Here is a 1,153,433-nt window from a genome sequence, read left to right on the forward strand (position 1 = left end):
GAAGGTTCAGGTAAGGGTAATTTTATCAGTCTAAAAAGAAAAGTCAAGGCTGTAGAGCAGAGCAGCAATTTGGATAAAAACAAGCAGGATGTGTCAGGAAGGGACAAAGAGTTTAAGAAAGATAATAGGGCATTGGTGACTAAGGTCACATCAGGGAAAAATAGCAAAAAGTTAAAATTAAAGGCGCTGTATCTGAATGCGCGAAGCATTCGTAACAAGATAGATGAATTAATGGCACAAATAGAGAAAAATGGGTTCAATCTAGTAGCCATTACTGAGACGTGGTTGCAGGGGTGACCAAGGCTGGGAACTAAATATTCCAGGGTACTTAACTTTTAGAAAAGATAGACGGGGGGGGGGGGGTGCTGGGTGGGGGGAGGTAGCCCTGATCATAAAGGATGAGATAAAGACAGTGGTGAGAAAGGATCTTAGCTCCAAAAATCAGGAAATAGAATCAGTATGGGTGGAGCTAAGAAATAACAAGGGGCAGAAAACAGTGGCAGAAGTAGTTTATGGGCCCCCTAACAGTAGTTACAGTAGTTGCAGTGTTGGGCAGAATATAAATCAGGAAATTAGAGGAGCGTATAACAAGGGTAATGCAATAATCGTGGGATTATAACCCTTACAAATTGGCACAAGTAGTTTGGAGGATGAGTTCATGGTTTGCATCCGAGACAGTTTTCTAGAACAATGTGTCGAGGAACCAACTAAGGAACAGGCTATTTTATATCTAGTATTGTGTAATGAGACAGGATTAATTAGTAATCTTATAATAAAGCATCCTCTGGGGAAGAGTGACCATAATATGATAGAATTTCATATTGAGCTCGAGAGCAATGTAGTTAAGTCCGAAACTAGGGTCTTAAATTGAAACAAGCCCAATTATGTAGGTATGAAGGGCGAGTTGGCGAAGGTAGATTGGGAAATTAGATTGAAAGATATGACAGTAGGTAAGCAATGGTGAACATTTAAAGAAATAATTCATAATTCCCAATGAACATACATACCTTGAGGTATAAAAACGCCACGGGAAAGATGATCCAACCGTGGCTAACTAGGGAAGTTAAGGATAGTATTAGATTAAAAGAAAAGACTTCCAATGTTACAAAAGTAAGCCTGAGGATTGGGAGGGTTTTAGAAATCAGCAAAGGATAACCAAAAAATTGATGAAGAGAAAAAAAACTGAATATGAGAGTAAACTAGCAAGAAATATAAAAACAGATTGTAAGAGCTTCTACAAGTATACAAAAAGGAAGAGATTAGCGAAAGTAAATGTGGGTCCCTTAGAGGCAGAGACAGGAGAAATCATAATGGGGAATGAGGAAATGGCAGAGACGCGAAACAAATATTTTGTATTTGTCTTCACAGTAGAAGACACAAAAAACATGTCGGAAATAGTGGGGAGCCAAGGGTCATTGACAAAGGTCAATGAGAGGGAGGAACTTAAACTAATTAAGATTAGTAAAGAAAAAGTATTAGAAAAATTAATGGGACTAAAAGCCGACAAATCCTCTGGACCTGATAGCCTACATCCTAGGTTTTAAAAGAGGTGGCTGCAGAGATAGTGAATGAATGGTTTTGTTCTTGCAGAATTCCCTAGATTCTAGAACGGTTCCAACGGATTGGAATGGAGCAAATGTAAACCCTCTATTGAAGAAAGGAGGGAGAGAGAAAACAAGGAATTATAGGCCAATTAGCCTGACATCAGTAGAATCATAGAAAGGTTACAGCACGGAAGGAGGTCATTCGGCCCATCGAGTCCGTGCCGGCTCTATGCAAGAGCAATCCAGCTAGTCCCACTCGCCCGCCCTATCCTCGTAGCCCTGCAAATTTTTTACTTTCAAGTACCTATCCAGTTGCCTTTTGAAGGCCATGATTTTCTCTGCCTCCCCCACCCCATCAGGCAGTGCATTCCTATCCTAACCACTTGCTGTGTAAAAAAGTTTATCCTCATGTCACCTTTGGTTCTTTTGCCAATCACCTTAGATCTATGTCCTCTGGTTTTTGACTCTTCCGCCAATGGGAACAGTTTCTCTCTATCGACTCTGTCTAGGCCCTTCATGATTTTGAATACCTCAATCAAATCTCCTCGCAACCGTATCTGTTCCAAGGAGAACAACCCCAGCTTCTCCAGTCTATCCACGTAACTGAAGTCCCTCATCCCTGGATTCATTCTAGTAAATCTCTTCTGCACCCTTTCTGAGGCATTCACATCTTTCCTAAAGTGCGGTGCCCAGAACTGGATACAATACTTTAGTTGTGGCCGAACCAATGTTTTATAAAGGTTCATCATGACTTCCATACTTTTGTACTCTATGCCTCTATTTCTAAAGCCCAGCATCCCGTATGCTTTTTTAACCACTTTTTCAGCCTGCCCTGCTACCTTCAATGATTTGTGCACATATACCCCCCCCCAGATCTCTCTGTTCCTGTACCCTTTTAGAGTTGTGCCCTCCAGTTTATATTGCCTCTTCTCGTTTTTCCTACCGAAATGTATCACTTCGCATTTTTCTGCATTAAATTTAATCTGCCACGTGTCTGCCCATGCCACCAGCCTGTTTATATCCTCTTGAAGTCTATCACTATCCTCCTCACTGTTTACTACCCTTCCAAGTTTTGTGTCATCTGCAAATTTTGAAATTGTGCCCTGTACACCCAAATCCAAGTCATTAATATAAATCAAGAAAAGCAATGGTCCCAGCACAACCCCTGGGTAACACCACTGTACAGCTCCCTCCAGTCCGAAAAACAACCGTTCACCACAATTCCCTGTTTCCTGTCACTTAGCCAATTCTGTATCCATGTTGCTACTGCCCCCTTTATTCCATGGGCCGCAATCTTGATGATAAGTCTACCATGCAGCACTTTATCAGACACCTTTTGAAAGTCCATATACACCTCATCAACTGCATTGCCCTCATCTACCCTCTCTGTTACCTCATCAAAAAACTCTATCAGGTTAGTTGAACACGATTTGCCTTTAATAAATCCGTGCTGGCTTTCCCTAATCAATTCACACTCATCCAAGTAACTGTTAATTCTGTCCCGGATTACCGTTTCTAAAAGTTTCCCCACCACTAAGGTTAAACTGACTGGCCTTTAGTTGCTGGGTTTATCCTTAAATCCTTTTTTGAACAAGGGTGTAACATTTGCAATTCTCCAGTCCTCTGGCACCACCCCCTTATCTATGGATGTTTGGAAGATTATGGCCAGTACCTCTACAATTTCCTCCTTTACTTCCCTCAGCAACCTAGGATGCATCCCATCCGGTCTGGGTGACTTATCTACTTTAAGTACAGCTAGCCTTTCAAATACCTCTTCTTTATCAATTTTTAGCAGCATCTTCTTCCTTGGTAAAGACAGATGCAAAGTACTCATTTAGTACCTCGGCCACCCTCTCTGCCTCCATGAGTAGATCGCCTCAGTAGTTGGGAAAATGGTAGAATCTATTATTAAGGACATGGTAACAGGGCACTTTGAAAATCACAATATGGTTAGGCAGAGTGAACACGGTTTTATGAAACCAAAATCGGATTTGACAAATCTATCAGAGTTTTTTGAGGGTGTAACTAGCAGGGTAGATAAGGGGGAACCGGTAGTATATTTGGATTTCAAAAGGCATTCGATAAGGTGCCACACATGATGTTGTTAAACAAGATTATGGCTCATGGGATTGGGGGTAATATATTAGCATGGATTGAGGATTGGTTAAAGGACAGAAAACAGAGTAGGAAGATTTTTGGGTTGGCAGGTTGTAACTAGTGGGGTGCCGCAGGGATTGGTGCTTGTGCCTCAGATATTTACAATCTCTATTAATGACTTAGATGAAGGGATCGAGTGTAGTGTATCCAAGTTTGCTGACGACACAAAGCCAATCTCTGGAGCTCAGAAGAATGAGAGGTGATCTCATTGAAACATATAAGATTCTAAGAGGGCTTGACAGGGTAGATGCTGAGAGGATGTTTCCTCTGGCTGGAGAGTCTAGAACTAGGGGACATAGTCTCAGGATAAGGGGTCAGACATTTAGGACTGATGTGAGGAGAAATTTCTTCACTTAGAGAGTTGTGACTATTTGGAATTCTCTACCCCAGAGGGCTGTGGATGCTCAGTCGTTGAATATATTCAAGACTGAGATCGCTAGATTTTTGGACTCTAAGGGAATCAAGGGATATAGGGATCAGGCGGGAAAGTGGAGTTAAGGTCGAAGATCAGCCATGATCTTATTGAATGGTGAAGCAGGCTTGAGGGGCCGTATGGCCTACTCCTGCTCCTATTTCTTATGATTTCCATGGTGGATAATGGAAGTTGGCAGATAATTGAAAGTCCCTGACATTTAGTCTACCAGATGTGTTCTTCAGCTTCTGACTGCTCTATTTAGAATATCTAATCCACTCCTTGCATATCCTTCCATTTTAAATATGAGATAGTCATTAAAGAAAATGTCAGTTGTCTGATTGCTGCTGGTCTCCTAGATCCAAAGTCCTGACTCCTGTTGGTATCCTGATCCAAAGCTAAGTGCCAGAAGTTACATGAATAGTAAATCTGGTGATTTCAAGTTCAACATCCCATCACCCCCACACACACTTCCCCACGGTGCCCTACCCTTGGCATGAACTCACTGGACACGGAAATCTCTGCGCTCCTCCAATTCTGTCCTCTTGCATATACCCAATTTTCTTCGCTCCACCATTGGCGGTCATGCCTTCAACTGCCTAGGCTCTAAACTCTGGAATTCCCTCTCTACCTCTCTTTGCTCCTTTAAGACGCTCCTTAAAACCTACCTCTTTGACGAAGCTTTTGGTTTCCAGTCCTAATATCTCCTAATGTGATAACACTCCTGTGAAGTGCCTTGGGACATTTTACTACGTTAAAGATGCCATATAAATACAAATTGTTGTTGTTGTTGACTCTTATGTTGGGTCTAAAGGGTAAATTCACCACTCCTGTGTTGCCAGTGCGAACTTTGCTTGAAAGGAGTGCAAGTTGGAGGTTGACAACCATGTAGTGCTGAGTCTCTAACCTGCATTCTCTTTTGAGTGCGCCTCCCTGCTAGGAGTATGGGTCCAGTGAATTTACCCTTCAGTGTCGCCCTGTGCTTTTATTATCAGATTCCCTTTTAGCTTCTGTGTTGATTGAACACAATATTAATCATGTAAAGTTATTTTCCTGCAGTAGAAATATTTCACAGCTTTGACTATTATACAAACTCATTGGTGCATTCTCATTGACGTTCAACAGTGTAACAGAGTAGGTCACACTTAAATAATTTAACACCTGTTTCTATTAGCCACTTGTCTTCACAAACACAGACACAAAACATCAATTTAAATAGCGTTTTTGTGGAGAAAAAAAACATTTCTCACAATTTTCTGTCAAGAGCGCTGTGCACAGCTGCAATCTTCTTTCTCATACTTGTGATGATGCTATTGCTCTCTTTGGGGGGGATTGTGGAGTCGATGGAGGTCTTTGTGCCACCCAAGGGTCCTGCATCATCTGTGACAAGCAGAAATTTCTTTACAACTTCTTCGTTTTAACACCTCACCCAAAAGACGGCACTCCCTTCGTGCTGAACTAAAGTGTTAGTCTAGGTTACGTGCTCAACTCATGACCCTCTGACGCGGAGGTATGAATGCTACTACTGAGCCAAGCAGATACTGGCTTAACTGATCTGCAGAGACTCCCTTCCACATATTCATGTAGAAAATTGTATTTTTTTTGTAAAACAATTATAAATACAAAATTTGATTATTCTTTCTTACATCCAAATTTTTGACAATTACAATTTCCTGCAAATAGCAGATTGGTCATTATTCTTTTGGCATGCGATTCTGTGAACAATAATAAAACAGAAGAAAAAATATTTCACAGGGACTTTAATAAAATCTTCCAATTTTCAGTTTATGAGAACCCAGGGTAAAATCCTTTGAAACTCATCAGTCTTTAAATCGATTATTGTATAAAGAGCATATTGGATAATCACTGTGTCCAAGACTAAGCACTGAAAATCTGATTCTCTGAATTTTTAACGTGACTTTGCTAAGACAATCTGTTTTCAGTAATTCAGAAAAGATTTTGAATCCTCAGGCCATATTTTGGACCATAATATGGAATAAAGGTATGGAATGGGCTCCCCCAGAGGCTAAGCTGGTTAAGAAACAAATTAGCTGAGCAAAAGGATCACAGTTCGATTCCCAGTCTGTGATGAGTTAGCCACTCTTACCTCTTCTACGGAACTCAGCTCTTGCATCCATATTTGATTAAGGTTGTGACAAGGTCAAGAGCGGAGTGGTTTTGACAGAACCCGAACTTAGCCTCAGTGAGCAAGTTATCGGTGATAATGTGTCACTTGATAGCACTATTGATTCTTTCTTCCATCACTTTGCTGATGATCAGGCAGAAGTTGATAGGGTGCTAAAAATTCAATGCAACCAGCCGCATAAATGCCATAGCTATTACAGCAGGTCAGAGGCTGGTTTATTCTGCAGCGAGTAGCTCACCTCCTGGCTCCCCAAAACCTCTCTACTACCTACAAGGCACAAGTCGGGAGTGTGATGGAATATTCTCAATATGTCTGGATGGGTGTAGTTGAAACAACACTCAAGAAACTCAACACCATCCAGGACAATCCAATCTGTTTGGTCGGCACCTCATCCACTAGTCTAAACATCCAACCTCTCCACCATCAGCGTACGGTGCTGCAGTGTGCACTATCTACAGGATGCACTGAAGAAACTCACCAAGGCTTCTTCAGCAGAATCTCCGATACATAGGGAACATGGGGGCAGGAGCAGGCCATTCAGCTCTTTAAGCCTGTTCCACTATTCAATTAGATCATCGCTGATCTGTATCTTAACTCCATCTACCCGCCTTGGTTCCATAACCCTTAATACTCTTGCCGAACAAAATCTATCAATTTTGTCTATCATACCCGTGACCTCCACCACCTAGAAGGACAAGGGAAGCAGGTGCATGGGAACACCATCACCTTCAAGTTTCCCTCCAAGTCACACACAATCCTGACTTGGGCATATGTTGCCATTCCTTCACTGTTACTGGGTCAAAATCCTGAAATTCCCTACTCAACATCATTGTGGGAGCACCTTTACCATACGGACTGCAGCGATTGTCCACCAATACCTTCTCACGAGCAACTAGGGAAGCAATAAGTGCCTGATGAATAATTTTATTTTAAAATTGTCTGGGTTAGATTTGTCCTGGATTTTGTGGATATAATATACATGGGCTAGAGAGCCAACTAGTTCTAGTGCACAGGTCTTCAGGACTACAGCCAGAATATTAATAAGGTCCATAGTTTTTTCTGTTCCCAGCAAATTCAGCTGCTTCCTAATGTCATGTGGAGTGAACCAACTAATTGGACACTGGCAGCGATGACGTTGGGGACCTCAGAAGGAGGCGAGGTAGGATGGTCCACTTGGCACATTTAGTTAAAGATGTTTGCAAACACTTCAGCCTTGTCTCTTTCATGCTGGGATCCGCCATGGTTGAGGATTGGAATCTTCATAGAGCTCCTTTCTCTGTTAGTTGCCTGATTGTCCACAACCAATCTCAACTGCATGTGACAGGGCTACAGAGCTTTGCCCTGATCCATTGGTTGTGGGACTGCTTAGCTCTATATATAGCCTGCTGCTTTTGATGTTTAACATGCATGTAGTTGTGTGTTGTAGCTTCTTAGGCTTGTACCTTATTTAAAGGTAGGCCTGGTGCTGCTCCTAGCACATCCTTCTACGCTCCCCATTGAACCAGGGTTGTTCTCCTGGCTTGATGGTGATGGAGTGAAGGATGTGCCAGGCCATGAGTTTACAGATTGTGGTGCTATACAATTTTGCTGCTGATGGCCCACAGTGCTTCATGGATGCCCAGCTTTGGGCTTTTAGATTAGTACAGTAGTAGTGTCACACTGCAAGATGGAGGATGTCCTCACTTTGAAGGTGAGACTTTGTCTTCACAAGGACTGTGCGGTGGTTACTCCTACCAATGCTATTGTGCGCAGATGTATCTTTGACAGGTAGGGTGGTGAGGATGCGGTCAAGTAGGTTATTGCCTTGTGTTGGTTCTGTGACTATCTGACACAGGCCCAGTCTAGCAGCTATGTGATTCTGAACTCAGCCAGATCAGTCACTGTGGTACTATCAAGCCAATCTTGGCAGTGGATGTTGAAGACCCCACCCAGAGTAAATTGTGTGCCTTTGCTTTCCTCAGTACTTCCTCTGAGTGATGCTCAACACTAATTCTTCAGGATGATGTTAGTGGTAATCAGCAGGCGATTTCCTTGGCCCTGGTTGACCTGAAGCCATGAGACATCATGGGTTTGAGAGTCAATGTTGAGAACTCCCAGGGCCACACACACTCGACTATGTACTACTATGCCCCCATCAGCAGGGCAGGAGGTGTCTGCGATGTTGGCTGAAAGATATGTCTCTTTGAGCACAACTATGTCTATTGGCTATTGCGATTTAGATACCAGTCCCCAAATGTTGGTAAGGAGGAGTTTGCAGGGTTGGCTGGGCTGGGATTACTTGAGCAGATAGGTCAGTCCAATTTTTCTCTTGTTCTGTTTTGTGGCAGTTGTTTTATCACTGATTGGCTTGCTAGGCCACTCCAGAGGGCATAAAGAATCAAATAGATATTGAGGGACTGGAGTCATGTGTAAGCCAGAATAGGTAGGGTGGCAATGTTCCCTTCCCTGAAGGACATTAGTGAACCAGTTGGGTTTTTATGACAAAATTGCAGCTTTTGTTTCATTTTTCTGATACTAGTACACAAACTACCAGGATGACAGAGTTTCTAATGATTGCTTGGGACACAATGAGGCCTGTAGAAACATAGCAGCCAATTTGCACACAGCAAGGTCTCAAAACAGCAATGAGATAAATGATCTGTTTTCGTGATGTTGATTCAGTCATAAATATTAGCCGGAACACTGGGAGAACTGCACTGCTCTTCTTCAAATAATGCCGTGGGATCTTTTGTGTCTACCTGAGAGAGCAGATGGGATCTCAATTTAACATCTCCTCTGAAAGACAGCACCTCTAACAGTGCACCGCTCGCTCAGAAGTGCACCACAGTGTCAGTCTAGATTACATGCTCAAATCACTGGAGTGAAACTTGTACTTTCTGACTCAAAGGCAAGAGTAGTACCACTGAGCAAAGGCTGATACCTGAAGCATCAGCTACTGACAGGTTAAGAAATGTACTCAGGTAAAAAGACAAAAGCTATTTCTATTGGTTGGTGAGTCAACAAATAGGGTGCATGAATTTAAGATCATCACTAAAAGAACAAAGGAAAAGGTTAGGAGATTTTTTTTCTTTTAGAGCGTTGTTAAAACAAGGAATGCCTTACCAGAAACAGCGGTGAAAGTGGAATCCACGAAGACTTTTAAATATGAAGTGAACAAATATTTGAAAATGAAAAAAAATTAAAGAGCAGGGGAATGGGACTAAGTGGGCAGCTCTTTCAAAAAGTCAGCACAGGTGTAATGGGCAGAATGGCACCCTTCTGTGCTGTAAAAGTCTATGGTTCGATTATTCCATGGACATTTGGAATTAGTCTGTTACAATAAAATGATTATATTATTTCCCAATATTCAAATGTTGTTTATCACTTGATAAACTTGCATTAATTATGCCACAATTGCTCATCTTTAACTGTGTTCCTCATCACAAATCAACTACATGCATTTTGATGGACTCCTGGACAACCACTGCAAGCCCAAAATAGTATTCAAAATTCATCAACCCTGTATTGCTCAACACAGATTTCTTTCCATTATCTGTGTACATTGTGCAACGTGGAAATGAAGTGAGACAAATGACTGTCGTGAGAGTAGAATAAATTGGGAAATAGTGACCACAACATCATTCGGTTCAATGTAGAATTAATAATGAAATATTAGGGTGCTGGATTGGAAAAGATAAAGTTCAGCGAGATAAGAGATCCAGCCCAAATTAACCAGGTGGAAAAGTTAGCGAAAACAGGTCAACAGATCAGCAATGGGAAATCATCAAGTAAGAGATGGAAAGAGTATGAAATAAATATATGCCCATAGGGCAAAAAGAGGGTGCATCAAAGAATAGAGTTCTGTGGATAAATAGTGAGATTAAAATTAACTTGAAACTTAAAAGGGATATACTTAGGGCTAACAATACTAAAGATAATTATGAGGATTATATAAATTTTAATAGGGAGATGAAAAGGGAGATTAGAAGGGCTTTACAGGGAATATGAGAAAAAAAGATAATATCAATGAAAATAGTAAGCATTTTTATATAAGCATAGTAAAGAATATGTTACCATGCCCAAAACTGGAGACAATTGTCCCCACTGCAACATTGGTTTGTCCTGAGGCAACCAGCGGCATCAGGGAAACCAGCCCTACCGAACACCTGCAACAAAAAAAGGTAAGTTACTTACTTGAATGTGGAGTCGGGAGGAGTGGGTGCTCTTGAAATTCTAGGCCTTTGAATTCAGAAGTCACAAATAAAACACAGCAACTGCATACAGTTTACAGTTTCATCTAAGTGCCAAATTGACTAGCTGGATTAAAATCAACAACTGAGATGTTGGGTTTGTTTTTAAATGATAGAGGAGTCTCTGCACAAGACAAAAGAAAAACATTGTAGGCATTCTAACTTTAAAGTGCAACTACTTGGGACAAAAGATGCCAGGCATTGAGTCCTACCTTAATCCTTTCTGCTTTGATCTGATGTTCTGATTGCAGGAGGCAAACAAAACTCTTGGCAATAGTGCAGTTTTATGCACAATATTGTGAATTATCAATGTTGGAAGTGTGCATCTCTGAATTGCAGCTCACTAACCCTAACAATTAGGATGGAAGAAAGTGCACACAGACTAAAATACAAAACAATTGCTCAATAATGTGACATTTTACCAAGTCCAACAAAATAAAAGCACACGGTTGATGGCACTTGTGTTGGCTGAAGTCGATATAACAGACCTGCGTTGGCATGACTTCTTTAATCCTTTTGATACTCATAATTAAAAAAACTATTATGGTGCTGCAACCTGTAAGAGCTCTTGCTGCACCACAGGGTGGTAACATCTGTATTTGCATCCATATTCTCTACACCCATGGAGAAGTCAGTGGAATAACGATCAGGAGCAGGTAATATGGATGACTTTCCCTCTCACTAATCTGGGTCACTGATGTCAATTATAGCAATCCTACTGCTGCCCTGGTCAACTCAGGTGAGGACAAAGATCATTTTTCCTTCCTATATCTTGCCACAGTCAAACTACCCTGGATGAAATGGTGGGAAAGGCATCCGGATGTAGTGCTGAAGACCTGCGCACCAAAACTGGCCAGTCCCCTAGCAGAGATAATCCAGTGAAGCTGTGACACAGGCATCTACCTGACAATGTGAAAATGTTCTAGTTATTGTGCTATCCACAAATGGTAAGACAAATGTAACTTGGCCAATTACTGCCCCATCAGCCCCCTCCCAATCATCAGCAAAATAATGGAAGAAGTAATGAATAGTACCATTAGAGTAGGGTTGCCAACTCTGGTTGAATGTATTCCTAGAGGTTTCATCACATGACCTCCTGCCTCCGACTGCCCCAACCCCACCCTCCCACCATTGGTCACCCAACACATCCATCCTCACAGAACCCCGCCTTCCCACACCAATTGGAAAGCGAAAAGACTCTTCATTACCTAATCAGATGATTCTTGACTGTTAATCAAACAGCCCTTTTCCCCATCAACAATATTTTTATAACTAATAAGGAGAAGTGTTCAAAGAAAATTTTAAAAACACACAATTTATTTTTAATGCCCCCATGATTTTTCTCCAGGGTTGCTCGTAGCAGTGTCCTAAAGATTAATCTTCATTTCCTGGAGATTACAGGCCAATCCTGGAGGGTCGGCAACCTTACATTAGAGACACGTACTCACCAATAATCCACTCACCAACACTCAGTTCAGGTTCTGCCAGAACCACTTGGTTCTGGACCAAATCACAGCCTTGATTCAGACACAAAAGCTAAATACAAGAGGAGAGGTGAGAGTAACTTCCCTTGACATCAAGGGAGCATTTGACCGAATATGACACCAAGACCCCAGCAAAATTGAGGGAAAACCCTCCAGTGGCTGGAGTCATACGTGATACATAGGAGGATTGTTGTGGTTGTGGTTGTGGTTGACCAATCATTTGTAACCTCACAACATTATTGCCAGACTTCTTCAGGACAGAGGTCTTGGCCAACCATCTTCAAATGCTTCATCAAAGACCTTCCCTCTGTTTTAAAGTCAGGAATGGGGCTGATCACTGGCGATTCTAGAATGTTCAACTCCATTCACAACTCCTCTGATGATGAAGCAGTCCATGCCAGTCTGCGGCAAGACTTGAACAACATCCAGGTTTGGGCGAACAAGTGGCAGGCAACATTTATGCCACATTAAGTGTCAGGTAACGACCAGCTCCAACAAGAAAACGCTCAATCACACTCTGCCCCACCACCTCACCCCCAACCTTCAAGAGCACTACCATCGCCGAATTCCCCCACCATCAATATTCTGGGGATCACCATTGAAAGCTTAACTGGACCAGCCATACCAACACCATGACTATAGGAGAAAGGCAGAGGCTGGATACTCTGTGAATAGTGGCTTAACTCCTCAACCTTCAGCGTCTCTCACCAACATCATCATAGGAACATAGGAACAGGAGTAGGCCATTCAGCCCCTCGTGCCTGCTCCGCCATTTGATAAGATCATGGCTGATCTGTGATCTAGCTCCATATACCTGCCTTTGGCCCATATCCCTTAATACCTTTGGTTGCCAAAAAGCTATCGATCTCACATTTAAATTTAGCAATTCAGCTAGCATCAATTGCCGTTTGCGGAAGAGAGTTCCAAACTTCTACAACCCTTTGTGTGTAGAAATGTTTTCTAATCTCGCTCCTGAAAGGTCTGGCTCTAATTTTTAGACTGTGCCCCCCTAGCCCTAGAATCCCCAACCAGTGGAAATAGTTTCTCTCTATCCACCCTATCCGTTCCCCTTAATATCTTATAAGCTTCGATCAGATCACCCCTTAACCTTCTAAACTCCAGAGAATACAACCCCAATTTGTGTAATCTCTCCTCGTAACTTAAGCCTTGAAGTCCGGGTATCATTCTAGTAAACCTATGCTGCACTTAGTTCAAGGCCAATATGTCCTTCCAAAGATGCGGTGCCCAGAACTGCTCACAGTACTCCAGGTGCGGTCTAACCAGGGTTTTGTATAGCTGCAGCATGACTTCTGCCCCTTTGTACTCTAGTCCTCCAGATATAAAGGCCAGCATTCCATTAGCCTTATTGATTATTTTCTGCACCTGTTCATGACACTTCAATGATCTATGTACCTTTACCCCTAAGTCCCTTTGGACATCCACTGTTTTTAACTTTTTACCATTTAGAAAGTACACTGTTCTCTCTTTTTTTGATCCAAAGTGGATGACCTCACATAAGGGGAAAAAAACACTAGTGGGTGTAATATATAGGCCTCCCAATAGTTGCAACTCTGCTGGAAGAAGTATTAATCAGGAAATAGTCAGAGCATCTAATAAGGGAACAGCTATAATTATGGGGGATTTTAACTATCATATTAATTGGACAAATCAAATTGGGCAGGGCAGCCTTGAGGAAGAGTTTATTTAGTGTATTAGGGATGGATTTCTTGAGCAGTATGTAACTGATCCTACAAGGGGGAAAGCAACCTTGGACCTGGTCCTGTGTAATGAGCCAGGATTAATTAATAATGTCCTAGTTAAGGATCCCCTTGGAATGAGTGACCATAACATGGTTACATTCCATATCCAATTAGAGGGTGAGAAGGTTGGTTCTCAAACAAGCGTACTGAGCTTGAATAAAGGAGACTATGATGGTATGAGAGCGGAATTGATTAAAGTGGACTGGGAAAATAGATTAAAGGGTAAGACGGTACATGAGCAGTGGTGTTCATTCAAGGAGTTATTTTACAACTTTCAAAAAATATATATTCCACTGAGGAAAAAAGGGTGTAAAAGAAATGACAGCCATCCGTGGCTAAGTAAAGAAATTAAGGATAGTATCCGACTAAAAACAAGGACACATAAGGTAGCCAAACTTAGTGGGAGGATAGAAGATTGGGAAGTCTTCAAAAGACAGCAAAAAGTAACTAAAGGATTGATTAAGAAAGGGAAGATAGATTATGAAAATAAATTAGCAAAAAATATATAAACAGATAGCAAGAGTTTCTACAGTTATATAAAAAGGAAAAGGGTGGCTAAGGCAAACGAAGGTCCCTTAGAGGATGAGACCGGGAAATTAATGGTGGGAAACATGGAAATGGCAAAAATGCTGAACAAATATTTTGTTTCAGTCTTTACGGTAGAGGACACTAAGAATATCCCAACACTGGACAAACAGGGGGCTCGAGGGGGGAGGAGCTAAATACGATTAAAATCACTAAGGAATTGGTACTCAGTAAAATAATGGGACTCAAGGTGGATAAATCCCCTGGACCTGATGGCTTACATCCGAGGGTCTTGAGGGAAGTGGCAGTAGTGACAGTGGATGCTTTGGTAATAATTTTCCAAAATTCTCTGGACTCGGCAAAGGTCCCGGCAGATTGGAAAACTGCTAATGTAACACTCTTATTTAAAAAGGGTAGTCGGCAGAAGGCTGGAAATTATAGACCAGTTAGCCTAACATCTGTGGTGGGTAAAATTTTGGAATCTATTATCAAGGAGACAGTAGCGGAACATTTGGATAAACATAATTTAATAGGACAAAGTCAGCACGGCTTTACGAAGAGGAAGTCATGTGTGACAAATTTGCTTGAGTTCTTTGAGGACATAACGTGCAGGGTGGATAAAGAGGAACCAGTGGATGTAGTGTATTTGGACTTCCAGACGGCATTCGACAAGGTGCCACATAAAAGATTATTGCTCAAGATAAAGAATCACTGGATTGGGGGTAATATTCTGGCATGGGTGGAGGATTGGTTATCTAACAGGAAGCAGAGAGTTGGGATAAACGGTTCATTCTCGGACTGGCAACCAGTAGCCAGTGGTGTTCCGCAGGGGTCGGTGCTGGGTCCCCAACTCTTTATAATCTATATTAACGATTTGGAGGAGGGGACCAAGTGTAACATATCAAAGTTTGCAGATGATACAAAGATGGGAGGGAAAGTGGAGAGTGAGGAGGACATAAAAAACCTACAGGGGGATATAGACAGGCTGGGTGAGTGGGCGGAGATTTGGCAGATGCAATACAATATTGGAAAATGTGAGGTTATGCACTTTGGCAGGAAAAATCAGAGAGCAAGTTATTATCTTAAAGGTGAGAAACTGGAAAGTACTGCAGTACAAAGGGATCTGGGGGTCCTAGTGCAAGAAGATCAAAAAGTTAGTATGCAGGTGCAGCAGGTGATCAAGAAGGCCAATGGAATGTTGGCTTTTATTGCTCGGGGGATAGAATATAAAAACAGGGAGGTATTGCTGCAGTTATATAGGGTATTGGTGAGACCGCACCTGGAATACTGCATACAGTTTTGATCTCCATACTTAAGAAAAGACATACTTGCTCTCGAGGCAGTACAAAGAAGGTTCACTCGGTTAATCCCGGGGATGAGGGGGCGGACATATGAGGAGAGGTTGAGTAGATTGGGACTCTACTCATTGGAGTTCAGAAGAACGAGAGGCGATCTTATTGAAACATATAAGATTGTGAAGGGGCTTGATCGGGTGGATGCGGTAAGGATGTTCCCAAGGATGGGTGAAACTAGAACGAGGGGGCATAATCTTAGAATAAGGGGCTGCTCTTTCAAAATTGAGATGAGGAGAAACTTCTTCACTCAGAGGGTAGTAGGTCTGTGGAATTTGCTGCCCCAGGAAGCTGTGGAAGCTACATCATTAAATAAATTTAAAACAGAAATCGACAGTTTCCTAGAAGTAAAGGGAATTAGGGGTTACGGGGAGCGGGCAGGAAATTGGACATGAATTTAGATTTGAGGTTAGGATCAGATCAGCCATGATCTTATTGAATGGCGGAGCAGGCTCGAGGGGCCGATTGGCCTACCCCAGCTCCTATTTCTTATGTTCTTATGTTCTTATTTGTCCACATTGAATTCCATTTGCCACAATTTTGCACATTCACCTAATCTATCAATATCCCTTTGTAATTTTATGTTTTCATCTACACTGCTTACAATGCCACCAATCTTTGTGTCATCGGCAAACTTAGATATGAGACTTTCTATACCTTCATCTAAGTCGTTAATAAATATTGTGAATAATTGAGGCCCCAAGACAGATCCCTACGGGACTCCACTAGTCACATCCTGCCAATGTGAGTACCTACCCATTATCCCTACTCTCTGTCGCCTTTCGCTCAGCCAATTTCTTAACCAAGTCCATACTTTTCCCTCGATTCCATGGGCTTCTATCTTAGCTAACAGTCTCTTATGTGGGACCTTATCAAATGCCTTCTGGAAGTCCATATAAATAACATCCATTGACATTCCCCTGTCCACTACTTTAGTCACCTCTTCAAAAAATTCAATCAGGTTTGTCAGGCACGACCTACCTTTCACAAATCCATGCTGGCTCTCTCTGATTAACCTAAAAATTAGAGCCAGGACTTTCAGGAGTGAAGTTAGGAAACACTTTTATACGCAAAGGGAGGTAGAAGTTTGGAACTCTCTCCCGCAAACGACAGTTGATGCTAGCTCAATTGTTAATTTTCAATCTGAGATTGATAGATTTTTGTTAACCAAAGGTATTAAGGGATATGGGGCTATGGTGGGTATATGGAGTTAGGTCACAGGTCAGCCATGATCTCATTGAATGGCGGAACTGGCTCGAGGGGCTAAATGGCCTACGCCTGTTCCTAAGTTCATGACTTTGGTACTGTGAGTAGGGCAGAAGCCAGACTGAAGTGATTCAAACAGGAAGTTTAGGCGGAGATGGGCATGCAGTTGAGTGGCAACAATACATTTAAGGACCTTAAAGAGGAAAGGGAGGTACAAATACTTAACAGGGTCATATCAAATTCCCTTGTTTGCTATTTTAAAAGAAGCATTAATATGTTTCAAATAGCAACAAAAGAATTTCACATTTATGTGTTAAGCATTTATATGTTAATATTGCATAGGTCTAAAATTAAAATGAGAAAACTGCTTTGAAAATATCATTGATGAGAATTATCACAGGCAGAATTAATTCTCACACCCTCATTATCGCTGAAAACTTATGTTCACAAGTGCTTATAGTAATAGCATATACAGAACTGAAGCTGCAATTGTGGTGTTCACAACCTCCTGTTCAACCCTGAGCTGAACTTCTGAATCCATATTTTCTCCATCAAAAAGGCGACAATCACAGTAGATGACTTTGACAAAGGCTGTTCTAAAGCTGTGAGCAGGGCAGAAGCCAGACTGTCCTAACTTCCACTTCGTAACATCGCCAGCCTCTGCTCTGTACATCAGCCCATCTGCCACTGAAACCCTCATCCTTGCTTTTATCACCTCTAGACTTCATCATTCCACTGCTCTCTCATCCATCACCCTCCTTATCCTTCAGCTCATCCAGAACTCTGCTATCCTATCTCACATCAAATCCTATTCACACATCACCCCTGTCTTTACTGACCTATATTGGCTCCTACTCCCGGTAAACCTCATATTAAAATTCTCATCCATGCGTTTAAATACTTCCATGGCTGCACCCTTCCCTACCTCTGTAAACTCCTCCTGTAATCCCTGCTGAACGCTCCATTCCTCTGACTCTGGCCTGGGATAGACACTGTTCTCTGCAGCCAGGAGCATGAGACCCGAAGGCGATGTTGCCTACCCGGTGCCAGGGTTAAGGTAATCTCCTCCGGGCTGGAGAAGAACTTGGAGTGGGAGGGGGAGAATCCAGTTGTCGTGGTCCACACAGGTACCAACGACAAAGGTAGGACTAAGAAAAAGTTTCTGCTAAGAGAGTTTGAGCAGTAGGGACTAAATTAAAAAGCAGAACCACAAAGGTGGTAATCTCTGGATTATTACCTGAGCCAAGAGCAAATTGGCACAGGGTTAATAAGGTCAGAGAGATGAATGCGTGGCTCAAAGATTGGTGTGGGAGAAGTGGGTTTCGATTCATGGGGCACTGGCACCAGTACTGGGGAAAGAGAGAGCTGTTCCGTTGGGACGCATTACACCTGAACCATGCTGGGACCAGAATCTGAGCGAATCGAATAACTAGGGAGGTAGATAGGGCTTTAAACTAAATAAGGGGGGGGGGGGGGGGGAGGGTCCCGGTGGAGAGAAATCTAGAATGCTAAAGAGAAAAGACAAGGAAGCAGTGCAGGAAAGTGACTGGGGTAAGGATAACCAGATTGTATCAGGAAGGGACAGAGCGTACAAACAAAAAACAACAAATAGGGTCCAGGTAAGAAAAAATGGTAATAAGACAAATAGGGCCAGAGTACAAAAAACTGTTATGATGTCTAAAAATGTTAAAAAGACAAATCTAAAGGCACTGGATCTGAATGCACAAAGCATTCGTAATAAGGTAGACAAATTAACAGCACAAATAGATGTAAACGGATATGATATAATTGCAATTACAGAGACATGGCTCCAGGTGACCAAGGCTGGGAGCTGAATATCCAAGTGTATTCGATATTTAGGAAGGACAGACAAAAAGGAAAAGTAGGTGGTGTGGCGTTATTAGTAAAGAATGAAATCAGAGCAATAGTGAGAAAGGATATTGGCTCAGAAAATCAAAATGTAGAATCAGTCTGGGTGGAGTTAAGAAGCACCAAGGGGCAGAAAATACTGGTGGGAGTTGTCTACAGGCCTCCAAACAGTATTGGTAATGTAGGGGATGGGATCAAACAAGAAATTAGAGATGCATGTAACAAGGGTACTCCAGTAATCATGGGTGACTTTAACCTACATATAGACTGGCCAAACCAAATTAGCAATAATAATGTGGAGGATGAATTCCTGAAGTGTGTACGAGATGGTTTTTTAGACCAGTACATTAAGGAGCCAACCAGGGAACAGGCTATCCTAGATTGGGTATTGTGCAATGAGAAGGGGTTAATTAATAATCTTGTTCTGCGGGCTCCTTTTGAGAAGAGTGACCATAACATGATAGAATTCTTCTTTAGATGGAAAGTGAAGCAGTCCAATCCGAAACTAGGGTCCTAAATGTAAACAAAGGAAACTACGAAGGTATGAGGAGTGAGTTGGCTATGATAGATTGGGAAGCTTCATTAAAAAGCATGATGGTGGATAGGCAATGGCTAACATTTAAGGAATTAATGCATGAATTGCAACGGTTATACATTCCTTTCTGGTGCAAAAACACAAAAGGAAAAGTGGCCTATAATTAAGGATAGGATGACTGAACACCACGAGAATTTTCAGTTAATCAGAGAGAGCCAGCATGGATTTGTGAAAGGTAGGTCGTGCCTGACAAACCTGATTGAATTTTTTGAAGAGGTGACTAAAGTAGTGGACAGGGGAATGTCAATGGATGTTATTTATATGGATTTCCAGAAGGCATTTGATAAGGTCCCACATAAGAGACTGTCAGCTAAGATAGAAGCCCATGGAATCAAGGGAAAAGTACGGACTTGGTTAGGAAGTTGGCTGAGCCAAAGGTGACAGAGAGTAGGGATCATGGGTAGGTATTCACATTGGCAGGATGTGACTAGTGGAGTCCAGCAGGGATCTGTCTTGGGGCCACAATTATTCACAATATTAACAACTTAGATGAAGGCATAGAAAGTCTCATATTTAAGTTTCCCAATGACACAAAGATTGGTGGCATTGTAAGCAGTGTAGATGAAAACATAGAATTACAAAGCGATATTGATAGATTAGGTGAATGGGCAAAACTGTGGCAAATGGAATTCAATGTAGACAAATGTGAGGTCATCCACTTTGGATCAAAAAAGGATAGAACAGGGTACTTTCTAAATGGTAAAAAGTTAAAAACTGTGGATGTCCAAAGGGACTTAGGGGTACAGGGACATAGATCATTGAAGTGTCATGAACAGGTGCAGAAAATAATCAATAAGGCTAATAGAATGCTGGCCTTTATATCTAGAGGACGAGAGTACAAGGGGGCAGAAGTGATGCTGCAGCTATACAAAACCCTGGTTAGACCGCACCTGGAGTACTGTGAGCAGTTCTGGGCACCGCACTTTCGGAAGGACATATTGGCCTTGGAGGGAGTGCAGTGTAGGTTTACTAGAATGATACCCGGACTTCAAGGCTTAAGTTACGAGGAGAGATTACACAAATTGGGGTTGTATTCTCTGGAGTTTAGAAGGTTAAGGGGTGATCTGATCGAAGTTTATAAGATATTAAGGGGAACAGATAGGGTGGATAGGGAGAAACTATTTCCGCTGGTTGGGGATTCTAGGAGTAGGGGGCACAGTCTAAAAATTAGAGCCAGACCTTTCAGGAGCGAGATTAGAAAATATTTCTACACACAAAGGGTGGTAGAAGTTTGGAACTCTCTTCCGCAAACGGCAATTGATACTAGCACAATTGCTAAATTTAAATGTGAGATCGATAGCTTTTTGGCAATCAAAGGTGTTAAGGGATATGGGCCAAAGACAGGTATATGGAGTTAGATCACATATCAGCCATGATCTTATCAAATGGCGGAGCAGACACGAGGGGCTGAACGGCCTACTCCTGTTCCTATGTTCCTATATCCAAAGAGGAGTCATATAAAGTTGCCAGAAAAAGTAGCAAGCCTGAGGATTGGGAGCAGTTTAGAATTCAGCAAAAAATGACCAAGAGATTGATTAAGAGGGCAAAAATAGAGTATGAGAGTAAACTTGCAAGTAACATAAAAGTGGACTGTAAAAGCTTGTACAAGTATGTAAAAAGAAAAAGATTAGTGAAGACAAATGTTGGTCCCTTACAGTCAGAAACAGGAGAATTTATAATGGGGAACAAGGAAATGGTGCAGCAATTAACCAAATACTTTGGTTCTGTCTTCACGGAAGAGGACACAAATAACTTTCCAGAAATGCTAGTGAGAAGGCGGAATTAACGGATATTAGTATTAGTAAAAAAAGTGCTGGAGAAATTAATGGGACTGAAAGCCGATAAGTCCCCAGGGCCTGATAATCTGCACCCCAGAGTACTAAAAGAGGTAGCCATGGATATAGTGGATGCATTGGTTGTCATCTTCCAAAATTCTATAGATTATGGAACAGTTCCTGCGGATTGGAGGGTGGCAAATGTAACCCCACTATTTAAAAAAGGAGGGAGAGAGAAAACAGGGAACTACAGACTGGTTAGCCTAACATCAGTAGTAGGGAAAATGCTACAGTCTATTATAAAGGATGTAATAACAGGACACTTAGAAAATAGCAATGGGACTAGACAAAGTCAATATGGATTTATGAAAGGAAAATCATGTTTGACAAACCTACTGGAGATTTTTGAGGATGTAACTGAAAGAACAGATAAGAGAGAACCAGTGGAGGTGCTTATTTGGATTTTCAAAAGGCCTTTGATAAAGTCGCACATGAGAGGTTAGTGTGCAAAATTAAAGCACATGGGATTGGTGGTAATATACTGGCATGGATTGAAAATTGGAAACAGAGAGTAGGAATAAATGGGTCTTTTTTGGGGTGGCAGGCAGTGACTAGTGGGGTACCACAGGGATCAGTGCTTGGGCCCCAGCTGTTCACAATATATATTAATGATTTGGATGAGGGAACCAAATGTAATATTTCGAAGTTTGCTGACGACACAAAACTAGGTGGGATCGTGAGTTGTGAGAAGGATGCAAAGAGGCTTCAAGGCGATTTAGACAAGTTGAGTGAGTGGGCAAATACATGGCAGATGCAGTATAACGTGGATAAATGTGAAGTTATCCATGTCGGAAGGAAACACAGAAAGGCAGAGCATTATTTAAATGGTGGTAGATTGGGAAATGTTGATGTTCAAAGGGACCTGGGTGTCCTTGTACGCCCGTCACTGAAAGCAAACATGCAGGTGCAGCAAACAGTTAGGAAGGCAAATGGCATGTTGGCCTTCATTGCAAGAGGATTTGAGTACAGGAGCAATGATGTCTTACTGCAGTTATACAGGGCCTTGGTAAGACCACACCTGGAGTATTGTGTGCAGTTTTGGTCTCCTTACCTAAGAAAGGATATACTTGCCATAGAGGGAGTGCAGCGAAGGTTTACCAGACTGATTCCTGGGATGGCAGGACTGTCGTATGAGGAGAGGTTGGGTCGACTCGGCCTGTATTCACTAGAGTTTAGAAGAATGAGAGGAGATCTCGTTGAAACATATAAAATTCTGACAGGGTTAGACAGACTGGATGCAGGGAGAGTGTTTCCCCTGGCTGGGGGGGGGGGGTGTCCAGAACAAGGGGTCACTGTCTCAGGATACAGGGTAGGACATTTAGGACTGAGATGGGGAGAAATTTCTTTACTCAGAGGGTGCTGAACCTATGGAATTCTCTACCACAGAAGGCTGTGGAGGCCAAGTCACTGAATATATTTAAGAAGGAGATAGCTAGATTTATAGACACAGAAGTCATCAAGGGGTATGGGGAGAGAGCAGGAATATGGTATTGAGAGAGGATCAGCCATGATCATATTGAATGGCGGAGCAGGCTCGAAGGGCCGAATGGCCTACTCCTGCTCCTAGTTTCAATGTTGTACATTCCGCCCCCTTTCACCCCACCATTAGTGATCATCTTCAGGCATATGGCTCCATGCTCTGGAATTCCTTCCCTAAACCCCTCTGCATCTTCCCCTACTACTCCTCCTTTAAGACTTCCTTAAAACCCACCTCATTGACCAAACTTTTTTTCACGCCTCCTAATCATTCATTCTTTGGCTTGGCATCCATTATTTTCCTTATGCCTCTGTGAAGTCCCTTGGATGTTTCTTCTATATTAAAGAGGTTATATAAATCCACGTAGTTATTGTCTTCGTAGATGATAAAATGTTCTCCCTTTCTATGGCATCAGAGCTAAATAGGCAATTTGCACAACTGTTGATTTGTGAAAGAAGTAATTGAAGTAGGTGTCAGCCGTGGTTCAGTGCGTAGCACTCTTGCCTCTGAATCAGAAAGTTATGGGTTAAGTCCCACTCTAGGGACTTGAGCACAAAATCTAGGCTGACACTCTGGTGCAGTACTGAGGGAGTGCTGCACTGTCAGAGGTGCTGTCTTTTGGATAAGACCTTACACCGAGGCTCCATCTGCCCTCTCAGGTGGAAGTAAAAGATCACATGGCACTATTTCAAGTCAGAGCAGGAGAGTTCTCCCCGGTGTCCTGGCCAATATTTATCCCTCAACCAACATCACTAAATCAGATTATCTGGTCATTATCACATTGCTGTTTGTGGGACTTTGCTGTGTGCAAATTGACTGCCATGTTTCCTACATTACAATGGTGACTACACTTCAAAAAGTACTTAATTGGCTGTAAAGTGCTTTGGGACGTCCTGAGGTCGTGAAAGGTGCTATATAAATGCAAGTTCTTTGTTTAATTGTTAAGTCTGAAATAGCTATGTGTATTTAAAGGACAACAGTAATATAGCAGAAATGATAATGTATATTAGCAGGTTTCCTGTGGTGTTGCTCATATTGAGTCAGAGGTTTTATAAGGACGGGTGTATACCAACTGGTATTATCAAGAACTCTGCCTCATCAGCATTGGGACCACTGGGAAGAGGATATGGGATCTGGCAGTACTGGTATAGTGTTGCAGGGTCTAGCAATATTTTGTTGCGGATCCCTGAACGTGGGAGCACGGCAAGGGAGATGTCGGGTCCTGTAACACTGGAAAGGGAGGTTCTGGGGACACTGGAGTAGGTCCTGGGAGCTGGATCACTGGGAGAAACATAATGAGATCTGGCTGAATGGGAGTGGTAGGCAGTTAGATAAAGCCACAGAAAGACTAATAGTGCTTTGGGCTTTATAACAAGGGGCATAGAGGGCAAGAGTAAAGAGGTGATGATAAATTTGTGCACAGAAAGGGTTAGGACACAGTTAGAATACTGTGTGCAGTTTTGGGTACCCTCTTATAGAAAGCATGTCAAATTATAGAGAGCTATAGACAGCATAGATTCACCAAGATAATACTAGAAATGGTAAACTGTAATTATGAGGAGACACTTGAATATTGGAACTATTTATGCTGGAGCAAAGAAGGCTAAAAGGAGATTTAATAGAGATTTTTAAAATAATGAAGGGTTTTGATATGATCTATTGGGAAAGACTATTTTCTCTGGCTGTGGAGTCAATTTAGATTGCCATTAAGAGTGAGGAAAGAGGTTAGGAGATTTTTTTTTAATACAGAGGGTTATTGCAGCATGGAATGCTGGTCTGTGCCCCCATTTTCCTAGAGCAAACCAAAACAAACTGTCTCCACCACTGCCTCAGGTCATCTGCTGCTGAAACTCTCAACATGCCTTTGTCATCCCCAGACCATTACTTAGACCTTAGAAGTCTATGCCTCCTTCTACGCCACAAACTTCTACGGTCTAAGAAATGGTCATATAAGATGAATTGTAGTAGACTACAGGACACAGAATCTGGGAGCTTGTTGAAAACATCACAAGCTGTGAATAATAGTAGCAAAGAAGTTAGATAGCCAGAACTGAAGTCTTAGGGATAATTATGAGCTTGTAGAGAGCACTCGCTTAACCAAAAGTGGAGTAGTGTGTGCAAATTTTGGTCTGAATTACTGCAAAATACCTGAACTGCCTTTGTAACATCTGCTATTTATTTTGTCAATTAACCATTTCTATAATTATTTCATACACACTGTTTACGTTTAAGTGCTGATAACTGTGATTTTAAGTTTAATAAACAATTGTTAGTTCATAACTTTGTCGTCTGGCTTCTTTGATACTTGGCAAGAAAGGGTTCATTCATTCATTATGCAGAGTATGATGGGAGTTTGATAGTGTAAATGCTAATATGATCTGAACTGCTTAGTGCAAGGCAGCTTGGCAAACCAAATTTAGGCATCATTAATTCCTAGACATATACTGGGTGGTAAACCCAACACGGTTTCTTGATGAGAAGTTATGGTGAAAGGGTTAAGGATTCAACTGGTGCCCTTGATAAATATTCCTGTCAGGATATTGCAGTGTACAAATGGAACAAAGATGAAATGCCTGTCTTGTTGGCTAGTAGCAAAGAATATCATGATATTTTTCCTTATGGATTTTGTTTTGGTTTGCAACAGTGCATCTTTAAATAGCTATCTCCACTGGATTATATTAGTTTACACCTGTTCAGTTGAGTTGAATGTATCTGTATTCGACTGAATGCATTGATTACCAAACAAGCTAAACTGTCTGGACTATGTACGCATTCTTTGATGATTCAATTCGTTTCAAATTGGAAGAGGTTCAAAATCTGACCACAACACTATTCAAAATAATATATTCACTCCAACCACACTCATTAAGGCAACATTTTAAAATATAAATAATAACTTGCATCAGGGTGTCCCAAAGCACTTGAAGTACAAGCTAATGAAGTACTTTTTGAAGTGTAGTCACGTTGTAATATATGTAACGCAGCAGCCAATATGCGCACAGCAAGATCCCACAAACAACAAAGTGATAATAACCAGATGATCTATTTTAGTGATGTTGGTTGAGGAATAAATATTGTCCAGAACACCAGGGAAAACATAAGAAGTAGGAGCAGGAGTAGGCCATCCGGCCCCTCGAGCATGCTCCGCCGTAAAAACAAGATCATGGCGGATCTTCTACCTCAATGCCATTTTCCTGCACTATTCCCATATCCCATGATGCCTTTAATATCTAGAAATCTATCAATCTCTGTTTTGAATGTACTCAATGACTGAGCCTCCACAGCCCTCTGAGGTAGAGAATTCCAAAGATTCACCACCCTCTGAGTGAAGAAATTTCTCCTCATCTCAGTCCTAAATGGCCTATCCCTTATTCTGAGACTGTGACCCCTGGTTCTAGACTCCCCAGCCAGGGAAACATCCTCCCTGCATCTACCCTGTCGAGCCCTGTAAGAATTTTGAACGTTTCAATGAGATCACCTCTCATTCTTCTAAACTCTAGAGAATACAGGCCTAGTCTACTCAATCTCTCCTCATACGACAATCCCACCATTCCAGGAATCAGTCTGGTGAACCTTCGTTGCACTCCCTCTATGGCAAGTATATCCTTTCTTAGGTAAGGAGACCAAAATTGTACACAATACTCCAGGTGCAGTCTCACCAAGGCCCTGTATAATTGCAGTAAAACATCTTTATTCAAATCCTCTTGTAATAAAGGCCAACATACCATTTGCCTTCCTAATTGCTTGCAGCACCTGCATGTTTCTTTCAGTGACTCATGTACAAGGACACCCATGTCCCTTTGAACATCAACATTTCCCAATCTCTCACCATTTAAAAAAATACTCTTCATTTCTGTTTTTCCTACCAAAGTGGATAACTTCATATTTTTCCACATTATATTCCATCTGCCATGTTCTTGCCCATTCCCTTAGCCTGTCTATATCCCCTTGAAGCCTCTTTGCATTCCTCCTTACAATTCACATTCCCACCTAGTTTTATGTCATCAGCAAACTTGGAAATATTACATTTGGACCCCCCCTCATCCAACTCCCCTGCTCTTCTTCGAAATACTACCAAAGGATCTTTTAGTTTAGCATCTCATCCACACATACAAAAAAAAAACACCTCCCTCAGCTTAGCACTGGATTATACTGAGCCACTGCTGAGTTAGAGTAATTATTACGATCTCTTTTGAAGGTACGACTCTTGGCCCCGCCCTAGGCTGGCTACCTATCCTTATTCCATTGCCCTGAACTAACACTCCTACTCCAACCTGTGAGCCGCACGTTGCGTCTTTCTTTTTCCCGCCGTCCGTGATGCGGAGTTGTGCGCCTGCGCTCCGGCGGGATTCGCCTCGTAGCTGTCAGTCAGGAAACATGTAGCAAGACTTTGCAACAAAGAGTTACAGTACTTTACTTGAAACATTTCATTATGGATTGGAAACGTGGTTTAAAGGGAGATGATTGCAATCAGGTACGTTTGAAACGAGTGAAGCCAAAATGTGAAGTTTGAATATATATATAATATATATTAAAAGCAGCTCCTCATCGTTGCTTGAGGAAGTGAATGAAAAAAAATTAACCGCTTATTGCAACTACTTGAGAATGAGCTCCTGTTTGAATTTGTGCTGATTGCTCGAGATACTTATTGATTGCAAGTGAGCATTTTGCATTCAACTTCTTTTAAGCTTTTCTTTTAAGGCTTGGGTCTGTGAATGTTATTGAGACGTAGCGCCGAGCCCTCTGCTAGCCCAGACTCGCTGGGTGTAAGTAGAGGCTGGTCTAGACCGTTCCCGGCCAGTCGCACCCTTCAACTTCAATACTTAGTCTTCAGGAGTTACGCGAGGGAAGCCTCTGGGGAGCTGGATATATGGGAGGGATGAGTCTGAACAAGGAGTCCCGCGGTGTTTGGTGATACCGCCCATCACCACGTCAACAATGTTTCTGATGAAAAATGGTAATATCCTGAAAAGCCGAACGTTGGAAAGTATTTGTTTTCATCCATTGCAGTGTATGGTCCAAACAATACCGACTTCTAAAGTGTAACGAAGAAACGGTAATCTGCCTAGTACTGTTGAACTTAGGAACAGGAACAGGAGTAGGCCATTCAGCCCCTGGAGCCTGCTCCCCTATTCAATTAGATCCTGGCTGATCTGTGCCTTAACCCCATTTTCCTGCCTTTGCTCCCTATCCCTTGATACCCTTACCTAACATATCTATCGATCCCAGTCTTGAAAGGACATAAGAAATAGGAGCAGGAGTAGACCATACAGCTCCTCGAGCCTAAATAGGATCATGGCTGATCTTTGACCTCAGCTCCACTTTCCTGTTCAATCCCCATATCCCTTGATTCCCCTAAAGTCCGAAATTCTATCTCAGCCTTGAACATATTCAATGACTTAGAATCCACAGCCCTCTGGGGTAGAGAATTCCAAAGATTTACAACCCTTTGAGTGACGAAATTCCTCCTCATCTCAGTATTAAATGGCCGACCCCTTATCCTGAGACTATGTCCCCTAGTTCTAGACTCTCCAGCCAGGAGAAATATCCTCTCAGCATCTACCCTGTCAAGCCCTCTTAGAGTCTTGTATGTTTTAATGCGATCACCTCTCATTCTTCTAAACTCCAAAGAGTACAGGCCCGATCTACTCAAGCTTTCCTCATAGGACAACCCTCTCATCCCAGGAATCAATCAAGTGAACCTTTGTTGCACCACCTCTAAGGCAGGTACATCCTTCCTTAGGTAAGGAAACCAAACTGTACTCAGTATTCCAGGTGTGGTCTTACCAAAGCCCTGTACAATTGCAGCAAGACTTCCTTACTCATGTGGTAGAGAATTCCACAGGTTCACCACCCTGAGTGAAGAAATTTCCCCTCATCTTACTCCTAATGTCCTACCCTGTATCCTGAGACTGTGACCCCTTGTTCTGGACCCCCCAACTAGGGGTAACATCCTCCCGGCATCCAGTCTGTCTAGACCTGTCAGAATTTTATATGTTTCAATAAGATCCCCTCTCATTCTTCTAAACTCAAGTGAATACAGGCCGAGTCGACCCAATCTCTCCTCATACGACAGTCCTGCCATCCCAGGAATCTGTCTGGTGAACCTTCGTTGCACTTCCTCCATGGCAAGTATATCCTTTCTTAGGTAAGGAGACCAAAACTGCACACAATACTCCAGGTGTGGTCTCACCAAGGCCCTGTATAACTGCAGTAAGACATCATTGCTCCTGTACTCATATCCTCTTGCAATGAAGGCCAACATGCCATTTGCCTTCCTAACTGCTTGCTGCACCTGCATGTTTGCTTTTAGTGACTGGTGTACAAGGACACCCAGGTCTCTTTGTACATCAACATTTTCCAATCTATCACCATTTAAATAATACTCTGCCTTTCTGTTTTTCCTTCTGAAGTGGATAACTTCACATTTATCCACATTATACTGCATCTGCCATGTATTTGCCCACTCACTCAACTTGTCTAAATCGCCATGATGCCTCTTTGCATCCTCCTCCCAACTCATAATCCCGTTTAGTTCTGTGTCGTCAGCAAACTTGGAAATAATACATTTGGTTCCCTCATCCAAATTATCCACTAGTCACTGCCTGCCACCCCAAAAAAGACCATTTATTCCTACTCTCTGTTTCCTGTCTGTTAATCAATTTTCAATCCATGCCAGTACATTCACCCCAATTCCATGTGCTTTAATTTTGCATGCTAACCTCTTATGTGGGACCTTATCAAAGGCCTTCTGAATATCCAAATAAACCACATCCACTGGTTCTCCCTTATCTATTCTACCAGTTACAGCCTCAAAAAACTCCAATAGGTTTGTTAAACATGATTTCCCTTTCATAAATCCATGTTGACTTTATCTAATCCTGTTGATATTTTCTAATTGTCCATTTATCACATCCTTTATAATAGATTCTAGCATTTTCCCTACTACTGATGTTAGGCCAACCGGTCTGTAGTTTCCTGTTTTCTCTCCCTCCTTTTTTAAATAGTGGGGTTACATTTGCCACCCTCCAATCTGCAGGAACTGTTGCATAATCTATAGAATTTTGGAAGATGACAACCAGTGCATCCACTATTTTCATGGCTACCTCTTTTAGTACTCTGGGTTGCAGATTATCGGGCCCTGAGGACTTATCGGCTTTCAGTCCCATTAATTTCTCCAGCACTATTTTTTTACTAATTCTAATTTCCTTTAATTCCTCCTTCTCTCTTGTCCCTTGGTTCCCTAGCATTTCTGGGAAGTTATTTGTGTCCTCTTCTGTGAAAACAGAACCAAGTATTTGTTTAAATGCTCTGCCATGTCCTTCCCCATTATAAATTCGGTTTCTGACTGTAAGGGACCTACATTTGTCTTCACTAATCTTTTTCTTCTTACATACTTGTAGAAGCTTTTACAGTCCACTTTTATGTTACTTGCCAGTTTATTCTCATACTCTATTTTTCCTCTCTTAATCACTCTCTTGGGCCTTTCCTGCTGAATTCTAAACTGCCCCCAATCCTCAGGCTTGCTACTTTTTCTGGCAACTATATATGACTCCTCTTTGGATCTAATACTATCCTTAATTTCTTTTGTTAGCCACGGTTGGGACACTTTTCCTTTTGTGTTTTTGCACCAGAAAGGAATGTATAACCGTTGCAATTCATGCATTCGTTCCTTAAATGTTAGCCATTGCCTTTTAATGAAGCTTCCCAATCTATCATAGCCAACTCACTCCTCCTACCTTCGTAGTTTCCTTTGTTTAGATTTGGGACCCTAGTTTTGGATTGGACTACTTCACTTTCCATCTTAATGAAGAATTCTATCATGTTATGGTCACTCTTCCAGAAAGGACCCCGCAGAACAAGATTATTAATTAACCCCTTCTCATTGCACAATACCCAATGTAAGATAGCTTGTTCCCTGGTTGGCTCCTCAATGTACTGGTCTAACAATCCATCTCGTACATACTCCAGGAATTCATCCTCCACATTATTATTGCTAATTTGGTTTGGCCAGTCTATATGTAGATTAAAATCACCCATGATTACTGTAGTACCCTTGTTACATGCATCTCTAATTGCCTGTTTGATGCTGTCCCCTACATTACCACTACTGTTTGGAGGCCTATAGACAACTCCCACCAGTGTTTTCAGCCCCTTGGTGCTCCTTAACTCCACCCAGTCTGATGATATATCTTGATTTTCTGAGCCAATATCCTTTCTCACTATTGCTCTGATTTCATCCTTTACTAACAACGCCACCCCACCTCACATTTCCCAATGTTATATGTTAAATCAAACTCCGCCCTCTCAGGTGGATGTAAAAAAAATTCCATGGCATTATTTTCCCAGTGACCTGGTCAACATTTATTTCTTAACCAACACCACTAAAACAGATTATCTTGTCATTTATCTCATTGCTGTTTGTGGGACCTTGCGGTGACTGCACTTCGAAAGTAACTCATTGGTCATGACGCACTTTGGAATCTCCTGAGGATGTGAAAGGTGCTATATAAATGCAAGTTCTTTCTTTAATAATGGTCTGGAGGCATACGTGTAACATAAAATTATTGAAAGATATACATAATAGAATACTTTTAATTTAAAATGCATTGAATTGAAGAACTTGTTTTAGCCGTGGCTCAGTGATAACACTCTCGCCTCTGAGTCAGAAGGTTGTAGGTTCAACTCCCACTCCAGACACACTGCGTCCCATCCAACTCTCCACCCTATCACAGAGACTCATTTTTCTCCAACCCTTCCTGTTCATAAAAGCAAACTTTTCCCTCTGCCTTGCCAATTCAACATGGCCCTCTTCTTCCTCTGCAACCTATTTAAGTTAATACTCTTCTTTCACTCTCCTCTGTTCAAACTGTTACTCTTCCCTCCTTCCCCTGATAATTTTTTGCCCTCTCCCAGTTCATCTGGCATGCTGGCACGCTCCCTCCCCACTCCCGCTATTGATGCTCGCACTTTCCTTCCTTATCCCAAAGCACTGCTCCTAGCTTCTGTCCCTTTCTCTCCTTCGTTTCCATTAATTTTGCCTTCCATTTATTGCTATCCATTTACCTTCCACTTCATTGCCATTGATTCCCCCTCCCTCTTGCAATACATTCTGTACTCTCACCAACCATTTTCCTCCCTTTGGCCCCATCCATTCTGCTCCCTCCCCTTGCCAATCAGTTTTCCCCCCTTTCCTTCATTGCCTTCAATTGAAATAAAAAATCAGGAGAGAGCAAAGGGGGCTGCCGACTCGCTGTTTTACACTATTGCACAAAGTCAGGATCTAACCCAATGCCTGTGATGTGTCTCTCTGTATGTTTATGCTTGGTAGCTCAAATTAAAAATTGCGCCTGAATTCTGACGTGGAAATGTTACTCATTTAATGATTACTATTTTTAGTGTCTGCTAACCGTTGGGAAGTAGAGCAAATTGCTTGAGAATTATGACAGTCCCCTAAAGAGGGAAGAAGAAAAAGACTTGGTTCAAAGAGAATGAGCCTTTGAAGGAGTATCAGTGGGAAAGCATTTTGCTGATAGTGATCATAATTCATTTAGATTTAGCATAGTTATGGAAAAGGACAAAGATAGAACAGGAGTAAATTGGGGAAAGGCCAATTTTACTAAGCTGAGAAGTGATTTCGCAAAAGTGGATAGGAAACAGCTACTTGAAGGTAAATCAGTGTCAGAGCAGTTGGAGGGATTCACGGGGGAGATTCAAGGGGTTCAGAGTAAACATGTTCCCACAAAGGAAAAGGGCGGGACTGCCAAATCTAGAGCTCTCTGGATGACAAGGAGCATACAGGGTAAGATAAGTCAAAAAAGGGAAGCTTATGTCAGACACCAAGAGCTCGATACTGCAGAAAAGCTAGAGGAGTATAGAAAGTGCAGGGGCAAAATTAGAAAGGAAATTAGGAAAGCAAAGAGAGTGCATGAAAAATACTGGCAAGTAAAATTAAGGAAAACCCAAAAATGTTTTATAAATACGTAAAGAGCAAGATGATAACTAAGGAAAGAGTAGGGCCTATTAGAGACCAAAAAGATAACCTATGTGTAGAGGCGGAAGATGTGGGTATTGTTCTTAATGAATACTTTGCATCTGTCTTCACAAAAGAGGGGGAACGATGCAGACATTGTGGTTAAGGAGGAGGAGTGTGAAATATTGGATGGGATAAACATAGTGAGAGAGGAAGTATTAAGGGGATTAGCATCTTTGAAAGTAGATAAATTGCCAGGCCCGAATTAAATGCATCCCAGGCTGCTAAGAGAAGAAAGGGAGGAAATAGCGGAGGCTCTGACCATCATTTTCCAATCTGGCTACGGGCATGGTGCCAGACGATTGGAGGACTGCTAATGTTGTACCATTGTTTAAAAAGGGAGAAAGAGTAATTATAGGCCAGTCAGTCTAACCTCGGTCGTGGGCAAATTATTGGAATCGATTCTGAGGGACAGGATAAATCGTCATTTAGAAAGGCATGGGTTAATCAAGGACAGTCGGCATGGATTTGTTAAGGGAAGTTCGTGTCTGACTAACTTGATTGAATTTTTTGAGCAGGTAACAAGGAGGGTTGATGAGGGTAAAGCGTATGATGTAGTATACATGGATTTTAGCAAGGCTTTTGATAAGGTCCTACATGGCAGACTGATCAAAAAACTAAAAGCCCATGGGATCCAAGGGAAAGTGGCAAGTTAGATCCAAAATTGGGTCAGCGGCAGGAAGCAAAGGGTAAAGGTTGACTGGTGTTTTTGCGACTGGAAGGCTGTTTCCAGTGGGTCCCGCAAGGCTCAGTACTAGGTCCCTTGCTTTTTGTGGTGTAGATTAATGATTTGGACTTAAACGTAGGGGGCATGATTAAGAAGTTTTCCGATGATACAAAAATTGGCCGTGTGGTTGATAGTGAGGAGGAAAGCTGTAGACTGCAGGAAGATATCAATGGACTGGTCAGGTGGGCAGAAAAGTGGCAAAAGGAATTCAATCCAGAGAAGTGTGAGGTAATGCATTTGGGAAGGACAAACAAGGCAAGGGAGTATACAGTAAATAGGAGGATACTGAGAGGTGTAGAGGAACAGAGGGACCTTGGAGTGCATGTCCACAGATCCCTGAAGGTAGCAGGACAGATAGAAAAGGTGGTTAAAAAGGCATATGGGATACTTTCCTTTATTAGCCGAGGCATAGGATATAAGAGGAGGGAGGTTATTCTAGAACTGTATAAAACATTGGTTAGACCACAGCTTGAGTACTGTGTACAGTTCTGGTCACCACATTACAGGAAAGATGTGATTGCACTAGAGAGGGTACAGAGGAGGTTTACGAGGATGTTGCCGGGACTGGAGAATATTAGCTATGAGAAAAGATTGGATAGGCTGGGGTTGGTTTTTTTGGAACAAAGGAGACTATGGGGAGATTTAATTGAGGTATATAAAATTATGACGGGACTAGATAGAGTGGATAGGGAGGACCAATTTCCCTTAGCAGAGAGGTCAGTGACCACAGGGTATAGATTTAAAGTAATTGGCAGAAGGATTAGAGGGGAGCTGTGGAGAAATTTTTTTTATCCAGAGGGTTGTGGGGGTCTAGAACTCACTGCCTGAAAGTGTGGTAGAGGCAGAAACCTTAAACTCATTTAAAAAGTACTTGGATGAGCACTTGAAGTGCCGTAACCTACAGGGCTACGGACCAAGTGCTGGAAAGTGGGATTAAGCTGGATAGTTCTTTTTCGGCCGGCACGGACATGATGAGCCAAATAGGCTCCTTCTATGCCGTAACTTTCTATGATTCTATGAAATGAGAAAGTTCTCAAGTCTTGTGTCACATTAATGACAGCGACAATCGGTGACTGAGGTGCCATTATGTATTCATCCACCATCCCAGTGTTTTCTACCCTCTAGTACTTTACCCAATTCGCTATGTTTTGTGTGAGCCCAAACTATGAGTGAGGTCAGGCTATTTGACTGTGGGGGTATTGCAGCTGCACCCAATCCTGGGCTTACCCAACATCCATTGTGATGGGTCAGAAGCCTGTCCAATTTTGGATCTCAACCTACATATTTTCAACTGACTTTTAACCAGTCCAATACCTTGTTTTTTCTGAATGAATTCCTAGCAGACGCTGTTATCCCTGTAGCTTTCTGTACAAAGTCAGAGCCAAGCAGATCCACATCCCTGGCTGCTGCTCGAAAAGAGAGTCATCTGTTTTACGCAGATTGCTCAACAAATGTTGGGAAACACAAAGTCCCACCAGGTGATAGAAATATCGATCTCAAGGCTAGCTATCAATCCCTTATAGTTATGTGCATGGCCTTTGCAACTGTCCCATCAGGGGACTCTGTGAGCAAGACTGTCATAGTTTGGCTGCGTCCAGAAGGTCTATTAAGTAAGATTGGCAGAAGCAAGAGTTGCTGAATTAATTGTCTGGTATCTGGGGGACTCCTTTTGAAAACCACTTTTGATTGACAGAATGGTTCATTATGGAAGATACCTTTTGATCTTGCCTTCACCACTTGGACTTCAAAGGGTAGAGATGCAGATAATTTATAGACCGGATTCTTCAGTGCTTTTTATTTTAATCTGGCAATGCTGCTATATATGTCAGGAGCTGGTCGGGTTGCTCCGCAGAGCTCAGTGCTAAGGAAAGTGTTTCTTCTCACAGATGCGTGATCCAAGATACAAAAAAATACAGTGGCTTTGGGACTTGTCATTTCAAGACAGTTTTAAAACCAAGTATTTTATTGCTTGAAACTATTGTGATGCTTGCTATTAAGCATTTTTTATTCTGAGTGTTCAGAGATATATTGAAAGAATGCTTTGAAATGAAGATGAGATTTTTTTTTAAAGTGGCGAGTTGCTATGGCAGCAGTTACATAAGCTGGTAGCAGTTACATAAATTGCTTTCAGTGAACTAACCTAATGTCATTTTTTAAAATCTGCTTCTCAGTATATGTATATTCAAGTTATACATTGAAAGCACTTTGAGTACTCCTGATGGCTGTTATGTAAATGGATCATGTGGTGGTGTACTGAGTCCTATAGATCAAAGAGTCCTGTTTGATTCCATTTTCAGTGCTGAATTAGCCAATCTGAACTGATGTGGTAGGGCACTAGAATTGGGCTTCCTGGAATGAGGAGGGAGCAAAAGGACTATCTCGGGTTCCTGCTGCTGCTCCTCACTATCCAATCCTTGGATCAGGTTGGGCTGTGATCCTCACATGATGAAATATAATGCTGACACTCTCTCCTGCACCACCCTAAGTAACTGCCTTGCTCTGGAGTCACTACGGTTCAGGTTAACAGTGGGCCCCAGAGGATGTGATCCACTGACTGCAGTTTACTACCCAAAAGCAAAGCGTCAATACCCCGAGGGAGTTCCTGAAGGACTCCTTTAATGCTGTCTCCTAGCCCATCTCCATATGTAGTCAGTTGCTAGGATGGTGTCTATCTCTTTCCCCAGCAAGTATATCAATTACGAATAAAATGAAGAATTCTTCATTGAAGGTCCACCATAAGCATGTATTGAGATGAGCTAGGATGCAATAATTGATCAAGTAAATGTTCCAATTACTATTTTTGGATTGATCCCCATAACACTTCTATAGGACACTTTATGTTAATGTTGGCAAAAGTACCACTATGAATGTCTCCGAGCAATTTACAGATTAGAGGAGAGGAAAAGGTGGACACTGAGCAGTAGGTAAAATGGAGTGTGGGGGCAGGGGGGGGGGGGGGAGAAACAGAAAAACTGTTTGAGATCTTGCTACACACAAATTGGCTGCTACGTTTCCCTACATTAAATCAGTGCCTATAATTCAAAAGTACTTAATTGGTTATGAAGCACTTTGAGAAGTCCTGAGGTTGTGAAAGGCACTGTATAAATGCAACTTTTTCTCTTTCTTTTAATAATGTTCAGAAAAAACAGTACCTCGGCAACGGAATGTTTGTTATTTAGGCAAAAACAGTATTCAGCTGGCGTATAATATCCCACAAACTGCAATTGGATGAATGACTAGCAAATTACCATGAAAAGAAAAAATTTGCAGGACTACAGAGATAGGCCGGGGGAGTGGAACTAGCTGGATTACTCTTGCATAGAGCCGGTGCGGACTTGATGGGCCGAATGGCCTCCTTCCGTGCTGTAACCTTTCGCTGATTCTATAAAATCTCTTGTGATGTTGGCTAGGACGAGGATGGCAAGCTTTTGTCTTCATGGGCTGCAAAGGTATGTATCATGGTGCCTTGGAGGGTTCATGCATAAAGCATAAATCCATGTTCTCATTATTTGCTTACATCTCAAGTTGCTGATAGTAATGCATCCAGGTGTTCTGAGTTAGGATTTATCCACTAGGTGAGGCAACAGCATTAGCTATAGGCCTTTCCAAACCTCCAGGTTTCAAACAGGACAAACCAACAAGTTAGAAATATAATTGCAACTAGGATTGAGTTACCTGAGCTTCAAGGTTCCGGATTGCAGTGCTCTGGGGCGACATATTGCCTAAGAGTTGCAGGTTGGACACACCTGGCCTAGGACGCAAGGAGTACAGTGCTGTGGGATCTTAATAACATTCACAGGAACAGTCAGACAAAGCCTCTTCTGAAGAACCATATTTCAGACAGTGCAGCACTCTCTTAGTTTTTCACAGTATTAATCTTGTTGATGTGCTTTGTCCTGGAGTGCAACTTGAATCCACAAACCTTCCGACTTGGGTAAGCATGCTAATAATTGAATCAAGCTGACCCATGATGACAACTGCTGCTATTGGAGCTGAACCTTAATATTCTGAATCCAAAACAAAAAATCTGCAGGAGTAGCAAAACAAACCTTTTCGGTATGTAAGCTCTGTATTCCTTATATGCAGTTAACCTTGTATACAGTTCATCTTAATATATCATCACCGCAAAGTAGACAAAACTGAAGCCATATTGAAGTTGTTTGGCATGTCTGGTACAAAGTCATCACAAATAGTATAGAGGTTTTGTGTTGTGAGTAATGTGGTTCAGTAAATGAGAAACTGTGCATTGTTCTGATTAGGGATTTGAGGCTCACTAGTTCGGACTTTGTCAAGTTTGCCAACATTTTAGTGTTTATGACCAGCCAGATTGATTGCAGAATCTTTTTTCTGGTCTGTACTTTTCTATGTAATGATCTGCTGGGCCACTAGATGGGGATGTCCTATTTTGGGAAATGATCAATCACATCTTTTCGCCTTGGTTTTGGAGAATAATTACAGTATCCCAGTCACTATCCACAGAGAAAGCTACATAAATTAAACTTCGACATTACTTGTTTGTACTTTACTTCAGCCCATCGTGCCTGTGCCGGCTCTTTGAAAGAGCTATCTAATTAGTCCCATTCCCCTGCTCTTTCCACATAGCCCTGCAATTTATGAAGAATTACTTTTTATCAACTTGTCCTGCCACCTGCAAAGATTTCTGCATATGATGTATTCAAGAAGGAGATAGATATATTTCTTAATGCTAAAGGGATCAAGGGATATGGGGAAAAAGCTGGAACGGGGTACTGAGTTAGACGATCAGCTATGATCATTTTGAATGGTGGAGCAGGTTCACTAATGTCCTTTAGGGAAGGAAACCTGCCGTCCTTACCCGGTCTGGCCTATATGTGACTCCAGACCCACAGCAATGTGGTTGATTCTTAATTGCCCTCTGAAATGGCCCAGCAAGCCACTCAGTTGTACAATCTCGCTAAAAAAAGTCATAATAAGAATAAAACCGGACGGACCACCCGGCATCAGACCTCTAGGCACCGGACATGACAAAGGCAAACCAAGCCCAGTCGACCCTGCAAAGTCCTCCTCACTAACATCTGGGGACTTGTGCCAAAATTGGGAGAGCTGTCCCACAGACTAGTCAAGCAACAGCCTGACATAGCCATACTCACAGAATCATACCTTTCAGCCAATGTCCCAGACTCTTCCATCATCATCCCTGGGTATGTCCTGTCCCACCGGCAGGACAGACATACCAGAGGTGGCGGTACAGTGATATACAGTCAGGAGGGAGTGGCCCTGGGAGTCCTCAACATTGACTCTGGACCTCATGAAATCTCATGGCATCAGGTCAAACATGGGCAAGGAAACCTCCTGCTGATTACCACCTACCGCCCTCCCTCAGCTGATGAATCAGTCCTCCTCAATATTGAACACCACTTGGAGGAAACACTGAGGGTAGCAAGGGCACAGAATGTACTCTGGGTGGGGGACTTCAATGTCCATCACCAAGAGTAGCTCGGTAGCACCACTACTGACCGAGCTGGCTGAGTCCTAAATGACATAGCTGCCAGACTGGGCCTGCTGCAGGTGGTGAGTGAACCAACACAAGGGAAAAACTTACTTGACCTCGTCTTCACCAATCTACCTGTCGCAAATGCATCCGTCCATGACAGTATTGGTAGGAGTGACCACCGCACAGTCCTCGTGGAGATGAAGTCCCATCTTCGCATTGAGGACACCATCCAATGTGTTGTGTGGCACTACCACCGTGCTAAATGGGATAGATTCAGAACAGATCCAGCAGCTCAAAACTGGGCATCCATGAGGCGCTGTGGGCCATCAGCAGCAGCAGAATTGTATTCCAGCACAATCTGTAACCTCATGGCCCAGCATATTCCTCACTCTACCATTACCAACAAGCCAGGGGATCAACCCTGGTTCAATGAGAAGTGTAGAAGAGCATGCCAGGAGCAGCACCAGGCATACCTAAAAATGAGGTGCCAACCCGATGAAGCTACAACTCAAGACTACATGCATGCTAAACAGCGGAAGCAACATGCTATAAGACAGGGCTAAGAGATTCCACAACCAACGGATCAGATCAAAGCCCTGCAGTCCTGCCACATCCAGTCGTGAATGGTGGTGGACAATTAAACAACTAACGGGAGGAGGAGGCTCTGCAAACATCCCTCAATGATGGCGGAGTCCAGCACGTGAGTGCAAAAGACAAACCATCTTCAGCCAGAAGTGCTGAGTGGATGGTCCATCTCGGCCTCCTCCCGATATCCCCTCCATCACAGAAGCCAGTCTTCAGCCAGTTCGATTCACTCCACGTGATATCAAGAAACGGCTGAGTGCATTGGATACAGCAAAGGCTATGGGCCCCGACAACATCCCGGCTGTAGTGCTGAAGACCTGTGCTCCAGAACTAGCTGCGCCTCTAGCCAAACTGTTCCAGTACAGCTACAACACTGGCATCTACCCGACAATGTGGAAAATTGCCCAGGTATGTCCTGTCCACAAAAAGCAGGACAAATCCAATCAGGCCAATTACCGCCCCATCAGTCCACTCTCAATCATCAGCAAAGTGATGGAAGGTGTCGTCGACAGTGCTATCAAGCGGCACTGACTCACCAATAACCTGCTCACCGATGCTCAGTTTGGGTTCCGCCAGGACCACCCGGCTCCAGACCTCATTACAGCCTTGGTCCAAACATGGACAAAAGAGCTGAATTCCCGTGGTGAGGTGAGAGTGACTGCCCTTGATATCAAGGCAGCATTTGACCGAGTGTGGCACCAAGGAGCCCTAGTAAAATTGAAATCAATGGGAATCAGGGGAGAAACTCTCCAGTGGCTGGAGTCATACCGAGCACAAAGGAAGATGGTAGTGGTTGTTGGAGGCCAATCATCTCAGCCCCAGGACATTGCTGCAGGAGTTCCTCAAGACAGTGTCCTAGGCCCAACCATCTTCAGCTGCTTCATCAATGACCTTCCCTCTATCATAAGGTCAGAAATGGGGATATTCGCAGATGATTGCACAGTGTTCAGTTCCATTCGCAACCCCTCCGATAATGAAGCAGTCTGAGCCCGCATGCAGCAAGACCTGGACAACATCTAGGCTTGGGCTGATAAGTGGCAAGTAACATTTGCACCAGACAAGTGCCAGGCAATGATCATCTCCAACAAGAGAGAGTCTAACCACCTCCCCTTGACATTCAACGGCATTACCATCACCGAATCCCCCACCATCAACATCCTGGGGGTCACCATTGACCAGAAACATAACTGGACCAGCCATATAAATACTGTGGCTACAAGAGCAGGTCAGAGGCTGGGTATTCTGTGGCGAGTGACTCACCTCCTGACTCCCCAAAGCCTTTCCACCATCTACAAGGCACAAATCAGGAGTGTGATGGAATACTCTCCACTTGCCTGGATGAGTGCAGCTCCAACAGCACTCCAGAAGCTCGACACCATCCAGGACAAAGCAGCCCGCTTGATTGGCACCCCATCCACCACCCTAAACATTCACTCCCTTCACCGGCGCACAGTGGCTGCAGTGTGTACCATCCACAGGATGCACTGCAGCAACTCACCAAGGCTTCAACAGCACCTCCCAAACCCGCGACCTCTACCACCTAGAAGGACAAGAGCAGCAGGCACATGGGAACAACACCACCTGCACATTCCCCTCCAAGTCACACACCATCCCGACTTGGAAATATATTGCCGTTCCTTCATCGTCGCTGGGTCAAAATCCTGGAACTGCCTTCCTAACAGCACTGTGGGAGAACCTTCACCACACGGACTGCAGCAGTTCAAGAAGGCGGCTCACCACCACCACCTTCTCAAGGGCAATTAGGAATGGGCAATAAATGCTGGCCTTGCCAGCGACGCCCACATCCCATGAACGAATAATAAAAAAAAAAGCAGGGCTGAACGGCCTACTCTTGCTCCTATTTTCTATGTTTCTAAACCACCAAGTCTCTCTCTGTTCTTGCACCCCCTTTAAAATTGTACCATTTAGTCGTGTTACATGTTTTGGGATTGAGGTGTTTTGATGCATTGGGCAATGGGGAGGGGTGGGGGTGGCTGAACAGGTGTTTCCCCACCTCAATATTCACGTTATTAGCTGGTCAATTCTCTGACCCTTGGCTGGAAAATTTAATCCTGAACTAATTGTGCAGGAGACTGAACACACTTTACCATAAGTGAATTTTTTAGGATTTGATATGTGTGTTGTACTCACTGTTATGAAGAAAATGCTTTGAGTACGCAACAGATCTATTTTTTGTGAAGAAAAAAGATAGACTAATGTTTGAGTGTAAATCCTTTGTCAGAGTTCTCTCAGTACTGTGTGTGTATATAGGTTCAGATTCTGTCCTATTAAAAAATATGACAACATTGATATCACACTTATTTTCTTGGTTTATTTTATACAATGACCTATATATCGGTACAAATATAATACATGCATTTTCTTGGGAATCAAGGGATATGGGGATCGAGCAGAAAAGTGGAGGTCTAAGATCGGCCATGATCTTATTAAATGGCGGAGCAGGCTCGAGGGGCCGTATGGCCTACTCCTGCTCCTATTTTTTATGTTCTTATGTTCTCTTTCCAGCTGCTGAAGGACTTGTGTATTTCCAGCGTTTTTTTTGTTTTTATTTCAAATTGCCAGAATTTGCAGGGTTTATTTTTATCCTTTTACATTGTCTGCCTGCAAAGTAATCAATAGCATCAGTTTGACCTTCCTAAAAAGTTAGACAAAACTTAACTCTCATTGTACTTCCTTAAAAATAAAGTCACCGCATTATAACGAAAAACAACATAATATTTTGCAGTACTTTTTGTTTGAGCTTCACAAACTGCAGCTTCAAACAATTCTAATGAAGCTTTAAAGCTTTATCTTTTGTGTGCGTGTCTGTGTCTGTCTGTGTGTGGTGGGGGGTGGGGGTGGGGGAATCGCCTTATGGCTTGCACTAGCATAGTAATCTTGTGTATTAATATTTCCCTCATATCACAACTATGCAATTGAACTTGATTATTGCCCCATGAAACTTTGCCATCAGATGACTGTCCATATTACCGATATGGATGACAATATGTGGAAGTATCTTCTGTATTTCCACAGTGACGTTGGCTGGTATATTCAAACAGTAAACAAACCACTGCATGGCATGCCTGTGATTTTTTTTAGACTCGCAAATTCGCTTGTTTTGGTGCATAGGTTTCTCGCCTCACAGTCCTATAAATCACTTTAAAAAATCCGGGAAGGTGCAGTTGTCGATCATCCAATCCCTGCAATGTATCCTCAAATAATGACATGTGAGTTTTTTTTTTAAAAATTGAAAACTTAAGCATGAAGCTACCAAGTTTGGCTGCAGAGAAAAAAATTCACATTCAGTTATGATAAGACACATAACAAGATTACAGACCAGCAGTCTAATGCTTGCCCCTCTGGCTCCAAAACAATATTGCAGCAGCTTTAAATGCCACAATGCTAATGTTAATCCACATATGATAGCCTTTTATTAAGTCGCATGGGATATTGAACTGCTATGGTGCTGATGTTGCATTGCTAGTTATATATTCAGCTGGTGTTGCGTTATAATCTTTTCAAAGAGTCATGGAGCTGGAAACTAATTTGGTAAACAATGTTTGAAGCTTCCGTATTATTTAACTCTCATTTAAGAGATAGTCCTGACTGGTAATTCCCTCCCTCAATTTCCATAATTTATGGCTGATCAGTAACTCAAATTTAAGTCTGACTAATGTGAAAATAAATCCTTATTCAAGTCTTATAATGGTACATCCTGAAAACAAAAAATCTGCGTGCCTTTTAGGGTACGATAGTCTAGTGGTTATGGTACTCTTGCCCCTGAATCAGAAGGTTGTGGGTGCAAATCCCACTCCAGAGACTTGAGCACATAATCCAGGCTGACACTTCAGGACTGAGGGAGTGCTGCACTGTTGGAGGTGCTGTCTTTCAGATGAGATGAGGCCCCGTCTGCCCTCTCAGGTGAACATTAATGATCTCATGGCACTATTTTGAAGTTGAGCAGGGGAGTTCTGCCCAGTGTCCTGGCCAATATCTAATCACTAAATATCTACACTAAAAACAGATTATCTCATTGCTATTTGTGGGACCTTGCTGTGTGCAAATTGGCTGCCACGTTTTTCTACATTACAACAGTGACTACAATTATAAAGGTACTTCATTAGATGTCGAGTGCTTAGGGACATCCTGAGGTCGTGAAGGGGGTTATATAAATTCAAGTTCCTTCCTTTATAATGACCTCACCTCTGATCCTAGTAATGAATTATAGTGCATAGCATAAAATTACTTCAACATTGATCCCAGTAATGAATTATATTCTTATTATTGAATCATCTCAGCTCTATGACCCTAGTAATGAATCATAATCTATTATAGAATTGTCTCCGGTCTAAGTCCAGTGATGAATTATATTCCATATTACATTATAGAATTACCTCAGTTGAGTCCAGTATTGAATTATGCTCTCTTATGGAATTACCTCATCCAGTTGGCGCTCACACTCCATTTTCTTATTTAACAACCTTGCCTTTAATATTTTAGAGAAACAAGTCATGGAGTGGCTAGGGAGGTGAGGGTGGGGAGTATTAATGGCGCAGAATGGGCTGTGGAAGCTGGCAAGCCAAGCTGCCGAGTGGCTGATATCCTGCAGTGAGATGATTGGGGGCCTGGAGTGGGATGAAGACGCGGCAACCTTTGGGTTGAGGGGGAGTGGAAATGGTTGTGAAAGACTAATGAGTGGGTTAGGATAAGCAGTGGGCTGGGATTAGTAGCAGCAACTGAAAATGGGCTGCCAAAGCACTGACTCAGAGGTTGAGAACGGGCCACGGAGTTGAATTTTTTTTCCAATGTAAAATTAATAAATATTGAAATACTGATTAAAATTACACAAAATGAGGATTGACGCCGCTGAGTTGGAGGCAGGGCGGGATGTAAGGCAGGACTTACAGCAAACAGAGTCTATTTAAACAGCGCACTACAGCAAACAGTCTAATTACTCAGCAAACAGAGTCTATTTAAACAGAGTCTCTATGAACTACAGCAAACAGAACTCACGACCGAAAGTACAGCACAGGCACCCGATAAAAGCAGGATTATTTCTCAAGCAAAATGCAGTGAGTGGAGGATAGTTACATAGTACAAATTCTGAGCATAAAATCAATCCCAGTTACTTACAGCAGTGCGGTCTTCAGGCGTGATTGACCAGGGAATTACCCATCTCCATTCTGGTCGTAAATAGTGGTGTCACTTTATGCAGCCAAAATTAAAATAAAAAAGTCCTTAAGTGGTGGTTCTTAAGTAATCTTATGGGAATCAGGGTATATGGGGATCGGGCAGGAAAGTGGAGTTGAGGTCGAAGATCAGCCATGATCTGATTGAATGGCGAAGCAGGCTCGAGGGGCCATGTGGCCTACTCCTGCTCCTGTTTCTTATGTTCTTATGTGGTGGGGAAGGGGGAAAGATGCCTTTTTTGTTCTTTATGTACAGTGGTTCCAGGCCTCTTAAGCCCAAGGGGACCAGTGACCTACTCCCCAGCCTCCACGTTGGGTGAGAAGTTAGTCACCTGTTTTTTTCCCCCTTTGGTCAAGTACTGTGGTGAATCTGAATCTGTCAGCAGTAGTATTTCCAGGTACTGAGAACTTTTCAGTATAAAGCATTTCCAGCAGGACCATAGAGATCAGATGGACTGCAAATGATGCCCGCAATGTTACATTTAACTGGTAGAACAATATTTTCAACAATTGGGAGATTTCACACTTTTTTTATAACTGCTCTAATAAATCCAGTACGGAATTCAGGACACACTTCTTTACCTGAAGAGTGGTTAGAATGTGGAACTCGCTACCACAAGGAGTAGTTGAGGTGAATCGCATCGATGCATTGAAGGAGAAGCTAGATAAACACGTGAGGGAGAAAGAAATAGAAGGTTATGCTGATAGGGTTAGATGAAGAGTGGTGCAAGGAGGCTCGTGTGGAGCATAAACACCAGCATGGACCAGTTGGGCCGAATGCCCTGTTTTTGTACTGTACATTCGATGTAACTCTTGTCTTTTAAGGCCTAAAGCCCCAGGTGATTTTAATCTGTACCTGCAGTTGAGCGTTGAGTTTCTGATCTCTGGTACAATATAAAGGAGAGATAATGAGTGAATGCTAGCTATAAATGCTGGCCTTGCCAGCGACACCCACATCCCATGAACGAATAAAAAAAAAATGGCTCCGCCTTTCTACTGATCAGGTTAGCACTAATTGATAAATTGTTCAAGTTAGCCTTCTCGTATCCCTGATTGACCTGGTGGTTCAGCTAATCCTCATAGAAAGAAAAAAAAGAAAGACTTGGATTTATATAGCGCCTTTCACGACCTCAATATGTCCCAAAGCGTTTTACAGCCTCATAAATAGCGTTCTTTCCTGCAGATCGGTGTGGGTGGGATACAGGAGGAGAACGATGATGATAAACAGAGACTATGATGATGTTGGGGAGGAGGAGGAGGAGGAGGAGGATGAAGATGAAGAGACTGTTTTCATCTGGGCTGTTAGTTAAGGTATAGAGTACTAACAGGAAGCCTTTCACATGCTCTTTGCCCAGAACGATATAGTTGTTCAGATGCAATTGTTCAAAAACTTGATTTTTGGGCTGCAATGAGACAAGGTGGTGGGTGAACAACCCTAAATGGAGAGTTGTTGCAGGCATTTCATTCAGGGTGTTGGATGCTGATGTTGATTGACCATTTTGTGTCCAATGCCCACCTGGAAGAGGAGCTTTTTCCATTTTAGCAGTTCTCCTCTTGCTAGATGGGCAGAGATTTTCTAAACATGCCATGGGAGCTTGAACCCACATAAAACTTCATATTCCAAAATAAACGTGAATTCTTGGTTCATCATGCAGCTAACAAGCCAAAGTGGGCGGAACACTCTACAAATATCTGATATCATGTATAAACTTTGGATCACTGATTCTGATCTAAAAATATAATGCTAAATATGGCCAGACTAGCAAGATGTTGTATTATTTGAAACAGGGGACTGTGAATTAAGTGAAGTTCTGTAATCTAGTAAAATCTGCTGTGCTTACCCTTGCTTCTTAGATCAGGAGTTTAGAGTGGTAATCATGTTGTTGCTTTTGCACCTCATCGTAAAGGGGTTCATTGTTCACTCGTCTCAAGCTTCACTACATTAGTTTGTACATAAGTTTTGATTTATAGGCAGCATAGGACTGCCTGGAGAGGTGGAACTTTTGCATTGGCGTTGACAAAAAGTATCTGGAGTATGCCTGAATCATGAAATGATTTTAGTACTACTGATTATTAGTCTCCCTAGAAGTATATCAGCTCAGGATTTAAGCTGTCAATTTTCATCTGTATGCAAAACTAAGCTGATAAAAATGTGTATAAAATTGTGCCTCATTTCAAAAAGGAGTGAAATTTTGAGATCAAATTTGACCAGAATGTTTTTATTTATAGTAATAAATGATGCTGACTGCATACATAAATTCTACACACTTGTGTTTCAGTTCAGAGATCTAGATGGTCAGATGTACTAAATAGATAAATAATTGTGGGGGTAAAAAAAACACAAGTGCTAATAAGTGCCTGTTATATAGATACTAGTACCAAAAGTTCCATTTTTTTTTCAATCTTCGAAACAATTAGGAGTTCTGGTCATCTGTTGAGGAAGAGAAAGATTATGCAAGTTACAACATTATGACATTATCCCTTTAAAAAGCAGTATCCTTGTGCTGCAAGGGTTTCAAGATATCCATTAAATGTCAAAATTCTAATGACTGGCACCTGTTTCTATTGTCGTAACAACTGCAAGGTTTTCAGAAATGTAAAGCCTGCACCAAACTCAGCAAAGTGTTTGTTATGATCATCGAGAAAACTGCTGCGCTGCCAATGTCCAAGATTTACTCAACTCATGAAAGTCCACAGGACTTTGAGGCCCGATTCTTCAAAAAGCACCGTGACATTAGAAATAAATCTAGTCTGGAGTGAAAGCATTCAGGAAAGGTGCACTTAGTCAACTAACTTTCAATTACTGGTGTTAGAGCAGGGAAGGTAGCTGAAGGAGGCATCAAGGCCTTCAGAGGTACATCCAACAAACCTATTCAACCTCAGGGTTCTGGCCGGTGCTAACAGTGAGTAAAGCACAAATACTCAGTTAACCATATGCCGTTGTGCACTGTACGATTAAATCGCTGCCTATTTATAATTCATGTGCTGGTGCACAATAAAGGGTGAGTTTCAGCCAACCATCCTGCAAACAAGAGTAGGTCAACCAAGGAACTTTCTTAGATTTTTTTCATAATTCCTTTTATGTACTGCATGTTCCATCATAGCAAGTGGGTAGGTGTCTGGCTTAATTCTAGTAGTATTAAGAGAAATAGTCTAGTTGTTGATGTTTCATAATTGTGACGCAGCTGGTAGATTATCAGCGATAACTCCCTCTAATCATCTTTACCAAGGTGTTCAGTGAGCAGGTGAAGAGGAGGAAAGAGGTGCTCACCAATGACCAGGAACATTCTTGGAATGTAGGGAACATGTTGTTCTGGATTAATTGAAGATGTCTGTTTTGGTTGAAGAAAGGCAAGTCGCTTAAGGATGGATAAAAAATCTGTGAAGCAAAGGCTGGTCCTGTCATAAGTATAACTGACTACCATCTCAGTTGCTAGGAGATTTTCCTAAGTTCCTCTTACCTGGACAGATTGTGTCAATTGCAGTGGTACTGATCAGGTGCTGAAGTGTCCACTTTACCATGTAGAGCAATTTATATTCACTAAATTCACTTATATTGGACAGTTTTATTTTAAATGCCCTATTAGGTTCCACTCTGGTGTCCATATCACACATCACTCCCCATTTCTATGGCAGCAGCCAAGTGAAGTAACTTCAGTTACTTCTGAATTAGCAGGTTGATTTACCTGGAGCAACCATAGGATGATCTTATGTTTCCCTTCTCAAAGGCCCAGCTGGGACTCGTAACTTTCCATATTGGTAAACTGGGCAGCAACAGCAACAACTTGCATTTATATAGTGCCTTTAATGTGGTGAAACATCCCAATGTGCTTCACAGGGCTGTAATTAAACGAAAATGGACACCAAGCTAAAGGAGGAGACATCAGGCCAAACGCTTGGTCAAAGATGTAGATTTTAAGCAGAGTCTTAAAGGGGGAGAGGTTTGTGGAGGGCCTGGATGACTGAAGGCACAGCCACCAATGGTGGGACGAAGGAAGTGGGGGATATGCAAGAGGCCAGAGTTGGAGCAACATGGAGTTCTCGGTGGGTTGTGGGGCTGGAGGAGGTTACAGAGATAGGGAGGGATGAGACCTCTATCCTCTCATCCTATCCCTAAAGCTTTGCATCATCAGCTTTGCTGTTCTTGCTTCTTCCTGTCTTGTCTTTAGTTGACGAGGCCCCAAGCTTTGGAATTCCCTCCCAAGCCTCTCTGCCTCTACCTCTCTCCTTTAAAACACTCTTTAAAACCTACCTCTTTTACCAAACTTTTGGTCATCTGTTCTAATATCGCCTTATGTGGCTCAGTATCAGACTTTAGTTACGTGGACAGAATGGAGAAGTTGGGGTTGTCCTCTTTGGAACAGAGAAGATTGAGAGGAAATTTGATAGAGGTATTCAAAATCATGAAGGGTCCAGACAGAGTAGATTTAAAAACTGTTCCCATTGGCGGAACCAGAGGACATAGATTTAAGGGGATTGGCAAAAGAACCAAAGGTGACATGAGGAAAAACTTTTTTACACAGCGAGTGGTCAGGATCTGGAATGCACTGCCAGAGGGAGTGATGGAGGCAGATTCAATCATGGCCTTCAAAAGGGAACTGGACAAGTACTTGAAAGGAAAAAAAATTGCAGGGTTACAGGGATAGGGCAGGGGAGTGGGACTAGCTGGATTGATCTTGCATAGAGCCAGCGCAGACTTGATGGGCCGAATGGCCTCCTGTGCTGTATGCTCCTGTGTGTCTGCAAATGGTATGTTGGCCTTCATTGCAAGAGGATTTGAGTACAGTAGCAAAGATGTCTTACTGCAGTTATACAGGGCCTTGGTGAGACTACACCTGGAGTATTGTGTGCAGTTTTGGTCTCCTTACATAACATAAGAAATAGGAGCAGGAGTAGGCCAATCGGCCCCTCGAGCCTGCTTCGCCATTCACTAAGATCATGGCTGATCTGATCCTAACCTCAAATCTAAATTCATGTCCAATTTCCTGCCCGCTCCCCGTAACCCCTAATTCCATTTACTTCTAGGAAACTGTCTATTTCTGTTTTAAATTTATTTAATGATGTAGCTTCCTGGGGCAGCAAATTCCACAGACCTACTACCCTCCGAGTGAAGAAGTTTCTCCTCATCTCAGTTTTGAAAGAGCAGCCCCTTATTCTAAGATTATGCCCCCTAGTTCTAGTTTCACCCATCCTTGGGAACATCCTTACCGCATCTACCCGATCAAGCCCCTTCACAATCTTATATGTTTCAATAAGATCGCCTCTCATTCTTCTGAACTCCAATGAGTAGAGTCCCAATCTACTCAACCTCTCCTCATATGTCCGCCCCCTCATCCCCGGGATTAACCGAGTGAACCTTCTAATTACCTAAGAAAGGATATACTTGCCATAGAGGGAGAGCAGCGAAGGTTCACCAGACTGATTCCTGGGATGGCAGGACTGTCATATGAGGAGACATTGGGTCGACGAGGTCTATATTCACTCGAGTTTAGAAGAATGAGAGGGGCTCTCATTGAAACATATAAAATTCTGACAGGGCTAGACAGACTGGATGCAGGGAGGATGTTTCCCCTGGCTGGGGTGGGGGGGGGGTCCAGAACGAGGGGTCACAGTCTCAGGATACGGGGTAGGATATTTAGGACTGAGATGAGGAGAAATTTCTTCACTCAGAGGGTGGCGAACCTGTGGAATCCACAGAAGGCTCTGGAGGCCAAGTCACTGAATATATTTAAGAAGGAGATAGCTTGATTTCTGGACACAGAAGTCATCAAGGGGTATGGGGAGAGTGCGGGAATATGGTATTGAGATAGAGGATCAACCATGATCATATTGAATGGCGGAGCAGGCTCGAAGGGCCGAATGGCCTACTGCTGCTCCTGCTCCTATTTTCTATGTTTTTATGTGTCAAATTTTGATAGATAACACTCCTGTGAAGCGCCTTGGGACGTTTTACTACGTTAAATGCGCACTACAAATGCAAGTTGTTCGTGTTGTTGGATGCAAGCGACCTCATAATAATCTTTGCATTTTACGTATCAGTTGTTGGATTATAAAAGGAAGGGGGACATGTTCTTTACTGATAGCATGAACTGTTGCTGGGATTGTTAATTTACTTTTGAAATCTGGGTCGATTTGTGTTGCAGCATTTCCGATCAAGATGTGACACTAATAAGCAAGTACTGTAGTGTCGCCCAGCTTGTGCATACACATGCCTGTTTATCAACTGTCGAAGACAGTAACTGCAATTAAAAAACTCCTCACGCCCCGCATCCTCACGGAATTTAAAAAAAAAACACCTTTAGGTTTGTTGAACACTCTTGATTTTAATGCCTCTCTCACACTCATAAAACACGGTACTAATTCCACTCACAGCATGCTCCAGACTGGAGAGGTATTTTGCTTTGTAACTCGGGGGAGAGCATTTCTAAATTGGGGTTGTAAGTTGCAGGTTTTCAAGTGTTCACGTCTATCAAACAGATTTGATAATGTGCAGAACTGCAGGTGCGGCAATGCGGTCCTGTGGCTTCACGTTTTTCCGCGGACCCTAAGGAAATACAGGCGGCTCTCCCCTCCCCACTATCTCACTTGCAAGAAACAAAAGCACCAGTGGACAGGAGAAAAGGCATTAGGTCTGGTTTTTTTATATATATAGATCCGGGACTGAGGCGCCGCCTGGTCAGTGGCTGCAATGCTGATTCCGCCTGTTGTTGTACATCTCAATTCACCAGTCTTATTTTTTAAAAAAACTATGCCTGCTTTCTGTCACCCGTCATTGCATATCACCACATGTTTCTGTTTATCGAAACTGGTTGCAGACAAAGTTTTTTTTTTGTTTGGGGGGGGGGGGGGGAGGGGGTAGACGACGGTGAAATGAAAGACCTTGAAGGAATGTAGCATTGGTTTGAGATAGCCTTCAAAAACTGAGTCGGAGAAATATAAAGTTTGATCAAAACATGCCTGGAGTAGATTGCTTGTAACATTTATCAAAAAATGTTTTTTTTTTCGCTACTAAATATCGAGTAGCGCCGCCCGTTGCTTGCTACATTTATAACACTTTGCAAGAATGGGGATACAGTATTGCGTAACTTAGGGCCGAGATATATGGGCAGCACTGAATGTAAGTAAAGGGGGAGGGATATAGTTCGGATATGATTCAAAATTGCGCTACGACGTTGCATTATTCTGCTACTGTGTTGCAACCTATGTTGACTTGAAATCCCCCCCAATATTTGCACTGGGTGCGATCGATTGTACGTTAACTGTAGTTACAGGGAGGACGAATAACTAACCTGGGAAGTGTGGGGGGTGGGTGGTGAAGGTGGGATGTTTGTGGATCGTATCGACACGGGCAGTGCTTGCTCGGTGAATACTCGGACTTTGTATACAGGACTTGTATGGATCGACACTAGCGTCATCCGTCGTCGAGCGAAGAGTTCACTTCCTGAAACTTTTTTTTAACCCCCCCCCCCCCCCCTTTAAAATCGGACAGACGGTTGTTTACACGAATTTTTAAACATCGTTTCACCATTGCAATCTGTGCTTTGATTTCACAATTTGCAGAGCGGCGAAGAGGGGAGGATTTTTTTTTTAAAAAAAGGATTCGCATTGCCCCTTGCGTCCACTCGAGCATTTAAAAAAAAAGATCTGACTGCTTCTCTCAATGTGCATTTGTTTTCGTTTGGAGTGCCTCAGATTGGGAGCTGCGTTACTCACGTGTGCCGTCTAGAAGGGCGAGGATATAATAACAATAAATATCTCTTTTTTTTTAAAAGCAGACAAGTTCGGTTCTTAATGCGGACTTTACATGGCTCTCGCTTTTGTGTTTTAACATAAATTCCCCGAGATGAATGGTTGTTGCAGCTGGAGGTGATTTTAAAACGACCATCGAGCTTTCAGAGGGAGGGAAGGAAGGTTAGAGACCCCCAAGCTTTTCCCCCTCCTCCCCAAGGAGTGTGTCGTTCATCTGCCAGGAAGGACGCAAGTTCAAGTGTTGGAATCGCCGAATCAATCCAGGAGACCTTATGGGAAGCACGGCCGTGGATTCCAATAAAAAGAAAAGCGGGATGAAGAGAACCAAGAGGCGCATGTTGCGCCTGAATATTCCGGTAGGTTCTGGGCTGGTTAACGAAATGCGTTATTGTTCTCCCTCCCTCCCCAATCCATCGTGTTTATAAACAGAAGCTTATTGCAGGCGGTGGTATTAACCGTGCCGGGGAGCCTAGCTGCAGATGTAAACATGCAGGCGAAGCTGAGAGAGATTATGAGATGGTACGTTGCTGAATATGGGGAAGTTCGTACAGGAAATCAATGCGAAATGTTGCGCCTCCAGCTGCCTTCCACTCGGCAAGTGCGGGGTGGGAGGAACGGTTCTAACGCTAGCTTCACCGTTCAGTGAGGTTAACGCGGCTAATTGAGCACCAACTGCATCCTTACGACAGCTCCTTCAAATTAAAAATGGATTATTCTAATCCGATCCATTGGCAGTGACTCATTTGAATGTGGTGGGCGATTTTGATCATCCCATTTTCACAATTAAAACGTGAAATTAATGCGTGGAACAGAGCTCAAAGAGTGACAATCTGGGGTTCAAGTTAAGATGGGGGTCTCTAAACTTTATTTTTACTGAAGATTTGGGGCGGGGGTGATTCACTTCTTTAAATAGTTTAAATAGACACCGCCTGAGGAAGGGGAAAGCCCCCGAAAGCTTGTGGGATTAAAAATAAAATTGTTGGACTATAACTTGGTGTTGTAAAATTGTTTACAATTGTCAACCCCAGTCCATCACCGGCATCTCCACATCTTAAATAGTTTAATGTAAGTATAAGCACATTAGACTACAGAATGAAGTAACATCAGTACAATATTAGCAAGTCTTGGCTGAGAGTAGAATCGCAGCCCCTGGATGGGGAAATAGGCTTTAGCCAAAATGTAGTTAAGTGTAGCATTAACTCCATTAAAAAAAATGCATATTTAGGAGTGGGGGGGGGGGGTACTTGAGAGTAAAGCCTGTCTGGAGTAGGTGGTAATATAACCTGCTGAGTCACGTTCAAACATCAATACCGCGGGGGGTGGGTGAAGTCTCAAGTCTCCACTCCTGTACCAAGTATTTAAATCTAATACTAATTTAAAAGAGGGAAGAAAGCAGATTTTCACATCCAGAAGCAACAGGGAGTTTAACATTGTGGCTTTTGTCTTGTCACAATTTACTTTGTACCATATCATTACCATACTGTTTGATACAAATGGGAACAGAGAGAGGAACAGATGGAGAGAAATTGTGCCAGTAGTAGTAGTATGGTATAGTAGCTCATACCATACTAATTCACATAGAAAGGTAGATTCATTAGTTCCAGGTGAGAGTATGGGTTAGATAATCTATTTCTAACCTGCATACTCTTATCTGATGGGAGGTGGTGGAATGAGAGAGGCAAAGAGGCCAAAAGTTATTCAGTTTCTGCATAAACTAAAGGGTTGAGAAACTGGTGATCACTAAAGAGTGGAACTGGAAAAGAAAATTAGCCTCTCCTCAGCACCATCTAGGGGTTTCATAAGGTATCTGTCTGTGGTCAGAACAGCTTGGATATCCATGGAGATGCATAGGTCCCATGTGTGAGGTCTGTTAATCTAGTCATGCAACAAATACTAAGTACAGTTTTCAAGAGCAAGGATCCGTGCAACATTTTAGAGAAATCCCAGCTGTAACCCAAGTAAGGGCTCTTTTTTTTTTCACATGGCCACTTTAGCTGAACTTGCTCTGGCAGTAGTCCACCAGAGAACTTCCCTTTCCCAACTGAGGAGTTTCAGTTGAATCTGCCGTGGAGGACAGGTGATTGCCTGTGACCACCTTCCCCACCTTCAGCAGTGAGAATGGACATATCCTGGACTTGATTGGGCGCCTAATATACAAGGAAACCGAGCTCCAGGCAAGTGACTAAAGAGCAACCACCGACACGCCAATTGATCAGAACCTAGGGCAGCAAGATCAATTCTGGAACACGTCTAGACCAATGTACAGGGCGAGCAGTGTGTGTGGCTGGACACCACCACAGTTATCTGCTACTGGAGTGGGACTTGATCTTTCCTTGGCAAGATATGGTCCTGTACAGTACCGAGGGAGTGCTGTACTGTTCAGAGGGGCTGTCTTTCTGGTGAGACGATAAACCAAGGCCTCGTCTGCCCTCTCAGGTGGACGTAAAAGATCCCATGGAACTATTTTGAAGAAGAGCCAGGGAGTTCTTTACTTTCCTGGCCAATATTTATCCCTCAATCAACATTATTAAGAAACAGATTATCTGATCTTTTATCTCATTGCTGTTTGTGGGGCCTTGCAGTGTGCAAATTGGCGGCCGCATTTCCTATATTACAACAGTGACTACACTTCAAAAAGTACTTCAATGGCCATGAAGTACTTTGGGACATCCTGAGGTCATGAAAGGTGCTAAATAAGTGCAAATCTTTCTTTATGTGGCATGTACTTACTCAAGAAAATGGAAAACTAATATGTGTGAGAAGAATACCAAAGAGAAACAAGTGTAAACCAAATGGTCTCAAAGTGGATGCAAGGGAGATTTAAAATATAGATAAAGAAGATAAATATACTGCCGACAGGAATAATGATGGGAGGGAAGAACTTTGGAAGGAATACAAGAAAATGTTAAAATGGATTGAAAATGGATTGTGAATGCAAATGAGCTGCTGACGACAGTAGCAAAGAATGTTAAATGCAAAACACTTTTTCTTCTTCCCTCTTCCCTCCTCCCTCCCCTCGGTGCTGGGGAGGAAATTAGTTTTTTTTTAAGTGGCAACATTTTCCCTTCAACCAGCAGATTACCCCATCATTTATTTCATTTACTTTTTGTCGAATCTTGCTGTCTACAGATTGGCTGCTGCATTTGTATAAGTAACAATGCTTACACTTCAAAAGCAATTTATTGGCTGAAGTGCTTTGGGACATCCTGAAGACGGGAAGGAACTCTCATTAGCGCTTTTCACACGTTAGAAGGACTGAAGAATAACAATACTCCTGGGCCAGATGCCATATATCCAAGGGTGCTGAAGGAGATAGAGGAAATCTGCAGGGCACAGGCTGCAGTAATGACAAATTCATTGGGCCTGGGAGAGTTCCACAAGATTAGAAGCTGGCAAATATAATGCCCGTGTTTAAAAAGAGGCCAAATTGGACCTACTTAACCACAGGCCCGTTAGTCCTGGGGAAAAATAGAAACTATACTAAAGTAAGTTGGAGGAGTTCCTGTATACTAATGGCTTAATAAGCAACAGTCAATATGGATTTCAGAAATCCTGCCTGACAAATCTCTGAATTTTGAGGGTGTTATAAAGTCCCATTGATGGTCAAAGGGCTTCTAGAAGTCCAAAGAAACCAAGATTCATTAAACTAAAATCAATGGGAATCTGTTAGAACATGGGAGTAGATAAGAAATTGGATTAAAAGGAAAATACTCAAGTGAAGTGTCAGATTGAGGTGGAGGGAGTGGAGATGCTGATTAGAGTACCATGGAGGTCCATGCTTGGACTGTTGCTTCTTAACTACAAAAATGGACTGGATGCAGAATTCTAAGCTGGTTAAATAGGCACATGACACTAAATAAAGAGGGTCATATGAATGGAGAATGTAGTTAATGTTTTGCAAAAGGACATACATTTGTTATGCAATTGGACAGATAAACAGTAAATGAAATAATATTGACAAACATTAAGGACTGAATATTCTAAGAATAGGTTATAGAATGAAGAGGAATAGAATTAGCACAGTGATGAGTCTACTTCACTCCCAGGTTTGTTTCCAATGGAAAGAAGAAATTATAAAAGCAAATAGAATATTGGGATACAGAGCCAGAGCAGCGGAGTACAACTGTGCAGAGGTTGTTCTGAGACGTTATAAGGTCACTGGTCAGCTGTCACTTGGCATACTGTGCCATTCTGGTCACCTTTTTTTTAAAAATGGACATGCATGCATTGAAAAGGGTGCAGTGAAGAGCAACAAGAATCATTGCAAATGTAAAGGGTAAGAACGATGAGGAAAGATTAGTGAAGCTTAAGACAAACGGTCTAGAGAGAATAATAAGAGGAGACTTCACTGATATAGGCTGTGGCTGTGTTGCTAACACTCTCACCTCTGAGTCAGAAGGTTGCGGGTTCTCCAGAGATTTGAGCACAATCTAGGCTGACACTTCAATGGAATGCTGCACTGTTGGAGGTGCCGTATTTTGGATGAGACGTTAAACCGAGGCCCCATTTGCCCTCTCAGGTGGATGTAAAAGATCTTGTGGCACTATTCAAAGAACAACAGGGGAGTTCTCCATGGTGACCTGGCCAATATTTATTCCTCAAACAACACCACTGAAACAAATTACCTGGCCATTATCACCTTGCTGTGCACAAATTGGCTGCTGTGTTTCCTACATTACAACAGTGACTACACTTCAAAAGTACTTAATTGACTGTGAAGCGTTTTGGGACATCCTGAGGTCGTGAAAGGAAGTATATAAATGCAAGTCTTTCTTTCTTTATTAAATGGCATAGATAAGATGAACCCAAAATATTACTTTGTTAGTCAGACCGTGTCAGTAGAGGAGGAAGACAAATTTAGTGATTTAGCAAATTTAAAATGAACAAAACTTTTTTACACAAAGGATGATAACATATTTGCCATGACCTACCAGGTAAGGAGGTCGAATTGAACATTAGGGAAACTTGAGATAGTTGTATGCTAGGAAAGATGAGTTGGAATCCCAGAGGGATGATCTAAATATGTAAAGGAGCCTTTTATTAGCTTGACTTTTTTTTTATGGCTCATTAATTAGCAGGAGTAGGCAACCTAGCAACAAATATTCTGTCATCTCCGTTCTCACTCAAAAGGGAAAGATTCACTCAGAGGCACGTACAAGTACAGGGGGGGGGGGGGAAAGAAAATACTCACCTATCCACTAAAAGGTGCAACCACATGCACAGCCCTCTCCAATGATTGGTAATGCCAACTCCTAGGAGGGGCAAAAATATGAATGTGACTAATTTCAAGAAAAATTCTGGAAAAATTAGTCCCTGACTCCATAATGCATTAAAGCAAAGTCCAGGGGTATGGTTACTCGTAACAGGCAAACTTATCAAACACCCCCACCCCCATATGCAATAGTGTTCTCCTTCAGGAACTTGTTGGGTCCTTTATTAAAAGAACTGTAGCATACCTCAGTGTATTTTGTTTTCTAAAGAAAATAAATTTCTGACACACCTAACCTGACTCTTCTTTATATATTCTGTAGGCATTCTGCCTAGTTCCTGTTTCACTTCCCAATTTTAGTATCTTTGCTATGTCCAATCTTATGTGAAAACTTCAGTCCCATCCCTCCTAATTGTATGTTTCTCCAAAGTGAATAACTCTCCAAGTCAATCCTTGTAACTAAATTTAGTCATTGATCCTAGTTGCTCTCCTCTGTACTCTTTTTTTTAAAAAACAAATGGACACAATACTCCAACTGTGAACACACCAAAGCCTCATATAACTAAAGCTTAGTGCTTTATTAACTTTGCAATGTTTTTCCTATTTGCTTCAGCTATAGTTGCGTCACATTGTGAGTAGTGGCTAGTCCGTGACCATCTCCAAGTCCCTTTCCTGTTCTTGAGTACCCATGGATGGTATAAATAGCTGGGCCTATGTGCACAATGCAACCCTTCTCCATATTACAGGACATGTGTCATTTATGAGCCCATTCAATTATCTACATCAGGCCGCTAAATCTAAATCTACTAATCTTATTGCTAACCCTTGAATTATGTTTAGGATATTTTCAGGAGTCGGTGGCATCCAAAGACAGACTAGTTTCCCTTTCCAGACAACCATTAGATTCTGTGTTTTTGATCAAAGATGGAGGCTAAGCTAATCTCCTTATTGAAGAGGAAGATTTCTGCATGAATTTTCTTAATCCCACGGGGAGTAGGGAAAATGAAATGAAGAGAGAAAAGCAATATTTCTGAGCACTTAGTGCCCTTGGGCAATTCTCACAGATCATGCCACTGAGCAGAAGTAGGATTGTGTTATTTCATGGGGAATCTTACATGGAGTGGGGAAGGAGAAGGGGTTAAGTATTGCATCTAAGTCCAGCGACATTTTAGTTGAAGGTCTGTGATTAAAGGCTATGATTGTTGCATCAGAATCTCTGATACCTTGATTAGTTGAGTATTTCTACCATTTTACTGTAAGTAAAGTAATAAGAAAGGGAGGGTCTGCAGGTTTTATAGCAGGTAGTGTTTTCTTTTAGTGAACCTAGGTCCCTAGTATAGTTAACATTTTCTAATTTCAACATAATTTAAAAGGGGTAACTAAGCTAAGGCAAGTCATGGCAGCAGACCTCGCACCCGTGATATGCCCCTCCTGCAAGATGTGGGAAGTCATGGACACTACCAGTGTCCCTGCCGACCATGTGTGCAGGAAGTGTGTCCACCTGCAGCTACTGACCGATCGTATCTCGGAGCTGGAGCTGCGGGTGGATTCACTGTAGAGCATCCGCGATGCGGAGAAACTCGTGGATAGCACGTTTAGCGAGTTGGTCACACCGCAGGTAAAGGGTGTACAGGCAGGAAGTGAATGGGTGACCACCAGGCAGAGTAAGAGGTGCAGGCAGGTAGTGCAGGGGTCCCCTGTGGCCATCCCCCTCTCAAACAGGTATACCGTTTTGGATGCTGATCGGGGAAGATGGCTCACCAGGGGAAGGTGACAGCGGCCAAGTTCATGGCACCGTGGCTGGCTCTGCTGCACAGGAGGGCAGGAAAAAGAGTGGCAGAGCTATAGTGATAGGGGACTCGATTGTAAGGGGAATAGACAGGCGTTTCTGCGGACGCAACCGAGACTCCAGGATGGTATGTTGCCTCCCTGGTGCAAGGGTCAGGGATGTCTCGGAGCGGCTGCAGGACATTCTGGAGGGGGAGGGTGAACAGCCAGTTGTCGTGGTGCATGTAGGTACCAACGATATAGGTAAAAAACGGGATGAGGTCCTACAAGCTGAATTTAGGGAGTTAGGAGTTAAACTAAAAAGTAGGACCTCAAAGGTAGTAATCTCAGGATTGCTACCAGTGCCACGGGCTAGTCAGAGTAGGAATGACAGGATAGCTAGGATGAATACGTGGCTTGAGAGATGGTGCAAGAGGGAGGGATTCAAATTCCTGGGCCATTGGAACCGGTTCTGGGGGAGGTGGGACCAGTACAAATTGGACGGTCTGCATCTGGGCAGGACTGGAACCAATGTCCTAGGGGGAGTGTTTGCTCGTGCTGTTGGGGAGGGTTTAAACTAATGTGGCAGGGGGATGGGAACCGATGCAGGAAGTCAGTGGGAAGTAAAGTGGTGACAGAAACAAAAGGCAGTAAGGGAGAGTGTACAAAACATGACTGGACAGATGGTCTGAGAAAGCAGGGCAAAGACCAAGGGAAGTCTAGAATAAACTGCATTTATTTCAATGCAAGAAGTCTGATGGGCAAGGCAGATGAACTCAGGGCATGGATGGGTACGTGGGACTGGGATGTTATAGCTATTACTGAAACATGGCTAAGGGAGGGGCAGGACTGGCAGCTCAATGTTCCAGGGTACAGATGCTATAGGAAAGATAGAGCAGGAGGTAAGAGAGGAGGGGGAGTTGCGTTCTTGATTAGGGAGAACACCACAGCAGTAGTGAGAGGGGATATATCCGAGGGTTCGCCCACTGAGTCCATATGGGTAGAACTGAAAAATAAGAAGGGAGAGATCACTTTGATAGGATTGTACTACAGACCCCCAAATAGTCAACGGGAAATTGAGGAGCAAATATGTAAGGAGATTACAGACAGCTGCAAGAAAAATAGGGTGGTAATAGTAGGGGACTTTAACTTTCCCAACATTGACTGGGACAGCCATAGCATTAGGGGCTTGGATGGAGATAAATTTGTTGAGTGTATTCAGGAGGAATTTCTCATTCAGTATGTGGATGGCCCGACTAGAGAGGGGGCAAAACTTGACCTCCTCTTGGGAAATAAGGAAGGGCAGGTGACAGAAGTGTTAGTGAGGGATCACTTTGGGACCAGTGATCATAATTCCATTAGTTTTAAGATAGCTATGGAGAAGGATAGGTCTGGCCCAAAAGTTAAAATTCTAAATTGGGGAAAGGCCAATTTTGATGGTATTAGACAGAACTTTCAGAAGTTGATTGTGAGAGTCTGTTGGCAGGCAGAGGGACGTCTGGTAAGTGGGAGGCTTTCAAAAGTGTGTTAACCAGGGTTCAGGGTAAGCACATTCCTTATAAAGTGAAGGGCAAGGCTGGTAGAAGTAGGGAACCTTGGATGACTCGGGAGATTGTGGCCCTAGTCAAAAAGAAGAAGGAGGCATATGACATGCATAGGCAGCTGGGATCAAGTGGATCCCTTGAAGAGTATAGAGATTGCCGGAGTAGAGTTAAGAGAGAAATCAGGAGGGCAAAAAGGGGACATTAGATTGCTTTGGCAGATAAGGCAAAGGAGAATCCAAAGAGCTTCTACAAATACATAAAGGGCAAAAGAGTAACTAGGGAGAGAGTAGGGCCTCTTAAGGATCAACAAGGTCATCTATGTGCGGAACCACAAGAGATGGGTGAGATCCTAAATGAATATTTCACATCGGTATTTACGGTTGAGAACCTGATGACAGGGATAACCTCCGAAAGCTTGTGATTTTAAAATAAAATTGTTGGACTATAACCTGGTGTTGTAAGATTCCTTACGGTTGAGAAAGGCATGGATGTTAGGGAACTTGGGGAAATAAATAGTGATGTCTTGAGGAGTGTACATATTACAGAGAGGGAGGTGCTGGAAGTCTTAACGCGCATCAAGGTAGATAAATCTCCGGGACCTGATGAAATGTATCCCAGGACGTTATGGGAGGTTAGGGAGGAAATTGCGGGTCCCCTAGCAGAGATATTTGAATCATCCACCGCTACAGGTGAGGTGCCTGAAGATTGGAGGGTAGCAAATGTTGTGCCTTTGTTTAAGAAGGGCGGCAGGGAAAAGCCTGGGAACTACAGACCGGTGAGCCTGACATCTGTAGTGGGTAAGTTGTTAGAGGGTATTCTGAGAGACAGGATCCACAGGCATTTGGAGAGGCAGGGACTGATTAGGAACAGTCAGCATGGTTTTGTGAGAGGAAAATCATGTCTCACGAATTTGATTGAGTTTTTTGAAGGGGTAACCAAGAAGATAGATGAGGGCTGTGCAGTAGACGTGGTCTACATGGACTTTAGCAAAGCCTTTGACAAGGTACCGCATGGTAGGTTGTTACATAAGGTTAAATCTCACGGGATCCAAGGTGAGGTTGCCAATTGGATACAAAATTGGATTGACGACAGAAGACAAAGGGTGGTTGTAGAGGGTTGTTTTTCAAACTGGAGGCCTGTGACCAGCGGTGTGCCTCAGGGATCGGTGCTGGGTCCGCTGTTATTTGTTATTTATATTAATGATTTGGATGAGAATTTAGGAGGCATGGTTAGTAAGTTTGCAGATGACACCAAGATTGGTGGCATTGTGGACAGTGAAGAAGGTTATCTAGGATTGCAACGGGATCTTGATCAATTGGGCCAGTGGGCCGATGAATGGCAGATGGAGTTTAATTTAGATAAATGTGAGGTGATGCATTTTGGTAGATCAAATCGGGCCAGGACCTACTCCGTTAATGGTAGGGCCTTGGGGAGAGTTATGGAACAAAGAGATCTAGGAGTACAGGTTCATAGCTCCTTGAAAGTGGAGTCACAGGTGGATAGGGTGGTGAAGAAGGCATCCGGCATGCTTGGTTTCATTGGTCAGAACATTGAATACAGGAGTTGGGATGTCTTGTTGAAGTTGTACAAGACATTAGTAAGGCCACACTTGGAATACTGTGTACAGTTCTGGTCACCCTGTTATAGAAGGGATATTATTAAACTAGAAAGAGTGCAGAAAAGATTTACTAGGATGCTACCGGGACTTGATGGTTTGACTTAGCGGGAGAGGTTGGATAGACTGAGACTTTTTTCCCTGGAGAGTAGGAGGTTTAGGGGTGATCTTATAGAAGTCTATAAAATAATGAGGGGCATAGATAAGGTAGATAGTCAAAATCTTTTCCCAAAGGTAGGGGAGCCCATAACGAGGGGGCATAGATTTAAGGTGAGAGGGGAGAGATACAAAAGGGTCCAGAGGGGCAATTTTTTCACTCAAAGGGTGGTGAGTGTCTGGAACGAGCTGCCAGAGGCAGTAGTGGAGGCGGGTACAATTTTGTCTTTTAAAAAGCATTTGGACAGTTACATGGGTAAGATGGGTATAGAGGGATATGGGCCAAGTGCAGGCAATTGGGACTAGCTTAGTGGTATAAACTGGGCGACATGGACATGTTGGGCCGAAGGGCCTGTTTCCATGTTGTAAACTTCTATGATTCTATGATTCTATTCTAGTTCTCTCAGGGCACCCACTAGTTCACAGCTTCAGTTTTGTTTGGGTCAAGAAATTGCTGCACAAATCATAACTTCTTGCAAAGCCCTTCAGTTGCAAATAGTAATTTTAGGAAGTCTTTATAATTTTAGTTTCCTATGGTGCAAAGACCCAAGGCAAATTAGTATCTAAGCTGCAGTTAACCAACCGGATGGATCAATGTATCCTGCATTTTGTAGGGATGCAGCTCCAGGGACCGTTTAACCACCTTTCCACCTCTTCCATTGCCTGCTAGACATCTGAATCAGGTTCCAATTGATAGCATATCCAAGGTGGTAATCTTGACAGATTTAGTAGACGTTTCGGTTGAATTGCAACATGCAACAATGCCTTTAGCGGATTGATTCTGAAAGCTGAAAATGCTGGAAACACTCAGCAGATCAGGCAGCATCTGTGGAGAGAAAAACAGTGTAAATGAGCGGGGGAGGGGATTTTTAACCCCCAGGATGGAGGGAAGAGGGGCGGAGGGAGTGGTTTAAAAATTCTAAAAAGGGAAACCCAACCCACCTCCAACTTCCGGTTTTAACTGAGGCGGGTTGGGGGGTTGGCGACTAACCTGCCCTCCAGAGGCGGGCCCGTCATTTAAATATTTTAATGAGGCTGCATGCCTCAAATTTTAGGACAGTTTTAAATTTAATGGCTGTGGGCCGGGTTTCCCAGGGCTCGGGAAACCAGGCAACTGAAGATGGCAAGAACGGCCAGATCCAACTGGTAAGTGCCTTCCCAGCATAGCTAATGGGGCAGGAGTGCTTTCCTCCAGCCCCTCGAGCAAACCTGTTTCCCTCTCCACAATCCTCCGATCCGCCGGCCCACAATCTCCTCTCCTCTTTCTCCTCCTCCTCCCCTCCCCCCCCCCCCCCCCCCCTCCCCTCCCCCCCCCCCCCCCCTCCCCTCCCCCCCGTCCTCCATGGACCACGATCTACTCCCCGGCCCATCACTAGATTGATTCCTGGGATGAGAGGGTTGTCCTATAAGGAGAGATTAAGTAGGATGGGCCTATACTCTCTGGAGTTTAGAAGAATGAGAGCTGATCTCATTGAAACATATAAAATTCTTGGAGGGCTTGACAGGGTAGATGGTGAGAGGCTGTTTTCCCCTGGCTGGTGAGTCTAGAACTAGGGGGCATAGTCTCAGGATAAGAGGTCGGCCATTTAAGACTGAGATGAGGAGGAATTTCTTCACTCAGAAGGTTGTGAATCTTTGGACTTCTCTATCCCGGAGGGATGTGGATGCTGAGTCATTGAGTAGACTGAGATCGATAGATTTTTAGACTCCAAGGGAATCAAGGAATATGGGGATCGGGCGGGAAAGTGGAGTTGAGGCCAAAGATCAGCCATGATCTTATTGAATGGCGGAGCAGGCTCGAGGGGCCATATGGCCTACTCCTGCTCCTATTTCTTATGTTCCATGATATTCCCCACCCCCCCCCCCCCCCCCCAACCCATGATCTCTCCCTCCCTCCCTCCTCTCTGCTCCCCAGCTGCAGCCTGTTGCCACAGGCCTTCCTGCCCGACTGCCCGCCAGCCTCTCAATCTCGCTGGCTGCCGGCCGGGAAACGGAGACAAAAAATTTAAATTCGGCAGGACCTCTGGGAAACCTTCATTTCTGGCTGCTACACCTCCTCCCTCCCCACAAATATTGTGGCCAACCTTTCAGGGGGTCATCGACCTGAAACGTTAACTTTGTTTCTCTCTCCGCAGATGCTGTCTGACCTACTGTGTTTCTCCAGCATTTTCTGTTTTTATTTCAGATTTCCAGCATCCACAGTATTTTGCTTTTGATCCTGAAAGCTGCGGTTTGAGTTTCTATAGAGAGGCCTCCATCTCCTAATTTTGTAATACTTTGATATTTCCTCTGGTGTGTAGAGGATACGAATGAAGAGAGACTACCTACCAGTTAAGGCCTTTACTCATTGCATTGCATACCTCACACACTATAATCTCACTCTTCCATCTTCCCAGGTAAAGCAATTTTGGGAAACATGTGTTTGTGTGTTAATGTTAAACAGTTTAACTTCAGTTTGAAGTTTGTTTAACTTCAGATTAAAATCAAACTGGTGCAGCAATGCACCCAGGGAGGGAAATTGCCTGGGGAATTGTTCTGCCAGCTGCTGGGATTTTCCCTGTGAAAAGACAGAAGACCGTGAATATGCTTTGGGTAGATGTATTCAAGTAAGCAGCATATTAAAGAAGGATATGAGTCAGCCAGCCTATTTTCCTTCATCAATATTTTTAGCCACGCTGGGCATTGAGAATGTGGTTGCATTCCTGTGTTGCTATTACATTCCAGCATCCAGTGTTGCTGTGGAAGTGTAGGGGGTTTCAAGTTTTAAATGGCTTGCAAGCCATGTGCAATTGAGCATAGGGCAATTAGTGAACAAGCTAATTTCCTGGGAGGCAGCTGGCCACACTCCACTTGCGTCAGAACCAGACAGAAAGAAGGTCATCGACCTGAAATGTTAACCCTACCTTCCTCTCTCCACAGATGCTGCCCGACCTGCTGAGTGTTTCCAGCATTCTCTGTTTTTATTTCACACAAATATAAAACCTTATTTCCAATTACATAACATTGACTGCCTCCATCACTAGAATGCTTACTTGTGCTTTTGTCATCCTTTCCAGCTTCCCAATCTCCATAAACACCAACGAGATCAATATGTATCCGTCAAATCCTGTTTGCCCCTCATTCCAGTCAGTGATCCACACTGGCTGCCTATCCCCAGCATACTAAATTTAAACCCCTCCTGATATCCCACCCCATCTCTGCAACCTCCTCCAGCCTTGTATTCCACCCGCTCTTCAGTCCTCCCATTATGGCCTTTTTGTCGGTTTCTTTCTGTCCCCTCTCCCCTTGTGGCAGAGCTTTCAGCCGCCTTGGCCCCACTGAAACTCTAAGCTTCTTATGTCTCTCTTTCTCCTTCCCCCCCCCCCCCCCCCCCCCCCCGCCCCCCACTCCACCCCCACTTCCCTTTAATAACTTTCTTAAGTCATCTTTTTGGGCAAGCTTTTGGTCATCTCTCCCTGCATGGCTAGGAATTGATTTCTTATCCATTTGGGATATTTATGTTAAATGGTGCTATATAAATGCAAACTGTTAGTTGCCTCTTTTTTGGGAAGCACCTATGTTCTGGTTGATTCTTCCGTGTGTTAATTTAGATAAGGAACTTGCCATGTAGCAAAATTGGAACCCTGCTCTGGAGCAGTGCCTTGAAGCTAGAATGAGCTTAAAGTGAGGTGGGTGCTGTGCAGCGTTTTGGAGATGAGAAATTGAGATGTGGTACCGCTGAAGTATAGAGTGTTCCGGAATGGTGCTCACGATAGAGTCAGCGTTCATTTGCTTTACCCAATAACTCTTCTGCTTTTGCATCATGCGGGTCATCAAATGCATTTCTGCAGCCTACTACGCTATCTGCCAGTAAGCATGTCTTCCTGTGTGGAGGGGCTGTATCTCCATACTACCCTTGTTCACTCTCTTCCTTCAGCCTGATTTTACCCTTGTTTTCAAATCCCTCCATGGCCTCGCCCCTTTCTACCTCTGTAACCTCCTCCAGCCCTAAATCCCTCCGCGATCTCTGCGCTACTTCAATTCTTGCCTCTTGTGCATCCCTGATTTTGTTCGCTCCACCATTGGCGGCCATGCTTTCAGCTGCTTAGGCCCCAAGCTCTGGAATTCCCTCCCTAAACCTCTCTGCCTCGCTATCTGACTCCTCCTTTAAGACGCACCTTAAAACCTACCTCTTTGACAAGCTTTTGGTGACCTGTGCTGATAGCTGCTTATTTGGCTCGGTGCCAAATTTTGTTTGATAATTGCTCCTGTGAAGCACCTTTGGATGTTTTACTACGTTAAAGGCGCTATATAGATTGTTGTTGTTGACGACTTCTGGCTGGTCTTCCTCTAGCACTTTCCCCATACAGCTGTGGCAGATGCAACATCTGTCCATTTGCCTCTTCCCACATCACTATCTGGGCCCTATGAGAGACAGCAATTCAGATGTACTTTCTCAACTGTATTCCCTGCTTACGGTATTGTCTGTTCGTCGTCGTTCTACCATAAACTGTAATCCTGATTTCCTTGCAGTTTGCCACTTCAGCTTCTTCTTGCTATCCCATTCTTGTCTTTGGCTTCCTAAACTATTCTAAGCAAGGTCCTGGAGCAGCATCTCACCTTTCTCTTCAGCACTCTTCTGGTCTGAATATTTAACAATATAAGACTTTTAGCTATCTTCCCCCATTTTCTTGCCTCATGTCTTCTTTTGATCTTGTTTAAAGCATTGAAAAGGCATTACGAGATGATTGTTGCATGTTATCTACCAGCTTTTCAAAACCTATTAAACCCATTAACTGTTTGACAATCAGCATACCTGAGTCTTGATTTATCCACTGATCGTCTCCCACCAGCCGCTGTTGTGTTGTTCAGTCATATAAAGTGGTTTTCTCATTTTCCAGGATCTATCTTTAAACATAAATCTACATTTTCCTCTTCACAGATAAATTTAAGGGGGCAATTTTAACCTAACCCGCCTGTCGGGAAACTGACAGGATCGGGTGCAATGCTGGTTTTACACTCTACCCGATTTTACTCTCCATTAAAGTCAGTGGGAGAGTAACATTGGTGGGGTTTCCTACCCAGTGAGTTAGGTTAAAATTACCCCCACTGATGGACTTGCTGTTCTTTTCTGGAATTTTATTTTTATTTCAGATCAGAAATGTAAATGGTATGATCAGTAAGTTCGCTGATGATACAAAAATTGGTAGGGTGGTAAATAGCGAGGAGGATAGCCTCAGTCTGCAGGACGATATAGATGGGTTGGTCAGATGGGCGGAACAGTGGCAAATGGAATTTAACCCGGAAAAGTGCGAGGTGATGCACTTTGGAGGGACTAACAAGGCAAGGGAATATACAATGAATGGGAAGACCCTAGGCAAGACAGAGGGTCAGAGGGATCTTGGTGTGCAAGTTCACAGATCCCTGAAGGCGGCGGAACAGGTAGATAAGGTGGTAAAGAAGGCATATGGGATACTTGCCTTTATTAGCCGAGGCATAGAATATAAGAGCAAGGAGGTTATGATGGAGCTGTATAAAACACTGGTTAGGCCACAGCTGGAGTACTGTGTGCAGTTCTGGTCGCCACACTACAGGAAGGATGTGATCGCTTTGGAGAGGGTGCAGAGGAGATTCACCAGGATGTTACCAGGGCTGGAGCGCTTCAGCTATGAAGAGAGACTGGGAAGATTGGGTTTGTTTTCCTTGGAGCAGAGGAGGCTGAGGGGGGACATGATTGAGGTGTACAAAATTATGAGGGGCACAGATAGGATGGATACTAAGGAGCTTTTTCCCTTCGTTGAGGGTTCTATAACAAGGGGGCATAGATTCAAGGTAAAAGGCGGGAGGTTTAGAGTGGATTTGAGAAAGAACTTTTTCACCCAGAGGGTGGTTGTAGTCTGGAACTCACTGCCTGAGAGGGTTGTGGAGGCAGGAACCCTCACAACATTCAAGCAGCATTTGGATGAGCACTTGAAATGCCATAACATACAAGGCTACGGACCAAATGCTGGAATATGGGATTAGATTAGACTGGGCTTGATGGCCGGCGCGGACACGATAGGCCGGAGGGCCTCTATCCGTGCTGTATAACTCTATGACTCTAGGTGCAGCCAGAATTGGGAGTCAAAATAGTGTGATTTTTTTTTGATTTGGAGTAGGGGAAAGGGAAACATTAATCCATGCCCCAAAATATATGGGGCGGGGGGGGGAGGGTGGAGGCAGGCGTTCAGATAAAGACCAGTCCCTCTTTCTCCCCCTAGTGATTGCACCTGTTTCAGATTTGCAGTGTTCCCCGCCCCTTTTTTCAAAGCCTTGTTTAGGAACCTTATGTGCTGTAAGCAATCCGCTATCATTCTCCACAATTGAACAACTGTGTACATACTGTATTAAAATGTAATTTTGATTCTAAACTCTCAGGTACTCTTTCCTCCCTGCCACCCATCATTTCCCATGCTTTCAAACTCAGTTAATGGTGTTGGCAGCTACTGGTCCAAAACACCTATTGTTAGTCAGGTAGGGAACTGTTTGCTTTGTGCTGTTTTGTGGTTTCATTAAAGTCTTCACCAACCACAAATGAAGGGACGTTTGCTACCTGCCCAACTGTCAAGAATACCAGCTCAAATGTTGGTTTGGATGGCAAGTTTACATTCCCGAAAGTTTTTTTTCACTCACATTTCATTATGAAGTATTGGATTTGTGCATTTGCTTGTGAGGAGAAATTTACCCCAGTCTGTCACCAAATTATATGGTGTTCTTCCACCGTGGGAAGAAAGCATTTTTCCTGTGTTTTGTAATTTCTAAATGCCTTTGTTGGTAAGAATTTCTTGTAAAGAAAATACAAGGCTGGTGCAACATCTTGGAATTCTCTGATCAATTCTGGTTAGAAACCAGTCATGATGCTCACCCCAGTCTCTGGCATACAGGGGGTTCAAGTGGCCCTCTTTGGTTCCGAACAGGTCAGTAATTTGATGTTTCCGCTCTGGCTGACAGATGCATAATTTTGAATACCTCCCCCCCGCACCCCTTTAAAAGGAATGACTGTTGAGCTGCTCACCATGAGCGTCCCAAAAGCAGGCTGAGCTGAAAGCTTACTTTCGCCAACAAGTTTGGGACATCCCACAGAAACCAGACTTTGTTTCAGTGCACGCTTGCTACTAAATTTTCATTATTTCCTAGATTTATAATCACCTACTTCAGCTCCTCTGTGACTAAGCTTGTTGGCTTCAGCCTCCCCACAGGCTAGGGTCTTAATGTCTTCTACCCTCACCACCGCTTCCCACTGAACTGCTGTATTTTAAAAATTAATTCTCAGGATGTTGGTGTTACCCTTAAGGCTGGCATTTATTGTCCATCCCTGAGATGGTGGTGGTGGGCTGCCTTCTATTTGATACAACTGAGTGGCTCGCGAGGCCATTTCAGAAGGCAGTTAAGAGTCAATCACGTTGGGTGTGGGACTGGAGTCACATATAGGCCAGACCGGGTAAGGACAGCAGGTTTCCTTCCTTGAAGGACGTTAGTGAACCAGATGGGTTTTTACGCCAACCCGACAGCTCCATGGTCATGTTTACTGATACCGCTGTCTTGTTTGCAGAGTTTAAAAAAAAATGAATTCAAATTCTCAAACTGGTGGGATTTGAACTCATGGGGCTCAATTTCAAAATGGTGGCGGGTTGGCAGCGGGGTGGGTGAGGGTGCGCATCGCAAACCCAAATTTAAAGAAAACTTATCTTTTCCGACGCAATCGCAATGTAATTGATAGTGATTAAAGTTGTTTCCGGGTTTTGCACCTGGCAGCCAGCTTGATTGACAGGCTGGCTGCTGACAGGAGCTGCAATGCCGGTGCGGGGGTGGGGGAGGGAGAGAGAGAGAGAGAGAGAGAGATGTCATCTGCCGCTGGAACAGAGTGTGGAGGGTGCTGAAGATCAGTGGGTGGGGGGTGGGGAGAGATTGGAGAGGGAGACATCGTGGGGGGGGGGGGGGGAAGAGAGGGAGATTGGAGAGGGAGACGTCGGGGGCTGAAAGGGAGACATCGGGGGGAGAGGGGGACATCGGACTTCGAAGCAGGGTGGAAAGGTAGTTTTATTTTGTTTTTTAACTTTGTACAATGGTTTTTTATTTAATTTATTTTTGCCTGATCCAGGCATGAATCGGAAGCCGTGGGAAAGCTGCCCAGATAAGTTTAAAATCGGTTTAACTAACTACTATGTCAGAAATAAAGTACCTCATTGAGGTACATTTGATTTTTTTAAACTATCATCCAGCCGGCTTCAATTGCCGGCGGGACTTACCCATTCGGGAAGTGCACACGGGCGTGTCTGTGGGAAACCCGGAAGTCGGCGGGTTGGGGTCGGCTTCCTCGCCCGCTTGGGATTTTCCCGATTTTCGCAGCCCCCCCGCCCCCAACACACCTGCAATTTCATTTGAAAATCGGGGCCAGGTTCTCTGGATTATTAGCCCATGCTTTGAGATTACTAGTGCAATAACATAACCACCACACTATCCGCGTTCCTAACTGCCTGTTCCACAAATTCACCCTATCTGCTAAAAACGGTATGATTTTTGTATGTGCGTCACTTCCAACAAATAAAATCCAGCTTCATGTATTTTAAATGGAATTTCAAGCAGTCGTGCTTCTGAATGGTGAATATCACATCTGTCATATCTCTAATACTGATAGCTCTGCCTTTCTTTTAATACGCTGAATGCTGTTCTGGATAATTAAAGTTTGTATTGCAATGGATTCTGAATTCAAAAGTAGATTCAAAGTACAGATAGATAATGGTTCAGTGATGTACTAGGCTGCCAAGAATAAAGATAGATAAACTGCTTTGTGTGCTGATTTAAAGGGCCATAGTTTAATCTCAAACTTTGCCTCCCCTATCGTAATTAGCTACACCATAAATATTTAAAATGCAATTCATAATTTGCTGTTTTAATGTGTATGAATTCTAAATGTTGTGTTTACCAACATTCTTGCAGGTCTGTATAAGAGTACGTCACCGCCCCCCCCCCTCTCTCACACCTCTTGTGTCCCCCTCCCCAGTCTCCAATCTTTTATTCCGTTATCTGCGTCATTCAAAATACTAATCTCTTGTAGTTTTATAATTTTTAAAGATTTTTTTGAATGCTATTGCTGTTAATTTTTCAGGCAGCAGCCTTCTGTTACCTTGCCCACGTGATCATTCTTCATCCGCAAAATGGACAGAGATTGACTGTTAGTCTAATCATAGAAACATACAGCACAGAAAGAGGCCATTCGGCCCATCGTGCCTGTGCAGGCTCTTTGAGCCCCGGGACCCAGGAACCCCGGCTTTCCATTCCTCCTGCTCTCCTGGAGAACATGGAGGCAAATTGTACCTTCACAGCTGCACTGGCTAAGATATGCTAACTAAGCCCAGAGCAGGGATCTGACTAGAGCAGTGTTGTCCAGTAGAAATCACTGACTAGCCTTAGGGGTGGCAACAGTTACATCTTATTATCCACGCACATTGCTTTTAGTAGAGAACGCCTTACAGTGTACTTCACGTGTATCTTTACTGAACAAACACCAACCACCACTAGGTGCAATACTCTGCAGTCTCTCTCTTCCCAACATGGCAGCTCCCCTCTCCATACATTGTTGCTGGTGTTTCCATGGTGCTGAAGTCTGGTGTTTTCACCTGAGTAGCACACTGGCAGATAACCAATAAACAGTACCCAAGGAAATAAAGCACATACAATGTTGGAAAAAAAACACACGCACACTCTGCTTTCCGTCTTGCCATTTTACCAATAAACGTACGAAAAGGTTAAAGTACACGTGCAAATGCCTTGGGTATACATTATTGAGAGCGCATGTCCAATGGTTGTGTCTACTACTAATTTTTTTTATTCATTAACCAAAAATGCAATTAGCCACATCTGGATTCCCAATTAGTCACAAGTGGTTAATGGATTGGAATACCCAGCACTAGGAACCCTTCTGGTCTGCGATGCACCATATGGTGCATTTAACCATAGCCATTGTAGGGACTAAATGCTTTTGTAATGTACCCAGTGTAAATTATTACTATTTTAAGGTTGGTGAGTGGCCTAGCCCCAACAGCTTCATGTGGCTTATAGTGGGGGTCAGAAGTGAGTGAACGGGCTGAGGGATGCGCGCGGCATGCTCAAATGGATTTGAGCACTTAGGATTTGCAGAACATACATGTCTGGCAATGGTAGGGGACTGGATAGTGCAGTGGGTTAGTATGGTTGGGGGGGGGGGGGTGGTGGTGATGGGAACGGGTCCCTTAAGATTAAAAATAACTTGCTGTATTAGAATCATTGCAAAAGTTCAGGGATGAAACAATCACGATAAGGAATGTGGACGATTTCCAAGAAATCCTGGGAAGGGGGTGGTGGGCTAGTTAGCTTTCCAATATAACCTTGACTTGTCAAGGACAGTCAAGCTGCCACATTAAATTGCTCTGCTTACTCTTCAGTCTTCTACTCACTGGCATATTCAAAATTTCAATTGGAAAATATTGCCTCAGCCTTTTTAAAAACTTCGGCTAAGCGCTTTCTTCAGTGGTTCTCGTAAGTGTTTGCAAAATGGGCATTATAGCTTGGGGAGGGCAAAAGAATGGTGTTGAAGGGGGATGCTGGCATTTGTGGACAATTAGCAAGAGGAGAACGTTGTGGTGAAGTGGAGGGAAAAAGAATTAGCCAAATTCTATTTCTAACACTCAAGTGGTTGAAGGGACGCTAATCAAGTACACACCTTTTAAAATGTATTTAATCTTGGGGAGGATTTCTGCATGTGGATATGGCCTTTTGGTTCATAAAGGATTATTTGCCAGAATTTTAGGTTGGTCCATAATTTAATGCTTTGATTGAAATTCTGCCAGGTCATCGTGACTCATTGGCTTAAGCTTTCCTGTGCATCTGATTTTTTTTGATGAAACTGCCAGCAGTGAATAACCTGATTGTGGTAATGTGATCATTGGGAATTAAACAAAACAATAATTTATTGAACATTTGCATTTGTTTCATTGCTTCCTTTTGCATAGATCTACCATAAAAAGCAGTGATACACATTGTTGGACAGATTAGTAAATTCTAGAGCAAATAGCTATTCAGTTAACAAGTCTTCTTCACCCGTCACCCCTGTACTCGCTGACCTACATTGGCACCAGCGCATCGATATTAAAATTCTCATCCTCGTGTTCCGATCTCTCCATAGCCTCGCCCCTCCCTATCTCTGTAACCTCCTCCAGACCTACAACCCATGAGACCTCGACGTTCCTCCAATTCTGGCCTCTTGTGCATCCCCCACGTTCTTCGCCCACCATTGGCGGCCATACCTTCAGTCGTCTAGTCCCTAAGCTCTGGAATTCCCTCTTTAGACCTCTGTGCCTCTCTTCTTGTTTAAGACTCCTTAAAACCTACCTCTTTGACCAAGCTTTTGGTCACCTGTCCTAACGTCTCCTTCGTTAGCTTGGTGTCATATTTTGTCTGATTTAATCTCCTATGAAGCGCCTTGGGACATTTTACTACGTTAAAGACACTATATAAGTGCAAGTTGTTGGTGGGTTTATAAAATGATGTGTAAATGAGCAAGTTACAGTGTTGAGGTAGCGCTGTGCCAGAGCTGAGCCTGGAGCGGGGAGGCAATCAGGCGGCGCCTCTTGGAAGCGTTCAGGGCTCAGCCTAGCAGAGAATTAACAGCGGGCAGCAGAACCGCATCCAACCTTCGCTAACTATGTAAATTCCTCAGTTGGAGTTAAACCTGCCCCCTGTGGCGCTGCCTCTTCACTCTCAGCCGACCGCAGCCACACCCTCTGCACTTGAGGTGACACCCAGCGAGAGTTCCGCGGACTCCCCACTGGCCTTGAGCACTGCGCCACACTAGGCAATTGTGGCGGGGGCCCCATAATTTGACTGTGGCTCACTGAAGCACGGGTCCCTGTGCGTTAATCCGCCCCGATTGTTCACAGCTCAGATGGGAACTCGCAAGTTGGTAGCAAACAATCATTAGATTTCCATTGGGAATTGTGTTAAATTCTCAATATGACTGGAATTGTGAATGTTGGCAATACTAGTAAAGGCTATAAGGCACCTAAAACAAAGTCAGATGAATCAGTATTGCAGAAAATTGTGGCAAAAAATTGAGCATTTGAAAGCACCCAAAAAGATAAGGAGTGTGAAAATCTGAAGCAGAGTTTTCAACTGCATGAATGGTGTTGGGGAAAATTAAAAAAAACTGCAAAGTTCCTTATTCTGTGGAGGACATTTCAGATGGTTTGTGCAAGCTTAATGGAGCCAAAGTTTTTCAAAATTAGTTGCACCTACAGGATTTTGCAACAACATCTTCAGTGATGTTGGTTTTTGCCTGTGCAACTTCACTCTGCATTTTTTTGGAAGATATTGCTACCTCATTGTTCTGGTTGGAATCTCCATCCCCTTAGTGCACAGCTATCTCATTGAGGTTGTGGAAGGTGTATTGTAAATGTAAGTCTTTTTTGCACAAGGAAATATTACAGAAATTTTAACAGCATGATATTAATCAATGCAAGCAAAGAGCCCCCTCAGGTTATGTATTGGCTAAGATTGAAGTATAATCTTGGTCGTGAAAGATCATTTTATGTTTCTTGTTAGCATAAGCAGCAAACAGCCGCTCAATCTGCATCAGATTACAGCACCATAGCAGAAAATTGCTTTTAGATTTCCGAATATAATATTAGTAATTGATACTTTGGACTATTTTAGTTACTCAGAAGTCTGCCCTTGACATGTCAATGATAGGTTGTTAATTTAAGCAGTAAAATCCATATTCTCTAGAAATGGTATACTAGAATAGGTACTTAGTGTTAATGGATCTCGTTATGATGACATGGTGGAAAAGTGAAACTTTAAGTACACGATGCCTAACCTATTATACCCAAATCAAATGGTATAACCAATCAAGATGATACAGAAGTTTACTGCTTAAAGTCCCAGTTCAGGTCCATTCTGACTCTCTAATTTCTCTGTACAGGTGTATTAAATATGTAGAATTCCAAGAACCAAATACTTGTTCTCATTCCCTGTAGTGTGTACTCTACAAGGTAGAAGGGAAAAGTTTAAGCAGGTCTGTTTTCTTTTTGCAGACCGTTATATAGTGCCTTATCACATAATAACATATAGTGCTTCCCACAATGGATTGCGTACACTGGTCACAAACAGAAGCAGGCTGAGGCTACTCAGGTTGAGGTTGCTACAGAATCTAGGGCCCAAGGATCAGGGCCTAGAGGTAGGCCAAGGGCCTAAATTCAGGGATTGCATTGGCCTGGGCCTAGGCTGGGTGGAGGGGTGGTGTTTATGTTACTGTCCTAGACTTCACAAAATTATGTCTTTTGTAAATAAAACTTTTTATTTTTAAACTCAACATCTGATTACCGTTGTCTGTTCTTCTACTATTCAGTTTTATCGATTTTCAGTAAAGCCAACATAAATCACAAAAGTTTCACAAATTATCCCTTCCAGGAATCCATTGCAGCTGATGTTTGGTAAAAACGTACTTCAATCATCAACGTTCACTTTCCCTACATAACATACCTAGAGAAGAGAATCTCTGAAGCGCAACTTCCAGTGGTTTATCACATCTGCTTCAACTTGAGCTATCATGGATTGTCTCCTCAAAGATAAGTTACCGTTAACAAAATGGCTAAAGCCCCCTTTGGAAAATCGGTGAACCAGATAGCTTTTTGAATTGGGTTGAGCAGCATAGTGTTTAAACTGTGTTTAATTTAGGAAAGACATCAAAAACTGGTCATCCACTAGCAGTTACAGGGATATTTGGAAAAAGGTTTTTTTAAAATTAAAATGTAAAATTCACCTCATGTACAATGTATCTTCAAAAGTAAAAAAACCACGGAGATAAGCTGTTAAATAGCCACGAAAATGGCTGCTACTATAGCAACAGGTGTAGTTGGTTGCAAATTAAAAGGACCCTCAAACTTGGTAATCCCAATCACAGGCACCCCAAAATTATAAAAAAAAAACCCTTAGAAACCATTACCTCGGTAACTCTAATCACAATCATCCAAATTTCATTCATTCCAGCTCTATCTTTGAAATGAATAGCCAAGTTGAAATATACTACATTTCACACCTCCTGTCATTTCTGCTGCTTTTCCTGTTGAGTGGGAACAAATCAGTTGGCTTATAAAGCCTAGTCAGCTGCATGGATGGAGATGGCCTTATTTTTTTTATGTTCAGCAAAGTGCACCTACAAAGGTAAGCCACTTGCCATTGCTCACAAGGAACGGAATACACGCCAGCAGTATCATTGCTAAGAGCGGGATCCTTTGGCCCAGTTGGCATGAGGTGTTGAAAAGAAACATTTTATTCTCATTTCATGCATTTCATTTTTGATGGCCCCTGAATGTAAACCATGACTGACGAGCTCCTTAGTTCCCAACATTGTCTAATGATGACCTGGTCCACTAAAGAACCTGGTTACTGGCTGGAGAGAAGAACGTGTTTCACTTAACATAGACACTATGGCCTAGAAATTCGGGCCCCCCTGGGTCAGGTTTGTCAGATGCAGAGCAAAGCTTCTCCAATGCTCCTGAAAATGTGACTTAATTGCAACCTCAGAAAAGTACATTTTTTTTTTTGTTCCTGTGTTGTGAGCTAGAATTTATTGCCCATTCCTAGTTGTCCAGCGGACATTAAGAATCACCCATATAGTGAGGGACTGGAGTCACATGTAGGCCAGAGCAGAAGTGGTGGCAGGTTCCCTTCGCTGAAGGGCATTGGCGAATCAATTGGGTTTCTACAACAATCCAGCAGTTTTTGTGGCCATTTTTTTTTCTGATGCTAGCTCACAAATGACCAGATTATTGAATTCAGTTTGATGATTTGCCACCTCTGGGTTGCTAGGCTAGTACCCTGCACCAGTGTGAATGTTTCTGCTCATCACCCCAGATATCCGTTTGTTCAAAGATGCCATTTTAGCGCCCATTTGTGGCTAACAAAGGACAGCTTTGCATTGTGGATTGGGAAGTGGCCAGACTTGTTTCACATAGATGTAGGAGTCTCTCACAGTTACCAGAGAGGAGAGACTTTCATCCGGTTAGTCTTGGCGAGATTCAAACCCAAGCCCTAGAGATGACGATGTAGTGACCCCCTTCCCATTGCACTGCACAGATCCTCTGGCCAACTAGTCCCCAATTAAAACAGAGTTTTGTTTTCCCCCAGGGAACAATTTTGGTAACAGACGGCAAATTGTTTGGGATTGGAGTCCTCTTGCATAATGATTAGGCCTCTTTGAAGATGGGCCAAGAATAAAATTAATGGCAGCAATGCAGATGTTCAGAGTCTGGGCTGTCCCACCCTCCGTTGGGTGTGGGGGAATAGAAATTGAATAAATCCCTTTGGCAATGTGGCACGCTTGTAATGGTGAGAATGTACAATCATTTGTAGTGCTGAATCAACAATAAACCGAGTTCATTATCAGAATTTAATGATCTGTGGTTTTAAAAAAAAATACTTTCTGGAGGAAGTGCTGCATGCCTTAGTACAGGTTTAGTCATGACAAAAATAACTTCAGTTGTAAATGCAGGTGTTTAGCAATGCAAAGAAAATGAGCGAGTCATGAAAAAAATAATTTCAGTTGTGGATAGAGATGTTTAGCCATGCAAAGAAAATGAGCTAGGATTTTTAAAAAAAGTTTTTTGGGGGATTTCTGCCCTTTTGGGGTTTATTTGATGTGGTCTACGTAAAATGTAGTTGCGATAGTTTGCAGAGTTCTCTGGCCTTCAAAACTGAACCTCAGCTTAAACTTGGTCTGCAGTTCTCAGCAAATATAAGATTTCCAATTCACTTTTTAATGGGGTTGTGGGGTGGGGCGGGGGGGGGGGGGGAGAAGAAGAGAAAATAAATCGGGCTGAGAACTCATATTTGCCTTTTCCTTTTGAAGAGTTGTTGACATGCCAACAATGGAAAGGCTGTTTTGGCTGCCTACCTTTATAACACATTCAAGTGGTTAATGGTAACGTCAATGCTGGAACAAAGACTGTTTTTATCTTTTGCACGATAAGGCCGATGTGTTCTTTGCCATCCCAGCATTAAGTTTGCAGTAGGAGCCTTATCAGCATTGCCCAAAGCTAAGTATGATGTGAACTTTGCTCAGCTGGATGCAATGTAAATAGTAAATAACCATTCAGCTTCCCCAGTTTAAAAAAAGGGGTGGTGGGGATCATAGAATCATAGAAATTTACAGCACAGAAGGAGTCCATTTGGCCCACTGCGTCTGTGCCGGCCGAAAAAGAGCTATCCAGCCTAATCCCACTTTCGAGCTCTTGGTCCGTCGCCTTATAGGTTACTGCACTTCAAGTGCATATCCAAGTACTTTTAAAATGCAATGAGGTTTTCTGCCTCTACCACCCTTTCAGGCAGTGAGTTCCAGACTCCCACCACCCTCTGGTTGAAAAAATTTCCCCTCAACTCCCCTTTAATCCTTCTACCAATTACTTTAAATCTATGCCCCCTGGTTATTGACCCCTCTGCCAAGGGAAACAGGTCCTTTCTGTTCACTCTATTTAGGCCCCTCATAATTTTATACACCTCAATTAAATCTCCCCTCAGCCTCCTCTGTCCAAAGAAAACAACCCCAGCCTATCCAATCTTTCCTCATAACTAAAATTCTCCAGTCCTGACAATATCTTCATAAATCTCCTCTGTACCCTCTCCAGCGCAATCACATTTTTGCTGTAATGTGGCAACCAGAACTGTACATACCACTCTAGTTGTGGCCTAACTAGTGTTTTATACAGTTCTAGCATAATCTCCCTGCTTTTATATTCTATGCCTTGTCGAATAAAGGAAAGTATCCCATATGCCTTCTTAACCACCTTATCTTCCTGTCCTGTTCCCTTCAAGGGATCTGTGGACATGCCCTCCAAAGTCCCTTTGTTCCTCTACACTACTCTGTATCCGACCATTTATTGTGTACTCCGTTGCCTTGTTTGCCCTCCCCAAATGCATTATCTCACACTTCTCCAGATTGAATTCCATTTGCCACTTTTCTGCCCATCTGACCAGTCCATTAATATCTTCCTGTAGTCTACAGCTTTCTTCCTCACTATCAACCACACAGCCAATTTTTGTATCATCTGCAAACTTCTTAATCATGCCCCCTACATTTAAGGCCAAATCATTAATGTATAGCACAAAAAGCAAGGGACCTAGGACCTAGTACCGAGCCCTGCGGAACCCCACTGGAAACAGCCTTCCAGTCACAAAAACACCTGTCGACCATTATCCTTTGCTTCCTGCCGCTGAGCCAATTTTGGGTCCAATTTGCCACTTTCCCTTGGATCTCATAGGCTTGTACTTTTCTGACCTGTCTGCCATGTGGGACCTTGTCAAAAGCCTTGCTACAATCCATGTAGACGACATTAAACGTGTTACCCTCATCGACCCTCCTTGTTACCTCCTCAAAAAATTCAATTAAGCTAGTCACACATAACCTTCCTGTAACAAATCCATGTTGACTGTCCTTGATTAATCTGTGCCTTTCTAAATGCTGATTAATACTGCCCTCAGAATTATTTGCAGTAATTTGCCTACCAACGAGGTTGGGCTGACTGGCCTGTAATTACTCAGTCTATTCCTTTCTCCCTTTTTGTACAACGTTAGCAGCCCTACGGTACCACGCCTGTAGCCAGAGGAGATTGGAAAGTGATGGTGATAGCCTCCACTATTTCCTCCCTTGCTTCTCTTAACAGCCTGGGATACATTTCATCCAGGCCTGGCAATTTATCTACGTTCAAAGATGCTAAACCCCTTAATATTTCCCCCTTCACTATGTTTATCCCATCCATATTTCACACTCCTCCTCCTCCTTAACAACAATGTCTGCATCGTCCCCCTCTTTTTTGAAAACAGACGCAAATTATTCATTAGGAACCGTACCCACATCTTCCGCCTCCATACACAAGTTACCTTTTTGGTCCCTAATAGGCCCTGCTCTTTCCTTAGTTATCCTCTTGCTATTTATGTATTTATAAAACATCTTTGGGTTTTCCTTGATTTTACTTGCCAATATTTTTCCATGCCCTCTCTTTGCTTTCCTAATTTCCTTTCTAATTTTACCCCTGCACCTTCTATACTTCTCTAGGCTCTTGGTGTCTGACATAAGCTTCCCTTTTTTGCCTTATCCTACTCTGTATGCTCCTTGACATCCAGGGGGCTCTAGATTTGGGAGTCCCACCCTTTTTTTCTTTGTGGGAACATATTTGCTCTGAACCCTCGCTATCTCCAGCTTGAATACCTCCCACTGCTCTGTCACTGATTTGCCTTCAAATAGCTGTTTCCAGTCGACTTTTGCTAAATCACTTCTCAGCTTAGTAAAATTGGCCTTTGAGGTCCTGCTTATTAATCTCTTTCCTAGTTCCCTAAAATCTGCCTGCAGGACCTCATCCCTCTTTTTACCTATGCCATTGGGATAGGATTGCCAACGCTCAGGAATTAAAGGTTAATCTTCCAGACACTGCTGTGAGCAACCCGGGATAAAAATCATAGCGCCATTTAAAAAAAAAACAATGTGTTTTATATTTCATTTTCTTTGAACACTTATTTATTAGTTATAAAAATATTGGAGATGTGTGGGGGCGGGAAAGGGAGGAAGGCTGTTTGATTGAGCGGGGTGGATGGAGACAGGAGGTCATGTGATGAAACCTCCAGGAAGACATCCAACTAGAGTTGGCAACGCTTGGTGGGAAAGAGGAGGAAAGAGAGAAATTTGTGCAGTGTGTTGGAATATTGTATTTTATTACTGTAGAACCAGCATTCAAATGCATCACAGATTGATGGAAGGAAAGCTTCCAAACGGCTAGTTGTACAGCTCCTCCGAAATTAGTTTTGGCGGTCTCAGTTTAGCAGATGTGAGTCCATGGTCCAAACAAGTCACATGTTTTTCCTTCAGCTCTGCATTTGCTTAAAAGCTGTTCATCTTTAACATCTTCCAGTTCCGATGAAAGGTCATCGACCTGAAACGTTAACCCTGTTTCTCTCTCTCCACAGACGCTGCCTCACCTGCTGAGTGTTTTCCAGCATTTTCTGTTTTTATTTCCGATTTCCAGCATCCGCAGCATTTTGCCGCCGTCCTAAGTCCTCGCGGAGTAACGGACAGTCTCGGTCGGGCAACGAGGATTAGCTTCAGTGTGAAGTGGAAAATTCAATCAAAGAAGAGATTGTGCATTATTGTAAAAAACAGAAAATGCTGGAAATACTCAGCAGGTCAGGTAGCTTCAGGTAGGAGAGAGAAACAGAGTTAATATTTCTGGTCGATGACCTTTCATTAGAATTGAAGAAGTTAGAGATTTAACAGGCCAGGGAAAAAGTGAGAGGGAGGTGGGGGATGGAGAGGAAAGCACAAAAGGGGAAGGTCTGTGATAGGATGGGAGTGATTAAATGACAAAAGGGATGATGGTGGAAGGCAAGGAGGGTGTTAATGGGACAATAAAGAAACAAAAGATGGGTCTAGAGGAGCTGTAAATGGCAACATCAGAACCATTGCCAGCACCTGCTGTCCGAGAAAATGTGAGCAGTGGTTATGATCTGAAGTTGTTGAACTCATTGTTGAGGCCGGAAGGTTGTTACGTGCCTAATCGAAAGATGAGATGCTGTTCCCCAAGCTTGCGTTGTGCAGTAATGTGTTGTTCTGAGGTTGTGGTTAAAGTGCATTATCGGGACTGAAGCTTTAGCCTGCATCTGTTCTGTCTGTTTGTTGTGGAATTGCCTGATGTTGGTAATGAGTGTAAAAGTTGAGAAGTGTCCCAATTTCTCTGGCACATGTCACTGCTCACCTTTAATTACAAAATTAACAAAGAATTGTGTGGGGTGGGATGGGATGGGATGGGTGAATTAAAAAAGCAAACTGAAGAAAAATGTACTGAAAAATATTAAACTTGACAAACCTATGCACCTTTCTCCTATTATCCACTATTTATATAGTACTTTGCTTAAAAGCACATTGGGGTTCATTTTATTTATCATTATAAATAGTTAAGAACTGCTGCTAATCTCGCCAGAATGGTAATGTTTTAATAGCCCTCAAACTTTGTGGTTTGGAGCATTTGCATAATTATCGTCAAATCTCAGTGCAGATTTGGGCAGGTATGGGGAGTACATTGGTGGTGGCAGTAGAAAATTATGTGTAAGTTAAATTTAATGGGATTGAGATAATTGAAGGGAAGTGTCAAAATGGGACAACAGAAGTTTTGAAAGCTTTTAGAAATAACGAAAGAAAGAACTTGCATTTATATAGGGCCTTTCACAACCTCAGACCTCAGGACATCCCAAAGCACTTTAGAGCCAATGAAGTACTTTTGAAGTGTAGCCACTGTTGTAATGTAAAAAAAACATGGCAGCCAATTCGCACACAGCAAGGTCCCACAATATGACAGTGATGTTGGTTGAGGGATAAATATTGGCCAGGACACCAGGAGAACTCCCCCCTGCTCTTCTTTGAAATAGTGCCATGGGATCTTTTACGTCTACCTGAGAGGGCAGACGGGGCCTCGGTTTAACATCTCATTCAAGAGACAGCACCTCCGACCAGTACAGCACTCCCTCAGTACTGCACTGAAGTGTCAGCCTAGACTCTGTGCTCAAATCTCTGGAGTGGGACTTGAACCCACAACCTTCTAACTCAGAGGCAAGAGTGCTACCAATTGAGCCACAGCTGATATAGAATGATAACAGCACAAAAGGAGGCCATTCAATCCATTGAGCCTGTGCCAGCTCTTTGTAAGAGCAATCCAGTTAGTCTCATTCCCCTGCTCTTTCCCTGTAACCCTGCAATTTTTGTCCCTTCAAGTATTTATCCAATTCCTTTTTGAAAGCCACGGTTGAATCTGCTTTCACCACCCTTCCAGGCAGCGCATTTCAGATCGCAACTACTCGCTGAGTAAAAAAAGTTTTACCTCATGTTGCCTTTTGCCAATCAGCTTAAACCTGAGTACTCTGTATCACGACCCTTCCACTAATGGGACCAGTTCCTCTTTATTTACTTTATCTAAACCGTTCATGGTTTTGAACATTTCTATCAAATCTCCCCTTAACCTTCTCTGCTCTAAGGAGAACAACCCCAGCTTCTCCAGTCTATCCTCGTAACTGAAGCCCCTCATCCCTGCAACCATTCTAGTAAATCTTTACTGCACCCTCTCTAAGGCCTTCACATTCTTCCTAAAGTGCAGTGCCCAGAATTGACACAATACTCCAGTTGTGGCCGAACCAGTGTTCTATAAAAGTTCAACATAATTTCCTTGCTTTTGTACTCTATGCCTCTATTTATAACGCCCAGGGTCCCGTATGCTTTATTAACCGCTTTCTCAACCTGTCCTGGCACGTTCAAAGATTTGTGCACATATACCCGCCTGTTCCTGCACCCCCTTTAGAATTGTACCATTTAGTTTATATTGCCTCTCCTCATTCCTCCTGCCACAACGTATCACTTCACACTTCTCTATGTTAAATTTCATCTGCTATATGTCTGCCCATTCCACCAGCCAGTCTATGTCCTCTTGAAGTCCATTACTATCCTCTTCACTATTTACTACACTTTCAAGTTTTGTGCCATCTGCACATTTTGAAATTGTGCCCAGTGCACCCAAGTCCAAGTCATTAATATATATAAGAAAAAACAGTGGTCTCAGTACTGACCCCTGGGGAACACCACTGTATACCTTCCTCGAGTCCAAAAAACAACTGTTCACCACTACTCTCTGTTTTCTGTCACTTAGCAAATTTTGTATCCATGCTGCCACTGCCCTTTTTAATCTATGGGCTTCAATTTTGTTGACAAGCCTATTATGTGGCACTTTATCAAACGCCTTTTGAAAGTCCATATACAACGACAGCAACCTTTTCTGTTATCTCATCAAAAAACTTAATCAAGTTAGTTAATCCAGATTTGCCTTTTACAAATCCATGCTGGCTTTCCTTTATTAATCCACTGTTTTCCAATTGACTGTTAATTTTGTCCCGGATTATCGCTTCTAAAAGCTTTCCCACCACTGAGGTTAAACTGACTGGCCTGTAGTTGCTGGGTTTATTCTTGCACCCTTTTTTTGTACAAGGGTGTAACGTTTGCAATTCTCCAGTCCTCTGCCATCACCCCTATATCTAAGGAGAATTGGAGGATTATGGCCAGCACCTCTGCAATTTCCACCCTTACATCGTAGGATGCATCCCATCCAGACCGGGTGACTTATCTAATTTAAGTAAAGCCAGCCTTTCTAGTACCTCCTTTTTATCAATTTTTAGCCCATCCAGTATCTCAACCACCTCCTCTTTTACTGTGACTTAGGCAGCATCTTCTTCCTCGGTAAAGACAGATGCAAAGTACTCATTTAGTACCTCAGCCATGCCCTCTGCCTCAATGAGTAGATCTCTTTTTCGGTCCCTATTCGGCCCCACTCCTCCTCTTAGTACCTGTTTACTATTTATATGCCTATAGTAGACTTTTGGATTCCCTTTTATGTTGGCCACCAGTCTATTCTCATACTCTCTCCTTGCTCCTTTTATTTCCTTTTTCACTTCTCCTCTGTACTTTCTATACTCAGCCCGGTTCTCACTTATCAACCTGACATCTGTCATATGCCCCCTTTTCCTGCTTCATCTTACTCTCTATCTCTTTTGTCATCCAGGGAGCTCTGGCTTTGATTGCCCTACCTTTCTGCCTCGTGGGAATGTACCTAGATTGTACCCGAACCATCTCCTCTTTAAAGGCTGCCCATTGTTCGATTACAGTTTTACCTGCCAATCTTTGATTCCAATTTACCCAGGCCAGATCTGTTCTCAACCCACTGAAATTGGCCATCCTCCAATTAAGTATTTTTACTCTAGATTGCTCCTTGTCCTTTTCCATAACTATTCTAAACCTTTGATACTACAATCACTGTTCCCTAAATGTTCCCCCACTGACACTTGCCCCACTTCATTCCCCAGAACCAGATCCAGCAATGCTGGCTCTCTCAATCCTTTGTGCACCTTGTTTCTCCTTTCTAATGCTACATCCTGGTGCCCACCCACCCCTGCCAAAATGTAGCAAATGGAGATCAAATGACTGTTGTATAATTGTACTCGCAGTTAACAGGCTCCTGTGAACTCCTCCCTCTGCTATTCTAATACAGATTTTAACCCATTTATTTTAAACGGGTTTATTTTAAATGCGTTAATGATAGACTCAGGACTGTCACACAAACATGTTAAATCTTCGTAGAATAATTGCCAATCATTTTTAGACTGGAAACCGAAACCTGTTCATAGAGTGCTTTCGGGACAGTTTCTTCGAGCAGCACGTTCTAGAGCCAACCAGAGAGCAGGCTATTCTAGATCTGGTAATGTGTAATGAGACAGGATTAATTAGTGACTTCATTGTAAAGGAGCCTCTAGGTAGCAGTGATCACAATATTATTGAATTTCACATTCAGTTTGAGGAAGAGAAGAGTAAGTCTAAGACTAGTGTTTTAAACTTAAATAAGGGCAATTATGAGGGCATGAAGACAGAGCTGGCTAAAGTGAACTGGAAATTAGGTTAAGGGATAGGTCAGTAGAAATGCAGTGGCAGACATTTAATGAAATATTTCATATAACTCAGCAAAGATACATTCCAGTGAGAAAGACTCTAGGGGAAGGTCGTACCATCTGTGGCTAACTAAGGAAGTTAGAGATAGTATCAAATTGAAAGAAAAAGCATATAATTCCTCGAAGATTAGTGGCAGGTCAGAAGATTGGACAGAATATAAAAAACAGCAAAGAATAACTAAAAGAATAATAAGGAGGGAGAAATTAGAGTACAAGAGAAAGCTAGCTAGAAATATAAAAACAGATAGTAAGAGTTTCTACAGGTATTCAAAAAGGAAAAGAATAAGTAAAGTGAGCCTCTAGAGAGTGAGTCTGGTGAATTAATATTGGAGAATAAGGAAAATGGCGGATGAATTGAACAAATATTTTGCGTCCGTCTTCACTGTAGAGGGTACAAATAACATGTCAGAAATAATTGTGAATCAACTAAGAGTTGAAAGAGAGGGAGGAACTTAAAACATTTACAATCACCAGGGAAAGGGTTCTGAAAAAAATATTAGAACTAAAAGCTGACAAGTCTCCAGGTCCTGACTGACTTCATCCTCGGGTCTTAAAAGAAGTGGCTGCAGAGATAGTAGATACATTGGTATTTTCCAAAATTCCCTAGATTCTGGAAGGGTGCCATCAGATTTGGAAATAGCGAATATAACTCTTCTATTCAAGAAAGGAGGGAGACAGAAAGCAGGAAATTACAGGCCAGTAAGCTGTCATAGGGAAAATACTAGAATCTATTATTAAGGAGGTTATAGCAGGGCACTTAGAAAATCTCAATGCAATCAGGCAGAGTCAACACGGCTTTGTGAAAGGGAAATCATGTTTGACTAAGTTATTAGAGTTTTTTGAGGAAGTAACAAGCAACATGGATAAAGGGGATCCTGTGGATGTGGTGTACTTGGATTTCCAGAAGGCTTTTGACAAGGTGCCACATCAAAGGCTACTACACAAAATAAGAGCTCATGGTGTAGGGGGTAACATATTAGCATGGATAAAGGATTGGTTAGCTAACAGGAAACAGAGAATAGGCATAAATGGGCCATTTTCAGGTTGGCAAGATGTAATGAGTGGAGTGCCACAGGGATCAGTGCTTGGGCCTCGACTATTTACAATCTATATCAATGACTTGGATGAAGGGACCGAATGTATGGTTGCTAAATTTGCTGATGACACAAAGGTAGGTACGAAAGTAAGTTGTGAAGAGGACATAAGGAGTCTGCAAAGGGATATAGATAGGTTTAGTGAGTGGGCAAAAATTTGGCAGATGGAGTATAATGTGGGAAAATGTGAACTTGTCCACTTTAACAGGAGGAATAGAAAAGCAGAATATTATTTAAATGGAAAGCGATTGCAGAACCCTGATATATAGAGGGATTTGGGTGTCCGAGTACATGAATCACAAAACATTAGTATGCAGGTACAGCAAGTGATTCGGAAGGCAAATGGAATGTTGTTATTTATTGGAAGGGGAATGGAATATAAAAGTAGAGATGTTTTGCTACAGTTGTACAGGCCATTGGTGAAACCATATCTAGAATACTGTGCGCAGTTTTGGTCTCCTTATTTAAGAAAGGACATAATTGCTTTGGAGGCGGTTCAGAGAAGGTTCACTCGACTGATTCCTGGGATGAGGGGGTTATCTTATGAGGAAAGGTCGGACTAGTTGGGCCTGTATACACTGGAGTTTAGAAAAATGAGAGGTGATCTTATTGAAACATATAAGATCCTGAGGGGACTTGAAGGGATAGATGCTGAGAGGATGTTTCCCCTTGTGGGAGAGACTTGAACTAGAGGCCACAGTTTAAAAATAAGGGATCTCCCATTTAAGATGGAGATGAGGAGAAATTTTTTCTCTGAGGGTCTTGCGTCTGTGGAACTCCCTTCCCCAGACAGCGGTGGAGGCAGGGTCATTGAATATTTTTAAGGCCGAGTTAGATAGATTCCTGATTAACAAGGGAGTCAAAGGTTATAGTAGGTAGACGGGAAAGTAGGGTTGAGCTCACAATCAGATCAGCCATGATCGTATCATTTAATGGCAGAACATGCTCGAGGGCTAAATGGCCTACTCCTGCTCTTAATTCCTATGTTCGTATGTTCTGTCGTTTCACTTCCAGTCAGGAGTAGATCACAGTTTTACACCAATCTCTGATTTGACAGCACATTTCCAGCATTCACTGTTGTCCTTCCTGACTCTAAACACAGTTGTAAAGGAGCCTTCTGTTCCGTGCCTAGGATCTCTGAACCATGCAAGAGAGCTGCTGGAACATATTTCTTACGCGCCTCAAGATTAACCCACAGGGCGACTTTGCTCTCAGTGAAGGGAGACGAGAAAGACCAGTATGCCATTTGCCCCTTTAAGTGTGGCCCTGAGGACTGTGTCCAGGCTGAAGTTCTGTTCCCACAGGACGATCCTCCCCCCAGATTGTCCTTTCTGGGCTCCAGGCAGGTGTTGCTAAACACTCAGGTGGATAAGACCAAAATCTACAACAATGTGTTTAAAACAAAGCTGATTCATTTGACATACATCCAGAACATGACACCGTAATGCTGGTAATGGCCCAAAAACTGTAGAATGAATCTTCTTGCTGACCCCATTATTTTACTTCCATGTACAGCTCAGCACCTGACAACCCTGATGCCCATTTATAGGGGTCTAAATTGGACTGGAAAAAGGCCAGAAAAAGACAATTCCCACATCATTTGAATATTTTAGTGATGCACCCGCCTGGAACAAGTAGGGGTGTCCTCCAACCCAAGCCCTGCCAGGAAATGCGCATCATGTGTGCAAGGAGTGGAGATGCGCTGTTACAGCTCACTGTCTGTCGTTTGCGTGCCACCAGGTCCATGGTGCAATGGCGTCGCGAGGCGAAAATCAACCTCATTGTCTAATCTGTTTTCACAGTTGTTACAATAATATCCAAATGTCCTCCATGCTGCTTTGGGCTCTTGATCCAATCGGTGTAGTGCAATGCTATGTTTCCATGTACATTTGAATTTCCATTCCAGAAAGGCAATTACAGCAGGATCGAGTCCTCTCTATGATCATACATTTTTTTTGTGTCTTTTTTTTGCCACTTTTTTATTTTCCCCCCCCTTCCTCCTCTCCTTGAAGGTGTTGACTTCTGCTTGGGTACAGTTCCAGCGTGCTGGCAGTTCTCCAGTACTTTACCTGTTCTTCATATGTGAGCCAAGGCAGTGAGTTGAACACGTTGGCAGTTTCCAGCAGGTGCTACTGGATAACGACTTGGAATTCCTGCTGGAAGCTGGTCAAAATCCTGGAACTCCCTCCCTAACAGCGCTGTGGGAGAACCTTCATCACATGGACTGCAGCGGTTCAAGAAGGCGGCTCACCACCACCTTCTCAAGGGCAATTAGGGATGGGCAATAAATGCTGGCCTTGCCAGCGACACCCACGAATAAAACAAAAAGCGCACGTACCTGGGCGTTGAACAAGGATCGGCTAAGGCTTGGCCTTGGTGGCCGCTGTCGTTGAATAACCCGCTAACTCTCACTGGCAAGGTTCACAGGAGTAACGCCACATAGGCAAATGAGCGACCAATGCCCATGAAACCGTGCCCCAAAAAGAAAGTCTCTCCCTTGAGGAGAGGAGTGAGAGATAATTGGCCAGGAGTAGGGAAAAAGTACTCTCAGAACAAAACTCCCTCTACTCTGCCCAACAGTGTACCTCATGCCCCACCTCAGAAATCCACAGTGTCATATTTCCATTTCATGTACCAGCCATCCTTTAGTCTTTGAGACAACCATTACTTATGCTTACAATTTTGTAAAGTTTTCTTTTGCCCAACAGGAACCGGGTTGAGTGCCCCAAATCCATTTCACATATTAGCTTGGCAGCTTGCAGAACTTCATTCAGTTGTCTGGGCTGGATTCCAACCCCAAGTTCCAGATGCTTAAGGATGTATGCTACCCAGTGCCACACAATTCCCCTAAGTGCTCTATAGTCCTGTTACTTCTTGTGCTGTTTTCTCTTGTTCTCTTCCTTCTTATTGATTATCTCACTCGAGACCTTGTATTTCTCATTTCACGTACTTTCCTGCCATTGATACCATTTTGTCTTGTGTGTCTGTCCTGTGGCTTCTTGATTGCGTTTCAAACTGTTTAATGGTTTCCTGATGAGCCTTGAATAGCAAGTAATCAGTGTGCAACTGGTCATAACAATCTGTAAGGCAAGAGATCTGACCATTCAAATCATGGGACAGTGCAGAAACTGTTGCTGAAGGATCAGATGTTGTACTTTTGCATATACTGGGCCTTCCTATTTTCATGTTGAAATAGCAATAGATCCCCCCAGACAAAAAGGTTTGAAATCCATAATCCTAATAAAAGAACAGAAATGCTGCCTATTACTTGTACTATCCCTTTCTTGGTGATGGGCAAAATTTCGACCTTTTCATTTAGTAAGATTTTGGATCCCACCTATCTGGCTCTGGACCTGCTGCTCTGGTGCTGAGTAAAGGGAGTTATGCTCTGCTTTCAGCCGGCGCTGTGCCTGAACACTTGATTCAACCGTGCACCACCCCTGTCTCTCTGGTCACCATACACGTTCAAGTCATTTCTTAAACCAGTAAATTCCTTAACATTCACATCATTTTGCTGTGAAACCGCTGTATTTTAACAAGTACCTTACCTGATAAAGAGTTTCAGTGGGGTTCTGACGAAGGGTCTACATCTAAAATATTAACACTTCTTTTTATACGGTGAAAAGCATTTGGACAGTTACATGGGTAAGATGGGTATAGAGGGATATGGGCCAAGTGCAGGCAATTGGGACTAGCTTAGTGGTATAAACTGGGCGACATGGACATGTTGGGCTGAAGGGCCTGTTTCAATGTTGTAAACTTCTATGATTCTATGACAAAACTGTAACGTATTTCCAGCATTTTCATAGAATCATAGAATGATACAACATCTATTTAGTTCCCACCCAAATTTGCCAATATTATCTGCCTCCAATGCATCCCTGGTGAATCTGTCCTACATTTTTAGTGCACTCTGTGTAAAGTGTTTAAACCTTAACAGTCTGCACGTTACAGTCTCGTCAACTGTGGCTCAGTGGGTAGCACTCTGGCCTTTGACGTTAGAAGGTTGTGGATTCAAGTCCCACTCCAGAGACTTGTGCACGTCATCCGAGCTGACACTCCAGTGCAGTACTGAGGGAGTGCTGCATTGTCGGAGGTGCCATCTTTTAGATGTCCTGTCTGATCACTCGGGTGGGTGTAAAAGATCCCACGGCACTATTTCGAAGAAGAGCAGGGGAGCTCTACCCGATGTCCTGGCCAACATTTATCCCTCAACCAATATCACTAAAACAGATTATCTGGTCATTTATTTCATTGCTGTTTGTGGGAGCTTCCTGTGCGTAAATTGACCTGCCGTGTTTCTCACGTTACAACAGTGACTATACTTCAAAACTTGCTTCATTGGCTGCAAAGTGCTTTGGGACATCGTGAGGTCATGAAAAGTGCTATTTAAATACGAGATCTTTCTTTCCTCTTTCTCTGCTTTAGTCTGTCCACACCCACTGTAGAGGCAATTTGGTGGAGTGACGAGCCCCTTTAATTAATAATTTGTGGCAGATTAAATTCTTCACACTGCTCTTGTAAGTACAAGAGTAATATTGACTAATATAATGACAGTGAGATGTATTGCACATAAGACTCTGTATAAGCAAAGCAAAAATTGGAATGTCAGGTGATTTGGAATTTATGGGATGTCATTTATTTCTTCAAATATTTGACCAAGGTCAGTCCAAATTTTATCCTGGCTAAGGAATTTGAAGTGTTGTAGGTAGATGTTGTTTATTTAGTCTTGTTTAGGGCTTGAGTAGACACCAATTAAAAAAGTATCTGGCACCAGTTTGGAAACTGAGAAAGAAACGGATACACTGAGCAGCTTTTTAATTGTGGTGACAATTGAGAACACCATAGAAAATGGCCTTTTAAAATGTTTATTGCCTTAGTAACCGTGTGAATAAAACTGTGCAGCGTGGTGCTATAGCCTCTCACTGTGTTTTTATACGGTTGCTTAGAAAGATTCTTAATTATCTTTTTAACCTGTGTGTATATATAATATAAAATATAGCATATTTCTGCAGATTCTGTAAATGTAAGTACCACAAAATCTTATTTTCGGGCGAGGTGTTTGAATTTTCAGTCCCAGTTTATTTGCTTCTCTTTCACCACTCCCTTAGCTCAAAATGACAGAATAAAGACAAATTTATATATGTCAATAAATTTCTGTCACATGTTAATAGTGTCAAAAAGGTTGTCAGCATTGGCTCAGTGGTAGCACTCTTGCCTCTGAGTCAGAAGGTTGTGGGTTCAAGACCCACTCCAGACACTTGAGCACATAATCTAGGCTAACACTCCAGTGCAGTATTGAGAGAGTGCTGCGTTGTCGGAGGTGCCATCTTTCAGGTGAGATGTTAAACCGAGGCCCCGTCTGCCCTCTCAGGTGGATGTAAAAGATCATATGGCACTATTTCAAAGAAGAGCAGGGGAGTTCTCCTGGTATCCTGGCCAATATTTATCCCTCAGCCAACATCATTAAAACAGATCATCTGGTCATTTATTTCATTGCTGTTTGTGGGAGCTTGCTGTGCACAAATTGGCTGCTGCATTCCCTACATTACAACAGTGACTACACTTCAAAAGTACTTTATTGGCTGTAAAGCACCCTGGGATGTCCTGAGGTCATGAAATACGTTATATAAATGCAATTCTTTTTCTTTCTTTCAGATGCATACTGTACTTCTAATGTGAAGGTGAAGGTAAACTAGGTTGTATAAGGCTGCAGTTGCACTCACTGTAGCTTTACTACAAAGCAGTTTTGTATCAATGCTTTAGTATAAATAAACCCTTGGTTTCAGGCATCTGTTTTTCCTGACTAATTGAAGGAAACTGGAAAAATGGAAATGACATTCAATTTTCCTATCAGGTCTACATGGCTGAATTTGAATAAGTGTTGAGTGGTTCTGATATAACCTCTCTCCCCTTCCCTGGGATACCAATCTAAATGCAATTACTGAAATTGCAACGTTGGAAATGCTCAATTGAATGTAAGAGCAGATCTGGCAGCTAGAATAGAAGAAATTCTATTTTCGAGCAGTAAGCAATGTAACTCCAGTTTAGATATGAAAGCATTTTAAAGATTTGAGTTAGTGCCTTGTGCTACAGTTATTACTTCAGTGTAGGTATGAGTAAAAAAATAAATAAATAGGCATGTACAACTTTTACAGAAAAATACCTGAAAAATGTACAGCCTACAAGAATTAAACATTGTGATAATCTCGCTACCTGGTCAGGTGGATTAGATCCGGCTGGTGGCATAGACGGACACGTGGCAGGTGAAATTTAACGCAGAAAAACGTGAGGTGATACATTTCGGTAGGAAGAATGAGGAGAGACAATATAAACGAAAGGGCACAATTCTGAAAGGGGTACAGGAACAAATTGTTGAAGGTGGCAGGGCAGGTTGAGAAAGCGATTTTAAAAAAAGCTTATGGGATCCTGGGCTTTACAAATAGAGGCATAGAATGCAAAAGCAAGGAAGTCATGATGAACCTTTTATAAAACACTGATTCAGCCTCAGCTGGAGTATTGTATCCAGTTCTGGGCACCACACTTCAGGAAAGATGTGAAGGCCTTAGAGAGGGTGCAGAAGAGATTTACTAGAATTATTCCAGGGATGAGGGACTTTAGTTACGTGGATAGACTGGAGAAGCTGGGGTTGTTCTCCTTGGAACAGAGAAGGTTGCCAAAGGACTGGAGAATTGCCAATGTTACACCCTTGTTCAAAAAAGGGTGTAAGGATAAACCCAGCAACTGCAGGCCAGTCAGTTTAAGCTCAGTGGTGGGGAAACTTGTAGAAACAATAATCCGGGACAGAATTAACAGTCACTTGGACGAGGGTGGATTGATTAGGGAAAGCCAGCACGGATTTGTTAAAGGCAAATTGTGTTTAACTAACCTGATAGAGTTTTGAAGAGGTAACAGAGAGGGTAGATGAAGGCATTGCAGTTGATGTGGTGTATATAGACTTTTAAAAGGCGTTTGATAAAGTGCCGCATGGTGGGCTTATTATCAAGATTTCGGCCCATGGAATAAAGGGGGCAGCAGCAATGTGGATACAGAATTGGCTAAGGGACAGGAAACAGAGTAGTGGTGAACGGTTATTTTTTGGACTGGAGGGAGGTGTACAGTGGTTTTCCCCAGAGGTCAGTGCTGGGACCACAGCTTTTCTTGATATAAATGACTTGGACTTGGGTGTACAGGGCACAATTTCAAATATTGCAGATGACACAAAACTTGGAAGGGCTGTAAACAGTGAGGAGGATAGTGATAGACTTCAAGAGGATATAGACAGGCTGGTGGCATGGGCAGACATGTGGCAGAAAAATGCAAAGTGATACATTTTAGTAGGAAGAACGAGGAGATGCAATATAAAATAAAGGGCACAACTCTAAAAGGGGTTGAGGAACAGAGAGATCTGGGAGTATATGTGCACAAATCGTTGAAGGTGGCAGGGCACGTTGAGAAAGTGGTTAAAAAAGCATACAGGATCCTGGGCTTTATAAATAGAGGCACAGGTTACAAAAGTATGGAAGTCATGATGAACCTTTATATTCCATGGGCCGAAATCTTGATAATAAGCCCACCATACGGCACTTTATCAAAGGCCTTTTAAAAGTCCATATACACCACATCACCTGCAATGCCTTCATCTACCCTCTCTGTTACCTCTTCAAAACTCTATCAGGTTAGTTAAACACAATTTGCCTTTAACAAATCCATGCTGGCTTTCCCTAATCAATCCACACTCGTCCAAGTGACTGTTAATTCGGTTTGGCCACAACTGGAGTATTGTGTCCATTTCTGGGCACCGCATTTCAGGAAAGATGTGAAGGCCTTAGAGAGGGTGCAGAAGAGATTTACTAGAATGATTCCAGGGATGAGGGACTTCAGTTACGTGGATAGACTGGAGAAGCTGGGGTTGTTCTCCTTGGAACAGAGACGGTTGCGAGGAGATTTGATAGAGGTATTCAAAATCATGAAGGGTGCAGACAGAGTAGAAAGAGAGAAACTCTTCCCATTGGCGGAAGGGTCAAGGACCAGAGGATATAGATTTAAGGTGACTGGCAAAAGAGCCAAAGGTGACGTGAGGAAAACGTTTTTGCACAGCGAGTGGTTAAGATCTGGAATGCACTGCCTGAGGGGGTGGTGGAGGCAGATTCAATCCTGGCCTTCAAAAGGGAACTGGATACGTACTTGAAAGGAAAAAAAATTGCAGAGCTACAGGGAAAGGGCGGGGGAGTGGGACTAGCTGGATTGCTCTTGCACAGAGCCGGTGCAGACCCGATGGGCCGAACGGCCTCCTTCCGTGCTGTAACCTTTCTATGATTCTATAAGGAGAGAGAAGCAGGATAGAGAGACAGACAGACAGAGAGAAGTGGAGAGACACATGAAAATGACAGACAGGAAAAGACGAACTGGTCCACTGAGCATATGCAAATGCGTGTCATGATCCCCAACACACCCCATACACCGGCAGTCACATAATCTCCTGGAAGAGGCAAAAATAAACAAATTAAAAACCCTGGGCCAAGTCAGGGGAAAAAAACAATCTGGTAAATTCCTCACCAACGCCTGAAGGTGACCAGAACAAGTTTCAGGAGACAATAATTGACCATAAGGCACATCATTGCAATACCTCACCTACCTTTTGTATGGTGTGAGATCAGCCAGGAACTTGTCCACCTCACTGCATGAGCGGGCAATTTGTTCCAAAGGTCAATAACACTCTGTGAAAGGAAAAACATCCTGACAAGAGGGAAACAGCAGTACAAAGACAACAGAGACGGGTAAGAGAGTGACCATATTCTCCAACTTACTATGGGAGATCGACTAGCAGTACATTAAAAAAAATCTTACAGCTATGTGTAATTTCAGTCAGCTTTTGCAATCATAAATTCCTAGGTCCACATTTATAATGGAAACTGCCTACGTAAAGTTGTCAGGTTGTAATTAATTCCCCCCCCTCCCCCTGTGAAGGCACTTCAGTTACGGCATGACAAGTTTATATTGGCAGTTTCCAATACAAGTACGGCACAGGAATTTATAATGGAAACATAAAAGTAATGACGGAAAGTATGACTTTAAAATGGGCATTAATTGCATCTGGAGGCCTTGGTCCAGTTATCCCCCCGCCCTCTAAAACTTGCTTCACCTGAAGATTGCACTTTGTCTTGACTCCCTGTGTTCAATACCATGGGGGAATCAACTAGTCAATAAAAGAAATTGCATAGAAACTGCAAGTTGTGGAGGATGAAGATTATTATTTTGTGCTTTTCTAGTCACAGTTGGTTTGATCCTGCTCTCTGGCTATATCGTTACCTGAAGTCTGTAGATTGCCAATGCAATACCTAGACAGGATACAACCATCCTGGATCATTCCTAAAGCGACATTACCAATATCCTGGAGATAACCATTTATATCTGGATATCGGAGTAGAAATCAATCCAATTGGCTAGATAGTTCGAATCGAAAAGATAGCTTCACTGCTGTCGTGTGTGAGTAAAACTGAATTTAGTGAGTGCCCCATCCCGAGCATTCAGAATCTCAACAAAATAAATGAAAATGAACAAAAAAAAACTTTTATTCTCGTGCTTTTGGATTTTATAATGAAGATAAAATTACCCGATTGCCACCCAACTGTTTGCAACATACTTTTTTGGAATTTATTATAATGAAGTTACCATTCATTAAAATCCGAACAGTTTTTAAACTTTTTTTCCAAACTTTTTTTCAAGATTCTAAATGCACAAATGATATGAACTTTCAGACTTTAGCCCAGTCGTAATCCATGCTCGAGGAGATATGTAGCCCCTCCAGTATGAACACTCCAAAAATGCCAAGCCTTTTTGGTTCCCGGGAATGCGAGGAATCCCATTGAGCAGCTGTTTGGGGAAGAATTTTGCCATGCCTTTTGAAAGGTTTCTGAAAACTCTCTGAATTTCAGGACTCTGAGGGAGAAAATACTTTTTAAAAAAAAATGTTGTCTGGATAATTATTGCACAAACTTAAGTTTTCAGCTTTGGCAGTGGGAAAAGCGATCGGTGGAGCTAAACCTGGAACACTGATCACCAGCTGCTTTTTTTTTATGAGAGGGTAACTTTTTTGCCTCGGCCTCAAGGGTTGCGTTTTTTTCTAAATGTAGCACGTTGACTATCAGCTTTCCAAGTAGACGGATTGTTGTTTGTCTCGTCCTGAACAAATCTGAAGTTTGCTGCTTATATGGTATGGTAAGTTCTTACTGAAAACAACCTGTCATGGAAGAGAGGGTGGCATACTTGAAAACATTTTATGATTTGCTTTTTAATTAGCATTTGTTAAGTGACCAGTTTCAAAAAAAAACTGAATAGATTGGGCATTCTGACGGTTATCTCGATTTTAAAATTCTCATTCTTGTTTTCAAATCCCTCCATAGCCTCACCGCCCCCACCCCCCCCCCCACTCCCTATTTCTGTAGCCTTCTCCGGCCCTACAGCCCCCCAAGATCTATGCACTCCTCCAATTCTTGCCTCTTGCACATCCCCAATTTTCATCGCTGCACCATTGGCGGCCATGTCTTCAGCTGCCTAGGCCTTAAGCTCTGGAATTCCCTCCGTAAACCTCTCCACCTCTCCCTCTCTCTCCTCCTTTAAGTCGCTCCTTAAAACCTACCTCTTTGACCAAGCTTTTGGTCACCTGTCCTAATATCTCCTTATGTGTCTCAGTGTCAGATCTTGTTTGATAATCGGGTACAGTAGCATAGCGGTTATGTTACTGGACTAGTAATCTAGACGCCCGGATAAATAATTCAAATCCCGTCACTGCAGCTGGGGAATTTAAATTCAATTAATGAAATAAAATCTGGAATTAAAATACTAGTGTCAGTAATGGTGGCCATGAAACTACCGGATTGTCATAAAAGCCCATCTGGTTCACTAATGTCCTTTAGGGAAGGAAACCTGCCGTCCTTACCCGGTCTGGCCTATATGTGACTCCAGACCCACAGCAATGTGGTTGATTCTTAATTGCCCTCTGAAATGGCCCAGCAAGCCACTCAGTTGTACAATCTCGCTAAAAAAAGTCATAATAAGAATAAAACCGGACGGACCACCCAGCATCGAATCACTAGGCACCGGACATGACAAAGGTAAACCAAGCCCAGTCGACCCTGCAAAGTCCTCCTCACTAACATCTGGGGACTTGTGCCAAAATTGGGAGAGCTGTCCCACAGACTAGTCAAGCAACAGCCTGACATAGCCATACTCACAGAATCATACCTTTCAGTCAACGTCCCAGACTCTTCCATCACCATCCCTGGGTATGTCCTGTCCCACCAGCAGGACAGACCGACCAGAGATGGCGGTACAGTGATATACAGTCAGGAGGGAGTGGCCTGGGAGTTCTCAACATTGACTCTGGACCCCATGAAATCTCATGGCATCAGGTCAAACATGGGCAAGGAAACCTCCTGCTGATTAACACCTACCCCTTCCCTCAGCTGATGAATCAGTCCTCCTCCATGTTGAACACCACTTGGAGGAAGCACTGAGGGTAGCAAGGGCACAGAATGTACTCTGGGTGGGGGATTTCAATGTCCATCACCAAGAGTGGCTCGGTAGCACCACTGCTGACCGAGCTGGCCGAGTCCTGAAGGACATAGCTGCCAGACTGGGCCTGCGGCAGGTGGTGAGTGAACCAACACGAGGGATAAACTTACTTGACCTCGTCCTCACCAATCTAACTGTCGCAAATGCATCTGTCCATGACAGTATTGGTAGGAGTGATCATCGCACAGTCCTCGTGGAGATGAAGTCCCGTCTTCGCACTGAGGATACCATCCAACGTGTTGTGTGGCACTACCACCGTGCTAAATGGGATAGGTTCAGAGCAGATCGAGCAGCTCAAAACTGGGCATCCATGAGGCGCTGTGGGCTATCGGCAGCAGCAGATTTGTATTCCAGCACAATCTGTAACCTCATGGCCCGGCATATTCCTCACTCTACCATTACCAACAAGCCGGGGGATCAACCCTGGTTCAATGAGAAGTGTAGAAGAGCATGCCAGGAGCAGCACCAGGCGTACCTAAAAATGAGGTGCCAACCTGGTGAAGCTACAACACAGGACTACATGCATGCTAAACAGCGGAAGCAACATGCTATGGACAGAGCTAAGCGATTCCACAACCAACGGATCAGATCAAAGCTCTGCAGTCCTGCCACATCCAGTCGTGAATGGTGGTGGACAATTAAATGACTAACGGGAGGACATCTGCAAGTCTTCACTGCACAGGACCTCCAACCAACGCTATACACCAGATACATTGACGACATTTTCTTCCTATGGACTCACGGCAAAGAATCACTGAAGAGACGACACGATAACATCAAGTTCCATCCCACCATCAAACTCACCATGGACTACTCCTCAGAATCGGTTTCATTCTTGGACACACGAATCTCCATCAAAGACGGGCACCTCAGCACCTCACTCTACCGCAAGCCCACGGACAACCTCACGATGCTCCACTTTTCCAGCTTCCACCCTAACCACGTCAAAGAGGCCATCCCCTATGGACAGGCCCTGCGAATACACAGGATCTGCTCAGACGAGGAGGAACGGGATATGACGCTCGACTCGTCGATCGACAGTTCCGATGGGCCACAGCGAAAAATCGCATAGACCTCCTCAGAAGACAAACACGGGACACAACCAACAGAGTACCCTTCATCGTCCAGTACTTCCCCGGAGCGGAGAAACTACGCCATGTTCTTCGCAGCCTTCAACATGTCATCGATGACGGCGAACACCTCGCTATGGCCATCCCCACGCCTCCACTACTCGCCTTCAACAGCCACCTAACCTCAAACAGACCATCGTTCGCAGCAAATTACCCAGCTTTCAGGAGAACAGCGTCCACGACACCACACAACCCTGCCACGGCAACCTCTGCAAGACATGCCAGATCATCGACACAGATACCACCATCACACGAGAGGACACCACCCACCAAGTACATGGTTCATACTCCTGTGACTCGGCCAACGTTGTCTACCTCATACGTTGCAGGAAAGGATGCCCCGGAGCATGGTACATTGGCGAGACCATGCAGACGCTGCGACAACGGATGAACGGACACCGCCAGACAGGAGGGTTCCCTCCCAGTCGGGGAACACTTCAGCAGTCAAGGACATTCAGCCTCCGATCTTCGGGTAAGCGTTCTCCAAGGCGGCCTTCGAGACACACGACAACGCAAAATCGTCGAGCAGAAATTGATAGCCAAGTTCCGCACCCATGAGGACGGCCTCAACCGGGATCTTGGGTTCATGTCACGCTACACGTAACCCCACCAGCAAGGGGAAAAAAAAGTTATCTTTTTAATACAACTGGTCATTCTTTCTCTCTCTCTCTGCCTTTCGTGTCTCTCTCTCTCTCTCTCTCTGTCGTTGTGATGTGACCGCTTGTATATTCAGTAGTCTTGGATGTAACGTTCCCCTGTCTGAACACCATCCACTCCTTTGATTGCTGTGATTACCTCTCTGCCGAGGTGTGATAACAGGCAGTTGGAAAGATTATCTGTAATCACCAGGCATTGTTCTCTGGCTATATATGCTGTGCCTTTATGGAACCCTGCACTCACCTGACGAAGGAGGAAAGCTCCAAAAGCTTGTGATTTCAAATAAAGCTGTTGGACTCCTTACATTTATAAATGCAAGTTGTTGTTTCCACTTTGTGTGGGACTGTTAGCAGTTAAGCTGGTGTCAGAAATTGTTGCAGTGTGCACTGAGACTGTCAACAAGAATCTATTCAGGTTTATTGTTTTTATAGATACGTTCCTAATGGTGGATTTGTAATGTGGTTTGTGATATAACTGATCCCATTGACCCTTACTCGGGATAGTTGCTTTTTCTTATGGTCTCATACGCAAACATTTATATTAGTCAAAAAAAATCCAAGTATTCATCTGATGGATGGATCACTGAAATACAAACATAGTACGCTACAGAATATAAGTGGGAATATGGCACTGATGATAAAAATTTTCAGTGTATTATATTGAACGATGAAAAGGTCCATGGCGTGCTTTTCCTCAGTGCTGCTCACAGTATTTGTTCTAACCATTCAAACTTTCCTTGTCCAGCAGACTAAAGGTTAAAAATGAATTCAAGAAGGAGTTTGTTTGTTTGTTTGTGTGTGTGTGTGTCAACAAACTCAGTACCAACTAGTGAAACATGTAACTTGTCTGGGTGCCAGTGAGCGCCTGCTGCTCCTGATTTATTTTCTGTTATGACGATTTGTTGAATTCAGCGAGCATTGATTTTATGCAGCAACCTCTGCATAAAATGGAATGAGTGGTTCAAGCTGATTGAATGTATGTATATGGACGCTGGCAAGTGGTGAACTCTGCATCCTAGCACCTCCTGGTTCACTTGCCAGATTTATTTTTTCCAAGTTAGGTGATCTATTAGAGGTCTTTAAAATTATTTTAATAGGCTAGATGTAGAGAAGGTGTTTCCACTTGCGGGGGAGACCACAACTAGGGGCCGTAAATATAAGATAGTCAGTAATAAATCTAATAGGGAATTCAGGAGAAATTTCTTTACCCAGAGAGTGGTTAGAATCATAGAAAGGTTACTGCATTTGGCCCTTCGAGTCCGCATTTGCTCTATGCAAGAGCAATCCAGCTAGTTCCACTCCCCCGCCCTATCACTGTAGCCATGCAAATTTTTTCCTCTCAAGTACTTATCCAGTTCCCTTTTGAAGGCCATGATTGAATCTGCCTCCACCACCCCCTCGAGCAGCGCATTCCAGATCCTAACCACTCGTTGTGTAAAAAGGTTTTTCCTCATGTCACCTTTGGTTCTTTTGCCAGTCACCTTAAATCTGTGTCCTCTGGTTCTTGACCCTTCCGCCAATGGGAAGAGTTTCTCTCTATCTACTCTGTCTAGACCCTTCATGATTTTGAATACCTCTATCAAATCTCTTCACAACCGTCTCTGTTCAAAGGAGAACAACCCAGCTTCTCCAGTCTATCCACATAACTGAAGTCCTTCATCCTTGGAACCATTCTGGTAAATCTCTTCTGCACCCTCTGTAAGGCCTCCACATCTTTCCTAAAGTGCAGTGCCCAGAACCGGACACAGTACTCCAGTTGTGGCCAAACTAGTGTTTTAGAAAGGTTCATCATGCCTTCCATACTTTAGTAGTCTATGCCTCTATTTATAAATGATGTGGAGATGCCGGTGATGGACTGGGGTTAACAATTGTAAACAAATCTATTTATAAAGCCCACGATCCCATATGCTTTTTTAACCGCTTTCTCAGCCTGCCCTGCCACCTTCAACAATTTGTGTACATATACCCCCAGATCTCTCTGTTCCTGTACCCCTTTTAGAATTGTGTCCTCTACTTTAGATTGCCTCTCTTCGTTATTCCTACCAACGTGTATCGCTTCGCATTTTTCTGCGTTAAATTTCATTTGCCACGTGTCCGCCCATTCCACCAACCTGTCTATATCCTCTTGAAGTCTATCACTATACACCTCACTGTTTACTACCCTTCCAAGTTTTGTGTCATCTGCAAATTTTGAAATTGTGTCCTGTACACCCAAGTACAAGTCATTAATAAATATCAAGAAAAATAGTGGTCCCAGCGCTGACCCCTGGGGAACACCACTGTACACCTCCCTCCAGTCTGAAAAACAACCGTTCACCACTACTCTCTGTTTCCTGTCCCTTAGCCAATTCTGTATCCACGTTGCTGCTGCCCCCTTTATTCCATGGGCCGCAATCTTGGTGGTAAGCCTACCATGCGGCACTTTATCAAATGCCTTTTGAAAGTCCATATACGCCACATCAACTGCACTGCCCTCATCTACCCTCTCTGTTACCTCATCAAAATACTCCATCAGGTCAGTTAAACACGATTTGCCGTTAACAAACCCATGCTGGCTTTCCCTAATCAATCCACCCTTGTCTAAGTGACTGTTAATTCTGTCCCGGATTATTGTTTCGAAGAGTTTCTTCACCACTGATGTAAAACTGACTGGCCTATAATTGCTGGGTTTATCCTTACACCCTTTTTTTGAACAAGGGTGTAACATTTGCAATTTTCCAGTCCACTGGCACCAATCCTATATCTACGGATGTTTGGAAGATTATGGCCAATACCTCCGCAATTTCCACCCTTGCTTCCCTCAGGAACCTAGGATGCATCCCATCCGGACCGGGTGACTTATCTATTTTAAGTACAGCCAGCCTTTCAAGTACCTCATCTTTATCAATTTTTAGCCCACGTTAGAATGTGGAACTTGCTACCACAAGGAGTAGTTGAGGTGACTAGCATAGATGCCTTTTAAAGGGAAGCTAGATAAACACGGGGGAGAAAGGAATAGAAGGATATGCCGATAGGATTAGATGAAGTAGGGTTTAGAGGAGGCTCGTGTGGAGCATAAATACCGGCATGGACTAGTTGGGCCGAATGGCCTATTTCTGTGCTGTAAAATTCTATGTAAGTTGGTCGGTTAATACATTTATTTTATGCAATAAGGTTGAGCCGTCATCCAAATGAGGAAATCTTCTGGGACACTGTCCCTTTTAAAAAAAAATTCACTGAATATATTTAAGAAGGAGCTAAGATAGATTTCTAGACACAAAAGGCGTCAAGAGTTATGGGGAGAGAGCGGGAATATGTTATTGAGATAGAGGATCAGCCATGATCATATTGAATGGCGGAGCAGGCTCGAAGGGCCGAATGGCCTACGCCTGCTCATATTTTCTATGTTTCTATGCACAATTACAACAGCGCAAGTTTCCAGGAAATTCTGGGCTATTTGTTGTCAGGGCCAAAGTGGTCCACGGAGGTCCTTGAGGGAGAGGATCCTGCCACCCCATCCCGCTCGGGACTTCCTGTGATTCCAGTGTCACCTTATTTAGTTGACTCTTAGCAACAATAACTGAAGCACATTAAAAAGTAGCCTTTTTAGAATACGTATATGAGCAAAATGAAGGAGAACTTAAAGCTGAAATTTCTTTTTAAATCTGGCCTGAAGAAGTTGTATTTCAGAACTAAGAATTTTAGAATGTGGACATTTGCCAGGGAGATCATTGGTCATGTCCCACAATCAGCAGAATGTACTGATGCATAATATTTTTTTCTTTCCATATCTGGTTGAAGCTATGAGGAAACTACTAAGATGTTTTGCTGTTCATTTTTAATGTAACTTCTGTTCAAGCAGTTTGATTCTGTTCTTTTCACTCTCTTGTACGCTACAGAACGAGTGTCACGTTACAATTCTTATGAGTGTAGTATCTCAGTTTCCTTAATGTGTTAAACCCTATGTGGCTATGATTCCCAGTTCTTTTGCATGTGAAGAAACAGCAATATATCTTTTTTTAAAAAGAAAATCCAACTAACAGAAAGATATTCTAAATTACCCACCTTTTTAAAGGGGATCTTCTTTGCCTCTTTTTCCCAGCCCAGATGTCTTGGTTCCTGAATCCATCACCGCCAACCTGATTTTTAAAAAAAAGTTTCTCCTACTAAATAAGCAGCTGGATTTCTGAGGAACCGAATGCTTTGTTCACTTTTTTGCTTTCTGATCCTAATGCTGGTCTGAGTAATTTTTAGACCTGTATTTTATACTAGCAATTCTTGGTTAGCATATAGCTGGGATATTATATTCAAAAAGTGTGGTTGGAAATTTGCAAACTGCTACATATGCAAGCCAAATTTTGCAGTTCTGCTTGAAGGGTTTTTCCAGGATACCGGACTCTTTAATGAAGCTGGTAGATGATGTAATGGGAAGACAGTTGGATTCATGTTCTGAAAGGAGAAAAATTGCATGGCTACGGGGGAAGGGCGGGGGATTGGGACTAGCTGGATTGCTCTTGCATAGAGCCGGCGTGGACTCGATGGGCCGAATGGCCGCCTTCCATGCTGTAACCTTTCTGTGATACTAGGCAATGTCCTCAAGGCAACCAGGAATGGGTAGTAAATACTGCCATTTCACTGCTGTCCACATCCCAAGTACAATTTTTTAAACAAATTCTGAGGCCTGAAGGAAGCTGTAAAGAGATATTGACGAAATGGTGGAATGGGCAAAAAAGCTGGCGAATGGAATTCATTATCAGTAAACGTGAGGTGGTACGTTCTAGTTTTTAAAAAAAAAGTAAAAGTAATAATTATACTTTGCAGGAGAGCTGGGTGATGTGGAAGATCAGAGAGATTTGAGGGGGAGGGTTCAGATTTACAAAACATTAAAAGAAGTACCTCAAGCGGATAAGGCCATTAAAAAAGCTAATGTGGTGAAGCATCCCATGGTACAATAGCCCTCAGTTCAAAAGTCATCCTTCATAGCATCATAGTAGGTACAGGACAGGAGGAGGCCATTCGGCCCATCGTGCCTGTGCTGGCTCTTTGAAAGAGCTACCCAATTAGTCCCATTCCCCTGCTCTTTCCCCATAGCCCTGAAAATTTTTTCCCTTCAAGTATTTGTCCAAATCCCTTTTGAAAGTTACTATTGAATAGAATCATAGAAAATTTACAGCACAGGAGGAGGCCATTTGGCCCATCGTGTCTGCGCTGACCGAAAATGAGCCACCCAGCCTAGTCTCACTTTCTAGCACTTTGTCTGTAGCCTTGCAGGTCATGGCACTTCAGGTGTACATCCAGGTACTTTTCAAATGAGTTGAGGGTTTCTGCCTCTGCCACCCTTTCAGACCCCTACCACCCTCTGGGTGAAAATTTTTTTCCTCAGCTCCCCTCTAATCCTTCTACGTATCACTTCAAATCTATGCCCCCTGGTTATTGACCTCTCTGCTAAGGGAAATAGGTCCTTCCTATCCACTCTATCTAGGCCCCTCATAAATTTGTGCACCTCAATTAAATCTCCCCTTAGCCTCCTCCGTTCCAAAGAGAACAATCCCAGCCTATCCAATCTTTCCTCATAGCTAAAATTCTCCATTCCTGGCAACATCATCGTAAATCTCCTCTCTACCCTCTCTAGTGCAATTACTTCCTTCCTTTAATGTGGTGACCAGAACTGTACACAATACTCAGGCTGTAGCCTAACCAAGGTTTTATACAGTTCTAACATAACCTCCCTGCTCTTATATTCTATGCCTCGGCTAATAAAGGAAAGTATTCCATATGGCTTCTTAACCACCTTATCTACCCGTCCTGCTACCTTCAGGGATCTGCGGACATGCACTTCCTCTACACCTCTCGGTATCCTCCCATTTACTGTGTACTCCCTTGCCTTGTTTGCCCTCTCCAAATGCATTACCTCACACTTCTCTAGATTGAATTCCATTTGCCACTTTTCTGCCCACCTGACCAATCCATTGATATCTTCCTGCAGTCTACAGCTTTCCTCCTCACTATCAACCACATGGCCAATTTTTGTATCATCTGCAAACTTCCTAATCATTCCCCCAACATTTAAGTCCAAATCATTAATAAATATAACAAAAAGCAAGGGACCTAATACTGAGCCCTGTGGAACCCCACTGGAAACAGCCTTCCGGTCACAAAAATACCCATCGACCATTACCCTTTGCTTCCTGTCACTGAGCCAATTTTGGATCCAACTTGCTACTCTCCCTTGGATCCCATGGACTTGTACTTTTTTGACCAATCTGCCATGTGGGACCTTGTCAAAAGCCTCGCTATAATCCATGTACACTACATCAAATGCACTACCCTCATCGACCCTCCCAGGGAATCTGCTTCCACCACCCTTTCAGGCAGTGCATTCCAGATCATTACAACTCGCTGCGTAAAAAAATGTTTCCTCATGTCGCCTCTGGCTCTTTTGTCGATCACCTTAAATCTGTGTCCTCTGGTTACCAACCCTTCTGCCGCTGGAAACAGTTTCTCCTTATTTACTCTATCAGAGGTGTTCAAAATTATGAACACCTCTATCAAATCTCCTCTTAACCTTCTCTGTTGTAAGGAGAACAACCCCAGCTTCTCCAATCTCCCCACATAACTCAAGTCGCTCATCCCTAATACCATTCTAGTCAGTTTCTTCTGTGCCCTCTCTAAGGCCTTGCCAGAAGTTAAGGATAGTATTAGATTGAAAGAAGAGGCCTATAATGTTGCCAAGAAATTTAATAAGCCTGGGGATTGGGAGAGTTTTGGAAACCAATAAAGGATGACCAAAAAATTGATAAAAAGGGAGACAATGGACTATGAAAGTAAACTAGCAAGAAATATCAAAATGGATTGTAAGAGTTTCTACAAATATGTAAAAAGGGAGAGAGGAGCAAAAGCAAATGTTGGTCCCTTAGAGGCTGAGACGGGAGAAATTATAATGGGGAAATCAGGAAATGGCAGATGCGTTAAACAAATATTTCGTATCTGTCTTCACAGTAGAAGACACAAAAAAACATACCGGAAATAGTGGGGAACCAAGGGGTAAATGAGAGTGAGGAACTTAAAACAATTGATATCACTAGAGGAAAAAGTACTGGACAAACTAGTGGGACTGAAAGTCAACAAATCCCCTGGACCTGATGGCCTACATCCTCGGGTTCTAAAAGAGGTGGCTGCAGAGATAGTGGATGCATTGGTTGTGATCTTCCAAAATTCTCTAGATTCTGGAACGGTCCCAGTGGACTGGAAGGTAGCAAATGTTACCCCGCCAGTCAAGAAGGGAGAGTGAGAGAAAACAGGAAACTACAGGCCAGTTAGCCTGACATCGGTCATTGGGAAAATGTTGAAAGGGAAATCATGTTTGACAAATGTATTGAGACTTTTTTTTGAGGTTGTAACTAGCAGGGTAGATAAATGGGAACCAGTGGATGTAGTATATTTGGATTTTCAAAAGGCATTTGATAAGGTGCCACATAGAAGGTTGTTACGCAAGGTAAGGGCTCATGGGGTTGGGGGCAAAATAATAGCACGGATAGAGGACAGAAAATAGAAAGTAGGAATAAATGGGTCATTTTAAGGTTGGCAGGCTGTAACTAGTGGGATGCCGCAAGGATCAGTGCTTGGACCTCAGCTATTTACAATCTATATTAATGGCTAAAATGAAGGGACCAAGTGTAATGTATCCAAGTTTGCTGATGATACAAAGCTAGGCGGGAAAGTAAGTTGTGAGGAGGACAGAAAGAGTCTGCAAAGCTGCATAGACAGGTTAAATGAGTGGGCAAGAAGGTGGAAGATGGAGTATAATGTGGGAAAATGTAAGATTATTCACTTTGGTAGGAAGAATAGAAAAGCAGAATATTTTTTAAATGGTGACAAACTATTAAATGTTGGTGTTCAGAGAGACTTGGGTGTCCTCGTACAAAAAACACAAAGTTAGTATGCAGGTAAAGCAGGCAATTAGGAAAGCAAATGGAATGTTGGCCTTTATTGCAAGGGGGTTGGAGTGCAAGAGTAAGGAACAGTTGTACAGAGCTTTAGTGAGACCTCACCTTGAGTACTGCATACAGTTTTGATGATCTCATCTAAGGAAGGATATACTTGCCTTGGAGGCAGTACAACAAAGGTTCACTAGATTAATTCCTGGGATGAGAGGGTTGTCCTAGAGGAGAGGTTGAGTAGAATGTGCCTATTCTCTCTGGAATTTAGAAGAATGAGAGGTGATCTCATTGAAAGATATAAGATTATTGGGGGGCTTGACAGGGTAAATGCTGAGAGGTTGTTTCCCCTGGCTAGAGAGTCTAGAATTAGGGGGCACAGTCGCAGGACAAGGGGTCGGCCATTCAAGACTGAGATGAGGATGAATTTCTTCATGCAGAGGGTTGTGAATCTTTGGAATTCTCTACCCCAGACGGCTGTGGATGCTGAGTCTTTGAATATATTCAAGGCTGCGATCGATAGATTTTTGGATTCTAGGGGAATATGGAGATCGGGTGGGAAAGTGGAGTCAAGGTCGAAGATCAGCCATGATCTTAATGAATGGTGGAGGAGGCTTGAGGGGCTGTATGGCCTACTCCTGTTTCTTATGTTCTTATGTTGACATCCTTCCTAAAGTGTGGTGCCCAGAATTGAACACAATACTGCAGCTGAGGCGTAACCAGTGTTTTATAAAGGTTTAGCGTAACTTCCTTGCTTTTGTACTCTATGCCTCTATTAATAAAGCCCAGGATCCCATATGCTTTTTTAACAGCCTTCTCAACTTGTCCTGCCACCTTCAAAGATTTGTGTATATGCACCTCCAGGTCTCTCTGTTCCTGCACCCCCTTTAAAATTGTGCCATTTTAGTTTATATTGCCTCTCCTCATTCTGCCTACCAAAATGTATCACTTCACACTTCTCTGCTTTAAATTCCATCTGCCATGTGACTTCCCAATATACCAGTCTTGTCTATGTCCTCCTGAAGTCTGTTACTATCCTCCACATTGTTTACTACATTTCTGAGTTTTGTGTCATCTGCAAACTTTGAAATTATATCGTCCAAACACAAATCCAAGTCATTAATATTTATCAAAAAGAGCAGTAGTCATAATACTGAACCCTGGGGAACACCACTGTACACTTCCCTCCAGTCTGAAAAACAACCGTTCACCGCTGCTCTCTGCTTTCTGTCCCCTAGACAATTTTATACCCACGTTGCCACTATCCCTTCAATCTCATGGGCTTTAATTTTGCTAACAAGCCTATTATTTAGTACTTTATCAAATGCCTTTTGAAAGTCCATATACATAACATCAACCGCACTGCCCTCATCAACCCTTTCCGTTACTTCATCAAAGAACTCAATCATAGAATGGTTACAGAAGGAGGCCATTCGGCCCATCGAGTCCGTGCCATAAGGAATATCACGGATTAAGTTAGTCAAACACGATTTTCCTTTAACAAATCTGTGCTGACTTTCGTTTATTAACCCCGTCTTTTCTATGTGCCAATTATTTTGTCTCGGATTATTGCCTCTAAAAGTTTCCTCACTACTGACGTTAGGCTGACTGACCTATAATTGCCGGATTTATCCCTCTCCCCTTTTTGAACAGGGGTGTAACATTTGCAATCCTCCAGTCCTCCGGCACCATCCCCAAGCCTAAGGAGGATTGGAAGATTGTGGCCAGAGCCTCCACAATTTCCACCCCTCTCTTCCCTCAGTAACCTAGGATGCATCCCATCTCGACTGGGTGACTTTTCTACTTTGAGTGCTGCCAATCTTTTAAGTACTTCCTCTTAATCTATTTTTATCCTATCCAATATTGCTATTAATTCCTCCTTTACTGCTACAATGGCAGCATCCTCTTCTTTAGTGAAGACGGATGCGAAGTATTCATTTAGTGCCACAGCCATGCCCTCCACAAGAAGATCTTTTTTGTTCCAAAACGGCCCCACCCTTCCTTTGACTACCCTTTTACTCTTTATATGTTTATAAAGGACTTTTGGGTTCCCTTTTATATTAGCCGCTAATCTATTCTCCCTTCCCTTTTGGTTCTTCCGTTGGGAATCCTCAGTTTCTGTCCCCGTGTTCCTCATTCACCCGCCAGCGGAAACCTTACCCACAGTAAGATTCCCAGGTTTTACTTGGCCCTTTACTGGCTGCTCCTCTCGGCGCTGCTCCCACTCACCACTTTGCTGCTGCTGCTCCCGGATCTGCAAGAAATGCTGTGCCTCACTCCCCACCCCATTCCTCAGTCCTCCTCTCCCCACTCCCGAGCATGACCCCCAATCCCCTTGATCTCCAATCCGCACTCACTCTCTTTCCCCTGCTCGAGCTCCAATCCCCGACCACCATTCTCCAGTCACCCTCTTTTCCCCGACCCCTCATGTCCGCTGTTACTCTCTTCCCCCTAGGCTACTAGGAATGGGGCCCAGGAGATTCATGCCCCATTCTGAGAGACTCCTGGGCAATCAGAGTGGGTTGACAACCCTACAACCCACAAAAAACCACGAGATGAATGACCATCTGTCCAGTTTTAGCCTTGATTCATAGGTGAATGGTGGCTAGGACATTGTTTGAATTCCCTGCTCTTCAAGCAGTGCCTTGGGATCGTTAACATCCATCTGAACACAAATGGGCCCACGGCTTAACATTTCATCTGAAGGACAGCTCCTCCAATAATGCAGGACACCCCCACTACTGCAGTGGAGTGTCAACCTCAATTTTTGTTCGGGGTGGGTGGGTGGCGCAGGTAAGAGTTATTGAAGGATGGATAAGTATTTAAATACTGAGCCTTTGCCCTTGGATACTGTTGCTGGAATGAGCTAAAATTTAATTCCAGAAGGGAGATAACGTTCTGCAAAATTGAAATGTCTGCTTTCTAGAATTTCACAGGACTCCTGCGGCCTTTGTCCAAAGTTGTAACTACCAAGACTTTGTCAAGTTAATGCACCAAACTCCCTGTCCTCCAATAAATGTATCTCCTGTCCAAATATACACCACTAGTATTTGAGCTACTGGCACGTAAGGTCACCTTCTGGCTCAGATCTGACACGTACTTTGATTTTATTGTTCTGGTAGTCGAAAACAGACATTTGTAGCTCGTTCTGAGTGGATGGCGCAAGTGAAGAAAAACTCAGTTTTGGCATAAATTACTATAAATTGAGACTTGATGAGTTAATAAATTAAACTGCTAAATAATTCATCTTTGCCTGAGCAGACCATTTTATTGAAATTAAAGCATTTTGCCCCCATTTTTAAGGTGGGGGGGTGGGGTGAGGATTTTTAAATCTTGGGCCTCCTTTAAATAGACCAGACCCGACTCCCGCCCGAAACCCGGCATCAGTGACATCGGGCTGGCAGGTGGGAGTCGGGCGAACGGGGCAGGAGGTCACAGCTGAGGACCCGCTGGAACGGTTCCCGGGGGCAAGGTAGGTGGGGGAGGGTACCGGGGCGGTCATGGGAAGCCTGAGGCATGGGAGACCCAAGGATCCCATGTGGGGCCAAGAAAACTATTTTTAAAAATAAAATAATTTTATCTTTTCGGCCCTCTCCTGGGCCTGCTGACCCTCTGCGCCAGGTTTCCCTGGCGAGAGTGACACCAGGTGCCGACCTCACTGCCGCCAGTTAAAATCGTGTCGCGGTCTGAATGACGTTCAAAAGTTGGGACCTGATGAACTATGAGCAGCATTTGTAAGTCAGTTATCAAGGGCTTCACACGGCCCAAAATTCGCCTGTTAAAATTGCGCACGTGGCTGTGAGGAGTGCCGATATTTCAACACCCCGCATGTCCTATTCTCGTCGGGTGGAGGGTGTTAAAATCAAGGCTTTCACGTTCATTGCTTCACTGGCCTGAAATCTCTAACTGTAAACTTTTATCAGCCCTTATATTGGGTGAAGCAGTTATCCGTGTCAACAATGTACTTGGTGCCCAGACATTACAGGCAGTTTTACGTGCTAGATGCTGAGCCTCACCTTGAAATGTCTTTGCATTGATGCAGGATCTAATGGGCTTCAGAAATTTATTGAAAAAATGAAAATGCTTTTTGAGCTGCCTTTTATCTCGCGCGTCCAGTTGTTTCACATTTACTTTATTTTGCTCAGATTCTCCTGCCCATTCTTCTTTCTCACAAAATGACAGTAAAATTTGATACAGGCGCCTCTCTAAATGTAATCCCATAAATCGCAGTGGTATAAGTCATGAGTAAGGAGACAGATGCACTAGATGTTATCGTTGGGCTCAGCGGTTTTGTGTAGTTGGTGAGTGTAGCAATTAAAAGCCCTCTTTTATTTCAGCAGTGCTAGGCTGCCATCATTGACCTTGGGTAGAGATTTGGCTGAGAATACAGATGGAAGGAATTGAAGTCTTCACAGAGTGGAACTTTAGCTATGGTGATCACTAAATCAGATAGAATAAATCCACCTCTGGACATCTTTGGTAATATGATACCTGATCCAGGCAGGCAATGTTGGGTTTATATAGGATATTGTCATATTGCCCTTAAGATGAGGAATTTTAGAATATTATCATACATCCCTTACCTCCTAATAAAAGTTTGAGGACTAGGAAACACTGAAACGTCTGGTTAATACTCTTTATTGAATCAAGTCAATGATATAATAAAACACAATCCCTTACATACAGTGCATAAGAGATCAGCGTTGATTATAGCTCACGTGCAAAAGACTCTTCATCAGGGGGTTGCAAGCTTGTCGTCTTGACTGCTAATGCTAGCCTCAGCAAGACTAGATTGCAGTTCCCCAGGAGCTCCAGTGTGTTGTTCCTTTTACAGATTTAATTATGTAGGACAAATGTGGGTCCCATATATCATCACATTCTGTGTGTATGCTGTTGACATGTAAGCTCGTTTAGTGTTAAAAGTTAGCTGCTGCCCCCATTTGTTGTGAATGCCTTTGGTGTCCTAGGTTGTTGATTACACTTCAGACATTGCACACACGAGTGCTCATTAGTTCTCTGTAGCATTTGAAGTTTCATATAGCCAATGCAGAATGAGTACTAATGTGGATATATATTTTAAAAGCTTACTAGGATATTCTATCTGGTACACCTATACTTACTCCAGAGTACTCCAGAGTATTGTTGATGACTGACCAGCCAGTCTTGCACATCAATGCAACCTGGAGGGGTAGACTTGTTACTGGGGCAGGAATGCATTCCACCCAACCACAGATAACCCTGCAAGGCAATACATAATGGACAGCATGGTCTTAGCCGGTCAAGAGGCAGGACGCTTACCAATGCTGTGTCAGTAAGCTGCACGGCATTAGCCGGTTAAACTCTGGCAGTATCCCTACTGACACTTTGAGGCCCTTAAGCCTTGACTTTGCCAAGCTAGACCCAAATTCTCTGGGCATAGGTAAATGTCCCTACAGGATGAGTGTGTACTCCATATCAGGGACCCTACTTATGTGGAATTCTCAGTAGTTGGTTTGGAGACGCTCAAGCATTTGGATGAGCTTCCGCATATGTCTGATACCCAGCTGAGCAAAGTAAAAGATGGAATGGTGCCTAAGGAGTTATTGCTTATGCTGGGAAAGCATTAGAGTAGCTTGCGATGGGGAATTGATTATGTTGTAAACTAATTGTGCTGTGGATTCTCAGAAGGATACAAAATAAACAAGTAAAAATACTATACACGTTGTTGTTACTGAAAGATGCAAATCGGACAGACAGAATATTTGTAATATTATTTACTTCCCCACTTTAAAAGAATGGAAGTTGGAAGTAATGACGGCCATTTTAAGTTGCAAGTAACTTTATTATTCCTGCCCCAAAGCCGTTACTGAATACAATTTTTTTGGCTCCTCCAGCCCTACAACCCTCTGAATTCTCTGCGCTCCTCCAGTTCTGGCCTCTTGCGCATCTCGATTTTCATCGCTCCACCATTGGCGGCCGTGCCTTCAGCTGCCTAGGTCCTAAGCTCTGGAATTTCCTCCCTAAATCTCTTCGCCTCTCTTTCTTGCTTTTAAGGCGCTCCAAAAAACCTATCCCTTTGACCAAGCTGTCTTAATATCTTTTTTTTATTCGTTCATGGGATGTGGGCATCGCTGGCAAGGCTAGCATTTATTGCCCATCCCTAATTGCCCTTATGTAGCTTGGTGTCTAATTTTGTTTGATAACAGTCCTGTGATGCGGCGTGGGACGTTTTACTATATTAAAGGCGACAACATCCAGGATTGGGCTGATAAGTGGCAAGTAACATTCGTGCCAGACAAGTGCCAGGCAATGACCATCTCCAACAAGAGTCTAACCACCTCCCCTTGACATTCAACAGCATTACCATTGCCGAATCCCCCACCATCAACATCCTGGGGGGTCACCATTGACCAGAAACTTAACTGGACCAGCCATATAAATACTGTGGCTACAAGAGCAGGTCAGAGGCTGGGTATTCTGCAGCGAGTGACTCACCTCCTGACTCCCCAAAGCCTTTCCACCATCTACAAGGCACAAGTCAGGAGTGTGATGGAATACTCTCCACTTGCCTGGATGAGTGCAGCTCCAACAACACTCAAGAAGCTCGACACCATCCAGGACAAAGCAGCCCGCTTGATTGGCACCCCATCCACCACCCTAAACATTCACTCCCTTCACCACCGGCGCATAGTGGCTGCAGTGTGTACCATCCATAGGATGCACTGCAGCAACTCGCCAAGGCTTCTTCGACAGCACCTCCCAAACCCGCGACCTCTACCACCTAGAAGGACAAGAGCAGCAGGCACATGGGAACAACACCACCTGCACGTTCCCCTCCAAGTCACACACCATCCTCACTTGGAAATATATCGCTGTTCATTCATCGTCGCTGGGTCAAAATCTTGGAACTCCCTTCCTAACAGCACTGTGGGAGAACCTTCACCACACGGACTGCAGCGGTTCAAGAAGGCAGCTCACCACCACCTTCTCAAGGGCAATTAGGGATGGGCAATAAATGCTGGCCTTGCCAGCGACGCCCACATCCCATGAACGAATAATAAAAAAATTAATGCAAGTTGTTGTTTTGTTGTTGTTGGCACGTAGAAAAAAGTACGTGTTGGATGCATGACTTTTAATTGTACAGATAGATGAAGGAAGAAAATAAAACTTCGAGTTCCATTTATGGTGGTTACTTTAAGGGGCATAATGGAATACTCGTCGGTCTTGCTGGAAAGTTATATGGTCAGCTCAGGGGGAGAATGCGATTATCTTGGACCTGTTGATAATTATGTACTTTTTAGTGAGGGTGGTTTCAATTTACCTTCTGTTTCTGCACATTGAGTTTTTTGTTTTGTTTGATTCACGTACACTCTTTGTCAGCACGGTAGTAAAACTATTATGATTGATTGATTGATTTATTGCATCATAAAAAATGTAATTCATTATTCAGAGCCTGTATTGTGAAAGAGCTTGCTGAAAGTCCATTGCACTTATGTCATAATTGGCATGCCAGTATCTAATCTGCTATCAAGAACCTTGGTAATTTTTATTGAACAATAAATTCAAGATGCTACAAAGCAATCGGAAGGGTCAGTACAATGCCAAAACTGTTGATAGCAGAAGGTTATAACCCTTTTACTTTAATGAACAACACCGGGACTCTAGGTGTATCTAGCTTGCAATCCAAGCTTGCTTATGCTATTATGCAAAAAGTGTCTATTTTCCCCTCTTTTTGGTAAAAAAAAGGTAGGCATGAATATACTTTCATTCATTCTTTTTTCCAAAAAAGCAATCGAACAAAGGAAAGTATTCTCCAGTTGTCATCTTGAATGATCTGAATTTGATGACCAACTTGAAGAGTTTTCATCCTTGACTACAGAATGTTGCTTTTGGGTTGGTTGCTGAATTTTGCAAACACAGAAGTGGGAGGGAATAGCCAGCCAGCCTACAGCAGGGTGTTGTAATGGTAGGATTAGAAAATGAGTTAGAAACGAAGATGACGGGGTTGGGGGTTGGGGGTTGGCGGAGGGGGGGGGGAGGGGAGTACGTTTGTATAAAAAGAAAAGCATGAATAGGTGCCGAGTTGGTGCACCAGCTTCATCTATCATCCCTCCAACCTTTCTCCCAGTGCATCCAACACACCTATGGGTCTACCACATGATGCAGTAACTTCCCTGATGTGGTTCCTCTTCAACTGGGGTATCTCAAACCAGGCATTGGTACAGGTGTAATATAATCAGTAGGGTGAAAGGAAATCCTGAGCAATGGCACACAGCCCCAGTATTGAGGGGCGGGAGTGGGGAAAACATGAAGCCAAATGGAGCAGGAAACATTGGTCAATGGGAATTTGAAGGATGCCAAGGAAACACAAGTCCAACTGATATTAAGGCTCTAAAAGATGTCAAGACCCACTCCAGAGACTTGACCACAAAATCTCAGCTGACACTTCAGTGCACGACCGAGTGAGTGCTTCACTGTCGGAGGTGTCGTCCTTCAGATGAGACTGAGGCCCCGTCAGCCCTCTCAAGTGGACGTAAAAGATCCCATGGCACTATTTTGAAGCAGAGCAGAGGAGTCCTGGCCAACATTTATCCATCAACCAACATCATTAAACAGATTATCTGGTCTTTATCGCATTACTGTTTGTGGAACCTTGCTGTGCGCAAATTGGCTCCTACATTACAACAATGACTACACTTTAAAAGTACTTCATTGGCTGTAAAGCGCTTTGGGATGTCCTGAGGTTATGAAAGGCACTATTTAAATGCATGTCTTGCTTTCAAGTCGTTCTCGTTTTCTTGAAAATCCACAGTTGTTCTGGCAGATTCCCGCTGTAATTTCAGTGGTGGTGTAACGGGAGGGGCTGTAAATCCAGCTGGTACCTGCCTATGACGGGTGTCAACCTTGCATCACCATTTCCGGGATGGCCAAGTGGGGGAAGTAGGTATACCTGGTCCTAGGTACATACCTGGTTGAAAGGGGCGGAAACAGGTCGCAACTGGGGGCACGGGACAAGGTTGGGGCCTGGACCCCTGAAGATGAGGGGGGATAGAAATTTCTTCAGGTGGCTTGAAGGCCTTTGGTAAGGAGGCTTCTCAGGGCACCTACATTGCCCAGGAGAGAGGGGAACCAGCAGCTCTCTTCAGCTACAACTGGCATTTCCGGGTTAATCAGCAGGGGGGCACAACAGATGCATCCCCACACCACCAATTGCCTGCTCTTTAGTCTACAACAATAACAACAACTTGCATTCAAATAGAATCATAGAATGGTTGCAGCACGGAAGGAACCATCGAGCCTGTGCCAGCTCTTTAGTAAGAGTAATCCAGTTAGTCCCATTCCTCCGCTCTTTCCACTTAACCCTGCAAATTTTTTCCTTTCAAATATTTATCCAATTCCTTTTTGAAAGCCACGATTGAATCTGCTTCCATCACCCTTTCAGGCAGCTCATTCCAGATCATAGCTACTCGCTGTGTAGAAAGGTTTCTCCTCACGTCACCTATGGTTCTTTTGTCAGTCACCTTAAATCTGCGTCCTCTGGTTCTTGACCCTTCCGCCAATGGGAACAGTTTCTCTTTATTTACTTTATCTTTACCAGTCATGATTTTGAACACTTCTTTCAAATCTCCTCTCAACCTTCTCTGTTCTAAGGAGAACAACCCCAGCTTCTCCAGTCTATCCACGTAACTGAAGTCCCTCATCCCTGCAACCATTCTAGGAAATCTTTTCTGCACCCTCTCTAAGGCCTTCACATACTCCCTACAGTGCAGTGCCCAGAATTGGACACAATACTCCCGTTGTGGCCGAACCCGTGTTTTATAAAGGTTCAACATAACTTCCTTGCTTTTGTACTCTATGCCTCTATTCATAAAGCCCAGGATCCCGAATGCTTTTTTAACTGCTTTCTCAACCTGTCCTGCCACCTTTAAAGATTTGTGCACATATACCCCCCAGGTCTCTCTGTTCCTGCACCCACTTTATAATTGTACTATATAATTTATATTGCCTCTCCTCGTTCATCCTGCCAAAATGTATCACTTTGCACTTCTCTGCCTTAAATTTCATCTGCTATGTGTCCACCCATTCCACCAGACTATCCATGTCCTCTTGAAGTCTATTACTTTCCTCCTCATTGTTTATTATACTCCCAAGTTTTGTGCCATCTGCAAATTTTGAAATTGTGCCCTGTACACCCAAGTCCAAGTTATTAATATATATCAAAAAAAAGCAGTGGTCCTAGTACCAACCCCTGGGGAACACCACTGTATACCTTCCTCTAGTCCGAAAAACAACCGTTCAGTAACTGTTTTCTGTCACTTGGCCAATTTTGTATCCATGCTGCCACTGCCCCTTTTATTCCATGGGCTTCAATATTGCTGACAAACCTATTATGTGGCACTTTATCAAATGCCTTTTGAAAGTCCATATACACACATCAACCACATTGCCCTCATCAACCCTCTCTGTTACCTCATCAAAAAATTCAATCAAATTAGTTAGACACGATTTGTCTTTAACAAATCTGTGCTGGCTTTCCTTTATTAATCCACACTTGTCCAAGTGACTATTGATTTTGTCCTGGATTATCGTTTCTAAAAGCTTCCCCACCACCGAGGTTAAACTGACTGGCCTGTAGTTGCCGGGTTTATCCTTACACACTTCTTTGAACAAGGGTGTAACATTTGTAATTCTCCGGTCCTCTGGCACCACCCCCCATATCTAAGGAGGTTTGGAAGATTATGGCCAGCACCTCTGCAATTCTGGGCTTTTGTTGAGTGCGGTATTGCTCCAAAAAGCTGCGACTTTAACCTCCAACCTGCTCCCAACCCCATTACCCCCATGGTCACTTTCTAGCAATGTCTGCTGAAGTTCCAGGATATGGATATTGGGTGAAGGCAGCTCAACTATGACCTCTTCCCCACCCCCCCCCCCTCCCTATTTCAGGAGAGGAGGAATAAATGGAGAAAATTAAAGGGAAAAAATTGATATCCAGGATGAAATTTTTAAAAATGACCCTATTCTTCAATATAGGTTCAAGCAGTTCAAACATCTTACATTAAATATAACAAATATACAAATACGTCACAGGTTTTAACATTTGTCGAGCTCAAATGTGTGCTATTTCAATGAATAGCAGGCAACCAAAGCCACTGATTCAGTGAACGGCATCACTGCTCCCCAACCTTTCCTTCTGCTTTCCTGTTATACCTTTTTTCAGTTTGTAATCCTCCGAAAATTTACCTGATTTACCAGAAGAAAGAATCCGGATTTTATTTTAAACATTAAAACAATTGCGTTTTTGTAACAACTTTTGAAACATTTCGAAATTTGCGCACCGTCTGAAACCTTCTAAGGGTGCATTTTACTGCAAATTTAGCAACGGTATGAAGTGGTTTCCACTTTAAAGCGATTCTATCATAACAGTCTTACTCTGCAGGTTGGGACCTGATTGCAGTGTCACTTCAGCTTTGCAACAAAGTGGAAACCACTGCATTAAAGATGCAGTAGAAATGCATCCAAAATAATGCACCTTATGTTATGTTGAGAACAGAAATTTATGTTGAGAACAGAAATTTAACTGAATCTCATTTGTTTGTTTAAATTCCTGAATTGTCAGCTGATGCAATTCTTGTAATTGTACTCTTAATTATCTTAACACAATATTTTCAAAATAGGCAATAGGAAAACGGAGGAGATGTAACAAACCTGCATTTTGAGAATTCTTAATTTTAAAGGACTGGATGGGAGGAACACTTTTTTCATTTAGAATCCATTCTGCCAAGAAAGATGGAGTTTCATTAGTTTCAAGGAATATCCATGTACTGTAGTAGTTTGTATTCTCATCCATGTTAACTTTAAACAAACTGTAAAATTGAAGTTCCTGCCAAGCTGCTCCCAGCTACTGTTATTTGAGCACTGATTACATTAAATGTTACTGGTTATACGATTAAAATGTTGACATAAAACTCCTACTGCGATTGACCACTGATCAATGTTATCAATTATGTTACAGTTAGAAGCTTTTCTAATTAACAAATGGTTGGAAAAATAATAGACCAAAAACATAGAACAAGCTTTAACTCAATACAGCATCATTGACTCCATCAAAGATGGATCAAGGGATATGGGGGAAAAGCAGGAACAGGGTACTGAGTTAGACGATCAGCCATGATCTTTTTGAATGGCGGAGCAGGTCCGAAGGGCCGAATGGCCTACTCTTGCTCCTATTTTCTATGTTTCTATGACTCACAATCCATTTATAGCGCCATTAACGTTGTAAAACGTCCCAAAGCGCTTGACAGGAACGATTTTCAAACAAAATTTGACACCGAGCCACAAGGGATATTAGGACAGATGACCAAAAGCTTGATGAAAGAGGTAAGTTTTAAGGAGCATCTTAAAGGAGGAGAGAGAGTTAAAGAGGCAGAGAGGTGTTTAGAGAGGGAATTCCAGAACTTAGGGCGTAGGCAGCTGAAGGCACGGCCGCCAATGGTGGGGCGATTAAAATCGGGGATGCGCGAGAGGGCAGAATTGGAGGAGCGCAGAGATCTCGGAGGGTTCTTGGGCTGGAGGAGGTTACAGAGATTGGGAGGGGCGAGGCTATGAAGAGATTTGAAAAAGGATGAGAATTTTAAAATCAAGGCGTTGCCAGACCGGGAGCCAATGTAGGTCAGCGAGCATGGGGTGATGGGTGAACGGGACTTGGTGCGAGTTAGGATACGGACAGCAGAGTTTTGGATGAGCTCAAGTTTATGGAGGGTGGAAGATGGGAGGCCAGCCAGGAAAGCATTGGAATAGTCAAGTCTAGAGGTAACGATGAGGGTTTGAGCAGCAGATGAGCTGAGGCAGTGGCGGAGACGGGCTATTGCACTTCCTAGTCCAACTTCCAGTTCAAAGGCTGAGCATATGCTCAGGTTCATTCATCATGCCTTGCTGCTCAGTTGAATCATCTAACTTAATTTTCTCATGACTCATCAGCTCACTTCAAGTTTTTGTTTAAGAACAAGAAAAGTCAATAAGACCAATGAGCACATAGAATCATACAACACAGAAGGCCATTCAGCCCATTATGCCTGTGCCTGCACTTTGAAAGAGCTATCCAATTAGTCCCATTCCCCTGATTTTTCCCGATAGCCCTGCAATTTTTTTTCCTTTTCAAGCATTTATCCAATTTTCCCTTTTGAAAATTACCATTGAATCTGCTTCCACCACCCTTTCAGGCAGTGCATTCTAGATCATCATAACTCGCTGCATTAAAAAACAATTCTCCTCATCTCCCCTCTGGTTCTTAAAAGATTTCAACCCCACCAACTTGCTTTCCCACTGCAACAGGTGTGGCAAACCTTTCAATGATTAAGAAACTGATAAAGAAATTTTGTGTTCAGAGCAAAAGTCTAATGTCCCCCCTCTCCCCAAAACCCCCAGTGCACAGGTATCTTGCTGGCTCATTGCATTCTGCAATCAGGTCCAAACAATGGTGGATAAATATTGCAGGTTGGGCTTGAGTCTTCTGAGCAAAATGAGGAAGGAATCTGTGTTCGGGGAAGTTGACAGTTAAATTAATAGCCAAGTACTGTACATAAGCCACAGAGGTCAGACCAACAAAACACCTGTTAAAACCTCATAACTGTGTTCAAAGGCTGAGGATCTACGCACTCTAATTAAGCATTCAAAAGCTCAAGTCCTGTTATTAACCTGTCCACAGTCTACAAGGTGAAACTCGAGAGGAAATTATAATGCTGAGATTAAGTATCAGCCTTGGCTCAGTTGGTAGCATCCTCTCTTCTGATTCAGAAGGTTGTAGCTCAAGTCCTGTTCCAGAGACTCAAGCACATAATCTAGGCTGACACCTCAGTGCAGTATTGAGGGAGTGCTGCACTGTCGGAGGTGCTGTCTTTCGGCTGAGACATTAAACCGAAGTCCCATCTGCCCTCTCAGGTGGACGTAAAAGATTCCCTGGCACTCTTCCAGGAAGCGCAGAAAAGTTCTCCTCTGTGTCCTGGCCAATATTTATCCCTCAACCAACATCACTAATAAGCCGATTATCTGGACATTATCTCATTGCTGTTTGTGGAACTGTGCTGTGTGCAAACTGGCTGCCGCATTTCCTACATTACGGCAGGGACTACTCTTCAAAAGTACTTCATTGGCTGTTATGTGCTTCGTAACATCCTATAAATGCAAGTCTTTCTTTTATTTCTAAAGAAACAAACTTAATTTTGTGTCATCTTGCACTGGCCTCTGCTAGCTAATGGAAATGGCACACGGTGTGAAAGAGTTCAATGTAGCAGAACGTAACAAGGTGCTTAACTGCTTAGTGAACCAATGAATGAACTGTTCCGCACTGCACAGTTTCTCTGCAGCGACCAATCATGTCGATAAAGTACCACATAGTAGACTCGTGACTAAGGTCAGTGCATGTGGAGTCAGGGGACAAGTACCAGAATGGATAGCCAACTGGCTACAAAACAGAAATCAGGAAGTAGGGGTTAAAGATAGTTAATCAGACTAGCGGAAGGTGGGAAGTGGTGTTCCACAGAGATTGGTACTGGGACCACTGTTGTTCGTCATTTACATAAATGATTTGGACTCGGGAATCGGAAGTAATGTATCAAAATTTGCGGACGACACCAAATTGGGGGTAATAGTTAATACTGAGCAAGACTGTGGCAAAATACAGGAAGACGTTAACAAACTTACAGAATGGACGTGTAAATGGCAAATGAATTTTAATATAGATAAGTGTGAGTTGATACATTTTGGTAGGAGGAATAGAGAGGCCACCTACTCATTGGAAAATGAGTCTAAATGGGGTAGAGGCGCAAAGTGATCTAGAGGTTCAGATTCACAAATCATTAAAAGTAGCGACGCAGTTTAACAAAGCCATAAAAAATGTAAACAAAGCACTGGGGTTCATCTCAAGAGGAATAGAATTCAAAAGCAGAGAAGTTATGTTAAACTTATTTAGAACCTTGGAGTACTGTGAACAATTCTGGACTCCATATTACAAAAAGGATATAGAAGCACTGGAGACAGTGCAAAAAAGATTTACAAGGATAATAGCGGAACTGAGATTGTACAACTATCATATGACCATAAGAGATAGGAGCAGGAGTAGGCCATTCGGCCCCTCGAGCCTGCTCTGCCATTGAATGAGATCATGGCTGATCTGATTTTTACCTCAACTCCACTTTCCCGCCTTTTCCCCATATCCTTTGACTCCCTTGCTGATCAAAAATTTGTCTAACTCAGCCTTGAATGTATTCAATGACTCAGCCTTCACAGCTTTTTGGGGTAAAGAATTCCAAAGATTCACGACCCTCTGGAGAAGAAATTCCTCCTCATTTCCGTCTTAAACGGGCGACCCCTTATGCTGAGACTATGCCCCCTAGTTTTAGATTCCCCCATGAGGGGTAACATCATCTCAGCATCCACCCCATCGAGCCCCCTCAGAATATTGTATGTTTCAATAAGGTCTCCTCTCATTCTTCTAAACTCCAATAAGTATAGACCCAACCTGTTCGATCTTTCCTCATAAGACAACCCTTCCATACCCAGAATCAACCTAGTGAACCTTCTCTGAACTGCCTCCAATGCAAGTACGTCCTTCCTTAAATTAGGGCACCAGAACTGTACGCAGTACTCCAGGTGTGGTCTCACCAGCACCCTGTACAGTTGTAGCATGACTTCCCTGCTTTTATACTCCATCCCCCTAGAAATAAAGGCCAATATTCCGTTTGCTTTCCGGATTACCTGCTGCACCTGTATGTTGACTTTTTGTGTTTCATATATGAGGACACCCAGATCCCTCTGAACCGCAGCATTTTGTAGTATTTCTCCATTCAAATAATATTTTGCTTTTTTATTTTTCCTCCCAAAGTGGATGACGTCACATTTTCCCACATTATATTCCATCTGCCAAATTTTTGCCCATTCTCTTAACCTATCAATATCCCTTTGCAGACACTTTGTGTCCTCATCGCAACTTGCTTTTCCACCTATCTTTGTATCATCAGCAAATTTGGCCACAATACACTCTGTTCCTTCATCCAAGTCATTGATATATATTGTAAATAGTTGAGGCCCCAGCACTGATCCCTGCGGCATACAACTAGTTACAGATTGCCATTTTGAAAATGATCCTTTTATCCTGACTCTTTGTTTTCTGTTAGTTAGCCAATCCTCTATCCATGCCAGTATATTACCCCCAACACCATGAGCTCTTATGCAGTAATCTTTTATGTGGCACCTTATCGAATGCCTTTTGGAAATCCAAATATACTGCATCCATTGGTTCCCCTTTATCCGCCCTGCCCGTTACTTCCTCAAAGAACTCTAAGAAATTTCTCAGACACTCTTTCCCTTTCATAAAACCATGTTGACTCTCCTTGATTGTATTATGAGTCTCCAAATGTCCTGCCACTACTTCCTTAATAATGGATTCTAGCATTTTCCCATGACAGAGGTTAGGCTAACTGGTCTATAGTTACCTGCTTTCTGTCTCACTCCCTTCTTGAATAGGGGTGTTACGTTTGCGGTTTTCCAATCCGCTGGGACCTTTCCAGAATCTAGTGAATTCTGGAAGATTACAACCAATGCATCCACTATCTCTGTAGCCACTTCCTTTAAGATGCAAGCCATCAGTTCCAGGGGACTTGTCGGCTTTTATTCCCATTAGTTTACCTAGTACTTCTTCTCTAGTGATAGTGATTGTTTTTAATTCCTCCCTCCCCTTTGCCCCTTGATTTTCTACTATTATTGGTATATTATTAGTGTCTTCTACTGCGAAGACAGATACAAAATATCTGTTCAATTCCTCTGCCATTTCCTTGTTTTCCATTATTATTTCCCCAGTCTCCTCCTCGAAGGGACCAATGTTTACTTTAGCTACCCTCTTCTTTTTTATATACTTGTAGAAGCTTTTACTGTCTGTTTTTATATTTCTTGCTAGTTTAATCTCAGAATTTATTTTCTCCCTCTTTATTATTCTTATAGTCATCCTTTGCTGGTTTTTAAAGTTTTCCCAATCTTCGGGCTTACCAGTAATCTTTGCCATGTTGTATGCTTTTTCTTTTAACCTGATACCATCCTTTACTTCCTTAGTTAGCTATGGTTGGTTCACCTTTTCATCAGGAAAGACTGAACAGACTGGGGCTCTTTTCTCTATAAAAGAGAAGACTGAGGGGTGACCTGATAGAGGTCTTTAAAATTCTCAAGGGGTTCGATAGGGTAGACGTTTAGGTAGAGAAGGTGTTTCCACTTGTGGGGAAGTCCAAAACTAGGAGCCATAAATCAGGAATTCAGGAGAAACTGCGTTACTCAGAAAGTGGTGAGAATGCGGAACTCGCTAACACATGGAGTGGTTGAGATGAATAGTGTAGATGCATAGAAAGATAGGGAGAGATAAAGTTAGGTAGGGAGGAGGCTCATGTGGAGCATAAACACAGTCATGGATCTGTTGGGCCAAATGACATATTTCTGTGCTGTACATTCTATGTGATTATATGTAATGTCTGTGCAGTGATGGAATGTCACACCGGTGGGATGGGAATGAATCTATCAGATGTTACAAAGACAGCCAGGTATGTTTGCTCCTCCTAGGTGATAATTAGCTACACTTGAATTTGTTCCTTTCTCACTGTTCACTTTTAGAATGGTGTTTAAGAGCTGGAAATTAGCTACTGAAGAACCTAAGGTAGTTTAAAAGGTATTAGTTGGCCAGCCCTGCTCTCTATATCAATCCCTTCTCTTTCCAGAAATGCATCCAAATTGTTTATTGTCTGGTTCAATGGGTTTCCCTGGTTAATGTATTCTATAACTTTAAACACTTGTGTTTTATTTAAAAAGAAAGTTTTACCTGATATCCTTTTGTTGTTCCTATCTTCCTTACTTTTAACATGCGTCTCCTAGTATTTTACACCTTGATACACTGAACCATTTGCCTGGATCAACTTTGCCATTCTTGAAAGCTTCAATTTGGTTACTTCTAAGTGTTTTGAAAACAAGTGTAACTCCCGAACAAAAACAGAAAACACTGGAAACATGCAGCAGGTCAGGCAGTATCTGTCGAGAGAGAACACGAGTCGACATTTTGAGTATTGAACCCTTCCACCGCAGTTTCCAGCTTTTTCTGTTTGTGTTTTTTTTTCTTTTTACCCCCAGAAGAAACCAACAGCCACAAAAGCCATGTGTTTTTTTATTAAATAGTTTATTTACAAATTGACAATTTCTGACAATGTAATTACTATTACATTTCAACTTTCTGCACAGGGTCTTAGCTTTCTGCACAGGGTCTTAGCTTTCTGCACAGGATCTTAGCTTTCTCTACAGGGTCTTAGCTTTCTCTACAGGGTCTTAGCTTTCTGCACAGGATCTTAGCTTTCCGCACAGGGTCTTAGCTTTCTGCACGGGGCCTTAGCTTTCTCTAGAGGGTCTTAGCTTTCGATAAAGGGGTTTTTACTTTGTCTGTTTCTGTTACAGATTTCCAGTGTCTGTAGTATTTTGCTTTTTGTTCTAATTCCCTTATCCTTTCTTCATAACCCTAAGTTAGTGATAGCAGGAATCTTCTTCAGTGATCGCCTTTGTACCTTCGGGAGCACAATCACGTCCTTCCTGTGTTTAGATGACCAGAACTGAATAAATACTTCAAATGTAGTGCGTTGATCTGTTTATTTAATGACTCATTAAAATAATGCATACAGGAATTTGACATGAACACATTAACCAATGCATCAGAAAAGTCCCTGAAGATCAAGAAAAAAATATCAAAACTAGAGCTAATGCTTATAATGCATTATTGCTTAAATAACTAACTGTGAAGTTTAATTATTTCATTGTTGAAAGTCTCCAATTGACGACTACCTCCAAAGACTAACAGCATGTAATTTGATGGCAGGACACATCCCGCTAACTGGGTGGGGTCCGTACTAACATTTATTTTCAGCATTCAATTTACGGCAAGTGGGAAAACTTGCATCTTAAATTGGTACGTTGCAAAAGACTTTGGGGCTCATTTTAGAAGCATGATGGTGCGGCACAGACTACATTAACAAGAGTTTAACCCAGAAGTGACTATTCCTTTTTGTTTTCATGGGCTGCACAAGAGCCTACCATGGAGTCCCAGGGCTGCATAGTAAAGTTAAATCAATAAATCATGGAATCTTACAGCATAGAAGGAGGCTATTCAGCCCATCTTGCCTGTGTCTGCTCTTTGAAAGAGCTATCCAATTAGTCCGCCTCCCCCTGCTCTTTTCCCATAGCCCTGCAAACTTTTCTTTTTCAAGTATATATCCAATTTCCATTTTGAAAGTTACGGGCAGACTATTACAGATCGTAACAACTTTGCTACATAGAAAAAAACATTCTTCACGTCTCCCCTCTGTTCTTTTGCCATTAATTGCATATATCTTAAATTGCTAATGTTAATGGATCTTAGCATTGGAATTATGCACTTATGGGCTAACAGCACTAAGGCTGCACTAAGAACCTTTAGGCCTCAAAATTTAAACAAAACAGACCAACAAATAAGGAAGAAGTGCAAATAGGAGTGAGTTGGCTGAGCTTCGTGATCAGAACTGCCAAGGTTCAGGGTTGCATGCGGCCCATTGCCTGCACATTGGCCACACTTGGCTTAACCTTTATTGGCATTCATGAAAATACGTGTCTGATCTGTGTTCAAAATCATTAACACACCTTAAAATCCGCTTGCATTCAGTCCAGATTCATTTGGCTACTTTGATGCTATAGATGTGAGTTGAAAGAAATTCCCATGTTCCCAAGGCAATTTTTTTTAATATATTGGTTCTTTCCAGCTTGCCGACATTAGCGAATCCGGTTGATTTACTTTGATGTTGACCTGTGCGTCGGGAACTGCCAGCACAATTGGAGCACTAAACAAATATGGAAACAGGTTATGCCTGCTGGAATTGCATTTAGTATGATTCTGCAACAGGGTATATATCGGGCAGTGAGCGACGGGGTATATATCGGGCAGTGAGCGACGGGGTGTATATTGGGCAGTGAGCGACGGGGGGTATATTGGGCAGTGAGCGACGGGGTATATATCGGGCAGTGAGCGACGGGGTGTATATTGGGCAGTGAGCGACGGGGGGTATATTGGGCAGTGAGCGACGGGGTATATATCGGGCAGTGAGCGACGGGGGTATATTGGGCAGTGAGCGACAGGGTGTATATCGGGCAGTGAGCGACGGGGTATATATTGGGCAGTGTGCGACGGGGTGTATATTGGGCAGTGAGCGACAGGGTATATATTGGGCAGTGAGCGACAGGGTATATATTGGGCAGTGTGCGACGGGGTATATATTGGGCAGTGAGCGACGGGGTATATATCGGGCAGTGAGCGACGGGGTGTATATTGGGCAGTGAGCGAATGGGTGTATATCGGGCAGTGTGCGACAGGGTATATATCGGGCAGTGAGCGAATGGGTATATATCGGGCAGTGAGCGACGGGGTATATTTTGGGCAGTGAGCGAATGGGTATATATTGGGCAGTGAGCGACGGGGCATATATTGGGCAGTGAGCGACGGGGTATATATCGGGCAGTGAGCGACGGGGGGTATATCGGGCAGTGAGCGACAGGGTGTATATCGGGCAGTGAGCGACGGGGTATATATTGGGCAGTGTGCGACGGGGTGTATATTGGGCAGTGAGCGACGGGGTATATATTGGGCAGTGAGCGACGGGGTATATATCGGGCAGTGAGCGACGGGGTGTATATCGGGCAGTGAGCGAATGGGTGTATATCGGGCAGTGTGCGACAGGGTATATATCGGGCAGTGTGCGACAGGGTATATATTGGGCAGTGAGCGACGGGGTATATATTGGGCAGTGAGCGACGGGGTATATTTTGGGCAGTGAGCGAATGGGTATATATCGGGCAGTGAGCGACGGGCTATATATCGGGCAGTGTGCGACGGGGTATATTTTGGGCAGTGAGCGAATGGGTATATATTGGGCAGTGTGCGACGGGGTATATATCGGGCAGTGTGCGACGGGGTATATATCGGGCAGTGTGCGAATGGGTATATATTGGGCAGTGTGCGACGGGGTATATATTGGGCAGTGTGCGACGGGGTATATATCGGGCAGTGAGCGACGGGGGGTATATTGAGCAGTGAGCGACGGGGTATATATGGGCAGTGAGCGACGGGGTATATTTTGGGCAGTGTGCGACAGGGTATATATTGAGCAGTGAGCGACGGGGTATATATTGGGCAGTGAGCGACGGGGTGTATATTGGGTAGTGTGCGACGGGGTATATATTGAGCAGTGAGCGATGGGGTATATATTGGGCAGTGAGCGACGGGGGGTATATTGAGCAGTGAGCGACGGGGTATATATTGGGCAGTGTGCGACGGGGTATATATTGGGCAGTGTGCGACGGGGTGTATACTGGGCAGTGTGCGACGGGGTGTATACTGGGCAGTGTGCGACGGGGTATATACTGGGCAGTGAGCGACGGGGTATATTTTGGGCAGTGAGCGACAGGGTATATATTGGGCAGTGAGCGACGGGGTATATTTTGGGCAGTGAGCGACAGGGTATATATTGGGCAGTGAGCGACGGGGTGTATTTTGGGCAGTGTGCGACGGGATATATATCGGGCAGTGAGCGACGGGGGGTATTTTGGGCAGTGAGAGACGGGGTGTATATTGGGCAGTGAGCGACGGGGTGTATATCGGGCAGTGAGCGAATGGGTATATATTGGGCAGTGAGCGACGGGGTATATTTTGGGCAGTGAGCGACGGGGTATATTTTGGGCAGTGAGCGACGGGGTATATTTTGGGCAGTGAGCGACGGGGTATATTTTGGGCAGTGAGCGACGGGGTATATTTTGGGCAGTGAGCGACGGGGTATATATTGGGCAGTGAGCGACAGGGTATATATTGGGCAGTGAGCGACGGGGTGTATATTGGGCAGTGAGCGAATGGGTATATTTTGGGCAGTGTGCGACGAGGTGTATATTGGGCAGTGTGCGAAGGGGTATATATTGGGCAGTGAGCGACGGGGTGTATATTGGGCAGTGAGCGACGGGGTGTATATTGGGCAGTGAGCGACGGGGTATATATTGGGCAGTGAGCGACGGGGTATATATTGGGCAGTGAGCGACGGGGTATATATTGGGCAGTGAGCGACGGGGTATATGTTGGGCAGTGTGCGACGGGGGGTATATTGGGCAGTGAGCGACAGGATATATATTGGGCAGTGAGCGAATGGGTATATATCGGGCAGTGAGCGACGGGGGGTATATCGGGCAGTGAGGGACGGGGGGTATATCGGGCAGTGAGCGACGGGGGGTATATCGGGCAGTGAGCGACGGGGTATATATCGGGCAGTGAGCGACAGGGTAAATATCGGGCAGTGTGCGACGGGGGGTATATCGGGCAGTGAGCGACGGGGGGTATATCGGGCAGTGTGCGACGGGGGGTATATCGGGCAGTGTGCGACGGGGGGTATATCGGGCAGTGTGCGACGGGGGGTATATCGGGCAGTGTGCGACGGGGGGTATATATCGGGCAGTGAGCGACAGGGTGTATATGGGGCAGTGTGCGACGGGGTATATATTGGGCAGTGTGCGACGGGGTATATATTGGGCAGTGAGCGACGGGGTATATTTTGGGCAGTGAGCGACGGGGTGTATTTTGGGCAGTGAGCGACGGGGTGTATATTGGGCAGTGAGCGACGGGGTGTATATTGGGCAGTGAGCGAATGGGTATATTTTGGGCAGTGAGCGACGGGGTGTATTTTGGGCAGTGTGCGACGGGGGGTATATTGGGTAGTGTGCGACGGGGTATATCTTGGGCAGTGTGCGACGGGGGGTATATTGGGCAGTGAGCGACAGGGTATATTTTGGGCAGTGTGCGACAGGGTATATATTGAGCAGTGAGCGACGGGGTGTATATTGGGCAGTGAGCGACGGGGGGTATATTGAGCAGTGAGCGACGGGGTATCTATTGGGCAGTGTGCGACGGGGTATATATTGGGCAGTGTGCGACGGGGTATATATTGGGCAGTGTGCGACGGGGTGTATACTGGGCAGTGTGCGACGGGGTATATTTTGGGCAGTGAGCGACGGGGTATATTTTGGGCAGTGAGCGACGGGGTATATATTGGGCAGTGAGCGACGGGATATATATTGGGCAGTGTGCGACGGGGGGTATATTTTGGGCAGTGAGCGACGGGGTGTATTTTGGGCAGTGAGCGACGGGGTGTATGTCGGGCAGTGAGCGACGGGGTGTATATTGGGCAGTGAGCGACGGGGTGTATGTCGGGCAGTGAGCGACGGGGTGTATGTCGGGCAGTGAGCGACGGGGTGTATATTGGGCAGTGAGCGACGGGGTGTATATTGGGCAGTGAGCGACGGGGTGTATATTGGGCAGTGAGCGACGGGGGGTATATTGAGCAGTGAGCGACGGGGTGTATATTGGGCAGTGAGCGACGGGGGGTATATTGAGCAGTGAGCGACGGGGTATATATTGGGCAGTGTGCGACGGGGTGTATATTGGGCAGTGAGCGACGGGGGGTATATTGAGCAGTGAGCGACGGGGTGTATATTGGGCAGTGAGCGACGGGGTGTATATTGGGCAGTGAGCGACGGGGGGTATATTGAGCAGTGAGCGACGGGGTGTATACTGGGCAGTGAGCGACGGGGTGTATTTTGGGCAGTGAGCGACGGGGTATATATTGGGCAGTGTGCGACGGGATATATATCGGGCAGTGAGTGACGGGGTGTATGTCGGGCAGTGAGCGACGGGGTATATATTGGGCAGTGTGCGACGGGGTATATTTTGGGCAGTGTGCGACGGGGTATATATTGGGCAGTGAGCGACGGGGTATATTTTGGGCAGTGAGCGACGGGGTGTATACTGGGCAGTGTGCGACGGGGTATATATTGGGCAGTGTGCGACAGGGTATATATTGGGCAGTGTGCGACGGGGGGTATGTCGGGCAGTGAGCGACGGGGTATATATTGGGCAGTGAGCGACGGGGGGTATATTGGGCAGTGAGCGAATGGGTATATTTTGGGCAGTGAGCGACAGGGTGTATATTGGGCAGTGAGCGAATGGGTATATTTTGGGCAGTGAGCGACGGGGTGTATATTGGGCAGTGAGCGACGGGGTATATTGGGCAGTGAGCGAATGGGTATATTTTGGGCAGTGAGCGACGGGGTGTATATTGGGCAGTGAGCGACGGGGTATATTGGGCAGTGAGCGAATGGGTATATTTTGGGCAGTGTGCGACGGGGTGTATATTGGGCAGTGAGCGACGGGGGGTATATTGGGCAGTGAGCGAATGGGTATATTTTGGGCAGTGTGCGACGGGGTGTATATTGGGCAGTGAGCGACGGGGTATATATTGGGCAGTGAGCGACGGGGTATATATTGGGTAGTGAGCGACAGGATATATATCGGGCAGTGAGCGAATGGGTATATATCGGGCAGTGTGCGACGGGGGGTATATCGGGCAGTGAGCGACGGGGGGTATATCGGGCAGTGAGCGACGGGGGGTATATCGGGCAGTGAGCGACGGGGGGTATATCGGGCAGTGAGCGACGGGGTGTATATCGGGCAGTGAGCGACGGGGTATATATCGGGCAGTGAGCGACGGGGTATATATCGGGCAGTGAGCGACGGGGTATATATCGGGCAGTGAGCGACGGGGTATATATCGGGCAGTGAGCGACAGGGTAAATATCGGGCAGTGAGCGACGGGGTATATTTTGGGCAGTGATCGACGGGGTATATATCGGGCAGTGAGCGACGGGGCATATATCGGGCAGTGACCGACGGGGTATATTTTGGGCTGTGTGCGACGGGGTATATATCGGGCAGTGAGCGACGGGGTGTATATGGAGCAGTGAGCAACGGGGTATATATTGGGCAGTGAGCGACGGGGGGTATATTGAGCAGTGAGCGACGGGGTATATATTGGGCAGTGTGCGACGGGGTATATATTGGGCAGTGAGCGACGGGGGGTATATTGAGCAGTGAGCGACGGGATATATATTGGGCAGTGTGCGACGGGGTGTATACTGGGCAGTGTGCGACGGGGTATATACTGGGCAGTGAGCGACGGGGTATATATTGGGCAGTGAGCGACGGGGTATATATTGGGCAGTGAGCGACGGGGTATATATTGGGCAGTGAGCGACGGGGTATATATTGAGCAGTGAGCGACGGGGGGTATATTGGGCAGTGAGCGACGGGGTGTATATTGGGCAGTGAGCGACGGGGTGTATATTGAGCAGTGAGCGACGGGGGGTATATTGGGCAGTGAGCGACGGGGTATATATTGGGCAGTGAGCGACGGGGTATATATCGAGCAGTGAGCGACGGGGTATATATCGGGCAGTGAGCGACGGGGTATATATTGGGCAGTGAGCGACGGGGTATATATTGGGCAGTGAGCGACGGGGTATATATTGGGCAGTGAGCGACGGGGTATATATTGGGCAGTGAGCGACGGGGTATATATCGGGCAGTGAGCGACGGGGTATATATGGGGCAGTGAGCGACGGGGTATATATTGAGCAGTGAGCGACGGGGTATATATTGAGCAGTGAGCGACGGGGTATATCCTGGGCAGTGAGCGACGGGGTATATACTGGGCAGTGAGCGAATGGGTGTATATCGGGCAGTGAGCGACGGGGTATATATTGGGCAGTGAGCGACGGGGTATATATTGGGCAGTGAGCGACGGGGTATATTGGGCAGTGAGCGACGGGGTATATATTGGGCAGTGAGCGACGGGGTATATATTGGGCAGTGAGCGAATGGGTGTATATCGGGCAGTGAGCGACGGGGTATATTTTGGGCAGTGAGCGACGGGGTATATATTGGGCAGTGAGCGAATGGGTGTATATCGGGCAGTGAGCGACGGGGTATATATTGGGCAGTGAGCGACGCGTTATATATTGGGCAGTGAGCGACGGGGTATATATTGGGCAGTGAGCGACGGGGTATATATCGGGCAGTGAGCGACGGGGTATATATGGGGCAGTGAGCGACGGGGTATATATTGAGCAGTGAGCGACGGGGTATATATTGAGCAGTGAGCGACGGGGTATATCCTGGGCAGTGAGCGACGGGGTATATACTGGGCAGTGAGCGAATGGGTGTATATCGGGCAGTGAGCGACGGGGTATATATTGGGCAGTGAGCGACGGGGTATATATTGGGCAGTGAGCGACGGGGTATATTGGGCAGTGAGCGACGGGGTATATATTGGGCAGTGAGCGACGGGGTATATATTGGGCAGTGAGCGAATGGGTGTATATCGGGCAGTGAGCGACGGGGTATATTTTGGGCAGTGAGCGACGGGGTATATATTGGGCAGTGAGCGAATGGGTGTATATCGGGCAGTGAGCGACGGGGTATATATTGGGCAGTGAGCGACGCGTTATATATTGGGCAGTGAGCGACGCGGTATATTTTGGGCAGTGTGCGACGGGGTGTATTTTAGGCAGTGTGCGACGGGGTATATATTGGGCAGTGAGCGACAGGGTATATATTGGGCAGTGAGCGACGGGGTGTATATTGGGCAGTGAGCGACAGGATATATATTGGGCAGTGAGCGAATGGGTATATATCGGGCAGTGAGCGACGGGGGGTATGTCGGGCAGTGAGCGACGGGGTATATATCGGGCAGTGAGCGACGGGGGGTATATTGGGCAGTGTGCGACGGGGGGTATATTGGGCAGTGTGCGACGGGGGGTATATTGGGCAGTGTGCGACGGGGGGTATATTGGGCAGTGAGCGACAGGATATATATTGGGCAGTGAGCGAGTGGGTATATATCGGGCAGTGTGCGACGGGGGGTATATCGGGCAGTGAGCGACGGGGGGTATGTCGGGCAGTGAGCGACGGGGTATATATCGGGCAGTGAGCGACGATGGGTATATTGGGCAGTGTGCGACGGGGGGTATATTGGGCAGTGTGCGACTGGGGGTATATTGGGCAGTGAGCGACAGGGTGTATATTGGGCAGTGTGCGACGGGGGGTATATTGGGCAGTGTGCGACGGGGGGTATATTGGGCAGTGAGTGACGGGGTATATATCGGGCAGTGAGCGACGGGGTATATATCGGGCAGTGAGCGACGGGGTATATTTTGGCAGTGAGCGACGGGGTATATTTTGGCAGTGAGCGACAGGGTATATTTTGGGCAGTGAGCGACGGGGTATATTTTGGGCAGTGTGCGACGGGGCATATATCGGGCAGTGAGCGACGGGGTATATATCGGGCAGTGAGCGACGGGGTATATTTTGGCAGTGAGCGACGGGGTATATTTTGGCAGTGAGCGACAGGGTATATTTTGGGCAGTGAGCGACGGGGTATATTTTGGGCAGTGTGCGACGGGGCATATATTGGGCAGTGAGCGACGGGGTGTATATTGGGCAGTGAGCGACAGGGTATATATTGGGCAGTGAGCGACAGGATATATATTGGGCAGTGAGCGAATGGGTATATATCGGGCAGTGTGCGACGGGGGGTATATCGGGCAGTGAGCGACGGGGGGTATGTCGGGCAGTGAGCGACGGGGTATATATCGGGCAGTGAGCGACGGGGGGTATATTGGGCAGTGTGCGACGGGGGGTATATTGGGCAGTGTGCGACGGGGGGTATATTGGGCAGTGAGCGACAGGATATATATTAGGCAGTGAGCGAATGGGTATATATCGGGCAGTGTGCGACGGGGGGTATATCGGGCAGTGAGCGACGGGGGGTATGTCGGGCAGTGAGCGACGGGGTATATATCGGGCAGTGAGCGACGGGGGGTATATTGGGCAGTGTGCGACGGGGGGTATATTGGGCAGTGTGCGACGGGGGGTATATTGGGCAGTGTGCGACGGGGGGTATATTGGGCAGTGAGCGACAGGGTGTATATTGGGCAGTGTGCGACGGGGGGTATATTGGGCAGTGAGTGACGGGGTATATATCGGGCAGTGAGCGACGGGGTATATATCGGGCAGTGAGCGACGGGGTATATATCGGGCAGTGAGCGACGGGGTATATATCGGGCAGTGAGCGACGGGGTATATATCGGGCAGTGAGCGACGGGGTATATATCGGGCAGTGAGCGACGGGGTATATTTTGGCAGTGAGCGACGGGGTATATTTTGGCAGTGAGCGACGGGGTATATTTTGGCAGTGAGCGACGGGGTATATTTTGGCAGTGAGCGACGGGGTATATTTTGGGCAGTGAGCGACGGGGTATATTTTGGGCAGTGTGCGATGGGGCGTATATTGGGCAGTGACGACGGGGTGTATATTGCGCAGTGTGCGACGGGGCATAAATTGGTTAATGTGTGACCGTATATATTGGGGCAGTGTGCAACAGGATACACAATGGCTAGTTTGCAACAAGTTACATACCGGGCTGTCTTCCCTTTATAACATTGTTAGACACTGTTTGCCTATTCATTTCCATTTTCAGTTCTTCTCCACACATCATGCGATGCTTCAATGTCCACGTGTATTTAATCCCTTTCACAAACAGGGTTGGTTCCTGGCTGAGACTATAAATAAATAAAGTAACAGTTCCTCTTCCACTTTAAGAGCAAGTTTTTTTTAAGCTTTTACTTTTGTGCTAAGCCCGAGCTTGTAACTGAAATTGTCACAGACCTGCAAGTACTGGGCTGCATGGTGCAAAGGTATTCAAAATGGAGTTCCTGGACTGTAGGGGTCTGTGAGGGATTCCTTGTCGTCAACAAAATTCTGCATTTATTGAACTTACTGCCACATTATTTCTGCTGTTATTTACAAAGAAAAAGTGTTCTCTGCAGTCATGGCCTTTCAGAAATAAGAACGGAAAATGCTGGAAACGCTCAGCAGGTCAGGCAGCACCTGAGGAGAGAGAAAAACAGAGTTAACGTTTCAGGTCGATGACCTTTCATCAGAACTGTCTTTCAGAAGTTGTGATGTGGAGATGCCGGTGATGGACTGGGGTGGATAAATGTAAGGAATCTTACAACACCAGGTTATAGTCCAACAGTTTTATTTGAAAATCACAAGCTTTCGGAGATTATCTCCTTCGTCAGGTGAGTGAGTGAATGAGAGGTTCTCATTGGGTAAATTGACCCTTGTGTATTCAGTATACTGGGACATGCTGTTTTCCGTGGCTAACCTGTCTGAACACCAACGACACCTTTGATTCCCAGCCTAATATAAGATATGCAATTTGAGAACCTCTCATTCACTCACTCACCTGACGAAGGAGATAATCTCCGAAAGCTTGTGATTTTCAAATAAAACTGTTGGACTATAACCTGGTGTTGTAAGATTCCTTACACTTCAGAAGTTGGGTTGGGGGTTCCAGGGAGTGTGTTGTTGATGTTTACAAGGGTTCCCCTCCCCCACGCGGAAACATTTTGGAGACCGCTGCTGCCCTCTGGGAAACTTTGCACCTTGTATGACCCTGCAGGAACTGCTGGATGAAGTGGGCCCACTCATGCAAAGTGAGAGAGAGAAAGCAATATAGTGGTTCTGCAGAAAATCAACCTGCAACAGAGCAGCATCTAGTCAATGGAACGGGCACAAGAGGGATTATGTTGTGGAACGCCAGCAGCCAGTTTCATTATTTGACTATTCCAGACTTGTGAACATCATCAGAAAAATGTAAAGCATGAGATTTGTGAGCACAAAGAGCAAAAAATGGATTACAAATCCACTTAAACAAATGTATCTTTGTCTCTAATTTCTTTCAGTGAAGGAAACCTGCCGTCCTTACCCGGTCTGGCCCACGTGTGACTCCAGTCCCACACCAATGTGGTTGACTCCAAACTGCCCTCTGGAGTGGCCTGGCAAAACCGCCCAGTTGTATCAAAATTGCTTTCAGCGGTTCAAGATGAAGGCCCACCTTCACCTTCTCTGCTACGGATGGGCAATAAATGCCGGCCTTGCCAGCGCGCCCACATCCCGAGAGTGAATAGGAAAACAAATATGTGTTTATTTTCAAGTGGGAGATTTCGGACTGTTCATTTTTTCGGATCGGACAGCTCAGTGTTTCAGTGGACTATCCGGCAATTTAACCCTGACGTTAGAGGGTGACCGTTTTCCCCGAATTTGTGCTCCTGGCATGGAGCTTCACCAGCTGCGGGGGGGGGTGCATGGTGCCAATTTCACCATGGAAACCAGCAGGCCCTGCAAGATTTTAAAACTAATGGTCGGAAAAATCCTTCCCCCTCCTCACCTGAATTCTTGAGATGCACCCCCGCTGGCCATAACTCCATACTGGGGGCACGAATTTGCCTCCTAATGCCAGATGGTCCAGTCAAATACTGGACTGGTCGATTCAAAACTGCCAGTGCAAAGTCATAAAATTTGCCCTGAGAAGTCTTTTTTTAAAAAATCCATTTTTTCCCAGTTACTTTGTTCGCGATGCGGAGTTAATGCTGGTTTGTAGCAAATCTTCACTTAGAATCAAAGTAAAAACGACAGCTCAAGGTATACAGGTCCCCTTGTCCTACCACATTCCTGCTCCTGCCCACTTTTAAAAAAAAAATATTTGGCGGCTGTGGGGCAGAATAGCTTGCATATTTTAAACCAAACTGATTGAGATTTGACAAGGTTATCCAAACGTAAGGAAACTGGGGGGTGGCGGGGGGAGACTGCAAAATTCTGGATATTTGAAATAAAGACAGGATACAGCAGAAATACATTCCAGTTCAATCGCTATATCCAAAATAGGAAAGGCAGGTTCATGCTTCAGGGCGAGACCAGTCATCAGAACTTAAACAGAAATTTATTGTAATTGTCAGTCTGAATCTATGACTCTCTCCTGTGGTGCAGTGAGTGTGTGTACATATGTATATATATATTATACATGTTATATAGCATTCATGTGTATGTACATGTATGTAAAAATAATTGTGTGTATGTATATATGTGTGTATATACACATACATCGTAGTAGGTACAGTGCAGGAGGCGGCCATTCGGCCCATCGTGCCTGTACCGGCTCTTTGAAAGAGCTATCCAATTAGTCCCATTCCCCAGCTCTTTCCCCGTAGCCCTGCAAATTTTTCCCTTCAAGTATTTGTCCAATTCCCTTTTGAAAGTTACTATTGAATCTGCTTCCACCGCCCTTTCAGGCAGTGCATTCCAGATCATAACAACTCGCTACATAAAAAAAATGTTTCCTTATAATAAAATATGGAGAGCTTTTGAATTTTATTTTGGTTATGTGAGTAAGTTTGTTCTAAAATATATGCAAGGGTGTCTGCTGGCATTGCTCACTTTTTTTTTAGTTTTGGTGAGTTATGAACTTAATTTCCATCCCCACAAGATGTTTAACCTTGAAATGCATTAACATAATAGTTAAATTATCTAGATGGCTAAACAGTTAAATGAATCCTGATCCAAATTTCATATTCTGTGCTTGAAAACTTTCCCTCATGTTTTCCATTCCAGTGTTGGGCTTGGTGCACATGATGACTGAACAGGTGAACAATTTGCCAAACCACGAGTATGAAAGAAGGATTTCAAACAACTCTTTGCCACTTTTGCTTTTCACAGTTGAGTGATGTTTTGAATGGGCAGGTTGCATCAGGTCAGACTAGATGGTGCAGGTTCAAAATGTTACTCCGTCTGCTGCCTATTGTTTAAGAATGTAAGAAACAGGAGCAGGAGTAGGCCATGCGGCCCCTCGAGCCTCCTCCGCCATTCAGTAAGATCATGGCTAATCTTTCCCCTCATCTCCACTTTCCTGCCCGGTCCCCATATCCCTTGATGTGGAAATGCCGGTGATGGACTGGGGTGGACAAATGTAAGGAGTCTTACAACACCAGGTTATAGTCCAACAGTTGGACTATAACCTGGTGTTGTAAGACTCCTTACCCATATCCCTTGATTCCCTTCGAGTCCAAAAATTTATCGATCTCAGCCTTGAATATAGTCAATGACTGAGCGTCCACAGCCCTTTGGGATAGAGAATTCCAAAGATTCACAACCCTCTGAGTGAAGAAATTCCTCCTTACCTCAATCCTAAATGGCCGACCCCTTATTCTGAGACCATGCCCGCTAATTCACGACTCTCCAGCCAGAGGAAACAGCTTGGTTTCCACTCATGTTACTTGACCCAAGGGAGCATGTAAATTCCGGCCCCCCCCCTCCCTCCTTCCCAACCTTTTCCACGTCATCCAGAAAACCTGTTTGGCAACATACTGCATGCTGTCATCTACTGGTAAAGCTGGGAGAATTCCAGTAAAGTAATCATATTATCTGTGTTTGAGCGAAGGTGTTTTTGTTATGAGAGCTCGCAGACTATTGATTTTTTTTTTGTCTTTCTAGCGGTAGATAAAGTACCGTGACACACACAGGGTTTAAAATAATACTTTGGACCTGCTGATCAAAACAAATTGAGAATATTTTGCAACAGCTAGTGAGTACGGGAACCTGACTGCATCAAAGTCTAGCCATCGGCCAGTAAATATTCAGCCATTTTGGAATCGTTTGTGTAGCAAGTTGGTTTTTTTTCAGTTCAGACCATTTTTATTCACGATGAGACGGTCATGCAGTAAAGCCACCTTTTATCTTTTGAGGAACTTGCCAGCTGTGGACTGAAACTGTGCGCACCTTGAGTAAAAGGTAGTGCGTGTGTGGAAAGTTCCAGCAATAGCTATTGCAATTTCATTTTTTTTCCCCTGCATGATCTCGATTATAATCTTTGGAGCATCCTATACTAAAGCGTGATCTAAAATTGAACGGATTACGCAAGGGCGTTTTAATACTCCGGATCGTTTTATGAGAATTGGTTAGGCTGCCACTTTTAGGTCCGTGCAAAAATGCAGGCCGCAATGACCCAAAAGCGGGAGTGTATCTCGGAGGTGCACTGAAGCCCGAGAGGTCGACACAAACGTCAGTTTTGAGTTCCCAAAATGTGCCTGTTTCCTCCACCTGTTTTACTTCCTAACGTTTCTGGTTCTGCCGTCGTGGCTGTGGTGGGATGCGGGTGTGTGTGTTTTTTTTAATCTCCTTTCTTCCTCCCCCTCCCCCCACTCGACATTGTTTTCCAATCCAGGTTGTGCTGCTGTGAGTGGGTCAGGTGCTCCTCAGAGTGAAAGGGGAAAATTAGAATCATAGAATCGATAGCACAGAAGGAGGCCATTCGGCCCAGCGTGCCTGTACTGGCTCTCTGAAAGAGCCATCCAATTAGTTCCACTTCCCCACTCTTTCCCCATTGTCCTGCAAATTTTTCCATTTCAAGTATATATCCAACTCGCTATTGAAAGTTACTATTGAATCTGCTCCCACCACCCTTTTGTGAAAGAAAGAAATTGCATTTCTATAGCGCCTTTCTCGACCTCTGGACATCCCAAAGCGCTTTACAGCCAATGAAGTACTTTCGAAGCGTAGTCACTGTTATAATGTAGGAAACGCAGCAGCCAATTTGTGCACAGCAAAATCTCACAAACAACAATGTGATAATGACCAGATAATTTTTTTTTGGTGACGTTGGTTGAGGGATGAATATTGGCCAGGACACGGGGGAGAACTCTCCTGGTCATCTTCAAAATAGTGCCGTGTGTTCTTTTACGTCCACCCGAGGGGGTCAGACGTGGCCTCGGTTTAACACCTCACCTGAAAGTCGGCACCTCCGACACTGCAGCACTCCCTTAGTACGGCACTGGGAGCGTCAGCCTGGATTATGTGCTCAGGTCTCTGGAGTGGGACTTAAATCCACAACCTTCTGACTCAAGAGTGCTACCCACTGAGCCACGGCTGACTCTTTGGAGAGAGAATTATCCCAGTGCTGCTGCTGTTGCCTTTTACTGGCAGGCTCTAGTGGCATCGGCGAAGGCATGTGAGCTCGCCACCTGGCTCCCGCTCCCGGTTGTGTATCCCAGGGAGACCGAGAGTTGAGGGAGAAAAGCGGAATGTTACACCACATGAAAAAAAGAATTGTGGCTTAGAGAGGACCTCCCCTTTTAATGTTTTCTGATTTTACCTCTTTTTCTCTTTTTAACACACTCCAAGGTATCGTTATTCAAGAGACGCCATATAAACGCAAGTTGATGTGTACCGTTTGCTGTTTGTACTGTAATCTACAATATTAGGAATGCTATAGAAACATGTTCAAGTGTTTCTGGGTCAAGGCAGGTTATCGGCTGCTGTGTGAGTTGCACAGCTTGCCTTATGGGAATTTTTGTAAAAGATTGACGTGTGCTAGGTTTTCCCCAAGGACTCAGACCTTGTTGGAAATACTTAAAAATGTGTTTTGTTTCTAAATTTCAGATAATTTTTGTTCCTACGTTTTAGATAATTCAAGAAGGCACTTGAGTTCATGGTTAATACGGTGCAAAGCGTCTGTGGTTTTTATGGTGATGTATTTTAACACTTACAGTTTGCAGTAAAGTGGTAGATGTTGGTGATATTTATCAGTGTTTCGCACTTGGCGAAAGATATTATATGACTGGGTTGTGCAAAGATTTAGCACAAAACCTCATATTGAGAATATATACCACTAATTATGTGAAAGCAGTGTATTTAAAAAAAAATATTTCTGCCTGGACCATTAACTGATGTATGCTTGTTTCAACTTGCATTTTTTTAATGTTTGGCTTCTTGAAATAAGGTATGTTTATGTGTGTATGTATGTATAATATAATATAACAATATTAAAATAATATAATATATATAATATATAATAGATAATATAAAATATAATAGAGTCAGCTATGGCTCAGTGCTTGTCTCTGAGTCAGAAGGTTGTGGTTTCAAGTCTCACTCAAGACTTGAGTACATAATATAGGCTGATATGCCAGTGTAATACTGAGGGAGTGCTGCACTGTCGGAGGTGCTGTCTTTCAGATGAGACATTGAACTGAGGCCCCATCTGCCCTCTCGGGTGGACATAAAAGATCCCGCGGCACTATTTTGAAGAAGAGCAGGGGCGTTCTCCCAGGTGTCCCGGACGATATTTATGCCTCAACCAACATTAATAAAACAGACGACTTGGTCACGTATTTCATTGCTGTTTGTGCGACCTTGCTGTGCACAAATTGGCTGCTGCGTTTCCTCTGTAACAATAGTGACTGCATTTCAAAAGTATTTCATTGCTGTAAAGCGCTTTGAGACGTCCCGAGGCCGTGAAAGGTGCTATATTAATGCAGGTCTTTCTACACACACGCATGTATACATATGTGTGTTTTTTATTTTATATATATATATATATATATATATATTAAAAACGGTTTCAACTGCATCTGTTTGCCCAGAATAGTTCTGCTGTCCCCAGAAACCTGCCTCTGCTTTAACAATTCAATATCAGCATTAAGCTGGTGAGGTTTGCTTACTTTTCTCAGTGAACACAACACACCTTGTGGGTGCCACTTGCAATTCCGTATAAAGGCACAAGGGAGGCTGCACTTCATTGAGCCTTTTGACTGCGGACATTTAAATTCGATACGAATTGCAGATTTCAGGAGTCCGTGCACAAGTGCATTTTCTTCAAAGGTTTGACTAAATGAGCAAAGGTTACCTAATGAGTAAAGGTTACTTAAGGGGCAAATTTCGCAAAGAAAAATTCTCCTGTTAAAGTAGGTTAACACGTTGGACAGCTGGCTGAATTATTTGTTGTTTTTGGCACCTGTTCCCATGCGTGTTGGTGAAGAGATGTTGAAATGGATTGTGTTCGCTGCTTTGCCTCTTTTTCTGAATTGATGACTCCGTAATTCTGAGTTTAAACACAAAAAGGCAGAAAAATGTTGGAAATGTATAGCACGACCCCCCGCCCCATCCCGCCCCATGACCTCCCCCAGCATCTGAAAGAGAAAAGATAGGTTGACATTTCAAGTGCAATTTTTTTTTGAAACCATTTTTTCTACGACAACCAATTTGTGCACAGCAAGCTTCCACAAACAACAATGAAATAAATGACCAGATCATCTGTTTTATTGATGTTGGTTGAGGGATAAATATTGTCCAGGACACCGGGGAGAACTCCCCTGCTCTTCTTCAAAAAAGTGACGCGGGATGTTTTACATCCACCCGAGAGGGCAGACGTCACATCTGAAAGACAGCACCTCCGACAGTGCAGCACTCCCTCGGAACTGCACTAATTATATTATTATATTAACATTATATTATTGTTACTAATATTGGTATTAATATTATACATACATACATACATTTTGTAGTGAGAGCTCGGCCTGAAGTTGGGACAGGGAGTTGCCACTTAAGTATCGCAGCATTGGCAGAGGAGCACGTTCCTCTCAGCTGCTGTTCTGCTCCTCCAGCTAAACATCGACATCAGAAATTCTCGTTTAAGGATGTTTCATTGTGCTAAACCTAAAACTCAGAGCAGCAGCTAAATTCCGCTGCAGTGCCGTGTTCCTGACATCCTCCTTGTTGCTGTAGGGAGACAGATATTCCTTCACAGGTAGAGAAAGTACTATAGTCACCAGGCCGCTCTCGCACAACTCGTAGCAGTCAGTTCTGACCAGCCTTGCAGTGGGCTGGGAGCAGGCCTCCTGCCCTTTTGTCAGCCTAGGCTCAGCTGGAAGCACACTCTCTTCTGTGTCAGAGGGTTGTGGGTGCACGCCTCACTCCTAAGACTTGACCCTTCAGTCCGGTACTGCTTTTTCAGGGCACTGTCATTCAAATGAGCTTAAACTGAGACCCTGTCTGCTTAGTCAGTTAAAAGAAAGAACTTGCATTTATGTAGCACTTTTCATGACCTCAGGACGTCCCAAAGCACTTCACAGCCAATGAAGTACTTTTGAAGTGTAGTCACTGTTTTAATGTAGGAAACCAATAAACCAGGACACCGGGAGAACTCTCCTACTCTTCTTTGAAATAGTGCCGTGGGATCTTTTACGTCCACCCGAGAGGGCAGGCGGGGCCTCGGTTTAACGTTTCATCTGAAAGGCGACCCCCCCGACAGTGCAGCACTCCCTCTGTATATCACTGAAGTGTCAGCCTAGATTGTGCTCAAGTCTGTGGTGTGGGACTTGAACCCACAACCTTCTAACTCAGAAGCAAGAGTGCGACCCACTCAACCAGGGCTGACACCTGGAAGTTAAAGATTCTATGACACTGTGTCGAAGAAGAGCACCCTGCTCAACATTCATCCCTCAACTAACATCATCAGAAGCAGATTAACTGGCTATTTATCTTATTCGCTGTATGTGGGACGTGGCTGTGAGCAAATTGGTTGCCGCATTTTCCCGGAACAATAGTGACTGCATTTCAAAAACAATTCACTGGTTGTGAAGCGTTTTGAGCCATCTTGAGGTGCGAAAGGTACTATATATATGCTAATTTGTTCTTTTGTTGTACGGTATAACATTACGAATCCAAATGCTGCGAGTGCATATCGATCTGGAACCCAAGCAGGGCTGATAGCTTTGTGAAGAACACCTGCTGTTGGTGAAAAGAACAGTTGTAAATGTCACCGGGTACTGGCACAGTCTTTTATCAACTTGAGTAGTTTATTTTGTAGACGATGTAATATATGCCTCAGCCTTGAATGTTAATTTTTACGAAACAGTTTAGAACAGTGGGGCCACTTCAGGGTCTTTCTGGATGGATGAACCCAAGCTGTGCCCAATAGATTATCTGTAATTATCTTGTGAACTTCGAAATAAACAGACCAGGATCAATATATTCAGCTGCTGACAAGTGACATCGGCCGTATGACTGGCTTGATGACTGATGTGGCAGCAACAAACTACAAATTTAAAAATCCTGCTTAAAGGTTTAAATGCCGCAATTAGCCTGGTGCATTGCAATGATGGACATTCTTGCTGGACTGTGCGCACACAAGATGGAAAGCTGTTTGCGCAGAATTGTAAAGACTGTATATATAAAATACAGTTTAAAAAAATAGTTTCCTTAATATTGGTGAACTAGTAACAACCATGGTTCAGGTAGATGTTTAAAGATTCCTGGCATTATTTGAGGAAGGGCAGGGAGTTCTTTTGGTGTCCTGACCACCATTTCTCCCTCTACCAATACCACCATTCCTCCCTCGATCAATACCACCATTCCTCCCTCTACCAATACCACCATTCCTCCCTCTATCAATACCACCATTCCCCCCTCTACCAATACCACCATTCCCCCCTCTACCAATACCACCATTCCCCCCTCTACCAATACCGCCATTCCTCCCTCTACCAATACCACCATTCCCCCCTCTACCAATACCACCATTCCTCCCTCTACCAATACCACCATTTCTCCCTCTACCAATACCACCATTCCCCCCTCTACCAATACCACCATTCCTCCCTCTACCAATACCACCATTCCCCCCTCTATCAATACCACCATTCCCCCCTCCACCAATACCGCCATTCCTCCCTCTACCAATACCACCATTCCTCCCTCTACCAATACTGCCATTCCTCCCTCTACCAATACCGCCATTCCTCCCTCTACCAATACCACCATTCCTCCCTCTACCAATACCACCATTCCCCCCTCTACCAATACCACCATTCCCCCCTCTATCAATACCACCATTCCCCCCTCTACCAATACCGCCATTCCTCCCTCTACCAATACTGCCATTCCCCCCTCTACCAATACCACCATTCCTCCCTCTACCAATACCACCATTCCCCCCTCTATCAATACCACCATTCCTCCCTCTACCAATACCACCATTCCTCCCTCTACCAATACCACCATTTCTCCCTCTACCAATACCACCATTTCTCCCTCTACCAATACCACCATTCCTCCCTCTACCAATACCACCATTTCTCCCTCTACCAATACCGCCATTCCCCCCTCTACCAATACCGCCATTCCCCCCTCTACCAATACCGCCATTCCTCCCTCTACCAATACCGCCATTCCTCCCTCTACCAATACCGCCATTCCCCCCTCTACCAATACCGCCATTCCCCCCTCTACCAATACCGCCATTCCTCCCTCTACCAATACCGCCATTCCCCCCTCTACCAATACCGCCATTCCCCCCTCTATCAATACCACCATTTCTCCCTCTACCAATACCACCATTCCCCCCTCTACCAATACCGCCATTCCCCCCTCTACCAATACCGCCATTCCTCCCTCTACCAATACCGCCATTCCTCCCTCCACCAATACCGCCATTCCCCCCTCTACCAATACCGCCATTCCCCCCTCTACCAATACCACCATTTCTCCCTCTACCAATACCACCATTCCTCCCTCTATCAATACCACCATTCCTCCCTCTACCAATACCACCATTCCCCCCTCTACCAATACCACCATTCCTCCCTCTACCAATACCACCATTCCCCCCTCTACCAATACCGCCATTCCCCCCTCTACCAATACCACCATTCCTCCCTCTACCAATACCACCATTTCTCCCTCTACCAATACCACCATTCCTCCCTCTACCAATACCGCCATTCCTCCCTCCACCAATACCGCCATTCCCCCCTCTACCAATACCGCCATACCCCCCTCTACCAATACCGCCATTCCCCCCTCTACCAATACCGCCATTCCTCCCTCTACCAATACCGCCATTCCCCCCTCTACCAATACCGCCATTCCCCCCTCCACCAATACCGCCATTCCCCCCTCTACCAATACCGCCATTCCTCCCTCTACCAATACCGCCATTCCTCCCTCTACCAATACCACCATTCCCCCTCTACCAATACCGCCATTCCTCCCTCTACCAATACCGCCATTCCCCTCTCTACCAATACCGCCATTCCCCCCTCTACCAATACCGCCATTCCCCCCTCCACCAATACCGCCATTCCCCCCTCTACCAATACCGCCATTCCTCCCTCTACCAATACCGCCATTCCTCCCTCTACCAATACCACCATTCCCCCTCTACCAATACCGCCATTCCCCCCTCTACCAATACCACCATTCCCCCTCTACCAATACCGCCATTCCCCCCTCTACCAATACCGCCATTCCTCCCTCTACCAATACCGCCATTCCTCCCTCTACCAATACCACCATTCCCCTCTCCACCAATACCGCCATTCCCCCCTCTACCAATACCGCCATTCCCCCCTCCACCAATACCGCCATTCCCCCCTCTACCAATACCGCCATTCCTCCCTCTACCAATACCGCCATTCCCCTCTCTACCAATACCGCCATTCCTCCCTCCACCAATACCGCCATTCCCCCCTCTACCAATACCGCCATTCCCCCCTCTACCAATACCGCCATTCCCCCCTCTACCAATACCGCCATTCCCCCCTCTACCAATACCGCCATTCCTCCCTCTACCAATACCGCCATTCCCCCCTCTACCAATACCGCCATTCCCCCCTCTACCAATACCGCCATTCCCCCCTCTACCAATACCGCCATTCCTCCCTCTACCAATACCGCCATTCCCCCCTCTACCAATACCGCCATTCCCCCCTCTACCAATACCGCCATTCCTCCCTCTACCAATACCGCCATTCCCCCCTCTACCAATACCGCCATTCCTCCATCTACCAATACCGCCATTCCCCCCTCTACCAATACCGCCATTCCCCCCTCCACCAATACCGCCATTCCTCCCTCTACCAATACCGCCATTCCCCCCTCTACCAATACCGCCATTCCCCCCTCTACCAATACCGCCATTCCCCCCTCTACCAATACCGCCATTCCTCCCTCTACCAATACCGCCATTCCCCCCTCTACCAATACCGCCATTCCCCCCTCTACCAATACCGCCATTCCTCCCTCCACCAATACCGCCATTCCCCCCTCTACCAATACCGCCATTCCTCCCTCCACCAATACCGCCATTCCCCCCTCTACCAATACCGCCATTCCTCCCTCTACCAATACCGCCATTCCTCCCTCCACCAATACCGCCATTCCTCCCTCCACCAATACCGCCATTCCACCCTCTACCAATACCGCCATTCCTCCCTCTACCAATACCGCCATTCCCCCCTCCACCAATACCGCCATTCCTCCCTCTACCAATACCGCCATTCCTCCCTCTACCAATACCGCCATTCCCCCCTCCACCAATACCGCCATTCCTCCCTCTACCAATACCGCCATTCCTCCCTCCACCAATACCGCCATTCCTCCCTCTACCAATACCGCCATTCCTCCCTCTACCAATACCGCCATTCCCCCCTCCACCAATACCGCCATTCCTCCCTCTACCAATACCGCCATTCCCCCCTCCACCAATACCGCCATTCCTCCCTCTACCAATACCGCCATTCCTCCCTCTACCAATACCGCCATTCCCCCCTCCACCAATACCGCCATTCCTCCCTCTACCAATACCGCCATTCCTCCCTCCACCAATACCGCCATTCCTCCCTCCACCAATACCGCCATTCCACCCTCTACCAATACCGCCATTCCCCCCTCCACCAATACCGCCATTCCCCCCTCTACCAATACCGCCATTCCCCCCTCTACCAATACCGCCATTCCCCCGTCCACCAATACCGCCATTCCTCCCTCTACCAATACCGCCATTCCTCCCTCTACCAATACCGCCATTCCTCCCTCCACCAATACCGCCATTCCTCCCTCCACCAATACCGCCATTCCCCCCTCTACCAATACCGCCATTCCTCCCTCCACCAATACCGCCATTCCTCCCTCTACCAATACCGCCATTCCTCCCTCCACCAATACCACCATTCCTCCCTCTACCAATACCGCCATTCCCCCCTCTACCAATACCGCCATTCCTCCCTCTACCAATACCGCCATTCCCCCCTCTACCAATACCGCCATTCCCCCCTCCACCAATACCGCCATTCCTCCCTCCACCAATACCGCCATTCCCCCCTCCACCAATACCGCCATTCCTCCCTCCACCAATACCGCCATTCCTCCCTCCACCAATACCACCATTCCTCCCTCCACCAATACCGCCATTCCCCTCTCCACCAATACCGCCATTCCTCCCTCCACCAATACCGCCATTCCCCCCTCTACCAATACCGCCATTCCCCTCTCTACCAATACCGCCATTCCTCCCTCCACCAATACCGCCATTCCTCCCTCCACCAATACCGCCATTCCTCCCTCTACCAATACCGCCATTCCTCCCTCTACCAATACCGCCATTCCCCCCTCTACCAATACCGCCATTCCTCCCTCTACCAATACCGCCATTCCTCCCTCTACCAATACCGCCATTCCTCCCTCCACCAATACCGCCATTCCTCCCTCTACCAATACCGCCATTCCTCCCTCCACCAATACCGCCATTCCACCCTCCACCAATACCGCCATTCTCCCCCTACCAATACCGCCATTCCCCCCTCTACCAATACCGCCATTCCCCCCTCCACCAATACCGCCATTCCTCCCTCCACCAATACCGCCATTCCACCCTCCACCAATACCGCCATTCCTCCCCCTACCAATACCGCCATTCCTCCCTCTACCAATACCGCCATTCCCCCCTCTACCAATACCGCCATTCCTCCCTCTACCAATACCGCCATTCCTCCCTCTACCAATACCGCCATTCCTCCCTCCACCAATACCGCCATTCCACTCTCCACCAATACCGCCATTCCTCCCTCTACCAATACCGCCATTCCTCCCTCCACCAATACCGCCATTCCACCCCCTACCAATACCGCCATTCCTCCCTCTACCAATACCGCCATTCCTCCCTCTACCAATACCGCCATTCCTCCCTCTACCAATACCGCCATTCCTCCCTCTACCAATACCGCCATTCCTCCCTCCACCAATACCGCCATTCCTCCCTCTACCAATACCGCCATTCCTCCCTCCACCAATACCGCCATTCCTCCCTCCACCAATACCGCCATTCCTCCCCCTACCTACAATCACTATTCTTCCCCCTACCGATACCACCAAAAACAGATTAGCTGGTCATTCATCTCATTGCTGCTTGTGCAAAATAGCTGTCAGGTTTGCTGATACAACAACAGTCCCTCCACTTCAAAATATGTAAATGCATTTTTAGGTCTTTCTGAAAGATGTGATCAGGTGCTAATCTATCTTCATTACGGACGAGTAACCAACAGCTAGTGGTTCTATAAACTCCATTTTAATCCCGCTGAGTAGTTCTTAGAGATTTAAAGCACTGTTTTGATATTTTGCATAACATGATTTTTAGACAGATGATTGCACTTCTATAAATGTTTCTGGGCACTGATACGGGGGTGCACAGAAATAGGGTGGGGGTGTAGCAATTTTGCAGAAGGTTCTCTGATTGTGGCAGCAGCTTCAGAGGGAGAATGGTGGAAATCATTTGGCCTTTACTAACTGAGCCAAGCTGACACTTACGGTTGAGATTGTGAATTTAATGGTTATAGGAAGTAAGCCTACATCCCCTTCATTACTGAGTAATTAGAGTACAGCATGCTGGTTCACCACAGTTGCAATTAGGGTTTTATGTAACAATGCATTTTGCCATGGGAAGATTTTATTGAACAGGACATTGCAAGCATAATTTCACAAGTGGCACAATGGGTTAGATATGTAAGATAATCACTAATAAATCCAATAGGGAATTTAGGAGAAACTTCTTTACCCAGAGAGCAGTTGAGGCGAATAGCATGGATGCAATTCAGGGGAAGCTAGATAAACACATGAGGGAGAAAGGAATAGAAGGTTATGCTGATAGGGTTAGATGAAGAGGGGTGGGAGGAGGCTCGTGTGGAGCATAAACACCAGTTGGGCTGAATGGCCTGTTTCTGTGCTCTACATTCAATGTAATACTGGCCTTTCATCTGTGGGAGTGGGATTTGTATCCACGCCAAATTGATAGGATGAAAGCTGAAAGTTATCTATGACTTCTGGGTCCTATGCTAAATGAATTTGTACACTCTCAAATCAGTTTCTAATGGGCATCAAACCACAGCACAAGCTATCTCTGAGTTGGTAGTATCATGTGGGATCTCTGGTATAAAATAGTGGAGAATGCTCTTCTGAGGCTGGGGCTGACGGGCATTGTGGCAGAACGCAGGAAACTTTATTCTGCATCTGACCTCTACCTGACCTGGGAGGGCTTGATGCTGACACAGGGTGCGTGAAATGGAAAGCGTTCCATTCCCCAGCACTGATATTCCTCATCTCGATGACTGAAAAAATTATCCCAAAAAAGTAATTAAAAACAAACAGGGAAGGTTAAGGGGAGTTTTGGTAAAGGCGTTCAAAACTATGAACAGTTTTGACAGAGTAAATCAGGAGAAACTGTTTCCAGTCGCGGAAGGGCCGGTAACCAGAGGACACAGATTTAAGGTGATCGGCAAAAGAGCCAGAGGCGACATGAGGAAACATTCTTTTACGCAGCGAGTTTTAATGATCTGGAATGCACTGCTCGAAAGGGTGGTGGAAGCAGATTCAATAGTAACTTTCAAAAAGGAATTGGAAAAATACTTGAAGGGAAAAAATTTACAGGGCTATGGGGAAAGAGCAGGAGAATGGGACTAATTGGATAGCTCTTTCGAAGAGCTGGCACAGGCACGATGGGCCGAATGGCCTCCTCCTGTGCTATACCTATTATGATAAACAAGACAAACAAATGATTTGAGAGTGTAGTTTGAAGTATTGAGAGATTTCAGTTCTGGTGCAGTGAGCTTGAAACATTGAAAGCGGGACAACGTTTACAATGTGGATGTCTTGTTTAATTGTTAAATCAGGTGAGTACTGTGACTGAAGAAATAGTTCAGTTTCCAAAAGTAGGACTTGAATTTCTGTCTTTATAAATGAAGAGGCATGTTAAAAAGTGGCATTCAACCACTTTCTTTTCACATCTACTTTTATCACTAAAATTAGCAAAGACGGGAATTTCATTCCCTTCAATTCAAACTGCAGGAGACTGTTTCATCAAAGATTACCTTCACCGTAGACGTCTCTGTTGATTTGGGGTTGGCTATATTTTTATTAGTGTGCCTGGGAGCGTCTCCACATTGTGTGGGTTTGTGTTGCCGTGGAGGACATACTGTTCTGTTGTGGGAACAGGGAAAATAATTGTTTGGGTTAGTCCCTTCAGAATTTCTATAGTGGAGCTGGAGGAGAAGTGTGTGTCATTGTTAAATACAATTTGTCCCACACAGACCATGATCACTTTTGTTTCTGCAAAGCCGCGGCCCTGAGAACAGGCAGAATATGTGAGACCTTTGACAGCTCAGTGCAGGTATGTATTGGGAGGAACTAACGGGACGCTGAGGGGCAGCACGTACTGATCGTTGGGTTAGGTTAAAATTAGTTTCCTCCCCCCTCGAGTGTCAAGGTAATGGTGCTGGGGAGGAGTGGAAATGAAGTTACAAAGCGGTTGACATGTCTAGTCTCATTAATTTGCAGTGGTTGTGTTTAATTAAAAGAGTGAACTTGTTCTGCCCGTTTCTCCATTCCAAGAGGTTATTGAATAGTTTGAAAAAGGAGTTTAAAAAGTCCCTAAGTAGTCCAGTCGAAGTAGCTAGGAAGGTTTTAAAGTTAATTTTGCAGTGGTTACAGTTATACAGCAACTAAGTCTATAGACAAGATTCCTCACTAACATCAAGTTGCACTTTTACAGCACCTTTAACGTAGCAGCACAGCCTTAGGAACATCATAAAGAGGAGAACAGACACAGAAGGAATCGGAGGAAGAGTTGGAGGAGGTGACCAATGGCAAGACCAAAGAGAAGAGTTTTGAGGAGGCTTTTGAAGGGGGAAAGAGATGTAGTAAGGCAGAGGAGTCTAGGAAGGTAACTCGAATGAAAGGGCATGCTGGCTGAAGGCTTTGCCACTGATGAGGGAGCAGACGAAAGGGGGATGATGGAGGGTAGACTGGAGGGTATGAGCTGGTGCAGAGGTAGGGTGAACAAGGTCAGGGAGGAACTTGTGAATAATGACAAGGATTTTGAAATCAGTGAGTTGGGGAGCCAGTGGAGGCTGGTGTAGATGTGGGTTATAGGTGAGTACTACTTAGTACAGGGTAGAATGTAGGTGGTAGAGTTTTGAATAGTTGGAGTTTGCGTAGGGAAGAGCGGATGAGGACGGTGAGGAGAACACTGGAGAGATTGAGTCTGAAGGTGATGAGCACACGGTTCGAAGAGTTAACCTGATTCGGTGTTGTACTGCTTGCCAGAACTTGATCTGACTATCTTCACTCCTCCATGTTTGAATCTCTCCAAATCAGGTTTATATCCCTGCCGTAGAACTGAAATGGCCCACACCAGAGTCATAGATGACATTCTCTTTGACTGTGACCATAGTGCATTATCCTTCCTCCGTCCTCCTCATCCTCTCTGCGGCCTTTGACAGGGTTGCCATGCCGTTCTCCTCCATGGTTTAGCCTAGTGGGATTGCCCCGCTTAGTTCTGCTCTAACCTATCCAATCATAGTCAGAGCATCTCCAGCAATGGCTTCTCTTCTTGCTCCTACATCGTTATCTCCTGAGTCCCCTTTATCCCTCCTCTTCTCCATCTACATGCTGTCCTTAGCAACATCATCAAAAAGACATGGGGGTCAGCTTCCATGTATGCCGACGACACCCAGTTCTACTTCTCCATCACCTCTCTTGACCTGTCTACTACCTTTTGTTGTGTTGGAGTGCTTGTCAAATATCCAGTCTTTCAGTTCCTCCATTGGGAAGACTGAAGCCATCGTCTTCGGCCCCCGCTACGAACTACCTACCCTTCTTTCTGTTTGAGAGTCTGGCAGCCAATTGCTTGGAGTGTACAAACATTTAAGGAGAAAATGAAAATTGACAAAACACGTTCCATGTTTTACTTTCTTTTACTGCATCTACGGTCCCTTCTGAAGTGTACAACTGGTCGTCCGTTTTTTATGTAAATCATTCCTTCATTGTTCAGGGTGGGGATGAAGCAATGTGTCAAATACCTTTCCGGAACATTTCACTGATCCTTACTGATCATGTAGGTTTATGTCCAAGAAAAGGCTATATAAACAAAGCTTTGAAACGTAAACAGTGCTTTTAAATCTTTTTGAGTCCTTGAGGATTTAACTCATAGACTGTCTTGGGGCATTCCACTAGAGGCCTAGAGGGCAATTTTTACACTGTAGATTGGGGTCGAGTGCCAAAGGTTTGAAGCCTGACTAGAGACTCTGGAATAACGTTTCTGAAATTATATGGGGTTTTGATGGAGCAGATAGGGAGAAACTGTTTCCACTGGCTGGTAACCAGAAGACACAGATTTAAGATAATTGGCAAAAAATCCAGGGGGGAGATGAGATTTTTTTTTTTACGCAGCGAGTTGTTATGATCTGGAATGCACTACCTGAAAGGGTGGTGGAAGCAGATTCAATAGTAACTTTTAAAAGGGAAGTGGGATATATACATAAAAAAGAAAAATTTACGGGGCTATGGGGAAAAGAGAAGGGAAGTGGGACTAATTGGATAGTTCTTTCCAAGAGCCGGCACAGGCACGATTGGCTGAATGGCCTCCTTCTATGATTCTATGAAAGCAATGTTGTGAAACTAGGCTTTACTTGCTCTGGTGCTCAATGCACAGCTGCTTTCTATCCCACCTTCATATAAGGCACCAATATTCTCTCCTATACGCGCTTGAATTGAGATGGGTTCTGTTCTGTAGTGAGAATAAACCCCTTTCACGTCGCAAAGGAGACTGCAGTACTCTTTACTTCCCAACAGTATTCCTTAATCCCCATCAGTGAGAGCACCAGGAGAGGGACCAACCAAGCTTTTCCAGTTGGGATTTAGGATGATCCTGTTGGAAAAGTTGGCAGAGTTCCGAAGTTCCTCACTCAGGAACTTAATTTAAATATTAATTGGCGGGGGCGGGGAGGGGACTGTGCTTCGTTGTCCAATGTTCTAACATACAGGACATCTTTTTTTAAAACACACTCACCTGGAATTGGTGTCCAGGGTTGCTAGGTAATGTTAAGTATATGGAAGGTCATGGGAAAGACAGTGGGGGTAATTTTGACTTTGTATAAAACGGGTGGTAGGGAGTCAGCAGCCCGCTTTACATCTCCAGATTTTTATTTCTATTGAAGTCAGTGGGGATAATTTTAACCTAACAGACAGGGCGGGAACCCCATGGTATCGGGTGGACCACCAGATTTACTCGCCGCCCAATATTACTCCCATTGACTTCAACGGGGAGTGAAATCAAGCAGGGGCGTAAAAGCAACCTTGCACCTGAACCTGACGAGCGGGCTAGGTTAAAATTGCCCGCCATGCAACTAACAATTGGGAGAGGCGTAAAACAGGTTGCCGATTCGCTATCACCCCTTTTACGCTACCGCACAGAGTCAAAATTACCCCCAGCGTATTGTTAAATGAAGTGTTTTTCAAAATTTATTAACTGGTTTTCTTACTTTTTTTAAATCTGCAATGGGTCCAATGTGCCGTCTCTTTGAAAGAGCAAATCCAACTAGTCCCACTCCCCTGCCCTTTCCCCATGGCCCTGAAAATGTTTCCCCTTCAAGTATTTATCTAATTCCCTTTTGAAAGTTATTATTGATTCTGCTTCCACCACCCTTTCAGGCAGCGCATTCCAGATCATAACAACTCGCTGCGTAAAAAAAAAATTATCTGTTCAATTTATCTGTTCCCTTAAGTGTCTTGAATAATTTCTCCCCTGAATATTCTCTTGTCCAGAGTTAACAAGCCCAGGCTCTACAATCTATTCTCGTCATTCAATACTTGCTTGGTTGCCCGTTTCTAGCTAAAGGTGGGTACAGGGCCCCAGGATTTGCAGCTGCTGCAGAACAAAGCTGTTCCATTAGAAGAGGCAACATGGGATCAGATATTTAAGTACATTTGAGATCAAACTCAACAAGTTTTCTCTGCTTCACAACCTTGAATTTAGATGTGAAACATACGCTGTTCTTTCTAACCTGCATATTCTCTTCTGCTGTTTTCATACCTCTAATGAATGTCCTTGTTATATTAAGATTCTTGCTGCAAATTTACTCTCCTAGCTGTATAAATCTTTGTGCACAGCAAACTTAGTCTGATTTGTCAATTGCTCTTCCAGCAAGGCTCACCCAAGTAATACAATAACAGAATGTAAAAGGTAGAGTCAGGACAGCAAAGAGGAACCAGTGCATGTCATGACACTCGGCAAAATCACCCTACTTACTGCTGTGATTCTGAGCCCCATCTAGAAGCAGATTTAAGTGTGAAATGAGACAAAATGCATGCGCAAGTATACAGCACTCCAGGCTCCTTCCTCCGTGGTGCTATGTGCAAATAGCACCAAACCAGAATGCTACTTAACCGCTAACAGTGCAACCCTGTGATCGCAAAGCCTTATGAAGTGCCAGCAGATTAAAAGGGAATTGAATAAATACTTGAAGGGGAAAGATTTTCAGGGCGACGGGGAAAGGGCAGGGGAATGGGACAAATTGGATTTGTCCTTTCAAAGAGATGGCACAGGCATGATGGGTGGAACGGCCTCCTTCTGCTCTGTATCATTCCATGATCTGGATAATAAATGTTCAAGATTGCCACAAACACCAGAACAAGGACCGTGGGTCCACGGTGCACAGACAGTTCATATTTAACTATGTTGCATAGCGAATGGCGGATGTATGAAATGGACTGCCCAGGGAAGCAGATAGTGTGAAAGGATTTGATGGAGAAGTGGATAGTTTCTTTAAAGGAGTGGATGATTGAGAGGTTTGGGATGGACCAAACAGAGGTAGAGTCTGTTATGGTACTGTTAATGTTCTGAGTCAGTCTGGTGTGATAGGTCTTGGCTGTTTGTCATTAAGGTTCTCCCTTCGGAGGAAAATTTCTCTACCCCCACAAAGCCGTTCACTTTAGTCACTGTCTTTTTACACGACTTTAAAAAAAAATTTGCTTCCGAGAAAATCTGTCCATTTTCACTAATAGATTTTTCTGAGAAAATCTCAACCTGAAGTTGGAATAAAGCTGCAGCACAAAAGCTACAGAAGCAGTTCTATTATAATCCTTTTAAATGCGTACACTTAGAACCATTAGTTGGTTGGTGAAGATAAAAATTGAGATAATGTCACAATTGAAATCCAGACATCTTAACGGATCACACGCAGCAATTTAGTTAAAATGTATTTGTTCTTCATAAGCTTTGGTTTTAATGAAATATTTTCCATCATGTCCTTCCTATTGCTAGGTCAGCTGGGATTGACTGAATGAGCTCGCCCACACGGTCAGTCGCTGAGTCGCAGGTTGCCTGAATACTGGGTGAGGTTGCAAGTAGAGAGCTGCAGGGACTAGGCCTTGTTAGGCCAGCAGAAATATCACTGAGCTTATCCTTTACATAGAGGTTGCTAACCCTCCAGGACTGGCCTGGTGCCTCCAGGTATTAAAAATTAATCTCCAGGGCACTGCTGCGAACAAAGCCAGGGGAAAAATCATGGGGGCATCAAAAGAATTTTGTGTGTTTTCGTTTTCTTTGAACGCTTTCATTTCTTAGTTGTAAAAATATTGACGATGGGTGATCTTATAGAAGTCAATAAAATAATGTTATAAATATTATATGTCCAATATTATAAAATAATGAGGGGCATAGATAAGGTAGATAGTCAAAATCTTTTCCCAAAGGTAGGGGAGTCTATAACGAGGGGGCGTAGATTTAAGGTGAGAGGGGAGAGATACAAAAGGGCCCAGAGGGGCAATTTTTTCACTCAAAGGGTGGTGAGTGTCTGGAACGAGCTGCCAGAGGCAGTAGTAGAGGTGGGTACAATTTTGTCTTTTAAAAAGCATTTGGACAGTTACATGGGTAAGATGGGCCAAGTGCAGGCAATTGGGACTAGCTTAGTGGTATAAACTGGGCGACATGGACATGTTGGGCCGAAGGGCCTGTTTCCATGTTGTAAACTTCTATGATTCTATGATTCTAATTGGCAGTTTGACTGACAGTCAAGAATCATCCAGTCGAGTAACAAAGAGTCTGTTCACTTTACACTTGGTATGGGAAGGTGATGAATTGCAAGGATGGACATGTTGGGCGACCAATGGCGGGAGTGTGGGAGCGGGGCAGTTGGAGGCGAGAGATCAAGTGGTGAAACTGCCAGGAATACGTCCAACCAGAGTTGGCAACCCTACATTTACAACATACGTTGGGTAATGTATATTGACATTTTAGGCGTCTTCTACAGTTGCATTTAAGAGGGAGCTAGATAAGTACATGAGGGAGAAAGAAATAGAAGGATATGTTGATAGGGTGAGATGAAGTAAAGTGGGAGGAGGCTCGTGTGGAGCATAAACACATGGACCTGTTGGGCCAAATGGCCTGTTTCTGTGCTGTAAAATTCTATCTAATTCTGTGTAACTAAAGCTCAGTGAAAGCATATACTGGAGTTCAAGAGTTGTGAAGCTAGATTTTCCGGCCCTGTTTGGTTGGTTTCTTGACGGTCCTGGAGTGGATAGGGCCCAGAAAATTGCTGAGGAATTTTCCTCGCCTCATCTCTTCTCCCCACCCACCCCCACAATTCTGAGCAGGTGGGTGCATGTAAACGACATTCAACTGAGAGAAGTACACCCTTGGACACGGGTCTCAGCATTTCTGTCAGTAGAACGTTGGAAGTAATAACCACTTGTTAAGCCCAGGCATCCAGCATTTAGAAGTCCATGGAAGGGGGGGCGACAAAAAAACGTTGGTACACGCAACGAGATCCTGTCCTATGGCTGCTTAAGTGTTGCTATGCACATGCCCCAAAAGAAAAATGGCGAGAGAATTTTTTTTTTTACAACAACTTGCATTTATATAGCACCTTTTAACGTAATAAAAACATCCCAAGGCGCTTCAGAGGAGCGATTATCAGACAAAATTTGACACCGAGTCACATAAAGAGATATTAGGGACAGATGACCAAAAGCTTAGTCAAAGAGGTAGGTTTTAAGGAGCTACTTAAAAGGAGGGGAGAGAGGTTTAAGGAGGGAATGGTGGAGCGATGAAAATCAGGGATGCGCAGAGATCTCGGACGGTTGTAGCGCTGGAGGAGGCTGCAGAGATTGGGAGGGGCGAGGCCATCGAGGGATTTGAACGCCAGGATGAGAATTTTAAAATTGAGGCATTGCCGGGCCGGGAGCCAATGTAGGCCAGCGAGCACAGGAGTGATGGGTGAGCGGGACTTGGTTTCTATTAGACTGGCAGCTCTGAAGGCTGTCAGTGCCCTCATGCAGCAACAGGCTCAGAGGCCTGCCCTGACTGTGTTTGTTTTCTGCTGCAGTTTTGATGGGAACTTTTAAGGAGAGGCTGGGGAGCCCGGCTCCAATATGTTAATGGCCCCACCATGGCTGGAATTTTGGCAGAGGTCATGGGAGGGGTGGGGGGCATATCCCTGGTGGGTACAAGCCGCATCTCGACAGAGATGCACCCTAGTTGGAAAAACTAGGCTACAATGTCTAAATTTGATTTGGTTACATTTAGGATTGCCACCTGTCTGGTTTTTGGATAACCAGTCCAGTTTTTGAGTGGACTTTGTGGAAAATTGAAAGACGTAAATCTTTTAATTCAACTTTTTCTCACATATTCCTGTGCCTCACTACATGGAGGTGTTATTACTTTTATAAGCAAACCTCAGAACCCAACCCTTGATCCCAGTCTGCCTACCTATTTTGCCTCTGGCCCTGTTTAGGACATAGCAGAAGGTGGTGACTCTAGTTGCATTTGTGTCCTTGAGTTAGTTAAAGGAAAATTTGATGAGTGAAGTGATTAAAATGAACTATGCCATATATTTTGAGTCTTCACACACATCAAAAATGTAGTCCATCTCCCGAGGCATTGCACTTGGGGAGTTAAGACAAAGGGTATTTTTCAGGGTAAACAGGGTGAGAGGGCTTGGGGATAATTGAACTATGGAAAGGGAGGAAAGAGATGGAAAGCGGAGAGAATGAGGAGAGATAGAGGAGAAGGAGGAGGGGGAGGGCGGGAGAAGAGAAGAAGGGTAATGAAGAAAGGAAACGGGGGCAGCGGGGGAGGTGGGAGGGCACTGGGAGAGGAGGGAAGAGAGGGAGATGAGGGATGGGTGAGAGGAGGGGAGGTTGGGGTGTAGGAGAGATAGAAGTCAACTCATCCCTGAGTGAGAACAGGGTTTCTAGTGGGTGATTTGACCTCAGCAGTGAAGAGGAGGGGGTGAGTGGGGAAGTACGAATTGCCTCGGGTTAGAGAAGCTGCCAGTGCTGCCTCAGGGTGAAGGGTCGTCATTGCTCGTGATTTTTTTTAAATTCAGGAGGTTCATTATGTGGTAGTAGAATCTTTTGTTTACTGGTCGGAGGTTGGCGATTCTTCTATAAAGTCCAACTTGGGTTCCTTTGGCATGTGAGCCTTTTTCTTTGGTAGGGCTGTGTTGAGTCTCAGCTGGCTGTGAGTGGCATTGAAGCTGGTATGTTAATTGCCCTCTTTATTAATTTTCATGGCCAAGCATCTTTGCTGAATTTTTATGTTTATGTTTCTTAACAGTTACAACTAATTGGAATTTTTAAAAATGTAACCCTTTCTTCCGATAAGTTTTTTTTCCTTCATGCAAGATTCCAAAGGTCGGCTCCTTATTTTTGCTTCGTTTGGCCCTGTCACTTAATGTTATGTCACGTAACTTTATGCTCACAGTGCGACCTACAGGTGCAATACCATTGGAATGTTGCAAGCCGTGCACCATTTATATACGGCTCACGCTACGTCCACTTCTCAAAATTGTAATCGCCGTCTTATCTACGCTGTAGAACCCTAACTTAAGTAATTTAATGAGGCTCCCGTCTGATTCAGTTTCTGAAATGATTTTCCACAAAGAAAGCCAGGGTTTCTGATTTGCAGTCTGACTTGTAACTGACCCTACATTCATTTCAAGAATGCAGAGCAATTACTCGTAACCTCAAACAGCTATATGCTTACACTTTAGCAGCACAATAGTACATCACGTCTGACAATGTATAATGTTAAAATAGATGGGTGTGATCTGACAGGTGTCATTCAGTGACAACAATGGTTTGGATTAAAAAAGTCCTTCAGTCCATTTAATATCATTTTACCAGAACAACAACCCTACAGTCTTCCTATTACAACAACTAGTCTGATTCCTCAAGGAGTCTAGCGACTTTGTTTCAGTCACAATCTGTTCTGTTTATATTCACATTAAGTGGAAATCCAGTGTTAAATATTGTCCTTGTAACATACAGGCGACTGCAGGTATTGTACTGTCTCCTCCTTTAAGACGCTCCTTAAAACCTACCTCTTTGACCAAGCTTTTGGTCACCTGTCCTAATATCTCCTTATGTGGCTCGGTGTCTAATATCATTTGTTAACGTGCCTGTGAAGTGCCTTGGGACGTTTTACTACGTTAGAGGCGCTATATAAATGCAAGTTGTTGTTGTGTCCTATGTATGTTGAAAAATGTACTAATGCTTTGCCAGCCAAGTTATCTTTCCAGCTTACCCATTTCCAATATAAACTTAAGCATATGGATATTGAAGAAATGTTACCGTTATGGTGATAATTATTATTAGTAATGCTGAATTGTGTGTTATAGATGTGAAACCTTCAAGCCAACAGTGTAGATGTTAAAATGAAAATGATTAAAGAGAGCCAAATTCCTCATTCAAGGTCTTGGGTGTGTTGAGATGCCCTCGCCAGGGTGACTAGCGAGCTTGTTAATATTTTTAGAAACAGACTGATAACGCAGGAGTCCTTTTGTCCAGACAGTGTTCAATTTAAGAATAACATTTTAATCATTAATGGCACAATAATCAGTAAAAGTGCCAATGAAGATAAAACTAAACCGTTAACTACTTGGACAACAGTGTTGGGGAGGCTGTTATTTGTTGGGTCACGCAAGCTTGTGAGAAGATTAGAGAAATCAAAAAAAAGGGGAAAGATCTGTACAGTAGGACCACACATAAATGAACTCCAATGTATTGAAATTTGATACAGCAGAGTTTGGTGCTTCTGTAAAAGACTTCAGACAGACATGTTAGCGAAATGAGCAGACAAGTGGCAGAGGCAATTTAATGCTCTAAAACATCAATGGAAAGACACTGAAGGGTGTGGATGAACTGAGACCATGGGGTTCAAATACACAATTCCCTGAAAGTGTGACTGAAAGCCGTAAAAAAGGCCAATAGAATCTTGAGTTTTATAAATGGGGATATAGAGTACACGAGTGAAGTACGGATGAATTTATGCAAACGTTGGTTAGGCCGGAGTTGGCCTATTGTGTGGAGTTTTGGGTTCCACTAAAGCCATGGATTCAATGTAGACTCACCAGGCTGATGGGAAACTGTAGTTATGAGAATAGACTGGAGATATTGGGACTAATTCAGAGGACACTTAATAGAGGTTTTAAAATTATACAGAGTTTTAATAGAGTGAATAGGAAAAGATTATTTCCTCTAGTTGGGAAGTCGAAGATGCTGGGTCATCAATTTAACATCCTCACTAATAGAATGAGGAGTGCGATTAGGACTATGGAATGCTTTGGCACAGGGAGTGGTTGAGGCAGAGACCATTTCTTCTTCCAAGGGAAAATTGGATAAATATTTAAAGCAAAGAAATATAAAGAGCTGGGGATAGTGAGCACGGCAGTGGGTTTAGTTTTAGTGCTTTACTTCAGAGCCTGCAGCCTGGAGAATTTTTAAAAAGGTGATTGTAAGTTCCAACACACATTGCAAGATACTGAGTCAGTAAATCCCGATGAACTCACAGTACAGTGAGACGGAGGACGTGCAGCAAGTCATGCGAGAGGTTGAACAGTGTGTTGGCGCTCAAGGAATAGAAGGGACCTTGGTCCACCTGTTCCCTTGCCTGCCCTTGTCAAGTCATTAAACTTTTTCCCTGCAATGGCCTGCAGTTCTGGGGGTTAGAGAGGCGGCACTCGGTGCCACTGCCACCTCCCCCGTTCGTGGCTTTCGACAGTTTGCTGAGGTTTCATCCCATGGGAACCCAACCGCTCTGCTCCACTATTTCATCCAAGATTGTCTGAAGGTCGGACTCACTGAAGTTTTGGGCTCTCCTTTTCTATCTCGTTCGACTTGTCAGCTCCCTTCTTTGGGTCTCTCTCTCTCTCTCTCTCTGATCCTCCGGTAGATGACACTCTTTTAAAAATAGTCATGAAATTTCAGACGTTTGAAGCCACAAACTGACAGTCTTCTGTAAGGTTCACTACTTACCTGCTCCTCCCCCGGCCTACTAACTTTTAACGGCTACACCTGAAGTTTCCTCGTGTGCCGCACCCCCCCCCCCCACCTCCAACCCTTGCGCAGTACTCTCATGATGCATGGGATTGCCCTACGCCAACCCCAGTGAGTATACAAGTGAGCTGACCCAGCGAATTATAATTGGATCAGTACTGGGATGGATCGGTGGGCATAATGGTGCATCATCGGGGCAACTGGCCCCGTGATAGTTTGAGGCCACAATTTCTAAAACTGCTACTAACCAACGAAATACTTGGCCTAAAAAGAATTTATTTATTTGATGGTATGTGGACAGTTTAGTTGTTGATTTTTTTTTTCAGTTTAGTTGTTGATTTTTTTTCTCTTATTCCGCGCTTCTTACTGCAGATGCATTTGTTTCTGTACTGCTGGCACAATTTTATTTTAGAGTCATTGTAGGGATGTGGGCATCGCTAGCAAGGTGGCATTTATTGTCCATCCCTACTTACCCTTGAGAAGGTGTTGTGGGCTGCCTTCTTGAACCACAGCAGTCCTTTGTAGCGGTTTGGTACAACTGAGTGGCTTGCTAGGCCACTTCAGAGGGCAATTAAGAGTCAACCACATTGACGTGGGATTGGAATCACGTATGGGCAAGACCGGGTTGATGGTGGGGCGGGACTTACGGCAAACAGTCTAACAAAGTCTAATTACTCAGCAAACAGTAAACAGAGTTTATTTAAACAGCACACTACAGCAAACGGTCTATTTATTCAGCAAACAGAGTCTGTTTGAAAAGAGTATTTACGAACTACAGCAAACCGAACTCACGACTGAAACTACAACAAAGTCTCCTGATAAAAGCAAGATTATTTCTTCAGTAAAATGCAGCGAGTGGAGGATAGTTACATAATACAAATTATGGGTATAAAATCAATCCCAGTCACTTACAGCAGCGCGGTCTCTAGGCTTTATTGATGAGGGAGTTACCCAATCATCTGCATTCTGGCCGGGAATAGTGGTGTCACTATATACAGCCTTTTTTAATTTCCAGATTTTTAAAATTAAATTGAATTCAAATTCTCAAACTGCCATGGTGGGATTTGAACTCACGTTCTCTGCATTACTACTCCTGTAACATAACCATACCCCTAATTTGTACTTTAAAATCTTCTAATTCCCACAGATGGTACAAGCAAGTCTGAACAACCAACTCTGTGCATCCTTATCCTACCCGAGGAAGGCGTCAGTAAAGCACCAAAAGCGTATTGTTACTTAGCTGTTCTAGGGAGATTCAGAACTGCTATCATAAGTACGATAATGGTTATGTTGTGCATTTGCAATACAGTAATGCGCAATTGGTTTAATCTTCATGAAGTATATCTGAATAGCATTTGGTGGCTTGTGAAGAGTTTTAGTTGGAAATTGTTACCATAGGTTTCCTCTCTCTTGGAATTTTCTGTGCATAAAATATAATTCCAAAATTTAAAATTCAATTTATGCTGCATCTTTAGGTTTGTGTAATGATAAAATGGATAATTATTTTCTTTTTAATACACTTAGGACCTCAGTTCATTTGCAATGCCTTTCCTGGATGGCGATGTAGAAGCCCCCGAAAAAGATGCTTCTCACAAGGTATGAATTATTAATTTATTGATTTTATATGGTTATCAATACTCCAACATGTCACAGTGCCTCTGCCTGATCATTAGTGAGGTGCCACTCAACACCAAGGTTTTGATCTCGTAAGTTCTGGACTCTTTCCATGGCTGACCTGTCATGCTGTGAGAGTTGTATTTGTGAACATTCTATGTTAAACTGATGTCAAATCCACATCAATCCCATTTTTGCAGTGTACTCTTCCTTAATCGTGATATTTTGTCACGTGTGCATGAGTAAGTAAGTGAGTTGTCCATAAAACCCCCTACTACAGCAACTTAACATTTTCATAATACACTCCACGTAAAGAAAGTATCTCAGAGCGTTTAACGAGATGGAAAAAGCTGGGCACCAAGTAGGAAGAAAACAACATGATGATGACATGAGGAATTCTGTCTGGTCTCTGAAGATCTGGGTACAACCTATTCCACAATCCATTCAGGCAGTAACTACCCACATTTGGAGGCTCAATGTAACATTCCTGATGTGAACAAATAAAATGCACCTCCACAGCAATTTGTCTCCAGTGTAGAAGTCTACAACATTCAGGAGCCACTGTGCAGTTGAGGTTCTAATGCATTTGTATGCATTCAACAAATTCTATCTTCAATGAATTCCCATACACTGTTGGGGAGCAGGAAGAGGGAGAGAAATCTTTTTGGCAACCTAATGATGGAGGGAACGAGAGAGAAACCCTGAGTGGGTGAAGGGGGAGAGAAAGTGTCGGCGACAATGATAAGTGGCGGTGGGGTAGGTGGTGGTTGTGGATTGTGGAAGAGGAGAACTAAAAGAAAGGAAGAACCTTACTCTGTGGTTGTGGTAGTGGAGAGTTAGCACCTGTTGAAAGGATGAGGCGCTGTTGATGGGGTGGGGGGGGTGGGCGCGGTGTGGGAGTATAGCGGCCCTGTTGAGGCAGGGAAGTGACGAGAATGTGGCACCTTGATGAGCAGGGAGAAAAGAGTGGGAGAGAAGCTCAGTTGTGCAGACGGATCTCTGCTTCTGCTACAAGTGGAAAGGGCAATTGCTGTGGGGGTTTTAGGGGGCGCATGCTATAAAACAGCATATCCTCCAACTTGCCATAAGCAAAGACTCAGGACAGCCACTGGTACACAAAAATTGTAAAGAAAGAAATTGGAATTGTACAGTGCCGTATCATATTCTCACGACATCCCGAAATGTTTCACATGAAATTAGTTACTTTTTGAAGTGCACACAGGGTAATACGTTTGCACATAGTTAATCTGTTTTTGGTGGTGGTTTAGTTCAGGGACAAATATTGGCCGGGACCTCAGGAAGTGCCTGCTGTTTTTGAATAGCGCTATGGGGTCTTTGATGTCCACATGAACCAGCAGATGGGGCCTCGGTTTAACATGTCATTAAACAACAGCATCCTTAACAATGCAGCACTGAAGTGCCAACCTAGATTATATGCTCAAGTCTCTGGAGTGTGGTTTGAAGCCATGGCCTCCTGACTCAGAGGCGAGAGCGCTGCCAACAGAGCCAAGCTGACACTTGATTATAATGCATGACTGGACGGCTTTTTAATAAGGTTACTCTACTGTATGAAACACTTTTACCGCAGTCATTAGCTCCAATCTGTCTTTATTGCTTATGAGTGTTTGGAATTTACCTTTGGATTTGCCCTTGCAATTCAAAGAGGGAACCTGAAAATCATATTTCTTCAGTTTACGCCAGCTCTGTAACTGAAATTCAAACCATTACTAAGACAAAGCTTCTAGTCTTCAGTCCCAATAAAACACAATTCAGTAATATTTTACTGACTAATGGGTAGCACCTTCCTGCTACAATGCAAAATCTGGTGCAACAAATGTCTGCGGGCAAATTACAAACCTAGACTGTAGTTTTAACAGCAAACTGTTTTACTTCATGCGTGCTGCTCATCTACCATAATGATCACCTCAGGTAGCATGATCTGGGTGACCAAATTCTTCTCAACCACTGTGAATGCTGTTCTGTGTTCAGGTGCCAAGAGGTTGGGTTTTAAGTGGAACAAATTGGATTCTGCCAAATTTCCAGTCTGCTCACCCGGTTGACTATTGACAAAATGTACCCAACCGAGACAAGCAAACTCATGTGACAGTCACCCCTGGCATGGAGAGCAACACTGTGTTGCAAATGCAAGTGGTAGTCTCGAGAGTACTCCCTCAGGTGACACTTAATATTAAAATGGCTGAGCGTCTCTATCTCCAATTTTGTTGACTATTTATAATATTCTTGTTTACTCTCCTTTCTTACCAAGCTCTACTGAGGAGAGCACAGGAACATTGTAGCTACCACGTTATGGCCTTTATTCTATGCAGCTCTTTTGTCAATATTTCGATCTTTTATTTGACTTCGGCTTTTGGAGATGATGGAAAGTTGTACATTCGGGTTATGGGCTTGCATAATAATTGATGGGCTACCTGCGGCATCCTTCAAGTCTCATCTCGTTAGTTCTCCTCCTCCTCAGTAGTTCTTTTCCTCCTCCTCCTCAGTAGTTAGAATCATAGAAAGGTTACAGCGCAGAAGGAGGCCATTCGGCCCATCGAGTCCGTGCCGGCTCAATGCAAGAGCAATCCAGCTAGTCCCACTCCCCCGCCCTTTCCCCGTAGCCCTGCAATTTTTTTCCTTTCAAGTACTTACCCGGTTCCCTTTTGAAGGCCATCAAAGGTATTAAGGGATATGGGCCAAAAGTGGGTATATGGAGTTAGATCACAGATCAGCCATGATCTTATCAAATGGCGGAGCAGGCATGAGGGGCTGAATGGCCTACTCCTGTTCCTATGTTCCTATGATTGAATCTGCCTCCACCACCCCCTTGGGCAGTATATTCCAGATCCTAACCACTCGCTGTGTAAAAAAGTTTTTTCTCGTCATCTTTGGTTCTTTTGCCAATCACCTTAAATCTATGCCCTCTGGTTCTTGACCTTTCTGCCAATGGGAGCAGTTTCTCTCTATCTACTCTGCCTAGACCCTTCATGATTTTGAAGTTCTTCTCCTCCTCCTCCTCAGTACTTCCACTCTTCCTCCACCTCAGTAATTCCACTCCTTCTCCCTGCAGTCCCATTTAATACACTATTTCCTCATCAAGCTTCTGCCGTTGAGTATTTCCAACTAGCATGTGCTCAGTTACCCTGGTTGTTTTTATTACCCTCCCTCCTCCCATCACTTTTTTAGGAAAGCATCTTCCCTCTACTCAACCCTTATTCAAAAAACCTACCCAAGATCAAAATTTGGATGTGAAATCGTGAGTTCGAAATATGATTTTAAAGCTGAATGGTGCTGCATGTTAGTATTGTACAACGATCAGGTTCCCCGTGGGCCTGAGCCTTTGATTTGGGTTTGAGTGCTTACATCGGCATCCATGAATGAGAAGAATGCTGATCCTGTTCACCTCAATAGAAATCTCTCGGATTTGATGGGTTGAAGTTCTGGGGTGCGTTTGGTTGAAGGCACAACAGTCTTCGGTTTGGTTTGGCCATCTGGTTTTGGAATCTGGTCGAAGTGACTGTGACATTACAAGGATCGGTGCTGGGAACACTGTTGTTCATCATTTACAGAAACGATTTGGTCTCGGGAATCGGAAGTACAATTTTCAAGGACATAGAGGCGTTGGAGAAGGGGCAAAAAAAATTTACTAGGGTGATACCAGAACTGAGCGGTTATATCTATCAGGAAAGATTGAGCAGGCTGGGGCTCTTTTCTCTGAAAAAAGACTGAGGGGTGACCTGATAGAGGTCTTTAAGATTATGAAAGGGTTTGATAGGGTAAACGTGGAGAAGATGTTTACACTTTTAGGGGAGACCAGAAGTAGGGGCCATAAATATAAGATAGTCACCAATAAATCCAATAGGGAATTCAGGAGAAACTTCTTTACCCAGAGAGTGGTTAGAATGTGGATCTCACTACCATATGGAGTAGATGAGGCGACTAGCATGGATGCATTTAAGGGGAAGCTAGATAAACACATGAGGGAGAAAGGAATAGAAGGATATGCTGATTGGGTTAGATGAAGTAGGGAGGGAGGAGGCTTGTGTGGAGCATTAAAACCGGTATGGACCTGTTGGGCCGAATGTCCTGTTCCTGTGCTGTACATTCTATTTAAGGCTACATGACATGGTGCACAGCCACATTCACACAGATGCAATATCTTTGATATGGATAGATGTTTCTCTGTACATCTTTTTGATTTTGTCTTTCTTTAATACTAAATGTGAATACAGAAGAGTGGCAGCATTGTAACTAGCCCATAAGGTACATCTCACAGCGGTTCAAAATAGTACCATCTAAGAATAATAATGAGCTTCTCCTGAGGCCACACCATTGTATAAATCACAACCTCCTCCTCTTCTAAATGAGACTAGACTGGCAAACAGTTACCTGTTTTGTGCACTTGTGTCAGTGCAACAGGACAGTGACCAGAAGACCAATGCCCTGGATAGAGATACATCCCAGTCCAAGTCCTATCTTAGTGTGCGCCTTGGGCTTTCAAAAAAGGTAAATAAGTAAAGATGTACAGAGAAAATGGGAGACAAGCAGAAGAGAGGAGGGAACATACAGAAGAGAGGAGGGAACATACAGAAGAGAGGAGGGAACATACAGAAGAGAGGAGGGAACATACAGAAGAGAGGAGGGAACATACAGAAGAGAGAGTAGATAGAAAGAAAAAATACCGATAAAGAGAGGAAAAAAGGGTGAGAAAAAGTGATAGAAACAGAAAGATACAGAGATTACAAAGAGTGAAAGAACAGTGAGAGAAGGAGGGAGGCAAAAAAAGTAGTGGGAGAGAAGCAAAGTTACAGGAAGAGAGAGTCAATTTTTTTCTACTTTTATCCTTGAGCAGTGCTATAGGAGCTCAACTTGTAGGGGAAAGAAAATTAAAGCGTGGGGACTTTGAAAGAAGATTTCTTTTGTGCCAAATTGTAAATCCATTTGTAAGGAACAGGTTAATGATTTTGTTCTACACTGTGCACAGAAGAAATCTCTTCCCTCTCCACATTAGAATAAGACAGAATGAAATATTGTATAATTTTGTACCCAAAGTGTATTTGGTCTGCAACATTGCTCGTTAAGTAAAGAGTCACTCAATTTAAAAGTCGGAATACATAAAGTATCAGTTTGGCTCGGTGGTAGCATTCTCACCTCTGAGTCAGAGGCAGTGGAATTAATCACCACTGCAGGATTTGAGCACGTGATCTAGCCTGGCAGTTTGGTGCAGTATTGAAGGAGTGCTACATTCTGGAGGCGCTTCTTTTGGTGAGATATTAAACTGAAGCCCCGTTTGTCTCTTCAGGGAGATGTTAAAAGATCCCATGGCACTTTTCGAAGAAGAGCAGGGGAGTTCTCTCAGCGTCCTGGCTCCCTCAACATTTCTCCCTCAACCAACATCACCAAAGCAGATTAACCGGTCATTTATCTCATTTTTAAATCTGTTGCTACATTTGCCTACAGTGACTACACTTCAAAAGTTTTTTCTTTGTTTCTTCAAGAATCCACAGTAGCACTAAGTAGTACTAGTTTCTTAATAGAAATATATTTGCGGTTAACTTGGTACAAAGGCATTTGATTAACGTTCGAAAACTGAGCAAACATTGCGAGTTTGAATTTTAATTCAGCACAACCATCACAAGGTGTAACACATGATAAGCTTTCAATCAATCGTTGCCTTTAACATATTGGCAGCAATTAAAGAGTACAGTTGAAGCCAAGATATTGAGTGAACCAAAGAGTAAAAAGCTGGTCAAATAATGAATGGCTGCCTGTACGGCACCAAGGAATTAAGGAAGTACTACTTGAGGTCAACTTGTTTGTCTTAATTTCCTGGTGAATTAAAGACAGATGTCTACTTTTCCATAAAGCGATCTTAACTGTTGGGTTAAAAGGTGGCTTCTTCACCTCTGTGACCTATTTGCTGCAGGCGTCCTAAGGCTTGTTCTGTCTCTCACTCTAGGATGAGATGTGTGTGTGTGTGTGTGTGTGTGTGTGAGAGAGAGTGCGTGCGCGTGCGGCGTGTGTAGACTCTTTCTGTTAAGACTACAGTGTGATTTCTTCTTTTTACATACAATTCATTGACCCTAGTCTGAGGCTAGATGTCACATCACATTTTTGTCTCAAAGGCTTACAGTCATTTTATTGGAAATTGTTGCAGCCATGAAATAAATTAGGCTCTGGCGCTTAGTTCTGTAAAACAAAGCCGCTGTGTGTTTTTCCTTTTTAATGTGAGTAGTGCAGTGACATGCACACCCTCCCCCCCCCCTCCCCAGACAGTGCAGACTGACGTGTACCTGGATTAAGATTTTATTTCACTATTTTAATAACTGTGCTTTTAAAAGTTTTGCTGACCAATCCAAAACAGTAGGCAGAGTCAGAACTTTTTGTATCTTTATTTGTGTAACAATAAAAGATTGGTCACCATTACATTTTTAGTGGTAAAACTAGGAGAATCAGACCTGGATGCAACCAATCAAAGACATAGCAGTGGTGCTGGATTAGATTGGCTAAAACCTGTAACATCAGTGGAAGCAGTTTATTGGTCAGTGTGCCACTGTATGTAGAAGTTTAGGTTCTTTTCTGTGACAACGAACATTCATTGGCCATGAGGGCAGGTGGGTGACCTGTGACCCATGCCCTTTCCTACCCCACTGTCAGGTCCAATTTAGCTGAATTTTTTTTCTCCAGTATCTCTACAAAACTCCTCTAGCAGAGTTTGAGAACTCAACAAGCAGGAAATTTGAATGCAAGTGCTGCCTAACTTCTAAAGCTGCAAGTTATGAGGGAATGGTAGCCTAGTGGTTACGGTGCTGGATGACCAACCTAGAAGTCATGAGTTCAAATTCCACCATGGCAAGTAAATTGAATTTAATAAATGGGCTAGTGTAGGAAAAATGAAAGTGGCTGGATTCAGAAAAACTCAAATAGTTCACGAATGTGGTTCAGAGAAGGGAGCCCGCCACCCGTTCTAAACTGGCCTACGCTTGACTATAGTATCACAATATGTGGTTGATCCTTTATAAGGAGGGCAAAGAAATCTATCCACCTTACCTAAATCTTCAGGACTCCAAGCTGCACTTCAGGCAACCCGCCAGGATTGTCCTAAAGTCTCCAGGGATTGAAGATTAATCTTCAGGACATTGCCACGAGCAACTCAGGAGAAAAATCAGAGGGACGTTAAAAAAAATTGTGTGATTTTTTTTTCATTTTCTTTGAAAATTTATTAGATATAAAAATATTGGAGATGGGATAAAAAGGCTGTTTGACACATCATCCAATTGGGTAATTAAGCGCCGATTTGCCTTCCAATTGGCCGTGGGAAGGCGGTGCACTGCGAGGACGGTCGTGTTGGGCGACCAATGGCGGGAAGCGTGGGGGCGGGACGGTGGAAGGCTGCAAATCGTGTGGTGAAACCTCCAGGGATATACGCCCAACCAGAATTTGCAACCCTAACCCCCAAGGTAGGCTTTATTCTTCTCAGCGTACCAGCTGGTAGTTCTTTAATCGGCCAGGCGAGTGACGCAGAAACCCCCGAGCTGCGTGTTCCCACCAGTTGGGCTTGTAAGGGGAGGCCGGTGGCTCCACGCACAGGAAATCCAAAGTTTGGCCGGGATCCAGCTATCAATTTGCTTACAGCTACAAGTTAGTAGCATCAGCAATTCTCACATGCTTTTGAGATGTGCACCAAAATGGCCAAGGATTTTCGGTGTCCTTGACTGGAAACCTTGCACCTGTTCATGCATGTCCAATTCAGTGTGGTAGTCAGCGCTATTAATTTTCTACAGGAGTATGAAATATTTCTTGCACATTCAATATTAATGCCTGGAGATTCAGGCACAACAGCCATCTCAAAATGATGTTCTTTTTTATCTCTTAAAAAGCACTAATTTGCACCAAGGGTATGGAACACAGTCTGTGTCGACTAATGGGAAAGGAGTTTTTTTTTATTCGTTCATGGGACATGGGCGTTGCTGGCGAGGCCGGCATTTATTGCCCATCCCTAATTGCCCTTGAGAAGGTGGTGGTGAGCCGCCTTCTTGAACCGCTGCAGTCCGTGTGGTGGCGGTTCTCCCACAGTGCTGTTAGGAAGGGAGTTCCAGGATTTTGACCCAGCGACAATGAAGGAACGGCGATATATTTCCAAGTCGGGATGGTGTGTGACTTGGAGGGGAACGTGCAGGTGGTGTTGTTCCCATGTGCCTGCTGCCCTTGTCCTTCTAGGTGGTAGAGGTCGCGGGTTTGAGAGGTGCTGTCAAAGAAGCCTTGGCGAGTTGCTGCAATGCATCCTGTGGATGGTACACACTGCAGCCACAGTGCGCCAGTGGTGAAGGGAGTGAATGTTTAGGGTGGTGGATGGGGTGCCAATCAAGCGGGCTGCTTTGTCCTGGATGGTGTCAAGCTTCCTGAGTGTTGTTGGAGCTGCACTCATCCAAGCAAGTGGAGAGTATTCCATCACACTCCTGACTTGTGCCTTGTAGATGGTGGAAAGGCTTTGGGGAGTCAGGAGGTGAGTCACTCGCCGCAGGATACCCAGCCTCTGACCTGTTCTTGTAGCCACAATATTTATATGGCTGGTCCAGTTAAGTTTCTGGTCAATGGTGACCCCCAGGATGTGGATGGTGGGGGATTCGGCGATGGTAATGCCGTTGAATGTCAAGGGGAGGTGGTTAGATTCTCTCTTGTTGGAGATGGTCATTGTCTGGCGCGAATGTTATTTGCCACTTATGAGCCCAAGCCTGGATGTTGTCCAGGACTTGCTGCATGCGGACTCCGACTGCTTCGTTATTTGAGGGGTTGCGAATGGAACTGAACACTGTGCAATCATCAGCGAACATCCCCATTTCTGACCTTCTGATGGAGGGAAGGTCATTGATGAAGCAGCTGAAGATGGTTGGGCCAAGGACACTGCCCTGAGGAATTCCTGCAGCAATGTCCTGGGGCTGAGATGATTGGCCTTCAACAACCGCCACCATCTTCCTTTGTGCTAGGTATGACTCCAGCCACCGGAGAGTTTTCCTCCTGATTCCCATTGACTTCAATTTTACTGGGGCTCCTTGGTGCCACACTCGGTCAAATGCTGCCTTGATGTCAAGGGCAGTCACTCTCACCTCACCTCTGGAATTCAGCTCTTTTGTCCATGTTTGGACCAAGGCTGTAATGAGGTCTGGAGCTGAGTGGTCCTGGCGGAACCCAAACTGAGCATCGGTGAGCAGGTTATTGGTGAGTAAGTGCCGCTTGATAGCACTGTCGACGACACCTTCCATCACTTTGCTGATGATTGAGAGTAGGCTGATGGGGCGGTAATTGGCCTGATTGGATTTGTCCTGCTTTTGTGGACAGGACATACCTGGGCAATTTTCCCCATTGTCGGTTAGATGCCAGTGTTGTAGCTGTACTGGAACAGCTTGGCTAGAGGCGCAGCTAGTTCTGGAGCACAAGTGTTCAGCACTACAGCCGGGATGTTGTCGGGGCCCATTGCCTTTGCTGTATCCAGTGCACTCAGCCGCTTCTTGATATCACGTGGAGTGAATCAAATTGGCTGACGACTGGCTTCTGTGATGATGAGGACATTGGGAGGAGGCCGAGATGGATCATCCTCTCGGCACTTCTGGCTGAAGATGGTTGCAAACGCTTCAGCCTTGGTCCAAACATGGACAAAAGAGTTGAATTCCAGAGGTGAGGTGAGAGTGACTGCCCTTGACATCAAGGCAGCATTTGACCGAGTGTGGCACCAAGGAGCCCTAGTAAAATTGAAGTCAATGGGAATCAGCCTTGTCTTTTGCACTCACGTGCTGGACTCCGCCATCATTGAGGATGGGGATGTTTACAGAGCCTCCTCCTTCCGTTAGTTGTTTAATTGTCCTCCATTCACGACTGGATGTGGCAGGACTGCAGAGCTCTGATCTGATCCGTAAGTTGTGGAATCGCTTAGCTCTGTCTATAGCATGTTGCTTCTGCTGTTTAGCATGCGTGTAGTCCTGAGTTGTAGCTTCACCAGGTTGGCACCTCATTTTTAGGTACGCCTGGTGCTGCTCCTGGCATGCTCTTCTACACTCCTTATTGAACCAGGACTGATCCCCTGGCTTGTTGGTAATGATAGAGTGAGGAATATGCCAGGCCTTGAGATTACAGATTGTGCTGGAATACAATTCTGCTGCTGCCGATGGCCCACAGCGCCTCATGGATTCCCAGTTTTGAGCTGTTAGATCTGTTCTGAACCTATCCCATTTAGCATGGTGGTAGTGCCACACAACACGTTGGATGGCGTCCTCAATGCGAAGACGGGACTTTGTCTCCACGAGGACTGTGCGGTGATCACTCCTACCAATACTGTCATGGACAGATGCATTTGCGACAGGTAGATTGGTGAGGACGAGGTCAAGTAAGTTTTTCCCTCGTGTTGGTTCGCTCTCCACCTGCTGCAGGCCCAGTCTGGCAGCTATGTCCTTCAGGGCTCGGCCAGCTCGGTCCGTTGTGGTGCTACCGAGCCACCCTTGGTGATGGACATTGAAGTCCCCCACCCAGAGTACATTCTGCGCCCTTGCTACCCTCAGTGTTTCCTCCTAGTGGTGTTCAACATGGAGGAGGACTGATTCATCAGCTGAGGGAGGGCGGTAGGTGGTAATCAGCAGGAGGTTTCCTTGCCTATGTTTGACCTGATGCCATGCGATTTCATGAGGTCCAGAATCAATGTTGAGGACTCCCAGGGCCATTCCCTCCTGACTGTATATCACTGTACCGCCACCTCTGGTATGTCTGTCCTGCCGGTGGGACAGGACATAACCAGGGATGGTGTTGGAAGAGTCTGGGACATTGGCTGAAAGGTATGATTCTGTGAGTATGGCTATGTCAGGCTGTTGCTTGACTAGTCTGTGGGACAGCTCTCCCAATTTTGGCACAAGTCCCCAGATGTTAGTGAGGAGGACTTTGCAGGGTCGACTGGGCTTGGTTTGCCCTTGTCGTGTCCGATGCCGGGTGGTCCGTCCGGTTTTATTCTTCTTATGACTTTTTTTAGCGAGATTTTTCAACTGAGTATCTTGCTAGGCCATTTCAGAGGGCAATTAAGAATCAACCACATTGCTGTGGGTCTGGAGTCACATATAGGCCAGACTGGGTAAGGACGGCAGCTTTCCTTCCCTAAAGGACATTAGTATATAGACTTTAGTTCTAATGTGAATTTGGGAGCATTTGCTCTGAGCTTCATGACTGCTTTAAACTTTTGTAAACAATTTTACAACACCAAGTTATAGTCCAGCAATTTTATTTTAAATTCACAAGCTTTCGGAGATTTTCTCCTTCCTCAGGCAAATCTCCGAAAGCTTGTGAATTTAAAATAAAATTGCTGGACTATAACTTGGTGTTGTAAAATTGTTTACAATTGTCAACCCCAGTCCATCACCGGCATCTCCACATCATGCTTTAAACTTCTATGAGATTGAAGTTTGTTCCTAAGCACCAACTGGAGCTCCAGAATATGTGAAGAGCTTTTGCTGTGTAAATATATATTTTAACACTGCAACTTTTATTCTGGAGGTTTAATGCAACTTAACTGCAACTTAACTGTGAATACATTCTGAAAGTGAATTTAACAGTTGTTGTATAGATGGGGTTTTAGCCGTCGGGTAGGTGGACCTTGGAAATCTACTTTGCATTAATTTTTTTTTTAAATGAGCAGCTTAGGTAAAGGATCAAAGCCCATCTTGCCTTTTTCATGTAAAGTTTAAGCAAAACTAAGAATTGCAAAGTTAAAATGAACCGCTGTTTACATTCGGAAAATAATACTTCTGGCTTTGTGTGTGGGGGGGAGTGAGATGATGTCTGGGGACAGCTATTGAGCCAAAACTTGCTGAAAAAATAACGGCGCGTGAACGACGCATGCCGTTACAAATGTGCAAATCGACCGGCGACCTGTGGCGAGGAAGAGATACCTCATGAATTGCGAATTGCCACAAGTTGCTGGACAATTTGTGCTGCTCTGCCGTCAGCTTCACGAAAATGGCATCTTGCCCGTGATGTTCATGAAGTTGCTGCATTTGCACATTAATTGTCCATTAAACTCTCCCCAGAAAGTTAAGTCTAGTAATTAATAGCGCACGTACCCTTTTAACAACGTGATAATTGTTATTGACTGCAAACAACCTCTCGGGCCCAGAAAGTGAACAATTAAAACAGTGGAGTCTCATTCCTTCAGGTAGTGAATTGATGTTGGAGACTTAAAAATGGTCAAAATTTAAAACAAATTTCTTACTTTCACTTTCTGTCTCTTTTTGCTCTCTCTCTTAAGCCAATCTTTCTTTCCCTCTCTCTCTCTTTCTGTACCTGATTTGACATTGAATTCACCTACTCTAATTCACCCTCCTTCTCAGTCCTTCCTCTGTTTATTTCTCAATCCTGAATCTATTGGTTAAGGAGATACACTGTTGGTCCCGACCTTTAACAAGGTCCCAGATGGCCCGTTGCTCTCGCTACGCCGTTGCCACCTCGCACTTCCAGCAACTTAAAGGACAAAAACATTTTGAGCTGAAGGGTTACGTGAAAAAGCCTAACCAACCAGGCACACTCCCAACACATTCTGGCCTGTTACTTTTGGGAGGAAGCAGCCAGCTTGTTCCCTGTCAATTGCTTGAATCTACAAGTTAATAGCATCAGCAGTTCTCTCGTATTTGAGATGTTAATGCAGGCAAGGCTGCAGCCTCGTATCGGTGCCAAGTTATCTGTTTTGAGGACAGACAAGCTGTTTGTTTCTGACACCCGACTCCCATATCAATTGAAACCCTTCAAGTACTGGAAGTCTGCAGGTCACACTGTATCTGCCTGAAAGATCAAATTGATTAACAAACTGATTAATAAAATTGCTTGATCAATGAAGTGTTTACATGCCTCAAGTGAAAGGGCTATTTTGACCTGGACTGTAAAGCTTGTTAAGAACAATATAAGGGTTGTTGGATTTTCTTGTTCTGGTGCAATGCTGCTTTAACCATTCTCTTTCTATGCCTTGGCTGTGGACTGCACTCTGTGGAGTGAAGAAGCATCTACAACACATTCATCAATAATAGATTCTGAAAAGAAGTCTGAGATTTCAGACATTATTTTTTGGAATAGCTTAAAGTCTTGCTTTAAGTCATACATTGTATTCCTGATCATCCACTGTATTCCTTTTGCTTCTGTGTAATTATAAATCTTGTAAATTGATTCGACCACTAGTTTTAGCCTGAATGATATGATTTACCTACTGTTTCTAGTTTTTGGAGTGGACAGCAATGCAGGCTGTATGAAATATTGCAGTGAAAGGGTAATCTTGTGGCAGGCCACTCCCATTCAGCACAGTCAAGGGTATAAGTTTCAGATCATAAGGGATATGAGTCTGTCTGTGGAAGCTACACTCACTATAAATATTAATAAAAGGAGTTGGGAGAAAGCCTGGATTGTAACTTTTTAAAATTGCTTCTCGGGTTATGGGCACTGCTAGCAAAGCCATCATTTATTGCCCATCCCTGGTTGCCTTTGAGAAGGTGGTGGTTGGCCTTCTTCTTGAACTGCTGCAGGCCATGTGATGAAGGCACTCCCACAGTGCTGTTGGGTAGGGAGTTCTAGGATTTCGACCCAGCGACCATAAAGGAATGGTGGAAATATACGTCCAAGTCGGGATGGTGTGTGACTTGGAGGGGAACATGGAGGCGACAGTGTATGCAGTGTTCCTGCCGTCCTTGTCCTTCTTGGTAGTGGAGGTCACGGGTTTGGGAGGTGCTATCTAAGAAGCCTTGGCGAGTTGCTGCATTGCATCCTGTAGACAGTACACGTTGAAGCCGCGGTACGCCAGTGATGGAGGGAATGGATGTTCAAGGTGGCGGTTGGGCTACTGATCAAGCGGACTGCTGTCGAGCTTCTTGAATGTTGTTGCAGCTGCACCTATCCAGGCAAGTGGAAGTATTCCATTGCACTCCTGACTTGTGCCTTGTCGGTAGTTGGAAGGCTTTGGGGAGTACCCCAGCTACCCCCACACAAAGGCCTATATGTGACTCCAGACCCACAGCAATGTGGTTGATTCTTAATTGCCCTCTGAAATGGCCGAGCAAGCCACTCAGTTGTAAAATCTCGCTACGAAAAGTCAGAATAAGAATAAAACCGGACGGACCACCCGGCATCGGACCACTAGGCACCGGACACGACAACGGCAAAAAAACACCAAGCCCAGTCGACCCTGCAAGGTCCTCCTTACTAACATCTGGGGACTTGTGCCAAAATTGGGAGAGCTGTCCCACAGACTAGTCAAGCAACAGCCTGACATAGCCATACTCACAGAATCATACCTTTCAGCCAATGTCCCAGACTCTTCCATCACCATCCCTGGGTATGTCCTGTCCCACCGGCAGGACAGACCCACCAGAGGTGGCGGTACAGTGATATACAGTCAGGAGGGAGTGGCCCTGGGAGTCCTCAACATTGACTCTGGACCCCATGAAATCTCATGGCATCAGGTCAAACATGGGCAAGGAAACCTCCTGCTGATTACCACCTACCGTCCTCCCTCAGCTGATGAATCAGTCCTCCTCCATGTTGAGCACCACTTGGAGGAAGCACTGAGGGTAGCAAGGGCACAAAATGTACTCTGGGTGGGGGACTTCAATGTTCATCACCAAGAGTGGCTCGGTAGCACCACTACTGACCGAGCTGGCCGAGTCCTGAAGGACATAGCTGCTAGACTGGGCCTGCGGCAGGTGGTGAGCGAACCAACACGAGGGAAAAACTTACTTGACCTCGTCCTCACCAATCTACCTGTCGCAGATGCATCTGTCCATGACAGTATTGGTAGGAGTGACCACCGCACAGTCCTTGTGGAGATGAAGTCCCGTCTTCGCACTGAGGACACCATCCAACGTGTTGTGTGGCACTACCACCGTGCTAAATGGGATAGATTCAGAACAGATCTAGCAGCACAAAACTGGGCATCCATGAGGCGCTGTGGGCCATCAGCAGCAGCAGAATTATATTCCAGCACAATCTGTAACCTCATGGCCCGGCATATTCCTCACTCTACCATTACCAACAAGCCAGGGGATCAACCCTGGTTCAATGAGGAGTGTAGAAGAGCATGCCAGGAGCAGCACCAGGCGTACCTAAAAATGAGGTACCAACCTGGTGAAGCTACAACTCAGGACTACATGCATGCTAAACAGCGGAAGCAACATGCAATAGACAGAGCTAAGCGATTCCACAACCAACGGATCAGATCAAAGCTCTGCAGTCCTGCCACATCCAGTCGTGAATGGTGGTGGACAATTAAACAACTAACGGGAGGAGGAGGCTCTGCAAACATCCCCATTCTCAATGATGGCGGAGTCCAGCACGTGAGTGCAAAAGACAAGGCTGAAGCGTTTGCAACCATCTTCAGCCAGAAGTGCCGAGTGGATGATCCATCTCAGCCTCCTCCCGATATCCCCACCATCACGGAAGCCAGTCTTCGGCCAATTCGATTCACTCCACGTGATATCAAGAAACGGCTGAGTGCACTGGATACAGCAAAGGCTATGGGCCCCGACAACATCCCAGCTGTAGTGCTGAAGACTTGTGCTCCAGAACTAGCTGCGCCTCTAGCCAAGCTGTTCCAGTACAGCTACAACACTGGCATCTACCCGACAATCTTAAGGATCAACAAGGTCATCTATGTGCGGAACCACAAGAAATGGGTGAGATCCTGAATGAATATTTCACATCAGTATTTACGGTTGAGAAAGGCATGGATGTTAGGGAACTTGGGGAAATAAATAGTGATGTCTTGAGGAGTGTACATATTACAGAGAGGGAGGTGCTGGAAGTCTTAACGCGCATCAAGGTAGATAAATCTCCGGGACCTGATGAAATGTATCCCAGGACGTTATGGGAGGTTAGGGAGGAAATTGCGGGTCCCCGAGCAGAGATATTTGAATCATCCACCGCTACAGGTGAGGTGCCTGAAGATTGGAGGGTAGCAAATGTTGTGCCTTTGTTTAAGAAGGGCGGCAGGGAAAAGCCTGGGAACTACAGACCGGTGAGCCTGACATCTGTAGTGGGTAAGTTGTTAGAGGGTATTCTGAGGGACAGGATCTACAGGCATTTGGAGAGGCAGGGACTAATTAGGAACAGTCAGCATGGTTTTGTGAGAGGAAAATCATGTCTCACGAATTTGATTGAGTTTTTTGAAGGGGTAACCAAGAAGATAGATGAGGGCTGTGCAGTAGACGTGGTCTACATGGACTTCAGCAAAGCATTTGACAAGGTACCGCATGGTAGGTTGTTACATAAGGTTAAATCTCATGGGATCCAAGGTGAGGTAGCCAATTGGATACAAAATTGGCTTGACGACAGAAGACAGAGGGTGGTTGTAGAGGGTTGTTTTTCAAACTGGATGCCTGTGTTCAGCGGTGTGCCTCAGGGATCGGTGCTGGGTCCGCTGTTATTTGTTATTTATATTAATGATTTGGATGAGAATTTAGGAGGCATGGTTAGTAAGTTTGCAGATGACACCAAGATTGGTGGCATTGTGGACAGTGAAGAAGGTTATCTGGGATTGCAACGGGATCTTGATCAATTGGGCCAGTGGGCCGATGAATGGCAGATGGAGTTTAATTTAGATAAATGTGAGGTGATGCATTTTGGTAGATCGAATCGGGCCAGGACCTACTCCGTTAATGGTAGGGCGTTGGGGAGAGTTATAGAACAAAGAGATCTAGGAGTACAGGTTCATAGCTCCTTGAAAGTGGAGTCACAGGTGGATAGGGTGGTGAAGAAGGCATTCGGCATGCTTGGTTTCATTGGTCAGAACATTGAATGCAGGAGTTGGGATGTCTTGTTGAAATTGTACAGGGCATTGGTGAGGCCACACTTGGAGTACTGTGTACAGTTCTGGTCACCCTATTATAGAAAGGATATTATTAAACTAGAAAGAGTGCAGAAAAGATTTACTAGGATGCTACCGGGACTTGATGGTTTGACTTACAGGGAGAGGTTAGACAGACTGGGACTTTTTTCCCTGGAGAGTAGGAGGTTAAGGGGTGATCTTATAGAAGTCTATAAAATAATGAGGGGCATAGATAAGGTCGATAGTCAAAATCTTTTCCCAAAGGTAGGGGAGTCTATAACGAGGGGGCATAGATTTAAGGTGAGAGGGGAGAGATACAAAAGGGTCCAGAGGGGCAATTTTTTCACTCAAAGGGTGGTGAGTGTCTGGAACAAGCTACCAGAGGCAGTAGTAGAGGCGGGTACAATTTTGTCTTTTAAAAAGCATTTGGACAGTTACATGGGTAAGATGGGTATAGAGGGATATGGGCCAAGTGCAGGCAATTGGGACTAGCTTAGTGGTATAAACTGGGCGACATGGACATGTTGGGCCGAAGGGCCTGTTTCCATGTTGTAACTTCTATGATTCTATGATTCTATAATGTGGAAAATTGCCCAGGTATGTCCTGTCCACAAAAAGCAGGACAAATCCAATCCGGCCAATTACCGCCCCATCAGTCTACTCTCAATCATCAGCAAAGTGATGGAAGGTGTTGTCGACAGTGCTATCAGGCGGCACTTACTCACCAATAACCTGCTCACCGATGCTCAGTTTGGGTTCCGCCAGGACCACTCGGCTCCAGACCTCATTACAGCCTTGGTCCAAACATGGACAAAAGAGCTGAATTCCAGAGGTGAGGTGAGAGTGACTGCCCTTGACATCAAGGCAGCATTTGACCGAGTGTGGCACCAAGGAGCCCTAGTAAAATTGAAGTCCATGGGAATCAGGGGGAAAACTCTCCAGTGGCTGGAGTCATACCTAGCACAAAGGAAGATGGTAGTGGTTGTTGGAGGCCAATCATCTCAGCCCCAGGGCATTGCTGCAGGAGTTCCTCAGGGCAGTGTCCTAGGCCCAACCATCTTCAGCTGCTTCATCAATGACCTTCCCTCCATCATAAGGTCAGAAATGGGGATGTTCGCTGATGACTGCACAGTGTTCAGTTCCATTCGCAACCCCTCAGATAATGAAGCAGTCCGAGCCCACATGCAGCAAGACCTGGACAACATCCAGGCTTGGGCTCATAAGTGGCAAGTAACATTCGCGCCAGATAAGTGCCAGGCAATGACCATCTCCAACAAGAGAGAGTCTAACCACCTCCCTTTGACATTCAATGGCATTACCATCGCCGAATCCCCCACCATCAACATCCTGGGGGTCACCATTGATCAGAAACTTAACTGGACCAGCCATATAAATACTGTGGCTACGAGAGCAGGTCAGAGGCTGGGTATTCTGCGGCGAGTGACTCACCTCCTGACTCCCCAAAGCCTTTCCACCATCTACAAGGCACAAGTCAGGAGTGTGATGGAATACTCTCCACTTGCCTGGATGAGTGCAGCTCCAACAACACTCAAGAAGCTCGACACCATCCAAGATAAAGCAGCCCGCTTGATTGGCACCCCATCCACCACCCTAAACATTCACTCCCTTCACCACCGGCGCACTGTGGCTGCAGTGTGCACCATCCACAGGATGCACTGCAGCAACTCACCAAGGCTTCTTCGACAGCACCTCCCAAACCTGCGACCTCTACCACCTAGAAGGACAAGAGCAGCAGGCGCATGGGAACAACACCACCTGCACGTTCCCCTCCAAGTCACACACCATCCCGACTTGGAAATATATCGCCGTTCCTTCATCGTCGCTGGGTCAAAATCCTGGAACTCCCTTCCTAACAGCACTGTGGGAGAACCGTCACCACACGGACTGCAGCGGTTCAAGAAGGCGGCTCACCACCACCTTCTCGAGGGCAATTAGGGATGGGCAATAAATGCTGGCCTCGTCAGCGATGCCCACATCCCATGAACGAATAAAAAAAAATAAAAAATAAAAATTCTTTGCAGAGTGCAACTAATAGCAATCCAGTTTTACTTTGTATATACTAGGTCTATCTCAAATTTCAGTTGAAAATATTGAAATTTTTATGGTTTGAAGCAAGACAAAACTCAGCTACTAACATTACCACTAAGAGTAGGAGAGGGCAAATCAAGAAGTAAATGTTAAGTCACCCAAATTTAGGTTTTAAAGCCTGTTGGTTTTAGGAGAAGAATAATGAGGGATGTGAGGAGTTCCACAGTTTTGAGATCCCATGAGGATTGAGTTAAGAATAGGAAAGTGGAATGAGTCTGGATCTATAATATCTACTTTGTGCCACCTGCAGTGCCTTACGTCACGTTGTCATAAATGGAGGGTTGTTTGCTTCATATGCTTCTCTTCTACAAAAAGTAAAGATATTCAACAATGTACAGTAGGTAATTGTGTGTTATTGTGCCAGAGCAGATTGTGAAAATCCTTTATCGGCAGCACTGTAACCTGAGAAGTCTCTCGGATTGCAGTGCAGGTTTTAGTGTTGATTGACATCCATGATAGGCTGTACTTATCTGATGGGTATTTTAATTTTTGACGTTGCCTTTTTTTTGAAGTTGGTTATGGAAATCACAATATTCTGAAGTCCGATTTTGTCTTCAAAAGTAAAAGAAAATTAGTACCAAGCTTAACCTCTGTTTGCTTGTAAAATGTCAAAAAGCTTTTTATTAATTTTGTGCCTGGATTTTGCCACTGCTGTAATTTTTATATAAAATGAATTAGCCATTAGTTTATTGGCTATTTATGCTGGTAAAACTTATAGATTCTTATTTACGTCATTCATAATTCGATTAAACAGAATGACAAATAATAAAGTTTGTTCCTTTAGCATTAATTTTGACAATATAATTTCCCCTCGAGATTAATCTTTGTAGGCTGTGGACAGGTTAATAATAGTTGTCTTCAGGTTTTTGTGCTTGAATATTTGAGTGCTTAATTAGAGTGGTTGGACTCACTGCCATTTCAGAAATGTTGTGCAATTTGAATAAGAGTTTTAAAACGCCTAGTCTTGGTGAGGCTGTTAGGTGACTCATTGTTTTCTGGTTTCTGTAGCGTGCTTGGATATTAAGTGAACCTAATTGTGAACTCATCCATTTCATCCTCATTTATTTGGAACTAATAGCAGAATACAGTAAATCAGTGTATTGAAGAAAATCAGACCTTAGTTGCTGTGAACACAAACTTGTTGCTCTTTGTCAGTTCAGTGTAGTTTCTTTTCCTGGCTCTTCAGCTTTGCAAAATTATCTTTGATGACTTCTGTGTTAGGGTCAGGCTTGTGTGGGAATCAGTTGGCTGATTCTAACAAAACACTGCACTTCAAAGATAATTTGCTATGTAAAGTGCTTAGAGATGTTTCAGTATGAAAGATGCTATATTACTGGAATTGATTTTACACAAATAATTTGTGTGATGTAGCTGTCCTCCACTCACTGCATTTTGCTGGAGAAATAATCCTGCTTTTATCTGAAGACTTTGCTGTAGTTTCGGTCATGAGTCCTGTTTGCTGTTGTTCGTAGAGTCATTGTTAAATAGACTCCGATTGCTGAGTAAATAGACTGTTTCCTGCAGAGTGCTGTTTAAATAGACTCTGCTAAGTTAATAGACTTTGTTTACCGTAAGATAGACTGTTTGCTGTAAGTCCAACCCTGCCTCCAACTCATCGACCGACCGACTGACTGACTGACTGACACAGTGGTGTCAGTACTCACTTTATTCTTCTTAAGGTTAAAAACTCTGACATTGACGTGCATTAGAGTGGTGCTACTGTGTTACCTTTCCTGGTCGAGTCACAACTTAGAAATGGACCTGTTTCTAATTTAAATGGAGCAAAATGATTTAAATAAAACGGTGACCTGGTGGTCTTGCCACTTACTGGTATAAGACTTGAAGGGTCTATAAGTTCCTGGATTTGTGTAATTACCTTTCTTGAAAATAGAATTTCAGAGATTCTACAACACAGACACAGGCCATTCGGCCCAATTGGTCTATGCCAATGTTTATACTCCTCACGAGCCTCCTCCCACTCTAATTAGCTCTTCCCATTCTGCCTTCATATTTCTCTAGTCCCCTCCCCCTCATGTATGCATCTCCTTAGATTGTCAATGCTATCTGCTTCAACCACTCTATGTGGCAGCAAGTTTCACATTCTCACCATTCTCTGTCAAGAATTCCTCCTAGATTCTTTAATTATAGGAACATAGGAACAGGATTAGGCCATTCAGCCCCTCGTGCCTGCTCCACCATTTGATAAGATCATGGTTGATCTGTGATCTAACTCCATATACCCGCCTTTGGCCCATATCCCCTAATACCTTCTATCTTCCTTTCAACCTGGTAGGACCTCTGCTGTCTTCATTGCCTCCCTCGCAGGTGACCAGCATTTTCTACTCCCACTTATCATCCTTGACTATATAATTTCCATTCCTGGGGATTTATCGGTTTTGAGTCCTTTAAGCCTTTCTAAGACATCTGTGCAAGTGATATCAAATCCTTAAGCTTGTAGAAGCTCCTATGAGGGGTTGCTTCTCGAGTGACTCCTATAGCATTTAAATAAATTATTATTTTTGGCTTCTACAGCTATGCTTACCTCTAGTTCCCTTTTGCCCTTCTAATTGCCTTTTAAAATTTTTTGGATGATCCTGTATTCTTCCTATAGTGTCTGTAAAATTTTTCTTACATATTTCCTTTTATATTGTCAAATTAATATATTTAGGGTCACATTTCTTCAATCTATATTTATTAGTCCCTGGCATGTACTTATCCTGCATCCTCATTCTTATGTCCTTCAAGGTTTAACCTTGAATGAGTTTTTTTTTTAAGTGCTGTTCTCTCCTCCCAGTCAATTTGTTTAAACTTTTCCCTCATTGCCTTGAAGTTAGCCCCTTTTAAAGTTGTATACCTGAGTATTGGTTTATCCCAGATCATGTCAAATTTCATTCTCTTATGGTCTCTGTCACCAGGATATCATTGCTTCCATTCCCAGATGATATCCGGGTCACATGCAATTACTGGTTTGAGATGCAAGTTACCTCTCATAGCATCTTGAACGCATTGGGTCAGAAAGCAGTCACACATTACATTCATTAATGCAGATTCCAGTCTGCTTGGGCAGAGTCCCCTATTAAAATGGCCTTTCTGTTTGCACAAAAGTCTTTATCTCTTTTGTTTTGACCCGGTTGGCTGTTGCAAATCACTAGAACTACCTTTGCTCCTTTTGGATGACATGCTCCGAACTAGATTCTTGTTCCGAACCTTATCCTGCACCAGTGTATCTACTTCCTTTATTTCCCTTTTGTCCTTGGCATATTCAATTACTTCACCTCCTAGTCTGTCCATTCAGTGAGATCATGGCTGATCTGTATCTTAACTCCATCCACCCGCCTTGGCTCCATATCCCTTAATACCCTTAGCTAGCAAAAATCTATCAATCTCAGATTTAAAATTATTAATTGAGCTAGCATCTACTGCTTTTTGTGGGAGAGAGTTCCAAACTTCTACCACCCTTTGCGTGAAGAAGTGTTTCCTAACTTCTCTCCTGAATGACCTGAGTCTGATTTTAAGGTGATGTCCCCTTGTCCTAGAATCCCCCACCAGTGGAAAAAGTTTCTCTGTATCTACCCTATCAATTCCTTTCAAAATCCTAAAAACCTCAATCAACCCTTAACCTTCTATATTTCAGGGAATACAAGCCTATTTTATGTAATCCCTCCTCATAATCTTTTTTTTATTCATTCATGGAATGTGGGCATCGCTGGCAAGGCCAGCATGTATAACCCACCCCTAATTGCCCTTGAGAAGGTGATGGTGAACCGCCGCCTTGAACCGCTGCAGTCCGTGAAGGTTCTCCCACAGTGCTGTTAGGAAGGGAGTTCCAGGATTTTAACCCAGTGACGATGAAGGAATGGCGATATATTTCCAAGTCGGGATGGTGTGTGACATGAAGGGGAACGTGCAGGTGGTGGTGTTCCCATGTGCCTGCTGCCCTTGTCCTTCCAGGTGGTAGAGGTTGCGGGTTTGGGAGGTGCTTTCGAAGAAGCCTTGGCGAGTTGCTGCAGTGCATCCTGTGGATGGTACACACTGCAGCCACGGTGCGCCGGTGGTGAAGGGAGTGAATGTTTAGGGTGGTGGATGGGGTGCCAATCATGCGGGCTGCTTTGTCCTGGATGGTGTCGAGCTTCTTGAGTGTTGTTGGAGCTGCACTCATCCAGGCAAGTGAAGAATATTCCATCACACTCCTGACTTGTGCCTTGTAGATGGTGGAAAGACTAACCCTTGGAGCCCTGGTAACATTCTGGAGAATCTGTACTGCACCCCTTCCAAGGCCTTTATATCCTCTCTAAAGTGAGGTACCCAGAACTGTACACAGTACTCCAGATGTGATCTAACCAGGGCAGTGAATAGCTGTAGCAAAGCTTCCTCCCCTTTATATTCTAGCCCTCTAGTTATAAAGGCTAACATTCCATTAGACTTTTTGATTTTTTTTCCATACCTGACCACTACATTTTAGTGATCTGTGCATGTGGTCCCATAAATTTCTTTGGACCTGCACTGTTCCTAGCTTTTCACTGTTTATAAAATACTCGGATCTGTCCTTTTTTGGTCCAAAATGGATGACATCACACTTCCCTGCATTGAAATCTATCTACTACAGTTTTGCCCACTCACTTAACCTATCAATGTCTCTTTTCATGCTCCTGTCTACACTACTTACTGTAATCTTTGTATCATCAGCAAACTTGGAAATATGGCTCTCTATTGTGTTATCTAAGTTATTAATAAATATAGTGAATAGTTGAGGCCCGAGCACAGACCCTTGTGGGACACCACTAGTCACTTCCTTCCATTTCGAGTACATACCCATTATCCCGACTCTCCGCCTTCTACCGCCTAACCAGTCTCCTAACCAGGTCAATAATTTGCCTTCAATTCCATGAGCTTTAATTTTAGCTATCAGTCTTTTATGTGGAACCGTATCAAATGCCTTATGGAAGTCCATATAAACTACATTCCCCTGTCTACTACTTTAGTTACTTCCTCAAAAAATTCAGTTAGTTTCGTTAGACATTACCTACCCTTTACAAACTATTTTGGCTCTCTCCAGTCAGCTCAAATTTCTTCAAGTGCTCAGTCACTCCTTCCTTAATTATAGATTCCAATGACTTCCCCACAACAGATGTTAGACTAACAGGTCTATAATTTCCTGGTTTCACTCTCTCACCTTTCTTAAATAATGGAGTTACATCTGCAATTTTCCAATCCAAGGGACAATTCCTGAATCTAGAGAACTTTGTAAAATGATGGCAAGTGGACTGCAGTGGTCATTTCCAGTCCTGTGTTCTACGTAAACCTAACCTTCACGGCATTCTTTTTATTTGATCTTTTTGCTATTAATTAACTTTTATCCTTTCCCTGCTAGTTTAAATTCTTCCACCCTACTCTATTAGTCTACGCTGCAAGTTCATTGGTACTAATCCAATTTGGGTGAAACCTGTCCTGTGTGAATAGTTTCCCCTGCCCAATCTAGACCACTACCTTCTACACCATCTCTCTCAACACTTATTGACATATCTAATCTTGGACTGCAAGCTCTATGTGACACGTGGCAAAAGATGTAATCCTGAGATTACAGTCTCAAAGATAGGCAATTCAAGGTAAGATTAAATTCTTTGAACTTCCCCAGCAACACATCATTCCACTTTTTCCCATGTAATGGGTTTCTTTGGGAACTGTGACTTCTGACAGTCTTCCCTCCCTTTCCAGAAGTTTCTTCCCCCCCCCCCCCCCACCCCACGTGCTCCATTATGTCCCCAACCTTGAAGCCAAGAAGATAAATATATCATTTAGGAACACCAGTTGCGGCTGGAAATTGAGCTGCCAATCCTCCCAATTCAGGAATCCTGCACTGCTAACAACCACCAGTTCTTTTCGATAGTGTATCTGTTTTTCCCTTAGATAATCACATGCTTCTTGGTACCGTGGTGTTGCTCATGAATACCCTCCCCTGTGTCTCCATTCTTGCTTTCATCATGGATGTCAAGGACGGTATGCAAGTACAGACGCACAAGGTTTTCCCCTAGTGCTTATCTTGTTTCCACCTGTGGCTCGGTATCTACGTCCTTCCTTCTGCTTCATTCTGCCTCTCTATCTGTGTGGTCGCCATCTTCTGGAATGAACCTCTCGGATGTCTTTCCTTCACGCATACTTTGCCAAGTGTAGCCAGCTTGTCCTCTACTCATGCAGCACAACCTTCTGACACTTGATGCATGTGTATTGCTCCTCTCTACTAAACCCATCCAGTACCTCCTGTACATATCACAAGTGTAGCTCCTGATCCTACTACTCACAAGTACTAGCTCTAATACTCATGTTCTTGCTTGTCGTACATTCAGGCCCACACTCTCTTGGCACTGAACTCCCTTTTTTTTACCGTCACTCAGCTCAAACTTGCTCTGTCACCTTTTCACCTCTGTCAGTATAAACCTCTCACAATCCCATCAAACTTATTTTACAGTTACTGTCAACTTCACGCTCTTAATGGCCTGTCACTCCAGCTCACTAACAACGCAACATTAAGTATTTTATATCTTAGTGTATTAGTTTAACACACCCTTTCAAATGTCCCTATTTCAATATTATGCTTGATCTAATTTTTAAAAATCTATTCTTATCTTAAATATCTCTTTTGTGGAGAGACTGGAGAAGCTGAAATTGTTCTCCTTAGAACAGAGAAGGTTAAGGGGAGATTTGATGAAGGTGTTCAAAATCATGAAGGGTTTTGATAAAGTAAGGAGAAACTGCTTCCGCTGGCAGAAGGGCCGGTAACCAGAGGATACAGATTTAAGGTAATTGGTAAAAGAGCCAGAGGGGAGATGAGGAGAATTTTTTTTACGCAGCGAGTTGTTATGATCTGGAATGCGCTGCCTGAAAGGGTGGTGGAAGCTGATTCAATAGTAACTTTCAAAAGGGAATTGGGTAAATACTTGAAGGGGAGAAAATTGCTGGGCTATGGGGAGAGAGCAGGGGAGTGGGATTAATTGGACAGCTCTTTCAAGCACGATGGGCCAAATGGCCTCCTTCTGTGCTGTAAGATTCTGTGATTCTATATCGCTCCCTTTTTTCACAAGAAAGCAAGTTTTTTTTTTGCATAGGAACAGGAGTAGGCCATTCAGCCCCTCGAGTTTGTTCCGCCATTCAATTAGATCATGGCTGAACTGCATCACAGTCATTTCTGTTTATGCTGCAACAGAAACCTGTGATTTATAGCGTAGCTCCCTCGCCTGCATCATTCAAATCTGCTTACTTGGCGGGATATAAATCGTTTCCCACGAGTCACCTTTAGTGGTTCATTTATTTTCTGCCACCTGATAACTGATGTCAAACCTTTCAAATTCTGCCGAGTGATCTTTTGCTAAGAGGTTTACATTCCAGAGTAGGTACCTGCAGTTTTGTTTACGTTGCTCCCTGTTCATCGTTACCTGTTCTCACCCAGCAGCTCATGTTAAAAGGGGAGGAGGGTACCATTACTTCAGCAATGCGTATGGAGTTATTATGCGCAAGGTTTTAATAATGGGCCTGTAGCTGCAGAAACAAAGGTGCTGTTCGGTGACAGAGCCTCAAAACTATAATGGCTTTAAAAAAAAGAATTTGTGCAGGATTTTAAAAGTTCGTTGCTGAATGAACTGTATGCTGCTTTCAAACTCCGTTGGGTCAAAAATGGGGCCATATTAGATCCCCAGCTTCGTGTTTTGTTTTGTTCTCCATGTTTATGTATCCAAGATGACAACCCATTGAAAGACAATTAACAAGGATGATTCCAGAACTGAGAGGTTATACCTATCAGGAAAGATTGAACAGGCTGGGGCTGACTTGATAGAGGTCTTTAAGATTATGAAAGGGTTTGATCGGGTAGACATAGAGATGTTTCCATTTGTGGGGGGAGACCAGAACTAGGGGCCATAAATATAAGATAGTCACCAATAAATCCAATAGGGAATTCAGGAGAATCCTCTTTACCCAGAGAGTGGTTAGAATGTGGAACTCACTACCACAAGGAGTAGTTGAGACGACTAGCATAGATGCATTAAAGGAGAAGCTAAATAAACACAAGAGGCAGAAAGGAATAGAAGGATATGTTGATAGGGTTGGATGAAGAGGGGTTGGGAGGAGGCTCGTGTGCAACATAAACACCAGCATAGTGTAGTTGGGCCGAACGATGAAATGTTTTCCATTATCGAAAATTGCATTTTAAACACCTATTAATAGGTGACATTGTTGAAAGAAAGAGCGAGAATGTGTAGACAGAGTTCCCCTCCCTTTTGTCAACAAGCTTATCTGGTGAATTTCTGAGCCCTGCTGATCAGGGAAGTCCAAGGTTTGATCTCAGCTAATTTTTTTAAAATCTCAGCTCAGTAGAGTATTGCAGTTGGCCTTAGCACTCTGGCACGCGAGGGGAAATATTAGTTCCTGATCACTTGCTTATAACCAAAGACTTCTGCTGGAAGAGCACATATGGGTGTTGGGTGATGACATAGTCCGGCTTAGTTGTGATGTTCCCTGTAGTCAAATAGCCTAGCAAAATACACTATCAAAGCTCATTGGCCAAGGTACCAAAGGAGCCTTGTTGCCTGTGGAACCATCCCCCAGCAAGTAGCCAATGCCTTCAGGAGGGGGATGAGGATTGGGAATTTGTTGATAAAAGAAAAAAATGTGTGGTGCTAAGGAATTACATGGACAACTGCCACTTGTTCACAATCCTGTGAAAGGTTGACGGTGATTTTTCTTTTAATTGATTCTTGCAATGTGAATGTCCCTGGCAAAGCCGGTATTTTATGTCCATCACTATTTGCCCAGAGAAGATGGTGATATGCCTTCTTGAACCGCTGGTATTGGTTTGATACAGCTGACTGGCTTGCTGGGCCACATCAAAAGCATATGTGGGCCAGGACGGCAGGTTTCCTTCCCTAAAGGACTTTAATGAACCAGTTTGTTTTTTTTACGACAATCTGATAGCTTCATGATCACTTTTACTGATACCAGTTTTTTATTTCCAGATACTTTTAAAGTCTGAATACAAATTCTCAAACTGCTGTAGCGAGAGTTGAACTCACATTCTCTGTACTACTGGTCCAGTAACATAATCGCTACACTAGCATACCTTCGACACGCTTTTCAACATTGTAAATTGAAAGTCTATAAAATAATGAGGGGCATAGATAAGGTAGATAGTCAAAATCTTTTCCCAAAGGTAGGGGAGTCTATAACGAGGGGACATAGATTTAAGGTGAGAGGGGAGAGATACAAAAGGGTCCAGAGGGGCAATTTTTTCACTCAAAGGGTGGTGAGTGTCTGGAACGAGCTGCCAGAGGCAGTAGTGGAGGCGGGTACAATTTTGTCTTTTAAAAAGCATTTGGACAGTTACATGGGTAAGATGGATATAGAGGGATATGGGCCAAGTGCAGGCAATTGAGACTAGCTTAGTGGTATAAACTGGGCGACATGGACATGTTGGGCCGAAGGGCCTGTTTCCATGTTGTAAACTTCTATGATTCTATAACAGCCTGTGTTCTGTTGCATTTTTGGGACGTGTTTGAAAATAGAGCACTGGAGTTTAACCTTTTTTAATTGTAAATTTTTTTTCTCGAAATTACATATAACTGCATATTTTTTGAAGCCACTGTACCATTTCATTGCACAGTGGTTGAGGAAGAGCATACTGACTCATTGGGTTGGTTGGCATGGCTGGAAGCAATACATGTTTAACACTTGAGACTTTGACAGTGCAAAAATTGAGTTTTACTGCTGACCATTAGTTTACTGTCCAACTTCATATTCCATAACAGGAAGATGGGTCTCTAACAAGACAGGCATTAGACCAAGGTTATAATGAGGCCAGCTGACAGGAAGAAGGAAGTACTTTTAATAACAACATTTCTGTTCCTCAGAGATATCACGCTCTCGTATTTAGTCTTCTGTTGGTAAGAAATGCATAATTGACAGGTTTGCTCTCAGTGTGTCTGATAAGAAAAGCTGGGGCTGCTTAAGCGTCAGCAACTAGCTGAAGCTCTTAGTTTCTTAACTTCTTTTTGTTGAGGAACGCTATTGCAAGCACGGTTTTGCTGGAGGATCACTGTCTGGAAAACTTCAGTGTGTTGCTGCCTCAGAACGAAGAGCCAGAGAGTGACCAGGTCCTGATTTCAATCACGTAAGTATGGGCGGATCAAGGATCTCTCTACAGGAGTGAGGAAAAGTAATTCTAGGACTGAAGGTTACGGTAAAAATATAGACCCTGATAGAGTCCCGTCACTTGCTCTATGGATGGGCGGAAAGCCCTTACTCCTAATAACCTATTAAGAGTATTCTCTTGCTTTCTCTTGTCTGAGTGCAAGAAAAAGAGAGGGAACGGTGTGGAAACCCAGGCCTGTCAACATCCCACAACCAAGTAGGCTTATTGGCATCATGAAAGGGCAAGTCTACTAAGGGACAAATGGGAAGCAAGCGGCAATGGTCACTCCCAGGCCATATCATCAATCATCATCGTCATCATTCAACACCAACCGTCCATTATCCATCATCCGTCATTCATCTTGCATTTATACAACAACAGCAACTTAGTTTTATAGAGCACCTTTAACATAGTAAAATGTCCCAAGGTGCTTCACCGAGCCACATAAGAAGATATTAGGACAGGTGACCAGCTTGGTCAAAGAGGTAGGTTTAAAGGAGGTAGAGACGCAGAGAGGTTTAGGGAGGGAATTCCAGAACTTAGGGCCTAGCAGCTGAAGGCACGGCTACCAATGGCAGAGCAATTAAAATCGGGGATGTGCAAGAGGCAAGAATTAGAGTAGTGCAGAGATCTAGGAGGATTGTAGGGCTGGAGGAGGTTACAGAGATAGGGAGGGGCGAGGCCATGGAGGGATTTGAAAACAAGGGTGAGAATTTTAAAATCGAAGCGTTCCCGGACTGGGAGCCAGAGGTGATGGGTGAATGGGACTTGGTGCGAGTTAGGATGTGGGCAGCAGAGTTTTGGATGAGCTCAAGTTTATGGAGGTTGGAAAATGGGAGGCCGGCCAGGAGAGCATTGGAATAGTCCAGTGTGGGGGTAAAACAGGCACGGATGAGGGTTTCAGCAGCAGATGAGATGAGGCAGGAGCGGAGACGGACGATATTACGGAGGTGGAAGTAGGCGGTCTTGGTGATGGAGCGGATATGTGGTCGGAAGCTTATCACTGGGTCAGTTAGGACGGCAAGGTTGCGAACGGTCTGGTTCATCCTCCGACAGTGGCCAGGGAGTGGGATGGAGTCGGTGGCTCGGGAACAGAGTTTGTGGCGAGGACCGAAGACAATGGATTCAGTCTTCTCGATATTTAGTTGGAGGAAATTTTTGTTCATCCAGTATTGGATGTAGCATAAGCAGTGCGACAAATCAGAGACAGTGGCGGGGGTCAAGGGAGGTGGTGGTGAGGTAGAGCTGGGCGTCGTCAGCGTACACGTAGAACCTGACGTCGTGATTTAGAATGATGCCGCTGAGGGGCAGTATGTGGATGAGAAATAAGAGGGGACCAAGGATAGATCCTTGAGGGACACCAGAGGCAGTGGTGCGGAAGCGGGAAGCCATTGCAGGTGATTCTCTGGCTATGACTGGATAGATAAGAATAGAACCCGGCGAGTGCAGTCCCACCCAACTGGACGGTGGAGGAGGACAGGTGTGGTCAACAGGCCGAGAAGGTTGAGGAGGGATAGTTTACCACGGTCACAGTCACATAGGATGTCATTTGTGACTTTGATAAGGGCTGTTTCAGTACTGTGACAGGGGTAGAAACCTGATTGCAGAGATTCAAACATGGAGTTGCGGGAATGATGGGCACGGATTTGGGAGGTGACAACACCTTTGATCAGCAAGGGAGTCAAAGGATATGGGGAAAGGGCGGGAAAGTGCAGTTGAGGTAAAAATCAGATCAGCCATGATCTCATTAAATGGCGGAGCAGGCTCGAGGGGCCGAATGGCCGACTCCTGCTCCTATCTCTTATGGTCCAACACGTTCAAGGACTTTAGCGAGGAAAGGGAGGTTGGAGATGGGGTGGTAGTTTGCAAGGACAGAGGGGTCAAGGGGTGGGTGTTTTGAGGAGGGGCTGATGACGGTAGATTTAAGGGGGAGGGGGACAGGAGACCCGAGGAGAGCGAACCGTTAACAATATCAGCTAACATGGGGGCCAGGAAGGGAAGTTGGCTGGTCTGCAGATTGGTGGGAATAGGATTGAGGGAGTAGGAGGTGGGCCTCTTAAGAAAAACAATGGACACCAAGCAAAAGAAAGTTATTTGAAGCTGGCAGGACAAGTTGATAAAGCTGCTAAAAAGCATATGGGATTCTTGGCTCTATAAATAGAGGCATAGAGTTCAAAAACAAGGAAGTTGTGCCAAACCTTTATGGATCACTGGTTAGGCCTCAGCTGGAGTATTGTGTTCAATTCTGGGCACCACACTTTAGGAAGGATGTCAAGGCCTTGGAGAGGGTGCAGAAGAGATTTACCAGAATGGTACTAGGGGTAAGGGATTTCAATTACGTGGCAAGAGTGGAGAAGCTGGGATTGTTCTCCTGAGAGCAGAGAAGGTTAAGGGGAGATTTAACATTATGAAGGGTTTTGATAGAGTAAATACAGAGAAATTGTTTCCACTGGCAGAAGGGTTGGTAACCAGAGGACTCAGATTTAAGATAACTAGCAAAAAATCCAGGGGGGAAATGAGGAGAATTTTTTTTTACGCAGTGAGTTGTTACAATCTGGAATGCTCTGCCTGAAAGGGTGGTGGAAGCAGATTCAATAGTAACTTTCAAAAGGGAATTGTATAAATTTGCAGGGCTGTGGGGAAAGAGCAGGGGAGTGGATCTAATTGGCTAGCTCTTTCAAAGAGCCAGCACAGACACAATGGGGCTGAATGGCCTCCTTATGTGCTGTATGATTCTATAATTAGGAGAGGTGACCAAAAACTTGGTCAAGGTGGTGGTTTTGAAGAAGAGCCGTAAACTAGGAGAGGGAGATAGAGAGGCAGAAGGGTTTAGGGATGGAAATGCAGAGCGTGGGACTGAGGCAGATGAAGGCACGTCCGCTAACAATGGGGCAAAGGTGGGTTGCACAAGAGGCCAGAGTCAGAGGACCAGTGAGTTTGGGGAACGTGGGAGGTTGTTGCACTCCAGGAGGCTACAGAGATAGAAAGTGGTGAGTCCTTGGAGGGATTTAAACACAAGGGTGGGAAATTTATATTTGAGGCATTGAGGGACCTGGAGCCAGTGTAACTCAGTGAGGACAGGGGTGATGGATGAATGGGACTTAGTGTGAGATAGGATATGGGCAGCAGGGTTTTACGGAGGATGGGAGGCCAGCCAGGAAAACATTAGAATCGGCAAGAAATGCAAGGGGGGTTATGAGGATTCATTTTTTTTACACAGCGAGTTGTATGATCTGGAATGCAGCAACTGAAAAGATGGTGGAAGCAGATTGAATAGTAACTTTCAAAAGGGAATTGGATAAATACTTGAAAAGGAGAAATTTGCAGGGCTACGGGGGGAGTGGGACTAATTGGATAGCTCTTTCAAAGAGCCGGCACAGGCATGATGGGCCGAATGGCCTCCTTCTGTGCTGCATGATTCTCCGATCCTATAAGTCTGGAGTTGACGAAAGGGCGAGTGAGGGTTCCAGTGGAAGGATGGGCTGGTGTGGGGGCGGAGGCAGGCGATGTTACGGAGATGGAAGTCGGCAGTCTTTATGATGGAGAGAATATGTGGTCGGGAGCTCAGGCACAAATATCCACCGAGTGTCCATTTCATCTTCCACTAACATCGTCATGTGCATCATACAACAGGTGCATTGTATTTACTGCATGCAATCGTAGAAACCACCTGTTCGAAACCAATCAGAAAACGTATTGCGTAACATCATGAAGCTCGGCATTTACTGTAAATCAGTGAACTATAATGATCAGAATTCTTCCTCACGCCCCAGGACAAGGGCTATCATCGTGTGGAGACAAAATTCCTGAGGCTGTACGGGAAAGTCACCCACACTAAAGACGAGGAGCCACTATAGTATTTATAAATTCAGGCTCAGTGCATGAAGGCAGATTGGATCTGTCTGGTTTGCACTGCTGCCTGTCAGCAGAGCAACTCACTTTGTGCAATTACAGTCTTGGCATCAGATGATGATTGCACAAACCTATATTTTCTGTTCTAATGTCACAGGTGTAGCCTCAGATGCAGCCTCACAATTAGTGCTGGTATGAAGTCTATCCCAGAGATGAGGCTAAATCAGAGAGAAAGACTTGCATTTATATAGCGCCTTTCGCAACATCAGGACGTCCCAAAGTGCTTTACAGTCAATGAAGTACTTTTGAAGTGTAGTCACTGTTGTAATGTAGGAACCGTGGCAGGCAAGTTGCGCACAGCAGGATCCCACAGACAGCGGTGTGATAATGACCAGATTATCTGTTTTTAAGACAACCTGTTTATCGTGATGTTGGCTGTGGGATAAACGTTAGCCAGGATCCCGGGGAGAACTCCCCTGCTCTTATTTTATTCAAAAGATCTTTTAAATCCACCCGCGAGGTTTAACGTCTCATCCGAAAGACAGCACCTCCGACAGTGCAGCACTCCGACAGGCAGGATGTGACGAGTGGAGTCCCGCAGGGATCTGTCTTGGGGCCTCAATTATTCACAATATTTATTAACGACTTAGATGAAGGCATAGAAAGTCTCATATCTAAGTTTGCCGATGACACAAAGATTGGTGGCATTGTAAGCAGTGGAAATGAAAACATCAAATTACAAAGGGATATTGATAGATTAGGTGAATGGGCAAAACTGTGGCAAATGGAATTCAATGTAGGCAAATGTGAGGTCATCTACTTTGGATCAAAAAAGGATAGAACAGGGTACTTTCTAAATGGTAAAAAGTTTAAAAACAGTGGATGTCCAAAGGGACCTAGGGGTTCAGGTACATCGATCATTGAAGTGTCATGAACAGGTGCAGAAATTAATCAAGAAGGCAAATGGAATGCTGGCCTTTATATCTGGAGGACTGGAGTACAAGGGGGCAGAAGTTACGCTGCAGCTATACAAAACCCTGGTTAGACTGCACCTGGAGTACTGTGAGCAGTTCTGGGCACCGCACCTTCGGAAGGACATATTGGCCTTGGAGGGAGTGCAGCGTAGGTTTACTAGAATGATACCCGGACTTCAAGGGTTAAGTTACGAGGAGAGATTACACAAATTGGGGTTGTATTCTCTGGAGTTTCGAAGGTTAAGGGGTGATCTGATCGAAGTTTATAAGATATTAAGGGGAACGGATAGGGTGGATAGAGAGAAACTATTTCCGCTGGTTGGGGATTCTAGGAGTAGGGGGCACAGTCTCAAAATTAGAGCCAGACCTTTCAGGAGCGAGATTAGAAAACATTTCTACACACAAAGGGTTGTAGAAGTTTGGAACTCTCTTCCGCAAACGGCAATTGATACTAGCTCAATTGCTAAATTTAAATGTGAGATAGATAGCTTTTTGGCAACCAAAGGTATTAAGGGATATGGGCCAAAGGCAGGTATATGGAGTTAGATCACAGATCAGCCATGATCTTGTCAAATGGCGGAGTAGGTACGAGGGGCTGAATGGCCTACTCCTGTTCCTATGTATTGTAGGAAACGTGGCAGGCAAGTTGCGCACAGCAGGATCCCATAGACAGCAGTGTGATAATGACCAGATTATCTGTTTTTAAGACAACTTGTTTTTCGTGATGTTGGCTGTGGGATAAACGTTAGCCAGGATCCCAGGAAGAACTCCCCTGCCCTTATTCAAAAGATCTTTTACATCCACCCGAGAGGTTTAACGTCTCGTCCGAAAGACAGCACCTCTGACAATGCAGCACTCCCTCAGTACTGTATTGGAGCTTCAGCCTAGATTTTGTGCTCAAGTCTCTGGAGTGGGACTTGAATCCACAACCTTTTAACTCAGAGGTGAGAGCGCTTCCAACTGAGCCACAGCTGACACTACAGCATTCTTTAAATGGATTCAGTGCCCTGGTCTCAACCAACCTTCCTGGTAATCCTGTACTTGTGCCCTTCTGCTTTGACATATCTGAAAGCACTGCTCCAGGTTTACTTTTACTCTTTCCTGTTAAGTTGGGGGAGGGGTGATGTGGTAAGGCAGGGGAGTTCTGGAAGAGAATTCCAACAAGCAGGACCATGTTCAGTGTTTTACATGTCTCGATAAGATCCCCTCCGAGGCATTTCATTTTGAGATTCTAGATCCCCAGCTTATCTCCATCTCTCCATCCTCTGAATCCCACAACCTGAACTGCTGTCTGTTTTCTCTTCCCCCTCCCCCACCATTCCACCGTCATGGTCCTGCTCTCTGGAATTCTCTTCCTGACCTCCTGTGCATTGTTGCATCTTCTCCCACCTTCAAAAGTCTTCTCAAAATCAATCAATCTCTTTAACCATGCCTTTAGTCACCTCACCTAATCCTTTCCCTATTGTGGCTCAGTGTTTGATCCGTCTATTTGGAATGGTAAAGGTGCTATCTAAGTGTAAATTGTTTTTAAAAAAACAAAAGTTATAACTCCATATTTACAGCTGCTTATATTAAAGGAACAGTCCTTCCTTTGGGAAAAGCAAGACGTTCAGTTTTCTTTAAAAAAAGTAGCAATTTCACCTTTCTGAATAATTCAGTGGACATCATGAGTACTGGCGACACACGATCACACGGGTACTGGGCAGTGAGTGAGGAACGGACTTGCAATGGCTTTTCATATCATGGGGGTGATTTTAGGAGGCAAATGCGGGTGCATTGGGGGTGGGGGGGCTCAGAAAATCACAATTAAAGCCGGCGGAATGACAGTTAAAGAGCCAAATGTACCTGAGGTACTTAAGGCACTTTACCTGTGACAGATGAAGGGATTAGAAAGATTTTTAACTTACCTGGGCGGCTTGCCACCGCTTCTGATTCACGCCTGGTGAAACCGGATCAGGAAACAATAAACAAAATAAGTTAAAAAACATGCTATGAGGTGAAAACACTAAATGCACCTACCTTTGAAACCTGCTCCGATGTCCCCCTCTTCACCCTCCCAATCTCACCCTCCTGATCTTCCCCCGATAGCCCCCCCCCCCCCCCCCGATCTCACCCCAATCTCCCCCCTCGATTTCCCTCTGATCTCACCCACCCGATCTTCCCCTCTCCCCCCCGCCCCGGGGTCTTCCATTCCAGTGCCGGATGACGTCTGGCTCTCTCTTTTTCCCGCCCCTCTCGCTTTGCAGCTCCTGATGGCAGCCAACCTGTCAATCAGGCTAGCTGCCGGGCGCAAAACCCAGAGAGGACGTTAACCACCATCAATCAACATGTGATCGCGTCAGAAACGGTAAGTTTGGTTCATGTGGGTTTGCCATGCGCCCAATCGCCCCCCCCCTGCTGCTATCCCGCCTCCCCGCTGATATCGGGGCCCGTGAGTTTGCTGCTGTTCAAGTGGGAGAGTGAATACCCCCTCTCTCTCTTCATCAGAGGAACATGCCGTTGTGTGGGGAAGGGCCAGCGTAAGTGCCAATGTATTTAAACTGCGAGTCAGATTGCTGGGCTCACGAGAATGACCGCAGCTGTCCCGTTTTTTTTTAAAAAAGAGTTGAACGCCTTCATAAAATTAGTGGACAAAGAAATGTTTGTTGCATAAACTTACCCAGTATTCCCTCGATTATAAGAGACTGAGGGGGTGATCTGATTGAGGTGCTTAAAACGGTAAAGGGATTCGATAGGGTAGATACAGAGAAACTATTTCCTCTGGTTGGGGGAACCAGGAACGAGGGGACATAATCTTAAAATTAGAGCTAGGACATTTAGGAGGGAAATCAGGAAGCACTTTTTTTTACACAAAGCTTCAGTAGAAATCTGGGACTCTTTCTCCCCCCTGCCCAAAAAATGGAGTGAATACTCAAGACAGTTGGAGCTTTCAAGACCGAGATCGATAGATTTTTGTTAGGCAAGGGATGTGGAGCTCAGACTGGTAAATGGGGTTGAGGTACAGATCAGCCATGATCTAACTGAATGGCCTACTCCTGCTCCTATAAATGCATCAGTGTGTTGTGACTAATATCGCCCCAGTACAGCATCAAACCAAAAGTATCTTCCAGTACCAGCCCTAAGGTACAGCTTTAAATCTCTTCCTGTCGTTGGGATTCTAGACAGATGAACCTATTTGTTTTATGTCCTAAAGCACATCCAATAGGAGGGATGCTACCAAAGATAGGTGTAATAGGAGATTGTCTGTGGGATGTGTAGCTCCTTTTAAAAAAAAGTAGAACGCCCCATTTGGTCGAGTGAATTGGATTAGAGTTCAGGAAGATCAGTTGCGGGGAACCATTACTGGACTCGCAGTGGGTTCCCCCTCTCCCTCGGCCTCACCTACTGAATCTTCTTATTTCAGCTGCTTTGGATAAAAATGCTCAGAAATAAACCTTCTTTGGTTCTTTGGTTTCTTTTTGTGTCAATCTGATTTTTGCACTGGATGTCAATGCAGAAGTTATATATTTTTCAGATAGTACATATAAGTTTTACCTTCTGGTAACGAACAAAAAGGGGGAGCGATGGCAGGGTGGGTGGGTGTGGGGCGGGGGACAGGGATGGGAGAGAAAGCTCATTCAGCACACAAGTCCAGACTCTGAGCGGTTGCGAGTAATACAAACCGCATTTGCCACAACAGAGGCTGGGCATCAACGCGATGCAGTAAAGTTTTGGTTTTTGCCCGTCGTCTGTCTTTCATAACACTCCAACTTGCCGACACATCACAGAATCTAATAGCGCAGAAGGAGGCCATTCGGCCCATTGTGCCTGCGCTGGCTCTTTGAAAAGAGCTATCTAATTAGTCCCATTCCCCCTGCTCTTTCCCCATTTTTTCCTTTTGAAGTATTTATCCAGTTCCCTTTTCGAAAGTTACTATTGAATCTGCTTCCATCACTCTTTCGGGCAGTGCGTTCCAGATCGTAACAACTCGCTGCGTACAAAAAAAAAAATCTCCTCATCTCTCCCCTGGTTCTTTTGCCAATTATCTTAAATCTGTGTCCTCTGGTTATTGATTCACCTGCCAGTCAATGGAAACAGTTTCTCCTTATTTGCCCTGATCATAACCCTTCATAATTTTGAACATGCATTAAATGACATGGATGCCAAGAACTAAATCCTGGAGTTTGCAAGGTGCTTTCAAAAGAAGTACAATAACCTACCAATGTACAGAGCTGTAACTGTATATTCGTCCGTGTTATCCTACACATCACAGATTTATTTTTGGCAGTGGGCCTTTAGAGATGATTTGCATTTCAAGATAACTGCAAAATAGGATTTTTCTTTTTAAAAAGCCGTCTCGTTGTTTGCACTGTTTCTATTTGCTATTTATTTCAAGCCAGGGTCCAGTTGGAAGAACAACTTTGGAAAAACAACATACTGTTAGACGACTGCAGATAAGCTAGACTGAGTAGGAGCTGTAGAAAAGTATTATTTAGCCTTCTCTCGTTTAAAATAGCAGCGAATGTGTTCACAAAGTGGCCATCAGTCACTTTAACTGTTGCACGTCTCTTATCAAACTTGTGCTTTTATGAGTATGTGCACAAGCATAAATTCTAGTTGGATGTCGTAGACATGCCTCTGAGCTTTTACTGACTGTGACACATCGGAGATCGATCTCGTTTCATTTCAAAAGAGACTCCACATTTAATTATTGCTTCAGTCACAATCTGCAGCTTCCCAGCTTTATGATGACTTCAAAATGGTTTCCGCAAACTGCATTTGGAAGTAGGGGGGTGGCGGGGTGGGGGGGGAGCTTATCTGCTGATTTTTTTTTATTCGTTCATGGGCTGTGGGCGTCGCTGGCAAGGCCAGCATTTATTGCCCATCCCTAACTGCCCTCGAGAAGGTGGTGGTGAGCCGCCTTCTTGAACCGCTGCAGTCCGTGTGGTGACGGTTCTCCCACAGTGCTGTTAGGAAGGGAGTTCCAGGATTTTGACCCAGCGACGATGAAGGAACGGCGATATATTTCCAAGTCGGGATGGTGTGTGACTTGGAGGGGAACGTGCAGGTGGTGTTGTTCCATGTGCCTGCTGCCCTTGTCCTTCCAGGTGGTAGAGGTTGCGGATTTGGGAGGTGCTGTCGAAGAAGCCTTGGCGAGTTGCTGCAGTGCATCCTGTGGATGGTACACACTGCAGCCACAGTGCGCCGGTGGTGTAGGGAGTGAATGTTTAGGGTGGTGGATGGGGTGCCAATCAAGCGGGCTGCTTTGTCCTGGATGGTGTCGAGCTTCTTGAGTGTTGTTGGAGCTACACTCATCCAGGCAAGTGGAGAGTATTCCATCACACTCCTGACTTGTGCCTTGTAGATGGTGGAAAGGCTTTGGGGAGTCAGGAGGTGAGTCACTCGCTGCAGAATACCCAGCCTCTGACCTGCTCCTGTAGCCACAGTATTTATGTGGCTGGTCCAGTTAAGTTTCTGGTCAGTGGTGACCCCCAGGATGTTGATGATGCATTGCCATCGTCGAATCCCCCACCAAGGACAGAGTGTCAAGGGGAGGTGGTTGGAGATGGTCATTGCCTGGCACTTTTCTGGCCCGAATGTTACTTGCCACTTATCAGCCTAGATGTTGTCCAGGTCTTGCTGCATGCGGGCCCGGACTGCTTCATTATCTGAGGGGTTGCGAATGGAACTGAACACTGTGCAATCATCAGCGAACATCCCCGTTTCTGACCTTATGTTGGAGGGAAGGTCATTGACGAAGCAGCTGAAGATGGTTGGGCCTAGGACACTGCCCTGAGGAACTCCTGCAGCAATGTCCTGGGGCTGAGATGATTGGCCTCCAACAATCACCTAGCATCTTCCTTTGTACTAGGTATGACTCCAACCACTGGAGAGTTTTCCCCCTGATTCCCATTGACTTCAATTTTACTAGGGCTCCTTGGTGCCACACTCAGTCAAATCTGCCTTGATGTCAAGGGCAGTCACTCTCACTTCACCTCTGGAATTCAACTCTTCCATCACTTTGCTGATGATTGAGAGTAGACTGATGGGGTGGTAATTGGCCGGATTGGATTGGATTTGTCCTGCTTTTTGTGGACAGGACATACCTGGGCAATTTTCCACATTGTCGGGTAGATGCCAGTGTTGTAGCTGTACTGGAACAGTTTGTCTGGAGGCACGGCTAGTTCTGGAGCACAAGTCTTCAGCAGTACAGCCGGGATGTTGTCGGGGCCCATAGCCTTTGCTGTATCCAATGCACTCAGCCGTTTCTTGATATCACGTGGAGTGAATCGAATTGGCTGAAGACTGGCTTCTGTGATGGTGTGGATATCGGGAGGAGGCCGATATGGATCATCCATTTGGCACTTCTGGCTGAAGATGGTTGCAAACGCTTCATCCTTGGTCCAAACATGGACAAAAGAGTTGAATTCCAGAGGTGAGGTGAGAGTGACTGCCCTTGACATCAAGGCAGCATTTGACCGAGTGTGGCACCAAGGAGCCCTAGTAAAATTGAAGTCAATGGGAATCAGGGGGAAAACTCTCCAGTGGTTGGAGTCATTCGTAGCACAAAGGAAGATGGTAGTGATTGTTGGAGGCCAATCATCTCAGCCCAAGGACATTGCTGCAGGAGTTCCTCAGGGCAGTGTCCTAGGCTCATCATTGGGGATGGGGATGTTTACAGAGCTTCCTCCTCCCGTTAGTTGTTTAATTGTCCACCACCATTCACGACTGGATGTGGCAGGACTGCAGAGCTTTGATCTGATCTGTTGGTTGTGGAATCACTTAGCTCTGTCTGTAGCATGTTGCTTCCGCTGTTTAGCATGCATGTAGCCCTGTGTTGTAGCTTCACCAGGTTGGCACCTCATTTTTAGGTACGCCTGGTGCTGCTCCTGGCATGCTCTTCTACACTCCTCATTGAACCAGGGTTGATCCCCTGGCTTGTTGGTAATGGTAGAGTGAGGAATATGCCAGGCCATGAGGTTACAAATTGTGCTGGAATGCAATTCTGCTGTTGCTGATGGCCCACAGCGCCTCATGGATGCCCAGTTTTGAGCTGCTAGATCTGCTCTGAATCTATCCCATTTTCTGTGTATTGGAGGGAATCCATGTTGCTGCCTTGTGCGCTGTCGATGAGGTGCCATGGTACAGGCGTCTTTTCTTTCTGCCATGGTACATACGTGATTAAAAGCCAATTATACTGACAGAAAATAACCCAAATTAGTTTGATACAATAGTTGTGTCGTTAGATATCCAAGAGATGGGTCAGGCCACTCAATTCAAATACGAGCATGATGTGGGCTTACTTTGTATATATGCTTGATCAGCAACTCTTTTTATGTATGAGACGTATACTTACATTTCCTTTAGCCCAGTCATTTTTTGAAAAGAATTTCTCAGCTTCTCTTCTTAAAATTGGACAGTCCATCAGAGTCATCGGAGAGAGATAAATAGGCCAGAGAGACCTGGTGGACAATGAGTAACAATAACAAAACAACTTGCATTTATGTAGCGCCATTAACATAGGAAAACATCCCAAAGTGCTTCACAGGAGGACTATCGGACAAAAATTGACACTGAGCCACATAAAGAGATATTAGGACAAGTGACTAAAAGCTTGATCAAAGAGGTAGGTTTTAAGGAGTGTCTTAAAGGAGGAGAGCGAGGTAGAGAGGCGGAGAGGTTAAGGGAGCTGAAGGCATGGCTGTCAATGGTGGGGCGAAGGAAGTGGGGGATGCACAAGAGGCCAGAGTTTGAGGAACGCAGAGTTCTAAGAGGTTTTACGGCTGGAGGAGGTTGCAGAGATAGGGAACATAGGGAGGGGCGAGGCCATGGAGGGATTTGAACATGAGGATGAGAATTTTAAAATTGAGGCATTGCTGGAACAGGAGCGAATGTAGGTCAGTGAGCACAGGGGTGATGGGTGAATGGGATTTAGTGCGAGTTAGGTTACGGACAACAGTGGTTTGGATGAGCTCAAGTTTATGGAGGGTGGAACAAGGGAGGTTGGCCAGGAGAGCATTGGAATAGTCGTGGTTAAGATGAGAAATAGGAGCAGAAGTAGGCTATGTGGCCCTTCGAGCCTGGTCTGCCATTCAATGGCTGATCTTTGACCTGAACTCCACTTTCCCGCCTGATCCCCATATCCCTTGATTCCTCTACTGTCCAGAAATCTATTGATCTCAGCTTCAACAACTGAGCATTCACAGCCCTCTGGGGTAGAGAATTCCAAAGATTCAGAACCCTCTAAGTGAAGAAATTCCTCCTCATCTCAGTCCGAAATGGCCGACCCCTTATTCTGAGGCTAAGCCCCCGAGTTCTAGACTCTCCAGCCAGGGGAAACAGCCTCTCAGCATCTACTCTGTTAAACCCTCTCAGAATCTTATGTGTTTCAATGATATGGGGATGGGATACAGAGTGGAGCTACAATAGGGGGTGATGTGCAGCCAAATATAGAGAAAAAAACAAGTCAGCTTGGAAGACAGGGCAAATATGTGAGGGCAAGGCTGGATGGCATCTATTTTAATGCAAGGAGTCTTGCGAATAAGGTGGATGAACTGAAGGTGTTGATAAACACATGGGAGTATGATATTGTTGCTGTCACAGAGTCATGGTTTGAGGGAGGGGCAAGACTGGCAGCTCAATATTCCGGGGTACAGAATCTTCAGGCGAGACAGAGGGGGAGGTATAAGAGGAGGGGGGGTCGCAATATTAATTAAAGAATCAATTACTGCCATAAGGAGGGATGATATATTAGCAGGTTCCTCTAATGAGGCCATATGGGTGGAGCTTAAAAACAAAAAGGGGGCAAGCACTTTGATGGGAGTGTACTATAGACCCCCAAACAGTCAGGGGGAGATAGAGGAACAGATATGTAGGCAAATCTCAGAAAATTGTGCAAATAATAGGGTAATAATAGTGGGGGATTTCAACTTCCCCAATATTAACTGGGATACTCAGAGTGTAAAAGGCTTAGAGGGTACAAAATTCTTAACGTGCATCCAGGAGAGCTTTTTGAGCCAGCATGTAGAAAGTCCTACAAGAGAGGGGGCGGTACTGGATCTAATTCTAGGGAATGTGGCCGGCCAAATGGAAGAAGTGCTAGTAGGTGAGCACTTTGGTGACAGTGACCATAATTCGGTGAGATTTAAGGTGGTCATGGAAAAGGACAGGGAGGGGCCGGAAATAAAGGTTCTAAATTGGGGGAAGGCCGATTTTAATAGGATAAGGCAGGATCTGGCCAAAATGGACTGGGATCAGCTGCTTGTAGGAAAATCCGCATCGGAGCAATGGGAGTCTTTCAGAAGGGAGATTGAGACCATACAATGGCAACATGTTCCTGTAAAGGTCAAGGGTGGTTCCAAGAACTCCAGGGAACCTTGGATGTCAGGGGATATACGAGAATGGATTAGGAAAAAAAGGAGGGCTTTTGGCAGATACAAAAGGCTAAAGACGGAGGAAGCCCTAGAGGAGTACAAAAAGTGCAGGGGGATACTTAAAAAAGAAATTAGGAGATCAAGGAGGGGCCATGAAATAACACTGGCGATCAAAATAAAGGAAAATCCTAAGATGTTTTATAAGTATATTAAGGGTAAGAGGATGACGAGGGAAAAAATAGGGCCCATTAGGGACAAAAATGGCAATCTGTGTGTGCAGCCGGCAGATGTAGGAGGGGTTCTAAATGAATTTTTTGCATCTGTTTTCACTATGGAGAAGGACGATGTAGACATAGAAATACGGCAGGGGGACTGTGATATACTCGAACATATTAACATCGAGCGGGAGGAGGTATTGGCGGTTTTAGCAGGCCTAAAAATGGATAAATCCCCAGGCCCGGACGAAATGTATCCCAGGCTACTGTGTGAGGCAAAGGAGGCGATTGCGGGGGCTCTGACACATATATTCAGAACCTCTCTGGCCACAGGGGATGTGCCAGAGGACTGGAGAACCGCTAATGTAATACCATTATTCAAGAAGGGGAGTAGGGAAAAACCGGGGAACTACAGGCCAGTGAGCCTAACATCAGTGGTAGGAAAATTATTGGAAAAAATTCTGAAGGACAAAATGAGTCTCCACTTGGAGAAGCAAGGATTAATCAGGGATAGTCAACATGGCTTTGTCAAGGGAAGATCATGTCTGACTAATTTGATTGAATTTTTTGAGGGGGTGACTAGGCGTGTGGATGAGGGTAACGCAGTGGATGTGGTATACATGGATTTCAGTAAGGCCTTCGATAAAGTCCCCCACAGGAGACTGGTCAAGAAGGTACGAGCCCATGGAATCCAGGGTGCCTTGGCACTTTGGATACAAAACTGGCTTAGTGGCAGAAGGCAGAGGGTGATGGTCGAAGGTTGTTTTTGTGACTGGAAGCCTGTGGCCAGTGGGGTACCACAGGGATCAGTGCTGGGTCCCTTGCTGTTTGTGGTCTACATTAATGACTTGGATATGAATGTAAAAGGTATGATCAGTAAGTTCGCTGATGATACAAAGATTGGTAGGGTGGTAAATAGCGAGGAGGATAGCCTCAGTCTGCAGGACGATATAGATGGGTTGGTCAGATGGGCGGAACAGTGGCAAATGGAATTTAACCCGGAAAAGTGCGAGGTGATGCACTTTGGAGGGACTAACAAGGCAAGGGAATACACAATGAATGGGAGGACCCTAGGCAAGACAGAGGGTCAGAGGGATCTTGGTGTGCAAGTTCACAGATCCCTGAAGGCGGCGGAACAGGTAGATAAGGTGGTAAAGAAGGCATATGGGATACTTGCCTTTATTAGCCGAGGCATAGAATATAAGAGCAAGGAGGTTATGATGGAGCTGTATAAAACACTGGTTAGGCCACAGCTGGAGTACTGTGTGCAGTTCTGGTCGCCACACTACAGGAAGGATGTGATCGCTTTGGAGAGGGTGCAGAGGAGATTCACCAGGATGTTACCAGGGCTGGAGCGCTTCAGCTATGAAGAGAGACTGGGAAGATTGGGTTTGTTTTCCTTGGAGCAGAGGAGGCTGAGGGGGGACATGATTGAGGTGTACAAAATTATGAGGGGCACAGATAGGATGGATACTAAGGAGCTTTTTCCCTTCGTTGAGGGTTCTATAACAAGGGGACATAGATTCAAGATAAAAGGCGGGAGGTTTAGAGGGGATTTGAGAAAGAACTTTTTCACCCAGAGGGTGGTTGGAGTCTGGAACTCACTGTCTGAAAGGGTTGTGGAGGCAGGAACCCTCACAACATTCAAGAAGCATTTGGATGAGCACTTGAAATGCCATAGCATACAAGGCTACGGACCAAATGCTGGACTATGGGATGAGAGTAGACAGGGCTGATGGCCGGCGCGGACACGATGGGCTGAAGGGCCTCTATCCGTGCTGTATAACTCTATGACTCTATGATATCACCTCATTCTTCTAAACTCCAGAGAGCATAGGCCCATTCTACTCAATCTCTCCTCATAGGAAAACCCTCTCATCCCAAGAATCAATCTAGTGAACCTTCACTGCACCGCCTCTAAGGCAAGTATATCCGTCCTTAAGTAAGGAGACCAAAACTGTACGCAGTACTCCAGGTGAGGTCTCACCAAAACCCTGTGCAATTGCCGCAGGGCTTCCTTACTCTTGTACTCCAATCCCCTTGCATTAAAGGCCAACATACCATTTGCCTTCCTAATTGCTTGATGTTCCTGCATCTTAACTTTCTGTGTTTTGTGTACAAAGACACCCAAATCTCTCTTGAACACCAATATTTAATAGTTTCTCACCATTTTAAAAATATTCTGTTTTTCTATTCTTTCTACCAAAGTGAATAACCTCACATTTCCCCATATTATACTCCATCTTCCACCTTCTTGCCTACTTACTTAACTTGTCATCCCTTTGCAGACTCTTTGTGTCTTCACAGCTTACTTTCCTACCTAGCTTTGTATTGTCAGCAAACTTGAATATATTACACTCGGTTCCTTCATCTTAGCCATGAATATAGATTGTAAATAGCTGAGGCCCAAGCACTGATCCTTGCGATACCCCTCTAAGCCTGCCAACCCTCAAAATAACCCGTTTATTCCTACTCTCTGTTTTCTGTCCGTTAACCAATCCTCTATACATGTTAACATACCCACAATCCCATGAGCCCTTATCTTGCGTAACAACCTTTCATGTAGCACCTTATCGAATGCCTTTTGAAAATCCAAATATACTACATCCACTGGTTCCCCTTTATCTACCCTGCTATTTACATCCTCCAAAAAACTCCAGTAGATTTGTCAAACACGATTTCCCTTTCATAAAACCATGTTGACTCTGCCTAATCATATTATGATTTTCTAAGTGCCCCATTACTACGTCCTTAATAATGGATTCCAGCATTTTCCCAATTACTGATGTCAGGCTAACTGGTCTGTATTTCCCTGTTTTCTCTCTCCCTCCTTTCTTGAAGAGCGGTGTTACATTTGCGACCTTCCAGTCCACTGGGACCGTTCTAGAATCTAGAGAATTTTGAAAGATCACAACCAATGCATCCACTATCTCTGCAGTCACCTCTTTTAGAACACTTGGATATAGGCCATCAGGTCCAGGGCATTTGTCGGCTTTTAGACCTATTAATTTCTCCAGTACTTTTTCTTTACTAAAATCAATTACTTTAAGTTCCTCACTCTTGTTAGACCCTTGGTTTCCCACTATTTCTGGTATGTTTTTGTGTCCTCTACTGTGAAGACAGATGCAAAATATTTGTTTAATGACTCTGCCATTTCCTTATTCCCCATTATAATTTCTCCTGTCTCAGCCTCTAATGGGCCCACATTTTCATTCGCTCCTCTTCCTTTTTACATACTTGTAGAAGCTCTTACAATCTGTTTATATATTTCTTGCTAGTTTTCTCTCATATTCAATTTTCTCTCTCTTCATCAATTTTTTGGTCATCCTTTGCTGGTTTCTAAAACTCTCCCAATCCTCAAGCTTACTACTCTTCTTGGAAATATTATAAGCCTCTTCTTTTAACCTAATACTACCCTTAACTCCTTCAGCCACAGATGGATCACTTTTCCCGTGGAGTTTTTATTCCTCAATGGAATGTATATTTGTTGAGAATTATGAAATATTTGTTTAAATGTTCACCATTGCTTATCTACCTTCATATCTTTTAATCTAATTTCCCAATCAACCTTAGCCAACTTGCCCCTCATACCTATGTAATTGCCTTGAAGATTAAGACTCTAGTTTCAGACTAAAGTATCATATTATGATCACTCTTCCCCAGAGGATCCCTTATTATGAGAATACTAATTAACCCTGTCTCATTACACAAGACAAGATCTAAGATAATCTATTCCCTGGTTGGTTCCACAACATATTGATTTAGGAAACTGCCTCGAATGCATTCCATGAACTCGTCCTCCAGACTACTTTTGCCAATCTGATTTGTCCAGTCTATATGAAGATTTAAGTCCCCCATGATTATTGCATTACCTTTGTTACAAGCCCCTCTTATTTCTTGATTAAAATTTTGTCTAACAGTACATAACTGCTGTTTGGGGGCCTATAAACTACTCCCACCAGTGTTTTCTGCCCCTTGTTATTTCTTATCTCCACCCCTACGAATTCTACTTCCTGATCTTTCGAGTCAGGATCCTTTCTCACTACTGTCCTTATGTCATCCTTTATTATCAGGGCTACCCTCCCTCCTTTTCCATTTTGTCTGTCTTTTCGAAAAGTCACGTACACTGGAATATTTAGTTCCCACCGTATCACCTTACAACCTCATCTCAGCAATAGCTACTATTGCAACGGGATCTTGATAAATTGGGCCAGTGGGCCGATGAATGGCAGATGGAGTTTAATTTAGATAAATGTGAGGTGATGCATTTTGGTAGATCGAATCGAGCCAGAACCTACTCCGTTAATGGTAGGGCGTTGTGGAGAGTTATAGAACAAAGAGATCTAGGAGTACAGGTTAATAGCTCCTTGAAAGTGGAGTCACAGGTGGATAGGGTGGTGAAGAAGGCATTCGGCATGCTTGGTTTCATTGGTCAGAACATTGAATACAAGAGTTGGGATGTCTTGTTGAAGTTGTACAAGACATTAGTAAGGCCACACTTGGAATACTGTGTACAGTTCTGGTCACCCTATTATAGAAAGGATACTATTAAACTAGAAGGAGTGCAGAAAAGATTTACTAGGATGCTACCGGGACTTGATGGTTTGACTTATCGGGAGAGGTTGGATAGACTGAGACTTTTTTCCGTGGAGAGTAGGAGGTTTAGGGGTGATCTTATAGAAGTCTATAAAATAATGAGGGGCATAGATAAGGTAGATAGTCAAAATCTTTTCCCAAAGGTAGGGGAGTCTATAACGAGGGGGCATAGATTTAAGGTGAGAGGGGAGAGATACAAAAGGGTCCAGAGGGGCAATTTTTTCACTCAAAGGGTGGTGAGTGTCTGGAACGAGCTGCCAGAGGCAGTAGTAGAGGCGGGTACAATTTTGTCTTTTAAAAAGCATTTGGACAGTTACATGGGTAAGATGGGTATAGAGGGATATGGGCCAAGTGCAGGAAATTGGGACTAGCTTAGTGGTATAAACTGGGCGACATGGACATGTTGGGCCGAAGGGCCTGTTTCCATGTTGTAAACTTCTATGATTCTCGATCAAACCCATTTATCTCTATTTGTGCCATCAATTCATCTATCTTGTTACGAATGCTTTGTGCATTCAGATATAGTGCCTTTAATTTTAACTTTTTACTATTTTTCCCTGATTTGATCTTGTTAACTGATGCATTATTACCGTTGAACTCTTTGTTCTTTCCTGACACAGACCATTTATCTTTACCCAAATCGTTAACACTGCTCTATGGCCTTGACTTCTCTCTTCAAATTTATAAATTTATCCTTACCTGAACCCTTACCACACCTCCCCCCCACTCCCCATTAGTTTAAAGCCCTATCTCCAACACTACTTATTTGATTCGCCAGGAAACTGGTCCCAGCCTGGTTTAAGTGGAGCCTCTCCCAATGGAACAGCTCCCTCTTTCCCCAGTACTGGTGTCAGTGCCCCATGAATCAAAACCTCTGTCTCCCACACCACTCTTTGAGCCACACATTTAACCACCTAACCTGTTTGTCCCTATGCCAATTTGCGCATGGCTCAGGTAGTAATCCAGAGATCGTTACCTTTCGAAGTTCTGCTTATTAATTTGGACCCTAGCTCCTCTAACTCCCTCAGCAGGACCTCATTCATAGTTCTATCTATGTATTTGGTTCCTACGTGGACCACAACAACTGGATCCTCCCCCTCGTGCTCCAAGTTCTTCTCCCGCCATGAGGAGATGTCCTTAACCCTGGCACCGGGCAGGCAACACAGCTTTCGGGACTCTCGGTCACAGCTGCAGGAACAGTAAGTATCCCCCTAACTATAATATCCCCTACCACTACTACAACCCCTTTTCGCTCCCCCCACTTGAATGGCCTCCTGTGCCATGGTCAAATTGCCCATCCTCCTGTCAGTCTTTGTTCGCATCCACACAGGTAGCAAGCACCTGATATCTGTTGGACAAGGGCAAAGGCGGAGGCTCCTCCATCACTGTATCCTGGGCCCACATACCTGCCTGGCCCGCAGTCACATCCTCCGGTCCCTGACCACTGACAAATCTAAACCACGACCTAACCTAAGGGCTGTGACTGCCTCCCGGGTCAAAGTGTCCAGATAACTCTCCCCTTCCCTGATGCATCGCAATACCTGCAGCTTGGACTCCAGCTCAACAACTCTGAGCTGACCTTCCTCAAGTTGCAGACACTTACTGCAGATGCGGTTGCCTGGGATTACGCTGCTCTCCACAGACTCCCACCTGCCCTGGTCACCCCTATCTAACCTTGTTTTATATATTTAATTCATCAAAAGTTTTTATGCAATTCATTGACTAGGTTTAATTTTAATTTTTTTTAAAAACTAATGAATTTATCTACTTTAAACTAGTTTTCCGTTTTTTTTAACTGTTTAGTTTTAAGACTTTTAAACTAACATCAACAGACTAACCAGTAAAAACACTAACCACCACTACTAAAAACACTTACCAATAAATTGAATACTTACACCGACTTACCTTCAGTGCTCCTCGGTGACCTCACTTTTTGTGTTTTCTTGATTTTTTTAAATTTCACCCCTCGGGTCCGCTCTCCCCACTCCTTTTATTGACCCTCGGGTCCGCTCTCCCCACTCCTTTTATTGACCCTCGGGTCCGCTCTCCCCACTCCTTTTATTGACCCTGGGGTCCGCTCTCCCCACTCCTTTTATTGACCCTCGGGTCCGCTCTCCCCACTCCTTTTATTGACCCTCGGGTCCGCTCTCCCCACTCCTTTTATTGACCCTCGGGTCCGCTCTCCCCACTCCTTTTATTGACCCTGGGGTCCACTCTCCCCACTCCTTTTATTGACCCTCGGGTCCGCTCTCCCCACTCCTTTTATTGACCCTCGGGTCCGCTCTCCCCACTCCTTTTATTGACCCTCGGGTCCGCTCTCCCCACTCCTTTTATTGACCCTGGGGTCCGCTCTCCTCACTCCTTTTATTGACCCTGGGGTCCGCTCTCCTCACTCCTTTTATTGACCCTGGGGTCCACTCTCCCCACTCCTTTTATTGACCCTCGGGTCCACTCTCCCCACTCCTTTTATTGACCCTCGGGTCCACTCTCCCCACTCCTTTTATTGACCTTCAGGTCCGCTCTCCCCACTCCTTTTATTGACCCTGGGGTCCGCTCTCCCCACTCCTTTTATTGACCCTGGGGTCCGCTCTCCCCACTCCTTTTATTGACCCTCGGGTCCACTCTCCCCACTCCTTTTATTGACCTTCAGGTCCGCTCTCCCCACTCCTTTTATTGACCCTGGGGTCCGCTCTCCCCACTCCTTTTATTGACCCTGGGGTCCGCTCTCCCCACTCCTTTTATTGACCCTCGGGTCCGCTCTCCCCACTCCTTTTATTGACCTTCAGGTCCGCTCTCCCCACTCCTTTTATTGACCCTGGGGTCCGCTCTCCCCACTCCTTTTATTGACCCTGGGGTCCGCTCTCCCCACTCCTTTTATTGACCCTCGGGTCCACTCTCCCCACTCCTTTTATTGACCCTCGGGTCCGCTCTCCCCACTCCTTTTATTGACCTTCAGGTCCGCTCTCCCCACTCCTTTTACTGACCCTCGGGTCCGCTCTCCCCACTCCTTTTATTGACCTTCAGGTCCGCTCTCCCCACTCCTTTTATTGACCCTCGGGTCCACTCTCCCCACTCCTTTTATTGACCCTCGGGTCCACTCTCCCCACTCCTTTTATTGACCCTGGGGTCCGCTCTCCCCACTCCTTTTATTGACCCTGGGGTCCACTCTCCCCACTCCTTTTATTGACCCTGGGGTCCGCTCTCCCCACTCCTTTTATTGACCCTCAGGTCCGCTCTCCCCACTCCTTTTATTGACCCTGGGGTCCGCTCTCCCCACTCCTTTTATTGACCCTGGGGTCCGCTCTCCCCACTCCTTTTATTGACCCTGGGGTCCACTCTCCCCACTCCTTTTATTGACCCTGGGGTCCGCTCTCCCCACTCCTTTTATTGACCCTCAGGTCCACTCTCCCCACTCCTTTTATTGACCCTGGGGTCCACTCTCCCCACTCCTTTTATTGACCCTCGGGTCCGCTCTCCCCACTCCTTTTATTGACCCTCGGGTCCGCTCTCCCCACTCCTTTTATTGACCCTCGGGTCCGCTCTCCCCACTCCTTTTATTGACCCTCGGGTCCGCTCTCCCCACTCCTTTTATTGACCCTCGGGTCCGCTCTCCCCACTCCTTTTATTGACCCTCGGGTCCGCTCTCCCCACTCCTTTTACTGACCCTCGGGTCCGCTCTCCCCACTCCTTTTATTGACCCTCGGGTCCGCTCTCCCCACTCCTTTTATTGACCCTGGGGTCCGCTCTCCCCACTCCTTTTATTGACCCTCGGGTCCGCTCTCCCCACTCCTTTTATTGACCCTCGGGTCCGCTCTCCCCACTCCTTTTACTGACCCTCGGGTCCGCTCTCCCCACTCCTTTTATTGACCCTCGGGTCCACTCTCCCCACTCCTTTTATTGACCCTCGGGTCCACTCTCCCCACTCCTTTTATTGGAGGTAACAAAGGCATGGATGAGGGTTTCAGCAGCAGGGGTGGAGACGGGTGATGTTACGGAGGTGGAAGTAGGCAGTCTTTGTGATGGAGAGGATATGGGGTTGGAAGCTCAGCTTGGGGTCAAATAGAACGCTGAGGTTGCGAACATTCTGGTTCAGCCTCAGATTGCGGCCAGGGAGATGGATGGAGTCGGTGGCTAGGGAACGAGGTTTGTGGCGGGGACTGAAGACAATGGATTTGGTCTTCCCAATGTTTAATTGGAAGTAATTCCAGCTCCTCCAGGACTGTATGGTGGGCAAGCAGTCTGATAGCATAGAGGCAGTGGAAGGGTCGAGAGAGGTGGTGGTAAGGTAGAGCTGGGTATCTTCAATCTACATGTGGAACCTATTGTCATGCCTGAAAATAAAAAGCTGGAATCAGTAAAAAAAAAACAAGTGTGGATGAAGCTGTTGGATTGTTCTAAAAACCCACTAATATCCTCTAGGAAAGGAAACCTGACGTCCTTACTCGGTCTGGCCTATATGTGACTCCAGTCCCACACCGATGTGGTTGACTCTTAATTGCCTTCTAAAGTGCATAAGTTGTTTGGATAGGTCAGCTGCTGTAGTCTAATAGAAAGAAAGAACTTGCATTTCATGAGATCAGGACGTCCCAAAGCACTTTACAGCTAAATGAAGTACTTTTGAAGTGTAGCCACTGTTGTAATGTAGGAAACGTGCAAATAATTTGCGCGCAGCAGGGTCCCACAGCAATGAGATATTGACCAAATAATCTGTTTTGGTGATGTTGGTTGAGGGATAAATATTGGCCAGGACACCGGGGTGGGGGGCAGGGGGCATGGGGCGTGGGTGGAACTCCCTTGCTCTACTTCAAATAGTGCCATAGGATCATTTACATCCACCTGAGAGGGCAGACGGGGCCTCGGTCCTGCACTGAAGTGTTCGTCCAGATTATACGTTCCAGCTCTGCAGTGGGACTTAAACCCATAACTTTGTGACTCAGAAGCAAGAGTGCTACTCACTGAGCCATGGCTGACACCTAGAATGAGTCAGACAAAAATAGTGGTCCATTGCCTTTTGTGTGAAATGGTGATGCAGGTGAATCATCACTATATTTTTGACAAAATATTTTTCTTCCAAGATTTACTTCCAGTTGAGTCTTTCCACTTGATGTTTCTGTATATTTTGCTTCAAGCTGAGTCTTTGCAGTTGGTCTGCACCTGCGTTATCTGAAATTTATTTGCAGTGAGATACGAACCTGGCTTAATTTGTTTCCCCCTCCTCTCCTGATGGTGGTGACTTATGCTGGGACACGGATCTGTGAGTGAACGCAGCCCTCCAGCGAGGTAGTGATGAGGCACAGGCATTCCAGCTGATTTGTCTCCTCCCTCCCCCAGTGCCACTGACACCTGGGGCAAATTGTAGCACCACTACTACTGCCATCCTACTTCGGAACGTAGCATAGACTGCGGTTCAGATTTGGGATCTGCCTTTGGCTGTATCACAATACTCTATTTGGCACTATAAACAAAATGGTATAATTTTAAAGGGGGTCAGGAACAGGTGTATGTGCACAAATATTTGAAGGAGGCAGGACAAATGGAGAAGGCTGTTTAAAAGGCATACGGGATCCTTCGCTTTATAAATAGAGGCATAGAGTACGAAAGCAAGGAGGTTATGCTAAACCTTTATAAAACTCTGGTTATGCCTCAGCTGGAGTATTGTGGCCAATTCTGGACGCCACACTTTAGGAATGTTGTCAAGGCACTTAGAGAGGGTGCAGAGGAGATTTACTTGAATGGTGCCAGGGATGAGGGACTTCAGTTATGCGGAGAGACGAGAGAAACTGGGGTTGTTCTCTTAGAGCAGAGAAAATTAAGGGGAGATTTGATAGAGGTGTTCAAAATTATGAAGGGTTTTGATTGAATAAATAAGGAAGAACTGTTTCCAGTAGCAGACGGATCGATACCAGAGGACACGGATTTAAAGTAATCGGCAAAACAGCCAGTGGCGACATGAGGGAAAAATTTTTTAATGCAGCGAATTGTAATGATCTGGAATGCACTGCCTGAAAGGGTGGTGGAAGCAGATTCAATAGTAACTTTCAAAAGGGAATTGGATAAATACTTGAAGGGGAAAGATTTGCAGGGCTATGGTGCAAGAACAGGGGAGTGGGACTAATTGGATAGCTCTTTCAAAGAGCCGGCACAGGCACGATGGGCCGAATGGTCGCCTTCTGTGCTGTATCATTCTATGATTTAACCCATTAAAATTTCTTGCTTGAGAGGACCACAACCTGAGATTTCACCACAGAGAAATCTTTAGACTTTTTTTTTAGTAACTAGGGAAATGTGGACTTCTGCATCAATATTAAAACACCTTATTGCCTAAATAATATAAATGTGGATCCATTGCAGAGTGAAGGTTTGCATCTAAACAAGTGCTTAAGTGACTGTTACATTTTATGTAACCTGATTTCACTCATTCTCTGGTGCCTCAAAAAGCCCTTGACTTTTCATAAGAGTGTCAGTCCACTCAGAAATTGCTAAAATTCCACATTTTATTCTGCCACATCGAATTGTTGCCATCACCTTATCTGTTTGGATGATTTTTACTTTTCGTTGTGCAGTTTCTTCTTGAGATTTATGCAAAACACTGAAGACCTGATCTGTTCTAATCTGTTTATGGGACGTGCAGAGGTTTTTGTTGTTGCAGCTTGTTGCCTTTTGTGAATTCAGCGTCCTTCGAAAAGTTTGTGGATAAAGTAGGAATGTTACAGAATGTTTCCTATTGGGTGGGTTTTAATGCTACCATTTCAGCCTGATTTGTGCTTCCCCCCCCCCCCCCTTACAGGGAGAAGACAGCTCCCATTCCGGCAGCCCTTCCAAAGGTTTCTTTTCCCGGAATTTCTACAATCGACCATCCAGTCCTGTCTCCGCTCCAGTGAGGGTGAAGCAAAGCCCTGGCTCTCCAAAATCGGTCTTCCCTTTTCCCCAAGACTCTTCCCCAAGGTCTCCCCGACGAATGAGCTTCAGTGGTATATTTCGCTCAACCTCAAAGGACTCTTCTGGCAGTTCCACCTCTACCTCGCCCGTCTCAATGAAGTTTTTCTCCAGATCCAGAAAAGGTAAGAGAATGGCCAGCACCGGAGGAGGACGTGTGTCAGAATCTCCCTTTCACCCCGCAGGCCTGATCTGCAGCCTTACTTTGCTCGAGTAGCATGGACGTGGTCCAATAGCAGTTTTTTTGGGGGGTCACTTCCATCACTAACAATATTCCACGTTCCATAGAATCACACAGCACAGACGGAGGCCATTCGGCACGTCGTCCCTGTGCCGGCTCTTTGAACGGGCTGTCCCATTAGTTCCTTCCCCATAGCCCTACAATTGTTTTCCTTTTCCAATACGCATCCAATCCCTTTGGAAAGTTACAATTGAATCTGCTTCCACCGCCCTTTCAGGTGTTAGATCATAACAACCAGCTGTGCAAATAAAATTCTCCTCATATAGAATCATAGAAAGGTTACAGCATGGAAGGAGGCCATTCGGCCCATCGAATCCGCGCCACCTCTATGCAAGAGCAATCCAGCTAGTCCCACTCCCTTGCCCTATCCCCGTAGCCCTGAAAAGTTTTTACTTTCAAGTACTTATCCAGTTCCCTTTTTGAAGGTCTTGATTGAATCTACCTCCACCACAGTGCATTCCAGATTCTAACCACTCGCTGTGTAAAAACGTTTTCCCTCGTGTCGCCTTTGGTTCTTTTCCCAGTCACCGTAAATCTATGCCCTCTGGTTCTTGACCCTTCCGCCAATGGTAACATTTTTCTCTCTATCTACTCTGTCTAGACCCTTCATGATTTTGAATACCTCTATCAAATCTCCTCTCAACCTTCTCTGTTCCAAGGAGAACAACCCCAGCTTCTCCAGTCTAACCACATAACTGAAGCCCCTCATCCCTGGAATCATTATAGTGAATTTCTTCTGCACCCTCTCTAAGGCCTTCACATCCTTCCTAAAGGGTGGTGCCCAAAAATTGAAAAAATACTCCAGTTGTGGCCGAACCAGTGTTCATCATGACTGCCATACTTTTGCATTCTATGCCTCTATTTATAAAGCCCAGGATCTCGTATGCTTTTTTAACCTGCCCTGCCACCTTCAATGATTTGTGCACATATACCCCCGGATCTCTCTGTTCCTGTACCTGTACCCCTTTAAGAGTTGTGCCCTCTAGTTTACATTGCCTCTTCTCGTTCTTCCTACCAAAACGTATCACTTCGCATAAAAATGTGTTAAATTTCATCTGCCACCTGTCCGCCCATGCCACCAGCCTGTCTATATCCTCTTGAAGTCTGTCACTATCATCCTCATTGTTTACTACCCTTCCAAATTTTGTGTCGTCTGCAAATTTTGAAATTGTGCCCTGTACACCCAAGTCCAATTCATTAATATATATCAAGAAAAGCAGTGGTCCCAGTATCCATGTTGCTACTGCCCCCTTTATTCCATGGGCCGCAATCTTGATGATAAGTCTACCGTGCAGCACTTTATCAAACGCTTTTTGAAAGTCAATATACACCTCATCAACTGCATTGCCCTCATCTACCCTTTCTGTTACCTCATCAAAAAACTCTCTCAGGTTAGTTAAACACGATTTGCCTTTAACAAATCCATGCTGGCTTTCCCTAATCAATCCACACTCGTCCAAGTGACTGTTAATTCTGTCCCGGGTTATTGTTTCTAAAAGTTTCCCCACCACTGAGGTTAAACTGACTGGCCTATAGTTGCTGGGTTTATCCTTACACCCTTTTTTGAACAAGGGTGTAACATTTGCAATTCTCCAGTCCTCTGGCACCACCCCCGTATCTATGGATGTTTGGAAGATTATGGCCAGTACATCTGCAATTTCCACCCTTACTTCCCTCAGCAACCTAGGATGCATCCCATCCGGATCGGGTGACTTATCTACTTTAAGTACAGCTAGCCTTTCTAGTACCTCTTCTTTATCAATTTTTAGCCCATCGAGTATCTCAACTATATCTTCCTTTACTGAGACTCTGGCAGCATCTTTTTCCTTGGTAAAGACAGATGCAAAGTACTCATTTAGTACCTCAGCCATCCCTCTACTTACATGAGTAGATCTCATTTATGGTCCCTAATCGGTCCCACCCCTCCTCCTACTACCCGTTTACTGTTTGCATGCCTGTAGAAGACTTTTGGATTCCCTTTTATGTTGGCTGCCAGTCTATTCTCATACTCTCTCTTTGCCCCTCTTATTTCCTTTTTCACTTCCTCCCTGAACTTTCTATAATCTGCCTGGTTCTCACTTGTGTTATCAACCTGATATCTGTCATACACCCTTTTTTCCGTTTCATCTTACTCACTACCTCTTTTGTTATCCAGGAAGCTCTGGCTTTAGTTGCCCTAGCTTTCTGCCTCGTGGAATGTGCCTAGACTGTACCCGAACCATCTCCTCTTTAAAGGCCGCCCACTGTTCAATTACAGTTTTGCCTGCCAATCTTTTCCAGTTTACCCGGGCCAAATCTGTTCGTATCCCATTGAAATTGGCTCTCCTCTAATTGAGTATTTTTACTTTAGAGTGGACAATGTCCTTTTCCATAGCTATTCTAAACCTTATGATACTATGATCGCTGCTCCCTAAATGTTCCCCACTGACACTTGCTCCACTTGGCCCGTCTCATTCCCTAGAACCAAGTCCAGCAATGCCTCCTTCCTCGTTGGGCTGGAAACATACTGATTAAGAAAGCTATCCTGAACACACTTCAAAAATTCCTTTCCCTCTTTGCCCCTTATATTATTATTCTTATCCCAGTCTATATTAGGATAGTTGAAGTCCCCAGTTATCACTCTATAGCTTTTGCACCAGTCTGTAATTTCCCTGCAAATTTGTTCCTCCATATCCTTCCCACTCGTTGGTGGCCTATAGAATACACCCATTAGTGTAATGTTGCCTCTTTTATTTCTTAACTCTAACTAAATAGATTCTGTCCTTGACCCCTCCAGGACATCCTCTCTCTCCAGTACTGCAATATTCTCCTTAATCAATACTGCCAACCCCCCTCTCTCCTTTTCTTTCCTTCCCTATGTTGCCAGGAATTGGCAACAGTTGGCCAGGAATTACCTTGTATCCAGGAATATTTACTCCCCAGTCCTGCCCTTTTTTGAGCCAGGTCTCCGTTATCGCCGTGCCATCTCCCCATCTGGTTCTTTTGCTAATTATCTTAAATCTGTGTCCCCTGGTTACCGACCTTTCTTGCCAGTGGAAACTCTATTTACTCTACCAAAACCCCTCAGAATTTTGAACAGCTATTAAATCTCCCCTTAACCATCTCTGCTCTAAGGAGAACAACCCTGGCTTCTCTAATCTTTCCACATTTGGTTGATGTGATAATTGGAGTTGGTTTGTTCCCTGCAGGAAAGGGAGAATATGGGATTGTATTGTTTCTTTTTAAGCAATCCTGCCAGATCATTGTTTCCATATTCCTGTTGGTGTGAAGTTGGCCCTTTAGAAGTGGATGACACAAATCCTGCTTTTCCCCTGTGTGGCTAAACTAAACAAAGAACAGTAGGGGCAACTGTTGTGTGAATGCAACATCCTTCATCTCTGTTTCAAACTGATACATCGGTGGACATTGTTATGTGCAGGTAGATTGTGAATTGGGAGGGACATCAGAGGCATTTTCAGAGGCACTTACACGCACACACACTATAAACACGCATACTAAAAAACAAACGCACGCACATGCTGTAAACACAAACGCGCTAGAAACACACGCACACAATAAACACATGCACGCACACACTCTAAACGCACGCACACTATACACACACACTGTACATGCGCACATAATACACAAGTCTTTCTCTTCCCTCCCCCCACCACCTGTGGTTGTGCCTATCCCTCAGAGAGGGAACATTTGGATGATAAAGCATGGGGGCCTGGGACCCCCCCCCCTCCCCCCCCCCCTGCCCCACCAACTCTTCATTACTTGATCACCAGTTGACCTTCCAGTGTCTTTAAATAAAGCCGACTTTGGCAATTCAGACTTTGCATGTTGTGATTTGAATGTGGTGTTTTGTCTGAACCCCTGTTGTACAGGGAGTATGAAGGAGCGATAAAATGCATACAAGGCCAAGAAATTAAAGGGGGAAATAATTGTCCGTGTTTTTTTTAAGAAAGAGCAAGTGGAACGCTCTTTTAGCTGGGAAAGAGACAATTAACATCTTTTTCAGCTGAATGGAATCTAGCCATTTTACACAAGAATCTACTGGGTGTAGTCTGTATCTCTTGTTTCCTCTCTGGAAAATTATAGTGCAGTTTGCAGCAGAGCATTGTTGCAAAACCAAGTAGCACATACTTAGTACTGTTTTTTATAGCTTGACGTGGGCTTGAGAATCGATGGACAGACTGAACAAACCACAAGGTGAGAGTGTGCTGGATTATCTGACACACTATTTCTTTTGTGGTTTAACAGAGCCTGGCAGATGCTGACTTCCTGTTTGTCACAGACTTGCATTCTGTTACTAGGATATAATATTAGCATGTTAACCGGTTCATGACTAGCGTCAGGTCTGATTTTGTATGCAAAGTGATAGTTTGTAAAAGACCCATGGTAGAGAATGGAACTAAGGCGGGTCGATGGAGTTAAGATACAGCTCAGCTACGATCTAATTGGAATCATAGAATGATTACACCACGGAAGGAGGCCATTCGGCCCGTCGAGTCTGTGCCGGCTCTCTGCAAGAGCAATCTAGCTAGTCCCACTCCCCCGCTCTTTCCCCGTAGCCCAGCAAATTTTTTCCCTTCCAGTACTTATCCAATTCCCTATCGAAAGCCACGATTGAATCTGCCTCCACCACCCTCTCAGGCAGTGAATTCCAGACCCTAACCACTCACTGTGTTAAAAAAAAAAATTCTCATGTTGCCTTTGGTGCTTTTGCCAATCACCTTAAATCTATGCCCTCTGGTTCTTGACCCTTCCATCAGTAGGAACAGTTTCTCTCTATCTACTCAGTCTAGACCCTTCATGATTTTGAAAACCTCTATCAAACCTCCTCACAACTGTCTCTGGTCTAAGGAGAACGAGCCCAGCTTCTCATTATTAATGCCCATTCCACCAACTCCCCTGCCATTGCTGCGTAACAGCAGACCTGGTGGCAGCAATGACATTATTATAAGCTCTGATCATTCGGTCTTTGCATGCAATCCCCAGACCTGCCCCAAGCTGGGGAGCTTTTTGGACGTTGGAGCCCCAGATCTTTCTAACAGCACTTATTAGCATTCATGTAAACAGCCTACAAACAGGGTGGGACGTTTCGAGGTTCCCCTGTAGTATGTTCCTGGAGTTGCCACCTGCTCCATGGTGGGCTGCGGTGTTGAGATTCCGTCCATCAACCCACCACTGTCGCAGGTAGGGGGAGTCCTCCGCACTCTGTTGAAGTTGCTTGGCACAGCCTCCGATGACCGCAGCAATCTTTGATGCTCGGAAAGCAGCCTTCTTATAAAAATGATTCCTCTGAGCTCCGACTCCATAGGCTCACCACCCGCACCTGCTTGCTTCCTGCTCTTGTGTATCACCCGGTGCCGATTCCTGTACCTTGAAGCCTTCTGGGATGGATGTACCTGGGTCGGTGAAGGATTAGAGCGAGCGACACTGCACACTGTAAGCTGATTGCTGGCTCTTAAGTCCCTGACTCACGACTCTTCTTCCTCTGGCACAACTAAGAAAGTGAAAGGAGCATGTATTAGAATGCTGTGTTCATGAAACCCTTCAAATGTAATTTTCAGTGGAATGAGTGACGACACAATGTTTCATTGTGTGCTTCGGTGCGAGTGAGTGAGTGAATAGGATGAGAAGTGCAGGAGGAGGCTAGTATGGTTTCTGAGTTGGGGCCTACAGCTCCCACTTCCCCATCCCCCCCCCCCACCCCCCGGCCCTGTTCTTTCAGTAGTGTCTTCTCCCAAAGACTGCTCCTTCTTGAATGAGGAAGACGATGTAGGTTTGGGTGGTCTCCCTCCTGTATGGGTTCTGCCCCACCTATTACGAGCCGTCTCCTCCTGCAAACGGTATGAAAGAGTGACAAATCAAAATCGTCAGTAGATCATGCAGAAATGGCCTTTTGTCACTATGCAGCCCACAGCCGATTTGATTACATGCATAACATGGAAGGAGGTGTTTGAAGGAAATTTATTTAAGGAATATTTACAGAGGAAAGTTGCTGCTGCATAATAGGTATTTGTGGTAAGTTTTCAAAGTGCTGTAAGACAGCGTGAGGGGGCGGTATCTCTACGTGCAGTGCATGCATAGTACACAGCATCAGTAGAAGGTTATGGTGAGTTAACCTATCTTGCCTGGTCTGGTATGGTCATTAAACTTCAGCAGCACACCAGCCAGTGTGGTTGAATGGCGTACGTTGCATTTGCTTCCTCCCTCAGCAGCTCCTTTGGATGCTTGGCGTCTGTCAGCCCCACATGGCAACATTCTCTTTCTCTTCCTCTTCCGAGAACGCCGCTAAAAAACTAAAACGGGCTGCCTCTTTAACGACTGCAGACCTTCACGTGTAATGCCCCGTTCGCAAACAAACAAGCGCTCATTCATGCTCGGGAGCTCGTCTGCCCCTGAAAATACAGTCGGAGCTCAGCGTACTAACGGTTCTATTTACGCAACTGCCTGATCAGAAAAAGTCCATGCCTGGAAGTCTTAAAAAGGGTGCTGAAAATGGAAGAGACGTCAGCAAAAAATAGGCAGCAAGTACTGTTTGGACTGTTCTCAAAACCTGAACTCTGTAAATTATCACACATTCTCATTTCTAAAACCAAGCAGCTCTTTAATGGATGGAAAGGGAATCTTAGGAGTTGGTTGTTTTTTTATTCCAGTCAGCCGAAATTGGCTGAGGATCTTGACTCTCTTGCCTTGGGTTGCATGATTGAGTTGGGCGTGTCAAGGGCAGCAGCAAAACATGTTTTCGAGAAACCTCGAGTTAAAGCCCAAGAAACTCTGAAGGCCTTTCCCTTCAGAGAGCTGAGCTTAAACTCGAGACTTTAAAACGTAGGCAGACAAATGGAGCAGTTTGCCTTAATTGGTACTGGAATCTTTAACGTTGCGTCTCTAACACAAACAATCTGCCAATTAAGAATGTTTAATTAAAACAAGTCTCAAGCAGAGTGGCACTCTTGCCAACAATGTTATTTAAAAAAAAATTTCGGTGGTCTGCAGCTGTGTGCTGCTGTTTAGTGAGAGCCTGAAACCATTCCAGTGTTATCGTTGTATGCACTATACTCGCTGCCCTGTCTGTCACTGCAGCTATTCTAGAGGGAGCTGGCACCAGTTGGTTTACGGCTATCAGAGCAACTGGGAAAATGGTTCCTCTCAGAGATATAAGGCCCTGAAGTGCTCATTCCGTCATTTTTAAATTGAAGTTGTACTGCCCTTTTTGAGGAAATGGAAGTCCTTAAGCCCTGATATTTGCAGGGAGGCTGCCGGGGAGGACGAAAACGGCCAAAGAGCGCAGCAAGGCCGGGGACGCAAGGGTCCTGCCGAACCTCACGGCAGGACCTCATTAACTCAGTCTCCCGCCCGGCAGTCAGCCAAATGGTCGACCTGTCGGCAGGCGGGAGGCTATAGCTGGGGACCCTTGGGGATGGCCCCCGGCAGTCGGGGCTGGGGGGAGGAGGTTGGGGGGGGGGGGGTGGGTGATGGTCGGCAATTAGTGGGGGGAGGGGGAGGCCAGGGGAAAGCCAGAGGCTTCTTTGAGGGGCCTGGGGAACACTCCTGCTCCTCCTGGCCCGCGAGGAGTGCTAAAACAGGCACTAACCTTGGGGAGCAGGCTGCTCCCGCCTCCTTTTCACTGCCGGGTGGTGGTTAAATTGGTTAACCCCCGAAAACAGGCGCTGGGATCGCGGTGCGCCATTAACCCGCGCCGGCCGTTGAGATGCAGGCAGCACATAACATTCATGCTGCCTGCTGTTTTACGTGATTGCTGCGTGCAGCTAGCACTACCTGCCCTGCTCACCAGCAGATATCGCAAGTGGCTAGCACCACTAGCAGGCAGCCTGCACCTCTTAAAGGGGAGGTGCACTGTGGCTGCAGGAAGCGGTGGAAGTCAATGGTGAAGTGAATCTGTGCTGCAATATAGTGAAGCACGGTGACGATGGGACCTCTGGAATTTTTAAGGAGCAACAACTTGGCTGCTCAATGTTTGCAAGACTCTTATATTTTCAAAACAGTTTAAAAACTGTTGTTGCATTTTAAAACATTGAATAAAAGTTGCTCACAACTACATCCCACATCCTCCAATCTGCACGCCAGACCCCACCAATCTGCCGATCTGAGTTTGTACCAGGCCTGCGAGAGAGCGTGAATCTAGGTTCTCTGCTGATGCGCTAGAGGCCTTGGTGCAAGAGGTGGACAGAAGGAGGGGCATCCTATATCTGCGGGGTTGGGGGGGGGGGCCGCAAGTGGCCCTCCAGACATATGTTCAAGAGGCAGTGGGAGGCAGTAAGGGAACAAATTCAATGCCAGGCGCATAGCACCATGAACATCGGTAGGGGAGTCTATAACGAGGGGGCATAGATTTAAGGTGAGAGGGGAGAGATACAAAAGGGTCCAGAGGGGCAATTTTTTCACTCAAAGGGTGGTGAGTGTCTGGAACGAGCTGCCAGAGGCAGTAGTAGAGGCGGGTACAATTTTGTCTTTTAAAAAGCATTTGGACAGTTACATGGGTAAGATGGGTATAGAGGGATATGGGCCAAGTGCAGGAAATTGGGACTAGCTTAGTGGTATAAACTGGGCGACATGGACATGTTGGGCCGAAGGGCCTGTTTCCATGTTGTAAACTTCTATGATTCTATAACATGGATGCAGTGTAGGAAGAAGTGCAATGATTTGACACGAGTGGTCAAGGTGTGTGAGTTCAAGTGGCATATCCTACCAACTGCACCACTAGCCGCATCCACTGCTCCACGCACTACACCCCCCATCACCACCTGCCAACAAACTCTTTCAATCGATGCCCAAGTCTCCATCTCACCCTCACACATTCACATTACCACTGTTGCAAGCCCCAAACCCACAACTCACAGGTCTCACACACACTGGAAGCTATTCAACCATGACAGCCACATCACCCAAACATCTTGCAGGACACTCACCGACACATTTCCAGCTTTCTTGCTGGATAACAGGAGGCAGCAAGTGGCAGTGGCTCCATGGAACATGAACCCGGTGTCCTCTCTCAGGATGACAGCATTCCTGTCCCACCCCTGCCACCCTGCCAGTGCCCTTGCTGTTGCCTGTCAGCTGGCCAGCCCATTCCCTGCAGTATATTGAAACTTCATTATAGGAACAGGAGTAGGCCATTTAGCCCCTCGAGCCTGTTCTGCCATTCAATGAGATCATGGCTGATCTGTGACCGAACTCGATACACCCACCGTGGCCCCATATTCCTTAATACTTTTGGTTAATCTGTCAGTCTCAGATTTAAAATTAACAATTGAGCTAGCATCAACTGACATTTGCGGAAGAGGGTTCCAAACTTCTGCCACCCTTTGCGTGGAGAAGTGTTTCCTAACTCCACTCCTGAAAGTCCTGGCTCTAATTTTTACTCTATGTCCCCTCATCCTAGTATTCAAGTATAGGAGACCTCCAGAAACAGGTACAAATGCATCAGCAACCAGAAGCAATAATCCAGCAACGAACCTGTAACTCCTGTGTGATCCCTTTAAATGGCGGTGGTTTGGGGGGGCGGGGGGGGGGGGGGGTTCTGCATGCTGTTTAAGAGCTGTTCAGCTGTGTGAGGTTAAAACCGTGCGTTGGTTGGAGTGTGGAGGTCCAAAATCGCATTTGTCCCTTTAAATCAGCGTGGCGCACTGATCTACCGCATGATCTCCCTACTCTACATGCTGCCGGCGCTCGTTAAGTGCGCATGCGCAAACGCTTTTACCAAGATGGCGTCCAGCGCAGGTCACACTGGAAGTGTCCACGCGCGTCTCGGATGCCATTTTCGGTGCTTAGGAGTCAGCGTAGCACCTACAAAACGGGCGCTACGTGGCCCAATTCCGCTCCTGGGGATGGATATTGAGATTATTACAGTAGGTGGAGAGAAACTATTTCCTCTGGTGGGGGAGTCCGGAAAACGGGGACATGGCTGGGCCGTTCAGGGGTGATGTCAGGGAGCACGTCTTCACACAAAGGGCAGTGGAAACCTGGAACTCTCTTCGCCCAAAAAGCTGTTCCGGCTGGGAGTCAATTGAAAATTTAAAAACCGGGATTGATAGATTTTTGTTAGGCAAGGGTATTAAGGGTTACGGAACCAAGGCGGGTAGGTGGAGTTAAGATATAGATCAGCCATGACCTAATTCAATGGCAGAACAGGCTCGAATGGCTGAATGGCCCACTCCAGTTCCTACAAATTGAGATTGTGGTGGTTCTTCAGTAGAGCTGTAATAACGCTGTTGCTGGGCGTGGAGTTTAGTTCAGTAATTTGAAAGGTAAGCTGGCACTGAGTGGGTGGAAGTTAGCATTAGGAGAGGAGGAAGAGAGAGAGAGAGAGACCAGCCACAAACATGTGTTGGGCAACAAAGGGCGACATATGATGGGAGCCAGAAATGTAAACAATTTTTGACTCCAGTTAACCCATTTAGTACTGTCTCATTTTTAATATTCATAGAAGCATAGAAAGAGGCCAGATCATAACAACTCATTGCGTAAAAAAATTGATTCTCCTCATCTCCGCTCTGCTTCCTTTTCCAATTATCTTAAATCTGTGTCCTCTGGTTACCAACTCCCCTCCTGCCACTGGAGACAGAGTAAATGGAGAGAAACTATCAAAAACCTTCATAATTTTGGACACCTTAATCGAATCTCCCCTTAACCTTCTCTGCTGTAAGGAGTACAACCCCAGTTTGTCCAGTCTCTCCACATAACTCAGGTCCTTCATCCCTGGTACCATTTTAGTAAATCTCTGTTGTACTCTCTCCAAGGCCTTGACACCCTCCTAAAGTGTGGTGTCCAGAATTCAACACAGTGAGGCCGAACTAGTGTTTTATAAAGGTTCAGCATAACTTCCTTGCTTTTGTACTCTATGCCTGTATTTATAAAGTCCAGGATCCTGTATGCTTTTTTAACATCCTTATCAACTTGTCCTGCCAACTTCAAAGATTTGCATACATAAACCCTCAGGTCTCTCTGTTACTGGAGTCCCTTCAAAATTGTGCCATTTTGTTTATATCGCCTCTCCTCATTCTTCCAAAATGCACCACTTCACACTTCTCTGCATAAAATTTCATCTGCCCATTTCACCAGTCTGCCTATGTCCTCCTGAAGTCTGCTACTGTCCTCCTCCTTGTTTACTACACTTCCAAGTTTCATGTCATACCATGGATGAATCCAATGAGGAGAAATCAAAGGAACTATTGGGAAAGGAAATGTAGTGTAAGGTCCCCAGCATGTGTGCTGTTTACTCTGACTCCAGTTCACTTGCCAGCCCCTTTTCTACATAGATCTGAATGCTTCAATGGTTTAATAACAGTGGATTGCCTCTAGTTACCCAGCAGGGTACTCCTAAACTGCACTGCAGCAACTTGAGAGTACAGATGCTGAATTTCCCTTACAGAAGATGTACGAGAAATAGCAATCTACGGTAGACATTGCGAGAAGCACAGGGTAAGTATGGGTCTGTTCATTTTATGCTGAGGCCGGCTATCTTAATCTAGGTTCAAAAATTCAGATTCCTTACCAAATAGTCATCAAACTTGTTTATACAGTGCACTGACCCATAAGCCTGTAACGCAGTGACCTTTGGGCACCAACCCATGAGCCTGTAACGCAATGATCTTTGGGCACTGCCCCATGAACCCATAACGCAGTGACCTTTGGGCACTGCCCCATGAACTTGTAACGCCGTGACCTTTGGGCACTGCCCCATGAACTTGTAATGCAGTGACCTTTGGGCACTGCCCCATGAACTTGTAATGCAGTGACCTTTGGGCACTGCCCCATGAACTTGTAACGCAGTGACCTTTGAAGAGGGGGGAGGGGTGATGATGGCAGATTTGGAAGGGAGGGGAACACTACCTGAGGAGAGGGAATCGTTTATAATATCAGCTAGCGTAGGGGCCAGGAAGGGAAGTTGGGTGATTGAGAAAAGATTTCAATGGAAACAGTGGATCCTTGACTAAGCCTTTACTACCCTGTTGTATTCTGGGTCGCCTGTAGGAGGTAGAAGAGGTAAGAAACTATCACGAATCTTAATGACAACACAGAAATGGACCATTCGGCCCAACAGGTCTACCGACCGGTATTTATGCTCCACACGAGCCTCCTCCCACCTTACTTAATCTCACCCTATCATCATAACTTTCTATTCTTTTCTCCTTCATGTAATTACCTGGCTTCCCCATAAATTTTGAATAATAAAACATTTCAATGTTTTACAGTTTTAAACGAAAATTAGAGTAGCATCTCTTAGCTCCCGATAAAAAGATTTTAAAAAACGCAAATGCTGGAAATACACATCTGGTCCGTCAGCATCTGTGAGGGGAAAAAATACAGGTTAATGTATTGAGTGTAATTGGAAACTAGGAAATAAGCCAAGCTCTTTATACCAGAGAATTTCCAACTGGGGCCCCCGAGAGCTTCTGATTGCTGGTCAGTCTGTAGTTCTGTATTATTGACTCACCCATCACCCCTGTGCTCGCTGACCTACATTGGCTCTTGGTCTGGCAATGCCTTGATTTTAGAATGGTCATCCTTGTGTTCAAATCCCTCCATGGTCTCGCCCTTCCCTATCTCTGTAACCTCCTCCAGCCCTACAACCCTCCGAGATCTCTGCGCTCCTCCAATTCTGGCCTCTCGCGCATCCCCGATTTTCATCGCTCCACCATTGGCGGCCGTGCCTTCAGCTGCCTTGGCCCCAAACGCTGGAATTCCCTCCCTAAACCTCTCCGTCTCTCGACCTCTCTTTACTTTAAGATGCTCCTTAAAACCTACCTGTTTAACCAAGCTATTGGTCACCTGTCCTAATATCTCCTTATGTGGCTCGGTGTCAAATTTTGTTTGATAATCACTCTTGTGAAGCGCCTTGGGACGTTTGACTACGTTAAAGGTGCTATATAAATGCAAGTTGTTGTTATGAGCAAATCATTTCTTTTGCTTTATGTGGCAAAAGAACCTTCTGCAGTGACAGCACTGCTTTCTTTTGGGTAGTTGATGCTATCTTTGCGAAATTAGGAAAGGGAGTTCCATCAGATAGAAAAGTTTGAAAACCACTACTTTATGGGAATAAACAGAATGAAGAGGGGAGTGGGGAGCAGCAACTTAAAAGTCAAGAAACAGCGATCATAAAAAGGTAATTAATGGGCTATTAAACCCATTAACTTCTACTTTATGATAGAGGCTCAGTACCTCACTCTTGACTCATGTTGTTCTCCCCACCCTGTTCAGCCCTGTAGAGGGGCTCACTTCTGGAATAGCAGAAGTTTATAGTGCAGATGGAGGCCATTCAGTCCATCATCTTTGTGCTAGAGCAATGCAAAACTAATTCCACTGCCCTGCTCTCTCCCCATAATCTTATGTCTTCCTCTGCTTCAAATATTTATCCACTTTTTCCCTTAAAAGATGCAATTGTCTCTGCCTCAATCGCTTTCTCTAACAAAGCATTCCATGCTCCAACTACATTGCTGTGTTATGAAATTTCTGACTTCAGTGAAAATGAAGAGCGAGGTATAACGGGCGGTTGATCCGATATCACCCATTTTACACTATCGCTAAAAGTTAAAATTGCCCTCAATCTCTCTCTCTCGCCGCAAAGCTCTATTCTTCGTGGCACCCCCTTTTTGTCTTATAGGAATACGCGTATATTGTACTTCTAGTCATCTCATATTTTAAAATTTCTCACTGGCATGTTTGCTAACTTTTCTGCCAACAGTTAATTTGAGCCAGATCCCTTCTTATCTCACTGGACTTTGTCTTTTTTTCCAGTCCAGCCCCTCCCTCCCCCCCTTATCTTTTGTAAACAATTTTACAACACCAAGTTATAGTCCAGCAATTTTATTTTAAATTCACAAGCTTTCGGAGATTTTCTCCTTCCTCAGGCAAATGTTTCAAGATCTCCTTGAAGCCTACGCATTTATACATATTGAACAATAATACATGGTGTTTACAGACTGCCCCTGCAACTGCCCGTTGCCAAGGCAATCACCGTGTTCAGACAGAGAGGTGTTACCTGCAGAACCTCCGAATACACATTCAACAAAAAAACAAACAGGGAAAAAAAACAGAGAAAAAAAAAACACAGAGAGAGGCAGAAACATCCGGAAGGCAGAGAGAGCCAGCAAATGACCCATTATATTAAAAACAGATAACATTTGTTCGCTGGTGGGGTAACGTGTAGCGTGACATGAACCCAAGATCCCGGTTGAGGCCGTCCTCATGGGTGCGGAACTTGGCTATCAATTTCTGCTCGACAATTTTGCGTTGTCGTGTGTCTCGAAGGCCGCCTTGGAGTACGCTTACCCGAAGGTCGGTGGATGAATGTCCATGACTGCTGAAGTGTTCCCCGACTGGGAGGGAACCCTCCTGTTTGGCGATTGTTGCGCGGTGTCCGTTCATCCCTTGTCGCAGCGTCTGCATGGTCTCGCCAATGTACCATGCTCTGGGGCATCCTTTCCTGCAACGTATGAGGTAGACAACGTTGGCTGAGTCACAGGAGTATGAACCATGCACCTGGTGGGTGGTGTCATCTCGTGTGATGGTGGTATCTGTGTCGATGATCTGGCATGTCTTGCAGAGGTTACCGTGGCAGGGTTGTGTGGCGTCGTGGACGCTGTTCTCTTGAAAGCTAGGTAGTTTGCTGCGAACGATGGTCTGTTTGAGGTTGGGTGGCTGTTTAAAGGCGAGTAGTGGAGGTGTGGGGATGGCCATAGCGAGGTGTTTGTCCTCATTGATGACATGTTGAAGGCTGCGGAGAACATGGCGTAGTTTCTCCGCTCCGGGGAAGTACTGGACGACAAAGGGTACTCTGTTGGTTGCGTCCCGTGTTAGTCTCCTGAGGAGGTCTATGCGATTTTTTGCTGTGGCCCGTCGGAACTGTCGATCGATGAGTCGAGCGTCATATCCCGTTCTTACTAGGGCGTCTTTCAGCGTCTGTAGGTGTCCATCGCGTTCCTCCTCGTCTGAGCAGACCCTGTGTATTCGCAGGGCCTGTCCATAGGGGATGGCCTCTTTGACGTGGTTAGGGTGGAAGCTGGAAAAGTGGAGCATCGTGAGGTTGTCCGTGGGCTTGCGGTAGAGTGAGGTGCTGAGGTGCCCGTCTTTGATGGAGATTCGTGTGTCCAAGAAAGAAACTGATTCTGAGGAGTAGTCCATGGTGAGCTTGATGGTGGGATGGAACTTGTTGATGTTATCGTGTAGTCTCTTTAGTGATTCCTTGCCGTGGGTCCATAGAAAGAAAATGTCGTCGATGTATCTGGTGTATAGTGTTGGTTGGAGGTCTTGTGCAGTGAAGAAGTCCTGCTCGAACTTGTGCATGAAAATGTTGGCGTATTGGGGTGCGAATTTGGTCCCCATGGCTGTTCCGTGTGTTTGGGTAAAGAACTGGTTATCGAAGGTGAAGACATTGTGATCCAGGATGAAGCGGATGAGTTGTAGGATGGCTTCCGGAGATTGGCTGTTGTTGGTGTTGAGTATTGATGCTGTCGCAGCGATGCCGTCATCGTGGGGGATACTGGTGTATAGTGCCGAGACGTCCATCGTGGTGAGAAGTGTTCCTGGTTCAACTGGTCCGTGGGTACTGAGTTTTTGTAGGAAGTCTGTCGTGTCACGACAGAAGCTGGGGGTTCCCTATACGATGGGTTTCAGGATGCCCTCGATGTATCCAGAGAGGTTCTCACACAGGGTTCCGTTGCCTGATACGATGGGACGTCCGGGTGTGTTGGCTTTGTGTATCTTTGGGAGGCAGTAGAAGTCTCCCACGCGGGGATTACGTGGGATGAGAATGCGTAGGATGCTTTGAAGGTCTGGATCGAAGGTCTTGATCAGTTTGTTGAGCTGGTGGGTGTGTTCTTTGGTCGGATCTGCGGGTAACCGTCTGTAGTGTTCCTGGTTGTCCAGTTGTCGGTATGCTTCTTTGCAATAGTCTGTTCTGTTCTGTATGACTATGGCTCCTCCTTTGTCCGCTGGTTTGATGACGATGTTGCGGTTGGTCTTGAGAGCGTTGATGGCGTTGCGTTGTGCTCGGGTGACATTCTGGACTGTCTTCTTTGACTCTTCATTATCTTTTACTATTTTTACATCAAACCTAATTACATTGTGGTCACCATTTCCCAATTGTTCTCCTACAATCACATCAGTTACTTGTCCCAGAATGGAATCAAACAGTGCTTCTGTGCTTGTTGAACTAGAAACATACTGATGTAGAAAGCAGTCTTGGATGCAGTCCTGTCTCCAAGTTCACAGTTCTGATGGGAGAGTCAGCACTCAAAACATTAATGCGCCTTTTTCCCTTTCAGATGGTGATAGTGATAAAGCCACTGTGTATTCCCAGCATTTTCTGTGGTAGTTCCATCTGGTTATGGAGTGTTTTCCCCCAGCCCTCCCCAGGTATACAACTATTATTACAGTCCCCACCACTTAAAACGTCCAAGTTTAAAACAAGCAGCCGCTTATATCGGCCAAAAAGTGATAACAATTAGCCATTTGCATTAACGCCAATCCTAAATTGCCAATTACAGCGTCTAAGTGCTCTGTTTATTTCGGGCAGGAACAGCTGTGTTTAGTTCACTAGTTCTCACCTTGTCAAGGTACACTGAATGCAAGAACAAACGTAAGTAACAACACCTCGTTAATGTTCGGTTACCGTCTGTGTACTTAATCCCCTCTAAGTAGTGTGGGGTTACAGTTTATACTAAACACCGACTGCAATTTAAATAAAGCTAGTTGCATCGCATGCAGTCTTGTTTAGTTTATTTAATGGCAATCTACAACGTTCTTGTTGATTATTGTAATGGCGCTGCCATGTTCGACCGGCCATTATGCATAGCGGGCAAATCGCGGTCTCACGAACGTGCCCGCCATAACGGGGACTTGTACTAAATTCCCGTCAGTCAGCTCAGCAGCAACGACGAGGCGGAAGGTTTCGGTTTTAAGAGGTTCTGGAATTCGGCAAGTGTTCGACCATTACTCCTTGGCCGCTCTCACTAGGGTTTTAGCATTTCAACCGAAGCACAGTCCGAGGAATGCGGTGCTTGGAGCCACTAGCGAGAGCTGGGTGAGACGTCAGGACCAACCGTCAGTAAAACCACCCTTTCTGGGTACGGTCGTTTGTAATGCAAACCTTACCTTTAGGTGCCCAGGTATATGGGGGTGCAAACAAAGGAATTAGCTGTACCCCCGCACACATAGACCACTTAACATCAGCTCAACGTTACAGCACTGATTTAAGGGAAGAGAAAGTTTCCACTGCAGCAAAACATCTTCACTTCCTTCTTAATGTAAAAACAAAAGGCCTTTGGTAGGTTTTGTGCTCTGTGTTTTTTTGCTGGCATTTGAGTTTGTTTTGCAAGAGTTGGCACTGATTGCAGAGGAAGCTCTGAGTGACTGAGTAATTCTGAAAGGATTGTAAATCTGGGCGTCATCTGTTTTATTGTTGTGGGGAAAAGACTTTTTTTTAAATAAGTAATGCAAAGTGTTGTGAAACTGTTGCTATTGTACACAGTGGGATTATTCAGCTCTTTTGTATGCTGGAGGACATATAGCTCAACAGTTCCTGGGCCATCCATTCGAACACTACCCTTAATTAATTACCTGGGAACTATTTGGAGACAGAAATAGCTGCATTTACATCTCTAGCGAGACAGGCGGTTTCCTAGAAGTGGGGGGTGTCCTGTGGCCAGCCTCAAGCCGAATGTAAGAACAGATGACCTGGTCATTTATCACATTGCTGCTTGTGGGATCCGGCTGTGCGCAAATTCCTGGCGCATTTCCTACATTGCAACAGTGACTAAACTTCAGTGGTACTTCATTGGCTGTGAAGCGCTCTGGGACGTCCTGAGGACGAGGAAGGCCCTACGTAAATGCAAGTTCTTTATTTCTTTCATTTAAACACGTTGGGTCTTACTAAAAACAGGGACCTTGGAAGATGCACTACATTGGGATCTTACCGGCTTCATTGAATTCCAGCAGTTTTACATTCGGCGGCACTGGCACGAATTTTACGCACTATAAGAGCGGCTGGAGACTTTCTTCCTCCTCCCTTCCTTCTGGAGAAGCACACTAGCCTCTTGCTGGGCTCCCCTCAATAACTCAGTTTGGGGAACCGTGGGCTTGAACCTGCATCCAATGGATTGCACCTCGGTAGTGGTCGAGCGGCTGCTTAACAGGAATATAGATAGAAGAAAGAGCTTGCATTTATATGGCGCCTTCAGGACATCCCAAAGTGCTTCACAGACAATGAAGTACTATTGAAGTGTAGTCACCGTTGTAATGTAGGAAATGCGGCAGCCAATTTGCACACAGCAAGTTCGCACAAACAGCAATGAGATAATCACCAGATCATCTGTTTTTAGGTGTTGGTCGAGGGATAAATATTGGCCGCGACACCGGGGAGAACTCCCCTGCTCCTCTTTGAAATAGTGCCATGGGACATTTTACATCCACCTGAGAGGGCAGACGACGTCTCAGCCGAAAGACGGCACCTCCGACAGTGCAGCACTCCCTTGGTACTGCACCGGAGTGTCAGCCTAGATTTTGTGCTCAAGTCTCTGGACCCAGAACCTTCTGACTCAGAGGTGAGAGTGCTACCAGTTGAGCCACAATTGAGACAAATGGGCTGGGAACCCCGGAGCCAACGACAGCCCTGGCGTGCGGGGGGTGTGGGGGGGGGGGGGGCGGGGAGGGGTGGGGGGGGAGGGGTGGGTGGGGTGAGGGTTGACATTGAAGGTCATCAGATGGACCTTAGGAACAGGAGTAGGCCATTCGGCCCCTCGAGCCTGTTTCGCCATTCAAGTAGATCATGGCCGAGCGGTACCTCAGCTCCATTTACCTGCCTTTTCTCCATATCCCTTGATACCTAACAAAAATATATCAATCTCAGTTTTGAAAATTCCAATTGACCCAGCAAAGCTCAGAAAGAACTTGCACTTATGAGCCAGAACACTTTACAACCAATAGATTGCTAAACCAGTGCAATCGCTGTTATGTAGGCAAACAAGGCAGCCAATTTGCACACAGCAACATCCTCAAGCAGCCAATGAGAATAACTAGTTAATCTGCATTTGGTGACGTTGCCTGAGGGATAAATGTCGGCCAAAACACCAGGATTACTTCCTGCTCCTTTTCTTTGAGTATTCTCTTGGGATCTTTTACGTCCACCTGTACGGGCAGATGAGGCCTCGGTTTAACGTTTCATCCAAAGGACGGCAGCTCCAACATAGAAACATAGAAAATAGGAGCAGGAGTAGGTCATTCGGCCCTTCGAGCCTGCTCCACCATTCAATATGATCATGGCTGATCCTCTATCTCAATACCATATTCCCGCTCTCTCCCCGCACCCCTTGATGCCTTTTGTGTCTATAAATCTATCTATGTCCTTCTTAAATATATTCAGTGACTTGGCTTCCACAGCCTTCTGTGGTAGAGAATTCCACAGGTTCACCACCCACTGAGTGAAGAAATTTCTCCTCATGTCAGTTCCAAATGTGCTACCCCATATCCTGAGACTGTGACCCCTCGTTCTAGACCCCCCCAGCCAGGGGAAACTCCCTGCATCCAGTCTGTCTAGCCCTGTCAGAATTTTATACGTTTCAATGAGATCCCCTCTCATTCTTCTAAACTCTAGTGGATACAGGCCTAGTTGACCCAATCTCTCCTCATGCGACAGTCCTGCCATCCCAGGAATCAGTCTGGTGAACTTTTGTTGCACTCCCTCTATGGCAAGTATATCCTTTCTTTGGTAAGGAGACCAAAACTGCACACAATACTCCAGCTGTGGTCTCACCAAGGCCCTGTATAACTGCAGTAAGACATCCTTACTGCTGTACTCAAATCCTCTTGCAATGAAGGCCAACATACCATTTGCCTTCCTAACTGCTTGCTGCACCTGCATGTTTGCTTTCAGTGACTGGTGTACAAGGACACCCAGGTCACTTTGTACGTCAACATTCCCCAATCTATCACCATTTAAATAATACTCTGCTTTTCTGTTTTTCCTTCCGAAGTGGATAATTTCACATTTATCCACATTATACTGCACATGCCATGAATTTGCCCACTCACTCAACTTGCCTAAATCGCCTTGAAGCCTCTTTGCATCCTCCTCACAACTCACAATCCCACCTAGTTTTGTGTCATCAGCAAACTTGGAAAAATTACATTTGGTTCCCTCATCCAAATCATTGATATATATTGTGAATAGCTGGGGCCCAAGCACTGATCCCTGTGATACCCCACTAGTCACCGCCTGCATTCCGAAAAAGACTTTCTCTCTGTTTCCTGTCTGTTAACCGATTTTCAATCCATGCCAGTATATTATCTCAATCCCATGTGCTTTAATTTTACACACTAACCTCTTATGTGGGACCTTATCAAAGGCCTTCTGAAAATCCAAATACACCACATCCATTGGTTCTCCCTTATCTATTCTACCAGTTACATCCTCAAAAAACTCCAGTAGGTTTGTCAAGCACGATTTCCCTTTCATAATTCCATGTTGACTTTGTCTAATCCCGTTGATATTTTCTAAGTGTCCAGTTATCACATCCTTTATAATAGATTCTAGCATTTTCCCTACTACTGATGTTAGGCTAACCGGTCTGTAGTTACCTGTTTTCTCTCTCCCTCCTTTTTTAAATAGTGGAGTTACATTTGCCACCCTCCAATCTGCAGGAACTGTTCCATAATCTAGAGAATTTTAGTGGATGACAACCAATGCATCCACTATTTCCATGGCTCCCTCTTTTAGTACTCTGGGATGCAGATTATCAGTCCCTGGGGATTTATTGGCTTTCAATCCTATTAATTTCTCCAGCACTTTTTTTTACTAATACTAATTTCCTTTAATTCCTCCTTCTCACTCGACCATAGAGCGCCTCCTCAGTACTGACTGAAGTGTTAGCCTAGATTATGTGCTCAGATCTATCGTGGGGCTTGAAACAACAACCTTCTGACCCAGAGGCCAGAGTGCTACTACCACTAAGCCAAGCTGAACATTTTCCAGTCAGAAAAAATCGCTTTGTTCTCTCATTCTCTCTCCCCCATCATGGACTCCAACTGTTCCTTAAATTCCTGAGTATTTGATGTTAGCACCTTACCCGGAAGTGTATTCCACATTTGGTACACTCTTTCTGTGAAGAACTTCCTGACATCAGTCCTAAATTTACACTTCACCAGTTTGAATGGCGGTTCCCTCATTCCACTGTCGCTGTTAACCTGAGATAGTATTCTGGATCTACCTTTTCCATTGCACTTGATTATCTTGTGTACCACTTTCTCCAGTCTTTTCCTCGTGACATATAATGTTGGGCCTCATGGCCTCCAGACCTTGAGTGCGTTGATCTAGTGGCATTTAGCGGGCGTTTTCAGGTTTAGTTTGAGTTTGTGCGTAGAATAACAGAGAAGAGGGAATGGTTATGAGGCCGTAATCTAATTGATGAGTTCCGATGCCATAAACACTTGCAAGTATTGCATTCAATGCTTTATGAGCATTCTCTGGACCCAGAGATTAGATTACAGCTTTGAAATCCCCTTCCGTTGTTTTGGTTGTATTATATGTTGAACACTTTGTCCAGACAATTGAATTGGTTGAATCTCAATCGTTGTTTGCTGTGCTGTGATCATGTGTCTGGAAACTGGAGGGAAAATCTTTCCATTTTGAATGCTCTGCAAACATTCTATTAGGGAGGTGCATACCAATGGCCTGGGAACAACTCTCCTCATAACTCACCCCCCCGCCCCCCCCACCTTCCTTCAGGGGAAGCACCTGGTTGCTACGTTCTGCGGATCCCCATAATCATGTGACGAAAGTTGGGATTAGAGTTGCCAACCCTCAGGGATTGCCCTGGAGCCTCTAGGAGTTGAGGATTGCCCTGGAGCCTCCAGGAGTTGAGGATCAATCTCCAGGACCCTGCTGCGAGCCATTTGTGAGAAAAATCATAGGGTCATTAAAAAAAAAATTGTGATTTTTGTTTCATTTTCGTTGAACACTTCCATTTATTAATTATCAAAATATTGGAGATGGAGAAAAAGGCTGTTTGACTGACAGTCAAGCATCATCCTATCGGGTAACGAAGAGTCTGCTCGCTTTACGATTGGCGTGAGAAGGCGGTGCGACATGAGAATGGACATTTTGGACGACCAGCGGTGTGAGCGTAGGGGGGAACGGGGCGGTTGGAGGCAGGAGGTCATGTGCTGAAACCTCCAGGAATACGTCCGACTCGAGTTGGCGACCCTAGTTGGGACCTGAGCAGATTGGTGGACCAAACATTTGAAAAAATTTGAACATCTTTTTCAATAGGTAATTTAACCAGTTTACTTTTCCTTTCTGCAATATGTGGCTTTGAACATTTGCTTCAGGTAGTCGTGCCCACTCTGAATCGAGTTAGGATTTCGATGGAGAGGAAGAATCGAAGTCAAATACCGTAGCAAGGGGGACTGAGTAGTTCAGCTGGCAAATACTTTTGTCTTTTCACTTGCTGGGAACTAAGTTCAAGACCAACCCAGACAGATGGGATCGAAGTCTCCTCTGGCCGCCTGCCACGAGTGCCTTGCGTGAAATGCATTAGGCCATTCTCAGTCCAGATCCCAGCGGGTGGAGGGTCAACAGCATAAAGCTGTCTCTAATATTTTGTTTTTATTCATTCATGGGATGTGGGCATCGCTGGCGAGGCCGGCATTTATTGCCCATCCCTGATTGCCCTTGAGAAGGTGGTGGTGAGCCGCCGCCTTGAACCGCTGCAGTCCGTGTGGTGAAGGTTCTCCCACAGTGCTGTTAGGAAGGGAGTTCCAGGATTTTGACCCAGCGACGATGAAGGAACGGCGATATATTTCCAGGTCGGGATGGTGTGTGACTTGGAGGGGAACGTGCAGGTGGTGTTGTTCCCATGTGCCCGCTGCCCTTGTCCTTCTAGGTGGTAGAGGTCGCGGGTTTAGGAGGTGCTGTCGAAGAAGTCTTGGCGAGTTGCAATATACCCCAACTGACAATCTTATTCATGCTGTCACGATGTTAGGTAATAGGGAAATGATGTTCTTATGAAGTTGGGGCTATCACTAACATTTGCTTGGCTGAGTTGATAGGACACTCGCTTCTGAATCAGAATGTTATGGGCTCAAGACCTATTCTCCCCTCCCCCCGCCCCCACCCCCCCAGGAATAGAATCGTAGTACCTTACAGCACAGAAGGAGGCAATACGGCCCGTCGTGCCTGTGCCGGCTCTTTGAACGAGCTGCCCAATTAGTCCCACTCCCCTGCTCCTTCCCCATTAGCCCTGCAATTTTCTCCCCTTCAAAAGTATTTATCCAATCCCCTTTTGAAAGTTACTATTGAATCTGCTTCCACCACCCTTTCAGGCAGTGCATTCCAGATCATCATAACTCACTGCCTAAAAAGAATTCTGCTCATCTCCCTCCTGGTTCTTTTGCCAATTACCTCAGAACTGTGACCTCTGATTACCGACCCCTTCTGCCGGTACCATTCCAGTAAATCACCTCTGCACCCTCTCTAAGGCCCAAGACATCCATCCTAAAGTGTGGTGCCCAGAATTGGACACAGTACTCCAGCTGAGGCCTGACCAGCGATTTATAGAGATTTGCCACAACTTCCTTGCTTTTGTACTGGTTACTAGTCGGTTGTTAGCCAACTGACGTGAGGATTTGAGCCCTCGGTAGTTGGACAGTAAGCACCAGGAGCTCCTCGCAAGCAGCACACCATGAATTGTATAAACCATAGCTACCATCCTTCAGAGCACAGCATTGACGCACCATACCCCATTGACCGTTGTCTCCACCAGTTGCAGGCGTGAATTACCAGCAGCAGCCGCTTGCCTCTCTGCGACCCAATCCTGGTAGACACCAAGCCCTGGATGTAGAAATGAAGAATGAGATAACAGTTTTTTTTTAAAAGTAAAATTTTGAAATAAAGCAGGTGACGTAGCACTTTAAATACTTCCAGTTCTGATGACCCCCCCCCAAATTAAGAAACAAAAGTTGCACAGCAGTGCCACATGTTCCGAGCATGTTCTCATACTCAGCCTCCAGATAAAGCCTTCAAGCAGCTTCTCGTCAGCCGGGTACGGTAGCATAGTGGTTATGTTACTGGACTAGTAATCCAGAGGCCTGGACTAAAATCCAGAGTCAGCTGGCGAATTTAAATTCAATTAATTAAATTCAATTAATTAAATAAAAATCTGGAATTAAAATACTAGTATTAGTAATGATGGCCATGAAACTACCGGATTGTCGTAAAAGCCCATCTGGTTCACTAATATCCTTTAGGGAAGGAAACCTGCCGTCCTTACCCGGTCTGGCCTATATGTGACTCCAGACCCACAGCAATGTGGTTGATTCTTAATTGCCCTCTGAAATGGCCTAGCAAGCCACTCAGTTGTAAAATCTCACTACGAAAAGTCATAATAAGAATAAAACCGGACGGACCACCCGGCATCGGACCACTAGGCACCGGACACGACAACGGCAAAACACCAAGCCCAGTCGACCCTGCAAGGTCCTCCTTACCAACATCTGGGGACTTGTGCCAAAATTGGGAGAGCTGTCCCACAGACTAGTCAAGCAACAGCCTGACATAGCAATACTCACAGAATCATACCTTTCAGCCAACGTCCCAGATTTTTCCATCACCATCCCTGGGTATGTCCTGTCCCACCGGCAGGACAGACCCACCAGAGGTGGCGGTACAGTGATATACAGTCAGGAGGGAGTGGCCCTGGGAGTCCTCAACATTGACTCTGGACCCCATGAAATCTCATGGCATCAGGTCAAACATGGGCAAGGAAACCTCCTGCTGATTACCACCTATCGCCCTCCCTCAGCTGATGAATCAGTCCTCCTCCATGTTGAGCACCTCTTGGAGGAAGCAGTGAGGGTAGCAAGGGCACAAAATGTACTCTGGGTGGGGGACTTCAATGTCCATCACCAAGAGTGGCTCGGTAGCACCACTACTGACCGAGCTGGCCGAGTCCTGAAGGACATAGCTGCTAGACTGGGCCTGCGGCAGGTGGTGAGCGAACCAACACGAGGGAAAAACTTACTTGACCTCGTCCTCACCAATCTACCTGTCGCAGATGCATCTGTCCATGACAGTATTGGTAGGAGTGACCACCGCACAGTCCTCGTGGAGATGAAGTCCCGTCTTCGCACTGAGGACACCATCCAACGTGTTGTGTGGCACTACCACCGTGCTAAATGGGATAGATTCAGAACAGATCTAGCAGCTCAAAACTGGGCATCCATGAGGCGCTGTGGGCCATCAGCAGCAGCAGAATTGTATTCCAGCACAATCTGTAACCTCATGGCCCGGCATATCACCAGTAGGGTACGGTAGCGTAGTGGTCATGTTACTGGGCTAGTAATCCAGAGGCCTGGACTAAAATCCAGAGTCACGAGTTCAAATCCCGCCACGGCGGCTGGCGAATTTAAATTCAATTAATTAAATAAAAATCTGGAATTAAAATACTAGTATCAGTAATAATAGCCATGAAACTACCGGATTGTCGTAAAAACCCATCTGGTTCACTAATGTCCTTTAGGGAAGGAAACCTGCCGTCCTTACCCGGTCTGGCCTATATGTGACTCCAGACCCACAGCAATGTGGTTGATTCTTAATTGCCCTCTTAGGGATGGGCAATAAATGCCGGCCTTGCCAGCGACGCCCACATCCCGTGAACGAATAAAAAAAAAAAATATTCCTCACTCTACCATTACCAACAAGCCAGGGGATCAACCCTGGTTCAATGAGGAGTGTAGAAGAGCATGCCAGGAGCAGCACCAGGCATACCTAAAAATGAGGTGCCAACCTGGTGAAGCTACAACTCAGGACTACATGCATGCTAAACAGCGGAAGCAACATGCTATAGACAGAGCTAAGCGATTCCACAACCAACGGATCAGATCAAAGCTCTGCAGTCCTGCCACATCCAGTCGTGAATGGTGGTGGACAATTAAACAACTAACGGGAGGAGGAGGCTCTGCAAACATCCCCATCCTCAATGATGGCGGAGTCCAGCACGTGAGTGCAAAAGACAAGGCTGAAGCATTTGCAACCATCTTCAGCCAGAAGTGCGGAGTGGATGATCCATCTTGGCCTCCTCCCGATATCCCCACCATCACGGAAGCCAGTCTTCGGCCAATTCGATTCACTCCACGTGATATCAAGAAACGGCTGAGTGCACTGGATACAGCAAAGGCTATGGGCCCCGACAACATCCCAGCTGTAGTGCTGAAGACTTGTGCTCCAGAACTAGCTGCACCTCTAGCCAAACAGTTCCAGTACAGCTACAACACTGGCATCTACCCAACAATGTGGAAAATTGCCCAGGTATGTCCTGTCCACAAAAAGCAGGACAAATCCAATCCGGCCAATTACCGCCCCATCAGTCTACTCTCAATCATCAGCAAAGTGATGGAAGGTGTCGTCGACAGTGCTATCAAGCGGCACTTACTCACCAATAACCTGCTCACCGATGCTCAGTTTGGGTTCCGCCAGGACCACTCGGCTCCAGACCTCATTACAGCCCTGGTCCAAACATGGACAAAAGAGCTGAATTCCAGAAGTGAGGTGAGAGTGACTGCCCTTGACATCAAGGCAGCATTTGACCGAGTGTGGCACCAAGGAGCCCTAGTAAAATTGAAGTCAATGGGAATCAGGGGGAAAACTCTCCAGTGGCTGGAGTCATACCTAGCACAAAGGAAGATGGTAGTGGTTGTTGGAGGCCAATCATCTCAGCCCCAGGACATTGCTGCAGGAGTTCCTCAGGGCAGTGTCCTAGGCCCAACCATCTTCAGCTGCTTCATCAATGACCTTCCCTCCATCATAAGGTCAGAAATGGGGATGTTCGCTGATGACTGCACAGTGTTCAGTTCCATTCGCAACCCCTCAAATAATGAAGCAGTCCGAGCCCGCATGCAGCAAGACCTGGACAACATCCAGGCTTGGGCTCATAAGTGGCAAGTAACATTCGCGCCAAACAAGTGCCAGGCAATGACCATCTCCAACAAGAGAGAGTCTAACCACCTCCCCTTGACATTCAACGGCATTACCATCGCCGAATCCCCCACCATCAACATCCTGGGGATCACCATTGACCAGAAACTTAACTGGACCAGCCATATAAATACTGTGGCTACGAGAGCAGGTCAGAGGCTGGGTATTCTGCGGCGAGTGACTCACCTCCTGACTCCCCAAAGCCTTTCCACCATCTACAAGGCACAAGTCAGGAGTGTGATGGAATACTCTCCACTTGCCTGGATGAGTGCAGCTCCAACAACACTCAAGAAGCTCGACACCATCCAAGATAAAGCAGCCCGCTTGATTGGCACCCCATCCACCACCCTAAACATTCACTCCCTTCACCACCGGCGCACTGTGGCTGCAGTGTGCACCATCCACAGGATGCACTGCAGCAACTCGCCAAGGCTTCTTCGACAGCACCTCCCAAACCCGCGACCTCTACCACCTAGAAGGACAAGAGCAGCAGGTACATGGGAACACCACCACCTGCATGTTCCCCTCCAAGTCACACACCATCCCGACTTGGAAATATATCGCCGTTCCTTCATTGTCGCTGGGTCAAAATCCTGGAACTCCCTTCCTAACAGCACTGTGGGAGAACCGTCACCACACGGACTGCAGCGGTTCAAGAAGGCGGCTCACCACCACCTTCTCAAGGGCAATTAGGGATGGGCAATAAATGCTGGCCTCGCCAGCGACGCCCACATCCCGTGAACGAATAAAAAACACAAAAATACAACAGACATCTGCCTTCAGTGCGGTGGTCTCAAATGCCTGTGGGTTGTGGGAAGAAAGGAAAGACTGAAGGAGATCAGGAGTTCCGCAGATTTGGGGATACTGGAAATAATAACGTGAGCAGGACACAGTGGAATGAGTCTTGGTTTCGACGCGGTGAAGGGGAGGAAGATTTATTTCCCAGTTTAAGAGCAGTAAGAAGAAAATCTTCTGCCACAGTGGTGCTGATACAGTCGAGAGAAACAAGAAATGTTTGCGACAAAAGCAAAATACTGCGGATGCTGGAAAACCTGAAATAAAGACAGAAAATGCTGGAAAAACACTCGGCAGGTCAGGCAGCATCCGTGGAGAGAGATGCAAGAGCTAACGTTTCAGGTCGATGACCTTTCATCGGAAAGCTTGCGACGGAGGTTGAAGGGTAGAAGTGAGAGAGGCATCGCCCATCAGATGACTTTATCTTGTATCCCGCCTAGAAGTGTAAAGGAGGTGCTGGAAGAGACACTATTCAAATTCGGGGAACCCTTCGGCTTTTATGGAGAGTTTAGTGACTTTCCATACAGGGTAGAAAATCAAGTTAGTCTCGCTGTTTCTCCGGAAGGCTCGGGTATGGTGGAGGCAGAGGATTATATTTTGAGTACGCTGATATCCAGTTGTAGTTTCAGTGCGTATATTGAAGCTCCTGTTTACGGTCTGACGCAGGGGAAGGGTGACGTTGCCAAAAAAAAACCCGACAGAATCTTTTTTTTGTTTTAAAAAGATTGTATTTTCTCCTTCATTTGTTCAAGAACCGTGTCCTTTTAATTCTGTTTTTAAATTGGTGGCTTAACACCGACCTTATGCAAACATTAACATTTAAATAACGCTGCTGAAACCTTCTTGCAGTGACTCAACACTTCCGGTTCTGACATCCCACCCACTCACTCTAAGGAAAAAAAAAATGTTGCAGCGCGGTCCAAATGTTAGCACTGGGCTTCATGGTTAAACCTTTTCTGGGATGGAGAAGAGCCCGCGAGTAGCTCAGTTTTTGGGTGACTGTGTTTTCATGAGTACAGTGAATCCTTGATTGTGTGTCGTCTTAGATTTAAATAATAATACTGGCAGTGAAACCTTCTTTGCATTCGTACCTGGTGTTAAAAAAAAATTTGCAGGGTCATTTGAAAATAAAAGCCTGTTTGGACACACAAAAAACTGTTTGGAATTATTTTGTTTGTGAAATGTTGAAGGAACCTGGCCTTGGGGTGATTAGTAAATGTGCTTCCTCAAATACAGAATATATTGCCCAACTATTTCGAAGAGCAGGGTCAATATTCCTCCGTCAACATCACTTTTAAAAAAAAAACGGATTATCTGGGCATTATCACGTTGCTGTTTGTGGGATCTTGCTCTGCACAAATTGGCCGCCGCGTTTCTTGTATTACAACAGTGACTACATTTCTTTTTTAAAAAGTACTTAATTGGCTATAAAGCACTTTGGCACATCATGAAAGGCGCTACGTAAATGCAAGTTCGTTCGTTCTTTCTTTCTAAATATTGAATCAAAGACAGAACTTGTAGTTATACAGCACCTAATTGCTTCTCTCCAAAAACATCCCAAGGCCCTTCAACTTACAGGGAATTACTTCGAAGTACAGTGGCTGTTGGTTATGCAGACCAACACAGCGGCCAATTTCTGCGCAGCAAGATCCCACGTGTATCGACTTATTGCTGCATGGGTAAATTGATTTGTCTGGTTTATGTCAAACCATCAACAAAAAAAAAAGAGAAAGAAAATCAATTCTGTTGGCAAACTGGAGGTATAATTTGCTTTAATTTTTTTCATCCTTCCTCCCCTGAGTTTAGTATGACATTTAAACTGAATGTTATTAAAATGTAATTAGAATTGTTCAGTAATTTTGATTCATGAATGTCTGGTACATCAGTATGCACTAATTAAAACCCAAAAGTAAAAGGGGTTGAGGTGGTAGGTGGGGGATAAACAAATATGCGAGAAACCTATAGGATTTAGCTGGGAAACAGGAAATATCCTATTAGCAGGACTGACTGTACAATGTCTTTATGCCCCCTTGTGGTCACAATGATTACTACATAGTATCATAGTAGGTACAGCACAGAAGGAGGTCATTCGGCCCATCGTGCCTGTGCCAGCTCTGTGAAAGAGCTATCCAATTAGTCCCACTCCCTTGCTGTTTCCCCGCAGCCCTGTAAATTTTCTCCCTTCTAGTATTTGTCCAATTCTCTTTTGAAAGTTACGATTGAATCTGCTTCCACCACCCTTTCAGGCAGCGCATTCCAGATCACAACAACTCGCTGTGTAAAAAAAAATGTTTCCTCATGTCGCCTCTGTCTCTTTTGCCGATCACCTTCAATCTGTGTCCTCTGGTTACCGACCCTTCTACCACTGGAAACAGTTTCTCCTTATTTACTCTATCAAAACCGTCCATGATTTTGAACACCTCTATCAAATCTCCCCTTAACCTTCTCTGTTCTAAGGAGAACAACCCCAGCTTCTCCAGTCTCTCCACATAACTGAAGCCCCTCATCCCTGTTACCATTCTAGTAAATCTCTTCTGCACCCTCTCTAAGGCCTTCACATCTTTCCTTAAAGTGTGGTGCCCAGAATTGAACACAATTGTACCATTTAATTTATATTTCCTCTCCTCATTCTTCCTCATAATGACACACCATGGATGAACAAAGAAATAAGGGCAAAATTGAAACTAAAGTAAAAGGCATGCACTAAGTACGTAGGCAACAAAGGAGGATGACAGAAGGGAATACAAAAAGGTTAGGAAAGAAGTAAAAAAAAATTAGGAAGGCAAAGAGAAACTACAAAATTAAATTATCAAGGAATATCAAAAAAAATAGTAAAGTATTCTACAGACACATGAATAACAAAAGAAAAATCAGGATGGGATAGGGCCACTAAGGGATACACACAATAAACTCACAGGCAATGACAGCGAAATGGCAGAAACATTAAATAATTATTTTGCTTCAATATTTACCGGGGAAACTAATATGGTGGGCATGACATTAGAAGAAGTGATCAAAAAAGATAAAGACGTAAGATAGAAAGGGGGGAGATAATTGATAAACTTAGAGAGGATAAAACCCCTGGTCCGGATGGATTGCATATCCGCATATTAAAAGAAGTTAGAGAAGAGACAGCAGAGGCACTATTATATATATAATTAAAAATTCATTAGAAAAGGGAATAGTGCCAGAAGACTGGCGGACAGCTAATGTGATTCCTATATTTAGAAAGGGAGATAGTACCAGTCCAGGGAACTACAGACCAATTAGCTTGACGTCAGTGGTAGGAAAGATAATGGATCCATGCTCAAACATGTAATAGAAAAACATCTAAAAAACAAAAATATAATAAAGAATAGTCAGCATGGATTTTAAAAGGGAAGGTCATGCTTGACCAATCTTATTGAACATAAGAACATAAGAAATAGGAGCAGGAGTAGGCCAATCGGCCCCTCAAGCCTGCTCCGCCATTCAATAAGATCATGGCTGATCTGATCCTAACCTCAAATCTAAATTCATGTCCAATTTCCTGCCCGCTCCCCGTAACCCCTAATTCCCTTTACTTCTAGGAAACTGTCTATTTCTGTTTTAAATTTATTTAATGATGTAGCTGAATTATTGAATTCTTTGAAGAAGTAACAGAAAGTGTAGACAAGGGCAATGCAGTAGATGTAATTGAACAATGGGAGGCCTTCATGGAGCAGTTGGTTCGGGTACAGTGTAGACACATCCCTAAGAGGGGGAAAGGAAGGGCATCCAAAGATAGAGCTCCCTGGATGACTAAAGATATAGAGATTAAAATGAAACAGAAAAAGGAGTCTTATGACGAATGTAAGGTTCATAATACAGTAGAGAATCAGCTGAATACAGAAAGTACAGAGGAGATCTAAAAAAGGGAATAAGTGGGGCAAAGAGATTATTAGAATAGATCAGCCACTAACATAAAAGGGAACCAAAAAGTCTTTTATAAACATATATGTAGTAAAAGGGTAGTCAAAGGATGGGTGGGACCGAGTAGGAACAAAAAAGGAGATCTTCTTATGGAGACAGAGGAAGTGGCTGAGGCACTAAATGAATACTTCGCATCCGACTTCACTAGAGAAGAAGATTGTGCCAATGTAATAGTAAAGGAGGAGGAAGTAGCGATATTGGATAGGATAAAAATAGATAAAGAGGAGGTACTTAAAAAATTGGCAGTACTCAAAGTAGAAAAGTCACCCGGTCCAGATGGGATGCATCCTAGGTTACTGAGGGAACTAAGGGTGGAAATTGCAGAGGTTCTGACCACAATTTTCCAATCCTCCTTAGATATGGGGATGGTGTCGGAGGACTGGAGGATTGCAAATGTCATACCCCTTTCCAAAAAGGGGAGAGGGATAAACCTGGCAATTACAGGCCAGTCAGCCTGTCGCAGTGGTGGGGTAACTTTTAGAGACAATAATTGGGGACAAAATTAATTGGCACTTGGAAAAGTATGGGCTAATAAATGAAAATCAGCACGGAATTGTTACAAGAAAATTGTGTTTGACTAACTTGACTGAATTCTTTGATGAAGTAACGGAGAGGGTTGATGAGGGTAATACGGTTGATGTTGTGTACATGGACTTTCAAAAGGCATTTAATAAAGTATCACATAATAAACTTGTTCGCAAAATTAAAGTCCGTGGGATTAAAGGGACAGTGGCCGTGTGGATACAAAATTGGCTAGGGGACAGAAAGCAGAGAGTGGTGGTGAACGATTGTTTTTGAGACGGGAGGGAAGTATACAAGTGGTGTTCCCCAGGGGTCAGTGTTAGGATCACTGCACCTTTTGATATATATCAATGACCTGGACTTGGGAATATAGGGTATAAAGTCATTGCAGACGACACGAAACTCGGAAATGTAGTAAACAATGTGGAGGATGGTAACAGACCTCAGGAGGACGTAGCCAGACTGGTGAAATGGGCAGATACATGGCAAAAGAAATTTAACGCAGAAAAGTGTGAAGTGATGCATTTTGGTAGGAATTACAAGGAATGTACAGCACAGAAACAGGCCATTCGGCCCAACAGGTCCTTGCTGGTGTTTATGCTCTACTTGAGCCTCCTCCTCCGACAAATATGTTTTAGAGCCGACAAGGGAACAGGCCGTGCTGGATTTAGTGATGAGTAACGAACCAGAACAAGTTAGCAATCTGACGGTAAGGGAGCATCTTACAAATAGTATCCATAATATGATTGAATTTTATATTCGGTTTAAGGGAGAGCCACAAACCAAGTTTTTCAATTTAAGTAAGGCAGACTTTGATGGGATGAGAAATAAATTGATCACAGTAAACTGGGCTGAACTGTCAGTCAAACTGAAATGATATATTTTTAATTTGAAAACACAAGAGGAAGATTAGGTGGCGTTTGAAAACAAAGTATTGGATATTGGCGCTCTTTTCCTTTTTTTGAAGCCCGACATTTCCATAATTTTCGTGATTAACACGCAGTTAAGTTAACTGCGATTAATTGTCAGCCTAGTTTTTACCTTAGTGGAAGTCTGCAATTCCTATTAAGTGATAAGATTAAGAGATGCTCATCCTTGCCCTCGTTTTTAATGCTGCTCGAGGTGGAGCAGCTCTGATTTACTAAACGTTGGTCTGAACTGTCCCTGAGGTTTTCAAATCTAGGTCCAGCCGCTAGTTGAGTAGTAATCATATTTCTCAGAGATGCGGCAAGGTGCTGTATAAATGCAACTCTTTCTGCCTTTATCGAAACAGGAGTGGCTTTATGCCTTTCTGTGCAATAAAACATTGCTCATTTTACTCACACTTTCTAAAAAATTTTTTTACTGCACCTAGGAACGTAGGAACATAGGAGCAGGAATAGGCCATTCAGCCCCTCGAGCCTGCTCCGCCATTTTATAAGATCATGGCTGATCTGTGATCTAACTCCATATACCTGCCCATATCCCTTGGTTGCCAAAAAGCTATCTATCTCAGATTTAAATTTAGCAATTGAGCTAGTATCAATTGCCTTTTGCGGAATAGAGTTCCAAACTTCTACCACCCTTTGTGTGTAGAAATGTTTTCTAATCTCACTCCTGAAAGGTCTGGCTCTAATTTTTAGACTGTGCCCCCTACTGCTAGAATCCACAACCAGCGGAAATAGTTTCTCTCTATCCACTTCCCCTTAATATCTTATAAACTTCGATCAGATCACCCCTTACCCTTCTAAACTGTAGAGAATACAACCCCAATTTGTGTAATCTCTCCTCGTAACTTAACCCTTGAAGTCCGGGTATCATTCTAGTAAACCTACGCTGCACTCCCTCCAAGGCCAATATGTCCTTCCGAAAGTGCGGTGCCCAGAACTGCTCACAGTACTCCAGGTGCGGTCTAACCAGGGTTTTGTATTGCACCTCAAACGATAAACCAGAATAAACGATTTGGGGGTTCATCTAACTTTTGAAAAATTGCATTCTATTCCATGCAGAATGTAAATTTAAGATTTGGTTGAGGTCTGATCGGTTTGCGTTATGTTGAATTTCACAGTCCCCTCACTTTTACGATTCAGCTTTCATCTTTAATTTAAAAGTAACTTTATGATCCTGGCAATGGGAGACGCTCACTCTGAGAAACTGCAGGTGACTCTCTCTACAGTAGAGTCTGTTGGTTGTGGATGGCTGGATATTAAACCATACAAGTGGCTTTTTATGAACAGGAAATAGAAGAAGCTGGGGAACAAATGAACTGACTGGTGATGTTGGGGGCGGGAGGGTTGAATTGATGGCAGAGGGAACCGAGGAATTGCTGGACGAGAAAAGACCACGGTCCATCCAGTTCGCCTTCCACCGTCCTGGTAGACACATGCGACAACGATAATGGAGTCGTTGACTAATCACAGCAATCAATCTCTATCAATTAGTCTACAACAGACCCAGACGTGAGGTGAGGAAAACCCCCAGTGGCGGAAAGCTTTGGGAACCACAGGTCCAAAGCCACCTGTTCCTCCCAAGCAAGTTACACTTACCGCATGTCATGTCTCAAATTACTCATATGCTGTAACCCAAAATATTATTTGGGAAGCAAAATCGAAAGGAATCCAGGAAATATCAGTACGTTTCTGAACTGTAAAATGCCAGCCCTGCCTCAGATGTGTGTCTGTGTCTTACCACATGGAATGCACGTGCAGTCCTTAAAGGGTCTCTGGGCAAAATCCTTCAATCACTTGTTTGTTGATATTCAAATAGGGTTGTCAGAACCCTATTAGATTATTTCTCCTGGATGATCTGCATCAATAGTGCATGGAAAGTCCTTGTGTACAGAAGGAGGTTCTGTCCGATACTACAACAACAACTTACTTTTATACAGTGCCTTTAATGTAGCAAAACGTCCCAAAGCCCTTCACAGGAATGTTACCAAACAAAATTTGACACCGAGCCAAATAAGGAGATATTAGGACAGGTGACCAAAGGCTTGGTCGAAAAGGTAGATTTTAAGGAGCGTCGTAAAGGAGGAGAGAGAGAGGTAGAGAGGTGGAGAGGTTTAGGGAGGGAATTCCAGAGCTTAGGGCCTAGGCAGCTGAAGGCACAGCCGCCAGTGGTGGAGCGATTAAAATCAGGGATGCGCAAGAGGCCAGAATTGGAGGAGCGGAGAGATCTCGGAGGGTTGTAGGGCTGGAGGAGGTTACAGAGATAGGGAAGGGTGAGGCCATGGAGGGATTTGAAAACATGGATGAGAATTTTAAAATCAAGGCGTTGATGGACTGGGTGCCAGTGTAGGTCAGCGAGCACAGGGGTGATGGGTGATCGGGACTTGGTGCGAGTTGGGATATGGGCAACAGAGTTTTGGATGAGCTCAAGTTTACAGAGGATGCACAGTGGGAAGCCAGCCAGGAGAGCATTGTAATAGTTGAGTCTAGAGGTAACAAAGGCACGGATGAGGGTTTCAGCAGCAAATCATAGAAAGTTACGGCACAGAAAGAGGCCAGTAGGTTACAGCACTTCAAGTGCACACCCAAGTACTTTTTAAATGAGTTGAGGGTCTCTGCCTCTACCACCCTTTCAGGCAGTGAGTTCTAAACCACCTGGGTGAAAAAATTTCTCCTCAGCTCCCCTCTAATCCTTCTACCAATGACTTTAAATCTATGCCACCTGGTCACTGACCTCTCTGCTGAGGGAACTAGGTCCTCCTTATCCACTCTATCTAGTCCTGTCATCATTTTATATACCTCAATTAAATCTCCCCTCAGCCTCCTTTGTTCCAAAGAAAACAACCCCAGCCTATCCAATCTTTCCTCATAGCTAAAATTCTCCAGCCCTGGCAACATCCTCGTAAATCCCCTCTATACCTTCTCTGGTGCAATCACATCTTTCCTGTAAGGTGGTGACCAGAACTGTACGCAGTACTCAAGCTGTGGCCTAACTAGTGTTTTATACAGTTGTAGCATAACCTCCCTACGCTTATATTCTATGCCTCGGCTAATAAAGGAAAGTATCCCGTATGCCTTTTTAACCACCTTATCTACCTGTCCTCCTACCTTCAGGGATCTGTGGACATGCACTGCAAGGTCCCTTTGTTCCTCTATACCTCTCAGTATCCTCCCATTTATTGTGTATTCCATTGCCTTGTTTGCCCTCCCCAAATGCATTACCTCACTGGATTGAATTCCATTTGCCACTTTTCTGCCAACCTGACCAGTCTGATAAGCTGAGGCAGGGGCATAATCAGAATGATACCAGGGCTTAAAGAGTTAAATGACGAGGACAGGTTGATATCTTCCTGCAGTCTACAGCTTTCCTCCTCACAATCAACCACACGGCCAATATTTGTATCATCTGCAAACTTCTTGATCAAGCCCCCCACATTCAAGTCCAAATCATTAATACATACCACAAAAAGCAAGGGACTTAGTACTGAGCCTTGCATGACCCCACTGGAAACAGCCTTCCAGTCGCAAAAACATCTGTCAACCATTGTCCTTTGCTTTCTGCCACTGAGCCAATTTTGGATCCAATTTGCCACTTTCCCTTGGATCCCATGGGCTTTTACTTTTTTGACCAGTCTGCCATGTGGGACCTCGTCAAAAGCCTTGCTGAAATCCATGTAGACTACATCAAACGCGTTACCCTCGTCAACCCTCCTTGTTACCTCCTCAAAAAATTCAATCAAGTTAGTCAGACACGACCGTCCCTTCTCAGATAAGCTGAGGCAGGGGCATAATCAGAATGATACCAGGGCTTAAAGAGTTAAATGACGAGGACCGGTTGAATACACTTGGTTTGTATCCCCTTGAGTTTGGAAGGTTGAGGGGTGATCTGATCAAGGTTTTTAAAGTGAGGAAAGCTTTTGATAGGGTAGATACAGAGAAACTATTTCCTCTAGTGGGGATTTCCAGAACAAGAGGACATAATCTTAAAATGAAGACAGGTGACGGGCGATGCTGAAGAGGTGGATGTTGGCAATCTCGGCGATGGAGAGGTTCGGAAGCTCAGCTCAGGGTCAGATAGGACGCCGAGGTTGCCAACGGTCTGGTTCAGCCTCAGACAGCGGCCAGGGAGAGGGATTGAGTCGATGGCTAGGGAACGGAGTTTGTGGCTTCAGTCTTTCCAATATTTAATGGGAGGAAATTTCTGCTCATCCAATTCTGGATGACAAATCAGAGGCAGTAGAGGGGTGGAGGGAGGTGGTGGTGAGGCAGAGCTGGGTGACGTTGGCATACATGTGGAACATGACGTCGTGTTTCCGGATGATGTCGCCGAGGGGCAGCGTGTAGGTGAGAAATAGGCTATTCATGGCTTCCAACTATAACTCTAGAAACAGACTTCCAAATTTACAAGCGAAGCGTTGGTACATCAGTGGTGTAATACTTTTGTGAGATCATTATAAACTCACTGCAGTGTTCTCTTCTTACAAACCTGCAGCAAACCAGCTGCACACTAGGGGGAGTTCTTGCTCCGAGTTTGTGCAGTGCATGGCAGTTTCTTTTTATAACCGGGGGACAAGATTTGCTCTGTGTGTGTGCTTCCTAGCTGTTGCTAAATCTTAAATCTGGCTGATAGGGACCGGATTACGATTTCGCTATACCTAGTGCACAGTTACTGTGAGATGTTTTTTGTATTGTAGTGCAGGGCTGGTGACTGGGCAGAACTGGATGCAATTAGGATTACTTTCCTTGCCTTGTTCAAACGCAGCTTCCTGACTTTTGAGTGAGGCTTTCTTGCCGTCCTCTCTGGATCACATTGCACACCTCAAGAAGCAATCAAAAAAAGCTAAAGGTATGTTGGTCCATAATCTCAAGAGGGCTGGAATACAAAAGTGAGGATGTGATGCTTCAGTGGTACAGAGCCTTGGTCAGACCCCATCTGGAGGACTGCGCTGAGTTTTGGGCACCGAACCTCAGGAAAGGTATATTGGCCTCAGTAGTGGTACAGCGCACTTTCACCGGAATGATACCAGGGCTGAAAGAGTTAAATGACGAGGACAGGTTGAATACACTTGGTTTGTATCCCCTTGAGTTTAGAAGGTTGAAGGGTGATCTGAACGAGGCTTTTAAAGTGATGAAAGCTTTTGATAGGGTAGATACAGAGAAACTATTTCCTCCAGTGGGGATTTCCAGAACAAGAGGACATAATCTTAAAATGAAAACTGAGCCATTCAGGAGGGAAATCACACAAAGGGGAGTGAAAATCTGAAACTCTCTCCACCAAAGGCTGTGGATGCTGGGTGTCAATTGAAATTTTCAAAACTGAGATCGATAGACTTTCATTAGGCAGTTAAATGGAGTTGAAGCACAGACCAGCCATGATGTGACTGAATGGTGGAACAGGCTCGAAGGGCTGAATGGCCTACTCATGTTACTACGTAGACTTGCACAGCTGTAAAAATCTACTTCCTACTAGCTGGTCACATTCCACACTCCTGGTTTGGCTTGGCTCACCGTAATCTTGGCTCACCATAATCTTGACTCACCCCCTACCCAATAAAATCAAATGCAAATTTATGGAATGGTGCAATAAAAACAGTCCATTTTCCCCTTTCTTGTGCACTCAATGTTACTTTCAGTCCCTTGCCGGGGGAGGGGGCGTTTGGACGGGGGTGGGGGGGTGGTGCGGGTAGCAAGCGATCTGCACTGTGATCGGCCACCAGAAGGTCTTTTCTTCAGTGAGTCTCTGGAATGCATTGCTGGCTGGTGTGGTGGGTGCTGACGCACCCTCTGCCTTCAAAAGGGAGCTGGACCCGTTCCTGACTGGGGCAGAGATCACATCACATGGAAGGTAAGTGTCTTTATAGAAAGCATTTGGTCCATGTGATCTCCTGGACTGGTTTCAATCGCCTGAGGCGGGGGGAGGGGGGAGGGGGGCGGGGGGTGGCGGGGTCGGAGAGGAATTTCCCAGAGTATCTTTTTCCCTTACTGGCCCTGGGTTTTTTCTCCCGATTCTTTTTTTGCCGCTCCCTGGAGATTACATGGCTGCAGGGTGTGGGAAGCGACTGGTCGTGATGGTGTGTGACAGGCTTGATGGACCAGCTGGTCTTTTTCTGCCCAGCAATTTTGTATGTGGGTTGGGGCTTCGTTCACCGTCTTCTCACGGTGCTAAGACTCAGATCAGCAGTTTGCATCGGGTGAGCTTTGATTGCTAAAAGGCGACAATTTTTCACAGCAGTTTTTCCACCCGCCCCCGCCACCTACGGTGGGTCTAAACAGGTGTTTTGTTAAAGTCCAAAGTTGTGTCGACTTGGTTCAGTTGGCAACACTCACCTTTGACTCACAGCCTGTGGGCTGAAGTCCCTCTCCAAGACTTAAGCGCACAAATCTAGACTCTCCCGCGTAGTGTCGAGGGCGTGCTGCATTATTGGAAGTGTCGTCCTTGGGCTGAGATATTAAATTGAGGCCCCATCAGCCTGCTCTGCTGGTTCAGGTGGACATACAAGATCCCATGGCACCTCTTGAAGAGGAGGAGGTTCTCCCGGTGTCTTTGCCAACTTTATCACCTCAACCAACACCGCCAAAACAGATCAGCTGGCCATTCACCTCATTGATTTTTGTGGGTTGGAAACATAGAAAATAGGAGCAGGAGTAGGCCATTCGGCCCTTCGAGCCTGCTCCGCCGTTCATTATGATCATGGCTGATCCTCTATCTCAATACCATATTCCCGCTCTCTCCCCATACCCCTTGATGCCTTCTGTGTCTAGAAATCTGTCCAGCTCCATCTTAAATATATTCAGTGATTTGGCCTCCACAGCCTTCTGTGGTAGAGAATTCCACAGGTTCACCATCCTCTGAGTGAAGAAATTTCTCCTTTTTGTTTATTCGTTCATCAGATGTGGGCGTCACTGGCGAGGCCGGCATTTATTGCCCATCCCTAATTGCCCTTGAGAAGGTGGTGGTGAGCCGCCTTCTTGAACCGCTGCATCTCAGTCCTAAATGTCCTACCCTGTATCCTGAGACTGTGACCCCTCGTTCTGGACCCCCCCCAGCCAGGGTAAACATCCTCCCTGTATCCAGTCTGTCTAGCCTGTCAGAATTTTATACGTTTCAATGAGATCCCCTCTCATTCTTCTAAACTCGAGTGAATACAGGCCGTGTCGACCCAATCTCTCCTCATACGACAGTCCTGCCATCCCAGGAATCAGTCTGGTGACCCTTCGCTGCACTCCCTCTATGGCAAGTATATCCTTTCTTAGGTAAGGAGACCAAAACTGCACACAATACTCCGGGTGTGGTCTCACCAAGGCCCTGTACAACTGCAGTAAGACATCCTTGCTCCTGCACTCAAATCCTCTTGCAATGAAGGCCAACATACCATTTGCCTTCCTAACTGCTTGCTGCACCTGCATGTTTGCTTTCAGTGACTGGATCTTGATCTATGCCAAATGGTTGTCGCATTTGCCTATGTATCAGTTACTTTATGCAACCAAAAAAAATTGTTTACGAAGCATTTTGAGAACGTTTGATACGCAATGAAGGTGCTGTTTCAGTGCAGGCCCTTCTTTCAGAACATCTTCAGATTTAATTTAATCATGTAAAAAAAAGACTTGCATTTCTATAGTGCCTTTCGCAGCCTCAAGACGTCCCAAAGTGCTTTACAGCCAATGAAGTGTACTCACTGTTGTAATGTAGGAAACGTGACAGCCAATTTGTGCACAGCAAGGCCCCACAAACAGCAATGAGGTAATGGCCTGATGATCTGTTTTTCGGTGCTGGTTGATGGATAAATATTGGCCATGACACCGAGGGGAAGTCCCTTGCTCTTAGAATCATAGAATCATAGAAGTTTACAACATGGAAACAGGCCCTTCGGCCCAACATGTCCATGTCGCCCAGTTTATACCACTAAGCTAGTCCCAATTGCCTGCACTTGGCCCATATCCCTCTATACCCATCTTACCCATGTAACTGTCCAAATGCTTTTTAAAAGACAAAATTGTACCCGCCTCTACTACTGCCTCTGGCAGCTCGTTCCAGACACTCACCACCCTTTGATTGAAAAAATTGCCCCTCTGGACCCTTTTGTATCTCTCCCCTCTCACCTTAAATCTATGCCCCCTCGTTATAGACTCCCCTACCTTTGGGAAAAGATTTTGACTATCGACCTTATCTATGCCCCTCATTATTTTATAGACTTCTATAAGATCACCCCGAAACCTCCTACTCTCCAGGGAAAAAAGTCTCAGTCTATCCAACCTCTCCCTATAAGTCAAACCATCAAGTCCCGGTAGCATCCTAGTAAATCTTTTCTGCACTCTTTCTAGTTTAATAATATCCTTTCTATAATAGGGTGACCAGAACTGTACACAGTATTCCAAGTGTGGCCTTACTAATGTCTTGTACAACTTCAACAAGACATCCCAACTCCTGTATTCAATGTTCTGACCAATGAAACCAAGCATGCTGAATGCCTTCTTCACCACCCTATCCACCCTATCCACCTGTGACTCCACTTTCAAGGAGCTATGAACCTGTACTCCTAGATCTCTTTGTTCTATAACTCTCCCCAACGCCCTACCATTAACGGAGTAGGTCCTGGCCCGATTTGATCTACCAAAATGCATCACCTCACATTTATCTAAATTAAACTCCATCTGCCATTCATCGGCCCACTGGCCCAATTTATCAAGATCCCGTTGCAATCCTAGATAACCTTCTTCACTGTCCACAATGCCACCAATCTTGGTGTCATCTGCAAACTTACTAACCATGCCTCCTAAATTCTCATCCAAATCATTAATATAAATAACAAATAACAGCGGACCCAGCACCGATCCCTGAGGCACACCGCTGGTCACAGGCCTCCAGTTTGAAAAACAACCCTCTACAACCACCCTCTGTCTTCTGTCGTCAATCCAATTTTGTATCCAATTGGCTACCTCACCTTGGATCCCATGAGATTTAACCTTATGTAACAACCTACCATGCGGTACCTTGTCAAAGGCTTTGCTGAAGTCCATGTAGACCACGTCTACTGCACAGCCCTCATCTATCTTCTTGGTTACCCCTTCAAAAAACTCAATCAAATTCGTGAGACATGATTTTCCCCTCACAAAACCATGCTGACTGTTCCTAATTAGTCCCTGCCTCTCTAAATGCCTCTTCTTCGAAATAGTGCCATGGGATCTTGTACGTCCACCTGAGAGGACAGACAGGACCTCATGTTAACGTCTCACCCGAAAGACAGCACCTCCAACAGTGCAGCGCTCCCTCAGTACTGGGAGTGTCAGGCTAGACTTTGTGCTCAAGTCCCTGGAGTGAGACTCTGAACCCACGACCTTCTGACTCAGAGGCAAGAATGCTACCACTGAGCCAAAGCTGACAATGATGTTAATGGATCTTTCATTCAGTAAATAACATTAAAAGTACTACATCGTAATATATAACTAGTGCCTCTGACATTTTATAACCACAGCTTGTGTGATATTAAATTTCCACACCTTTTACCGATTAATTCTCCAGGCTAAAGTTCTATTACATTCAGTGAGTTACGAGACATGAGCTAGATATGGGGAACATTCTTCTCAATTCCCTTGATGCCTGCGGAGCAGATCTAGAAATTGACTTTATAGTCGCTGACGGGTCTGAATTGCACAGGCAAGAGCTGTGGGGACGATTTGTCAAAGCTCGGTGATATCCATCAAATTTTCCATTAGAAGCAAGAGAATACAGTAAAAACAATTGTATAAAACTTCTCACCTTAAAGATTAAACCAAATTGGTTGCCTAAAGGAAAACTCTAGGCTATTGAACGCACAGAGCATTCTTCCAATATTTAGTTCTGAGCACATTTTATAACTGCTGCTGCAGTTAAAGGGAAGTCTTACTCTACCCAATAATCAGATAACCCCTAAGCGCTAAGATGGTCTATCGATTTTCGTGTTTATGTTTTTAATGCTTTTAGAGTTATAAATTAAAACGCTTTTGTAGCTATAATTTAACGTCTGACTGGATTTTTCAGAAGGCCTTTGATAAAGTCCCACATAAGAGGTTAGTGTGCAAAATTAAAGCACATGGGATTGGTGGTAACATACTGGCATGGATTGAAAATTGGGTAACAGATAGGAAACAGAGAGTAGGAATAAATGGGTCTTTTTCTGGGTGGCAGGCAGTGACTAGTAGGGTACCCCAGTGCTTGGGCCCCAGCTGTTCACAATATATATCAATGTTTTGGATGAGGGAATCAAATGTAATATTTCCAAGTTTGCTAACGACACAAAACTAGGTGGGATCGTGAGTTGTGAGGAGGAAGCAAAGAGGCTTCAGGGTGATTTAGACAAGTTGAGTGAGTGGGCAAATACATGGCAGATGCAGTATAATGTGGATAAATGTGAAGTTATCCACTTCAGAAGGAAAAACAGAAAGGCGGAGTATTATTTAAATGGTGATAGATTGGGGAATGTTGATGTACAAGGGGACCTGGGTGTCCTTGTACACCTGTCACTGAAAGCAAACATGCAAGTGCAGCAAGCAGTTAGGAAGGCAAATGGTATGTTGGCCTTCATTGCAAGAGGATTTGAGTACAGGAGCAAGGATGTCTTACTGCAGTTATATAGTTGTAAACAATTTTACAACACCAAGTTATAGTCCAGCAATTTTATTTTAAATTCACAAGCTTTCTGAGGCTTCCTCCTTCGTCAGGTGAATGATGTGAAAATCTGACGAAGGAGGAAGCCTCCGAAAGCTTGTGAATTTAAAATAAAATTGCTGGACTATAACTTGGTGTTGTAAAATTGTTTACAATTGTCAACCCCAGTCCATCACTGGCATCTCCACATCATGACTGCAGTTATATAGGACCTTGGTGAGACCACACCCGGAGTATTGTGTGTAGTTTACCTAAGAAAGGATATACTTGCCATAGAGGGAGTGCAGCGAAGGTTCACCAGACTGATTCCTGGGATGGCAGGACTGTCGTATGAAGAAAGATTGGGTCGACTAGGCCTGTATTCTCTAGAGTTTAGAAGAATGAGAGGGAATCTCATAGAAACATATAAAATTCTGACAGGGCTAGACAGACTGGATGCAGGGAGGGTGTTTCCCCTGGCTGGGGGGTCTAGAACGAGGGGTCACAGTCTCAGGATATAGGGTTCGACATTTAGGACTGAGATGAGGAGAAATTTCTTCACTCAGAGGGTGGTGAACCTGTGGAATTCTCTACCACAGAAGGCTGTGGAGGCCAAGTCACCGAATATATTCAAGAAGGAGCTAGATAGATTTCTAGACATAAAAGGCATCAAGGAGTGTGGGGAGAGAGCGGGAATATGGTATTGAGATAGAGGATCAGCCATGATCATATTGAATGGCGGAGCAGGCTCGAAGGGTCGAATGGCCTACTCCTGCTCCTATTTTCTATGTTTCTATGGATGTCACAGAGGAAACTCAAAACTAAATGTTTGCTTAGGGTGGCTCTGAAAAAAGAGCGCATTTCACAACCTCAGAACGTCCCAAAGCAATTTACAGCCAATGAGGTTCTTTTTGAAGTGTAGTCACTGTTGTAATATAGAAAAGGTGGCAGCCAATTTGCGCACAGCAAGGTCCCACAGATAGCAATGTGATCATGACCAGATCATTTATTTTATGGGGTTGGTTGAGGGATAAATATTCGCCAGGACACCGGGGAGAATTCCCCTGCTCTTCTTCAAAATAATGCCATGGGATCTTTTGCAGCCAGCTGAGAGGGCAGACAGGGCCTCATCCGAAAGACGGCACCTCCAGCAGTGCTGCACTCCCTCAGTACTGCCCTGGAGTGTAAACAATCTTACAACACCAGGTTATAGTCCAACAATTTTATTTTAAAATCACAAGCTTTCGGAGATTATCCCTGACGAAGGGGATAATCTCCGAAAGCTTGTGATTTTAAAATAAAATTGTTGGACTATAACCTGGTGTTGTAAGATTGTTTACATTTGTCAACCCCAGTCCATCACCGGCATCTCCACATCATGCCCTGGAGTGTCCAGGGACTTGAACCCGCAATCTTCTGACTCAGAGCCAAGAGTGCTACCAACTGAGCCACGGCTTGTTTAAATTAGTGTTTAAAATTTGGGTTTCCCTGAGCCTGAGGGGGTTGCTGAAAGGTTCCCCCATGGTCCTCAGATTTTGCCATCTGCCAACAGAGTTCTGAATGTTTCTGTATCTATTCACTTACTAGCAAATTATTTCGACTGCAATATGTGTATGAGCGTGTATTTATTAAAAAATCTACGCCATGGTGCGACCTCCCCGTCCATAAATTATTGCTTTCCGTGTCATGGTTTGGAATCTCCTTTTTATTGTCAACATAGTATCATAGTAGGTACAGAACTGGAAGAAGCAATTCGGCCCATCTTGCCTGTGCCAGGTCTTTGAAAGACCTATCCAATTAGTCCCATTCCCTTGCTCTTTCCCCATAGCCCTGTAAATTTTTTCCCTTCAAGTATTTATCCAATTCCCTTTTGAAAGTTACTATTGAATCTGCTTCCACCACCCTTTCAGGCAGCGCATTCCAGATCATTACAACTCGCTGCATAAAAAAAATGTTTTCTCATGTCGCTTCTGACTCTTTTGCCAGTTTTTAATCGCTCCACCTTTGGCGGCCGTGCCTTCAGCTGCCTAAGCCCTAAGCTCTGGAATTCCCTCCCTACATAGAAACAAGAATAGGCCATTTAACCCCTCGAGCCTGTTCCGCCAATCAATTATATCATGGCTGATCTGTGACCTAACTCCATACAACAGCCTTAGTCCCATATCCCTTAATACCTTCGGTTAACAAAAATCTAACAATCTCAGATTTAAAATTAACAATTGAGCTAGCATCGACTGCTGTTTGCAGAGTTCCAAACTTCTACCACCCTTTCCATGTAGAAGTGTTTCCCACCTTCACTCCTGAAAGTCCTGGCTCTAATTTTTAGGCTATGTCCCCTAGTCCTAGACTCCCCAACCAGCGGAAATAGTTTCTCTCTATCTACCCTATCAGTTCCCCATAATATCTTGAAAACTTCGATCAAATCAACCCTTAATCTTCTAAATTCCAAGGAATACAACCATAGCTTGTTTAATCCCAGCTTGTAATTTAACCCTTGGAGTCCAGGTATCATTCTGGTAAATCTACACTGCACTCCCTCTAAGGCCAGTATATCCTTCCTAAGGTGCAGTGCCCAGAACTGCTCACAGTACTCCAGGTGTGGTCTAACCAGGGTTTTGTATAGCTGCAGCATAACTTCTACTCCCTTGTATTCTAGTCCTTTCGATATCACGGCCAGCATTCCATTAGCCTTTTTGATTATTTTCTGTACCTGTCCATGACATTTTAATGATCTATATACATGGACCACTAAGTCTCCTTAGACCTCCACTGTTTCGAGCTTTTCACCATTTAGAAAGTACTCTGATCTGTCCTTATTGGGTCCAAAATGGATGACCTCACACTTGCCTACTTTGAAATCCATTTGCCACAGTTTTGCCCATTTACTTAATCTATTAATATCTCTTTGTAATTTTATGCTTCCATCTACACTGCTTACAATGCTGCCTATCTTTGTGTTATCAGCAAACTTCTCTGCATCTCCACCCCTCGCTCCTCCTTTAAGATGCTCCTTAAAACTTACCACATTGACCTAGTTTTTGGTCACCAGTCCTAATATTTCCTTATGTGGCTCGGTGTCAAATTTTGTTTGAAAATCGTTCCTGTGAAGCGCCTTGGGACACTTTATTACATTAAAGGTGCTATACAAATGCAACTTGTTGCCAATCACCTTAAATCTGTGTGCTCTAGTTACCGACCCTTCTGCCACTGGAAACAGTTTCTCCTTATTTACTTTATCAAAACCAACCATGATTTTGAACACCTCTATCAAATCTCCCCTTAACCTCCTCTATTCTAAGGACAACACCCCACTTTCTCCAGCCTCTCCACATAACTGAAGTCCCTCATCCCTGGAACCATTCTAGTAAATCTCTTCTGCACCCTCTCTAAGGCGTTAACATCCTTCCTAAAGTACGGTGCCCAGAATTGGACACAATACTCCAGTTGAGGCCTAACCAGTGTTTTATAAAGGTTTAGCATAACCTCCTTGCTTTTGTACTCTACGCCTCTATTAATAAAGCCCAGGACCCCATATGCTTTTTTAATAGCCTTCTCAACTTGTCGTGCCACCTTCAAAGATTTGTGTATGCGCACCCACAGGTCTCTCTGTTCCTGCGCTCCCTTTAAAATTGTACCATTTAGTTTATATTGCTTCTCCTCATTCGTCCTACCAAAATACATCACTTCACATTTCTATGGGTTAAATTTCATCTGCCATGTGTCTGCCCATTTCACCAGTCTGTCTATGGCCTCCTGAAGTCTGTTACTATCCTCCACATTGTTTACTACATTTCCAAGTTTTGTGTCATCTGCATACTTTGAAATTATACCCTCGATACCCAAATTTAACATTGAAGATTCCCTGGATGGGCAATTAGAATGGGAAAACCCTTAAAATATAAATGTTTTCCCCAGCCTGTCACAAGGTTGTTGCAGGCTCCCACCACTTGGTGGCACAGTGGAGCAACTTTTTGAACTCTTGGCGCCATCTTACCTTCTTGGCAGGTAGGCTTCTTCTCTTGTTTTTAAACATGTTTTATATTACTTGCACTTAGTTATTTCTTTGTTAACAGTCTTGGCTCATTTTAGCCTCTTCCCTCCCTCTCTCGGTCTCAATTTTGTCCAAGTCAGGGCTTAAGGCTCCCTTGCCTAGCCTTTGTACATTCTCCACTCCCTCGCCCCCTCTTCATTTCTCTTACGCTGGAGTTCTGCTGCCCTTAACTGCCCAAACCGAATGGTTTATTTTCCCCACACATTTTAGCCCCGGGGCCTTTTCACCTCATCTCTCCCACCAGAGTTCTGCCAGCTCACTTGTTCTTTGACCTTTTCGCAGGGATTTCTGACCTAAGTCTGGCTCCCAAGTGTTTGTTCTGTTTCCTCTCTTTCTTTGCTTGCTGTTACGACCTTCCTGTCCTGGGCCCTGAATCTTGTCCCACCCCTTCTTCCTCCTTTTAGCAGGCCTCCTGGACCCGAGCCGCACTGAGGATTATCTAGGAACATAGGAACAGGAGTAGGCCATTCAGCCCCTCGTGCCTGCTCCGCCATTTGATAAGATCATGGCTGATCTGTGATCTAACTCCATATACCTGCCTTTGGCCCATATCCCTTAGTACCTTTAGCTCTAGCGTTCTTTTTTGGGCTTTGCTGCTGTACAATGTTCTGAGTATTTGGGGATAGTGGCTATACATTAGACCTCGGGTATATTTTGGAGTGTTTGTTATTTGTTGTCAGTTATTGGGTATATTTTGGAGCTTTACTGGTGTATTTAAAATTACTGAGTATATTTTAGATGCTTGTTCTTGCTGTTTATTGTGTAGTGTTGACTGTAGTTTGGGGCATTACTGGTGCTCTGGGGGCTATTAGGTACATTTGGAAGGGGGTTTGCTGGTATATTAACAATTCTTACTGTTCATTAACACTCACTGGTACGATACAATACATTGTGCATTACACAATACACTCTTTTATGACATAAGAGTTATAGTGTCTGACTCCACTGAAATGGCCACTTGGTCAAGGTACCCATGAGATTGGTAGCACTGGGTTATTCCTTTAGACTCTTTGGGATCATGACCACTCAATCCAGTTCTGGAGAAATTGTTAGCTGTCTGATGCCACTCAATAATAATATCCCTGAGATCAAGAGGAAAGGGAGAAATATCAACACAAGAAAGAAGGAAAGACTTTCATTGATATAGCACCTTTCACGACCTCAGGACATCCCAAAGCACTTTACAGCCAACAAAGTATTTTTGAAGTCTTGTCACTGTTGCACAGTAGGAAAGCCAAATTGCACACAGCAAGATCCCACAAACAGCAACGTGACAATGAACAGATAATCTGTTTTAGTGATGTTGGTTGATACATAAATATTGGCCAGGACACCGGGGAAAGAACCCCCCTGCTTTTCTTTGAAATAGTATCATGGGATCTTTTACGTCCACCTGAGAGGGCAGAGGGGGCCTCGATTTAACCTCCCATCCGAAAGACAACACCTCCAACAGTTCAGCGCGCCCTCAGTGCTGCACTGGAGTGTAAGCCTAGATTCTGTGCTCAAGTCCCAGGAGCGGGTCTTGAATCCCACAAGTCTTCTGACTCAGAGGCGAGAGGCTTTAAAGAAGAGATTTTTCTTTTAAAAGTAGTTTGACCTGATAGTTCAATGGCAAAGTGGACTGGACTGGACTGTACTGTACAGTGTGGAACTAAACCATACAGATCAGGGAGATCCCAGGTTCGACCTCTGGTCTGAGCTGGGGCAGTAATGGTACAATTAAGCCTCAAAGTTCCTGAGTTGGGGAGGGGAAAATTCAGCTGGCTTTTACCCCAACTAGAAAGTGTGCATTCGCTGGTTTAGGGTAAGGCCAAGGGCTTGGCTGCACAGCAGGATAGACTGCCGACGCTCATTGCCACTCGGGAAAACTACCATGAACTTGCTGCAGTTTGTGGAGCTGTAATACTGAGTCAGCATTTCAGCAGAGGAGGGGGGGAAATTGGTGCGGGAACAACAAAAAAAATTGTTTTTTTGTAACAGTGACCCATATTAGTGCCGTGCCTATATTTAGTTATTGCGACGAATGCTAATCCTTGGCTCAGTGGACGGGCTGTATGTAATTATCACAGTTGTGGACCCAGTGGTATTGGTTTCTTTCTGTAAACTTCTCTGAACACACAGTTCTGGTGTCTGGGAATTTTAGTTGTGTTGCCTCAAAAAGTTATAAGAGGATTGCGTGTCATGCAGAAGAGACCACCCCAAAGCTGTGGCTTCCTCCAAAGCTTAGACTGCCGTCATTGTCCATGTGCTGGCACGTGTGATTCAGGAAAGAGACCTGCACAGTAAGTTTAACCTACTTGCAAAATTCAGCATTTGACCCAAGAATTTCTGCTGAAAGCTAAGTATAAAGGCGTCATTAGCAAAGAACGGACAGGGACTGGTTTGTGCTGCGGGTTAGATACTGACCCGCGTTTAAATCCAGCCCAGACGGATGGGATGAAAGGATATATCATGACATGAGTTTTAATCCAATTCCCAGTAGGCAGGGGCCTGCAGCACGAAACTGTCTCTATTTGGCACCTATGCCTCAACCAACACCTAAAAAACAGATGATCTGGTCATTTATTTAATTGCTGTTTGTGGGACCTTGCTGTGCGCAAATTGGCTGCCGCGTTTCCTACATTACAACAGTGACCATGCTTCAGAAGTGCTTAATTGGCTGTAAAGTGCTTTGGGGCGTCCTGAGGTCGTAAAACGCACAGTATAAATACAAGTTCTTCTTTCTGTGTGGCACAGGCTGGTGTGGGAAATGGAAAAATGCAAAGCTGCCGCACTACAGGGTGCTCATTTGAGTGAGATTGGGGTTGAGGCAGAGTAGAAATTCACACTCGCGTCATTAAAACCAAACAAATAAAATCCTTAAAAGAAACCAGATTCCTGTATTAGCTCAACATTGGTAACGAATTGTTCTCAATGAATCTCTCTGCATGGGGTAAGTGCCCACACCAGCCTGTGCTACACAGAAAGAAGAGCTTGCATTTATACAGTGCGTTTTACAACCTCAGGACGTCCCAAAGCACTTTACAGCCAATTAAATGCAAGCACAGAAACAGGCCATTCGGCCCAACTGGTTTATGCTCCACACGAGCCTCCTCCCACTATAATTCATCTAACCTTATCAGCATATCCTTCTATTCGTTTCTCCCTAATGTGTTTATTTAGCTTCCTCTTAAATGCATCTATGCAATTCACCTCAATTACTCTTTGTGATAGCGAGTTCCACATTCTAACCACTCTCTGGATAAAGACGTTCCTCCTTAATTCCCTGTTGGATTTATTAGTGACTGTCTTATATTTATGACCCCTAATTTTGGACTCCCCCCAGTAGTGGAAACATCTTCTCTACATCTACCCTATCAAACCCCTTCATCATTTTAAAGATCTCTATATCCAAAGGTGACATGAGGAAAAACTTTTTTACACATCGAGTGCTTGGGATCTGGATTGCACTGCCCAAGGGGCTGGTGGAGGCAGATTCAATCATGGCCTTCAAAAGGGAACTGGATAAGTACTTGAAAGGAAAAAATTTGCAGGGTTACGGGGAAAGGGCGGGGGAGTGGGACTAACTGGATTGCTCTTGCATGGAGCTGGCACGGACTCGATGGATGATATGGGTGTTGCACGTCTCTTTTTTTCTTATGGTGACTTTTTTTCCTTGGTAAAAGCTCTCAATGCATTTGATGGTCCAAGCGAGAGAAACACTTGCAATAAATTGCTGAATGGCCTCCTTCCGTGCTGTAACCTTTCTATGATTCTACTCTGTCATTCTGTTTTCTGGAGAATTATAATCTCCTTCAGACAGTTTTTTTTCTTAAAAGGCATGGCAAGAAACTCCAGCATATCAAGGTAAATGCTGCCAACACTCATTAGTTCACACGATTTGTTTAAAAAGCAAGCAGTCCCTGTGGCAAAGTTAAATGTACCTTCCTATGTGTTTAAGTATCCCGTGTGAATCATTGAACGTTAAAAAAAAAACTTCCACAAAACCGGGAACTTGCATGTGAATTGTGAGTGTTGGCAACACTTACATCTACATTATCTGACGTGACTTACTGCATTCCACAAATGACATTCCCATGGTCGTAAAAGAACTGGTGCCACAGTGTTGCTTATGTGATCTATGTCTATACTTATCCTTACAACCTTAAGTCCCTTTCACTGCCAGCTCGTCAATTCCTTTTAAAGGAGTTAAGCAATATAGCATTGCACGTCAGCCTGGGCTTAGTGGTAGCACTTTCGCCTACTCTGATTGGGCTGCCGAGAGGCAAGCAGCTACTGCTGACGTCCGCTGGTTGAACTATTGCTCAAAAGGACATGTGGTCTGTCCCAGTGCTGTAGTAGTAACGAACTTGTACACTTAATGGTGAATTGCGCCGCACGCCATGCCGTTCATTAGGAGCTCCTAGTACCTGCTGTCTATCTGCCGATGATTCAAAGCCACACTCATCAGTTGTCTACTGGCCAACTAGTGACTAACCTGCTTTTGGGTTGAGGTAGTTCCAAGATAACACTTCTGATATTGGACATTCAGAACCAAGTCAACCCTATATGGTTGATACCCGAACCTGCATGTTTGCAGTATTGGGGGGAACTGTTAATAATTGACTAGTGAGCCTGGCTCGTTAATGGAACCTGGAAGGTGAGACCGATCACTGGGAGCCAGGTTGATTCCCACTCAGGTCCAGATAACTCTGCAAGCAAAATGCTCTAATCTGAATGATGGTCCTAACTGGACAAGCAGCAGAAGGCTTGCGGATGAGCTGTCGGGCTTTAGCTAGCTAAACTCCAGCAGTGTCCCTGACGTTTTGTGCATCCCCACCTCTCTTTGTCCCACCATTAGTGGCAGAACCTTCAGCCACTTTGGCTGTACTCTCTGGAACTCCTTCTCTAAATCCCTCTGCCTCCACTGTCAAAAAACCTTCTCCAAGTCCAGCTTCTTGGCTTAGATTTTTTTTAAAAATGTAATTTTGCCCTTGGGAAGGCAATGTTTATTGCCTACCCTCATTTCCCTAAAGAATTAGTGTGGGATTGCAGTCACGTGTAGGCAAGACCGTGTAGAGGTGACACACACCTCCCTGAAGGGCATTAGCAAACCAGTTGGATTTTTATGATAACCCGGCAGCTCTCATGGTAATTTTTTCCACTGCTAGCCCACAACTTAGCAGGTTTATTGAATTAAATTTCACAACTTGCCATGGTGGGGATTTGAACTCACATTCTGTGGGTTGCTAGTTCAGTACATGACCATAACCACACTATCTCTCCTAACCCTCATATCGTGGCTCAATAACTGCTCCATAAGGAATGGAATATAAAAGTAGAGATGTTTTGCTACAGTTGTACAGGGCATTGATGAGACCACATCTAGAATACTGTGTGCAGTTTTGGTCTCCTTATTTAAGAAAGGACATAATTGCTTAAGAGGTGGTTCAGAGAAGGTCTGCTCGACTGATTCCTGGGATGAGGGGGTTATCTTATGAGGAAAGGTTGGACAAGTTGGGCCTGTATACACTGGAGTTTAGAAGAATGAGAGGTGATCTTATTGAAACATATAAGATCCTGAGGGGACTAGAAGGGGTAGATGCTGAGAGGATGTTTCCCCTTGTGGGAGAGACTAGAACTAGGGACCACAGTTTAAAAATAAGGGGTCTCCCATTTAAGACAGAGATGAGGAGAAATTTTTTCTCTCAAAGGGTCATAAGTCTGTGGAACTCCCTTCCCCAGAGAGCGGTGGAGGCAGGGTCATTGAATATTTTTAAGGCTGAGTTAGATAGATTCTTGATTAACAATGGAGTCAAAGGTTATAGTAGGTAGATGGGAAAGCAGGCTTGAGGTCACAATCAGATCAGCCATGATCTTATCAAATGGCAGAGCAGGCTCGAGGGGCCGAATGGCCTACTGCTCTTAATTCGTATGTTCCTATGTTCGGTCCTTTCACCTGTATATTTTTAATCTCCTCCACCCTTATCTAAAGTGCCTTGGAACATTTTCTGCGTTAAAGGTGCAATATAAACGCAGGACGTTGTTGTGCCCGCTTATGGGGGTTCCTAAGCCTTGGCTCTACCAAACTGAGCCTAAGTTCTCTTGACTTGGGTAAGTGGGATGTGTCCCTGTGGGGAGAGTGTGCACTCTGGATTCAGCAAATAGAAAGCCTATAGGCGAGGGTACTTCTCTAAATATCTTGATTTATAGACACATGAACGTAGAGTTGGGTGTCCATGTGTAACTATCCATCGGGTTTCCTTTATCTACAAGAAGAGACTCCATCAGAAAGAATTGGGCATTTCAAAAGTTGACAGTCAAGGAGATTCTATGATATAGAGTATACACAAGGAATAGGTTCCACGGTGGGAACACAATCTCCTTACTCTCATCTGCCACCCGCTCAGTAACTCTTTTAGAAGTTTTTAAGATTATGAAAGAATTCGATGATAAGCGTTTCTGCTGTATACAGAATTTCAGAACCACGTGCACAGATTCAAGAGAAGAGAAACTAAAGTTAATAAATAAAGAAAGACTTGCATTTATATGGCACCTTTCATGACCTCAGGACATCCCAAAGCTCATTACAACCAATGAAAAGTGTAGTCACTGTTGTAATGTAGGAAACGTGGCAGCCAATTTGTGCACAGCGAGGTCCCACAAACGGCAATGAGATAATGGCCAGATAATCTGTTTTAGTGATGTAGCTTGAGGGATAAATATTGGCCAGGATGCCGAGAAGAACTCCCCTGGTCGTCTTTGAATCTTGCCGTGGGATCTTTTACATCCATCTCTGAGGCCTAACGTCTCATCCGGAAGATGTTTCGGATTCCGACAGTGCAGCATTCCCTCAGTACTGCACTGGGGTGTTGGCTGAGATTATGTGCTCAAGTCTCTGGAGTGGACTTGAACCCACAACCTCTTGCCTGAGAGGCGGTAGTGCTACCACGGATGACACTCATTAAATTCAGATAGATTATTTTTTAGCAAAAGGGTGACCAGCATAGCGAATGAGATGGTTGATCATGTACTCTCATTCTGTATTCTTGCGTGACCTGAGAAATGTATACATTCTTGTACTGATCAAATAAAGAACATTTTGGGGGGCGGGGGGGGGGGGGGAGGGTGGCGGGCAGGAGGGAGTGGAAAATGGACAAAGGAATAAACAAAGAAATGGTGCTTGAGTAGGCAGATTCTGTTGAAGAGCTGGCACAGGTATGACTGACAAATGGCATCTTTCTGCGCTGTAACATCCACGATTTCTTAAGTTCCTGGCTTCTGAAAGGCAAGGCCATGGAGGGATTTGAAAACAAGGATAAGAATTTTAGTACACCTATTGTAATTTTTGGAGTGGTTCTTAGAGCAGTGTTGGATTGTATAGGGCAGTGTACATATTTCTGACATTAACTTAATGGTAGCAAGGAAGTTATAGTCTGGAATTACCTGAAACCCAGTAGGAATGTAGTTAAGCACACGGTGCAATGAGATTGAGCAAATGTCATCTGATCCTAACAGACCTTTCAATCTATGAAGTTCACGACATTGGGTTTCCTCCCAGTAATTTACAGCAGCAACAGCCTTCCTCAGCCATGTGTGGGCTCAAATCACATATTGCACATTACACATGCCAAGAATTCTTGCCCTCTGCCAAGGAGACAACATTGCACAAGTCAAAACAGTTGGAATGATATTGGTTGGGGAGGGGGTGTGTGGCAGTGTCATGAGGTACAGACTAGCTAATCAGCTGATAATGATTGTGCTGCTTGAATCTGCCATTGCTGTGATTCTTGGGCATGCTTAAAGGTCACTTTCTTCAGCTGCTCAGTGCCTGGGGCTTCAGGTTGTTTGCTATAAGGGCCACACCACGCTGTTGCGTGGCCCTTACGGCTAACAACCTGAAGCCCTAGGCACTGAGCAGCTGAAGAAAGTGACCTTTAAGCATGCCCAAGATGGACGGAGGCTGCTACATTGGTCTTTGAGTAACTCGGTGCAGTTCAGTGCAGGAATATCTGTCTAGTGCCAAGTTGTGCTGAGGTCTGGTTCCATGGGCGATGGTTGCCCTCCAGTACCATGCCCAACTGGCCAATCCCAGACACTGACTATTGATAGTCTAGTAGACCGTAAGGGGGCATTGCAGTCACCCTGCGTGCAGAGAGACAGTAAAGCAACGTCACGTCCACCTTTTCAGGTGGATGTAAAAGATCTTCTGGCACTATTTGAAGAAAAACAGGGCGTTCTCCGGATATTCTGGCCAATATCCATCACTCCATCAACACCACCAAAAAAAAGAGATTCACTGTTCATGCATTTCATTGCTGTTTGTGGAATCTTGCTATGTGTGAATTGACTGCGGCGTTCGCCGATATAACAGTGATTACAATTCAAAAGTAATTTATTGAAGCACTTTGGGATGTGAAAGGAGCTATATATTTGAAAGTTTCCCCCCCCCCCCCCACTTATATCCCAATGGAAGCAGTTCTATGCAATACATTACATAGAATTACATAGAAAGCACAGCACAGAAGCAGGCCATTTGGCCCAACAGGTCCATGCCCGTGTTTATGCTCCACACGAGCCTCTTCCCTCCTTCCGTCATCTAACCCTATCAGCATATCTTTCTATTCCTTTCTCCCTTGTGTTTATCTAGCTTCCCCTTAAATGCATCTATTCTATTCGCCTCATCTACCCCTTGTGGTAGCGAGTTCCACATTCTAACCACTCTCTGGGTAAAGACGTTTCTCCTGACTTCTCTATTGGATTTATTAGTGATTCTCTTTTATTTATGGCCACTAGTCTTGGTCTCCCCCGCAAGTGGAAACATCTTCTCTACGTCTACCCGATCAAATCCTTTCATAATCTTAAATACGTCTATCAGGTCACCCCTCAGTCTTCTCTTTCTTTTTAAGAGTAACGCGCCCCAGGCTGCTCAGTCTTTCCAGATAGGTGTAACCTCTCAGTTCTGGTATCATCCTAGTAAATCTTTTTTGCACCCTCTCCAGTGCCTCTATATCCTTTTTATAATATGGAGACCAGAACTGTTCACAGTACTCCAAGTGTGGTTTAACCAAGGTTCTATACAAGTTTAACATAATTTCCCTGCTTATCAATTCTATCCCTCTAGAAATGAACCCCCGTGCTTGGTTTGCTTTTTTAAGGCCTTATTAACCTGCGTCGCTACTTTTAGTGATTTGTGTATCTGTACCCCAAGATCCCTCTGCTCCTCTACCCCGTTTGGCCTCTTATTGTCCAAGCAGTATATGGCTCCCTTATTCTTCCTACCAAAATGTAATACCTCACACTTATATTGAAATTCATTTGCCAATTATATACCCATTCTGCAAGTTCATTAATATCTTCCTGTATTTTGTCACAGTCGTCCTCAGTATTAACTATACCCCCCAATTTGGTGTCATCTGCAAATTTTGAAATTGTACTTCCGATTCCTGAGTCCAAATCGTTTATGTAAATGGTGAACAACAGTGGTCCCAGTACCGATCCTTGTGGAACACCACTTCCCACCTTTTGCCAGTCTGAGTAACTATTTAACCCCCACTCTCTGTTTTCTGTTTTGTAGCCAGCTTGCTATCCATTCTGTTACTTATCCCCGACTCCACATCCTCTGAACTTAGTCGCGAATCTACTATGCAGTATCTTATTGAAGGCCTTTTGAAAATCCAAATATGTTACATCTATTGCATTAGCCTTGTCTACACTTTATGTTACCTCTTCAAAGAATTCAGTAAGGTTGGCCAAGCATGACCTTCCCTTTTGAAATCCATGCTGATTATTCTTTATTATATTTTTGTTTTTTAGATGTTTTTCTATTATACCTTTGAGTAAGGATTTCATTATCTTTCCTACCACTGACGTTAAGCTAATTGGTCTATAGTTTCCTGGACTGGTTCCATCTCCCATTTTAAATATGGGAATCACATTAGTTGTCCGCCAGTCCTCTGACGCTATTCCCTTTTCTAATATATTTTTATATATGTGTAATAGTGCTTCTGCTATCTCTTCCCTAACTTCGTTTAACATGCGCGGATACAATCCATCCAGACTAGGGGTTTTATCCTCTCTAAGTTTGATTAGTTTATCAATTATCTCCTCCCTTTCTATCTTAAATGTCTTTACATCTTTTTTGATCTCTTCCTCTAATGTCATGCCCACCATATTAGTCTCCCTGGTAAATACTGAAGCAGAGAAATTATTTAATATTTCTGTCATCACCTGCGAGTTTATCGTGCGTATCCCTTAGCGGCCTAATCCCTATCCTGATTTTTCTTTTGTTATTTATGTGTCTGTATAATACTTCACTATTTCTTTTTGTATTCCTTGATAATTTAATTTCGTAGTTTCTCTTTGCTTTCCTAATTGTTTTTTTTGACTTCTTTCCTAACCTTTTCGTATTCCCTTTTGTCATCCTCTCCTTTGTTGTCTACGTACTTAATGTATGCCTTTTTCTTTAGTTTCAGTGTTACCCTTATTTCTTTATTCGACCATGGTGTGTCATTACTGACTAGTTTGTTCTTGCTTTTTAGTGGGATATTTATCACCTGGACTCTATTGATCACTGTTTTAAAATGTTTCCCATTGCTGTTCTGTTTCTTTGTTTATCAGTAAATTTTTCCAGTTTAGGGACGAGTGTGTAATTGTTGCCCAGACTGCTACAGGCACACCACAGAGTTCATAGCATTAAGATGATTTAATTTACTGCACAGTATTTGCAGTATTGTTTTTATATTCAGTTAGCATCTTGACACTTTGTAGACTTTTTAATTGTAATGGTGTAACATCTGTAAAAATGCATAGGAAAGTGATGGTTTATTAAAAAATTAAGAGGTAGATTCCCTTAAAATGAGAAGCCTTTCATACAGAGACAATTTGTTTGTGATCCTATTTATTCTAATGGATCCAGTGACAGAATATTTATTATTGTAATACCATTTCTTCCACTAGAGTAGTTATAACAATATGAAATATAGAACAAGATAAACCCATTGGCCCATTGACTCTGCTCCTTCCAACAGACAATTTGCACTGACACGGTCTTCACCCAACTTACTTAACCTCTTGATGGGCATTACTGGCCATAAATCAAACCTTCAAGAAGACAAAGCTGTATGGAATTGCTTCCTGATCCCTGAAAGCAATCGGGCAAAAATTCCAGGAAATCAGTGTAACATTACAATGATGTCTCCATGGCCCCAGTAACTCAGGAACCCAATGGGTATTTGATCACTATACTTGTAAAGAAAGAAATAACTTCCATTTATATCGTGTCTTTCATGTCCTCAGGACCTCCCAAAGCACTTTGCAGCCAGTGCAGTACTTTTGCTGTTAGCCACTGCTGTAATCTTGGGAAACAGAGCAGTCAATTTGTGCACAGCAAGGTCCCAAAAACAGCAGTGAGATAAATGACCAGATAATCTACGTTTTTATTAATGTCGTTTGAGAGTAAATGTTGGTCAGGACACCGGTAGATCTCCCCCACTCTTCTTCGAATAGTGCCAAGATCTTTTATGGCCACCTGAGAGGGCAGCTGGGGCTTCAGTTTAATGTCTCATCCATAAGACGGCATCTTCGACAGTACAGCACTCCCTCAGTACTGCCCTGGAGTGTCAGCCTAGATTATGTGCGCAAGTCTCTGGTGTGGGGCTTGAACCCACGATTGGGGTTTTCTACTTCTGAGCTTGCCTGCCCACAATTTCCCACTCGTTCGTTTTAATGGACATGTAATCTGGGGCTGGTGAACGCAGAATCGGAACACCTCTGCTATAATGTTCAGGCTTGTCCTGAACCTGATATTCATCCAACTCCTTATCAATAGTATTTTAACTACTTGTTCCTTAAATGTCCATTCTGCTTCTACTGCTCTGGCCTACAGGAAGGGTGGGGGTGTGAAAGAAAATTTCTTACAAACTACAGTTTTGCTGGACGTTTGTTAATTTCTGCCCTCTAGTTCCATGATCAAATTAAGGAATGCTTCCTTGTCACATCGATAGTGCCTTTTAGCCTTTTAAAGGCCTGGATCATCTTCCCTCTCATTGGTTGTTTGGCAATAAATGTGTTTTGAGTTTATAATCAACTAGACGCTTGGATTTGCGTTGATATCTGATATGCAACCAGCACTTGGACCTGGAAGTGGAAGAGAGTGGGGAGGTCACCGATTATCTGGTGCAAATTGGGCTTGAGAGACAGGGACAAGTTTTAATTTCTCTACTATTGCTCACTGTGATGCACTAAATAACTTCTACCTGATCTTCAAATTCATCAAATTTGATTCCCAAATATCTGAGTCACAGCAGCAGTCGTGGAAATTTCACTTTGTCCAAAACAGTAGAACCAAAGGACGCGGCCTGCGCTTGAAGGGGAGTAAATTCAAAACTCACCTGCAGAAACAATTACCTAGATTTTAACTCTGAAAAACGGGTGGGTTGGGGGTGAGTGGGGGGGGGGGGGCAGTAAATTTAAAAAAAAATCTATAACCCGCCCCCAACCTGCCCACGTCCGGTTTTAATGGAGGCAGGATGTGGGGCGAGCAACCAACCGGCTCTTAGGAGGCGGGTCAGTCACTGAAAGCTTTCAAGGAGGCTGCAGGCCTCCATTTTAATAGCTTTTTTTGTTTCCAACCCCTGAGTACCTGGATTCCCAGGCCTCCTACTTCAGGCCACGTGAGAGGAAATGAGAAGATCCGAAACTGCAGGTAAATGGCTTTATTGCACAGCTTGTGGGCCTGGAGGAGCAGGAGTGCTTCCCCCTGGCCCAACAAGCTTAACCTGCAGTGACCCCCCCCCCCCCCCCCCCCCACTGACGATCTACGACCCCCCCCCCCATAACCTGGGGCCCCCCCACCACCTCCGACCGATTTCCTATCTCCCCCGCGATCTCTGACCCCGACCCCCGATGACTTCCGCCCCCTGATCCCCCTCCATCTAAGACTTAGCTTTCTGCATCGGCTTCCTTCTTCTCCCGTCCAACTGAGGCCAGCCTGTCAATCAGGCTGGCCTGAGGGGCGGGAAACCGACAAAAAAAAAATAAAAGACGTCCTTACGTCAAAATCGAAAGGACGTCCGGGAAACCCGTACATGTTTCAGTGAGCGGGTGGTCAATCTATGGAACAGGCTCCCTAGGGAAGCAGTCAGTATTGATTCATTCAATTGCAAATTGGATAGATTTCTTTCAGGAAATAACATTTTGGAATACAGTATATGAGTAATTTGAAACATGTCATGTGGTAGGTTTAACATGCTTGGGAGGAACAGGTGACTTTGAACCTATCCAAAGCTTTCCACCACTGGGGCTTTCCTCGTGTCATGTCTGGGTCTGTTGTAGACTAATTGATAAAGATTGATTGCTACGATTAGTCAACAACTCCATTATCGTTATATCATGCGACTACCCAGGATGGCAGAAGGCAAACTAGATGAACCTTGGTCTTTTCTCATCTAGCAGTTCCTATGTTCCTATATAAATGATTGCGTATCCATCTGCTATAGTGAATGACACAATAAAACTTACCCACTTCATTCTGCCAAGTAGTCATCATGACCTCATTTGACAAACCTCTCGGTAATCCACTTTGTGGAGTAATTTTAGTCTTTGGTCATTTGCTGTTGGTAGCATTAGGTTTTAGCTAATTCTTTAATTTTATTTTTGCCAAAAATAAAGTTTGTAAGTATAAGAAACCTTAACAACAGAAACAGTTTGCTCTGCAGAAGACTTTACCAAACGATGCTTGTTATGCTTCAGTGACTTGCATTTGTGTAGCCAAAGGCTGTTGTGGATCGCTACAAGGAAATGAATCCCTTTGATGTGGTCCCCACCACTTATAGAGGGTGCGTTGGTGTTAACTGACTATAGGCGGTGGACGGTATAACAAGTAGCTTGAAGGCAGGAGACAGCCGCGCGGCTGGCTACACCTGTGCTCTGACTGTGACAGCTGGGATAATAGTGAGACTGGATGTGCAATTCCACACCATGAGTCCCTTTTTCTAATCAAGAGCCACAGTTCCAGCCAATCACTTGCTCAGGGGTCCACTCTCTGGCGTACTGGGGGCGCAGATCTACGTCTGTAATTTCCCCGCTACGGACGTCAATCGTGTTACTGGGGAGGGGGGAGGTGGGACTGTAGGACCAAGAGTACCAATAAAGCTCTACTTCGATAGAGCCATTTCACTACATGGAAGCGACCTTTTATTCAACTGAACGGGAGAGGACTGAAGAGCCAGAACAAGAAAGGAAAGTGACGTGACAAAGTATGACCTAAGTAGACGGTGCACTTAATGCATTACAAGCGGCGCCTTTGTAATTGACCCCTGCGGTAGTGGCAAATGGTTAGCACGCTGCCCGTGGACGGTATCACATCGTTGGAGTAGGTTTATACATGGGGCCGATGCCTATTCATATTCTTCCATGTCATTGTAAATTAGTGTCTGCACTCTCAAATTCATTGTAACACCATCCTCCATTGTAAATTTGTAGTGACGTAGAAGTCTGCATCATCACAGATGTATGTTCTACTAGTTGGCAAATGCCTTGAACAATGTGTTAGAATTCTCCCTTACAGCAGACTTTTTGAGACGAATGGCAAGGCTCATCCTGAAGCTCTCTCAGAATCTGCAGCCTCCAACGGACGCCATCGAGTCTGCCCTCCTGCTCATCGGTGGGCACGGAGATGCAGGACCCAGCACAGGTGGTGTGCCTAGAGTCTGCCTTCTCCATGTCATGCTCCTACTACCCTCATGACAGCCCCATGTGACTTTTTCAGCTGACCACCTCAAATGCCTGTTCATTGTATCATAATCGGTGCAGCACAGGAGGAGGCCATTTGGCCCATCGTGCCTGTGCCGGCTCTTTGAAAGAGCTATCCAATTAGTCCCATTCCCCCGCTCTTTCCCCATAGCCCTGTAAATGTTTTCCCTTCAAGTATTTATCCAATTCCCTTTTGAAAGTTACTATTGAATCTGTTTCCATCACCCTTTCAGGCAGTGCATTCCAGATCATAACAACACGCTGCATAAAAAAATGTTTCCTCATGTCGCCTCTGGCTCTTTTTCCGATCACCTTAAATCTGTGTCCTCTGGTTACCGACCCTTCTGCCATTGGAAACAGTTTCTCCTTATCTACTCTTATCAAAACCGTCCATGATTTTGAACACCTCTATCAAATCTCCCCTTAACCTTCTCTGTTCTAAGGAGAACAACCCCAGCTTCTCCAGTCTCCCCACATAACTGAAGTCCTTCATTTCTGGTACCATTCTAGTAAGTCTCTTCTGCGCCTCCTCTAAGGCCTTCACATGGAATTGTCAGGATACAGGACCAGGCTGTCCATAGGCAGCCATTCGAGGAGCCCCCACTCGGAAGCCATGAGACAAGGACTGCCTGAAACGTTAACAAAAGGGTCATGGACCTGAAATGTTCACCCTATACCTTCCTCTCTCCACAGATGCTGCCTGACCTGCTGAGCGTTTCTGGTTTAATTTCTGAGAGAGGTTTTTTTTTCCCTCGTTATCCTGTCGTTATCAGGTTATGCGTCACTTTGGGGGATGGGCACATCTTCTGCCAGCAGCCAGTTCTGCTGGAATTTACTGGGAGTAACTCCGACATACCTAGCTTCCACCTCAAATTACGATTCCCCCGCTACGATACCATTTTTGCACCAAAAGAAAAATCGGAATTTTGGGCTCCGTAGAAAATGAAATAGAACTGATCTCCTTCCTGGCCCAGGAATGCGGAGGTCAGTTTAACAGTCCAAACATATCGTGCGCTATCTCCCTCTCTTACAGTTCCCCCATCTCCCTTCTCTAGCTGACATCAACTAACTCCGCACCAGTCAAAGACTGAACCTGGGATTTTACTGATCAGTAGGGTTGACACTTGAGTCTTCTGTGAGCTTTTCTGCATCATCCGTTGGTGTAACGGAGACACACTGGCAACAAGCAAATCTCCTTGTTTATTTTACTGATCGAGGCAATGGTTTTCAGATCTTTTGAGCCCTGTAGTTATTTCTCTTCAACTTCCTCCCCTCTCCTAAAAGCATTGACTCCTTGCCAGTGTATGGTTCCTTGGATACTGCTTTCCCTCTGGTACCTCACCCAAGTGGCCATCTTCTGTGTGTGAGCCTTGACAGTGAATATCAACAAGGGAAGACATCAGAGCCAAGCCAGATCCAGCCCTCACCTAATGGGCCTACACGTACACTTGCAATGGCAGGTTACTAGACAGCAATCCGGGGTGGAAAGGCTGGCTAATTTTCTCTGCGGCTAATTATTCAGCCCCATCCTGCCAACACAGGGCAGACCAGGATTGAACCTGGGACCTTCCTGGCCAATACATTTCAGCTGTTGATTGGATAAGGTCTGATACTAGCTCAATTGCTATCTATCTTAGATTTAAATTTAGCTTTTTGGCAACCAGAGGTATTAAGGGATATGGGCCAAAGGCAGGTATATGGAGTTAGATCACAGATCAGCTATGATCTTATCAAATGGCGGAGCAGGCACAAGGGGCTGAATGGCCTACTCCTGTTCCTATGGTCCTAAGGTCGCTGAGCCATTGGGGAGAGCCCTGCATACTCGGCTCTCTGTATATTAACTGAGTAGCAACAGTATCTCTGCAAAGTCTGTCATCATCACAATCACTTCGAGTTGTTCTTCCACTAAAGACTTTTTGGTAAAAAATTAAATGCTTTGGTGCAAGGAAGAACTTACATAGAATTACATGGCATGTACAGCACAGAAACAAGCCATTCGGCCCAGCTGGTCTATGCCGGTGTTTATGCTGCACACGAGCCTCCGCCCACCCCTTTTCATTTAACCCTATCAGCTTAACCGTCTATTCCTTTCTCCCTCATGTTTATCTAGCTCCCTTTAACTGCATCTATGCTATTCGCCTCAACTACTCCATGTGGTAGCAGGTCCCAAATTCTTACCACTCTCTGGATAAAGAAGTTTCTTGTATCACAACGTTTTATTACATCTCTCAAAGTGCTTCGCGTAAATGAATTACTTTGCAGTGCAGTCACTGTGGTTATGTAACCAAACAGTTCCACAATAATGATAACTGGTCTCCTTTGCATGATTGTGCCATCAGGGCTTTTGCTGATTCACTACCAATTTCTCAAGGTGTGGGTGTTTGCATTGTTTCGATCACAGAGGCACTTTATTTTACATAAGGCAACCTCTTGTTATTGGCCACCAGCTAAATTCATCCTAAAATGACAGGACAACATAACAAGTCTGCTCTGGAAATCTACGTTGATCCCAGCTATCATAGCGTGAGATGTATAAGTAGGGTTGCCAATCCTCCAGGATTGTCCTGGAGTCTCTAGGAATTGGAGATTAATCTCCAGGACACTGCTGCGAGCAACACCTGGGAGAAAAATCATAGGGGCATTAAACAGACAAAATTGTGCTTTTTGAATTTTTTTTTTGAACATTTTCATTTATTAGTTGTAAAGATATTGGATTTGGGAGGGTGGGTATTCACTCACAGTGGGACTGTTCACCAATCGGGAATGTTCACTAACACTCAAGATTAATCGTGTTGGGCGACCAATGTCGAGAGTGTGGGGGCGAGGTGATTGGAGGCAGGAGGTCATGTGATGAAACCTCCAGGAATACTTCCAATTGCAGTTGGCAGCCCTGGACAACGCTGCAATAAATTTGTACACCCCTAAAGCGCTGGGGCTCAACAGAACCTCAGACACAATCTGAGACTTTGATCCATGCAATGAAAAGGCTCAAGGTCAGTGCAAATTTAATATGAAATATATTTAACAGGAGCAGGATTGGTGTAAAAAAAGGAATTGTTCACGTTTAGGGAAAGGGGTCGATGTGCAATCTTACTTCAAGATTTAAAATTTGGATGACATCGTTGAGCTGTTGTGTGACCTTGGGAGCATTTTGGCTTCAAGTCTAACTACAGCATCTGAACCTCGTGACCTATAAAGGCCCATAGAGAATGTTGCAATTTATAGTGTTCCATTCCCAACTCCTAAAGTGTATGAAAAGTAGATACCCCTCCCCCTACCCAAAGTATGTAAAGACCAGATGCCCTAATCAATTTAGAAATACTAGACACTCCCATTGCTGCGGTAGAAATTCTTCCCCTCCCCTCCCCACCCCCCCCGCCACCCCAACCCCCTCACCCAATCCTTTAGTCTGTAAAGTGTAGAACATGCGGAGAAGATCAGCTAGTCTATCGAGCCTGACCTATTCTGTCACGTGTATCTTCTGCGCGTCATGATTTCCCTCCCCCTCTCCCACAACCACCGCCTCACCGATCATCTGCAAAATCTTCTGGGAGAGGCTAAAAACCTTCGGCTAATTTAGGAAAAAACTCTGGGAATTTCCTCTGCCACGGCTTGTTAAGAGTAGGGTAGAGGAAGGTCTGAAGGGTGGGTCACCTCTTATTACAGCGCAAAGACTAGATACTTCCCCGTCAGTGTGGAAATAGTTGACCCTCTCCCTTGCCCGGCTAGAATATTTCATTTAAACAATCTTGTGTCACAGGCCCAAGGCATATTTCTGAAGCCTGTTCAGGGGGGTAGGGCATCTTTATCTTTTTGTCAGAAGTACTTTAAAATGGCTGGCGGACATTCTGCCAGGCAGCACCTACCTTTGTCATACAATTACATGCTTTATTAATGCATTGCTGCTTACAAAATAAAATCCTGCTGTAATAATGTCGTATTAATATGAACAGGAGAAAATACAGAGAAAGCCTGAAACATGCATCGCTTCTTCTCGTCTTGGACCTTTGTGACCTGTCTAAAAATCGTTTCACTTCTTCATTTCTGCAGCAACATTGTGGTGAAGATCCTAGAACGTTTTTAATCCCGGGGCAGGTTTTTTTTCTCTCTCAGATTTTACCTTGACTGGATGTGTAATTTAGACAAGCAGACGAGCGGCCTGTTTCTTAAATTACAAAAGTGACTACACTTCAAAGGTACTTCATTGGCTGTAAAGTGCTTCGGGGCATCCTGGGGTCGTGAAAGACGGTTTATATGAATGAAAGCCTTTCTTTTTTTCAGTATCTAAGGCCAAACAAAAGCAACAACTGGTAGGTGAATCTGTAACTCCTTGGTGTGGATAATGCCCACTTGCGCCGACAGAACGGAACTCCAGGAATGCCAGGCCCTCTACCGCCAATTTTGGGATGCATTTACACGACTGCTTTAAATGCAGCCTGAATTCTAAGTCAGGGCCCAACCTGACACTGGAGTGAAGTGATGTGAGACTCCCTGGACAAAGGCATCCAGTGCTGTTTTTCTTTGGAGTCCATTTGTGCCGTAACATTCTATTTTCAGTACGCATGTTGGGTTTCCGTGTGGAGCTGGAACCGCTTCATACCAACTCCAAACTTGATGTGTGAATGCACCCTTCATAGAATCATAGAATCATAGAAGTTACAACATGGAAACAGGCCCTTCGGCCCAACATGTCCATGTCGCCCAGTTTATACCACTAAGCTAGTCCCAATTGCCTGCACTTGGCCCATATCCCTCTATACCCATCTTACCCATGTAACTGTCCAAATGCTTTTTAAAAGACAAAATTGTACCCGCCTCTACTACTGCCTCTGGCAGCTTGTTCCAGACACTCACCACCCTTTGAGTGAAAAACTTGCCCCTCTGGACCCTTTTGTATCTCTCCCCTCTCACCTTAAATCTATGCCCCCTCGTTATAGACTCCCCTACCTTTGGGAAAAGATTTTGACTATCGACCTTATCTATGCCCCTCATTATTTTATAGACTTCTATAAGATCACCCCTCAACCTCCTACTCTCCAGGGAAAAAAGTCCCAGTCTGTCTAACCTCTCCCTGCAAGTCAAACCATCAAGTCCCGGTAGCATCCTAGTAAATCTTTTCTGCACTCTTTCTAGTTTAATAATATCCTTTCTATAATAGGGTGACCAGAACTGTACACAGTACTCCAAGTGTGGCCTCACCAATGCCCTGTACAACTTCAACAAGACATCCCAACTCCTGCATTCAATGTTCTGACCAATGAAACCAAGCATGCCGAATGCCTTCTTCACCACCCTATCCACCTGTGACTCCACTTTCAAGGAGCTATGAATCTGTACTCCTAGATCTCTTTGTTCTATAACTCTCCCCAACGCCCTACCATTAACGGAGTAGGTCCTGGCCCGATTCGATCTACCAAAATGCATCACCTCACATTTATCTAAATTAAACTCCATCTGCCATTCATCGGCCCACTGGCCCAATTGATCAAGATCCCGTTGCAATCCCAGATAACCTTCTTCACTGTCCACAATGCCACCAATCTTGGTGTCATCTGCAAACTTACTAACCATGCCTCCTAAATTCTCATCCAAATCATTAATATAAATAACAAATATCAGCGGACACAGCACCGATCCCTGAGGCACACCGCTGGACACAGGCATCCAGTTTGAAAAACAACCCTCTACAACCACCCTCTGTCTTCTGTCGTGAAGCCAATTTTGTATCCAATTGGCTACCTCACCTTGGATCCCATGAGATTTAACCTTATGTAACAACCTACCATGTGGTACCTTGTCAAATGCTTTGCTGAAGTCCATGTAGACCACGTCTACTGCACAGCCCTCATCTATCTTCTTGGTTACCCCTTCAAAAAACTCAATCAAATTCGTGAGACATGATTTTCCTCTCACAAAACCATGCTGACTGTTCCTAATTAGTCCCTGCCTCTCCAAATGCCTGTAGATCCTGTCCCTCAGAATACCCTCTAACAACTTACCCACTACAGATGTCAGGCTCACTGGTCTGTAGTTCCCAGGCTTTTCCCTGCCGCCCTTCTTAAACAAAGGCACAACATTTGCTACCCTCCAATCTTCAGGCACCTCACCTGTAGCGGTGGATGATTCAAATATCTCTGCTAGGGGACCCGCAATTTCCTCCCTAACCTCCTATAACGTCCTGGGATACATTTCATCAGGTCCCGGAGATTTATCTACCTTGATGCGCGTTAAGACTTCCAGCACCTCCCTCTCTGTAATATGTACACTCCTCAAGACATCACTATTTATTTCCCCAAGTTCCCTAACATCCATGCCTTTCTCAACCGTAAATACCGATGTGAAATATTCATTCAGGATCTCACCCATTTCTTGTGGTTCCGCACATAGATGACCTTGTTGATCCTTAAGAGGCCCTACTCTCTCCCTAGTTACCCTTTTGCCCTTTATGTATTTGTAGAAGCTCTTTGGATTCACCTTTGCCTGATCTGCCAAAGCAATCTCATATCCCCTTTTTGCCCTCCTGATTTCTCTCTTAACTCTACTCCGGCAATCTCTTTACTCTTCAAGGGATCCACTTGATCCCAGCTGCCTGTGCATGTCATATGCCTCCTTCTTCTTTTTGACTAGTGCCTCAATCTCCCGAGTCATCCAAGGTTCCCTACTTCTACCAGCCTTGCCCTTCACTTTATAAGGAATGTGCTTACCCTGAACCCTGGTTAACACACTTTTGAAAGCCTCCCACTTACCAGACGTCCCTTTGCCTGCCAACAGACTCTCCCAATCAACTTCTGAAAGTTCCTGTCTAATACCATCAAAATTGGCCTTTCCCCAATTTAGAATTTTAACTTTTGGGCCAGACCTATCCTTCTCCATAGCTATCTTAAAACTAATGGAATTATGATCACTGGTCCCAAAGTGATCCCTCACTAACACTTCTGTCACCTGCCCTTCCTTATTTCCCAAGAGGAGGTCACCTGCCCTTAATGTGTTTTGGAGATTACCCTTGCTCTACTCTTTTTTTCATTCGACCTTCACCTTTCACCCTTCCTCTCTTGACGGTCTTAGCTCTTGCACTGACAGGCCTTTGCGCTACTGGACAACCTGAAGAACGAGTTTTGGCAGAGCATCACAGCCGAGCCTCATCCAGTCCTCGCCCAACGTCCGACCCTGTGTCGCTGGACAGCGATCAAAGGCAGGAGCCCTGACATTTTTTTTGCCCCGCCCCCCGCCTAGGCTAGCCTGGGCTGGGCGAGGGTACCGAGGTCAATGTGGTACCCCTGCTGCTGCCCAGATTAGCGGGTATCAAATCTGGGAGCGTTGTGGTCTGTAAGCCTCAGTACCACACCAGGTGAGGCATTTACCTACTAAGGTATCAGAGGAGCTTGTTTCGATTTCTAACTTCAATCCCTGCTGCTGAAACCTGCATCCATGCTTTTGTCACTTCGAGGCTCGACTATTCCAATGCTCTCCTGGCCGGCCTCCCATCTTCCTCCCTCCGTAAACTTGAGCTCATCCAAAAACTCTGCTGCCCGTATCCTAACACGCACCAAGTCCCGTTCACCCGTCAACCCCTGCGCTCACAGATCTACATAGGCTCCCGGTAAACCGGTGTCTTGATTTCAATATTCTCATCCTTGTGTTCAAATGACCTCGCCTCTCCCTGTCTCTGTAACCTGCTCCAGCCCTACGACCCTCTGAGATCTCTGCGTTCATCCAATTTCGGCCTCTTGTGAATCCCCAATTTCCTTTGCTCCACCATTGGCGATCGTGCCTTCAGCCGTCTAAGCTCTGGAATTCCCTCCCCAAACCTCTCGCCCCTCTCCCACCTCTCTCTCCTCCTTTAAGACGCTGCTTAACACCTACCTCTTTGTCCAAGCGTTCAGTCACTTGTCCTAATGTCTCATTCCCTTGACTCGGGATGTCAATTTTTTTTTGTCTGATTACGCTGCTTGTGAAACGCCTGGGGACGTTTTACTACATTATAAGAGCGATATAAATGCAAGTTGCTGTTGCGACGGGGATTTTTTTTTAAAGATGAGGCTTCATCGACATGAAGAGAAGGTAATCATATTTATTGTAATTATATCCTAGAAATACTTAAAGCAGTAATTGATTTGTGAGCAGAACACTGCTGTGCTTCTCCTGCCCTGAGCAGGGTCACTACAGTGGCTTGATACATCGAATTCCATTTTTATTACGTGGGGACTGTAGGATTTCTTTTTTTTTAACCAGTATTCTGTGGATGTGCATCTTGCAATTCCTTCCGATTTTCTGGATAAATCGGCGGTCCTGATGGTGACTTGTTTGATGCCATCACAGATGGTGGGATAACTTCTGTATTTAACACGTAAATAAGTGGCCAGTGACCTGTGTACCTTGCTTTACAGCGCCAGCAAGAGGCATTCACAGTACGAGGCTTCTATCTGATCACTTGCTGTCAGCCCAGCAGAGGCATTTGCTTCCTAAGGCCAAGAGCTTTAATCAAAATAGATGTGATGTCATGCCATATGAGACAGTGCTCTGGCCAATCGTTGCCGGGGATTATCTACACTGGGTGTTTCCCTTTTACAGCCTAACCCATCCAAGCTATTTTAAAGACACATCATGCACAGCTGCACTTGACAATTAGCTGCAGGAGTCTCGTAGCTATATATTTCTGCGTTACTGTACTCAAGTAGAGGCAAAGGAGCCTGGAGCTACCAAATAGAATATTGTCTTTCGTGATCTTGGACATTGCGTGCTCGAAGGGATACACTTTTTTTAAAGCCGGGTGAAGGAAATAAAGCTTTGCGGATTTTGTGTGTGTGTGTTTGTGTGTGTGTGTGTGTGTGTGTGTGCGTGTCCTGAGGACCCAGCTGCAAAGATCTGTCTTCCTAACCCAACACCGAGCACTTCTCGAACAGCACAGTTTCTTATTCACCCGACACTTGGCATGATTGACTGCCACTGCTGCTGTGCCCGCTGCTGCTCATGAAGCGTTTTGGCAGCCTTAGAGGGAGTAAGAAACGAAAGGACCAGGAGGGAAAACCAGAGAGACGCCAGTCAGAGCCTCGTGGCCTTTTAGGTAAGGAGTTGACGGTTATGGATTGTACTTAGGAGATTGTATTATTTTCAAGATTGATAAGTAAGTTTTGCGTCTCTAATTCCACCGATTTACTGCTTCATGAAGTGTAGCCTCCTCCAACTCCCCCCCTCCCCCCCCACCCCATCCCATCCCACCACCCATATAATTTAGTTAGATTGTATTGTATAGGGTAATTTATTTTACAGATGATCTGGTCGTTTATTTCATTGCTGTTTGTGGGAACTTGCTGTGCGCAAATTGGCTGCTGCGTTTCCGATATTACAACAGTGACTACACTTTAAGAAAAATACCACATTGGTTGTAAAGTGCTTTGGGACAATCTGAGGTTGTGAAAGGCACAATATTAATGCAAGTATTTCTTTCTTTTCTTTAGAAATTGGGTGTGACATGATTTGTGTTTTTAAAAATAACATTAATTTTTATTTCATTCATTCATGGGATGTGGACATCACTGGCAAGGCCAGCATTTATTGCCCATCCCTAATTGCCCTTTAGAAGGTAGCAGTGAGCCACCTTCCAAGTCAGGATGGTGTGTGACTTGGAGGGGAACGTGCAGGTGGTGTTGTTCCCATGTGCCTGCTGCCCTTGTCCTTCTAGGTGGTAGAGGTCGTGGGTTTGGGAGGTGCTGTCGAAGAAGCCTTGGCGAGTTGCTGCAGTGCATCCTGTGGATGGTAAACACTGCAGCCACGGTGCACCGGTGGTGAAGGGAGTGAGCGTTTAGGGTGGTGGATGGGGTGCCAATCAAGTGGGCTGCTTTGTCCTGGATGGTGTCGAGCTTCTTGAGTGTTGTTGGAGCTGCACTCATCCAGGCAAGTGGAGAGTATTCCATCACACTCCTAACTTTTGCCTCGTAGATGATGTAAAGGCTTTGGGGAGTCAGGAGGTGAGTCACTCGCCACAGAATACCCAGCCTCTGACCTGCTCTTGTAGCTACAGTATTTATATGGCTGGTCCTGTTATGTTTCTGGTCAATGGTGACCCCCAGGATGTTGATGGTGGGGGATCCGGCGATGGTAATGCAGTTGAATGTCAAGGGGAGGTGGTTAGACTCTCTCTTGTTGGAGATGGTCATTGCCTGGCACTTATCTGGCGCGAATGTTACTTGTCACTTATCAGCCCAAGCCTGAATGTTGACCAGGTTTTGCTGCATGCGGGCACGGACTGCTTCATTATCTGAGGGGTTGCGAATGGAACTGAACACTGTGCAATCATCAACAAACATCCCCACTTCTGGGGGGGGTGATTTTAGGAGGCAAATGCGGCTGCGTTGGGGGCGGGGGGCTCCAAAAATCGCACAAATCCCGTTCGGGTTTGGAAGCCGGCTCCAACCCGCCGACTTCCGAGTTTTGCAGGGAGCCACCTGTGTGCGGAAGTCCAGCCGGTAATTAAAGGGATGACAGTTAAAGAGCCAAATGTACCTCATTGAGGTAATTAAGGCACTTTACCTGTGACAGATGAAGGGATTGAAAAGATTTTTAACTTACCTGGGCGGCTTGTCCACCGCTTCTGATTCCAGGTGTGAAGGGTTGGATCAGGGAAAAAGAAACTAAATAAATTAAATGAAAAACCATGCAAGGAAGTGAAAACACTAAATGCACCTACCTTTGAAACCTGCTCCGATGTCTGATGTCTCCCGCTCCGATGTCCCCCTCTTCACCCTCCTGATGTCCCGATCTTCCTCTCTCCGCCCCCCCCCTGATCTTCCCCTCTCTGCCCCCCCCCCCGATCTTCCCCTCTCCGCCCCCCCCTGATCTTCCCCTCTCTGCCCCCCCCGATCTTCCTCTCTCCGCCCCCCCCCCGATCTCCCTCTCTCCGCGCCCCCCGATCTCCCTCTCTCCGCCCCCCCCGATCATCCTCTCTCCGCCCCCCCCCATCTTCCTCTCTCCACCCCCCCCCGATCTTCCTCTCTCCGCCCCCCCCCCCGATCTTCCTCTCTCCGCCCCCCCCCCCGATCTTCCTCTCTCCGCCCCCCCGATCTTCCTCTCTCCGCCCCCCCCCGATCTTCCTCTCTCCGTCCCCCCTGATCTTCCCCTCTCCGCCCCCCCCTCCCCCACTCCCCCCCGGTCTTCCATTCCAGCACTGGATGACGTCTGGCTCTCTCTCTTTCCCCCCCCCCCCCCCCCGATCTTCCCCTCTCCCCCACTCCCCCCCGGTCTTCCATTCCAGCGCTGGATGACGTCTGGCTCTCTCACTTTCCCACCCCCCCGCCTCACATTGACAGGCTGGCTGCCACCAGGAGCTGTAATCAGGCTAGCTGCTGGGCGCGAAACCCGGAGAGGACGTTAACCACTATCAATCAATGTGTGTCGGAAACGGTAAGTTTGGTTCATGCGGGTTTGCCACGCACCCAATCGCCCCCCCTCCCCCCACCCCCACCCCCCCCCCCCCCTGCTGCCATCCTGCCTCCCCGCTAATATCGGGGCCCTGATTTTAGTCAAAAGCAAATAGTCAGTGAGTCGCAAAATGGTGCATCACAGCGGCGCATTGACACTGACTAATGGAATGTAGATTCTTTGCTGTAGTGCCCCCCCCCCCACAAACTCGATGAATTGGGTGTTTTGACCAGGTGAGACACTTCCTCAGGGGAAGGCAAGTTAAACCTGTGCTGTTCGCGAATGCTTACCAGTCGTCAGTTCAAGGGTTGCTTTGGAGATGGGGCAGGGTGATAGGGTGGAGCGGTGAACAGGAAGTTACCTATCTGTACAAAATTGTAGGGAGTGGAGAAGAGACCAAATTATGTGTTCCGAAACACCCTGGTGGTAATTGCAAACCTGAGTTTCCTGTTGAGAAAGATGATGACTGTGCTCCAGTTTGTCATGTTAGACTACAGTAGAAAATTGCAGCAGCTGAGCTTGTGTGCAAATGTTAAGAGAGAAAGAACTTGCATTCATTTAGCTTCTTTAATGACTTCAGGACGTCGCAAAGCGCTTTTCAGCCAATTAAGTACTTTTGAAGTCTTGTCACTATTGTAATGTAGGAAACGCGGCAGCCAACTTTGCGCACAGCAAGGTCCCACAAACAGCAATGAGATGATGGCCAGATCATTTGTTTTAGTGATGTTGGTTGAGGGATGAATATTAGCCTGCTCATAGAATCATGGAATGGTTACGGCACAGAAGGAGGCCATTTGGCCCATCGAGCTCGTGCCGGCTCTTTGTAAGAGCAATCCAGTTAGTCCTATTCCCCCACTTTTTCCACATAGCCCGGCAGATTTTTTTCCCTTCAAGTATTTAAACAATTCCTTTTTGAAATCCATGATTGAATCTGCTTCCACCACCCTTTCAGGCAGCACATTCCAGATTATAACTACTCACTGCATAAAAAAGTTTTTCCTCATGTCGCCTTTGGTTCTTCTGTTAATTACCTTAAATCTGTCCTCTGATTCTCGACCCTTCCGCCAATAGGAACAGTTTCCCTTTATTTACTTTATCTAAACCCTTCATGACCTTGAACACTTCTATCAAATCTCCTCTCAACCTTCTCTGCTCTAAGGAGAACAATCCCAGTTTCTCCCGTCTTTCCACGTAACTGAAGTCCCTCATCCCTGGAACCATTCTAGTAAATCTTTACTGCACCCTCTCTAAGGCCTTCACATCCTTCCTAAAGTGGGCTGCCTAGAATTGGACACAATACGCCAGTTATGGCCGAACCAGTGTTTTGTAAAGGTTCAACATAACTTAGAACCATAGAAAGTTACGGCACAGAAGGAGGCCATTTGGCCCATCGTGTCCGCGCCGGTCGAAAAGAGCTATCCAGCTTAATTCCAATTTCCAGCACTTGGTCCGTAGCCCTGTAGGTTACGGCACTTCAAGTGCACGTCCAAGTACTTTTTAAATGAGTTCAAGGTTTCTGCCTGTACCACCCTTTCAGGCAGTGAGTTATAGGCCCCCACCACACTCTGGTGAAAAAAAATTCTCCTCAGCTCCCCTCTAATCCTTCTACCAATTACTTTAAATCCATGCCCCCTGGTCACTGACCTCTCTGCTAAGGGAAATAGGTCCTCCCTATCCACTCTATCTAGTCCCATCATAATTTTATATACCTCAGTTAAATCTCCCCTCAGCCTCCTTTCTTCCAAAGAAAACAACCCCAGCCTATCCAATCTTTTCTCGTAGCTAAAATTCTCCAGCATCGTCGTAAATCTCCTCTGTACCCTCTCTAGTGCAATCACATCTTTCCTGTAATGTGGTGACCAAAACTGTATGCAGTACTCAAGCTGTGGCCTAACTAGTGTTTTATACAGTTCTAGCATAACCTTCCTGCTCTTATATTCTATGTCTCAGTTAATAAAGGAAAGTATCCCGTATGCATTTTTAACCACCTTATCTACCTGTCCTGTTACCTTCAGAGATCTGTGGACATGCACTCCAAGGTCCCTCTGTTCCTCTACACCTCTCACCTTGCCTTGCCTTGCCCTCCCCAAATGCATCACCTCACATTTCTCCAGATTGAATTCCATTTGCCATTTTTCTACCCACCTGACCAGTCCATTGATATCATCCTGCAGTCTACAGCTATCCTCCTCGCTATCAACCATGTGGCAACTTCCTTGCTTTTGTACTCTATAAAGTACAAATATGTTATAAAGCCCAGGATCCTGTATGCTTTTTTAACCACTTTCTCAACCTGTCCTTCCACCTTCAAAGATTTGTGTACATATACCCCCAGGTCTCTTTGTTCCTATAAGAACATAAGAAATAGGAGCAGGAGTAGGCCAATCGGCCCCTCGAGCCTGCTCCGCCATTCAATAAGATCATGGCTGATCTGATCCTAACCTCAAATCTAAAGAACACAAGAAGTAGGAGCAGGACCCGGCCACTCAGCCCCTGGGCCCGCTCCGCCACCCACAGGGCCTTGACCGATCCGAACTCAGCTTCATGTCCAATTACCTGCCCACTCTCCGTAACCCCTAATTCCCTTTACTATAAGAAATAGTACCCACTTCAGAATTGTATCCTTTAGTTTATATTGCCTCTCATCGTTCTTCGTGCCAAAATGTATCACTTCGCACTTCTCTGCGTTAAATTTCATCTGCCATGTGTCCGCCCATTCCACCATGTGTCTGTCTGTGTCCTCTTGGAATCTATTACTATCCTCCTCACTGTTTACTACACATCCAAGTTCTGTGTCATCTGCAAATTTTGAAATTGTGCCCTGTACACCCAAGTCCAAGTTATTAATATATATCTAAAAAAGCAGAGGCCCTAGTCCTGACCCCTGGGGAACACCACTGAACACCTTCCTCCAGTCCGAAAAACAACCGTTCACCACTACTCTCTGTTTCCTGTCACTTAGCCAATTTCGTATCCATGCTGCCACTGCCCCTTTTATTCCATGGGCTTCAATTTTGCTGACAAGCCTATTACCTGGCACTTTATCAAACACCTTTTGAAAGTCCATATACACAACATCAACTGCATTGCCCTCATCAACCCTCTCTGTTACCTCATCAAAAAACTCAATCAAGTTAGTTAAACACGATTTGCCTTTAACAAATCCATGCTGGCTTTCCTTTATTAATCCACACTCGTCCAAGTGACTATTAACTTTGTCCCAGATTATCGTTTCTAAAAGCTTCCCCGAAATGGTATCTTTTACATCCAACCAAGAGGGCAGACGGGGTCTCGGTTTAATGTCTCATCTGTGCAGCACTCCCTCATTACTGCACTGGAGTTTCAGCGTAGATTATATGCTCAAGTCTGTAGAGTGGGACTTGAACCCACAACCTTCATGACTGAGAAACGAGCATGCTACCAACTGATCCACGGCTGACACCTAAATATTAAATATTTGTTTGAAGCTTTATTAACAAAAGCACCACCTGACACTAGCTAATCTCAGGTCTTCGTATCTTATAATTTAAATTTATGAAAATGTAATTTTAATGACCTGATGGCAGTGGATTTTTATGTTTGGCACTTCCTGTAGTCCTGAACTTGTTGGAGCGAGGCCCGTGTAGCGGCTCCCTACGTCCATCATTCCTTAACCAGCTCCCGTATCCCAACAACAGAATCGCAAACTCACAATTTCATGTTGCTGGGACAAGGAAGCTAATTTTAGTAACGTAAATGTGAGGAATCAGCACATGGATGCGGCCTCCCGCAGCTCGATGTGTCAAGTGTAAATGCACCTATTAATTCAGAGAGAGTTAACATCAGCACATTCTGCAATTCTTGAGTATAGTCTGAAGTCTCTGTGCTCCTCCAATTTTGCACTCCCTGATTTTCATCGCTCCACCATTGGCAGCCATGCCTTCAGCCGCCTCGACCCTAAGCTCTGGAATTCCCTCCCTAAACCTTTGCCTCTCTCTCTCCTCCTTTGAGTTGATCCTTAAAACTTACCTCTTTGACCAAGCTGTCCAAATATCTAATGTGGCGTGATGTCAAATTTTGTCTGATGACGTTCCTGTGAAGTGCCGTGGGATGTTTTACAATGTTAAGAACATAAGAAATAGGAGCAGGAGTAGGCCATTCGGCCCCTCGAGCCTGCTCTGCCATTTGATAAGATCATGGCTGATCTGATTGTGACCTCAACCCTACTTTCCCGTCTACCTACTGTAACCTTTGACTCCCTTCTTAATCAGGAATCTATCTAACTCAGCCTTAAAAATATTCAATGACCCTGCCTCCACCGCTCTCTGGGGAAGGGAGTTCCACAGACTCACAACCCTCTGAGAGAAAAAAATTCTCCTCATCTCCGTCCTAAATGGGAGACCCTTATTTTTAAACTGTGGCCCCTAATTCTAGTCTCTCCCACAAGCACCCACCCCTTCTAGTTCCCTTAGGATCTTACATGTTTCAATAAGATCACCTCTCATTCTTCTAAATTCCAGTGTATACAGGCCCAACTTGTCCAACCTTTCCTCATGAGATAACCCCCTCATCCCAGGAATCAGTCGAGTGAACCTTCTCTGAACCACCTCTAAAGCAATTATGTCCTTTCTTAAATAAGGAGACCAAAACTGCACACAGTATTCTAGATGTGGTCTCACCAATGCCCTGTACAACTGCAGCAAAACATCTCTACTTTTATATTCCATTCCCCTTCCAATAAATGACAACATTCCACTTGCCTTCCTAATCACTTGGTGTACCTGCATACTAACTTTTTGTGATTCATTTACTAGGATACCCAGATCCCTCTGTACCTCAGAGTTCTGCAATCTCTCTCCATTTAAATAATATACTGTTTTTCTATTCCTCCTGCCAGAGTGGACAAGTTCACATTTTCCCACATTATACTCCGTCTGCCAAATTTTTGCCCACTCACTTAACCTATCTATATCCCTTTGCAGACTCCTTATGTCCTCTTCACAACTTACTTTCCAACCTACCTTTGTGTCATCAGCAAATTTAGCAACCATACATTCGGTCTTTTCATCCAAGTCATTGATATAGATTGTAAATAGTTGAGGCCCAAGCACTGATCCCTGTGGCACTCCACTCGTTACATCTTGCCAACCTGAAAATGACCCATTTATTCCCACTCTCTGTTTCCTGTTAGCTGACCAATCCTTTATCCATGCTAATATGTTACCCCCTACACCATGAGCTCTTATTTTGTGTAGTAGCCTTTGATGTGGCACCTTGTTAAAAGCCTTCTGGAAATCCAAGTACACCACATCCACAGGATCCCCTTTATCCACATTGCTTGTTACTTCCTCAAAGAACTCTAATAACTTAGTCAAACACGATTTCCCTTTCACAAAGCCATGTTGACTCCGCCTGATTGCATTGAGATTTTCTAAGTGCCCTGCTATAACCTTCTCAATAATAGATTCTAGCATTTTCCCTATGACAGATGCTAGCTGGCCTGTAGTTTCCTGTTTTCTGTCTCCCTCCTCTCTTGAACAGAGGAGTTACATTCGCTATTTTCCGATCTGATGGGACCCTTCCAGAATCCAGGGAATTTTGGAAAATTAATACCAATGCATTTACTATCCCTGCAGCCAGTTCTTTTAAGACCCTAGGATTATTATAAGAATTATTTACTCTAATAATTTTTTCAAAACCCTTTCCCTGGTGATTATAAATGTTTTAAGTTCCTCCCACCCTTTCATCTTTTGATTCACAATTATTTCTGGCATGTTATTTGTATCCTCTACAGTGAAGACGGATGCAAAATATATGTTCAACTCATCCGCCATTTCCTTGTTCTCCATTATTAATTCCCCAGACTCACCCTCTAGAGGACCAACACTCACTTTACTTACTCTTTTCCTTTTTAAAAACCTGTAGAAACTCTTACTATCTGTTTTATATTTCTAGCTAGCTTTCTCTCACACTCTAATTTCTCCCTCCTTATTATTCTTTTAGTTATTCTTTGCTGTTTTTTGTATTCTGACCAATCTTCTGACCTGCCACTAATCTTTACGGAATTGTATGCTTTTTCTTTCAATTTGATACTATCTTTAACTTCCTTAGTTAGACATGGATGGTATGTCCTTCCCCTAGAGTCTTTCTTTCTCACTGGAATGTATCTTTGCTGAGTGTTATGAAATATTTCATTAAATGTCTGCCACTGAATCTCTACTGACCTATCCCTTAACCTAATTTCCCAGTTCACTTCAGCCAGCTCTGTCTCCATGCCCTCATAATTGCCCTTATTTAAGTTTAAAACACTAGTCTTAGACATACTCTATCTTGAGACTATGTCCCCTGGTTCTAGACTCTCCAGCCAGGGGAAACAGCTTCACAGCATCTACCCTGTCAAGCCCTCTCAGAAACTTATATGTTTCAATGAGATGCTGAGAGGTTGATTCCGCAGAGGGTTTTAGGTCTGAGATGAGGAGGAATTTCTTCACTGATCTCACTCCTTTTATCCCCACTCTCAGTCATTGATCTCACTCCTTTTATCCCCGCTCTCAGTCATTGATCTCACTCCTTTTATCCCCACTCTCAGTCATTGATCTCACTCCTTTTATCCCCGCTCTCGGTCACTGATCTCACTCCTTTTATCCCCACTCTCGGTCACTGGTCTCACTCTGTTTATTCCCACTCTCGGTCACTGATCTCACTCCTTTTATCCCCACTCTCGGTCACTGGTCTCACTCTGTTTATTCCCACTCTCGGTCACTGATCTCACTCCTTTTATCCCCGCTCTCGGTCACTGATCTCACTCCTTTTATCCCCACTCTCGGTCACTGATCTCACTCCTTTTATCCCCACTCTCGGTCACTGGTCTCACTCCTTTTATCCCCACTCTCGATCGCTGGTCCCGTTTCCTTTTATTCCCACTCTCGGTCACTGATCTCACTCCTTTTATCCCCACTCTCGGTCACTGATCTCACTCCTTTTATCCCCACTCTCAGTCACTGGTCTCACTCTGTTTATTCCCACTCTCGATCGCTGGTCCCATTTCCTTTTATTCCCACTCTCGGTCACTGGTCTCACTCTGTTTATTCCCACTCTCAGTCACTGATCTCACTCCTTTTATCCCCACTCTCGGTCACTGGTCTCACTCCTTTTATCCCCACTCTCGATCGCTGGTCCCGTTTCCTTTTATTCCCACTCTCGGTCACTGATCTCACTCCTTTTATCCCCACTCTCGGTCACTGGTCTCACTCCTTTTATCCCCACTCTCGATCGCTGGTCTCACTCCTTTTATCCCCACTCTCGGTCACTGATCTCACTCCTTTTATCCCCACTCTCGGTCACTGATCTCACTCCTTTTATCCCCACTCTCAGTCACTGATCTCACTCCTTTTATCCCCACTCTCGGTCACTGATCTCACTCCTTTTATCCCCGCTCTCGGTCACTGATCTCACTCCTTTTATCCCCACTCTCGGTCACTGATCTCACTCCTTTTATCCCCACTCTCAGTCACTGGTCTCACTCTGTTTATCCCCGCTCTCGGTCACTGGTCTCACTCCTTTTATCCCCGCTCTCAGTCACTGGTCTCACTCCTTTTATCCCCACTCTCGGTCACTGATCTCACTCCTTTTATCCCCACTCTCCGTCACTGATCTCACTCCTTTTATCCCCACTCTCAGTCACTGATCGCACTCCTTTTATCCCCGCTCTGAGTCACTGATCTCACTCCTTTTATCCCCGCTCTCAGTCATTGATCTCACTCCTTTTATCCCCGCTCTCGGTCACTGATCTCACTCCTTTTATCCCCACTCTCAGTCACTGATCTCACTCCTTTTATCCCCACTCTCAGTCACTGATCTCACTCCTTTTATCCCCACTCTCGGTCACTGATCTCACTCCTTTTATCCCCACTCTCAGTCACTGATCTCACTCCTTTTATCCCCACTCTCGGTCACTGATCTCACTCCTTTTATCCCCACTCTCAGTCACTGATCTCACTCCTTTTATCCCCACTCTCAGTCACTGATGTCACTCCTTTTATCCCCACTCTCGGTCACTGATCTCACTCCTTTTATCCCCACTCTCAGTCACTGATCTCACTCCTTTTATCCCCACTCTCAGTCACTGGTCTCACTCCTTTTATCCCCACTCTCGGTCACTGATCTCACTCCTTTTATCCCCACTCTCGGTCACTGGTCTCACTCCTTTTATCCCCACTCTCAGTCACTGGTCTCACTCCTTTTATCCCCACTCTCAGTCACTGATCTCACTCCTTTTATCCCCACTCTCGGTCACTGGTCTCACTCCTTTTATCCCCACTCTCGGTCACTGATCTCACTCCTTTTATCCCCACTCTCGGTCACTGATCTCACTCCTTTTATCCCCACTCTCAGTCACTGGTCTCACTCCTTTTATCCCCACTCTCGGTCACTGATCTCACTCCTTTTATCCCCACTCTCGGTCACTGGTCTCACTCCTTTTATCCCCGCTCTCGGTCACTGGTCTCACTCCTTTTATCCCCGCTGTCGGTCACTGATCTCACTCTGTTTATCCCCACTCTCGGTCACTGGTCTCACTCCTTTTATCCCCACTCTCGGTCACTGGTCTCACTCCTTTTATCCCCACTCTCAGTCACTGGTCTCACTCTGTTTATCCCCACTCTCGGTCACTGGTCTCACTCCTTTTATCCCCACTCTCGGTCACTGGTCTCACTCTGTTTATCCCCGCTCTCGGTCACTGGTCTCACTCTGTTTATTCCCACTCTCGGTCACTGGTCTCACTCTGTTTATTCCCACTCTCGATCGCTGGCCCCGTTTCCTTTTATCCCCACTCTCGGTCACTGGTCTCACTCTGTTTATTCCCACTCTCGGTCACTGGTCTCACTCTGTTTATTCCCACTCTCAGTCACTGGTCTCACTCTGTTTATCCCCACTCTCGGTCACTGGTCTCACTCTGTTTATCCCCGCTCTCCGTCGCTGGTCTCACTCTGTTTATCCCCACTCTCGATCGCTGGTCCCGTTCCTTTTATTCCCCGCTCTCGGTCACTGGTCCTGCTCTGCTCTTGGGCCTCCGCTCCTGCACCCGTTAAAGGTGCTATATAAATGCAAATTGTTGTTGTGTACAGATTTATAACAGGTACAACTACATGGCAACCCAGATGAATACAGGTACTCCTATAATTAATTGCCACTGCAATATGCAGATGAGCGATAAATTGCAACAAGAGTTTAAATCCTAGTGTGATTAATACTCTGGCTTTGCTATGCACCAAGCTGGCAAGTTGATCACTGCACCAAGGCAAAGTGTTTAGAAAACAGCAAGATGTTTTACTACATTAAAGGTGCTATATAATTGCAAGTTGTTGTTGTTGAGTACCTCAACAAGGAAACCAAGGTGAATTCTGCTGGATAAGTAAATGCCCCTCTGAATGTGATTAAGGAACAGTGTTTTTTTTTGTTATAGTGCATGCAGTGAATATAATGCAAATTACTGGTGATTTGTTTTGGGGGTGGTGGGGACAAGTTTACTAAAACCCTGCTTCAAAAGCGGCTGTAGAAGAACATGTATCATTGGCGACCTTGAGTGGATTAAAAGTGAGTTTGCCATCCGCGTCGAGTGCATTGAACTGCTCCTTATTAAACCAGCTGCTAGCACTGAAACACTTGCTCCTGGCACTTGACTTTAGTGTCAGTGCACTGGCGTGTAAATTTTTTTGTAAAAACAAGCTGCTGTCCGGACTGCGGGAGCATTTCTACACTATAAGAAATGCAATTCGGTTGCAGTGAGTTTAGTTTATTATTAGAATATATACATTGCATTGATCCCCTGTGGCCCCATTGAGCTCTCCACTGCTACTGCACAATCTTACAGGAAGTTCTGCAGAAAAAAGGAGTGTTCTTTGAAAGCTGTCGGATTGCAGTAGTTTATCAGCATGAAGCATAACCGATTTAGTTAGCAGTCCACGGTGGATTAACTTTTCTTTCTGTATTTTTCTCCAATTCTCCGTCTCCTTTGAAAATGGGTTAAATCTACTGAGGCAATGTTTCACAAGGTGGCTGCAGACTTTTGAAAACTCCGTGTGTTTTAAACTTAGCCACAGATGTGCCACCTTTTGTCACTTGTAAGGAATTAGGATTTAAATGAGGTGTGACTGTCTGTCTGCCACTTTAGCTGTTTTCTGTCTGAGAGATTCATTCATTATGAATAGGGGAAGTAGGTGTGCTGTGCGAATGTTAATTAACGCAGCGAGAAGGGCGGATATTGTTGTAACAAGAAAACAATGGCTGCTGAGATGCCAACGTTCTCAAGTCAGGATGGAATAATGGTGCAAAAAGCAGTGATGTTGATGAAGTTAAATAAAGCAAAGCGAGACGTAGCTTTATTGCAGGAGAGTCAACTGCGTGAGGTGGGGCAGCGATGTTCTATTTGGAGGGTTGGGCTTACGTACTACATGACTCAATGGTAAAAGCCAAAGGTGGTAAGTGATAATGTTTCAAAAGGGTCCTGTAAAGAAAGAAAGACTTGCATTTATATAACGCCTTTCACAAACTTAGGATGCCCCAAAGCGCTTTACAGCCAGTGAAGTACTTTTGACATGTGGTCACTGTTGTAATGTAGCCAATTTGCCCACAGCAAGCTCCCACAAACAGCAATGTGATAATGACCAGATCATCTGTTTTTGATGTTGGTTGAAGGATAAATATTGGCCAGGACACTGGGAGGATCTCGCCTGTCCTGCTTCGAAATAGTAGCATAGGACCTTTTATGTCCATCTGAGAGGGCAGACGGGGCCGCGGTTTAACATCACGTCCGAAAGACAGCACCTCTGACAGTGCTGCACTGAATTATCAGCCTCGATTTTGTGCTCAGGTCCCACTCCAGGGACCCACAACCTTCTGACTCCAATGCGAGAGTGCTACCACTGAGCTAAGTGGTCAGGAGCTGTACTGATTGCCTCTAGATTTGGGCTTGATTCCATTTGATCATCACAATGAGTCCGAAACAAAGTGTGTCATGAGGTGTCGGAACACACTAGATTCCCTATTATGGTGAGTGGTAGCAATTTGGTGGTACTGTATGAGGTAGTATGGGGAGATGGGTCTTTCAGTTCAGGTCTAAATGCCCTACTGGAGGAGGGACACCTACAGGAACGAGGGTCACCTGCAGGAAAAGAGTTAGTTCCCTTACATGATGATGAAAGGTAAAGATAATCTTGCGCTATTTGGAAACAAATTAACACTCGTTCCAGTAGGATTTTGATGCTGAATGTAGGCTGATTTGGCATCATTTTGGCAAGGAAATACTAAAGAAGTAGTTGAACTGCAGTTCAGTTCATCTGCTGAGCTTCCAGCAAGACTATCTAAATAGATTTTTTTTTTGGAGGGGCTGAATTTTTGCATTGCAAAGATACCTCTAGATTCCATTATTGCAATACTCTCCTGGCCGGCCTCCCACCTTGCACAGTCTGTAAACTTCAATTCATCCAAAACTCTGCTGCCCGTATCTTAACTCGCACCAAGTCCCATTCACCCATCACCCCTGTGCTCGCTGACCTACATTGGCTCACGGTCCGGCAACGCCTCGATTTTAAAATAATTATCCTTGGTTTTAAAACCCTCCATAGCCTCGCCCCTCTCTATCTCTGTGACCTCCTCCAGCCCTACAAACCTCCAACATCTCTGCGCTCCTTCAATTCTGACCTTTTGCGCATCCCTGATTTTCATCGCTCCACCATTGGCAGTCGTGTCTTCAGCTGCCTAGGCTCTAAGCTCTGGAATTCCCTCCCTAACTCTCTCCGCCTCTCTATCTCTCTATGTTCCTTTAAGACGCTCCATAAAACCTATCTCCTGAACCAAGGTTTTTGGTCACCTGTCCTAATATCTCCTTATGTGGCTCGGTGTCAAATTTTGTCTGATAACACTCCCGTGAAGCGCCTTGGGTCATCTTACTACGTTAAAGGCGCTATATAAATGCAAGTTGTTGTTGTTGAATGGAAGACTTTCCAGTTTGATAGCCCACTATCAGCATTGTGCACTCTCAGGTCAGTTATAGCACAGGCCAGATGCAGAAAAGAGCTTCCTCTACAGTGCCCCAACATTATAATGTAAGAGCATCACTATTGCACTAATGTGAATATTTCCACTGCCCATGCCAGCTCCCCATGTCCTCCGTGAGTTGGACTATCCATTAGTGCCAGATTATGGCCATTTCTACCCTGTCACCCACACCCACCAGGAACCGGATTGAGTCCTGCCCAAACATTTCATTGAGGATTATTACGGCCTGTAGGGAAAGCAGAGTTTTACCCTGTCAGTTTGGACTTGATACGAATCTAGACCCTAGAGGTGAACTCGCCTTTGTAAAGTAGGTAGTCTAACGCTGGAGTAGCACTCTACCGGTGCCGGTATAACGAGTGGGCCTAGCACAGCAGCCCTAGGGCTGATGCATGTCACAATGCTATGAAGTAGATTATGAAGTTCGTGCACCGCTATCTGCTTAACCGGCATGTGAAGACTGCTGCTCCCACCCACCACAATCGGCTCCACCAGACTGGCAGTGTGCAGCTGGTTGAAGTGTGCTAAATGAAAACAAAGAAAGACTTTCACAACCTCAGGACGTCCCAAAGCGCTTTACAGCCAATGAAATACTTTTAGAAGTGTAGCCACTGTTGCAATGTAGGAAATGCAGCAGCCAATTTGCACACAGCCGGGTCTCACAAACAGCAATGTGATAATGATCAGATGATCTGTTTTAGTGATGTTGGTTGAGGGCTAAATATTGGCCAGGACACTGAGGAGAAATCCCCCAATCTTCTTCGTAATAGCGGCATGTGACCTTTTACATCCATCCGAGAGGGCAGACAGGGCCTCAATTTAACATCTCTTCCGAAAGGCGGCACTTCCAACAGTGCAGCACTACCTTCGGTGCCGCATTGAGATTTTGTGCTCAAGTCTCTGGAGTGGACCCACAACCTTCGGACTCAGAGGCGAGAGTGCTACCAACTGAGCCACGGCTGACACTGAGTTATCTAGTTTCCTTTAAAGCCTGAAGTTTCATGTTGTACACACAGGATGCTGCAGGTATGTGGCGGCACTTAGACAGGCAACCAGAGTGTCACTGACCACCAGCCAGAATATCCAAGCCAGTGCAATTAATGTATATTATTCAATGCACCCTTCTCATTGCCACCCATACTATAATAAGGAGGTGAATGGTTGGACATGGACCTTCTGCCCCAGCTTAGAAATGAGATATATGAATTGAACACATTTCTGAGAAGCTGAAGTTTTCAGCGGCTCAGTGAGTAGATGAGCCTTACCGACCGGTTCAATCCCCAATCTGTGCTGAGTTAGCTCTTCTGAAGCTGGATATTGGTTGGTAAGAGCATGTATTTTTTTTAATTCATTCTCAGGATGTAGGTGTCACTGGCAAGACTGGCATTTATCGCCCGTCCCTACTTGTCCTTGACAAGGCAATATATGTCCAAGTCAGGATGGTGTGTGACTTAGAAACATTGAATCATACAGAACAGAAGGAGGCCATTTGGCCCATCATCCTGGTCGTTCTTTGAAAGAGCTATTCAATTAGTCCCACTCCCCCTGCTTGTTCCCTATAGCCCTGCAATTTTTTTCATTTTAAGAATATATCTAATTCCCTTTTGAAAGTTATAATTGAATCTGCTTCCATCACCCTTTCAGGCTGTGCATTTCGCTTCATAAAAACTCACTGCGTAAACAAATTTCTCATCATCTCCCTTCTGGTTCTTTTGCCAATTAACCTTAAATCTGTGTCCTCTGGTTACCGACCCTCCTGCCAGTGGAAATAGTTTCTCTTTTTTTTATTCTTATCAAAACCCCTTATAATTTTGACTTGGAGGGGAACTTGGAGGTGATGGTGTTCCCGTGCACCTGCTGCCCTTGTCCTTCTGGGTAGTGGAGGGTGCGGGTTTGGGAGGTGCTGTTGTAGAAGCCTTGGCAACTTGCTGTGATGAATCCTGTGGATAGTACACACTGCAACCATGGTTTGAATGTTGGATGAGGATGGGCCTGAGCTCAGCTGCAATGACGTCAAGGCTGGTGCATGAATAATGTCCCCTTGGGTCCGGTATGGGCGGGTGCTGCCACTCGTGGGCCAGTATTCAATGCCTTCAGGGGGGAAAGAAACCAAAAACAAGCAATGCAATCAATGCAAATAAGCAATAAAAGGAATACACCTCGTGGGGTCAGTGAAATTTACCTTTGTGCCTTGGAAAGATCCACTTCATAGAGGGATCTGAATTCATTCTTTACTGATTTAAATCTTTTGTTGGAAGCAGATGGGAAAAATTAGAGGAAGATGTGGGGGAGACCAAAACTAGGGGCCATAAATATAAGATAGTCACCAATAAATCCAATCGGGAATTCAGGAGAAACTTCTTTACCCAAAAAGTGGTTAGAATGTGGAACTCGCTACCACACGGAGTAGTTGAGGCGAATAGCATGGATGGATTTAAGGGGAAGCTCGATAAACACATGAGGGAGAAAGGAATAGAAGGATATGTTGATAGGGTTAGATAAGGAGGGGTGGGAGGAGGATCATGTGGAGCATAAATGCCGGCATGGACCAGTTTGGCCGAATGGACTGTTTCTGTGCTGTGGATTCTATGTAATTCTACGTTCAAGTATTTGTGATGCTGATGCAGTCCGATCTCTTCCCCTCCCTAAGGCTCTGTGGTGGGATGGTTTTCATAGGTTTTATTTTTAAGTGTTTTTCGTGTGTGTGTGTGTGTGTGTGTGTGTTAACTGGCCACAAATGGCTTAAACTTTGAATCCAGCCCAGGCTCATGGGAGTAGAATCTCCTCTGCTGACCAGTAGAGTGGAATCACGCTGTATCATAATGGCATGCAAATGCTTTGCACACTTGTACGTAATTCTTCTACAGAAGGGGAGTTGACCTATTTAAATTAATTAACCTATTTAAAATAGCACGTCCAAACACATTAAGCATTTGTACACTAACGTTGCACTGCTTGATTTCACTTTGAAAGGCTCATTATTGAATTGTGTGTAGACAGTCTCAACCCAGTTGTTTGTGTGCATGACTCCATGACCTAAAACTGCTCATAACACCGCATTAATTGGTATTAAGGGTGGCTGGTGTGGTATTTAGAAAATAGCATAAAACAAAAGCAAAATACTGTGGATGCTGGAAATTCAAAATAAAAGCAGAAAATGCTGGAAACACTCAGCAGGTCAGGCAGCATCTGCGGAGAGAGAAACAGAGTTATTGTTTCACGTCGATGACCTTTCATCAGAACTGGAGGATGTTAGAGATGCACAGCTTTTCAGCAAATACAAAGCCAGGGAAAAGAGGAGTTAGGAAAAGAACAAAATAGAACGGTCTGTAATAGGGTGGAGGGCAGGAGTGATTAAATGACAAAAGGGATGATGGTGCAAGGCAAAAAGAGGTGATAGTGGGACATCAAACACAAGAAGGGAAACAGAAAATACCATCGACGAGGTTCTTTGTCCTTTCGATGAGACGGACATCCACCAAGAATTGACTTGTGCAAATCCCCCACCCCTCCTTTTTTTTTCATAAACTCATAAATCAATTTACAGTTTTAGAATTGAATTGCTGCTGCAAAGTGCAGTTTTCCAAGTTGTTACTTTTACTTCTCATGAGGTGAGCTGTAACGTGGGAAGAAATGGCCTTTGTAACTTTTCACAGCTGCATGGATAGCTGAAGTCGTAGGAATGAAAAGAAAGAACTTGCACTTATACAGAGCCTTTCACGATCTCGGGATGCCCCAAAGTGCTTTACAGCCAATGAAGTACCTTTGAAGTGTAGTCACTGTTGTAATGTAGGAAACGCAGTAGCCAATTTGCACACAGCAAGGTCACACAAACAGCAATGAGATAAATGACCAGATAATCTGTTTTACTGATGTTGATTGAAGGGTAAATATTGGCCAGAACACTGAGGAGAACGCCCCTACTCTTCTTCGAAATAGTGCTGTGGGATCTTTTACATCCACCTGAGGAAGCAGACAGAGTCTCTGTTTAACTGGCTGAAATACAGCACCTCTGACAGTGCAGCACTCCTTCAGTACTGCACTAGGGTGTCAGCCTAGATTTTGCGCTTAAGACTCTGGAGTGGGATTTGAACTCTTAACCTTCCAGCTCAGAGGCAAGAGTGCTACCCGCTGAACCACAGCTGACAAATCCTTACTATGGAAAAAAATTAGAGAAGCTCTTGCATTTATATGTGGCTTTGCTGCATTATCAAAACACTTCACACAATTCATTACTTTTCTGACCAGAATAATCGATATATTGTGCTAATTAGATATAATTTGTAATTAGATATAATTTATCTACTGATTTGAAAATAACTCAATCTGTAATTTCAGTCTACAAGACCCAATTTTTTTGGGTCTTTGACAAAGTTGTAGTAACTATAATCACTAAAAGTAGCGACACAGTTTTATAAGGCCTTAAAGAAACAAACCAAGCACTGGGGTTTGTTTCGAGAGGGATAGAATTGAAAAGCAGAGAAGTCTTCGCACTGAGGACACCATCCAATGTGTTGTGTGGCACTACCACCGTGCTAAATGGGATAGATTCAGAACAGATCTAGCAGCTCAAAACTGGGCATCCATGAGGCGCTGTGGGCCATCAGCAGCAGCAGAATTGTATTCCAGCACAATCTGTAACCTCATGGCCCGGCATATTCCTCACTCTACCATTACCAACAAGCCAGGGGATCAACCCTGGTTCAATCAGGAGTGTAGAAGAGCATGCCAGGAGCAGCACCAGGCGTACCGAAAAATGAGGTGCCAACCTGGTGAAGCTACAACTCAGGACTACATGCATGCTAAACAGTGGAAGCAACATGCTATAGACAGAGCTAAGCGATTCCACAACCAATGGATCAGATCAAAGCTCTGCAGTCCTGCCACATCCAGTCGTGAATGGTGGTGGACAATTAAACAACTAACGGGAGGAGGAGGCTCTGCAAACATCCCCATTCTCAATGATGGCGGAGTCCAGCACGTGAGTGCAAAAGACAAGGCTGAAGCGTTTGCAACCATCTTCAGCCAGAAGTGCCGAGTGGATAATCCATCTCAGCCTCCTCCCGATATCCCCACCATCACGGAAGCCAGTCTTCGGCCAATTCGATTCACTCCACGTGATATCAAGAAACGGCTGAGTGCACTGGATACAGCAAAGGCTATGGGCCCCGACAACATCCCAGCTGTAGTGCTGAAGACTTGTGCTCCAGAACTAGCTGCGCCTCTAGCCAAGCTGTTCCAGTACAGCTACAACACTGGCATCCACCCGACAATGTGGAAAATTGCCCAGGTATGTCCTGTCCACAAAAAGCAGGACAAATCCAATCCGGCCAATTACCGCCCCATCAGTCTACTCTCAATCATCAGCAAAGTGATGGAAGGTGTCGTCGACAGTGCTATCAAGCGGCACTTACTCACCAATAACCTGCTCACCGATGCTCAGTTTGGGTTCCGCCAGGACCACTCGGCTCCAGACCTCATTACAGCCTTGGTCCAAACATGGACAAAAGAGCTGAATTCCAGAGGTGAGGTGAGAGTGACTGCCCTTGACATCAAGGCAGCATTTGACCGAGTGTGGCACCAAGGAGCCCTAGTAAAATTGAAGTCAATGGGAATCAGGAGGAAAACTCTCCAGTGGCTGGAGTCATACCTAGCACAAAGGAAGATGGTAGTGGTTGTTGGAAGCCAATCATCTCAGCCCCAGGACATTGCTGCAGGAGTTCCTCAGGGCAGTGTCCTAGGCCCAACCATCTTCAGCTGCTTCATCAATGACCTTCCCTCCATCATAAGGTCAGAAATGGGGATGTTCGCTGATGACTGCACAGTGTTCAGTTCCATTCGCAACCCCTCAGACAATGAAGCAGTCCGAGCCTGCATGCAGCAAGACCTGGACAACATCCAGGCTTGGGCTCATAAGTGGCAAGTAACATTCGCGCCAGATAAGTGCCAGGCAATGACCATCTCCAACAAGAGAGAGTCTAACCACCTCCCCTTGACATTCAACGGCATTACCATCGCCGAATCCCCCACCATCAACATCCTGGGGGTCACCATTGACCAGAAACTTAACTGGACCAGCCATATAAATACTGTGGCTACGAGAGCAGGTCAGAGGCTGGGTATTCTGCGGCGAGTGACTCACCTCCTGACTCCCCAAAGCCTTTCCACCATCTACAAGGCACAAGTCAGGAGTGTGATGGAATACTCTCCACTTGCCTGGATGAGTGCAGCTCCAACAACACTCAAGAAGCTCGACACCATCCAAGATAAAGCAGCCCGCTTGATTGGCACCCCATCCACCACCCTAAACATTCACTCCCTTCACCACCGGCGCACTGTGGCTGCAGTGTGCACCATCCACAGGATGCACTGCAGCAACTCGCCAAGGCTTCTTCGACAGCACCTCCCAAACCCGCGACCTCTACCACCTAGAAGGACAAGGGCAGCAGGCGCATGGGAACAACACCACCTGCACGTTCCCCTCCAAGTCACACACCATCCCAACTTGGAAATATATCGCCGTTCCTTCATTGTCGCTGGGTCAAAATCCTGGAACTCCCTTCCTAACAGCACTGTGGGAGAACCGTCACCACACGGACTGCAGCGGTTCAAGAAGGCGGCTCACCACCACCTTCTCGAGGGCAATCAGGGATGGGCAATAAATTCCGGCCTTGCCAGCGACGCCCACATCCCGTGAACGAATAAAAAAAAAGTTATGTTGCACTTATTTAGAACCTTGGTTATACCACACTTGGAGTATTGTGCACAGTTCTGGTCTCCATATTATGAGAAGGATACAAAGGCACTGGAGAAGGCGCAAAAGAGATTTACAACGATGATACAGGAACTGAGAGGTTCTACCAGGAAAGACCGAACAGGCTGGGGCTATTTTAAGGAACATAAGAAATAGGAGCAGAAATAGGCCACGCAGTCCCTCGAGCCTGCTGCGCCATTCATGAAGATCATGGCTGATCTTCGACCTCAACTCCACTTTCCCGCCCGATCCCCCATATCCCTTGATTCCCCTAGAGTCCAAAACTCTATCGATCTCAGTCTTGATTATACTCAGTGGCTGAGCATCCACAGCCCTCTAGAAAAGAAGAGACTGAAGGGTGACCAGATTATGAAAGGGTTTGATCGGGTAAATGTAAAGGAAATGTTTCCACTTGTGGGGGAGTCCAAAACTAGCAGTCATAAATATAATCACCAATAAATCCAATAGGGAATTCAGGAGGAACTTCTTTACCCAGAGAGTGGTTAGAACTTGCTACCACATGGAGTAGTTGAGGCGAATAGCATATGTGCATTTAAGGGAAAGCAACATGAGGGGAAAAAAGAATAGAAGGTTATGCTTCTAGGGCTAGATGAAGAGGGGTGGGAATGGCAGCGTGGCCCATTTGGGCCGATAGGCCTGTTTCTGTGCTGTACATTCTCTGTAATTCTACATATAATGCAATTTAGCATACTATTTACAAAAAATGAATTTAGTCCTGATAAGTGGGAGGAATTTTTTTTAATAATTACCTGCTTATCATGGTAGTGCTGTGCAGGCAAAAATGGGAAATGCCAGAAATATGCAGAATGTCAATCAGCATCTGTAAAGGGACAGTGCGAGCTAACTTTTCAAGAATATACCCTCCATCAGATCTAATGAAGAGTATACACCGGATACTTGAATTTGTCCATTCTGCATTTGTTTCAGTTTTCCAGCATTTGCAATTTATTTTTCTTTTTATTTGTGCCGTGTAAGCAGTGTAGTGAACAGCCCAATTGCCTAATGCGCTTGGTGAAGCTTTTACAGACTGCTCTGTGTGGGCATTATGGATTGAGTGATTACAGTTTGTATGCTCAAGTTCCGGCTCATAGACAGCAACTCCATGGAGACTTCTTTAGGCCTTGTTGTGGTCGGGTACTAATCTATCTCTATCTCCATCTCTTATCTGCAGGGCTCAAAAAGTGTTCATATTGATCCAGAATTTTATGTTTGTGTTTTTTCTTCAACGTTTGCCAACTAATTTGGAAAGTACCTGCAAAGAACCCCATCCACATCTCTCTCTGCATGTTGCAGTTGACACTTTATCCGTGTTCATTTTGTTGCGTTTGTTGGCAATCCCGCATAAAGAAAGAAAAACTTGCCTTTATGCAGCATCGTCCACAACCTCAGGACATCCCAAAGTGCTTTACAGCCAACGAAGTACTACTGAAGTGTCGTCAGTGTTTTAATGTAGGAAACGCGGCAGCCAATTTGCGCACAGCAAGGTCCCACAAACAGCAATGTGATAATGACTAGATACCTGTTTTAGTGATGTTGGTTGAGAGATAAATATTGACCAGGCCACTGGGGAGAACTCCCCTGCTTTTTGAAATAGTGCCATTTCCATCCATCGACAGGACCTCAGTTTAATGTCTCATCCGAAGGATGGCACCTCCAACAGTGCAGCACTCACTCAGTGCTTCACTGGTGCATCAGCCTAGATTTTCTGTTCCAGTCTCTGGAGGGGGGACTTGAACCCACAACCTTCTGACTCAGAGGTGAGAGTGCAGCCAACCAACTGAACCACAGCTGATATCGTGCCTTTGAAGTATCATCTCGGGCTCTTTCAGACAGTACTATTTATGGAAATACTTTGCCAGTGTTGCAGCTGTGAGTCTAGATAGCAGGCATTGGCAGTCACGGAGAAGTATGACACTAATCCCCAATGCAACATTTCAACAAAGTGCAAAAGACGACGTGGATTAGGAATTGCATGGAATAAAGAGCCTTTTGTGGTTTAGAAAGGTATAACTTCCCACTTCAGACAGTGTGGTTTAAGTTACAAAAAGGTGCTGCAGTGGGCCATTGCCAACCGAAGGTTATACATTGTATATCTCTTCTGCATATAATGAGAATTAATGTATTCTTTATGTCACTGATTTTCAGGGATTGGTTTAGCTTGGTTGGCAAGATTAAGACCGTGAAGAAAATGTCAAATTGTATTGAGGCGGAAATGTTAGTGCAGATCCGGCTGAAATTTTGAATGGTGCTAGACTTCACCAATAAAAATCTGAATGATTTAGCTTGGGAAATGCAGACTTCTCACATCACTGAAACTCTGTAGTGCAGTATTATTAATGCTGTCTGTTTCTGTACATCCAACTGATATCAATCAAATGTGCTCCTTTTGAGGGAGTCGTTGAGCTTTCTCAAACTTCCCTTTCATCCAGTTCTCAGGTCACTCTTCAAAGTATCCGTCTGAGGATTCATAGGTGTGGAGAAGTCTCACTGACCTTTCCAAGAGATGTTTCAGACCATTGATCTGACTGGAACTGTGTGACATTTATTTTGCTCTAATGACTACGTTCATGCTACTGAAATGGCCTCCTGCATTATTGGCAGGTTGCTCACAGCTAAACCAACCCATGGCTTTGTAAGGGTCCACACTTCATCTCTCAGTCTTGCAAGAATTTTGGAGCACACACTTTTGTACACAGCTTCATTATTGAACAGCTTCCAGTGGGAGTATGTGAAATATTGCAAAGTGTGAAAGGATATTGGTGCTCTGAGGTAAAGAAGTAGTGAGCACTGTATGATTAAATGAGATGAGGATAGTCAAAAGGATTAAACGTTATCTTACGATATTTTTCTAGTATCATAACAGTGAAAGATGTTTAACTCTAAAAGGTAAAAATGCAATAATCTTGAAGAGGTTAAAGTGGTTCAAACGTATTAAACAAATGTTTTATTTTTAAGAAACATTCACTAAAGGGAATCATAGAATGATACAGCACAGAAGTAGGTCATTCGGCCCATCGTGCCTGTGCCAGCTCTTTGGAAGAGCTATTCCAATTAGTCCCTTTCCCCATAGCCCTGCAAATTTTTCATTTTCAAGTATTTATTCAATTCCCTTTTGAAAGTTATTATTGAATCTGCTTCTACCCTTCAGGCAGTGCATTCCAGATCATAACCAATCGCTGCATAAAAAAATTCTTATTTCCCTTCTGGTTCTTTTGCCAATTATTTTAAATCAGTGTCCTTTGGTTACCGACCCTTCTGCCACTGGAAACAGTTTCTCCATATCTACTCTATCAAAACTCCTCATCATTTTGAAGTGGAATGGAAATAACTTGCTATCCAATTTTTTTTTTAACGCAGCTAATATCCTAGCAGCAGCGATGCTTAATGAGCTTAAGGAATTTAAGACTAGAAACCCCTGCCTGGGCCAGATGATATTTCTGATGAGGTGCTGCAGGAGACTGGTGAGGAAACTGAAAGAAAACCAATGTTTTATATGTAAAATGGAAAAGGAGGGATATCTGACCCAGGTAATTATAGGTCAGTCAGCCTAAAGTCAATTACAGCTAAAATATTGGAAACTATCTAAGGGGATGGGCTAAAGAAGTATCACTACAGAAGTAACTTAAAAGGATTCAGAAGGGGAAGATTATGCTTAAGAAATCTTAGGTGAAGCAAATCATGGAGCTGCTTATATTAATAGTTAAATGAAGTCTCAAAGTTTTTTTGAGGAAGTTCCACATGAAAGACTTCTAAATAAGCTAAAAGAAATAACAATCCATTGCAGAACAAAATAGGAAACAGGAGGGTAAATTTTACCAGTTCACACTCATGCACGAGCATTTACCTGCCAGGAACTCATATCTTGATATTGGTTCGTGAGATCACAGAATTTTCCATGCATGAAAATTGATGGACAGAAAATGCTGAGGGGGACAGCCTGACCTCCCCACCTGAATTCCTGATTTGCACTCCTGGTGGGCCTAGTTTTGCACCGGCAGCACTAATTTGTAAAATTACCCCTTGAGAATGCTCGTAAGATGGGGAGAAAGGGGAGACATTAACTGGTTCTGGTCATTGAGCTAAAAAAGAAATGTACAGGTTTTGGAAAGTGCACAGACAAGGCCAACACATAGGATTGATCCAATGTGTAAAGGAATGAGATGCTAAAACTGGATAGTCCTATGGTGAAGCAAAGAATACTAGAGCCTGGTCCTTAGGTGCTTCCAAGCCTTTATTCACAGAGTTTCCTCTTGCACACCCCAGCTAAGTTCTCCTATAAAAAGGATCCAAGAGAGTCCCCAATGGATACCCACCACCTGAATACAATTAACCCCAATTGATACAAATCATTAACATGAGATATGAGGAAAAATTGATCTCTACATTGCAGAGAGAAGGGAGTGAGGATGACTTCATTGAGATATGTTAACCCAGAATATTATTTCAAAGTAAACCAGTAAAGAAGGACCCAGTAGTCACAAATTTAAATTGGTGAAAATTTAATGCAGACTTGCTGATCTCCCGTGGCATTGCTCACAGATAGCCTTGGGTTTGGAGCATAGTTATGATATTCAGCTGCTAACATGAAGCTGTATTTACCCTGGCCCATTCCTTTAAGGTCTCTACTCAGGCCCTCCACTGTGGGCAAGTGATCTAAGGTTGTGGGTTCAAGTCCCACTCCAGAGACTTGAGCACATAATCTGGACTGACACTCCAGTGCAGTACTGAGGGAACGCTGCACTGTAGGAGCTGCCGTCTTTCAGATGAGACGTTAAACCGAGATCCTGTCAGTCCTCTCAGGTGGATGTAAAAGATGCCATGGCACTAGTTCGAAGAAGAGCAGGGGAGTTCTCCCTGGTGTTCCGACAATATTTACCCCTCAACCAACACCATTAAAAACAGATTATCTGGTCATTATCTCATTACTGTTTGTGCGCAAATTGGCTGCCGCTTTTTCTACATTACAACAGTGACTACACGTCAAAAGTACTCAATTAGCTGTAAAGCGCTTGGGACGTCCTGAGGTCATGAAATGTGCTATGTAAATGCAAGTCTTTCGAAAGGTGCTACGTAAATGCAAGTCTTTCTTTCATTAAAGGTGTGCACCGTGAGATTAATTAGAAATTAATTTTTGCAGAAAGTTTCTGTAGATTGACAGCTGTTTGTAAATCTCCGGTTAGTTCCTGCTCCAGAGGAGAAATCAGAAAAAAAACAGCATTAAATGACTGTCTTTTTATTAATGTTTTTGATATTTTGAAGTGTGACAGATGTGTGATACACGGCTACGTTTCAGCAGAAGGATAGGGTAGTACATTGGGCCCACAATTCCCGTAGTGGGAAAGGCCACGATGTGGGTGGATTGCCAGCAGGGGAGGGAATTTGAGCTTAAACCTAAATCCATCTTGTTTCTGCTCTGTGCCAAATTCTGGTTGTGGTGGGGGTCGGGGGTGGGGGGGGGGGGTGGGGTAGATCCTGCACCACCTGTACCATCTGGCACGGACTTTGGGGGGAGGTGGGGGGGTGACTGGGGCATTCTTGGGCTACGCTGGAAATTCTGCCCAATATGCCACCTGAGATGCCCAGTGAGAGCTTGTGTTGGTCTTGTATCGGGCCTCAGAAATGCCCCTAGGCCTTAGAAATAGCCCTAGAGTGCCCGACACAACGGTAATCGATCCCGGAGGGAATTGTCCTTCAGGAGAATTCTAAAATTGGTCTCTTCTCTTCCACCTTTCCTGGGCCCTCCTGTCAAAGTGACAGGGTGAAGCTTCCACTACTACTTGCACAGCAAGGCGTAGAGCTCTGTTGCACCTCTATGGGTGTGCGAGCTGCCTGTCCCAAATACGGACCGGACCAACGTCGTTGGTTGTCAGCAGCAGAGAGTCCCGCTCTACAGAATTTCTGGGGCGGAGCAGAAACTCCATGGGACTTGCATTCTTGAAATGAATGGTGGTCACGTTACATGTAAGAACCTTGAATGTGTTTGATTGACAAGTCTTTATTGAGCTTACATTTCTTGGAGGAGCTGAAACACACATCGTTTTAACAGTGCTTTGCATCTGTAAGAAAGAGCCGATAGCAAGAAGTTAGAAAGTGTAAATGATCCCAATTGTAAGAATAATTGTTTAAAAAGTTTTAACTTTCCTACATTTGCATCTAGTTTGGGGCTGCTCAGCTCTTTTCCATTTGTTTTAACTTGTCCGTTGAAAAGATGAAAGCTAAGGCACGGACTCGATGGGCCGAATGGCCTCTTTCCGTACTGTAACCTTTCTATGATTCTATGAAGGCTTGGAGTCAGTGATGGGGGAAGAATGACCCAGTTGTGTGGTAGATTAAATTTGCCCATGTTACAATAAATCTGACTAGGATTAAGTGCGACTGAGAAGCGTTACATAGAAGCTTTGCACAAAAAAATGTTACATGACCTGCATGATATATGTAAGAATCAGCACGGAAGGGGGCCATTCGGCCCATCAAGTCCGTGCCGGCTCTCTGCAAGAGCAATACAGCTGGTCCCACTACCCTGTCCTATCCCCATAGCCCTGCAAATTTTTTCCCTTCAAGTACTTATCCAGTTCCCTTTTGAAAGCCATGATTGAATCTGTCTCCACCACCCCCTCGGGCAGTGCATTCCAGATCCTAACCACTGTGTAAAAAAGTTTTTCCTCATGTCGCCTTTGGTCCTTTTGCCAATCACCTTAAATCTGTGTCCTCTGGTTCTTGACCCTTCCACCAATAGGAAGAGTTTCTCTCTATCTACTCTGTCTAGACCCTTCATGATTTTTAATACCCCTATCAAATCTCCTCACAACCTTCTCTGTTCTAAGGAGAACAAGCTCAGCTTCTCCAGTCTATCAACATAACTGCAGTCCCTCATTCCTAGAATCATTCTAGTAAATCTCTTTTGCACCCACTCTAAGGCCTTCACATCCTTCCTAAAGTGTGGTGCCCAGAATTGGACACAATACTCCAGTTGTGGCCGAACCAGTGCTTTATAAAGGTTCATCATAACCTCCTTGCTTTTGTACTCTATGCCTCTATTTATAAAGCCCAGGATCCCGAATGCTTTCTTAACCGCTTTCTCAACCTGCTCTGCCACCTTCAACGATTTGTGCACATATACCCCCAGATCTCTCTGTTGCTGTACCCCTTTTAGAATTGTGCCCTTTAGCTTATATTCCCTCTCCTCTTCCTACCGAAATGTATCACTTCACATTTTTCTGCATTAAATTTCATCTGCCATGTGTCCGCCCATGCCACCAGTCTGTCAATATCCTCTTGAAGTCTATCACTATCCTCCTCGCTGTTTACTACCCTTCCAAGTTTTGTGTCATCTGCAAATTTTGAAATTGTGCCCTGTACATCCAAGTCCAAGTCATTAATATATATCGAGAAAAGCAGTGGTCCCAGCACTGACCCCGGGGGAACACCACTGTACACCTCCCTCCAATCCGAAAACAACCGTTCTCCACTGCTTATTGTTTCCTGTCACTTTGCCAATTTCATATCCATGCTGCCACTGCCCCTTTTATTCCATGGACTCCATCCAACTTTGATGACAAGCCTATCATATGGCACTTTATCAAACTTAAAACTTAATATAAATTACTGGATAGATAATTAAGAACTTTTTTTACTCAGGAATAATCTACCTAACATGATAGTAGAGACGCAAACATTTTTTGGAGGAGGGGGGCTACAAATTGACACTTTTTACCTTCTTAGGGTTCCTTCTTGTTCAAACCATGGGTTGATCAGTAGCACCAATGGCAACCTTGAGATAACTTGAGTATAATTTATTTCCTTGAGTGTGGAAGATTAAGAGGTGATCTAATTGAGGTTTTTAAGATCACTGAAGGATTTGATAAGGTAGATAGGGAGAAACTATTTCCTCTGGTGGGGGGAGTCCAAAAAAGGTGCAAAACCTTAAAATTGGAGCTAGGCTGTTCAGTGGTGATGTCAGGAAGCACTTCTTCACGCAAAGGGTAGTGGAAGTCTGGAACTTTTTCCCCCAAAAGCTTGTTGAGTCTGGGGGTCAATTGAAAATTTCAAAACTGAGAGTGATAAGATTTTTGCTGTGCAAGGATATTAAGAGTCACGGAATCAAGGTGGATAGATGGAGTTTAGATACAGATCAGCCATGATCTAATTGAATGGCGGAACAGGCTCGAGGGGCTGAATGGCCCACTCCTGTTCCTATATTCCTAACTGCGTGCACAGGTTGCCACATGCACATTGTGTATGTGGAGTTGTTCGGAGTCCCTCTCTGTGAATTTCCTTTCCCAGATATGGACTGTCTCCATTTTCCACCCACAGGTCAAAATGTCAACCAGTGACATTGAGTGCTGCTAGCGACTGCCATTTATGTTTAACACAACTACTGTGTAATCAGCAGGAGTGTAGCCACTCAAAACGTGGTGTTCTGTGCTCCTGAAGGAGTGTACACCACATCAGTTACTCAGCAGTGTATATATAAAGACTTTATTACAAAGCAGCCCTTTATACTACATCAGCTACATCATTAAATAAATTTAAAACAGAAATAGACAGTTTCCTAGAAGTAAAGGGAATTAGGGGTTACGGGGAGCGGGCAGGAAATTGGACATGAATTTAGATTTGAGGTTAGGATCAGATCAGCCATGATCTTATTGAATGGCGGAGCAGGCTCGAGGGGCCGATTGGCCTGCTCCTGCTCCTATTTCTTATGTTCTTATTATGTATACAAATCATGTGGGATTCAGATGCAAAGGAAAAACGAATGAGTCATGCCTCTTCATTCAGACAGGCCAGATCTTTTTAAAACTGGTTTATCTCTTCTGTCACTCTTCCTCCTCTGTCACAGATCTGCCGTGTGTCTCTGGTCACATTGCTACATGTGATTAGATGGTACGAGCTTTTATCATGTGTTCTGCGCTCCCATTATAGATGGCCAAAGCTCTTCACACCTAGCTGAGGCGATGTCAGTAACATAGTGATAATGTATCTGTTTTAACAGTTGTTTCTATCCAATATTGTTGCAGTATGTGGTTACCATGGCCACGTCAAGTGATTAGTGAATGCTGAATTTATGGTATGCGGCACATGATCTAAGTTCACTCTACTTTTAACAGTCTCACACCAGAATTAAAAATTTTACTTAGATGTCACTCTAAATAGTCAAATTTCTCATCCCTAACATAGGGACAGTGAAACCTATTGTAGCACCTATTGCCACCCCCTCAGCATAGATTGAGGACTGAATCTCGGACTTCCTGCTTTGTATGGCTTGGCTATGTATTGAAAAGGCTCAATGATCCATAAAGACAGTCTTTGCGTACGTATTTTAATTTGCTTGTACCCCTGCCCACCCCCACCCCCCTCCCAGAAACCTGAACACTAACAATGACATTGTCTTTTCTTAGCAATGCCAGCTTTAACCAGTTCATGGGGAGGACTGATGCTGTGCCTGCCATGTGATGAACTGAAAGCTAAGAGTTTCATCCGTGGCTCAGCGGTAGCACTCTCATGTCTGAATCAGAAGGTCGTGGGTTCAAGTCCGACTCCAGGGACTTGAGCACATAATCTAGGCTGGCACTCCAGTGCAGTACTGAGGGAGTGCTGCACTGTCGGAGGTGCCGTCTCTCAGATGAGCCATTAAACCGAGGCCCCGTCTACCCACTCAGGTGGATGTAAAAGATCCCATGGTGCTATTTCAAAGAATAGGAGGGTTTTCCCTGCTGTCCTGGCCAATATTTATCCCTCAAGCAACACCTAAAAAAAACAGATGATCTGGTCATTATCACATTGCAGTTTGTGGGAGCTTGCTGTGTGTAAATTGGCTGCCGTGTTTCCTACATTACAAGAGTGACTACACTTGAAAAGTACTTCATTGGCTGTAAAGCGCTGTGAATCGTCCTGAGGCTGTGAAAGACGCTATATAAATGCAAGTTCTTTCTTTCTAAGGGTTGATAGGTCACATGAGCGAGGGGCTCATGTAACCACAGTAGCTGAAGTACAGTAGCTGTATTGTAATCACAGAGAAAATAGAACTGTCACGTCTACTGTTGTACTCCAATGTAACCTACCATGCATCATCCGAATGCAATGCAAACTATGACCAGATTGGTGTTTGTGCGCCTGCTGCAGACTGATTAGAGAAAACCAATTCAAAACTTTTAAGGATTGCTGTACTATAATTGGCACTGATGGCAGTACACGCTGCACTGAAAATGGTAAGTGTTGATCATGCCATTACATCATAGATGCCATTTTACAGTGGAGAGGGCACCAGCTCAGTGTGCTCCAATTCACATGCTGCTTGATCCACTTTTCCAAGACAGTGCATCTGTATATCAGCATCTGATGAATATAAAAAAGATTTGTCCCCATTTTTAAAAAAATCACCCTTGAAGGGTCCAAATTCGATCCCTGGTCTGTGCTGAGTTGTCTGATCTCACACTGGGCACTACAACTTCCCTCAGTATTCCCATGGCTACAGAAAGATAATAATCAGTCCGAGTTCCCCCGCTCTTTATCACTGGAAAGTGTATTCATGTAGATTTAGATGAGTTCATCAATGATCGCTCCTCCACATTTGAATGGCCTACCAACATTCATCTTCTATAGGTATGTAAAAAGGAAAAGACTGGCGAAGGCAAATGTGGGCCCCTTACAGACAGAGACGGGAGAATTTATAATGGGGGAATAAGGAAATGGCAGAGAAATTAAACAAATACTTTGTGTCTGTCTTCACGGAAGAAGACGCAAAAACTACATCACCAGGGGTCAGACAGTGCCAGCCATTTTGTTATGTTTTTAAAAAAGTAAAGTGAATAGTTTTTGTTATAAATGATGTTTCAGCCTGAGGTTTTCACCATAATCAGGCACCAAGGGCGTGCGGCCATTTTGCACTTCAGATTCGGCCCACCAAATCTGTCTCATTTTCTCCAAAGGAGCCGCCTAGTCTAATCCCACTCTGTTTTCTCCACATGAGCTACCTCGTCTAAACCCACAGTATAATCCCTCTTCAAACCATGTTGACTGCCACCTACCAGATTATTTTCTGCCCTCCCCCAATTCTGGTCTTTTGCACATCCCCGATTTTTCCCGCTCCACCATATTTGGCGGCCGTGCCTTCAGCTGCCTAGCCCCTAAGCTCTCGAATTCCCTCCCTAAACCTCTCCACCTCTCTATCTCTCTCTCTCCTCCTTTAAGGCGCTGCTTAAAACCCACCTCTTCGACCAAGCTTTTTGGTCACCTGTCCTAATATCTCCTTATGTGGCGCGGTGTCATATTTTGTTTGATGATGCTCCTGTGAAGCGCCTTGAGACATTTTACTACTTCAAAGACGCTATATAAAAGCAAGTTGTAGTTGTAGATAATCCTCAAGTTTGTTCCCAGTGATCAATTCTCATGTTAGACTAATGGGTCTGAAGATACCTGGCTTTCCTTTATATATAATTAATGAGGAGTATTGCCTGAACCACTATTCAAATATGATCTCAGAATGGTTAAAGACCTAAGGGTTGGTTTTCTGAATGATCGTTCCTGGCGCACAGCTTTGTCTGCCCGGGAGCTCGTATCAGGCAATCCGAGTTTAGTTCTCCACAATTTTCGGACGGAAAGTTGTGCTGAAACACATCTGCGATTTCCCAAGATGCCCCGACAACATGTGTTTCATACTGGTTCTTTTTAACAGGTAATCTCATTGTTCTTTTAAGTTCTTGAGCCATGCAAATTGGATGCCTTGGAGGCTCGTGCAGTAATCAGAAAATAACAGGCTGGATTCCACTCTGGTGAGGATTGTAAAGGACAGGTTTCGGCCTGAGATAAGATTGTGGAATGTCATAATCATAGTTTCGTACAGCACAGGAGGAGGCCATTCGGCCCATCGTGTCTGCGTTGGCTCGTTGAAAGAGCTATCCAATTAGGTCCGTTCCCCTGCTCTTTCCCCATAGCCCTGCAAAGTTTTCCTTATCAAGTGTTTATCCAATTCCCTTTTGAAAGCTACTGTTGAATCTGCTTCCACCGCCCTTTCAGGCAGTGCATTCCAGATCATAACAACTCGCTGCGTAAAAACATTTCTCCTCCCCGGTTCTATCTGTGTCCGTGTCTTCTGGTTATCGACCCTTCTGCCAGTGGAAACAGTTTCTCCCTATGTACTCTATCAGAACCCCTCATGAGTTTCAGGGAAACCTATTTACATTGCTTTCATTGATTTTCTTAGGATTTTTGCCCAGTACCTCAAGAAGAAGCTGAAAGCTATGGGCGTATATGGTCGAATCTTGGATTTTATCCAGGGTGTGTACTCCAATTCCAAGATTTTCGTAAGGGTAGATGGGTGGTTGAGCATTATTGTCCCCTGTCTCCCATCCTATTTGATGCCTTCATCATTGATGTGTTGGATTGGTATTGTAAGGAAAGGTCTCCAAGGGTCTTTTCTGGTCATTTTTGCAAGAATGGCAATACTTCTTTTTGCAGGTGGTATTATGCTGTTGTCAACTCATCTGGAAATATAGTGAACCCTTCTCACCAACTTAAACAATGGGCTAACCAATGGGATATATGGAGGGTGCCCTCAAGTGCAATGTTATGGTTTTGTGCAGTTCAAGACAGTAACTTGAAGGTACTGATTTGGAAATATAACAAGTGTTTATCGCAATTGTTGATTCATTTCGATACTTGGGGTCTTGATGGATGCCAACTTCGGGACGATGGTGAGACAGGGCAAAGGGCATGTTGGATAGATGAATTATGAATCGCACACAATATAGAAAAAATATTGAATCTGAAATTTCAACACGTAATTACATTAAAGAGCCTCAGCTGGATCTTCCCCTCCACTTTTCTAACATCTACACATCAAAAAATTGGATTAGGATCTACCATTTATGTGTAAGGTTTACAAAGGTGCCTCAATTAGCTTGACCCACATAACCCAGTGCAAATTATAAGATGAATCAATTAAACCAGTATGGCAGCATAATACTGAGTGAGATGTGATTTATTTCTATTCGCCACTGTCATCAAAGATGAAGTCAGACAATGAGAGCCATAAAAAAATTATTTATTTAACAACATCTCTGATAACACAGCTAATAGCATCACAAGGTTAAGTATTGAGGATTACGTAAAATAATGGCACGTCACAAGCTGTCCTGAGTAGATCCTTCCATCATGTTGAAGGTGGATGTCTTGCATATAGCAGATAAGAAAATTCTGAGACTTAGGACAACAGCTGGTGGAAGGCATTATCCAGAGGATGGGTATAAGAAGATAAACATTATATCATCATATAAACATTATTTGGGGCCGACCATGGACAGGTTGCAGAGAGGCAAGCAGCTGCCATTAAAAGTCCACGCCTGCAACTCGTGGACCCACCTTTTGACAAGATATTCTCTGGTCAGGGGAATGGTGGCAGTGAACTCACTTCATTTTATGTTGAGTTCTACACTCACCATGCCACTCCTGAGGAGCCCCTTGGTACCCGCTGTCCACCTAGCGAAGGCAGAGGGGTAGATTTTAGTCTGGGCCTGTTTTCGGGCGAAGAGATCCTGAGCGAAGAGTTCACCTCAGTGGGATGAGCACTTCCTGCTCTGCTTCAGATAATCAGTGCCCCAACGGGCGGGATAGTCCTTGCTGGACAGTCAACAAGAAACTTACCATTGTTTTGTGCTGTTATGCTGTGTGGTTTTAGATGCTCAAACGTCACTAGTATCCCGGCATACGTTTGGTGGCACCTAAGTCTTGGTTCTCTCCAACTTGCGCCTAAGTTTTCCAGACTTAGCTGAATGGGGTGTGTCCCTCTGGGGAGACAGCGTGCTTTCCTTATTAACCGAACTGACATGTACCTGTGTGGACTTTTTAATGGCTTGCTTTGAATTCTCTTGAGCAAGGTGATGGTTTTTACACGTCTTACTGCTCCTAGATAACCAAAAAAAGAACTGAACTGAGTTCACCTAATCTATACTGCTAGTGAACTGGCTGCTCATGTGCTATAATATAGAAACATTTGGGGACTGAATTGCATTCCTAGGAAAAATACCAAAGAGTATTTTATGTAATCAGAAAGCTGTTGGCGCGGGTGCAAAAGTATATTTAGAAGAATAAATTCTTTAGTCAGGGCAATTGCTATTTATGAAGAAGCTTCACACATGAAAAGATCTGATTTTGATAGTCTAGTTGAGAGGCGCTAAAGGGCTATGTTTTACTGCTATGGCAGCACTGCTAAATAATGTGCTTGCCAGCATAATGACTCCAACTCTGGATAGCGGCATTTTAATCTCCTAATTGGCAGCAGTGTTGAACTGCTATTTTGTTTCAGAGGTCGGGGGACAGAGAAAGGAAAAGAAAAGGGAAGTCACTTAATACAGGACCTCAACTGTTACTGACTAAACTTTTAACCACTCCCTCCCCAATAGCTCGATGTGTAAGTGCAGGTGATGATGTAACACAAATGTTTATATACCAGGAAGGTCCAGTTTTGATCCATTTTCAGCATCCTTGGGCTAATAAGGGGAAATTGAGGGCTCCTGCTCCTGATCACCATCTGGTATTCTCTGCTGGGTTGTGCTTGATCAGACTCTGTGTGGTGATGGTCCCCACAAATTGAATTGCCTGCTGACATTCACTGTTCAGGCTTGCAAGTGCGTGAGGTGTGGAATGAATGCAGACACCTACAGAACTATGTTTCAGCTTGAATCGCCTTCTGTTGAGAGAAGAAGGTTCAGATGTTGTACAGCATCAACGATGGTGCCTATAATAGAAAGAAAGAAAAGAAAGAACTCATATTTATATAGCACCTTTCACAAGCTCAGGATGTCCCAAAGCAATTTACAGCCAATGAAGTATTTTTGAAGTGTAATGAAGGAAAAGTGGCAGCCAATTTGTGCACCGCAAGGTCCCACAAATAGCAATGTGATAATGACCAGATCATCTGTTTTAGTGATGTTGGTTGAGGGATAAATATTGGCCAGGACGACAGGGAGAACTCCTCTGCTCTTCTTCGAAATAGTGCTATGGGATCTTTTACCTCAGAAGGTAGACAAGGCCTCGGTTTAACATCTCATCCAAAAGACAGCACCTCCGACAGTGCTACTGATCTGAATCTAATTAAGTAAAATCCTGTTTGGCTAGGCCGTGTTTATTGAAGTTGCTTACCTCCTGCAGTTCATTTTGTCTCTGGCCTGTCACTGCAAGAAGTGTTTCAAAGGGGACAGTTCTTGATTGCTGCCTTGGACATGAAAGAAAAGAGAAGCATATAACCAGGTGGTGTCCATGCTCTCCAAGCTTCCTATTACACTGTCAACATATCAGTCAGGGGCTGAAAATAGGGGTTCCATGAGAATCATGTCTCACATAAGGTTCTTCATTGTGGATTGATACAAAAGTTATTAAAGAAAACTACGAGGACTTCAGAACTTTTATTATTTTGGAAGAGAAGGTACAGAGTTAATTACTCTATTACAGTTATTTGCTGATTTATTCTTGATTCTGTGGCATTGTATTTCACACAATAACCTTGATTAGTAATTTTAAGCCTGAACTGCATGGTCTGTCAGCAAAAAAGGGAAGCTTGTGTCAGACACCAAGAGCTCAATACTGCAGAAAGCCTAGAGGAGTATAGAAAGTGCAGGGGTAAAACTAGAAAGGAAATTAGGGAAGCAAAGAGAGGGCATGAAAAAATACTGGCAAGTAAAATTAAGGAAAACCCAGAAATGTTTTATAAGTACATAAAGAGCAAGAGGATAACTAAGGAAAGTGTAGGGCCAATTAGAGACCAAAAAGATAACCTATGTGTAGAGGCTGAAGATGTGGGTAAGGCTCTTAATGAATACTTTGCATCTGTCTTCACAAAAAAGTGGGACAATGCAGAGATTGTAGTTAAGGAGGAGGAGTGTGAAATATTGGATGGGATAAACATAGAGAGGAAGTATTAAGCGGTTTAGCATCTTTGAAAGTGGATAAATTGCCAGGCCCCAGATGAAATGTATCCCAGGCTGTTAAAAGAAGCAAGGGAGGAAATAATAGAGGCTCTGACCATCATTTTCGAATCCTCCCTGGCTACATGCGTGGTGCCAGAGGATTGGAGGACTGCTAATGTTGTACCGTTGTTTAAAAAGGGAGAAAGAGATAGACCGAGTAACCATAGGCCAGTCAGTCTAACCTCGGTGGTGGGCAAATTATTGAAATCGATACTGAGGGGCAGCATAAATCATCATTTAGAAAGGCACAGGTTAATCAAGGACAGTCAACATGGATTTGTTAAGGGAAGATCATGTCTGATTAACTTGATTGAATTTTTTGAGCAGGTAACAAGGAGGGTCGATGAGGGTAACATGTTTGATGTAGTGTACATGGATTTTAGCAAGGCTTTTGACAAGGTCCCACATGGCAGACTAGTCAAAAAAATAAAAGCCCATGGGATCCAAGCAGAGTGGCTAGTTGGATCCAAAATTGGCTCAGTGGCAGAAAGCAAAGGGTAATGGTTGACGGGTGTTTTTGTGACTGGAAGGCTGTTTCCAGTGGGGTCCCTTAAGGCTCGGTACTAGGTCCCTTGCTTTTTGTGGTTTATATTAATGATTTGGAATTGAATGTGGGGGGCTTGATCAAGAAGTTTGCAGATGATATAAAAATTCGCCATGTGGCTGATAGTGAGGAGGAAAGCTGTAGACTGCAGGAAGATATCAATGGACTGGTCAGGTGGGCAGAAAAGTGGCAAATGGAATTCAATCCAGAGAAGTGTGAGGTAATGCATTTGAGGAGGGCAAACAAGGCAAGGGAGTACACAATAAATGGGAGGATACTGAGAGGTGTAGAGGAACAGAGGGACCTTGGAGTGCATGGCCACATATCCCTGAAGGTAGTAGGACAGGTAGATAAGGTGGTTAAAAAGGCATATGGGATACTTTCCTTTATTAACCGAGGCGTAGAATATAAGAGCAGGGAGGTTATGCTGGAACTATATAAAGCATTGGTTAGGCTACAGCTTAAGTACTACGTACATTTCTGGTCACCACTTTACAGGAAAGATGTGGTTGCACTAGAGAGGGTACAGACGAGGTTTACAAGGATGTTGCCAGGACTGGAGAATTTTAGCTATGAGAAAAGATTGGATAGGCTGGAGTTGTTTTCTTTGGAACAGAGGGGAGATTTAATTGAGGTGTATAAAATTATGACAGGACTGGATAGAGTGGATAAGAGGACTTATTTCCCTTAGCAGGGGGGGGGGGCGGGGGGGGTGGGGGGGGGTGGTCAGTGACCAGGGGGCATAGATTTAAAGTAATTGGTAGAAGGATTAGAGGGGAGCTGAGGAGAATTTTTTTCACTCAGAGGGTGGTGGTGGTCTGGAACTCACTGCCTGAAAGGGTGGTAGAGGCAGAAACCCTCATCGCATTTAAAAAATACTTGGATGTGCACTTGAAATGCCGTAACCTAGAGGGCTACGGACCAAGTGCTGGAAAGTGGGATTAAGCTGGATAGTTCTTTTCCGGCCGGCACAGACATGATGGGCCGAATGACCTTTATCTGTGCCGTAACTTTCTATGATTCTATACTCCCCCCCCCCCCCCCCCCCCCCAATTGATTGCAAGAAATATGGAGGATTTGGTGAACAGGCATACTGCTGTCAGTGCATCCTCGCTAACTTCAAGTGTTTAAGATGATTAATTGAGGTGTTTAAGATGATTAAAGGTGTTGATGGGATAGTTAGAGAGAAACCCTTTCCTCTATTGGGGTGGGTCATAACCTTAAAATTAAAGCTGGGCCGTCCAGGGGTGATGTCAGGAAGCACTACTTCACACAAAGGATAGTGGAAATCTGGAACACTCTCCCTCAAAGAGCTGTTGCGGATGGGGGTCAATTGAAAATTTCAAAACTGAGATTGACAGATTTTTGTTAGGCAAGGGCGTTAAGGGTTACAAAGCCATGGCAGGGGGATGGAGTTGTGATACAGATCTGCCATGATCTAATTGAATGGCGGAACAGGCTCGAGGGGCTGAATGGCCTACTCCTGTTCTTAAGTAGAAGGTCCAAGTTTCGATTTATAGGAAGCGCAGGTTTACCTTCTTGCATTGAGTAGAAGTAAAAAGTGTTGGGAGGAAGCCCAAATTGTAACAATGGGTCCGCTTTCAGTGGACTACGTTGCCTATAATGGATAATTTGAGGCAACAATTTTGGAATAGATAGTAAGGAAGATCAAAACATTTTTTAAAAACATAAGTTGCTGGAAGTGCCCCTTGGCGTCTAAGCATCTGCTAGAGAAAAGCAGGCTGGGATCCTTCATCAGAACAAAATCCACCTTAAAGCTCATTCGATTAAGTTAAGGGGAGATTTGATGGAGGCGTTCGAAATCATGAAGGGTTTTGATGGAGTAAATAAGGAGAAATTGTTTCCACTGGCAGAAAGGTCAGTAACCAGAGGACACAGATTTAAGGTAATTGGCAAAAGAGGCAGAGGTGAGATGAGGAGAATTTTTTTACACTGCGAGTTATTATGATCTGGAATGCGCTGCCTGAAAGGGTGGTGGAAGCAGATTCAATAGTAACTTTCAAAAGGGAATTGGATAAATACTTGAAGGGGAAAAATGTGCAGGACTATGGGGAAACAGCAGGGGAGTGGGACTAACTGGATAGATCTTTCAAAAAGCTGGCACAAGCACGATGAGCCGAATGGCCTCCTTCTGTACTGTAAGACTCTATGATTTAAAGTATAAAGAAATAGCATTATAGATTCAGAACTTAAAACCTACGATAAACAGGATGAAGAACCCGTTTACTGAACCTGGAGAGAGAATGTTAAATGACAAACCTCCGTGCTGGATATATATTGAGGATTCTCGTCAAAAAATAGGCGGTCCTGAAGATCAACGTCAGTGGAATCTCTCTTTTAAAATCCTCATGGTCGATCACCCCCACCCCATTTCTCCCCAAGATATTCTCCCTCCTTTCCTCCTTCATTCCCTCTCCGAGCTCATCTTGTCCATGAAACCCACTTCCTGCTCCCTTAACCACATTCCCACTAAACTGCTGACCACCCAATTTCCCATTTTGGCCCACATGCTAGCTCACTTTGTAAATGATTCCTTCTCCTCAGGCACTATCCTCCTCCCTTTCAAATCTTCCATCAACACACCTAGCCTCTAAGGAATTCCCTCCCTAAACCTCACCGCCTCTCTACCTCTCTCTCCTCCTTTAAGATGGCCTTAAAACCTCTTGGACCACCTCTCGTAATATCTCCTTATGTGGCTCGGTGTCAGAATTTCTTTGATAATTGCTCCTGCGAAGCACCTTGGAACGTTTAACTACGTTAAAGGTGCTATATAAATGCAAGTTGTTGTTGTTGCTGTGCTTCGGTGGGGGGGAGGGGTCATAAAAGAGGAGCATGAGGTAGAGAGGCAGAGGGATTTAGGAAGGAAATTTCAGAGTGGGATTTAGCTGACTGTTGATGGTGAGGCAAGGGAAGGGGGTGATGGAACAGTTAAAGGGGAGTTACAGAGATAGAGGCGGGTGGGAACATGGATAGATTTAAAGGCAAGAACAAGAATTTTAAATTTAAGGTGTTGGAGGAACCAAGAGTCACTGAGGACCGGGGTAAGCGAGACTCGGTTTGGGCTAGGGTACAAGCAGCAGAGTTTTGGATGAGCTGGGGCTTATGGATATTGAACAAGTCCTTTTTAAAAGCACTTTTACTATGGATGTCAGATGGCAAGTTCCACCCCACTTTGCAGAAGTGAACCTCCTGTCAAGAGAATTTATGAGATAATTATGATTTAAAATTCCATAGCCAATGCCGTCTCACTCTCATCCAACAGGAAATTGGTGAGTCAATGATAATGCAGGAAAGAGTACTCTTAATGGGCGGAAAGGCCTTTTCTTCTGTTCCTGTGTTCCTTATGGTCTTGAGGGAGAGAAACGAGGAAATCAAATTCAAAAGTCAAGTGCTGCATCATTCTCTTAAAATCAGGACCTTATTGTTTCGCCATCAACAGCCACTTTAGTTTGTTACAATACCCATTAGCTGATAATAAATGTCTTAATTACAGTGAAAATGCAGGTTTGTACATAATCCAGTAAAACTGACCAGAAATAAGGGGCGTATTGCCGTTGTCAGGTTGATAACACAAGTGAGAACCAGGCTGAATAGAGGGGATGCGAAAAAGGAAATAAGAGGGGCAAAGAGAGAGTATGAAAATAGACTGGCGGCTAACATAAGAGGAAATCCAAAAGTCTTCTATAGGCATGTAAACAGTAAACGGGTAGTAAGAGGAGGGGTGGGACTGATTAGGGTCCAAAAAGGAGATCTATGTATGGAGGCAGAGGGCATGGCTGAGGTACGAAATGACTACTTTGCATCTGTCTTTACCAAGGAAGAAGATGCTGCCAAAATTATTGTAAGTGAAGAGGTAGTTGAGATACTGGATGGGCTAAAAATTGATAAAGAGGAGGTACCAGAAAGGCTAGCTGTACTTAAAGTAGATACGTCACCCATCCCAGGTTGCTGAGAGAAGCAAGGGTGGAAATTACGGAGGTACTGGCCACAATCTTCCAAACATCCTTAGATACAGGGATGGTGCCAGAGTACTGGAGAATTGCAAATGTTACACCCTTGTTCAAAAAAGGTTGTAAGGATAAACCCAGCAACTATAGGCCAGTCAGTTTAACCTTGGTAGTGGGGAAACTTTTAGAAACAATAATCCAGGACAAAATTAACAGTCACTTGGGCAAGTGTGGATTGATTAGGGAAAGCCAGCACGGAATCATGTTTAACTAACCTGAGAATGTTTTTTGATGAGGTAACAGAGAGGGTCGATGAGGGCAATGCAATTGATGTGGTGCATATGGACTTCCAAAAGGCGTTTGATAAAGTGCCGCATGATAGGCTTGACATCAAAGTTGAAGTGCTGGGCACTGTACTTGAGGAAGGATGTGAAGGCCTTAGAGAGGGTGCAGAAGAGATTTACTAGAATGATTCCAGGAGTGAGGGACTTCAGTTATGTGGATAGACTGGAGAAGCTGGGGTTGTTCTTCTTAGAGCAGAGAAGGTTGAGAGGAGATTTAATAGAGGTGTTCAAAATCATGAAGGGTCTAGACAGAGTAGATAGAGAGAAACTGTTCCCATTGGCGGAGGGGTCAAGACCCAGATGACATAGATTTAAGGTGATTGGCAAAAGAACCAAAGGCGACATGAGAAAAAACTTTTTTACACAGCGAGTGGTTATGACCTGGAATGCACTGCCGGAGGGAGCAGTGGAAGCAGATTCAATCGTGGCTTTCAAAAAGGAATTGGGGCTTTAATTTTGCTAGCAAGTCTATTATGTGGCACTTTATCAAATGCCTTTTGAAAGTCCATATACACAACATCAACCGTACTACCCTCATCAACCCTCTCTGTTACTTCATCAAAGAACTCAATCAAGTTAGTCAAACACGATTTTCGTTTAACAAATCCATGCTGACTCTCATTTATTAGCCCATACTTCTCCAAGTTCCAATTAATTTTGTCCCAGATTATTGTCTCTAAAAGTTTCCCCACCACCGTCGTCAGGCTGACTGGCCTGTAATTGCCAGGTTTATCACTCTCCCCTTTTTTAACAGGGGTGCAACATTTGCAATCCTCCAGTCTTCTGACACCATCCCCATATCTCAAGAGGATTGGAAGATTGTGGCCAGAGCCTCCGCAATTTCCACCCTTACTTCCCTCAGTAACCTAGGATGCATCCCATCTGGACCGGGTAACTTTGCTACTTTGAGTACTGCCAATCTTTTAAATACCTCCTCTTTATCTATTTTCATCCTATCCAGTATCGCCACTACCTCCTCCTTTACTGCTACAATGGCAGCATCCTCCTCTCTAGTGAAAACAGTAATTTTGTGAACATTGTGAATAAAAGATGGACCCCTTAAGTTGACTAGCAAATTTAAGTGACTCATTCAGCAACAACTATTTAACAATTAAAATACCCTCCTTCACCCACTGAAAAATAGGAATTGATACTGATACTTTTATTTTGTAAAATCTAAATGCATTTAAGGGGAAGCTAGGTAAACACATGAGGGAGAAAGGAATAGAAGGATTTGCTGAAAGGGATAGACGAAGTAGAGTGTGGAGGAGGCTCGTGTGGAACATAAACACTGGCATCGACCTGTTGGACCGAATGGCCTGTTTCTGTGCTGTACATTCCATGTAAATGAAAAAATCGTATAATGCAGGTAGGAAGTAGTTACACTGATTTACATCGAAACTACAGCACGGAAACAGGCCATTCAGCCCAACAGGTCTATGCCTGGGTTTATGCTCCACACGAGCCTCCTCCCTACCTACTTTATCCAACCCTATCAGTATACCCTTCTATTCCTTTCTCCATCCTGTACTTATTTAGCTTCCTCTTCAATGTATCTATGCTGTTTGCCTCAACTACTCCTTGTGGCAGTGCGTTCCACATTCTTACCACACTTTGGGTAAAGATGTTTCTTCTGAATTCCCTATTGGATTTATTAGCGACTATTTTATATTTATGGTCTCTAGTTTTGGGCTCCCCCCCGCAAAAGTGGAAATATTTTCTCTACGTCTACCCTATCAAACCCTATCATTATCATAAAGACTTCTGTCAGCCTTCTCTTTTCTAGCCTGTTCAGCCTTTCCTGATAAGGATATCCTCTCAGTTCTGGTATCATCCTTGTGAATCTTTTTTGCACCCTCTCCATTGCCTCTACATCCTTTCCATAAAATGGAGACCAGAATTGTGCACGATACTCCAAGTTTGGTCTATCCAAGGTTCTACACGAGTATATATAAATGTATAAAATATAACACGAAATAGCTATTTATAATGAAGTGCCTGTAAATAAACCAGTCAACCGCAAACAATCTCTTTGTAGTAAAGCATCTTCTGAAAACCGAGCGAAAGCACTTTTTGAAGAGATATTAATAGGTTATTAACCGGTATGGTGGTATGACCTCGTCTCAAGACGTGAGGAGGGGGCTTGTCTCTTGTTCATTTTGTCTTTCCCATGTGTCCATACTAGCCAGTGACTTAATGTGAAGGGAGCTACATATAACTATGGATCTGTAGTCGGCATGATTCAGATTGCATTCTGGGTTTTGAATAGACTTTGATTCTTGAATTAGAATTCAGCAATAACTACAAAATATTTCTGCTCAAAGTTTATTCTGTTTTAGGTTTTGTTTGATGCTCTCCATTCGAACACTGCCCTGTGATCACTCCAATAATTTTATATAGATTTATATATTCACAGTGCATTTCAAATTTGCAACTGGTAATGAGGATAATAACAGTAATGATTAGGTATATCTTGTAGTGAGGATAACGTTTTAAATAATGGCTGCAGTATTTGGTGCATTGAACTGAATAACCTGGAACATTGGATCATATATTTGCCCGAAATATTCGAAATGGTGCCATGCGATCTTTTAGCTCCACCTGCGAAGGCAAACGGGACCTCAGTTTAAAGTGTCACCCGAAAGACAGCACCTCCGACAGTGCAGCACTCCCTCAGTACTGCACTGTGAGCCTAATTATGTGCTCAAATCTCTGAATGTGGGACTTGAACTCACAACCTTCCGATCTCGGAGGCCAGAGTCAAGGCCGGCATTTCATTAATTGTGGTCATGGGGTTCCAGTCTCTGAAATCGTAATAACTGAGCAATTGACATCCAGGTAGAAAATGGCAGCTTTGCCTGACGTACCTCCTTGACTTAGCATGGTCTGGTATCGATGGCCGAGGGAGAGTCCACAGTCTGTTTGCTCAGCTTTCAGTTCAAAGAAGCATTAGGTCATAATTAAAATCACTTAAAATGTCAGCAAGTTTAATGTTGAAGCACCTATCAAAGGGGATTGATTTGTTGGGCCTAATAGCTTTTCCCTCTTCCCCTCCAAAAAATTCTTGTGGGCACAATCTGGACAACCAGTACTCAAAATAAATTCTTCAGTAATTACAGAATTTCTTTAAATCCTGTTTATTTCATAGTTGGCCTGATGATATTCTTGGCCGGGCAGTCGTAGAGTTAGGACTCCCAAGGAGTTAGTCTCTCTCCCGCAAGAGTGACTTTCATTTTAACTCATAAATCATGGTTTATAAATTCTACTTTAAAACAATCCAATAGCTGAAAATTAGTAAGCATTCAAAAATTGCTTGAGTTAAAAAGTTCTTTCAGTTTAAAAAGCCGCGGCTAGGCCATTTTTAGACCAGCAAAGAAGCAACTGAGGTGCAGATGCCATTTTATGTAAAATGAATATGTTTAACTGAAAAGTTTCATTACAGATGGGGCCATCCTGTTAAGATAATTGGCAAAAGAACCAGAGGGGAGATGAGGAGTATTTATTTTACGCAGCGAGGTGTTACGATCTGGAATGCACTGCCTGAAAGGGCAGTTGAAGCAGATTCAGTAGTAACCTTCAAAAGATAATTGGATATATACTTGAAAAGGAACAATTTGCAAGGCCACGAAGAAAGAGCAGGGGGAGTGGGACTAATTGGATAGTTCTTTCAAAGAACCGGCACAGGCACGATGGGCTGAGTGGCCTCCATCTGTACTCTCTATGACTCTATTGACTTGCAGACTTTTTCCTTTATTCCAGTATTCGCCCTTTTGCTATGCTCTTGTCCTACAAGTGCGGACTCTTGCTGGAGTATGACTCCACATTCGCTTGAAGCCCTCGCCTGGCCTTTCTTCGTGAGTAAGCCTAGACACTGAACGTCACCAGGCTACTTTGTGTCCAAAAAAAAAGATCATGTGGGGTTAGATTTTAAATGAAACTCTTGTAAAGACCTGATTTTTTCGGTTGACACCTTTTGATTCGTTCCTGTCTCAGTCGACCCACCCTGCTTGAGAGGGGGCTTAACTATTCTGATACAGTTGCTGGGATCACGTGAGTGTGAACTGCCTTGGTGCTTTTTCAGTGCACACATTCGTCAAGACCTGGCCAAACCACTGGCGCTTCTGTTGGGCTACGATAATGCTCGAATGCAGAAATGTGAAACAAATCTGTACTCAAGTAATGCTTAGATTTGGTGCTGAACATTTGTCCGATTAAAGTTGCTCTTCCCTTGTCCATCCAACAGGCAGTTTCACCCCCAAAAACAGAAGTTACACTGTTTAACAAATCGGGCCTCTGTAAACCTTTGCTTTTCTTTTCTTCGCTCTTTGCAATGGTGTTGGCAGGCAAACACAGCCTTTAATTATAGCTTGCCAACTGGCAATTGTAGGATAATACGATTAAATTGCCAGCTTAACACCACTAAAAATCATCCAGATCATTGAAACTTGATCAAAGGGCATCTTTTGTGAGATGTTTTGCTAATGTAATGCATTCAGTATATGATTATTATTTTCAGTTGCAAACACCAATTCCCTAATTGCCACACGCCCAAAAGGCTAAGGGGATAGACAGCAACACAATTAGCATTTCTGTAATTGTGATGACTCGAGGAATGTCTCCAGTCAGGATTTTGACTGAACTGAGTACATAAGGTCAAAGGCACTGCTTCTTTTGGACAAGGTCTGAATTGGTGCAGATTCAGTAAAGTAGTTGGCTCCTGCAAATGCTGCCTTGAGGGCTGTTAGAGTATTCACTGAATGTCCTATCTCGTTCTGTGAGGACAAAAAAAAACAAATATATGTTAGGATTGCAGCAGAACCTAGCTTCACATTTTTTTTCGGCTGACGTAAGGTGAACTGAAACATAAAACTGGCCAAATATCTGCAGTATATATTTCTCTGAATTATTATGACATCACTAACAGCATCTTTCGGAACCTCAGGATGTACCAAAGTGCTTCGATGTAAACTAATACTTGAAGAACAAGATTCAGATTTGATCGGCCTCTTTCAGCGGCATTTTCTGCTGCGGTACGTTTCTAATTTGAGGACCAAATCCTCGATTTTCTTTTTCTTCCTGCAGCCACGTTCCTAGGATGAGCAGGCAACCTGCTTCCAGAGCTTTACCTTTTCAGTGCATGAGAGTGACCCAAGGATAAAATAGAATCACATAGAGTCGACAGCACAGAAACGGGCCATTCGGCCCAACTGGTCCGTGCCGGTGTTTATGCTCCGACACGAGCCTCCTCCCACCCCTCTTCATCTAACCCTATCAGCATATCCTTCTATTCCTTTCTCCCTCATGCGCTTATCTAGCTTCCCCATCTATGCTATTCGCCTCAACCACTCCTTGTGGTAGAAAGTTCCACATTCTTACCGCTCCTTGGGTAAAGAATAAAGGATAACTCTCACTCTCATTATAAACGCGCTTCCCTCCGTGTGACGAAGCAACTGCCCTCTGCCCGACGCCTCACCAGGGTGCAGCAGCTGAAATTGGGAGTCAGCCGGCAATGTGGAGATTGAACGCTGTGAATTAGCGTTGTTAAGGCACGGCATGTTGACGCTTCTGTGCTACTCTGAGTTGGCCACTAGGACAAAAGCAGGCCAGAGTGAATCTCTCTTCGATTTTTTTTCGCCCCTTACTCTCTGTGCTTAATCGGAGAATTAACTTTTACTCACCTGTTCCTTTTGATTATTATATATTTCAGCCTACTGTGCAATTGTTTATGGAGATTGCTCTTTGCTCCTTGAATATTGTCTGTATGCTACATATCGATCTACATCAACTCCCGCAGGCACATCAAATTAGGACCTTTTACAGCACCCACCAGATCAGTCTCTACAGGCTTTCAATCATGGTGAAAAAACCCATGCAGACAATAGTAGCACTGCAGTTTGATTTGATTAAAGACAAGAAAGAAAGACTTGTATTTCTATAGCGCCTTTTACAGCCTCAGGACGTCCCAAAGCGCATTACAGCCAATGAAGTGCTTTTGAAGTGTTGTCACTGTTGTAATGTAGGAAACGCAGCAGCTAATTTGTGCACACAGCAAGATCCCACAAACAGCAATGTGATATTGACCAGATAATCTGTTCATTAATGTTGGTTGAGGGATAAATATTGGCCAGGACACTGAGGAGAACCTCCCTGCTCTTCTTCGAAATAGTGCCACGGGATCTTTCACATCCACCTGAGAGGGCAGACGGGCCCTCCGTTTAACATCTCATCAGAAGGACGGCACCCCTGACAGTGCAGTGGAGCTCCCTCAGTACTGCACTGGAGCGTCAGCCTGGATTTTGTGCTGAAGCCCCTGGACTTGAACGTACAATCTCCTGGCTAAAAGGCAAGATTGCTACCACTGAGCCACGGCTGACAATTTACATTCTGACTCTTCTGGAGATGTCTAGTATGTTCATTTTGAATTTACTGGATTACAGATTAAGTCCTGCACAATGCAGTTTGGTTGTTCCATCATAAGTTGTGTAAACTAGTGAGAGCGCTGAGCAGTTTCAGTAATCCGTTGGACAGTGTTCACTTCAGAAAATCTTCTACTTCTTCTGTTCCCTCCTTTTGAACGTTCTGGAGCCCCAACTGCAACTTATTTTATGCAACTGAGAGAATATTTTGATCAAAGCAGTTTAAAGACAGACCTTGGAAGACTTAATTTTGCTTAATTGTTGAGAAAGGTCAAAATTCGACTGGCATAACCTTCCTTTGTTATTTGTCAACGGGATGAGGCTGACTCTGGCAAGGCCGCATTAATTGCCCACCTGTAGCCGTCCTCTGCAGGTGACTGTGGGTCACCATCTTGACGTCATTATTCTTTTGACATATTTGTGTATCATTTTAACACACTTAAAGAATCTACTGGGCTTGGCTTACAATGTGACGTTTTTGCCGCATTACCTGTGGTGTGGAGGGGTAGCTGGTCTGGGTGAGGGGGATGTTGGATCACTTCCTGCACTGGTATGTGCCTTACTGATCAGCAACATTGAGTGTGTCTTTGGCCCCAGGTTTGACTATCCTACCCGTCAGACAGATGAGGATAATGCTAAGAAGGAAGATGACCTCTGGCAAGCCCAGTGTTGAATTAAAGCAGATCCGTTTGGCAGTGGTTTCATAGAATCATAGAATCATAGAAGTTACAACATGGAAACAGGCCCTTCGGCCCAACATGTCCATGTCGCCCAGTTTATACCACTAAGCTAGTCCCAATTGCCTGCACTTGGCCCATATCCCTCTATACCCATCTTACCCATGTAACTGTCCAAATGCTTTTTAAAAGACAAAATTGTACCCGCCTCTACTACTGCCTCTGGCAGCTCGTTCCAGACACTCACCACCCTTTGAGTGAAAAAATTGCCCCTCTGGACCCTTTTGTATCTCTCCCCTCTCACCTTAAATCTATGCCCCCTCGTTATAGACTCCCCTACCTTTGGGAAAAGATTTTGACTATCTACCTTATCTATGCCCCTCATTATTTTATAGACTTCTATAAGATCACCCCTAAACCTCCTACTCTCCAGGGAAAAAAGTCCCAGTCTGTCTAACCTCTCCCTGTAAGTCAAACCATCAAGTCCCGGTGGCATCCTAGTAAATCTTTTCTGCACTCTTTCTAGTTTAATAATATCCTTTCTATAATAGGGTGACCAGAACTGTACACAGTACTCCAAGTGTGGCCTCACCAATGCCCTGTACAACTTCAACAAGACATCCCAACTCCTGCATTCAATGTTCTGACCAATGAAACCAAGCATGCCGATTGCCTTCTTCACCACCCTATCCACCTGTGACTCCACTTTCAAGGAGCTATGAACCTGTACTCCTAGATCTCTTTGTTCTATAACTCTCCCCAACGCCCTACCATTAACGGAGTAGGTCCTGGCCCGATTCGATCTACCAAAATGCATCACCTCACATTTATCTAAATTAAACTCCATCTGCCATTCATCGGCCCACTGGCCCAATTTATCAAGATCCCGTTGCAATCCTAGATAACCTTCTTCACTGTCCACAATGCCACCAATCTTGGTGTCATCTGCAAACTTACTAACCATTTGTTTTTCATTGCTTTATAATAGTGATTTGTTAACTTTATACAAGTTTGGTAAAATAATGGAAAATGTTGTATAAAGTATTGTGATTCATTGTTGTAACATTTTTACAGCCGATTTTCATCATGCCTTTCATTCATTAACTTTAAACAGGCAAGGGTGGTCTGAAGTAGTTGAGTGCTCAACTTCCAGCCCTATTATGTTTTGTCAGTTATTGGCTTGGCTTGGCATATAGATTGCCTATGAGAGTTGGTCATTCCACGCTAAAGGGAGAGGGATAAGGAACTATGGACTTTGCTCAGCTCATCTTGCATGAATTGCACGAATAGCCTCTTGCTACCTAAGTATAATGCGGCATCTCATCCCTCCATACTGCAGATAGGCCCCTTTCCCTCCAGAGTGATATGCATGTTGGTATGCAGCCTGAAGGGGGTGATAAATATGAGCATTCAGAGCTAGGGGATGATCCCAAATGTTGCAGATCTATCGTACATTGCATTCCATACATAAAGTGGATATTTACCACGATTCCAAACTGCAAAATGAAGCAAATCGAAATACTAGTGTTTTAAACCAGCAATTTGATGTCACTTTAGACTTGATTAAAAGTAACCAATTACTGCATACTTTTTCTGTTTTGTTTCCTCTACTCTTGTTGGCAGAATCACAGGACACAAATCCGAAGTGATATTTTTATTTTGGGATGTGGGCGTTGCTGGCGAGGCCGGCATTTGTTGCCCATCCCAAGTTGCCCCTTGAGAAGGTGGTGGTGGACCTTCTTCTTGAACCACTGCAGTCCGCGTGGTGAAGGTTCTCCCGCAGTGTTGGTAGGAAGAAAGTTCCAGGATATCACGTGGAGTGAATCGCATTGGCTAAAGACTGGCATCTGTGATGGTGGGGACCTCAGGAGGAGGCCGAGAAGGATCATCCACTCAGCATTTCTGGCTGAAGATAGTTTGCGAACACTTCAGCCGTGCCTTTTGCACTCACGTGCTGGGAAACGTAGTCAGTTACGCGGAGCAAAGACGAACCATGTGGATGCTGCAGAGCTGAGTTTACTCCCAGGCTTCTCGCAGCAGTGTCTGGGTGATCAATCCTCAATTCCGGGAGACTCCCGGACAATCTGGGAGGTTTGACAATGGGGTGCGTTTCCATTTTTTTTGTGGAATTGCAGGGCTTCGCTTAAAAGCACAGGGCACATTTCAGAGGTTAAAGAGAGCAGCGTGTCAAGTGAAATTCTTTGCATCTAGCACTCTATGTTAAAAAGGTGGATAAAAAATGTTTCCCCTACTGACTGGTTTTTAATCCTGATCTGATTTGCAAACTAATGTGAGTATTTGGGAGGGGAAGGGGTGGGGGTAATAGTCTGGTAGCACGAATTGTTGGTCTCTTGTACTAACCAACATCTATTTTCCTAATTAGTTTAAATCCCAAGCTTCCTGAACATTCAGGTTTGTCTGCCAACTCGACATGTGAGTTTTAGCATTTATTATCTTTAGCATCTGGTCATCAAGCACATTACTTTATCTAAGTCCAAAACAGAAAATAACAGTGCCGACTTGTAATTTGCCTCCTGTTGGCTGATCACAGCTGGACACTGGCTGTAGTTGAGAAGAAGGCAGTGGGCTCAGTATGCCCAGCTAAAAGCAGAAATGTGGAGGTGGGAGGCAGAAAGACTTGCCACATTGAATGAGATGACTTCTTGCCCCTGTTTTGATAACAATACCAGCTTTACCTTGCACTAGGAAGTGGGGGAAGTGAATGATTTATACTTGAATTATAAATTGGATAGTTGACTATTTTGAGTATTTGGATATTTTCAACTCGCAATAAATGTTCTGCACTGTTGAGAGTAAGTTTCTTGAGAGAGTTTGTTCTAAAACTTCCTCTTGCATCTCCTTGGCGATGGAAGCGTGAGAGGCCTGGAGAAATGTTTCGTAGGATGCAATTCGCGTGCACTCACACTGTTAAAAAATAAATATTGACGTGACTGGATATATGTTTAAAAAATACGGTGAAATATAGTTTTGCTACAAGGTGTGACCAAGCACGAGGTGCATGCATTGCCTTTCTTCACTTTCCTGCCCTCATTGCAATTCAGTGGTTTGTCTGATGGCTGGGGATCATGGGCCAAATCGGTGAGAATACACATCCTGCCATTCTGTGCCGTTGGTACAACAAGCTCTGCCACCTATTCTAACCGTGGCACCAAGTTTCGATTGGCTTTGAATATTGCATTAGCCTGATTTTTTTTATGTGCTTTGCTAAATCCATAATTAAATCTTATGCATTTTACAAGTTTGGTACTTGGTTCATAAACCACATGGCTGAAGGGACTTGTTGCATACTGAACTTGTGCCTGTGATCTTCCTTCAGCTGCAGAGTCAAATCTCTGCCAAACTATTAGCATTGGTTGAAATTGAGCACTTTCTATTCATGATCACCCCTCCCCAGCCCCCACGCACTTTCTTCCTAAAGTGTCCTAATTATGTCACCAGCACTGACAAATGCCCTCTCTAGATCTACCTCCCATTGAAATATACGGAACAGTTCTTGTACAGTTCAGTGCGCCAGTGCTTTCTGTGCCTTTGTTGTTCTACTTCTTCAACAGACTTTTAAAGTTGCACTAATGATGATTATGGTACTGGACACATTTACCTACCCTGTAGCAACTTGCACTGTGATGGTGCCTCTCCAGCTTCTTTAGAGTACAAGTTATAGTCAAATTCCATTTGCAGGAAATCGTTTGTGAAGGACAGAGTTGAAGAATATTAAGGAATAGTTTAGAGTCAAACTGCACGGGCATGAAATTGCTTTGATAGAACATGTATCCGGAAACTTGAACTCATCCAAAACTCTGCTGCCCGTATCCTAACTTGCATCAAGTCCCGTTCACCCCTCACCTCTGTGCTCACTGACCTACTTTGGCTCCCGGCCCGGCAACGTCTCGATTTTAAATTTCTCATCCTTGTTTTCAAATCTCTCCATGACCTCACCCAGCCCTACAACCCTCCGAGATCTCTGCGCTCCTCCAATTCTTGCCTCTTGCACATCCCTGATTTTCATCGCTCCACCATTGGCGGCGGTGCTTTCAGCTGCCTAGGCCCTAAGCTCTGGAATTGCCTCCCTAAACCCATCGGCCTCTCTACCTCTCTCGCCTCCTTTAAGACGCTCCTTAAAACCTACCTCTTTGACCAAGCTTTTGGTCACCTGTCCTAATATCTCCTTATGCGGCGGTGTCAAATTTTGTTTGATTATCGCTCCTGTGAAGCGTCTTGGGACATTATACTACGTTAAAGGCGCTATATAAATGCAAGTTGTTGTTGTATCTGGGTAGAAAAAGTAGTTTTACCGGAATACATTTGCTACAAGGATTCCAGGACAGTTCTAAATTATGTAGATGTTCGATCGAAGCCCTATAGTGCTCAGTGGGAGTTTGATTTCTTTGTCGGATGTTAAGCTTAATTTCCATTCATCTCACTGTAGAGAGAGCAATAAATTTGCGAACCAGTTCAGACTGCCTCCTCTGATCAAAGGTATGTTCTCCATAAACCCCATTTGTTACGGCTGAATGGTTCCTGCGAGCTGGTTAGTGAAAGAGGAGAAAAGCTTTCCCTGGGGAAGTTGAACTTTTAAACTGTGGCTGTTAAGTAACCTTTGATGTGTTGCTGCTGTGCTGTCTGCCTAATCTAGAGCAGGTTTCCTTTTATGGAGTAACTGCGACAGAACACTTGTCACATACGATACGCACTGTGCATTTCTTTTTGAATAAAAGCTTGCTTAAGGAGAAAGGCCATCTGAAAAAAGATTTTAATATTTCTTTTAGATTAAAATGTTTGCACGGTTTATTTCTGGTTCAGCTCTAATGTTATGATTTTTTTTTAATAGGCGTTATTGGAGCAAGTGATTTGTGGTGATGCAAAATCCTGCAACATATGGATCGGGGATTTTTTTTTAAAAACATGAAAAGCTTGCTTAAGTAGTAGGACAATCTGAAAAAAATAATATTCACCCATTTCTTTTAGATTAAAATGTTTTTTCCTGCTTCAGCTCTATGTTACGTTTTTTTTAATAATACGAGTTATTGAGGCAATTGATACCAGCTCAATTGCTAAATTTAAATCTGAGATAGCTAGCTTTTGGCAATCAAAGGTACTAAGGGATATGGGCCAAAGGCGGGTATATGGAGTTAGATCACAGATCAGCCATGATCTTATCAAATGGCGGAGCAGGCACGAGGGGCTGAATGGCCTACTCCTGTTCCTATGTTCCTAAGTGATTTGTTGTGATGCAAAATCCTGCAACAGATCGTTAGAACAATACAAATTACATGGAGGAGGATATGATACAAGTGTTTAAAATGATGAAAGGATTGAACAGTGTAGGTAGAGGCAGACCAGACTGTTGCCAATAGTTGACTCTAGAATGAGGTGCCACAGATTGGAATCAAAGAATCGTACAGCGCAGAAGGAGGCCATTTGGCCCATTGTGCCTGTGCTGGCTCTTTGAAAGACCTATCCAATTAATCTCACTCCCCTTCTCTTTCCCCATAGCCCTGCCAGTTAAATGTAAGAGATTTAGAACAGCGAGCAAGAAAACTGACAGGTTGGGCTGAATGGCCTGTTGTAGCTTCTATGTAGATCGTGTGATTTTTCACCCGTGAGCACAACTTGTAGACTTTACTCCCTGGAACTTGAATTTTAATCACCAGCTTGTTCTAAAGTGCCAGTATTGTGCCTCTCTCAGTCCAACTGAAAGTGAAGGAAGTTTCCAGCTGGTTAGAGCAACCGCTGCTAGTACAGTTGGCCCGCAGTCCGCTTGCCACTTAAATTCTAATTTCATACGGTCCCGGTGAGTTTGCCGACTGTACGAGCAGCTGTGACATTAACCAGGTGGAAAATTCCTTCATTGTTAGGAAGGACGAGAGATGGGGAACAGTCATTTTAATATCCAGGCTGACACTCCAGTGCAGTACCGAGGGAGTGCTGCTGTGGTGGAGGTGCCGTCTTTCAGATGAGACGTTAAACTGCGGCCCCATCTGCCCTCTCAGGTGGAGGTAAAAGATCCCGCGGCACTATTTTGAAGAGGCTGTGAAGTGCTTTGGGACGTCCTGAGGTCGTGAAAGGTGCTATATAAATGCAAGTCTTTCATTTTCTTTAATACGTGCTATTGAATTAAATTTAAAATGTTGGGGAGGTAAAAAAAAAATGACTGGATCAATGAGAAAAGCCTGAGCCTACAACCAGCCATGATTTTAACTATTTCCCCTATAATGGATCCAGTATTTTCAGCAATTTTGCACATTGAATCTCTCCCTCTTCAGCTGCCTAGGGCCTAAGTTCTGGAATTGCCTCCATAAACCTCTCCGCCTCTCTACCTCTCTCTCCTCCTTTAAAACCCTCCTTAAAATCTACCTCTTCGACCAAGCTTTTGGTCAACTGTCCTAATATTTCCTTATGTGGCTCGATGTCAAATTTTGTTTGATAATCACTCCTGTGAAGTGCCTTGGGACGTTTTACTATGTTGAAGGCACTTTATAAATGCAAGTTGTTGTCATTTCCTTATGTTTTCTGGAAAGAAATAAATAACTTACATTTACGTAGTGCCTTACCACGTCCTCAGGATGTCCTAAAGCACTTTGCAGCCCTCCAAGTCACACGCCATCCCGACTTGGACATATAGCTCTGATTCTTCACCATCACTGGGTCAAAATCCTGGAACTCCCTACCTAACAACACTGTGGGAGAACCTTCACCACACGGACTGCAGCGGTTCAAGAAGGCGGCTCACCACCACCTTCTCAAGGGCAATTAGGGATGGGCAACAAATGCCGGCCTTGCCAGCGATGCCCATATCCTGAGAATGAATTTTTTTAATTGACCCAGCTCCCAATCTCTCCTTTGGATCAGCAACTGTTTTCCTGGGATGCTTTTCTATGTAAAAGGCACTGTATAAATGCAAGTTTTGTTGTTTGTACAATTTGCAATTACTTCATCTGGTAATAACTTCACACCGGTATATTTCTTAAAACATTAGAAAAATGTGCCTTTATAACAGTCAGACAGAGCTTTACTGTATTGAAGCAGAAACGTAACGTGACAAATAGCAAAAAGGTTTCCGATGCAAATGTTTGATAAGTCAATATTTAGTTTACAGCCACTTAAGCTATCGTACTCACGTGACCACACAAAACTGCCCATGGAGCCAATTGAGCTGAAACGTATAGTAAAGCCAGGATTTGTTTTACTTCTATATATTTTATTGTACCCTCGGACCGGGGTGCTGAAGATGACTGCCCGAAGATCTGTGTGTGAGTAAAAGATTTTACTCGTCGTGCCCTGATCAACGTTAACAGGAGATAGTGCTTGGGCCTCAGCTATTTACGATGTATATTAATGACTTAGATGAAGGGACCCAAGTGTAATGCATCCAAGTTTGTAGATGATACAAAGCTAGGTGGGAAAGTAAGCTGTGAGGAGTCAAAGATTCTGCAGAGGGATATAAACAAGTTAAGTGAGTGGGCAGGAAGATGGCAGATGGAGTATAATGTGGGGAAATGTGAGATTATTCACTTTGGTAGGAAGAATAGAAAAACGGAATATTTTTTTAAAAGGTGAGAAACTATTAAATGTTGGTGTCCAGAGGGATTTGGTTGTCCTCGTACAAGAAACACAGAAAGTTAGCTTGCAGGTTCAGCAAGCAATTAGGAAAGCAAATGGCATGTTGGCCTTTATTGCAAGGGGGTTGGAGTACAAGAGTAAGGAGGTCTTGCTACAATTGTACAGGGCTTTGATGAGACCACAAGTGGAGTGCTGTGTACATTTTTGGTCCCTTTATCTAAGGAAGGATATACTTGCCTTGGAGGCGGTGCAACGAAGGTTCACTAGATTAATTCCAGGGATGAGAGCGTTGTCCTATGATGAGAGATTGAGTAGAATGGGCCTATACTCTCTGGAGTTTAGAAGAATGAGTGATCTCATTGAAACATATAATATTCTGAGAGGGCTTGACAGGGTAGATGATGAGCGGTTTTTTCCCCTGGCTGGCGAGTCTTGAACTAGGGGGCATAGTCTCAGGATACGGGGTCGGCCATTTAATACTGAGATGAGAAGGAATTTCGTCACTCAGATGGTTGTGAATCTTTGGAATTCTCTACCTCAGAGGGCTGTGGATGCTGAGTCATTGAGTATATTCAAGACTGAGATAGACAGATTTATGGACTCTCGGGGAATCAAGGGATATGGGGATTGGGTGTGAAAGTGGAGTTGAGGCCAAAGATCAGCCATGATCTGAACGAATGGCGGAGCAGGCTCGAGGGGCCGTATGGCCTACTCCTGCTCCCATTCCTTATGTTCTTATGTTTGGGGCATTTGCAGGCATCAAACATGTTAATACTGCTCTACATGCTCAAAGCCTGCTCGAGGTGCCTGAAAGTATTTTAAACTGCTTTTGCACCATACTAAGACCCATTCTACAGTTGTTGGCTCATTCAGTCAACTGATTAAACTTACCGGGATTCACTAAAGCCGGCAGGTTTACTTCAAGTTTGCAGCTGGCTGAACAAGGACCTGTGCGTCAGGAGCCGGCATGCTCAGCGTGCGTCTTAGAGTGATGTAACGGTACCCTTAGGGGTGGTGTTACTGCGTTAAAATGCCTCATAGCGTGCCTCGATTTAAAAATTCTCATCCCTGTTTTCAAATCCCTCCATGGCCTCGCCCCTCCCTATCTCTGTAACCTCCTCCAGCCCTACAACCGTCCGAGATCTCTGCCCTCCTCCAATTCTGGCCTCTTGCGCATCCCCGATTTTCATCGCTCCACCATTGGCGGCCGTGCCTTCAGCTTCCTGGGCCCTAAGCTCAGTAATTCTCTCCCTAAACCTCTCCGGCCTCTCTACCTCTCTCTCCTCCTTTAAGACGCTTCTTAAAACCTACCTCTTTGACCAAGCTGTTCGTCACCTGTCCTAATATCGCCTTATGTGGCTCGGTGTCAGATTTTGTCTGATTACACTCCTGTGAAGCGTCTTGGGACATTTTGCTATATTAAGGGCGCCATATAAATGCAAGATGTTGATGTTTGATTGCAGTTTTCTGATCCATGATCAGTAAACTAATTCACTTTTGGTTTACGAATGCGCTAATCCACTCAGGCTTTGTGATGTGTGATGACCACTTTAATCAATGATTTACCACTGGAGCCCGCCGCTGTAGTAAATATTTAATTATTACAGATACAGCAGTGCCTGTGGTACCTTGGTCATAAAAATTAGTGGTTGAAAGTTTTCAGTAAGTTTCAATGGAGTTTTAAAACAAGTGGTACACCATTGGAGGGATGGAGTGAAATGGTTTATCATCTTGCCCTCATCGTTTCTCTTTCCTTTCCCATTCCTTCCCTCCCTCCAACCCCCCCCCCAAAAAGAAATCTGACATTGCTTAACTTAAACAGAACTAAACTGGTCTTATTGTTCCACTGTTCTTAATTTGAAGTTGCGTAACAGCAACTTGCATTTATGTAGCGCCTTTAACGTAGGAAAGGGCCCCAAGGTGCTTCACATAAGCGTAATCAGACAAAAATTGACATTAATCGAAAAGAGATATTAGGATGAGTGACAACATAGAGTTACGTAGAATGTAGAGCACATAAACAAGCCATTTGACCCAACAGGTCCCTGCCGGTGTTTATGCTTCATATGAGGTTCCTCCCAACCGTCTTCATCTAACCCTATCAGCATATCCTTCCATTCCGTTCTCCCTCATGTGTTTATCTAGCTGCCCCTTAAATGCATCTATGCTACAACATTGGCATCTACCCAACAATGTGAAAAATTGCCCAGGTGTATCCTGTCCACAAAAAGCAGGACAAATCCAATCCGGCCAATTACCGCCCCATCAGTCCACTCTCAATCATCAGCAAAGTGATGGAAGGTGTCGTCGACACTGCTATCAAACAGCACTTACTCGCCAATAACCTGCTCACCGATGCTCAGTTTGAGTTCCGCCAGGACCACTCGGCTCCAGACCTCATTACAGCCTGGATCCAAACATGGACAAAAGAGCTGAATTCCAGAGGTGAGGTGAGAGTGACTGCCCTTGACATCAAGGCAGCATTTGACCGAGTGTGGCACCAAGGAGCCCTAGTAAAATTGAAGTCAATGAGAATCAGGGGGAAAACTCTCCAGTGGCTGGAGTCATACCTAGCACAAAGGAAGATGGTAGTGGTTGTTGGAGGCCAATCATCACAGCCCCAGGACATTGCTGCAGGAGTTCCTCAGGGCAGTGTCCTAGGCCCAACCATCTTCAGTTCCTTCATCAATGACCTTCCCTCCATCATAAGGTCAGAAATGGGGATGTTCGCTGATGATCACACAGTGTTTCGTTCCATTCACAACCCCTCAAATAATGAAGCAGTCCGAGCCCGCATGCAGCAAGACCTGGACAACATTCAGGCTTGGGCTGATAAGTGGCAAGTAACATTCGCGCCAGATAAGTGCCAGGCAATGACCATCTCCAACAAGAGAGAGTCTAACCACCTCCCCTTGACATTCAACGGCATTACCATTGCCGAATCCCCCACCATCAACATCCTGGGGGCCACCATTGACCAGAAACTTAACTGGACCAGCCATATAAATACTGTGGCTACGAGAGCAGGTCAGAGGCTAGGTATTCTGCGGCGAGTGATTCACTTCCTGACTCCCCAAAGCCTTTCCACCATCTACAAGGCACAAGTCAGGAGTGTGATGGAATACTTTCCACTTGCTTGGATGAGTGCAGTTCCAACAACACTCAAGAAGCTCAACACCATCCAAGATAAACAGCCCGCTTGATTGGCACCCCATCCACCACCCTAAACATTCACTCCCTTCATCACCAGCGCACAGTGGCTGCAGTGTGTACCATCCACAGGATGTACTGCAGCAACTCGCCAAGGCTTCTTCAACAGCACCTCCCAAACCCGCGGCCTCTACCACCTAGAAGGACAAGAGCAGCAGGCACATGGGAACAACATGACCTGCAGGTTCCCCTCCAAGTCACACACCATCCCGACTTGGAAATATATCGCCATTCCTTCATCGTCGCTGGGTCAAAATCCTGGAACTCGCTTCCTAACAGCACTGTGGGAGAACCTTCACCACATGGACTGCAGCGGTTCAAGAAGGCGGCTCACCACCATCTTCTCGAGGGCAATTAGGGATGTGCAATAAATGCCGGCCTCACCAACGACGCCCACATCCCATGAACGAATAAAAAAAACTGCTATTCGCTTCAACTACTCCTTGTGGTAGTGAGTTCCACATTCTAAGCACTCTCTGGATAAAGAAGTTTCACCTGAATTCCCTATTGGATTTATTAGTGACTACCTTATATTTATGTCCCCTAGTTCTGGTCTCCCCCACAAGTGGAAACATTTTCTCTACGTCTACCCTATCATAATCTTAAAGATCTCCTATCAGGTCACCCCCTCAGTCTTCTCTTTCCTCGAGAAAAGGGCCCCAGCCTGTTCAATCTTTCCTGACAGGTGTAACTTCTCCATTCTGGGATCACCCTAGTAAATCTTTTTTTGCGCCCTCCCCAGTGCCTCTATATCCTTTTTATAATATGGAGACCAGAACTGTTCACAGTACTCCAAGTGTGGTCTAACCAAGGTTCTAGATAAGATTAACATAACTTCCCTGCTTTTCAATTCTACCCCTCCAGAAATGAACCCTAGTGCTTGGTTTGCTTTTTTTATGGCTTATCAACTTTTATTTTTTTGTATGATTTCCCTTTGAAGGAACAGATCATTCACATTAAGCATTTAGCACCAGGGAACTATAGTCCAATTAGCTTAATATTAGATTAATATCGAGGGCAAAATGGTAAACCGTTTCACTCCATCCCTCCAATGGTGTACCATTTGTTTCAAAACTCCATTGATACTTACTGAAAACTTTCAACCACTAATTTTTATGACCAAGGTACTACAGGCACTGCTGTAATAATTAAATATTTACTACAGCGGCGGGCTCCAGTGGTAAATCATTGATTAAAGTGGTCAAACACACATCACAAAACTAGAGTGGATTAATACATTCGTAAACCAAAAGTGAATTAGTTTACTGATCGTGGATCAAAAAACTGCAATCAAACGTCAACAACTTGCATTTATATGGCACCTTTAATATAGTAGAACGTCCCAAGACGCTTCACAGGAGTGTAATCAGACAAAATTTGACACTGAGACACATAAGGCGATATTAGGACAGGTGACCAACAGCTTGGTCAAAGAGGTAGGTTTTAAGAAGTGTCTTAAAGGAGGAGAGAGAGGTAGCGAGGCAAAGAGGTTTAGAGAGGAGATTCCTGAGCTTAGGGCCTAGGCAGCTGAAGGCACGGCTGCCAGTGGTGGAGCGATTAAAATCGGGGATGCGCAAGAGGCCAGAAGTTTTCACTACATTTAGTGATTTGTGTATCTGAACTCCCAGATCCCTCTGCTCCGCTACCCGATTTAGACTCTTATTTTCCAAGGAGTATTCCTCATTCTTCCTACCAAAATGTACCACCTCGCACTTATCTATATTGAAATTAATTTGCCAATTACATGCCCATTCAGCAAGTTTATTAATGTCTTCTTGTATTTTGCCGCAGTCCTTCTCAGTATTAACTATACCCCCCAATTTGGTGTTGTCCGCAAATTTAGAAATTGTACTTCGGATTCCCGATTCCAAATCGTTTATGTGAATAGTGAACAACAGTGGTCCCAGCACCGATCCTTGTGGAGCACCAATTCCCACCTTTTACTAGTCTGAGTAACTATCTTTAACCCCTATCCCTATTTTCTGTTTTGTAGCAAGTTTGCTAGTCACTGACATCACATGCTTTGACCTTAGTCACAAGTCTACCTTATCGAAGGCCTTTTGAAAATCCAAATATATTACATCTACTGCTTTACCCTTGTCTACCTTTTCTGTTACTTCTTCAAAGAATTCAGTAAGGTTGGTCAAGCATGACCTTCCCTTTTGGAATCCGTGCTGACTACTCTTGAGCATATTTTCAGTTTCTAAATGTTTTTCTATTATATCTTTGAGGAAGGTTTCATTATCTTTCCTACCACCGATGTTAAGCTAATTGGACTATAGTTCCCTTGTACTAAATGCTTAGTTTGAATGATCTGTTCCTTCAAAAGGAAATCATGCAAAAAAAAAACCTCCTGTGTTGATCTATTCAAATTGCTTAATTCAAGCTACTGGATAATTACGTTAAAAGACTTTGGATAGTAGACTATCTATTATATGTAAAACTTGAGTTATTAGGTAATACATTAGGAGTACTTGGAAATTAATGGAAGAATTTCAATTTTTCAGGTTTGTTCACATAGGATGCATTTTAAAATGAAGTAGGATTGCTTCACTTGGTATTTTCTCTCTTAGAAAAGAAGTTCTTTCTACTATGTTGAGGAACAAAAACCTTACGTACAACTTACTACAGGTTGGCTTTTATGAGACTGTTTCTGTTCAACTTGCGACGTTCCTTTCACAGCTTTTGTGCCAACTGTATGTAGTCCCTGTTCATTCTGCAGTGTTAACTCACTGTACCAAATGGCTTTTTTCTTTCCATTAATGACTTTGTGTATTTACTCATGAATACGGTTCTCTGTACTTATTCATTGAAGCAAGCGCTAGTGTAGTAATACTCAGTCGTTGCTCAATGGTTGAGTATATTCAAAACTGAGATCAATAGACTTTTGGACTCTGAGGGAATCAAGGGATTTGGGGATTGGGCGGGAAAGTGGAGTTGAGGTTGAAGATCAGCCATGATCTTATTGAATGGTGGAGCAGGCTCGAGGGGCCGTATGGCCTACTCCTGCTCCTATTTCTTATGTTCTTATGTTCTTAATACATTCAAATGTACATTATAGCCGTATAAACAATAAAGGGAGATTAAATTATGTCTCCAGAAGGGCATTAAAAACTACAAAACCAGGTAAAGTACTTTCTTGAAAGCTAATCATTATTCCTTCCTCCTATGTTCATTTGCTGTTCTGAGTTATTTCCTATAAATGGTGCTGTTATTATAGAATGTTAACTGTCACTAAGAATGATTGTACGGCAGGCTTTAAAGGTGTACTGTCATCGTTAAAAAAACACAGTTATGGAAATCTTATTGCTTGGGAGGGAGTAGAACCAAAGAAGTTCCAGGCTGGGACTCTTTTCTCTAGAAAGGAGAAGGCTGAGGGGTGACCTGATAGAGGTCTTTAAAATTATGAAGCGTGGAGAAAATGTTTCCGCATGAGGGAGAATCCAAAACTAAGGGTCATAAATATCAGATCGTCACCAATAAATCCAATAAGGAATTCAGGAGAAACTTCTTTACTCAGAGAGTGGTTAGAATGTGGAACTTGCTACCGCAAGGAGTAGTTGAGCCGACTAGCGTAGATGCATTTAAGGGGAAGCTAGATATGTACATGAGGGAGAAAGGAATAGAAGGATATGCTGATAGGGTGAGATGAAGTAGGGTGGGAGGAGACTCGTGTGGAGCGTAAACACCGGCATGGACCAGTTGGGCCGAATGGCCTGTTTCTCTATAGGTTTCTCTGTAAATTCTATGTAATTCTATGAAGTGATGAGTTATTTCCATCACAGGGTGCGAAGTAGCACAATAATGTGATTAATATTTTTTTTTTTAAATGTTAAAATTGCGTCTTAAATTGTGTTGCTTGTGGGGAAGAACTAAACTTTTTACGATAATTTCCTTTTGTAATTAGTGTCATATTCTATTCTCTTCCCCAACCCCCTCTAGCCTCGGGACTCTCTACTCCCTCCACACCAGTACAATCAAGCAAACCAGCCTTCCCCCTGGAATCATACAAACAGGAACCTGAGCGATTGGATGCTCGAACTCGTTCCTACTCGTCACCACCAGACACAGGCCAGCGATTCACTGTTCCAGTGGCCCCACCTGTCCAAGCAGCCAAGCCACATGCACCCCAGACCAGCTCCAATGCTACCTCGAAACCAGTAAGTATGAAATAACTAACTTTGTTGCTTTCGTGGAATTTTACCACAAACTTGAACCAATGAACCTGTAAAGGTCAAGAGCGAGTGGTCAGAAATTTTAATACAGCAGTGTTGATCTGTTTCGATTCACTTGGCCTTTATATCTAGAGATCTAGAGTACAAGGGGGCAGAAGTTATGCTGCAGCTATACAAAACCCTGGTTAGACCGCACCTGGAGTACTGTGAGCAGTTCTGGGCACCGCACCTTCGGAAGGACATATTGGCCTTGGAGGGAGTGCAGCGTAGGTTTACTAGAATGATACCCGGACATCAAGGGTTAAGTTACGAGGCGAGATCACACAAATTGGGGTTGTATTCTCTGGAGTTTCGAAGGTTAAGGAGTGATCTGATCGAAGTTTATAAGATATTAAGGGGAACAGATAGGGTGGAGAGAGAGAAACTATTTCCGCTGGTTGGGGATTCTAGGAGTAGGGGGCAGAGTCTCAAAATTAGAGCCGGACCTTTCAGGAGCGAGATTAGAAAACATTTCTACACACAAAGGGTGGTAGAAGTTTGGAACTCTCTTCCGCAAACGGCAATTGATACTAGCTCAATTGCTAAATTTAAATGTGGGATAGATAGCTTTTTGGCAACCAAAGGTATTAAGGGATATGGGCCAAAGGCAGGTATATGGAGTTAGATCACAGATCATCCATGATCTTATCAAATGGCGGAGCAGGCACGAGAAGCTGAATGGCCTACTCCTGTTCCTATGTTCCTAAGTTCCACTCTGACAGCTTCTTGCATCCTTTGCCTATCATCCTGTGACAGACTTTTAGAAATGGATCAAAGTGCACCATTAAGGAAACAAGTTGGGAAAATAAAGAACATTTTGCGCCAAGGGTATTAAGGGTTACAGAACCAAGGCGGGTGGATAGAGTTAAGATACAGAGCAGACATGATCTAATTGAATGGTGGAACAGGCTCGATGGACTAAATGGCCTACTCCTGTCCCTATGTTTCTTCCAGTTGCATTTTTGTGTAATTCAAAAAAAACTATGCAAGAGATTTATGGTAGCGCAAAGAGTTTCAAGTACACCGTGGGTCTCATTTTGATTTATGTCAATGTATTTGATCTGTAGGTCGTTGGCTATCAACATGCTTATGGAAATGAGCAGTTCATTTTCAAAGATAAGGGCAGTAAGTGGTGAAAGGGCATATTCCTATATTGAGCTTCGTGGATCGAAAGCTGTATCTCCCCAGCTCTTCACAGTCACCGTCTGCTGTGCGGTTCTAAGATCAAATTTTAAAATGTCTGCATAAACATTTCCGGCATTCCTGATCCAGCATTCCAACTATAGGCCACTAACTAGTGGGAAGGATATAGAGGAGCAAATTTGCAGGGAAATTGCAGAGAGTTGCAAAAGCCATAGAGTAGTGATAACTGGGGACTTCAACTATCCTAATATAGACTGGGATAATAATAATAATATAAGGGGCAAAGAGGGGGAGGAATTTTTGAAGTGTGTTGAGGAGAACTTTCTTGACCAGCACGTTTCCAGCCCAATGAGGAAGCAGGCTTTGCTGGATTTGGTTCTGGGACATTGAGGCGGGCCAAGTGGAGCAACTGTCAGTGAGGGAGCATTTAGGGAACAGCAATCATAGTATCATAAGGTTTAGAATAAATGCTGGCCTTGCCAGCGACGCCCACATCCCACGAGCGAATTAAAAAAAATAGCTATGGAAAAGGACATGGACCACTCTAAAGTAACAATACTCAATTGGAGGAGGGCCAATTTCAGTGGGATGATAACAGATCTGGCCCGGGTAAATTGGAATCAAAGATTGGCAGGCAAAACTGTAATTGAATAATGGGCGGCCTTTAAGGAGGAGATGGTTCGGGTACAGTCTAGGTACATTCACATGAGGGAAAAAGGTAGGGCAACTAAAGCCAGAGCTCCCTGGATGACAAAAGAGATAGAGAGTAAGATGAAGCAGAAAAGAAAATAAGAGGGGCAAAGAGAGAGTATGAGAATAGACTGGCGACCATCATAAAAGGGAATCCAAAGTCTTCTATAGGCATGTAAACAGTAAACGGGTAGTAAGAGGAGGGGTGGAGCTGATTAGGGACCAAAAAGGAGATCTTCTCATGGAGTCATAGGGCATGGCCGAGGTACTAAATGAGTACTTTGTACCTGTCTTTGCCAAGGAAGAGTCTCAGTAAAGGAAGATGTAGTTGAAATACTGGATGGGCTAAAAACTGATTAAGAGGAGATACTAGAAAGGTTGGCTGTACTTAAAGTAGATAAATCACCCGGTCCGGAAGGGATACATCCTAGGTTGCTGAGAGAAGTAAGGGTGGAAATTGCGGAGGTACTGGCCAAAATCTTCCAAACATCCTTAAATACGGGGGTGGTGCCAAAGGACGGGAGAATTGCAAATGTTACACCCTTGTTCAAAAAAGGGTGTAAGGATAAACCCAGCAACAATAGGCCAGTCAGTTTAAGCTCAGTGGTGGGAAAACTTTTAGAAACAATAATCCGAGACAGAATTAGCAGTCAAGCGTGGATTAATTAGGGAAAGCCAGCATGGATTTATTAAAGGCAAATCATGTTTAACTAACTTGATAGAGTTTTTTGATGAGGTAACAGAGAAGGTAGATGAGGGCAATGCAGTTGATGTGGTGTATATGGACTTTCAAAAGGCGTTTGATAAAGTGCCACACAATAGGCTTGTCTTCAAGATTGAAACCCATGGAATAAAAGGGGCAGTGGCAGGATGGATACAGAATTGGCAAAGTAACAGGAAGTAGAGAGTAGTGGTGAACAGTTGTTTTTCGGACTGGAGGGAGGTGTACAATGGTGTTCCCCAAGGGACAGTACGAGGACCACTGCTTTTCTTGATATATATTAATGACTTTGACTTGGGTGTACAGGACACAATTTCAAAATTTTAGATGACACAAAACTTGGAAGCGTAATGAACAATGAGGAGGATAATGATAGACTTCAAGAGGATATAGACAGGCTGGTGGAGTGGGCGAACACGTGGCAGATGAAATTTAATGCAGTAAAATGCGAAGTGATACATTTCAGTAGGAAGAATGAGGAGAGGCAATATAAACTAAAGAGTACAATTCTAAAAGGGGTAGAGGAACAGAGAGATCTGGGGGTATATGTGCACAAATCATTGAAGGTGGCAGGGCAGGTTGAGAAAGCAGTTAATAAAGCATATGGGATCCTGGGCTTTATAAATAGAGGCATAGAGTACAAAAGCAAGGAAGTCATGATGAACCTTTATAAAACATTGGTTTGGCCACAACTGGAGTATTGTGTCCAGTTCTGGGCACCACACTTCAGGAAAGATGTGAAGGCCTTAGAGAGGGTGCAGAAGAGATTTACCCAAATGATTCCAGGGATGAGGCACTTTAGCTACTGGATAGACTGGAGAAGCTGGGGTTGTTCTCCGTGAAATAGAGAAGGTTGAGAGGAGATGTGATAGAGGTATTCAAAATCATGAAGGATCTAGACAGAGGAGATAGAGAGAAACTGTTCCCATTGGCAGAAGTGTCAAGAACCAGAGGACATAGATTTAAGGTGATTAGCAAAAGAACCAAAGGTGACATGAGGAAAAACTTTTTTACACAGTGAGTGGTTAGGATCTGGAATGCGCTGCCAGAGTGGATGGTGGAGGCAGATTCAATCATGGCCTTCAAAAGGGAACTGGATAAGTACTTGAAAGGAAAAGATTTGCAGGGCTACGGGGATAGGGCGGGGGAGTGGGACTAGCTGGATTGCTCTTGCATAGAACTGGCACGGACTCGATGGGCAATGGCCTCCTTCCATGCTGTAACCGTTCCATGATTCTATTGAAGTGTGGCATCACCTGGAGAGCCGACACAAACTAATTTTTTTATTATTCATTCATGGGATGTGGGCGTCGCTGGCGAGGCCGGCATTTATTGCCCATCCCTAATTGCCCTTGAGAAGGTAGTGGTGAGCCGCCGCCTTGAACCGCTGCAGTCCGTGTGGTGAAGGTTCTCCCACAGTGCCGTTAGGTAGGGAGTTCCAGGATTTTGATCCAGCGAAGATGAAGGAACGGCAATATATTTCCAAGTCAGGATGGTGTGTGACTTGGAGGGGAACGTACAGGTGGTGTTGTTCCCATGTACCTGCTGCCCTTGTCCTTCCAGGTGGTAGAGGTCGTGGGTTTGGGAGGTGCTGTCAAAGAAGCCTTGGTGAGTTGCTGCAGTGCATCCTGTGGATGGTACACACTGCAGCCACAGTGCGCCAGTGGTGAAGGGAGTGAATGGTTAGCGTGGTGGATGGGGTGCCAATCAAGCGGGCTGCTTTGTCCTGGATGGTGTTGAGCTTCTTGAGTGTTGTTGGAGCTGCACTCATCCAGGCAAGTGGAGAATATTCCATCACACTCCTGACTTGTGCCTTGTAGATGGTGGAAAGGCTTTGGGGAGTCAGGAGGTGGGTCACTCACCGTAGAATATTCAGCCTCTGACCTGCTCTTGTAGCCACAGTATTTATATGGCTGGTCCAGTTAAGTTTCTGGTCAATGGTGGCCCCCAGGATGTTGATGGTGGGGGATTCGGCGATGGTAATGCCGTAGAATGTCACGGGGAGGTGGTTAGACTCTCCCTTGTTGGAGATGATCATTGCCTGGCACTTGTCTGGCACGAATGTTACTTGCCGCTTATCAGCCCAAGCCTGGATGTTGTCCAGGTCTTGCTGCATGCGGGCTCGGACTGCTTCATTATCTGTGAGGTAGTGAATGGAACTTAACACTGTGCAATCATCAGTGAACATCCCCATTTCTGACCTTATGATGGAGGAAAGGTCATTGATGAAGCAGCTGAAGATGGTTGGGCCTAGGACACTGCCCTGAGGAACTCCTGCAGCAATATCCTGGGGTTGAGATGATTGGTCTCCAACAAATACTACCATCTTCCTTTGTGCTAGGTATGACTCCAGCCACTGGAGAGTTTTCCCCCTGATTCCCACTGTCTTCAATTTTACTAGGGCTCCTTGTCGCCACACTCACTCAAATGCTGCCTTGATGTCAAGGGCAGTCACTCTCACCTCACCTCTGGAATTCAGCTCTTTTGTCCACGTTTGGACTAAGGCTGTAATGAGGTCTGGAGGCGAATGGTCCTGGCGGAACCCAAACTGAGCATCGATGAGCAGGTTATTGGTGAGTAAGTGCTGCTTGATAGCACTGTCGACGACACCTTCCATCACTTTGCTGATGATTGAGAGTAGACCGATGGGGCGGTAATTGGCCGGATTGGATTTGTCCTGCTTTTTGTGGACAGGACATACCTGGGCAATTTTCCACATTTTCGGGTAGATGCCAGTGTTGTAGCTGTACTGGAACAGTTTGGCTAGAGGCGCGGCTAGTTCTGGAGCACAAGTCTTCAGCACTACAGCCGGGATGTTGTCGGGGCCCATAGCCTTTGCTGTATCCAGTGCATTCAGCCTTTTCTTGATATTTCGTGGAGTGAATCGAATTGGCTGAAGACTGGCTTCTGTGTTGATGGGGATATTGAGAGGAAGCCGAGATGGATCATCCACTCGGCACTTCTGGCTGAAGATGGTTGCACGTGCTTCAGCCTTATTTTTTGCACTCACGTGCTGGACTCTGCCATCATTGAGAACGAGGATGTTTACAGAGCCATCTCCTCCCGTTAGTTGTTTAATTGTCCACCACCATTCACGACTGGATGTGGCAGGACTGCAGAACTTTGATCTGATCCTTTGGTTGTAAAATCGCTTTGTTCTGTCTATAACATGTTGCTTCTGCTATTTAGCATTCATGTCGTCCTGTGTTGTAGCTTCACCAGGTTGCCACCTCATTTTTAGGTACACCTGGTGCTGCTCCTGGCATGCTCTTCTACACTCCTCATTGAGCCAGGGTTGATCTCCTGGCTTGTTGGTAATAGTAAAGTGAGGAATATGCTGGGCCATGAGGTTACAGATTGTGCTGGAATACGATTCTGCTGCTGCTGATGGCCTACAGTGCCTCATGGATGCCCACTTTTTTTCTGAATCTACCCCATTTAAGAACATATGAACATAAGAAATAGGAGCAGGAGTAGGCCAATCGGCCCTTCGAGCCTGCTTCGCCATTTAATAAGATCATGGCTGATCTGATCCTAACCTCAAATCTAAATTCATGTCCAATTTCCTGCCCGCTCCCCGTAACCCCTAATTCCCTTTACTTCCAGGCAACTGTCTATTTCTGTTTTAAATTTATTCAGTGACGTATCTTCCACAGCTTCCTGGGGCAGCAAATTCCACAGACCTACCACCCTCTGAGTGAAGAAGTTTCCCCTCATCTCAGTTTTGAAGGAGCAGCCCCTTATTCTAAGATTATGCCCCCTCGTTCTAGTATCACCCATCCTTGGGAACATCCTTACCGCATCCACCCGATCAAGCCCCTTCACAATCTTATATGTTTCAATAAGATCGCCTCTCATTCTTCTGAAGTCCAATGAGTAGAGTCCCAATCTACTCAACCTCTCCTCATATGTCCGCCCCCTCATCCCCGGGATTAACCGAGTGAACCTTCTTTGTACTGCCTCGAGAGCAAGTATGTCTTTTCTTAAGTATGGAGACCAAAACTGTATGCAGTATTCCAGGTGCGGTCTCACCAATACCTTATATAACTGCAGCAATACCTCCCTGTTTTTATATTCTATCCCCCTAGCAATAAACGTCAACATTCCGTTGGCCTTCTTGATTACCTGCTGCACCTGCATACTAACTTTTTGATCTTCTTGCACTAGGACCCCCAGATCCCTTTGTACTGCAGTACTTTCCAGTCTCTTGCCATTGAGATAATAACTTGCTCTCTGATTTTTTCCTGCCAAAGTGCATAACCTCACATTTTCCAATATTGTATTGCATCTGCCAAATCTCCGCCCACTCACCCAGCCTGTCTATATCCCCTTGTAGGTTTTTTATGTCCTCCTCTCTCTACTTTCCCTCCCATCTTTGTATCATCTGCAAACTTTGATATGTCACACTTGGTCCCCCCCTCCAAATCATTAATATAGATTGTAAAGAGTTGGGGACCCACCACCGACCCCTGCGGAACACCACTGGCCACTGGTTGCCAGTCCGAGAATGAACCATTTATTCCAACTCTCTGCTTCCTGTTAGATAACCAATCCTCCACCCATGCCAGAATATTACCCCCAATCCAGTGATTCTTTATCTTGAGCAATAATCTTTTATGTGGCACCTTGTCGAATGCCTTCTGGAAGTCTAAATACTTCTCGATGCAGTCCACTGGTTCCCCTTTATCCACCCTGTACGTTATGTCCTCAAAGAACTCAAGCAAATTTGTCAGACATGACTTCCCCTTCATAAAGCCATGCTGACTTTGTCCTATTAAATTATGTTGATCTAAATGTTCCGTTACTGTCTCCTTAATAATAGACTCCAAAATTTTACCCACCACAGTTGTTGGGCTAACTGATCTATAATTTCCAGCCTTCTGCCTACTACCCTTTTTAAATAAGGGTGTTACATTAGCAGTTTTCCAATCTGCCGGGACCTTTGCCGAGTCCAGATAATGGTGGTTTAGTATAGTGGTAGTGCAACACAACACATTGGATGGTGTCCTCAGTCCTACCAATACTGAAATGGACAGATGCATCTGCGACAGGTAGATTGGTGAGGACGAGGTCAAGTAGGTTTTTCCCCCGTGTTGGTTCTCTCACCACCTGCCGCAGGCCCAGTCTTGATAGCTACGTCCTTCAGCACTCGGCCAGCTTGGTCCGTCGTGGTGCTTCCGAGCCACTCTTGGTGATGGACATTGAAGTCCCCCACCCAGAGTACATTCTGTGCCCTTGCTACCCTCTGTGCTTCCTACAAGTGATGCTCAACATGGAGGAGGACTGATTCATCAGCTGAGGGAGGGCGGTAGGTGGTAATCAGCAGGAGGTTTCCTTGCCTTGACCTGATGCCATGAGATTTCATTGGGTCCGAAGTCAATGTTGAGGATTCCCAGGGCCACTCCCTCCTGACTTTATATCACTGTACCACCTCTGGTGGGTCTGTCCAGCCAGTGGGACAGGACACACCCGGGGATGGTGATGGAAGAGTCTGGGACGTTGGCTGAAAGGTATGATTCTGTGAGTATGGCTGTGTCAGGCTGTTGCTTGACTAGTCTGTGGGACAGCTCTCCCATTTTTGGCACAAGCCCTCAGATGTTAGCGAGGAGAACTTTGCAGAGTCGACTGGGCTTGGTTTGCCTTTGTCCTGTCCGGTGCCGAGTGGTCCGTCTGGTTTTATTCTTATTTGGTGGCGAGATTGGACAACTGAGTGGCTTGCTAGGCCATTTCAGAGGGTGATTAAGAATCAACCACATTGCTGTGGGTCTGGAGTCACATATAGGCCAGACTGGGTAAGGACAGCAGGTTTCCTTCCCTAAAGGGGCATTAGTGAACCAGATGGGGTTTTTATGATAATCCAGTAGTCTCACGGCCACCATTACTGATACTAGTTTTTTTCATTCCAGATTTTATTTAATTAATTGAATTTAAATTCCCCAGCTGCACGTGGTGGGATATGTACTCATGACTCCAGATTATTAGTTGCCCTGAGAAGCTGGTGGTGGGCCTTCTTCTTGAACCGCTCAAGTGCAGCAGTTTGATACAACTGAGTGGCTTGCTCGGCCACTTCATACTCTATTTTTCCCCTCTTAATCAATCTCTTAGTCCTCCTTTGCTGAATTCTGAACTGCTCCCAATCCTCAGGCTTGCCGCTTTTTCTGGCAATTTTCTATATCTCCTCTTTGGATCTAATACTATCCCTAATTTCTTTTGTAAGCCACGGTTGAGCCATCTTTCCTGTTTTATTTTTGCGCCAGACAGGAATGAATAATTGTTGTAATTCCTGCACACGTTCTTTAAATATTAGCCATTGCCTATCCACTGTCATCCTTTTTGGTAAATCTATCCTAGCCAACTCGCACCTCATACTTTCGTAATTTCCTTTATTTAGATTCAGGACCCTAGTTTCGGATTCAACTACTTCACTCTCCATCTTAATGAGGAATTCTATCATGTTATGGTCACTCTTCCCGAAGGGACCCCGTACAACAAGATTGTTAATTGCACAATACCCAGTCTAGGATCACCTGTTCTCCAGTTGGTTCCTCAACGTATTGGTCTGGAAAACCTTCACGTACACACTCCAAGAATTCCTCCCCCACCGTATTATTGCTAAATTGGTTTGACCAATCTGTATGTATATTAAAGTCACCCATGATTATATTTGTACCTTTCTTGCATGCGTCTCTGATTTCCTGTTTAATGCCCTCCCCTACTTCTCCACTATTGTTTGGGGGCCTATAAACAACACCCACCAACGTTTTCGGCTCCTTGGTGTTTCTTAGCTCCATCCATACAGATTCCACATCGTGATTTTCCGAGCCAATATCCTTCCTCACTATTGCATTGATTTCCTCCTTTACTAACAACGCTACCCCACCTCCTTTCCCTTTTTGCCTGTCATTCCCAAATATTGAATACCCCTGGATATTCAGAGCCCATCCTTGGTCACCCTGCAGCCATGTCTCCGTAATCACAACTATATCATAACCGTTAATATCTATCTGCGTTGTTAATTCATCTAGCTTATTGCGAATGCTCCACGCATTAAGATACAATGCCTTTAGACTTATCTTTTTGAGATTGCGAGTCATCTTAGTTTTATTTTGCACTATGGACTGGATGGCAGCCGAGATTTTGAGCTCAAGCCGCTGGAGTGGGACTTGAACCCGCAAACCTTCTGACTCAGAGGCGAGAATGCTACCAACTGAGCCATGGCTGACGTCTAAGTGAGGAGGAGAGGCCCCTTTCATATTTCCGAGGAACTGAATTTTGACCAAATTTAGTTTTGGGAAATGCATCAGGTCGTCCTCACCATCAGCTTCTTGATGATGTTTATACGAAGTATTCCTGTTTGGGCAGTTTGAGATGTGCCCCTATTCCCAATTTTAGGATTGGTCAGCAATGGAAATGTGAACGGCTGTTTGTTGCTGAGATTAACTTGACTGCAGTTAAAATGCTTTTACCTGAATTAGTTTTTGAAAGAAGATTTAGAGATTAAGTGTTCGCTTAATTCCTTTAATCTTATTAATAGCGGAAGGATTATCCATGTTGTGGGAGGGGATGTTAAAGCCAAAGAGCGACTGAACTAACATCAACAGTGGTCATGTTCATTTTTTGAAGGAGATCTTAGCAAAACATTCAGAAACGGCAAGACTGGAATTATGACGGGCCCAGCATAAACAGGAACTGCTATCTACACACACTCATTTGTGAGGGAATGGTTTTGGCAGTGGGTTACACACTGACCTTTCACCCCATCTGCCCTAGGTTCAGATCCAATCCAGACAGATGGGATATAAGTCTTCTCTATCTGCTGGCTATAGAGTCCTATGTGAAATTAATCCGATCAGTCTCAAACCGGTTCCTGGTGCCACAAATCTGTGCCTATTTTAACTTGGGAAAAATGAAGAAATGTCCCACTGGTTATGTAGGTGGTGCTATCTGAGCTTGAGGCTGAGGAAAATAGTCAGGGCACAGTAGAGACATTTGGCTGTGATGTACTTGAACCTGGAAGGTTTGATTCTGATATTGTGTCCCTGAACTGTACCAACTGCACATCACTTATGAGTTCAAAATTCACACACAAAATGTTAAAATAACACAGGTTTATGCCTCAATTTCCCACCCTGTAAATTTTCCAATCACACATACCAGCCAAAGAAAGACAACATAGGAGAAAAAATAAGCGCACTACCCTTACATGTTACATCAATGCAAATTCTGGGCTGTTCATGGTTCTTCACCTCCCAAACCCGCCACTGCCACCATCTAGAGGGACAAGGGCAGCACTCGCATGGGAACACTATCACCTCCAAGTTTTCCTCCAAGCCGCACAACATCCCGACTTCGAACATATATCGCCCGTTCCTTCATCGTCTCTGGGTCAAAATCCTGCAACTCCCTACCTAATAGCACTGTGGGAGAACCTTCACCACACGGACTGCAGCGGTTCAAGCAGGCGGCTCACCACCACCTTCTCGAGGGCAATTAGGGATGGGCAATAAATGCCGGCCTCGCCAGCGATGCCCACATTCTCAAAAACCTCCGAGCTGGATTCAGTAGCACTGGCAGCAGGTTTTGCTGCTGTGGGAATGGTCTGGGAATTTTTAACCGTATTTGTTGCCTTTGCCTGAGTTATGGTTCATACCCAATATCAAAGGCCATGCAGGGAATCTGCTCTGAGGCATCTGCCAGTGCTGCTCTAGAGCTGGCTGCAAAGAGGTGCATGACAAGTTTGCTGCTTTTTTTTTTAAAGGTATCTACAAGAAACCATCTAGCCTAATCTGGGCATTTGTTGAGTAAGGAATCAAAGAGACAAAACTGCATTCTTCTGCTTCTCAGTGACCTATTCAAAATGTTACACGACCCAGAATTGCTAATATGTTTTCAGAATCTGTTGGGTTGCATCAAATCATGGCAACAACACCCCGTCAGAACTTTTGTACTGCACCTCTGAGTTTGAGACTTTGACCTTACTACAGATTGTCAAATTGTCACACGAGTCAGTGATTCAATTGGCCTGTTAGCTGAGGCCAATGCGGAAACCCTATTTTCTGCGGTCTGATTGGACCTTTATGTAGCTAATGCTGAAGCCAGACTCCAAAATATCTTCCGAGGAGCTAGCTCTGCAGCTGTCCACCACACAGCATTGGAGACAGAGGGATACTGAGACGATGAGAGAAAATGTGTCTGTGCTACACAGAGCGAGAACAGGGAGACAGATGTAAAGACAAACAGAATAACAGAGAGCGGGATGAGGTCCTGCAAGCAGAATATAAGGAGTTAGGAAATAAGTTAAAAAGCAGGATCTCAAGGGTAGTAATCTCAGGATTACTCCCAGTACCACGTGCTGGTGAGTATAGGAATAGGAGAATAGACCAGATGAATGCGTGGCTGGAGGGTTGGTGCAGGAGGGAGGGATTTAGATTCCTGAGGAATTGGGACCGATTCTGGGGAAGGTGGGACCTGTACAAGCCGGATGGGTTGCACCTCAACAGATCCGGGACTAAAGTCCTCGCAGAGGGGTTTGCTGCTGCTGTTGGGGAGGATTTAAACTAGAGTGGCAGGGGATGGGAACCTGAGCAGAGAGTCAGAAGAGAGTAAAGTTGAGAGCAGCAAGAAAGGGGAGGACCTAGGGGAAATTTACAATTAGTACAAATAGTTGTTCAAGAACAAGTGAAAGGGAAAAGCGTAGAGCAGCAGAAAGAAAGGGTATTTTAGGCACTACAGATAAAGTGAAAACTAGAAGGCGTAAGGCGATTATCCCAGCATTAAAGCTGAAGGACAGGCTAGGGTGTGTGGCCCAACTAAGAGTTCTATATACAAACGCACAGAGTATAAGGAACAAATTAACTGAACTACAGGCACAAATTCTAATTGGAGGGTATGACATGATAGCTATTACTGAGACATGGCTGCAGGATGGTCAGGATTGGGAACTAAATATACCAGGTTATAAGGTCTACAGGAGAGATAGGGAAAATGGGAGAGGGGGAGGAGTAGCCTTAGTGATTAGAGATGAAATCACTTCAATGATAAAGGAGGATATAACGAGAGGTAAGCAGCCAACAGAGACCTTATGGGTTGAATTGAGAAATAGGAAAGGATCTAAGACTACAGTGGGAGTTGTGTATTGGACCCCTGGCAGCTGCTCTAAAGTGCTAGATTGTATAAATGCAGAGATTAGACAAACGTGTAACAAAAGCATAGTGATCATAATGGGGAACGATAACCATCACATAGATTGGGAAAAACAGACTAGCAACTGTCAGGAAGGTAGTGAATTTCTTGAGTGTGTCCGGGATAGTTTTCTACAGCAGTATGTCCTTGAGGCAACAAGGGGGCAAGCCATACTAGATTTAGTAATGAGTAATGAACCAGATTTAGTTACCAGCTTAACTGTGCGTGAACATCTATCCAATAGCGATCATAACATGATCGAGTTCAAACTAGTGTTTGAAAGGGAAAAAAGTGAATCAGCTGCTAAGATTCTAGACTTGGGTAAGGCCGACTTCAACGGGATGAGACAGAGACTGTCCACAGTAAACTGGGCAAATCTGTTAAAGGGTAAAACGACTGATGATCAGTGGGAAATGTTTAAAGAAACATTTAACGTGATACAGAATCGGTTTATACCCCTGAGGGGCAAGAACTCTACTTGCCAAAAAAATAGCCATGGACAATTAGAGGCAAGGGACAGTATAAGATAAGGAAAGGGCATACAAAAAGGCAAAAAATGGCACAGATCCTGGCGAATGGGAAAGATACAAAGATCAACAAAAGGTCACAAAATAGATAGTAAGAGCTACAAAAAGAAAGTATGAAAAGAAATTTGCAAGGGATATCAAAACCAATACGAAGAACTTTTATAGGTATATTAAGAAAAAGAGGGTCGTCAGGAGCAGTGTTGGCCTCTTAAAAACTGAAAGTGGGGATATTGTCATTGACAATGGGGAAATGGTGGACATGTTCAACAATTACTTGTGTCAGTATTTGTAGTAGAAAAAGAGGATAGCATGCCGGAAATCCCAAGAAAACTAATATTGAATCGGGGACAGGGACTCAATAAAATTAACATAAGTAAAGCAACAGTAATGAAGAAAATAATAGCACTATAGAGTGACAAATCCCCAGGACCAGATGGTTTCCATCCCAGGGTTTTAAAGGAAGTAGGTGAGCAGATTGCAGATGCCCTAACTATAATCTTTCAAAGTTCTCTAGATTCAGGAACTGTCCATCTGGATTGGAAATTTGCACGTCACTCCGCTTTTTAAGAAAGGAGAGAGAGGGAAACAAGGGAATTATAGACCAGTTAGCCTAACATCTGTTGTTGGGAAAATGCTGGAGTCCATAATTAAGGATAGGGTGACTGAACACCTCGAGTATTTTCAGTTAATCAGGGAGAGCCAGCATGGATTTGTGAAAGGTAGGTTGTGCCTGACAAACCTGATTGAATTTTTTGAAGAGGTGACTAAAGTAGTGGACAGGGGAATGTCAATGGATGTTATTTATATGGACTTCCAGAAGGCATTTGATAAAATCCCACATAAGAGACTGTTAGTTAAGATAGAAGCCCGTGGAATCGAGGGAAAAGTACGGACTTGGTTAGGAAGTTGGCTGAGCGAAAGGCGACAGAGAGTAGGGATAATGGGTAGGTACTCACATTGGCAGGATGTGACTCGTGGAGTCCCGCAGGGATCTGTCTTGGGGCCTCAATTATTCACAATATTTATTAAGGACTTAGATGAAGGCATAGAAAGTCTCATATCTAAGTTTGCCGATGACACAAAGATTGGTGGCATTGTAAGCAGTGTGGATGAAAACATAAAATTACAAAGTGATATTGATAGATTAGGTGAATGGGCAAAACTGTGGCAAATGGAATTCAATGTAGACAAATGAGGTCATCCACTTTGGATCAAAAAAGGATAGAACAGGGTACTTTCTAAATGGTAAAAAGTTAATAACAGTGGATGTCCAAAGGGACTTAGGGGTACAGGTACATAGATCATTGAAGTGTCATGAACAGGTGCAGAAAATAATCAAGAAGGCAAATGGAATGCTGGCCTTTATATCTAGAGGACTGGAGTACAAGGGGGCAGAAGTGATGCTGCAGCTATACAAAACCCTGGTTAGACCGCACCTGGAGTACTGTGAGCAGTTCTGGGCATCGCACCTTCGGAAGGACATATTGGCCTTGGAGGGAGCGCAGCGTAGGTTTACTAGAATGATACCCGGACTTCAAGGGTTAAGTTACGAGAGAGATTACATAAATTGGGGTTGTATCCTCTGGAGTTTCGAAGGTTAAGGGGTGATCTGATCGAAGTTTATAAGATATTAAGGGGAACAGATAGGGTGGATAGAGAGAAACTATTTCCGCTGGTTGGGGATTTTAGGAGTGGGGGCACAGTCTAAAAATTAGAGCCAGACCTTTCAGGAGCGAGATTAGAAAACACTTCTGCACACAAAGGTGGTAGAAATTTGGAACTCACTTCCGCAAACGGCAATTGATGCTAGCTCAATTGCTAAATTTAAATCTGAGATAGATAGCTTTGTGGCAACCAAAGGTATTAAGGGATATGGGCCAAAGGCAGGTATATGGAGTTAGATCACAGATCAGCCATGATCTTATCAAATGGCGGAGCAGGTTCGAGGGGCTGAATGGCCTACTCCTGTTCCTATGTTCCTGGTGGGAAACCGAAATACTTACACAGTGGGAGAGAAGCAAAGAGAGAGAAAAAGGGAGTGAGATATACCAATTTTTTAAAAATTCTATGGGAGAGTGGGATATGGAAAGGTGATGTGTTACCATGCTGCAAATTTGAGATATGAAAATTTGGTATTTAAATACATTTTCTAAGTGAAATGCCTTTTATGAAGAAATGGGTCTGATTTTAACAGTGAAAAAATAAAGACTTCTATTTATGTACAAGAATAGCAGCAACTTGCATTCATATACCACCTTTAACGTAATAAAGCGTCCCAAGGCTCTTCACAGGAGCGCTATTATAGCGTCTTTTCAAGCCTCTCAGGAATATCTCAAAGGCTTTACTTGTAATGAATTCCTTTGAAGTGTAGTGACTGTTGTTATGTGGACAAAAGTTGTTAAGGTGGTAAGAAATGGAGGATCCCAAAAGCACAAAGAATTATTGAAGTTAATCTCTGGGAAAAGAAATTGAAAAATATCCAGCGCAGAATACTAATACACCCACCTTTAAAAGTCTCTGAACATTAACACACCCGCCTTGAAAAGTCTCTGAACATTAACACACCCGCCTTGAAAAGTCTGAATATTAATACACCCGCCTTTAAAAGTCTTAATACACCCGCCTTGAAAAGTCTCTGAACATTAACACACCCGCCTTGAAAAGTCTGAATATTAATACACCCGCCTTTAAAAGTCTCTGAATATTAATACACCCACCTTTAAAAGTCTCTGAATATTAACACACCCGCCTTGAAAAGTCTCTGAATATTAACACACCCGCCTTGAAAAGTCTCTGAATATTAACACACCCGCCTTGAAAAGTCTCTGAATATTAACACACCCGCCTTTAAAAGTCTCTGAATATTAACACACCCACCTTTAAAAGTCTCTGAATATTAACACACCCGCCTTGAAAAGTCTCTGAATATTAACACACCCGCCTTGAAAAGTCTCTGAATATTAACACACCCGCCTTGAAAAGTCTCTGAATATTAACACACCCGCCTTGAAAAGTCTCTGAATATTAACACACCCGCCTTTAAAAGTCTCTGAATATTAACACACCCGCCTTGAAAAGTCTCTGAATATTAACACACCCGCCTTTAAAAGTCTCTGAATATTAATACACCCACCTTTAAAAGTCTCTGAATATTAACACACCCGCCTTGAAAAGTCTCTGAATATTAACACACCCGCCTTGAAAAGTCTCTGAATATTAACACACCCGCCTTTAAAAGTCTTTTCCACTATCTATCCTATCTCTTCTACTTGACAGCCATGCTATCTGATGTCAAGCATCATTATAATAAAGGCACTTTAAAAATACATGTTGTCTATTTGAGAGAATGCCACAATATGTGGCGTTAAGTACAGCCCAACCTTTCTTATAATGAAAACCACCATGCCATGTTAAACATTCAGTGTATGTGGCTGTTTTGTGCAAGTAGAGTATTTGCCAGTGAGTTGAGATGTTTCTGTGCACTAAACAAGTGCATTTGTCTGAGTCAGGTTGTCTTGCTGAGCTGCATGCGAAGTGGAACCTGCTGAATCAGGCCTAATACTGATATTGTCGATTCCAGCATGACGTGTAGCTTGCTGCATTGATTGAAAACCAGTGTTGCACTAAAGTGCTTTTTGTTTTATTTTGCACTTCATCTAGAATGATATACAAGGAAAGGGGGGAGAGTGAAGGAACCTAACTAGAAGTCTGCCCTGAGACTGTTGGACTCCGAGGCCATGATGAGTCCCTTTATAGTAGCACAGTAACATAGTAGATTTTGGGGATATATTTGGATAATGGGCTAAGTGGTTAGGTTTTAGAAGTTACAGCACATAAAATCATCGAAATTTACAGTGTAGAAGGGGGCCATCGTATTTCTACTGGCTCATCTCTAGAGCAATCTAAAATTAATCACACTATCCTGCTCTCTTCTCATGGCCTTATATCTTCCTCTGCTTCAAACAATTATCCAATTTTCTCTTAAAAGATACAATGGCCTCTCTGAACCACTCACTGTGCAAAGCATTCTATGCTCCAACAACCTGCTGCATAAAGGACTTTCCCCTAACCTCTCTCCTCCGTGACCACTTTAAATTGATGACTCCCTCGCCATTGACCTCCCCGTCCAGAGGGAATAGTCTTTCCCTATTCAATGTTTCAAAACTGTTCATAATTTTAAAACCAATGTATCCTTTTAGTCTTCTCTGTATCTTAAACCTTTCCTCATAACTATATTTTCCCGTCCCTGGAATGAATCCTGGTGAATCTGTGCTGTGCACCCACTATGGCTTTAATGTCCTTTTTATAATGGGGTGCCCAAACATTGCAAGTAAATGTCTTTGTAGTACAGTTAAATACGCTCATCCATTTTCAGCCAGGACACTGTACCGGAGGTGAATATGATCCTCTGTTCGGTATTGGCACTGAAAGACCTAAAAGTTTCTGTAATATTTTAAGTTGTCCTCCCACCAGTTGGAGGATATGTCAAATAGATCACACGTGAGACAGCTATCATTTTGAAATGTTCTGGGGAATGCAGAGAACATTCTAATGCAGCCTGAGATTGAGGAAGATCGTATCATTCTCAACTTCAGAATATACAATGTCGGGTGTGGACCTCCCCTATGTTACATGTAAGTTAAAATATATGTAAAGAATTAGAAAGACGAGAAGGTGGATTATCTCTCCAATTCCTCTCCTGAAGGAGCTGAGTATATTTCCACAGTTGCTTTCCATTCCTCAGCTCTTCAGCAAAGTGGCCATTTTTCATCCGTGAGCCTAGACAGAGAACTAAAGCCCCATTTTATGCCCATCTGACCGGTCTGTTAGCTAATGTTGAAACTGTACATTGTTATTGCACAATGCATGACCCAGCTCCCATCCATCCTATCCTGGGGAGTCAACTTCACAGCTTCGACCGTGCATCCTTTCTATGTACAAAGCTATTTGATTGAGGAGGATATTGCAGTAGAGCCTGATTCTGACCTTATCTGGTGTCCACACAGATGTGTATCTTCCAGCAGGGGTGAGTAGCAATTAGGAGTGGGAACATCGGTTGATTTACCACCACTGCCCCCCCCCCAACCCTAACACAGGATATTGAAGCCAATTGCACCAATTCTACAGCTGCCTCAGTTGAAATCACCAAACTCAGCACATCCCATAGGTCAAGCCTGTGACATAGGAACAGGAGTAGGCCATTCAGCCCCTCAAGTCTGAACCGCCATTCAATTAGATCATGGCTGAATTGTATCTTAACTCCATCTACCCACCTTGGTTCTGTAACCCTTAATAACCTTGCTGACCTTCCTTTACGACTCAGTCACTCAATGGATAAACCCTGAGCCATTGGGGAAGCCTGGGAGTCCAATTTTAATTGTCCTGCCATAGTTTTGCCTGCAGGGTTCAAGTAGTTCTGTCTTGGCCATAAGAATTGGGGGATGGAATCACTTAGGATTACAAGAATACTGACCAACGTTACATTGAAACCATTTTGTACTCCACATTTGCAATACTAGCCCGTCGTTTTTGAAACTTTAGGGCATAACAGTTTTTAAGTGCTGACATTGCTTTTACATTTCTGATTTTGAAAGTCAAATGCAGTTTGACAAGAATGAAGTTAGAATGTGGAATGGAGTAGTTGAGGCGAATACCATAGATGCATTTAAGGGGAAGCTAGATAAGTACACGAGGGAGAAAGGAATAGAAGATTATGCTGATAAGATTAGATGAAGTAAGGCGGAAGAAGGCTCGTGTGGAAAATAAACACTGGCATGGACCGGTTGGGCCAAATGGCCCGTTTCTGTGCTGTAAATATTATGTAACTATGTGAGAATAGTGGATAGTTTTAATTTAATTCTCTGTCCAAACATTACTGTGACATGCACAATTAATCCACAGTGGATGTGAGAACTATAAGTTACCACGCTTGGAATGAATTTTCTGAGGCTGCTTCGTTGACTGTGAATCAATTCTGTCTTGTGTATAGTATCCCAGTAGCTGTTGAGCTGGGCCGATTGTGCTTTGTACAAAAACAATCTACTGTGGAGTGGATCTGGAGAATGAAGACTAACCTGTTCTTCAAAATTTAATTTAGACCTCAGGAGGAATTGAGGCTAAGTGCCTTTCACTGTTGTCACACTGTGAATAATAATCTTGGCTTTAGCTACGTTTTTACTTCAACGGGAGTTGGAATTTTTTTTCCGCAACCCTCATCATCACACAATATATTTAACATGCAGCCAGCAGGCAGGACACAGAGGCTAATGCTATCATAATTCTGATTTTGTGTTACAACCTGCATTTCTACTTTAATAAGGGAAGTGGCTTTTTATTTGAAAGGAGATAGAGAATTTATTGCCTTTCGGAGAACTGGATTTAAGTAGGATGGAATGGTGTTATAAAACAAATGAATGTAGCTGAATAAGAAAGTTTGGAGTTGGAGTGATCATTTCAGCAGGGCACTGAATGCAGTCTTGCTCTCCTCCAAATCATTTCAGGGTGCGTTGCTTGACGTAAGCCAACTTTAACCTTCAAATTTCAGCGGGCAACTGAGAGCAGACTGGCTCTGAGGAACATAGGAACAGGAGTAGGCTATTAAGCCCCTCGAGCCTGTTTCACCATTCAATTAGAACATCGTTGATCAGTGTCTTAACTCCATCTACCCACCTTTGGTTTTGTAAGCCTTAATATCCTTGCCCAACAAAAATCTATCAATCTCAGTTTTGACATTTTCAGGGAATACAAGCCTAGATTATGCAACCTGCCCTTATAATTTAACCCTTTTAAATCAATCGGGTGAATCACCAAACCAGTCCAGGGTGCGGTGCATAATCTTGGCTTTAGCTACGTTTTTACTTCAACGGGAGTTGGAATTTTTTTTCCGCAACCCTCATCATCACACAATATATTTAACATGCAGCCAGCAGGCAGGACACAGAGGCTAATGCTATCATAATTCTGATTTTGTGTTACAACCTGCATTTCTACTTAAACTTAACAGTTTAAATGTGAAGATTAACTTTTTTTTTAAATTGCAAAATGATTACATTTACACCTCCACTCCATTCACCCTCCCCCTCAAAAAATGTTTTTAAAATGATAATTCTCAAATTATTTCACAATGCGATTGTATTTGATAGATAATGAAGCACCCCTTTTAAAGCTTTCATTGATCAATGGATCTCTCCTTGTCCATTATATGACTCTATTTTTCATTAAATTACAGCAAAATTACTTCAGGCCGAAATAAGTACAGACAAAGGATTGCTCCAGAATATTTTGTAGCACGGTTTTTTAAAACTTCATTCTTGGGTTGTGGGCATCGCTAACAAGGCCAACATTTATTGCCCATCCCTAGTTGCCCCTTGAGAAGGTGGTGGTGAGCCTTCTTCTTAAACCGCTGCAGTCCGTGTGGTGACGGTTCTCCCACAGTGCTGTTAGGTAGGGAGTTCCAGGATTTTGACCCAGCGACAATGCAGTCATAGAGTCATAGAGTTATACAGCACGGATAGAGGCCCTTCGGCCCATCGTGTCCGCGCCGGCCATCAAGCCCAGTCTAATCTAATCCCATATTCCAGCATTTGGTCCGTAGCCTTGTATGCTATGGTATTTCAAGTGCTCATCCAAAGGCAGTGAGTTCCAGACTCCAACCACCCTCTGGGTGAAAAAGTTCTTTCTCAAATCCCCTCTAAACCTCCCGCCTTTTACCTTGAATCTATGCCCCCTTGTTATAGAACCCTCAACGAAGGGATATATTTCCAAGACAGGATGGTGTGTGACTTGATGGGGATCTTGGAGGTGATGGTGTTCCCATGCAGCTGCTACCTTTGTCCTTCGAGGTGGTCTAAGATTGCTTAAAGAGCTTTTGTCTGCCCCCAGCTAGGCTGCAGTATGGAATGCCACCTAAAAACAGCATAAGCCAAATTATGGGGAAGGAAAGACTGCATTACAATTACAATGATTGTCATACAACAGTTTAAAAACATAGGTGTGAACACTAATAAGAAGCATTTAGGTGCTCTATAATTTAATAAAGTTCATTTTAAAATAATGTTGCAATATCGACCCAACATATTAATATATTAAAAAATCTTACGTCTTGAGTGCACTTTTTGTCAACTTCCTCCACTATAAGTTCCTATGTCCACATTATTAATGGAAACTGCCTGTGTAAACTAGTCAGTTTTAAGTGCACCTTTCCACCGGTGACAATTTTACATAGTCAGTTTGCATTATAAATGTGGACATAGGAATTTATAATGAAAATATAAAAATAAGGACAGAATATATGGCTTGAAAGTCAGGATTGAATTATGCCTACCTGTCCTGGTCCAATTATCCACTCCCCTCTAACTTCACCCCCCCCCCCCCCCCGAAGACTACACTTGGTCTTCAATTCATATATGAAATTTGCTCCGTGTGTCTCACACTCCTTATTTGGAGCAACAGCATTCTATCATGCCTGTAGGTGGCGCCTCAATGAACTTTTTTTCCCCAATTATAAAGCTACCTGCCATATAGTCAGGCCTTCAGCTGCTCAGTTCTACTAATAGATGGACCTTAAACTCCAGAAACTGCAGAAATTTCATACCTATGCTCACAGCAGCACCAATGAGGGAATTTTGCTTTGTCTTGATTTTCTGTGAACAATGCCACAGGAGATCCACGAGTAGCTGCATAGTGGTTCTTCATGAACTGGTACAAATACAGTAGTGCATCATTTCAATTTATTAAACGTTAAATGTTTCCTACATTACAACAGTGACTACACTTCAAAAGTACTTCATTGGCTGTAAAGCGCTTTGGGACATCCTGAGGTAGTGAAAGGCGCTATATAAATGCAAGTTCCTTCTTTCTTTTAAACTGTTCCAGAAGTTTCCACTGATTATTGCAGATCCTAACTACCAATTAGTGCAATTTTTCACTTTTTTTTTTCCTTTGCCCTGTTAGCCTTTGGTTTTTGCATAGTGCTCCATTTATTTACTCAACCAAACAAAACACTGGCAACTCTGCCCACTAAGGCAAGCAGTTCGTATAAAAGGCAGGTCTGGCACTTTAGCTTTGTCACTTCCTGCTTAGGAGTGAAGTGATCTGGAGCTTGACCTTGTAAGTCAACCTCTATGGAGGCGAGAAGCAAACCTTTTATGTTCTGACACTACAGCTGAAACTCAGTTATCTGAACGGAACATTCTGTTGCATATTTGCGTTGCTGTTGTCACGGCATGTACAGTTCGCCACATGATTAAATATCCTTGCTCAAATACATTATTTTAGTTTTCACTTGTATAATTTCTTGGCTGCGATGACTTGATAAAAAATAATGTGATTGAAGCACTTTATTAAATGTGGAAAGTTTTGTTCCCGGTGTAAGTAATTCTTTAAGTCTCTGATTCAACAAAATGTTTCAAAGTGAAATCTTGCAATGCTACAGTGTCATTTTTTTAAAAGCGGCTTAGCTTATTCCTAAAGAAACCTGCAGTTTAAAGAACCTTGAAATTGGCTCAGTGTCAGCAGCCTGAAAGATAGGAAGAAAGAAAGAACTTGTATTTATACAGCACCTTTCATAACCTCAGGATGTCCCAAAGCACTTTGCAGCCAATGAAGTACTTTTGAAGTGTAGTCACTGTTGTAATATGGGAAACACGGCAGCCAATTTGCACACAGCAAGGTCCCACAAACAGCAATGTGATAATGACCAGAAAATCTGTTTCTTTTTAGTGATGTTGGTTGAGGGATCAATATTGGAAAGGACACCAGGGAGAACTCTCCTGTTCTTCTCCGAAATAGTGCCATGGGATCTTTTACGTCCACCTGAGAGGGCAGACAGGGCCTCAGTTAAACATCTCATCTGAAAGACGGCACCTCTGACAGTGCGACACTCTCTCAGTAACTGCACTGGAGTGTCAGCCAAGGTTATGCGCTCAGGCTCTGGAGTGGGGCTTGGAGATTGATGATGCATTAGTGTGTTTTTATTCGGGGGAACATATTGTGTGGGCTTGAGTCACAGATGGACCAGATGACCGATGAATGTTGGATTAAATGGTGACTTTGCTGATACTCTATGTACTGTATGTACACAGTATATCAAATAGATAAATGTGTCTGCTGCTTTGTGCTTCAGTTACCTCAACTCGTAGGGAAGGGTGATGACTGGTTTGATCTGGACTACACGTTCGTTGTGAAATATATGCACAAACAAATCCACTTGCAAATAAATATTAGATTAAGCAAAATCTCAAAGCCCCACCTGTGTATGACACTTTGTACTGAACAACTTTTTTCTGTTCTGATCCTGAGTTTATTACAGGATTTTGCTGTATTTGTACAGGGCTTGTACATTTAACTTGAAGCATGAAACCTAATGTACCTATCCATATGAAATAACACACTTTCAGTGTAATGAACCAATAAGTGTGTGGATTATTTAAATCACTGTGGATATGAATAATGAGGTCTTGTCAAATTTCTTTTTATTGGTAGTTATAAAAAAAAACTGGCTATATTTGTTGATTTGCATCCCGGTGGTTGTAAGCTTTCAAACTATTGTGTCCAAAAATTAAACAGTAGATTGGAATGAACACTGCCCTTTCATCCCTGGGGACTGGGATTCTGCCCAGAATGGATGAAAAGCCTTCTCTTTGTGACAGCATTTTAGGCATTGAAATGATTTGTGTAAGGTGGCATAATGGCTTATACAGTGGGTGATACGAAAGTGATATTATTTGCAAATCATTGAACTGTACAGAGCTGTTTTCAAGAGTGAGGAATGTCAAAATAATTCCTAATGGGTAACGCATGATCGGTCTGTTGTTACCATACCAACTGCACCACAGACACAGAAAGTCAGCAATAGAATATTCAGAACACTTAAAAAAAAATTTAGCCTTCGGCACGAGACCTACCTTTTTCTTCATAGACTCTCCAACATTCTCACACGAGATTCATACACAGTTGCCATTATAGCAACCAAATCACTTTACGTACCCGCCATATCCCAGCAGAATGATGCATATCCATATAAGGTAGGGCGTTTCAGTTCATTAAGAAAAATTTCAAAACAGATATTTTGAAATGAAATAAAATCCAATATGTAAATAGAGCAAGGAAGGGACAAGATCATGGATGCACGCAGAACATTTGCAGCTTCACCTATCTTCTGGATGCGACATTAAACCAAGACCCCATCTGGCTGTTCTGATGCTTCAGGTGGACATTAAAGTAAACATAGCAGGGAGTCCTCACACTGTCCTGGATAACATTCCTCCCTCAGCCAACACCATCAAAAAACAGATTAATTGGTCATTCACCTCCTTGCTGTGTGCGATATCTTGGTTTGTTCTAAATGGCTGCTCCGTTTGCACTTCCAATAGTAATTCCTTCATTGAATCATAGAAATTTACGGCACAGAAGGAGGCCATTTGGCCCATCGTGTCTGTGCCAGCCGATAAAGAGCTATCCAGCCTAATCCCACTTTCCAGCTCTTGGTCCATAGCCCTGTAGGTTACGCCATTTCAAGTGCATATCCAAGTACTTTTTAAATGCAATGAGGGTTTCTGCCTCTACCACCCTTTCAGGCAGTGAGTTCCAGACCCCCCACCACCCTCGGTGAAAAAAATTCTCCTCAACTCCCCTCTAATCCTTCTACCAATTACTTTAAATCTATGGCCCCTGGTTATTGACCTCTCTGCTAAGGGAAATAGGTCCTTCATATCCACTCTATCTGGGCCCCTCAAAATGTTATACACCTTAATTAAATCTCCTCTCAGCCTCCTCTGTTCCAAAGAAAACAGCCCAAGCCTATCCAATCTTTCCTCATAGCTAAAATTCTCCAGTCCTAGCAACATTCTCGTAAATTTCCTCTGTACCCTCTCTAGTGCATTCACATCCTTCCTGTAATGTGGTGACCAGAACTGTACACAGTACTCAAGCAGTGGCCTAACTAGTGTTTTATTCAGTTCTAGCATAACCTCCCTGCTCTTATATTCTGTGCCTCGGCTAATAAAGGAAAGTATCCCATATGCCTTTTTAACCACCTTATCTACCTGTCCTGCTACCTTCAGGGATCTGTGGGCATGCACTCCAAGGTCCCTCACTTCCTCTGCACCTCTCAGTATCCTCCTATTTATTGTGTACTCCCTTGCTTTGTTTGCCCTCCCTAAATGCATCACCTCACACTTCTGTGGATTGAATTCCATTTATCACTTTTCTGCCCACCTGACCAGTCCATTGATACCTTACTGCGGTCCACAGCATTCCTACTCACTGTCAACCTCACCATCATTGAGGGGAAGTACTTTTGAGACATATTGAGTTCAAATCTTTTGCCTTCTTTCCCAACTGATGGCATATTTTAAAAAAGAATCAGCATTATTTTTGTGCTTCTCAACATAAGAATGTACTGAGTTGATACTGAACTTATTTCATGGAGGGCCATTACAGCCACAGAGAGAGTAGACACCTCACAGCTGTTCCACTGATGGGTGAGTCGGTAACCATTGGACTCAAATTTAAGAGAATTGACAAAAGAACCAGAGGGGCGATGAGGAGAAATTTCTTTACTCAACGAGTTGTTACGCTCTGGAAGGCACTTCCCGAAAGGGTGGTGGAACTGGATTCAATAGTAACTTTCAAAATGGAATTGGTCATATCCTTGAAAAGGAAAAATTGGTAGGGCTATGGGGGAAAGAACAGGGGAGTGGGACTAAGTGGATAGCTCTTTCAAAGAGTCAGCACAGGCATGATGGGCCGAATGGTCTCCTGTGTTATATCATTCTATACGGTTGCCACTTTAGATCGCTATCCAGTGACCCCTGCTGGAATGTGCAAGTGTGTGAGGACAGAGTCGGTCTTGACCATGTTGCTGCTCCACAGTTGAATAGCTGACTGATGCTTACTGTCCAGGCTCACACATGGCCCTTTGGGTGATGCATCTTGGGGTTATCAGCATCTGTGGAAACTTCCCCAAAATTAGTCGCTGCCTTCAAGAGAGAAGGAAGAAAATTGGAATTGATAGAAAAACAAATTGCTTTGGCTTATTTCGAATCAGAATGTCATTGTACCATTTGATTATCTATCAGTACGTCTTGATTAATCCCTAATGTACATTTGATAGGAATTGTCATTTTGGATCATTAATTTTTAATCCTTAATTATTTTGCATAAAGCAACAGTCTCCTTCAATAGAACTCTGGCGTTTGACACTGGCATTCATGTTTTAATTATTGGCATTTAGTTGAAATCGCTTGACTTATTTGCTGTAAGAGCTTAATGAGCTCCTTGAAAAGGTCACGCTTGTCGGCCTAGATTCTTCTGATGCTTGTGCAATCAAGGAGATTAGATGTTAGTGAACCGTGTGACGTGATTACATATATTAAGTAATCTGTGTCAGCGACATTCACCCTCTCTAGGGTTGTATATTTACCGCCAGTTATCAACTAGTTCTAAGGAGTAGGTTGCTGCATTTGCCCAGTGCGAAACACCCTCTCTCCCTGTTTGTAGGAAATTGTAAGAACAGGGAAACGCTATTTGGGCCAGCAGGCTCACCCCTTTTTGGATGACGCAACCTCGAATAACAACAACTACTATTTGCATTTATATAGCATCTTAAATGGAGCAAAAACGCCAAAAGGTGCTTCACAGAGGCAGAAGGGAAAAAAATGGATGCCAAGCCAAAATAAGGAGATATTAGATTGGAGGGCGTGGGTTACATGGCATTACATCGAAATTATAGCAGAGACCCTGTTTGCTGTAAATAGACCCTGTTTGCTGTAAATAGACCCTGTTTGCTGTAAATAGACCCTGTTTACTGTAATAGACCCAGTTTGTTGTAAATAGACCCTGTTTGCTGTAAATAGACCCTGTTTTTTGTAAATAGACCCTGTTTGCTGCAAATAGACCCTGTTTTTTGTAAATAGACCCTGTTTGCTGTAAATAGACCCTGTTTACTGTAATAGACCCAGTTTGTTGTAAATAGACCCTGTTTGCTGTAAATAGACCCTGTTTGCTGTAAATAGACCCTGTTTTTTGTAAATAGACCCTGTTTGCTGCAAATAGACCCTGTTTTTTGTAAATAGACCCTGTTTGCTGTAAATAGACCCTGTTTGCTGTAAATAGACCCTGTTTGCTGTAAATACACCCTGTTTTTTGTAAATAGACCCTGTTTGCTGCAAATAGACCCTGTTTGCTGTAAATAGACCCTGTTTGCTGTAAATAGACTCTGTTTGCTGTAAATAGACCCTGTTTGCTTTAAATAGACCCTGTTTGCTGTAAATAGACCCTGTTTGCTGTAAATAGACTCTGTTTGCTGTAAATAGACCCTGTTTGCTTTAAATAGACCCTGTTTGCTGTAAATAGGCCCTGTTTGCTTTAAATAGACCCTGTTTGCTGTAGCTCGAGCTTGTTTGCTGTAAATAGACCCTGTTTGCTGTAATAGACCCTGTTTGCTGTAAATAGACCCTGTTTGCTGTAAATAGACCCTGTTTGCTGTAAATAGACCCTGTTTGCTGTAAATAGACTCTGTTTGCTGTAAGTAGACTCTGTTTGCTGTAAATAGACTCTGTTTGCTGTAAATAGACCCTGTTTGCTTTAAATAGACCCTGTTTGCTGTAAATAGACCCTGTTTTTTGTAAATAGACCCTGTTTGCTGTAAATAGACCCTGTTTGCTGTAAATAGACCCTGTTTGCTGTAATAGACCCAGTTTGCTGTAAATAGACTCTGTTTGCTGTAAATAGACCCTGTTTGCTGTAAATAGACCCTGTTTGCTGTAAATAGACCCTGTTTTTTGTAAATAGACCCTGTTTGCTGTAAATAGACCCTGTTTGCTGTAAATAGACCCTGTTTGCTGTAAATAGACCCTGTTTGCTGCAAATAGACTCTGTTTGCTGTAAATAGACCCTGTTTGCTGTAGCTAGAGCTTGTTTGCTGTAAATAGACCCTGTTTGCTGTAGCTAGAGCTTGTTTGCTGTAAATAGACCCTGTTTGCTGTAAATAGACCTTGTTTGCTGTAAATAGACCCTGTTTGCTGTAATAGACCCAGTTTGCTGTAAATAGACCCTGTTTGCTGTAAATAGACTCTGTTTGCTGTAAATAGACCCTGTTTGCTGTAAATAGACCCTGTTTGCTGTAAATAGACCCTGTTTGCTGTAAATAGACCCTGTTTGCTGTAAATAGACCCTGTTTGCTGTAAATAGACCCTGTTTGCTGTAAATAGACTCTGTTTGCTGTAAATAGACTCTGTTTGCTGTAAATAGACCCTGTTTGCTGTAAATGGACCCTGTTCATAGAGTCATAGAATCATAGAAGTTACAACATGGAAACAGGCCCTTCGGCCCAACACGTCCATGTCGCCCAGTTTATACCACTAAGCTAGTCCCAATTGCCTGCACTTGGCCCATATCCCTCTATACCCATCTTACCCATGTAACTGTCCAAATGCTTTTTAAAAGACAAAATTGTACCCGCCTCTACTACTGCCTCTAGCAGCTCGTTCCAGACACTCACCACCCTTTGAGTGAAAAAATTGCCCCTCTGGACCCTTTTGTATCTCTCCCCTCTCACCTTAAATCTATGCCCCCTCGTTATAGACTCCCCTACCTTTGGGAAAAGATTTTGACTATCGACCTTATCTATGCCCCTCATTATTTTATAGACTTCTATGAGATCACCCCTTAACCTCCTACTCTCCAGGGAAAAAAGTCCCAGTCTGTCTAACCTCTCCCTGTAAGTCAAACCATCAAGTCCCGGTAGCATCCTAGTAAATCTTTTCTGCACTCTTTCTAGTTTAATAATATCCTTTCTATAATAGGGTGACCAGAACTGTACACAGTACTCCAAGTGTGGCCTCACCAATGCCCTGTACAACTTCAACAAGACATCCCAACTCCTGCATTCAATGTTCTGACCAATGAAACCAAGCATGCCGAATGCCTTCTTCACTACCCTATCCACCTGTGACTCCACTTTCAAGGAGCTATGAATCTGTACTCCTAGATCTCTTTGTTCTATAACTCTCCCCAACGCCCTACCATTAACGGAGTAGGTCCTGGCCCGATTCGATCTACCAAAATGCATCACCTCACATTTATCTAAATTAAACTCCATCTGCCATTCATCGGCCCACTGGCCCAATTGATCAAGATCCCGTTGCAATCCCAGATAACCTTCTTCACTGTCCACAATGCCACCAATCTTGGTGTCATCTGCAAACTTACTAACCATGCCTCCTAAATTCTCATCCAAATCATTAATATAAATAACAAATAACAGCGGACCCAGCACCGATCCCTGAGGCACACCGCTGGACACAGGCATCCAGTTTGAAAAACAACCCTCTACAACCACCCTCTGTCTTCTGTCGTCAAGCCAATTTTGTATCCAATTGGCTACCTCACCTTGGATCCCATGAGATTTAACCTTATGTAACAACCTACCATGCGGTACCTTGTCAAATGCTTTGCTGAAGTCCATGTAGACCACGTCTACTGCACAGCCCTCATCTATCTTCTTGGTTACCCCTTCAAAAAACTCAATCAAATTCGTGAGACATGATTTTCCTCTCACAAAACCATGCTGACTGTTCCTAATTAGTCCCTGCCTCTCCAAATGCCTGTGGATCCTGTCCCTCAGAATACCCTCTAACAACTTACCCACTACAGATGTCAGGCTCACTGGTCTGTAGTTCCCAGGCTTTTCCCTGCCGCCCTTCTTAAACAAAGGCACAACATTTGCTACCCTCCAATCTTCAGGCACCTCACCTGTAGCGGTGGATGATTCAAATATCTCTGCTAGGGGACCCGCAATTTCCTCCCTAACCTCCCATAACGTCCTGGGATACATTTCATCAGGTCCCGGAGATTTATCTACCTTGATGCGCGTTAAGACTTCCAGCACCTCCCTCTCTGTAATATGTACACTCCTCAAGACATCACTATTTATTTCCCCAAGTTCCCTAACATCCATGCCTTTCTCAACCGTAAATACCGATGTGAAATATTCATTCAGGATCTCACCCATTTCTTGTGGTTCCGCACATAGATGACCTTGTTGATCCTTAAGAGGCCCTACTCTCTCCCTAGTTACCCTTTTGCCCTTTATGTATTTGTAGAAGCTCTTTGGATTCACCTTTGCCTGATCTGCCAAAGCAATCTCATATCCCCTTTTTGCCCTCCTGATTTCTCTCTTAACTCTACTCCGGCAATCTCTATACTCTTCAAGGGATCCACTTGATCCCAGCTGCCTATGCATGTCATATGCCTCCTTCTTCTTTTTGACTAGTGCCTCAATCTCCCGAGTCATCCAAGGTTCCCTACTTCTACCAGCCTTGCCCTTCACTTTATAAGGAATGTGCTTACCCTGAACCCTGGTTAACACACTTTTGAAAGCCTCCCACTTACCAGACGTCCCTTTGCCTGCCAACAGACTCTCCCAATCCACTTCTGAAAGTTCCCGTCTAATACCATCAAAATTGGCCTTTCCCCAATTTAGAATTTTAACTTTTGGGCCAGACCTATCCTTCTCCATAGCTATCTTAAAACTAATGGAATTATGATCACTGGTCCCAAAGTGATCCCTCACTAACACTTCTGTCACCTGCCCTTCCTTATTTCCCAAGAGGAGGTCAAGTTTTGCCCCCTCTCTAGTCGGGCCATCCACATACTGAATGAGAAATTCCTCCTGAATACACTCAACAAATTTCTCTCCATCCAAGCCCCTAATGCTATGGCTGTCCCAGTCAATGTTGGGAAAGTTAAAGTCCCCTACTATTACCACCCTATTTTTCTTGCAGCTGTCTGTAATCTCCTTACATATTTGCTCCTCAATTTCCCGTTGACTATTTGGGGGTCTGTAGTACAATCCTATCAAAGTGATCTCTCACTGTTTGCTGTAAATAGACTCTGTTTGCTGTAAATAGACCCTGTTTGCTGTAAATAGACCCTGTTTGCTGTAAATAGACTCTGTTTGCTGTAATTAGACCCTGTTTGCTGTAAATAGACCCTGTTTGCTGTAAATAGACCCTGTTTGCTGTAAATAGACTCTGTTTGCTGTAAATAGACCCTGTTTGCTGTAAATAGACCCTGTTTGCTGTAAATAGACTCTGTTTACTGTAATAGACCCAGTTTGCTGTAAATAGACCCTGTTTGCTGTAAATAGACCCTGTTTGCTGTAAATAGACCCTGTTTGCTGTAAATCAACTCTGTTGCTGTAAATAGACTCAGTTTGCTGTAGCTAGAGCTTGTTTGCTGTAAATAGACTCTGTTTGCTGTAAATAGACCCTGTTTGCTGTAATAGACTCTGTTTGCTGTAAATAGACTCTGTTTGCTGTAATTAGACCCTGTTTGCTGTAAATAGACCCTGTTTACTGTAATAGACCCAGTTTGCTGTAAATAGACCCTGTTTGCTGTAAATAGACACTGTTTGCTGTTAATAGACCCTGTTTGCTGTAAATAGACCCTGTTTGCTGTAAATAGACCCTGTTTACTGTAATAGACCCAGTTTGCTGTAAATAGACCCTGTTTGCTGTAAATAGACCCGTTTGCTGTAAATAGACCCTGTTTGCTGTAAATAGACCCTGTTTGCTGTAAATAGACCCTGTTTGCTGTAAATCAACTCTGTTGCTGTAAATAGACTCAGTTTGCTGTAGCTAGAGCTTGTTTGCTGTAAATAGACTCTGTTTGCTGTAAATAGACCCTGTTTGCTGTAGATAGACTCTGTTTGGAGTAAATAGACCCTGTTTGTTGTAAGTAGACTCTGTTTCCTGTAAATAGCCTCTGTTTGCTGTAAATAGACCCTGTTTGCTCTAAATAGACATTGTTTGCTGTAAATAGAGTCAGTTTGCTGTTAATAGACTCTGTTTGCTGTAAATAGACCTTGTTTGCTTTAAATGGACCCTGTTTGCTGAGTAAATAGACTCTGTTTGCTGTAAATAGACCTTGTTTGCTTTAAATGGACCCTGTTTGCTGAGTAAATCGACTCTGTTTGCTGTAAATAGACCCTGTTTGCAAAAAAGAAACAGGCCATTCGGGCCAACTGCTTTATGCTGGCATTTATGCTCCACACGAGCTTCCTCCCTCCTTATTTCATTTATGCCTTTCAGTATATCCTTCTATTCCTTTCTCCCTCATGTGCTTATCTAGCTTCCCCTTAAATGCATCTATACTATTTGCCTCAATAGGCTTTACAGTGGGTCTTAAACAATATAACATAAGAACATAAGAAATAGGAGCAGGAGTAGGCCACATGGCTCCTTGAGCCTGCTCCGCCATTCAGTAAAATCACGGCTGATCTTCGATCTCAACTCCACTTTCCCGACCGATGCCCATATCCCTTGATTCCCTTAGAGTCCAAAAATCTATCGATCTTGGTTTTGAATACACTGAACGACTGAGCATCCACAGCCCTCTGCGGTAGAGAATTCCAAAGATTCACAACCCTCTGAGTGAAGAAATTTCTCCTCATCTCAGTCCTAAATGGCCGACCCCTTGTCCTGAGACTATTTCCCTTAGTTCCAGACTCTCCAGCCAGTGGAAACAGCCTATCAGCATCTACCCTGTCAAACCTTCTCAGAATCTTATTTTTTTTAAATGAGATCACCTCTCGTTCTTCTAAACTCCATTGAGTATAGGCCCATTCTACTCAATCTCTCCTCATAGGACAACGCTCTCATCCCAGGAATCAATCTAGTGAATCTTCGTTGCACGGCCTCTGAGGCAAGTATATCCTTCCTTAGGTAAGGAGACCAAAACTGTACACAGTACTCCAGGTGTGGTCTCACCAAGGCCCTGTACAATTGCAGCAAGACTTCCTTACTCGTGTACTCCAATCCCCTTGCAATAAAGGCCAACATACCATATGCCTTCCTAATTGCTTGTTGTACCTGCATGTTAACTTCCTTTATTTCATGTACAAGGACACCCAAATCCCTCTGAATACCTACGTTTAATAGTTTCTCACCATTTAAAAAATAGTCTGTTTTTCTATTCTCCCTACCAAAGTGAATAACCTTACATTTTCCCACATCATACTCTATCTGCCATCTAAAGGAGCGGAGGGAGGTGACGAGGCAGAGGGATTTAGGGAGGGAATTCCAGAGGGTGGAGCCTAGGCAGCTAAAGGCACTGCTGCCCATGGTGGAGCGAAGGGAGGGACAATGCACAAAAGTTTAGAATCAGAGGAATGGAGACTTCCCAACACAATGAGTGCGATATATCAATTAATGAGGGGGTGCTGCACTGTCGGAGGTGCCGTCTTTTGGATGAGATATTTATCTGAGGCCCCATCTGCCCTCTCAGGTGGACATAAAAGATCCCATGGCACTATTTCGAAGAAGAGCAGGAGAGTTCTCCCCGGTGTCCTGGCCAATATTTAACCCTTAACTAACATCACTAAAAAGCAGATTATCTGGTCATTATCACATTGCTGTTTGTGGGACCTTGCAGTGCTTTTATTGCTGTGGGACCGAGTGATTTTATTACTGCACCACTAATTTAGGTCAAAAACTCCCAACAACTGATTTTTTTTATTGTTTGTGCCTCCTTAATTGCTATATTGTCCATCGGCTTTTTGATTCAGAGCTGTTGATACAAGTTTTGTCTTGTAGGCAAATGTTGCAGCGTAAACAGTAATGAGCTGCAGCCATGCAAGAAGAGGAAATAAAGAAATCATTCATTTTGAGTTCAAAATAGAAATTTAAAAATACAAAAATCACTAGCTGGAATATTTTGCCCAGAGAGGCCACTCAATCCTGAAGTGGTATTAAGACAAATGTACGAGAAAGTATTTTGGGAACTTTATGCATAGAAACTTAATCCAAAGCTGTCCAATTCAAGCGTGTATATATGTGTGTGTGTGTGTGTGTGTGTGTGTGTCTACACGCATGTGTGTCCTACTTTGGGTTTAGTGCTGTTGTCGTGTTTTGGTTCTTACTGGCCGCTTAAAGCATGATGTGAAGAGGAGAAATGGTCAAACTTGCAGCTCCCCTAATGGTTCAGTGACTTTATCTGGTGTGTAGGTGATCTTTACAGACCAAGAAGGTCCCAGGTTTGACCTGTGGGTGAGATAGCTGAGGATCCCAGTTGGGTGATGGTTAGACACTTATGATTGACCTCACCACCCCCTGGATTCGGGAGCAGAAAACTGGCTAGGTTCCCGCTCCCCAATCGCTATTCAGCAGCCCCGATTGCAAGCGTGTGCGTATGGACATTGGGCGAGGACAGGATACCTGCTCGGCTGTGATGCCCCCCACTCTCTAATAGCCTGCCACCAACCACTGTCAAGGCGTACATGTGAATGATGGCCATTTGGGCAAGGTATCAGACGGCAACCGGTGCTCGTGACCCAACAGGGAGTCGACACCTTCAGGTGGGGAGGAAAGGAGAAAATTGAAGAGAAAAAGAAAAAAAGGTACTGCCATTTGATGGAAAGTTTCAGGCAGAAGTTAGTGCTTGAAATTGCTGCACGGTCCACTGAGGCAAGTAAAGGACAATCAATATTTGCTCTGAAGCTGTGCTTTTCCATGGTTTATTGATTCTGTGTGAGATGAATGACTTATTTTACTATGGGACCTCAGTCCTGTCTACAGTTTGATGTCTGGTGTCTGCTTTCTAGTTTATGAAGCATACCATTAAAAATATTTTTGCTTGCAGATTCTGTGAATTCTGTATTTAATGGTACACATAATAAATGTGCTATGAACTCAAAATGGAGGTTTCAGACAGATAGCTGTGCCAAATTTTAATATAGCAGAACGCATGGTTATACAGCACACCTATTCACACACTGTACTCTGAATCTAAATCCCAGGTGCTCTCGATCAGAAAGTACAGTGTGTACCAACCTATAAAATGGACCGCATTTGGCCTTGTATGTGAGGCTCTAAAATGGACAGCCTTAGGCCTGGTATGTGAATCTCTAAAATGGACAGCCTTAGGCCTGGTATGTGAATCTCTAAAATGGACAGCCTTAGGCCTGGTATGTGAATCTCTAAAATGGACAGCATTCGGCCTTGCATATGAGGGTAACTAAATTGTTTATGTTTCAAAATACACAATAGGTTTAAAATCACCTTCTGTAAAAACTGGTAAGTAGCACATTCATGAATGTTTTTTGTTCCTTGAAATAAGGGAGATTCCGGTACGTTTTTGGCCATTTTTCTCCCCTCCCACCATGAAGGTGTTGACCTTTGCTGGGGTATAATTTCACGGATGAGGGCAGCACTCAGGTACCTTACACAAGTGGCCATTCTTCACGTGTGAGCCCAGACAATATTGTGAGTAGGGTTGACAACCCCCCAGGATTAGGAACATAGGAACAGGAGTAGGCCATTCAGCCCCTCGTGCCTGCTCCGGCATTTGATAAGATCATGGCTGATCTGTGATCTAACTCCATATACCTGCCTTTGGCCCATATCCCTTAATACCTTTGGTTGCCAAAAAGCTATCTTATCTCAGATTTAAATTTAGCAATTGAGCTAGTATCAATTGCCGTTTGCGGAAGAGGGTTCCAAACTTCTACCACCCTTTGTGTGCAGAAATGTTTTCTAATCTCGCTCCTGAAAGGTCTGGCTCTAATTTTTAGACTGTGCCCCCTACTCCTAGAATCTCCAACCAGCGGAAATAGTTTCTCTCTATCCACCCTATCTGTTCCCCTTAATATCTTATAAACTTCGATCAGATCACCCCTTAACCTTCGAAACTAGAGAATACAACCCCAATTGTCCTGGAGTCTCCAGGAATTAATCTCCAGGACATTGCTGCGAGCAACACCCGGGAGAAAAATCATAGGGGCATTAAAAAAATGTTTTTTTTTTCATTTTCTTTGAACACTTTGTATTAGTTATAAAAATATTGGAGATGGGGAAAAAAGCTGTTTGGATGATTCTTGACTCTCAGTCAATCAGCTAACGAAGAGTTTGCTCGTTTCCCAGTTGGCCGTGAGAATGGACGTGTTGGGCAACCAATGGTGGGGGTGGGCCGGTTGGAGGTCGGGAGGTCACATGATGAAATCTCCAGGAATACGTCCAACCAGAATTGGCAACCCCACTTGTGACTACCGCCAAATCTGAATCTATTCTCAGCCGACGTCCAGATATGCGCATTTCCTAGCAGGAGTCGCTGGATGGAGACTAGGGGGTTAAAATAATAACGGGTGGGAAGATTAAAATTGTAAAAATGTAAAAGCGTCCTCAATCCACCTCCAACCCGCCCACTATTAACGGAAGGGGGGTCAAGGGACGGGCGACCAATCCGCTCTCAGGAGGCGGGTCAGTCAGTAAAATCTTTTAAGGAGGCTGTGTGCCTCTATTTTAATAGCTTTTTTATTTTTAATTCCTGGGGGCTGAGATTCCCGGGCTTCGTGATTCTCACTAGGTAAGAGAAGGGAGGGATCAACAGGTGAGTGCCTTTATTGCACTGCTTGTGGGTCAGAAGGAGCAGCCCCAATAAGCCCACCTGCCGCGATCCAACACCCACAATCGGCCAACAACCCCTCCCCCGCCCATGTCCGACCCCCCCCTCCGACCTATCCATGGCCCCCCCCCCACCGATGTCTCTGCCTCCCCCTACCCCCATGTCCAGCCCCAACTCCCCCGATACCCAATTGATCTGCCATCCACCCCCTGGCTGCTTTCCCGTCCGACAGGCAGCCAGCCGATCAATCTGGCTGTCGGGCGGGAAACCTGCTGAAAAAATTTAAAGGACGTCTTGTGGTCAAAATCAACAGGACATCCAGGAAACCCACACTTCCGGGTTCCTGTCCGGAAATCCTGCCCCGCCCCACCCCCGCTCTCTCCACGGCTCACTGTAAAAATCCAGGCCCAGGAGTGGGAACCCTGCCTGATTATTTATTTGTTGCCCGACCCAGACCATGAGCACCGAGGGCAATTGTGGCAACCCAGTTGTTAAACTGGCTGAGATCAGCTAACTCAGCACGGACGTGGGCATCGAATGTGGGACCTTCTGGTCTGTGCAGATTGGTGATGTTCCAACCAAAGCAGCCACCATAAAATTAGCGTGTGACTTCGACATGAGGTTTTTTTTTTATTCGTTCATGGGATGTGGGCGTCGCTAGCGAGGCCGGCATTTATTGCCCATCCCTAATTGCCCTTGAGAAGGTGGTGGTGAGACGCCTTCTTGAACCGCTGCAGTCCGTGTGGTGACGGTTCTCCCACAGTGCTGTTAGGAAGGGAGTTCCAGGATTTTGACCCAGCGACAATGAAGGAACGGCGATATATTCCCAAGTTGGGATGGTGTGTGACTTGGAGGGGAACGTGCAGGTGGTGTTGTTCCCATGCGCCTGCTGCTCTTGTCCTTCTAGGTGGTAGAGGTCGCGGGTTTCGGAGGAGCTGTTGAAGAAGCCTTGGCGAGTTGCTGCAGTGCATCCTGTGGATGGTGCACACTGCAGCCACAGTGCGCCGGTGGTGATGGGAATGAATGTTTAGGGTGGTGGATAGGGTGCCAATCAAGTGGGCTGCTTTGTCCTGGATGGTGTTGAGCTCCTTGAGTGTTGTTGGAGCTGCACTCATCCAGGCAAGTGGAGAGTATTCCATCACACTCCTGACTTGTGCCTTGTAGATGGTGGAGAGGCTTTGGGGAGTCAGGAGATGAGTCACTCACCGCAGAATACCCAGCCTCTGACCTGCTCTCGTAGCCACAGAATTTATATGGCTGGTCCAGTTAAGTTTCTGGTCAATGGTGACCCCCAGGATGTTGATGGTGTGGGATTCGGAGATGCTAATGCCGTTGAATGTCAAGGGGAGGTGGTTAGACTCTCTCTTGTTGGAGATGGTCATTGCCTGGCACTTATCTGGCACGAATGTTACTTGCCACTTATGAGCCCAAGCCTGGATATTGTCCAGGTCTTGCTGCATGCAGGCTCGGATTGCTTCATTATTTGAGGGGTTGCAAATGGAACTGAACACTGTGCAATCATCAGCGAACATCCCCATTTCTGACCTTATGATGGAGGGAAGGTCATTGATGAAGCAGCTGAAGATGGTTGGGCCTAGGACACTGCCCTGAGGAACTCCTGCAGCAATGTCCTGGGGTTGAGATGATTGGCCTCCAACAACCACTACCATCTTCCTTTGTGCTAGGTATGACTCCAGCCACTGGAGAGTTTTCCTCCTGATTCCCATTGACTTCAATTTTACTAGGGCTCCTTGGTGCCACACTCGGTCAAATGCTGCCTTAATGTCAAGGGCAGTCACTCTCACCTCACCTCTGGAATTCAGCTCTTTTGTCCATGTTTGGACCAAGGCTGTAATGAGGTCTGGAGCCGAGTGGTCCTGGAGGAACCCAAACTGAGCATCGGTGAGCAGGTTATTGGTGAGTAAGTGCCGCTTGATAGCACTGTCGACGACACCTTCCATCACTTTGCTGATGATTGAGAGTAGACTGATGGGGCGGTAATTGGCCGGATTGGATTTGTCCTGCTTTTTGTGGACAGGACACACCTGGGCAATTTTCCACATTGTCGGGTAGATGCCAGTGTTGTAGCTGTACTGGAACAGCGTGGCTAGAGGCGCAGCTCGTTCTGGAGCACAAGTCTTCAGCACTACAGCTGGGATGTTGTCGGGGCCCATAGCCTTTGCTGTATCCAGTGCACTCAGCCGTTTCTTGATATCACGTGGAGTGAATCGAATTGGCTGAAGACTGGCTTCTGTGATGGTGGGGATATCGGGAGGAGGCTGAGATGGATCATCCACTCAGCACTTCTGGCTGAAGATGGTTGCAAACGCTTCAGCCTTGTCTTTTGCACTCACGTGCTGGACTCCACCATTATTGAGGAAGGGGATGTTTGCAGAGCCTCCTCCTCCCGTTAGTTGTTTAATTGTCCACCACCATTCACGACTGGATGTGGCAGGACTGCAGGGCTTTGATCTGATCCTTTGGTTGTGGAATCGCTTAGCTCTGTCTATAGCATGCTGCTTCTGCTGTTTAGCATGCATGTAGTCCTGAGTTGTAGCTTCACCAGGTTGGCACCTCATTTTTAGGTACGCCTGGTGCTGCTCCTGGCATGCTCTTCTGCACTCCTCATTGAACCAGGGTTGATCCCCTGGCTTGTTGGTAATGGTAGAGTGAGGAATATGCCGGGCCATGAGGTTACAGATTGTGCTGGAATACAATTCTGCTGCTGCTGATGGCCCACAGCGCCTCATGGATGCCCAGTTTTGTGCTGCTAGATCTGTTCGGAATCTATCCCATTTAGCAAGGTGGTAGTGCCACACAACACGTTGGATGGTGTCCTCAGTGCGAAGACGGGACTTCATCTCCACGAGGACTGTGCGGTGGTCACTCCTACCAATACTGTCATGGACAGATGCATTTGCGACAGGTAGATTGGTGAGGACGAGGTCAAGTAAGTTTTTCCCTCGTGTTGTTTCGCTCACCACCTGCCGCAGGCCCAGTCTGGCAGCTGTGTCCTTCAGGATTCAGCCAGCTCGGTCAGTATTGGTGCTACTGAGCCACTCTTGATGATGGACATTGAAGACCCCACCCAGAGTACATTTTGTGCCCTTGCTACCCTTAGTGCTTCCTCCAAGTGATGTTCAACATGGAGGAGGGCTGATTCATCAGCTGAGGGAGGACGGTAGATGGTAATCAGTAGGAGGATTCCTTGCCCATATTTGACCTGATGCCATGAGATTTCATGGGGTCCAGAGCCAATGTTGAGGGCTCCCAGGGCCACTCCCTCCTGACCGTATATCACTGTACCGCCACCTCTGGTGGGTCTGTCCTGCCGGTGGGACAGGACATACCCAGGGATGGTGATGGAAGAGTCTGGGACGTTGGCTGAAAGGTGTGATTCTGTGAGTATTGCTATGTCAGGCTGTTGCTTGACTAGTCTGTGGGACAGCTCTCCCAATTTTGGCACAAATCCCCAGATGTTCGTGAGGAGAACTTTGCAGGGTCGACTGGGCTTGGTTTGCCTTTGTCGTGTCCGGTGCCTAGTGGTCCGATGCCGGGTGGTCCGTCCGGTTTTATTCTTATTATGACTTTTCATCGTGAGATTTTACAACTGAGTTGCTTGCTGGGCCATTTCAGAGGGCGATTAAGAATCAACCACATTGCTGTGGGTCTGGAGTCACATATAGGCCAGACCGGGTAAGGACGGCAGGTTTCCTTCCCTAAAGGTTTTATTTAAAGACCTGGGGGTAAATTTTAACTTCCAGCTAGGGTGGGGTGGGGTGGGGGGGAAGATTTCTTGGTGTGAAACCCGGAAGGTAAGAGTGGGCGGGTGGTCATCTGTTAATGAGGCCTATCAATGACACTTCCGGGTTTCACGCCCGGCAGCCAGTCTGATTGACAGGATGGCACATCAGAGGAGGGGGGCGGAAGGGAGAGGAGGATCATCAGGTTTGGAAAAAATGGTGGTCAGCGGGGGGACGCGGGTGGGTGGGGGGATGTAGACAAAGTCGGGGGGAGGTGGGGTCAGCCACCTTCTGGGATTGGGGGGAGGGGTCAGCCAGCATCAAGCATCCGGGGGGGTGTCAGCAAGCATCGGGGATCGGAGGGGGGTTAGCCAGCATCGTGGATCGGGGTGGGGGGGTTAGCCAGCATCGTGGATTTCGGTGGGGGGGCGGGGGTCAGCCAGCACAAGGATCGTGGCGGGGTGGGGAGGTGTCAGCAAGCATCGAGGATCTGGCGGGGGTGGGGGGGCGGGGGGTCAGCCAGCATCGGGGATCGGGGTTGTGGGGGGGGTTGTGAGGGGGGGGGGGGTGGTCGGCCAATCATGGGTTTCCTTTCGGCCAGGTGAGATTGTTGGGCCTGGATGAAGCAATCCAGCTCCTTCGGGCCCACAAGCAGTGCAATAAAGGCACTCACCTCATGGATCCGGCCCATCCCACCTGTTTTCACCTGACATGAATTAGAAGCACTGGGAAAGCCGAACAGGTGAGGCTGTTTTAATTGTCCAATACACAAAATATTAAGTACCTCAAGTATCTCAATGAGGTACATTGCCCTTTTAAGTATCGGCCCGCCAGTTTTAAGTTGGGGCGGGACTTCCTGGTGTCTCTTGTCCACACACAGACAAATCTGCCTGGGTTAAAACCCAGAAATGGGCGAGTTGGAGCTGGGATGTGGACCTGCTCTGAAAACTTAGCATTTTCACTGCCCACCCACCCGTTCTTGCGGGTTAAAATTTACCCCCTGAAGTAAGAAAGAAGATGCAAATTTTCTCATGTCTGCAGCTCACATTTGTTGCAAATGTTCATACATAAGTAAGAGTACATTTACCAGTTAAATTTAAATTTTAAAATTATGTTTTAAGGACTTCTGAATGTGTGATATATCATAGCACAATTTACAGTAGAAATTGATAGTATAACTTTTCTACTGTCATCAATAAATAAAAATGTGTGGCTTTCCTTTTTTTAAAAAAAAGAGTAAGAAGCTTATCTATCAAGGCCTACTGTTTTGGATTTTTTTTAGGTGGGGACGGAGAGAAATGGGTGTATAAAGTACTCTATTTTCCTCAGTTGTTCAATAAGTAACTCCTGCACCACCAGCAAATGGGGAAAATCTCTTCGGACACTCTTCCTTTTAAGAGTTTGCTGATGTGCAGGAGCCATCTTGGGTCCCATCTCTGCTCCATATGAGCCTTGTATAAGCATAAGATTGGTTATATCTTGTATCTGATAATATGCCTGAACTCACGGGTCCTTGGTTGTGCAAGTTATGCTATGTGTCCAATAAAACCAAACCAAAGAGCTACAAAAAACATGAAATTGTGTTGAGTAGAACTTGTAAATGAAAGTAAGTATTGTTCTTTGGTTCTGAAGTTTTCACCTCCAATTTAAAATTCTCATCCTTGTGTTCAAATCCCTCCATGGCCTAGCCCCTCCCTATCTCTAACTTCCCCAGCCCTACAATCCTTCAAGATCTCTCCATTCCTCCAATTCTGGCCTCTTGTACATCTCCAATTTCCTTTGCCCCACCATTGGCAGCCAAGCCTTTAGCTGTCTAGGCGCTAAGTTCTGGATTTCCCTACCTAAAGCACTTCACCTCTCTACCTCTCTCTCCTTTAAGACACTCCTTAAAACCTACCTCAGTGACCAAACTTTTGGTCACCTGACCAAACTTTTGGTCACCTAACCTAATATGTGGCTCAGTGTCAAATTTTGTCTGATGATACTCCTGTGAAGCATCTTGAGGCATTTTATTATTTTAAAGGTCCCATCTAAATGCAAGTTGAAGTTGTTATCATTATATTACAGTTCTCAGAGAGACAAATTGCAGCTGGCGGACCAAAGTTAGACTGCTTTGCACTGTGCCTGTGAGTCTGTAACTCCGGACTGCAAGCCTTGATGTAAACTCCACACCCATATCCTATCCTGCATCAAGTCCCGCTTTCCTATTACCCCTCTCTGCTGACCGCACCTGGAATACTGCATACAGTTTTGGTGCCCATACTTAAGAAAAGACATACTTGCTCTCGAGGCAGTACAAAGAAGGTTCACTCGGTTAATCCCGGGGATGAGGGGGCGGACATATGAGGAGAGGTTGAGTAGATTGGGACTCTACTCATTGGAGTTCAGAAGAACGAGAGGCGATCTTATTGAAACATATAAGATTGTGAAGGGGCTTGATCGGGTGGATGCGGTAAGGATGTTCCCAAGGATGGGTGAAACTAGAACTAGGGGGCATAATCTTAGAATAAGGGGCTGCTCTTTCAAAACTGAGATGAGGAGAAACTTCTTCACTCAGAGGGTAGTAGGTCTGTGGAATTTGCTGCCCCAGGAAGCTGTGGAAGCTACATCATTAAATAAATTTAAAACAGAAATAGACAGTTTCCTAGAAGTGAAGGGAATTAGGGGTTACGGGGAGCGGGCAGGAAATTGGACATGAATTTAGATTTGAGGTTAGGATCAGATCAGCCATGATCTTATTGAATGGCGGAGCAGGCTCGAGGGGCCGATTGGCCTACTCCTGCTCCTATTTCTTATGTTCTTATAACTACATTTTCTCCCAGTCCTTCAATGCCTCAAATTTAAAATTCTCTTTGTTATGTTTAAATCCTTCCATGGCTTTGTCCCCTCCCTATCTCTACAAGCTCCTCCAGGCCTACACCACTGCACCAAACTCTCCATTCCGCTGACTCTGGCCTCTTGCGCACTCTCCCCCTTCCTTCATCCAACATTTGTGGCTGTGACTTCAGCTGTCCCACACTCTCCGTAATTCCCCTCCAAACCCTTTTACCTCTCTATACCTCACTCTCTTCCAGAACCTCCTTATAAGCCGCCTCTTTGACCAAACTTTTGGTCACCTCTACTGAAAGTAGCTTCCATTTTATTCATCCGCCTCTGTGAAGCGTCTCGGGGTGTTTTTCTACGTTAAAGCTTCTATATAAATGAAAATTATTGTTGTTAAGCCTGACATTTTGGAGGCAAAACTCGGCCTCGTTAAATCAATATGAGCCTAAATTGCTTTTATTGAATATTTCAACAAATTCTGCTTATCCCTAACATAATGCTTCCAAGAAGACTATCTTGAAAGGGAAAAGGGGGGTGAATGTGTTGATGTTATTGCATTACTTGTTTTTGCAATGATCTTGATCTGTGCAAGGATAAAGTTATAAACATTTGTGAACTTGATTGATGAGTAGATAAGATAGCACAGCATCTCAGCAGCGCGCAGTCTGCCGCCCAGACCAGATAATTACTGAGGGCTTTCGGCTCAGACTGTTTCTGGACGAGAGCCAACCCAGACATCGCCATGCAATTACACGGAAACCTTTTTTAGCAAAACTGTCCTTTTCTTGCAAAACCTCCCAAAGTATCCTCCTTGTGTCCGAGGGAACATTTCTAAATACTGTTGTTGCACAGCATTTGTCTGTTGCAACTTTCAGACGCTTATGAATCCTGGTGATTCTAGATTATCCGTAGCCTGACCTTCAAAATCCCACAGCTTCTGACGAGATTGTGGAATTTGAACATGCGGTGAATCGGAGATTTAGAAATCTGTTAGATGGCCATGAATTTCAGACATAGACAAATTGGGGTACTTCCAAGTGACAAGTGGAGATTGGCAAAATGACTGTGCATGTCCTGTGCTAATAAGTGTTCACGTGATACACCTCCCCTGTCCTCTGCCAAGTAGTTCCTTCGTTGAAGTATTACAAATAAAAAGTAGGAACTAGTCGGGCTAATAAGGAAACAAAGTGATGACATTTTTTGAAACCAGCATCCCCCTTCCTTCTCTTGGTTCAATAAGTTTGAACTTTAGTGTGAAGAAAAAAGATGAAGTCTTTATCTCCGAGTAATACAGACCACAAGGTTTCCCAGCTTTGATCTGAATCAGCTGATTGGAGCCCGGAGAACAGTACTACCATTGGCACCTGGGTCCATGATTCCTGCTCCGGGTCACTGTCGAACTATTCCTGCGAGAAGTGCCCACATGTGCCGTTGGGATGAGGACAGTCCTAAAGAAAGACTTGCATTTAGATAGCGCCTTTCACAACCTCAGGACGCTTTACATCCAATACTTTTGAAGTGTTGTCACTGTAGGAAACGCGGCAGCCAATTTTCGCACAGCGAGATCCCACAAACAGCAATGTGATAAGAACATAAGAACATAAGAAATAGGAGCAGGAGTAGGCCAATCGGCCCCTCGAGCCTGCTCCGCCATTCAATAAGATCATGGCTGATCTGATCCTCACCTCAAATCTAAATTCATGTCCAATTTCCTGCCCGCTCCCCGTAACCCCTAATTCCCTTTACTTCTAGGAAACTGTCTATTTCTGTTTTAAGTTTATTTAATGATGATGACCAGATAATCTTTTTTAGTGATATTGGTTGAAGGATAAGTATTGGCCAGGACACTGGGGAGAACTCCCCCGATCTTCTTTGAAATAGTGCCGTGCGATCTCTTACATCCACCTAAAAGGGCAGACTGTTTAACGTTTCATCGGAAAAACGGCATCTGTGACAGTGCAGCACTCCCTCAGTACTGCACTGGGAGTGTCAGCCTAGATTTTTGATGTTGTACCCATGTCGCATGGAATGGGGCTTGAACCCACAATCTCCTGACTCAGAGGCGAGACTGCCACCACTGAGCTATGGCTGACACAACCTACACAGTCTTGCTTGTTGTTGACACTCCATGCTGAGGCCCGATAATGGGCACTGGGCGAGGTAACTGAGGGCCACCACCAGCCACTGAGACATAACCCGGGAGGAGAGCAGGAAAGCTAGAAGAGAAAATTGGGATGGGGAAGGATTGATTTAGATTTTCAAGACTTTTTTTTGCTGGTAGCTTAAACAATTGCCGTAACCAAAACTGGTCAGGTGGCACCATGTATTCTCAGTGTATATCCTCTACCGAATGAAAATTATTGAAGGATGTACATCCAGATATGAATTGAAACCAAACTGGTGTAGAGACATCAAAAGGAACAGCAGCGACTGTGTGTAAATGCACAGAATGCTGAGGGCCAATATAAAACCACAAGACCCTGGAAATATTCAGGGCTGAGTAACCTGGCACACAACAAAGGCAAGTGATTAAGTAACATAGGATGAGAGCCAAACTTTTATTTTAACTTAAACTTTCTCCCCTTCTGAAGACATTTGCCCTCCAATACTTCACCCAAGTGGCCATTCTTCATATACAAGAGTGTTGGTAAGCTAATCAAATATAGGGGGTGGGATGGGGGGCGGGGTGGGGGGGTGGGTCGGGGTGGGGTGGCGGGGGCGGCATGACAGCTGAGCCCGATGCTGCCTACAGATGACATCCGCACACATGCACTTTCCATCTGAAGTCACTGGAGCCCTTACAGATTTTCCTTTCCTCAGTCCATGGGATCTGCTGACACCGATTGTAGCTCCCATACTCCATGCTCGCTAAAATCAGCTAACTCTACACTGACTGAATGGGTGTTAATATTCTGGTATTTCTGGCCTATTTACTTGTGTCTTTTAACAACCCAGCTATCGGGGAGTTTGCAAATCCCGCCCCCACCCCCCATGGCACCTCTTAGTCAGGCAATATCTTTTAATCTTTTAATCTGTTGGATCATCTTAATTACAATGATGTAGAGCTTTTTCAATTATTAAGAGTCCCACAGTTCTCCTTGATGCTCTTCACGGAATCCTTTCCAATGCATTGATCCATTTTTTTTAAGCTGTAGGGCTCAATATTGCACACACTAATTATAAGCATGTGTTCCACAGGGTTAGAGCAACCTGTTCTGACTTGCAATCAGATGTCCTTGAAATCTCAGTTCTTAATTAGCCCTGCTGATAACCTCTTCTGTATCAATTCAGTTCAACAGCAGGGAACCCAGAATCTAGCTCTGTACAGCTCCGCTCAACACGGAATACCCCAGTAAAATCAGCCTCTTCAATTTGTCCTGTATTACCTTCTGTCCTGTATTGCTAGGCCGCTTTTGAATCCAGTTAACTAATTTGCAGTTGGTTCCATGAGCCTTTTTTCTGTGGTACTTTATAAAAGAGTTGTACAGCATTCGCAAATTGTGACCAGTCAAGTACCTGTAAGGCCATCCACAGTCACAGGTACATGCAGAGAGAGATATATGGGGAGATTTTCCTTTTTGGACATCTGACAGGCACAGCATACCTCTGATCATTCTACAACTGTAAGGGGATGGAAGCCCACAGCTTTCATGTCCTGGGCTATTTGCACGGCCCGGGCACATTCCCGTGCAGGCCTCCTCCGTGTCGGAGCCTAGACTCGACTATTCCACTGCTGTCCTGGTCAGCCTCCCACTTTGCACCCTCTGTAAACTTGAGCTCATCCAAAACTCTGCTGCCCGTATCCTAACTCGCACCAATTCACGTTCACCCATCACCCCTGTACTCGCTGACCTACATTAGCTCCCGGTCTGGCAACGCCTCGATTTTAAAATTCTCATCCTTTTTCAAATCTCTTCATGGCCTCGCTCCTCCCTATCTCTGTAACCTCCTCCAGCCCTACAACTCTCTGCGATCTCTCAGCTCCTCCAATTCTGCCCTCTTGCTCATCCCCGCTTTTCAGCGCTCCACCATTGGCAGCCGTGCCTTCAGCTGCCTAGGCTCTAAGCTCTGGAATTCCCTCCCTAAACCTCTCTGCCTCTCTCTCTCTCTCTCTCTCTCCTCCTTAAAGACGCTCCTTAAAACCTACCTCCTTCACCTATCCTAATACCACCTTATGTGGCTCGGTGTCAAATTTTGCTTGATAACACCCATGTGAAGCGCCTTGGGACGCTTTACTACATTAAAGGCGTTATATAAATGCAAGCTGTTGTTGTTGCTGGAATCTGGGAGTGGAAATAATAGCAGGGCTGCAGGCCTGAGAGGCTGCCACCATCGGGGTGTTCTGGCTACTGCGGGAGAACAGCAGCCCGAAGGCCAACGGATAATCCATGAGTTGGGGATGGGGATGGATACTAACTGGGAGCAAAGATGTGGGTTGGCCATTTGCTGGACGGTGCAAGGGTGGTCCAGAATTATGCAAGAATCATACAGCACAGAAGGAGTTCATTTGGCCCATCGTGCCTGTGCCGGCTCTTTGAAAGAGCTATCGAATTAGCCCCACTCTCCCGCTCTTTCCCCATTGCTCTGCAAATTTTTCCTTTTCAAGTATAGATCCCTTTTGAAAGTTACTACTGAATCTGCTTCCACCACCCTCTCAGGCAGTGCATTCCAGATCGTAACAACTCGCTTCATTTTTTCCCCTTCTTTCTCCTCCTGTAAGGCTTTGGGGTCCAATTCCTCTGGTATCTCACCCAGCTCATCGTCTGTTCATCCATCGTGGGGAGGGGGCAGCCTATTGCGTGTATGGGATTGCAACACTTGAGTGTTGACATTGCACTCGATCACCGTAGACTGCAAAGCCAAGCCAGCTCCTCTCCTCACTTGACATCCACACACATGGACATCCAGCAGGAGTCACTAAGCCGTTGGGGTGCCTCTCTTACATGGATTTGTTACTGGTAATTCCTGTAACCCTTCAGTCACCTTCACTAAGAGTCCTCTGTATTTGTTTAGTATGTATATAGAAGCATGCCTTTTGTATGTGGTAATGGAAAATTTGAACGGGCACGGACTGAAGAGGTCAGTGTGTACCACGTCAATCAACCTTAAACCTGTGATTAAAAATGGTGTTTTAAAAAAAATTGACTTCACCTGTGCAGACTCTTATCTTTAGGGAAATACCTTGAATTTCATACAACAGGGGAAGCTGTGGTACCAATGACTATCCTCTGCTATGATAGTAGAGTTATATTGTATTTATTTTATAGTAGCCCAACATAACTTTTTTTTAACTTTACTCCATTTTATCCAGATTCTCAAATTCAGTTTAGTGTATTGTTTTATTGGCAGTGTCAATGTAGCATTGAATGATATTTTCATATTTCATCTTGGATTGAATTACTGATAGTTGAAATTTCGCATGGTGGTTTAAATTCTACGGTGGTCACTTTTTTTTACAGTTGGTGAAATTCCTGTGCTCCATTATTGTTGCTTCTATTATCCACCATTTCAATTATCCACCAGTATTGTTGCAGGACAGAGCCCAGCATGAGGCATCGCCTCATTTCGTAAGTTCTTTTGTCATTTGAGTTTCATTTCCTCTTCTTGGGAAATAAGAAAGAAAGAACTCGCATTTTTATAGCCCCTTTCACGACCTCAGGGCGTCTCAAAAAATGAAGAACTTTGGAAGCGTAGTCACTGTTGTAAAGTAGGAAACGTGGCTGCCAACTTGTGCACAGCAAGATCCCACAAACAGCAGTGTGATAATGACCAGATAATCTGTTTGAAACTCTATTATGTTTCTTTTTGTTCTTTGCATTGTACTGTGATTAAGGTATTGTATCATATGTATTAAACCAAAGTGTGGAGACTCATGATAATCTGCCATTTTCCATTATGCACAATGGGGATGGGGGTGGGGGGGGGGGGTCCTAGATGATGGTATACAACATATGTGCTTTTAAACCTTCTCCTGTGTTTTGTCTACAAACTACCTCAATGGCATAGCTGCATGAGGTGGCTCAATTCTGTGTATGCATAAGATCCACTTGAGTTTGAAGTGGCCCTCACCCCCTGGCTCTTGAGTCCTGGGCCTAAATTTTAACCCCACAAATGGGTGGGTTGGGGGTGGGTGGGAAGGTAAAAATTATTTTAAAAAAAACTAAAACCCGACCCCAACCCGCCCACTTCCGGTTTTAACGGAGGCAAGTCGCGGGGCAGGTGACCAACCCGCTCTCAGGAGGCAGGTCGGTAAGTGAAAGCCTTTAAGGAGGCTGCGGGCCTCCATTTCAATAGGTTTTTTTATTTTTAACTCCTGGGGGCCGGGATTCCTGGACCTTCTGCTTCACGCCGCCGAAGAGGAGGCGAGAAGGCCCAGATCAGCAGGTAAGTGCCTTTATTGCACTGTTTGTCGGCCAGAAGGAGCAGGCGTGCTTCCCCCAGGCCCAAAATGCTTACCTGCTGCAATCCCATACACGCGATAGGCTGCCCCTCCCACAATCTTCGTTGCCCCCCCCAAACTATCTCCGCCTCCCCAACTATCTGCATTCCCCCCCCCCCCCACGATCTCCGTCCCCCCCCCCCCCACGATCTCCGTTCCCCCCCCCCCCCGATCTCCGTCCCCCCCCCACGATCTCCGTCCCCCCCCACGATCTCCGTCCCCCCCACCCACAATCTCCGCCGCCCCCCCCACGATCTCCGTCACCCCCCCCCCCCCACGATCTCCGTCACCCCCCCCACGATCTCCTTCCCCCCCTCACGATCTCCGTTCCCGCCCTCACGATCTCCGTCCCCCCCCCACAATCTCCGTCCCCCCCCCCCCACGATCTCCGTCCCCCTCCCCACGACCTTCGTCCCCCCAGGATCTCCGACGCCCCCCACAATCTCCGACCCCCCCACAATTGCCGCCCCCCCCTACAATCGCCGACCCCCCTCACAATTGCCGAACCCCCCCCATGATCTCTCGCCCCCCCCCTCCCACGATCTCAGCCCCTCCCCACAATCTCCAACCTCGATGACTCCCCCTAATCCCACCCCTATGACCCCCCCCCCCAAAGCCCCACCCCGATGACCCCCCCGAACCCCATCTAAGACTTATCTGCTGGCATCCGCTTCCTGGCTCTTCTCCCGTCTGACTGACGGCCAGCCTGTCGATCTGGCTGGCCTGTCGGACGGGAAAGCGACAACAAAAGATTAAAAGATGTCCTTACGTCAAAGTCGTAAGGACGTCCGGGACACCCGTACTTCCGGGTTTCCTGTCAGGAATTCCTCCCCTCCCCCTCCCGCCCCGGCCCTCTTCACGTCTCCGGGTTAAAATTTACCCCCTGATGTAGACCAGCTTCAGGCTTTACCATCTCGACGACTGCAGGGGCAGCCTGGCCTACATACCTTCTGCCACGTGTAGGCATTGGAGGGGGCTGGCAGGAGGGACCAGCACTTTCTATAGCCTCCCTTTGTAGGATTCGGAGGACGTTCTCTTCACTGGAATAGAGGACAATTGTTAGGGTGTTTTCTGCTTCTCGTGTTATGGTTGTCTTCTCTTGCAACCAAGGTAGAAGAAGTGAGCAGTTCCAATTATCAAGGTGCCTCACGGTAATACCCACGTGTCGGCACATTGGGTGTGATGACAGGCACATCCATCATGCAGTATTAGATGGGACCATATTTTTGGGATGAATCCATGTAACAATGCGAGTGGAAAAAGCTTGCGGGTGAAGGCTGGCGGTGCAAAGTTGGCCCTGCTGCATAATGGACATTCATGATACATTTTGAAAGTGCTTTAAAACAAGGAGGGGGAGGCAATTGTCTTGTAGTAATCCAAATGCTTATGCAAATCAGCCAGGGAACGTGAGTTCAAATCCCACCATGGCAATTTGAAAATTTGAATTCAGTATAATAAAAAATCTGGAAGGAACAAAAAAGCTGTTATCAGTAAAAGTGACCATGATGCTGTCGGATTGTCGGTAAAAGCCAGCTGGTTCACTGATGTCCTTTAGGGTAGGAAAACTGCCCTCCTTACCTGGTATGCCTACTAGCGTAGTTGACTTTTAACTGCCCTCTGAAGTGGCCGAACAAGCCACTCAGTTGTATGAAACAACTAAGGGTTTTCTCATAGCATTGCTGTTCTTGTCCTTCTCAATGGTAGACGTCATGGGCTCTATTTTCGCACCTGCGATCGGGTGCGTTGGTGGCGGGGGGGGCTGCGAAAATCCGGGATTCCCGGGGCGGGTCCGGAACCCGGGTCCAACCCGCCCCATTTCCGGATTCCCCAGTGACGCGCTCATGTGTGCGCGCAGCCCCCGCATGTGGGACTCCCGCGGCTTTACTTGAACAGGTACTTCAGGTTGTTTACAGACCTGATTGACCTGATATTTTAGGAGGGATCGGATTTTGCAATTAACTGAGACTGTTTCCCATACTGGGCGAAACACTCCCAGTTGAAATGGACGTGTTGCAGCCACCAGCCTGTGGCAGTTGCAAAGGTCCATTTGACGGGTGGGGAGGGGTGACCCTCACTAACTGCAGGAGGCCACTCTGTCACCTTGGACAAAGTTTGGCCTCAACCACCCTCCTCCTGACAATCAAATTCACAAACTTGCACACTTACCCCGGTGTCCAGACACATTTACCTACCTTGCAGACCCCCTCAAATATACATCTTCAGGATGGGGGCCGCCGTAGCTGCAGTCATGACCTCCTCGGAGGGCGAACAGCCTCGCCGGCCACACTGTCCACCTCTGACACTTGGAGCTCCACAACACAGTGCTGTGACACATCCACCTGCACAGTGGGAGGGAGGGCAACCGCAGAGAGAGATCCTTCGCAGAGGGCATTACCCTCGCCACAGGGTCTACAGACCGAGGCTCAGCTTCCGTGGACATGTAGCCGTGGACATCTGCAGCCTCCTTCATGCCGAGCTGCTCCCGGCTGGCCCGAGCACCATCTTCTTACCTGTCGCTGTCAAAGTCACCACTGCCCTCAACAGCTTCTCCTCCGCATCCTTCTCAGTCATCTGCACAAAAGAGCCCTGCAAATACACCCACACCCACACTGCAGTGACACAATGGGTGGCATGAGTTGTGGGTCTTCATAGTGATCCTCAGGAAAGGGCATTATTGCACAAACCAGACAAGATTCGCAAAGACGTGGCAGTAGTGGTGACAATATAATATGTTATGTGAGTTGATCAGAAATTAAATATAGGTAAACACCATGACAAACCCTCAGACACCCTTCATGCTCACGACACGTTTGCCTTACACTTCCTACTGCACATATGTAATGCATGCCCTGTGGCTGCAGCACAGGTAGTGGCAGGTTGAGTGAGGCTGACCGTGAAAGAGATGCATCAGAGGGTGAGTATGAGATATAGCCATGAGATTGTATGAGGATTGGGTTGAGTGGTAGTGGTAGGATGAGTACTGGCAAGATGAGTAAGTGCAGGTAAGATGAGGATGAGCTTTGATTGGGTGTGAGGGGTGATGTGATAGAATAGTGTTGGCAGTGCAGAAGGAGATGTGGGTTGGGGGCGGTGATGTGGCAGACGGAGTGTAGGGGAATGAGTAAGTGTACTCACTTCGGCTGACCTACTTAGATGATTGAAGCGCCTCCTGCACTGTATGCAGGTGCGCGATATGTTGGTGATGCTGGTGACCTCCTCTGCCACCTCGAGCCAGGCCTTCTTGGTGGCAGAGGCAGGCCGCTTCCTCCCGCCCGCCGGGGGGAAGATCTCTGTCCACCCCCTCCTCCTCACCCCATCCAATGATACCTGGAATGAGGCAACATTAAACCTGGGAGCAGCCTTCCCCCTGGGCTGCTCCATGCTGTAATTTTTCCAATTTTCTGCAGCATCAGTCAGTGGAGGACTGCCCCTTTAAATAGAGCTCCTCCAGCTGACAGATCTTGCTGCGCATCCGCAGTCGGCCCGCCGCGCAGCTTTCCAGCGGGAAACCTGGAAGCACAGGTAAGTGGCTCCAATTATCCTGTAATTGCGTGCTGAGCACCCCAATTTCACCGGGCGCGTTACCCACGCGCCCAGTCAACCCCCGCTGAGAACCCGCCGCCCTGCTAATATCGAGCCCCATGAGTCTCAGTTGCGCTGTGGAAAGAGCTTGAGGCTGCAATGCTTCCTGCAGATGCTGTCGTCTTGAACTCCTGCAGCCACAGTGTGCCGGTGGTGGAGAGGATGGATTTTCTAGTGGTAGGGGCACATATCTATATCGAGTGGACTGCTCTGTTGTGGATGGTGTCGACCTTCTGTACCCATTCAGGTGAGTGATGAGTATTGCATCACACTCCTGACTTGTGCCTTGTAGGTGATGGTGAGGCTTTGAGAGGTCAGGAGTACCCAGCCTCTGTCATGATATCGATATGGCTGGTCCACTTGAGCTTATCAGTGGTGACCCCTAAAAAAAAGATGTTGATGGTAGGTGACTCAACGATGGTGGTGCTGAAGGTCAAGGAAGATGGCAGGGCTCATTCTTGTTCAAGATTGTCATTACCCCGCACTTATGTGGTGCAAATGTTACCTGCTACTTGTCGACCCAAGCTTGGACGTTGTCTAGATCCTACTGTAGGCTATTGTAAACAATTTTACAACACCAAGTTATAGTCCAGCAATTTTATTTTAAATTCACAAGCTTTCGGAGACTTCCTCCTTCCTCCGAAAGCTTGTGAATTTAAAATAAAATTGCTGGACTATAACTTGGTGTTGTAAAATTGTTTACAATTGTCAACCCCAGTCCATCACCGGCATCTCCACATCATGACTACTGTAGGCCGGCATGGGTATCTTCATTATTGAAAGGGTTGTAAATGGAGCTGAACACTGTGGAATCATCAGTGAACATCCCCACTCCTGAGGGCTAATTTTAACCCCCAAGAACAGGTGGGTTGGGGTGGGTGGGAGGTTTTTTTTAATTCGTTCATGGGATGTGGGCATCGCTGGCAAGGCCGGCATTTATTGCCCATCCCTAATTGCCCTTGAGAAGGTGGTGGTGAGCTGCCTTCTTGAACCGCTGCAGTCCGTTTGGTGAAGGTTAAAATAACAGCATTTTAGTGCGGGACCGATGTAGTATATTTGGATTTTCAAAAGGCATTCGATAAGGTGCCACTCAAGGGGTTGTTACACAAGATTAGGGCTCATGGGGTTGGGGGTAATATATTATCATAGATTGAGGATTGGTTAACGGACAGAAAACAGAGAGTAGGAATAAACAGGTCGTTTTCGGGTTGACAGGTCGTAACTAGTGGGATGCTGCAAGGATCAGCGCTTGGACCTCAGCTGTTTACAATATATATCAATGACTTGGATGAGGGGACTGAGTGTAATGTATCCAAGTTTAATGATGATACAAAGCTAGGTGGGAAAATAAGCTGTGAGGAGGACACAGAGAGACTGCACAGGGATATAGACAGGTTAAATGAGTGGGCGAGAAGGTGGCAGATGGAGTATAATGTGGAGAAATGTGTGATTATCCACTTTGATAGAAGGAATAGAAAAGCAGAATTTTTTTAAAAGTTAAGAGACTAAGAAATATTGGTACAGCAAGCAATTAGGAAAGCAAATGGTATGTTAGCCTTTATTACAAGGGGGTTGGAGTATAAGAGTAAGGAAGTCTAGCTGCAATTATAACTGTGTGCAGTTTTGGTCTCCTTACCTAAGGAAGGATATACTTGCCTTAGAGGGGGTGCAACGAAAGTTCACTAGATTGATTCCTGGGATGAGAGGGTTGTTCTATTAGGAGAGATTGAGTAAAATGGGCCTATATTCTCTGGAGCTCAGAAGACTGAGAGGTGATCTCATTGAAACATATAAGATTCTTAGAGGGCTTGACAGGGTAGATACTGAGAGATTGTTTCCCCTGGCTGGAGAGTCTAGAACTAGGGTCATAGTCTCAGGATAAGGGGTCGGCCATTTAGAACCGGGATGAGGAATAATTTCTTCACTCGGAGAGTTGTGAATCTTCGGAATTCTTTACCCCAGAGGGCTATGGATGCTCAGTCGTTGAATATATTCAAGATTGAGATTGATAGATTTTTGGACACATAGGGAATCAAGGGATATGGGGATAGGACAGGAAAGTGGAGTTGAGGTCGAAGATCGGTCATGATCTTATTGAATGGCGGAGCAGGCTCGAGGAGCCATATGGCCTACTCCTGCTCCTATTTCTTATGTTCTTATGTATCTTGCGGTATAGGATACAAAAATAAGTAGGTAATGTTGAATTTGTACAAGGCCATAAGTCACAGTTGGATTGTATGCAGTTTTGGAACCATAGAACCATAGAAAAGATACAGCATAGAAGGGGGCCATTCGGCCCATCGTGTCCGCGCCAGCTCGAAGAACAACCAGGTGCCCATTCTAATCCCACCTTCCAGCACCCGATCCGTAGCCCTGCAGCTTACAGCACTTTAGGTGCAGGTCCAAGTACTTTTAAAAAGAGTTGAGGGTCCCTGCCTCTACCACCAATTTGGGCAGCGAGTTCCATACACCCACCACCCTCTGGGTAAAAAAGTTTTTCCTCATGTTCCCTCTAATCCTTCCGCCAATCAGCTTAAATCTATGTCCTCTAGTTCTTGAACTCTCCACTAGGGGAAACAGGTACTTCCTGTCTACTCTATCTGGGCCCATCATAACTTTGTACACCTTAAGCAAATCTCCCCTCAGCCTCCTCTGCTCCAATGAAAACAACCCCAGCCTATTCAAACTTTTCTTGTAGCTGCAGTTTTCAAGCCCTGGCAACATTCTTGTAAATCTTCTCTGCACTCTCTGCAGAGCAATTACGTCCTTCCTGTAATGTGGTGACCAGAACTGCGCACAATATTCCAGCTGTGGCCATACCAGCGTTTTATACAGTTCCATCATTACATCCCTGCTTTTGTATTCTATACCTCAGCTAATAACGGAGAGCATTCCGTATGCCTTCTTCACAACCTTATCTACCTGTACTGCCACCTTCAGGGACCTGTGCACATGCACTCCAAGATCTCTCACTTCCTCTACCCCTCTCAATATATTCCCGTTTACTGCGTATTCCCTTTTACTGTTTGCTCTCCCTAAGTGCATTACCTCACACTTCTCCGAGTTGAACTCCATTTGCCACTTTTCTGCCCACTCCACCAACCCATTGATATCTTCTTGGAGTCTACAGCTATCCTCTTCACTATCAACTACACGGCCAATTTTTGTGTCATCTGCAAATTCGCCAATTGTGCCCCATACATTCAAGTCCAAATCATTAATATATACCACAATCAGCAAGGCACCCAACACTGAGTCCTGTGGCACACCACTGGAAATGGATTTCCATTCGCAAAGACATCCATCGACTTCTACCCTTTGTTTCCTGTTACTGAGCCAATTTTGGATCTAATTCGCCACATTCCCTGTATCCCATGGGCTTTTACCTTTCTGACCAGTCTGCCATGTGGGACCTTGTCAAATGCCTTACTATTGGGCTTACTTGAGCACCTTATTGTAGGAAGGGTATTAAAACAATGGAAAAGGTGCAATGTGGATTCACAAGGATACTATCGGGGAGGAGAGGTTCATATTATGAAGAGAGGCTTGAGAAGTTGAGGCTTTTTTTGACTAGACCTAAAAAGGACGACCCCATAGTGGTTTTGAAAATTATGAAGGGTTATGATAATGTAAATAGCGATAGGTTGCTTCCACTGGTCAGTAAGGGTGCAAATTAAAGACAATCACTGAAAGAATTAAAGGGAAGATTTGAAAAAAAAATCTTTCAATGGATGGTGGTTAGAATCATACAGCACAAAAGGAGGCCATTTGGTCCATCGTGCCTGTGCCGCCTCTTTGAAAGAGCTATCCAATTAGAACCACTCCCCTGCTCTTTCCCCATAGTCTGGCAATTTGTTTCCTTTTCAAGTCTATCCAATTCCCTTTTGAAAGTTACTATTGAATCTGCTTCCACCACCCTTTCAGGCAGCCCATTCCAGATCATAACAACTTGATGCGTAAAGATATTTCTCCTCATCTCCCCTCTGGTTCTTTTGTCATTTTGAAACTGGAATTCTCTACCACAACCAGTTGTTGAAGCAGAGTCCATAAATTCTTTTATGAAGAAATTGGATAGTTGCTTAATAAACAGGAATATTAAAGGGTATGGACTTTAGGAAGTGGGATTGGATTATGTGGCTCATGCAGAAGGAGAGTGAGTATCGTTTTGTTGGCTCATGTGGAGAAGAGAACAGGTGCAGACTTGACGGCGCGAATGTTCTGTTTGAGTGCTGTAACTTCTGTGATTCTAAAAATAGAAATTGTTTTGTGCTTTCCGGTGTGTAAACTCAATGACACCTAAGTTTTATTTGTGTTCATCCTAATTTCTATCAGTCTTAAATAATACACCTGCCGTTTGATGACGTAGTTCCTATTTATAATAAATATTATCTCCAATTTAGCTGCGTGTGATTTATCAGAGTGGTGAAGTATTGCACTTTTGACAATAGCCGGATGGTATTCTGAGCAATGAAACATATGGACATTTAGGGTCGAGTGTATGACTGCCCTTTCGTGGGTTGCTCTTGGGGCATGGGAAGGGGGCGGGGAGCAGGTGTTTAAGTGGGCACTGAATTTTCTTGCTTGTGACCGCAGTTTTGAAGTTGCAGAGCTCGGATGTCTGTGGTGCCACAGCTTGTGGCGGCGGTAGGGAGTTGGAAGCATCTCTCTCGGGTTGTGGTCGCTCTAGCCTGTCGCTTTCAATTCAGTCTAACTTATTGTATTCATTTAATTATGTGAGACTGCAAATGCACTGCTTTAAAGTATGTGTTTGTGAGACGTATATTACAGCGTGTCTGTGAGAGGGTTCAATGAAAGAAGCTGCCTATTCCTATTAGTGATGCATTACTGATGCTTTGAAATGTGTACAATAAACTTGATGTGCGATGTTTATGAGAAAAGTCACCTAACTTTATGACTGAGTATGAGACCTTCATCGTTGCTGGGTCAAAATCCTGGAACTCCTTACCTAACAGCACTGTGGTTCCTTCACCACACGGACTGCAGCAGTTCAAGAAGGCGGCTCACCACCACCTTCTCAAGGGCAATTAGGGATGGGCAATAAATGCAGGCCTTGCCAGCGACGCCCACATCCCATGAATGAATTTTAAAAAGCATATATAGTATATATGTATAACGCATAGTTTGCATGGCGCCATAGAGTAAATCTGTTGTTTTCCAGCTGGGTACCTTGCTTGGAGGGAGTGTAGGTTGGAGATGGGGCTCAAATACTGGCACCAATTTTTTTGACCTACACTCCTTTGGAAGTGTGGTGAACTTATCTTTATATCTATGGCACTGCTGTACGAGCAGCTGCCTCCCATTATCAAATGCAATGTGTGTTTATGTATAGTGCTGTGTACATAGTACAGTGATTGAGGTGCAGGCAGCTCTGTTTTTATCCTGGCAGTTCACACTATCCAATGCAGATTATATATATAGATAAAATACAGTGTTCTGTACAGTGACTGAGGAGCTGGCAGCTCACTCCCATTAACCAATGTATACAGTATAGATAATGCTTTATATAATACCAGAACCTCTCATTATCTAATGCAGTGTATGTACATATTAAATGCAATATATAGTACAGTCTCTGAGGTGCAGACAGCTTTCTCTCAATATCTAATTCTCATGCATGTGTGTATATTTCTCATGCAGTGTGTATATCTAACACAACATGTTTATATACATAATACAGCATGGTTGTATACCTAATGCAATGTGCATATATAGCTAATGCAATATGTGTATGCATGCCTAATACCTTGTGTGTGATATATACAAAGTGTGTGTGCTTATATCTCATGCACTTTAGTGTATGTATGAATATCTAATTCAGTATGTATATTTAAATGAAGTGTCTCTCTGTATGCCTAATGTAGTGTATGTGTACGTACATAAATTCAATGGCTATATGCATACAGGCTGTTGTAGCCTAGTGCTTATGGTATGGGTCTAGCAACGTGGAGGTTGTGAGTTTAAATCCCACTGTGGCAAGTTGTAAAATTGACTTCAATAAATCTGATAATTTGTGAACTAGCACCAGTAAAAACCTACCACCCCTACCTATGTGATTGATTTTTAATGCTCTTAGGGCAACTAGGGATGGCTAATAATACCTTGCCAGCATCATCCACATCTAGGTTTGCCAACTGTGGTTAGATGAGATGGAAGTTTCATTGCATGATCTCCCGTCTCCATGAGATCATATGATGAATTGGTGGTCAGCTGTGGCTCAGTGGGTAGCACTCTCGCCTCTGAGTCAGAAAATTGAGTTCAAGCCCCGCTAGAGACTTGAGCACAAAGTCTAGACTGACACTGCAGTGCAGTACTGGGGGAGTACTGCACTGTCAGAGGTGTCGTCTTTCGGACCCTCTCAGGTGGACGTAAAATAACCCATGGCACCATTTCAAAGAAAAGCAGGGGAGTTCTCCCTGGTGTCCTAGCCAATATTTATCCCTCAATTAACAAACAGATTACCTGTTCATTATCCCATTGCTGTTTGTGGGTCCTTGCTGTGCGCAAATACATGCTGCCACATTTCCTACTTTACAACAGTGACTACACTTCAAAAGAACTTCATTGGCTGTAAAGTGCTTTGGGACGTCCTGAGGTCGTGAAAGGCGCAATATAAATGCAAGTCTTTCTTTCTCCAATTGCCTCACCCCCACGCTTCCGCCATTGGTCGTCCAACAAGTCCATCGCCTTTCCACATCATTTGGAAAGCAAACAGACTCTTCATTACCTGATTGGATGATTTCCGACTGTCAAACAGCGTTTTTCCCATTTCCGATATTTTTTAAATGAAAAAACACACAATTCTTCTCCTGGGCTTCTTGCGTCAGTGTCCTGAGATTGGTTTAATGTCTCATCTGAAAGACAGCACCTCTGATAGTGCAGCACTCCCCCAGTATTGTACTGAAGTGTCGGCCTGGACTATGTGTTCAAGTCTCTGGAGTGGGATTTGAACCCACAACCTTCTGACTCAGAGAAGAGTGTTACCCACTGAGCCACAGCTATATATATATATATATATAATGTATATATGTGTGTGTATATATTTTTTTATTTGTTCATGGGATGTGGGCATCGCTGGCAAGGCCAGCATTTATTGCCCATCCCTAATTGCCCTTGAGAAGGAGGTGGTGAGCCACCTTCTTGAACCGCTGCAGTCCGTGTGGTGAAGCTTCTCCCACAGTGCTGTTAGGTAGGGAGTTCCAGGATTTTGACCCAGCGACGATGAAGAAATGGCGATATATTTCCAAGTTGGGATAGTGTGTAACTTGGAGGGGAACATGCAGGTGCCTGCTGCCCTTGTCCTTCTAGGTGTATAGGTCGAGGGTTTGGGAGGTGCTGCCGAAGAAGCCTTGGCGAGTTGCTGCGGTGCATCCTGTAGATAGTACACACTGCAGCGATGGTGCGCCGGTGGTGAAGGGAGTGAATGTTTATTTGTGTGTGTATATATATATATATATATATATTTATTTGCAGGGGAAATGGGGAAAGAGAATGAGAGTGGGATTAATTGGATAGCCTTTTCAGAGAGCCGGCACAGGCACGATGAACTGATCGGCCTCCTTCTGCGCAGTAAGATTATATAAATGTATGTATATGTATATATAGAATTTACAGCACAGAAACAGACCATTCAGCCCACCTGGTCTATGCCGGTGTTTGTGCCCCACACCAGCCTCCTCTCACCCTACTCCATTCAACCTGAACAGCATATCCTTCTATTTCTTTCTCCCTCATGATGTGGAGATGCCGGTGATGCTGGGGTTATCATAGAATCATAGAAGTTACAACATGGAAACAGGCCCTTCGGCCCAACATGTCCATGTCGCCCAGTTTATACCACTAAGCTAGTCCCAATTGCCTGCACTTGGCCCATATCCCTCTATACCCATCTTACCCATGTAACTGTCCAAATGCTTTTTAAAAGACAAAATTGTACCCGCCTCTACTACTGCCACTGGCAGCTCGTTCCAGACATTCACCACCCTTTGAGTGAAAAAATTGCCCCTCTGGACCCTTTTGTATCTCTCCCCTCTCACCTTAAATCTATGCCCCCTCATTATAGACTCCCCTACCTTTGAGAAAAGATTTTGACTATCTACCTTATCTATGCCCCTCATTATTTTATAGACTTCTATAAGATCACCCCTTAACCTCCTACTCTCCAGGGAAAAAAGTCCCAGTCTGTCTAACCTCTCCCTGTAAGTCAAACCATCAAGTCCCGGTAGCATCCTAGTAAATCTTTTCTGCACTCTTTCTAGTTTAATAATATCCTTTCTATAATAGGGTGACCAGAACTGTACACAGTATTCCAAGTGTGGCCTCACCAATGCCCTGTACAACTTCAACAAGACATCCCAACTCCTGCATTCAATGTTCTGACCAATGAAACCAAGCATGCCGAATGCCTTCTTCACCACCCTATCCACCTGTGACTCCACTTTCAAGGAGCTATGAACCTGTACTCCTAGATCTCTTTGTTCTATAACTCTCCCCAACGCCCTACCATTAACGGAGCAGGTCCTGGCCCGATTCGATCTACCAAAATGCATCACCTCACATTTATCTAAATTAAACTCCATCTGCCATTCATCGGCCCACTGGCCCAATTTATCAAGATCCCGTTGCAATCCTAGATAACCTTCTTCACTGTCCACAATGCCACCAATCTTGGTGTCATCTGCAAACTTACTAACCACGCCTCCTAAATTCTCATCCAAATCATTAATATAAATAACAAATAACAGCGGACCCAGCACCGATCCCTGAGGCACACCGCTGGACACAGGCATCCAGTTTGAAAAACAACCCTCTACAACCACCCTCTGTCTTCTGTCGTCAAGCCAATTTTGTATCCAATTGGCTACCTCACCTTGGATCCCATGAGATTTAACCTTATGTAACAACCTACCATGCGGTACCTTGTCAAAGGCTTTGCTGAAGTCCATGTAGACCACGTCTACTGCACAGCCCTCATCTATCGTCTTGGTTACAAATGTAAAGAATCTTACATCACCAGGTTATAGTCCAACAATTTTGGACTATAAATTGTTGGACTATAACCTTTCTCCCTCATGTACGTATATATATATATATATGGATATCATATATCTAATGCAACGTGTATATTCCTAAATGCAGTGCTTGTGTGTGTATATATACATATATGCATGCCTAATGCAGTGATGGTATGTGTGTACCTAACACTGTGTGTAATATATCTAATGCACTGTGTGTACTTGCTGCAATGTGCATCTATACCCAGTGACTGAGGCTCAGGTAGCTCTCGCTCACAGTATGACTGCAGCAAATCGGACTGTTCCAGTATCGGCTTTGGGGAGAGGGGGGGGTGTGTGTGTGTGTGTGTGTGTGCACAATATCCATTCGTATTTCCTTTCACAACGTTAACAAGATTTTTTTTTTAAAAAATGAAGCCAGGATATGAGATAACTATTAGATCTACAATAATTTAGTCATAAACCAACTCCTCTGCGGTATCCTGTATTTTTCTCAGCTCCAAGCCCCCCCCCCCCTCCTTTCCTTCGATCCTGAATGGTGCGTGGCTCCGGCTGCCCGTTGCTAACCCCGGACTCAAGACTGAACGAATCGAGCGCCGCGGAGAGCAGAGGGAGGCCTGGGGCTCCCTGCGAAGCAGTGTCAGCGCCTCTGGGGTTATCTTACCTCTTCATATTTGTAAAACCCATTAATTTTAATCTTCTGTTTTGTTTCTGCACCCTCCTTCCTCTGTTACTATTGTTCCTCCCCCCCCCCCACCCTTCCCCTTCCCCAGGTACAAGGCTCAGTGGAAGGCATGCTGGAGAAACTGGAGCTAGAGGATGAAGGTGAGACCACATTCCTGTCCTACACATTCAGTCAGCTTATAAACACGTAGAGTGTCAGCAGGTTACAACCTATTGCCAGACCTTGTGGGGAGGAGGAGTGGGATTAATTTACAGGGCAAGATTTTCAGCTTGTGTTGGCTGTAAAATGATATGTTTGCCCCACAAATGAGAGCTATTTAAATCTCTCCTTTCTCTTTTGTTCTTCTCTTTTCTCCTCTCCACTTTTTCTTCTCTTCTCTCTCCTCCACTTCTCTCCTCTCTCCTCCACTTCTCTCCTCTCCACTTCTCTCCTTTTTCTTTTTCTCTTCCTCCCTCCCATACACACACCTTTGTATACTGTATATGTATAATATTGGGTTGGATCAAGTTTGGATTGTTTGTGTTATTTGAGCAATGTCCATGTGTGAACTTGAAAGAGACCAGCAGTTTGTACAAAGAACTGTCTTGGCACCCGGTGCTCCCTCATTTTGTGTTTGTGTGTGGTTTAGTACCAATTTGTGATCTTCTTCCTGATCATGCTTAATGTGTTTCTTCATTCTCCCCTCTCTCTCCTTTTTAATAATGTTCAATATGCCCCATGCCCATTCATCCATATAAACACAGTTGCTGAATCTGTCACTTGGGGTGTTTATTAATCAGTGCATTTTTAATACTGTTTAAGCTACAGTTTCCCTCATTTCCTGGAGATTTTGGTTAATGTGTGCAAACCTGTAGCACTGGTGCTTGCTGCACACCAGAAGGGTTCAGATTCACTGCCGTTCATCTGTTTGACTTTGTGTTACGTATGTTCTATTGGTAGTTGCTGTATCCTGTTGCTAGCGATCAGCAATGTTTGAGCAAGAACTGTGAATTTTAATTGGAAGAAAAGGATGTCATTATGTACAGTGTAATCATTGATGGATAAAAAGACTAATTGTGTGGTTTTCTCAGAAGGGGCCTTTTTCCTTCTTCCCCTGAAGCTGTGAAACCAAAGTGGATGATTAAGTAATAAGGTGTGAGCTGAAACTGCAGACTTTATGAAGTGTATTTTTTTAAAGAAAAATTAAGATTCGGAAATATCACATTATGCAGACTACTTTGAATGCCAGGATAATCATTAGCTCTGAGTCAGTCCCCAGAAGAAAGCATTGCAACCAAACATCTGTCAAAAAATGCTATCTCATTCAAAAGCATGACACTTGTTTTGCTGTCTGAACTTCATTTTTGGAAGACTGGATCAGTGGACGGCTAGATTTATTTTCTTTTTTGAAAACAAAAATCAATTTTTTTTCATTGTTGATTGGTCATGTTAAATTAGAAATTAAATACATTTTGCTTTCCATTGGAAGACCGAAAATGAAAAGGAGAAGCTAATCTTGGGTAAAAGTTAGCTTTTGAACAAGAGTTCGATTCAGTTTTTCATTTTCATTGAAAATGTGTTTTTATTTTTGTGTGAATTGATTTTTAAAAAAATCTAAATCTAAATCGCAGCAGTCTACTTATCTCGGAATAAAACAGATTCTGTGGACAAAAAGTTTTTTTTAAATTGCATGTTCAATATTTTTCATTTGCCGTATATATTTTATGATGCTATTGTACAGCAGTTTAGCCTTCACTGTTAACACAGTTGCATCCTGATTAAAAATGCAGCTGGTTTGCCAATACATTTTGTTCTGGAATTCTGTGGGCACAAGAGGATTAAAAAAAAATAGCTGGTTTGAAAATGTTTGCACGACAACCCAATTAATTGTTCATTCAGCAGTATCGATCTAAGTGAAAGAAAATGCCTGAATATAGCTGTACAGCAGTGAGTGATTTCTAAAATGTACTGTCTGTTAGGTGAAGTCTTGACAATGGGTTGGTTTCTACTTAGTGGCTGTGCGTTAGTTCACTTGTATTCCATGCCTGTATCGCAGTGTTGTATTAAATATGATTCGTAATTCTGTGCAGTAGGTGCAAATGAGAAACGGTTTGGTTTATTTGGATCCTGTGCTTGGGAGTCGACGAGAACGTTTTCCTGGAATTTAGCACAAAATAAGGATGGCAGATTAAAAGGATTATCAAAAGAGATTAGTATATTGTAGAAACACACTTGAGATTTACTTTCTGTTCAGTCAATCCTCCCTGACCCCCACCAAAAGAAATGTGTTTCACAGGTCTTTTGGGGTAGGAATCATCCAAATTTGTAATTTCTCTCCAGCAGGAACCACAATGAGTGCCCTGCCTAAAGTTTTGGATTTTTTTTAAGACAGTTTTTTTTTATGCCTGTTCTGGAACCATTCTACCTGTCTCTGTGGTTGACTAATGCTATTTTCTCCTTTTCCCTCCTGAAAGTGCTGACTCAGGATTGAAGTTTCATAAGCATTTGGCTGCTGTCCGATTATTTCATCCAAGTGGGCTGTTCTTGGTGTGCAAGCCTGTACAGTATCTCCCAATCTCGCCTCTCTTCTGCCTCCCATTTTGAGGCACAGCTCCAGCAGGGGGAGGACTTCCATCTGCCCTGACATGCCTCCTGACCCAGCCGGCACTGAGGTCATTAATATACCGCTGGGGATTTGTGTCACTGTGGAGATAAATACTTGGCCGCAGCAAGCTCCAGAAGCCTGCCACGGCGGGAAGAAGAGCTGGCCGATGTACTGCATGTTTAGAATCATAGAATCATTACAGCACAGAAGAAGGCCATTCGGCCCATCGAGCCGGTGCTGGCTCTTTGTGAGAGCAATCCAGTTAGTCCTATTCCCCTGCTCTTTCCCTGTAGCCCTGCAAATTTCTTCCCTCTCAAATATTTATCCCATTCCTTTTTGAAAGTCACAATTGAATCTGCTTCCTCCACCCTTTCGTTCCAGATCATAACTACTTGCTGTGTAAAAAGGTTTTCCCTCATGTCGCTTTTGGTTCTTTTGCCAATCATCTTAAATCTATGTCCTCTGGTTCTCTACCCTTCTGCCAATGGGAACAGTTTCTCTTTCTTTATCTTATCTAAACGTGTCATGATTTTGAAAACTTCTACCAAACCTCCTCTCAACCTTCTCTGCTCTAAGGAGAACAACCCCAACTTCTCCAGTCTATCTACATAACTGAACTCCCTCATCCCTGGAACCATTCTAGTAAATCTTTTCTGCACCCTCTCTAAGGCCTTCACATCCTTCCTAACGTGCGGTGCCCAGAATTGGACACAATACTCCAGCTGAGGCCGAACCAATGTTTTATAAAGGTTCAGTGTAACTTAGGAACATAGGAACAGGAGTAGGCCGTTCAGCCCCTCGTGCCTGATCCGCCATTTGATAAGATCATGGCTGATCTGTGATCTAACTCCATATACTTGCCTTTGGCCCATATCCCTTAATACCTTTGGTTGCCAAAAAGCTATCTTATCTCACATTTAAATTTAGCAATTGTGCTAGTATCAATTGCTGTTTGCGGAAGAGAGTTCCAAACTTCTACCACCCTTTGTGTGTAGAAATGTTTTCTAATCTCGCTCCTGAAAGGTCTGGCTCTAATTTTTAGACTGTGCCCCCTACTCCTAGAATCTCCAACCAGCGGAAATAGTTTCTCTCTATCCACCCTATCTGTTCCCCTTAATATCTTATAAACTTCGATCAGATCACCCCTTAACCTTCGAAACTCCAGAGAACACAACCCCAATTTATGTAATCTCTCCTTGTAACTTAATCCTTGAAGTCCGGGTATCATTCTAGTAAACCTACGCTGCACTCCCTCCAATGGCCAATATGTCCTTCCGAAGGTGTGGTGCCCAGAACTCACAGTACTCCAGGTGCGGTCTAACCAGGGTTTTGTATAGCTGCAGCATAACTTCTGCCCCCTTGTACTCCAGTCCTCCAGATATAAAGGCCAGCATTCCATTAGCCTTATTGATTATTTTCTGCACCTGTTCATGACACTTCAATTATCTATGTACTTGAACCCCTAAGTCCCTTTGGACATCCACTGTTTTTAACTTTTTACCATTTAGAAAGTACCCTGTTCTATCCTTTTTTGATCCAAAGTGGATGACCTCATTTATCTACATTGAATTCCATTTGCCACAGTTTTGCCCATTCACCTAATCTATCAATATCCCTTTGTAATTTTATGTTTTCCTCTCCACTGCTTACAATGCCACCAATCTTTGTGTCATCGGCAAACTTAGATATGAGACTTTTTATGTCTTCATCTAAGTCATTAATAAATATTGTGAATAATTGAGGCCCCAAGACAGATCCCTACGGGACTCCAGTAGTCACGTCCTGCCACTGTGAGTACCTACCCATTATCCCTACTCTCTGTTGCCTTTCGCTCAGCCAACTTTCTAACCAAGTCCGTACTTTTCCCTCGATTCCATGGGCTTCTATCTTAGCTAACAGTCTCTTATGTGGGACCTTATCAAATGCCTTCTGGAAGTCCATATAAATAACATCCATTGACATTCCCCTGTCCACTACTTTAGTCACCTCTTCAAAAAATTCAATCAGGTTTGTCAGGCATGACCTACCTTTCACAAATCCATGCTGGCTCTCCCTGATTAACTGAAAATTCTCGAGGTGTTCAGTCACCCTATCCTTAATTATAGACTCCAGCATTTTCCCCACAACAGATGTTAGGCTAACTGGTCTATAATTCCCCGGTTTCCCCCTCTCTCCTTTCTTAAAAAGCAGAGTGACGTGCAATTTTCCAATCCAGAGGGACAGTTCCTGAATCTAGAGAACTTTGAAAGATTATAGTTAGGGCATCTGCAATGTGCTCACCTACTTCCAGGGATAAAACCCTGGGATGGAAATCATCTGGTCCTGGGGATTTGTCACTCTTTAGTGCTATTATTTTCTTCATTACTGTTGCTTTACTTATGTTAATTTTATCGAGTCCCTGTCCCCGATTCAATATTAAAACTTCCTTTCTTTTGTACTCTATGCCTCTATTTATAAAGCCCAGGATCCCATATGCATTTTTTTTTAACCGCTTTCTCAACCTGTCCTGCCACCTTCAAAGATTTGTGCACATATACCCCCTCTGTTCCTGCACCTTTTAGAGAAAAAAGGTGCTTTAAAAATTTCCCTTAAACCATTACGGCCTATGCAGGGCTGCACTCTTGAGTATGCTTGAATGGACCTTTTCCAAGTTTTGTTCTGGTATCCACTTTCCGACTTCAGACCCCAGCATTCAAACGGGTGGCCCTTGCATCCAAGGTTCAAAGAATGTGTGTGGTGGGAAGCATGGTAGAGGCCCTGTTTCTTCATTTGCATACCCTTATCATGCACACACCAACGCAGAATTGCATAGAATTTACAGCACAGAAACAGGCCATTCGGCCCAACTGGTTTATGCCGGTATTTATGCTCCACATGAGTCTCCTCCCACCCTATTTCATCTAACCCTATCAGCATATCCTCTATTCCTTTCTCCCTCATGTACTTATCCAGCTGTCCCTTAAATGCATTTATGTTATTTGCCCCAACTCCTCCTAGCGAGTTCCACATTCTAACCATTCTGAGTGAAGAAGTTTCTCTTGAATTCCTTATTGGATTTATTAGTGACTATCTTATATTCATGTCCTCTAGTTTTGGTCTCCCCCCTTAAGTGGAAACATCTTCTCAACATCTATCCCATCAAACACAGTCATAATATTGAAGACCTCTTTTAGGTCACCCCCTCAGCCTCCTACATGGGGGCAAGCACAGTTTTCCTTGACGAAACTCACCATCAGAAAGAAGGATGGAGGTGGGGACGCAGTGCCCAAAACTAATCCTGTCTTTACGCAAGATCCATGCAGGTGGAATTTCTGTTAGAAGTCATTGGATAGCAATCAGCAGTGGGGAAGTCTGACTTTTTTATATTAAAAAAAAATAATTCTTCCCTCTTCCCACCCACCCCATGCTGAGTCCAATCGTAGTGCCCCTTTTGCTGAGACCAGCTAACTCAGCACAAACTAGGGATTAAATATGGGATCTTTCTCACATTTATTGGCTCAGTCCTGATTCAGCAGTGCATTTACCAACTTAGCCGTCGACAGGACTTGACTAACATAGAGTTGCATAGAAATTACAGCAGGAAACAAGGCATGGCTCAACCAGTCCATGTGGGTGTTTATCCTCCAGATATGTTCCCATATCCCTTTATTCCCCTTTCCTTCAATCACCAATCTAATGTTGATATGGTCTCTGCTTCGATCACAACCCTCTGTGTAAAAATGTTTCTCCTGCTCACTGTCTTAAATCTCTTGCATTTAATCTTGTATCTTTGTCTCCTTGTTTTAGATTCTTCAATCACTAGAAAATCTGTCTCTATGTATTATGCCCCATCCCTTCCTAATTTTAAGCACCTCCATTAAATGACCCCTTAACTTACTTTTTTCTAATGAAAACAAGTCCTTCATATTTGTATTTCCTCATACCAGGCAACATCCTAGTAAACTTGCGCTGTACCTATTGCCTCAGCATCCTTCCTATAGTGTAGAGCCCAAAACTGCATACAGTATTCCAACTGTGGTCTTGCTACTCCCTCTAGCACTATATCCAAATCATTGGATGTACACAGTGCATAGAAACAGTCCCAGTACAGAACCTTGTGGGACACTACTACCTACAGACTAAAACTAGGGGCCATAAATATAAGATAGTCACTAATAAATCCAGAAGGGAATTCAGGAGAAATTTCTTTACCCAGTGAGTGGTTAGAATGTGGAACTTGCTACCACATGGAATAGTTGAGGCGAATAGCATGGATTCATTTAAGGGGAAGCTAGATAAACACATGAGGGAGAAAGGAATAGAAGTCTATGCTGATAGGGTTAAATGAAGAGGGGTGGGAGGAGGCTTGTGTGGAGTATAAACCGGCATGGACCAGTTGGTTCGAATGGCCTGTTTCTGTGCTATAAATTCTATGTAATTTTATCCACTCTGAGAAACTGCCCTTAACATCTACTCTCTGATTCCTCCTTGTAATCAATCTTTAATCCAATTTGCTATAATCCCTCTAATTCCAAACTCTTAATCTTCTCCAGTAGTTATCTGTATGGTACTTTGTCAGAGGCTTTCTGAAAGTCCCAAGTACACTGCATTTCCTCCATCCATTGACTTGGATGAAGGGACTGAATGTATGGCTGCTAAATTTGCTGATGACACAAAGGTAGATAGGAAAGTAAGTTGTGAAGAGGACATAGATAGGTTAAGTGAGTGGGCAAAAAATTGGCAGATGGAGTCTAATGTGGGAAAATGTGAACTTGTCCACTTTGGCAGGAGGAATAGAGAAGCAGTATATTATTTAAATGGAGAGAGATTGCAGAACTCTGAGGTACAGAGGGATCTAGGTGTCCTAGTACATGAATCACAAAAAGTTAGTATGCAGGTACAGCAAGTGATTAGGAAGGCAAATGGAATGTTGTAATTTATTGCAAGGGGAATGGAATATAAAAGTAGAGATGTTTTGCTACAGTTGTATAGTTGTGAGACTACATCTAGAATACTGTGCAGTTTTGGTCTCCTTATTTAAGAAAGGACATAATTGCTTTGGAGGTGGTTCAGAGAAGGTCCGCTCGACTGATTCCTGGGATGAGAGGGTTATCTTATGAGGAAAGGTTGGACAAGTTGGGCCTGTATACACTGGAGTTTAGAAGAATGAGAGGTGATCTTATTGAAACGTATCAGATCCTGAGGGTACTAGAAGAGGTAGATGCTGAGGGGATGTTTCCCCTTGTGGGAGAGACTAGAACTAGGGACCACAGTTTAAAAATAAGGGGTCTCCCATTTAAGACAGAGATGAGGAGAATTTGTTTCTCTCAGGGTCGTGAATCTGTGGAACTCCCTTCCCCAGAGAGCTGTGGAGGCAGGGTCATTGAATATTTTTAAGGCTGAGTTAGATAGATTCCTGATTAAGAAGGGAGTCAAAGGTTATAGTAGGGAAAGTAGGGTTGAGGTCACAATCAGACCAGCCATGATCTTATCGAATGGCAGAGCAGGCTCGAGGGGCTGAATAGCCTACTCCAGCTCTTAATTCGTATGTTTGTATCCACCGTAACTGTTACTTCCTCAAAGAACCCAATCATTTTAAGGTTATCATTAGCTGATCTGATGCTGATAAAGTTCACAAACTCATATCAACTGAAACAAAAACAATTTTCCCTAGCTGTGTTCCTTCCCCTTTTAAAATAAAAACCTAGAATGTTTGAGATTTTCTGAAACAGATATAAGAACAACTGCTACTTATATTTTTGTAGCGCCTTTCACAACCTCAGGACATCCCAAACCACTTCACTGCCACTGCCAACAAAGTACTTTTGTTGGCAGTGGCAGTGAAGTGATAGGGGATGTCCTGAGGTTGTGATAGGGGACTCAATTGTAAGGGGAATAGACAGGCGTTTCTGCGGCCGCAACCGAGACTCCAGGATGGTGTGTTGCCTCCCTGGTGCAAGGATCAAGGATGTCTCGGAGCGGCTACAGAACATTTTGGAGGGGGAGGGCGAACAGCCAGCTGTCGTGGTGCACATAGGCACCAACGATATAGGTAAAAAAGGGGATGAGGTCCTAAAAGCAGAATATAGGGAGTTAGGAGGTAAATTAAAAAATAGGACCTCAAAGGTAGTAATCTCAGGATTGCTGCCAGTGCCACGTGCTAGTCAGAGTAGAAATAGGAGGATATTTCAAATGAATACGTGGCTAGAGGAATGGTGCAAGGGGGAGGGATTCAAATTTCTGGGACACTGGAAACGGTTCTGGGGGAGGTGGGACCAGTACAAACCGGACGGTCTGCACCTGGGCAGGGCCGGGACCGCTGTCCTAGGAGGAGTGTTTGCTAGTGCTGTTGGGGAGGGTTTAAACTAAAGTGGCAGGGGGTTGGGAACCTGAGCAGGGAGAGAGAGGAAAGCGTAACAGGAAGGGACAGAAGGTATGGAGTAATAGGTAAAGTGTTAAAAAAGGAAAAAGCAGGAACTAAGCGTCACAAAACAGATTTGAAAGTTCTTTATCTGAATGCACGTAGCATTCGTAATAAAATGGACGAGTTAACGGCACAAATAACTACGTATGGGTATGATCTTGTGGCCATTACAGAAACATGGCTGCAGGGTGACAACGACTGGGAATTAAATATGCCAGGGTATTTAACAATCAGGAAGGACAGGCAGGAAGGAAGGGGAGGTGGGGTGGCTATGTTAATAAAGGAAGGAATCACTGTAATACAGAGAAATGATATTGGGACAAAGCATCAAGATAATGAAACAGTTTGGGTGGAGATAAGGAATAATAAGGGAAAAAAAACATTAGTGGGCGTAGTATATAGGCCTCCTAATAGTTGCAACTCTGCTGGAAGAAGTATTAATCAGGAGATAGTCGGGGCATGTAATAAGGGAACAGCCATAATTATGGGGGATTTTAATTATCATATTAACTGGACAAATCAAATTGGGCAGAGCAGCCTTGAGGACGAGTTCATTGAGTGCATCAGGGATGGATTTCTTGAGCAGTATGTAACTGATCCTACAAGGGGGCAGGCAACCTTGGACCTGGTCCTGTGTAATGAGTCAGGATTAATTAATAATGTCCTAGTTAAGGATCCCCTTGGAACGAGCGACCACAACATGGTTGAATTCCATATCCAATTAGAGGGTGAGAAGGTTGATTCTCAAACAAGCGTACTGAGCTTGAATAAAGGAGACTATGATGGTATGAGAGCGGAATTGATTAAAGTGGACTGGGAAAATAGATTAAAGGGTAAGACGGTACATGAGCAGTGGTGTTCATTTAGGGAGTTATTTTACAACTTTCAAAATAAATATATTCCACTGAGGAAAAAAGGGTGTAAAAGAAATGATAGCCACCCGTGGCTAAGTAAAGAAATCAAGGATAGTATCCGACTAAAAACAAGGACATATAAGGTAGCCAAACTTAGTGGGAGGATAGAAGATTGGGAATTCTTCAAAAGACAGCAAAAAGTAACTAAAGGATTGATTAAGAAAGGGAAGTTAGATTATGAAAAGAAATTAGCAAAAAATATAAAAACAGATAGCAAGAGTTTCTATAGTTATATAAAAAGAAAAAGGGTGGCTAAGGCAAACATAGGTCCCTTAGAGGATGAGACCGGGAAATTAATGGTGGGAAACATGGAGATGGCAAAAATGCTGAACAAATATTTTGTTTCAGTCTTTACAGTAGAGGGCACTAAGAATATCCCAACACTGGACAAACAGGGGACTCTCGGGGGGGAGGAGCTAAATACGATTAAAATCACTCAGGAGATGGTACTCAGTAAAATAATGGGACTCAAGGCGGATAAATCCCCTGGACCTGATGGCTTCCATCCTAGGGTCTTGAGGGAAGTGGCAGTAGGGATTGTGGATGCTTTGGTGATAGTTTTCCAAAATTCCCTGGACTCAGGAGAGGTCCCGGCAGATTGGAAAACTGCTAATGTAACACCGTTATTTAAAAAGGGTAGTAGGCAGAAGGCTGGAAATTATAGGCCAGTTAGCTTAACATCTGTGGTGGGTAAAATTTTGGAGTCTATTATTAAGGAGACAGTAACGGAACATTTAGATAAGCATAATTTAATAGGACAAAGTCAGCATGGCTTTATGAAGGGGAAGTCATGTCTGACAAATTTGCTTGAGTTCTTCGAGGATATAACGTATAGGGTGGATAAAGGGGAACCAGTGGACGTAGTGTATTTGGACTTCCAGAAGGCATTCGACAAGGTGCCACATAAAAGATTATTACTTAAGATAAAAAATCACGGGATTGGGGGTAATATTCTGGCATGGGTGGAGGATTGGTTATCGAACAGGAAGCAGAGAGTTGGGATAAATGGTTCATTTTCGGACTGGCAACCAGTAACCAGTGGTGTTCCACAGGGGTCGGTGCTGGGTCCCCAACTCTTTACAATCTATATTAACGATTTGGAGGAGGGGACCGAGTGCAACATATCAAAATTTGCAGATGATACAAAGATGGGAGGGAAAGTAGAGAGTGAGGAGGACATAAAAAACCTGCAAGGGGATATAGACAGGCTGGGTGAGTGGGCGGAGATTTGGCAGATGCAATATAATATTGGAAAATGTGAGGTTATGCACTTTGGCAGGAAAAATCAGAGAGCAAGTTATTTTCTTAATGGCGAGAGACTGGAAAGTACTGCAGTACAAAGGGATCTGGGGGTCCTAGTGCAAGAAAATCAAAAAGTTGGTATGCAGGTGCAGCAGGTGATCAAGAAAGCCAACGGAATGTTGGCTTTTATTGCTAGGGGGATAGAATATAAAAACAAGGAGGTATTGCTGCAGTTATATAAGGTATTGGTGAGACCGCACCTGGAATACTGCATACAGTTTTGGTCTCCATACTTAAGAAAAGACATACTTGCTCTCGAGGCAGTACAAAGAAGGTTCACTCGGTTAATCCCGGGGATGAGGGGGCGGACATATGAGGAGAGGTTGAGTAGATTGGGACTCTACTCATTGGAGTTCAGAAGAATGAGAGGCGATCTTATTGAAACATATAAGATTGTGAAGGGTCTTGATCGGGTGGATGCAGTAAGGATGTTCCCAAAGATGGGTGAAACTAGAACTAGGGGGCATAATCTTAGAATAAGGGGCTGCTCTTTCAAAACTGAGATGAGGAGAAACTTCTTCACTCAGAGGGTGGTCGGTCTGTGGAATTTGCTGCCCCAGGAAGCTGTGGAAGCTACATCATTAGATAAATTTAAAACAGAAATAGACAGTTTCCTAGAAGTAAAGGGAATTAGGGGTTATGGGGAGCGGGCAGGAAATTGGACATGAAGCTGAGTTCGGATCGGTCAATGCCCTGTGGGTGGCGGAGAGGGCCCAGGGGCTATGTGGCCGGGTCCTGCTCCGACTTCTTGTGTTCTTTAGATTTGTGGTTGGGATCAGATCAGCCATGATCTTATTGAATGGCGGAGCAGGCTCGAGGGGCCGATTGGCCTACTCCTGCTCCAATTTCTTATGTTCTTATGTTCTTATGTAATATAGGGAAATGTGGCAGCCAATTTGTGCACAGCAAGGTCCCACAAACGGCAATGATTTAAACGACCAGATAACCTGTGATGTTGGTTGAGGGATAAATGTTAAAAAAAAAGACTTTATTTATATAGTGCCTTTTACAACTTCACGACATCCCAAAGCACTTTACAGCCAATGAAGTACCTTTTGCAGTGTAGTCACTGTTGTAATGTAGGAAATGCAGCAGCCAATTGGTGCACAAGGCCCCACAAACAGCAGTGTGATAATGACCGGATAATCTGTTTTTAATGGTGTTGGTTTTTAATGGTGTTGGCTCGGACACCGGGAGAACCTCCCTGCTCTTCTTCGAAATAGTGACATGGGATCTTTTACATCCACCTAAGAGGGCAGACGGGGCCTCAGTTTAACGTCTGATCAGAAAGATACTATGCAATACCTTGATGAAAAGTTAAAGCTCCCCTGATACCTTGGTGGGTAAATACAATCTGTCTTGTCTGATATTTGGCTGTACAGACCAGGTGGTTACGAGGTCCAATCCCTGCTCTGTGCACCCAAAGGAGAGCAACTGTCGGCCTCATTGTCCCTGGGTTAGGTAGAGGAAAAATCAGAGAGGTTCCTACTGCTGATCTCTATCCCACGATCTGCGCTGGAATGGCCCTACCTACGCACCTTTTCTTCCTCCCTTCCCCACTCAGGTGTTCTCCTGACAGTCGTTGAAGGCTTGTATCTTTAGAATAGCCACTTGGGTGAGGTGCTGGATGGCTGCTGGCACCTGTGAAATTATAATTAAGCATAAATCAACATCTTCAGGAAGGAAAGAGAGGGCTGAAAGAAAATCACACCAGTTTCACTGTAGTACATTAGATTTTTTAAGTTCACTGTGCTTAGATGTACAGTGCTGTAGTGTCTGTATCTTTGTCTCCAGCAGGTAGTGAAAAAATTTTTTTTTGAAACAAATTCTGTTTTGTGACAAGGGGCTGCGTTATTGACTATCGAGCTAATGGCTAGATGCTGTGCAGATGCTGAATGAATGACTTTTCCATGCTGTAACCTTCCTTTCTCCCGTTTCTTCAGCAGATGAAGAGTCTGACAGTGATATTTATATGAGGTTTATGAAATCCCACAAGTGCTATGACATCGTTCCTACCAGCTCAAAGCTTGTTGTATTTGACACTTCATTGCAAGTAAGATGTTTTATTTTTTCCATTTTGAGGGCCTGGGCAGCTCATTGTCATGTTCAATATATTGGTATTGTTGAATTAAAAAAAAAATTGTAGTTGTTTTCACTTGTGTTGTGGAGCTGATAGGGTTCCAACACTAAGTGCACAGAGCCTTGGGACATGGATTGCATCTGCAATTCCCTGCATGACGGTTTCCCAATTTCGATTGTAGCAAGCTGCTAAAAGACTGAACAGGTGCTTACCAACAACAACAACTTGCATTTATATAGCACGTTAATGTCCAAGCTGCGTTATCAAACAAAATTTGACAGCGAGCCACGTAAGGAGATATTAGGACAGGTGACCAAAAGCTTAGTCAAAAAGGTAGATTTTAAGGAGCATCTTCAAGGAGGTGAGAGAGGCGGAGCGGTTTAGGGAGGGAATTCCAGAGCTTAGGGCCCAGGCAGCTGAAGGCACAGCCGCCAATGGTGGAGTGATGAAAATAGGGGATGCGCAAGATGGCAGAATGGAGGAGCACAGAGACCAAGAGGGAAACAACTTGGCGGGCCTTCAGAGCAGTGTTGGCAGAAGCTTGGGACTAGGCTGATCGTTTGCTGTTCTTGGCTTAGGATGGCATTTGGTCCAGAGAGAACTAACAAAGGAAGGGGAGCATGTAGAGAAACTTCATATATTAAATAAAGCTTACAATGGATGCACATTGAACTAGTGCAGAACTTTTGATGGGAATATCACATCTTAAATACAATTTACAAAGCTACCAGTATGGTGTGATTTGTACTTCACTTTCATAATGGCATCTTCCATGTTATTGGGTGTTTCACATGGAAATAGTTTACATAACCTCCATTAATTTGGGTCATGATATCTGACTGCATGATTTGAAGCAGCCCCTCTATCCACTTAGGGCAGCTTTGGCTTGTTGAAGTTCAGATTAGGGATTAGATCCCTGATTTGTGCCTCTCTGAAATCTGCCAATAGATAGGCTACATGCAAAAACTGATTTTAATGCTGGTCACCAAAAATTACATGCATTGGAGAAGGTTCAGAGAAGAGCAGTAAGACTGATCCTGGATATAAAATGGGGGAGTTACTAGGAAAGTTTAGAGAAGCTTAAGCTCAAGTCTAGAAAGGGGAGACCTGATCATGGTTATATAAAATATTAAATGATTATAGATAAGGTAAACCCATAATATTACTTCAAGTAAAGCTAGAGAAAAACCACAGGACATCAACTTAAATTGGTGAGAAGCAAATTTAAAGCAGATTGTATCAGGAAAAATGTCTTCAGTAGAGAGTGATAAATGTTCAGAATCATGTGTGAGGCAGGTAATAGAGACAAAAACATTAGAGACACTAAGTTCAACTGGATGTTTAAATGGAAGATTTAGGATACAAGAGGGATTAGATCCAACGGGCCAAAGGGACATGTTCTTGACTTTTCTTGTGTTTGGAACTGTACATTTTAACTTGCAGTATAATCATTATGAAGTTCAGCAAGCTCGAGCCCACAGTATGGGTATGGTAGTACAGTGCATATTGTACTGGACCAGCAACCCAGAGGCTGGGAGTTTAAATTCCTCTAGTAAATTGTGACATTGAATTCAATAAATCTGGTAATTTGTGGAGTGGCACCAGTAACAATTACTATGAAAGCAGCTGGATTGTCATAAAAACCCATCAGGTTCACTTAACGTCCTTCAGGGAAGTGAACCTACCACCTGTCTTGGGCAGCCATCTGAATTGGCTACTGGGAATGGTGCCGGATCCTAAAATTTCCTACCTAACACCATCATGGGACTACTATTACTACAAGGACTGTAACAGTTCAAGGAGAAGGCACACAGCTGCCATCTTCGGGCAACTAGATTTTGGTAATAAGTGGGGCCTTGTGAACACCACACACATCCCAGGCACAAATATATATTAATACAAGGGATGAGCAATAAATGTGGAGCCCAGATGAAAATACCAGGTCGGCTAGTAGCCATCTGTCTTGCCCTGTCAGTAAATTTCTGGAATTAGAATGGGAATATTTGGAATGAGGATCATATATATGGGATTCTGAAACCAGGATTGTAGACGCTCTGTTAGACTGTTCCAGTCCAAGCAGTCTAAGTTCAATTGTTAACATTTTTAGAAAAAACTGATTCCGAGCCTCTATAAATCATAGCTTCTCCAACTGACTGCTATGTGATGCATTTGAGAGTGCAAATCAGGAGGGCAGGTTAAAAAAAAAACACAGGATAAATTGCAGGATGTACTTCTGGGAAAAAAAACTGGAAGATATCTGTTAACAAAAATGGAGCATTTAAATCTATAATGTGTAAGATTCCCAAGAAAAATGAATGTAAACTATATAAGCAGTCCACAAGATATAGGGCAGTTAAAATAAGAATAAGAATCTGTGCAGGCAGAGCTGCCCTACTGAGCAGAAGTCGGACTGACTGTCACTGTCATCCAATACCCCTCTAAGACTAATTTATAATTGTCAGAAAAGCTGAACAAGCTGGGGCTCTTTTCTCTAGAAAAGGGAAGGTTGAGAGGTGACCTAATAGAGGTCTTTAAAATGATGAAAGGGTTCGATAGGGTAGACGTAAGGAAAATGTTTCCATTTGTGGGGGAGCCCAAAACTAGGGTGGATAAATATAAGATAGTCACCAACAAATCCAATAAGGAATTCAGGAGAAACTTCTTTACTCAGAATGGTTAGAATGTCGAACTTACTACCAGAAGGAATAGTTGAGGTGAACAGCAGAGATGCACTGAAGGGGAAGCTAAATAAACATACGAGACAGAAAGGAATAGAAGGTTATGCTGATAGGGTTAGATGAATTAGGGTGGGAGGAGGCTCGTGTGGAGCATAAACACCTGCATGGATCATTAGGGCTGAATGGCCTGTTTCTGTGCTGTACATTCTATGTAAGAATGAATTGTATAAGGTTATATGGGAAAAAGAGGGGGAGGGGCAGAACTCTGGGAGGAATATACTGTAACAGCTTATGAGATGTTACAGGTGCAGAAATGCCTCTTGAGATGTGTATAGCAAAACAGGAATCCGTGAGTACTTGTGAGAAGTGTAATGTCTGACTAAGGAGGTGTTGAGTTGAATCCCACAAGGGTTAATGATTAGAATTTACATAAGTGACCTGGATAAGGAAAGTGAATGAAAGTTGACCAATTTGATTACACTAAAATAGAGAGACTAGTAAAGACAGAGGGTAGAGTAAAAGATTTTCAGGAATATTTAGATTATTATGCAGGAGAGTAGAAAAGTGGCAAATTAAATTTTAACGCATTGTAAAGTAGTGTATATTATTTGGAAAAAATGTGCATCAGAAGTGAAATATACAATGAGTGAAATTAAATTAATGCAGGACTTATAAAGGAGCCTCGGAATAACACTAATCATTTTCAATGTCTAAATAACATAGCAATACAATAAAAAAGCTAATACATAGCCATAATGGCAAAACACACCAACAACTTGCATTTATATAGCACCTTTTAGAAAAATCTCCCAAGGCGCTTCACAGAGGCGTAATCGGATAAAAATGGACGCTGAGCCAAAGGAGTGAACAAAAGCTTGGTTAGCAGAGAATTTTAAAGGAAGAGAAGAAGGCGGTGGGGTTTAGGGAAGGAATTCTATAGAATGGAGCCTAGACGGTTGAAGTCACAGCCACCAATGGTTGGCCAACGGAGGGGGGCCATGCACAAGAGGCCAGAATTGGAGCAGTGGAGAGTTTTGGATGGGGTAGCAGAGCTGGAGGAATTTACAGAGATGGAATGGGGTGAGGCCATGAAGGGATTTAGGAACCAATGTAGGTGAGAAAGGACACATGATGGGTGAGCGAGACTTGGTATGGGATAGGATACGGGCGGCAGAGTTTTGGATGAGCTGAAGTTTACAGAGTGTGTAGGATGGAAATCCAGCCAGGAGAGCACCCATGGTCACAAAGGCATGGATGAGGCAGATGGGCAAAGGCAGGCAACGTTAAGGATGTTGGAAGTCGTTGTGAGGGAGTGATGGAGAGGATCTGGGATCAGAAGCTCTGCTCAGGGTCGAATAGGATGCAGAGGTTACGAAAAATCTGGTTCGACCAGAGACAGTGGCCGGAGGGGGGCAGGGGAGGGTGCGGGGGGGTGATGGAATCTGTGGCAAGGGTATGGAGATTTTGGCCGAAGTCGAAGATGGTAGCTTCGGTCTTCCCAGATTAATGAGGCCATAAAAAAGGCAAATCAAGCACTAGGATTCATTTCTAGAGGGATAGAATTAAAAGCAAAGAAGTTATGTTAAACTTGTATAGAACCTTGGTTAGATCACACTTGGAGTATGTGCATAGTTCTGGCCTCCATATTATAGAAAGGATGTAGAGGCATGGAGACTGTGCAAAAAAGATTCACAAGGATGATACCAGAACTGAGAGGATATCCTTATCAGGAAACACTGAACAGACTGGGGCTCATTTCTCTAGATAAGAGAAGGCTGAGGGGTGACGTGATAGAGGTCTTCAAGATAATGATAGGGTTTGATAGGGTAGATGTAGAGAAAATGTTTCCACTTGTGGGGGAGTCCAAAACTAGAGGTCATAAATATTAAATAGTCGCTAATAAATCCAATAGGAAATTCAGGAGAAACTTCTTTACCCAAAGAGTGGTAAGAATGTGGAACTCGCTACCACAAGGAGTAGTTGAGGCAACTAGCATAGATGCATTTAAGGGGAAGTTGGATAAGCATGTGAGGCAGAAAAGAATAGAAGGGTATCTTGACAGGGTTAGGGTTAGGTGAAGTAGGGAGGGAGGATGGATGCTTGTGTGGAACATAAACGCCAGCATGGACCTGTTGGGCTGAATGGCATGTTTCTGTGCTGTAGTTTCGATGTAACTTGATGTAACATTTAACTGGAGGAAATTGTGGCTCATGCAAGACTCCATGTCGGACAAGCAGTCTGATAACACTGGCAGTGGAGGGGTTCAGAGATATGGTGAAGAGGTAGAGCTGGATGTCCTCAGTGTACATGTGGAAGCCGCCTTCCATTGATCTCGCCAAAGGGTAGCGTGTAGATGAAGGAGGCCAAGTATAGATCTTTGGGGAACTCCAGAGGAAACGGTGCAGTACAAGTCTACAGAGATTATGTGTAGGCTTTTTCGTGCGCTATTAATTAGATATTGAAAAGGGTACAGAGGAGAGCAACTACGCTGATCTCAATTGTAAAGTAGATGAATTTTGTCCAACAATTTGAAGAAATTCATTCTTTTCAATCTAGAAAGGGAGCTGTTAAGGGGGACCTCATCGAGGCATATTAAATAGTATAAATAAGGTAAACATAGAATTATTTCAAAGTGAGGCCTGAGGATGTAAATTTAAATTTGTGAAAAGTATGTTTAAAATAGTCGGAAGAACAAGAGTGATAAATATTTGGTGAGTTTTGATGAGTCTAGTGGACTTTTCTCCTTATGTTTCTTATGTGCATTTTTAATAAACCTGATCACAATAGATAATACACTGTTCCCCTCTTTCTCCCCCCCCCCACACCTTTTTTTTATTTACATAGATCAGAATAAATGAATTCTTTGGTTTTTATAAAAACACCCAACTATAGATCAATAGGTAAAACATTTTTTAAATAAACAAAGAAGGACCCTAAATAAGCTCAGTTACCAAAAACAGAAGCATGATTGTAAGGAAGAGAAAAATAAACAATGCCACCATTTAAGTTGTTGCCTGGTGTTTCCTTTTCAGACCTTCAAAGTTGGTTGGGACTGGAAAGGTCAGCCTATGTCGGGCTGGGTGGAGAGCTTACTGCTGCCCTCAGCTGTGACAATTGTGGGTGAGCGGAAAAACATAGCTGAAGCTTGAGTACTTGGAGTTAGCACTGACCAGTGCTGAGCAGATCTTACCTGGAGTAATGGTGAATGCTTGAACTGGGCATGCTGATCTAAGGAGGTGGGTTGGGGAGGAGAGAGGGTAACTTCGAATTCCTGCCCCTGCTGGAAGTGTGTAGTATGGGCAGTGGGCTAGCTCATGGTAGAGCTTAGTTTTAATGCCTTTCACTGTCTGGACCCGCACCACTTGGGCAAAGAATTACCCTCCGCATTGGAGAGTTACCGCACCTGGAACTGTGCCCCAGAAAGATTCAGTGCCTTCAGAAGAAGTTGGCAGGGGGTGGGGGGATAAATTTAGAGGGGAAAACCATTGAACAGAGCAATTATGCCAAGTTTTGCAGGTTAATGTTTGTCACCATTAGGATTTTTGATAATTTCTTTCTTCACAGAAAGGATTTTGGGATTAGGTCATGTTTTAACGGTTTAAAAAAAAGATGCAGGCATTGAAGGCGTATTAAAGCTAGATGGGCCAGTTTGTGGAATGTCATAGCTTATTTAAGTCCATTTCAAACTTCTGAAATAAGGGTCAATTGTCAGGATGACTCCCATTTACTTTATAAACAGGAGCTATTTTATGTCAGCCGTGGCTCAGTGGGTAGCACTCTTGCTTCTGAGTCGGAAGGTTGTGGATTCAAGTCCCACTTCAGAGACTTGAGCACAAAGTCTAGGCTGATATTCCAGTGCTAAACTGAGGGAGTGCTGCGCTGTCGGGGGTGCTGTCTTTCGGATGAGATGTTAAACCTTCTCAGGTGGACGTTAAAGATCCTATGGCACCATTTGAAGAAGAGCAGGGGAGTTCTCCCTGGTGTCCTGGCCAATATTTATCCCTCAACTAGCATCAGTAAAACAGATTATCTCATTGCTGTGTGTGGGACCTTGCTATGCACAAATTGGCTACTACATTTCCTACATTGACTACACTTCAAAAGTACTTCATTGGCTGTGAAGTGCTTTGGGACATCCTGAGTACATGAAAGGTACTATATAAAATGCAAGTGTTTCTATGTAAACCCACACCCCAAGGGTGCAGGAGGGGAGCTGTTTTATTGGCAGCCCTACTGACGGATCACTGAATGGGGACAAAGTCAGTGTTGCAGCTCTCCCCCTGGTTGGAACAAAGAAAAACAGACAACAGGACGGGCAGGAAGGTTCTAAACATGACATTGTGAGGTGTAGGCTTAGGCCCAGAGCTGGAAGCTAAAATGCAGGATGTCAGTTTTTTTCAGTTAGCAGTTGTTTAGAAAGAAAGGCAATGCCTATAACAAGTAAGTCAGCCCACAAAAGGGACAGGAGTGTAATTTATCATTTCTTTCCCTTACTTTTTGAGGAGAGAAGGGAGATTGAGTAAAGTGAGTGAAATTAGCTCGGAATGTTACTCTGTACATTCATGTTCTGTCTTTTTAAAAAAAAAAGTAGCTTAATGATGCGTATCGCGCCTGATCTCACTGTGCTTTCAGTCCCCCACTGGAGGTTGGAGATGTGTCTGTGAGGGCACGTTCAAAAGGCACAATATTCACTTCAGGTCAAAAGCATAATACTGCGGATGCTAGAAATCTGAAATAAAAACAGAAAATGCTGGAAATACTCAGCAAGTCAGGCAGCACCTGTGGAGAAAAGATACTGAGTTAACGTTTCAGGTCGATGATCTTTCGTCAGAACTGTAAGAAGTTGAAGATTTAACAGTTTTTAAGCATGTACAGAATAAGAGAGAATACGAACATAAGAAATAGGAGTAGGAGTAGGCCGTCCGGCCCCTCGAACCTGCTCCACCATTCAACAAGATCATGGCAGATCTTCTACCTCAACGCCATTTTCCTGCACTATCCCCATATCCCTTGATGCCTTTAATATCTAGAAATCTATCAATCTCTGTTTTGAATGTACTCAATGACTGAGCCTGCACAGCCCTCTGAGGTAGAGAATTCCAAAGATTCACCACCCTCTGAGTGAAGAAATTTCTCCACATCTCAGTCCTAAATGACTTACCCCTTATTCTGAGACTGTGACCCCTGGTTCTAGACTCCCCAGCCAGGGGAAACATCCTCCTTGCATCTACCCTGTCGAGCCCTGTAAGAATTTTATATGTTTCAATGCGATCACCTCTCGTTCTTCTAAACTCTAGAGAATACAGGCCTAGCCTACTCAATCTCTCTCATACGACAATCCCGCCATCCCAGGAATCAGTCTGGTGAACCTTTGTTGCACTCCCTCTATGACAAGTATATCCTTTCTTAGGTAAGGAGACCAAAATTGTACACAATACTCCAGGTGTGGTCTCACCAAGGCCCTATATAATTGCAGTAAGACATCTTTACTCCTGTACTCAAATCTCTTGTAATAAAGGCCAACATACCATTTGCCTTCCTAATTGCTTGCTGCACCTGCAGGTTAGCTTTCAGTGACTCATGTACAAGGACACCCAGGTCCCTTTGAACATCAACATTTCCCAATCTCTCACTATTTAAAAAATACTCTGCATTTCTGTTTTTCCTACCAAAGTGGATAACTTCACATTTTTCCACGTTATATTCCATCTGCCATGTCCTTGCCCACTCACTTACCCTATCTATATCCCCTTGAAGCCTCTTTGCATCCTCCTCACAACTCACATTCGCATCTAGTTTTGTCATCAGCAAATCTGGAAATATTATATTTGGTCCCCTAGTCCAAATCATTGATATATATTGTGAATAGCTGGGGCCCAAGCACCGATCCCTGCGGTACCCCACTAGCCACAGTCTGCCAACGTAAAAAAGACCCGTTTATTCCTACTCTCTGTTTTCTGTCTGTTAACCAATTTCCACTAGTTGGTGGCTTATAGTATACACCCAATAGTGTAATGGCACCTCTATTGATCCTTAATTCTAACCAAATAGATTCTGTCCTTGACCCCTCAAGGACATCCTCTCTGTTCAGCAATATTCCCCTTAATCAATACTGCGAGAAGGTCCAAGATAGGATGTATGTGTGTACACACAAAGCGTGGTAAATAAGGTTGGTGAGCTGCAGGCGCAAATAGTCACATGGGACTATGATGTAGTGGCGATACCGGAGACCTGGCTCAAAAAAGGGCAATATTGGGTACTAAATATTCCTCGGATACAAGGTGTTCAGGAAAGATAGGGAAGGTAAAAAAGGAGGGGGGCTGGCAATATGGATTAAGGAGAATATTAGCTTAACATCTGTCATGGGGAAACTGCTAGAATCTATTATTAAGGAGGTTATAGCAGGGTGCTTAGAAAATCTCAATGCAATCAGGCATAGTCAACATGGCTTTGTGAAAGGGAAATTGTGTTTGACTAATTTATTAGAGTTCTTTGAGGAAGTAACAAGCAACGTGGATAAAGGGGATCCTGTGGATGTGGTGTATTTGGATTTCCAGAAGGCTTTTGACAAGGTGCCACATCAAAGGCTACTACACAAAATAAGAGCTCATGGTGTAGGGGGTAACATATTAGCATGGATAAAGGATTGGTCAGCTAACAGGAAACAGAGAGTAGGCATAAATAGGTCATTTTCAGGTTGCCAAGATGTAACGAGTGGAGTGCCACAGGGATCAGTGCTTGGGCCTCAACTATTTACAATCTATATCAATGACTTGGATGAAGGGACCGAATATATGGTTGCTAAATTTGCTGATGACACAAAGGTGGGTAGGAAAGTAAGTTGTGAAGAGGACATAAGGAGTCTGCAAAGGGATATAGATAGGTTAAGTGAGTGGGCAAAAATTTGGCAGATGGAGTATAATGTGGGAAAATGTGAACTTGTCCACTTTGGCAGGAGGAATAGAAAAGCAGAATATTATTTAAATGGAGAGAGATTGCAGAACCCTGAGGTACAGAGGGATCTGGGTGTCCTAGTACATGAATCACAAAAAGTTAGTATGCAGGTACAGCAAGTGATTAGGAAGGCAAATGGAATGTTGTCATTTATTGCAAGGGGAATGGAATATAAAAGTAGAGATATTTTGCTACAGTTATATGGGGCATTGGTGAGACCTCATCTAGAATACTGTGTGCAGTTTTGGTCTCTTTATTTAAGAAAGGACATAATTGCTTTGGAAGCAGTTCAGAGAAGGTTCACTCGACCAATTCCTGGGATGAGGGAGTTATCTTATGAGAAAAGGTTGGACAAGTTGGGTCTGTATACACTGGAGTTTAGAAGAATGAGAGGTGATCTTATTGAAATGTATAAGATCCTGAGGGGACTAGCAAGGGTAGATGCTGAGAGGATGTTTCCCCTTGTGGGAGAGACTAGAAATGGGGACCACAATTTAAAAATAAGGGATCTCGTTTAAAAATAAGGGATCTCCAATTTAAGATGGAGATAAGGAGATTTTTTTTCTCTGAGGGTCGTGAGCCTGTGGAACTCCTTTCCCCAGAGAGTGGTGGAGGCAGGGTCATTGAATATTTTTAAGGCTGAGTTAGATAGATTCCTGATTAAGAAGGAAGTCAAAGGTTATAGTAGGGAAAGTAGGGTTGAGGTCACAATCAGATCAGCCATGATCTTATCAAATGGCAGAGCAGGCTCGAGGGGCTGAATGGTCTACTCCTGCTCTTAGTTCGTATGTATTGCAGTACTGAAGAGAGAGGATGTCCTTGAGGGGTCAAGGACAGAATCTATTTGGTTAGAGTTAAGAAACAATAGAGGTGCCATTACACTATTGGGTGTATTCTATAGGCCACCCAACTAGTGGGAAGGATATAGAGGAGCAGATTTGCAGGGAAATTACAGAGAGGTTCAAGAACTATAGAGTAGTGATAATGGGGGACTTAAACTATCCTAATATAGACTGGGTTGGTAATAATGTAAAGGGCAAAGAGGAGGAGGAATTTCTGATGTGTGTTCAGGAGAACTTTCTTGATCAGTATGTTTCCAGCCCAACAGGAAGGAGGCATTGCTAGATGTCATTCTAGGGAATGAGGTGGGTCAAGTGGAACAGGTGTCAGTGGGGCAATATTTAGGGAACAGTGATCATAGTATCATAAGGTTTAGAATAGTTATGGAAAAGGACAAGGATCAATCTAGAGTAAAAATACTTAATTGGAGGAGGGCCAATTTCAGTGGGTTGAAAACAGATCTGGGATCTGGCTCTGGTAAATTGGAATCAAAGATTGGCAGGCAAAACTGCAATCAAACAATGGGCAGCCTTTAAAGAGGTACAGTCTGGATACATTCCCACAATGGGGAAAGGTGGGGCAACCAAAGCCAGAGCGCTCTCGATGATGAAAGAGAGAGAGAGAGTTAGATGAAGCACAAAAAGGGGGCGTATGACATATGTCAAGTTGATAATACAAGTGAGAACCAGGCTGAATACAGAAAGTTCAGAGGAGAAGTGAAAAAGGAAATAAGAGGAACAAAGAGAGAGTATGAGAGACAGGCGGCTAACATAAAAGGGAATCCAATAGTCTTCTATAGGCATATCAATAGTAAACAGGTAGTAAGAGGAGGGGGTGGGGCCTGTTATAAATTGGATCGAATACTTGAGCCTGGCCTTCTGTTGCTTCCAAGCCTTTATTTACAGAGATCTATACAACCTGCACTCGAGATAAGCTCTCTTATAAATGGATACGAGAGTCCCCGAATTGATATGCACCATCTGAATACAATTAACACTAATTGATATAAATCACATGGATACAATTAACAGGGCCGATTCGGGATCAAAAAGGATTCTATGCATTGAGGCAGAGTGCATGGCTGAGGTACTAAATGAGTAGTTTGCATCTGTCTTTACCAAGGAAGAAGATGCTGCCATAGTCACAGTAAAAGAGGAGGTAGTTGAGATACTGGATGGGTTAAAAATTGTTAGAGGAGGTACTAGGAAGGCTGGCTGTACTTAAAGTAGATAAGTCACCTGGTCTGGATGGGATGCATCCTACATTGCTGAGGGAAGAGGTCCAATCCTTCTTAGATATGGGGGTGGTGCCATTGGATTGGAGAATTGCAAATGTTACACACTTGTTAAAAAAAAAGGTGTAAGGATAAACCCAGCAACTATAGGCCAGTTAATTTAACGTTAGTAGTGGGGAAACTTTTAGAAACAATAATACGGGTCAGAATTAACAGTCACTTGGGCGAGAGTGGATTGATTAGGGAAAGCCAGCATAGATTTGTTAAAGGCAAATCGTGTTTAACTAACCTGATAGAGTTTTTTGATGAGGTAACAGAGAGAGTAGATGAGGGCAACGCGGTTGATTTGTTTATGGACTTTCAAAAGGCGTCTGATAAAGTGCCGCACGGTAGGCTTATCATCAAGATTGCGGCCCAGGGAATAAGGGGGGCAGCAGCAACATGGATACAGAATTGGCTAAGGGACAGGAAACAGAGTAGTGGTGAACGGTTGTTTTTCAGACTGGAGGGAGATGTACAGTGGTGTTCCCCAGGGGTCAGTGCTGGGACCACTGTTTTTCTTGATCTATATTAATGACTTGGACTTGGGTGTGCAGGGCACAATTTCAAAATTTGCAGATGACACAAATCTTAGAAAGGTAGTAAACAGTGAGGAGGATAGTGATCGACTTCAAGAGGATATAGTGGCATGGTGGCATGGACGGACACATGGCAGATGAAATTTAATTTGCAGAAAAATGCAAAGTGATACATTTCAGTAGGAAGAACGAGGAGAGGCAATATAAATAGAGGGCACAACTCTAAAAGGGGTAGAGGAACAGAGAGATCTGGGAGTATATGTGCACAAATCGTTGAAGGTGGCAGGACAGGTTGAGAAAGAGGTTTTTAAAAAAGCATACAGGATCCTGGGCTTTGTAAATAGAAGCATAGAGTACAAAAGCAAGGAAGTTATGTTGAACCTTTATAAATCACTGGTTCGGCCACAACTGGAGTATTGTGTCCAATTCTGGGCACTGCACTTCAGGAAGAATGTGAAGATCTTTGAGAATGTGCAGAAAAGATTTACTAGACTGGTTCTAGGGATGAGGGACTTCAGGTAGACTGGAGAAGCTGGGGTTCTTTAGAGCAGGGAAGGTTGAGAGGAGATTTGATAGAAGTGTTCAAAATCATGAAGGGTTTAGATAAAGTAAACAAAGAGGAACTATTCCCATTGGCGGAAGGGTCGAGAACCAGAGGACACAGATTGAAGGTGATTAGCAAAAGAACCAAAGGCAACACGAGGAAAAACGTTTTTATGCTGTGAGTAGCTATGATCTGGAATGCGCTGCCTGAAAGGGTGGTGGAAGCAGATTCAATCGTGGCTTTCAAAAAGGAATTGGACAAATACTTGAAGGGAAAAAATTTGCAGGGCTACAGGGAAAAAGTGGGGTAATTGGATTAACTGGATTGCTCTTACAAAGAGCTGGCCATGGGCTCGATGGGCCAAATGGCCCCCTTCTGTGCTGTAACCATTCTATGATTCTAAGTACAGAACCAGGCAAAGTCTCTGATAGGGTGGCGGGCAGGAATGATTAAATGACAAAAAGGATGATGGTGCAAGGCGAGGAGGATGGTAATGGGACAAGTTAAGAAACAAAAGATGGGTCTAGAGGAGCTGTAAATGGCAATAGCAGAACTATTACCTGCACCTGCTGTCCGAAAAAATGGGAGCAGTGGTTATGATCTGAAGTTATTGAAATCAGTGAGTTCAGAAGGTTGTAAGGTGCCTAACTGAAAGATGAGGTGCTGTTCCTCAGCCTCCCGAAGCATAGGCACCATTTCGATGCCACCTTTTAATGACCGCAGGATGTCCCAAAGTGCTTCACAGCCAATGAAGTACTTTTGAAGTGTAGTTACTTGTAATATAGGGAACCATGGCAGCCAATTTGCCCTCAGCAAGTTCCCACAAACAGCGATGAGATAATTATCCAGATAGTCTGGGGTTTTTTTTTATGTTGGTTGAGGGATAAATATTGTTCAGGACACCGGGGAGAACTCCCCCCCCCCCCCCCCCCCCCCCCATTGCTCTTCGAATAATGCCATGGGATCTTTTATGCGCGCTTGAGAGGGAAGCTCTTGGTTTAACATCTGATCTGAAAAACTACATCTCCGACAGTGCAGCACTCTCTCACTACTGCTGTGGAGTGTCAGCCTAGATTACATACTCAAGTCACTGGTGCTCGAACTCATGACCTCCTGACTCCGAGGCTAGAGTCCTATCACTGAGCCAAGGCGGTCACCTAGTTGATGTGGAATTCAGTAATATTCTAAAATGCTTAATCTGTGTTTATTGGTGATCCTTTTTGACATTGGATCTTTTGATTTGTATGACATTCAAACATTATTCTTCCCCCTCATAACTGCAGTCTTGTCCATTTTCACCATGGTCTTGAGCCTGAAGTCGGCATTGTGAGTGGGAAAAGACATACGTCTGCCCCATAAGAACACCTTTTTTTATTCGTTCTTACCTCTTTATTGTTGTCGTGACATACCACGTGATTTTATCGCCTTTCTATATTGCTATTGCACCTTCATTTCATTTGTGCTTGAAAATTAGTTTGCCCCTGTGTGCAGTTTGAAATGTGCTTTCAGCTGCATTTTATTTTTGCTTTTGTAATCTTTAGCTACAACACAGGCTTCCTGGGCTAATTTTGGGCAACTGCAAGTAGTTTGCAATAGAAGTGGATTTTTGTCAACTCAGTCAAGCTGTGTGCTTGATATGCCTCTCTGCAGTTTTTAACAACCTCTTTATTTCCTCAGGTGAAGAAGGCCTTCTTCGCTTTGGTGGCAAATGGTGTTCGTGCAGCCCCACTTTGGGAGAGTAAAAAACAGAGTTTTGTAGGTAAGTGGATGCACCTATTGAATCACAATTGGATAAAAGCTGTTAAAGCCTCACAATAAATCTAACAAGATCGTCCCAGTTTAACAGTTGGATCCATGTAAGCTTTTGTGCATTGTACAGAATGCAAGAACACTAAAAGAAAATAGGAAATGCAGGAGGATCTTCTTACTAAAAAGGGATTAAGAATGTTTTTTTTTTAATTCATTCATGGGATGTGGGCGTCGCTGGGAAGGCCAGCATTTATTGCCCATCCCTAATTGCCCTTAAGAAGATGGTGGTGAGCCGCCGCCTTGAACCGCTGCAGTCCGTGTGGTGAAGGTTCTCCCACAGTGCTGTTGGGTAGGGAGTTCCAGGATTTTGGCCCAGTGATGATGAAGGAACGGCGATAATTTTCCAAGTCGGGATGGTGTGTGACTTGGAGGGGAACGTGCAGGTGGTTTTGTTCCCATGTGCCTGCTGTCCTTGCCCTTCTAGGTGGTAGAGGTCGCGGGTTTGGGAGGTGCTGTCGAAGAAGCCTTGACGAGTTGCTGCGGTGCATCTTGTAGATGGTATACACTGCAGCTACAGTGCACCAGTGGTGGAGGGAGTGAATGTTTAAGGTGGTGGATGGGATATCGCTCAAGCGAACTGCTTTGTCCTGGATGGTGTCGAGCTTCTGGAGTGCTGTTGGAGCTGCACTCATCCAGGCAAGTGGAGAGTATTCCATCACACTCCTGACTTGTGCCTTGTAGATGGTGGAAAGGCTTTGGGGAGTCAGGAGGTGAGTCACTCGCTGCACAATACCCAGCCTCTGACCTGATCTTGTAGCCGTAATATTTATGTGGCTGGTCCAGTTAAGTTTCTGGTCATTGGTGACCCCCATGATGTTGATGGTGGGGGATTCGGCGATGGTAATGCCATTGAATGTCATGGGGAGGGGGTTAGACTCTCTTGGAGATGGTCATTGTCTGGCGCGAATGTTCCTTGCCACTTATCATCCAAAGCCTGGATGTTGTCCAGGTCTTGCTGCTTCATTATCTGGGGCGTTGCGAATGGAACTGAACACTGCAATCATCAGCAAACAGCTCCACTTCTGACGTTATGATGGAGGGAAGGTCATTGAAGCAGCTGAAGGTTGGGCCTAGGACACTGCTGAGGAACTCCTGCAGCAATGTCCTGGGGCTGAGATGATTGGCCTCCAACAACCACTACCATCTTCCTTTATCCTAGGTATGACTTCAGCCACTGGAGAGTTTTCCCCCTGATTGCCATTGACTTCAATTTTACTAGGGCTCCTTGATGCTACACTCGGTCAAATGCTGCCTTGATATCAAGGGCAGTCACTCTCACCTCACCTCTGGAATTCAGCTCTTTTGTCCATGTTTGGACCAAGGCTGTAATGAGGTCTGGAGCTAAGTGGTCCTGGCGGAACCCAAACTGAGCATCGGTGAGCAGGTTATTGGTGAGTAAGTGCCGCTTGATAGCACTGTCAACGACATCTTCTGCCATTTTGCTGATGATTGAGAGTAGACTGATGGGGCGGTAATTGGATTTGGCCTTTTTGTGGACAGGACATACCTGGGCAATTTTCCACTTTGTCAGGTAGATGCCAGTGTTGTAGCTGTACTGGAACAGCTTGGCCAGAAGTACGGCTAGTTCTGGAGCACAAGCCTTCAGCACTACAGCCGGGATATTGTCGGGGCCCATAGCTTTTGTTGTATCCCGTGCATTCAGCAGTTTCTTTATCACGTGGGGTGAATCGAATTGGCTTAAGACTAGCTTCTGTGATGGTGGGGATATCGGGTGAAGGCTGAGATGGATCATCCACCCAGCACCTCTGGCTGAAGATGGTTGCAAACGCTTCAGCCTTGTCTTTTGCACTCACGTGCTGGACTCTGCCATCATTGAGGATGGAGATGTTCACAGAGCCTCCTCCTCCTGTTAGTTTGATTGTCCACCACCATTCACGACTGGATATGGCAGGACTGCAGAGCTTTGATCTGAGCCGTTGGTTGTGGGTTCGCTTAGCTTTGACTATAGCACGCTGCTTCTGCTGTTCAGCATGCATGTAGTCCTGTGTCATAGCTTCACCAGGTTAGGTACTCCTGGTGCTGCTCCTGGCATGCTCTTCTACACTCCCCATTGAACCAGGGTTGATCCCCTGGCTTTATGATAATGGTAGAGCGAGGGATATGTAGGGCCATGAGGTTACAGATTGTGGAGGAATACAGTTCTGCTGCTGCTGGTGGCCCACAGCACCTCATGGATGCCCAGTTTTGAGCTGCTAGATCTGCTCTGAATCCATCCCATTTAGCACTGTGGTAGTGCTACACAACACGATGGATGGTGTCCTCAGTGTGAAGACGAGACTTTGTCTCCTAAAGGACTGTGCGGTGGTCGCTCCTACCAATACTGCCGTCGATAAATGCATCTGCAACCGGTAGATTGGTGAGGTTGAGGGCAAGTTGGTTTTTCCCTCGTGTTGGTTCTCTCACCACCTGCCGCAGGCCCAGTCTGGCAGCTATGTCCTTCAGGACTCGGCCAGCTGGGTCAGTAGTGGTGCCACCGAGCAACTCTTGGTGATGGATGTTGCAGTCCCCCGCCCAGAGTACATTCTGTGCCTTGCTAGCTTCCTCCAAGTGGTGCTCACCATGGAGGAGTACTGATTCATCAGCCAAGGGAGAGCGGTAGGTGGTAATCAGCAGGAGGTTTCCTTGCTCATGTTTGACCTGATGCCATGAGACTTTATGGGGTCCGGAGTCTGTGAAACAGACTACTAGCACGGATGGACGGAGAACAAACCTTAATGTTTTCAAGAAGGAATTAGACAGGTTCTGGTCAACAAATGAGATTCAGGGTTGTATGGTATAAGAGTAATTTGACATATGACGTGGGAACTGTAGAATGCTTGGGAGGAACGGGTGGCTTTGGACCCATGGTTCCCAGAGCTCTCCATCACTGGGGTTTTCCTCTGGGTCTATTGTAGACTAATTGATTGCTGTGATAGTCAACAACTCCATTATTGTTGTATCATGTGACTAGCAGGGCGGCAGATGGCGAACTCGATGGACCTTGGTCTTTTGTCGTCTCGCAATTCGTATGTTATTAAAAATACACCAAAGGCATATTGTGGATTGGTGTGCTAGATGGGCCGAGGATCTTCTCCTGCCTGAAACTGTTGCTATGTAACATTCAACAGTGGGTTTTGTATTACAACACTCGACAAATGTTAGCATCGCACGTTTTACTTCACAGAGTACTGATTAAGCAGGTTAGATTTTGCTATTTTCAATATCTAGGCCTCCTCCCGTTATCTCCACCATCTCAGAAGCCAGTCTTCGGCCAATTTGATTCACTCCACATGATATCAAGAAACGGCTGAGTGTACTGGATACAGCAAAGGCTATGGGCCCCGACAACATCCCGGCTGTCGTGCTGAAGACTTGTGCTCCAGAACTAGCCGCGCATCTAGCCAAACTGTTCCAGTACAGCTACAACACTGGCATCTACCCAAGAATGTGGAAAATTGCCCAGGTATGTCCTGTCCACAAAAAGCAGGACAAATCCAATCCGGCCAATTACCGCCCCATCAGTCTACTCTCAATCATCAGCAAAGTGATGGAAGGTGTCGTCGACAGTGCTATCGAGCGGCACTTACTCACCAATAACCTGCTCACCGATGCTCAGTTTGGGCTCCGCCAGGACCACTCTGCTCCAGACCTCATTACAGCCTTGGTCCAAACATGGACAAAAGAGCTTAATTCCAGAGGTGAGGTGAGAGTGACTGCCCTTGACATCAAGGCAGCATTTGACCAAGTGTGGCACCAAGGAGCCCTAGTAAAATTGAAGTCAATGGGAATCAGGGGGAAAACTCTCCAGTGGCTGGAGTCATACCTAGCACAAAGGAAGATGGTAGTGGTTGTTGGAGACCAATCATCTCAGCCCCAGGACATTGCTGCAGGAGTTCCTCAGGGCAGTGTCCTAGGCCCAACCATCTTCAGCTGCTTCATCAATGACCTTCCCTCCATCATAAGGTCAGAAAAGGTTTTTTTTCGCTGATGATTGCAGACTGTTCAGTTCCATTCGCAACCCCTCAGATAATGAAGCAGTCCATGTCCGCATGCAGTAAGACATGGACAACATCCAGGCTTGGGCTGATAAGTGGCAAGTGACATTCGTGCCAGACAAGTGCCAGGCAATGACCATCTCCAACAAGAGAGAATCTAACCACCTCCCCTTGACATTCAACGGCATTACCATCACCGAATCCCCCACCATCAACATCCTGGGGGTCAGCATTGACCAGAAACTTAACTGGACCAGCCACATAAATACTGTGGCTACAAGAGCAGGTCAGAGGCTGGGTATTCTGCGGAGAGTGATTCACCTCCTGACTCCCGCAAACCTTTCCACCATCTACAAGGCACAAGTCAGGAGTGTGATGGAATACTCTCCACTTGCCTGGATGAGTGCAGTTCCAACAACACTCGAGAAGCTTGACACCATCCAGGACAAAGCAGCCCGCTTGATTGGCACCCCTTCCACCATCCTAAACATTCACTCTCTTCACCACCGGCGCATCGTGGCTGCGGTGTTTACCATCTACAGGATGCATTGCAGCAACTTGCCAAGGCTTCTTCAACAGCACCTCCCAAACCCGCGACCTCTACCACCTAGAAAGACAAGGACAAGGGCAGCAGGCACATGGGAACAACACCATCTGCACGTTCCCTTCCAAGTCACACACCATCCTGACTTGGAAATATATCGTCGTCGCTGGGTCAAAATCCTGGAACTCCCTACCTAACAGCACTGTAAGAGAACCTTCACCACGTGGACTGCAGCGGTTCAAGAAGGCGGCTCAACACCACCTTCTCAAGGGTAATTAGGGATGGGCAACAAATGCCGGCCTTGCCAGCGATGCCCACATCCCATGAATGAATATTTAAAAAATCTGCATAATTTCAGCATCCCTTATTGCGTCAGTTTTTTTCTGTCTTCCACATCCTTGTGACATTTGACTAATAGAAAGTGGTTTGAGAGTGCTCTGAACTAATTTTCTCACTTGGGTTTCTTGGCACGACATTGTCTGAGCCATATTCAAACCTGGTGCTAGTTCACTGTGCCAGAAATGCCCCCTCAGGATCCTTCTATTAAACGTAAAATCTGACTGTCACAAGGTTAGATGGAGCTAAGATAGATCTCCGCAATGATCTAATGGCGGAGCAGGCTCGAGGGGCTGAATGGCCTACTCCTGTTCCTATGAATTCTTGAATTCTCTTGCTTAGCTCTGCCCTTGTGTTCAAGCAATGTGTGTTGCTGACTGCATTTGATGAGTTGACTGGGAGGACTTAATGAGCCTGAAGGAGCTAACGCAACATGCTTGGCTGCAGTTACATGATTGCCGTCACGCCCAAGTTAATAACTTTGCCTTTTCGTTCAGCTTCACTTCTGCTGTCTGACTTGCCACATCTTGCAACACGGTTCCCTTGATAATTGGTATTCGCTGTTTAAACATTTTTTTAAATCAATAGGAAAAACAAATAAACAAGAGTGTTAGTTAATGGATTCTTTTAGTTTTAAAAAAGATCGACCTACACAGTGTCAGCGGGATTTGAACAAAGTGCAGTGTGTTTTATGAATAAGCCTTCTGTTCCTGTTTTAATTAGAATATGTGCAACTTTCCATAAAGCATTACGACATATGTCGTACAACCTATCCTTCTAACTAATGCAGTAGATCTTGGTATTTTATAGATTATCCAGAAGTTATGGCTAAGAAGCATGTTGATTTGAACATCAAAACTGAACATTGTTTGCTGGACAATTGAAATGGTTTCAAAGAGAGCTAACTATTGTGTTTTTTTGTTGGGATTTTTACTGTCTAGAGAATTAAACTTGGCACCATTCAGATCATAATTGGAGAGAAGCTAATAAAACTTAGACCAGAGCAACTTCTCACTAGATCGGGTGTCAAACGTGCGGCCCCTGGATCAGTTCATAGAATCCTAGAAAGGTCCCTTAAAAACTGAAAGTGGGGATGTTGTCATTGACAATGGGGAAATGGCGGACATGTTGAACAATTACTTTGCATCAGTATTTACAGTAGAAAAAGAGGATAGCATGCAGGAAATCCCAAGAAAACTAATATTGAATCGGGGACAGGGACTCTATTAAAATTAATGTAAGTAGAGCAACAGTAATGAAGAAAATAACAGCACTAAAGAGTGACAAATCCCCAGGACCAGATGGTTTCCATCCCAGGGTTTTAAAGGAAGTAGGTGAGCAGATTGCAGATGCCCTGACTATAATTTTTCAAAGTTCTCTAGATTCAGAAACTGTCCCTCTAGATTGGAAAATTGCACGTCACTCCACTTTTTAAGAAAGGAGAGAGAGGGAAACCGGGGAATTATAGACCAATTAGCCTAATATCTGTTGAGGGGAAAATGCTGGAGTCTATAATTAAGGATAAGGTGACTGAACACCTCGAGAATTTTCAGTTAATCAGAGCGAGCCAGCATGGATTTGTGAAAGGTAGGTCGTGCCTGACAAACCTGATTGAATTTTTTGAAGAGGTGACTAAAGTAATGGACAGGGGAATGTCAATGGATGTTATTTATATGGACTTCCAGAAGGCATTTGATAAGGTCCCACATAAGAGACTGTTAGCTAAGATAGAAGCCCGTGGAATCGAGGGAAAAGTACGGACTTGGTTAGGAGGTTGGCTGAGCGAAAGGCGACAGAGAGTAGGGATAATGAGTAGGTACTCACATTGGCAGGATGTGGAGTCCCGCAGGGATCTGTCTTGGGGCCTCAATTATTCACAATATTTATTAACAACTTAGATGAAGACATAGAAAGTCTCATATCTAAGTTTGCAGATGACACAAAGATTGGTGGCATTGTAAGCAGTGTGGATGAAAACAAAATTACAAAGGGATATTGATAGATTAGGTGAATGGGCAAAACTGTGGCAAATGGAATTCAATGTAGACAAAGGTGAGGTCATCCACTTTGGATCAAAAAAGGATAGAACAGGGTACTTTCTAAATGGTAAAAAGTTTAAAAACAGTGGATGTCCAAAGGGACTTAGGGGTTCAGGTACATAGATCAATGAAGTGTCATGAACAGGTGCAGAAAATAATCAATAAGGCTAATGGAATGCTGGCCTTTATATCTGGAGGACTGGAGTACAAGGGGGCAGAAGTGATGCTGCAGCTATACAAAACCCTGGTTAGACCGCACCTGGAGTACTGTGAGCAGTTCTGGGCACGGCACCTTCGGAAGGACATATTGGCCTTGGAGGGAGTGCAGCATAGGTTTACTAGAATGATACCCGGACTTCAAGGGTTAAGTTACGAGGAGAGATTACACAAATTGGGGTTGTATTCTCTAGAGTTTCGAAGGTTATGGGGTGATCTGATTGAAGTTTATAAGATATTAAGGGGAACGGATAGGGTGGATAGAGAGAAACTATTTCCGTTGGTTGGGGATTCTAGGAGTAGGGGGTACAGTCTAAAAATTAGAGCCAGACCTTTCAGGAGTGAGATTAGAAAACATTTCTACACACAAAGGGTGGTAGAAGTTTGGAACTCTCTTCTGCAATTGGCAATTGATACTAGCTCAATTGCTAAATTTAAATGTGAAATTGATAGCTTTTTGGCAATCAAAGGTATTAAGGGATTTGGGCCAAAGGTGGGTATATGGAGTTAGATCACAGATCAATCATAATCTTATCAAATGGCAGAGCAGGCACGAGGGGCTGAATGGCCCACTCCTGTTCCTATGTTGCAGCACAGAAGGAGGTCCGCACCGGCTCTATGCAAGAGCAATCCAGCTGGTTCTATTCCCCCTCCCTTTCCCGGTAGCCCTTCAAATTTTTTCCTTTCAAGTACTTATCTAGTTCCCTTTTGAAGGCCATGATTGAATCTGCCTCCACCACCCGCTAGGGCAGTGCTTTCCAGATCCTAATCACTCGCTGTATAAAAGAGTTTTTCCTCATATCATATTTGATTCTTTTGCCAGTCGCTTTTTAAATCTGTGTCCTCTGGTTCTTGACCCTTCCGCCTATGGGAACAGTTTCTCTCTATCTACTCTGTCTGGACCCTTCATGATCTTGAATATCTCTGTGAAGTCTCCATGCAACTGTCTCTGTTCCAAGGAGAACAACCTCAGCCTCTCCATTCTATCCATGTAACTAAAGTCCCTCATCCCTGGAAACATTCTAGTAAATCTCTTCTGCACCCTTTCTGAGGCCTTCACGTCTTTCCTGAAGTGGCCTTTTGAAAGTCCATATACTCCACATCAAATGCATTGCCCTCATCTACCCTCTCTGATACCTCATCAAAAAACTCTCTCAGGTTAGTTAAACACGATTTGCCTTTAACAAATCCATGCTGACTTTCCTTAATCAATCCACACTTATCCAAGTGACTGTTAATTCTGTCCCGGGTTATCGTTTCTAAAAGTTTCCCACCACTGAGGTTAAACTGACTGGCCTATAGTTGCAGGGTTTATCCTTGCAACCATTTTTGAACAAGGGTGTAACATTTGCAATTCTCCAGTCCTCTGGCACCACCCTCGTATCTACGGATGTTTGGAAGATTATGGCCAGTACCTCTGCAATTTCTACCCTTACCTCCCTCAGCAACCTAGGATGCATCCCATCTGGACTGGGTGACTTATCTACTTTAAGTACAGCTAGCCTTTCTAGTACCTCCTGTTTATCAATTTTTAGCTCATCCAGTATCTGAACTGTATCTTCCTTTATTGAGAATTTTATCCGGTCTGCGCGGTGCTGCATGTTTGTAGCTTGTGGGAATCCTCTGCAAGCCGCACTGGTGTGTGAGTCACGCAAGTGTGAGATGGTCTTGATATCGCGACTACACACTGGGGTATGGCAGCTCAGTAGAGACACAGCGACCGTGGAGCTGAGCAGCTCTCAGCACTTCACGTCGCAGGTGAGTAGGGGCTGGCGCTAGCCGGCCGCTGGGTGGGGTGCTGCAGGTTCAAGTCTTTTCTGCTGTGGTGGTCTTTTGGCGCTAGGTTGCTAGTGGCTGCACTCGAGGAACTGCACCTCTTTTCCCCGCCCCCACCCCGGATTTTACATCGCGACCTGAAACCGCCGCAGCTCACGCTGGGCTGGGAGAGAAGGGGAGCCGTGCTCTTTTAGTAGTACAGCTGCAGCTCGGATCCACTCTCGGGGCAACAAACCCCACAAACAGCCCGGGCTTGCCATCCCGACTCATCTGTTACCTCCTCGCTCGGGATCTCGCAGAATTTCCAGCCCGAGCTTCAGTCAACAGCAAAGGGAACAGCTGAAAGATGAGATTTGAGGAGGAGACCTGCTGTCCTCGTGCCAGGGATTACTTTTCTAAATTATTTTTGAGTCGTTTTTTGAAGAGCATCTCACTGCTCCATATATTCTTTTGTTCTTAAATCTTTGAAACAATGCCGAGATGGCTTGAATATCTTTTTCAAAAATGTAATATGGTGAATGGATTTGGTTTTTATCTCTTGTGCATGTCTATCCTGCATAGCCTGCTAAGAAAGACAAATTAGCCTTAGTTGTAGGTTGTTGTCTTGTTAGGTCCAGGTGTAAATTGTTTATGGAGTAAGTATTCAAAATCTGGATCCCACAGTACAACAACAACTTGCATTGATATAGCGCCTTTAACTTAATCAAACATCCCAAGGCGTTTCACAGGAGCACTCTCAAACAAAATTTGACAGAGTCACAAGGAGATATTAGGACAGGCTTGGTCAAAGAGGTAGGTTTTAAGGAGTGTCTTAAAGGAGGAGAGAGTGGTGAAGAGACAGAGAGGTTTAGGGAGGGAATTCAAGAGCTAAATGCCTAGGTAGCTCAAGGCACAGCCGCCAATGGTGGAGTGATGAAAGCAAGGTATTGAACGGTATGCCGGATTAGCGGCACACTGTAATCAAAGGCACTTCCCTTTTTTTTTGATTTGGAGGAGTAAGAAAAGGAAAGTTTGTAAAGTAAGATTATCCAGAACAGACTAAGCTTAAGTAACTAGCAGCCCAATAAGCTCACTCTTTGAAACAGATTCTAGAGAGAGATGGAAGCAGAAACCACAGTAAATAATTAATGTACCGAATGCTGGAGTTGCACTCTGTAGTTTGAAAGAAAAATGCTGATTTATCAGTGATTTTTGTTACAACTACACAATTATTATGACTTAATGACTGCGGTGTAGGGTCTGACAAAGGGGAACGGCTGAAAGATGGGATTGGAGTTGGAGAATGTCCTCTGGCTGCAATTTTAATGATACAAATCGAATCTTGGAGAGGCAGATGTGTCCATGCCTAAATCCATAGATTATACTTTTATTCCCATCATTTACTTTACTGATGGTAAGTATAAATCTAACAATTCAATGATTTAGTTTAAAAATAAAGTAGTTGTTTTGCCTCAGCTGAACCCATGCTACTGATTCACTGGAGAGAAACAATTACGACCAGCTTCAGTGCCTTTGTTGCAGGTGTTTTTTAAGCTGTGTCGATGGTCTTCCCTGTCACTTTTGTGCTCCCCCGCCTCCCTCCCCGTCCCCCCCCACAACCCACACCTCTTAAACTGTGCAGTTTGTACCCAGAACACATGCAGCGCCATTTGGGTAAATTACCAGAATAGTCACATGAATTATGAAATGAATTTTGTGTTTCTTGGTGAACATGAATGGAAATTGTGACCGCAATTATACAGGGCCTTGGTGAGACCGCACCTGGAGTATTGTGTACAGTTTTGGTTTCCTTACCTTAGAAAGGATATACTTGTCATGAAGGGAGGGCAACGAAGGTTCACCAGACTGATTCCTGGGATGGAGAGATTGAGTAGACTAGGCCTGTATTCTCTAGAGTTTAGAAGAACGAGAGGTGATCTCGTTGAAACATACAAAATTCTTACCGGGCTCGACAGGGTAGATGCAAGGAGGATGTTTCCCCTGGCTGGAGAGTCTAGAACCAGGGGTCACAGTCTCAGAATAAGGGGTAGGCTATTTAGGACTGAGATGAGGAGAAATTTCTTCACTCAGAGGGTGGTGAATTTTTGGAATTCTCTACCTCAGAGGGCTGTGGAGGCTCAGTCATTGAGTACGTTCAAAACAGAGATCGATAAATTTCTAGATATTAAAGGCATTAAGGGATATGGGGATAGTGCAGGAAAATGGCATTGAGGTAGAAGATCAGCCATGATCTTGTTGAATGGTGGAGCAGGCTCGAGGGGCCGGACGGCCGACTCCTGCTCCTATTTCTCATGTTCTTATGAAAGCCCCCGTCCTTAATTTGTAAGCAGCAGGTAGCTGTGGTGAAAAAAATACAACATTAAGAGTCATTATGAAGCAAACCCATGTGATAAGTAGACTGGAAAGTTACATAAAAATACATTTTCTGAATTAACACCACCATTTAAAAAGCAGCAATCAATGTTTGCTAAGGCTCGACATGTGAATAATGCTGTCAAGATCTGATTGCCCATGAAATAGCTGTGTCATCTAAACCATTTTCTGAGGGAGAATTTTTGAATAACTGCTTCTAAAACTTGCAGAAATAATGGGTGGAAATTCAAGCACGCGCCTGGAAGCCGAGGCCCGAGGCTCATCCGAAATTGGGCCTCAGGCCTCATTTCAATAATGGAGGCGAGCTGCCGGTGCCTCTGGGGCAGCTCAACCAATTTTTGTGGCTCAAATTTGGCCTGCTCCATCACCGATAAGTTATAGAATCATAGAAAGTTACAGCACAGATAAAGGCCATTTGGCCCATCGTTTCTGTGCTGGCCGAAAAAGAGCTATCCCGTTTAATCCCACTTTCCAGCACTTCATCCGTAGCCCTGTAGGTTACAGCACTTCAAGTGAACATCCAAGTACTTTTTGAATGAGTTGAGGGTTTCTGCCTCTACCCCCTTTCAGGCAGTGAGTTCCAGACCACCACAACCCTCTGGGTGAAAAAAATTCTCCTCATCTCCCGTCTAATCCTTCTATCAGTGACTTTAAATCTATGCCCCCTGGTCACTGACCCCTCTGCTGAGGGAAATAGGTCTTCCCTATCCACCCTATCTAGTCCTGTCATAATTTTATATACCTCAATTAAATCTCCCCTTAGCCTCCATTGTTCCAAAGAAAACAATCCCAGCCTATCCAATCTTTTCTCATAGCTAATATTCTCCAGCCCTGGCAACATCCTCGTAAATCTCCTCTCTACCCTCTCTAGTGCAATCACATCTTTCCTGTAATGTGGTGACCAGAACTGTACGCAGTACTCAAGCTGTGGCCTAACCAATGTTTTATACAGTTCTAGCATAACCTCCCTGCTCTTATATTCTGTGCCTCGGCTAATAAAGGAAAGTATCCCGTATGCCTTTTTAACTACCTTATCTACCTGCCCTGCTACCTTCAGGGATCTGTGGACATGCACTGCAAGGTCCCTTTGTTCTCTACACCTCTCAGTATCCTCCCATTTATTGTGTACTCCCTTGTCTTGTTTTCCCTCCCCAAGTGCATTACCTCACACTTCTCTGGATTGAATTCCATTTGCCACTTTTCTGCCCGCCTGAGCAGTCCATTGATATCTTCCTGCAGTCTACAGCTTTCCTCCTCACTGTCAACCACACGGCCAATTTTTGTATCACCAGCAAACTTTTTGATCAAGCCCCACACATTCAAGTCCAAATCATTAATATATACCACAAAAAGCAAGAGACCTCACTGGAAATAGCCTTCAAGTCGCAAAAACACCCATCAACCATTAGCCTTTGCTTCCTGCCACTGAGCCAATTTTGGATCCAACTTGCCACTTTCCCTTGGATCCCATGGGCTTTTTTTTGACCAGTCTGCCATGTGGGACCTTGTCAAAAGCCTTGCTAAAATCCATGTATACTACATCAAATGCGTTACCCTCATCGACCTTCCTTGTTAACTGCTCAAAAAATTCAATCAAGTTAGTCAGACACGACCTTCCCTTAACAAATCCATGCTGATTGTCCTTAATTAACCTGTGCAATTTATGCTGTCCCTCAGAATCAATTCCAGTAATTTGCCCACCATCGAGGTTAGACTAATTGGCCTATAATTACTCGGTCTATCTCTTTCTCCCTTTTTAAACAACAGTACAACGTGAGCAGTCCTCCAATCCTCCGGCACCATGCCTGTATCCAGGGAGGATTGGAAAATTATGAGCCTCCGCTATTTCCTCCCTTGCTTCTCTTAGCAGCCTGGGATACATTTCATCTGGGCCTGGCGATTTATCTACTTTCAAAGATGCTAAACCCCTTAATACTTCCTCTTTCTCTATGTTTATCCCATCCAATATTTCACACTCTTCCTCCTTAACTATAATCTCTGTAGTAGAGGCGGGTACAATTTTGTCTTTTAAAAAGCATTTGGACAGTTACATGGGTAAGATGGGTATAGAGGGATATGGGCCAAGTGCAGGCAATTGGGACTAGCTTAGTGGTATAAACTGGGCGACATGGACATGTTGGGCCGAAGGGCCTGTTTCCATGTTGTAAACTTCTATGATTCTATAATCTCTGCATCGTCCCCCTCTTTTGTGAAGATAGACGCAAAGTATTCATTAAGAACCATACCCATATCTTCCGCCTCCACATATAGGTTATCTTTTTGGTCTCTAATAGGCCCTACACTTTCCTTAGTTATCCTCTTGCTCTTTGTGTATTTATTAAACATTTTTGGGTTTTCCTTAATTTTACTTGCCAGTATTTTTTCATGCCCTCACTTTGCTTTCCCAGTTTCCTTTTTAATTTCACCCCTGCACTTTCTATACTCCTCTAGGCTTTCTGCAGTATTGAGCTCTCAGTGTCTGACATAAGCTTCCCTTTTTTGCCTTATCTTACCCTGTATGCTCCTTGTCATCCAGGGGGCTCTAGATCTGGCAGTGACACCCTTTTTCTTTGTGGGAACATGTTTACTCTAAACCCCTTGAAGCTCTCCCTTGAATGCCTCCCATTGCTCTGACACTAATTTACCTTCGAGTAGCTGTTTCCAGTCCACTTTTGCTAAATCACTTCTCAGCTTAGTAAAATCAGCCTTTACCCAATTTCGAACTTTTACTCCTGTTCTGTCTCTGTCCTTTTTCATAACTTTTTTTTTATTCATTCACGGGATGTGGGCGTCACTGGCAAGGCCGGCATTTATTGCCCATCCCTAATTGCCCTCGAGAAGGTGGTGGTGAGCCGCCTTCTTGAACCGCTGCAGTCCGTGTGGTGACGGTTCTCCCACAGTGCTGTTAGGAAGGGAGTTCCAGGATTTTGACCCAGCGACAATGAAGGAACGGCGATATATTTCCAACTATGCTAATTCTAACTGAATTATGATCACTACCACCAAAGTGCTCTCCCACTGATACTTTTCCACCTGCCCAGCTTCATTCCCTAAAACTAAATCCAGACTGCCCCCACCCCCCTTGTTGGGCTTGCTATGTACTGGCTAAAAAGATTTTCCTGAATGCAGTTTAAGAATTCTGCGTCCTCTATACCTTTTGCACTGATTGTATCCCAGTTAATATTAGGGTAGTTGAAATTCCCTACTATTACTGCTCTATTATTTTTGCGCTTCTCAGAAATTTGCCTACATACTTGCTCTTCTATCTCCCTCTGACTGTTTGGGGGTCTATAGTATACTCCCAGTAGTGTGACTGCCCCTTTTTTGTTCTTTAGCTCAACCCATATGGCCTCATTTGATGATCCTTCTAACATATCATCCATCCTCACAGCTGTAATTGTTTCTTTAACCAATATTGCCATCCCCCTACCCCCCTCCTTTTCCATCCCCTTCTCTATCTCGCCTGAAATCCCTGTAACCAGGAACATTGAGCTGCCATACCTGCCCCTGTTTAAGCCATGTTTCTGTAATAGCTAAGATAGCATACTTCCACATGTCTATCTGTGCCCTTAGCTCATCTGCCTTATTCACTATACTCCTTGCATTAAGGTATTTACCATTAAGCACTGCCAAACTCCTTTGTTGTCTAGTTTCTAACCTTTGTTTCCTTTGCCTTCCAAGTTCATTTATTAATTTTCTGCCTTCCATTTCCAGCTCTGCTTCTCGCCCTTCTGAATCTACGCTCAGGTTCCCATCCCCCTGCCAAGCTACTTTTAAACCCTCCCCACCAGCGCTAGCAAACCTCCCCGCAAGGATATTGGTTCCGGCCTTGTTGAGGTGCAACCCATCCCGCTTGTACAGGTCCCACCTCCCCCAGAACCGGTCCCAATGCCCCAGGAATCTAAAGCCCTCCCTCCTGCACCATTTTTCTGGCCACACTTTCATCTGCTCTATCCTCCTATTTCTATACTCGCTAGCGAGTGGCACCAGGAGTAATCCGGAGATTACTACCTTTTGAGGTTCTGCTTATTAATCTCTTTCCTAACTCCTTAAAATCTGCCTGCAGGACCTCATCCCTCTTTCTACCTATGTCGTTGGTACCGATATGCACCATGACCTCTGGCTGTTCACCCTCCCCCTCCAGAATGTTCTGCAGCCGCTTGGTAAAATCGTTGACCCTGGCACCAGGGAGGCAACATACCATCCTGGAATCTCATCTGCAGCCGTAGAAACGCCTATCTGTTCCCCAACTATAGAATACCCTATCGCTATCTCTCTCCTGACCTTCCTCCTCCCCTCCTGTACAGCTGAGCCATCCATGGTGCTGTGGACTTGGCTCCAGCTGCACTCCCCAGAGGAACCCTCTCTCTCACCAGTATTCAGAACTGAATACTGGTGAGAGAGCGAGATGCCCTCGGGATTCCTGCACTACCTGCCTGGTCCTCCTTGTCTGTCTGTCCTGGGAGGTGAGCTAGAGGAAAATGCTGGCAGCAGCCCACTGTAGTGCTGTGAATCTGGGAGGAACACTCCTGTATCTCCCGACTCCCCGAAGTAAAAAAAAATGTTCCCCGCCATTTCTTCAATAGCCCCCAACTGCCCCTTTTATGGACCGTTGTTTAGACCGCTGTAGAACTGGAACAACTAGTGCACAGCATGTGTACCATCTAATTTTTCCCCGCATTTTGCAGAAAGGTCCTGAAATAGGGACAGGACCAATCTTTGCATATTTAGATTGATCTGATGCTGATTTCAGGCAGCTGCCAGGGACCCCCAAAAACAGCGAGGACCAATTGTGCGAAAATGTAGTAATCGAGGGAAATAAAACTGTGTTCCAACACCGTTCCATATCCTCTGAATGGTGACATCTTGAAGTAAAATGCTGAATAAGCTGCCTCTGAGTCTGAAGAACACAGGTTCAAGCCTCACTCCAGCACTTGAACAGATAATCTAGACTGACACTGAGGAAGTGCTGCAATGTCAGAGGTGCTGTCTTTCAAATGAGATGTTAAAACCAAGGTCTTGTCTGCCTGTTCTAGTAGATGTAAGAGATCCCTTTGCACTATTTAAAGAAGAATAGGGGAGTTCTTGCAGTGTTCTTGCATCATTTATCCCTGAACCGACACCACCAAAAAACAGACTGACTCGTCATTTCTTTATTTGCTGTTTGTGGAACCTTGCTGTGTCGTGTCTCTCTCCATAACACCAGTGACTATACTTCAAAATATAAGTAATTTATTCGCTGTTATGCCATTTGGGAAGCCCAGACAATGTAAGGTGCTAGAGCCCACTCTTCAATCAAAGCCAATTAATTCAAATTATCTGACAATTCAATTTTTTAGCATTAAATTCTCACTTGCTGTATTACTTATGATGCTTGATTTAAGTTACTGGATAGTTCAAATTTTTTAGCGCAGCAAATAATTTTTGAATTATCAGGAGTATACTGTACATAAATGCAAGTCCATTCTTCTTTCTATATAAAAGTATTTGTCTCCAAACTTCAGTTTTGGCCTTAAGATCCTTTTCCAATTCTCCCTCCTCCCCCCTACCCCCCCTCTATTTATAGATTCCCAGTTTGAAGAGGAGACTGTGCACATCTCCATGGCTTAAGTCACTACCACATTGGGATGGAGGAGGTGGCTCCTGACCTGAGGTGTAACCCTTATTTGTTAATGGATGGTTCCACCTGTAAGCGGATGTGACGGCCACTGAATGTGCTCTGATGGAGCTACGCTTGATCCTCCGATCCAACAATTGTTCCAAGCACAGCGTTGGAATGTCAGTAGTGTTAATAGCTGTGAAGTGATTTTTTTTTTTCTCCCGACACGTCTAAAGAAATTTCTACGGAATATTTCATTTCCTGCTGTTTTCTAAACACTTTGCCTTGGTGCAGTGATCAACTTCCCAGCTGAGATAAGCAGCTTGTTGCATTAGCAAAGCCAGAGTATTAATCGCACTAGGATTTAAACTATCGTTGGATTTCATCGCTCATCTGCATATTGCCGTGGCAGTTAATTATAGGAGTACCTTTCTCATCTGGATTGTCATGTAGCCGTACCTATTATAAATCTGTACACTTGTATGTAATCTCAGTTGCTCCTTACTACTATGTATTGTGCGTTGAAAATAGTTGTCATTTTTTTATGACTGACAATACGTTCCTGCTTCTCATCTAACCAGCTGTAGGAGGGAGATTTTGAAATAACAGATCTGCTATTGGCAAATTTAAATTAAGAAGGGGCTGTTTAGTTAGCATATCTTGGGACCAGAGTTTGAATCCAGCCCACACTGGGCAAACTTCTCATATTTCTGATTTGCTGATTTTTGTTTGCTCTTATGTGAAGTAATTTTAGGCAGTCTTAACTCCGTGCCCAATGGTGCAGGCCCACAACTCAAAATTACCATGAATTTTTTACGAAATTCCACTAGAAGTCATGCGATAGTGTAGAAGGTGGATAATTTGGGGCAGAATAGCTGGAATTTTATTTAACATCTAATTAGGGAAAAAGGGTGTTTCACAGGAATTGATTCTTTGTGTCAGACATGCTAGGTAGTTTCTACTTTTTACTGCTTTAGCAAGTCGAAAAGCAAATTTCATTAGCCAGAAAAGCTATAAGTCTCTGGTTTTTGTCTAAGATGCTTGACTTCTCAGTAACATAATTCATCTAATGCACAGTCCCCTATTTTAGATTAATCGAGTTAGCATTTTTGGACTCTAGGGAATCGAGGGATATGGGGATTGGGCAGGAAAGTGGAACTGAGGTTGAAGATCAGCCATGATCTGATTGAATGGCGGAGCAGGCTCGAGGGGCTGTATGGCCTACTCCTGCTCCTATTTCTTATATTCTTATAAGCTTTGATTTAATATCAGAGAGACTACGTTCTAAAGTGGTTAGAACTAGATGTCTTTTGACATGAAACCCTAAAAATGAGGGAACACATCCACAACCCGCTGCATATGCGCCCGTTGCCGCTTTTACGGCAGGTAGCAAGCTGTACAAGCATCCCACCCTCGAGGGGCGGGACATTTCATTAACATATTTAAATCAGGCTCCCACATTGCAATTGGGAGCCTGATTTCAAATTTAACAGTTGCCAGCTGAATTTCCCAGGGCTCAGGAAACCCGGCAGCAAAATGGAGGTGAGAGCTGCCAGCTCCAGAAGGTAAGTGCTTTTTATCGCATTCCTTGTGGACCAGGAAGAACAGGAGTGCTCCCTTCTGCCGATCGTGACCCCTCTTTAGCCCCTTCCGTGATCGGCGACCACCTCCCCACAACCCCAACCCCTGATGGTCTCTCTCTCTCTCTCTCTCCTCCCACCCCCATTTCCAGTGATCCGATCCAAGCTCCAATCTGCAGCCTGCCACGCGATCGTATTGGCAGGGACCATCCCGAAGGGTCTCCATCTGCAGCCTCTTGCCACTGGTTTTCCTGCCCTGCAGCCGGACAGCCTGTTAATTCGGCTGGCTGCCGGGAAGGAAACGGAAGAAAAAAAATTATAATGAGGTCCTGCGGTTAATAGTGGCAGGACCTCCGCATCCCTGGCCTTGCCAGGTTTCCCCCCATCCCGCTACCGTGATCCCCCGCATCCTCCCCGCCTCCCTTTAAATATCGGGGCCTTAGTGTCCACAAATTGAAAGCTGCATTTGGGACTATGGGGAAAGAGCAGGGAAGTGACAGTAATCGGATAGCTCTTTCAAAGAGCAAGCACAGGCGCGATGGGCTGAATGGCCTTCTGTGCTGTAACATTCTATGAAATCATTGAGTTACCGTGAAATCTATCAGAACAATAAATGGAGCTTTCAGAGTAGTGGGAGCATATTGCAGAAATGGTTTGATTACAACTGGTTCTGCAATATAAAAGGGGCATATATCTTCTCTGTAAATGTATTTACGCTCCTTTGAGCCTGTCAACTTGCGTAAGAATAATAGGAGGAATGAGCAAAGGCCATTTGGCCCATCAAACCCACTCCTTCCATAGATAATGTTGAATCTATCTTATTGTGGATTCCCTACCCCATCTGTTTAATCTGAAACTCAAATTTAAAAACTATCAATATCTGTTAATATCTTGCATATTTTTGTCAACTCAGTTGGTATAGCCTGTGGACCTGATGATAATTAAACACTTCTGACTTCACTGCACATGTACTTTGCAGTTAGATTTATGTTTGCACATCAGTAACGATAAATAACTTAATTTGCTAGATATCTTCTGCCCTTTAATTTAATTTCACAAAGCTTATTTTGTATGCCTTTCCTTTCTTTCAGCATGTCAAGGTCGTGAGCTGCAGGATTTCACTATTGTATTTGCATTTGAATCAGGCTATTTTTAGATTTCATCTGAAGTCTTCTCGAGTTCCGTTTCTTTTCCCCACGTGATTAGAGTGCTGAAAGTCTTTTAGCCACAGTATTTCTTGGAAAGAAAGCACAGATTCCACTACTATTAATCTTGCAGCAATAGGACTGCTAATTTGCAGAAGAGCTGCCCGATGACTCAATGGCACTGGCACTAAGTCATGCAGAGTAGGAACTTCCCTCGACTGTAATAAGGTGCATGATTTCAAATGGTGCTCTACATTTGGTCTCAGGCTAGAGAAATGGGGGAGGGGAGGATAAAAATAAGCCAAAGATCGCTCCTGTATCTGAATTGTTCAGTTGGGTTCAGCCCTGTGATGTAATACTCAATCTCCACAGTAATGCACGAAGAATAGTCATTGGGTGAGTTACTGGAGGGCTGATTGGTTGTGAAACTGTGCACCACTCTCTTCAGAAATACATTGAGTTAAGGAGTATATCAAGGAGGGAAGCCTTGTGTGCAATTTCACTTGCATGTCTCTAGCATTCATCAACTTCCTCATAATGGCTGTCAACACCTCCTAAATCTCAACTCTTGTCTTTTAGTATTCTAGGATAAATCCCATCCATTAGTCTGGAGACTTGTTTGCTTTGAGCCCTTTTAGCCTGTCTAGGACTTTAATCTCCTTTAAGTCCGTCACTAATTACACTTGGATTGTTGCTCAGTTTTTTTTTTGGCTTTACTGCTGGGTAGGAATGGGATGGTGGCAGTCAGAAAATCGTGGCGCAACACTCGTTGCCTCATTTCTGCCAACATCTGGGCCACTGCCATTTTAGTGGGCTCCTCAATATGTGATGGGGTGCAGGGGGAGGCAGGCTATGCAAATTGGAGTCCTACGACGTCAATCGGATCTTGATGGTAATGAAGCCCAACCATGAAAATTTGGCCCCTCATCAGTGACATCGGGCCACTGCCTCCCCAATGTCCATTGAAACCAAAAATCAGCTCCATGGTCTTTCATAGTGAATGTTTGGAGGAAGTATATAAATATTTTTTTGTTAGTGTATTAGTCTCTTTGTAAGGGAAGGGTTATCCAAGTGTTTGAACTGTGGTCTGATCTACAGATCTACAAGATAGCATGTACAGATATCCTGCCTCTCCTCCATTGTCCAAATCTAAGCCAATGATGGCCAGAGCATCTCCACCAATGGCTTCTGTTCCCACACCCTGCACCATTACCTCAGGAGACCCCGCACCACTCCGGATCCATCCTTGGCCCCCTCATCTACATGCTTCCCCATGGCAGCATCATCTGCAGACATGGGGTCAGCTTCCACATATACGCCATCAACACCCAGCTCTACCTCTCCACCACCTGTCTCAACCCCTCCACTGCCTCTATGGTGTCAGACTGCTCCAGTTTTAGATGAGCCACTGTTTCTTGCAGTTAAACACTTAGATGACTGAAGCCATTGTTTTTTGCCCCCTCCACAAACTTCATACCCTTGCCACCAACTCTGTCCTCCTCCACAGCTACTGTGTTCGGTTGAACCACACTATTTGCAACCTTGGTATCCTGTTTGATCCTGAGCTAAGCTACTGGTTCATCCTCTCCATCACAGAAACCACTTCCTTCCACCTCCATCCTTACTTCAGCCTTTCTGCCACTGAAACTCCTGTCCATGCCTTTGTCACCAGACTCTCCTATTCCAGTGCTCTCCTGACTGGCCTCCATCTACCACCCTCCATAAGTTTCAGCTGACTGTATCCTATCCTACACCAAGTCCGACTCTCCCATCATCCCTGTCCTGTATTGGCTTTTGGTCCCCCAGTGCTTCACGTTTAAAATTCTCATCTTTGTCCTTAAATCCCTTCATGGCCTTGCCCCTCCATATCTCTGTAACCTCCTCCAGCCCAACAACACCACCACCCTCACACCCCACCACCACCGCTGCTACCGTTAAATTCTCCATTCCTGTTATCTTCAGACTGTTGTGCATCACCCCCTCTCTTTGGCCCTCTATTGGCAGCCATGCCTTTAGCTGCCTAGGTACCATTCTTTGGAATGCTTTCCCTAAACTCTTCTACCTCTTCACCTCCCTCTCTTCCTTTTAAGGCCCTCTTTAAAACCTACTTCTGTGATCACTATTTGGTCACCCCCATTTTTTCCCCTCCCGCCTTTAAAAGTGCTCTATAAATGCATTTCTTAATGTTATTATCATCTTGAGTGTAAATTCTAGACTGTTGAATCACTTCAGATGGATCATTTAGTATTTGAAATTACTGTAATGTGGAAAATGATTGTGCCTTGCATGTGCAGTCAAGCCTGCTGCCTGAAAGTGCAATTTTTCAGCATAGGTTGAATATAAGGAGAATAGTTTGAAAGCACGAGACCTCTTATGTTCCCAACCCCAGTCTATATCCCACCCTATTCTCCAAATCATCTCTGTTCTGCGGGCTGGCTGCCAATACCATTTGCTCCATGTTAGGGTTCAAGGCTGCCCCTTCTCCCTCTTGTGCTTTAGGGAGCAAGAGATTTTATTTGGGGGGATTGAGCTGTCCTGTCACCCATAAGCACAAGTGAAAAGGCTTTATGAAGAGTATGGCCAGTTTGCACTGAATCTGAGCAGATGAAGTCAACAAAGAACCACAGACAAAAGGAGTGAAAGCACAGAGAGCAAATTGTTTACTTGCATACATGTGGGATTTGCATGTAAACTATGAACTTACAAATGAGCAAAAATGTAAAAGTCATGATTACTTTGCACTTGTATGCAAATAAGATTTGTATACAAGTGGGCTAAGATGCAAATAACTTCCTACTACCATCAAGACTAGTCTTATGAATCTGAATATCTGAACTTTTTCACAGTTATTTTTGAACCAAAAATTATAATCAATATACAATTATACATTAATAAATAATAAATTCCTACTTGGTCATAATAATTAAGCTTTGTGAATAAAGCACTTCTGTATTATGGGTAGTCATGCTGGCCCACAATAATATTAACAAACAATAATTGAATTGAACCCATTGTGTTCTTTGAGGTTCTGGATTTTGTTTGCCGACTTTCTCTTTCCACCCCCCCCCCCCCCTCCACAAAATCCCAATTAATTTCCACCCCTTCCTGGCTCCTTGTATACATTGGTTCCAACTGAAAGTGTTTCTATTAGGGTAATCAGATGGGAAGAGGGTTTTTGTAAGAATTGGTCTAAAATGCTCCTCTCTCCATCTACTCTCTGGAGAAAAAGAAATCAGATGCGATGGCATTACCTGCCTTGCATTCTGTTGGAAAATGGGCATTTCTAGGCTGGAAATAGAAGTTTGTGACCAGCTTTTTCTTGTGTGTGGATGCATCATTTATCTGAAAGTGTACTATAGCTAATCAACTGAGCCTCCATGTACACAATTGCATTTTTTTTAAAGCTGAACCAGAGGCGAGATGAGGGGAAAAGATTTTACGCAGCGAGTTGTTACGATCTGGAATGCGCTGCCTGAAAGGGTGGTGAAAACAGATTCCATAATAACTTTAAAAAGGAATTTTTTTTAAATTCATTCATGGGATGTGGGTGTCGCTGGCAAGGCAGCATTTATTGCCCATCCCAAATTGCCCTTGAGAAGGTAGTGGTGAGCCGTAGTCCGTGTGCTGTTAGGAAGGGAGTTCCAGCATTTTGACCCAGCGACAATGAAGGAATGGTGATATATTTCCAAGTCAGGATGGTGTGCGACTTGGAGGGGACCGTGCAGGTGGTTGTTCCCATGCACCTGCTGCCCTTGTCCTTCCAGGTGGTAAAGTTCACGGGTTTGGGAGGTGCTGTTGAAGAAGCCTTGGCGAGTGGCTGCAGTGCATCTTGTAGATCTTGCATCTTGCAGCCACAGTGGACCGGTGGTGGCGGAAGTGAATGTTTAAGGTGGTGGATGGGGTACCATTCAAGTGGGCTGCTTTGTCCTGGATGGTGTCGAGCTTCTTGAGTGTTATTGGAACTGCACTCATCTAGGCCAGTAGAGAGTATTCCATCACATTCCTGACTTGTAGATGGTGGAAAGGCTTTGGGGAGTCAGGAGGTGAGTCACTCGCTGCAGAATACCCAGCTTCTGACCTGCTCTAGTAGCCACAGTATTTATGTGGCTGGTGACAGGTAATTGGTGAGGATGAGGTCAAGCAGATTTTTCCCTCATGTTGGTTCTCTCACCACTTGCCGCAGTCCCAGTCTGGCAGCTATGTCCTTCAGGACTCGGCCAGCTCGTGGTGCTACCGAGCCACTCTTAGTGATGGACATTGAAGTCCCCCATCCTGAGTATATTCTGTGCCCTTGCTACCCTCGGTGCTTCCTCCAAGTGGTGCTCAACATGGAGGAGTACTGATTCTTCAGCTGAGGGAGGGTGGTAGGTGGCAATCAGCAGGAGGTTTCCTTGCCCATGTTTGATCTGATGCCATGAGACTTCATGGGGTCTAGAGTCAATCTTGAGGATTCCCAGGGCTACTCCCTCCTGACTGTATGCCACTATGCCGCCACCTCTGGTGGGTCTGTCCTGCCAGTGAGACAGGACATACCCAGGGATGGTGATGGAGGAGTCTGGGACTTTGGCTGAAAGGTATGATTCTGTGAATATAGCAGTGTCAGGCTGTTGCTTGACTAGTCTGTAGGACAACTCTCCCAATTTTGGCACAAGCCCCAGATGTTAGTGAGGAGGACTTTGCAGGGTCGACTGTGCTTGGTTTGCCTTTGTCCTGTCCGGTGCCTAGTGGTCCGATGCCGGGTGATCTGTCCGGTTTTATTCTTTCTGTAGCAGGATTGTACAACTGAATGGCTAGCTAGGCCATTTCAGAGGGCAGTTAAGAATCAACCACATTGCTGTGGTTGGATTAAATTGGATAAATATCTGAAGGGGCAAAATTTGCAGTGCTATGGTGAAAGAGCAAGGGAGTGGGACTAGATAGCTCTTTCAAAGAGTCAGCACAGGCATGATGGGTCGAATGGCCTTGTTCTGTGCTGTATCATTCTATGATTCTCTTTTTGCAAAGGTATAAAATTCTATAATTATTTTCACTGGTAATATATTTATCTTGATGCATGTTGATAGCTGTTATGGTTTATTTTAAAAATCACTTCAATTACATCCAGTTATAGCCCTCAATTCATTCTATTTTTTTTCAGATAAACAATTAAGGGGTTCTGGAGTGTAATTTTTTTGTGACTGGGGTTTCCTCTAGGCCTTTTAATCGTGCAATAGAAGTTAGTCCTCAAGATTGTAACGGTTTCTGCTGCTCAGTCCTTTTTACTTTTCACTGAAGATTGGAAAGTCACTCATTCAACTTGGTATAAAGCCTAGAGAGAAAGTAGTCTAGCGGGGTTGCTGAGAGCCTGAAATCACTTGAGATTCAGAACTGGTTGTTATGTAAAGCACTTCAATTTGTACAGAAAGCCCTAGAATAGAGACCAAGGGCTTTCTCAATAGCCCTTTTAAGCCTGCAGTAAGTTGAGTCTAGAAAGCATCCAGCTATTAGCAAGTTGTCAAGCTGGAACCCATGAGATTGCACTTGAGTTCTACTGCTAATCATCATCTCCCAGCCTAACTAAGGCAACGGCACTGTAGCTAGATTTGGTCTGTAGGATATAATTAGCACTGTGAAAAGGAATTTTGATTGTCTGGTTTCTTGGAAATATGGAAATAGTTTGGTCACTGTAGGTCCTTACTACTGTCCGTATATTGTACAGCGAAGAGTGTGTGCATTGCCAAATCTCTCCTTTTAATCTATATAATTCCTTTTTTAGTGCTGCGCCTCTCGATATGCTAGTAACTGAGTAACCTGGTGATTCCTCTATGCTTATTGAGAAGTTGGAGGATTAATTGATTACCAAAATAGAAGTAGACTGATTTTAATATAGTGCACAGACACCCGTCCCCCTGGTGAGTTACAAGTCCCTCAGTTACAAGTCACATCAGCTTTGAGCTGCACACACTGTGTCCTGTTAACATTTGTTATTAAATATGTTTTACAATGTACTTTTTATTTAAAAAAATAATGTGGAGTTGCATCTGGTCTTCAACTTGTACGACAGCACTGTTCTGAGTGCAGAATCCCTTCTGATGTGTGTCTACTCAAAGGATTGTATTAAAATTTTGCAGTCCAGGTGAATAGCCTGTGTTTCAAAATGTGGTGTTCTAATAATTCTACTAGAGGGCACGCTTTTGTGTAGAAGCAATCTTTTTCTGTTGTGCTTACTGTACATTAGAAGTTGTCATTCACCCCCCAATACAATTGGTTGAGATGTGACTTGGCATAATGTGTTTTTGTATTTTACAATAGTGATTGCATTAAGACACAAGAGTTCAGCCAAACAAAGCTCATCCCTCTTCCAACCTAGCTCCTCCGTTATAGCATCCACCTACGCGTTGAACCTTCCCAGTGTTTGAGGGTGAAATCCATCTTGGACGGTAGCGCAAAACGGGATAGCAAATTGGCAGCCGATTTTACACTCTGCCCCATTCTCTTTGCTGTTGATGTTAAACGGGCTGCTGATTCATTAGTGCCCGTTTTGCACTTATTGACCAAGATGGATTTCACCCACTTTGGCTCGACTACTTCACCCAGAAAATTATTCCCAAACATTTATCATTCTTTGAGTAAAGAGTTTCACCTGTTTTGAATTTCCTGTTCACAAATTTAAATTTGTAGTTTTTGGTTCTACTTTCCTGGCCTTATTTGAAGTAGTACTTTGGGTTTGTCTGCAACATTTTAATTTTTTAAGATATATATTGAAGATCCCCTCTTCTGACACCTTAAGCATCTTTTTTGGGCCATACAGCTGGAGCTTCTCTCTTTTTCCTAAATAGTCAGATAGCTTCTCCTTTTTCAGTCAGAGGTGCTCTTCCTGCACCAGCTATAGCTGAAGCTAGCTGGGGCTCAAGGGGACCAAGCTGGTGGCCCAGAATTGATCATTGGCACCTGTTATAGGCCTCCAGGTGAAGGGACCCACTCTAGGTACACATTACAAAAGCAACTGAATTGGGACTATTTTGAACAGGACCAGTAGAGTGGCGCTGGGGTTTTCCTAATGCTGCCAGGACAAAATACAAGTGAACCCCAGCTTGAGCTTCTCTGATCTCTCCTCGTAACTCAACCCCTTTTACAAATGGGATCTGATTTTGTTACTCTTCTGAAATGAGGAGAAATTTCTTCCCTCAGAGGGTGGTGAACTTGTGGAATCCTCTACCACAGAAGGCTGTGGAGGCCAAGTCACTGAATATATTTAAGAAGGAGCTAGATAGATTTCTGGACACAAAAGGCATCAGGGGTATGGGGAGAGAGCGGGAATATACTATTGAGATAGAGGATCAGCCATGATCATATTGAATGGCGGAGTAGGCTCGAAGAGCTGAATGGCCTACTCCTGCTCCTATTTTCTTTGTTTCTCTGCACCTTGTTCAGCTGGGGTTCAGTTTTCCATTTTCTGTTTGGATTTGTGACATTATTCAATGTGTCTCGATTTTATTCGAAATGAATGTTTGGTGCTTATGAAGGCGAAGCTAAATTCTAGGCTCCCCGTGGCTTAAAGCAACAGCTCCTGCTTCAATTAATAGAACCACTTTGGGCTGCCTGAATTAACATCTAATATCAGTGCCGTTTTAGTAAAGAGCAGACACTTGAAATGAGTCAGGATATTGAAGATGGGATAAAAGATATCTTTGTTCTAAACTGTGAGGAGAAGTGCATTGTAGTGGAAGTTCTCCCTGTAGCCTTCTCTTTAGTTCATTTTTCAACACTGGCAAAAACATCGCCAAAATGCAAGTGCAAATGGTAGATTCAGAAAGAGTCAGTATGGTTAAACAGCAACGGTAATAAGAGGGATTATTATATTAGTGCGGTTATATTACAGACCCCCTAATTGTGGGAGGGAATCTGTAGACGGATCAGGGCAATGAGTAGGACTAACAGAAATTATTGCTCTTGGAGAGTTTAATTTCCCACTCCTTGGGACAGGGAAGGAGCAAATGGAGAAATGGGAATGGAATACCTAAAATTTGTGCAGGACTCCTTAAGCAACATATTATTAGGCATACAAGGGGAGAGGTGCTGCTAGATCTAGTTATGAGTAACAAAATAGATTGAGTAGATGAGTTAAATGTGGGTGAGCACCTCGGGAGTAGTGACCATAACATGATGAGGTTTAAGGTTCAAATAGAAAGAAAAAAAGTTAGTACAAAAACAAGGACGCCAGATTTGAATAGGGCAGATTTTAGGAAGGTGAGGAGTGAGCTACCTGAGATGAAGTGGAAAGGTATGGGAAAGAGATGTAGGTCAGCAATGGGGCATTTTTTTAAAAGGACATTGCAAAGATGCAGAATAAATATTTAAGAAACTGTATATGTGAGACTTCTTCAGGTTTCAGAATGCCCTTGATAAATAGAGGTTTAGGAAGAAACTGAAATTGAAGAAGGTATATGGGGCCTGTAGGTATAATAAAAATAAGAGAATATATTTTTTAGAAAGAGATGAGGAATGCAAGGAGTATGAGGAGAGACTCAAAAATATTACTAAAGAACAGTAAAGTATTCTACAAATATATCAGTAAAAAGAATTGTTAAATGCGAGGACCTCTGAAAGAAGAGGATAGTGAATTGGCAAAGAATAAACAGAAAGCGGCCGGATACTTAACAAGTACTTTTCATTAATGTTTACAATATTGGGGAAGAGATAAATCCTGAATCGGTTAAAAGTGAGATGAGAGATATTTTAATAAATAAAAGGAAAGTATTAGAGGTTAATTAATCTAAAGAAGGTCAACGTAAAGGGAACAGACTGGACACATCCAAGGATGTGGATGTGTGCCGGAGGACTGGAGAAAGGAATGCCCATTTTCAAAAAGTGTTGAGGCTGAGGAATGCACTACCAGAGTTAATAATTGAAACAGACTGTGGCAATATTCAAGAATAGGATAGATAGGCGGTTGAAAGAAAGGGGATTAAAGCAGTACGGAATAGAGCAGGCACATAGGATAGGATTAGGGCTACTGCTCACGTGGAGTGGTTGGGCAAACAGCCTGTTTCATTGTTATAATATATATGTAATTCTAATTATGCATTTTTTTAGTCTGGGATTCTTTCTGTTGGAATTTTTTTTAAGGCCTGGCTTGAAATTTTTAATTACTTGCTAATTGCCAGATGGTACTTGGATACACAGGAGTTGCTATGTAAATACTAAATAGATATTAATAAATATGTATAAATGAGAGGGATTGGTACAATGCATTATACCCCAGAGAACCAACGCTTTTACCTGGGACTTATTTTCTTCTCCTCCTACTCTGCCACCTCGAGTAGATTTTGCCCAAAGTCCCATCCCAAGAATACCTCCTGGGAGTCAAAAAAAATTACATTGATGACATCTGTAGAGGTGCCTGCTGGTCCTCCTGATCAAGCACGGTGTGAATGTAGGGTGGAGGGGAGGGAATGGCAACAGAATGTGGACTTTGAGACTGAAAATATAACAAACAGATTTTAAAAATAGCATATTATCAGCTGAATAATGTGGTAGACTTGTTTACAAAAAAACATGGCTTTCTTCCCACAACCTCAGTGACCCACCGGCAGTGCTAATAGTGACCCTGATTCTATTTAAGACTTCATTTCTATTCAGTGAAGTCATGCAGTTCGAGGAATTAAACACTGCAGGGCTTAGAATGGATATTAATCGAATACTGCAGGAGGTCCTGACTAGGCAAAATTGTGAATATATAATATCTCTGGGTACAGTGACTAAAGGGAGACTGCTATGCCAGTATTGTGTTGATGTTTTAACACTAAATCTGTATGATACTGCCTTTAATGTATTTAGAAGTGTACAGGGCGAGGAGAGATCAGCTGGCCAGGCACAAAGTTTGAAAAACATCTTGTGCTACTTTATCTCTTGTACCCTTTTGCTTTGTACTTGATGTACTTTGTTTTAAATCGACACTTGGTTTTGTTGTTGGTAGATTTGATGCCAGTTTAATGATGAATCAAAAGCAAAATACTGTGGATGCTGGAAATCTGAAATAAAAACAGAGAATGCTGGAAATACTCAGCAAGTCAGGCAGCATCTGTGGAGAAAGGAACAGAGTTAACGTTTCAGGTTGATGACCTTTCGTCAGAAGTGGAAAAAGTTAAAGATTGAACAGTTTTTAAGCAAGTACAGAGCTGGGGAGGAGGGTTGGTGGGGGAAGGAGAGGAAAGCACAAAGGGGAAGGTCTCACAGGATAGAGGGCAGGAGTGATTGAATGACAAAGGGATGATGGTGCAAGGCAAGGAGGATGGTAATGGGACAAGTAAAGAAACAAAAGATGGGTCTAGAGGAGCTGTAATTGGCAACAGCAGAACCATTAGCAACACTTGCTGTCGGGGGCAAAATAAGGGGGAGCAGTGGTTATGATCTGAAGGTATTGAAATTTAATGGTGATGTGGCTTCCGGCTGCAGAGGGATGTTTTCTCACATACCAAAAATCCCACTGTGTTTAAACAGTATTACTGGGTCTTAATGAAAAAGTTTTCCACTAGGATGCCCCAGTTAACAGGCCTCAGTCACACAATGTGCTGCGACATTCTGTGGCATCAATTAATAATGTTTCTTTTTCCTAGGAATGTTAACTATAACAGACTTCATAAACATACTGCACAGATACTACAAGTCACCCATGGTGAGTACTGTACTTTCCAATTTTCAACATTAAAATCTTGGGAGCCAAAATAAATGAATTGCATGAAAAAAGCAAATACAGTTCATGTAGATGTTTTAGGGTTGTCTGAGGAGATTTCAGTGCCTTATCCGATTAGTACTCACCATCCAGTAACACTGTAGTGGAAAAAATAAAATCCATTTGAAAGATTCAGTTATTCAACCTTAGCAACACCAAACACAATATTAACATATAGCGCCTTTAACGCAGTGAAGCGCCCCGCTTCACAGGCGCATAAGCAGTCAAAAATCTTCATCTACAAATAGCATATTGCTGTCATCCCATGGTTTTAGGGTGGGGGCAGGGGCGAGAGAGAGAGATTGCAGAGGAAGGAGAGAAAAAATCGCTTGTGATCCTGCTCCTTCAAGAAAATCGAATAACTTTCCACTACTCTGCTGTACATAAGGTCGCAATTTAGGCTACCACCATTGCTGTTTCTCCTCTTGTTGGTAGCAGATCTCTGTTGTCCCCAACAGTTGGGAAGGGGGAATCTGAAGGAAGCCTCAGTATCAGGATCGTTTGGGTTTCTGCCATAAGAGTTTAAATTAATATGGCAGAGGGAGGGGAAAAAGCAAAAAAGCAGAGTAGGCAGCCCAGAAGGGCTCTAGTTATACAGGTGATGAGGAGGTAAAAAAGTTGACAGCAATTAAATAAGATAAGATAGTTAAAAAAGAAAAAAAGAATTGCAGGAAGACAAAAAAGGAATAATTGCCAAGCGAAGGGAATCCAAACTAAAATGTATGTATATTAATGCACAGAGTAGAAGAATTAAAATTATGAAACGCGAGTCATTGATTTTAAATAGAAAATTACAATATAACTGCAGTAACTGAATCATAGCTGGAACTGGATTAGGGCTGGCAATTAAGTAATCCTGATTAAAGCGGAGTAGCAGTACTAATTAGAGATAATCTCAGTATTGAAGCATGAAGATTAGAGAAGTAGTACAAACATAATCCTAAACTAAGCAATAGCAACGGATTGGTTCAGTACTAGGAGTACATTATAGACCCCTGAAATGTGGAAGGGGAATTGAGGTTCAAATTTGAGCCAAATGAGGGGCATGCACGAAAATTAGAGTCAATGGGGATGAGTTTCCTCAGGGCTTCTCCCACACAGCCACCATTACTCTGGCAAAAGGTTGGAGGAAACCACGTTTATAAAGTCGGTTTCTGTCGAAGTTACAGGGCTGAAGCAGGAGAAGCTTGAGAAAATTTACCCACATAATTGTAGGGTTTTTAATTATCCAAAAATAAATATGGAAACGGAAAATATGGATAAAGGATAGGAAAAATATTCAATGACAAAGGGGAGGTTTTTTGTTTTGCCACTGTGTTCAGAATTATTTTCTCAGTCTATATTTTGCTGATTGACCTGCTTCAGGATAACGAAGCATAACAAGTAGACAACCTAAAAGTAGGGAAACAGTGACTCCAGTATAATTTGGTTCAGTGTGAGAATGGTAAAAGAACGAGTCATGGTCAAGCAAAATATAGCAAATAAAAAGGGCCGTGTCCAGTTTAAATGGAAGAAAAGATTGGCAAATAGAGGCGTAGATCAGCAGTGAGAAATATTTAAACAGCAGCAGAATTGTATTCCAGCACAATCTGTAACCTCATGGCCCGGCATATTCCTCACTCTACCATTACCAACAAGCCAGGGGATCAACCCTGGTTCAACGAGGAGTGTAGAAGAGCATGCCAGGAGCAGCACCAGGCGTACCTAAAAAATGAGGTGCCAACCTGGTGAAGCTACAACTCAGGACTACATGCATGCTAAACAGCGGAAGCAACATACTATAGACAGAGCTAAGCGATTTCACAACCAACGGATCAGATCAAAGCTCTGCAGTCCTGCCACATCCAGTCGTGAATGGTGGTGGACAATTAAACAACTAACGGGAGGGGGCGACTCTGTAAACATCCCCATCCTCAATGATGGCGGAGTCCAGCACGTGAGTGCAAAAGACAAGGCTGAAGCGTTTGCAACAATCTTCAGCCAGAAGTGCCGAGTGGATGATCCCTCTCGGCCTCCTCCCAATATCCCCACCATCACAGAAGCCAGTCTTCAGCCAATTTGATTCACTCCACGTGATAGCAAGAAACGGCTGAATGCACTGGATTCAGCAAAGGCTATGGGCCCCGACAACATCCTGGCTGAAGTGCTGAAGACTTGTGCTCAAGAACTAGCTGCGCCTCGAGCTAAGCTGTTTCAGTACAGCTACAACACTGGCATGTACCCGACAATGTGGAAAATTGCCCAGGTATGTCCTGTCCACAAAAAGCAGAACAAATCCAATCCGGCCAATTACCGCCCCATCAGTCCACTCTCAATCATTGGCAAAGTGATGGAAGGTGTTGTCGACAGTGCTATCAAGCGGCACTTACTCACCAATAACCTGCTCACCGATGCTCAGTTTTGGTTCCGCCAGGACCACTCTGCTCCAGACCTCATTACAGCCTTGGTCCAAACATGGACAAAAGAGCTGAATTCCAGAGGTGAGGTGAGAGTGACTGCCCTTGACATCAAGGCAGCATTTGACCGAGTGTGGCACCAAGGAGCCCTAGTAAAATTGAAGTCAATGGGAATCAGGGGGAAAACCCTCCAGTGGCTGGAGTCATACTTAGCACAAAGGAAGATGGTGGTGGTTGTTGGAGGCCAATTATCTCGGCCCCAGGGCATTGCTGCAGGAGTTCCTCAGGGCAGTGTCCTAGGCCCAACCATCTTCAGCTGCTTCATCAATGACCTTCCCTCCATCATAAGGTCAGAAATGGGGATGTTCGCTGATGATTGCACAGTGTTCAGTTCCATTCGCAACCCCTCAAATAATGAAGCAGTCCGAGCCCGCATGCAGCAAGACCTGGACAACATCCAGGCTTGGGCTGATAAGAGGCAAGTAACATTCGCGCCAGACAAGTGCCAGGCAATGACCATCTCCAACAAGAGAGGGTCTAACCACCTCCCCTTGACATTCAACGGCATTACCATCGCCGAATCCCCCACCATCAACATCCTGGGGGTCACCATTGACCAGAAACTTAACTGGACCAGCCATATAAATACTGTGGCGACAAGAGCAGGTCAGAGGTTGGGTATTCTGCGATGAGTGACTCACCTCCTGACTCCCCAAAGCCTTTCCACCATCTACAAGGCACAAGTCAGGAGTGTGATGGAATACTCTCCACTTGCCTGGATGAGTGCAGCTCCAGCAACACTCAAGAAGCTCGACACCATCCAGGACAAAGCAGCCTGCTTGATTGGCACCCCATCCACCACCCTAAACATTCACTCCCTTCACCACCGGCGCATTGTGGCTGCAGTGTGTACCATCCACAGGATGTACTGCAGCAACTCGCCAAGGCTTCTTCGACAGCACCTCCCAAACCTGCGACCTCTACCACCTAGAAGGACAAGAGCAGCAGGTACATGGGAACAACACCACCTGCACGTTCCCCTCCAAGTCACACACCATCCCGACTTGGAAATATATCGCCGTTCCTTCATCGTCGCTGTGTCAAAATCCTGGAACTCCCTACCTCACAGCACTGTGGGAGAACTGTCACCACACGGACTGCAGCGGTTCAAGAAGGCAGCTCACCATCACCTTCTCCAGGGCAATTAGGGATGGGCAATAAATGCAGGCCTCACCAACGACGCCCACATCCCATGAACGAATGAAAAAAAAGGATATAAATCAAGTACAAGGATAAAATGGAGAGGTTGAGGTTTGTGGTTAGATAGGGAAATTAGATCAAATTTGAAACTAAAAAGGAGCAGGAGGAGGCCACATGGCCCTCGAGCCTGCTCCACCATTCAGTCAGATCATGGCTGATCTTCGACCTCAACTTCACTTTCCTGCCCAATCCCCATATCCCTTGATTCCCCTGGAGTCCAGAAATCTGTCTATCTCAACCTTGAATATATTTAACAATTCAGCTTCCATAGCCCTCTGGGGTAGAGAATTCCAAAGATTCACAACCCTCTGAGTGAAGAAATTGCTTCTCATCTCAGTCTTAAATGGCTGACCCCTTATCCTGAGACTATGCCTCCTCGTTCTAGACTCTCCAGCCATGGGAAACAACCTCTCAGCATCTACCCTGTCAAGCCCCCTCATAATCTTATATGTTTCAATTAGATCACCTCTCATTCTTCTAAAGTCCAGAGAGTATAGGCCCATCCTACTGAACCACGCCTCATAGGACAACCCTCTCATCTCGGGAATTAATCTAGTGAATCTTTGCTGCACCGCCTCTAAGGCAAGTATATCCTTCCTTAGATAAGGAGACCAAAATTATATGCAGTACTCAAGTTGAGGTCTCACTAATGCCCTGTACAACTGTAGTAAGATTTCCTTACTGTTGAACTCCAACCCCCTTGCAATAAAGGCCATCATGCCATTTGCTTTCCTAATTGCCTGATGTACCTGCATACTAACATTTTGTGTTTCTCGTTCAAGGACACCCAAGTCTCTCTCAACACCAACATGTAATAGTTTCTCAGCATTTAAAAAATATTCTGTTTTTCTATTCTTCCTACCAAAGTGAATAACCTCACATTTCCCCACATTATACTCCATCTGCCACCTTCTTGCGCACTCATTTAACCTGTCTATATCCCTTTGCAGACTCTTTGTGTCCTCCTCACAACTTACTTTCCCACCTAGCTTTGTATCGTCAGCAAACTTAGATACATTACACTCGGTCCCTTCATCTAAGTCATTAATATAGATTGTAAATAGCTGAGCCCAATCACCGATCCTTGCGGCACCCCACTAGTTACAGCCTGCCAGCCTGAGAATGACCCGTTTATCCCTGCTCTCTTCTGTCCGTTAACCAATCCTCTATCCATGCTAATATGTTACCCCCAACCCCATGAGCCCTTACCTTGTGTAACAACCTTTTATGTGGGACCTTATCGAATGCCTTTTGAAAATCCAAATATACTACATCCACTGGTTCCCCTTCATCTACCCTGCTAGTTACATCCTCAAAAAACTCTAATAGGTTTGTCAAACACTATTTCCCTTTCGTAAAACCATGTTGACTCTGCCTAATCATATTATGATTTTCTAAGTGCCCTGTTACCATTTCCTTAATAATGGATTCCAGCATTTTCCCGACGACTGATGTCAGGCTAACTGGCCTGTAGTTCCCTGTTTTCTCTCTCCCTCCTTTCTTGAATAGCGGGGTCACATTTGCTACCTTCCAATCCCCTGGGACCATTCTAGAATCTAGGGAATTTTGGAAGATCATAACCAATGCATCCACTATCTCTGCAACCACCTCTTTTAGAACCCTCGGATGTAGGCCATCAAGTCCAGGGGATTTATTAGTCCCATTAGTTTCTGAAGTACTTTTTCCTCTACTGATATTAATCACTTTAAGTTCCTCACTCTCATTAGACCCCTGGTTCCCCACTATTTCTGGTATGTTTTTTGTGTCTTCTACTGTGAAGACAGATACAAAATATTTAAGTCTATAAAATAATGAGGGGCATAGATAAGGTAGATAGTCAAAATCTTTTCCCAAAGGTGGGGGAGTCTATAATGAGGGGACATAGATTTAAGGTGAGAGGGGAGAGATACAAAAGGGTCCAGAGGGGCAATTTTTTTCACTGAAAGGGTGGTGAGTGTCTGGAACGAGCTGCCAGAGGCAGTAGTAGAGGCGGGTACAATTTTGTCTTTTAAAAAGCATTTGGCAGTTACATGGGTAAGATGGATATAGAGGGATATGGGCCAAGTGCAGGCAATTGGGACTAGCTTAGTGGTTTAAACTGGGCGACATGGAGATGTTGGGCCGAAGGACCTGTTTCTATGTTGTAAACTTCTATGATTCTATTTATTTAACACATCTGCCATTTCCTGATTCCCCATTATAATTTCTCCTGTCTCAGCCTCTAAGGGACCAACGTTTACTTTTGCTACTCTCTTCCTTTTTATGTACTTGTAGAAATTCTTACAATCCGTTTTTATATTTCTTGCTAGTTTGCTTTCATATTCTATTTACTCTCATCAATTTTTTGGTCGTCCTTTGGTTTCTAAAACTCTCCTAATCCTCAGGCTTACTACTCTTCTTGGCAACATAATAGGCCTCTTTTAATCTAATACTATCCTTAACTACAATATCACTAAACAATTAGTCAAAATTAATATTCAGAAAGATGATACTAAAGAAATTAGTCAGACGCAAGCTGGACAAACACCTTACATAAACACCTACATCTGAGGATTCTGGTGGAAGAAACAGCACTTTTCCAAAATTCTGTGAGAAGGAAAATTGTGCCAGAGGACTGCAGGATAGTAAATGTGACTCTGCAAAAAAGAGCTGCTAAACGAAGATATTATAAATCAGGCAGTCTTGCTTCAGTAGTTGTTTTATAATACAGGATGTATAGGATGTACAGGATACTACGCACTTGGAGAAACAAGAGTTATTTAGGGTAGTTATTCAGCACAGATTTCCAAAAGGTAGTGTTACAAATTCTGGTCTGGCATAGATACTTTCTTGGGTTCAGTGGTGTCAGTTGCTCCCGTAACTGGTCTGTGCGTTTTGCTTTTATCAGAGTTGGCGCATGCTTCCATATATCTACTTGTACAGTAGCAGGACCCGGGGGAGTAACAGCAAAATCCCTTTTATGACCTGAACTGGATATCCAGGGCTCTTGCACGTGTGTTTTTTCAATCTCCCTGAAAGTAGGGAGTTAAACTAGGTGAGGCAAAGTTGGTTCAAATCATTAAGCAGCTTTATTTAAAGTAAGGCAAACGTACAGAACAATGGTTAAAATTAAATTACTTGGCTCAATCGATACAACTGGTCATTGCGTGATGATACAAGCATAGTTAACGCGCAGTGCTATCCGACTTCAGTGGATCATCTTAATTAACTTAAACAGAATATCCTCTCTGCATTTTGTCCTACTGTCCTGCAGACCATCCTGTCTTCGCAGCCCTTTGCTATCTGTGCAGCATTTTGGTTCTAAAAGCCAGAGAATTATTTGGTATCTGTGTTCTGTTCTTTAAAGCTTCTCTCTCCATCAAAATGCCTGTCACCTTCTCAGACTGAGAGAGATCAAAGGGTTTTCCAACAGAATGATGAGAGGTATCTTTCCAAATACCCGGACAAACTTAACAAATTGCTCATTGTCTCGGAGAAACAACTTCCAATTACCTTTTGTCTGGGTACTTCTATTTTTTAATAATGGTCAAAATGCACATTGCTTTTAAAAACCCAGCATTAAAAGTAAAACTCCTTCCCCAATTCTATTTTGTGGAAAAATGGTCCAAAAATTCAGAAACATGACTGGAAGATTGTGCTTTATCATGACTTATATCCTGGAATATAGAATTAAGAGATGATGGATAAAGTAAATGTGGTTTTTATGGATTTTCAGAAAGTATTCCCGTTTTGTTTGCTAATGCTCCTGTGAAGCGTCTTGGGACATTTTATTACCTTAAAGGTGCTATATAAATGCAAGTTGTTGCATTTGCTAAAGTAGCAGATGAGAGACTTGATGTTGAAGATAATGGCTCATGGAATTAAGGGGAATGTGGCCACATCAATAGAAAGATGGTTGGAAGCCAAAAAGAAAAAGGTAGGGAGAGAAAGATGTGGGGAAGAGTGATCCTTAAGGATCTGTGTTGGTGTATACATAATTTAGAAATTGAGGGAGCAATATTAAAATTTAATAATGACACTATATTTCCTTGGATTTTCTGTTGCTGTGAGGCTGTAATTTCGCCAGAGGTTCGGTGGAAACGCCGTTTACGCGCATTTACAGGGTTTCCACAGCACCTCTGATGAAGGGAGGTAAAGGGGTACCCAGAGAGTGATTAAAATGTGGAACTTACTACCACAAGGAGTATTTGAGGCGAATAGTATAGATGCATTTAAGGGGAAGCTAGATACACATGAAGGAGAAAGGAATAGAAGGTAATGCTGGTAGGATTAGATGAAGAGGGGTGGCAGGCGGCTCATGTGGAGCCTAAACACCGGCTTGGGCCGAATGGCTTGTTCCTGTGCTGTACATTCTATGCAATTTATGGCAGCTCAACAGCAGAAAGTCCAAGGAAATTCAGGGCATAAATTGTGGGATATGGCAAACCGAGATTAGGATTATGAAAGACTGCAAGAGGTGAGCAGGATGGCAGATAGATGGCAGATGCAGTTCAGTATGAAAATGCAATGCATTTTGGAAGTGAGACTAGGGAAAGGAAGTATACCTTGAATGGTAAGAGTTCAATGGTGTGGAGGGGCAGAGAGACCTTAATGTGAAGATACACATGTCAAATGACAAGTGGCATGAATGGGAGGTGGCAGTGCAAGTAGATAAGGCTGTTTTGGTTTAGTATCTAGAGCTTTAAAATGCAAAAGCAAGGAGGTAATGATAAACTTGTCCAAGACCTCAGGCAGCAGTTGGGTATTGTGTGTAGCTTTGGGCACCCCAGCTGGCCCAGTTCCTGGCTGGACAGAGATCAGCTCTTAATAAAGGTGGGTGAAATATCAGATAATATAAGCATAGTCAATGTGGTCTCCTGGAGACTAGAGGAATTTTCTAGAATTTTTTTCCTGAATTGGCCTTGTGTTTTTATCTTTTTTTGCCTCTCCCAGGAGATAACTTGGCTGCTGGTGGATTAGGGGGTATCATGATGCTTAAGGCATCAGGACTATGTGGGGCAGGCTTGATGGACCAGATGGTCTTTTCCTGCATGTCATTTTCGTATGTTGGTATATGAAGGATGTTAAAGTAAAGATAGATTTCTAGACACAGAAGGCATCAAGGGGTATGGGGAGAGAGCGGGAATATGGTATTGAGATAGAGGATCAGCCATGATCATATTGAATGGCGGAGCAGGCTCAAAGGGCCGAATGGCCGACTCCTGCTCCTATTTTCTATGTTAAAGGAAAACATGCAGCATAGATCTGCTAGAATGTTGCCAGAGATGAGGGGGTTCTAGTTATTGAAGGAGAGCTAAGAAGTTAGGGCTTTTTCCCCCACTAGAGCTGAGAAGGTTAAGGGGTGACTTGATGGAAGCTTTCAAAACTATGAAGGGCTATGGTAAAATAAATAATAGATTGTATGCACTGTTTGGGGATACTATAACAAATTTAAAATAATCTCAAAATTAAAAGGGAAGTTTGAAAAATATTGGGTGGTTAGAATGTGGAATTATCTGCCACAAGTTGTTGTTGAAGCATAATCTATAAATTGGATAAACAAAAGGAATATTAAAGGTTATGAGGTAAGCAGGACTAGACTATGTGGCTCATGTGCAGAAAAATACCAATGAACACTTTATGGGCCAAATGGCCTGTTTCTGTGCCCAGTACATAAATAAATAAGCTCAAACTTTGAACAGAGATAGTTGTTTCAAAGGTCATGTACACAATAGTGCTGTGAAAGTATGAACTAAATGAACTAAACTGGTCACCACATTACAGGAAAGATGTGATTGCACTAGAGAGAGTACAGAGGAGATTTATAAGGACGTTGCCAGGGCTGGAGAATTTTAGCTATGAGAAAAGATTGGATAGGCTGGGGTTGTTTTGTTTTGAACAAAGGAGGCTGAGGGGAGATTTAATTGATGTGTATAAAATTATGACAGGACGAGATAGAGTGGATTGGGAGGACCTATTTCCCTTAGCAGAGGGGTCAGTGACCAGGGGGCATAGATTTAAAGTAATTGGTAGAAGGATTAGAGGGGAGCTGAGGAGAAATGTTTTCGCCCAGAGGTTGGTGGGGTCTGGAACTCACTGCCTGAAAGGGTGGTAGAGGCAGAAACCCTCAACTGATTTAAAAAGTACCTGGTTGTGAACTTGAACTGCCATAACCTACAGGGCTATGGACCAAGTGCTGGAAAGTGGGACTAAGCTGGATGGCCCTTTTTTGGCCGGCATGGACACGATGGGCCGAATGGCCTCCTTCTGTTCCGTAACTTTCTATGACTCTTTCTACTTTCTAAATAAACTGTACTGACGAACTTAGTGGAAATTACCTGCTGGTCGTATGTCTTGATGCATGTAAGTATGACACTGATTTTCACATGATAAATTTCATGGGGTATCACCCAGCAAAAAGAAAACTAAGACTTGCATTTATACAGCGCCTTTCATGACCTCTGGATGTCCCAAAACACTTTACAGCCAATTAAGTACCTTTTGAAGTGTAGTCACTGATATAATGTAGGAAACGCCCAGCTGCCAATTTACACACAGCAATGTGATAATGACTGGACCATCTGTTTTAGTGATGTTGGTTGAGAGATAAATATTGGTCAGGACACTGGGGAGAACTCCCCTGCTCTTCTTCGAAATAGTGCCATGGGATCTTTTACGCCCACCTGAGAGGACAGGCGGGGCCCCGGTTTAACGTCTCATCCGAAAGATGGCACCTCTTTTGTGCTCAAGTCTCCGGAGTGGGACTTGAACCCGTGACCTTCTGACTCAGGCGAGAGTGCTACCACTGAGCAGTAGGGACATAGAATGTTGTCAGGGAAGAATGAGACAACTGATGCTGTCGCCAGGGCAGTGTCTAGCCATATGAATGGACCGCTCACTCGGAGGGTAGTCAGTACAAATTCTGATGAATGGATCTATCAAAAGATCGACCCCTCAGCCATATTTCAAAACCAGACTGCTGGAAAACAAGAAAAATAATTGGTGAAATAATCAATGAAAGCTTTTTATTTTTGGCTCAATATCATTATTGAACATTACTATTTCCTACATGGTAAAAGGCCGTCTGTAGGCTGACAGCTGAACCAATTACCTAAATAGCTATGCCTCATCAAAGTATGTTTTATGTATGGCAAGCCCCTTGAAATAGAAGGTGACATTGTATACGGCACTGTCCAAGTTTAAAATAGACTTAGTAGCTAAAGCTATTTACAGTACTACTGTTCTGTGTGACAAGTTATAAAGTAGCTTCAAAGCAACTCTGATGTTGAAACATTGTGCACCCAGTCCTGTCATTCAAACTCTGCTTCTCTCATTGTACTGGTTTTGTCAATTTTGATCTAGGCATAATAGCCGATAGTAACATTTATCACCTCTGAGTCAGACGGTTGTGAATTTAAGCCTTTGACTAGGAATTTGAGCTCATTATCTGAATTGATATGCCATGCTAATACTGAAGGAGCTGTGTTGTCAGAGGGGTCATCCTTAGGACATTAAATCAAGACCCTATCTTCTGGTGGTTCAGATCCCAAGACATGGCATGAATGAGTAGGGGAAGCCAAAATGGGAGGATTTGACTGGGATCTTGGTGGCACAGAGCACTGCACCAAAGACAGGGAAACGCTCCGTAAAATTCCAGCTCTGGTTGATGTTAACGCCTTTGGATTCCTGGATAGGAAGAACAGAGCCATCAGACACACTCAAGTAGAAGAGATCCCTCACATAATGGAGGAAAAGGAAAATTGGATTAGTGTGAGTTTTGACTTGTGTTGCACATTAACATGACCACCACAGAGTGCCATTGGTGGAATTGGCAGTGATCTATGGTTGTCTGCCCAGCCTTGCCAATTTTGTACTTCAACTCATCACAAATGAACTTGATCAACCATGAAGGGACTTTCTGAATCTTAGGAACATAGGAACAGGAGTAGGCCATTCAGTCCCTCGTGCCTGCTCCGCCATTTGATAAGATCATGGCTGATCTGTGATCTAACTCCATATACCTGCCTTTGGCCCATATCCCTTAATACCTTTGGTTGCCAAAAAGCTATCTATCTCAGATTTAAATTTAGCAATTGAGCTAGTATCAATTGCCAATTGCAGAAGAGAGTTCCAAACTTCCACCACCCTTTGTGTGTAGAAATGTTTTCTCATCTCACTCCTGAAAGGTCTGGCTCTAATTTTTAGACTCTGCCCCCTACTCCTAGAATCCCCAACCAGCGGAAATAGTTTCTCTCTATCCACTTCTCCTTAATATTTTATAAACTTCAATCAGATCACCCCTTAACCTTCGAAACTCCAGAGAATACAACCCCAATTTGTGTAATCTCTCCTCGTAACTTAACCCTTGAAGTTGGGGTATCATTCTAGTAAACCTACGCTGCACTCCCTCCAAGGCCAATATGTCCTTCCAAAGGTGCGGTGCCCAGAACTGCTCACAGTACTCCAGGTGCGGTCTAACCAGGGTTTTGTATAGCTGCAGCATGACTTCTGCCCCCTTGTACTCTAGTCCTCCAGCTATAAAGGCCAGCATTCCATTAGCCTTATTGATTATTTTCTGCACCTGTTCATGACACTTCAATGATCTATGTTCCTGAACCCCTAAGTCCCTTTGGACATCCACTGTTTTTAACTTTTTACCATTTAGAAAGTACCCTGTTCTATCCTTCTTTGATCCAAAGTGGATGACCTCACATTTGTCTACATTGAATTCCATTTGCCATAGTTTTGCCCATTCATCTAATCTATCAATACCGCTTTGTAATTTTATGTTTTCATCTACACTGCTTACAATGCCACCAATCTTTGTGTCAGTGGCAAACTTAGATATGAGACTTTCTATGCCTTCATCTAAGTCGTTAATAAATATTGTGAATAATTGAGGCCCCAAAACAGATCCCTGCAGGACTCCACTAGTCACATCCTGCCAATGTGAGTACCTACCCATTATCCCTACTCTCTGTCGCCTTTCGCTCAGCCAACTTCCTAACCAAGTCTGTACTTTTCCCTCGATTCCATGGGCTTCTATCTTAGCTAACAGTCTCTTATGTGGGACTTTATCCAATGCCTTCTGGAAGTCCATATAAATAACATCCATTGACATTCCCTTGACCACTACTTTAGTCACCTCTTCAAAGAATTCAATCAGGTTTGTCAGGCACGACATACCTTTCACAAATCCGTGCTGGCTTTCTCTGATTAACTGAAAATTCTCGAGGTGTTCAGTCACCTTATCCTTAATTTATAGACTCCAGCGTTTTCCCCACAATAGATGTTAGGCTAACTGGTCTATAATTCCCTGGTTTCCCTCTCTTTCCTTTCTTAAAAAGCAGAGTGACATGTGCAATTTTCCAATCTAGAGGGACAGTTCCTGAATCTAGAGAACTTTGAAAGATTATAGTTAGGGCATCTGCAATGTGCTCACCTACTTCCATTAAAACCCTGGGATGGAAACCATCTGGTCCTGGGGATTTGTCACTCTTTAGTGCTATTATTTTCTTCATTACTGTTGCTTTACTTATGTTAATTTTATTGAGTCCCTGTCGCCAATTCAATATTAGTTTTCTTGGGATTTCGGGCATGCTCTTTTTCTACTGTAAATACTGACGCAAAGTAATCATTTAACATGTCCGCCATTTCCCCATTGTCAATGACAATATCCCCACTTTCAGTTTTTAAGGGGCCAACACTGCTCCTGACCACCCTCTTTTTTTCCCAATATAACTATAAAAGTTCTTTGTATTGGTTTTGAGATCCCTTGCAATCTTATTATTGTTCATGATTACAGTTTGCAAAACCATGAAATGTGCCCTCATACACCCATTTACTTTTTTATTTTGCATAGGGTTAAACAGTGACCTATGAACCTGTACAATGAATGGCAGTTTGATCCGACAAGTACATAAAAGGCCATCCCTAATGCAAAGTATTTGCTTTAAGTTCAGTTGCCTTTTTAGGAATGTTTACAGGATAAAATGCTGAAGGGCATGTTATATCAAGTTCCCACAGTGTGCCTTATAGAGCAAGCAGTGTGCTATTTCCAGTTTTAACGGTGTCACGGTTACTTCGTAGAACTGGTTTTGAATTTTTTTGTCGTACCAATTGCTTTCTGCCTGCTGTCATTCAACACAAGCCGTAAGAAATCTGTGGCCACGCTGTAGGAATCCTCTTGAGCATTTCACCCTGTAAACATTTCAAGTGCCTGTGTTTTCTGAGGGATTAAAAATCAGACCTATGGTTTGTGCTACTTTATCACTGTCTAACTCCTGGCCCAGTCTACTGCTGTAGTTTGCGCCAACTCCCAATGTTGCATCATTGATTATATTTGTGAGCAGGAGAGCTGAGGGCCAGAGACCAGACCAGGTTCAGGACACTGGACAAGGAGAGGAATAACAGGATCAGGCTGAGAGCAAAGTGGAGCACAGAAGAGTTCAGGAGAGCAAGACCCAAGCCAGGATCAAGCGAGTGGGAAACCAGCTAAGAGGGGGATAGTGGAATAGAATAGGTGATTTGACTTCCCCAGAGTGGACTACAGTAACATCCACAGTAGCTCATAAGATCTTTGTAGCGTTCAACTCCCAATTTCTGTACATTTCTGATAGCCCTGCATCTAATGTTTCTAAGTTATGCAGATTCTTTAATTTGGTTTACTGCACTTCGCCTTGACCTAAAAAAATACTGAAAAATAAACATGCTAGACTTTTTTTTCCTAAAATAATGCAGGGCCCAGCTGTCATCTTTAGTATACGGGCATTTTTTTAAAAATCAAGGCTAGTATGTGATTGTGTACCATATTGGCTGCCCAAAAAGTGTCTGATAACTCTGATGCTCTATAAATGTTCTCCACAATTTTTGGCTTGTTTTTTTTAAATCTAAGTTGCAAGCTTCAGTGCCTGTAGGTTTGTCTAGATAAGAACTGTTATATTTGCGCCGCCTTAGATGTATTTTCTCCTTCCTTTCTCCATTCTTTATTTCTCTCTCATGCATTCTCTTTCTCACGCACTCTCGCTCTTCTCTTCTCCCTTGCTTTTTCTTTCTCTTTCTTTCTCCTCTTTCTATCGTAGAACCATACAGCACAAAAGGAGGCCATTCTGCCCAACATGCCTGTGCTGGCTCTTTGAAAAAGCTACCCAATTAGTCCATCTCTCTTTCTATCCCTCACTCTCTATCCCTCATTGTCATTCTTTCCAGTTCTCGCTCTGTGTCTCTCATAGTTTGATATATAGCTATATAATAAATATATGTAAAATCTTCTAAATTCCTTTTCCACCAAGGCAATGAGTGACTGACTGTATATTCGGATTAAGTTGGCATAGTGTAAACCTAACACTAAACTGCATTTTTATATTTTACTGGAAATAATGATTTGACCATGTAGTGAATAGCACTGCATTGTAACATCTGATCTTTTTCAATCCATTTTGCTTGTTGGAAACTGACTGGTGCTAATGTATGATGTAGTCGTATAAGGAAAGGACATGTATTTGTACAGCACATTTCACGACCTCAGGATGTACCATTATCTCAAGGAGCCTGGAATATAAAGGAGTGGGAGTTATGTTAGTTATGTAAAGCTGTGGTTACATACCATTTAGAATACTGCATTCAATTCTGGGCACCACACCTCAGGAAGGGTGGTGGAGGCAGATTCAACTGTGGCTTTCAAAAAGGAATTGGTTAAGTACATGAAGGGAAAAAATTTGCAGGGCTATGGGGAAAGGGCAGGGGAGTGGGACTAGCTGGATTGCTCTTGTAGAAAGCCAGCACAGGCTTGACTGGCCAGATGGCCTCCTTCTGTCCTGTAACCATTCTGTGATTCTATATTGGCCTTGGAGGGGGTGCAGCGCAGATTCACCAGGATGATAACTGGGCTAATTGAGGACAGTTTGCATAGACTAGCTTGTATTCCCTAGAGTATAGAAGATTACGGGGTGATCTAATTGAGGTATTTAAGATGATAAAGGAGGTGATGGGGTAGATAGAGAGAAACTATTTCCTCTGGTAGAGGAATCCAGAACAAGGGGGCATAACCTTAAAATTAGAGCTAGGCTGTGCAGGGGTGATTTCAGGAAGCACTTCTTCACACAAAGGGTACCTAAAATATTGTGTGCAGTTTTGGTCTCCTTACCTAAGAAAGGATATAATTGCCATAGAGGGAGTGCAGCGAAGGTTCACCAGACTGATCCCTGGGATGGCAGGACTGTCGTATGAGGAGAGATTGGATCGACTCGGCCTGTGTTCACTCGAGTTTAGAAGAATGAGAGGGGATCTCCTTGAAACATATAACATTTTGACAGGGCTAGACAGACTGGATGCAGGGAGGATGTTTCCCCTGGCTGGAGCCATAGTCTCAGGATACGGGGTAGGACATTTAGGACTGAGATGAGGAGAAATTTCTTCACTCAGAGGGTGAACCTGTGGAATTCTCTACCACAGAACACTGTGGAGGCCAAGTCACTGAATATATTTAAGAAGGAGCTAGATAGATTTTTAGACACAAAAGGCATCAAGGGGTATGGGGAGGAGCAGTTATATGGTATTGAGATAGAGGATCAGCCATGATCATATTGAATGGCGGAGCAGACTCGAAGGGCCGAATGGCCTACTCCTGCTCCTATTTTCTATGTTTCAATGTAGTGAAAATCTGGAACTTTTTCCCCCAAAAACGTTGTTGAGGCTGGGGGTCAATTTAAAATTTCAAAATTGAGATTGATAGATTTTTGTTGGGCAAGGGTATTAAGGGCTACGGAACCAAGGTGGGGGTAGATGGAGTTAAGATACAGATCGACCATCATCTAATTGAATAGCAGAACAGGTTGGAGGTGCTGAATGGCCTACTCCTGTTCCAGTGAAGTACTTTTGAAGTGTAATCACTGTTGTAATGTAGGAAACGTGGCAGCCAATTTGCACGCAGCAAGGTCCCACAAACAGCAATGCTTTTAGTGGTGTTTGCTTAGGGATAAATATTGACCAGGCCTGTACATAACTCTGTAAAAGGATCTGATGCTGTACAAACCGAACATGAAAATGCACTGATTTGCCAAATTGGGAGCAATTTTACTAACTGAGAAATCCAAATTTTATTCATTGTTTCTTTTTCTTGGTCATGCAGTGTTGTGTCATACTGTGGGGTATTGCTATGAATAAAAGCTTTATATTGTGTACCTGCTCACATTTTGCAAATGTTTAGATTAATACACCACCTTGTTTCTAGCAACAACAATTTAGTTAGTTTTAGCATTATTATGGAAAAGGACAGAGTTAAATCAGGAGTAAATGTTTTAAATTGGAGGAAGGCAAATTTTACAGAACTAAGGTGATTTGGCAGAAGTGGACTGGACACAACTACTTGAGAAATCAGTGGCAAGCCAGTGGGAGGTACTAAAAAGTGAAATTCTACGGGTACAATGCAGACACGTCCCCTCAAAGAAAAAGGGTGGCAGTGCCAAATTTAGAGCCCCCTGGTTGTCTAGAAGTATACGGGGCAAGATAAAGCAGAAAAAGAAAGCTTACGACTGTCACAGAAAACTAAATACTGCAGAAAGCCTAGAGGAGTATAGAAAGTACAGGGATGATGTAAAAAAAGGAAATAAGGAAAACAAAGAGAGGGCATGAAAAAATATTAGCCAGTAAGATTAAAGAAAACCCAAAGATGTTTTATCAGTACATTAAGAACAAGAGGATAGCTAAGGAAAATGTGGGACCTATCAGGGATGATAAGGATAACTTGTGTGTAGAAGCAGAAGATGTGGGTGGGGTTTTAAATGAATATTTTGTCTCCGTATTCACAAAGGAAAGGGATGATCCGGATGTAGCAGTTAAGAGCAGAGGTGTGAAATATTGGATAAGGTAAACATTACGAGAAAGGAAGTACTAGAGGGACTGGAATCCTTGAAAGTTGAAAGTCACCAGGGCTGGATGGATTGTTTCCTAGGCTTTTGAAGGAAGCCAGGGAGGAAATAGCGGATGCTCTGAGGATCATTTTCCAATCCTCACTAGATACAGGGGAGGTATCGTAGGACTGGAAGACTGCAAACGTAGTACCATTGTTTAAAAGGGGTACGAGGGAAAGGCCGAACAATTATAGGCCGGTCAGTCTTACATCTATGGTGGGCAAACGATTAGAATCAATACTGAGAGATAGGATAAACTATCACTTGGAAAGGCATGGTTTAATCAGGGATAGTCAGCATGGCTTTGTTCAGGGAAGGTCATGCCGTACAAATCTGATTGAACTCTTTGAGGAAGTGACAAGGAGGATTGATGAGGGTACTGCAGTGGATGTTGTCTACATGGATTTTAGTAAGGCATTTGACAAGGTCCCACATGGCAGACTGGTCAGAAAGGTAAAAGCCCATGGGATACAGGGAAATGTGGCGAATTGGCTCAGTAACAGGAAACAAAGGGTAAAAGTCGATGGATGTCTTTGCGAATGGAAATCCATTTCCAGTGGTGTGCCACAGGGCTCAGTGTTGGATCCCTTGCTGTTTGTGGTATATATTAATGATTTTTACTTGAATGTAGGGGGCGTGATTGGCAAATTTGCAGACGACACAAAAATTGACCATGTAGTTGATTGTGAAGAGGATAGCTTTAGACTCCAAGAAGATATCAATGAGTTGGTGGAGTGGGTGGAAAAGTGGCAAATGGAGTTCAACCCGAAGAAGTGTGAGGTAATGCACTTAGGGAGGGCAAACAGTAAAAGGGAATACGCAGTAAACGGGAATATATTGAGAGGGGTAGAGGAATGAGAGACCTTGGAGTGCATGTGCGCGGGTCCCTGAAAGTAGCAGTACAGGTAGATAAGATTGTGAAGAAGGCAATACTGAATGCTCTGTTATTAGCCGAGGTATAGAATACAAAAGGAGGGATGTAATGATAGAACTGTATAAAATGCTGGTAAGGCCACAGCTGGAGTATTGTGCGCAGTTCTGGTCACCACATTACAGGAAGGATGTAATTGCTCTGCAGAGAGTGCAGAGAAGATTTACAAGAATGTTGCCAGGGCTTGAAAATTGCAGCTACGAAGAGAGACTGGATAGGCTGGGGTTGTTTTCCTTGGAGCAGAGGAGGCTGAAGGGAGACTTGATTGAGGTGTACAATATTATGAGGGGTCCAGATAGAGTAGACAGGAAGTACCTGCTTCCCCTAGTGGAGAATTCAAGAACTAGAGGACATAGATTTAAGCTAATTGGCGGAAGGATTAGAGGGGACATGAGGAAAAAAATTTTTACCCAGAGGGTGATGGGTGTATGGAATTCGTTGCCCGAATTGGTGGTGGAGGCAGGGACCCTCAACCCTTTTTAAAAAGTACTGGACCTGCACCTAAAATGCTATAAGCTGCAGGGCTATGGACTGGGTGCTGGAAGGTGGGATTAGAATGGGCACCTGGTTGTTCTTCGAGCCGGCGCGGACACGATGGGCCGAATGGCCCCCTTCTATGCTGTGTCTTTTTCTATGGTTCTAACAATATCTTGAAAGGAACGAAGAGCAAAAATAAAATTGCTTCTACTCAATTCTGCCCAAGTTTCTGTTCAACTTTATATTTGAATCAAACATAAAGTCACATTGGACAGTACACTTCAATCTGGGTTGTTCAAACTGACAGGTACATTTTGCCCTTTCAATTCCCTAGTTTTCTACATTACCCAGTTTGTTCACTGGCATGCTGTTCAAATGGGAGAAAAATAAGCGCTTGTTGACTCGAATCTTTGGGCTTGTTTCAATAATAGATTCTGATTTTTCCATCGCAGGTACAAATCTATGAGCTGGAGGAACACAAGATTGAATCGTGGAGAGGTAAGAATAAAATATGAATTAATTTATTTTTGGCTCCTCTTTCTTCCCACCGCCACCCCCCCCCCCGCCTTAACCTAAGGGTCCAAGTTTCATGTGTGATCTGTGACTGTGATTGCTGGCCAGCTTTCTAACTATGGAGGACATCATAGCTGAGCTGGAACCTATTCACATAATCGGCACCTTTTGAGTTAGGGTCACTGTACAGTGATTGAGAGCGGAAATCCTGTTTTTTTTCCTCCTCTTCCCAAATCCAGGGCGGTTGCGCTCAGTTGTAGTGCTACTGCTGGCATGACTGGAATAAGTTAATTCAGCACAGATCTGGCATCAAACCTGGGACCTTCCTGATCTTTATGGCTCATAAGCAAAGGCTTTACCTCTCAGCCATCAGGACTGCTAAAGTAATAATTTATATTCAATATTTTGTAAACTTATTGATTGATGTCAGCTATGTGCAGTTTTCACAAATGTTTTGCTGTGTGTGGCATTTGTAAAGGTGTGACTGAAATCACTTAAATAGATCTTTTTATTGTATCTATCATGTTTAAAAGACGTTATGTCTGACATGCATTTCTTGCCTATCACACTCAAATTTGCGACACACTTTGTTGACACAGGAATTAGACTCTGTAACCGCTAAGTGACCTTACCAACTGCAATTTTGAACAGAAAGCCAGAGTTGTAACCTATAGTTTGAAGCACAATTAAACTCTGACTTTGCCAAGTGCAATTAAACTCTGACCTTGCCAAGTGTTTGCTTAATAGCAGTTAGACTTAAAGGAACATAGTTTCAATTAAATGGTATGACGTGGTCCTTATGAAACAGCGTATCATCTGACTGTGTGTGTGCGCGCGCGTGTGTGAACAAGTAATTCAACAGCTGTAAATTGCTTTGGGATCCCGAGGACATGAAAAGCACCATATAAATGGAAGTCTGGATGTAACGATAAACCCAGCAACTATGGACCAGTCAGTTTAACCTCAGTGGTGGGGAAACTTTTAGAAACGATAATCCGGAACAGAATTAACAGTTACTTGGATGATGGTGGATTGATTAGGGAAAGCCAGCATGGATTTGTTAAAGGCAAATCGTGTTTAACTAACCTGAGAGAGTATTTTGATGAGGTAACAGAGAGCGTAGATGTGTATGTGGATTTTCAAAAGGCGTTTGATGATGTGCCGCACGGTAGGCTTATCATCAAGATTGCGGCCCGTGGAATAAAGAGGGCAGTAGCAACATGGATACAGAATTGGCTAAGGGACAGGAAACAGAGAGTAGTGGTGAACGGTTGTTCTTCGGACTGGTGGGAGGTGTACAGTGGTGTTCCCCAGGGGTCAGTGCTGGGACCACTGCTTTTCTTGATATAAATGACAAAAATGAAGAACAACCGCTCAACACTACTCTATGTTTCCTGTCATTTAGCCAATTCTGTGTCCATGTTGATATAGCCCCCTTTTTTCTATGGGCCTCAATCTTGATAGCAAGCCTACCATGTGGCACTTTATCAAACACTTTTTGAAAATCCATATACACTACATCAACTGCATTGCCCTCATCTTTCCTCTCTGTTACCTCATCAAAAAACTCTAAAGTTGGTTAAACATGATTTGCCTTCAACAAATCAGTGTTGGCTTTCCCTAATCAATCCACACTCGTCCAAGTTACTGTTAATTCTGTCCCGGATTATCGTTTCCCCACCACCGAGGTTAAACTGACTGGCCCATAGTTGCTGGGTTTATCCTTACACCCTTTTTTGAACAAGGGTGTAACATTTGCAATTCTCCAGTCCTCTGGCACCACCCCTGTAATTAAGGATGAGTGGAAGATTATGGCCAGTATCTCCGCAATTTCCCCCCTTCCCACGTGCTAGTGAGTATAGGAACAGGAGAATAGACAGGATGAATGCGTGGCTGCAGGGATGGTGTAGGAGGGAGGGATTTAGATTCCTGGGACATTGGGACCGGTTCTGGGGAAGGTGGGACCTGTACAAGCGTGACGGGTTACACCCGAGCAGGACCGGGACCAATGTCCTCGCGGGGGTGTTTGCTAGTGCTGTTGGGGAAGGTTTAAACTAGAGTGGCAGGGGGATGGGAACCTGAGCGGGGAGTCAGAAGAGAATAAAGTTGAGAGCAGCAAGAGAGGGGAAGACCCGGGGGAAATCTACAATACAAATAGTACAAACAGTTGTTCAAGAACAAGTGAAAGGGAAAAGCGTAGAGCAGCGGAAAGAAAGTATACTTTAGGCACGACAGATAAAATAAAAACTAGAAGGCGTAAGGCGATTAACCCAGCATCAAAACTGTGGCAGGGGGTTGGGAACCTGAGCAGGGAGACAGAGGAAAGCGTGTCAGGAAGGGACAGAAGGTATGGAGTAAAAGGTAAAGTGGTAAAAAAGGATAAAGCAGGAACTAAGTGTCACAAAACATATTTGAAAGTTCTTTATCTGAATGCACGTAGCATTCGTAACAAAATGGACGAGTTAACGGCACAAATAACTACGTATGGGTATGATCTTGTGGCCATTACAGAAACATGGCTGCAGGGTGACAACGACTGGGAATTAAATATGCCAGGGTATTTAACAATCAGGAAGGACAGGCAGGAAGGAAGGGGAGGTGGGGTGGCTATGTTAATAAAGGAAGGAATCACTGTAATACAGATAAATGATATTGGGACAAAGGATCAGGATAATGAAACAGTTTGGGTAGAGATAAGGAATAATAAGGGGAAAAAGACACTAGTGGGCGTAGTATATAGGCCTCCTTATAGTTGCAACTCTGCTGGAAGAAGTATTAATCAGGAAATAGTCGGGGCATGTAATAAGGGAACAGCTATAATTATGGGGGATTTTAACTATCATATTAATTGGACAAATCAAATTGGGCAGGGCAGCCTTGAGGAAGAGTTTATTGAGTGTATTAGGGATGGATTTCTTGAGCAGTATGTAACTGATCCGACAAGGGGACAAGCAACCTTGGACCTGGTCCTGTGTAATGAGTCAGGATTAATTAATAATGTCCTAGTTGAGGATCCCCTTGGAATGAGTGACCATAACATGGTTACATTCCGTATCCAATTAGAGGGTGAGAAGGTTGGTTCTCAAACAAGCGTACTGAGCTTGAATAAAGGAGACTATGATGGTATGAGAGCGGAATTGATTAAAGTGGACTGGGAAAACAGATTAAAGGGTAAGACGGTACATGAGCAGTGGTGATCATTTAAGGAGTTATTTTACAACTTTCAAAACAAATATATTCCACTGAGGAAAAAAGGGTGTAAAAGAAATGACAGCCATCCGTGGCTAAGTAAAGAAATTAAGGATAGTATCCGACTAAAAACAAGGACATATAAGGTAGCCAAACTTAGTGGGAGGATAGAAGATTGGGAAGTCTTCAAAAGACTGCAAAAAGTAACTAGAGGATTGATTAAGAAAGGGAAGATAGATTATGAAAATAAATTAGCAAAAAATATAAAAACAGATAGCAAGAGTTTCTACAGTTATATAAAAAGAAAAAGGGTGGCTAAGGCAAACATAGGTCCCTTAGAGGATGAGACCGGGAAATTAATGGTGGGAAACATGGAGATGGCAAAAATGCTGAACAAATATTTTGTTTCAGTCTTTACGGTAGAGGACACTAAGAATATCCCAACACTGGACAAACAGGGGGCTCCAGTGGGGGAGGAGCTAAATACGATTAAAATCACTAAGGAATTGGTACTCAGTAAATTAATGGGACTCAAGGCGGATAAATCCCCTGGACCTGATGGCTTCCATCCTAGGGTCTTGAGGGAAGTGGCAGTACGGATTGTGGATGCTTTGGTAATAATTTTCCAAAATTCTCTGGACTCGGCAAAGGTCCCGGCAGATTGGAAAACTGCCAATGTAACACCCTTATTTAAAAAGGGTAGTAGGCAGAAGGCTGGAAATTATAGACCAGTTAGCCTAACATCTGTGGTGGGTAAAATTTTGGAGTCTATTATTAAGGAGACAGTCGCGGAACATTTGGATAAACATAATTTAATAGGACAAAGTCAGCATGGCTTTATGAAGGGGAAGTCATGGCTGACAAATTTGCTTGAGTTCTTTGAGGATATAACGTGCAGGGTGGATAAAGGGGAACCAGTGGCCGTAGTGTATTTAGACTTCCAGAAGGCATTCGACAAGGTGCCACATAAAAGAATATTGCTCAAGATGAAGAATCACTGGATTGGGGGTAATATTCTGGCATGGGTGGAGGATTGGTTATCTAACAGGAAGCAGAGAGTTGGGATAAATGGTTCATTCTCGGACTGGCAACCAGTGGCCAGTGGTGTTCCGCAGGGGTCGGTGCTGGGTCCCCAACTCTTTACAATCTATATTAACGATTTGGAGGAGGGGACCAAGTGTAACATATCAAAGTTTGCAGATGATACAAAGATGGGAGGGAAAGTAGAGAGTGAGGAGGACATAAAAAAACCTACAAGGGGATATAGACAGGCTGGGTGAGTGGGCGGAGATTTGGCAGATGCAATACAATATTGGAAAATGTGAGGTTATGCACTTTGGCAGGAAAAATCAGAAAGCAAGTTATTATCTTAATGGCGAGAAACTGGAAAGTACTGCAGTACAAAGGGATCTGGGGGTCCTAGTGCAAGAAAATCAAAAAGTTAGTATGCAGGTGCAGCAGGTGATCAAGAAGGCCAACGGAATGTTGGCTTTTATTGTTAGGGGGATAGAATATAAAAACAGGGAGGTATTGCTGCAGTTATATAAGGTATTGGTGAGACCGCACCTGGAATACTGCATACGGTTTTGGAGTCCATACTTAAGAAAAGACATACTTGCTCTCGAGGCAGTACAAAGAAGGTTCACTCGGTTAATCCCGGTGATGAAGGGGTGGACATATGAGGAGAGGTTGAGTGGATTGGGACTCTACTCATTGGACTTCAGAAGAATGAGAGGCGATCTTATTGAAACATATAAGATTGTGAAGGGGCTTGATCGGGTGGATGCGGTAAGGATGTTCCCAAGGATGGGTGAAACTAGAACTAGGGGGCATAATCTTAGAATAAGGGGCTGCTCATTCAAAACTGAGATGAGGATAGTAGGTCTGTGGAATTTGCTGCCCCAGGAAGCTGTGGAAGTTATATCATTAAATAAATTTAAAACAGAAATGGACAGTTTCCTAGAAGTAAAGGGAATTAGGGGTTACGGGGTGCGGGCAGGAAATTGGACATGAATTTAGATTTGAGGTTAGCATCAGATCAGCCATGATCTTATTGAATGGCGGAGCAGGCTCGAGGGGCCGATTGGCCTACTCCTCCTATTTCTTATGTTCTTATGTTATGTTCATCCTAGGGTGCATCCCATCCGGAGCAGGTGTCTTATCTATTTTAAATACAGCTAGCCTTTCTATAACCTCTTCTTTCTCAATTATTAGCCCATCTAGTATCTTAACTATATCTTCCTTTATTGAGACTCTGGCAACAGCTTCTTCCTTGGTAAAGGCCGATGCGAAGTACTTATTTAGTACCTCAGCCATGCCCACTGCCTCCATGAGCAGATCTCCTTTATGGTCCCTAATCGGCCCCACCCCTCCTCTTACTACCCGTTGACATGTCTGTAGAAGACTTTTAGATTCCCTTTTATGTTGGTCGCTAGTCTATTCTCATACTCTCTCTTTGCTCCTCTTATTTCCTTTTTCACTTCCCCTCTGAACTTTCTATATTCTGCCTGGTTCTCACTTGTGTTATCAACCTGACATCTGTCATATGTCGCTTTTTTCCGCTTCATCTTATTCTCTATCTCCTTGTCATCCAGGGAGCCCTGGCTTTAGTTGCCCTACCTTTCTCCCTCGTTGGAATGTAGCTTGTCTGTACCCGAATCATCTATTCAAAGGCTGCCCACTGTTCAATTACAATTTTGCCTGGCAATCCATGATTCCAATTTACCCAGACCAGATCTGTTCTCATCCCATTGAAATTGGCCTTCCTCCAATTGAGTATTTTTACTTTAGAGTGGACAGAGTCCTATGAATATTAAACAATCTTAAGATGCTGCTGCTGCTTCTAATCTCCAGTCTGGAACTGAGCTGCAAATTCCAATCTTAAAAGTTCCATCATCAAACAGCAATAAACTCTTGAATGATCCGAATCTCTGTTTACTTAACAAGAATTATGCTTTAAAGAAACACAGCTGCACCTTGGCAAAATATAACATTGTGCATCTCATGGTATAACAAGCCTGTCCTTATAAAAGTGTTAACATTAGACCTGCCGTGAGCAATACATTAGTAAATGTAGCTTTTCTTTCGACACTCTCTCGCTCTCTTCCCCCCTCCTTTTTAAGGTGTGGGAGTACAGTTCCGCAGGTGCCGGTACCTCACCCAAGTGGCTATTTTTTCACTTTGTGAGCCTAGACGATAAGTGTTAGCAGGCTGTTCAACACCTGTTTCCACACACATGCACTTTCCAGCAGGAGTCACTGGATAACAATCAGCAACATGTTCCATAGCTGATATTTTTTTTTCTTACATTTTGCCCAATCCCTAGAAGAGGGGCCCTGAGACCAGTTATAGCGCTTCATCTGCTGGCCCAGCTGAGATCACCAAACTCTTCTTCTGGTCTTTGCGGATCAGTACCACACCATATGGTTCAGTTACTCACTGTTCTCCTCATGGTTTAATCACTAAAACTTTGATTGCCCTTATGTCCCCTGTAAAATGTTTAATTCCTTTATAGTAGTTTTTCTTAAGCCTATTAATCTGAACTGTCTCTAGCATTGACTGAACCGTCATTTGGGAATCTGAGGGCTTACTATGGCAGGCCGGGACTCCTGCCTACTCCGTGTCTATGCTCCTGACCCTGGCTAACTTCCAGGATTTAGGGAGATTGGACCTCTGGTTGCGTTGGGGGGAACCCGCCATGAGGAGTGAGGGAAATTGCGGCTCCAGGCCTCGGCCTGTGCTTAGCTGAAGAGAGAGGGGCGAGGGAGTATAATTGATCACGAGTTGTTCAATCACACTCCCTTGGGGATTTTAAATTCCCACCCCTCCTCACAACACAGTAACACTATGCACCAAGAGCACTTGGCACTTCTCGCATTCCGTATTGCTCTGGCACAAATGACAGGAAATTCATTTAATAACTTGTTCCTGTCATTTGCACCTCATTTGAGTTGACGTATAAGGCCCCCGACCCCCTCTTTTCCCCCCCCCCCCCCAATATCACTTGCAGCGGGAAATCTCAGCAGAGTGGCAGGGAGCCAGCCAAACAGCTCCCTGCCCAATGGAGGCAGCTGGCATAACTTCTAGCCAAATTCTGCCCTTTGTCTCCCAAGAAACAAGGTTATCCTGTCATGGCCCAAGTTAATGTTGACAAAAAGTATTCGAGAGCATATTCGATAGTTGAAGGAGCAAAGTACTTGTTGAACTGTCTTTTACTTGCTCTGCAACATTTATTCAGTCATCGTTCCTTCAGTCATATCAAAATCATGAATATTTATGGAGCTGTTGGAAAATATTATGGATAAGAATCATATTGCTGCCTTTTAAGGTTAGTTCTGCTTGTGTAAAAGTATGCAGTGTCTTCAACTGTCTTTTGCTTGGTCTAGAGCATTCCATATCAACATTAATTTGAATCATTTATGATCTGTAAGGGAGTTGCTCTTTGACTTGTTTTGGAAACCGTTTCAGGATAATGCTGGAGAAAAGCATTTGGATCCACTGATTAATTGGTAACTCAGACTTTTAAAAGTTGTTTTATTGTAAACTGGGCAGTTCAAATGTTTTGACTCGTCACGTGGCTGTTATAGTGTGCCATTTAATGAGTCAGCATAACAAAGAAATCAATTTCATTTTGTATTTGTTTTCTTTTTAATAACTATACGGTACTGTACGAAATAGATGCATACATTCAGACTTGGATTAAGTATTTTGGTCACTTTATATTCTGAGTGCTGAAACATTTAGCTCTATTTTGTACTTTTCCCGTCCTCCAACCTCCAAGTCTTCAGTGTTAGCATGAAGCCACTTAGGCCTATTTGCACAGCACTTTTCAACATGGTTTAGTCATTGATGTTAAATTGCTGCCTAACTTGGTTAACCTTAACTTGAGTATTTATATATTCTAGAAGATCTCCTGTGGATTTTATACAAATAACTTTTCACTGATGTTTGTGTCACTAAAAGAAATGGGATTCTGCTTCGGGATGTCCTGAGAGTGAGAGTAACATGGGTTCAGTTTCACTACTCCAATAATCCCAGAACTGTGTCCATTTTAAGGTGGAATTAACACCAGGACCTCGTTAATATTTCTTTTGGTCCGTTTCCCGCCTGGGAGACGGCCAAATGGAGAGCCTGGCTGGCAGCATGAAGGGAACAGCAGTGGGCAATCAGGAGAGGGGGGAGGTCGGCCTACGATCGGGATGGGGGGGGAGGGGAGGCTGGCAATCAGGGCTGGGGGAGGCTGAAGGCTTTCTGGAGGGGTCGCGGGGAGCACTTCTGCTCCTCCTGGCCCACAAGGAGTGCTGAAACTCCCACCTCCCTTTCACTGCCGGGTTTCCAGACCCCTGGAAAACCCATGCAGAAACAGTCAATTTCAGATCAGGCTCCCAATTGCACTGGAGGAGCCTGATTTAAATATGTTAATTAAGTGGCCCGCCTCTCCATGAAGGGACATTCGGACACCTCGACACAGTTTTTTAAAAAAAGGCTTGATCCTGCCTTCATCCAAGGGACCTTTCCCTTTCCTAGTAGCTCCATCCCAGCTGAGATCAGCTAACTCACAATAGACCAGGGACCAAGCTGGAGGCCTTCCTGTTTTATATGGCTCAGTTACTTGGTAAACCTGCTGGGCCATCAGAGAAGTCTGAGTATGTTTCTAAATAAGCTGACCTGGATCTCATTTCCTGACTTGGGAGGGTTTGTGTGAATAAGAACTGGATATGTTTGAACAAAAAGAACTGAATAGGCTAAAGAACGTAGTTGAACACCAGTGCACGAAGCCAGGTAAACTCGGGGAGGAATTTGAGGGGCCACAATCTTACCGAAGAGATGAAAGAAAAATGAGACAGACACCCGAGCCTGATTTTATGCAGATTCAAGTGGCTGTTCCCAAATGACATGCACATTTGAGTTTCTCCAAGATGGTAAGTTTCACCGAGCTGGCTGGACAATTTGAAAGGGCTGTTTGAAAAGCATATGGGATCCTGGGCTTTATAAATAGAGGCATAGAGTACAAAAGGAATGAAGTTATGCTAAATCTTTTTAAAATACTGGTTAGGCCTCAGCTGGAATATTGTTTTCAATTCTGGACACCACACATTAGGAAAGATGTCAAGGCCTCAGAAGGTGCCGAAGAGATTTACTAGAATGGTACCAGGGATGAGTGATTTCAGTTATCTGGAGAAGCTGGGGTTGTTCTCCTTAGAGCAGAGAAGATTAAGAGGAGATTTGATAGAGGTGTTCAAAATCATGAACAGTTTTGAAAGAGTAAATAAGGAGAAACTGTTTCCAGTGGTAGAAGGTTCGGTAACCAGCGGATACATATTTACGGTGATTGGCAAAAGAACCAGAGGCAACATGAGGAAACAAATGTTTTACACAGCGAGTTGTGATCTGGAATGCACTGCCTGAAAGGTTGGTGGAAGCAGATTTAACAGTAACTTTCAAAAGGGAATTGGATAAATACTTGAAGGGAAAAAAATTGCAGGGCTATGGGGAAAGAGCAGGGGGAGTGGGACTAATTGGATAGCTTTTTCAAAGAGCTGGCACAGGCATGAATGGGCTGAATGGCCTCCTTCTGTGCTGTATCATTCTATGATTTTTGCTGCCTTTGTCAAATGGAAGGAAAATCATCTTGGGTCATTAACCTTTTGCCTTCCACTAAGGAGTGCCATTAATATTTTTTGTGATGAGCTTCCATCTGGATAGCCAAGGCCAGAAACTCACCAAGTGGGAATCATAGGGTGTGAACCTGCATCCATGCCCATAGTACTTCACGTTAGGACATCAACGTATACTCCTTTGTGTTCCTTTTACGCGGCCATAGTTTTGTGAATAATTTTGCCCTTAACTTTAGACATTTGTTGTAATCATAGAAACATAGAAAATAGGCGTAAGAGTACGCCATTCGGCCCTTCGGGCCTGCTGCGCCATTCAACATGATCGTGGCTGATCGTCTAACTCAGTACCCTGTTCCCGCTTTTTCCCCATATCCTTTGATCCCTTTAGCATTAAGAAATATGTCTATCTCCTTCTTGAATACATCTAATGACTTGGCCTCCACTGCCTTCTATGGTAGAGAATTCCACAGGTTCACCACCCTCAGTGAAGAAATTTCTCCTCATCTCGGTTCTAAATGGCATACCCCGTATCCTGAGACCGTGACCCCTGGTTCTGGACTCCCCAGCCATTGGGAACATCCTCCCTGCATCTAGTCTGTCTAGTCCTTTTAGAATTTTATATGTTTCGATGAGATCACCTCTCATTCTTCTAAACTCTAGTGAATATAGGCCTAGTCGACCCAATCTCTCCTCATACGTCAGTCCTGCCATCCCAGGAATCAGTCTGGTAAACCTTCGTTGCACTCCCTCCATGGCAAGGACATTCTTCCTCAGATAAGGAGACCAAAACTGCACACAATACTCCAGATGTGGTCTCACCAAGGCTCTGTATAACTGCAGTAAGACATCCCTGCTCCTGTACTCAAATCCTCTTGCAATGAAGGCCAACACACCATTCACCTTCCTAACGGCTTGCTGCATCTGAATGCTCGCTTTCAGCGACTGGTATACAAGGACACCCAGGTCTCGTCGCACCTCCCCCTTTTCCAATCTATCACCATTCAGATAATAATGCCTTTCTGTTTTTACAACCAAAGTGGGTAACCTCATATTTATCTACGTTCTACTGCATTTGCCATGTTCTTGCCCACTCACCCAACTTGTCTAAATCACATTGGAGCCTCTTTGCATCCTCCTCACAGCTCACATTCCACCCCAGCTTTGTGTCGTCTGCAAACTTGGAAATGTTACATTTAGTTCCCTCATCCAAATCATTGATATATATTGTGAATAGCTAGGGCCCAAGCACTGATCCCTGTGGTACCCCACTAGTCACTGCCTGCCACCTGGAAAAAGACTCTCTGTCAACCAATTCTCAATCCATGCCAGTATATTCCCCCCAATCCCACGTGCTTTAATTTTGCACATTAACCTCTTGTGTGGAACCTTATCAAAAGCCTTCTGAAAATCCAAATACACCACATCCACTGGTTCTCTCCTATCTATTCTACTAGTTACATCCTAAAAAATTCCAGTAGATTTGTTAAGCATGATTTCCCTTTCATAAACCCATGCTGACTTTGTCCAATCCCGTTAATGCCCTCCCAGTGTTCTGTTATCACATCTTTTATAATAGACTCTAGCATTTTCCCCATTACTGATGTTCGGCTAACTGGTCTGTAATTCCCTGTTTTTTCTCTCCCTCCTTTTTTAAATGGTGGGGTTACATTTGCCATCCACCAATCAATAGGAACTGTTCCAGAGTCTGTAGAATTTTGGAAGATGATCACCAATGCATCCACTGTTTCCAGGGCCACTTCCTTTAATACTCTGGGATGTAGATTATCCGGGCATGGGAATTTGTCAGCCTTCAGCCCCATTAATTTTCCTGGCACTTTTTTTTTTACTGATACTGCTTTCCTTCAGTTCCTCCTTCTCACTAGACCCTTGGTTCCCTAACATTTCTGGGAGGTTATTTGTGTCCTCCTTTGTGAAGGCAGAACCAAAGTATGTGTTTAATTGTTCTGCCATTTCTTTGTTCACCATTATAATTTCCCCCATTTCTGACTAAGGGACCTACATTTGTCTTCACTAATCTTTTTCTCTTGGCTATTTTTACAGTCAGTTTTTATGTTCCCTGCTAGTTTACTCTCAGACTCTGTTTTTCCCGTCTTAATCTCTTTGTCCTCCTTTGCTGAATTCTGAACTGCTCCCAATCCTCAGGCTTGCCACTTTTTCTGGCAATTTTCTATGTCTTCTCTTTGGATCTAATACTATCCCTAATTGCTTTTGTAAGCCATGGTTGAGCCACCTTTCCTGTTTTATTTTTGTGCCAGACAGGAATGAATAATGGTTGCAATTCCTGCACACGTTCTTTAAATATTAGCCATTGCCTATCCACCATCTTCCCTTTTAGTAAAGTTCCCCAATCGATCATAGCCAACTCACACCTCATACTTTCGTAATTTCCTTTATTTAGATTCAGGACCCTAGTTTCGGATTCAACTACTTCACTCTCCATCTTAATGAGGAATTCTATCATGTTATGGTCGCTCTTCCCTAAGGGACCCCGCACAACAAGATTGTTAATTAATCCTTTCTCATTGCACAATATCCAGAAGAGGATCGCCTGTTCTCTAGTTGGTTCCTCAACGTATTGGTCTAGAAAACCATCACGTACACACTCCAGGAATTCCTCCCTCACAGTATTATTGCTAATTTGGTTTGACCAATCTATATGTAGATTAAAGTCACCCATGATTATAGTTGTACCCTTCTTGCATGCGTCTCTAATTTCCTGTTTAATTCCCTCCCCTACATCTCCACGACTGTTTGGGGGCCTATAGACAACCCCCGCCAACGTTTTCTGCCCCCTTGGTGTTTCTTAGCTCCACCCATACAGAGTCCACATTGTGATTTTCTGAGCCAATATCCTTCCTCACTATTGCATTGATTTCCTCCTTTACTAACAACGCTACCCCACCTACTTTCCCTTTTTGCATGTCTTTCCTAAATATTGAATACCCCTGGATGTTCAGTTCCCATCCTTGGTCACCCTGCAGCCATGTCTCCGTAATCGCAACTATATCATAACCGTTAATATCTATCTGTGCTGTTAATTCATCTACCTTATTGCGAATGCTCCACGCATTAAGACACAAAGCCTTTAGACTTGTCTTTTTAAGATTGCTAGTCATCTTAGTTTTATTTTGCACTATGGCTCTATTTGTTTTTTGCCCTTGTTTTCTCTGCCTTGCACTATTGCTTCTTCTCTTTCTGTCTTTTGTTTCTATCCTTGTTTCCCCCTCCTCTGTCTCCCTGCTCAGGTTCCCATCCCCCTGCCATTCTGGTTTAAACCTTCCCCAATAGCACTAGCAAACACCCCTGCGAGGACATCGCTCCCAGTCCTGCTCGGACATTGGTCCCAGTCCTGCTTGGGTGTAACTCGTCCCGCTTGTACAAGTCCCACCTTCCCCAGAACTGGTCCCAATGTCCCAGGAATCTAAATCCCTCCCTCCTACACCACCCCTGCAGCCACGCATTCATCTGGTCTATTCTCCTGTTCCTGTTCTCACTAGCACGTGACACCGGTAGTAATCCTGAGATCACTACCTTTGAGGTCCTGCTTTTTAATTTATCTCCTAAATTCACCTTGCAGGACCTCATTCTTTTTTTTCCCCCTATGTCGTTGGTACCAATATGGACCACGACTACTGGCTGTTCACCCTCTCCCTCCAGAATGCCCTGCAGCCACTCAGTGACATCCTTGACCCTAGCACCAGGGAGGCAACATACCATCCTGGAGTCATGTTTGCGGCCGCAGAAACGCCTATCTGTTCCCCTTACATTTGAATCCCCATCAGTATAGCCCTGCCACTCTTATTCCTCCCCTCCTGTGCAGCAGAGCCACCCGTGGTGCCATGAACTTTGCACTTGCTGCTTTCCCCTGATAAGCCATCTCCACCAACAGTATCCAAAGCGGTATATCTGTTTTGAGAGGGAGTAATTTTTTGAGCAATAAATGTCTTGACTATTTGAAGCCTGTGACATTTCTTTATAGAGTGGATCTGATATATACTTTGTTTTCTCTCCTCAGAGCTTTATTTACAAGAAACGTTTAAGCCTTTAGTGAACATAACACCAGATGCAAGGTAGGCAAAACACATTGCATATTTTGTAACTTTAATATAGTTGGTTTGTTTGTCTCTGTCCATGAAACATTTACGTCTGTACCAGTAGTATAAGTGAAGAACTGGTGGGGTGGGGAAGAGCTACAGGTAATCTAAAGACTGGCTATAGCAAGAAAATAGTCAAAGGATTGGCGAGGGATAGGATAAATGCAGTGGTATTGGTTGGATGGGACAGGCTAAACGCCATGATTTGATGTCGTTTTGGCTTTCTGGCTTGCAATAATGAAATAGTACTTTGCCAGAGACACACCGATTAAGTGGAATTTTCCAGTTCAGCTGCCAGATGTTTTCAGGAGAATCTAAAGGGTTGAAATTTGCAAACTTTACATGAAGGGTTTCACTGAAGGGAACCAAAATCTAAAAATGTAAGAAAAAGTATGTATTTCTAAAAATTTAGCTAGCTTTTGGTTTCTTTATTTCTGTCACGGTACATGATAAGTACAGTACACGCTTAAAAACTAGCCTCATTAGAAATTGGGGACATAATCTCGAAGTAAGAACATTAGAAATAGGAGCAGGAGTCGGCCATATGGCTCCTCGAGCCTGCTGCGCCATTCAATAAGATCAAGGCTGATCTTCGACCTCAGCTCCACTTTCCCACCCAATCCCTTGATTCCCTTCATGAATTCCAAAGATTCACAACCCTCATCTCAGTCCTAAATGGCCAACCCCTTATCTTGAGACTATAACCCCTAGTTCTAGACTCTCCAGCCAGGGGAAACAGCTGCCCCCATCGACCCTGTCAAGCCCTCTAAGAATTTTATATGTTTCAATGAGATCACCTCTCATTCTTCTAAACTCCAGAGAGTATAGGTCCATTCTACTCAATCTCTCCTCATAGGACAACCCTCTCATCCCAGGAATCAATCTAGTGAACCTTTGTTGCACCCCCTCTAAGGCAAGTATATCCTTCCTTAGGTAAGGAATCCAAAACTGCACACAGTACTCCAGGTGTGGTCTCACCAGGTTCCTATATAATTGCAGCAAGACATCCTTACTCTTATACACCAACCCCCTTGCAATAAAGGCTAACATACCAGTTGCCTTCCGAATTGCTTGCTGTACCTGCATGTTAACTTTCTGTGATTCATGTACAAGGACACCAAATCCCTCTGAATACTAACATTTCTTAGTTTCCCATCTTTTAGAAAATATTCTGCTTTTCTATTCTTCCTAATATTGCGACTGTTAGTCAGCTTGGTCTCCAGGTAGCTTGCTTGAGAGAGGAACCAAGTCATTCAATTCAAATACAAGCACACTGATTTTGTTCAGATATCTGGCAGCTTTTTCAATTTAAGAGACAGTAATTGAAATAACTGTTCGGTTTTGCTTAGTGTTTTCAGAAGTATTTATTAGTCTGTGCTTTTTAATTCAAAGAGTTTGATCTGGAACCTTCTAAAGAGAAGTGTTTGATTGAAACCTCTGAAAAGAATACGATCAGCCAGACAACTTCCTTAGTTAGTGAGGAAAGGATTAAAAAAACAGCTATGAATATAAAGTAAATATAGGCATATTTGCAAATCATTTACATTATACCATGCATGCAGAAGAAAATAGCAACTACTGTAAGTATGAATGTTATATTTCTGCATGTTCTTTTACTGTTTGATGAATTTCATTTGACCGTTAAATTCACGAAATAAAGTCTAATGTTACTCTGTCACTGTCAAAGATGTGGAGATGCCGGTGATGGACTGGGGTTGACAATTGTAAACAATTTTACAACACCAAGTTATAGTCCAACAATTTTATTTTTAATCCCACAAGCTTTCGGAGGCTTCCTCCTTCCTCAGGTGGTGTGGTCATTTCCACACCACCTGAGGAAGGGGGAAGCCTCCGAAAGCTTGTGGGATTAAAAATAAAATTGTTGGACTATAACTTGGTGTTGTAAAATTGTTTACAACTGTCAAAGATGTGGAGAATCCCATGGAGGCAAGGGAGAGAATCAGGAGATTAAGGAATTGTTTTATTTAAATTGGATTCTCTGTTCCTCATCACAGGCTTATTACAATTCTTGCACATTTTTTTTATTCGTTCATGGGATGTGGACGTCGCTGGTGAGGCCAGCATTTATTGCCCATCCCTAATTGCCCTTGAGAAGGTGGTGGTGAGCCGCCTTCTTGAACCGCTGCAGTCCGTCTGGTGAAGGTTCTCCCACAGTGCTGTTAGGAAGGGAGTTCCAGGATTTTGAACCAGCAACGATGAAGGAACGGCGATATATTTCCAAGTCGGGATGGTGTGTGACTTGGAGGGGAACGTGCAGGTGGTGTTGTTCCCATGTGCCTGCTGCCCTTGTCCTTCTAGGTGGTAGAAGTCACGGGTTTGGGAGGTGCTGTCGAAGAAGCCTTGGCGAGTTGCTGCAGTACATCATGTGGATGGTACACACTGCAGCCACAATGCGCCGGTGGTGAAGGGAGTGAATGTTTAGGGTGGTGGATGGGATGCCAATCAAGCGGGCTGCTTTGTCCTGGATGGTATCGAGTTTCTTGAGTGTTGTTGGAGCTGCACTCATCCAGGCAAGTGGAGAGTATATCATCACACTCCTGACTTGTGCCTTAGGCTTTGGAGAGTCGGGAGGTGAGTCACTCGCCACAGAATACCCAACCTCTGACCTGGTCTTGTAGCCACAGTATTTATGTGGCTGGTCCAGTTAAGTTTCTGGTCAATGGTAACTCCCCGGATGTTGATGGTGGGGGATTCGGCGATGGTAATGCCGTTGAATGTCAAGAGGAGGTGGTTAGACTCTCTCTTGTTGGAGATGGTCATTGCCTGGCACTTGTCTGGCGCGAATGTTACTTGCCACTTATGAGCCCAAGTCTGGATGTTGTCCAGGTCTTGCTGCATGCGGGCTCGGACTGCTTCGTTATTTGAGGGGTTGCGAATGGAACTGAACACTGTGCAATCATTAGCGTACATCCCCATTTCTGACCTTCTGATGGAGGGAAGGTCATCGATGAAGCAGTTGAAGATGGTTGGGCCTAGGACACTGCCCTGAGGAACTCCTGCAGCAATGTCCCGGGGCTGAGATGATTGGCCTCCAACAACCACTACCATCTTCCTTTGTGCTAGGTATGACTCCAGCCACTGGAGAGTTTTCCCCCGGATTCCCACTGACTTCAGTTTTACTAGGGCTCCTTGGTGCCACACTCGGTCAAATGCTGCCATGATGTCAAGGGCAGTCACTCTCGCCTCACCTCTGGAATTCAGCTCTTTTGTCCATGTTTGGACCAAGGCTGTAATGAGGTCTGGAGCCGAGTGGTCCTGGCAGAACCCAAACTGAGCAAGTTATTGGTGAATAAGTGCCACTTGATAGCACTGTCCACGACACCTTCCATCACTTTGCTGATGATTGAGAGTAGACTGATGGGGCGGTCATTAGCCGGATTGGATTTGTCCTGCTTTTTGTGGACAGGACATACCTGGGCAATTTTCCACATTGTCGGGTAGATGCCAGTGTTGTAGCTGTACCGGAACAGCTTGGCTAGAGGCGCAGCTAGTTCTTGAGCACAAGTCTTCAGCACTACAGCTGGGATGTTGTCGGGGCCCGTAGCCTTTGCTGTATCCAGTGCACTCGGCCGTTTCTTGATATCACGTGGAGTGAATCGAATTGGCTGAAGACTGGCTTCTGTGATGGTGGGGATATCGGGAGGAAGCCGAGATGGATCATCCACTCGGCACTTCTGGCTGAAGATGGTTGCAAACGCTTCAGCCTTGTCTTTTGCACTCACGTGCTGGACTCTGCCATCGTTGAGGATGGGGATGTTTGCAGAGCCACCTCCTCCCGTTAGTTGTTTAATTGTCCACCACCTTTCACGACTGGATGTGGCAGGACTGCAGAGCTTTGATCTGATCCGTTGGTTGTGGAATCGCTTAGTTCTGTCTATAGCATGTTGCTTCCGCTGTTTAGCATGCATGTAGTCCCGAGTTGTACCTTCACCAGGTTGGCACCTCATTTTTAGGTACGCCTGGTGGTGCTCCTGGCATGCTCTTCTACACTCCTCATTGAACCAGGGTTGATTCCCTGGCTTGTTGGTAATGGTAGAGTGAGGAATATGCCAGGCCATGAGGTTACAGATTGTGCTGGAATACAATTCTGCTGCTGCTGATGGCCGACAGCACCTCATGGATACCCAGTTTTGAGCTGCTAGATGTGTTCTGAATCTATCCCATTTCGCACGGTAGTAGTGCTACCCAACACGTTGGATGGTATCCTCAATGCGAAGACGGGACTTCGTCTCCACGAGGACTTTGCGATGGTCACTCCTACCAATACTGTCATGGACAGATGCATCTGTGACAGGTAGATTCGTGAGGACGAGGTCAAGTAAGTTTTTCCCTTGTGTTGGTTCGCTCACCACCTGCAGCAAGCCCAGTCTAGCAGCTATGTCTTACAAATCTTACCTAGATATCAGGACAAATAAAAATATTCTCAAGGAATTTGCCAGCTAGGGATCATTTGCAAAGAAACTAAAACTATCTAGGGTAAAGAGGGTAGAAGAATCCCAAAAACAGAATTAGCATTTTTATTTCTGATGCAAAGGCGTTGCTCTAGTTTATAAACTACAGCATATGTGTTACTTTTATGCAATATAGTACAGTCTTCCATGTAGCAACTACAGTGGAATCTGTATTTAAGGTCATCTTTATGAACCAGCCACCTGCCTATAACAGCTACACTTTATGGTCTCAATCAACAGCTAATGGGAGTGAGCAGGAGTTATCTTGATTGGAATAGTCATCTGGGTACTAAATTGCAGCCACCAAAGTTGGACCTGTACCCTATTCTGACCAATGAATTGCATAGAACTGCCAGACCAGGATCAACCAGAAGTCAGAGGCTGCAGGGTCTGGCCGGCAGTCAGGCAGTAGGAATAATACGATTTTGCTGAACTTTCATGGTGACCAGCGCAGAAGCTGAACTGAAGTCAGGTTTGGTATTTTAGCTATGTGGAGGGAAGGATAGTTGGGATGCCGAAGAGATGGGGAGCCTAGAACTTACCATGAGGACAACTGAGCCGAAGCCAGAGTTACTGTGCTGAGGTGAAGGCCATGCAAGCCTACTATTATTGTGAGGAGCCAAGTTAGTTCTCACCTTTCATATCAAGGACACGGCAGGTGCCAGGAACTAATCCAGTGGGCTAGCAGGTTGTCTATCAACCTGTGAATTGCTGCCAATTCAGCTAGTCCTTTGGGTGCCTGGAATTGACTCTGTGCATTGTACAGTTGATTAGGCAAGAGATAGTGTTAAGTGGTTGGTTAGTTTCAGTTTAGCTTCAGGTTTAAGCAAACTGGCACAATGGTGAAAGATTCTGGAGCTTTATACAAGGCAGAGATAGGAGATCATGGGTGGCGTCACCCTTCTGTCTTATCAGGATGACCTTTTTAGTTGCTTGCTCAAAACAAATCTTGTACTCCTACAGTGTGTAGGGGATGAAGACGACCCAAAACCAGGTAGGTAATCTATCTACTAAATAGAAGTACTTTGCAGGCTTAATGGATGCAGCTAGATACAGGCAGTGTTTCATGGCGATGCAGCTAACATTGGAAACACAGTGTGTGGGAATATTGCTGGTACAGGCTCAAGTCACATCACTCCATGGCTCTGACATCCTGCTGCCCCCATTCAAGAAATATCTATAATTTCAGTTAATTTCTACTATTGCAGTACTGTAATTTCACTATTCAAAGAAGCCATGATGTGGAGATGCCGGTGATGGACTGGGGTTGACAATTGTAAACAATTTTACAACACCAAGTTATAGTCCAACAATTTTATTTTTAATTCCACAAGCTCATTTCTACACCGTTCACCTGACGAAGGAGGAAGCCTCCGAAAGCTTGTGGAATTAAAAATAAAATTGTTGGACTATAACTTGGTGTTGTAAAATTGTTTACAATATTCAAAGAAGAGTAGTTGAACACGGATATTTCCTTCACTGACACTCCGAGGCAGTAAGTGAAAATTCTGTGCTGGCAATATTCAGTTTCACTGTATTGCCTAAAGTTAGATACTGCTTGCGTTAGGTTGGATAATAATATAATCCTCAGGATGGCCCAGCTCACTAGGATAATGCAGGCTTCCAGGATAAATCTCTTTTCCGTACAGGTGCTATGTGAAGGTGAAGCACATTTATAGGTGATTTATATATCTCACAATTGGTTTCAGGATAGTAGTCCTTTACTGGACTCCCGGTGCCACTCTTCCCCATTCATGCTTCCACCCAGTCAGTGCACGGGCTGAACCAGAACTAGCAAATCCAGAGGTAATTCCTAAGACACATACACAAAAAATGAGCTTCCTCTACTGTCAGAACGGGATAAATAGTCAAGTGGATATGACTAACTGCAGGCGATTGCGAGAGAACCAAATGTTTGCTGTTGATTGCAGTTCTGTTCAGTTTTTTTAAAAAAGCATCTTCCAGTAACTTCTCACCCTGGCATCCACCTTGAACTTGTTTTATTCTTTTAGCCTCTTCGATGCAGTGTATTCACTCATTAAGAACAAAATTCACCGGTTGCCAGTCATCGACCCCATCAGTGGAAATGCACTTTATATCCTCACTCACAAAAGGATCCTAAAGTTCCTGCAGCTTTTTGTAAGTATTACCTTCTGAAAGTACATCAGTCAGACCAGACGTTGCTGTGTCAGTAGAGCTTTTTCCCTGTTTAAATATTTGTGCAGGTTTTTCCCAATGCATGTGTGCATTTGCCTATAATAATGCATGTGGTGTCGGAAAGCAAATATAAAACTTGGTGTCAGTAATCTTCCCCCTGATAGCCTTGTGATGGGGTGTCCAAACTATGGCCTGCAATCCCACAATCCTGGCACTACTCCGTTTGATCTTGTGGTACAGAGCCATACAGATCAGAACATCCCAGGTTTGATCCCTAGTCTGTTGTGAGCTGGTTGATCTCGGCCACAACAGGCGTTGAAGTGCCAGTGGGCTAGAGAGGGGACCAATGACGCAAGGCTCTCTTACTATTCAGTGATCCCCAATGAAAAGTGCACATGTGCAGACGTTAGGCGATAACATGCTTGATCTGAGATGTGATGGTCCCCGGGTTCAGGCATTCGACTGCGGGGAACTGTCTGGACTTGCACATGAAGATTGTCCACTTGGTCAAGGTACTGAAGGGTCACCAGCATTTGTGGTTCTGTACTGCAGTAAGAGTCCATGCCTTCAGAATAGGAAGAGGGAAAATTGGGTGAAAAAACAGGAAGTATATCTCTCTATATAGAGATATATCTATATATAAAATAGGGTCAGATGCCCGTTTTCCACCCTATCCAATTTCACTCTTCACTCTCCACTCTTCGGTGGAGAGGAAAATCGGGTGTCCGACCCAAACCTGCCCCATTCCTGCCGGGGATGGGTTAGTTTAAAATTGAGGCTATATACTGTAATAAAAAAACAAGTGCAGCGGAACTATCCTTTATCTGGACATGAATCTTAAACTGCACTGTTAATAATAAGGGTATTACTAATTATTACAGGTTAGTTTGGGGTTTCGTTCTAAAGATGTCACACCAGCAGCATATCACTGTACAAACCTGCCTGTGACTCCTGTTATGAGGCAGATGATGTGGTTGAGTGGAAATCCATAGAAAAGTCCCTTGGTGCTATTGCATAAGGCATTCATTCTGGTACAAGGCACCAACTCAGAGCACTGCACCGTCACATTGCCAATGACTGACAGAACTGCTTGAAACTTGCAAGTGGAGTATTTGTTTATATGAAACAAAAGTTAACAGTTTGAATTCCCTCGTACTTCATGGCATCCAGTTGTAGTCCGTTTAATTGTAATTTTTTTAAAGAATTTCTGGTGAATATATTTTGACTGGTTGAGTACATTAAATTATTTTAGATACATGATTATCAGATGGTATGGTTTTCCTGTGTCTTATTCCTACTGTAAGAAGTGTGCTGGTTGATTGTAAATTTCAGGTGATAGACATCACCTGAATGACAGAATATCACTATTTCAATTGGTTAACGGTAAGATTGATCACTTTTCAAAGTAGTCAACTAGTTAAGGTGCACCAAGTGATTACAGCGAAGTGGCATGAACTTAAAGACATTACTAAAACCATCAGACGTCACCATGTCGCTGGGTCAAAATTCTGGAATTTCCTACCTAACTCCATCATGGGAGTAACATCACCAGGACTGAAGCAGTTCAAAGAGAAAGCCCACAAGGGCAACTAGCAATGAGTAATAAATGCAACCTTTGCAGAGTCGCCCACAACCAGAGAATCTAAAAAATTAATTCTTTGTTTTTTTTGTTTTTAATCTAAGTTTGATGCTACATCACTGACCCCCACCCCCAGATCTGGACCTCTGACCTTGCTGCCCCCATGTGGTGATTAAAAATTATTAGAGTACTAACTGGTAAATGGTTAATCTAACTCTTAGCCAGATATGAACCCAGATTCCAGAGGTAAGCAACATTGTCAGCCATGGCAGTCTCACCTCTGAGTCCATAGGTTGTAGGTTCAAGTCCCACTCCAGGACTTGTGCACAAAATCTAGGCTAACGTTACTGAGGGAGTGCTGCACTGTCGGATGAGACGTTAAACCGAGGTCCCATCTGCCCTCTCGAATGGACATAAAAGATCCCACGGCATTTTTTGAAGAAGAGCTGGGGAGCTTTCCCCTGTGACCTGGCCAATATTTATCCCTCAACCAACATCACTAAAATAGATTATCTGGTCAATATCACATTGCTGTTTGTGGGACCTTGCTGTGCGCAAATTGTTTTTTTTATTCGTTCATGGAATGTGGGCGTCGCTGGCGAGGCCAGCATTTATTGCCCATCCCTAATTGCCCTTGAGAAGGTGGTGGTGAGCCGCCTTCTTGAACTGCTGCTGTCGTGTGGTGAAGGTTCTCCCACAGTGCTGTTAGGAAGGCAGTTCCAGGATTTTGACTCAACGACGATGAAGGAACGACGATATATTTCCAAGTCGGGATGGTGTGTGACTTGGAGGGGAACGTGCAGGTGATGGTGTTCCCATGTGCCTGCTGCTCTTGTCCTTCTAGGTGGTAGAGGTCGCAGGTTTGGGAGGTGCTGTCGAAGAAACCTTGGCGAGTTGCTGCAGTGCATCCTGTGGATAGTACACTCTGCAGCCACAGTGCGCCGGTGGTAAAGGGAGTGAATGTTTAGGGTGGTGGATGGTCTGCCAATCAAGCGGGCTGCTTTGTCCTGGATGGTGTCGAGTTTCTTGAGTTTTGTTGGAGCTGCACTCATCCAGGCAAGTGGAGAGTATTCCATCACACTCCTGACTTGCGCCTTGTAGATGGAAGAAGGGCTTTGGGGAGTCAGGAGGTGAGTCACTCGCCGCAGAATACCCAGCCTCAGACCTGCTCTTGTAGCCACAATCCTGTGGCTGGTCCAGTTAAGTTTCTGGTCAATGGTGACCCCCAGGATGTTGATGGTGGGGGATTTGGCGATGGTAATGCCGTTGAATGTCAAGGGGAGGTGGTTAGACTCTCTCTTGTTGGAGATGGTCATTGTCTGACGCGAATGTTACTTGCCACTTATCAGCCCAAGCCTGGTTGTTGTCCAGATCTCGCTGCATGCGGGCTCGGACTGCTTCGTTATTTGAGGTGTTGCGAATGGAACTGAACACTATGCAATCATTAGCGAACATCCCCATTTTTGACCTTCTGATGGAGGGAAGGTCATTGATGAAGCAGGTGAAAATGATTGGGCCTAGGACACTGCCCTGAGGAACTCCTGCAGCATTGTCCTGGGGCTGAGATGATTGGCCTCCAACAACCACTACCATCTTCCTTTGTGCTAGGTATGACTCCAGCCACTGGAGAGCTTTCCCCCTGATTCCCATTGACTTCAATTTTACTAGGGCTCCTTGGTGCCATACTCTGTCAAATGCTGCCTTGATGTCAAGGGTAGTCACTCTCACCTCACCAATGGAATTCAGGTCTTTTGTCCATGTTTGGACCAAGGCTGTAATGCGGTCTGGAGCCGAGTGGTCCTGGCAGAACCCAAACTGAGCATCGGTGAGCAGGTTTTTGGTGAGTAAGTGCCACTTGATAGCACTGTCGACAACACCTTCCCTCACTTTGCTGATGATTGAGAGCAGACTGATGGGGCGGTAATTAGCCGGATTGGATTTGTCCTGCTTTTTGTGGACAGGACATACCTGGGCAATTTTCCACATTGTCGGGTAGATGCCAGTGTTGTTGCTGTACTGGAACAGCTTGGCTAGAGGCGCAGCTAGTTCTGGAGCACAAGTCTTCAGCACTGCAGCCAGGATGTTGTCGGGGCCCATAGCCTTTGCTGTATCCAGTACACTCAGCCATTTCTTGATATCACGTGGAGTGAATCGAATTGGCTGAAGACTGGCTTCTGTGATGGTGGGGATATTGGGAGGAGGCCGAGAGGGATCATCCACTCGGCACTTCTGGCTGAAAATTGTTGCAAACGCTTCAGCCTTGTCTTTTGCACTCACGTGCTGGACTCCGCCATCATTGAGGATGGGGATGTTTACAGAGTCGCCCCCTCCCGTTAGTTGTTTAATTGTCCACCACCATTCACGACTGGATGTGGCAGGACTGCATAGCTTTGATCTGATCCATTGGTTGTGGAATCGCTTATCTCTGTCTATAGCATGTTGCTTCCGCTGTTTACCATGCACGTAGTCCTGAGTTGTAGCTTCACCAAGTTGGCACTTCATTTTTAGGTACGTCTGGTGGTGCTGCTGGCATGCTCTTCTACACTCCTCATTGAACCATGGTTGATCCCCTGGCTTGTTGGTAATGGCAGAGTGAGGAATATAGGCCATGAGGTTACAGATTGTGCTGGAATACAGTTCTGCTGCTGCTGATAGCCCATAGCGCCTCATGGATGCTCAGTTTTGAGTTGTTAGGTCTGATCTGAATCTATCCCATTTAGCACGATGGTAGTGCCACACAACACGTTGGATGGTATCCTCAGTGTGAAGACGGGACTTCGTCTCCAGGAGGACTGTGCAGTGGTCACTCCTACCAATACTGTCATGGACAGATGCATTTGCGACAGGTAGATTGATGAGGACGAGGTCAAGTAAGTTTTTCCCTCGTGTTGGTTCACTCACTACCTGCCGCAGGCCCAGTCTAGCAGCTATGTCCTTCAGGACTCGGCCAGCTCAGTCAGTAGTGGTGCTACTGAGCCACTCTTGGTGATGGACATTGAAGTCCCCCACCCAGAGTACATTCTGTGCCCTTGCTACCCTCAGTGCTTCCTCCAAGTGGTGCTCAACATGGAGGAGGACTGATTCATCAGCTGAGGGAAGACGGTAGGCGGTAATTAGCAGGAGGTTTCCTTGCCCATGTTTGACCTGATGCCATGAGATTTCATGGAGTCCAGAGTCAATGTTGAGGACTCCCAGGGCCACTCCCTCCTGACTGTATATCACTGTACTGCCACCTCTGGTCGGTCTGTCCTGCCGGTGGAACAGGACATACCCAGGGATGGTGATGGATGAGTCTGGGACGTTGGCTGAAAGGTATGATTCTGTGAGTATGGCTATGTCAGGCTGTTGCCATGTTTCCTACGTTACAACAGTGAATATGTTTCAAAAGTATTTCATTGGCTGTAAAGCGTTTTGGGATGTCCTGGGGTCATGAAAGGCGCTGTATCAATGCAAATTTGTTCGTTCTTTTAACCCACTACATTACCCCCTTCCCCTCTTGCATGAAATTTTGCACTCTTATCACTAGAGAAAACTCAAGTCACCATTTGAGGGGAGGCAACTTCCTGCTGGATAGGCATTTAGTATGGAACTATATACATGATGACACATTTCATGTCAATCAGCTGGTATCTTCCTCTTTAGCAGATACTGCATTCCTTTTTAAAAATGGACATACTGGAAATAATCTGTCCCATTTTGTAAGTATGCACCCAACTGGTGTCACTTCAGCAAATTTTAAAAGTTTGTAATTAAAATCTGTGGGCTGGATTTTCCTCGCAGGGTGAGAATGCAGTGGCCGAAGATGTCTGCCCAGTGAGGAATATAGTTTTTGCAGCGGGTAGCTGGTGTTGGGCCTTACAGCCCCAGGTTTGCCCAAAAGCTGGTGACAATAAGAGGAAAATTCAGGCCTATGTGTCTCTGCGTTCTTGTATCTGTTTTTCAACAAAAGACAGCCCGACCCCCCTGGAAAGTCCCTTGATTCTTCTGGCAGAATTCATGAGGTTCAGTTCATGATGCTTGGAGCCTAATGTGTCATTAATCCCAGATAAACATTTTTTCTTTGTATTTTATTGTTGCAACAAAATTAATCAATTTTAATCAAAACCTTTTCACAATAAACAAAATAGTAATTTTTTAGGTTTTCATCAGACTTGGCCCAACACCAGAATGGACATTTGATGGGTTATTTCCTGTAGCTCTTTGAGCTCTGTTTCGTAAAGACATGTTGGGAACCATCTGTTCGTTGCACCCGTTTCTCTCAAATTGTAGGCCTGAACACTAACTTATCATTACCCCGATCAGATGCTTGTATCGCATTTACTTAGTTGTAGAACTGCTTCCAATTGTGCTAGTTCCCTTGTTGCTGAATCTACTCTGTTTAGACAGGACAGTTATGACTTCACAAAGTGTGCAGCTGCTCTGAAGTTGTAATGTGACTTTAGTGCTCCAGAAGTTTGGCAACAGGTCAAGAGGATTAACCTCTAATCCACTTTATGGTTAGCACCTTTCTGATTCCTTTTAAGGTCTTTATTTTACAATCCACAAATTACTTTTCAGATTTTTTTCTTTTTGTTTTTGCAGACCTCCACAGGCATGGATTTCATAAATCCACCGGCAGTCAGATTTGTTTTTTATATATTCATTCTCTCTGAGCGTCGCTGGCAAGGTTGGCATTTATTGCCCATCCCTAGTTGCCCTAGAGAAGGTGGTGGTAGTGGGCTGTCTTCTTGAACGGTTGTAATCAGCCATTTCTTAAACTTCCAGCTATAACTAAGTGTAATTTCTGAAGTAGGAATGCCTCTGCAAAATTAAGTTGAAAACTATCCAAAGCCAAACAGAAGCTCAATAACTGTCTTTTTCTCTTTATACTGACAAATCAATTTAGGTAACTGACTATTTAGGGGAAAAAAAGGTAGAGTGCGTCTCAACAATGAGGAGTTAATACAGGTCATATGAGACTCCTACCATGAAGTATTTCACAAGTGACAGAACTCCCAGGACTCCCAATCTGATCTGGTCCAGCTATGAGAACATTGTAGACTGCAGGTGCCTCAGTGCCTTGAGTCAAATATGAAATTTGGGGTAGTAAATACATTTCTTTTTGTTGTGTGTTATTTTAAATCCTCATAGGTTTCTGAGATGCCAAAGCCTGCCTTTATGAAGAAAACACTGGAGGAACTTGGGATAGGAACGTACCTTAATATTGCCTTTATCCATCCAAACACTCCTATTATAAAAGCCCTGAGTATATTTGTGGAAAGAAGGGTTTCTGCCTTGCCAGTTGTGGATGAGTCAGGTTTGTACAACTCTTGTGTTTATGGCTTATTCAGACTTGCAGTGTTGTTGATGGTAAACGTTATGATAAACAAAAGCAGTATTTCTTGGTGTCCATGACTAACAGGTACAGTAGGCAACATACACTCCTTCAATTCAAACGAAGGGTTACACTTGAAAATTTAACTTGCTTTTTTCTCTTTACAAATGCTGACTGGCCATCTGTATATTTCCAGCATTTTCTGTTTGTGTTGCTACTTTGTATAATTTTAGTTTGTGTTATATAATGTTTTAAGGTTATTACATAAATGTCTTGGCTGGTGTTCTTTGAGCAGTACCTCATTCCATGGTATGTGCTATTTCTATGCATTTGTTCTTGCCTGTGTGTGTCAGCAGTTGGGCTCAGGTTACTTTCTGCAGCCCCTGGCCAACACATGTCATTTGTATCAACCATGGTTTAGAGTGCCCTGTTGTAAGTGAGGCATCCTGTCTGTTTTCATACCTGGGAGAGTCGACTCCCAACAAATGGGCTGCCCTTACAGCTGTTCAAGATTAACCCAAAATCTAGTAACCTAGCTGGAAAGCGTGTGTGTGAGAATTTTGAATGAGGACGTGTTCAGGCTTGGCTATGATGCCCTCACAGTCTATGTTACTTCACTAGATCGCTGTATGTTTCGCCCCTCCAATATCTTGCCTAAGTGACAATTCTTCATGTGAATCGAGACATTCAGTGCTAGAACATAAGAACTAAGAGCAGGAGTTGGCCATATGGTCCCTCGAGCCCGCTCTGCTATTCAATAAGATCATGGCTGATCTTCGACCTCAACTCCACTTTCCCGCCTGATCCCCATTTGCCATGATTCCCCTAGAGTCCAAAAATCTATCCATCCACAGCCCTCTGGGGTAGAGAATTCCAAAGATTTCTCTGCGTGATGAAATTCCTCCTCATCTCTCTTGAATTGCCAACCCCTTATCCTGCACTTATGCCCCTAGTTCTGGACTCTAGCCAGGGGAAACAATCTCCCAGCATCTACCATGTCAAGCCCCCTCATAATCTTACATGTTTCAATGAGATCACCTCTCATTCTTCTAAACTCCAGAGAGTATAGGCCCATTCTACTCAACCTCTCGTCATAGGACAGCCCTCTCATCCCAGGAATTAATCTAGTGAATCTTCGTTGCACCGCCTCTAAGGCAAGTATGTCCTTAGATAAGGAAACCAAAACTGTATGCAGTACTCCAGGTGAGGCCCTGTACAACTGCAGTAAGACTTCCTTACTCTTGTACTCCAACCCCCTTGCAATAAAGGCCAACATGCCATTTGCTTTCCTAATTGCCTACTGTACCTGCACACTAATTTTTTGTGTTTCTTGTATGAAGACACCTAAGTCTCTCTGAACACCAACATTTAATAGTTTCTCACCATTTAAAAAAATTCTGTTTTTCTATTCTTCCTACCAAAGTGAATAACCTCACATTTCCCCACATTATACTCCATCTGCCATCTTCTTAATCTGTCTATTTCCCTTTGCAGACTCTTTGTGTCCTCCTCACAACTTACTTTCCCACCTAGCTTTGTATCATCAGCAAACTTGGATACATTACACTCGGTCCCTTCATCTTAGTCATTAATATAGATTGTGAATAGCTGAAGCCCAAGCACTGATCCTTGCGGCACCTCACCAGTTACAGCCGGCCAACCTGAGAATGACCCGTTTATCCCTACTCTCTGTTTTGTGTCCTTTAACCAATCCTCTATCCATGCTAATATATTATCCCCAACCCCATGAGCCCTTTCCTTGTGTAACAATCTTTTATGTGGCACCTTATCGAATGCCTTTTGAAAATCCAAATATATGACATCCACTGGTTCTCCTTTATCTAGCCTGCTAGTTACATCCTCAAAAAACTCTAATAAATTTATTAATCACGATTTCCCGTTCATAAAACCATGTTAACTCTGCCATAATCATATTAAGATTTTCTAAGTGCCCTGTTACCACTTCCTTAATAATGGTTTACAGCATTTTCCCGACGGCCGATGTCAGGCTAACTGGTCTGTAGTTCCCTGTTTTCTCTTTTCTTCCCTTCTTGAAAAGCGGGACGACATTTGCTACCTTCCAGTCCACTGGGACCGTTCCAGAATCTAGAGAATTTTGGAAGATCATAACCAATGCATCCACTATCACTGCAGCCACCTCTTTTAGAACCCTAGGATGTAGATCACCAGGTCCAGGGAATTTATCGGTTTATGTCCTATTAGTTTGTCCAGTACTTTTTCTCTAGTGATATTAATTGTTTTAAGTTCCTCACTCTCATTTGCCCCTTGGTTCCCCACTATTTTTGGCATGCATTTTGTGTCTTCTACTGTGAAGACAGATAAAAAATATTTGTTTAATGCATCTGCCATTTCCTGATTTCCCCATTATAATTTCTCCTCTCAGCCTCTAAGGGACCAACGTTTACTTTTTGCTACACTCTTCCTTTTCACATACTTGTAGAAGTTCTAACAATCCATTTTTATATTTCTTGCTCGTTTACTTTCATATTCTATTTTCTCCTAGCAAGCTGTTCAAATGGGGATTGGGCCTCACAGCCAAGGCTGACCTTGTCCTCGCCAAACATCCACAAAAGTTTCCAGCCAGGTCGCTGGATAGTAATCTGCAGCAGGGACCGTGTCTGTTTCTTTTAGAAACACTGAAGCCATGTGTAGTACCTCAGCACAGCCCTGTCTGAGATCATGCAAGCACAGACCAGGCATTGAACTTTAGACCTTCTTGGTCTGTGTTGCTTAGCCCAGTACCAAATGGTGTATTTACTTGCTGAACTGTTGGGGTCAAATTGAACTCTCTTTTTAAATGGGCGCACTTAGACTGTGCCTTCACAACACCACCTTCAGCCAGAAAAGCCCTTGGGGAGATACTTATGGCAGTTGAAACATGCAGATGAGTCTTGGTCTGCAATATTTGGATAGAAAAGCAGAAGTTTTCGTCACTCCACCACTATGCCACTGCAAATATATTCTCTGTTTAAAGCAGTAATCAAATTTAATATGTTAGCCAGTATCATTCATGTTCTTAATCTCCTCTTGAGCATTTACCCTAGCAAGTTTATTATCAAAAACTATGCTCTAGTTGAGGAAGTTTTGAAGAAAAGTATTCCATGGAGTAAATCGGGGAAAAGATTAATTTTACATTTAAAATGGATATTCTTGGTTGTGGTGGGCTAAATTTCAATAGTCGTTTTGGTGTTCACTGGCATCCAGATGAACATCAACTGGTTTTAATTGTGCAGAGACCTGTGCTTTACATGTTCAAATGCAAATTGTTTTTTAAATATCTGCTCTAATACTACTTGTGACATTTGTCCTTTGTAATATTTTAGCTCTATATATATCTTGTTAACCTGACATCACATCTACTTCGGTCATTTGTTTGTACATATCCTATTACATCCTTTAAAATTGATCAATGACTCTTTCCCCTTAACATCCTGCTGCCTCAGCACCAAATGATTAGCTGCAATAAGACTTTTAGCTGGCTTATTCATTTGAATAAACTGGTGTAAGTTGCTAAGTGAAGGCTAGATGATCCCCTATCGGAAGGTGATAACCTATGGCTGAGTCAGCTCTTTTTTTTAAAAAAGAAGTCTTTAAGCACCCATGTAAAACTGATCAGTGCCAGAAACAAAAATAAAATAGTGTGTAAAGAGACAATTGACCCTTAGTTCTGTTGCCCTTCAAAGATAGCTATGTATTTGTTTGCTTGTGGTCATTATTAAGGTGATCATTGATTTCAGTATGATTTCAGTGATTATTTGATGTGTAGCAAAAGTATCTTAAAGCACTGGGAGTGTTGGAACTGAGTTGATGGCTTTGTGTTTTTATACAAGGGAATGAGGATTTTGTAAACTCCAGGCCAATCATCTCAATTCATTTCTTTTTCTTTTACAGGGAAAGTTGTAGATATTTATTCCAAGTTTGATGTTATAGTAAGTACAACTCCTGTCAGATTTCACTTATCAACAGAAATGTATGGTAGATTAAATTCCTTGACATGTACCTTTTACACGGCAACTATAAAAATGTTGTAATTCTGAATATAATTAGATAATCATATAGACCCACACAACATTGTCAAGTGACAGCTGTTTTATTTGTGATCCTCAGCACGTTTAAACACAGTATAAAGATCTTTATGTACCTGTGATCTTTAGCACTTGGGAGTGACTCATGCAGTGCATTTAATAGAAAAATAGTCTCTGCCCCTGTGGTAATATGTTGAAGATCTTGATTAATGGAGTTACACAATTTATTGCAAAACCAAAATGCGGTGGCGCAGTTTTGTAGGTCGTCCAAATAGTTGGTGTCTCACCATTGAGACTTTTTTTTAAAAAATCAAATAGTTTAAACTTGGACATTTTCTAAATTGATGCTAATTTTTTTAAGATATCATCCCAGTCGTATGATGGATTAGAATTACATACACTCCTGATGCAGAAACTGATGCAAAGAATGATTTATAGTATCAACTGATTAATTCGGATCTCATACATTGTTGAAGTAATCATTCCTCTATGTTGGTGCACCTTATGATGTCATCAATGTAACACCAACTGGTTACTGTACATTCAGTGAGACCTGCAATACTCACTAGGACTTTTAACATCTAGAGCGGAAGCACGTTTAAAATGCTGGTGAGCACAGCGCATCTTGTTGGATGTACATTAACCACTGGTGTTAGGTTCAGCAATGAGTTCCAGTCACCAATAGCTGTATACTGGTATTGAAACACTTTTGTGGGATCGGAGGATTTTCAAATGGAACATATTCTGACGGCCTTGAATATAGTGATCAGTCAGTTATAATGATCAAATGAAGACTTGCCCAAATTTTACATAGGAAAACATTTTGGACAAGTTCTCATTTGATCGTTATAATTCTGTATATTTGAAATATACATGCACTTCCTGTCTGTCACGCCGTTTAATGCAAATTTGTGTCACATTTTGGGGAAAAGTGTAAAGAAAAAAAGACGAGTTACTTAAAATGTACAATCTGGTCCTCTTATTTCAAAGCTGCTTAATTCAAATTATCTGTTAACTTTAAGTGAAGCTGCAAAAATAAACTATTTAAATTGCTTAATTTGAACTACTGGTAATTTTTTTTAAAATTAAGAAAAAGCTGCAAATTAACAGACCGTTGACAAACATCCAGCAACAGAAATGACCAGATTCTGAATATCCACAACCTCTTAACTGATCTGCATATGAATTTCTCCAGTATTTACTTAATGTCAGTTTGTTAGTTTAAAGGAACAAGTACCTAATTTTTGCAGTTTTACACAATATATTGTTCCCGTCCTTATAAAACAATATAGCACGTGACTTGCATGTTTGTATGGCACTAGCCATGTATATATTATGTTTTCAAAATGTCACAATTTTTAAAAAAACATTGTTCTGCATCTACAATAGAGAGAAAACCAGTCACTGACTGGAGCCTGGAATTTACAAACAGTTACAACTGTCCTCTGGTTGACCTCAGTAGTTACAATTATATTGATTTGCCTATAAGAACATTGAGCTGAATGGGACAGGTCAGGTTAATAGCCAAACATTACAATTATGGTCCAGACGCCAGCCTATCTGTGAGCTAAACCACCAGCAATCCCATTAGTTGTAATCAAAATCCGCAGTGATGAAATTCTTCGGTCAACAAAGTTTGCTACCTTTTGGGTGGATCGCTCAGTGGAACGCTTAATGATAGTGAACTAATAACAGCTTTTAATGGTAGACCAAAGATGGGGTACATCTGGCCCACTGATCCTATTGTTTTCCGTGTCGGAAGTCCATGGTCCATGCTCTGTAATGGCAGCTGACAACAATAGAAATTTAATATGAATAAAATCTAAAAATATATAGATGTATGATTAAGTCTTCTTATTTTAGGATTAGACCTGATTGTCTCTGAAAGAGGGATTCAGCTTGGCACAGAAAGTACTTCCATTTTCTTTCCATACTGATGAGCAATACCAATGTAGCATACATGTTCAGTCCTCTACATAAGAACATAGATAGCTGATTGAACTTCTATGGGAAACAGACATTCAGGATAAAATATTTGGGATACAATATATGAGTAATTTGATTCATGACATGATAAGTGCAGCATGCATGGGAGGGAAACGGTGACTTTGGACCTATAGTCTATTGTAGACTAACTGATAGAGATCGATTGCCGTGATTCATCAACAACTCCTGTTATCATTGTTTCATGCGACTGTCAGGATGGTAGAAGGTGAAATAGATGGATCATGGAATTTTTTCATCTTGCAATTCTTATGTTTCTATGCATGTTAACTCCTTTTAGCACTATATTTTGTGGAGACAGCTTTAGATGTTTGTTATTGTCTTGAAAATATTATTATTGCAGAACGGTTTTGACTTAAATCCAGTTTTCTGATAACTAATATTCTGGTTTATTTGGAACTGCTAAGCATTTATTTACTTTCAGCTGATGTCACCCGATTTCTCCTCTTTGAATTTTTGACCAAATTAAGAAAAATAAAACCCCAAAATGAGACTTTTTTATTATTTGTTCATGGGATGTGGGCATCGCTAGCAAGGCCAGCATTTATTGCCCATCCCTAATTGCCCTTGAGAAGGTGGTGGTGAGCTGCCGCCTTGAACCGCTGCAGTCCGTGTGGTGGCGGTTCTCCCACAGTGCTATTAGGTAGGGAATTTACAGGATTTTGACCCAGCGACAATGAAGGAACGGCGATATATTTCTAAGTTGGGATGGTGTGTGACTTGGAGGGGAATGTGCAGGTGGTGTTGTTCCCATGTGCCTGCTGCCCTTGTCCTTCTAGGTGGTAGAGGTCGTGGGTTTGGGAGGTGCTGTCGAAGAAGCCTTGGCGAGTTGCTGCAGTGCATCCTGTAGATGGTACACACTGCAGCCACGTGCGTCGGTGGTGAAGGGATTGAATCTTTAGAGTGGTGGGGTACCAATCAAGCGGGCTGCTTTGTCCTCGATGGTGTCTAGTTATAAGCCAAATGCACAGTTTCACAAGTTTCATTTTTCTATAAAGTCAAAATAAGAATTCAAACACTGCATATTAACGCAAGTTTTTTTTTCCTCCTCAGAATCTTGCTGCTGAGAAGACGTACAATAACCTGGATATCACTGTAACCCAGGCACTGCGACACCGCTCACAGTATTTTGAAGGGGTTATGAAGTGTCACAGGCTGGATACACTGGAGACAACAGTGGACAGAATAGTCAAAGCTGAGGTAAGGGCATCTTTTATAAACGTACATAAGTAAGATTCAGTCCCACACGGGGTAGTACATAGAAAACATTTTGAAAGTCTATTTCCTCTTAGTGGCTGCACTTGTGATTTCTTTCTGTAGTTTCAATCTCTGGAGTTGTGGTAAATTTGATATGATTGTGCTTTTAATCACTGACAAAATAATTACAAATCTTGCATTTTGCCACATAACACTCTTTCAAAGCAGATACTTTTCCAAATGCACTTTACACTCGAATGGTAAAGAATCTGTTAAAATAACAATGAAGATACTTTTTTTTTCCCTCACTGCTGTGTCTGCAGTCTTGACAGAGTGGGTGGTGCTTAAATCTGGCAGCCATGAACGTGTCTGGCTTGTTTTATTTCTAAACCAGATGACTCTGTAGGATGCATTGAATTATCTGCATCGTAATTCGTAACCGAATAAGGGCTACGCACATAATACAAGAAATTACTTGTTGGCAGCTGTAAGATGTGCCAGTAGTAGTCCAGGTACATGAGAGTTGCTGGATATTGAGTTTATTTCTTTTTTAAGTATGTTCAGCCCTAAACAATAAGAGTCCATTAAATTCTCATAGCTCTCTTGTGCTTGACCTGACATGTCTTTGTTAGAGTAAGAAATATGTTGACCATTTCATTGACAATATGAAATATGTTTAAGACCTTTTTGAATTGATTTTTAACTGGAACTTGAGCTTTTACTGAAGAACTATATTAGGCTCTGTTGTCATGGTAACTGATCAGTTCTGCAGTATTAACTAGTTCTTAAACATTTTTGTGTAGATTTCACCTAATGTATTTGCTACAAACGTCTTTAATTTTTCTCCTTTCAGGTTCATCGACTTGTAGTGGTTGATGAGAAAGAAAGCATTGTGGGAATCGTCTCATTGTCTGACATTCTTCAGGCTCTTGTTCTCACCCCAGCAGGTATAGATGCACAGTATTCCTAATCTCCTGGAGTCTGACCTCTGATCCCTTCCTCTAGGCACTCAGGTAGGGTACACCATGGCATGTTGTACCCACTCAGCTTGCTGAATCAGCATTGGCTGCTGTAAACCCCTTTGCTATCTGCTGAGTGATTGAAACAGCCTTTGGCATGGTCAATATGGCTGAATGTGTAGCTGCTTTTGAGGCTGTACAATATTTTTTTTTGCCAGCAGAGTGTTGAGATCAGCTTAAATGAATAACTGGAGAAAGTAGTGATTGGTGCAGAAATATATTTCACTTAGACTTAAAGTGGGTGACACCCTCAAGTCATGAGTTATGAAGTTGCAAATGGCTACCATGATCTTTCCTACCATAAGACAACATGAATTTCTGGCATGTGTTGGTCAAATTTATTGCTAAAATGTTTTAAATTCAACAACAGTTTACATTTCTATAGCACACATTAGAGCACTTAACAGGGCAAGTAGATACAGAGCATTTGGGACACCAAGCACCATTGGGCTGGAGGAAGAGAATCAGGAAGCAGAAGAATGGTCAAAGAGGTTTTTTGAAGGCAGGAAGGAAGTGATAAGGCAGAGATACTGAGGGAGGGAGCTCTAGAGGATGGGGCAAGGTAGTGAAGGAGGAGGGAATGAGAAATAAGCCATTGTTGGAGAGCCAGGGTGCATGCAGGGACATAGGGTGGAGGAGATCATGGAGGCAGGAAAGGATGCTACCATGGGGGAATTTGGAAGGTTAAGACAAGATTCTTAGTCAGCTCTTTAGGACACAGGAAGTTGCTGGAGCTTGATGAGGACAGGTGTGGGCATTAGTACAGATGATGACACAGGCCACAGCATTCTGGACAACTTGTATATTATGAATGGTAGAAGCAGGAAGACTGGCCAGGAAAACATTGGAGAAGTACTGCCGCCAGGTAATAAAAGTATGGATTAGGGTTTTTGATGGTGGGGGTAGGAGACTTAGGCGTAAGGATGAGTGATATTGCGGTGGTGAAAGAAAGCGGTCTTGGTAACAGGTTGGACATGTGGGAGGAAGCCGAGCTTAGGGTCCAACAATACGCCAAGGTTCACCATACCTATGGCCTAAGCCTGAAGTAGCGGCTGGGTGGGAGATGGAGGTGCCAGAGGCACTTTGTTTGCTGGAGCTAAAGGGTGGCTTTTGTCACCATTAATCTGGAGGAAATTCAGACTTTTGTGTAGATGTCCAGTAACAATGCCTGAAATGCAATGAGACTGTGACTTGGACACACCCGTCTACATTATTTAAATATGTACACCATATGGGTTAAATATACCCCTGCTGTGACAATGAAGGTTTCTTAAAAATTGGAAAGTACTCTAGGAAGCACATTCCTCTGGCACAAAACATAGTATGAAACAACTGCTTGCATGAAATCAATAATGGAAACACAAATAAATTGCATGTGTCTGAGTGGAGTATCAATTCAGATATTATATTCGAGTGTATTAATGATGAGGGAAAAGCATGACCAGTAAAAAGTTATTTGTGTATTGAATGCCATGTTTGTATTTAGTTTGTTTACTTGCCTCCTCCTCATTTTAGTTTTTTTCTTAAAAAAAAATCAGAGAGATGACTCAACAAGTTGTGAAAGTTGCTCTTTAGCACTTTCCTGATAGCAATGAATAGGACTGCCCCCTAACTCATGCAGCCTGGTGTACTGATGCCAATACTCCTGCCTTGATGATATTGCGAAAGTTTTGTAATCTAACATCTTTACTCATTAAGTGTAACCCTGGAGCCATTTGTAACAAGTCTTGTTTTGGTACAGCAGTCTGTGTCTGGATGGAGTGTAAAACACACAACTTATTGTTAATTAGAGGGCTTTATCACTGTGACCCATTTGATTAAGAAGTGCCAGCTGACATGACAGCAGATACTGTAATCTTATCCAAATCAACATTTGTTTGGTAAAATGGGTTTTAATAAATGCCACTTATAAAAGATCCTGCATTTAATATCTTAAAGTTTCAGCTTCAGATTACACCCATTTGGGATTTGGATTTTTAATGTCTTACTGTTTGATTTCACGGATTAAAGTTGGTTTTGTTGTGTCTTCAGTAGAATTGGACAAGGAGCACAGGCATAAAGGACGCACATACAAAATTCACAAGCCCCAAGAAAAGTTAGAGAGAAAAATATTTTATTCCCCCCGCAATAGTGCAATGTGGAATAGACTCCAAGAGAAAGTAGTTAATTCGGAATCAGTTGATACAATAAAAAGAGGTTGGATCAATATCTATTTGGAAGGGGATTGAAAGCTTTAGAGATATTAACAGCACTGCTTGATTTTATTTTTCCGGGCAAGTAGGAGAAAGAACTTAGTATTTCTTAAAAACAGGTTGTGGTGGGGAGAATAGACCACAATAGCACAATCATAGATAGACAATGGATGAAATGGGCTTGATAGGCCGAACAGTCTTTCCTCGCTCTAGATTTTTATGGAACATATGAACAATGATGGACAGAAAAAGACCCTGGTCCATCCAGCCTGACCCACATAATCGTGATACTTTGCGTATCACAATATATACTGCACCTCCCCACCCAAAACCATGTGATCGCCTGAGAGAGGTGAAAACCAGAGCAATTCCTCTCTGACTCCTTTGGCGATTGAAACTAGTCCAGGAGATCACTCTGGCCCTGGTATTTTTATGTATTACATAACCGACCTTTTGTAAGAAGTGATTTCTACCCCAGCCAGAAACAGGGCCAGCTCTCGCTCAAAGGCATTCAGCAAATCAGTGTCCAGGGGTCCACTATTCTTTAGGAAAAGAACCACCTCCTGACATCTAACCTAGATCTGGCCTTACACAACTTAAAATTGTGATCCCTGGTCCTCCCTAACCTATTTAATTGAAACAAACTGTCAACTGGAACATAAGAGGTTGGTGTGCAAAATTAAAGCACATGGGATTGGGGGTAATATACTGGTATGGATTGAAAATTGGTTAACAGACAGGAAACAGAGGGTAGGAATAAATGGGTCTTTTTCAGGGTGGCAGGCAGTGACTAGTGGGGTACTGCAGGGATCAGTGCTTAGGCTCCAGCTATTCACAATATATATCAATGAGTTGGATGAGGGAACCAAATGTAATATTTCCAAGTTTGCGGACAACACAAAACTAGGTGGGATCGTGAGTTGTGAGGAGGATGCAAAGGGGCTTCAAGACAATTTAGACAAGTTGAGTGAGTGGGCAAATACATGGCAGATGCAGTATAATGTGGATAAATGTGAAGTTATCCACTTCGGAAGGAAAAACAGAAAGGTAGAGTATTATTTAAATGGTGATAGATTGGGGAATGTTGATGTTCAAAGGGACCTGGATGTCCTTGTACACCAGTCATTGAAAGCGAACATGAGGTGCAGCAAGCAGTTAGGAAGGCAAATGGTATGTTGGCCTTCATTGCAAGAGGATTTGAGTACAGGAGCAAGGATGTCTTACTGCAGTTATATAGGGTGTTGGTGAGACCACACCTGGAGTATTGTGCAGTTTTGGTCTCCTTACCTAAGAAAGGATATACTTGCCATAGAGGGAGTGCAGCGAAGGTTCACCAGACTGATCCCTGGGATGGCAGGACTGTCTTATGAGGAGAGATTGGGTTGACTCGGCCTGTATTCACTCGAGTTTAGAAGAATGAGAGGGGATCTCATTGAAACATTTAAAATTCTGACAGGGCTAGACAGACTGGATGCAGGGAGGATGTTCCCGATGGCTGGTGGGGGGTCCAGAACGGGTGGGGTGGGATCACAGTCTGAGGATACGGGGTAGGACATTTTGGACTGAGATGAGGAGAAATTTCTTCACTCAGAGGGTGGTGAACCTGTGGAATTGTCTACCACAGAAGGCTGTGGAGGCCAAGTCACTGAATGTATTTAAGAAGGAGCTAGATAGATTTCTAGACACAAAAGGCATCAAGGGGTATGGGGAAAGAGCGGGAATATGGTATTGAGATAGAGGATCAGCCGTGATCATATTGAATGGCGGAGCAGGCTTGAAGGGCCGAATGGCCTACTCATGCTCCTATTTTCTATGTTTCTATTGCTCATGAACCTTTAGAGACCAATGCACTCGAACGCACAGATCTCTTTCTTTCTCCACCTGTTCTAATGCTTTTCCCTGAAGGTTGTATGTGTTTTGAGCATTTGTCCTGCCCACATGCATAACACTGCACTTCTCCAAATTAAACATCATTTGCCAGTCATGAGCCCAGTCCCCGAATACATCAAGATCCGCTTGAGGCAATCTAGCATTGTCTACAGTCCTCGAACAGATCTTGGTATAATCTTCAAATTTGCAGATCGGACCCGCAAACACCTACATCTAGATCGTTAATGAAAATAGTAAAGAGCAACGGTCCCAACACTGATCCCTGCGGGACACCACTGGTGACCACAGAAACATAGAAAATAGGAGCAAGAGTAGGCCATTCGGCCCTTCGGGCCTGCTCCGCCATTCAAAATGATCATGGCTGATCGTCTAACTAAGTACCCTGTTCCTGTTTTTTCGCCATATCCCTTGATCCCTTTAGCATTGAGATATATATCTGTCTTCTTCATGAATACATCTAATGACTTGGCCTCCACTGCCTTCTGTGGTAGAGAATTCCACAGGTACACCACCCTCTGAGTGAAGAAATTTCTCCTCATCTCAGTTCTAAATGACATACTGAGACTGTGACCCCTAGTTCTGGACTCTCCAGCCATCGGGAACATCCTCCCTGCATCTAGTCTGTCTAGTCCTGTTAGAATTTTATATGTTTTGATGAGATCACCTCTCATTCTTCTAAACTCTAGTGAATTAGTGACCGGTCTCCAAACAGATCCATATCCATCTATAACTACTTTCTGCCTACGGCCTTCCAGCTAGTTCACAATCCAGGTCAATATATTACCATTTATACCAGAGGCTTCGTTCTTGTATTGAAGCTTCTAGTGCGGTATCTTGTCGAAAGCCTTTTGGAAGTCTAAGTAGATGATGTCTACTGGGCTTCCCTCATCCACCATCTTTGTGACTTCTTCAAAAAATATAATCAAATTTTTTTGACATTGTTTTTTGAAGCCATGTTGGGTGCCTCTAATATCTTAGCATATAATAGCTTTAATATATTAAATTCCTTTAACTAAATTTAAGATTTTAGAATAGTAACGTTTCATTTTCCTGCAATTCTTTCCTGTTTAAAACACTTATGTTTTTTTTCATCCTGGCTACTTAAATCAAAATGGCATCCTGTAAGATCCTAATAAATATTCTTGTTGACCTTAACACTTGTAATGCTGTGTTGTCAGTAACACAGCCTCAACCAGCAGCCCATTTCACCTACTCCACTGCTATTTATGTACAAATATAATGAGCAAATCTTTGACATTCAGTATAAGGGAAATTTGCAGTTCTGTACCGTTAGAGAAGATAAATTGGAGGTATTGGATTCAGATTTACTCCCCTCATGGCATGACCATAGGTACATCATTGTTGTTTAGCATGGAGGGTCATTTGTGGGTTACTGACAGCAACAACTTGTATTTATATAGTGCCTTTAACATAGAAATAAAAATGTCCCAATGTGCTTCAGAGGCATAAGGGAAAAATAGATGCCAAGCCAAAGGAGGAGATATTAGATGGGATGACCAAAAGCTTGTTCAAAGAGGTGCATTTTAAGGAGGAGAGGGAGGTGGAGAAACAAATGTAGTTTCACTGAGTCCTGACTGCTAACTGGGTCCCCACACTTAATGGCTTTTATGTTGCTTAAGTAACATATTATATTTCAGCACTTTAACAGTGCACAAAAATTCTTAGTCCAATAAACTGATTTTTAACAAGATAGATTTTTGTCTTTCTCAGAAAAGCTTATGGCGACTTGCATTTTATATTTTACAGGTTCTATAAGAAAGGAAAGCATTTCAGAATGACTGACTACAATGGGCATTAAAGGTGCTTGACGTGAACTCTTTGAAGCTTCTTATTCTGTTCAGGGCCAGATGAACACTGACTGCAACAGAGAAGAGAAGGCACATGATTGTGAAATCAAGAAAGTGAAACAGTTTAATCAAACAGTGCAGCTGAATCTGAAAAGAATTTGTGACAATATCTGAAACCAAATCTGTGATCTTGCACACTAAATAACTATACAGATACAGCTGTAATGTTGCAATTAAGACTTTGAAAGAATTTATTTTGCAAAATCTATTAGCATCTGTACCTAAAAGATATTTTTTAAACTATGCTTTAAAGCCAGAATGATTCAAATGGCTATTATTTCCACAGTTTGTTAGTAACTTTTTCATGACTTGGTGTGGAAACCAACAAGCACTACTGTGTGAATCGTCATGAAAAATCACAAACTTCAAACTCAGTTTGGACCTGCTATGGCAGTTACTTGCCCACATATTCATCATAATCCTCCAATTCAACAGGAGCATGCAGCGAGAAAACTGTTAACTGTACTGTACTGTATATAGGAAGTTATTGAGGGAAAACATGCCAGAGAAAGGTATATTTTTCTGTGTATGAAAATGTAAAATTATGTTTGTACGATTGCACATTTAATTTTTTGTAAATTATATTGTTTTCATACGGCTGCAAGGATGGGGGAAAGTTTTGTCCATGTAAATACACAAAGGCATGAAAATGACACTATAGATCTATTGTTTTTTTTGTTTGAATGGAGGAGGGGGAAAGGAAAAAAATGATACTTGCTGTTGAGGATTTGTTGGGGCGTGAAAAGAAACACTTGGTTTTATTGCAAAACCTTGTTATAGTAATAATGCACTTTAAGACATGGACATTCATTAATTGTGTAGTGAATTCACACAAATATGACATAAGTTGAAATTTGCATTGGCCCAATGGCCCCCAGCCCTAAAGATTTGTAGTATCTCCTGTAGGTGGGTAAAATGTACACACAACTTAGGTTCTTGTGCAGGTCAAGTTACCAAGCAAAATAACATATTTGCAATGGAAGGTGTCTCCTGCTAACCTGATATTGATGGGGGGAAGCCATGCTTTAGATCTGTAAAGGTCCATGGCTGCTGACATTTAATTATTTGGTTGACTTTGAATTTTGCATTCTCTTCCCCGCCCCCCCCGCCCCGCCCCCCCCCCCAAAAAAAAACTTAGAAAAAAATGTTAATTATTGGTGGTGATTCAGTAATGTCAGTGAATTCTGTACTTCCGCTATAGTAAGGATTGTGTAATAAAAAGTGAACAGGTGGGTGTATGTCAGGAATGTGCAGTATCTCTAATACCTTGCCGAAACCTGGGAAGCATAAAAATGTCCTCCCATAAGCAACTTTCATCTACAAATGCTTGAGCAGAGGGCCCTTAGAAGATTGCTCAGCCCAGTCCTAGTTTAAGTTCCCAGCCTTTTGATCTGGGTTGATGAAGTTTACATCACAATGTTGCAATTTAAGTGCCATTAAAATAATTAAATCTAAAAGTGATGTGAACTGATTCTAAATGTAGCATATTAAAACATCTTGTATCATACTTTGGATGCTGTCCTGCATTTCTTCAGTGCATTATCATATGTATACAGTATTGTACATCTTTAATGTTGAATAAACAAGGTTTATTGCCAGGCGCAACTAAATGGTTTTAGCTTTTTTTTTAAAAAGATGGCCATTGCACCTGAACTCAGCATCCATCCCTACCATCACCACGATGACTACGCTATGTACAAGCTACAGGGTGCACTGTAGCAACTCACCAAGGTTACTTCGACAGCTGACCTCTACCACCAAGAAGAACAAGAGTAATAATATTGTAGGAACACCATCACCTCCCAAGTTTCCCTCTTAAGTGACGGGCTATCCTGACTTGGACATATATATATCCCTTCATCGTCACTAGGTCAGAATCCTGGAATTCCCTGTGCGGGAGTATCATCAGCATAAGGACTGCAGCAGTTCAAGGAAGAGCCCCAACAGCACCACCCCGGGAAACCAGGGATGGGCATTAAATGTAGCCTTGACAACATCACCCACATAGCAAGAACAAATCATTTTTAAAAATTCTTTGAATGTATTTCACTCCAAGTACAAATTAGTGGACAGTTATCCAACTGAAGAGAAAACAAAAACTGGGATCTTATCGCTTGGGTCTGGTGCCACATCAGCTGTGAAAACAGATAGCCCTCCTCTCTTTTCCCCTCCTCAATCTGCCATCCCACTACTGTTTAAAAAAAAAAAAAATTTATTCTGGTACCACTGCTACTTTTGAAGGCCACAGCAGAGAAGCTAAGCTGATGCAACAAGAAAGGAAGGAAAGCTCCCTCCCTACTTTTGTCAGTTGAATATTTATTCTGTTAACTAACTGCAAGACAAATTAAACTTGAGTACAGTTCTAAACCTAAACTCTGGATGTGCTTTAGGACATGATGAATCTGCCACCATAAAACAAAACTCAATTATGTGAACGGACATGAAAGCAGATTCAATAGTCTTTAAACTTGATGTCACAGAAACATGTAGCTTTACATGGGCACAAACTGGAGATGCATGAGATTTAGTAAGGGAAAGAATTGTTCTGCCACTGTGTGTGAGGAAATGGTGGGAAGATGTGTGGAAATTGCCTCACCCAGGAGGTAGACCATCCAGACTGTGTTAGGTCCTGCAGCAAAATCTCAGCAATCTTCTTTCTAATGGATAATAAAAAAATGGCTGACTTGTTAAATGAGTACTTTGTATCTGTTTCCACAGTGGAGGAAGAAGATAAAATACTAGTGGTACAAGAAAATCTAAAAATAAATCATGGGGATGAATTTAGTGGATTTAATATGTAGAAAATATGGTAATTGGGAAAATAATTGGACTTAAAATAGACCAGGCTCCAGGACCTGATATTTTTCACCCCAGGGTATTAAAAGAATTGTGAGGAAATTGCAAATGTGTCAGTCCAATTCCTTTGAATTGGAAAACTGTATATGTCATTTCATTATTTAAGATGTATGGGAGAAAATAGGTAACTACAAACCTGTTAATTTAAAATCAATTGTGGGGAAATTACTAGAATCGATCAGAGACTAGGAAACAAGTACTTGGACAAGTATCAGCTGATCAAGTGAAGGATAGGTCAAGTTTGACGAGGTGAAATTTTGAAGAGGTCACTAGCATAGTAGATAGGGGAGTGTCTATGGATGTTGTCAACATGGACTGCTAGAAGGCATTTGATCCGCACGAAATTATTAGCAAAATTGGGAGCACGAAATTGGAGGTAGCCTGTGACGTGGGTTGGTAATTTGTTGGGCGATATGGGACAGTAGGGATAAAGGGAATGTTTTGTGATCGGTGGGATGTGACAAGTGGTATTCCCCAAATTAAGTGAGTGGATAAAACTGGCTGATGGAGTTCATTGTGGGGAAAGTGTGAGGTCATCTACCTTGGATCTAAGAAAGACAAATCTAAATATTTTCTTAATGGTGAGAGACTAGGAGCTGTGGAGGAGCAAAGGGATTTAGGTGTCCATGTACACAAATCACTAAAAGCTAGTGCACAGGTACAAAAAGTAATCAAAAAGGCTAATAGAATGTTAGCGTTTATCTCAAGGGGGTTGGAATTCAAAAGTGAGGAAGTGATGCTTCAGTTGTACAGAGCCTTGGTCAGACCTTATCTAGTGTACTGCATCCAATTTTGGGCACCAAACCTCAGGAAAGATAATACTGGCCTTGGAGGGAGTGCAGTGCAGATTCTCCACAATGATACCAGTGCTTAAAGGGTTAAATTGCGAGGACAAGTTGCATATATTTGGCTTGTATTCCTTTCAATTTAGAAAGTTGAGGGGTGATCTAATCGAGGAGTAAAATGATAAAGGGATTCGATAGGCTAAATACGGAAAAACTATTTCCTCTGGTGGGGGAATCCACAACGGCATAATCTTAAAATTAGTGCTAGGCCATTTAGAAGTGAAATCAGGAAACATTTTTTCACACAAAGGGTAGTCGCAATCTGGAACACTCCCCCAAAAAACTGAATGCTGAGTCAACTGATAATTTCAAGACTCTAATCGATAGATTTTTATTGCGTATGTGTATCAAGGGATATGGAACAAAGGCGGAAAATTGAGTTGAGGGACATAATCTAATTGAATAGGCTCGAGGAGCTGAATAGCCTACTCACGTGCCTATGTTCTAAAATTGTCAGGAGACTCCTCCAGGCAGCCTCTCTGGCCAAAGTTTATCTGGTCTGCAACTGGACAATCTAGTTCTGCAGTTGGACTTCATCTCTGTTCAAGGTATCTCCCACGATGTTGTGCACATTTATGAGCAGAAAGATTAATGAGGTTTTCATGACACTATGCATTCCATCTCGAGGAAAAGATGAGGAATGAGCCTTTCCTGCTCGTTTATATGCCTCTTCACATCAGTCATGTCTGTCCCCATCCATTAATTTGCTATGGACTAATTTTTTGAAGAACAGCTGGACTAGCCAGCCCACTCAAAGCTCAAGCTTATTTATGTATAAAATATGGGGGCTACGTCCCACACTTTGGATTCCTGCTCCCTGGAAATGGATACAACACCCCGAGGGAAGCAGAGGTCAGAGAATGAGAATTAATGGCACTGCTTCCAACTAAACATGGTTAGCAGCCTGCTGAAAGTTATAGGCTGCCTTGCGGTTAACCTCAATATTGTGCAAAGTGTGACTGTCCTCAAGTAGTATTATGCAGTGAGATCTATGCTCAAAGTTCCCTGGAACTTTGTATCTATAAAGCACAAATCTTTTGAAAGTATATGTCCTTCATCAGGCTACTAGGCATAGAACCTCAATTAAGTGCAGTAATATTACCATATTCAATTTACTTTCCAAATAATGGAGTACAAGATTCTTAGGACCAGTATACAATAATATACAACCGTGACACCAACAGGTGGCAGTGGTTCTTACTAAACTGTTCACTTATATTCAGCTTTTGTTACTAAGGTAACTGCATATGTTATAACCATCAATGAATTAATGGACAGTCAACTGCAGCTGGATGTGACCAACTTTTAGTACACCTTGACCGCTATCTTAGCCTACACAATGCTCAGTGTGGGACAGTAGGATCACGCATGGTATTCCTGGCCTTTTGCAAATGAACATTCTAAAACTTGAGCTCAGACCAGGGAATAGTGAAACTAGCTGGGTTTGTTTTGGTGGTCAGGTGAGGGTGGAGTGGAGGGCCAGAGAATTTTTTTTTGATTTCTACCCTCTCAGGTTCCCCTAGCCCGTTCCCCGACTGGAAAAGTGAGAAGGTGACCTGCTTCCAGAATTCTTCCAATATCATTTATGAAACAGCTTCCAGGTGGTGTATAAGGTCTTGGATGATTTTTCCCTCCTTGCATGGAGCATCTGGCCACAGCTTGGCTATGTCTGCCAGTTCAGGACTTAGATCAGAACCTCACTATGTGGAGAATTGCATGCACAAGCCCGTTTCCTGCCATGCCATGTCACAGCATTTTGCAGCCACCTTTCATTATCAAAATTACAACAGACTTAAGTCCGTGTGACTAAAGTGCTCTGATCAGCATGGTTTCCTTTACCATGTACTCCCACTCTTTGTTCTGCAGCATTGGTGCCATTTCTCTGAGCCAGTTAGCATGGTGGCCCTGTTGATCTTAAAGAGACAGACAGGGAATGAAAACTTAAAAAGCCGGAAACACACAACAGGTCAATCAGCATCCGTGGAGAAGTTACGCAATGGATCTTTCAGGTGTGCATCCTTCTTCAAAGCTGAAAAATAAAAAACAGATAAGCATATTAACATGGTCATAGAATCATAGAAAGTTATGGCCCATCGCGTCCGTGCCGCCCGAAAAAGAGCTATCCAGCTTAATCCCACTTTCCACCACTTGGTCCGTAGCCCTGTAGGTTACGGCACTTCAAGTACACATCCAAGTACTTTTTAAATGAGTTGAGGGTTTCTGCCTCTACCACCCTTTCAGGCAGTGAGTTCCAGACCCCCACCACCCTCTGGGTGAAAACATTTCTCCTAAGCTCCCCTCTAATCCTTCTACCAATTACTTTAAATCTATGCCCCATGGTCACTGACCTCTCTGCTAAGGGAAATAGGTCCTCCCTATCCAGTCTATCTAGTCCTGTCATAATTTTATATACCTCAATTAAATCTCCCCTTAGCCTCCTTTGTTCCAAAGAAAACAACCCCAGCCTATCCAATCTTTCCTCATAGCTAAAATTCTCCAGCCCTGGCAACATCCTTGTAAATCTCCTCTCTACCTTCTCTAGTTCAATCACATCTTTCCTGTAATGTGGTGACCAGAACTGAACGCAGTATTCAAGCTGTGGCCTAACAAATATTTTATACAGTTCTAGCATAACCTCCCTGCTATTATATTCTGTGCCTAAAGGAAAGTATCCCGTATGCCTTTTTAACCACCTCATCTACCTGTCCTGCTACCTTCGGGGATCTGTGGACATGCACTGCAAGGTCCCTTTGTTCTCTACACCTCTCAGTATCCTTCCATTTATTGAGTACTCTCTTGCCTTGTTTGCCCTCCCCAGATTCATTACCTCACACTTCTCTGGATTGAATTCCATTTTCTACTTCTCTGCCCACCTGACCAGTCCATTGATATCTTCCTGCAGTCCACAGCTTTCTTCCTCACTATCAACCACACAGCCAATTTTTGTATCATCTGCAAACTTCTTGATCAAGCCCCCCACATTCAAGTCCAAATCATTAATATATGTTTCAAAAAGCTACAGACCTAGTACTGAGCCTTGCGGGACCCCATTGGAAACAGCCTTCTCGTCGCAAAAACACCCATCAACCATTACTGTTTGCTTCCTGCCACTGAGCCAATTTGATCAGATAAAGGTACAGGGCAAAATATATGTATATAAAAAAAAACAGCAAAGGAGCTTAGAGAGGAAACATCAATGGAAAGATGTAACAGATCATTTCAGTCAAGTAACAAACAGAAACGTTAAGACAGTAAAGAACAATGTGAATTGCTAATCCACAGCACCTGGTTTGTTCCTCCAACATGCAAGTTGTTAGGGTTCCTCTTATTTGCAGTCAGCAGGTGTCCCACTGTATTGATGCTCACTAGATCAACAACAATATCCTGCATTTATATAGCGCCTTTAACGTAGTAAAACGTCCCAAAGCGCTTCACAGGAGCGTTATCAAACAAAATTTGACATGGAGCCACAAAGGGAGGTATTAGGACAGGTGACCAACAGCTTAGTCAAAGAGATAAGTCTTAAGGAGGAGAGGTAGAGAGGCGGAGAGATTTAGGGAGGGAATTCCAGAGCTTAGGGCTTAGGCATCTGAAGGCACGGCCGCCAATGGTGGAGCAATTAAAATCAGAGATGAGCAAGAAGCCAAAATTGGAGGATGCGCAGAGATCTTGGAGGGTTGTGAGGCTGGAGCAGGTTACAGAGATAAGGAGGGGCGAGGCCATGGAGGGATTTAAAACCAAGATTAGAATTTTAAAATTGAGACATTGCAGGACTTGGAGCCAGCGTCGGTCAGCGAGCATAGGGGTGATGGGTAAATGGAACTTGGTGCGAGTTAGAATACAGGCAGTAGAATTTTAGATGAGAAGTTTACGGAGGGTGCAAGGTGGGAGGCCAGCCAGGAGAGCCCCCCCCCCGACCATTAAAATGTTGACAACTCATCTAGACTGCAACCTAGAGAAAATCAAGTATTGTACTCCTTTTGCTTAGACATTACAAGGTTCCTGACAGTTGGATTAACGCTGGGAAACAAAGGGTCGGTGGAAAAGCTTCAGTCACATCAGAGATCGTCGTGTGTCCCTCATGCTTGAGGATGACGGTGCCAACAATGAAGGGAGCATAGGTTCAGGGTAGATGGGTACATTGATGACTGTAGGCCAATATATGACAGACAATGTCTCCAAGCCTCACTTGGGGAGGGGATCTCCTATTGATCCGTCTAACGTGGTCAAAACGTTTGTACTGAGTGAAACGTTGTAGCTCTTTTTATACCATTTTCTTCCATTGTTTAATTCCTGCTGGATTCAACTCTACTGGTGTTTTATGACAATTAAATAATTAAACAGATTGCTAGACAAGGATGAGGGGCCCTACATCCTGTCACACTGTACCGTGCTTCCTATCTTTGTTCTTCGCAAATCATAGCCTTTGTTGTACAAACCTTTGATGTCATGACCCCTTGCAATGATGGCGGAGTCCAGCACGTGAGTGCAAAAGACAAGGCTGAAGCGTTTGCAACCACCTTCAGCCAGAAGTGCCGAGTGGATGATCCATCTCGGCCTCCTCCCGATATCCCCACCATCACAGAAGCCAGTCTTCAGCCAATTCGATTCACTCCATGTGACATCAAGAAACGGCTGAGTGCACTGGATACTGCAAAGGCCATGGGCCCCGACAACATCCCGGCGGCTGTAGTGCTGAAGACTTGTGCTCCAGAACTAGCCGCGCCTCTAGTCAAACTGTTCCAGTACAGCTACAACACTGGCATCTACCCGACAATGTGGAAAATTGCCCAGGTATGTCCTGTCCACAAAAAGCAGGACAAATCCAATCAGGCTAATTACCGCCCCATCAGTCTACTCTCAATCATCAGCAAAGTGATGGAAGGGGTCGTCGACAGTGCTATCAAGCAGCACTTACTCACCAATAACCTGCTCACTGATGCTCAGTTTGGGTTCCGCCAGGACCACTCGGCTCCAGACCGCATTACAGCCTTGGTCCAAACATGGACCAAAGAGCTGAATTCCAGAGGTGAGGTGAGATTGACTGCCCTTGACATCAAGGCAGCATTTGACCGAGTGTGGCACCAAGGAGCCCTAGTAAAATTTAAGACAGTGGGAATCAGGGGGAAAACTCACCAGTGGCTGGAGTCATACCTAGCACAAAGGAAGACGGTAGTGGTTGTTGGAAGCCTATCATCTCAGCCCCAGGACATTGCTCCAGGAGTTCCTCAGGGCAGTGTCCTATGCTCAACCATCTTCAGCTGCTTCATCAATGACCTTCCCTCCATCATAAGGTCAGAAATGGGGATGTTCGTTGATGATTGCACAGTGTTCAGTTCTATTCGCAACCCCTCAGATAATGAAGCAGTCCGTGCCCGCATGCAGCAAGACCTGGACAACATCCAGGCTTGGGCTGATAAGTGGCAAGTAAAGTTCGCGTCAGACAATTGCCAGGCAATGACCATCTCCAACAAGAGAGAGTCTAACCACCACCCCTTGACATTCAAAGGCTTCACCATTGCTGAATCCCCCACCATCAACATCCTGGTGGTCACCATTGACCAGAAACTTAACTGGACCAGCCATATAAATACTGTGGCTACAAGAGCAGGTCAGAGGCTGAGTATTCTGCGGCGAGTGACTCACCTCCTGACTCCCCAAAGCCTTTCCACCATCTACAAGGTACATGTCAGGAGTGTGATGGAGTACTCTCCACTTGCCTGGATGAGTGCAGCTCCAACACTCAAAAACCTCAACACCATCCAAGACAAAGCAGCCCGCTTGATTGGCACCCCATCCACCACCCTAAACATTCACTCCCTTCACCACCAGTACACCGTGGCTGCAGTGTGTACCATCCACAGGATGCACTGCAGCAACTCGCCAAGGTTTCTTCGACAGCACCTCCCAAACCCGCGACCTCTACCACCCAGAAGGACAAGGGCAGCAGGCACATGGGAACAACACCACCTGCACGTTCCCCTCCAAGTCACACACCATCCTGACTTGGAAATATATCGTCGTTCCTTCATCGTCGCTGGGTCAAAATCCTGGAACTCCCTTCCTAACAGCACTGTGGGGAAACCTTCACCACACGGACTGCAGCGGTTCAAGAAGGTGGCTCACCACCACCTTCTCAAGGGCAATTCGGGATGGGCAATAAATGCTGGCCTCGCCAGCGACGCCCACATCCCATGAATGGATAAAAAAAAATCTCTATAGTACAATAAACCTACTGGGCTTGATTTTCCCAGGAAATTGCGGGTGCGTTGGGGCAGGGGGGCTCCGAAAATCAGGGAAATCCTGTGTGCACGTGGGCGTCCCAAATCTGGAAGTCCCGCTGGCTTTAAAGAGCCAACTGTACCTCATTGAGGTACTTAAGGCACTTTACTTGTGACATATTACGTAGTTGGAATGATTTTTAACTTACCTGGGCAGCTTTCCCACGGCTTCTGATTCACTCCTGGTAGGGCCGGATCAGGCAAAATTAAACAAAATAAATTAAATAAAAAACCATTGCACGAAGTTAAAACACAAAATCAACCTGCCTTTTGACCCTGCTCCGATGTCCGATGTCTCCCTCTCCGTTCTCCCCCTCTTCACCCCCGATCCCCCCTTCTTCACCCCCTGATCTCCCCCTCTTCACCCCCCCCGATCTCTCCCTCTGCACCCCCCCCCCGATCTCCCACTCTCCCCCCCCCCCCGATCTTCCACTCTCCCCCCCACCCCGATCTTCCATTCTCCCCCCCACCCCCGATCTTCCATTCCAGCGCCGGATGACGTCTCGTTCTCTCTCTTTCTCTCCCCCCTCCCCTGCCTCGCAGCTCCTGAAAGGGTCAATCAAGGCTGGCTGCCGGGCACGAAACCTGGACAGCACGTTAATCACCATCAATTACGATGCGATTGCGTCGGAAACAATAATGTTTCTTTATTCAGGTTTGCCACGGGCACCTTCACCCCCCCGCTCCCAACCCGCCACCATTTCAAAATTGAGCACATTGCCTTATTTATACCGCAGTAATTTCTTTCTATTATACTCCCCCCTGCTGTGATCAAAAACCTGTGTTTTAAAAGCCTATGGGTTAGAAATTCGGCCATGTGGCATCCATTGTGTAGGCACTACGCAGTCTCCTGAAGTCCCAAAATGGAGTCTGGAATGCGCGTTCATGTGCACCAGATGCAGGATTTACAGGCTAGTTGCTGGATTAGTGCTTCTGGCTGCTGATGCATTTGTACCTGTTTTTGGAGGTCTCCTATACTTAAATACTACGACTGGGGACATAGTCTAACATTTAGAGCCAGGACTTGCAGGAGTGAAGTTAGGAAATGCTTCTACACGCAAAGGGTGGTAGAAGCTTGGAACCCTCTTCCATAAACAGCAGTTGATGTAGCTCAGTTGTTAATTTTAAATCTGAGATTGATAGATTTTTGTTAACCAAGGGTATTATGGGATATGGGGCTAAGGCGGGTATATGGAGTTAGGTCACAGATCAACAATGATCTTATTGAATGGAGGAACAGGCTCGAGGGGCTAAATGCCACCGCCACTTGCTGCCTCCTGTTATGCGCCACTTTCTCCTGCAAGAAAGTGGGACATATGTTGGTGAGCGTCTTGGAGGATGTTTGGGTGATGTGCCTGTCATAGTTGAATAGCTGCAAGTGTGCGTGACCTTTGAGTTGTGGGTGTGTGGCTTGCAACAGTGGTAATGTGCGAGGGTGAGAGGAAGCATCTGATTGGAAGAGTTGAGTACTGATTGAAAGAGTTTGTTGGTAGGTGGGTGATGGGGGGGTGTAGTGCATGGAGCAGTGGATGCGGCTAGTGGTGCAGTTGGTAGGACATGCCACTTGACAGTTGGCCTCGCTCACCTTGACCACTCATGTCAAAGCACTGAACTTCTTCCTGCACTGCATCCATGTTCGTGGTGCTATGCGCCTGGCATTGACTTTGTCCCCTACTGCCTCCCATTGCACCTTGAGCATATATCTGGAGGGCCTCTCGCCTCCCCCCTGCCTGGCCCCTGCCCCTCCTTCTGTCCAGCTCTTGCACCAAGACCTCTAGTGCATCAGCAGAGAACCTTGGTGCACGCTTTCTCGCAGGCCTGGTACAAACTCAGGATCAGCAGATTGGTGAGATCTGGCGTGCAGATTGGAGGATGTGGGATTTAGTAGTGTGCAACCTTTATTCAATGTTTTAACATAACTCATCAGTTTGTAAACATAGGGACGAGACCTGTATCTGAGTTTTACACGTGCGATGTCTGATCTCTGTTCAGACTTTGTGCGGACCCATTCCTTATATTTTGCATCTAAGAGGTGCAGGCTGTCGTTAAGAGGTGAGAACAAGTCATGCGATATCTGGGCCCCCCTGCTGGTGAGAAGCGAGAAGCTGGTGAAAATAACGCAGACAGGCCAGGCTGCTGCGCGACAATCAGGTAAGTGAGGAGGCAGCACAAATCTCACGTGCTGCCTGCATCTGAACCACTGGCCGCAGGTTAATCGTGCACCGCAATGCTCGCTTCTGGATTTGGGGATTAACCAATTTAACCCACAAAATGTATTTTAACCTAACAACCCTTTTAGCTCTGTGTTATATCATTAATGCCAACCAGCTTATTTATTTAATAATCTGTATGTGCCTATCCTTACAGAACAATGTCTTCGGCCCTGAAATTCATCCCCTCCAATGTTATCAGCATCACTGATCAAAAGATAGAATTTGCAATCAACTCTGCCTACATTAGCTGTTGTCTTTGTTCTGTATTGGAACAATGTAAAAACATATCTTTATTCTTACACTTCAAACATCCTAAAATGTCTTGGAAGTCATCAATAATTCACTTCATTCTTCCGGCCTTCAAATATCCAAGATGGTCTGTGTAGTTTTGTGAAGTAAATCCACTTCACAACACACCTATTGTTAAATTTGTATTAGAGAAATATCAGAATTTTTTTTGGCTTTGACTGTACACTGAATATATACTGTATGATTCCTATCACGTTTGACGTTTATATTGCCATGTGCTGAGTGTATCACTTCAACACTGTGGCATTACCTGTCAGCTGTTCAATTATTTTGCCGCAAGAATGATGCTGCAGGCTCTTTAAACCTGAAGTTGGCCAAAACTTCCCAGATGGTCTGGCAAATCTCCCAGAAACCGCTGACATAACTCCAGTAATTTTTTTTTAAAGTTAGAAGGGTGTACATTTTTCATTTCAAACTTTAATATGTACACATACAAAAAAAAAACATATGGGCACTGGTGATGTTCAATATTCATGACCCCAGCCGACCTGTTCTTTTCATCGAGCACTAGGCTGGCTGCGAAATGAGTCTTTCTGCCAACAGTTACAGCAAAAAAATTGAAGCTTGCCAACAACTTATCAAGCAATGGTCCTCACATAATGTTTAAAAAAAAACACATACACATAAATCTCCGGAAGATTTAGAAGGGAGAAAGGATAGGGTAAGAAAAAGTGGAGGAATTTACGGGGAATAATCAATCCTGTTATTATTAATTAATAATAGTAACTGCAGGGCTCACTCCCAACAGGTTGATCATCCCGAGACTGTGCAACCGGCTTAATCTCATTGCGGGAAAACAGTCTCCAGCCAAGAGCGAGTGTGGGTTAACCCGATCACAAACTATAGTCGGTCAGTAATAAATGAGTTTTATACAATTTTTACAAACGGCGGCTTCCCTTCTCGCTGCCGGAGTCTGCCTGAGTTCTGGCCGTAACCGTCTCAAGATGGCGGCGGGCTGCCTCACGATCTGGTAAGCTCCATCATCAGATCTTCCACCGGGAATAGCTTCCCCTCCCTCCAAATCGATCAGTTGCCGGTTTAACATCCCGATAAAAATCGGTTCAATTTTCTGCGGAATTATTTTTTTATATTATATATATATATATATATATATCGGCCTGGTAGCGAACTATAAATAAAACTGCGTCACGGAACTACCATTCCCAGCAATCACCGCGAGGTGTGTTTTGGCGTGTGAGGGGCGTTGCTCGTCGGCCGGAAGAATGATTGATGGCCCGCTCATCCAATGGCAAGGTCGGATTTCAAGCGAAAACGTCTGCGTTTGTCCAATCGGATGGGATAATAAAGGGAGGGGGCGGTGCCAAGCTCAGGGAAGGTTCCGGTTGAATCTGGCGAAGGAGGGGATAGACCTGCGCGACTCTCAGCGTTGCGGAGACGGATGAGCCCAAAATAGAAATACGCACAGATATATTCCCACATTTACTCCAGGAGGAAAGAAACCTTTTAATTTCTAAACTTTATGGTTTTTTAAAAAAAAATCTATACATCGATGTAGTTTTGTTTTTATTGAGGTATTAACTTCCTTCCCCTCCCCCTCTTGGGATTTTTTTTTTCTTGCCGGCCTGTAATTTAAAAAAATAATTTTGTTTTAAAAAAAATTTCCCTCCTTTGATTACGTATAAACTTTTGTTTGAACGTCGTTGTTAACATGCCACAGCCGAAGTCCCGTAAGGTTGCGATATTAGGATACAGATCAGTGGGTGAGTAAACGTCTGCCACAGCCCAGCCTGCGCAGTAAGGACAAGTCAGTCTCTGGGAGAAGTGTGTGTGTGTTTGTGTGTAAGAGAGAACAGTGTTGATGAAGCAGCTTAAAGACATAATTGCTTGTTCTAGAAGATTTTACAGCATTTTTTATATATATATATATATATATCTGTCAATATAAAATTCAAAAATTAAACCTCTGGAATATCTAGCCTCGTGTAATGGCTGTCCTCCCTTCCCCAACCTTTATTTTGGTTTTCACCGAGTGGTGGTGTGATACTGGTTTTTAGTACACTAACTAATGTTTCCTCTAGTTTGTTGTCAGCAACTTTCTTACGTAATTTATTGAGAAGAGACTTTTTGGATTAACTAGTCTCCTGCAATGACTGCCCTTATTCTTTCCTACTTCCCCTCCAGGAAAAAAAAACTTGTTATTTTTGCATCGTGTGTCGGTGTTTTACATATTTAAATGTGTTTTTCTGGTTTGTTACAACAGCTTTAATTCACAAAGGAATTCTCTGGGAAACCTAACCTCGTGTAATGACTGTCCTTAATTTCCCCCTCCCCCATCGCCAGCTTTATTTTAGTTTTTCACTGCCTGCTGGTTGAAATACAAGCTTTATTGGAGTGCTAGTGTTTCCTCGAGTTTACATATATTTGTAGCACGTCTTTTAATAAAATACTGCGTACTAGAGCGGGTAATTTTTGTTTAAAAAGGGTGTTTTTCCTGCAAATGGAGACTTGATTTCTTCTGTCTTACTACGTTATACTTCTTTTGAAATGTACAGTAGACCTGTATTTGAAGATAGTTGGCCAGACTGTAGGCAGTAATTGGAATTTGTTTTAACTTCATAGTGCGGTGGAACTTGCTGGATGTTGCTTTCTGCAAATGACTGTTTTATTTTAAATGGACCTTTTTATCTGTTCTTGGTCTAAAGCTGCAATGGCTAATTTCACTAGATTTTTATTTTTCCCCAATATATTGTGTTTCATCAATTAATTAATTCAATAATGGGGAAGGTCAGGTACAGATAGCATTTTACTATACTGGCCGTTGTTTAACATAAGGGAATGCCAAATGTGAAAATAGACTGATATCTATATACACGTTTTTAAGTTTGGAATTATTGGTAGATTGAAATTTACCACCAAGATATTAAATATTTTGAACTAAATTTCTATTGAAATAAAATTTTCAAAGTACAATGATAGTCAGCAGCATTTATGCATCAAGGCATTTTTTTTCTGAACAGCTGTAAGATTTTCAAGCTATTGAGATGATTATACTAGCAGTTTTATAATGCTGTTTGTCTTTCAAATTATTGACTGCTAACTAAATATTTATAATTTATTAATATGAATACAATATTGCTTAAAAACAGCAATTGGCTTGCTTATGTTGAGTAATTTTGCTTCATATTTTTGGGCAGTTATATAGCCTCCAGAGTTTGTGGTGACTTCTGGATGGGGAAAGAATGATTGGTCTCCTTTCAGACCTGTGACTTCTATGGAATATTAGTGGAGAAGTGGCTTTTAGAATTTTGTGCCTCTTCTAACTTAAGCATGATTAGAATTAAAATATTTCTGCCCCTGCCTCAGCTCATCTGCTGAAACTCTCATCCATGCCTTCGTTACCTCTAAACTTGGCTATTCCAATGCTCTCTAGGCTGGCCTTCCATCTTCCATAAACTTGAGCTTATCCAAAACTCTGCCTGTATCCTAACTCGCACCAAGTCCTGTTCACCCATCACCCCTGTGCTCGCTGACCTACATTGGCTCCCAGTCCGGGAACTCATCGATTTTAAAATTCTCACTCTTGTTTTCAGTCGATTTTAATCGCTCCACCATTGGTGGCTGTGCCTCCAGCTGCCTGGGCCCTTAGCTCTGGAATTCCTTCCCTAAACCTCTCTACCTCTCTCTCCTTTAAGACGCTCCTTAAAACCAACCTCTTTGACCAAGCTTTTGGTCAACTGTCCTGATATCTTCTGATGTGGCTCGGTGTCAAATTTTGTTTGATAAATCGCTCCTTTGAAGTGCCTTGGGACATTTTACTACGTTAAGGGTGCTATGTAAATGCACTTATCTATGTAAGATCTTTGAGCATAATTCCCATATCTCAGCTTCGCTAATATCTAGTTGAGTCAAATGCAAAATAACTTGAGCTACTAAAATGTTTAGTATGGAATATTAGTGTATGTATGTAAAATCAAGGCAATTGACTGACTGAAACAAGCAGTTTATTAATGTCTTCTCAACCCTGAGTTGTGTTGTGCCCTTGAAATGTACTCCAATCTGTTGTTCGTTGTCTTTATATACACAGATTGGTTGGGGTTTTTTTTTTATTTGGCCAGCTATTGTGTGTGAATGACTGGTGGATAGGATCCTCTGACAATCGAACCATGATTTGAATCAAGGTGATATTGGGATTTATTTCACTGTTTTGCAGTAACTACATTCACTCTATACCATAATAAATAATTGTGACCCTTTGGTTTACTTATCTTCTGATGCACGATGATGCAGCTAATCCCAATTCACTTTTATTCTATGGAATCATTTCCACTGATTGCAGGATCTTTTATTGGGTATAATTGTGTCTCTGCGTTTTCAGAATTTATTGATATTTGTAGCAGAATATTCCTGCTTTTTTGCAGCTCAAGCTATTTACATATTTTGGATGGCACATTATGCTCTGGTTGAAAGTCCAGTTTCCATTATTTTACCTCATTTGAACTCTCAATGCTGCTTCTGGCTCCCCAAAAGCTCACTTCCTCTTTCTGTCTGATAATTAAGGAGTCTTCAGTGTAATACTTTTGTCTCTTAAAACATTCATTCATTGCTGAGAATGAATACTGATAACATGCACAGCACTTTTATTCTCTCCAATTTTCACTAGAATTTACTTTTTTCATTTATTTTAACCTGTGTTTGAAAGGTCCAAAATAAAGCCTGTAACTAAAACAGGAAATATTTTAATTATAACTATGCTCCTTAAGTTAGAGTTTTTTCTAAAATAAATACTGAAAATATGGACCTCCAGGTACAAACAATTGTATGTTAAACTATTCACTAACATGTTTTTCTGATGAATGTGGGTATTGGGATTCAGTTCACCTGGTAGCATTCTTGAATTGCAATTGGTTTTTATATTTAGGCTGGGAATTCTAATGTTGTGGAGGTACCTTTTTTCCCATTTAAAAACAATATTTTGAATAGGATTACCATTTTGCCATAAAAATTATAGCTGTTCATTGAATCACTGCAGGTGAGTGGAGCTAAAGTTCTTGAATGTCACAAGATGTCGTCAGCATGTGTTACTCAAATGTAAAATCCAGTACTTTGATTTTATGAAACAAATGACAAATCAGATTTAAATAATTTTGCCCCCCCCCACCCCGGTGTGGAAAACTGGTATTAATCTTAAAGGCCAACTTGCTTGTGGAATTATTTTTTTGAGCAGCTTGCGTCTAAAAACGCAGCCACTGAAGAAAATGCGCACTGTTGGAGACTGAAAATGGTCTTGAAGTTTTTTTTAAGCATTTATGATAACAAAGTGGCACTGTTATGTTCTTCTCTGCACCAGTATTTGGAAATGATCCTCAAAAGATTTTTATTCTAGGTTGCATAGACCCATCAACTGTGGGATTGACATTTAAAAGGTCTTTTGTGGGGTTGCTTGGCAAATAGTGGTTGAGCATTAGACTCTCAATTAGTAGGCTGGTTTGATTCCCAGTATTGATTAACATGTGCAATCTAACTTCTTCATTATAGCAAGGCTCAGCTGGCTAATGTATGGGAGGGAGGCAAAACTAGCTGACGAAGGAGCTATTCTCACTGTAAGTGTGTCCTGGCAGTTGGGTGAATGAGTGTTATTAATGGCATCTAGAGAATGATGGTTCCACCATCCCAACAGCCAGGATGGTATGAATGTGCAATGCTTATGTGAGATGGAATGCACTTTGTAAAATCTTGTGACGATTCAAATGCAGTGATGGTAATTGTACTGGAATGATTGCAGCATCCACATATTTATTTTCTCTCTCTCTACCAATATACTAAGCATTATATTAGGTTCACCCTTCCTGTAACACTTCTCCATCATGCTATTACGCTTGTCTGTTGCACGTAAAGCAAACTATGTATTACAGCTACCTCCCAATGAGCCCTCCCAGAACAGTGCCACCTGTCCTGGGTTTGTCGCCTGATGACTCTGCTTTCCTGCCATTCCCACTCCAAGCCCTATACTGATGGTTGCTCTCTTTCCTTTCCCTGAGTTGGCTTTTTTGTTGTTTCTCACAACTGCCCCCCCCCCCCCCCCCCAACCCTAACCCTACAGTAGTCCTTCCACCTACCAGTGCCCCTTGCTACTATCGTGGTAAAATCGCTTATCAACTTAAAGGCATGTCCAGGAATATTGCCTTTGAATGGTGGAGGTGAAATTCCCTGAAGGGCATCCCTACAACAGAACTGGGCAAGCTGTTATTATTTAAATGGAAAACGTTCTGAAACGTTAAATGTTCTGCATGACAGTAGAAGTGCTATTTGTTTGAGCTTTAAATGAGAGCTTTTTAAACATCCAGGAATGGGAGGGGAATTAATTAAGGCTTGCAGCCTTCATTCTCTTTGCCTTACTCCCGCCCGAAGTGCTCATACCTTGAATCCTACCCTGATCACCATGCCTTTAATCCCTCCCGGTTTTCTTCTGCTGCCTCTCACCACTCTGAGCGCATGTCACTCACACCCACCCCCAACAAAAACCTTAATCGTCACGTTCCCAACTATGACCCTGGAACTGGCTCCGAGTTCTTGAATGTGCTTATCAAGATGGTAATTTTGCACTAAGCTCTTTAAAGAACTTATAGCCAGTTCCCAGAAATACAGCTGTTGTGCTGTTCTCAGTGACACTTCCGAATGCCCCTCCCATTGTTTCCATCTCATCCCAAGATTACCCACCTATCAGCCCCCAGCAATCTCTCCCATCATTTTCACATTTCCATCATGCCACTTCCAGACCCTGAAACCTCCCTCCCACTACTCAGTCACCCGTGGACTCATCTTCCCATACCCCAACCCAACACCCTTCTATTCCTCCCCTACTCCCATTCAACCTCTTGAGCTTATTCCACCATTCAATTAGATCCTGGCTGATCTGTACCTCAACCCCATTTACCTGCCTTTTGTTCATATCCCTTGATACCCTTCTGACATTATTAGGATGATCCCTTGATTATACTCATAACTTTATTAAAATTGCATCAGTGCCTTCTGTTTCCCCCTCCCTCCACCTTCTCAACCCCAGCCCCAATCTCAGTACTTCAACATGGTTCCTACCTGCCTGCAGATTGGAATATCATCTCCCTCTGAATTTTTTAAAAAGATGTAAAATGGCATACCTGAACAAGCACCTAATTGAGGCAAATAATTTACACTTTCAATCACAATTTAAACCTGAAAAAATACTATTACATTTTATAAATTAAGTACTCTCGAAGTATTATTCAACCACCATAAATCAGTGATATTGGTGGATAAAATAGAGCAGCGTATCCGCTGACTCTCCATAAACACTGCTATAGGAGATCTTCGAGTAATGTAAAACCCTGTGCACTTCCAGTTTCACACTTCAGATGTCACCCCCAAATTTTTGTATCCCACACTTGCAGACACTGGCTCCTGTTCCTTTGGAGTTTTTCTGTAACTCTTAATTGACCTTCCCACAAAGAAATCTGAGTGAACTCACCAAATGTTTACTTATTTTAGACTTTGTAGCATTAGAGGGACACGCCTACATTTTAGCAGAAGAATATTTTGTGTTTTGCATATATGGTATAATATTCCTGTCCTCCTAAACCAGCACATCATCTGACACCTGAGCAGAGTATATATAATATTCACTAGTGCAGTGTATAGCATGCACCACTGGTCTGTCACATTACAAGCATTAAACTAAATTTGTGTCTTACAAAAAAAGTGCAAAGGATCAAACATATTTTGATACAGAAGCCAGAATCTCTAACCTCTAAGCGGCTTTACAAATCACACTTCAAAATAAGTACTGTGGGTGAGTTGTTATCTTAAGCCTCGAGCAGTGCATCTCTGACCTCACCCAGTGTTTACTTAATGGGAATTATTGTCTTAAAGGGACATAGCTTCATTTTAGCAACAGAATAATGTGTGTGTTATGATATAAAATTGTTCTTGTAAAACAACAAATCATCTTGACTTACTGTGAATGATGCCATGGGGGATCATAGAAAATTTACGGCACAGAAGGTGGCCATTTGGCCCATCGTTTCCGCGCCGGCCGAAAATGAGCCCGCCCCCAGCCTAATCCCACTTTCCAGCACTTGGTACGTGGCCTTGAAGGTCACGGTACTTCAGGTGCACATCCAGGTACTTGTTAAATGAGTTGAAGGTTTTTGCCTTTACCACCCTTTCACGCAGCGATTTGCAGACCCCCACCACCCTACAGGTGAAAAAAATTTTCCTTGGCTCCCCTCTAATCAAAGAAAGGTTACAGCACGGAAGGAGGCCATTTGGCCCATAGAGTTCCTGCTGGCTCTATGCAAGAGCAATCCAGCTAGTACCACTCCCCCACCCTTTCCCCGTAGCCCTGCAAATTTTTTCCTTTCAAGTACTTATCCAGTTCCCTTTTGATGGCAGTGATTGAATCTACCTCCGCCACTTGCTCGGGCAGTGCATTCCAGATCCTAACCACTCGCTGTGTAAAAAAGTTTTTCCTCATGTCACCTTTGGTTCACCTTAAATCTATGTCCTGGTTCTTGACACTTCCGCCAATGGGAACAGTTTCTCTCTATCTACTCTGTCTAGACCCTTCATGATTTGGAGCACCTCTATCAGATCTCCTCGCAACCATCTCTGTTCCAAGGAGAACAACCCCATCTTCTCCAGTCTATCCACTTAACGAAACCCCTCATCCCTGGAATCATTCTAGTAAATCTCTTCTGCACCCTCTCTAAGGCCTTCACATCTTTCCTGTTGTGCGGTGCCGAGAACTGGATACAATACTCCAGTTGTGAGCCAAACCAGTGTTTTATAAAGGTTCATCATGACTTCCATACTTTTGTACTCTATGCCTCTATTTATAAAGCCCAGGATCCTGTATGCTTTTTTAACTGCTTTCTCAACCTGCCCTGCCACCTTCCAATTTGTGCACATATACCCCCGGATCTCTCTGTTCCTGTACCCCTTTGTGTTGTGTCCTCTACTTTACATTGCCTCGCCTTGTTCTTCCTGCTGAAATGTATCACTTCGCATTTTTCTGCGTTAAATTTCATTTGCCACGTGTCTGCCCATGCCATCGGCCTGTCTGTATCCTCTTGAAATCTATCACTATCCTCCTCACTGTTTACTCCCCTTTTGAAATTGTGCCCTGTACACCTGAGTCATTAATACAGATCAAGAAAAACAGTGGTCCCAGCACTGACCCCTGGGGAACACCACTGTACACCACCCTCCAGTCCGAAAAACAACTGTTCACCGCTACTGTTTCCTGTCCCTTTGCCAATTCTGTTCCTATGTTGCTACTGCCCCCTTTATTCCATGGGCCACAATCTTGATGATAAGCCTACCGTGCAGCACTTTATCAAACGCCTTTTGAAAATCCATATACACCCCATCAACCGCATTGCTCTCTGTTAACTCATCAAAAATCTCTCTTAGGTTAGTTAAACACGATTTGCCTTTGTCAAATCCATGCTGGCTTTCCCTAATCAACCCACACTCGTCCAAGTGACTGTTAATTCTGTCCTGGATTATCTTTTCCAAAAGTTTCCCCACCACTGAGGTTAAACTGACTGGCCTATAGTTGTTGGATTTATCTTTACACTTTTTTTCTCCAGTCCTCTGGCACTACCCCCGTATCCATGGATGTTTCGAAGATTATGGCTAGTACCTCTGCAATTTCCACCCTTACTTCCCTCAGCACCCTAGGATGCATCCCATCCGGCCAGGGTGACACATCTACTTTAAGTACAGCTAGCCTTTCAAGTACCTCTTCTTTATCAGTTTTTAGCCCATCCAGTATCTCAACTATATCTTCCTTTACTGAGACTCTGGCAGCATCTTCTTCCTTGGTAAAGACAGATGCAAAGTACTCATTTAGCACCTCGGCCATCCCCTCTGCCTCCATGAGTAGCTCTCCTTTATGGTCCCTAATTGGCCCCACCTTTCCTCTTACTACCCGTTTACATGCCTGTGGAAGACTTTTGGATTCCCTTTTATGTTGGCTGCCAGTCTATTCTCACACTTCTCTTCACCCCTCTTATTTCCTTTTACACTTCCCCTCTGAACTTTCTATATTCTGCCTGGTTCTCGCATGTGTTATCAACCTGACATCTGTCATACGCCATTTCATCTTACTCACTATCTCTTTTGTCATCCAGGGAGCTCTGGCTTTAGTTGCCTGACCTTTCTGCCTCTTGGGAATGTGCCTAGACTGTACCCGAACCATCTCCTCTTTAATGGCCACCCACTGTTCAATTCAGCTTTGCCTGCCAATCTTTGATTCCAATTTACCTGGGCCAGATCTGTTCTCATCCCATTGAAATTGGCCCTCATCCAATTGAGTATTTTTACTTGAGTGGTCTGTCATTTTCCATAGCTATGATACAATGACCGCTGCTCCCTAAATGCTCCCCCACTGACACTTCCTCCACTTGACCCACCTCATTTCCTCGAACCAAGTCCAGCAATGTCTCCTTCCTTGTTGGGCTGGAAACATACTTGTTAAGAAAGTTATTCTGAACACATTTCAAAAATTCCTCCCCCTCTGTGCCCCTTATTATCCCAGTCTATATTAGGAGAGTTGAAGTCCCCAGTTATCACTACTCCAAAGCTTTTGCACTTCTCTGTAATTTCCCTGCAAATTTGCTCCTCTATGTCCTTCCCACTAGTTGGTGGTCTATACTATGTGCCCAGTAGTGTAATGGCACTTTTATTTCTTAACACTAACCAAATAGATTCTGTCCTTGACCCCTCCAGGGCATCCCCTCTCTCCAGTACTGCAATATTTTCCTTAATACTGCCACCGCCCCCGCCCCCTTTCCTTTGCTATCTTTCCTGAACACCTTGTATCTAGGAATATTTAGTACCCAATCATAGAAACATAGAAAATAGGAGCAGGAGTAGGCCATTTGGCCCTTCGAGCCTGCACCGCCATTCAATATGGTATGGCTGATCCTCTATCTCAATACCATATTCTCGTGCTCTCCCCATACCCCCTTGATGCTTTTTGTGTCCAGAAATCTATCTATCTCTTTCTTAAATATATTCAGCGACTTGGCCTCCACAGCCTTCTGTGGTAGAGAATTCCACAGGTTCACCACCCACTGAGTGAAGAAAGTTCTCCTCATCTCAGTCCTAAATGTCCTACCCCGTATCCTGAGTTTGTGACCCCTCGTTCTGGACCCCCCCCAGCCAGGGGAAACATCCTCCCTGCATCCAGTCTGTCTAGCCCTGTCAGAATTTTGTATGTTTCAGTGAGATCCCCTCTCATTCATTCTTCTAAACTTGAGTGAATATAGGCTGAGTCGACCCAATCTCACCTCATATGACAGTCCTGCCATCCCAGGGATCGGTTTGATGAACCTTCACTGCACTCCCTCTATGGCAAGTATATCCTTTCTTGGGTAAGGAGACCCAAACTGCACACAATACTCCAGGTGTGGTCTCACCAAGGCCCTGTATAACTGCAGTAAGACATCCTTGCTCCTGTACTCAAATCCTCTTGCAATGAAGGCCAACATACCATTTGCCTTCCTAGCTGCTTGCTGCACCTGCATGTTTGCTTTCAGTGACTGGTGTACAAGGACACCCAGGTCCCTTTGAACATCAACATTCCCCAATCTATCACCATTTAAATAATACTCTGCCTTTCTGTTTTTCCTTCGGCAGTGGATCACTTTACATTTATCCACATTATACTGCATCTGCCATGTATTTGCCCACTCACTCAACATGTCTAAATCGCCTTGACACCTCTTTGCATCCTCCTCACAACTCATGATCCCACCTAGTTTTGTGTCATCGGCAAACTTGGAAATATTACATTTGGTTCCTCATCTAAATCATTGATATATATTGTGAATAGCTGGGGCCCAAGCACTGATCCCTGCAGTACCCCACTAGTCACTGCCTGCCACCTTGAAAAAAGACTCATTTATTCCTACTCTCTGTTTTCTGTCTGTTAACCAATTTTCAATCCATGCCACTATATTACCACCAATCCCATGTGCTTTAATTTTGCACACTAACCTCTTATGTGGGACTTTATCAAAGGCCTTCTGAAAATCCAAATAAACCACATCCAATGGTTCTCCCTTATCTATTCTACCAGTTACATCCTCAAAAAAAACTCCAGTACGTTTGTCAAACATGATTTCCCTTTCATAAATCCATGTTGACTTAAGACCATAAGACCATTAGAGATAGGAGCAGGAGTAGACCATTCGGCCCCTGCTCTGCCATTTTAATGAGATCATGGCTGATCTGATTTTTTTTTAACCTCAACTCCACTTTCCTGCCCTTTCCCCATATCCATTGACTCCCTTGCTGATCAAAAATCTGTCTAACTCGGCCTCCACAGCTTGTTGGGGTAAAGAATTCCAAAGATTCACGACCCTCTGGGAGAAGAAATTCCTCCTCATTTCCATCTTAAATGGGTGACCCCTTATTCTTAGACTATGCCCCCTAGTTTTAGATTCCCCCATGAGGGGTAACATTCTCTCAGCATCTACCCTATCGAGTCCCCTCAGAATCTTGTATGTTTCAATAAGATCTCCTCTCATTCTTCTAAACTCCAATGAGTATAGACCCAACCTGTTCGATCTTTCCTCCTAAGACAACCCTTCCATACCCGGAATCAACCTAGTGAACCTTCTCTGAACTGGCTCCGATGCAAGTATGTCCTTCCTTAAATAAGGGCACCCGAACTGTACACAGTACTCCAGGTGTTGTCTCACCAGCATCCTGTACAGTTGTAGCATGACTTCCCTGCTTTTATACTCCATCCCCCTAGAAATAAAGGCCAATATTCCATTTGCCTTCCGGATTACCTGCTGCACCTATATGTTGACTTTTTGTGTTTCATGTACGAGGACACCCAGATCCCTCTGTACCATAGCATTTTGTAGTATTTCTCCATTCAAATAACATTTTGCTTTTTTATTTTTCCTCCCAAAGTGGATGGTTTCACATTTTCCCACATTATATTCCATCTGCCAAATTTTTGCCCATTCACTTAACCTGTCAATATCCCTTTGCAGACACTGTGTCCTCATCGCAACTTGCTTTTCCACCTATCTTCGTATCATCAGCAAATTTGGCCACAAGACACTCTGTTCCTTCATCCAAGTCATTGATATATATTGTAAATAGTTGAGGCCCCAGCAGAGTCCTGCGGCACCCCACTAGTTACAGATTGCCATTTTGAAAATGACCCTTTTATCCCGACTCTTTGTTTTCTGTTAGCCAATCCTCTATCCATGCCAGTATATTACCCCCAACATCATGAGCTGTTATCTTGTGCAGTAATCTTTTATGTGGCACCTAATCGAATGCCTTTTGGAAATCCAAATATACTGCATCCATTGGTTCCCCTTTGTCCACCCTGCCCGTAACTACCTCAAAGAACTCTAATTAATTTGTCAGACATGATTTCCCCTTCATAAACCATTTTGACTCTCCTTGATTGTATTATGAGTCTCCAAATGTCCTGCTACTACTTCCTTAATAATGGGTTCTAGCATTTTCCCAATGACCGATGTTAGGCTAACTGGTCTATAAGTTACCTGCTTTCTGTCTCACTCCCTTCTTGAATAGGGGTGTTACGTTTGTGGTTTCCCAATCCCCTGGGACCTTTCCAGAATCTAGTGAATTCTGGAAGATTACAACCAGTGCATCCACTATCTCCAGCCACTTCCTTTAAGACCCTCGGATGCAAGCCCAGGGGACTTGTCAGCCTTAGACCCATTAGTTTACCTAGTACTTTTTCTCGAGTGATAGTGATTGCTTTTAGTTCTTCCCTCCCCTTTGCCCCTTGATTTTCTACTATTGTTGGTATGTTATTAGTGTCTTCTACTGTAAAGACAGATACAAAATATCTGTTCAATTCCTCTGCCATTTCCTTGTTTTCCATTATTATTTCCCCAGTCTCATCCTCAATGTTTACTTTAGCTACCCTCTTCCTTTTTATATACTTGTAGAAGCTTTTACTGTCAGTTTTTATATTTCTTGCTAGTTTACTCTCATAATTTATTTTCTCCCTCTTTATTATCCTTTTACATAAGAACATAAGAAATAGGAGCAGGAGTAGGCCAATCGGCCCCTCGAGCCTGCTCCGCCATTCAATAAGATCATGGCCTAACCTCAAATCTAAAGAACACAAGTAGGAGCAGGACCATGCCACTCAGCCCCTGGGCCCGCTCCGCCACCCACAGGGCCTTGACCGATCCGAACTCTGCTTCATGTCCAATTTCCTGCCCGCTCCCCGTAACCCCTAATTCCCTTTACTTCTAGGAAACTGTCTATTTCTGTGTTAAATTTATTTAATGATGTAGTTTCCACAGCTTCCTGGGGCAGCAAATTCCACAGACCTACTACCCTCTGAGTGAAGAAGTTTCTCCTCATCTCAGTTTTGAAAGAGCAGCCCCTTATTCTAAGATTATGCCTCCTAGTTCTAGTTTCACCCATCCTTGGGAACATCCTTACCGCATCCACCCGATCAAGCCCCTTCACAATCTTATATGTTTCAATAAGATCGCCTCTCATTCTTCTGAACTCCAATGAGTAGAGTCCCAATCTACTCAACCTCTCCTCATATGTCCTCCCCCTCATCCCCGGGATTAACCGAGTGAACCTTCTTTGTACTGCCTCGAGAGCAAGTATGTCTTTTCTTAAGTATGGAGACCAAAACTGTATGCAGTATTCCAGGTGCGGTCTCACCAATACCTTATATAACTGCAGCAATACCTCCCTGTTTTTATATTCTATCCCCCTAGCAATAAAAGCTAACATTCCGTTGGCCTTCTTGATCACCTGCTGCACCTGCATACTAACTTTTTGATTTTCTTGCACTAGGACCCCCAGATCCCTTTGTACTGCAGTACTTTCCAGTTTCTTGCCATTAAGATAATAACTTGCTCTCTGATTTTTCCTGCCAAAGTGCATAACCTCACATTTTCCAATATTGTATTGCATCTGCCAAATCTCCGCCCACTCACCCAGTCATCCTTTTAGTCATCCTTTGCTGGTTTTTAGTTTTTTTCCAATTTTCGGGCTTACCAGTAATCTTTGCCATGTTGTATGCTTTTTCTTTTAACCTGATACCATCCTTGACTTCCTTAGTTAGCCATGGTTGGTTCACCCTTTTTGTGGAGTCTTTCCTCCTCTGGTATATTTTTGTTGCGAGTCATAAAATATCTTTTAAAATCTTTGCCATTGCTTATCCACCATCATACCATCTAATCTGTTTACCCAGTCTACTTTAGCCAATTCTGCCTTCATTCCTTTATAATTGCCCTTATTTAAGTTTAATACAGTAGTTTCAGACCCAAGATCCTCGCTTTCAAACTGGATGTGAAATTCTACTATGTTATGATCACTGCTTCCCAAGGGATCCTTTACTTTGAGATCATTAATTAATCCTGTTTTGTTACCCATTACCAGATCCAAAAGGCCTGTTCCCTGGTTGGCTCCCTGACTTATTGGTCTAAGAAACAGTCCCTAATACACTCTATGAACTCCTTCTCAGGGCTGATTTTGCCAATTTGATTTGTCCAATCTATGTGAAAGTCAAAATCGCCCATGATTATTGCATTACCTTTTTTACAAGCCCCTCTTATTTCCTGATTTATATTTTGCCCTACAGTGTAGCTACTGTTGGGGGCTTATATACTACTACTGTCACCAGTGAGTTCTTTCCCTTGCTATTTCTTACCTCCACCCAAATTGATTCCACATCTTGATCTTCTGAGCCAAGATCATTTCTCACTATTTCATCCTTTATTAACAGAGCTACCCCACCACCTTTACCTTTTTTCCTATCCTTCCGAAATGTTAAATAACCCTGAATATTTAGCTCCCAACCTTGGTCACCTTGCAACCACGTCTCCAGTTCTGGTGCCAGTACCCCATGAATCGAAACCCACTTCTCCCACACCAATCTTTGAGCCATGCATTCATCTCTCTGATCTGATTTACCCTGTACCAATTTGCTCGTGGCTCAGATAATAATCCGGAGATCATCACCTTTGTGCTTCTGCTTTTTAATTTAGTCCCTAGCTGCTCAAACTCCCTCAGCAGAACCTTTTTTTTTTAGTCCTACCTATGTCGTTGGTACCTGCATAGACCATGACAACTGGATCCTCCCCCTCCCACTCTGTTTCTTTCCAGCCCTGAGGAGATGTCCTTAACCCTGGCACCGGATAGGCAACACAGTCTTTGGGACTCACGCTCTTTGTCTAATTCCTTTGATATTTTCTAAATGTCCTGTTATCACATCCTTTATAATAGACTCTAGCATTTTCCCTACTACTGATGTTAGGCTAACCGGTCAATCCTGCCCTTTTTTGAGCCAGATCTCCGTTATCGCCAAGACATCTTATTCCCATGTGGCTATTCGCGCCTGCAGCTCACCAACTTTGTTTACCACGCTTCATGCATTTATACACCTGCACTGCAAACCAGTCTTAGACTTTCTTGTACTCTCCCTTAGTCTGATCCCACCTAATACTGTACCATTACTTGCTCTAGTGCAATCTTTCTCCCCCAGTCCTTTGTGCCCCTTGTTTCTCATTTCCATTGCTACATCCTGGTGCCCATCCCCCTGCCAAATTAGTTTAAACGTGCCACGCCCCCCCCCCCCCCACCCCAGCACTCGCAAACCTCCCTGCAAGGACATTGGTCCCAGATCGGTTGAGGTGCAACCAGTCCGGCCTGTACAGGTCCCAATTCCCCAGGAATCTAAAGCTCTCCCTCCTGCACCATCATAGCCACGCATTCATCTGCTCTATCCTCCTATTTCTATGCTCACTAGCACGTGACACTGGGAGTAATCTGGAGATTGCTACCTTTTTAGGTCATGATTAATCTCTTTCCTAACTCTTAAAATCTGCCTGCAGGATCTCCATCCCTCTTTACCTATGTCGTCGGTACCGATATGGCCCACTACCTCTGGCTGTTCCCCCTCCCCCTCTGAATGTTCTGCAGCCACTCGGTGACATCCTTGACCCTGGTACCAGGGAGGCAACATACCATCCTGGAATCATGTCTGCGGCTGCAGAAACGCCTGTCGGCTCCCCTAACTATAGAATCCTCTATCACTATTTCTCTCCTGACCTTTCTCCTACCCTGCTGTACAGCTGCGCCATCCATGGTGCGGTGGACTTGGCTCTGGCTGCACTCTGCAGAGGAACCCTCCCTCACCAGTATTCAGAGCTGAATACTGGTTAGAGTAAGATACACTCAGGGGACTCCTGCACTACCTGCCTGGTCCTTCCTGTCTGTCTGGCGGTCACCCAGTCCTTCTCTGCCTGCACTCTCTTAAGCTGCGGGGTGACCACCTCCTGAAACGTGCTATCCATGTAGCTTTCAACCTTGCGGATGCACTGCAGTGATGCCAGCTGGTGCTCAAACTCCGAAACCCACAGCTCCTCCAGCTGACGACACTTCCTGCACCTGTGGTTGTCCAGGACATGGGAAGCGTCCTGGAGATCCCACATGGCACAGCAATATTAATAATCGTCGCAGAAGTAACATTGCTATGAGCATACAGAGGTGTGCAACAGATCAATCAATGATTGTGTGAGGAATGTTAAAGTTCTGTCACCAGATGTTTGTGGGGTGCCAGTCTCGGCACCCCCAGCAGCCAGGTACTCCACCGTCTGGCTGATATCCAAGGTAGCCTCCTCCGCCTCTGTGAAGGCCATGATTTGTAGATGCCCCTCCCTTCAGTTCTCACCCTCTGCCTTGCATTTTGCGCCCTCCTATAAGGGGAGAAAGTACAGACATTTGAGTGATGGTGATGTGGTCACCCAATGGATGCTTTGCTTTGGGTCAGGATGACAATGAAGCAGATGCATCAGAGGGTGACTATCAGACAGATTGCTCACGCTGCATCAGTTTTGGGAGAAGTGGGTGCACGAATGGGGCGGTGGGGGAAGAAGTGCACAGACAGTGAAGGTGAGTCGAGACTGAGCCTTAAGTGGGTATGAGGAGTGATGTGATGGAATAGGCTTTGCAAGGCAGTGTGAGGGGGGGTACTGATCACCATCGAATGCAGGTTAATCAGTAACTACTCATTTTTCCCACTGGTTAGGTCATTAAATCTCTTTCTGCATTGAACCCACGACTGGAGCACCATGCTTCTGCTGCTCACCTCGTCCGCCACCTCCAGCCATGGTTTCTTGGTGACACGACCAGGTTTCTTGCTACGGTCTGTGGGTACAGCACCTTGATCCTGCTGCTTACTGTGCCCAGCGATGTCTCCAGGGCGGTATCGGAGAATCTAGGTCCTGGCTTTGCTCTACGATGTCCCCCACTCATTTTTTCCTTCTTTCTCATTCAAAATGAATTGCTGAAGTGGCACTTTAAATAGTGGGCTTTAAACGTGTCATGCGGGTGTGCAGTCCGCCCGTGAAACCCGGAAACTGAGTTAATCCTTCTACCAATCAATTTAAATTTATGCCCCCTGGTTATTGACCCCTCTGCTAAGGGAAATAGGTCATTCATATCAACTCTATCTAGGCCCCTCATCATTTTGTACACCTCAATTAAATTGCCCCTCAGCCTCCTCTGTTCCAAAGAGAACAACCCCAGCCTATCCAATCTTTTCTCGTCGTTCTCCCAAATTCTCCAGTCCTGTCAACAGCCTTGTAAATCTCCTCTATACCCTCTCTCGTGCAATTACATCCTTCCTGTGATGTAACCAGAACTGTACACAGTACTCAAGCTGTGGCCTAATCAGTGTTTTATACAGTTCTAGCATAACCGTCCTGCTTTTATATTCTGTGCCTCAGCTAATAAAGGTAACTATTCCATATGCCTTCTTAAACACCTTATCTGCCTGTCCTGTTACCTTCAGGGATCTGTGGACATGTGCTCCAAGGTCCCTCACTTCCTCTACATCTTTCAGTATCCTCCCATTTATTGTGTACTCCCTTGCCTTGTTTGCCCTCTCCAAATGCATTACCTCACACTTCTCTGGATTGAATTGCATTTGCCACTTTTCTGCCCACCTGACCAGTCTGTTGATATCTTCCTGCAGTCTACAGCTTTCCTCCTCCACTATCAACCACGTGGCCAATTTTTGTATAATCTGCAAATTTCTTAATCATGCATCCTACATTTAAGTCCAAATCATTAATATATATCACAAAAATCAAGGGACCCAGTACTGAGCCCTTTGGAACCCCACTGGAAACCGCCTTCCAGTCACAAAAATATCCGTCGACCTTTACCCTTTGCTTCTTGCCACTGAGGCCATTTTGGATCCAACTTGCCACTCTCCCTAGGATCCCATGATCTTGTTCTTTTTTGACCATATCAAAAGCCTTGCTAAAGTACATCAAATGCACTACCCTCATCGACCCTCCTTGTTACTCCTCAAAAAATTCAATCAAGTTAGTCAGACGTGAACTTCCCTTAACAAATCTGTGCTGACTGTCCTTGATTAGTCCATGCCTTTCTAAGTGACAGTTTATCCTGTCCCTCAGAATTGATTCCAATAATTTGCCCACCACTGAGGTTATACTGACTGGCCTGTAATTTACACGGTCTATCCCTCACTCCCTTTTTAAACAATGGTACAACGTTAGCAAACCTCCAATCCTCCGGTACCACGCCTGTATCAAGTGAAGATTGGAAAATTATGGTGAGAGCCTCCGCAGTTTCCTCTCTAGCTTCTTTTAACAGCCTGGGATACATTTCATCCAGGCCTGGTGATTGATCTGCTTTTGAAGATGCTAATTCCCTTAATACTTCCTCTCTCGCTAAGTTTATCCCATCCAATATTTCACACTACTCCTTAACTACAATGTCTGCGTTAGTATCTGTAATATATTAAAAATCTTGCATCTGTACTCATACCTTGTCCACAAAATCTTACTACTTATCACAGTGCTGTCAGCTTTTTCCATTGTAAATTCTTATGTCCACATTTATTATGCAAACTTGCCGGGTCCCTGTTCGTCATGGTGCGGTCGCACCTCAATTTCGTGTTACTCAGCCTATACTGTAGAAAATCTCTTATACGCCAGCTAACGCTACTTCTCTGCTTCCCAAATTGCTGTATAACTATAATATAAAATCAAATATATTATAAAAATAAGCACAATGTATGACTTGTATATATATTCCGTTTCCCATTCTCGTCTGCTTGTTCCTATCTAATTGCCACCACCCTCTAACCCTGCTTTGCCTGAAGACTATACTCGTTCTTGACTACATGTACCATGCCACCAGGGAAATACTTTGAATATATTAAAAACAATATGTCAATTTGCAGATTTCGTTACAAACCTAATTTTTTTAAAAACTCAATATATCATGCTGCTGATGTGAAGCTAAAACTGTGAACTGCTTTACAGTTTCGGAAGTTCCCTGATCAAATAATTAATTAAATTCCAAATGACCAGAGGTCTTGTTTATTTACTTACACTTTGTGGTTTAAAGGGATACAGCTTCACTATACAAGCAGAATAATACATTCTGCATTACATGGTTATAATCGTTTTGTCCTTTTAAAATTGTATCATCTGACTTACCATGAGCAATGCCATATAAATCTGAATATAGCCTTTCATGTTTGTTGTAGCATTTCCTCTGAATGTATATTTCAATTTTTAAAAAGTGGCCAAAACACATTGTTTACATGCGGTACTATACTTGAATGTCCCAAAGCAAAGCATTGCCAGAGACTTAAGAGTAGGTTAGCCTGCACACCCTCTTGATGTGGGATTGGCATGCAATGCATAGTGAAGTTAAATAGAAGGATAACATCAGCTTTCAGGCATTTCTGTGTAGGTGAAAAGCTCATACAATACATCTCCAGTATTTGAAGTTTGTAGACTTTGTAGATGATTTTTTTTCCCCTCCCCTTCTCCACTGTTTTCTCTCCAAGACGTTGGCTTGTTGATAGGGCTTGGTTCCATGTTGCTGGTCACCCTCCAGTACCTCACTTAAAATGCCATTATTCATGTATGAGCCTTGATGGTGAGTATCGGTAAGTTATTTGACAGTGAGGGGGATTGTAGATGAATCTGATCCAATCCCCACTCCACCTGGCTATACAAAAGCATTTACAGCAGTTGCCACTGGATTGTGATCAGGAGCAAGAGCAAAATTTCTCCACTAATTCAAGGGTGCTGAGCCCAGTAGTGGTATCCATACTGCCATTTTGGCTGAGATCAGATAACTGAGCATAGAGTGGGGATCAAAAATAGGATCTCCCTCGTCTGTGTGGCTCAGCTACTCACTGAGCCAACGGGGAACTAGTGGACTTATCAAATTCACAAGAATAAATCATCCCAAGGTGATTACCTCTTGCATTTTGTACTAAAATTACTGTAATGTATTTCTAGACTCCAAGTTTAATTATTTTAGTGGCTATCAAATTTCAGTAGCATATAAAATATTTTAGTGGACTATCATAGGCATCATACTCCCAATTTTTCTTATCAGCTGTGTTTGCTTCTTAGATTAACTGTTTAAATTTCACTTAACATAAAACCCATCAATTAATAACCCCAGTAGGGTTACCTTCTTTCTCTACTCTGCATCATTTTGCTTTTCAATTTCTTTCCCTACTTGTAGAAAATCACCCACTCAGATGGAAAGTCAGTGATGTGAATTATTGTTCCATCACTCTGTGACCTAATTAAATATAGACAGCATAGTGTCTGGCAGACAAGTTCTTAGTTTTAATTAAATTTAGTTTAACAGTAATTTTACTTGGAGGAGAAAGCATCCTGAATATTGAGCTCTCCTATACATCTTCTGTATCGATGTTTGCTGAACAATGTTAAGATACTAGTTTCAAGGTTTAATAAGTTTGTACCTAATTTTTGTATTTTAACATCACTAAATTGTAATTTTTCCATCTCCATTTTGAAATCAAAGTAAATTTATAAAGCTTTTTTAATCAAACTTGATTACAGTCTTTTAACTTAGTCTTGATAATTTGCAGAAATCAGAGATGAAAGTCATTTCTTTCATTTGGAACACTTGTTATGACATGCATTTTTCTTGGTTTTAAGAACATAGGAACAGGAGTAGGCCATTCAGCCCCTTGTGCCTGCTCCGCCATTTGATAAGATCATGGCTGATCTGTGATCTAACTCCATATACCTGCCTTTGGCCCATATCCCTTAATACCTTTGGTTGTCAAAAAGCTATCTATCTCTGATTTAAATTGAGCTAGTGTCAATTGCTGTTTGTGGAAGAGAGTTCCAAACTTTTACCACCCTTTGTGTATAGAAATGTTTTCTAATCACACATCTTTTCATCGCAAAAGTTTCATTATTGAAATGCAACCCAAAATCCATGTTGTATGCAGACGGCTGTGTATGGTCTTCCCACGGCGTAATCCTGAACCTATTAGGAGCAAATGTGACATGATTTTTTTCCCCCACAGAATCTTACAGTATAGGAGGCGGCCATGCGGCCCACTATGCCTGTGCCAGCTCTTTGAAAGAGCTATCCAATTAGTCCCACCCCTTCCTCATAGCCCTGAAAATGTTTCCTTTTGAAGTATATATCCAATTCCCTTTTGAAGGTTACTGTTGAATCGGCTTCCATCACCCTTTAGGCAGTGCATTCCAGATCATAACTCGCTGTGTGAAAAACAAATTCTCATCTCCCTCTGATTCTTTTGCCAATTACCTTAAATCTGTGTCCTCTGGTTACCAACCAATACACCAGTGGAAACGGTTTCTCTTTATTTACTGCATCAAAACCCTTCATTCTTTTTAACACCTCTATTAAATTTCCACTTTCCCTCTCTGCTCTAAAGAGAACAATCCCAGTTTCTGTAGTCTCTCCATAACTGAAGTCCCTTATTCTTGGAATCATTCTGGTAAATCTCCTTTGCACCATCTCCAAGGCCTTGACATCCTTCCTAAAGTGTGTTACCCAGAATTGGATGCAATACTGTAGCTGAGGCCTAACCAGCTTATCAAGGTCTAGCATAACTTCCTTGCTTTTATACTCTGTGTCTATAATAAAGCCAAGGACCCCATATACTTTTTTAACAGCTTTATCAACTTGTCTTGCCACCTTCAAAGATTTGGGCATGTGAACCCCCAGGTCTATCTTGCTGTATCCTCTTTAAAATTGTACCATTTATTTTATATTGCCTCCTCATCTTTCTCATCTGCCTTTATTGTAAGAAGTAGTAGTTACAATTTGTTCTCTACCTGTATTGGTGCTTATGGATTGCAGAACAGAGGGGAAAAAAAATCAGATGTCACCCATCTCAAATATGGATTTATAGCTGCAAGTTATCATTATGGGTATTAATGTGGCTTAAAAGGAATGATAGAAAAAATGGATTTTGTAATCAGAATCGTAATTTGTACAGTTTGCTTCTTTGTCAACATATTTGCTTGTATCTACATCTGCAACTCAGTTTGTATACTAAAATCTGTCACTATGTAATCCAGTTTCAGTATTCAAGTTTGCTGTCCCTTGTTTCTTTGAATTGCCCATTTTACTACATGTAGTTTGAAAGGGGACAACAAACAAATACTGGTCTAACCCTCTCAAGCTATGTCCCCCTCACCTACCTGCTGTGTAGCTTGTGCCAGTGGGAAAAGTAAATTTAAAATCAAAATAATGCAGAAAACCGTTACTATATCTATGCTACACAACAATAGACTAGGAGTTGTAGGGATTTAGTAAAAGTCTGCTCTGAATTGGTGCTGTTTTATCAACACCTATTGAGATGGATTTAATTGACTAATGCCATTTCAGAGTGTACAGTTCAAGTTTAAACAGAAAAATGGAAGGCAGTTCGGGGCCTGCTTCTTCCAGATGATTGTGTGCATTTTTACTGCAAACTTGGAGTTATACTGTCTTTCAAGGCATTGTATTGACGCAGAGACAACTAAGTCAGTCCAATGACTCAATTGGGGATCAGCAATGCCTGGCTCATCACTTTTGCAGTTGACACATTGAGGTGTTGAGATCCTTCCCATGTGTTTATCTGGGAATTTTTTTCATCTTTTAGATTAAATAGTATATATCTAAATAGTAGATATCTGAGTGATCATTTTAGTGATTTCTCTTACTTGCCTTACTAATTAACCTGTGGGGGCTGTTGCTATTTTTTCTTTTTTTCCCTGTGGTCAACAATTCTCCCTAACTCAGTCAGTACTCCAAAGTGGTGCATTTTAAATTCTCAGTCATTGAAATGTCAAGATTCATAAGTCATTCGTCATATAAATATTACAAAAACATCAATAAATCTTAACAATACAGAGATGCAGCTTTATTACCAACCAGAATTAAATAGGACATGTCCAGATTGAGTAAGTGTTGAAATTAATTTATACTTTAATATTTAGAGCCCATTGTCATTGAGCTAAAAGCTAGCTTTCTGACAGGTTCTTAAAATATATAGTGGTTTAAGGTTATATCTGCCTATAATTTGCAGCTTTAATACCCAGTCATGGGATCTTGAAGGGTTTTGAATGTTATTTCAGTAACAAAGGAATGAAACATCAGGAGCCATAGACCAGTTAGCCCTTTGTTGGAAGTGCATAAAATGCTTGACAGTTTACTGTGGTCTTAATGCTCATCGAGCATAGAGATGATAAAACAGACAATATGGTTTTAGATTTTTTAATTCACAGATTATGTTAATTATTTTTAGATCTGGATTAAAAAATGCCCGCAGAACAGGATTGAAGGTGATGAGGAAAGGCGTAGATAATTAAATGTTCATCAATGTACAGTGGTTCATCACTTGTGATCTGTGGAACACAGCTGATTAGATTTGAATAGTGTGGTTTGTAAGGTTCCTTTAATATTTTAGTTTCTTCAAAAGTCAGGAAGGAATTTCAGAGATTTATCTTTTTAGAGTTGGATGTCTTTCACAGGTGATTATGAATTGAGTTAATGTAGTGGGGCAGGTTATATATAATCTATGGACTAGTACAGTTTTTCCTGCCAAATGGCCAATCAAATTGATCACCTTAGTTGTGCTTATAATTTTAAATAATTATGTATTGTAAGAAATTGATATACAGTATTAGACTGTACTTGTTCCATGAACTGGCTGCTTAATGGTAAGTTAAATGCGCAATTTCTCCCAGGTACACAACCCATCTACAGTTGTGATACTCAGTCCCCTTATGATTAAATCCTGACGAAGGAGGAAGCCTCCGAAAGCTTGTGATTTTCAAATAAAATTGTTGGACTATAACTTGGTGTTGTAAGATTGTTTACATTTGTCAACCCCAGTCTATCACCGGCATCTCCACATCATGATTAAATCAGTAATCGTTGACTTATTACTAACTATCCCAGTGAATTCCAGGAATATACTGTAACATTTTTTTTAAAATTAAGTCTTCCATAGTGGATAGTAGACATTTGAGTTTAAAGTTTAACTTAATAATTATCCTCTGAAAAATGAATTCCAAAATTAAACCTATTGCAACCCTTTAATACAACAGCAATCAATGGATTAAATTGTTTGAGAGCAAATTTTTTAAAAGTGCAATGATATCCCAACTAAAGCAGAAGATTTTTGAATACAATTTTTTTCCCCAACTTGCAGCTGATTTCTTCTGATAATTTTCCTTTTACCTGAATTCAGGAAAGCATGAAATTCCAACAATCAAACAGCCTAGCTATAGGGGTGAGGTAGTTGTTTGATAATGGTTGGATCTTTTCCCCTATGGGAATTATATTTTGACATTGACTGTGCGTGCGTGCGCTGAAGCAATGGTCCGTACTACAGTTGGCCGTAGCGTGCCCGGTGTAGGTATCAGCCCAAATATCAATATCCAGTGTTCCTTGCTGTTTCAAAAGAATATCCTTGTCTGTACGTCTTAAAAAGGTGAACTTGTTCTCTCCCCATTCCACCGTACTTTCTTCCTTCGTCGTCTAAATACGCTGGGGTATGGTTCCACATGCACTTGGTGCCCTCCGGTACCTTAGCCAAGTGGTCGTTCTGTGTATTTGAACATAGAGAGCAAACAGCTGGGGCACTGCAGTCAAACATGATCTAGTTTACACACATGCACTTTGCAGCAGGAGCCCCCAAACAGTGATAAGGCACAGGAACTCTTGGTGACTTCTTTTTCCTCCTGCCCAGCTCAAGGACACTTGCCAGTTGTAGCTTTCTTACTGCTACCCTAGATTGGTGGACTCAGCACAGATGGATTGAACATAGGACTTTTCTGGTTTGATATGGCTCAATTCCATGTGAGAAAAGCACTTACCAAATGAGTCAACTAGGAGCTCCACCTACTTTCTGTTCTGTTTAGATGCATTGAGATTTTTTTTAAGTGATGCTACTTGCTGACATTCCATTGTCCAAAGTTAAACATTGCAATAATTTCTTGTATTCCAGGTACTTGCACTATTTTGCTTGTCACCAGTGACGGTACATAATTTGTGTCAGCAAAAAACTTGCTGACCGTTCCTGTACTAATACAAATGAGAAGACAGTATCACACTGGAAACAAGTGTCTGCAGCGCAGACAAACACTCATCTGATCAGTAGAAGACCCATGGTCCTATTGTAAAATCAAGATAGTTTAGATCTTCACGTCATCCCCAATTGCAGTAGTCAGATTTCAATGAACGTCACATGGGAATTTGTCTTTTTTTAAAACAAGTTGAAGGGTGAAATATGAAACTGCATGGTGAACCAATTTGTATGGCGTATCTAGAGTTACTCTACAGAATTACTGTAGTAGTATTTGCTACTCTATAAAATTGCTGAAGCAACAGTGAATGGATGAGTACTAGATATCAGCACATAAGCATTATTACGTTGGTGCTTCAGCCTTGTCAACACCAATAACTTGAGGTAGATTCTCGATGCCCTTCAACCGTTTTTAGCTGCTTGAGCAGTTGTAACCCTAAAGCGTTATTGCCTGGTTAGATATTGTACGTCCAAGGAAAAAGAGCGCCATTAGAGATAAGAGGACTCTTGTTATAACTGGTACTGTCTGCCAACACTAACTTGTTATCCAGTAAATTGTATAACTAAGTAGATTTGGTGTAGTTACTGAAGTGGTAGAGCAATGAACTATGAACCATGGGATTGCAAGTTTAAATAGCCTAAGCATGTGCAGTGCCTGCTGTCATTGAGCTTTTTACCAGTTCTGAAGTAGGAGCCTGTATTTGTCACATCTAAAGCGAAGAGGATGCATTGCTCAGAAGTAGAAGGAAGTACACTTGCAGAGAACTCCCTGGCTGTGATTTTTTTAGTCCTCTTAGCTAAAGAAAGAGTGTTGGATGGAAAGGAGTACTGGGAACACAGTGAGAAGTGAGTCTGTCTTTCTTTTGGATCAGATGTTTTTTATTCTAGTAATGTTCAAGCCTGTCACAAATAAAATGGCTTGATTCAACAGCATTGCTTACCAATTGTACTATAAATGGGTATAAAAATGATAGTGCCAGCATGTCTCGTACTTATATTTTTAAATTCCTGATCCCATTTGTGATCTCGTTATGTGTTCTCAGTTGCATGTGTGGGTCATAGGTTCATCAATGACTCCTTGCCTCTATGGTATTTTAACTGTAGCAAGTTAAATAAAGAGCCTCCCAAAATCTGAGTATCTAAAAATCGAATTGCCTCCTCCCGCTCAGTAACCATGCAAATATTTAGCCAGGGAGTTTTAGCATGGATATGGGTGGTGGGGGTGGAGGAGGAGGAGGACTTCTTACCCAAGGTCAATCCTAGCAAATCATACTTTTGGCCTCATCTCTATTGTAATGTTCCAATAGATAATTGCACAAGAGATGAGATATTCTGCCTAAAAACAGAAAATGCTGGAAATACATAGGTCATTCAGAATCTGTGAAGAGAAAAGAAAGGGTTATAATGTTTTGGTGCGTACCCTTCATCAATCTGCCTGTGAGGTTTCATGGCTAGGTCTGATTTAAATATGCAAAAAGGAGTAGGCCATTGAGCCCCTCCAACCTGTGTTGCCGTTCAGTTAGATCGTGGCTGAAATGTATCTTCACTCCATTTACCCATTGCTCTATATCCCTTGATGCCCTTACCGAACAAAAATCTATCAATCTCAGTCTTGAAAATTGCAATTGACCCAGCATTCACATCTTCATGGGGGAGAGTTCCAGATTTTCACTACCCTTTGTATGAAAAGGTGCTTCCTGACTTCACTCATAAATGGCCTAGCTCTAATTTGAAGATTATGCCCTCTTGCTGTGGATTCTTCCACCAGAGGAAACAGTTTTGCAGTATCTGCTCTATCAAATCTTTATCACCTCAATTAGATTACCCCTCAACCGTAAAAAAAAAAAAATCAAGGAAATACAAATCAAGTTTATGGAACGTGTCCTCATAATTTAACCATTTAAGTCCTGGTATCATTTTAGTCAATCGGCACTGTACCCTTTGCAAGGTCGTCATATCTTTCCTGAGATTCAGTGCCCAAAACTGAACACAATACTCCAGATGGGATCTGACCAAGCATCACTTCCTCACTTTTGTATTCCAACCCCCTTGAGATAAAGGCCAATTCCATTAGCCTTTGATTACTTTTTGGACCTGTGCACTAGCTTTGTGATTTCTATACATGGACACGTAAATTCCTTTTCTCCTCCACGGTAATCTAATTGAGGTGTTCAGAATGATAGAGATTTGATAAAGCAGACACAGCAAAACTATCTCCTCTGGTGGGAGAATCCAGAGCAAGAGGGCATAATCTTCAAATTAGAGCTAGGCCATTTAGGAGTGAAGTCTCCCATCATTAAGAAAATATTCCAATTTGTCTTTCCCAGATCCAAAATGGATGACCTCGCTCTTTCCCACATTGAATTCCATCTGTCATAGTTTTTCCCACTCACTTAGTCTCTGTCTCTGTGTAATGTCCTGCTCCCAACTATACAACTTACTGTGCCTTCTAACTTAATGTCACCTGCAAATCTTCAATATACAACTCATAATTTCATCCAAGTCATTAATATATATGGTGAAAAGCTGAAGCCCTAATAGAGAACCATGGGGAACACCATTTGTCACATCCAGCCAATCAGAAGACTCCCTTTACCCCCTAATCTCCCAACCAATTATCAACTCATGTCACAAGGTTACCTCCAATTCCATGCAGTTTCATTTCTGTTAATCTCTTGTGTGGAACCTTATCAGTTGCCCTCTGGAAGTCCATATGGATAACCTCTATAGACACACCCTATAAATTATGCTAGTGACTGCCTCAAAAAAAAAATCAACTAGATTAGTCAGACATATCCTACCCGTCACAAATCCATGCTAACTTACTTTGATCAGTTCATACATATCCATGTGCTCAGTCAATCTGTCTCTGATCGATTCCTGTAACTTCCTCACAACTGATGATAAACTGACTGGTCTATAGTTACCTGATTTCTCCTTCCCTTCTAAATAATGGAGTGACAGTATCAATTTTCCAATCCAAAGACACAATTCCTGAATCTAGAGACCTTTGGAAAATTATAACTAATACATTGGTCGTAATTTGAAGATGAAGCTTGTATTACAGCAATAGAGTGAGCAAAGATCTTGATTGTTATACTGGCATAAACTCATGAACTTCATGTGTGAAGTTATGAGTAAGGAGGAACATAAGAACATAAACAGGAGCAGGAGTAGGCCATATGGTCCCCCGAGCCATCCAAACCGATCAGGAGAGGAGGAAGAGAAGGATTTGAGGTTCTGTAGCAGTGACTACAATTAGGAAGGCAAATAGTATATTGACCTTTTATTGCAAGGGGGTTGGAGTACAAAAGTAAGGAAGTCTTGCTGCAATTGTACAGGGCCTTGGTGAGACCACATCTGGAGTACTGTGTACAGTTTTGGTCTCCTTACCTAAGGTAGGATATACTTGCCTGAGAGGCGGTGCAACGAAGGTTCACTAGATTGATTCCTGGGATGAGAGTTGTCCTACGAGGAGAGATTCAATAGAATGGGCCTATACATTCTGGAGTTTAAAAGAATGAAAGGTGATCTCATTGAAACATATAGGATTCTGAGAGGACTTGACAGGATAGATGCTTTGAGGCTATTTCCCCTGGCCGGAGAGTCTAGAACCAGGGGTCATAGTCTCAAGATAAGAGATCGGCCATTTAGAACCGAGATGAGGAAACGTTTCTTCACTGACTTGTGAATCTTTGGAATTCTTTACCTCAGAGGGCTGTGGATGCTCAGTTGTTGAGTATATTCAAGATTGAGATCAATAGATTTTTGGACTCTATGGGGGTCATGGAGTTGAGGTTGAAGATCAGCCATGATTTATTTTATTGAATGGCGGAGCAGGCTCGAGGGGCCATATGGCCTACTCCTGCTCCTATTCCTTATGTTCTTATGTGACAAGTTTTTGTTTCAAGGCACTGTCTACTGTAGTGGGCTTGACTGACAGCAGGTTTGCAGAATTTAACCTTTGCAGCTAATAAAATATACTCTTTTCACTACTGCCAAATGAAATTTGAAGATGAGCGCACTTAATTGCTGCTAAATGGCACAATATCATTGTTGCGCCAAATAGAGAGTACATGCCCTGAATGCATATCACTTGCTGGTCTAGACGTGCTGGTGCATCACGATGATAAGACTGCAAATGTATATCTCTGTGCTGAATAAGTAAGCATTTGCTAAAAATACTAATGTTGAAATTAGTTTTTAATGCTACTTAAGACCGTTCGCTTTTAAATTAGATCTCACTTTGGCATCAATTAATAATTTTTAGTGTTTGCATAGTGTATAATTTTCATTTAAAAGTGCCATTAAATACATAAAATATTTGACCATTCATTTGTTTTATTTAGTAAATACAGGCTCCTGAGAATCCCTCTATAGCTTACTAGATGGACACTTATTACAAGCTAGATCCGTTCATGCATGTACTCACTGTAATTGTAGACCAGGGATCTTGTGTAGGTGATTTCAGTTGTGCTCCTTCAGCATTGTCTTGGTACAAAAAATAAAGCACTATTTTATAGTCTGATCGCCAACAGGAGCAGTTTGGTAGGGAATTACTTTAGTGCTCAAAAATAGTTACAAATTGTGAATACTTGGGACAAAAAAAGTTCAGGTTAATACATTTATATTCCAAGTGGAGTAAGTCTAGACAGGCTAAATCTGTTTCATGAGAACATAAGAAATTTTCACATCGTTCACCTGACGAAGGAGGAAGCCTCTGAAAGCTTGTGAATTTAAAATAAAATTGCTGGACTATAACTTGGTGTTGTAAAATTGTTTACAATTGTCAACCCCAGTCCATCACCGGCATCTCCACATCATAAGAAATAGGAGCAGGAATAGGCCACACGGCCCCTCGAGCCACTCGGCCATCCAGTAAGATCATTGATCTTCTACGTTAACTCCATTTTCCCAACTATCCCCATATCCCTTCAGTCCCTTGGTGTCCAAAAATCTATCGATCTCAGCTTTGCTGTGTATTTCATTTCCTCAGAGATTTTGTCCGTCTTGTCAGTCAACAGCTGCTTTTATATTGAGCTTAATGGAGTGGCACAGATTTATTTTTTTAACCAGGCCTCCTCAGTGGTACATCTTCGAGAATCTGGTAACTTTATTCTGAGGTTGACACTGATTGCCTAAGTCCCATGTCAGGCCACTGGACCTACCATCCCGCTAAGTGCAATATAAAAGCAGCTTTTGACCCTCTGATTTGTGGTGCTGGTCTGTCAGCGGGAAAAGATTGGTTGAACAGCTGAAATTTTGAGTTTAGGCAGTGATTGATGTCAATCCCCAGGTCAGTTCAAAGCAGTTGGATGGTGATGAACTTGTCAGATGTGTCATCTAAACAGGTCTTTTCCACCTGGGAGACCTGACTTGGCTGATCAAACAGAGAATATCTTCTCTATCATGAAGACATTTTCAATCCTTTTATAGATTAAAGTACTGCATTTTTCACTGCCCTGTACCAACTAAGTGTTCATCTTTTCAGCATGGGTGTTAAATGGAAAAGGTATTCTGAGCATTGAGACTTATGTCAAATTTAATCTGGGAAATTTAGTCTTAAAGAAATCTTCTAAAGGGAAATTTTAGTATTGGGAATTGTAAGTCATTATGCCTTGATGAATCACTAGTTAGTTTTTAAAATCTGAATTTATAAGGTTGTCGCGTAGAATCAATTGCAACATTCATTTTTGCTTACCAGTGAAATCTAGACATACTGGGGTGATTGGTTCCTTCCAGCCTCTCCAGCTTTTAGTTGTTGTCCCAGTAATAGTGATCTCAGCTAGTTCTTCCTATTTTCTGTATTTGCTGAAATGAACTGGATGGCAAAGTGGAAAATTACAGCAATTCCACCGTTGTGTATGTAACTGGAAGCAAGCACTTGTTTACAGTCTATTGTAGTTTCCATGTAATCTTGATTTAGAATGACCAAACTTTCCCATTTTATACCCTTCTGTGAAACTTGATTCTGAAATGATATCACATTAGCTTCTTTGTTTTTAGCCCATGTATTAATTTAGAAGGTAACTAGTATTGTTTAGTTTAGAGATTTAAAAATTTGGGTATAGAATTATAGAAAGTTACGGCACAGAAGAAGTAAGCCATTCAGCCCATCGTGTCCGTGCCGGCTGAAAGAGCTATCCAGCTTAATCCCACTTTGCAGCACTTGGTCCGTAGCCCTGTAGGTTACAACACTTCATGGGTATGATCCATAATATGAGCCCTTCACACTAATGTTTTTTTTGTCATTTGAGCAGAATTAAATTGTAACCTTGTGATGTCCAGCCATTCGTAGTTGATATGTACATCAGGATTCTGAATACTTTATATTAGAACAAGTGCAGTTTCATGTTTAAATTAAACTTCAAAAGCAATCATTTTTGTGGTACCTATTGTAAAAATAAAATTTCCTTGTGTTGAAGAAAATAATCAATAAGGCTAATGGAATGCTGGCCTTTATATCTAGAGGACTAGAGTACAAGGGGGCAGAAGTGATGCTGCAGCTATACAAAACCCTGGTTAGACCGCACCTGGAGTACTGAGAGCAGTCCTGGGCACCGCACCTTCGGAAGGACATATTGGCCTTGGAGGGAGTGCAGCGTAGGTTTACTAGAATGATACCCGGACTTCAAGGGTTAAGTTACGAGGTGAGATTACACAAATTGGGGTTGTATTCTCTGGAGTTTCGAAGGTTATGGGGTGATCTGATCGAAGTTTATAAGATATTAAGGGGAACGGATAGGGTGGATAGAGAAAAACTATTTCCGCTGGTTGGGGATTCTAGGAGTAGGGGGCAGAGTCTCAAAATTAGAGCCAGACCTTTCAGGAGTGAGATTAGAAAACATTTCTACACACAAAGGGTGGTAGAAGTTTGGAACTCTCTTCCGCAAATGGCAATTGATACTAGCTCAATTGCTAAATTTAAATGTGAGATATAGCTTTTTGGCAATCAAAGGTATTAAGGGATATGGGCCAAAGGCGGGAATATGGAGTTAGATCACAGATCAGCCATGATCTTGTCAAATGGCGGAGCAGACACGAGGTGCTGAATGGCCTTCTCCTGTTCCGATGTTCCTAAGTTCAAACAGTATATAGCAAGTCCATGGGATGAAAGCACTGTGATGACAGCATGTCACAACTGTGCTGGCGTGACCTCTATTGCCCATACATGAGTGCCAGTTCAAAGATTGATTCCAAAATTGCTGTACTCTGCTTATACTGAGCCGTAGTCAGATTGAACTAGGGTGCATTTCAACTTTTGTCAGTGGGTTTATTTAATATACTGGTACAAAAGCAATAGGCAATATTGTCAGTTTGGTGAGCCAGGGGAAAGAAACAAGCAGTGTTAAAATAGTTGCCTAAGCTTCAATCCAGCTTAACATACATCAACTCAGCTCCCTTTTTAAAGGTGCCAATTGGCCCCAAATCAACTGGGAGTTCATTCTGTTTGGGGGGGGGGGGGGGGGGAGGAGGAGGAAAGAGATTTTTTTTTTCCCTAATCTTTAACCTTTTTCAAGGTTTGTGCATTGTGTACTTATGTCCTTGAGTCCTTTACTTGTCCAGGATAAATAACTTGTTTACTTATCTAACTTTTTTTGCTATTTTGAAGATCCATATCTCACTTCCCTCTGTCTTCTCCAGTGAAATAAGTTGTCACTTGAGTCTTTTTCATAAATAAGACCTAGAATCATCTTGGTTACTCTTCTTTGACTGGTTCTAATGTTTCTGTTCCATTTTTGAGGTAGTACATTCAAAACATCTGCCATAACACCAGAATTGACTACCATTGATCTGTGCATATCAGGTTAAGTTAATCCTAATTGTAGTCTAATGCTCACTAGATGCCCTTCAGTACCTGTTTTGCCTTTTATTAGTACCTCTGCCATGGAAGAGAAACGGACACGGATTTCCAACCATTTGGAGAGAAGGCTACATGTGATTAAGTAGAAATGTAAGCTCTCACATACAAAATTTTCCAGCCCCCGTACACACAAAATTGAAGTGCTTCCCCCTTCTTGCCTCCTCCCTTACCCAAAGTTTGAAAATTATTAACATCAGCTCTTTGAAGTTCCTGAACCTGGAGAACTGATAAAGGCTGATGCCTAACTAGTGGATATTGACCAGTCAGTAAGCAGCTTTTTGCAGCACTTCAATTCTTCAAACTTCCTGGGCTTGAAGTTGAAGTTAATTTAGCACAAAGAAGGGGGCTTGGTGGGCTGGATCAAAAACAGTCTGGCCACATTTGGCTACATCTGGACCACTTTGGATCAAAAGAATTAGTCAACTATTCCATGAGCTTTACTCATATTTGAAGCACTTGTATAGGTTGTTTCTCTCCAGATTTCCATTTTGCTTAAAATGATAGGTTTGTGGCTAAAAGGAGTTGACAGTCAATTTTTAGTTCAGCCCCAGGCCTTTTAGTTCATTTCTAAAGCAATGGTAGAATCATGTTCTAGGTATGGTAGTAACGTAGTTATGTTACTGGACTTGTAATCCAGAGGCCTAGATTAATAATCCAGAGAATTTGAATTCAATTTTTTTTTTTTAAATCCTGGTATCAGTAAAAATGACCATGAAGCTGTCAGATTGGCCTAAAAACCCAAATGTTTCACTAGTTCCCTTTTTAGGGAAGCAAACTTGCCTGGTCTGGCCTATGTGAATCCAGTCCCACACAACATGTTTGAATCGTAACTGCCCTCTGAAGTGGCCTAGCAAGCCACTCAGTTGTTGCAACTAGGGATGCCGGCCTTGCCAGCAATGCCCACAATCCAAGAGTGAATTTTTTTTTTAAAAGTCTTCAAATCTGATTATATCCGTTTGCATTTATTTATGAAGTTGGCGTTTGTTTCAACAATTGCAATTTTCAGCCAAACGCCACAACCTTTGAGGACACATTAACCCAAGAAATGACTTCTACAAGGCTCTTCAGCATTACTCCGGTTAAACTGTGAAAGAAAATATCGCATTGCCTGGCAGACGTGAAGTACTGTGCAGAAAACAAATGAAGGAACTGTTTGAAGTAATAATCTTCATGGGTTAATATATTTATCAAGGCATAGTTTCAGTTGATAGCACACATTGTATTTTTACTAAGGCCTGCAGTAGTCAGGATGAAGTGATTGTGGCTTTTCTCAGAACAGGATGAGAGTTCTCGTGTGCAGTAGGTGCACATTGTGGAATAGTGGGTGTGGAATTTGTAGATCTGTGAAGCCCAACATCCATTAAAACTAGCAGCAGTAAGGCTTTAAGAAACAGCAATTCTGGATGTCCCTGAATCTAATATCTTAATTGTAAGTAGTAAGAAATTGTGCAGCAAGTTTTACCAATAGTTACCCTGAATTTGTGCTAAGTAAATACAGTTTTGGAGCACGCTGGTTGTTCAGTGACCAGGTATCAACTCTATTCTAATTTGCTTTTTGATGCTCTTGAGAACCTCGGCACTTTTTTAAAAAAGGTTACATGTTAGTTGGAGTATAATAAAAAAAATTGGCTTTATATTTTCTCTTTATGCGAAAAAACTGTTAATTAGTTGATCAAACTTATGTAGAACTAAGGGCGTAAGAAACTGTTTGCTGCTTTAGGCACTAGCATTAATTATTTTCACAGCATATTATAATAAAATCAAGTTGTGATGTTTAATATATTGAGTTTTTATTTCACTGTAGAAATTTGCTGTATTAGAAATAGTTGCAAGTACATTCTTGAAAATATTTACCCAAAAACTTAATGAACAGATCATCAATTAAAATCCTTGGGGGGAGCGAGAGGACATTTAGTGCTTGTGGTTAGAGGGATGAGCAGGAAATACAGGATAAAGGTTGATTTTGGGGGATTGGGGGGGCACAACAACTCCATAAATAGAATTTGAAGAGGCGGTAGTGGGTGGCTCTTTAAAATAATGGTGACAGTAATTGAGGCACCGTTCATCGCTTCAAATTATGTTGATAATTTCACACACAGCTCTGGTTACATTTGTATGAGGAGCATTGCTGGACATTTCACAGGCCTTGTATTACCAACCCCTGCAGGGCATTTCAGGATTGCTTTGTACAACTTGCCAAAGTGACAGTAATACGTTCCGTCCCCAGTCTCTCCCGTTGCTGCTATGTAGCTGTGTGCTGGAAAATACACAAGAGTAACCCTGCTTGACACTTGACCAATTCACCCCTGCGAGCACAGATTAGATTGGCAACCTGTTGGCCAATGTTCACTTTTCTTAAATGTCCTTTTTCCCAGACTTCCCTTTCCTGCCGCTCGCCCCCCATTCTCTTCCTTCCTCTCCTGAAGATTCTTGTTGCGCATACTCTTCCATGTGTACTGATAGCCCTTCTAGTGTCTGCCCAAATGATCATTATTCATACATGAACGTAATGGGGGAGTATCAACAGTCCTATTTGGTTGTCCTCTTCCAGCCTGAGGCACTGAGACTATTTGTAGCACCTCCACTAGTTCCTGGCTGAGTTCAGCTGACTCTTTCGACGTAGACCAGGGATCAAACCTGAGGCTGGCTTGCTTTGTATGGCTCAATACCATGCTAGGATGTGTATTCATTTTGCTTAAAAATGTGTTCAACAAAACCATTTATATTTGTTCCTAGCTTGCAAGCATTTATGTGGTGGAGCAAAAAGTTGATTTGAAATCAAAAACACTGTGCGTGAAGGTGTGCACACACAGTATAATTTTTTTTTAAATGCCAACTGTCACAGGTAAATGTTTTTGTTTAGGTCCAGCTTCTGTGCTGCTGAAACTGCAGGAAAATGAACAATAAAAGTTTATCTCCAAAGAGCACCAATGGTCTTTTTAGTGCTTTAAAAAATCCTGTGGTTGAGGGACTCTTTTTTTTTCAATATAATCCTGGTAAAGGTGTGGGTTGAAAGCAGCTGAGTTTAGTCACTTTGGCCTAGGCTTTCCATAAAGATGTTGTACTGCCCTGGCTGACTTTATTCTTTGAGGCCATTTATAGTGGAGGCAGGCTCCACGGCCTTTACCAGAAAGTCATGCTGAAAAGAAAGCAGAATTTCGATACGACTGAGTGTCCACAAGTGCTGTCTGCAAAGCGGCCTTTTTTCTTCAACACCCTTCCCCCCCCCCCCCCCCTCTCCCCTCCCCCCAGGCCTGTGCAAAGCAATGCTCCCTGAGCGCTTGCACAGGCCCTGGCTGCCAATACGGGGGGTGGGGGGAGGGAATGACATGCAGTGGAGCACATCCCTGGTCAACTTTCTGCCAAATTTCTTCCCGTACCTCCTCTCCGCTCCTGAATGTGTGGCTCCTTAAGAGGAATGGTTCCATGGATACAGTTACCATCTAGTACCTGGCGCAAGTGGCCATTAATCTGTAAACCTAGACCGTATTCATGGACAGGCTATTTTACCACAGGGCATTACCGCCAAGACTGATCTGTCTGAACCCGATGTCCATGCACATCAAGTGGGAGGTAGGGAGGGGGTTACTTAAGCATCAAGGAACCCAGACCGTAGCTCTCTAAATCAACCCCCCCCCCCCTTTTGTTTTCTCACCCAGGGTGCTGAAGCTGGTTATAGTGATCCTGTTGCCACCTTAGCTGAAGTCAACTAACTCAGCACAGACCTGATCAAATCTGGGGACCTTCCTAGTCTGTCTCAGCAATTTGCTGACCTGGCCACCTAAACTACTGGGGTGGGCAATCATGTTAATCACATTAGCCACAAATAGTAAGAAAAATGTTACTGTTCTATATTTCTCTTGGGCTTTATAGAACTAAGCTCAATGTTGTAACTAGGATTTCAATAAAGATGGTGTGAAAAATTTACTGTGTCCACTTGAACTGTGAAAAATCTGCAGCAGTTCAATTCAATTTTGTCCACTCGGGTTGTTTCTGGCGAGAGCATTTTTAATTGTTTGACAGGAGGATGAAGTACTGCTTGTAGGAGAAATTTGACATGATTATCACACAAGTCATATTAGTACATGAAGGCATATTTGCTTGAGTGCAGTTTTTTCTGTAGCACATTGGTTTTAATACACTAAGCATATGATGACAATGAACCCTTGTTGCAAATCATAAGTGAGAGTCTTGTAATCGGGTTGCATTATTACAGATACTACGTTTTAAAAAAAATTTTGTGTGCTCTTAACTTACCTGGTTTCATGTCTCCTCACATCAGCTGAATGACTGGAGTGACTATCACATCTGTTGGCTGTTGCATGGTCTGCCTAGGAAAGGGAGTCAGATTGCAGTTGGGTGGGAATGTGTAGCTGTAGTTGGCATCCAATTTAATGATCTTTGGTAGCTACAATTTCCTGGATTGGTGGTCATAGGATCACAAAATATCCATTGCAATTATGTTAAATAAAGCTTAAATACTTGGAGCAGTCTGATTTGCTGTTTGTCACTTGTGATGCCTCTAATGCTTGTATGTTGCCATTTTAGGGGCTGGACTGAATTGAATGGCATAAGCATTGCTATCATGTAATGGTCATTCAATCTGTGAGCCCTTTGTCCACAGCCTAACTGCAACATCTGTGACAATTTATTTTCACCAGTCGCAGAATTTGTTTACCCTTAAAATTAAGCTGCTTTTCCTTTTGATATACTGTACCTACAAATTTTTTAATTCTTGTGGTTATGCATATTCAGTCAATCTAGGTAACCTATGCTTGGATGTTAAGTTTTTTTTTATTGACTAACTGATTTTGTTTACATTAACAAATTTAAGAAAAATATATTAGTAGCTGTAGATTTGGCTCTGCTTCAGTAATTGTATCTGAGTATTAGTGGGATCCGTAAGCAACAATTTCTGCACAGTAGCAGATGTGGTCAGGCATGAAGTTTTTATGAGCATACGGCACTTATCTGTATATTTTCATTTTGATCCAGAAGAACATGATACTGATGCAACTTAAGGCTGTTGGCATTAATTAGAAGTAGACTTTGAATGATCAGCAAATTTTAAGTTAAATCAAATGCTTCAATAATTTCCCTAAAAACAAACAACCTTCAGCTGCTTGCACAGTTGTGTTTGATTCATCATTTTCTCCCCTTGATTTGGCATGATGGTTAAGCATGATGGTTAAACACGTATTTCAAATGATGACTAACAAAGCTTACACAGAAAACATTATGGGAAAACATTGCGCACGTACATAGCATGCATACCTGGGAGAAGGGTTAATAGTGTGATCAACTGACTTCATAAACCACAAGAGCAAAGCTTGAATAGTTTGCTGGCATTATCTGAGCTCAGACTGGGTTATTGCCAAGGATCAGAATGCCTGTCTCATATAGGCAAGAGTCTGCTGATTCAAGCGAAGATTTATTTTTACTTGTCCTTGGAAAAGTACATCAGGTATTTCTCATAAGATCATACCACAAAGAATATAATCAAGATGATTGCAGTAGATATCATTTTAGTTATGGATGTAGAATGCACTACTTGGTCTGTTTTGTGTGGTGCATTTGATGGCGCTTAAGTTGGTAGAATCGTAGAACATTACAGCCATTCACCCCATCGTGCCTGTTCTCAATAGCCCCATTTACTGGGCCTTTCCTCTATGAAACATTTTTCTATTTACTTGATTGCTGTCAGATCTTGTGTAGAATAATACAGACCTGGTGATCCGTTTAGGATTCAATGTTTATTCCACAAGTGAACAGTTACTTGTGCATTATGATGTTAAGTCTGCCTGATGACTAAATACTGTATCCAATTGGTCTCTGATTTGTTTTTCTGTTTGTGCCATGGATATAAACAGCAGCAAGAAAAGACAGCTTTATTTTTAAAGCTTGGAGTAGCAATAGCGAACTGGGGGTGCAGCGTTTATCTCTATGGCCTATCTTCAAATCGAACCCTGACAGATGAGATGAAAGTTGCATTTGTCTGCTGCCTGTAAGAGTTCTAAGTTAAATGAGTATCAGTCTGTTTCCCAATAAGCATGGGGCAACAGCACAAAATTGCTGCTAAGTTGGCAGTAATTGTCAATCGTGCTCAGAGACCAACAGGATTTGCTAGTGTGGGAAATGGAAAAATGTACGTCTGGTGAGTGTAAGAAGGTTCTTTTAGATTGGGGCTGAGTAGAGGGATCTTTTATTTACTAATTAAATCTTGATGCTGACTTTGGGTGCCTGAATTGCTTGATGCTGACTTTGGGTGCCTGAGTTGCTTGATGCTGACTTTGGGTGCCTGAGTTGCTTGATGCTGACTTTGGGTGCCTGAGTTGCTTGATGCTGACTTTGGGTGCCTGAGTTGCTTGATGCTGACTTTGGGTGCCTGAATTGCTTGATGCTGACTTTGGGTGCCTGAATTGCTTGATGCTGACTTTGGGCACAAAACTTTTTTGTTGGGGGGGAAAAAGAATGAGATGGATCAATTGCAGATTACATGATGCAATTGTGGAAGATTTAACATTTTCCCAAGACAGTTTAATAAAACATTGGTTCTCTTGTCATGGATAAATGAGACGGTAAAGATTGTTTTAATTAGTTCGTATTAACTGATGCAGTATGGTTACTTGGGGAATATTGGTTCGCAATTTTGTCTCGTGTGCAAATAAAAATTCGAATGTTAAACTTTAAGTAATGATTGAATATGGAACAAAATTATGTCTAAATTTCATATTTGGTAATTGACAAATGCAAACCATGCTGTAAATATTTTAAACATACAATGAATGGGTGTTCCAGATCTCAACCAAGACATTTAGGGAGGTGCACGGTGGAGGCAAGCTGCTTCCCCAAAAGATGGGAGGAGGTGGGGAGAGAGACAATCAAGAACTCAAACTTTTTTTTGAAGAGATGAATTCTTTTAAAATTGATTTTATTGTTTACTTGCTGCATGCCATGCTCTAAAAGCTCATTAGTCCCTGTTTTGCATGCACTGTGAACTGTTCAAAATGTCAAAAGTACATTAGAAGCAAAGACTAGATAAAATAATGACATGATTACATTTAACAGTCTGTTACCAGGAAATTTTGGACACTGCTGTAAAACTCAGTACAGGTTCAATGAACTGGATAACACAAAAATTAAAATATAATTAGGATGCCATGGTGTATGCGGGGTAGCAGCAGAGAGCCAAATATGATTTATAAAAAGTGAGATAATTGGAAGTATTTTACATTTTATAGTTTCACACAGCCTTTCAGGAAAAGATAACTTGGTATTCATGTTTACCTGGTTTCTCTTTCAGGGAAGTCCTCATTGACAATTCAGTTTGTTGAAGGGCAGTTTGTGGACTCATATGACCCCACAATAGAGAACAGTAAGTAACCTGTTTTAATATTGCCTGTCAAGCTTCACACTATTCTAAATGCTTTTGACATAATTTCAGGATTACATTCTTTGTAAACAGTAAGGATGTGTGTGCAGCCGGTTTTTCCTCTTGTATGAAGTTGCACCTGTTCTAATCTCATGAGTAAAATCTGTACGTGAGCTAGCTTCTATTTGATCAAGTGTGTGTAAATACAGCTGAACAGTATTTGCAGCTTGCATGTGCAGCTGTTGATAGCTGCTTCCAAAAAGAATATTTTGATATATAATGTCTCTTTAAAAGTGGAAACTCTTAACAATTGCAATCGGCCAGGCTTGTGGAATTTTAAGATACTATGTGTATTGTAGTATTTAAATCCTCACCAAGGGTTATAGGAATTCCAAACTGTGCTCTTGTGTCAGCATTTCTAAATATTCTGGCAGTTTTTCACTGCATTCTAAGCAGAATTCACTTGCATTGCTTTTACACTGGCACTTGTTTAGGTTGGATTTCAAGAGACCATCATCTGTGAGCTTGTTCCTTATGTTTGCATTATGAGCTCTAGCCCCCATGTCCCAGTGTTGAAAAACTAGGGCTACGATTCCGCTGCTGGGGTAAGAGACCTAGATTTAGTAGCGTAAATACGGGGAGCTGGCTCGTGGGTGGCAGTCTTCCAGGTTCTGATCTAAATGAGCAGCAGTATAAAAGCAGTTTTAAAGATTTTAATGTGTTGTATTTGGGGTCTGGTGGCACAACATATTAGTGGTCTGAGGTTGAGCCTCGTTTTGGGTTTCCACTCCGGCCTCTGATATTCACATCTCAGTTAGTGCCAGACATCAAGTTGAGCATAAACTCAAAAGTACTTGCAAACAGGATGATTTATTGTAGTTATGTAGCCAATTAGACTGCTCCATTGTGGTTAACCTATTTACAAGCATGGTAGTGTAGTGGTTATGTTACTGGATTAGCACTCTAGGCCTAGACTAACATTGCAAAATAAATGAATTCAAATCCCATCATAGCAGTTTGAGAATTTGAATGCATTTATTTTAAAAAGCTGGTATCATTAAAAATGGCCATGAAGCTGTTGGATTGAACCCAACTAGTTCACTAAACTTGCTGTCCTTACCTGGTCTGACCTAAATGTGACTCCAGTACCACACCATTGTGGTTGACTCTAACTACCCTCTGAAGTGGCATAGCAAGCTACTCGGTTGTATCAAAACTGCTGCTCCACCATCACCAGGGCATCTAGGGATGAGCAATAAATGCTGGCCATGTCAGCAATGCCCACATCCTGAGAATTAATTTTTAAAAGAAAATATGGTAGTGTAGTGGTTGTTGTACTGAATAGTAACCCAAAGTTTGAATTCATACTCACCATGGCAAGTTGAGAATTGAATTCAATAAATTTGGTAATTTGTCATTTAAAAACCAAACTGGTTCTCAACCCAATTTGCTTCAGGGAAGGGAACCTGTCTAATTGGTCAAGCTTACATATAACTGTAGTCCAACACTACAGGGACCTTAATGCCCTGTAACTGGCCTTGCAAGCTGCTTAGTTGTCAGAAAAGTTAAGGCTGAGCAATCAATACCTATGGCCTTGCCCACAGCCCGAGCACAAATTTTTAAAGAAAATATTTCAAGCGTGGGCGGGGGGGGGGGGGGAAAGAAAAGGCACAAAGGTGAATATTACAGACTAGTCGCACAGCTAGTTACAGATTGGTTGCCAAAGACTTGAGCATAGGTTAGTTAACAACTGCCAGGTGAGAAAATAACAGTTGGATTTTTTTCCAAAAGCTTAAACGTACTGTATGTGTAAAGAAACTAACTACAGTGAAACACTTGCTTTACTATGTCTAACCTTCCCTATTACTTGGTCAGTAAATCAACAAATGAATGTTAGCAAAGAAAAACAGTAGTGGAGCACATAGGAACAGGAGCAGGCCATTCAGCCCCTCGAGTCTGTTCTGCCATTCAGTTACATCATGGCTGATCTGTACCTCTACTCCATTTACCTAGCTTTCCTCCATATCCCGTGATACCCTTGCCCAACCAAAATCTATCTATCGGTCTAGAAAATTTCAATAGACTCTGCATCCAAAGCCAGATTTCCTTTTAATATTTGTGTGAAAAAAATACTTCCTGATTTCACTCCTAACTGGCCTACCTCTAATTCTAAGATTGTGCCCCCTTCCTCTGTATTCTCCCACCAGAGGAAACAGTTTCTATGTATCTAGAGTTAAGAGGCAAGCCATATTATGATGAGTATTGTAGTTCAGGTGAGAAAAACTGGTCAGTTGTACAATGTATTAAGACTTGTGCAGGTGAGAGCAGAGAGAATGTGGCACTTCAGGCCAAATGGACTAAAACCAGTAGCACAACTGCATTGTATTAGGATTTACTAATTACTAAAAATTCTGTTAATAAATAAAATTGTATGTGAAGTATTACATTTTCCCCTTTACTCCCTCCGTGCATGCTGGACATTCCTACATAAGTATTCTTCATATTACAATAATATTTTTCCAAAGAACAGAGGAACTTGCATTTATATAGCCGCCTTTGGAGTCTATAATTAAGGATAGGATGACTGAACACCTCGAATTTTCAGTTAATCAGGGAGAGCCAGCATAGATTTGTGAAAGGTAGGTCGTGCCTGACAAACCTGATTGAATTCTTTGAAGAGGTGACTAAAGTAGTGGACAGGGGACTGTCAGTGGATGTTATTTATATGGACTTCCAGAAGGCATTTGATAAGGTCCCACATAAGAGACTGTTAGCTAAGATAGAAGCCCATGGAATCGAAGGAAAAGTACGGACTTGGTTAGGAAGTTGGCTGAGCGAAAGGCGACAGAGAGTAGGGATAATGGGTAGGTACTCACATTGGCAGGATGTGACTAGTGGAGTCCCGCAGGGATCTGTCTTGGGGCCTCAATTATTCACAATATTTATTAACGACTTAGATGAAGGCATAGAAAGTCTCATATCTAAGTTTGCCACTGACACAAAGATTGGTGGCATTGTAAGCAGTGTAGATGAAAACATAAAATTACAAAGGTGAATGGGCAAAACTGTGGCAAATGGAATTCAATGTAGGCAAATGTGAGGTCATCCACTTTGGATCAAAAAAGGATAGAACAGAGTACTTTCTGAATGGTAAAAAGTTTAAAAACAGTGGATGTCCAAAGGGACTTAGGGGTTCAGATACATAGATCATTGAAGTATCATGAACAGGTGCAGAAAATAATCAATAAGGCTAATGGAACGCTGGCCTTTATATCTAGAGGACTGGAGTACAAGGGGGCAGAAGTGATGCTGCAGCTATACAAAACCCTGGTTAGACCGCACCTGGAGTACTGTGAGCAGTTCTGGGCACCGCACCTTCGGAAGGACATATTGGCCTTGGAGGGAGCGCAGCTTAGGTTTACTAGAATGATACCCTGACTTCAAGGATTAAGTTACGAGGAGAGATTACACAAATTGGGGTTGTATTCTTGAGTTTTGAAGGTTAAGGGGTGATCTGATCGAAGTTTATAAGATGTTAAGGGGAACAGATAGTTTCTCTCTATCCACCCTATTTCTGCTGGTAGGGGATTCTAGGAGTAGGGGGCACAGTCTAAAAATTAGAGCCAGACCTTTCAGGAGTGAGATTAGAAAACATTTTTACACACAAAGGGTGGTAGAAGTTTGGAACTCTCTTCCGCAAATGTCAGTTGATACTAGCTCAATTGCTAAATTTAAATGAGAGAGATAGCTTTTTGGCAACCAAAGGTATTAAGGGATATGGGCCAAAGGCAGGTATATGGAGTTAGATCACAGATCAGCCATGATCTTATCAAATGGTGGAGCAGGCACGAGGGGCTGAATGGCCTAATCCTGTTCCTATGTTCATGTCCTCAGGCTGTCCCAAAGTGCTTTACAGCCACTGAATTAATTATGGAGTGTAGTGACTTGTTTTGTAGGCAAACCTAGCAGCTAGTTTGCACACAGCTAGATCCCACAAACAGCAGTGAGATAAATAACCAGTTAATCATATATTTGCTGCATGTTGAAGGATAAATGTTGGTCAAAACATTGGGAGAACTCCTAACTGTTCTTTGAATAATGTGGTGGGATATGCATTGAAGTGTCAGCCTAGATTACGTGCTCAAATACCAGAGCAGGGCTCGAACCCACCAGCTTCTGATGGAGAGGTAAAAGTGCTACAGACAGCCAAGGCAGAGTAATTTTGTTTTGCTGAGAGCTGGAGGCTGAGCAGCATTCCTACCTAGTTGTTTCTCATAAACTTGTTTTTAGGATTCTGCTGATTGGCTGTAGCCATGGAAATCCTGTTTTGCAAATTATTAACGCAAGACTCCATAAATCTGTGTTCATTGTGTACTCTACTATAATGTGTGAGGTTAGGAAAAACAAGAGGCTTGTGGTACCAAGTGCTACTGTTTGGGTAATTGTTATATATTTCATTTAAAAATGTAATATTGATGGATATAATTTATTCTCCATTTACTGACACTTAAGAAAAATCTATTTGCTTTTTCCATAGAATTGTAGAACTTCATAGCACAAAAGCAGACGTTCATGCCATCCTGCATTCTCCAGCTCTGAGAAAGAGCTATCTACTTAGTCCTATTCTCCTGCCCCTTACTCTGTACCCTTGATTTACTCAGTTTGTGTTTCCTTCTGGGTTGCATTTTGTTTCAGTTTTGCTTCAGTTTGTTTTCTCTGTTCGTTTGCACTCTTTCTTTTGTGAACAATTTTTTAAAATTGTTCTGTCGATTTTCTTATGATTTTCTCTGCAACTATCCTACTTTTCTTTCTCTTATTCTTGCAGTCCTTGTAAATTTCTTCTTTTTTGCATGTATACTGCAGCCTCTGATCAGCTGCAAGGATTGAAAATGGAGACCCACAATTAAGGAACAGTGGTACCATTTGTGAGTGCCACTGTTCATCCTAGCTCGTTTCAAAAATAGTACAACTATGTGTAGTAGTCTAGGCCACCAGTTTATGTTGAAGTTTTTTTTATAACTTGGAATTCTGGAAATTTAGCCACGTTTGAGATCGTATTCTGTGATTCACTATTTTTCCGTGAAAGTCGTAATACCAGTAGCCTTGCCCACAAATGTACAAAAGGTATGCTATTCCCTATAATCAGAATCATTTGTTTGCAGTGACTGGATAAGTTCCATTGTTGCATGTTGCATTTCTACCGTTTGGGATTGCATTCCACTTTAGTTTGTTTTTCCATGAAAAGTGAGCATTAGCGCTTGGTCATAACACCAAAAAAGACAATAGTGCAACTATCTTTTGAACCCTAAATGTTATTTAAATTTTAGATTCCCATTCCTGATAATTATCTAGCAACCCCTGCAATAGCGCCTGTGAGGGATGAAAACAGGATTAGACTCTTGTGAAACCGACTGTGGTCAAGTAGTCTCTCGACACTCCGTATTTCATGAATAGTGGCTAATTGGAAGGTGCATGTGGAGCTGTGCCCCAGCAAGGAGTCAGTGTCTTCAGGAGAGGATGGAACAAAAAGAAATTCAAGTCAGGCTGACAGTTTTCCATATAAGCAGTTTGTATATTGGTTAGTTCAGCCATAACTTCAAGCAAAGAATAGAAGGCTCAAAGCTAGTTACATTTGCCATTTAAAGCTTGATAATTATGGTAGGTAAAATAGCTGTGAGGAGTCATTTGATTCCTTCAGACAGCTCTAAAGAGTGACCTGGTAGGTTTAGTAGGCACTTTGAGACTGGCATTCATAATTATGTTGGCAGGTGAGAGAGAAAGCATAACTAGGAACAGTACAGCTATAATCAAAAAAAATTGTACTAGGTTAATGTTCCTGGAGTGAATTGGACGGTGAATCTCAAAGATGAAGAAATGAAAACCTGGAATATGGTGTTATAATGCTAAAGCACAATTCTCTGTTTTGGAAATCTTTTGGTCCTTGTTGACAGCATAGTGTCATGGGTTTTTAAAGAACTGTTTCAGAATTAGATCTACTTTATGCAGTGCTCTACTCGGTACATTCTTCTCTAAGTTACAGCTTTCTAGTTCGGTCTGATTTTAGCATGGGGGAAGCTGTGATGAATTGTCATTTCAGTTCACCCACTGAGCTGGATTCACTGAGCAAAAATTGTTCAGTCTGATGTGGATTTGTAACCTAGCAACCATCCAGAAGGAAAGAAATCACAGCCATGCAGCCAAACCCAAGAATGGTGGCAAGGATCAAACTACTTCATCTCCTTTTAAGTATATTGACTTTATTTTCTAACTTGACAGCAGTAATATAATGACTGAGTTTAAAAGTAGCAAGGCTCTTACTCTGTTAAAACCTTTCATCTATTGTTTTTTTTCCACTTGCACCAGGAATACTTGCATTTGGAAAAATTGTCTCTGGTTAAACTTTATCCAGTGCACCTTGCTGTCCATTGCATAATAATTAAGTACAAATAAAACAAAAATAACAACACTCAACCCCCAAATATAAGACCAAGTGTCCAGTCCCACTATTTCTTATTGGTTTGCTCTATGTATAGCTGCCTTCTCGAGGGCAATTAGGGATGGGCAATAAATGCTGGCCTCGCCAGCAACGCCCACATCCCGTGAACGAATAAAAAAAAGTCATCCAACAGGGTGGTTGATCTCGCCTTTGGAGGAGACCCTGTTGGGTGAATAGGATGCTAAGTACACAGATACAAATGCCACTTTTTATAAGAATCTCAAGGTTATGCATCTTGTGGTGCAAGGAAAGAATTGACCATTCCTTTTCTATATAGTATTTATATAGTCTTTCAGGCAAAGAATATGATTCAAATTCTACAATACCACATTCTGCCATGCCAAACTAGCCACCCATGAAAAGTGAATGGGCCACATAAGTGTAGTTTAAAAAAATTCATAAAACTACAGTTGCACTAATGCATTGTATGCATTTTTAAAAAGTCCTGCTTTGTTTTTTTTCTAAAATTGGTAGGAGACAGAGCTAAATTAAGTCCTCAAAAACCCTTTTGCAAGGGGGAGAGGTAGTCGGGCTGCATTTTTTGACTTTCTCCTGCTGGCAAAACTCCCATGTATGAACAGGTAGTTTTACAAGTAGGATTGAGGAATTGAATGCACTGAGCGGCTTTTCAAATTTTGCACAAAGTTGTAGCGGGTAGCCAGAAGAGGGAGCATTCAATGGAATGCAAAACGTTCAGCTGGCTGCAGGTCGTGTGGTTGGGTATGGCATGGTAGAATGTGGTATTGTAAAACTTGCATCACATTCTCAGCCTGAATGACTGACTTAAATATTCTGGCTTTCTTCAGCCATAGAGCGAGCATAATACCATTTCTGTGATAGCACTTCATACAGTGACAAACTCAATAACACAGGATGCAAAGCCATCAACCTGTGCAATCTATCAATTTGCTTTCTCCTGAGCTTTCTTGGCCATAGACTTTACATTGTTCAGGGTTAAATATAATGTTTAAATTTAATGCAAATGCTCCATTAGTGCATATGGATTCAAAAATTAGCTAATAGTGTTCTGCGTGATATCCATTTTCTGACTTCTGTGTCTCCATTTGTCTGTTTCTTTCCTCTCTGTGCCTCTGTCTCTCAAAATTAAAATGTTATTTCCCTTCTGGCTTGCTGGTGACAGGTTTGAATTTAAAACTGTTCTTGCTATCTGCGGTGTTACTCCACTAGTTCAACTGCTGCAGATTACAAAACTGTTGTTAGTGACAAACTCCCAGTGCCAGCCTGACTTGTCCCCAGTAACTTTTTTTAAAGTTGATCTCTGGTGCTCCAAGTTCTCCTTATATTCACACCCAAATTTGATTTTTTTTTTCTGAAATTGCGACATTATAGAATGATACAGCACAGAAGGAGGTCATTCGGCCAATCATGCCTGTGCCAGCTCTTTGAAAGAACTATCCAATTAGTCCCACTCCCTTGCCCTTTCCCTATAGCCCTGCAAATTTTTCTCCTTCAGGTATTTATCCAGTTCCCTTCTGAAAGTTATTATTGAATCTGTTTCCACTACCCTTTTCAGGCAGCCCATTCCAGATCATTTTTTAAAAAAATTCTCCTCATCTCGCTTCTGGTTCTTTTGCCAGTTACTTGAAATCTATGTCCTCTGGTTACTGGCCCTTCTGCCACTGGAAACAGTTTCTCCTTATTTACTCTATCAATGCCCTTCATGACTTTTGAACATCTTGGTTAAATCTCCTCTTAACCTTCTCTGCTGTAAGGAGAACATATTTAATACCACTGTTTGTAATGGAAACCTCACCTCATTACCAAGATGCTTAATGGCATTGCATCAGAAGCACCTCCTTAACAGAAATGGAACTAGAATGTATGACAGCTGTTGTGCTGTCCCCTAGCAGTACTATTGCCTGTTTCAAAATTTGCAGGTGGCACAAAACTTGGAAGGGTAGTAAACAGTGAGGGGATCACTTTGGGACCAGTGATCATAATTCCATTAGTTTTAAGATAGCTATGGAGAAGGATAGGTCTGGCCCAAAAGTTAAAATTCTAAATTGGGGAAAGGCCAATTTTGATGGTATTAGACAGGAACTTTCAGAAGTTGATTGGGAGAGTCTGTTGGCAGGCAAAGGGACGTCTGGTAAGTGGGAGGCTTTCAAAAGTGTGTTAACCAGGGTTCAGGGTAAGCACATTCCTTATAAAGTGAAGGGCAAGGCTGGTAGAAGTAGGGAACCTTGGATGACTTGGGAGATTGAGGCCCTAGTCAAAAAGAAGGAGGCATATGATATGCATAGACAGCTGGGATCAAGTGGATCCCTTGAAGAGTGTAGAGATTGCCGGAGTAGAGTTAAGAGAAATCAGGAGGGCAAAAAGGGGACATGAGATTGCTCTGGCAGATAAGGCAAAGGAGAATCCAAAGAGCTTCTACAAATACATAAAGGGCAAAAGAGTAACTAGGGAGAGAGTAGGGCCTCTTAAGGATCAACAAGGTCATCTATGTGCGGAACCACGAGATGGGTGAGATCCTAAATGAATATTTCACATTGGTATTTACGGTTGAGAAAGGCATGGATGTTAGGGAACTTGGGGAAATAAATAGTGATGTCTTGAGTGTACATATTGGAGAGGGAGGTGCTGGAAGTCTTAACGCGCATCAAGGTAGATAAATCTCCGGGACCTGATGAAATGTATCCCAGGACGTTATGGGAGGTTAGGGAGGAAATTGCGGGTCCCCTAGCAGAGATATTTGAATCATCCACTGCTACAGGTGAGGTGCCTGAAGATTGGAGGGTAGCAAATGTTGTGCCTTTGTTTAAGAAGGGTGGCAGGGAAAAGCCTGACATCTGTAGTGGGTAAGTTGTTAGAGGGTATTCTGAGACAGGATCAACAGACATTTGGAGAGGCAGGGACTGATTAGGAACAATCAGCATGGTTTTGTGAGAGGAAAATCATGTCTCACGAATTTGATTGAGTTTTTTGAAGGGGTAACCAAGAAGATAGATGAGGGCTGTGCAGTAGACGTGGTCTACATGGACTTTAGCAAAGCCTTTGACAAGGTACCGCATGGTAGGTTGTTACATAAGGTTAAATCTCACGGGATCCAAGGTGAGGTAGCCAATGGGATACAAAATTGGATTGACGACAGAAGACAGAGGGTGGTTGTAGAGGGTTGTTTTTCAAACTGGAGGCCTGTGACCAGCGGTGTGCCTCAGGGATCGGTGCTGGGTCCGCTGTTGTTTGTTATTTATATTTAATGATTTGGATGAGAATTTAGGAGGCATGGTTAGTAAGTTTGCAGATGACACCAAGATTGGTGGCATTGTGGACAGTGAAGGTGGTTATCTAGGATTGCAACGGGATCTTGATAAATTGGGCCAGTGGGCCGATGAATGGCAGATGGAGTTTAATTTAGATAAATGTGAGGTGATGCATTTTGGTAGATCGAATCGGGCCAGGACCTACTCCGTTAATGGTAGGGCGTTGGGGAGAGTTATGGAACAAAGAGATCTCGGAGTACAGGTTCATAGCTCCTTGAAAGTGGAGTCACAGGTGGATAGGGTGGTGAAGAAGGCATTCGGCATGCTTGGTTTCATTGGTCAGAACATTGAATACAGGAGTTGGGATGTCTTGTTGAAGTTGTACAAGACATTAGTAAGGCCACACTTGGAATACTGTGTACAGTTCTGGTCACCCTATTATAGAAAGGATATTATTAAACTAGAAAGAGTGCAGAAAAGATTTACTAGGATGCTACCGGGACTTGATGGTTTGACTTATAGGGAGAGGTTGGATAGACTGGGACTTTTTTCCCTGGAGAGTAGGAGGTTTAGGGGTGATCTTATAGAAGTCTATAAAATAATGAGGGGCATAGATAAGGTAGATAGTCAAGATCTTTTCCCAAAGGTAGGGGAGTCTATAACGAGGGGGCATAGATTTAAGGTGAGAGGGGAGAGATACAAAAGGGTCCAGAGGGGCAATTTTTCCACTCAAAGGGTGGTGAGTGTCTGGAACGAGCTGCCAGAGGCAGTAGTGGAGGCGGGTACAATTTTGTCTTTTAAAAAGCATTTGGACCGTTACATGGGTAAGATGGGGTATAGAGGGATATGGGCCTAGTGCAGGCAATTGGGACTAGCTTAGTGGTATAAACTGGGCCGAAGGGCCTGTTTCCATGTTGTAAACTTCTATGATTCTATGATAGTATTAGATTTCAAGAGGACATAGACAGGTTGAATGGGCGGACACATGGCAGATGAAATTTAACACAGAAGTGCAAAGTGATACGTTTCGGCAGGAAGAATGAGGAGAGGCAATATAAACAGTCAGCAGAAGGCCTGCGAGCAGAGGATCGAGAGGATAAAATGCACAGTCAGCAGAAGACCCGAGAGCTGAGAGGAGCAAGAGGATAAAAACGCAGTTAGCAGAAGGCCCCAGAGGATAAAAAGCAGAGTCAGCAGAAGGCCCGAGAGGAGAGCTGCACACAGTTTTTACACCGTTGGCGTCAACTTACACAGGTAGAAATTGAAAGATGTCACAGGGTTCCAGGTAGGTGATTGGTTGGTGAGTGTCACTTTTTTTTCTCTAAGTCAGGGCAGGGGTTTAACTAAGAGCTTAAATCAATACTTAAACTAGATAAATTAATTAGTTAATAAAACCAAAAATATCGAGTGATTAACATAATAAAATAAATAAATTCTCCAACAAGCGATGGCAGGGCAGGTGGTGTGTCGTAACTGCAGCATGTGGGAGTTTGTGGAGAGCAGCGTAATTCCAGGCAACCGCATCTGCAGTAAGTGTCTGCAGCTTGAGGAACTTCGGCTCTAAGTTTTTGAGCTGGAGTCCGAGCTGCAGACTTTACGATGCATCAGGGAGGGGGAGTGTTACCTGGACACTTTGATCCAGGAGGCAGTCATGCCCCTTAGGTTAGGTAGTAGTTTAGATTCATTCAGTGATCAGGGACAGGAGGATGTGACTGTGAGTCAGGCAGGTATGGGGACCCAGGTTGTAGTGATGGAGGAGCCTCAGCCCATGACCTTGTCCAATACTTGCTACCTGTGTGGATGAGAGCAAGGGCTGCAGGGAGGATGGGCAAACTGACCATGGCACGGTGGTATCGGAGGCCATTCAAGTGGGGGGAGTAAAAAGGAATGTGGTAGGGGATAGTATAGTCAGGGGGATAGATACTGTTCTCTGCAGCCGTGACCAAGAATCCTGAAGGCAGTGTTGCCTGCCCAGTGCCAGGGTTAAAGATCTTTTCTCGAGACTGGAAAGAACTTGGAGCATGAGGGGGAGGATCCAGTTGTCGTGGTCCACAAAGGAACCAATGACATAGAGCTAGGAATGAGGTTCTGCTGAGAGTTAGAGGAGCTAGGGTCCAAATTAATAAGCAGAACCTCCAAAAGGTGGTAATCTCTGGATTACTATCTGAGCCATGCGCAAATTGGCATAGGGACAAACAGATTAGATGGTTAAATGCGTGGTTAAAAGAGTGGTGTGGGAGACGGGTTTCGATTCATGGGACACTAGCACCAGTACTGGGTAGAGAGCGCTGTTCCGTTGGGACAGGCTCCACTTAAACCGCGCTGGGACCAGCAACCTGGCGAATTGAATAACTAGGGCTTTAAACGAAAAGGGGGGAGGGATCACGTGAGGGGACATTTAGAAATCTAATCAAGAAAATCAAGGGAGCAAAGCAGTGTAGTGATTTTACGTAAAGGTAAGCAGAGTGTGGCAGGAAGGGACAGAGTTTACCAATAATAGTCCATCAGCAAATAATGATAAAGCAGGAAAAAATGGTAACAAGTCAAAATTAAAGGCTCTTTATCTGAATGCAAGGAGCATTTGTAACAAGATAGATTAATTAGTTGCACAAGTAGAGATAAATGGGTTTGATCTAATAGCCATTACAGGGACATGGTTGCAAAGTGACCAAGCTAGGATACATGACATTTAGAAAAGACAGGCAGAATGAAAAGTGAGGAGATGTAGCCCTAATAATAAAGGATGACATAAGGACAGTGGTGAGAAAGGATCTTGGCTCGGAAGATCATGAAGTAGAATCAGTATGGGTAGAAATAAGAAATAACAAAGGGCTGAAAACACTGGTGGCAGTAGCTTTTAGACCCCCTAATAGTAGCTTGTAACAAAGGTAATGCAGTAATGGTGGGGGACTTTAATATTCATATAGACTAGGCAAATCAAATCGGCAAAGGCAGTTTGGAGGACGAGTTCACGGAATGCATTCGAGACAGTTTCCCAGAGCAATGCATCATGGAACCAACCAGGGAACAGTCTATTTTAGATCTTGTATTATGTAATGAGACAGGGTTAATTAGTAATCTCGCAGTAAGAGACCCTCTGGGGAAGAGTGATCATGATATGATAGAATTTCACATTGAGTTTGAGAGTGACATACTTAAGTAAGAAACTAGAGTCTTCAACTTAAATAAAGCCAATTCCATAGTTGAGAGGCGAGTTGGCTAAGGTAGATTGGGAAACCAAATTAAAGGGTATGATGGTTGAAAAGCAACAACAAACCTTTAAAGAAATATTTCAATATTCTCAACAAATATACATTCCATTGAGAAATAAAAACGCTGCATTAGAAGTTAACGATAGTATTAGATTAAAAGAGGCCGATAATGTTGCCAAGAGGAGTAAGCCTGAGGATTGGGAGAGTTTTAGAAGCCAGCAAAGGACGACCGAAAAATTGATTTGAAAAAAGAGAGTAACTAGAATATGAAAGTAAACTAGCAAGAAATATAAAAACGGATTGTAACAGCTTCTACAAGTATGTAAAAAGGAAGAGAGTAGCAAAGGTAAATGTTATTCCTTCGAGGCTGAGACAGGAGAAATTATAATGGGGAATGAGGAAATGGCAGATGCGTTAAAAAAATTTTGTATCTATCTTCACAGTAGAAGGCACAAAAAACACACCAGAAATAGTGGGGAACCAAGGGTCAAATGAGAGTGAGGAACTTAAAGTAATTAATCAGTAGAGGAAAAAGTACTTGAGAAACTATTGGGACGAAAAGCTGATAAATCCCCTGTACCTGATGGCCTACATCCGAGGGTTCTAAAAGAGGTGACTGCAGAGATAGTGGATGCATTGGCTATGATCTTCCAAAATTCCCTAGATTCTGGAACGGTCCCAGCGGAATGGAAGGTAGCAAATGTGACCCCGCTATTCAAGAAAGGAGGGAGAGAAAAAATAGGGAACTACAGGCCAGTTAGCCTGACGCCAGTCGTCGGGAAAATGCTGGAATCCATTATTAAGAAAGTGGTAACAGGGCACTTAGAAAATCATAATATGATTAGGCAGAGTCAACATGGTTTTACGAAAGGGAAATCGTGATTGAGAAATCTATTAGAGTTTTTTGAGGATGTAACTAGCAGGGTAGATGAAGGAGAACCAGTGGATGTAGTATATTTGGATTTTCAAAAGGCATTCGATAAAGTGCCACATAAAAGATTGTTACACAAGGTAAGGGCTCATGGGGTTGAGGGTAACATATTAGCATGGATAGAGGATTGGTTAACGGACAGAAAAGAGAGTAGGGATAAACGGGTCATTTTCAAACTGGCAGGCTGTAACTTGTGGGGTGCCACAAGGATCGGTGCTTGGGCCTCAGCTATTTACAATCTATATTGATTTAGATGAAGGGATCAAGTGTAATGTATCCAAGTTTGCTGACGATACAAGGTTAGGTGGGAAAGTAAGCTGTGAGGAGGACACAGTCAGCAAAGGGATATAGACAGGTTAAGTGAGTGGGCAAGAAGGTGGTGGATGGAATATTTTTGGGAAATGTGAAGTTATTCACTTTGGAAGGAAGAATAGAAAAACAGAATATTATTTAAATGGTGAGAAACTGTTAAATGTTGGTGTTCAGAGAGACTTTGGTGTCCTTGTACAAGAAACACAAAAACGTAGCATGCAGGTACAGCAAGCAATTAGGAAAGTAAATGGAATGTTGGCCTTTATTGCAAGGGGGTTGGAGTACAAGAGTAAGGAAGTCTTACTACAATCATACAGGGCTTTGGTGAGACCTCGCCTGGAGTACTGTACAGTTTTGGTCTCCTTACCTAAAGGAAGGATATATTTGCCTTTATAGGCAGTACAGTGAAGGTTCACTAGATTAATTCCTGGGATGAGAGGGTTCTCCAAGAGGCGAGTTTGAGTAGAATGGGCCTATACTCTCGAGTTTAGAAGAATGAGAGGTGATCTCACTGAAACATTTAAGATTTTGAGAGGGCTTGACACAGTAGATGCTGAGAGGTTGTTTCCCATGGCTGGAGAGTCTGGAACTAGGGGGCATAGTCGCAGGATAAGGGGTCGGCAATTTAAGACTGAGATGAGGAATTTCTTCACTGAGGGTTGTGAATCTTTGGAATTCTCTACCGCAGAGGGCTGTGGATGCTGAGTCGTTGAACATATTCAGGGCTGAGATAGACAGATTTCTGGACTCCAGGGGAATCAAGGGACTTGGGGATCGGGCAGGAAAGTGGAGTTGAGGTTGAAGATCAGCCATGATATGATTGAATGGCAGAGCAGACTCTAGGGGCCATGTGGCCTACTCCTGCTCCTGTTTATGTTCTAAATGGTACAATTCTAAAGTGAGTGCAGGAACATAGACCTGGGGGTATATGTGCACAAATCTTTGAAGTGGCAGGACAGGTTGAGAAAGCGGTTAACTAAGCATATATAGAGGCTTTATAAATAGAGGCATAGAGTACAAAAGCAAGGAAGTTATGTTGAACCTTTCGGCTGCAACTGGAGTATTGTGTCCAATTCTGGGCACTACACTTCAGGAAGGACATGAAGGCCTTAGAGGGTGCAGAAAAGATTTACTAGAATGATTCCAGGTATGAGGGTTTTCAGTTATGTGGATTGACTGGAGAAGCTGGGGTGGTTCGTCTTAGAGCAGAGAAGGTTGAGATTTGATAGAAGTGTTCAAAATCATGAAGGGTTTAAATACAGTAAATAAAGAGAAACTATACCCATTGGCGGAAGGGTCGCGAACCAGAGGACACAGATTTAAGGTGATTGGCAAAAGAACCAAAGGGGATATGAGGAAAAGCTTTTTTACGCAGCAAGTAGTAATGATCTGGAACGTGCTGCCTGAAAGGGTGGTGGAAGCAGAGTTAGTCGTGGCTTTCAAAAAGGAATTGGATAAATACTCGAAGAGAAAAAATTTGCAGGGCTACGGGAAAAGAGTTGGGGAATGGGACTAACTGGATTGTTCTTACAAAGAGCTGGCATGGGCTTGATGGGCCGAACAGCGGCCTCCTGTGCTGTAACCATTTTATGATTTTACCTCTGTTCAATATCTTTCATAGCCAGTTTTACGATGCAGTCTGTGTTATGTAGAGTAGTTTAGACTTCACTTCAGCTTCACTATATAGCATAGTTCGGGTACAAATTTAGGCAAGAGTATGGAAGACTACCGACTGGATACTATCATGCCACGTAAACTTCGCAGCCACTGCTGGCTAACATTTAAACTTAGCTGATATTCAGACGTGAGTGAATGGAGCTCTGTGCATGTACAGCAAGCTTGGGGCATTCCACGCTCTAATATGGAGCTTATTCGGACATGAAATGCCCTGCTGGAAACCATGAAGGAAGCAGAATGTTTTAAATAGGGAAATGGATAAATATTTGACACAAAGAGCAGGAAACCAGGTTCAGTGGATAGCTCGTTCAGAGTGTTGGACAAGACTGATGGACTCGAGCCTCCTTTTGTGCTGTAAAATTCTATGCTTCTACATACATAGAACTATTTTTTCCCTGGCCTGAAAGCGACGTAGAACCAACTCTAAATGGGTGTAGTTCTCAGACTAGTACTTGTATAACAATGTTCTTGCAGTACTTTGATTTGCTAAAAGGGTGGTGGAAGCAGACTCAATAATAACTTTTGAAAGGGAATTGGATAAATAACTGAAGGAGAAAAATTTGCAGAGCTGTGGGGAAAGGGCAGGGGAGTGGGCCTAATTGGATATTTCTTTCAATGAGCTGGCACAGGCACGATCAGCCGAATGCCCTCCATCTGTGCTGTATAATTCTATGAAAGGCAGTTTTCATAAACGAAGCGGAGCTGAGTCTCTTATGAACCAAGATTTGCACTCTTATAGATAGTGAATCGAATAGAATGCCAGAGACTCAGCTTTCAGCTATGCACTCCTATCTACTCCAAATGACTGTAAATGCACCATTGTTACACTATTATGTTCAGGCTAAAATACAGTCTGATTTATTTACACAAGCTAAATAAACTTCAGATACTGATAATACTTGTTTTTTAAGTATTTGTATGAATCAGTCCTCAAATGTTTAAAGTGTCTCCTTAGAATGTATTTCTTGCGTCATCTGAAAACCTGCAAGACTTTTTGCTGGAAACAGTCTTGTATAGACTTGATGTGGAGATGCCGGTGATGGACTGGGGTTGACAATTGTAAACAATTTTACAACACCAAGTTATAGTCCAGCAATTTTATTTTAAATTCACAAGCTTTCGGAGACTTCCTCCTTTACCTGAGGAAGGAGGAAGTCTCCGAAAGCTTGTGAATTTAAAATAAAATTGCTGGACTATAACTTGGTGTTGTAAAATTGTTTACAATTGTATAGACTTGCCAGTGTGATGTGGGTGAGGCAGTATTCCTATCCAACATATCAAGATTTGGAAACTCAAACTGAGTTGAAAGCTGAACTGAAATGTTGAATGCTCAAAATGAACAGCTATCATAGTACCTTTTATGCCAAAAGAAGCTTTTCATGTCACATGTTAATCTTGAGACATTAACTATATTCCTCTCCAGATGGTCCCTTGATGGGTCAGCCATTCAGATTTATTTACTTACCCTCTGCAAGTTAGCTTCTGAATATAGACAGTGCCACCAATAGACAAAGGCAGCTATTCTCATTAACTATGGATGAATTAGTGCTGTTTTGTATATTGGCTATATTGTCCTACTTCCTCACGATACCATGTCCTGGTCAAAGACGCAAGTTTTTTTTCTAGCTATAGATGTCTGAAGCCCATTTTAAAGTCACATTTACTTTTCTATAGTCATGTGTTTTTAAATTTTAAAAAATTTGCCTTTGTTGATTCGGAAAGGACACTCTACTTCTGTCACAGGAGTTCTTTTATTTTTTTTATGTTGAACATTTCAAAGGAAGTTGTCCATTATGTTATGAATCAAACATTAAAAATAGGCTGGCAAAATCACTAAGCATCACTGCAATAATTTATTTTGAACTTTCAGACAGCTCTAACTGAAGTATTGTCGTCTAAAATTGATATTTCAGATTCCTGCCAAAATGTCAGTTGTGTTTTTTTGCTGTCCATTTTTCCTGTTACGCTTCAAATAGTTAAGCTATCATTGTCTCTGCACAGTATCACCTTATTTTTAAAAAATTAGAAAGACTTGGTTTTTCTGAATCTTACAACCTTCAGTGTAGAAAGGGTTAATTCTGCAGCAGATTCCAAAGTACAGTGAATATGATGCAGAAACGTGAAGCTAAAGATTGCTGATTGCTTTATATGCAGTTGGATCTGAGGTGCTATTTTTAGCTCTTGACAGATTGCAGAATCAACTCGTGCGTAGTAAGCTGTGCTATCCTTGTCTGTGGGTCGGTTGCTGATGCTGTTGGAATTGTAATGACGTTAGCAAGGCATTTTCACATTGAGCATTTTCTTTCCTTGTAGTATTTCTTCATGCTGACGAAGCATTTATCAATAGTAGTTCCTACACAGTTACTTTCTAACAAAGGATGTTTTGATGCTGCACAAGTATTTGGTGTGGTGAGCAAGATTTGCTACACATCCAAGAAGCACTTACAGTTATACAATCATAGAAAGGTTACAGGAAGGAAAGAGACCATTCGGCCCATCGAGTCCATACCGGCTCTATGCAAGAGCAATCCAGCTAGTCCCACTTCCCTGCCCTATCCCTGTAGCCCTGCAAATTTTTTCCTTTCAAGTACTTATCCAGTTCCCTTTTAAAGACCATGATTGAATCTGCCTCCACCACCCCCTTGGGCAGTGCATTCCGGATCCTAACCACTCGTTGTGTAAAAAGGTTTTTTTCTCATGTCACCTTCGGTTCTTTTGCCAATCACCTTGAATCTATGTCCTCTGGTTCTTGATGCTCCCTCCAATGGGAACAGTTTCTCTCTATCTATTCTGCTTAGACCCTTCATGATTTTGAATACCGCTATCAAATCTCCTCGCAACCGTCTCTGTTCCAAGGAAAACAACCCCAGCTTCTCCAGTCTATCCACGTAACGAAAGTCCCTCATCCCTGGAATCATTCTAGTAAATCTCTTCTGCACCCTCTCTAAGGCCTTCACATCTTTCTTAAAATGTGGTGCCCAGAACTGGACACAATACTCCAGTTGTGGCCAAACCAGTGTTTTATTAACATTCATCAAAACTTCCATACTTTTGTACTCTCTGGCTCTATTTATAAAGCCCAGGATCCCCTCTTTTTAACTGCTTTCTCAACCTGCCCTGCCACCTTTAATGATTTGTGCACATAAACCCTCAGATTTGCTGTTCCTGTACACGTTTGAGTTGTGCCCTCTAGTTTATATTGCCTTTCCTTGTTCTTCCTACCGAAATGTATCACTTCACATTTTTCTGCGTTAACTTTCATCTGCCACGTGTCCGCCCATGCCACCAGCCTGTCTATATCCTCTTGAAGTCTATCACTAGCCTTCTCGTTGTTTACTACCCTTCCAAGTTTTGCATCATCTGCAAATTTTGAAATTGCGCCTTGTACACCCAAGTCCAAGTCATTAATATCTATCAAGAAAAGCAATGGTCCCAGCACCGACCCCTGGGGAACACTACTGTACACCTCCCTCCAGTCCGAGAAACAACTGTTCAACACTAATCTGTTTCCTGTCCCTTAGCCAATTCTTTATCCATGTTGCTACTGCCCTCTTTATTCCATGGGCCACAATCTTGATGATAAAGTACCGCATGGTGGGCTTATCAACTGCCATTTGAAAGTCCATATGCACCACATCAACTGCATGACCCTCATTTACCCTCTGTTACCTCATCAAAAAACACTCTCAGGTTAGTTAAACACGATTTGCCTAATCAGTCCACCCTCATCCAAGTGACCTGTTAATTCTGTCCCGGATTATCGTTTCTAAAAGTTTCCCCACCACTGAGGTAAACAGACTGGCCTATAGTAGCTGGGCTTATCCTTACACACTTTTTTGAACAAGTGTAACATTTGCAATTCCTCAGTCCTCTGGCACCACCCCCGTATCGACAGATGTTTGGAAGATTATGGCCAATACCGCCACAATTTCTACCCTTCCCTCAGCAACCTAGGATGCATCCCATCTGGACCGGGTGACTTATCTACTTTAAGTACAGCTAGCCTTTCTAGTACCTCTATCAATTTTTAGCCCATCCTTTATCTCAACTATATTTTCCTTGGTAAAGACAAATGCAAAGTACTCATTTAGTACCTTGGTCATCCCCTCTGCCTCAATGAGTATCTCTCCTTTATGGTCCCTAATTGGCCCCACCCCCTCCTCTTACTACCCGTTTACTGTTTACATGCCTGTAGAAGACTTTTGGATTCCCTTTAATGTTGGCTGCCAGTCTATTTTCATACTCTCTTTGCCCCTCATTTCCTTTTTCACTTTCCCTGTGAACTTTCTGTATTCTGCCTGGTTCTCACTTGTGTTATCAACCTGATATCTGTCATACGCCCCTTTTTTCCGTTTCATCATACTATCTCTTTTGTCATCTAGGGAGATCTGGCTTTAGTTGCCTGACCTTTCTGCCTCGTGGGAATGTGCCTAGACTGTACCCGAACCATCTCCTCCTTAAAGGCCGCCCACTGTTCAATTACAGTTTTGCCTGCTAATCTTTGATTCCAATTTACCCGGGCCAAATCTGTTCTCATCCCATTAAAATTGGCCGCCCTCCAATTGAGTATTTTTACTTGAGTGGACAATGTCCTTTTCCATAGCTATTCTCAATCTTATGATACTATGATTGCTGCTCCCTAAATGCTCCTCCACTGACACTTGCTCCACTTGGCCTGCCTCATTCCCTAGAACCAAGTCCAGCAATGCCTCTTTCCTTGTTGGGCTGGAAATGTACTGGTTAAGAAAATTATCCTGAACACATTTCAAAAATTCTTCCCTTCCATGCCCCTTATTATTATCCCAGTCTATATTAGGATAGTTGAAGTCCTCAGATATCACTACACTATAGCTTTTGCACCTCTCTGTAATTTCCCTGCAAATTTGCTCCTCTATATCCTTCCCACTATTTGGCGGCCTATCGAATGTGTCCAGTAATGTAATGACACCTTTTATTTCTTAACTCTAACCGACTAGATTCTGTCCTTGACCCCTCCAAGATGACATCTCTCTCCAGTACTGCCGCTCCCACCCCGTCCTTTCTTTCTTTCCCTATCATTCCTGAACGCCTTGTATCTAGGAGTATTTAGTACCCAATCCTGCCTTTTTATGAGCCAGGTCTCTGTTATTCCCATGTGGCTCGCCAACCTTGTTTACCGTGCTTTGTGTATTTATACACCTGCACTGCAAACCAGCCTCAGACTTTCTTGTACTCTCTTAGTACAGTATTAGGGATCAGACTATTACTTGCTCTAGTGCTATCTTTCTCTCCCAATCCTTTGTGCCCCATGGTTTCTCCTTTCCAGTGCTACATCCTGGTGCCCATCGCCCCGCCAAATTAGTTTGAACCCCACACAGCACTAGCTAACCTCCCCACAGGGACATTGGTCCCAGCTGCATTGAGGTGCAACCCGTCCAGACTGTAAAGGTAGTAATCTGGAGATTATTACCTTTTGAGGTCCTGCATCTTAATCTCTTTCTTAACTCCTTAAAATCTGCCTGCAGGACCTCATTCCCTCTTTCTACCTATGTTGTTGGTACCGATATGGACCATGACCTCTGGCTGTTCACATACACCCCCGCCCCCCCCCCCCCCCCAGAATGTTCTGCAGCTGCTCAGTGACATCCTAAACCCTGGCATCAGGGAGGCAACATACCATCCTAGACTGTCATTGGAAAGAACATTGAACAAGAAGTATATTTATGTAATGCATTCTTTGTCAAGACTCGCCCATTGTTGATATGAATTAATTTATTTTATTTTCAAGGAATACGGTTGACTGAAAATGTACATTCTCTCTCCAGCAGCAGCAACCAAAGAAATGTTGGAAGTCAGTGGGATTTGGGTGTCCTTGTTACATGAATCACAAAGTTAACATGCAGGCACAGCAAGCAATTGGGAAGGCAAATGGTATGTTAGCCTTTATTGCAAAGGGGTTGGAGTATGAGAGTAAGGAGGTATTGCTGCAATTATATAGGGCTCTGCTGAGACCCCACCTGGAGTACTGTGTGCAGTTTTGGTCTCCTTACCTAAGGAAAGATATACTTGGAGGGGGTGCATCGAAGGTTCACTGGATTGATTCCTTGGATGAGAGGATTGAGTAGAATGGGCTCATATCTTGAGTTTAGAAGAATGAAAGGTGATCACATTGAAACATATAAAATTCTGAGAGGGCTTGACAGGGTAGATGCTAAGAGGCTGTTTCCCCTGGCTGGAGAGTCTAGAACTAGGGGGTCATAGTCTCCAGATAAGGGGCTGGCCATTTAGAATTGAGATGAGGTGAAATTTCTTTGCTCAGAGTTGTGAATATTTGAAATTCCCAACCCGAGAGTACTGGGGATGCTCAGTTGTTGAGTATATTCAAGACAGAGATCAATAGATTTTTGGACACTAAGGGAATGAAGGGATATGGGGATAGGGTGGGAAAGTGGAGTTGAGGGTAAAGATCAGCCATGATCTTATTGAATGACAGAGCAGGCTCGAGGGGCCGTACGGCTTACTCCTCCTATTTCTTATGTTCTTAACCTATAGTATAAAGAACCTGGTGTTCCAGCAATTGACAGCATCATAGACATGTAAAAATATCAGTTTATGATTCTGGTGGTTTCTTTGAGTAAAGTAAACGTAGGCAGCCATTTCTGTACATTTGCGTAGCCCATAAGTGCATGGAGATAGCTCCTGAAAAGAACAAAAAAAAGTCCAGTGAGTATTAAAGCATTTATTGGAGTTTTTGGAATGACAACTTTCCTTGTCTTATTCATGTTTGGTTTTTTGCTTAAAAGTACCTTCAATTTGGTTGTACTTCACAGAAAGTCGACCAGTGGGTATCAAAGCTTTCAGAAACACTGAACCACTTCAGCTAACACATGCGAATGATTAGCTAACCTGCTACATTTTAGGTAGTCTTATAAATCCTCCAAACTATGTTTGAATTCTAACTTAGTTTCTAGAGTATCTGGCTATGGTTACTTAATAAATGCTGGATCAGCTGATGACACAACAGGCTACCCTTATATCCATCATGGATTTGCGATTTAAGATTGAATATTTGTAGAAAGGGATTCTGAATAGATAAAACATTTGATCTGAGAAAATGTTTAGGGTGGTGGATGGGGTGCCAATCAGGCGGGGCTGCTTTGTCCTGGATGATGTTGAGCTTTTTGAGTGTTGGAGCTGCACTCATCCAGGCAAGGGGAGAGTATTCCATCACACTCCTGACTTGTACCTTGTAGTTGGTGGAAAGGCTTTGGGGAGTCAGGAGGTGAGTCACTCGCCACAGAATACCAAGCCTCTGATCTGCTCTTGTAGCCACCGTATTTATATGGCTGGTCCAGTTAAGTTTCTGGTCAATGGTGACCCCCAGGATGTTGATGGTGGGGATTCGGCAATGGTAATGCTGTTGAAAGTCATGGGTAGGTGGTTAGACACTCTCTTGTTGGAGAGGCAGGGACTAATTAGGAACAGTCAGCATGGTTTTGTGAGAGGAAAATCATGTCTCACGAATTTGATTGAGTTTTTTGAAGGGGTAACCAAGAAGATAGATGAGGGCTGTGCAGTAGACGTGGTCTACATGGACTTCAGCAAAGCATTTGACAAGGTACCGCATGGTAGGTTGTTACATAAGGTTAAATCTCATGGGATCCAAGGTGAGGTAGCCAATTGGATACAAAATTGGCTTGACGACAGAAGACAGAGGGTGATTGTAGAGGGTTGTTTTTCAAACTGGATGCCTGTGTCCAGCGGTGTGCCTCAGGGATCGGTGCTGGGTCCGCTGTTATTTGTTATTTATATTAATGATTTGGATGAGAATTTAGGAGGCATGGTTAGTAAGTTTGCAGATGACACCAAGATTGGTGGCATTGTGGACAGTGAAGAAGGTTATCTGGGATTGCAACGGGATCTTGATCAATTGGGCCAGTGGGCCGATGAATGGCAGATGGAGTTTAATTTAGATAAATGTGAGGTGATGCATTTTGGTAGATCGAATCGGGCCAGGACCTACTCCGTTAATGGTAGGGCGTTGGGGAGAGTTATAGAACAAAGAGATCTGGGAGTACAGATTCATAGCTCCTTGAAAGTGGAGTCACAGGTGGATAGGGTGGTGAAGAAGGCATTCGGCATGCTTGGTTTCATTGGTCAGAACATTGAATGCAGGAGTTGGGATGTCTTGTTGAAGTTGTACAGGGCATTGGTGAGGCCACACTTGGAGTACTGTGTACAGTTCTGGTCACCCTATTATAGAAAGAGTGCAGAAAAGATTTACTAGGATGCTACCGGGACTTGTTGGTTTGACTTACAGGGAGAGGTTAGACAGACTGGGACGTTTTTCCCTGGAGAGTAGGAGGTTAAGGGGTGATCTTATAGAAGTCTATAAAATAATGAGGGGCATAGATAAGGTAGATAGTCAAAATCTTTTCCCAAAGGTAGGGGAGTCTATAACGAGGGGGCATAGATTTAAGGTGAGAGGGGAGAGATACAAAAGGGTCCAGAGGGGCAATTTTTTCACTCAAAGGGTGGTGAGTGTCTGGAACGAGCTGCCAGAGGCAGTAGTAGAGGCGGGTACAATTTTGTCTTTTAAAAAGCATTTGGACAGTTACATGGGTAAGATGGGGTATAGAGGGATATGGGCCAAGTGCAGGCAATTGGGACTAGCTGAGTGGTATAAACTGGGCGACATGGACATGTTGGGCCGAAGGGCCTGTTTCCATGTTGTAACTTCTATGATTCTATGGTCATTGCCTGGCACTTGTCTGACACGCATGTTACTTGCCACTTATCAGCCCAAACCTGGATGTTGTCCAGGTCTTGCTGCATGAAGGCTCGGACTGCTTCGTTATTTGAGGGGTTGTGAATGGAACTGAACACTGTGCAATCACCAGCGAACATCCCCATTTCTGACCTTATGATGGAGGGAAGGTCATTGATGAAGCAGCTGAAGATGGTTGGGCCTAGGACACTGCCCTGAGGAACTCCTGCAGCAATGCCCTGGGGCTGAGATGATTGGCCTCCAACAAACACTACCATCTTCCTTTGTGCTAGGTATGACTCCAGCCACTGGAGAGTTTTCCCCCTGATTCCAGTTGACTTCAATCTTACCAGGGCTCCTTGGTGCCACACTCGGTCAAATGCTGCCTTGATGTCAAGGGCAGTCACTCTCACCTCACCTCTGGAATTCAGCTCTTTTGTCCATAAGAACATAAGACATAGGAGCAGGAGTAGGCCAATCGGCCCCTCGAGCCTGCTCCACCATTCAATAAGATCATGGCTGATCTGATCCTAACCTCAAATCTAAATTCACGTCCAATTTCCTGCCCGCTTAGGTCTGGAGCCGAGTGGTCCTGGCAGAACCCAAACTGAGCATTGGTGAGTAAGTGCCGCTTGATAGCACTGTCGACGACTCCTTCCATCACTTTGCTGATGATTGAGAGTAGACTGTTGGGCGGTAATTGGCTGGATTGGATTTGTCCTGCTTTTTGTGGACAGGACATACCTGGGCAATTTTCCACATTGTCAGTGTTGTAGCTGTACTGGAACATCTTGGCTCGAGGCGCAGCTAGTTCTGGAGCACAAGTCTTCAGCACTACAGCTGGGATGTTGTCGGGGCCCATAGCCTTTGCTGTATCCAGTGCACTCAGCCGTTTCTTGATATCACGTGGAGTGAATCGAATTGGCTGAAGACTGGCTTCTGTGATGGGGATATCAGGAGGAGGCCGAGATGAATCGTCCACTCGGCACTTCTGGCAGAAGATGGTTGCAAACGCTTCAGCCTTGTCTTTTGCACTCGCGTGCTGGACTCCGCCCTCATTGAGGATGGGGATGTTTACAGAGACTCCCGTTAGTTGTTTAACTGTCCACCAACATTCACGACTGGATGTGGCAGGACTGCAGAGCTTTGATCTGATCCGTTGGTTGTGGAATCGCTTAACTCTATCCTATAGCATGTTGCTTTTGCTGTTTAGCATGCATGGCACCTCATTTTTTGGTACGCCCATTGCTGCTTCTGGTATGCTCTTCTGCACTCTTCTTTGAACCAGGGTTGATCCCCTGGCTTGTTGGTAATGGTCGAGTGAGGAATATGCCGGGCCATGAGGTTACAGATTGTGCTGGAATACAATTCTGCTGCTGCTGATGGCCCACAGCGCCTCATGGATGCCCAGTTTTGAGCTGCGAGATCTGTTCTGAATCTATCCCATTTAGCACGGTGGATGGTGTCCTCAATGTGAAGACGGGACTTCATCTCCGCAAGGACTGTGCGGTGGTCACTCCTACCAATACTGTCATGGACAGATGCATTTGCGACAGGTAGATTGGTGAGGACGAGATCAAGTAGGTTTATCCCTCGTGTTGGTTCGCTCACCACCTGCTGCTGGCCCAGTCTGGCAGCTTTGTCCTTCAGGACTTGGCCAGCTCGGTCAGTAGTGGTGCTACCAAGCCACTCTTGGTGATGGGCATTGAAGTCCCCCACCCAGAGTACATTTTGTGCCCTTGCTACCCTCAGTGCTTCCTCCAAGTGGTGTTCAACATGGAGGAGGACTGATTGATCAGCTGAGGGAGAGCGGTAGGTGGTAATCAGCAGGAGGTTTCCTTGCCCATGTTTGACCTGATGCCATGAGATTTCATGGGGTCCGGAGTCAATGTTGAGGACTCCCAGGGCCACTCCTTCCTGACTGTATATCACTGTACTGCCACCTCTGGTCGGTCTGTCCTGCCTGTGGGACAGGACATACCCAGTTATGGTGATGAGTCTGGGACGTTGGCTGAAAGGTATGATTCTGTGAGTATGGCTGTCAGGCTGTTGCTTGACTAGTCTGTGGGACATGTTAGTGAGGAGGAATTTGCAGGGTCGACTGGGCTTGGTTTGCCTTTGTCATGTCCGATGCCAGGTGGTCCGTCTGGTTTTATTCTTATGACTTTTTTTTGCGAGATTTTACAACTGAGTATCTTGCTAGGCCATTTCAGAGGGCACTTAAGAATCAACCACATTGCTGTGGATCTGGAGTTACATTTCGGCCAGACAGGGTAAGGACGGCAGGTTTCCTCCCCTAAAGGACATTAGTGAACCAGATGGGTTTTTACGGCAATCCGGTGGTTTCATGGCCGCCGTTACTGATACTAGTATTTTAATTCCATATTTTGTTTAATTAATTGAATTTAAATTCCCCAGTTGCCGTGGCGGGATTTGAACTCATTACTCCTAACTAGTGTTTTATACAGTTCTAACATAACCTTCCTGCTCTTACATTCAATGCCTCTGCTAATAAAGGAAAGTATCCCGTATGCCGCCTTTACCACCTTATCTACCTGTCCTACCTTCACTGATCTGAGGACATGCTCTCCAAGGTCCGTCTGTTCCTCTACTCTCCGTATCCTCCCATTTATTGTGTACTCCCTTGCCTTGTTTGCCCTCCCCAAATGCATTACCTCACATTTCTATGGATTGAATTCCATTTGCTCCTTTTCTGCCCACCTGACCAGTCCATTGATATTTTACTGCAGTCGACAGCTTTCTTCCTCACTATCAAGCACATGGCCAATTTTTGTAATTATTTAAGTCCAAATCATTGATATATACCACAAAAAGCAAGGGATATAGTCCTGAGCCCTGCGCGATCCCACTGGAAACAGCCTTCTAGTCACAAAAGCATCGTCCACCATTAACCTTTGCTTTTTTAAATTCGTTCATGGGATGTGGGCGTCACTGGCGAGGCCAGCATTTATTGCCCATCCCTAATTGCCCTTGAGAAGGTGGTCGTGAGCCGCCGCCTTGAACCGCTGCAGTCCGTGTGGTGGCGGTTCTCCCACAGTGCTGTTAGGAAGGGAGTTCCAGGATTTTGACCCAGCGACGATGAAGGAACATCAATATATTTCCAAGTCGGGATGGTGTGTGACTTGGAGGGGAACGTGCAGGTGGTGGTGTTCCCATGTGCCTGCTGCTCTTGTCCTTCTAGGTGGTAGAGGTCGTGGGTTTGGGAGGTGCTGTCGAAGAAGCCTTGGCGAGTTGCTGCAGTGCATCCTGTGGATGATGCACACTGCAGCCACAGTGCACCGGTGGTGAAGGGAGTGAATGTTTAGGGTGGTGAATGGGGTGCCAATCAAGCGGGCTGCTTTATCTTGGATGGTGTCGAGCTTCTTGAGTGTTGTTGGAGCTGCACTCATCCAGGCAAGTGGAGAGTATTCCATTGCACTCCTGACTTGTGCCTTGTAGTTGGTGGAAAGGCTTTGGGGAGTCAGGAGGTGAGTCACTCGCCGCAGAATACCCAGCCTCTGACCTGCTTTTGTAGCCACAGTATTTATATGGCTGGTCCAGTTAAGTTTCTGGTCAATGGTGACCCCCGGGATGTTGATGGTGGGGGATTCGGCGATGGTAATGCCATTGAATGTCATGGGGAGGTGGCTAGACACTCTCTCTTGTTGGAGATGGTCATTGCCTGGCACTTATCTGGCGCGAATGTTACTTGCCACTAATGAGCCCAAGCCTGGATGTTGTCCAGGTCTTGCTGCATGCGGGCTTGGACTGTTTCATTATTTGAGGGGTTGTGAATGGAACTGAACACTGTGCAATCACCAGCGAACATCCCCATTTCTGACCTTATGATGGAGGGAAGGTCATTGATGAAGCAGCTGAAGATGGTTGGGCCTAGGACGCTGCCTTGAGGAACTTCTGCAGCAATGTCCTGGGGCTGAGATGATTGGCCTCCAACAACCACTACCATCTTCCTTTGCGTTAGGTATGAGTCCAGCCACTGGACAGTATTCCCCCTGATTCCAATTGACTTCAATTTTACTAGGGCTCCTTGGTGCCACACTCGGTCAAATACTGCCTTGATGTCAAGGGCAGTCACTCTCACCTCACCTCTGGAATTCAGCTCTTTTGTCCATAAGAACATAAAAAATAGGAGCAGGAGTAGGCCAATCGGCCCCTCGAGCCTGCTCCACCATTCAATAAGATCATGGCTGATCTAATCCTAACCTCAAATCTAAATTCATGTCCAATTTCCTGCCCGCTCCCTGTAACCCCTAATTTACTTTACTTCTAGGAAACTGTCTATTTCTGTTTTAAATTTATTTAATGATGTAGCTTCCACAGCTTCCTGGGGCAGCAAATTCCACAGACCTACTACCCTCTGAGTGAAGAAGTTTCTCCTCATCTTAGTTTTGAAAGAGCAGCCCCTTATTCTAAGATTATGCCCCCGAGTTCTAGTTTCACCCATCCTTGGGAACATCCTTACCGCATCCACCCGATCAAGCCCCTTCACAATCTTATATGTTTCAATAAGATCGCCTCTCATTCTTCTGAACTCCAATGAGTAGAGTCCCAATCTACTCAACCTCTCCTCATATGTCCACCCCCTCATCACCGGGATTAACCGAGTGAACCTTCTTTGTACTGCCTCGAGAGCAAGTATGTCTTTTCTTAAGTATGGACTCCAAAACTGTATGCAGTATTCCAGGTGCGGTCTCACCAATACTTTATATAACTGCAGCAATACCTCCCTGTTTTTATATTCTGTCCCCCTAGCAATAAAAGCCAACATTCTGTTGGCCTTCTTGATCACCTGCTGCACCTGCATACTAACTTTTTGATTTTCTTGCACTAGGACCCCCACATCCCTTTGTACTGTAGTACTTTCCAGTTTCTCGCCATTAAGATAATAACTTGCTCTGATTTTTCCTGCCATAGTGCATAACCTCACATTTCCCAATATTGTATTGCATCTGCTAAATCTCTGCCCACTCACCCAGCCTGTCTATATCCCCTTGTAGGTTTTTTATGTCCTCCTCACTCTCTACTTTCCCTCCCATCTTTGTATCATCTGCAAACTTTGATATGTTATACTCGGTCCCCTCCTCCAAATCGTTAATATAGATTGTAAAGAGTTGGGGACCCAGCACTGACTCCTGCGGAACACCACTGGCTACAGGTTGCCAGTTCGAGAATGAATCATTTATCCCAACTCTGCTTCCTGTTAGATAACCAATCCTCCACCCATGCCAGAATATTACCCCCAATCCAGTGATTCTTTATCTTGAGCAATAATCTTTTATGTGGCACCTTGTCGAATGCCTTCTGGAAGTCCACTGGTTCCCCTTTATCCACCCTGTACGTTATGTCCTCAAAGAACTCAAGCAAGTTTGTCAGACATAACTTCCCCTTCATAAAGCCATGCTGACTTTGTCCTATTAAATTATGTTTATCCAAATGTTCCGTGACTGTCTCCTTAATAATAGACTCCAAAATTTTACCCACCACAGTTGTTGGGCTAACTGGTCTATAATTTCCAGCCTTCTGCCTACTACCCTTTTTAAATAAGGGTGTTACATTAGCAGTTTTCCAATCTGCCGGGACCTTTGCCGAGTCCAGAGAATTTTGGAAAATTATTACCAAAGCATCCACAATCCCTACTGCCACTTCCCTCAAGTTCCTAGGATGTAAGCCATCAGGTCCAGGGGATTTATCCGCCTTGAGTCCCATTAATTTACTGAGTACCAATTCCTTAGTGATTTTAATCGTATTTAGCTCCTCCTCCTCCCCCCCCCCCCCCCCCCCAACACACCCCAGAGCCCCATGTTTGGACCAAGGCTGTAATGAGGTCTGGAGCCGAGTGGTCCTGGCGGAACCCAAACTGAGCATCGGTGAGCAGGTCATTGGTGAGTAAGTGCCGCTTGATAGCACTGTCGACGACACCTTCCATCACTTTGCTGATGATTGAGAGCAGACTGGGCGGTAATTGGCCGGATTGGATTTGTCCTGCTTTTTATGGACAGGACATACCTGGGCAATTTTCCATATTGTCGGGTAGATGCCAGTGTTGTAGCTGTACTGGAACATCTTGGCTAGAGGCGCAGCTAGTTCTGGAGCACAAGTCTTCAGCACTGCAGCTGGGATGTTGTCGGGGCCCATAGCCTTTGCTGTATCCAGTGCACTCAGCCGTTTCTTGATATCACGTGGAGTGAATCGAATTGACTGAAGACTGGCTTCCTGCCACTGAGCCAATTTTGGATCTAACTTGCCACTTTGTGATGTTAGGAAAAGAGGAAAGGCTTCTGTTTATCAGCTGTTGGTGTTTGTCAATGGCTGGGATGGAAAGTAAATTTAGAGAAGCCAATAAATGAAAAATAACTTGTGTAAAAATGCAGCTAAGATACAAATAGTATGAATGTGCAAAAATTTGCTGGGAAGGGCAAGAGAAATATAAAATGATTTTAAAATAATCTTGAAGTAGAAGGAAAAATTGGTGGGGAAATACTTTCAATAAAGAGTATTCCCCAACATTCAAATTTTTTAAATAAAGTGTCTGAAGCACCCTCTCCTATGTGTAAACACACTGCATGGACCCATGGTCACAGCCTAGCATGAAATGGTGCGTGTCCATGGGAAGGAAAATGAGTCCAGAAATCAGTTGCTCAAACACCATCGACGGAGCGGGAGAAGCTAAGAGGAAATTCACCCCAAATTATCTCTGGTCAGAAAGTGAGCGCATTTTATTTCGAGGAATACAACACTGCATTGAACCATTAAAATGAGTGCTCCAGTTTTACTTGTAATCACAGCTGCACGTAACAAGGTTCCTTCTAATCTACCCACTGAAGGTGCTCCACCCAGGTTGAATTGTTTGCCTCGTACTTTGAGAGGAAATGCGTAATTATGGGCTGAACCAGCACCCAGTTTGAACAGGAAATTTGTTGCATCACCCACCCTCCTAGCAACCTGCACTTCTTTATGGGGAGGGGAAGAGGATGAGAAGAACAAATGTTGTGGAGAACCTGGCTGTGTCCTGGATTTTCGGAAAACTTTTCTGTCATATGGGAGCGCAGTCACATTAATGTGACTGGCTAGAGTGTCTAGAACTAGGGGACATAGTCTCAGGATAAGGGGTCGTACATTTTGGACTGAGATGAGGGGGAATTTCTTCACTCGGCTGTGAATCTTTGGAATTCTCTACCCGAGTGTGCTGCTGTTGCTCAGTTGTTGAATATATTCAAGACTGAGATTGAAAATTTTTGGACTCTAGGGGAATTAAGGGCTATGGGGATTGGGTGGGAAAGTGGAGTTGAGGTCAAAGATCAGCCATGATCTTATTGAATGGCAGTGCAGGCTCGAGGGGCTGTATGGCCTACTCCTCCTATTTCTTATGTGCTTATGTAATATCTAACAGATAATCCCTTGCGACCAGTGTTGATTTTTTTTTTAATTCTCTAAAGTGGAGGTGGCAGTAGATTTATCAACTGAATGCATTGTAGACATACTGCCGAAAAGGTTAATGAATTTTTTTTAAGCCGATTTAAATAACTATCATTGTCTTTTTGTGAAAGGGTCAGTCTTTAATCATCACAGTAATACTACAGTTATAGTTCCATACAATAGTAAGAAGTACAAAGGGCACAGGATTAATCATTCACATTCTCAAAAGAAAATCCCCATGTGGAACCTACAGTAAACTCTTGTACCACTGCCTGCCTTTCAGCTTTGAATAATGCTCTCAACATTTTCTTCCATGAAATGGGGAAGGCTCACCAACCATTTTCTCACCTGATGTTGAAAACTGTTATGCCTTGACTGATATACATTAGATTTAGTCTGAAAAGCGTGCAGTAGAGTATAAGACTGCTGAACAGAACAGATGTGAAAGGTTGGAACAGTGTAATTTGCTTGCAAAGATGTTTTATCCTAGATTGATTTTATTTTATGGGTAGAAATAATTTTGAAAATTGTACATGGTTGGGACACCACCAATACCAACTTCAATCCCAGTTACAAACTTTTTATTTTTCTTCATTAGACTTGTTATTAATGAAGGGTAATTAGAATCTAGTCAAGAGCACAAATCCAGTTGCTGCTGTCCTCAAATATCAAGAATCTCACCGCCAGCAATGCAGTATCATTTGCAGAAAGAAGCACCACAGTTTTGAAAATCCGTATAGCAACACCTTCCATTTTATATAGCTGCCTTAGAAAAGGTGCAAAAGAGATTTACTAGAATGATTTCAGGGATGAGGGACTTTAGTTATGTGGATAGACTGGAGAAGCTGAGGTTTTCCTTGGAACAGAGAAGATTGAGAGGAGATTTGATAGAGGTATTCAAAATCATGATTGGTCTGGACAGGGTAGATAGAGAAACTGTTCCCATTGGTGGAAGGGTTAAGGACCAGAGGACATAAATTTAAGGTGATTGGCAAAAGAACCGAAGGTGACATGAGGAAAACCTTTTTGCACAGCGAGTGGAAATGGATCTGGAATGCACTGCCTGAGGGGGTGGTGGAGGCAGATTCAATCATGGCCTTCAAAAGGGATCTGGATAAGTACTTAAAAGGAAAAAATTTGCAGGGCTACGGGGAAAGGGCGGGGGAGTGGGACTAGCTGAATTGCTCTTGCATAGAGCTGGCGTGGAATCGACTGGCTGAATGGCCTCCTTCCATGCTGTAACCTTTCTATGATTCTAATATAAGGAAAATCCCAAGGCAATTCAGAGAAGGCTTATGGAAAACTGATGCCCAACCAAGAAAGAAGTTTGGAGGAATGTCCAAAAGCTTGGTCGAAGATCAGGCTTTTGTAGAGGTTTTTGAAGAAGTGGGTAGGCTTGGTGAGAGAATGAAAGTGATTTTTATTAAGCGCTACAATGTTGTATGCATTCATCATGAGCAGAAATTAGCCTGTTCCTTTTTGATTACTCCGTGGGCCTTCAAAGCCCCAACAGTCCAAAAAGCTACCTTCAGAATTGCTGATATTGAATTAGTCGTTTTTGGTCTCACTCAGAGACTCTTTTTGGAATAGAAACCACACATCATTCTGGATGGGTATACATGTCTCAAATGGAAATCGGTTCCAGATTCAGAAGGGCAACTCCAAGGCAAGCAGGCATTTCTGGCACAGTTCTCCAGAGTGACTGCTGCTTCCTGCTTTTCCCCTTTTCTCCCCTCCAAGCAGATTTAAGGAATTTGATTTGCTTACAGTTAGCTGTGCAGTGCGGTGTGGTGTTTGCTTCCTCTTATCAATCTGATTCATTAATGCCACCTATCTGCACAGCACATTTCACCGGCTTTTCCATCTGCTATGCAGGTGGTTCTTTTCTGTGGCCTGCTGGCAGTAAGCAAAAGCCTGCAATGCAATTAGTACTGACCAAATGTAGCAAATAAACTAACAGTTTTGATGAGGTTTAATTGCAAAGTTTTAATTGATACTTGTTTCTTTTCTCACTCTGCATTATTCTGGTCTTTAATTTTTTTATTTCATTGCATTCTTGGAGTATGTATACCTAGTAGCTGCTTCAACTAACAATCAATCTTATATGTTTTGAACTTTCATTCTAGAACTAACATTAGCTGCATCCCTTAATGCCAAAGTAATTTTCAGATGGCTGGGGTTCAGGATCCATGGGCTCAGTGGTCGCACACTCATCTTTGTGTCAAAATATAGATTCAAACCCTACTCCTGAAACTTGATTGCATATACTAGGCTGACATTTCAGTGTACTGTAGGAGATGTTGTCTTTCAGATGAGATGTTAAACCAAGATCCCATCTGCCCACTCAGGTGGACGTAAAAGATCATGTGGCACTATTAGAAGAGGAGCAGGGGAGTTCATCTGGTTCTGGCCTACATCTATCTCTCCAACATCACTAAATACAGATTATCTGATTATCTCATTGCTGTTTGTGGAACCTTGCTGTGCACAAATTCGCTGCTGTGTTTCCCAACATGATAGTGATTACACTTCAAAATTACTTCGTTGGCTGTGAAATGTTTTGGGACATCCTGAAATCATGAAAGGTGCTATTTAAATGCAAGTTCCGCTTTGTCATAATACATTGAGCTTGATGTGGTACAGTTTAGTGAACCAAATGTTTTTAAATTGACAGTGCTTGCCAGAATATTCATATTGTGAGTGTCATGATCCCTTTTGAACGTGCTGGTAATTTTGTCAATTAATCTTGTCATTTGGTTTCATGTGCCAGACAGTGGGGAAAAATTTCATGATGTGTAAAATACTTAAAAACAGAACGTTTCTTGATCTTTATTTTGAACTAGAATTTACAAAATACCATGGGTTCAGTTACTAATTTGCAAGCTCAAAGCTTTTATTTAAGGTTGACCAAGTATTTCATGGTCATCAATCTTATAGGCATAGGGTCTTTTCAGAACGTGTTTTGTTCCAATTGAAATTCTGGAAGTTTCTAAATCTAGTACGGTCACGTTGGATTGGTGTAGTCTTCATGTCTCCAATGTTGATTTTGTTTTTTTAGAATCGAGTGAAATTTCAAATGCTAAGCTTTATTGCAATAATGTAATGAAACTTGGCATTTGAAAAATGTCACGGTGTCCTTGGATAGTTTAAGTAAATTGTTAGCCAAATATTTTAAGAAGCTATTGTCTTTCCTCAAAGTAGTTATTAATTGCTGAGATTCCTTTTTTTTTCTAGGCAGCTGCTTGATTTAACAAAGTATTTTTTCCCTTGTCTGTTTTCAGCATTTACTAAATTGATCACAGTGAATGGCCAAGATTACCACCTGCAGCTTGTGGACACAGCTGGACAGGTAAGGGTGGTCTTATAGGGTATTCTGTCCTGATTCATACATTGCAGTGCAACTTTAGACTTGCATTGCAATAGAGGATTGTAAAAGAGGCTTGTTGCTTGTTCATAGGGTTAGTAAACTGTTAGTGATTGGCGAGGCTAATTCAATGTTTCTCCAGTGCTCACCGTACCGAGCAAAGTTGACTGATCAGAAAAAACAATATTATAGCAACTAAGTTAAAGATAATTAGAGTATTGCTTAAATCTGTCAGTATTACTTTTCCAATGATCGAATTGTCAATTTGATTCATTCAAGTCAATTAGCTCAGTGCTCTTAGTGTTGCCAGGAGATAGCTGCAATAAGATACAATTATACGGCAACATTACTCTCAATTTAAAGTGCTTTAATACTTCCTGTTCTCTCTCTCTCTCTCTCTCTCTCTCTCTCTCTCTCTCTCTCTCTCTCTCTCTCTCTCTCTCTCTCTCTTCCCCCCCCCCCCCCCACCCCCAAAAGAAAGAATAGAGAAAATAGTTTTTTTAAATGGCTGCTATGTGAAAGGAGATCTTACCTTCCCCTCTCTTTATTCAGCCAGTAGATACAATAAGATATGAACCATCATCCATTTGGGGGAGGGGAAAGCTGCCTTTTAAATTCTTTTATTTACAATTCACTTAAGCCCACCATTGCTTTACTCTTGACTCACCTTCAGGTTTTTCCCATCAAAAATCACTGCTTTCTGCTGTTCTGTTGAGGTCTTTTTTTTCTTTTCCTCCCAGTTTTTTAATTCCTTAGTTTATTCACTGCCTTCACATCAATATGTCCTTTTTAACATTTTAATGTTGCAATCTTTCTGTACCTCAAATCTGATTTCCTGGGATGTCATTTCTTTGTTTGACTGCGGTGACCTTCAGTGTTGCCCATTTCCAGCTGCAGCATTGTATCTGTATGGGTTGTCAACTCCTTGGAAGGGTTTTTGTGTTTTTCCCTTTCCTCTTCTGCCAGATGCAGGAGAATGAAATGACTGTCATCCCTTTGACATGGTAATGGCCGTGAAAGAATCAGTTCTTTTGAGCTTCTGGCTTAACTTGGGTCAAATCTGGCATAGCCCGGAGTTTTTAACTGATGGCAAAACTCTTGACCGGGTCAGCTTAGAGAAGCTAAGTTGCCAGCAGCTGATAAGACATTACTAGCATCTGAGATGGACATTGCTAAATGCAAGCATACTGGTGTCGCAATCACCTGTTCGATCGACTAGCATGCAATAGTTACAATTTTGTCCTATCTGCAAAACTTCCTGGCACCTTAATTTATTACTCAGCAAACTGATATCAGCCATACAAGCCATTGGCTCATATGAATCTATCTCATCGTGCTTTTTCCACAAAGTATTGCCCACGAATGTGCATAAGAGATTTGTATTTTAAGTAAACCTGCTATTACAGCGGGTAGCAACATTTGAGTTGCTTGTGTTGTTCATGTGGCAGGGATGGACCTACCATAGAATTTTAAAGCACTTTTTATCATACAGTGCTGCTTCTTAGGCCAACATACAAAGGATTCACCTTAAGGCTGTTTGAGGCAGTAATATTGCTTTTATTTAGCACTGTTGTCTTGATTTGCTGGCCCAAGATGATATACATTGGTGTGCAGTGCTCCAATATAGTTCATTGAAGATCCACCACAAAAATTCTGCAGTTCTTTAGTATGCCACACTATATGTTGAAGTTAAACAAATGAAGATGGCAGATTATCTACCGTTAGTATGATCTTCCTTATTCTCTAATTGCTTTATTTCGATCTTTTGTACCTTCCTCCAGGACAAGATTGAAGGTGAGTCATGTAGCAAGTATTATATAATGAGGGATGGAAGATTAGCAGGCCTCTAAAGGAAAGAGCTTGTAAAACAGGAGTTTCTTAAAAAGAAGTGTCCTTTGGTGCTTGACTCGCAAAATTGTACTGCATTGTGAAGAAATAGCTTCAATTAAAGAATAAGGAAGACCTTAGTGGTAGATATAGACGTAGTCACTAAGCTCCATGCTCGCACCTCCCATCATTCCCAGTTTGAATCCCTTCAGTTCAATTTCTGAGCTGCCCAAAACACACATCATTCTGGTCAGACTTGTCAACGATAGCCTGCCGCAGTCACACAGGACATCACTCCCTCCCTCTGGCATTCAACAAAGTTTCATCCTTGCCATCCCACCCTCGCTTGGTTCCACTCCCACCTAAAACAGCAAGCACATCCTACAGTGTCTTTTCCAGTCTCTGCATGGTCACTGGAAATGCTCAGATTTCATTCTTGGCCCCATTACATTTGGTGTACATCCTGCTTAACCAGGACATCGTCCATAGACATGAAATCAGCTTCCACATACAGTATATACTGACGACGACTGCCGCTACCCCTGATCTCTCAACTACCACTGTATTGTGCACTGCTTGTCTAACATCAAGTGCTGGATGACCCAGAATTTTTTCCAACTTAATATCTAAGATTAACACCATCCAACATCTCCTCCCAAAAACTTTGCCCCCCTTCCCATGATTCCATCTTCTTTCCCAGTTGCAAACACGGGCTGAACCCAAGAATGCCCTTTGACCCTCACCAGAGGTGAGCCGAAAATCCCATGTCCTATCCATTACCAAGACCACTTAATTGAAAGGTGCTACATAAATGCAAGTTCGTTCTTTACCTCACCTCTGCAGCATCAACTGACTTAACTTAACCCACCACTGCTGGACCCGCCATTGCCCCTCCACCCCCCCCCCAATCCCAATCCATGCTTTTGTTACTTCTGAGCTTGACTTCTCCTTGCCAGACTCCCAATCTCGATTCTACATGAACTCCAACTTGCCCGACTCCCAATTTCCATTCTACATGGACTCCAACTTGTGCAAAACTCTTGTCCATATCCTAACCTGCATTGAGTAACATTCCACTGTCACCCCTGTCCTTGCAAACCTTGATTGGCTCCACATGCTTGTTTTCAGATCTCTCCATGTCCTCGCCGCACTGTTATCTCTTGAACCACTTATGGTCTCTTTGCAACCTTCACATTACCCACTCCTCCTACTACCTGCTGAACACTCTGCCCATCTTTAAAAGCATCTCCAAATTCCACATCTTCAACCATGCCTCTAAATCTTCTACTGCGCAGCATCAATTTCTGCCTTTGTTGAGCACTTACTTATATAGCATGTACTATGTTAAAGGCGCGGAATCAATAAAAGATGTTATTTTTATGACCCGATTATGAACCAAAGGATTACTTTTGACACAATCTGTAAGATAAGTGCATGGAATATAGTGTCAATTGTGATTTGATGTAACAATTCAAAGCAACGAGTACTTTGGCCTTTATGGCGTTCTAGGGTAGGTTCAGTATTAGCTCTTAGAATTTCCCATCTCCATTTTCTTTACTATGGTGGCGTAATTCATCTGCATATGAAGGTTGAATAAATGAGGAATCCTAACATTTCCCTTGCAGCATTGCTACAATATTCTGTATGACCTAAATATTTGTAGTTAGTGAGATGTACTTTGTTATACTTTTAAATAGATGAAATACTCAAGAATGCTATAAATTTAAACTTCTTTCTATTAAAGCATTCATTGTTGGCAGTCATGACAGAATATTATGCAAAATATTTTACATGAGTTCTTGTGTAGAAATGCTTCCAGAGAGCAAAATTGAAATTCATGATCTAAACCTTGCCGAGGACTCTGTTCAACAGTTGATAATGTAGTATAATGAGGACTCATTGGCCTGACATCCTGACGTTTGTCTCTTTAATCATTAGGATGAGTACTCCATTTTCCCTCAAACGTATTCCATAGACATTAATGGATACATTCTAGTGTATTCAGTTACATCTAACAAAAGGTAAGGATTACCATTTAATTTTTAGTAAGGCATTTGCATTGGCTTATGATAGCATGTTGCTGTTTTGCAAGGCAGCAGTGAGCCGTTTTGCAAGGCAGCAGTGAGCCACTTTGCAAGCCACATTTTGATAGTTGCTTAGAGGTAGTGCTGTTACTTGGAGTGTACATTATTCAGCTAATGATAACCTGCTATTGAGAAAAATAAGTGCTTTTTAAACACAATATAAATAAAAGTTGATATTTTTCCTAAAATGCTGAACATTACAGTTGTCAAGTGTATTATTGTAGTAGTTTTAATTTTTGACAGCATGGAATTAAAGGATGCATCTTGTATAGAACAACTTTTGCAAGAAGCTAAAATGCATTGCAAGTCTTCCACTTAGAAATGGAAGATCTGATCTAGATGTCTACTAGTGTGAGACATGTAGATAGATAGATGTATATCTCTCCATGCTGCAGGTGATTCATTGAAATCCTCCAAAGCTGCCATGGCTTTATGAAGCAGCTTTTCTACAGCATGTATTTGTGTGTATAAAATAAGTTTTTTTTATTTAGAAATTATTTATGAACAGCTCCAGAAAAATCAGATTACAGTCTTGAACTTCCTTCCTAGTATTACGTTTTATAGATAATATATTTTTTCAGTAAAGCAGGATGGTATGTAGTGGGGCAAATAGACAACTTCAGTCTGGATAGCACCTTTTTAATGAAAGAATTGTCCTAAGGCACTTCATAGAATAAACATATTGAAAATAAATGCTGAGCCAGCAAAAGGAAATACTACAGCAGGGCTATGGGGACAGAGCAATGCATTGGATTACTTTTGGATTTCTCGAACAAAGCCAGCATGTTCATGATTGGCTAACAGGCCACCTTCTTCTGTGGTTCCAATGGGATCAGAGACGGATTTTGAGAGTTTTTAAAGGAGGAGGCAGAGGTGGAGAGGTCTTGGCAGGGAATTTGAGAGAAGGACCCATGCAACTAACGCCTTGCCATTGGTGCTGAGGCAATGGGAGGGGTGAAGCACAAGAGAGCAGTGTTTGAGGAACTGAATGTTCAGGGGGTGGGTATAGGGCTGGAGGAGATTGCAGAGATGGGTTGGGGCAAGACCATGGGGAGATTTAATAACAAAGACATGGATTTTAAATTTAAGGCATTAGAGGAGGGGTAATCGATGTAGGTCAACGAGGATTGGTGATGGGTAAGCTGGTCTTGCAGCAGAATTTTGGAGTTTATGGGGGCTAAGCATTGAGTATGAAACATAGACCAGATAAAATATGTTCCAACTTGTCACAAAGTAGACATGAAATTTCAGGACTACAATTTAATTCTCCTATAAACGTAATACTTTTTTTGATCAAAGCAATTTCATCAGTCCGATACTGACATTTTTTTCTATTTTTTTAAGTCAATTTCTGAAGTGCTTTATTGCAAGTGGGAGTAGCATTCATTATCATTAGAATGCAGCTCATTGTGAGATTTCCAAATATCCCTATGAATTCTTCATTTTATTATGCCCACACAGCATTTCACCAAAGAATAGAAGCAACTTGCTGTGGTGTTTGAGCTTTAGCATTCAATTTAAGTTGTTAGATTATGATTGCCCTTGGTTGTTAAAGTTATAGTTGATACTTATTGGTAGCATTCCACTAAATTACAAGATTAGTCTGCGATTTACCAGCCTTCCAAGTTTTATGTTTATTAATTATAAACTAGTTATACAGGCATAGATCACCAGGTCCAGTCAAGTTGGTAATGTGCAGAACTATGAACCCGACTGGACTCTTGGTGTGGAAGAGCTGCGTTTACAGACTTTATGCAAGCTCCTCAAGGCTCAGTTTGTAAAAGCAGTGCATAATTATCATAGAATCATACAGCAGAGGAGGAGGCCATTCCCATTGTACCTGCTCTTTGAAAGAGCTATCCAATTAGCCCCATTCTCTTGCTCTTTCCCCATAGCTGTACAAATTTTTCCTTTTCATGTATATATCTAATTCCCTATTGAAATCTATTCCCTATTGAATCTGTTTCCACCATCCTTTCAGGCTATGTATTTCGGATTCTAACAACTCACGTTTTTTTTAAAAAATTTCCTAATCTCCCCTTTGGTTCTTTTGCCAATTATCTTAAATCTCTGTCATCTGGTTACCAACCTCATGCCAATGGAAACAGCACATATGGAGAAACTGTCAAAACCCTTCATAATTTAGAACACTTCTACTAAATCTTTCCTTAACCTTCTCTGCTCTAAGGAGAACATACCAGCTTCTCTAGTCTCTCTACATAACTGAAATTCTTCATCCCTGGTATAATTCTGGTAAATCTCTTAACCCTCTTTAAGGCCTTCACATCCTTCTTAAAGTGTGCTGCCCAGAAATGGACACAATACTCCAGCATAACTTCCTTGTTTTTGTATTCTATGCCTCTATAAAGCCAAGCACCCCGTATGCTTTTTTAATAGCCATATCAACTTGTCCTGCCACCTTCAAAGGTTTGAGTATGTGAAACCCCAGGTCTCTGTTTCTGCACCCCCTTTAAAATTGTACCATTTAGTTAATATTGCCTCTCCTCATTCTTCCTACCAAAATGCATCACCTCACACTTCTCTGCATTAATTTCCATCTGTTATGTGTCTGCCCATTTCACCAGTCTGTGCCCTCCTGAAGTCTGCTACTGTCCTCCTCGTTATTTAGTGCATTTCCAAGTTTTGTGTCATCTGCAAACTTTGAAGTTGTGCCCCCTATACCAAAGTCCAGGTCATTGATATATATCAAGCTGAACACATAGCCCCAGATTCAATTTTTTTTTTCTGTGCTTCCTTAGGTGATCTCACCCCAGGTGACTGAGAAGGCTACAGTTGCCTTGGCATGCCAGGCCTAAGGAACCAAATGTCAGCCAGGGCTCATGTTCCTGGTTTCTATCCAGTAACTCTTGCTAGAAAGCACACTTGAGGGCATCTGGTGAGGACAAGATTGGGCTCTGCTATGGCGGCTTCTTTGGTTCAGTAGCCTCGCAAAACTCGCTGACACAAGTTGTCACTTGAAGATAGCCGACAGCAGCCAGCGGGGATTGACCACTTGAGAACAGATCATGTTAGAACAAACGAGCAAGGCACACAGATCATTTGTGTTTTGGTGATTGCTTGGGAGATTATATTTAATATGCCAATAGATCTCAATTTTTTTCTACTTTGGTTCAATTCAATATAATCAGTTCTCCAATTAATTTTATGTACAGTAGAGCCCTTTCCGGGGTTTGGTGGGGGGGGCGGCGGCGGTGGTGATGTGTGTGAGAAGAGGTTAACATACTGTAAGGTGAACCAACCACCAGCACAACCCAAATAATGTTGAGTAGTCAAATTGTAATACTGACTTTTGAGAAGGAGTACAAATTTTCGTTGATGTGTCACGCACATTTGCACCAGTTGCCAAAAATTTTTTCTTATAGTTGTACTCTAGCACTAGAAACCAACATGGTGTGTTTTTTAAATCAGAACCAATTGTACATTTTAATGTATCTGTTGATTAAAATCTTAAAAAGGAAGGAAAGTTTAGAGGTGGAATGTTCTTTTCTCCAGAGTACTGTTTTTTAAAAAAAAACGTAATTATTGACCCCTGCCGGTAATGTGCTTTCCTGACGTTGGCAATCTCTAGGTCAGTCAGAATTAAACCCCCCCCATATTTACAATAAAGTTGTTCCAAGCTGTCACCAACCTCAAATGTCACCAAAGTGGCCTAGCATCGAGGAGACCTGATGTAGCATGTCTTTATTAGAGGTAACAAACATTTTAATTAAATTATCAGGTGTTTTGAATTTTTCCAAAAACACAGTGGAAATACTTAAGGGGAAAATAAAGTGTATTTTGTTCTAAGTGGGATCGCTCCCCAGTATACATAAACAGGGTGGTGACTGTGAAGACAAAGGTGGTTGTGATCTATGATGGTACCCACCCTTGGCTCCCAGCTGGTTTGAACTGGTTACTATGGATCAAAATGTAATCATTTTTAAAAACTTTTTTTTAACATGTCGGCAGTTATGAAGTGATCAAAGTTATTCATGAAAAATTGTTGGATATGGTGGGGAAAGTTCAGTAAGTTACTTTTTTTTTAAAATTACAATTTCCAAAATCCATTTTTTTTCTGTTGTATTTTAACTTTAATTTAATCTTAACTGTTGATTAACTTTTCTTTGCAGAGTGCCCATTATGTTGGTTGGAAATAAAAAAGATCTGCATATGGAAAGGTAGGTAGTTTTTGCAAGGGCATTTTGGGAAATATCAGCATATAGGAATGCTGCTCTGAAAACTACACCGTATAAGTAATGGGTTCGTGCTTTCATTTGGCCGTCTGATTCTAAAGAGTGTCTGAAAACCACACCCCAAATGATCAGTCTGCCTGTCTTGAGTTTTTTTGAGAATTAAGATGCCCCACAACTGGCCACGGAGGTGCAAAAGACCAATGCAAATAGAACAGTTGTTGCAGTGTTCCTACCTGAGGCGGAGGGGGGAGAAGAGAGTGCCGGAGCACCAGCCAACCCTTCCTGATAGTAATGTGCCATTGCAACCAGAACATGCCTCCCTGGAGCATGTGTTCTTCTACACTTTTTAATGCCAATAGCGTTGCCCCAAATATTGCATGATTTTTTTAAAAAATTGAAATCCAAATCAATTTTATGAATTAGGAGAGACTGGTTTTGAGTTGCCATTTCCTCTATGCTCCTTGTCAAGAAATTGCACTTAGAAATTCATAGTTGCCCAGTTAATTCTCTTCACTGTGAAAAGCTATTTTGCATTGAGACAAATAGCTTTTCATACAGTGACTCAACTAAAAATTATTGGAAATTATAAATGTAGTAAATTTGATCTTAAATGATGTAGCATCAAAGTTTCAAAACTCTTATCTACGGTATCTTCCATTGTAGTGAATAGTGCTGGTTTTGTAAATTTCAAAAATAATCAAGTAGAATTTCATTTTGCCCAAGTTGATAATATAAGCGTCACTATAAATGTGGCCAAATTTAATCTTATTATGCATCAGGATTGAGCCTTTCAGTTGTAATATCATAGTCATAGGTTACAGCATGGAAGAAGGCCATTCGGCCCATCGAGTCCATGCAAGAGCAATCCAGCTAGTCCCACTCCCTTGCCCTATCCCCATAGCCCTGCAAATCTTTTCCTTTCAAAGACTTATCCAGTTCCCTTTTGAAGGCCATGATTGAATCTGCCTCCACCAACCCCTCTGGCAGTGCATTCCAGATCCTAACCATTCGCTGTGTTTAAAAAAAAAAACGTTTTTCCTCATGTCACCCTCATTTCCGTCTTAAACGGGTGACCCCTTATTCTGAGACTATGCCACCTAGTTTTAGATTCCCCCTTGACTGGTAACATCCTCTCAGCATCCACCCTATCGAGTCCCCTCAGAATCTTGTATGTTTCAATAAGGTTTCCTCTCATTCTTCTAAACTCCAATGAGTATAGACCCAACCTGTTTAATCTTTCCTCATAAGACAACCCTTCCATACCCGGGATTAACCTAGTGAACCTTCTCTGAACTGCCTCCAATGCAAATATGTCCTTCCTTAAATAAGGGCGCCAGAACTGTACGCCGTACTCCGTGTGGTCTCACCAGCACCTGTTCAGTTGTAGCATGACTTCCCTGCTTTTATACTCCATCTCCTAGAAATAAAGGCCAATATTCCATTTGCCTTCTGGATTACCTGCTGCACCTGTGTGTTGACTTTTGTGTTTCATGTACGAGGACACCCAGATCCCTCTGTACCATAGCATTTTGTAGTATTTCTCCATTCAAATAATATTTTGCGTTTTTTATTTTTCCTCCCAAAGTGGATGACTTCACATTTTCCCACATTATATTCCATCTGCCAAATTTTTGCCCATTCAATTATCCTGTCAATATCCCTTTGCAGACACTTTGTGTCCTCATCGCAACTTGCTTTTCCACCTATCTTTGTATCATCAGCAAATTTGGCCACAAGACACTCTGTTCCTTCATCCAAGTCATTGATATATATTGTAAATAGTTGAGGCCCCATCACTGATCCCTGCGGCACCCCACTAGTTACAAATTGACATTTTGAAAATGACCCTTTTATCCCGACTTTTTCTGTTAGTTAGCCAATCCTCTATCCATGTCAAAATATTACCCCCAACACCATGAGCTCTTGTACAGTAATCGTTTATGTGGCACCTTATTGAATGTCTCTTGGAAATCCAAATATACTGCATCCATTGGTTCCCCTTTATCCACCCTGCCCGTTACTTCCTCAAAGAACTCAAATAAATTTGTCAGACACGATTTCCCTTTCATAAAACCATGTTGACTCTCCTGATTGTATTGAGTCTCCAAATATCCTGCTACTACTACCTTAATAATGGATTCCAGCATTTTCCCAATGACACATGTTAGACTAACTGGTCTGTAGTTACCTGCTTTCTGTCTCACTCCCTTCTTGAATAGGGATCCGGACGTAGTAGTTAAAGAGGAGAGGTGTGAAATATTGGATAAGGTAAACGTAACGAGCAAGGAAGTACTAGAGGGACTGGAATCCTTGAAAGTTGATAAGTCACCAGGGCCAGATGGATTGTTTCCTAGGCTATTGAAGGAAGCCAGGGAGGAAATAGCAGGTGCTCTGAGAATCATTTTCCAATCCTAGATACAGGGGAGCTACCGGAGGACTGGAAAACTGCAAACGTAGTACCATTGTTTAAAAAGGGTACGAGGGAAAGGCCAAACAGTTATAGGCCGGTCAGTCTTACCTCGGTGGTGGGCAAACTATTAGTTTATCCTATCTCAGTATTGATTCTGTCACTTGGAAAGGCATGGTTTAATCAGGGATAGTCAGCATGGCTTTGTTCAGGGAAGGTCATGCCTTACAAATCTGATTGAATTCTTTGAGGAAGTGACAAGGAGGATTGATAAGGGTAGTGCAGTGGATGTTGTCTACATGGATTTTAGTAAGGCATTTGACAAGGTCCCACATGGCAGACTGGTCAGAAAGGTAAAAGCCCATGGGATACAGGGAAATGTGGCGAATTGGATCCAAAATTGGCTCAGCAACAGGAAACAAAGGGTAAAAGTCGATGGATGTCTTTACGAATGGAAATCCGTTTCCAGTGGTGTGCCACAGGGCTCAGTGTTAGGTCCCTCGCTGTTTGTGGTATATATTAATGATTTGGACTTGAATGTAGGGGGCATGATTGGCAAATTTGCAGATGGCACAAAAATTGGCCATGTCGTTGATAGTGAAGAGGATAGCTGTAGACTCCAAGAAGATATCAATGGGTTGGTGGAGTGGGTGGAAAAGTGGCAATTGGAGTTCAACTCGGAGAAGTGTGAGGTAATGCACTTAGGGAGGGCAAACAGTAAAAGCGAATATGCAGTAAACGGAATATATTGAGAGGGGTAGAGGAAGTGAGAGACCTTGGAGTGCATGTGCACAAGTCCCTGAAGGTGGCAGTACAGGTAGATAAGGTTGCGAAGAAGGCATATTGAATGCTCTGTTATTAGCCGAGGTATAGAATACGAAAACAGGGACGTAATGATGGAACTGTATAAAATGCTGGTCAGGCCACAGCTGGAGTATTGTGCGCAGTTCTGGTCACCACATTACAGGAAGGATGTAATTGCTCTGGAGAGAGTGCAGAGAAGATTTACAAGAATGTTGCCAGGGCTTGAAAATTGCAGCTACGAGGAGAGATTGGATAGGCTGGGGTTGTTTTCCTTGGAGCAGGGGAGGCTGAGGGGTGACTTGATTGAGGTGTACAATATTATGAGGGGCCCAGATAGAGTAGACAGGAAGTACCTGTTTCCCCTAGCGGAGAGTTCAAGAACTAGAGGACATAGATTTAAGCTGATTGGCGGAAGGATTAGAGGGGACATGAGGATAAACCTTTTTACCCAGAGGGTGGTGGTTGTATGGAATTCACTGCCCAAATTGGTGGTGGAGGCAGGGACCCTCAACTCTTCTTAAAAAGTACCTGAATCTGCACCTAAAGTGCTGTAAGCTGCAGGGCTATGGACTGGGTGCTGGAAGGTGGGATTTGAATGGGCATCTGGTTGTTCTTCGAGCCGGCGTGGACACGATTGGCCGAATGGCCCCCTTCTGTGCTGTATCTTTTCTATGGTTCTATCTACTCTGTCTAGACCCTTCATGATTTTAAATACCTTTATCAAGTCTCCTCTCAACCTTCTCTGTTCCAAGGAGAACAACTCCAGCCTATCCACGTAACTAAAGTCTCTCATCCATGTGATCATTCTAGTAAATCTCTTCTGCACCCTCTCTAAGGCCTTCACATCTTTTCTAAAGTGCGGTGCCCAGAACTGGACGCACTACTCCAACTGTCGCCGAACCAGTGTTTTATAAAGGTTCACCATGACTTCCTTGCTTTTGTACTCTGCCTCTGTTTATAAAGCCCAGGACCCTGTATGCCTTTTTAACCACTGTCTCAATCTTCCTCAGCGATTTGTGTACATATACCTCCAAATCTCTCTGTTCCTGTACCCCTTTTAAATTGAAGGGCGCAATTCTAAATTACCTCTGCTCTTTCTGCAACCATGCACTGTTAGAATGCAGGGGTTACATTGCCAGAAATAATTGGTTAATAACACTAGCTAGGTTTGGATGAAGGAAGCTCCTTTGGTTTGTTTGATCTCACCCTTCCAGAATACCATCCCTTGTGGCTTTTGTCAAACATGCACTTGAACATGTAGACAGGATCTCATTTTACCATCTCATCCAAAGGGTGGTTCTACTAAATTTATTGAACTGCTTCACTTTGACAAGTTTTGAGGAATTATTCTGTTAAACTTCGGAGCAATTAGTGACTGGAGCATAACTTTAAAGAACACTGCCAGTGCAACAGAAAATCATATAATAAGGAACGTATGTATTTAATATTTCTTCAGGATCGGCCCTTTTCATATGTAAAGATCTGCAGCAATTTTTAAAAATTAACTTAGTAGTTGTCCAAGCAAAAGCATTTGTTTCTCAACTGCATGTGGTCCTTGGATTCATACAACCACTGTTTAGAAATATTTCGTGGTCATTTTCGCACTTACTCTTGTCGAATATTTACACTCTGATCCATGTGGCAGTTACAAATAGTTGATTATCAGTGTTTTTAAAATATTTTTAGGGTGATCAGTTATGAAGAAGGGAAGAGCTTAGCTGATTCCTGGAATGCTGCTTTCATGGAATCCTCTGCTAAAGAGAATCAGGTAAGGACAATAAAATTATGAAGTAGTTGAGGTGCTTGAAGCAGTGTTGGTGTTTAAACTACATGGTGTCTCTGTGCTTATGTTAAGATCATGAAAGCTGTTGCCGCTGTGCCTTTCACAACCTTAGGCCATCCAAAAGTGCTTCATAACCAATTAAGTACTTTCGAAGTGCAGTCATTGTTATAAGGTAGGGAAATGTAGCAGCCAATTTGTGCACAGCATATTCCCACAAACAGCAATGAGATAAGTGACCAGATGCAACAGGATCTTGAAAAATTGGGCCAGTGGGCCGATGAATGGCAGATGGAGTTTAATTTAGATAAATGTGAGGTGATGCATTTTGGTAGATCGAATCGGGCCAGAACCTACTCCGTTAATGGTAGGGCGTTGGGGAGAGTTATAGAACAAAGAGATCTAGGAGTACAGATTCATAGCTCCTTTAAAGTGGAGTCACAGGTGGATAGGGTGGTGAAGAAGGCATTCGGCATGCTTGGTTTCATTGGTCAGAACATTGAATACAGGAGTTGGGATGTCTTGTTGAAGTTGTACAAGACATTAGTAAGGCCACACTTGGAATACTGTGTACAGTTCTGGTCACCCTATTATAGAAAGGATATTATTAAACTAGAAAGAGTGCAGAAAAGATTTACTAGGATGCTACCGGGACTTGATGGTTTGACTTATAGGGAGAGGTTGGATAGGCTGAGACTTTTTTCCCTGGAGAGTAGGAGGTTTCGGGGTGATCTCATAGAAGTCTATAAAATAATGAGGGGCATAGATAAGGTCGATAGTCAAGATCTTTTCCCAAAGGTAGGGGAGTCTATAACGAGGGGGCATAGATTTAAGGTGAGAGGGGAGAGATACAAAAGGGTCCAGAGGGGCAATTTTTCCACTCAAAGGGTGGTGAGTGTCTGGAACGAGCTGCCAGAGGCAGTAGTGGAGGCGGGTACAATTTTGTCTTTTAAAGAGCATTTGGACAGTTACATGGGTAAGATGGGTATAGGGGGATATGGGCCAAGTGCAGGCAATTGGGATTAGCTTAGTGGTATAAACTGGGCGACATGGACATGTTGGGCCGAAGGGCCTGTTTCCATGTTGTAAACTTCTATGATTCTATGATCTGGTTTTTTAGACGGTAGTTGATTGATAAATGTTATTCAAGGCACCCCAGGAGAACTCCCCTGCTCTTCTTCGAAAATTGATGTGGGATTTTTTGCATCCAGCTGAACAAGCAGTTGTGGTCTCAGTTTAACATCTCATCTAAAGCATGGCACCTCCGACTCTGCAGCACTCCCTCAGTATTGCACTGAAATGTCAGCCGTGGTTATATGCTGAAGTCTCGAGTGGGGCTTGATGCCTAAATGTCTGTGCAGAACACCAATGGCAAAGCGCCATGTGCCGCATCTGCGGCTGGAACTCTGGGGTAAATTGTTTGGAGACTTTGCTCCCAGAGTGGAGTCTTTCTCAACAGCAGCAGAGATCAGAGATTGGAGCCGTTGGTCACAGAACTCCATGCCTGACTCTCTTCCTGCAGCAAATCTGTAAATTGGCTAATGGTACCCGTAATTTCTCAATCATTCTGTACTCCTAGCAGCTGCCAAGGTTAAGTTCACCAGACAGCTGTCCTTGTTATGGTTTTCAATACCTGTTGTTAGCATATTAAATATTTTTGAAGAACTTTCATGTCCTCGGGATGTTCCAAAGTGCTTCAGAGCCAATTAATTGCTTTTAATAAGTGTTGTCACTGTTATGTAGGCACACAGTGACCTTCATCTCAGTTTTGCAGTTCATTACCTACGTTTCCTATGGTCAGCTTCCCTCCTCGCAACCACTCGGTTGCCAAGACCACTTTTTTTCCCACACCTCATCGTTGCCTACTTTAGTCCCGATCTCTCAACTGCAGAAACCCTAGTCCAGACTTTATCGTGATTAGGCTTGACATTCTAATACTCTTAGCACCCTTACCACTTTCAAACCTCCACAATTTATAACTCATTCGAACCTCACATCCTTACCTGCACAAAATTACGTGCTCCTATTACCTCCACCCTTTCCATGCTTCACTGTGACCCTGCAAACTGACTTGAGGATTCTTATCCTCGCTTTCAAATCCCTCCATGGACTTTCCTCACCCTACCGTTGCAATCTCTTTCAGTTTATGCCTCAGCACATACCTGTACTCCTTTTGACATAGGGCTACTCCTTGTCCCCCACTCTTTATGCACCATTGGTGGCCTCTTGTTTAGCCACAGTACTTTTGGAAATTCCTGTCCTAGTACCTTCCTCCTTTCTTTCAAACACCTCCTCAAAACCCTTCCTTTTAAACCCCACCTTAACCCTCTTTGTATTCCCATTTCTCTTCTATTTGCTGTCCACTGTTTGTCTTCAATATGAAATGCTTTGAGACATCTCCCTCCATGTGAGAAGCGAAGCTCTATAGAAGTACAACTTGGTGCATACTCAGAATTTTATTTCCACTGGACCAGCCAGGAGATTAATTTTTATATTTAACTCAAATGAAGAGAGAGACTAAAATTATCAAGAATAAGCAGCACAAATGTTCCATAGCATTAAAAATGATCACAATGTTGGGAAGACTGAATAGCTGTAAGAAAATGATCCCAGGTGAGTTTAATAGTGATGTCTGTTCAGACATTCCATATTCAAATTTGCAGAATATTATAACAACATCAAGATGCTTTAATTGAAGGGTGCTCTGCAGAAGGTGAGGCATTTAGTTTCGAGGGATGGAATAGTTAATGTCTAGCTCGTTGTGCTGATGAGTAGTTTACACCTTGTGTAAAAATATTTGAAAAAGAAAAATTCATGAGTATGTGCAGAAGGAAGGCAAGTGGGACTACGGGGTTAGCTCTTTCAGAGCCAGCACAGGCATAAATGGCTGAATGGCCTCCTTCCATGCTGTAAAATTCTATGATTCTAGTTAAATCCAAAACTGCCTTTTCACCTTTCCTCTTCTAAATTTGAGGCTATTCCCTCTTGTTATAAAATCAGTGATTGTGTTAAACATATTTGCAATTATCTTGTCTACACCCTTAATGATCTTGAATAGTTATGGTATTTTGTGTTGATAAATGTAGCAGACTGTGACACAAGAAGGTACTAACTGATTCTCTGCTTTTAGAAAGTACAAAAATAGCATTTTTTGTCTTGCTAGTTTCATTTCCCAATAACTAGGTTTCTTTTCTAACATTTGTGTGTTTGGCAACTGGAAATGAAAGGCACATATCAATGGATCCCCATAGCCAGCAGAGGGGCTAGCACATTAGTTGGCAGGTTCAGTGAATGGGGCGGCTACCTACCAGTTAAAAATAGCCTGTCAAAAAATTGGCCTTTTCAAAAATTTAGCTGATTTAGAAGCTGTGCTCACATTTAAAATAGTGATTTTGAAAAATGAATAAAGTTTATGGGGAAAAGACTTCAGGAATGAGGGATAGAGAGAGTTTGTAATTTTTGTCATGCTATTTTTAAAAAAAAAAAAAATTTGTTCCTGAAAGGTGTGTCTACACTCCTAAAACCAAATGTTTTCAGTTGAATATGCTCCATAATAGCATGCTTTAAGAGTATGGGTTATACTTTCTAATACAAGTCTGAAAATAAAACCCAGGGTAAGGAGTTCCTGATGCAGCTGTCATCGGTATACAATCCCTGGTTTCACAGCTGATCTATACATCACACACTAAAACACAGGTTTGATTTTTTTTTATTTGTTCATGGGATGTGGGCATTGCTGGCAAAGCCAGCATTTATTGCCCTTGAGAAGCTGGTGGTGAGCTGCTGCCTTAAACCGCTGCAGTTCGTGTGGTGCAGGTTCTCCCACAGTGCTGTTAGGAAGGGAGTTCCAGGAATTTGACCCAGCGACGATGAAGGAACGGCGATGTATTTCCAAGTTGGGAAGGTGTGTGACTTCGATGGGAACGTGCAGGTGGTGTTGTTTCCATGTGCCTGCTGCCCTTGTCCTTCTAGGTGGTAGAGGTCGTGGGTTTGGGAGGTGCTGTCAAAGAAGCCTTGGTGAGTTGCTGCAGTGAATCCTGTCGATGGTACACACTGCAGCCACAGTGCGCCGGTGGTGAAGGGGGTGGATGGGGTGCCAATCAAACAGGCTGCTTTGTCCTGAATGGTTTTGAGTGTTCTTGGAGCTGCACTGATCCAGGTAAGTGGAGAGTATTCCATCACACTCCTGACTTGTGCCTTGTAGATGGTGGAAAGGCTTTGGGGAGTCAGGAGATGAGTCACTCGCTGCAGAATACCCAGCCTCTGACCTGCTCTTGTAGCCACAGTATTTCTGTGGCTGGTCCAGTTAAGTTTCTGGTCAATGGTGACCCCCAGGATGTTGATTGTGAGGGATTCCACGATGGTAATGCCGTTGAATGTCATGGGGAGGTGGTTAGACACTCTTGTTGGAGATGGTCATTGCCTGGCGCAAATGTTACTTGCCACTTATCAGCCCAAGCGTGGATGTTGTCCAGGTCTTGCTGCATCCAGGCACAGATTGCTTCGTTATCTGAGGGGTTGCGAATGGAACTGAACAGTCTGCAATCATCAGTGACCTTCCCCATTTCTGACCTTATGATGGAGGGAAGGTCATTGATGAAGCAGCTGAAGATGGTTGGGCCCAGGACAATGTCCTGGGCCTGAGATGATTGGCCTCCAACAACCACTACCAACTTCCTTTGTGCTATGTATGATGTTTACCAAAGTGACCTTTGGTCAGAAATTAAACAAACCACAATATCATGGAGTTATACGAATACAAGGTTTGATGACTGCCCTTTTGCATAGTTCTCTGTGGTGAAGGTTTCAGGCAACTGCTCCTTGTAAATGTTATGTCCGGCCAGTGTGAACTTGTTTCTGGAAAGTAGAATGTTGGCCACCATTTTGTTGAGAAGTTAATTACCTGACATTGCTAAACTCTTTCTAGGTTGCAGTGATAGTTTATAATGGCTTTTCTCTGCTGTATTTTGCAGTGCTAGTTTATAATCCTGTAAACGTTCAAAAAGAAGGAATAGCTAATACCCTAAGGGAATATATGGGACAGATTATCAATAAGATAATCTCAATGACTGGAGACTTCAACTCAGCTAGTCATGCCTGGCCAGTTGTATCTTAAATATTTCTCAATGTTGACACACAAAAACCAATCGTCGAGTAATATGGTGGTCAGACATCAGTTATAAGCTCACTGGGAAAGAGAAAGCAGCCATTATATCGAAGTAATCATGTTCCACAGCCAGCAGCTCCAGGGAATTTATGCTGGTCTTTTTTCTAAGTGCAAAAAGTTTCACTTACATTTTAATGGAAGCAACTTTACCAATTTGGCACGGTAAAACTGTCTCTTTAGTTTCTTTTTGTTCAAATCAAATCAAAAGCACTGCTAAATCCTTGTGTTTCATTAAAAATTCTATCCTGGTGTCACGAGTAACTTTGTGGCTGTAATAATGTTACACTAAAATAGTATTTACAATAACTAAAAAGTGTTCCAAAAGCTGTTGTTCTGCCCTCGCTCTGCCATCTCCCTGCTGTGTACTGGCCCTTGCCCTGCCATGTGTCATTGAGATTATCTTATTGATAATCTGTCCCATATATTCCCTTAGGGTATTAGCTATTCCTTGACCCTCACCCTGCCGTCTCTTCTCTCTTTCCTTCCCCCCCTCTCTCTCTTCCGCCGTCCCCCCCCCCCCCCCCCCCCCGGTGTGACCCTCGCCTTGCCATCTTCCCCCTTCCGCGCGGCCCTCGCCCTGTCTTCTCTCACAACCCCCCCCCTCCCTTCCCTTCCCCCCAGTGTGAGCCTCGCCCTGCTTTTTCTCCCCCGCTGCCCTTGCTCTGCCGTACCTCTCCCTCCCATGTGCCAGGCCTCTCTCTGCCCTCTGATGATGTTACCAAGGGACAGCATTTAATGAGGAAGTTGAAGGGCCGAAGGATAGATCCCTGGTAAATTCGAGAGGTAACACTATGGGAGCAGGAAGAAAAGCCATTGCAGAAAATTCTGAGTACAATTGGATAGATAAGAGTGGAGCCAAGCGGGGGCAGTTCGTAAGCTGGACAAGGGAGGAGATTTTCCGAAGGAGAATGGTGTGGTCGACCATGTCAGGCTGCAGAGAGTTCGCGAGGATGAGGAGGAATAGTGCACCACGGTCACGGTGGCAGAGGATGTCATTTGTGACTTTGGGGCCAATTCAGTGATGTGGTAAGGGTGAAAATCTGATTGGAGAGATTCAAACGTGGAACATATCAACAGGAGTAGGCCATTTAGCCCCTTGAGCCTGTTCCACCATTCAATGAGATCGTAGCTGATCTGTGACCTAACTCCTTATACCCGCCTTAGTCCCATATCCCTTAATACCTTTGGTCAACAAAAATCTATCAATCTCAGAAGTTTGGAACACTCTTCCACAAATGGCAGTTGATGCTAGCTCAATTGTTAATTTTAAATCTATCACCCGTTGCGTGGAGAAGTGTTTCCTAACTTCACTCCTGAAAGTGCTGGCTCTAATTTTTAGGCTATGTCCCCAGGTCCTAGATGCCCCAACAAGCAGAAATAGTTTCTCTCTATCTACTCTATCGGTTCCCCTTAATATCTTGAAAACTTCGATCAGATCACCCCTTAACCTTCTAAATTCCAGGGAATACAACCGTAGTTTGTGTAATCTCTCCTTGTAATTTAACCCTTGGAGTCCAGGTATCATTCTAGTAAATGTACGCTGCACTCCCTCCAAGGCTAATATATCCTTCCTAAGGTGCATTGCCCAGAACGGAACACAGTACTCTAGGTGTGGTCTAACCAGGGCTTTGTATAGCTGTAGCATAACTTCTACCCCCTTGGATTTTAGTCCTCTAGATAATAAGGCCAGCATTTATATTCCATTAGCCTTTTTGATTATTTTCTGTACCTGTCCATGACATTTTGATGATCCATGTACATGGGCCCCTAAGTCTCTTTGGACCTCTACTTTTTTGAGCATTTCACCATTTAGAAAGTACTCTGATCTATTCTTCTTGGGTCCAAAGTGGATGACCTCACACTTGTCTATATTGAAATCCATTTGCCATAGTTTTAGAATTGCAGGAAAGATGAGCATGGTTTGGGAGGCGACGACACGTTCAAGGACTTTAGTGAGGAATCATAGAGTCATAGAGTTATACAGCACGGATAGAGGCCCTTCGGCCCATCGTGTCCGCACCAGCCATCAAGCCCTGTCTACTCTAATCCCATATTCCAGCATTTGGTCCGTAGCCTTGTATGCTATGGCATTTCAAGTGCTCATCCAAATGCTTCTTGAATGTTGTGAGGGTTCCTGCCTCCACAACCCTTTCAGGCAGTGAGTTCCAGACTCCAACCACCCTCTGGGTGAAAAAGTTCTTTCTCATATCCCCTCTAAACCTCCCGCCTTTTACCTTGAATCTATGTCCCCTTGTTATAGAACCCTCAACTAAGGGAAAAAGCTCCTTAGTATCCATCCTATCTGTGCCCCTCATAATTTTGTACACCTCAATCATGTCCCCCCTCAGCCTCCTCTGCTCCAAGGAAAACAAACCCAATCTTCCCAGTCTCTCATCATAGCTGAAGCGCTCCAGCCCTGGTAACATCCTGGTGAATCTCCTCTGCACCCTCTCCAAAGCGATCACATCCTTCCTGTAGTGCGGCGACCAGAACTGCACACAGTACTCCAGCTGTGGCCTAACCAGTGATTTATACAGCTCCATCATAACCTCCTTGCTCTTATATTCTATGCCTCGGCTAATAAAGGCAAGTATCCGATATGCCTTCTTTACCACCTTATCTACCTGTTCCGCCGCCTTCAGGGATCTGTGAACTTGCACACCAAGATCCCTCTGTCTTGCCTAGGGTCCTCCCATTCATTGTGTATTCCCTTGCCTTGGTCCCTCCAAAGTGCATCACCTCGCACTTTTCTGGGTTAAATTCCATTTGCCACTGTTCCGCCCATCTGACCAACCCATCTATATCGTCCTGCAGACTGAGGCTATCCTCCTCGCTATTTACCACCCTACCAATTTTTGTATCATCAGCGAACTTACTGATTATACCTTTTACATTCATATCCAAGTCATTAATGTAGACCACAAACAGCAAGGGACCCAGCACCGATCCCTGTGGTACCCCACTGGCCACAGGCTTCCAGTCACAAAAACAACCTTCGACCATCACCCTCTGCCTTCTGCCACTAAGCCAGTTTTGTATCCAAAGTGCCAAGGCACCCTGGATTCCATGGGCTCGTACCTTCTTGACCAGTCTCCTGTGGGGGACTTTATCGAAGGCCTTACTGAAATCCATGTATACCACATCCACTGCGTTACCCTCATCCACACGCCTAGTCACCCCCTCAAAAAATTCAATCAAATTAGTCAGACATGATCTTCCCTTGACAAAGCCATGTTGACTATCCCTGATTAATCCTTGCTTCTCCAAGTGGAGACTCATTTTGTCCTTCAGAATTTTTTCCAATAATTTTCCTACCACTGATGTTAGGCTCACTGGCCTGTAGTTCCCCGGTTTTTCCCTACTCCCCTTCTTGAATAATGGTACTACATTAGCGGTTCTCCAGTCCTCTGGCACATCCCCTGTGGCCAGAGAGGTTCTGAATATGTGTTAGAGCCCCCGCAATCTCCTCCTTTGCCTCACACAGTAGCCTGGGGTACATTTCGTCCGGGCCTGGGGATTTATCCATTTTAAGGCCTGCTAAAACCGCCAATACCTCCTCCCGCTCGATGTTAATATGTTCGAGTATATCACAGTCCCCCTGCCGTATTTCTATGTCTACATCGTCCTTCTCCATAGTGAAAACAGATGCAAAAAATTCATTTAGAACCCCTCCTACATCTGCCGGCTCCACACACACATTGCCATTTTTGTCCCTAATGGGCCCTATTTTTTCCCTAGTCATCCTCTTACCCTTAATATACTTATAAAACATCTTAGGATTTTCCTTTATTTTGCTCGCCAGTGTTATTTCATGGCCCCTCCTTGATCTCCTAATTTCTTTTTTAAGTATCCCCCAGCACTTTTTGTACTCCTCTAGGGCTTCCTCCGTCTTTAGCCTTTTGTATCTGCCAAAAGCCCTCCTTTTTTTCCTAATCCATTCTCGTATATCCCCTGACATCCAAGGTTCCCTGGAGTTCTTGGAACCACCCTTGACCTTTACGGGAACATGTTGCCATTGTATGGTCTCAATCTCCCTTCTGAAAGACTCCGGTTGCTCCGATGCGGATTTTCCTACAAGAAAGGGAGGTTGGTGATTTGACAACCGTTTGCAAGCACAGCAGGTTCAAGAACGGGCGTTTTGAAGAGGGAGTGATTGGTTTTGAAAGGGAGGTGGACTGTACCTGAGGGCAGAAAATGACTTACAATGTCAGCGAGCATGGGGTTTAGGAAGGGAAGTTGGGTGGTCAGCAGTTTAGTGGGAATGAAGTTGCGAGCAAGGGGCAGGTCTCGTGGACTTAGTGAGTTTGGAGAGAGCATGAGGGGAGATGGGAGAGAAACTAGAGAATGGCACTAGTTCAGAACTAGGATAGGGAGGATCATTTCTCAGGTCAGTTCTGTGGTGGAGATTCTCTGTAGATTAAAAATGATTGGCTCGGCTCTTTTTTCCCAGTCTGGCACAAATTTGCATATGCAAAACCTAATGCACGAGTTACGGGTCTTAAAACGCCAGCGATATTACCTGCATTAGTCAGTTTTTCTTTGTTTCAGTAATATTTCTGCCGAGTTCCTTCTGATTCCTGCAAATGTATCGTATGTCTTATTGCTCTTGAGAAATAAATCAATATAAATTTACACTAACTATCTATCTCTATCCTATCTATCTCTATCCTATCTATCGATGGTCAAGGTTCTCTCCAACTATAATAAATCGTTACCTGGAGGTAGGGGGAGGGGATGAAGAAATGATTCATCTGGAGTGAGGTTTCAGTAGAAGCTTAATTCAGCATAACAGCTGGCTAGCAGTTTGTTCAAGACAGGAACCAAAATTCAGCACTTCTCCAATGTATACTGAAGCCTGAGGCAGTGGTCCCAGACAGCTGCCCAGGTGGATCTGAATTTGCATCCTCCATACTGAGCTTTTAATTGTAATCTCTCTCACGGCTGTCAAATTCTGCCACTCAGGGTCTCGCCTCCTGTTAGCATAGCCAAATTTTTAAGCATTCCAATTCTTAATCTCCATTGTTACATTGTCATTGTGACCTGGGTAAGCAACAGGAGGCAGGGATTGTAAAGTAGGGCAATTAAATGAGGCGGCATTGCGTGAGATGAAAGGACTTTTTTCAGCAAGCAACTTGAATTTTCGCTCTTTGGTCTGGCATGGTATCAGTGAGTGCTGCAATTCCAATAAGTATCATGATGTGGAGATGCCGGTGATGGACTGGGGTTGACAATTGTAAACAATTTTACAACACCAAGTTATAGTCCAGCAATTTTATTTTAAATTCACAAGCTTTCGGAGGCTTCCTCCTTCGTCAGGTGAACGATGTGGAAATGAAATCCTCGAAATGAAATCGCATTTATAATTCACAGAACAATGCTTGGTGAGTACAGACAGTTTTTTCAACTGCCTGTTGCCAAGGCAATCAGTGTGCAGACAGACAGGTGTTACCTGCCAGGTCTCACAGAATATACAAATCACCAAAAAAAAACAACAAACAAAAAGAGATAGAGAGGTAGAAACATAGAAAAGACAGCAACTGACCCGTTATATTAAAAACAGATAACATTTGGTGGGGTAACGTGTAACGTGACATGAACCCAAGATCCCGGTTGAGGCCGTCCTCATGGGTGCGGAACTTGGCTATCAATTTCTGCTTGACGATTTTGCGTTGTCGTGTGTCTCGAAGGCCGCCTTGGAGTACGCTTACCCGAAGGTCGGTGGATGAATGTCCATGACTGCTGAAGTGTTCCCCGACTGGGAGGGAACCCTCCTGTTTGGCGATTGTTGCGCGGTGTCCGTTCATCCGTTGTCGCAGCGTCTGCATGGTCTCGCCAATGTACCATGCTCTGGGGCATCCTTTCCTGCAATGTATGAGGTAGACAACGTTGGCCGAGTCACAGGAGTATGAACCATGCACCTGGTGGGTGGTGTCCTCTCGTGTGATGGTGGTATCTGTGTCGATGATCTGGCATGTCTTGCAGAGGTTACCGTGGACATTCATCCACCGACCTTCGGGTAAGCGTACTCCAAGGCGGCCTTCGAGACACACGACCACGCAAAATCGTCGAGCAGAAATTGATAGCCAAGTTCTGCACCCATGAGGACGGCCTCAACCGGGATCTTGGGTTCATGTCACGCTACACGTTACCCCAGCAGCGAACAAATGTTATCTGTTTTTAATATAACGGGTCAGTTGCTGTCTTTTCTATGTTTCTACCTCTCTATCTTTTTTTTTGTTTTTTTTTGGTGATTTGTATATTCTGTGAGACCTGGCAGGTAACACCTGTCTGTCTGCACACTGATTGCCTTGGCAATGGGCAGTTGAAAAAACTGTCTGTACTCACCAAGCATTGTTCTGTGAATTATAAATGCGATTTCATTTCGAGGATTTCATTTTCACATCGTTCACCTGACGAAGGAGGAAGCCTCTGAAAGCTTGTGAATTTAAAATAAAATTGCTGGACTATAACTTGGTGTTGTAAAATTGTTTACAATAAGTATCATGTCAGGGGCGCCCTCCTCTCCCTATTGTTCCCATCACTGCTGGACCGCGGCACCCTCCCCAATGCTGGCTGACCCCAAAAGGCTTCCACCTCCCCAGCTTTCACACACGCTTGGATCCATTTCCTGCTGCTGCCAATACCTGGGATCTATTTTCCCAATGTTGCTGCAGCCCAGGCACCTCTCCCAACTGTTGAAACACCCACTGACCCTTAATCCAATACCTCAGACTTCAGGACCCCATCTCGTGCTGCTAAACTTGCCCCCCACCCAGAGAGCCAAATCCCCAGATCTCACCCCCTCCCTGCAGTGTTACAAAACCAGTTGATCTCCCACTTGTCATTCCAAACTTAACCCAGTGAGGAAAAACCCCAGAAACACTTGTTCAATACTTGTAAACCCACCCCCCTCACACAATCCCTCTTCCCAGTGTTGCAAGACCCCCTCCCCCATAGCCCCAAACAGAGTGCTTGCCTCCAACCTTCTGCATCATGATATGAATCCTGCATTTTACAAAAGTTAAGAAATAAATATTGAGTACATAGCTTAAGGAACAATTGTACCTCCCAACTCACTGAGCCATGGCACAGGGGATCCATTAGTATATTGTATATTGCAATCTGGAATTATGTACATGCAGGTAGAAATTTAAAAGTAAATGGGCGTCTTGTCCTGCACCACTGCTTAATTTCTTGTATCTTTCAACACTAAAGAGCAATCAAAAAAAATTCAAAGGGCAGAGATCCACAGCGTTGTTTATATAATGTATTTTATCTCTGGCAACTTCTGGAAATTTGTATGTGGTGGAGGTGGGGGGGTGGTGGTGGGGTCCATGGGTCTGCTTAAATGTAATCCTGTCAGGTTTTTGTAGTGTACATGAACAAGTTCATCAGATTCTTTCAGCTCTGATGTGATGAGAGTTTCAATTTCAGCCAGTTTAATGGCAAGACAAGCATATAATCAAATCTGCCATCTTTGCCCTGTAAGCTTGAAGGGTTAGTCTGCAAAAACTTTGAGAAGCAATAATTCTCTTTAATTACAAAGTAAATCTCTCACTGGACCAGTGCCAAGTTGTAGTTAGGCATGCATGACATTGCGGTACCATCGCTGCTGCATAGACGACAGAACTTAAGCACGTGGAGGTAGTGTGCTCAAGCAGTTTGTGTGTTTAAGATCCACCTCCAGCCTAATGACTTGTGCTGTCGGGCTTTAATTTTCTATTAAAAGTCCTAAAGAAGGAGTTGTATCTAGTCCATTTAATACCAATTGTAAACAATTTTACAACACCAAGTTATAGTCCAGCAATTTTATTTTAAATTCACAAGCTTTCGGAGGCTTCCCCCTTCGTCAGGTGAACGATGTGAAGGGGGAAGCCTCCGAAAGCTTGTGAATTTAAAATAAAATTGCTGGACTATAACTTGGTGTTGTAAAATTGTTTACAATTGTCAACCCCAGTCCATCACCGGCATCTCCACATTTAATACCAAATTAACTTCTGGGGCAATCTGAGAAGGCATGACTTTTCATGCTGAACAGAACCATGGTGCTAAACAATTAACAAACGATTAACAAAAATTTACTTGAAAGAATGTGAAGATGTGTTTCGACCTCCAGGGTTTAAGTCCTCTTTAAAAAAAAACAGTTGAACTCCAGATGGCAAACTTGAAAATGATAAACATCTGAGTATTCCAAAAATAAATTTGGTGATTTGAAGTGCTACGGTAAGTATTTCATCGCAGTTACATTTATAAATTTTCCTTCCATTCTTAATAGCATTCTCTTGCTGTCCGATTTTCTCTCCTGAAGGAGCTAACTTATGCTGGATATAGTTCAACAAGCAGTGGCTGCCTGCCTGTTACCTTGACCAAGTGGTCATTCTTTATATGTATGAACCTTGGATGTGAGTGTCAGCGGGCTGCTTGAATTTTGGAGCATCCAAGCTGGACCTGGGCCTGTCCTCGTCCACAGATGCAGGCTTTTTTCCAGCAGGTGTCCTAAAGCAGCAGCCAATAATAGCTGACCTACTGCAGCCCAGCTAAGATTGAATCTGGGGCTGTTCTGGTCTTTTTAGCTTACTTACTTGCTGGGTGCTTAATTTACCAACTAAACTATATGGGGAGTTGCCTTTCCTTCAATTCTTATTTGCCTGGTTGATGTTATTGCAGCCTCAGACCACAATAGGTGTTTGATCCAGCAATAAATTGTAATCAGGAAGCTGAAGTACAATTTTTTAAAAATTAGTTGAAATAAGCTAGATTGGTTAGAGGACTATAATCTACACAGCCTTATTTCAACAGAAGCAAGTAACTTATTGTCAGCCAGTCACCCCAACAAATACTGTCCATAGAACAAATTACTGACTGGTATTAGTTACAGACAGCTGGGCAATGGTGTTAAAAATGGACAAGAAACTGATTTGTTTTGGAGTCATTTCATAGAATTCTGAAAATTGACTGACTGAAATTTTATAACTGGATAGTCTGATGCCACTGCCAATGGTTCTCTCCAGATTACTCCGTGGAAATTACACACACAAGTTGAAATTCTGTACTGATCAGTGTTAGCTGTAGTTTAGTGGTAGCGCACTCTCCTCTGAGCCAGCAGCTTGTGGGTTCATATCCCACTCCAGAGACTTGAGCACAAAATCTACTCTGACGCTCCAGTGCAGTACTGTCGGAGGTGCTATCTTTTGGATGAGACGTTAAACTGAGGCCACGTCTGCCTTGTCAGGTGGACGTAAAAGATCCTATGGCATTATTTCGAAGAGCAGGGGAGTTCTCTTCAGTCTCTTGGCCAATATTTATCCCTCAGCTAACATCACTAAAACAGGTTATTTGGTCATTATCACATTGCTGTTTGTGGGACCTTGCTGTGTGCAAATTGGCTGCCATGTTTCCTACAATATAACAGTGACTACACTTCAAAAGTACTTTGTTGGCTGTAAAGCGCTTTAGGATGTCCTGAGGTCATTAAAGGCGCTATATAAATGCAAGTTATTTCTTTTTATATTGGTTCTACATAGCATCTGATGTGGGAATGTTTTAAAATGCTCTGGTGAAATAATTCATGGTATAGACAAATACACTGACAATAAAAGAGATTGTAAAAATGTTTGCTTTTTTGCTCCATTTAACTTCCCAGGTGGCAGGGGAAGCCTTTTAGTGACCAGACAAAGCAACAGATTGGCTTTTTAATTTATTTCTTGGTATGTGGGTGATGCTAGCAAGGCCACACTTACTACCTATCCCCAGTTGTCTTTAGAAGGTAGTGGGCCACATTCTTGAACTGGTATTTGGTAGGAAATTCCAGGATTTTGTCCTAACAATGATATGTCCAAATCAGAACAGTGTTCGACAGATCAGAAATCTGTACTATGTATTGTCCTAAACCTTCATATTGTGTAGTTTTTGCCTATAAGGAAGTTCGTGTTGAGCGCAAACACCGGCATAGACCATTTGGGCCGAATAGCCTGTTCCTGTGCTGTAGATTCTATGTAAAGCCACTGAAGAAGCCAATGTGTTTAGGCCACTTTGTGCTTACTATGAACAGAAACTCCATTTAACCCTGTCTGAAATATTGGCCCACTACCTTTTTAAATGATCAAGACTCGTTGCTGGGAAGGCAGTGCTCCACACAGGTTGCTAACTTTGTTCTGAAGTAAGTCAATAAAGACGCTTAGCCTCGGGTGTGAATGGATTTGAGTCCAACATCTTTTATTGAGGCTGTCAGGTTAAAACCATCTGAATCATTTGTTTGAGTGACTAAGGCCTGTGAAACTTGGAATCTGTATAATTGAGGGCACGGGGCAAAAGGGAATATCCCACAGGATGTCACTGGGGACGAAGGGGTGGGCTAACAGCACAGTGCCCAGCCAGTGACTTGTATCTTTGGATATCTCTTTCCAATTCTTCAGTTTTTCTGGATTTGTTTCATTAAAGACAGATATACACAGACTCCGTGGTGGTTAGACAAAATCTAACATAAGTTTAATGTTGCAGACACTGGTCCAGGTTTAGTATTGCTAAGAGTTGGTGCAGTGTTGCTTTTATTTAATTTTTATATTCTGAGGAGGCACAAGTTAAATCATCTTTATCCAGGGAATACGCTATCAATTTTCTGCTACTGTCCACTAATAATTTATGGTTGAAGTGACATGGTCTGGTGGCATTTATTCTTCTCTCCGAAGACCAGGTGAATTTGAAGGGGCTCCTCTCGATTACTTCCTGTAATGAGGATTTCTGTTTGATTCTTGGGTTTATAGGGATCAATGGCTCGTTTTACGGCAGTAATCTTGGCCGCTAAGCATGCGAAATATCAGAATAAAGCCCAAAATGTAAACACTGGTCAAATCCTAGTTAATATATATTGATTCTAATAACATTTGAATGTCCTACAAGACTAGTGATGTCTTGGGCAAAAAGTCGTCTTTTTTTTATTTTAAATGTCGTTTTTTTTTTTCAGACTGCGGTTGAGGTCTTTAAGCGAATAATTATGGAGGCTGAAAGGGCAGATGGAGGTGCTCAGCAAGCGAAATCTTCATGCTCAGTAATGTGAGTCCCGAAGACGCCGATGAGACTGCTCTACTTGAAGAGGCATACTGCCACTTTCCCTTTAAATAAAAACTATGCCTTTTTACCAGTTCTACAGATGGTCAGAGACTTCCTTTTTTCCCCCTCACTTATGTTGAACTCTGACCCTTTTGCAAATGGCTTCACTTCTGCATTAAAAAAAACTTAAAAGCAGTTCATATTTTTCAATTTGTATATTGTATTTCTTGACATGGGCAATGAATAGTCATTTGCCAACATTCATTTTTCATGTAGTGTGAATGTCAGTTGGAAGTAGTTGATTGTAAACTTTAAAGAAAAAAGTGCATATTGTTACACTACTATTTACATAAAAAGGCTTGGATATATCAGTGTTTTTCTTCATGTGTTGTATGTATACTTGTAAATAAACATTAGCAGCAAACTGATTTTGTTTTTAATACTTGCTGGTAGAAAAATACTGTAGTAAGACTATTTTTACTAGACTCACTGTACAAAGGTATTTTAAAACAATGGGGTTGCATTTGAGATGATGCTTTACACCCCGTTCTTACTCTGAACACAGCTTATGGAATCCTGAGCTTGACTGACATCTTTTTGTTTCTAATCAGTGAAGACAACATTCATCAATTGAAAGTCATTAGCTTGTGTGTGCAGATTTCTACTATATATTGAAATGGGTCTTCAGCAGGCTAAAGGTTAAAAATTGGGAGGTATCTAAAATGCAACAAAACAAATTTTTATATATATTTACAAAATTATTACCATTCAGCCAAGTATGATTTAAAAACATAACACGATTGATGTAGCTATCGACAATCTGCAGTCGTGCAACTGCTTTATACTATCTACTTTCTGAGCAGACCACCCTTCAGTAATTACTTATGTAGATAATACTAATGGGTAAATAATCATACGGATGGCCTTTAAAATTTACATTGGGTGGCATGTCAATGTTCACAGGAAAATGAGTTCCACGATTTGTTCCCAATGATTTGCAAACACTGTACTGGAGGACTTATAATGTCCTATTCCACCCTTTGCTGTAATTCCTACAAAGAGGGTACTTACCAGCTAATAAAAGTGGGATTTGGTATATGGATAGATGTAATGACATTTTGTTCTCCTGAAGTAATGCAAAATATTCATCAAGTAAAATGAGGAAGGCTTGGTTTGTATCTTGACTATAAATCTGTTGCGATGCCGATTCATCTGCAAACTTGGGCAATGCCATTTATAACACGTGATGAAAGCAGCACAAACAGATTAAATAGCAACAGTGGTGGTTTGCATCCACTTTCACTTCCTGGAAAATTCCTCTGTGCACTTCATTCTTAACATGGTGAGACATGCATTCACTGTTGCTTGGAATAGCTGTGTTTCACATGCTGCATTTATTGTAGTCCATCCTTCAACAAACTCTCTAGAAAACTATGATAGAGTGTGTGTTAAAAGAAAAAAAAAACTTAAATTTTGCACTATACTTACTAAGTATCTTCCCTTTCAAGACTGGGCTCCTTTTTGAAAATGCATATGCATTGAAGTGCCCCTCCATCTGCATGCAGATACAACCCTTGTCAATAATGACTCTGCCACCTCAGTAATTCAGCGTGTTTTACTAGATTTTCCAAAGTAGATGGACTTCACTCAAAATCCAATTTTACCCTCTTCTGAAACATGTGACATGAAACATGTTAAGTTGCTAACCTTTGAACAATCTTCCTTTCACTCAATATTTTTTTTAAATGAAAGACCTGGGTGAAGGGCCAAAGCATCTGGTGCAGGAGACCACTAAGGTGAAAAAGGAAGAGAGAATAGGTAAATCTGGAAGTAAACTGGGCGATGCCAGGTTTAGATTTTAAAAATCTGTAGATTGTTGGAGAATGAGTGTGTCTGGGTGTGGTGTGGAGTTATGGTTTTGAGTCCTAGTATAGAATGCATTAAGAGTAGGGGTAAATGCTAGTGACTCTTGATTTCAATATGGTGGGCATACAAGAGTTTGTAGGCTAACCTAGTGGAAGCTTGGGAAAAACAAGATTAAAAATATTTACAGGAATACTGGTTGGATGCCAAGAGTGAAGAGATGAAATGCCCCTCACATGAGCTGTTTTCTGTCCAAAATTCTTTGTCTCAAAAGCTTGATCTAATGCTCAATGGAAGTGAAGTCAACTGCACTTTAGGTTTTTTTTTTCCTTATCCATTTTGGTTAAAGAAAATGAGTGAGTTGGGTTTTTTTTAAAAAAAGCAAAAAAATTTTGATAAATCTATTTGGATTTCATAAAATTTTGAATATCAAAAGAGCTACTTTTGAAGGTGGCAGAACAAGTCGATGAGGCTGTTTATAAAGCCAATAATACCATATGCTTTTTTGAGTACAAAAGCAAGGAAGTTATGGTAAACCTTTATAAATCACTGGGCCTCAGCTGGAGTATTGTGTCCACTTCTGGGCACCACATTTTAGGAAGGGTGTCAAGGTCTTTGGGAAGGTGCAGAGGAGATTTATTAGAATTATAGCAGGTATGAGGGACCAGTTAGAAGCTGGGATTTTTCTCCTTAGGCCAATGACGGTTAAGGGGAGATTTAATAGAGGTGTTCAAAATTATGGAGGGCTTTCATTGGAGCAAATAAGGAGACACTTTCCACTGGCAGGAGGGGCCAGTAACCAGAGAGGACAATTAAAATAATTGACATAAATACTAGAGGGGAGATGAGATTTTTTTTTTAGCGCAGCGATCTGGAATGCACTGCCTAAAAGGGTGTAGGAAGCAGATTCAATAGTAACTTTCAAAAGGAAATTGAATATATACTTGGAAAAGGAAAAGGACAGGGGAGTGGAACTAAAAGAAGCAAGGGATGAAATAGCGGAGCTTCTCACAATCATTTTCCAATCCTCACTGGATACAGGCGTGGTGCCGGAGGATTGGAGGACTGTTGTACCATTGTTTAAAAAGGGAGCGAGGGATAGACCAAGTAATTACAGGTCAGTCAGTCTAACCTCGATGGTGGGCAAATTATTGGAATCAATTCTGAGGGACAGGATAAACCGTCACTTAGGCACTGAGTAATCAAGGACAGTCAGCATGGATTTGTTAAGGGAAGGTTGTGTCTGACTAACTTGATTGAATTTTTTGAGGCGGTAACAAGGAGAGTCAAAGAGGGTAGTGTATTTGATGTAGTCTACATGGATTTTAGCAAGGCTTTTGACAAGGTCCCACATGGCAGACTGGTCAAAAAAGTACAAGCCCATGGGATCTAGTGGCAAGTTGGATCCAAAATTGGCTTAGTGGCAGGAAGCAAAGGGTAATGGTCGATGGGTGTTTTTGAGACTGGAAGGCTGTTTCCTGTGGGGTTCTGCTAGGTCCTTTGCTTTTTGTGATATATATTAATAATTTGGACTTAAATGTAGGGGGCATGATTTAAGAAGTTTGTAGATTATACAGAAACTGGCTGTATGGTTGATAGGAGGAAAGCTGTAGACTGCAGGAAGATATCAATGGACTGGTCAGGAGGGCAGAAAAGTGGCAAATGGAATTCAATCCAGAGAAGTATGAAGGGCAAACAAGGCAACGGAGTACACAATAAATGGGAGGATACTGAAAGGTGTAAAGGAAGTGAGGGACCTTAGATGCATAACCACAGATTCCTGAAGGTAGCAGGACAGGTAGATAAGTTGGTTAAGAAGGCATATGGAATACTTTCCTTTATTAGCTGAGGCATAGAATATAAGAGCAGGGAGGTTATGCTGGAACTGTATAAAACACTAGTTAGGCCACAGCTTGAGTACTGTGTACAGTTCTGGTCACCACATTACAGGAAGGATGTAATTGCACTTGAGAGGGTACAGAGGGGATTTATGAGGATGTTGCCAGGACCAGAGAATTTTAACTGAGGAAAGATTGGATAGGCTGGGGTTCTCTTTGGAACAGAGGAGACTAAGGGGTGATTTAATTGAGGTGTACAAAATTATAAGGGGCCTAGATAGAGTGGATAGGAAGGACCTATTTCCCTTAGAGAGTTCAATAACCAGGTGGTATAGATTTAAAGCGATTGATAGAAGGATGAGAGGGGAAATGAGGAAAAAAATGTTTCACCCAGAGGGTGGTAGGGGTCTGGAACTCACTGCCTGAAAGGGTGGTAGAGGCAGAAACCCTCAACTCATTTAAAAATTACCTGGATGGGCACCTGAAGTGCCGTAACCTACAGGGCTACGGGCAAAGTGCTGGAAAGTGGGATTAGGCAGAGTGGCTCATTTTCGGTTGGCGCGAATACGATGGGCCAAATGGCCTCCTTCTGTGCCGTAAATTTTCTACGATTCTAACTGGATAGCTCTTTCAAAGAGCTGGCACAGACACAATGGGCTGAATGACCTGTGCGCTCTGATTTGTACTTTCAATGACATAGCAGTTAACTTGATTACAATAACCAGTTGTATTTCAAACTGTGTTGATTAACTCCTACTAGGAAGTAGTAGTGCCTCCTTCAACAGAATTTCCTTAATAACAGAACAGTGGATCTCCTGTGGCTTTGCCTATGGAAAGTCATGACAAATCCAATTTCTCTCTGTACATTAGTGATGATGTAGGGATAGGTATGGGTATCTCCAGCTTAAGCTCCATCTAGTGGTAGAGGTGTGCAGCTGCAGGTGTGACTCACTGAATGGTGATGCCCAAATAAGGAGTGCATGACAGACAGAGCAACTATAATGTAATATGGAGAGCAAGAGAGCATTGCACCATGCTCCTCTTGCTGGGTACCAAAAGTATATGTGCTTTTTTTGTAGTGTTTGGAGCACAAACTCATTAAGTGATTAGGTTACAGACGACCTGTGAGGGCACTTCATTCAACCATATTGGAAATCAACTTCATGCATCTGACTCTTAAATAACGATGAATATGCTTTGATAATTTTTCAATACTCCGGTTTCATTAAACTTAGCAACTTCTGGTTATATTGAGAATTGTGACCTTACAACATAGACAGTTACTATGTTTATTGCCTTCAATTTTGTAGTTGGGGGGGGGCGCGGTGTGTGCAGGGGCAGTGTGCTGGAATATAATCACTCACCAAATCACGAGTTCACAGTAGGGTTGCTAACTCTGGTTGGATGCATTCCTGGAGGTTTGATTGTGTGACCACATGACATCTGACCATGTGATTTCTACAACTGCTATTGCATTTGCCTTATAAAGTTTGGGTCCCCTGTAGTTGAATATTTTTGCTCGTGGTTTCACGCCAGCACCTCTTGTGGGACAAGTTCCAAGAACCAGGAGGCCACCCGTGAGCAGGGGGAGGAGGAAGAAACCAAGGGTCGGGAAAAGGGGAAACCAAGGGTCGGGAAGAGGGGAAACCAAGGAACCCTCCCCTCTCCCCCCGCCGCCCGCTGAATGCCGAGAACTTTGATTCCCGACTCCCCAGCCCCCTCTCATCTGCACTCCACGTGGTGCTTCTCCAAATAAAAAGAAAATTTGGAGGGAAACATCATCCTAGGCTACTATTATACATCCATTAAAACAACAATACATCAAAATAAAATTCAGGGTTGGAGTTTGTGGAAAAATTGGCACTTCAGACGGGAGTGGGGGGGGGGGGGTGGGTGGAGAGCCACTGCGATTTGCTGTTGAGGTAAATTATCTGGAACACTTTTATAGCAAGCCTTGGTGTTGCAGTAACTCAAAGGTTTTATGAGAGCAGTGGTGTTCTGCCAAGTATTATTGACAGGGACAGGGATTTATCAACATTGGATTAGCAGTGAGAAAGGGGTCTATGGTCTCATACTGGGATAGCAGTATTTTGAGGGCGTCTTAGGGGCTGGGAATACTGGGATATGGGAGAATTAGGGAACGGGATTTTAGAGTCTGGGAACTTTGGGAGTGGTCCTGGGATTGGAGAACTCTGGGAGTGTGGTCTAGGGGTTTGTGAGCACCGAGGGGTTTTGGGGGGTGGTGTCGTCTGAGAAAGGGGAGCCTGGGGTCCAGCAGGACTGGGGAGAAAAGAGTTGTTGCACTGAAGGGGCAGTTTAGCAGTATTGGGGTTGCTGAAATCTAGTTTATGGAGAGGCGCATGAGAATGGGCCCCACGCTACAAAATTGAACCATCAGGCTTCACCCTCCGACTGCATACCCACCAACTAGCCTTGTCCCCAACCTGGCCGTAACTCCTTTTGTGCTTTCCCCTTCATCAGCGGTTCCTGTCTTAAAGGATAATTATTTTGCTCCTGTACTCCCGGCACACACGGAGAGCGCACATCTGGAAATTGCACACCAGAGGCCATGATTTTTCATCCATTAAAATTAATGTGCAATTGCCCAATATGCACCCCCGGCATATGTCAGGAATTTGAGTAGAAAATCTACCTTTTAGTACATCATTGGTGAGTTTCCATCAACAAAAATTGCATCACGTAATGCTCGAAAGTTCATTGTTTGCACAGCTTCCAAATTTTTATATGAAATGTTTTCTTAAGCCTCAACAATGGTTCAGAAGAAGATTGTAAACTATATCTACTACCGAACTACCCAGGCAAGTGACCAAGAAATCCATTCTTGATAACGAATATTTGTTTTCCAACAAAGTCAACAAAGATACCACAATCGCAGGTGCTGTTCTGAGCAGTTCATAACGCAAAACAACGTTTCTTAAAAATGTCATCACTTGCCTGAAATAAAGCTGTTGAGAATAAACTCTCCTGGTTTTTTTTTTCCAAACTCTTTTGGGGGAAAAAGTAAAGAAACTCTCCAATCCTCATGGATGTGGCTGAAGGTTCCAACGGTTGTGAGGTAAAAGCACAGGCTTTTGAGATCAGGCTGAGACCTGAAGTAATGAAAGACAATTCACTGGATCAATTTAATCATGTTATTGTGGAAAATGTAACTTTTTGAATTTTTTTCATTTTTTGCTTTTAAAAAAAAACTTTTTTTTGGACGCAGAAATTTCAGTTACTGAAGGAAAAAAAATTGGGAAAATGGAACAGATATTCTCTTTTTAAAAAAATAAACATTGACTATTGGATTGTTTCGCCAACAAATTCTGACAGCGAAGTGTTTCCAAAGAACTTGTTTCCACCTTTTCGCAGTATGATTCGAAATTGTGACGCAGGAAATAAGGTTTGTGGAAAATATCTGCACCATAGACGGCATTATATATGCAGTCTTGTGCCACTACTCACATATTTATGTGGCTTGGCCACCTGCTTCTATGCTGCTGCTGGACAGTAGTGCTCGGTGGGGTATGATTGGAGATTCTGTACTTTTGACTGGTTGAAGGGAATGTACAGCACAATGTCGCACAATTATAGATTCGTACAGCACAGAAAGATGCCATTCGGCCCATCGTGCCTGTGCTGGCTCTTTGAAAGACCTATCCAATTAGTCCCACTCCCCTGCTCTTTCCCCATAGCCTTGCAAATTTTTCCTTTTTATCCAATTCCCTTTTGAAAGTTATTATTGAATCTGCTTCCACCACCCTTTCAGGCAGTGCATTCCAGATCATCACAACTCACAGAGTTTAAAAAAAGACGTTCTCCTCACCTCCCCCCTGGCTCTTTGCCAATTATTTTAAATCTGTGTCCTCTGATTACCGACCCACCTGTAGTGGAACTATATCATCACCAGACTTTTAATATAATGCTTCAGGGACTACAAGACATTTTTCTGCTTTCTAATGGGTTATTTTTCTGTGTTTCAAAGGGAATCAAGGGACATGGGGATCGGGCGGGAAAGTGGAGTTGAGGTTGAAGATCAGCCATGATCTTATTGAATGGTGGAGCAGACTCGAGGGGCCGTATGGCCTACTCCTGCTCCTATTTCTGATGTTCTTAAGTTTCAAGTTCTGTTCCCTCAGACAAATGGCCCATGGCCAAGTCTTACGCCCACGCTGCCCAGAAAACAGCTGCTGGCAAGTGTGGGGAAGGGAGATCCAGCTGATTCAGATTCTGATTTACCTTTCCTCTATATGGAGATTCTACATGTTGAGTAACCTGAGTGAATAACCAAAGCACACAGTACGCTCTGCCATCAGAAGTTGTGGAGAAAGGACCAAATAAGTTGCAGAGCTAGTGGTCAGGGGTTGCCAAAAGGGAGAGAGTGATGGGAGAGTGCCTGGGAGGGAGTGAAGTGAGAGTGCCTGGGTGCAAGAGAGTGATGTGAGAGTGCCTGGGTGTGAGAGAGTGACGGGAGAGTTTCGGGAGGGAGAGAGTGACGGGAGAGTGCCTGGGAGGGAGTGAAGTGAGAGTGCCTGGGTGCAAGAGAGTGACGTGAGAGTGCCTGGGTGTGAGAGAGTGACGGGAGAGTGCCTGGGAGGGAGAGAGTGACGGGAGAGTGCCTGGGAGCGAGAGAGTGACGGGAGAGTGCCTGGGAGCGAGAGAGTAGAGTGACGGGAGAGTGCCTGGGAGGGAGAGAGTGACGGGAAAGTGCCTGGGAGGGAGAGAGCGATGGGAGAGTGCCTGAGAGAGAGAGTGACGGGAGAGCGCCTGGAAGCGAGAGAGTGACGGGAGCGTGCCAGAGAGCAAGAGAGTGACGGGAGAGTGCCTGGGAGAGAGAGAGTGATGCGAGAGTGTCTGGGAGAGAGAGTGACGGGAGAGTGCCAGGGAGCGAGAGAGTGACGGGAGAGTGCCTGGGAGGGAGAGAGTGACGGGAGAGTGCCTGGGAGAGAGAGTAACAGGAGAGTGCCTGAGAGAGTGATGGGAGAGTGCCTGGGAGGGAGAGAGGGACGGGAGAGTGCCTGGGAGAGAGAGGGACAGGAGAGTGTCTGGGAGGGAGAGAGTGACGGGAGAGTGCCTGGGAGGGAGAGATTGACGGGAGAGTGACAGGAGAGTGCCTGGGAGAGAGAGTGACGGGAGAGTGCCTGAGAGAGTGACGGGAGAGTGCCTGGCAGGGAGAGAGTGATTGGAGAGTACTTGGGAGAGAGAGAGAGAAAGAGAGACGGGAGAGCGTCTGGGAGGGAGAGAGTGACGGGAGAGTGACAGGGAGGGTGAAAGTGACGGGAGAGTGCCTGAGAGAGAGAGTGATGGGAGAGTGTCTCGGAGGGAGAGAGTGACGGGAGAGTGTCTCGGAGGGAGAGAGTGACGGGAGAGTGTCTCGGAGGGAGAGAGTGACGGGAGGGTGAAAGTAACGGGAGAGTGCCTGGGGGAGGTGAGAGTGAGGGAGAGAGTGATGGGAGAGCGCCTGGGTGAGAGTGCCTGGGAAGGAGAGAGTGACGGCAGAGAGCCTGGGAGAGAGAGTGTGACAGGAGAGTTCCTGGGAGTGAGTGACAGGAGAGTGCCTAGGAGGGAGAGAGTGACGGGAGAGTGCCTGGGAGAGAAAGTGTGACAGGAGAGTTCCTGGGAGTGAGTGACAGGAGAGTGCCTAGGAGGGAGAGAGTGACGGGAGAGTGCCTGGGAAGGAGAGAGTGACAGGAGAGTGCCTGGGAGAGTGACGGGAGAGTGCCTGGGATCAAGAGAGTGACGGGAGAGAGAGAGTGACGTGAGAATGCCTGGGAGAGAGAGAGTGACGGGAGAGTGCCTGGGAGAGACAGAGTAACGGGAGGGTGCCTGGGAGAGAAAGTGTGACAGGAGAGTTCCTGGGAGTGAGTGACGGGAGAGTGCCTAGGAGGGAGAGAGTGACGGGAGAGTGCCTGGGAAGGAGAGAGTGACGGGAGATTGCCTGAGAGGGAGAGAGTGACGGGAGAGTGCCTGGGAGAGTGACGGGGGAGTGCCTGGGAGCAAGAGAGTGACGGGAGAGAGAAAGTGACGTGAGAATGCCTGGGAGAGAGAGAGAGTGACGGGAGAGTGCCAGGGAGGGAGAGAGCGATGGGCGAGTGCCTGGGAGAGACAGAGTGATGGGAGAGTGGCTGAGGGGAAAGTGAGCGACAGAAAATTGAGTGCATGGGTTGATGGAGAGCCTGGAGGATAAGGTACGTTTAAGGGAAGAAAGAGCATCCCCGAGCACAGCTCACTGGCCTTTCAGGACTGCACCATTTATGAGGGCAGACTGGAACGATTGTGTATGTAAGGCAGCTGCTATAATGTGCAGAGCTATCAGTTACCGGCTCATACTAGTACAAGGCAGAAACAATATAAAGCGAGACGCAACAACAGAATATCTGAGCTGGCGTTCTTTCACGTCGCAATTAAAAGCTGACACTGTTCTTATGGATTACATTTGGTGCTGACCACAGCAATTGCTGCAGATCTCATTTCATGGCAATGCGGAGACGTATGTATAGTTAATGGGCTGGCATCGCCCCTGTAGGGGCTCAGTAACGTGTGTCAGAGTTGCCGTTGAAAGATGTCTTTCCTGGGAGCTTGTCCTAATGTTTTTGCAATGTATTTTGCATCAGATCTCAGCTACCAGATTTCACGTGTGGATTTGCTAACTGAAATCTCTTTGGTAATTTGCTCACTGCAATTCTTGCAAGTGTCAGCGTAAAATAGCCCATTTTTGAAGATTATACTTGTACAAAATATTACTGCAGGGTATCCTTATACATAACGTCTTACCATGTCTCTCAAGTGTCAGCCGTGACTCAGTTGGTAACACTCCCACCACTGAGCCTGAAGGTTGTGGGTTCAAGTCCCACTCCAAAGACTTGAGCATAAAATTTGGTTGAGTGCTGAGGGAGTGCTGCACTGTTGGAGATGCCATCTTTTGGGTGAGGTGTTAACCCAAGGCCCTGTCTGCCCTCTCAGGTGGATGTAAAAGATCCCATGGAACTATTTTGAAGAAGAGCAGGGGAGTTCTCCCCGGTGTCCTGGCCAATATTTATCTGTGGGAGAACCTTCACCACATGGACTGCAGCGGTTCAAGAAGGCGGCTCACCACAACCTTCTCAAGGGCAATTAGGGATGGGCAATAAATGCGACGCCCACATCCCATGAACGAATAAAAAAAAAGCCACTCAGTTTTAACAAATCAGGACACCCCATGATGGACAATAAATACCGGCCTTGCCAGCGACACCCACATCCTGAGAATGAATAAAACAAAATTTGGCACAGATACGACGTCTCACACCGATGGAGCGGTACGTCAGCCAGAGTAGAAGTTGAGTAAAGGGCAGATAATTGGTGAGAAAGGTGTGTGGTTTAAGGAGATGTCATAACAGAGAAAATGGAAACATTTAAGGGTGGCGCCCCCTCAATACAAAAAGGAATTGAGTTTATGAGCAGTGTGATGCTGCAATAAGCAGTGACCAGGCACTTTTTTTTATTTGTTCATGGGATGCGGGTGTCACTGGCAAGGCCACCATTTGTTGCCCATCCCTAATTGCCCTTGAGAAGGTGGTGAATTACTGCAGTCCGCAGTGGTTGTTGGAGGCCAATCATCTCAGCCCCAGGACACTGCTGCAGGAGTTCCTCAGGGCAGTGTCCTAGGCCCAACCATCTTCAGCTGCTTCATCAATGACCTTCCCTCCATCATAAGGTCAGAAATGGGGATGTTCGCTGATGATTGCGCAGTGTTCAGTTCCATTCGCAACCCCTCAGATAATGAAGCAGTCCGTGCCCACATGCAGCAAGACCTGGACAACATCCAGGCTTGGGCTGATAAGTGGCAAGTAACATTCACGCCAGACAAGTGCCAGGCAATGACCATCTCCAACAAGAGAGAATCTAACCACCTCCCCTTGACATTCAGCGGCATTACCAATATTTATCCCTCAACCAACATCACTAAAACAGATGTCCTGGTCATTATCACATTGCTGTTTGTGGAACCTGGCTGTGTGTAAATTGGCTGCCATGTTTCCTACATTGCAGCAGTGACTACACTTCAAAAATGTACTTAATTGGCTGTGAAGCGCTTTGGGATGTCCTGAGGTCATGAAAGGCGCTTTATAAATGCAAATCTTTCATTTCTTTCTTCTAGCCTTTAGGCACAATTAATTACTTTGAAGTGCACTGGTTTGTTATGTAAGAGAATGCAGCAGCCACTAATTGCACAGCAGGACGCCACAACCAGCAATGTGATGAAAGAGCAGCTGACGTAGTGTTGCCAGGAGACCAGGCGGACTCTGTGCGCCCCTTCCTTCCAATAATGCCGTTGGATCTTTAACGTCCATCCAAACCACCAAAACGGGCAGAGGAAGCTCAGCTTAACATCACACCCACTGTTCTGGGTTTGCTTTCTCCTATTAAGCATCTTCCATGTCTCAGTAAGGATTCCTCCGAGTCATCTCTTTTCAAGGTTGAAGAGTCCTTTCACATAGCTCACCCCTCACATATTATTATGTGGGACATATATTCCATGAACATGATGTAACCTGACCACAGTTTAAGACTTAGAGTACTAGGAACTCCAGAGCAATTCGCTATTTCCCCTATGACTGGTGATGGAGGACAATTTGTATCTCTCCTGTGATGCTGTTGACAGGGGTTTGCAGTGTCCTGTCGGTTAATATTCTACAAGGCATTGTAAGGTTATAAATAAGTCAAACAGCTGTGAGTTTGTTCTCGCCACCACTCGCTGCAAACATGGCACCTCTCTCACTGAGGCTGCACCTTAAATGTCAACAATACAGAAAAGGCTCATTCACCCACCAAATAACTCCAACAAAAGCTTATGCAAACACCACCTAATCAAATAATCTCTACACCAGGGCCAAATCCCAATTAATAATTATATATGTAAACACATCCTATCCAATATATTCTGTTCTGTTCCCCCCCCCCCCTTCAAGGTTGAGGTAACTGTAGCATCATAATTATTACTACAGCTGAGATCAGCTAAGTCAGGACAGAGCAGGAATCAGAGCTGGGGCCTTCGGGTCTTTATACTTTGGTGTCATGATCACTGCTCGTACCCACTGGACCATTAAAGGAGCCGACATGGACTTCAGTCACTGAACTCCAACTGAGAACATCACAAGTACCACAATGACTGCACTGGATGAATGTCGGTTCATAATATTCAGAAAATAAAAAGACCATCACATCAGACCAAAAGGCTGCTCATAACATGCCGGTTTATTTTCAGTGATACCGTGACTAAGTGGTGGACATGCGATGTAGAGATAGAATAATGCATAGGAAGAGATCGATACCATCTTACTCCCAGCTTAGCCGTGGCTCAGTGGTAGCACTTCTGCCTCTGAATCGTACGTTGTGGGTAACCAGGGGTAGCAGCAACAGTAGTGCTGGGGAGGGGCAGGGAATATTGACCAAAGTTCCCCCACCTGATCATTGTGCAATGGTAAGTGCGGGAAGTGTACATGTATAGATGACTGGTGAGGATTGGATTGGGTTGAACTGCGTTGCTCTCTGTGTTTTAATAACCTACTGACACTCACTGGCAAGGACCACACAGGAATAATGGTTACTGGACTAGTAATCCAGAGGCTTGGACCAACAATCCAGAGATCGTGAGTGTAAACCCCACCATGGCAATTTGAGAATTATAATTCAGTTTTTAAAAAATCTGAGAATAAAAAGCTGGTATCAGTAAAAAAAATGACGATGAAGCTTGTCCAGATTGTCGTGAAAACCCAACTGGTTCACTAATGTCCTTTAGGGAAGGAAACCTGCCGTCCTTACCCGGACTGGCCTATTACGTGACTCAATTTCCACACCAAGTGGCCTCAGATAATGAAGCAGTCCGTGCCCGCATGCAGCAAGACCTGGACAACATCCAGGCTTGGGCTGATAAGTGGCAAGTAACATTCGCGCCAGACAAGTGCCAGGCAATGACCATCTCCAAGACGAGAGAGTCTAACCACCTCCCTTTGACATTCAACGGCATTACCATCGCCGACTCCCCCACCATCAACATCCTGGGGGTCACCATTGACCAGAAACTTAACTGGACCAGCCATATAAATACTGTGGCTACAAGAGCAGGTCAGAGGCTGGGTATTCTGCGGTGAGTGACTCACCTCGTGACTCCCGCAAACCTTTCCATCTTCAAGGCACAAGTCAGGAGTGTGATGGAATACTCTCCACTTGCGTGGATGAGTGCAGCTCCAATAACACTCAAGAAGCTCGACACTATCCAGGACAAAGCAGCCCGCTTGATGGCACCCCATCCACCACCCTAAACATTCACTCCCTTCACCACCGGCGCACCGTGGCTGCAGTGTATACCATCCACAGGATGCACTGCAGCAACTCACCAAGGCTTCATCGACAGCACCTCACAAACCCGCGACCTCTGCCACCTAGAAGAAGAAGGGCAGCAGGCACATGGGAACAACACCACCTGCACGTTCCCCTCCAAGTCACACAACATCCCGACTTGGAAATATATCACCGTTCCTTCATCGTCGCTGGGTCAAAATCCTGGAACTCCCTACCTAACAGCACTGCGGGAGAACCTTCACCACACGGACTGCAGCGGTTCAAGAAGGTGGCTCACCACCACCTTCTCAAGGGCAATTAGGGATGGGCAATAAATGCTGGCCTCGCCAGCGACGCCCACATCCCATGAACAAATTTTTAAAAAGTCTGTGTGGTGACTTGTTTGTAGTGAGATTGTACAACAGAGTGGCTTGCTAGGCCATTAAGAATCAACCACATTGCTGTGGGTCTGGAGTCACATGCAGGCCAGGACAGCAGGTTTTGTTCCCTAAAGGGCATTAGTGAACCAGATGGGTTTATTAATGACAATCTGGTAGTTTCATGGCCACCATTACTGATACTAGTTTTTTTCCCCCCAGATTTTATTTAATTAATTAAATTCACCAGCTGTTGTGGGAGTGTTTGGAACTTATAATTCTGGATTATTAGTCCAGGCCTGACTGGATTATTAGTCCAGCAACATAACCACTATGCAACCTCCCCACAGGCGATGGAGGAATTGAAAGGAGAGCCTTTGCATGGTGCTGTTGGGCGTTTTATAGCGGTCAGATTTGCAATGACATTGGCGGAGATCGGGAGCAGATCATCTATCCTCACGCCCTCTCGACTGAAGTTGATACTCGGCACGAATGTTCCCCAAAAAAGTGGAAGGGAACAAAATAGCTTCGCAAAAAAAAAAGTCTCACCATTAAAAGAAAGCATTTGATTTTGTCAGAGTTAACTAGAAGTTGTCTCTGTTGTAGCATCTCAGGTTGTCCAGTTTCCGTTCAGGAGCTAGATCTTTCCTGGAAGGGCAGCGTGTTGATGCTCTGTTTTTTTTTGTGGCATTTTGTAGGGCATGTTTTGCACTACGGAAATGATAAGCTGTGGATCTGCTCCTGATACGTTCCACATGCCATCGTAAGGAGGCACTTCCCCACTGAAGGAGGAGGAACATTGACTCACACCAGTTCTCATTCACCTCCTACAAGCTGGGCATTAATAGTGGCACTTGGAGAGGGGGTTGGAGCTGGTCTCAAGCCTTCCCCCCGTCCCAATCCCATCCTCCCCCAGCAGAGAGGGTGGTTAGAATGTGAATTAACTGCCACAAACCATTGCTGAAGCAGAGTCCATAGATTCTTTTAAAAAGGAAATTAGATGATTGTTTGAAAAGGGAAATATTACAGAGCAAAGAACGTAGGAGCAAGCATGACAGTAGGAAAAACAGCAAAGCACATTGATGGGCTGGATGGCCTGTTTTTGTGCGTAAAATGCTATGATTCTACAAGCAATTTCCTCAAAATCTATCTCTCCTCCCCTACCTTCAGCCACCTCCCCTAACTCTTTTCCTAAGCTTTGCTAGCGATCCACTCCCCTAGTTTTGTGAAGTGTTTTGGGACGTATTGAGGCAATAAAAGCTCAATATAAATGCAAGTTTTTGATGTAGTTTAGTCTTTTATTTTTTTTTATCTCTGTAACCTCCTCCAGCCCTACACCCCTCCCAGAACTCTCCTTTCCTCTGACCCTGTCCTCTTGTGCATCCCCCTGTCTCTCCGCCCCACTTTCGACGGCCCCTCAACTCCTCCATCTCTCCACCTCCCTCTCCTCCTTTAATCCCTCCTTAAAATTCCACCTCTTTGACCAGGCTTTTTGTTCACCCCCGCCTCACATCTCCTTCCTTCGATCCATTTTTGTCCGGTTACGCCTCTGTGAGGCACCTTGGGACATTTTTAAAGAGCCGCTCTCAATGTATTTGTGACAAACAGACCTCTTATGTACCAGTTCTACTGTACGAATGTTATCATCCTACCTTTTTTTTTTACACACACAGATTACACTTACTCTTTCAAATTCTGGCACGTCCCAATACCTCCCTGATTCAGTCCAACAGCAGCTCTCGCCAGCAAATTAAATGCACTGAATGAAGGCCGCTAATCCTTGATAATCCCTCCGAGCAAATCTTTTGTTGGACCGCCTGCATTAACCGCAAAGGCCCGAAGTCAGCAGAACCCATTCCAAATGGTTTTGTGAGTGAAGCAAAAACTTTTCAGCCCCCTGTTGCAGTTCTATTGACGAAGAATCCTCGCGAGAGATGGGCGGCTCCCAGCCTCAGTGGTATATATTGGGGTGTCCAATTTTTCTCCAGTGTCAAAGCATTCTGGCATTTAGTTTGGTTGGACAAAATCCAGTAGCAACATGTCACAGTATTCTGGCAAGGTGAGTGGCCAACAATTTCACTTTTTATATAAAAAATAATGTTGTTTATAAGTATAGTCTACTCCCAATCTACTCCATTCAAGTCCCACTCCAGAGACTTGAACACAAAAATCTAGGCCGACACTCCCAGTGCAGTACTGAGGGAGTGCTGCGCTGCCGGAGGTGCCGACTTTTGGATGAGATGTCATCCCTCTCAGGTGGACGTCAAAGATCCCGCGGCACTATTTCGAAGAAGAGCCAGTGTTGATTCCTCAACCAGCTTCACTGAACTTAAAACAGATGGTCTGGTCATTAGCAAATTGCTGTTTGTCGGGCCTTGCTGTGCGCAAAATGGCTGCCGCGTTTCCTACGGCGACTACACTTCAAAAGTACTTCATTGGCTGTGAAGCGCTTTGGGAAGTCCTGAGGTCGTGAAAGGCGCTATATAAATTCCAGTTCTTTTTTTTCTAGCACCGAGGGTAAAAAGAATGGGGAAGGAAGAGAGGAATAATCAAGTACAGTAGTGGTTAGATGACATCAAGTTTGGTTTTGATTTCAGCGAGGTGATATTCCTCTTTTATTGTGTTCCTCAGCTTTTGCTGAATGGAGTTAGCTAACTATATGGTGAAATGACTGTGCCGTTCCTCGTAGACTTAGAAGCTTGTGTCTGATTTATTCCCATGTTTCAAATCTGCCGTCGTTTAGTAAGAGTGAAAAGGTCAATATATGACATGATATTTGAGGCAAGCTGAACTTACTTGGAATAGGAACCGACTGTAGTTATAAAAATAACCCTTGCATAAGTGCTCATTCTGTTATTAGGGAGCTTAACATGAGCTCGTTACTAAACGTGGATTTATATTCAAATACTAGCACATGCAGGTCTCAATCGCACCCCTCATACATGTTTAGTCGTTGTAGAAATTGTTTTCTTTTGTCGCCTAAGATTTACTCCAATTTTCTTCCCTCTTCTCTCCGGTGGCAGAGCCAATTGGGGAGGGGGAGAGGGGTCAGGAGTGATCATGACTGCTCCCCCATTCCCCCAGTCACTTTGAGGTCGGCCAATTTTGTACGTCAGAACTGGGGCCAAAACTGACTGCAAATAATTTACTCGCTTAACTTTGAAATTCTCGATCGCTTTCGTGTGGCCGCTTTGAGTGTGACATGAACGCGGCAGCGGGGGATTGGAGGACATCCTTCTGGCCGATCTGTCCAAAGTCGGCCAAATGTGGACTTTGACCCACCCCCCACCCAGGGCTGCCAATCCTCCAGGATTGCCCTGGAGTCTCCGGGAATTGAAGATTAATCTCCAGGAGCAACACCTGGGAGAAAAATCATTTAAAAAAAGTGTTTTCTTCATTTCCTTTTATTTATTGGTTATTAAAATGTCAGAAATGGCAAAGAAAGGCAACTGGACCGGCCTGTCACCCTTTCTTCATGTGTGATCCTATTCAACTACAGGAGCATCACAGCCAAGCCTGATCATAATGTCCACACAAGTGTACTGCAGTGGGAGTCCTGTATTGAGTGATGAGCTCAGAGCCGGCGGGGGTGGGGGTGGGGGGTTAGTATTACAGTTGACCTCGCTGTTGTTGGGCTAGAGCAGGGAAATGTCAGACCGAGTTCTCTTTAAATGCTGCTGGAAAGTGAACACGTTTTGATGTCTGGTGATGAAGAGTCAGGCTTGCCTGTGCTGCCCCCAGAGTTGAATACTGTGGTTCAGTGGGTAGCACACTCATCTTTTGTAGTCTGAAGGTTGTGGGTTCAAGTCCCACTCAAGTCGACCTGGGCGTATCATCCAGGCTGATACTCCCAGTGCAGTATCTGAGGGAGTACTGCATTGTTGGATAATGCCGACTTTTGGATGAGACGTTAAACCGAGGTCCTGTCTGCCCTTGCAATTGGACGTAAAGGATCCCATGGCACTATTTCGGAGAAGAGCACGAGAGTCCTCCTCGGTGCACTGGACAATATTTACCCCTCAACCAACATCACTAAAAAAAAATAGATTATCTGGTCATCTCAATGCTGTTTGTGGGATCTTGCTGTGTGCAATTTGGGTTGCCACGTTTCCTAGATGACAGCAGTGAATCCACTTCAAAAGTACTTCATTGGCTGTAAATGACGTCCAATTTGGGACGGTCTGAGGTTGTGACAGGCGCTATATAAATGCAAGCTCTTCCTTTTTATCTTTAATGCTCACTATTTAGGCTCGCAGACGAAAAGTGGGATTTGGCTGTGAAACTGGCTGAGGAACAGAGCCTTCAAGAGAAAAATGTTTTAAGAAAATTTTAGATGAAGCTTCAGTCTCTATCTAGTTAGCTTGAAAGACCACAAGTTTGCTTTGGATTTCATGTTACTTGTTAACTGACTAGGACATTAGTTGAGACGTTTGTGCTCTTTCCTCCATCAGATCATTTTCTACGAGGGAAAATGTTTCACCGGCAGAAAGCTGGAGGTGTGCGGGGACTGCGACAACTTCCAGGACAGGGGATTCATGAGCAGAGTGAACTCCATCAGGGTGGAGAGCAGTGCCTGGATCTGCTACGACCACCCCGATTTCAAAGGGCATCAGTACATCCTGGAGCGAGGAGAGTACCCCGAATTTCACCGATGGAACGCCCACAATGACCACATGGGATCCTGCAGACCCGTCAAAATGGTATGTTAGAAAACCGCCAATCGCTTAAATAAAGGAGCGGCCATCCCCAAGGGGCCGACGCTGCCGGCCTGCACGGGTGGACTTCAGCGCAGTCTGTTGTTGAGAAGGTTCAGCGCAGGATCGCAGAGCAATATAGATTATTTCTTTATCCATTCTGGGGATTCGGGCATCGCTAGCAAGGCCGGCATTTATTGCCCATCCTCTGGTTCCTCTTGAGACGGTGGTGGTGAGCCGCCTTCTTGAACGTTGCGGCCCGTGTGGTGAAGGTTCTCCCACAGTGCTGTTAAGTAGGGAGTTCCAAGGATTTTGCGAGTGGCTATTCAGCCCATTCTAGGATATTCATCCAGAATGAAGCTACAGCCCCTCGCCCCCCCCCAAATTTATATATTTTACATGTGGTTGTTTCTCCACCTCCCCCATGAAGTTTTATCAAGGTGGGGTATGAGAGTGTTGTGAATCCAGAGTGGAACTTCCATGGACTCTGTTATCCACTGAAAAAATTCGATGCTCTCTGATCAGGTTTACAGTAGGTAAGCTGTAGTTTATTTTTTACTTTTACCTCTGTACCCTCCTCCAGCCCTAAAACTCTCCTAGAACTCTCCTTCCCTCTGACTCAGGCCTTTTGTTCACCCCCCTCTTTTTGCCCCACTATTAGCAGCCGTGCCTTTGGCCGTCTAGGCCCCATTCTGGAATTCCCTCCCTAAACCCCTCAGCCTCTCCACCTCTCCTCTTTAAGACGCTTCTTAAAACCCAACTCTTTGGGGTTTTATCTCTTAATAAGTCTTTCTTTGGCTTGGCATTAATTTCTTTCTTTATACCTCTATGAAGTGCCTTGGGACATCTTTTCTACATTAAAGGCGCTATATAAATGCAAGTTGTTGTTGCTGAATGCAAACAAACCAGTTTGCTAAAAAATGGGGAATTAAAATAAAGAGTTGCCAAGGCTAACAAAATGGTGGGGCTTTGGTCTTGACCTGCCCAGGTGGTCTATTCCTATTCTTATCTTTGGCACGCTTGAGCCCAGGCCCCAGTCAGCACGGGCACGGGGAATTTTGCAGGATTAATTGGCAGGAATGTACCGAGGAGCGACTCCCGCTGATCCTTTACTTCTGACCTGTTCTTTCAGCACGGTGAACATTACAGAATAGAGCTGTTCGAAAACTGCGACTTCAATGGCCAGTGTATGGAGTTCTGTGAGGATTGTCCATTCCTTCAGGGCAGAGGCTGGAACAAGACCTGTGTCAACTCCATCAGGGTTCATGGCGACGGAGCGTAAGTATAGGCCTCTCTGCCGGCTTGACGTGAATTAAAAGTGTATTCTATATTTGGTAACTCATGATCTTTTTGTAATTTCTTGGAAAATGTAAAAAAAAAAGTCATAGACTGGTGTGACCTCAATGTAGTAAATTTTCCTCCTATTTGCCTTGTCTTCTTTCTTAAAGACAGTAGCCTAAAACTTTGATGGATCCTATCGAAGGGGTGAAAGTGCAACAGAGTGGGACTGCCACTTTGGGCAACTGGTGACCCCGGCACTAATCCCAGGGAATGGGGTCATTTAAATATTCAGCGAGTGCACACCCTGTGCCTGTAGAGGTGCTACAGAGGTAACCCACCCCCATGAGGTGGCATATCTCGGAGTGCCACCCTGCCGTTCCGAGAGGGGGCCACCCAGGATTCTTATCGGGCCAAAGACGAGAGTAGAAAAAACCTTTCTAAATCTTCTTACCAGACCCTCTGGCCGTCTCTTCGACTATAATCGAGCCCCCTTGGAATCAATTCCCTATAAGTTGCATGGACCTTCACTGGGCCCCTAACGGGACCCATAGCCCTCAGCAAGTGTAGCCCCCGCCTGGGCCTATCACGGACAAACTAGGCAGAATTCACGGGGTATCCCAGGACCGGCCCCAGAAACACCTCCAAAGTTGCCCCTGGGCATAACAGGAGTGGGCTTAAGAAATGCTCCCCTCCCCTAACCCCCAGTGCACAATATCGAGGGGAAGATACGAGGAGCGGAAACCTGCCCAACTCAGCCCAGTCCAGGGACCGCGCCTTAGAACAGGAACACAAGTAGGCCATTCAACCCCTCGAGCATGTTCCACCATTTTATTAGATCACGGCTGATCAGCACCTCAACTCCATTCACCTGCCTTTGATCCATATCCCTTGAGACCCTTACCTAATGATTTTTAAATCCCCTTTTTGATACCTTATGAGTCACCCCAGAGCTTGAAATAGCAGGTTGCAATTTCATTGCTGACCCAATCAATTGTCTCTTTGCAATCGTTGCTCCCGCCACCAGTTTTGACGTCGATGATTTAATGGTGGCAGTTGTTGCATCTGTTTAATTATTTGCCATTTTCCCCCTCTAATCCTAAGCTGGGTTTTATATGAAGAGCCCAACTACCGTGGCAGGATGTATATAATAGAACGAGGATACTACCGTTCCCACACAGAGTGGCAGGGGCAAACCGGCAACATCCAGTCCATCCGAAGAGTGGTGAACTACTTCTAGCGAGGCACAAACCCTTCCTTCCATCAAGATCAAACCTAGACCGTCGACATCAAAAACTGCAAAGTGAATAAAACGTTCAAAAAAAAAATGATTCATGGCAGTGTGTGTTCTGTGATTCTATTTCAATCACTAGATTAAAGATTAGGCCTCACATGTAGGGTGAAATCTTGTTTTATGCCACACATGGAGATGTAACGAAGCTCGACTCGAGATTCAAGAACAACAACAATTGCATTTATATAGCGCCTTTACCGTAGTCAAATGTCCCAAGGCGCTTCACAGGAGCGATTTATCAAACGAAATTTGACGCCGAGCCACATGAGGAGGTATTAGGACAGGTGACCAAAAACTTGGTCAAAGAGGTAGGTTCAAGGTTTTAGAAGTTCCACATCTTTCGGCTGGGCGCACCCCAACCCTCTAGTCTGAACATTAACTTTAGTAATTTCAGGCCTTACCTACAAACTCTGCTCTCTTCACAACTGTGGGTACTGGTGATGTGGGGAGGGTCAGTCGGTGTCCAGGGGGGAGGGGAGGAGAGTTGACACGTGGGTCGGAGATCCTTTGTTAGAGCACGGTGCTGACAGGGGCGGGGGTGGGGGTCTCGGCTCTTGGTGTGGACCCTTCGTCTCTTTCAGCAACTGGTGGATCTTCTGAGCTTCACTTGCATTTCCATTTCATTTCTGCTGTCTGCAGCTTTTGAAAAAGAATCTCTTTATTGTTTCTTTACTTCTCATGCTTTTATTGTACTGGAACCTCTCCTGTGTCCCTTCAACCCTCCCCTACCCCCACTGCTTGTACATTCTTTTGTCCTTTCTGTCTGTCTGCAATTATCTTTTACATTTGTAAACAATTTTACAACACCAAGTTATAGTCCAGCAATTTTATTTTAAATTCACAAGCTTTCGGAGGCTTCCTCCTTCGTCAGGTGAACGATGTGAAAATCGTTTGCTGGACTATAACTTGGTGTTGTAAAATTGTTTACAATTGTCAACCCCAGTCCATCACCGGCATCTCCACATCATATCTTTTACATGACTAACTTAATGTTTATTTACTTAACAGTTTGCAGGTCGTTTAACACATGATCTCCCTCTCTGCCACTGGTGAATCTGTTGGTTCTCTCCTTCCTCCGTTTCATGCTATTGTTCCAACCTGACCTCTAACCTTCAGTCAGATGAAGGGTACAGATCCACAATATTAACCTGTACAGATCCACAATATTAACCTGTACAGATCCACAATATTAACCTGTACAGATCCACAATATTAACCTGTACAGATCCACCATGTTAACCTGTACAGATCCACAATATTAACCTGTACAGATCCACAATATTAACCTGTACAGATCCACCATGTTAACCTGTACAGATCCACAATATTAACCTGTACAGATCCACAATATTAACCTGTACAGATCCACAATATTAACCTGTACAGATCCACCATGTTAACCTGTACAGATCCACAATATTAACCTGTACAGATCCACCATGTTAACCTGTACAGATCCACAATATTAACCTGTACAGATCCACAATGTTAACCTGTACAGATCCACAATATTAACCTGTACAGATCCACCATGTTAACCTGTACAGATCCACAATGTTAACCTGTACAGATCCACAATGTTAACCTGTACAGATCCACAATATTAACCTGTACAGATCCACAATATTAACCTGTACAGATCCACAATATTAACCTGTACAGATCCACAATATTAACCTGTACAGATCCAAAGTGTTAACCTGTACAGATCCACAATATTAACCTGTACAGATCCACAATATTAACCTGTACATATCCACAATATTAACCTGTACAGATCCAAAATATTAACCTGTACAGATCCACAATATTAACCTGTACAGATCCAGAGTGTTAACCTGTACAGATCCACAATATTAACCTGTACAGATCCACAATATTAACCTGTACAGATCCACAATGTTAACCTGTACAGATCCACAATATTAACCTGTACAGATCCAGAGTGTTAACCTGTACAGATCCACAATATTAACCTGTACAGATCCAGAGTGTTAACCTGTACAGATCCACAATATTAACCTGTACAGATCCAGAGTGTTAACCTGTACAGATCCAAAATGTCAGCCTGTGATGGTAAAGCATAAAATCTAGGCTGACGCTCCAGTGCAGTAATGAGGGAGTGCTGCACTGTTGGAGTTGTCATCTTTTGGATGAGGCGTTAAACCGAGGACCTTTCCTCCTCAAATGGACGTAAAAGATCCCATGGCACTATTTCGAAGAAGAGCGAGGGAGTTCTCCCAGGTGTCCTGACCAATATTTATCCCTCAACCAACATCATGAAAAAAAAAGTGCATGACAATGTTTAAAAGTTAGTTGGACTAAATTTTTCTAATCTTCATTTTATGATTGGACATCAAGCCTTGGAAAACTTGGATCACATTTACAATGAGGATTCTTGGGGGACTGGCAGCTGATGTCTTTCTACTCAGGTCTATTATTTCAGGGTGGTGACCCTCAGTCTGTAGATGTAATATCCGCTCTCCTCCGGGGTCTTGGTTTTGCTTATGTTTGTCAAGATAGGGGATATAAAATGGTAAGATATAGAGCCTTACCTCTCACAGGTTTCCTTGTCATTTGGGCCTATGAGTCCCACAAGCTCTCATATTTAAGACTTGTTGTAATTAAATCTTAAGATATGGTACCAAGAGAGTCGCCAACTCTGGTTGGGTGTATTCCTGGAGGTTTCATCACATGACCTCCTGCCTTGAACAGTCCTGCCCCCACACTCCGCCATTGATCCATCCTCCAGGCGCACTGCCTTCCCACACTAATTGGAAAGGGAAATGGCTCTTTGTTACCCAATTGGATTAATCTTGACTGTCAGTCAAACAGCCTTGTTTTCCCCATCTCCTATATTTGTACAATTAATAAAAGAAATTGTTCAAATTAAATGAAAAAAAAGCACAATTTTTTTTAATGCCACTATGATTTTTCTTTCCCAGGTGTTGCTCACAGCAGTGTGCTGGAGATTAATCTTCAATTCCTGGAGACTCCAGGACAATCCTGGAGGGTTGGCAACCCTCGGTAGCAAGGATTTTAGCTTTGAACCTTCGAGTGTGTTTTTGTAGGTTCACCGTTGCAAGAAACAGGTAAAAAAACTGCACCTGGATTATTGTGTCCAGATCTAGTTCCCTAGAAATAAGAGTGAGATTCAAGTGCTGGGATACAATGCGGAGGAGAGTCATTTTTTTTATTTGTTCATGGGATGTGGGCATCGCTGGCAAGGCCAGCATTTATTGCCCATCCTTAATTGTGCTTGAGAAGATGGTGGTGAGCCGCCTTCTTGAACCGCTGCAATCCGTGTGGTGAAGGTTCTCCCACAGTGCTGTTAGGAAGGGAGTTCCAGGATTTCGACCCAGCGACGATGAAGGAACGGCGATATATTTCCAAGTCATGATGGTGTGTGACTTGGAGGGGAATGTGCAGGTAGTGTTGTTCCCATGTGCTTACTGCCTTTGTCTTATTAGGTGGTAAAGGTCGCGGGTTTGGGAGGTGCTGTCGAAGAAGCCTTGGCGAGTTGCTGCAGTGCACCCTGTGGATGGTATACACTGCAGCCACTGTGCGCCGGTGGTGAAGGGAATGAATGTTTAGGGTGGTGGATTGGGTGCCAATCAAGCGGGCTGCCCTGTCCTGGATGGTGTCGAGCTTCTTGAGTGTTGTTGGAGCTGCACTCATTCAGGCAAGTGGAGAGTATTCCATCACACTCCTGACTTGTGCCTTGTAGATGGTGGAAAGGTTTTGGGGAGTCAGGAGGTGAGTCACTCACCGCAGAATACCCAGCCTCTGACCTGCTCTTGTAGCCACAGTATTTATGTGGCTGGTCAGGTAAGTTTCTGGTCAATGGTGACCCCCAGGATGTTGATGGTGGGGGATTCGGCGATGGTAATGCCGCTGAATGTCAAGGGGAGGTGGTTAGACTCTCTCTTGTTGGAGATGGTCATTGCCTAGCACTTGTCTGGCGCGAATGTTACTTGCCACTTATCAGCCCAAGCCTGGATGTTGTCCAGGTCTTGTTGCATGCGAGCATAGACTGCTTCATTATCTGAGGGGTTGCGAATGGAACTGAATACTGTGCAATCATCAGCAAATATTCCCATTTCTGACCTTATGATGGAGGGAAGGTCATTGATGAAGCAGCTGAAGATGGTTGAGCCAAGGACACCACCCTGAGGAACTCCTGTAGCAATGCCCTGAGGCTGAGATGATTGGCCTCCAACAACCACTACCATCTTCCTTTGTGCTGGTATGACTCCAGCCACTGGAGAGTTTTCCCCCTGATTCCCATTGACTTCAATTTTACTAGGGCTCCTTGGTGCCACACTCGGTCAAGTGCTGCCTTGATGTCAAGGGCAGTCACTCTCACCTCACCTCTGGAATTCAGCTCTTTTGTCCATGTTTGGACCCAGGCTGTAATGAGGTCTGGAGCCGAGTGGTCCTGGCAGAACCCAAACTGAGCATCGGTGAGACTGGTCCCTAATGTTAGAGATCTGAGTTATCAGGAAAGACTGGGGAAGATTTGGGCTTTTAATCCTGGAATGAAGGTGTGAAAGAAGTGATGTCATTAAGGTTTATAAGATTGTAAATGGTATGGAAAAGGTTAATCTGGATAACTTCTTTAAATTAAACAGTAGGAGTAGGACAAGGGGGTGAAAGTTCAAATTTGTAAATGGAACTTTGGGACTGATATAAGGAAGTTATTCTAGCAGAGAGTGATCAACACTTGGAATGGACTGCCAGGTAGAACGGTGGGGGAAAATACCCTGGAATCATTTAAGAAACAATTAAATGCAGCAATGGAGGGAGTGTAGGGTTGTTCTGGATGGATCAATTAAGATGGGCTGAATGGTCTTCCTCAAACATAGGCATCGTGTGATCTCACTTTATGATCTGAATGGCAATCACTAACAATGTTACTCACTGGCCACAAGATGGCAAAAGTGGATAACGACCATTGATAATTTTATATCAGTAGGAAGAAGATGAAAGATAGACTTGCATTTATATAGCTTCTTTCACGACCTCGGGATGTCCCAAAGCACGTTACAAACAATGAAGTACTTTTAAAGTGTAGTCACTGTTGTAATGTAGGAAACGTGACAGCCACTTTGCGCACAGCAAGGTCTCACAAACAGCAATGAGATAATGACCAGATAATCTGTTTTTGTGATGTTGGTTGAGGGATAAATATTGACCAGGACAAACTCCCCTGCTCTTCTTCAAAATAGTGCCATAGGATTTTTTACGTCCACCTGAGAGGGGACCTTGGTTTAATGTTTCATTTCTAACAGTGTAGCACTCCCTCAGTACCACACTGAAGTGTCAGCCTGGGTTATGCGCTCAAGTCTCTGGAGTGGGACTCTGAACCCACCACATTCTGACTCAGAGGTGAGAGTGTTACCAACTGAGCCACAGCTGACGCATATGTAAACCAGTGACGCAATGGATTACAATACTGTCCTTCACCTCTCTGACCTGCGTTGACAGGATGAATTCTCTCTTTCTCTCTCATTCTCCCTCTCTCTCTTTCTCTACTACTGTAAGGGCTCTAAGTGAAAAAATGGTGGGCAGTGTAAGTGGTTTTCTCGGGCGTACCGAAAACACACCTCTTACTATAAGTTCTGGAACGTTAGGGATTATAAGGACAGATCAGACTCGGACACACGTTTTCGGGCTCAACGGGATTGTGTTTAATAAGATTAACAATAACACTCGTGAACAGTACAAACCGTACAACCCTGGTTTGTCCAATAAGCCCGACAGTGCTAAATTACCACGGGCTAATAAGAGAACCCTCCCGTGAAATAACTAACACAGGACACCCCCCCCACCCAGCACTAAAACCCTCTAAGGTTTGGTTGGGACTTACAATCACCCCCTCACACAGCTAAGTGGTCTTGTGTAGGCGCAGGCAGTACGCTCACCCCGATTGCCCGTTGTCTTGCTTCCAGCCTCTTCCTCCACGTCTCGCTCCTGGTTCCGTACCGCCGACGCAGTATCCAAGTTCTAGTTTGAGTCGAGGTCCGTTGATGAGGGATGAAGAGCAGCGCTCAGCTTCTGGCGGTGTTCTATTGAATCGAGCCGAGCCCCACTCGGGAGACTCACTGTAGATTGATGCTGAGAGCAGAGTCCAGCCCGATGTATTGACTCAGGTGATCTGTCTGACACCCCCGCCCCGCCCCGTGGCCTGGAGTGACTCATAACCTTTGAGATCTTTGTGAAAAATGCTGTTTCGTTTTCCCGCTCCCAGGCCTTGCACCTGGAGAGACAATGGGTGCTGATTACTGGGTGTCTGTCGTTTCCTGAGTTGATGGCCCCCATTAGCAGGTAATGGGTTTCGATCTCAAACTGATCTTCTGGCTTCTCTCCTGGAAGACAATGGCCCGGCCATCTCCTGCCTTCCATCAGGAGACTGAGTGTCTCTGAGTTACCTCTCGGGATATTGTTCCCAGTAATTATGTTAAATGGTGATAACGTCAATCGGCCTGGGTTCCCTTCCACCCAGCCCGTCAGTGTGAAATGTCCGTTTGGATATGAATGCCCCTTAGTCAGGTGAGCCTGGCTCGAAACTCCTGCCAGTCAATCCTGTTCTCTAAGCCACTCCCACAAGCTTTCCAAACAGTACAGTTCTTTCTTGGGGTATTGGATTTAAAATATGATTCCTAAAAATGCCCAGAACGCTGGTGCTACAGCAGACTCAATCCAGCAACTGGAGAATGTAAATCCACAGCCAATGTGAGAAATGAACCTGTCACACTGGTGCTCTGCTGAGGCTGGGATTAAGGTGGGTTGTTGGGGCCGTGTAACGGAAGCTTTATGCCGTATCTGAAGTGTACGATACTTGATGGAGGGGGGTGGATTTTCATTTGAGGAGGTGTCCAAAAACCGGCTGCCTGTCATGTGCCCTGTCCGATTTCTCTGTCCATTGACTTCCGATACTGTCAGTTTTCAGCCTCTGCTGAAAGTGAAAATCTACCTCAGAGCATTTGAAGTTGACGCTGGCTGCAAAAAAATAGAAAATGTTCCATCTCCAATGACTGGCATCAGTCTGGTTTGGATAGTCAGTCACTTTACTCACAGGCTTCTCCCAGTGCTGCTCAGTGACTTGAAACTGAAAAAAGAAACCCCTTGGATTAACTAATCACCCATTTCAGGGAGCGGCTGGGCCTCTTTTCTCCAGAAAAGAGAAGGCTGAGGGGTGACCTTTTTTTAAAATTCGTTCACGGGATGTGGGCGTCGCTGGCGAGGCCAGCGTTTATTGCCCATCCCTAATTGAACTTGAGAAGGTGGTGGTGAGCCGCCTTCTTGAACCGCTGCAGTCCGTGTGGTGACGGTTCTCCCACAGTGCTATTAGGAAGGGAGTTCCAGGATTTTGACCCAGCGACGATGAAGGAACGGCGATATATTTCCAAGTCGGGATGGTGTGTGACTTGGAGGGGAACGTGCAGGTGGTATTGTTCCCATGCGCCTGCTGCTCTTGTTGGAGGTCTTTAAGATAATGAAAGGGTTTGAGAGGGTAGACGTAGAGAAAATGTTTCCACTTGTGGGGGAGACCAAAAGCAGGGGTCATAAATACTAAATAGTCACTAATAAACCCAATAGGGAATTCAGGAGAAATTTCTTCACTCAGAGAGTGGTAAGAATGTGGCACGCGCTGCCACAAGGAGCAGTTGAGGCGAAAAGCATAGATGCCTTTAAGGGGAAGCACATGAGGGAGAAAGGATAGAAGGATATGTTGATAGGGTGAGATGAAGTAAGGTGGGAGGAGGCTCGTGTGGAGCATAAACACCAGCACAGACCTGTTGGACTGAATGGCATGTTTCTCTGCTGTAGACTCGATGTAACTTCACTACCTGTGAGGAAGCACCTTGGCCTCACACCTCGCCTTGATGTCCCAGTCAAGAGAAGGAACTTCCTATGTTGGGTGTTACAGACCTGAACCTGCAAGGTATTGTTTTTATTCGTTCATGGGATGTGGGCGTCGCTGGCGAGGCCGGCATTTATTGCCCATCCCTAATTGCCCTTGAGAAGGTGGTGGTGAGCCGCCTTCTTGAACCGCTGCAGTGCCGTTAGGTAGGGAGTTCCAGGATTTTGACCCACCGACGATGAAGGAACGGCGATATATTTCCAAGTCGGGATGGTGTGTGACTTGGAGGGGAACGTGCAGGTGGTGTGGTTCCCATATGCTTGCTGCCCTTGTCTTTCTAGGTGGTAGAGGTCGCAGGTTTGGGAGGTGCTGTCGAAGAAGCCTTGGCAAGTTGCTGCTGTGCATCCTGTAGATGGTACACACTGCAGCCACAGTGCGCCGGTGGTGAAGGGAGTGAATGTTTAGGGTGGTGGATGGGGTGCCAATCAAGTGGGCTGCTTTGTCCTGGATGGTGTCGAGCTACTTGAGTGTTGTTGGAGCTGCACTCATTCAGGCAAGTGGAGAGTATTCCATCACACTCCTGACTTGTGCCTTGTAGATGGTAGAACGGCTTTGGGGAGTCAGGAGATGAGTCATTCACCGCAGAATACCCAGCCTCTGACTTGCTCTTGTAGCCACAGTATTTATTTGGCTGGTCCAGTTAAGTTTCTGGTCAATGGTGACTACCAGGATGTTGATGATGCGGGATTAGGCGATGGTAATGCCGTTGAATGTCAAGGGGAGGTTAGACTCTCTTTTGTTGGAGATGGTCATTGCCTGGCACTTGTCTGGCGCGAATGTTACTTGCCACTCATCAGCCCAAGCCTGGATGTTGTCGAGGTCTTGCTGCATGCAGGCATGGACTGCTTCATTATTTGAGGGGTTTCGAATGGAACTGAACTCTGCAATCATCAGCGAACATCCCCATTTCTGACCTTATGATGGAGGGAAGGTCATTGATGAAGCAGCTGAAGATGGTTGGGCCAAGGACACTGTCCTGAGGAACTCCTGCAGCAATGTCCTGGGGCTGAGATGATTGGCCTCCAACAACCACTACCATCTTCCTTTATGCCAGGTATGACTCCAGCCACTGGAGAGTTTTCTCCCGGATTCCCATTGACTTCAATTTTACTAGGGCTCCTTGGTGCCTCAGTTAATCAAATGCTGCCTTGATGTCAAGGGCAGTCACTCTCAATTCAGCTCTTTTGTCCATGTTTGGACCAAGGCTGTAATGAGGTCTGGAGCCGAGTGGTCCTGGCGGAACCCAAACTGAGCATCGGTGAGCAGGTTATTGGTGAGTAAGTGCCACTTGATAGCACTGTTGACAACACCTTCCATCACTTTGCTGATGATTGAGAGTAGACCGATAGGGCGGTAATTGGCCGGATTGGATTTGTCCTGCTTTTTGTGGACAGGACATAACTGGGCAATTTTCCACATTGTCGGGTAAATGCCAGTGTTGTAGCTGTACTGGAACAGTTTGGCTGGAGGTACGGCTAGTGCTGGAGCACAAGTCTTCAACACTACAGCTGGGATGTTGTCGGGGCCCATAGCCTTTGTTGTATCAAGTGCACTCAGCTGTTTCTTGATGTCACGTGGAGTGAATCGAATTGGCTGAAGACTGGCTTCTGTGATGGTGGGGATATCGGGAGGAGGCTGAGGTGGATCATCCACTCGGCACTTCTGGCTGAAGATGGTTGCAAACGCTTCAGCCTTGTCTTATGCACTCATGTGCTGGACTCCGCCATCATTGAGGATGAGGATGTTCACAGAGCCTCTTCCTCCCGTTGGTTGTTTAATTCACGGCTGCATGTGGCAGGATTGCAGAACTTTGATCTGATCCATTGGTTGTGGAATCGCTTAGCTCTGTCTATAGAATGTTGCTTCCACTGTTTAGCATGCATGTAGTCCTGAGTTGTAGCTTCACCAGGTTGGCACCTCATTTTTAGGTACGCCTGGTGCTGCTCCTGGCATGCTCTTCTACACACCTCGTTGAACCAGGGTTGATCCCCTGGCTTGTTGGTAATGGTAGAGTGAGGAATATGCCGGGCCATGAGGTTACAGATTGTGCTGGAATACAATTCTGCTGCTGCTGATGGCCCATAGCGCCTCATGGATGCCCAGTTTTGAGCTGCGAGATCTGTTCTGAATCTATCCCATTTAGCACGGTGGTAGTGCCACACAACACGTTGGATGGTGTCCTCAATGTGAAGACGGGACTTCATCTCCACAAGGACTGTGCGGTGGTCACTCCTACCAATACTGTCATGGACAGATGCATTTGCGACAGGTAGATTGGTGAGGACGAGGTCAAGTAGGTTTATCTCTCGTGTTGGTTCGCTCACTACCTGCTGCAAGCCCTGCCTGGCAGCTTTGTCCTTCAGGACTCAGCCAGCTCGGTCAGTAGTGGTGCTACCGAGCCACTCTTGGTGATGGACATTGAAGACCCCCACCCAGAGTACCTTCTGTGCCCTTGCTACCCTCAGTGCTTCCTCCAAGTGATGCTGAACATGGAGGAGGGCTGATTCATCAGCTGAGGGAGGACGGTAGGTGGTAATCAGCAGGAGGTTTCATTGCCCATGTTTGACCTGATGCCAAGAGATTTCACGGGGTTCAGAGTCAATGTTGAGGACTTCCAGTGCCACTCCCTCCTGCCTGTATATCACTGTACCGCCACCTCTGGTAGGTCTGTCCTGCCAGTGGGACGGGACATACCCAGGGATGGTGATGGAAGAATCTGGGACATTGGCTGAAAGGTCTGATTCTGTGAGTATGGCTATGTCAGGCTGTTGCTTGACTAGTCTGTGGGACAGCTCTCCCAATTTTGGCACAAGTCCCCAGATGTTAGTGAGGAGGACTTTGCAGGGTCGACTGGGCTTGGTTTGCCTTTGTCATGTCCAGCACCTAGTGGTCCGATGCCGGGTGTTCCGTCCGGTTTTATTCTTATTATGACTTTTTTTAGCGAGATTGTACAACTGAGTGGCTTGCTAGGCCATTCCAGAGGGCGATTAAGAATCAGCCACATTGCTGTGGGTCTGGAGTCACATATAGGCCAGACCGGGTAAGGACAGCAGGTTTCCTTCCCTAAAGGACATTAGTGAACCAGATGGGTTTTTGCGACAATCCGATAGTTTCATGGCCACCATTACTGATACTATTTTTTTAAATTCCAGATTTTATTTAATTAATTGAATTTAATTTCCCCAGCTGCTGTGGTGGGATTTGAACTCATGACTCCGTATTATTAGTCCAGGCCTCTGGATTACAATCCAGTAACATAATCACGGCCACTAGTGAAACCTTTAGTCTGTGCATGTTCGTGATATTTATACAAACTGCCTTATCACCCTGCGCTTTCCAAAATCCATAATCAGCACGTTCATATATTAGAACCAGGGGGGAGTTGAGGAGCCTTTCTTTTTACGCAGCGAGTCGTTATGATTTGGACTGCACTGGCTGAAAGAGTGGTGGAAGCAGATTCAATAGTAACTTTCAAAAGGGATGTGGATATATACTTGAAACGAAAAGTTTGCAGGGCTGCGGGGAAAGAGCAGTGCGTGTGGGATTAATTGGATCGCTCTTTCAAAGAGTCGGCACAGGCACGATGGGCCGAAAGGCCTCCTTCTGTGCTGTAGGATTCCAACATGCAGTTCGCTTTCCTGTAACTTTGAATCTCGTTGCCATCCGCTCACTGTGCTCCTGAACAGGTGCAGCCTCATCCTGACTGCACACTATTAGTGGCCGTCAGCACAACCTGATGGAGCACTGGATGCTTTTACAAATGGATACACGGGAAAGGAAGCATCAGGACACTGCCTGTGTTTGAACTGCCGAGCTCCAAACAAAGGCAATCCCGTGATGTTCCTGGGCTTACGAGCTCAGAGCCAACTCGGGTACGCGCGTGCCTGTCAGTCATTCCTGACCATCTGTTTTTCTATTTATAGGGCTTGTACTCGCCGTTGCTCCCACCCGTGTATAATTCATCATAAGTAATTGTGCATGGAATGGGGCCAAAAGGCCTCGGGCTGATCATTACTCTGCACTATAATCAGCAGCGAGAGGGGAGACTCTGGAATTTATAAATCTATCGTGTGCCGGCCAAGAAATGCTTGACGACGCAGAGTTTTTAATCAGTTCTAAATGCATCGTGACTCTTGTGCGTGATTCTGCTCTGCACGAGCGAGCATGGCCTCAGAGATGGCCCGAGGCAGAGATAAAATGGGGTCGGGATACAGCAATGCAACTGTGAACTCTCCTAATGGCTTGGAGGAGGGTAAAGGCACGGCACGGTGTGGCCCTGACTCCAAGTTCGATCCCTAGCTTATACTGAGTTGGCTAATTTCAGCTAGGACAGCACTAAGGGGGCTACAATTGGCCTGCAGCATCCCTGTGTTGGGGGAAATCAGTCAGGGTTCCCTCTCCTGATTAATGTCCAGCCGCACCGGCTGGAAAGTACACGCGTGTGGATGTCAGGTGATGGCAGGAACTGACTCGACTGTGATGTCCTAACAGTGGCCTCCATCTGGCTCTCCCAGTCACCCCACTGTGATAAACTGTCAGGGAGAAAAATTTAATAAGGGTTGTTTTCGGGTGGGGGGTAGCGTGATGCGCTAATACCCCACACCCAGTGGACCCTACGCAGGCAGCACGTGAGTTTCGTACTGCCTGCTAATTATCATGATATCTCCGTGCAGCCTCTCAGCAGCGCTGGCTGCACAGAGAATGAGGAAGTTGGAAATGGGGCGTGCACAGCGCACGTCATCAGCAGCCTGCACCTCTTAAAGGTGCAGGTGCACATTTCAAATGGCAGGTACACAGCTTACTTGGAGGAGGGAAAGATGGCCACGAGAATAGCAGGACGGCACGAGAGAGGGCTCCATACTTCTCTGATGATGCTCTGGAGGCCCTGGTGGAAGGCGCGGATGAAAGGAGGGCCAACATGCACCCGCAGGGTGGCCGGAGACCCTGTAGATTGCAGCTCCGCAGGCATTGGCAGGCTATGGCGCAGGAAGTAAACACCAGGAGCATTGCACCACGCACGTGGGTGCAGTGCCGGGAAAGGTTCGATCATTTGACATGAGTGGTCAAGGTGAGTGAATGCAAGTGTCAAGTGGCACATCCTGCCAACTGCACCACTGCTCCATGCACGACATCTCACGTCACCCACCCACCAACAAACACTGCCCGTCCATACACAATGCTGCACTCGGCATGCTGCATCTCACCCGCACATAGTACCACACTCGCAGGCCACACAACCACCAATCACAAGTCACACAAACTGGCAACTATTCGACCACGACGGGCACATCACCCACACACCTTGCAAGAGACTCACTGACACACTGTCCTCTGCCTTGCGGGAGAAGGTGGCGCATAACAGCTGGCAGCAGGAGAGAGCTGAGGGTGGACGGGCACATTTACATGCCCTCACCCCCACTAGAGGAGACAGTGCTGAGGATCATTGGGCGGGCCGTCGCTGCAGCCGTCACAACATGCCGCGCTGGAGGTCCTGGTCAAGGGGGTCTCTGCACATCTAATGCTCCTACTCCTTTTCCACATCTCCCTCCTCCCCTAATCTTTCTGACTCACGTGCTGCACACGCTGTCAGCACACACCTCTTATTTGCTCCTCTCCCCACTCCACAACTCAACCTGTTTCCCTTTGTCATTGCAGATACCCAAGAACACGTGGTGGCACCCGAGGAGGAGGAGGAGGAGGAGGAGGGGGACACTGAAGCCACACCGTCACTCGATCTGACACTTGCTTCCACCAGCTCAGAGACTGACTCTGCGCGTCCTTTAGCGGTTAGATTAGAGGAGGGATCTGCACATGGTGAGACACCGAGCACAAGTGCACAGGAGCCGAGGCGGGGCGAACGGATATCACAGGAGCCAACTCGCCGGAGGGCGAGGTCGCTCATTAGTCCTGCTGCAGAGGAGTCAGATGAGGACTTCGATGGGCCAGGCTACAGAAGAAGGCTGATGGGCGTACACCAACAAATGCTTGGGGCACTGGAAAACCTGCCAGAAAGCCTGTGCATAATGAGAAGGGGCATGGGGGAGTCCAGCTCCAACTTGGCACAGGGCTTTGCGCAGAGATTGGAGACAATCCTTTCCAACATGGAACGGGTGGTCACCTCCATCAGTGCAACTGTGGAACCCACCATGATGCAGCGTCTGATGACCGATGTCACAGCTTCCATTGCAGCACAAACATCTGCCATCCAAGGTCTGACTGCTGCATTTGGAGCTCAGACTGCTGCCTTGGAAGCTCAGAATGCTGCTTTCGTGTCTCTGGGGACCACTGTGGAACGGGGCTTCCAGGGTGTCTCAGCACTCCAGCAATCCGTTCTCCAGCCGATCACCAGGATTGCTGAGGCGCCGCCCCAGGAGAGTGACAGTGGCGCCATGGCAGTCGGACTTACTGTCCTCTCTCAGGACGACAGCATTCCTGCTCCCACCCCTGCCACTCCGCCAGTGCCCCTGTTGTTGCCTATCGGCCAGCCAGGCCAGACTGCTGTAGCCCATGCTGCGATGGTGCAGTCTGAAGCTGGGCCCTCACAGCCTCCATGGCCATCTGCGCGCTTCTCCATTGAAGGCCAGCAGCCTTCCACCACCCAAGCTCCAGCCACTGGGGAAGCACCTCGTAGGAGCACTAGGATAGGTAAAGGCACACGGACAAAAGGCACTAAGGGAATGCACAAGGGTGAATCGATCTGTTCTGTTTGCATAATTTCATTTATTCATTGATAAATGAGAGTTTGATTTTGCATTTGGTGGTAGTTTTTATTTATGCAATGAGCTGAGAGGGACACCAATGTGTAATCAGATGGAGGGCAATTTGATTGTCTTGTGGGGGTGGAAAGGTGGAGAGTGTAGGATTGTTGGTGAGTTGGGGGATGTAGTTCAAATTATTGATAACAGGCACAGATCAGGCGAGCACACAGAGCCCTTGCAGACAAGGTGTGTGGTTCCTGTTGCACCCTTGCGTCTTCCTCCATTTCCTCTTCCGGCTCCACCCGCTCCCCCTCCTCCTCAGCCTCTTTCTCCTCCTCCTCCTCAGCCTCTTCCTCCTCAGTCTTCTCGTCCTCCACCTCTGGCTCAGGGTCTTCTGCAATCATTGGTGGCAAAGGCTGGTCCCTTATGATGGCGAGGTTGTGCAGCATACAGCAGACCACCACGAATCTGCCCACCCGCTCAGGGCTCCTCTAGACCGGTCCAGGCAGTGGAAGCAATGTTTGAGGAGGCCTATGGTGTGCTCCATGACGTTACGTGTGGCAGCATGGCTCTCATTATAGGCCTGCTGTGCACGTGTGCGTGGGTTCCTGGCTGGTGTCATGAGCCACGGCGTGAGGGGATAGCCCTTGTTGCCCTGTAGCCAGCCTTTGACTTGCCGAGTCGGGTGAAAGATAGCTGGCACGTTGGACTGCCGTATGACTAAGGCGTCGTGACTGCTCCCAGGGTAGCGGGCATCGACCTCCATGATGCGATGCGTGTGGTCGCACACCAGCTGCACGTTGAGGGAGTGGAAACCCTTTCGATTGACGAAGACGGCTGAGTTGATGTGCAGGGCACACAGGGCAATATGTGTGCAGTTCCTGGCACCCTGCACCATGGGGAAGCCAGCAATGTGGGCGAACCCCCGTGCTCGCTCGTTCCGATTGTCTCTGTGGAGAGGGAAGGTGATGAACCTGCTCCTCATCTGATACAGTGCGTCTGTGACCTCCCTTATGCAGCAGTGCAGTGCATACTGTGAGATGTTACACATGTTGCTAGCAGAGGTCTGAAATGCTCCTGAGCCGTAGAAATTCAGCGCCAACGTGACCTTCACAGCCACAGGCAATGCTGTCCTCGCCCTGCTCTGAGGCTGCAGTTGTGGCCGCACCAGTTGATAGATCTCGGTCACGGCTTCCTTGGTGAACCTCAGGTGTCGGATGCAATCCTCCTCGGTCATGTTGAGGTAAGAGAATTGATCCCTGAAGGCCCTCATTGGGTAGGGCCTCCTGCTCAGTGCCCTGCGCCTCCTCATCCTCCGTCTCCTCACAGCTTGACCTGCTGGGCGTGGCCTCTCTGCATGCTCTCAGTCGTGCTCAATGCCCAGCGGAAGCCCTAGCAGACCGCCTATGGTTGGCAGGAATGTTGTTCAACCAGGATTGTAACTTTCCAACCCGTAAGGCAGTGCCTGCCAAACCGCTCTCAAACGTAGTCCAGGAACTCTAAGTAAGAATAGGGAGCTTCAAAAAACACTTCCTACTCCTCCAGCAGCCAGAAACAATAATGCAGCAACTGACCTGCAACACCTGCATGGCCCTTTAAATAGCGCTGGTGGGGGGTCCTTCAGGCACTGTAAGAAACGTTCAGATGGTCGGGGATAAGACTGTGCGTTGAGTTGAGCGTTAGGGTCCAAAATGGTGTGTATCACTTTAAATTAGTGTTGCACACTGATTGCACGCATTTTCTCCCTACTTTACATGCTTCCAGCATTCGGTATTTGCGCAGAATTCTCCTTGATCATTTCTGAAGGACAGACAAAAGCCAGGTCAGGGTAGGGTAGTGCAGTTACTGGATTTGTCGATCGAGGGGCTCGGACTAATAACCCACTAAGAACGTGAGTTCAAATCCCACCACGGCAGTTTGAGAATTTGAATTCAGCTGGTGTCAGTAAAAGTGACCATGAAATCTGTTGGTTTGTTCTTTTAGGGAAGGAAACATGTCATCCTTACCCAGTCTGACCTGTTTGTGATTCCAATCCCACACCAATGTGGTTGGCTCTAAACTGCCGTCTAAAGTAGCCAAAGTAAGCCACTTAGTTGTTCAGGGAAACTAGGGATGGGCAATAGATGCCAGCCTTGTTAGTGATGCCCACATCATAAGAATAAATTCTTTAAAATTCATACCGTAAATCATTTTCCACAAATTAAAACCAAGCACACCTTTTGGCTTCTGCCCCACTCTCAGAAATTTTCCCTCCAGGAAAACAGGACTATTTGGGAGTTGGAATATTCTGAACATCTGGCTGCAGGACAGAACAAGTGCAGGAGTCCCCTGAAGGCATCTCTCTCCCTAACCAATGATTACTGGTGAGGGAGAGGGTTCCTCTGGGGAGTGCAGCCAGAGCCAAGTCCACAGCACCATGGGTGGCTCAGCTGTACAAGGGGGAAGGAGAAAGGTCAGGAGAGCGATAGTGATAGGGGATTCTATAGTTAGGGGAGCAGACAGGCGTTTCTGCGGCCGCAGACGTGATTCCAGGATGGTATGTTGCCTCCCTGGTGCCAGGGTCAAGGATATCACCGAGCGGCTGCAGAACTTTCCGGGGGGGAGGGGAGGGTGAACAGCTAGATGTCATGGTCCATATCAATACCAACAACATAGGCAGAAAGAGTGATGAGGTCCTGCAGGAAGATTTTAAGGAGTTAGGAAAAAGATTAATAAGCAGGACCTCAAAGGTACTAATCTCCGGACTACTCCTGGTGCCACACGCTAGCGAGTACAGAAATAGGAGGATAGAGCAGATGAGTGTATGGTGCAGAAGGGAGGGCATTAGATTCCTGGGGCATTGGGACCAGTTTTGGGGAAGGTGGGACCTGTACAGGCCGGACGGGTTGCACCTCAATGGATCTGGGACCAATGTCTTTGCGGGGAGATTCATTAGTTCTGTGCGGGGGGTGGGGGGGAGTTTAAACTAATTTGGCAGGGGGATGGGCACCAGGATGTAGCATTGGAAAGGAGAAACAAGGGGCACAAAGGACTGGGGGAGAAAGATTGCACTAGAGCAAGTAATGGTACAGTATTAGGTGGGATCAGACTAAGAGAGAGTACAAGAAAGTCTAAGACTGGTTTGCAGTGCAGGTGTGTAAATGCATGAAGCGTGGTAAACAAAGTTGGTGAGCTGAAGGCGCAAATAGCCACATGGGAATATGATGCTGTGGTGATAACAGAGACCTGGCTCAAAAAAAGGGGCAGGATTGGTTACTAAATATTCCTGGATACAAGGTGTTCAGGAAAGATAGGGAAGGAAAGAAAGGAAGGGAGGTGGCAGTATTGATTAAGGAAAATATTGCAGTACTGGAGAGAGAGAATGTCCTGGAGGGGTCAAAAACAGAATCTATTTGGTTAGTGTTAAGAAATAAAAGAGGTGCCATTACACTATGGGTGTATTCTATAGGCCACCAACTAGTGGGAAAGATATAGAGGAGCAAATTTTCAGGGAATTTACAGAGGTGCAAAAGCTATAAAGTAGTAACAACTGCGGACTTCAACTAACCTAATATAGACTGGGATAACAATAATAATACAAGGGGCAAAGAGGGGGAGGAATTTTTGAAATGTGTTCAGGAACCAGTACGTTTCCGGACCAAGGAGGAAAGAGGCATTGCTGGACTTGGTTCTAGGAAATGAGGCGGGCCAAGTGGAGCAAGTGTCAGTGGGGGAGCATTTAGGAGCAGCAATCATAGTATTATAAGGTTTAGAATAGCTATGGAAAAGGACACAGACCACTCTAAAGTGAAAATACTCAATTGGAGGAGGGCCAATTTCAATGGGATGAGAACAGATTTGGCCCGGGTAAATTGGAATCAAAGATTGGCAGGCAAAACTATAATTGAACAATGAGCGGCCTTTAAAGAGGAGATGGTTCGGGTACAGTCTAGGCACATTCCCACGAGGGGGAAAGGTAGGGCAACTAAAGCCAGAGCTCCCTGGATGACAAAAGAGAGAGTGAGTAAGATGAAATGGAAAAAAGGGGCGTATGGCAGATGTCAGGTTAATAACACGTGAGGACCAGGCAGATTATAGAAAGTTCAGAGGGGAAGTGAAAAAGGAAATAAGAGGGGCAAAGAGAGAGTATGAGAATAAATTGGCGGCCAACATAAAAGGGAATCCAAAAGTCTTCTACAGGCATGTAAACAGTAAACAGGTAGTAAGAGGAGGGGTGGGGCCGATTAGGGACCAAGAAGGAGATCTACTCATGGAGGCAGAGGGGATGGCCGAGGTACTAAATGAGTACTTTGCATCTGTCTTTACCAAGGAAGAAGTTGCTGCCAGAGTCTCAGTAAAGGAAGATATAGTTGAGACACTGGATGGGCTAAAAATTGATAAAGAAGAGGAACTAGAAAGGCTAGCTGTACTTAAAGTAGATAAGTCACCCGGTCCGGATGGGTTGCTGAGGGAAGTAAGGGTGGAAATTGCAGAGGTACTGACCATAATCTTCCAAACATCTATAGATACGGGGGTGGTGCCAGAGGACTGGAGAATTGTTCAAAAAAGGATGCAAGGACAAACCCTGCGATTATAGGCCAGTCAGTTTAACCTCAGTGGTGGGGAAACTTTTAGAAATGATAATCTGGGACAGAATAAACAGTCACTTGGACAAGGGTGGATTGATTAGGGAAAGCCAGCATGGGTTTGTTAATGGCAAATGGTGTCTAACTAACCTGATAGAGTTTTTTAATGAGGTAACAGAGAGGGTAGATGAGGCAGTGCAGTTGATGTGGTGTATATGGACTTTCAAAAGGCATTTGATAAAATGCCGCACGGTAGGCCTATTATCAAGATTGCGGCCCATGGAATAAAAGGGGCAGTAGCAACATGGATACAGAATTGTCTAAGTGACAGGAAACAGAGAGTAGTGGTGAACGGTTGTTTTTAGGACTGGAGGGAGATATACAGTGGTGTTCCCCAAGGGTCGCTACTGGGACCACTGCTTGTCTTGATATATATTAATGACTTGGACAGGGCACAATTTCAAAATTTGCAGATGACACAAAACTTGGAAGTGTAGTAAACAGTGAGGAGGATAGTGATAGATTTCAAGAGGATATAGACAGGCTGGTGGCATGGGCAGACATGTGGCAGATGAAATTTAATGCAGAAAAATGCGAAGTGATACATTTCAGTAGGAAGAACGAGGAGAGACAATATAAACTAGAGGGCACAACTCTAAAAGGGTACAGGAACAGAGAGATCTGGGGGTCTATGTACACAAATTGTTTAAGGTGGCAGGACAGGTTGAGAAAGTGATTAAAAAAGCATACATAAGCACATAAGAGCATAAGAAATAGGAGCAGGAGTAGGCCATCCTGTCCCTCGAGCCTGCTCCGCCATTCCACAAGATCATGGCTGATCTTCTACCTCAATGCCATTTTCCTGCACTATCCCCATATCCCTTGATGCCTTTAATATCTAGAAATCTATCAATCTCTGTTTTGAATGTACTCAATGACTGAGCCTCCACAGCCCTCTGGGGTAGAGAATTCCAAAGATTCACCACCCTCTGAGTCAAAAAATTTCTCCTCATCTCAGCCCTAAATGGCCTACTCCTTATTCTGAGACTGTGACCCCTGGTTCTAGACTCCCCAGCCAGGGAAACATCCTCCCTGCATCTACCCTGTCAAGCCTTGTAAGAATTTTGTACGTTTCAATGAGATCACCTCTAGTTCTTCTAAACTCTAGAGAATACAGGCCTAGTCTACTCAATCTCTCCTCATACGACAATCCCGCCATCCCAGGAATCAATCTGGTGAACCTTTCTTGCACTCCCTCTATGGCAAGTATATCCTCTCTTACGTAAGGAGACCAAAATTGTACACAATACTTCAGGTCTCACCAAGGCCCTATATAATTGCAGTAAGACATCTTTACTCCTGTACTCAAATCCTCTTGTAATAAATGCCAAAATACCATTAGCCTTCCAAATTGCTTGCTGCACCTGCATGTTAACTCTCAGTGACTCATGTACAGGGACACCCAGGTCCCTTTGAACATCAACATTTCCCAATCTCTCACTATTTAAAAAATATTTTGCATTTCTGTTTTTCCTACCAAAGTGGATAACTTCGCATTTTTCCACATTATATTCCATTTGCCATGTTCTTGCCCACTCACTTAGCCTGTCTATATCCCCTTGAAGCCTCTTTGCATTCTCCTCACAGCTCACATTCCCACCTAGTTTTGTGTCATCAGCAAATTTGGAAATATTACACTTGGTCCCCTCATGCAAATCATTGATATAGATTGTGAATAGCTGGGGCCCACTAGTCACAGTCTGCCAACCTGAAAAAGATCTGTTTATTCCTACTCTCTGTTTTCTGTCTGTTAACCAATTCTCAATCCATGCCAGTATATTACCCCCAATTCCATGTGCTCTAACTTTGTTCACCAACCTCCTGTGTGGGACCTTATCGAAAGCCTTCTGAAAATCCAAAACACCACATCCAATGGTTCCCCTTTATCTATTCTACTAGTTACATCCTCAAAGAACTCCAATAGGTTTGTCAAACATGATTTCCCTTTCATAAATCCATGTTGACTCTGCCAAATCCTATTATGATTTTCTAAGTGTCCTGTTATCACATCCTTTATAATAGATTCTAGCATTTTCCCTACTACTGATGTCAGACTAACAGGACTGTAGTTTCCTGTTTTCTCTCTCCCTCCTTTCTTAAATAGTGGAGTTACATTTGATACCCTCCAATCTGCAGGAACTGTTCCAGAATCTGTAGAATTTTGGAAGATGACAACCCTTCTTTCAAAACCCTGGGATGTAGATCATCAGGTCCTTGGGATTTATTGACTTTCAGTCCCATTAATTTCTCTAGTACTATTTTTTATTAATACTAATTTCTTTCAGTTCCTCATTCTCGCCAGACCCTTGGTTCTCTAGTATATCCTGGGTTTTATAAATAGAGGCATAGAGTACAAAAGTATGGAAGTCATGATGAACCTTTATAAAACATTGGTTCGGCCACAACTGGAGTATTGTAACCAGTTCTGGGCACCGCTCTTTGGGAAGGATGTGAAGGCCTTAGAGAGGGTGCAGAAGAGATTTACTAGAATGATTCCAGTGATGAGGGACTTTAGTTACGTGGATTGACTGGAGAAGCTGGGGTTGTTCTCCTTAGAGCAGAGAAGGTTGAGAGGAGATTTGATAGAGGTGTTCAAAATCATGAAGGGTCTAGACAGAGTGGATAGAGAGAAACTGTTCCCATTGGTGGAAGGGTCAAGAACCAGAGGACATAGATTTAAGGTGATTGGCAAAAGAACCAAAGATGACATGAGGAAAAACTTTTTTACGCAGTGAGTGGTTAGGATCTGGAATGCACTGCCCGAGGGGGTGGTGGAGGCAGATTCAATCATGGCCTTCAAAAGGGAACTGGATAAGTACTTGAAGGGAAAAAATTTGAAGGGCGACGGGGATAGGGCGGGGGAGTGGGACGAGCTGGATCGTTCTTGCATAGAGCTGATGCGGACTTGAAGGGCATAATGGCCTCCTTCTGTGCTATAACCTTTCTATGATTCTATGATTCTAACTGAAAAACAAATTATTTTTAAAACCCGTGACATACTGACCCTGCTTAGTATGTATGTTTGCAAACTTTGTAATAGCTAAACGCACTTCAATCAGATCACATAGATACACTGAACTGCCCAACATTTACCGATTAAATGCCCACGTCATCTTTTATGTTAAAAAACTGCAAATATCAATAAATATTGTGATCCCATTATATGGTTGCCATTATCCCATCACTTCATTGCTACGGGGCAGTGGCTGATGTTCACATGATAAGATGTTTATTAATAGGAACAGTTTGGGCTGTTTTGGGACCTTGTGCCACCAAAGACTGGCAGGATGACACAAAACAATTAACACAGGCAAAAGGGAGCATCAGCATTACCAGTCAACTCCTCCCTGTCTCGAGCCTGAAACTGGTAATTAGAAGAAAGAACTTGCATTTATAGAGCACCTTTAATTTCCTCAGGAAGTATCAAAGCACAACCAATGAATTAATTTTAATTGTAATTACTGTTGTGATGTAAGCAAACGCAGCAGGGAACTTCCATACACCAAGGTTCCTTTGATTTGTCATGCTGCTTATCTGACATCCAGTATTGGATGAGCAGAAATTACTTCCAATTAAACATTGGGAAGACCAAAGCCATTGTCTCCAGTCCCCGCCACAAACTCCGTTCCCTAGCCACCGACTCCATCCCTCTCCCTGGCCACTGTCTGAGGCTGAACCAGACTTTTCGCAACCGTGGTCTCCTATTTGACCATGAGCTGAGCTTCCGACCAATCCCCAAGAGCGCCTACTTCCACTTCCGTAACATCGCCCGTCTCCGCCCCTGCCTCAGCTCATCTGCTGCTGAAACCCTCATCTATGCCTTAGGCCCTAAGCTCTGGAATACCCTCCTCTAGACTCGACTATTCCAATGCTCTCCTGGCCGGCCACCCACCTTGCACCCTCCACTTTGAGCTCGTCCAAAACCCTGTCGCCTGTATTCTAACTCGCACCAATTCCACTTCACCCATCACCACTGTACTCGCTGACCTACATTGGCTCCCGGTCCAGCAAACTCTCAATTTTAAAATTCTCATCCTTGTTTTCAAATCCCTCCCTGGCCTCGCCCTTCCCTATTCCTGTAACCTCCTCCAGCCCTACAACCCTCCGAGATCTCTGCCCTCCTCCAATTCTGGCCTCTTGAACATCTCCGATTTTAATCGCTTCACCATTGGTGGCTGTGTCTTCAGCTGCTTAGGCCCTAAGCTCTGGAATTCCCTCCTTAGACCCCTCCGCCTCTTTACCTCTCTCTCCTCCTTTTAGAAACTCCTTAAAACCTACCTCTTTGACCACCTGACCTAATATCTGCTTATGTGACTTGGTGACAAATTTTGTTTGATAACACTCCTGTGAGGCACCTTGGGACGTTTCACTACGTTAAAGGCGCTATATAAATGTGAGTTGTTGTTGTTGTTTCGCCAACAGTCAATCTAGTTTGGTAGGTGTTGTTTGAGGGGGAAATGTTGTCCAGGACACTCAAGAGAACTCTATGTTCTTTTTATAGTGTCTTGGGATCTTTTACATCCGACCTGAACAGGCAGGCAGGGCCTTGGTTTTAATGTCTCATCTAAAGGACATTATCTCGGACAATGCAATGTTCCCTTAGTACTGCACTGAAGCGTCAACTTAGATTTTATGCTCCAGTCCTGGAGTGGGTCTTGAACCCACAACCTTCTAACCCAGAGCTGAGCGTACTACCAACTGAACCAAGGCTGACAATATCATATTCTGCATCCCCCTCCACCTCATGAATTTAAAACAAATGGCCTCACATTTGAACAGATTAAATTAACTTGAACATAGGAACATAGGAACAGGAGTAGGCCATTCAGCCCCTCGTGCCTGCTCCGCCATCTGATAAGATCATGGCTGAGGTCACTGCTCAGGTATTTGTGAATTTTAATGTAATCTAAGTGGGCAGTTTTACACAGAACAGCCACGTGGAGAGGCCGAGAAAAGCAGCTCCACTTTTAGGAGGCACGGAGATCGGGAATTTCCCCGGAACTGCTCCCGCTCTGCCGCCATAATTTCGCCGTAAGTGCATTGGAAACCCTGTTTGTGCGCGTAAATGGTTTACTGGGCTGCCAGCGAAGAGACAGCGGTGGAGAGGGAGCAGCTCCAAGGACATTCACAGCCAGAGGTTTTATGGTGAAGAGTCACAGGCAGTTGTGAGTAGTTTCAGATTTGTATCAAATAATCGGATGCAGATAGGGTGAGTTGAAGGCAGGAGGCTCGTGTGGAGCATAAACGCCAGCAGGGACCAGTTGGGGCCGAATGGTCCGTTTCTTTGCTGTGGATTCTATGTAACTCTATGTAGTGCATTAAGTACAAACTTTCAAACAATTCCAGTCTGTGCTGTCAGCTGATCTCAGCTAGGGCAGCAGTAAGGGAGTGCGACAATTGGCTTGCAACTCCTCTGGCTGAGGCTATGGAGAATCTGGTCAGGGTTCTTGTTCCAAATCGCGATACAGTGCCCCCTGCTGGAAGCGTGTGCGTCTGTGCGTTGACTGCGATGTCCTTCACGGTCAGGCAGCTTGCCAGCACGCACTGGCAAGGGTCTGAGGTGAACCGTGGGCACTTTGTTGAGGTTATCGGAGGATTGAATGCTGCCTGTTGAACTGTACCCCAGTGAAGGAGTCAACAGCTCCAGGGGAGGATGAAGGGGGAGAGAAAATTGGAGAGTAGAACTGGGGGAAAATTGTTAAGATTGCCAGTTTAAGTCCTTTATTTAAGAAGCCATCAAATTGCCTTTTACCTTTCTCTTTGATTAAAAATGTAAACTTCTTGATATAGAGCTCAGTGGGTGGCTCTTTCATCTCTGGGTCAGAAGGTCGTGGGTTCAAGTCCCACTTCAGAGACTTGAGCACAAAATCTAGGCTGACACTCCAGTGCAGTACTGAGGGAGTGCTACACTGTCAGAGGGTGCCATCTTTCAGATAAAACGTTAAACCGAGGTCCTATCTGTCCTCTCAGGTGGATATAAAAGATCCCATGGCACTATTTCGAAGAAGAACAGGGGGGTTCTCCACGGTGTCCTGGCCAATATTTATCCCTCAACCAACACCACCAAAAACAGATTATCTGGCCATTATCTCATTGCTGTTTGTGGGACCTTGCTGTGCGCAAAATTGACTGCTGCGTTTCCTACATTATAACAGTGACTACACTTCAAAAAGTACTTAATTGGCTGCAAAGCGCTTTGGGATATCCTAAGGTTGTGAAAGGCGCTATATAAATGCAAGTTTGTTCTTTCTTTCTTTATAGCATCCAGTTTGCTTGGACTTCCAAAACAGCGATCTCTTTGAGCCCCTTATTCTATTTCCCCCACACCCCCACCACCACGGGTGGAAGCGGAGGGGTTAATGGTCTCTGTTGGCGAGGGTTGTTGGTGTTTCTCTCTGGAGGAAGTGCGATTCCATATTTTGTGTAAACGGAATGCGAATTAACTTACACTCAAGTCAAACCTGTTGATCTCCATGGAGATTAATGCAGCAAATACCGGAAATGCCGGTTGTTGTTCTCCAGCCTCGTTGTAAACCCAGTGATGCTCTGAGGTCCTTGAGCCGTCAACTTACGACTGGCCCATTCTTCAGATAAAGAAAGAACTTGCCTTGATATAACACCACTCTCAAACTCAGGAGGACTCAAAGCGCTTCACAGCCAATGAAGTATTTTTGAAGTGTCGTCACTTTTGTGACGTAGGGAAATGCGGCAGCCAATTTGCACACAGCAAGTTCCCACAAACAGCAATAAGATTAATGATCAGATAATCTGTTTTTGGTGGGGTTGGTTGAGTGATAAATATTGGCCAGGACACCTGCCCTGCTCTTTTTTGAATAGTGTCACGAGATATTTTACGTCCATCTGAGAAGGCTGTCAGGGCTTCCGTGTAACTTCTCATCCAAAAGACAGCACCTCTGACGGTGAAGCATTGCCTCACTACTACACTGAAGTGTCGGCCTACGTGCTCAAGTCTTTGGAGGAAGTGTGATTTCTAGCAAGGCTGACATCTAGCATATTCCGGTTTCCAACCGACATAGAAAGAAATGTAATTCTGTAGATGAAAGAAACGTAAACACGTGTATAATGTTTGAAATGTTACAGGTCCTTGCGCAATTTATTTTTTTCATTTCTCCCTCCCCTTTTAAAAACATTTCACACAACAACAATAACTACAGTAAGTTCACACGTACGTTCTGCTTTTAATGTGAAGTGTCCCAAGGTTTTTTTTTACATGAGGAGGAGAATGCACACTAAGCAGGAATTGGGACAAGTGTTGAAAGAACTAAGGAGGAAGTTGAAAAAGACCCAGGTGTTCTATGTAGACCCGATGCTTAGCAAATCCCACCAATGCAGCCCAACAATCAACAAAATCAAAAGAGTGTTGAACTTTATAGCCGAAACAGTAGAATAGAAAACAATGCACAGTGCTCTGGTCAGCCTTGAATACCATGTCCAGTTTTTTTTCATTCATTCTTAGGATGTTGGCAAGGCCCACATTTATTGCCCATCCCTAATTGCCCTTGAGAAGGTGGTGGTGAGCCGCCTTCTTGAACTGCTGCAGTCTGTGTGGTGAAGGTTCTCCCACAGTGCTGTTAGGAAGGGAGTTCCAGGATTTTGATCCAGAGACGATGAAGGAACGGCGATATATTTCCAAGTCAGGGTGCTGTGAGGCTTTGAGGGGAATTTGGAGGTGATGATGTTCCCATGCACTTGCTGCCCTTTTTCTTCTAGGTGGTCCAAAGGACCCCCATGGGAAATGGAGTGCAGCACTGCAGGGGAATCAGCTGTGGTGGTGGGTGATTTCACGAGCAAACAATTTTCCGTAATCATCAGTGCAAACATCAAAACTTAAGCTATGGCCTCACCTCTATTCTGCTTCAGTCCAGTTTAGGATTTGGGATAAAGTGGAAATCCTAATAATCTCTCTCATTATTTCTCCCTTGCCTCTCCTGTTGTCACTTCCTCTTCCCTGTCATCTCCATGTTGTAAGTCTGGGATAGATTTGTTTCTGCATGCATGATGGGAAATATTGAGTTCCTAGAGACGGTGCAAAGGAGAACATTGAAAATGATGAACGGTCGTAGGGTTCTTAGTTACTAGGGTAGGCTCAGGATAGAGTTTGTGTTATTTTCATTAGAGGTATATAGGCTTAGAGGAGATATGATTGAGGATTTCAAAATAATGAAGGGATTAGATTCTGGATGGGTGGATAGAGAAAGAAAGAAAGAAAGAAAGAAAGAAAGAAAGAAGGAAAATCTTGCATTTATATCGTGCCTTTCATGACCTCAGGATGTCCCAAAGTACTTTGCAGCAAATGAAGTACTTTAGAAGTGTAATCACTATTGTAATGTAGGAACTTCTGAGATGGATTTGAGGATAGGGATGGAAGGACTAGGGAGCATGTGTTTAAAATACTTAAGCAAGGAGTTAAGTTTTTTTAAGTAATCCTTTTCACAGCAAGTCAACGCCTTTTGGAAAAGATATCGAAATGTGTGGTGATCAAGGATTCCCTGCAGCCCTTGAAAAGGGAGGTGGACAAGTTCCTGAGAAAGGATCATTCCGAGCTACAAAGGGTAAATTGTAGGATGGATGGGACAAGTGAGGTTACCATCTCCTGCAGCTTGCTTGATTGCCTTAGGGGGACTTTCCCAGACTTTTACCTAAATTGGCTTGGGGTTTTACGCCTCTCCCAGAAGATGGTGTGATTACAGGGGGAAGATCAATGGTGTGTGAGGCTGCACCATGACTGGATGGAGTGGGCTCAATGGACCTGGTCTTTATTCATCTTTCTTTATGCTGTACACCCTGGCCAAGCGCTTCTGCAATACGGGAATTATTCCAGGAACAATCACAAGGCGGGCTGTTGACTTCTGTCTAACCACTTCTAATAATGCTGTCTGATCAACCGAGGGATACTGTTATTCAGTAGAGATAAGGCAGATTCAGCCTGTTTATTTTAATACCTTACCGCTCTGTCTGGTGTCCTAGAAATGCTTTTACATTAATGAAGTGATTAAAGAATTTGATAGGGTAGATAGAGAGAAACTATTTCCTCTGGGGGTGGTGGTGGGGGGAGTCCAGAACAAGGGGGGGGGGGTAACCTTAAAATTAGAGCTAGGCCGTTCAGGGCTGATGTCAGGAAGCACTTATTTGCACAAAGGGGAGTGGAAATCTGGAACTCTCTCCCCCATAAAGCTGTTGAGGCTGGGGGTCAATTGAAAATATCAAAATTGAGATTGATAGATTTTTGTTAGGCAAGGATATTAAGGGTTACGGAACCAAGGCGGGTAGATGAAATTAAGGTACAGACCAGCCATGATCTAATTGAATGGTGGAACAGGCTCGAGGGGCTGAATGGCCTCCTCCTGTTCCTATGTTCCCTAAGTGGAGTTGGTGGCAAATGTGTGGTTCTCAAATGGAAGCCTCCTGTCACAATAAGCTAAACGCGAGGAGCTGGTCCCTCAGCTCATCTAACAGCCTGGTCTCTGCATTTTGCATCAGGGTCCAGTAGGCCGAAAGAGATGGACACCCGGGATGAAATATAAATAGCGAAGGTCTCTCTCTTTAGGCTGAGTCACCCACATTGGGAAGATACAGATGAGGAAGGTCATTCGTCGCACCTTAGCTCATCGATCCAGCCCAGCCTGCCTGTCACAGCACAAACTGTTTCCTAAATGATTCCAGGAGCTTTACCTTTACTGCTTCTCTCAGAGGTCCATTCCATGTGCTGATCACTCCTTGGGGGTAATTTTTGCTTTGAGCGATAGTGTAAACCAGGTGATATCGGGTCAGCTGCCTGTTCTACATCTCTCCCAATTTCCATTGAAGTCAATGAAAATGAAATCTAGGAGAGATGTGTAACGGGTGGCTGATCCACTATCACCAGTTTTACACTATCGGCCAAAGTCAAAATTACCCCCATTGTGTGAAGAACTTCCTTTCAGGGACTGGGTGTAGCCCTGTTGTGGTGCACCATCCTTTCTGTTTTGGGATCCATATGTGAGCTCGACAATGAGTGTTAGCAGGCTGTTCGACTGTGGGAAACATCACGGCCAAGCCCAATCTTATCTTTTGTCTTTCACTAGTTTGAACCTGTGCCCCCTTTTCCCACTGCCCACTGCATAGTTTGCAATAAAAAAAAGGTCCCACAAACAGCAATGTGATAATGACCAGATAATCTGATTTTAGCGATGTTGATTGTGGGGTAAATTTCGGCCAGGACACTGGGGAGAACTCCCCTGCTCGTCTTCGAATAGTTTTCATGGGATCTTTTACATCCACCTGATGGGGCCTTGGTTCAACGTTTCATCCGAAAGACGGCACCTCCGATGGTGCAGCACTCCCTCAGTACTGCACTGAGGTGTCAGCCTAGATTTTGTGACCTTCTGACTCAGAGGCAAGAGTGCTACCAACTCTCTGCAAGAGCAATCCAGTTAGGCCCACTCCCTCGCCTTTTCCCCTTAGCTCTGCAAATTTTTTCCCTTCAAGTACTTATCCAATTCCCTTTTGAAAGCCACGATTGAATCTGCCTCCACCACCCCCTCAGGCAGTGCATTCCAGATCATAACCACTCGCTGTGTAAAAAAGTTTTTCCTCATGTCACCTTCGGTTCTTTTGCCGATCACCTTCAATCTGTGTCCTCTGGTTCTTGACCCTTCTGCCAATGGGAACAGTTTCTCTCTATCTATTCTGTCTAGATCCCTCGTGATTTTGTATACCTCGATCAAATGTCCTCTCAACTTTCTCTGCTCTAAGGAGAACAACCCCAGCTTCTCCAGTCTATCCACATAACTGAAGTCCCTCATCCCTGGAACCATTCTAGTAAATCTTTTCTGCACCCTCTCTAAGGCCTTCATATCCTTCCTAAAGTGCAGTGCCCAGAATTGGACATAATACTCCAGTTGTGGCCGAACCAGTGTTTTATAAAGGTTCATCATAACCTCCTTGCTTTTGTACTCATTGCCTCTATTTATAAAGCCCAGGATCCCATATGCCTTCTTAACCGCTTTCTCAACCTGCCCTGCCAGCTTTAATGACCTGTGCACATATACACCCCCAGATCTCTCTGTTCCTGTACCCCCTTCAGAATTGTACCCTTTAGTTTATATTGCCTCTCCTCATTCTTCCTACCAAAATGTATCACTTCACACTTCTCTATGTTAAATTTTATCTGCCACGTGTCCGCCCATTCCACCAGCCTGTCTATATCCTCTTGAAGTCTATTACCATCCTCCTCACGGTTTATTACACTTCCAAGTTTTGTGTCTTCTGCAAATTTTGAAATTGTGCCCTGTACACCCAAGTCCAAGTCATTAATATATATCAAAAAAAGCAGTGGTCCCAGTACCGACCCCTGGGGAACACCACTGTACACCTTCCTCCAGTCCGAGAAACAACCGTTCACCACTACTCTCTGTTTCCTGTCCCTTAGCCAATTTTGTATCCATGCTGCCACTGCCCCTTTTATTTTTTTTTATTATTCGTTCATGGGATGTGGGCATCACTGGCAAGGCCAGCATTTCTTGCCCATCCCTAATTGCCATTGAGAAGGTGATGGTGAGCCGCCTTCTTGAACCGCTGCAGTTCGTGTGGTGAAGGTTCTCCCACAGTGATGTTAGGTAGGGAGTTCCAAGATTTTGACCCAGCGACGATGAAGGAACGGCGATATATTTCCAAGTCAGGATGGTGTGTGACTTGGAGGGGAACGTGCAGGTGGTGTTGTTCCCATGTGCCTGCTGCCCTTGTCCTTCTAGGTGGTAGAGGTCGCGGGTTTGGGAGGTGCTGTCGAAGAAGCCTCGGCAAGTTGCTGCAGTGCATCCTGTGGATGGTACACACTGCAGCCACGGTGCACCGGTGGTGAAGGGAGTGAATGTTTAGGGTGGTGGATGGGGTGTCAATCAAGCAGGCTGCTTTGTCCTGGATTGTGTCGAGCTTCTTGAGTGATGTTGGAGCTGCACTCATCCAGGCAAGTGGAGAGTATTCCATCACATTCCTGACTTGTGCCTTGTAGATGGTGGAAAGGCTTTGGGGAGTCAGGAGATGAGTCACTCGCCGCAGAATACCCAGCCTCTGACCTACTCTTGTAGCCACAGTATTTATGTGGCTGGTCCAGTTAAGTTTCTGGTCAATGGTGACCCCCAGGATGTTGATGGTGGGGGATTCAGCGATGGTAATGCCGTTGAATGTCAAGGAGTGGTTAGACTCTCTTTTGTCGGAGATGGTCATTGCCTGGCACTTATCTGGTGCGAATGTTACTTGCCACTTATCAGCCCAAGCCTGGATGTTGTCCAGGTCTTGCTGCATGTGGGCATGGACTGCTTCATTATCTGAGGGGTTGCAAATGGAACATTATTCCATCGGCTTCAATTTTGATGACAAGCTTATTATGTGGTACTTTATCAAATGCCTTTTGGAAGTCCATATACACCACATCAAACGCACTGCACTCATCAACCCTTTCTGTTACCTCATCAAAGAACTCAAACAAGTTAGTTAAACATGATTTGCCTTTAACAAATCCGTGCTGGCTTTCCCTAATCAATCCATACTTGCCCAAGTGACTGTTAATTTTGTCCCAGATTATCATTTCTAAAAGCTTCCCTACCACCGAGGTTAAACTGACTGGCTTATTGTTCCTGCGTTTATCCTTACTCCCTTTTTAGAACAAGGATGTAACATTTGCAATTCTCCAGTCCACTGGCACCACCCCCCATATCTACGGATGATTGGAAGATTATAGCTGGTATCGCCGCAATTTCCACCCTTCCCTCAGCAGCTACCAAACTAATGGGTGAACGACACAAAGGAGCAATGGTTGTATCAAGCTGCCCTGGGACTTTGACTTGACATCATCTATTGGAAATCAACCTCTTCAGTTACTTAGGCTGCTCCCACTCTGTTGACTGCATGGGCTCGATGTTACCAGGGCTGCGGGTTTGCGGCGGGGGGGCTATTGGGCGCGTGGGTAACGCGCCCGGCGAAATCAGTCTGCCCCCTGCGTGATCGCAGCCTAATTGGATCCACTTACCTGGTCTTCCGGGTTCCCCACTGCTGATCTGCGCGTCGGGCGGGCTGAGCATGCGCAGTAAGATCTGTCAGCTGGAGGAGCTCTATTTAAAGGGGCAGTCCTCCACTGACAGATGCTGCAACAAATAGCAAAATTTACAGCATGAAGCAGCCCAGGGGGAAGGCTGCTCCCAGTTTAATGATGCCTCACTCCAGGTATCATTAGATGGGGTGAGGAGGAGGGGGAGGACAGAGATCTTCCCCCCGGCGGGCGGGAGGAAGCGGCCTGCCTCTGCCACCAGGAAGGCCTGGCTCGAGGTGGCAGAGGAGGTCACCTGCACCACCAACATATCGCCCACCTGCATATAGTGCAGGAGGCGCTCCAATGACCTAAGTAGGTCAGCCGAAGTAAGTACACTTACTCATTCCCCTACACTCCATCTGCCACATCACCGCCCCCACCCCACATCTCCTTCTGCACTGCCAACACTACTCTGTCACATCACCCCTCATACGCACTCAAACCTCATCCTCATCTTACCTGCACTTACTCACCTCCCCAGTACTCATCCCACCACTACCACTCAACCCAATCCTCATACAATCTCATGGCTCTATCTCATACTTACCCTCTCATGCATCTCTTTCACAGTCAGCCTCACTCAACCTGCCACTACCTGTGCTGCAGCCACAGGGCATGCATCACATATGTGCAGTAGGCAGCGTAAGGCAAACGTGTTGTGAGCATGAAGGGGATGCACAAGGGTGTTTGAGGGTTTGTCATGGTTATTACTTATATTGAATTTCTGACCAACTCACATCACATATTATATTGGCACCACTACTGCCACGTCTTTGCGAATCTTGTCTGGTTTGTGCAATAATGCCCTTTCCTGAGGATCACAATGAAGACCCACAACTGATGCCACCCATTGTGTCACTGCAGAGTGGTGTAGGTGTATTTGCAGGGCTCTTTTGTGCAGACGACTGAGAGACGTCGGCGATGTCCCCGGTGGCACCCTGGAAGGATGCGGAGTAGAAGTTGTTGAGGGCAGTGGTGACTTTGACAGCGACAGGTAAGAAGTGGTGCTCGGGCCAACCGGGAGCAGCTCGGCATGAAGGAGGCTGCAGATATCCATGACTACATGTCGAGTGACTCTGAGCCTCCGTGTGCACTGCTGCTCAGAGAGGTCCAGGCAGCTGAGCCTCGGTCTGTGGACCCTGTGGCGAGGGTAGTGCCCCCTGCGACGCATCTCTCTCTGCAGTTGCCCTCCCTCCTGCTGTGCAGGTGGATGTGTCACAACACTCTGTTGTGGAGCCCCACGTGTCAGAGGTGGACGGCTTGGCCGGTGAGGCTGGTGATGCTGTTCGCCCTCCGAGGAGGTCATGACTGCAGCTACGACGGCCCCCATCCGAAAGATGTACATCTGAGGGGGTCCGCAAGGTAGGTACATGTCTCTGGACCCCGGGGTAAGTGTGCAAGTTGGTGAATTTTCTTGTCAGGAGGAGGGTGGTGGAGGCCAAACTTTGTCCAAGTGACAGAGTGGCCTCCCGCAATGAGTGAGGGTCTCCCCCCCACACCTGTCAAATGGACCTTTGCAGCTGCCACAGGCTGATAGCTGCAACACGTCCATTTCAACTGGGAGTGTTCCCCCAGTATGGGAAACAGTCCCAGTTGTCTGTAAAATCCCACCCCTCCTGAAATATTCCCTTGATCAGGTCTGTTAATGACCTGAAATAGCTAGATAAATATTGTTAAGTGGCACCCCGCCGGCTTTAATTGCCTGCGGGAGTCCCACATGCGGGGGCGTCTGTGGGGAACCCGGAAGTGGGCGGGTTGGAGCCGGGCTCCAGACCCGCTCCGGGATTCCCCAATTTTCGGAGCCCCCCCTCCAGGAACGCACCTGATAGCGGGTGCTAAAATGGAGCCCCATATGTCTATCGTCTGTTTTTGTTTTTTTATTTGATTTTATAAGAACATCTTAATATCAGTCTCGATATTCTGTTTCACTTCCTAGTCTGTTTAATGTCATATCAAGAAAGACTTGCATTTATACAGTGCCTTTCATGACCTCAGGATGTCCCAAAGCACTTTTCAGCCAATTAAGTACGTTTTTGAAGTGTAGACACTGTTGTAATGTGGGAAACACAGCAGCCAATTTGCACACAGCAAAGTTCCACAAACAGAAATGTCCCAATGCGCAAACAAAATTTGACACCCTGCCACATAAGGAGATATTAGGACAGGTGAACAAAAGCTTGGGTCAAAGAGGTAGGTTTTAAGGAGTGTCTGAAAGGTGGAGACAGAGGCAGAGAGGTTTAGGGAGGGAATTTCAGAGCTTAGGGCCTAGGCAGCTGAAGGCACAGCCACTAGTGGTGGAGCTATTAAAATCGGGGATGCGTAAGAGGCCAGAATTGGAGGAGTGCAGAGATCTCGGAGGCTTGTCGGGCTGGAGGAGGTTACAGAGATAGGGAGGGGTGAGGCCATGGAGGGATTTGAAAACGAGGGTGAGAATTTTTAATTCGAGGCGTTCCCGGACTGGGAGCCAATGTAGGTCAGCGAGCACAGGGGTGATGGATGAACGGGACTTGGTGTGAGTTAGGATACGGGCAGCAGAGTTTTGGATGAGCTGAAGTTTACGGAGGGTGGAAGATGGGAGGCCGGCCAGGAGAGCATTGGAATAGTCAAGTCTAGAGGTATCAATGGCATGGATGAGGATTTCAGCAGCAGATGAGCTGAGGCAGGGGCGGAGACCCGCGATGTTATGGAGGTTGAAGTAGGAGGTCTTGGTCATGGAGCAGATATGTGGTCGGAAGTTCATCTCAGCGAGAAATAGGACGCCAAGTTTGCGAACAGTCTGGTTCAGCCTCAGGCAGTGGCCAGGGAGAGGGATGGAGTCGGTGGCTAGGGAATGGAGTTTGTGGCGGGGACTGGAGGCAATGGCTTTGGTCTTCCCAATATTTAGTTGGAGGAAATTTTTGCTCATCCAGTACTGGATGTCAGACAAGCAGTGTGACAAATCAGGGACAGTGGAGGGGTCGAGAGAGGTGGTGGTGAGGTAGGGTTGGGCGTCGTCAGTGTATATGTGGAACCTGACATGTTTTTGGATGATGTCGCCGAGGAGCAACACGTAGATGAGAAATAGGAGGGGGCCGAGGATCGATCCTTGGGGGACTCCAGAGGTAATGGTGCTGGAACATTTCACAAAGTGATGCACTTCCCGCCATACACGCAAACACATCACACCCTAAAAGAGACAGAGACACAGAAAACCTGAATAAAACCCACATAGGAACATAGGAACAGGAGTAGGCCATTCAGCCCCTCGTGCCTGCTCCGCCATTTGATAAGATCGTGGCTGATCTGTGATCTAGCTCCATATACCTGCCTTTGGCCCATATCCCTTAATACCTTTGGTTGCCAAAAAGCTATCTATCTCACATTTAAATTTAGCATTTGAGCTAGTATCAATTGCCGTTTGCGGAAGAGAGTTCCAAACTTCTACCACCCTTTGTGTGTAGAAATGTTTTCTAATCTCACTCCTGAAAGGTCTGGCTCTATTTTTAGACTGTCCTCCCTACTCCTAGAATCCCCAACCAGCGGAAATAATTTCTCTCTATCCACCCTATCCGTTCCCCTTAATATCTTATAAACTTCGATCAGATCACCCCTTAACCTTCTGAACTCTAGAGAATACAACCCCAATTTGTGTAATCTCTCCTCGTAACTTAATCCTTGAAGTCCGGGTATCATTCTGGTAAACCTACACTGCACGCCCTCCAAGGCCAATATGTCCTTCCGAAGGTGCGGTGCCCAGAACTGCTCACAGTACTCCAGGTGCGGTCTAACCAGGGTTTTGTATAGCTGCAGCATAACTTCTGCCCCCTTGTACTCTGGTCCTCTAGATATAAAGGCCAACATTCCATTAGCCTTATTGATTATTTTCTGCACCTGTTCATGACACTTCAATGATCTATGTACCTGAACCCCTAAGTCCCTTTGGACATCCACTGTTTTTAACTTTTTACCATTTAGAAAGTACCCTGTTCTATCCTTTTTTGATCCAAAGTGGATGACCTCACATTTGTCTACATTGAATTCCATTTGTCACAGTTTTGCCCATTCACCTAATCTATCAATAACGCTTTGTAATTTTATGTTTTCATCTACACTGCTTACAATGCCACCAATCTTTGTGTCATCGGCAAACTTAGATATGAGACTTTCTATGCCTTCATCTAAGTCGTTAATAAATATTGTGAAAAACTGAGGCCCCTAGACAGATCCCTGCGGGACTCCACTAGTCACATCCTGCCAGTATGAATACTCACCGATTATCCATACTCTCTGTCGCCTTTCGCTCAGCCAACTTCCGAACCAAGTCCGTACTTTTCCCTCGATTCCATGGGCTTCTAACTTAGCTAACAGTCTCTTATGTGGGACCTTATCAAATGCCTTCTGGAAGTCCATATAAATAACATCCATTGACTTTAGTCACCTCTTCAAAAAATTCAATCAGATTTGTCAGGCACGACCTACCTTTTACAAATCCATGCTGGCTCTCTCTGATTAACTGAAAATTCTCGAGGTGTTCAGTCACCCTATCCTTAATTATGGACTCCAGCATTTTCCCCACAACAGATGTTAGGCTAACTGGTCTATAATTCCCTAGTTTCCCTCTCTCTCCTTTCTTAAAAAACAGAGTGATATGTGCAATTTTGAAATCCAAGGGGACAGTTCCTGAATCTAGAGAACTTTGAAAGATTATAGTTAGTGCATCTGCAATCTGCTCACCTACTTCCTTTAAAACCCTGGGATGGAAACCATCTGGTCCTGGGGATTTGTCACTCTTTACTGCTATTATTTTCTTCACTACTGTTGCTTTATTTATGTTAATTTTATCGAGTCCCTGTCCCCGATTCAATATTAGTTTTCTTGGGATTTCCGGCATGCTATCCTCTTTTTCTGCTGTAAATACTGACACAAAGTAATTATTTAACATGCCTGCCATTTCCCCATTGTCAATGACAATATCCCCACTTTCAGTTTTTAAGGGGCCAACACTGCTCCTGACCACCCTCTTTTTCCTAATCTAACTATAAAAGTTCTTCGTATTGGTTTTGATATCCCTTGCAAGTTTCTTTTAATACTCTCTTTTTGTAGCTCTTACGATCTGTTTTGTGACCCTTTGTTGATCTTTGTATCTTTCCCATTCGCCAGGATCTGTGCCATTTTTTGCCTTTTTGTATGCCCTTTCCTTATGTCTTATACTGTCCCTTACCTCTTTAGTTGTCCATGGCTGTTTTTCTTTGGCAAGTAGAGTTCTTGCCCCTCAGGGGTATAAACTGGTTCTGTATCTCGTTAAATGTTTCTTTAAACATTTCCCACTGATCATCAGTCGTTTTACCCATTAACAGATTTGCCCAGTTTACTGTGGACAGTCTCTGTCTCATCCCATTGAAGTCGGCCTTACCCAAATCTAGAATCTTAGCAGCTGATTCACTTTTTTCCCTTTCAAACACGACATTGAACTCGATCATGTTATGATCGCTATTGGATAGATGTTCACACATAGTTAAGCTGTTAACTAAATCTGGTTCATTATTCATTACTGAATCTAGTCTGGCTTGCTCCCTTGTTGCCTCTAGGACATACTGCTGTAGAAAACTATCCCAGACACACTCATGAAATTCACTACTTTTCTGACAGTTGCTAGTCTGCTTTCCCCAATCTATGTGAAGGTTAAAGTCCCCCATTAAGACCACTATGCCTTTCATACAAGCTTGTCTAATCTCTGCATTTATACAATCTAGCACTTCAGAGCTGCTGCCAGGGGTCCTATACTGGCAGATCCTTTCCTATTTCTCAATTCAACCCATAAGGTCTCTGTTGGCTGCTTACCTCTCGTTATATCCTCCTTTATCATTGAATTGATTTCATCTCTAATCTCTAAGGCTACTCCTCCCCCTCTTCCATTTTCCCTACATCTCCTGTAGACCTTATAACCCGGTATATTTAGTTCCCAATCCTGACCATTCTGCAGCCATGTCTCAGTAATATCTATCATGTCATACCCTCCAATTTGAATTTGAACCTGTAGTTAATTTAATTTATTCCTTATACTCCGTGCATTTGTATATAGAACTCTTAGTTGGGCCACACACCCTAGCCTGACCTTCAGCTTTGATGCTGGGATAATCGCCTTACGCCTTCTAGTTTTCACTTTACCTGTAGTGTCTAAAGTATACTTTCTTTCTGCTGCTCTACACTTTTCCCTTTCACTTGTTCTTGAACAACTGTTTGTACTATTTGTATTGTAAATTTCCCCTGGGTCTTCCCCTCTCTTGCTGCTCTCAACTTTATTCCCTTCTGACTCCCCGCTAAGGTTCCCATCCCCCTGCCACTCTAGTTTAAACCTTCCCCTACAGCACTAGCAAACACCCCCCCCCCCGAGGACATTGGTCCCGGTCCTGCTCGGGTGTAACCCGTCCCGCTTGTACAGGACCCACCTCCCCCAGAACCGGTCCCAATGTCCCAGGAATCTAAATCCCTCCCTCCTACACCATCCCTGCAGCCATGCATTCATCCGGTCTATTCTCCTGTTCCTATACTCACTAGCACGTGGCACTGGTAGTAATCCTGAGATCACTACCTTTGAGGTCCTGCTTTTTAATTTATCTCCTAACTCCTTAAATTCACCTTGCAGGACCTCATCCCTTTTTTTACCTATGTCCTTGGTACCGAGATGGACCACGACTACTGGCTGTTCACCCTCCCCCTCCAGAATGCCCTGCAGCCGTTCCGTGACATCCTTGACCCTAGCACCAGGGAGGCAAAACACCATCCTGGAGTCACATTTACGACCGCAGAAATGCCTATCTGTTCCCCTTACAATTGAATCCCCTATCACTATAGCCCTGCCACTCTTCTTCCTCCCCTCCTGTGCAGCAGAGCCACCCGTGGTGCCCCGAACTTGGCTCTTGCTGCTTTCCCCTGATAAGCCATCTCCCTCAACAGTATCCAAAGTAGAATATCTGTTTGAGAGGGAGATGGCCCCAGGGGACTCCTGCTCTACCTGCCTGGTCCTTTTACTCTGCCTGGCAGTCACCCATTTCCTTTCTGCCTGCGTAATCTTTACCTGCGATGTGACCACCTCACTGAACGTGCTATCCACGATAATCTGTACCCCTAGGTTCCTTTGGACATCCACTGTTTTTAACGTTTTACCATTTAGAAAGTACCCTGTTTTATCCTTTTTTGATCCAAAGTGGATGACCTCACATTTGTCTACATTGAATTCCATTTGCCACAGTTTTGCCCATTCACCTAATCTATCAATATCCCTTTGTAATTTTATGTTTTCATCTACACTGCTTACAATGCCACCAATCTTTGTGTCATCAGCAAAATTAGATATGAGACTTTCTATGCCTTCATCTAAGTCGTTAATAAATATTGTGAATAATTGAGGCCCCAAAACAGATCCCTGCGGGACTCCACTAGTCACATCCTGCCAATGTGAGTACCTACCCATTATCCCTACTCTCTGTCGCCTTTCGCTCAGCCAACTTCCTGACCAAGTCCGTACTTTTCCCTCAATTCCATGGGCTTCTATCTTAGCTAACAGTCTCTTATGTGGGACCTTATCAAATGCCTTCTGGAAGTCCATATAAATAACATCCATTGACATTCCCCTGTCCACTACTTTAGTCACCTCTTCAAAAAATTCAATCAGGTTTGTCAGGCACGACCTACCTTTCACAAATCTATGCTGGCTCTCTCTGATTAACTGAAAATTCTCGAGGTGTTCAGTCACCCTATCCTTAATTATGGACTCCAGCATTTTCCCCACAACAGATGTTAGGCTAACTGGTCTATAATTCCCTGGTTTCCCTCTCTCTCCTTTCTTAAAAAACAGAGTGATATGTGCAATTTTCTAATCCAGAGGGACAGTTCCTGAATCTAGAGAACTTTGAAAAATTATAGTTAGGGCATCTGTAATGTGCTCACCTACTTCCTTTAAAACCCTGGGATGGAAACCATCTGGTCCTGGGGATTTGTCACTCTTTACTGCTATTATTTTCTTCACTACTGTTGCTTTACTTATGTTAATTTTATTGAGTCCCTGTCCCCGATTCAATATTAGTTTTCTTGGGATTTCCTGCATGCTATCCTCTTTTTCTACTGTAAATACTGATGCAAAGTAATTGTTCAACATGTCCGCCATTTCCCCATTGTCAATGACAATATCCCCACTTTCAGTTTTTAAGGGGCCAACACTGCTCCTGACCACCCTCTTTTTCTTAATATAACTATAAAAGTTCTTCATATTGGTTTTGATATCCCTTGCAAGTTTCTTTTAATACTCTCTTTTTGTAGCTCTTACGATCTGTTTTGTGACCCTTTGTTGATCTTTGTATCTTTCCCATTCGCCAGGATCTGTGCCATTTTTTGCCTTTTTGTATGCCCTTTCCTTATGTCTTATACTGTCCCTTACCTCTTTAGTTGTCCATGGCTGTTTTTCTTTGGCAAGTAGAGTTCTTGCCCCTCAGGGGTATAAACCAATTCTATATCACGTTAAATGTTTCTTTAAATATTTCCCACTGATCATCAGTCATTTTACCCATTAACAGATTTGCCCAGTTTACTGTGGACAGTCTCTGTCTCATCCCATTGAAGTCGGCCTTACCCAAGTCTAGAATCTTAGCAGCTGATTCACTTTTTTCCCTTTCAAACACTACACTGAACTCGATCATGTTATGATCGCTATTGGATAGATGTTCACACACAGTTAAGCCGTTAACTAAATCTGGTTCATTACTCATTACTAAATCTAGTCTGGCTTGCCCCCTTGTTGCCTCTAGGACATACTGCTGTAGAAAACTATCCCGGACACACTCAAGAAATTCACTACCTTTCTGACAGTTGCTAGTCTGCTTTTCCCAATCTATGTGAAGGTTAAAGTCCCCCATTAAGACCACTATGCCTTTCTTACACGGTTGTCTAATCTCTGCATTTATACAATCTAGCACTTCAGAGCTGCTGCCAGGGCTCCTATACACAATTTCCACTATTGTCTTAGATCCTTTCCTAGCACGTGGCACTGGTAGTAATCCTGAGATCACTACCTTTGAAGTCCTGCTTTTTAATTTATCTCCTAACTCCTTAAATTCACCTTGCTAGACCTCATCCCTTTTTTTACCTATGTCGTTGGTACCGATATGGACCACGACTATTGGCTGTTCACCCTTCCCCTCCAGAATGTCCTGCAGCCACTCCGCAACATCCTTGACCCTAGCACCAGGGAGGCAACATACCATCCTGGAGTCACGTTTGCGGCCACAGAAACGCCTATCTGTTCCCCTTACAACTGAATTCCCTATCACTATAGCCCTGCCACTCTTCTTCCTCCCCTCCTGTGCAGCAGAGCCACCCGTGGTGCCCCGAACTTGGCTCTTGCTGCTTTCCCCTAATAAGCCATCTCCCCCAACAGTATCCAAAGCGGTATATCTGTTTGAGAGGGAGATGGTCCCAGGGGACTCCTGCTCTACCTGCCTGGACCTTTTACTCTGATTGGCGGTCACCCATTTCCTTTCTGGGATGAGGTCTAGCAAGGTGAATTTATGGAGTTAGGAGATAAATTAAAAAGCAGGACTTCAAAGGTAGTGATCTCAGGATATCATGGGTGCGAGCTGTGCTGCCATGACTTGCCTTAGATTTACACTACGTTCACCTCTCAGACTCTCCTCCCTCTCTCGGTCTCTCCTTTTATACTGTGCTCACCTCTCGGACTCTCCTGCCTCACCTGTGACGTCGCACAGTAGTTTTCTCTTGTTGCAGGTCTGCTGCTGCTTTTTATCCCCACTCTCAGTCTTCTGCTGCTCAGGTCCGCCGCCGCTCTGCGGAAAAAGTTAGGAAAAGCAAGGCAAAGCGGCACCTCCTTCCCCCACTTCACCGAACTCCCACACTCACCAAACTCTCAGCTGTCTCACTCTGTGCCCGCAGCACTCAGTGCTGGTTGCATGATCAGGCCCCTGTATTTCTACAGTTTGTGATTCAGGTGAGTCAGGCCTGCTCCACCTTTCAGGTACCAGTTTAATCTAGCTAACCAATTAACTTACTACAGCAGCTCTCTCTACTGAAGCCTGACAGAAACTTAAAAATTTGAACTTTAAAATTGGAGATTTATTGGCGATGGAGGGGGGAATAAAAGGATGTTTGACCAGGCCGGGTGTTTGGAGGCAGGAGGTCATGTGATGAACCCTCCAGGAATAAGTGCAACCAGATTTGGTAACCCTAGGCCAGTGTCAATGGAACTGTACCACTGTACCCCAGCATGAATTAACGACTTCAGGAATTTGAGGGGAGGGAAGGATTTTTGGGGCAAAATCCTTAAAAGCAAATTTAAAATACTTTTAAAAAATGTAAACGCACTGTGATTTGTTTACACAGGGAATAAAAGCAGTGAAGTCTCTCTTTAAAGGAGCTTGTCCCATTCACTCACAGTGGTATTCTCAGCAAACAGAGTAAATAGAGCATTAGCAAATAAAAAAGCCAAATCTGTCACAGTCTAAAAAGAAATACAAAATAACCACCTCTTGCTATTGTCTCAGCCTGTCTGAGCTCCCCCAGTGTTCAAACTCCCGAATAAAAACCAACTGGTTCTGGGAAGCTTTGTGTGCAGGAAGCATTTTTTTCATTTGAAAGTTTGTGGGAATTGACCGGCAGGATAGAAGGAATTTCACTTGCAAGAGGCAGATTCCACTGGACAGAGCACCGTCAGAATACATAACAGTGCTGAATAGCAGCTCCATAATACCTGGAAGGCTGAAAGTTAATCGAACGTTTTCTGAAAGGACAACTTAATCATTACTAGAAATTCAGAGGAGCAGAGCCATTGCTTGTCATTACAGTCATGCACAGAAGGTTGCAGGGAGAGCATCCAAATGCTGAATCGAGTTCAATGGCCAGGGTTGAGTTGTCATAATTGGCAATGGATGATTTCTGCCCGCAGGAAATGCTGGTAACAACATCTTTCTGTAACAATCATTTCTCCAACGTTTTACTTTATCAACCTCAGGACAGGATGTATTTGCCACAGAAATTTCCTGCCTCTTTTGTTTAAAATCCAACAGTTCCGAGTGAGGGTGCATGACGAAGTCTGTCTGGTTGCTGCACTGATTGCCGCAGGAGAACATTTCCGGTTGTTGAGGCAATGCTAGGACATCCTCTGTTCTTGAGGCAACAGCATCATCTGGGACCACAGGTTTCTTTGGAAGGAAAGTCTAGATGGGTCACCAGCCATCTGTTCTTTGTGATATACGGCTCTTTGTCCAATGCACTTTGGCTGGTAAACCTGTGATGTTATGACTGCAGAACATCAATGACAATACAGCGGGTGTGGGGGAATTGAAATGGCACGTTTGACAGTAATTTTAATACTGGATATTTGCCTCCGCGCTATTGGCACGATTCACGCAGAGGAAGCTATTGCTGGCAGCAAGCTAAATCACTCAGTGGTAGGTTAGATTGACCAGATTGACCATTGACCAGAAGCTTAACTAGATCAGGCAGATCTACACCGTGGCTACAAGAGCAGGACCGAAGCTCTGTACTTTGTGATGAGTGGCTCGTCTCTTTTCCCCGCGATGTATCTCCACCATCTCACTAGGCTCAAGTCAGGCGTGTGGTGGACTATTCGCCACTTATTGGATGGGTTCAGACTCAACAGCACTCGAGAAGTTTGACACCATACAGGACAGAGCAGTTTGCTTGATTGGTGCCCCTGCCACTGGACTCGATATCCACACCCTCCAGCACTGGTACACTGTGGCTACAGTATGCAAAGAAGGAAAGAACTTGCATTTATATAGCGCCTATCACGTCATCAGGTCATCCCAAAGCGCTTCACAACCAATTAATTACTTTTTTGAAGTTTACGCACTGTTGTAATGCAGGTAAATGAGGCAGCCATTGTGCGCACAGCAAGATCCCACAAACAGCAGAGATAAATGACCAGATATTCTGTTTTCTGGTGGTTGAGGCATAAATATTGGTCAGGACACCGGGGAGAACTCTTCTGCTCTTCTTCGAAATAGTGCCAAGGGATCTTTTACATTCACCTGAGAGGCCAAACGGGGCCTCGGTTTAATGTCTTATCTGAAAGACGGCGCCTCCGACAGTGCAGCACTCCCTCGGTACAGCCCTGAAGTGTCAGCCTAAATCATATGCCCTGATCGAGAGGTAGAATGTCACTGCCATGCAGGGAGATTCTGGCGGTGCTGCTGTGGGACCTTCGCAGCAGCAATAGCACCTGAAATGGCTGGGAACATTTAAAGTGGGGCAGAAGGGCTCCAAAGAACCATGAGGAACTGGGAGTTTGTGGGTCGAGGCCTAAAAAGGTAAAGGCCCCAGATTCCCACCAACGAGCCTTCTACTGCTGCCCCAGAGAATCCTACCAACCTTCTCCTGTAAAAAAAAATAAGAATAAATAAATAACATGCAGTTATATAGCACCTTTCACGATCTTAGGACGTCCCAAAGTGCTTTACAGCCAATTAAGTACTTTTTCAAGTGTAGTCACTGTTGTAATTTAGGAAACGTGGCAGCCAATTTGCGCACAGCAAGATCCCACAAACAGCACTGAGATAACGACCAGATAATCGTTTTTTAGTGATGTTGGTTGAGGGATAAATATTGGCCAGGACACTGGGGGAGAACTCCCTTGCTCTTCTTCACATTAGTGCCATGGGATCTTTTACATCAACCTGAGAGGGCAGACGGGGGCCTCGGTTTAACATCTTATATGAAAGACAGATGTAGTCTGTGAGGTTGGTGGTTGTAGGGGCAACTTTCCTGGCCCCACCTCCCTGCCATAATTTACATGTGGTGGGTGACCAGCGGGCCAGGGACCGTCCCGGCAGGGGGAGGGAGATTGAGGCCGTGGCAGGAAGACAGCACTCAACTTTCCCTCATTTTCTGCCGTTGTCCTGAGTAGCGGAGGAAAATCCAGCCCATATTCTCTTATGTGGCACCACAGTATACTTTTGTCACATGAGAAAAGGTCTCAGTTCAAGCTGTTTGTTGTTTACTATCTCATTTGTACCCAAAATTAGGGCATGTAACTTGGCTCGGGCACAACATCCCACAATAAACACTACAGAGGCAGTAGTAGAGGCGGGTACAATTTTGTCTTTTAAAAAGCATTTGGACAGTTACATGGGTAAGATGGGTATAGAGGGATATGGGCCAAGTGCAGGCAATTGGGACTAGCTTAGTGGTATAAACTGGGCGACATGGACATGTTGGGCCGAAGGGCCTGTTTCCATGTTGTAAACTTCTATGACTCTATGATTCTATACAAATTTGGGCAGGTGGGAGAGCATTTTGTTGGTAGTGATCATAATTCAGTTAGATTTAGCATAGTTATGGAAAAGGACAAAGATAGAACAGGAATGAAAGTTCTAAATTGGGGCAAGGCCAATTTTACTAAGCTGAGAAGTGATTTAGCAAAAGGGGTTTAGCATCTTTGAAAGTAGATAAATCGCCAGGCCCAGATGAAATGTATCCCGGGCTGTTAAACGAAGCAAGGGAGGAAATAATGGAGGCTCTGACCATCATTTTCCAATCCTCAGGTATGGTGCCAGAGGACTGGAGGACTGCTCACATTGTACTGTTGTTTAAAAAGGGAGAAAGAGATAGACCGAGTAATTACAGGCCAGTCAGCCTAACCTCAGTGGTGGGCAAATTATTGGAAAAAATTCTGAGGGACCGTATTAATCATCATTTAGAAAGGCACAGATTAATCAAGGACAGTCAGCATGGATTTGTTAAGACTAACTTGTTTGACTAAGCTGATTGAATTTTTTGAGGAGGTAACAAGGAGGGTCGATGACGGTAGCTCGTATGATGTAGTCTACATGGATTTTAGCAAGGCTTTTGACAAGGTCCCACATGACAGTCTGGTCAGAAAAGTAAAAGCCCATGGGATCCAAGGGAAAGTGGCAATTTGGATCCAAAATTTGCTCAGTGGCAGGAAGCAAAGGGTCATGGTCGACGAGTGTTTTTGTGACTAGAAGGCTGTTTCCAGTGGGGTCCCACAGGGCTCGGTACTAGGTCCCTTGCTTTTTAAGGTATTTTTCAATGATATAGACTTAAATGTAGGGGGCATGATTAAGAAGTATGCAGATGATACAAAAATTGGCCGTGTGGACTGGTCAGGTGGGCAGAAAAGTGGCAAATGGAATTTAATCTGGAGAAGTGTGAGGTAATGCATTTGGGGAGGGAAAACAAGGCAAGGGAGTACACAATAAATGGTCGGATACTGAGAGGTGTAGAGGAACAGAGGGACCTTGGAGTGCTTACCCACAGACCCCTGAAGGTAGCAGGATAGTTAGATAAGGTGGTTAAGAAGGCAAACGGGACACTTTCCTTTATTAGCCAAGGCATAGAATAAAAGAGCAGGGAGGTTATGCTAGAACTGTATAAAACACTAGTTAAGCCACAGCTTGAGTTCTGGCCACCACATTACTGGAAAGATGTGATTGCACTAGAGAGGGTACAGAGGAGGTTTACGAGGATTTTTTTTTATTCGTTCATGGGATGTGGGTGTTGCTGGCGATGCCGGCATTTATTGCCCATCCCTAATTGCCCTTGAGAAGGCAGTGGAGCTGTGATAGACAGTGACAGTCAGTTCAGGTTCATGTAGCATATTAAATAGACCAGGAGTGGGATTCATGCTTGTTTTACTGACCAATATGGCTACTATATCTTCTGTATATTACAGAAGATTAAGTTAATTGCACAACAGCCAACTTCTAATCTATGCCCAGGAACTGTACCAGATAAACTGGTTGAACAGGATGAACAGTGTGAGGCGACAGCTCCTTAAAGCAACTTTAACAACACAAGAAGTGTGGCTTCTGGCAGATTTACAAAATCACAAGATGCTTACAGATGAGGAAGCCATTCACCCCGTCTTAATTCATCCATGAAGAACAATTCGACAAGCCCCCTTTTGAACTTCATTCTAAGTATTGATCATTCTCTGTGAAGAAGATCCTCCTGATATCAGTCCTAAAATTACCTTTTACTCGTTTGAACCTGTGTCCCTTGTCCGACTCCCACTCTTTATTTTAAAGCAGTATTCTGTTTCCATAACCGTTTATTATCTTGTACACTCCTATAAAATCCTCTCAGACGCCTCCTTTCCAGGATGAAAAGCCCAGGTCTCTCCAGTCTTCCCTCGTAACTTTGACCCAAACACTGACTGCGCTTCAAAAGTACTTCGTTGGTGGTAAAGCGGTTTTGCGACGTCCTGAGGTCATGAAAGGCGCTATATAAATGCAAGTTCTCCTTCTCTCCTCCTTCCTGACGCTAGGGACCAGCCTCATGTCTCTTCTCTGCACTGCCTCCAGCACTTGAATGTCTTCCTTGGTTTTTTTTTTGGGTGACCAGAAATGGACACAATACTCCAGGTGCGGCCTGACCAGAGCGTGGTCCGGTTTGATCACAACTTCCTCCCACTTTTATTCTACTGTTTTTGGTTATGTAATTCAATATTCTGTTGGCTTTTTGGACTCCTGCTGTGCATTGACTGGGCATGTTCAGCGTTGAGTCTACTAGGACACCCAGGGAACTTTCAACCTCATCCATTAACACCAATCATGGAGTACACGTGGTGCCCATTTTTCCTTCTTATGTGCAATACTTTCCACTTGTCTGCATTCAATTTAATCTGAACCATTGTTCAGCCTGCTCACCTATTTTGTTTAGTTCATTCTGTGGTTTCTGGGCTGCCTCCTTCGATTCCACTGCCCGTCCGGATTTGGCCAATTTGCATTGAGTTTCTGAATCCAAGTCGTTGATATAAATTAGAAACAGCATTAGTGCCAATGCTGAGCAGCACCCCACTGAGTACTTTCCCCCCCGTCCCCCCCCCACCCCACAACCCTGATATTAACCCTTTAACCCTTACCCGTCGTTTTCTACCCTTCAGCCAATTTCTTTATCCATTCCCAAGTTTTACCCTGAATCCCCGTAAACGTTGAGCTTGTGTGGAACTCTATCAAATGCTTTTTTGGATGTCTAATTACACAATGTCGTAGGGTTTATCACAGTCGCTTCGAGTTGTAACTTCCTCAAAGAAATCAAGGAGTTTGATCAGACAGGACCTTCCTCATCTAAAGTTACATTCACTGCTGTTTGCTACGCTGTTATTGTTCCGATAATACTCAAGATTACTCCTGATGGTCAATTATCTTACATGGAATTCATTTTTTATTCATTCATGGGATGTGGCGTCGCTGGCAAGACTACCATTTATTACCCATCCCTAATTGCCCTTGAGAAGGTGGTGGTGAGCCGCCTTCTTGCACCGCTGCAGTCCATGTGGTGAAGGTTCTCCCACAGTGCTGTTAGGGAGGGAGTTCCAGGATTTTGACCCAGCGACGATGAAGGAACGACGATATATTTTCAAGTCGGGATGGTGTGTTACTTGGAGGCGAAGGTGCAGGTGGTGCTGTTCCCATGTGCCTGCTGACCTTGTCCTTCTAGGTTAGGTAGGGAGTTCCTGTCTTCTCACCTTTCTTCATGTGGTGGTCTGGATAGTGTGTGTCAGCCAGCATCACAGCCAACACTAATCCTGTCCTCATCGATGTCATCCACATAGGCCCACTTTGTAGCAGGGGTCACTGGACAATGATTAGCAGCAGGAACCCTTTTTTCCCACCTTTCCTACCTGGAGCCAACTGAAGCACTCAATACTGCTGTGGCAGAGACCAGCAGTTGATAGTATAGGCTGGAGATTGAACCTGAGACTTTCTGGGTGTGTGTGGTTAAGTTCCACACTAGTTGATGCACTTACTCAACTTACCCGCCTCGTCTTTGCTACTCTGTCACTCACCTTAGTCCTCCTTTCACTTTCCAGCCTTCCTGTTCCTACTCGCTTCCCACCTAAGGGCACGTGCCAAGAGGCTAGAGGCCACATCACCCTCAATCTGTTTCCCTCACTCCATCCTAAAATCCTCTCTTCCTATCTATTTCCCTTCAAGAGGCTTTGTTTGTTATTAAAATTCAACTTTGCTTTATAATGAAATCAAATTAGAATGAAGAAAGACACTGTCTGCCTCTCTCTTTATCTATCTGTTGTACTTGAGTGTGCAAGATTACTCTCAGCACTTCGAATGACAACTTTGCCGTGTCTGGCCTAAAGGAATTCCATCATGGAAGGCATAAATCGTCATCACGTCAGTTTCACTGCTTGGCAGAGACCGAATTTACATGAAATAGGCAAACCGATCCTTTAAAACAGGAAGCCACAACTTGAAGATACAAGGCACAAGCACTGGGAACGGAACAGAGGCTGACTGAGAGAGATGCTCTGCCTCCCGCCGATTCTTTTCCCTCCATTGGATCTCCTGTGTACCCAATACTGGGCAATCAGCTCAATGCATTCCTCACCCACTGTAACAGACTGAGCATAAACTCCCATTGTCAAATGATTTGTGGGTTTGATTGACGCTGTGAGCACAGTGGATGTCTATGATTCTCCTTGTTCCCAGAAACCTACTTTACAATGTTCCACATTTGGGACTTGTAGACTGCTTTGTTGACGTGATGTGATAGAAAATCTCCATGTATTTAGACAGCAGCCGGAGAAGTTCAATTATAATCGGATTAATGTACATGGCTGGGCTTCACACTGGTATTAGGCTGAGTTGCTATGAGACTATTCAGAGCATTGAATGGGACCAAAGCACAAACACAGTAATCCTGAATAAATATATACTTAGATTTCTCCTTTTATTTTTGTATATGACTAACCACTAAATTTTTGAAATTTATTTTTCAAAGTCCTCTCCCCCCTGCTGGGGTCGTCACATTCACCCCTCGGTCCCCTCTCCCCCAGATTGCCACCTGTCCAGATTTCAACTGGTCAGTCCAGATTTTGAGGTGGGTGTCTAACAATTTCTATGATGAACTGCAGACAACAAAAATCTGATTCATAAAACAGAAACTTTTTTTTCCTTTTTCTGGGTCTCGTGACGTGGCGGCTACAGTTATTATGTAAACTCATAAACCTACTCTTTAAACGTAAAGCTGAAATTATTTTGACTGCTCAAACACTGTTAATAACTGTTAATTACAATGTGTGGTCCACTCTGTCAAAGATTACCAATTCATCCCCGGGCACCAGCACATCATTTGCTTTCCTTATCTTTTCCCACTGTGTATCAGTCTGTGCATTGGCTTCACTCAGCTCCTGCTCACCTACACAGAAATCGAGTATTATGCACCTATGAAAGGTTTAACTGTGCTGCCTTTTGGCCGTGTTGTTTGTTGCTTCAAGCAACTGCTGTTTCCTTTGCAGATTCTTCTAATCCAGCTGTGTTCTACATAATTGAGTTTAGTTTGATTTGGCAAGAGATGCAATGGATGGACTAAAACAAAAGAGTGTTGCAATCTTTCTGTTGCAATGGTTCCAGTGTAAATTGCGATTCCATTGCTGCATTATTCTCTGCACTTTTTGTGTGTGTGCTGGCGGCAGTTTGCAGTGACACCTGCTGGTATTTACAGGAACAGCAGATACGAACTTTTTCAAAGAGCGAAAGAGAGTTACAGGTAGATATTAGCATGCAGCCTCACTTTTACGAATGCACAAGACATTATTGGTAGTAATCATTTGTACTTATACCACCCAACTGTTAGAGCAGATTCAGCTATTCAGAGCTATCATAACTTACCACCAGGAAGGAATTAGAACATAAGAACATAAGGAATAGGAGCAGGAGTAGGCCATACGGCCCCTCGAGCCTGCTCCGCCGTTCAATAAGATCATGGCTGATCTTCGACCTCAACTCCACTTTCCCGCCCTTTCTCCATATCCCTTGATTCCCTTAGAATCCAAAAATCTATCGATCTCAGTCTTGAATATACTCTGGGGTAGAGAATTCCAAAGATTCACAACCCTCTGAGTGAAAAAATTTGTCCTAATTTCGGTCCTAAATGGCCGTCCCCTTATCGTGAGACTATGACTCTTAGTTCCAGACTCTCCAGCCAGGGGATACAGCCTCTCAGCATCTACACTGTCAAGCCCTCCAAGAGTTTTATACGTTTCAATGAGATCACCTCTCATTCTTCTAAACTCCAGAGAGTATAGGCCCATTCTACTCAATCTCTCCTCATAGGACAACCCTCTCATCCCAGGAATCAATCTGGTGAACCTTTGTTTTACCCCCACTAAGGCAAGTATATCCTTCCTTAGGTAAGGAGACCAAAACTGTACACAGTACTCCAGGTGTGGTCTCACCAGAGCCCTACATAATTGCGACAAGATGTCCTTACTTTTATACTCCAAACCCCTTGCAATAAAGGTTAACATTCCATTTGCCTTCCTAATTACTTGATGTACCTGCGTGTTAACTTTCTGCGATTTGTGTACAAGGACACCAAATCCCTCTGAATACCAACATTTCTTAGTCTCTCACCTTTCAAAAAATATTCTGCTTTTCTATTCCTCCTACCAAAGTGGATAATTTCACATTTCCCCACATTATACTCCATCTGCCACCTTCTCGCCCGCTCACTTAACCTGTCTATATCCCTTTGCAGACTCTTTCTGCCCTCCTCACAACTTACTTTCCCACCTAGCTTTGTATCGTCAGCAAACGTGGATACATTACACTCGGTCCCCTCATCTAAGTCATTGCTATATATTGTAAACAGCTGAGGTCCAAGCACTGATCCTTGCGACACCCCACAAGTTACAACCCGAAAATGACCTGTTTATTCCTACTCTCTGTTTTCTGTCCGTTAACCAATCCTCAATCTATGATAATACATTACCCTCAATCCCATGAGCCCTAATCTTGTGTAACAACCTTAAGGTGTGGCACCTTATAGAATGCCTTTTCAAAATCCAAATATACTACATCTACTGAATTCACTAGAATGATTCCATTGATGAGGGACTTTAGTTACGTGGATAGACTGGAGAAGATGGGGTTCTTCTCCTTGGAACAGAGACGGTTGTGAGGAGATTTGATAGAGGTATTCAAAATCATGAAGGGTCTAGTCAGAGCAGATAGAGAGAAACTGTTCCCATTGGTGGAAGGGACAAGGACCAGAGGACATAGATTTAAGGTGATTGGCAAAAGAACCAAAGTGCCATGAGGAAAAACTTTTTTACTCAGCGAGTGATTAGGATCTGGAATGCACTGCCCGAGAGGGTGGTGGAGGCAGATTCAATCATGGCCTTCAAAAGGGAACTGGATAAGTACTTGAAAGGAAAAAATGTGCATGGCTACGGGGATAGGGCGGGGGAGTAGGACGAGCTGGATTGCTCTTGCATAGAGCCGGCGCGGACTCAATGGGCCGAATGGTCTCCTTCCTTGCTGTAACCTTTATATGATTCTATGATTCAATACTGGTTCCCCCTCATCTACCCTGCTAGTTACACCCTCAAAAAACTCTAATAGATTTGTCAAACACGATTTCCCTTTCATAAAACCGAATTGACTCTACCTAATCATATTATGATTTTCTAAGTGCCCTGTTACCATGTCCTTAATAATAGATTCTAGCATTTTCTCCACTACTGATGTCAAACTAACTGGCCTGTAGTTCCCTATTTTCTCTCTCCCTCCTTTCTTGAATAGCAGGGTCACATTTGCCACCTTCCAATCCATGGGGACAGTTCTGGAATCTAGGGAAATCTGGAAGATCAAAACCAATGCATCCACTATCTCTGCATCCACCTCTTTTAAAACCCTAGGATGTAGGCCATCAGGTCCAGGGGATTTGTCGGCTTTTAGTCCCAATAATTTCTCCAGTACTTTTTCTTTACTAATCTTAATTACTTTAAGTTCCGCACTCTCATTAGACCCTTGGTTACCCACTATTTCCGGAATGTTTTTTGTATCTTCTATTGTGAAGACAAATGCATAATATTTCTTTAACGTCTCTGCCATTTCCTTTTTTTTATTCATTCATGGGATGTGGGTGACGCTGGCAAGGCCAGCATTTATTGTCCATCCCTAATTGCCCTTGAGAAGGTGGTGGTGAGCCGCCTTCTTGAACTGCTGCAGTCTGTGTGGTGAAGGTTCTCCCACAGTGCTGTTAGGAAGGGAGTTCCAGGATTTTGACCCAGCGACGATGAAGGAACGGCGATATATTTCCAAGTTGGGATGTTGTGTGACTTGGAGGGGAACGTGCAGGTGGTGGAGTTCCCATACGCAACTGCCCTTGTCCTTCTAGGTGGTAGAGGTCGCGTGTTTGGGAGCTGCTGTTGAAGAAGCCTTGGTGAGATGCGTCTTGTAGATGGTACACACTGCAGCCACTGTGCTCCGGTGGTGGAGGGAGTGAATGTTTAAGGTGGTGGATGGGGTGCCAAACACGCAGGCTGCTTTGTCCTGGATGTTATTGAGCTTCTTGAGTGTTGTTGGAGCTGCACTCATCCAGGAAAGTGGAGAGTATTCCATTGCACTCCTGACTTTTGCTTTGTAGATGGTGGAAAGGCTTTGGAGACTCAGGAGGTGAGTCACTCGCTGCAGAATACCCAGCCTCTGACCTGCTCTTGTAGCCACAGTATTTATGTGGCTGGTCCAGTTAAGTTTCTGGTCAATGGTGACCCCCAGGATGTTGATGGTGGAGGATTCGGCAATGGTAATGCCGTTGAATGTCAAGAGGAGGTGGTTAGACTCTCTCTTGTTGGAGATGTTCATTGCCTGGCATTTGTCTGGCCCGAATGTTACTTGCCACTTATGAGCCCAAGCCTGGATGCTGTCCAGGTCTTGCTGCATGCGGGCATGGACTGCTTCATTATCTGAGGGGTTGCGAATGGAACTGAACACTGTGCAATCATCAGCGAACATCCCCATTTCTGACCTTATGATGGAGGGAAGGTCATTGATGAAGCAGCTAAAGATAGTTGGGCCTCGGACACTGTCCTGAAGAACTCCTGCAGCAATGTCCTGGGGCTGAGATGATTGGCCTTCAACAACCACTACCATCTTCCTTTGTGCTAGGTCTGTCTCTAGCCACTGGAGAGATTTCCCCCTGATTCCCATTGACCTCAATTTTACTAGGGCTCCTTGGTGCCACACTCGGTCAAATGCTCCTTGATGTCAAGGGCAGTCACTCTCACCTCACCTCTGGAATTCAGCTCTTTAGTCCATGTTTGGACCATGTTCGGAACCCAGACTGAGCATCGGTGAGCAGGTTATTGGTGAGTAAGTGCCGCTTGATAGCACTGCCGACGACACCTTCCATCACTTTGCTGATGATTGAGAGTAGACTGATGGGGTGGTAATTGGCTGGATTGGATTTGTTCTGCTTTTTGTGGACAGAACATACCTGGGCAATTTTCCACATTTTCAGGTAGATGCCAGTGTTGAAGCTGTACTGGAACAGCTTGGCTAGAGACGCAGGTAGTTCTGGAGCACAAGTCTTCGGCACTACAGCCGGGATGTTGTTGGGGCCCATAGCCTTTGCTGTATCCAGTGCACTCAGCCGTTTCTTTATATCACGTGGAGTGAATCGAATTGGCTGAAGACTGGCTTCTGTGATGGTGGGGATATCGGGAGGAGGCTGAGGTGGATCATCCACTCGGCACTTCTGGCTGAAGATTGTTGCAAATGCTTCAGCCTTGTCTTTTGCACTCAATTGCTGGACTCCGCCATCATTGAGGATGGGGATGTTTGCAGAGCCTCCTCCTCCCGTTAGTTGTTTAATTGTCCACCACTTTCACGACTGGATGTGGCAGGATTGCAGAGCTTTGATCTGATCCGTTGGTTGTGGAATCGCTTAGCTCTGTCTATAGCATGTTGCTTCCACTGTTCAGCATGCATGTAGTCCTGAGTTGTAGCTTCACCAGGTTGGTACCTCATTTTTCGGTACGCCTGGTGCTGCTCCTGGCATGCTCTTCTACACTCCTCATTGAACCAGGAATAAATAAATTGAATACTTACACCGACTTACCTTCAGTGCTCCTCGGCGACCTCACTTTTTGTGTTTTCTTGATTTTTTTTATTCACCCCTCGGGTCCGCTCTCCCCACTCCTTTTATTGACCCTCGGGTCCACTCTCCCCACTCCTTTTATTGACCCTCGGGTCCGCTCTCCCCACTCCTTTTATTGACCCTCGGGTCCGCTCTCCCCACTCCTTTTATTGACCCTCGGGTCCGCTCTCCCCACTCCTTTTATTGACCCTGGGGTCCACTCTCCCCACTCCTTTTATTGACCCTCGGGTCCACTCTCCCCACTCCTTTTATTGACCCTCGGGTCCGCTCTCCCCACTCCTTTTATTGACCCTGGGGTCCACTCTCCCCACTCCTTTTATTGACCCTCGGGTCCACTCTCCCCACTCCTTTTATTGACCCTGGGGTCCACTCTCCCCACTCCTTTTATTGACCCTCGGGTCCACTCTCCCCACTCCTTTTATTGACCCTCGGGTCCGCTCTCCCCACTCCTTTTATTGACCCTCGGGTCCGCTCTCCCCACTCCTTTTATTGACCCTGGGGTCCACTCTCCCCACTCCTTTTATTGACCCTCGGGTCCACTCTCCCCACTCCTTTTATTGACCCTGGGGTCCACTCTCCCCACTCCTTTTATTGACCCTCGGGTCCGCTCTCCCCACTCCTTTTATTGACCCTCGGGTCCGCTCTCCCCACTCCTTTTATTGACCCTGGGGTCCGCTCTCCCCACTCCTTTTATTGACCCTCGGGTCCGCTCTCCCCACTCCTTTTATTGACCCTGGGGTCCACTCTCCCCACTCCTTTTATTGACCCTCGGGTCCGCTCTCCCCACTCCTTTTATTGACCCTCGGGTCCGCTCTCCCCACTCCTTTTATTGACCCTGGGGTCCGCTCTCCCCACTCCTTTTATTGACCCTCGGGTCCGCTCTCCCCACTCCTTTTATTGACCCTCGGGTCCACTCTCCCCACTCCTTTTATTGACCCTGGGGTCCGCTCTCCCCACTCCTTTTATTGACCCTGGGGTCCACTCTCCCCACTCCTTTTATTGACCCTCGGGTCCGCTCTCCCCACTCCTTTTACTGACCCTCGGGTCCACTCTCCCCACTCCTTTTATTGACCCTGGGGTCCGCTCTCCCCACTCCTTTTATTGACCCTGGGGTCCGCTCTCCCCACTCCTTTTATTGACCCTCGGGTCCACTCTCCCCACTCCTTTTATTGACCCTGGGGTCCACTCTCCCCACTCCTTTTATTGACCCTCGGGTCCGCTCTCCCCACTCCTTTTATTGACCCTCGGGTCCGCTCTCCCCACTCCTTTTATTGACCCTGGGGTCCACTCTCCCCACTCCTTTTATTGACCCTGGGGTCCGCTCTCCCCACTCCTTTTATTGACCCTCGGGTCCGCTCTCCCCACTCCTTTTATTGACCCTCAGGTCCGCTCTCCTCACTCCTTTTATTGACCCTCGGGTCCGCTCTCCCCACTCCTTTTATTGACCCTCGGGTCCGCTCTCCCCACTCCTTTTATTGACCCTCGGGTCCGCTTTCCCCACTCCTTTTATTGACCCTCAGGTCCACTCTCCCCACTCCATTTATTGACCCTCGGGTCCGCTCTCCCCACTCCTTTTATTGACCCTCAGGTCCGCTCTCCCCACTCCATTTATTGACCCTCGGGTCCGCTCTCCCCACTCCTTTTATTGACCCTCAGGTCCACTCTCCCCACTCCTTTTACTGACCCTCAGGTCCGCTCCCCCTGCTCTTAAGATATCCAATCATCTCACAGCCACAGTTAATGACCTAATGAGTGAAATGGGGCCCTTGTATTCTGTCACCAACACAGTAGCAATTGCCTAACTCTAAACCATCAGTAGCATGTTTGTAAAAACTCTCAAAATCAACTAACTTGTCCCTCCTAAACCCATTCTCCAATTCCCCAGCCAACCATCACCCAACTCTGACACACCTCTGTGAGCCAATGAGTGAACAGCTTCCAACTTAAGACAAAAATACCCAGCAGTCTCTGCCTCCTACAAATTAACCGTCTACACCGCTGTCTGTAGCGCAGAACAGGAAAAGATGTGTGTGTGTGAGTAATGGTGTATGTGTGTGAGTGTGTATGCATGTGTGTGTGTGTGTGTAAGTGATTGAGTGTGTAAGTAATTGAGTGTGTGAATGATTGTGTGTGTGCGCACGCGCGTGTGTGTCTGTTTGTGTGTGAGTGTGAAAATGTGTGAATGTGTGTGTGAGTGTGAGAGAGTTTGTGTGTGAGTATTAGTGTGAGTGTGTGTGTGAGTGAGTGTGTGTGAGTTTGTGTGTGTGTGTATGAGTATGAGTGTGAGAGTGTGTGAGTGTGAGTATGTGTGAGAGTTTGTGTGTGTGTGTATGAGTATGAGTGTGAGAGTGTGTGAGTGTGAGTATGTGTGAGAGTTTGTGTGTGTGTGTATGAGTATGAGTGTGAGAGTGTGTGAGTGTGAGTATGTGTGAGAGTTTGTGTGTGTGTGTATGAGTATGAGTGTGAGAGTGTGTGAGTGCGAGTGAGTGTGTGTGAGAGTTTGTGTGTGTGTGAGTGAGTGTGTTTGAGAGTTTGTGTGTGTGTGAGAATGTGTGAATGTGTGTGTGTGAGTGTGAGAGAATTTGTGTGTGTATGAGTATGAGTATGAGAGTGTGTCAGTGTGTGTATGATTGTGTGTGTGAGTGTGTGTGAGAGTTTGCATGTGTGTATGAGTATGAGTGTGAGAGTATGAGTGTGAGTGTGAGTGAGTGTGTGTGTATGAGTATGAGTGTGAGAGTGTGTCAGTGTGTGTGTGAGTGTGTGAGAGTTTGTCTGTGTGTATGAGTATGAGTGTGAGAGTGTGTGAGTGTGAGTGTGAGTGATTGTGTGTGTATGAGTATGAGTGTGAGAGTGTGTGTGTGTGTGTGTGAGTGATTGTGTGTGTATGAGTATGAGTATGAGTGTGAGAGTGTGTGTGTGTGTGAGTGTGTGTGAGAGTTTGTGTGTGTGTATGAGTATGAGTGTGAGAGTGTGTGTGTGTGTGAGTGAGTGTGTGTGAGTGTGTGTGTGTGAGAGTTTGTGTGTGTGTATGAGTATGAGTGTGAGAGTGTGTGTGTGTATGAGTATGAGTGTGAGAGTGTGTGTGTGAGTGAGTGTGTGTGAGAGTTTGTCTGTGTGTATGAGTATGAGTGTGAGAGTGTGTGTGTGTGATTGTGTGTGTGTGAGTGTGTGAGAGTTTGTCTGTGTGTATGAGTATGAGTGTGAGAGTGTGTGTGTGTGATTGTGTGTGTTTGTGTGTGAGAGTTTGTCTGTGTGTATGAGTATGAGTGTGTGTGTGTGTGTGTGATTGTGTGTGTGTGAGTGTGTGAGAGTTTGTCTGTGTGTATGAGTATGAGTGTGAGAGTGTGTGAGTGTGAGTGTGAGTGATTGTGTGTGTATGAGTATGAGTGTGAGAGTGTGTGAGTGTGAGTGTGAGCGATTGTGTGTGTATGAGTATGAGTGTGAGAGTGTGTGAGTGTGAGTGTGAGCGATTGTGTGTGTGCAGCTCAGGATGACTCAACATGTGGAAATCAGGAGCCCGCATTCCACCGCTCTGTTGGCAGCCAGCTGATTCATATAACCAGCTGCTTGCTGCAATGTTTCTCTCGATATCCATTTCTGTTCATAGAGAAATGATAAATTTTAAAGTTACCGAGTCTCATGCCACTGTCTTCTGGAAATAACGATTGACAGATGTATATTTGTTCGGGGCAGGTGTCATTTTTGCCAACAGAACATTGTGCTGAAGTGATATGATGTTGAGTTCAGACACAAGATCACATGATAATTCTGGATGTGGAAGGCCATTCAGCCCATCATAGCGCCCTCATCCAGAAAGGCCCAGGAGATCCCCCATCGCAGCATCCAACCAGTTCTTAATTGATTCCAGGGTTTTCACTTTCACGACTCTATTCTGCATGTTGATCAAAGAAATCAAGAACTTGTATTTATACAGTACCTTTCATGTCCGAGGAGGCCCCAAAACCCTTTACATCAATTAATTACTTTTGAAGCATAATTGCTGTTATTTTGTAGGCAAATGCAGCAGCCGATTTGTACACAGCAAGGTCCCACAAACAGCAATGGGACAAATGAGCAGACAACACAGATAAATCACCAGATCATCTTTTTTTATTTATTCGTTCATGGGATGTGGGCGTCGCTGGCGAGGCCGGCATTTATTGCCCATCCCTAATTGCCCTTGAGAAGGTGGCGATGAGCCGTCTTCTTGAACCGCTGCAGTCCATGTGGTGACGGTTCTCCCACAGTGCTGTTAGGAAGGGAGTTCCAGGATTTTGACCCAGCAACGATGAAGGAACAGCGATATATTTCCAAGTCGGGATGGTGTGTGACTTGGAGGGGAACGTGCAGGTGGTGTTGTTCCCACGTGCCTGCTGCTCTTGTCCTTCTAGGTGGTAGAGGTCGCGGGTTTGTGAGGTGCTGTCGATGAAGCCTTGGCGAGTTGCTGCAGTGCATCCTGTGGATGGTACACACTGCAGCCACAGTGCGCCGGTGGTGAAGGGAGTAAATGTTTAGGGTGGTGGATGGGGTGCCAATCAAGCGGGCTGCTTTATCTTGGATGGTGTCGAGCTTCTTGAGTGCTGTTGGAGCTGCACTCATTAGAGCAAGTGGAGAGTATTCAATCACACTCCTGACTTGTGCCTTGTAGATGGTGGAAAGGCTTTGGGGAGTCAGGAGGTGAGTCACTCGATGCAGAATACCCAGCCTCTGACCTGCTCTCGTAGCCACAGTATTTATATGGCTGGTCCAGTTAAGTTTCTGGTCAATGGTGACCCCCAGGATGTTGATGGTGGGGGATTCGGCGATGGTAATGCCGCTGAATGTCAAGGGGAGGTGGTTAGACTCCCTCTTGTTGGAGATGGTCATTGCCTGGCACTTATCTGGCGCGAATGTTACTTGCCACTTATCAGCCCAAGCCTGGATGTTGTCCAGGGCTTGCTGCATGCGGGCACGGACTGCTTCATTATTTGAGGGGTTGCGAATGGAACTGAACACTGTGCAATCATCAGCGAATATTCCCATTTCTGACCTTATGATGGAGGGAAGGTCATTGATGAAGCAGCTGAAGATGGTTGGGCCTAGGACACTGCCCTGAGGAACTCCTGCAGCAATGTCCTGGGGCTGAAATGATTGGCCTCCAACAATCACTACCATCTTCCTTTGTGCTAGGTATGACTCCAGCCACTGGAGAGTTTTCCCCCTGATTCCCATTGACTTCAATTTTACTCGGGCTCCTTGGTGCCACACTCGGTCAAATGCTGCCTTGATGTCAAGGGCAGTCACTCTCACCTCACCTCTGGAATTCAGCTCTTTTGTCCATGTTTGGACCAAGGCTGTAATGAGGTCTGGAGCCGAGTGGTCCTGGCAGAACCCAAACTGAGCATCGGTGAGCAGGTTATTGGTGAGTAAGTGCCGCTTGATAGCACTGTCGACGACACCTTCCATCACTTTGCTAATGATTGAGAGTAGACTGATGGGGCGATAATTGGCTGGATTGGATTTCTCCTGCTTTTTGTGGACGGGACATACCTGGGCAATTTTCCACATTGTCGGGTAGATGCCAGTGTTGTAGCTGTACTGGAACAGTTTGGGTAGAGGCGCGGCTAGTTCTGGAGCACAAGTCTTCAGCACTACAGCTGGGATGTTGTCGGGGCCCATAGCCTTTGCTGTATCCAGTGCACTCAGCCGTTTCTTGATATCACGTGGAGTGAATCGAATTGGCTGAAGACTGGCTTCTGTGATGGTGGGGATATCGGGAGGAGGCCGAGATGGATCATCCACTTGGCACTTCTGGCTGAAAATGGTTGCAAACGCTTCAGCCTTGTCTTTTGCACTCACGTGCTGGACTCCGCCATCATTGAGGATGGGGATGTTTGCAGAGCCTCCTCCTCCCGTTAGTTGTTTAATTGTCCACCACCATTCACGACTGGATGTGGCAGGACTGCAGAGCTTTGATCTGATCCGTTGATTGTGGAATCGCTTAGCTCTGTCTATAGCATGTTGCTTCCGCTGTTTAGCATGCATGTAGTCCTGAGTTGTAGCTTCACCAGGTTGGCACCTCATTTTTAGGTACGCCTGGTGCTGCTCCTGACATGCTCTTCTACATTCCTCATTGCACCAGGGTTGATCCCCTGGCTTGTTGGTAATGGTAGAGTTTAGGAATATGCCAGGCCATGAGGTTACAGATTGTGCTGGAATACAATTCTGCTGTTGCTGATGGCCCACAGCGCCTCATGGATGCCCAGTTTTGAGCTGCTAGATCTGTTCTGAATCTATCCCATTTAGCACGGTGGTAGTGCAACACAACATGTTGGATGGTGTCCTCAGTGTGAAGACGGGACTTCGTCTCCACGAGGACTGTGCGGTGGTCACTCCTACCAATACTGTCATGGACAGATGCATTTGCGACAGGTAGATTGGTGAGGACGAGGTCAAGTAAGTTTTTCCCTTGTGTTGGTTCGCTCACTACCTGCCGCAGGCCCAGTCTGGCAGCTGTGTCCTTCAGGACTCGGCCAGCTCGCTCAGTAGTGGTGCTACCAAGCCACCATCTGTTTTAGTGATGTTAGTTGAGGGATAAATGTCGGCCCGGACACCAGGAGATCTCCTCCAAATAGTAGGCATAGGCTCTTTTATGTCCACCCGAGGGGGCAGAAGGGGCCTTGGTGGTGTAGTTGTTATATTACTGGACTAGTAATCCAGGATGCCTGGGCTAATAATCCAGAGAGCGTGAGTGCAAATCCCACCGTGGCGGTTTGAGAATATGAATTCAGTTGAAAAAAAAACTGGAAGTAAAAAGCTGGTATCAGTAACGGTGACCGTGAAGCAGTCGGAATGTTGGATAAACCACAACTGGTTCACTGATGTCCTTTAGGGAAGGAAACCTGCCGTCTTTACCCGGTCTGGCCTATATGTGACTCCAATCCCACACCAATGTGGTTGACTCTTAAAAATGTCCTCTGGAGTAGCCTAGTGAGCCACTCAAGGGCAACTTGTCAGTGACGTGCACATCCCAAGAATGAGTAAAATAGAAATCTCCATATGAGTCGAGTAGTCCTGGTTCCGCTGGTACTGGTAGCTCAGTCTACAATGATCAGCAAGTACTTGCTACAAACATACACTCTAGTTCAGATTCTGCAACTGTTGGAGAGGCAAAGAAGAGACTTTTTAATTAATATACATGATACAATGCTAATAAGTTTGCTACATGCATAAACAAATCAATTGTGGCAGAAAGATTAAGTGTATTACTTCAAGAGTTTAGATAAAATAAATAAAGAGAAACTGTTCCCATTGGCGGAAGGTCGAGAACCAGAGGACACAGATTTAAGTGATTGGTAAAAGAACCAAAGGCGACATGAGGAAAAATCTTTTTACACAGCGAGTGGCTCTGATCTGGAATGCACTGCCCGAGGGGGTGGTGGAGCCAGATTCAATCGTGGCTTTCAAAAAGGAATTGGATAAATACTTGAAGGGAAAAAATTTGCAGAGCCACAGGGAAACAGCGGGGGAGTGGGACTAACTGGATTGCTCCTACAAATAGCCGGCACGGGCTCGATGGGCCGAACGGCCTACTTCTGTGCTGTAACCATTCTATGATTCCATGAATCTATGGTGAATTATAATGCAGCACTGTAAATTTAGTACATTTAATATAAAAAATGTTGTCATTTATTAAAAATCAAACCAAAAAATGTATTGGCTTGCCTATTGTGGGTAATCAGCCTTGATTTGAGTTTCTACATGATGGTATAAGAAGTTTGGAGCCTCAATTTACTGAGTCTGTGCAGGTCACAAGGTACCAACTCAGCTGTTTTCAATGCCAGCTCAGAAAATGCCAGACTTACTTTAGCTTAATTGGATCTTGCCCCAATATTTTGATGCATTCATTTTTCCGTTCACTGGGAGGAATCACGTTAAATCCACATCGGAAAAAATACGATACTACAGAAAAGGCCCTTTCTGTCATTTTCAGTTCAGGGGTGGTCGGGCTGTAAATTTACTGACGCTCTCAATGTCCGCCTTACAATCTGTAACATCTACATGCATTTCCTGTTAGCTTTTTTTTTCCATTATAAATTCCTATGTCCACATTTAAGATCGGAACTGCCTTGGTAAACAATGTCACTGTGTAATTAAACTCTCCCAACAGAATTTAAAATCAGAACGACACATTGAACAGAAGAAACTTTATACAGTGACGGAGGAGACAATTAAAGGTTTAGAAATCAATGTTTGGCTCAGCAGGTGGAGCCAGTGTGCACATGAACGACAGAGAGGAGCTTCCTGTTTTGTGGACAACATAGGGACAGGAGTAGATTGGAAGATCGAAACTGGTTAATCGTATAACTTTTTTGTGTCGTTAATTACCAGCTATCAGACTTCATGAAGTATGCAATTATCTCTAGCACATAAATATGAATAAAATATTTGCATTCAAACGTGATTAGAAATTGTTTGGCACATCACCAAATCAGCATAAATCAGCTTTACAATGCGAACATTCAAAATCAGAAAGAGAGAGAGGCAGATACACAAATCAATTTATCATCCCTTTTGTCATTTAATCATTCCTGCCCTCCACCTTATCATGGACCTTCCCATTTGTTCTTACTTCCTCCCCTCAACTTCCTCCCCCCCCCCGCCACCCCCCGCCCCCAAACCCCACTCCCCCTTTCCCTGGCTCTGTACTTGTTCAAAAACTGTTAAATCTTTACTTCTTCCAGTTCTGACAAAAGCTCATCGACCTGAAATGTTAACTCTGCTTCTTTCTCCACAGATGCTGCCTGACTTGCTTAGTATTTCCAGCATTTTCTGTTTCTCTTTCAGATTTCCAGCATCTGCAGTATTTTGCTTTTTTTTTACATGAATCAATTTAATTGCAAGCCGATGTTTTTAAATAGTGACCTTCATCAGCGTAATAGAATACAATTATTTCTTCTTTTTTTCTTTTCATTAAAAAGTGATGTATTTAAGAGTGGTAACTTGCAGCAGCTTTATTAATACAGCTGAAAATTGGTTTATCACCTAAAAAATAGCATTTTTAATAAGGGTGCCCAGTCCTGGAATCACTGTGTTGATTGGTCTCCCTGTGTTGGTTGGTATTGCTGTGTTGGTTGGTGTCACTGTGTCAATTGGTGTCCCTGTGCTGGTTGGTGTCTATGTGTCGGTTGGTGTCACTGTGCTGGTTGGTGTCTCTGTGTCGGTTGGTGTCTCTGTGTTGGTCGGTATCTCTGTGTCGGTTGGTGTCTCTGTGTCGGTCGGTGTCACTGTGTTGGTTGGTGTCACTGTGTTGGTTGGTGTCTCTGTGTTGGTTGGTGTCACTGTGTTGGTTGGTGTCTCTGTGTCGGTCGGTGTCACTGTGTTGGTCGATGTCACTCTGTTGGTTGGTGTCTCTGTGTTGGTCGGTGTCTCTGTGTTGGTCGGTGTCTCTGTGTCGGTTGGTGTCACTGTGTCGGTTGGTGTCTCTGTGTCGGTTGGTGTCACTGTGTCGGTTGGTGTCACTGTGTCGGTTGGTGTCTCTGTGTCGGTTGGTGTCTCTGTGTTGGTTGGTGTCTCTGTGTTGGTCGGTGTCACTGTGTTGGTCGGTGTCTCTGTGTTGGTCGGTGTCTCTGTGTTGGTTGGTGTCTCTGTGTTGGTTGGTGTCACTGTGTTGGTCGGTGTCTCTGTGTTGGTCGGTGTCTCTGTGTTGGTTGGTGTCACTGTGTTGGTTGGTGTCACTGTGTCTGTTGATATCGTAAGAAATAGGAACAGAAGAACATAAGAAATAGCAGTAGAAGTAGGCCCATCAGCCCCTCAAGTCTGCCCTGCCATTCAAATAGATCATGGCTGATCTTCGACCTTAACTTCCCTGTGTCACTGTGTTCGTTGGTGTCTCTGTGTTGGTTGGTGACACTGTGTTGGTTGGTGTCTCTGTGTTGTTTGGTGTCACTGTGTTGGTCGGTGTCTCTGTGTCGGTTGGTGTCTCTGTGTCGGTTGGTGTCTCTGTGTTGGTCGATGTGATTCTTTTGGTTGGTGTCTCTGTGTCGGTTGGTGTCTCTGTGTTGATCGGTGTCACTGTGTTGGTCGGTGTCTCTGTGTTGTTTGGTGTCTCTGTGTTGGTTGGTGTCACTGTGTCGTTTGGTGTCACTGTGTCGGTCGGTATCACAGTGTCGGTCGGTGTCACTGTGTTGGTCGGTGTCACTCTGTTGGTTGGTGTCACTGTGTTGGTCGGTGTCACTGTGTTGGTCGGTGTCACTCTGTTGGTCGGTGTCACTGTGTTGGTTGGTGTCACTCTGTTGGTCGGTGTCACTGTGTTGGTTGGTGTCACTGTGTTGGTCGATGTCACTCTGTTGGTCGGTGTCACTGTGTTGGTCGGTGTCACTGTGTTGGTTGGTGTCTCTGTGTTGGTTGGTGTCACTGTGTCGGTTGGTGTCACTGTGTTGGTCGGTGTCACTCTGTTGGTCGGTGTCACTCTGTTGGTCGGTGTCACTCTGTTGGTCGGTGTCACTCTGTTGGTTGGTGTCACTGCGTTGGTCGGTGTCTCTGTGTTGGTTGGTGTCACTGTGTTGGTCGGTGTCACTGTGTTGGTCGATGTCACTCTGTTGGTTGGTGTCACTGTGTTGGTTGGTGTCTCTGTGTTGGTTGGTGTCACTGTGTTGGTCGGTGTCACTGTGTTGGTCGGTGTCACTCTGTTGGTTGGTGTCACTGTGTTGGTTGGTGTCACTGTGTTGGTCGGTGTCACTGTGTTGGTCGGTGTCACTGTGTTGGTTGGTGTCTCTGTGTTGGTCGGTGTCAATGTGTCGGTCGGTTTCTCTGTGTCGGTCGGTGTCTCTGTGTTGGTCGGTGTCTCTGTGTTGGTCGGTGTCTCTGTGTTGGTCGGTGTCTCTGTGTTGGTCGATGTCACTGTGTTGGTCGATGTCACTGTGTTGGTCGGTGTCACTGTGTTGGTCGGTGTCACTGTGTTGGTCGGTGTCACTGTGTTGGTCGGTGTCACTGTGTTGGTCGATGTCACTGTCTTGGTCGGTGTCACTGTGTTGGTCGGTGTCTCTGTGTTGGTTAGTGTCTCTGTGTTGGTCGGTGTCTCTGTGTTGGTCGATGTCACTGTGTTGGTTGGTGTCACTGTGTTGGTCGGTGTCACTGTGTCGGTTGGTGTCACTGTGTTGGTCGGTGTCTCTGTGTTGGTTGGTGTCACTGTGTTGGTTGATGTCACTGTGTTGGTCGGTGTCACTGTGTCGGTTGGTGTCACTGTGTTGGTCGGTGTCTCTGTGTTGGTCGGTGTCACTGTGTTGGTCGATGTCACTGTGTTGGTTGGTGTCTCTGTGTTGGTCGGTGTCTCTGTGTTGGTCGGTGTCACTGTCTTGGTCGGTGTCACTGTGTCGGTCGGTGTCACTGTGTCGGTCGGTGTCTCTGTGTTGGTCGGTGTCACTGTGTTGGTCGGTGTCACTGTGTTGGTCGGTGTCACTGTGTTGGTCGGTGTCACTGTGTTGGTTGGTGTCTCTGTGTTGGTCGGTGTCACTGTGTCGGTCGGTTTCTCTGTGTCGGTCGGTGTCTCTGTGTTGGTCGGTGTCTCTGTGTTGGTCGATGTCACTGTGTTGGTCGGTGTCTCTGTGTTGGTCGGTGTCTCTGTGTTGGTCGATGTCACTGTGTTGGTCGATGTCACTGTGTTGGTCGGTGTCACTGTGTTGGTCGGTGTCACTGTGTTGGTCGATGTCTCTGTGTTGGTCGATGTCACTGTGTTGGTTGGTGTCACTCTGTTGGTCGGTGTCACTGTGTTGGTCGGTGTCACTGTGTTGGTCGGTGTCACTGTGTCGGTTGGTGTCACTGTGTTGGTTGGTGTCTCTGTGTTGGTTGGTGTCACTTTGTTGGTTGATGTCACTGTGTTGGTCGGTGTCACTGTGTCGGTTGGTGTCACTGTGTTGGTCGGTGTCACTCTGTTGGTCGGTGTCACTCTGTTGGTCGGTGTCACTGTGTTGGTTGGTGTCACTGTGTTGGTCGATGTCACTGTGTTGGTCGGTGTCACTGTGTCGGTTGGTGTCACTGTGTTGGTCGGTGTCACTCTGTTGGTCGGTGTCTCTGTGTTGGTCGGTGTCACTGTGTCGGTCGGTTTCTCTGTGTCGGTCGGTGTCTCTGTGTTGGTCGGTGTCTCTGTGTTGGTCGATGTCACTGTGTTGGTCGGTGTCTCTGTGTTGGTCGGTGTCTCTGTGTTGGTCGATGTCACTGTGTTGGTCGATGTCACTGTGTTGGTCGGTGTCACTGTGTTGGTCGGTGTCACTGTGTTGGTCGATGTCTCTGTGTTGGTCGATGTCACTGTGTTGGTTGGTGTCACTCTGTTGGTCGGTGTCACTGTGTTGGTCGGTGTCACTGTGTTGGTCGGTGTCACTGTGTTGGTCGATGTCACTGTCTTGGTCGGTGTCACTGTGTTGGTCGGTGTCTCTGTGTTGGTTAGTGTCTCTGTGTTGGTCGGTGTCTCTGTGTTGGTCGATGTCACTGTGTTGGTTGGTGTCACTGTGTTGGTCGGTGTCACTGTGTCGGTTGGTGTCACTGTGTTGGTCGGTGTCTCTGTGTTGGTTGGTGTCACTGTGTTGGTTGATGTCACTGTGTTGGTCGGTGTCACTGTGTCGGTTGGTGTCACTGTGTTGGTCGGTGTCTCTGTGTTGGTCGGTGTCACTGTGTTGGTCGATGTCACTGTGTTGGTTGGTGTCTCTGTGTTGGTCGGTGTCTCTGTGTTGGTCGGTGTCACTGTCTTGGTCGGTGTCACTGTGTCGGTCGGTGTCACTGTGTCGGTCGGTGTCTCTGTGTTGGTTGGTGTCTCTGTGTTGGTCGGTGTCTCTGTGTTGGTCGATGTCACTGTGTTGGTTGGTGTCACTGTGTTGGTCGGTGTCACTGTGTTGGTTGGTGTCTCTGTGTTGGTCGGTGTCACTGTGTCGGTCGGTTTCTCTGTGTCGGTCGGTGTCTCTGTGTTGGTCGGTGTCTCTGTGTTGGTCGGTGTCTCTGTGTTGGTCGGTGTCTCTGTGTTGGTCGATGTCACTGTGTTGGTCGATGTCACTGTGTTGGTCGGTGTCACTGTGTTGGTCGGTGTCACTGTGTCGGTCGGTTTCTCTGTGTCGGTCGGTGTCTCTGTGTTGGTCGATGTCTCTGTGTTGGTCGATGTCACTGTGTTGGTTGGTGTCACTCTGTTGGTCGGTGTCACTGTGTTGGTCGGTGTCACTGTGTTGGTCGGTGTCACTGTGTTGGTCGATGTCACTGTCTTGGTCGGTGTCACTGTGTTGGTCGGTGTCTCTGTGTTGGTTAGTGTCTCTGTGTTGGTCGGTGTCTCTGTGTTGGTCGATGTCACTGTGTTGGTTGGTGTCACTGTGTTGGTCGGTGTCACTGTGTCGGTTGGTGTCTCTGTGTTGGTTAGTGTCTGTGTGTTGGTCGGTGTCTCTGTGTTGGTCGATGTCACTGTGTTGGTTGGTGTCACTGTGTTGGTCGGTGTCACTGTGTCGGTTGGTGTCACTGTGTTGGTCGGTGTCTCTGTGTTGGTTGGTGTCACTGTGTTGGTTGATGTCACTGTGTTGGTCGGTGTCACTGTGTCGGTTGGTGTCACTGTGTTGGTCGGTGTCTCTGTGTTGGTCGGTGTCACTGTGTTGGTCGATGTCACTGTGTTGGTTGGTGTCTCTGTGTTGGTCGGTGTCTCTGTGTTGGTCGGTGTCACTGTCTTGGTCGGTGTCACTGTGTCGGTCGGTGTCACTGTGTCGGTCGGTGTCTCTGTGTTGGTTGGTGTCACTGTGTTGGTCGGTGTCACTGTGTTGGTCGGTGTCACTGTGTTGGTTGGTGTCTCTGTGTTGGTCGGTGTCACTGTGTCGGTCGGTTTCTCTGTGTCGGTCGGTGTCTCTGTGTTGGTCGGTGTCTCTGTGTTGGTCGATGTCACTGTGTTGGTCGGTGTCTCTGTGTTGGTCGGTGTCTCTGTGTTGGTCGATGTCACTGTGTTGGTCGATGTCACTGTGTTGGTCGGTGTCACTGTGTTGGTCGGTGTCACTGTGTTGGTCGATGTCTCTGTGTTGGTCGATGTCACTGTGTTGGTTGGTGTCACTCTGTTGGTCGGTGTCACTGTGTTGGTCGGTGTCACTGTGTTGGTCGGTGTCACTGTGTCGGTTGGTGTCACTGTGTTGGTTGGTGTCTCTGTGTTGGTTGGTGTCACTTTGTTGGTTGATGTCACTGTGTTGGTCGGTGTCACTGTGTCGGTTGGTGTCACTGTGTTGGTCGGTGTCACTCTGTTGGTCGGTGTCACTCTGTTGGTCGGTGTCACTGTGTTGGTTGGTGTCACTGTGTTGGTCGATGTCACTGTGTTGGTCGGTGTCACTGTGTCGGTTGGTGTCACTGTGTTGGTCGGTGTCACTCTGTTGGTCGGTGTCACTCTGTTGGTCGGTGTCACTGTGTTGGTTGGTGTCACTGTGTTGGTCGGTGTCACTCTGTTGGTCGGTGTCACTGTGTTGGTCGGTGTCACTCTGTTGGTCGGTGTCACTGTGTTGGTTGGTGTCACTGTGTTGGTCGATGTCACTCTGTTGGTCGGTGTCACTGTGTTGGTCGGTGTCACTGTGTTGGTTGGTGTCACTGCGTTGGTCGGTGTCTCTGTGTTGGTTGGTGTCACTGTGTTGGTCGGTGTCACTGTGTTGGTCGATGTCACTCTGTTGGTTGGTGTCACTGTGTTGGTTGGTGTCTCTGTGTTGGTTGGTGTCACTGTGTTGGTCGGTGTCACTGTGTTGGTCGGTGTCTCTGTGTTGGTCGGTGTCACTGTGTCGGTCGGTTTCTCTGTGTCGGTCGGTGTCTCTGTGTTGGTCGGTGTCTCTGTGTTGGTCGATGTCACTGTGTTGGTCGGTGTCTCTGTGTTGGTCGGTGTCTCTGTGTTGGTCGATGTCACTGTGTTGGTCGATGTCACTGTGTTGGTCGGTGTCACTGTGTTGGTCGGTGTCACTGTGTTGGTCGATGTCTCTGTGTTGGTCGATGTCACTGTGTTGGTTGGTGTCACTCTGTTGGTCGGTGTCACTGTGTTGGTCGGTGTCACTGTGTTGGTCGGTGTCACTGTGTTGGTCGATGTCACTGTCTTGGTCGGTGTCACTGTGTTGGTCGGTGTCTCTGTGTTGGTTAGTGTCTCTGTGTTGGTCGGTGTCTCTGTGTTGGTCGATGTCACTGTGTTGGTTGGTGTCACTGTGTTGGTCGGTGTCACTGTGTCGGTTGGTGTCACTGTGTTGGTCGGTGTCTCTGTGTTGGTTGGTGTCACTGTGTTGGTTGATGTCACTGTGTTGGTCGGTGTCACTGTGTCGGTTGGTGTCACTGTGTTGGTCGGTGTCTCTGTGTTGGTCGGTGTCACTGTGTTGGTCGATGTCACTGTGTTGGTTGGTGTCTCTGTGTTGGTCGGTGTCTCTGTGTTGGTCGGTGTCACTGTCTTGGTCGGTGTCACTGTGTCGGTCGGTGTCACTGTGTTGGTTGGTGTCTCTGTGTTGGTCGGTGTCTCTGTGTTGGTCGATGTCACTGTGTTGGTTGGTGTCACTGTGTTGGTCGGTGTCACTGTGTTGGTTGGTGTCTCTGTGTTGGTTGGTGTCACTTTGTTGGTTGATGTCACTGTGTTGGTCGGTGTCACTGTGTCGGTTGGTGTCACTGTGTTGGTCGGTGTCTCTGTGTTGGTCGGTGTCACTGTGTTGGTCGATGTCACTCTGTTGGTTGGTGTCTCTGTGTTGGTCGGTGTCTCTGTGTTGGTCGGTGTCTCTGTGTCGGTTGGTGTCACTGTGTTGGTCGGTGTCTCTGTGTTGGTCGATGTCACTCTGTTGGTTGGTGTCACTGTGTTGGTTGGTGTCACTGTGTTGGTCGGTGTCTCTGTGTTGGTTGGTGTCTCTGTGTTGGTCGATGTCACTGTGTTGGTCGGTGTCACTGTGTTGGTCAGTGTCACTGTGTTGGTTAGTGTCTCTGTGTTGGTTGGTGTCTCTGTGTCGGTTGGTGTCTCTGTGTCGGTTGGTGTCTCTGTGTTGGTTGGTGTCACTGTGTTGGTTGGTGTCTCTGTGTTGGTTGGTGTCTCTGTGTTGGTTGGTGTCACTGTGTTGGTCGATGTCACTGTGTTGGTTGGTGTCTCTGTGTCGGTTGGTGTCTCTGTGTCGGTTGGTGTCACTGTGTTGGTTGGTGTCTCTGTGTCGGTTGGTGTCACTGTGTTGGTTGGTGTCTCTGTGTTGGTTGGTGTCTCTGTGTTGGTCGATGTCACTCTGTTGGTTGGTGTCACTGTGTTGGTCGGTGTCTCTGTGTTGGTTGGTGTCACTGTGTTGGTCGGTGTCTCTGTGTTGGTTGGTGTCACTGTGTTGGTCGATGTCACTCTGTTGGTTGGTGTCACTGTGTTGGTTGGTGTCACTGTGTTGGTTGGTGTCTCTGTGTTGGTTGGTGTCTCTGTGTTGGTTGGTGTCTCTGTGTTGGTTGGTGTCACTGTGTTGGTTGGTGTCACTGTGTTGGTTGGTGTCTCTGTGTTGGTTGGTGTCACTGTGTTGGTTTGAGTCTCTGTGTTGGTTGGTGTCTCTGTGTTGGGTGGTGTCACTGTGTTGGTCGGTGTCTCTGTGTTGGTCGGTGTCACTGTGTTGGTTGGTGTCACTGTGTTGGTCGGTGTCACTGTGTTGGTTGGTGTCTCTGTGTTGGTTGGTGTCTCTGTGTCGGTTGGTGTCTCTGTGTCGGTTGGTGTCACTGTGTTGGTCGATGTCACTCTGTTGGTTGGTGTCACTGTGTTGGTTGGTGTCTCTGTGTTGGTTTGTGTCTCTGTGTTGGTTTGTGTCTCTGTGTTGGTTGGTGTCACTGTGTTGGTTGGTGTCACTGTGTTGGTCAGTGTCACTCTGTTGGTTGGTGTGACTGTGTTGGTCGGTGTCTCTGTGTTGGTTGGTGTCACTGTGTTGGTCGGTGTCTCTGTGTTGGTTGGTGTCACTGTGTTGGTCGATGTCACTCTGTTGGTTGGTGTCACTGTGTTGGTTGGTGTCTCTGTGTTGGTTTGTGTCTCTGTGTTGGTTTGTGTCTCTGTGTTGGTTGGTGTCACTGTGTTGGTTGGTGTCACTGTGTTGGTCGGTGTCACTCTGTTGGTCGATGTCACTGTGTTGGTTGGTGTCTCTGTGTTGGTTGGTGTCTCTGTGTTGGTTGGTGTCACTGTGTTGGTTGGTGTCTCTGTGTTGGTTGGTGTCTCTGTGTTGGTTGGTGTCACTGTGTTGGTTTGTGTCTCTGTGTTGGTTGGTGTCACTGTGTTGGTCGGTGTCTCTGTGTTGGTCAGTGTCACTGTGTTGGTCGGTGTCACTGTGTTGGTCGGTGTCACTGTGTCGGTTGGTGTCTCTGTGTCGGTTGGTGTCACTGTGTTGGTCGGTGTCACTGTGTTGGTCGATGTCACTGTGTTGGTTGGTATCACTGTGTTGGTCGGTGTCACTGTGTTGGTCGATGTCACTGTGTTGGTTGGTGTCACTGTGTTGGTTGGTGTCACTGTGTTGGTTAGTGTCTCTGTGTTGGTTGGTGTCTCTGTGTCGGTTGGTGTCTCTGTGTCGGCTGGTGTCACTGTGTTGGTTGGTGTCTCTGTGTTGGTTGGTGTCTCTGTGTTGGTTGGTGTCTCTGTGTTGGTTGGTGTCACTGTGTCGGTTGGTGTCTCTGTGTCGGTTGGTGTCACTGTGTTGGTTGGTGTCACTGTGTTGGTTGGTGTCTCTGTGTTGGTTGGTGTCTCTGTGTTGGTTGGTGTCACTGTGTTGGTCGATGTCACTGTGTTGGTCGGTGTCACTGTGTTGGTTGGTGTCTCTGTGTCGGTTGGTGTCTCTGTGTCGGTTGGTGTCACTGTGTTGGTTGGTGTCTCTGTGTCGGTTGGTGTCACTGTGTTGGTTGGTGTCTCTGTGTTGGTTGGTGTCACTGTGTTGGTCGGTGTCACTGTGTTGGTTGGTGTCTCTGTGTTGGTTGGTGTCACTGTGTTGGTCGATGTCACTGTGTTGGTCGGTGTCTCTGTGTCGGTTGGTGTCTCTGTGTCGGTTGGTGTCTCTGTGTTGGTTGGTGTCTCTGTGTTGGTTGGTGTCACTGTGTTGGTCGGTGTCTCTGTGTTGGTCGATGTCACTGTGTTGGTCGATGTCACTGTGTTGGTTGGTGTCACTGTGTTGGTTGGTGTCACTGTGTTGGTCGATGTCACTGTGTTGGTCGGTGTCACTGTGTCGGTTGGTGTCACTGTGTCGGTTGGTGTCTCTGTGTCGGTTGGTGTCTCTGTTTTGGTTGGTGTCTCTGTGTTGGTTGGTGTCTCTGTGTCGGTTGGTGTCTCTGTGTCGGTTGGTGTCACTGTGTTGGTTGGTGTCTCTGTGTTGGTTGGTGTCTCTGTGTTGGTTGGTGTCACTGTGTTGGTTGGTGTCTCTGTGTTGGTTGGTGTCACTGTGTTGGTTGGTGTCACTCTGTTGGTTGGTGTCACTGTGTTGGTTGGTGTCACTGTGTTGGTCGATGTCACTCTGTTGGTTGGTGTCACTGTGTTGGTTGGTGTCTCTGTTTTGATTGGTGTCACTGTGTCGGTTGGTGTCACTGTGTTGGTCGGTGTCTCTGTGTTGGTTGGTGTCACTGTGTTGGTCGGTGTCTCTGTGTTGGTTGGTGTCTCTGTGTTGGTTGGTGTCACTGTGTTGGTTGGTGTCACTGTGTTGGTCGATGTCACTCTGTTGGTTGGTGTCACTGTGTTGGTTGGTGTCTCTGTGTTGGTTGGTGTCACTGTGTCGGTTGGTGAACATGTTATCGTCGTATTTCGTGTACTTCAGGTGGTCTCTTGGTTCCTGTTGGATCTTTTTGTCTGGTGCGGGAGCTGAATCCTGATCCAGCAGCTCGCTCTCAGTGTCCTCTGGGGTGCGAGGGGCTGGATGTACTGTTTGGGTTGAATCCTGTGGGTGTACAGCTGGCTGACTGTCTCGTGGCTTAGTTTCATGCATGAATACCGTGTCTCTCCGAAAACTTTGAGGGAGGTGGGGCACCTGTTTGTCTGCGCTCACCTCTTTGTCTGTGTGCTGAGGCGTTTGACACATATTTTCAAGAAGCTTGGCCTTATATTCAAAAATAAGTGCTTCCTCTTCCTCTAGGGGCAGATCTATGTAGTCGTCATCATCCTGCGGAAGGTACGCCAAGATCATTTTACAAATTTCATCTTCCTTGGAGTTATCTTGGGCATCTGATAATAAAGAAACAAGTTTATCAAAGCTGTGTGCTGAAGAAAGAAAAAAGGACTTGCATTTCTATAGTGCCTTTCGTGACCTCTGGACGTCCCAAAGCGCTTTACAGCCAATGAAGTACTTTTAGAAGCGTAGTAACTGTTATAATGTAGGGAAATGCGGCAGCCAATTTATGCACAGCAAGGGCCCACAAACAGCAATGAGATAAGTCACTGGATGATCTATTTTAACGACGTTGGTTGAGGGATAAATATTGTAGGACACCGGGGAGAACTCCCCATCTCTTCTTCGAATAGTGTCATGGGATAATTTACGATCACCTGAGAGGGCCTCGGTTTAACGTCTCATCCCGAAAGATGTCACCTCCTCTTAATGCATTGAAGTGTCAAGTATCATACATGCTACCACTGAGCCATGGCTGACACCTAAAAACCTTAAAGTAGAATTCTAGGCTACCTTGCTGAATTTGAATATGCTTATTGAGAAGGGATTAAACCCAATTATTATCCGAGAGCGCTGGTGTTTTTTTGCAAGCAACTAATTCAATGCCAACAGTAGAACTCACACTCATAACATCCAGGGTTTCAAAGAACCTGGCACAGCCATGTTGACTTTCTCTTCCAATGTGGTGATACCATTGCAGACGGATGGAAATATTTGTTCACAATGCGCATCACTTGAGCTTAACTAGCCTCTTGGAATTGACAGAAAATGATGAGAAACTGAGGAGAAACCAAAGTCAGGAAGCAGAAAGGAGAACAAAGAACATCATAGCTGGACACTGAGAAGGACAAGGAGACTGTCAAGCTAGGGAACAAGATGCATAAAAGAAGAGATTTGTGTTTCAACAGAAGGAAAGACAAAAACATATCAAGACACAGCAGCCCCAAAATTTTTTACTCATTCATGGGATGTGGGCGTTGCTGGCAAGGCCAGCATTTATTGCCCATCCCTAATTGCCCTTAAGATGGTGGTGGTGAGCCGCCTTCTTGAACATAGAAACATAGAAAATAGGAGCAAGAGTAGGCCATTCGGCCCTTCGGGCCTGCTCCACCATTCAAAATGATCATGGCTGATCGTCTAACTCAGTACCCTGTTCCCGCTTTTTCCCCATATCCCTTGATCCCTTTAGCATTAAGAAATATATCTATCTCCTTCTTGAATACATCTAATGACTTGGCCTCCACTGCCTTCTGTGGTAGAGAATTCCACTGGTTCACCACCCTCTGAGTGAAGAAATTTCTCCTCTTCTCGGTTCTAAATGGCATACCCCGTATCCTGAGACTGTGACCCCTGGTTCTGGACTCCCCAGCCATCGGGAACATCCTCCCTGCATCTAGTCTCTCTAGTCCTGTTGGAATTTTATATGTTTCGATGAGATCACCTCTCATTCTTCTAAACTCTAGTGAATATAGGCCTAGTCGACCCAATCTCTCCTCATACGTCAGTCCTGCCATCCCAGGAATCAGTCTGGTAAACCTTTGTTGCACTCCCTCCATGGCAAGGACATCCTTCCTCAGATAAGGAGACCAAAACTGCACACAATACTCCAGATGTGGTCTCACCAAGGCCCTGTATAACTGCAGTAAGACATCCCTGCTCCTGTACTCAAATCCTCTTGCAATGAAGGCCAACATACCATTCACCTTCCTAACTGCTTGCTGCACCTGAATGCTCGCTTTCAGCGACTGGTGTACAAGGACACCCAGGTCTCGTTGCACCTCCCCTTTTCCCAATCTATCACCATTCAGATAATAATCTGTCTTTCTGTTTTTACAACCAAAGCAGATAACCTCACATTTATCCACGTTATACTGCATCTGCCACTCACCCAACGTGTCTAAATCACATTGGAGCCTCTGTGCAACCTCCTCACAGCTCACATTCCACCCCAGCTTTGTGTCGTCTGCAAACTTGGAAATGTTACATTTAGTTCCCTCATCCAAATCATTGATATATATTGTGAATAGCTGGGGCCCAAGCACTGATCCCTGCAGTACCCCACTAGTCACTGCCTGCCACCCGGAAAAAGACCCGTTTATTCCTACTCTCTGTTTCCTGTCTGTCAACCAATTCTCAATCCATGCCAGTATATTCCCCCCAGTCCCATGTGCTTTAATTTTGCACACTAACCTCTTGTATGGGACCTTATCAAAAGCCTTCTGAAAATCCAAGTACACCACATCCACTGGTTCTCCCCTATCTATTCTACTCATTACATCCTGGAACCGCTGCAGTCAGTGAGATGAAGGTTCTCCCACAGTGCTGTTAGGAAGGGAGTTCCAAAATTTTGACCCAGCGACAATGAAGGAACGGCGATATATTTCCAAGTTGGGATAGTGTGTGACTTGGAGGGAAACGTGCAGGTGGTGGTGTTCCCATGCGCCTGCTGCCCTTGTCCTTCTAGGGGTGGAGGTCGCGGGTTTGGGAGGTGCTGTCGAAGAAGCCTTGGTGAGTTGCTGCAGTGCATCCTGTAGATGGTACACACTGCAGCCACGGTGCCTTGGTGGTGAAGGGAGTGAATACTTAACGTGGTGGATGGGGTGCCAATCAAGCGGGCTGCTTTGTCCTGGATAGTGTCAAGCTTCTTGATTGTTGTTGGAGCTGCACTCTCCAGGCGAGTGGAGAGTATTCCATCACACTCCTGACTTGTGTCTTGTAGATGGTGGAAAGGCTTTGGGGAGTCAGGAGGTGAGTCACTCACTGCAGAACACCCAGCCTCTGACCTGCTCTTGTAGCCACAGTATTTATGTGGCTGGTCCAGTTTAGTTTCTGGTCAATGGTGACCCCCAGGATGTTGATGGTGGGGGATTCGGTGATGGTAATGCTGTTGAATGTCAAGGGGAGGTGGTTAGACTCTCTCTTGTTGGAGATGGTCATTGCCTGGCACGTGTCTGGCGCGAATGTTACTTGCCACTTATCAGCCCAAGCCTGGATGTTGTCCAGGTCTTGCTGCATGCGGGCTCGGACTGCTTCATTATCTGAGAGGTTGCGAATTGAACTGAACACTGTGCAATCATCAGCAAACATCCCCACTTCTGATCTTATGATGGAGGGAAGTTCATTGATGAAGCAGCTGAAGATGGTTGGGCCTAGGACAATGCCCTGAGGAACTCCTGCAACAATGTCCTGGGGCTGAGATGATTGGCCTCCAACAACCACTACCATCTTCCTTTGTGCTAGGTGTGACTCCAACCACTGAACAGTTTTCCCCCTGATTCACACTGACTTCAATTTTACTAGGGCTCCTTGGTGCCACACTTCGTCAAATGCTGCCTTGATGTCAAGGGCAGTCACTCTCACCTCACCTCTGGAATTCAGCTCTTTTGTCCATGTTTGGACCAAGGCTGTAATGAGGTCTGGAGCCGAGTGGTCCTGGCGGAACCCAAACTGAGCATCAGTGAGCAGGTTATTGGTGAGTAAGTGCTGCTTGATAGCACTGTCAACGATACCTTCCATCACTTTGCTGATGATTGAGAGTAGACTGATGGGGCGGTAATTGGCCGGATTGGATTTGTTCTGCTTTTTGTGGACAGGACATACCTGGGCAATTTTCCACTTTGTTGGGTAGATGCCAGTGTTGTAACTGTACTGGAACAGTTTGGCTAGAGGTGCGGCTAGTTCTGGAGCACAAGTCTTCAGCACTACAGCCGGGATGCTGTTGGGGCCCATAGCCTTTGCTGTATCCAGTGCACTCAGCCGTTTCTTTATATCACGTGGAGTGAATTGAATTGGCTGAAGGCTGGCTTCGGTGATGGTGGGGATATCAGGAGGAGGCCGAGATGGATCATCCACTGAGCACTTCTGGCTGAAGATTGGAGCAAATGCTTCAGCCTTGTCTTTTGCACTCACGTGCTGGGCTCTGCCATCATTGAGGATGGGGATGTTCACAGAGCCTCTTCCTCCCGTTAGTTGTTTAATTGTCCACCACCATTCATGTCTGGATGTGGCAGGACTGCAGGTTGATTGTGGGATCGCTTAGCTCTGTCTATAGCATGATGCTTCCGCTGTTTAGCATGCATGTAGTCCTGTGTTGTAGCTTCACCAGGTTGGCACCTCATTTTTAGGTACGCCTGGTGCTGCTCCTGGCATGCTCTTCTACACTCCTCATTGAACCAGGGTTGATCCCCTGGCTTGTTGGTAATGGTAGAGTGAGGAATATGCCGGGCCATGAGGTTACAGATTGTGCTGGAATACAATTCTGCTGCTGCTGATGGCCCACAGCGCCTCATGGATGCCCAGTTTTGAGCTGCTAGATCTGTTCTGAATCTATCCCATTTAGCACGGTGGTAGTGCAACACAACACGTTGGATGGTGTCCTCAGTGTGAAGACGGGACTTCCTCTCCACAAGGGCTGTGTGGTGGTCATTCCTACCAATACTGTCATGGACAGATGTATCTGTGGCAGGATAATGGGTGAGGACGAGGTCAAGTAGGTTTTTCCCTCATGTTGGTTCTCTCAGTACTTGCCGCAGGCCCAGTCTGGCAGCTATGTCCTTGGCCAGCTCGGTGAATAGTGGTGCTACCGAGCCTCACTTGGTGATGGACATTGAAGTCCCCCACCTGGAGTATATTCTGTGCCCTTGCTACCCTCAGTGCATCCTCCAAGTGGTGATCAACATGGAGGAGGACTGATACATCAGCTGAGGGAGGGTGGTAGGTGGTAATCAGCAGGAGGTTTCCTTCCCCATGTTTGATCTGATGCCATGAATCTTCATGGTGTCCAGAATCAATGTTGAGGATTCCCAGGGCCACTCCCTCCTGACTGTATACCACTGTACCACCACCTCTGGTGGGACAGGACATACCCAGGGATGGTGTTGGAAGAGTTTGGGACGTTGGCTGAAAGGTATGATTCTGTGAGTATGGCTATGTCAGACTGTTGCTTGACTAGTCTGTGGGACAGCTCTCCCAATTTTGGCACAAGTCCCCAGATGTTAGAGAGGAGGATTTTGCAGGGTCGACTGGGCTTGGTTTGTCTTTGTCGTGTCCGGTGCCTAGTGGTCCGACGACAGGTGATCCGTCCGTATCGATTATATTAGCATAAAAATAGGAAAGAATATTCTGCTGAACTAAAGCTATTGACATGAAACTATTATTGCATAGAATTACATAGATTTTACAGCACGGATGCAGGCCATTTGGCCCAACTGGTCCGTGCCGCTGTTTATGCTTCATACGAGCCTTTGCCCACCCTTCTTCATCTAACCTTATCAGCATATCCTTCTATCCCTTCTCCCTCATGCGTTTATCTAGCTTCCCCTCAAATGCATCAATTGCTGAATTTGAATATGCTCATTAAAAATGACTGGATGAGCAGATTGCTTTCTGGCACTGTTGCTTTCACTGGTTGAGTATTAGGGCAATGTGGTCTTTGACTGCTGTTCAGGAGCCCAGGAGTTCACAGAGCCTGTGTCATCCTTCTGATTTAGGAAAATGTGCACAAAGTACAATGTAAAAATGGAGCTCCTGCAGCATAATCCTGTAGTGCCCAGGAGGCAGGTATTGATGGTTTCTATGTGGGACCTGAGCTCGAGAAATTGAGGTGATTTCAGGTCCATGTAAATGTGGCTTTAGCTAGAGCAAAGGCAATTGAAAAAGAGAGAGAGAGAGGCAAAGACCTTTCTGCAGCTCCCAATTATATCAAGGTTGGTGGTTTTGCAGAAAAAAAATGATGCTTTCTTCCTTACCTGAATGTGCGGAGGTGCCAGTTGGTGAGGCTGAGGCCGAGTTTTCACCTGGATGCGGTGGTACTCCTGCAATAGCAGATGGCGCAGTTGGTGCGACTGAGGCCGAGTTTTCACCTGGATGCGGTGGTACTCCTGCAATAGCAGATGGCACAGTTGGTGCGGCTGAGGGCGAGTTTTCACCTGGATGCGGTGGTACTCCTGCAATAGCAGATGGCGCAGTTGGTGCGGCTGAGGGCGAGTTTTCACCTGGATGCGGTGGTACTCCTGCAATAGCAGATGGCGCAGTTGGTGCGGCTGAGGGCGAGTTTTCGCCAGGATGCGGTGGTACTCCTGCAATAGCAGGTGGCGAGGAATTTTCATTTGAAAGTGAAACCTGGACATCACCACAAAACAGATACATTTATAAAACTGCAATACAAGTTTTTTTTTAAAGTTCATGCTCCCAATATTAATGTTACTTCTCATTTTAATCTTCTTCTCTCATTATGTCATTAAGTGCGCTCCATTAGATGGAAGGGCAGAAGCTCATGCCCACGGTTAGTGCTCCTCTGTCACCGTTGACAAATGATAAGCGTGTGTGAGTTGGACCCATCCCTCCCTTTTGTCCACTCACCCCTTCCCCTGACACCAGATACTAATATCTGGTTAGTGATACTGGTTTGGTAATGGTGCTATTATCTGGTTAGTGATACTGGTTTGGTAATGGTGCTAATATCTGGTTAGTGATACTGGTTTGGTAATGGTGCTAATATCTGGTTAGTGATACTGGTTTGGTAATGGTGCTAATATCTGGTTAGTGATACTAGTTTGGTAATAGTGCTAATATCTGGTTAGTGATACTGGTTTGGTAATAGTGCTAATATCTGGTTAGTGATACTAGTTTGGTAATAGTGCTAATATCTGGTTAGTGATACTGGTTTGGTAATGGTGCTAATATGTGGTTAGTGATACTGGTTTGATAATGGTGCTAATATCTGGTTAATGATGCTGGTTTGGTAACAGTACTAATATTGGGATGGTGATACTGGTTTGGTAATGGTGCTAATATCTGGTTAGTGATACTGGTTTGGTAATGGTGCTAATATCTGGTTAGTGATACTAGTTTGGTAATGGTGCTAATATCTGGTTAGTGATACTAGTTTGGTAACAGTACTAATATTGGGATGGTGATACTGGTTTGGTAATGATATTAATTTCTGGTTGGTGATACTGGTTTGGTCACGGTACTAATATTGGGTTGGTCATACTGGCTTGGTAATGGCACTAATATTGGGTTGGTGATTCTGGTTTGATAACGGTACTAATATTGGGTCAGGTAGCACATACAGTGGCCTTGTACCATTGCCAGTCCAGCAACTGCACCACGAGAAACACTGGCACAAATCATCTTCAAAACCAGAGCGTAGCACTCATCAACTTTGCCACGATCCAATTCCTAGGCCGATTTGTTTTTAGTGAGTAAATGGGGAATTTTCTTTTCTAATCAACTGGAGTAGCCAGATTTAGTGGTGTGAAGGCAGGCACCAGCTCATGGTGTCAGGCCCCCTGAAATCCAAATTAAAATAAGGCCTCTGTTTAAAATGCCTCTGTTCACGACAGTATTCATTTCAATCAAGCTGCCTTGCTCAGGCGTAGACAAATTCATCAGCAACCCAAGAACCTTATTATTTTTCAATATCACATGTTAAACATGGCCTCGTTCCATCCTATCTCTGTATCCTCCTCCAGCCCTATTACCCTCCGAGATCTCAGCGCTCCTACAATTCTGGCCTCTTGCGTATCCCCGATTTCCTTCACCCCACTATTGGCGGCCGTGCCTTCAGATGCCTGGACCCTCAGTTCTGGAATTCCCTTCCTAAACCTCTCCGCCTCTCTACTGCTCTCTCCTCCTTTAAGACGCTCCTTAAAACCTACCTCTTTGACCCCTGTCCTAATATCTCTTTATGTGGCTCGCTGTCAAATTCTGTTTGATAATCGTTCATGTGAAGCGCCATGGGACACTTTACTACTTTACTACTTTAAAGGCGCTTTATAAACGTATGTCGTTGTAAACAGTTAAGTGAAAGTTCCTAAGGAAATAGTAGCCTGAGCTAGAACTCACTATAATTTGTAAAATGATCTATTCTTGCGTTTTTATTTTTACCTGACCAGGTATCCTGCTGTCCTCAACCTGTTCTGAGCTGTCCACTTCCATCAATCTAGCGAGCATTTCTCTTCTTGTGTTTTCCGCTGCTATCCTTTGCTGTTGAGTTCTCTGTTTGAAATCGGGAAGTAAACATTGGTTAATTTAATTGACTTTACTTGAGAAGGATAACTGATATGAGAGGTTGTGAATAACAGTCACATATTCTGGCTCATGGAGCTGTAGGAGTTTATTAGTCTAAACTATCTGAGTCCATATGAAGAAAAATCTGTAATAGTTTTCAAGTTTGCGTGCACGGCTCTGTGAAAGGCCTCAAGGGTCATGAGAACTGTGATAAGGCGAGCAGAAATGGCCAACATTGGAATGAGAAAAGCGCATTCTTGTCACCAATGAGCCATGGTCCAAGGTGTTCCCCTGGCAGCTGTATGTATAAAAGTTGATTTACATTCATTTTTGGCACAATTATGCAAGAGTCATTGTGAACACAAAGAAGGAAGAAATAATGGTGTTCAGGTCAGCCTAGGGCTGTGTCCTCAGGTATTTGAAGCTGCATAAAGCTGTATTTATGCAGAGTCTGAACTGTCTCTAACTTTTCCCTTCTCATAGATGTATACCTCTGAATCCCACGAGAGGGCTGCCCCGGACGAGAGCCATCAATTTTGCAGACGAGGATCTTCAAGTCCTGTTGGATGAGGTGGAAGGGAGGAGCCATCAACTCATCAGCTCAGCAACAGCACCGTCTTTTCATGTGAGGTGAGGAAGTGGGCATGGGCTGAGGTCGCAGAGGCACTGAGCGCCTCCTCAATCTTGCCCAGTATGGCGCAGCATGTGCCGGAAAAAGTTTAATGACTTTACTAGAGCAGGGAAGGTAAGAAACTCTACGATGCCGAGACTTTCTCCCACGTGTAATCTGGTCGTCACACTCAGGCGAAACAAGCTGAGTAGTTACCTGTCGGCTAGACCCCAACCCCCATACCCCCCTCCCAATAGATGCAGACCAGAAGCTCCTTCAATTACTCCACACACCTAAATCTTTTGCATTTTTGTCTTTGTATATATTTGTGGAGATCGAAAAGACTGAGGGAGATAGTGAGAGGTGGTATGTGAGGCTGACCTATTGACAAGGCTCTGTGAAGTGACTTCAGGAGGACAGATACATTAGTACATTAGTCAGGTAGATGGCAGGTGATAATTAATGCAGAGAATTGTGAGGTGATGCATTTTGGCAGGAAGAATAAAGAAAGGAGATACACACTAAATGAGAAAACTTTAAAAGGAGTTGAGGAGCAAAGAGAAAGAGACTGAGGGGTTCAAATAGATAAATCTTTAAAAATAGGAGCATTAAATTGCTAAACTGTTTTAAAAAAGCACATGGATCTTAAGAAGGATGTAAAGTCTATGGAGGGGTGTGGAAGAGATTCATTAAGATAATACCAGGGATGAGAGGCTTTAGTTATTAGGAGACACTAGAGAAACGGGGGCTTTTTTTATTAGAAGAGAGAAGGTTGGGCACCTGGTTGTTCTTCGAGCTGGCGCGGACACGATGGGCCGAATGGCCCCCTTTCTGTGCTGTATCTTTTCGATGGTTCTATGGTTCCAAGATTAAGAGGAAATCTAATAGCGGTGCTTAAAATTATGAAAGGTTTTGATAAGATATATCAGGAAAAACTATTTCCACTGGTTGGTGTGTCAGTAGCTAGAGGACATAAATGTAATATCTTCACTGAAAGAATAGAGAGAGAGGTTCAGAGAATTTGCTTGTTTTTATGCAGAGGGTTGTTAGAATGCCTTACCAGAAACAATGGTGGAAGCTGAATTTATGATAGCTTTTAAAAGAGAAGTGGCCAAATACTTGATAAAGATTTAAAAGGGTATGTGGAAGGGCTGAGCAATGGGAGAGAATGGAACTAAATGGATAGCTCTTTCAGCCAGCAGCATCGCCGGTGTTAACGGGGCTGTAAGGCTAATTACCCCATTTTGGGGCCGATATCTTTAACAGCAGATGAAGGGAGTGAAAATCGACCCCTACGATTCTATAAAGGGCCAACTTCTTGAGCCTGTTCCTAAAAATTATTATGTCCTTAGTTGTCGGATTGCCCTGTCTTAAAAAATAAAAGTACTAACCTGTCTCTTTTCTCCAATATATAACTTGGCCTTCTCAATGTCACCTCCAGTGGCTCGCAATCCAAGCCGTGCTTCCCGAGCAGTAAACCCTTGATTCGTAAGGTAGGCCACATCATAATCATCCACCAACAGCCCCTTCAGTAGGTCTTCCGCCTAAATATAGATGGACAAGAGACAAACAGCTGGTTCAGCGGATTCACCAGTATTGATCTCAATAAAGGTTCGAGCCTCAGTGGTGTAATCTGGGCTGAGCACTTGAACTGACACAGATGGATTGAGTACAGAAGGTCCAATTTTTTATTACTGGTCAGCTCTACGACTGTAGTGTTTTTAACAACAAAAAAAAGAAAACCTTAAAGAGAAAGACTTGCATTTATATAGTGCCTTTCACAACCTCAGGATGTCCCAAAGCGCTCTACAGCCAATTAAGTACTTTTGAAGTGTAACGACTGTTGCAATGTATGAAACGCGGCAGCCGATTTGCAAGGTCCCGCCAACAGCAATGTGATAATGACCTGATAATTTGTTTTAAAAACAGAAAATGCTGGAGAAGCTCAGCAAATGAGGCAGCACCTGTGGAGAAAGAAACAGAGTTAACGTTTCAGGTCGAAGACCTTTCGTCAGAACTGGAAGACAAAAAGTCTTCAACCTGAAATGTTAACTCTGTTTCTTTCTCCTCAGGTGCTGCCTGACTTGCTGAGCTTCTCCAGCATTTTCTGTTTTTATTTCAGATTTCCGTAGTATTTTGCTTTTGATATGATTTGTTTTAATGACCTTGGTTGAGGGATAAATATTGGCCAGGACACCAGGGAGAACTCCTCTGCTCTTCTTTGAAATAGCACCATGGGATGTTTTACATCCATCTGAGAAGGCAGACAGGGCCTCGGCTTAATATCTCATCTGAAGGATGGAGTCTCTGACAGTGCAGCACTCCCTCAGTACTGCACTGAAATGTCAGCTTAGATTATGTGCTCAAGTCTCTAAAGTGGGACTTAAACCCACAACCTTTTACCTCAGAGGCAAAAGTGCTACCCACTAAGCCACAGCCGACACCTACATGAGACCAATAATGCCACAGCAACTATCTGAAAACGCTGCAGCCCATCCCAGAAGCGGTTGTGAGGAGGGGGGGGGTGGGGAGTGAGTGGGGGACCAGTCGAACAGCTCCCATTGCATTTCCTACCCAAATGTGCTTGAGTTTCTCCCGGGAGCTGGTGCAACCTGAGCGGGAAAATCTCGGCCTGTACGTCAAGGCTCATAAAAATAGGGAAGGTGGCTGCATTGAAAGTACTTCCCCATGAAGTGCTCTTTGCATATTTAGTTCCGTTTAAAAGAATATTTCTGTGCAGTGAATGAAAAAATGGAAATTTTAAAATCTTTTCCATCTGCATTTATTGTATTAATATTTCCCTTTACTTTATGGCCGAATGTAACTATTTTTCCCCCCTCAAATTATAGTCACATCATGGGGGTGAATTCCTCTTAAAAAAGGAGATGACCATTTTTCTCCAAAACTCGGCCCGCGAATTAAATTGCATTCTCAGAAATTGTGTGCTTCAAACTCCTACTAAAAATTACATAATATTTATAGCACAGGAACAGGCCATTCAGCCCAACTGGTCAATGTCAGTGTTCATACTCCACATGAGCCTCCTATAATCCTATCAGCATGTTGGTTGGGTCATTATTACAGAAAAAAGGATTCTCACGCTTTCTGTTAAAAGAAGGATTTCTCCTCATGCTGTCATTTTTTTAATCTACCAAACCACAGAAAGTTAAAAGCAGCAACAATATATTGGATGAGCAGAAACTTTCTCCAATTAAATATTGGGAAGACTGAAGCCATTGTCTTTGGTCCCTGCCACAAACTTCGTTCCCTAGTCACCGACTCCATCCCTTTCCCTGGCCACTACCTGAGGCTGAACCAGACTGTTTGCGATCTTGGCGTCCTATTTGACCCTGAGATGAGCTTCCGACCCCATAATGGCTCCATCGCTAAGACCGCCTACTTCCACCTCCGTAACACCGCCCGTCTCCGCCCCTGCCTCACCTCATCTGCTGCTGAAACCCTCATCCACGCCTTTGTTACCTCCAGACTCGAGTATTCCAATGCTCTCCTGGCCGGCCTCCCATCTTCCACCCTCCATGGACTTGAGCTCATCCAAAACTCTGCTGCCTGTATCCTAACTCGCACCAAGTCCCGTTCACCCATCACCCCTGTGCTCGTTGACCTACATTGGCTCCCGGTCTGGGAACGCCATGACTTTTTTAGGAACAGCCTCCGTTTTAGAAAATCATTCAGTGATGATTTTCAAATATCGCCTTTCCATTTTTAGATCTATTTTCCCCTTGCACCAATTCCAGATTGTGATGCCGAGCAGGCAGCCTATTTTCACACCTATGCCAGTGTTCCTATCACACTGAGAGTTGGGAGGTATCGGAGAGCCACCTATTTTGTCATGGCCAATATTTATCCCTCAGCCAACATGCCCAAGAACAGATGATCTGGTCTCATTGTTATTTGTGGGACCTTGCTGTGCACTAATTGGCTGCCGCGTTTGCCTACGTTACATCAGAGTGTACACTTCAAAAATAATTCATTGGCTGTGACGTGCATTTGGGCCTTACAAAGGTTGTGAAAGTTGCTATATAAATGCAAGTTCCTTCTTTCTTCTAGGTGGACTCATTCCCACTTGCCTATCTCCCATTGATGGGTCGACAGAGATCAGAGACTCACTGTATGCAGAATCACTGGCACAAACCCACACCAAACCATTCATTGCACAGCACACAACACGCCACCCAATGTGGTATTGGGCCATACACACCAGGAAGGTCCTTGGTCTGTGCTGAGGGGGGCTACAGTTGCACTCAGAATTTATGGGCTAAGGGGAGGAAAAACCAGCCTCGGTTTTCACTCCTGATTTGCTGGCAAGTGACCGGTGAGGACAGGACGGCGCTCAGTTCTGATGCCTATCATAGTCAAGTATTAGCCTAAACACTTTGGTGGTAATTTTAATCCAGCAGGCCGGGCGGGAGACCCACAGGATCGGGTGGAACGCTGCTTTTACAATGGAGAGTAAAATCGGGCGGGGTGTAAAACCAGCATTGCACCCGATCTCGTCAGTTTCCCGACGGTGGGTTAGGTTAAAATTGCCCCCTCGGTGTCTAGGTTCCGATATTAAAATTTTCATCCCTCCCTATCTCTGTAACCTCCTCCAGCCCTCCAACCCTCCGAGATCTCTGCGCTCCTCCAATTCTGGCCTCTTGCACACATCACCGATTTTCATCGCTCCGACTTTCATTCAGCGGCCACGACTCAGCTGCCTAGGCCCTAAGCTCTGGGATTCCCTCACTAAACCTCTCCCCCGCTCCGCCTCTCTCTCCTCCTTTAAGACTCTCCTTAAAACCTACCTCTTTGACCAAGCTTTTGGTCACCTGTCCTAAAATCTCCTCACGTGGCTCGGTGTCAAATTTTGTTTGTGAAGCGCCTCGGGATGTTTTACTACAGGCGCTATATAAATGCAAGTCGTTGTTGTTGTTGAAGAATGGCCTCTTGGCAAAGGTAGCAGAGGATACCCCAACCTACCCCCTCAACACCACTCCCCCTCCCCACCCCCCCAGCAAGTGTCAGTGCCTTCAGGAAAGGAGTGTGAACTAGGACAGAAAAATGCCTGGAGCTATAGATCTTAAACTGAAACTAAATATTTTACCTTGTTGAGGTTCTTCAGAGCTTCCTCCTCCATTTTGTTGAAAAAGAACCATACCCCCCAAAGGATGTACAGTCGTAGGAACAGAACCTTGTGTCTCCCATTGTCGTCCTGTAGAAAGAAAGGAAAGAATTCCTGAGAGGATATTTTTGAATCCGTTTCATTAAATGCTACTTCACAGGTGCATTGTCTGCAGAAGTGTTCTCTGGCAGATGTAAAAACATTCCATTGGTCCAGGACCTCCTCATATTGTGTAGAAAAGGGGAAAACCTGAGGAGTTCCAGGATTTCACATCCTTTAAACCTCCACCTGTCCTCGACAGAACTGTCCCCTCTTGTGTTTTTGTAATTAAAAGGATAGAAATTACTCTCAGTGGTGTTATCATAGAAGCCCTTTGATTCACTTCTACCAAATTCCCCGCTACCCTAAAACAAGAAGCAAAATATTGCCTGATAATCTGCATCCCAGAGTATTAAAAGAGGTAGCCATGGAAATAGTGGATGCATTAGTTGTCATCTTCCAAAATTCAATAGATTATGGAACAGTTCCTGCAGATTGGAGGGTGGCAAATGTAACCCCACTATTTAAAAAAGGAGGGAAGAGAGAAAACAGGGAACTACAGCCTAACATCAGGGAACATTCTAGAGTCTATTATAAAGGATGTGATAACAGGACACTTAGAAAATATCAACAGGATTAGACAAAGTCAACATGGATTTATGAAAGGGAAATCATGTTTGACAAACCTACTGAAGTTTTTTGAGGATGTAACCGGTAGAATAGATAAGGGAGAACCAGTGGATGTGGTTTATTTGGATTTTCAGAAGGCCTTTGATAAAGTCCCAATATTAGAGGTTAGTGTGCAAAATTAAAGCACATGGGATTGGGGGTAATATACTGGCATGGATTGAAAATTGGTTAACAGACAGGAAACAGAGAGTAGGAATAAATGGGTCTTTTTCGGGGTGGCAGGTGGTGACTAGTGGGGTACTGCAGGGATCAGTGCTTGGGCCTCAGCTATTCACAATATATATCAATGATTTGGATGAGGGAATTAAATGTAATATTTCCAAGTTTGCTGACAACACAAAACTAGGTGGGATCGTTAGTTGTGAGGAGGATGCAAAGGGGCTTCAAGGCGATTTAGACAAGTTGAGTGAGTGGGCAAATACATGGCAGATGCAGTATAACGTGGATAAATGTGAAGTTATCCACTTCAGAAGGAAAAACAGAAAGGCAGACTATTATTTAAATGGTGATAGATTGGGGAATGTTGATGTACAAAGGGACCTGGGTGTCCTTGTACACCAGTCACTGAAAGCAAACATGCAGGTGCAGCAAGCAGTTAGGAAGGCAAATGGTATGTTGGCCTTCATTGCAAGAGGATTTGAGTACAGGAGCAAGGATGCCTTACTGCAGTTATACAGGGCCTTGGTGAGACCACACCTGGAGTATTGTGTGCAGTTTTGGTCTCCTTACCTAAGAAAGGATATACTTGCCATAGAGGGAGTGCAGCAAAGGTTCACCAGACTGATTCCTGGGTGGGCAGGACTGTCGTGTGAGGAGAGATTGGGTCGACTCGGCCTGTATTCACTCGAGTTTAGAAGAATGAGAGGGGATCTCATTGAAACATATAAAATTCTGACAGGGCTAGACAGACTGGATGCAGGGAGGATGTTTCCCTTGACTGGGGGGGTCCAGAACAAGGGGTCACAGTCTCAGGATACGGGGTATGACATTTAGGACTGAGACTGAGGTGCAGCAGGCAATCCGGAAGGCAAACGGAATATTGGCCTTTATTTCTAGGGAGATGGACTATAAAAGCAGGGAGGTCATGCTACAACTGTACAGAGTGCTGGTGAGACAACACCTGGAGTACTGCGTACTGATCTGGTGCCCTTATTTAAGGAAGGACATACTTGCATTGGAGGCAGTTCAGAGAAGGTTCACTAGTTTGATTCCAGGTATGAAAGGGTTGTCTTAGGAAGAAAGATTGAACAGGTTGGGTCTATTCTCATTGGAGTTTAGAAGAATGAGAGGAGATCTTATTGAAACATATAAGATTCTGAGGGGACTCGATAGAGTAGATGCTGAGAAGATGTTACCTCTCATGGGGGAATCTAAAACTAGGGGGCATAGTCTCAGAATAAGTGGTCGCCCGTTTAAGATGGAAATGAGGAGGAATTTCTTCTCCCAGAGGGTCGTGATCTTTGGAATTCTTTACCCCAAAAAGTTGTGGAGGCTGAGTCATTGAATACATTCAAGACTGATGATGTCATCCAGACTCAAGTCGTAGTTGGCCTGTTCTCCATACACAGATGCGGCCGGACCTGCTGCGATTTCCAGCAAAAAAAAGTTATCTGTTTTTAATACAAACCCCAGCATCTGCTACATTTGACCCCGTGACCCCACCTCAGTATTCTTGGATGTAATGTTTCCCTGACTAACCTGTTTGAACACCATTCACTCCTTTGATTGTTGTGATTATCTCTCTGCCGAGGTGTGATAAAGGGCAGTTAGAAAGATTATCTGTAATCACCAGGCATTGTTCTCTGACTATATATGCTGTGTCTATAAGCATCTCATCACTTCACCTGACGAAGGAGGAAAGCTCCGAAAGCTTGTGATTTCAAATAAAGCTGTTGGACTATAACCGGGTGTTGTGCGTCTCCTTACATTCAAGGCTGAGTTAGTCAAATTTTTGATCAGCAAGGGAGTCAAAGGATATGGGGAAAGGGCAGGAAAGTGGAGTTGAGGTAAAAATTAGATCAGCCATGATCTCATTAAATGGCGGAGCAGGCTCGAGAGGCCAAATGGCCTACTCCTGCTCCGATCTCTTATGGTCTTATGGTCTTATGGTCTTATGAGGAGAACTTTCTTCACTGGGTACGGTAACATAGTGGTTATGTTATTGGACTAGTAATCCAGAGTCATGAGTTCAAATACTACCATAGCAGCTGGGGAATTTAAATTCACTTAATTGAATAAAAATCTGGAATTTAAAAAAAAACTAGTGTCAGTAATGGTGGCAGTGAAACTACTGGAATTGTTGTAAAAACCCATCTGGTTCACTAATGCCCTTTTGGGAAGGAAACCTGCCATCCTTACCTGGTCTGGCCTACATGTGACTCCAGACCCACAGCAATGTGGTTGATTCTTAATTGCCCTCTGAAATGGCCTAGCAAGCCGCTCAGTTGTAAAATCTTGCTATGAAAAGTCTGGAACTCCCAACCTAACAGCACTGTGGGAGAACCTTCACCACACAGACTGCAGTGGTTCAAGAAGGCGGCTCACCACCACCTTCTCAAGGGCAATTAGGGATGGGCAATAAATGCTGGCCTTGCCAGTGATGCCCACATCCCATGAACAAATAAAAAAAACTCAGATTGTGGTGAACTTGTGAAATTCTCTACCATAGAAGGCAGTGGAGGCCAAGTCACTGAATATATTTAAGAAGGAGCTAGATAGATTTCTCAACACAGATGGCATCAAGGGGTATGGGAAGAGAGTGGGAATATGGTATTGAGATAGAGGATCAGCCATGATCATATTGAATGGCGGAGAAGGGCCGAATGGCCTGTTCCTATTTTCTATGCTTATAACCTTGCATCATAACTTGATTACCCTGCAGCTACTGGCCCAATCCTGGTCCATAAACCTGCCCATGTTATGTGCAGATTCCTAGCTTTGAATTATTTAACGCTCCCCTTGCCCGTGAAAGATGTTGAATGAATGACCTATGTAAAGGTGTCCACCAGGTCTAGAAGAGTTGGGAATGAAGTCCTGGATCTACACAATTACAGTGGCCTAGTGGTTATCATACTGGATTAGCAGCCCAGACATTGAGAGTTCAAATTCCACCATGGCAAGTTATAATATTGATCCATAAATCTTCTAGTACCAGAACAAAAATGAATGTGTAAAAACCCAACTGATTCACTAATGTCCTCCTAGAAAGGTCACCTGCTGCCCCTACCTGGTCTGACCTACACATGATATCAGTTCCACACCATATCATAGAATGGTTACAACATGGAAGGAGGCTATTCAGCCCTTCAAGTCCATGCCGACTCTCTGCAAGAGTAGCCCTGCAAATTTTTTCCCTTCAAGTACTTATTCACAATGTTCCTAAAGTGCGGTGCCCAGAATTGGACACAATACTCCAGTTGTGGCCGAACCAGTGTTTTTAAAGATTCATCGTAACTTCCTTACTTTTGTACTCTATGCCTCTATTTATAAAGCCCAGGATCTCATATGCTTTTTTAACCGCTTTCTCAACCTGCCCTGCCACCTTCAAAGATTTGTGCACATATATCCCCAGGTCTCTCTGTTCCTGCATCCCCTTTAGAATTGTACCATTTAGTTTATATTGCCTCTCCTTGTTCTTCCTACCAAAATGTATCACTTTGCACTTCTCTGCGTTAAATTTCATCTGCCACCTGTCCGCCCATTCTACCAGTCTGTCTATGTCCTCTTGAAGTCTATCACTATCCTCCTCACTGTTGACTACACTTCCAAGTTTTGTGTCATCTGCCACCTGTCCGCCCATTCTACCAGTCTGTCTATGTCCTCTTGAAGCCTATCGCTATCCTCCTCGCTGTTCACTAAACTTCCAAGTTTGGTGTCATCTACAAATCTTGAAATTGTTCCCTGTACACCCAGGTCCAAGTCATTAATATATATCAAGAAAAGCAGTGGTCCTAGTACCGACCCCTGGGGAACACCACTCTACACCTCGCTCCAGTCCGAAAAACAACCGTTCACCACTACTCTCTGTTTCCTGTCCCTTAGCCAATTTCGTATCCATGCTGCCACTGCCCCTTTTATTCCATGGGCTTCACCTTTGATGACAAGCCTATTATGTGGCACTTTATCAAATGCCTTTTGGAAGTCCATATACATGACATCAACTGCATTGCCCTCAACTACCCTCTCTGTTGCCTCATCAAAAAACTCTATCAAGTTAGTTAAACATTATTTGCTTTTAACAAATCCGTGCTGGCTTTCCTTAATTAATCCACACTTGTCCAAGTGACTGTTAATTTTGTTCCGGGTTAACGTTTCTAAAAGTTTCCCCACCGCCAAGGTTAAACTGACTGCCCTGCAGTTGCTGGGTTTATCCTTACACCCTTTTTGAACAAGGGTGCAACATTTGCAATTCTTCATGGTTGACTCTTAATGCCCTCAGGGTAACTAGGAATGGGCAATAAATATTGCCTTACCAATGTCGCCCACATCCCAAGTGCAAATAAAACAAAAATAAACAGCGGAATGTTATCCAAGTAGAGTGCCATCTTGCACTCTTGGGCGCAAATGTTGATGCCTGGGTGAGCTGATACAACCTGCATTAGAGGTTCTAATTCAAGGGCAAACAACAGTGAGTGACAGAGGGGCACCCCTGCTGAAGGTTTTGATGCAAGAAGAAAGGATTTTACTGAGGAGAAATAGAGGAGTAGAAATTCGGTCTCAGGTGGTGTTGCGTCGGCTGCTCGTTATACCCAATAGTCGGCTCCACTGAATATTAGGTGGGGCGTAGAACAGGCCGCCAAAGTGGTACCACCCATTTTGCACTACCATCCGAGACAGATTTCTACCCCAATAAGTCTATTTAACATTTACGATGAATTATTACGAGGAATTTTCTGACAGGTGCTGTTTCTGTACAAACGCCTAATGAGCTTGTTCCAAATTCCTGTGTGTGCTTTTTTGTAATTCCTGCGTGTGCTTTTTTAAGATAATTAACAGGTTGGTGGAGATTGCTAACATAAACAGATGAGACAGCTGTCCAAGATGCCAATTGGCCAACAGCCTTAACATAACCAAGGGGCCTCAAATTTAGTAGCTTGGGAGCAGACAGGGAGTGAAAGCCGCCAGCTTCGGTTCTGAAGAGAAGCATAACAAGATAAGGGGAAACAGCCCCTCTCTGGTGTTGTAGGCCGATGATTGGTCAACCAAGGGGTATGACATCTTTAGAGCCACTCAATCACCCTTTATCGAGAAAATACATAATGTCTTACTGGTCACCTCACCCTGCGGAAAGACCCTGATAGGGTAAACACCTGTGTCAGTAACAGCCCCTGTGCCTGCTCCCAAAAGTGGCATAGAAGAGAGACCCCTTGTGAGAGTCAGGTGGTAGAGAAGAAAGGAAGACAAAGTTAGAAGTTGTAGAAGAAGCTATAGAGAAGAAAGAAGTTAAACGAACAGGACCAAAAGTTACGATCTCCACCCAGAGGACAATGGGGTAATATGATTCCTTGTTTTCTGATAATTACTGCTTAAATACTTACATGTATTGATCCCTGCTTTCATTCAAATAAAAGATCATCACTATAACCAATTGATGTCAGGTCGAAATACTTAAATCTCACACATACTAATTATTTGTAAAATAGCAGTCGGAAAATATACCTCTATATTCTTTATAAAGCAATTCTGGACCAACTACATGAGAAGAGATGTTAGACTTGATCTTAAAAAAACAATACAGCTCTAAAGTTAGGCCATAAGCCTAAGAAATAAAACAAACACCTTGGCCAAACCAAGCAGACTAAAGGTGAGACTGGCTGTGACTGTGCCAAATCCAGACAAATGAGCAAATACTTGCAAAAAAAAACATCAACCAACCTTAAATTCTTCAAGCCGTTCCATATTTTCTCCAAAGCAATTTTTGAAGTATTTCTGAGTATTTTCTAACTTTGATTTCGCGTCATTGAGGCTCTGAATTTTCTTCAGCTGAAGATAACACCAGACCACATCCAGATTCAGCGCTCCGTAGTTATCAATGCTGTTGAGATGCACTTCATTACACTCGCTAGGAAATACACCAAAACGACAAAAAGAAAGAAAGAACTTGCATTTATATAGCTCCTGTCACAACCTCAGGACATCCCAAAGTGCTTTGCAGCCAATGAAGTACTTTTGAAGTGTAGCTACTGTTGTAATGCAGGAAACACGGCAGCCAATTTGAACACAGCAAGGTCCCACAAACAGCCATGTGATAATGACCAGATAATCTGTTCTAGTGGTCTTGATTGAGGGATAAATATTGACCAGGGCTTTCCTGCTCTTCTTCGAAACAGTGCCATGGGATCTTTTACATCCATCTGAGAGGGCAGACGGGGGCTCGGTTTTAACATCTCATCAACAATGTAAGGAGAACCACTCTAACCGTTCTTTCACCTTAGGAGTTACTTAACTTTCCTGCTACTGTACGCAGGGAAGGTTGGTGCAAGCTGGATTTTATTATACTTTTTAACTCAGAGGAGAGGCTGATTTTCCTGTATTCCACCACTATTTACTGATTCTATGCCTGAGGTTTCTTGTACATATCATAATATCATAGAAGGTACAGCACAGGAGGAGGCCATTCGGCCCATCGTGCCTGTGCCGGCTCTTTGAAAGAGCTATCCAATTAGTCCCACTCCCCTGCTCTTTCCCCAGAGCCCTGTAAATTTTTTCCCATATACCCAACAGTTATTCCCCTGTGGCATTGCACGATGAGTGAAACTAAATGTAGTTGCCAGGTGATGCAGCTCAGTTCTATAGAGCATTCTATTGAATATTATATGGGGCATAGAACAGGCGGCCAAAGCAATGCCACCCACTTTGCACTACCATCTGAGACAGATTTCTATCCCAATAAGTCTATTTTACAGAGTGTAACATTTATGGACGTATTATTATGAGGAATCCAGGTGATGTAGCTCTTCCTGTATGATTCTATGATTCTAGAAGGCAGGGATAATTGGAGCAGAGCACAGAGATATAATTCAGTGCCATTTTGAAGTTGTACAATCTGTTCGTATTCTTACATAATACTTTGATTTTATAATATTTACAGTTAAAAAGCAAAATTCACGGCAATTTGGGAAGCAGGGGAGTAGAATAGAGTTGGTTAAAGCTGTTTCTCAGCAGCACAGGGTGATGAGCTGTGGGATGCAAAAGTGCGGTATTACAGCACTACCACTGGAGCGAGGATGTAATTACAGCATGACAAGTTTACATAGGCATTTGCCATTATAAATGTGGACAGAAGAATTTGTAATAAAGTTGACAAGAAATGTGTGCAGATATAAGATTTTGAATATATTATAGATTGATTAATACTTGCATTCAGGGCAGCACAGGTATTTGTTGAATTGAAGAACTGTATTGCTTCTGAGCTATATCTGCCCCGCATTTAATAAGAAATCTTTATTTTTCATGTGTCTGGGGGAATTAAGTTTTTTTATTTATCATTCATTCTCGGGATATGAGCGTCGCTAGCAAGGCCAACATTTATTGCTCGTCCCTAATTGCCCTTGAGTATGTGGTGGTGTGTGTGTGTGAGGATTGATTTATGAGAGAAAATTCATCTTGGTCCTCAAAGTGCTAGTCACAGGATTGCAGGTGTAGCATTCAGGTAGGCAACTCATTGCTTTGTTTACAATAAAAACAGAAGAATTTTTAGGAACAGGAAAAAGTCACTAGGTTCAATAAGCCACCCTCTTTTCAATATTTCACTCCAAACTACCTGTCTTCTTGCCAAATCTCTCATCCTTTCTCTTCATAAACACACTTAGTGAACCCAATTACATTGTCTGCTTTAATGGTGTTTCCTAGTGACTTATTCCACAGCTCTAGTACTTTGTGACTTCCTTTCTTACTCCTAATTTCCTTGTTTTAAAACTTTTGCCCCCTGGTATTCGAATCCTCCCCCCTATTGAACAACTTGCCTGGTTCAACTAGGTCAATATCCATCTTAATCTTGAACGCTACGAATTCATATTCATAAAAATGGGCAAATGTTTGTATTCAAGGTGGTAGTAGTGTAAGAGTTACAGTCTCCACTATGAAGAATGTCAAAGTTCTGATTTTTATAATAAAAGTTTTGTATGAAGATCAGGTTTTTTGAAACTTCAGAAACATTATTACTGTGAAGATCAAGCACACATAAGCATGGCTATCTTGATATAAATTGATAGCCAAGTTCCGCACCCATGAGGACGGCCTCAACCGGGATCTTGGGTTCATGTCACGCTACACGTTACCCCACCAGCGAACAAATGTTATCTGTTTTTAATATAATGGGTCATTTGCTGGCTTTCTCTGCCTTCCGGATGTTTCTGCCTCTCTCTGTTTTTTTTCCTGTTTGTTTTTTTGTTGAATGTGTATTCGGGGGTTCTGCAGGTGACACCTCTCTGTCTGAACACGGTGATTGCCTTGGCAACGGGCAGTTGCAGGGGCATTCTGTAAACACCATGTGTTGTTCTATATGTATAAATGCGTAGGCTTCGAGGAGCTCCTGAACATTTACCTGAGGAAGGAGGAAGCCTCCGAAAGCTTGTGAATTTAAAATAAAATTGCTGGACTATAACTTGGTGTTGTAAAATTGTTTACAATTGATATAGATTCCATTTGTTGTCACGGTCTTACAACCTTATAGTTATATCCACTTTCTCTTGGTTTTTGTGTAACTGTGGTGATGTATATTAAAAGTTTTACATGTTGCTCAAATAAAAAAAACATTTTTAATGCATGAAGAAAATGAAATTACCTGAATTTAATTTCTGCTAACTTTAAAAACTTGAGTGCTTGTTCATGGTCTCCTTTCTTCATATTGGATCTTCCAACTTCGTGCAGGACCAAGGCTGTTAGAATAACCTATCACCAAACAAATGTAAAGGACAAATTAACAACAAATGGCTATTAGGAAGTGTCTTTAAAGTATTGTCTGTCTGTGTAAGTGTCAGCCGTGGCTCAGTGGTAGCCTCTGAGTCAGAAGATCTGGTTTCAAGTCCCACTCCAGCGATTTGAGCACAAAATCTCGGCTAACGCTCCAGTGGGGTACGGAGATGGTGCTGTCTTTCAGAGGAGATGTTAAACTCCGTGTGACCCATGTGCCCTCTCAGGTGTAAAGTAAAAGTTCCCATAGGACTATTTCAAAGAACAGAAGGGGAGTTCTCCCCAGTGTCCTGCAAATATTTATCCATCAACCAACATCATTAAAAAAACTGATTATCCGGTTATTATCGTGTTGCTATTTGTGAGACCTTGCTGTGTGCAAATTGGCTGTCGCATTTCCTACATTACAACAGTAGAATTGCAGCTAACACTTCCAAAGTACTTCATAGGCTGTAATGTGCTTTGGGACATCCTGAGGTGGTGAAAGGTGCTGTATAAATCTTTCTTTTTGTTTTTTTAGATATGCTTACTGAGATTGTTGATGACATTACTAAGGATGAGACAGTGATAGCACAGTCCCCCGGCATTAGCAGCTGGTACTGTGTACTGAAAACAAGTGTCCTCTATAGCACTGGAAAGACATTTCTATTTCCAGGCATTTCCTTACAGCCTTCACGCAAAGACATCAAATGAATACACAGCCATGTTGAATCTATCAGTGTTGTGGTGTGAACTCATTTACCCTTGGGTATTGGAGTGGGATTTCCAAAGCTCACTTCACACAAGCCCTTATTGATGAAGCTTACCGTACCTTCAATTTTAAAACATTATCAATTTCAGAAACAAAATCCTCTTAAAGATTGTGACACTGCATTCTTTTCACCATTAAGGACAGAGAGAGAGAAAAGAACCAGCAAAAATAATTCCTAGCTAAGAAAATGCCAAGCCAGGAGCAATTTAAGCACTTGGAAGGTGAAATTTCTTTGAAAGCTAAATAGAAATTAAATGCTTTGCCCTTTTCAGTGCATTCTCTGGAAGCTCGGGATCATTTGAATGCGCTATAAGGAAAGTGTGGCCAATCAGAAAGAACTCAGAAGAATGCTACTTAACTAGCTTAACTGTCACTTCACTGATCAACAGGGCACTGTAGACTAATGTAGCTGGAAAGCACAGTGTCTGGGAGAAAGGGATGAACAGCACAACAGTGGAAACCTCAATTTACGCAGAAAGATCTGCAGATCATAGTCCAAGGCGTGAGAACTGTTCTGTGCAGTTCAAAGGGCAACCAAGCAATAACCAGGTAGGTGTGGGAGACTGTCACCCTGGCCGTTAACATAAAATTACAGAATAACAGAAGCTGATAGGATATCTGGAAGATGTGGCCGGCCAAGTGGAAGAAGTGCTAGTAGGTGAGCACTTTGGTGACAGTGACCATAATTCGGTGAGATTTAAGTGGTCATGGAAAAGGATAGGGAGGGGCCAGAAATAAAGGTTCTAAATTGGGGGAAGGCCGATTTTAATAGGATAAGGCAGGATCTGGCCAAAATGGACTGGGATCAGCTGCTTGTAGGAAAATCCGCATCGGAGCAATGGGAGTCTTTCAGAAGGGAGATTGAGACCATACAATGGCAACATGTTCCCGTAAAGGTCAAGGGTGGTTCCAAGAACTCCAGGGAACCTTGGATGTCAGGGGATATACGAGAATGGATTAGGAAAAAAAGGAGGGCTTTTGGCAGATACAAAAGGCTAAAGACGGAGGAAGCCCTAGAGGAGTACAAAAAGTGCAGGGGGATACTTAAAAAAGAAATTAGGAGATCAAGGAGGGGGCCATGAAATAACACTGGCGAGCAAAATAAAGGAAAATCCTAAGATGTTTTATAAGTATATTAAGAGTAAGAGGATGACTAGGGAAAAAATAGGGCCCATTAGGGACAAAAATGGCAATCTGTGTGTGGAGCCGGCAGATGTAGGAGGGGTTCTAAATGAAATTTTTGCATCTGTTTTCACTATGGAGAAGGACGATGTAGACATAGAAATACGGCAGGGGGACTGTGATATACTCGAACATATTAACATCGAGCGGGAGGAGGTATTGGCGGTTTTAGCAGGCCTAAAAATGGATAAATCCCCAGGCCCGGACGAAATGTATCCCAGGCTACTGTGTGAGGCAAAGGAGGAGATTGCGGGGGCTCTAACACATATATTCAGAACCTCTCTGGCCACAGGGGATGTGCCAGAGGACTGGAGAACCGCTAATGTAGTACCATTATTCAAGAAGGGGAGTAGGGAAAAACCGGGGAACTACAGGCCAGTGAGCCTAACATCAGTGGTAGGAAAATTATTGGAAAAAATTCTGAAGGACAAAATGAGTCTCCACTTGGAGAAGCAAGGATTAATCAGGGATAGTCAACATGGCTTTGTCAAGGGAAGATCATGTCTGACTAATTTGATTGAATTTTTTGAGGGGGTGACTAGGCGTGTGGATGAGGGTAACGCAGTGGATGTGGTATACATGGATTTCAGTAAGGCCTTCGATAAAGTCCCCCACAGGAGACTGGTCAAGAAGGTACGAGCCCATGGAATCCAGGGTGCCTTGGCACTTTGGATACAAAACTGGCTTAGTGGCAGAAGGCAGAGGGTGATGGTCGAAGGTTGTTTTTGTGACTGGAAGCCTGTGGCCAGTGGGGTACCACAGGGATCGGTGCTGGGTCCCTTGCTGTTTGTGGTCCACATTAATGACTTGGATATGAATGTAAAAGGTATGATCAGTAAGTTCGCTGATGATACAAAAATTGGTAGGGTGGTAAATAGCGAGGAGGATAGCCTCAGTCTGCAGGATGATATAGATGGGTTGGTCAGATGGGCGGAACAGTGGCAAATGGAATTTAACCCGGAAAAGTGCGAGGTGATGCACTTTGGAGGGACTAACAAGGCAAGGGAATACACAATGAATGGGAGGACCCTAGGCAAGACAGAGGGTCAGAGGGATCTTGGTGTGCAAGTTCACAGATCCCTGAAGGCGGCGGAACAGGTAGATAAGGTGGTAAAGAAGGCATATGGGATACTTGCCTTTATTAGCCGAGGCATAGAATATAAGAGCAAGGAGGTTATGATGGAGCTGTATAAAACACTGGTTAGGCCACAGCTGGAGTACTGTGTGCAGTTCTGGTCGCCACACTACAGGAAGGATGTGATCGCTTTGGAGAGGGTGCAGAGGAGATTCACCAGGATGTTACCAGGGCTGGAGCGCTTCAGCTATGAAGAGAGACTGGGAAGATTGGGTTTGTTTTCCTTGGAGCAGAGGAGGCTGAGGGGGGACATGATTGAGGTGTACAAAATTATGAGGGGCACAGATAGGATGGATACTAAGGAGCGTTTTCCCTTCATTGAGGGTTCTATAACAAGGGGACATAGATTCAAGGTAAAAGGCGGGAGGTTTAGAGGGGATTTGAGAAAGAACTTTTTCACCCAGAGGGTGGTTGGAGTCTGGAACTCACTGCCTGAAAGGGTTGTGGAGGCAGGAACCCTCACAACATTCAAGAAGCATTTGGATGAGCACTTGAAATGCCATAGCATACAAGGCTACGGACCAAATGCTGGAATATGGGATTAGAGTAGACAGGGCTTGATGGCCGGCGCGGACACGATGGGCCGAAGGGCCTCTATCCGTGCTGTATAACTCTATGACTCTATGATGCCTGATCTGTACCTCAACTCCATTTACCCACCTTTGCTCCATGTCCCTTGATACCCAAAAGTCTATCGATCTCAGTCTTGAAAATTTCAATTGACCCAGCATCCAAAGCCTTTTTGGGCAGCAAGTTCCAGATTTCTACTACCCTTTGTGTGAAAAAGTGCTTCCTGATTTCACTCTTAAATGGCCTAGCTCCAATTTTAAGAAGCCTGCCATTTTCTTAAGTCCCATTATTTTCTCCATTATCATTTTTAAACTTATATAATAATTCCAATAGGTTCCTCTGCTTGATTTATTTTTGGGTTCCCTTGTACCACTGGTATTTTGTCCTCCTCCACTACTGTGAAAATCGATGCAAAATAATTATTTAACAAGTCTGTTATTTTCTTATTATCCATTATAGTCTCGCCTGCATCTGTCTTTAATGGGCCCACATTCCCCTCTACCACTCTCTCCCTCCTAATCTGTTATTAAAAGCCTTTTCTGTTACCTTTGGTATCCCTTGTAAGTTTCTTTTCATAGTCCCTTTTTGCATCTCTAATCACTTGCTTTGTATCCTTTTGTTGCTTTTCATAGCTCTCTCAGTCTGCTAGTTTTCCACTTTTCCTTGCATTTGTGTAAGCCTTTTCTTTTAGCTTGATACTGTCTCTTACCTCATTTGTTGACCCTGGCTGCTTAACTGCACAAGTGGAGCCTTTGCCTTCTAGGGGTAGGTACTTCAATGTGCTTGGAGGCAGAAACCAGAGAACCACGACTGAGGGAATCAGAGACCCTTGTGGCAGTGCAATGTCCTGTGCTCAAAAAGAGCAGTGGCCGACATTAGAACCGGGCCTCCAACAGAGGCATGCAGCCAGAAGCACAGGAACAGGTGATTGCCTCTCCAATCAGTACCTGTCCCTCGCCTACAGCTGGATGAGAGGCTATTCCTGGCTCACAGGCAGGGCACATCTGGGGCTGCTACACATCGAGGTATGTAGACAACTGAGTCATCAGCAGATCTACAGGAGATTTCTCAGATGCCTTCACACCTATTCCTTCCAGTAGTACATCACCTAGGAGTTGTAGAGTAGAAATGTACAGTTCACTAGTCCAGGGATAGGCACAGCAACATATCATGTGAACACTTCAAAAGAAACGCATTGGCTGCAAAGTGCTGACAATTTGGTAAATTGCTGTATAAATGCAAGTTCTTTATTTCTTAGTAATATTCCGAAGATTTAGAGTTCTGAGAAGGTTTACTCTGTGTGCACATAAACACTCACCGCTCTTTCTTCTTCAGGAACCTCAATAATTTCCCCTTTTTGGTTTATTACTTTTAAATAGGGCTTTTCAAAATCTTCATCTGGAAACAAAACAAAAATGAGTCACTGCACAATTACTTCACTTTAATAACGAGCAAAACTTGCACCATAAAAGTATCCTGCAAGCACCCTCTGCACCTAGGATACCAGCCTACTCCTCATTCCCATTATTCTAGCATTGGTGTTCGTTCCTTCATGTATTTGGCCCTGGCTTCTGGGACTCCCTCCCAAAATCCCTGCATCTCGCACCTTCCTTCCTGTTTTCAGACTCTTTCACTGTGACCAGCTTCTCTTTTCCCCTCCAGGCTTTCTCTTCCCTTTTTCTTTTCTGCCCAGTGTCTATTTCTTCTGTAAAGAATCTTCAGATGTTGTTCTCTATGTGAGGAACACTTATACAAGTGTAAGTTGTTTTTAGGGAGCTTTCCTCAATGTTTAAACTGAAATCTTGAAAATCTGACTGACTCCAGGAGTGGAGCTGTCAGCAGCCTAAGAGTTAAATGTCTAATCATTGTACTGTTTGTTACATATCCAGAGACTTGAGAACAATATCTAGGCTGACATTCCAGTGCAGTACTGAGGGAGTGCTGCACTGTCGGAGGTGTCGTCTTTCAGATGAGACATTAAACTGAGGCCCCGTCTGCCCTCTCAGGAGATGTAAAAGATCCCACGGCACTGTTTCGAAGAAGATCGGGGGAGTTCTCCCCGGTGTCCTGGTCAATATTTATCCTTCAACCAACATCACTAAAAAACAGATATCTAGTCATTACCTCATTGCTGTGTGTGAGACCTTACTGTGCGTGAATTGGCTGCCACTTTTCCTACATTATAACAGTGACTAAACTTCAAAGGTAATTCATTGGCTCTGAAGCGCTTCTGTACGTCCTGAGGCTGTGAAAGGAGCCTTTACAAACCTTGCAGAGAGAAACTTTCCATCCTTAGCTCTTTTCTTTCTAATAGTCAAAAGGTTATTAATAAGGCTCATTAGACATGCACTCAGATAATGAGAATGGATTGGTGAATCAATAATACTGACCTTGACTTGCCAATAATTCTGCTCCTTTATTAATTTTGGACTCAAAGGCCTCCAGTTTTCTATCATCCTTGTTTATCCATTTGAACATAACCGTTCCTTTGACATTTTGCTCACCCAGGGTTTTGTCTGGAGAGAGAAATTGGAAATATTGTTCAAAGAGACAGAGAGTTTAAAAGAGAATGTTCCCTTTCCAAGCTGCAGTACCTAATAGTGGTTGCAAAATAATTAGTCTCAGCATGTTGACCTACTTGTAAAGTGTTCCTAACTTTGTCCATTATAATCAGAGCCATCTCACTCTCTGTAAAACATTTCCATGCAATAACTTTGTGATACTCTCTCACACTTACACTAGAACCATCCCACCCAACACCTTTACCTTCACGGATGCTGATAAACTTGGGGTTTGTGCATTTCCAGCATCTTGTCTTTTACTTCACATTTTTTTTTATTCGTTCATGGGATGTGGGCGTCGCTGGTGAGGCCAGCATTTATTGCCCATCCCTAATTACCCTTGAGAAGGTGGTGGTGAGCCGCCACCTTGAACCGCTGCAGTCCGTGTGGTGAAGGTTCTCCCGCAGTGCTGTTAGGAAGGGAGTTCCAGGATTTTGACCCAGCGACGATGAAGGAACGTCGATATATTTCCAAGTCAGGATGGTGTGAGACCTGGAGGGGAATGTGTAGGTGGTGTTGTTCCCATGCGCCTGCTGTCCTTGTCCTTCTAGGTGGTAGAGGTCGCGGGTTTGGGAGGTGCTGTCGACGAAGCCTTGGCGAGTTGCTGCACTGCATCCTGTGGATGGTACACACTGCAGCCACTGTGCGCCGGTAGTGAAGGGAGTGAATGTTTAGGGTGGTGGATGGGGTGCCAATCAAGCGGGCTGCATTGTCCTGGATGGTGTCAAGCTTCCTGAGTGTTGTTGGAGCTGCACTCATCCAAGCAAGTGGAGAGTATTCCATCACACTCCTGACTTGTGCCTTGTAGATGGTGGAAAGGCTTTGGGGAGTCAGGGGGTGAGTCACTCGCCGCAGAATATCCAGCCTTTGACCTGCTCTTGTAGCCACAGTATTTATGTGGCTGGTCCAGTTAAGTTTCTGGTCAATGGTGACCCCCAGGATGTTGAAGGTAGGGGATTCGGCGATGGTAATGCCGTTGAATGTCAAGGGGAGGTGGTTAGAATCTCTCTTGTTGGAGATGGTCATTGCCTGGCATTTGTTACTTGTCACTTATCAGCCTAAGCCTGGATGTTGTCCAGGTCTTGCTGCATATGGGCATGGACTGCTTCTTTATCTGAGGGGTTGCGAATGGAACTGAACACTGTGCAATCATCAGCGAACATCCCCATTTCTGACCTCATGATGGAGAGAAGGTCATTGATGAAGGCTGTAATGAGGTCTGGAGCCGAGTGGTCCTGGCGGAACCCAAACTGAGCATCGGTGAGCAGGTTATTGGTGAGTAAGTGCCGCTTGATAGAACTGTCGACGACACCTTCCATCATTTTGCTGATAATTGAGAGTAGACTGATGGGGCGGTAATTGGCCGGATTGGATTTGTCCTGCTTTTTGTGGACAGGACATACCTGGGCAATTTTCCATATTGTGGGGTAGATGCCAGTGTTGTAGCTGTTCTGGAACAGTTTGGCTAGAGGCGCGGCTAGTTCTGGGGCACAAGTCTTCAGCACTACAGCTGGGATGTTGTCGGGGCCCATAGCCTTTGCTGTATCCAGTGCACTCAGCTGTTTCTTGACACCATGTGGAGTGAATCGAATTGGCTGAAGATTGGCTTCTGTGATGGTGGGGATATCGGGAGGAGGCCGAGATGGATCATCCACTCGGCACTTCTGGCTGAAGATGGTTGCAAACGCTTCAGCCTTGTCTTTTGCACTCACGTGCTGGACTCTGCCATCATGTTTACAGAGCCTCCTCCTCCCGTTAATTGTTTAATTGTCCACCACCATTCACGACTGGATGTGGCAGGACTGCAGAGCTTTGATCTCATCCGTTGGTTGTGGAATCGCTTAGCTCTATCTATAGCATGTTGCTTCTGCTGTTTAGCATGCATGTAGTCCTGAGTTGTAGCTTCACCAAGTTGGCACCTTATTTTTAGGTAAGCCTGGTGCTGCTCCTGGCATGCTCTTCGACACTCCTCATTGAACCATGGTTGATCCCCTGGCTTGTTGGTAATAGTAGAGTGAGGAATATTCCGGGCCATGAGATTACAGATTGTGCTGGAATACAATTCTGCTGCTGCTGATGGCCCACAGCGCCTCATGGATGACCAGTTTTGAGCTGCTAGATCTATTCTGACTCTATCCCATTTAGCAGGGTGGTAGTGCCACACAACACGTTGGATGGTGTCCTCAGTGCGAAGACAGGACTTCATCTCCAAAAGGACTGTGCGGTGGTCACTCCTACCAATACTGTCATGGAGAGATGCATCTGCAACAGGTAGATTGGTGAGGATGAGGTCAAGTAGGTTTTTCCCTCGTGTTGGTTCACTCACCACCTGTCGCAGGCCCAGTCTGGCAGCTATGTCCTTCAGGACTCGGCCAGCTCGGTCAGTAGTAATGCTACCGAGCCACTCTTGGTGATGGACGTTGAAGTCCCCCACCCAGAGTACATTCTGTGCCCTTGTTACCCTCAGTGCTTCCTCCATATGGTGCTCAACATGGAGGAGGACTGATTCATCAGCTGAGGGAGGACGGTAGGTGGTAATCAGCAGGAGGTTTCCTTGCCCATGTTTGACCTGATGCCATGAGATTTCATGGGGTCCGGAATCAAAGTTGAGGACTCCCACGGCCACTCCCTCCTGACTGTATATCACTGTACCACCACCTCTGGTCGGTCTGTCCTGCCGGTGGGACAGGACATACCCAAGGATGGTGATGGAGGAGTCTGGGACATTGGCTGAAAGGTATGATTCTGTGAGTATGGCTATGTCAGGCTGTTGCTTGTCTAGTCTGTGGGACAGTTCTCCTAATTTTGGCACAAGTCCCCAGATGTTAGTGAGGAGGACTTTGCAGGGTCGATTGGGCTTGGTTTGCCTTTGTCATGTCCAGCACCTAGTGGTCCGATGCCGGGTGGTCCGTCCGGTTTTATTCTTATTATGACTTTTTTTAGCGAGATTGTACAACTGAGTGGCTTGCTAGGCCATTTCAGAGGGCAATTAAGAATCAACCACATTGCTGTGGATCTGGAGTCACATACAGGCCAGACTGGGTAAGGATGGCAGGTTTCCTTCCCTAAAGGACATTAGTGAACATTTCCAGTAACTTTCAAGAGGTAATTGGATATATACTTGAAAAGGAAAAATAGGCAGGGCTATGGGGTAAGATCAAGGGAATGGGACTAATAGGATAGCTCTTTCAAAGAGATGGCACAGGCATGATGGGCCGAATGGCCTCCTTTTGTGTTGTAGGATTCTATGATTCTATTCTATGATTCGACGATTTGCATTTTACTCCTTTTAGCCCTTTAAGAATGAGCTGAATAAATATTTGGTTACGAAAATGAACAAAGGCCATTGATTTAAGTAAAGACAGTGATCATCAAACCTTCTATGGAATATGAGAGTTCCTCAGCTGCTGGGATCGTGGAAATGTTTTGTAGGTAACAGCTAGCCAGGGCTAAATAATGGATGCTGCAAGCCTTGACAAGACGCCTTGGAGTTTTGCTTGAATAGCTTTGGGATTCATGAAGGTATTTTGGAGTGTAAAGAACCTGGTTTGATGGTCCAAATGGCCCTTTCTCATTTCACGCTTTCACACATTCTCATTAAGGTTAATATTTTGTAGCCTGATACTTTGGGTATTATATTATATTCCCCCAGCTGTAGGGGTGAGCATCAAACAAAATGAAAGGATTCCACCCCAAGTAATTTTATCTGGTTCCCTTCCATTTGAACCTCTTTTGGCTTGGCTGGCCCCGGGTCTTCATACAATGGCTGTCATCTCTGCAAAATATCTCATAGAACTGTTTTCAATCTAGAAATGCCGTGTGAGACCATCAATAACTTTTCATGCACACTAGTCCTCAGAGCATAGTAGCAGAACCCCAGGATACTAAACCTTATCTATAACACAAACCCCACCACACAGGAAGATAACTTACAAACCTGTAAAGGTTTTGCCTTTTTAATTTTGTTCACCCTAGCTCTCTCCAGGCTTACTCTTGCTGCTTCTAGGTTTACTTTACTTTTGGTCTTCCTTTCTTTGTCTCACCACAATCTCTTGCTTCTTACATTTCCTCTGCACCTGCCTTACTATTGACTTTGCATCTGTTTTTTACTGACCCGATTACTATCATGCTTATTTATATTCTGCAACCATTGACACCTATCTGTATCCTTCAATCATTGATACCTATCTGTATCCCTCAATCATTGACACCCATTTGTATCCCTCAATCATTGATGCCCATTTGTATCCCTCAATCATTGACACCTATCTGTATCCCTCAATCATTGACACCTATCTGTATCCCTCAATCAGTGACACCCATTTGTATCCCTCAATCATTGACACCCATTTGTATCCTTCAATCATTGACACCTATCTGTATCCCTCAATCAGTGACACCCATTTGTATCCCTCAATCATTGACACCCATTTGTATCCTTCAATCATTGACACCTATCTGTATCCCTCAATCAGTGACACCTATCTGTATCCCTCAATCATTGACACCTATCTGTATCCCTCAATCATTGACACCTATCTGTATCCCTCAATCATTGACACCTATCTGTATCCCTCAATCATTGACACCTATCTGTATCTCTCAATCACTGACACCTATCTGTATCCCTCAATCATTGACACCTATCTGTATCCCTCAATCATTGACACCTATCTGTATCCCTCAATCATTGACACCTATCTGTATCCCTCAATCATTGACACCTATCTGTATCCCTCAATCATTGACACCTATCTGTATCCCTCAATCATTGACACCTATCTGTATCCCTCAACCATTGACACCCAGTTGTATCCCTCAATCATTGACACCTATCTGTATCCCTCAATCATTGACACCTATCTGTATCCCTCAATCATTGACACCTATCTGTATCCCTCAACCATTGACACCCAGTTGTATCCCTCAATCATTGACACCTATCTGTATCCCTCAATCATTGACACCTATCTGTGTCCCTCAACCATTGACACCTATCTGTATCCCTCAATCATTGACACCTATCTGTATCCCTCAATCATTGACACCTATCTGTATCCCTCAATCATTGACACCTATCTGTATCCCTCAATCATTGACACCTATCTGTATCCCTCAATCATTGACACCTATCTGTATCCCTCAACCATTGACACCCAGTTGTATCCCTCAATCATTGACACCTATCTGTATCCCTCAATCATTGACACCTATCTGTATCCCTCAATCATTGACACCTATCTGTATCCCTCAACCATTGACACCCAGTTGTATCCCTCAATCATTGACACCTATCTGTATCCCTCAATCATTGACACCTATCTGTGTCCCTCAACCATTGACACCCATTTGTATCCCTCAATCATTGACACCTATCTGTAACCCTCAATCATTGACACCTATCTGTATCCCTCAACCATTGACACCTATCTGTATCCCTCAATCATTGACACCTATCTGTATCCCTCAATCATTGACACCTATCTGTATCCCTCAATCATTGACACCTATCTGTATCCCTCAATCATTGACACCTATCTGTATCCCTCAATCATTGACACCTATCTGTATCCCTCAATCATTGACACCTATCTGTATCCCTCAATCATTGACACCTATCTGTATCCCTCAATCATTGACACCTATCTGTATCCCTCAACCATTGACACCCAGTTGTATCCCTCAATCATTGACACCTATCTGTATCCCTCAATCATTGACACCTATCTGTATCCCTCAATCATTGACACCCATTTGTATCACTCAATCATTGACACCTATCTGTATCCCTCATTCATTGACACCTATCTGTATCCCTCAATCATTGACACCTATCTGTATCCCTCAATCATTGACACCTATCTGTATCCCTCAATCATTGACACCTATCTGTATCCCTCAATCATTGACACCTATCTGTATCCCTCAATCATTGACACCTATCTGTATCCCTCAATCATTGACACCTATCTGTATCTCATCACAACGACCACTTCAAGTTTGGAACAAGCCCATCAGAAAACCAAAAGAAGTAGTTTGATAATGATATATAAAATAGTCTATTGTATAAATACAAGAGAACTTTTATTCAACTTGTAGAGCCAGCAAGAGATGTTCATGAATTTGTAGCTTTTATGCTATGATTCCATTTATTAAATAAATGTATTGAACTGTGTGAGAGTGAGGACTTCTAAATTGGGAATTTGGTGAGAGTGGAGATTCAGTGGTGTATAAGAGAGGCAGTTGCAAGAATTTCAGCTTGAGCCGAGTGCACATTGTGAAGTGAGCTGGTAATGGAGTGAGGTGGGAAGAGATAAATGTGGATTGGACTATTTTCTTGCATGGAGGGTAAATGCCGATACAAACTGGTTGGCCTGAATGGCCTGTTTCCATCTTGTAACTTCTGTTTATTTTCTCCTCCTTGCAACCCCACTGTGTTAAAATCAATATCCATCGCACCATCTCCTACTCTTACTCTTTCCCAGGACCTTAAGAACATAAGAACATAAGAAATAGGAGCAGGAGTAGGCCATACAAAACCCCTCGGGCCTGCTCCACCATTCAGTAAGATCATGGCTGATCTTCTACCTCAACTCACTTTCACACTTTATCTCCATATCCCTTGATTCCCTCAGTATCCAAAAATCTATCAATCTCAGTTTTGAATATATTCAACGACTGAGCATCCACAGCCCTCTGGGGTATAGAATTCCGTAGATTCACAACCCACTGAGTGAAGACATTTTTTTCATCTCAGTCCCAAGTGGCTGACCTCTTATCCTAAGACTATGACCCCTAGTTCTAGACTCTCCAGACAGGGGAAACAGTCTCTCAGCATCTACCCTGTCAAGCCCTTCAAGAATTTTACATGTTTCATTGAGATCACCTCTCATTCTTCTAAACTCCAGAGAATATAATCCCATTCTACTCAATCTCTCCTCATGGGACAACCCTCTCATCCCGGGAATCAATCTAGTGAACCTTCGCTGCTCTTCCTCTAAGGCAAGTATATCCTTCCTTAAGTATGAAGACCAAAACTGTAATTTCAAAGTGTCCTGTTACTACGTCCTTAATAATAGACTCTAGCATTTTCCCTACTATTGATGTCAGGCTAACTGGCCTGTAGTTCCCTGTTTTCTCTCTGCTTCCTTTCTTGAATACCAGGGTTACATTTGCTACCTTCCAATCCACAGGGACCCTTCTAGAATCTAGGGAATTCTGGAAGTTCAAAACCAATGCATCCACTATCTCTGCAGCCACCTCTTTTAAAACCCTAGGATATAGGCCATCAGGTCCAGGGGATTTGTCGGCTTTTAGTTCCATTAGTTTCTCCAGTATTTTTTCTTTACTAATCTTAATTACTTTAAATTCCTCACTCTCATTAGACCCTTGGTTCCCCACTATTTCCGGTATGTTTTTTGTGTCTTCTACTGTGAAGACAGATACAAAGTATTTGTTTAACGTCACTGTCATTTCCTTCTTCCCCATTATAATTTCTCCTGTCTTTGCCTCGAGGGGACCAACGTTTACTTTCGCTAATCTCTTCCTTTTCACACACTTGTAGAAGCTCTTACAATCTGTTTTTATATTTCTTGCTAGTTTACTCTCATATTCAATTTTCTCCCAATTTATAAATTTCTTGGTCATCTTTTGCTGATTTCTAAAACCCTCCTAATCCTCAGGCTTGCTATTCTTTTTGACAACATTGTAAACCTCTTCTTTTAATCTAATACTTTCCTTAACATCTCTAGTTAGCCATGGTTGGATCACTTTTCTCATGGAGTTTTGGGTACATAAATTCATTAAGAGCAATTCATTATAATAATAAATAATTAATTATTTCTTTAAACGTTCACCATCTACCATCATATCTTTTAATCTAATTTCCCAATCTACCTTCACCAACTTCCCCCTCATACCTACGTAATTGGCTTTGTTTAAATTTAAGACCCTAGCTTCAGACTTAACTGCATCGCTCTCAAACTCAATATGAAATTCTATCATATTATAATCACTTTACCCCAGATGATCCTTAACTATAAGATTATTAATTAACCCTGTCTCATTACATAATACTAGATCTAAAATAGCCTGTTCCCTAGTTGGTTCCTCGAAATATTGTTCTAGAAAACTGTCTTGAATGCATTCCATAACCTAGTCCTCCAAACTACTTTTACCAATTTGGTTCGTCCAGTCTATATGAAGATTAAAGTCCTCCACAATTATTGCATTACCCCTATTACATGCTGCTCTAATTTCTTGATTTATTCTCTGTCCAAGACTATAACTACTGTTAGGGGGCCTGTAAATTACTCCCACCAGTGTTTTCTGCCCCTTGTTATTTCTTATTTCCACCCACACTGATTCTACATCCTGATTTTCTGAGCTAAGATCCTTTCTCACTACTGCCTTTATCTCATCCTTTATTATCAGGACTACCAACCCCCCACACCACCCCCCCCCCCCCCACACTTTTCCATTTTGTCTGTCTTTCTAAAAGTCAAGTGCCCTGGAATATTTAGCTCCCAACCTTGGTCATCCTGCAACCACGTCTCAGTAATGGCTACTAGATCAAACCCATTTGTCTCTATTTTTGCCATTAATCTTATTACAAAGCTTCATGCACAATTGTAGTCAGTCCAAAGTGGTTTCACTTCACCACTGGCAGCCGTGACTTCAGCCACCTAGAAACCACTCTCTGGTATTTCTATCCTAAATCGCCTTGCCTCTCCTCCTTTAAACCTTTCTTAAAACCTACCTCTTTTGCCAAGCTTTTGGTTGCTCCTCCTAATGTCTCCCTTTTTAGCTCAGTGTCAATTCGCCTAATGCCTCTGGAAGCACCTTGGGATGTTTTTCTACATTAAAGCTGTTTTCTAAATGCAGCCTAAATCTGGAGTCAGGGTTCCACCCGATACTGGAACAAAGTTATTTGACATTTCATGCAAGAGGGAGTCACTCTGCTTCACCTTGGATTTAACATGTGACTTACACTCCACAAGTTGAGTGTAAATGCTGAAGCCAAACTGTTTCATAAGAATTGCTAGATGAAGAAAGACCACGGTCCGTCTAGTTCGCCTTCCACCATCCTGGTAGTCGCATGATACAACGATAATGGAGGTGTTGACTAATCATGGCAGTCAATCTCTATCGATTAGTCTACAACAGACCCAGACATCAGGTGAGGAAAATCCCAGTGGTGGAAAGCTTTGGGAACCATAGGTCCAAAATTGTCTGTTCCTCCCAAGCATGCTACATGTACCATATGTCATGTCTCAAAATACTCATATGCTGTATCCCGAAATGTTATTTTCTCAACAATGATAAACTTGTGTGAGTTCACCCTTAAAGCAATCATTGTGGAGCTTTTACAAAGGTTTCTGTAAAAATTGCAGTGAGGAGGCGAACTTGTGATGCCACTATAACTTGTAAAGATTTATTATATAGTAAGACTTCTAGAATTTGTACTTACCGTTATTAAGAATCTTTCCTTTACATATCAATTCTATATTCTTGACTTTAATATTTGGTAACTTTCTTGAGATTCTGTAAAAAATTAATTAAGCTAATTACAGTTCAATCAATACAGCTCTACTAAAAGATAGCAAATGGTTAAAAAAATGATTATTTGTAGGGTATTATTATTTTTTTTATTTTGCATCATGCTGATCCATCTTTACGTCAGGAGTAGAAAGGAATGCTAGGATTTTATGTGCTTTATTACTGGAGATAGTTGATTCAGTTACACTCTTGTAATGCATTCTTTTTTTACTTACTCGACGCACAGGTCTTTAGCTGTAGCATTTCGAGAGATATTGATCTTTATATTCTTTCCATGTCCCTGAAAAGTAAAAGCAGAGTATTTAAGCTCAGAAAAGTACATCAAGCCTATCTTTGCAAACAAAAAAAAAATAATAATTTTGCTCTCCTCTCCTACTGGCTGCGTTGGTAAGTGCACTGCCTGATATGGAACTGAACCATGCAGGCCAGGAAGGGGTTCCAGAGGGATAGGTAAGTAGAATGGGATGTGTAAAAAACTGGCAACGTGGAGCAGGCACTAGTGACCCAGGAGTCTGGTGGAAGAAAAAAAAGTAGGTCGACATCAAGGATGCAGACCACCTCGCCAGCAGTGTTCCGAGCTCCAAAGTCACGAGTCCACCCCTAGCAACAACCCACTTGCCTCCCCCATTCCCGGAAACACCAGTACAAACCAAGGTCTGGTTTTTCAAGTGGGCATTAAAGATCCCACGATTACCACTTGAAGAAGAGCAAAGAGTTCTCCCAGTGTCCTGGCCAACATTCCTCCCTCAGCCAACACCGTCAAAAAAAACCAAACTAACTGTTCATCCATCTCATTGTTGTTTGTGGGATTTTGCTGTGTACAAAATGGCTGCCATGTTTGCCTACACGGTTGTTGGGCTGAATGGTCTTCTCCTGTTCCTAAAAATTCTTTTGTTCTTATGACCCCAAACAATCACTAGGATAGTGGCCAATAGGTTTGTTTTGAGGAATACTCTTACCTGAAATCCTTGTGTTATCTTAACGCAAATGACTAGATGTTCAGAGCTGCTACATGCCTGTCCTCGGCCCACTGCCGGTCTACTATCCATAGTACTACCAATGTCCCGCTCTTGCTGTGATGAAAGGAAACAAAAAAATGTTATTACTATCGAGCTAATTTTCTTGAGTATAAAATTCTGTCAGTATTTTCATTACCTTCTGTGGACAATCTAGATCCTCCTAGTACCTGTTGCAGTGGGTAACTGAACTCAGGTCTAGTGGGAGGTAGCCACAAAGTAAATACAGCATATCGTAAGCCAATGAATTCACACAGTCAGCTTGAGGAGGAAAATCCCCTGTAGATTTCACAGATTGTCATTTATTTCCCACAAAACAAAGCTATGTCCCAAGTTCCGCTCACTCTATCTAACACAGAATAAAGTACGGTGTTCAACGAAAAACACTTCGTTTTGAAAGTATCGAGGATAAATGCACATATATTGCCATTCTTTCATCGTCGCTGGGTCAAAATCCTAAATTTCTCTACCTAACAGCACTATGTTACCTTCACCACACGGACTGCAGCGGTTCCAGAAGAAGGCCCACCACCACCTTCTCCAGGGCAACTAGGGATGGGCAATAAATGTTGGCCTTGCCAGTGATGCCCACATCCCGAGAAGGAATCAAAAAACTTGTTATAAACAAAGACAGCACTGAACACCATGTCTAAGCCAAGACGCAGGGTTAAAGTCTCTGTCACGTGCAGTAATAAACACTGTGAGGGAGTTGAAGTACAAGCTCCAGGGTATCATTTGGCGAAATTATATTCCAGAAGTGAGTTCCTCCCCTCTTCTGTTTATGGCACTGACTCGTGCTGGAGCACACAGAATTACATAGAATGTACAGCACAGAAACAGGCCATTCGGCCCAACTGGTCCGTGCTGGCGTTTATGCTCCACACGAGCCTCCTCCCACCCTTCTTCATCTAACCTTATCTGCATAACCTTCTATTCCTTTCTCCCTCGTGTCTTTATCCTGCTTCTCCTCAAATGCATCTATGCTAGTCACCTCAACTACTCCTTGTGGTAGCAAGTTCCACATTCTAACCACTCTCTGGGTAAAGAAGTTTCTCCTGAATGCCCTATTGGATTTATTAGTGACTTTCTTATATTTATGGCCCCTAATTCTGGTCTCCCCCACAAGTGAAAACATCTTCTCTACGTCTACCCTATCAAACCCTTTCATAATCTTAAAGACCTCTATCAGGTCACCCCTCAGCCTTCTCTTTTCTAGAGAAAAGAGGCCCAGCCTGTTCAGTCTTTCCTGATGGTTATAACCTCTCAGTTCTGGTATCATCCTTGTAAATCTTTTTTACACCTTCTCCAGTGCCTTTATATCCTTTTATATATAATATGGAGACCAGAACTGTGCACAGTACCCGTGTGGTCTAATCAAGGTTCTATACAAGTTTAACATAACTTCTCTGCTTTTCAATTCTATCTGTCTAGAAATGAACCCAAGTGCAGTTCCACGGGTGCCTGATACCCTCGAATACAGAGTCCACCCAGCCATTCTTGAAGTATGAGCCTAGCCAGTCAATGGCAGCAAACTACTTGCTGTAGGGGTCATCACAGGAGAGCCCGATCCTATCATCATCACACAGTTACAATACAGCAGGAGTCACTGGTAGTAAACAAGAGTTTGAATGTTGGCTTATTTGTCTCCTCCCCCGCCCAGGGGCTCGGAGACCATTTGGAACCCTGGCTCAGATCAACAAGCACAGCAGAAGCCAGGGATCGAACTTGAGGTCTTCCTGGCCTCTATGCCTCGGCATTACACCGGGCAGAGCTCTTAACACTGAACCATTAGGGGAGCTAAATCTCAACATAATCGAAATCTGAATAATCATAGCAATGTTTGCCTGGAGCAATCATAGGAACATGGCAACAGGAGTGGGCCATTCAGCCCCTCCAGCCTGTTCCGCCATTCAATTATATCACAGCTGATCTGCATCTTAACTCCATCTACCCGCCTTGGTTCCGTAACCCTTAATACCCTTACCTAACAAAAATCTATCTATCTCAGTTTTGACATTTTCAATTGACCCCCAGCCTTAACAGTTCTTTTGGGGGGAGAGAGTTCCAGATTTCCACTCCCCTTTGTGTGAAGAAGTGCTTCCTGACATCACCCCTGAACAGACTGGCTCTAATTTTAAGGTTATGCCCCCTTGTTCTGGACTCCCCCGGCAGAGGAAATAGTTTCTCTCTATCTACCCTATCAAATCATTTAATCATCTTATAAACACCTCAACTATATTACCGCTTAATCTTCTATACTGGAAGGAATACAAGCCTAGTCTATGCAACCTGTCCTCCCAATTTAACCCCTTCAGCCCCGGTATCATTCTGAAATGAAACCGTTCTAATGTTGGAGCTTTAAACTCCCAACCTACAAGGGCCTTGGGTTTTAGGGGGAAAATGAGTGGAGGCATAAGCCCACCACAACCTCAAATAGACAGACATTACATTGGCATCTCAATGTCCTGCAAGCAGCTTTCATTTTCGCCAGTGCAGCAAAAGGGAAACTACAGCTGGAAATCCCCCGCCAAACACGGAGCTCATAAACAAGTAAATGGACACAGGCAGAGAGACACACACACAGAGGCACAGGCAGAGAGAGACACACACACACAGACACACACACACACACACACAGGCAGAGAGAGACACACACACACACACAGACACACAGGCAGAGAGAGATACACACACACACACACACACAGAGACACAGGCAGAGACACACACACACACACACACACACACAGGCAGAGAGAGACACACACACACACACAGACACACAGGCAGAGAGAGATACACACACACACACACAGAGACACAGGCAGAGACACACACACACACACACAGGCAGAGAGACACACACACAGAGACACACAGGCAGAGAGAGAGACACACACACAGAGACACAGGCAGAGAGAGAGACACACACACAGACACACAGGCAGAGAGAGAGAGACACACACAGTGACACACACACAGGCAGAGAGAAACACACACACACACAGACACAGCTTGTAACGAGGAGGATCCGCTATATTCGTATTTCTCTCCGTCTCCTTTCCGGCTCTTAGCAAAAACTATTTTTTTTTGCTCCGGAGCAGTATTTCTTGTTTTAAAAAAAGTGTATTTAAAACCCACAGTGGTTCTAATGACCAATACGGTAGCAAGAATTCAACATTATTTAAGGAATGGTCCATTCTTTGCTCTTCCAAGACAGCCTGAGAGTTAATTTAAATCTTTCTTGCCTTATAGATCCTTTCTAACTATAATGTATAAGATAGATAGATTCCCAGCACTTTCCTTTATATCACATTTCAGCATACCTGGTGCACCAATCCGTTCCCCCCTTCTGCCATGGCTCCTCGGGCTGTTTCCTCTGTGAAATACTCAACACTTGTGTATGAGCAAGTGAAATTGAAAGTAATTTGGAAGGCTTTTAATGCACTTCCTTTGTTTTTTTTTTAAAAAAACCAACTGGTTGAACTTTCAGTTATAAAGTGCAAAGCAAGCTTCAAACTTATCAGTTTAAGGAGTTAATGTTTCACTATTCTTTTCTCCTCTGTATACCTGGGTAGCAACTGGGCATCTGGGTTACCTGCTCCTGGGCATTTGCCAATGTCACTCGCTGCAAGAATGTGCTTAGCAATCCTGCCACCAATTTGTCCGCAGATTCCCCTCTCCCCCATTCCTGTAGTAAAACACCAGAGCCTCTACACCTCCATAGTAGCATGTCCGTGATCCTGAACTTTCCAAATCATGTGTAACCAGTGTGAATCCATGTGCCACACCAGTGCGAATCCATGTGCCACACCAGTGCACGGTGCCACCTTCTCACCCGTGGGAATTTTGCTTTCCAAAAAAGGGAAATTGCTGTCTTACTGTGGTGGCCGAATATTTGATTAGGAACAGAACAGGGTTATAAGGATAAATACAGGTAGAGATAATTGAACACCATGTAGAACGGGGACCACACAAGTATCGTGCCAAGGAAAGCAAACTGGTCTAGCAAATCCAATGCAAGAGGTACAATTGAATTGGGGTTTTGTTTGCTTTATCTTTTTCTCTTGGGGAGGCTGAAGGTAACGACAACAACAACTTGTATTTAAACAGTGCCTTTAACATAGTAAAACGTCCCAAGGCACTTCACAGGAGCGATTATCGGAAAACATTTGACACCGAGCCACATAAGGAAATATTAGGAAAGGTAACCAAAAGTTTGGTCAAAAAGGTAGGTTTTAAGGAGCGTCATGAAGGGGGAGAGAGAGGTAGAAAGGTGGAGAGGGTTAAGGAGGGAATTCCAGAGCATAGGGCCTAGAGGGCTGAAGGCACGGCCACCAATGGAGGGGCAAAGGAAATCAGGGATGAGCAAGAGTTGGGAAAGAACTTTCCAGAGGAGATTAAAGGGGTTGGGTAGAGGTCCATGATATGGCACATTGTACACAGAAGAAGGAGGCTTGTAGGGATTTCATTCCATTTCCTTATTTTTCAGCATGCAAGCAAAGAAAATGCTGCTTATACAGTATTCAGTTGTGAAGCTGATAACAGGCACTTCTGCTAAGAGCCCAGTGAAATGAGTGACTTTTACGTATGAAAAAGTGTGGGGCTCAGCTATAAGCCAAGTATTGAATAAGGCACTTAGGTACCTTCCATTCGTACCTTGGTGGGTGTGATGCATTACTACCATTGCAGATGCCTACCATGACACTCCCACAAACCAATGTACTACGTCCCATTCCCCTGCACCCCCCCCCCTGCACCCCCCCCCCATTCCTGTCACACACTGTAGTGGATTCATTCTTCCTTTAAACTGAAAACCCCCTCTAACAGCATTTCTCTGATTTATTTCTGCTCCAGGCCATAGAATCATAGAAAGGTTACAGCACAGAAGGAAGCCATTCGGCCCATCGAGTCCGTGCCGGCTCTATGCAAGAGCAATCCAGCTAGTCCCACTCCCCCGCCCTTTCCCTGTAGCCATGCAAATTTTTTCCCTTTAAGTACTTATCCAATTCCCTTTTGAAAGCCATGATTGAATCTGCCTCCACCACCCCCTCAGGCAGTGCATTCCAGATCCTAACCACTCGCTGTGTAAAAAAGTTTTTCCTCATGTCGCCTTTGGTTCTTTTGCCAATCACCTTAAATCTATGTCCTCTGGTGCTTGACCCTTCCGCCAATGGGAACAGTTTCTCTCTATTTACTCTGTCTAGACCCTTCATGATTTTGAATACCTCTATCAAATCTCCTCGCATCCTTCTCAGTTCCAAGGAGAACAACCCCAGCTTCTCCAGACTATCCATGTAACTAAAGTCCCTCATCCCTGGAATCATTCTAGTATCCATCTAGATACCATCCCGTATCTACGGATGTTTGGAAGATTATGGCCAGCACCTCCACAATTTCCACCCTTACTTCCCTCAGCAACCTCGGATGCATCCCATCCGCCGTCCGGACCGGCTGACTTATCTACTTTAAGTACAGCTGGCCTTTCAAGTACCTCTTCTTTATCAATTTTTAGCCCATCCAGTATCTCAATTATATCTTCCTTTACTGAGACTCTGTCTTTACCAAGGAGGAAGATGCAGCCAAAGTACTCATTTAGTACCTAGGCCATCCCCTCTGCCTCCATGAGTAGATCTCCTTTATGGTCCCTAATCAGCCCCACCCCTCCTCTTACTACCCGTTTACTGTTTACATGCCTGTAGAAGACGTTTGGATTCCCTTTTATGACTCAAGTACTTCAGATGCCTCCTTCCATCAGATCCGAATTTGAGCTTTGCATCAAATACTGTTGAATTCTAAATACTACGAAAATTGTGAGGGAGAAGGAATTGACATTCATAGTTGCATTTTATTCAAGAAAGAGAAAAGAACTTAAGATAGATGGATACCATATTTCGTGTGTTAGTAATATTAACACCCTCTTACCACCACGCAGAGACTGAAAGTAAAGGAATAAAAAGTACTTTATGTAATTTAAACCCAGTTCATGTATTCTGATATTGTTTTAAAGGTTAAAGTCTAAACATCGCAGAACTAAAAATGCCAATCAGTGGTGGGAAGGTGTCCCAGATCCAATTAACATAGATCATTCTGTGTATTCTGAGCTTGAACATTGAATACACCACTAGTGCCAAGTCACTCATCCTATATTTTACCAGCAGAATTAAGTCAAAATAGTTCAAGAGGTTATTTTCAATACCTGATAGATTTGCCATATGAAATGCATGTGATTTCCATGTTGATGCATGCAGGAGAATCATGCAGTAATATCGATAGGTTTCTATCAGTGGCAGTATGGAGCAATGTGTAAAATGTATATTTGTACCTTATTCTGTATTCAAAATGGATATGCATGCACTATTTACATGGAGGAAATATTTCACTGCATTACAAACGATAAATGTAAGGAGTCGTACAACACCAGGTTATAGTCCAACAGCTTTATTTGAAATCACAAGCTTTCGGAGCTTTGCTCCTTCTTCAGGTGAAGTGAGGTGAAGTCACCTGATGAAGGAGCAAAGCTCCAAAAGCTTGTGATTTCAAATAAAGCTGTTGGACTATAACCTGGTGTTGTGCGACTCCTTACATTTGTCCACCCCAGTCCATCACCGGCATCTCCACATCATAGCATCTAGATAGACTGAGCAGGACCTATATAATTCTTAAACACTCAATGGATCTGACCCACAACAGGCATTTATATAGCATCTTTAATGTAGAAAAATGTCCTAAGGTGCTTCACAGAAGCATAATCAGACAAAAATCAACATTGAGCCAAAGTAGGAGATATTAGGAAGGGTGACTATAAGCTTGGTCAAAGAGGTAGGTTTTGAGGATGGACTTCAACAACAACAACTACTTGCATTTATATAACGCCTTGAACGTAGAAAAACATCCTAAGGCATTCACAGGAGCGTAATCAGACAAAAAATTGATACCGAGCCAAGAAAGGAGACATTAGGACAGGTGGTCAAGGGGGTAGGTTTTAAGGAATGTCTTAAAGGAGGAGAGAGAGGTGGAGAGGCGAAGAGGTTTGGGAAGGGAATTCCAAAGTTTAGGGTCTAGATGGCTGAAGGCACGGCCACCAGTTTGGGGTGAATTAAGTGGGGGATGCACAAGAGGCCAGAATTAGAGGAACGCATAGCTCATATAGGGTTGTTGGGCTGAGGAAGTTAGAGATAGAGGGGGACGAAGCCTTGATGGGATTTAAACATGAGGATGAGTATTTAAATTTGAGGCTTTGGGGAACCAGGAGCCAGTGTACAACAACAACTTTCATTTATATGGCGTCTTTTATATAGTGCTTTTCACAACCTCAAGAAGTCCCAAAGCACTTTACAGCCAATTGAATACTTTTTTTTTGAAGTGTAATCACTGTTGTAATGTAGGCAACATGGCAGCCAATTTGCGTACAGCAAAGTCCCTCAAGCAGCAATGTGATATAAGCAGCTGAGTTTTGGATGAGCTCAAATTTACAGAGGGTGGAGGATGGGAGGCCGGTAAGAAGAGCATTGGAATAGTTGAGTCTGGAAGTGATAAAGACTTGGATGATGATTTCAGCAGCAGTTGGGCTGAAGGGGTGGAGATGGGTGAAGATATGGAGGTGTAAGTAGGCAGCCTTTGGGATGGAGAGCTCATCCAGGATTGGATGTTGGATAAGCACTCTGATAACACAGAGGCAGTGGAGATGTTGAGAGGTGATGGAGAGGTAGAGTTGGGTGCCATCAGTGTACATACGGAAACTAACCCCATGTCTTCGGATGATAACTACATACTGCCCCTTGGTGATGAGGAGGGGGGGGGGCAATGATTTATCCTTGGGCGAACTCCGGAGGTAATGATGTGGGGATGAGAGTTCTATTTGAAGGGAAAGTTTAATGTGAGGACAGGAGGGCATTGAAATTGGAGAAGGCAAAGGGAGTTTAGATGGACATTGAAATCATCGAGGATGAAGAGTCGTTCAGTGCAGAGGCTGAGGTCAGATAGCGATGAGAAAGTCAAGGTGGGGCTTGGGGGCGGCAAAAGTTTTAAAGACGCGAGAAGGGTGGAACAGGGAGACTGCCCAAAGGAAAAGGTACCAGATGATGGAGAGCCAAAAGGTGTGATTTGGTGATAAGGGCCAGACAACCACTGAGGTCATTTGAACATAAGAGATAGGAGCAGGAGTAGGCCATTCAGCCCCTCAAGCCTGCTCCGCCATTCAATGAGATCATGGCTGATCTGATTTTTACCTCAACTCCACTTTTTTGCCCTTTCCCCATATCCTTTGACTCCTATGCTAATCAAAAATTTGTCTAACTCAGCCTTGAATGTATTCAATGACTCAGCCTCCACAGCTTTTTGGGATAAAGAATTGCAAAGATTCACGACCCTCTGGGAGAAGAAATTCCTCCTCATTTCCATCTTAAACGAATGACCCCTTATTCTGAGACTATGCCCCCTAGTTTTAGATTCCCCCATGAGGGGTAACATCCTCTCAGAATCGACCCTATCGAGTCCCCTCAGAATCTTGTATGTTTCAATAAGATCTCCTCTCATTTTTCTAAACTCCAATGAGTATAGACCCAACCTGTTCAATCTTTCCTAAGACAACCCTTCCATACCCGGAATCAACCTAGTGAATCTTCTCTGAACTGCCTCCAATGCAAGTATGTCCTTCCTTAAATAAAGGTACCAGAACTGTACGCAGTACTCCAGGTGTGGTCTCACCAGCACCCTGTACAGTTGTAGCATGACTTCCCTGCTTTTATACTTCATCTCCCTAGAAATAAAGGCCAATATTCCGTTTGCCTTCCGAATTACCTGCTGTATCTGTGTTGACTTTTTGTGTTTCATGTACAAGGACACCCAGATCCCTCTGTACTGCAGCATTTTGTAGTATTTCTCCATTCAAATAATATGCTTTTTTATTTTTCCTCCCAAAGTGGATGACTTCACATTTTCCCACATTATATTCCATCTGCCAAATTTTTGCCCATTTGCTTAACCTGTCAATATCCCTTTGCAGACACTGTGTCCTCATCGCAACTTGCTTTTCCACCTATCTTTATCAGCAAATCTGGCCACAAGATACTCTGTTCCTTCATCCAAGTCATTGATATATATTGTAAATAGTCAAGGCCCCAGCACTGATCCCTGTGGCACCCCACTAGTTACAGATTGCCATTTTGAAAATGACCCCTTTATCCAGACTCTGTTTTCTGTTAGTTAACCAATCCTCTATCGATGCCAGTATATTACCCCCAACACCATGAGCTCTTATCTTGTGCAGTACTTTTGTGGCACCTTATTGAATGCCTTTTGGAAACCCAAATATACTGCATCCATTGGTTCCCCTTTATCCCTGTTACGCAGGGTAGGTGATGGAAAGTATAGCCAAGTAGGGAGGCTTCAGTAAGGGCCAATGTGTCGCCACCCATGAGCCAAGTCTCCATCAGACCAAGGATGTCACTACAATCATCCACAATAAAGGTAATGGATGGCAAGGGCTTTGTTTGAGTGAACAGATATTCTGGAGGGAAATGTGGAGAGGGGTGGTGATTGTTGATCCACTGGCAGAGTCCAAGGGGGCAGTGGTGCCGGGATGAGCAAGGTGGGAAGGAGATTGGCAAGATTAGCCCCCAGGGCAGACACTGGGCAAGGAGGTCAGCGAGGGGAGCATAGACAGTTGTGGTTGCCTCTCGTAACGGATCAGCTACAGGTAACTTGATTGCCCCTTCGGAGAATGCAGAGAGGCACAGAGTCTAGCTGTGAACTTATCCTAAGGAGGTTTCAAGCCTGGGATGGCGGCAGACAAGTAGGAAGGCAGAGAAGTGGTGAGGTGTTGGGGTAGGGATTGGTGGCAAAATACCAGAGAGGGGAAAAATGAACAGGGAGGAGACAGCAGAGAAGGGCATAAAAGAGGGGAAAGAAAAAAGGGGGAAGCTAGAAGGGGCTCAGGTCTGGAATGAAGCCAAAATAGACAAAAAGGGGAATTCAGGTTAAAAAGAGCCAGGACAAAGATTAGGAGATATGCCCTGGCATAAACAAAGGAGAGGGAGATGATAATGAACATCCCAGAAATGCAGTTATACACCCAGAGGGTAAACAGCTTGCATATGAAGATTTTAAAATCTGTGTAGTGAAATGGAATTGGGAAACTGGGGAGTGGGGAACAAAATAAAGTAAGTCTAATTTCCAGATAGTTATCCTAAACAAATTACTCCCATTGAGATTGTATTACATTCAACAGTCTTTCAATATGGGCATTAGCTCACATGAACACAGCAGTCTGCCATGACAACTGCTGCAGACCCCCCAAAAATTGGCATTTATAAACTTGTGGTACATATTAACCTTCAGACTGCCAGCAAAATTGCAGCTTCCATCCTCCTTATACCCACAATTCTCTCCTATATTAGACTGCAAATTTACCTTTCTTTCCCCCCCCCCACCCCCGATATCAATTAGAATCCTCCCCCCCCCCAAACCAATATTTTCTCCTTCCACCTGATACTGTTAATTTGGGAACAACTTTCTCCTCCAAAATTAATCTTTCACTGGCTGAAAACGCCTCTAATTGTGGGTTTTCAGGCCACAGAGCTCAACGTCTGACTGGAGACTCAAATGTCAACCTTCAAATGAATAAGAATTCTGTGAACCTAGAAAGCCTGCTGTTGGACAATTAATCTGGTCAGGAGCCCCTGGAGTCTGATTTCATCCAGAGAATTACATTCCAACTGTGCTGGGACAGAGTTAACATTTTACTGTACACTCATCTGACTTCTGTAATCTTATGGTCAGTGGCCAGATAACGATTAGAAACTGCTAGAGCACTGCACTTGTCTTTTAGGGCCTCTAAACCCCTCGAGTTGTAATCATTTCCAGACAGCCATTACTCTATACATTATATGGACACACTCAAAACAGTCAGTACACAGTATATCATTTTATTTGAGAATTTTAAACTGCTTAAAAATTACAATCCAAGAAATAGGATATCAAGTAGCAATTAAACAGAGGCAACACTTCACTCAATTCAGGCAAAACAAGATTTTGTGGTCACTTATGAAAAGCAATAAAATATCAAACATAAAAAGGGAGAATAATCAAGACTTTCCTACAAAGTACACCCATTGAGAATCAGAAATGTACTTTTTTTAAAAAAAGGGACAAATTTAGCCAGTCTGTAAAAATAAAAAAAACAGGTCTTTGAAATAGGAGTTAGGAAAACAGTAATTGATTTAATTGCTGCATTCTCCCACAATCTATACTGTAAAAACATCTGATGAAGCAAACGGCCTGAGGAGGGGGAAAAATAATTGTTGGTTCTGGAATAAGTATTGGCCAGGACACTGGGAGAACTCCCTTACTCTCCTTCAAATAGTGCCACAGGATCTTTTACGTCCACTCAAGGGGGCAGCCGGGGCCTCGGTTCAAGGTCTCTTCTGAAAGACAGCACCGCCGACTATGCGGCACTCCCTCAGTGCTGCTTTGAAGAGTCAGCCTGGATTCTGTGCTAAAGGGTCTGTAGTGTGACATGACCCAACAACCTTCTGACTCCAAGGCAAGGGTGCTACCACGGAGCCAGGGCTGACGCTAACTTTTTACAAAAAGGGTGGATGAATTGCCATGTCCAGGAACTCATGAGATGTGTACTCTTGTGCCCATCGTTTCACAAGCAGCACTCTTGGGGAAGTGGGTAGGGAAAGATTAAATCAGCTAGGTTTCAGATCAATCCAGTACAGTATGTGCAAACAAAGCACATTTCTCTTTATAAAATCATCGGTCAGTGTTATTGCTGAAAACTGGCTCTGTATACAAATTTCACTCTAGTAAGAAAAAATACATTTTTTCAAAAATAAGATTGCATACTATTTCTATTTAAATTTATACATTTTGCTGAATTTAAAAGATAATTTCTACTTACACATTAACTTAGATTTGTACCTAATCAGTTTTAAATGCCTGTTATGGTTTATACTACCTGCATTTACAGCTCAGCACTCAATAGCGCCCCCAGCATATTTCCTTTAGAAATACGCTGGGAGTGCTACAGACTTTGCCGCAGCAAATTGCTTTGGAGTTTAGCCCTGAAAAACACAGGCAGTGGCAGAAAATGATGAAAACAGCCTCCAGAGCAGTGTCATGATCTGAATACTGAGAAAAGGCATGGCAAATATAGGCCTCTGAAGAACATCTGTACTTCAACAAGTACAGGTTGTCAACCTCAGTCTGTGGCGTGAGAACTTGCATTGTACATCTCCAATGTCATAAATTCTCACTCAGGTACAGATAACCCTTACAGGTCCACCTGCACTCTCCCAAACTCTTATCTAATGTCTGTTCTAATGTGGATAGAATTTATTCCCAACAATTGGTTCTTGAAATACCATCCTCTATGGTGGTGTGGTGTATGTACAGTCAGACTTAATGCTGGCTGGCTCACAAAGCCAGGCGCAGAATTGAGAGCCTGTGACCAGAGAGCAGGAGAATAGTTTCCAATACTGATCGGTCAAAGTGGACAGAGTAGTGTGTTGGGGAAGAGCGAAAAAAAAAAATATTGTCCATCGAACGTGGGTTGCAATTAATGTTCAAAATCACCATTTAAGACCACCACACTAGCTAGGCAAATGCTTGGTGATGCGATCAAGCATCTTCGAGATAAATATGGTGGAATTCTCTGTTCGACTGACAAGAAATCCAAATGGACAAAACTGGAGTTACGTAGGTTTCCCTTACGCTACTGATCTTCTGACTAGAATTTGCAGTTCAGTACATGTTAAACCAAAACCCAGAGAAGCCAAATGAATGCCGTCCAATCGCCAAATACAAAACCCAGCGTGAAAAGCAGTCAAACTCTTGTGTCTGCTGTTTATGCAGCAGCATCTATTTTGGAAACAAGAACACTGCTGGTAAAGTAAACTCCTGCATTTACTGCAAAAGGTGCAAGAGCTTCACATCCTAGTTACTAATAATTGCACAAAAAAGCTGATTTGATATAAAACGGTGCCATGGCTTCAGGTTTTTTTTTAAAAAAACTCTTGGCAATCAAATCATTAACAAAGTTAAAAACAAAAGTTGATGAACAGTCAAAAAATAACAAATTTTGTAGACAGAGGCACAAATCAGTGACTAAGTTCTAGCACTGGTTCCTTCACTGCTTGCCAATTATGAGGTAGATTGTTGTGACCCTTGTAGCCAAGTCTTGTACTTGATAATGACCTCCCTCTCCTCCTCCAGGGTCATGTCAAGGTAGTCCTCTTCATGTTCTGGGATATCCGCCAAAACCTCTTCCACAATTTCACGCTCCTTTTGTTTTTCTTCTGAGAACTCTTCTGGGGAAAAAAAAACAAAAGCCATTTTATAAAATTAGCATCTTGACTGTGCCACGGCATTCTTTAATTCTCGGCTGAAATTTAAAAAGCCTCTCTTGCCTTAATTTGGCTGATGGTTAAAAAAAAGTTTGTGAAATTTCTTCAAACATTGCTTAATCCATCATTTTTAAAATCAGGCCTCCCAAGCAGCAGCTCGCTGGTGGTTCAGCCAATTAAGACAGCAAGTATCTGAGCCACAGAGATCAGAAAGGTACCAGTTTTGATCCCCAGTCTATGCAGAGTTAGCTGGCCTCAGCTAAGGTGGCAGTAGGAGTGCTGCAGTTGGCCTCAAGGTCAGAGACTTTGGCAGGGGGGAAAAAAAAAACCCCACTAAAGCCTAGGCAGGGATCCTGGGCCTGATCACTATCCAGTAGTCACAGCTGGATTTGTATATATGTGGAGATCAGGTTAAAAGAAAGATTGGGCTTGGCTGTGATGGTACCATGGTCAGGCAGCCTGCCAATACTCACTGTTCAGCTTCACACAAGAAGAAAGGCCACTTGGGTAAGGTACAAGAGTGCACACAAAAGAATCACAGCAATGCATCAATGCCTGCAGAAAATGAGGAAGGGAGGGAAAACCTGGTAGATAGGATGGTGGTGGTGGGGGGGGGGGGGGGGGGGGGGGAGAAAAAGGAAAAAAATGGGACCTAAACTGGTTAGTCTACTTTAGTTTAAAGTGGCTCAAGGTGACAAGTCAATAAACATGGTGATTGATGAAATCTAGCAATTCAGAGGCTTATGATGGGTGAGGGGCACATGTTTTCTTTACACAGTACTAATACAGATGACTTTGCGCCTAAAATACTTACCCTCGACCTCAAACAAAATAATTTCCTACATTTCAAGTAGCTGTACTTCAAAAGTACAGCATTGGCTGTAAAGGCGCTTTGGGACGTCATGAAAGGCGCTATATAAATGCACATCTTTTATATGGCCTTTCTTTTACCCAACTTCAAAATGGACACCAGGAGACCTGCTCTGCAGGACCCAGATCAAGTCAGTTCTTCATGAAATTATTTCAGGCCACAAGGGCTTTGTTGCAGATACTAATTATGTTCCACACAACCAATAGGTCCACAAATGTGTGTCAAGGATGATATGGAAACAGCCAATCAACATCTGATGCAACAGTTCTCACCATTATCTTTAACTAGGATGGCTAAACTTGGACAGAGGAATTTGGATTATTCAGATGCCAAAGAATTCTTTCATGTCTAGTTCTAGCTAGAGGTTTGAACTTTACAACAATCTGCATGATTCCTGTATTTTTATTCGTTCACGGGATGTGGGGGTCGCTGGCGAGGCCAGCATTTATTGCCCATCCCTAATTGCCCTCGAGAAGGTGGTGGTGAGCCGCCTTCTTGAACCGCTGCAGTCCATGTGGTGACGGTTCTCCCACAGTGCTATTAGGAAGGGAGTTCCAGGATTTTGACCCAGCGACGATGAAGGAACGGCGCTATATTTCCAAGTCGGGATGGTGTGAGACCTGGAGGGGAACGTGCAGGTGGTGTTGTTCCCATGTGCCTGCTGCTCTTGTCCTTCTAGATGGTAGAGGTCGCGGGTTTGGGAGGTGTTGTCGAAGAAGCCTTGGCGAGTTGCTGCAGTGCATCCTGTGAATGGTACACACTGCAGCCACAGTGCGCCGGTGGTGAAGGGAGTGAATGTTTAGGGTGGTGGATGGGGTGCCAATCAAGCGGGCTGCTTTGTCCTGGATGGTGTCGAGCTTCTTGAGTGTTGTTGGAGCTGCACTCATCCAAGCAAGTGGATAGTATTCCATCACACTCCTGACTTGTGCCTTGTAGATGGTGGAAAGGCTTTGGGGAGTCACTCGTCGCAGAATACCCAGCCTCTGACCTGCTCTCGTAGCCACAGTATTTATATGGCTGGTCCAGTTAAGTTTCTGGTCAATGGTGACCCCCAGGATGTTGATGGTGGGGGATTCTGCGATGGTAATGCCGTTGAATGTCAAGGGGAGGTGGTTGGAATCTCTTGTTGGAGATGGTCATTGCCTGGCACTTATCTGGCGTGAATGTTACTTGCCACTTATCAGCCCAAGCCTGGATGTTGTCCAGGTCTTGCTGCATGCGGGCTCGGACTGCTTCATTATTTGAGGGGTTGCGAATGGAACTGAACACTGCAGTCATCAGCGAACATCCCCATTTCTGACCTTATGATGGAGGGAAGGTCATTGATGAAGCAGTTGAAGATGGTTGGGCCTAGGACACTGCCCTGAGGAACTCCTGCAGCAATGTCTTGGGGCTGAGATGATTGGCCTCCAACAACCACTACCATCTTCCTTTGTGCTGTATAACAGATTGTGAGAGTCTACAAAAAGAATTCATCCAAGAGACCTGTAGGTTTTTTTTTAAAAAGTTAAATTCTAGAAAGGGTGCGATCCAAGCATTGCATTCACTTGCTGTTGCTTCTGGCTTTGTTTTAGCCTGTGCTGATCAGATGGCATGGCACTTTCCACCTTATAAAAGCAGGAAAAGTTGTGAGTATCCCACCAGATCTCCAGTGGTTGGAAGCACAATTAAGGGCTCGCTGTTAACCCTGGGCAAGCTGTGCAACCCACATGTACAAAGGCACAGGGCTCAGTTCAGAAGAGAGTCCTTGACCATGGATACCACCTTTTGATCAAGTGTTGGCAGAAAGCCTGAACTGTAATGCTTCTACCCTCACCTGTGCCGCCATGGGAAGCCAGTATTTAACCTGGGGAATATAGTGGGAGTATGTTTGCCACTCATTCTTGCACACATTCCAGGAGTCAGTTTGACATTAACACTGAGAACACATGAAGCAAAGGAACCAAGTAGTAGGAATCTCACTCTCAAACTGGTGGGATGGATACTGTCAGCTGCATAAATTCTATATGAAATGAGTTTGTACCACTTTAATCCTGTTACTGGGTGTAGGTCTAAAGCAAAAAAAAAAAATCCATAATTCTGCACAAGCTGGAAATCTCCGATCAAATAGGCTGCTGTGGGGAAAAAACAATGTTGCTCTGACAGAAGGGGCTGGGGGCAGGATTGTTCTGATGTTGAAGGTAAATGATATTGTTGGCACTGTGTAGAGAGACTTATCCTTCACCTAGCTTGCACTATACCTGACCTGGATGTACTTCATGCTGACAATAGCGGCACTAACGTACCTCACCTTAGCATCCATCTCAGCTGTTCATTTCTTTTCTTGTTGCTACGGCAAGCCATGGGTGTTAGGGCTATCCCAGCCTCCGGTACTAAGTGAAATCTTTTCCTCGTTAAGGAGTATAACCACAGCACAAGATAGATTGGGATAGCAGCACTTGAAATGTGCTAAAGGACTATGGAGGAAGGGATGGGATTCAAGTTGCCATAGATGCTAAGTGGGAAGGGAATGTAAACTGGAACATGGAACCAAATCTATCCTAACCTTTTTGATTTAGGTTCAAAGAAAGTTCCAAGTATTTCTTCTCTTAAAAACAGTTAAAGGCAGAAAGACTCTTTCTTCCATCCCCTTTCTCTCAGGTGGACCGCTCAGAAGTGTAATAATAAACTCGGTGACCTTCATTGCTTTTGCACATTCACCCTCTAACGTAAGCATGGTTCAGCCTTGCTAACCAAAAGTATTCTAATCACCTTCAACCTCCATATCCTCGGGTGACGATGACGACGGGGGTGAATTAAGTAGACTCGAAGGAAGATATCCACCGTGATCCATCAAAGCCTGAACAGCACGCTCAATGTTCCCATTAAATCTTCTGAGGGCAATCTCTGCAGCAGAGTGATCAAAACCCAGAAATGCTACCTATAATTTTAAAAAAGGAAGACATTCTTTAAGTACAAAATGGATCGGTTGTGAAAATAATTGTCTGAATTCAGCAATTTTGGCAGTATCAGACATTTCCTCAAAAGGCAAGTTAATTTATTTGTTAAATATATTTGTAAATGGATTTTTTGCTAAGCCAAGCTCAGCAAGCCTGGAATCACACAAAAAGGTATACACATATTTTTGTAAAACACTAGAAATTCTGATTTCAGTATCACCAGCATAAATAGTAATTTGCATCTCATTAATTCACAGTCAAGCATGAAACCACAGATGTCATAACAAAAGTTTATGGTCATTTATCTGTGATCAAGTGGCAATGTCATTAAGTTTTCTTTTATTAAAAAAAAGAAACTTTACATTGAGAGATAGCCCAAGAACTACTGGAAATACCGTACCAGGGTGCCCATTTTCAGATGCCAGCCTCAACTGGTCTCAGCATCACTAGCCCAGGGAAGAAAAAAAAGCCAGAATACCACACCCCAGATCCTAGCTTCTCTCCTCCCCCCCACTCATGGTTATCTGGAAATTGCACGTGCGTGTGGATGACGGGATTGAGCTCAACTTGGATACACAATATACAGGCTCACACAGAGGAAGAGCACTTGAACCAGATACCGGAAAGTGACTCACAGCCATGGAACAGCGGCTCAGAATAGCCCTCATCCGTGGAATTGCGTCCTATAGGATAATGAGCATCCGGGGGGGGGGGGGGGCGGAAACTGGAGGGAGCAGAGAAAGAGGAACCAAGAATTTGGGGTATGGTCAATACAGCAGGGCAGATTCACACGAGATTGCAAAGATTCAGCCAGTGTGTGTAAGTTATCCATGATCGTGGAACAGAAACATTCCGCACCTGATTAATAGTTTCTTCAGAGATTTGGACTCTGTTACTCGGTCCAGGTTCTTCATCTTCTAGGTAGGATGGCTCAGAGCTGTACTGAAGTATCTAAGAAAATTTAAAGAACAACTTGTTAGGGTCAGTCTAAAACCTACAATAATGCAGCTTATCTCAGCATACACAGCTATGAGCAAAGCTTGTGGTGCTCAAAATAGGTGCAGCACAAATTAGAACCGTTTTTAAAAAAAAATCTGGCTGTTGAATAGATATAGTAGGTGCACACGTCCAAATAACAGCCACCATATTCAGAGGTGGAGAGAATTGGTTGATTAGGAATGCATGTTATTTAATAAATTATATATTTATAAATAAAATCTCAACACCCACATACACTCCCTCGCAATTCCTCCCCCCCACCTATAAAAATTCAGTTATCCACAATGACAATGGAAACCGCCTATGTAAACTTCACAATGTAATTACACGCTCCCATCAGTGAATTCACTGGAGCGTTACCACTGCCAGGAGAATACATCATGACAAATTTACACACAGTTTCTATTCTAAATGTGGACATATGAATTTAAAATGGAAATATGAAAATAATGACAGAATGTGTGACTTTAAATAAGGAGAGAATTACATCTGCATCCCCTAATTCAATTACCCTCCACCCTCTTTCACCTGAAGACAGCACTTGATAGTGACTCCTCGTATGTAATGTCATAGGATACGGAGATCTATATCTGGAACTAGAAACTAGGGCTTTAATCTCTGACCCTCTCCCAGCTCATCATCCAGGGATTAGTGAAGTGAGACATCAAACTGGCTAACACCCTCCTAGTCGTGAGCAGCTAGAAGGTAACTAAGATGGATGCCCCATATGTTTCACGCAGCAGGATCTGCATTGATGCTCCAACCACGCTGCTTAATTCTACAGTTATACCAGCACCTCAACATTCTGCATCAGTCCACAAGCCCATACAGAAAATAGGTAAGCAGAGCTTCACTCACCTCTTCTTACCCTTCCCAGCATGTACTGTCACCTGCATACAAGGGGCTGTGTTCCAGAAGTCCCAATGAAGTGACTAGGTGAACCAGGGCTGTTGAGTTGCACAATGGACAATAGGGAATCAGGCATATTCAGTGCTACTTCACCACAATTTACTCAGTTTTCTGTGCTCCTAGCAACTACCAGTGTCAACTTCAGGAGATCTCAGTCTTGTTTACAGTTGTCTGACTGCACCAATATGCCATGAAGACAGACATAGCCATGCCAGCTATATAATAAAGTCTTACAATGAATGGCCCCACAAGAGTGGCTGATAAAGCTTTGTTATAGTGAAGATATTAATCACGTCAGGATTGGATAGGGCAAGGCACATCCCCAGGTTAAAGTAGGTTCGAAATTGAAAAACTTGTAAAGGGATATTTTTGTAGCTTAAAAGGCAATTGATGTGGTTTGTGATCTACTAACGGAAATATTCTTCCATCATTTTTTCTACCCTTTAAGGGGAGGGGTTTAAATGATGGAAACTGAACATTGTTCTATTGTAGACATTCAAAATGTCAATTGCAGCACAGCAAGATGGTGTGTTAAAAACCTTCTTCTACTTTACTGTAATAACATGCCTTAGTCTCAGTCATAGAACAGCACCCTATTTACCCCCTACACAAGCTAACTTTATGGCCTCATTGAATAAAATGGCCAACTTAGGCTGCATTTACACTGCACACTTTGCACCAATAAGTATGTGCTGTGTAAATCTGGCATTTAACCCAAACTGACACCAAAGCAAAGCAGAACGAGTGCTCATGGCATCTCAATCCATTTCACTTCACTGTTAGAAGTGGTTTCAGAGTCTGTACCCAACCTGTGAGGGGGGGGGAATCCGATACCATTATCCACCATGCTTTAAGAAATAGGCTAGCTCAGGGCAGCAAAGGCTCCTGGGTGTATTTATTACTTAAAGCTGCAAGAACAGCTTTTGTAAAACTGCAAAGAACTTCAGTTCCCAAGGGGTATATCAGTTTCAAGCTTCATGGTCTGCTAAAAGACAGCCTTGTGTACGTCGTGAATATCCACTGTCTGGGGAATGAGATCACACCTCCAGACCCAGTACATATCCAAGGTAAAGGGTAAAAAACACCACCTCTATGAAAGAATGATGGTGTTGCGCAAGTGCAACAGATAGGATGAAAGGAGGGTGGGGTGGTCGATAAACCCAATATAAGAACAGCCAGGGACAGTCAGTTAAAATTCTCAAAACTCTGACATGGGTGCTGATCAGTCTTCCTCTTATCACCTTCACAACTATTAAAGTGTAGGTCTTATATCATTGCTTGTATTGTTTTAAACCTATGTATGCATATCATCATTGCTAGCAAATTGTTGTTTCATTTATGTTTAAGTTGGTTAAATAAAACTCTCTCAAGTTCAGTGGCCTGGACTATTTATTTAAGCAATTAGATTCTAGAATGGTCCCAGTGGATTGGAAGGTAGCAAATGTAATACTGCTATTCAAGAAAGGAGGGAAAGAGTAAACAGGGAACTACAGGCCAGTTAGCCTGACATCAGTTGTTGGGAAAATGCTGGAATCCATTATTAAGGAAGTGGTAACAGGGCATTTAGAAAATCATATGATTAGGCAGAGTCAACATGGTTTTATGAAAGGGAAATCATGTTTAACAAATTTATTAGAGTTCTTTAAGGATGTAATTAGCAGAGTAGATAAGGGGGAACCAGTGGATGTAGTACATTTGGATTTTCAAAAGGCATTCGATAAGGTGTCACACAAAAAGGTTGTTACACAAGATAAGGGCTCATGGGGTTGGGGGTATTATTAGCATGGAGAGAGGGTTAGTTAACGGACAGAAGAGAGTGGGGATATGGGTCATTTTCAGGTTAGCAGGCTGTTAACTAGTGGGGTGCCGCAAGGTTCAGTGCTTGCGCCTTAGCTATTTACAATTTACATTAATGACTTCGATGAAGGGGACAGAGTGAAATGTATCCAAGTTTGTTGACTATTCAAAGCTAGGTGAGAAAGTAAGCTGTGAGGAGGACACAGTCTGCAAAGGGATTATAGACAGGTTAACAGCAGGTCAGAGGCTGGGTATTCTGCGGCAAGTGACTCACCTCCTGACACCCCAAAGCCTTTCCACCATCTACAAGGCACAAGTCAGGAGTGTGATGGAATACTCTCCGCTTGCTTGGATGAGTGCAGCTCCAGCAACACTTGAAGCTTGACACCATCCAGGACAAAGCAGCCCACTTGATTGGCACTCCATCCACCACAGACACACCGTGGCTACAGTGTATACCATCTACAAGATACACTGCAGCAATTTGCCAAGGCTTCTTCCACAGCACCTCCCAAACCCACGACCTCTACCGCCTAGAAGGACAAAGGCAGCAGGCACATGGGAACAACACCGCCTGCACGTACTCCAAGTCACACACCATCCTGACTTGGAAATATATCACCGTTCCTTCATCGTCGCTGGGTCAAAATCCTGGAACTCCCTACCTAATAGCACTGTGGGAGAACCTTCACCACACAGACTACAGCGGTTCAAGAAGGCGGCTCACCACCACCTTCTCAAGGGCAATTAGGGATGGGCAATAAATACTGGCCTTGCTATGATGTGGAGATGCCAGTGATGGACTGGGGTTGACAATTGTAAACAATTTTACAACACCAAGTTATAGTCCAGCAATTTTATTTTAAATTCACAAGCTTTCGGAGGCCTTGCTAGTGTGGCCCACATCCCATGAATGAATAAAGAAAAAAGTGAGTGAGCAAGAAGATGGAGTATAATGTGGGGAAATGTGAGGTTATTCATTTTGGTAGGAAGAATAGAAACAGAATTTTTTAAAAAATGGTCAGAAACTATTAAACATTGGTGTTGAGAGATTTGGGTGTCCTCATACAAGAAACAAAGTTAATACGCAGGGGCAGCAAGCAATAAGGAAGGCAAATGGCATGTTGGCCTTTATTGCAAGAGGATTGGAGTACAAGAGTAAGGAAGTCTTGCTACAAATTGTACAGGACTGGTGAGACCTCAACTGTGTACAGTTTTGGTTTCCTTATCTAAAAGGAAGGATATACTTGCCTTGGAGGCGGCACAACGAAGGTTCACTAGATTAATTCCTGGGATGAGAGAGTTGTCCTATGAAGAGAGGTTGAGTAGAATGGGCCTATACTCTCTGGAGTTTAGAAGAATGAGATGATCTCATTCCAACATAAGATTCTGAGGGGGCTTGACAGGGTAGATGCCGAGAGGTTGTTTCCCCTGGCTGGAGAGTCTAGAATAGGAGGGCATAGTCTCAGGATAAAGGTTTGGCTATTTAAGACAGATGAGGAGGAATTTCTTCACTCAGAGGGTTGTGAATCTTCGGAATGCTCTACCTCAAAGTGCTGTGGATGCTGAGTTGTTGAGTATATTCAAGGCTGAGATCGATAGATTTTGGGACTCTAGGGGAATCAAGGGATATGGGGAAAATCAGGCAGGAAAGTGGAGTTGAGGTCAAAGATCAGCCGTGATCCGATTGAATGGCGGAGCAGGCTCAAGGGGCCGTATAGCCTGGTCCTATTTCTTATGTTCAATAAGAAGTGGAGGAGTAAGATCTAAATAACTTACTATTTAAAAGCACTCAACTTCACAACTGACACTACAGCTTAGTGCAATTAGTGACATTTGTAAGCAGATTTGCATTGTAGCCCTTTGCCAATCACTTTTATGGTTATACATGCTGCATAATTTGTGGCACCAATAAACAACAGTATAAAAATGCAGTTTTCCAGGAGAAATCCTTCCCCCACTTTTAGTCAGAACATGGTCAAGTCTTGGCTCAGCAGTAAAAATGCTGTGAGCTTTTTTCATTGTATGGACTCAAATATAATCTTTGAAGGCACCCTTCTCGAGGGCAATAAATGCTGGCCTCGCCAGCGACGCCCACATCCTGTGAACGAATAAAAAAAATACAATTCTGAGCAGTGAAAATGACTGACCTCAATTGCACGGTCCAAGTGATTATTGGCTGATCTAAATGCCTTGACAGCAGCCTTTTCTGAATAGCCCATAGCCACCAAGGAATTCACAGCTTCTTCTTTTTTCCTTTTTCTCTCTGCTTTCTCTTTCCTCCTAATTTCAGCTTTTTCCTATAGTCATATGGCAAACATCAACATACCCTTAGTTTGAACAAGAGTTCTAAAAGCTAAAATAAAATTTCAGTCAGTTTTTAAAAAGAGAAAATAAAGTGGAAAAAGAACTGTACAAATTGCAGAGCATTTCACATCTATACACTGAGGACGTGCACATACAACTGCTTGAACTTTAGCTCCAGACTGTGGTTGAACTCACCCAAGAGCATTATGACCCAGGTCTAATACAGCGCAGTATGCCCTCTATGCTGCTGCAGTAACACTTTAACCCTACCTCAACAGCACCCAAGTGCATTTGTCCACTTCCCACACAAGCCATTAAGGCCTCCAAGTGGAGACTGCCAATGGCAGGATGCAATTCCCATGTGCTGATCTGAGCTACACGACAATAAAGGAGTTGTCGAGTAAAGGCGAGACACTCAAAGCAAGGGCCTACTCAGGCTTCTTTTACTGTCCTCATTGCAACATTGGCAGGGTCCTGCAAACAAGGCATTCTCCTAGTCCAAGGATGGCATGTAGCATTGGCAGAAATCAGGGCAAGGGGAGAACATACCCCATAAGTTTCAAGCAAATATATCTATCTAGAGTGGAAACCCCACCCCCATATCAGGATATTACAAACATCAGAGCAGTTTTATTGATAGGGACAGGTAGTCAGCAGCAACAAGAGGAGAAAAAACCCATGATAAAAGATCAGTCAGTTGGGATGGTCTACTGAGAGATAGGCAAGAAAATCCTAGGCAGTTTATTGTAAGACTATTGCTGAGCAAGCCTGTGGAAAAGCCTCAACTGTTTCAGTGCTAGACTGACCAAAAGTATTAGCCAGTCCCTAACTCAAGGCACACAGTGTGATTTGTTATTTTTTCTTAGTCACGATGAATGGTTTGAAGTGAAGGAAGCAAGATTGGATTCTAACAGTTACTCTATACTTTCACTTGCTGTCTGTAAAAAAAAAATCAACTTAATGATTCGAAAACAGCCCATCTCACTCAAAGGTGTGATCATTCCACCTGTTTTAGTCTGATCCAGTTTTCCTTTATGCTACAATTTCACTCATTGAAGAAGCTTGAGCTACAAGTAATGCACCTGTTTGCTTGCAGTGTTATCCTATAAAAAACAAAACAGGTAAATAGGGCATCTAGCTTGGAAGAGATTGGAGAAGCACACTGAGGGCATGTGTGAAAGCCACGTTATCCAGTTCAGATTACAAAGGGGGTACTACTGTTACATCCCAGACCACATTATCGTAAGATTAGACATTAGGCAGTATGGGCACACTCCTGAATATAAGATGTGGGCAGCGCTTACAAGGCGCGACCAGCACCACTGAACCAGAGAGATTATCCAATGCAGACCCAAACATTTTAACAGGTTACTCAAAAAAAACATTACTACAGATCTTTAATGCAGTTACCTCTCTCCTCTGGTAGATATGCGATGCAGCAAAGTCAATATCATCGTCACATGCTCGCAAACCTAACCGTGCCTCCTGGGCTGTGAATCCAAGGCTCATGAGTTCAACCACCTTTTTATCATCCACAGAAAGCTTTCGCAATAACATTTCTGCCTGAATCAAAATAAATGGGGAGAAAATATTTATGAAACAAAGAAATTGAAAAATTAGAAGCCTAATTCTGCTCATATCAGGAAATAAAAATGGAAGGGAGAGATTGACTACAAGGTAGCAATCTAGTGGACAAGTCCAAATGGCACCAACATGATTCATCAGATAAACCATCTAAATAGTGAGATTAGATTGCAACCGTTAACAGCTAACCAAACATCTAGGAATAGCTGCACTGCACAGTAACTTTTTCAAGTGGTCAATGTTTATGGTTCACCACCTAAGTAGATAGGATTGAGCATAGACACTCCACTTCATGAAGGTACTCAAAGGATTAGTGCAATTATAGCCAAGTTTATCAGACAAAATATAATGATTTAATTGTTAATCTTTGATCTGCATGTGCACTGATTTCAAATCACAAACTCTTACTCAGTAAATTTCATGAATCCCAGCAGTATGTTCATGTATTTCAGTTTACATAATATCTGTATCCCGAGCGCTACTAAAATCATGCCTAAATTTTAAAAAGACAAATAAAAAAGACAATGTACTTTATTGCCAAAAAACTGAACATCACTATGGAATTAAACAGAACTGAAAGCAATATTAAAAAAAAAGTTAATGACTACAAACAGAAATGGATAAAGCCTGCACCTCATTCAGATGTTTTTTAGTTTGATCCAGTTTTCCTTTATGGAACAATACCACGCCTTGAAGAAGCTTGAGCCGCAAGTATAGTACCTGTTCATTGGCAGTGTTGCCCTATGAAAGGCAAAACAAGGAAAAAAAGAACACTGGTTTAGACAGCATTGCAAGCTGTAATAGATCAGAACAGCACAGTATAAGTGATGGAAGAAACTACTAGAAAATATATAGTTGCATAAATTAACAAACTCTTCCCAAAAAAAATTCACAGCTTTTTACTCTAGCATTTGATTGCCAATGCCACCCGGCTGGCAGTAAACTCATTTGAGAGTTCAAGTGACATCACATAACAAGTAAACCATATAGTTTGTAATAGTTAAGTTAATCTAGAGGGGAGGTTATCGCCATTCCCAGGCTGTGTTTCGTTTACAGATCAAGCAGAAAATTCTGCCAAAACAAAGTAAGCCTGTCTAACAAGTTTTTAAAAAAAGTCAAACGATCAAACCTTCAGGTTGTAGAGGCGCTCCAGGTTCTCTCCGTAGCAGTTATTCAGCCGGGTTTGGGCCCGTTTTAATCTCTCTTCTGCATCACGAAGGCAGTCGAGTTGCTCCAGGTGAAGATAACACCACACTACTTCCAGTTGTAGGACTGCATGGTTATCCACGATATTCAGGAGTTCAGACCCACACTTTCTAGGGTACAAACTCCGTATCAATACCTCATTTAAATATCAAAAGCTTTATGGTTGATGGATAACAGTTTGACATTTGTCTGTGAATTTTGCACTCAACAATGTGAGGGATGTTAATAACATTACAACAGTGACTACACTTCAAAAGTACTTCATTGTCTGTAAAGCTCTTGGGGACATCCTGAGGTCATGAAAGGTGTTATAGAAATGCAAGTTCTTTCTTTAATGTAAAAACAAAACACTATCCATTTCAGGCATCCAGAATTAGGCCCACTATAGAAGATGTCAGATGCAGAGTAAATCACATTCTCCTTTGACCCAACAGTATGCTTCACATTTCTCATTCAGCTACCCGTGAGATTGACAACTTTATTCCCACTAAGATCAAAAACTGGATTAAAACTCAATTTTAAATAGGGCCCTGGTACCCAGCAGACAGAGTGGAGATGAAACAAACATAAAAGGTTTTGAAAAAGAAATAAATTGCAACCATAAGGGGGAAAAAAAAAATCTAAGGTGCAACTAATTTGCAGTGATGAAACTTTGTAGCATCCTGGCATAGTGACGGTTATAGATTCAAGTTAATAAAAATAAATGCAAACAATTGTATAATTGAGCAAAGACCAAGTAAAATGTAAAAGTATGTTTTTCTTCGGGGGGGGGGGGGGGCGGGCGCGGAGGAGAAAGAGAGGGAAAGGGGAAAGTAGAAAACAGGAGAAAGAGAGGAGGGCTTGTGATTTGGATAGCCAGGGTCATTTCAATATAAATGTTGAATAAGCTGAAACTCAATATTTACTCTCCTCTCTTTCTCCCACCCCCCACCCCAGTTCTAATAGATTGTATAGTGAAAGTCTTACTTTTTTAAAAAATTAGAAAAAAAAAGCAGAACAGCAAACATTTAGAAATGATAAACAATTTCAATTAAATTAGCATAATTCATTATGAGTGACAGGATAACAATTAAAGCCTAGGTTTCACTTGATGGGATGTTTTTCAGCCAGACCAGGAAAGTCCTAAGTTTAATTGGGCTTCATTAACTGTGGCACTGATGAGAAAACTACAATTGGGGGAGGGAGGGAGAAGAGAAAGACAGAAAGAACTCATAATACAATCAAGGAGAGTCAACATGGTTTTATGAAGGGGAAATCAAGTCTGACAAATTTATTAGAGTTCTTTGAGGAAGTAACAGGCAGGGTGGATAAAGGGGAACCAATGGATGCAGTATATTTGGAATTCCAAAAGTCCTTCAATAAAAGTGCCACGTAAAAGATTACTGCACAAGATAAGAGCTCATGGTGTTGGCATAGATAGAGGATATATTGGCATGGATAGAGGATTGGCTAACTAACAGAAAACAAAAATGGTAATCTGTAACTAGTGGGGCCTCAACTATTTACTATATATATCAATGACTTGGATGAAAGAACGGAGTGTCTTGTGGCCAATTTTGCTGATGATACAAAGATAGGTAGAAAGGCAAGTTGCGATGAGGACACAAAGGGATATTGACAGGTTAAGTGAATGGGCAAAAATTTGGCAGATGGAATATAATGTGGGAAAATATGAAACCATCCACTTTGGGAGGAAAAATAAAAAAGCAAAATATTATTTGAATGGAGAAATACTACAAAATGCTATGGTACAGAGGGATCTGGGTGTCCTCGTACATGAAACAAAAAGTCAACACAGGTACAGCATGTAATCCGGAAAGCAAATGGAATATTGGCCTTTACTTCTAGGGGGATGGAGTATAAAAGCAGGGAAGTCATGCTACAACTGTACAGGGTGCTGGTGAGACCACACCTGGAGTACTGTGTGCCGTTCTGGTGCCCTTATTTAAGGAAGGACATACTTGCATTGGAGGAAGTTCAGAGAAGCTTCACTAGGTTGATTCCGGGTATGGGAGGGTTGTCTTATGAGGAAAGATTGAACAGGTTGGGTCTATACTCATTGGAGTTTAGAAGAATGAGAGGAGATCTTATTGAAACATACAAGATTCTGAGGTGACTCGATAGGGTAGATGCTGAGAGGATGTTACCCCTCATGGGGGAATCTAAAACTAGGGGGCATAGTCTCAGAATAAGGGGTCGCCTGTTTAAGACGGAAATGAGGAGAATTTCTTCTCCCAGAGGGTCGTGAATCTTTGGAATTCTTTAGCCCAAAAAGCCGTGGAGCCTAAGTCATTGAATACATTCAAGGCTGAGTTAGACAAATTTTTGATCAGCATGGGAGTCAAAGGATATGAGGAAAAGGGCAGGAAAGTGGAATTGAGATAAAAATCAGATCAGCCATGATCTCATTAAATGGCGGAGCAGGCTCGAGGGGCCGAATGGCCTACTCCTGCTCCTATCTCTTATGGTCTTAAGTCCAAGGCTCCCACTCCTGATTAGGCTGAGCTCTGATGAGGAAACTGTTCAGCAATTTGCAAAAACTCACAGCTTGCTGACTGTGAAATTTTTGAATCTGTAAAGAAAAGCCTGGTGACTAACAAAAAAGATAAAAGATTAGATAAAATGCTGTGGAATTTACTGCAGTAGAAGGAAGCTAATGCAAGGAAGATGCTGGCAGGCACAGGGTTGTGGGGTGCAAGTAGAAAAACAAAAAAATCCCTATACTCTGCCTTGGCAAAAAAACTCATGGGGTGACAGCCTGAAAAGTATTTGCTGTGTACGGTCCTCAAGTGGCAGATGGAACAATGTACTTCATTTCAGCACAGAACATTTTTATACTGGGGGAAACCCAGGTGACGGACTAGGCCTATAAATCATCCAGGTTGAAAACAGTAAACGAGGTATAGTTGATCAGGAAGTAACAATTAGGATGCGCGAAGCTTGGGTTTTAAAAACCTAAAGATTTAAGAGGAAGGAAAGACAGGGGAAGGGAAGGAGGAGTTATAGTTTTACGGTGCGTGAGTAAAGGACTGTGCTGAATTTCGACTGCAATAGCAAAGTGAAAACTCCAGCCAGCTATTTGCATTCAGGTGAACAAAAAGTAATTCCCAAACAGCCGATGACATTTTCAAGGAAAGTTCAGAGATAATGATACCCTAACAATCCACTTGATGTCAATCAGGAGCTGAAGGTCCCTGCCCCATAACAAAGCAGCAATGAGATGGTCACTGAAGGCATGATGCTCTTAAATGTCACATGCAACTGTAATACAGGAATGTAAAAAAAAACATTAATAGTTACCCAAATTCTTCATCTGCATCCAACAGATACAACAGTGCTGAAGCATAATCTTTCTTTTTCATAAATGCTCTGCCTTTTTCATGTAGTGTCATGGCTAACAAAAGTGCCTAGCAAGCAATGAAACAGATATTTAATTGCAAAGTTTAATGCAAGACTGGCTTAAATCAGGTATTTTGTCATTAGCAGCCAGACAGTGAATCCCCACTAAATTGCTTTCTCAGGTGAAAAAGTTGAGGATGTGTCATTTGAAGCAATGAAGGAAATAGAGTATTGGTAACCAATCCAGACTTATGTTCATTTCCACATCTTAGCTTTCCCACAGCAAGAGAAAGGAAGTTCATCTTGCTATGCCATGCTACTTTTCAGCACCATACTGCCTTGGAGTGTCAAACCTACAAATGGGAATAGTCTGTTTCCTGACCTTTCCCGCAGTAGAACAGTATTTTAATATCACAATCAAAGCTATTATGATTACCTACATATAATAGTAGAATGCCTGTGCTTTGGTCCCATAATCTATTAGACATCCACATCAATTTCAGACACAGTGACCATTTCATGGTCGTGTTAAGTAGGTAGCGTGGGTAACTAACATCATCCTGGGATCACCTTCACCAGAAAGACTGCAGTGGTCCAAGGGGGAAATTAGAGGAGGACAGTATGTGGCCTTGCTAGAGCCATCACCATGCTGAGAAGAAATTTTTAAAAATCTCATGACCAATAAAATTCCCCCAATGCCAATTCTTCCCAGGGAAATGTCTCCTCTGGTATTTGGTCATGGCTTAGAATGAGGCAAGATGGAAAAAATTATAAAATATATTAAGCCGCCTATTAAAAGACCCAATGATCCAATTATCGTGTTGGACCCAACAGACTGATGATTGACCATCTCTAGGTTTCATTTGCTCATTAATAGTGGCTGGGCTCCAATTCTATCACCTGGGCCTCATCTCCTTCTCTTCCCTCCCCCACATACAAGGGCGGTGCAACAAACTCCACAGGGGGGGGGGTGGTGAGAGGAGGAGGGAGAGAGAGAGAGAGAGAAAAAAAAGAGAAACAGTTTATAGGTCATGGGGACAGCAAAAAACAGCAGGTCCTCCAACTCACCATGAACAGCACCAGAGGATATTGGCTAGCAATATATTAAGTGTTGTGTATATTGTGCAAGTGTCATTCATTTCCTGTGATCCTTTCCCCATGTACTTTGTTGGCAAAACACCATTATAAAACTGTGCATCCTCTGACTCACCATTGGCAATGCTGCATGAAAGATGGATCTCTATATCTATGCTGAGAGACAATTCATCATGATTTGGAGGACAGACAAACACGATTCCATATAAAAACACAAACTTGATCAAAGCATAGAATTCCTATATACTAAGCCATATTCCAATTCACTCCTGATTCAAATGCAAAGATATATTAACCAGCTAGGCATGTCAGTATTGGTAGAAAACTGTACTATTAGCTTAGAAACTTATCCATTGGGTGCAAGCCACTTGCCTTTTTTTCCACAGCAGGAATAGGAATGGGCCGTCCTTTCTGATCTGCAATTTCTAAGTATGGAACATTACTTAGATCTGTATTCTCACCTGGAATAACAAAAGTTACATTAAAGTGGATATATTCCAAAACAAAAACAATCAGTGGTCTAGAAACCAATAGCATACTAGGTGAACAATGGATATTGGAAGATCCACCATGTGGTCCGTTCATTCAGGAGGCCACATCACACCTAACACTCAATCCAAATACTTCAAGCAGAGGTTACGGGCTATCTCTCGCTCGCTCTCTTTTATAAGAGAGCTGAACTCCACCATCTGTTTCCCCAGCTGAGCTCAGCATGGCATCATTGGAGGGGCCGCAGCAGGAAGAATTGTTCACTAGCTGTTAAAAAAATTTCTATAAACATTTAAAACGTTGCTAGGCATGACGACCAGAGCGAATTGTCCCCTCATTACCCACTAATCTATTGAGGTAGTTACAACAGGTAAACTTTAAGGATTATGAGCTATGCAAATGAATGTAGGACTTGTTGCAAAATACACCTGGCTCTAGTTAATACTGTTAGGGGCTCCATAAATACAAGACTGGAGGATAGGAAATTTTATTTCAATATTCTTCTCAGGCAAACTTACCATGTTGAGCCAAGAGTTCAGCTCCTTTTCTGGTCCTAGATATTTTGGCTTTCCTTTCATCATGTTCTCTCATCTCTTCTTGGAAGACCGTCTCCTGCTCTTTTGCTTGTTCTTCAGTAACAGTTATTTGCATAACCATAATTATGGAATTATTTCTTACATTCTGTTCAGCAAGTGATCGATCTGAAAAATATGATAAGACTTTTGCAACAAAAAAAACACAAGTAATTTACTCAACACAGTGCCATGGAGTGGAAGGATACAGGCTTGATTTCCCCCTACTCTCTGAATTACTGATCTCAGCTTTGCTGCTGGACAAGGTGGTGTGTGTTTTGTTTTAAAGAGTCAAATGCAGTATATTGTAAATAATGTGCAAATACATTCTACTGTTCAAGGCTATAAAATAATCTAATCTGAGATTGAACTCTGACTTATGTTGTGATTCCCCAAGATTATGCAACATCACTAAATGGATTTGGGAAAATTCCCTACCGCCATTTAGACTGGCTGCAGTGCTTTGCAACATCAGTGCAAAACAATGAAAACTATTTCCTAAAACACACAATTATTTAGATCATTACATCTATCTAAGTGAACAGGCCATCAATATGCAAGTGACAGGGTGTCACTGTCCTTTTACATCTGGATTGTAATCCAGATAGAGATAGATGGGATGAAAGTCACCCTCTCTCTGTTGGCTGCAAGGAACCTATTTGAAGTTAATATGAACAGAACAATGCTATTACAATGCCAATCTACTTACCCATTTTAAGAATTTTGGAGTTCATTATGAGTTTAACATGCCCTTCATTCATTCCTGTCAATTTTGCAATTCTGTACAAGGGGAAAAAAAATGCAATTTTCATATAAAAATGAGACTACTGCAAAATAAAAGAATTCTCTTTCCAACTGCAGCCCAGTCTCTTCACCACCACCACCACCACCACCAACAACCCCCCTCCCCCATCCACACCAGGGTGCAGGAATGAAAGCACAGTCCAAGTGTAAATTCCACAAAACTTATTCACTCCAATGCTAGCTCAAGTCCATTTTTTGAAACTGGTACAAGTTGTATCATAAAGCAGAATGTTAGTATAAATGTGAAAATAGGAATATAATTAAAGTGGAAAAATATTCAATACCTGCATCAAGGAGGCTGAGGGGAGATTTAATTGAGGTGTATAAAATTATGAGGGGCCAAGATAGAGTGGATAGGAAGGACCTATTTCCCTTAGCAGAGAGGTCAATAACCTGGGGCATAGATTTGCAGTAATTGGTAGAAGGATTAGAAGGGAGCAGGGGAGAAATCTTTTCATCCAGAGGGTGGTAGGCATCTGGAACTCACTGCCTGAAAGGGAGATAGAGGCAGAAACCTTAATCATATTTAAAAAGTAATTGGGTAAGCACTTGAAGTGCTGTAACCTACAAGGCTACAGACCAAGTGCTGGAAAGTGGGATTAGACATGATAGATCTTTTGGCTGGCAGACATGATGGGCTAAATGGCCTCCTTCTCTGCCATAAATTTCTATGATTCTATAAAGCTGGTAATTTAAGAGACTTAAAATATGAGCTGCCTTCTGAATGGATTTAGGAAACCAGGAGGTGCAAATGCCAGGAAATTACATACACTTTATAGTCTTCCAATCTAAAATTGTGCAGTAAACACACCAAATGTAATTCCTCAACACAAAACAGATGCAGTACTTACTCAGCCCTTAGATCTCTGGCTGAAGCATTCAATTTAGTGGTCAACTTCGTTTTTTCTTTTCTCTTTCCCTGCAATATTAAAAACAATGCTTTCTTCAATGAAAGGCATATTGCAAGCACTGATATGCTCCAAAGAACAACTGACCACAATCAGTTTTGAAGATAACTGCTAGCAACTTAAAGAATTGTAAAAGAGATTTACAAGACTGGCTGATACATTAATTAAAATAGTTTTTTCAAACCTAGCTATCCAGACAGATGGGCTGAAAATTACCCTCTGACAGCTCTATGGGTCTTAAATGAAATACTTCTGGGGCTATTTCAACCCAATTCCTCATGCCTGCAAGTCACTTGCACAAAGCGGTCTACATTTTAGCACTACTTGATAATCTCACTTAGGCCACAAGGATAGCTAGTGTGGTCTAGAAGGTCCTGTGTGGTCCAGACAGTTGTTCTTAAGGTTGGAGTTAAGCAAGTTGTTGAATCAAAGCAAGAAGGAACCTTCCTCTGCACTTGGAATGCCTTATACTTGGCTACAATGTGCTGAACACTGACTGTTCTATTCTTGCAATATATAAAATTTATCTACAACCCAGGAGTTTTTCCCCCTACTGTTCTAGTACAAAACTTCTAGCTCATACACTAGCCAACTTTCTCAATAAGTGCCAATAAGAATTGTTGGCAGTTCCATGTTGGGGGATTTTCACCCATTAGGTACTAGGTTGAGATATAGTTCTAGAACTCATGCAATTTATTACAACCATCCCACAGTTTTCATCCAGGTCAAGCTGGATTGGAATGCAAGTTTCAAAAGTTAAATTTTAAAAAAAATATCCATTGTGCAGCTCAGGCTAACTTTAAAACACTGCCTATTCACAGTTTCAGAAATTTAGACTCTTTACTGGAGGACCATTCTTTTCCAGCCCTGCTAAACAATCAAATAAACTTAGCATGACATACCCCACTTAATAGAATATATGTGGATTTGCAAGTCTCTAAAAAGTTTTAGAATTAATACAGCACTTCCCCAATTTATTTAGACATCCACTACTTTGTAACATTTATCATGATGCAAACTACTAGCAATGTGGCAAATCAAAATAGTGATTTAGACTTCCATTGTCACAGAATCCAAGAGTCGCCCTAATGAATTTTACTGAGATCTCGCCACATTATTAGAGCAGCAATCTCACTGCCTGAAAGTCCACTTACAGCAGAAAGTTATTTGAATGAGGTTGTAACTTCTTTTTGTTAAAAGTTCTTCATAAAGTGAACTAATTTGCAAATATTGTTCTTGACTTGACTGTAGTACCATGGTCTGAATATTCAAATGTAGATTTCCGCCCCCCACCCACCCCCGGTCTGAGCTCATTAATAAGTTGCTCAATTAAAAACCCACTATGAGTCACTTACATGACTGGTATAATTGATCCGTATTGTTGCAAGTCCAGTGTTCTCGAATGTCTTTTTTGCACTCAGGCCTTGCAGTGAATTACATCTCAAACTTTCAAGGATGTTTACCACCATACCTAAATCAATGCCCAACCGTAATGCATATTTCTCAGCCAGAACCTTATTTGGAAAAAGAAAAGCACAGATTATTTGTAAAACATTTTTATTCTTTGTACCAACTTGATTATTTACATCAAATGCAAAATTCTGCAGATGCTGGAAATCTGAAATAAAAAGAGAAAATGCTGGAGAAGCTCAGCAAGTCAGGCAGCATCTGTGGAGAAAAAAAAGTTAACGTTTCAGGTTGAAGACCTTTTGTCAGAACTTATTCACATCAATACTTAACTAAATAAATGCACAATCAAACCAAGTGTGGGCCAGTGAATGACCAAAGCCCAGATACCAAACAAGTGGCAAACTAGATTTCTGAAATGATTATGTGGTGTTTCTAATAGGCACATAAGTACTGCACCAAACAACAGCTTTAAGATTATTTTTGTCAAATAGAAGAACCAAAATCATATTGACCCATTTTGTATAGAACATGGCCCAAAAGTTAATATCAAACAAAATACCATTAAATACACTGAGCCAAGTAATCTTTTTAATGCACTTCCCTCCCATTTTCTCTACCCCACATCACATGCAGAAAAGCCATAATTGAAAGAACTATAGTAGAAAATGGGTGAATGTTGATAGAGAATATCCCAATTTACCCACACAGCCTTGTATGTGTTCTGGCACATGGTTCCAGGAATGCATTTATCACTCAAGGTTAGCAATGACATTTAATTTCATAAGTCCTACTGCTTTCTTTTATGTCAAAGCATTCATATCAATTTCTAACCTCTAATTATCTTATATTTGAACAACATATTTATTATTAAAACATTGTCCTTGATGGTGCATGCTACAGTCCACTACTTGCCTTTGTCTCACTGCAGTTATTAAAATACAGAAAACCAATGTTTTATCAGGGCAGATATTTCAATGAGTGAAAGTTCAAACTATTTTAACTCATGAAGTAGTAACCTGAATGTACTGAAATTTACTCTTGAAAACCACAATTGGCAAGCTTAAACAAAATGGATGCTGTATCAATTTGTTCTATAAAGCAATATTTATGTCCATCAGGTACATATTATATTTTTGGTGTTATTTAATACTCAACCACTTAAGTTTTGCATTGTCATTGCTCCCCTCTTTGGAATTGTGTGTCTTCAGCTGCTGGTTGTTTGCTTTTAAAAAGTGAAACAGAATATCTATTACGCTTAAATCAACAGAGTTAAATTCCTTTCATTTTGTCTCTTCCCCTAGAATGTGCACCTTGCTCCTATTTCTGGCCAGAGTGGATCTATTAGCTATTGCTAGGTTCTTGCCTATGATACTTTGTAAACTCCGCCTTAATTAGGCTCAATACTAGCAGGTTTGACCTGATGCAAAATGCTCATTTTGACTATGTAGAGATAAAATGCTACACAATTTTTTAAAAAAAGTTTCTTTAATCTATTTCTAGAAGATTGGACTGGTTAGACATGGCCTTAACACAAACATAGGCCATTGATACTTTCTACCTCTATGCCATCACTTTTTAAATTGACATCTACTTAATCAGAGTATCTTGGAGGATCAGAGAAACTAATGCATTCTCTGCGTTCAAGTTAAGTTGGACCAATGCTAGAACCTTTTCTCAAAGTATTTACAATGTGAATTCCACATGGCAAGAACATGTGCTCTGCTGCATTCAGCTGCTATCTCCTTCTGGGGATAGGGGTGGGGGATTACTAAGATACACACCATTATAACCATGCCCAGATTTCCAAATACATTGTTGCCAAGTACATTGGCTAAGACAGCATCTTTAGGCTGTGGAATCCAAGCAGCCTAAAAAGAGGGTACTATGGACAGCTTGCTCGATGGAGGAAGAAGCCCACATCTAACTCAAGATAAAATCTCAGTGAAAACATTTCTTGTAAGTATTGTAATTTATCTTGTACTGTACTTTCAGCTCTGATCCAGCTTCTTTATTTTCAGCCGTGTAAGGAGGCTCCCAAAGTTTGACTTTTTCGTTCTCCAGCTGTGACCTAACTTGATCTTGAACCACATTCTCTGGTGGGCCATCAGTTGTCATGTTTCTGAGGGAGGAGGAAAGTTTCAAAATAAAAATCTAATGTATTGCAATTTGACAACCAACTCTTACCATTAAAAAAAAAGAAAAAAGTCTGTTTAATCAGTGAAGCTTTTTTTTTTATTCGTTCACGGGATGTGGGCGTCGCTGGCGAGGCCAGCATTTATTGCCCATCCCTAATTGCCCTCGAGAAGGTGGTGGTGAGCCGCCTTCTTGAACCACTGCAGTCCGTGTGGTGACGGTTCTCCCACAGTGCTGTTAGGAAGGGAGTTCCAGGATTTTGACCCAGCGACAATGAAGGAACGGCGATATATTTCCAAGTCGGGATGGTGTGTGACTTGGAGGGGAACGTGCAGGTGGTGTTGTTCCCATGCGCCTGCTGCTCTTGTCCTTCTAGATGGTAGAGGTCGTAGGTTTGGGAGGTGCCGTCGAAGAAGCCTTGGCGAGTTGCTGCAGTGCATCCTGTGGATGGTGCACACTGCAGCCACAGTGCGCCGGTGGTGAAGGGAGTGAATGTTTAGGGTGGTGGATGGGGTGCCAATCAAGCGGGCTGCTTTATCTTGGATGGTGTCGAGCTTCTTGAGTGTTGTTGGAGCTGCACTCATCCAGGCAAGTGGAGAGTATTCCATCACACTCCTGACTTGTGCCTTGTAGATGGTGGAAAGGCTTTGGGGAGTCAGGAGGTGAGTCACTCCTAGGTTGGGCCTAGGACACTTGTGCAATGTTGGAAGCAAGGAGTGCGAGGGGAGTCCTACCATCATTCAACCTCTACTGAGAAGTGATTAAATTGAGCTAAAATTTGTATTTTAGAATTTTGAAACATGGCACAATCTGGGGACTGTAACAGGCATTAGAAAGTTCTCTTTTAGAAAGCCAACAGTTAAAACTAGATTCAGACACAATTTACATATATCATTAGTACTTAATAAACAAGCTAGTAAAGTTGTATTTCTAGGAATATTGGATGCATTTTTAAAAAAGTGTTTTTAGGATGTGAACTGTACTAAATATGTCCATGTATATAGTTCCTAAACCTATGAAAGTAACTCAATGAATTACTTTTGTAGTGCAGGGAGTTATTACATGGGAAAACATGCATTAATGACGAGACAATAGCAAAGCATTGTACGTTAAAGATTTTTTAAAAATTCATTCATGGGATGTGGGCACCATTGGCAAAGCCGGCATTTATTGCCCACCCCTAATTACCCTTGAGAAGGTGGTGGTGAGCCACCTTCTTGAACCGCTGCAGTCCGTGTGGTGAATGTTCTCCCACAGTGCTGTTAGGAAGGGAGTTCCAGGATTTTGACCCAGCGACAACGAAGGAACGGCGATATATTTCCAAGTCGGGATGGTGTGTGACTTGGAGGGGAATGTGCAGGTGGTGGTGTTCCCATGCGCCTGCTGCCCTTGTCCTTGTCCTTGTAGGTGGTAGAGGTTGTGGGTTTAGGAGGTGCTGTTGAAGAAGCCTTGGTGAGTTGCTACAGTGAATCTTGTAGATGGTACACACTGCTGCCATGGTGTGCCGGTAGTGGAGGGAGTGAACGTTTAGGGTGGTGGATGGGGTGCCAATCAAGCGGGCTGCTTTATCTTGGATGGTGTCGAGCTTCTTGAGTGTTGTTGGAGCTGCACTCATCTAGGCAAGTGGAGAGTATTCCATCACACTCCTGACTTGTGCCTTGTAGATGGTGGAAAGGCTTTGGGGAGTCAGGAGGTGAGTCACTCGCCACAGAATACCCAGCCTCTGACCTGCTCTTGTAGCCACAGTATTTATATGACTGGTCCAGTTAAGTTTCTGGTCAATGGTGACCCCCAGATGTCGATTGTGGGGAATTTGGCGATGGTAATGCCGTTGAATGTCATGGTGAGGTGGTTAGACTCTCTCTTGTTGGAGATGGTCATTGCCTGGTGCGAATATTACTTGCCACTTATCAGTCCAAGCCTGGAGTTGTCCAGGTCTTGCTGCATGTGGACACGGACTGCTTCATTATCTAAGGGGTTGCGAATGAAACAGAACACTGTGCAATCATCAGCAAACGTCCCCATTTCTGACCTTATGATGGAAGGAAGGTCATTGATGAAGCAGCTGAAGATGGTTGGGCCTAGGACACTGCCCTGAGGAACTCCTGCAGCGATGTCCTGGGGCTGAGGTGATTGGCCTCCAACAACCACTACCATCTTCCTTTGTGCTAGGTATGAATCTTTTCTATTCTGAAAATATAACCAACCCTCTTTGCCTCCTTGTATTGTAGATTTTAATTTCCACAGTAAAGCAGCCTAGATAACTCATGACAAAATTTATTTAGCCTCATCAATGCAAATACCACATGCACTTCACCAGGAGACATCAAGCATTTGGGCTCATCATATGTTGGTGTTGCAGATTTCAAAGTGAAGGCTTTGGTTCCCTTTTTGAAACCAAAAGCAGCACAAAAAGCTATTTGATTACATCACTGGTCATTTTGAACAGCAATGGTCAACTTTCTTTGCCCCCTCCCCCCCCACCCCCACACCTCTAGTTTGCCAACTCACATGGCTATTAAAAAAAAGTTTGTTATGAATAGTTAATTTTAGGATTCTCAATCTGATGGGTCTCACTGGCAAAAAAAAAGGATCGGTACTGGGTCCCAGAAACTGATAATAAAATCTGATGTAACATGTAGAAGCATAGTCCAAAGCACTTCCAGGTACAAGTCAGACACTCCCAGATGGCCCTTGTGAGAAGTGTGTGGCTTGTACTTGGTTCCACCCCTAAAACTGCGATCAAGAATGCACAAGAACATATATCCAAACTCACATCTCAATATTCCAAGTACTGCACCAGCTGTTATGAGTTGCTTTGTTCAAGTACGCTAACATCTGCATTAAACAAAAATGTACATTCCTTTGAAAAACCAAGTTTTGCACTCAACATGTCAGTGCCCAGCCCTTCATGGCACTTCCATGACATCACTGATGTGAAGGGACTGCCTGAATTCCCAAACTACTTCATTCAATTTTCATCTTCCCCTACTATCCTGAAAGTGCAGATTATTGCTATGGTACAGGTTCACAGGAGCTGGTCGCTAGCCATTCGCTCAAGTTGCCATTCTTCATGAGTCCAGGCAGTAAATGCTGAAAGGATATTTGCCTAGAGGCATCACAAGTGAGTCCTTTCCCATCCGTACCAGGATTTGCACACACTTTCCAGTAAGGATACTGATCAAAACCAGGAACCCTCCCTAACCCAAAGGTTCCAAGGATCCTTTACTGCCACCTGAGTGAAGTTAAGCTAACTCATCACTGACCAGGGATTAAAACTGGGAACCTCTGATTTGTATAACTGAGTTATATAGACAAGTTTACCAACAGGCTTATATTTGCAACAAATATATATTCCTTTAAGGCACAAAATCCTAACAGGAAAACAAGAGAAATTAAAGATAGTATTCAATCAAAGAAAGAGGCATATAAAGTTGCCAGAAAAAGCAGTGAGCCGGAGGATTGGGAGCATTTTAGAATTCAGCAAAGGAGGACCAAGAAATTGATAAAGGGAAAATAGAATACGAGAGTAAACTAGCTTCACGGAAGACGACAAAAAACCTCCTAGAAACAGTAGAGAACCAAGTATTTGGCGACACTGAAGAACTGAAAGAAGTTATTAAAAAAATAGTACTAGAGAAATTAATGGGACTGAATGTCGATAAATCCCAAGGACCTGATGATCTACATCCCACGGTTTTGAAAGAGGGGGCTAGAGATAGTGGATGCATTGGTTGTCATCTTCCAAAATTCTATAGATTCCTGCAGATCAGAGGGTAGCAAATGTAACCCCACTATTTAAGAAAGGAGGGAGAGAGAAAGAAAACAGGAAACTACAGACCTGTTAGCCTGACATCAATAATAGGGAAAATGCTAGAATCTATTATAAAGGACACCTAGAAAATAAGATTTGGCAGAGTCAACATTGATTTATGAAAGGGAAATCATGTTTGACAAACCTATTGGAGTTCTTTGAGGATGTAACTAGTAGAATAGATAAAGGGGGAACCAATGGATGTGGTGTATTGGGATTTTCAGAAGGCTTTCGATAAGATCCCACACAGGAGATTGGTGAACAAAGTTAGAGCACATGGAATTGGGGGTAATATACTGGCATGGATTGAGAATTGGTTAACAGGCAGAAAAGAGAGTAGGAATAAACAGATCTTTTTCAGGTTGGCAGACTGTGACTAGTGGGGTACCTCAGGGATGGGTGCTTGGGCCCCAGCTTTTAACAATCTATATCAATGATTTGGACGAAGGGACCAAATGTAATATTTCCTAATTTGCTGATGACACAAAACTGGGTGGGAATGAGAGTTGTGAGGAGGATGCAAAGAGGCTTCAAGGGGATATAGACAGGCTAAGTGAGTGGGCAAGAACATGGCAAATGGAATATGATGTGGAAAAATGTGAAGTTATCCACTTTGGTAGGAAAAACAGAAATGCAGAGTATTTTTAAATGGTATGATATTGGGAAATGTTGATGTTCAAAGGGACCTGGATGTCCTTGTACATGAGACACTGAAAGGTGCAGCAAGCAATTGGGAAGGCAAATGGTATGTTGTCCTTTATTACAAGAGGATTTGAGTAGAGGAGTATAGATGTCTTATTGCAATTATACAGGGCCTTGGTGAGACCGTACCTGGAGTATTGCGTACAATTTTGGTCTCCTTACCAAAGAAAGGATATACTTGCCATAGAGGGAGTGCAACGAAGGTTCACCAGACTGATTCCTGGGATGGTGGGATTGTCGTATGAGAAGAGATCGAGTAGAGTAGGCCTGTATTTTCTAGAGTTTAGAAGAATGAGAGGTGATCTCGTTGAAACATACAAAATTCTTACACGGCTTGACAGGGTAGATGCAGGGAGGATGTTTCCCCTGGCTGGGGAAATCTAGAACCAGGGGTCACAGTCTCAGAATAAGGAGTAGGCCATTTAGGACTGAGATGAGTAGAAATTTCTTCACTCAGAGGGTGGTGAATCTTTGGAATTCTCTACCCCAGAGGGCTGTGGAGGCTCAGTCAGTCATTGAGTACATTCAAAACAGAGATTGATAGATTTCTAGATATTAAAGGCATCAAGGGACATGGGGATAGTGCAGGAAGATGGAGTTGAGGTCGAAGATCAGCCATGATCTTGTTGAATGGCAGAGCAGGCTCGAGGGGCCGGATGGCCTACTCCTGCTCCTATTTCTTACGTTATGTTTATGTTCAGCTCCATGCTTTTTAGCAGGAGCTATGGCATAGCCTAGGAGCTGATCTGGAGCACCAAACATGCTGGCAGCAGAGTACACAGCCAGGTAATTCTGGATTGGCTCCATGAAAAAATAAATACAGTAGAGAATAATTTGCACAAAAAGCACTAATTTTTCTGTCATTATTTTTATAGTTCTGACTGCAATTTTATGTCATGAAATAATTGTTACCAATTAAGACAATATCAATGGACTGTGGTCGTGTGTACTGAAAGCTGGGGATTTCCAACTTCTAAAAAAATCAGCATGATCTCATGCTCGTGTTAAACAGAAAGTACATGCGAAAAAGTAATTGCCCTAATCATGAGTTATAGAACATTTCCACACCCAAGGTAGTCCCGTCTTTGCCATTCAACACCATTCTCATTTGTAATACTTACTGTAAAGTTAAGTAGGACCAGAAGCAAGAGGAAGCCCACCAAATTAACAGGCAAAATTCAATGAAAGAAAACCCATAAAAACAAAGCTTTCACATGTACACAAACTTTAATGAGGGATTCTCATGGTACACACTTCATATGTACAGTGGCTGGTAAATAGCCATAATCTGCCTTTCATTTATGGTTCTACAAAAAAAAAATGGAGGCTGTCTGTTTTGAAACAAACTCAAACTTCTCCAACCCCATAGCAGTTAAGTGAAACTGAAAGCAACACCTCGAAGTCTGTTTAGCAGCTAAGAAGTGAAGTCCTATTCTAATTTCTTAATATTTAGTCCATAGAGCATACTTTAAGATGGTGGTATGGGAGAATAGGGAGAAGTGGTCAAGTCTTGACCAGCTCGTACCAGCAGTACACAATTAATTATTGGTGAGGTCACTAGACTAAAAGAAATGCACGACAAGTCTTGTCAATTCCCAACTGTTTCACTTTACAATAATGCTATGTTTGCACCAATTAACAACCAGTGGTAACCTCAGACGCACCATGCTAAGCTGCAGCGTTCTTCCATAGCCTGCAATAATTTCTAATATTAATGTACAGCTTTCCTCCATGGACTCTTATATGCATCCATTGCAGGGGGTCTGTATGGTACAAATACACCGACTGGAGTGATATCATCTAGGAAATCCCCTACTCTACTTTCACTTCCCAGAATAGCATTTGCTCTTTGCTGGTCACGTAGAGATTGACTGCAGCAGGATTGCCACGTTTCTCTCCTTCTGCAGAGAGAATCTCTAGAAAGTATGAAGTAACAAAACCAGCAAAACAAAAATATCAGGTGACGGAGGAATTCCAAGAGCAAATACTTCCTGTATAAAATACACTGTCTAAATATATTGTTCTATTGGGGCATCTGTTAGACTTTTTCCTGCACCTTTCAACTCAAAATTTTTTTGCGCCATAACTTGCTGGAAGTGCAAGCTGATAATGGGAACAACGGGGCAAGTGGGACCTTAGTGGTGAGATCAGTCTATCTCCTTAACCAATGAGATTTAAGGATTGAGGAAGAAACAGGAATGATGGCAAAGGAGGGTGAATGAATTAGTGTCAAATCAGATAGAGATAAATAAAGAGGTGGAAATAAAGATTGGAGAAAGAGATTAAAAAACAAAGAAAAAAAATGTAAATTTTTTTAAATCTCCAAGAGATTACTTCTTGCAGAAATGAGACCGAACAGTTTAAATTGTTCCCTCTCTGGGCCAGAGGGGTTGATTGTTAATGCAATGCGAATCACGACATTAAAAGGGTTACTAGCCCTAATTTTCTGCAGCAATTTTAATGGGCAATTAATGCGCAAATCCAGTATGTTCCTAAAAATAAGAGGCTACGGGAGAGATGCCATTTGTGAGAAGCAAAATGGAGAAGCGGCATAAATCGACCAGCAAGTTCAGAAGATTCGCAACTCATGGCTTAGCTCTTAATCCCCTGAACTTGATGGCCAATTTGTATATTAATAACAGCATGCACTGTTAACACACCGTTATTTTTCCAGCAAGATTTGGCCCAACAATGTTCAGTAACAAACAAATTTGAGCCAGTGTAAAATGAATGATGTGCACTAGTAAACCTAAAGTGAAACTTAGAAACTTGGTATGCAAACCACTGACTCCAGGGGTTAGGGAATAAAGGATTCACCAGTGTCATTATAAACTGCATTAACTTTATAGTTTTCTAATACAGAATCCATATAGCAAAATTCTTTTGGACACCAGAGGGGGAAGGAAGATTATTTCAAAACTAGACTAAAATCCCACACCAGAAGTACACAATTTCCAAGGTCATTAGACTGAAAACAAGAGTCTAGTGTTGATCCACAACCATTTCACATTACAATCGCATTAAATGAGCACCAATTTTTAGTTAATAAAACAGAAAATGCTGGAGAAGCTCAGCAAGTCAGGCAGCATCTGTGGAGAAAGAAACAGAGTTAACGCTTCAGGTCTAAGACCTTTCGTCAGAACCAATTTACAGTTTCTGTATACAAGAGGTGGCACGGTAAGAGGAAGTAATCCGTATCTCTTTCCAAAACATCTATCAGTCACCAAGGGCATAATCTGAAAAGGTTAATGGATCATTTTCTTCCAGATGCTGACTGACGTGTTGCAAACTGTAATTTGATAAATATTATAAACATGTAGCGACCTTTCACTACCTCAAATAGGTCCAGGAAACAAATGGGCATGTCAGTCAACAAATTAAAAAAAGGTGGGGGGGGGGGGGAAGACAGACAACAGAAAACACAACTAATATAACTAAGAAGGATACAAAGCTCACCCCTCTAGTATTCTAAATATCCTATTACACAATCCGAATGCTTTTGTTTCTGAGATCACTTCAGTTGTGCTCCTCACCGTGTCGTTCCGCCTGCCGCCACACACACACACACACCTGCTGAGTATTCCCCTCTGTTTTTATTTAACATGATGTGGAGATGCCGGTGATGGACAGCGGTGGACAAATGTAAGGAGTCTTACAACACCAGGTTATAGTCCAACAGCTTTATTTGGAATCACAAGCTTTCGGAGGTCTGTTGGACTATAACCTGGTGTTGTAAGACTCCTTACATTTATTTAATATAACTAATCCCCAGTGCCAATGTAAATTGATTACGAGAGGAAGGTTTGAAAAAGAAAACGTGGGGCTCTTTAACCCTGAATGGAGCCAAATGAGAGGGGGGGGAATCTTACAGAGGTAAAGATATTAAAAAGTGAACAGAATCCCAAGTTATTCCCGAGTAAACAAAGTCCTTGCCTGTAGCCAAGTATGATGTGGAGATGCCGGTGATGGACTGGGGTTAACAATTGTAAACAATTTTACAACACCAAGTTATAGTCCAACAATTTTATTTTTAATCCCACAAGCTTTCGGGGGCTTTCCCCTTTCTCAGGCGGTGTGGAAAAGTATGTGAGGAGATGGTCACTCTCACTCTCTCTCTCTCTCATTCACCATCCCACTGTCGCTGTAAAGCAGTTGCCCTGTGATACGGAGCTCCAGTCGGTGCAGCTCCCCGCCGGCCGCTCGCTGTCAGAGGCGGCCGTAACTTCACCGGGGAGCCAGAGGGACCCGTTTTAACATTCAACCGCCGTTAAATTAAAAAGGCCGGCAGGGACGTTTATTCTTCCATGCGAAACAATTCCTTCACCTCACCCCACCCCACCCCCATTCCGCAGCGGCCGCAGCCCAGGCCAGATACCGATGAGAGAAAGAGGGAGGGAGGGGGAACGGAGCTGGAAATAAGGGAGTGGGCCGAGGGTGTCGGTGCAGTGTGTGTGGAGCGGGGGGGTGTCCAGGCCTACAGAAGCCAGCTTCTCCCGCTGCTCACCTACCTCTTTGCCCGGAACCCTCGGCCTCGGCTATCACTTCACCTCACACTGTAGTCCCGTTATCCACCTGATTCAAATACGAAGATTTCTCCGCAGAAGAGGATAGATTTGTATATATAACCCAGCGATCGCCATCACGTTTAGTGACGCCATGACGTCATTTACCGTCGCGGCTGTTCGCTGCGTGACAGCGACGCCCGCCCTCCGATTCTGGCCCCGCCCCCTCCATGGCCTTCCCGGCAACTCTGGCCCCGCCCCCGCTATTACCTTCCCAGCCACTCTGGCCCCGCCCCCTCCATGGCCATTCTGGCCCCGCCCCCTCCATTACCTTCCCAGCCACTCTGGCCCCGCCCCCTCCATGGCCATTCTGGCCCCGCCCCCTCCATTACCTTCCCAGCCACTCTGGCCCCGCCCCCTCCATGGCCATTCTGGCCCCGCCCCCTCCATTACCTTCCCAGCCACTCTGGCCCCGCCCCCTCCATGGCCATTCTGGCCCCGCCCCCTCCATTACCTTCCCAGCCACTCTGGCCCCGCCCCCTCCATGGCCACTCTGGCCCCGCCCCTCGAAGGGCGTGTTCTAGCGCAGATGGCTTAAAAAATTTAAATAGGACTAATTTCGGCCGACAGCTGCTGTTAACTGTGGAGGAGAAATTGTAAACAATTTTACAACACCAAGTTATAGTCCAGCAATTTTATTTTAAATTCACAAGCTTTCGGAGATTTTCTCCTTCCTCAGGCAAATGTTTGTAAAATTGTTTACAATTGTCAACCCCAGTCCATCACCGGCATCTCCACATCGTGGAGGAGAAAGGCATTGGAGCTTCTTATTGTGAAAAGCAGCACCAGCATTATTCATTTCATTATGTGTTTTTTATAGCACTTTGACATTGACAAATGTGCACTTAGAATTACTTTACCCCAGCTGGTCTCACTCCAGCCTGTCCTGGGTTATAAACACTGGTCTATATCCAACTCCGGGAAGGGACGGCTTACCGGTCGAGTTGTACTCGGTTCTGTGGGACTGGATAGGCCCAGACCTACTGGAAGCGTACGGGGGTGTGCTTCTGGCAGGCAGCAAGTCAGAGTCCATGAAGAAAGGCATCATCACCCTCATCTACAAGCAGAAGGGAGAGAGGGAAGAAATCAAAAAATGGCGACCCATTTCCTTGCTAAATGTCGACAACAAGATTCTGTCTAAGGCCATCGCCAACAGGCTCAAGTCTGCTCTGGAGTGGGTGATCCACCCGGATCAGACCTGTGCTGTACCCGGCAAGAAGATCTCTGATAGCCTTGCGCTGCTCAGGGATATGATCGCCTATGTGCAGGACAGGGGGGTGAATATCTGCCTCATCAGCCTGGACCAGGAGAAGGCCTTTGACAGAATATCCCACACGTACAGGATGAACGTGAACTCTAAAATGGGTTTTGGGGAGGGAATCTGCGATTGCATCCGACTGCTCTACGCAGACATCCGTAGCACAGTCCTAATCAGCGGGTGGGAGTCAGAGACCTTTCCGATCAAATCTGGAGTCAGGTAGAGCTGTCTTCTCTCCGCGGTCTTGGTCGTATGTTGTATCGAGCCGTTTGCCATGTCCATCAGGAAGGACGCAGGTATCAGGAGGGATGACGATCCCAGGCAGCGGAGGCTCTCAGGTTAAGGCCTCCCTACAAATGGACGACATTATCGTCTTCTGCTCTGATCAGCAGTCAGTCCACACACTGATGGGCATCTTCCACCGTTTCGAGCTGGCCTCGGGAGCCAGAGCGAACCAAAATAAAAGCGAGGCCATATTCTTTGGCAGGTGGGAGGCCCGGTCCCCTTCACTGTCAGGTCTGACTACCTGAAGGTGCTGGGGATCTGGTTTAGAGGGCCCCTGGCTTGCACAAAGAACTGGAAGGAGCGGATCAGCAAGGCCAGACAAAAGCTTAGTATGTGGGTGGGGCGATCGCTCTCCATAACTGGCTGGAACCTGCTGATAAGGTGTGAAGTATTCGCGGTGTTGCTCTACGTGGCCAGGGTCTGGCCCATTCCCCACAACTCTGCATCACAATCACCTGCTATCTTCCACTTTGGAGGTCCAAGGTAGAACGTGTCTGCAGGGCTACCATGTACAAGCCCCCAGATAAAGGGGGGGGAAGAGCATCCTCAAAGCCGCTCTGATCCTGATGGCCACCTTTGTGTGTGGCTGCCTCAGGATATGCATAGAGCCCCAGTATGCAAACACCAAGTGTCACTGTGTGCTGGGTTTCTACTTGTCCACTACACTGAGAAGGCTGGGTCTGGCCACGCTGGGCGAGCAGGCGCAGGTCGTCCCGTCCAGCTGCACCGTTCCCCCCCCCACCTGTCCCAGGTGGAGAAGTTCCTGAGGAGGAACCCCTTTGACCACAAGGCCATCAGACAGTGGTCGATAGGAAATGTTCTAAGAGTCCTGCATGGAACGGAGAGGGTGGACTCGATCAGTTTCTTCCTCGACCAGACGGTCGATGCCATTTGGCAGAACATCTCGTTGCCGGAACTAACCAACAGGCACCAGGATGTAGCCTAGATGGTGGTGAGAAAGGCCCTCCCAGTGCGGTCCTTCCAACACACACGGAACCTCAGCGCCACCGCGAGCTGCCCTCGAGGCTGTGGCGGGGAGGAGACCGCCTCCCACCTTCTGATGGACTGCCCCTTTGCGTAGAGGGTGTGGAGGGAGATGCATTGGTATCTGTCCCGGTTCATCCCAAACTGCTTGGTAACCCAGGACGCTGTGCTCTACCGACTGTTCCCAGGGACGCACACAGAGGTAGATATCACCTGTGGCTGGAAGACCATCAACTCGGTGAACGATGCCCTTTGGTCCACCCGAAATGTGCTGGTCTTCCAGCTGAAGGAGCTGTCCACGACCGTGTGTTGCCGACTGGTACTGACCCAGGAGTATGTGCTGCGGGACGCACTGAGTCGAGGTGCGACCTACGTAAAGGATCTATGGGGAAAGGCCACCATGTAAAGCCACCCCACCTTGTATTGTACACCATGAGTCATAAGAAATACTGTGTTTGAATTGTAATAATGAGAACGCTTTGTGCACGATCTGTAGTGTTCTTGGTTTGAAATGTACTGGTTTGGAATTGTGATATTTACATTGAACTGTGTGTACCTTTAAATTCTATGAAATAAAGTATATTTGGAAAAAAAAACTGGTCCAAATCCAGCCTATCCTGGGTCTTAAACACTGGTCTACATCCAGCCTATCCTGGGTTATAAACACTGGTCTCACCCCAGCCTATCCTGGGTTATAAACACTGGTCTCACCCTAGCCTATGCTGGGGTTATAAATATTGGTCTGATCCCAGCCTATTTTGAGTTAAAATCAGTGATTTTAACCCCAGCCTATCCTGGCTATAAACACAGGTTTCTTCCCAAAGTATCTGGGGTCACAAACACTGGTCTCATCCTTGTATCTTGGGTTGTAAATACTGGTCTTGTCCCATGTATCCTGGCTTATAAATGGTGGTCTCATCCCAGTCTTTGCTGGGTTATAAACATTGGTCTATTCCCCATTTATCCTGGATTATAAATGCTGTCCTATCCCAGTTTATGCTGGATTATAGGTGTTAATCTCATCCTTGTATATCCTGCATTATAAACCCTGGTCTCATCCCTGTGTGTTCTCATCACAGTCTAACCTAGATTACAAATACTGGTCTCATCCCAGTTTATACTGAATTATAAATGCTAATCTCATCCTTGTAAATCATGTATTATAAATGCTGGTCTCATCCCAGACAACTTCTCTCTGTGATGTTTGTTTGTTTTAGATCCAACTCCTACCTTTACTTATCCATTCTTTGCTGCAGAATTACTCCTCTTTGCAGCCTGTTTCCTCTCTAAGGAATCCGTCCACCATCATTACAACTTCCTTACCTCTGGCTGCCTCATACAGAAATGGGACAGATCCCCATTTCTGCAATTGAGGCATCGAGCCAAGCACGTCAAGGGTACAATTTACCCCCCTGGCATGACATCACCATACAGAGCATTTATGGTGCTGTAGTAGCTAAAAACGTTTCTTGTGGTGCAAGGAAGTTCTAAGTACGCTCCGCCTGTCGTGGTATCGTTAGTAAACTAAAGGTTAAGTGAAGGGATGTACTGCACATGTATTGACTTAACATAATTGCAATATTGTGTCCATTTCAAGAGTTATTAGGATTTGATTACGTTGTGAAATGTGCCTTGATGTAGGATACTGGACAATTCACCACCGTGAGCAAACATTATTAATTTGACCGTAATGGATTACCAGATCACCTGTGGAATAAATTATACATATGTGCAGAAAATGCACTGACAATTTTTTACAAAAAAAACATTATAATTTTCAGCAAGTAAACAATGAGTGCAGGAAAATCAATAACAACACCATACTAAAAACAAACTAGATAATCTACAGAGGCATATGATGTACACAAGCTCTTAGAGAGAAAGGCAATGTGTGCACTCATGAATATGTTATAAAGAGAGCCTATTAATTTTCCTAGTTTTAAAGTTGCGGCCCTTTTTAACATCAAAATAAAAACCTTTACACTGTACATCACTGATACATAAATTGAGTTTGGTACCTAACCCCCTGCAATCTGCTCGGATGCCAACTTACATTTGTATAGTACCTTTAACACAGCAAAACATTCAAAGGTGCTTTACAAAGAGGGGATACCAGTAATAGGGTGAAGGTTGAGAAGGTGGCTGAAGTTATACATTTTGAAGAGCCTTTGAAGATGGGGAGAGATGGCAAGGTGGTGGGGTTTAGGAAGAGAATTCCAGAGAACAGCGAGTGTGATGACTGTAGGCTCTGCTACTGATGGTGGGAGCTGGGGTGGAGGAACAGAAAGCACCATAGCCCAGTGTCAGAAGATTGGAGGTTGTGAGCTGTGACATAGGCTTGGAGGAGGTTACAAAAGCAGGGTGGAGCAAGGTTATGAAGGACAAGGATTTCTGCATCTAATTACATAAAATCTACTGCACAGAAACAGGCTATTCAGCCCAACCAGCCTTTGCCGGTGTTTATACTCGACACGAGCCTCCTCCCACCCTGCCCCAATTATCCCTCTATTTCCTTCAGCCCAAAATAAATGAAAGAGGTTTTTAAGATCTGTTCAACCTTCAACAACTATCAGACATATTTGAGGCCACATTATAGTGCAGTATGTACAGTGGAAAATCTTTAACTGTCCTTCCTTCAACTGATGAGAGAGAGATAATGAAAGAAGAAAGAACTTGTATTTATATAGCTCCTTTCACATTCTCAGGATGTTCTAAAGTGCTTCATGACCAATGATTTACTTTTGAAGTGTAGTCACTGTTTTAAAAAAGGATAGTGTGACAGCCAAATTACACACAATAAGATCTCTCAAACAGCAGTGAGATAAATGATCAAATTGTTTTTTAGTGGTGTTGGTTAAGAGGTATTTATTGGCCAGGACACCGGGAGAACATCCTGCTCTTCTTCAAATAGTGGGATCTTTTACATCCACCTGAGCAGGCAGATAGAGCCTTCGTTTCACATTTCATCTGAAAGACAGCTCAATACGCCCGCTTAATGCTTATATAAGAAACTCCTTCCTTCACTATTTTACCCGAGTCATTAACCTGTGTGTTTTAAACAAGTTAAGGTCTCTGGTAAAATAGCAGAGGAGTTTATAGGAACATAGGAACAGGAGTAGGCCATTCAGCCCCTCGTGCCTGCTCCGCCATTTGATAAGATCATGGCTGATCTGTGATCTAGCTCCATATACCTGCCTTTGGCCCATATCCCTTAATACCTCTGGTTGCCAAAAAACTATCTATCTCACATTTAAATTTAGCAATTGAGCTAGTATGAATTGCCGTTTGCGGAAGAGAGTTCCAAACTTCTACAACCCTTTGTGTGTAGAAATGTTTTCTAATCTCGCTCCTGAAAGGTCTGGCTCTAATTTTTAGACTGTGCCCCCTACTGCTAGAATCCCCAACCAGCGGAAATAGTTTCTCTCTATCCACCCTATCTGTTTCCCTTAATATCTTATAAACTTCGATCAGATCACCCTTAACCTTCTAAACTCTAGAGAATACAACCCCAATTTGTGTAATCTCTCCTCGTAACTTAATCCTTGAAGTCCGGGTATCATTCTAGTAAACCTACACTGCACTCCCTCCAAGGCCAATATGTCCTTCCGAAGGTGCGGTGCCCAGAACTGCTCACAGTACTCCAGGTGCGGTCTAACCAGGGTTTTGTATAGCTAGTTTCATACATGTACATTAAGCATTCATATGTTGGTACCCCATGGCACAATTTTAAGGCCTTTAGGTTTCAATCCAAGCTTCAAATATCATTTGAACTGGGCTAGCTTTATGGGTATGTTTCACTGGCCTTTGATCAGATCATTGGGTAGAATGCTTTACAGTAGCATGGTGCTTTATCTCAGTGGGGAGGAGAATTAAATACCTTAATTCTTTCCCTGCAAAGTAGGCGGGGTAAAGAAAGGCAGTATATAAATGGGAAGGGAGTGTAAAGGAGTACAATAGTCAATTTCTTTGCATTACAGAACACACTTGATATGTTTACAACATTATATCATTTGCACATATGATTTTAACAATTGTTTAAAAACTAGTGACCCCATTTAGTCATGGAATAGATGAAGTGCTTGGTACCTCACTACAATGCACATCTGATTTATAAGGTGCATGGACAACTGGGGTAAACTTGCATTGTACCACTTGACACAGTATCACCGCACCATTGGATTACATTAGTCTACTCGGCAAATTATCTTAAGGAGCTATTTTCTTTTAAAAAGAAAATTCTTCCACACAGGTTTTCAAAGAAACAGAAGCAAAAGGTTAAAACTCTCAAAATGGAGCAGCTGTTGCTTTCATTTGTAATTACATTTCTATGGAACAATAACTTGGTTTTTAGGACATTCGCAGTTACTCTTTTCGTGGAGATGTTTTAACACTTGGCATATAAACCAAGGCTCTTGGCAGCATCGGATTTCTTTGGAGTTTTCATTTGAGGAAATGGGTAATAATCCATTTTAGTAGTGACTGGTACTATTCTGGTGACAAGCCCATTTTTGCTTGCCCATATATTTGATCTCTCATTTGGAAATGAAAATCTTTTGTTGATCCGAGGTATGTAGTGATTATGGTTGTTGAAAGAGTGGATTGTCTGCCCTAACTCATTAGGTTTGCAGGCAATATCTGTTGTTGCTTCACTATTAGCTATTTCATAGTTACGTGACTCTACGACACCTTTGTGGAATGGAACGTTTTTGCTCATTGAGCCAAGTTGATGATTTTGATCGTCCGATGTCTTGTTCTCCTGCACGTGATTCTTTTGACTTGTGCTCTGAGCCTGCACCAAGCGGTGAATATCCAGATGTGTGCGCCAAGGAGTTCCACTGTCCTGGGTACATTCTTTGTTTGGAAAGTCAAGCGTGACACCGTTAACAGGAAGGCGTTCTTCAAATGCCTTTGGTTTTCTTACTGTGCAGTTGACTGACACTGTTTTGACTTGTAGGTTGAAGAATTCTCCATTTGTACGGTTTCTTTCACCTGCAATTCAAAGAACATTTGAATCACATTTTTGTTTGTGCTTTTTACATTACTGTAAAGCAACTGGTTATGAACAACTTTAAAAGGATAACAATGAGATGCTTGTTTGAGAAAACCATGAATCCTTGCTTACAGTGGCCTCATCATTGCTCGCTACAGATCAAACCACAAGGTGACAAAAGACAATTCGTGAAGAAAGTGTTTTTCATGCAAGAGTGCAGAAACTAGGGAACTCGGTGGTTCACTCGGTTAGACCCCAGACCTGGGATGGAAGTCTCCTCTTGTTCTAAGGATTCTATATGAAATTAGTTCAGGCATTTTCAATCCATTTCCTAGCTGTCCCTAATTTTGATTTTTTTTATGTGTTCATGGGATGTGGGGATTGCTGGCAAGGCCAGCATTTATTGCCCATCCCTAATTGCCCTTGAGAAGGTGGAGATGAGCCGCTAGGGTCAGGAGGAAGTGGCCGTGGGAGTCGTGAACATTGACTTTAGACCCCATGAAATCTCACGGCATCAGGTCAAACATGGGCAAGGAAACCTCCTGCTGATTACCACCTACCGCCCTCCCTCAGCTGATGAATTAGTCCTCCTCCATGTTGAGCACAACTTGGAGGAAGCACTGAGGGTAGCAAGGGCACAGAATGTACGCTGGGTGGGGGATTTCATTGTCCATCACCAAGAATGGCTCGGTAGCTCCACTACTGACTGAGCTATCCTGAAGGACATAGCTGCCAGACTGGACCTGCGGCAGGTGGTGAGCGAAGCAACACAAGGGAAAAACCTACTTGACCTCGTCCTCGCCAATCTACCTGTCGTAAATGCATCTGTCCATGACAGTATTGGTAGGAGTGACCACCACACAGTCCTTGTGGAGACGAAGTTCCGTCTTCGCGCTGAGGACACCATCCAACATGTTGTGTGGCACTACCTTCACATTACCACAATGCTAAATGGGATAGATTCAGAACAGATCTAGCAGCTCAAAACTGGGCATCCATGAGGTGCTGTGGGCCATCAGCAGCAGCAGATTTGTATTCCAGCACAATCTGTAACCTCATGGCCCGGTGTGTTCCTCACTCTACTATTACCAACAAGCCAGGGAATCAACCCTGGTTGAATGAGGAGTGTAGACGAGCATGCCAGGAGCAGCACCGGCCGTAGCTAAAAATGATGTGCCAACCTGGTGAAGCTACAACATAGGACTACATGCAAGCTAAACAGTGGAAGCAACATGCTATAGACAGAGCTAAGCGATTCCACAACCAGTGGATCAGATCAAGGCTCTGCAGTCCTGCCACATCCAGTCATGAATGGTGGTGGTCAATTAAACAACTAATGGGATGAGGAGGCTCTGTAAACATCCCCAGCCTCAATGATAGCAGAGTCCAGCATGTGAATGCAAAAGACAAGGCTGAAGTGTTTGCAACAATCTTCAGCCAGAAGTGCCGAGTAGATGATCCATCTCGGCCTCCTCCCGATATCACCACCATCACAGAAGCCAGTCTTCAGCCAATTCGATTCACGCCACGTGATATCAGGAAACGGCTGAGTGCACTGGATACAACAAAGGCTATGGGCCCCGACAACATCCCAGCTGTAGTGCTGAAGACTTGTGCTCCAGAACTAGCCGTTCCTCTAGCCAAACTGTTCCAGTACAGCTACAACACTGGACAATGTGGAAAATTGCTCAGGTATGTCCTGTTCACAAAAAGCAGGACAAATCCAATCCGGACAAATACCACCCCATCAGTCTACTCTCAATCATCAGCAAAGTGATGGAAGGTCTTGTTGGCAATGCTATCAAGTGGCACTTACTCACCAATAACCTGCTCACTGATGCTCAGTTTCGTTTCCGCCAGGACCACTCAGCTCCAGACCTCATTACAGCCTTGGTCCAAACATGGACAAAAGTGCTGAATTCCAGAGGTGAGGTGAGAGTGGCTGCCCTTGACATCAAGGCAGCATTTGACCGAGTGTGGCACCAAGGAGCCCTAGTAAAATTGAAGTCAATGGGAATCAGGGGGAAAGCTCTCCAGTGGCTCGAGTCATACCTAGCAGAAAGGAAGATGGTAGTAGTTGTTGGCGGCCACTCTCACCTCACCTCTGGAATTCAGCACTTTTGTCCATGTTTGGACCAAGGCTGTAATGAGGTCTGGAGCTGAGTGGTCCTGGCGGAAATGAAACTGAGCATCAGTGAGCAGGTTATTGGTGAGTAAGTGCCACTTGATAGCATTGCCCAGGACATTGTTGCAGGTGTTCCTCATGGTAGTGTCCTAGGCCCAACCATCTTCAGCTGTTTCATCAATGACCTTCTCTCCATCATAAGGTCAGAAATGGGGATGTTCGCTGACGATTTCACAGTGTTCATTTCTATTCGCAACCCCTCAGGTAATGAAGCAGTCCGTGCCCACATGCAGCAAGACCTGAACAACATCCAGGCTTGGGCTGATAAGTGGCAAATAACATTCGCGCCAGACAAGTACCAGGCAATGACCAGCTCCAACAAGAGAGAGTCTAACCACCTCCCCTTGACATTCAACGGCATTACCATCGCAGAATCCCCCACCATCAACATCCTGGGGGTCACCATTGACCAGAAACTTAACTGGACCAGCCATATAAATACTGTGGCTACAAGAGCAGGTCAGAGGCTGGGTATTCTGCGGCGAGTGACTCACCTCCTGACTCCCCAAAGCCTTTGCATCATTTACAAGGCACAAGTCAGGAGTGTGATGGAATACTCTCCACTTGCCTGGATGAGTGCAGCTCCAACAACACTCAAGAAACTCGACACCATCCAGGACAAAGCAGCCCATTTATTTGGCACCCCATCCACCACCATAAACATTCACTCCCTTCACCACCGGCGCACCATGGCTGCAGTGTGTACCATCCACAGGATGCACTGCAGCAACTTGCCAAGGCTTCTTCGACAGCACCTCCCAAACCCACGACCTCTACCACCTAGAAGGACAAGGGCACCAGGCACATGGGAACAACACCACCTGCACGTTCCCCTCCAAGTCACACACCATCCCGACTTGGAAATATATCGCCGTTCCTTCATTGTTGCTGGGTCAAAATCCTGGTACTCCCTACCTAACAGCACTGTGGGAGAACCTTCACCATACTGACTGCAGCGGTTCAAGAAGGTGGCTCACCACCACCTTCTCAAGGGCAATTTGGGATGGGCAATAAATGCTGGCCTTGCCAGCGATGCCCACATCCCATGAACGAATAAAAAAATAGGTCATTTCACAGGGCGATTAAGAATCGACCGGATTGCTGTGGGTCTTGAGTCACATATAGGCCAGCCCAGGTAAGGACGGCTGGTTTCCTTCCCTAAAGGGCATTAGTGAACCAGATGGCTTTTTACGATAATCTGGTAGTTTCATGGCTATCATTATTGATACTAGTTTTTTTATTCCAGATTTTATTTAATTAATTGAATTTAAATTGCCCAGCTGTGGTGGGATTTGAACTCATGACTCCAGATGATCAATGCAGGCCTCTGGATTACTAGTCCAGTGACAGAACCACTATGGTATCGTACTTATTGGCAATCTCACTCAGTGAAGCCACAGGATGGTTGGTGTGGGAAAAAGAAAAAAATGTCACACTGGTGGAATCTGAAAATGAGTCTGGGGCACATTGTTGCAGCAGAGTAGAGGGAGCAGTACCTTGCATCTAGTTGTGGTATACCTGACCTTGCAGTGCTTGTTGCTAACACAAGTGCATCAAATAGGAAGACTTCCATTCCCCATGACAAACAGCCTTAACCTTGATGAATGCAGGAGAAAAAGAATCCTGTAATGCCCCGTTTCATTTAAGCATTTTTTCCTATTTGACTGAGAAGGGATTTTCTGGTTAATTTATACTATGATGTTGCTATGCAGTTACATTCGGCTCACACGGAATGAACTCCCAGGAACACACAATTTAATCAAGATATGGATTAAGTCCATTAGCTGGAGGAACCAGACAAAATAATTAACAGAGTTGTGTTTCTCATGTACTAGATTGATTTGAGATAATAGGGACTGCCCATTCTTTCCTAGAAACTTTCACACTTGTAATGTTAGAATGATTTCCATTCATTGAGCACAGCAGGAGTCCTAGCAAAACAGGTAAGGCAGCTGCTATCAACTTGGAAATATATCGCTGGCCTTGCTAGCGATGCCCACATCCCATGAATGAATAAAAAAAAAGGTAATTTCACAGGGCGATTAAGAATCGACCAGATTGCTGTGGGTCTTGAGTCACATATAGGCCAGCCCAGGTAAGGACGGCTGGTTTCCTTCCCTAAAGGGCATTAGTGAACCAGATGGCATTTATTGCCCATCCCAAATTGCCCTTGAGAAGGTGGTGGTGAGCCGCCTTCTTGAACCGCTGCGGTCAGTATGGTGAAGGTTCTCCCACAGTGCTGTTAGGTAGGGAGTTCCAGGATTTTGACCCAGTGACGATGAAGGAACGGCGATATATTTCCAAGCTATCAACACCAACAAGGGAGTGTGTGCTTTGACTGGCAGTTCAATGAGCTGATCTTTAACACAGAGAACTGAGGGAGAGGAGTAGAGATTAAGCGTTTCTCTCTTGTTCTCTCTCTGGGTGAAAAGAAAGTCAGTTTGCAAAGATATTGCCTGTGAAACAGTCAGTGAGACATAGAGGTCTCAATTTCTCTCCAGCTAGAGGAAGGCTGAGAGACTTTAGGTTGAAACATGAATGCATGTGGCTTATAGTAGATGTTAGTGCTGACTAGTTTCAGGGATTACTTGTATGTAAAGTGACATTAACCTGTTAGCAGGGATAAAGTGGTGTCATTTATTATTTTTCATGTTATGACAAGAAATATGAAATAGGTTGTATTTCAATGAAAACAGTATTCTGTTCATTCTTACACAGCACATAAAATAAACCATTTTGTTGATTACAATTGGTCACTTATCACTAGAGTGTTTATCAGTCCGCCTTCCAAAAAACAGAAGAAATGCGGGGGCGGTGGAGGGCGGGGGTGGAGAATCATATGAGATCACAGAATCCAGTACAATGACAAGAGGTCTCATTGTTACAGTCTCTGGGTCATGTTATCGTATAACCAGATGTTGGGCATTAAAGGTATACTTCTGATCTTAGGGGTGCTGCATCCCTTTACCAGTGATTTTGAACCCATGAGAATATTTAGGGATGACCTAAAATTTGTAACAGCCTCACTACAGAGCTTGCAAGGCACACCTTAGCTGGCAAAGGCAATGCCATAATCAATAGCTAACATCATGGCTATAATATCACGGTGAATACGACAATGCCAGTAATATGATTCTCATTTCCACATGGGGTAAAATATTATGCATCTATTCTAACTATTTATGTTCATCATTTAGTGGTGTAAATCATTAGGAATGCTTCTTTTAAATGTTATCTATGTAAAAGGACAACTTGTCAGTTCCTACGGTAAAATGCAAGTCTATCTGTTCATCATATCCAAAAGTGCAGTGCTTTGAGTGTGTTTTTTTTTCTTAAAACCATTAAATGTACCTGTTTACAATGACCACATCCTTAAAGAGTCGCACATCATTTGCTTGGCATATCTGGACTATCCATGGTCCAACTGCACTAAAAGTACTCCAGTCAAACAGAGCAGAACATCTTGTACAGTAAAATGGATTGTACAGTATCAGACTGCAATTTAAAATATTACCTACCTCATTCCTACCTTGGAGTAATTCACCAACTCATATGGTCCTACCTCTCAGGATACATTCATACCATAGTTACAGGGACCAGTAGCTAGTATTGATTTTAACTTTATCTATGCTGTCTGTCTCTGGTTTGAATTTTCCCAGTCAGGAGAGAGCACACGCTGTTGATAGTTCAGGTGGAAGACATTATCAATGCATTTAAATAAGCTCTAGGTAAATTTATGAAACAAGGTTTGACACTGTACTGGAGTAACGCTCTGTATGGTGTCAAACCCAAGCAGTGTGAGACTGCCTTCGCCAAGGGGTTACACACCGCATCCTTCCACAGTGTAATTCCAGTGGTGTCAAATGTGCTTTAAAAAGTTCTCAGGGGGTCCATTATTTAAATGTATGGAGAGTGGGACAGTTCTGTCTGTGCTCTCAAAACAAGTACATTTTAATGGCTGGGAGCAGAGTGTACGTGCATACAAGTATGTTTGCACAGTGCTAAAAAAAATTCAAATTGGATCCAGCAGGAGTTAGACAGCTATGCAAAACACTTCACAGCAATGTTAAAGTTGTAGAATAAATACACCTTTTGAATTAAACTTGTGACTTGAGTTTAACATATACCTGGTACAGGTTGTAAAGTCTAGAGGTCAAATCTAGACAATCTTTCTATTCTGGTATTAAATTATCACAAGGAGTCCCCAAAACAAAGCATTTAATCAGAGTTCTTAATTTAGATTCTCCTCTGAAGACTAGTCACACCATTAGTATTTTTTTCAATGTTAAACAGTTCAAAAAATGATGATTAACTTTAAAAAAAAAGTTGTGCTCATCTAGGTGATGGATGTTAATGCTTGGGAATGGAACTCTTCCCATTCAGCATCAAGCAACTCCAGGTCAGGTATTGCATAGCCAGATGCACAATAATGTTGTAAACCCCAATATGCCTCAACCCCCAACTCAGAAGACCACCTCCTATTGCACGTTTTTCCATTTCCCGCACCAGCCATCCTGTGGTCTCTCTGAGTGTGTTTTTCCAACAAGTGCTGAATTAGGGATAGTTTTGTGATATGGGCCCATGCCCATTCGGGACTGGATTGCGACTACACAAATTCATTTCACATAAAACCTTTACCATCAGCAGACAAAGGAGACTTTCATTCCAACAGGGTGGGTTGAATTTGAATCCATATTCCAGAACTGAAAGGCCAGCATCTAACCCACTGCACCACCCAATTCCCCATGATTAATTTGAATATATTCCTTCACTGAGTGGTAATGTTTGTTCAGCTCTGTGCAGCTACCCGAGTGATTTTATTTTATTTGTTTCTCGTTGCATTAAATTGGAAGGACAGCTTTGTTCTGTGGACCCGTGTCTGTTAAAAATGGATCCAAATTAATTTCTCTTCAAACTTTTAATGCTTAGAGCTCTTCTTAAAGCTGGTTTTCTGTCTGTGAAGCTCCGGAGTCCCTGGGCTGATGTTGTAAGTTTTCCTGTACTGTGGCACTGAAAATAATCTAACATGACAATGATTGATTACATAGAAATTACAGCACAGATACAGGCCATTCAGCCCAATTGGTTTATGCTCCACAAGCGCCTCCTCCTTCTTCATCTCACCCTATTAGCATATCTTTCTATTCCTTTCTCCCTCATGTACATTTCTAGCTTACCCTTAAATATATCAACTTCCCCTTAAATGCATCAACTTTGAATAAAGTTATTCAAACATCAGGATTACTGTAATGTTAACTTTCAATGAAACTATTATAAAACAGTGATAATTTTAACTGAAAAGGTAAAGACTTAGGAATTGAATTTCCACAGTCTTCTCCTGATTGGCCATCGTAACTTCAGTGGAAGATCCACAGAAACCCTAGAGAAACAACATAAATGCTGTTTACACCATTCCTTCAGGGTTTCCATGGATCGTCTGCCGAAATTACAATGAAGTTGGGTTGAGAGGGCTGTTCTATGGGGAGAGATTGAATAGAATGGGCCTATATTCTCTGGCGTTTGGAAGAATGAGAGGTGAACTTATTGAAAGGTATAAATTCTTAGAGGCTTGACAGGATAAATGCAGAAAGGCTGTTCCCCCTGGCTGGAGAGTCTAGAATCAGGGGGCATAGTCTCAGGATAAGCTGGGGTGGGTGGGGGGGGGGGTTGGGGGGGTGGAATTAGGATGAGATGAGGAGGAATTTCTTCACTCAGAGTGTGGCAAATCTTTGGAATTTTCTACCCCTGAGGGCTGTGGATGCTCAGTTGTTGAGTATATTCAAGACTGAGATCAATAGATTTTTGGACTCTAAGGGAATCAAGGGATATGGGGATCGGGCAGGAAAGTGGAGTTGAGGTTGAAGATCAGCCATGATCTTATTGAATGGCAGAGCAGGCTCGAGGGGTCATATGGCCTACTCCTGCTCCTATTTCTTGTGTTGCTATGTTCTAAGTGCAACCAAGTTAATCCTTGACATGTTTGTACAAGTGAAAACCCAAAAGAGCAGCCATTGATCAGCATATATGTGGGTAGCAAGGCAATTAACAAGGTCATGATGTCTTCCTGTCATTTGTCTCTATATTAAAAGTAACATTGAAAACTTATTTTTAAAAAATGAAATAATTCTGGTAGCCACACAGTTATGATTTGAAGTAGACGTACCCTCTAATGTGATGCAAACTTTCCCCTAGTAGGTAATATGATGATTGTGAAGACATGGGCCCTGACTATTTCAAGTAGGTAACATGCCTAAACTCAACAACAACAACTTCCTTTAACGTAGTAATCAGTCAAAAAGATTGACTCCGAGCCAAAGAAGAAGATATTAGGACAGCTGACCGAAAGCTTAGTCAAAGAGGTAGGTTTTAAGGAGGGTCTTAAAGGAGGAGAGAGAGTTGGAGAGGCAGAGAGGTGTGGGGAAGGAATTCCAGAGCTTAGGGCCTAGATAATCTCTAGGCATGGCCACCAGTGGGGGAGCGAAGGAAATCGGGGATGCACAAAAGGCCAGAATTGGAGGAACGCAGAGTTCTCAGTGGGTTGTAGGACTGGAGGAGGTCACAGAGAAAGGGAAGAGCGAGGCCATGGAGGGATTTGAAAATGATGATAGGAATTTTAAAATCAAGGTGTTGCCGGACCAGGAGCCAATGTAGGTCAGCGAGCACAGGGGTGATGGGTGAATGGGACTTGGTGTGAGTCAGGGAACAAGCAGCAGAGTTTTGGATGAGCTCAAGTTTACGGAGGGTGGAAAATTGGAGGCTGGCCAGGAGAGCATTGGAGTAGTCTGGAATCATGAGCTTGTGACAAGTTACAGTGCTCCATTAATGGTTGTCAGAGAAACAACAGCTCTGCTATCTGTCTGTTTTGGATTGATGCCCAGTCCCACAGGTATTTTGTAATTCTCAGAAAACTAAGTGAAGGGCCAAGGGCCATAATGCAGGATGGCAATAAGTTTGAAATGAGTAGAAGGGAAGATAAGGTAAATTAACCAGTTTTGAAAATCTGTAGGATGTAGGAGAATGTCTGAGTTCTTTTCCACCAAGCGATTCTCCTACCTCTGTCCTTTAGCACACAAATTCCATCCTCCTTGTCCAACTGCTGGTGAGGAATAATTCCCCTCTCACTGCCAATTCTCTTCTCTTCTTGCCTGAAGGCATTGATTACTTGTTGTGTTATAGTTTCAAGACATGCTGAATTTCACCCATTTTGTCATAAATAGTAATTATGGTGCTATATATCATCATTTGTATGGGAGCAGAACCTTAAACCTTATAGTAGGGTAAATGCAAGTCAATGACAATGATGTGTTTAAGTTCTGACCGAAAATCTAGATACCAACAACACCTGATGTGAGTATTCAAGCCAGACAGACAAAAAAGGTCCTAGCACTGATCTCTGATCTATCAGGAGTTAGCTGATCTCAATCAGGGTAGTTGTGAGAGTGCTACAATTGATCCCTGGTTAGAGAGAGAAAAAAAACATTCCTGGGATTCCTGCTCCTGATTGCTACCTAATGACTCTGTTGGAAGGGTGTGTGTATCGATGTTGGCTGCGGTCATGGTCAGGTTTGGCTTTGATTCCTTCCTTAGGCTGACATGCTGTTTAGATTTATAACTGGATCAGGTACTGTAAGGTTGCCATTGTCTGAGTATGAAGCACAATCTTCGGGGCAATAGAGGAGAAAAGTATAAAAGAAAAATCTACTAAATGTTGCGAATCTTCTTCAAATTAATTTTCTTAGGATTTCTTAGAATTATTGCCCACTCATTTTTGTGATAATTTCATGTGCACGCAAGGAAATGGTGGGTTTTGGGTGTAATTATGAATTTCAACATGATTGACATCATTGCAGCATGTGTTTGATAGACTAAAAAATGGTACTTTTCCTTGATACAGTTTTAAGGCATGAACATTGTTTTAAAAGCTATTAGCTCAGCCAATTCCTTTATGCCAGTATAACAGGCTACCTGTGTTCAGATGAAAGATCATCGACCTGAAAGGTTGGCCTGGATTTTTACTCCGAGCTGTGTAGAGAGTGGTGGGGTGGGGGTGGGGGGGGGGGAGGATTTCTAGATGGGAAATCCGGAAATATGGGTTTCCAGGATGATTTTGTATGGGAATTAGGCATTTTTGGACCATCAGGCTATACATTCAACCTGCATCGAACAAGCTTGGACAACACCTTTACATTGGTCAGGAAACAACAACAGAGACAAGGGGCACAGCTGATTGTTCCTCAAGGTCACTCTCCTTCAAGGGACAAGAGACAGGACATCTTTTAATTTTTTCAGCAAGTTACCCGTGTGCCAGATTGATAGGCTGGCCGCCTGTCGGACGGGAAAGCAGCCAGGGAGCAGATGCCAGATAAGTCAGACATCGGGTGGGTTGGGGTCGGACATCAGGGAGGGGGTCGTTCATCAGTGGGGGGGGGGGTTCGAAATTGGAGGTGCAGGTCGAACATTGGGGGAAATGTTCAGACATGGGGGGGGGGTCAGTCATCGAGGGAGTTGATTGGAGCCATTGGGGGTCAGAGACATCTGGGGGGGTGTCTGTGGATAGATCAAGGGGGTCAGACATTGGTGGGGAGTGTCGGAGCTATCGGGAGGGGTCATATCCCGCCCTATCCCCATTTCCCTTGATTCCCTTAGTGTCCAAAAATCTATCGATCTCAGTCTTGAATATACTCAACGAGTATCCTAAATAGCTGACCCCTCATCTTGAGACTCTGAACCCTAGCTCTAGATTCTCCAGCAAGGGGAAACAGCCTCTCAGCATCTATCCTGTCAAGCCCTCTAAGAATTTTAAACGTTTCAATGAGATCACCTCAGAGACATCGGGGGGGGGGGGTTAAGAGGTTGGAGACATCGGGGGTTGGACATGGGGGGGGGGGGGGTGCGGGGTCGGCCAATCGCATGTGTTGGATCGTGGCAGGTAAGCTTGTTGGGCCTGGAGGAAACACTCCTGCACCTCCTGGCCCACATGCAGTGCAATAAAGGCACTCACCTTTATTGATCCGGGCCTTCTCACCTCCTCTTACCTGGCAAGAATCTGAAGCCCGAGAATCCCGGCCCGCAGGAGTTAAAAATAAAAAAGCAATTAAAATGGAGGCACGCATTTTACTGACCGACCCGCCTCCTGAGAGCAGATTGGTCACCCACCCCCCAATTATCTTAAATCTGTGTCATTTGGTTACCGACCCTTCTGCCGGTGGAAACAGTTTCTCCTTATTTACTCTATCAAAACCCTTCATGTGGGAAATCATGTCGATGGGTAAAGACGAGGGCAGTGCACAGGACGAGGTCACGCAACATAGGACGGGTTGGAGGTGAGTTGGGGTCATTTTTACAATTTTTACTTTCCCACCTGCCCCTCAACCCACCTGTCCTTGGGGGTTAAAATTACCCCCATTAACTCTGTTCCTCTCTCCACAGATGCCGCCTGACCTGCTGAGTGTTTTCCAGCATTTTCAGTTCTTATTTCTGATTTCCAGCATCAACAATATTTTGCTTTTTGTAACAGGGTGCGTGGTGATGGGATATGGCATTTTGTTTCAGTCCTATGTTGCGTGACCTCGTCCTGCGCACTGCCCTCATCTTTACCCATCGGCATGATTTCCTACATGAAGGGTTTTGATAGAGTAAATAAGGAGAAACTGTTTCCACTGGCAGGAGGGTCGGTAACCAGAGGACACAGATTTAAGATAATTGGCAAAAGAACCAGAGGGGAGATGAGCAGAATATTTTTCACGCAGCAAGTTGTAATGATCTGGAATTCACTGCCTGAAAGGGTGGTGGAAGCAGATCCATTAGTAACTTTCAAAGGGGAATTGGATATATACTTGAAAAGGTAAAATTTGCAGGGCTATGAGGATAGATCAAGGGGGTGGGACTATTTGGATAGCTCGATCAAAAGAGCCGGCACAGCTACGATGGGCCGAATGGCTTCCCTCTGTGCTGTAAGATTTTATGATCGTCAGGTCCCACCTCAAACAAAAACCTCTACGTCAAACAACATACAACAAATACACATCTCGTTAAGAACACACGTAACACCACGTACGAGACCCAAATTCCCAGCTATGGATAGAAAGGTCCTATTTATAAATGTCCGAGGAAATCTTATTTCCATAGGATTCAGCAGCTTACCTGTTCTGAAAACAATATGAGTCTGTTCTTTCTGCTTCTGCCGTATGGAGTCATACTGCTCTTCGAGTTCGTTTATATCCATCAGGACCGAGTTGTCCTCCACACTGTTTCTCTTCCAGTATTTGCCTGCAATGTGATTACCCCTGTCTATTACCTGAGTCACATAGACTTTTGCCCGTACCATCTGTTCCCACACGCAGTTAAGCTTTGGGCAGCAGCTAGATAAGAACATCCTCGTTTATTTAAAGTTAGCAAACACACTTCGGGCAGATAGTCATCGGGAGAGACTCACTTGTAAGGTTACGAGTTCTGGAAAGTGCCCTTTCGGGTTGGCTCACGGTTACCGAATGTGAACAGCTCTTAAAAATCACCCGAGTGCAAAAAAAATCAACTTGAAAACGCCGAGCAGAACCCTATGTACCAAGGAACACGTTACATTGTTTTCCTTTGCAAGAAAAGAAAATATGAATCGCTGCCAAACCGATGATAAAAAAATTAACACGTTCGTTTCTGCCAATTTGTGTTGTAAAATTTTACAAGATGAAACTAAACAAGTTACTTAAACCTTTCAGAGGGAATGTAGCAAGTTTGCACCAAAACGAAAATAGACCATAAAAATCTAAACATTTATGTAGGACTTTTACAAACACTAGAAATAAGGGAAGTTTTAGTACAGTAATTCCATAGGTTTCTCTGGCTCCAAATACTTGAAGGGGAGAAAATTGCAGGGCTATGGGGAAATAGCAGGAGGAGTGGGTCTAATTGAATAGCTCTTTCAAAGAGCCAGCACAGGCATAAGAACATAAGAAATAGGTGCAGGAGTAGGTCATATGGCCCCTCGAGCCTGCTCCGTCATTCAATCAGATCATGGCTGATCATCAACCTCAACTCCTTTCTCACCCGATCCCCATATCCCTTGATTCCCCTAGAGTCCAAAAATCTATCTATCTCAGCCTTGAATATATTCAATGACTCAGCAGCCACAGCCCTCGGGGGTAGAGAATTCCAAAGATTCACAACCCTCTGTGTGAAGAAATTTCTCCTCATCTCAGTCTTGAATGGCCGGCCCCTTATCCTGCAACTAAACCCTCTAGTTCTAGACTCTCCAGCCAGGGGAAACAATCGCTCAGCATCTATGCTGTCAAGCCCCCTCAGAATCTTATATGTTTCAGTGAGGTCAATTCTCATTCTTCCAAATTCCAGAGAGTATAGGCCCATTCTACTTAACCTCTCTTCATAGGACAACCCTCTCATCCCAGGAATTAATCTAGTGAACTTTCATTGCACCGCCTCTAAGACAAGTATATTCTTCCTTAGATAAGGAGACCAAAACTGTATGTAGTACTCCAGGTGAGGTCTCACCAAAGCCCTGTACAACTGTAGTAAGACTTCCTTACATTTGTACTCTAACCCCCTTGCAATAAAGGCCAACATGCCATTTGCTTTCCTAATTGCCTGCTGTACCTACATACTAACTTTTTGTGTTTCTTGTACGAAGACACCCAAGTCTCTCTGAACACCAACATTTAATGGTTTCTCACCATTTAAAAAATATTATGTTTTTCTATTCTTCCTACCAAAGTGAATAACCTCACATTTCCCCACATTATACTCCATCTGCCACCTTCTTGCACACTCACTTATTCTGTCTATATCCCTTTTCAGACACTTTGTGTCCTCCTCACAGCTTACTTTCCCACCTAGCTTTGTATCGTCAGCAAACTTGGATACATTACACTCGGTCCCTTCATCTAAGTCATTAATATAGATAGTAAATAGCTGAGGCCCAAGCACCGATCCTTGCGGCACCCGGCCAACCTGAGAATGACCCGTTTATCCCTACTCTCTGTTTTCTGTCCTTTAAACAATCCTCTATCCGTGCTAATATATTACCCTTATTGAATGCCTTACTGAATGCCTTTTGAAAATCCAAATACATCCACTGGTTCCCCTATATCCACCCTGCCAGTTACATTCTCAAAAAACTCTAATAAATTTGTCAAGCAAGATTTCCCTTTCATAAAACCATGTTGACTCTGCCTAATCATATTATGATTTTCTAAGTGCCTTGTTACCACTTCCTCAATAATGGATTCCAGATGGGCCAAATGGCCTCCTTCTGTGCTGTCTGATTCTATCCGAACAGTTAAGAAGGATTAACAGTGACATTTAATGGTATAATGGAGGACCCTTGGTCCTGAGGGGTTACTGAGCCCCGATGCTTTAATTTAATTTGGAACAACAGAGATACAGTCAGTAACCTGGTGGGGTGATGGAGGAGGTGGGGGGAGGGAAGCTGATGTTCTTTCATTTCAATTATGTGTTCATTCTCCTGACTGTCATCAGCAATTCACTACTTAAGCAAAACTTTCAAATAATCAAGAGAATGTTAAAAGCAACTCCAATTCATCTTGTCCTCCAATCTTGCCCTGTAATTTTCTCCCTTCCTCCCTCATTTCTCAAGGAAGTGACTCATGCTGGGATTCAGTTCCACAGGGAGCAACAACCTTCCCTTACTCGGCCCAAATGGCCAATTTTGGGACTTTGAGTGTCACTGGACTATTTGAGCACAGGGGTCATCACAGCCAAGCCCAATCTTATCTTCACCCACCATCCAGGAATGTAAGCTTCCAGCAGATATGGCTGGATAGCAATCAGAGGTCTGGACTTCGGGTGATTTTTTTTAAAACAAAGGTACTGATGGTTTGATGCCCCTACAAGCAAAACCAATTTACAAATGAGTGTTCTTGATCATCTATGATAGACGGCATAAGCACCCTTTGAAAGTGGCAAAGTTTCCCTGAGAAGGTTGTGGTGGGCCTTCTCCATGAACTGCTGCTGTCCTTATGCTAATGGTGCTCCCACAAAGGTGTTAGGTAGGGATTTATAGGATTTTGAATCAGCGACAATAAAGGAATGGCAGTATATATCCAAGTTAGGAAAATGGATTGGGGGAGGTGGAGGAGGAGAGGAGAGGGGGAAGACGGGGAAGGGTGAGAGAAGGGAGTGGAAAGAAGAGGGGGACTGGAGGAGGGGGTAGGGGTGGGGGAAACTACTTCAGTGGAAGGGTTTGAAAAGTAACTCAGCCAGGGTTTCAGATGACTTTTGCGAGAAGTTGAGGCCTTCAAATAAAAAAATGAAGGGATTAAGAGACATAAAAGACAGTTCAATGGATAAATCTTATCATGTTATTGTGAAATTGTATTTTTTGATGTTTTATTTTGTTTAATCTCTTATTTTACAATTGTGGAAGGTTTGAACAAATTGGATCCAAGAAAGCTTTTCTACCATGCATAGAATTCCAGCACAAGTGGTCATATTTACAAATTAGGACAACAGAAGAAAATAGGAAATGCAGGAGGATCTTCTTTACTAAAAAGGTGTTAAGTATGTGAACAGATTACTGGCATGGGTGGTGGAACAAGAAACCCTAATGGGTTTCAAGAAGGAAATAGGCAAGTTCTTGTCAACAAATGGGATTCAGCATTATCAGAAATGCACCAAGGGAATACTGTGGATAGGTGGGCTAGATGGACTGAAGGACCTCGCCTGTCTGAAACTGTTACTATGTTACTATCAGACATAGAAATTTCAGTTACTGAGAAAAAAATAGCAAATTTCAAACAGCATTTAGAGCAATGTGTGGCCAGATTGTATAATCAAAATGACAAGTTTACCTGGCCAAAACACATTATAAATGTGTCCATAGGAATTTATAATGGGAAAAACTTGACACGAAAAGAGTGACAAAAACGTAACAATAGGAAGTCAGGTTATGCGGACAAGAAATCTGTGCCGACACAAGATTTTTAATAAGATATAGATAGGTTATATAAATACTAGTAGCACTGCTCATGGTGAATCGGAGGATATGCTATTTTATGACAGGAGCTTTATACCAAATAACACACAATGCATTATAATGTAATTAACCTCCCATGATATTGCTAACAGACAACAAATTATATATTTTCCTATGTCTGCTTCCTTCACACTCTCAAATTCATTTTCTGTCACTCTATCTTTATTCTTCAACCCTTTTTTTCTCTCTGTACTGTTAGAGGATAGGTGTTCTTATTTATAATTTACTCCTCAAATCAATAAGGTTCTTATACGTTGAATATCAGGTGTCACAGATTTATTAAGCATATAGTACATGTAATGTAATATAAACATACACTTGAAAGATACTACTTACAACCAGACCTAATGATGGTTGGTTGGGGATTCAAACGTGTTACAGTTCTGAGCTCAGTATCTTAGGCCTTTATGAATCTAAATACTCAATAACAACAACAACTTACATTATATAACACCTTTAACGTAGTAAATTGCCCCATGGCACTTCAAAGGAGCGTTTTCAAATAAACTTTGACACCAAGCCACATAAGGAGATATCAGAACAGGTGACCAAAAGCTTGGTCAAAGAGGTAGGTTTTAAGGAGCATCTTAAAGGAGGAGAGAGAGGTAGCGATGCAGAGAAGTTTAGGGAGGGAATTCCAGAGCTTAGGACCCAGGCAGCTGAAGGCACAGCCGCCAATGGTGGAGTGATGAAAATTGGGGATCGCAAGAGGCAAGAATTAGAGGAGCGCAGAGATCTTGGAGGGTTGTAGGGCTGGAGGAGGTTACAGAGATAGGGAGGGGCGAGGCCATGGAAGGATTTGAAAACAAGGACTGGAGCCAATGTACCCATTGCAACACCCAATTTTTATGCATTCTCTTACACTTTCCACGTGACAATCCACACAATTCTGCATTACATACTAGGACTCCATATATGGAGAATTTTAAAAGCTTGTCCCTTATCAATAACTTAAGTTTTAATGAGTTCTTTTTCTGTAGACGGGTACAACTCCCCCACTTTGTTATCTTATCGATAGTTTCACTCTTGTTACATATAATTGCTATTTCACCAAGTGAAACTTTTAATTATAAGTTTGTCTTTGATTCAGTACCATTTGGTACCAATCTCCTGCTTCTAAAAAGGATGATGTCCACTCAAATGTTTTTCTTTTGCAGAACTAACTGTTTTTCCTGCACTTATCAACTGATTAAATGTCAGTATGCACAGGCATGTCTTTTAATTAGGTTTACTGAAGTGACTAAACTGACCATTGCTTCAGGGTCAGTCTTTGTTCAACAGTTCAGTGGTCACTGCATCTAAATTGACTTATATTTCCCCACCTATCAGGCAAAAGCTCAAGGTTACTATTACAACAATTATAAAGAGAAATCAATAGCAGTATTGGAGGTGCTGTCTTTCGTATGGTATGTTAAACTGAGGCCCCGTCTGTCCTCTCAGGTGGACGTTAGATATCCCATGGTATTACTTTGAAGAAGAGCAGGGGTGTCCTGACCAATATTTATCCCTCAACCAACATCACTAAAACAGATTATCTGGTCATCATCACATTGCTGTTTGTGGGATCTTGCTGTGCGCAAATTGGCTCCGCATTTCCTACATTACAACAGTGACTACACTTCAAAGGTACTTAATTGGCTGTAAAGCGCTTTGGGACGTCCTGAGATCGTGAAAGGCGCGATATAAATGCAAGTCTTTCTTTCTAACATTAGCAGACTTCAGGACAGTCTGATTAACCCTTTCCCTACAGTGTGACTGTCACAGATTTTTCTCGCTGTGGTTTCACTTTGGCTAACTTTTTTTTCAGTGTTTTTCTCTCATTCCTCAGTTTCATAGTGGCAGGTGCATTGCTGGCCCAGTTCCGTAGCGCAGAACTGCAGAGAGGGGCACGGTTCCATCCAGCGCAATGTGAGTGGCCAGCGGGTTTGCAGAACAAGCCTTGAACAAACAGCTGCTGCATGCAGCCCTCTGCCACTCTCTTGTCCACACGTACACAAGCCACTCTCAGACTGGCGAGCCCATCCTGTGCTCTCACAAGCTGAGATAGGTGGCAGCCGAGTCAGGTGCAAAAACAAACTAGCAACAACACAGAAGGGACCGAGTCACTGAGGATTTAGGCGGGCCCTGAAACAGATGTTTTCCAAGCCCTGTGATTTGCGGCTGGAAAACCTGATGTCCGCTCCAAAAGTAGACAATGGGCAACTATGCAAAGCCACTGGGTTTCTGCTTTCACAGATAAACAAACTGAATCGCGGAAAGTGATCCTAAAACATGAATAAAAATTCTGAAATGCAATGTAATAAAATTGAACAGAATGGGCCTATACTCTCTGGAGTTTAGAAGAATGAGAGGTGATCTCATTGAAACATATAAGATTCTGAGGGAGCTTGACAGGGTAGATGCTGAGAGGTTGTTTCCCCTGGCTAGAAACTAGAACTGGAGAGCATAGTCGCAGGATAAGGGGTTGGCCATTTAGGACTGAGATGAGGAGGAATTTCTTCACTTAGATGGTTGTGAATCTTTGGAATTCTCTACCCCAGAGGGCTGTGGATGCTGAGTCATTGAGTATATTCAAGGCTGAGATAGATAGATTTTTGGACTTTAAGGGAATCAAGGAATATGGGGATCGGGCGGGAAAGTGGAGTTGAGGTAGAAGATCAGCCACGATCTTATTGAATGGCAGAGCAGGCTCGTGGGGCTGCATAGTCTACTTCTGCTCCTATTTCTTATGTTCTTAAAAAGGAGTTTAACTTATTCAGTCTCCTTAAAGCAATGGACTTGGTCACAGGCTTTTATTCAGGGCAGTTTTTCAACTGTATGCTGTTTTTTGAGTTATCAACTTGTTTTTGAGGCTATGCCAGCTTTTTTAAAGCTCTGCGTCAGCTTCTCCCAGTTTTGTAGGTTGGCATGTATAATATAGGCTCAGATGCTGGCCTAGGTCTAGGAGTGGAAAAACCAGGAAATGGAGCACAGGTACTGACCAGGAGCACAATAGAGCTGCTGTGTTACAGCACAGAAGTAAAAGCATCGTCAGCAGGCAAGAGACATGCAAAGAAAGCATGGCTGAAGAGACTGTGAAGATATTTTTTAGATGGGGAGTGCACCGGAGTTGTTGGAGTAGAGCGAGCGAGCATGATTCATTTTATCAGACTTATTGCAGAAAATGGCAGTCAAGCTGTTAAAGTGCATTTTTGTGGTACTCATGTATGTTTGCAAATGCTACTGTGGGTGGACTAATTATTTTAATTTAACCAATTTTGGGGGTGGGGAAGAGGAGTGAAGCCAATTAACTTTTGTATATGGCAACCTCAAGCAGTTATAAGTCACACTCAGACCACACCTATATACTGAGTGATAGACGACAGTAGGCATGGTAATTGCAGTAGTTCAGCAGCCATTACGCTACTGGGGGGGAAACAGATTGAAGGGGAGATATGGGCACATGAAAAATAGGACAATAGGAGAAGGCCTTTCCCAAAGGCCCAGAATTTAGGTCTATCAGAGGAGCAGTGAATATGCAAGTTCAGGGTCTCTCTCTTAGGAGGTATTAGCAGAGGTCCTTGCAATGGTGGGAGTCATCAATGGCTCCAACTGCTCTCCCTGTGAGAGCAGCTGTTAATTTGCTAGGCACTGCGTTGTTCCCAATGCCAGGGGACAATTTCTCTGGCATTGGACCTTGTCCAGCTGTATTCTAGGGTGAATGATGTTTCCAAAGGATGAAAGACCCATAGACTTCAACAAGTGTACAATTTAAGAGACAGCAACAATTTTATGTTATTTCTTGTTTGCCCAGTGTTCAGTGTGGCAGCTTGTAAACCGAAACGTGAGCGCAAATAGACAATCTGATCTTTTACATCAAGCGTGGGGGTTTCAATTTCTTCCGTATGCAAGTATTTCATTCACAAGGAGAATATGCTAGGTGAATGCCCAATCTTTGAGGTTTACATATAACTCCTGCATTCTTAGCTAGCTGACTGTTCCTAGATTGTTTGAATAGGATAACTGAATGCAAAGTTGGATGAAGGGAAATCACAGTTATAGTTTTAAACCACCAATAAGGTCCCAGCTAGAAAGCCTCAAAACACAAATAGAACAAACGTGTAACCAGGCACAATATATCCAGCCTCTGGGGTTTTAAGAAGGGAGTGAGTAAACTGAATACCAGTTGGGCCATAGCCTGTGTGGGGGGCACAATAGGATGGAACCACAGGCCTATCAGAGGAGCAGTGAATATGCAAGTGTTAGAACATATGAAATAGGAGCAGGAGTAGGCCATATGGCCCCTCGGGCCTGCTTCGCCATTCACTAAGATCATGGCTGATCTTCTACCTTAACTCCATTTTCCCGCCCTATCCCTTGATTCCCCAGATCATTGCAAATTCCTGGTAATGGCCTGATAAAGATACTGTTCTGAATATTGCTTTGCATAGTCAAGATCACAACACAGACTTTGTTCCTAAAATATTATTTATTAAGAGGGTGAGCCTGTAATATTTTCCTCCTTTGGTAAACCAATTTTACAAAAGATCGCTCAAGCAAGACAATGTGGTTCACATCAACAAACAAGCCAGTCAAGAACTTTTATCATAAAGCCAATGTCTAAATAATACTTTGACATATTGGGATATCAATACGTGAGGTTGTGAAGGGTTGGTTTAGGGAATATGTTAGGAAATATTTATTGGCACACAGGATGGTCTGGCACAGTTTGCCAGGAAGGATGGTGAGGTCAGGATAATTGAGTGTTTTAAGAAACAGCTAGATGTTGTAGTGAGAAGAGAGTAGGGTTGGTATTCTGGAAAGGTCAGATTAAATGGGCTTCATTCATCCAGATCTACATTATCATTTCAAACATTCAAATCAGATGTCTGTTTATATTTTAGCAATCCATGAAAAAATTATTTTTATATACCCGGACCATATTCAAAATTTATTTACTTTTGTCACTAAATTAAAAAGTAAATCTGCCATGACAAGAGAATAAAAGTAAAGACAAGTGCACCATGATGGATGACACATGGTTTGTAATGATGTTGAACACAATTACAGCAGTAACTACTAGAAGAAATCCCCAAGGTACTCAGTGGATCAATCACTTTGTAAAGTGAATCTTTGAAGTGAAATGGTTCTATAATGAAGCAGTGAAAGCACAGGAAGAGAAGACATTAGGAACAGGAGTCGGCCATTCAGCCCCTCGAGCCTGATCTGCCATTCAATTAGATCATGGCTGATTTGCTTCTTAACCCCATCCACCTGGCTTGGTTCTGTAACTCTTAATACCCTTGCCTAACGAAAATAATAATACTAGAGGATTTCCTGTGGCACTGCTCATTGGTAGTCTGGACATCTGGACCATAATTGGGGCATTTAGTTGCTAACTTGGCCTATCACTTTAAGGTTATTGCTCAATTTCTCCTTCTGGGGAAATGGTCTAAAGTAGGAAAATTCAGTTAATTCTGACTTGCTTGTTAACTCCTCAGGTCAATCAGAGGACAATTGTGAAAGTAAATTTCAAACTCCAAGTCAATAATCGGCTTTCTTTTATTAAAGGATGTAATAATCTGAATTGTGACATCGAGTGTGACAAAGAAACATTAGATGCAAAATTTTATAAATACTAATGGTCCTCTGGTATTGTTCATCGTGAGTCAGAGGATACAATGGTTTATGGCAACGGTGTTAAGTCTCTCTTTCTTCCTTCAATTCTGATTCTTTCTTTCACTCCTCCTCCATTTATATTTCTCCCTACTCCTTCCCTTCTGTTTCACTTGCCTCCTTTTTTCTTTCTCACACTCTCTTCTCCACTTTTGTTTCTCAGTTTCCTCACTTTCAACTCTCTCTTTCACTTTTCTTCCCTTTCTCCTGTTACTTTTCAACTTTCCTTTTTGCCGTGAACTGTTATCCTATCATTCCATACTTCCTACCATATTGGAGTTGTTGGATTGGGAATAGTATGGGAAGCTTGAGGGAGCCAGATGGGGCTCTCGGTCATCTGAGCTCCAAAACGAGCAGGGGGAGCAGGGTTTTAAAAAAGCATGTGTGAATAGTCATCATCATGTTCAATGACTGAGTGAAAATAATCAACATAATAAAAGAGCTGGGCTGAGCTAAGCCTATGGGAAACCGCAACTTGTAAATATCACATATAACAAGAGCCTCCCTCTATATAACCCATTCCAGTATCTTGTTTTACTCTTTAAATTCTGAATAAAATATGGCTGGTGGAATGGACCAACCCACTCCCTGTCTGAGATGCTGTTGATGGTGTCTGAGGAGTTTCTGCAAAGAGAGAGAGAAAAAACTACCCAGCAAGAGGCAACTTTGCTGGTTTGTCAGAGCTGAAGAGAAGCTGAAATGGTTTGGTTCTTTGTTTTAAATGTGATCACACACCAGCCAGGAAATAGGGCTTTAAAAGAATGGGGAGCAAGAACTAAATGTTGGTCCCAAATCTACCAAATGAAAAGAAAAACTGTATGTTGAAGAAACGTTGATATGAACAATTTTCATTTACAGCACTGACAAAATGTCAGTTGCAAAATAATTTAAACTATTAAGAAGAATCCAGGCTGACACTCCCGTGCAGTACTGAGGGAGTACTGTCGGAGGTGCCATCTTTCGGATGAGACCTTAAACCGAGGTCCCATCTGCCCTCTCAGGTGGGCGTAAAAGATCCCATGGCACTATTAGAAAAAGAGCAGGGGAGTTCTTCCTGGTGTCCTGGCCAACATTTATCCCTTAGCCAACACCTAAAACAGATGATGTGGTCATTTATTTAATTGCTATTTGTGGGACCTTGCTGTGCGTAAAATTGGTTGAGCGTTTCTTACATTACAACAGTGACTACACTTAAAAAAAAGTAATTAATTGGCTGTAAAAAGAAAAAGAAAGACTTGCATTTATATAGCGCTGAAGTCGTAAAAGGCGCTATATAAATTCAAGTCCTTTTTCTTTTTAAATGAATTTGACCAGAGACATGGCTTTAAATTACAGAGCTTCTTCCTAATTTACTTCACAATTAGTTGTGAACACCATTCTGTGAATTTTTTGAACTGCGCACTTTACAATTGTTGAAACTCTGCTCAAATTTGGCTTCTCAGACTCCTGGTTTCCTCTGTCATCATGATTATGCTGCTCTGCTGACTATATTGTAAGACTCGGCTGCCGTGTTTGTGCTCTGCTACTCAGTCGCTTCAAGTTTTAAGGTAACCGTTTCTAGCTTACAGTGCCCATCCCCATTTGCTGCTGTTTCCTGCTAAGCTTCAGGACTGTACTTCAATGCACTCTGGCTTCTCAGCTTTACTCTGCTGCTGGGTGGCACCTGGACAGAAATCCACTTCCTCCTGGGCCGAAGCCCATTTCTGGGCTGGCTTCTGAACCTAATAGTGACCTCTACTGTCGCCGGCGCTTACTACAGAGACTGTACTTTCTGCTGAGGTGCCTCTATTCTAGGACCTGGCCTACTTCTGCATCCTCAGTTTTCTGCTCCTCTGCCAGGAAATGTTCACTCCACGTTGAGCTAGCTCTGATTTGCTCCTGCTGGTTCCCATCCTGCTCTGGGTTCTGCTCCGAATGACCTTTGCGTTACCGCTTTCTGCCTGCTTCCCGTGGCCGCAGACTCCTCTGATCCTTCAGAGCTCCTCCGTCACCCTTCGCTGGAGTGGGTGGGAGCGGCTCCCACTGCTATTCCCGATCATGTGTGCTCCTCACCTCCCTACATCTGTTTCTCGGAAGAGCTCCCTCATCTGCATTAATCGAGTTGATTTATATTGCACCCTCACCTGGCTTCCTTGGGTTTACTGCTGTCAGTCCTTGGGTTTCATTCCCACTTTTCCTCACTTCTCTGCTGGTATACTGGATCCACTGGTGTGCACTACTAATCATTGAGGCCTCTACTCAGCACCGCTAGTCCCCTGGATCAACCTCTACTAGCTCATGTTCTGCTATCCACGCCAACTCAGCTCTATTTTCCACTGGACAACCACCAGCAGCACACCCACTGATACTCTGCACTTCAAACAGCTCCTGGACTCACTCATCCTCCACAACTGTCTCCGAACCTGGACACTGGTTCGTCATAGCAAATGTAACCCCACCATTTAAGAAAGGAGAGAGAAAGCAGGGAACTACAGACCTGTTAGCCTGACATCAGTAGTAGGGAAAATACGAGAATCTATTATAAAGGATGTGATAACAGGACAATTAGAAAATAATAATAGGATTTGGCAGAGTCAACATGGATTTATGAAAGGGAAATCATGTTTGACAAACCTATTGGAGTTCTTTGAGGATGTAACTAGTAGAATAGATAAGGGGGAAACCAGTGGATGTGGTGTATTTGGATTTTCAGAAGGCTTTCGATAAGGTGCCACACAGGTTGGTGAACAAAGTTAGAGCACATGGAATTGGGGGTAATATACTGGCATGGATTGAGAATTGGTTAACAGACAGAAAACAGAGAATAAATGGGTCTTTTTCAGATTGGCAGACTGTGATTAGTGGGGTACCGTAGGGATCGGTGCTTGGGCCTCAGCTATTCACAATCTATATCAATGATTTGGATGAGGGGACCAAATGTAATATTTCCAAGTTTGCTGATGACACAAAACTGGGTGGGAATGTGAGCTGTGAGGAGGATGCAAAGAGGCTTCAAGGGGATATAGACAGGCTAAGTGCATGGGCAAGAACATGGCAGATGGAATATAATGTGGAAAAATGTGAAGTTATCCACTTTGGTAGGAAAAACAGAAATGCAGAGCATTTTTTAAATGGTGAGAGATTGGGAAATGTTGATGTTCAAAGGGTGACCTTTTACGAGTCACTGAAAACTAACACGCAGGTGCAGCAAGCAATTAGGAAGGCAAATAGTATGTTTATTACAAGAGGATTTAAGTACAGGAGTAAAGATGTCTTACTGCAATTATATAGAGCCTTGGTGAGACCGTACCTGGAGTATTGTGTACAAGGATGTTCTTGCCACAGAGGGAGAACAACGAAGGTTCACCAGACTGATTCCTGGGATGGCGGAATTGTCGTATGAGGAGAGATTGAGTAGGCTAGGCCTGTATTTTCTAGAGTTTAGAAGAATGAGAGGTGATCTCATTGAAACATACAAACTTCTTACAGGGCTTGACAGGGTAGATGCAAAGAGGATGTTTCCCCTGGCTGGATAGTCTGGAACCAGGGGTCACAGTCTCAGAATAAGGGGTAGGCCATTTAGGGCTGAGATGAGGAGAAATTTCTTCACTCAGAGGGTGGTGAATCTTTGGAATTCTCCACCTCAGAGGACAGTGGAGGCTCAGTCATTGAGTACATTCAAAACAAAGATCGATAGATTTCTAGATATTAAAGACATCAAGGGATATGGAGATAGTGCAGGAAAATGGCGTTGAGGTAGAAGATCAGCCATGATCTTGTTGAATGGCGGAGCAGGCTCGAGGGGCCGGATGGCCTATTCCTGCTCCTATTTCTTATGCCCCAAGCTGACTTCACCCAGGTAAGGCTATCTCAGATCACTTCCTTGTTTCTCTCACCACTCACATTCCCCTTCCAACCCCAGTTCCTTCTGCGTCCACCCTGGAAAAGTACTCTCCACCAGGTCTCTTACAACTAGACTTTTAAACTCCCAACTGTCTAGCCTTTGGCCCTCCATTCGCCACAATACTTCTGCAGCTGTCGATCTGCTCAATCATTCCCTCACCTCTGCCTTTGATATCTTGACCCCAGTAAAACCCTTACTCTCTTCCAGCCTGGTCATTCCCCATGGTATGGCTCCTATCTTTGCTCCTTCAAGTCGAAGGGTGCAGACTTGGCACGCAACTGGTTTAGCCATATAACAAGTACATGGTGCTTATGAACTTCTTTGCTACTAAGATTGAGACCATCTGTTTAGCTGCCTCTGCCGGACACCACCCCCTTCCCCGCCAAGCCAAACTTTCTCCCAGCCTAACCCTCAACCCGTTCTTTCTCTCCTATCTCCCTTTATGTCCTCTCTGAGCTTATCTTATCCATGAGACCCACCTCCCGCTCCATTGACTCCATTCCCACTAAACTGCTGACCACCCAATTTCCCTTTCTAGCCCCTATGCTAGGTGACATTGTAAATGGTTCCCTCTCTTGAAGTACTGTCATCCTTTCAAAACCACTGTTATCATCCCCTCCTCAAAAAACCTACCTTCAGCCCTTATGTCCTTGCAAACTACCGCCCCATCTTCAACCTCCCTTTCCTTTCCAAAGTTTTTGAACAAGTTCTCGCCTCCCAAATCTGTGCCCATCTTTTGCACAACTCCATGTTTGAATCTCTCCAATCAGGTTTCCATCCCTGCCACAGCACTGAAATGGCCTTAATCGATCTCAAATGACATCCTCTGTGACTATGATCGTGATACATTTTCCCTGCTCGACCTCTCTGCAGCCTTTGACCCGATTGACCATACCATCATCCTCCGTGGGAATCAGCTTTCATGTGTACGCCGACAACACCCACCTTTATCTCTCCACCACCTCTCTCGACTCCAGCACTGCCTCTGTGTTGTCAGACACCCGGTCTTGGATGAACTGCAATTCCCTCCAATTAAACGCTGAAAAGACAGAAGCCATCTTCGGCCCCTGCCACAAACTCCAAACCCTAGCCACTAATTCCATCCTCTCTAGACCGCTGTACGTAGGCGGTCACAGGAGACGATTATGAAGGTTGCAGTGATTGATATCAAAGGAACACAAGGAGGGATATCGTGTTACAATCATAGAGGATGTCGTTGGTGACTTTACCCAGGCAGTTTTAGTGATGCGGTAGGATGGAAAGCAGATGGAAGGGATTCGAATGGAGAGTGGTGAGGGAGGTGGGCATCCACCTTAAAAAAAGGAGGGAGGTAGTTTTAAATGACGGAGGGTTAAGAGCGAGGTTGATCATGGCAATGTTGAGAGAGAGAAGGGGGAATAACTGCCTATAGAAAAGGATCTGCTCCTGAAGCCCCGTTTGTCACTTTGTGTGGCGCTCTGACAACGTTGCTCCTTTTTTAAGCAGCGCGCGGAGCGGCGGATGCGCACTCCGAGAGGCAGCGCGCGCCAGCAGTGCAGTGGATGCGCACTCCGAGAGGCAGCGCGCGCCAGCAGTGCAGTGGATGCGCACTCCGAGAGGCAGCGCGCGCCAGCAGTGCAGTGGATGCGCACTCCGAGAGGCAGCGCGCGCCAGCAGTGCAGTGGATGCGCACTCCGAGAGGCAGCGCGCGCCAGCAGTGCAGTGCGCGCGCGCGCGCTTCAACTGCCGCTGCGCAAAATCGGCACTTCACTCGGTGTCCGGTGCGGGTGTCGGCGCCGCTCTGGGCTCGGATCAGACTGAGCCTCGGCTTCGCTGGCGCCAGCCCCTTCCCCCTTCCTCAGCCATTCCCGCTCGTGCTTCCCCCCCCTCCTCCTCCTCCTCTTCTCTCCTCAGCCATTCCCGCTCGTGCTTCCCCTCCCGCTCGCCCCCAAGCCCCTCGCTCGCGCCCCCCTCAGCACTTCGTCCACTCCTCTGCCCCGCCCACTTGCTGCTGGTGCCGCTTCCTCCCTTGTTTGGACCCTCCCTCCGGTCAGTGTCCGGGAGGCGGCGATCGGCACCATGGCGGCTGCAGGTGACTGCTACCTGGGCGTCGATCTCAGTACCCAACAGGTAGGAGCCAGTCTGACTGGAGGGGAGGGGCCAAATCTCTTTCCTTCCACCCCCGCCGCGGCCCGGCCCTCGCTTTGTGGCTTATTCAGTTTTGGGGTTGGCGGCTGGAGTCTCTTGGAATCTTTTACTGATCGGTTTGGGGGGAGGTGAGGGGCAGGGGTTTTTTGTGATGGTGAGTGATTTGGAAGAGAAATGGGGTGTCAGGCTGAGGGGGGGGGGGTCAGATTATTTGGGGGTTTGGTGTCAGGCAGGGGATTGAGAGGTGGTTTGGGTGTCAGGTTGGGGGGGGGTTAGGGTGTTAGGATGGGGGGGGGTTGAGATGATTTGGGGATTTGGGTGACAGGTTGGGGGGGTTGAGATGGTTTGGGTGACAGGTTGGGGGGGGTTGAGATGATTTGGGGGTTTGGGTGACAGGTTGGGGGGGGGTTGAGATGATTTGGGGGTTTGGGTGACAGGTTGGGGGGGGGTTGAGATGATTTGGGGGTTTGGGTGACAGGTTGGGGGAGGTTGAGATGATTTGGGGGTTTGGGTGACAGGTTGGGGGAGGTTGAGATGATTTGGGGGTTTGGGTGACAGGTTGGGGGGGTTGAGATGATTTGGGGGGTTGGGGGAGGTTGAGATGATTTGGGGGTTTGGGTGACAGGTTGGGGGAGGTTGAGATTATTTGGGGGTTTGGGTGTCAGGATGGGGGGATTGAGATGGTTTGGGTGTCAGGCTGGGGGGGGTGTTGAGATGATTTGGGATTTTGGGCATTTAGGTTGAGGTGGTTAAAGGATGGTTTGGGAGTTTGGCTTCAGGCTGGGTTGGTTGGATGATGAGGTGGGTGCTTGAGGGTAAGTATGGGGGTTTGCTTTAGGCTTGGAATTTGGGAGATGAGTTGGGGGTTTGGGTGTCAGTTTGGTAGATGTGTTTTGGTTTAAGTTTGATATATGGCAGCCGCACAAATCTCCAACTTACCATCCTATGATGTAACCAATGCAACTCATGGTTCCCTCTTCGGGCTTATCAGTCATCAGTGAACCTACGAAACTGTTGATGATCCAGTCATCCTATTATAGGAGTGACAACCAAAAATCGGTTTTACATTATGAAGTTAGAATCATAGAAAGGTTACAGCAAGGAAGGAGGCCATTCGGTCCATCGAGTCCGCGCCGGCTCTATGCAAGAGCAATCCAGCTCGTCCCACTCCTCCACCCTATCCCCGTAGCCCGGCAAATTTTTTCCTTTTAAATACTTATCCTGTTCCCTTTTGAAAGCCACGATTGAATCTGCCTCCACCACCCGAGAGAGCATTCCAGATCCTCGCTGTGTGTAAAAAAAAAAGTTTTTCCTCATGTCACCTTTGGTTCTTTTGCCAATCACCTTAATTCTATGTTCTCTGGTTCTTGACCCTTCCGCCAATGGGAACAGTTTCTCTCTATCTACTCTGTCTAGACCCTTCATGAAGTTGATGGCATCGGAGACCTCAAATCAAAAGCTGCCACTGGGTATCCACTTTTTAAAAAAAAATTGAAGTGCAGAGTTACATTTCCTCCCTGTCAGCAGGTCTTCGGAGAGAGAAATGTTAAAAGGGGGCTACGGCACACAGTGTTTATGGGTTTCTGTTTGAGTGGTGCTGTACTGCGAGCGCTCTTATATAACACTAAGGGTGGAATAGAAACTGGATTATGGTGCATTTCTTAAACAAAAGTTCAGTTCGTAGGGATGGTAGACCTACATCAGTCTTGACACTATCTTCTGTTTTTTTAACATTCATTTTCCTTCTTTGCTTTTCTTATCACTCTTAACTGAAACTTTTACTTAAATTCAACATAACCACTGACTAATAGAAACCCATGAAAGCCTAACTCTTCAACTATTCTCTGAAATCTTTAATTTTAACCCAGTCTGGCACTGTACTTTGAACCTAACTGTCACATGCAATCATTGACTGTAGACTGAATCCAGCACGTATGTTTTTATTAAAGGGGCAGTCTTTATGAAAAAAGTATTTGTGAAACTTTTTTCTCCCCCTTATTTGCCAAACCCTGACCATGTGATGCAAATTTTGTAAAAGCATGCAAACTGTTACAAAAGTATCACTGGCATTTGTATTATACCATCGTTTGAGATGAAAGTGGAGTACCACAGTACTGCTTTTCTCCCTTTCCACTGATTTAGGTGCTACCTCTTTAATAGCGCCAAGTACAGACTAACAATTTTTTCACAAAAATGTCAAGGACTTAAAATAATAATTTACTCTTAAACATAGGATGAATGGATTCTGTGCTGTGATGTTATTCTGTATGGCGATTTCAATCTTTACCATAGCTCTCCTTAACATTTCTCCTCTGAATTCACTGACCTCCTCTCCTCCCTTAACCTCTCCCTCCATATAAACGCTCTTACCCATACTCATGGCTACCCTCTCGACTTTGTCATCTTCTGTGGCCTCTCTACTCCCATGATCTTTATCATGTATGGTAATCTCCAACCACATTCTTGTATCCCTCACCATCCACATGCCCTGACTGCCTTCCAACGCCACTTCCTTCTGTGTCCATCCGTGGAAAAAACTCTTCTCCCCCATCCACCCCCCCCCAAATCTCTTCGAACTGCACTTTCTAAATCCCAACTGCCACAGGACGTCTGCAGTTGTTGATCTACTTAACCACTCCTGCACCCACCTTTGATGGCCTTGTCCCCAGCAAAACCTTTACTCTTTCCCATCCTCATTGATCCCCCTGGTATGGTCCCCCCTCTTGCTCCCTCAAGTCCAAGGTCTGTAGACTTGAGCGTAACTGATTTTAGCCATCCACCACTAGAGCTGGACCACATCAAGCACTAGCGGGCCTCACTTTCCTCTGCCAAATCCATCCACTATTCCAGGATCGTTCTGGAGAGCAAAGATAACCCTCGGCCTCTTCTCTCCACTACCAACCATCTCCTTAATCCTCTCTCACCTTCCCCTTCCACCATCATCTCCAACAAGTGGGAGGAGTTTATGGACATCTTTGTCACTAAAATTGAGACAATCTGTTCAGATGCCTCTGTTGCTTCCCCCCTACTTCTTGTCAACCAAGCCAAACATCCCTCCAGTCTCCCCCTGCCCTAACCTTGAACCTGCACTTTTCTCAAGTTTCTGTCCGATCTCCCCTCATGCCCTCTCCGAGCTCAACCAAATAGGAACAACTCATGGTTTGTAATTGTATGCAATATTCTCTATTGCACGCCTTTTATTTAACATGAGACCCACCTTGCTGCCTTGACTCTTTCTACTAAACTGCTGACCATCCAGCTTCCATTTCTGGCCCACATGCTAGCTGACATTATAAATGATTACCTCTCCTCAGGCGCTATCCCTCTCGCTTTCAAAATTGCCGTCATCAATCCCCTACTCAAAAAATACACCCTTTACCCCTCTGTCCTTGCAAACTACAGCCCCATCTCCAACCTCCCTTTCTTCTCCAAAGTACATGAACACATTGCCACTCAAATCTGCGTCCTTTTCCTGCAACTCCATGTTTCAATCTTTCCAATCAGGTTTCCACCCCGGTCATAGTACTGAAATGACACTAACCAAAGTCACAAGTAACGTCCTCTGTGACTGTGACCATGGTGCATTATTCCTCCATGTCAACAACAGCAACAACAACTTGCATTTATATAGTGCCTTTAACATGGTAAAACATCCCAAGGTACTTCACGGGAGCGATTATCAAACAAAATGTGACATCGAGCCATATAAGGAAATGTTAGGACAAGTGACTAAAAGCTTGGTCAAAGAGCTAGGTTTTAAGGAGTTTCTTAAAGGAGGTAGAGAGGTGGAGAGGTTTAAGGAGGGAATTCCAGAGCTTAGGGCCTAGGCAGCTGAAGGCATAGCTGCCAATGGTGGAGCGATTAAAATTGAGGATGCGCAGGAGGCAAGAATTGGAGGAGTGCAGAGATCTCGGAGGGTTGTAGGGCTGGAGCAGGTTACAGAAATAGGGAGGGGTGAGGCCATGGTACGATTTGAACACAAGGATGAGAACAGGACTTGGTGCAAGTTAGGATACGGGCAGCAGAGTTTCCGCAACCTCTCCAGCCTTTGATGCAGTCGACCACACTGTCCTCCAGTGCCCTTCCTCTATTGTCCAGCTCAGTAGGATTGCTCTTGCTTGGTTTCACTCTTACCTTTTGAATCAGCCAGACTATCTGCATCAATGGCTTCTCTCCTTTCCTCCACACCATTACCTCTGGAATTCCCCCAAGGATCTGTCCTGGGCACCCTCCTCATCCTCATCTACTTGATGACATCATCTGAAGACATGGGGGTCAGTATCCACATCCAGTTCAACCTCTCCATCATATCTCCTGACCTCTCCAGTGCCTGTGCTGGAAGACTGCTTGCCTAACATGCAATCTTGGATGAGCTGCAATTTCCTCCAGTTAAACATTGGGAAGAATGAAGCCATGGCCCCTGACACAAACTCTGCACCGTCACCACTAATTCCATTTCCCTTAGTGATCATTGTCCCAGGCTGCACCAGACTGTAAGACACAGCAAAATTCTAGAGGAATACTTAATACAATCAGCCCATAAAGAGTTGAAATGTCCTTTTATAGAACAGTATGTGATGATACTTTTGGATGAAACAGTCTTTTTCAGAATTTCAACAGCGCGGTGCTGCACAAAGGCAATGAGATCCCTATGGCAGCCCATTAGAGTCCAGGGGCATGATTTTAACTCAGAAAAACGGGCGGGTGGGGGGGGCAGAGCAGGCAGTAAAAATTTAAAAAATCTAAAACCTGCCTCCAACTTGCTGATTTCTGGTTTTAACTGAGCTGGGATGAGGGGCGGGCAACCAACCTGCACGCAGGAGGTGGGTTGGTCACTAAAAGCTTTCAAGGAGGCTGCGGGCCTCCATTTTTTCAGATTTTTTGTTTTTAACATCTGGGGGCCGTGACTCCCGGGCTTCTGCCATGTGAGAGAAGATGAGAAGGCCCGAAACAGCAAGTAAGGGCCTTTATACCACAGATTGTGGGCCTTGAGGATCAGGAGTGCTTCCACCAGGCCCAACAACCCGACCTGCAGCAACAACACCCAGGGTCTCCGAGCACCCCCCCCCCCAGCCCGATCTCGACCCCCTCCCCCCGTTGCGGTGCCAGACCCCCTCCCTGCCCCCCATTTAGGACTTACCTGCTTGCATCCTCTTCCTTCCTCTTCTCCTGGCTGACGGAGGCCAGCCTGTCGATTAGGCTGGCCTGTCGGACGGGAAACTGTCAAAAGAAAAATAAAAGACGCCCTTACATTTAAAGCTTATGGACGTTTGGGATACCTGGGACCTCCTCGCCCTCTTTCTGCCTCCCGATAAAATCATGCCCCAGGTATCAGTTCCAGAAACTGAACTGAACCTAAAGATTACAGGGAATAGCCCACAGCTCATATATTGATGGATCTTCAAAGACCACTTCCATTATCCAAGATCAAAGACACATTTTGAAGGACTGTTGCAGGGCATACTAATGAACAATTTGACATACATGGTCTAGGTCTCACCTACCAAGATCTCTTCAACGTATCTTTTGAATTTCTGCTGGAACAAAGGCAGACGTATGAGCTTAAATTACCAGATTAATCAAGCTGGCCTGTTCTCCTATCGATATCTGGTCTCCATTTTGAAGGAAAGACATTTTCCATTTTAACATGGTTATTTCAAAACATTGTAACATTAAATATAAAATGTTTCCTATTTGACACAGCATGAAAACTCTTCTTTTGTCATGATTGTTATCAAGTCAGGGAGGGAGAAATCATGCCAACTTAGGTGACAGTCATTTAAAAAAAAATTCGTTCATGGGATGTGGGCGTCGCTGGCAAGGCCAGCATTTATTGCCCAACCCTAATTGCCCTTGAGAAGGCGGTGTTGAGCTGCCGTCTTGAACCGTTGCAGTCGTGTGGTGAAGGTTCTCCCACAGTGCTGTTAGGAAGGGAGTTCCTGGATTTTGACCCAGTGATGATGAAGGAACGGCGATATATTTCCAAGTCGGGATGGTGTGTGACTTGGAGGGGAACGTGCAGGTGGTGTTGTTCCCATGTGCCTGCTGCTCTTGTCCTTCTAGGTGGTAGAAGTCGTGGGTTTGGGAGGTGCTGTTGAAGAAGCCTTGGCGAGTTGCTGCAGTGCATCCTGTGGATGTTACGCACTGCAGCCACTGTGCGCCGGTGATGAAGGGAGTGAATGTTTAGGGTGGTGGATGGGGTGCCAATCAAGCGGGCTGCTTTGTCCTGGACGGTGTCAAGCTTCTTGAGTGTTGTTGGAGCTGCACTCATCCAGGCAAGTGGAGAGTATTCCATCACACTCCTGACTTGTGCCTTGTAGATGGTGGAAAGGCTTTGGGGAGTCAGGAGGTGAGTCACTCGCCGCAGAATACCCAGCCTTTGACCTGCTCATGCACTGCTATCAGATTGTGTTTGGCAAAGGCCTAGAAGCAGATGGCCTTTCTGCTGTTGGACAAGAGATAAGTGTATGGCCTAAAGAGACTCTCTTTTTAAAGGTCTTTCTGAATTTATTGATTAAAGGATCAATAATGCACAATGCCGTTATAATCCTTTGTGGCGGATGTTCTTTGTTAATAGTTTCTCTTTTATTAATTTTATAGTGGCCAGCCTGTCACTTGATTAAATCACTTTCCCCAACCCTATTTTCTTACTTTAACCTTTTTTGCAGTATTGCACCATTTACATTAATTGGCAAGGCTGATTGAATTTTCCATTGTGCCCTTTTTTAAAATGACCTGAATTCTCTGCCATAATAAACTACTATTTATGTTTTTAACTTGACTAGTGGTTGTAGGCTCTTTTTATAGCATGAATTTTCCTTTGTATTTTATCGTAATTTCCTCCACCCCAGATGCCCTTTGGTTACTACTGTCTCCCCAAGTGGCATCATCCAATCATCCAGAACATTGACACACTATTCAACATTGGGGGCATGACACAGTTGAACCTGATTGTTTTATCACGTGTCTGACTCCATCAGCTTAGACTGACTCCCGTGTTGTGCCAGCTTGACATTCTGTACTCACCTTGAGCTAAACTAAATATAGCCATCACAGCCTCTGAAACTTTGCCTGCTTATGGCTTAACCCCTTTCATCACTGCCACTGAAACTTACTGCATGCCATGATCGCATCAAAGATTGATTTCTGAAAATCATTCTCCATCCTGTGGTGTGGATTCACTGAAGGAGATTTCTCTATTTCATGTTGCTTCAGCAAGCCCATTCCACTTACTACTCCACTGCTGAGCAGTCCTGGAAATGAAAGGCAATTTTGAAAAGTAAAATTTGAGGTTGAGGCAGGGAAAATAGACCTGGAGTGCCATGAATAAGTACCATAAGTGATTGTAATTACTGTAGAGTCATCTTTAGTCCGTTATGCTCTCCAGGCTGGCCTTCCACTTTGCACCCTCCGTAAACTTGAGCTCATCCAAAATTCTGCTGCTCGTATCCTAACTCGCACCAAGTCCTGTTCACCCATTGCCCCTGTGCTCGCTCACCTACATTGGCTCCTGGTCCGGCAATGCCTCGATTTTAAAATTCTCATCCTTGTTTTCAAATCCCTCCCTGGCCTATGACCCTCCGAGATCTCTGCGCTCCTCCAATTCTGGCCTCTTGTGCATCCCCGATTTTCATTGTTCCACCATTGGCGGCTGTGCCTTCAGCTACCTAGGCCCTGGAATTCCCTCCCTAAACCTCTCTGCCCCTCTACCTCTCTCCCCTCCTTTATGACACTTTTTAAAACCTACCTCTTTGACCAAGCTTTTGGTCACCTGTCCTAATTTTTTTATCGTTCATGGGATGAGGGTGTCGCTGGCAAGGCCGGCATTTATTGCCCATCCCTAATTGCCCTTGAGAAGGTGGTGGTGAGCCGTCTTCTTGAACTGCTGTAGTCCGTGTGGTGAAGGTTCTCCCACAGTGCTGTTAGGTAGGGAGTTCCAGGATTTTGACCCAGCGACCTAATACCTCCTTACGTGGCTCAGTGTCAAATTTTGTTTGATAACGCTGCTGTGAAGTGCCTTGGGATGCTTTACTATGTTAAAAGTGCTGTTGTTGTTAACACTCAGTAGAATACTCTTTAGTTTCAGTCCATAGTGGCTTTAACTGAAAGATTCACCTGTTTCACAGTGCAAAGATTAGATGGTGCATGCTGATTTTTAAACATATAAGATTAAGCTTGTATTAGAGCACTTGCATAATGTGCATGGATTTTGTAGAAAACAAACTATATATGTCTATCATATATCCTTCAATTTGGGGGTTTTGGTGACTTTCATAAATTCCTTAAGCTTTGTTCGAGTTGTTTGGGCCATTATGTGAACAACTCTGTTGGATTACTGTTGTACTGGATGCTATCAGCCATCTACAATTCTGTATACTAGGGCACAAATCATTACTGAGGTTTCCGTCCACAAATAAATTTTCTTCTCTCTCAGATGAAGGCCATGGTCATTGATGATAATCTGAATGTAATTCATGAGACAAATGTGAAGTTTGACGACGATTTGCCAGAATTTGGGTAAGAAGACTTATAAACATTTCTTTATGCTTAATACAATGGGAGGGGGAGGTAGGGAGGGAGAATGTGGAGCAGAGATACACACTGAGAGAAAGACAATCCTAGTAGATTTGTTAAACCTGTTGTAATGTTTCAGTACTGACAGTTATTTAGTGTTTGTTTAAGTGGTAGATTAGACAATTTTAAAATAAAAAAAAGGAAAAACATAATCCAGTAAAAGTCGTAGAGGTGCAAATCTTGGCACAGAGTGTGTTAAATGGGAATTAACAATTTTCCCTCTTTTTTTGGCATAAGTTTACTTTGCAGTTTCTGGAAGTTTGGGTGAGTTGAGGCTGATTCAAAGGAATACACAATTGAGTGGCCAGTCCAAAAGTGTCTGGAAGTATGCTGCTAAATAGCTACCTACCTAGTATAAATACCTGTTTTTTTGGGCAATTGCAGCTGTTGAGTGTGCAGCTTCTTGGAGAAATGGAGAAACTGTGGAAACCGCAATTTAAGGATGAAGATTTGCAGGTCATATTTGATAGTGTAAGGGCAAGGAGAACTGCTCCGTCTGGAGAGGTATCCCAATAATAAGTTAGAGGGACAAGCAGATCTGGGAGTTTTTGCCCTGCAGTGAACAGAAAGTTATGTACCTGTAGGAGCTGGAAGGATATCTGGATGGGTCTGCTTTGAAGAAAAATACTGAGATGAGAAATGAGGGTGACCATGAAAAAAATGTGGGCTGTGATATACATAGCTGTTTATGCCAATCAAAATAAGTTACAAATATCACACTAATTTAGTTGAATACATTAAGTCTCCTTAACCAAAATAAATACGCTACTGCAATCACAACACAAAGGGAAAATAATGAAAATGATTGAGAATTACTACAGATCAAAAAAAAAATTGTAGAAAGCTGCAGCTGAGAAAGATTTAAGGTTGACATTTTCTCAAAGGTTCTTTTGGCAAGAAACTTAAAAGTTTTATGCATACAGCCAGAAAACTGTAGCATGCCAAATGTCTACTGGATGAAGTTTTTGCCTCTTGCTTCATTTTAGGCACTTTACTGAAGGCATGGGGATCTGAGTAGGTAACTTATATTTTTGAGAATCCAACCTTTCAAACAGTTGCAAGTGACAATAAGTGAGGAATAATAAGGTATGGGGATCAAGGGCACTCGTGGAAAACCTTGCATTGATATACAGATTTTTTTTTGGCGGTAGTTACAGATCATTAGGATGTTCGTAGAGTGTATCTATTGATGAGTGGCATGGATGTTATGCAGGTTCTTGATTGGCTACATGGAGGCAAGCAATGGCAGCCTGTTCCCTGGGAATACCATGTCTTTCATAAAACCCGGCCTGCTCCTGCTATATCCTGGTGGCAAAATTAACATTGTCAGCAGTCTGTTGAAACAGGGTGTATGGGAGCTAGGAAGTGAGTAGTAAAGGCTTATCTTGCCAAATCTGCAGTTGCCTGGAATGACCCTCTTGCAAAAAAGAGTTGAGTACTACCATCAGTTTTATTGCTACAGACAGCGCATTGCTGATGTTGTTCCTTGACTGCCGGTCTGGTTTCAAGAAATGGTGCAGGTCATCTTTTTTGGTGCATTGAGGTACCTTGGCTGTATGTGGTGGGCAAGTTGCCTAAGGTAGTAGTTGTGAAAGTCCTCCTCCCATGGCAGTTGATCTGTCTGGCCCTCCTTTACTGCTGCACATCCTCCTTCAACATGAGACTTGCTGATACACCAGTACTGCTGTCTGACCTAAAACAGTCAGGAGCTGCAGCTTATAATAACTTTCGCTCTGCTGTATGCTGGACCTTTGGCTGGCTTATTTCGGTCCTTAATGTAATGTGGACTAGAAGGCAAGAATGGGTAAATTTGCTTGTTAGCTTTTAATTGCTCCTTAACAAGCCAATAAACTGTTTATTTCAATTATGTGTATTAGCATGAATTAAACTGAAGTACTGAATGTGGGCAAAAATTTTGTGAACGCTCTTTCAGTGTTAATTCATCATTACGGTACTTTAATGTACACTTAGTGTGAGTGTTAGCTCTAACGCAGAGATAAATTTCATCAAGTTATCAATTGGTTTCTTTGTAGGAATTAGCTAAATAAAAATGGAAATATACAGCTGGTCTGTCAGAATCTGAAAAGAGAAAAGATAGGTTAACATTGTTGATTCAGGGCCTCAACCCAAAACATTAAGATATATTTTTTGTTTTCACATAGTAGTACATAGAAATAAATGGAAGTTATAATCTGGAAACAGGCTATACAGCCCAACCACTCCATGTTGGCGTTTACCCTCCATGAGAGCAAATAGTTCTAATCACATTTACCATCCCTGCTCCCATACCTTTTCAACCTTTTTTTCTTCATCCACCTATCCAATCTAATCTTGAAGGTTGACTCAACCACTAACCCTGCAAGTGAATTCCACATCCTCACAACTCTCTGTAAAGAAGTTTCTCCAGCCCGTACCTACATTTAATCTTGTATCTATGGTCCCTTGTTCTTGACTCCTCAACTACTGGAAACAACAACAACAACTTGCATTTATATATACCTTTAATGTGGTAAAATGTCCCATGTGAAACAATCTGCTTCGATTTCTCCTGCCACATTCACCTGAGGAAGGAGGAAGCCTCCGAAAGCTTGTGATTTTCAAATAAAATTGTTGGACTATAACTTGGTGTTGTAAAATTGTTTACAATTTATAAACAGAGGCATAGAGTACAAAAGCAAGGAAGTTATGCTAAACCTTTATAAATCACTGGCTGGGCTCAGCTGGAATATTGTGGCCAATTCTGGACACCACACTTTAGGAAGGATGTCAAGGCCTTAGAAAGCGTGCAGAAGGGTGTTGAACACCTCCGCTCTGTCTGCAACCGTGAGCCTGACCTGCCGGTCGCTTGCCATTTTAATTCCCCTTCCCACTCCTACTCTGACCTCTCTGTCCTTGGTCTCTTACACTGTTCCTATGAAGCTCAACGTAAGCTCGAGGAACAGCACCTCATCTTTCGTTTAGGCACTTAACAACCTTCAACATTGATTTCAATAACTTCAGATCATAACCGCTGCTCCCATTTTTTCGGTCCGCTAGTACTGGTAATGGGGAGTTAGGAAAGAGATTAAGAAGCAGGACCTGAAAGGTAGTAATCTCCGGATTACTCCCAGTGCCATGCGCTAGTGAGTATAGAAATAGGAGGATAGAGCAGATGAATGCGTGGCTGGAAAGATGGTGCAGGAGGGAGAGCTTTAGATTCCTGGGGCATTGGTACCAATTCTGACAAGCTGGACAGGTTGCACCTCAACGGAGTTGGGACCAATGTCCTCGTGGGGAGGTACGCTAGTGCTGTGGGGGGGTTTAAACTAATTTGGCAGGGGGATGGGCACCAGAATGTAGCAATGGAAAGGAGAAACAAGGGGCACAAAGGATTGGGGGAGAAAGATAGCACTAGAGCAAGTAATAGTACAGTATTAGATGGGATCAGACTAAGAGAGAGTACAAGAAAGTCTAAGACTGGTTTGCAGTGCATGTGTGTAAATGCGCAAAACATGGTAAATAAGGTTGGTGAGCTGCAGGCGCAAATAGCCACATGGGAATATGATGTTATACGAGGATATATAAAGGCTGGAGGCATGTGCTGACACATGGCAGATGAAATTTAACGCAGAAAAATGCAAAGTGATACATTTTGGTAGGAAGAACGAGGAGAGGCAATATAAACTAGAGGGCACAACTCTAAAAGGGTACAGAAACTGAGAGATCTGGGGGTAAAGGTGCACAAATGGATGAAGGTGGCAGGGCAGATTGAGAAAGTGGTTAAAAAAGCATATGGGCTCCTTGGCTTTATAAATAGAGGCATAGAGTACAAAAATATGGAAATCATGATGAGCCTTTATGAAACACTGGTTCGACCACAACTGGAGTATTGTGTCCAGTTATGGGTACCACACTTTAGGAAAGATGTGAAGGCCTTAGAGAGGGTGCAGAAGAGATTTACTAGAATGATTCCAGGATGAGGGACTTTAGTTACGTGGATAGACTGGAGAAGCTGGGGTTGTTCTCCTTGGAACAGAGACGGTTGTGAGGAGGTTTGATGGAGGTATTCAAAATCATGAAGGGTCTAGAGTAGATGGAAAGAAACTGTTCCCATTGGCAGAAGGGTCAAGAACCGTAGGACATAGATTTAAAGTGATTGGCAAAAGAATCAAAGGTGACATGAGAAAAAACTTTTTTGCACAGCGAGTGGTTAGGATCTGGAATGCACTGCCCGAGGGGATGGTGGAGGCAGATTCAATCATGGCCTTCAAAGGGGAACTGGATAAGTACTTGAAAGGAAAATACTTGCAGGGCTTCGAGGATAGGGCGGGGGAGTGGGACTAGCTGGATTGCTCTTGAATAGAGCTGGCGCGGACTCGATGGGCTGAATGGCTTCCTTCCGTGCTGTAACCTTTCTATGATTCTATGCAACCTGATCAATCTTTTGTTTCTTAACCTGTCCCTTTACCACCTTCCTTGCCTTGCACCATCATCCCTTTTGTCATTTAATCACTCGTGCCCTCTACCCTATCACATACCTTCCCTTTTGTTCTTTCTTATCCTCCCCCACCCACCCCCCTTTTCCCAGGCTCTGTACTCAAAAACTTTAACTCTTTTAACATCTTCCAGTTCTGATGAAAGGTCTTCGACCTGAATCGTTAACTCTGTTTCTTTCTCCACAGGTGCTGCCTGACTTGCTGAGCTTGTCCAGCATTTTCTGTTTTTATTTCAGATTTCCAGCATCCGTAGTATTTTGCTTTTGATCTATTGTAGGAGACAGTTAACTGTCATATTCACATAATTAGCTAAACGCATCAGCGTTTGTCTTGTGTGAATGAATATTCCTGAGACAAAAATAATTGGGAAAGATGTTATTCTACTTGTGCATAATAACTGTTTTTAGAAAGGATCTGGAAACTTAAGCTGAAGTAAAACAGAAAGTGCTGAAAATGCACAGTGGGTGCATCAATATATGAAAAGTGGAAAGATAGGTGAGGAACTTGGGTGAAGATCCTTGGTCAGAACATGGATATGTTGTTCTGAGAAAGGGTCTATACCTGAAATGTCAACCGATTTGTGTTCTCTCGACTGATGCCGCCTGATTTGCTGAATACCTCCCACTTTTTTACGTTTTTGTTATGGCTACATTATCTGTTTGGTATTAGAATTGGTGGTGATTAGGATAGGTATAGGCTGAGATGATCAAATAATTCTTGGGGCGCAAGCATGACAACTATGGTGGGTGGGGGAAGATTAGAAGGTGATGTTGTCTGGAGGGTAGCAGGCTAGGTTTGAGATGTGACGATCGATGAATATTCTGGAGATTTGCTTTGTTATCTTTGACCTGCTCTTGTAGCCACAGTATTTATGTGGCTGGTTCAGTTAAGTTTCTGGTCAATGGTGACCCCCAGGATGTTGAAGGTGGGGGTTCGGCGATGGTAATGCCATTGAATGTCAAGGGGTGGTGGTTAGACTCTCTCTTGTTGGAGATGGTCATTGCCTGGCACTTGTCTGGCGCGAATGTTATTTGCTACTTATCAGCCCAGGTTGTCCAGGTCTTGCTGCATGCGGGCACGGACTGATTCATTATCTAAGGGGTTGCGAATGGAACTGAACACTGCAATCATCAGCGAACATCCCCATTTCTGACCTTATGATGGAGGGAAGGTCATTGATGAAGTAGCTGAAGATAGTTGGGCCTGGGACACTGCCCTGAGGAACTCCTGCAGCAATGTCCTGGGGCTGAGATGATTGGCCTCCAACAACCACTGCCATCTTCCTTTATACTAGGTATGACTCCAGCCACTGGAGAGTTTTCCCCCTGATTCCCATTGACTTCAGTTTTACCAGGGCTGCTTGGTGCCATACTCGGTCAAATGTTGCCTTGATCTCAAGGGCAGTCACTCTCACCTCACCTCTGGAATTCAGCTCTTTTGTTCATGTTTGGACCAAGGCTGTAATGAGGTCTGGAGCCGAGTGGTCCTGGCGGAACCCAAACTGAGCATCGGTGAGCAGGTTATTGGTGAGTAAGTGCTGCTTGATAGCACTGTCGACGACACCTTCCATCACTTTGCTGATGATTGAGAGTAGACTGATGGGGCGGATTGGATTTGTCCTGTTTGTGGACAGGACATACCTGGGCAATTTTCCACATTGTCGGGTAGATGCCAGTGTTGTAGATGTACTGGAACAGTTTGGCTGGAGGCGCGGCTAGTTCTGGAGCACAAGTCTTCAGCACTACAGCCGGGATGTTGTCGGGGCCCATAGCCTTTGTAGTATCCAGTGCACTCAGCCGTTTCTTTATCACGTGGATTGAATCGAATTGGCTGAAGATTGGCTTCTGTGATGGTGGGGATATCGGGAGGAGGCCGAGATGGATCATCTACTCGGCACTTCTGGCTGAAGATGGTTACAAACGCTTTATCCTTGTCTTTTGCATTCACCTGCTGGACTCTGCCATCATTGAGGATGGGGATGTTTACAGAGCCTCCTCTTCCCATTAGTTGTTTAATTGTCCACCACAATTCATGACTGGATGTGGCAGGACTGCAGAGCTTTGATCTGATTCATTGGTTGTGGAATCGCTTAGCTCTGTCTATAGCATGTTGCTTCCGCTGTTTAGCATGCATGTAGTCCTGTGTTGTGGCTTCAACATGTTCGCACCTCATTTTTAGGTACACCTGGTGCTGCTCCTGGCATGCTCTTCGACATTACTCATTGAACCAGGGTTGATCCCCTGGCTTGTTGGTAAGGGTAGAGTGAGGAATATGCCGGGCCATGAGGTTACAGATTGTGCTGGAATACAATTCTGCTGCTGCTGCTGATGGCCCACAGCGCCTCATGGATGCCCAGTTTTGAGCTGCTAGATCTGTTGTGAATCTATCCCATTTAACACGTTGGATGGTGTCCTCAGTGTGAAGACGGGACTTCGTCTCCACAAGGACTGTGCGGTGGTCACTCCGACCAATACTGTCATGGACAGATGCATCTGCAACAGGTAGATTGGTGAGGACGAGTTCAAGTAGGTTTTTCCCTCGTGTTGGTTCACTCACCACCTACTGCAGGCCCAGTCTGGCAGCTGTATCCTCGGGACTCGGCCAGCTCGGTCAGTAGTGGTGCTACCGAGCCACTCAAGATGGACATTGAAATCCCCCACCCAGCGAAAATTCTGTGCCCTTGCTACCCTCAGTGCTTCCTCCAAGTGGTGCACAACATGGAGGAGGACTGATTCATCAGCTGAGGGAGGACGGTAGGTGGTAATCAGCAGGAGGTTTCCTTGCCCATGTTTGACCTGATGCCATGAGATTTCATGGTGTCCAGAGTCAATGTTGAGGACTCCCAGGTCCACGCCCTCCTGTCTGTATATCACTGTACTGCCACCTTTGGTGGGTCTGTCGTGCCGATGAAACAGGACATACACAATAGAATAAATTGTATGTGGTCTGTGGAAAGAGTAGGTTTGATGAACTGGATGGTGTTTTCTTGTTCAATGCTTTCTTATCATCTTAACTCAAATACAATAAAATTTAAATTCCTCAGTAGTGCTCCATTAAGCTGCTTTTTTTATTTCTAGAACACAGGGTGGCGTCCATGTACACAGTGACAAGCTGACTGTTACATCACCAGTGCTGCTGTGGGTAAAGGTATGAATATGAAAAATAACTTAGTGACTCATCTGAAGAATATAACCATGTGTAATTGTCATGGTTTGGCATTCTTTGGCCATTTTTGCACAAAAAAAGATTTGGACATCAGTAATTTGTCTTATGTGTTTTGAGCAGAAGTTTGCCTAAAACTGATTCATTTCCACAGATAAGTCCATGCTGAGTTGTGGCTGCACAGGCAGATGAGAGATATTTAAAAGGTGGGATAGGCGATTGTTTTGCACAGATCACGAGCAATGGCTAATTTGTTAGCAAAGATTGGTTGTTTGGGAAGACATCTAGTCCCTTGGTGTTGACAAACTCTTTTGATCTTCTTGGGTCAGGGAGAGAGGCTTTTAAAGATCAGGACACAGACACCAGAAGGTCAGTCAGACAGCAGGAGACAAGGGGGAGAACCTCTGCTTAGGTCAGAGAGAGTTTGTGACTATACGTTAATTAAAGGGCCCAAAAAATTGGCCTGAGAATAACCATTTTCTTTAGTTTTCTAACCGTATGTTAACAGAAGCTATAAGAACATAAGAAATAGGAGTAGGCCATACGGCCCCTCGAGCCTGCTCTGCCATTCAATTAGATCATGGCTGATCTTCGACCTCAACCCCACTTTCCTGCCCGATCCCCATATCCCTTGATTCCCCTAGAGTCCAAAAATCTATCCATCTCAGCCATGAATATATTCAAGGACTCAGCATCCACAGCCCTCTGGGGTAGAGAATTCCAAAGATTCACAACCCTCTGTGTGAAGAAATTCTCCCTCATCTCAGTCTTAAATGACCAACCTATTCTGTTTTTCTATTCTTCCTACCAAAGTGAATAACCTCACTTTTCCCCACATTATACTCCATCTGCCATCTTCTTGCCCACGCACTTAACCTGTCTATATCCCTTTGCAGACGCTTTATGTCCTCCTCACAGCTCACTTTCCCACCTAGCTTTGTATCATCAACAAACTTGGATACATTACTCATGGTCCCTTCATCTTAGTCATTAATATAGATTGTAAATAGCTGAGGCCCAAGCACTGATCATTGTGGCATCCCACTAGTTACAGCCTGCCAACCTGAAAATGACCTGTCTATCCCTACTCTCTTTTCTGTCCGTTAACCAATCCTCTATCCATGCTAATAAATTACCCCCAACCCCATGAGCCCTTATCTTGTGTAACAACCTTTTGTGTGGCACCTTAGTGAATGCCTTTTGAAAATCCAAATATACTACATCCACTTGTTCCCCTTTATCTACCCTGCTAGTTACATCCTCAAAAAACTCTAATAGATTCGTCAAACATGATTTCCCTTTCATAACACCATTTTGACTGTGCCTAATCATATTATGATGTTCCAAGTGCCCAGTCACCACCTCTTTTAGAACCCTCGGATGTAGGCCATCAAGTCCAGGGGATTTATCGGCTTTTAGCCCCATTAGTTTCTCAAGTTCCTTTTCTCTATTGATAATAATTACTTTAAGTTCCTCACTCTCATTAGCCCCTTGATGCCCCACTATTTCTGGTATGCTTTTTGTGCCTTCTACTGTGAAGACAAATACAAAATATTTATTTAACGTCTCTGCCATTTCCTGATTCCCCATTATAATTTCTCCTGCCTTGGCCTCTGAGGGACCAACGTTTACTTTTGCTAATCTCTTCCTTTTTACATACTTGTAGAAGCTCTTACAATCCGTTTTTATATTTCTTGCTAGTTTACTTTCATAGGCAATTTTCTGCCATTCTGTCCATTTTTTATTTGTCCTTTGCTGGTTTCTAAAACTGTCCCAATGCTCAGGCTTACTACTCTTGGCGACATTATAGGCCTCTTCTTTTAATCTAATACTATCCTTAACTTCTTTAGTTAGCCACAGATGGATCACTTTTCCAGTGGAGTTTTTACTTCTCAATGGAATGTATATTTGTTGAGAATATTGAAATATTTCTTTAAATGTTTGCCATTGCTTATCAACCGTCATACCCTTTAATCTAATTTCCCAATCTACTGTAGCCAGCTCACCCCTCATGCGTATGTAATTGGCTTTGTTTAAGTTTAAGACTCTAGTTTCTGACTTAAGTATGTCACTCTCGAACTCAATGTGAAATTCTATCATACTATGATCACTCTTCCCCAGAGGATCCTTTACTGTGAGATTACTAATTAACCCTGACTCATTACACAATACAAGATCTAAAACAGCCTGTTTCCTGGTTGGTTCAATGACGTATTGTTCTAGGAAACCGTCTCAAATGCATTCCATGAACTCATCCTCCAGACTACCTTTGCTAATTTGATTTGCCCAGTCTATATGAAGATTAAAGTCCCCCATGACTACTGCATTACCTTTTGTTACAAGCTCCTATTATTTAATGATTAATACTCTGTCCAATGGTTTAGCTACTATTAGGGGGCCTATAAACTACTCCCACCACTGTTTTCTGCCACTCGTTATTTCTTATTTCCACCCATACTGATTCTACTTCCTCATCTTCCGAACCAAGATCCTTTCTCACCACTGTCTTTATGTCATCCTTTATTATTAGTGCTACTACCCCTCCTTTTCCATTCTGCCTGTCTTTATACTGATTGTACCAAATGTAATAACATCATTCTCAATGTTCTGTAGTTATTGTCTACTGTAGAATAAAGCATCTTACGAATAGAAACAAATGGCATCTTGCCTAGTGTTAACACTTCAGGGACTTTGAAGGAACACGTGTGTAAGACACCGAGATCTGGTCCAGAATACAAGGGAGCTTCATTGTTACACTCAACAAGAACTTGTATTTATATAGTATACTTCATGAAGAAAAATGTCACAAGGACCTTCAGAGGTGTAATGGACGTTGGCATAGAAGGAGGTATTGGGAGGAATGACAGAAAGCTTGGTCAAAGAGGTGGGTTTTAAGGAGGGTCTTAAAGGGGGAGAGGGAGGTGGCGAGGTATAGGGAGGGAATTCCAGTGTGTAGCGCCTAGACAGCTGAAGGCGCGGTCATCAATGATTGAGCAAAGGGAGTGGGGGCAGTACAAGAGTCGGAGAATAGGAGAGTTCTGGGAGGGGTTGCAGGGCTGGAGGAAGTTAGAGATAGTGAGGGGTGAGATCATGAAGGGATTTAAACATGAGAGCATGTTAAATTGTAAGTGTTGGGGTTTGGGAGCCACTGTAGGTTGGAGAGGATAGGCGTGATAGGTAAGCAGGACTTGATGTGGAATAGGATACAGATAGTTGAGTTTTGGATGAGCTGAAGTTTACAAAGGGTGGAGGATGGGAAGCTAGCCAGGAAAGTATTAGAATATTCGAGCCTGGAGGTAATAGAGGCATGGATGAGGGATTCAACAGCAGATGGGTGCAATGGGGCAGAGGTGGGTTTTATGGAGTTCGAAGTACGTGATCTTTGTGAAGGAATGGATACGGGTAGGAAGCTCAGCTCGGGGCCGAGGTTGTGAACAATCTGGTTCAGCCTGAGACAGCGGGCCGGGGAGGGAGATGGAATCGGTGGGAGTACAGCTTTTGTGGTAGGGGCCGAAGACCATGGCTTTATTCTTCCTAGTGTTTAACTGGATGAAATTGTGGCTCATCCAAGAAACCAGCCTGACAGAACAGAGGCAATAGAGGATTGGAGAGGTAAAGCTGGGTGGTGGTACCTTTGGAAGCTGACCCCATGTCTGCGGATGATGTCGCCGAGGAGGAGGAGGAGACCAAGGACAGGTAGGTGAGTGGGGATGAGAAGGGAAGCCATTGCTGGAGATGCTCTGGCTATTATCAAGATAGGTAAGAGTGGAATCAAGCGTAGGCAGTCCGTCCCGCTACAGCACTGATATAGGGCAGTGGGAGCCAATTTCTGTGAGAAGCACGTGACCAGAACGCTTAAGGGGGAGACTGAAACCACTGAACATGGGTGGATATCTGTGACTGAAATTTGTTCGTGATAGTTGTTTTATTGGAAGAGAATGCGTGATTGGATGAGGTTTTAACAATCTGTATAATGTACGGGTTTAACGAGATATATATATATACTGTACGTGAAGTAAAAAATTGTTTCAAAACCCATATATTGTATAATTCATGGGTTTGATCAAATGCTTGTTTCATACTTGGGTTGTCAAATCATTGTTTGTTTACTTAATCTTCTAATTTTTTTTCATTAATAGGGCATATGTTTGAGGTTTGCTCTCCTGCTGGCATGCTAAACTGTATTTCACTGATGCTCATTTATAAAATAACAATGTGGGGGGGAAATATGCACATGTGCTCAACAACCCTTTCTTTCCTAATGAATATTTAAAGGATGGCCCCATTTGGAGTGGAACTAATCCACAGACAAAAATCTACCACCTAGATTTCTGCAAGTAGCAGCTAAAGTCTGACATTTTGTGAAGTAGCAGCACAGGTTGCGTTCTTCAGAACCTGATTAGTTTCCAAAGATGAAGTTGTGCTTAGCAGACACAGGGCAAAAAATGAAGTGATGCACTCTCCTATTACCTCGTGAGTAAATGCATAGTGCTGGGCCATACAACAACAACAACAACAACAACAACAGCAGCAGCAGCAGCAACAACTCACATTTTAAATAGCACCTTTAACGTAGTAAAATGTCCCAAAGTGCTTCACAGGAGCGTTATCAGACAAAATACTGTCCAGTAAAGGCCCCAGATTCGATCCTCTATATATGATGTGAGCTGATTTCTGATGGTGATATTGATGGCAGGCAGGGGAAGATTCTATTGTCTTCAGTACCTCAGGGCCTGAGAAGGAGAATAATCAAGTAAGCTTTTCATTCCTCATTACTATTCAGACCTCTGCTGGAAAGTGTTAATATGTGGATTTAGGTATATCACAGCCGTGGCAATGATATGCTTCATGGTCCAATGGGCTGTTGACAGTCGCTGTCCAGAATGGCCACTGATGAACTGGAGGACTGCTGATACCTTGGTATCTTATCTCAGCAGGAGCTAGTGCCTCCAGGATAGATGGGTAGCTAATGGAAGAATGGAGGAAAGAACAAGGTGATAGGTTTAGTTGTTACAAGGTAGACATCCCAGTTTGCGTGGAGTTGCCTGGTAATGGCATGTATTTCTAAATAGTATTCTGGTAAATTTGATTTAGGGTGGCATGTTTTACATCACTTGCTTTGATCTTAATGTTGGAGAGTCTTCACTCTAATCATCAGTCTTACTAAACTTTGTGAAGGGCAAAGACCTGTGGAAGAGAGATTTCAATCTTTGGCAGTGCAGTGGGCCAATTCTATTACTGTCATTGGCTTTGAGTCCAAATTCAGCACTAGGATTTCTTGTTACATAATCATAAAATTTTGCTGCACAGAAGAAGGCCATTTGGCCCAACGTTTCTGTGCCTGCTCTCTGGAAGAACTATCCCACTCAGTCCTATTCCCTTGCTCTTTCCCCAGACCCTTTCAGATTTTTTTTCTTTTTCACCTTTTTATGTTTACATTGAACATTGTATTATTCCAGAACTGAGTCATGGATTACTTTGTAATTTAAAAAAAAAGAACATTGGTTTAAATGACACAAGCAATGTGTACAAGTTTGTATGTTCAGTTTGGCAGATAATTAAAATTAAGTTGACTAGAGTACTTTTAGTTTATCAGTTGAAAACGTTCTGTAAATAGGCCAATGATGCAGTGTTGTGAGATGATCTGATTGGATTTGCATTGAATTTGTTTTTGGGGTGGGATTTTTCAAGATTGGTCAGTTTTATTTCTGGATGTATGGACATTCCTTATTGTAATTTTTTAAAAGTGAGTATGCTGTATATCATGTTAGTGATGGACTCTATAGTTAAGGTAAGAAATAGAAGCAAGGGGATGGTGGCAATGCTGTGTGAGACAGGATTGTTCTAAAGGGATTGAGCCTCTAGAAGATTCACAGATGAACAGGTCTGATTCAATATAAATTGACTGTTGAAGAAAGATCAGGTTTAGCAAAATAGCTGAATTCTAACAGGAACATAGGATCAGGACTAGGCCATTCAGCACGTTGAGTCTGTTCCGCCATTCAGTGAGATCATGGCTAATCTGTATCTTAACTTCATCTACCCACCTTGGTTCTGTAACCCTTAATACCCTTGCCTGATAAAAATCTATTAATCTCAGTTTTGAAATTTTCAATTGACCTAGCCTCAGAGAGAGAGTTCCAGATTTCCACTACCCTTTGTGTGAAGAAGTGCTTTCTGACATCAGTCCTGAACAGCCTAGCTCTAACTATAAGGTTATGCCCCCTTGTTCTGGACTCTCCCACTAGAAGAAATAGCTTCTCTCTATCTACCCTATCAAATCCTTTCATCATCTTAAAAACTTCAATTAGGTCACCCCTTAATCTCCTGTATTTATGGGAATACAAGCCTAGTTCATGCAACATGTCCTCATAATTTAACCCTTTTAGCCTCAATATCATTCTGGTGAATCTGTGTTGCACCCCCTCCAAAGCCAATATATCCTTCCTGAGGTGCGGTGCCCAGAACTGAATGTAGTACTCCAGATGGGGTCTAACTAGAGCTCTCTGCAGTTGTAACATAACTTCCACCCCTCTGTATTCCAGCCCTCGAGGTAAAGACCAACATTTCATTAGCCTTTTAAATTATTTTTTGTACCTGTCCACTAGCTTTTAGTGATTTTTGTACTTGGACCCTTAAATCTCTTTGCTCATGCACAGTTCCTAGCTGTTCGTCATGTTGAAAATACTCTGATCTATCGTTCTTAGGTCCAAAGTGGATGACCTCACATTTTCCCACATTGAACTCCATCTGTCACAGTTTTTCCCACTCACTTAATCTATCAATGTCTCTTTTCAACTTTCTGCTCCCACCTACGTCATTTACTGTGCCACCTAACTTAGTATCATCAGCAAACTTAGATATACGGCTCTCTATTCCTTCATCCAAGTCATTTATAAATATAGTGAAAAGCTGTGGCCCCAGTACAGATCCCTGGTGGATACCCTGGACATGCTGCCAATTTGAGTACATATCCATTATCCCTACTCTCTGTCTCCTACCTCCTAACCAATCCCCTTTCCAAGCCAATAGGTTGCCTCTGATTCCATGCGCTCTCATTTTTGTTAACAGTCTCTTATGTGGAACCTTGTCGAATGCCTTCTGAAAGTCCATATAAATAATATCCACAGACACTCCCTTAACTACCACGTTAGTTACCTCCTCAAAAAATTCAACTGGGCTCGTTGGACATGACTTGCCCTTTACAAATCCACGCTGGCTCTCTCTGATCAGCTCATATTTGTCCAAATACTCAGTCACTCTGTCCCTAATAAAAATTCTAGTAACTTCCCCACAACTGACATTAGACTAAAGGCCTATAATTCCCTAATTTATCTATCTTTCCCTTAAATAGTGGAGTGACACTGGCAATTTTCCAATCCAAGGGGATAACTCCTGAATTGAGAGAGTTTCACACTTCCCATAAACTGTGTGATATATGTGGGGGAGCAACAAATAAATTAGCCCAAAATACCAGAATTCCATTAACACTACTTTTGTGAAAATAGTGTTGATGATTTTGGATAAAGAAAACTCAGCTAATAGATCAGAATGATCACATCAAACATTGTAACCTTAAAAGTGTAGATGAAATGCAGACTGTGATTACTAGTTACTCTTACTGAATATTGTTATGACATATTCTTGTATTTCCAGGCGCTAGATATGCTCCTCGAGAGGATGAAGGCCTCAAACTTCGATTTTTCTAAATTGAAATCCTTGTCTGGCACTGGCCAGGTAAGTGATGTTAATTTGTTTCAATAGAAACTAATAAAAGAAATCTAATTGTTATTTCCTGTGAAGGCTGTATACAATCTCATGTTGATTTCCTTCACAGCAACATGGTAGTGTTTATTGGAAAGAGGGAGCCAACCAGACCTTGAAAAACATGCCAGCTGATCGTTCTCTGAATCAGATATTTGAGGTGAGGGTTGGATGCATTTTGCTTACAATAGGAACAGAAAGATTTACAAGATACAATCCTGTTTTAGATTTTACATTTATCTGCAGAGCCAGGAAATTGGACCACAAGTTTCTCTTTTACTCTCTCTTATGTAAATGAGTGCATGTATTCTTAGCACAATTTCACACAGCTTCCCAGAAATGTCATGCTGACATTTGGAGTCAGGGATTATTGGAACCAAGCTGTTTAATAGGGAGTGGGCACAGTTGAAGTAGGAAGGAGTTCCCTTGAAGCAGGAAGGAGTTCCCTTGAAGCTTGATTATTGCCAGAGGAAGGAAACTATATATTTTTTTCACCGAGATTGTTTTGCAGTGCAGTGATTTTTTTTAGCATGTTTAGAAAATTTTTTTCTTGTAAAGTTTTTTTCTTTCCGAGGCTGCCCCTTAAAGGTTAGGGTTGAGCTGCCCAATTTGGGAATGGTTGATAAAGTCACTGGTTGCAAAGTGATAAATATTCCAATGAGTGCATTCTTCACCATGGCCCAGAATTTGCTGTCAAAATAACAGTGAGGCTAACGGCGCTCACCGTTACTTATGCGCAAATCGCACGGTAACGTCAGGCAGATGTGTGGTTAAACATGAACACCCGGAAGTTGCTGTCCAAGATTCGCCGCTCCGCCATTAGCTTCGCAAAAACGGTATCTCGCTATCTGCCTTACCATTCAAATACATTGAACGGCGTGAAGTTCCTGTATTTGCATAATAGATCCAAGCTTAACTTGCCACAAAGTTAGGGCTTGTCCATTCCAGTCTAAGTACTCTTTTAATGACATGATACGTGCTATTTACTGCCAGTCAATCTCTCTGGCACTGAAAATTAACTATTATAAGTGTGGAGTCTCATTCCTTAAGGTTTAAATTGTTGTTGGAGATTTTTTTAAAGAAAAACAATTTAAAATAAATTATTTTTTACTTTTTCTGTTTTTTCTGATTGGTTAAGGAGATACACAGTTGCTTGCCCTGTTCATTCAGATCCCTGTAGAAAGCGTTGTGCTGTTTCCATCTCGTGCTTCCAGCAAGTTGTAGCGCAAAATATCATGGCGACTAAACAGGCAAGGGCAAGTCTAACTAATGGCGGGTGCCGTTCATTGACCAGTTACAGAAAATTCTGGGCCATTGTCTCTCTTGTGTGTATTTGCCAACGGGTAGGATGCATAGACACACACATGGCAGTGTTCAATCCTGTTCACGATTGCTGTTGATCTTTCCAAGATTATTTTTAATTTTTGCTTTAAAAAACCTACTTTTAATGATGTACGTTTCTCGATGGCTGAACTGGGTTAAGGCAGTGAGTGGTGGATCCCTATGAGCCTGGAAGATTGCAGGTTCAATTCTCTGTCAGTTAACTGAGATTAGCTGGGCTGAATGCTACAATTAGTCTCAAGCCTGTGTTTTATGCAGGGGAAAATTAACCAAGTTCCTGCTCCTGATCCTCCCCACCAAGTTGAATGTCTTGCAACATCCTAGGCTTATAAATGAAGATGCGACCAGTGCCTGTGGAATTGTATTCAACCTATGCCTTCAGGAGAGTAGGAGAGAGAAGGAGAAAATTGGCAGAAAAGAAGTTCAATTAATTATGGTTCAGTAACTAGACATTTTAAAAATTATTGACAAATTGAAATAGGTATTTAACTCAAGCTTTATTGGAAGAATGTACATTATTTTTCCCTCCTTCTCTCTTTAGTCTAGTTTCTCTGTGAAAGAATCTCCTATCTGGATGGACTCCAGTACCACCGAAGAATGCCAGCAACTAGAAAAGTCTGTTGGAGGGCCACAGCAACTTGCTGATATCACCGGATCACGTGCTTATGAGGTTTGTTTAAAGTCCATGTCTTGCAAGCGAAAATTGACTACCTCAGCAAATGCATTGTGCTGTGCTGTAGTCTCCAACTAGTGAAGAATTGGGAAGATGTTTTGACAGACAATGCATAACATGCTATAGATGATATTTAATGATTAATTACTATGAGGACTTGAGATGGGTTTATGTTTTTTGGAGCAAATTGTGTTGCAAAGTTGGCAATTTCTTATAGCCTGCAATCTAAAAATACGAGTGAGACACAATTCGGTTTGACGTTAGGAGGTCTTTAACTCAGTAGGATGTTCTGAAGTATTATTAATACCCTTCATGTTAGGCAAACTACAAGCAAATTGCACCAAACTTATTTTTCTTGAGGAGAAAGTCTCTATTAATGCCAGGGAGATTTAAAAAAAAAATCTGCCTCCTTTTACTTTGTACCCCTGACACTTTGTTCTGTAGCTGTGACTTGATTATTGGCAGTTATAATACTGGGCTGACAAATAACTTTGGAATCAGAACACTACAGAGGAATATGTTAAAGATATATTACAGAGAGCCTGTACTAATTCAATATAACTTTCTGTTTTTAGAGTTACGTGCTCTAGGTATTCTAAAGTATTTTATGGCCCAGTTCGAGTTGGTGTGATGGAGTTTCATTGCAACAAGCACAAAAACTACAGTATAACTAGGGAGTGAGGACAGTGATGTAATGGTACATTCAGTTCTGTCAAGCTGTGCATTTCTCCTTGAGGAGATGTTCTTTCATTGCTTTGACTTCACACCAGTTGCAGTATTACCAGCTATACAAAGCCAAATTTAAAACTTATTTGGGAGTCTGGTCACTTTTCAACTTTTTGTTGTTCGTAAAGGTTGGATCTTGCTAACATTAAAAAAAAATCGGCTTTTGGATGTGACTGAACTAGGCTCTGTGCACAAACAAGAGTGTTATGAGTGAGGCAATATAGCTGGTTTCTGCTGGCTCACACTACTCTAAAGCAGGTACTGGTGTTAAAATGTTACTAGCGGTTACAGGTCATCAACGATTTAAATTAGAATTGTGTTCAGTAGGACTTAGCATTTCAGGCAAGTGAAGGGAAGCAAACGAATACTTGAACTAGGTCTGCTATAGGCCAGTTTTTAAATATTTGTATGTTTTACACTTTGCAGCGTTTCACAGGAAACCAAATTGCAAAGATCAACAAGAAGAACCCTGAACAATACAAGAACACTGAGGTACAATGTTAGAAACCTGGCTGTAAACTAGAATAGCGGCTGTTTAATACTGATGGAATGCATTCTTAAGATTTGACGATTGTTTGTGGCCGCTGAGCACAGTATTTCCAGGATCTGATGGCGCTATGATATAGTGTTCAGGTGTTGAGACACAATGTTGTAGTTTTGCACCTTGTAGTGAGAACATAAGAAATAGAAGCAGGAGTAGGCCATACGGCCCCTCGAGCCTGCTCTGCCATTCAGTAAGATCATGGCTGATCTTTGACCTCAACTCCACTCACCTGGCCGATCCCCATGTCCCTCGATTCCCTTAGAGTCCAAAAATCTATCGATTTCAGCCTTGAATATACTCAACGACTGAGCATCCACAGACCTCTGGGGTAGAGAGTTCCAAAGATTCACAGCCCTCTGAGTGAAGAAACTCCTCCTCATCTCAGTCTTAAATGGCCGACCCCTTATCGTGAGACTATGCCTCCTAGTTCTAGACTCTCCAGCTGTTATCCAGTCATCCAACAATGGGGAAATCAGGAAATGGCAGAGACTTAAACAAATATTTTGTATCTGTCTTCACAGGCTGTTAGATTGCTGTGTAAACCTGTCTGTAGCACTCTCGCCTCTGAGTCAGAAGGTTGTGGCCACTCCAGAGACTTGAGCACATAATCTAGGCTGACACTCCAGTGCAGTACTGAGGAAGTGCTGCACTGTCAGAGGTGTCGTCTTTCAGATGAGAAGTTGCACCATCTGCTGTCACGGGTGGACATAAAAGATCCCATGGCACTATTTTGAAGAAGAGCAGGGGAGTTCTCCCTGGTGTTCGGGCCAATATTTGTCCCTCAATCAACATCACTAAAACATATTACCTATTCATTATCACATTGCTGTTGGTGGGAGCTTGCTGTGTGCAAATTGGCTGCCGCATTTCCTGTATTACAACAGCGACTGCACTTCAGAAGCACTTAATTGGCAGGGAAATGCTTTGGTGTGTTCTGAGGTTGTGAAAGGTGCTTTATGAATGCAAATCTTTGGTTTCTGTCACAGGAAAGAAAGAAAAGAATCACTGAAAATGTTCTAGTTTACGACTCCTCTTCCACTAAAAGAAATAAATACTTGCATTTATATAGCGCCATCCGCGACCTCAGGGCATCCCAAAAACTGTTCACACCTTGTGTTATTACATCTAAGTTCATGAAAAGTTCTGTAACTTTCATTGCTGACTTGGAGGATTTCTGTTAGCTGTGCCTCTAGTCTGTCTTATATTGAAGGCCACTGTTAATGGTGAGCACACAGTACCAGGGCCACAGATCAAAAGAAATCACCAGCATTGTGTGACTTGGCATATCTGACTGCTCACAGTCCAGCGGCAGATTGCTGTACAGTAAGATTAATTATGTAGTACCAGGTTGCAAAACAGCTGATATTTTAGCACACTTATCATTCCAGTACAATATGTTGTATATAGCTTTGCATTAGATCCTTGCTTTATGCCCTGTTCGAGAGCTGGCCTAATAGCCTGTGATTGTATGTTTTGTGCGGCAGAACAGAATTGTATTAATTTCACAACACTATTGAGAAAAATTACTGTTGCATTTCATGCTTCTGACCTTATTTATTGGTGTGAGAATGCATTGTGCTACTTAAACTCCTCTCCTAGTGGCAGCACCATACTTTCTGTGCTGCTTTGAGGGAGAGTGAAAATGAGGGAATATTCTTTTTATATTGTTGTTAACACTTTTCCAGCAGCTAGAAGCTTTGGTCCTAACAATGCTACTTTGGAGCTGATATACCGGAGGTGCTGCATAAGTATTCTCGGGTTCTATCCACACACACACACACACACACACACACACACTCTTTCATTGAGCGGATGGCCTTGTTGTCTGATCTTGGGCCAATTACTAAGAAGTACACCAGAGTAACCCAGGTTTTTTTTTAAAAAATGCCCTATTTCTCCCCCTCACTCCGTGTTGAAGTGTCTAGTCTCTAATCAACATCTACTTCTTTTGACATGGTTGAGCTTGAGGATTTACTGTGGGGAGAAGTGTGCACACTAACCTGTTTCTTGCCATTTGGCACAGCATGATTTATTAAATAAAATTATTTATGTTTGTGGAAACTCCATTTTTGTAGGGCTTTTGTAAGTACGCTTCCCAGCGTGGAACTGTACCATAGAGACCAAGACGCTCCTGGGTTTGATCCCTGGTCTGTGCCAAATTAGCTGATTGCCGCTGAGACAACTGTAGGGATGCTACAATTTGCCTCAGTCTCTCTGGGCTAGGGAGGAAAGATGTACCTGTGGATGTTGGGTGAGGATAGGATTGGGCTCGAGTTTGAGGCCCCATGGTCGAGTAAGTTAATATTAATTGGTCTCACTCATGAAGAACAGCTGCTTGGACCTCTGGGGCCTGAGGAACTATACTGAAAACAGTGCCTTTAGGAGAGGAGGAGGAATTCTACTATCATGAAGCATTGATTGGAAATTGGAGTTTGTGGTTTGTAATAGTACCTGTGTTTGGAGTACTTGTGACTGATAATGGCTTAGTGTTTACCTTACTATTTGTTTCATTCTCTGCATCCTACTCTTTTTCTTGGGGATTGTTGCCTTCCGGTCTCTCGTTATTCTTACAGTAAAACAAAATATAGCAATGAAGAATGAGAAGGAAAAAGAGCTTGCCACGTGTCAGCCAATCTGTTTTCTCACTGGATTATCATTCTCTTTTAATGAAGTGACAGAAAAGGATTCTGATTTATTAGCTCATGTTAATAGTGTGGTGAATAGGGAGAGGACAATGATGTTTTGCTGTTTGTCTGTAAAGAAAGAACTTGCATTTATACAGCGCCTTTCGCGACCGGAGGACGTCCCAACGCCGTTTTACAGCCAGTGAAGTATTTTTTGAAGCGTAGTCACTGTTGTAATGAAGTCAGTATTGTGCAGACGCCATTCATTTCACAGTAAGAAGCAGTGAATCACTGAACCAAAAGTAAAGCAAAATTTTCCAGTGTCACATAGTAACTACCTGAAAGTAGACAGAGAACTGGAACGTACTTACTGTTCATCTATCCTTTCATCTACCATTTGCAGTGTAGTGTTTTTCAGACAAGGAAATGAGAAGCTGGCTATTCTTAAATACAAATTTAATTTTACAGAGAACAATAATCCTTTAATGAAACTACTCTTATCAGGAATATGGTTTCCTACTGTTAGTGATGATCTTGATATTTGGTTGGTGGATTTTACATAGGTTTTAGCCTTCAGCACTACTTTATTATTGGACAACCTAATTTTATGTTTTCGCTCTTTTGAAAGGATTTGAGCTGTTTATGCATAATCAGCGAGTTTGAAAGTGCTTGTTCTTTACATATAAAACGTGGCTCATCTAAGGTGTCACCTGTACATTTTCTGCTGAGAGACATTCTGTGACTAGGATTCATGTGAAAACATACATTGTGGTCTTCACAGATGGAGAAAGATCTCTGTGCCTTTTTGGGACTTGGGCAGACTCATTTAAGGAGGTGTTTTTCTGTCAGCTGAAAATGTCAAGGGGCTTGCGATTGTTCAACACTTGATTGGGCAAACGGAACACTTGCCTAGTATTTTCCTCAATCTTTAAACAACAAAGGAGTCAGCTGGGTCAGGAACCTTTTCAACAAGCCGACACCTGCAGTTTGTCATCAAAGGAAGGAGAAAGTCTCATTGAATTGGCAACGAGTGAAACACTGACACTAGCATTTTCCCAGAAGCCTCTTACTAATTGTTGGCGTTCCATACAACGTGACTTTTTTTGAATTAGTATCACAGACTCTCTGGCTATTTTTCATCCACCTATGTGAATCAGGATCTTAATGCTGGCTGACCCTAGACAAAGTAGCAAGCATCCCTTAAAGTGGAGAGTGACTTAAGAATCTATCTTTCTGCATAGCAACACCCAACAACAAGAAGAACTTGCATTTATATAGCGCCTATCACAACCTCAGAGTGTCCCAAAGCCCTTTACAGCCAATAAAGTACTTCTGAAGAGTAGTCACCGTTGTAATGTAGGAAATGCGGCGGCTAATTTGTGCACAGACAGTAATGAGATAAGGACCGGATAATCTGTTTTTAGCGATTTTGGTTGAGGGATAAATATTTGCCAGGACATAAAAGCTGCGTACAGGTAAGAGTCAAGTCCATTTATTCCGACTGATCACAATGAAAGTTTTATAGCAACTCTATTTAATTTTTTTTGTGGTTGGTAGTAATCGCAACATTAATATGTTTTATACTTTAGCATTATTGGTTTTTCTGTGATTTAAATAGGTAAGATCTCTTTATGCTGTGGTTTGAAGAGCTCAAACATTTTTACATTTCCTTCTTTTGCTCTGTCAAATAACATTGGGAGGTTTCATAGTTTTACTCAAAGGGTGTAAAAGGATTGAATATGTTGCCTTGTTTGAACTTTACTACAAAGATTGCTATTTGTATGGATGTAATCTTGTAATGTTTTGGACAATTAGTTGTAATTTTTGAATGATATTGTCAAAGCTTGACGAAGTCCAACTTCAAAGAAAAACATTAGGGGAGATTTTCCTGGGTGCAGCGGATTGCCAGGGTACAGCAATTATCTGAAAATTGGGCAAGTTCCTTTACAGGTATGTGCTGTGACCTGCATGATTTTTGATTATTTGTTGCATTTGGGCATAGACCCAGGAAAATCTCTTCTATTGTTTTTTTTTTAAAAAGTCACATGAATCTTGAAAAAGGATTGATTCTAAGACATAGAGAGAAACTGTTCCCATTGATGGAAGGGTCAAGAACCAGAGGACATAGATTTAAGGTGATTGGCAAAAGAACCAAAGGTGACATGAGGAAAAGCTTTTTTACACAGCGAGTGGTTAGGATCTGGAATGCACTGCCCGAGGGGGTGGTTGAGGCAGATTCAATTGTGGCTTTCAAAAGGGAACTGGATAGGTACTTGAAAGGAAAAAATTTGCAGGGCTACAGGGATAGGGCGGGGGAGTGGGACTAGCTGGATTGCTCTTGCAATGTGCCTGCGCGGACTCGATGGGCTGAATGACCTCCTTCTGTGTTGTAACCTTTCTATGATTCTATGAAAAGAACACTGTAACGCAGGCAGTAAAATTATTTTTGTAAGTTGTACATTCCTCCTCTTCACCTACATGCTGCCCTTTGGCGACATCATCCGCAGACATGGGATCAGTTTCCCTAAGTACGTGATGATGCACAACTCTATCTCACCACCACCTCTGTCAACCCCTCTATTGCCTCTGTGCTGTTAGACTGCTTGTTCAGCATCCAGCCATCTGCAATATCCTGCAGCTAATCATTAAAAAGACTGAAGCCATTGTTTTGGGCCCACCAGAAACTCTGTATCATTGCCACTAACTCCATCTCCTTTCCCGGTCACTGTCTCAGGTTGAACCAAATTGTCAGCAACCTCAGCATCCAATTTGACTCCGAGCCGAACTTTAGACTCCATATCCTCTTCATCACAAAGACCACCTAATCCACCTCCTTAACATTGCCTTTACCTCAGCCCATCTGCTGCTGAAATCCATATCCATGCTGTTGCCACCTCCAGACTTGACTATTCCAATGTTTTCCTAGTCGGCTTCCCTTCCTCTACACTCTGTAAACTTCATCCAAAGCTCTGCTGCTCATATTCAATCCCACACCAAGTCCTGCTCGCACATCATCCCTGTCCTCACTGACCTACATTGGCTGCCGGTCACCATCACCTCATATTTAAAATTCTCATCCTTGTGTTTAAATCCCTGCATGGCCACAATCTCCTCCTGGGGCTACAATCCCTCCCTCCCTCCCTTCAAACTCTTTTTCTCTGACTCAGACCTTTTGTGCATATTTCCTTCACCCCACCATTGGCAGCTGTGGCTTCATGACCCTAGGCCCCACGCTCTAGAATTCTCTCCACTTCCCTATCTCCCTCTGCTTTAAGAGCTTCCTTAAAAATCAGCTCTTTGACTAAGGTTTTGGTCACCCCTCCTAATATATCTGCTTCTTTGGCTTGGTGGCCATTTTTTTCCTTATGCCTCCGAAGCATCTTGAGATGTTTTTTCTACATTAAAGGTGTTCTCTAAATGCCAATTGTTTTTTAGTACTGTTTCTGTGTGGTCTTTAAATTATAGACCTAAACTGTAGTTATTTTAGATTATTACAGCTCAGATCTGTGTAGTGTTGTTTGTTTATTCTGACTGAAAATATGTCTGGTCTATGTAAATTAAATGATGTAGTTTGCTACTTTGGACTTTTTCCCAACATTTGTTCACAGTGACATGGCAGTTTCCATAGGCAGACTGAGTCTTTTGTGATCAGCAAATAGTGTCCTTATTTATGCTATGTATGGGCTAGCTCTTACCGAAAACTGTGAATCGTGGTAAACCATATATCGATGGTGGCTGGTAACCTAATTGACTGGTGAGGCACAACTACACATGCCTAATCAAATGAGTGTGTTACTATGGCAACAGCCCTTCCTGTAGAATCCCACCACTAACCTTATAAGCTGTATTATCTTTTTCGAAGTGTGTTGTTCAGTGGTTGTTTTCTTTTAATCCTTGACATCGAGGATTGGACTTAAAATAAGCATTTAAAACTTTGTAGAAAAAAACTAACTGGAGTGTCACTAGACCGTTTAGACAATCCCAAGCAGCAGAATATTGTTAAAATATAGTGGCCATTACAGATCAGTGGTAAATTTTTCAAATTCCTAAAGTTGGTTGGAGCATAATATTACAACAAATTACATTTGCGTCAGATGCTCCATCCTGCAGTCACGTATACCATGTGTTACAATAAAGGTTTTATTCCTGAAGGGCTAAAATATTACAAGTTATTTTCCTCTATCCCAGTAGTGAGATGATATTAGAGTTAGATATTCTATTTGAAAGGACAGACTGTGAATCTCTGTTTAATGTGTGGAAGCAGCAGGTTCACTTACTGCATGACTGTTATTTCCACACCATTTGAGACCCAGTTAACAACCTCCACTTGCACACTCGTTAGCTGGGCGCTGGAAGCCTGTTTTCTGAGAGGTGACAACAGCAGCCGGAGAGATGGGGACTGGGGCAGTCGGGAGGTTGGCTGCAACTGGAGACATTTACCACCGGTTGAAGGTCGTGCAATCGGTAACCGGGCAGGTAGCTCCGAGCTGCTGTTCACGGCGATGTCGACTTCCAGCTCCTGAGTGTACACAAAATTCTAGGCGAGGCTGTGCCTCACCTGACGAGTTGCCTCTGCCACATATATAAATCATAGAATCATAGAAATTTACAGTACAGAAGGAGGCTATTCAGCCCATTGTGTCTGTGCCTGCCGAAAAAGAGCTATCCAGCCTAATCCCACTTTCCATCTATTGGTCCGTAACCTTATAGGTTATGGCACTTCAAGTGCATAAATATGTGGGATGTCCACCACTTTCTTCCCAAAAGCAAAAGTAATACATTGACAGACTAATGTGCGTAGGCTTAAACTATTTGGTCAAATTTATTTACAGTACTCAAACAGAACAAAATGTAAAAACAATAAATCTAGAATCAGTCCACAATAATATACCCTTTTTGGAATGGTGTTTTTTATAGACTCTGACCAGCAACAAGATGTCACATTTTGCCAGAGCTTGACTGAGTCTATCTTCAAAAACAAAATCAGGTTTGTTTCTTGGTGGACCTTTTAAGATGAGATGTTACATCATGAGGATCAGTTTATCCGTGCTTTTGTGAAAGCTAGAGCCCAAGTTGTGATTTATGCCATGGAGTTTCTCTCCTATTACAACCATTTATTTTCAAGTAAGTAAACGAGCAAACAGTTGAAGAAATTTACACAAAAGCAAAATACAGTGGATGCTAAAAATCTGAAATATAAACAGAAAATGCTGGAAACACTCAACAGGTCAAGCAGCATCTGTGGGGAGAGAAACTAGAATTGTTAACACTGCTTCTTTCTCCACTGATGCTGCCAAATAGATTTACACCTTGTGAGCTGAAGATTGCCATTTTCTTTGAAGAATTTTTGTAGATGGATTTGTTTCCTCCAATGACTCAGTATTCAGAGAGACTAAAGCAGTTTACATCAATGTCTGTTCATAGAATGACACATTCGGCCCATTGTGCCAGTGCTGGCTGTTTGAAAGAGCTATCTAATTAGTTTCATTCCCTGCTCTTTCCCCATTGCCCTGCAAATTTTCCCCCTTCTAGTATTTATCCAATCCCCTTTTTAAAGTTACTATTGAGTCTGCTTCCACCACCCTTTCATGCAGTGCATTCCAGATCATAACAACTTGCTGCATTAAAAAAAATTCTCCTCATCTCGCATCTGGTTCTTTTGCCAAGTACCTTAATTCTATGTCCTCTGGTTACCGCCCCGTCTGCTACTGGAAACAGTTTCTCTTTATTTACTCTGTCAAAACCCTTCATGATTTTGAACACTTCTATTAAATCTCCCCTTAACCCTCTCTGCTCTAAGGTGAACGACTCCAGCTTCTCCAGTCTTCCACGTAACTGAAGTCCCTCATCCCTGGTACCATTCTAGTAAATCTCCTCTGCACCCTCTGTAAGGCCTTGACATCCTTCCTAAAGTGTGGTGCCCAGAATTGAACACAATATTCCAGCTGAGGCCTAACCAGGGATTTATAGATTTAGCATAACTTCCCTGCTTTTGTACTCTATGCCTCTGTTTATAAAGCCAAGGATACCGTATGCTTTTTTAACAGCCTTCTCAACTTGTCCTGCCACCGTCCGAGATTTGTGTACGTACACCCCCAGATCTCTGTTCCTGCACTCCCTTTAAAATTGTACCATTTAGGTTATATTGCCTCTCCTTATTCTTCCTACCACAATGCATCACTTCACACTTCTCTGCGTTAAATTGCATCTGCCATTTGTCTGCCCATTTCACCAGTCTATCTATGTCCTCCTGAAGTCCGTTACTATCCTCCACATTGTTTACTACATTTCCAAGTTTTGTGTCACTTGCAAACTTTGATGATATGCCCCGTATACCCAAGTCCAGATCATTAATATATACCAAAAAGAGCAGTGGTCCTAATACTGACCCCTGGGGGACATCATTGTATACTTCCCTTCAGTCTGAAAAACAATCGTTCTCCACTACTCCAAATCAAAAGCAAAACATGCGGATATTGGAAATCTGAAATAAAAACAGAAAATGCTGGAAATACTCAGCAAGTCAGGCAGCATCTGTGGAGAAAGAAACAGTTAACATTTCAGGTGGATGACTTTTCGTTCTCCACTACTCTCTGCTTTCTGTCACTTAGCCAATTTTGTATCCACGCTGCCACTGCCCCTTTAATCCCATGGGCTTGACTTATTCACTTATATTAACATTTCAAATAAGCTGTTGCAGCCAACAAAGCAAGTTTGACTTAATTGAACACAGGCATTCACCACTTTCCCATAGATATACCATCTACAGTCTTCTATTTTGAATCTTGGTAAGGGAGGACAGCTTCCATTTACCCAAGCTATTTTTTTAATTGTATGGAATAAAGGCAGAAATGTCCTTGTTGCAGTTTATTGCAATTGATGTGATTGTTAGCAAGAGTCGAATATGTAAATTACAGCTTTACTGTGTGGGAATTAGGTTCATTCACGGAAAGGTAGTGAAACCATTGTAGCAAAAACAGTATTTTAAAAAAACCTCAATAGAAACAACAACAGCTTGCATTTATATAGCACCTTTAACATAGTAAAACATCCCAAGGCACTTCACAGGAGTGTTATCAAGCAAAAGTTGATACCATAGAAACATAGAAAATAGGAGCAAGACTAGGCCAATCGGCCCTTCGGGCCTGCTCCACCATTCAAAATGATCATGGCTGATCGTCTAACTCAGTACCCTGTTCCCGCTTTTTCCCCTTATCCCTTGATCCCTTTAGCATTAAGAAATATATCTATCTCCTTCTTGAATACATCTAATGACTTGGCCTCCACTGCCTTCTGTGGTAGAGAATTCCACGGGGTTCACCACCCTCTGAGTGAAGAAATTTCTCCTCATCTCTGTTCTAAATGGCATACCCCATATCCTGAGACTGTGCCCCTGGTTCTGGACACCCCAGCCATCGGGAACATCCTCCCTGCATCTAGTCTGTCTAGTCCTGTTAGAATTTTATATGTTTCGATGAGATCACCTCTCATTCTTCTATACTCTACTGAGCCACATAAGGAGATATTAGGACAGGTGACTAAAAGCTTGGTCAAAGAGGTAGGTTTTAAGAAGTGTCTTAAAGGAGGAGAGAGATGGAGAGGTTTAGGGAGGGAATTCCAGAGATCGAGGCCTAATCAGCTGAAGGCACGGCCGCCAATGGTGGAGCGATTAAAATTGGGGATGTGCAAGAGGCCAGAATTGGAGGAGCGCTCCAGGCTATACAGGCTGGTATAGATCTATTCATGCTTAGCACAAATTATTTGTTTGGAAGATACCCTGCAGGTTTATCAGAGGGGTATCTTAATACTGTGCAGCAAACAAACTGAATAGGCATAGTTATGGTATAAACCCTGGGAGATTGCTTTCAGCTCAGCTCACACTGGAGGTGATTTCTTGGAACATATTTAAAAACATGAGTAGAAAGGGTAATTCTAGACTGAGTAAGCCTGCAATATTTACGAAACTCCAGATCTCAGTAATACGGACTTCAGCTTGACTCAGGAAACTACCCTATCCTCCCATCCCCACAACATTGTGGTGTCTGTTCCATGTAGGGTTCACTTTGCCTGTTATTTCTGATCAATCTGTTTCCTTGATTGAAGGTGATCTGAATAGATAACTTTGGCAGACGGATTTATGTGTTTTAATGGTCGGTTAGCACTAACGTTTCTTTTTTCTCTGGTTGTAGAGAATCTCCCTGGTCAGTAGTTTTGTTGCTTCCCTATTTCTTGGAGACTATGCGGCAATTGATTTTAGTGATGGTAAGTGTATCCTATTACAACAGTGTCGCTTAACTTATCCCTTGTGCTCCCTCTGTTTAAATGTTCACAAGCATAAACATTTTCAGGAACAGGAATAAGTCATTTGAACCTGCAAACATGTCCCTTTTTGATTGGAATGAGTCGGTCCCTTATTGATCATTTAATGATTTACATTTTGAACCCTGGCTCAATCTGTCATAAGCAATGGGTCAGAGTTACTTATAACCTGACTTGCATATAACAGGGATGCTATACCATTCTATAAGGACTTGGGAACGGGTTGGATTTATCAGGCCATTACCAGGAATTTGCAATGGGAATCAAGGGATTGGGCAGGAAAGTGGAGTTGAGGTAGAAGATCAGCCATGATCTTACTGAATGGCGGAGCAGGCTCGAGGGGCCGTATGGCCTACTCCTGTTCCTATTTCTTATTCTCTTGTGTTCTTATCAGGATTTCCCTAGTGATTTGACCCTATTCTGATTTCTGATGACAGATTAATGTAAATTTAACATGTGTTTATAATTTATTGGTGAGAAGTCATTGGCAGAATCAAAAAGAGAGGCAATAGATTGAATTGGCTTATAGTTCTGTTTATTTCCAGTATAGAAACATTTGGTGTTGTACACACATAGCCACAAACTATATCAGTCAAAAAGATACTCTGTAAGCTGTATGCGCAGGAATTCTTTGTTTTATCTTGCCTGGAGAATGGGAAGTGGCTAGTTCATGACATACTGTAGTCTGAAGTAATTTTTAAGACTATTCTAAGGAATAGCATCACTAGATGGAGTGGACTTCTCTTATTTTTATTACATTTTATTCTTTGGTGCAGAAATATCACTGCAACCCTTAATGAGCAAAGTATAGCTGCTAAACGTAAAGGTAACATGTTTAGAATTGCTTGCAATATGAAAAAAACTTGCATTTATATCACGTCTTTCTTGTGTCAGGATGTCCCAATGTGCTTCACAGCCAATGAATTAATTTTGAAGTGTTATGTAGGCTTATGCAGCAGCCAATTTGTACACACCTAGGACCCACAAACAGCAATGTGACCAATGACCGGTTAATCTGATTTTGGTGCTTTTGGTTGAGGGATAAATGTTAGCTAGGATACTGGAATAACTCCCCGCACTTCTTTGAAGAGTAACGTGGCATTTGTTGCATCCACCTGAACAGGCGGACAGGACCTCAGTTTAATGTCTCATTCAAAAGAAGACACTTCTGACAATGCAGCACTCCCTCTGTACTTCACTGAAGTGTCAGTTTAGATTATATGCTCAAGTCTCTGGAGTGGGGCTTGAGACCAATGACCTTCCCCCTGTTGTAAGGTCAGGTGTGCGGCTGTTTGCTGACGATTCCACGGCGTTCACATCCATTCACAACTACTCTAATAGCGAAGCAGCCTACGCCAGCTCACAACAGGACCTGGATAACATTCAGACATGAGCCAACAATAAGCAGGTAACATTCGTGCCACTGAAGTGCCAGATAATGACCATCAAAAACAAGAGAAAGCCCAGCCACCTCCCTTTGATCTTCAATGGCATCACCATCACCAAGTTCCAATACCATTGATATTCTGTTAATAATCATTGACCAGAAGCTTAATTGGACCAGCCATATTAACACTGGTGACAAAAGCAGGACGGAGGCTGGGTACTCTGCGCCAAGTGGCTCACTTCCTGACTCCTCAAAGCCTTTCCACCATCTATAAGGCTCAAGTCAGGAGTGTAATGGAGTATTCATCACTCGCCTGGATGGATGCAGCCACAAAAGCACTTAAAAAAACTCAACACCATCCAGGGCAAAGCGGTTTGCTTGATAGAGGCCCCCGCCACTGGACTCAATATCTACCCCCTCTACCACCAGCGCACTGGTTACAGTATGTATAATCTATAGAATGTACTGCAGCAATTCACCAAGATTACTTTGATAGCACCTCCTTCCCCTGTGACCTCTACCGCCAAGAAGAACAAGAACAGTAATGCTGTGGGAACACCATCACCTTCAAGTCTCAACCATCCTGACTTGGTAGTATAATCTCTGCTCCTTCATCGTCAAATGGGGGCTGATGCCATTTTTTCAAAAGCAGTATTTTGGGTCCAGTTTGATAAATGCGTTTTCTCTGATGCAAAGATCACACCTTCGAAGTCTTCACTTGCATCCCTCTATCACTCGCTCGCGCGACAGGATTATGATGTCTTTGCTGCTTTCTTCCAGGTTCTGGTATGAATTTGATGGATATCCATGCACACGAGTGGTCTCAGCAGTGCCTTGATGCCTGTGCACCAGGTCTGAAGGAGAAGCTTGGCACCCCGCAGCCGTCACAATCTATATTGGTATGAAATTAAAGAGAGATTTAATGTGAACTGTTATGTATGTTGTACTGATCACAGTACCATAGAAGGTATTTGATTGTTCTTAAGAGATGCAGTGTGGGGAAACAGAGATGATGCCAAGCCTCAGAAAATTAATCTGTGAGGAAAGGTTAAGGAGTTTGTTCTCATTGGAAAAATAAACTTTGAGGTGATATAATTGAAGCTTTAAAGTTTTGAAGAGAATAATTAAGTTTTTCAGTCACTGACAAAGGGTTCAGATACTAGGGGCAAAATCAAAAAGTTCAGAGCAAATAAGAGAATTTAGCAAGTACTGTTTCACACAAAGGTAACTTGTGTTGGAATAAGTTAGCAGGGAAAACTACTGAAACAAATAGTATAAATGAGTTCAGGAGGCATCTAGATGTCTTTCTGGAGAGAGAGGGGAATTGATAGAGATGGTGAGATGGCTGGTGTGATCAAATAAAAGGGGGAAGGTTTGTTGGCCCAAATAGCCTATTTCTGTTCCAGAAATTACATTCTCAAAGATTAATATATCAATTTCACATGACCATGCAGACGCACGCCCTGATGTTATGAAAGCTCTGAAAAATGACCCGTGCAATGTCACGTGTGTGCAGTCTGTTTTGGCCATCACTTTCTGCTTTCCTATCTGATTATTTTTAGCCATAACAACAACTTGCACTTTTATATTGCCTCCCAATGCGTTCTACAGGAGCATTACGGAACCTGGTCAGAAAAAGGGCGAGAGGTAAGTGGTGGGGGTGACCGGCTTTTGAAGATGTAGATCAGGGAAGCCAATTATAGAATCATAAAAAGGTTACAGCACGGAAGGAGGCCATTCGGCCCATTGAGTCCACGCCAGCTCTATGCAAGAGCAACCCAGGTAGTCCCACTCACCTGCCCTTTTCCTGTAGGCCTGCAAATATTTTCCTTTCAAATGCTTATCCAGTTCCCTTTTGAAGGCATGATTGAATCTGCCTCCACCACCCCCTTGGGTAGTGCATTCCAGATCCTGACCACTCGCTGTGTTTAAAAAAAAAAAGTTTTTCCTCATGTCACCTTTGGTTCTTTTGCCAATCACCTTAAATGTATGTCCTCTGGTCCTTGACTCTTCTGCCAATGGGAACAGTTTCTCTCTATCTACTCTCTCTAGACCCTTCATGATTTTGAATACCTCTATCAAATCTCCTCGCAACCATCTCTGTTCCAAGGAGAACAATCCCAGCTTTTCCAGTCTATCCACGTAACTAAAGTCCCTCATCCCTGGAATCATTCTAGTAAATCTGTTCTGCACCCTCTCTTAGGCCTTCACAAATTTCCTGATGCGCCGTGCCCAGAACTGGACACAATACTCCAGCTGTGGTTGAACCAGTGTTTTATAAAGATTCATCATGACTTCCATACTTTTGTACCCTATGGCTCTATTTATAAAGCCCAGGATCCCGTATGCTTTTTTAACCACTTTCTCAACCAGCCCTGCCACCTTCAACGATTTGTGCACATATACCTCCAGATCTCTCTGTTTCTGTACCCTTTTAGAGTTGTGCCCTCCAGTTTATATTGCCTCTTCTCCTTCCTACTGAAATGTATCACTTTGCATTTTTCTGCAATAAATTTCAACTGCTATGTGTCCACCCATGCCACCAGCCTGTCTATATCCTCTTGAAGTCTATCACTATCCTCCTCACTGTTTACTACCCTTCCAAGTTTTGTGTCATCTGCAAATTTTGCAATTGTGCCCTGTACACCCAAGTCCAAGTCATCGATATATATCAAGAAAAGCAGTGGTCCCAGCACCGACCCCTGGGGAACACCACTGTACAGCTCCCTCCAGTCCGAAAAACAACTGTTCACCACTACTCTCTGTTTCCTGTCCCTCAGCCAATTTTGTATCCATGTTGCTACTGCCCCCTTTATTCCATGGGCCGCAATCTTGATGATAAGCCTACTGTGCGGCACTTTATTAAACACCTTTTGAAAGTCCATATACACCACATCAACTGCATTGCCGTCATCTACGCATTCTGTTACCTCATCAAAAAACTCTTATCAGGTTAGTTCAACACGGTTTGCCTTTAACAAATCCATGCTGGCTTTCCTTAATCAATCCACCCTCGCCCATGTGACTGTTAATTCTGTCCCGGATTATCGTTTCTAAATGTTTCCCCACCACAGGTTAAACTTGTGCTCCAGAACTAGCCGCGCCTCTAGCCAAACTGTTCCAGTACAGCAACAACACTGGCATCTACCCAACAATGTGGAAAATTGCCCAGGTATGTCCTGTCCACAAAAAGCAGGATAAATCCAATCCGGCCAATTACCGCCCCATCAGCCTACTCTCAATCATCAGCAAAGTGATGGAAGGTGTCGTCGACAGTGCCATCAAGCAGCACTTTTCACCAATAACCTGCTCACCGATGCTCAGTTCGGCTCCAGACCTCATTACAGCCTTGGTCCAAACATGGACAAAAAAGCTGAATTCCAGAGGTGAGGTGAGAGTGACTGCCCTTGAGATCAAGGCAGCATTTGACCGAGTGTGGCACCAAGGATCCCTAGTAAAATTGAAGTCAATGGGAATCAGGGGAAAAACCCTCCAGTGGCTGGAGTCATACCTAGCACAAAGGAAGATGGTAGTGGTTGTTGGAGGCCAATCATCTCAGCCCCAGGACATTGCAGCAGGAGTTCTTCAGGGCAGTGTCCTAGGCCCAACCATCTTCAGCTGCTTCATCAATTACTTTCCCTCAATCATAAGGTCAGAAATGGGGACATTCGCTGATGATTGCACAGTGTTCAGTTGCATTCGCAACCCCTCAGATAATGAAGCAGTCCGTGCCCGCATGCAGCAAGACCTGGACAACATCCAGGCTTGGGCTGATAAGTGGCAAGTAACATTCGCGCCAGACAAGTGCCAGGCAATGACCATCTCCAACAAGAGAGATTCTAACCACCTTCCCTTGACATTCAACAGTTTTATTTGAAAATCACAAGCTTTCGGAGGCTTTCTCCTTCGTCAGTTGAGTGTCGTAAGATCCCTTATATTTGTCCACCCCAGTCCATCACCGGCAACTCCACATCATGACATTCAATGGCATTACCATCGCCGACTCCCCCACCATCAACATCCTGGGGGTCACCATTGACCAGAAACTTAACTGGATCAGCCACATAAATACTGTGGCTACAAGAGCAGGTCAGAGGCTGGGTATTCTGTGGCGAGTGACTCACCTCCTGACTCCTCAAAGCCTTTCCACCATCTACAAGGCACACATCAGGAGTGTGATGGAATACTCTCCACTTTCCTGGAGGAGTGCAGCTCCAACAACACTCAAGAAGCTCGACACCATCCAGGACAAAGCAGCCCGCTTGTTTGACACCCCATCCACCACCCTAAACATTCACTCCCTTCACCACCGGCACACTGTGGCTGCAGTGTGTACCATCCACAGGATGCACTGCAGCAGCTCGCCAAGGCTTCTTCGACAGCACCTCCCAAACCCGCGACCTCTACCACCTAGAAGGACAAGGGCAGCAGGCACGTGGTAACAACACCACCTGCACGTTCCCCTCCAAGTCACACACCATCCCGACTTGGAAATATATCGCCGTTCCTTCATCGTCGCTGGGTCAAAATCCTGGAACTCCCTTCCTAACAGCACTGTGGGAGAACCTTCACCACACGGACTGCAGCGGTTCAAGATGGCGGCTCACCACCACCTTCTGAAGGGCAATTAGGAATGGGCAATAAATGCTGGTCTTGCCAGCGACGCCCACATGCCATGAACGAATAAAAAAAACTGATTGGTCTATAGTTGCTGGGTTTATCCTTACACCGTTTTTTGAACAAGGGTGTAACATTTGCAATTCTCCAGTCCTCTGGCACCACCCCCGTATCTACGGATATTTTGAAGATTATGATCAGTACCTCCACAATTTCCACCCTTACTTCCCTCAGCAACCTAGGATGCATCCCATCTGGACCGGGTGACTTATCTATTTTAAGTACAGTTGGAGAGGGTTTAAAAGAAAATTCTAGATTGTAGGGACGTGATAGCTGAATGTCTGCCATCGGTGTTGGAGTGGAAGGTAAACTAGAGCTGAAAGAGTGGGAAGTAGGATTGGAGAAGATTGCATTCCTTAGGAGGGGTGTGAAAGTGAGAATGAATATGGGCATCAAGTCGTTGTTTGAGTTTTAAAATTTACGAGTCGATCACCTGTGGCGGCAGAGCTAGTTCCAGCACCAACAAGGGCCGGTGAGTGGGGGAGGTGGGGGGGTGGGTGGTGGTTGTGGTAAATAGTTGCTTGGGGTAGGGACCTTGTAGCCATTACGAACAAACCATAAGTTGGGACAGGGAGAGAGTGGCTGGGCGCAGTAGCTACAGTCGTGCACAGGTGCTGAACGTTGATGGGACAGTTGCCAGCACATCTGTGTGGGGGGCCTGGGTTGTTGTGCAGCTGTCCTTATCTTGGAAAGGAGAAAATACGATTTATTTTTGAACAAAATTTAAATTTTGGAACAAAAGTTGAAGAATAACTTACCTTTCACTCACCTCAAATCACAAAACCAATATCAGGATCCAGCAAAAGGGTTTGCACTACAACCCCACTCAGTGGCCAAAGACTGCAAATGCAGGCAGACTGAAAGCACTTTCATTTTACCATATTATCATAATCGGTTTATGCTCCACACGAGCCTTCTCCCTCCCCCCTGCATCTACCCCCAGCAGCATACCCTTCTATTCCTTTCTTCTTCGTGTGCTTTTCTAGCTTCCCCTTAAATGCATCTATGCTATTTGCCTCAACTACTCCTTGTGGTAGCGCATTCCACATTCTTCCTACTCTTTGGGTAAAGAAGTTTCTCCTGAACTCCCTCTTGGATTTATCAGTGACTATTTTATATTTTTGACCCCTAGTTTTGGACTCCGCCACAAGTGGAAACAATTTCTCTACTTCTACCCTATCAAACCCTATCATTATCTTAAAGACCTCTGTCACGACACCTGTCAGCCTTTTTTCTAGAGAAAAGAGCCCCAGCCTGTTCAGCATTTTCTGATAAGGATATCCTTTCAATTCTGGTATCATCCTTGTGAACCTTTTTTTGCACCCTCTCCTGTGCCTCTACATCCTTTCTATAATATGGAGACCAGAACTGTGCACAGTATTCCAAGTGTGGTCTGACCAAGGTTCTATATTAGTTTAACATAACTTCTTTGCTTTTCAATTTTATCCCTCTAGAAATGAACCCCAGTGCTTGGTTTACCTTTTTTATGGCCTTATTAACCTGCGTCGCTACTTTTAGTGATTTGCGTATCTGTACGCCGAGATCTCTTTGCTCCTCTCTCCCGTTTAGACTCTTATTATCCAAGCAGCCGGTGGCCTCCTTATTCTTCCTATCAAAATGCACCACCTTACGCTTATCCATAGTGAAATTCATTTGCCAATTACGTGCCCATTCTGCAAGTTTATTAATGTCCTCTTGCATTTTGATGCATTCTTCCTTTGTATTAACTACATCCCCCAATTTGGTGTCCTCAAATTTTGAAATTGTACTTCCAATTCCCGAATCCAAATCGTTAATGTAAATTGTGAACAACAGTGGTCCCAGCACCGATCCCTGTGGAACACCACTTCCCACCTTTTGCCAGTCTGAGTACGTACACTTAACCACTACTCTCTGTTTTCTGTTTTGTAGCCAGCTTGCTATCCGTTCTGCTACTTGTCCCCTGACTCCAAGTGTCTCCACTTTCTGTTACTTCAAAGAATTCAATAAGGTTGGTCAAGCATGACTTTCCCTTCTGAAATCCTTGCTGACTATTCTTTATTATACTTTCGTTCTCTAGATGTCTTTCTATTACATCTTTGAGTAAAGATTTAATTATCTTTCCCACCACCAACGTTAAGCTAACTGGTCTGTAGTTGCCCGGACTTGTTCTAGCTCCCATTTTAAATACAGGAATAACATTAGCTGTCCGCCAGTCCTCTGGCACTATTCCCTTTTCTAATGAATTTTTCTGTATATTATATAATAGTACCTCTGCTATCTCCTCCTTGTTGATTTAAGATGGAAGTTGCACCTTGACTAAAGAATGAATTAAAAACCGTTCAATTCCCCCTTTAAAATTTTAGGTACCAACAACAACTTGCATTTATATAGCGCCTTTAACTCCCTAACAGCACTGTGGGAGAACCTTCACCACATGGACTGCAGCGGTTCAAGAAGGCAGCTCACCACCACCTTCTCAAGGGCAATTAGGGATGGGCAATAAATGTCGGCCTCGCCAGCAACGCCCACATCCCATGAACGAATAAAAAAAAGCGCCTTTAACATCATAAAACGTCCCAAAGCGCTTCACAGGAGCGTTATCAAACAAAATTTGACACCGAGCCATATAAGGAGGTATTAGGACAGGTGACCAAAAGCTTGGTCAAAGAGATTGGTTTTAAGGAGCGTCTTAAGAGGAGGAGCTAGAGTTGGAGAGGCTTAGGGAGGGAATTCCAGAGCTTAGGGCATAGGCAACTGAAGGTACGGCCACCAATGGTGGAGCGATTAAAATCGGGGATGCGCAAGAGGCGAGAATTGGAGGAGCGCAGAGATCTCGGAGGGTCGTAGGGCTGGAGGAGGTTACAGAGATAGGGAGGGGTGAGGCCATGGAGGGATTTGAACCCAAGGATGAGAATTTTAAAATCGAGGTGTTTCCAGACCGGGAGCCAATGTAGGTCAGCAAGCACAGGGGTTATGGGAGAACGGGACTTGGTGTGAGTTAGGATAGGGACAGCAGAGTTTTGGATGCGCTCAAGTTTATGGTGGGTGCAAGATGGGAGGCTGGCCAGGAGACAATTGGAATAGTCCAGTCTAGAGGCAACAAAGGTATGGATGAGGGTTTCAGCAGCAGATAAGCTGAGGCAGGGATGAAGATGGGCGATGTTACGGAGATGGAAGTAGGCGTTCTTGGTGATGGAGCAGATATGTGGTCGGAAGCTCATCTCAGGGTCGAATAGAACGGCAAGGTTGCGAACGGCCTGGTTCAGCCTCAGACAGTGGCCAGGGAGAGGGATGGAGTCGGTGGCTAGGGAATGGAGTTTGTGGTGGGGACCAAAGACAATGGCTTCGGTCTTCCCGATGTTTAGTTGGAGGAAATTTTTGCTCATCCAGTCAGACAAGCAGTGTGACAAATGAAAATTGTAAACAATTTTACAACACCAAGTTATAGTCCAACAAATTTATTTTAAATTCCACAAGCTTTCGGAGGCTTCCTCCTTCGTCAGGTGAACGGTGTAGAAGGAGGAAGGAGGAAGCCTGACGAAGGAGGAAGCCTCCGAAAGCTTGTGGAATTTAAAATAAATTTGTTGGACTATAACTTGGTGTTGTAAAATTGTTTACAATTGTCAACCCCAGTCCATCACCGGCATCTCCACATTGTGACAAATGAGACAGTGGAGGGGTCGAGAGAAGTGGTGGTGAGGTAAAGTTGGGTGTCATCTGCGTACATGTGGCATCTGACGTGTTTTTGGATGATGTCGCCGAGGGGCAGCATGTAGATGAGAAATAGGAGGGGGTCAAGGATAGATCTTTGGGGGACTTCAGAGATAACGGTGCGGGAGTGGGAAGAGAAGCCATTGATTCTCTGGCTACGACTGGATAAATTAAAAATGGAACCCGGCGAGCGCAGTCCCACCCAGCTAGACGACAGAGGAAAGGCATTGGAGGAGAATGGTGTGGTCAACCGCATCAAAGGCTGCAGACAGGTCGAGGAGGATGAGGAGGGATAGTTTACCATCGTCAGTCACATAGGATGTCATTTGTGACTTTAATAAGGGCCATTTCAGTACTGTGTACCCAATTCCAGCACTGGAATGCACTGCCTGAAAGGGTTGTGGAAACAGATTCAATAGTAAATTTCAAAAGGGAATTCAATAAATACTTGAAGGAAAAAAGAATTACAGGGCTATGGGAAAGAGCAGGGACTAATTGGATAGCTCTTTCAAAGAGCCGGCGCAGGCATGATGGGCCAGAAGGCCTCCTCCTATGCTGTGCCTACTATGGTACTATGAACTATGGGATTAATTGGAGTATACCCCACAGTATAATGAATTTAATTGTGCACTTGGTGCAACATGACCTCAGTCAGTTGATGCAGGAACTAACCTGTTGTTCTCTCTCACTCCACTCGACCAGACTTCTGCTGCTGTAAGCAGTATCGACCCAACATCACTTGGAGTGCACACCATTCAATGTTTTGTGCAGCTCTGTGCTTCTATACAAAAGAATTTATGCTGGAACTGGGGTGCAGAAGAGATTTACTAGAATGGTAACAGGGATGAGGGACTTCAGTTATGTGGAGACACTGGAGAAGCTGGGGTTGTTCTCCTTAGAGCAGAGAAGGTTGAGAGGAAATTTGATAGAGGTGTTCAAAATCATGCACGGTTTTGATAGAGTAAATAAGGAGAAACTGTTTCCAGTGGCAGAAGGGTCGTTAACCAGAGGACACAGATTTAAGGTGATCGGCAAAAGAGCCTGTGGCGACATGAGGAAACTTTTTTTTATGCAGCGAGTTGTTATGACCTGGAATGCACTGCCTGAAAGGGTGGTGGAAACAGATTCAACAGTAAATTTCAAAAGGGAATTCGATAAATACTTGAAAGGAAAAAAAGTACAGGGCTATGGGGAAAGAGCAGGGGAATGGGACTAATTGGATAGCTCTTTCAAAGAGCCAGAACAGGCACAATGGGCTGAATGGCCGTCTCCTGTGCTGTACCTACTATGGTACTATGAAAATAAATTGAAGACACGGCAATGTGTCTAGATCTGGACCTAGGTTTTGAGAGAACACAATCAAAATCTGTTGATAATAAAATTGAAGGTTTGGTAATTTATGACCAGGATTGTGAAAAACTGCAAAAGGATTTAAATAGACTAGCAGGTTACATAAGAACATAAGAAATAGGAGCAGGAGTAGGCCAATCGGCCCTTCGAGCCTGCTCCGCCATTTAATAAGATCATGGCTGATCTGATCCTAACCTCAAATCTAAATTCATGTCCAATTTCCTGCCCGCTCCCCGTAACCCCTAATTCCCTTCACTTCTAGGAAACTGTCTATTTCTGCTTTGAATTTATTCAATGATGTAGCTTCCACAGCTTCCTGGGGCAGCAAATTCCACAGACCTACCACCCTCTGAGTGAAGAAGTTTCCCCTCATCTCAGTTTTGAAGGAGCAGCCCCTTATTCTAAGATTATGCCCCCTAGTTCTAGTTTCACCCATCCTTGGGAACATCCTTACTGCATCCACCCGATCAAGCCCCTTCACAATCTTATATGTTTCAATAAGATCACCTCTCATTCTTCTGAACTCCAATGAGTAGAGTCCCAATCTACTCAACCTCTCCTCATATGTCCACCCCCTCATCTCCGGGATTAACTGAGTGAACCTTCTTTGTAATGCCTCGAGAGCAAGTATGTCTGATGGGTGACAAATGCACTTCAGTGTAGAAAAATATGAAGGAACTTATTTTGCAAGTAAGAATAGGGAAAAAATATACCTTAAATAGTAAGTTTTAAATGGAGCAGAGAAATCTTGGTATGCAGATAGACAGGTCATTAAGAGTGGCAAGCATAAAAAGGCAAATAGAATCCATGATTTTACATTTAGAGGTGTAAAATACAAAAGCAAGAGGTCATTTTGAACTTGTACAAGTTGGAGTATTGTATTCAGTTTTAGGCACCTCATTATTGGAAGGGTACAAAAGCAATGGAAGGGTGCAGCATAGACTCACAAGGATATTACGAGGGATGATATTGTGAAGAGAAATGTGAAAAGCTTTTTTCACAAGCCTTGTTGGTGATTGATACCATGGGAGTGGAAAGACATGGGAAAATGGCTAGGTTAAGAGGATGACTGGGAATATAGATAGGAGAGTTTATCTGGAGAGAGAGGTTTAGAGAGGACAAGATGATAGTGAATTCAGAAGAGAAAGGGCAAGGGAAGCTGAGACGGAGATTGAAATCACCTAAGATGAGTCGCTAAGCGTAGAGGCTAAAGGAAGAAAGAAGAGAGGCTATTTCGGGGAGAAACTCAGGGTGGGGCTTGGGGTTGGTAGGACAACAAGGATTTTGAAGGAGGTGAAAGGGATGGAGCAAGGTGAAGTACTTGAACGAGGAGAAAGTACCAGAGTAGTTGGGGAAAGACCAAGGCGTGGCTTACTGATAATGGTCACATCACCACCGTGGGGGTTTGGGCAGGGTGGGTGGTGGAGAGTTTTGCCAGATGGGGAGGCTTCAGTAAGGTGCTAAATTTCGGTTAAAGCCAAGATGTCAATATGATCTTCACAATGAGGTTGTGGATGGCAAGGGCCTTGTTGGTGAGTGAGCAGACATTCTGGAGGGAAATAGGAGAGGGTGACGATTGTTGGTCTGCCAGAAGAGTCCAGGCGTTCAGTGGTGGGTAGCGTGAGCAGGATGGAAAGGAGATTGGTGAGGTTAGCCCCCAGTGGGCATGCTGAATGGGAATGTCAGCAAGAAAGTTCAGTGCCTAACCCACTGCACTACCCAGGAGCAGTGCACATGGTGGTACACCAGTGGACATTTTATCAAGCAGGTTACTCCAGACTCTTTCTGGAACTAGCCAGCCTTAAAATCACCTTTTAGTTTGAACACTGTCCTGCAAAGAGCACCTTTAATCTGAGACTAACTCTTTCCCCAATTGTCTTCAGTGAGTGATGAAAACAATTAGCTAAAGGAAATCTTTTGTTTTCTGCGGTGGTGCTTCTATTAACTGACTGGTGTTTGTATTAGCTGCATGCACGAGGAACATCAATTTCCTTTTTCTTTTCTAACAACCATTCCTCTGCTTCTACTTAGGGCTCAGTATCTCCATACTATGTGAAACGTTTTGGATTCAGTTCTGAGTGTAAAGTCATTGCTTTTACAGGAGACAATCCAGGTATGATTATAGTCTTGTATTTTGTTGCAAATATCAGCTGTCGTCTTCCTCAGAGTCTACGGAGTGTAATGAGTGGATATGTCATTGGTACAGTGAGATGCTCTCTGCTGATCGATGGACACAGATTACCTCTGGACAAATTTAAAGGGATTTACAAATTGTTTTTTAATTACAGATTGATATTCTGTTTGCATATTACCACCCTCATTTAAATAAGTGTAAAATGCTCTCCCTTGTTTTAAGTACATTTTCTCCCATTCTTTGGGTTTTTCCATGCCACACATTAGCACCATTTGCTGATGGAAGGGTCGATCATGGAATCGGCACCTGGGCTGCCTTCAGTGCCAGTCTTGAGGGCCAGTAGGAAATATGCAAGAGGGGTCTGACTTTTGCTCCCCATCCCTCTTTCTGAGAATGATTATACATTGTTTAGAGCCTCTCTGGTACATCTGAGATCAGGAATTTGGGGTGTAGGCAGCTCCATGCTTGAACACTCGTTCCACCAACCCACTTACTTCCATAACAGTATCCACTTCAGAATAATTTTTGCATCAACAATCCGTTGTAATGAATCATCTTTAATACAGACCACAAATATTTTGTGGGGATATGCAGGATGGATTCAGAAAGAAAATGAAAAGAGGAGAAATAAAAGACTTGTTATATTAAAGAAATATGTTTGAGAGGGAGAAATGAATCTACAGAGAATGGTCATGTTGTGGACTTTTTAATTTTGGGATGTGGATGATGCTGGCAAGACCACATTTATTGCCATTCCCTGGTTGCACTGAGAAGAGGGCCATCTTTTTGAACAACTGAAGTCATCATGGTGATAGAGCTCCCACAATGGTGTTAGATACAGAATTCTAAGATTTTAACCAGCAATGCTGAAGGAAGAGCACTATATGTGCAATTTAGGATGGTGTGCAACTTGGAAGTTTCTAGTCGTTCTTGGTAGGAATTGCAGAACTGGGAGGTTCTGGATTTTACAAATAGAAGCATAGAGTACAAAAGCAAGTAAGATATGTTGAACCTTTATGAAACACTGGTTCAGTCCAATTCTGGGCAACTTTAGGAAGGATGTGAAGGCCTTAGAGAGGGTGCAGAAGAGATTTACTAGAATGATTCTGGGGATGAGGGACTTCAATTATGTGGATAGACTGGAGAAGCTGGGCTGATCTCCTTTAGAGAAGAGAAGGTTGAGAGGAGATTTGATAGAAGTATTCAAAATCATGAAGGGTTTAAATAAAGAGAAACTGTTCCCATTGGCGGAAGGGTCGAGAACCAGAGGGCACAAATTTAAGGTGATTGGCAAAAGAGCCAAAGATGACATGAGGAAAAACTTTTTTACACAGCGAGTAAATGTGATGCTGAGAGGTTGTTTCCCATGGCTGGAGAGTCTAGAACTAGAGGGCATAGTCTCAGGATAAGGGGCCGGCCATTTAAGACTGAGATGAGGAGGAATTTCTTCACTGAGGGTTGTGAATCTTTGGAATTCTCTCCCCCAAAGGGCTGTGGATGCTGAATCATTGAATATATTCAAGGCTGAGATCGCTAGATTTTTGGACTCTAAGGGAATCAAGGAATATGGGTATCGGGCGGGAAAGTGGAGTCGAGGTCGAAGATCAACCATGATCTTATTGAATGGCAGAGCAGGCTCGAGGAGCTGTATGGCCTACTCCTGTTCCTAATTCTTATGTTCTTATGAGTAGTTATGACCTGGAATGTGCTGCCTGAAAGGGTGGTAGAAACAGATTCAATCGTGGCTTTCAAAAAGGAATTGGATAAATACTTGAAGGGAAAAAATTTGCAGGGCTACGGGGAAGGAGCGGGGAAATGGAACTAACTGGATTGCTGGGCCGAATGGCCTCCTTCTGTGCTATAACCATTCTATGATTCTAGGTGCTGTTGAAGTCAGGTTGGTGAGTTGCTGGAGAAAGTATATACCATAGCCACAGTGCATTAGTGGTGGGGGGGTGGGGGGGGGGGTGGATAATTGGTTTCGTGGCAGGGCTACTTATTGAGTGGGCGTCTCTTTCCCGGACTAGCACCGGTTCTTTCTGTTTCCATTAAGACAGTGATGAAATCTGAAATAAAAACAGAAAATGCATAGCAGGTCACTCGGCATTTTCAAAGAGAAAAGATAAGTTAATGTTTTGAGTGTATGCTCTTCTTCCGAATCCAGTTTGATGAAGGGTATACACCTGAAACATTAACTTGTCTTTTCTCTTTCCAGATGCTGACGAACCTGTTCTATTTCAGATTTCCAGTATTTGATGAAATAGTATCATTTTTAAACTCTCACATATACAGGATCCTTCCATTTTTGGGTGCTTCCATCGTTGTAAACAACTTTCTCGTGTTCAGAAATGGTAAGCATATGATGATTCATTTTAGGGATACTTAATGATTTAAAAATAAAATCTAGTTACAGAGATTCTGTCAGCTATTGAAAAGTAAGGCATGAGTTAAATAAGCTTTTCAGAGATGGAATGCAGTTCTGAACATAAAGATATTGATTTGTTAAAAAAACAAAGTGGAATCTCTTCTATCTTACAGCATCACTGGCAGGAATGCGACTTCAGCAGGGAGATATAGCAGTGAGTACTTTTTTATTTTTGAGGAGCTTGCATTTGTGCTGTGGTTAGTGAGCATTCAAGTTAAAACAATGAGAAAAGTTGGCTGTGTTTTAACAATTCCTCTTTAACCTCCAAGTCAAATAGACGAAGAGTTAAATAGTAAAAGTTCTGAAAGGGCAAAGCAGTAAATAATATAATTATTCATTTATAGTTTATTTTGGTTTCTTACCTGTCCAACACATTTTAAGTCCCTTTGCACACTATGGTACCCATCCCTTGTTGAGAGATAGATGACCTGCTCTTGGACATCTGTCAGTAACACTAACCATTGCTGAGGGTGTGACAAAGGAGCTTGATAGGGGTAAGGCAGTGGATGTGGTGTACTTGGATTCCAGTAATGTCTTTGATACAGTTCCTCTGGAAAGGCTGGTGAAAATGAAGAAAGCGCGAATTAGTGGAAATATTTTACAATGGATACCTAATTGGTTGACCGATAGAATCCAGTGGGTGGTGGTACAAATTGTCACTAGCCTGGGAGAATGTAACCTTTGGGGTCCCACAGGGGATTGTTCTGGGACCACTGTTGTTTAATATCTTCACAAATGATCTGGAGTGAGGAGTCACAAACACACTGCCTAAATTTTCAGATAATACAAAGCTAATGAAGCTGGTAGACTCAAGTTGAACAGGATAAGCTACACATGGGGACAAAGAATCCAGGAAGGACTATCACTTAAATGGAAAGAAAGTAATGAGTATGGAAAATGAAAGAGATCTGTGGGTTCTGATTGACAATAAATTGAAGCTATTGCAACAATGCTTGGTGGCAGTGAGTAAAGCAAATCAGATGTTGAGATGCATTAAAAGATCAAGATTGGGCTGAAATAGTAAGGTAATTCTGCCACTTTACAAATCATTGGTGCAACCGCACTTGGAATACTGTGTACAGTTCTGGTCAGTGCAGTACAAAAAGGATATTGCAGCTGTTGAAAAGATAAAGAAGAGGGCAACCAGAATGCTTGAGGGAATGGAGGGATTGGATTATGATGCACGATTATGTAAATTGAGCATGTCTCACTGGAAAAGAGAAGGTTGAGAAGTGATATGATTTGCTGTTTTTAAGATTCTAAAGAGACTAGATAATATAGACCATGACAAGCTGTTTCACCTTGTCCAGAATAGTAGAACCAGAGGACATGGCCTGCACTTGGGTTGTAAATTCAAAACTAACCTGCGGAAACATTATTTCGGTCACCCTCTGTGTAAAGAATTGCTTCCTGGCTTCGTTCCATAAGCAGCAGAGTTCACCGTGGTGACTAGAGCAGTTCAAAAAGGAGGCCCATCATCAGCTTTTTGGGGCAACTAGGGTCAACAATTAATGCAGCCTTGCCAGTGTTGCCTATCCCAAGAGCAAATAAAAAACAATGTTTTTGCAGTTGCCTTTTTTCATTTTGGAAGTTTTTATTGAAAGGAGATGTAATGGTGAACACCAGCTGCTAATCTGTGTACAGGTTATGTGTGATGATCCCCATACTGAAGAATGAGTCAGTGTGATGTAAACAGTGAGAAATAAATCTGTATTTTCTGGTATTAACAGAAATATACTTCATTATTTTCTGTATCTCTCAGGCCTTTAAATTAAGGGGCGTTTACTCCATTTAAATCAACTGGTTAAAAATAATTAACACCAACTTTAATTTTTAAACCTTGATTTACTTATTGTTTGTACTGATATTTCTGCTCACGTCAGCATGTTCTGTCAGTGCCATCAGCACATGGTTTAAACAAATGTACTAAAAGAAAAATCAGCAGAGAAAGGATAATGTTAATACTGGTTCTTTGCAACTGTTAGATTTTTTTTAATAGGAGAACGGATAGTGACATTCCCTTGTTTAATGCATCTGGTGGACTTATTTGTATCAAATTGATTTTAGGAAAATTAGAATGTGAAAACATTAGTATAACAGTGTTACGATTTTCTTGATTTTATATTCAGAAAACATGTATAATAAACCATCTTCCTTCATCTTGGATTTGCAATTGCTTTTAATGTGCCTTTTTATTGAATTTTCTAGGTAAGCCTTGGGACAAGTGACACTGTCTTTCTCTGGATTCAGGACCCAAGGCCTACCCTGGAGGGACATATCTTCTGTAATCCTGTCGACAGCAATGCCTACATGGCACTCATATGGTAAAGGATAGTTTCTGAAATAGATAAACAAGAGCTGAAGGCAGCTGAATATGAATGTTTGTTTATTTTATCCTCTTTTTGCCTCGTTTTATATCCCTGTTGTTATCTACTTCCACCCTTAGCTTGGACAGTGGGTTACATTGGCCTGAGTTGTGGACATCTTCAGTGGTTATTGTTAGTGCTGCTTTTTAATAGACTAAGAAGAGGCAAACTCCTTTGAGAGGGATTGTCTTCCTAGACCTATAATACCAGTCCTCAAAGATTGCGGGCTGAAAATTCCAATGGAGGACACTTCGGTGCGGATTTGGGGGTGGGGAGGGCGGAACTCCCTCCCTCCACCCCCTCAACGGATGTGCCCTGACTGTTTAAATGCTAGGGTCGGGGTACTGGCATACCCTGGTACTGATTGAATGATCGGGAGGGCAGGTGGAAATTCAGGCCCAGAGGCAAGAGGGAGTGGAATTAAAAAAAAAACTTGAAAGTGCTGCCACTTTCACTTGAGACCGCTTTCCTGAAAGCAATCCAATGCTCTTGCTTTTGGGAAACTGGCCTTTTGAATTTAAATCACCCATGCTCTTAGCAACAATGGATGCCAGGGAAGTACAGGTGTCTCTTGCGTCCACGCTGCTAAAACATAAATGGCAAGAAATATGCCATATTCCATATTTGCCTTATTTGGATGGTGTCATAATATGCCTGCCCATTTGTGTTTGCGCATATTACGTACCCAACCCTACCGTTGAGAAATTTCTGAAGTAGAAAAAGAGGTAGCATTCGGCATAACTAGGTCCCAACCCAAATATGGCCCATAAAGAATGGTGAAAATCCTGAATTATTACTTGACAACTTAGAGAGGTGCATAATATGTTAACTTTTTATGGCTCCATAAAAATCACAGTCTGGTTAATCTTGAAAAAGGAACATAGGAACAGGAGTAGGCCATTCAGCCCCTTGAGCCTGTTCTGCCATTCGATTAGATCATGGCTGATCTGTATCTCAACTCCATCTACCCATCTTGGTTCCATAACCCTTAATACCCCTGCCTAACAAAAATAATTGGTCAGCTGTTTAACATCAGTTGATTTTTATTATAACCTTTAACTGAAATACTAATTCTGTTTGAAGCACCATCGTATGTTAGGCAGTGGTTTTCTGTGGGAGTCTAATTGACATTGGTAGACGTTAGCTTTCAATGAACAAAGTGGCCTTTGGAGGATAGTGGGGTAGAAAGCATGGTCAATGTAGCAAAGCACTGCTGTATACCACTCACTTTAAATGTGATCACACTCTTGAACCCGAATTGTGCTCACCACAGATACACTAGTGAATCGAAGACATTCGGCGTTGTCATTTCAAGAAGCTCAGGTCACTATGACATCTATGCAAAGTTCTTCTAATAATACAAATGAGAAAAAGTATTACAATCATAACAATCTAAATAACAACAAATAACATCGACATGCTGTCCCACGTTAAAGACAACCTCCCACCATTCATGGTCTCCAAGAGTAAATATTCCCTTTTCCATGTCGGTATTATGTTGGTGCATGTGTGCCAAATGTTCTTGTGAAATACCATTTCTTTCCATTATAGATCATAGGCTCAGAGACAAAGGAGGAATGGGGTGTCCAAAACTTGCAACTGTCTTTAAAGCTTCAGCTTGAAGGGATATGTTTACTTGGATTTCAGTGTCGTTGTGGGCCGTAACTGGTATCAAGGGCTTATCCCCACCTTAGTCACCTTTGTCATGTAAAGCAGACTATGGGTATAGACTACTACTTAGTCCTCCTTAAGTCCACGCACCAAGAAGTCACATAATCAAAAAGCTCAAAATTCTTCAATGGTGTAAAATTCGGTGATTCTATTGTAAGTGGTTACTCCTCAGGCTATATTGATGAGTTCAAAGATATTTTATGTGTTTGTGTTTGTGTTTGCAAATGAAATTTTCCTTCACAAAGTCCACTTTATCCCAGGATCACTGGGAGGGTGGAGAGAGAGGTTATCCTGTGTTTATAATATGGCATTATACGGCATTTTGAGGATTCTATCAGTCATACAGGAATCTGTAAGAAAATGTTTAAAATGACAGCCAAATAAATTTTAATGTAAAAGAAATGTTATTTGAGACAAATTTATGTCCTCACCTAACTCAGTGCCTTGTCTCTAGTTTTAAGAACGGCTCCTTGACAAGAGAGAAGATCCGTGATGAGAGTGCTTCTGGTTCATGGGATGAATTTACGAAAGCTATGAAAGCCACATGCCCTGGGAATAATGGAAATTTAGGTAAAGTGGAGCATGTGTACAGGGCTTTCATGAGCTAGTTGAGAGACTGTTTTTAATTTTGTTAGAACTAGAGCTGTCATCTTTGGCCCCTAGCAGATGTTTAACTGAAAGAAATTTCATCTCATCCATTACTGGATGAAAATCAAGCATTTTGACATCACAGAGGCGGTGGAGGGGTCCAGAAAGGTGGTGGCAAGGTAGAACTGGGTGTCATGTGGAAGCTAACCCTATTTCTTCAGATGATGTTGCCAAGGGGATAAATGTAGGTGAGGAACAGGAGAGGGCCAATGATAGCTCCTTAAGGGAGTCTAGAGGTAACTATGGGGTGGGAAGAGAGGCCATTCATGATGCTCTTGCTTTGATTAGATGGGTAAGAATGGAATCAAGTGAGGGCTGTCAAACTGAACTGGAATTTGGAGGAGAGGCTTTGAAGGAGGATAACATGGTTGACCATCTGCTGAGTGATTGAGAAGGACGAGGCAATATATACATCAAGGTCACAGTCACAGAGGATGTCATTTGACAGTGGTTTTGAAAGGGAGGGGGGGACAGTACCTGAGGAGAGGGAACCACTTACAATGTCAGCTAGTATGGAGGCCAGGAAGGATGTTGGGTGGTTAGAAGTTTTGTTGGAATGGGGTCAAGTGAGCAGGAGGTTGGGTCTCATGGACAAGACGAGCTTGGAGAGGGCAGGGGGGAGGGGAGGGGAAGATGGGATAGAAACTAAAGAAGGACGTGGGTTCAGGGCTGCGTAGGAGGAGCTTGGGGGAGGATTGGCTTGGTGGATATGGGATCCGGCCGAAGCAGCTGAACCGTTGATCTCAATCTTAGTGACAAAGGTTCATACTTGTCGTTGGAGGTGAGGATGGAAGGGGCAGGGGAGAGGGGTCTAAAGAGATGGTTGGTTATGAAGAAAAGAAGCCAGAGGTTGTCTTTGCTCTCCAAGATGATGCTATAATAGAAGGCAGATTTGGCAGAGGAGCGTGAGGGCTGACAGTACTTTATGTGGTCCAACTAGATCTGTTGAGGGATGGTTAACCAGTTGTGTGCCAGATACGCTTAAGGTTGGATCCTTTGGACCAAGTTTCTGTCAAAGTCACAATGTCAATTAAATCGTCCACAATAAGGTCGTGAATAACAGGGACCTTGATTGAGAGTGAACAGACATTATGGAGGGAAATGCAGAGGGGGTAGTGATTGTTGATCCGCTGACAGTTTGAGGAGGCAGTGGTGAGCGGAGTGAGTGGGACAGAAAGGAGGAACACTGGGTGGAAGGTTGGGGAGAGAGAAGGATGGGGCAGTTGAGGTTGCTGCTCGGCAGGGGGCAGCAACAAGTGATTCGTTGGACCTTTGGAGAATGCTGAGAGAGGCACAGAGGTTAGCTATCGGCTTATCCAAGGGGGATTCAAGACTGGGACGGCAGCAGGAGAGTAGGAAGGCAGAGCAGCCACGATGAATTGGGGTAGGAATAAGGAGAACAAGTAAAGAATGTAGAAAAAGATTTGGAACTAATGTCACATCTCTAGAAAGTGCCACAATGTGAAAAGTAAAAGTAAAAAAAGACACTAAAACATTTGTACCCTCAATTAAATGACTCAATCATTTCTTCCATTTATTTAAGTTGCTCTGTTGTACTAGATTAATATCCACTTCAAAGTATGTTGCAAATGTAGAATTCCAGTTTATCAGAATTACACAGATTTCCTACTGACACTGTAATGCATTTGAGGCAGGAGAAAACCATCAAGATTCATCTAGTCTGCTGTTCCCGTCGTGTCTCTTTCATTCATAAAATTTAATAACAACGAATCTCATCAGATTCCAAAAACCTGTCCAACTCCTTTTTTTGAAACTTCTTAAGGTTTTCCATTTGACCATCTGCACTGCTTTATTTTCTACGTTGATCATGTTAAAGAAATAACGAAGATAGATATGTAATGTCAGGAAGCTGGCGGTGGTGGAATCCGAAACGACGGGGATGGGGAAGGGCTATAAGTGGGGCTGGGCAAACAAGTGCTAAAGGAACAGTGTGGGGCACAACAATTAGTGGGTCCTGAAGCAGCCCAGAGCTGGAGGGTGTATGGGGGCAGCGATCAACTATTTGAAAACCATGAAATCATAGAACCAGCAAGGTGAGGCATGAGAAAAAGAAACAGCACAGCAGGGAAGCCCAGTGTAGGATTCGTAACTCCCTAATTGATATTAAATAGTTGAGTATTCGTTAAAGGCATTTTACTACTTATTTATGCAACGTGTTTCTATTTTTCAAGGGTTTTATTTTGATGTGATGGAGATCACCCCTGCTGTAGTAGGGGTTCATCGATTCAATGCCGAAAACTGCAAGGTGAGTGTGACAAAAATAGATTTTAGTCTGTTTTAGATTTTTAAACTTGTATTTTGTGTATTGCCGGACACAGCATGCAAGAGGGTAATACCCAAGGTCTCAGTGTACTTCTCAACAGTAAAGCTGTTAGCTCAGAGTCCAGACTGGCTGGCTGCAGGGGCTCCCAAAAGGAACGAGTTCCTATGTGTTTTCTAAGGAGTTAATTAGTTCACCAGAGCCATGACATTCAATTGTAAATATCCTTCCCATTGTCAAAGCTTGGCTATCCATCCAATATTATTAAGAGAAACACAGCCTCCTGTGGATCTAATGTAATTAGGAGGGATGCAGTCATCTACTGTTCTTTTTTGTTTCCATGTAACTGCAAAGGTGGTTGGATCATATTTCTGTGGGTAATTGAGCCTACGGAAGTGGTTCTAAGCTGCCTTGGCGCAGGTCAAAGAATCAGGGCCAGCCTGGATTTAGTGGATTTGATTGAGAACTACATCAGAGACCTTTGAAAATGGACAGGGTTGCTGATTATAGGACTCTATGTGGCTTCATGTGTAGTTTACAGTCAGTCTTCAGCTTTCTAGCCAGAGTAGAACTGTTTTCACCAACCAGCAGAAGAGCTGATCATTTCTGAGGTTGATATTTTCCACAGCGCAAGAAGTGATTTTACTTTCTTAAGTCAGTTTAGAGAGAATGTGAGTGGCATATTTATTATTTTATGTATCGAGGAGAGTGGAGGAATGTATGATTCACTGCTTTATACTGTTCATTCACCAGTCTTGTGTAAATAAAACCACTTGTTGGTTCATAACTTGAGTCTCAGTCTGGTAAGACCATATGTCCAGTCTACTTTTCTAAGAGAGGGGAATTACATGCCAATATACAGAGTAAGGAATCTCTGTTGTGATTCATAGGACTCGCTCTGTTAGCGGATTTTCCTGTTACTGTTGCAACTATGGGTTGGTAATCCTTCAACAATAACTTTCTCTTGATTCTAGCCCGAGTGATTATAAAATAGCAAGTTTAATTGACTTACAGCAGAATTGCAACATTACAGCATTCGGCAGCATTATAGTTATAATACTACTGTCTACAGATTACATTAAATGACACGCAATCAATTCAACCTGATCTGTCTGTGAATTCAGGGTGATTAGACGTGACCGTCGCAGACTGCCTGTGGCAATGGACTTCTGACCATCCCCTCTTGAGAGCTCTAAGGGAGCATGCCCTATCTTTATACTATTCAACTGCGTTGGTCTGTACGTAAGCACTGCTGGTCTTACCTCGTGATCATAACCATCCCACTTTGCTGACTCTCCGAAACCACCAAGGATGATTTATACTATGTTAGCGTGGCTACCTTATCCCTTATTTCTGCTGCATAAACAGTTTGTTCCACTTCAGCCTTGAACATGGCTTCTGCATTGTCTACTGTTTTACACAGCAGTTCACTTTTATCAGGTCTTGGAATGTGGTTTCTTAGCAACCACATCTCTTTTGGTGTAAACCACCTTCTCTCATTATAGCATCTAGAAATGGGCCATCTGTTGACCTTTGGGTGTTTATAGTTCTGATGTTTCAGCATGCTCTGTCCCTTACAAACTGTCTCTCACATACACACCAAGACACAACTTCACCACCCGCCTTCTATTAATACCGCCCTCTTGCTTAATGTTTGGGAGCTCTATCCGAGATGGGTTATTAGGAACATAGGAACAGGAGTAGGCCATTCAGCCCCTTGTGCCTGCTCCGCCATTTGATAAGATCATGGCTGATCTGTGATCTAACTCCATATACCTGCCTTTGGCTCATATACCTTAATACCTTTGGTTGCCAAAAAGCTATCTATCTCAGATTTAACTTTAGCAATTGAGCTAGTATCAATTGCCGTTTGCGGAAGAGAGTTCCAAACTTCTACAACCCTTTGTGTGTAGAAATGTTTTCTAATCTCGCTCCTGAAAGGTCTAGCTCTAATTTTTAGACTGTGCCCCCTACTCCTAAAATCCCCAACCAGCGGAAATAGTTTCTCTCTATCCACCCTATCCGTTCCCCTTAATATCTTATAAACTTCGATCAGATCACCCCATAACCTTCGAAACTCTAGAGAATACAACCCCAATTTGTGTAATCTCTCCTCGTAACTTAACCCTTGAAGTCCGGGTATCATTCTAGTAAACCTACACTGCACTCCCTCCAAGGCCAATATGTCCTTCCGAAGGTGCGGTGCCCAGAACTGCTCACAGTACTCCAGGTGCGGTGCCCAGAACTGCTCACAGTATTCCAGGTGCGGTCTAACCAGGGTTTTGTATAGCTGCAGCATAACTTCTGCCCCCTTGTACTCTAGTCCTCTAGCTATAAAGGCCAACATTCCATTTGCCTTCTTGATTATTTTCTGCACCTGTTCATGACACTTCAATGATCTATGTACCTGAACCCCTAAGTCCCTTCGGACATCCACTCTTTTTAACTTTTTACCATTTAGAAAATACCCTGTTCTATCCTTTTTTGATCCAAAGTGGATGACCTCACATTTGTCTACATTGAATTCCATTTGCCACAGTTTTGCCCATTCACCTAATCTATCAATATCGGTTTGTAATTTTATGTTTTCATCTACACTGCTTACAATGCCACCAATCTTTGTGTCATCGGCAAACTTAGATATGAGACTTTCTATGCCTTCATCTAAGTCGTTAATAAATATTGTGAATAATTGAGGCCTCAAGACAGATCCCTGCGGGACTCCACTAGTCACATCCTGCCAATGTGAGTACCTACCCATTATCCCTACTCTCTGTTGCCTTTCGCTCAGCCAACTTCCTAACCAAATCCGTACATTTCCCTCGATTCCATGGGCTTTTATCTAAGCCAACAGTCTCTTATGTGGGACCTTATCAAATGCCTTCTGGAAGTCCGTATAAATAACATCCATTGACATTCCCCTGTCCACTACTTTAGTCACCTCTTCAAAAAATTCAATCAGGTTTGTCAGGCACGACCTACCTTTCACAAATCCATGCTGGCTCTCTCTGATTAACTGAAAATTCTCGAGGTGTTCAGTCACCCTATCCTTAATTATAGACTCCAGCATTTTTCCCACAACAGATGTTAGGCTCACTGGTCTATAATTCCCCGGTATTGACCATGCTTGGATTTAAACCATATTCTTACACTATCGTTTACACCTAGATGTTGGACAGAAAAAGGTACATTCCATTTGTAGTGGAAGTGAGGCTGCTTATGTTGAACCTGAGAAAATATCTAGTGTAAAAAAAAATGTGACTGTGCAATGAGTACTCCCCACCATTTTTGCTTTTATTTGCTGTAGGGCCTTGTTACTTAATCTGCTATTATCAGAAGTGACACCAATAATCTGAAGAAAAATTCTCTTCTAGATATTTAATATGGCAGAGGGATGGGAGGGAAAGAAAAGATGAAAGAGGTCAACCATCAGCAAAGCCACAAGATTAAGGGTTGTACTGCTAAGCAAAAGACAGAACCTCCCAAGGTCTAGATCTGACCAAACCCAGTTCTGTAAAGGACAGCCACAAAAAGACGGTAAAGGATTCCCAGCCATCCCACCCGAGCACAGCAATAAAGCCACACCTGCAAAAACTTCATTCGGGTTAGCATGACGGAGGACATCATCTTCCCTAGCTGGGAAATCTTCGGGTTTTCTATCGCAGGGAGACAACTGAGGATAGATTAACTGATGCCAGAGGATTGGAGTACAATTCTCAGCTACCAGCAAAATTAGGTACAAGAAAGAGTCTATTAGGACTTCCAGTGGGTAAGGCAAAAGGTCATACACAAAATTGGGGTTTAATCTGATTCCAGTAATAAGAACATAAGAAATAGGAGCAGGAGTAGGCCATACGGCCTCTCGAGCCTGCTCCACCATTCAATAAAATCATGGCTGATCTTCTATCTCAACTCCACTTTCCCGCCCTATCCCCATATCCTTTGATTTCCTTAGTGTCCAAAAATCTATCGATCTCAATCTTGAATACACTCAACGACTGGGCATCTACAGCCCTCTGGGGTAGAGAATGCCAAAGATTCACATCCCTCTGATTGAAGAAATTTTTCCTCATCTCGGTCCTAAATGGCCGACCTCTTATCTTGTCGTGTGGCACTACCACCGTGCTAAATGGGATAGATTCAGAACAGATCTAGCAGCTCAAAACTGGGATCCATGAGGTGCTGTAGGCCATCAGCAGCAGCACAATTGTATTCCAGCACAATCTGTAACCTCATGGCTCAGCATATTCCTCACTCTACCATTACCAACAAGCCAGGGGATCAACCCTGGTTCAATGAGGAGTGTAGAAGAGCATGCCAGGAGCAGCACCAGGCGTACCTAAAAATGAGGTGCCAACCTGGTGAAGCTACAACTCGGGACTACATGCATGCTAAACAGCGGAAGCAACATGCTATAGACAGAGCTAAGCGATTCCACAACCAACGGATCAGATCAAAGCTCTGCAGTCCTGCCACATCCAGTTGCGAATGGTGGTGGACAATTAAACAACTAACGGGAGGAGGAGGCTCCACAAACATCCCCATCCTCAATGATGGCGGAGTCCAGCACGTGAGTGCAAAAGACAAGGCTGAAGCGTTTGCAACCAGAAGTGCCGAGTGGATGATCCATCTCTGCCTCCTCCCGATATCTCCACCATCACAGAAGCCAGTCTTCAGCCAATTCGATTCACTCCACGTGATATCAAGAAAAGGCTGAGTGCACTGGATGCAGCAAAGGCTATGGGCCCCGACAACATCCCGGCTGTAATGCTGAAGACTTGTGCTCCAGAACTAGCTGCGCCTCTAGCCAAGCTGTTCCAGTACAGCTACAACACTAGCATCTACCCGACAATGGAAAATTGCCCAGGTATGTCCTGTCCACAAACAGCAGGACAAATCCAATCCGGCCAATTACCGCCCCATCAGTCTACCCTCAATCATCAGCAAAGTGTAAACAATTTTACAACACCAAGTTATAGTCCAGCAATTTTATTTTAAATTCACAAGCTTTCGGAGATTTCCTCCTTCCTCAGGCAAATGTTTCAAGAGCTCCTTGAAGCCTACGCATTTATACATATAGAACAATACATGGTGTTTACAGACTGCCCCTGCAACTGCCCGTTGCCAAGGCAATCACCGTGTTCAGACAGAGAGGTGTCACCTGCAGAACCCCCGAATACACATTCAACAAAAAAACAAACAGGGAAAAAAAACAGAGAAAAAAAACAGAGAGAGGCAGAAACATCCGGAAGGCAGAGAGAGCCAGCAAATGACCCATTATATTAAAAACAGATAACATTTGTTCGCTGGTGGGGTAACGTGTAGCGTGACATGAACCCAAGATCCCGGTTGAGGCCGTCCTCATGGGTGCGGAACTTGGCTATCAATTTCTGCTCATAGGAGTGTTAATTGTATGATTTCTATCAATTAGTGTTAATTGTGTTCAGGTTTTGGGTATCAATTGGGGACTCTCTTGTATCCTTTTTATAGGAGAGCTTAGCTAGGTTGTGGTGTGTGTATAAAGGGAATCTTTGTGAATAAAGGCTTGGAAGCTACTAAAGACCAGGCTCTAATAGTCTATCCTTTACAACATGGCTATCCAATTTTAGCAAGGACAATCCTGTCATCCCAGAAATCAATCTAGTGAACCTTTGTTGCACCCACTCTAAGGCAAGTATATCCTTCCTTATGTAAGGAGACCAAAACTGTACACAGTAATCCAGGTGTGGTTTCACCAGAGCCCTATATAATTGCAGCAAGATGTCCTTACTCTTATATTCCAACCCCCTTGCAATAAAGGCTAACATACCATTTGCCTTCCTAATTACTTGCTGTACCTGCATGTTAACTTTGTGATTCATATACAAGGACATCCAAATCCCTCTGAACACCAACATTTCTTAGTCTTTCACCTTTTAAAAAATATTCTGCTTTTCTATTCTTCCTACTAAAGTGGATAATTTCACATTTCCCCAATAATGTTGAACTCTTCTATTATTACAGACCAAAAGCCCTGAATAATGTGGCATTACCAGAAAAGGTGGAATTAAAGATTGCACCATAATCTCTCCAACACAACATCTGGATTTTCAGCATGCTATAGTTCATATTTTATAATGCAGCCCTTTTAGTTCTCTCTTCTGTCTGTCTCCCTCACTTCTATCTCTCTCTCTCTTCTGTCTCTGTAAAACCAGATGAAAAAACATTAGGAATTTGCTGTCTGTCTGCTTGTCTGTTGTAGGTTCCAGAGTTTCCAAAAGAGGTGGAGGTCCGAGCTGTAATAGAGGGACAGATGCTGGCTAAAAGGGCATACGCTGAGAAGCTGGGCTACAAAATCTGTAAGTAATAATGATGTAAGATGTCAGAGAACCATGTTTATCCAGAATATTTAGCTCACTCTTAAAGCAACCAAAGTAGACCTGCTTGGCAAACCTGTGTGGGCTGTTTGGATTGTTTTAGAACTGGTGTGGCTGAACCAAAACTCTGCTTAATACCATAAAGCATAGTTTGAGAAATGGGAATTATACTTCTGAATTCTTTTTTTTAAGTTTTACCACCATTGTTATTTGATGTAGCTGAATATGTTGCTGTATAACTAGCATTTATAATAATACAAACATCTAAAATTATGTAATTCCCTCTTAAAATCATTTATTACTTGTACTATATTCCACATTCCTACTGTACCCTTTTTTGGGGAGGACAAATTGCATCACGGACCCTGGGATTCACATTTTCTCCACGTTTCTTAACCTGGACTTTCTTATTTGGGCTTCGCTGGAAGTTAAAGAAACAATCACGCATGCTTGGCCTGGGGCCCTATTATCTGTGCCTACATGCTGATACCAGGAAAATATTGTACTCAGAAGGGTTCTGTTTTGATTTTCGAAGAAAGCATCACCGTAGCTGACCCTCTGCTTTGCCACCAATTGTGGATTGCTCCAGGACAATTGTTGGTACATCCTTTAAGGACTCGGAGCCTGAAGCATAGTTTTGACTCACGGTTGACAAGACTAGACAAGACTTGCCTGTATGTGTAAATAATTTGAAGATGAACAGTATACTGATTTCCTTTCATTGTAGCTACTATGACCTTCATCCCCTCAGATTCTGACTTTGCATTTGTGGTCTTTCTTATTTTGTGTGTGTATGTTTCTCTCATTTCTTTTCTGATGGAACATTACTTTCCATCTCCTAATAAATGGATAATACATATATATGCATATTATATTTCCCGTGTAACTAGAGAGGGTTTTCTTCTCCTTATTGTCGTTAGGCAATAAGACGAGAGTGATCTGAGATGGTTCCTGCAGTTGAATTTAATTAAGATGGCTAGTCATGAAGATGTTCTTATAGGCATGTGAGTTCTGACAGAATCCTCTTAAAGAGGCTGTTTCTAATGTTCATACTGTTTCTCCTGCCTAGTATGTTAAGTCCTGCTTCATCTCCAACAAGAGAGAGCTTAGTATCTGCAAAAAGATGAGCACTTAATCTCTGGTGACAATTGTATAGTTACATTTGATATTAAGGCAGCACTTGATAGAGTATGGCACCACGGATTCCAGTCCAACTAAAACCAATCATCTCAGCCCAAGGATATTACTGCATGAGTTCCTCAGCTGCTTCATCAATGACTTTCCCTCCATCATAAGGTCAGAAGTGGGGCTGTTCGCTGATGATCGTTCAGCTGCATTCACAATTCCTCAGATAATGAAGCAGTCCATGTCTCATGCAACAAGACCTGGACAGCATCCAGGCTTGGGCTGATAAGTGGCAAGTAACATTTGTGTCAGACAAGTGCCAGTCAATGACCATCTGCAACAAGAGAGAGCCTAACCACTTCCCCATGACATTCAATGACATTACCATTACTGAGACCTCAACATCAAAAACCTGGGGGTCACTATTGACCAGAAACTCAACCAGACCAGTTATGTCAATTCCATGGCTACTAGAAGAGGTCAGAGGCTGGGTATTCTGAGGCAAGTGATTCACCTCCTGTCTCCCAAAGCCCCTCCAACAGCCACAAGGCACAAATGAGGAAGGTGATGAAATACTCTCCACTTGCCTGGATAGATGCAGCTGCAACGACACTCAAGAACATCCACTCCCTCCACCATCAGTGTATTGTGGCTGCAGATGGTACAATCTACAGGATGCACTGCAGCAACTCGCCAAGGCATTTTAGCAGCACATCCGCAACCCATGACCTATACCACTTAGCAGAAAAGCACAGCAGGTGCGTGAGAGCACCATCACCTCCAAGTTCCTCTCCACGTCAAACACCATCCCGACTTGGACATAAAATGCCATTCTTTCATCGTCACTGGGTCAAGATCCTCGAGCTTCCTACCTAAAAGTATTGCGGCAGCGCCTTCACCATATGGTTTGCAGCAGTTCAAGCAGAAGACCCACCACCACCTTCTCAGGACATCTAGGGATAGGCAATAAATGCCGGCCATGCCAGCTTTACCCACATCCCGAGAATGGATTTTCAAAAAATCTGATGGCTATGTAGTTTATTTTCTTCACATCTTTATTTTTCCCCCTTCCTCCCCTGGGTCTCCTGACTGGGAGACCCCTTCCTCCCCTGGGTCTCCTGGCTGGGAGACCCCTTCCTCCCCTGGGTCTCCTGACTGGGAGACCCCTTCCTCCCCTGGGTCTCCTGACTGGGAGACCCCTTCCTCCCCTGGGTCTCCTGGCTGGGAGACCCCTTCCTCCCCTGGGTCTCCTGGCTGGGAGACCCCTTCCTCCCCTGGGTCTCCTGGCTGGGAGAGCAGTCATGTGTCTGTCCAATGGCTTCCATCCATTAACCTATTGCTAGGCGAATGGTGTTTGTCAAACACATCTACCAGACTGTCGTTCCTGCCTCTTAAGGAAGTGTCTTGCAGTGAGTAGAATCGAGGGGGCGAGTACTGTATGGTAGCAGCACATATACTTTTAACTCTTAAATGCAAGGAGTCTTGCGAATAAGGTGGATGAACTGAAGGTGTTGATAAACACATGGGAGTATGATATTGTTGCTGTCACAGAGACATGGTTGAGGGAGGGGCAAGACTGGCAGCTCAATATTCCGGGGTACAGAATCTTCAGGCGAGACAGAGGTGGAGGTACAAGAGGAGGGGGGGTCGCAATATTAATTAAAGAATCAATTACTGCCATAAGGAGGGATGATATATTAGCAGGTTCCTCTAATGAGGCCATATGGGTGGAGCTTAAAAACAAAAAGGGGGCAAGCACTTTGATGGGAGTGTACTATAGACCCCCAAACAGTTAGGGGGAGATAGAGGAACAGATATGTAGGCAAATCTCAGAAAATTGTGCAAATAATAGGGTAATAATAGTGGGGGATTTCAACTTCCCCAATATTAACTGGGATACTCAGAGTGTAAAAGGCTTAGAGGGTACAAAATTCTTAACGTGCATCCAGGAGAGCTTTTTGAGCCAGCATGTAGAAAGTCCTACAAGAGAGGGGGCGGTACTGGACCTAATTCTAGGGAATGTGGCCGGCCAAGTGGAAGAAGTGCTAGTAGGTGAGCACTTTGGTGACAGTGACCATAATTTGGTGAGATTTAAGGTGGTCATGGAAAAGGACAGGGAGGGGCCGGAAATAAAGGTTCTAAATTGGGGGAAGGCCGATTTTAATAGGATAAGGCAGGATCTGGCCAAAATGGACTGGGATCAGCTGCTTGTAGGAAAATCCGGATCGGAGCAATGGGAGTCTTTCAGAAGGGAGATTGAGACCATACAATGGCAACATGTTCCCGTAAAGGTCAAGGGTGGTTCCAAGAACTCCAGGGAACCTTGGATGTCAGGGGATATACGAGAATGGATTAGGAAAAAAAGGAGGGCTTTTGGCAGATACAAAAGGCTAAAGACGGAGGAAGCCCTAGAGGAGTACAAAAAGTGCAGGGGGATACTTAAAAAAGAAATTAGGAGATCAAGGAGGGGCCATGAAATAACACTGGTGAGCAAAATAAAGGAAAATCCTAAGATGTTTTATAAGTATATTAAGGGTAAGAGGATGACTAGGGAAAAAATAGGGCCCATTAGGGACAAAAATGGCAATCTGTGTGTGGAGCCGGCAGATGTAGGAGGGGTTCTAAATTAATTTTTTGCATCTGTTTTCACTATGGAGAAGGACGATGTAGACATAGAAATACGGCAGGGGGACTGTGATATACTCGAACATATTAACATCGAGCGGGAGGAGGTATTGGCGGTTTTAGCAGGCCTAAAAATGGATAAATCTCCAGGCCCGGACGAAATGTATCCCAGGCTACTGTGTGAGGCAAAGGAGGAGATTGCGGGGGCTCTAACACATATATTCAGAACCTCTCTGGCCACAGGGGATGTGCCAGAGGACTGGAGAACCGCTAATGTAGTACCATTATTCAAGAAGGGGAGTAGGGAAAAACCGGGGAACTACAGGCCAGTGAGCCTAACATCAGTGGTAGGAAAATTATTGGAAAAAATTCTGAAGGACAAAATTAGTCTCCACTTGGAGAAGCAAGGATTAATCAGGGATAGTCAACATGGCTTTGTCAAGGGAAGATCATGTCTGACTAATTTGATTGAATTTTTTGAGGGGGTGACTAGGCGTGTGGATGAGGGTAACGCAGTGGATGTGGTATACATGGATTTCAGTAAGGCCTTCGATAAAGTCCCCCACAGGAGACTGGTCAAGAAGGTACGAGCCCATGGAATCCAGGGTGCCTTGGCACTTTGGATACAAAACTGGCTTAGTGGCAGAAGGCAGAGGGTGATGGTCGAAAGTTGTTTTTGTGACTGGAAGCCTGTGGCCAGTGGGGTACCACAGGGATCGGTGCTGGGTCCCTTGCTGTTTGTGGTCCACATTAATGACTTGGATATGAATGTAAAAGGTATGATCAGTAAGTTCGCTGATGATACAAAAATTGGTAGGGTGGTAAATAGCGAGGAGGATAGCCTCAGTCTGCAGGACGATATAGATGGGTTGGTCAGATGGGCGGAACAGTGGCAAATGGAATTTAACCCGGAAAAGTGCGAGGTGATGCACTTTGGAGGGACTAACAAGGCAAGGGAATACACAATGAATGGGAGGACCCTAGGCAAGACAGAGGGTCAGAGGGATCTTGGTGTGCAAGTTCACAGATCCCTGAAGGCGGCGGAACAGGTAGATAAGGTGGTAAAGAAGGCATATGGGATACTTGCCTTTATTAGCCGAGGCATAGAATATAAGAGCAAGGAGGTTATGATGGAGCTGTATAAAACACTGGTTAGGCCACAGCTGGAGTACTGTGTGCAGTTCTGGTCGCCACACTACAGGAAGGATGTGATCGCTTTGGAGAGGGTGCAGAGGAGATTCACCAGGATGTTACCAGGGCTGGAGCGCTTCAGCTATGAAGAGAGACTGGGAAGATTGGGTTTGTTTTCCTTGGAGCAGAGGAGGCTGAGGGGGGACATGATTGAGGTGTACAAAATTATGAGGGGCACAGATAGGATGGATACTAAGGAGCTTTTTCCCTTCGTTGAGGGTTCTATAACAAGGGGACATAGATTCAAGGTAAAAGGCGGGAGGTTTAGAGGGGATTTGAGAAAGAACTTTTTCACCCAGAGGGTGGTTGGAGTCTGGAACTCACTGCCTGAAAGGGTTGTGGAGGCAGGAACCCTCAACATTCAAGAAGCATTTGGATGAGCACTTGAAATGCCATAGCATACAAAGCTACGGACCAAATGCTGGAATATGGGATTAGAGTAGACAGGGCTTGATGGCCGGCGCGGACACGATGGGCCGAAGGGCCTCTATCCGTGCCGTATGACTCTATGACTCTATATGGTGCTCATTTATCAACCTATACACACTATTTATGAGGAAAGAAATTCTACTAATATCCTTACTCTAAAATCATCTTTGTAACTGTATGAGCAGCATGTACAAGAAAGATAGGGAAGAAAAGGAACTGGGGGGGTGACAGTATTGATTAAGGAGAATATTGCTGTACTGGAGAGAGAGGATGTCCTGGAGGGATCAAGGACAGAATCTATTTGGTTAGAGTTTAGAAATAAGAGGTGCCATTACACTACTGGGTGTATTCTATTGACCACTAACTGGTAGGAAGGATATAGAGGAGCAAATTTGCTGGGAAATTACAGAGAGATGCAAAAGCTATAGAGTAGTGATAACTGGGGATTTCAACTATCCTAATATAGACTGGGATAATAATAAGGGGCACAGAGGGGTAGGAATTTTTGAAATGTGTTCAGGATAACTTTCAGTACGTTTCCGGCCCAACGAGGAAGGAGGCATTGCTGGACTTGGTTCTAGGGAATGAGGCGGGCCAAGTGGAGCAAGTGTCAGTGGGGGAGCATTTAGGGAGCAGCGATCATAGCATCATAAGGTTTAGAATAGCTATGGAAAAGGACACGGACCACTTTAAAGTAAAAATACTCAATTGGAGGAGGGCCAATTTCAATGGGATGAGAACAGATCTGGCCTGGGTAAATTGGAATCAAAGATTGGCAGGCAAAACTGCAATTGTACAATGGGCGGCCTTTAAAGAGGAGATGGTTCAGGTACAATCTGGGCATATTGCCATGAGGCAGAAAGGTAGGGCAACTAAAGCCAGAGCTCCCTGGATGACAAAAGAGATAGTGAGTAAGGTAAAATGGAAAAAAGGGGTATATGGTAGATGTCAGGTTGATAACACAAGTGAGAACCAGGCAGAAAATAGAAAGTTCAGAGGGCAAGTGAAAAAGGGAATAAGAGGGGCAAAGAAAGAGTATGAGAATAGACTGGTGGCCAACATAAAAGGGAGTCCAAAAGTCTTCTCCAGGCATATAAACAGTAAACGGGTTGTAAGAGGAGGGGTGGGCCAATTAGGGACCATAAAGGAGATCTACTCGGAGGCAGAGGGGATGACCGAGGTACTAAATGAGTACTTTGCTTCTGTCTTTCCAAGGAAGATGCTGCCAGAGTCTCAGTAAAGAAAGATATAGTTGAGATACTGGATGGGCTAAAAATTGATAAAGAAGAGGTACTAGAAAGGCTAGCTGTACTTTAAGTCACCTGTTCCGGATGGAATGCATCCTAAGTTGCTGAGGAAAGTAAGGGTGGAAATTGCGGAGGTACTGTCATAATCTTTCAAACATCCATAGATACGGGGGTGGTGCCAGAGGACTGGAGAATTGCAAATGTCACACCCTTGTTCAAAAAAGGATGTAAGGATAAACCCAGCATCTAGGCCAATCAGTTTAACCTCAGTGGTGGGAAACTTTTAGAAACGATAATCCGGGACAGAATTAACAGTCACTTGGACGAGTGTGGATTGATTAGGGAAAGCCAGCACAGATTTGTTAAAGGCAAATCGTGTTGAACTAACCTGATAGAGTTTTTTGATGAGGTAACAGAGAGGTTAGATGAGGGCAATGCAGTTGACGTGGTGGTATATGGACTTTCAAAAGGCATTTGGTGAAGTGCCCGATCGGTAGGCTTGCTATTAAGATTGTGGCCCATGGAATAAAGGGGGCAGTAGCAACATGGATACAGAATTGGCTAAGGGATAGAAAACAGAGAGTAGTGGTGAACGGTTGTTTTTCGGACTGGAGGGGGGTGTACAGTGGTGTTCCCCAGGGGTCAGTGCTGGGACCACTGTTTTTCTTGATATATATTAATAATTTGAACTTGGGTGTACAGGGCACAATTTCAACATTTGCAGATGATACAAAACTTGGAAGGGTAGTAAACAGTGAGGAGGATAGTGATAGACTTCAAGAGGATATAGACAGGTTGGTGGCAATGGGCGGACACGTGGCAGATGAAATTTAACGCAGAAAAATGCGAAGTGATACATTCCATTCGGAAGAATGAGGAGAAGCAATATAAACTATAGGGCACAACTCTAAAAGGGATACAGGAACAGAGAGATCTGAGGGTATATGTGCACAAATCGTTGAAGGTGGAAGGACAGGTTGAGGAAGTGGTTAAAAAAAGCATACGGGATCCTGGGCTTTATAAATTGAGGCATAGAGTACAAAAGTATGCAAGTTATGATGAACCTTTATAAAACACTGCTTCGGCCACAACTGGAGTATTGTGTCCAATTCTGGGCACCGCACTTCAGGAAAGATGTGAAGGCCTTAGAGAGGATGCAGAAGAGATTTACTAGAATGATTCCAGGGACGCGGGACTTTAGTTATGTGGATAGACTGAAGAAGCTGGTGTTGTGAGGAGATTTGATAGAGTTATTCAAAATCATGAAGGGTCTAGACAGAGTAGATGGAGAGAAACTGTTACCATTGGCGGAAGGGTCAAGGACCAGAGGACATAGATTTAAGATGATTGGCAAAAGAACCAAAGGTGACATGAGGAAGAACTTTTTTACGTAGTGAGTGGTTATTATCTGGAATGAACTGCCCGAGGGAGTGGTGGAGGCAGATTCAATCATGGCCTACAAAAGGGAATTGGATAAGTACTTGAAAGGAAGAAATTTGCAGGGCTACGGGGAAAAGGCGGGGGAGTGGGACTAGCTGGGTTGCTCTTGCATAGAGCTGGCGCGGACCTGATAGGCCGAATGGCCTCCATCCGTGCTGTAACCTTTCTATGATTCAATGATAAATACTGACAATTGGACTTTTTCAGATAGGAACCATGAAACACCTACAGTCAGGCCTGTTTAAACTGCTTAGCCAAAAATGTGATTGAAAAATGTTTTACAGCACTTCTCCTAAGTGAAACAACACAGGCCTGTTAATATGGATTAAAAAGGCTCCATGTAAAATTTTCATGCTTGAAGTCTGAATGCTGCTCTTGTTAAATATTTAGACACACAGGGCTAATATTTGTCAGTAATTTTAATGTTGACTTACTGCTAAGCAGGAAATGGCACAAATGTATTATTTGTGCCACTTCACAAATTCTGATGTAGGTTTAAAATTGCAGTAAAGTATTTATGCTGGCGGACTAGAAGTGTCAATCTAGCCCTTTTTCTGGAGGGGGAGGTGAAAATTCTGGTTAGTTACGTCGCGTATTCTGCTGAAGTTATAGGTCACTCTCAGATCAGGTTTTAATTGATGACAGTGGAGTACAACTAGTGTGATTGAAAATCAGCTTACAAAAATCAGTATTAATCAGAGCTTCAGGTTATTTAATGAGAATGAATAAAACTTGTTAAAATTGTGATGAATACTCAAAAAAAAAAATCAAAGCAACAGTAAGGTAATCAGTCCAGTTGGCAACAGATGCAATAGTTTCAGTCTACCGCATGGGGGCAGTCAGTGATCATTCTGAGGCTTCTGTCTACTTCTCAAAAGCAGTTCAATTTCTTCATTCATTTCTCAGTACATTAATTTGATAATCTGGCATTTTGTACAAAGGTGTGGTTGTTATATACATAGTTATATAGACAGGCTCAAGTGTGCGAAGAACTCCTGTATTTATGTTTCTGTTACAACAACCACAGTACAATTTGTAGTAAATGGTTCCCTTGTGCACACTCGGTAGAGAGGATCTCGGGATTGTGGAGTTAAAACATTGGGAAGACCGAAGCCATTGTCTTTGGCCCCCGCCACAAGCTCCGTTCCCGCTTCACCGATTCCATCCCCCTCACTGACCACTTATTTCAGGCTGAACCAGACTGTTTGCAACCTCGACGTTCTATTTGACCCTGAACTGAGCTTCTGACCCCATATCGTTTCTACCGCCAGGACAGCCTATGTCCAACTCCGTAATATCGCCCGTCTCCGCCTCCGTAATATCACCCGTCTCCGCCTGAGCCTCAGGTCATCTGCTGCTGAAACCCTCATCCAGGCTTTTGTTACCCCCAGACTCGACTATTTCAATGTTGGCCTCCCATCTTCTACCCTCCATTAACTTAAGCTCATCCAAAACTCTGCTGCCCGAATTCTAACTCGCACCAAGTGCGTTCACCCATCACCCCTGTGCTCGCTGACCCACATTGCCTCCCAATCCCTGAACACCTCAATTTTAAAATTCTCATCCTTGTGTTCAAATCCCTCCCTGGCCTCACTTCTCCCTATCTCTGTAACCTCCTCCAACATTACAACCCTCTAATAACTCTACGTTCATTTCAACTCTGGCCTCTTGTCCATACCCTACTTCCTTTACCCCACCATTGGCGGCTGTGCCTTCAGCCGTTTAGCCACTAAGCCACTAAGCTAATTCCCTCACTTTCATTCCTTAAGTCCTTCTTTCAAACCTACCTCTTTGACCAAGACTGCCCTAATGTCTCCTCCTTTGGCTCAGTGTCAATTTTTGTCTGATTATGCTCCTGTTAAACGTCCTTAGTACGTTTTACTATTTTAAAGGTGCTATATAAATGCAAGTTGTTGTTGTATGTTGTGCATCATTTATTACGTTTAATGCAGCTCTTACCCAATAATGAAACTTAATATTTCTCCCAGTCTTTATGACTTGCCCTTCTGTTTTGGACCTCATGGTGGAGACCATTACTGTGACATAAATGGGGTGGGGGTGGCCAATATTAAGAGTTGTGCATTAAAGGCTTTGGTGAATGTGTGCTCTGGGAATCAGAAACATGGCTAAATCCAAAGGATGGAAATGAATATAACATTGAGGGGCATATAGAGTGTTTGAAAAAAGACGGTGGACAAAAAGGTGGCGGTGTAGCGCTTTACGTCAGTGAGGTAAAGAAGTTGATCTAAGGAAATCAGAAAGTTACAAAATGATCTAGAGTGCAGAAAAATCCAAACTAACACTTACTTTAAATCTGTGCCCCCTGGTTATTGACCTCTCTGCTAAGGGAAATAGGTCCTCCCTATCCACTCTATCTAGGCCCTTCATAATTTTAGGCCCCTCATAATTTTATACACCTCAATTAAATCTCTCCTCAGCCTCCTTAGTTCCAAAGTAAACAACCCCAGCCTATCCAATCTTTCCCCATAGATAAAATTCTCCAGTCCTGGCAACATCCTCGTAAATCTCCTCTGTACCCTCTCTAGTGCAATCACATCTTTCCAGTAATGTGGTGACCAGAACTGCACACAGTACTCAAGGCCTAACTAGTGTTTTATACAGTTCTAACATAACCTCCCTGTTCTTATATTCTATGTCTTGGCTAATAAAGGAAAGTATCCCGTATACCTTCTTAACCACCTTATCTACCTGTCCTGCTACCTTCAGGGATCTGTGGACATGCACTCCAAGGCCCCTCTGTTCCTCTACACTTCTCAATACCTTCCCATTTATAGTGTATTCCCTTGCCTTGTTTGCGCTCCCCAAATGCATTACCTCATACTTCTCTGGATTGAATTCCATTTGCCACTTTTCTGCCCACCTGACCAGTCCATTGTTATCTTCTTGCAGTTTACAGCTTTCCTCCTCACAATCAACCACACGACCAATTTTTGTATCATCTGCAAACTTCTTAATCATGCCCCCTCTACATTTAAGTCTGAATCATTAATATATACCAAAAAAAGCAAGGTACCTAGTACTGAGCCCCACAGAACCCCACTGGAAACAGCCTTTCAGTCACAAAAACACCCGTCAACCGTTAGCCTTTGCTTCCTGCTACTGAGCCAATTTTGGATCCAACTTGCCACTTTCCCTTAGATCCCATGGGCTTTTACTTTCCTGATCAGTCTGACGTGTGGGACCTTGTCAAAAGCCTTGCTAAAATCCACGTAGACTACATCAAACGCGCTCCCCTCATCGACCCTCCTTGTTACCTTGACCCTCCTTGTTAATCACGGAACAAAAAGTAGCTTTGTAAGGGAGCGATCAGAGACTTGCAAACATTCAACATATTAGAAAATCAATTTCAGCTGTAAAAATGTAAAAAGCAAATCTCCGAAAACGATTGGCATTTTGGACACATTTGGCTGAGTAAAATCGAATAATCCTCAAACTCGGTACTTAGTTGTGGAGTTTGTGGGCTTAATGATTGAACATTGTTCTTGTAAGTGTTTGGTAATGTGGAGGAAAAGGAGAGAAAGTCATTAAATCATAGGGCTATAATTATGAGAAAAGAATGGATAGATTCATCTTTTACGGCAATTGTCTCAGTCCCTTGTAATCTCCAATTTTTTTTACATTATTCAGTTGTAGTAGGTTCCATTAATTTGTATTTCTTTAATAGCCCGTGCATGTTGGCACTGTTACCTACACGGACTGCTAATACATATTAGATGGTATGTCTGGAGTATATATGTGCCAGGCTGATTTTTTCCTTACCCCTTCTTCCCCACCCAGGTGCATTGAAATGATAACTTCTGCATGCTGAAGTAGCTATAACATGAGAGCTCCCAGATAAGAGACCTGGGACAGGCTTGACAGACATCCGTACTGTCAAGTTAGGCCACCTGAAACTCGAAGAAGGAAAGTAAAACTGGCTTGGAGATGCCTCTTCCTGTCCCACTTGGGTATGCATCCTGATACGTTGACCAGTGACTTTGCCCGCAACCTTGGAAAGGTTCATGGGGTTGATTGTGGCCATTTGCAAAAGGAATTTTTCCTTGAAGTAATCTTTCCAAACTTTAAAAAAAAATCCATTTTTGATATACGTTTCTGTGCACATTTTCTGTTGCTTTAATACTAAGGCTTGATGAAGTTCATAGTATCGTAGTAGGTACAGCACAGGAGGAGGCCCTTTGGCTTATCATGCATGTGCTGGCTCTTTGTAAGAGCTATCCAATTAGTTCCACCCTCCTGCTTTTTCCCTGTAGCCCTGTAATTTTGATGATATTTTGATCACTGTTCCCCAAATGCTCCCCCACTGAAACATGCTCCAACGGCCCCACTTCATTCCCCAGAATTAGATCCAGCACTGCTTCCTTCCTTGGGCTGGAAACACACTGTTCAAGAAAGTCTCTTGTATACATTTCAGGAATTCCTCCCCCTCTTTGCCCTTTACACTGTTACTGTCCCATCTATATTGGGATAATTGAAGTCCCCTATTAAACACTACTTTATAGTTCTTGCATCTTTCTGTAATTTGCCTGCAAATTTGCTCCTCTCTGCTTCCCACTATTCGGTGGCCTATACTATACACCCACTAGCGTAATAGCTCCTCTATTGTTCCTTAATTCTAACCAAATAGTTTCTTCGATCAATACTGTCACCCCTCCTTTCTTTCCTTCCCTATCTTTCCTGAATACCTTGTAGCTAGGAATATTAAGTACCCAAGTCTTTCCTCCTTTGAACCAGGTCTCTGTAATTGCCACTATATCATAGCCCTATGTGGCAACTTAAGCCAGCAGCTCACCAACCTTATTTACCATGCTACGTGCATTTACAGACATGCACTCTAAACTCATCTTAGATCCCCTGTCTGATCCCTCCTATTTCTGAACTCTTCTTTATTCTAGTGCTATTTGTTTCTTTCAGTTCTCTGTGTAATTTGTTTCTCCTCTCTAATGATTCATCACGGTGCCCACTCCCCAGCCAAATTAGTTTAAACCCTGCCCCATAGCGCTGCTCCCTGCGAGGACATTGGTCCCAGTTCTGTTGAAGGTGCAACCTGTCCATCTTGAACAGATCCCTCCTGCCCCAGAACTGGTCCCAATGCCTGAGGAATCTGAAGCACTCCCTCTTGTACCATTTCTCCAGCCACGCATTCACCTATCTTATCCTATTATTCCTATACTCACTAGCCCGTGGCACTGAGTAATGCAGAGATTACTACTTTTTGAGGTCCTGCTTTTTAACTTCCTCCCTAGCTCCCGAAACTCTCATTGCAGGACCTCATCCCTTTTCCTTTCTATGTCATCGGTTCCCACATGGACCATGATTTCTGGCTGTTCCCCATCCACCCCCTCAAAATGTTCTGCACCCTCTGTGATGTCCATTACCGTGGCACCAGTTGGCGTCGGCGGTTGCAGAAACGCCTATTTATTTCCCTGACTATCGAATCCCTTATAACGACTGCATTTCTTTTGCCCCACCGTGCAGCCAAGTCTCCCACGGTGCTGTGGATTTATTCCTGACTGCGTTCCCCAGAGGTGTCAATGCCCTCACTCGTATTCAACACTCAATACTGATTTGTGAGTGGCACACTCCCAGGGGACTCCTGCACTGCCTGCCTGTTCTGTCCGGTGCTTGTCGCGAGCCTTGCGCTCCGCTCAGCTGCTCGTCGCGAGCCTTATCTCCCACGCTGTATTTTTTTTTTCCATCCCTTGCAGCCTTTCTTTACAGTGCCTTATAAAATCTGGCCTAGTTCCTTCAATAGCTCAGTATGTACTTGAGCAACACAACAAATAGCTCCCAGGTTCAATCCCTCGTCTATGTTGATCTCAACTGGGGTGATAATAGGGGTGCTACAGTTGGCCTCAGGGCTGGGAGGGGAACATCAGCGAGGATTACTACTCCTGATTATTATCCAGTAACCTCTGCTGGAAAGTGTGTGCGTGTGCATATAATCCTCATTCTCAGAGATGAAAAAGGAAACCTAATGGGGGAGGAAGGAATGGTAGCGATATATTAAACAAGTATTTTGCCTCAATTTTCACAGAACAGTGTGATAATAAAGGAATGAAAACATAGAAGAGGAGGAAGTAGAGCAGTTAGAAAGGAAAATTACAGATAAGAAATTGGTATGGAATTCGAGTGAATGATGGCATGCATCCAAGAATGCTGAACGAGGGGAGGAGAAAGCAGGGGTTCTGATCATTATCGTCCAAATATCCTTGAATATGGAAGTTGTGTCAGACAGCTGGAGGGTCACCAATGTAACATCTTTGTTCAAGAAGGCAGAAAGTGATAAACCCAACAACTATAAACTGGCCAGCCTAACATCAGAAATAGATACACTTCTAGAGGCCGTATAATATAGGATAAAATTTATGCTCATGCAGAAAGACATGGGTTAATTAAAGGCAGACAACACACATTTGTGAAAGGCAAATTGTGTCTGACGATTTAGTGGAGGTCTTTGAGGAAACAATGAAGTGTATTGATAAAGGAAACGTGGCAGATATTGCATATATGAATTTGTTAAGGTGCTACATAAAAGTAATCTTGCATCATATTAAAGAGAGTTTGGCAGCATAGCTAAGAAGTTGGCTAAAGAACAGAAAACGTATTTCTGACTAGAGGATTGTAAGCAGTGGTGTTTCCACAGACCAGCGTTAAGGCCATTTCATTTAATATTTTATGAATGACCTGGTATGGGGCAGAAATGTCAAAATTTGCAGTTAACACAAAAATGGTTAGCTGTAAATGACTTAGAGGATTTCATCAGATTATAGCTCAGTGTCATGTTTTTGGGATTTTTTAGCTGGATATTTTCCCAGATTTGACATCACTGGCCACTCCCATAGGTGAACCTCGCATCCTCCACAATCTGCCCTTATTTTGCCCAATATCTAGTTAAGTGATAATGAGTCCCAAGAGATTGTAACTGTATACCGGCTACTACAATATATCCCGTTCTGCCACGTGATTTTTTTTTCTCTTTGAAAAGTGGACTGATTGCACACTCTTATCAAGATTCAGGCTCTGAACATAAGAAATAGGCCATACGGCCCCTCGAGCCTGCTCCACCATTCAATAAGATTATGGCTGATCTTCGACCTTGACTCCACTTTCCCGCCCGATCCCCATATCCCTTGATTCCCTCAGTGTCCAAAAATCTATCAATCTCGGCCTTGAATATACTCAACGACTCAGCATCCACAGCCCTCTGGGGTAGAGAATTCCAAAGATTCACAACCCTCTGAGTGAAGAAATTTCTCCTCATCTCAGTCTTAAATGGCTGACCCCTTATCCTACTTAATCTCTCCTCAAAGGACATCCCAGGAATCAATCTAGGAATCAAATCATAGGGGCATTAAAAAAAAGTTTTTTTTCATTTTCTTTGAACACTTGTGGTTATTAATTATAAAAATATTGTAGATGAGAGAAATAAGGCTGTTTGACTGGGCAGTGTGCTTGGAGGTGGGAGGTCGTGTAATGAAACCTCCAGGAATACATCCAACCAGAGTTGGCAACCCTATTTGTAATCTACCATTTTGGGAAGGGACGGCAAATGCAACAGCCACAATGCATGTGATGTTCAACAATACTTATCAACACAATTTATATTTTTACATAATGGGAAGCATTGCCACCTAAATTTAGCTGTGAACCTACAAATGGTTTTATTTAAATAAAACAGGTGAATGAACAGTATTTGGTATAAAACAGTAAGCCATGCATTTCTCTGCACTCCTCCATACATAAAATTATTTCTATGCCACTTTCTGTGCTGCTTTTGTGTCCTGAAAATGGTTTTGCTTCAAGGGCTGGATAAAATGTGTTTGAGTATCTGAGGATTGGTGGGCTGAAACTTTGCTATTTGCCTGTGATTGCTGAATGATATTATTGACCGTAGGTGCTGTGTGTTCCCAGGGTGACCACCCAATATTGATGGAACAGAAGCACTGAGGCAATAGCCTGAAAAACCAGTGATCCATTTATTTTATCAAGACAGACTCATCAATAGAGGTGAATGTTATGGTGGCATTTTTATGCTGAAGCTTTTACCTGTAAAAACCATCTTCAGGACTAATTTTGGGAGCATTAGAAGTAGAGAGCTCCCTAATAGACATTCAAGATAAAATGAATTATCTTATGATTGGGACTGATTGTGACTGATCATTCTGGACAGGTGGTCTTTAAAACCTGTTTCAGTGTATCTTCTGGGATATGAGTATTATGTCATTAGCCTTGACAGAATGGTGATGCTGTGCTGTTCCTCCTGGCACACAAGGTGCTTAAAAACATTTAAAAACTTACCTGGGCCTCTTTTGGCCAGTCAGCTCCCCGCCCTGTTGCTGCTGCTGTCTTGTAGTTAAAAATATGATGTGGAGATGCCGGTGATGGACTGGGGTGGACAAATTTAAGGAATCTTACAACACCAGGTTATAGTCCAACAGTTTTATTAGAAAATCACAAGCTTTCGGAGGAGATAAGCTCCGAAAGCTTGTGATTTTCAAATAAAACTGTTAGACTATAACCTGAAGTTAAAAATAAGTCACAGTGCCAATGACATCATTGGGCCGTGACTTTTGCATGGTAAGTCAGTGCTGGGACCACTGCTTTTCTCATATTAATGACTCGGACTTGGGTGTACAGGGCACAATTTCAAAATTTGTAGATGACACAAAACTTGGAAGGGTAGTAAACAGTGAGGAGGATAGTGATAGACTTCAAGAGGATATAGACAGGCTGGTGGCATGGGCGGAGGAGCAGATGAAATTTAACGCAGAAAAATGCGAAGTGATACATTTTGGTAGGAAGAACGATGAGAGGCAATATAAACTAGAGGGCACAACTCTAAAAGGTACAGGAACAGAGAGATCTGGGGGTTTATGTGCAAAAGTCGTTGAAGGTGGCAGGGCAGGTTGAGAAGGTGGTTAAGAAAGCATACGGGATCCTGGGCTTTATAAATAGAGGCATAGAGTGCAAAAGTATGGAAATCATGAACCTTTATAGAACACTGGTTTGGCCACAACTAGAGTATTGTATCCAGTTCTGGGTACCGCACTTTAGGAAAGATGTGAAGGCCTTAGAGAGGGTGCAGAAGAGATATACTGGAATGATTCCAGGGATGAGGGACTTTTTAGTTATGTGGATAGACTGGAGAAGCTGGGGTTGTTCTCCTTGGAACAGAGACGGTTGTCAGGAGATTTGATAGAGGTATTCAGAATCATGAAGGGTCTAGACAGAGTCGATGGAGAGAAACTATTCCCATTGGCGGAAGGTCAAGTACCAGAGGGCATAGATTTAAGGTGATTGGCAAAAGAACCAAAGGTGAAATGAGGAAAATCTTTTTTACACAGTGAGTGGTTAGGATCTGGAATGCACTGCCTGAGGGGGTGGTGGAGGCAGATTCAATCATGGTCTTCAAAAGGGAACTGGATAATTACATGAAAGGAAGAAATTTGCAGGGCTACGGGGAAAAGGCGGGGGAGTGGGACTAGCTGGATTGCTCTTGCATAAAGACGACGCGGACTCATTGGGCTGAATGGCCTACTTCTGTGCTGTAACCTTTCTATGATTCTAGTAGGCTCCCACCTATTTTTAGCGGGAGCCTCGCCCCTGAATCGCCACTGTAAATATTAGAATATTACCAGAAACGGGGTTGGGTTGCTCGATCCTGATATTTTAACCCCACCCCCAGACCCTCTCCTGCCCATCGGGGGAGTTAAAATCAAGGCCATTTTGTCTGTCAACAACCATTTTAATCAGTTTCTAACTTGCACTAAACATTCTGTAAGAACCATTACTTGGAGTCTATTTGCTTTTCGAAAGTCTGTTGGTGAGTTGTGAATCTGCTTTCATAACTTTGGCTCTAACTTTGGACTTTACAAAACTTCCCTGGCAATAATTAGAAAGCTATTTTTAAAAAAAAAATCTTTGTTAGGCTTTCAAAACCTATGTATTCATTCAGCTTAGTCAGAATATACACTCTCAATACTTTTCCAACTAGACATTCATCCACCACTTTATTGAGGGGTACTTCAACCATAGTCAGGGAAAGTAATTGGGAGAGACAATTTGGGTCAAATGTAGCATTTAAAAAAAAATATTGATCAGTATTCTGACACCTGAGTAGCTTTCTCCCACATTCATTTAGGAGCCTAATGAAGGTTAATTAAGTACCTGAAATATAGCCAATAAATCTATGGCAGTTTGTCAGGGGTTTGGCTGTGCAAGATTAGGCAAGGATGCTTTTATCAATTATATAAAAAAAAGTGCCTCCACGAAAAGTCATTTCCACACTGATTCCTTTTAATTTGGATTCGATTGGTGTTAGCCTGAGAGATGCAGAATTGCTCCATTTAGACCCAGTCCAAATGAAAAAGTACTTCTCCCTGTGGAGGGTAATCTGAATTCAATACAAATTTACAAGACAGGTAAATTGGAGCTAATTCCGATTACTTTATTGTGCAGTAGTATCTTCAGCTTCTTCGTCTAGCTGAATGCACCTGGGGTAAATAACGTTCATGTTTTTAAATAGAAAGAAAAGGATATTTCATTATACTGATAGATGGCTGAAAATCAACAGTAAGATACCACTTTGTACCATGTACATCACAATAGAATAACTGACAGGACCAGAGCACACAAACTCGCCCCTATTACAGGCGTAAATTGCAATCCATTTAAAGAGATTGTCTCCCCTTTTGTTCTGCACTAATTACACTGGGACTTCTGAATCCCTATTCCCAGTACATTTAACTGAAGTGCACACTTTTATGCCTAGTTCACTAAAGTCAGTAGTGGTTATGCTGACGACCTTGTATTGTTTGAAATTTTCACTGCCTGTAATTTTTAAAATCTAATTTTATGATGTTGGTTGTGAGTTCGGTTGTATAACGGATGTAAGGGGGAATTTTTCTCACTTATAACCATGGGAGATCATTTTCTTTTATTATTGAGAAACCAGTGAAAGGCCAAGTGGAGGTTGAAAAATGAAGGATTATGATTAAACAAGAAATAAATGAGGTAGAGGTCTTGCTGTATTCAAGAGTCTTTGGGCTGATATGTTTCCTTGGACAAGCTATGGATACGGTAGCCTAGTGGTTATGCGACTGGACTAGCAACCCAGCGGTTATGAGTTCAAATCCCATTATGGCAAGTTGTACATTTGAATTTGTGGCACCAGATAAAATCACCATGCAAACTGCTGTCGCTAAAGCCCAACTGCTTCAATAATGTCCTTCAGAGAATGGACCTGCCACCCCTACCAGGTCTGGCCTACACGTGACTCCAGTCCAATGTCGTGGTTGACTCAAGACCTTGCCAGTGTCATCTTCATCCCAAGAACAAATAAAATAAAACATTGCATTGTCGGCATCTAAGAATGTTCATCCACTTTACAAGGTGATCGTTTGTAATCTAGAGTTGCCAACCCTTCAGGATTGTCCTGGAGTTTCCAGGAATTAAAGATTAATCTCCTGGCCACTGCTGCAAACAACTCAGGAGAAAAATCATAGGGGCATTAAAAAAAAATGTTTTTTTCATTTTCTTTGAACATGTGTTTATTAATTATAAAAATATTGTAGATGGGAGAAATAAGGCTGTTTGACAGGGCAGTGTGTTGTTGTTGGCAGTGTGCTTTGGAGGCGGGAGGTCATGTGATGAAACCTCCAGAAATACATCCAACCAGAGTTGGCGACCCTATTTGTAATCTACCATTTTGGGAAGTACGACAAATACAACATCCACAATGCATATGATGTGCAACAATACTTATCAACACAATTTATGTTTTTACATACTGGCATTGTCACCTAAATTTAGCTGTGACCATCGCCTTTACATATATACCTGTTAATATTGAAATAGCGAGTGCTGATGCTTTTGTCTGGGTCAGTAGGAACTGCTCAGTCTAATTGTGAGAAGGATCTGAATTAACATGTGCGAGTATAGGCATTAAATTAATACTGCAGGATCTCCCTTTTTAAAAAAAATGTTTATGGCGTTCCCACAGTCTGTGCACGAACATTTGCTCATTAAAAAGCACAGTACTTCAGAGTGTTATATCACTGATTTGCCTTCAATTCTTTAGTATTTTATTCAAATTTAGGCAGGGAAGTCTTTTCAATAAATAAAATGTCTACAAAGCAGCAGTGTTTTAAGGAAACAAACTGACCCAAATCTGTTCACAAGAAAAATACCATTACTTCACAACTTCAGGCTTCAACATGTTAAAGAAAATTCCACATAATGAAAGAGGAAAGAAAGAACTTTCATTTAAGTAGCACCTTTCACAACTTCGGAATATCCCAAAGTGCTTTGCAGTCGATGAAGTACTTTTGAAGTGTAGTCACTGTTGTAATGTAGGGAAATGTGGCAGCCAATTTGGGCACAGGAACGTCCCAAAAAAGATGTTAAAATGCAATTTTTAAAATCTTTTGTAACTGAAGGAGATTCTTAATTTAATTCAGCTGCTGGATTTATACCGTTTGAATACCAAATTGTGGCAAAGGTAGATTTGTGACCATAAGGTTGCATTGAGGTCACTGTGAAAAGAATTGGTGGTAACAGTTCCATTTTATTTGATGTTATGAGGCCTGTCTATTCGCCCAATCTTCCTTAATCTTCAGGCCCCACACTAACCATGGCCTAGAGGAGTGGGTGAACAAACTGCTTCCAGACTGTGTTGGCTGCTAGAAGATCTCAGAGAGGTTCGAGTGCAGCTCTTCCTCTGATCATTAACTATTGGCTGCTGTATGTTGCTTTTCCAGAGCAGTGCTGTGATTTGAGGACTCGGGTCTGTGGACCTATCAAAATTGTGTCCATTGCTCAGTGTTGCTGCACGTTGGTGCTTTATATGCTGTGCTACTATAGGAACAGGAGTTGGAACCATGCCGCATAATTGGCCTGGCAACGCCTCAATTTTAAAATTCTCATCCTTGGCCTCACCCCTGCCTATCGCTGTAATCTCCTCCAGCCCTACAACCCTCTGAGATCTCTGTGCTCCTCTAATTCTGGCCTCTCGCGCATCCTAAATTTTCTTTGCTCCACCATTGGCGGCTATACCATCAGCTGCCTAGGCCCTAAGCTCTGGAATTCCCTCCCTAAACCTCTCCGCCTCTCTACATCTCTCTCCTCCTTTTAAGATGCTCCTCAAAACCTACCTCTTTGATCAAGTACCTGTCCTAATATCTCCTTATGTGGCTCGGTGTCAAATTTTGTTTGATAATCATTCCTGTGAAGCGCTGGGGACCTTTTACTACGTTAAAGGCGCTATATAAATGCAAATTGTTGTTGTAGTTAAAGGGGCTGTATTGTGAAGTTTTCAGCCAGACTTGTGTTCCTGTCACACTTTCTTTAGTGCAGACAGTTGCATTATTCCTGTGCCTTTCTACATTATTGAATGAACTGTAATACAAGTAAGCACCTGAGGAAGGCAAATACTTGGGGAAATTGTGACTGTTACATTATTGGGTTCACAATGAAAATAAAGAAGTCAAAGATCTAGGTGCTGATTAGAAATCAACCAATTTCAGTAGAATGAAAGGGGACCTAGCCCAGATTACCCCATTTGTTGCTATTCTGAAAAATATCCATTTACTCCTACTCTCTGCTTTCTGTCCCCTTTCCATCCCTCTATCCTTATGGTTATATTCTCTTTAATATCAGATACCTTAATTTTCAGAACAAGTATCTTATGTGGCACGTATCATATGTTAAAGCACTATTCAAGAAAAGGAAAAGTGATAGACCAAGAAATTTATCGGCCAATTAGTCTTATCCTGCCCAGTTGTTAGTAAATTTCTAGAGTTCATAATATGGGCTAAAGGTAATGAACACCTAGACAGGCATGGACTAATCAGAGACAGTGAGCATGGATTTGTGAAAGGGCACATCATGCTTGACTAATTGAATTGTTTGAGGAAATCTCAGTGTATTGATAAAAGCATTCTAGAAACTAAAAACAAGTTGCAGATATGACTGGTAAGTTGTTTTTCAAATTGATTTCATAGAGGACAATCCCCATGTAAGCGTATTCTAAGTAGACCAGAATTTACTGTCAAAACAATGGTGGAGGCTAACAGCGTCACTGATATTTACGTACAAATCGGACAGCACTTTCAGGCGAGGGCAGATGTGTAGCTAATCGTGAAAATCTGGAAGTTGCTGTCTGAGATGTGCTGTTCTGCCGTCAGCTTCGTGAAAACATCATCTTGCTGTCTGACTCACCATTCTTAAGGATAGGGTGACTGAACACCTCGGGAATTTTCAGTTAATCAGAGAGAGCCAGCATGGATTTGTGAAAGGTAGGTTGTGCCTGACAAACCTGATTGAATTTTTTGAAGAAGTGACTAAAGTAGTGGACAAGGGAATGTCAATGGATGTTATTTATATGGACTTCCAGAAGGCATTTGATAAGGTCCCACATAAGAGACTGTTAGTTAAGATAGAAGCCCATGGAATCGAGGGAAAAGTACAGACTTGGTTATGAAGTTGGCTGAGCGAAAGGCGACAGAGAGTGGGGATAATGGGTAGGTACTCACATTGGCAGGATGTGACCAGTGGAGTCCTGCAGGGATCTGTCTTGGGGCCTCAATTATTCACAATATTTATTAACGACTTAGATGAAGGCATAGAAAGTCTCCTATCTAAGTTTGCCGATGACACAAAGATTGGTGGCATTGTAAGCAGTGTAGATGAAAACATAAAATTACAAAGGGATATTGATAGATTAGGTGAATGGGCAAAACTGTGGCAAATGGAATTCAATGTAGACAAATGTGAGGTCATCCACTTTGGATCAAAAAAGGATAGAACAGGGTACTTTCTAAATGGTAAAAAGTTAAAAACAGTGGATGTCCAAAGGGACTTAGGGGTTCAGGTACATAGATAATTGAAGTGTCATGAACAGGTGCAGAAAATAATCAAGAAGGCTAATGGAATGCTGGCCTTTATAGCTAGAGGACTGGAGTACAAGGGGGCAGAAGTTAGCTGCAGCTATACAAAACCCTGGTTAGACCGCACCTGGAGTACTGTGAGCAGTTCTGGGCACCGCACCTTCGGAAGGACATATTGGCCTTGGAGGGAGTGCAGCGTAGGTTTACTAGAATGATACCCGGACTTCAAGGGTTAAGTTACGAGGAGAGATTACACAAATTGGGGTTGTATTCTCTAGAGTTTCGAAGGTTAAGGGGTGATCTGATCGAAGTTTATAAGATATTAAGGGGAACAGATAGGGTGGATAGAGAGAGAAACTATTTCCACTGGTTGGGGATTCTAGGAGTAGGGGGCACAGTCTAAAAATTAGAGCCAGACCTTTCAGGAGTGAGATTAGAAAACATTTCTACACACAAAGGGTGGTAGAAGTTTGGAACTCTCTTCCGCAAACGGCAATTGATACTAACTCAATTGCTAAATTTATATCTGATATTTGGCAACCAAAGGTATTAAGGATTATGGGCCAAAGGCAGGTATATGGAGTTAGATCACAGATCAGCCATGATCTTATCAAATGGCGGAGCAGGCACGAGGGGCTGAATGGTCTACTCCTGCTCCTATGTTCCTATGTCATTCAAATACATTGAATGGCGTGAAGTTCCTGTACTTACATGGTAGGTATGGACTAAACTCGCACAGAAAGTTAGGGCTTGTCCCTTTCAGTCTAAGTGCCCTTTCTAGTGGCGTGATAAGTCTTAATTATTGTCAAACAACCTCTCTGACACTGAAAATTAACTTTTACAAACGTGGAGTCTCATTCCATCAGCTTTTAATTATTGGAGATTTTTTAAAAATCTAATGAAAACTTTTTTTTCTACTTTGTCTCTTTTTTTTCTCTCTGTCAATCCAATCTTTCTTTCCCTCTCTCTTTATTTTGCTTTCTGTACCTGATTTGTCATTGAACTCACTACTCTAACTTACACTTCCTGGTTCAGGCTCTGCGCTGTTCTTTAACCTGATTGACGAAGGAGATACACAGTTGCTGGTCCTGTTCGCACAGGTTCCAGATGTCCTGTAGAGGGCGTCGTGCTGTTTGGAACTCTAACTTCCACCCCAAGTTGCTGTAAGTTAGAGAAGGAAAGTCTATGGGCAAGGAAGGGCAAATTGTTCGTTCGCCGGCTACGGTACATTCTGGCCCATTGTTATGTTTACTGTACCTATCTGAAATACTAGACAAACAAATATATGTTCATTCATCACCAAAGTAATGGATCTTCCTTTCAATTATTGGCTCTTCCGATACATACATTTGGGGGGTAATTTTAACCCCCAAGAATGGGGGGTTGGGACAGGTGGGAGGTTAAAATAACAGCTTTTTGGAGCAGTACTGCATCCCAGCTTCAGCTTGCCCACTTCTGGTTTTAACCCAGGCAGGTTTGTCTGCATGTGCACAACAGACACCAGGAAGTCCCGCCCCCACTTAAAGCCGGCGGGCTGATACTTAAAGGGGCAATATACCTCATTAAGTACCTCAAGTAATTCAATATTTTGTGTATTGGAAAATTAAAATGAATTTAACCTTACCTGTTCGGATTTCCTATTGCTTCCGATTCACGTCAGGTGAAAGCAGGTGGGAAGGGCCAGATTCATGAGGTGAGTGCCTTTATTGCACTGCTTGTGGGCCCGGAGGAGCAGGAGTGCTTCATCCAGGCCCAACAAGCTGACCTGGCCCACAGGAATCCCACAATTCCTCCCCCCTCCCCATGGTGGACCCCCACCTACCTCCAACTCTTCACCCAACCTCCAGCGACCTCCGATCTCCTCCCCGGCCCATGATTCCACACTCCCTCCCTCCGATCCCGGGCTGCGGCCTGCTGTCGATGCCCGGAAGTAAAATTTATCGACCTCATTAAGGTCGCGCCAACTTACCTTTTCGGTTTTGCACCGAAAATCACCCCCACTCCTGCTCTCATCCGGCTCGAAGTCAAATTTCTGCTCTTGGTGTCTTAATTTGCACTATTTTGGGAAGTAGATCGTGCAGCACCACATGTGAAGGAAATGAGCTTTTGGGCATGCATCCTGGAAGTCAGTGTTGTTTAAGGGTTAATGGAGGACACCTTATAAGATTTCTTAACTCTTATTACGCACCAAAATTTGATCTGTTTTGATCTGCTGAGTCTGTTAAATTCCTCATCTTTGATCCAGACAATAGATGGAGAAAGTTACACGTTTATAATGTGCATTGTTCTGCAAAAACTAATGATGATGAAAGGGCAGAAGAGCTAATTCAGCTAATTACAGGCCAGTGAGCTTAACATCTGTAGTAGGGAAAATTTTAGAGTCTTTAATTAAGGATGAAATTACTATGTATCGAGATAAAGAGCAAATAGTCACACATAGCCAGCATGGATTTCAAAAGGGATGATTGTACTTGACAAGCCTCACAGAATTCTTTAAGGAGCTAACAGACATGGTAGAGTCATAGAGTCATAGAGTTATACAGCACGGATAGAGGCCCTTCGGCCCATCGTGTCCGCGCCGGCCATCAGCCCTGTCTACTCTAATCCCATATTCCAGCATTTGGTCCGTAGCCTTGTATGCTATGGCATTTCAAGTGCTCATCCAAATGCTTCTTGAATGTTGTGAGGGTTCCTGCCTCCACAACCCTTTCAGGCAGTGAGTTCCAGACTCCAACCACCCTCTGGGTGAAAAAGTTCTTTCTCAAATCCCCTCTAAACCTCCCGCCTTTTACCTTGAATCTATGTCCCCTTGTTATAGTACCCTCAACGAAGGGAAAACGCTCCTTAGTATCCATCCTATCTGTGCCCCTCATAATTTTGTACACCTCAATCATGTCCCCCCTCAGCCTCCTCTGCTCCAAGGAAAACAAACCCAATCTTCCCAGTCTCTCTTCATAGCTGAAGCGCTCCAGCCCTGGTAACATCCTGGTGAATCTCCTCTGCACCCTCTCCAAAGCGATCACATCCTTCCTGTAGTGTGGCGACCAGAACTGCACACAGTACTCCAGCTGTGGCCTAACCAGTGTTTTATACAGCTCCATCATAACCTCCTTGCTCTTATATTCTATGCCTCGGCTAATAAAGGCAAGTATCCCATATGCCTTCTTTACCACCTTATCTACCTGTTCTGCCCATCTGACCAACCCATCTATATCGTCCTGCAGACTGAGGCTATCCTCCTCGCTATTTACCACCCTACCAATTTTTGTATCATCAGCGAACTTACTGATCATACCTTTTACATTCATATCCAAGTCATTAATGTAGACCACAAACAGCAAGGGACCCAGCACCGATCCCTGTGGTACCCCACTGGCCACAGGCTTCCAGTCACAAAAACAACCTTCGACCATCACCCTCTGCCTTCTGCCACTAAGCCAGTTTTGTATCCAAAGTGCCAAGGCACCCTGGATTCCATGGGCTCGTACCTTCTTGACCAGTCTCCTGTGCGGGACTTTATCGAAGGCCTTACTGAAATCCATGTATACCACATCCACTGCGTTACCCTCATCCACACGCCTAGTCACCCCCTCAAAAAATTCAATCAAATTAGTCAGACATGATCTTCCCTTGACAAAGCCATGTTGACTATCCCTGATTAATCCTTGCTTCTCCAAGTGGAGACTAATTTTGTCCTTCAGAATTTTTTCCAATAATTTTCCTACCACTGATGTTAGGCTCACTGGCCTGTAGTTCCCCGGTTTTTCCCTACTCCCCTTCTTGAATAATGGTATTACATTAGCGGTTCTCCAGTCCTCTGGCACATCCCCTGTGGCCAGAGAGGTTCTGAATATATGTGTCAGAGCCCCCGCAATCTCCTCCTTTGCCTCACACAGTAGCCTGGGATACATTTCGTCCGGGCCTGGGGATTTATCCATTTTTAGGCCTGCTAAAACCGCCAATACCTCCTCCCGCTCGATGTTAATATGTTCGAGTATATCACAGTCCCCCTGCCGTATTTCTATGTCTACATCGTCCTTCTCCATAGTGAAAACAGATGCAAAAAATTCATTTAGAACCCCTCCTACATCTGCCGGCTCCACACACACATTGCCATTTTTGTCCCTAATGGGCCCTATTTTTTCCCTAGTCATCCTCTTACCCTTAATATACTTATAAAACATCTTAGGATTTTCCTTTATTTTGCTCGCCAGTGTTATTTCATGGCCCCTCCTTGATCTCCTAATTTCTTTTTTAAGTATCCCCCTGCACTTTTTGTACTCCTCTAGGGCTTCCTCCGTCTTTAGCCTTTTGTATCTGCCAAAAGCCCTCCTTTTTTTCCTAATCCATTCTCGTATATCCCCTGACATCCAAGGTTCCCTGGAGTTCTTGGAACCACCCTTGACCTTTACGGGAACATGTTGCCATTGTATGGTCTCAATCTCCCTTCTGAAAGACTCCCATTGCTCCGATGCGGATTTTCCTACAAGCAGCTGATCCCAGTCCATTTTGGCCAGATCCTGCCTTATCCTATTAAAATCGGCCTTCCCCCAATTTAGAACCTTTATTTCCGGCCCCTCCCTGTCCTTTTCCATGACCACCTTAAATCTCACCAAATTATGGTCACTGTCACCAAAGTGCTCACCTACTAGCACTTCTTCCACTTGGCCGGCCACATTCCCTAGAATTAGGTCCAGTACCGCCCCCTCTCTTGTAGGACTTTCTACATGCTGGCTCAAAAAGCTCTCCTGGATGCACGTTAAGAATTTTGTACCCTCTAAGCCTTTTACACTCTGAGTATCCCAGTTAATATTGGGGAAGTTGAAATCCCCCACTATTATTACCCTATTATTTGCACAATTTTCTGAGATTTGCCTACATATCTGTTCCTCGATCTCACCCTGACTGTTTGGGGGCCTATAGTACACTCCCATCAAAGTGCTTGCCCCCTTTTTGTTTTTAAGCTCCACCCATATGGCCTCATTAGAGGAACCTGCTAATATATCATCCCTCCTTATGGCAGTAATTGATTCTTTAATTAATATTGCGACCCCTCCTCCTCTTATACCTCCCCCTCTGTCTCACCTGAAGATTCTGTACCCCTGAATATTGAGCTGCCAGTCTTGCCCCTCCCTCAACCATGTCTCTGTGACAGCAACAATATCATACTCCCATGTGTTTATCAACACCTTCAGTTCATCCACCTTATTCGCAAGACTCCTTGCATTAAAATAGATGCCATCCAGCCTTGCCCTCACATATTTGCCCTGTCTTCCAAGCTGACTTGTTTTTTTCTCTATATTTGGCTGCACATCACCCCCTATTGTAGCTCCACTCTGTATCCCATCCCCCTGCCAAGTTAGTTTAAACCCCCCCCAACAGTGCTAGCAAACCTCCCCGCAAGGATATTTGTCCCGCTCTGGTTCAGATGCAACCCGTCCGACTTGTACAAGTCCCACCTTCCCCAGAAGCAGGCCCAATGATCCAGGAAACTGAAACCCTCCCTCCTGCACCAACTCTTTAGCCACGCATTCATCTGTTCTATCCTCCTATTTCTATACTCACTAGCCCGTGGCACTGGGAGTAATCCAGAGATTACAACCTTTGAGGTCCTGCTCTTTAATCTGCTACCTAGCTCCCTAAATTCTTGATGCAGGACCTCATCTCCCTTCCTACCTATGTCGTTGGTCCCAATGTGGACCACGACCTCTGCCTGCTCACCCTCCCCCTTGAGAATGCCCTGAAGCCGCTCAGTGACATCCATGACCCTGGCACTAGGGAGGCAACAAACCATCCTGGAGTCACGTTTACGGCCACAGAAACGCCTGTCTGTTCCCCTTACGATAGAATCCCCTACCACTATAGCTCTTCCACTCTTTTTCCTCCCAGCCTGTGCAGCAGAGCTACCCCTGGTGCCAGGAAGTTGGCTGCTGCTGCCTTCCCCTGATAAGTCATCCCCCTCAACAATATCCAAAGCGGTATATTTGTTTGAGAGGGGGACGGCCACAGGGGACCCCTGCACTGCCTGCCTGCTCTTCTTACTCTGCCTGGTGGTCACCCAATTACTTCCTGCCTGTACAACCTTTACCTGCGGTGTGACCACCTCACTAAACGTGCTATCCACGACGTTCTCAGCATCGCGAATGTTCCTTAATGAATCCATCCGCAGCTCCAGTGCCGCAATGCGGTTTGTCAGTAGCTGCAGCTGGATACATTTCCCGCACACATGGTCGTCAGGGACACCGGAAGGGTCCCTGATTTCCCACATAGAGCAGGAAGAGCATAACACGGGGCTGGGCTGTCCTGACATGACTTACCCTTTAACTAATTAATTCAAATTAAATGAATCCCACCAATTTCACTTCAATTAAAAAGGTATACTCAAGAGCCCTTGCTGAACAGCAGTCCCCCACTACACAACAGAGACCAGAGAATCCACAAACTCTAACCTTAGACAAATTCAGCAGGAAAATACTCACCAGCCAATCACTTACCTCTTCCTTGGTGACGTCCCACTTGGATTACTTTTTGCTTCTTATTTATCTCAGGTCCAGGAGTTAAGTCCCTGTGATGTCGCACAGTAGTTGTCTCTTGGTGCAGGTCTGCTGCTGCTTTTATTCCACAATCTCAGTCTTCTACTCTCAGGTCCACTACCGCTCTGCAGGAAAAGTTTGGAAAAGCAAGGCAAAGCAGCACCTCCTTCCCCCAACTCCCACACTTACCGAACTCTCAGCACACTGTAATATCCGCACACCGTGCAGTCCGCACTGACAGGCCCCTGTATTTCTACAGTTGAGACTCAGATGAGTCAGGCCTGCCCCACCTTCAGGGACCAATTGAATCTAGCTCACCAATTAACTTGCTACAGCAGCTCTCTGCTGAAGCCTGACAGAAACTTAGAAATTTAAACTTTTAAATTGACCTTAAACAGTTGAAGCAATATGCACTAGATTTAAAGAGATTAACCCTTCAACTCCCACACTTCAATGTAGATAGGAGAAATGCAGGGGATGTCGTTTACATTGACTTTAAGAAAGACTTTGATAAGGTACCACATGGGAGATTACTAGAGAAGATTAACAACAGCAACTTGCTTTTATATAGCACCTTTAACGTAGGAAAACTTTCCAACGTGCTTAAGGGGTATGGAATGAGGGAGAGCATAGTAAAATGGATTAAAAATTGGTTGGATGGGAGAAAACAGAGAGCAGTAGTTAAGGGCAGTGTTTCAAAGTGGTTGGAAGTGAGTAATGGTGTACCTCAGGGTTCAATTCAGGGGCCACTTCTGTTCACTCTATCTATCAATGATTTGGATATAGGCCTAGAGGCAGTGGTGTCGAAATTTGCAGATGATACTAAAATAGGAGGCATAGTTAATTCTTTAAAAAACCAAAGGGATATTTGATAAGATGGGGGAATGGGATGAAACATGGCAGATGGAATTCAGTGTCAGCAAGTGTGAGGTGATGCATTTTGGTTACAAAACAGCAGCAGTAATTATACTCTGAATGGAAAGCTTGGAGCTGTGGAAGAACAGGGATTTGGGGGGCACGGATTCACAGAACATTAAAGGCAACTCCTCAGGTTGATAACTCTAAGAGATGAGACTTTATAATACCTCAGTAATAGTATTGTGTACAGTATTGTGCTCCACACGATAGGAAGGATATTGAAGCTATAGAGGGGCAGCAACATAGATTCACTAGGATGTTACCTGGTAAGAGGAAATACAAATAACACAAAGACTAGAAAAATTGATCCTTTTTTCATTAGAGCAGCAAAGATTACAGGGCAATATGATAGAAGTGTTTCAAATTATGAAAGATATGACAGACTAGATAGAAGTAGACTGTTTCCAGTAATTGAAGGCTCAAGAACACGGGGTCATACATAGAATCATAGAATGGTTACAGCACAGAAGGAGGCCATTCAGCCCATTGAGGCCGTGCCATGCAAAATTAAATGTAAGAGATTTAGAACAAAGGGCAGGAGAAATTTCTTTACACAAAGTTGTGAAGTTGTGGAATATACTTCCATGGTTAGTGTTTGAGAAACTGTCAACATTCAAGATTAGATTGGCTAGGTGGATGAAAAAAAAATGGGTGGAAGGATATGGGAACCGGGTAAGTAAATGTGATTCCTATTTTTTTCTTCACATGTAGGCTAAATGCTGACACAGACTGGTTGGGCCGAATGGCCTGTTTCCACATTGTAACTTCTCTGTACATTTCTATGATGCAACATGTAGTCCAGGCATGGTAGGAATTCTTATGAATTGATCCAGCAAAGCTCAACCTACAGCTGAAATTAAAATATTTCAATTCACTATATTTTTAACACAATGACTTTAAACATCATTTTAGTCAAATGTTATCCTCTCATAATTTGGTTTCATTATGTAGATCATACTAGCATGAATAGGAGCATGTTACAAGCTAACCTTATCCAGGGGTTATGTATCCCATGTACTGTGAGCATGACTTGTATGATCATTGAAACCCTTGTTTGCGTTATAGTGCAGGATTGTCACTCCATTAATTCAGCAACTTAAATGCTTCTGGCAAAACATAAAATGTTTTGACAACTATGATAATGTAATTTCAGTTTCTCTAGCAAACTTGAGCACCCAATGAAAAATATTGTAATGTGGCTGACTTCTGCCCCCCTTCCTCCCCGTCTCCCCCTTTGGGACACGGCTTCTACATGGCCTTCAGCTATTTCCCAACAAATACTTTGCAAGTGTCTTGTGAATGGGGTGATGGAAGCAAGGTTATTTTCACTTCTAATATGAATTGGTGTCAAATTGCAGTAACAATACTAACATGTTGGATTGAAAGTAATAGTTCTTTATAATAGATTGTGACAGCCAAAAGTAAAATAGTATACCCAGTACACTGTTCTGACCCCTGTTTTTGCAAGCTCGCTTCCCCCTCAGTGCCTGAACGATAAAAATGAGCATTGTAGAGGGGCAAGGGGTTATAATATTGTGCCTTTATCTGTGCTTGTAGAGAACACCTTAAATAGCACAAAAGCAGCTTGGCACTGTCACCAAAATGCATCAAAAATCAAAACGCATTGACTTGAGGAAACAATGCAGTCAGAAGCTAGAAAGGGTTAACCCAGTTCCTGTTGATAATGAATTCTACAAAGAATATGTGACACATATCATCAGTCATGACAAATGGAGACTTGTCCTTATCTTTAATGGAAGACATCACTGTATCATACCTTTGTGACGATAGCTGATAGCAGAGTTTATATCTACTTCTGCTTCCACAGTTGACTGGTTTATTGCAAAATGTCAGTACCTAGATTGGAAAATCCAAAGGTTTCCTACAGATTTCAAATAATATTTGCAGGTTGGCAGAGTTCTCTATAGCCTGTCAACCACAGTGTTAGTCCCACATTAATAATGCAGTACCAATGGGTTGAGTGTTGCGTAGAAATTGGAATATCTGCACTTGAGGCACGTGTGATTAACTAGCGTATGCAGGCGCATCAGCATTGATGGCCATATTCAAATTAAATCGAGCATCTCCAACTAAATTTAAAGCTCCGAGTAACAACTTGAGAGTTTAAAATGGTAACTGTCTCACGGTTGCATGCCAGTGGTGTGTGATGCCACAGCATTGCCAGTAACGGCATTGCTTTAGTACTCTGGTGATGGCAATTTAACAGTGGCAGTATGAGCACAGTGTATTGGCAGCCGTGCTTTCAGTTGTCTAGGCCCTAAGCTCTGGAATTCCCTCCCTAAATCTCTCCGCCTCTCTAGTTCTCCTCCTTTAAGATGCTCCTTAAAACCTACCTGTCACCCGTCCTAATATCTCCATATGTGGCTCGGTGTCAATTTTTTGTTCGATAACACTCCTGTGAAGTGCCTTGGGATGTTTTACTACATTAAAGGTGTTATTATAAATGCAAGTTGTTGTTGTATTGCCACATGCCGCTCGATAGAAGTGTTCAAAATCATGAAGGGTTTAGATAAAGTAAATAAAGAGAAACTTCCCATTGGCAGAAGGGTCGAGAACCAGAGGACACAGATCTTAAGGTGATTCGCAAAAGAACCAAAGGCGATTGGGGAAAAACTTTTTTACGCAGTGAGTAGTTATGATCTGGAATACGCTGCCTGAAAAGGTGGTGGAAGCAGATTCAGTCGTGGCTTTCAAAAAGGAATTGGATAAATACTTGAAGGGAAAAAATTTGCAGGGCTGCGGGGGAATGAGACTAACTGGATTGCTCTTACAAAGAGCTGGCACGGGCTCGATGGGCCGAATGGCCTCCTTCTGTGCTGTAACCATTCTATGTATTAAGATAGCTTGCCTTTGTATTGAAAGAGGATGAATAGCACTGTAAGATGTTTGCTTCACATCACCAAGATCACAGGCATGGCTGTGTGAGGTATCCTTCATCACCTTGATCATTGATTAGAACTTCCCCCTTGCAGCTGCCTCCATGCCAGCTGCTGTCAGTAACCAGATTCTGGATTCAGCATTGCTCACTCTTGGAACCTCCCAATTTGCAGACACTTGATGGGGCATCATTTCCTGTAATATAATCTCCCCAGAAAAGTTCTGACTTGGTATGGAAGAGTGTGCTATCCATATCAGCCCATCTATATATGGTACTTGTTATGAGTGGATTCAAGACACAATATGAAAAAGACATCAATGAAATTGATAAAATAACTCCATAAGGGCTAATGGCTGTCATTGAGTTCGACCTCACATACCTGGACTTATTTTTTTCCTGCTTCTCTGATCCAGCATAATCTGAATGACCCAAGTATATTTCCAGAACCTATTGCAAATCACCTGCCTCAGAACCTCTGTGATCTAAATATCCAACAAGTTCATCTCATGCCTTTGCACAGTACTAATCTCTAAAACACTATAAAACAGCTCCACAGTTCAAAGGAACCAGAATTGTGCTATTTACATTCAAATTTATGTTACTGGTGATCCCTTTGCACTCAGGGCATTGAATAATCAATAGATTACTGAAATTCTGTTCTACACAAATGGAGAAATAATGTAAAGAGACTAAGGGGGGCAATTTCTGTGAGGGTTCTCCCGTCTACAGAAGAGCCACGGAAACTCCAGAAAAACGGGGTAGACGACATTTACACCATTTTTCTGGGGTTTCTGTGGCTCTTCCACCTACGTTTATGGTGGACAATTAGAAAAGCCCCCGTGGAAGTTCACCCCCTCTCCCAAATCCATATTAGGGTTAATTTGCACAGGAACCTTCTCACCATAACATCCACTCGCAAACTACCGCCTGTGATGAAGCAACCACTGCAAATTCCACCCTAACACATTTTTGAAGCGTTTCCAAAGATAAGTGTGCAGTAGATATTTCTTTCCAGTGCTACCGTTACATTTTATTTTATTATTCATAAGATGGATGGCATTCTTTGAGTGGAATACAATTCAGATGGACTAAAATAAAACACCTTTTATTTAACAGACAAAAGCAATGTTGAAGGGTAATTTGACAGCAGTCATTGGATGACGCCAAGCTGAAATTCTATAAAAATCTGCAGATTTTATGAGAAAAACAGGAAGGAGTTTTTCAGGTTTGACTTCCTGGCAAGGAGCGAGTTAGCGTAGGGGACAGTGCAATGAGTCTTGAGAATATGAATTTAAGATGAGAACTTAATGGGCCGGACTTTGCTGTGAGCGGCGAACAAACTGCTCCGGGGGTTCGTTAGACTTACAGTTGCCCACAGACTTTCCATGGGGTTTTGCACGACAAGTCGCTGTCAATGGGACAGCCAAATGGCGCGGCGCCCTCTACAGGGCATCTGGGACCTGTGTGAACAGGGCAAGCAACTGTGTATCTCCTTAACTAATCAGATTGAAGAATCATTAATGAGCAGCGCAGACTGAACCAGAAAGTGTAAGTTAGAATAGTGAATTCAATGTCAAATCAAGTACAGTAAGTGAAATAAAAAGAGGGAAAGAAAGATTGGATTAAGAGATAAAAGAGACAGAAAGATAAAATAAAAATGTCCAACAATAATTAAAAGCTGAAGGAATGAGACGCCACACTTGTAAAAGTTAATTTTCAGTGCCAGAGAGGTTTTTCGGCAGTAATTAAGACTTACCATGCTGTTAAAAGTGTTCTTACACTGGAATGGACCAGTCCTAACTTTTTTTGGCGAGTTTAGTTTGTAAGTACAGGGACTTCACACCATTCAAAACATTTGATGGTGAGTCAGCCGGCGAGGTGCCATTTTCACGCAACTTTTGGAGGACCAGAGCATCTCTGACAGCAACTTCCTGATTTTCACGTTTAACTGCACATGTGCGGTCGCCGGAAGTTGCTGTCCAATTTGCACATAAATAACGGTGAGCGCTGTTAGCCTCACTGTTATTTTTACAGCAAAATCCAGCCCACTGTCTCTATTTGAAACTAAAAGTAAAGCGAATTGTCTTATATGCAGGTTATATCATCCATTAAGGCTCGCTGGTTTCCTCCAAAGGTGATGGACCCAGCAGGAGCATCTTATCAGTACATTAGTGTCAGCTGTTGATTGTCTTACATTGAGTTACGTAGAGCTTACAGCACCGAAACAGGCCATTCGGCCCAACTGGTCTATGTCGGCGTTTATGCTCCACATGAGCCTCTTCCCTTCCTACTTCATCTATCCCTATCAGCACACCCTTCTATTCCTTTCTTCTTCGTGTGCTTATCTAGCTTCCCCTTAAATACATCTATTTGCCTCAACTACTCCTTACGTTAGCATGTTCTACATTCTTACCACTCTTTGGGTAAAGACATTTCTCTTGAATTCTCTATTGGATTTATTAGTCACTATCTTATACTTATGACCACTAGTTTTGGACTCCTCCACAAGTGGAAACATTTTCTCTACATCTACCCTTTCATTATCTTAAATACCTCTATCAGATCACCCCTCAGTCTTCTCTTTTCTAGAGAAAAAAGCCCCACCCAACCTTTAGTCTTTCCTGATACGGATATCCTCTCAGTTCTGGTATCATCCTTGTGAATCTTTTTTGCACCTTCTCCAATGTCTCTATATCCTTTTTATAATATGGAGACCAGAACTGTGCACAGTGCTCCAAGTGTGGTCTAACCAAGGTTCTGTATAAGTTTAACATAACTTCTCTGCTTTACAATTCTATCCCTCTGGAAATGAAACCCAGTGCTTGGTTTGTCTTTTTTATGGCCTTATTAACCTGAGTCGCTACTTTTAGTGATTTGTGTATCTGTATCCCGAGATCCCTCTGCTCCTCTACCCCATTTACACTGTTATTATCCAAGTAATGTCCTTATTCTTCTTGCCAAAATGCACCACCTCACACTTATTTATATTGAAATTCATTTGCCAATTACATGCCCATTCTGCAAGTTTATTAATATCTTCTTGCATTTTAACACATTCTTCCTTTGTATTAACTACACCCCCTAATTTCATGTTGTAGGCAAATTTTGAAATTGTACTTCCAATTCCCGAGTCTAAATCGTTGCTGTAAATTGTGAACAACAGTGGTCCCAGCACCAATCCCTCTGAAACACCACTTCCCACCTTTTGTCAGTCTGAGTAGCTACCCTTAACCCCTACTCTCTGCTTTCTGTTCTATAGCCAGTTGCTACCTGACCCCTCTCATCCATTCTGTTGCCTGTCCCTTGACTCCACATGCTCTGACCTTAGTCATGAGTCTATGTTGTAGTACCTTATTGAAGGTCTTTTGAAAATCCAAATATATTACATCTACTGCATTATCCTTGCCTACTCTTTCTGTTACTTCTTCAAAGAATTCAAGGTTGGTCAAGCATGACTTTCCCTTCTGAAATCTGTGCTGTGATGTGGAGATGCCGGTGATGGACTGGGGTGGACAAATGTAAGGAGTCTTACAACATCAAGGAGTCTTAAAATCACAAGCTTTCGGAGGCTTCCTCCTTCGTCAGGTGAAGGAGGAAGCCTCCGAAAGCTTGTGATTTTAAATAAAGCTGTTGGACTATAACCTGGTGTTGTAAGAAATCTGTGCTGACTACTCTTTTATTATATTTTTGTTTTCTAGATGTTTTTCTATTACATCTTTGAGTAAAGATTCCATTATCTTTCCTACCACTGACATTAAGCTAACTGGTCTATAGTTCCCTGGAATTGTTCTATCTCCCTTTTTAAATATAGGAATAACTTTAGCTGTCTCCCAGTCCTCTGGCACTATTCCCTTTTCTAATTAATTTTTCTATATATGTAATAGTGCCTCTGCTATCTCTTCCCTAACTTCTTTTAATATCCTCCAGTGCTGTGATATTTGAATGGCAACTCACTCACTTAAATTTCCTCTCCCAGCTATCTGTTTCCAGCTTTCTCTGTGGGAACCTGGACTGGAGTCGAGGGGGAGGTTTACAATTTACAGAACAGGAGCAACAGTTGAATACACTAGTTAAAATGAAAAAGAACAGAGAGCAGATGTCACCTGAAAGCAAGAAGAGATTTTTTTTTGGATAGACTGGAGAGTCAAGGAGGTTTTAGGGTGGAATTTTGAGGGGCGTCTTATACGTGGGTTACCTTATATGCACATGTTTATGGTAATGTTTCAGTACTTAGTTTGGAAAATGTATAAAGAACATGGCTATGGTCGTTTGCCCCATTGCACTTGAGGAATGTTGTCCAATATCATTGGTTTAATTTTGCAGTCCACTGCTTCTAATCATGACTCCCCTTTATACTCTTGGGATAGAAGAATGGCCTCAGTGTTGACCACAAATTTTCACCTACATGAAAATAGAATGTGCAGCAATATTAGATAATGTTCTCAACATGGAACACAATTGTAACATAACAATACATACCATCTGAGAGTTGCCATTTTCTCTTCACTAATAACACTAGCGATCGTATTGTTTCTTCCAAAATATTAGATTAGCGTACCACAAGGGTATTAGCTACAAGGAGCACTTTTGTGAAATCTTACTTTCAGCATTCTGCTTAAGGCATTAATGCTAATCTATCAGCCACTCTTATAACCCAAAGCCAATATTCTAGCATTATTGCCCAGATTAATGGTCACCAACTGTACATTGGGCAATTTCTATGTAAATCTCTCCTATTACCTTCCTATTCTTATTAATAGGCTGCGATCAAGAATTCTTAAAGGCATATTGTTTGAGTAATGTGCTCTTGCAGGACCAGAGGTTGGGGCAAAACATCACTGTGACACCTCATGCAGATTGTGCATTAAAACTGTAGAGGATAACCTTCCGACCTTGCCTACCCGGGACTGCATACTGGAAATTTATGCGCTCACTATATATGATTTCTCACCATTTAAAATTAATGGAAGCAAAATTTTATGTCTGCCTGCACTTCCTGTTTGCACCACTTGACATCTGGTTGTAGCATTTGTGTCACACTTTGTGTCAACCTTGCCCATTATAATTTTCTTTGTCCACATTTAACCATTGCTGATTTTCAAATTTCCTCATCCTACTGCCTATCCTGACGGGATCTCTAGAAGCCTAGATTGGAGTCAGGAGGGAGGTTTGCTATTTAAATATCAAATTACTGGAGCAACAGCTGAATACACTAGTTAGAACGAGAAAGAGCAGCGAGGAAATGTGTTGATGTCATCTGGCATGAAGCTGAGAATTTTGGTGGATAGCCTTAACAGGGTCATGGATTTTGTGGATGTAATTTTGGGGCTGACTTATACATGGGTTGCTTTATACAAAAGTATATACGGGAATGTTTCAGTACTTAACCTTGGAAAAGAAATGAAGAACATAAATCTGGTTGCTTGCTCTTGTGAGGAATGTGGTCCAACATCACTGGTTTATTTCTGTAATCCACTGCTTCTAAGCTTCTGCTTAATATGTGTTTTGCCGATGTAAACTGTAATTACACAACTGGCCCACTGGGCGGCGTGCCTGGTCTTTGAACATTTTGAGAGAATCTCTCAAAATCTTCAAGATTCAGTCTGATCATAGAATGAAACAGCACAGAAGGAGGCCATTTGACCCATCGTGCCTTTGTAGGCTCTTTAAAAGAGCTATCCAGTTAGTGTCACTCCCCTGCTCTTTCCCCATAGCCCTGCAAATTTTTCGCCTTCAAGTATTTATCCAATTCCCTTTTGAAAGTTACTATTGAATCTGCTTCCACCTCAGGCAGTGCATTCCAGATCATTACAACTCGCTGCGTTTAAAAAAAAATCATCTCATGTCGCCTCTGGTTCTTTTGCCAATCGCCTTAATTCTGTGTCCTCTCGTTACTGACCCTTCTGCCACTGGAAACAGTTTCTCCTTTTTACTGTATCAAAACTGTTCATGATTTTGAACACCTCTGTCAAATCTCCTCTGAATCTTATCTGCTCTAAGAAGAACAACCCCAGCTTCACTAGTCTCTCCAGGTAACTGGACTCCCCCATCCCTGGTACTATTCTAGTAAATCTTTTCTGCACCCTCTTCAAGGCTTTGACATCCATTCTAAAATGTGGTGCCCAGAATTGTACATAATAGTCCCGCTGGAGCCTAACCATGTGTCTTGTTTTTTTGTTCCCGTTAAGTTTTAGTTTCAAATTTTAATCTTTTATAGAGTTTGTTTGCACTTAAATTTAATTTATTTTTGCTTTATTTAGGCTCAGTATACTGCTCATTGGGTTGGGGGAGGCTCAGTCTGTTGGATCCAGGCTGAACCCCCTGTGATAGGAATGTTAGACTGGTGAGTCAGAGCATTAGGCTTATATTTAGCGTGTTAAATGGTTGACAGGGCCACTTGGCCAAATAGTGTGAGGGGAGGGGATGGCTACCAGGGACCGGTTTAATCTAAGTGCCAGGAAAGAGGTTACTCTAGCAATTGATGGGTGAGGCTCAGCACAAGGCAAGCACAAAATCTAATTGAACAATTGAGAGGCAGCCAGTAACAGAGATTTTGGGAAGGTACCTATCTGATGAGAGATTCAGTAGGTGGGTCAGTGTGTGTGATTCTGCTGTTCTAGCAAATGTTACCAAGGCAGCTTTAAAATGGAAATTGACCATTTACAGTGCCATCCACAGGCATAACCGATTCTGCAGGTACAGGTTGCTGCTTTTATAATGGGCTTTTCCATTGACAAAGTCTGACATAGGAATTTTCAATACATTGAGTCCACCCACCAGTTGTGGCACTGTGGTGTGAGTCGCTCAAGTTTGTCTGCCGTTATATACTTGAAAAGGAAAAATTTGCAGGGCTATGGGGAAAGAGTGGGTGAGTGGGGACTAATTGGATAGCTCTTTCAAAGAGCCGGCATAGGCACGATGGCCTCTTTGTGTGCTGTAAGATTCTGTGATTTTGACCATGGGAGGTTCACTTTGTATTTCCAATTTAGAAAAGCAACCCTTTAAGCATCTTACTGTTAAAAATTCTGGGACTCATTTCCAATTGAAAGCTGCCCTTGTGTGTAAGAGAAAAGGATTGTGCAAATCAAATGCATTTTATTGCACCACCGTTGCTGCTTCTCCTCAGTCCCCAAAAACACATGTACAAAAATTCACGCAAGGACTTGTTTCTCTTTTGGTCCTGCTTCCAAGCTCTCCCATATTCTTTATCGTGGCATTTCGGTAAGGCTATGCTGAAATTTATGTCCAGGGATTACCATTACCCAAGGTGTTCGTATACTGGTTGATATTAACTTTGACAAATCAATCTAACAAATAAAAGCTGTCTTGAATTGTTGGAATGGATTATTTCGATCGCTGCATGGGAAAGCTGACTCCATTAAAAAGAACTGCCTTTTATCCATTAACTATCTGATGTCCGTTCTGCCTGCAAACATTCAAGTGACGAGAGAGCTTTGGTCCATTTCTAATGGGATGGCAAGACTAATTAGCTGGGTTACAATGGAATGGAGCCCTGTCCTCCCAGAGCCACAGTTGTACTGATAAAAAGAAAAAAAATCTGCAAATGCTGGAAATATGAAATAACAGCAATTTCTGGAAATATGCAGCATTGCTGTCAGTATCTGAAAAGGGAAAATGTAGAAAGTGTTTCAGATGGAGGCCCTTCCTCAAACAGTCCAACCCCCACGGTCATATGATTTGGCATTTTAAGATAAAGTTTAATGCTCCATTGATTCAAACACAAGAAATATAGCCAGTTTACTGGAGGATGGAATAGGACAGCTGTCTGGGTATTCCATTGGAAAAATAACTGTTTTGTATTCACTCAGCATTTAAAAATACTCTGTCTTATTGCTTGTGCATGGCTGAATAGTCCATCGCAAGCCTTTTCACTGGCACGGGTGGATCTACGTGGTGTTAATGTGTTACAACCAATTTGGATGAACCAGTATGCAGACAGAATGGGAGCAGAAGGGATTAAAACCTCTTGGGAAATGTGCTGTTTAGCTTGTCCTGCTGTTTAGGTTCATGTACAGAATCCACTCATTACTTTCATCTTCCTCATTCCTTGCCAGCTGAGGTGTTTGTTTTTTTCCCTCCCGTTCTCTCTCCCCCCCCCCCCCCCCCCCCACCTTCCACCCCACTCTCCCCAGGTTTCTGACGAGTACAGTCTAGTGATAAATTAAAGCAATTTTTTGCACTAAGAATTTTGAATTATCCAATAATTTGAACTAAGCAACATAAATAATATCAAAGGAAGAATTTAGTGTGTATTTAGTATCAGATTACATAGAAATTACAATGTGGAAACAGGCCGTTCAACCCAACCAGTCGTGTTGGTGTTTATCTTCCACATGAGCAGTAGTGCTAATCCCTTGTGCCTGATCTGTACCCATATCCCTTTATTTGCCTTTCCTTCAACCACCTATGTAACCTATTCTTAAATGTTGACATGGTCTCTGCTTCAATCACTAACTCTGGTCTTATGTTATATTGCGTCACACACCTCTCTGTTCTAAATCTCTTACACGTAATTTTCTATTTATGTCCCTATTCTAGACCCCTCAATAACTGGAAGCAGACAATTTCCAGCTACTCTATTTAATCCTTTCATAATTTTAAACATTTCCATCAAATCCCTTAATCTCCTTAGTTCCAATGAAAACAGCCTTAATTTTTCAATTATTTCTTTGTATTTATATTTCCTCATACCAGGCAGCATCCTCACAACCCTCACTTACCTCAATATCCTTCCTATAACGTGGAGCCCAAAATTGCACACGGTACTCTAACTGTGCTCTTACTAATGTTTTATATAGATTCACCATTACATTGTGACTTTTATAGTCAATACCTTTTCCCACGAAACCCAGTATTCGATTAACTTTTTGTGGCCTTATCCACTTGAGGTGCTGCTTTTAACGTCTTGTGAACCTGAAACACCAAATTCCTCTTGTTCCACACCACCCAGCTTTTCGCTGTTCAAAGTATAATTCCTTTTACCAAAATGTAACACCTCACACTTACTGACGTTGAATTCCATCTGTCATTTCTTTGCCCATTCCACCATTTTATCAATATTCCCTTGCAGCTTCCTTTGGTGCTTAGCATTATTTACGTATGCCTCTTATTTTATTTTCATCTGCAGATTACTCCTTCTATCCTTCTATCCAAATCATTAGTATACACAGTGAACAGAATCAGTCCCAGAACACAATCCTGTGAGACACCGCTACCCACTTCCAATCACTCTGAGAAACTGCCCTTAATTGCTACTGTCTGTTTCATCCAATTTGCTGCCTTTGCCCTGATCCCACACCTATTAATCTTCTCTAATAATCCCCTGTGTTATACCTTGTCAAAGGCTTTCTGAAAATCCATGTACACTACATCCACTGTATTTCCCCCATTCACCATGTGTCACTTCCTCAAAGATAAATTGAACGAAGTGATTTGGAATTAAGATGAGTGGACTGTAAATGTTAAAATGCATCAGATGTTGAGGGAGCTGGAGGATAACAAATTCCAAGGCTTTTCTGGAACCACTCTCCAAATAGGTTGAATTCACTGGTAGCAGTGAAAGAAAGACTTGCATTTATATAGTGCCTTTCATGACCTCAGAGTCCCAAGGAGCTTCACAGCCAATTAAGTACTTTTGAAGCGTAGTTACTGTTGTAGCATGGGAAACACGGCAGCCAATTTGCACACAGCAAGATCCCACTAACAGCAATGAGAAAATGACCAGCTAATCTGTTTTAGGTGTTGGTTCAGGGATAAATATTGTCCAGGATACCGGGGAGAACTCCCTTTCTTTTACTCCAATAGTGCCATGGGATCTTTTACGCCCACCTGAGAGGGCAGACTTGGTTTAATGTCTCATCTGAAAGACGGCATCTCCAACAGTGCAGCACTCCCTCAGCACTGCACTGGGATTGTCAGCCTAGGTTATGTGCTCAAGTCTCTGGTTCAAAAAATGTAATGACAGGGTGGAGGAAGAGGATCCCTTTCTCCTTCATCCTTCCCCTTCCTACTTTCCTATTTCTACTTCCACCTTCTGCTTTCCTTTACTTTATACCATTTCCCACTGCCTCTCTCCAGCTGGTCTGCAGTAAATAGACGTATACAAAGCTACAATTAGCCTTAGTCACCTGGACAATGAAGCCATGTAAACGTGGATTTTTTTTAAATTAAAAAGTTGGAGCCTTGGCGGTGTACTCAGTAGTACTATGCCTTAAAATGGCAGGAAGAGGAAAAGACCATTCATTCCATTTACAGAATAATTAAAGTATAATTGAATCACAGTAATAACCTGTGGTTTTATAGTAGGTTGTAATTGAGCACAGCAGTTTGAATGCAAGGTTTGACCTGCGGCCTTGTCATTCAACCGTGTTCTCAATTATAACCTGTTCTACTTCTGCACAGTTGTTATTGCTCAGTTATTTATTTTTCCACTTTTCTCCTAAAAGCTGTGATTCATGCTGGGGTATAATTCTGGTGGCATCGGCAGCCATCCCATTCCTCGTTAAAGTTGCCATTCTCATGTCAGCCAGTTTTGACCATGGATTTGAATTCAGTTTTTAAAAAAAAATCTGGAATGATGAACATGAAGCTGTCAAATTGTTGTAAAAACCTGACTCTTCTATTTTGGAGTTTTGGGCATTTCTGACTTTCAGATCATGTTACACTTTATGGTCGCTGTTGCTACGACTTCCATTTCATGTATGTTATTTGGATCCTTTACAAATACCAGGTCACTAAGTTAGGTGGCACAGAAAATAATATAAATGGGAGCAGAAAGTTGCAGAAGGACATTGATAGATTAAGTGAGTGGGAAAAACTGGCAGATGGAGTTCAATTTGGGAAAGTGTGACGTCATCCACTTTGGACCTAAGAAAGATATATCAGAATATTTCTAAATGGTGAGAAGCTAGGAACTGTGGACGAGCAGAGAGATTTAAGGGTCCAAGTACCAAAATCACTAAAAGCTAATGGACAGGAACAAAAAATAATTAAAAAGACGAATGAAATGTTGGCTTTTATCTCGAGGGCTGGAATACGAAGGGGTGGAAGTTATGTTACAGCTGTACAGAGCTCTGGTGAGACCCCAACTGGAGTACTGCATTCAGTTCTGGGAACCGCACCTCAGGAAGGATATATTGGCCTTGGAGGGGTGGAGGGCAGATTCACCAGAATTATACCAGAGCTAAAAGGGTTAAATTATAAGGACAGGTTACATAGGCTAGGCTTGTATTCCCTTGAATATAGAAGATTAAGGTGAGATCTAATTGAGATTTTTAAGATGATGAAAGGATTTGATAGGGTAGATAGAGAGAAACTATTTCCTCTGGTGGAAGAGACCAGAACAACCTTAAAATTAGAGCTAGGCCGTTCAGGGGTGTTGTTAGAAAGCACTTCTTCACACAAAGGGTAGTGGAAATCTGGAACTCTTTCCCCCCCCCCCCCCCCCCCCCAAATAGCTGTTGAGGCTGGGGGTCAATTGAAAATGTCAAAACTGAAATTGACAGATTTTTGTTAGGCAAGGGTATTAAGGGTTATGGAACCAAGGAGGGTAGATGGAGATAAGATGCAGATCAGCCATGATCTAATTGAATGGCGGAACAGGCTCGAGGGGCTGATTGGCCTACTCCTGTGCCTATGATGTGCACTGCCTCTTGTTGCTTGTTGCTCGGTCACAGAGTGGTACACTTACCAACTTTGATTCACAATTGGGTTTTCCCAGTTCATGTTAGGCTGATTGAAGTCTTCCATTAAAATAACATTCGTACACTTCTTATCAGATAATCAGTTACATTGTTTTACATGGAATTGAAGTAAGACTAATGGGTCTGTAGTTGCCTTTGTTTGTTGTGTCACCTTTTTTGAATATGGGCATCACATTAGATTGTTTCTAATCGACTGTTACTTTCCCAGTGTTCATGAATGTCTGTGCCTTGCAAATCTCACTAGTTCCTCTCGACACTCGGGGATAAACCGTATCTAACCCTGGTGTTTTATTTTTTTGGTATAATTGGATCCCTGATGTTAATCTCGATCATTCTGTGGTCACTGTCCCCTCGGTGACTACGACTTCCATTTCTTGTATTTTATTTGGGTCATTTACAAATGCCAGGTCAAAATGACCACTGCCTCTCATTGGTTCTCTTAAGCACTGAGTCATGAAGCAGTTATGCATTGAATTCACCAACTCTGACTAAAACTCTGGTTCCCCAATTTATCTTGGGTTGAATAATCGTTTCCCATTAAAGTAACATTCCTATTCTAAAATATCCTTATCTTTTCATAGAGCAAGCTGTCCTCCTTGTGTTGACCTGCTGGTCTGTAGCAAACCGTTAGTGTTAGCTTGGATTTACTCACATCGAAAATTTTTATCAAACCTAGTTCTTTATGTGGCTTACTCCCTCGCACGGGATCAACTTCACTTACCGCACAGTTGTCCCTGACATGTATGGCTACACCACCTCTTTTTCTCCCTTCTCTGTCCTTTCTTATACCCCTGAATATTAAAGTAATTTTCATCGACTGAATTAGCCATTTTTCTCATATTCCTGTCCAGGATCTGGTTATCTTCCAGCCTTTTCCCTACTTATCTAGTTTAAACGATTTTCAATTGCTGCCTCAGTGTTCCTCACAAGTCTCTTTGCTCCTATTTGATTAAGATGGAGGCCATCTCTCCTGCACCAATCCTTTTTGTTCTGCAACCTGGGTTGAGTTCACACACTTCCTAGCAGCTGTTGGTAGAGGACAGGGAGCGGCTCACTTGCTTCTCTCCTCAACTGAGGAATGTTACATGGTGTGGGGTGACCTGAAGAGAGCCAGAAGAACAAATGAAAAACAAGGCTAAAATAAATAAAGGCAAAGCACATCAAACCCATTTGGAAAAATTTGGGGCTCTTTTTAGTTTGCAATGATATTGATATGCATTCCTTTCTGGTGCCATTTTGACAGCTCTTTGAATGACATCCACACAACATTCATCACGGGAGTATGTCTGTAAATGTTGCTCACATTTCTAGCCCTTGAAAGGCTGGCGTAAGGTGATCTGTAACTCTAATTAATGTATTTAAACAAACATACCTGAATTAGTTTTGTCGGTTTATTATAGAATTTGCAAGTTTATTATTGGATTTATCGGTTTATTGCAGGGTTTGTTTTGACGGACGTAGTAGGGAAGTTGCCGAAAAGTTGTGCAATGACTACAAGGTGATTGTTAATTAGGATTGTTTTTGTAACCTAGCAGGATTTCAGCATGTGAGCTGTGGTGATAACTGGGAGATTTTTTTTTATATACATCATGACAGTGGAAATATTAAACATTTTGTTAATATTTAGCTTTTAGAACATAGAAAGAAAACAAACTTAACCAAGAAGAACAGATGATTTTGGTATCCCCAACCATAGTGCTGTGCCATGTGTTATGTGATTATTAACGATATAGATTATTAACAACGAATTATTGGTATCGGTAACTAGCAGCAACTGGAAAGAATCTGAAGTATTATGAACTGATAGGTTGGGAACCAGAGACAGGAACTACATCCTATTAGATTTCCGGGTTTTCTTCCAAGTTTCTTGAAATGTGCTATTGTTCCAGAGTGCATTTGCTGGCCTTCAGTATCTTATCCAGGTGACCATATGTGTGGCTCTAGATAGCAATTTGAGTGTTCATATTACAGATGAGCAACATTTAAAAAGGAACAGGACAAGGGGAAGGAGGAAGAGGAAACAGACATACAAGAAAAGAAATAGAATGACTTATAAATAGCTTAAGTGGAAAACAGGAGATAGTTAAATGGCAGAAAGGATGTAAGCATAGTGAGAGAAATCAAAGAAATGAAAGACATGTGTGAAATTTGGGTGATAGGCAGGTGAAAGGGAAGCATAAAAAACTGTCAACGAGGAGCAGGCTCCAGTGGCCCAGGAGCTGGAACAGTAGCCTAGTGGTTATAGTACTGGACTAACAATCCAAAGGTCACAAGCTCATATTGCTCCATGGCAAGTTTTGCAATTGAATTCAATAAATCTGGCCATTTGTGGGCTGGCACCAGAAAATGACCTTGAAAAGCTGCCAGATTGTTGTAAAAAAACTCAACTGGCTCACCATTGTCCTTCAGGGAAGGGGCTTGCCACCGCTACTTGGTCTGGTCTACGTGACTCAAGCCCCACACTATGTGATTGACTCCTAATAACTTCAGCACAACTAGGGATGGGCATTAAGTACTTCCTTGCCAATGTCAACCACGTTACAAAAACAAATAAAAAAAGATAAAAGTTAAAAAAGCATATGGGATATGGTAAGATTCTTCACCAATTAAAGGAACAGAGAGACTAGGGGATGCCGAAACATAGATCTTTAAAGGTGGGAGTGCATGTAGAAATGGCCATAAAAAGCAAATGGGATTCTAAGTTTTATGCATAGTGTCATTGAATGTAAAAGCAAGGAAGTGATGTTAATTTTTTGTGAAGTGTCTTGGGTCATTTTCTATATGTTAATGCTGCTATATAAATGACATTTGTTGTTGAATTTGTATAAGACATTGATTAGGCCACAGTTGGAATGTTTTTGCTGTTCTGGCACTGCATTATAATAGGGATATTAGAACTATGGAAATGGTGCAGCGAAGATTCACTAGACTGATGCTGGAATGAGAGGTTATAGTTATGAAGAAAGGTTCAATTGGGGTTTTTCTCATTGGAACAGAGAAGGTTAAGGGGTGATCCAATAGAATTTTTCAAAATTATGAAAGGTTTTGAACAGTAAACAGTGAAGGATTTATTCCACTAGTTGCCATATCAGTAACAACAACTTGAATTAAAAAGCTCCGTAAACATTTAAGTGGGAGGGATGCCTGAGAGCAGGACCCAAGTAGCTAAAAGCTGTGCCACCAAAGGTCAGGTGAAAGGAAGGGGGTGCACAAAAGATCAGGGTCAGAGAAACAGAGTGTTTAGGCGGCAAACGGGGCAGTGTAGGGGGGGTGGGGGAGGATATAATACTAGAGGAGATTAGAGAGAGGGTGGGATTTGTAGAGAAGGCAAGGATGCTAAATTTAATGAATTGGGGAACTGGCAGGGAGTGTAGGCTAGAGAGGATAAGGGTGATGGTAAACAGGACTTAGTAGGGTACGATATGTGCAGCAGTGTTTTGTGGTAGTTGGAGTTTTTGGAGGGGGAAGGTTGGGAGGCCAGCAAGGGGAGTATTGGAGTAGTTGAAGCTGCATGTACAAGAGATTTACCAGCGGGGTGGACATAGGGGTGGGCAATGTTGCAGAGGTGGAAGTAAGTAGTCTTTTTGATGGAGAAGATATGGGGGTAGATATTGGTATGCGTGTGCCTGCTTTTCGAGCATAAAATGGGCACAAATTATACCAATTTAGCGGTGGGACAGCCTGCGGCCAATCCTCGCAGGCTTTAGTCCCACTGCTACATTCGTGGGGACCATTCTTTAGACATCCTTTGTCTACAAATTCCACCCTATTTCCGGCGAGACAGGCAGCCCAACATAGGTGTCTTCCCTTGGGCGAGCTGCCTGTGGAGGCACGACCAGAGCCAGCAGCTCGTCCCGAATATGTTGATGAAGCCCGAGAACCTATTTCCATCCCTTTCCAGCCAAGGAACCACAGAAGTAGCTAGATTAAATTTGTAGGCGGATAGAATTATTGCAGATGAAATTCAATACAGATAAGTGCAAGGAAGAAAATATCAGGTCATACTTGAGAATGCCGTACAGCTGGTGAGGCGAGAGGCTGAAAGAGAGTTCAGAATGATAGTACGTTCAACACTTACTATGTTATTGCAGAATAGCGATCAATAAAGTAAGCAGAATGCTGTTATGTTGCAATATCAGTAGGGTATAAATCTGAGGCCATCATGCTGCAGCTGTATCGTACTCTGGTTAGACAACACCTTGAGTAATGCATTCAGTTCTCATTACTGAAGCACAAGGGAAACATTTGACCCCTGATAGCAGTGCAGAGAAGGGATCACAAAGCTGATTCTTTGTATCAGAGGTTTGAGTTATGAGGAAAGGTTAGGAAAACTTGGATTCTCAGCTTGAAAGGAGGCAAATGGGAAGTGACCTTGTAGAGGTATATAAATAGTAAATTGAATAGAAAAGATCAACCCTGAGTACTATTTCAAGTTAAACCACGTCTGCATGATAAAGGGACATAGTTATGAATTAGTAAAAAGCTGGTTCAGGATTGATAGGAAGAAGCACCTCTTCACACGAAGAGTAATGAAAACTTGGAATAGTGTTCCAGGTGAGTGGTAGTGGTGGAGGCAAAAACTGGAATCACTCAAGAGGCAGTTGGTGGGACTTCAGATTTCTACAACAACACCAACTTGCATTTATATAGCACCTTTAATGGAGTAAAACGTCCCAAGGCGCATCACAGGAGCGATTATCAAACAAAAATTGACACCGAGCCACATGAGATATTGGGACAGGGTGAAGTAGGTTTTAAGGAGTGTCTTAAAGGAGGCGAGAGAGGTGGAGAGACAGAGAGGTTTAGGGAGGGAATTCCAGAGCTTAAGGCCTAGGCGGCTGAAGGCAACGGCCACCAATGGTGGAGCGATTAAAATCGGGGATGTGCAAGAGGCTAGAATTGGAGTAGCGCAGAGATCTCGGAGGGTTGTAGGGCTGGAGGAGATTATAGAGATAGGGAGGGGCGAGGCCACGGAGGGATTTGCAAACAAGGATGAGAATTTAACAATCAAGGCTTTGCCAGAGTGGGTGCCAAGGTAGGTCAGTGAGCACAGAGGTGTTGTTTGAACAGGACTTGGTGCGAGTTAGGATACGAGCAGCAGAGTTTTGGATGAGCTTAAGTTTATGGAGGGTGCAAAGTGTGAGGCCGGCCAGGAGAGCGCTGGAATAGTCGAGTCTAGAGGTAACAAAGGCATGGATGAGGGTTTCAGCAGCAGATGAGCTGAGGCAGCAGCGGAGACGGACGATATTACGGATGTTGAAGTGTGAACTAGATAGGCTCAATGCCATTCTCACCTGTACTTTGTGAATTTTCTAAAACTACTTTAATTGACATCAAAAGGAAGTATATCTCTTGTGGAAAAAAATACCAAAACCAGTAACTGTATATGGAGGTCAGAAATAGCCTAAAAATGAGACATGGGGGTAATTTTAACCTAACTCATTGGGCAAGAAACCCACTGGATTGGGTGAAATGCTGGTTTACACCCCGCCCAATATTACTCTCCCACTGACTTCAATGGAGAGTAAAATCAGCACCGCATTCAATCTGGTCGGCTTCCTGACGGGCAGGTTAGGTTAAAATTACAACCCATAAACTTTTAAAGCATATATACAAGGAAACAAAGTAGTGAGGTTTAGGATTCATAGAAAAGTCAGCTGAAAATAATTAAATTGAGCATGAGAAAAATAAAATGCACATTTTTTTTTATTCGTTAATGGGCTGTGGGCATTGCTGGCAGGGCCAGGATTTATTGCCCATCCCTAATTGCCCTTGAGAAGGTGGTGGTGAGCCGCCTTCTTGAACCGCTGCAGTCCGTGTGGTGAAGGTTCTCCCACAGTGCTGTTAGGTAGGGAGTTCCAGGATTTTGACCCAGCGATGATGAAGGAACGGCGATATATTTCCAAGTCGGGAATGGTGTGTGACTTGGAGGAGAACATGCAGGTGGTGTTGTTCCCATGTGCCTGCTGCCCTTGTCCTTCTAGGTGGTAGAAGTCGCGGGTTTGGGAGGTGCTGTCAAAGAAGCCTTGGCGAGTTGCTGCATGAATCCTGTAGATTGTACACACTGCAGCCATGTGTGCTGGTGGTGAAGGGAGTGAATGTCTAGGGTGGTGGATGGGGTACCAACCAAGTGGGCTGCTTTGTCCTGGATGGTGTCGAGCTTCTTGAGTGCTGTTGGAGCTGCACTCATCCAGGCAAGTGGAGAGTATTCCATCACACTCCTGACTTGTGCCATGTAGATGGTGGAAAGGCTTTGGGGAGTCTGGAGGTGAGTCACTCGCCGCAGAATACCCAACCTCTGACCTGCTCTTGTAGCCACAGTATTTATGTGGCTGGTCCAGTTAAGCTTCTGGTCAATGGTGACCCCCGGGATGTTGATGGTGGGGGATTCGGCGATGTTAATGCCGTTGAATGTCAGGGAGTGGTGGTTAGACTCTCTCTTGTTGGAGCTGGTCATTGCTTGGCACTTGTCTGGCGCGAATATTACTTGCCACTTATGAGCCCAAGCCTGTATGTTGTCCAGGTCTTGCTGCATGCGGGCTCGGACTGCTTCATTATCTGAGGGGTTGCGAATGGAACTGAACACTATGCAATCATCAGCGAACATCCTCATTTCTGACCTTATGATGGAAGGAAGGTCATTGATGAAGCAGCTGAAGATGGTTGGGCCAAGGACAATGCCCTGAGGAACTCCTGCAGCAATGTCCTGGGGTTGAGATGATTGGCCTCCAACAACCACTACCATCTTCCTTTGTGGTAGGTATGACTCCAGCCACTGGAGAGTTTTCCCCCTGATTCCCATTGACTTCAATTTTACTAGGGCTCCTTGGTGCCACACCCAGTCAAATGCTGCCTTGATGTCAAGGGCAGTCACTCACCTCACCTCTGGAATTCAGCTCTTTTGTCCATGTTTGGACCAAGGCTGTAATGAGAGCTGAGTGGAACGCAAACCGAGCATCGGTGAGCAGGTTATTGGCAAGTACCGTTTGATAGCACCGTCGACGACACCTTCCATCACTTTGCTAATGATTGAGAGTAGACTGATGGGGCGGTAATTGGCCAGATTGGATTTGTTCTGCTTTTTGTGGACAGGACATACCTGGGCAATTTTCCACATTGTCGGGTAGATGCCAGTGTTGTAACTGTACTGGAACAGTTTGGCTCGAGGTGCAGCTAGTTCTGGAGCACAAGTCTTCAGCACTACAGCCGGGATGTTTGGATACAAAACTGGCTTAGTGGCAGAAGGCAGAGGGTGATGGTCGAAGGTTGTTTTTGTGACTGGAAGCCTGTGGCCAGTGGGGTACCACAGGGATCGGTGCTGGGTCCCTTGCTGTTTGTGGTCTACATTAATGACTTGGATATGAATGTAAAAGGTATGATCAGTAAGTTCGCTGATGATACAAAGATTGGTAGGGTGGTAAATAGCGAGGAGGATAGCCTCAGTCTGCAGGACGATATAGATGGGTTGGTCAGATGGGCGGAACAGTGGCAAATGGAATTTAACCCGGAAAAGTGCGAGGTGATGCACTTTGGAGGGACTAACAAGGCAAGGGAATACACAATGAATGGGAGGACCCTAGGCAAGACAGAGGGTCAGAGGGATCTTGGTGTGCAAGTTCACAGATCCCTGAAGGCGGCGGAACAGGTAGATAAGGTGGTAAAGAAGGCATATGGGATACTTGCCTTTATTAGCCGAGGCATAGAATATAAGAGCAAGGAGGTTATGATGGAGCTGTATAAATCACTGGTTAGGCCACAGCTGGAGTACTGTGTGCAGTTCTGGTCGCCGCACTACAGGAAGGATGTGATCGCTTCGGAGAGGGTGCAGAGGAGATTCACCAGGATGTTACCAAGGCTGGAGCGCTTCAGCTATGAAGAGAGACTGGGAAGATTGGGTTTGTTTTCCTTGGAGCAGAGGAGGCTGAGGGGGGACATGATTGAGGTGTACAAAATTATGAGGGGCACAGATAGGATGGATACTAAGGAGCTTTTTCCCTTCGTTGAGGGTTCTATAACAAGGGGACATAGATTCATGGTAAAAGGCGGGAGGTTTAGAGGGGATTTGAGAGAGAACTTTTTCACCCAGAGGGTGGTTGGAGTCTGGAACTCACTGCCTGAAAGGGTTGTGGAGGCAGGAACCCTCACAACATTCAAGAAGCATTTGGATGAGCACTTGAAATGCCATAGCATACAAGGCTACGGACCAAATGCTGGAATATGGGATTAGAGTAGACAGGGCTTGATGGCCGGCGCGGACACGATGGGCCGAAGGGCCTCTATCCGTGCCGTATAACTCTATGACTCTATGTTGTCGGGGCCCATAGCCTTTTTTGTGGGTGGCGGCAAAAGGGAGCTAAAATGTTTTAGTTATACAAGATGGGACCCTTGAAAATATAATTTGGATCGGGATATAATACAGAATCTAGAAGGGGCAGAAGTATAAATGAGTTACTAGAATCATAGAACGTTCCAGCAGAGAAGGAGGTCATTTGGCTCATCCTGCTTGAACTGGCAGCGCTGAAAGAGCGATCTACATTCCCTTGCCCTTTCCCATGCTTTTTTAAAAAAAATGTTCAAATATTTATCTAGTTCTCTTTTAAATACTGTTATAAATTCTGCCTCCACCACTGTTTCTGGCAGGACTAATCCCGGGCTAATTTGTGTTAATTTGTGGAAAACGGGACGTCCATGTCCTAACAACCCTCTGCATCAAAAATTTCTCCTAACCCCTCCAATATTTTGATGATTTTAAACGTATGCCTTCTAATTATCAACTCACCAACTAGTAGAAAGAGTTTCCCCCTATTTACCTTATCTATACCTATCATAATTTGGAATGCCTCTTATCCTCTCCGTTTCTCTCGCGTCTCCTCTTATTTAAGCTTCTCACCCCAGCACTATCTTAATAACTCTCTCCTTTACTTGATGTCCTACCTCAAATAGTTTATCCAAAACTAGACACACTGGCCGCTAAATTGGGCCATGTAGCACCTGTTGTTTTGACGCGACACGGCCTCTCCAACATCCAAGATGGCGTCTTGGATGCACACGCATGTTTCCAGCGTGACATGCGCCAGATGCCATCTTGGTATGGGAGTTAGTGCAGGCACAGATAACCAACGCTGGAATCATGTAAAGTAGGGAGAAAAGGGCTTCAATCAGTGTGCAACGCTGATTTAAAGTGACAAGTCCCAAACTGGAGTCTAATGCTCAACTCAACGCACAGTCTGAACCCCGACCATCTGAACGTGTCTTAGAGTGCCTGGAGGACCCCCCACCGGTGATGTTTAAAGGGACCATGCAAGATAGAAACATAGACATAGAAAATATGAGCAGGAGTAGGCCATTTGGCCCTTCGAGCCAACTCCGTCATTCAATATGATCATGGCTGATCCTCTATCTCAATACCACATTCCTGCTCTCTCTCCATACCCCTTGATGTCTTTTGTGTTTAGAAATCTTTCCAGCTCCTTCTTAAATATATTCAGTGACTTGGCCTCCACAGTCTTCTGTGGTAGAGAATTCCACAGGTTCACCACCCTCTGAGTGAAGAAATTTCTCCTCATCTCAGTCCTAAATATCCTACCCGGTATCCTGAGACTGTGACCCCTTGTTCTGGACCCCCCCCAGCCAGGGGAAACACCCTCCCTACATCCAGTCTGTCTAGCTCTGTCAGAATTTTATATGTTTCAATGAGATCCCCTCTCATTCTTCTAAACTCGAGTGAACACAGGCCAAGTCGACCCAATCTCTCCTTATACGACAGTCCTGCCATCCCAGGAATCAGTCTGGTGAACCTTCGCTGCACTCCCTCTATGACAGGAATTACAGGTTATTGGCTGGATTATTGCTTCTGGCTGCTGAGACATTTGTAACTTTTTGGCAGTCTCCTATACTTGAATACGAGGACACGGGGACATTCCGTGCCTGCATGCAGCAAGACCTGGACAACATCCAGGCTTGGGCTGATAAGTGGCAAGTAACATTCACGCCAGACAATGACCATCAAAACAAGAGAGAGTTAACCACCTCCCCTTGACATTCATCGGCATTACCATCACCGAACCCCCCACCATCAACATCCTGGGGGTCACCATTGACCAGAAACTTAACTGGACCAGCCATATAAATACAGTGGCTACAAGAGCAGGTCAGATGCTGGGTATTCTGCGGCGAGTGACTCACCTCCTGACTCCCCAAAGCCTTTCCACCATCTACAAGGCACAAGTCAGGAGTGTGATGGAATACTCTTCACTTGCCTGGATGAGTGCAGCTCCAACAACGCTCAAGAACCTCAACACCATCCAGGACAAAGCAGCTCGCTTGATTGGGACCCCATCCACCACCCTAAACATTCACTCCCTTCACCACCGGCGCACAGTGGCTGCAGTGTGTACCATCCACAGGACGCACTGCAGCAACTCGCCAAGGCTTCTTCGACTGCACCTCCCAAACCCGCGACCTCTACCACCTAGAAGGACAAGGGCAGCAGGCACATGGGAACAACACCACCTGCACGTTCCCCTCCAAGTCACACACCATTCCGAGTTGGAAATATATCGCCGTTCCTTCATCGGTCGCTGGGTCAAAATCCTGGAACTCCCTTCGTAACAGCACTGTGGGAGAACCTTCACCACACGGACTGCAGCGGTTCAAGAAGGCGGCTCACCACCACCTTCTCGAGGGCAATTAGGGATGGGCAATAAATGCTGGCCTCACCAGCGACGCCCACGTTGGGAAACGTTTGGAATGCTCTTCTGCAGACGGCAGTTGATGCTAGCTCACTTGTGAAAGTTAAATCAGAGATTGATAGATTTCTGTGAATCAAGGGTATTAAGGGATATGGAGTTAGGTCACAGCTCCACCAGGATCTCCTTGAATGGCGGAACAAGCTCGAGGGGCTAAATGCCATTGCCACTTGCTGCCTCTTGATATGCGGCGCCTTCTCCTGCAAGAAAGCGGGACGTGTGTCTGGGTGATGTGCCTGTCATGCCTATCATGTGGCCTGTGAGTTGTGGGTGGGCGGCTTGAAACAGTGGTAATGTGTAAGGGTGAGAGGAAGCATCTGGTTGGAAGAGTTGAGTACTGATGGAAAGAGTTTGTTGGTATGTGGGTGATGGGGGGGTGTGGTGCGTGGAGCAGTGGATGCGGCTAGTGGTGCAGTTGGTAGGAGATACAACTTGACAGTTGACCTCACTCACCTTGACCACTCATGTCAAAGCATTGAACTTCTTCCTTCACTGCATCCATGTTCATGATGCTGTGCGCCTGGCATTGACATCGTCCCCCGCTGCCTCCCACTGGCTTTTGGATATATGTCTGGAGGGCCTCTTGCCCCACCCCCCTGTGGATCTAGGATGTCCCTCCTTCTGTCCACCTCTTGCACCAAGGTCTGTAGTGCATCAGCAGAGAACCTTGCTGCATGCACTTTTGCAGGCCTGGTACCAATTCAGATCGGCAGATTGGTGAGGTCTGGCGTGCAGATTGGAGGATGTGGGATTTAGTGGTGCGCAACCTTTATTCAATGTTTTAACGCACCTCATCAGTGCGTAAACATAGGTATGGGCCCTGCACCTGTGTTTTACTTGTGCGATGTCTGATCTCTGTTCAGACTCCGTGCAGACAGTAGACTGTTATTTTCAGCAAATAACAGGTACCAGCTACCTTTAAGAAATTTCGAAGAAACATCCTCCCTTTGAGATTGAACTCCCTCTGGTGGTGGAAAGTGCAAATTGCATTGATTTCACGTGCAAGGCCTGGAATGGAATGCTGATTGCAGGTAAGTCCTGGGGTGGGCTGAAACTTGCGTCCTGCCTGCGCAGGGGCCGTTGAGCGTGGGGTAATAGCACATCACGCTACCCGCGCCCAAAAACAGCCCCTATCCAATTTTCCCCCCGCTGTTTTAACTGGCCGAACCAGTGATTTGTGTAGGTTTAGCATTACCCCATTGCTTTTTATACTCTGTGACTCCAATTATAAAACTTAGCATTTCCTATGCTTTTGTAATGGCTTTATCAACTTATTCCCCCACTTTTAAAGATTTGTAAATTTTCTCTGAAGTCTGTCTGCTCTTCTACTCCTTTTAAGGTTTCACCATTCTCATTCTTCCTCCCAAAATTTATCACCTCACATTTCTTCACATTAAATTTCATCTGGCATATCTCTGTGGCAAATCTACTAATCTGTCTATGTCATCCTGAAATCACTTACAGTCCTCTTCGCAATTAACCGTGCTTCCTATTTTTGATATTGTGGCAACTATACCCAAGTCCAAATCATAACCTTTGGAGTTTAGTAACTCCAGTTAAGGTGGACCTTTATAAAGCACTGGTTCAGCCACAACTGGAGTATTGTGTCCAGTTCTGGAAGGAAGGATGTGAAGGCCTTAGAGTGGTTGCAGAAGAGATTTACTAGAATGGTTCCAGGGATGAAGGACTTCAGTTATGTGGATAAACTGGAGAAGCTGGGGTTCTCCTTTTAGAGCAGAGAAGGTTGAGAGGCGATCTGATAGAGGTGTTCAAAATCACGAAGGATCTAGACAGAGTAGATAGAGAGAAACTGTTCCCATTGGCGGAAGGGTCAAGCACCAGAGGACGTAGATTTAAGGTGATTGGCAAAAGAACGAAAGGCGACACGAGGAAAAACTCTTCTACGCAGCGCGTGGTTAAGATCTGGAATTCCCTGCCTGAGGGGGTGGTGGAGGCAGATTCAATTGTGGCTTTCAAAAGGGAATTGGATAAGTACTTAAAGGGGAAAAAATTGCAGGGCTACGTAGAAAGGGCGGGGGAGTGGGACTAGCTGGATTGCTCTTGCAGAGACCCGGCAAGGACTCGATGAGCCGAATGGCCTCCTTCTGTGCTGTAACCATTCTATGATTCTATTCTATGAATTTACATGAGCTGTAGTTAAGTACTGGATGTAGGAAAATGGTAACCTAGCATTCCAATAAGTGAAATATGACATGTAGAATTATATACAAGTAAGCCTAACATTTTCAGTGCAGAAAATATTGAACAATGTGCTTGGACAAAAAGGGAACCAGCAGAAGAGGACCAGGCTGCTTGAAAGCTCCTTGAGCCCTCCTGCCTGAACCTGCGTGTTATTAGCACTTGGGATTCAGGCAGGTCTCAAAGTAGTACAAACTAGAATAGAATTGTTTTACATCTAAAGACGAAAATCACCCCCAAAGAGTGACTTGGTTTAATTGGAGTAAAGAAGATTGAGAGGGGATATAATCCAAATCTTTAACTGATGAGAGGCATTGATGGTGTAGATGTAAGCATGTTAGTTAACTTAGGCTGTGATTGTAGAACCAGAGGACACGAGTACACATTTATTAAGCATCAAGCAAGATTAGAGATTAGAAGAATTATTTTCCCCAGAGTACTGATGTGTGGAACAGACAGACTCCAGTTAAAGCAGTTAACTGAACCAATATCGAACTAAAAGACAGGTCGAAGGAAAGACATAAATGATCAAATACGCTACACAAATATTCCACTTGCGTTGAGACTGTGGATTATAAGATGCAATTTGTACGTTTGAATTAACATCCCAGAATTTCACTTCATTATCTTTGGAGATCAGGAATAAACTTCACATCGTGGAACCTCCATGGGGGTCCTGCCTTTGGTTTGTCATTTTTCTCACAGGACTTTGAGCATTTTGGAAAGGGAGATTTGGGGTAGATTTCAGAGCAAGTTATCCATGACTGGTAAAGAAAATAGGTTGTTTCATTCTTTGCCGTTGCTGGCTTTTTATTTACCATGAATCTTCTCTGTGGTCTTTAGAAGCAAAGGCTTCTGTTCATCCCATACTCACCTTGTGGCTTCATTCTTTTCAAAATGATTTCTTTCTAATAATTCAAGTAAAAGTAATTGATTAGCCGTCTTTCATTTTCCAAGTGCATTTTTCACAGATGCTCATTCCTGGTCCCTACGATGTGCTGACCAGATTTAAGTTCTAAAATTCTTGCGCTCAGCCTTGTATATAGACGTGTCATTGATTTGCTGCAAAAATTATTTATAATGGAAAAATAATGCTGCAAAATGCATTATGTTTCTTTAATTCAATTATTTCTTTTGCTTTTTATTAAAAAAAATACAATTTTTATTTACAATGACTTCCAGAATATTACTGTAAATTAATGAAGTCTGCTTGTGAGCGTGACGTCTCTTCCTGACAGATTTTGTGGACGTGAGTTCTATTCTCACAGACTGTTCCACGCGCATCAACTTATGCTGCTCAGAGGCTGGGTTGATTGTGCATGTTTTTTTTTTAAAACTTCAAAATCACACAAGTCGACGCCACAGAGCCCGCAGTAAGTACATTTGTTAATTTAAATCGCAGGAGCTGCAGCGATCGTTGCCACGCCGCTCTGTGCAGGTTCTGGCCCATTAAGTCTTAACAGTTGCATTTAATTTTTTTTAAATTGGGAAACCGTGGTTAGAAAGCCAAGGCCTATAGTGTGGACACTATCAAGGCAAAAGAAGAGTCGAAGCAAATCAGGAAGCAATGACTTTTGAGCCTTAACTCTGCACTTGATGGGTAAACTTGACCCAGGAAAATAAGTTAGGAGTAGTGATCATTCCCACCTCCCTTGCATAACATTTGAATGTTTGAGCCTGCTCTTATACACAAGCATTCGGTCTGCCCTCAGGGGCACCCTAGAAGTAGCAGGTAAATGCAGAGGGGGTGGAAATCAGGCAGAACAGTTCTGTCCCCTTTTCGCTCAGGAAATGAACATTCCCTGGACGCCAAGTAAAGGAAAATCATCCCATGGAGTTTTTATTGTTTTAAACAAGTAGAGTAAGGTGCTGTAATCTATGTACATCAGCTGCTGTTTTCTTTTTGCTTCTGTTTAATTTCACTTAATAAACACAAATGAGCAGTTCTAGTCTGAGCTAATGGTCAGTCAGTGAAGTGTTTTCTAATTGTCAGAGATGATGAGTGTACGCAGTATTCTTTCCAGACCTCAATGGTGGAACAAGTTCCTGGTTTTCCCAGAGGCCGGTGTCCTGGATACTTTATAGTACATTCAGTTCATAGAAAATACACACTTACTTATGTGCTGAGCACAAATAAAAATTGTTCAAAGAGAGCCCAAATCATAACAGGAACTTTACTCTGCATGTAACAGTGATTTATCTTGAACTTTGAGGGAGCAGTGGAGAGTGTGGAAAGCTAGAAGATTGTGCAGTTTAGCTGCAGCAAGAGTTCAGCCTTGAGGTGCCATTTCCTCTATTTAGTTGTGTATGAAGTGATTAAGAGAAGTTTGGATTTTAGGGAGGGTTTGGTGCTAGTGGGAGTTCAGGTTACATTTTGTAAGATATACACAAAGGGATGGCAGTGCACGGAGCTTTTATTAGGTGTGTGGAGAGCGATACATGCGTCATCTTGGTCCTCAGTGTAAGCGGGCATTACTTTTGCACTCGGTGTTGGAAATTTGAGTCTCTGGAGCAGAGGGCGTCTGTGCGTGAGCAGCAATTGATCAGAGAGGATGAGGGTTTCTAGATTGTACTTTCCAGAATGTGGTCACACAAGAGGCAGGGCTAGACAGTTCAGGGCGCAGGGATAATGCAGGGAGATTTGGGTGACCATCTGTAGGGCTGGAGGGAAGGGAGGGAATGAGGCAGGGGGAGAGACAGAGATGACACAAAAGTAGGAAGTTTGGCACAGCGAGGAGGACTATAAAAGACTTCATGAAGTCATAGTCAGGTTAGTGGAATGGATAGATAGGTGGCGGATGCCATTTAATATGGATGTGTGAGGCATAAAATACAGGAATGGGAATTTATACTTAATGGAAAGACACTAGAGGATATAGATGAACAGAAGGACCTAGGAGTTCAAATACATAAGGCAAGTACAGGTAAATAAAGCCATAAAAAGCCAATAGAACTTTGGGTTTTATAAATAGAGGCATAGGGTATAAAACTAAAGGAGTATTGAAAAATTTGCACAAAGCAATGGTTAGGCCACAGTTAGAGTATTGTGTGCAGCTTTGGGCGCTTCATTATAGAAAGCATACAGAGTAGATTCACCAGGATGATACCAGGGATGGGAAACTATAGTTATGAGAAGAGACTTGAGATACTGGAGCAGAAAAGGCTAAGAGGAAACGTAATTAAAGCTTTTTTAAAAATTATGAAGTGTTTTGGTTTAGTGATTAAGGAAAGTCTATTCCCTCTGATTGGGGACTCAGTGTTGAGAGGTCATCAATTCAAAATGATTACTGGGCGAGTGAAGTGAGAGGTTAGGAGAAATTTCTTTGCACAAAGGATTTTTGGAGCATGCAATTCCTTGTCACAAGGAGTGGTTAAGGCAGAGATCATTGCATCCTTCAAGGGTAAATTGGATATACATTTGAAGCAGAGGAAGATACAGGGCTAGGGGGAGAGCTGGGGGCAGTTAGCTTAGTTTTGGATTGTGCTAGCAAAGAACTGGGACAAACACAATGGTCACCTTCTGTGCTGTAAACCTCTGTGGTTCTAAGTATGCCTGAAATGAGAGAGTGTTCTATTCCCCTGACATCCCTTAAAAAAGAAAAAGAAAGACTTAATTTATACAGTGTCTTTCACGACCACAGGACGTCCCAAAGCGCTTTACAGCCAGTGAAGTACTTTTGAAGTGTAGTCACTGCTGTAACGTAGGAATCCCTTATCACCTTATCACGATGAGTGTAAAATTCATCAAAAATGTTTGGGGAAAAAAAAAACACAAAATAAGCAGAATAAAAAGAAAACAAGTTGCAAAAAGAAACCTAAGTCACGAAAGAAAGAATGAATAAAACTGAAAATAAAACGAAAAACCTAAAAGAACAGAACAAGTGCTGAAATAGAACAGAAGATGCTGGTAAAACAGCAGGTCCATCAACACCTGTAAAGAGAAAACTCGGGTGTAGACCAATTTTTGGAAGTTTGACAAAAGAGGGCTCTGAGAGCGCATCCAGGATGGTATCTGGTCAGGCTCGGGCGGGATTCTGGACGAAACCCAGTTATGCCAGATCTTCAACCCTTTTCCCACTTGCCGAATTGTCTTGTGCCCACCCTCTCCCACGTCACTAAAAGAGGCAGAAGTGGCGGGGTGACATCATCTATCTAAATACCCACCAGTTCTGTTTCAGTTGCCCCCATTGCAATATATGCCTATGTGAATCAGACGTACTTGCTTGCCAGGACTTGTAATTCCTGCTGGAAAAATATGGATGTCAGATGAAGACTGGTTCTTGGATGTTTGGCTGTGTTACTCCCTATAGTTGGGGCTTAGGGTTGCCTACTCTGGTTGGACGTATTCCTGGAGGTTTCATCACATGATCCACCCCCAACCGCCTCACCCAGTCAAACAGCCTTATTGAGAGGGTTGTTCTATGTGGAGAGATTGAGTAGAATGGGCCTATAGCTTCTGGAGTTTAGAAGAATGAGAGGTGATCTCATTGAAACGTATAAAATTCTGGGAGGGCTTGACAGGTAGATGCTGAGAGGTTGTTTCGCATGGCTGGAGAGTCTAGAACTCGGGGGCATAGTCTCACGATAAGGGATCAGACATTTAAGACTGAGATGAGGAGGAATTTCTTCACTCAGAGGGTTGTGAATCTTTGGAATTCTCTACCCCAGAGGGCTGTGGATGCTCAGTCATTGAATATTTTCAAGGCTGAGATCGATAGATTTTTTTGGACTCTAGGGGAATCAAGGGATGTGGGGATTGGGCGGAAAAATGGAGTTGAGGTAGAAGATCAGCCATGATCTTATTGAACGGAGGAGCAGGCTCGAGGGGCCATGTGGCCTACTCCTGCTCCTATTTCTTATGTTCCCCCTATCTCCAATATTTTTATAACTAAGAAACGAAAGTCTTCAAAGAAAATGAAGGAAACACATGATTTTTTTTTTAACGCCCCTATGATTTTTCTCCCGAGTTGCTGGCAGCAGTGTCCTGGAGATTAATCTTTAATTCGTTGGGGCTCACACATGAATAATGGTGTGCCTGTGAAACTATACCCCAGCATATGTGTGAGCGCCTTCAGGAAAGGAGGGGAGAACATTATTAAAAACAAATCACAAGAGTTCAACACGAGGGATAGTAGAGTATGTAAGAGCCTACCAGTTTCCGGGGCTGCCAGAGGCTCCACATTGGATTGATTGGCCTCTGAACAGTGGCTGATGGAATACGATTTATCAGGAGCTGATAGTGGTGTAAAAATGAGTTTTCATTTTGCAGCTGCTTGGAGAGAACACCAGGCAAAGATTTATAAAGTAAACCGCCGTCCACATCCTGGCTGGAAAGCATCTGTGGAAAGAAAATTGATTACATTTCAGGAAAGAAAAGAAAGCTGGTTGTGGAGCAGTCATAGTAAAAATAATAGGAGAGCAATTAAGCTGTCAAATACAATTACCATTTGTATGAAATCAGTTCAGATTCTCCCTCCCGCCGTTTGATAGCAACGGTAATTAGCCATTGACTTTGCTGCGAGACACATTCTAATTCCATAAATCAGTACTGTATTGGGGCTGTAGCCATTAGGGTGATTTAATTAGGCCAAATGTTTTACATGGGAATGAGGATTGCTGAACACACGCACGCGCACACACACACACACACCTGCCGACCCGTATAAAGTCAGTTTTCAAAATGCAGATTGTTGTAATGGCATTAGCTTTCTTTTAAAACAAACATATTGGTGATGATTTTATGTTAACAAGCGCGTGGGATAATTTTTTTTTAAGAGCTGCGCTGGGCGCTCACTTCGACTTTGCCTATAGCTAGAATGTTCCCACAGCTTGCTGGAGTGTCTCATCAACGCAGCATCAAATCCTGTCTCCCAGCTATCCTTCTATTGATTTTTTTTTTCTCTTCCTCTGTACACAAACTTTAATCACTCGCAAAAAATAAATCACTCGCAACAAATCAATTTTTAAAAAAAATCGTTACCTGAAAGCTATAATTTATCACTGCACCCTTAAGCTTGAATGTGACTAGATTAGATAGATTCGTATAAAATACAAGTGTTTGCTGCTGCCTGGTGCTTCTTTCCAAAGACATTATTGTTCTGCACATGGCCAATAATAAAGCTTTGGTTGGTCATTACCTCTATCTCTATTTCTGTCAATCATTGTATATGAGTGTAGCTATAAATTTTCATGTTGTTCCTTTTCTCTCGTTTTCCTACTTCAGCTCGCCTAATAATTTTTTTTGAAGTATTTCTTCCCCCTTCAGCTGATCAGATGAGATGGTCAGTGTTGCAAACTCTTTTCATGGCTGCCAGCTTTGTTTTTCTGTGACTGGATGGATGGAATACTGTTTCTCTGCTGATCCTGTTAGTTTAAGGAGTTCTTTCGGCGGGGGAGAGAAATATAGGGGTCGATTTTGACCCTTGGACGGCCGAATGGCACAGCACGTCGATCGGCAATATGCGCTGACTGGTAGATGGTGAAGCCCCGCTGACTGGCAGAGCGCGCTGATCGGTGATGTGCGCTAACTGGCATAGCGTGCCGATCAGCGATGTGCGTTGGCTGGTAGACTGGAGGGGTGTGCTGACTGGCCGCCCGTTCTGGTGGCGAAGTGGCCACCACAGTTTTGAGGCCCAGGCCTCATTTGAAATTGACAGACGACCTGCGGAGGCCAAACGGACGTCCTGATGCGGCTCGACGCCCTTTGGCCTCAGGAATGTCAGCCGGCTGGGACATTGGCAGTGGCTTGCAGGTAGGTGTTCGGGGAGGGCAGGGGGCGCCATACCGGGCCGAGCCGGCAGAGGCCCGCGGTATATTTTGTGGAGCCAGAAGGAGCACTCTTGCATCTTCCAGCTCCACAAAAAAAAAATCAACTTTTGAAATTTTACTGGCGGTTTCCTGATCAGAACACCTGTGGGTATGGGCAAACCGTCGTGTCGCAAGCTCCGCCCATGTGTCCCTTAAAATTGCAATCGGAGTCCTAGCTACGTCATTGAGACCCTAATTTGTATTGGAAAGAGGCCTCGCGCTTCAGCTGCCCGATGGTCGGAGTTACCGGGCTACCGACCTCATTGATAGGCCCTTACCGCCCCGTTAACATTGACTTTCCCCAAGTGAAAATTGCCCCTCATTATCCTGCCCCACTTGGGATGGAACCCTCTGTCTAAGCCTCAAAACTGCCGAAACATACCCAATAAGTCTCGCTGTCTTTGTCCCAGATTTTATTCCCAGAATTCTGGTGAGATTCGAGCCTTCACCATGCTCTGATAACTGAACAGCAAAGGCCTGCCCGAGACCCTCACTTGAACTTTCCAACCAGGTGGGCACTATATTGAAAACTTCTAGAACTTGCTGCCACTTAAAAGATTTTAATTTCTCATTGATCTCAAATTGGAGGTCATATTCAAAGTGTAGCCAGCAAAGCCCAGCCTGTTCCAGCTCAGCCCAGCCCTGGTCATATTAGCCCAGGCCAGCCTACATTTTAAAGTATTTCATTTGGGTTTTGCCGTGTAGCTTTATTCACCGTCTATCGAGAAGAATTAAAGCAGCACTCTCCCAGATATTGAAATTTTTTATCAACTGAAGAACAGTTCTGTGTTTGTGTATTAGAGCTGTTAAACAAATAAAAATTTCAGCTTCCTGGGCTGCTGGGGTATTATGATTATAGGAACAACTCAGACAACTATGTGTGTAAGGTGAAAATACTCGTTAGAAGCTGAACTATGGTCTACTGAGCTATAGTGGTAAATCCTCATCTGTGTGATTTAGGGAGAAAATTCTCTCTATTACAGTTTGCTAAATTCATTGACTGCAAGAGACTTTGATACCTGGACTTCCCTGCCTAACATCATTGTGGGAGCACCACAGCGGCTATAGTGGTTTAAGGAGAAGGCCCACCACCACCTTCTCAGGGCAACTTGGGATGGGCAGTAAATGTGACCGTGCCGATGTCACCAACATCCTGAGAATAGATATTTTTTTCTTTGAAGCTGAGTTTAGATCATTACAATGAAAGAATGCTAAATTCCATAATTTTAGGCTTCATTTATTTTAGTGAATAACTTGAGTTTTTGATTTACCAAAATGCCGGTTGGTCAGAGGAATGCGTTATTATATGCAGAAAACATCCACATATGTAAGACCTTGCTGGGAAGCTGCATACACACTGCAGGCAAGAGAAGTAAGTCCCTCTGGGAATTGTTAGCATAAATCTGCCTTCAGACTAGCTCTTATTATGGAGATTCTCTGCAGAAGGAGGGAGTGAGTAGAAAGCCCTGGTCATCTGCACCATCCTTTGAGCAGATTTGACCCCCTGTCTGACTGACCCTTGGGCTTTGTGATACTGGAGCAGTTCTGATTCTTTAGTCCTTGCCTAGAGCAGCTGATGCCTGGTTAATGCCTGGCATTAAGCAAGAGAGGCTCTTGAGAGGCCCAAGCAGGCTGTTGAGTCCTGACTGGGCCAGTTCAAATCATAGAATCTTACAGCACAGAAGGAGGCCGTTCGGCCCATCGTGCCTGTTTGAAAGAGCTATCCAATTTAGTCCCACTCCCCAGCTTTTTCCCCATAAGCTTGCAAATTAGTCCTCTTCAAGTAGATGTTCAATTGCCTTTTGAAAGTTCCTGTGGAACCTGCTTTCACCACCTTGTCAGGTAGCGCGTTCCAGATCTAAACAACCCTCTGTGTGAAAAAAATTCTCCTAATTTCCCCTCTAGTTCTTTTGCCAATTATTTTAAATTTATGATCTGTGGTTACTGACCCATTTGCCAAAGGAAACAGTTTCTCCCTACTTGCTCTATCAAAACCCCTCATAATTTTGAATACCTCTATTAGGTCTCCCCTTAACCTTCTCTGCTCTAAGGAGAACAATCCCAGCTTCTCCAATCTCTCCAAATAACTGAAGTCTCACATCCCTGGTATCATCCTGGTAAACCTCCTCTGTACCCTTTCCAAGGCCTTTACATACTTGCTAAAGTATGGTGCCCAGAATTGTACACAGTACTCCAGCTGATGCCTAACCAGTGATTTGTAAAGATTTAGCACAACTTCCTTGTTTTTGTATTCAATGTCCCCTATTTACAAAGCCAAGTATCCCATACACTTTCTTAACCACCTTACCAACTTGCCCTGCCACCTTCAAAGATTTGTGAATATGCACCCCCAGTCCCTCTGCTCTTGCACCCCCCTCTCAAAATAGTACCATTTAAATCATACTGCCTCTCCATGTTTTTCCACCCAAAGTGCATCACTTCATACTTATCCGCATTAAATTACATCTGCCATGTGTCTGCCATTTCACCAGTCTGTCTACATCCAGGTGAAGTGCTGTATGAAGGACCTGACGAAGGAGCAAAGCTCCGAAAGCTTGTGATTTCAAATAAAGCTGTTGGACTATAACCGGGTGTTGTGCGTCTCCTTACATCAATCATACTGTACTGTGACAGTCAGGCATTTCTCACACCAGCCACCCTGACCTCTTTGATTTAATGCCAATTAATCCTGGATTAAGGTAATTTTATTCTGTGGCTCCTTGTCCAGTAGGAACTTGGTTAACACTGCTTAAACTTATTTCATATAGGGACCTTACAGCCTGGCTGACACAGGAGATAAATGTTCTGGACATGTGAGTTTTGGTATCAAGCATTGGAAACAAATTAGCAAGGGAAATTTTTGCACAGATCACAGTTGGAATTAAGGGATATGGGGAAAAAGCGGGAACAGAGTACTAAGTTAGACGATCAGCCATGATCATTTTGAATGGCGGAGCAGGCCCGAAGGGCCGAATGGCCTAGTCTTGTTCCTATTTTCTATGTTTCCATGTTTCCATTAGTCTAGTCTGGATCTTACTTCCCTATATTCATATTGTTAAACTTTTTGCCACTGGATAATAATAACAAGCTACCCACTGCTGTCTGAGGAAATTTACCAATATGGGAGGGCTTTTTAAAAATCGGGAGAATGTGATTCCCTACTTGTCAGGCCTTGTTTCAGGTTGCTAGGGGGCCAGGTGGGAAGAGGGGAGGGGGGTCAGTGGATTTCATGTGACTCCTGAGGAGCTGAGTCAAAATTAAATAGCAGTGGCAGAGATATGAGAGCAGGTTGCTTGATATTTACTTTGCGCAAATTACATATATGCTATGGGGATAATTTTCCAAGTTCATACTGCTGGTGGGAGCATCTTTCCCTGTCCCTGCTCCACCCTCTGGCCGTACATCTTGGGAAATTGGGGGTTCACCACGCCTGAGGTCAGTCGATACAGCATGAACTTGGAAAATCAGTACATTGTACATATACACATTGTGTATAAATATATGTATGATAAAAATATATTTCATACATTTCACATTCATTTATCTTAATGCTCATTCTCTTAATTAATAAACCTCTACAATTATATAAAACATTTTAATATATAAAAATCGTCAAACACAATTTCATATTTTTCAATTAATTAAATTAATTTCATTTGAATTTCTCTACATATTTTCTTTATCGTTTACATTCATTTTCTTTGTTTTTAACCAACACCTAAAATGTACCGGCACAATATTAAATTCTCCATTACACTTTTGTCATCCTTTCCTCATCAAGCAACACGTTATGTGCAAATATACACAGTATCGTGGAAGACGAGCCTGAGAGTGCCACTAACACACCCACAATATATCCTGTAATAAAAATCACAATTTGACACATTCGGTCACCGTAAATCAATAGCCTTCGTAATATAATGTATGTTACATGGGATGAAGCGTGTATCTTCTGACTCACCATGAGTAATGCTACTGGAAATCTGCCAGTATATTAAAAAAAAACATTGCTACTAGTGTGCGCTTTGTCACATTTTTGAGCAATGCTTGTATTATGCATTTTTCTGTCATATTTTCATCTCGCTTAAATTTGCGACAACTCAGAAACTGTATAATTATGAGCATGAGGAAAATGATCCAATTTTTTTTTAAAAAGTAGAAACTGAATCAAATTATTCAAAAAAGTTAAAAATTCTTTCGATCACTTCAAATCAGAACTCCAACTATGATTCCTGACAAATATCTACCATGCAACTTATTGATGCTACGTTTTCAAAATTTTCAACCTACATTTTCTTTTTCTCAGTCTGCAGAACACATACAGGTTAAAAAAATAATATGAGAAACACATCAAAATGTTAAAGTGCAAAACAATATTTCAGCGGACCGATAAAATTGCTGAACTTCAGACAGAATTTTGTCTTGTTAAGTTTTTCCTCCAGGCCCATCCTTTGTCAGGGTGCTGCGGTTCTGACTCCATATCTGTTCTCACAGTTCAGCTGCTTTCAAGCCCTGGTGTTGCCTTGAGCAATGTTGTGGAAAGTGTTCCCATTTTTTTCATGCCCGTTCCTGACTGCCCATGTTCCTGCCTGGCAACTGCTCTGCCACTTGCTAGGCCAAGTCCTTCCCAATTGGTCTCTGCTCCTGCCCTACCGCCGGCTTCAGTGCTATATGCAATTTATACTGCAACTATAGTGGGCAATCACAGCATGTGTGTGAAGCACTGAATAACGGCTTTTGGTTGACAGTCCCATCAATGAAACATGTCATACCAATCTGGCAAGAGAACCAGAGAATTGTTTTTATGTAGCGAGTTGTTATGATCTGGGATGGACTGCCTGAAAGGGCAGTGGAATCAAATTCAATAATAATTTTCAAAAGGGAATTAGATATTTATTTGAAAAGGAAACATTTGCAGGGCTATGAGGATAGAGCAGGGGAGTGGGACTAATTGAAAAGCTCTTTCAACAAAGTTCCGACACAGGTACGATGGGCCGAATAGCCTCCTATGATTCAATCGACAAAGACAAAAATGATCTTACAGGCACGTGCTTACACGATCACCAGACATACAGAGACAAAATATATAGATGGGTACAAGAATACAAAAAGTAGTGAGGACTGCATGGTTTACAAAAGTCCGTTGAGAAAGATAAATTGCAGAAAACAGAAAGATCTAAAAAACTTTAGCTATGTTCATAGTTGATGACATATTAAAGATAGGATAGGATCTTTTAGGATGTTAAATAGATCCTTTACTTCAGTTTTCACAAAGACTGGTCAAATTCCAGATTCAGTCATTTTGGATCTGGAATCGATACCATGGGCTCGATTTTACCGTCTGGTTTCCTGTGCGTTTCCAGCGGGGGTGCCCCGAAAATCCCGATATCCAGGCATGTGACCGGATCGCGCCACGATCCCACCCACTTCCGGGTTCCCCGATGACGTGCGGGGGTGCGTGCATAGCCCCCGCTGGTGGGAATCCCGCAGCAATTAAAGCCAGCGGGATGCCACTTGACAGTATTTATTTCGCTTGTTCAGGTCATTAACTGACCTGATTAAGGGACTGTGTGTGATTTTGGAGAAACATGGGACTGTTTCTCACACTGGGGGAAACAGTCCTAGTTGAACTGGACGTGTTGCAGCCGTCAGCCTGTGGCAGCTGCAAAGGTCCATTTGACAGGTGGCGGGGGGGGGAGACCCTCACCCATTGCAGGAGGCCGCTTTGTCACTTGGGACAAAGTGTGGCCTCCACCACCCCCCTCCTGCGCAAAACAGACAGGATTCGCGGAGACATGGCAGTGGTGGTGCCAATATAATGTGTGATGTGAGTTGTTCTGAAATTCAATATAGGTAACACCCATGACAAACCCTCAAACACCCTTGTGCATCCCCTTCATGCTCACGACACGTTTGCCTTACGCTGCCTACTGCACATATATGATGCATGCCCTGTGGCTGCAGCACAGGTGGTGGCAGGTTGAGTGAGGCTGGCCGTGAGGGAGATGCACGAGAGGGTGCGTATGGGATAGAGCCATGGGATTATATGAGGATTGGGTTGAGTGGTAGTGGTGGGATGAGTACTGGTGAGGTGAGTAGGTGCAGGTAAGATGAGGATGGGGTTTGAGTGGGTATGAGGGGTGATGTGACAGAGCGGTGTTGGCGGTGCCGAAGGAGGTGTGGGGTGGGGGCAGTGTTGTGGCAGACAGAGTGTCGGGGAAAGACTAAGTGTTCTCACTGTGGCTGACCTACTGCAGTCATTGGAGCGCCTCCTGCGCACTGTATGCATGTGGGCGATATGTTGGTGGTGCAGGTGACCTCCTCTGCCACCTCGAGCCAGGCCTTCTTGGTGGCAGAGGCAGGCCGCTTCTTCCCGCCCGCCGGGTGGAAGATCTCTGTCCTCCCCCTCCTCCTCACCCCATCTGGTGATGCCTGGGGTGAGGCATCATTAAACTGGGAGCAGCCTTCCCCCTGGGCTGCTCCATGCTGTAATGTGTTCTATTGGTTGCAGCATCTGTCAGTGGAGGACTGCCCCTTTAACTAGAGAGCCTCCAGCTGACAGATTGTACTGCGCATGCGCAGCCCGCCCGACGCGCAGACCAGCAGCGCGGAGCCCGGAGGAGTAGGTAAGTGGCTCCAATTAGTGGTTTGCCTGCTACGATCGCGCGGGCAACCCACTAATTTCACCGAGCGTGTTGGCCACGCTCCCGAAACCCAACCCGCCGGAAACCCGCAGGCCTGCTAAAATCAGGCCCCATGAGTCGACGTTAGTAAAGCATGTTCGCTGTGAAAACATTAAATGTTTAAAACAAGGCACCTGGATTAGCTAGGATACATCTCAGAATTCAGAGGGAGGAAATAAGCAAGGCTGTGGTAAATATTTAAGAGTTACATAAGTAGTGGACCTAAGTACTAGAGGATCGCATATGTTATCCCAATATTCAAAAGAAGAAATGATCCATGACTGGCAATTATAGATCAATTAGCTTAACATCTGTAGTGGGGAAAATACTCAAGAGTATTATAGGCATGCTATCAATGCTCATGTAAAGAGTACAAATGATATAAGGGATAGTCTGTATGGATTTTGAAATAATAGCTCATGATTTACTAATTTAATGGATTAATTTAAGGAGGTAACCATATTAGTGGATGAGGGCTATCCAATGGATGTAATTTACTTCAATTTTCAGAAAGCGTTTTATAAAAATCCCACATGGACTCTTGCCTGCTGTCTAGCTGTTTTCACTGGTAGGAGAAAGTCCCGCCATGTGTCAGGGTCATGGTAGAGTCATATATCTAATTATAGTGCTCCGACCGAAAAGTACTGTAAGAAACCACAAACCAAAATTATACAAAATCTCAAATCACATACTACACAGGATGTGATAGGAATGTTACCAACTGAGATGTCAGTTTGCCCCTCTGGCACTGTTGTTGCTTTCTGCACTTTCTCTGCAATTGTCTTGCCTTTTCAGAATTGAGAAAGGGAATGGGGATGAAGGAGGCATGATCAAATTTGCTCATCCTTTTCCTTAGCTCCCAGTTTTTGTGACATATTTGTAATGTGCCCCTCATTTTTCCCTATGCTGCTGATTGATGGAGATTGATTGCTATGATTAGTCAACAACTCCATTATCATTGCGACTATCAGGATGGTAGAAGGCGAACTAAATGGACCTTGGTCTTTTTTTGTCTAGCAGTTCTTATGTTAAGGAGGGAGACAAAGGCCACACACATGTTGTACCCCCATTCTTCACTGTGTATCCTCTGTGCTACCTTCTTGAGGAATTACGCGGATCATTCAGTTTGGATCGTCAGTTTACATAGGCTTGATCTGAACTGAAACTCAGGCATGTTCGTGACTCGTCAGTCTGGTTCAATTATTCTCTGATGTTGGAGACATACAGATGGCACCAAATGCAGTTTAGCTTTGTTGGTGATGGCACTTTTTGTTGAAAATGCCCTGTGAAACCTCCTTCCGAGGAAAGTTTTGAGGCCTCCAATTGCACTGGCAACAGATCATTTCCACCAGAGAGTTGCCTCTGAGTGTGTCCTTTCCATTGGAGGCAACCTTGTAATGTAAAGGGGGTATGTGAGGTAGTCGATAGAAACTGGTATCTGATTTCTTTCTCTCAGACTAGTAGAGGAGATAAAATCGCCATTGTCTCAACTCTAGTTACAAACCAGGTGAGATGTTCATTGGTTCATATAAATCAATGGAAATCTGTGTTTTAAATGACTAACTTCATAACCTGCTATGAAACCCACACCGCAAAAAAACATTGGTTAGATAACTACAGCAGTGGGTTGCTGAATGTGCTTCTAAATGTGTATTTAAAATGTGTATCTTACATGTGTAACTGATTTTCCACAATGTTGTGTGGTCTCAGTTGGTCTCGGAGAGAAAGCTTCAATTGCTTCTCAGCTGGAGTAGTTAGATGTAAGGCCCATCCCATGGGAAAGGACGAACAGGATCATTCCTCCCCTCTGACCTCCTTCCTGGAGCACCTGTGGCAGATGCGGTTAAGTGTGTGACCTTTGTCTGATCCTTAATACTGAAAGAGGAAGAACAGTGGCAGGGAGCAACATAGGGAAAAATAATGTGAATAAATATAGATATTAGCAGATATCCCGTGGTATTGTTGCTTCTAATGATAGGGATGTTAAGCCATCCAAATGCACAATGTATTATTAACTAATACTAGTTGATCTCCTGAAGAAAAATAAAAACAGAATTGTTTATCTTCCTGCAACTTGTTCTTTCCTGCTCTCATTCTTTCTGCTTTGCTCTCTGTGTCTCCCTGGTTTTTTTCTCTGTATGGCTGTAATGATTGTTCACATTGTGGTGCCTACTTTATGTCATTCTTTCTCTCACTGCTTGTGTAAGTCTCTCCTTCATTGTGCCTCCATGGTTCTCCACTGTCTTCATGGTTCTTCTACCCTTTTCCCTATTCTCAGTTTTCATCCATTGCCGTAAAGAAAAAAAAAGAATTTGCATTTATACAACGCCTTTCATGATCTCAGGACGTCCCAAAGCGCTTTACCGCCAATTAAATACTTTTGAAGTCTAGTCACTGTTGTAATGTAGGGAAACGTGGCAGCCAGTCTGTGCAAAGCAAGATCCCACAAACAGCAATGAGGTAATGACCAGATAATCTGTGTTAGTTATGTTGGAAGATGTTACGGAAGGGGGAGGTCGCCATCTGGAAATACTGCTGGGGTGTGGGTCTGAGACTTGAGCTCTGGAACTAGACAGCACTCAGTGGAACTGGGTCTACCATGTACTAGGAGGCTGCACTCAAAGGTAGAGGATGCAGTGCGGTGTCTTCCAGTGCTTTAGGGGTGGGGGATAGGAGAGGGAGGTCCTGCGGTTGGGCAGCACTAGGAAGGAGGGCCCTGGGATTAGCAGCACCAAGGAGGGAATTTGGCAACACTGAACGGGTGATCCTGAGGATTAGCAGCATGGTGGTGTCCTGAGCATAGCAGTATTGGGGAAGAGAATGTGGGGATTGCAGCTCAACTTGGGAGCAGTTCGGGGGAGGGGACGCACTGGAGCAACCCAGAAGCAGTGTCTCAGAAAGTGACCACAGTCCCAATAACAGAAGAAAGCAACTGAGAAAGAGGAGGTACTAGAAAGGCTGGCTGTACTTCAAGTAGATAAGTCATGGATGGGATGCATCCTAGGTTGCTGAGGGAATTAAGAGGTGCTGGCTATAATCTTCCAAACCTCCTTAGATGTCGGGGTGATGCCAGAGGACTGGAAAATTGCAACTGTTACACCCTTGTTCAAAAAAGGGTGCAAGGATAAACCCAGCAACTACAGGCCATTCAGTTCAACCTGGGTAGTGGGGAAGCTTTTAGAAATGATAATCCGGGACAAAATCAATAGTCACTTGGACAAGTGTGGATTAATAAAGGAAAGCCAGAATGGATTTGTTAAAGGCAAATCATGTTTAACTAACTTGATTGAGTTTTTTGATGAGGTAACAGAGAGGGTTGATGAGGGCAAAGCGTTTGATGTGTATATGGACTTTCAATTGATAAAGTGCCACATAATAGGTTTGTCAGCAAAATTGAATCCCATGGAATAAAAGGGGCAGTGGCAGCATGGATATGAAATTGGCTAAGTGACAGGAAACAGAGAGTAGTGGTGACTGGTTGTTTTTTGGACTGGAGGAAGGTATACAGTGGCGTTTCCCAGGGGTCGGTACTAGGACCACTGCTTTTTTTGATATAAATGCTCACCCGACGAAGGAGAAAGCCTCCGAAAGCTTGTGATTTTCAAATAAAACAGTTGGACTATAACCTGGTGTTGTAAGATTCCTTACATTTTTTGATATAAATGAATTGGACTTGGGTGTACAGGGCACAATTTCAAAATTTGCAGATGACACAAAACTTGGAAGGGCAGTAAACAGTGAGGAGGATAGTAACAGACTCCAAGAGGACATAGACAGGCTGGTGGAATGGTTGGACACATGGCAGATGAAACTTAACACAGAGAAGTGCAATGTGATACATTTTGGCAGGAAGAACGAGGAGAGGCAATATAAAGTAAATGGTACAATTCTAAAGGGGGTGCAGGGACAGAGTGACCTGGGGGTATAAATCTTTGAAGGTAGCAGGACAGGTTGAGAAAGCGGTTAAAAAAGCATACGGGATCCTGGGCTTTATAAATAGAGGCATAGAGTATAAAAGCAAGGAAGTAATGTTGAACCTTTATAAAATACTGGTTCGGCCACAACTGGAGTATTGTGAAGGCCTTAGAGAGGGTGTAGAAAAGATTTACTAGAATGGTTGCAGGGATGAGGGTCTTCAGTATGTGGATAGACTGGAGAAGCTGGGGTTGTTCTCCTTGGAGCAGAGAAGGTTGAGAGGAGATTTGATAGAAGTGTTCAAAATCATGAAGGGTTTAGATAAAGTAAATAAAGAGAAACTGTTCCCATTGGCGGAAGGGTCGAGAACCAGAGGACACAGATTTAAGGTGATTGGCAAAAGAACCAAAGGCGACATGAGGATAAACCTTTTTATGCAACGAATAGTTATGATCTGGAATGCGCTGCCTGAAAGGGTGGTGGAGGCAGATTCAATCGTGCTTTTCAAAAAGGAATTGGATAAATACTTGAAGGAAAAAAATTTGCTGGTCTACGGGGAAAGAGCAGGCGAATGGGACTAACTGGATTGCTCTTACAAAGAGCCAGCACTGGCTCGATGGGCCAAATGGCCTCCTTCTGTGCTGTAACTATTCTATGATTCTATGATTGTAAGAGGTGTGGGGAGGTTAAGGGGAGATTTGATAGAGGTGTTCAAAATCATGAAGGGTTTTGACAGACTAAATAAGGAGAAACCGTTTCCAGTGGCAGAAGGGTCGGTAACCAGAGGATACAGATTTAATTGGCAAAAGCACCAGAGGCGACATTAGGAAAAAAGTTTTTAAGTAGCAAGTTGTTATGATCTGGATTGCACTGCCTGAAAGGGTGGGTGAAACAGATTCATTAATGGGGCAGAACTTACTCATTCTGGACGCCGTTCCTCAATGGTGTCCTCTTCAATCGCCGTTGAATCCATCGGAGCAAGTTCGCGAATACGCACATGCGCAGTAAGATCCCAAAATCGCAAACTTGCTCCGATTAGTTCACCATCTTTTTGACAGTTCTGAATTAAAGGGCCACCTACGTACAATCAATACAATCACCAATCGTAAACTCACCCATCTGCCCAGCTGGAACGAAGATACGCCACAAGAAGGTATGCTTGAAAGTACCAGCCCTACACTACTTTTTAAAAGCACAGAGACTTATAATGACTGCAAAACAACAAAAAATTACATTTTAAAAATGTGGACTGTCTGATTATTCCTATTTTAATATTTTTTGATCATATTGAAAAAAATATTTTTTTAACTTTTAACTTCTATATGTTTCAGTACATTATAAATCATTTCCTTGCCTTTTTATAATAAGGTATGTTATTATGTTAAATTTTTATTTAGACTAATGTAGGGAATGTCACTTTAATGAATGAGTATTACTTGCCTGCTTATGGGCGGGGCTTGCATGCGCACGTGGCCTGTGCTGATCTCGGAGCGCACTACTGGAGAAGATTTCAAAATTAAGCAAATGGACGCCGTGGCCTTCACGGTGAATATATTTGTATTTTTTTATCCGCAGGATGTGCGGTGAGCCTTGCCACGCCGGTCGGAGAAAGTTCCGGCCCAATAACTTTCAAAGGGGAATTGGATAAATTCTTGAAGGGAAAAATTTGCAGGGCTATGGGGAAAGAACAGGGGACTGGGATTAATTGGATAGCTCTTTCATTGATGGGCCGAATGGCTTCCTTCTGTGCTGTATCATTCTATGATTCTATAATATGAGCAGAAGCAAATTTGTTTCCTTTGCTGCAAGTTGTATTTTGCTGCCAGTGGATTGTGACAAAGGAGAAAACTGCCTCAATTGAGTTAAATGACCACCAGTGTTCTGGGTTTTCCTTGTTGCAAGGGAATAACACACCGAATATATATTATAGCACTCTTTGAGAGCTAAGTGTTTTGAGACTTGTGAGGTACTGTGCATGTCTCAGTGTATGCCCAGTTACACATCTTCAAATCAAACACGAAGCCTTTTCAGAACGCCACTGGTCCTTGGTTTCTAAGAGTGATAGTATTTTAACAAAGAGCCATATAATGGGTGAAAAATCCTTTTAAAAGGAGGTAAGTTACCTGGTAGACCCTGAGTGTACTAAAGATTGCAGTGTAAATCTCAATCACTGGTACAGATACTGTAGTCCCAATCTGAGCTGTTCCTTAAAGGGGATGATATTGATGGAAACTTGGGGTACATTTTCCTCAGTGTGTAAAGATAAAGAAAAATCCTTTGAATAAATTGTCATTAGTCTATTATGACAATTTATACAGTGATCAGAAACCGATGACAGTTCAACAAACACGTTTTTCTTTACAGTGCTAACTATGCTACTTGTGCTTAGTAAGCCAAAGATTTCTGGATAAGTGTTAGCATGATGAAGGGATTCGACTGAATAAAAGATGTTACAATAAAATCTTTTACAGTGTAAGGTGTGTCGCAGATAATCCTAGAAGTATTACCTTCAGAAAAAAGCTTTCCCGTGAACAACGAGGCTTTGAACTTTGTAAAAAATGTTATAGTCAGATGCAGTTTAAATTGCCTGAGTGGCAGGAAGCAAAGGGTATTGGTTGACGAGTGTTTTTGTGACTGGAAGACTGTTTCCAGTGGGGTTCCACAGGGCTCAGTACTAGGTCCCTTCCTTTTTGTGATATATATTAATGATTTGGACTTAAATGTAGGGGGCATGATTAAGAAGTTTGCAGATGATACAAAAATTGGCCGTGTGGTTGATAGTGAGGAGGAAAGCTGTAGACTGCAGGAAGATATCAATGGACTGGTCAGGTGGGCAGAAAAGTGGCAAATGGAATTCAATCCGGAGAAGTGTAAGGTAATGCATTTGGGGAGAGCAAACAAGGCAAGGGAGTACACAATAAATGGAAGGATACTGAAAAGTGTAGAGGAAGTGAGGGACCTTGGAGTGCATGTCCACTGTTCCCTGAAGGTAGCAGGACAGGTAGATAAGGTGGTTAAGAAGGCATATGGAATGCTTTCCTTTATTAGCCGAGGCATAGAATATAAGAGCAGGAAGGTTATGGTGTAACTGTATAAAACACTGATTAGGCCACAGCTTGAGTACTGTGTACAGTTCCAGTCACCACATTACAGGAAGGATGTAATTGCACTAGAGAGGGTACAGAGGAAATTTACGAGGATGTTGCCAGGACTGGAGAATTTTAGTTGTGAGGAAAGATTGGATAGGCTGGGGTTGTTCTCTTTGGAACAGAGGAGGCTGAGGGGTGATTTAATTGAGGTGTATAAAATTACGAGGGGCCTAGATGGAGTGGATAGGAAGGACCTATTTCCCTTAGCAGAGAGGTCAATAACCAGGGGGCATAGATTTAAAGTCATTGAAAAAAATTTTCCTCAGTTCCCCTCTAATCCTTCTACCACTCAGAGGGTGGTGGGGGCCTGGAACTCACTGCCTGAAAGGGTGGTAGAGGCAGAAACCCTCAACTCATTTAAAAAGTACCTGGATGTGCACCTGAAGTGCCGTAACCTATAGGGCCTCCACCAAGAGCTGGAAAGCGGGATTAGGCAGGTTTCGGCCAGCACGGACATGATAGACTGAATGACCTCCTCTGTACCGTAAATTTTCTATGATTCTATGAAATCCACCTGAAGTACAAAGGTGGTGTTTATCCTGGTGTTAAAACTCATTTCTTTTTCCACAGGAGAAGCTCAGGTTCTAGGTAAATGACTTGTCGTAGTCTTTACCGAGTGCTGTTGGGATTCATTGGATAATAAAAACTTGATATGTGACACAAAAACAAAATATGATTTTCTTTTTTGAGACTCAGAGGCCAATTGCAAAATATAAGGAGCTGTAAAGGGTTTGTACTGGAATAGGGGTAAAGAGTTGAGGTACTTAATTGCCCTGCATTCCCATATACTCACATAGAAATGGTTGCCAACAAAATATTGGGCCTAAATTTTAACATGGAGCCGGGAAGAGGGTGGTGGTGGGGGGCGGGGGGATACTCCTGATGGGAAACCCAGAAGTACAGGTTTCCTAGATGGCCGTACAATTTTGACATAAGGATGTCTTTTTTTTTTGTCGATTTCCCGCCCGACATGCCAGCCTGATTGACAGGCTGGTCATCAGTCGGACTGAAGAAAAGGCAGGAAGCGGATCCGAGAAGTTAAGTCTTGGGAGTTGGGATCAGGAGTCATTCGGGGAGGGTCGGGAGTCATGGGGGGAGTGTTGGCGTTTGTTTTTGTTGGGGGGGTGGGGGGCGCCTGGAAATCATGGTGGGGGGTCACTCGGGCCTCGGGGAAGCGCTCCTGCTCCTCCGGGCCCACAAGCGGTGCGATAAAGGCACTTACCTGTTGATCCTGGCCTTCTCGCCTCCTCTCACATGGCGTGAAGCGGAAGGCCTGGGAATCCCAGCACCCACAGTTAAAAATAAAAAAGCTGTAAAGGTGGAGGCACAACTGTCCCTCAGTACTGCACTGACATGCCAGCGTAGATTACGTGCACAAGTTTCTAGAGTGGGGCTTGAACCCACGACCTTCTGACTCAGACAGGAGAGTGCTACCACTGAGTCATAGTTGACACCAGGGCCTAAATTTTAACCCGGAAGGGGTGAGTTTAAAAATCTAAAACCCGTCCCCAACCCACCCATTTCCGGTTTTAATTCTTTGCTGCTTCATAAGCACAGTGATAAATCTCTCAGAAGTAAATGAGCAAAATGGAGCTTTCTTTAAAACTTTCAGTATACAGTCTATATCTTGGAAACTTATAGACATTCCATTTAAAAACTTCACTAGCTCAAAAGTGGATGGGTGGCAACCTTATAAAAGCTACAACTGCTCGTAGGCATTTGGGCTTGTCTCCTTTAAGAACAGAAATGGTACCATTTTGATCTTAACGTTAGCAAGCCGTCTATTTACTTGATGTAAAATAACCCAACCTTGTACCTTTTTTATAGAACCTCTCTAATTTTGTTTTTCTTTCAGTGAAGGGAACCAGAGTGCTAGCTACAGGAGGAGCTTCTTCAAATCCAGATATACTGCAGGTAGGACATCCAGCCCCTATCACACAGCTCTCTGCTGTTACTGATACGGTTATCTCAGTCCAATAATTAGTAGGCGCCAGCGGAGGATGAATGAGTTCCTATCTCCACCTCCTGAGTTACTCTTCACCCTGCTTAACACCTAATAATTACCCTTCATCGCAACTAGATCAAAGCCAATTAAGGCTATCAATTCCAGTGCACAATCTAATTAACATATCAAAGACACACAAACACCTGTGGCTTTGTGTTTATAGCTGACCAAATAGTGATGTGAAATTTTAAAATTCCATTGTCATTATTTTATTAACTCCCAATTTTTGCATTATCTTCAAAAGCGCAAACTGCTTTAATCCTTTATAGGTATATCCTAGATTCAACCCCCCCTCCCCCACCCCCCATCAGTGCTGCATTAGCTGGTCTTGGTTATGGTGGTAGCACTGGAATCAGATTCAGGACCCTGAGCCAGGAAGGGCCAAAGTTCTCACTCCAGATCACGAACAAGTGAGTCCTACTGGAAAGTGCACGTGAATGGATGTCAGGTGAAGACAGCAAATACTAGAAATCTAAATCTAAAGCAAAAGCTGGGAATGCTGGAAACACAGGTCAGACAGCAGCTGTGGAGAGAACAGGAGCATGGTAGTACCGTGGTTATGGCACCGAACTAGCACCCGAGAGGTTGTGGCTTCACATCCCAGCTATGGCAAATTGTGAAATTGCTTTCAATAAATCTGGCGATTTGTGGGCTAGTACCAGAAGAAATAACTGTGAAAGCTGTTGGAATTTTATTAAAAAACCCGACTGGTTCACTAAAGTACTATCCCTACACAATCTGGCCTACAGGTGACTCTTAATGCACCCTGAGGTGGCCTAGCAAGAAGCTGGAGAAAGAGATGGAGAGTTTGAGGAGGTTTGTAGCACGGGAGGAGGTTATGGGGTCGCAGGCATGGAGAGATTTAAACACAAGAATGAGGATTTTGAATTTGAGGCATTGGAGGACTAGAAGCCAATGTAAATCAGCAAGTTCAGGGCTAATAGGCCAGCGGATCTGGTGCACTATAGGATATGGATAGTAGAGTTTCGGATGAGGGTGGAAGAAAAAACTGCAGTCAGTACTCCAACTGTGATCTTACTCAGGTTTCATATAGATTCACCATTTCATCTTGACTTTTATATCCTATACCTTTTGCCATAAAACCCAGTATTTTGTTAGCTTTTCTTTGGCCTTATCCACTTGCTTCTCTTATCCTGTGAACCTGAACCCCCCCCCCCCCAAATCTCTTTTACATCACTCAGCCTTCCCCCATTCAATGTATAATTTTTTTTACCAAAATGTACCACCTCACACTTACTGATAATGAATTCCATCTGCCACTTCTTTGCCCATTCCACCATCTTATCAATATTCTCTTGCAGCTTCCTTTGATCCTCAGAATTATTTACTATGCCTCTTATTTTAGTAGTCCTATATCCAAATCATTGATGTACACAGTGAACAGAAACCGTTCTAAAACAACCCTGTGGGACACAGCTACACAATTTGAATCATCCTGAGAATCTGTCCTTAATTCCTACTCTCTGTTTCCTCCCTCTAACCATTTTTAAAACCAACTTGCTATCCTTCCCCCAAGTCCATACCCCTTAATCTTCTCCAATAGTCTCCTGTATGGTATCTTATCAAAGGCTTTCTAAAAGTCCATGTACACCACATCCACTGCATTTCCCCATCTGTCACCACCTCAAAGAACTCTTGTCAGGTTTGTCAAGCGCGATCTTCCTCTCTGAAATCTGTTTTGACTGCTTCTAATTATTTTCTCTTCATCTCGATACTTAGTAATTGCATCTTTATTTAAAGATTCCAAAATTTTCCCTACCACGGAAGTATAACAACAACATCTTGCCTTTAACGTAGGAAAACATCCTAAGGCGCTTCACTGGAGCATTATCAGACAAAAAAATTGACCCCGAGCCAAAAAAGGAAAGATTAGGAGGGGGTGACTAAAAGCTTGGTCAAAAGGTTAGGTTCTAAGGAGGGTCTTAAAGGAGGAGGATGAGGTTTAAGGAAGGAATTCCAGAGCTTAGGGCCGAGACAGCTGAAGGCACGGGTGCCAATGGTGGGGCAAAGGGAATGGATAAGAGATCAGAGTTGGGGGAACACAGAGTTCTTGGAGGGTTATCGGGCTGGAGGAGGTTATAGGGATAGGGAGGAACGAGGTCATGGAGGGATTTGAACACGAGGATGAGAGTTTTAAATTTGAGTTGTTGGTGGACTGGGAGCCAATGTAAGTCAGTGAGCACAGGGGTGATGGGTGAATGGGACTTGGTGCGAGTTAGGATACGAACAGCAGAGTTTTGTATGAGCTCAAGTTTATGGAGGGTGGAAGATGGGAGGCTGGCCAGGAGAGCATTGGAATAGTCGTGCCTGGAGGTAACAAAAGCATGGATAAGGGATTCAGCAGCAGATGGACTGAGGCAGGGGTGGAGACGGGCGATGTTACGGAGGTGGAAGTAGGTGGTTTTTGTAACGGAGAGGATATGGGGTCGGAAGCTCAGCTCGGGGTCAAATAGGACACCGAGGTTGCGAATGAGGATTTTAAAGGAGAGGCAAGAGGAGTGGAACAAGTTGAGATGCTGCCAGGGCTAACTCCATCTCCCTTTTCCTCCTTTATCTTAACTAATTTCTCTAATACTTTATTTAATATATCTCATCTCGCTTTTAACCAACTCAGGATTTACCTCCTCCCCAGTATCCATCTCATCTGCAAATGTTGATGCAAAGTATTTGTTACTTCCCCACCAATTTCTGCTTATCGTCTACTAACTCACTATTCTTTCCTCTCAGGGGTCCCACTTCCCATTTAACAATTCTCTTTTTACTGATATATTTGTAGAATACTGTTTAATCCTTTTTAATATTTTTTGAGATTCTCACCTCATACTCCCTCTTTGCTTTTCTTATCCCTCTCTACTTATTTTATCGTATTCTCTCTTAGTTTTATCATACCCACAGGCCCCATATGCCCTCCTCTTCATCTTTAGTTTGTTCTTAACCTCTATTTATACATTCTGAAATATGAAGTAATCTCTTTTTTTAAAGTTATTCTGCATCTTTGCAATCTTTTTTAAAAAAATCCCATTGTTGACCTGCAATCTTGTGCATTAATTTATCTTTCCACCTCACCTCACCTCAGCTAGTCCACTCCTCACCTTTCTAAAATCTGCTCTATTCCAATCCATTGCCCTTATTTTTGTACTAACTATTACCATTTCTATTTGGACCTTAAAGCTTAACATATTATGGCTACTGCTTCCAAGGGTGCTCACCCACATTTAACTCATCTACCCGACCCATTTTGTTACTCATAACTAGATCTAGCAACGCCTCTCTCCTAGTAGACATACAAAACTTACTTTTCATATGTTTTATGATTTTGTAGATTAGGTGGGCGAAAGTGAAATCAAAGTTTAAGAAAACAGGACAGAGTTAGGAGCGGAAATGAGGAAGACAGGGTAGCAAAAATTCAGTGTCTTAAAATTTGTAGTTAAAATATTTGTTGAAGGTATTTGTATTCATTGTTTTAGAGTATATAGGGGTTATATTGGAAAACAGGTGCTCTGATCACGGTGCGTGATTAACCCACGCCCAGTCATTGCAATGCGTAACATTCATGCTGCCTGATGATTTAAATGATTGCTGCGTGCAGCCAGCTCTATCTGCACCATTGATTGGCTGCACACATCAGCAGGGGGCCCCGATATCAGGAGTGGCTAGCACTACTTAAAGGCAGCCTGCACCTGGTTGCAGGAAGTGCTGGAAGTCCATTGGGAAGTAAATCTGGGCTGGGATTTTGTGAAGAATGGCTGCGCCTACTAGAGAGTGTGCACCAAGGTTCCCGGATGATGCACTGGAGGCTTTGGTGAAGTAGGTGGACATTAGGAGGGGCATCCTATATCTGCAGGGGAGCAGGAGGCCCTCCAGACATACGCTGAAGATGCAGTGGGAGGAAGTTGGGGATGAGGCCAATGCCAGGAGCGTAGCACCACGAACGTGGATGCAGTGCAGGAAGAAGTTCAATGATTTGTCACGAGTGGTCAAGGTGAGTGAGTTCAATTGTCAAGTGGCATCTCCTACCAAATGCACCACTAGCCTCATCCACTGCTCCACGCACGACATCCCCTGTTACCCACCTACCAACAAACTCTTTCAATCAGTATGAAACTCTTCAAAGCAGAGGTGTCGTCTCACCCTCACACATTAGCACTGTTGCAAACCGCACACCCATAACTCACAGGTCACGCACACTGATAGCTATGCAATTATGACAGCCAGATCACCCAAACATCTTGCATGACACTCACTGACACACTTCCCTCTTTGTTGCAAGAGAAGGTGGCGCATAACAGTAGGTAGCAGGAAAGAACTGGAGGACGACAGGCACGCCTACACATCCTTACCCCCATGGAGGAGACGGCGCTGTCCATCATTGGAAGGGCCATCGCTGAGGCTGTGGCCACTGGCAGTGCTGGAGGTATCGATGATGAGGGTCTCGGCATACCTAATCTTCCTTCTCACTTCCCACATCTCCCTCATCCCACCATCTTTTCTGACATGTGCTGCAGCTGGTGTAAGCACGCACTTCTTACTTTCTCCTCTCCCCGCACTACAACTCAACCCGTGTCCCTTTGTCATTTCAGATACCCAAGAACTGGAACCTGCACAGTCAGAGGAGGCAGAGGACGATGACGCAGACACAGCGTCACTCGATATTACACTCGCAGCCACCAGCTTGGAAACTGACACTGCACGTAGTTTAGAGGCTAGGATAGAGTAGGGATCTACACGTGGCGAGACACCGGGCACAAGTGCACAGGAGCCGGGGTGGGGAGAATGGATACCGCAGGTGCCAGCTCTCCAGAGGGTGAGGTCGCACACTAGTTCTGCTGCAGAGGGGTCAGGTGATGACTTTGATGGGCCAGGCTACAAAAGAAGGCTGTGGGTGTACACCACCAAATGCTTGGTGCACTGGAAAGCCTGCCAGAAAGCCTGAGAGCAATGTCGAGGGGCATGAGGGAGTCCTGCTCCAACTTGGCTTAGGGCCTTGCACGGAGCTTGGAGCCCATCCTTTCCCACATGGAACAGGTGGTCACCTCCATCAGCACACCTGTGGAACTCACCATGATGCAGCAGCATTTGATGACCGATGTCACAGCTTCCTTTGCAGCACAAACATCTTCCATCCAAGGTCTGACTGCTGCATTTGGATCTTAGACTGCTGCTTTGGAAGCTCAGACTGCTGCTATCGTGGCTCTGGGTACCACTGTGGAAAGAGGCTTCCAGGGCATCACAGCAGTCCAGCAATCTGTTCTCCAACAGATCACCAGGATTGCTGATGCGCCACCCCGGGAGAGTGGCAGTGGCGCCATGGAAGATGAACCTGCTGTCTGTTCGCAGGTTGACAGCATTCCTCTGCCACCCCTGCCGCTCCTCCAGTGCCCTTGCTGTTGCCTGTCAGCCAGCCAGGCCAGACTGCTGCAGCCCAGGCCAAGATGGTGCAGTCTGAAGCCGGGCCCTCCCGGCCCAGAGCTGCTCGAGGCCGTCCTCAAAGGCCATCTGCCCGCTCAGCTGAGTACTGCAGGGCTCCTCCAGTGTGGTCCAGGCAGCGGAAGCTTTGCTTGAGGACGCCTATGGTGTGCTCTATGATGTTCCGTGTGGCAGCATGGCTCTCATTGTACATCTGCTGTGCATGTGTGCGTGGGTTCCTGAACGGAGTCATGAGCCATTTCACGAGGGGATAACCTTTGACTTGCCGTGGTGGTTGAAATGTAGGTGGCACGTTGGACTGCCGCAGAATGAAGGAGTCATAACTGCTGCCAGGATAGCGGGCATTGACCCACATGATGCGCAGCGTGTGGTCGCACACCAGCTGCACGTTGAGGGAGCGGAATCCCTTTCGGTTCATCAATATGGCCGAGTTATGATGTAGAGCACGAATGGCAATATGCGTGCAGTCAATGGCACCCTGCACCAGGGGAAGCCTGCAATGCGAGCAAACCCTCGTGCTCGCTCCTGCTACTTGTCCCTGGCAAGAGGGAATGAGATGAATCTGTTTCTGAGTGCGTGCAGAGCCTCAATGACCTCCCTTATACAGCAGTGCACTGCAAACTGCGAGATGGTGCTTATATTTCCGGCAGCAGCCTGAAAGGAGCCAGAGCCATAAAAATTAAGCACTACGGTTAACCTGACAGCCACAGGCAATGCTGTCCTTGCCCTGCTCTGAGGCTGGAGTTGTGGCTTTAGCAGTTGACAAATTGCAGTCACAATCTCTTTAGTGAATTGCAGCCGTCGGATGCACTGGTCATCGCAGAAGTTGAGGTAAGAGAATTGGTCCCTGAAGACCCTCGTTGGATATGGCCTCCTGCTGAGTGACCTGCGCCGCCTCCTCCCTCTTGTAGCAGCTTGTCATGCTCTGCGTGGCCTCTCTGCATGCTCCCAGTCATATTCAATTCCCAGCGGAAGCCCTAGCAGGCCAACCATGTCTGGAAGCAACATTGTTCAGCACATTATTTTAAATGCCACTATAAGTACTGCAAGACCAGCCAGACCACTCTAGCGAATATTGCAACTTTATCCAAGTATAGGAAACTTCCACAAACACGTACAATTGTACCAGCAGCCAAAATAACTAAACAAGCAACTAACCTGTAACTCCTGCATGATCCTTTTAAATAGGGAGGTCCTTCATGCCGTTTTAAGTCCTGTTCAGCTGTGCAAGGTTAAGATAGTGTGTTGACTGGAACGTGATGTTCTAAAATGTCACTGGCTGCTTCAAATCATCGTTGCACACTGATTTGCGTCATAATCTCCCTACTCTACATGCTGCTAGCGGTCGGTAGGTGCATGCACGTGCAAACTCCTTTACCAAGATGGTGTCCTGCACACTTCATGTTGGAAGTGTGTGCACGCATCTGGGACACTATTTTCGGGGCTTAGGTGTCCGCATAGTGCCTACATAACGTGCGCTATACGGCCCAATTTCGCCCCCATAGTGTTTTAGCTCTAGAATGCAGGTTATTCCAATAAAGCTATTGTAGATATGAAAAGAGCTTTCTTACAGTGCTATGAGTGTTCTTGTATAGTGCGTGAGCCAACAAAATGTCTGGAATAGGAAGAAAGTTATTCCAGTGGACCCAATCCACAAAACATGCGCTCATGTTTTCCGGTGAGTTAATGTTGCTCACCAGGAGTTCCTGGGACCTGCTGTCTGCCTAGTGAGAGCGCACACCTACACTTGTCAGATACTTCATGATGAGCTAGTGACTATCCACCTTGTGATTGGGAGAGAAGAACTCTGTGTCTTTCTGGGTCAAGTTGTCTCCAACACCCAATGATGGAAGATTGGAGCTGACATTTTTCCCACTTGCCTCCGGATAACCCCATAAGCAAAAGCGCTGTTCCTTGTATCCAATCCACATTTAGTATATTTGACATACTTCCTCCTCGTTGCATTCTCACATGCTTTAAAATCCAAGCTTGGTATCACCGAACCATTACTTCATTATTTGGCTTCTCTCTTACTGATTTCAATATTGGTGTTATATATCATGAGCAGTGTTCTGTCTTCACTGAAGTTTCTTATACAATTAAAAAATAATTGTTTTCTATTCTAATTAATGATTTGTATGATACGAAACCTGTGAGTTTTTTGTTTCTTCAGTCCTATGATTCATTCCTCAAAGGGCTGCCTGATTCCCTTCCACATCGCATGACACCTCTTGCCCAACACAGCCACGGTCTCTGGTGTGACTGTGTATGGCGCCAGTACCTTCTGCAGGACTGCTCCATTAAACTGCAATAACAGGGAATACCTAGTCACCACCTGTTTGTTGATTTTGCAGGTCTTGGCAGATGTGTTCAATGCCCCAGTGTACACAATAGACACAGCTAATTCAGCATGCCTGGGATGTGCTTACAGAGCAAAACATGGTACGTAGAAGCTGAGCACTCTGAATGACTAGCCCAAGTAATGGGGTCAAGCCATATGAAAAAACAAAATGTTTTAGAATTTTTTTTAGTTAGATTAAAAGTTTTTAATTGCTATATGTGTATGTTTTCATCTCCCTTTCTAGTTTCAGTGATTATAAATTTTCAACATATCATACCCATATATATTAGACATTACATAGAATCTGCGGCACAGAAACAGGCCATTCGGCCCAACTGGTCGATGCCGGTGTTTATGCTTCACAAGAGCCTCCTCCCCACCCCTCTTCATCCTTCTATTCCTTTCTCCCTCGTGTGCTTATCTCGCTTCCCCTTAAATACATCTATGCTTTTCGCCTCAACTACTCATTGTGATAGCGAGTTGCACATTCTTACCATTCTTTGGGTAAAGAAGTTTCTGCTGAATTCTCTATTAATGTTAATTAATTAATTCCTTATTAATTAGTTAATGAACGAATTAGTTCCCTATTAATGTTAGTTAATGAATTAATTAATTCCTGATTAATTTTAGTTAATTAATATTAATGAAGGAAAAGGTATACAGAACATAAGAACATAAGAAATAGGAGCAGGAGTAGGCCATACGGCTCCTCGAGCCTGCTCTGCCATTCAATAATATCATTGTTGATCTTTGGCCTCAACTCCACTTTCCTGTCCGATCCCCATATCCCTTGATTCCCCTTGAGTCCAAAAATCTATTGATCTCAGTCTGGAATATACTCAATGGGCTCGATTTTCAAAGTAAAAAACGGTTGGGCATGGGGGGGGGAGGGCATTGAAAATTGCCACCATTTCAGACCCGCCTCCATTCCGCCCATTTCTTGTTTTCACGGGGGCGGGACGAGTGGCGGGCGGCCAACCCGCTCCCAGGAGGTGGTTCGGGACTTAAGACCTTTCAAGGAGGCTTCAGGCCTCCATTTTTAACTAATTCCCCATTTCAACCCAGGGGGGGCCGGGATCCCGGGCTTCTGTTTTGCGCCTCGTGAAAGGAGACAAGAAGGCCCGAGACTGCAGGTAAGTGCCTAAAAACGCACAGCTTGTGGGCCCGGAGGAGCAGGAGTGCTTCCCCCAGGTCCAACAAGCCTAGCTGCACCGATTCCCCTGACCCCAATCCTCCCCCTCCGACGCCGATTACCCGATCCCCTGATCCTCCGACCCTCCCCCTCAACGATCGCGGACCCCACGCGATGACCCCTGATCCCATTCCCAATGACTCGCGACCCCCTTGCCCACCCGTGCTCCTTGCCCACCCATTCTCTTCCCCCCCCCCCCCCCCCCATCCATACAAACAAAGACTTACCCGCAGATGTCCTCTCCCTGGCTGGTCTCCTGTCCGACTGAGACCAGCCTGCTGGACGGGAAACCGACAAAAAAAATAGAAAGACGTTTTTACGTAAAAATAGTACAGACATCCGGGAAACCCGTACTAATGGGTTTCCCGACCTCAAATTGACCTCCCGCTCCTTCCTGGCTCCATTTGAAAATTGAGCCCAATGACTCAGCATCCACAGCCCTTTGGGGTAGAGAATTCCAAAGATTCACAACTCTCTGAGTGAAGAAATTCCTCCTCATCTCAGTCTTAAATGGCTGACCCCTTATCTTGAGACTGTGCCCCCTAGTTCTAGACTCGCCAACCAGGGGAAACAATCTCTCAGCATCTACCCTGTCAAACCCTCTTAGAATCTTATATGTTTCAATGAGATCAGCTCTCATTCTTCTAAACTCCGGAGAGTATAGGCCCATTCTACTCAATCTCTCCTCATAGGACAACCCTCTCATCCCAGGAATCAATCTAGTGAATCTTCTTTGCACTGCCCCCTAGGTAAGTATATCCTTCCTTAGGTAAGGAGACCAAAACTGTACACAGTACTCCAGGTGTGGTCTCACCGAAGTCCTGTACAATTGTAGTAAGACTGCCTTACTCTTATATTCCAACCCCCTTGCAATAAAGGCCAACATGCCATTTGTCTTCCTAATTTCTTGCTGTACCTGCATGCTAACTTTCTGTATTTCTTGTACGAGCTCTCATAACAGGGATTTTTTTCTCCTCTTCTGATACTCTTATCTCATCTTCTGAATGCACCGGTACATGCTCGAATGAAGTTCTGCAGTCATGCCATACTGCTGCCAATCTGAGAACAGAGCAGAGCAGATCATGGATCAAACCGTGACATTTTCTGTCTGACTCAGTGCTACACTGGACAACAAACTTGTCAACTGAACCACCAGGCCTCTATAACAGAGTTCAGTGGACTTGACTCTAATATTTATTATTATAGAATCATAGAAGTTTACAACATGGAAACAGGCCCTTCGGCCCAACATGTCCATGTCGCCCAGTTTATACCACTAAGCTAGTCCCAATTGCCTGCACTTGGCCCATATCCCTCTATACCCATCTTACCCATGTAACTGTCCAAATGCTTTTTAAAAGACAAAATTGTACCCGCCTCTACTACTGCCTCTGGCAGCTCGTTCCAGACACTCACCACCCTTTGAGTGAAAAAATTGCCCCTCTGGACCCTTTTGTATCTCTCCCCTCTCACCTTAAATCTATGCCCCCTCGTTATAGACTCCCCTACCTTTGGGAAAAGATCTTGACTATCTACCTTATCTATGCCCCTCATTATTTTATAGACTTCTATAAGATCACCCCTTAACCTCCTACTTTCCAGGGAAAAAAGTCTCAGCCTATCCAACCTCTCCCTATAAGTCAAACCATCAAGTCCCGGTAGCATCCTAGTAAATCTTTTCTGCACTCTTTCTAGTTTAATAATATCCTTTCTATAATAGAGTGACCAGAATTATTGTATTGGGGTGGGGAGGGGTGGGGGGTGTAGGGTGTAGAGAATTGCCCTAAAAGAACTTGATGATTTTCCCAGAAATACTGACCAGAGGAAATCTCTGAATATATTTAGGATATCACCAGCAAACAGTGGATTTCTTCCTCCCCATCCGTATTGTTGACCGGAGGTCACCGGTTACGGTTATTGGCTTAGTACAAAGAGGAGAAGAGTCAATTCTCTCTTAACTCTCTCAATTCGCTTTATTCATGTCGTTAGATCATATACATATAGCTTATACGTCTGGTAGGTATAGACATGCAGTTTGCACCAGGTTATACAGTTTTATACCCAAACTAGGATCTAAACGCACACCCACTAGGTTTCTCTGATACTCCCTGAGTGGTCACAGAATATAAAGACTAATACCCGAAAAGGAGAGCTGATGCTGGCCAGGTGTTCCGTTCTCTCTCTTTCAACGTCGTCTCTACGTCCCTGACGTAGGTTCTTCCACTTCCGCGATGGTTGGTCTCCGGAGTCTTCGCTCTGGCTCCACGCCCGAGATTCTTCATTCTTATTCTGAATCTTATCTCTTCAAGCTGTGCTGTCTCTCCCGTTGGTTTAGGCTTGCTCGCCTAGTCCGTGTCTTCTCCTTATTGGCTCTGTCCCAAGGACTTAGGTAGCATTACCTCATTGCTCCTTTTCTAAATAAGGACTTGTGTCTTATCACATCTCCTTTGTCTTTCACAAAACTTAGCTAATTCAAACCGGTTCCAGCCAGCTCAGGCCAGCGACTGAACTCAGGTTACTTCAGTTCAAAAGTTGCTTTTGCCTGTGTGACAGCAGTTCGGAATCTCAGGTTACTTCAGTTCAAAAGTTGCTTTTGCCTGTGTGTCAGCAGTTCGGAATAAACTCAGTATTTTCTGCAGCCTCTGGCCAACAGTATTATCTGTAGACCCTCGACTGAATCCATCCTATTTCCTGTGCTTCTGCCCTCATCCTTCTGCTTTCCGCTCTCTGAATTGTGATGGGGTCCCCTTCTCACCATCCATGCCACCAGCCTCCATAACCAACAGATCATTTTCCACCACCTCCAATGTAATCTCACCAGTAAACATAATTTCCCTTCCACTCCCAGTTTTCCAAAGGGACCGTTCCCTCCTTGCCACCCTGATTCACTTTTTCTTCATCCCTATCACCTGCTCTCCTTCCCCGGGTCCTTTCCCATGCACGCACAGGAAATGCAACACCTGCCCATTAAGCTACTCCCACAACAATATCTAGAGCCCCAAACATTCCTTCTGGGTGAGATAGCAGTTTACATGTACTTCCTCCGAACTGGTACAGTGAATTCGCTGTTCACGGTGCGGTCTCCTCTGCATCAAGGAGACCAAACGCGGATAAGGGGGTAAATTTTAACCCCACGAACGGGTGGGTTGGGGGCGGGTGAGAAGGTAAAAATTAAAAGTAACCCCCGATCCCAACCCGCCTCCAACTTGCCCACTTCCGGTTTTAACGGAGGCGGGTCGAGGGGCGGGCGACCATAGAACCATAGAAAAGATACAGCACAGAAGGGGGCCATTCGGCCCATCGTGTCCACGCCGGCTCAAAGAACAACCAGGTGCCCATTCTAATCCCACCTTCCAGCACCCAGTCCGTAGCCCTGCAGCTTGCAGCAATTTAGGTGCAGGTCCAAGTACTTTTCAAAAGAGTTGAGGGTCCCTGCCTCTACCACCAATTCGGGCAGCGAATTCCATACACCCACCACCCTCTGGGTAAAAAAGTTTTTCCTCATGTCCCCTCTAATCCTTCCGCCAATCAGCTTAAATCTATGTCCTCTAGTTCTTGAACTCTCCGTTAGGGGAAACAGGTACTTCCTGTCTACTCTATCTGGGCCCCTCATAATTTTGTACACCTCAATCAAGTCTCCCCTCAGCCTCCTCTGCTCCAAGGAAAACAACCCCAGCCTATCCAATCTCTCCTCGTAGCTGCAGTTTTCAAGCCCTGGCAACATTCTTGTAAATCTTCTCTGCACTCTGTCCAGAGCAATTACATCCTTCCTGTAATGTGGTGACCAGAACTGCGCACAATACTCCAGCTGTGGCCTTACCAGCATTTTATACAGTTCCATCATTACATCCCTGCTTTTGTATTCTATACCTCGGCTAATAACAGAGAGCATTCTGCATGTCTTCTTCACAACCTTATCTACCTGTACTGCCACCTTCAGGGACCTGTGCACATGCACTCCAAGGTCTCTCACTTCCTCTACCCCTCTCAATATATTCCCATTTACTGCGTATCCCCTTTTACTGTTTGCCCTCCTTCAGTGCATTACCTCACACTTCTCCGGGTTGAACTCCATTTGCCACTTTTCCGCCCACTCCACCAACCCATTGATATCTTCTTGGAGTCTACAGCTTTCCTCTTCACAATCAACTACATGGTCAATTTTTGTGTCGTCTGCAAATTTGCCAATCATGCCCCCTACATTCAAGTCCAAATCATTAATATATACCACAAATCGCAAGGGACCCAACACTGAGCCCTGTGGCACACCACTGGAAATGGATTTCCATTCGCAAAGACATCCATCGACTTTTACCCTTTGTTTCTTGTTACTGAGCCAATTTTGGATCCGATTTGCCACATTTCCCTGTATCCCATGGGCTTTTACCTTTCTGACCAGTCTGCCATGTCAAATGCCTTACTAAAATCCATGTAGACAACATCCACTGCACTACCCTAATCAATCCTCCTTGTCACTTCTTCAAAGAATTCAATCAGATTTGTAAGGCATGACCTTCCCTGAACAAATCCATGCTGACTATCCCTGATTAAACCGTGCCTTTCCAAGTGACAGTTTATCCTATCTCTCAATATTGATTCTAATAGTTTGCCCACCACCGAGGTAAGATTGACCGGCCTCTAATTGATTGGCCTTTCCCTCGTACCCTTTTTAAACAATGGTACTGCGTTTGCAGTCTTCCAGTCCTCCGGTACCTCCCCTGTATCTAGTGAGGATTGGAAAATGATCCTCAGAGCATCCGCTATTTCCTCCCTGGCTTCCTTCAATAGCCTAGGAAACAATCCATCCGGCCCTGGTGACTTATCAACTTTCACGGATTCCAGTCCCTCTGGTACTTCCTCTCTCATTATGTTTACCTTATCCAATATTTCACACCTCTCCTCTTTAACTACTACGTCCGGATCATCCCTTTCCTTTGTGAATACGGAGACAAAATATTCATTTAAAACCCTACCCACATCCTCTGCTTCTACACACAAGTTATCCTTATCATCCCTGATAGGTCCCACCTTTTCCTTAGCTATCCTCTTGTTCTTAATGTACTGATAAAATATCTTTGGGTTTTCTTTAATCTTATTAGCTAATATTTTTTCATGCCCTCTCTTTGCTTTCCTTATTTCCTTTTTTACGTCCTCCATGTACTTTCTATACTCCTCTAGGCTTTCTGCAGTATTTAGTTTTCTGTGACAGTCGTAAGCTTTCTTTTTCTGCTTTATCTTGCCCCATATACTTCTAGACAACCAGGCAGCTCTAAATTTGGCAGTGCCACCCTTTTTCTTTGAGGGGACGTGTCTGCATTGCACCCGTAGAATTTCACTTTTTAGTGCTTCCCACTGGCTTGCCACTGATTTCTCCTCAAGTAGTTGTGTCCAGTCCACTTCTGCCAAATCACCTCTTAGTTCTGTAAAATTTGCCTTCCCCCAATTTAAAACATTTACTCCAGATTAACTCTGTCCTTTTCCATAATAATGCTAAAACTAACTGAATTGTGGTCACTATCCCCAATATGGTCATCCACTGTCACTTCACCCACTTGCCCATCTTCATTTCCCAGGACCAAATCTAGAATTGCATCCCCTCTTGTTGGGCTTGTCACGTACTGGCGAAAAAAGTTCTCCTGGTCACTGATCAAGAATTTTGAGCCCTCTGTGCCCCTCACACTGTTTGAATCCCAATTGTTGTTAGGGTAGTTGAAGTCCCCTACTATTATTGCCCTCTTATTTTTGCACTCAGAAATTTGCCTACATATTTGTTCTTCCTCCCTTTCGCTATTCGGGGGTTCATAGTACACTGCTAGTAGTGTGACTGCCCCTTTTTTATTTCTTAGCTCAACCCATATGACTAATCCGCACTCAGGCAGCAGGACAGTCAGTGAAAGCTTTAAAGAAGGCTGCGGGCCTCCATTTTAATAGGGTTCTTATTTTTAACTCTTGTGGGGACAGGATTCCTGTGCCTTCTGCTTCACGCCACGTGAGAGGAGGTGAGAAGGCCCGGATCAACAGATAAGTGCCTTAACAGCACTGCTTGTGGGCCCGAAGGAGCAGGAACGTTTCCTCCAAGCCTAAAATGCACCTGCCTCGATCCCACACACACAATCGACCGACACCACCACCCCCACACCCCCACCCCCCCACCCCCGGCAAATGTCTGAGCTCCTTCGTGTTCTCTGACCCCCTCACGAGCTCTGACCTTCCTCCACGATCTCCGTTTCCCCCCGCCCCGCGATCTCCGTTTCCCCCCGCCCCGCAATCTCCGTTTCCCCCCGCCCCCACCACGATCTAAGACCCTGCTCCCTGGCTGCGTTTCCCCCCCCCTCCGACTGAGATCCAGCCTGTCAAGAAAAATTGAAAGATGTCCTTACGTCAAAATCGTAAGCAGCGAATACACAATACCAGGTCAGGGGAAGTACGTGTAAACTGCTGTCTCATCCAGAAGGAATGTTTGGGGCCCGAGATATCGTTGTGGAAGTAGTGAACCAACATGAGGGAAAAATCTACCTGACCTCATCAAGACTCACCAATCAACCTGTCACAGATGCTTCTGTCAATGACAGTATTGGTATGAGTGACCACCACACAGTCCTTGAGATGAAGTCCCGTCTTCACACTGAAGACACCATCCATCGTGTTGTGTGGCACTACCACTGTGCTAAATGGGATAGATTCAGAACAGATCTCGCAGCTCAAAACTGTGCATCCATGAGGCGCTGTGGGCCATCAGCAGCAGCAGAATTGTATTCCACCACAATCTGTAACCTCTTGGCCCGGCATATTCCTCACTCTACCATCACCAACAAGCCAGGGGATCAAACCTGGTTCAATGAGGACTGTAGAAGAGCATGCCCGGAGCAGCACCAGGCGTACCGAAAAATGAGGTGCCAACTTGGTGAAGCTACAACACAGGATTACATGCATGCTAAACAGTGGAAGCAACATGCTATAGACAGAGCTAAACAATTCCACAACCAACGGATCAGATCAAAGCTCTGTAGCCCTGCCACATCCAGTCGTGAATGGTGGTGGACAGTTAAGCAACTAACTGGAGGATGAGGCTCTGTAAACATCCCCATCCTCAATGATGGCAGAGTCCAGCTTGTGAGTGCAAAAAAACAAGGATGAAGCATTTGCAACCATCTTCAGCCGGAAGTGCTGAGTAGATGATCCATCTCAGACTCCTCCTGCTATCCCCACCATCACAGAAGCCAGTCTTCAGCCAATTCGATTCACTCCACGTGTTATCAAGAAACCGCTGAGTGCACTGGATACAACAAAGGCAATGGGCCCCGACAACATCCCGGCTGTAGCGCTGAAGACTTGTGCTCCAGAACTAGCCGCGCCTCTAGCCAAACTGTACAGCTACAACACTGGCATGTACCCGACAATGTGGAAAATTGCCCAGGTATGTCCTGTCCACAAAAAGCCGGACAAATCCAATCTGGCCAATTACCGCCCCATCAGTCTACTCTCAATCATCAGCAAATTGATGGAAGGTGTTGTCGACAGTGCTATCAAGCGGCACTTACTCACCAATAACCTGCTCACCGATGCTCAGTTTGGGTTCCGCCAGGACCACTTGTCTCCAGACCTCATTACAGCCTTGGTCCAAACATGAACAAAAGTGCTGAATTCCAGAGGTGAGGTGAGAGTGACTGTCCTTGACATCAAGGCAGCATTTGACCGAGTGTGGCACCAAGGACCCCAGTAAATTTGAAGTCAATGGGAAAACTCTCCAGTGGCTGGAGTCATACCTAGCACAAAGGAAGATGGTAGTGGTTGTTGGAGGCCAATCATCTCAGCCCCAGGAGTTCCTCAGTGCAGTATCCTCAACCCAACCATCTTCAGCTGCTTCATCAATGACCTTCCCTCCATCATAAGGTCAGAAATGGGGATGTTCGCTGATGATTGCAAAGTGTTCAGTTCCATTCGCAAATCTTCAGATAACAAAGCAGTCCGTGCCCGCATGCAGCAAGACCTGGACAACATCCAGGCTTGGGCTGATAACTGGCATGTAGCATTTGTGCCAGGCAATGACCATCTCCAACAAGAGAGAGCCTAACCACCTCCCCTTGACATTCAACGGCCTTACCATCGCTGAATCCCCCACCATCAACATCCTGGGGGTTACCATTGACTAGAAACTTAATTGGACCAGCCACATAAATATTGTGGCTACAAGAGCAGGCCAGAGGCTGGGTATTCTGCGGCAAGTGAGTCACCTCCTGACTCCCCAAAGCCTTTCCACCATTTACAAGGCACAAGTCAGGAATGTGATGGAATACTCTTCACTTGCCTGGATGAGTGCAGCTTCAACAACACTCAAGAAGCTCGACACCATCCAGGACAAAGCAGCCCGTTTGATTGGCACCCCTTCCACCACCCTAAACATTCACTCCCTTCACCATCGGCGCAACGTGGCTGCAGTGTGTACCATTCACAGGATGCACTGCAGCAACTCGCCAAGGCTTCTTTGACAGAACCTTCCAAACCCGCGACCTCTACCACCTAGAAGGACAAGGGCAGCAGGCACATGGGAACAACACCACCTGCATGTTCCCCTCCAAGTCATACACCATCCTGACTTGAAAATATATCGCCATTCCTTCATCGTCGCTGGGTCAAAATCCTGGAACTCCCTTCCTAACAGCACTGTGGGAGAACCTTCATCACACGGACTGCAGGGGTTCAAGAAGGCGCCTCACCACCACCTTCTCAAGGGCAATTAGGGATGGGCAATAAATGCTGGCCTTGCCAGCGACGCCCACATCCCATGAACGAATAAAAAAAAAAGTGAATGGGCAGGTGTTGCTGAACCCCTTGTTCTGTCCATGTCGCTTGCCACTTCAATTTTCCACCCCATCCCACTCTGACCTCTGTCTTTGGCCTTCTGCACTGTTCCAATGAAGGGCTGTAGGGCCAATTTGCATCCCCTCTTTTGTGTAGGATCGGGGCAGTAACGCAAAGAAAAGGGGAGTGCAGAACCTAACGCCTTGTTCCCAACAATGTCCAAGCCACCGGCATCTTGAAATGAACAAAAACTGGTGGGCGCCTCATTGGCCCATGCAAATTGAGATCCTGTGATGTTAATCGGACCCCGATGGACCTTTCAAATACCGATGGGTGGGGTGAGCCCCGTGCACTCTCCGCTGATCGGTATCTGCATTGAGTGGCCTAACCTGTGGTCCCTAAGGTGCAGAATTCCAAAGATTCACAAGTCTCTGAATGAAGAAAATTTTCCTCATCTCAGTCCTAAATGGCCGACCCCTTATCTTGAGCCCTAGTTCTAGACTCTCCAGCCGGAGGACACAGCCTCTCCGCGTCTACCCTGTCAAGCCCTCTAAGAATGTTATACCTTTGAATGAGATCACCTCTCATTCTTCTAAACTCCAGGGAATATAGGCCCATTCTACTCATTTTATAACAGCTAGCTACAGGATAATTTTCTCCCATGTCTTCTTCTTTTGGGGTGGGATAAGGGTCTGACAAAGAATAAACAATAACTACAACAACTTGCATTTATATAGCAGCTTTAATGTAGCAAAACGTTCCAAGGCGCCTTACAGGATTGTGATCGACAAAATATGTCACTGAGCCACATTGCTCATGCATAGTGCCGGCACGGACTCGATGGGCTGAATGGCCTCCTTCCATGCTGTAACCACCTATGATTCTATAAGGAGATGTCAGGCCAGGTGACCAAAAGCTTGGTCAATGAGGTAGGTTTTGAGGAGCATCTTAAAGGAGGAGAGAGAGGCGGGAATTCCAGAGCTTAGGCAGCTGAAGGCACGGCCGGCAATGGGGGGGGGGGGGGGGCGAAGGAAATCGGGGATGCGCAAGAGGCCAGAAGTGGAGGAATACAGAGATCTTGGAGTGTTGTAGGGCTGAAGGAGGTTACAGGGATAGCGAGGCCGTGGAGGGATGTGAACACAAGGATGAGAATTTTAAATTTGAGGCGTTGGTGGACCGGGAGCCAATGTAGCTCGGTGAGCACAGGGGTGACGGGTGAATGGGACTTTGTGCGAGAAATAAAAACAAAAACTGTTGGAAAAAAATAGACCTGATGGAGGGTCTCTACCTGGAAATTAACCTGTCTTTTCTCTTTCAGATACTGACTGACTTGCTGGGCATTTCCAGCATTTGCAGATTTTAATTCGTATTTCTAGTGTTTGCTAGGTTTTTAATCAAATATTAGACCTGAAACATCACTTGCTGCTCTGTTTCTATGTTCATATATTATTTGTGTTCCAGGCTTGCAAGCAGCATCGGGACAGTCCTTTGCAAATACCGTGAAAATGGCACCAGCACCAAAGCTGGCAGTCACCCCCACCTGTGGAGTAGATAAGGTGAGAGAGAGATACTCTCAGAATGTGATGTGTTTTCCTAATTCTAATTGCTTTCCTCCAATTTTCCCCCCACATGGTTGAACATGGCTCCACATGCATGAGCAGCACCTCGCCCAATTGCCCACTGTTTATATGAGAGTCTAAAAGATGAGTATTGTCAGGCTATTCAACCATACAGGGCATCACAGCACGTTCCATCTTATTCTCACTGGTGTCCACATGTGCTCTTTCCAGCAGGGTCATTGGATAGCAATCGAAGTGGGAATATTGGCTGTTTTCTCCCCATTCCCTCCCATTAATTCCTACACTGCCTGAAACTCAGCATTTACATTTAAGCAGATATCATTGTGACATTTATGCAATCAGAAGTCATCTGAAAGCAGAAATGGTTCATTATCAATTGAGTTGTGATTATCCACAATCCTTTCAATGGTAGTCTAACGTCCTCCAGCAATGAGCTGATTGTGTGAACTGTACAGTGTTTGGTAATGAAGTTAAAGAATACTTTAAACAAATGCAGGTCTTAAATGGTAAAAATCTTTAAAGTTTGATTAAATAACAATGATGGACCTCTCGGTGTTCTGTCTTGCCAGATTAAGGGCAGGCTGGCCAATCGATGGAACTGACCTTCAGTTTTGTTCCTGAGTCATCCACCCCAGCCTTTGTTTGACAAGGCAAGTACACACATGGGGTCCATTATTTCTTATTTTCTGTTTGTGCTGTTCTCTTCATCTTTGTTCAGTCAATAATCTCTCCAGTCTGTCTGAATTAGAGAAACACTAATGTCTGGATATGAGTTGTGATACTTCTACAATTGTTGTGAATGGAAATTACGTGGAATTTAAAGTGAAGCTCTGCAAAATATGAATGTTCCTGGTAAATAACAAACATAGTGGACACTTAGGAACATAGTAACAGGAGTAGGCCATTCAGCCCGTCGAGCCTGTTCCGCTATTCAGTTGGATCATGGCTGATCTGTATCTTAACTCCATCTACCCGCCTTGGTTCTGTAACCCTTAATATCCTTGCCTAACAAAAATCTATCAATCTCAGTTTTGAAATTTTCAATTGACCCCCAGCCTCAACAGCTTTTTGGGGAGAGAGTTCCAGATTTCCACTACCCTTTGTGTGAAGAAGTGCTCCCTGACATCACCCCTGAACGGCCTAGCTCTAATTTTAAGGTTATGTCCCCTTGTTCTGGACTCCCCCACTAGGGTCCAGTTAAAGAACAGTCAGTCCTTAATCACGGCCATGAAAACCACAAGACCTCCCCTCTGTCACCTTCCCAGCTGTCAGCCAGTCTTCCCAGATACAGTTGTAATCCTAAACTGTCTTACTGCGGTTTGTCTTAATTTGAGTCTGCTGTAAAACTGCTGAAAAGAGTCAGGGAGGAAGAAAATGGAAGCATGTCCACATATGGGTTAAATAGGCTACAGTGTCACTGATTGGCTGAGGGTGGATGATGTCGTGGTCATGTGGATACCGCGTGGAGTTGGGGGTTTGTGAGGAACTGTCTCAAGGGGGAAAGGGCAGAACAGGAGCAAGGAATTTCAACACATGATTGCCTGTTTGCCAAAGGAGTGCGATAATATCCATCTTTTGCACTTACTGTGTGCAGCTGGTTGTACTGTAATCGTTAAAATTATTGATGCCACCATCTCAGCTTTGGTGTGCCACATAATCTTTGCCCAGTTTATTTACCATTTCTGAAAAAAAAATTAACATTTTAAATTTTTTAAAGGCTATTACTTTTAATGAATTAACATTATGTGGAGGTTTCTCTAATGCATATTTTATTTCAGCTATGAGGCTGGCCTTGCCTTGTGTGTCCTTGTCACTCCTAAGTTGTACAGCTTGTAGATGTAAAATTATTCACATTTTTAATGAATACATGTACACCTTTTATTTTTGTATTATGCTCATTTGGGATACACACTAGTGAGTAGGGGGTGGTCCAAATATTCAGCTCAATTCAATCCAGAGTAGTCCAGGCCAAATCTTTCTCACAACCAGTTGCAGAATGGCAGTGGGAGACACCTGAGAAGGGGCACTTTCCAGTCCTCTGAGTAGGAGAGACTGGGAAAACTTTAAAATGGAAATTATAATAATTTTAAATAGGGAAGTATAATAAAAATTGATAATATGGATAAACATGTGGCTCACCTACAAGTTTTGCACTTGTCACTTGATCATACATCCAATCTGGAAAGCTGCTTTTCTTCTCCTGAATTTGTGCTTATTACACCTGAATAAATAGAGTAGTTTGAAGTTATTGGTGGAAACCTTGTTTCCCAAGTGAGAAGACTGCCTTTGCATATGGTAAGAAAGGAAATGGAGCAGCATGGATATAAAGTTGGCTCACAGACAGGAGAAAGGGTTAGGGTGAATGAATAAAATGCAACATAGTGCAGATGCTGGAAATCTGAAACAAAAACAGAAAAGGCTGGAGACACACAGTAGGTCAGGCAGCATCTGTCAAGGGTACATAAGACAGTTGACGTTTCAGGTATGAACCCTTCACCAGAACTAAAAGATATTATAGTTGAACAGCAATTAAGAAGTGTGACCCTGAACTTCCCTGTTTCTTGCCCCTTCCATTCTCTATCCTATTCCCTGGGACTCTGACGTCTCTGTATTTGGCCTTCTACACCATTCCAATGAAGTTCAACACAAGCTCGAAGAACTGCATCACATCTGTACACTAGGCACCTTGCAGTCTCCTGGCCTTAATGTTGACTTTAACAACTTCAGACCTTAACTATAATTCCCATTCTGTCTCCGGTGGTAGGTACTGACAATGTGGGATGGATGTGAACTGACATCTTCGGAGATGGGGAAGGTCATGCTGGCAGTGACCCCTAACCCCCTCCCCTCCCAACCCCTGTCGGGGTGACCTGCAATCATGGTGTCAACTGACTTTTTTTTTCTTCCACCATACTCTTGGGCAACTGGAGCCTGTTCCACTTTGCCAGTTTTTCATACTTCCCGTTCCACTTACCCATCCCTCTTCTCTGTGGTAATACTCTCGCCTCTGAGTCAGAAGGTCTGAGTTCACCTCCCACTTCAGAGACTTGAGCACATAATTTTGGCTGGCACATCAGTACAGTACTGAGGGAGTACTGCACTGTTGAAGGTGCTGTATTTCAGATGAGACTTTAAACCGAGGCCCCGTCTGCCCTCTCAAGTGGACGTAAAAGATCCCATGGCACTACTTGAAGAAGAGCATGGAGTTCTCCCAGTGTCCTGGCCAACACTTATTCCTCAGCCAACACCTAAAACAGATGATCTCGTCATTTATCTCCTTTTTTTAATTCGTTCACGGGATGTGGGCGTTGCTGGCAAGGCCAGCATTTATTGTCCATCCCTAATTGCCCTTGAGGAGGTGGTGGTAAGCCGCCTTCTTGAACTGCTGCAGTCCGTGTGGTGAAGGTTCTCCCACAGTGCTTTTAGGTAGGGAGTTCCAGGATTTTGACCCAGCGACATTGTTGTTTGTGGGAGCTTGCTGTGCGTTAATTGGCTCCCACGTTTCCTACGTCACAACAATCATAGAATCATAGAAGTTACAACATGGAAACAGGCCCTTCGGCCCAACATGTCCATGTGGCCCAGTTTATACCACTAAGCTAGTCCCAATTGCCTGCACTTGGCCCATATCCCTCTATACCCATCTTACCCATGTAACTGTCCAAATGCTTTTTAAAAGACAAAATTGTACCCGCCTCTACTACTGCCTCTGGCAGCTCGTTCCAGACACTCACCACTCTTTGAGTGAAAAAATTGCCCCTCTGGACCCTTTTGTATCTCTCCCCTCTCACCTTAAATCTATGCCCCCTCGTTATAGACTCCCCTAACTTTGGGAAAAGATTTTGACTATCGACCTTATCTATGCCCCTCATTATTTTATAGACTTCTATAAGATCACCCCTTAACCTCCTACTCTCCAGGGAAAAAAGTCCCAGTCTGTCTAACCTCTCCCTGTAAGTCAAACCATCAAGTCCCGGTAGCATCCTAGTAAATCTTTTCTGCACTCTTTCTAGTTTAATAATATCCTTTCTATAATAGGGTGACCAGAACTGTACACAGTACTCCAAGTGTGGCCTCACCAATGCCCTGTACAACTTCAACAAGACATCCCAACTCCTGCATTCAATGTTCTGACCAATGAAACCAAGCATGCTGAATGCCTTCTTCACCACCCTATCCACCTGTGACTCCACTTTCAAGGAGCTATGAATCTGTACTCCCAGATCTCTTTGTTCTATAACTCTCCCCAACGCCCTACCATTAACGGAGTAGGTCCTGGCCCGATTCGATCTACCAAAATGCATCACCTCACATTTATCTAAATTAAACTCCATCTGCCATTCATCGGCCCACTGGCCCAATTTATCAAGATCCCGTTGCAATCCTAGATAACCTTCTTCACTGTCCACAATGCCACCAATCTTGGTGTCATCTGCAAACTTACTAACCATGCCTCCTAAATTCTCATCCAAATCATTAATATAAATAACAAATAACAGCGGACCCAGCACCGATCCCTGAGGCACACCGCTGGACACAGGCATCCAGTTTGAAAAACAACCCTCTACAACCACCCTCTGTCTTCTGTCGTCAAGCCAATTTTGTATCCAATTGGCTACCTCACCTTGGATCCCATGAGATTTAACCTTATGTAACAACCTACCATGCGGTACCTTGTCAAATGCTTTGCTGAAGTCCATGTAGACCACGTCTACTGCACAGCCCTCATCTATCTTCTTGGTTACCCCTTCAAAAAACTCAATCAAATTCGTGAGACATGACTACATTTTAAAAGTACTTAACTGGCTGTAAAGCGCTTTGGGCCGTCTTGAGGCCGTGAAAGGTGCTATATAAATTCTAGTCTTTTTTCTTTTCCCTTGCCGTCTTTTATTTTTTTGATTTATCTCATTACGCCTCCTTTTGTTTCCTACGCATATCACTTCTGCCCTTTAACCATTTTCTGATTCCCTTGTCATTCTATGGCTTTTCCTGTGTGTTTACATGTGCATGCATATTTTTTCCTATTTCCCTTTCCCTTGTTAAATGCTGTTCATCTGTAACATCTTTTAATTCCGAGGAAGGTTTTATACCTGAAAAGGCAATTGTGTTGTGTTTTCTCCACAGATGCTGCCTGACCTACTGAGTGTCTCCAGTGTGTTCTGTTTTTGTTTTGGGGCAAATGATTGTTCCTCGGACTGCAGAAGGGTTGGAAGTGGTGTACCGAGTGTCAGCGCTAGGTCCGCTTTTGTTCTCGGTATATAAAGATAATTTGGACTTTGGCATAAGGAACCTAATCTTGAAATTTGCTGATGAGACAAAAGTGAGAGGTTTGGCAAACAGTGAGGAGGGCTGTAAAAGACTTCAGGAAGAATGAGCAGAGAGGCGTCAAATGCAATTTAATATCGCTAAATGTGAGGTACTCCCATTTTGTGAGAAAACGGGAGTATGGGAGAATACACTTAATGGAGGGCACTGAAGGATGTGGAGAGCAGTGAGACCTTGGGTTCAAACACATAGTTTCATGAAAGTGTGTGTGCATATGGCCAGTAGGATTTTGGGTTTTAGAAATTGAAAGATAAAAGTACAAGAATAAAGTAGTAATGAGCAATTTTATACAAAACATTGTTCGGTCCTCAGTTATAGTATTCTGTGCAGTTTTCCCCATTATAGAAAGAATATTAAAGCCAGTGAGAGCATACAGCATAGAATCAGTCGGATGATGCCAGGGATGGGAAACAATAGTTATGAGGAGGGACTTGAGATACTGGGACTGTTTTCACTGGAGCAGAGAGGCTAAAAACATAGAAATTCACAGGACCAGAAAAGATCATTGCCGTCCGTCTGACCAGTTCCAGTTTAAAAATCTAAAAAATAATTATATCCCACAATACCTATCCTATGATTCTATATCCCTCTCTCAAGTTTTTCTCCATGTGCCTATCCAACTCTATCTTAAATGTGCTGACTGTCTTCCCTTGGTGGTCTGTTCCATACAATCATTAACCTCTGCATAAAGTAGTTAAATCTAAAATGTCTTTTCACCCTCCCTCTTCTAAATTTGCAGCTATGTCCTCCTGCAGTATCTGACTGTGTTAAAAATCCTGATGTTTTTCTTGTCTATAGTCTTTAGGATCTTGAATGCTTCTATAAAAAGCAGGACAAATCCAATCCGGCCAATTACCGCCCCATCGGTCTACTCTCAATCATCAGCAAAGTGATGGAAGGTGTCATCGACAGTGCTATCAAGCGGCACTTACTCACCAATAACCTGCTCACCGATGCTCAGTTTGGGTTCCGCCAGGACCACTCAGCACCAGACCTCATTACAGCCTTGGTCCAAACATGGACAAAAGAGCTGAATTCCAGAGGTGAGGTGAGAGTGACTGCCCTTGACATCAAGGCAGCATTTGACCGAGTGTGGCACCAAGGAGCCCTAGTAAAATTGAAGTCAATGGGAATCAGGGGGAAAACTCTCCAGTGGCTGGAGTCATACCTAGCACAAAGGAAGATGGTAGTGGTTGTTGGAGGCCAATCATCTCAGCCCCAGGACATTGCTGCAGGAGTTCCTCAGGGCAGTGTCCTAGGCCCAACCATCTTCAGCTGCTTCATCAATGACCTTCCCTCCATCATAAGGTCAGAAATGGGGATGTTCGCTGATGACTGCACAGTGTTCAGTTCCATTCGCAACCCCTCAGATAACGAAGCAGTCCGAGCCCGCATGCAGCAAGACCTGGACAACATCCAGGCTTGGGCTCATAAGTGGCAAGTAACATTCGCGCCAGATAAGTGCCAGGCAATGACCATCTCCAACAAGAGAGAGTCTAACCACCTCCCCTTGACATTCAACGGCATTACCATCGCCGAATCCCCCACCATCAACATCCTGGGGGTCACCATTGACCAGAAACTTAACTGGACCAGCCATATAAATACTGTGGCTACGAGAGCAGGTCAGAGGCTGGGTATTCTGCGGCGAGTGACTCACCTCCTGACTCCCCAAAGCCTTTCCACCATTTACAAGGCACAAGTCAGGAGTGTGATGGAATCGTCTCCACTTGCTTGGATGAGTGCAGCTCCAACAACACTCAAGAAACTCGACACCATCCAAGATAAAGCAGCCCGCTTGATTGGCACCCCATCCACCACCCTAAACATTCACTCCCTTCACCACCGGCGCACTGTGGCTGCAGTGTGCACCATCCACAGGATGCACTGCAGCAACTCGCCAAGGCTTCTTCGACAGCACCTCCCAAACCCGCGACCTCTACCACCTAGAAGGACAAGAGCAGCAGGCACATGGGAACAACACCACCTGCACGTTCCCCTCCAAGTCACACACCATCCCGACTTGGAAATATATCGCCGTTCCTTCATTGTCGCTGGGTCAAAATCCTGGAACTCCCTTCCTAACAGCACTGTGGGAGAACCTTCACCACACGGACTGCAGCGGTTCAAGAAGGCGGCTCACCACCACCTTCTCGAGGGCAATTAGGGATGGGCAATAAATGCTGGCCTTGCCAGCGATGCCCACATCCCGTGAACGAATAAAAAAAATAAGATCACCATTGAATGCCGTGAAGCTGCTGTATTTGCATGGTAGATACGAACTAAACTCGCCACAGAAAGTTACATCTTGTCCATTCCATTCTAGGTACCCTTTTAACGACATGCTAAGTATTAATTACTGCCAGTCAACCTCTCTGACGCTGAAAATTAACTATTACAAGTGTGGAGTCTCATTTCCTCAGGTTTTAATTGTTGTTGGAGATTTTAAAAAATGGCAAATTTAAATTTTTTTTAACTTTACTTTACTTTTCCTTTCCATCTCTTTTTTTCTCTCTTAATCCAATCTTTCTTTCCCTCTCTATTTCTCTTTCTGTACTTGATTTGACATTGAATACGCCCACTCTAATTTATACTTCCTTCTCAGTCCTTGCACTCCTAATTTCACAATCCTTCAATCTGATTGGTTAAGGAGATACCCTGTTGCTTGCCCTGTTCACTAAGGTCCCAGATGCCCTGTTTCCCTCGCTGTGACGTTATCAGCTCACACTTTTAGCAACTTGCCACACAAAAAATTTTAAAACCTAGACTTGCCCTTGCACGTTTAACGTGATGCCCTGCTACAGCAAATTATGGCCCATTAAATAATATCTGTCACTCATCATCCTAGCTGTCCAATCCATCTATCATTTACTTTTTATTGCCATAGTTTGTTATCCTTTCCCAATCACTTGATATTTCATTTGTCCACATTAAATAGTGTCTGCCACTCATCAGCCCAACCTATCCAAGCTCCTTTTATATTTCACATCGTTCACCTGACGAAGGGGGAAGCCTCCGAAAGCTTGTGAATTTAAAATAAAATTGCTGGACTATAACTTGGTGTTGTAAAATTGTTTACAACCTTTTATATTTGATCAGCCTCTTTCCTGTTGTTTGCCGTCCTCCTTAGTTTGCTACCACATGCAAACTTGGAGAGTTTTGTTCCTGTCTGTACTTCCAAGCCATTTATAAACATTGTAAATAGTAAAAGCCCAAGCACTGACCTCTGATGGTATGTATCCTTTTTATCTACATAGACTGGTCAAACCAAATTAGCATAAACCTTTTTATTTTGTTCATTTAAAGAGATCCTGTTGGTTCCTGCACTCCTGCCTCTGTGAAGGTAGGCACACAGTCTGTTTTCACACTCTCTTGCTGTCTCTTTGGGACACCTCAAACTGCTTTTTTCACTGCCATTGGTCGGTTCCTTTCTGCTCAGAGCGGCACAGATTGGGAACTGAGCAAGATGGGGACTCGAACTTCAGTCTGCCACTCAAAGAACTCCCAACACTGCTCATCTAACCTGCCCTAGTTGATTTGCTTTTATAGCTCAACCACTATGTCTCCTTTCTGAAGCTTTGAGAGTACACTTATTGTACAGTGGAGAACATATTAGTGAAGTTAAGGCAATTATGCCTAATTAACACATGCAAATTAATTAATTAGAAAATCGACTTCTCCTGTAACTAAACACTCTGGGGTTTAATTTTCTCCAGCAGTGCAACAGTTAAAGTATGTGCATAAAATGCCTTTGTTCCTTTAACACAACCTTTAAGGGGCCCTGTTTATTTTAATTGGCTTAATGACTTTGTTAAAATAACACACAAACACATTTTACACAAGCACATTAATCAATGTATTTTACCAGAAGAAATTAAGCCCCCTGGGAGAGATATTCTGATCATTGGTCATTTTAACACTGACTTATTGCCATGCTGTAAATGCAGTCAAGGCATCAAGGCTGCTTTGGGCAAGTTAATTACCATACATTAGCATAGGTAATGTGCCTCATTCTTACTTGCTGAGGTGGTAGATTTGAATAATTCCAACTAATTTCTGATTAGGTGTCTCGCCATCAATGATAAGTTAAAATGTTGTATATGAGAATTTGCAGTGTTGCTACTTGACCAGTTAGTGAATGAATTTACTGTGACAAGACCTCTTTGAAAACTCTTGACGTAGACAAACTAGGATATCACCCCTTCCAGAAATCTTTTAATAAAATAGGGGAAAAACTAGTTTTGTGTGGTACAAAATTAATGGGCCCGATATTTATGAGGAGGCAAGGAGGGTGCAGGGGATGAAACCCGGCAAGGCCGAGGACGTGGAGGTCCTGCCGAATTTAACAGCAGGACCTCATTGTAGTTTTTTTCTTCAATTTCCCTCCAGGCAGCCGGCCAAATTGACAGGTCGGCTGGCTGCCGGGTGGGAAAACCAGCGGCAGGAGGCTGAAGCCAGGGACCAGGGGACGGTCCCCAACAATCAGGAGGGAGATATAGATCGGGGCTTGGGGGGGAAGGGAGAGGAAGAGAGCTACAGATTGGAGCTTGGAGGTGGGGGGAGGGAGGGAGGGAACTACAGATCAGGGCTTGTGGGTGGTCAGCCACGATCGCGGCAGTGGGGAGAGAGAGAGAGGCCATGGTTGGGGGGTGGGGGGGGGGGGTGGGGTAAGGAGGTCGCTGATGGGGGGAGAGCGCGAGACCACTATCATGGGTGAATTTAATCTACATAGACCGGCCAAACCAAATTAGCAATAATACTGTGGAGGATGATTTCCTGGAGTGTGAACTAGATGGTTTTTTAGACCAGTACGTTGAGGAGCCAACCAGGGAATAGGATATTCTAGATTGGATATTGTGCAATAAGAAGGGGTTAATTATTAATCTTGTTGTGTGGGATTCTTTAGGGAACAGTGACCATAACATGATAGAATTCTTCATGAAGATGGAAAGTCCAATCTGAAACTAGGGTCCTAAATCTAAACAAAGGAAACTACGACAATATGAGGAGTGAGTTGGCTATGATAGATTGGGGAGCTTCATTAAAAGGCATGAAGGTGGATTGGCAATGGCTAACATTTAAGGAACGAATGCATGAATTGCAACGGTTATACATTCCTTTCTGGTGCAAAAACACAAAAGGAAAAGCGGCTCAACCATGGCTAAAAAAAGAAATTAAAGATAGTATTAGATCCAAAGAGGAGTCGTATAAAGTTGTCAGAAAAAGTAGCAAGCCTGAGGATTGGGAGCAGTTTAGAATTCAGCAAAAAAGGACCAAGCGATTGATTAAGAGGGGAAAAATAGAGTATGAGAGTAAACTTGCAAGGAACATAAAAGTGGACCGTAAAAGCTTCTACAAGTACGTAAAAAGAAAAAGATTAGTGAAGACAAAAGTAGGTCCGAAATGTACAGTCAAAAATGGGCGGATTTATAATGAGGAACAAGGAAATAGCAGAGCAATTAAACAAATACTTTGGTTTTGTCTTCCCAGAAATGCTAGGGAACCAAGGGTCTAGTGAGAAGGAGGAATTAAAGGAAATTAGTATTAGTAAAAAAATAGTGCTGGAGAAATTAATGGGAGTGAAAGCTGATAAATTCCTAGGGCCTGATAATCTGCATCCCAGAGTACTAAGAGGTAACCATGGAAATAGTGGATGCATTAGTTGTCATCTTCCAAATTCTATAGATTATGGAACAGTTCCTGCAGATTGGAGGGTGGCAAATATAACCCCACTATTTAAAAAAGGAGGGAGAGAAAAAACAGGGAACTACAGACCGGTTAGCCTAACATTAGTAGTTGGGAAAATGCTAGAGTCTATTATAAAAGATGTGATAACAGGATGCTTAGAAAATATCAACGGGATTAGACAAAGTCAACATGGATTTATGAAAGGGAAATCATGTTTGACAAACCTACTGGAGTTTTTTGAGGATGTAACTGGTAGAATAGACAAGGGAGAACCAGTGGATGTGGTTTATTTGGATTTTCAGAAGGCCTTTGATAAAGTCCCACATAAGAGATTAGTGTGCAAAATTAAAGCACATGGGATTGGGGCTAATATACTGGCATGGATTGATAATTGGTTATCAGACAGGAAACAGAGAGTAGGAATAAATGGGTATTTTTCAGGGTGGCAGGCAGTGACTCGTGGGGTACCGCAGGGATCAGTGCTTGGGCCCCAGCTATTCACAATATATATCAATGATTTGGATGAGGGAACCAAATGTAATATTTCCAAGTTTGCTGACGACACAAAACTGGGTGGGATTGTGAGTTGTGAGGAGGATGCAAAGAGACTTCAAGGCGATTTAGACAAGTTGAGTTAGTGGGCAAATACATGGCAGATGCAGTATAACGTGGATAAATGTGAAGTTATCCACTTCGGAAGGAATCTTAGAATCAAAGAAAATTTACAGCACAGAAGGAGGCCATTCAGCCCATCGTGTCTGTACTGGCTGAGAAACGAGCCATCCAGCCTAATCCCATTTTCCCGCATTTGGTCCGTAGCCCTGCAGGTCACGGCTCTTCAGGTGCACATCCAGGTATTTTTTAAATGAGTTGAAGGTTTCTGCCTCGACCATCCTCTCAGGCAGTGAGTTCCAGACCCCCACCACCTGCTGGGTGAAAATTTTTTTCCTAATTTCCACTCTAATCCTTCTACCAATCACTTTAAATCTATGCCCCCTGGTTATTGACCCCTCCGCTAAGGGAAATAGGTCCTTCCTATCCACTCTATCTGGGCCCCTCATAATTTTGTACACCTCAAGTAAATCACCCCTCAGCCTACTCTGTTCCAAGGAAAACAACCCCAGCCTATCCAATCTGTCATCATTGCTAAAATTCTCCAGTCCTGGCAACATCCTCGTAAATCTCCTCTGTACCCTCTCTAGTGCAATTAAATCCTTCCTGTGACGTGGGACCAGAACTGTACGCAGTGCTTAAGCTGTGGCCGAACTAGTGTTTTATACAGTACCAGCACAACACCCTTGCATTTTTTTTTATTCGTTCACGGGATGTGGGTGTCGCTGGCAAGGCCGGCATTTATTGCCCATCCCTAATTGCCCTTGAGAAGGTGGTGGTGAGCCGCCTTCTTGAACCGCTGCAGTCCGTGTGGTGACGGTTCTCCCACAGTGCTGTTAGGAAGGGAGTTCCAGGATTTTGACCCAGCGACAATGAAGGAACGGCGATATATTTCCAAGTCGGGATGGTGTGTGACTTGGAGGGGAACGTGCAGGTGGTGTTGTTCCCATGCGCCTACTGCCCTTGTCCTTCTAGGTGGTAGAGGTCGCGGGCTTGGGAGGTGCTGTCGAAGAAGCCTTGGCGAGTTGCTGCAGTGCATCCTGTGGATGGTGCACACTGCAGCCACAGTGCGCCGGTGGTGAAGGGAGTGAATGTTTAGGGTGGTGGATGGGGTGCCAATCAAGCGGGCTGCTTTATCTTGGATGGTGTCGAGCTTCTTGAGTGTTGTTGGAGCTGCACTCATCCAGGCAAGTGGAGAGTATTCCATCACACTCCTGACTTGTGCCTTGTAGATGGTGGAAAGGCTTTGGGGAGTCAGGTGGTGAGTCACTCGCCGCAGAATACCCAGCCTCTGACCTGCTCTCATAGCCACAGTATTTATATGGCTGGTCCAGTTAAGTTCCTGGTCAATGGTGACCCCCAGGATGTTGATGGTGCGGGATTCGGCGATGGTAATGCCGTTGAATGTCAAGGGGAGGTGGTTAGACTCTCTCTTGTTGGAGATGGTCATTGCCTGGCACTTATCTGGCGCGAATGTTACTTGCCACTTATGAGCCCAAGCCTGGATGTTGTCCAGGTCTTGCTGCATGCGGGCTCGGACTGCTTCATTATCTGAGGGGTTGCGAATGGAACTGAACACTGTGCAGTCATCAGCGAACATCCCCATTTCTGACCTTATGATGGAGGGAAGGTCATTGATGAAGCAGCTGAAGATGGTTGGGCCTAGGACACTGCCCTGAGGAACTCCTGCAGCAATGCCCTGGGGCTGAGATGCTTGGCCTCCAACAACCACTACCATCTTCCTTTGTGCTAGGTATGACTCCAGCCACTGGAGAGTTTTCCCCCTGATTCCCATTGACTTCAATTTTACTAGGGCTCCTTGGTGCCACACTCGGTCAAATGCTGCCTTGATGTCAAGGGCAGTCACTCTCACCTCACCTCTGGAATTCAGCTCTTTTGTCCATGTTTGGACCAAGGCTGCAATGAGGTCTGGAGCCGAGTGGTCCTGGCGGAACCCAAACTGAGCATCGGTGAGCAGGTTATTGGTGAGTAAGTGCCGCTTGATAGCACTGTCGACGACACCTTCCATCACTTTGCTGATGATTGAGAGTAGACTGATGGGGCGGTAATTGGCCGGATTGGATTTGTCCTGCTTTTTGTGGACAGGACATACCTGGGCAATTTTCCACATTGTCGGGTGGATGCCAGTGTTGTAGCTGTACTGGAACAGCTTGGCTAGAGGCGCAGCTAGTTCTGGAGCACAAGTCTTCAGCACTACAGCTGGGATGTTGTCGGGGCCCATAGCCTTTGCTGTATCCAGTGCACTCAGCCGTCTCTTGATATCACGTGGAGTGAATCGAATTGGCCGAAGACTGGCTTCCGTGATGGTGGGGATATCGGGAGGAGGCTGAGATGGATTATCCACTCGGCACTTCTGGCTGAAGATGGTTGCAAATGCTTCAGCCTTGTCTTTTGCACTCACGTGCTGGACTCCGCCATCATTGAGAATGGGGATGTTTGCAGAGCCTCCTCCTCCCGTTAGTTGTTTAATTGTCCACCACCATTCACGACTGGATGTGGCAGGACTGCAGAGCTTTGATCTGATCCGTTGGTTGTGGAATCGCTTAGCTCTGTCTATAGCATGTTGCTTCCGCTGTTTAGCATGCATGTAGTCCTGAGTTGTAGCTTCACCAGGTTGGCACCTCATTTTTAGGTACGCCTGGTGCTGCTCCTGGCATGCTCTTCGACACTCCTCATTGAACCAGGGTTGATCCCCTGGCTTGTTGGTAATGGTAGAGTGAGGAATATGCCGGGCCATGAGGTTACAAATTGTGGTGGAATACAATTCTGCTGCTGCTGATGGCCCACAGCGCCTCATGGATGCCCAGTTTTGAGCTGCTAGATCTGTTCTGAATCTATCCCATTTAGCACGGTGGTAGTGCCACACAACACGTTGGATGGTGTCCTCAGTGCGAAGACGGGATTTCATCTCCACGAGGACTGTGCGGTGGTCACTCCTACCAATACTGTCATGGACAGATGCATTTGCGACAGGTAGATTGGTGAGGACGAGGTCAAGTAAGTTTTTCCCTCGTGTTGGTTCGCTCACCACCTGCCGCAGGCCCAGTCTAGCAGTTATGTCCTTCAGGACTCGGCCAGCTCGGTCAGTAGTGGTGCTACCGAGCCACTCTTGGTGATGGACATTGAAGTCCTCCACCCAGAGTAAATTTTGTGCCCTTGCTACCCTCAGTGCTTCCTCCAAGTGGTGTTCAACATGGAGGAGGACTGATTCATCAGCTGAGGGAGGACGGTAGGTGGTAATCAGCAGGAGGTTTCCTTGCCCATGTTTGACCTGATGCCGTGAGATTTCATGGGGTCCAGATTCAATGTTGAGGACTCCCAGGGCCACTCCCTCCTGACTGTATATCACTGTACCGCCACCTCTGGTGGGTCTGTCCTGCCGGTGGGACAGGACATACCCAGGGATGGTGATGGAAGAGTCTGGGACGTTGGCTGAAAGATATGATTCTGTGAGTATGGCTATGTCAGGCTGTTGCTTGACTAGTCTGTGGGACAGCTCTCCCAATTTTGGCACAAGTCCCCAGATGTGAGTGAGGAGGACCTTGCAGGGTCGACTGGGCTTGGTGTTTTGCCGTTGTCGTGTCCGGTGCCGGGTGGTCCGTCCGGTTTTATTCTTATTATGACTTTTCGTAGCGAGATTTTACAACTGAGTGGCTTGCTAGGCCATTTCAGAGGGCAATTAAGAATCAACCACATTGCTGTGGGTCTGGAGTCACATATAGGCCAGACCGGGTAAGGGCGGCAGGCTTCCTTCCCTAAAGGACATTAGTGAACCAGATGGGTTTTTACGACAATCCAGTAGTTTCATGGCCATCATTACTGATACTAGTATTTTAATTCCAAATTTTTATTTAATTAATTGAATTTAAATTCGCCAGCTGCCGTGGCGGGATTTGAACTCATGACTCGGGATTTTAGTCCAGGCCTCTGGATTACTAGCCCAGTAACATAACCACTATGCTACCGTACCCGTATATATTCTATGCCTCGGCTAATAAAAGGAAAGCATTCCATATGCCTTCTAACCGCCTTATCTACCTGTCCTGCTACCTTCAGGGATCTGTGGACATGCACTCCCAGGTCCCTCACTTCCTCTACACCTTTCAGTATCCTCCCATTTATTGTGTATTCCCTTGCCTTGTTTGCTCTCCTCAAATGCATTACCTTTCACTTCTCCAGATTGAACTCCATTTGCCACTTTTCTGCCCATCTAACCAGTCCATTGATATCTTCCTGCAGTCTACAGCTCTCCTCCTCATTATCAACCCCAAGGCCTATCTTTGTGTCATCCGCAATTTTTTTAATCATGCCCCCTACGTTTAAGTCCAAATCGTTAATGTATACCACAAAAAGCAAAGGACCGAGAACGGAGCCCTGCGGCACCCCACTGGAAACAGCCTTCCAGTCGCAAAAACACCCATTGACCATTAACTTTTGCTTTCTGCCACTGAGCCAATTTTGGATCCAATTTGCCACATTCCCTTGGATCCCATGGGCCTTTACTTTTTTGACCAATCTGCCATGTGGGACCTTGTCAAAAACCTTGCTAAAATCCATGTAGACTACATCAATTACGCTACCCTCATTGATCCTCCTTGTCACCTCCTCGAAAAATTCAATCAAATTAGTCAGACACGACCTCCCCTTAACAAATCCGTGCTGACTGTCCTTGATTAGTCCATGCCTTTCTAAGTGACAGTTTATCCTGTCCCTCAGAATTTATTCCAATAATTTGCTCACCACCGAGGTTAGGCTGTCTGGCCTGTAATTACTTGGTCTATGCTTCGCTCCCTTTTTAAACAATGGTACAACATTATCAGTCCTCCAATCCTCCGGCACTGCGCCTGTATCCAGTGAAGTTTGGAAAATGATTGTTAAAGCCTCCGCTATTTCCTCCCTGGCTTCTTTTAACAGCCTGGGATACATTTCATCTGGCCCTGGTGATTTATCCACTTTCAAAGATGCTAATCTCCTTAATACTTCCTCTCTCACTATGTTTATCCCATCTAATATTTCACACTCCTCCTCCTTAACTTCATTCCCTGTATCATCCCTCTCCTTTGTGAAGACAGATGCAAAGTATTCATTAAGAACCATACCCACATCTTCCGCCTTCACACATATTTTACCTTTTTGGTCTCTAATAGGCCCTACTCTTTCCTTAGTTATCCTCTTGCTCTTAATGTATTTATAAAACATCTTTGGGTTTTCTTTGATTTTACCTGCTAATATTTTTCATGCCCTCTCTTTGCTTTCCTAATTTCCTTTTTAACTTCACCCCTGCACCTTGTATACTGTAGTATTGAGTTCCTGGTGTCTATCGTAGGCTTTCTTTTTCTGCCTTATCTTTCTACCCTGAATGCTTCTTGACATCTAGATCTAGATTTGGCAGCCCCTCCCTTTTTCTTTGTGGGGACATGTTTACCCTGAACCCCTTGAATCACCCCTTTGAATGTCTCCCACTGCTCTGACACTGATTTAACTTCAAGTAGCTGTTACCAGTTTATTTCTGCTAAATCACTTCTCAGTTTAGTAAAATTGATCTTTCCCCAATTGAAAACTTTAACTCCTGCTCTGTCTTTGTCCTTTTCCATAACTATGCTAAAACTAACAGTATTATAATCACTACCACCAAAATGCTGTCCCACTGCTACTTCTTCCACCTGCCCCTCTTCATTTCCTCGAACTAAATCCAGAACTGCCCTCCCTCTCGTTGGGCTTGCTATATATACTGGCTAAAAAAAATCTCTCCTGTATGCAATTTAAGAATTCTGCGCTCTCTATACCATCCACACTGTTTTTATCCCAAAACAGAAAGGCAGCGTATTATTTAAATGGTGATAGATTGGGAAATGTTGATGTACAAAGGGACCTGGGTGTCCTTGTACACCAGTCACTGAAAGCAAACATGGAGGTGCAGCAAGCAGTTAGGAAGGCAAACGGTATGTTGGCCTTCATTGCAAGAGGATTTGAGTACAGGAGCAAGGATGTCGTCTTGCAATTATACAGGGCCTTGGTGAGACCACACCTGGAATATTGTGTGCAGTTTTGGTCTCCTTGCCATAGAGGGAGTGCAGCGAAGGTTCACGAGACTGATTCCTGGGATGGCAGGACTGTCGTATGAGGGGAGATTGGATCGACTCGGCCTGTATTCACTCGAGTTTAGAAGAATGAGAGGGGATCTCATTGAAACATATAAAACTCTGACAGGGCTAGACAGACTGGATGCAGGGAGGATGTTTCCCTTGGCTGGGGGGGTCCAGAATGAGGGGTCACAGTCTCAGGATACGGGGTAGGACATTTGGGACTGAGATGAGGAGAAATTTCTTCACTCAGAGGATGGTGAACCTGTGGAATTCTCTACCACAGAAGGCTGTGGAGACCAAGTCACTGAATATATTTAAGAAGGAGTTAGATTTCTAGACACAGAAGGCATCAAGGGGTATGGGGAGAGAGCGGGAATATGGTATTGAGATAGAGGATCAGCCATGATCATATTGAATGGCTGAGCAGGCTCGAAGGGCCGAATGGCCTAGTCCTCCTATTTTCTATGTTTATATGATCGGCAGAAGGGTGGCCGAAGGCTTCAATGAGGGGGCGGGGGTAGCTCTTCTGCTCCTCCTGGCCCACAAGGAGTGCTATAAAAAGCACTTACCTTCTGGAGCCAGCAGCTCCCGCCTCCATTTTGATGCTGGGTTTCCCGAGATCTGGGAAACCCGGCCAGCAACTGTTAAATTTAAATCAGACTCCCAATTGCACTGTGGGAGCCTGATTTAAATATGTTAATGAAGTGTGGGGTGTTGACACACGCACGGTATGCTACCCACCATAAATTCCCCCCCGCCCCCCCCGACCCCCTCCTGCCCATTGTTGGGGGGGGGGGGTAATTTCGAGGCCAATGAGTCAATTTCAAGCAAATTTGACCAGTTACAAAACAGATTTTCTCCCTATTTTTCGTAAACACAAGCTGTAGCTTTAGGAAGCCCAGAGCACCTATTCAATAGGGAAAAAAACTCTTAAAGCATAAAATACTGAAATACACAGCAGGTCAGTCAGCACCTGTTAACATTTTAGGTGTAGACCCTTCAATAGAACTGGCTTTTTTCCACTACCAACCGTCTCCTTAAACTCCTCTTTCTTGCCCCCTTCACCTCCATCAGGTGCGAGAAGATCATGGACACTATTATCGCTAAGATTGATCCCAACCGTTCAAGAGAAGTTATGTTAAACTTGTATAGAACCTAGGATAGACCACACATGGACTACTGTGAACACTTCTGGTCTCCATATTATAAAAAGGATATAGAGGCACTGGATAAGGTGCAAAAAAGATTTACTAGGATGATATCAGAACAGAGAGGTTATACCTATCAGGAAAGATTGAACAGGCTGGGGCTCTTTTTTTCTCTCGAAAAGAAAAGACTGAGGGGGTGACCTAATAGAAGTCTTTGATTATGAAAGGGTTTGATAGGGTAGATGTAGAGAAGGTGTTTCCACTTGTGGGGGAGACCAGAACTAGGAGCTATAAATATAAGATTGTCACTAATAAATCCAATAGGGAATTCAGGAGAAACTTCTTTACCCAGGGAGCGGTTAGAATGTGGAACTCGCTACCTTAAGGGGTAGTTGAGGTGAATAGCATAGATACATTTAAGGGGAATCTAGATAAACACATGAGGGAGAAAGGAATAGAGGATAGGCTGATAGGGTTAGGTGAAGTAGGGAGGGAGGAGGCTCGTGTGGAGCATGAACACCGGCCTGGACCTGTTTCTGTGCTGTACATCCGATGTAATTCTATGTATGTAACTGCCTCTGCTACTTCCCCTTGGCTATCAAGCCGTAGTTGTAGTTCATAGAGACTCTTTTTAAAAAGACTCTTTTGCTGATTAAATAGACTGCCGTAATGCGGTATTTAAATACGCTGTTCGCTGCGAGTCCTGCATTAAGTCCTGCCCCGCCTCCAACTCATTGGCTGACACAGTGGTGTGAATAGACACTCTGTCTTAAAACCCACTTTTTTGATGAATGTTTTGGTCACCCCTCCTAACATCATCTTCTTTGGCTCGGTCTTTCTTTTTTGTCTCATTCGGTCTTTGTGAAGCTCTTTGGGATATTTGTCTATGTTAAAGGTGCAAGACCTTGTTGAAAACTAAAAGATATGCAAGTTCTTCAATAGATTTGAACAACAAATTACAAGAGTGGAAAGCAATAGGTATTCCAGTCAGGTGTATGTCCTTTGCCACAATATAGTTCTGGTGGGGAGGAGGGAGCTTGCGTCAGAGTATTTGCCATTTCTTTTTCTCATTTTAGGTAATGACTATATGTTTGCATCATTTTCTGTTTTCATTTCAAATCTTCTCCGTGTGTGTGTGTTTTTTTCTATTTTCTTGCTTTTTTATTTCCTACTGTGGGCCCTTCGCATGCTTTTCCACTACCTCAGCCATTGTCATGCTCTTTTTGTTCTTCTAATGTTTATTTATTGCCTCACTGAAGTGGCTTTTTTTAATCATCTACCAGTTTCCTGCTTTTCTTGTAAGCAGTTTGTAGGCCATTTAACCCATTACATAGAATTACATAAGATTTACAGCACAGAATTAGGCCATTCAGCCCAACTGGTCTATGCCGGTGTTTATGCTCCACATGAGCCACTTCCCTCCCTATTTCATCTAACCCTATCAGCATATCCTTCTATTCCCTTTTCCCTCATGTACTTACCTAGATTCCCCTTAAGTCCATCTGTGCTATTTGCCTCAAGTTCCGCATTCTAACCACTCTCTGGGTAAAGAAGTTTCTCCTGAATTCCCTATTGGATTTATTAGTGACTATTTTATATTTATGACCCCTAGTTTTGGATTCCCCACAAGCGGAAATATTTTCTTTACATCTACCCTATGAAACCCCTTCATAATTTTAAAGGCCTCTATCAGGTCACCCCTCAGCCTCTTTTCTAGAGAAAAGAGCCCCAGCCTGTTCAGCCTTTCCTGATGGGTATTATTAACATTGTCTGTGTGGTTAGGACACATGTTTGTCTTTTCTTTTGTTCACCCTGTTAAGGGGCCAGTTTTCAGTTCTGGTGAAGGGTCTATATTCAAATCATTATCCTGTTTTTTTTTTCTCTTTGATGCTGACAGACATGCTGTATATTTCCAGCATTGTTTTAAATATTGCAGATTTCTAGCAGTTTTCCTTTCTTATTAACAAAACATGCTAATTACACCCAGTTTGTACATGCAGATGCAGTTGATTACAAAATAAGCTTCTCTATATAATTCAGAAGTTTAGAACTGCTAGTTACAGACCAGCTTGGTCATGTTTTTTCTCTCCATTAATTCATTTTAATTTCTCGGCTAAATGGAAAAAATAAACACTCCGACACAAGGTTTGCTCCGTTCAAAGAAACAGACGGTAGAGTTATTGTCGTGCTTCAGTTAAAATACAGACACAGGTGGCTGTTGACTGCGGAGGATGTGAATGATGACAGGATTGTGGTGATCCAGTGGCCTTTCTGTCACAGCGCAGCTGTTCCTCACCGTCCCAGTTTGTTGCCATTAATGCGCTGGACCCCTGTGGTGAAGGGTTAAAAGACAACTTTAAGCCAATTGGCTGTGGCAGATGAAACGCAATTTGATAATTTGAGGTTGTTTGATGGCATGAGTTGTGTAAAATGGAATGCACAGCAAGGTCCTGTGGCATCACATGAAAGGTAGGGCTCCACGAGGTGCATGAGCAGGGCCAGGGCTGGAGCTACAGGAGTACAAGGCTGACTTAATTTGAAGTGACAAGAACCCTTTGGATGACATTTGTTGGCTTAATATCAAAGCTGATTATTTAAAAAAAATAATTACCACATAATTGTCTTTGATCAGTAACCAGCCAACTTTCGGTGAATACCATGTAACTGCTGAGAGACAATTTCAATTTGGCTGTTTATATAACCATTAAGGTGAACTTTACATTCGGTTGTGACAGTTTTTGTTTCTTCCTCATAATGACTCTTAATGCCTTAATGTCCACTGAAGTAGCCTAGCAAGCCACTCTGTGTTGTTAAAAATGAAATCACAGGACAACTAGGAATGGACAATAAACATGGCCTTGGCAGCACTGCTCACATTCTGAGAACAAATAAAGTGAAGGGCAAGGCTGGTAGAAGTAGGGAACCTTGGATGACTCGGGAGATTGAGGCCCTAGTCAAAAAGAAGAAGGAGGCATATGACATGCATAGGCAGCTGGGATCAAGTGGATCCCTTGAAGAGTATAGAGATTGCCGGAGTAGAGTTAAGAGAGAAATCAGGAGGGCAAAAAGGGGATATGAGATTGCTTTGGCAGATCAGGCAAAGGTGAATCCAAAGAGCTTCTACAAATACATAAAGGGCAAAAGGGTAACTAGGGAGAGAGTAGGGCCTCTTAAGGATCAACAAGGTCATCTATGTGCGGAACCACAAGAGATGGGTGAGATCCTGAATGAATATTTCACATCGGTATTTACGGTTGAGAAAGGCATGGATGTTAGGGAACTTGGGGAAATAAATAGTGATGTCTTGAGGAGTGTACATATTACAGAGAGGGAGGTGCTGGAAGTCTTAACGCGCATCAAGGTAGATAAATCTCCGGGACCTGATGAAATGTATCCCAGGATGTTATGGGAGGTTAGGGAGGAAATTGCGGGTCCCCTAGCAGAGATATTTGAATCATCCACCGCTACAGGTGAGGTGCCTGAAGATTGGAGGGTAGCAAATGTTGTGCCTTTGTTTAAGAAGGGCGGCAGGGAAAAGCCTGGGAACTACAGACCAGTGAGCCTGACATCTGTAGTGGGTAAGTTGTTAGAGGGTATTCTGAGGGACAGGATCTACAGGCATTTGGAGAGGCAGGGACTAATTAGGAACAGTCAGCATGGTTTTGTGAGAGGAAAATCATGTCTCACGAATTTGATTGAGTTTTTTGAAGGGGTAACCAAGAAGATAGATGAGGGCTGTGCAGTAGACGTGGTCTACATGGACTTCAGCAAAGCATTTGACAAGGTACCGCATGGTAGGTTGTTACATAAGGTTAAATCTCATGGGATCCAAGGTGAGGTAGCCAATTGGATACAAAATTGGCTTGACGACAGAAGACAGAGGGTGGTTGTAGAGGGTTGTTTTTCAAACTGGATGCCTGTGTCCAGCGGTGTGCCTCAGGGATCGGTGCTGGGTCCGCTGTTATTTGTTATTTATATTAATGATTTGGATGAGAATTTAGGAGGCATGGTTAGTAAGTTTGCAGATGACACCAAGATTGGTGGCATTGTGGACAGTGAAGAAGGTTATCTAGGATTGCAACGGGATCTTGATAAATTGGGCCAGTGGGCCGATGAATGGCAGATGGAGTTTAAATTAGATAAATGTGAGGTGATGCATTTTGGTAGATCGAATCGGGCCAGGACCTACTCCGTTAATGGTAGGGCGTTGGGGAGAGTTATAGAACAAAGAGATCTGGGAGTACAGATTCATAGCTCCTTGAAAGTGGAGTCACAGGTGGATAGGGTGGTGAAGAAGGCATTCAGCATGCTTGGTTTCATTGGTCAGAACATTGAATGCAGGAGTTGGGATGTCTTGTTGAAGTTGTACAGGGCATTGGTGAGGCCACACTTGGAGTACTGTGTACAGTTCTGGTCACCCTATTATAGAAAGGATATTATTAAACTAGAAAGAGTGCAGAAAAGATTTACTAGGATGCTACCGGGACTTGATGGTTTGACTTACAGGGAGAGGTTAGACAGACTGGGACTTTTTTCCCTGGAGAGTAGGAGGTTAATGGGTGATCTTATAGAAGTCTATAAAATAATGAGGGGCATAGATAAGGTCGATAGTCAAAATCTTTTCCCAAAGGTAGGGGAGTCTATAACGAGGGGGCACAGATTTAAGGTGAGAGGGGAGAGATGCAAAAGGGTCCAGAGGGGCAATTTTTTCACTCAAAGGGTGGTGAGTGTCTGGAACGAGCTGCCAGAGGCAGTAGTAGAGGCGGGTACAATTTTGTCTTTTAAAAAGCATTTGGACAGTTACATGGGTAAGATGGGTATAGAGGGATATGGGCCAAGTGCAGGCAATTGGGACTAGCTTAGTGGTATAAACTGGGCGACATGGACATGTTGGGCCGAAGGGCCTGTTTCCATGTTGTAACTTCTATGATTCTATGATTCTATGAAATAAAACTTGAAGATCAGTTATGCCAAAACTAACAAGCTCAGCAAGGCTAGTCCATGAAATCGACTTATAGCGACAAAACCACTTCTTCCTGCCTGTAACTTTGCAGTTAATAACAGGTTAAAGCGCACTGCTCCAGACTCCTGAAATGACTGCTGGCTAGCGCAACAGCTCATTGTAATGCCGGCAGTGCCTTCCAGGCAATAGGTTCAGAGTAATTTCATATTTCCCATAGGTTTTGTTAAATCTTTCATTAATACCTATTCCAGTTATTGGACATGATGAAAAAAAAGGAGTCTATGTATCATATAGTTCTACAGATTAATCTTAAACCTTCTTCCACATTTGCCAGCAAGAGAATGAATCACTCATCAGACTCAGACAGCCTCACACACTAATCATTAGTTTTCCTACAGGTTGGACAGTGAGAATATGTGTCACTGAGGATCAGACACTGATAAATGTGGCACGACTTTTTCTTGCTAATTTGGCTTGCGACTTTTGCTGACGAATGAAACTTTCTTTCATGCAAATCTGGGCTGATTCTTGATGTGATATTTCATCAATTAGTCAACCTCTTGATTACATATGTTTGGAATAGACAAGCTGTGTGATTTATATGGGGTATGAGGGTTTTTTCTTTAAATTTGCTTTTCTAACTAATGCCGCATCATCATGTCACTACTCTGTCAATCAGTATAGCTTACCAGAGGATTCCTCCTACTAAATATTTGTGACCTCCCCTTGTAGCTGATTGGAAAAATAAAACTAAAACAAAATTAGGCCCATCATTGTCTACATAGAAACCCACGTCCCAGCAATTTCAGTAGCAACATGACCACATCTGGAGGAAACTGCTATAGAACAGGGTGGTAAAATTATATTTTGGTAGGATCTACTTGACTTCATAGGCATATTTTTATGATAGTCAAAATATTGTGCATATACACGTCCGTGGTGTAGGCAGCGCTGAGTTTTACAATATAAGCCCTGTCCCTAGTTTGAACGGGCTACAGGCACAAGAGAAGCTTGCCCAGAGATTTAGCCTTGTCTCACAGTTGACCAGGGATTGCAAAATCCAGCAAGGGAGCGACTCTTGAAGGGCAGCAGTTTGTCATAAAAGGAGAAGTTGTGATTGTGGCAGAAAAAATTGCCTGATCGTTTGCATGGCATCGTGGAGATATGCAAACAATTTGATGCTGAAGAATTGGAATTCTAGAAGGTGCATCAAAAGAGGGTAGTTCTATTTGGGCCTGATGTTTAGCCTCCAGTAAAAGCACAGATACCATGGAGCATGGCGAGAGGTCACTGCCCAAGCCAGTTTAGATGCTCAACTGCCTTGTACCTGGCTGCAAATGAAGAAGAGGTATGTTGCTATCAACAACAAGAACTTGCATTTATATAGCACCTTTTATTCTAAATTGGATAGCCAGGTGGTGAAGGATAGAATACTAGAACCTACTCTTCAGTCGCTTTCATGCCTTTATTCACAGAGATCCACATTACACCCGCACCACCCCCTAGATCAGTGCTCTTATAAATGGATACAAGCGAGTTCCCAATTGATACTCACCACCTGAATACGATTAATACTAATTGATGTAAATCACATGGATACAAGTAACACCTTTAATGTAGTAAAACGTCACAAGGTGCTTCACAGGAGTGAATATTAAACAAAATTTGACACTTAGCCACATAAGGAGATATTAGGACAGGTGACCAAAAGCTTGGGCAAAGAGGTAGGTTTTAAGGAAAATGAAGGTAACTGCACTTCTCCATTTTGCTCACCTTTCTTTTGGGTCCCTCAACCATGGCACAAACCTAAATTGGCAACTTCCACTGATCTGGGAGGTATTATTTAAAGCACTGCACACAACCAGTGTCCTGTTGACTAAGCTGCTTGACACAATTATCTTGAAGGTGGAGGTGGCAGCTGAAGGCCAACAAACAGATGCTGACATGTTCAGCCCGAGGTGCTCCCCTATTGTTAGGGGTTTCTCAGCGGGGTCAGTAGCTATAGATGCAGATTTGCCAGAGAGAGAATGTCTGACACACTGATCAGTAGTTTCCTGTAGGTTTGATGAACCGCTTGCAGCAAGAGCCATCTGCTAGTGTTTCTTCTTCAAATAAAGAGAGCACTGTGGTCTGCCACACAATGAAGACATCATGGCTGCTTCCTGGATGATGGCTACTGATGTGCATGATAATGTTTCTTTGGTAAGGTATCACCTGAACATTAATTGAGTGCAAACCCTTTCTCTTCATGAAGGCCATGGGATTGACATGAAGAGTGCTGATGTCCATGTGGGTACCATCGTGGCTCTTTGCATTCAAGGGAACCCTGTCGTTCAGGGATGGAGGTGTCACTCCCTACAAACATTGGCATTTTCCTGATACATGTGTGCATTGTAGACTGCCTGATGTGGCAGAAGTCTACTGGGTGGCTTGGAAGGATGTGGTAACACAAAATCTCCATGCTGTGGTAACCTTCACTTCTACAGGAACAGCTGTCTGATCCAGATGTGTGTAAATTATTGGCCAGTAATGGCACAATTCTGTGGTAGCCTGTCCTGTGAAGCAGAGGTGGCAATGAAAGAATTATCATGTGCAGGTCCTGGGAGGGCAATGGGTGTAGCCAGAATGCATCTGAAATCCCCAAAGGGCTGCCTACCTGTACCTCTTTGTAAGGTGTCATGTCAAAGTCAGTCATATGAATGAAGAAGTGTGGTGGTGGAGGGGAAAACTCTAAAAATGCAAAAATAGAGGTCTTCCCAGCAAAACCAACTTATTAACCTAAAATAAAAACAGAAAATGCTGGAAATACTCAGCAAGTCAGGCAGCGTCTGTGGAGAAAGAAACAGAATTAACGTTTCGGGTCAATAACCTTTCCTCATTAACCTAAATGCAGCTAAGGATGCCTAAATTGGGCACAGGAGGTCAAGTCCATGACTTTGGAACTTCTGCCAGTTGTGTCAGAACCTCTGCCAGTGACATGGAGCCTTGTAAAATCGGTATTTACAAGTCTATTGGAGGCTCACCAACATTCTGTACTGTGACACTTTCGTACAGCTGCCGGTTAATAAATACCTTAAAGTTAGTGTACCGGTCAGTGTTGCAGCAGACATACATTTTTACAATTAATTTCTGATGTGTTTCAGTGCTTGAGATGTGGCATTAAAACCTGTCAATGTTTTGCATGCAACGGGTCACTTGGGTACATTTAAGGTACAAGAAAGAGTAACAGCAAGTCGAAATGGGACACAATGTTTGCACCAGAAACTCTAGAGAGAGCATAACAGAGAGTGCAGAGCATAGTGAGTGCATGGCAGGTTTTATTATTAGATTCATCCTGAATGAATGTAATGTAATGAAAATGTAATGCTAGTTCTGGATTTCAAGAGGGCTAGGATTTGAAAAGCTGGCAGAGGACTTGAATTGTGCCAGTTGGGCAACCCTACTAAGCAGGGTTATTACCAACACAGAAGAGAAATGGAATACCTTTAAAGCTATCTTTATGCAAAAGGGAGTCATGTATGTCTCTAGAATTTAAAAAAGGGCACATGTTAAAACAAAGCCAAAGTGGCTAACTGGTCATGTGAAAGGACAAATCAGACTTAAGCAAAAATACAGACTGAAAGAAAATAACTCAAGAATAGGGATAGGTATCAAGCTCAGCTAAAGGCCACGAAAGCTGCTGGTAGAGCAGCCATAAGGTCACTGGAGAAGATAGTAGATAACTGTGGTTGCAATAGTAACATTTTTGGCTATGTTAGGAGTCAGAGGGCCATTAAGCACTGCGTGGGACCATTAAAGGATTGCACAGGGCTGATTCAGGTAGACTCCCAGGACATGGCCGAGGTTTTAAATGGCCACTTTGTATCAGTCTTCACTCCGGAGCAAATGTTCAGTTTGCTAAAAATGCAGTGTACAGTTGCCTCTAAGGTAAGTGTCAAAGTGGATGCAAACATAGCCCTGGATAGAATTAAGGGGCCTTAAAACAGAATGTGCTGCTGGTCCTGATGGCATTCACCCTTGGGTACGCAAAGAAATGGGAGCAGTACTCAGTGAGGCTCTTGCTCATATATTTAAGAGCTCACAGTCTGGGATTCTTCCCCTGGACTGGAGGGAGGCCCATGTGGTGCCAGTATTCAAAAAAGGGAACTAGTCAGTACTTGGAAAGTATTGGCCCATTAGCTTGACTTTGGTTGTAGGCAAGTTGCTGGAAAGGATTATTAGGGATATTCTGCATAACCACCTGCACAGAGAAGGGGCTTTTAGAGACTCTCAGCATGGCTTTTGGAATGGGGTACAGATTTACAAATCACTAAAAGTAGCAACTTGGGTTAATAAGGCAATAAAAAAGGCAAACCAAGCACTGGAGTTCATTTCCAGAGGGATAGAATTGAAAAGCAGAGAAGTTATGTTAAACTTGTACAGAACCTTGGTTGGACCACATTTGGAGTACTGTGCACAATTCTGGTTTCCATATTATAAAAAGAATATAGTGGCATTGAAGAGGGTGCAAAAAAGATGCACAAAGATGATACCAGAACTGAGAGAATATACTTATCAGGAAAGACTAAACAGGCTGGGGCTTTTTTCTCTAGAAAATAGAAGGCTGGGAGTAACCTGATAGAGATCTTTAAGATAATGAAAGGGTTTGATAGGGTAGGCATAGAGAAAATGTTTTCATTTGTGGGGGAGTCCAAAACTAGAGGTCATCAAATATCACATAGCCACTAATAAATCCAATAGGGAATTCAGGAGAAACTTTGTTACCCAAAGAGTGTTAAGAATGTAGAACGTGCTACCACAAGGAGTAGTTAAGGCAAATAGCATAGATGCATTTAAAGGGAAGCTAGATAAGCACACGAGGGAGAAAGGAATAGAAGGGTTAGATGAAGTAGGGAGGGAAGAGGCTTGTGTGGAACGTAAATGCTGGCATAGATCAGTTGGGCCGAATGGCCTGTTTCTCTGCTGTAGACTTGATGTAACTCGATGATATCTTACCAACCTGGTTGGATTTTTTGAGGAAATTACTAGGTTGGTGGAAGTAGGTAGCTTGCTTAACATCATACAACTGGATTTTCAAAAAGCCTTCAACAAGGAGCCACACAACTAGCTACTTAATAAAATAAAATCTTGAGGAATTGGCTGGCAGATCTTGGGTTGGATAAGGAATTAGATGCACACTCATAGGCAGAAGGTTGTTATTAATGGTAGCAATTCTGCAGCAATTGGTATTGGGACTGTTGCTCTTCACAATCTTTATTTGGTGATCTGGATAAATACATTATTTTGGGATACAGTATATGAGGGAAAGTAAGCTGTGAGAAGGACACAGAGTCTACAAAGGGATATAGATAGGCTAAGTGAGTGGGCAAGAAGGTGGCAGATGGAGTATGGGTACGGTAGCATAGTGGTTATGTTACTGGACTTTTAATCCAGAGGCCCGGATTAATAATCCGGAGTCACGAGTTCAAATCCCGCCACGGCAGCTGGGGAATTTAAATTCAATTAATTAAATAAAATCTGGAATTAAAAAACTAGTATCATGAAACTACTGGATTGTCATAAAAACCCAACTGGTTCACTAATGTCCTTTAGGGAAGGAAACCTGCTGTCCTTACCTGGTCTGGCTGATGTGTGACTCCAGACCCACAGCAATGTGGTTGATTCTTAATTGCCCTCTGAAATGGCCAAGCAAGCCACTCAGTTGTACAATCTCGCTACAAAAAGTCATAGTAAGAATAAAACCGGACGGACTACCCGGCATCGGACCACTAGGCACCGGACATGACAAAGGCAAACCAAGCCCATTCGACCCTGCAAAGTTCTCCTCACGAACATCTGGGGATTTGTGCCAAAATTGGGAGAGCTGTCCCACAGACCAGTCAAGCAACAGCCTGACATAGCCATACTCACAGAATCAGACCTTTCAGCCAATGTCCCAGACTCTTCCATTACCATCCTTGGGTATGTCCTGTCCCACAGGCAGGACAGACCCACCAGAGGTGGCGGTACAGTAATATACAGTCAGGAGGGAGTGGCCCTGGGAGTCCTCAACATTGACTCCGGACCCCATGAAATCTCATGGCATCAGGTCGGACATGGGCAAGGAAACCTCCTGCTGATTACCACCTACCGTCCTCCCTCACCTGATGAATCAGACCTCCTCCACGTTGAGCACCACTTGGAGGAAGTACTGAGGGTAGCAAGGGCACAGAATGTACTCTGGGTGAGGGACTTCAATATCTATCACCAAGAGTGGCTCGGTAGCACCACTACTGACCGAGCTGGCCGAGTCCTGAAGGACATAGTTGCCAGACTGGACCTGCGGCAGGTGGTGAGCGAACCAACACGAGGGAAAAACTTATTTGACCTTGTCCTCACCAATCTACCTGTTGCAGATGCATCTGTCCTTGACAGTAGTGGTAGGAGTGACCACCACACAGTCCTCGTGGAGATGAAGTCCCGTCTTTGCACTGAGGACATCATCCAACGTGTTGTGTGGCTGAATGGGGTAGATTCAGAACAGATCCCGCAACTCAAAACTGGGCATCCATGAGGCGCTGTGGGCCATCAGCAGCAGCAGAATTGTATTCCAGCACAATCTGTAATCTCATGGCCCGACATAGTCCTCACTCTACCATTACCAACAAGCCAGGGGATCAACCCTGGTTCAATGAGGAGTGTAGAAGAGCATGCCAGGAGCAGCACCAGGCGTACCTAGAAATGAGGTGCCAACCTGGTGAAGCTACAACTCAGGACTACATGCATGCTAAACAGCGGAAGCAACATGCTATAGACAGAGCTAAGCGATTCCACAACCAACGGATCAAATCAAAGCTCTGCAGTCCTGCCACATCCAGTCATGAATGGTGGTGGACAGTGAAACAACTAACGGGAGGAGGAGGCTCTGTAAACATCCCCATCCTCAATGATGGCGGAGTCCAGCACGTGAGTGCAAAAGACAAGGCTGAAGCGTTTGCAACCATCTTCAGCCAGAAGGGCCGAGTGGATGATCCATCTGCCTCCAGACCTCATTACAGCCTTGGTCCAAACATGGACAAAAGAGCTGAATTCCAGAGGTGATGAGAGTGACTGCCCTTGACATCAAGGCAGCATTTGACCGAGTGTGGCACCAAGGAACCCTAGTAAATTTGAAGTCAATGGGAATCAAGGGGAAAACTCTCCAGTGGCTCGAGTCATACCTAGCACAAAGGAAGATGGTGGTGGTTGTTGGAGGCCAATCATCTCAGCCCCAGGACATTGCTGCAGGAGTTCCTCAGGGCAGTGTCCTAGGCCCAACCATCTTCAGCTGCTTCATCAATGTCCTTCCCTCCATCATAAGGTCAGAATTGGGGATGTTCGCTGATGATTGCACAGTGTTCAGTTCCATTCGCAACCCCATGAATAATGAAGCAGTCCGTGCCCGCATGCAGCAAGACCTGGACATCATCCAGGCTTGAGCTCATAAGTGGCAAGTAACATTCTTGCCAGGCAATGACCATCTCCAACAAGAGAGAGTCTAACCACCTCCCCTTTACGTTCAACGGCATTACCATCACCAAATCCCCCACCATCAACATCCTGGGGGTCACCATTGACCAGAAACTTAACTGGACCAGCCATATAAATACTGTGGCTACAGGAGCAGGTCAGAGGCTGGGTATTCTGCGGCGAGTGACTCACCTCCTGACTCCCCAAAGCCTTTCCATCATCTACATGGCACAAGTCAGGAGTGTGATGGGATAGTCTCCACTTGCCTGGATGAGTGCAGCTCCAACAACACTTAAGAAGCTCGACACAATCCAGGACAAAGCAGCCCGCTTGATTGGCACCCCATCCACCACCCTAAACATTCACTCCCTTCACCACCGGCACACTGTGGCTGCAGTGTGTACCATCCACAGGATGCACTGCAGCAACTCGCCAAGGCTTCTTCGACAGCACCTCCCAAACCCGTGACCTCAACACCTAGAAGGACAAGAGCAGCAGGCACATGGGAACAGCACCACCTGCACGTTCCCCTCCAAGTCACACCATCCTGACTTGGAAATATATCACTGTTCCTTCATCGTCGCTGGGTCAAAATCCTGGAACTCTCTTCCTAACAGCACTGTGGGAGAACCTTCACCACATGGACTGCAGCGGTTCAAGAAGGCGGCTCACCACCACCTTCTCGAGGGCAATTAAGGATGGGCAATAAATGTTGGCCTCGCCAGCGATGCCCACATCCCATGAACGAATTTTTAAAAAATAATGTGGGAAAATGAGAAGTTATTCACTTTGGTAGGAAGAATAGAAAAACAGAATATTTTTTAAACTTGAGAAACTATTAAATGTTGGTGTTCAGAGAGACTTGGGTGTCCTTGTACAAGAAACACAAAAGGTTAGTATGCATGTACAGCAGGCAATTAGGAAAGCAAATGGCATGTTGGCCTTTTTTGCAAGGGGGTTTGAGTATAAGAGTAGGGAAGTCTTACTACTGTTGTACAGTGCTTTAGTGAGACCTCATCTGGAGTACTGAGTACAGTTTTGGTCTCCTTATCTAAGGAAGGATATACTTGCCTTGGAGGCGGTTTATTAGATTAATTCCTGGGACGAGATGGTTGTTCTATGAAGAGAGGTTGAGTAGAATGGGCCTATACTCTGGAGTTTAGAAGAACGAGAGGTGATCTCATTGAAACATATAAGATTCTGAGGGCGCTTGACAGGGTAGATGCTGAGAGATTATTTCCCCTGGCTAGAGCATCTAGAACTAGGGGGCACAGTCGCAGGATATGGGGTTGGCCATTCAATACTGAGATGAGGAGGAATTTCTGCACGAAGAGGGTTGTGAATCTTTGGAATTCTCTACCCCGGAGGGCTGTGGATGCTGAGTCGTTGAGTATATTCAAGGCTGAGGTGGATAGATTTTTGGACTCTAGGAGAATCAAGGGATATGGGGATCTGGCAGGAAAGTGGAGTTGAGGTCGAAGATCAGCCATAATCTAATTGAATGGTGGAGCAGGCTCGAGGGGCCATATGGCCTACTCCTGCTTCTAATTCTTATGTCTCAAATTACTTATAAGAATACATGACATATGGTAAGTGTAGCATACTTGGGAGGACCAGGAGACTTAGGACCATGGTTTCCAAAACCTTTCGCCACTGGATGTTTTCCTTACCTCATATCTGGGTCTGTCCTAGACTAATTGATAGAGATTGATTGGCACGATTAGTCAACGAATCCATTATTGTTGTATCGTGCGACTACCAGGATGATAGAAGGCGAACTAGATGGACCCTGGTCTTTTTAGGTCTATGATGTGGAGATGCCGGTGATGGACTGGGGGTGGACAAATGTAAGGAATCTTACAAAACCAGGTTATAGTCCAACAGTTTTATTTGAAAATCACAAGCTTTCGGAGGCTTCATCCTTCGTCTGGAGTGTGTCGGGTTCCTTGAAAATTACCACATATATAGTCACAGAACAATGTAATCACCAGGCATTGTTGTGCTACAATAGCTTCAAATTAATTTGACAAGTATGCATAGATTTTAAAGAGGTATACGGTGTCTTTTTTTAAATGAATGCTGAAAAGGCTCAGATACGGGCTGACAAAACTCTTCCACGATATATTCACCATCTCCAACAAGAGAGAGTCTAACCACTTCCCCTTGACATTCAACGGCATAATCATAGAATCATAGAAAGGTTACAGCATGGAGGGAGGCCATTTGGCCCATCGAGTCCGCGCCGACTCTATGTAAGAGCAATCCAGCTAGTTCCACTCCCCCACCCTATGCCTGTAGACCTGGAATTTTTTTCCTTTCAAGTACTTATCCAGTTCCCTTTTGAAGGCCATGATTGAATCTGCCTCCACCACCCACTCTGGCAGCACATTCCAGATCCTAACCACTCGCTGTGTAAAAAAAGCATTTCCTCATGTGTACTTTGGTTGTTTTTCCAATCACCTTAAATCTATGTCCTCTGGTTCTTGACCCTTCCGCCAATGGGACTAGTTTCTCTCTACTCTGTCTAGACCCTTCGTGATTTTGAATATCTCTATTAAATCTCCTCTCAACCTTCTCTGTTCAAGGAAAACAATCCTAGCTTCTCCAGTCTATTCACGTAACTAAAGTCCCTCATCCCTGGAATCATTCTAGTAAATCTCTTCTGCACCCTTTCTAAGGCCTTCACATCTTTCCGAAGTGCAGTGCCCGGAACTGGACACAATACTCCAGTTGTGGCTGAACCAGTGTTTTATAAAGGTTCATCATGACTTCCATACTTTTGTACTCTATACCTCTATTTATAAAGCCCAGGATCCTGTTTGCTGTTATAAACCACTTTCTCAACCTGCCCTGCCACCTTCAACGATTTGTGCACATATACCTCCAGATCCCTCTGTTTCTGTACCTGTACCCCTTTTAGAGTTGTGCCCTCTGGTTTATATTGCCTCTCCTCGTTCTTCCTACCGAAATGTATCACTTCGCATTTTCTGCATTAAATTTCTTATGCCACGTGTCTGCCCATGCCAATAGCCTGTCTATATCCTCTTGAAATCTATCACTTTTCTCCTCACTGTTCCAAGTTTTGTGTCATCTGCAAATTTTGAAATTGTGCCCTGTACACCCAAATCCAAGTCATTAATATATATCAAGAAAAGCAGTGGTCCCAGCACTGACCCCTGGGGAACACCACTGTATACCTCCCTCCAGTCTGAAAAACAGCCGTTCACCACTACTCTCTGTTTCCTGTCACTTAGCCAATTCTGTATCCATGTTGCTACTGCCCCCTTTATTGCATGGGCCGCAATCTTGATAAGCCTACCGTGCGGCACTTTATCAAACGCCTTTTGAAAGTCCATATACACCACATCAACCGCATTGCCCTCAACTACCCTCTCTGTTACCTCATGAAAAAAACTCTTATCAGATACCAGGATTTAAAGGGTTAAATTATTCGGACAGGATTCATAAACTTGGCTTGTATTCCCTTGACTTTAAACGCTTGACCATCCAGTGTTGGGTGAACTTAGGCTTTATAGAGTGAAGAGTCCGGCATCTGGCACCAAATTAAGATAGTGCTGCTGTCTTGCTCTGATTGAGTTCTCGTGTGAAATCTAATATGCATGTTATTACTGACAGCAATCCAGTGAAAGTGATGTTGTGAAAAGTGTACTGGATCATACCTTTTTTTTCTCATTGTTTTTCCTCTAGGTATATGGACCAATTCTGGCCCGATATATGGAGCTAGAAAAGTTGGTGCGGAAGAACTGCTGAACAATGAAGAATTGATCTGTGTGAAACCTGCACCATTTGATTGACGTGACTGTGTTTCATTATAGTTAAAAGAGAATCCAACCCCAGCATTCTCAGATCACACAGACATTTTCTGTATATCGTCTATTTTTCCCTGCATTTTCTTGATCATTTCCCTGTATTTTTCTGTACCAAGTGTAGAAGTATGGCGTTATGATAAACAGTAAAGAAATCCAACTGTTACATATAGTTGAGACTGGTGTAACTAATTAGCGCACAGGTCAGTGCCAGGATTGACTCATTTGAGCGTAGTGTTTCATACATCTTGTCATTTCAGCTTCAAAATCACACCCCCCACACATGGGTGTGCAGATTGGAATTTGACTTGGTAACAAGGTAGCATAATCTCAGGATTATTACCAGAATAATGAAGGGAGATAATTAGCATAATTCTTTTCACACAGGTCATTAGAACCTGGCCTGCTTTATCACAAGTGGCTATTGAGACAGAGCAGCAAATCAGGTTGGGACCCAAATGCCCCTGGAGTTTTCATCTGAAGTGGTGGGGGACGGAGTTTCTCCTCCGCCACAAACAAGACCATTGACTGAGGAGGGAGCAGGGGCCAGGAGTACCCTTCCAGAGGCCTGGTGAATCCAGTCATGCCAGGCCGCTGAGTGGCGCAATGGGGGTGGGTGGGTCTGACCGTGGGAGTTTCAAGCCAGGGATGTGGCTTGGACAACCCCCCTCCCCCCAAAGGGATTGGTCTATTTTGTAGCACAGGAATTTTTAGATGTTCCCATTACAAAAGGGACCATGGGGGACAGCTGTCATCAATCCAGAGTGGAGGTATGTCAGGGTCAGCGGCAGGAGTTCACAACGGGTCCGTGCATAGGGCAGGTGGGCATAAACACCGCTGTGGCTGTTTTTCCAGCACCCACTGCCCATGCAGCCAGAAATTGAAGGTCCTGCCCAGAACCTCCCACCCCCCCCCCCCCCAAAACCCGGGCCATGACTTTCTTCTCCCCTTGCGTAAGGGGTAAAATCAAGATATTTTTAAAAATGTAATGTCTTTTTGGGGGTTCAGGCCAGTCTCCTGGTCTGGACCCCTTGGCGAGGTCCACTTTCGCTCTGTTGGAACCTGGTGTATCTTAAGTATGCCAAGTGAGATACACCGGGATCGAACTGAGCCAGGCAAGTGGGTTAGGGTTAGGGAAAAATCCTGGAAACCCGGTGTAACCAGGTCCCTGCCATTTTCCGATCTACTGTTGGAAGTTATAGCAGGAGGCTGGCAGAACCCCTATGGATTTGGGGGGGGGGGCATAGTGATTAAGTGATGCTAAGTTTAGGTTTTAAAATCCTGGAGGATTGTAGGAAAAAGGTAAGGATTTCCAGTCTTGTGGTCCTGGGGAACAAATAAGTCAGAGTGAGAAGACTTTGATGAGTCTTGATTTCAACACAGTGATAATGCAAAGGAGGAGGAAGAGGAGCTGGGATGGGAACAGGAGAGGAAAGATCAGAACAGCTCCGATCATAATCAGACTGATAAAATAGAGGGAAGGGATAGGTTAAAAGGGAGCCAGAGAGAGGTTGGATGCTGGAGGTGCAACAGGATCACTTATCAGATAACAAGCTTTTCCATATATCTTGTTCAGGAATTTGAGAGAAGTGTTTGGAGAACCTCTTTAGATTTGGGAGCAGTGTTCAAATCTTGAATGGATGTGGATTTTGTAGAAAGTTTAAAAAGTTGTTGAGAGGGAGAATTATTTGGTAAAGCAGAGGAAATTAGCTTCTTGGAGGCAGCTTTATCAATGGAGGAGATAAATGAATTCCATTCACGATCAGAGGAGGTATCATTTTTTCCACTGCACTCAGCAGGATATAATGTAATTAATTTACTATTTATTCATGATTTCTAAGAATTTTTTTTAAAGCAATACCATTAATAATTCATACATTTTTTTTTAAATCTACAATTTGTTCGTATGTGTCCAAAACTAAAGATACACTAGCCTTCACAAAAAGATGTTTTAGACCTTAGTACGTTTAGGAGGGAGAGAGAATAGCTGGGCATCATTTCATCATGTTCTGCCAGCCAGGACATCATGTACAAATGACACAGTGGTGTGTTTTAATGTTTTGTGATGTCACATTTATAAACAAATAGCGGTTTGCCACACTACTTTTCACAAATACAATGCTCTTTTAATCACTCAGTATACGGTACACTATAATTATTGTTCTCTTCTAATTCTTTCAACAATAAAGTAAATCATAACTGTAACTAAACACCTGATTATTCCATATTTTACTGAGCAGCTGCGGCCAAAGATTAAGTTTCTTTGGTAAACAAATCTGTTTTTCAAATAATCAGTTTCCTATACATTGCTGGAGTTTCCACAGACATGAGAACACCACAGTCCTTTGCAATGAAGAATCTACAGTTAAAATGAACAGTACCTTGGTATGCACAAGGTACCGAAATCTAGATTGGGCAGCTGTACATTTTAAATGGTAGCATCACTAACTACTCTTTTTTCTATATCGAGTTGCGATTATTGTTTTGTGGTTAATATTCATAGAATCATACAGCACATAAGGAGGCCATTCGGCCCATCGTGACTGAAAGAGCTACCAATTAGCCCCTCTCCCTTGCTTTTTCCCCATAGCCCTGCAAATTTTTCCTTTTTATGTAGAGATAAATTCCCTTTTGAAAGTTACTGGGAGAACAATCCCAGCTTCTCCAGTCTCTCAGATAACTGAAACTCCTCATCCCTGTTACCATTCTAGTAAAACCCCCGCTGCATCCTCTCCGAAGGCCTTGACGTCTTTTCCAAAGTGCGGTGCCTAGAATTGGACACAATATTCTAGCTGCGGCCTAACCAGTGATCTCGTATTCATGAAATCATTTACTGCTGGAGCACCACTTAGCATTGTTGTTATTGCAAGGGCCTGTTCCTGGAAGTGCCAGACGTCATTCATTAATCCAGCGGTGCAGAGTGGGCGTGGGCTGTGGCAAGTGGCATCACAATAGCAGTTTGATTGGCTGTTACCATTAAAGTAGCAATCAATCATGTCACAAAAGCATTATGCTTTACTACAGAGTAGGTCTTGACATCACAATAGCAGTGGACAATTACATAACAATGGAAAGTGATTGACGCTACAAAGAAAGAGAACACTTGCATTTCTATAGCGCCTTTCACGACCTCAGGACAACCCAAAGCGCTGCACAGCCACTGAAATATTTCTTAAAGTTATATTAAATCATACCTTGATCTCTCCCCATTTCCCTCTGGTACTTCCAGCTCTTTCGAGCACCTTACTTTGCTCTACCCCTTCCACCTCTCCTATAAAATCCTCATTGTCTACTGCCCGCCCCCCCCCCCACCCGACCCCATGCCAAGTTTCTCACCAAGATATCTTCCCTCCATTCCCCCCTCCTTCAGCCTCGGCATTGAGCAACTCCACAACTTCATAAGTGATTTCAGCTGTCCTTTCCCCCTCACTGACATGTTCTCCATATAAACTCTCCTATCCATACTCCCTCGACTTGCCATCTGCAGTGGTCTCTCTACTCCCATTGTCTCTACCATGGACCGGGCCATCTCTGACCACTTCCTTGTGTCCCTTTCCACCCATGTCCCCGTACCCCCTTCTAACTGTACTTCCTTCTGTGTCCGTACCTGAAAAAAACACTTACCCCAAATTATTTACAACTGCACTTACTAAGTCTCAACTGTCCAGCATTTAGCCCTCCATTTGCCACAATATTCCTGCAGCCATCAATCTACTTATCCACTCCCTCATGTCCATCTTTGATGCCCTTGTCCACAGCAAATCTTTACGCTCTCCCATCCCAGTCTTTTCCCCCATTATGGCGCCCATCTTCGCTTAATCAAGAGGCGCAAACTTGAGCATATCTGGTGCGCAGCTGGTTTAGCCATCTGGCTATCATCCCCGAGCTGAGCTTCTGACCCTATATCCTCTCCATCACAAATGATTGGCACAATTATCGCTGTGGTGCAAATAATCATAGAATCATAGAAGTTTACAACATGGAAACAGGCCCTTCGGCCCAACATGTCCACGTCGCCCAGTTTATACCACTAAGCTAGTCCCAATTGCCTGCACTTGGCCCATATCCCTCTATACCCATCTTACCCATGTAACTGTCCAAATGCTTTTTAAAAGACAAAATTGTACCCGCCTCTACTACTGCCTCTGGCAGCTCGTTCCAGATACCACCCTTTGAGTGAAAAAATTGCCCCTCTGGACCCTTTTGTATCTCTCCCCTCTCACCTTAAATCTATGTCCCCTCGTTATAGACTCCCCTACCTTTGGGAAAAGATTTTGACTACCTTATCTATGCCCCTCATTATTTTATAGACTTCTATAAGATCACCCCTAAACCTCCTACTCTCCAGGGAAAAAAGTCTCAGTCTATCCAACCTCTCCCTATAAGTCAAACCATCAAGTCCCGGTAGCATCCTAGTAAATCTTTTCTGCACTCTTTCTAGTTTAATAATATCCTTTCTATAATAGGGTGACCAGAACTGTACACAGTATTCCAAGTGTGGCCTTACTAATGTCTTGTACAACTTCAACAAGACATCCCAACTCCTGTATTCAATGTTCTGACCAATGAAACCAAGCATGCTGAATGCCTTCTTCACCACCCTATCCACCTGTGACTCCACTTTCAAGGAGCTATGAACCTGTACTCCTAGATCTCTTTGCTCAATAACTCTCCCCAACGCCCTACCATTAACGGAGTAGGTCCTGGCCCGATTCGATCTACCAATATGCATCACCTCACATTTATTTAAATTAAACTCCATCTGCCATTCATCGGCCCACTGGCCCAATTTATCAAGATCCCGTTGCAATCCTAGATAACCACCTTCACTGTCCACAATGCCACCAATCTTGGTGTTATCTGCAAACTTACTAACCATGCCTCCTAAATTCTCATCCAAATCATTAATATATAAATAACAAATACCAGCGGACCCAGCACCAATCCCTGATGCACACCGCTGGTCACAGGCCTCTAGTTTGAAAAACAACCCTCTACAACCACCCTCTGTCTTCTGTCGTCAATCCAATTTTGTATCCAATTGGCTACCTCACCTTGGATCCCGTGAGATTTAACCTTATGCAACAACCTACCATGCGGTACCTTGTCAAAGGCTTTGCTAAAGTCCATGTAGACCACGTCTACTGCACAGCCCTCATCGATCTTCTTGGTTACCCCTTCAAAAAACTCAATCAAATTCGTGAGACGTGATTTTCCTCTCACAAAACCATGCTGACTGTTCCTAATCAGTCCCTGCCTCTCCAAATGCCTGTGGATCCTGTCTCTCAGAATACCCTCTAACAACTTACCCACTACAGATGTCAGGCTCACCGGTCTGTAGTTCCCAGGCTTTTCCCTGCCGCCCTTCTTAAACAAAGGCACAACATTTGCTACCCTCCAATCTTCAGGCACCTCACCTGTAGCGGTGGATGATTCAAATATCTCTGCTAGGGGACCCGCAATTTCCTCCCTAACCTCCCATAACGTCCTGGGATACATTTCATCAGGTCCCGGAGATTTATCTACCTTGATGCGCATTAAGACTTCCAGCACCTCCCTCTCTGTAATATGTACACTCCTCAAGACATCACTATTTATTTCCCCAAGTTCCCTAACATCCATGCCTTTCTCAACCGTAAATACCGATGTGAAATATTCATTTAGGATCTCACCCATCTCTTGTGGTTCCGCACATAGATGACCTTGTTGATCCTTAAGAGGCCCTACTCTCTCCCTAGTTACTCTTTTGCCCTTTATGTATTTGTAGAAGCTCTTTGGATTCTCCTTTGCCTTATCTGCCAAAGCAATCTCATGTCCCCTTTTTGCCCTCCTGATTTCTCTCTTAACTCTACTCCGGCAATCTCTATACTCTTCAAGGGATCCACTTGATCCCAGCTGCCTATGCATGTCATATGCCTCCTTCTTTTTGACTAGGGCCTCAATCTCCCGAGTCATCCAAGGTTCCCTACTTCTACCAGCCTTGCCCTTCACTTTATAAGGAATGTGCTTACCCTGAACCCTGGTTAACACACTTTTGAAAGCCTCCCACTTACCAGACGTCCCTTTGCCTGCCAACAGACTCTCCCAATCAACTTCTGAAAGTTCCTGTCTAATACCATCAAAATTGACCTTTCCCCAATTTAAAATTTTAACTTTTGGGCCAGACCTATCATTCTCCATAGCTATCTTAAAACTAATGGAATTATGATCACCTGTCCCAAAGTGATCCCTCACTAACACTTCTGTCACCTGCCCTTCCTTATCTCCCAAGAGGAGGTCAAGTTTTGCCCCCTCTCTAGTCGGGCCATCCACATACTGAATGAGAAATTCCTCCTGAATACACTCAACAAATTTCTCTCCATCCAAGCCCCTAATGCTATGGCTGTCCCAGTCAATGTTGGGAAAGTTAAAGTCCCCCACTATTACCACCCTATTTTTCTTGCAGCTGTCTGTAATCTCCTTACATATTTGCTCCTCAATTTCCCGTTGACTATTTGGGGGTCTGTAGTACAATCCTATCAAAGTGATCTCTCCCTTCTTATTTTTCAGTTCTACCCATATAGACTCAGTGGGCGAACCCTCGGATATATCCCCTCTCACTACTGCCGTGATGTTCTCCCTAATCAAGAACGCAACTCCCCCTCCTCTCTTACCTCCTGCTCTATCTTTCCTATAGCATCTGTACCCTGGAACATTGAGCTGCCAGTCCTGCCCCTCCCTTAGCCATGTTTCAGTAATAGCTATAACATCCCAGTCCCATGTACCCATCCATGCCCTGAGTTCATCTGCCTTGCCCATCAGACTTCTTGCATTGAAATAAATGCAGTTTAATCTAGACTTTCCTTGGTCTTTGCCCTGCTTTCTCAGACCATCTGTCCGGTCATGTTTTGTACACTCTCCCTTACTGCCTTTTGTTTCTGTCACCACTTTACTTCCCACTGACTTCCTGCATCGGTTCCCATCCCCCTGCCACATTAGTTTAAACCCTCCCCAACAGCACTAGCAAACACTCCCCCTAGGACATTGGTTCCAGTCCTGCCCAGATGCAGACCGTCCAATTTGTACTGGTCCCACCTCCCCCAGAACCGGTTCCAATGGCCCAGGAATTTGAATCCCTCCCTCTTGCACCATCTCTCAAACCACGTATTCATCCTAGCTATCCTGTCATTCCTACTCTGACTAGCCCGTGGCACTGGTAGCAATCCTGAGATTACTACCTTTGAGGTCCTACTTTCTAGTTTAACTCCTAACTCCCTAAATTTAGCTTGTAGGACCTCATCCCGTTTTTTACCTATATCGTTGGTACCTATATGCACCACGACAACTGGCTGTTCACCCTCCCCCACCAGAATGTCCTGCAGCCGCTCCGAGACATCCCTGACCCTTGCACCAGGGAGGCAACATACCATCCTGGAGTCTCGGTTGCGTCCGCAGAAATGCCTGTCTATTCCCTTTACAATCGAGTCCCCTATCACTATAGCACTAATGACTGGAACGACTGGCCCTTCACCTCCCCAAAATAAAACTAAGTTTGCTGAATGCTTTTATCGTGAAGCTACTTCTTTTAATGTATGAAATAAGGCTAAATATGTTGTTTTGAAACTACTCGGACTGGAACCAGTCGACATGGATGATAACATGCCTCTCTCGGGCTACCAGTGATTAATTAACCGTGTCACACAGCTATTATAATTTTATTTTTAATTCATTCTTGGGATGTGGGCATTGCTGGCAAGGCTACCGTTTAGTGCCTATCCCTAGTTGCCCTGAGAGGTGAAACCACTTCAGTCCATGTCATTCTTTGTGGTGGTTTGATACAACTGAGTGGCTTGCAAGGCCACTTCAGAGTCAACCATGTCGGTGTGAAACTGAAGTCGCATATAGGCCATACTGCGTAAGGACAGCAGGTTTCCTTCCCTGAGGGGCATTAGTGAACCAGTTGGAATTTTTACAACAATCTAACAGCTTCATGGTCACTTTTACTGATACCAGCTTTTCCCTTTTAAACCTGAAATCAAATTCTCAAACTGCCATGGTGGGATTTGAACTCACATTCTTACTGGATTAACAGTCCAGGCCTCGGGATTACTAGTTCAGTCATATAACCACTACTCTACACTACACACTTGCAGCTGAAACACCTCGAAGCACTTCACTCTCAAACACACACACAGACAGACAGACACACACACAGAGTTACTTTATGCACTGCAGTACCTGTTGTTATGTAGAAAAATTCTACATCGCAGCTTCCTCCCAGCAGCCATGAGGTAAAATGTTTGTTCATTTGTTTTGAGGTGGTTGAAGGCTAATGTTGGACAGGAGAACTCCACTTCTTGAATGGTGCAGTGGAATCTTTAATATTCACCTAAAAACCAAACATTCGACAATGCAGTAAACTTGAGCTCATCCAAAACTCTGCTGCCCGTATCCTAACTCGCAACAAGTCCCGTTCACCCATCGCCCCTGTGCTCGCTGACCTACATTGGCTCCCAGTCTGGCAACGCCTCGAGTTTAAACTTCTCATCCTTGTTTTCAAATCCCTCCATGGCCTCGCCCCTCCCTATCTCTCTAACCTCCTCCAGCCCTAAACCCTCCGAAATCTCTGCGCTCCTCCAATTCTGGCCTCTTGCCCATCCCTGATTTGAATCGCTCCACCATTGGCGGCCGTGCCTTCAGCTGCCTAGGCCCTAAGCTCTTGAATTCCCTCCTTAAACCTGTCCGCCTCTGTACCTCTCTCTCCTCTAAGACACTTCTTAAAACCTACCTCCTTGACCTAGCTTTTGGTCACCTGTCCTAATCTCTGCTTATGAGGATCAGTGTCAAATTTTGTTTGATAACGTTCCTGTGAAGTGCCTTGCAATGTTTTTGCTACATTAAAGGTGCTATCCTACCTCTGCACTGCACTGGAATATCAGCCTAGATTATGCGCTCAAGACCTGGTGTGGGGCTCAAACAGAGTTGCCAATCTTCCCAACACGCCCAGGATGGAATGCGGCCTGGAGCTCATGCACACTCTGGTAAAACCAGACGTTTGGATAGGGCGGTTTCTGGAGTACAGAGGATGGAGGGCATTATGGGTCAGCTGATGAATCAGTCCTCCTCCATGTTGAGCACCACTTGGAGGAAGCACTGAGGGTAGCAAGGACACAGAATGTACTCTGGGTGGGGGACTTCATTGTCCATCACCAAGAGTGGCTCGGTAGCACCACTACTGAGCGAGCTGGCCGAGTCCTGAAGGTCACAGCTGCCAGACTGGGCCTGCGGCAGGTGGTGAGCGAACCAACATGAGGGAAAAACCTACTTGACCTCGTCCTCACCAATCTACCTGTTGCAGATGCATCTGTCCATGACAGTATTGGTAGGAGTGACCACCGCACAGTCCTCGTGGAGACGAAGTCCCATCTTCTCACTGAGGACACCATCCAACGTGTTGTGTGGCACTACCACCGTGCTAAATGGGATAGATTCAGAACAGATCTAGCAGCTCAAAACTGGGCATCCATGAGGCGCTGTGGGCCATCAGCAGCAGCAGAATTGTATTCCACCACAATCTGTAACCTCATGGCCCAGCATATTCCTCACTCTACCATTACCCAAGCCAGGGGATCAACCATGGTTCAATGAGGAGTGTAGAAGAGCATGCCAGGAGCAGCACCAGGTGTACCTAAAAATGAGGTGCCAACCTGGTGAAGCTAAACTCAGGACTACATGCATGCTAAACAGCAGAAGCAACATGCTATAGACAGAGCTAAGCGATTCCACAACCAACGGATCAGATCAAAGCTCTGCAGTCCTGCCACATCCAGTCGTGAATGGTGGTGGACAATTAAATGACTAACGGGAAGAGGAGGCTCTGTAAACATCCCCATCCTCAATGATGGTGGAGTCCAGCAAGTGAGTGCAAAAGACAAGGCTGAAGCGTTTGCATTCATCTTCAGCCAGAAGTGCCGAGTGGATGATCCATCTCAGCCTCCTCCCGATATCCCCACCATCACAGAAGCCAGTCTTCAGCCAATTCGATTCACTCCACATGATATCAAGAAACGGCTGAGTGCACTGGATACAACAAAGGCTATGGGCCCCGACAACATCCAGGCTGTACTGCTGAAGACTTGTGCTCCAGAATTAGCTGTGCCTCTAGCCAAACTGTTCCAGTACAGCTACAACACTGGCATCTAGCCGACAATGTGGAAAATTGCCCAGGTACGTCCTGTCCACAAAAAGCAGGACAAATCCAATCCGGCCAATTACCGCCCCATCAGTATCTTCTCAATCATCAGCAAAGTGATGGAAGGTATCGTCGACAGAGCTATCAAGCGGCACTTACTTACCAATAACCTGCTTACTGATGCTCAGTTTGGGTTCCACCAGGACCAATCGGCTCCAGACCTCATTACAGCCTTGGTCCAAACATGGACACAAGAGCTTAATTCCAGAGGTGAGGTGAGAGTGACTGCCCTTGACATCAAGGCAGCATTTGACCGAGTGTGGCACCAAGGAGCCCTAGTAAAATTGAAGTCAATGGGAATCAGGGGGAAAATGCTCCAGTGGCTGGAGTCATACCTAGCACAAAGGAAGATGGTAGTGGTTGTTGGAGGCCAATCATCTCAGCCTCAGGACACTGCTGCAGGAGTTCCTCAGGGCAGTGTCCTAGGCCCAACCATCTTCAGCTGCTTTATCAATGACCTTCCCTCCATCATAAGGTCAGAAATGGGGATGTTTGCTGATGATTGCACATTGTTCAGTTCCATTCGCAAACCCTCAGATAATGAAGCAGTCCGTGCTTGCAGCAAGACTTGGACAACATCCAGGCTTGGGCTCATAAGTGGCAAGTAACATTCGCGCCAGACAAGTGCCAGGCAATGACCATCTCCATCAAGAGAGAGTCTAACCACCTCCCCTTGACGTTCAACGGCATTACCATCACCGAATCCCCCACCATCAACATCCTGGGCGTCACCATTGACCAGAAACTTAACTGGACCAGCCATATAAATACTGTGGCTACAGGAGCAGGTCAGAGGCTTGGTATTCTGCGGCGAGTGACTCACCTCCTGACTCCCCAAAGCCTTTCCACAAGGCACAAGTCAGGAGTGTGATGGAATACTCTCCACTTACCTGGATGAGTGCAGCTCCAACAACACTCAAGAAGCTCGACACCATCCAGGACAAAGGAACCCGCTTGATTGGCACCCCATCCACCACCCTAAACATTCACTCCCTTCACCACCGGTGCACAGTGGCTGCAGTGTGTACCATCCACAGGATGCACTGCAGCAACTTGTCAAGGCTTCTTCGACAGCACCTCCCAAACCCGCGACCTCGACCACCTAGGAGGACAAGGGCAGCAGGTACATGGGATCATCACCACCTGCACGTTCCCCTCCAAGTCACACACCATCCCGAGTTGGAAATATATCGCCGTTCCTTCATCGTCGCTGGGAACTCCCTACCCAACAGTGCTGTGGGAGAACCTTCACTACAAGTACTGCAGCGGTTCAAGAAGGCGGCTCACCACCATCTTCTCAACGGCAATTAGGGATGGGCAATAAATGCCGGCCTCGCCAACGACACCCACATCCCATGAACGAATAAAAAAAAATTATGGTGCCATTATTGAATGATTGACATACCAGGCGACCAATGGCTAGGGTTGCCAATTCTGGTTGGACGCATTCCTGGAGATTTCATTGCATAATCTCCAATCTCCAAACGCCCTGCCGAGTCAAACAGCCTTTCTCCCCCCATCTCAAATATGTTTGTAACAGAAGTGTTCATGCTTTGCACGCAGCAAAGTCCTGGAGATTAACCTTTAATTCCTGCAGACTCCAGGACAATCCAGGAGGGTTGGCAACCTTACCAATGGCCGTCAGATGGGTGGGGCGAGGGGGGGCAGTTGGAGGCGACAGGTCGTGAGATGAAACCTCCCATAGTACAGTCCAAATAGAGTTGGCAAGCCTAGGCTCAAACTCAGGACTTTCTGAGCCAGAGGGGAGGGTGCTACTAACTGAGCCCAGCTAACACAGAGGTCTTACTATTCAGCAAATCACAGATTTGTTACCTGCCCCCTTAAGTGTTTTGTTTTAGAGGACTAACTACAATTAAAACTCAGATACATCAAGTGAAGGGAGAATCATTCCAAACAAACCACGGCTTGTTGATAGATTGAGTGAGTCCAGTAACATGGAGGAACACAGCCTTTCATCCGTTGGGTTGTAGCAATCAATTATTTCCACTGTGGGGAGCACACACTTGCAGCCACCTCCCAGAGTGCTCACCCTCTAAACAGAGGTCCAGTAAGACCCTCAATAAGCCTCTAGAATCATACATACATATATATCCTTATCAACAACTGCAAGCCAAGGGGGTAATTTTAACCTATTCGTCGGGCGGGAAACCCATTGGATTGGGTTTTACATCCCGCCCAATATTGCTCTCTATTGACTTCAATGATATAAAACCAGCGTTGCACCCACTCCCATCAGTTTCCCGACGGGCCGGTTAGGTTAAAATGACACCCCACATGTCTGCTCACGTTACAGCCCTGAGGCCATGCTGAAAAGAGCTCGCTTACCTGCCTTATCCAGAAATTTGGCGTTTGGAGCACAGAGTGGGGGGGGAAGAATTTCTGACGTGGGTTCAGGAGAACTTTTTTGATCAGTCTGTTTCCAGCCCAACAAGGAAGGAGGCATTGCTGGATCTGGTTCTGGGGAATGAAGTGGGCCAAGTGGAGCAAGTGTCAGTGGGAACAGTGATCATAGTATCATTATGTTTAGATTAGAAAAGGACAAGGAGCAATCTAGAGTCAAAATATTTAATTGGAGTGGGTGTCGAGCTCCAGAATGAGCTACCTGTATCATTTTGTCTCGAGCTCTATACAAAGGGAATTAACTACACAGTTCAGTCTAGAACTCTGCTCTGAGTGAAATACCTGCACAATATCCTGCTCTTGTTTGTGTTAATCTGCACTCTATGATCTTAATGGTGAGGGCGAGAAACAGTGAAGGACCTACACCCATTACAGTGACTCTTTGTAAATCAATTCAGATGCTCCGATAAATATTTATTTTCACTCGATACCATCAACTATAAACAAAAAGATTGCTGCAAGGCTTAATGCTTCAGTATCTCTGTCAACCCACACACCTCATAAATAGAATTCATTCCTTTTGGTTCATTGAGTAAATGTATGGCCCAGTGCAGCACTAATCCATACAGGCAAAGATTGTCCCAGATTTCAATCCCTGATCTGTGCTGAGCTAGCTGGTCACAGATCAGGCAGCAGTTGGGGTTGTGAAGGAAAATCAGCAAGGGTTCCTGTTCCTGATAATTATCTATTGACTGCTGCTGGAAATTGCACTGGTGGATATCAGGTGAGAGGGCTGTGTTTCTCTCCACAGTCAAATAGCCTGCTGACATTCCCTCTCGACTCACACATGAAGATTTGCCTTTTGGGTGAGGTACTGAAGGAACTCCCTCTCCGCACTTCACAAAATATATTCCGATGAAGTTAGTCCCTTCAGGCCATTCAATCCCCTGTGTGTGCGAAACAAAACAACAGCACTCTTTTTTTCCCCTTTGTAACCTAGCCTACACAGTGGTCACAAAATATCTAAGGACTGTGGTCTCCATAACAGACACGAATGGACTTCCTAACCTGATTTGGTCGGGAGATGAGTTTTTAAACATTTTGTTGGTGAATTTGCTGTGCTGATCAGGGATATTAACACCAGAGAACAAAACACTTACCCATTTTAGGTCACGTTATTAGCATGAAATACTCCCAGCTCCTGTCCCTCTATTTTGTTCCAACAAAGTGCTTCAGCTCAATAGATTGTATCAATGTGACATAGCTCCCACACCAGAAATCCATGGCATCTCTCTGGGCTATTTTTTAAACTTATATAATGTAGGATGATGATTTTAGTTTTTCAGTTTAATTGCCTTATGAACTATTAAAGTTATCGATCTAGGGATACCTTATTTACTTTCCACTGGCTGAGGTGAGACTGCATTGAACTCTATATTTTGGGAGCCAGAAAAGAATCCAGATTGCACAGAGATTGCTTTACGGAATTAACCCAAAATAGCTTTCTTCAAGAAATGGCTTCAGTTGAATTTCTGAAGAAGATTATCTATCAGATTCGTGAATCTAACAAAGCTGCCAACTCTTTCTGAGAGCCACCTATGTGCACTCCTGTGCCACGTTTATACTGTCCATGAACCAGCTTTTTAAAAGATTTGTTTGTGGACAGTTCTGGCAAGGCCGCATTGATTGCCCAACCCTAGTTGCCCTGAGAAGGTGGTAGTCGGGGCTTCAGGAACCGCTGTTGTCCTCCTGGGGATGGCGCTCCCACAATGGTCTTGGGGTAGAGAATTGACTTAATGTTCTGTTTGTGGCGGTTGTTTTCACAACTGATTGACTTGCTAGTCCACTTCAGAGGGCATTACAAGTCAACCAAGTATTGTGGGAAAGGAGTCACGTGTAGGCCGGGCCATATAGAGGTGGTAGGCTCCCTTCCCTGAAGGACATTAATTAACTAGTTGGGTTTCTACATCAATACAGAAAATTCTTTTTCTGGTGCTAGCCCACGAATTACCAGATTTATTGAAATCAATTTCGCAACTTGTCACGGTGGGATTTGGACACCTGACTTCAGGGTTTCTAGTCCAGTACCATGACCCTAGACTATCGTGCCCAAAGCGGACCCCAGTATATTGAGCATGTGCAAACTGGCCGTGAAGTTTCACTGTGCACGTACGTAATGCATCACGGCAATGAATTGCCATGTGCATTAACACGCTGACGTAATAATATCACTCCAATGAATGGTCTCCCGCATTAATACGCTGTCATCATGATATCGCTACAATGAACTGCCACATGCATTAACATGGAAGGAGTTATCAACAGTGCCGGCAAATGACACCTACTCACCCATAACCTGCTCAGCTCAGGTTCCGTCAGAACTCTAGACCACATCACAGATTTGATCCAGGTACGGAAGCAAGGGCTGAATGCCAGAGGAGAGGTGAGAGTCGCTTTCCTCAACATCAAGGAGTGGGCAATAAATGCAGTCTTGCCATCACCCACAACCTGAGAACAATTTTAGTAGTATAATGAACAACCTGAGTCGTCATAAACTTGAAGGAAGTAGCTTTCTCCTCACATCCGGCCCCTGAAAGGTACAGGAAAATGTGAATTGTTGGCTAAATAGCAAAAACCCAGCCTATAAGTTGTTGAACAGATATTTTGTCCTTTAATCGCAAACCAACAGACTTTTGTCTGCTGCTAAGAAAAAACAAAAAAACGGACTTAGACCAGAAAAAGGTCACAACTTCGGACACAGCGTTAACAAGATGACAGAGGAGACCCCTTTTATGGTACTGTAGTCGGAGGCCGTAAACTAAGGCAAAGAATATTGCCTTAAAAGGTATCGACTAGGTTCGTCTCAAAACTGTATAAAAAGGAGAATGAACTGCGCCGTCATCTGGAGAGGCAAAAGACAACTCAGTGGTGTAACCATTGAAAGTGTTGAGATCTACACGCAACATGAAGAAGACAAGGAAAAATCAATTTGGTAGACACGCCTCCCCTCCCAGAACAGATGGTCTGGTCAGCCTGTGTTCTGAACCGTATTCTCCAGTTGTGAGTATTATGTAGATCTGTTGCATATTGTCATTTGGCAATGGAGTAAAGTGCTTAGTAATCTCGATACCAGTTCCTGTGGTTGTTTTTTCCGCTCAAGGTTAGAACTAGTAATGAGGTTATTTCCCTAAACATATGGACAAACAATATCAATAATTAACAATCCTACACCACACGCAGTGACATTCTCCACCTCTTTCAAAAGGGAATTGGATATCTACTTGAAAAGGAAAAATTTGCAGGGCTATGGGGAAAGAGCAGGGGGGAGTGGAACTGATTGGATAGCTCGATCAAAGTGCCGGCACAAGCACGATGGGCTGAATGGCCTCCTTCTGTGCTGTATGATTCTATGATGTTTTCCATTTTCTGGTGGCTGGTGATACAGTTGCATTTCTACATGCACCCTTTGCAATTAAAATATATCTCACTAGTAGGGAAAGGATTACACTGCAACAGACTGCATTCCCCCGGATGGATGCTGCAGGTTCACGGAGTGAAAAACAGCTCACAGAACTTTACAGAATAAGATATCCACTTTAATGCAGCCGCCCTGCTGAGGGAAGCCGGTGATTTAGGAACATAGGAAAAGGAGAAGGCCGTTCAACCCCTCGAGCCTGTTCTGCCATTCAATTAGATCATGGCTGATCTGCATCTTAATTCCATCTACCCGCCTTGGTTCCGTAACCCTTAATACCCTTGCCTAACAAAAATCTATCAATCTCGGATTTCACTGCCTTGTCTGTGCTACTGATACCAGCAGCTGGAAGTTTACAAGAATCTATTCCCAATGTATTGAGCGAGTTGATGGCCTCTGTTATGGGTGTCTTCCCCTCATCGTCACCTGGGTTTATCTGTTTTGTCATCACAAATTCACAGTCTACTTGTCACTCGGCCACGGGCAGCTCAGAATGTTGCTGAATGCAACAACAATATCCTTTCAAGAGAGGACCAGTTGAACCAGGAACTTCCTACAAAAACTCAGTACCCACGGACCAGTTGAACCAGGAACACATTTCACCACGATGAATGTCTCGGCACTATACACCAGTAACCCCCACGATGACGGCATCGCTGCGACAGCATCAATACTCAACACCAACAACAGCCAATCTCCAGACGCCATCCTACAACTCATCCGCTTCATCCTGGATCACAATGTCTTCACCTTCGATAACCAGTTCTTTACCCAAACACACGGAACAGCCATGGGGACCAAATTCGCACCCCAATACGCCAACATTTTCATGCACAAGTTCGAGCAGGACTTCTTCACTGCACAGGACCTCCAACCAACGCTATACACCAGATACATCGACAACATTTTCTTTCTATGGACCCACGGCAAAGAATCACTAAAGAGACTACACGATAACATCAACAAGTTCCATCCCACCATCAAGCTCACCATGGACTACTCCTCAGAATCGGTTTCTTTCTTGGACACACGAATCTCCATCAAAGACGGGCACCTCAGCACCTCACTCTACCGCAAGCCCACGGACAACCTCACGATGCTCCACTTTTCCAGCTTCCACCCTAACCACGTCAAAGAGGCCATCCACTATGGACAGGCCCTGCGAATACACAGGGTCTGCTCAGACGAGGAGGAACGCGATGGACACCTACAGACGCTGAAAGACGCCCTAGTAAGAACGGGATATGACGCTCGACTCATCGATCGACAGTTCCGACGGGCCACAGCGAAAATTGCATAGACCTCCTCAGAAGACTAACACGGGACGCAACCAACAGAGTACCCTTTGTCATCCAGTACTTCCCCGGAGCGGAGAAACTACGCCATGTTCTCCGCAGCCTTCAACATGTCATCAATGACGACGAACACCTCGCTATGGCCATCCCCACACCTCCACTACTCGCCTTTAAACAGCCACCCAACCTCAAACAAACCATCGTTCGCAGCAAATTACCCAGCTTTCAGGAGAACAGCATCCACGACACCACACAACCCTGCCACGGTAACCTCTGCAAGACATGCCAGATCATCGACACAGATACCACCATCACACGAGAGGACACCACCCACCAGGTGCATGGTTCATACTCCTGTGACTCGGCCAACGTTGTCTACCTCATACGTTGCAGGAAAGGATGCCCCAGAGCATGGTACATTGGTGAGACCATGCAGACACTGCGACAACGGATGAACGGACACCGCGCAACAATCGCCAGACAGGAGGGTTCCCTCCCAGTCGGGGAACACTTCAGCAGTCAAGGACATTCAGCCACCAACCTTCGGGTAAGCGTACTCCAAGGCGGCCTTCGAGACACACGACAACGCAAAATCGTCGAGCAGAAATTGATAGCCAAGTTCCGCACCCATGAGGACGGCCTCAACCGGGATCTTGGGTTCATGTCACGCTACACGTAACCCTACCAGCGAACAAAAGTTATCTGTTTTTAATGTAACGGGTCATTTGCTGTCTTTCTCTTCCTTCCGGATGTTTCTATGTTTCTGCCTCTCTCTCTCTCTGTTTTTTTTTGGTTGTTTGTATATTCGGTGGCCCTGTAGGTAACACCTCTCTGTCTGAACACTATGATTGCCTTGGCAACGGGCAGTTGGAAAGACTATCTGTAATCACCAGGTATTGTTCTGTGATTTATAAATGTGAAAGGTTCGAGGATTTCATTTCCACAGTCACCTGAGGAAGGAGGAAGCCTCCGAAAGCTTGTGATTTTCAAATAAAATTGTTGGACTATAACTTGGTGTTGTAAAATTGTTTACAACTTTCAAGAGAGCACCATGGTCATTATTGGCCCTGAGGTGTTGATGATTGTTCTGAGCAAAGAAGGAATGGTGATGAGGCCCTCAGTGCTGGTAATGAGCACAATGTCCAAATATAATAATAACGGTATCAACTGTTATTGTCAATCTTGATGCTAGGGCTGGAATCCTTCTGGCCTTTTTGGGTGTTTGTTACGTTCTGAAGAGGGTTTTACTCTGACAGCAGGTCTCGATTTATTGCTGCATTGCCACAGACTTCAAGTAAGAATGGCTAGATTTGCACAATGGTCAATGTGTAATTAAGGCTACTGTGCTAAAATTCAGCCTGCTTCCCCCCAACGCCCTCACCACCCCCCTCCCCCCGCAAAAAAAAGTACAAGCAGACGAAGATTAGTAAAAAAAAAGACTTGCATTTATATAGCGCCTTTCACGACCTCAGGATGTCGCAAAATGCTTTACAGTGAAGTACTTTTGAAGTGCAGTCACTTTTACAATGTAGGAAACATGGCAGCCAATTTACACACAGCAAGGTCCTACAAACACCAATGAAATAATGACCAGATCATCTATTATAGGTGTTGGTTGAAGGATAAATATTGGCCAGGACACCAGGAAGAACTCTGCTGCTCTTCTTCAAAATTGTGCTATGGGATCTTTTACATCCATCTGAGATGGCACTGCCGACAGTGCAGCACTCCCTCAGTACAGCACTGAAATGTCAGCCTAGATTTAGTGCTCAAGTCTCTGGAGTGGGACTTGAGCCCACAACCTTCTGACTCAGAGGCGAGAGTGCTACCATATGAGTCGCCTTGGTCAGGAAGTACATAGAAAAGCCTGCCCTGAAGCTAATGATTTTATAATGGGTTGATGTGACCAAGGACAAACTAGTGGTATTTCAGCTGTTCCCCTTGAGTAGTGGACTCTGAGGGTTGGAATTTCCATGGGATTCTCCTGATCTCCCGCCATAGCTTCGGCAGAAACCCTGACAGAAACGGGGCTAAACGGTCGTTTGCGCTGTTTCTCCAGGGTTTCTGTTGACGTTATGGCAGAAGATCGAGAAAATCTCCTCAGACATTTTACCCCTGTGACTATTCCAATAGAAACTAATGACAGAAGTGTTCCTTGAAATAGTATTTTGGATTAAAATCTTTGAACTATTGCCAATGAACAGTCTACTTCAATGTTGGGATGTGTGCGTCCCATTCATGGGATGTGGGCGTCGCTGGCAAGGCCAGCGTTTATTGCCCATCCCTAATTGCCCTTGAGAAGGTGGTGGTGAGCCGACTTCTTGAACCGCTGCAGTCCGTGTGGTGAAGGTTCTCCCACAGTGCTGTTAGGTAGGGAGTTCCAGGATTTTGACCCAGCGACGATGAAGGAACAGCGATATATTTCCAAGTCAGGATGGTGTGTGAATTGGAGGGGAATGTGCAGGTGTGTTGTTCCCATGTGCCTGCTGCCTTTGTCCTTCTAGGTGGTAGAGGTCACGTGTTTGGGAGGTGCTGTCGAAGAAGCCTTGGCGAGTTGCTGCAGTGCATCCTGTAGATGGTACACACTGCAGCCACTGTGCGCCAATGGTAGAGGGAGTGAATGTTTAGGGTGGTGGATGGGTGCAATCAAGCAGGCTGCTTTATCTTGGATGGTGTCGAGCTTCTTGAGTGTTGTTGGAGCTGCACTCATCCAGGCAAGTGGACAGTTTTCCATCACACTCCTGACTTGTGCCTTGTAGATGGTGGAAAGGCTTTGGGGAGTCAGGAGGTGAGTCATTCGCCACAGAATACCCAGCCTCTGACCTGCTCTTGTAGCCACAGTATTTATGTGGCTGGCCCAGTTAAGTTTCTGGTCAATGGTGACCCCCAGTTTGTTGATGGTGGGGGATTCGGCAATGAACCGATCACATGCACTGCAATCCTCTACTGGTTTGCAGTGCATGTGTGTAAATGCACGAAGTGTGGTAATCAAGATTGGTGAGCTGCAGGCGCAAATAGCCACATGGGAATATGATGTTGTGGTGATAACAGACACCTGGCTCAAAAAAGGGTAGGATTGGATACAAAATATTCCTAGATACAAGGTGTTCAGGAAAGATAGGGATGGAAAGAAAGGAGGGGAGGTGGCAGTATTGGTTAAGGAGAATATTGCTGTGCTGGAGAGAGAGGATGTCCTGGAGGGGTCAAGGACAGAATCTAGGCTGGAGTTAAGAAATAAAAGAGGTGCCATTACACTACTGGGTGTATTCTATAGGCCGCCAACTAGTGGGAAGGATATAGAGGAGCAAATTTGCAGGGAAATTACAGAGAGATGCAAAAGCTATAAAGTAGTAATAACTGGGGCATTCAACTATCCTAATATAGACTGGGATAATAATAATAATATAAGGGGCAAGGAGAGGTAGGAATTTTTCAAATGTGTTCAGGATATCTTTCTTGATCAGTATGTTTTTGGCCCAACGAGGAAGGAGGCATTGCTGGACTTGGTTCTAGGGAATGAGGCAGGCCAAGTGGAGCAAGTGTCAGTGGGAGAGCTTTTAGGGAGCAGCAATCATAGTATCATAAGGTTTAGAATAGCTATGGAAAAGGACATTGTCCACTCAAGTAAAAATACTCAATTGGAGGAGGGCCAATTTCAGTGGGATGAGAACAGATTTGGCCCGGGTAAATTGGAATCAAAGATTGGCAGGCAAAACTGTAATTGAACAGTGGGCGGCCTTTAAAGAGGAGATGGTTCGGGTACAGTCTAGGTACATTCCCATGAGGGAGAAAGGTAGGGCAACCAAAGCCAGAGCTCCCTGGATGACAAAAGAGATAGTGAGTAAGATGAAACAGAAAAAAGGGGCATATGACAGATGTCAGGTTAATAACACAAGTGAGAACCAGGCAGAATATAGAAAGTTCAGAGGGGAAGTGTAACAGGAAATAAGAGGGGCAAAGAGAGAGTATGAGAATAGACTGGCGGACCACATAAAAGGGAATCTAAAGTCTTCTACAGGCATGTAAACAGTAAACAGGTAGAAAGAGGAAGGGTGGGGCCAATTAAGGACCATAAAGGAGATCTACTCACGGAGGCAGAGGGGATGGCCGAGGTACTAAATGAGTACTTTGCATCTGTCTTTACCAAGGAAGAAGAAGCTGCCAGAGTCTCAGTAAAGGAAGATATAGTTGAGATACAGGATGGGCTAAAAACTGATAAAGAAGAAGTACTTGAAAGGCCAGCTGTACTTAAAGTAGATAAGTCACCCGGTCCGGATGGGATGCATCCTAGGTTGCTGAGGGAAGTAAGGGTGGAAATTGCGGAGGTACTGGCCATAATCTTCCAAACATCCGTAGATACGGGGGTAGTGCCAGAGGACTGGAGAATTGCAAATGTTACATCCTTGTTCAAAAAAGGGTGTAAGGATAAACCCGGCAACTACAGGCCAGTCAGTTTAACCTCAGTGGTGGGGAAACTTTTAGAAATGATAATCTGGGACAGAATTAATAGCCACTTGGATGAGTGTGGATTGATTAGGGAAAGCCAGCACGGATTTGTTAAAGGCAAATTGTGTTTAACTAACCTGAGAGAGTTTTTTGATGAGGTAACAGAGAGGGTGGATGAGGGCATTGCAGTTGATGTGGTGTATATGGACTTCCAAAAGGCATTTGATAAAGTGCCGCATGGTGGGCTTATCATCAAGACTGCGGCCCATGGAATAAAGGGGACAGTAGCAACATGGATACAGAATTGGCTGAGGGACAAGAAACAGGGAGTAGTGGTGAACGGTTGTTTTTCAGACTGGAGGGAGGTGTACAGTGGTGTTCCCCAGGGGTCGGTGCTGGCACCACTGCTTTGTGCCTTGTAGATGGTGCAAAATGCGAAGTGATACATTTTGGTAGGCAGAACGAGGAGAGGCAAACTAGAGGGCACAACTCTAAAAGGGGTATAGGAACAGAGAGATCTGGGGGTATTTTTTTTTATTATTCATTCATGGGATGTGGGCGTCGCTGGCAAGGCCGGCATTTATTGCCCATCCCTAATTGCCCTTCAGAAGGTGGTGATGAGCCGCCTTCTTGAACCGCTTCAGTCCGTGTGGTGAAGGTTCTCCCACAGTGCTGTTAGGAAGGGAGTTCCAGGATTTTGACCAAGTGACGATGAAGGAATGGCGATATATTTCCAAGTCAGGATGGTGTGTGACTTGGAGGGGAACGTGCAGGTGGAGCTGTTCTAAATGTACCTGCTGCTCTTGTCCTTCTAGGTGGTAGAGGTTGCGGGTTTGGGAGGTCCTGTCGAAGAAGCCTTGGCGAGTTGCTGCAGTGCATCCTGTGGATGGTACACACTGCTGCCACAATGCGCTGGTGGTGAAGGGAGTGAATGTTTAGGGTGGTGGACGGGGTGCCAATCAAGTGGGCTGCTTTGTTCTGGATGGTGTCAAGCTTCTTGAGTGTTGTTGGAGCTGCACTCATCCAGGCAAGTGGAGAGTATTCCATCACACTCCTGACTTGTGCCTTGTAGATGGTGGAAAGGCTTTGGGGAGTCAGGAGGTGAGTCATTGGCCACAGAAGACCCAGCCTCTGACCTGCTCTTGTAGCCACAGTATTTGTGGCTGGTCCAGTTAAGTTTCTGGTCAGTGGTGTCCCCAGGACGTTGACGGTGGGGGATTTGGTGATGGCAATGACGTTGAATGTCAAGGGGAGGTGGTTAGACTCTCTTGTCGGAGATGGTCATTGCCTGGCACTTGTCTGGCGCGTATGTCACTTGCCACTTATCAACACTGTGCAATCATCAGCGAACATCCCCATTTCTGACCTTATGATGGAGGGAAGGTCATTGATGAAGCAGCTGAAGATGGTTGGGCCTAGGACACTGCCCTGAGGAACTCCTGCAGCAATGTCCTGGGGCTGAGATAATTGGCCTCCAACAACCACTACCATCTTCCTTTGTGCACAAATCGTTGAAGGTGGCAGGGCAGTTTGCGAAATTGGTTAAAAAATCATACGGGATCCCCGACTTTATAAATAGAGGCATAGAGTACAAAAGTATGGAAGTTATGATGAACCTTTATAAAACACTGGTTTGGCCGAAACTGGAGTATTGTGTCCAGTTCTGGGCACCGCACTTTAGGAAAGATGTGAAGGCCTTAGAGAGGGTGCAGAATGGACTTACTAGAATGATTCCAGGGATGAGGGACTTTAGTTACGTGGATAGACTGGAGAAGCTAGGATTGTTTTCCTTGAACAGAGAAGGTTGAGAGGAGATTTAATAGAGACATTCAAAATCACGAAGGGTCTAGACAGAGTAGAGAGAAACTAGTCCCATTGGCGGAAGGGTCAAGAACTAGAGGACATAGATTTAAGGTGATTGGAAAAACAACCAAAGGTCACATGAGGAAATGCTTTTTTTACACAGCGAGTGGTTAGGATCTGGAATGTGCTGCCAGAGTGGGTGGTGGAGGCAGATTCAATCATGGCCTTCAAAAGGGAACTGGATAAGTACTTGAAAGGAAAAAATTTCCAGGTCTACAGGCATAGGGTGGGGGAGTGGAACTAGCTGGATTGCTCTTACATAGAGTCGGCGCGGACTCGATGGGCCAAATGGCCTCCTTCCATACTGTAACCTTTCTATGATTCTGCCGTTGAATGTCAAGGGGAAGTGGTTAGACTCTCTCTTGTTGGAGATGGTGAATATATCGTGGAAGAGTTTTGTCAGCCCGTATCTGAGCCTTTTCAGCATTCATTAAAAAAAATACACCATATACCTCTTTAAAATCTATGCATACTTGTCAAATTAATTTGAAGCTATTGTAGCACATGAATGACTTAATCCTTTCAGAAATACTTGTAGAGCACATCTCACTGACCTATAAATGTATGTGACCTTTCAGCTTATCTGTAGTAATGGGCAAGGTGGACTTAAACTTAAACTTTACAATATCGTTCAGTTTGATTAATATTTATCTACAGTGAAGCTTGCTGTAAATGCCACCTTCTCATTGTCAGTACTAAATATCCATTTCAGGACTGAATCACAGAATATGATTGTCGTGCAGTCTCCATCAAGCTCTGTGCTATAAATGGGTAATTAAAGCAGAAATGGCAAGTGGCCACACTTAGCTCCAGGGGCTCGGTTACAGAATAGAAGCTGCTGGAGTCTATGCGCTCTAGTGATTGGTACGTTCCATGTGTTGCCACTTTCAAAGTCAACATCCATCTTCAGAATACTTTCGTAGCATGTGGAGCCCTATTGGGGATTTGTACCCGCTGGTTTGCCCATCATACCGGACCATCAGAGGAATAAGGATGCATCCTACTGATGTGACCAGTGGATCAGCACAGATGCCAGGTGAACGCACTGGATGTTCACCTTACCCTTACTGTTGATAAGCTGAAAGGTCGCACACTTTTATAGGTCAGTGAGATGTACTAGACAAGTATTTTTGAAAGGATCAAATCATTCATGTACTACAATAGCTTTAAGTTATTTTGAGAGGCATGCACCGTCGTTAAAGAGGGACATGGTCTCTTTATTATTAAATCCCAATTATTGGGATTGGATAGGTACCAATCAGACAGCCAGGCTCCCTTCATTCTGCCACACAACCCAAGACACCAGATGACTTCTTTGTGAATACTCTAGATTTAGTGCAACTAGAAATCAAATGGTACATAGGTTACATAGAATGTACAGCGCAGAAACAGGCCATTCAGCCCTACTGGTCTATGCCGACGTTTATGCTCCACACGAGCCTCCTCCCTCCCTACTTCATCTAACCCTATCAGCATATCCTTCTATTCCTTTATCCCTCATGTGTTTATCTAGTTTCCCCTTAAATCCATCTATGCGAGTCGTCTCAACTACTCCTTGTGGTAGCGAGTCCCACATTCTAACCACTCTCTGGGTAAAGAAGTTTCTCCTGAATTCCCTATTGGATTTATTGGTGACAATCTTATATTTAGGGTCCCCAGTTTTGGTCTCCCCCCTACAAGTGGAATCATCTTCTCTACTTCTAGCCTATCAAACCCCTTCATAATTTTAAAGACCTCTACAAAGTTTTCAGACTTCAGACAGGTAACCAGATACAAGGTGCCCTCTCCAAAACGCTTCAAGATCAGATGGACTAGCAAAAGTTGCATGGCTTGACTGGTCTACCAACGTTTGAGCAGCCCATACTAGACTACCAGGTATAAAAATCAAAATCAGAAAAAAAAGAGCAATTAAAAATAATTACCTTTGTGACTACCAATTCCCAACAACAGATGCCAAGGAGGGAAGGTTTTTTTTGGTGGGACACTAGCTTTGTGTCTATGCTTTGTTTTTCTGCAAGTCTATGTAAGAATGCACAGGTCACAGTAATCATAGAATCATAGAAAGGTTAAAGCATGGAAGGAGGACATTGGGCCCATCAAGTCCGTGCCGGCTCTATGCAAGAGCAATCCAGCTAGTCCCACTCCCCTGCCCTATCCCTGTAGCCCTGCAATTTTTTTCCTTTCAAGTACTTATCCAGTTCTCTTTTGAAGGCCAGGATAGAATCTGCCTCCACCACCCACTCAGGCACTGCATTCCAGATCCTAACCACTCGCTGAGTAAAAAGGTTTTTTCTCATGTCACCTTTGGCTCTTTTTCCAATCACCTTATATCTATGTCCTCTGGTTCTTGATTCTTCCACCAATGGGAACAGTTTCTCTCTATTTACTCTATCTCGACCCTTCATGATTTTGAATACCTCTATCAAATCTCCTCTCAACCTTCTCTGTTCCAAGGAGAACAACCCCAGCTTCTCCAGTCTATCCACGGGATAAAGCCCCTCACTCCTGGAATCATTCTAGTAAATCTCTTCTGCACTCTCTCTAAGGTCTTCACATCTTTCCTGAAGTGCGGTGCCCAGAATTGGACACAATACTCCAGTTGTGGCCAAACCAGTGTTTTATAATCATGACTTCCTTGCTTTTGTACTCTATGCCTCTATTTATAAAGCCCAGGATCCCGTATGCCTTTTTAACCGCTTTCTCAATCTGCCCTGCCACCTTCAACGATTTGTGTACATATACCCCCAGATCTCTCTGTTCCTATATCCCTTTTAGAATTGTGCCCTTTAGTTTATATTGCCTCTCCTCATTCTTCCTACCAAAATGTATCACTTTGCATTTTTCTGCGTTAAATTTTATCTGCCACATGTCCGCCCATGCCACCAGCCTGTCTATATCCTCTTGAAGTCTATCACTATCCTTCTCACTGTTTACTGCCCTTCCAAGTTTTGTGTCATCTGCAAATTTTGAAATTGTGCCCTGTACACCCAAGTTCAAATCATTAATATATATCAAGAAAAGCAGTGGTCCCAGCACTGACCCCTGGGGAACACCACTGTACACCTCCCTCCAGTCTGAGAAACAACTGTTCAACACTACTCTCTGTTTCCTGTTACTTAGCCAATTCTGTGTCCATGCTGCTACTGCCCCTTTTAGTCCATGGGCTTCTATCTTGATGACAAGCCTATAATGCGGCACTTTATCAAACGCCTTTTGAAAGTCCATATACACCACATCAACTGCATTGCCCTCATCTACCCTCTCTGTTACCTCATCAAAAAACTCTATCAAGTTAGTTAAACACGATTTGCTTTTAACAAATCTGTGCTGGCTTTCCCTAATCAATCCACACTTGTCCAAGTGACTGTTAATTCTGTCCCGGATTATCGTTTCTAAAAGTTTCCCTACTACTGAGGTTAAACTGACTGGCCTATAGTTGCTGGGTTAATCCTTATACCCTTTTTTGAACAAGGGTGTAACATTTGCAATTCTCCAATCCTCTGGCACCACCTCCATATCTAAGGATGTTTGGAAGATTTTGGCCAGAATCTCTGCAATTTCCACCCTTACAGCAACCTAGGATGCATCCCATCCGGACCGGGTGACTTATCTACTTTAGGTACAGCTAATCTTTCCAGTACCTCCACTTTATCAATTTATCAATTTTTAGTCCATCCAGCATCTCAACTATATCTTCCTTTACTGAGACTCTGGCAGCATCTTCTTGGTAAAGACAGATGCAAATTACTCATTTAGTACCTCGGCCATGCCCTCTGCCTCCATCAGTAGATCTCCTTAATGGTTGCTAATCGGCCCCACCCCTCCTCTTTCTATCCATTTACTGTTTACATGCCTGTCGAAGACTTTTGGATTCCCTTTTATGTTAGCCGCCAGTCTATTCTCATACTCTCTCTTTGCCCCTCTTCTTTCCTTTTTCACTTCCCCTCTGAGCTTTCTGTATTCTGCCTGGTTCTCACTTATATGACTTAATGTATTGAACAATGAACCTGTTTACATAAACTCAAATTAGAGACAAGAGATTGAGAGAGTCCTCAAATGAACTAAAAAATTTTGCTCCATGCAGATCACATCAGCTTTTATCAATGCTTATTGACATCTGAAAACAATAAAAGGAAGGAAAGGACAAGAAGAAAGAAAGAAAGAAAGAAGCAAGGAAGGGAACACGGAAGAAAGAAAGAAGCTAACAATCCATGTTAAAACAAAACCACTAAATTATATATTAGCAAGTATTTAAAGCTGGAATTCGCAATCAGCACTTGCTGCCATAGCCAGAATAGTGATCTGACAGTACAGGCCTGTACATCAAGGAGGTCAGCCTCTACAGGGCTGCGTGTAAGATAATAGTTTAATGCTCAGTACAGCTCATGCAGAGTGTTTATGGCTAAAAACAGATTATCTGGTCATTATCACATTGCTGTTTGTGGGCCCTTGCTGTGCGCAAATTGATTGTCGTGTTTCCTACATTACAACAGTGACTACAACTCAAAGCTTTAAAGCCCTTTGGGACTTCCAGCTGCTGTTAAAGGCGCTATATAAATGCAAGTCCTTCCTTTTTTTCTTCATAAGATGAGGGAGAGAGTTAAGTAGAATGATAGCTCCTTATGTTCGCCCCCCCCCACCGTGATCCCCATCTCGTCTCGCTCCCTAGCTGATAAATGAAGAGCCTCGAAAATAAATCCAAAAAAAAAATAACAAGTTGAAAAGCGTTACTGTTTTTTTCTGCAAGATCTAAAACTGTCTTCAAAAGAAAAACTGTCGGACATTCCTTTTGTGTGTCCTAAGACACATCGCCAGAAAGCAGCTTAATGTGCATTATCCATCTTGAATGGCTCAAATTTCCTGTGTGAAAAGAAATTATCTTGAAGTTATGCGTTTTGTCACATCCCATGCAGTTTGAGATAACAGGATCTTAAACTACAGGCAGGCACATGGCCTTAGATTTACACGGCTTTTATTTTAAAAAGCTAAGAAAAACATTTTTTTTTGCAAACTTTCTTCAAATTTAATGCTCAGGGATCGAAACATTTTTAAAAATGTGCTGGAAATGCACAGCAGGTCCATCAGCTCGAGAAGGATGAACGACAGGTTAAAGGTTCTTGGGACCTTTCATCAAGATTCACTGGAATTCTGATGATGGAAACTACAGCTGAAATGTCAAGGGTTAGATTATGAGGAGAGATTACATAAACTAGGCTTGTGTTCTCTGGAATATCAAGGGGTGATTTGATTGAGGTTTTTAGCATCTTGAAAGGAATTGATAGGGCGGATAGAGAGAAACTTTTTCCGCTGGTGGGGAAGTCTAGGACAAGGGGACATCACCTTAAAATCAGAGCCAGGCCATTCAGGGGAGAAGTTGGGAAACACTTCACGCGAAGGGTGATAGAAGTGTGGAACTCTCTCCCTCAAAAAAGCAGTAGATGCTCGCTCAATTAACGAGAGACTGATGGATTTTTGCTAGCCAAGGATATTAAAGGATATGGAGCCATGATCTCATTGAATGGCAGAACAGATTCGAGGGACTGAATGGCCTACTCCTGTTCCCATATGTTCCTAAGTCTTTCCTCTTCCGATGCTGATTTAAGTGTCAGTGAGTAGCACTCTCATGTCTGAGTCAGAGGTTGTGGGTTCAAGTCCCACTCCTGGGACTTGAGGACATAATCCAGCTTAACATTTCAGTGCACTACTGAGGGAGCTAAGGGTTGCTAACACTCCAGGAATTAAACATTAATCTCCAGGGCACAGCTGTGAGAAAAACCATTGGATCATTAAACAATTGTGTTCTTAAAACATTTTCTTTCAAACACTTGTTTATTAGTTATAAAAATATTGACATGGGAAAAAAGGCTGTTTCACTGACAGTCAACAATCATCCAATCGGGTAATGAAGAGTCTTTTTGCTTCTCAATTGGCCGTGGGCTTGTTGGGTGACCAATGGCAGGAGTGTCGGGGGGGGGCAGTTGGAGGCAGGAGGTCATGTGATGACACCCCCAGGAATATGTCCACCAGAGTTGGCAACCCTAGAGGGAGTGGTACATTGTTGGAAATTCTATGTTTCAGACAAACTGTTCATCAGTTCTTAATGAAAGGTCATTGGCCTGAAACGTTAACTCTGGTTAACTCCACAGGTGCTGCCTGGCCTGCTTGAGTATTTCCAGTATTTTCTGTTTTTATTTTTGTTAATAGAGACCCTGTCTGCCTGTGCAGGTGGGTGTAAAAGATCCCATGGCACTATTCAAAGAAAGCGGAGGAGTTCTCCTGGTGTCTTGGCCAATATTTACCCCTTAAATAACATCACAAAAAACAGATTAATTGATCATTTGTCTTCTTGCTGCTTGTGGGATCTTACTTTGTACAAATTGGCTGATATGTTTGCCCACATCCTGGGGCTGTGAAAGGGGCTACATAAATACAAATTCTTTGTTAACTAAAATTAAAGCTCATGGAATTGAAGGTGAATTATTGACCTGGTTAGGAGATGGGTTAGGTGGTAGAAGGCAGAGTCGGGATAATGAGTTTGCACTTGAATTGGAAGGAAGTGACTAGTGGTGTCCCACAAGGGTCTGTGCTGGGGCCTCAACTATTCACTATATTTATTAATGACTTAGATAACACAATAGGGAGCCATATTTCCAAGCTTGCCGATGACACAAAGATTGGTGGCATAGTGTAGATGGAAGCATAAAATTACAAAGAGACATTGATCGATTAAGTGAATGGGCAAAACTATAGCAGATGGATTTCAATGCAGGTAAGTGTGAGATCATCCATTTTGGACCAAAAATGATTAGATCAGAGTATTTTTTAAATGGTGAAAAGCTAGGAAAAGTGGAGGTCCATAGAGATTTATGGGTCCACGTTCATAGATCACTAAAATATAATGGTCAGGTATGAAAATTAATCAAAAAGGGTAATGGAATGTTAGCCTTTATAACTAGAGGGCTAGAATATAAAGGGGAGGAAGTCAAGCTACAGTTGTACAAAGCCCTGGTTAGACCACATCTGGAGTACTGTGTACAGTTCTGGGCACTGCACATTACAAAGGATATATAGGCCTTGGAAGGAATGTGGCGCAGATTCACCAGAATGTTACCAGGGCTCCAAGGGTTAGATTATGAGGAGAGATTACATAAACTAGGCTTGCATTAAGAACATAAGAACATAAGAAATAGGAGCAGGAGTAGGCCAATCGGCCCCTCGAGCCTGCTCCGCCATTCAATAAGATCATGGCTGATCTGATCCTAACCTCAAATCTAAAGAACATAAGTAGGAGCAGGACCCGGCCACTCAGCCCCTGGGCCCGCTCCGCCACCCACAGGGCCTTGACCGATCCGAACTCAGCTTCATGTCCAATTTCCTGCCCGCTCCCCGTAACCCCTAATTCCCTTTACTTCGAGGAAACTGTCTATTTCTGTTTTAAATTTATTTAATGATGTAGCTTCCACAGCTTCCTGGGGCAGCAAATTCCACAGACCTACTACCCTCTGAGTGAAGAAGTTTCTCCTCATCTCAGTTTTGAAAGAGCAGCCCCTTATTCTAAGATTATGCCCCCTAGTTCTAGTTTCACCCATCCTTGGGAACATCCTTACCGCATCCACCCGATCAAGCCCCTTCACAATCTTATATGTTTCAATAAGATCGCCTCTCATTCTTCTGAACTCCAATGAGTAGAGTCCCAATCTACTCAACCTCTCCTCATATGTCCACCCCCTCATCCCCGGGATTAGCCGAGTGAACCTTCTTTGTACTGCCTCGAGAGCAAGTATGCCTTTTCTTAAGTATGGACACCAAAACTGTATGCAGTATTCCAGGTGCGGTCTCACCAATACCTTATAAAACTGCAGCAATACCTCCCTGCTTTTATATTCTATCCCCCTAGCAATAAAAGCCAACATTCCATTGGCCTTCTTAATCACCTGCTGCACCTGCATACTAACTTTTTGATTTTCTTGCACTAGGACCCCCAGATCTCTTTGTACTGCAATACTTTCCAGTTTCTCACCATTAAGATAATAACTTGCTCTCCGACTTTTCCTGCCAAAGTGCATAACCTCACATTTTCCAATATTGTATTGCATCTGCCAAATCTCCGCCCACTCACCCAGCCTGTCTATATCCCCTTGTAGGTTTTTTATGTCCTCCTCACTCTCTACTTTCCCTCCCATCTTTGTATCATCTGCAAACTTTGATATGTTACACTCGGTCCCCTCCTCCAAATCGTTAATATAGATTGTAAAGAGTTGGGGACCCAGCACCGACCCCTGCGGAACACCACTAGCTACTGGTTGCCAGTCCGAGAATGAACCATTTATCCCAACTCTCTGCTTCCTGTTAGATAACCAATCCTCCACCCATGCCAGAATATTACCCCCAATCCATTGATTCATTATCTTGAGCAATAATCTTTTATGTGGCACCTTGTTGAATGCCTTCTGGAAGTCTTAATACACTACGTTCACTGGTTCCCCTTTATCCACCCTGTACGTTATGTCCTCAAAGAACTCAAGCAAATTTGTCAGACATGACTTCCCCTTCATAAAGCAATGCCGACTTTGTCCTATTAAATTATGTTTATCTAAATGTTCCGTTACTGTCTCCTTAATAATAGTCTCTAAAATTTTACCCACCACAGATATTAGGCTAACTGGTCTATAATTTCCAGCCTTCTGCCGACTACCCTTTTTAAATAAGGGTGTTACATTAGCAGTTTTCCAATCTGCTGGTACCTTTGCTGAGTCCAGAGAATTTTGGAAAATTATTACCAAAGCATCCACAATCCGTACTGCCACTTCCCTCAAGACCCTGGGATGTAAGCCATCAGGTCCAGGGGATTTATCCGCCTTGAGTCCCATTATTTTACTGAGTACCAATTCCTTAGTGATTTTATTCGTATTTAGCTCCTCCCCACCTAGAGCCCCCTGTTTGTCCAGTGTTGGGATATGCTTAGTGTCCTCTACTGTAAAGACTGAAACAAAATATTTGTTCAGCATTTTTGCCATCTCCATGTTTCCCACCATTAATTTCCTGGTCTCATCCTCTAAGGGACCTACGTTTGCCTTAGCCACCCTTTTTCTTTTTATATAACTGTAGAAACTCTTGCTATCTGTTTTTATATTTTTTGCTAATTTATTTTCATAATCTATCTTCCCTTTCTTAATCAATCCTTTAGTTACTTTTTGCTGTCTTTTGAAGACTTCCCAATCTTCTATCCTCCCACTAAGTTTGGCTACCTTATATGTCCTTGTTTTTAGTCGGACACTATCCTTAATTTCTTTACTTAGCCACGGATGGCTGTCATTTCTTTTACGCCCTTTTTTCCTCAGTGGAATATATATTTTTTGAAAGTTGTAAAATAACTCCTTGAATGAACACCACTGCTCATGTACCGTCTTACCCTTTAATCTATTTTCCCAGTCCACTTTAATCAATTCCGCTCTCATACCATCATAGTCTCCTTTATTCAAGCTCAGTACGCTTGTTTGAGAACCAACCTTCTCACCCTCTAATTGGATATGGAATGTAGCCATGTTATGGTCACTCATTCCAAGGGGATCCTTAACTAGGACATTATCAAATCCTGGCTCATAACACAGGACCAGGTCCAAGGTTGCTTGCCCCCTTGTAGGATCAGTTACATACTGCTCAAGAAATCCATCCCTAATACACTCAATAAACTCTTCCTCAAGGCTGCCCTGCCCAATTTGATTTGTCCAGTTAATATGATAGTTAAAATCCCCCATAATTATAGCTGTTCCCTTGTTACATGCCCCGACTATTTCCTGATTAATACTTCTTCCAGCAGAGTTGCAACTATTAGGAGGCCTATATACTATGCCCACTAGTGTTTTTTTCTCCTTATTATTCCTTATCTCTACCCAAACTGTTTCATTATCCTGATCCTTTGTCCCAATATCATTTCTCTGTATTACAGTGATTCCTTCCTTTATTAACATAGCCACCCCACCTCCCCTTCCTTCCTGCCTGTCCTTCCTGATTGTTAAATACCCTGGCATATTTAATTCCCAGTCGTTGTCACCCTGCAGCCATGTTTCTGTAATGGCCACAAGATCATACCCATACGTAGTTATTTGTGCCGTTAACTCATCCATTTTGTTACGAATGCTACGTGCATTCAGATAAAGAACTTTCAAATATGTTTTGTGACACTTAGTTCCTGCTTTTTCCTTTTTTAACACTTTACCTTTTACTCCATACCTTCTGTCCCTCCCTGATACGCTTTCCTCTGTCTCCCTGCTCAGGTTCCCAACCCCCTGCCACTTTAGTTTAAACCCTCCCCAACAGCACTAGCAAACACTCCCCCTAGGACAGTGGTCCCGGCCCTGCCCAGGTGCAGACCGTCCGGTTTGTACTGGTCCCACCTCCCCCAGAACCGGTTCCAGTGCCCCAGGAATTTGAATCCCTCCCCCTTGCACCATTCCTCTAGCCACGTATTCATTTGAAATATCCTCCTATTTCTACTCTGACTAGCACGTGGCACTGGCAGCAATCCTGAGATTACTACCTTTGAGGTCCTATTTTTTAATTTACCTCCTAACTCCCTATATTCTGCTTTTAGGACCTCATCCTGGAATATAGAAGGTTAAGGGGTGATTTGATTGAAGTTTTTAGGATTTTGAAAGGAATTGATAGGATAGATAGAGAGAAACTTTTTCCACTGGTGGGGCAGTCTAGGACAAGGGGACATCACCTTAAAACCAGAGCCAGGGGAGAAGTTAGGAAACACTTCTTCACGCAAAGAGTGGTAGATGTGTGGAACTCTCTCCCACAAAAAGCAATAGATGCTAGCTCAATTAATAATTTTAAATCTGAGATCGAGAGATTTCTGCTAGCCAAGGGTGTTAAAGGAAATGGAGCCAAGGCGGGTAAATAGAGTTAGGATGCAGATCAGCCATGATCTCATTGAATGGCGGAACAGGCTCGAGGGGCTGAATGGCCTCCTCCCATGTTCTTAATTGTATTTCCAACATTTTCAGTTTATATTTCAGATTTCCATCCTTTGAAGTTTTTCTGTGTGTTAATAGTTTCAGCCACCGGCAGGAAACCCTGCTTAAATTATTAATTTAATACAACCTGGGTGATTCCTTGGTCGCCCCTGCTCCATCCCATTTCCTCTTTAATAAAATGAAACGTTCCTGCATTTATTATGAGGAGGTTTACCGTGCAATGGGCCCTACATACAGCCGATAGCATAACTTTAAAAATGGACTGATAAACACTTGCATAAATCAATCTTTGATCAGTGAATGTAAGATTATGGCTGAGGGCAGTGCTTAAAACCTACCTCTTTGACCAAGCTTTTGGTCACCTGTCCTAATGTCTCCTTCTTTGGCTTGGTGTCAGTTTTTGTCTGATGACGGTCCTGTGAAGCACCTTGAGACATTTATACCACATTAAAGGTGCTATCTAAATGCAAGTGGTTGTTGTTTCTCTGTGTAACACTGGGCCACAGGTTTATATATTTTTATCGGGAACCCCAGGTGAAGGACCAGAGTTGAAAAAAGTAGGAGAGAAGAGGATGTCCATCGAGAAGTAATTATTAAGTGATGCAAAGATTTAGGTTTTAAAAGTTAGTGGTCTGTATGAGCAAGGGAAAACTGAGGGAGGCAAGAAGTCCTCACACTTTTGAGATCCTGGAATCAATTAAGGGAAAGATGTCGACAAATCATAGAATCATACAGCGCAGGAGGCCATTCGGCCCATCGGCCTGTGCTGGCTCTTTGAAAAAGCTGTCCAGTTAGTCCTACTCCGCTGCTGTTTCCCCATAGCCCTGAAAATCTTTGCTTTTCAAGTATCTATCCAATTCCCTTTGAAAGGTTGAACGCTTGTTTTTCAGACTGGCGGGAAGTATATATAATCCATGTACTATCTATCTATTTTGCTCTCTGTCTGTCTGGTTCCGGTGAAGTGTCCTACTTGAAACGTTAACCTATCTTTCTTTTTCAGATGAGACCTACCGTGCTATTATTTCAGTCTTCCAGTGTTTATATTTCTTTCTCTCTTTAGCTATCTATTTATCTATTTCTGTCTAACATATTTAAAATAGAACATTAGACCTGCAACATATAACAACAACAACAACAACAACTTGCATTTACATAGCGCCTTTAAGGTAGTAAAACATCCCAAGGTTCTTCACAGGAACGTTATCAAACAAAATTTGACACTGAGCCACATAAGGAGATATTAGGACAGGTGACCAAAAGCTTGGTCAAAGAGGTAGGTTTTAAAGAGCATTTTAAAGGAGGAGAGAGAGGTAGAGAGGTGGAGAGGTTTAAGGAGGGAATTCCAGAGCTTAGGGCCTAGGCAGCTGAAGGCACGGCCGCCAATGGAGGAACGATGAAAATGAGGAATGCACAAGAGGCCAGAATTGGAGGAGCGCAGAGATCACGGGGGGTGGGGAAGGGGAGGGGGGGGTTGTAGGGCTGAAGGAGGTCACAGAGCTAGGGAGAGTAGAGGCCATGCAGGGAATTGAAAACAAGGATGAGAATTTTAAAATCGAGGGTTTGCCGGACCGGAAGCCAATGTAGGTCAGTGAGCACAGGGGTGATGGATGAACGGGACTTGGTGCGAGTCAGGATACGAGCAGCAGAGTTTTGGATGCTTAACACTGTCTTATGAAATTCCTTTTTTCCCAATTTAAAATCAGGGTTAATTCATTTATTCTAGGTTCTCACTTCCATTAAAGTAGTAAGCGAAGAATTTCATATGAGCTTTTTAAGTTGTCTATATGTGTAGTATTGACACTGCATAACTTCAAAGCTTAGTTTATTTAATACCTTGCTTACGATGTCCATCCCAGAGTGGACATTAGAATCAAGCCCAAGCACAGGTTTGAATCATTCCATGAAGGGGTTAATGACCAATCTCTGGAGCTACTGCGAGGTGGAATGCAGCTCGGAAGATCATTTGCATCAAGAAGTTCACTGGGGAGTTGAGCTGGACAGATGAAGCCGCGCCCCTGTGCATTGGAGCCGCAGTAATTAATGTGTTCTCAATTGATCGATATGTTGTTTTATGCCTGGGTGTTAATTGTGTAGCAGAAGGCCGCAATGAGTTTTCGGCTCAAATGTATTGTTAGGCAGAAAATGTTTGTTTGTAAATGCTCCTGTAGTTTGGTGACAGGTATGTTTGCCAGAAGGACTATAAGTGCTGACAGAGTGTGCAGTAGAGCTGAAGTATACTAATCGAGGTGCCCTGCGGAAATTAAATTGTCCAATTCATCACGCTGCCCTTGTTATGCAAACCACGCCAATACTGATTCAAATACATTGGGAATTAATCAGTACTGAGAAAAACATCTGAAAACACCTTATCATGTGCTTCATTTACAACAAATAACTAGAAGTGTGCAAATGACTGTTGTTGGGAAAATACAGCAGTTGGTTTGCACACAAAGATCTCACATACATCAAGGAAATGAGGAAGCAATGTTGGCCAGGATACTGGGAGAACTGCCTGCTCTTCATATAACCTTTAATATCCACCCAAACAGGGCATCCATTTACCTTCAAATCTTCTAAAAGATGGCACACCTGAGAATGGTGAATGGTGGTGAACAATTAAACTACCAACAGGAGGAGGAGGCTCTGTAAACATCCCCATCCTCAATGATGGCAGAGTCCAGCACGTGAGTGCAAAAAGACAAGGCTGAAGCGTTTGCAACCATCTTCAGCCAGAAGTGCCAAGTGGATGATCCATCTCAGCCTCCCCCCGAGGTCCCCACCATCACAGAAGCCAGTCTTCAGCCAATTCGATTCACTCCACGTGATATCAAGAAACGGCTGAGTGCACTGGATACAGCAAAGGCTATGGGCCCCGACAACATCCCGGCTGTAGTGCTGAAGACTTGTGCTCCAGAACTAGCCGCACCTCTAGCCAAACTGTTCCAGTACAGCTACAACACTGGCATCTACCCGACAATGTGGAAAATTGCCCAGGTATGTCCTGTCCACAAAAAGCAGGACAAATCTAATCCGGCCAATTACCCCCCATCAGTCTACTCTCAATCATCAGCAAAGTGATGGAAGGGGTCGTCGACAGTGCTATCAAGCAGCACTTACTCACCAATAACCTGCTCACCGATGCTCAGTGTGGGTTCTGCCAGGACCACTCGGCTCCAGACCTCATTACAGCCTTGGTCCAAACATGGACAAAAGAGCTGAATTCCAGTGGTGAGGTGAGAATGACTGCCCTTGACGTCAAGGCAGCATTTGACTGAGTGTGGCACCAAGGAGCCCTAGTAAAATTGAAGTCAATGGGAATCAAGGGGAAAACTCTCCAGTGGCTGGAGTCATACCTAGCACAAAGGAAGATGGTAGTGGTTGTTGGAGGCCAATCATCTCAGCCCCAGGACATTGCTGCAGGAGTTCCTCAGGGCAGTGTCCTAGGCCCAACCATCTTCAGCTGCATCATCAATGACCTTCCCTCCATTGTAAGGTCAGAAATGGGGATGTTCGCTAATGATTGCACAGTGTTCAGTTCCATTTGCAACCCCTCAGATAATGAAGCAGTCCGTGCCTGCATGCAGCAAGATCTGGACAACATCCAGGCTTGGGCTGATAAGTGGCAAGTAACATTCGCACCAGACAAGTGCCAGGCAATGACCATCTCCAACAAGAAAGAGCCTAACCACCTCCCCTTGACATTCAACGGCATTACCATCGCCGAATCCCCTACCATCAACATCCTGGGGGTCACCATTGACCAGAAACTTAACTGGGCCAGCCATATAAATACTGTGTCTACAGGTCAGAGGCTGGGTATTCTGTGGCGGGTGACTTACCTCCTGACTCCCCAAAGCCTTTCCACCATCTAGAAGGCACAAGTCAGGAGTGTGATGGAATACTCTCCATTTGCCTGGATGAGTGCAGCTCCAACAACACTCAAGAAGCTCGACATCATCCAGGATAAAGCAGCCCGCTTGATTGGCACCCCATCCACCACCCTAAGCATTCACTCCCTTCACCACCGGCGCACTGTGGCTGCAGTGTGCACCATCCACAGGATGCACTGCAGCAACTCGCCAAAGCTTCTTCGACAGCACCTCTCAAACCCACGACCTTGACCACCTAGAAGGACAAGAGCAGCAGGCACATGGGAACAACACCACCTGCATGTTCCCCTCCAAGTCACACACCATCCTGACTTGGAAATATATCGCCGTTCCTTCATCATCACTGGGTCAAAATCCTGGAATTCCCTTCCTAACAGCACTGTGGGAGAACCTTCACCACACGGACTGCAGCGGTTCAAGAAGGCGGCTCACCACCACCTTCTCAAGGGCAATTAGGGATGGGCAATAAATGCCGGCCTCGCCAGCGACGCCCACATCCCATGAACGAATAAAAAAAAAAGAATGCTTCTGACTATGCTAAGCTGTCCCTCAGAGGTGCCTTTTATAACATAAAGGGAGAGGTTAGAAAGATTTCTTTCATGTAAATGCTAATTATTATTTAAAACCTCTGCCACAAATAGCTAGAGACCAACTCGGTCATAGCATTTAACTGCCTTTGGGGCTGGGTACCATTTTAACCAGGGACAGGTTTGTGTTAATTTGGTGACTAGTGCAGTAGGAAAGCAAGATAGTAGTGGGGAGGTTGGATGGATTACAGTAAGTGAAAAAAAAAGCAGGAATGGTAAGAAAGCCTGCAAAGATTCCAACAAACTTCCAGTAACGAACAGATACCAATAGGAGCATGTGCTCCTAAATCAGGAGAAGTTTAAGCTCCATGTAAATCTATTCTGTTCTCATGCTATCCTTGGCTGTGCATCTGAATTATCTTATCACCAGTCACAATATCACAAGAGAAATTTGGATGAGGAAACTTTTTTGACCCATCTGGGCTCAACCATTCAAACAAGACTAGACACACACAACCTTCCCCATTAAAACGTCCTTAAATGATTCATAACTGATTCCACCATTTCTACAACTCTATCTGGAAGACGATTCCATGGCCTAGAAATTCAAGCATGCCCATTTCGTGGGGGTCATTGGGATCTATCCCTGAGCCTGAATGGTTTGGCCTGTGACCCACCTGATATTGGAACTCGGGCCTCATTATCATCGAGCCGGTGAGCTGCGGACACATAAAAGGAGTCCCCAGGCAGCTCGCCGGTGGGGGTGAATGGAAGGTTGGGTCACTGTGACACTGGCAATCAGGTCAGAGGGATGAAAGGGTCAGGGGGTGATCGGGTTGGGGTGGGAGATCGGGTCGTGGGGAGATCGGGTCGTTGGGGGGGGGGGGGGGGAGATCGGGTCGTTGGGGGGGGGGGGGGGGAGATCGGGTCGTGGGGGGGGGGTGGGGAGATCGGGTCGTGGGGGGGGGGAGATCGGGTCGTGGGGGGGGGGGTGGGGAGATCGGGTCGGTGGGAGGGGGGTGGGGAGATCGGGTCGGTGGGAGGGGGGTGGGGAGATCGGGTCGGTGGGAGGGGGGTGGGGAGATCGGGTCGGTGGGAGGGGGGTGGGGAGATCGGGTCGGTGGGAGGGGGGTGGGGAGATCGGGTCGGTGGGAGGGGGGTGGGGAGATCGGGTCGGTGGGAGGGGGGTGGGGAGATCGGGTCGGTGGGAGGGGGGTGGGGAGATCGGGTCGGTGGCGGGGGGAGATCGGGTCGGTGAGGGGGTGGGGAGATTGGGTCGGTGGGGTGGGGAGATTGGGTCGGTGGGGTGGGGAGATTGGGTCGGTGGGGGGGTGGGGAGATTGGGTCGGTGGGGGGGTGGGGAGATTGGGTCGGTGGGGGGATGGGGAGATTGGGTCGGTGGGGGGATGGGGAGATTGGGTCGGTGGGGGGGATGGGGAGATTGGGTCGGTGAGGGGGGTGGGGAGATTGGGTCGGTGAGGGGGGTGGGGAGATTGGGTCGGTGAGGGGGGTGGGGAGATTGGGTCGGTTGGGGGGGGTGGGGAGATTGGGTCGGTGAGGGGGGGTGGGGAGATTGGGTCGGTGGAGGGGGGGGTGGGGAGATTGGGTCGGTGGGGGGGGGTGGGGAGATTGGGTCGGTGAGGGGGGTGGGGAGATTGGGTCGGGGGGGGGTGGGGAGATCGGGTCGGTGGGGGGGGTGGGGAGATTGGGTCGGTGGGGGGGGGGGGGAGATTGGGTCGGTGGGCGATCATGTCTTAAATTAGGTCTTAAATTTACATTTGATCAGTGTGAGTGTATAACCCCCGACCAAAATACACAGCAGTGTATTTATTACATTTGTAGCCTGATTTCAATGGAAGAAACAGTCATGTGATGGGGGGACTGAGGGGTCAGTGGGTTCGCACACATGGAACCTGGGTTCTGATGAGATCTTTCTCTGCTGGCTGTGAAGTGAATTTGGAACTGTCTCAACCCAATTATTCAAGTGGACCCAGGCCCACAGAACAAAACGTTCCACAATTATTCACCAATTGGCACCAAATCCCTTAATAAAGGGACAAAAAAAAATCACAAGATAAAATGAATTTTAATGCGTGTGTTTAGTGGTTTTCCTGAACAACAGTTGGTGCAGCATGTTCGGGAATTGAACACAGGTGCTGCAATTGTGGACTGTTCCAATTATTCCACTTTAGAACTGACAGAACGTCAAAGTCATATAAACAATAAAACACAATCAAATCACACACTAAAACAGCGGAGGGATGACTAGTTTAAATTCGGCAAAGCAGTGAGCTTGTTTGCACCATCTTTAGCCCGTAAAGATTTCCTTGTTTTATTACAGTAATAACATCGCGTTCCTGCATTGGCGCAGATTTGAATATTTTCCCGTTTGCTGTGCTGGAACGGCTTTGAGGTTATCAAGAGTGATTTTATTCCTGTTTGCTGATGGTTCCACCCCCTGAAGGATGGGTTCAGATGTTCTGATTTCGAACAGGATTTGGCGTCGTTGGAATAGGTATAAACTGAGATAGTGAAATATTCCTTGGTTGCTGGGATGGAAGGGGACAAGTAGCAGAGGGGGGTGTGGGTGGGGGAGTACCGGAGGGGGGTGTGGGTGGGGGAGTACCGGAGGGGGGTGTGGGTGGGGGAGTACCGGAGGGGGGTGTGGGTGGGGGAGTACCGGAGGGCGGTGTGGGTGGGGGAGTACCGGAGGGGGTGGGGTGGGGGAGTACCGGAGGGGGGTGTGGGTGGGGGAGTACCGGAGGGGGTGGGGTGGGGGAGTACCGGAGGGGGGTGTGGGTGGGGGAGTACCGGAGGGCGGTGTGGGTGGGGGAGTACCGGAGGGCGGTGTGGGTGGGGGAGTACCGGAGGGCGGTGTGGGTGGGGGAGTACCGGAGGGGGGTGTGCGTGGGGGAGTACCGGAGGGCGGTGTGGGTGGGGGAGTACCGGAGGGGGTGGGGTGGGGGAGTACCGGAGGGGGGTGTGGGTGGGGGAGTACCGGAGGGGGGGGAGGGGGAGTACCGGAGGGGGGGGGGGTGGGGGAGTACCGGAGGGCGGTGTGCGTGGGGGAGTACCGGAGGGCGGTGTGGGTGGGGGAGTACCGGAGGGCGGTGTGGGTGGGGGAGTACCGGAGGGGGGGGGGGTGGGGGAGTACCGGAGGGCGGTGTGGGTGGGGGAGTACCGGAGGGCGGTGTGGGTGGGGGAGTACCGGAGGGCGGTGTGGGTGGGGGAGTACCGGAGGGCGGTGTGGGTGGGGGAGTACCGGAGGGCGGTGTGGGTGGGGGAGTACCGGAGGGCGGTGTACGTGGGGGAGTACCGGAGGGCGGTGTGGGTGGGGGAGTACCGGAGGGCGGTGTGGGTGGGGGAGTACCGGAGGGGGGGGGTGGGGGAGTACCGGAGGGCGGTGTGGGTGGGGGAGTACCGGAGGGCGGTGTGGGTGGGGGAGTACCGGAGGGCGGTGTGGGTGGGGGAGTACCGGAGGGCGGTGTGGGTGGGGGAGTACGGGGGGGGTGTGTGGGGGAGTACGGGGGGGGGGGTGTGGGGGAGTACGGGGGTGTGTGTGGGGGAGTACGGGGGGGGTGTGTGTGGGGGAGTACGGGGGGGGGTGTGTGGGGGAGTACGGGGGGGTGTGTGGGGGAGTACGGGGGGGGTGTGTGGGGGAGTACGGGGGGGGTGTGTGGGGGAGTACGGGGGGGGTGAGGGGGAGTACGGGGGGGTGTGTGGGGGAGTACGGGGGGGGTGTGTGGGGGAGTACGGGGGGGGTGAGGGGGAGTACGGGGGGGTGTGTGGGGGAGTACGGGGGGTGTGTGTGGGGGAGTACGGGGGGGGTGTGTGGGGGAGTACGGGGGGGGTGAGGGGGAGTACGGGGGGGGTGTGTGGGGGAGTACGGGGGGGGGGGTGTTGGGGAGTACGGGGCGTGGGGGGATGTGGGGGATGTCGGGTTTGACTAGTGGAGATGCGCAGGAGGATGAACATTCTGGGCTTTGAGTTAATTGCCTTTACACATCTGGGAGTATTTACGCAGAGGTTTTCCTGAGGTGCTGAGTGAGGTGGGCTCGGGCCCATAATAAGGTCGTTTGTGCCGGAGGGAGCAGACTTGATGGGCAGAATTTTAACTTTGTTAAAGGGGTGGGTTGGGGGGCAGGGGGGGCATTAATGAAAGTCGCATCAATTTCAGGCCCGTCACTAACCCGCCCATTTCCGGTTTTCACCAGGATGGGGCGAGGGGCGAGTGACTGACCTGCTCCCAGGAGGCGGGTTGGTCACTAAAACCTTTCGAGGAGGTTGCGATCTCCATTTTCAAAGGTTTTTCGATTTCAACCCTTGGCGGGGGCCGGGATTCCCGGGCCTTCTCCTTCACACCACCTGAAAGGAGGCGAGAAGGCCTGAAACTGCCTTTCTGGCACAGCTTGTGGACCTGGAGGAGCAGGACTACTTCCCCGAAGCCCAACAAGCCTAGCTGCAGCGACACCCAACGATCGCAGACACCCCCTCCCTGATCTCCGATCCCCCCCACCAAACGATCGCGGACCCCGCAATGAGCCCCAATTCCCCCCCTCCCCAGTGACTGACCCCCAATCCCTCACCCCATGACTGACTCCTCCAATGACTGACTTCCTCCCCCCCCTCCGTGACCCCCATGCCCATCGGTGCCCACGTGCCCGCTGGTGCCCCCATGTCGACCCATGCCCCCCCCATGCCCATCCATGTTCCCCCCCCCCCCCAATCCATACAAGGAAAGACTTACCTGAAGACTTACCTTTCCATGTCCTCTTCCTTGCTCTTCTCCTGTCTGACTGAGACCAGCCCGTCGATCAGGCTGGCCAGTCGAACGGCAAACCGACAACAAAAGATAAAAGATGTCCTTCGGTCAAAATCGTAAGGACACCCGGGAAACCCGTACTTCCGGTTTTCCCGTCCGCAATCTGACCCCCCGCCCCCTTCCCATCTCCAGGCTAACATTACCGCCATGTGTTGACTTGCCTTTCCTCATTCCACATTATTTTCATGCAGGTAAAAGTTAAGCCGGTAAAAGAGTTGGAATTCTTAAGGGAATTTGTCTGACTTCTCACAGCATGGTGACCTTCATCTCTAGAAACCACATATTCACTCAGAGATGGACTATACAGACTGACGAAGGAAGCCCGGTCTCTAGCTCCTGGACTTACATCAACGAAGACCAGTGGACTGGATGAGGGTTCCATGCACAACAAACCAAAACTCAGCCACTTCAACCACATCGTAACCATGGCGGCACCATAAGAGTTGTTGGTAATAAAGCCTACAGCTACACCTTAACATTCAGTTACACTTTACCCATTCATCACATGATCTTTGCTGTCTCCACATTGCGTGGAGTTGGTGGGGCGAGGGGGAGCTGGGGCGGGGCGAGGGGGGAGCTGGGGCGGGGCGAGGGGGAGGGGGGCGGGGCGAGGGGGGAGCTGGGGCGGGGCGAGGGGGGAGCTGGGGCGGGGCGAGGGGGGAGCTGGGGCGGGGCGAGGGGGGAGCTGGGGCGGGGCGAGGGGGGAGCTGGGGCGGGGCGAGGGGGGAGCTGGGGCGGGGCGAGGGGGAGCTGGGGCGGGGCGGGGGGGAGCTGGGGCGGGGCGAGGGGGGAGCTGGGGCGGGGCGAGGGGGAGCTGGGGCGGGGCGAGTAGGAATAAAGGCGCTCCTCTCTGCTCCACATTAAAACCACAGGCCGTTGCTCCTTCCCGATTACCTTTCTCCTTCCCTCTCCCAATCGTTGCTTCGCTCCCTTCTCCCAGACCCCCCTCCCTTCTAAGACTTACCTGAGGCCTGCACCAGGCACCTGCAGCTCGCCGGTCTGAGATAAACGAGGCCCGAGGCTCGGGTTGCAAACTCTGGTTGGAGGCATTCCAGGAGGTTTGATCATGTGACATTCTGATCACATGACATCTGACCATGTGATTTCTACAACTGCTGTTGCATTTGCCTTATAAAGTTTGGGTCCCCTGTAGTTGAATATTTTTGCTCGTGGTTTCACGCCAGCACCTCTTGTGGGACAAGTTCCAAGAACCAGGAGGCCACCCGTGAGCAGGGGGAGGAGGAGGAAACCGAGGGTCGGGTGGAAGAGGGGAAACCAAGGGTGGGGGAACCAAAGGGGGAAAAGAGGGGAAACAGAGGGGGGGAAAGGGGAAAATGAAGAACCCCCCCCCCCCCACCCCATTTCACAGACCCCCCCGACTGCCGACTCTCCAGTCGCCTCTCGCAGAGAGTCAGTCGCAGTTCTCTGCGGGTGATGTCACGAGCTGGTGATGTCACGGAGCGGGGGTGGGGGGGCGCTGCGGTAGTAATTTGAAATTGCTGATCTCCCGGGCCGCTGGACGCAGCGCTCGGTGGGGGGGGGGGGGGGAAAGCCCCCGATTCTGGGAAACTCCCGGTCATTCCAGGAGGGTTGGGAACCCTGGCCGAGGCACGACCCAATATCGGGCTGGTCTTGAGCCTAGCTGTTCCGATGCTGGGCATGTTCCCCGCGCCCAGTTCTAGGCCCTGGTGTCTGGGGAGGATCAGCTAGGGGCACTGTCACTCAACTGTTTTAGAACAGCAGTAAAGCTGGGAGAGCCCTGGGAGAGCCCTGGGAGAGCCCAGCTGCCCTGGGAGAGTCCTGGGAGAGCCCAGCTGCCCTGGGAGAGTCCTGGGAGAGCCCAGCTGCCCTGGGAGAGTCCTGGGGGAGCCCTGGGAGAGCCCAGCTGCCCTGGGAGAGTCCTGGGGGAGCCCTGGGAGAGCCCAGCTGCCCTGGGAGAGTCCTGGGGGAGCCCTGGGAGAGCCCAGCTGCCCTGGGAGAGCCCTGGGAGAGCCCAGCTGCCCTGGGGGAGCCCTGGGAGAGCCCAGCTGCCCTGGGAGAGTCCTGGGGGAGCCCTGGGAGAGCCCAGCTGCCCTGGGAGAGCCCTGGGAGAGCCCAGCTGCCCTGGGAGAGCCCTGGGAGAGCCCAGCTGCCCTGGGAGAGTCCTGGGAGAGCCCAGCTGCCCTGGGAGAGTCCTGGGGGAGCCCTGGGAGAGCCCAGCTGCCCTGGGAGAGCCCTGGGAGAGCCCAGCTGCCCTGGGAGAGCCCTGGGAGAGCCCAGCTGCCCTGGGAGAGCCCTGGGAGAGCCCAGCTGCCCTGGGAGAGCCCTGGGAGAGCCCTGGGAGAGCCCAGCTGCCCTGGGAGAGCCCTGGGAGAGCCCAGCTGCCTTGTCGGCCTGGGTGCTGTTGCCAGAAAACCAGCATGAGAAGAAAGTGGAGAGAAATACCTTAAAAATAAGGGAGTCTCGTCTTCATCACATGAATACAAGTGCTGGCCTTCTAGAATAATATAGATCACAGACAAGATACAGCTTCAAGTAAATTCAAACAGAGCTGTATCTTTTCGCTCCTGCTTAATTCACAGAATGATACACAGGGGTGCATGTAATTGCAATCCCAAGACAGAAATTATCAGTATGAATTGCAGAATAGAGTGCTGCTGTCCAGGAGACATTTAATTTAATTCTGACATATTACTGAAAGCTTTAACACCAGTACTGCAGTTTGAGAGCTCCTCTTTAGGGCACGCACACACTCAAGCATGCAAATACACAAACAAAAGCTTGAAGACGTGTGCATAAATGCGCAGACACTTGCGCAAAAATACACACAAATACACAATTGTAATTTACCTGAGGAAGGAGGAAGTCTCCGAAAGCTTGTGAATTTAAAATAAAATTGCTGGACTATAACTTGGTGTTGTAAAATTGTTTACAATTGTCAACCCCAGTCCATCACCGGCATCTCCACATCACAAATACACAGGCACGCACGCACTGCGCGAACACACACGCAAATACACAAATACGCACAGCTGCTGGTTCATATGCTGCAAACCCCTTTCATTCATTTTGTTGTTTTAAAAAAAATCTTACTACCACTACCCCCCTTCCCAATCACCCCATTCCCAATCACCCCCTTCCCGATCACCTCATTCCCAATCACCCCATTCCCAATCACCCGCTTCCCGATCACCCCCTTCCCGATCACCCCCTTCCCGATCACCTCATTCCCAATCGCTGTCTTCCCGATCACCCCCTTCCCGATCACCTCATTCCCAATCGCTGTCTTCCCGATCACCCCCTTCCCGATCACCTCATTCCCAATCGCTGTCTTCCCGATCACCCCCTTCCCGATCACCTCATTCCCAATCGCTGTCTTCCCGATCACCCCATTCCTGATCACCCCATTCCCAATCACTGTCTTCCCAATCACCCCATTCCTGATCACCTCATTCCCAATCGCTGTCTTCCCGATCATCCCATTCCCGATCACCCCATTCCCAATCGCTGTCTTCCTGATCACCCCATTCCTGATCACCCCATTCCCAATTGTCTTACTTCCCGATCACCCCATTCCCAATCGTCCCCCTTCCCGACCAGCCCCTTCCTGATTGCTCCATTCCCGATCGGCCCCTTTCCGACGAGCCCCCTTCCTCACTTACCTGAGGGCTGCTATGTCCAGATTTTGAATCCACTTTACCCGTGAGCTGCCTGTTGCTCTCTGCAGCTCGCCAGCTGAATGGAAATGAGGCCCGAGGCCTAATATTGGGGGCATTTCGGGCCTCACCATTCAAGCCCAGGAATCGTCCCCTAGGGGCCATAAATATCAGATAGTCACTAATAAATCCAATAGGGAATTCAGGAGAAACTTCTTTACCCAGAGAGTGGTTAGAATGTGGAACTCGCGACCACAAGGAGTAGTTGAGGTGAATACCATGGATGCATTTAAGGGGAAGCTCGATAAGTACATGAGGGAGAAAGGAATAGAAGGATATCCTCATAGGGTTAGATGAAGTAGGGAGGGAGGGAGGAGGCTTATGTGGAGCATAAACACCAGCATGGACCAGTTGGACCGAATGGCCTGTTTTTTGTGCTGTACATTCTGTATAATTCTGGTCCCACATTGTTTGCCGGTAAGGCTTCCACTCACACAGAGATCTGTGCTCACCTGGTATCTGAACACTGGTTAAACTTTTGAAGGGTGAATTTTCCAACTTGTCTTGCCCTTGATCAGAAATTAAATTAACGGTCAATAAATTGTGCAACAGTGCAGGAGTGGATTCCAATGTGCAGTGCTGGTGAGCCAGGTTCCCCTCTTGCAGCACAAAGTCCAAACATCACCCCTTTTAGTGTTAGCTATTTGCTAATGTTAAAACGTTTAAAAATTATTTCTTTTTTAAAGTTTGCAGTAATACTGCAGCAAGTGAGAAAAAAGACTTGTACTCCCATAACCTCAGGATGTCCCAAAGCACTTTACAGCCAATGAAGTACTTTTAAAGTGTAGTCACTGTTATAATGCAGGAGCCAATTTTCACACAGCAAGCTCCCAGACAGCAATGTGAATAATGACCAGATAATCTGTTTTTTTAAGTGATGTTGGTTAAGCAATAGGTGTTGCCCAGGACACTCCCCTGCTCTTCTTTGAATAGCACTATGGAATCTTTTACATCCACCTGAGAGGGCAGATGGGGCCTTGTTTTAACATCACCTCTGACAGTGCAGCACTGGAATGTCAGCCTATAAATTTGTGCTTATGTTCCTAGAGTGGGACTTGAACCCACAACCTTCTGATTCAGAAGCTAGAGTGCTGACACTGAGCCACGGCTAATACTGGAACAACTGTCTGTGAGATAGTCTGACACAACTTGCTGGAATGCAATTCCGTCAATTCAGCTCTTGAGTTGCACTGCACATTGTTGCATCAAACTGACGGTGAGACCACTTGTCAGCAACACTAAGAAGGTATTAGAACTGACCTGCAACAAAAGGGGACCAAAGTAGAAAAATAATGAAGCCATTATGAAGTTTCGGACAAAGGCATCGATGCATGAGATTTGTTTCAGTCTGATAAGTCTTTCATTCTTCCGCTGTATTTGAATTGAAAATTAAAAAGAAAACCGTGACATTATTTGAATATATCTGCCACAGCACATTACCATATTATAGGATCTTGTGACATTAGAAAAGGTCATTTCACTTATCACCGCTTTGTAGAGCGCAGTACTGCCGCTCGTCATCGAATGGTTCGGGGAAAATCTCTCCTGAGTTTCATGCTGTGCCCTTTGCTTGACATTTTTTGCGAGATTGATGGAAATGTTCAAACTGCGAAACCCTTGGAAAATACAAACAGTCGCATCTCATTATCTGCACAGGGGACATCCAGGTTTCAGTGTAAGCAATAAATACGAAATAAAAGAAATTCAGAAACACCTCATTAAACAGTTTACAGAGCGTGCTAGCAGCACAAGTCAATATTTTAAGTGTTGTTAATAAGCCCAACCATGCTTGCTGCATTTGCCATGTTCGAATAGTCAGCAGACAATGTGCTCAGGTAGCAGTGTGTTACTGAGCGATAACACATCAAGACGACCAGGCTACATCATGAATACAAGCTTGAGCGGTTTATTCATAGAATCATAGAATCTTACAGCACAGAAGGAGGCCATTCGGCCCATCGTGCCTTTGCTGGCTCTTTGAAAGAGCTATTCAGTTAGTCCCACTCCCCTGCTCTTCCCCATAGCCCTGAAATTGTTTCCCTTCAAGTATTTATCCAATTCCCTTTTGAAAGTTACTATTGAATCTCCCACCACCCTTTCATGCAGTGCATTCCAGATCATAACAGCTCGCTGTGTAAAAAATTTTCTCCTCACCTCTCCTCTGGCTCTTTTCCCAATTACCTTCAAACTGTCTCCTCTGGTTACCCCTCTTCTGCCAATGGTAACAGTTTCTCCTTATCAAAACCGTTCATGATTTTGGACACCTCTATCAAATCTCCCCTTACCCTTCTCTGCTCCAAGGAGAACAACCCCAGCATCTCCAGTCTCTCCACGTAACTGAAGTCACTCATCCCTGGAACCATTCATGTCACCTGGACTCCAATGTGCATGACTGCCTCTAATAACACTCCTGCGTATATCTATATATCTATATAAATGGTAACGTGATGAAATCATGGCCCAATATTGCTCTTTCAGACAATAGGGAGGGAGAAAAGGGGGTGGAGACCTATCACATTGGGTATCTGCCTCCCTTTACCTCGGACTGGGACTTTTGGGGCTTCCCAAATTAGGGGACCAGGGTATATGCTAATAGCAGTTTTGGACCTCCTGTCTCAATGTCTTCTTGCATGTCTAGGCTGAGGAACACATTTACAGTGACATCTCAAGAAGCTCCACGTGATATCAAGAAACGGCTGAGTGCATTGGATACAACAAAGCTGATGGGCCCTGACAACATCCCGGCTGTAGTGCTGAAGACTTGTGCTCCAGAACTAGCCGCGCCTCTAGCCAAGCTGCTCCAGTTGAGCTACAACACTGGCATCTACCCGACAATGTGGAAAATTGCCCAGGTATGTCCTGTCCACAAAAAGCAGGACAAATCCAATCTGGCCAATTACCGCCCCATCAGTCTACTCTCAATCATCAGCAAAGTGATGGAAGGTGTCGTCGACAGTGCTATCAAGCGACACTTACTCACCAATAACCTGCTCACCGATGCTCAGTTTGGGTTCCACCAGGACCACTCGGCTCCAGACCTCATTACAGCCTTGATCCAAGCATGGATGAAAGAGCTGAATTCCAGAGGTGAGGTGAGAGTGACTGCCCTTGATATCAAGTCAGCATTTGACCGAGTGTGGCACCAAGGAGCCCTAGTAAAATTGAAGTCAATGGGAATCAGGGGGAAAACTCTCCAGTGGTTGGAGTCATACCTAGCACAAAGAAAGATGGTAGTGGTTATTGGAGGCCAATCATCTTAGCCCCAGGGCATTGCTGCAGGAGTTCCTCAGGGCAGTGTCCTCGGCCCAACCATCTTCAGCTGCTTCATCAATGACCGTCCCTCCATCATAATATCAGAAATGGGGATGTTCGCTGATGATTTCACAGTGTTCAGTTCCATTTGTAACCCCTCAGATAATGAAGCAGTCCATGCCCGCATGCAGCAAGACCTGGACAACATCCAGGCTTGGGCTGATAAATGGCAAGTAACATTCGTGACAATTGCCAGGCAATGACCATCTCCAACAAGAGTGAGTCTAACCACCTCCCCATGACATTCAATGGCAATACCATCACCGAATCCCCCATCATCAACATCCTGGGGGTCACCATTGACCAGAAAATTAACTGGACCAGCCACATAAATACTGTGGCTACAAGAGCAGGTCAGAGGCTGGGTATTCTGTGGTCAGTGACTCACCTCCTGACTCCCAAAAGTCTTTCCATCATCTACAAGGTACAAGTCAGGAATGTGATGGAATACTTTCCACTTGCCTGGATGAGTGCAGCTCCAACAACACTCGAGAAGCTCGACACCATCCAGGACAAAGCAGCCCGCTTGATTGGCACCCCATCCACCACCCTAAACATTCACTCCCTTCACCACCGGCACACAGTGGCTGCAGTGTGTGCCATCCACTGCAGCAACTCGCCAAGGCTTCTTCGACAGCACCTCCCAAACCCGCGACCTCTACCACCTAGAAGGACAAGAGCAGCAGGCACATGGGAACAACACCACCTGCATGTTCCCCTCCAAGTCACACACCATCCCGACTTGGAAATATATCGCCGTTCCTTCATTGTCGCTGGGTCAAAATCCTGGAACTCCCTTCCTAACAGCACTGTGGGAGAACCTTCACCACAGGGACTGCAGCGGTTCAAGAAGGCGGCTCACCACCACCTTCTCAAGGGCAATTAGGGATGGGCAATAAATGCCGGCCTCGCCAGCGACACCCACATCCCATGAACAAATTAAATAAAAGCTGTCTGTGACCCTGAAACTGGGACCACCTCAGAGCAGAGGCAACAAAATGAAGAGGACCCAAAAGGTAAGTCTGAACTTTCCTTTTTCAGGAACACACCAATTTTTCTCCAACAGCAGCCAGGCGGACCGAGGCCAATGGCCAGGCCTGCAGCTGCAGGCCTCATTCTCTATCAAGAACGGCTGGGTGATTGGGCTGAAGGGCTCTGCTCAGACTTCTAGCTGGTTCTGGTTGTCAATGTTCAGAAAGTTATAGTCCAGCAATTTTATTTTAAATTCACAAGCTTTCGGAGATTTTCTCCTTCCTCAGGCAAATGTTTCAAGATCTCCTTGAAGCCTACGCATTTATACATATTGAACAATAATACATGGTGTTTACAGACTGCCCCTGCAACTGCCCGTTGCCAAGGCAATCACCGTGTTCAGACAGAGAGGTGTTACCTGCAGAACCTCCGAATACACATTCAATAAAAAAACAAACAGGGAAAAAAAACAGAGAAAAAAAAACACAGAGAGAGGCAGAAACATCCGGAAGGCAGAGAGAGCCAGCAAATGACCCATTATATTAAAAACAGATAACATTTGTTCGCTGGTGGGGTAACGTGTAGCGTGACATGAACCCAAGATCCCGGTTGAGGCCGTCCTCATGGGTGCGGAACTTGGCTATCAATTTCTGCTCGACGATTTTGCGTTGTCGTGTGTCTCGAAGGCCGCCTTGGAGTACGCTTACCCGAAGGTCGGTGGATGAATGTCCATGACTGCTGAAGTGTTCCCCGACTGGGAGGGAACCCTCCTGTTTGGCGATTGTTGCGCGGTGTCCGTTCATCCGTTGTCGCAGCGTCTGCATGGTCTCGCCAATGTACCATGCTCTGGGGCATCCTTTCCTGCAACGTATGAGGTAGACAACGTTGGCTGAGTCACAGGAGTATGAACCATGCACCTGGTGGGTGGTGTCATCTCGTGTGATGGTGGTATCTGTGTCGATGATCTGGCATGTCTTGCAGAGGTTACCGTGGCAGGGTAAAGCATCTTACGCATTCTCATCCCACGTAATCCCCGCGTGGGAGACTTCTACTGCCTCCCAAAGATACACAAAGCCAACACACCCGGACGTCCCATCGTATCAGGCAACGGAACCCTGTGTGAGAACCTCTCTGGATACATCGAGGGCTTCCTGAAACCCATCGTACAGGGAACCCCCAGCTTCTGTCGTGACACTACAGACTTCCTACAAAAACTCAGTACCCACGGACCAGTTGAACCAGGAACACTTCTCACCACGATGGACGTCTCGGCACTATACACCAGTATCCCCCACGATGACGGCATCGCTGCGACAGCATCAATACTCAACACCAACAACAGCCAATCTCCGGAAGCCATCCTACAACTCATCCGCTTCATCCTGGATCACAATGTCTTCACCTTCGATAACCAGTTCTTTACCCAAACACACGGAACAGCCATGGGGACCAAATTCGCACCCCAATACGCCAACATTTTCATGCACAAGTTCGAGCAGGACTTCTTCACTGCACAAGACCTCCAACCAACACTATACACCAGATACATCGACGACATTTTCTTTCTATGGACCCACGGCAAGGAATCACTAAAGAGACTACACGATAACATCAACAAGTTCCATCCCACCATCAAGCTCACCATGGACTACTCCTCAGAATCAGTTTCTTTCTTGGACACACGAATCTCCATCAAAGACGGGCACCTCAGCACCTCACTCTACCGCAAGCCCACGGACAACCTCACGATGCTCCACTTTTCCAGCTTCCATCCTAACTACGTCAAAGAGGCCATCCCCTATGGACAGGCCCTGCGAATACACAGGGTCTGCTCAGACGAGGAGGAACGCGATGGACACCTACAGACGCTGAAAGACGCCCTAGTAAGAACGGGATATGACGCTCGACTCATCGATCGACAGTTCCGACGGGCCACAGCAAAAAATCGCATAGACCTCCTCAGGAGACTAACACGGGACGCAACCAACAGAGTACCCTTTGTCGTCCAGTACTTCCCCGGAGCGGAGAAACTACGCCATGTTCTCCGCAGCCTTCAACATGTCATCAATGAGGACAAACACCTCGCTATGGCCATCCCCACACCTCCACTACTCGCCTTTAAACAGCCACCCAACCTCAAACAGACCATCGTTCGCAGCAAACTACCTAGCTTTCAAGAGAACAGCGTCCACGACGCCACACAACCCTGCCACGGTAACCTCTGCAAGACATGCCAGATCATCGACACAGATACCACCATCACACGAGATGACACCACCCACCAGGTGCATGGTTCATACTCCTGTGACTCAGCCAACGTTGTCTACCTCATACGTTGCAGGAAAGGATGCCCCAGAGCATGGTACATTGGCGAGACCATGCAGACGCTGCGACAACGGATGAACGGACACCGCGCAACAATCGCCAAACAGGAGGGTTCCCTCCCAGTCGGGGAACACTTCAGCAGTCATGGACATTCATCCACCGACCTTCGGGTAAGCGTACTCCAAGGCGGCCTTCGAGACACACGACAACGCAAAATCGTCGAGCAGAAATTGATAGCCAAGTTCCGCACCCATGAGGACGGCCTCAACCGGGATCTTGGGTTCATGTCACGCTACACGTTACCCCACCAGCGAACAAATGTTATCTGTTTTTAATATAATGGGTCATTTGCTGGCTCTCTCTGCCTTCCGGATGTTTCTGCCTCTCTCTGTGTTTTTTTTTTCTCTGTTTTTTTTCCCTGTTTGTTTTTTTGTTGAATGTGTATTCGGAGGTTCTGCAGGTAACACCTCTCTGTCTGAACACGGTGATTGCCTTGGCAACGGGCAGTTGCAGGGGCAGTCTGTAAACACCATGTATTATTGTTCAATATGTATAAATGCGTAGGCTTCAAGGAGATCTTGAAACATTTGCCTGAGGAAGGAGAAAATCTCCGAAAGCTTGTGAATTTAAAATAAAATTGCTGGACTATAACTTGGTGTTGTAAAATTGTTTACAATGTTCAGAAAGAGGGAGGTGTCCAATGAAAAGAATGGAAGCTGTTAAAAACTAGCTCCTTGGTTGATCCAAGTGTCCTGTTTAGTAGTGTGGGCTACTGGTATCTATGTTTGTATAAATAAAGTCTTCATAAGCGTAGATGTTTTTTTGAATGGTCTTTACCCGCCCTTTTTATGTATCTTTACTTCACTGGATAATTAAAAGGCAATCTGTAACTAAGACACCATTTCAGACAAATCGATTTGACAGTGCTTCATTGAGAACAATGTTATCATGTTTATCTCAGTGTACAGAGGCAGTGCCCTTTCTGTACATTAAAACCATCGCACGTGAAGTACCACATGAAAGGAACTCATGGACATGTGGAGCATGATGGAACAGTGTCAAAGTCCAATTGGTGTCATTTCTATTTCCAGTTTATGTTTAGCAACGCTGTCCATCCATTGTGAAAGAATCCATTCATTTTTTTCCATTTGAATTCATCCATTACAGATTCTATGTGGTGATGCAAATGTTTTTTTTCTGGGAACGTTCGCAGAAAGCAGTGGGGGAAGTGTTTGCAATAAAAACCACAAATAAATTATCATTTCTCTTCGGAGCTTCAGGGACGACAGAGCTCATTCTGAGTGTTTCCCTCGTCACAATGACAGTCTGCCCTCAGCCCAGGATGCAATCTGCTATTAGGAACAGGCGTAGGCCGTACAGCCCCTCGAGCCTGTTCCACCATTCACTTTGATCACGACTAATCTGAACCTGAGCTCCATTTATCTGCCTTTGTTCCGTCTCCCTTGATATCCTTACCCAGCAAAGATTTATCGATCTTGAAAATTTGAACTGACCCCCAGTATCCGCAGCCTTTTTGGGGAAGAGAATTCCAGATTTCCACTACCCTTTATGTGTAAAAAAGATGCTTCATGATTTCACCCCTAAATGGCTCAGCTCTAATTTTAAGATAATGCCCCGTTGATCTGGATCCCTCCACAAGAGGAAATAGTTTCTCTCCATCTATTCTATTGAATCTCTTTATCATTTTAAACACACAAAATGGACTCCTGCCGGATGTAGCCCAAAAAACCAAGCATGGCTCCCCGCCCAATTGCCAAGGGCCAAGCTTGGTCAAGATCAGTGTCTCCATGGCCTTTATCGCGGTACTGTGCAGAGATCTTGCAGAACCAAGCAACATTTGAGAAGTTGCGGGGAGGACAATCATCATTCACCCAATTGAAAATTTCAAAATTGAGATTGATAGATTTTTGTTAGGCAAGTTTATTATTGGGTTACAGAGTCAAGGAGTTAAGATACAGGTCAGCCATGATCTAATTGAATGGCGGAACAGGCTCGAGGGGTTGAATGGCCTACTCCTGTTCCTTTGTATCTATGTTCCTATATAATTCACTAATGTTGGGGTCTTGTAAACATGGAATTACATAGGGTCAGAAATTGCTTTTAAAGTAATGGTGAGCCGAACAGCGCTTACTGTCATTAAGGATGAAATCGAAGAGCAAGTTCCAGCGACCGCATATGTGCCGTGAAATGAGGAAATCTGGAACTTGCTCTTCCTGGTTCATCGGTGATCTGACAGCTATGCCTTAAAGGGACCTCGCTGGCTGCAATCAATCAACCAGCGCCAACTTGCTCTGCCGCCCAGCTGGAAATGAACTAATCTCGCCACAAAACAGGTATGCTGAGTTTCTTAGGTTTAAACTAAGTTTTAACAGCGTGGTACTAATGACTGCCAAACAACCTCTCTGGCACTGAAAATTAAAAAATTTTAAAAATGTAGAATCTCATTCATTGCAATTTTAATAGATGTTGGACATTTAAAATAAATGTAAATGTTTTATTTTTTTACTTTTTTGTTCTGTCTCTTTTATCTCTGTCTTTTAATTCAATATTTCTTACCCTCTCTTTAGTTCGCTTTCTCTAACTGTTTTCACAATTGATTTTACTGTTGCAGCTTTCACTTCCTGGTTTTGAGTCGTTGTAGATTTCACTTCCTGGTTTTGAGTCGTTGTAGATTTCACTTCCTGGTTTTGAGTCGTTGTAGATTTCACTTCCTGGTTTTGAGTCGTTGGAGATTTCACTTCCTGGTTTTGAGTCGTTGGAGATTTCACTTCCTGGTTTTGACTCGTGTCAAGGATGCTGCAATCTCATTGGTCAAGGGGAGAGCGAGAGATCCTCGCATCAGCCACATAGGTCCTAGGTTGGCGGGAGTTAATGTTGGACTGTTTTCAGGTTCCCATTAGAGGAAGTTCCAGCAGTAAATTCTATGGATACCATATAGGTCAGTTCGTAAGTAAGGAGTGGTGAGTGCAGGTCGTTTGCTGCTCACAACAATTTCCGGCCCATAGAATTCACAACGCAGAAACAGGTCATTCAGCCCAACTGATCTGTGCTGGTGTTTATGCTCCACACGAGCCTCCTCCCTCCCTACTTCATCTAACCCCATCTGCATAGCCTCCTATTCCTTTCTCCCTCATGTACTTATCTAGCTTCCCCTTAAAGGCGTCTATGCTTTTGGCCTCAACTACTCCGTGTGGTAGCAAGTTCCACATTCTAACCACTCTCTGGGTAAAAAAGTTTCTCCTGAATTCCCTATTGGATTTATTAGTGACTATCTGATATTTAGGGCCCCTAGTTCTGGTCTCCCCTGCAAGTGGAAACATCTTCTCTATATCTACCCTAACAAACCCCTTCATAACCTATAAGATAAACCTGTAAATACGATGAGCTAGGCTACAATTATAGTCTTGGTTTTCTTTTCAATTTATTCTCTGATTTGGGAACCATGGTTCTGTGTCAATGGGTTAAAGATAAATATTTTCAATTAAACATCAGCGCTACTCGTTGACAGTCCTGGAGTCATGTGCTGACGTGCTTTGGAGATGTCCAGTTGATTCACTAAATCAAAAGCAAAATACTGCAGATGCTGGGAATCTGAAATAAAAACAGAAAATGCTGGAGAAGCTCAGCAGGTCAGGCAGCGTCTGTGGAGAAAGAAACAGAGTCAATGGTTCAGGTCGATGATGTTAAAGTGTTAAAGTTTTTAAGCAAGTATAGAGCCGGGGAAAGGTGGGGGGGAGGAAGGAACAAAAGGGAAGGTCTGTGATAGGGTGGTTAAAGTGATTAAATGACAAAAGGGATGATGGTGCAAGGCAAGGACGGTGGTAATGGGACAGGTAAAGAAACAAAAGATTGGTCAGGAGTAGCTGTAAATGGCAGCAGCAGAACCATTACCAGCACCTGCTGTCTGAAAAAATGGGAGCAGTGGTTATGATCTGAAGTTATTGAAGTCAGTGTTGAGTCTGGAAGGTTGTAAAGTGTCTAAATGAAAGATGAGGTGCTGTTCCTCGAGCTTCCATTGAGCTTCATTGAAACAGTGTAAGAGGCCGAGGACAGAGAGGTCAGAGTGGGAGTGGGACGGGAATTAAAATGGCAGGTCAGGGTCACACTTGCGGACTGAGTGGAGGTGTTCAGCAAAGTGATCACCCAGTCTGTGTTTGGTCTCCCCAGTGTAGAGGAGACCGTATTGTGAGCAGTGAATACATTATAGTAAATTGAAAGAAGTACAAGTAAATCGCTGTTTCACCTGGAAGGAGTGTTTGGGGCCCTGGACGGTGGGAAGGGAGGAGGTGAAAGGGCAGGTGTTGCATCTCCTGTGCTCGCACGGGGAGGTGCCGTGGGGAGGAGGATGGGTGTTGGGGGTGATGGAAGATTGAACCAGGGTGTCGCGGAGGGAGTGGTCACTTTGGAATTTCAAGTTAGTACACTGTATCCGCTGCTCACAATACGTCTCCTCTACACTGGGGAGACCAAACACAGACTGGGTGATCACTTTGTTGAACACCTCCACTCAGTCCGCAAGTGTGACCCTGACCTGCCGGTCACTTGCCATTTTAATTCCCTGTCTCACTCCCACTCTGACCTCTCTGTCCTCGGCCTCTTACACTGTTCCAATGAAGCTCAACGGAAGCTCGAGGAACAGCACCTCATCTTTTGTTTAGACACTTTACAACCTTCCGGACTCAACACTGATTTCAATAACTTCAGATCATAACCACTGCTCCCATTTTTTCGGTCAGCAGGTGCTGGTAATGGTTCTGCTGCTGCCGTTTACAGCTACTCCTGACCAATCTTTTGTTTCTTAACCTGTCCCATTACCACCGTCCTTGCCTTGCACCATCATCCCTTTCGTCATTTAATCACTCGTGCCCTCTACCCAATCACAGACTTTCCCCTTTTTTTCTTTCCTCCCCCACCTTTCCCTGGCTCTGTACTTTGCTCAAAAACTTTAACTCTTCCAGTTCTGACGAAAGGTCTTCGACCTGAAACGCTAACTCTGTTTCTTTCTCCACAGATGCTGCCTCACTTGCTGAGCTTCTCCAGCATTTTCTGTTTTTATTGCCGTTATTCACTGTCAGGACTGTTCTGTACATTTCCCTTGTCACAATGATGCATTGGGCTGTTTCCTTGAGAAGCTGCGGTAACAAACTTGCTGTCAGTTCATTTATTGACTACTTTTCTTGTTCTAATGACTAATTCACTGCATAATGCAATGCAAAGGCAATGGGTGGTTTATTTGTTATTTAGTCATCAAGACCTGATGGGGTTGAGGCGGGGGGGAATATGTCTGAAAATCGCTGAGCCCAGATGATAAACTGGGTGTAAAGATTTACTTGGGATTGACAAATTATGGAAAGTAGTTGCTAAAATAAATCATTAGGTTTTCTCCATGCTGCTCATTAGGTCAGCTGTAGCTCAGTGGTAACACTCTTGCCTCTGAGTCATAAAGCTGTGGGTTCATGGTCCCACTCCAGAGACCTGAGCACATAATCTAGGCTGATAGTCTAGTGTGAGTAGTTGATGGAGTGCTGCACTGTCAGTTGGTGCTGTCTTTCAGATGAAATGTTAAAACCGAGGTCTCTGTCTGCCCCCTCAGGTGGATGTGAAAGATCCCAGGGAACTATTTTGAAGAAGAGCAGGGGAGTTCTCCCCGGTGTCCGGTTATCTGGTCATTATCACATTGCTGTTTGTGGGACCTCGCTGTGCACAAATTGGCTGCTGCGTTTCCTACACTACAACAGTGACTACGCTTCAAAAAGTACCTCATTGGCTGTAAAGTGCTTTGGTGCTCTATATAAATACAAGTTCTTTCTTTCCTTTCTTACATGTAAATAAACTTTCTTAAAGGCAAGTGCCAAGAAAAAAATGGAAACATCCTAAATATTGTGCAAATTTGATCTGGTCCATATGACTGATAAATGGGAGGCAAACCCCTTCAAATCCATGAGCCAACCATAAAAATATATTCACTGGCAAAATGCTGGAGCAAAAACCACCCACCCTCAGAACCTAGTAAAAGGTTTGGGAGAGTGAGATCATGGACCATCCAGCTGGGCAATTTACAGCCAACTGCACTGAGGGCCATTATTTCAGTCTAATGCGGACACACAAGTCACCTAACATAATTAATGACATCTGCATCTCAGCCGAATGAAGGAGGCTGTAATTTCACTGTCCCCTTGGTAGTATTTAGAGCTGGATATTCTTGGTAGTAATGGTCCTGACATTTGTTCTGGTAAATCACTGGCTTGAGCAGACATTGCACATGTGATGTTGTTCTACAGTCTGCTCAGTGTAGAGTAGGAGGGTATTCCAGCACACTCACTATTATTGTTCTTTTTCTTGCGTAGATCTGACAGATTCATTAGCCGTAAACATATGCAAACGATCAAAGCCAAGAGCTCGCTACCACATGGAGTAGTTGAGGCGACTAGCATGGATGCCTCTGAGGGAAAGCTAGATTTGCACATGAGGGAGAAAGGAATGGAAGGTTGTGTTGATAGGGGTAGATGAAGTAAGGTGGGAGGAGGCTCGTGTGGAGCATAAACACTGGCATAGACCAGTGAATTTTAAGGTAATTGGCAAAAGAACCAGAGGGGAGATGAGAAGAAATTTTTCAACGTGGCAAGTTGTTATGATCTGGAATGCACTGTATGAAAGGGCGGTGGAAGCAGATTCAATGATAACTTTCAAAAGGGAATTGGATAAATACTTGAAAAGGAAAAAAATTGCAGGGCTATGGGGAACGAACGGGGGGAGTGGGGCTAATTGGATAATTCTTTCAAAGAGCAGGCACAGGCACGATGGGCCGAATGGCCTCCTTCTGTGCTGTATGATTCTATAATTCTATGAGTGGGAGCAGGAAGTTACAAAGTGACATGGACAGACCGAGTGAGTGTGCAAAACTATAGCAGACGGGGTTCAATGTGGGGAAGTGTGAGGTCATCAACTTTAGATCCAAGTAAGACAACTTTCGGGCAACATTCAGGCGACCCTGATGGTCACCTTAAATGGACGATAGGCCCTCGCATAGAATCATAGAATGGTTACAGTACAGGAGGAGGCCATTCAGCCCATCGAGCCCATGCCGGCTCTTTGTAGGAGCAATCCAGTTAGTCCCATTCCCCCGCTTTTCCCCTGTAGCCCTGCAAATGTTTTTCCTTCAAGTATTTATCCAAATTCTTTTTGAAAGTCATGACTGATTCTGCTTCCACCACCCTTGCAGGCAGCGCATTCCAGATCAGAACTACTCACTTCGTAAAAAAAAGTTTTTCCTCATGTCGCCTTTGGTTCTTTTGCCAATCACCTTAAATCTGTGACCTCTGGTCCTTGACCCATCCGTCAATGGGAACAGTTCCTCTCTATTTAATTTATCTAAACCCTTCATGATTTTGAACACTTCTATCAAATCTCCTCTCAACCTTCCCTGCTCTAATGGCGGTCTAACGTCCATTTAAGGACCTTGATCTGAAATTGGTTAAAATCTAAGTGGAGTTTGTGCCGCGCAAGCTCCGACTAGTTTTTCCGCGTCTACGGAGGCCTAATAAGTGGTCCTTAAAGGGACTGCAGGAAGAGGGGCCGAAGGCACACACCTTAATGTGGAGCCAGGAGGAGCAGCAGCGCACTTCTTGGCGCCACAGTAAAACTGCGGGCCGCTACGAGCTGGCCCGTGCTCGCCCCCTTCTCGTTCACTTGCCCCCCTCTCAGGACCTAGCTGAGAGGCCGCGGCCGGTGCCTGTGCCGGCCGATTTAGCACTGGGCCCTCGGATCCTCGGATCCACCGATCCTCGGACCGACCTCTTCGGGCGTTTCACGCCCGTTTCACGCCCATAGTCGGACGCTAACCGACCTCTCCCCCACCCTGATAAATCACCGGCTCTACACGGCCTACACCATGACACTGAGGGAGGTGAGTGAGGAAGTCACACTAAGCATAAATTCCACCCCCCCCCACCAAAAATTCTTTGGAAATGGGAATTGTCGCAAAGGATTTGAGGGAGGTGAATGTTACACCTCACACAAATTGCCAGATAGCAGCTACCCCAAGGCACTTCACAGAGGTGAAAACAATGCCGAGCACCAATAGAAGGATTAGGGAAGGCACAGATCCAAATTCCTGGTGTGCGCTCGCCCTGCATGAAGCTGTGTGTTGGGACCACTGAAGATGAAAATTTAACCCCAAAAATATTATCAGATAAAAATCTACATTTACCTGACCTGCATGATGTAAACTAAAGCACACAAACCAAGTCACGGCCACTTGCTTGACCCAAATTTCCTTTCAGTTCTAGGTACAGCTTTAAACATTAATAGAATCATAGAATGATACAGCACAGAAGGAGGCCATTCGGCCCATCGTGCCTGTGCCGGCTCTTTGAAAGAGCTATCCAATTAGTCCCACTCCCCTGCTCTTTCCCCCGTGGCCCTGCAAATTATTCCTTTTCAAGTATTTATCCAATTCCCTTTTGAAAGTTATTATTGAATCTGCTTCCACCACCCTTTCAGGCAGTGCATTCCTGATCATCACAACTCGCTGCTAAAAAAATTCTCCTCATCTTGCCTCTGGTTCTTTTGCCAATTACCTTAAATATGCTGCCTTTGGTTTCTTCTATATTTCCTTTATGGTTAGAAGCATAAAATGCAATCTTCTGAGCAAAATTAATAAATAATAATTCCTTTGAAATCTTAATGGAGAGAGAGAGAGAGAGAGATGTTATACAGACACTCTTACCTACAATATTAAATAAGTCGACGGTTCCATTGGTTTACAGTGTGGGTTTTAGAGTGGGGACCAAAAAGGATAAAATGTAAGAAAAGATTAAACTAATTTGCATCTTTCCTTCTTTAACAAATATCTCTGCGACAGCACTCAGCATTACTGAAAGATTCTGCTGATATAAACATGGGTAAATTCAGGACTTTTATTCAGAACGATCCCCACCGCCCCCTTCCCAGCTCCAAAATAATGGTACATTCTTTCCAGGATTTCTCTCCTTCATCTGAATCTATTTCTGCTTTCCTCTCTTGAGATGCAGTCAGATACATGTTAAAGAAACGCAGTTTTCTTAACAACTCACAACAAAATAACCAAACAATGACAACCTTTCAAGTCCAAAGTTTCATTGTCACATCTCAACCCCTCTTTAATAATTTTGCCAAATGCTGAAGTAACATGAGCAAAGTGCAAACAACATTATTCATAAACATTTTCATCGGTGCAATATCACCACAGGGAATCAAAGCCCCAAAACATCTTTACTCCATAATGCAGTGCTTCAGTAGTGTTACCAACGCTAGTGTCAGCTGTGGCTCAGTGGTAGTACTCTGGCCACTGAGTCAGAAGGTTGTTTTTTTTATTTGTTCATGGGATTTGGGCGTCGCTGGCGAGGCCAGCATTTATTGCCCATCCCTAATTGCCCTTGAGAAGGTGGTGGTGAGCCGCCTTCTTGAACCGCTGCAGTCCATGTGGTGAAGGTTCTCCCACAGTGCTGTTAGGAAGGGAGTTCCAGGATTTTGACCCAGCGATGATGAAGGAACGGCGATATATTTCCAAGTCAGGATAGTGTGTGACTTGAAGGGGAACGTGCAGGTAATGTTGTTCCCATGTGCCTGCTGCCCTTGTCCTTCTAGGTGGTAGAGGTCGCGGGTTTGGGAGGTGCTGTTGAAGAAGCCTTGGCGAGTTGCTGCAGTGCATCCTGTGGATGGTACACGCTGCAGCCACAGTGCGCCGGTGGTGAAGGGAGTGAATGTTTAGGGTGGTGGATGGGGTGCCAATCAAACGGGCTGCTTTGTCCTGGATGGTGTCGAGCTTCTTGAGTGTTGTTGGAGCTGCACTCATCCAGGCAAGTGGAGAGTATTCCATCACACTCCTGACTTGTGCCTTCTAGATGGTGGAAAGGCTTTGTTTGGGAGTCTGGAGGTGAGTCACTCACCACAGAATGCCCAGCCTCTGACCTGCTCTTGTAGCCACAGTATTTATGTGGCTGGTCCAATTAAGTTTCTGGTCAATGGTGACCCCCAGGATGTTGATGGTGGGGGATTCAGCGATGGTAATGCCGTTGAATGTCAAGGGGAGGTGGTTAGACACTCTCTTGTTGGAGATGGTCATTGCCTGGCACTAGTATGGTGCGAATGTTACTTGCCACTTATGAGCCCAAGCCTGGATGTTGTCCAGGTCTTGCTGCATGCGGGCACGGACTGCTTCTTTATCTGAGGGGTTGCGAATGGAACTGAACACTGTGCAGTCATCAGCGAACATCCCCCCCATTTCTGACCTTATGATGGAGGGAAGGTTATTGATGAAGCAGCTGAAGATGGTTGGGCCTAGGACACTGCCCTGAGGAACTCCTGCAGCAATGCCCTGGGGCTGAGGTCTCCAACAACCACTATCATCTTCCTTTGTGCTAGGTATGACTCCAGCCACTGGAGAGTTTTCCCCCTGACTCCCATTGTCTTCAATTTTACTAGGGCTCCTTGGTGCCACACTCGGTCAAATGCTGCCTTGATGTCAAGGGCAGTCACTCTCACCTCACCTCTGGAATTCAGCTCTTTTGTCCATGTTTGGACCAAGGCTGTTAAGAGGTCTGGAGCCGAGTGGCCCTGGCGGAACCCAAACTGAGCATCGGTGAGCAGGTTATTGGTGAGTAAGTGCCGCTTGATAGCACTGTCGACGACACCTTCCATCACTTTGCTAGTGATTGAGTGTGGACTGATGGGGCAGTAATTGGCCGGATTAGATTTGTCCTGCTTTTTGTGAACAGGACATACCTGAGCAATTTTCCACATTGTCGGGTAGATACCAGTGTTGTAGCTGTACTGGAACAGTTTGGCTAGAGGCGCGGCTAGTTCTGGAGCACAAGTATTCAGCACTACTGAAATCTTGTGGGTTCAAGTCCCATTCCAAAGACCAGAGCACATAATTCAGGCTGAGAGAGTCTGGATGGTAAAATCACCTTGGGTTAGACTGGAAGTCTAGATGGTGAAATCACCTTGGATTAGGCAGGAAATCTAGTCGGTGAAATCACTTTGGATTAGGCTGGAAATCTGGATGGTGAAATCACCTTGGATTAGGCTGGCCATCTGGATGGTGAAATCATCATGATTAGACTCGGTGACTGGACAGTGAAATCACGTTACATTAGGCTCGAAGTCTGGATGGTGGAATCACCTTAGATTAGACTCGAAGTCTCGATGGTAAAATCACCTAGGATTAGATTAGAAGTTTGGACAGTGAAATCACCTTGGATTAGACTGGAAGCACGGACGGTGAAATCACCTTGGATTAGACTCGAAGTCTGGACAGTGAATTCACCTTAGCTTAGACTTGCAATCTGGATGGTGAAATCACCTTGGATTAGGTTCGAAGTCTGTGTAAAAAGTTGGATAGCCAGGTGGTGAAGAATAGAATACTACAGCCTGGTCTTCAGTTGTTTCCAAACCTTTATTCACAGAGATCACCCTTACACATTGTGCAACTCCTAGATAAGCTCCCTCCTATAAAAGGATACAAGAGAGTCCCCAATTGATACCCACCACCTGAATACAATTAACACTAATTGATATAAACCACACCAGTACAATTAATTACCTTGGATTAGACTGGGAGTCTGGACGGTGAAATCACCTTGGATTAGACTGGGAGTCTGGGCGGTGAAATCACCTTGGATTAGACTGGGAGTCTGGGCGGTGAAATCACCTTGGATTAGACTGGGAGTCTGGGCGGTGAAATCACCTTGGATTAGACTGGGAGTCTGGACGGTGAAATCACCTTGGATTAGACTGGGAGTCTGGACGGTGAAATCACCTTGGATTAGACTGGGAGTCTGGGCGGTGAAATCACCTTGGATTAGACTCAAAGCCTAAATGTTGAAATCACCTCAGTTTAGACTCAAAGTCTGGACGGTAAAATCATCTTGGATTTGGCTGGAAGTATGGATGGTGAAATCATCTTAGATTAGACTGGAAATCTGGACAGTGAAATCACTTTAGATTAGCCTCGAAGTCTGGACAGTGAAATCACTTTAGATTAGCCTCGAAATCTGGATGTTGAAATCACTTTAGGTCAGCCTCGAAATCTGGATGTTGAAATCACTTTAGGTTAGACTTGAAGTCTGGACAGTGAAATCACTTTGGATTCGACTCGAAGTCTCGATGGTGAAATCTCCTTGGATTAAGTTTATTGTTGCCAGCACTAGCAACATCGGTAATGATTTCACATTATTGTTTTAAGGCACACGACTCAGTGACAGAAGGGGGAGAGAGAGCTGACTGATCTGTCAGTCTCCCTTCCACCCCGATGAAATGTGTGCAACATTGAAAGATGTCGAAAGTTATTCATACTCGGCACATCTCGGTCTGCTTATCCTTTCATAGATGCCTTAGCTGGAACCCTCAGTGTCACAGTGTGCGTGAAAGTTTATCTATGTTATATGTTTCTGATCTGATAGAAGCTTGAACTTGGGCTCGAGCCAATGTTTCAGTCTGGCTCAGCACTGAGAAACATTAGGAGCCGTAGTCCCCTGGTAAAGCTGAACAGGTTTTCCCCACTGAGAGCAGCAACAGTTCTTCCAGTGATAACACATTAATTCAATTAAGCTGGTGACCTTGTGAAATCAATCGGCCTTTGGTATTAAAACCAGAAAATGCTGGAAACCCTCAGCAGATCAGGCAGGCTTGGGGTGGGGATCCTCTATCGACACACACTGGCAGGGTGGTCTGCACCCCTGGGGTCTATCTGCCTTTCTTCCACCACATTCCTGGGCCATGGAAGCTTTTTCCGCTTTGCCAGATTTTCTGTGCTTCCCTCCCCCTCTACTGTTCTGCTGTAATAATTTACACCTCCTCTGGACCCATCGTTTGTTTCTATACTCGTCTCATTATTACCTCCTTTTGCCTTGCACCATCATTGCTTCTGTCATTTAGTGACTCCTGCCCTCCATTCGATCACAGACCTCTCCTTTTTCTTCTTTTCTTACCCACCCCCCCCCCCCCCCCCCCCAATCTTTCCCCGGCTCTGCACTTGTGTAAAAGCTGTTCATCACTTTCATCTTCCAATTCTGATGAAAGGTCATCGACCTGAAACGTTAACTCTGTTTCTCTCTCCACAGATGCTGCCTGGGCTGCTGAGTGTTTCCTGCTATTTCACATTTCCAGCATCCGCAGTAGTTTGCTTTTGTAGCCTTTTGCTGTCCTGCAACCATTGATTGAGAAAAAGCCGTTCAGACTATCAGACCCATTCATTCTACAGACCTGGTATAATGTGCCCGATCATGGATCTATTTAAGGGTAAATTCACCAATCCTACGCTCCTAGCAAGGAGCCACACTCAGTGAGAGCACAGGTTGGAGGTACAGCAATGGTACAATCAATTCTCCAACCCATGCTCCCTTTCAACACACCTCCCCACAAGGACCATGGGATCAATGAATTTTAATTTCCTGACGGAAGGTTCTGCAAAGTTTCTGTCTGTCTCCTCAAAGTTAACACCAGCGGAATCCCCGAATGCCTATCTAATGCCCTGCAGCATAAGAAATAGAGTTCAGAGTTAAACTCCACAAATAGTGCCTGTTTACACTACCTTAACTTCAGAGTCAAACTAAAGTGAAACTTCAGTTGATAGAAGCTAGTTATTCACTAAGATCATATGCTGGATGTGTTGATGCCTCCAATTTCTGTCATATTAGGTGTCAGCTGTGGCGCAGTGGGTAGAACTCCTGCTTCTGAGTCAAATAATGAAGGTTGTGGGTTCATCTCCCACTCTAGGAATTTATAGTCCAAAATCAAGGTTGATGCTCCCAGTGCAGTACTGAGGGAGTGCTGTGCTGTCCTTCAGATGAGGTGTTAAACCAAGGCCCTGTCAGGGACCTTGCTGTGTGCAAATTGGCTGCTGCTTTTCCTACATTACAACAGAGAGTGACTGTACTTTGTGGGCTCTGGGATGTCCTGATATTGTGAAAGGAGCTGTGTAAATGCAAGTTCTTTTCTTATTTAAAAGTTGCAAATGTGAAAATATTGCACTATCATAGGCTGCTTAACATGATTTGCTAAATACTGTGACTGAATACTTTAGCCCAGGATTTCCTTCGAGCTGCTCCCGCTCCACTTCTGTAACTTTGTCAGAGGTGTGGCAGAAACCCCTTGAACAGGACTTCCAGTGGCGGCGGTCAGGGGAGCAGCTCTGAGAAAACTCTGGGCCTTTATTTTAAATATCGCTGCGAGTCTCGTTTACACAACACTTATTTTATTATCTTCACGCAAAATCCACCGCTCATCGTGTCCCTTTTTCACGTTCAACGCGTTACTCAATGTAAATAATGGTTTACAAAATTGGCGGTCCTTGTTCTATTCTATGTTTAACAGTACACCCTAAAGGATGCCTTGCAACATTGTATAGTTTTAGACTGTAGCCCCGATTTTAACCAGGGGCAAAGCCTCCCGACCTCGGCAGCGTGAGACTCAGGAGTTAAAATCCCACCGGTCAGCGTCCCACCCGAAACCAGAAGGAAGCGGCCGCTGGCCAACAGGTGGGATCGGAATGTCGGGCGGCAGGATGCCCCCATCGGGGACTGGAGGAACGCTCCACCGGTACTCAGGTTTGTGGCTGGGGGAGGGGGATAGTTCGGGAGGATCTCCCGGTTGAGGGTTGGTGGGGCGGGGCGGGGGGGGGGGGGCAATCTCTGGAGAAAGGATGGCCTCAACTTTCCTGTGGGGCACGATGGAGCAGGAGTACTCCTCCAGGACCCATGGGGAAAGTCAAAAAAAAAAGTAAAAACACTTGCCTTTCCGGGCCTCTTCTATCCCTGAATCCTCTTCCTGCTAGCTGGGTCTGATGTCAAAAACCCCCCAAAGGCTTCCCCTGCGTAGGTCTCTGGTTAAAATAGCAGTCGCTTCCCCTGCTGACATCATCGGAGCTCCATCTGCATATTTAAAGAGGGACTCTGCCAGTTTCCGGCATGTGTCCCGCGCACCTGCTCAGAAAAGCAGATTAAAATCGGAAGCTGTGGAAAGACAGCGGGTCTTCAGCAGGTAAGTCCCGCGAGCAATTGTAACTGCCCCACTCACCCAGTTTCCGACAGGCTGACAGCAACAACAACTTGCATTTATCTAGTGTCTTTAACATGGTAAAACAGCCCAAGGCACTTCACAGGAGCGCATATCAGACAAAACGATTGCGGAGAACTTAAAGAGCACAGGAGAAGAGGCTGAGCGGAGCACTCAGAACAAACACAGGGGAGAAACTGAAAAACATTTCTGAATCTGAAAAAGCCACGTCAGAGCAGAGGGAGGAACGGCTGAGCCCGAGGAATTACAGCTAAGTGTTTGATTTATTATATAATTAAGCTAAGTGTTCAATTTACTATATAATTGAGCCATGGGTTTAATTTATTATATAATTAAGCTACGTGTTTAATTAATTAATCAGATCTAAGGGGATAAAATTAAAATTAACAACATAGAGGATACTAACATTAAAGGGATCCGAATTTCATTAAATTAAAATCTGGTATACATAAATAATAAATAGGAGTTAAGGAGATAATAAAATAAAGAAGTTAATAAACAAAGAACAAGACTAATTAGCTGCAAATTAATCTGAAATCCATCTACTTAATATAATCTAGATCTCAGGTAATTGTACAAAATGACAGCGAAAAATAAAGTGAGGGGAACAATTATTAAAAACAAATTAAATTGTCTGTACAGCAAAGTGCACAGAATCCGAAACAAAACGGGGGAACTGAAGGCAATAATTCATAGCGAGGAGCCAGATAATTGTAGTAGGGATAACCCAGTAGTAGGAATAACTGAAACATGGCTACATAAAGAACAGGATTGGCAATTAAATATTACAGGATATAATGTATTTAGAAAGGATAGGGAAGGAAGAATGGGGCGGAGTAGCTGTACTAATTAGAGACAACATAATGGTGTGGCGGTCAAAACCCCTTTAACGATAAACCATTTGAAGGAAAGGGTTAACTGTGCCCCTTTTAAACAAAGACATTCGTAAACCTGTAAACACAGTAATATAGTAAACCGTGTTCTCGCAAATCCTATTTTTGCCTCAACGATGCAGATGGCATTGGAGAAGTATAAGTTTCGGGATTGAAGACATCGTACTGCGAATAGATATCTAGATTATCAAATAAATAAGCTAGATGGATAATATTGAGCTTGGAGGCTTGTCAGGCTTTTAAAACACACAGGCTTTTGGAAACACAAGCTTTTCAACACAGCAGGGGGTAATGTAAGAAAAGGCATATATCAAAGTCTTCGGATCAGGAAAGCAGTGATAGGTGTAAAAAGGCATTGGCCCTTTCATTCCTATCTGGTAGTCTGTTCAAAGCACTGGGAGTTGTGAAACATCAAGTGGTTTTGCATCCAGCATATGGTCAAATGGTGTAAGAAATGCATATGAAACCATTGAAGCAATCAAAGTTGGAGACATCAGGACCATTAGGAAATCTGTATATAGGCATCAAAGGGGCTAGCTCTACATGAAAGGCCATAAACAGAGACAGTAAAGGGACCTTTTACAATCGATGGTTCGAGCACATGGTCTTTTCTACATCAAAGGGCCTCCAGTCACATGATCAAAGCCTAAACTGTCAATCATTGAGGTACGTTAATGATTGAGGCATAGCAACAGGGTACGATTGGACAAAAAGAATGACCCTCCCCAATCCTATGTCCTATTGGTAAAAACAATATAAAAGGAAGACTTTGAGAGAAGGACAGCCTCTTCACCACCCGGCAGTCGTAAGGAACGCACACTGCAGTCGAACATCACGCAAGAAGAAGAGGACATCGAGGACCAAAGAGCTGATCAACCTTCAGGCCCAATGAGCAAATGCCTTGGTTTAAAGGTTGTATATATATTAATGATTTGCCTGGTGTGTGTATGATTTGTTAAGTCATTACATAATATCGTTGTGAATTATTAAGTGTATAACGGGATTTTATAAAGGAAAGTCATATGTATGGTTTGATTTTGCTTCCTGAATGCTCGTACGAATGATAACATCATTAAATAATCACTTTTGATTAACGAAACTACCGTGAGTGAGGGTGACTTTCTTTGCTTAACTATTCGTCCCATGTCCAAGAATCACAGGAAATAAGAAATTCCCGACATTGGCAATAGAAAAAAGGGACATAAGTAACATTAAGATAGAAACAGAATCCATATGGATTGAGACAAAGGATAAGAAAGGATCGATCATGTTAACAGAGGTATTCTACAGACCACTTAATAGTGGAAGGGAAGTGGAGGAAGAAATATGTAGACAAATCTATGAAATGAGTAAAAAAGACTACCCCCAAATAAACTGGCAAGAAATGTTAGGGAAATGGGAATGGAGTTTTTACAGTGTGTACATGACTCCTTTCTTACCCAGTATGTGAGAAGCCCAACAAGAGAGGACTCACTGCTGGATCTAGTAATGGGAAATGAACCAGAGCGGATAAGACGAGTAAGTGTGGGGGAACATCGGGACAATAATGATCATAATATAATAAGGTTTAAAATAATGATTGAGAAAGACATAAATAAGACTAAGACCAAAGTAATAGATTGGACAATAACTGATTTTGAGGGGATGAGAATGGAACAAGGGAAGGTAAACTGGAAAAAATAATTGACAGAGATAGAACAGCAGTGGGAAATATTTAAAATGGTGATCAATAGAGTTCAGGAGAAATAGATTCCACTAAAAAACAAGAACTAGCCAATAATGAAACGATGGAAGAATGAAGAGATTTGGGTAAAATTGAAATGAAAAAAAAAGACATACTCTAAGTACATAGACAGTAAGAGAGGATGAGAAAAGGGAATGTGAAGAGGTTAGGAAGGATGCCAAAAAAAATTAGGAAAGCAAAGAGGAACTATAAAATTAAATGATCAAGGAATATAAAAAGAAATAGTGAAGTATTCTACAAACACATCAATAACAAAAGAACAATCAGGATAGGGATAGAGCCACTAAGGGATGCACAAGATACACTCACAGATTTTGCCTCTGTATTTACCAGGGAGACTAATGAGGTGGGCCTGACATTAGAAGAAGAGATCAAAAAAGATATGAAGACATTTAAGATAGAAAGGGGGGAGATAATTGATAAACTGGGTGGATTGCATCCATTTATTATTTGTTCATTAGAAAAGAGAATAGTGCCTGAGGACTGGGGGACAGCTAATGTTGTTCCTGTATTTAAAAAGGGAGATAGAACAAGTCCGGGGAACTATAGACCAGTTAGCTTAACGTCGGTGGTAGGAAAGATAATGGAATCTTTACTCAAAGATGTAATAGAAAAACAAATAGAAAATGAAAATATAACAAAGAGGAGTCAGTACGGATTTCAGAAGGGAAAGTCATGCTTGACCAACCTTATTGCATTCTTTGAAGAAGTAACAGAAAGAGTAGATAAGGGTAATGTAGTAGATGTAATATATTTGGATTTTCAAAAGGCCTTTGATAAGGTACCGCATTGTGGACTCATGACTAAGGTCAGAGCTTGTGGAGTTAAGGCACAGGTAGCAGAATGGATAGCAAGCTGGCTACAAAACAGAAAACAGAGATAGGGGTTAAACATAGTTACTCAGACTGTCAAAAGGTGAGAAGTGGTATTCCACAGGGATCAATGCTGTTGTTCACAATTTACATTAACAATTTAGGCTCTGGAATTGGAAATACAATTTCAAAATTTGCGGATGGCACGATATTGGGGTGTAGTAAATACAAAGGCAGAATGTGTCAAAATGCAAGAGGACATTAATAAACTTGAAGAATGGGTGTATAATTAACAAATGAATTTCACTATGGATAAGTGTGAGGTGGTGCATTTTGGTAGGAAGAATAAGGAGGCCACCTATTGCTTGGATAATAAGAGTCTAAATGGGGTAGAGGAGCAAAGGGATCTCTGGATACAGATACACAAATCACTGAAAGTAGCGATGTAGGTTAATAAGGCCATAAAAAAAGCAAACCAAGCAGTGGGGTTCATTGCTAAAGGGATAGAATTGAAAAACAGATGAGTTATGTTAAACTTGTATAGAACCTTGGTTCGGCCACGCTTGGAGTATGTGCACAGTTCTGGTCTCCATATTATAAAAAGAATGTAGAGGTATTGGAGCAGGTTAATAAAAGATTCACAAGGATGATACCAGAACTGAGAGGATATACTTATCAGAAAAGACTAAACAGGCTGGGGCTCTTTTATCTAGAAAAGAGAAGGCTGAAGGGTGATCTGCTAGAGGGCTTTAAGATAATGAAAGGATTTGATAGGGCAGACGTAGAGAAAATGTTTCCACTTGTGGGGGACTTCAAAATTGGAGGTTATAAATATAAGATAGTCACTAACAAATCCAATAGGGAATTCAGGAGAAACTTCCTTACACAAAGAGTAGTAAGAATGTGGAACGCACTACCACAGGAGTAGTTGAGGCGAATAACATGGAAGCTTGATAAGTACACGAGGGAGAAAGGAATAAAAGGGTATGCTGGTAGGGTTAGATGAAGTAGGGAGGGAGGAGACTCATGTGGAGCGTAAACGCCAGCATAGACCAGTAGGGCCGAATAGCCTGTTTCTATGCTGTAGAGTCGATGTAAAATTTGACACCGAGGCACATAAGGCAATATTAGGACAGGTGACTAAATGTTTGGACAAAGAGGTAGGCTTTAAGGAGCATGTTAAAGGAGGAGAGAGAGAGATAGAGAGGTGGAAAGGTTTAGGGAGGGAATTCCAGAGCTTAGGGCCCAGGCAGCTGAAGGCACGGCCGCCAATGGTGGAGCGATTAAAATCAGGGATGCGCAAGAGGTCAGGATTGGAGGAGCAAGGAAATCTGGGAGGGTCGTAGGACTGGAGGAGGTGACAGAGATGGGGGGGGGTGAGGCCATGGAGGGATTTGAAAACAAGGGTGTGAATTTTAAAATCAAGGCATTCGAGCACAGGGATGATGGATGAACGGTATTTGGTGCGAGTCAGGATATGGGCAGCAGATGTTTGGATGAGCTCAAGTTTACAGATTCAAGCTGAGGTTTCTGTGACCAAAGATAACCTCTAAATGATCACAACACTACATAAATGCTCGGTCCTTGTACAGTTTAATCAGTCATACAGAATACGGCTCACTACCTCAGAGATGGGTGAATATATCACACTGTGGATGCACAGCTCAAGATTCAGTGGCATGTAATCAAAGAAAACAACTGAACTGACCTCTGTGACACTGTCTGTCAAATGCCAGATGCTAGGACAATTGGAGCTTTGAAGACAGAGATCGATAGATTTTTTTTTAGGTAAGGTTATTCAGGGATAGGGAGAAAAGGTGGGGAAATGGGGTTGAGCTGCAGATCAGCCATGATCTAGTTGAATGGCGGAATAGGCCTGAGGGGCTGAATGGCCTCCTCCTGTTCCTATGTTCCCATGCCCCAATCTTATTTCTAATGGTGTATCTCATAGTATGTATAAGTTCAGGTCATTTGTGTCTTCAAGAGGGAGCTGGACCAGTTCCTGACTAAGATTCATATGGATTGTAAGTGTCTTTATAGATGACACTTGGTCCATGTGATCTCCTGGGCTGGTTTCTATCACTTTGTTGGGGGGGGGGGGGGGGTCGGAGAGGAATTTTCCAGGGTATTTTTTTCCCTTATTGGCCCTGTTTTTTTTTCTCTTTTTTTTTTGCCTCTCCCAGGAGATTTCATGTCTGTGGGGGAGGGGAGAGGTGGAGGGGAGGGGGGGAGTGGTGAGGGGAAGAGTGGGGAGAAGGGGAAGCAAGTATTTAGGTTATGATGTTCCGGCCATCATGGTGTGAGGCAGGCAAGGTAGATCAGCTGATCTCTTCCTGCCCGTCAATTTTGTATGTTTGCATTAAATAACAAATTCCACTGGTCATTGTCACAGAATCAAATTGGTACTTTTAATGCCGTCCAATATTTACCGAAACAAATTTATTTCCAATCTCACAGCGTGTCCTGTAATTCATCTTTTGCAGGTAATATTGGGTGTCTTCAGTTCATAGATATAGCAGAATTGTTTGATGCCATTGATTTTTTCATTATTTGATGTACTTACCCAACATGTACTCTGGTAATCTCCCACCAGGGACATCGCCGATGGCTTGAAATGGAACATTGTTTCAAATCATTCAAAGGTAATCTGTGGTTCACAACTCTGCTTTGTTCTCCACTGTTTTCTTAG

General features: G+C 44.1%; 7 protein-coding genes and 1 long non-coding RNA gene across 21 annotated transcripts; 4 read left to right on the forward strand and 4 right to left on the reverse strand.

The window, feature by feature from the left end:
• The first annotated feature begins 26,987 nt into the window (after nucleotides 1-26,987).
• LOC137345065 (5'-AMP-activated protein kinase subunit gamma-2-like) lies at nucleotides 26,988-541,176 on the forward strand. 9 transcript variants are annotated; one of them, XM_068008521.1, is made up of 16 exons: nucleotides 26,988-27,065; nucleotides 166,134-166,205; nucleotides 221,121-221,394; nucleotides 356,963-357,180; nucleotides 420,293-420,344; nucleotides 433,351-433,460; nucleotides 447,993-448,074; nucleotides 478,326-478,384; nucleotides 497,847-497,892; nucleotides 511,750-511,804; nucleotides 518,313-518,439; nucleotides 525,167-525,332; nucleotides 529,263-529,300; nucleotides 532,454-532,600; nucleotides 533,451-533,544; nucleotides 539,466-541,176. In XM_068008521.1, the coding sequence occupies exons 1-16, from the start codon at nucleotides 27,024-27,026 to the stop codon at nucleotides 539,495-539,497; spliced, it is 1,614 nt and encodes a 537-aa protein (XP_067864622.1). In that variant the 5' UTR covers nucleotides 26,988-27,023; the 3' UTR covers nucleotides 539,498-541,176. The 9 variants fall into 9 exon arrangements, with proteins under 9 accessions (XP_067864622.1, XP_067864615.1, XP_067864600.1 ...); XM_068008514.1 differs by lacking the exon at nucleotides 26,988-27,065 and adding an exon at nucleotides 51,962-52,706 and having other exon boundaries at nucleotides 533,451-533,610; XM_068008499.1 differs by lacking the exon at nucleotides 26,988-27,065 and adding an exon at nucleotides 51,969-52,706.
• Nucleotides 126,846-140,655, reverse strand: LOC137345108 (uncharacterized). The gene is made up of 4 exons (XR_010968549.1): nucleotides 140,570-140,655; nucleotides 136,968-137,438; nucleotides 128,266-128,462; nucleotides 126,846-127,185 (listed from the first exon to the last, which is right to left on the reverse strand). It is a non-coding gene; the product is annotated as an uncharacterized lncRNA (long non-coding RNA).
• Nucleotides 541,177-553,397: 12,221 nt separating the features above from the next.
• On the forward strand, nucleotides 553,398-658,845 carry rheb (Ras homolog, mTORC1 binding). The gene is made up of 8 exons (XM_067967922.1): nucleotides 553,398-553,791; nucleotides 593,636-593,707; nucleotides 629,024-629,091; nucleotides 632,872-632,954; nucleotides 636,987-637,043; nucleotides 637,148-637,195; nucleotides 642,108-642,189; nucleotides 658,332-658,845. The coding sequence occupies exons 1-8, from the start codon at nucleotides 553,740-553,742 to the stop codon at nucleotides 658,422-658,424; spliced, it is 555 nt and encodes a 184-aa protein (XP_067824023.1). The 5' UTR covers nucleotides 553,398-553,739; the 3' UTR covers nucleotides 658,425-658,845.
• Nucleotides 658,846-674,856: 16,011 nt separating this feature from the next.
• On the forward strand, nucleotides 674,857-680,101 carry crygn2 (crystallin, gamma N2). The gene is made up of 4 exons (XM_067996312.1): nucleotides 674,857-674,877; nucleotides 677,270-677,518; nucleotides 678,645-678,790; nucleotides 679,895-680,101. Exons 1-4 carry the CDS (start codon nucleotides 674,857-674,859, stop codon nucleotides 680,028-680,030), a joined length of 552 nt encoding a protein of 183 aa, XP_067852413.1. The 3' UTR covers nucleotides 680,031-680,101.
• On the reverse strand, nucleotides 680,080-798,003 carry LOC137332461 (NEDD8 ultimate buster 1-like). The gene is made up of 14 exons (XM_067996326.1): nucleotides 797,931-798,003; nucleotides 794,548-794,661; nucleotides 793,804-793,868; nucleotides 793,500-793,573; nucleotides 783,860-783,985; nucleotides 782,788-782,867; nucleotides 777,704-777,810; nucleotides 774,793-774,979; nucleotides 768,172-768,279; nucleotides 764,459-764,611; nucleotides 762,335-762,445; nucleotides 760,192-760,564; nucleotides 753,438-754,500; nucleotides 680,080-680,086 (listed from the first exon to the last, which is right to left on the reverse strand). Exons 1-14 carry the CDS (start codon nucleotides 797,961-797,963, stop codon nucleotides 680,080-680,082), a joined length of 2,601 nt encoding a protein of 866 aa, XP_067852427.1. The 5' UTR covers nucleotides 797,964-798,003.
• Nucleotides 798,004-805,515: 7,512 nt separating this feature from the next.
• Nucleotides 805,516-840,500, reverse strand: LOC137345114 (NEDD8 ultimate buster 1-like). Of its 3 annotated transcripts, none has more exons than XM_067967879.1 (15): nucleotides 840,343-840,500; nucleotides 831,172-831,304; nucleotides 829,131-829,289; nucleotides 827,719-827,786; nucleotides 826,773-826,843; nucleotides 826,010-826,192; nucleotides 825,375-825,463; nucleotides 823,869-823,975; nucleotides 820,492-820,678; nucleotides 819,996-820,103; nucleotides 819,189-819,341; nucleotides 817,622-817,771; nucleotides 812,625-812,717; nucleotides 811,579-811,747; nucleotides 805,516-807,917 (listed from the first exon to the last, which is right to left on the reverse strand). In XM_067967879.1, the coding sequence occupies exons 2-15, from the start codon at nucleotides 831,298-831,300 to the stop codon at nucleotides 807,754-807,756; spliced, it is 1,830 nt and encodes a 609-aa protein (XP_067823980.1). In that variant the 5' UTR covers nucleotides 831,301-831,304; nucleotides 840,343-840,500; the 3' UTR covers nucleotides 805,516-807,753. The 3 variants fall into 3 exon arrangements, with proteins under 3 accessions (XP_067823980.1, XP_067864686.1, XP_067823988.1); XM_068008585.1 differs by having other exon boundaries at nucleotides 805,516-807,920; XM_067967887.1 differs by lacking the exon at nucleotides 831,172-831,304 and having other exon boundaries at nucleotides 805,516-807,920.
• Nucleotides 840,501-844,710: 4,210 nt separating this feature from the next.
• LOC137334552 (uncharacterized protein C9orf152-like) lies at nucleotides 844,711-860,623 on the reverse strand. The gene is made up of 2 exons (XM_067999319.1): nucleotides 860,242-860,623; nucleotides 844,711-847,912 (listed from the first exon to the last, which is right to left on the reverse strand). The coding sequence occupies exons 1-2, from the start codon at nucleotides 860,471-860,473 to the stop codon at nucleotides 847,308-847,310; spliced, it is 837 nt and encodes a 278-aa protein (XP_067855420.1). The 5' UTR covers nucleotides 860,474-860,623; the 3' UTR covers nucleotides 844,711-847,307.
• Nucleotides 860,624-875,430: 14,807 nt separating this feature from the next.
• xylb (xylulokinase homolog (H. influenzae)) lies at nucleotides 875,431-1,080,231 on the forward strand. 4 transcript variants are annotated; one of them, XM_067967897.1, is made up of 19 exons: nucleotides 875,612-875,750; nucleotides 884,203-884,285; nucleotides 891,895-891,964; nucleotides 899,636-899,716; nucleotides 899,817-899,903; nucleotides 901,626-901,754; nucleotides 902,910-902,975; nucleotides 913,841-913,913; nucleotides 916,138-916,256; nucleotides 927,109-927,190; nucleotides 929,750-929,790; nucleotides 931,845-931,960; nucleotides 934,128-934,243; nucleotides 936,514-936,587; nucleotides 942,844-942,940; nucleotides 1,023,351-1,023,409; nucleotides 1,031,303-1,031,390; nucleotides 1,042,745-1,042,839; nucleotides 1,077,903-1,080,231. In XM_067967897.1, exons 1-19 carry the CDS (start codon nucleotides 875,700-875,702, stop codon nucleotides 1,077,963-1,077,965), a joined length of 1,590 nt encoding a protein of 529 aa, XP_067823998.1. In that variant the 5' UTR covers nucleotides 875,612-875,699; the 3' UTR covers nucleotides 1,077,966-1,080,231. The 4 variants fall into 4 exon arrangements, 3 of the variants coding, with proteins under 3 accessions (XP_067824014.1, XP_067823998.1, XP_067824006.1); XM_067967913.1 differs by lacking the exon at nucleotides 884,203-884,285 and having other exon boundaries at nucleotides 875,431-875,750; XR_010957849.1 differs by lacking the exon at nucleotides 1,031,303-1,031,390.
• Nucleotides 1,080,232-1,153,433: the final 73,202 nt, after the last annotated feature.

Source organism: Heptranchias perlo, chromosome 2 (genome assembly GCF_035084215.1).
Source record: "Heptranchias perlo isolate sHepPer1 chromosome 2, sHepPer1.hap1, whole genome shotgun sequence".
In the NCBI taxonomy this organism is placed as follows: domain Eukaryota; kingdom Metazoa; phylum Chordata; class Chondrichthyes; order Hexanchiformes; family Hexanchidae; genus Heptranchias; species Heptranchias perlo.

Excerpts from the sequence above, each read along its gene's own strand:
- LOC137345065 (XM_068008499.1), top strand. The coding sequence starts at position 52,623 with ATGGGAAGCACGGCCGTGGATTCCAATAAAAAGAAAAGCGGGATGAAG. Across the intron at positions 420,345-433,350 it reads ACTGGAGCTAGAGGATGAAG|CAGATGAAGAGTCTGACAGT; the intron begins GTGAGACCACAT and ends CCGTTTCTTCAG. Across the intron at positions 518,440-525,166 it reads TAAAGTTCCTGCAGCTTTTT|GTTTCTGAGATGCCAAAGCC; the intron begins GTAAGTATTACC and ends AAATCCTCATAG.
- xylb (XM_067967897.1), top strand. The coding sequence starts at position 875,700 with ATGGCGGCTGCAGGTGACTGCTACCTGGGCGTCGATCTCAGTACCCAA. Across the intron at positions 875,751-884,202 it reads TCGATCTCAGTACCCAACAG|ATGAAGGCCATGGTCATTGA; the intron begins GTAGGAGCCAGT and ends CTTCTCTCTCAG. Across the intron at positions 916,257-927,108 it reads AGCCGTCACAATCTATATTG|GGCTCAGTATCTCCATACTA; the intron begins GTATGAAATTAA and ends GCTTCTACTTAG.
- rheb (XM_067967922.1), top strand. The coding sequence starts at position 553,740 with ATGCCACAGCCGAAGTCCCGTAAGGTTGCGATATTAGGATACAGATCA. Across the intron at positions 553,792-593,635 it reads ATTAGGATACAGATCAGTGG|GGAAGTCCTCATTGACAATT; the intron begins GTGAGTAAACGT and ends TTTCTCTTTCAG. Across the intron at positions 642,190-658,331 it reads CCTCTGCTAAAGAGAATCAG|ACTGCGGTTGAGGTCTTTAA; the intron begins GTAAGGACAATA and ends TTTTTTTTTCAG.
- LOC137332461 (XM_067996326.1), bottom strand. The coding sequence starts at position 797,963 with ATGGCAGAAGGGGGGAACGGATTGGTGCACCAG. Across the intron at positions 782,868-783,859 it reads AGAATTATTGGCAAGTCAAG|ATGAAGATTTTGAAAAGCCC; the intron begins GTCAGTATTATT and ends TTTTGTTTCCAG. Across the intron at positions 754,501-760,191 it reads TGGCACCTCCGCACATTCAG|ATGCCCAAGATAACTCCAAG; the intron begins GTAAGGAAGAAA and ends CTTTATTATCAG.
- LOC137345114 (XM_068008585.1), bottom strand. The coding sequence starts at position 831,300 with ATGACAACTGATGGCCCACCAGAGAATGTGGTTCAAGATCAAGTTAGG. Across the intron at positions 829,290-831,171 it reads AAGCTGGATCAGAGCTGAAA|GTTCTGGCTGAGAAATATGC; the intron begins GTACAGTACAAG and ends TTTCCAAATAAG. Across the intron at positions 811,748-812,624 it reads CTGAAGAAACTATTAATCAG|GTAGCATTTCTGGGTTTTGA; the intron begins GTGCGGAATGTT and ends TTAAAATTATAG.
- crygn2 (XM_067996312.1), top strand. The coding sequence starts at position 674,857 with ATGTCACAGTATTCTGGCAAG. Across the intron at positions 674,878-677,269 it reads TGTCACAGTATTCTGGCAAG|ATCATTTTCTACGAGGGAAA; the intron begins GTGAGTGGCCAA and ends TTCCTCCATCAG. Across the intron at positions 677,519-678,644 it reads CCTGCAGACCCGTCAAAATG|CACGGTGAACATTACAGAAT; the intron begins GTATGTTAGAAA and ends CTGTTCTTTCAG.
- LOC137334552 (XM_067999319.1), bottom strand. The coding sequence starts at position 860,473 with ATGTTCTTATCTAGCTGCTGCCCAAAGCTTAACTGCGTGTGGGAACAG. Across the intron at positions 847,913-860,241 it reads TCATATTGTTTTCAGAACAG|GTGAAAGAAACCGTACAAAT; the intron begins GTAAGCTGCTGA and ends TTTGAATTGCAG.